Below are 1,131,268 nucleotides of genomic sequence, written 5' to 3'. Positions count from 1 at the left end.
AAGAATTTTAATAGGTCTATGTAAGGGTAATCAGTGTATATGTTACTGTAATAGTAAGATGATTGGTAAATCCTAGAATTATATAGTGAAACCTAAGACTTACCACCACTGTGTGGTAAAACTCCGATATTTCTTATTATTTGCATGAATTTCGAACTTTTACCAAGAGACGTTGTTAAATCTTATGATGTACCCATACCAGATGGTAAAACCGTATTCATTAAAAAAACAGCATAGCAATTTATTGAAATAGTTTGTATTTATCGTAAATTCATGTATTTTAAACATTCTTGCATTCCACTGTGACTATAATGAGCAATATTCCATATTACTGAAAAATGTTGTAAAAGTATTTTACCTTGAGAACGTTAATTTTTGTTTCAACAAGGCTGACTATTGTGGCATTTCGAATTCATAATATGGAAGACGATTTACACAGGTTTTTTGTAGCTGAACACTTTTTTAAGCAATTGCGCTTTCTGAACTCTTGTCTTCCAACAAACAATTGTTTGGTAACCACTTACCATAAACTAATTTCTCCTCTTGCTACTTCTTTAATGTTGCTAAAAATTTCTTCCACAATATAAGTTGATTCCTAATGTACAATGACTCCAGTTTGCCAGCTTTAGTACCAGGTTGATAAAATTCGTCATCCTGAATATTTATCACTATTGATATTTTTGCCCTGTCTGCATCTGGTACTTTAATTCTCACATTCTGTCCAACTGAAGATTTTTGAATTTTGTTACATGAGGCTGCTTTCATTTTGTTTGCCTGCAATTGAAGACCTTCTTTGTCAACTTCTCAGATCCGTTTCACTTTATTAAGACTGTTGGAAGTTGCAGCGTCTCGTCACAACTATCAGGTGATGGCAGAGTCGTTGTTAACTGTCATCAAATCCTGTGTCTCTGGTGCTTCCTTACCTTCTGCAGCTGCGCTTTCTACCTCCATTCCTTCTGTTCCAGTACTTGATTCACTCGCATCAATTTCTTGGCCGTCACAGGTAAGGCGAACTCTAGATTGCGGTTTATTGGTAGAATCCTGAAGCGATGCAGTCCTTCAACAAAGGAAATAGCTTACAATACGTTAGTTCGTCCAGTCTTGGAGTATTGTTCGTCTGTATGGGGCCCTTACCAGTTGGGTCTGATTCAAGAGATTGAGAAGGTCCAAAGAAGAGCGGCAAGATTCGTGACTGGTTCATTTAGCCATCGCGAGAGCGTTACATATCTCATAGAAAGTTTGAAGTGGGACACACTTGCAGATAGACGACGCGCTAAACAGAAGGGGTTGCTCACTAAATTCCAAAATCCAATCTTCACTGAGGATGTAGAGCATATATTATTACCACCAACTTTGAAATCGCTTAATGATCACCATTCAAAGATAAGGGAAATAAGAGCTCATACTGAAGCGTTCAGACAGTCGTTTTTCCCTCACGCGATCCGCGAGTGGAACAGAGGGAGTGAAATATGACTTTGGCGCGAATTGTGCCCTCCGCCACACACCGCTTGGTGGCTAGTGGAGTATATACGTAGACGTAGATTTTCAGTTTCCTGTAAGTCAGTGGAAGTGGTGTATAATATTGTTTCCAAGTCTTCTTCAGCGTTTATATTTTTTAGCAAACCACGTGAATCAACTGAAGTCGCAATGCCCAATTTCATTGGAACCTCAAACATGGCTTCACATGGTGAACATCTGATCCCTTCATAATAAGCCCTATTTTTTACTGCTTGCACAAATCTTAGCCCTTCAAACCATTTTGAAGTTTCATTTGTTTCCATCCAAGTTGATAATATATTTTCGATATTTTGATGTGGTCTTTCGACTGATCCTGGGACTGACTGTGCCTCAGCTCCCCGTGGACTATCTTTATACCACTCTACTACCCACATAAACTTTGAATGACTTGGTTACAAAACTCTCTACCATTATCAGAATGAAGGATACTGGGGCACCAAAGGTGGTGAAAATGTCCAAAAGATGATAATCTACTTCAGCAGCCCTGCTTGAAGTTAGTGCACAGAACATAACAAATTTTGTCAAATGTTCTTGGTATACAAGTAATAACTTCGACTTATTGTCTGGGTTTGCCTGCATGTCGATTAAATCAATTTGGCATCGTGAATTCATTTTACTGTGTTTGATAGATTTCACTACAACACCCGTTTTCAATGTGTTTTGGTTCTTCTGGCATGGTTCACATAATCTCAAATAAGTAACGATTGATTCAACAGTCGCATTCTTGTTCTTACGGTTCAGTTCCACAATCATCTGTGTTCAGCCGCCATGACCTATAGCAGTGTGGGTCTCATTTAGTATGTTAAACAGTTCATCAAAACGAACTTAATAACATGTTTCTTCTTTTACAGCAGACACTGGTGCTATTAGTTTCTCTTCACCTCTGATATTGAGAACAGCATATAGCTTCAAACGTCTGTAGTGAACAGATTTATTATTGGAAACGATTTTTGCATGTTTCACTTCACTTAACAGGATATTATATTGCTCAGCAGTTACATAAAAATTGTTGTCCTTCCTATTATTCACTGATTCACTTAAAGGTTCGTAAAATCTGTGACACATAACATCACTGATTCTGATGCAAAGCTGCAGAAGAAACACCACTAAAACGAGTCGCAAAGATGACTGTACACACGATGCTCGACACTGACTGAAACTATGCAGTGGTGAGACGACGAGAATTATAATTGCCAACAAAGGAACTTACCTGAACACAAAATTGGCAACACTCAAACTTGTCTGAACCTGCACGACTGAGGCTGGAATCTTGGATCCAGGTTTTACCAGTTTGGATTGGTACATCCTAAGATTTAGCAATGTCTCTTGGTAAAAGTTCAAAATCTATGCATATAATGCGAAATTTCGGACTTTTACCACACCATGATAGTAAATCTTAGGTTTCACCAGTTAATTCTAGGACTTACCCATTATCTTACATTTATAGTAACATATACACCACTTTCTGATTATCAACAGAGGATTCTCTACGACACTGGTTACTTTATTACTTTGAAATATACACTGAAGCACCAGAGAAATTGTTGTAGGCATGCGTTTTCAAATACACAGATATGTAAACAGGCATAATGCAGCGATCCTGTCAGCAACGTCTATATAACACAACAAGTGTCTGGCACAGTTGTTAAATCGGTTCATTTGTGTGTGACGTTACTAGTTTTCCATTATTACTGATGCATGTGGGTGTCCTCTGGAACTTTGTTGGATACCTATGAAAACTCTATGCAGTGAAACTCGTGGGTGTTATCCTGTTAAAGAATCGTTTTACCCAGTAGGTTCACACATTTCAACGAAAAACACTACTTGCATTATTTCCTGCCAGTTTCCATTGACTAGTATCACTGTAAGTGGCAAAATAATGTTGAACCAGAAGTATGTGTTACTAACACATAATGAAAAGATTAAGGTAACTGAGGCAAGTGATACAGACTAACACAACAAGCAAATATATTATGCCAGTGCTAGTATAGTTTTGTGAAAAACGTACATTATTAAAAAATTAAGGTAAAACGAAGAAAATCTCGAAATTTTAAGCAAAAATCACGTTTTTGCCACAATAATAGCAAAAACAAATTTATGTAAACGAAAAATAGTCACCATTTTTCAAGCATTTCAACCATATTTCGAGTGTTTTCGAATGTTTTTGTCATTTTTCATTTCATTTAATTTTTTCTAATGTTAATATCTTTTGCCCAAACATTTTTCAAATATGTTGCAAATATTTCAAGAAAAATTGTGACCTTTCAAATATAAAATCTACATGTAAAAGTTTCAAATTATTGTCTCAAATTTAGTTTAAAAAATCTTTCCATGATATCTATTATAAACACTTTTTCTATTTCCTTTATATCTCAGTTTAATATTTCCACCATCAAAAAATTGAAAATCCCATCCACTTCTTAGGTACAGATATTTGTTTTGCAAAATAATTTTAAATTCATTATTTAGTTCCACAAAATTTTTTTCTCCGTGTGTGGTGTTCAAATAATCACAACCAGCAGTGTTCTTATACAGTTTATTACTGTTTACATTGCTAAGATTTTAAATGAGGCACCAATTATATAGCAGAAATATTTCATAAAAAATTTAAACTTACTTATGATATATATATATATATATATATATATATATATATATATATATATATATATATATATATATCAAAGAACTAAAAATATTTATTTCTAATTAAAATAGTTACTTCTTATAAGCAGACTCAACAAAGAACAGCGAAAATGTCAACCAATAATTTATACAAGTGAAAAGACAGTATGTACCATATGTAACAATTTAGATATTTTTCAGTTATTTCAAAATGAAGACAAAATTATAAAATTTCCAGTTTTTGCTGATTAAGTTGAAGAATGTGAAAGAAAATGATTAAAGAGAAGATGATAATATTCAAAACCTAAAAAAATAATAAAAAAATTAAAAATGCTCAGGTAATATTCTGTTGAATGTCATATGTTAGTGCATCAACTGATATATTAGAAATTAAAAATGGTATATAATTTCATTGTCATTTTTTTGTATTGCTGCGGTATCTTTTTCTGTGTGTTGTTTATGACACAACTAGGATAATTTATAATAGGAAAAAACAAATTTATATCAGTATCTCCTTGTAATTGCGTAATTATTTTAAAATCACAAAATGAACCTTAAACTTATCCTATATAAAATTATCTGCTGGCTCTAAATTCCACATTTATTGCAGAAATATTCCAATTTTTCAAATATAATGTACATAATTTAACATCATCATGCTATGATTTCTACGATTAGTTTGAAACACAACTAAAATAAAATAATATATGTCAATTTAAACTAAATTTAAATAATTTTGATAGCAATATCAAAATTTTTATTACCAGCTATTCCTGCTGTTTCTGTAGTCTCTAATTTGTAACAAGGAATTAATGTCTTAATATTCTTTAATATAATTTCTCGTTGTTCATTCTCATAATCTGGTTCATATTTAATAACTGCAACTCGAATTTCCATAATCTCAAATATAATTCTTCCTTCTTCCGAGAAAGTATCATTCATTTCAACTGTAGCATCTTTAAAAACGCCCATATGACAATATCATTCGAACCTGAGCTCCAAGTAACAATTACAATAAAACCTCCTTCCCACATTACTTCTTTACAATCTTAAAAAGCCACCACAAACCTCTAGTGGATGTATTTCACTTTTCTTCATTATTTTACCATTATTGAGTGTATATCTTTCCATGCATTTTTTTTCAGCAAGAGACGAAGTTAAAGGTAATAAAACTATTGATGAAATAAATGAATGTACCATTATAGATAAAATATCATTAAATTTCGTTCTGGTTACAAAATCAAATAGATTTGCTACATAGTTATCAGTTATATTCTTATTATATTTTCTGTCATATGTTGGATAATCTGTTCTATCGGGTGTAGCACTTTTACAATTTATGTACATCTTAGAATGATTTGGATGTAGTCAGCCACCACCAATATTTATGTTAATTTCTACATCTTTATTAGGAATATTTACATTGTTTCCCAATCTCATTCACTGAAAAAGAATAAAAGCTTTTTCATTTATACAGAATTAATTCATGCCTAAAATTATTGTTGTAGCATCACCATTAAGGTCAATGAAGTTATTGTTTTTGTTAGTTATATTTATTTATAAATCCTGAATTTGATCATGAATGGCAAGAAATAAATGATAATTGGTTTCATTAATTAAGCATGCACCAAATTCAATATTACGCTTAAACATAAGAATAATATTAGTTTCAAGATGAAAAGTAATGATTTTTAGAAACATTTCATCAGCTACATAAAAATTAACCGGTATTAATACAAATAGTATAATTTTTGGGATGTTATAAGCAATAATTTTTTCCCTATTTACGATTATTTAATTATTAAATCCTGGCACACTTCCAATATTACCTTTTGCATCCATATATAGTTAAACAACATCATCAATAACCAATTTATTTAAAATGTCAACATAGTTCATCATATTTTGATTTAACTTTTGGCTCAAATGGCTCAGAGCATTATGGGACTTAACTTCTGAGGTGATCAGTCCCCTAGAACTACTTAAACCTAAGTAATCTAAGGACATCACAAACATCCATACCCGAGGTAGGATGCGAACCTGCAACCATAGCGGTCGCGTAGTTCCAGACTATGGCGCCTAGAACTGCTCTGCCACCACGGCTGTCTTAACTTTTAGAGTTTAAAATGTTGTATAAAAACCAACTAGTGCAACTCTTAATGGTACAGTTAATATTTTTTGGCAACCGCTGAATTACCACTTAATTTAAGCAAGCACTTTATTTATAACTAACAAGTATTTGCAAAGTAAATGACCAAAACAGACATGGATACAAAAGTAAGAATTCAAGACAAAAAGTCAAAAACTAATATAAATTAATGATTTAAAATATTAAGGTAATTTTAATTTCAGGTTAAAGAAAATTTAGATTAAAAATTTTGTACTTATATTTTAATTAAGTTCAAGTTGGTTTTCCTATCACCTGATTGCTTTGTTATTTACAAAAGGAAAAATTTTGTTAGAAAAATAAAAAAATGAAATGAAATAATGTACTAACAGTCATTAAAAATATATGTAATTGAATTTAAGCTTATTTTTGTTTTAATATTACTTTTGATAAATTCTGGAAGATAGTTTTTAGATGTGGTTGAATATTAGTCTTCAGATGGCATATTTTAGTAAAAACAATCAAAATTAGAAATTTCTGGAGCGTTAGTAATTTTCTTCGTTTACTCTGATGAATTTGAACCTAATTCTGATAATTTTTTTTTGTGATATTCCCAGATACAGTTTTTACATTTAGTTGTATATTTGTCTTTAGATGGCAGTAAAAATTACTAAAATCTGTAATTGATTGACAGTTAATGTATTTTTTATCAAACGAATCTGTTCATGATTTTCCTTCGATAATAATATCTTAAGATATTCGTCATTGGAAATCTTTTTATAAATTTCATTTGTCATAACATTTAGAAATATGTTTTCCACTATTAATCACAATTCGTTTATTATTATGCAGTTTTTTATGATACTCGTTATAAAGTCCATATATATTCTGCCATAGTTATATTTTCTAAATTTGTGTACATTAAAATTTTCAGTTTCTTACATTTTACACTTTTAAATTTTGAATACGTTTGAAGACTGCTTCAGTAATCGTTTAAGTGCTTTAATTTAACAGAAAATAATTACAAGACAAAAATATATTATAACATTTTATCACCTCAATTTAGAAGTACTTAATGGAAATGAAAAACAAATAACAATTTTTGATTGAATGTGTTTCCCTTGTATTAATTTTGTCATTAAAATTATCAAAAAATAATATAAAACAAACACATTTATAGTACAACTTTTTTCTTCTGAAATTGAATAATGTGAGTTTAAAATAAATCTAATTGATCAGCAATATTAAATGTTTTAGATTTTATCTATCCGCACAACCATGAATTAAAGTTGAGAAAATGATTTGAAACTTAATGTAGTCCAGTATTCTAATAAAAAATGTGTTGAATACAGGTATTATTTTATCATTTGTAAATGATATTCATTGTGGTAAAAATATGTCACCTGAAATTATGCCGAAAATTAAGAAATTATCTTATCAATAACATAACTAAAACTTAAAAAACAATTTTTTTGTAAATAAGGTATTATAAAACAGTTGATAATTAAATAGAATTAATAACAACATTTTATACAAAAAATGCAAAGAAATAAGAAAATAGTACTTAACTATGGATAAATATTGGCAGATATCATAAAATATATTTCAGAATATAAATGTCAACAAAATGTCATAGAATTGGAGAAAAAATTAAAAATCATTGTCAAAGAGTTAGAAGAAGTAAAACAAAAAGTATAATGTTAAGTAAGATTAATAACAAAGTAACAAACTGATATAATATCTTATGTTAATTCATATTAATATTAAAATAAAATTTTTATTAAATATTAGGAACAATAAAAATAAACGTAGATAATCTATGAATAACACTGGTGAACTTCCTGATGATAAATTTGAATATAAGTACATGGGGAATAAAGTTCATTATCGTTTTATTGAAGAATTATTTAAATTGGTTGTTGAATCACAAAGGAGAGAAGAAGATTAACAGTTATGAAACCTGAATTATCTAAAAATATTACGCCTAAAGGTAACAAAATGATAATGGGTAAATTTGTATTAGATAATTTCAGTTAAGAATAAAGAAGAAAATGCAATAATAGAGTGTTACACAGTCATTCCTAACAAAGATAATGTAATCAGACAAAAGTGTGGTAACAAAATAATTTGGAAACTATATTTAATTTAAGTAAAGGTATATTTGGGGTAACAGCATAATGTACATATTAGTCTTTTTTTAAATAAACATAAACAATACATTTTTCATCACCATTTAGATGAAATAAATGGCAAACATAAACAGCAGTAGGTTGATTTATGAATTTAGATACGTTATCATCATGAGAATACTGTATTGATATAAAATGAAAGTTCAAAATTCTTCATTTACATAAAGAAGTTTTTTGTAAAACAATTTTATCTTTATTTACCCATCTACAGTGTGAGTTACCAAATGTTAACAATATAAGAATCATTTTATCATCTTTTTGTGTCAAAACTTCATCAGTTAGACATGTATCTCCAGAAATTTTATATTTTGTATTTATTGCTCATAAATGGTGCCTCTGATATCTTTTAATTTGTATGTATCTGGATCTGCAAATATAATGTCAGTAATTTCAAAAATTTCTTCTAAGCACTTTGCAATATAACATTTCCCAAAAATTCCTTTCAGTGCACTTATTCTTACTTTATTGCCTATTGTAAATTTGGATTTCTAATCATTAGATACAATTTTAGTCAAATTTAAATTAATCTGCAGCAATAGGTTTGTTTTATTGTTTAATGTTTTGTATTATTATATCCATCAACCGATTTTTTAACTAGAAGAGCCCAGTAATAGTTACCTAAAAAACTATAACTAAACTCCTCCCGAATGGGTCATGAAAGCGCAGTGGTGCTAACTGGCCGCCGTGTCATCATCAGCTCATAGGTGTCAATGGATGCAGATATAGAGTGGCATGTGGTCAGTACGCCGCTCTCCCAGCCATATGTCGGTTTCTGAGACCAGAGCCGCTATTTCTCAGTCAAGTAGCTCCTCAGTTTTCATCACAAGGGCTGCGTGCACCCCACTTGTCAACATAGCTCGGTAGACTGGATGGTCACCCATCCAAGTGCTAACCAAGCCCGACAGCGCTTAACACCGGTGATCTGATGGGAACTGGTGTTACCACTGCGGCCAGGCCGTTGGCCACCAAGAGGAGTAAATTTTTTCAACATTTTCATCAATGTTCTGTTAGGTCTTCAGCTGATGCTTTTAATTGTGAAAGAACTGAGTAATGGTTAATCGTGTATTTTTTCGTAATTTCTTGAAAATCTTTCTTGTACAATTTCTTAGCATTCTCTGTTTGAGATTTCTCAATGTTCTTATAACAATTTGTTTCAAAACTGTCTGAAACATTATCTGTTTTGTCTTTAAACAGAATAGGGCAAACAAATTTCGAAAAAAAAACAAGAATTAGAATTAAGAAATGCTCATATCCTTTACCTATTTTTAAAATAATTTTCAATAATTTAGAATTTATTTCTTCTAAACCTGTTGCCATACATCGCATAAATCAAGTGAAACATTTCATCGATTAAATTTTTTCTCACTTCTATATGTAAAACAACTTTTTTAACAAACTTGTTTTTTTTTTAATTTTATATTCTGAACACTCCTGTCTCATCCGTTTTTAGTTATTGTTCATTCAGGATTGAGTTTCGTTAATTTTTTTGCACTTAAGATACAAGATAAGATTATAATTGGCAATTTATAGGGATTACATTTTACCAAATCAAATTAGTTTTACATCACTGGTATAGTTTTAACTGTATCGTTTCATTTTACAGTTAGAAAATTTGAGTTACGCTGAGTTGTTGATTGATTATGATTATAGGTTGATATTGCAGATTTCACTACCATTTTTAAAATATTGATTTGTTATTACTATTTCTTTGATATAGATTATCATATACACTTATGTACTACGTAAATTATTAAATGTTAAATCTTTGATATTATTTTTGGCAATGACAATTCTTTTCAGTGAAAAATCATATTGAAAGTCATGCAGTTGTTACTCATTTCCTTTCAGAATTGAAAATTCATTTATTTGTTTGTCACATGCATTTTTTTCTAGTACATCAGTAAAATGTTTTGCAGAAGATTTTAATTCTTTGTTTATTTCTTCGTTTAGATTTGTTATAGGTACATAATCATGTTTATGAATATTGTTTAATTTGTTAATTTAAATGTGTATTACTGAAATAGTTTTTAAACTGCATTAAAGTACTTGTCGATCCAGCTTTTTTAACTGGATTGTTTAATTAATTTTCTATATACCTTCTGTTAATGACATCTTTTTTATCAGTTGAATCATCTACACCTACTATTACTCTGTCATTGAAATCAATGTAAGATTTAGTTATTTCTAAGGCATTAATCAGTTCACTATGAATTTTATTAATTAACTCTTTTAGATAATATCGTTCTTTTAATCACATTTTTGACTTTTCCAATTCTTCTGATTTTATTTTTCCAGTGATTTGCACATTTAGTTTATTTTTGACCTTCTCCATTTATTGGATCTAAATTACCACGAAATTTTTAATTATTTGACAATAGCCATAGCACAAATAAAACATAATAATCTCATATTCTCTCACTATGTAAAATTATTAACTTTCACCTAAATATTCAACTACTTGATTTGGTATATTTCTGCCAAATGAGTCAAAACAATTTTCTTTTATTTGTTTTATAATTACAAATCCAAAGTGCAAGAATATTATTTGAAGTATCTAACTTAACTAATAGAAATTTAAAAATTTTTTGTGGATTAGGTAGTTTTTCAATCACAAAAACATCACAAAAGTACTTAATTTTCATTTGTATTCAATTTTATCTGCATCACAATTAGTTAAAGCATTAGGATACATATTAGTAGTTTTCTCCAATATAATTTTGTATTCAGGCACTTTTTTCTAACACTTTATTATACCTGTTTTGTTCTGCTAATTCTTCATAATTTTTATTTTTATCATGAACTGATTTAACGATAGCTGCTGCTATGCCACCGAATGAACCAATAACTCCTGATGCTGATAATAAAATTGGTATCAACTTTTCTTAATCCTTCTCTATTGTATTCTTCCACTATATCATCAAAAGTTGAAATTTTGTGTTTTGAGATAACTGAAAACTATATAAATTATTATGTCATATTCACTATGCTTCCAATTGTATAAATTTTTTGTTTTTTCGTTTTTGTTATTTTTATTTTTCGAGGTCATTTAAAGAAATAAAATTGTTGTTAGAAATATTTTTATATCTGTTACATACAGAAATTTCTAGTGAAGTACCATGATAAATAAATTCAAATTTATCTTTTAAGTTTTTTTTAGATAAACATAATTTCTACTTGGAAAACTCATCAATGCAAACAATAAAATATTGTTAAAAAATTAATGAGCTAGTCATAGATATTTTAGGTAACATTAATGGATGTTATTATTGGAACATTTAGTATAGGGAACATTTGTATGGAGCTAAATATTGAACTTAATATTATTTGGCCAAACAGTTGTATCAAACTAATAAGGGAATGTAATTTTAACTGTTTTGAACATGGGGTTATTAAACTGAGATATAATGGTAGAATAAAAGCAGGAGATTAAAATGAGTATCATGAAATAGAATTTTAAAACTAAAAATGAGGTAATGATTTGTAACTTTTATGTCTAGATTTCATTCGTGAAATTTCATGATTTTTTGTAGTATTTGTTACATATCTGAAAATTCTTCAGTCAAATGATTCAAATGTTTGAATTTATTAATCATTATATTGGAATAATGACGAATATATTTGTAAAAAGCCAAAAACGGTTGAAATTTTTTATTACACCATGACTGATTTCAGTGTGCAGTCATTTGGCTTTTGTTATTAAAAATCTGATTTTTTTGGGAAAATAGTCTCTTTTGATTAAAATTATGCTATTTTTGTGGTTTTTGCCGATTTTTAAAAACTTACATTTTGTTCTAAAGTATGCTAGAAAGGGCATAATACATGTAATTATCACATTTCAGATATGGTAAAACAGTAATTTATGATACTTTAAGAAACAAGGATTAGATACAGAATCAATGGATAATAAGAAATGGACAAATGAAAAGAAAGATGAAGAAAACGAAAAATGAAGAAATTAAGAAAACAGTGTGGGAATGGTTCGTAAGTGTGCAGGTAATGAAACTTAACTCATTCTGTGCCCATGTTGCAGAATGAGGTTCTGAAAGTCTTTAAGCAACTTGAAAAGATGGAGTTTAAGACCTCGACAGGTGGCAGGACAGTTTCAAAGTTAGGTATAACATCATGTGGAATGAAAGCCAAGGACATGCGAGAAAGTGTAGCAAGAGAATGGAAGACAATACTGTACAACCTTATTGCGAATTATGACATGAAAGACGTGTTTGATGCCAATGAAGTTACTGCCTTCAAAATTTCTAGCAATTCAAGGTGAAAATAGGCACTAAACTGTTTTGTTACAAGAATATAGACATCAGTAAGATTCCAGTCACATGGTGAAGCAATATAATGGCGTGGGTGGTGAGTGGTTTTATGGAAAAATGGGTGGGCTTTTTCAGTGCCAAAATGAAAACTAAATTGTCAAGTTCTCCTTTTCTTACACACTGCAACCTTCCATCCAAATGTTAAGCAATCGAATGCTACATGATGGAAAAGCTGAAATACATGCCATATTTAGGATAAACCTTGAGAGTAATTGTTTTGTGACGATTATCAATCATCATTTATTAAACAAATATGATTCATATTACATCGCATGATTTAGCGGTCTGGGCCTAATCCATTTGTATAAACTCAATTTTCATGCTTTTTACTGTCTTCATTTAAAGTAATATCTATGTAAATTCGAAATAAATTCGCTGACTGCGAACAGCTACCTATCAGTGACATTCTAGAGCAGGACTCAAACCTGGATTTCCCAATTCTCACAAGCAGTCACCTTAACTACTTCAGTAAGTGGTACTTTCAGGTTGAAAACATGAATGAAAATTCCAGAACTGATACAAATATTGAAATTCCTGCTGATAGTACCACAACAGGTATTTCTGTTGGAAATAAATTTTTATTTATCAGCTCAAAGTCCAAGAAAGTAACAATTAATAAATAAAATAAAAATAGGAAAAAAATATTTACAAGACATAGTAGCAATGTTGTTGTCTCAATCTAAAAACTGGGGCAATAATGAATTTAACTAAAGATTTATGACAACTTGTTTCATTAGTGCTTTTTTTCGTAAAATTTTCATTTAGTCAGGTTACTTCCATTTCGTAAGAATGTCCATTCTGGACCATAGTACAAGCAGCTGTCGTTTTGCCTTTACTCAGGTTCAATATGTCACTGAGCACAGTGCTTGACATCATACAAATCAAAGGGACTGTTCTCTGCTATCCTTTCTGTATACTTTCTATTCTGGTCTCTGAGATTTCTTGGATCCCAGCTTATGATGTAACCCCAGTAAGTCCTAGTACTGCCTTCTGTGAGTTGTACTTTTCAAGACTTGTAAATGACAGCAATGTATTTCAGTTATTGTTGGATCTGTGTATGTGTTTGTACTCTGCTCAGACAAGAGGCTGCATGGGGTTTGCAACTGTGAGTGTATATATGAGCTTTTATCTGCAAGGTGACATTGTGGGTCAGGGAATGTTCTGTTTGCTTTGTGGTATGTGTAAGAGTAGTTGTAGGATTTGAAAGTCTGTGCCCAGACATCAATTTCCTAAAGGACTGTGACACAATTTTAAAAAAGAAAATCTCGAAAAGTTACCTCTAAAAATGAGATGATTTCCAAGCACTGTTCAGTGCAAAACGTTTTGCACATTACATGGATACCTTTAGCAGAATGTGTACTGTGAATGTCTGGTGATAGAAGGATCTCTGGTTTGAATCTCCTAAACTGCATTTTCTTTTACTTTAAGTTCTGTGTTTTTGTGGACATTGTAATAAACAAATATTGAATCATAATATTATAATGAAATCAACTTCATTTTACTTCTATTAAAAATGAAGAAATTCCTCCAGCTGTATTTAAGGTGTAGATTTTATTTTGGCAACTAGTTTCAACGTTGTAACAACGTCATTTTCAGGCCTATACCCTTGTTGACATCAACTGTGTGCAGCTGATACTAGAAGTCAGTTGTGAGATACAGACGTGCTCCGTGTTGTATCAGCCCCACGCAGTTGATGTCAACAAGTGTATGGGCCTGAAGATGACGTTGTTACAACGTTGAAACTAGTTGCCAAAATAAAATCGACACCTTAAATACAGCTGGAGGAATTTCTTCATTTTTAATATAAATTTATACCAGCTGATGCTCCACAGTCCTCCATTTCAGCTATCGATGTACGATCGTTTTATTTCAGTTATAGTTCACAGGAAACAAATTAAAATTTGGTACAGACATGTGAAATGACTCACACATGGTGTAACAGAACGCCATTTTAAAAATGTGACAGATTGTGGAGATGAAACAGGGGACATTTTGATATGTATAGCCAGAAAATTGCAAAAAATATTTCACACTACTATGCACTTTCTTTGCACTCAATAGGCTAAATAAAATGCCAGGATACCATAATCTGCAAAACGTTTAGGGACAAAACAGTAGAGAACCATCAGATGCCTTAAACTGAAGCAGTGGTTTCTCTACCATAGAGCAAATGTTCAGTTTGACTACAACCAATTTTGTTACATAATGTGCAACAGCGAAACATGTTTTGTCTGATTCTTTGTAAGATTCCACACTCACCTCTGATGATGTTAAATGCTGAATGATGCACTCAGTAAGCTCAGGCACTGTTCCTACTGGTGTTGAGAGAAGGGACTTTACAAAACCCCAGAGGAAACAGCAGAGATCAGTGAGGCCAGGGCAGAGTTCAGGTCAAGGGTCTGGGCATTTTATTACAATTACTCTCTGCCTGAAGCTGTCTGTGAGATATTCCCTGACCTGACGTTCATAATACGTGGGAGCACCATCATTCTGAAACCACAAACTAGTGCACAGTTGCAAGGAAACATCCTCCATTAGTTCAAGTAAATTGTTATCCAGAAAACCCAAGTACCATGCACCATTCAACGATCTAGTAAGATGTGTGGCCCAGTAGGGTGACCTTCAAGAATTCTATCCTAGATGTTTACTGAGAATCTCACCTGGTATCTTCTCCTATGGATAGAGTACGGCTTTTCAACGGCCCAGAGATGGCTGTGGAAACTTTATTTCATATATCTGGCTATTGGTTCCTTATATAAAAAAATGCAAAAATTCATCTTCTACAATCTTCTAACATTTTAAAAAGGCATTTTATCACATGATATAAACATTAGTAACACTTCAGAATGAATTTCCACTCTTCTTGCTGAGATTAATAATCGTCCCAGATTAATCACTAATAGCGGTGTATTTTGTACGCTCGTTTCTCCATGGAATGAAGGAAGAAGAAATTAGTGAACATTAGTAAGAAACAGAGGAGATGTAAAATACCCAGGAAAAATATACATTTGCAATTGACCAACAGATCTTTCTGCAGATACTGGCAAGTAGATATTAAAATCTATCAGATGACTACTGTGAGAGATGTGTGTCACAATACTTGTTTGCTTTTCCACTCTACTCACAGTGACTCTCAAAGTTTTTCTTGACTATATTAGTTCGTTCGTGTAAACATCATTCATTCCACCTATATTTCGGTGGACTACATTTCTTGAAAATTTCGTGCATAGGACTACCAGACTTTATGAAGGCTTTACTTCCCATTCCTTCCTGCGAATATAAAGTTTCAGTCTCAGTATTATCATGATCCTGAACATCAGGCTGTGTAACAGTTTCGTTATTACTACTGACTATTCGTGTGGATAAATTGTGAGCACATTTTTTTTTCAGGTATGTAGTTACACTCACACACACACACACACACACACACACACACACACACACACACACACACACACACTCGCACACACAAACACAGATTTATGCCGTAAATTAATATTCATTGTGCAGTTTTATCTCATCATTTTTACTTTGCGGTTAACTTCTGGCACATGACATGGAAAAAAATATTGAAACACTTAAATTTGCAAGCTACATTCTTGTTAGTTCAATGATTTGTCTCCTGAACAATCTTCAATGTGGAAATATGTAGTTGTATAAATATCTTCTACAATCGCTGTTTTAAATAGCACTATGGAGATACGTTATTGATCCATTAAGCATACAATATGTCAAAACACATTTACTAACATACATTCCACAATTTCGTCTTATGTTTTCGGCTCAGTGCCAGAGTTGAGCTTTACATGCTGCTACTGTCTTTTCATACATGTTTTCAAGGTTTGGCAGAAATATGCTCACAGTCTCTCTCTGTAAATAGGCTCCAGTGAGTTTAAATTTCATAGAGTGGATATGCATCCACCATGTTTCAAGCAAATTGAATTACCATTCCCCTATTCTTTTTGTAGTCAAAGGTATCATCTGCTTTGTCACATCCCCTTTAATTAACTTTGAATAGTTTATCCTAGCTTTATTTTTCTTAAAACAGTAAACGCCAATGACTTCTATGTACACTGTCAGCTAAAAAGTAAAGCTTTTACCCAAATATCGATAAACTCTTTTTCAGTGTAGATAAAACATAGGTATATCTACTCATGATAACTTGTTGTTGCTCATAAACTGAATTTAAATAAATGCAATTTCTGAAGGTAATACCTGAAAATTGTGTATTAGACTTCGATATGCGTTTTGATTTAGGTAATAGAAACGGTGACTGGGGCAGAAATTCTGTGTTTTTCATTGTATTTTAAGTATAACATCACAACCTCAAAATCAACTCCAGTATGGATGAGAATATTTAAAAAATATATATTTTGCAAGTAATTAACACAAGTAGTTGAATAATGATAATAATGATGATGATGATGACTTAAAAGAGAAAAAAATAATTTATTGCCACTGAATTTTTACGTTGTTGTATTGACATATCTTTTTAAAATATTTCGCATGGCAATTCATTTCCACAGTTTTTTCATTGATATTCTGCTTCTGCAATGTTTTCACTGACCTTTAAATAAAGTTAGCTTGGTATATAGTTGTCTTGCAGCTTCACCTATTTGTTTAAAAGATTTAGATGTAAGGAAACGATCTATTCTGCAGACAAAATAATGACTGAGTACAACTTTATATTTCACACACTGCATTTTTCCCAAAATACAGATGCTGTGGAAAGATGATTCTTTCTATATGTATAAGGAACTTCTCAGTATTGGAGTGAAGTGTTCTTGGTGAGATAATTTCACAAACTTTTGTAAGTGTGAGCCTTAGCGGAATAAAAATGTAGAGTCAGAGGCATTTTCCTTATTTGTTGAGAATACTGTGATACTTTACAACTAGTTTGAAGTGGCGAAAGATGCTTCAGAAGATTTACTGTATTTTCACTGTTTAAAAAATCAGAAACTGCATGACATACCCTTTCTTCGAAAACAGCAACTCAAGGGCGCTTTGCCTTTTGTGTCGCACATTATATTGTTATAGATACTTCTTCAGTAGCACATTCTCTAGTTGTACTTAGGCATATTGTGCTTTCAGTTTTTTTGGACTTGAAAACCATAACTGTGATCGTCAAAGCAGGTATACTAGGCACCAAAAGAATGGAATTCCACCATAAGATTACTTTAATAATTTTACTGCATAAAGAAACAGAAATTGTCAGGATCCAACGATGTCTCCATACTTAATCAAATCCGGGAATTCACAAGGCAGATTTTAACTCATTGAGCTCCCCTTCATGTTCTGACCACTGTGAAAATAGTAGCTGAGTTAAAAATGATTGCCACAAGGAGTGCTGTAAATTGTGTGTTAACCACTCTATGGAATTTTAGCTCATTGACAGGCTGTTGCAGAGTGTGACATCTACTGACAGCACTGGGTACATGGTGGTCTGATGTCAAGTGCTACAATCCCAGAAAACTGAGGGTTCAACATAGAGTACCTACTCAAGGAGGAGGGGTGGTAGTGAGAAAGAATTGCCTGGTCAGAGAATATACTGCGAATTTTTTGTTCATGTAAAATTCAGAACTTTCTCAGATAATATTCTTTTACTTCGAGAATCTTTTCCAGAGAATGTCCTCTTTTTTATCTGCATGATCAAGCCTCTGCAAAATATTCACAGTCACCCTTGTGATCATTTGCACCAGACTTGCGACGAAACCATCATCCTTTGTGAAACTGCAGTCTTGTCTTCCATATTATTCACAACTTCTTTTAACCTGTTCATTTGGTTTTATCACAGGTGTTTGAATCAGGCCATATTTTTTAGTTTAACATTTCACAGTATCGTCCATGATTTTCTGCTAAGGGAAGAATTTTTTGTTTCTTGGCTCCACTCATATTTCTAGATTTCTCATCTAAATTTATGCTGCCTTCACCAATCCAGTTTGGTTGGTTTTGTTATTTTTATTTTCTCAGATAGCTACCCATTATGAGTCGTAAATTTTCATTCCGATCTGTTTCGATGATTTATTTACACTTTTCGAGTGTTGTTTTATGTTTAAATTTCAACTATTGGAAGCATAAAATCAGGAATTTTTAGATAACTTTCAATGTGTATTGGCATCCCAAATTTCTTATGTGACACAAATGACGTTAGCTGTGTCTGCCAAAAAAATTACTGCAGGCTTTGACATGATAGGTCATACCATTTCATTGATATAATCTAGGATCGTTAAAGCAGTAAAGTACAAATCTTCTCATTATCACCTGTACTTGCAACTCACTCTGAGGAAGAAGAACCCAAAATTTACATTTCACCTATTATGGTGAAAAATGTTTTTCCACCACAACAAAGATATTTTTTCCATCAGTGGAAGGAATTTTACAGAACATTAATAGATATAATTATTATAGCTATATCACTAAATATTCCATTCCACCACAATGACAATATTCTTAATGCTTTCAGGGTTAAAGCTCTTTTTAAATATATTTCAACAATAAAAGTCAAAAACTGTCTTGCCGGAGGATCAGTGTGACACTTTCACTTATAAAAAGATTTTAAATTGGCTAATTCTGAAAATCAGTGGTGGGACACATGTGTATGACAATCTTGTCTATGTCCATGTTTTAATTTAAATATGATTTTCAGAGAGAATTTTTATTTGTAGAGAGACTTTACAGGAATGGCTAACATGGAAAAATATAACAAATCAGTACCAAAACACATTTATTGTCATGACAATGAAAAACTTCAAATATTGCATATAACTTTTCAAAATAAAATTTGTTGGTGGCTTTGATACATCTCACACCAACGTTCTTTACATTCTATGAAATTTACTGGGCATATTCGTCCCACTAATTAGAAATGGTGTACAAACAATCGAAATTAGTGAGGAGTGTAACAATGTTTCAAAGCAATGTATATACCATATAAGGAAACAAACTTACTCACTTCCAACATTCGTGGAATGGAGAGGTAGCTCATTTGATTTTCGTGAAACAGGTGCACTGTGTCAGCTAAAACCGCACTCTGCTTCATTTAACTGTTTAGTCTTCTAGTGTGTCACTAGATCGTAGTACTTGAAAGATACAGGATGTAGATATCTCAGTGCTCAGTACAGCTTATGTTAGTGGGATATAACATATATTTTATCAAAATTCATCCCCCCCACCAGACATTGATACCTTACAAAATAGTACTATTAAATAAATTCCTATTCGTGAGCTTCTGTGTGGTAATTATTATTCAAAGTATTAAATAATGTGATATCATTTTTTATTGAAAGAAACATAAATCTAGTTATTTTAACCATTAGTAAAAAAGTTAATTACGTAAAATGCAACGATTTTAGGTTAACTGTCTTCTGAAGTTTTAATTATCTATGTCAAAAAGGGAACAAATGTCGTTAGATTGCTTTTAATTAATCATTCTTCCCTTTCTGGACACTGAATACTGTAGATGTAAGTTTATGACACTGTACGATTTTTTATGCTTAATAACGTCACACTTAGTTGAAAACTGCATTTTTTCAGTGAACTAATTAACCTATCATTTCCTTTACATTAACTGAGTCATGGAAATAATTTATTTGTTATTGTAATGAAGTTGGAGGTGGCTTCTTCAGTGACACAATGACCTAGCACCATTAGTACTCTATTGCTAGGTACTTTATTGCCTCAAGTTGAGTCTGCAATTTTAATACAAAGTCAAATAATCTTTTTCCAACATATTTTTCTGTGTGTGAATGTTATTTGACTTTGGAAAGGTTCATAATTATGAAATGTTCAATTTTTACTACTTTGAATTTTAAAAATGTGCAGACTTTCCCCTTTCAATTGAATTATAATTTATTCAGTTCAGAGAATTTCAGCTATTTTTAAAATATTTTTGAAATACGTTCTGTATGGGCATGACCCACTGTGGCGCTGTCAAACTGTTGTCAAATGGTACACTCATGAATCTACATGCTCATCATGTACATTTGAGTTATATGAGGGAAAGTAAATGTTACAAAGTAAGTGTTGTGGCTAACCTGTGATAGTTCGATGTATATCACTTGCTCGATTGTTGAATGTTTCATGTTAATTTACTCTTTTGTAATCCTGAAAATATTAATAGTGGACTCTGTTCACTGAAATCTCTGTTTTATTGAAGGATATTTGAGGGTAAACATAAAGTTACTAGAAATCCTCTGAAGGCTTTTAAAAAAAGTAGAAATGTTGGAAAGCCAAATGTAGGCGTTGTTACTGTAAACGATAAAGACGATAACCAAGTCTGTCGACCCACCTTGCTAATACACAGGCTTATTGCAGTGAAAGTTATAAAGGCACATTTGCATGCCGTGCGTGAGTTTCCTCGGAAACGCGAAATCTTAATTAAACAATTAATCTCTGACAAATAAATAAAGCCTATGGCACAGAACTGCAGCGCTATGCCGCTGATAAAACAAAATACAATTATGACACTCTTATGTTTCATTAACAAGAAGTAGGTCGAGTAGAATAACTGGTGCGGGAAGCACGTATATTTTATTAACTGGTACACTGCCATATTTTATATAAGAACACTGCGAGTTGCAATCTTACTAGGCACTCGATTCTGTAAAGAATTTATATTTATGAAAGTAAGTAGAATTATTTAACTGTAGGATTATTCGCTGAATATATCTGATTTAACTAACTGTGTAAACTTTTTTATGTTTAGTAGACAGTCACCTCTGTACGACGTATTGACATGGCTGGCTAATAATTCTAATATTGAGATTTAGATTTTGAGTCCACACCTACCGCAGCAGTCTCTGGAAACATTTAAATACGAAGTCCGATTATTTGAGTCTTATTTCATGGTCAACTACAAATAACATTGCATTTACGAAAAAGCCATTGCCAAGCGTCAGATACCAAATAATTAAACGTCCACGTTCCAGATAAGCAAATATTAATTACAACCAATCATTATCATACATATACAATAATTAATATTTTATTTTATTTTATATTTATTTATTTATTTATTTTTAAAGTGAGAAAGCACTTCACAGATGAAGCTTGGTTCTGCTAGTGAAAAGTGTGAATATTTTATGGGTGAATCGAATGTGAATGAAATATTTGATATGTCTGTTCTCAACGGAATTTTTGCAAACTGTGTAAGATGCGTTCAGTGTAATGAAGTCGGTCTGGAACTCTCTATAAAAGATGACATAGAACTTGCCAGTGAAATGGAACTGAAGATTGGTAAGTGTTCATACATGACCACCTTTCGGAACAGTGCTGCAGTAACTCAAAATGAAGAAAATAGTAGCAAATTCTGTGCACACAAAATTAGATTTGTTTATGCTTGTGCACAATTGGTAAGTGTGCTACTGCAGGTGCACTGTTCTGTGGTATGATGAGTCTCCCAAGTCCCCCAATCAAGTTTATGAACTATAATAGATTTACAGGGAACATGTGACACGTCAGGCTCAGTTGCAAATAGAAACCAAACTTTACCCTGGTTTTAGCCAAAACAATTTGGCCTTCTTCAGAAGCGAGTGACACTAAACTACTGCATGCCAAACAGAAACCACAGGCCCCATTGTGCGGACGAGGTCGGTAGGCCACGAGAGCTGCACTGGAACCTAATACGTATATACTTGACATGGCCAAACTCTGGCATGCAGCAGTTTAGTGTCACTCGTTTCTGAAGAAGGCCAAATTATTTTTGCTGAAACCTGCGTAAAGTTTGGTTTCTATTTGCAAGTGAGGCTGACGTGTTACATGTTCAATTATCACAGTTGCTGACAGGCTGCACAATATTGAAAATTCTTAGATTTATAGGGTCTAAAGGGGTTGGGTTGGGTTGTTTTTGGGGAAGGAGACCAGACAGCAAGGTCATCAGTCTCATTGGATTAGGGAAGGATGGGGAAGGAAGTCGGCCATGCCCTTTCAAAGGAACCATCCCAGCATTTGCCTGGAGCGATTTAGGGAAATCACGGAAAACCTAAATCAGGATGGCCGGACGCGGGATTGAACCGTCGCCCTCCCAAATGCGAGTCCAGTGTCTAACCACTGCGCCACCTCACTCGGTATATAGGGTCTAAAGTAGATGATGTCTGTATAGAATCTATGAAGAAAGTTGTTGAAGAGGCAGTAATAGAAAACAGTGGTAACAGAGACTTGACTGCAGCTTTACCTTGGTGATGCTGATTCTAAAAGTTTCAAACATAGTCAAGAACTGGAGCCCTTTGGTGACGATGTTCTAGTGCAGAAATTTGAGTGTATTGGACATGTACATGAGATCAAGACTTCAGCGACTGAAACTTTGCAGAAAAAACGAAAACTCAGTGATAGTAAAGGGTTGAATGGGAAGGGAGATTAACTGACAGTGTAATTGACAAAATACAGAACTGTTGTGGAATGAGTATTAGGCAAAACACACACAGTCTTGATGAAATGAAGAGGACTGTTTGGGCTCCTTTTTCCACAGTTTTTCAACTGATGAAAATCCCCATCATTACTTGTGTCCCAAAGGAGAAAACATTTGGTATAAATACAAGGGATTGCCAACTGGTGAAGTTACCACAACGAGACAAGTAGTGCGGACGAGTCTCATGAATGAGGACAAATGTTCTCATAGAACCACAACCACTACGTCGTAGGTGCCGTCGCAGCCCACTAAATAGAGCTCAAGAACACGTTCTATCATGCTGCCAGTCTGTCTGTGTAGTTAGAACTGGAGAAAATGACAGTCTGTTGAGCTTCAGTTGAACCACAACATTCTAATCGATGATGGACAGCCTGTTACTTGCTTGCTGACTCCAACACTGGGAGGCAGCCAACCTGTTGCATACCACAGCTGCGGTCAGCCACTGCTGCCTACTGGGACATAACTGATGAGAAGACTGGTGAGCAGCTACACAGCTACACCTCCTCCACTACTGGGTCATCACAGACGATGTGCAAGCTGCCATCTACTCCAAGAGTAGACAAGGAGCGTCTACACTGCTCCTGGCCATCTTGTGAGCATCTGCTGCAGTCTTGTTTGATGACAGGAGCCTAGTCTTCACCACAACCTGTAACTCAGACCGCAGCTGGCAGTCTGCACATGAGCACATGACAGGCTGTTTCGCAGTAATTCTGGGTAGGCCACAACGTCCTCACTCACCTACAGTCAGGAGCACAACATGCAGCCATGGCACTGATAAGTGGTAGTGATGTCATGACTCGCTAATGAGGTATCAGCATCCCTTCACAGCATCTTCACTTGTGACTGGTCACTACCTGCAGCTCTGAAGATAGTTATATCTTTGTAAATTTTTCTCAAGCAATGAATGTTGTTACAGATAATGCTGAAACCTCTGGGTGTGCACTAGACTACTCAGCTCCACTACTTGCTTCACCTCTAGTCACAACGTGACCACATCCCTGGGTGGCTACACTGCATTCTAACTAAAAGAAATGAATGCGAATCTATCTTAAGTACATGGATAGGATATGGAGTAAAATATTCATAAAGAAATATTTGGGAACTGAAAGAAGATTCAAAAGGATATGCAGATTTGAAACAGTAACTAATATTTTACAGCAATAAATACAAGAGAGCTTGTTTTGTTTTCTCAATGACTATTTTGGACCTTACACCCTTCTTTACACAATACGACATTACCTTTCTAGGGACAGTAGGTATTTTTATGTCATATGTCTTTATGTTTCGATTACTCTGGATCTGCTTCAGTTTTAATACAAAATAAAATTAAATATGTACCATACAATATTTTACAGTAAGTGGAAAAGAATAAATGTAGAATTTATCCAAGTATCTGGTGGAGGTGACAGAGAGAGGAGGAGGAAAGAGGGATGAGAGGGACAGGGAAAATGCAGTAGGAATGATTGGGAGAGAGGAAAGGAAACAGGGAGGGAGGATTGGAAGTATGTCATTAGTTTAACAGGAGGGGTCTTGTTAAAACTATAAAAACTATTATTATGTACAAATTCTTGTTAAAATATTAATAATGTAGGACAATGGGTGCATAAACTGTAAAGGACTTGAACCAGTAACATTACAAAATGGAAGGCGGGGGACTAAGAGTGGAGAAGGAAGGTAGGGAGGGGGGTAATGGTAGGAATGTTATGAGTTTAACAACAAACGTTCTTGTACTAAAATAGCAAAAAATCAGGTACATAAAAATTTTTCTCTAAAATATTAAAAGCATATACGAATGGAAGTATAAAACTGTAAAAGGGATAAAATAGTAAATTATGAAAGGGGAATAAAGTATCAAAACTGAAGTAGTGTCTTAAAATGTTAAAAGTGTGACATATTAAAGGTAAAAAAGCAGAAGTTCTTGCTCTGAAAGGATAAAATATAAAACTGCGAAATAATTATCGCTAAAATATTAAAAGTGTAGAACAATGTATGTATAAATAATAAAAGACATAAAGATCACAAAATTGTTGATGTGTGATTATATAGAGTACCTAGAACTGAATTTAGTTAAATATTAAATATTTACCATATTGAAGGTATGAATCTATGAGAACCATAAACCAAAAAGAGGAAATATGTGCAGCAGCTAAAGTTACATGAACAACAGGATGCGACAGGTATAGTAAATTGTATTTACTTCTGCTTGGTGTCATTATATGGTGTACTGTTGTATGGTCTGTATGAGAGCCAGTCTACATGCTGATAAGCTTCTAGGATGGTGTGTGATCCAATAAGCTGCCAGTGTCTCTAGTCACTGACAGCAGCTGTTGCTTGAAAGGCACTGTATCGAGGTGGACTGTTGGAAGAGGCCTTCAAACTTTCTATGAACTGCTCAGTGTGCTGCCATTCTTGCAATAAGTGTGTAAAAATCTCTATTTCTTACAGTACTGTCAGGAGATGACCTGTAGGTTCATTGTGCAGCACTTTCAAATGTGTATCAGTGATTCCAACAGCTTGCTTCAGTGTTAGAAGATTATCACCAAACACTGTTTTATTGTTGTGAAATGGAGCATGATTTTTGAAACAGATTTCAAACGCCCTGCCTGTTTAATCTGCATAAACGTTTGGACAGTTAGACATTTTAGTTTATATAGATCTGCTGCCATGAATTTATAGGCTTTTTTTTATTCACATTGTTCCTCTGTCTGAAGCAAGTAATGTCATAAGTCTGAAAAACTATAAGTATATTGATATTGTAAATAGTCTAGTAATAACTTCTAAGCTATGTCCTTTATTATTCAGGGACATGTACACCACTTTCTTGTCTTCCTGTTCACCTGTTAGCATTCTGTCATTGATTTTAGATCGTTATTGTTTTTTAATTTCCTGTAGCAACTTACATACTATTGAGACTGCTTATTCACTGATTTTGTTTTTCTTTTGTAGTAGCAATTTCTTTGCTCCCCTCATACTTGTTTACTGGCAGGTTTAACAAGCTGTTATCACAGGTCGAAAAGATGTCATCTTGTTTCTTTTAGGGTGCCAATACTGAGAACCAATAATAATGCCACACAGGTCGATTTTCTGTACATGCTAAATTAGTGTTTTCCAGCCTTTCTTTTAGGTACAATGTCGAGGTAGTTGATGGATCCTTTATTTTCGTGCTCAACTCAAACCTAATTTTTGGGTTAATACCACTCATTCTCTCCGCTATGTCATTAACATCGCCTTAATCTCGTTTAACTAACAAAATGGGATCATCCACCTAGCAGTAATAGTAGAGAACTTTGCTGACTACTGCAAGGTTGGTACTGAAACATTGGTGTTCTAAATGTTTATGGAAAATTTGACCCATAATACCAGGTAGAGAATTTCCCTTGCCTTGCACTTTATATTGGTGAAATATCTTACCATTAAACGTGAATCAGTTACAGTATAATGTCAGTTCAAGAAGCACCATTTTTGTGTATTTTTAATGCTGTTCTTAATTATGTCTAATGTTTTGCAGAGAGGCACATTAGAGAATAAAATCATTACATCTATGGATGCACAGAGGGAATCAACTGGTACAACTGTATCCTAACATTGTCGCAAACTGGAATGTATTTTTTAGACTGCACTCCTTGTGAAATATCTTACCATTAAACGTGAATCAGTTACAGTATAATGTCAGTTCAAGAAGCACCATTTTTGTGTATTTTTGAATTTTGTCTTTCACTTGTGTACAAAACATTTTTAATGAATTTCTAGTCGCTTTGTCAATTCTGTTTTCAGAGAGAAATTTCTGTTTCGTTTACATAATCCTCATTGCTAATAATGACCACAGTACTGCCCTCCTCTACCTGGGTGATTAACACTTTATGCCTCGTTAACTTCTTATTTAAGTTATCTATAATTCTGCGTTCATTAAGTAACTTTTTGACTGCAACTGTGTTTTAATACATTGGTCACTCTGACTGCTAGGTGTGGGCCAGATTTTGCAGGAAAAATTAGGTAACAGGTACCAGGTCACAAACTTTTTCAAGCCAAGTGTCATAGCACGATCCATATAACAAACTTTTCTTGCTGATGTATGGAGCCAAAATTAATTATGCACAAGTTGTGATGAATATTGTTTCAGGTAACACACATCAGTGTTGTGTGTGGCTGATGTTCGGTGGTTTTAATTATCATTTTGGTGAAGATAATTGTTTCCATCATAATCAATAGTTGTATAGAATCTGTTGTATGAACTGCGATTTAGTGACACTTACACAACTTACAGACACCACTTGAGCACAACGTTAACTTGCAGTTCTTTAGCAACTTGACCAAATCTTTAGCAGGGAGAAAAAATCATTTAGTAATTAGTCACTGTAACGACATAAGATTGTCATTTTTATTTACAAATTAGTTAAATACCAAACCACTGAATAACACAGTGAACACCGCACTAGCACCCAATGTGGGGTCACCAATGCACATTTATTCATTTTAATAATTGAAATTGTGATCTATTACAGGTACACAGTACCAAAACAAACTATTAATCATTGTATATTTACTTGCTTCATGAGCATTGACATCTTCCTACCAAACTGCTGTACGAATCTGTATCTGCACTGGTGCGAGCGACAGGAGTAATTTCATATAAGCCGTGCTGTCCACCACTCACAATGAACAAAGGTAGTAACAGATATTCAAGTTCTGCAATTACACAGCAGCACATGATCAACAACTGTTGCATGTGACATTTAAATTTGAAATCAGTACCTGCAGCCATAAGTAGTAATAATTGAATATTATGGCTGCGAGAATAATATTTTTAAGTGTTATTTGTGTATATGCGTTAGTTATAAGATTATTTTGTGTCTGTTGGTGCTTGTCAGTGATTTATATATTTGTTGTGTTATATTGGTGGTACAATGGTTAAGCAAAAGAAACAGATTTAACTGAATGAGCATACTGATGCAGAAATGACATCAGAGTCTCAGGCAGAACATTCTACCTATACTTCTGTCGAATTATTAGAAAATTTAATTATGAATGATAATTTAATAACTGATGTTCCGAGTGATAGATAAAACTGAGGAGTTACCAAAACAAACTGAAACTCCTGCATTCAACCAGTTAGGAATTAATGACAATATTTCTTCTGGGCAAGTGGCAGAAGTTAGCAACGCTCAAGCTATGCCGATACAGGATATGCTAACAGTGTTACTTGAAAAGTTTACTATTAAAGAGGAGGAGCATGAAAGACAACGTCAGCAGGAAAAGGAAAAACATATACAGGAAAAGCTTATAGAAAAACAGCAACAGGAGCTCAGGGACCAAGAAAAGGAAAAGAAATTTATGGAAAATATAAACAATATTTTTCTGGAAAGAGATAAAGAAACTGTCCGTAGGATAAATCAAGTGTTGGTCGATCATGATAATGCTATTACTACCGATTTTAAGCAGGAGATCGATGCAGTAAAAACCACTATTGAACCGTTAAAAACATTCCAGTTCAGGTCAATAGCCTTCAGACTGAAGTACATAGACTAGAGAACCAATTCAAAGCTTTGGCTACCGCTGTGGATACAATGTAGGAGGAGATTCCCTCGGAAATCCGAAAGCAAGTCTGAACAGAAGTAGCCAGGGTGCTGAACTCTGAAAATCAAAACTTTGAAAAACTGACAGTATGCAGTAATGACAACACTGGTATTGACAGGCAAAAGATCACAGATAATCTAACGGCGAATTTTGATGCACCATAAGGAAGACCAAATTTTGGTAATCAACCGATATTACCAGAGCAATATGTGACACCAAAGAACAATAATAGTGAAATAGAATGTACTTGTAATAAAGTAACTACACCACCTGTGAATGATAGCAATTCCATGCACTTAACTACTTTGATGCATGAAGAAAGCCTGATTAAGCATAGACAGTTTCAAATATTTAACGAAGAAAGCAAGAAAAACATACATCCAGTAGTTTTCATTCGAAATTTCAAAACTGTTCTTCCAAAATCATGGCAGGAAGAACAGAAAATACAGTTTGTGGTTTCACATACTTCTGGTGATACATTGCTCTGGGCATTAAATGCAGCAGAGACTTGCAAGACTTTCCACGACTATGAGAAGGTGTTCCTTGAAGAATTCTGGTCAGCGTTTACACAAGATCGACTCCATGAAGTTGTTTACAATGCAGCAATGTACAATCCGAAGTCAGCTTCCTTAAGGAAGTACTTTGAAAAATATGTTAACATGACGTGGTACTAGGATGAGTCAGTAACCACCAGAGACTTATTGCGAGTGTTAAAAGCTAGATTACCCATACATATTAGAGAAAAATTATTTAATGTTACAGACACCAATCTGAAAGAATTTCTGTATGTAATTGATTCTCGAGATCTGGTGCAAGAAGACGCCAGAAAAAATTCTGACGTGATCAGCAATACCAATAGCCCTAATAGAAAATATTCATGGAATGGAAATAATGGAAATAGGGGCGTAGGTAGTCCAAAGAAAAATAAAAGTAGAGCATATAGTAACGGAAAGTACAATAATAATAATAATAGTAAGAATCCATACAACCAAAATTTTGGTTATCCTAATAATAATAACAGTAATTATCAAAAGGCCGAAGAACACCAACAATCAAATGGTAATCGAAGGCAGTACCGCAATGGAAATCCGAACAATAACAATATCAACTGAAAGAGACGAAATGACAACAGGTCAGACAGTCCATATAAAAAGAAGCCTAAAAATATGCAGGGTGACGGTGAATATTGGTGACAGCCAGGGGCAAGTCATTGGCAGCCGCATCAAAATTCTATCAATTCAGGTCAGCCAATAAATTATGTACAGGCTATACCTATACCAAGCAATCAATATCCACTGTGGCGGGGTGCAAGCAGGCCACCTCCCATTGAAAACTTGTGACATTACAGCCTTTACCACTGCGATTTTTAACATGTAAAAGTTTTTTTTTCTGTATTCGCGTCAGTATGTGCGAACTTTTAACATATACCAATGAATGTTGTAACCAGATATCTTTGCTGCGCTCCTGAAAAGCGCAGAATATCACGATAGCTATAAACTGTTATACACTGCTATCGATCAGTAAAAAAAAACGATGCACCTATATTTCAAAATAACAATTGCCAATTTTTTACTTCTGCAGGGAGCCGCGCCGCTCTCTAGCTGTTCTGTGAATGTGTTGCGAGTCGGACGCAAAAGTATTGTGCTCCATACTGATATAATCATTTTATTGTAGCTTTAAGAGCTTAAGTGATTAAAAAATATATGTAGCCACAAACAAGCGAGAACGTATATCATGAAAATTCGCTCCACCACCACAATGGGTGGCCATGTTAATGTAAGTTTCTGTTTCATAATATAATACTTGAAGCCTTGAAGTTTATTTAATTTCAAAGAAAATCTTTCAACCTTATTTTCATTAATTATACTTGTGATAATCTTTCCTGTTTAAAAGATTTTTGCAACTTATGATCCAGCGTGTGTTCTGTCGGAACAGGAGGCTGTCGTGACGACATCGTTATAGTATTTATTCCAAGTTCTTTCAGTTCCGTTTATATGTTCGTACAAATCCAATTAGATGGTCCCTTAGGTTTCTTTCATGTAACTTCCGTCTGTTTTCTCCGCGCGATCTTCCTCCGAAAAAAACTTTCTGTTCATTTTTTTTAGTAATTTTCGATATCGCGAATGAGAAAAGACAGCCGCCTCCTGCTCCGAACGGAACACCACGACTTTTCTAACGTCGGAGAGTACCGCACGAATTTTCCGCTAAAAGGTAATAGAATTTCTTAAAGCTGGATCAATTACACATGTTGCTGCTGTTCTCCGACAAATCTGGTGTGATTAATAGTAATATATTCTGTCACGACAAAAAGAACCAATTTTATTTGTACCAAAGCAACAAAGCTTTCAATTAAATTACTAAAAAAAATCATACCAGATCTGGCGCCCGAACAGGGACTTGACTAAAATATTGAAAGTGTCACGGTACTAATATATGATTGTCTTATTTCATGTATCGCTCTTTGGAACCCAATGCTGCATAAAATTACGGATGAGCAATAAATATACGCAATATTGAAGGACGCGGTATTTACACAAATATCTTGGGATTTAATAAGATGCAGATTTGCAGTTTTGAAGACAACGCCGAGTGAGTACCAAATTTTCGTTTGCCATAGTTCTGTCTAAAGAGTAGCTCATTTGACCTTCAAATTCGACCTCACTCTATCCTTTCTGTAGCTTAACGTAAAAAAACCACTTTTTTTTTTCTACGTAAATATTTGAACATTTTCTGTAACCTTTTGCTTGACTATTTGTTTTATACTGTAGTTAGTATTCTCGTGTAAGTTCAAGATGGATGCCATTTCAGTCTTTTCTGTGTAACAGCGTTGGCAATCAATTGTTTCAACGGCGTTGACTCCATCTTGTCTTTTTGCTACAGACGTGTGTCAGTTATTACCCACGTAACATTAGACATTTGACGAACGCGCCGCGACTTTAACTTGCGCGGCAAGAATAATTGACAATCAGAATTTCAGTTGGCAGTACCCATTTTAAGTTGGCAATAGTTGAATTTCATTATGGCGGACGAACAATCGAGCGCGAACTCTGCAGACGAAAGCGACGGCACTGTTAACAAACATTACCGACTCCGCTCACGCGGAACGACGGCCAGGACAGACGACAGACAAGAGGTAGTTAACGTGGACGACACTCAGCAGGAAACACCCACCTCCCCGATAACGGTATCAATTGACATTGTCAAAATGTTACAGGAATTGATACTAGACAGACAGGAGAGGGAACAGCGCGAACGTGATCGCGAACAACATGAGAAAGACAGAGACAAGTTTTTATCAGAGTTGAAAACGGATATGACAACACAGATTGACTCAGTTAGGAATGACGTAAATACCACCATTGATGCGAAAGTAGGTACCCTCACTACGCAAGTAGGCTCTCTCACAGCACAGATAGATTCGGTTAAGGGTGACGTCACGGCGCAAGTAACCACTTTGACAACACAGATAAGCACTCTGAATAACAAAATTGATAACATTGGTCAGAATCTCACAACTCAAATCGAAGCGTGTCGCAAAGAAACCGATTCGGTAACACTTGCGTATAAAACAGTTGCACGACAGGTAGACGAGTTAGCGACAGCGGTAGCCACTGTAGAGTCAAAAGTAAGTGCAATGGCGAATGACATTTCGGACCGAACTATTGAGGAAAGACTTAACAGTAGTGTTGATTCGCACATTAAAGCACTTACCGAACATTACAAAGAATGGATTGATGTACAAGAGAAGCTTGTTGAGGAGACGGTTACACGTGACTTGAAAGATGTTGTTAAATCCACAACCTTAGACATATTATCTGCACCCGGCAGTTCAGGAGACACTGTTTGTACTGAACTAGGCCAAATTAGACGAGTGTTTACCCGGGATTTACCGGAATGGCGGAAGCAAGTAACAGATGAGATATCCGACCTGAAACAGCAAATTCAAACACTACAGTATAACCAGAGTGACGGGAAACACTCACTACCTTCTGAGTCAGATGAACATCAATACCAGACAAGACAACAACACAACACACCACAGTACATTCCGCGACCGAAAAATGAATTTAACGATTCACACAACAACAACACTGAACAATTGACACTCACAACCCTCATGAAAGAGGAGAGTGTATTGAAACACAGAGTTTTTCAACCATTCCAACCGGAAAAGCGAAATATTCATCCAGTCGATTTCCTAAAGAACTTTTCAGGAGTCTTTCCAGCTGCCTGGAATGACAAACAGAGAATACAATTCATTACCGGATACCTACAAGGAGAAAGTGCTATATGGGGAACCGAGATGGTTGATAAGTGCAAAACATTTAGCGAGTTTGAGAAGAACTTTTTAAGCAAATTTTGGAGCGCAGGTGTTCAGCAACGCCTACGCAAAGAGGTCTACAACGCCGAACCTTTCCATTCGAACAGTGGCGGACTTCGCCGGTACTTTGAAAAGTACTTGAGAAAGATACAATATTGGGACACTCCCATAACAACAGAAGATGGTATTATGATTCTTAAGTCAAAACTACCCATTTCCATACGCGAAAAACTAGTGAACGTGTCAGAGGAAGATCAGGACGCATTTTTATCCGTCCTTGATTCGCTCGATCTTATACACAAAAACGCGCGTGCGAATGCTAACCGTAAGAACAACAACGCAGGCACGTATTCGAATGGAAACGGTAGTAATGGAAATGGTTCACACGAAACACAATACGGAAACAAACAGTACAATAACCGCAATAGAGGCCGAAACAATGGTTACCGTAATGGTAAACACAAAAACAAGCATTACGGCAACCAACGGTACAATCCAATATACAACACGCAACAACAGTATTACGGGAATGCCCCATACCAATCAAACAATAACGGTAGTAACTTCTACCAGAATGGGAACAAATACAAGGGTAAACGTTGCAACGATCAAAATTGCGGAGGTCAGCTACCTCCACCACAACCCTATGGGCAGCCACAACACCAGCAACAACAGCAATACACGCCTCAGCAACAACCATTCATGCAACAACAACAGTACACGCCACCACAACAGGACTTTAGATACAATAACAATAAACCAAGAAAACAATACAATCCACCGGTATATTTTACGCAGGCAAGTAATGTACCGATTTTTCAGCCTGGTAACCAAGTGAAGTACCAACAAGGGTTTGATACAAATCAACACACACAATGGGTAAAAAACCAGCGAGAATGGTCAAGTGATGTGACAGAAGAATCAAATCAGTCGCATCACAAGAAAGCGGAAAACTAAAGGCAGCACCTTTTCGCCTCCTTGGGGATGCTGCGGGACATAATGGGGGCAAACTCGACCTTGAACGACTTAACGTAATACGTTATGATCGCGACACTGACTTGAGAGACGATTTGTTGCAGGAAAATATTGAGACAGACTTGAATGACTTATGGGAAGACGAAGTACAAGCAATGACTAAAATTTACATAGCCAATACACCAATAGATGCTATTATTGATACTGGTGCAAACGTAAATGTTTTATCACTATGTATGTTTAAGAAAGTTTCTGCAGGGATGAAAATTTTAACGTTACCAGTACAAGGTTGTTCAGTAACAGGAGCGGTAGGATCTTTATCACAGCGAGTCAATTTGCAAGCTCAGGTACCGATAAGGATTAATTCTACTTCTTTCATGTGTGTATTTCTAGTAGTTAAGAATTTGTCAGTGTCATGCTTATTAGGAATGGAGTTCCTGAGGAAGAATAAGGCAGTGATTGATATAGAAAAGGGTATCTGTACAATCCGAGTAGGTGAACAGGAGGTAACGCTGCAATTGTTGCGCGGCAAGGTCAAAAGAGTCAACACTGAGCACAAAGTTAAGGTACGCAGACTGGTACAGCGAATGTTTTTGAACCAAGCACACATGACAAGACAGGGTAATAGTTGGACGGATTTTCATACTGATGATGGACTTCCGACTAGAGAAGAGATTTTGAATAAAGTAAGCGAATCAAGTGAACTTGATTACATACAAAGGCAAGATTTACTGCACTTACTTATGAGGTATCTTCATGTCTTTTCTTCGAAACCTGGAGTAATACGTGACTACGAATATGACATGAAGGTCGCTCCCCATTCTACTTTTTGCAAGACAACGTACTCTGTCCCGTATGCAAGGTGCGAGGCTGTGAAAAATGAAATACGTGAAATGCTTAAGTGGGAGATCATTGAACCGTCAGACTCACCTTACAGTAGTCCGTTATTGCCAGTTTTGAAGCAGGATGGTAGTGTACGTATAGTTTTGGATGCAAGAAACATAAATAAAATAATTATTCAAGTAAGAACTCGACCTGAGGCTATGGATGAACAATTACAAAGGTTTCATGGAGTAAAATTCCTCACATCGGTAGACTTAAGATCGAGCTACTGGCAGGTCAAGATGACATCACAGCCTCGAAAATATACAGCGTTTATATTTGCAGGTAGATCATACCAATTCAAAGTAGTTCCATTTGGTTTGAATGTGAGTTCAGGCATATTCATAGCTGCACTTGATCATGTATTAGGACCTGAACTGTTGGATCGAGTAACAGTGTATGTTGATGACTTACTGATTGCTACGAAATCTTGGGAAGAACATTTAGACATAATAAGCAAAGTTTTCCAGAGGTTTGTTGACTATGGAGTCACAGCTAATCTACATAAGTCTAAATTTGGTAAAAGCGAGATTAAATTTTTAGGACATCTTGTATCATCACAGGGAATCACCCCAGATCCAGACAAACTAGCAGCTATTAAAAACTTTCCTGTGCCCTCTTCTAAACGCCAGTTGAAAGGCTTCCTCGGAATGACTTCCTTTTTCAGAAAGTTTATTTCGGACCAGTCGATGAACAGTCAAGCATTGCATGATCTTCTAAAGAAAAATACTCACTGGCATTGGACGCCAGAGTGTCAGGCAGATTTTGATCGCATTAAACAAGCACTTCTTAACAGCAATATTTTGTTCCATCCAGACATGGATAAAGAATTCTGTATTTCGTCAGATGCTTCATTTCAGGGGCTTGGTTCTTGTTTGTTTCAAATAGAAGTAATTGATGGAAAAGAAGAGATAAGAGTTATCAGCTTTGCAAGTAGGGTTCTCACAGAATGTGAGAGGTCATACTCGGTGACAGAGTTGGAGGCTCTGGCCATTGTATGGTCCTTTAAAAGGTTCAATTACTACATCCATGGTCGGAAAATTAAGGTCTTTTCTGATCACCAAGCTCTTAGTTTCTTGCTCTCGTGTAAACTTCTTCATCCTCGTCTTACACGATGGAGTCTCTTCTTGCAAGAGTATGATTTCGAAATAGTATACATCAAGGGTAAAAACAACATTATCGCGGATGCTTTGTCACGCATGCCGCAAGGACTTCCCGAGTCCAGTGAACTTATCGAGCAGATGTCTAACTACCGAATTCTTCTAATGAAAGACCCATTACATAGAAAGTATTTCCTTCAGCTCTGCAAGCAGATGCGTATACTCCAAGAAACAGATCCCAAATGGCGTAAGGTCAAACAACTTCTTCTAACAAAACCCGATCACCACTTGTCCAAATTTTATAAACTACACAACGATGTTTTATTCCATCGAACTTCTCTCCTCTCTGGTAGATGGTGTGTGTGTATACCACACGCATACGTTGAACACCTTATCTGGTACACACATCTTTCCTGGGGTCATTATGGACCTGAAAAATGCAAACGAAAGATTTCTGCGTATTGCTATGTACCAAACTTGCACCATCGAATCCACAAGTTGTTAAGTACATGTCTTATCTGCCAGAAGGCAAAACCCTTCAACCATTCGATCCTAATTCCTCTGAATCCAATTATTACTGAGAGACCAAATCAAATTCTGGCCCTTGATCTCGCCGGCCCCCTGCCGCAAGGGAGGGGAGGGGTGAAATACCTAGTCGCATTGATGGATCTTTTCACAAAACATGTGAGACTTTACGCAGTGAAATCATCCAGTGCACTTCCGATCATCCATCGAATCGAACAAGACTATTTTCCTCGATTTGGCAAACCGGAGGCCATTCTATCAGATAATGCATCGAATTTCACTGGCAGACAATGGCGCAATTTTCTTGCCAGACATGGCATCAAACAAATACTTATATCTCGTTTCAGACCGCAATCTAATCCCACAGAACGTATCTTCAAAGAGTTCAATAGATTCATTCGAACCTACATACCTAATCGACAAACCCGTTGGATTAACTTTGTATCTTCATTCGAGCAGATTGTCAACAATCTTCCACACTTCTCAACTGGATTTACACCTGCGGAATTAATGACGAGTCACCGGGAAAGAAATGAATGGTTCGATCCCATACCTAAAATCGTAGAACCAGAATTAGATTTAGATGCAAAACGTAGGTAAGCATTGGTATCCTTAGCTGTACAGGCGAATCTACGCAAGAAGTCTTATGACAAGAAAGTATCTAAGGCTCTTACATATGATATTAATGAAAAGGTGCTTTTACGGACACATTTTAAGCCATCGAAGTTGTTGAAAAGAAATCGGAAATGGAGGCTATTGTACGACGGACCATTTGAAGTAATTAGAAAACCACATACAGGATGTTATCTAATAGCGGATCCAGCATCTGGCAGAATTAAAGGATTGTATCACCACCAGGATCTCAAGAAGTATAACGAGGCAAAGTAACAAGCAAAGGAACATTAGCCTAAGGTTTAACCTGTGAAACACTTCGGTATTCAAACACACCAATACGAGTACTCACACTTTGGCGAAAAACTATGGAGGTAATTGAAGATTTGATTTATTATGGCGTACGCAAAAGAAAGCACATTCCATTTGAAAGGACAGATTCTCAGTTAGTTTTAAGTTAGTCATAGGTGTAAGCAGTCCAAGTTGGCTGTTGGCATTGAGAAATGCCATTATTGGTGAAAGGAGATACGGAAGGAAGTAGCAGATTGCCACCTTCCAACTCCAATGAATATATATGTATGTGAAATATTAGGTTAAGCAATTTCTTTTTCAGCCCTCAAGATGGAATGTTAGTCTTTAAGTGTACAGAGTACAGCCTATTGCGTGTAAACTGTGCGTTATTGTAACACCGCCATGAACTATACCTTTTGTTAGCGCGATCTTCAGAATTAAACAGATTTGTGTAGCCAAGTGTTTGAACTGTCAAAAGCAGTAAATAACAGAGAGAGAGAGAGAGAGAGAGTATCACGTAGTATTTGATAGTTTTCAGGAGATTCAATCTCAGATTCAAAGTATCATCTACGAACAGTAAGCCTCATAAAGATTTAATAGCTAAGCAACAAAGCATTTCCTTTATTCTGTTTTACAACAGCTGTTAGGTCATGTAGTCGAGAGTGCCACTACATGGAAACATACACGTCGTACTGACAAGTCTGAAGTATTCCTGATGGTAAACGTTTCTTCTTTAAACATGTAAGATGCACTAAAGTAATTAGCTATTTCACAGCCAAGCCCGACAATCGCCCAGAAGGAAGCGTGAGAAACTAGAAAGCTGTCACCAGCTATGACTCACATTATAATAATAAAACTAAGATCTGATATTAGATTAAAGAATAGCCACTTGAAGGCACACGTGACGCATGTCATGCATCTAAGGTCACAAAAATATCCTAGTGTAGTTGTGCTAGAATTTGTATATGTATATAGTGTATTTATGTTCATATTTGATCCTCTCCTCTTCCACTTCCCCATCCTATCCCATTAAAAAAAAGTGAGGATTAGAATTTGACAGGCTCATCTGAGTGCTCTTTAGACGGTTGAAGTGGAAACGAAATTTGTGGGAGAGATCCGTTAGCGAAAGTTTTGTTCTAATCGCGTATCGCGAGTAGCAATGTTGAGAGATTATAATACATTCCGCGAGTAGTACTTGCAGCCAGAAACTTTATGAAGCATGAATCTTCCGGAGAGAAATGCATGAGTATGCTCGACCAGTAGAGACAGAATTTGTTCAATCTGTGCTCTACATAAACAATGACACTAAATTTTGAAGAGAAACGAAATAACAAGCTGCTTAAAAGATTTGTTTTAAAAAAAAATTTACCTTTGTAAAAGGGAGACAGAATATCCGAAATAATCGTGCCTTGATGCACAAGTAGTGGTATTCAATACGCTAATCCGGCGTGGCGTGACTGAAAAGGTTAACAGAATTTTGTGACTGTAAGCAAACTTAAGAAATGTATGTATGTATGTAATTTATGGACGTTGTTTAATCTTGTAATGTATTTACCTGTGAGTAACTTGAACTGTGAAATCACAATGTGAGATGGGAGATGTGAATTTGCAGACACTCTAAGACGTTCTAAACAAAATGCGAGTGATAAAGTGTACAAAATACGTGTGCAGTGACTGACATGTGTACACGCAAGTGCAGGTAGTGACAGCGATCACAGCAAAGCATTTTGCAAACTATATGTAAAACGTTGGCTTCACTTACCTGTGTGTAAGCAGCATGGCAGGTCGCAGGGACTGTCGTGTGAAATCCTCGAAACAGACGGTGGTATTTTCTACCCAAGTTTTCGATACGCCGATCGACGATGGAGAAAGGACACTAGACGTGTGTTTTCCGCGTGTTCTCATTTTTAGCAGAGCGCGAGTGACACACGTTAAACTTCATACGAGCATACCCGAGCGCGTGTTGCACTGGACTAGTAACCGGCAACAGCGCGGAGCTGCTTGCAATTGGACTCAACAATTAACATTTGAAACACAACCGACGCGCGCGCTGTGGAGGCGTGTCATTGACCTTAGAATGTTTTCCGTCTCACAACTACACAAGAGACATTGCTAAAGCTATCACAGTGAAACTTAAATATGAACTTTATTTATTCTGTAAAAAGAGAAGTCTTAGCTTCAAATTAATTTCCATTTAATCAGTCACGTTGGATATTTTGCGATAGATAGTTAAATAAAGACAAGGCATTACTGAGCACTGAAACGTTAACTGGAATGGAAGGTTATCAATCCTGTCCAGAATCATATAAAACCTTTACTTGTAAGTCTACATTATAGCACGAACCTAACACAGGTTTCTTTCTGTTTATTTGCATGTAAACGACATGACGCTTGATGCGAGACACTAGAGAGGCAACACGAGCGAACACAAAAAAGACGCTACCCAGGGTCGTACCTCTCGGACGACGCCGCTCACCGAACGAGAATAGACGTTGCAGACTCCGGTTAAGTGAGCGCGTGACAAATAAAAGTGTACAGTGTAGTGTCAAGTGAAACGTCCTGATTAACAACGACATTCTAAAAGAATCTAATGAAACGGATAAAAAACATTACGAGACCAAACAGGTCACAGACAATTTTAGAGGACTGTTTAAGTAATTATTTCAATCTATCTGTGTATGTTTGTCTCCTGACATGTTTTGTTTTGTATATAGAGTATTATTCATTTATCTTTGTGTGTGTTAGACTTACGATTGTTTTTTGTCATATTTTGTTTCACAGTAACAGCAATTAAGATATCAGTGCAAGGACACCTTACAATGAACTGAGAGAAGTGCCAAAGTGCACAAAAGACGCTGAAAGACTATTTGTTTTCATAACTGTACTGGAAGCATAAAATAACTAGATGACAAACTCATTCCAATTTTATGTTAGAACGAAAGTAAACAGATGATAAAACACAGTAATGTCTTGAAACTACATGTGAGTCCTGATGATCCTTCCGGAATCATCATGCCTCACATGGGAGGCATTGTGACATTACAGCCTTTATCACTGCGATTTTTAACATGTAAAAGTTTTTTTTTCTGTATTCGCGTCAGTATGTGCGAACTTTTAACATATACCAATGAATGTTGTAACCAGATATCTTTGCCGCGCTTCTGAAAAGCGCAGAATATCACGATAGCTATAAACTGTTATACACTGCTATCGATCAGTAAAAAAAACGATGCACCTATATTTCAAAATAACAACTGCCAATTTTTTACTTCTGCAGGGAGCCGCGCCGCTCTCTAGCTGTTCTGTGAATGTGTTGCGAGTCGGACGCAAAAGTATTGTGCTCCATACTGATATAATCATTTTATTGTAACTTTAAGAGTTTAAGTGATTAAAAAATATATGTAGCCACAAACAAGCGAGAATGTATATCATGAAAATTCGCTCCACCGCCACAATGGGTGGCCATGTTAATGTAAGTTTCTGTTTCATAATATAATACTTGAAGCCTTTAATTATACTTGTGATAATCTTTCCTGTTTAAAAGATTTTTGCAGCTTATGATCCAGCGTGTGTTCTGTCGGAAAAGGAGGCTGTCGTGACGACATCGTTATAGTATTTATTCCAAGTTCTTTCAGTTCCGTTTATACACTCCTGGAAATTGAAATAAGAACACCGTGAATTCATTGTCCCAGGAAGGGGAAACTTTATTGACACATTCCTGGGGTCAGATACATCACATGATCACACTGACAGAACCACAGGCACATAGACACAGGCAACAGAGCATGCACAATGTCGGCACTAGTACAGTGTATATCCACCTTTCGCAGCAATGCAGGCTGCTATTCTCCCATGGAGACGATCGTAGAGATGCTGGATGTAGTCCTGTGGAACGGCTTGCCATGCCATTTCCACCTGGCGCCTCAGTTGGACCAGCTTTTGTGCTGAACGTGCAGACCGCGTGAGACGACGCTTCATCCAGTCCCAAACATGCTCCATGGGGGACAGATCCGGAGATCTTGTTGGCCAGGGTAGTTGACTTACACCTTCTAGAGCACGTTGGGTGGCACGGGATACATGCGGACGTGCATTGTCCTGTTGGAACAGCAAGTTCCCTTGCCGGTCTAGGAATGGTAGAACGATGGGTTCGATGACGGTTTGGATGTACCGTGCACTATTCAGTGTCCCCTCGACGATCACCAGTGGTGTACGGCCAGTGTAGGCGATCGCTCCCCACACCATGATGCCGGGTGTTGGCCCTGTGTGCCTCGGTCGTATGCAGTCCTGATTGTGGCGCTCACCCGCACGGCGCCAAACACGCATACGACCATCATTGGCACCAAGGCAGAAGCGACTCTCATCGCTGAAGACGACACGTCTCCATTCGTCACTCCATTCACGCCTGTCGCGACACCACTGGAGGCGGGCTGCACGATGTTGGGGCGTGAGCGGAAGACGGCCTAACGGTGTGTGGGACCGTAGCCCAGCTTCATGGAGACGGTTGCGAATGGTCCTCGCCGATACCCCAGGAGCAACAGTGTCCCTAATTTGCTGGGAAGTGGCGGTGCGGTCCCCTACGGCACTGCGTAAGATCCTACGGTCTTGGCGTGCATCCGTGCGTCGCTGCGGTCCGGTCCCAGGTCGACGGGCACGTGCACCTTCCGCCGACCACTGGCGACAACATCGATGTACTGTGGAGACCTCACGCCCCACGTGTTGAGCAATTCGGCGGTACGTCCACCCGGCTTCCCGCATGCCCACTATACGCCCTCACTCAAAGTCCGTCAACTGCACATACGGTTCACGTCCACGCTGTCGCGGCATGCTACCAGTGTTAAAGACTGCGATGGAGCTCCGTATGCCACGGCAAACTGGCTGACACTGACGGCGGCGGTGCACAAATGCTGCGCAGCTAGCGCCATTCGACGGCCAACACCGCGGTTCCTGGTGTGTCCGCTGTGCCGTGCGTGTGATCATTGCTTGTACAGCCCTCTCGCAGTGTCCGGAGCAAGTATGGTGGGTCTGACACACCGGTGTCAATGTGTTCTTTTTTCCATTTCCAGGAGTGTATGTTCGTACAAATCCAATTAGTTGGTCCCTTAGGTTTCTTTCATGTAACTTCCGTCTGTTTTCTCTGCGCGATCTTCCTCCGAAAAAAAATTTCTGTTCATTTTTTTAGTAATTTTCGATATCGCGAATGAGAAAAGATAGCCGCCTCCTGCTCCGAACGGAACACCACGACTTTTCTAACGTCGGAGAGTACCGCACGAATTTTCCGCTAAAAGGTAATAGAATTTCTTAAAGCTGGATCAATTACACTTGTCGCTGCTGTTCTCCGACAAATCTGGTGTGATTAATAGTAATATATTCTGTCACGACAAAAAGAACCAATTTTATTTTTACCAAAGCAACAAAGCTTTCAATTAAATTACTAAAAAAAAAATCATACCAGAAACTCTCAAAATAGTGGAGGTACCTTCAGAAGCAAAACAAAACACTCAGAAGCCAACAAACTAAATTCGGTCCCTGTAGACCTTCGCCAGGTGACCAAGGCCAACTACGAAGGCAATAGGTGGACAAAACAAAAAATAAACATGATACGGTATCAGGATGGCAACAGGATCGAAGATGAGCTATATCAGGAACCTGCTGTCTCTGATAAGCCACAAAGGGAAAATATCCAAGTAAGTGTCACTGGAGCGGTAAATGGTGTAACAACTACTATTTTGCTTGACACAGGTGCGAATGCATCAGTTATGAACACGCAGCTTTTCTAGAAGGTATCGGAGATAAGAAGATTGCCGATTTTGCCTGTTGCAAATTGTAAGGTTATAGGGGCATTGGGAAAAAAGGCACAGAGTATAAAATACCAGACACAGGTGGAAGTTTCCTTGGGAAATGATCGCTTATTATGCACGTTCCTACTAATGGATAACTGGTCAGTATCGGTGCTTCTGGGTCTTGAGTCCCTTTGGGAAAGGGAAGCTGTAATTGATCTCGCCCGTGGGACATGTGCACTTAAGTACCAACAGCGACCGATAACATTAATGCTCAATTGCGAGTTCGGTGCGAACCTTCCGCTGATGAGAAAAATGAATCTTTCTGACAGCAAATAGAAGTTGTTAGTGTTGGATCATAAGCACCCACAGATGTGTCACAAAAATCGAAATAACGATGCACCCAGCAACATGAGTGACATAGTCACAACAATAGAAGAGAAAGTACAGGCGGCAATTTGCATTACTCCTTCAGAGGCTAGACAAGTAACAGAATTATTATCCGGATACCCCGAAGTATTCATTGAACGCCCTGGAATCATAAAAGATTACCAGTATAATATGAAAGTATATCCGCACAAGACCTATTGCAGAGCATCTTATTCGGTCCCCTGGACTAAGAAAAACGAAGTGAATATACAAAGGACCAATAAGAATTGCAAGTGCACTATCCCATAACTGTAAATATAATGTTTATGGTAAAATAATTAGCAGTAATAATGTGATAATATTATGTATGTATTAGTTTATAAGCTTTTGTGTCAAGTATTACACTGTAATGTTCTTGAATTATTTGAACAAGGAGTAGAGAATCTCCACAATAAATGTATTTTTACTCTAAAAGGGATCAATAACTTGATAAACACTTGAGTGTTATTGCATTAAATGTGAGAAATGTTACCTTTCTATACGTATCATAGAAATGATTAAAATGCTTAAATAATATATTTGTTCGTGTGTAAGAATGGATATAACAAAAATATTTTCATAAGATTGAGTCATGTAGTCCCACACATGTAGCGAGTGTTGGTGGTGTGTGAGCTGTTGACTGTAAAAAGAACTGCTTTCAACATTGTTGTTGTTGTGGTCTTCAGTCCTGAGACTGGTTTGATGCAGCTCTGACTGCAGTTCTGACTGCAGTTCTGACATGTTCCACATCCTGGAGGACCTCCTCACTACGGATCAATTGGAATGAAAGTAAATCTAATCTAATCTAATCTCCATGCTACCCTATCCTGTGCAAGCTTCTTCATCTCCCAGTACTTACTGCAACCCACATTCTTCTGAATCTGCTTAGTGTATTCATCTCTTGGTCTCCCTCTACGACTTTTACCCTCCACGCTGCCCTCCAATGCTAAATTTGTGATCCCTTGATGCCTCAGAACATGTCCTACTAACCAGTCCCTTTTTTTGGCATGTTGTGCCACATACTCCTCTTCTCCCCAATTCTGTTCAATACCTCCTCATTAGTTATGTGATCTACCCATCTAATCTTCAGCATTCTTCTGTAGCACCACATTTCGAAAGCTTCTATTCTCTTCTTGTCCAAACTATTTATCGTCCATGTTTCACTTCCATACATGGCTACACTCCACACAAATACTTTCAGAAACGACTTCCTGACACTTAAATCTATACTCGATGTTAACAAATTTCTCTTCTTCAGAAACGCTTTCCTTGCTATTGCCAGTCTACATTTTATATCTTCTCTACTTCGACCATCATCAGTTATTTTGCTCCCCAAATAGCAAAACACCTATACTACTTTAAGTGTCTCATTTCCTAATCTAATTCCCCCAGCATCACCCGACTTAATTCGACCACATTCCATTATCCTCGTTTTGCTTTTGTTGATGTTCATCTTATATCCTCCTTTCAAGACACTGTCCATTCCGTTCAACTGCTCTTCCAAGTCCTTTGCTGCTTTTGATAGAATTACAATGTCATTGGCGAACTTCAAAGTTTATATTTCTTCTCCGTGGATTTTAATACCTACTCCGAATTTTTCTTTTGTTTCCTTTACTGCTTGCTCAATATACAGATCGAATAACATTGGGGAGAGGCTACAACCCTGTCTCACTCCCTTCCCAACCACTGCTTCCCTTTCGTGTCCCTCGACTCTTATAACTGCCATCTGTTTTCTGTACAAATTGTAAGTAGCCTTTTGCTCCCTGTACTTTACCCCTGCCACCTTCAGAATTTGAGAGAGAGTATTCCAGTCAACATTGTCAAAAGCTTTCTCTAAGTCTAAAAATGCTAGAAACGTAGGTTTGCCTTTCCTTAATCTTTCTTCTAAGATAAGTCGCAAGGTCAGTATTGCCTCACGTGTTCCAACATTTCTACGGAATCCAAACTGATCTTCCCCGAGGTCGGCTTCTACCAGTTTTTCCATTCGTCTGTAAAGAATTCGCGTTAGTATTTTGCAGCTGTGACTTATTAAACTGATAGTTCGGTGATTTTCACATCTGTCAACATCTGCTTACTTCAGGATTGGAATTATTATATTCTTCTTGAAGTCTGAGGGTATTTCCCCTGTCTCATACATCGCTTTCACTACTAGTGAAGCGAAATCTGAATGTGTACTGATTTACGTACAAGGTTTCATTACAAAGTCATATAAAATGCTCTTATGAGCAACACTCCAGTTAGATAAACCGAACATGGACATCTGTCCCAAAAACATGGTAAATAAGAATCCCAATAAAAAAATAGAAATATGTAAATATATGTATCTGTAACAAAAATGGAAGTGTACTGTTATCTGGTCAGTTCAGTAATGATCTCATGCTCAAGATAATGTAGCAGAATCTGAAAATGTTATATTGCCTCATGTTTATGTGACAGTGTAAAATTTTAAATTTTGCTATTCAGTCATGGTAATATGAACTTACGTGCAAGTGTACCAGATCTCATTACTTGATAAGTGTCATTTGCATATAGATTGTCTGTTAAGTACTGTGGAAAACTGCTGACAACAATCAGAACAGTGAAAGGTGTTTCGCAGGAACTAGTGGACGCATGAAGAACTGTGATTTATATTGTGAATAATAATGAACAGCGATAAAAACTGTGATCATGTAACCTTATGAACACTCTTGGAGTCTCAAAGTTAGCAGCAACGCTATGAACGTTAAGTACTGTTGACTGTATTAATAATTAACTTGAACTGATGACCTTTAGTAGTTTGATACAAAGCGTCTTCGCATGTCAAATTTAATGTGACAGACTGTACAGCCAGCTGCACAGCAAAACAATAATGCAACAATGGCTATGCATCGCATCGCTAAAATATTTACATTCCACTTAAGTAAACGAAGCACACTAGGGACACTTGTATGATTAACAGTGCAGTGGTCAAAATGTGCATATTGTGATAAACTTACACGTGAATCACTACATTGTGTTGAACAGTCTCAAAATACAGAACATACTCCAAAAACAGTCTAATTCGATCGGTGTGAATGTGAGTGAAATGGACACTAATAAACTTTTCCACAGGATGAGAATAGTAATTATCTTGTCACTGATGATTGTACTCTACACTTCATGTAGCCATCTTAATCTGTGGGACGTGGGAAAGGAGAAGCAAGAACTGCTACAGCGCCACTTCTAGTCAGCAGCAAATCCAAACCACGATGCAGCCGATCGCAGACGATGCCCCACCGACTCAGCCGGGGGTGGTCCAGCAGCAGCCACTACCTGTCTGCATTCCAACGGCTTGATGCGGAGGCGGTCTTACGACGTCAGTGACAAATTGTTATAAAATTAGATAAATGAGTGACTGTGGAAATTTTTATGATCTACCACCATGAAAAAAACATTCATTATCTCAGATGCTTACAACAGAGTCATAAATTTGCATTTTCCAGCATATTTTATTACATTCATGTGAAGTCTGACTGTTAAAAGCAAGTGGCTGTATTTTCTTGGAGCCCCTTGGACGGTTTTATTCCCAGTTTTCCGAGTCCAGTGAACCCAAATGGGGGGATAAGTTAATCCGGGAAGTATCCGCAGCAACTTCCGAGATAATACAGTCACTGAAGTCATTTAAAGTACTTGATTCAACTATAATTTTATCGTGTGTAAAACAACATTGAAACTGAACATTTGCATCTTGAGAGTAGCAAATCTACGTGGATTACGTGGACTGATAAAAAAATTTACAATAGATAAACTAATTTTTTTTTCTCAGCCCAAGGGGCAATGTAACATCCACGAAATTATGCCTCTAACATTTATAAACATTGTCTATCCGACATAGGAAAAAACAGTGAAATAAAATGATGATAAATGTTAATTATTTATATAATATTTTATGATGTAATTGGACATATCGGTATATATCATACAAAGACAATGATAATTGTAAATTCCTTTTATGATCTACCTTTGTATTGCTTTGTTTTTATCTTTTGTTGGTTGGCTTTTGTAGGTTGCAGATGCAAGACACATATCAAACTGAGGTCTGTTAAGAAATTGTAATTATTTGTTAATTATTACTTGAGAATAGGGATTATTATTAGAAATATGAGTGAATAGTTATTTGTAACTTTAATTCCTCTCTCAATAAGCATTATCTGTGAAATTATTTCTTTCCGCTGCAAGGAGCACAGCCATTGGTGATAGCGATTTGTATTGCGCTTTTATCTGTGTTTCTTATGAAAGTATCAAAGGTTTGCTTGATGAAAATTAGTCTAAATAGTGCACAATATGAAAGTAAATTTTAATAAGCATTTCAAATACTTATCCTGTTAAAAGGAAATTTGCTCTAACAATAGAAAGTCTCTATCAATTGTCTGCCGCCATGTTAACAAATCTCTGCGGCAAATTCAAATTAAGCAACTCTGCAGACATAAATGCCGAAGGTAATAAAAATGTGTAAAAATAAATGTGCACCAGTGGTCCCGAACTTATTTTAATGAAAATAATTCGAATCAAATTGGTTCTTTAAAAACAGTGCTCATAGTGCGATCCATATAACAAACTTTTCTTGCTGATGTATGGAGTCGAAATTAATTACACACGAGTTTCAAAGAATATTGTTTCAGATAACATACGTCAGTGTCGTGCGCAGCTGATATTCGGTGGTGAAGATAACTGTTTCCAACATAATCAATAGCTGTATAGAATCTTTTGTATGAACTGTGATTTAGTGACACTTACACAACTTACAGACACCACTTTAACACAACATTATCTTGGAGTTCTTTAGCAACTTGACCAAATCTTTAGCCAGGAGAAAGAATTATTTAGTAATTAGTCACTGTAATGACATAAGATTATCATTTTAATTTACAAATTAATTAAACACCAAACCACTGAATAATACAGAGAACGTCACTTTGTTTGAAAGAGAACATTCAATTTTTATTTCAGTAATCAGATTATACAAAACTTAAATTACAAAAAATTGGTAGCTGATATTTCCTGTGACATATCAAGATCAGTTGTACTAGAGAAATTAAAGTTTTATAATACTAATTTAAAGAAACTGATTTTCTTTAAAACGGATTTTCATACAATCTAACTAAAAAAACGAAGTGTTGTGTGACAAATGTAGGTCTGTATAAAACAAAACAGTATCTTGAGAAAGTGAAACTTTATCTTCAGGTGTAGTGCAGGGATATAGGGTCTTTTAATGTACATTTCACGTATAAATGACCTTCTATCATGCTGCAAGTATTTTAATCAAACTGTAACCTACTTGTTACCTGTACAAATTTGCCCTTAGTAGCTGTGCCTCTGTCGAAACTGGCTGAAATGTGGATGTTGAAAGCAGGCTACTTGTAATCAATATTAGATTTATAGCTCACACACTTCAATTGCACTCTGATACTGAATTAATTGCTATTTATGGCCAGTTCATGTCTCACCTACTTTAGCTATCAATAGCCAAATGGATATCCACATACTACATTTTGTTGATGTCCTATACTATAATTGTTTGAGTCTAGTAATTTAGCACTAATGTAATTAAGCACAATAATTAACATATGTCAAGTAAATCATTAATACAGTCACTGTATCCCCTACTTATTACACTGTCCTTCCCAGCATATAATAATATCAGGACGAACACAGCATACGTAGTAAGTAACACTGCTCATAGCCTGATACTCATGTCTCCATTAGCATTATTGAAGTCTGACACAGCCCTTCATACCATAATGACAATTACACATGCACTTTCGAGTTAACCATTTAAGCAGTCAATAAATCACTGAAAAGACTTTGGGATTCCAAATTTAGATTAAACTTGGTACAACACGTGCATTGTGCTAACTGATCTGCTGTACATTTGTCGATATTGGCAGTCATAGATCTTGCATAGTCATGGCTTAAAATGACTCCCAACATGCGTCTTTTATAAGTTCACAGTAATTGAAACTGAAGTTGTCTATTGTTGTTTGTAAGATTTTCACAACTTACAATTAAAAATTTACATTTATGAGTGACTGAATAGGGATGAAGTTTCATTTAATGAAGACTTCCAGGTATAGTAATTATTTATGATGAATTATGGTGGTTAGTTTGTCTAAATGCAGGAATCTATTTTTGTAACAATATTGTAACTAAGGATGTTAATTACCTGAGATTTAAATGAGTGCAAGTCATGACTGATTGTATGAGTGTTTTAGTTACTTGTATAGTGTTGTCATCTGCTTTGTCAGGAAGTTAGGAATTGATTGTATGTTTACATATGAACAATGAAAATGAAATATGGAAGTTACTGAAGTTTTGTAATTAATACAGTTTTTGGCAAACCAGCTGGCCCATTAACTTCTGATAATCAAATAAGTGTAATAAATTAATAAAATTAAGTTGGATAAGCTATGAGTCAATAAATGTGTTTATTAGGTACTATGCAGATGCCATATAAACGACTGATAACCATTGTAAAATTATTCACACTAATAAAGACTTGTATTTTATGATCTCAGACTTCATTTTTAGTGCAGCTGGTTCAGCCATTTGAGCCAGACACCTTCCTGTGGACCAGAAACAGTTTCCATAAAGATGTCTAAACTATCATTGACTATCAGTGGCGTCTGCATACTGTCATCTGTAACAACAGGAAATCCATTAGATCATGTCCATCAACAAAGCTGCTGCTGCTGTGCCAGAAGGAGAAGGCAAGATGCTCAACCAGTCAGGTAACTTCCCACTAGTATGAAACTTCCTGGCAGATTAAAACTGTGTGCCCGACCGAGACTCGAACTCGGGACCTTTGCCTTTCGCGGGCAAGTGCTCTACCATCTGAGCTACCGAAGCACGACTCACGCCCGGTACTCACAGCTTTACTTCTGCCAGTATCTCGTCTCCCACTAATATTTCAGCCAATGAGAAGAGGGGAGTGGAGGAAATGACACAACTGCCCAATAGGGTGAGAGCCTGTAAAAAATTACAGCGATGTCTTGCAAACAAAATGCACGTCCATGCAAAATGTTTTAGATGCATACTACAAATAAAATGTTTTAGATGCATAGCTGGAATGTAGTTGTCCAGACATGGATGCCAGATCCTTTCAAATGATCAGTTGAAGAACAATTCATAGCTTTGCTCACAACAATAAGTATAATGGAGAAGGGCACTACATTCATGTGTGTGGATAAGTTGAGAAGTTGGGTCTGACAGTGGACATGTTAGGGTAGTCTGTGCAGTTGCACTGACCATTGTGTCCAAATGCTTAGTGATCAGATCATCTGCCTAGTAAGTAGGAGACCCAGGTTCAAATCCAGGTCTGCACAAATTTTCATCTTTCCCCATTGATATCAATCAATGTCCACTTGCAGACACTGTCTGTTATTCTTTTGTGTCTTAATTCATAACAACTGGTGGATCAGTATGATATTTGTTCTTTCAGACATGTCCAAAAGAACAGACACCACACACACACACACACACACACACACACACACACACACACACACACACACACACACACACACATATATATATATATATATATATATATATATATATATATATATATATATACGTTTGTGTGATACAAAAGTGAAATCTCATGTAAATAAATTCATGTGAGTGTAACACATGGAATTCCAATTGTAATCATCATATTCTTTCGCCTGTATCAGCTATCACTAATAATTATACAGGACATCTGGGCTACAGATATACAAAAACATTTGTTTGTATTTCAGTATGTGTTAAGGTTTATAACTTTATTTGCCCAACATTGTATACCAGAGCTCAAACATTATTATGTATACTAGTACAGTTCAATATGAGTACCATTTGTAGCTCTACAGATATCGAAATTTTATCCTATTTATTGCCACACGTTCATAAGCATGGCAGGTGTTATGGCCTCTTCTGTGGCGTAGATCCGTTGTATGAAACTTACCAGATCTTGAACTCTTATTCTGTAAATAATGTCCTTGATAAACCCCATGCACTGAAATCGAGCGGAATCGGATTGGGAGACCAAGTGGGGAGTCAGGTGATGAGTCCCCATTTCAGGTAATGTCTCATGAAGAAATGTGGTAACATCCCCATAATAGTTGGGTGGGGCACCATCCTGCCAGAAAATAATGGGATACATCCTTGGAACTGCATAGTTCTCTAACATGACGAGAGAGATGTTCCATTTTACTGTAAACTCCATAAAATGGACCATTCACATCATGCTTATGTAATTCTAACCCCACATTATCTTTTGGTGTGTCGCTTTCGTACCCAATCACCTGGAGTCTCAATTCCACATGTCATTAACTTTGTCAGATATGTGGAAGGTAGATTCATCACAGAACAACACTGCAATAAGGTAGCCATTGTCTTCGTCTGTAAGTTGCAACGTTCCAGCTGCAAAATTACATCTTCTGCAGTGATCCTCAAGCCTAATGTGATGCAAAAGTTAGAGTTCATAAGCACACAACTGGAGATGTTTGTGCAGAATGTTGTACACCATTGAATGTAGGATGGCTTGTTCTCTACTAGTTCACCTAATGGTTTTACATGGGCTTCTAGCGAATGTTTAGCGCACACATTACATGGTCTCTTGATTCAGTGTGTTTTAGGAATGTTTTCCCGAATTTGAAAACAAACTTCCCATTTCTCAAAGAGTTCTGTCTGACTGATAAATGGATTTACGTGTAGCAGCATCCATGTTCCATTCTCTTGTTGCACGCTGCTCAACACGTGTTGGAAATTTTAACTCCGTTAACCATAGTTCACACTGCACCTTTCATTGTGGCGTCCACATGTTGACTGTCAGGAATACATCTGCCTGCTGCTCGTTAAGCATTTGTGGCCATCTGCGCGTCTATGCTATATGACACAATGTTGTTCTTTCGTTACAAGCATACCTCTAGCCCGGACACCCTGTATATGCACGACTTGTGTTGCTTGGGCCTTACACCACTGCTGCACTGCTACCTCGCACCTTCCTCGCTCTACCAATCGAACATACAATGCCTTCGTTGGAAAGCGTCTATGCCGTCCTGACAAACCGAAGCAACGTTCGCCCACCTCTCAATAACAGATTGTGGACTCTGTGAATACAACAGTACAGCATGGAGATTTTAGCAGTGGGTTGGAAGTTCAACGATTTTGACTTAATACAGGGTGAATCACCTAAGACTTGCACCACAAGTATTTCAGAAATTGAAGGTGCTATTGATGTGCAGTTTTCACAGAATGAATTGGTAGTCAGGTGTCCGTAGATAGTAATAATATTGGAAAGTATTTTCTGTGTAAACATACATTTTTTAAATGAATCAATGCTTATTGACATTAACAAAATAAAAGTAGGGTAAATTAGAAAGTCAGTGGCGCTTGTAGCGGGAATTTAGCGCGAGTCCTTTACGAGAGACCGCATTTTGAAGAGTTCCTACACTGACACCTGTACAATACCTGTGGCAGCACACAGTAAAGAACAATACAAGTGCATACTCTACTTCTGAGGATTCTGACCAGTAATGAGACACCTGACTATGAAAGGTTGCGTTTAGAATGACCGCTGGCAGCCGCAAAATGCGCTCCCAGTCTGGTATGGAATGACTGCTCCACATGTGCTAACATTTCAGCAGAGATGTCAGAGCAGGCTGCAATAATATGTCTTTGCATATCATCAGATGTATTTGGTATGTTCTTGTAGACACTGTCTTTCAACTTTCTCCACAGAAAAAAGTGTGCAGCCATCATATCTGGGGGAATGGGCCACGCAAGGTACAAGTCTTATGCATCCAACCCAAGGTATTGATAATAGTTTGTGAATACATACTGTAGTACTTCGTGGACTGTGGACTGGACAGCCATCACGCTGGTACCACAGGTTCCTTCTAGTGTGCAGAGGAACGTCTTCTAGCATCCATGGAAGATGGTCTGCTATGAGACCTATGAGCTGATGGTTCACTATCCCACACTCTGTGGATGCTGACACTTCACTGAGGAAGCCAATGGGGATTATCAACAGACCAATAGTGTTTCAGCGGTTTACGTTGCCATGACTGGTAAATGTGGCTTCATCACCAAACAAGATATATGATATATGAGCTATGCCGACTCGCATGACTTGCTGGCGCCACGGCCGGACCACAGCCCAGCGATATCCGGCCGCAATCGATCGTCGCGGCCCGCTGCGCCGAGTTTGACGCTAAGTTTCGCGCGCAGTTTGGTTTACAAAATGCCAGACGCGAAAGCTCGGTGGCCAGTTGGACTGTGGGCGACTGTGGGGCTGTTCCGGAGAGTGGAATTGCGCAACATGTACGAGCTACCAGCCAGAGGACGGAAATGGGCCGCCGATATGTCTTGCACGGGGCCAGAGGCTGATTGTGCATTACTACCTCTGGCGGACGGAATGGCTTCTGGAATTAAGCGCACTTGGGCTGGTCTAAACTGCTGAATGGTCAAAAAGGAAGCTGTGGGCAAATTCGTTTGGGGAGCAAAATGGAAAGTTTAACTCTTAGTATTGTGTACTACTCATCTGTTGTTCAATTAGTGTAAAGTGCCAGGTGACTTCTGTTTATCGAAGGTGAGTCTGGAAGTTAGTTCAATTTAACCCTTTTTTAACTTTTTAAACCGCCTCTTGTGGTGCTATTTTGAGAATGACCAATGTGTAAATAGTGATCCGTTTTGCGAGTTCTCCAACAGCTATGACCGTGGTTGCAAAAAATAAAAAAAAAAAGTGGTGACGAATGGCTTAGTTTAGACATTACCGTCCAGGTATCATGCACTTAAACGGCTGTTCTGTTCTGCCGGTACCTGGCACCCACTAAGAGATTAACTGAAATTACGAGCCTTCTGTACATTGCTACTATAGTCACGTTTATCATAAGAAACCTTAATTTGGCAGGCTGGGTTTATTGGTATTAATACCAGGGCGTTAGTGCACTTAGTTAAGCGATAATATTGTTAAAAACTTGTGCCTTATTCAGGGTACTGCAGTTCTTATGGGATGTTTGTTAAAGCATCCAGTTGAGTATGTGAAAGACTGTTATTTGAAGGGACCGCCATATTCAGGTTAAAATTTGGCCGACGTAAAAACTTCTCCTTTAAAATTGAATGGTAGATTCTCAAGTGATTTCGAGTTAAGATAGTATTTTATTTGTCATGGGCCATATGTTGGGGCTGTGAGACACAATATTATTCCAAGATGGGTTGGAAAGCGCTAAGTGAACTTGAAATTTGCTTTGGTTCGCTAGCATCTGTCTTCTAACGGTCGGTTGTTTAAACTCAGTCATTTCCTATAGGTGCTTATCCCTTGCATTTTCTAATTGTATAACCTACTCTTCAGGGTAGCGTTTGTCGCGTATTCTAATCGCGAACGTGCAATAGAATTTACCATTCTAACAAGGGAACCTCCCCATCGCACCCCCCTCAGATTTAGTTACGTATTAATTGACACAGTGGATAGGCCTTGAAAAACTGAACACATATCCATCAAGAAAACAGGAAGAAGTTGTGTGGAACTATGAAAAAATAAGCAAAATATGCAAACTGAGTAGTCCATGAGGAAGCTATGCAACATTATGGACAACGTGAGCTGAGGAGCGTCGGCGAGTCTTCCCTCGGGCGAAAATTTTAATTTCTTTATTTTCGCAAAGTTACGATCTGTCTGTTCATTCATTGACGTCTCTGTTCACTGTAATAAGTTTAGTGTCTGTGTTTTGCGACCGCACCGCAAAACCGTGTGATTAATAGACGAAAGGACGAGCCTCTCCAATAGGAACCGAAAACATTTGATCGCAAGGTCATAGGTCAACCGATTCCTACACAGGAAAACACGTCTGATATATTCTATACGACACTGGTGACGGCATGTGCGTCACATGACAGGAATATGTTGTCGACCCACCTAACTTGCACACTTGGCGAATGAGTAAAAAGATTCTTCTACCTTGCCCGATTGAGGTTTTCTTGTGGATGTGATAATCACTCCCAAAAAAGTGATGAAAACATAAGAGTTTGTGGCATAAACTGCAACAAATGAATACAACAGTTTCACAGTCGCACAGTTTTCCCTGTGCCTTGTCAAAACATATGTTTTTTACGTCTTTCAAATGTTTCCATGTGTAGACCGTCAAATCCTGCATATGTCCAAGCAAATCTGAACATGTCCTGGAATTTTTGATAGCGAAGTTGATTATGTGTGAGTACCTGAACTTTGATAATTGTCTGAAAATAAAAATTTAAGCTTTTCACTCGAGAGGACTTGAACCAAGGACCTCTCGTTCCGCAGCTGCTCACGCTAACCGCGGGACCACGGCGCTCGTAAGCTCACAGTTTCTTTGATGTTGCTTACCTTGCGCATGGACTACTCAGTTTGTATATTTTGCTTATTTTTTTCATAGTTCCACACTATTTCTTCCTTTTTTCTCGATGGATCTGTGTTCAGTTTTTCAAGGCCTTTCCCTGTGCCAACTTATAACTAAATCTGAGGGGGGAGCGATGGGGAGGTTCCCTTGTAAGCAATCCCTTTAAGAGGATTGGCCTCGAGTACGGGTTCCCACCTTTACCTGAAAGCTCACTCAAGCTGATGAAATCTTCTCAGGCTTCCGCCTGGGTAGCTGCGTCACTTCGCCAGAAGATGATAAGAATGACACTCATCGAAACGTCGCGGATTTTCAACGCTGCTACTCGGATGGAAGCCCGAGAAATTTCATCAGCAGTATACACCGGGAAAGCCTACATTCACATACTCACTTAACCTGTTGTGTATTTCTCACTCTTCGCCTTGCAATACTTTGTTATTTACAGAGTTGTAGTATTTCGATTGTAAAAAATGATTGTACTTTTCTGTGTCCTAGTGTTATGCCAATGCCAAATGGATTCTCATCCGATATCTTAGTTTGTACTAAATCAGACTTCCGGGTATTCTGTACATTTCGGTGGTCTGTGATTGGACTGATGCCTGTGGGGAGTCTGAGCACAAATAGAATAAGCTGTAACCCGAGAAATAATCAAATTGTTATATCTAATCCATTGAAACCACCGCCAGTGGTGCATATTTCTTCTGTAATGGATGTGTAGCCAAAACTTAATAAACCAGAATTGTGTAATAGATGTATCAACTAAATTTCTGAGGGGAGCTTTAATCAATAAGCTGATCTCTGTAGTCTCTCCTTTCATTTATCGCCACTGGGTTACATGATTAATCCGAGCTGTTGAGTTCAGCGGTTACTGGCAGTGTCTCCTCAACGACCATTCAGCGAACGTTGCTACGTATGGGCCTCTGCAGCAGGTACCTGAGTCACGCACTCATGCTAACTGCTGTTCTTCGACAACGGAGGCTGGAATTACAAACAAACACCGCGAGTGGACGTCCAATGAGTGGCGACAGGTGACTTTTTCAGATAAATTACTTTTTATGCTCCATCGGACGATGTGCGGAAATTTGCCACGCCGGACATTTGCCACGATTTTACCTGCTCCGAAGGGTTGGGTCCCTTGTCTCCCCCTCCTCCTCCTCCTCCTCATCGCTTACTGAGCCTTTCCGCTGGTTTACTTAACATAGGACTAGAATCTCTTTGAATTTTCCGCCACATTTCTAGAGAGAGTGTCATTGTGGAAACTATTAAATGCATCTCGCATTGAAATCGGCACCAAATTTCGAGCTTCCGTAAAACTTCGCCAATCTTGGAGATTTTGCGTTGGTCCAAATTACACGGGCCTTTTTCAGTGCTCCTGCAGTAGCTTTCTGTCGTGTTTTGTGTATCATGGGGTATCAGTTACGTCTCTTATTAATTTATTTGGTATGAATCTCTCGAGTGCTGTTGATACTATTTCTTTGAACTTAAGTCACATATAGTCTTCACTTCCATAGTTTGGAAGGATTGGAGACTGTTTCTTAGAAAGACATCAACCGAATTTTTAGCAGCTTTTATAAATAGATATATTTCGCGTTTACTTTTGGTGAATTTCTTTTTTACGGAATTGAGCCTCGCTACGGCTGTGTGTTCACTAATCCCGTATCCGTCGTGATGCTCGGGATTATTTATGGCTAAGAGGTCAAGTGTGTTTTCGTAATCATTTACAATTTGAACCGCCTCGTGAACTAATTGTTCTAAACAATTAAAAAAAAGCATTTAGAACAATTACGGAAATTGTTTTCTATCTACAATAGGGTCTGAAAATGTATTTTTGTTAACATACAGAAGGTAGATTGAAGTCACTGCCAACTATAATTGTATGAGTAGGGTACCTACACTCCTGGAAATGGAAAAAAGAACACATTGACACCGGTGTGTCAGATCCACCATACTTGCTCCGAACACTGCGAGAGGGCTGTACAAGCAATGATCACACGCACGGCACAGCGGACACACCAGGAACCGCGGTGTTGGCCGTCGAATGGCGCTAGCTGCGCAGCATTTGTGCACCGCCGCCGTCAGTGTCAGCCAGTTTGCCGTGGCATACGGAGCTCCATCGCAGTCTTTAACACTGGTAGCATGCCGCGACAGCGTGGACGTGAACCGTATGTGCAGTTGACGGACTTTGAGCGAGGGCGTATAGTGGGCATGCGGGAGGCCGGGTGGACGTACCGCCGAATTGCTCAACACGTGGGGCGTGAGGTCTCCACAGTACATCGATGTTGTCGCCAGTGGTCGGCGGAAGGTGCACGTGCCCGTCGACCTGGGACCGGACCGCAGCGACGCACGGATGCACGCCAAGACCGTAGGATCCTACGCAGTGCCGTAGGGGACCGCACCGCCACTTCCCAGCAAATTAGGGACACTGTTGCTCCTGGGGTATCGGCGAGGACCATTCGCAACCGTCTCCATGAAGCTGGGCTACGGTCCCACACACCGTTAGGCCGTCTTCCGCTCACGCCCCAACATCGTGCAGCCCGCCTTCAGTGGTGTCGCGACAGGCGTGAATGGAGGGACGAATGGAGACGTGTCGTCTTCAGCGACGAGAGTCGCTTCTGCCTTGGTGCCAATGATGGTCGTATGCGTGTTTGGCGCCGTGCGGGTGAGCGCCACAATCAGGACTGCATACGACCGAGGCACACAGGGCCAACACCCGGCATCGTGGTGTGGGGAGCGATCGCCTACACTGGCCGTACACCACTGGTGATCGTCGAGGGGACACTGAATAGTGCACGGTACATCCAAACCGTCATCGAACCCATCGTTCTACCATTCCTAGACCGGCAAGGGAACTTGCTGTTCCAACAGGACAATGCACGTCCGCATGTATCCCGTGGCACCCAACGTGCTCTAGAAGGTGTAAGTCAACTACCCTGGCCAGCAAGATCTCCGGATCTGTCCCCCATTGAGCATGTTTGGGACTGGATGAAGCGTCGTCTCACGCGGTCTGCACGTCCAGCACGAACGCTGGTCCAACTGAGGCGCCAGGTGGAAATGGCATGGCAAGCCGTTCCACAGGACTACATCCAGCATCTCTACGATCGTCTCCATGGGAGAATAGCAGCCTGCATTGCTGCGAAAGGTGGATATACACTGTACTAGTGCCGACATTGTGCATGCTCTGTTGCCTGTGTCTATGTGCCTGTGGTTCTGTCAGTGTGATCATGTGATGTATCTGACCCCAGGAATGTGTCAATAAAGTTTCCCCTTCCTGGGACAATGAATTCACGGTGTTCTTATTTCAATTTCCAGGAGTGTATTTGTAATGAGACTCAAATTTTCTTTGAACTGTTCAGCAACTGTTTCATCTGAGACCGGAGGTCGGTGAAAGGAGCCAGTTATTAATTTATTCCGGTTGTCGAATATAACCTCTGCCCACACTAAGTCACAGGAACTATCTGCTTCAATGTCGCTTGTGAGCTGGAACACACATTACATTATTTTTCTTTACGTTGTGCTTCTTGTTTCTGTTGTAGTTGCAGATCGCCACAATTACGGCTTTTCCCTCCAAAACCTAGGATGTTTTCTCTGTGACTCTGTTTACCAGAGCTAAACAATGTACAACAACAACGTACGTTACAAGCATAGCGTTCTGTATTACTTCATTTCCTTATTTCTAACGTTTTAAAAATGTACATCGACTTTAGATGCCATGTCAATCATAGATGTTTTTATCTCTATTCAGTGAGCGTATTTTCAGTAATGTTTTGAACATTGTCCCACTACACTTCATTAACTAATGTTTCGCCGCAAGGGATATTGAAATTTAGAGAGTAAATTAATATGGAGTATGTCGTTCTTCTTTTCAAACGTTCACACACCCATTTCTTCTTTCCTTATTGTCTTTTGGGCATGCAATTGTAGTAATTAAAGTAGGCACAAATGCAGTGACCAAAACGAAATGATTAGCGTACATTCGCATTCTCTTTACGTCGTTCCTTTCTTATTGTTCCCATGGCGATGGACTGTTTCTATCGCAATAAGTAAGCGTGAGGTCAGGGATTTTCTCTGCCTCGTGATGGCTGGGTGTTGTGTGATGTCCTTAGGTTAGTTAGGTTTAAGTAGTTCTAAGTTCTAGGGGACTGATGACCATAGATGTTAAGTCCCATAGTGCTCAGAGCCATTTTTGAAGTAAGCGTGAGAGGAAGCTACCGTACAGACAGAGGGATCTATATTTATACTTGGCAGAACTAATTACATACTGACATAATGGTCGGTATTGCTTTCGTTTCCCAAAAGTTATAAATAATTCGATTTCGGAGAAGAAGCTCTGTATTTCGCCAATATGTCGAAGAAGAAGGTCCCTTACATACTGGTTGTATCGAGTAAGATGTGAAGACGGCGGTTTGAAAGCGGACAGAAGAGCGTCCCTTACCTGAGGGATCGCTATTCTAGCTACCTGGCGAAGGGGCAAGCGTGGCAAATGTCCGGCGTGGCACATGTCTGACATTCCCATCGGACAGATGGCCGTTGGTGTACACGATGTAAAAGGTCTGAAAGCAAATACCCAGCAACACTCGTCAGAAGGGTCCAGGCTAGAGGGCATTCACTTGTGATTGTGGAAAGCACAATGATCACCACAAGTATGAATCTACCGTTAGAGACCATGCGCACCCCTACATGCAGTTCGTTTTTCTTCGTCATGATGGCATCTATGAGCGGGACAACACAACGTGTCACACAGATCCCAGTGTACGTGCGTGATTCGAAGAACACAAGATGAGTTTACCGTACTGCCCTGACCACCAAATTCCCGGGATTAAAACCCAATCGAAAATCTGTGGGACCACCTCGACCATGGTTGTGGTCTCAACCGAGAAATGTAGCGCAGCTGGCAATGGCGCTGAAGTCGGTGTGGCTCCACATCCCTTCCAGACTCTCTTCCTGCACATCTCACAGCGATCTGCGACTCAAATGGTGGTTATTCAGGCTTTTCACAGGTGGTCACATTAATGTGACTGGGCAGTGTAGATGATCCCTAGTGATGAGAATGTCACCTACTTCAGATGCTATCCGCGGTAACCCGACAAATGAAGTGGACCACTTCATATGCTGATAGGTATACATGTAACGTTGCTAAAATCGATTTCTGAGATGATTATACACACCATAAGCCCATTGGTCAGATTTTTCGTCACATCCGGGAGATATGACACTGATGCCATCTATACTGCCTCTAGCCTTGATATTGGCCTCATTTCAGCGAGGAGTCTACACGTTTCTTCAGATACCGGTATGCTATTTCCAGCTGAAGAAACTCATTGACAATTAGATCTCACATAGCTACCAAATTTCTGGGATGCTGACTGCTACGTTTGATCCGCTGTTCACTCTCAGACATTTTCTATTGGATTAAGATCGAGTGATTTGGTGGTAGAATGCCTGAGTGATCGTAAAAACAAAACTTTTTTGCTGCAGCCTTGTGAACAACACAGCTGTTGTTATCTAAGAAGTCGCAAGTGTCCACAGCACACGCATCATGAAGGTGAAGAAGAGAAGAAGAGAGGACAACATTTCGTTGCCGAGAGCCAAGTCATAGTTAAAAAACAAAAAGGGGAGAGAGAGAGAGAGAGAGAGAGAGAGAGAGACTCTCGCCCGAACTACGTAGTTGGTTCTCTCTCCACTTTGTAATAATTCAAAATGCCGCATTAAATTCCTCCAGTCAGCTACTGTCGACTCTGTGTGCAATTGAAAGTGCGGCATTACATGCCTCCAATCACCTACTACTCCCTTTTAGTGAGGCTTGGCCCACTGAAGACGTGAAGGTTTACGTTCCACTTTGAGAAATGGCCTTCTGCGTGTTACCCGACTCCAAACGTTCATTGCATGCAGTTCCCTTCGAAATTTTCGCTAGGAAACTGTGTGATATGGACCCGCAACCGCCGACAGGAGCAATTCCTGATGGGCTTGAAACAGTGTGTTATCGACAATGTGTGAAGTTTGTCTCTGTGCCTGTCGACTAGGATGTTTTTTTAAGACCACTGTAATTACGCCATGTTACGCGGCTGCGAATGATAGACCATTCCGTGCAGTCAAGTTGGACAGTCTGCAGGTCGGGAAGCTATCTTCAAGGTGTCGTCATGGCCATGTCTAATCTCGACAGCTACTTGCTGCTATTGTGTCACGCCCCGCCTTCGATTCCATATAACTGATCTCATTCCACACAACAGACAGGCACAGAGACACCACTTCAATGCCATGATTTACGCCAGTGGTGGAGAGTCCCGAGACTGCCTGGTATCAGTCCTACACTATGTAAAACTCTCTAAAGAGACCATTGTGCTCTTTTAGGGAGTGACTAATATTTTCTTCAGTGGGCCTACAAAATGTTGTCTCGGCACTGAAGATGACATGCCACAGGAAAGAAGGTACATTGAAGAAGTTATTCGTCAGGAAAATGAGATTGTCTTCTGTCGGTGAATTGATCGACGGCGAAAATATTCCTTGGGTCTAAGCACTATGGGACTTAACATCTGAGGTAATCAGTCCCCTAGACTTAGAACTACTTAAACCTAACTAACCTAAGGACATCACACACATACATGCCCGAGGCAGGATTCGAACATGCGACCGTAGCAGCCGCGTGGTTCCAGACCGAAGCGCCTAGAACCGCTCGGTCACAGCGGCCGGCCCTTGGCAACAGAGACATCTATCTGTGCCTTCGAGTAAGTCACGATATACCTACGAAAGAAGCGCAGCCATAATACTTCTCGTCATGTATATTTAAACAAAGGCACGTTCCATGCACAGTCAACACACCAAAGGTCTTGCGTTGGAGAAAGCTCGGGTTCCTGAAGACATTGCACGTCATCGAGATGACGCTTTCGGCTGGTGTATGAATTCTGTTAAAGTTGTCATTCTCACTGCCTATATGACTCCTCGGCGGCTGAGAAGCTGGTCCATTGTCTTTGCTGCTCTGTCCTCCACACTGCACCAGCGTCGTGGCCAACAACTGAACCTTCCACGCTTACTCATTGAAAATTCCCCAAAAGCTGAATAAGAAGAGAAGATCCTGTTCAGTGACCAGTTCGCCTTATCTCACCGCACTTGACTTCTTTGTAAAGGGGCTATGTGAAATATTTCTGTATGGGACATTCCTTGACAATGTAGAGGATCCTCTAACAAGAATTCTCTCTGTATGTCACATAACTGAAATTACTCCGGCTTTGCTCAAATGGTACGTCACAACTTCTGCGGCGATGTAATGTTTCTATAAATGTAGAACAATTGTTGTGAATGTAATGTCTTACGTAATTTGTTCAAACAAATATAATTGTTAAAAATGTCTGCTATAATTTTTATAATGCCAGCAGACCGACAGTCAATATGCAAAGTTTACCCTCTAACTTTCGACGTAATCGTTTATGGGCCTGGGATCTTGTTTCGCAGTGATGCATTTATCCTTCTCAACGATCCTCGGCAGTTTATAACGCCGTCTCAGAACAGCCTGTATATCCAACAATACCGCGACATGCAAAATACAAATAGTTATCCACCGACCGTAAATTTCTGACGTTCGTTATATCAGTTTGTTTGTATTCCTGGTAGTTCCATATTTTTCAGTCAGCCCTCGTAACGACCGAATGCTGTTAACACATTGTAGTGGGTGTTGTGTAATTTTCATTCTACAGCTACACTTGTACTCTACAAGCAGCCTTATGTATGGGCCGCACAGCATATCGTGAACCACCATCGTAGTAATCCCCCGGCCTCTGCAACCCTTGATTTTACAGTTATTGTCTTTGACGATATACTAGAACGTCCCTCTCCCCATTCCCCAAAGTTCTTTAAAGAATCGAAATCCCATGTATAAATCAAATTCAAACGCCTGATTACTTTACAAAGAGTTAATGTCCTCGTTATCAAACACTGAATGAATGTAGCCAGGGTAATCTGCTGTCCGTTACAAGAAAAATATTGTTTCTTGTGCATCTCATCTTGTGTTTATGTCGGCATATCTCTTGCACTATGCGACATATAAAGGTATAATTTTACAAGTGCATTCTGTGGTATATGTGGATTTCGTTGCAAAATATGCTAATACAGTTAGTTGTAAATAAGTAATAAATTAAAATGTCATGCCTTATTGCAAAGTTTTAGTGTATGAACAGCGAAAATATAGTAAGAGAGAAAATTTTTTCCTTCCACTACTTTATGGGTATGTCAGCGAGAACAAGTTTTTAAAAGATCCGAAATTATGTGTGAAGTGTATTATGTCGCTAAGTGCTCTCATTACAAAATACTAGATGAATATAGTCTGGATAATTTGCGTCCCGTGAGTTTCACTTCCTCTGAAGGTGGCAGGTGTAAAATACAGGGAGCGAAAGGCTAGTTACAATTTGTACAGAAAGTAGATGGCAGTTATAAGAGTCGAGGGGCATGAAAGGGAAGCAGTGGTTGGGAAGGGAGTGAGACAGGGTTGTAGCCTCTCCCCGATGTTATTCAATCTGTATATTGAGCAAGCAGTAAAGGAAACAAAAGAAAAATTCGGAGTAGGTATTAAAATCCATGGAGAAGAAATAAAAACTTTGAGGTTCGCCGATGACATTGTAATTCTGTCAGAGGCAGCAAAGGACTTGGAAGAGCAGTTGAACGGAATAGACAGTGTCTTGAAAGGAGGATATAAGACGAACATCAACAAAAGCAAAACGAGGACAATGGAATGTAGTCGAACTAAGTCGGGTGATGCTGAGGGAATTAGATTGGGAAATGAGACACTTAAAGTAGTAAAGGAGTTTTGCTATTTGGGGAGCAAAATAACTGATGATGGTCGAAGTAGAGAGGATATAAAATGTAGACTGGCAATGGCAAGGAAAGCGTTTCTGAAGAAGAGAAATTTGTTAACATCGAGTATAGATTTAAGTGTCAGGAAGTCGTTTCTGAAAGTATTTGTATGGAATGTAGCCATGTATGTAAGTGAAACATGGACGATAAATAGTTTGGACAAGAAGAGAATATCATCTTTCGAAATGTGGTGCTACAGAAGACTGCTGAAGATTAGATGGGTAGATCACATAAGTAATGAGGAGGTATTGAATAGAATTGGGGAGAAGAGGAGTTTGTGGCACAACTTGACCGGTTGGTAGGGCATGTTCTGAGGCATGAAGGGATCATAAATTTACCATTGGAGGGCAGCGTGGAGGGTAAAAATCGTAGAGGGAGACCAAGAGATCAATACACTAAGCAGATTCAGAAATATGTAGGCTGCAGTACGTACTGGGAGATGAAGAAGCTTGTACAGGATAGAGTAGCATGGAGAGATGCATCAAACCAATCTCAGGACTGAAGACCACAACAACAACAACAAGACATAAACACAGTTACTAACTGTAACACATATTTTGTTTAATCTATGACGTATGACGTAAGGCATCTCCTAATGAGTAGATTGTGATAATACTTTAAATTCCTAAATTCTATCAATAGTTACATGAAATACTGGAGATCAAATGTGTATTGTCCCTGGAAGCTGTTAGATAGTAACCGGCAACAATAACTGGGTGGCCAGGTGATCGATTTAGCCATCTGGCAGTATAAATGTATTGTTTGGCTACGATATCTTGAAGATTTAGCTAGTGCTGCCAGATGCGGAAAAAATCGGCCTATGTGACATTCATTTGTCTCTGGGTTCTGCCAAAGTCAAGCTGTCCCTAGATGCGAAGTATTAGAAAAGGCTTGCGTCCATTAGCAAATAACTTCTGTAACCACTTGTTACGTGTTTACATTAGAACAAATACGTACTCAAATTTAGTTGTTCAAATCACTGGGGTAAGTTTGTTTCAGGAACTCTCCGCAAGTACTTGTTACAGAAGTGAAATTATTCTTAAAAACTGAGCAGTTACCATTGTAGTTAGATTGTTATTAATGAATAAAAATCGTGACGAAACACAGAAATAAAAATAAAGAAACAGAAAATAATATTAGAGGAGTACATATTGATGTTACCAAAAAACACTGTTCAGTTAACTAAAATCAGAGGCCTCAACTTAGATTAAAAGCTTTGAGGATGTCGTATGCAAATTTCGAACATTTCTTTTCTATTGTATAACCAAGAATTCGATAACAGGAAAGAAAAATGCAGTGCTGTATTTCACGAAGAGACTGCTTTTTAATTGCTCTTCGATTTTTGCAAGCAGTACTTATAATGTTTATCACAAATGTAATTCATTTAAGTTTACGGTAACATTAAACAATCACCTAAAATTTAAAGGTGTCTGTACTGCCGTTCTAGTTTGCTTTCTTGTGAAAAAAATTAATTGGTAAACTCATTTCACAGTTCCTCGACTGATGGTGCCAATTATGTGTGTTTAGGGGTTTCAACAGTACATTTGTTTCGATCCGTCTGTCTCTGTGCCATTCTCCTTTTCGACAATAATACTTTCTTACAGGCATTGAACACACACAACTTCCGTAAGTTTGAGAAGAACTTCCATGAAAAGACAAATTCGGAAAGTACTTGCAGCAGGATGCAAGAAACTAGAACAAAATTTCATCCCACAGCGAAGTGTACGCTGCTTTCATACTTCCTTACAAATTAAAACTGTGTAACGAGCCGAGACTCGAACTTGGGGACCCGATCTGGCACACAGTTTTAATTTGATAGAAAGAAACTGTATCCACTAACTTGCGAAATTCTTGAATTTGACGAAACTAGCGGCGGGGTTGCAGATATCATCATTCATAATATTGCACCCATTTCTGTGACTATATGGATAATGCGTCATACCACAGCAGGAACTTCGACAGAATGCCTAATAATTGTGATTTCAGGATCACAATGTCAGTGTGGTTGCAAGATGGGCAAATAAACTACAACGACTCAATGAGGAAGGTTGAACTGTTATCTACAATAAAGGAAAACAACCAACCATGAAAGTGTACGTCGTGAATAAAATTACTGAGAGCAGGGGCCACAAAGTAATGCGTTTACCGCACTACAGCAGTGATCTAAATCAGATGGAATTGGCATAGGTCAAAATAAAACACAATTTCAGGGACAATAACGTCGCAGGTGACATGCGGAAGGAAAGATTGCAGAATCTCATTAAGGGGCGACGTAACGGAAAATGTAAAGATTTATTTAAAAAATCATTAGAGCCATGTTTATTAATGTACAAATCTAAAATTTTTCATGTGTGGAGGAAAGATATGTGTTTTAACGGAAAAAATATAATAATATATCTAAGATTAATATTTTGCAGGAAATTTGAATTTTTAATTTTTTTGCTTTTTTAGAAAAATTTATCCTAATATTGCAATTAATCTGAAAATGTTATTGTAGTGTCCTGGGAGGGTTATGAGACCCCATTGAACTACAGTTATTAATTTATGGTACATATTGTATCTATAACAGTTTTTAATTTTGCACTTCCAAAATTAACATTTTTTCTACGTACAATCATCTAAAAACTGGAATGTAATTGCAGGATCTCGTATTTTTTAGTTCCAGGGAGACAGAAACATGCTGCAAACAGTTCCTGAAAATTTCATAATATTAGCCCATATATTTTTTGAGAAAAGGTTTCTAGTAATGTAAAAAATATAAAACAGAGAAAATGAGGTTCAAAGATTTTATTCTCATACTTCTATATATAATAAGCTTACCTCAATTTTAAAATCATCTGTACTGATACTCCTCATCCTCCAGGTTTCTCTTCTCTCCTCTTAGAATCTGCCACGCCTGTATTTGCAGGTAAGACACTGATCTGTTAGCTTCCTTGACCCTGCTCTCGTCGATGGTGTAAAATGGTTAAGTTGTAAACACACCAGGATCTATACCATCTCTCTACAGCACTTCAATTCTGCCATTATTTCCGTTATTGTAACACTAACTGCATCATAGACACCATTTTTGAGTACTTAAAGTCCACAGAATGTTCTTTTTGACCATCTAATCCAAACTAAATTATTGAAGCTTTCATCTGCATTTTGTGTCTTTCCGTGAAGACACTTCCTCAATAAATCAGGGTTTGCAAGAAACCTGAATGTGGGCTTAATTCAAACAGGTTCTGGTAATGAGTGTTTATGTGAATACGTCTCATTTCTGTTGGTGCACTTACACCAATCGTCTATCGGACACAGACTGCGCATTGGTGTTTGGTCAGTGGATAGTTTGTGGAAGTAAACTTCCCACATAGCTCGCTTCATTGCCTCTAAGTTATGTGTGTTTTTCCTGATAGCTCTTCCATAAAATAACTGAAGATAATCAGTTTCTTTCACAATAAGCCTGCCTTTTCCTGCTAGTGGTTTTCCATCCTCAAGTACTTCACCTTTCACGAAGTCTACCACCAAGCTTTTTTGGCTGTGGCCAACACATTTCAACTTTTCTATTGTTGTATTGTACGGATTTTTATCTGATACAGCTTTGAAAGAAGAGGAGTCCCCATCACCAAGGTATTTAGTACACTCCTGGAAACTGAAATAAGAACACCGTGAATTCATTGTCCCAGGAAGGGGAAACTTTATTGACACATTCCTGGGGTCAGATACATCACATGATCACACTGACAGAACCACAGGCACATAGACACAGGCAACAGAGCATGCACAATGTCGGCACTAGTACAGTGTATATCCACCTTTCGCAGCAATGCAGGCTGCTATTCTCCCATGGAGACGATCGTAGAGATGCTGGATGTAGTCCTGTGGAACGGCTTGCCATGCCATTTCCACCTGGCGCCTCAGTTGGACCAGCGTTCGTGCTGGACGTGCAGACCGCGTGAGACGACGCTTCATCCAGTCCCAAACATGCTCAATGGGGGACAGATCCGGAGATCTTGCTGGCCAGGTTAGTTGACTTACACCTTCTAGAGCACGTTGGGTGCCACGGGATACATGCGGACGTGCATTGTCCTGTTGGAACAGCAAGTTCCCTTGCCGGTCTAGGAATGGTAGAATGATGGGTTCGATAACGGTTTGGATGTACCGTGCACTATTCAGTGTCCCCTCGACGATCACCAGTGGTCTACGGCCAGTGTAGGAGATCGCTCCCCACACCATGATGCCGGGTGTTGGCCCTGTGTGCCTCGGTCGTATGCAGTCCTGATTGTGGCGCTCACCTGCACGGCGCCAAACACGCATACGACCATCATTGGCACCAAGGCAGAAGCGACTCTCATCGCTGAAGACGACACGTCTCCATTCGTCCCTCCATTCACGCCTGTCGCGGCACCACTGGAGGCGGGCGGCACGATGTTGGGGCGTGAGCGGAAGACGGCCTAACGGTGTGCGGGACCGTAGCCCAGCTTCATGGAGACGGTTGCGAATGGTCCTCGCCGATACCCCAGGAGCAACAGTGTCCCTAATTTGCTGGGAAGTGGCGGTGCGGTCCCCTACGGCACTGCGTAGGATCCTACGGTCTTGGCGTGCATCCGTGCGTCGCTGCGGTCCGGTCCCAGGTCGACGGGCACGTGCACCTTCCGCCGACCACTGGCGACAACATCGATGTACTGTGGAGACCTCACGCCCCACGTGTTGAGCAATTCGGCGGTACGTCCACCCGGCCTCTCGCATGCCCACTATACGCCCTCGCTCAAAGTCCGTCAACTGCACATACGGTTCACGTCCACGCTGTCGCGGCATGCTACCAGTGTTAAAGACTGCGATGGAGCTCCGTATGCCACGGCAAACTGGCTGACACTGACAGCGGCGGTGCACAAATGCTGCGCAGCTAGCGCCATTCGACGGCCAACGCCGCGGTTCCTGGTGTGTCCGCTGTGCCGTGCGTGTGATCATTGCTTGTACAGCCCTCTCGCAGTGTCCGGAGCAAGTATGGTGGGTCTGACACACCGGTGTCAATGTGTTCTTTTTTCCATTTCCAGGAGTGTATATCTAACACCATACTGGTCCTCAGACCTCGAGAACATCCTCACAACTGCAACTGCAGCAGCCTCCATGCCCCCACTTGAGTCGCTATAATTTTTAGAGCATGCTACTGCATGCTTTCTTGCCACAGGTTCTCACTTTCTTCATTGTTGGAAATTTTCCTTGTTGCACACTGGTGGCTGCATTTAGACATAATTTCTAAATCTAAATGAATACGAATAATAGATGCAACTCCATACAGAGAGATGTGACCCCTTTTCATCCAGGCCCCATCTACAGACGCACATAGCTCAGTAACATTTGTAGGAGATTCACTGTCATGAATATCTACCCCAGGATCTATTTCTTTTTGGTTTATTTTCACCAATTCCTCCGCTGCTTTCTTCATAGAAACTTTGGCAGTATTGCATACAGCATCAGGCATTTATTTATTTATTTTTTTAAACCTTTCACAAGGTGGAGGCATGTCCTGAAAACCACACAATAAATTACCTCTTTTCCTGCCCTGTCCAAGGCATCTCGGAGCATATGCTAACCTAAAGTTGCTCTCAGAGCTGCATCAAACCAGTCTCTGGGCTGAAGACCACAACAAGAACAGGTACCAGTGTCTGCTTTTTTGGAGGATGTAGGGAAGCAGCCTACTCACGCTGTAGTAAATTCACATCAGTGTCCATTGTGTGCCAGCCAGTCTGCTGTAACTAGCTCTGACGTCATAAATGTTGCGCAATACCTTAAAAATCAAGCAAATGACCTAAAACTTTTCTATCATGTCAGAAGTAATATTAAATTAATATGTGTTGAATATCAGTTCGATAACTTAAGCCATTTCCGAAATTTGGACGTTTTTCTGTAAAAATCATTGGCGCAACAGAAAAGAGCTAGAGACTTCAAAATTTATATTTAGATTCATCTTTCATAATGATTTAATAAAAACAGTACTTTGGATTTCACAGATTAAGATTTTAGTGGAAATTCATGATTTTCTGGTTTTCGTCTCAAAACTGAAGGAAGCAAGATAGATTAAGTAGGCTAGTAAATAAGGTTAGGATGTTTAGATTTAAATAGGTTGGAGGTCCGCTATGACTATGAAGATTTGAAAAGTTTCTTTTGAATACCTATAAAATTATAGCGATAGCGGATCTCAAAAGGGACAGTTCAGAGCTCATCTGCTGCGTGCAGTGCAATTAAATTAATTCTCTCGCCCAAAATATTTAACTTAGCCACGTCAAAATTTTATTATCAATACTTACCTGCGTGCTGAATGCACAGTTAAATTCAGAGCTTAGTCGGCCATCAGCAAAAGAAGCTATAATTTATTATGTAACTTGAAGTGGTGCGTTACTAGCCCAGCGGCTAGTCGGGAGAGCCGATTTGATCAGGCGTTCCCTTAGCCGTCCGCACTGCGGCTTTATATATAAGAACGCTGCGCGAGGAAGCAAGGCCCCAGTTCTCTCCAGACGCTGAATCACTCGCCATCTGTGTCGGCAGTCGCGTCGCATCGGTATCACTGCGACAAACAGCCTCGGGTGCCGTATTAAGTTACTAGAGATACGCGGAACCATGAAATCATTTCAAGTGAAGTGTTAATTCTGGGATGATTTTCATTATCTAGCTTCAGTTTGCGTAGTGTCGTATTTTCACGTGCCGTCGCGGGACAGACATTCTACCAAATATTTAGCGTGGCGTTTGATGAAATATTTTCATCAAATTATGGCGAGCATTCTTTTTAACATTTAATTCGGACATTTATAGTTGCATCAGCGCATTAGACTCTGAACTGCTCTGTTAGTTAGGTTGTAGGGATACTTGTGTTTTTTATTTGTGTCTTTGAGAATATACTCAACTATTTTGGAAAATCGTTTTTGATTAGAAATCCCGGACAATCTCCTAATTCCTCAGAGCTATAAGCTGCAGCTATAATATTATTCTCAGATGAAGTGGGCACTAGGAACTCTAATTACAGGCTTCATGTTTTGTTAAATCGCTTTCTGGGGGCTAAAAAAGGAATTAGAGAGCCAGTGTTGAGAACGGCGAAAGACAGCATTAACAACATTCTAAAAGCCAGAAACTGATTCAACATGCAAACTTTTATACAGCAAACGATTATTTTTCAATTCCCCACATACGCCGCCCCACATATGGTGCATCGGCCGGGAAATCAACTAAGTGAAAGAGATTTTTAACTATTCGGATTCGCGAGTGGAATGCGACACGCAGCTGAGTAATAGAACAGTGAAAGTGTTACGTGTGCATGTGGACGATGCAATTGGATTAACAACGCATCTGGATTCACGGAGCTGGCATTGAGTCTAGTGGTGCTGCCGGCATCGCGAGTAGCCAGTTTCGCCGCACCGCAGTCATCAGCCGCAGCAGCCGGAGCCGCACCTGTGGTTACGGGCCACACAAACACACAACAGCCGTCGGAGTGCCGTCTCAGTTCAACGTGCCACGTCGCATCAGTAATCCTGGTACGCCGCGCCGACAACGTCGTGCAGAAGGAACTAAGTTAAGTGAAAAGCTGTTAAAAATTTTACTAACCTGCACTGTCGGCGATGGAACCGCCAAAAGAAACTGAGTTTAAACTTAAATTAGAACCTATGTCAGTTGAGGGAACTGTAAATTCAGACAATGTTTCAAGTATAAACATGCATGAAAGTAGTAATGTTAAAGTGAAATATGAAATATTGTCTCCTGACAGTAGTGTGCGAAGGGGCAATGATTCAATAATAGAGACCCCTGTAGTAAAGCAGAAAATAGAAATTGTAAATTTATTTGAGGATAGTTTCTCTGATGAATTAAAAATGAAACAGTCATCAGAGATAGTAGAATTTAAACAGGAGAAGTTCGATATGACTAATCAATCAGACGTTTCATTTAGTTTTGATGATTCTGGTGTTGGAGCTAGTTTTTCGTCACCTGAGTGTGATAAAAAGGCAGCTAGTGAGCAACCCAAAGATGCTGGGGCTGTTGATTTAAATGTTATATTACAAGCAATAGCTGCCAGTAATGCTGAATTAAAGTCTGAAATGGTGGCCTGTCAAACAAATTTTAATAAACGGTTTGAGGCAATTGACAATAAATTAGAATCCAATAATGCTGAATTAAAGTCTGATATAAGTGAACAGGTCAAAAGCAGTAATGCTGAATTAAAGTCTGAAATAAGTGAACAGGTCAAAAGCAGTAATGCTGAATTAAAATCTGATATAATTGAGGTAAATAACAGGATTGTGGCCAGCCAAACAAATTTTAATAAACGATTGGAGGTAATGGACGATACCTTCAAGGCTGGTTGCAATAAGTTGAAAGAGGATCTAGACAGTTTGAATTGTAAAATTGATTACAATCAAGAGGATATTAAGAAAAAGGTTGCTCAACAGTTTTCTGAAATGTATAAAACAGTTAAATCCGAAGTTGCTGAGGTTCGCAAAGACTTCCAAATGGAAGATGCGAAGCTGGAGCACAAGTTAACAGAAAAGATCGAGGCGGAATCTGAACTGTGCTCAGATAGGTTTAAAGATGTTAATATAAAAGTAAACATATGTCAAGCAGACGTAGATGCAATCAAAACTGATACTACTCATATTGTACAAAGAGTAGATAATGTTGAAATGAAAGTAGAAAATATAAGTACTAACATTGCTAACATTGAGAGTAAAGTAGCTTCAGTAACTTCTGGTAATGGTAGTATACAACAAGTTGTAGCTGCAAACGCCGCTTTTATCGGGTGTCGGTAGTTCTTGCGGTTCGATCCAGACAAAAATATCCATCCGCTAGATTTCTGGAACGATTTTGAAGATGTGATTCCACCAACTTGGTCTGAACGAGAGAAAATCTCATTTATTAGAAGCCATTTAGCAGGTGACGCCATGCGTTGGTCAGCTGATGTTATGTTGAAATGTAAAACATTAGCTGAATTTAAAACAGCTTTTATTAATGAGTATTGGTCTAGCAATAAGGAAAATGAAGTGTTGAGAGAATTTTGGAGTGGAAAACGCTTCAATGCAGGCAAAGAATCTATTAAAGAATTTGCTAGGTCATGGATTTCACGTTTGTCACATTTGGACGAAAAGCTAAAACCTGAAATGATTATACTAGGTCTTGCAGCCAAACTGCCATGGTATTGGCAAACTAGAATTATATCTGCCCCTAGAGACAATCTGGATCGTTTCATTGAGTATCTGGAACGTGTAGAACGTATTGCTGCCAATGAGGAGCAAGCACGTAATAACAGAAATGCTAATAACAATAGTAGTAATTTTAGGAACGAGCAAAATGGCAATGTAAACATCAGAACAGTAGGTGTTCGCCATCCTAAGAGAGGTAGGAATTGGGGAAATAGTTATCAGAACCAACAATGGCATCCAAATGACAGTAATGTTGTTCCAAACAGAAATATGCATGTAAACAACAGTACGGAAAGCAATGCTATGCCAGCTAACTATAATGAAACTAAAGGAAACAGCAGTAGGCCGAGGCAGGAAAACTAGTTCCCGTCTATGAGGACGCTGGCGCTCACCAGGCGGTTACTTTTCCTAAGCCAGTAGTTAAGGGAATTGGTAAGACAGATCAGAATACTCAAACTGACTATGTGGATGAAGAGTCGGTAGCACCTAAGGATACAACAGAAATATTAGATCACTCACAGTATTTGATAGATACCGTGTTAGAGACGCTTTCTAAGTGGGAAGAGAAAGAGAAGGCGCAGCTGTGTAACGATAGGGAAGAGCTACAAAATACTGAATTGTCAGGTGAAGAAGCAGAAGAAATTCATGCTTATATTTACGATGAGGATGATGTGCTCTTATCTAAAGTGCCTGTGCAGGATGTTGATAATGTACTAATAGATTTAGGACAGGAGATAAGTGAGGATGTAGAGGGTAGGCTGTTGAGGGTCGATGAACCCAGTAGCTGTGCCCAGTTGTCACTTGAGAAGGAAACCGACGATAATGGTGAAAGTGGTTTAGCTGTAACTAGTGTTATGCCCGGTCTGGAGGCGCAGAATCGCCCAGACTACAGTAATTTGGGTCATGTTCAGCAAACTAAATGTAATGAAGTCGTGCGGTGTTTCGATTTAAAATTATTAGACCGACTGGAAAAGGCAGCTGAAAATGTAATTCAGGAAACCCCTACACACTGTGACCTAAATGTAATGAAAACAGATGTCAATCACTTTAATTGGAGACAAATCCAAAAGGAGCTATTAGATGAATTTGAGGAACCACCTGTACAACCTAGAATAAGCCACCCTATAATAATAGTGAATATGTTGGGTATCAATGTACGTTGTCTCTTAGACAGTGGAAGTGAGGTGAGTGCAATATCTCAGTCCTTCTTTGATGCATTACCTGGTAAAGACAAGCTTACTGTAATGAGGGTATCAGGACTAAGAATAATTGGTGCTACTGGCAAGGTGTCAAAAACAGTGAAGCAAGAAGCTTTACTGCCCTTTAACATTAATGGTAATTTAATTGATCATCCATGTTTAATTGTAAACAATCTCAGTATTGAGGTTTTAATTGGCATAGATTTCTTGTCAAAATATCAGAGTGTTGTTGACTTTGAAAGAAGCCAGTTAAAAATGGTCTTGCCGATAACCGGAGTAATTACAGTCCCTTTTAGTGATAAACCTGTAGTAACTGATGATGTAACTTGGGAGCTGCCTATACGAGTTCTGAAAAATGGGAGATATTGGGACGAAGGTCTTAATGTTAGTAACAGTAAGCTAAACACAGAAGAAGAAGAAGCAATTATTTTAGACAAACTAGAAGCTAAATTGCAAGAAATTAATAAAATTTCCGCCAAGCGGAAGGAAGAACTGATACAGGTTCTAAAATGGTATCATAAAGTATTTTCAGATGGACGTGGCGTATTCATAGGCAGCCAATGAATGCTGTAGGGAGGAGGTTGTTCTGTAACCTCTACACAGTGTGGCAGCTGTGCAGTCCCAGCTGTGTGAGATCTTCTTTCCTTTTCAGGTCTCACTCACTCTTCATCTTTCCTGTCCCCAAAAATTTCGACGCTTTCTCTCCAATACGAAAAATTTTCCGGTATGGTTATCCAGCCAGCATTCAACTAATGAATGTTGTAGGGAGGAGGTTGTTCTGTAACCTCTACACAGTATGGCAGCTGTGCAGTCCCAGCTGTGTGAGATCTTCTTTCCCTTTCAGGTCTCACTCATTCTTCATCTTTCCTGTCCCCAAAAATTTCGACCTCTTCTTTCCAACACAAAATTTTCCGTTATGGCTATCAAGCCATGAGTTCTGTAACCATTCTATCCACCGATTAGTGAAGAAAAATACCTAATGTGACAAACCTAATAGTGACAAACAATAGAGAAGTATGACGTAATTAAGATAAAATGTATTTGAGTAACAAGTATGTATAGAACCCTGGTAATATAGTAAGTACAAAGTGTTGTTTTATTGGAAATGGTCCCACAACAGTAATTTAAAAAGATGTACAAATTCGTGTACAAGCAGGATCTGAAGTGGTACTGAAACATAGTGTATGCTGTAGAGCTAACTAATAAATAGTAAGAAAGAGATTGCTTAGTGTTATAAGAAAAATATGCAGACAAGTTGTAAGAATAAACTCACCTTGTGTAGCAAGGAATGCCAGTGTAATAGAATTGAGCAGTGTTTGTGGTTGAGACGTGAAGGACACGTCCCTGAAGTATTTATAAGGTTGGAGCTGGCCATTATTTTGGTGTAGTGTGTGACAGGATACACCTACACGTATTGAGGTTATGAGTTGGAGGCGTGAATGCGACCATAGGTACCCTTATGTTAGATGAGACAGAGCAGCTCATGGTGTCCTATAGGTTTAAGGAAATTAGCATTACGCTCGTCCATAATTACTTGATGCACTTTAGTGGTAGGTCTGAGAGAGACTACCTGTGGTTTCAGCGTCCGATCGAGTGGAAATGGATTGCCACGTAAGCAAACTGATCAGCTGCAATACACTAATGATATGAAATAAATGTGCTATCCTATGCTTTAAATATTAATAGAGTGAGTATTACTTAAGTTCATACACTAGCAAAGTAAATAAGTAACCTAATGGCAGAAGTGAGACATTAATTTTAGCTCAGCATAAATACACTTCGATGAAGTAAGTACCCAATTGCAGATGTGGAACTGACACAACAGCAGAGGACCAATAAGTGGATTTAGTAGTCAACTAAACGTATTGTGTTTTGAACACTCACAACTGTACTATTACCAAAAGTTACTCACATGTACAAAGAAGCTGAGAAAACAACTACTAATCAAATATACTCATACTATCTCTAAGAATAAGGTAATCGAAGATGAGTCAGCTAAGTGAATAAAAGACAAATGTATCAGAAATGTACCGAGCATTGGTTCAGTGTTCCGGCCCAGAAATAATAAATTCAGATTTAATATGGTTTATGATTGTATGCCTTAAGAGCATAAATTTTCTCTAGTAAGTGACTAACGGGGTTTTGAGCCAATTGTTGACCGATTTTATGACAGTTAAGTAACCATAAGAGTAAAAATTGAATAAGTTCTGTTAACTTGTTCCAGCAAAATATTGAAGGATAAAATGCATATATCCCCATTTCATTGTGACCCACCCATAGATATTAAGTGAACAGAGTCTGAGGCACTCTTTTTGTTTGTTCTACAGGACAAACCAGATAATGGCAGCCTGGTAGCTGCGTGAAAGTGTGGAGTGACTTGGACACAACTCACAGTGACCCCTCCCCTTTCCCCATGTAATTTAGAGTGATCGAGAAGGACGCACACCATAGCAACTTCCCCTCCTCTACCCTTGTGACTGGAAGTGTAGGACGCCAGCCAAAGCGGCTACAACCACGTGTGTAAAATTTAGTTGTGAAATTTTCTTTCAGGTTTAGAAAAGACTGCTAAGAGATAATCATCTGTTTATGTATCATGTTATTTTCTTTGAATTTGTGTATGTAAAAATGTATTTAATGTATTTAATGGATCTAAGATTTTCATAATTTTTCAATTTGTATGTGTTTGTTTGTCTAAGGCAATATGTATGCCAAAATATTTCGTTGACTTTGCTTAAAATTTTGAGTAATGACATTGTTTAAAAGGCAGTGAACATGTCCACAATTTAAATAATTAATGTAGGTAATCAGTTTTCTTTAATGTGTCTATATGTTTACATTTCAATTTCAATTTTTCATAGGAAGTTACGCTGTACTCTTGCTTCCCTTTTTGTAATTAAATTTTTTTTATTCATTAACATTGAAAAACAAAAAATTTAAGTAGAGGGTGATGTAGGGAAGCAGCCTACTCACGCTGTAGTAAATTCACATCAGTGTCCATTGTGTGCCAGCCAGTCTGCTGTAACTAGCTCTGACGTCATAAATGTTGCGCAATACCTTAAAAATCAAGCAAATGACCTAAAACTTTTCTATCATGTCAGAAGTAATATTAAATTAATATGTGTTGAATATCAGTTCGATAACTTAAGCCATTTCCGAAATTTGGACGTTTTTCTGTAAAAATCATTGGCGCAACAGAAAAGAGCTAGAGACTTCAAAATTTATATTTAGATTCATCTTTCATAATGATTTAATAAAAACAGTACTGGGACCAATGACCATAGCAGTCTGGTCCCTTTAATCCCACAAACCAACCAACCAAAAACAGTACTTTGGATTTCACAGATTAAGATTTTAGTGGAAATTCATGATTTTCTGGTTTTCGTCTCAAAACTGAAGGAAGCAAGATAGATTAAGTAGGCTAGTAAATAAGGTTAGGATGTTTAGATTTAAATAGGTTGGAGGTCCGCTATGACTATGAAGATGTGAAAAGTTTCTTTTGAATACCTATAAAATTATAGCGATAGCGGGTCTCAAAAGGGACAGTTCAGAGCTCATCTGCTGCGTGCAGTGCAATTAAATTAATTCTCTCGCCCAAAATATTTAACTTAGCCACGTCAAAATTTTATTATCAATACTTACCTGCGTGCTGAATGCACAGTTAAATTCAGAGCTTAGTCGGCCATCAGCAAAAGAAGCTATAATTTATTATGTAACTTGAAGTGGTGCGTTACTAGCCCAGCGGCTAGTCGGGAGAGCCGATTTGATCAGGCGTTCCCTTAGCCGTCCGCACTGCGGCTTTATATATAAGAACGCTGCGCGAGGAAGCAAGGCCCCAGTTCTCTCCAGACGCTGAATCACTCGCCATCTGTGTCGGCAGTCGCGTCGCGTCGGTATCACTGCGACAAACAGCCTCGGGTGCCGTATTAAGTTACTAGAGATACGCGGAACCATGAAATCATTTCAAGTGAAGTGTTAATTCTGGGATGATTTTCATTATCTAGCTTCAGTTTGCGTAGTGTCGTATTTTCACGTGCCGTCGCGGGACAGACATTCTACCAAATATTTAGCGTGGCGTTTGATGAAATATTTTCATCAAATTATGGCGAGCATTCTTTTTAACATTTAATTCGGACATTTATAGTTGCATCAGCGCATTAGACTCTGAACTGCTCTGTTAGTTAGGTTGTAGGGATACTTGTGTTTTTTATTTGTGTCTTTGAGAATATACTCAACTATTTTGGAAAATCGTTTTTGATTAGAAATCCCGGACAATCTCCTAATTCCTCAGAGCTATAAGCTGCAGCTATAATATTATTCTCAGATGAAGTGGGCACTATGAACTCTAATTACAGGCTTCACGTTTTGTTAAATCGCTTTCTGGAGGCTAAAAAAGGAATTAGAGAGCCAGTGTTGAGAACGGCGAAAGACAGCATTAACAACATTCTAAAAGCCAGAAACTGATTCAACATGCAAACTTTTATACAGCAAACGATTATTTTTCAATTCCCCACATACGCCGCCGCACAAGGAGGAAAATGAAAATTAATAGCCACGCGAATTACAAATTAATTTAAAATCACAAGCTATTCCCAGTCTTCTATCTTCAACAACAATCATGCATTCCGTATTTTTACAGCTAACACATGAACACGAAAACTTTATAGCCTGGTAGAGAAGCTCTAAATCAATAAGTCTGAATTCTCCTGTCCCAAGTTTCGATGCTGAAGCTTAGTGCTTACGTTCTTCATTTCAAGCTGCTTCCTATTTTTGCTGGTAAACCGATTTCCATGAAACCTCCGTTTTCTTAACACAGCTTTTCCACCACTCCTTATGGATAAATCTTGATTTCCACGCAAAAGTTTGCGAATTCAACCTTCCACTTACTAATATGTGATAGTATTGTCAAAACGTAAATAAACCACATGCAAGAAAGTTTTCAGGCAAAGATACCGATGTCAGCCAGAGATATAGATGTCAGCCAAAGATATGGAAAGAAAATAGCCTTCACACTGACAAAAATTCTGCTGAAGCAAGCAGTTTCCCAAATGTCGGAAAAGGTGAGAGTGGCCGCCACGCAGAGTTAATCAGTTTAACAATTTAAAGGCATTTCTAAAGCTAGTATCATGATAAAATTCGCACACAACATAGATTAAACTGTGTACGTCAGGAAAATAATATTTGAAAAATCGATTTTTTGGACCAAAATCCATTACATCCCGCCCCTTAATGCTGCTTTCCTTTCAGTAACCGCACAAGGTTTCTGCAGGAATGTGCAAGAGCTGGAGCAAGAGCACTGGACACGAGATGGGATAACGGAAATGTCCATCGAAGAAGTTATCATCAATACCACGCCCTCAAGCGATGATCATGATGATCTTGTAACAAACACAGATGGCGGTGATCTTTGTGAACATCATTTTGACTGTTCTTTCAGGCACAATTAATTACACGGTTAAACATTACTGCTGTCTTCGTTTAATAAATGCAATGTGCAAACATATTCCCAAAATCACTTTTTTTTTTTTACTTTCGATTCATACTGTCGTAAGTCGTACATTCATCTATATTCATTTTTAATTGTTTCCGATACACAAATAATACATAGGTAATAGGTAAAACTTTCGAGCATGAATATGTCAACAAATTAGATGATTGACGATCCGACGGAAGTGTCACTTAAGCGGGCAATAATTCCTCGAGCGCCGCCTGCGATTTCGTGTTAAGCGCAAAACACGGGTAGTCGTGCCAGCACTAAGCTGCTGACATTGCCTTCACCTCGTCGCTGCTCTACCCTCGGCAGCGAAACTTCGGGAGTACAGCAGTCCCCGGCGGCTACAGCGCCAAACGTCAACATATCGTGGACAAACAGTAGATGAGGGGAGTATTATGGTGCTCGGATCATACTGGAATGAGTCTTCTTGCAATTTCAACTTATAGGACTTATCTTTCAGTTAGCTCTCTAGACGCAGCGTCTGGGGGAAACTGTAACTCCACCTCAGACTTCTCGATAAGGACATCACTCTATGCAAATGACAGCAGGAACTATTTTCGATTTCAATTCTGCCAACCCTTAAAGCAGTTTATGAACATATCGGATGTCATTGTGCTGACGTAGCAGCATAATTTTTACACTGGTGTTCGTAACCTAGGACGATTTTCAAGCATTCCACCATCTCTGCGGGAGATATTGAATGTATACAAAGAAAGACAGCATGAATGATTACAGATTTGTTTGGCTCATGGTGTACTTTCATGGAGGTGCTGAGAAACCTGAAATGGAAGACGCTTGGAGACATCTACATCTACAAGAATACTCTGCAAATCACATTCAAGTGCTTGGCAGAGGGTTCATCGAACCACCTTCACAATTCTCTATTATTCCAATCTCGTATAGTGTGCGGAAAGAATGAACACTTATATCTATCCGTACGAGCTCTGATTTCCCTTATTTTATCGTGGTGATCGTTCCTCCCTATGCAGATCGGACAACTACCCCGTGAAAGACTACTTACACAATTTCAACAGCCTGTATTAAATGAGGAATCTAAGAATGTACTACAACCTCCTGCTTATCGCTTTTATAGGGATCGTGAAGACAGGGTTCGACTGATTACAACACGCTCAGAGACATTTAAGCAATCGTTCTTCCTGCACTTTGAACACGATTGAAAAGGGTAGATACTAATAATGTAGAACAATGGGAAATACCTTCTGCCATGCAATTCAAAGTGATTTGCAGAGTGTAAATGTAGATATAGATACAGAAGTGATGAAGCAGATACATTGATGGTGGAATGAGAGGTAAAGGGTCACTTACGCTCAGAGAAAGAAACAAATTAGCCTTACAATTATAGTGATCTCAGCTTGTACAATGTGAACTGTTTTCGGTTGCGTTCGTGTATCCCTCGATTTCTTCTGAAATATTACAGATATTTGTGAAGAAGAGCGAGAGAAGTTTGTTGAAAATGAGTTATAGATGAAGATGCTCAGTAACGAAGTAAAAATTTCCCGCTCAGGAACATGTTACGGTGGCAAAGACGTGCGATCGCGTACTTCGACAACCTGTGCTTTTTTTAATTTTTTGTTTTACAGTAACACAGAAGCCTTACTTGGTTGGAATAGGAAACAGTGTTATCCATTGCTTGTAACTACAGTACTACGCAGTACAGTTTGAAGGCATGTCTGCACTGGCAGGTAAGGATTCTTTGTGAAATGTATCGTAATTTTGGAAGGCAGATTTTGAGTCGCTGTGCCTTAAGAAACAATACAACAGTGGTAAAAGAAAAGAGCATATCGTTGCTTCGGTCTTTACAATGTTTAAGCTATGTGATCGACAGTAAATAGCAGTTTGTCCTACTGATAAACATTTTCTGGCAGTCATCAAACAAATGTTTATCATGTACCGGTACGCAGGCAACAGCATACGCTTCCTATATGTTCCAAAAAGTCGCGTTTAAGAACGGGATAATTTCGGGGCTCATATCTCGGGTTCTGTTGGTGATAGGAACGTGGGGTCAAATGTTTTGGATAGCCATTGGGCTAGGGATCATTTCTATACCCAACAGAAGGATCCCCTTACTATAGCTATCGTACAATGCAGGGCCAAAGTTTGAACGCCCTAAAAACATGGGTTTTGTGTACCAAAACCGAGCCGCGGATTCCAAGACGGCTATTCATAGAAAATGGCTGTAATTTTTTCGGTATGTTACTGCGATCCCAACCTCAAAAAGCCTTGAGAATTTTCTTGAATTCTTTATCCGTTTCCGGGATACTGAGGTTCAAAGTTATGACATTTGTACACCTAAAATTCGCATGTAATATCCTCTGTGAGGCGAGGACGTAGTTAATAAAGGCCATAGCACGGAGAAATATCCTGTAAAGTGTCTCCGTAATCATCGGTAGATTTATGGGAATCCCATGCAGCACTGAAGCACGTGAAAAGTTTTTGTGCACGTAAAACCTGATCTGAGGTATGAAACTAGTTTTGCGACATTTCAATTCGACATAAGTAATTTATCAAAATTTTACTGATCCATAATGTTCTCTTCACATAAGTGAATCGTACGGGGTAGCCATATGGTCTAAGGAGCCTTGCCACAGTTCGTGCGACTCCCTCCGTCGGAGGTTTGAGTCCTCCCTTGGGCATGTGTGTGTGTGTGTTGTCCTTAGCGTAAGTTAGTCTGAGTTAGATTAAGTAGTGTGTAAGTCTAGGGACCAATGACCTCAGCAGTTTGGTCCTATAGAACTTACCACAAATTTCCAAATATAAGTGACAAGCCCTGTTGTAGCAGAGAAGAGAGAAGGGAACCAGCTGGAAAGTTCTCTTGTCGGAGAAAAAAAAAAAAAAAAAAAAAAAAAAAAAAAAAAAAAAAAAAAAAAAAAAAACGTATACAAAAAATCAAAAAAAAACAAGGCAAATATGCTCCTACTTAAAAGACTCTGACTGAAAATTTTAGTAGCAGCTTCCTCATTGTACCTGCCTCTGCACCTTTAAAAATTTTTACAGAAATTTTTGCGTACAAACATATTCGAGCTTTTTATGCTGGGAGAGAAGGAGGAAAGCTATGGAAAAGTAGTAATCACTGGAAGATAGTAGACAGTGCTTGTGATATAGAACGAGTGAAGGAGACAATGGCAGAGTGAGAGAAGGAGAGGAACACAGTGGCAGTGGAAAATAGTTTACAGTGACAGAACACTGCTAGGAAAAGAGTGAAGGAGACATTGCGAGTGGGAGAGGAACAAAGAGAAGGAGAATGGGGAGTGAGTGAGAGCTAGTAAAAATGAGAGACAAAATCTATGACAGTGAAAATGAGGAAGAGAGGGATAGTGACAGTGAGAAGAGCCAGCAGCAGTGGGAAGGAATGAATGTGATAGTAGGCATAAGAAACAGCAAGTGAGAGATAGTGGCAGCGAAAGGAGGCTGTTAAATCCTGCCTAGTTGTAAAATATGGGGTGTCTAGGAAACGTGCTTTCTCGAATCGCTAGACAACAATTCAAGCAAATCGTATTTATTATTAGAAAATGAGCACTTACAATACTTAACTTTGTGTCACACACATGGCTCGACATGCGACATGCAAAATACGCAATGTTCTTCAGTATGAACAATCCTAATACAAGCGAAGTAATAGAGTTGACACTTCTATCAAAGTCACTAGCCTTGAAGCTTCTCTTCAACTGGGCCGCGACCTGTCGGGCGCGGCTCTTAAGTCCTCTTCACATAGAGGCCACTGTTGTGTTGTCGTCCTGGAGGGAGGTCCGGCCAGTGTATGATTGGCTGACTTCTTCTCACAGCCTTCTCTGCTCTGTGTTTCCTAACTGGCGTGCTGTCGCTTGGCTTTACGCCGTAAAAAAGACAGTCGTAGTAGGACAGATTGAAGGAGACTGTGCCTATGAGACAGGAGGGTGCTTTTCTTTCCATTGCCTGGCAGTAAGCTGCATGTAATCATGGGTATAACAACAGAGAAAACGGCTTTATAGCATTTAATCAACAAATAATCCTTTAGATAAGATATGGTCCACATTCAGTTAGCAACAGTGAAGTAAATATCTTGATACACGCATTTGTGTGAATTAAGTTAACACGTATGTGCAAAGTAACAAGATCAGCTCTTTTAAAGGCCACTTTTGTCTCAAAGGAGAGGCTTATCTTGAAGGATGGGCCTGTGTGCGATTAGAACTGGGAAGGAACTTTAATGCAATCAGCGACGTGAGATTATCTACGACAGCTATTAGCGATGATTAATCCTGAGTATTACGGAGATTACAGTCGCTCGATTAATAACCGTCGGCAGGGCTACTTTAGAGATTAGAAATACAAGTAGACCAGGAAGGAAGGAGTCACTTATGATTTATCGACACTGTATAACACCGCAGAGGTTTTTTTCTGTAGAAATTACCCAGCCTTCAGTGCCTATCGTCTGGTTCCGTAGAACAGTGATGTCAACAAATATAACTCGAGCGTTACAAAAAGATATTGCAGTCACTTTTGCAGCAGTGAAATCATCTTACCGTTTAGTTGTATTATTCGAGCCCCATCAGCAGATTATCAAATCCACAACTCCTGTGAAGATGTTATACCTCCCTTTTTTCACTCTGTCCAGGATTGCAGGTCCACGACTACAGTTGACATATGAGATGGAACTGAGGATTGTAACAAAAAAAAAAAAAAAAAAAAAAAAAAAAAAAAAAACTTTTGAAAATATACATAACTTTGCATGGTGTTTGTTTATTATAATTTAGCGCAAAATAAAACAAATTGCTATACTTCAACGTGGCCGCCATCAGTGGTAACCTTACTAGCTGTAAGAATCGAAGATGCATGTTCTCATATGAAGCGACCTCTTCCAACCGCCATAGCTCAGTGTAAAACTCTCACAGAACAGCCCCAACTCAACTGAGGCAGTTTTTTTAAAAAATTATGGTGAGTTATGACATCATTCCTATGGTGTTAACCAGGCTCAAAGTGAGAATTATGAATCAAATTATCATTTGTAAATTTCAAATGACACTGAGGGCCAATATTCAATATGATTCTGAGGATCAAAATAGAATTCGGGAAACTTCACAGACAGCCGGTTCCGTTTGCATGCAAATCATGTTCATAATTTATTGATCTCCACAACTACAACAGATACCACTACACAACCATTAGAGGACATAGCTGTGGATTCAGTGGTAGCATCTTAAAATTCTCCATTCTCCCACAAACACACACACACACACACACACACACACACTGAGAGAGAGAGAGAGAGAGAGAGAGAGAGAGAGCTTAGTGGAATCATAACGGACTGCTTCATCGTCAAACTGTGATCTCCACTGCTTCTGCTTTGGACTTCTCGTACACTAATGCTTTCTTCATGAATTTGCAATCGTTGTCTTTCACGAAACTTCACTAATTGTAATGCCACTTAATTCATTTCGTAATCTTGTTTCTTCATCGGTTTCTCTACGTCAGCTTACTGAGTGTCTTACTCGACCCTCTTCCGTAATTTCATCTCGTTGTTCATCTGTAAAGTTTTCTCTCAATCTGTTGATTCTCTTCCGTTGTGGAGCTAAACATGGTTCTCTCTCCTCATCTCTTTTATTTCTTCGCTGTTCTTCGTGTTTCCTTATTTTCAGTTCACCACTGACAAATCTCCTTCTCTTTTACCTTTCAGCGTCCTCTTAATATTAGTTAAAACACTAAAAATCCACTTAATACACTGTTCACTTCATTAAGAAATCACTTCCACCTGAATTTATTGTAGTTTCTATACTTTCACTTTTTCTTGGTCGTCTCTAATCGATTCCCAAAAATATAGAGACGTTTGCGTCACGCCATCGCCTATGTATATACCCTTCTGAGCTAGAACGCTTCCCCACCACAACAGGATAATGGAACGTTCTTGATCATCCTGGAACATTCCAGGACATTCGCAAGTATTCTGGAAGATTATAAAAAAGTCTGGAACAGTCTCGAAATTTCAGAACGATTCTATAACACTGTAGTTCATTCTTGATCTTCTTTAAGATTCTGTAAAATTTTGGAACATTCTCGAACATTATAGAAGGAGCATTCTGACCAGTCTTCGTCATTCGATTCCCAGCGTCTTCACTGGCTTCCCATAAGACGCTCATTGATTGGATGCCCTTTTTTGACACCCATATCGTCGAACCCAGCCTCTGCAGTTCCAAACTGAAACCTTTTCCGTGGATGGGAGATGGAGCGCTACCATAAAACACAGCCCCCATAGGGTTTCGAGGGAGCACTGGAAAGTTATAGCAGTCTGCATAGGCAAACCACACTTATATTTACTATGTATGTTGATTAGAGTACATGCTCTTCTAAAAATTTACTGCTGCAACAGTATCGTCAAGATTACCAACAATTCATACAGAGTGAGTAAGAAAATGCGCCACAGTGTATGTGGGACGGGATTTACGTGATGAGCTAGTTGCGCGCTTATGTTAATGGTCGAGAGATAACAATCTTCGCAAACGGCCGTCGTCTCAATGGCTTCAAGTTCCTCAAGGAAGAGAATTTATGCAGCGAAAAAAAGTTATGTGCATGTTTAACGGAATTAAGAACTCAGCTTCAGATGCGGATTTAAAGAAGAAGAAAACGCAGAATTTTGTCTTTTTTTCTGTCCTCCTTATCAGAGGACATTCGCTTTGCCGTTCTGTTACGGCAGTGCATGCGCATAAAAATTTTTATCCAATCAGAGCGTGGCCACGTAAGCTTTGATCTGCAGCTGTAGTTGAGATAATTATGGTAATGTAATGGATGTAGTCTGCGTGGTAAAAAGAGTCATATCTTATAGAATTCCATGCTCCAAATTGTCGTCCTACTTGTAGTAAACTATAGGAATTGACTGATTGTTGTAGAAGTACACGTAAAAAAAGCTTTTTACTCTGCTAAACAGTGTACGCAAGCGGAAGCCTGAAGAAAGGAAGAATTTACTCTCCTTCATTGTGTTCACGTACCACAGATAAGAACTACCTTTCCACTTGATGTAAGGAAATCTAACTCACTGAAACTAATATTCAATTAACTGTTCTTGGTAGAATATTTTATACATTATACATGAAAAATCATACAACGCTGGTCTAATATTTTACAATATTGTAGAGTCTTACATTAGTGTGTTTTTTCATTCCCTAACAGTTGTTATCATTCTGAGTTCAAGTGTGCGATTTTCTTGTCACTGGTGTCCAAGGCTGGAAAGACCGTGTATCACTGTTGGCAGAAAGACTCAGTAGCCGATTTCTCTTGATTAGCACTAAGGCTGACGCAATACACAATGTTCTCATCCGACAGAGGGGTCACTGTCAACATCAGTCGGGTCATAGGCCATCACCCAATGGGATACTGTTGGTAGGCTTGAGGTTTATTTTAGGAAACGGTGCACAAGGTGGTAATAAAGGGCTGTAGGCTGCTCCTCTCCCTTTCTGTTACCAGCCAAAGTTTCTTCCACCACTGGGATTTCAAGCTTCCAGCTTCAGGTGTAGCACAACCTCATCTGCGATTGTTATCGACTCTGCCCACAGAATTACTGGTTACAACTGTAACATTAAATAACAAGGCTCGTAAACTGTCCACAGATTCATGCGGTATATCAACAACTGTATTCCGCGAAGATGAACTTATATTTGACGAACACATGTGAATAGCTTGGTGTCCACTCTGTATTCTTGATAGAATGGTGGGCAAACATCCCTTACATATCTTGACAGCGAACGTTATTTTAAACTGATAATAACTAATCTATTTCCAGATCCAGCGTGAAGTGGACGCCAGAGGATTTTTTCAACGTATGACAGGCCTTCTTCCCGTTCCTCCCAACCAAGAAATCTTCAGTCCAGCCATATCAATTTAGTTTGATATCCCACACGATCGTTAATCCTTAAGTCGATAAATACTGAGCTAAATGTTTCTGATTCCTCTTTGAGATATGGCACTACTACTTGTATATCTTATTTACTGAACATGTACATTATTTACTTCTTTCAGTTGGCGACGGTACTTGATTTTGGCGAACGTACTTCATTCAGAGTCTTCCCAAAACGGCCTAGCATGTAGCTTCGGTTTATATCTCGGTGAACTTGAGTTTATCGTCTTCTGCAGTGAACTCATCATCTCCACTTCCCATTAACTACTACTAGAAACTTTTAAACATGTCATGAAAGGGGATCATTTGTTTGCATCTTACACCAATGCTTTGTGATCTCCAACAACTTTGATTATCTGGACTGGACGCTGCATCGCCTCATTCAGTAAACTCTCGTGTTTATGCCAGGCGCTGACACAGGTTTGGGTTCCAGGGCGAGGGGCTTACAGTTATTTACCTATCCCTGCTTCCCTCCCCCTCCCCTCTTTCAGCGACTGTTGTCCTGGATTTCAATAACAGTAACAAGATAATACAAAAATGTTTAACTACATTAATAATAATAACAATAACAACTGATTTTCAAGAATTTTCATTAATAGCAACAATAGAAACTTCAAAAGTAATCATGAAAATCAAAAGAATCTTTGAAAAATCTAGGCTTATAGAAATGCAAGATGATTCCACCAATTAGTATTAAAAACTTTTACCAAACTTTTAAACATGCGATGAAAGGGTATCAAGCACCAAGTACTTATTTCAAAGATGAAATCGGCAAAATATGACTAAATATCAAGGAAAATACTGAGATATTAGCAAAATGTTTGACAGCCACTTAAACTCTCCAGTTCTAGCAGTTAAATTAGAATTTTCAGCAATACAAGAAAATACTAATAATATATCAATAGAGCTAGAAACTCATGAAGTTATCACAAAACGTTAAAACAACAGATCAGGTAGTGAAGACCCAATTACGGCACAGTTACTTAAATGGTCAGAAGCGAAGATCATAAGAGATCTACCCTTGCGTTTTGAGAACATTTAGGAAACAGAAAAGATTCCAGAAGAGTGAAAAACTGAATTAATGCATCCAGTACATAAAAAAGGAGACAAATAAAAAAGCAGCAGTCAAAGCGAATGTCACTTCTACCAGAGGAATCCAAAATTTTATAAAAATTCTCCTAAACTGTATTGAGGATACTTTAGGCTTTTAGATATTAGACTTTTAACTTAAAAGAGCGGGAAGGGCACAGTAAGAATAGATGTGGTAGAGAAGGATCAATGGGTTCAGCACTACAAAGACCTATGGTGCCAGCAAAGAGAAAAAGAAGATAAGAAGAAGAAGATGGTAAAACTAAAGAAGTTGACCCTATTCTAATGGAAGAGCTTCAGAAATCCCTAAATGAAAAAAAACAACAGAAAAGCGACTGGAACGGATAAAATAAACGCAGAGATAACAAAATATGAGGCACGACGCATTATAGGAGGCTCTACACATATTCAAACAGCGCTGGCAGAAAAGTGAAATACCTTAGTCATAGAAAACAGCGGAAGTAATATCGACATTCAAGAAAGGTGACCGCAAATATTGTGAAAATTATAGAGGTGTTTAGACTATATGCAAGAATAATAAAGAGTTGGCTTAAAACCATTTCGAAAATTCTCATTAGTGAAGAACAGATTGGATTTAAAAGAAGATCAATTACAGACAATGTTTGTAGTCTGCAACAAGTAACAGAGGAAATACAATAACATAATCCACAAACACACCTATTAGTCAGAGGTTTGGTTAAAGCATTTGTCAATGTGAACAGAAACAGAATTTGAGCTATAGTGGAAAGCATTAGTACCTCTGAAAATTAGTGTAGGCTATAAGAAGTATATAGAAAGAAACAAAAAGATAGTAAATACAGGTAAAATAAGAACAGAAGAAATTTCAATACATAAAGGCACTACCCTATATCACCCGCTCTTTCTAATATTTATAATATCGACAGTAATCTAAATTGGAGGCAGCACACACACCAAGGCATTGAAATATCAAAAGAGGTCATCTTAAATTTTCACTTTATACAGATGATGTGTTGATACTGAAAGAAAATGACAGTTTAAACATGCACTGAACGACCTGAAATACTTTGTAACCAATAAGATGCTGAGATTTCTAAAACCAAGACGAAAGTGATGGTTTTCTGGGGTAAAGATCCAGTCTGATGCTAAGCCATTATGGATAACGTGATTTTGGAACAAGTCTCGTCCTCCTTTCATTTGGGATGTCAAATTGGCCTAGGTAATAACAAAGATCTAGATGTCAAATCGGCTAGATTTGGAAATATTGTGACATCATTCATAATGTACCTATAAGAAGAAAATTAGGTAAAATGCGAAGCGCAGAATTGAAATTTCTAAGGTGCACTTTTGACTTCGAACGCTCAGAACCGCACGAAACCATGCTTAGACTAACACGCGATCATAAACACGATTTCCACGCAAAACTCCGCACTTGTCTGCTAGCGCCATCAGGCGGTGGTACGTAGTAGCTGCACTAACAAGTGATGGAGCTGCGTGAATGGTATAGCTGCAGTACGAATGTGTCTCTTGGAGTGTTCGCATGTGTACAGTGACATCATGAAAAAAATTAATCTTGCAGATGCTGTAGAAATATTAGGAACAAAGTTGTGACGTACTGAATATGGAAATGAAATCTGGGTCGAGGATAGAGAGCTCGCCGGTATATTATACATAATAATAAGTCAGAAATGTAATGGGCGTGACTCAGAAATACATGACGTTACTCTGGATAGATATACTAATTTTGAAGGACAGGAAGAATCTCAAGGAGAAGGTAGCTCTTCACTCAGTACACGACGTTCATCTCTAGAGCAACAGGACAGTCAAAGTGAAAATGAACTATCTCCACCCAAACAGTCGAAACCCAGTGTATTAGAAGATATTGATGACAGGGTACTAGAGAATGAAGACTATTACAGTCTCGGCTTCAACGCCTATAGCAAACTTATGAGGTGCTATAAGTGCGCTAAAAGTAAATCAAATTGCAGATTAATTCTAAATTATGTGTCTACCGAAAGTCGGGCAGGAGCTCGTTTCAAAGGAAACAAACTGCCGCAATTACGAACTACAAAAGAGTATATAACATCGCACTTTAATAGAGCAAAGTCGTATGGATCTACAATTCACTATTGGTATCTGCAAATGCGGGCACTAGAAGCATCTAAAATGGTTGGTTTGGACAATTTCAAAGCTTCGATTTCTTTTATCGACAATCTTAAGGCTGAATATGGCATTTTACTACATTTGCCACATTTAAGGACATGGTTGACAATAACAGTATCAGTCAGAAGCCACAACAGTTTGTGGAGGAAGTGAACATGTTTATAAAAGAGCAGGGTAGTGGATTGCAGTCTTTACACAACTTTACCCACAGCTACACAACTGATGTGCCTTTATCAATGACAGGCATACTAGCAAACAAGTTGTACATCTCTTTTCAATAGGTACAAGCCATTTTCGGCCCAAATATTTCAAAGAAACTTGAAACAACCTGTTCATGAAACTTCCATGCGGAGGCACGCAAAAGTGGAAAAATAACTAAAGAACACATGAAATGTTTTCTGACTTCAGTCCTTGGCGAACATGCAACAAGTGGAAGCAGCCTACTGCTCTGTGACTCCTGACGATGTCATACAGATCGTGCCCTTCTAGATGCAAGTTTTCCAAACAAAGATGTTATGCTGAAGATACTGCCACCGAAAACAGCAAAAGACTGGCAGCCCCTTGATGTTTACTTCTCTCGGGAATACAAGCTCCGTATCAAACTGATTGTTGATTTTGAAAGACTAAAGTGTGCCAAACCACAAGTGAAGATACATGATAGTTATTGCATTATCAAACTTCACTCTGTGCTTCTCAATAAATTTTCTGCGCTAAAGCATGCTGCTAGAGTCTTGGTGGAAGGCAGGTTAGGTCATTAACACCCCATAAGATAATCTGAAAAAGTAATTAGTGTGGCTTTTGATGTTGGCCCGCTTGAATGTGAAAGTGATTTTGAAAGTCAAAACGTGGTTTCAGTGAAGTGTGTACATTGTTCTCTTCTTCTTTGTTTAAACCATTTCACCGAAATCCTGCATCGGCACTGTGAGGACTCTCAGGTACGTAGGATATGAGTGTTTTACTTTAAGCAGAAGATTTTTGGCACTGTTGATTGAAAATGTAGTGACACGCTGACGTCAGTGAATTACGTATAATTTCCCTCCTACGGTACAGAGATCTTCTTACTTTGTTTCTCCCTATCAAAATGTCACTTGTAGTAGAATGCAACATACTGCACGGAAATGACATAGACTACTGCTTTTTTATGATTGAGTATTATTGTAAGCATAGTTTCGCTTAGTTCCGAGCGTTCGAGGTCAAAGGTGTCCCTCGTAAGAAGAACAAGAGGCTAATCAAGAACAGACCACATAAAAAACTGTTTGACAAGAACTGAAAGTAGTGGCCATTGAAGGCAGAGTAACTAGAGACTGCAACACTGGTATGAACAAGTGCAAAGTATGGACAGTAAACTATTTCCCAGACCAGCCTTAGCCTACAAACTGCCAGTAAGGAGAGATGACAGGAAACCTATGGACAGACAGTTAGTGAAGATAGAACAGGCTCAGTGCCTAATCCATGAAGTGCAGAAGAAGAAGAAAATATATAATAGTATTATTTTCACAAAAAATGTGATTTTGCAGACAGAGAAACAATAAATAACATTATGAAAGATTTTGATGTTAAAGAAAAATTAGCAAATGTAGTTCACGAAACTTTAATAAAAATCTCACAAAATTGAACCAATAATTCTGGGAAGGATATCAAATACTTTCAGAAAATATGACAGAAGCAGTCATTCGAGGGAGTAACCAACAGAACTGCTCTCAGAATTTCAGCTGAAAAAACAGATTTTTATGAAAAATGTAAAACCTACTCCAAAATACACAGAAAAATCAAGTAACTAAAGTAGAACGACTGAATAAATTTTAATATCTTAAAGAAGAATACAGCACAGAATAATTTGCAGTTGATTTAAGAGTTAATAAAATGGAAAGAGCATACGCGTCAACTAAAAATATCTACAACAAAAAATGCTTGTCTACAATGCCTAAACTAAATCGCCGTACCACCGTGATAAGACTAGAATGCTTATATGCAAGTGAATGCTTAACGATGAACTCTAAGCTGGACTTGAAAGACGTGTTGTTAGGAACGAAATAGGGTAATAAAAATTATAAAAATATAAATCCTTAAAGTAAAACATATTTTTTGGTAGTGGGGAGCCGCGACCAGTTCTGGGGCCAGCGTTACAGATCGTCAGCTCGTAAGTATGGCTTCGGAGGCCAGATGATGCTCGTCGTTTGTTTCAACGTGCGCCACAGTCTGCAGCTGACTGTACCTTCTTCTACTGGAACAGCCTCTGTTCTACTGGAACAGCCTCTTTGACATCTTGAATAAGGCCTCCAGGCATACATACTGAGTGCAGAAGGTAATATTTCTCATCTCTTACTGCCATTTCGCTAAGTGGTACCATTATTTGCCGTAAGCTAGTTGATGACAGTTAACAGACTCATACCACTTTGTGCATGCAAACGAGACTCAGCAGCATTCGTAAAAGGATGAAGTAAGTCGCACTGGCTCATTTTCAGTTTGAGTGAGAGGCAGCACCTCAGATTTGTTGATTAGGGTGTAGTACCCTAAGCCTTTCCTGGTCCTCGCCTCCCTCTGCAGGGTCCCTAATCAACTACTGACAAACTTCTGAGAGTCATGTCGGGGGCTAGTGATAGGTCTCGTATTTCCCGGAGAGGAGGTAGAGTCCACGAGAGACGACAGTACCTGACACACCTGTGGTATCTCTAATATATGGCTCTCAGTAACTAATACAACACTATAATTTGCTATAACTTCTGTCTTTTGTTTGAAAGCAATCAGGGCGATTTGTTGATACGAACCATAGCTAACCCACCCCGTACCCGAGAACAGTACTCACGGTGGGGCTGAGTCGTGACTGGTGCAGCCTTTTTCTGAACAGAGAAAAAATAACCTGTATTTGACTATGGTGATTTTCCTTTAATTTCTGAATATGTTACAATACAAAGAGTGAAATATCCCCTTAGGAGTTGAAGCTGCAATGCCAAAGCTTTTTCTGTGGTAAGGAGAGAAAATCCATCCATAAAGTTAATTGAGTCCTTGAAGCTAACTTTGTGAGTCGTGCTTTCGTCGACGTTGTGTTCACTAAAACACTCGCCTGATAATGCCGAAAATGTAATTTACGAAAAACGTCCCGTTATACGCTGCTGTTGAAATGTGGTGTTTCAAGAAGCATGTCAGAAATTAAATACCAGATAAAGTGAGAAATGGATTGGTAGTAAATTAGAACACGTGAAGAAAGAAGCATATTGGAACTCCGAAACCAGCAGATATATTTAATAAGTCGTCCATGAATAGCTAACTGGGCAATGGGAAGAGTAGTAGATGCGAATAACTGTAGGTACAGCTGAAAATTAGTACATATAGATCGGATTAGTGAAGATTTTCTGTGTAGAAGCTACCTAGAAAAAATGGCTCTGAGCACTATGGGACTTAACATCTATGGTCATCAGTCCCCTAGAACTTAGAACTACTTAAACCTAACTAACCTAAGGACATCACACACATCCATGCCCGAGGCAGGATTCGAACCTGCGACCGTAGCAGTCGCGCGGCTCCGGACTGAACGCCTAGAACCGCTAGACCACCGCGGCCGGCAGAAGCTACCTAGAAGTGAAAAATTTAGCACAAGGTATTACGAGATGGAACGGCATCAAACCAGTCCACATAATGAGGACATAAGGAAGAGCAGTACTGGAATCATGAGGTTGGATTGATAATTGTGGTAAATCTCTATGAAATTCAGTAGGAAATTCTATTAAGGAGAGACGGAAGGCAATTTTTAACCCGATTTTGCCAATGCTTTTTTACCCTTTGTATAGGTACACTTTTCAAAAGAACCACAAGTGATAAAACAATGAAATTTTTACTGCATATATATAACATATATGCCTCAATTTACAAGTAAAATGAACATAATAACTCTTATAGTTTTAAAGAAATTTTTTTGTTCTTTCACTAGTAAAATTTAACTTTGTTTTGTACATTAATTATTATAAAACAGTTTCTGATTGTTTCGTGGTTCTCAATTTAATTGTAATAACTTATTATCATCTGCAGTACAAATTGACGAAATTTCATGTTTCTAACCCCATTAGTTTATCAAATAATGGTACCTGAAAGTAAAAAAATATAGTTTTGAGAAAAATCCGTTTAAAGGTTAATATTGCAATTCTAGTATAGTTATTGATGAGAATTACTTACCACTAATATTTTCCTGCACCATACTGAGCATCATCTGAATCATACTGATCTCCTTTCCTTCTCTTGGTCCCTCTTCTTTTCTGTCTGGCTTCTTTTGTGCGTTTCAAATTAGCAATATCTGCTTTGCAGATTCTCTGTTTATCTATTTTCACCAAGGATTTTGCAATATTTACACTAGATTTTATGCCCAATAATTCCAAAACAAACAGTTTTCTAATTACACCATCATTGAAGAATAAAACAGCATCATAAATACCAAATTTGAAGGTTGTAAGCTGAACAAATATAGTTTTCGGTAACCGGTTCCAAATGACAGAATTCACACATTCATTTAAATTTTGGGTTTTTCCATGAAGACAGTTCTTCAACAAGGTATCTTTACAAAGGTCTGGGTGTAATTTCATTCATTACTGATGAAGGTAAAGAATGTTTGTGGTCATATCTGGCACTTCTCCTTTACTTGCAGCAAGTGTCAGGATCATTCGGGCAAAGACCGTGCATAGGATTTTCATTTGTGGAAAGCTTATGGAAAAAGATACTCTATACATCTTTTTTCATGTTTTCTAAATTCCCTACATTTCTTCATATGGCCAAGCCATAATAATTCTGTAATCTATCTATTTCAACATTTGTCAGGTGACCTTTACCACCTATATTCTTACCATCTTCCAATACTATTTTTGACTTTTCTTTCAATTATCTTCTCAACCTGGACCCCATTCTCTTCTGGACATCCCCAACGCACTCTTATTTAGAAATTGTGACATTAGTACCATAGGGCTGTTTTGTACATACCCATTCATAAGCCTTGCTGTCACCTTCCCCAGATTGCACAGAGCGTCAGGAAAACCATCATATCTCACGAAAAAATTGTCATATTTATATAAAACAAAAACTGTTTCAACCAGGAAAGACCAAGCATTTCAAATATGGTAAAATCTAAAAATCGAATTTTTGAAGTCCATTTGCCTTCCATCTCCCCTTAAGCTACATGACTGGTAAACTTGATTATTCCAGTTGTTTTATTGAGATAGCAGTGAGAAAAGTTTATGGCCTGGGTTTCGAAATAGTTTCCAGTAAAACAATTTTTATGTGATGGAATAAAGAAAATAGAAACGCACTGGATCCAAAGATTGAGATCATTGGTGATCATACGCCGAAATCAATTTTTATTATTTAAAAAACTTTAATTTAGTCTGTTTTCTGTTGAACTTAAGAAGCTATCTCATGCCATAGAGGTCTAGTTACATTTTCACTCGGCACAGAACGTTAATAAAGCTTCGCCTTCGATTCCAAAGGGTCGGAATTTTGGATTTAAATTGCATCTATGACTTCGCCTCATGCTGCGATAGTTTTGAAACAGAGACTTTCTCGAAGACAAAGGTTCCAAGGTCAAAAATAAAAACACCTAATAGCCGCAACAAAATTACCAGCGGTGTACCCAAGATGACCGTAATGTGTGGCTCACTCCAGGGCTGCGTCGGCCCACCTGAGCAGAATTTCGCTGTTTGCATACTATGCCATACACATATGGTTCAAATGGCTCTGAGCACTATGCGACTTAACTTCTGAGGTCATCAGTCGCCTAGAACTTAGAACTAATTAAACCTAACTAACCTAAGGACATCACACATATCCATGCCCGAGGCAGGATTCGAACCTGAGACCGTAGTGGTCGCTCGGCTCCAGACTGTAGCGCCTAGAACCACACGGCCACTCCGGCCGGCTATCATACACATATCCACCGTAGATATGATAAACGGGATCCTAAAAACCTTATGTAGCAGAGACGAGTATGAAGCTGTGGGAACTGCAAACACATAAGAATTTGCGTTTAGTTGATGAATAGGGGTCTGAATGGTCTTTAAAGTCAGTTTTAAGTGAAGTGTCCTAAGTTCTGTGCAGTTACTCCGTGTTTTTTTTTTCTTTATTGTACTTTCCCTTTATACAAAGGTGGGCTGGCAGCAGCTTACAGATGCCACTGTTCGGCCAACAGAAAAACACATAGTGAACAAAGAGACACGTAAATAAAAATACATGATTGTTACAAACAGAAGACACACAAGAGTAGTAAGGAAGGCATTCGTCGGAATGCACTGGTTTCATAAACAAGTTCAACAGTGCACACAAACGAAGACAATCAGTTTGATACACGAATGGAGGAGCCCACCGAAGATAACACTGACGCACATAAACGAAGAAACCACTGTGGCACTAAACTGGTGGCGATCTTTGGCACGGAAAACACTGAACACACTTGATGAGGTGGGGGTGGAGGGGGGGCTGCCACTGAGGGGACAGGCAGGGGGGAAGGAGGAGGGGAAGAAGCCATTGGGAGGAAAGAAGGGAGACAGGAGGGGAGGGGATAGGGTTAGATGCGAAAACCTGTGGAGGGAGGGGAGGAAGTGGGAAAACAGGAGAATGGACGAGGGGGAAGAAAGGATGGTGAGAAAGGAGAGAGAGGGAGCCCTGGAGGAAAGGGAGAAGGGGGAGAGGAAGGGGAGGATTAGATATGGTTGGAGGGGTATATGGAAGGAATGAAGACATCATCGGGGGGGGGGGGGTGTTGGCGGAAGCCACCTTGGGCAAGGGTATGGAGAGTGTGAAGATGGAGAGCAGGTGGGATGCAATGGTACAGGTGCGACTGTAGGGTGGGAGAGGATGGGAGAGACAAGTGGGTAGGGAGGATCAACCTTGCAGGAGTTGTAAAGGATCTGTATTTATTTGAGGAAAAGGAGGAGGTGTGGGAATGGAATCAAGTCCTATAGGATCTGCGTGGAGGAAGGGAGACAGATGCGATAGGCGAGGCGGAGTGCATGGCGTTCCAGAATTTGGAGGGACTTGTAGTAGGTGGGAGGGGCGGAAATCCAGGCAGGGTGGGCACAGCAAAGGATGGGGCGGATGAGGCATTTTAGATGTGGAGGATGGTGGAGGGGTCCAGACGCCATGTACGGCCAGACAGGAGTTTTAAGGAGGCAGAGTCGGGTATGTGCTTTGGCGTGGAATGTCCGGAGATGGGGGTCCAGGAAAGGCGGCACTAAAGGATGACGCTGAAGTGCTTGAGAATGGGTTCGTTTAATGGAGCAGCCATAGACGGTAAGGTAAAAATCCAGTAGATGAAAGGAAGGGACGGTGTTGCCTACGATGACTGCCTGGGTTTTGGAAGGATTGACCTTAAACAGCGACTGGTTGGACCAAGCGGTGAACTGGTCAAGATGGAATTGGAGAAGGCATTGGGAGCAGTGAATGCTGGGGGCGAGGGCAAGGAAAGCGGTGTCATCGGCAAATTGGATGAGGTGAATGAGGGGGTTGGGGTGACGGCATGTCCGCCGTATAGAGGAGGTAGAGAAGAAATCACGCAGATGTGACATATGTAGTAGATTTTTACAAGGACTTCGCCACTACCAGCAGAGATTACAGCACGTATGATATTTCATTGCTGGAGCCATTGTAATATCTGGTGGCAGTGGGCACTACTATATCTGTCACTTCTGTGTGATTCCGTCACTTTGTCTAAAGTCAGTTTCTTTCATGACAAAGACGATGCTGGTTATTCAGACAACATACAGGAATCCAGACAGGTGACATCTTATGTAACTGCAGATGTTTCGACAAGTGTCAATTTCAAGATGTGCATTTGTGCCTTGAAAGTGACTGGGTGTGCACTTGTAGGATTATCGGCGCCTGTCGAAGATGTAACTGGGTTGCATTCCAATAAGTTGTTTGAAAATTTTATATGTCGAGAGCAATTAAGTTTCACATATCAGTATTCTCGAAATTCGTCTCGAAAGAGTTTGTGTTTTATTTTCTGGAAGGGAGTGGGGTTGGGGGTTCATTAGTCTTCTGACTGGTTTCTTGCAGTCCGCCACGAAATCAGCATCTGTGCCAACCTTTCATCTCGCAGTAGCACTTGCACCAAAAATCCTCAGTTATTTGTTGGGTATATTCCAATCTTGTCTTCTGCTATAGTTTTTACCTTCTTCAGCTCACTCAAGTACCATGGAAGTTATTCCCTGATTTTTTAACACAAGTCCTACCATCCTGTCCCTTCTTCTTGTAAAAGTTTTCTATATGTTCCTCTCCTCGCCTGTTCTGCAGAGATCCCTCATGCTTCATGTCGCTGCATTGCACATTCCTCACCTTTTATGGACCGTTTCCCAAAAATGGTTCAAATGACTCTGAGCACTATGGGACTCAACATCTGAGGTAATCAGTCACCTAGAACTTAGAACTACTTAAACCTAACTAACCTAAGGACATCACACACATCCATGCCCGAAGCAGGATTCGAACTTGCGACCGCAGCAGTCACGCGGTTCCGGACTGAAGTGCCTAGAACCGCACGAACACTGCGGCCTGCACCGTTTCCCATCCCAAAGCCAAGAATGTGTCCCGAACATCTCCACCCCCTTTGACGAGGCCATTGTCAGAAGAGAGGTGACTCGTTGTACCGTAAGTCTTCGGCCTCCATTGCTGACAATTTTTATGCAGTATCTGAGCAGTGGCTGTGATCGAACCTGTTCGTTGCTAAACAATGCAATTGTTATTCAGAAGTGATATTTATGTAAATACCACCATCTCTCCGTCCTCGTTTCAGATTTCACTTTTGATAAAACCACCTTCATTATGTCTCTAACCCAAAAAGTCAATTCGCTGGAGTACTTCTGTAACCCCTCTCCTAGGAGAACCAACGAGCCATATAGGCCGGCCAATGTGGCCGAGCGGTTCTAGGCGCTTTAGTCTGGAACCGCGAGACTGCTACGGTCGCAGGTTCGAATCCTGCCTCGGGCATGGATGTGTGTGATGTCCTTAGGTTAGTTAGGTTAAAGTAGTTCTAAGTGCTAGGGGACTGATGACCTCAGATGTTAAGTCCCATAGTGCTCAGAGTCATTTGAACAATTTTCTGAGCCATATAGATATGTTCGGAGTGAAGCAACAGGGCTGCATCTGTGATAATCTTCGGACGACAACCCCTGGCGCGACCGCCTCACTAGGGGGCTCCCCACTCTCACTTGTGTAAGATAGGGGAGGAAGGGGGAGGGGTGCGGCAAGCAGCTTGACCAGTTCCTTGCCGTGCGGCGTGCGGTGGTGGTAGCGATGTGCCACTTAGATGGCCGTGTTTATGGCGCGTGCTGGTAAATATAGAGGCGCTGGCGCCGTATAATGGCGCGACCCACATACCCGGCGGCCGCGGGCGCAGGTCTTCAGCCGCTGCGACCCGAATTGCCCGTGGCGGCGACCAAGGACGCGGGCTGCGAAGGCGCCGAAATATCGCAGATAAGCTAACGCCGGTCTTTTCCCAGACCGTCACCCCGAAACCAGAAATCTGGGTGACACTTGTCACCCTTTACGTAAAACAAAAATACGTCGCGGGTGACCTGCATTTTCGGCATGAGGGAGTGGTTGGCTTCCGGTAAGAGACTTTTATTTTCGTGTGTCATTAACGTGAACTGAAACCTTGGAAGTAATGTGTGACCATACACCTGGATGCTTGCAGGTAACTTCGATAATATTTATTTATTCAATTCCACCCGCATCGTAAAAAAAAGACGTAAATCACACTATACAGACGCTCCTAGATGGTTTTTTACATCTATATACGTAACCCGCGATATGGCGTGTGGCGGAGTGTAATTGTGAACGACTGTTATCTGTCCCCTTTCTTGTTACTACGGTAGAGGAGCGTACGGAGAACGTGTGTTAGAGAACTTTCGCATGTGTTGGATTCTCTCTGACTTTAACTCATGGTTTTTTCGTTGAATGTATATACGATGAAGCGTTATGGGGTGGAGAATTGCAGGATTCTCCTTGATAGGTCGGGGGAGCACTACACAGAGAGAGCAGCTACTCTGGTAACAGATCGTTTGTGTAGTGCAATGTTTTTTATTTTTTTCATTTTGGCTAGACGATAGGTAAAAATGGTAATGAGCGTTTGGCGTCATTGGGCGGGAGGCGTCTTACGGGACAGGTCCGGCCGCCTTGGTGCAGCTCTTATTACATTAGACGCACATTGGGCGACCTGCGAGCCAGATGGGGATGAAATGATGATGAAGACAACACAACACCCAGTCCCTGAGCGGAGAAAATCCCCGACCCAGCCGGAAATCAAACTCGGGCCCCTTAGGACGGCAGTCCGTCACGCTGAGCATTTTTTTTTTTTTTTAATCTCATTTTGTTCGCTTTCGTTCGTTGCATCTGCTCGGGTTTGGACGTCGTGAGACACCCGTTCTGAGGCGCATTAGTCTTATTACGCATTTATTTACTTGCTGTTAACGGAAGGTAATGAAGCTGTAAAGGTTTCATTATTTACACTGTGTTAGGAGTCATTTTTAACTTTGCGACAGAAGAATAGTATTATGACAAGACCGCTGGTTCATCAACAGAACGTAAGATTATTGTTAAATGAATTTCTTGCTGGTGCAGTAAACATCGTATTCACTTTATTGTAATCGAATATTAAATTAGTATTGTAAGTGTTGAAAATGTATTTTAGTGATAAGTAAGACACCCTCTACGTGAGCTTACTGCATTATAATATAATCGTTGGTCCGACAGATATGTGCTTAAGAATCTTTATAGTGAAGGTCAACAAACTTCTCACAGGTGCCTCATACGAACTGTATGATACAACTGGTAATTGTTATACATGGCCTGTTAATGTTATGAAGGAATATTGAAGACAATTAGGTGGAATTATATTGTAAACTTAACAATATTAACGATAATGAATAAAAAATAATGTTATAGAAATGAGCTGCCTTACTCGAGTGTAAGAATAACTTTGCATTTGGAGGTATTCTATAATTTTAAGAGTAAAACGAGTATTATTTATGAAATACGCGTGGAGCCAATGACATTAGAACCTGTAAACATGTGAAATGGAATTTTAGTTCTACTACCAACGTCCGAAATAAACTAAATAATAGGAAGACATAAAAAGTATTAAAGGTAAATAAGAAGCAATAGGTACTGAATTTATATATTTGGAACGGAATATATCCTGTGTAGAGAGTCGTATGGAGTGTTAACTAACTATAGAGTGGGCCACGAACCACAATTGTGCCAAAATGCAGGCCGTACGGGCATTTATGTTATTCGTGTATAGGTTACGAAGAGATCATAAAGTATTCAAAGATAAAATAAGTGATATTAGCATAAGTGTTGTTGTGTTGATTTTAATGTACTATTTAGATGAGATCCTAAGGTGAACGAGAAAGTTTAGCCTTCAGTTTACAGTTAGCTATGGTAAATGAATTTCTGTGAAAAGGATGGGTAATAAATGGATACATGAACATTCTTTTAAAATGTAGATTTAATGGTTGACACGTGAAGATTGGTTATCATGTGTGTTAATAGTTCTTAAGTGATAAAATAAATGTTTTGGTTTTATGGCAGAGTTGATTGTTAAGGGACTTAGGAGCGTGTCACATGAAAAGTCATGTGTTGTGTTTGGTACAAGAAAAAAGTGGATATGACTTTACAAATATTATAGTACTACGAATAAAAAACCAGTAAGGATGGCTTAGTGGAAAATCGAAAAAAGGTTAATGTTATTGACCCCGTGGTACGTGTCATAGTCTCAGCTGTAACCAAGCGTTAAGCTGACTCTAAGCAGCGAGGGATGAAGGGTCTGCCTATGCCAACATGTTATTATGTTTCACGTAACATTCTAGTGAACGGATTGGTTGAATGTGGTAAGTTGCATACTGGCAGCAGCAGAGTACACATGATCCAAGAGGGCGAATTTATTTATTTTACCGTTATAAGTGGTGGGATGCATGTGGGAAAAGCCAAAGCAAATATGGAGGTAAAAAAATAAGGGAGGTGGCACTACAGATTTACGCTGTACGTTGTTTTGAAGCAAGAGTGGGTGGGGTCTGCCACCATTTTAAGTAGCCCAAAGCATTAGTAGACTACTGTTTACGATTGCTGCTTGTTCATTACTTCTGTCGTGTGCGCGCAACAACTGTTTTAAAACTGAAAATTATAGAGATTACGTGAATAACGTAGTGTGAGGAAGGCAATTTCGGACGTTTTTCTGTTCTTGAATGCTATTTGATCTAATAACACGAGACATTTGGCCTCGTTAACGTAACTTGTGTTTTGCTGCTGTATTTCAAAAGACCAGAAACAGTAGGAAATGATGTATGCTTTCGTAATCCCTTTCATTCCACTTTTACTGCATTTGTATCCGGATCCCGCTCCTGCTACTGCCAGGTCTCGGTGCTGATGAGTCCTCTCCATTTGGCTCGGTCCTCCCACCACTTTTCTTCCTCCAGTTGCTGCCAGGTCACGCCTCTCCTTTTCACAGATATTCTCACTCCCGTTTTTCAACGTGTTCTTGGGCGCCCTCTAGGTCTTTTTCCATCCATCCCATAATTTTGGGGAGTCTTCGCCCACGCATCCTCTTAACATGCTCGTATCATCTTAATCTCTTTTTTTCGATTTCTTCTCTCATACTTTCTTGTTTAAGGGCCTCACTGCATTTGTATCGATATCAAATGAAACTGGAACTCCGCAACCAGTGCTTGTTTGCTTACTGGTACCGGTACTGCTTCTTGTACGTTACATTTTCAGATTTCAGCACGTATACAGAACATTTTTAGTCTTTGTGTTTGCTAACAAACTTACCTACATATTCTTTGATAGCCCATAAACGTGTGTAATGAGGAAAGAAGCCAGGCATTCTATAGTGTCTTGTGATTGTCAACAAAGTGAACGATTATTTGTTGTGCCCTGCCTGCTCATCGAATATGGGGTGCCTAGGAAACCTGCTTTCTCGGATTTCTAGAAAACAATTCAAGCAAATTGTATAAATGAATTTTATTTACAGAAAGATAAATGACAATACCTAACTTTGAGAATTTACAATGGGGCTTCGTAAGCATTGGGCTACAGACAAAATAAGAAATCTCATCAACATACAGGGCGGTCCATTGATAGTGACAGGGCCAAATATCTCACGAAATAAGCATCAAACGAAAAAAACTACAAAGAACGAAACTCGTCTAGCTTGAAGGGGGAAACCACATGGCCCGCTAGATGGCGCTGCCATAGGTCAAACGGATATCAACAGATTTTTTTAAAATGGGAACCACCATTTTTTATTACATATTCGTGTAGTACGTAAGGAAATATGAATATTTTAGTTGGACCACTTTTTTCGCTTTGTGATAGATGGCGCTTTAACAGTCACAAACGTATAAGTACGTGGTATCACGTAACATTCCGCCAGTGCGGATGGTATTTGCTTCGTGATACATTACTCGTGTTAAAATGGACCGTTTACCAATTACAGAAGAGGTCGATATCGTGTTGATGTATGGCTATTGCGATCAAAATGCCCAACGGGCGTGTGCTATGTATGCTGCTCGGTATCATGCAGTGTGCGATTTGCAGGGGGGAATGGGGGGGGGATTTCCCCCCCCCCCTCTACATCAGACCATCCCCTCCTCTGGTTTTAGTTTATGCATCCAAACCTGGGATGTTTATATCCCACGCAATGGAGTAAAACTTTACATATAATTTAAATTTGTGGAGCCGAACACTGAAAGTTTTTAGTAAGTCTTACTATTAATATGTTTCAGTTTTATAACATCAGAATAAGTACAGTTTTTCACAAATGTGCCTCTACTTTTTGAATTCCTCTCGTATACCTGTATGTAGATGATTTTGTAAATAAGCTTTACCTATAATGTACTTTTAAAGATATAACAAGGGATGGCTTTTCTGATAGTGCATACGCGTGAATAGTGAGTTTACGCATTAACATATATTTATAAATAGCTGCTTAACCATGCGTAACGCCACGGTCCAAGCTAGCAACGTATATAATTCTACTAACCCCGTAAGTCATCCCCCCCCCCCCCCACTGGTAAAAGAACAAATCGCACCCTGGTATCATGGACAACATCATCTAAGTGTTCGGACCGTTCGCCGGATAGTTACATTATTTAAGGAAACAGGAAGTGTTCAGCCACATGTGAAACGTCAACCACGACCTGAAACAAACGATGATTTCTTTCAGTGGGGAAAGTTGAAGGATATTTGCTATCATGATCCACCGACAACGCCTGACAACATGTGTCAGCGCATTGTCAATGCATGTGCGAACATTACGGAAGGCGAGCTACTCACTGTTGAGAGGTATGTCGTTACGCGTATTGCCAAATGCATTGAGGTTGATGGACATCATTTTGAGCATTTATTGCATTAATGTGGTATTTACAGGTAATCGCGCTATAACGGCATGCATTCTCAGAAATGATGAGTTCACAAAGGTACATGTATCACATTGGAACAACCGAAATAAAATGTTCAAACGTACTACGTTCTGTATTTCAATTTAAAAAACCTACCTGTTACCAAGTGTTGGTCTAAAATTGTGAGCCATATGTTTGTGACTATTACAGCGCCATCTATTACAAAGTGAAAGAAGTGGTCCAACTGAAACATTCATATTTCTTTACATACACGAATATATAATAAAAATGGGGGTTCCTATTTAAAAAAAACGCAGTTGATATCCGTTTGACGTATGGCAGCGCCATATAGCGGGCCAACCATAGCGCCATCTGGTTTCCCCCTTCAAGCTAGACAAGTTTCGTTCTTTGTAGTATTTTCGTTTGACGCTTATTTCATGAGATATTTGGCCCAGTCACTATCAATGGACCACCCTGTAGACAATGCCTAATACGAGTGAAATTAAACATTTGCTTAAGTCGCTGCTGTAGAGCTCGTAGAACGGCTAATCTTCAACTGGGCCGCTGCCAGGCGACGCGTCGCTAATGTCTTCCTCGTGGGTTGTCGTCCTAAAGAGGGGTCGGTAGGCATGCAATTGGCTGACGTCTTCTTCACAGCCTTCTCTTCTCTAATGTTCCTGACTGGCGTGCCGGCGTTTGACTATACACCCAAAACATTATTGAAATGTCAAAGAAACAGAGCTGTGTAGAAATACAACTCCATGCAGAATAGATTTCTTGTTTTATTATATTGTCAGTGCATTAGTCTCATTGTACTTTACACATTTTCTCAATTTGAAATTTTACCTGTGATGCATCATTCAATGTGTGGCAATAATAGCAACAAGGTAAAGAAAGATATAACTTTTTAAACATCTTCCAACATCATGGAGTGCTATAAATGTGATTAAGGAAACGATCTCAACGCTTAAGACCCCTTAAAATGGATATTTTGCTTTAACATTTATTTGAGTAACTTTGTAGTAATAATAGGGTAACCTGTGTGAGATGGAGACCTATCTTTCCAACAGTGGCCTGTATGCTTTTTTACCCGGAATATTCCTCGCCATTGACTCTGTCAGTTTTTCTGGAATAACAAAATATAGTACAATTGGAATGTAAGTCTACTTTGATCATCTTCTTGATTTTACTTTTGTATTTCATTTTGAAGTTCTCAAAGTATATAAACGTATACCATGCTTTGTGATATACCAACAGTTGGTTACTTACTCGTATGTTCCATGAACCATTTGCACAATAAATTGTAATGATATCGAACGAATCATTATATATTGACATCAGTTTTTTGTAAACACATATCCATGCTGATCATTTATTAGTTTTTTAGTTTTTACGTTTTTTAATTAAAGACAGGCAGATGTTAGTCACTAATTCCTATCGATCAGCATTACACATTACAGTAATAGATAATGTTCTGCAAAATAGGAGGAATTATCAAAGAGAAACGGTTTCAGTTTAGTTTCAAATTGTACTTTGCTGTGTGTCAGGCACTTTATATCAATCGGTAAGTGATAAAAACTTTTGGTTGCAGCAGTGTGAACCTCTTTTTATGCTACAGACAGCCTTAATGTGACATAATGAACGTAATTTTTTTTCTTCTGGTATTATAATTAAGCACATTATTGTTCCTGTTGAAGTGCAGTGGATTATTCACAACAAACTTCGGGAAGGAATAACTCTACTGTGAAAGGGATAGATTGCTACTCACACACCGAACACAAGGCAGGCACGACTAAAATAGTGTTCACATAAATTTTCAGCCAAAGCCTTCTTCATACATGCACCTTCATACAATCATACACACAAAACTCAGGCATTGCTGTCTTCGGCTGTTCTAGCTAGAATATTTTTTAAAGGAGGAGGAAATGGGAACAATGAAAAATAATAATAATCGGCGAGAGGAATGTAGGGCATCAGATGCTGCCGCAACAATCAGAGCAATTACGTAGCGTGTGTTGTACAGGGACGAGATCGTTGATACAGTGTGGTTCGGATGTCGGAGCGTTTGCGATTTGAAGGCAATGAAAAAACACAGGAATGAAGAGAAAGAACTGACAATAAGTAAAGTAATGCAAATCTAAAATCAAATGACAGAAATAAAACCACTATGACAAAAGTAAACAGCTCAACCATAACTCACGTATACGAAAGAAAATATTGCTTGAACGGCTCCACTTACGAATGAAATGTGATTCCTTTAGGCTTTAGATTACGATCAGATCGATTATTACACCCTTAAACAACGTAATCTGGCAATTTTGATGAAACAGCTACATCGCAACACAATAAAAGCACCCAACACTATCGAAACTGGGCACGGGCATGTCAGACTGATGTCACGGGAAAGTATCACCGTGGTAACCTAATGTTTTGGGTCAGTTAAAATGGCGGACGTCGGCTTCAAGTTTGTGACGTAATCACACCTCCGTTCTTTTGTTATCTCCACGATGGCAAAGCTGTCAGTCACTGACAGGGGATAGAGTACGTGGCCACTGGCGACGTATAATGGACGGCCTCTCGAGGATGCTAATGATTCCAAAAAGAAAGATTATCGACTGCCGGAGCTGAAAATGAAAAATAAAGATGGAATTCTGTTATGTCATGATTCCTATGCTGATCTAATAACTTCGAGTTTTCTTTGAGTAAAGCCTAGTTTACACGATGGCATTGGGTTGCGCCACTCGTTGCTTGGAATGAGTTGCACGCAAATGGTTTCATATTTGACTGTAGACATGGCGAAAACAGTATACACTTCAGTTTCGTCGTTTTGTGGGTTCCTGAGTCGTGCCTGAAATGAAAGTTTTGGCAGCTGCACGTCGCCCGGGTTGTGATGGAGTTAAAGCTTGTTGCCTTGAATCGCTGCATAAGAAAGAAAAAGAAACGTGTTTCGATCCGTGACTGGATAAAGAAAAGAAGTCAACTCCGTTGCTCGGCATCTTTGCTGAAATAATTTATAATGGGAGACCCAAGGTGTTCTTTTAATTATTTTAGAATATCCCCAGAATTGTTCACGTTTCCTCTAAATAGTCAATTATGCGATAAGGAATAAAGATACTGTAATGCATAAAGAACTGTCACCAGAACTGAAATTACATATCACGTTGCACGAATTACAATCGAGAACACTCGGCATGCTGTGAGATGCGGTTTTAGTTGATGATGACGCTTTTTTATTAACAACAATCATTATTAACATTAACAGTAACAATTATCAACATTTAACAGTAGTAATTATTCGAAGCAGGCCGCATTAAGAAGAAAATTGTTTCCAAACTACACTTTTACAGCTAGATCTGTACAGTGGCAACATTTCAAAATTCAAACATAAGCGAATGGGGAGCACCGATGCGACGTTGTAAATAGAAGAATATTGAATACAGAATGCAGCTTCTTGATTTGCGTCAACAATATTCCGTAAAAAAGAGAATCGGCCTAATCGAACGATGGGATTTTAGTCTTGTAGACGAGAGCATTTCCACAGCTAGAGTTACATTTGCTTGTATTTTTCTTAATTCATTTGTATATGTGCTCCTAATTCAATAAATTTTGCCTTGCAGCTCAGATATTGTCAAACTATCTATGTCCTTGTAGCACGTGAAGGTCTCAGGAGCAGCAATATGTTGCTTACTTTTGTAATCAGCATCACTGAAATCTCACAAACTTCTAAGCAAAGCATAGATATCCAAAAGGCGAACATTATTCTCCATTCCCCACTTCATATTTCAGTTTGTCTACACTCTACAAACACACATAACCTCAAAACTCATGCAACTAGTGTCGCCAAAGTTGGAACACGCCGTAAGTGTTCAGTACCACCGACGAGTTACGCAAACGCATGGCGCGCATGCGCAGTGGCCGGTGGCGCAGTTGCCTGCAACCTAGTGTCGTGTAAACTAGGCTTCAATTCTGATTGAGGTTAATGGTTTTCAAGGTAGTCAGGGATATGACAGTGTATTTGTATGGTTTATATGAAAATGCAAGTATATTATTACTTGTTATTAACTGCCTTTTAATATGGTTTGAGACTGATATGACTGGATGATCGGTGTGGTAGTGCAGTTCTAATGAGTTTACCCAGGATAACTGAAGTATTGATTAATTACCGCATCATAATGGGATTATTCTGTGAAGGTAAATTATTCTTTCACTTTTGTGATTTTTTTTCTCTCTCACGAATGGTTAAAATAGTAAGGTCTTAATGTCGACTTCTTCTGATCAGTCAGGGTTAGTCACGATTCACGATTAGCAAAAAATCGTTTATATGCAGAGGATTACATTTTTGTAGGTTAACGCTTGATTTACGTGGGTTCCCACTGAGGTGGTGATTGCAACTGGAGCCCACAGGTTTCAAGTAGGTCGGAGGGTGGACAGTACATCTACTCTCGAAGTTTATATGAGACCTACTGATATGGGGATCGCCACAGCCTTGTAGTTACATACAGGTCTGACCTTATCGACACTGTCAGTGTAGAGACTGGGATTAGTGATCATGATTTTACCACTATTATTATCTCGTGTCAGAAACATACATAAAACATAGTTTATACAATTACTGACAGACCAACACAGTTTATATAATCTTAGATCAAAATTTGGCCACTTACAGTGCATTTTCAACTACCTGGTGAATGTCATCTTCTGTGCAGGTTGCAGGTGGCTGGACACAGTCGACACTGAAGCACATGTTGAACTGTCTGTTCTTCCCCACAGTCACACTGGGTTTTGTTTTCTTTGATGTATCCCCATTTTGCCAGGTTAGCCGTGATCTGCCCATTCCTGACCTCAGCCTAATCAAGGACTTCCAGACTGGCCAATTCTCATCAAGACCAGGGGGTAAAAATTCTGAAAATCTTTTCCAACCAGGAGGGTGGTATGTTTCAGCCGTCCATAATTGCAGCCTGGTTTCGTCATCAGTGTCTGTTAGTGAAAGGTAGATACACAGGGTAAATTTTTGTAAGAAAGTTTTGTATTGAACCAGACATGGTCAAATGTAATATCGATTATGTAGAAGCGATCGCTGGTTCAAGGTGTTATGGGTCATGAGCTAGAGTAACTCAACGTAGAGAGATGTGTGGAGGACTCTCAAGTGTAAAGACGTGCTGTAACTGATGTCTGATGGATAGATACTTACTCGCTACGGTCAGTAATGACTTTTTATTTGCAAGATACAATATTGGAAATAATTAAGGTAAAGAAACGTGTTTTGTTACGAATGCAATGCGCGTATTCATAAGTTATGATTGAGCTAATGTATAGCACTCACATCGAATTATTTTGCAAAGCTAATTGTTAATGTATAACCAGTTTGTTGTGTGTTAATTGTGAGCATTATTAATTTTCAAACAGTCAAAATACGAGTTTTAATGTTAGTGCCATATTGTTAGTTACCACAAGTCAATACTATTTCCCAGATCCATGTCGTTTTTGATTACATATTTCGTTCAATAAGTTATTGCCCCACTCATATTCGATTTAATTAAAAAGTATGCTAAGCAACAGCCTTGCACAATAGCTGTATGTTAACTACACAATTTAAAGCACTAAAAGAGAACAATGCGGAGAGCGTTACCATTGCGCAGATAAAGGTAAGAAATTTTATTATTTCAGGGATAGCATTCATTAAGCACAGGGACCAATTATTTTCAAACTGATCAAGTTTTGTTTTATTACCAGTGCCAATTTCAAATCAATAGTGTCGCATCAAATTCAGTTTTTCTGTTATGTAAATTCATGCAGTTTTAGTTTGTTTTAAAGTCATTGACAGTTTACATTCTCGCAGTCAGAAAAGTTCAGTACAGGGCAAAGCGCGTAAGCCACGAGATAATTAACACGTTCGCATGCCATTTCCAATCTAACAGATGAGTTGCAGGCTACTGTCAGTTATGTTACTACAAACGCATGTGTTTCATTAGTTTCTCCCATTTTCTGAGGATATTTTTCCTTGACCTAAGTCGTTGTGGGTAGGGTTTTTGCCCATACATGGGACGCGTTTTCTCATTTGGTGCTATTTCCCTTCGAACAGGAGATGGTGTAATTCTTGCAAGGTGACAGAGCCATTCGACTGGAGTTGACTTCAAGCTGCATGTTTTAATTCTGCATGTATGGTTTAGGGCAATATACACATGTTTGGCGCCGGCCGAAGTGGCCGTGCGGTTAAAGGCGCTGCAGTCTGGAACCGCAAGACCGCTACGGTCGCAGGTTCGAATCCTGCCTCGGGCATGGATGTTTGTGATGTCTTTAGGTTAGTTAGGTTTAACTAGTTCTAAGTTCTAGGGGACTAATGACCTCAGCAGTTGAGTCCCATAGTGCTCAGAGCCATTTGAACCATTTTGAACACATATTTGGCATGTGTTGACTTATACCAAAGAGGACAGGCCTACTCTGCACCGGAGTAGCATAACGCTGTTACAAAGTTCGGGTGGTTTCAGCTTGGCTGCCCCATTGTGATCCGGCCAGTTTTCTCAGTAGGTTGTTCCTGGCGGAGTCTTTTGATTTGAAATTCATACAGTGTGTTTTGAACGTTAGAGATCTGTCAAGCGTTATTCCTAAGTATTTTGGAGTGCCACTGTGTTCCAATGTAACACCTGACCATTATATCCTTAACATGCGGTTGGTTTCCCTATTTCTTATAAGAAAAATACACGCTTACGTCTTTGATGGGTTTCGTTTAAGTTCTCATAACCTTCATGATGGATTTATCAACTATAATAACCATCGTCGTTATTGTAACATCAGAAATATGATGTTACTACAGCGACGATGGTTACTAAAGTTGATAAGTCCATCATGAAGGCTAGGAGAGTTTTTATTGTGGAAAGAGCAGATATACAGTTGTTAGCATTCTGCTTAGACACTGAATAGACATCATTTAGTTCCAACTTGATGCACGTAAAGGAATTATGGATGAAGTTTAAACTGACTGTAAATCCGCTCTGGTGAAGCATGTGCCAAGGAAGCGGATTAAGTACGGAAAAGACACATTGTGGTTTAATAACAAAATGCAGAGAAAACATAGGTTACACTCTCCGTTCTAGAAAGAATACAGAAACGTCGGCAGGCAAAAGTTAATAGAACTGCGTGTGCACAAAGTGCACAAAAACTTCCGCCGTAATACGTTAACCGAGAATCTGAGAATATTCTGTTATTAAGTAATATCGCTAAGCGGGTCGAAGGCTTCTGTTCGTACATTAATGTATCAGACTGCTGTTGCAATCGAAGACAGCAAAAGAAAACGTCAAATTTTAAATTCTACTTTTAAAAATCATTCGCGCAGGAGGATCGTACAAACGCACAGTCATTTGGCCGTCGCACAGATAGGTGTGTGGAGGTCATACTAGGAAGCATCCGTGGCGTTGAGAAGCAGCTGGAGTACATGAAAACAAATAAGTTATCAACTCTGGATGGAATTCCAATTCGGTTTTACAGAAAGTACTCTTCGACAGTGGTCTCGCACTTACCCTGCTTTTATCGCGTATCTCTCGCCCTACCCAAAGTCCCAAGCAACTAGAAAAAAGCGCAGGTGACCTCCAAAAGAAGAGTGAAATAACGGACCGCAGATTTACAGGCCAATATCCTTAACATCGATTTGCTTCAGAATGACTGAGGATGAAACTTCCTGGCAGATTAAACCTGTGTGCCTGACCGAGACTCGAACTTGGGACCTTTGCCTTTCGCGGGCAAGGGCTCTACCAACTGAGCTACCCAAACACGACTCCCGGCCCGCCCTCACAGCTTCAATTCTGCCAGTACCTCGTCTCCTACCTTCCAAACTTCACCGAAGCTCTTCTGCGAACCTTGCAGAACTAGCACCCCTGGAAGATAGGATATTGCGGAGACATGGCTTAGCCACAGCCTGGGGGATGTTTCCAGAATGAGATTTTCACTCTGCAGCGGAGTGTGCGCTGATATGAAACTTCCTGGCAGATTAAAACTGTGTGCCGGACCGAGACTCGAACTCGGGACCTTTCCCTTTCTCTGATTACTGAGAATGTTCTAAATTCGAATACAGTAAATTTCCTTGAAACAGGAAAGCTTCTGTCCATAAATCGACACGGATTTAGAACACATCTCTTGCGAAACTCAGCTTTCCCTTGTCTGGAATGCTGTATTGAGCAGTCTGAAGAAGTCAAAGTTTTGGGAGCTTCTGATCCAGTAGCGAACTGCCGATATCATCTGGTGTTTCCATTTATGCTGGTTTCTCTGGTCAGCTGAACCTACCGATACTGGATGTCGACTTTATCCCAAGATGTAACAGTGTTGTGGTGTATTAAGTCATACATGCGCAGAATGAAAGAGATCAGACAACAAAGATATTTTTTGAGCACGATTTTTTTAATGATATAAATTGTTGTTACAAACAGAATTGTAACGTAGCTCTAGGTAGAGGTTAGGTTCAAAGTTGTTGGGAGTTGGCGAAGCCAACTGATGTGAATACGAAATCTTAGTTGCAATAAACTACTATTCCCTAGTGTAAACAGTAGCCTAGATGACGTTGAAGGTTGCAGTTTAATTGTGAGTTGATGAAGTGGTTCAAAATCAAATGGTTCTGAGCACTATGTGACTTAACTTCTGAGGTCATCAGTCGCCTAGAACTTAGAACTAATTAAACCTAACTAACCTAAGGACATCACACACATCCATGCCCGAGGCAGGATTCGAACCTGCGACCGTAGGATGAAGTGGTATCGAAGACTTCAGTTATTCCGGTCACTCCTACACCTCGGGGCCAGCCCTTGCTATACGAGTGGTCAGCCAGCTGATGTTGCCATTGCGGACTGAATTTCTCCGTAGTGTGGATAAGTTGTCCGTTGCAATGATTAACTCTCGCTGGACGCATTCTGGTGGACATCATGTGAACTTCCGTCGTTTCGCGTAACACAAGAGTGAGATATTATGACAAGTTCTAAGAAAAAGAAAGGTAACCAGCGCCACGCTGGGACTTTGGTAAATCAGAAAGATCTGGAGAGAGAGTTGGGCAGGAGGGGGCGGGAGGGGGGGGGATGGAGGAAAAAGTGAGTCAACAATTGAGATGGCGTAAGGGGTCGTTGTAAGATATCACAATAACAGAAGATGGATGAAGTATGCTCTTGAACTATTGTTTTCTCTATGTATCTGGAAGTAAAAAGATTTTGTATTTTTTTCTTGAAATAATGCACCGATACATATATCTTCTGACTCACAGTCAAAGCATTTTCACTCCAGTTTAAGTGCTCGTTCAGTGTGACAGAAAAGTATCTGACTGAAGAAATGAAAGAGATTACTTACAATAGGGTGTGGAAGCAATCCGATCAGATCTGAACTGACGTGACTGTACTGTGATGACTGTTTGCAGTTCAATAGTGCTCAACTTGAGTCCCTATTCTGTTACTGCAGTGTTAAACGGCTTGGAGAGCCTCGTTACTGGAGTTGAGATTTCCTGATCTGGTATTCAGATATTATCAAGTAATGTCGATATACGGATCAGTTATGGTGTCAGAGTATGAAAGATACGTCAGTATGTAGAATAACAATGACCCCGACACTTAACCCTCGATGAACGTTTGATTTTAAATTTATCCATCGCGTCTTTTTTTTTGCAGCTTACATTCTCACTAGTATCACAGATACTTTGCCATTAACTTTTTTACAGCAGAAAACCGCAAAAGAAGATGCCTTCGTGGTCCTGTTGTTAGCGTTGACCATAAACGCCATCGTCATGGTTCAGATTCCCTGTGGTACCTCAGACCTCCATGTGGTGGAAGTTCTAAAATGGGTTCCACTCAGCATCAAGAGTTCATCTGAGAAGCTGCATGGTAAAATAAATAAGACAACTGACATGGAAGTTGCCTAAGTGACGCCGCACCGAAAGAGTTGCATCAGTCCTAGTGTCACACAGTAATATTTATTTATTGTAGTTGTTGTGGTTTTCAGACCGAGGATTCGTTTGATGCAGCTGAAGCGGGGCAATGGTGGGGCCTAACGTTATTGATCTCATTACAGGCCACGATGCTGATGCAGGCTGGAAGACAGAGCAGCAGGTACGATGAACCAGCTCCTCGTTCACCGAAGAATCATATAGGCATTGAAAATAACGCGTTTATTAACAGAATTCATATAGCTGTCGAAAGTACGAGTATCATATCGATGAGGTGCGATGTCTACAGACAGCCGAGCCCACAGCCCACGTCAGCACAACACCGGTGACGTGCTGGTTGTGCACAGACGCCAGCAGTCGGAGTCGCTTTCATCAGTTGCCTGATGGCTGAAGCATCGAACGCCAGCAGAGAGTGGCAGACGGTCAGGAAGGAGGCGCCTTCAGACATCGTCAGTGCATCAAGGACCCTTTAGTGGCGTCCTAAAGTTATCTAAAGTCGAACAGCAGTAGTCCCCCAGGTCGAAGACACTAGCAAATTTCCTAGGAGCATCAGGATTAGGCACGGCTCATAGACTCGAAGCTAACGGAGGCAACATCTAGTTTCCAGTTGAGGCTGGATTACCCTCATTAGGTCGACGACCGGCGTGTAGTATTTCTCAAGATAATCATGGCTGGAGCGCGCACATTTATGAGCACTTGATCTAGCCTTGTTGTGACATGACATCACGTTTGAGAAAACAAGTCTCAGAAGTGGCGTAGCACTGGGCCTAGGTATGGTGCGAACCAAGTCACCATTGTGGCGGTCTGGTCTTCATACCATCCTTTGTCGATAACTTTCTATCCCTAGTGGTGGGAGGACTGCAAGATTTGTGGTAATCAGCTCGTTTCAGTGACCGCACACAGACGTTTGTTCTGTCAGTCTTCTGGCTCGAGTAGCCACAAGTTACAGACGCCGGCTTGGAAAGGTAGTGGCGTAATAAAACTCTCCAAGCTAGTGTATCCTGCTCAAGATTCTTCATCTCTGCATAACTACTTCAGTTTACATCTAATTGGGGTGCACTCAGCCTCGTGATGCCAACTGAGGAGCTACTCGACTGAATAGTAGCGGCTACGGTCAAAGAAAACCACCATTAATATATCCGCCGTCCGCGGACAGGAAAATCTCAGAGTGTGAGTTATAGCGTTTTATTTAAACTAAAGTCTTTCTTCAAAAGTTACAAAACAATATTCGTGAGGTAGGAGTGCTCCTCCAAGCCTACCAATAACTAAATCAGAGATTCTTCCAAACATAAACTGTCTGTAGTAACCATACGACTTCACCAAACCAAGCCCTCGGCGTCTCGTGAAGAGCGGCGCGGAGTCCACGTTGCCGTCACCTGAGTCCGAGGACGAGTAGAGTCCCTGCGGGGATGGCTCCGGTACGCTGGCGGCGGTGGACGATGACGCGGCGGCTACGATGACACCAGTGGGCTCGCTCGGCGTGAACAGCCTCTCCAGGTTTTTTTTTCTTTCCTTTATTGTAATTTCAACACCTGTACAGCAGGTAGGCTGGCAGGAGCACCTTACGCTGCTCTTCAGCCTCAAACTTAACAATGAGAAAACATATAGAAGACACAAAAGAGATTAAACAATTTGGCGGGTAAAAAACAGTAGACACAGAACATAAAAAACATGAAGCCGTTCACACTCGACGGAAAACCACACTACAAACTGTCGACACGACGCACAAACACTGATGATGTCGATGGCACATGTCAACGTTGGAGCGTGACGGCGAACACTAAATACAAACACAATGACACACACACGAGAAACTGGTGGCGATGATCTCCGGCGCTCGAATGTCCGCGTAGCGTGTGCGAGTCCGGGGATCTGCCGAGAGGGGAAGAAGGGGGAGGGGGAGGGAGAGGGGTGAGCAAAGATGCCAATGGCAGAGGAGAAGGTTGGAGGAGTGGAGGAAGGGGGATGGGGAAGCCCAGGGGACGAGTGGGGAGAAAGGCAGCAGGGAGGGAAGGGAGAGAGAAGGGAGAGAGGGTGCCCATAGGAACAAACACGGGAAGAGGGAGGGAGGATCAAAGTTGGTAGGAGGGGTAGATGGAGGGGAGGAGGGCATCGTCAGGGAGGGGAAGTTGGGGGAAGCCACCTTGGGAGAGGGTATGGAGAGTGGAGAGATGGAGAGCAGGTGGGACGTGGAAGTACAGGCCTGGCAGCGGACGGGGGCGGGAGAGGATGGGAGAGACCAGCGGGTGAGGTGGACCGAGTTTACGGGAGGTGTAGAGGATCCGTATCCGTTTGAGGAAAAGGAGGAGGTGGGGGAAGGGAATAAGGTCGTACAGGATCTGCGTGGGGGAGGGGAGATGGATGCGATAGGCGAGGAGAAGAGCATGGCGTTCTATGATCTGAAGGGATTGTAAAAGGTAGGGGGAGCGGAGACCCAGGCAGGGTGGGCGTAGCAAAGGATAGGTATGGAGAGGGGTCCAGACCCGAAGTACGGCCAGAAAGGAGGAGACAGAGGTGGGAGTGTGCCTTGGCTTGGATCGTCCGGAGGTGGGGGGGGGGGTCCAGAAGAGGCGACGGTCGAGGGTGACACCAAGGTACTTAAGGGTGGGTGTGAGGGTGATAGGACGGCCATAGATGGTGATGTAGAAATCGAGGAGGCGGAAGGAAGGGGTGGTTTTGCCTACAATGATCGCCTGGGTTTTGGAAGGATTGACCTCAAGCGACCACTGGTTGCACCAAGTGGTGAACTGGTCAAGATGGGATTGGAGAAGGTGTTGGGATCGCTGCAGGGTGGGGTCAAGGGCAAGGAAGGCGGTGTCATCGGCGTACTGGAGAAGGTGGATGGGGGGTGAAGGCGGCGGCATGTCCGCCGTATACAAAAGGTACAGAAGGGGGGGAGAGGACGGAGCCTTGGGGCACACCAGCGCAGGGAAGAAAGGTGTAGGAATCCGTGTTATGGATGGTGACGTAGGAAGGACGGTGGGAGAAAAAGTAGTCGATCAGACGGACGTAGTTAATGGGAAGGGCGAAGGTTTGGAGCTTGAAGAGGAGATGGGAATGCCACACGCGGTCATAGGCTCGTTCAAGATCAAGGGAGAGGAAGATAGTGGAACGAAGGGAATTAAGCTGTTCGGAGAGGAAATGAGTGAGGTGAAGGAGAAGGTCATCGGAAGAGAAGGACGGCTGAAAGCCACGCTGGGTAACGGGAATGGGGCAGTGCTGGCGGAGATGCTGGTGGATACGTCGGGTGAGTATGGATTACAGGACCTTGCTGAAGACCGAGGTAAGGCTGATGGGACTGTAGGAGGAGACAGCTGATGGCAGTTTACCGGGATTAAGGAACATCAGGATATGGGAGGTTTTCCACAGGTCGGGGTAGTAGCCGATGGACAAGACTACATTGTAGAGCCTGGCCAGGGCGGAAAGGAAAGAGGCAGGAGCTTCCCAAAGATGGCGATAGGTGACACGATCGTGACCAGGAGCGGTGTTGCGTTTCGTGCGGAGTATAGCGATGAGATCCTGTGTAGTGATAGGGGCATTGAGTTCTGTGTGTGCAATGTTGTCCAAGTACTGGAAACCAGGTGCGAGGGGAGGGACAGAGGTGTCAGTTCGATCGCGGACATCTGGGAAGAGGGAGTAATCGAACTGGGGATCGTCAGGGATGGTAAAGACATCGGAGAGATAGGAGGCAAAGTGATTGGCCTTACTAGTGTTTTCAGAGAAGGGTTGGTTGTCATGAAGGAGAGGATAGTAGGGGGGGAGGTTTAGATCCGGAAAGGCGGCGTAAGGCTGACCAGTACTTGGACGAGTTGATAGGAAGGGTAGCGTTTAAACGGGTGCATGTCTTTCGCCAGTCCCGGCGTTTCTATGCCGCGAGCAAGTTACGGATGTATCTCTGGAGTTGCCGGTGGCGTCGTAGTGTGTCCGGGTCACGTGTGCGGAGGAATGCACGGTAGAGACGGCGGGATTCACGGAGGAGGACGGCCTGTGGGGGTAAGGTAGCACGGTGGGGGTGGATGGCGACAGAAGGGACGTGGGCCTCCATGGCCTCAGACAAGGTCTACTGGAGAAAGGAGGCGGCATGGGTAATGTCATCAGGGTGGCGGTAGGTGAAGGGGTGGCCATCGACATGGGTGGATAGGGTATCCCGGTAGGCATTCCAGTTGGCACGGGAATAATCATGGACATACTTCGGGGGAGGGTCATGACGGGGGTCGGGGCGAGGGCGACGACCGTCTGAAACGGTGAGGAGGACAGGGAGATGGTCACTACCAATGGGGTCCAGGACATCCACCGTTATGCGGCCAAGGAGGTTAGGGGAGGAGAGGACGACATCGGGAGTGGAGTTGGATTCAGGGCAGGTGTGCTGGGGAATGAGGACGAGGTCGCCTTGAAGGGAGGAGAGGAAACGATGCCACCACCGTAACTGGGTGGCGGAACGACTATGGATGTTGAGGTCGGCGGCGATCACGTAGGAGGAGAAGGTACGGTCAGTGTGGGAGAGGAAGTGAAAAGGAATACGGGCGTTAGGGCGGACATAGATGGTGGCGCAGGTGATGGTAAGGCCAGGGAGGAAGAGACTAAAGATTAGGTGTTCTGTGGGGTTGGGAAGGAGAGGTTGGAGCCGAACTGGGATCTGGCGGTGGTGACCAATGGCAACTCCGCTACGCGCTATCGGGAAGGGATTATCGGAGCGGTGAAGGAGGTAGGGCGAGGTGTGAATGGTGTGGTGGGGCTGAAGAAAGGTTTAATTGAGGAGGAACCTCTCCAGGCTCCTGCGCCAGCCTAAATACTGCTCGGCGCATGGCTATGGCTGGCTCTATTTGCAGTCACGTGTCGAGCGGAAGGAAAGAGGTCCGCGGCTGCAGCGACCTCTTGCGGCGCCGTGGACGCCTCCTGGTGGTCTCTGGGAAGCATCTGTGTTTTCGGGACGACCGGTCAGGCTGACCCCTACTCGCTCCGCGGCCCGCTGTACCGGTCTGCTTCGCGGGAAGCGACAGTTGCAGGCGCTTAGTCTGGACACAGTAATCATGACGACCGGGAGAGCGGTGTTCTGACCACACGCCCCTTCTATCCGCATCCTCAGCTGAGTACGATACGGCGGTCTGATGGTCCCGATGGGCCACTTGAGGCCTGAAGACGGAGTGCTTACATTGAATTGAACCTGTTCACTGTAATCGAGTCTTGATATCCTTCTACAATATTTACCACCACATGTCACACCTATTACCGAACTGACAATTCTTTGATGTCTCAAGATGTGTCTTATCAGCTGATTCCTTTTTCAGTGAGATTTTCTTCCAATTCGAAAAACATTAGGGATAGACCACAACTCTGTCTCACACCCTTGAAGGCCAGATGTCCTTTGACCCTAAAAGCTGCAGTCTGGTTTCCGTACAAGTTGTAGATATCCTATCGTTCTCTGTATTTTATCTCTACTACTTGCATAAGTTTATAAAGTGTATTTCAGTCAATATTGCCTAAAGATTTCTCCAAGCCAACAGATACTATATTCATTGAGTTGCCCTCCTGTAATCTTCTAAGACAAATGGTATTCATAAATTTCTCTTATCTGACACCAGCTAGTATCAGTATTTCCATTTCTCTGTGAATAATACGTGCCAATATTTTGCAACCGAGAATTATTTAACTGACAGATTGTTAACATTCACTCATAACAGCACCTGTATTCGTTGGGACTGGAATTATTACTTCCTTCTTGAAGTCTGAGGGTATTTCACCTATCTCATATTCTTGTATGCCAGGTGGGATAGTTTTGTGAAGGCATGTTCTCCCAAGGATCTCAGCAATTTTATGGGTATATCATTAACTCGAGGTACCTTGTTTCGAATTAGGTCTTGCAATGTTTGTCTATATAGTACTTGTATACAATCAGTCCACCTAACAGCCTTTTCTTCTTTGTGTAGTACTGACTTGCCGTTTGAGCTTTTAATATGCATATGCATAGCAAAGAAGGGAAGGCAGAAAGGTGGAAGGAGTATATAGAGGGTTTATACAAGGGCGATGTACTTGAGGACAATATTATGGAAATGGAAGAGGATGTAGATGAAGATGAAATGGGAGATAAGATACTGCGTGAAGAGTTTGACAGAGCACTGAAAGACCTGAGTCGAAACAAGGCCCCGGGAGTAGACAACATTCCATTAGAACTACTGATGGCCTTGGGAGAGCCAGTCATGACAAAACTCTACCATCTGGTGAGCAAGATGTATGAGACAGGCGAAATACCCACAGACTTCAAGAAGAACATAATAATTCCAATACCAAAGAAAGCAGGTGTTGACAGATGTGAAAATTACCGATCTATCAGTTTAATAAGTCACAGCTGCAAAATACTAACGCGAATTCTTTACAGACGAATGGAAAAACTGGTAGAAGCGGACCTCGGGGAAGATCAGTTTGGATTCCGTAGAAATGTTGGAACACGTGAGGCAATACTAACCTTACGACTTATCTTAGAAGAAAGATTAAGAAAAGGCAAACCTACGTTTCTAGCATTTGTAGACTTAGAGAAAGCTTTTGACAACGTTAACTGGAATACTCTCTTTCAAATTCTGAAGGTGGCAGGGGTAAAATACAGGGAGCGAAAGGCTATTTACAATTTGTACAGAAACCAGATGGCAGTTATAAGAGTCCAGGGGCATGAAAGGGAAGCAGTGGTTGGGAAAGGAGTGAGACAGGGTTGTAGCCTCTCCCCGATGTTATTCAATCTGTATATTGAGCAAGCAGTAAAGGAAACAAAAGAAAAATTCGGAGTAGGTATTAAAATTCATGGAGAAGAAGTAAAAACTTTGAGGTTCGCCGATGACATTGTAATTCTGTCAGAGGCAGCAAAGGACTTGGAAGAGCAGTTGAACGGAATGGACAGTGTCTTGAAAGGAGGATATAAGATGAACATCAACAAAAGCAAAACGAGGATAATGGAATGTAGTCAAATTAAATCGGGTGATGCTGAGGTGATTAGATTAGGAAATGAGACACTTAAAGTAGTAAAGGAGTTTTGCTATTTAGGGAGTAAAATAACTGATGATGGTCGAAGTAGAGAGGATATAAAATGCAGACTGGCAATGGCAAGGAAATCGTTTCTGAAGAAGAGAAATTTGTTAACATCGAGTATAGATTTAAGTGTCAGGAAGTCGTTTCTGAAAGTATTTGTATGGAGTGTAGCCATGTATGGAAGTGAAACATGGACGATAACCAGTTTGGACAAGAAGAGAATAGAAGCTTTCGAAATGTGGTGCTACAGAAGAATGCTGAAGATAAGGCGGGTAGATCACGTAATTAATGAGGAGGTATTGAATAGGATTGGGGAGAAGAGAAGTTTGTGGCACAACTTGACTAGAAGAAGGGATCGGTTGGTAGGACATGTTTTGAGGCATCAAGGGATCACAAATTTAGCATTGGAGGGCAGCGTGGAGGGTAAAAATCGTAGAGGGAGACCAAGAGATCAATACACTAAGCAGATTCAGAAGGATGTAGGTTGCAGTAGGTACTGGGAGATGAAGAAGCTTGCACAGGATAGAGTAGCATGGAGAGCTGCATCAAACCAGTCTCAGGACTGAAGACCACAACAACATGGGCGATTATCTTTTCGCCAAAGGTCTAATTCTCTTATAGGTGGCACCTATCTCCGATTGTCATGCTTGCTTCTGACCATATACACTGAGGTGACAAATTTCGTGAGATACATCCTAATATCGTTTCGGACCTCCTTTTACCCGTGCAATGCACCAACTCAACATAGCATGGACCCAACAAGTCGTTGGTGGTCCTCTGCAGAAATGCTGAACCATGCTATCTCTATGCCCGCCCGGCTAGCCGCGCGGTCTAACTCACTGCTTCCTGAGCGGGAAGGCGTGCCAGTCCCCGGCAGGAATCCGCCCGGCGGATTAGTGTCGAGGTCCGGTGTGCCGGACAGCCTGTGGATGGTTTTTAAGGCGGTTTTCCATCTACCACGGCGAATGCGGGCTGATTCCCCTTATTCTGCCTCAGTTACACTGTGTCGGCGATTGCTGCGCCAACACCGACTCCACGTACGCTTCCACCATCACTGGGGTTGGGTTGTTTGGGGAAGGAGACCAGACAGCGAGGTCATCGGTCTCATCGGATTAGGGAAGAATGGGGAAGGAAGTCGGCTGTGCCCTTTTCGAAGGAACCATCCCGGCATTTGCCTGGAGCGATTTAGGGAAATCACGGAAAACTGAAATCAGGATGGCCGGACGCGGGATTGAACCGTCGTCCTCCCGAATGCGAGTCCAGTGTCTAACCACTGCGCCACGCTAACGTTTGGGGTTACACTCGTCTGGTATGAGACGTTCCCGGTGGGGGGATCCACACCTGGGGGCCGAACCGCACAGTAGCCCTGGGTAAGATGTGGGGCAGTGGTGGGGTGGGTGGACTGCTGTAGCCTGTTGTGGGGTTGTGAACCACTTAGGGCTGCGGCGGTACGAAGCCTCTCCGTCGTTTCTAGGTCCCAGTTTAATACATACATACATACATGCATGCTACTTCTATAGCTGTCCATAACTGCTAAAGAGTTGCCGCTGCTGGATGTTGCGCACGAACTGACCATCACATTATGGCCCATAAATGTTCGATAGGGTTCATGTCGGCCGATCTAGGTGGAAAAATCATTCGCTCGAATTGTCCAGAATTTTCTTCAAACCAATCACGAACAATTGTGGCCTGGTGACATGACATCGCTGTTTGGAAACATGAAGGTCATGAATGGCTGAAAATGGTATCAAAGTAGCCGAACATAACCATTTCTAGTCAATTATCGTTTCAGTTGGACCAGATTACCCAGCCCATTCCATGTAAAGACAGCCTACATTCTTATAGACCCACCATCAACGTATACAGTCCCTTGTTGACATCTTGGGTCCAAGGCTTCGTGGGTTTTGCGCCACATTCGAGACCCACCACCAGTTCTTACCAGTTGAAATCGGTACTCGTCTGACCAGGCTGCGGTTTTTCCGCCTTTTATGGTCCAACCGATATGGGTCACGAGCCGTTCGTCTGCTGCCACAGCCCGTTGACGCCAAATTTTACCGTACTGTCCTAATGGATACGTTCGTCGTGCGTCTCACATTGATTTCTGTGGTTATTTAAGATACTTTTGCTTGTCTATTAGCACTGGTACCTCTATGCAAACGCTTCTGCTCTAGATCGTTAAGTGAATACCGTCGGCCACTGGGTTGTCCGTGGTAAGAGGTAATGCCTGAAATTTCGTATTTTCGGTAGACACTTGACGCTGTGGATCTCGGAATATTGAATTCCCTAGCGATTTCCGAAATGGAATGCCCCATGCGTCTGCTACCAACTACCGTTCCTCAGTCAAAGATTGTTAATTCCCGTCGTGATGCAACGATCACGTCGAAAACCTTTTACATGACTCACCTGAGTAGAGATGACAGCTCCGTCAATGCACTGCCCTTTTATACCTTGCGCAGGCGATACTACGCCATCTGTATGTGTGCATATCGCTATCCCATGGCTTTTGTCACCTCGGTGTAAGGGGATAATGATGTGTACCTGACCTGTGTATTGCAGCGGTGCTGACGGCAGGCGAGCGTGGTTTGTCGTCACCCTAATAATTCAACAAAGCCGATAACAGGTGTGAGGCAGGTTAGTTTGTTGAAACAGCGGCCTCAGCGGTAGTACACAGACTCGTGCAGCAAGGTCAAGGCAAATTTCCAAACTAGCGGTGACCATAGTGTTTTAGGATACGTGACTGGTAGTCGAGCATATGCACAACAAGTGCACCACTGCCGACTGTAAGAACTGGACACTTTGTAATGGAACTATTCTCAGCTGCAGCTCTGCCAAGACAAAGGGATATGCTGACCAAAGATACAAAAAAATTTGGAATGAAGTACTGCGTTTGAAAGATGCTCAGAGGGAATCCAGATTTGAGGAATTAGCGACTTTTGCGATTACTCTCCTAATACTGCCTCATCTCAATGCCGATGTTGAGAGTCTATTTAGCACTATGAATGTAATAAAACACAAGCAGAGGAATAGGATGAAGTTAAATCTCTTAACTGCTATATTAAGAATACACTGTTGTTTGAGGTTGGAATGAAAATGCTGCAACGAATATGAAATTCCAATAAACGTTGTAAAACAAATCAGTAGCAGGGAATCGTATCAATCTGATATCGACGATGATGATGACGATGATGCAGATAAAAATGATTCATCTGAAGAAGTCGAATTCATTTGAATAATTAACTGTTCACAGAACTTTTTGTATGTTCCTGACCTTCACTTGTTGATTTATTTATTGTATGTTTATTTTATGATTGTGAATGTTTTATTACTTCATAATGAGGGAAACTAATTACTAATATAAATATTGTTTTCTTTCATAATAATTTTAAAAAATTAATGGAAATTTTAGCGATTAGGAGAGTAGGGGCATTTTTGTTAGTGGTTTTCTGGCAATTTTTGCAATTGGAACTGGTGGGGAGCGCACTTTAACTGTTGGCAACCCTCAGCAAACCCATCAGACTTCCCCCCCCCCCCTCCCCCCTCCCTCTCCTTAGAGAATCGCGCCCGCTGGATCGGCAGCGCCACCAGGGTGAGAGACGCGTGCGTAAGTAACCGTGCAAGTTGTATCTCAGTCCGAGTCTTGATAGACATTTCCTGCAGAACATTCGTCGTGTCTCGAAGTCTTCTGTGCGTTGGATGAGCCAGAAACGGTGACCAATAGATAGACAGTGGTTAGTCTTCTTCAGAAACAGAAGAATGAGTAGAATTATCGTGTATGGATAGACGCCCCCTGCCAAGAGATTTAACTGAGTACTGCTAGTTTGGAACTGTTCTTCGTATAGTACATCAAGACAGAAGATTAGTTTTCTTCCGACTTTAGTTCAAAATGGTTCAAATGGCTCTGAGCACTATGGGACTTAACATCTGGGGTCATCAGTCCCCTAGAACTTAGAACTACTTAAACCTAACTATCCTAAGGACATTACACGCATCCATGCCCGAGGCAGGATTCGAACCTGCGACCGTAGCGGTCGCTCGGTTCCAGACTGTAGCGCCTACAACCGCACGGCCACTCCGGCCGGCTCCGACTTTAGTTCATAGAATATTATTTAGTTTGTGTTCTTGGAACTGTCGTCAATGCAGGGCAGATTGGCTAAACCTGCGTTCTACAACTGCTGTAACCAGCGTTACCGAAGTTGAGTAACATATTTTACTATTCACTGTTCTGTATTACTTAGACTATAGGTGTGCTGCCCTAAGACCTATTCATCCGTCCTACCAGTACACATTTACTAGTATCAAATTAGTGAAATAACAGTTTAGATCGCGATGGTACTTTATTAAAATGCCCGGTTTCCGCCTATACTTAGGCCACCTTCAGACAGCACCATCAGCTGAAGTTGACAGTTCGCATAGGCCGAGACCGATCATTTTAATAAAGTGCCATCGCGATCCAAACTGTTGTTTCACTGGTCTGATTTACAGGGTGGTCCATTGATGGTGACCGGGCCAAATATCTCACGAAATAAGCGTCATACGAAAAAACTACAAAGAACGAAATTCCACTAGCTTGAAGGGGGAAACCAGAGGGCGCTATGGTTGGCCCGCTAGATGGCGCTGCCATAGGTCAAACGGATATCAACTACGTTTTTTAAAATAGGAACCACCATTTTTTATTATATATTCGTGTAGTACGTAAAGAAATATGAATGTTTTAGTTGGACCACATTTTTCGCTTTGTGATAGATGGCGCTGTAACAGTTACAAACATATGGCTCACAATTTTAGACGAACAGTTGTTAACAGGTAAGTTTTTAAATTAAAATACAGAACGTAGGTACGTTTGAACATTTTATTTCGGTTGTTCCAATGTGATACATATACCTTTGTGAACTTATCATTTCTGAGAACGCATGCTGTTACAGCGTGATTACCTGTAAATACCACATTAATGCAATAAATGCTCAAAATGATGTCCGTCAACCTCAATGCATTTGGCAATACGTGTAACGACATTCCTCTCAACAGCGAGTAGTTCGCCTTCCGTAATGTTCGCACATGCATTGACAATGCGCTGACGTATTGTCAGGCGTTGTCGGTGGATCACGATAGAAAATATCCTTCAACTTTCTCCACAGAAAGGAATCCGGGCACGTCAGATCCGGTGAACGTGCGGGCCATGGTATGGTGCTTCGACGACCAATCCACCTGTCATGAAATGTGCTACGCAATACCACTTCAACCGCACGCGAGCTATTTGCCGGACATCCATCATATTGGAAGTACATCGCCATTCTGTCATGCAGTGAAAGATCTTGTAGTAACATAGGTAGAACATTACGTAGGAAATCAGCATACATTGCACCATTTAGATTGCCATCGATAAAATGCCGCACCATACATTAACCCGCCAAGGTCGCTGATGTTCTAGTTGTCACTGCCGTCGTGGATTTTCCGTTGCCCAATAGTGCATATTATGCCGGTTTACGTGACCGCTGTTGGTGAATGACACATCGTCGCTAAATAGAATGCGAGCAAAAAATCTGTCATCTTCCCGTAATTTCTCTTGTGCCCAGTGGCAGAACTGTACACGACGTTCAAAGTCGTCGCCACGCAATTCCTGGTGCATAGAAATATGGTACGGGTGCAATCGATGTTGATGTAACATTCTCAGCACTGACGTTTTTGAGATTCCCAATTCTCGCTCAATTTGTCTGCTACTGATGTGCGGATTAGCCGAGACAGCAGCTGAAACACCTACTTGGGCATCATCATTTGTTGCAGGTCGTGGTTGACGTTTCACATGTGGCTGAACACTTCCTGTTTCCTTAAATAACGTAACTATCCGGCGAACGGTCCGGACACTTGGATGATGTCGTCCAGGATACCGAGTAGCATACATAGCACACGCCTGTTGGTCATTTTGATCACAATAGCCATACATCAACACGAAATAGACCTTTTCCGCAATTGTTAAACGGTCCATTTTAACATGGATAATGTATCACGGAGCAAATACCGTGCGCACTGGCGGAATGTTACGTGATACCACGTACTTATACGTTTGTGACTATTACAGCGCTATCTATGACAAAGCGAAAACAGTGGTCCAACTAAAACATTCATATTTCTTTACGTACTACACGAGTATGTAATAGAAAATGGGGGTTTCTATTTTAAAAAATCGCAGTTGATATCCGTTTGACCTATGGCAGCGCCATTTAGCGGACCAACCATAGCGCCATCTGGTTTCCCCCTTCAAGCTAGAGGAGTTTCGTTCTGTGTAGGTTTTTCGTTTGACTCTTATTTCGTGAGATTTTTGGCCCGGTCGCTATCAATCGACCACCCTGTAGAATACCAGGTCGTTGCTTCCACAAAAAATTACCAAAAATCTTGAGACCTTTATAGTCTTTTTCAGAGGCAGCGAGATGTTCATCAAAGTGAACGCTCCTAGCCCACAACACTTTATTAGACGGGATAAATCTTAGGCAAAAGAGGAAGGAAGAAGAAATCTGTTATCACAGTCTTTATATTGACCCTTGCCTTTTTACCTTCTTGATCCTCTGATGCCATCACTACTTCAGTGCAAAGGAAGCTCTCCGGAGTGCCGCGTGCCGGCCCTCCACGACAAGAGGGCGCTGAGCAGCGGGCAGGCGGGCCCCGCCCTCTCCCACGGCCGGCGGCGGAAGAGGCTATTACTTTTATTGGCTACCGTACTCACGCTGAAAGCTGATTTGCGGTGATGGGCTAACGACCGGCCGGCACGCCACTACCGGAACCATCCCAGCCAGCCTAATTGCCAATATCTGGTCAGCCACCCTCACGTACGAAGACTCTACGTAATCACTTCGCACTGCTTGCACAATTGGATGTGCCCCTCTGTTCTCAGAAGACATTACTTTTTACTAAATACATGGTCTGTGAGTGTCCTGTCAGTTCAAGACTGAGCTCAAGAACTTGGAGATCGTCCTTACATTTACTCATATAACTTCTGATTATGTTTGTGACGAACAAGGAATGACTTTTCTTCTTTTGTGTTGCACATAATGGCACTAGCTACATTATCTGACAAGAAAGTTAAACACAGAAACAGGTACATGGGTGAATTTTCTGGTGGTTAGAAGATACAAGGTATTCGGTAATCTCGTTTAGAAACTTCTTGGAGCTTGTAAGTAGGCTGTTTAGGTTTTTATGCTGGTAACGCCACGTGGCGCTCTATATGAAAATCACTGGCTGTGCTGTGTGCAGTCTGTGGCTGGTTGGCATTGTTGGAACATTCGCTATTGTAGTGTTGGGCAGTTGGATGTGAACAGCGCGTAGCGTTGCACAGTTGGAGGTGAGCCGCCAGCAGTGGTGGATGTGGGGAGAGAGATGGCGGAGTCTTGAGAGCGGATGATCTGGACGTGTATCCATCAGTGACAGTAAATTTGTAAGACTGGATGTCATGAACTGATATATATATATTATGACTTTTGAACACTATTAAGGTAAATACATTGCTTGCTATCTATCAAAATCTTTCATTTGCTAAGTATGCGTATCAGTAGTTAGTGCCTTCAGTAGTTAGAGTCTTTTATTTAGCTGGCAGTATTGGCGCTCGTTGTATTGCAGTAGTTCGAGTAACGAAGATTTTTGTGAGGTAAGTGATTCATGAAAAGTATGGGTTATTGTTAGTCAGGGCGATTCTTTTGTAGGGATTATTAAAAGTCAGATTGCGTTGCGCTAAAAATATTGTGTGTCAGTTTAGTGTTGATCAGAATAACTAAAGAGAGAAATGTCTGAGCACGTTCAGTTTTGCTCAGCTGTTTGAAAATCAAATAATGTAAGAGGTTTATCAGCACAGTACTTCATAAATTTTTCTAAGGGGACGTTTCAAGCTGTATAGGGCATGAGTATACGATATTTGGAACAGGAACCCATGTCCGGAAACGTACCATTTGCATTCTACGAGGGTTCAGATGTTTAACTCATCCACATTTGCTTGAGTAACTGAATTAGGAGTTACGTAGTACAATTATTAGGCAACTTTTAGAAAGGAAACGTAAAGAAACTTCCATTTATCACTTACGCGCATTTTTTTGTATTAAACACTTAAAAATTACTTGTTTGCACTGTTCCAAAACAAAAAAGAACCCAGCGCACTGTATGTACACAACAGTACTGATGCATTGCAACAGAGGCTCGATGTGGCGACCACCAACGTTGTCACAGACATTGTATCTACGAAGCATGTCCTGGTAACTACTGTCCATCCCATCTGGTGTCCCTTCAGTTGCTAGTGCAGGGGCCAGAACTCATGCCAGCAGATCTTCCTCTGTCTCTAGAGCAGTCTCGCAGGAAGGCAGACGTCAAGTGACATCAAGCGACCGCCTGACTTAGTACACGTCATACTGTCTACAGTGTTGCTTACCACGATACAGAACTCTGAGACGTTTGTCTTTCCCTCAGCGGATGTGAACGCCTTACGCATCCTGAACTGAAAGTGTCGCAGAACGGAAACGGTGCGTTTACGGACATGGGTTCACATTCAGAATATTACGTACCCACTCCCCACTACCAGTTCTAGAAATTTGTAATGGGAATTTCCGAACACCCTGTATATTGTCAATTTCTTCTCCTAAAGTCCCCGTTGAAGACACTAAGTTAGCTTTACAGTTGCTCCAAAATTTCTTCCTTCATCTGTCCATGATTTTCTTTCCATCTTCTGCTGTTCACGTTTTTCTTTCCGTCTTCTGCTGTCAGTTTTGTGTCTTGTCTTTCTGTAATTGTTTTGTCTTGGATACATTCTCGCTTCGCAACCTTTTTCCAAATTTTGTTCTGTTTTCAATTTGCTGCTTAATTACGCCAGTTTCGTTCTGTGTCTTAATACATTTTTCCAAGATAGTTGAAGCTGCCTTTTAATTTTTCAAAATGTCTTATACTTTTTGTCAGTCTGCTAGGACTTACTCTTTGCTACCCATGTAGTCGACTGTGTGTAGGGTCTATGAAAGCTGTTTTTGAACTGGGTGACACTGCATCCAGTGAAGATGTAGGAAAGCTTGACTGAAGAGCTAAAGAAACTGGTACAGCTGCCTAATATCGTTTGGGGCCCCCGTGAGCACGCGAGATCTCTTCTGAACAGCACGTTGCAGGGCATCCCAGATATGCTCAATAATGTTCACGTCTGGGGATATTGGTGGCCAGCGGAAGTGTTTAAACACAGAAGAGTGTTCCTGGAGCCACTCTGTAGCAATTCTGGACGTGTGGGGTGTCGCATTGTATTGCTGCGAAAGCCCAAATCCGTCGGAATGCACAATGGACATGAATGGCTGCAGGCGACCAGACAGGATTCTTACGTAAGTGTCACCCGTCAGAGCCGTATCTAGACGTATCAGGGGTCCCATATCCCTCCTACTGCACATGCCCGACATCATGACAGAGCCTCCACCAGTTTGAACAGTCTGTCGCCGACATGCAGGGTCCATGGATTCTAGAGGTTGTCTCCATACCCGTACATGTCCATCTGCTCGATACAATTTGAAACGAGACTCGTCCGACAAGACAACATGTTCCAGGCATTAACAGTCCAATGACGGTGACGACGGGCCCAGGCGAGGCATAAAGCTTTGTGTCGTGCAGTCATCAAGGGTACACGAATGGGCCTTCGGCTCCGAAAGCTCATACCGATGATGTTTCATTGAATGGTTCGTACGCTGACACTTGTTTATGGACTAGTATTGAAATCTGCAGCAATTTTCGGAAGGGTCGCACTTCTGTCACGTTGAACGATTCTCTTCAGTCGTCATTGGTCCCGCTCTTGCAGGATCTTTTCCGGCCGCAGCGATGTCGGAGATTTGATGTCTTACCGGATTCCTTATATTCACGGTACGGTGAAATGGTCGTACGGGAAAATCCCCATTTCATCGCTATCTCGGAGATGCTGTCTCACATTGCTCGTGCCTCGACTACAACATTATGTTCAGATTCACTTAAATCTTGATAATCTGCCATTATCTCTCAGTATTAGTAAGTGTAACCTACTACGTATAACAAGGCGAAAATCCCCTTTAATGTACGAATACAAGATAAATGCCCAGTATTTGGAAGTGGTAACATCCGTCAAGTATCTGGGTGTGACTATTCGAAATGATCTCAAATGGAATGATCAGATTACACAAGTAACGGGAAAGGCGAACTCTAGATTACGGTTTATTGGTAGAATCCTGAAGCGATTCAGTCCTTCAACAAAGGAAATAGCTTACAGTTCGTCCAGTCTTAGAGTATTGTTCGTCTGTATGGGACCGTTACCAGTTGGATATGATTCAGGAGATTGAGAAGGTCCAAAGAAGAGCGGCAAGATTCGTGACTGGTACATTTAGCCATTGCGAGAGCGTTACAAATCTCATAGAAAGTTTGAAGTGGGACACACTTGCAGATAGACGGCGCGCTAAGCGGAAGGGGCTGCTCACTAAATTCCGAAATCAGATCTTCGCCGAGGATGTAGAGCGTTATTACTACCAACAACTTTCAAATCACTCAATGATCACCATTCAAAGATAAGGGAAATTAGAGCTTGTACTGAGGCGTTCAGACAGTCGTTTTTCCCTCGCGCGATCCCCGAGTAGAACAGGCGGGGGGAAATATGACTTTGGCGCGAGTTGTGCCCTCCGCCACACACCGCTAGGTGGCTAGTGGAGTATATATGCAGATGTAGATGTAGCAGCAGTAACCGATCTAACAACTGCGCCAGACACTTGTTGTCTTATATAGGCTTTGAAATGCCGTATTCTGTCTGTATTTTAATACGCATGCCTATGCCAATTCCTTTGCCGCTTCAGTATATACACCCACCCATTCCTAAGCAGTGTGTGTTGCCTATAATCCAGTAATCTGCTCAGCGTGAAATTCGGTTTACTGGGCAAAATTAAAGTTCTATTTCTCTTTTGAAATATCTGTCTTTGCTTAGGGACACCCATTCTTACTGTTTTCTTGTTGAAAATCATACTATCAATTTACCGGGGTTTATAATATTTTTACACCTGGTTAGTAGACCACGCTACTTCGGTGAAATCTCGTAGGCCTGGGGCTAGCTAATATTAAAGGACCCATAGCGTCACTGAGAAGCATCCGCGAACATTTTGTCTCTAATGGAAGTTGTTCTCCGTGGTCTGATTTATCGTTAGCTGTAAAGTTTGCCGCAATGATTTTGAAACACCGCTGGATTGGTCGTTATTTGTCTTGATTTCTGGGGTTATTAATAAGCAAACAGCAGCATAACATGAAGCTCCAAATTACTGTCTTCAGTTAGGTTTCCCTTGACTTTCATAAATAATCAGTAGTGAATGTGGTGCGTTCACTTCAACATGTTCACAGTAGTTCACCTCCAAGCTTGTCAAACTGAGCAGGTGCTTCCTTTCAAACTTGTTGTCGACATCACGTTAAAAAAAAATGACATACAATGTATTATATTGTTAACACAAAATAAATTTTTGTCTTGAGACAACAAAACATCTCTAAAACTACAAATCCGATTAAAAAACAGAGAAATATTTGTTCAGTGTTTTTAAAAGTGCTATCCGACAATAAAACCGTTGCCCCCCCCCCCCCCCCCCATGGGGCGGGCGGGTGCACTTTGAGATATTAAACAGGATCATACCATTTCTAGTGCAGAGTCGGATTCTATTAAAAAATACATAAATTTTATACTTAACGCCTTTGTCGTAGAGCGGTAGATAGCTCTGTAATAGACAAATAATACAACCGAATTACAAAATGATAATTTGTAACAACATATTAACATCTCACCTCAATTACACTTTCTGTCGACACGGTATTCAGACTTAGACAACAAAAGAAAAACATACACTGTATAACTTGTTGACATAAAACGTAGTAAATCTTAATACCATTTTGGAACTCAGTTGCGTTATTTGTCGATTACAGAGCAATCTACTGCTCTACGACAAAAGTGTTACGTATAACGTTTACGTATTTTTTTCCTTGGAATTCGATTCTACAATAAAAATGGTATATCCTATTTAATGTCTCAAAGTTGCCCCCGCCCGATCCTGGGGGTGGGGCAGCGGGGGAGGGAGAGGTCAACATTGTTACTGTCGGATAAAATTTTAAAAAATATTGAACACATATTTTTCCGTTTTTTAATCGGATTTGCTGTTTTTGAGATGTTTAGTTGTCTCAGGACAAAAACGTATTTTATGTTAACAACATAATACATGTATGTCATTATTTTATGAACTTATTGTCGACAGAAAATTTGAGAAGAAGCACATGCTCGGTTTGAAAAACCTGGAGGTGAACTATTGTGAGCATGTTCGAGTAAACAGCACATTCACTGCTGGTTATTTATGAAAATCAAGGAAAACCTAAGCGACGACAGTAATTCTTTGGGGTATCATATAGTGCTGCTATTTGCTTGTGGATGACATAGAAATCCAGACAAATAACGACCATTCCAGAGAGTGGCAGAAAAGATGGGAAGACGAGGTTTACTCGTGGATTGCACGGAGGCTCGCGATCTGCAACATTGTCCCTAGAACCTAGTACGGGCTCCTCGCTCTGAGTCGAATGGAAGTCTTAAACCAGATACTTTGACGCGTTCGGTGACAAGCTGCGCTGCAGCATCCTAGACTTGCGCCATAAAGAATTACAGGAATTCCGTAAATGGGATATACTACACATCAGAGAACCTGAGGATTTCCAGTCCAGATAATGATAGCTGTAGGAGAGCCCGAAGTATTAGAGTAAAAGAAATGCCATTCCCCCTCCCTGTCTCCCCCCCCCTCCCCCCTCACCCCTCTACGCCCGCAGACAAATCTATTAAAATCATACTGGTTAACTGCCGTAGCATATCTCAACGAGAAAATGAAACATACAACTCTGGACAGGAGCCTGTAGAAGAACTGTGACTGGCGTTTGAAGAAACCAAACAAACATTGATTACAAGTGTATAGTTAAATAGTTCGCATTGAGAGAATCTCTCCACGGTACAGTCCCCGTAAAAAAACTTCGGGAAAAAAATTAGCGGCTACTGCACAACAGGGATAAGACTAAGGTTACGGACAAATAACGCCAACGAAATGTGTATGGTTGTCAAAAATGCAACGCTTGATGCCTCCAAGGGCTACAGCAGCAGAATCTTCGAAAGACCTGTCAATGACATATAGATGTTCTGGCCATGTATAAAGACCGTCAGGGGTACCAAAGTTAGGATACAGACGCTTTTGGATGACAGAGGAACTGATATTGAGGGATACAAAGAAAAATCAAAAGTGCTGAACTCTCTTTTCAAACGTGCCTTTACAAATGAAAATTGTCCCAGCTTAATTCTTGCATCAATGCAAAGATGATTGATACAGATTTTAGTTGAGGATCAGCTAAAATCTCTAAAACAGAACAAAGCTCTAAGCCCGATTGAATCCCTAACAGATTCTATGCTGAATTTGTGACTGCGTTTGCACATCTTTTAACTGTAATATGCCATAGATCCCTAAACATAAACTGTGCGGATTAGGTGGAAGAAAGCACGGATCACACCCAATAAGGATAAGCAGACGTATGCACAAAACTGCCGACCAATATCTTTTGACATCCATCTGCTCTTTATGTTAGAAGATATTCTGAGCTCATACGTAATGAAATGTTTCCAATAGAATGGCGTTCTCCGTGGAAACCAGTATGAGGTCCGAAAATGTCGATCATCAGAACCAAAGCCATGCTTTTCATACATGACATCCTGAGAGCCACGAATGAGGAAGTCAGACAGATGCATAATTTGAAAACATCTAAGGACATTTTATTCAGTACCACAGCAAAACTTAATAGTGAAAGCACAGTTATGTGGGATACGGAATGAAATTTATGACTGGATTGAGGATCTTGGTAGGAAGAACGCAGCATGGTATACTGAATGGAGAGTTATCGACAAAGATACAACTAACTTCAGACGTGGCCCAGGTAAGTGAATTGAGAACCTTGCTGTTCGTGGTGCATGACGATAACATAACAGACAAATTAACAGTATTCTCAGACTTTTCTCAGATGTCGTAGTTATCTATAATGAAGTACTGCCTGAAAAAGTTGCACAAATATGTAGTCAGATCCTGATAAGAACTCAAAGTGCTGCAAAGACTGACTAATTGCCTTAAATGTTCAGAAATATGTAACTGCGCCGTTGACAAACGAAAATACGCAGTATCCTATGACTACATTATCTGTGAGTCACAATATGAATCAGTTGAGTAATACACTACTGGCCATTAAAATTGCTACACCAAGACAAAATGCAGATGATAAACAGGTATTCATTGGACAAATATATTATACTAGAACTGACATGTGATTACATTTTCACGCAATTTGGGTGCATAGATCCTGAGAAATCAGTACCCAGAACAACCACCTCTGGCCGTAATAACGGCCTAGATAAGCCTGGACATTGAGTCAAACAGAGCTTGGATGGCGTGTACAGGTACAGCTGCCCATGCAGCTTCAACACGATACCACAGTTCATCAAGAGTAGTGACTGGTGTATTGTGACGAGCCAGTTGCTCGGGCACCATTGACAAGACGTTTTCAATTGGTGAGAGATCTGGAGAATGTGCTGGCCAGGGCAGCAGTCGAACATTTTCTGTATCCAGAAAGGCCCGTACAGGACCTGCAACATGCGATCGTGCATTATCCTGCTGAAATATAGGGTTTTGCAGTGATCGAATGAAGGGTAAAGCCACGGGTCGTAACACATCTGAAATGTAACGTCCACTGTTCAAAGTGCCGTCAATGCGAACAAGAGGTGACCGAGACGTGTAACCAATGGCACCCCATACCATTACGCCGGGTGATAGGCCAGTATGGCGACGACAAATACACGCTTCCAATGTGCGTTCACCGCGATGTCGCCAAACACGGATTCGACCATCATGATGCTGTAAACAGAACCTGGATTCATTCGAAATAATGAGGTTTTGCCATTCGTGCACACAGGTTCGTCGTCGAGTACACCATCGCAGGCGCTCCTGTCTGTGATGCAGCGTCAAGGGTAACCGAAGCCAAGGTCTCCGAGCTGATAGTCCATGCTGCTGCAAACGTCGTCGAACTGTTCGTGCAGATGTTTGTTGTCTTGCAAACGTCCCCATCTGTTGACTCAGGGATCGAGACGTGGCTGCACGATCCATTACAGCCATATGGATAAGATGCCTGTCATCTCGACTGCTAGTGTTACGACGCCGTTGGGATCCAGCACGGCGTTCCGTAGTACCCTCCTGAACCCACCGATTCCATATTCTGCTAACAGTCATTGGATCTCGACCAACGCGAGCAGCAATGTCGCGATATGATAAACCGCATTCGCGATAGGCTACAATCCGACCTTTATCAAAGTCGGAAACGTGATGGTACGCATTTCTCCTCCTTACACAAGGCATTACAACAACGTTTCACCAAGCAACGCCGGTCAACTGCTGTTTGTGTATGAGAAATCGGTTGGAAACTTTCCTCATGTCAGCACATTGTAGGTGTCGCCACCGGCGCCAACCTTGTGTGAATACTCTGAAAAGCTAGTCATCTACATATCACAGCATCTTCTTCCTGTCGGTTAAATTTCGCGTCTGTAGCACGTCATCTTCATGGTGTAGCAATTTTAATGACTAGTAGTGTATAAGTACCTAGGCCAAGAACAGGCGACATGGTGATGGAAGTCAGAGAACGTGGAGGTCAGAAACTTGCCCACTTTGTAAAGCGCCACAGGCGTCTATCTGTGTCAGATCTTTCGACGGAGTAAGATGCTCGTACAGTCGCACACCGTTCAGTGCACATTGTTGAACATGGGGCTCCGCAGCAGACCATCCCTACATGTGCTCATGTTGGTCGAACGACATCTTTGATTACGGGATCGCCGAGATTTGACTGTGGCTCAGTGGAAACGTGTTGCTTGATCGAAATAATCACGGTCTTTATTACGCTAGATCGACGACCGTGTCCTGATATACCGTCATCCTGACGAACGGTGTCATAGACACTGTCAGTGGGGACAATATTATGCTTCGGGGGACATTAATCCGGATTTCCATGGGATCTGTGGTATTAATCGAAGACACCATGACAGTTGGGGGCAATGTGAACTGCGGACCACGTGCACCCCTTCACGCTTGGTGTCTCCCCAGACGGTGAAAGCTTCTTCCAGTAGGGCAACTGCACGTGTCACAAGGCCAAAAACATGCTACTGTGGCTTCAAGAGGATGTTAGTGAAATACATTGGTGTTTTGGCACTAAATCCGCCTGATTCCAAAACAATGGAACACAATTCGTGCTCTACCGAGTGTCAAATTCTCGCCCGCAAACCAGCTGCCCGTAATTTACTGGAGTCGCATGACCTGCGCGTAGACATCTGGTGCCACATTCCTCCAGAAATATATCAAGGACTCGTCGAATCCACACCACGCAGAGCCATTGCTGCTGCAGTGGCTAGCACACTGGACTCGTGTTCGGGAGGACGACTGTTCAATCCCACGTCCGGCCATCCTGATTTAGGTTTTCCGTGATTTCTTTAAACCGCTACAGGCGAATACTGGGATGGTTCCTTTGAAAGGACACGGCCGACTTCCTTCCGTAATCAGATGAGACCGATGACCTCGCTGTCTGTTCTCTTCCCCCCCCCCCCCCCCCAAACAACTCAACCTTTGCTGCACTGCGTTGTAAAGATCGACCAACACGCTATTAAGATGGTGCTTATTATGTTTTTGTCTCATCACTGTATGAGGCAGTCTGGTAGGTTGTGGCGGACCAGATACCTCATCGGTCTATGCTAAAAGCTGATTTGAGGGTCGTAAATGATTATTTTTTATCTTAACATTGTTCTTCTTTCATTACCTGCCGAACATGTGCCTTTGTTTTCCATTTAAGAAACGCAGTCCGTTCTATCGCGCTGGCATCACCTTCGATGTTGTCAGCTCGCTTCTAGGTCATTTCCCGCCAAGCTCTAGTTCACACGGTGCTTTAATGTGGTCGCCCATCCGTCTTCGCGATATCTCCACTCCTCTGCCTGCTACCTCACGTAATTAACTGCATGCCGTCCTTTTTTTTCTCCGCGTACATACTAAATTTACTGTATGCAAATGTAGCACGTGCAAGCTGTAGCTAACGATATGTGCTGTGACAAACGCAGATAAGCTTATAAATTTACGAGAGCCTGTTTTCATGGTTTCTTTCGAGTGAACCGTACCAAATTTTCATTTTTCTCAGTTTCTATCAGTTTTTAGAAGAAACCTGAAAGAAGAATGTAAAAAAGATTAGATAAAAGCTGTATAGTATAAATTCAGCCTAGTCTGCATATAGTAGAGATTACTGTATCTAAAAAATTCCAGCAGCGTGATGGCAGCAATTTATTCCGAGTAGGACTGTTTTCTCGTTTACATGCTATTGTGTACCTGTACAACTAACACTTACAAATTAATTTAGAGATTGTGCCACACAACAACAGTAACGTACACGTTTCAGACGTATTTAAATCGCCACTTAGGCGTGAGCGTTTATGATGTTATTAATGTGTCTACTACACGGTGGCGCCTATTGTGTCTATCAACTGTACGAGAGACGTTCAGTAAGCAGTGGTCGGTCCGCCCCAGGTAGATGAATGGTCAGCGTGACGGATTGTCAGTCCTCTGTGCCCGGTTTCGATTCCCGGCTGGGTATGGGAATTTTCTCCGCCCAGGGACTGGGTGTTGTGCTGTCCTCCTCATCATCCTATCATCTTCATCGACTGGAGGTCGCAGAAGTGGCGTCAAATTGAAAGACCGGCATCCGGCGAACGGCCTGCCCGACGGGGACCCTAGCCATACGATTAAATTAAAAGTAAGCAATGCAACACATTGTTTTTCTCGCTCCATTTCGATTGAAGAAATACGGAATTTGTTCTGGGACATCTTGGAATATTCCCGCTTCAGACCCTACAGTTTAATGAACTTCCGATAGGTGGCCGCGCTACACGTTGCCTTCAAAATGGCGTGTGTTACGAGTTACGTCCCAAGCAGAAATGGTTCAAATGGCTCTGAGCACTATGGGACTTAACTTCTGAGGTCATCAGTCCCCTAGAACATAGAACTACTTAAACCTAACTAACCTAAGGACATCACACACATCCATGCCCGATGGAGGATTCGAACCAGCGGTTGGCCGGAGTGGCCGAGCGGTTCTAGGCGCTACAGTCTGGAACCGCGCGACCGCTACTGTCGCAAGTTCGAATCCTGCCTCAGGCATGGATGTGTGTGATGTCCTTAGGTTAGTTAGGTTTTAGTAGTTCTAAGTTCTAGGGACTGATAACCTCAGAAGTTAAGTCCCATATTGCTCAGAGCCATTTGAACCATTTTTCGAACTTGTGACCGTAGCGGTCGCGCGGTTGCAGAATGTAGCGCCTAGAACCGCTTGGCCACACCGGCCGGCGTCCCAACCAGAGAGCTGTCATTGAGTTAATTTTTGCGTAAAACCAGCATCCCAAATATTCATAGGCGCAAGCAGAATGTCTATGGAGACCTGGCAATGAACAAAAGCACGGTGAATCGTTGCGTGGGGCGTCTGTCATCATCGCAACAAGGTCGCGCAGACCTACCTGGTTTCCCGCGTGCCGGTCAGCCGCACACAGCTGCGACTCCTGCAGTACTGGAACGTGCGGACACTCTCATTCCAGGTGATCGACGGATCACAATAAAACACCTCGCTCTTCAACTGTATGTACTTGTTGGTAGTGCTGACAAACTTGTCCACCAGTTGGGATACTCAAAGACGTGTGTCTGCTGGGTTCCTCATCGCCTAACAGAAGGCCATAAAGAGCAACGGAATTTCATGTCCGTTACGAGCCTGATCGTCACAATTTTTGTTGAACACCGTCACGGGCAGTGAAAAATGAATTCATCTCTTCGAACTGGAAGCAAAATACACTACTGGCCACTAAAATTGCTACACCACATAGATGACGTGCTACAGACGCGAAATTTAACCGACAGGAAGAAGATGCTGTGATTTGCAAATGATTAGCTTTTCAGGTGATTCACACAAGGTTGGCGCCGGTGGCGACACCTACAACGTGCTGACATGAGGAAAGTTTCCACCGATTTCTCATACACAAACAGCAGTTGACCAGCGTTGCCTGGTGAAACGTTGTTGTGATGCCTCGTGTAAGGAGGAGAAATGCGTACCATCACGTTTCCGACTTTGATAAAGGTCGGATTGTAGTCTATCGCGATTGCGGTTTATCGTATCACGACATTGCTGCTCGCGTTGGTCGAGATCCAATGACTGTTAGCAGAATATGGAATCGGTGGGTTCAGGAGGGTACTACGGAACGCCGTGCTAGATACCAACGGCCTCGTGTCACTAGCAGTCTAGATGACAGGCATCTTATCCGCATAGCTGTAACGGGTCGTGCTGCCACGTCTCGATCCCTGACTCAACAGATGGGGACGTTTGCAAGACAACAACCATCTGCACGAGCAGTTCGACGACGTTTGCAGCAGCTTGGACTATCAGCTCGGAGACCATAGCTGCGGTTGCCCTTGACGCTGCATCACAGACAGGATCGCCTCTGATGGTGTACTCAACGACGAACTTGGGTGCACGAATGGCAAAACGTCTGAAATGTAACGTCCACTGTTCAAAGTGCCGTCAATGCGAACAAGAGAGAAGTGTAACCAATGGCACCCCATACCATCACGCCGGGTGATACGCGGTAAATGAGAGTATCATCTGCAGATAAGCTAAGAGAGCTCCTGAGATTGTCTCCTAAATCGTTTATATGGACAGCAGAGGGTATATAACACTTGCTTGGGGAACGCCGGATATAATTTCCGTTCTATTCGAAGATTTTCTGTCGAGTACTATGTACTGCCGTCTTTCTGACAGAAAATCACGAATCCAGTCGCACATCTGAAGTGATGCTCAATAGGGACGCAGGTTTGATTAGAAGTCTCTTATGAGGAACGGCGTCAAAACGTTTCGGAAACCTAAGTATGTGGAATCAATTTGAAATCCCCTGTTGATACCACTCAGTACTTCGTGAGAATAGAGAGCTAGATGCGTTTGACAATAACGACATTTTCTGAATCCGTGCTCTGTGTCAATAGACCATTATCTTAGAGGCAATTCATAATGTTCTAACATAGTATATGTTCTGAAATCCTACCACAAAGTGTCATCAGTGATATGGATCTGTAATTGTACGAATCACTTCTATTTCCTTTCTTGACTATTGGTATGACCCTTGCAACTTTCCAGTCGTTTGGCATTGAACTTTCGCCAAGTGAGCGGTTGTGTATGATTGCTAAGTATGGGCTATTGTATCGGCGTCCTCTAAATGGAAACTAATTGGTATGCTATATGGACTGGAAGACTTGCTTTTTTTTTGAGTCATCAGGCTTCTGACTGGTTTGATGTGACCCGCCACGAATTCCTCTCCTGTGCCGACCTCTTCATCTCAGAGTAGCACATGCAACATACGTCCTCAGTTATTTACGGGATGTATTCCAATCTCTGTCTTCCTGTAAGGTTTTTACGCTCTACAGCTCCCTGTAGTACCATGAAAGTTATTTCCTGACGCTTTAACAGATGTCGTATCATCCCGTCCCTTCTTCATGTCGGTGTTTTCCATATATCGCTTTCCTCGCCGACTCTCCGGAGAACCTCCTCATTCCTTACCTTACCATTCCACCTAAATTTCAACCACATCTCAAACGGTAGCACCACATATCAAATGCTTCGATATTCTTCTGTACCAGTTTCCTACAGTCCATGTTTCACTGCCATACAATACTGTGCTCCAAACGAATATTCTCAGAAATATATTCCTCAAATTAAGGCCTGTGTTTGATAATATAAGACTTCTCGTGAACAGGAATGCCCTTTCTGCCAGTGATAGTCTGCTTTTTATGTCCTCCTTGCTTCGTCCATCATAGGTTATTTTGCAGAATTCCTTAACTTCATCTACTTAGTGATCGCCAGTCCGTATCACTTCTATAACTTCTACAACTAGGCATCAGCCACATTACGCAAACTTTGTAGCACACATGGCACAACAATGTGATGTTCACCCAGTTGCTTTTTAGTCAGCCCAGCAGTTTTCCACAAACGCCGTTGAAACGAATCACCCAATTTCCCCCCTCCCCCTCCCATCCATCTGCAACCGCGGTAAATGGGACTTATGCACAACGTTCCTCTCAGCCCAGTCCAGAAATCGACAACGAATCTGAGCGTTCGTCAGTTCTGAGCCTCTGAAAAACTTCTCACTTCGTTAGTACTACATACAATACTTCAGTCGTCGTACAAGTCGGAGAAACTTCCATAGCATCAGATTCTGTTATGTTATTGACATTTGTATCTATGACAAATAACTTTTTACGGTCATAATAAAATACGATGTACTCACTCCCCACTACAACTGCTAGAAGTCTGTAACGGGAATTTCCGACCACCCTGTATATGCTTCAATTTCGCTACAAGATACACTACTTCCAATAACAACAAACATGCCACCACTAACTGAATTTAGTCTATACTTTCTAAACAAAGTTAGGTCCTTTGTAAAAATCTGGCTGATCTTCTCTCCGCCTTTAGCCACGTTTCGGTAGCTGTAACGATTTCAGGTTAAGTGCTTTCTATTAGCGCCTGGAGCTCTGGTATTTCCCAACATAACTACGATAGTTTACAACGAAATACTGATTAGTGCTATGTCTACCCTCTCCCTGTGATTGTCCTGCACCCTTTGAGACTGCCGCCATTTCTATACTCTCCCAAGACCTTATAACCTAAGAAACAGCACAGTCCATTCCAAACAGACCCCACAACCATTATAGCCGTTTCCTGCGTGTAGTGGACAACAGGTCTACTAAGAGGAACCCGAAACCCCATCCCCCTATGGGGCTAATCGAGAAATCTGCAACCTACACTGTGGCACAACCGTATGAGGATCTGCTTCAGACATTCCATTCGGCTGTGTGCCAAGGGTCTGTAATCATTCTTGTCGACAATGCTGCAGATGGTGAGGTCTACTTTCTTCTCACAAGCAAAAATTACTGTTTTTATCACTTCAGTTATCAGCCCAGAACAAGAGAGAATCTCTTCTGATCCAAAGTGACACACATCGCGACAAGCCTTCCAGCTGAAATTGGCTGCACCCTGTTTTCCTCATGGCAGCCCGAAGCATTCGTTACACATCTGGAATGACTTCTCCCTGTATGCAGACAGAGTGTACATTGGGTATCTTCCCTTGCTTGGCAGCCATAGCCCGAAGGGGCGCCATTATGTGTCTGACTCTGTAGCTCCCAACTACCAGTAATCCCACCCTCTGTGAATGCCCAGATCTTGAATGCCGATAGGCTTTTTGTGGAACAGGGCGAGCGGCTGCATCTGGCTCACGAACTTTGTCAGACGCAGATAGCGCCTGAAACCCGTTGGTCAAAAGAACTGGGGATGCCCTTCGATCTGCGTCCCCAGAAAGTCTTTTACTGCCTGCCACATCTTGAAAGAACGTCCCACTCGAGCATGGATGAGGAGTCATTCACAGTGTGTGCAGTAACCGGTGCGATCACAATAGTGGACCGATCAGGTGACACAAGGGACGTGTTGGACGTACCCTGCATCTCAAGTCCAGCGCCCCACAGCGATGTCCATTGGCAACAGCCCCAAGCTGCATGACCGAAGCCGACACCGATTGGAGTTGTGAGCGAAAGGTCCCTTCACAGTAATCACAGTTCCTATCCGTACTAAATACAGCGGAACTAAAGACTAGATAATATTTAAAGTGCACGTCTCTGCGTACTAGACACATAAATACGCAAGAAAATTAAGATTTTAGACTAAAATGCACATAGTAAATAAACATATGAGTCGCTTCTACTTACTAGAAGTTCGTTACAAATCACAAACGATACGCTGGGCTCTGATGTGCTGCTGACGATACGGAAATTGCTGTCCAGCTACGTAGTTCTATGACTGAAACTGACTGTTCAACTCTTTTGCTATAGAAACAGCAGAAAAATACACTTTATAGTAATTATATCGCGTACTGTGGCTTATAGATACAAAAGAGTATGAATAAAAATGGACGAGGATCAGTTTGCTTTTAGGAAGGTAAGAGGTACCAGAGAAGTAATTCTAACATTTCTCTTGGAAAAGGAAAGCAGCTTGGAGAAAAATCACGATGCTTTCCATGTGTTTGTGAACCTAGAGGTAACGTTCGGTAGTGTGGAGTAACATGTTCACAATTCTTAGGAGACGGATAGTCTACGACATTTATAAAATGCGTACGGGGACAAAAAAAGTCGTTGATCAAGAAAGCAAGTTCGTGTTAAGAGCGATGTAAGGCAGAGTAAGGCTTACCACGAGTGATGAATAATTTTTGTGTCGAAGAAACAATGAAATGAAAGAAGTTTTCCCTTGATGAATAAAAATTCAAGGGGAACAGATGTAAATCCAAGGATTCGTCCGAAAGGGTGCTTCTTGGCTAACCTGAGGAAGTCTTCGTAGGCCTGTTAACCGGCATGGATAACGTTTTTAGCTCGGATTATGGCTGATGTACAAGCAGTGCAAAATCAGAGCTCCTGACAGTGTACTCCGAACCATGGGATTAGTATGGAAGTGAAAAGAGAACATCGAAAAACCAGAAAAGAAACAGAATGCATTTAAAATGCGGTCCTAAGACTGTAAAAAATGAAATGGACGGATAAAATACGAAATTAAGAAATATTAAAATGAATAAGTAAGGAAGGAAGTCAGCGGGAGACTGTTACTACTAGAAGAGTACAGGATAGTGGGACATACTATACTGCGTCCTGCAACCGTTAACCTAGGTTCAAATGGTTCAAATGGCTCTGAGCACTATGGGACTCAACTGCTGAGGTCATTAGTCCCCTAGAACTTAGAACTAGTTAAACCTAACTAACCTAAGGACATCACAAACATCCATGCCCGAGGCAGGATTCGAACCTGCGACCGTAGCGGTCTTGCGGTTCCAGACTGCAGCGCCTTTAACCGCACGGCCACTTCGGCCGGCCGTTAACCTAGGGCTGGATGGAGTACGAGAGGGGGAAAATGTAGAGACAAAGATTAGAATGTGCGAAAGAAGTTATAGAAGACTTAGGTACAATAGTTACGAAGAGGTGAAAAATTTGGTACAAGACAGGAACAGATGGAAGACAGTATCAAACCAGTCAAAAGACTCATGATATGAAAAATGGTAAGCACAATTCGTCTTCCCATACTTCTCTGTTTAATCTAATAGATCGAAATAATTAAAAACAGATTTGGGTTAACGTCCTGTCAACGTCGAAGTCATTAACGACGGAGCGCTAGTACGGATTAGACAAGGATAGACACTGTAAGTTTTTCTTCAGTTCGTTGGCGGTAAAATTTGAAGGTCTCAAATGGTATAAGTAATCTGAAAATGATCGATGTGGTGCGGGGTTAATGGACTGAACTCGAATTTCGGCGGGCAAGATTCAAATCACCCGTCCGGTCAGCCAGATTTAAGTTTCCTGTTGTTTCCTTGAAACGTTCAATGCAACTTTTGACGTGATTCCTTCGAAAATTTGCACGTCTACACTCTAGTCCGTGGTCGTGATCCGTCTCTAGACTTCATCGTTGACGGGACGTTTATCTTTCCACTTTCTCTTCTTCGGTAACAAAGATACCCCTAATATTTCGGTATGGTTTAAGGTGTAGATTGAGTGTGTTCGGCAAGAGTCAGTAATCCAACGAGTAAGTATTTTCTTGCGTGAGTAATTCCCGTAACTTCTGTACCGTATTTTACGGACTATAAGACGCTACGGACTGCAAGAGGCACCTTAATTTTCAAGCAGTTAAAAAAAATCTGTCATTTTTATTATTAGATTCCGAAACCAGACTAAAAAAATCTTAGTTTATAAAGCCGAACTGACCTTTAAAATCTCTGAAAATCGTCATTTGAACTTTCTCCTTCGTCTTCTTCTTCTTCTTCTTCTTCTGCTTCTTCTTCCTCATCGTCATGGTTGTCCTCTTAATAAATAAGATAGTCTTCGGTGCCATGGAAAGGGTTACTTATGCGGCACTTCTTGAGAGATTTATCAATAACGTCATCTCTGACTCTACACAAAGACTGTTTTATCCACTGACACACTTGTTTGAGTATAGGTCGTTTTGAAGCTCCCTTCGGCGTGAATTCATGTTGTGTTTCATCTGTCATCCATTTCTTCCATTCCTCTCTCATATACACGTTAAGTGGTTTCTCTGTCGAGACATGAAGAGGGTGCAATTGTGAAGCAAGTCCTCGCAGAATAACAGCAAGCTCTGTATTTCCCAGTCTCAGGTTTTCTTTCAAAGAATTTTACAAATGACTACGACACTGATCTAGCACAAGACGCCTCTTCTTCAATAAAGCACCTTTCCTTCTCTCTCGCAGTCTGTTAAGCCATAATTCTTCGAGAAAGCTGGGCACTTCTTCTCGAAGGAATTATAAGTGCGTCTCCCCAGTTAGATGTCCTGGGAAATTAATGGTCCAACGAAGTGCGTGTTTATACCACACCACACATTTATGCTAAATCTCTGCTGGAAATTGCGTTGTATGTGCTTCAGACCATACGTGCCCGTTATGTAAATTGTTGATATCATTTTGAGTAAACTGTGCCTCATCAGTAAGTAAACTGAATTTGTGTAATTGCCGATTAGTATTTAACCAGTTGCACAACTCCAAGCGATGGACAGGATCTCACGGATGCAAATGATGCACTTTTTGTTTATGGCAAGGGTACAGATTAGTGTACTTCAGTGTACGCCATACCTTACACTGTGAAATGCCTAATCGTTGAGAGATAAGTCGTGTACTGGTACCCGGGCTACGATGAACAGCATCCGTAATGTCCTCATCATCGTCAACCAATACTCCACTAATGGTTCGTGCATTTGTAATCCTCCTACTTGGATAACGTACGCGATATTCGTTAACTACAGTCGTAGCATTACCATCACATTTGCCATAAATAAACACCATATCGGCGTATTCCTCTGTTATAAACTTGAAAGGCATCCCTATTCCATAAGTAACTACAACAGTTACTACGTGGTTTCACTTAAATATACTGTTGATATTATGTTCTTTCACTGGTCAATAAAGAAAACTAAGTCGTTTCAAGGTTAGGGAACACATGAAACAACTCACTAACGGTTGCCAACAATGACATAAACGTACCTAGAGTCTTAATGGAAAGATTTACTTCTATAATAACCTTTGCTTCTCTGGATGTTGCGGAAAACTTTTGCAGATAGACGTCTGGGACATGTTTTATCAGATTCAGCCGACCAATAACAACAAAATATATGGAAATCAGGCTTTACTTTAACGTCGCTTCATATTAGCGAAGTTGCTAAAATTGAGGGAAAATCTTTTATTAGCCGTAACTCCGTAACTAAACATTTGTGAACCTATATTTATACGAACTTTTTTCTTTAGTTTTATTTTAGAATAACGTATTTAAATATTTGCATATCTTCGTGAATCACTCTGTGTATACCACTCTCTGGTATTTTCTCACCTCCTATAATATGAACAACTCAGATATAAATCTCGCCATTTGAGGGGGCTCTTATTTCCGCAGTTCTATCACAACTCCTCCCAATCTCCTTGCCATCTCTTGGTTTTTCTCAGCATCTCTTTTATTTCTTCCTGTAGTGTAGGTTCTGTATTACCTAAAGTAGTGCTTTCACTGTACGCTTTTATCGGCTTGTCTGTTCCTTTTTCTACTCGAAGGTTTTCAAAGTGCTTTTCTCACTGTCTGGTGAACATAGGTTGTCATGTGGGCGCGGGATTGCTAGCCATTTTCATCTCTAAGATTTTGAACATGGCTGCGCTCCAGCAGCTGCGCATGCAGGAGCTTCAATGAACTGGAAATAACAGCCAACCAGTTGCAAAATATACGTTTATTGAACCTTTTCCATGGCTTCTTGGGAAGGTATTGTACGTAGAATCACATTATCTATATCCAATGTGGGAGTCGTTGACTCTGTCCAGTACATGCGCGTGTCATACACTTAATCACCGTTTAAAATACATGACTTGCTGTGGAGCTTTGTCTTAAGACTTTTTAAAATATCACATGTAACATTGGATCTAATATCATGTAATGCGCTACTTGACAGATCTGCATATGTGTGACATTAAATATAAAATATGCTCTTGGATCCTACAGAGCCTAAGTATGTCTCGTACAGAACTAGTGACATGCACCGACTTTAATCTTCCTTATCATTGTGCATGCCTCCGCCGATCTCCTATATACAAGCGAATGCTCTAATCCCCATATACTCTTTCCCATGCCTCTTCCTTAGTCTTTCTTGTTAATTTCTTAGTCCTCTTTTTATAAACTTTGTAATATTCCAATCCCCACCACTCCCAGAGCTTACTCATATTCGATATAGTTTCTTCTTTTCCTCAGCCAGCTCCTATAGCTCCGTGGTCACCCATTCAGTTCTTACTCTTCTCTTCTCTCTCTTTCATTAAGCCTCTTCCACAGCTTCCTTAATCGTCTATGTCAGGAAACGGTGTAGTTCATTGGCACTATGGGCCTCTTCCACTGCCTCTAATATTGGATTTAATTTTTACTAATACAAATTTTTCACTCTTTCTTCTTGTAATAGAGGTTTGCTATATCTTGGTTCCTATATGGTTGTACTCCAACATCTCCCTACTTCTCTTTCTGTTTTGTCTTGGTCTTAATTGGAAAAGAGATTTCTGAAATAATTATTTAAGATCGGACACACTTTCTGTTTCTGTTTCTACCTTTACTCCTTGTACCTTAATAAGCCACAGTCTTTGCACTTTTACGTTGTCTGTTTTAGGTTCCTAACGGACTAGCCAAGGTGTATTCACGAATTTCTTTGTACTAGAATTGTTCATTCACAACAGTACGCTTCTGAAAAATACAGAAGTTAATCAACCTCATACCGTTATTATTCTCTACATCCTCACCCGTTGTTCTGGAACGTTTCATTTAAAGGTTTTTCCAATCTGTCCATTTAAATTCCCCCATTATTAACAATTCATCTCTCGAAATCCAAATCACTTCTTTCCAATTATCCACTGTCCAGTGTCGTCCCTCTTTACATCACATCAAGCGTCCCTCAGCACTGACTACAGATGTGGCTAATGAGGAGCTGCTCGGCCATTCCACTCCATTCTTTTTAACTCCCTACGCACAGTCATTCTGCCAGCTGGACTGCTGGTAGCACTTTGGAACTTACGCACGATTCCTTCCGTTGACTTCTTGTGATTTTTCATAACCAGTCTCTGCGATACTCGACGGTCGCTGCCCGTCAGTACATGTGCACTCGCTGGTTTTGGATTTGCTATGGCTTGTTAATTCGTGTTGCTACTTCCCAATCACGTGATAACAGTGGACTTGTACTGCTTTAGAAGATAACACTTTTCGTATGTAACGGTCTACGGCTGTTAAATATTTCGAAAAAAGAATATTTGTGCCATCGGCTGTACAGCTGTATATTTATTATCTACCGGTATCGACTGATGGAACAAATATGATCTTTCAAAGCTTTAGTTCTAATGTCTCTGACTTATTTGTTACTCAGGTGACAACCGATAACTAGTCCTCGATCGAAGCCACTGAGTTCTCCTGAGTGACCCATTCTGCTATTACAGATTCTCTATAAAGGAGCAGCACTATATAAACACTGATGACAAAAATTAAGCACGATTCATCTCAATATTTCTCTGTTGAATTGCTGTACGTTAATACATTTTCATTTACTGTGCTACCTTTTTTAATAGAGAGCGTTTCAAAAAAAGCTTGTAGTAGTTAATTTTTACAGTGGATCTTAATGTGATGGGCAAACCTGGTGACAGAGCCCGGGACAACTGCTATCATACAAAATCCCAAAAGGCGAGAGAACCGAACCTCGGTGCTCGCATTTAGAACATTCAAACGAATTGTATGAATACGTGGCGTCTGTTCTTCCGGACATGTCCGAAAGAACAGGCTCCAGGCATTCATATAACTAATTTGCCTAGATGGGCAGTGGATCCACCTTTTCATTACGGATACACAAGTACGTCTGACCTCCTGCACGAATTTCTGAGTAGGGAGCATGGAAGACATGGGGAGGGAATGTGGACAGGTGGCGCCCCGTGGGCGTGAGGGTCGGCAGGGAGGCGTGCCGAGATAGCCCTTGCAGTTGCTGCAAATATTGTGTCCTGGTGGCGCAGTGGTTAACGCAAGTGCCGGCACGGTAGCTCAGTGTGTTCGGTCAGAGAGCATGCTGCTCTCTGTAATAAAAAAAACTGAGTGAACGGACAAGCAACGAACTTCGACGGATATCATGTGGCATCCGCTACGACCAAATACAACGAACAAAAAAAGTACGCAGGACATCCCGGGTTCGAATCCAGGTCCAGCACGCAGTTTCGTTCGTCTCCGTTGATGCTGCACAGATTTCTGATGAATCTGATATCAATAATCCTTTCCATTTCAATTACTTTTCCCCCTCCTCCTTCAATTTAAATCATATACTTCTACGAATTGTAATTCTGTCAGAGACAGCAAAGGACTTAGAAGAGCAGTTGAACGGAATGGATAGTGTCTTGAAAGGAGGATATAAGATGAACATCAACAGAAGCAAAACAAGGATAATGGAATGTAGTCGAATTAAGTCGGGTGATGCTGAGGGAATTAGATTAGGAAATGAGACACTTAAAGTAGTAAAGGAGTTTTGCTATTTGGGGAGCAAAATAACTGATGATAGGAGTAGAGAGGATATAAAATGTAGACTGGCAATGGCAAGGAAAGCGTTTCTGAAGATGAGAAATTTGTTAACATCGAGTATAGATTTAAGTGTCAGGAAGTCGTTTCTGAAAGTATTTGTATGGAGTGTAGCCATGTATGGAAGTGAAACATGGACGATAACTAGTTTGGACAAGAAGAGAATAGAAGGTTTGGTGGTGCTACAGAAGAATGCTGAAGAGTAGATGGGTAGATCATATAACTAATGAGGAGGTATTGAATAGGATTGGGAAGAAGAGAAGTTTGTGGCACAACTTGACTAGAAGAAGGGATCGTTTGGTAGGACATGTTCTGAGGGATCAAGGGATCACCAATTTAGTATTGGAGGGCAGCGTGGAGGGTAAAAATCGTAGAGGGAGACCAAGAGATGAATACACTAAGGAGATTCAGAAGGATGTAGGTTGCAGTAGGTACTGGGAGATGAAGAAGCTTGCACAGGATAGAGTAGCATGGGGAGCTGCATCAAACCAGTCTCAGGACTGAAGACCACAACAACAACAACAACAACTTCTACGAATAGCGTCAATGCAATATTAATGAGAGCAGCATAACTGAACGCCTCCTTTTAAACTTCATCGATTTGTGCTGACAATACTTAACTGCAACGGAGTGTCCTGATTCGAAACATCCTGGTACATTAAAATTGTTTATCGGACAGGGACTCGAACGTCTGTGAATTTTGCCTTCTGCAGCCAAGTGTCCTGCCGTCAGAGCACTTTCCTACGAAATGCGAAGGACCCAGTTCGGGCCCCGGTCTTGCACACAATTTTACTCTGCCAGGAAGTTTAGAAACGTACATTGTTTCATTTTAAAAAAAGAAGAATGCGAAGAAAACTATAGTTGCTGTAGTACCTCGGTAGACATCGTATTTTACGGACTGTAAGAGGCACTTTTTTCTTCGAGGAATTGTCTCCAAAATTCATGTGCATCTTATACTCGAAATTAAAATAAAAAAAACCAGTTTTTTATTTCAAAATCCCGCCAGTCTTAAAATTTCCATATGTTCCATGCCGCGGGAACTGTGCGGTATCTGGCAACATTTGATTCAATTGGCATCAGTACGGGATTCAAAAGCTCGTTTTACTGTATCCCTCCAGCCCCGCTACCACAAACCCAAAACGCTGTCTAGCCTATGATGCATCACTGCGAGTCTACAGTGCAAGTGAACTTGAATTGAAAGTGATTTGTGTTATAGATAACAGTACAATATTTTTGTTAGTAGCGAGTTTCGTAACAGAAAAAAATAAAAGGTATTCAAATGATGCGGGCTGTAAATTGAAAGCAATACCATATGCAAAAGAGAGTGGAAACAGATTAACTGAGCTGCATTTCGGCCCTCCTCCAACAGAAAAACCTTTCGCGATTGGCGGGCTAGTGAAGAAGAACTGAAAAAAATGAGGAAGGGTGGAGCTGGTTTGTGCTATAGCGCTGTGGACTTAGCAGGAGAACGAAAACCAAAATATCTCAAAAAATACCACAAAAGTATGAAGAGAAAATATTGTTTTCCCATCGCTTTATTATTCAACATCGAGAGAAAACCAATGTTGAACTAAGCCAAATAGCGCATATGGACGAAACTCCTCTGACATTTGATGTGCCGAGTAACATGAAAGGTGCTAAAACTGTAACTATAAGGACAAGTGGATATGAAAAAAGCACTACTCTGTTGTCCTTTCATGTTGTGCTGACGTTACTAAACTTAATCCAATGATCATTTTAAAACAATACTAAAACCTTCTGAAATCCCACTAGGTGTTATTCTTCACATACATGACAAGGGTTGGACGGTCGAGGCTGGTACGAAATTGCTTGCTCGAAGATGTTCCATTTGTTACGCGAATGTATCTGAAACATGACGGCAATGCCGTTATTACACATTTAAATGAACATTTTCCCCAGAAATGGATTGGCCGTGGTGCTACACGTCTGTGGCCCGATTTAACATCAACCGATTTTTGTGTATGGGGATGGATGGAAGACATAGTTTATGAGGACAAAGTCAGTATACGTGAGGCATCACTTGCTTGCATTATGAGTGCAATAGACGAAATTAAGAACAACCCTGTGAAACTGAAACGAGCAACAAAATCTGTTCATACACGTGCAACTAAATGCATTGAACTCTGTGGAGACATTTTTGACATTTATTGTGAATGTATTGTGAAGTTGTATGTACCCTGATAACTTCTTTAACACTGAGCTTTGTTTTTTTCCGGTTTAAGATGAATTCACTTTTGCTATGGTGTTAATAAAAGCAGATTATCTGACACATTCATACAGTTTCAGTTAACGTTATTACCATCATTTTCCCAAAATTAAATTCTCTAAACTTCTTTTAAAATCTTTGTGCAGTTGTCTCGAATTTAAAAAAACAAATTGAGCCAAGTAGTTAATGAATTAAAAATTATACGAAATTACTTTCTTGCTCCTCTGGATGCTATGGAAAACTACTGCAGATACACGTTTGGGATTTGTTTTATTAGATTCACCAGATCAATAACAACAAAATAAATGGAAATCGTGCTTTACTTAAACCTCGTGCAGTTTTGCGATGGCTTCATATTAACGAAGTTGCTAAATTTCAGGCAAAATCTTTTATTAGCCGTAACTTAGTAATTAAGCGTTTGTGGACCTATGTTTGTATGATTTTTTTTCTTTAGTATTACTTGTAGAATAACATATAACAATATTTGCATATCTTCGTGAATCACCCTGTATATCTGTTATTTATAAAAAATAACGCAAGAAGCACCCTACCAATTCTAGGAAGATTGGTGTTATGGCATCTATCAGCAGATTGTTGAGCGCTATAATGAAAACTGGTTGGAGAATGAGATTGAGGAAAAGATGCGAGAGGACCAGGCAGGTGTTATGGTTGGACGATATTGTATGGATCATATTTTTAACCTTAGACAAATAAGTGGGAAGCCGTGTTCTAAGGCTCAGGAAGTATACCTAATGTTTGTGGATTTAGAAAAACCGTACCCATCAGCGCACTGAGGGAAGCGATGGATTACATAGATAAGAAACACAGTAAGTATCTCTAATTCGGAGAATATACTAGCAATCGTACGCAGCAGCGGTTGGAAGTTGAGTGAGGCAATCCAAACATCGAAAGGACTTAGACGGGGCTGAAGTACGTCACCGATACTTTTTTAAATACACAGTACACGCAGTATACACCACTGGCCAACAAAATTGCTAAACCACGACGATGACGTGCAACAGACGCGAAATTTAACCGACAGGAAGAAGATGCTGTGATATGCAAATGATTAGCTTTTCACAGCATTCACGCAAGGTTAGCACCGGTGGCGACACATACAACGTACTGACATGAGGAAAGTTTCCAACTGATTTCTCATACACAAACAGCAGTTGACCGGCGTTGCCTGGTGAAACGTTGTTGTGATGCCTCGTGTAATGAGAAGAAATGCGTACCATCACGTTTCCGACTTTGATAAAGGTAGAATTGTAGCCTATCGCGATTGCGGTTTATCGTATCGCGACATTGCTGCTCGCGTTGGTCGAAATCCAATGACTGTTAGCAGAATATGGAATCGGTGGGTTCAGGAGGGTAATAAGGAACGCCGTGCTGGATCCCAACGGCCTCGTATCACTAGCAGTCGAGATGACAGGCATCTTTTCCGCATGGCTGTAACGGATCGTGCAGCCACGTCTCGATCTCTGCGTCAACAGATGGGGACGTTTGCAAGACAACAACCATCTTCACGAACAGTTCGACGACGTTTGCAGCAGCATGGACTATCAGCGCGGAGACCATGGCAACGGTTACCCTTGACACTGCATCACAGACAGGAGCGCCTGCGATGGTGTACTCAATGACGAACCTGGGTGCAAGAATGGCAAAACGTCATTTTTTCGGATGACTCCAGGTTCTGTTTACAGCATCATGATGATCGCATCCATGTTTGGCGACGTCGCGGTGAACGCACATCGAAAGCGTGTATTTGTGATCGCCGTACTGGCGTATCATCCGGCGTGATGGTATGGGGTGCCATTGGTTACACGTTTCGGTCACCTCTTGTTCGCATTGACGGCACTTTGAACAGTGGACGTTACATTTCGGATGTGTTAGGACCCGTGGCTCTAACCTTCATTCGATCCCTGCGAAACCCTACATTTCAGCAGGATAATGCACGACCGCATGTTGGAGGTCCTGTACGGGCCTTTCTGGATACAGGAAATGTCCGACTGCTGCCCTGGCCAGCACATTCTCTAGATCTCTCACCAATTGAAAACGTCTGGTCAATGGTGACCGAGCAACTGGCTCATCACAATACGCCAGTCACTACTGTTGATGAACTGTGGTATCGTGTTGAAGCTGCATGGGCAGTTGTACCTGTACACGCCATACAAGCTGTGTTTGACTCAATGCCCAGGCGTATCAAGGCCGTTATTACGGCCAGAGGTGGTTGTTCTGGGTACTGATTTCTCAGGGTCTATGCACCCAAATTGCGTGAAAATGTAATCACATGTCAGTTCTAGTATAATATATTTGTCCAATGAATACCCGTTTATCATCTGCATTTTGTCTTGGTGTAGCAATTTTAATGGCCAGTATTGTATATTGGAACGATGGAATCAATCGTGCGGAGCTATAGGAATTCCTTCCCATCAGGGAACTCCTTTCTCATTATCATTTTCCGATGATCAAGTATTGATAGCACAAAGTAGGGAGGAAGTCAAGTTTATGATAAAGATGGTAATGGAAGCATTTGAACGAGGCGAGCTTAGAGTTAATATGAGAAAAACACAGTATCTGGTAGTGAGAGGAGACGGAGAGGATGTGGTACTGCCACGAGGAACTATTGAAGCAGTTTGAATAATTAGAATCGATTATTCATACCCCGGGAAGTTGTGTAGTAGACGCGGAAGTCAGGATCCAGCGGGCAAGAGGAGCAAGTAAGATGCTAAATGGAGTTCTGTGGAGCACGGAAATATCAAAAGAAGCAAAGAAGAGGATTCTGCAAAAAGTAGTTCAAAGTATACTAGCAAGTAGTGCAGAAGGGTGGATCCTGTGGGGAGAACGAGATAAGTAGGGTATAGGGAGTAGAGATGGGTGAAATAAGGTGGGTAGCCAGGAAATCCTTATAGAGAGAAGAAGGAATGAAGAAACTGGGGAGATAATGGAGAGGGGCAACAAGCCGTTCAAAGAAGTGAGAAAAGGGCTCTTCAATGGTACGCCGTGCGCGGCGAATGGAGTAAGGACTGTGGTCACCGCCCGAAAGAAGGAAGCGCGGACGACCGAGAATAAGATGGAAAATGGGAGTAATTGGAATGATGAAGAAGAGTGCAATGATCGTGAATGCTGGCGAATGGGTATACAGGGCAACTGCTGAAGAATGGAGAAACCACTAATAATAAAAGTAATTAAGCATCACTCTATACCCAGTAACAATTCGAAGGAAGGTTTTTGGGTTCAGTGAATGCCTGTTGAACGTTACCGGTCATAATTTGTAGTGCCACAGTTAATAACAGAGGAGGTGGTGTTACGGTGTGGCGGTTTCTTTGATGGTTTGGATGTGTTTCCCTTTCTTGGCTTAAGAAAACGGTATATGTGGAAGGATATTATCAAATATTGCAGTATTGTGTACTGCATACAGTAGAGGACAGCTCGACAACAGTTATTGTATCAGATTTACAATGCACTCTGTCGAAAAGCAGCATCGGTAAAGCAATGGCTTATGGACAATAACATGGATTGTCCTGTCCGGATTCCTGACTTGAACCTACTGGAACACCTTTGGAGAGAGTCAGAAGGTGGAGGTAGGCAACCGTAGTCTAGGAGTAGCGTCATTGGCTAGTAATCAAAACTACTTTGCTCCTGGTTTCGAACCCAAACATCGCTTAAATTTTGAATAAAAATCATCAGCGACGATGGCCTAAGACTGCTGGCGTTATTCTTGTCCTGCCAACTGCCGGATTCAAGAGGACAGAGGAACGAACAGAGTTTCAGGACATCTTGCCCTTGGAATGAGAAACTGTCCTTAAAAGACGGAAGAATCGGCAGTGCTTAACGGCATGAGGATGCAGTAGACAACGGAAACCACTGCATTAAATACACAAAATGCGTATCAAAAAAATGGTTAAAATGGCTCTGAGCACTATGGGACTTAACATCTATGGTCATCAGTCCCCTAGAACTTAGAACTACTTAAACCTAACTAACCTAAGGACAGCACACAACACCCAGCCATCACGAGGCAGAGAAAATCCCTGACCCCGCCGGGAATCGAACCCGGGAACCCGGGCGTGGGAAGCGAGAACGCTACCGCACGACCACGAGATGCGAGCAAATGTGTATCCACAAGACATGTGGCCTGTGCGCCAAAAGCTTCAGGATGGTCTCTCCGCTGGCAAAAGATTCCGGACTAATCCCCCATTCGGATCTCCGGGAGGGGCTGCCTAGGGAGAGATGATCATGAGAAAAAGATGGAAAGTGTAACATTCACAAAGCGCAGCCTAGACTGTAAGAAGCTTGAATGTGGTACGGAAACTAGAAAATCTGAAAAGGGATATACTGGGGGTCAATGAAGTGAAATAGAATCAACAGCAACAGAAAATGGTACAGCGGGAGTATGATTCGTTATGTATAGAAATGTATGGTACAAAGTGATTTACTATCAACAGTTCTGTGATATTGTTCTTCTCATCAGATTAGACAAGAGACCAACGCCGACAATAATAGCACAGGTACAACTGCCGGCTCGCAAGCAGAAGATAACGAAATAGAGAAAGTATATGAGGATATGAACGAGTAATTCAGTATATGAAGGGAGATGAAACTCTTATAACTGTGGGGATAATCATGGTGTATTGGAGGGCAATTGTAAGGGAAGGAATAGGAGAACGGATTACAGGAGAACGTGTGCCTGGTATAGTAATGAGAGAGGAAGAAAAAAATAACTACATCCTGCAAGAAATATCAGCTGGTAATAGCGAACACATTGTACAAGAATGGCAAGAGGAGGAGGTATACTTGGAAAAGGCTCAGAAGTACAGGTAGATTGCAGCTGGGTTACGTTATGGTCAGACAGAGGATCCGAAATGAGATACTGGAATGTAAAGCGCACCTAGGGTCAGAAACAATCTCATTTCACCATTTAATAATGATGAAGATAGACTGAATTTTAACGCAATTCTCCGAAAGAACCAGTGTGGAAGGAATTGGGATACTGAAGTACTGAAGAAAGCATTTGACACGGTGCACCATTGCAGGCTGTTAACGAAGGTACGAGTATGTAAAATAAGTTCAAGATATGTATGTGGCTCGAAGACTTCTTACGTAATAGAATCCAGTGTGTTTTCCTCGACGGTGAGTCTTCATCAGGGACGAGGGTACTGTCAGGAGTGCCCCAGGCAAGTGTGATAGGCCCCGCTGTTGTTCTCCATATACATAAATGATTTGGCAGACAGGGTGAGCAGTAATATACGGTTGTTTGCTGATGATACTGTGGTGTATGATAGGGTGTCGAAGTTGAGTGACTGTAGGAAAATAAAAGACGACGTAGACAAAATTTCCAGTTGGTGTGATGAATGGTAGCTAGCTCTAAATATGGAGAAATGTAAGTTAATGCAGATGAGTAGGAAGAACAAAACTGCAATGTTCGGGTACAGTATTCCTAGTGTCCAGCTTGACAGAGTCAAGTTGTTTGAATATCTGGTCGTAACGTTAAAAAACGATATGAAATAGAACGAGAATGTGAGAACTGTGCTAGGGAAGGTAAATGGTCGACTTAGAATTATTGGGAGAATTTTAGGAAAGTGTGATTCATCTTTAAAGGAGACTGAATATAGGGAGCTAGTGCGACCTTTTTTTGAGTACTGCTCGAGTGTTTGGGATCCGTACCAGGTCGGACTGAAGGAAGACATCAAAGCAATCCAGAGGCGGGCTGCTAGATTTGTTACCGGCAGGTTCGTACAACACGAAAGTATTACGGAATGCTTCGGAACTCAGATGGGAATCCCTGGAGGGAAGGTTATTTTCGAGAAACACTATTGATTAAATTTAGAGAACCGTCATTTGAAGCTGATGCCAATGATCCTATCCCCAGCAACATACGTACATTGCGCTGAGGACCATGAAGATAAGGTACGAGAACTCAGGGCTCATACGGAGGCATAGGGACAGTCGTTTTTCTCGCGCCCTGTTTACAAGTGGAAGAGGAAAGTAAATGACTAGAAGTGGTACAGCGTACCTTCTGGCGCGCACCGTACGGTGTCTTGCGCTGTATCTACGTAGATGTAGATGTAGATGTGATAAGCAGTACCACAGTAGGCAGTTCAGATGAAGACGAATGGACATATCTAAAAAGGGCAGTCACAAATTGTGGACAGACAAACATAAGTACAAGGAAGGTAACTACGAAAAAAACATGGGTGACAGAAGAAATGTTTCAGTTAATCGACTAAAATCAGGAAGCACAAAAATATTCAGGGGTGGAAAGGTCTACATAAATATAAATCACTTAAGATCGCATTAGATAGAAACTGTAGGGACGCGAAGGCGAAATGGCTGCAAGAAAAGTGAGAAGGAATAGAAAAAGAAATGGTCGTCGGAAGGACTGACTCAGCGTATAGAAATGTCAAAACAACTTTCGGTGAAATTAAAAATAAGGACGGCAACATTAAGAACGCAGTCGGAACTCCACTGTTAAATGCAGAGGAGAGAGCGGAAAGGTGGAAAGAGTACTTGAAAGCCACTATGAGAGGGAGATCTTATCTGATGACGTAATAGAAGAAGAAATTGAAAGCGATGTGAACGACACGGGGGATCCAGTATTAGAATCGGAGTTTAAAAGAACTTTGGAAGTCTTGAGATCAAATAACAGAGAAGGTATAGATAACATCCCTTCGGAATTTCTAAAATCGCTGTGTTAAGTGGCAACCAACTGACTATTCAAGCTGGTGTGTGGAATCTAGGAGACTGGCGACGTACCATGAGAATGTCGAAAAAAAAAGTCATCCATACAAATCCGAAGATAGAAAGAGCAGATAAGCGCAAAATCTATAATCTATGTTTCTATCTATATCTATGTTTCCAAGGTTTCTGGTAACAATTGAAGTAAATAACGTGTAATCGAATGCTGGAAGCCAGGTTACACTAATAAATTCTGCCTTAATCATTTGAGGGGACTGTATAACATATCTTTTGATAAAGACGCAAGGGTGAACTTTTCTGCCCGATTGAGTCATCCTTAAGGGACACGATAATAATAATGTCAAGTGATATTGCTGCTTGTGGCCCACCACATAACAATTACTAATATTCTTTCAATTAAAATGTTTGTGAGAAAATGCCAATTCCATTGAATGAACAGCAAAAAACTGTTTTTTTGTTGTACTTATGAAAAGAAAAACGCATTGATATTATGCCAATCTTCGTTCTCCAATAATTGTAATTGTTTTATCTATGAAAAACTACACGAGATTATCTTCTTGTTATGGCAGTGACACGATAAGGATATAAGGTGTATTAGCTATATCTTTTTGCCAATAACAATTGAAGTATTGCATTTAAAACATTTTTTTATATTGTAAAACCGCAACCCTCTCGGTTATCCTGTTTTAGTTGAGTAATTCAATTGTTTCCAGCCATTTAAATTGATTTAGAAGTGACTTGTTTGGTGATGCAGTGATCGAGTGTTGTAACCACACTATTGGTAGTTGTTTTATTATTATTATTAAAAATCGAGCCTGCATCTTAATTCGAAGTCTAATTAACTTTTTACGAAATAATTTCTTTTGCGTGAACATTCACTACATACACGGGCACACGCCAAAAATGGTTCAAATTGCTCTGAGCACTATGGGACTCAACTGCTGAGGTCATTAGTCCCCTAGAACTTAGAACTAGTTAAACCTAACTAACCTAAGGACATCACAAACATCCATGCCCGAGACAGGACTCGAACCTTCGACCGTAGCGGTCCTGCGGTTCCAGGCTGCAGCGCCTTTAACCGCACGGCCACTTCGGCCGGCGGCACACGCCACTAAGGGCGCAATTAACCATTTGTGACCTTTAGGCCCGAAGCTCATTTTTATTCTTTCTTTTAAAATCAACGATTATAACTTTATTTAAAGTAAAAATAATCAGCTTTTACAACACTTATAGTTACAAATGAGAACAACTGGACTTCCTCTTTTTTATTGCCATTGGAGTGGATCCTTTTGTTTCAGACTTTTTATACCTATAATCCGGAAAATTAATCGGTTTATACAAAAGGGACCAATCCCACAAGATGATAGGATGTTTGTTGAGTGCTGCTCTGAGAAGAGAAGGTAGGCATGGAAGAGGAATTCGTTGCAAGCCAGTCAGTCAGGCCACTCAGTCAGAAGACTGATGACAAAAACAAAAAGAGCATTGACTTCACCTCTGAGCCCAGCGGTCAACATCACTACATTCTCTAGTTTCAGCTGCCGAGGAAAAATGGAATGCTATTGCTCCAGAAACATTCATATACCGCATTGAAAGTGCCCCTAACAACGCTCAATATGTCAGAAGGGATGGAGACACTCATTTTAATGTCCACACTTGATGAGATAGTGTATGTCTCTGTTACTGAGATATTAGGTTTGTTAGATTGCTTCGGATAAATAAACAATTCATATGTTAGTGTGAAACCTCCCCTTAGAAAAATTTATGAATTACTGTGCTTGGATACCCCTTACGTTATTTGATTTTCAAACAGCTGAGCAGAACTGAACGTACTCAGACATTTCGCTCTTTACTTATCCTGATCAACACCAAACTGACACACAATATTTTTAGCGCAACGCAATCTGACTTTCAATAATCCCTACAAAAGAATGGCCCTGACTAACAATAACCTATACCTTTCATGAATCACTTACCTCACAAAAATCTCCGTTACTCGAACTACTGCAATATAGCGAGCGCCAATACTGCCAGCTAAATAAAAGATTCTAACTACTGAAGGTGCTAACTACTGATAGGCATAGTTAGCAAATGAAAGATTTTGATAGACAACAAACAATGTATTTACCCTAATAATGTTCAAAAGTTTTACGATCTGGACGTGTGTCCATCAGAAAGAGTAAATTTGTAGTACTGGATATCATGAACTGATCAGCAGTTGAGTCCCATAGTGCTCAGAGCCATATATATATATATCAGTTCATGATATCCAGTACTACAAATTTACTCTTTCTGATGGACACACGTCCAGATCGTCCGCTCTCAAAATTCTGCCATCTCTCTCCCCACATCCACCACTGCTGGCGGCTCACCTCCAACTGCGCAACGCTACACGCTGTTCACATCCAACTTCCCAACACTACAATAGCGAATATTGAAACAATGCCAACCAGCCACAGACTGCACATAGCACAGCCAGTGATTTTCATACAGGGCGCTACGTGGCGTTACCAACATAAAAACCTAAACACCCTACTTACAAGTGATTCGGGGATTGTTATTCTGGGGCAATGGATGTAGTTAATGACAAAAATGTGTCAGATTTCCTGAAGCTACTTGGGTTAAATGTACTTTTATTTTGTCTTCTTCACTACTGTGTGCAATATTTTAATCCAAGGAAGGGGCAGCCAGCATGGCACTTTATTGTCATTTAGAAAATTTCTTTTGGCTGTGGACTGCGTTGCAACTAAAATATGGCAAAGGGTGTGTTTCAAAATTAGTTTTGACAAACAAAAGAAGTTGCAGTGGGATGGGGTAGCCCCCTGTGATGTCGTGCCTAGTGTCTACTTCTTTGACATTACAGTTCTGGGTCTGCCAGTTCTCAGCAACAAGCTCAGCGAAAAAGAGCGTGATCGTTTCCGTGAAGTCTTTGTGCTGGCTTAACTCGGTCCTTAACGACCTCTGTGTGATTTGAAGTCAGGACACAGGCAAGAAAGGGAAATTGTTGTGTTTCCCAGGGTACGGCCTTGACTCAGAGAGTTTCGGCGTACCCTCTACGTAATACGCCGCAGATTGTTTCTTGGCGTGTGGTCGGAGCGATAGGGGTTGTTTTAAGGTCATGCGTGCACGCACGGGGTCGTACCACCACGGATGACATTTGCTGCTTTTTTGAGGCAGCTGACCTGACGCTGTTAGTCGACTTTAATATGCACCTCTTGTTTTTCCAAGGAACGAAGTCGTTAGCCAGTTCGAGTTAGGCCTTACGACTTATCTGCTACTGCTTCGCAGTTTATTTTTCTGAGGTAACTGCGGGCTACGTGCTAAAGCGATTCCTGGTACCTGTTAACACTGCTTTTGCACCTGTATTATTACCCTGCAATTGACTCCTAACTGCTTGGCAGAGAGCGCATCGTCGAACCACTTTGAGATTATTTCTCTACAGTTACACTCTCGACTAGCATGTGGAAGAAATATTTTTGCGATAGGAGGAAGAAAGTTGGTGACTGAAATTTTGTGAAAAATCTCACGGCAACGAAAAATGCCCTTGTTTTAATGACTCGCGTATCATATCCGTGACAGTCTCTCGCCTTTTTTGCTATAGTACACAACGAGCTGCCCTTCTTTGAACTTTTTCGATGCTCTCCATCAATCCTATCTTGTACGGATCCCACACCCCGCAGCGATAACCCAGAGACCGCGGAGAATTGTAGTGCAGACAATCTGTTCAGCAGATTTCCCTCTTTTACAAAAGGATGGTTGGTTGGTTGATTTGGGGAGGAGAGCAAGCAGCGAGGTCATCGGTCCCATCGTTTTAGGGAAGAATTGGGAAGGAAATCGGCTGTGCCCTTTCGAAGGAACCACTGCGGCATTTGCCTGAAGCGACTTAGGAAAATCATGGAAAACCTAAATCAGGATGGCCGGAAGCGGGTTTTGAACCATCGTCCTCCCGAATGCGAGTCCAGTGTGCTAACCACTGGGCTACCTCGCTCGGTATAAAAGGATGATGAACGAAAATACGAGTTTTTTGTAGATATCCACAATTTTTTCACTTTCTCTTGCCTAGTATGTTTGAAGGAGTAAGTAAATCATCTGTGAAGAATAAAATTTCTAAAATTTCCGGGCTATTTCGCCGTGATTTTCTGAGATCTGTTAGATTAACCAAAAGTTTCGCCCCATTATGCGGAAGACCTCTCCAAGGGATGGCGGGAGTTTCTGGTTTCGAAGCAAAGTTATCTAACAGATCCGAGTAGTCCACGGCATAATAAACTGGGCCATTGTGATAATTTTAACCTGTCCAGCCGTGGAAATTTGTACTTTTTTGCATTTTACATCCATGAAGACGTATTCTCGTATTTTTATACTGCTCCCATGCAATTTTTGTTTTTAAAAAAACCTCCTTGAAACCCGCAACTCGATTATAAGCCCTTTCAGTATTTTTAATCATTCTCGTTCGACAAGGATCTCAGACGGACTTGAAATTGAGAGATGTTATTCTTAAGAGTGTCTAGTGAGGTTAGTCTTCTTAGAGTTGGTGCACCGCTTAGTGGACCTCCATCTGGCAAGTGTATTCGTCACTCTGACAGGCTCGTGTAGATCCTTTATTGAAGTATTTCGTTACCTCACTTCCGAAAACAACAATCAGATGATTTGGTCTTTAACTGAACTGAAACAACCCTTGTGTTTATAATTCGTCGTTTACTTATCGGCGTGTACATCAATTAGGGAAATGAAGAAGAAGCACAGGATACCATAAAAAGAAATGAGAAAGTGTGGATTCGGTTCGGCGGATACACAAGCGAGAAACTCCTGTTTTTATACTTATGGATCTCTGACTGATGTACGTGCATTAGCGAGATAGCAGCAGTCTTCGGATACGCTACTTTTAGTTTCTTCCCGAAGCACTTTCTTATTACATCTAGAACAATATTACTCTTCTCCTTCAGTCCTAATTCAGAAATGGTCTTTATAAGCTGTGTTCCCTTCACCGGGTCTATTGATGTTACTCTGAGATGAAGAGATTGGTAAAGAAGAGAAATTTATGGTGGGCCGCATCAAACCAGTCAGAAAACTGATGACTCAAATATGCAATCAGAATACCGTTGAAATTAAGTAACGCATATCTGAGAGCCTTTCTTATTCCTAGAGCCTCGGTCGTAATGCTTTTCATATTAGGGAAAAGCTTGTACATAGTTCAGTTTCCAAAGTGGGAGAGAATTATGCAAATCCTGTTCATTCGATGGATTTGGATACTTCAGCGTATATCTGGATCGTTGTCGGGCGCTCCGTCATAATGCACTGGATGATATTTAGTGCCTGCTTGGTAAAAGAGGGAAAGGACCTTGTTTGATATATTAAATATGGTTTCTAGCAGTGGGTTTCATACACAAATCTGAACATTCTATATACTTATATGAATATGGTGTATGTTCTTTCGGATGTACACTCCTGGAAATTGAAATAAGAACACCGTGAATTCATTGTCCCAGGAAGGGGAAACTTTATTGACACATTCCTGGGGTCAGATACGTCACATGATCACACTGACATAACCGCAGGCACATAGACACAGGCAACAGAGCATGCACAATGTCGGCACTAGTACAGTGTATATCCACCTTTCGCAGCAATGCAGGCTGCTATTCTCCCATGGAGACGATCGTAGAGATGCTGGATGTAGTCCTGTGGAACGGCTTGCCATGCCATTTCCACCTGGCGCCTCAGTTGGACCAGCGTTCGTGCTGGACGTGCAGACCGCGTGAGACGACGCTTCATCCAGTCCCAAACATGCTCAATGGGGGACAGATCCGGAGATCTTGCTGGCCAGGGTAGTTGACGTACACCTTCTAGAGCACGTTGGGTGGCACGGGATACATGCGGACGTGCATTGTCCTGTTGGAACAGCAAGTTCCCTTGCCGGTCTAGGAATGGTAGAACGATGGGTTCGATGACGGTTTGGATGTACCGTGCACTATTCAGTGTCCCCTCGACGATCACCAGTGATGTACGGCCAGTGTAGGAGATCGCTCCCCACACCATGATGCCGGGTGTTGGCCCTGTGTGCCTCGGTCGTATGCAGTCCTGATTGTGGCGCTCACCTGCACGGCGCCAAACACGCATACGACCATCATTGGCACCAAGGCAGAAGCGACTCTCATCGCTGAAGACGACACGTCTCCATTCGTCCCTCCATTCACGCCTGTCGCGACACCACTGGGGGCGGGCTGCACGATGTTGGGGCGTGAGTGGAAGACGGCCTAACGGTGTGCGGGACCGTAGCCCAGCTTCATGGAGACGGTTGCGAATGGTCCTCGCCGATACCCCAGGAGCAACAGTGTCCCTAATTTGCTGGGAAGTGGCGGTGCGGTCCCCTACGGCACTGCGTAGGATCCTACGGTCTTGGCGTGCATCCGTGCGTCGCTGCGGTCCTGTCCCAGGTCGACGGGCACGTGCACCTTCCGCCGACCACTGGCGACAACATCGATGTACTGTGGAGACCTCACGCCCCACGTGTTGAGCAATTCGGCGGTACGTCCACCCGGCCTCCCGCATGCCCACTATACGCCCTCGCTCAAAGTCCGTCAACTGCACATACGGTTCACGTCCACGCTGTCGCGGCATGCTACCAGTGTTAAAGACTGCGATGGAGCTCCGTATGCCACGGCAAACTGGCTGACACTGACGGCGGCGGTGCACAAATGCTGCGCAGCTAGCGCCATTCGACGGCCAACACCGCGGTTCCTGGTGTGTCCGCTGTGCCGTGCGTGTGATCATTGCTTGTACAGCCCTCTCGCAGTGTCCGGAGCAAGTATGGTGGGTCTGACACACCGGTGTCAATGTGTTCTTTTTTCCATTTCCAGGAGTGTAATATTACTGGCCTCCCTGATCACCTTTAGTATCTTTTCAGTGAGGTAGTCAATAGCTGTATCTATGTCTTCTGTAGTTGCGATGCTAGTAGTTGGTCTGACGTCGTTGTTCTATATCTGCTGAATCTGTTCCAATCAGTATCATTCGTTATCCAACGTTGTGGGTGTTTTATAGCTCTTTGAATTTTTCCAATTACTGAGTGGTGATCGGAAGAAAGATCCACCAGTGTTGTCAACTCGGGATCACCGTCTATGCCCTTAAGTATCGTATGTGCAATAAATCAGTCGATGATTAGTTTGTATTAGACTATAGGTAGGCTTGAGTGGTCCTCATATGATGGCGTCGAGGCCTTCCCCCAAGGTCAACAGTTGTCCCCTTCGGATTGATTCTGCTGGGTGCCATGTCGGGTTCTTTGCGTTGGGGTCTCCACCGATAAATACTTTCTCGAAACTGTGAAGTATCATCCATAGGTCTTGAGATATTGGCTGGGTATTTGGTCTTAAATAAGCCGCTACCAATGTTACGTGCTCTCTTATCCAGATGGTTACTGCCGTTGTCTCAAGATGTTGTAATAGTCGCAGTCTTTCTTTCCGATGCGTGATGTTGTTGCGGAGGAAACCTGCCGACCTACCTCCTCTTCTATTTTGTCTGTCCGTTCCGTAACCTGTTATATCCCGCAGTTCGATAATTTTCGACGTGGTGATATGTGTTTCCGTTAGTAAAATTGCATCAGTGTTGTTAGTGGAGACAAAGTCCTGTAGTTCTGCTCCCTTGTTTGAACTTTATTCGCATTCCGGATACAGATTTCTAAACCCATCGTGTATCTTCTTTCCGTGGCGTGCGGTACTTTTAGTCAACGATTTTCTCCAGTTCTTTGACTAAGATAATTATCTTAGTAATGGTCTGAATGATGATGATGATGTTTGGTTTGTGAGACGCTCAACTGCGCGGTCATCAGTGTCCGTACGAAGTCCCAATTTTTACACAGTCCAATTTTTGTACACAGTCTAATATAGCCACTGTCACGAATGATGATGATGATGATGAAATGATGACGGCAACACAAACACCCAGTCCCCGGACAGAGAAAATCCGCAACCCGGCCGGGAATCGAACCCGACACCAGAATGAGAAAAGTCGCCTCCTGACTTTGAAAGTTCCTTTTGGACGCTATGTAATTTTGCAAAAAATTGTTAACATTTAGTGTAATGTGTAACATATTTTCGTTTGAATACCACGTTATTTCGTAAAACAAAATTGTTAGCGTTTTCTATTATGTAAATTTCATATTTCCTTACATTTAAAATCTTATCAATAAAATCACAGTGGTTGCGGCAGCACCATAGAAAACTAATAGGAAGCCACATGTGTATCATAGCAAGGTATATCTATAGGCATATGAGTACCTATGATATGGACGTACATACAGATTGTACACATTATTGTAAGACATTTACTTTGTAATTTTTAGGCTGTGGTTTGAAAACCGATAACCACCACAACTGAATTTTATATGAAGGCAACTGAGACAGACGAAATAAAAAAAATATCCAATTTCCTCAGTAATGAACAGTTGCAGACCTGTCATCCCGTGGCAGCATGGCTTGAATAAGCAAGAAAAGTACTGGTTCTTATATACTGGCGGAAGAGGCTGTTATCATAATCTTACTGGTTTTTGTGGCTCTTTGAAAATGAAAAATATGAAATGATCGTATGGCATTGTTGGCCGGGAGGTACCAGGCGGGTTCGGCAGCCAAGTGCAGGTCTTATTTCATTCGGCGCCAGATTGGGCGACTTCCTGCCGATGATGAGGACAACACAACACAACACCCAGTCTCCGAGCAGAGAAAAATATCCAATCCGGCCGGGAGTCGAACCCGCGTCCAGTGCATGGGAAAAAACCACGTTACCACCCAGCTAAGCAGTATAATTGGCGATTAGAAAGTTTTGGTTTGACAGCGTTGGTGCAGCGTATGTGCAACGTATCGCGACTCTGATGAGGGCATGCAAGCACCGACATGTAGACAATAGGACATCCTCCTCTTCCCGACGTGTGTGCGGTAAATGCGGAAGCGTGAACTATGTTGACGTTATTAAAAAAGTCGTCCAAACAGGGCCAAAGTGCTGCTGTTTTTTTCTTGGCTGTAGAAGGATAAACATCGGTAGACATCCTTCGGAGAATGAAGAATTTGTAATGGGCAACTGAGGTGAAAAGCCGGGGAAAATTGCAGCAAAGGTTTGATGCTGCTTCATGATAACACACTTCCCATATCCCAAATGTCATAATGCAGAAGTTACTCATGTAGAAGCCGGCCGGGGTGGCCGTGCGGTTCTAGGCGCTTCAGTCTGGAACCGCGTGGCCGCTACGGTCGCAGGTTCGAATCCTGCCTCGGGCATGGATGTGTGTGATGTCCTTAGGTTAGTTAGGTTTAAGTTGTTCTAAGTTCTAGGGGACTGATGACCACAGATGTTAAGTCCCATAGTGCTCAGAGCCATTTGAACCATTTTTTTACTCATGTAGGAGACACTCGAGCACCCGCCCTGTGGTCCTGATCCCTCCCCATGTGATCATCACGCCCTCGGTCCCTTAAAAAAGCCTTGAATGGTCGACGATTCCTGTTGGACGAGGATGTGCAGCAGGCAGTTACTGACTGCTTCACACAGTGTTAAACCAAAGGTGTATCTTCAGCCTGGTGCGTCAGTGGGATGATTGCCTCAACGCTCACAGCGATTGTGCTTGATTGGCATACAGATTCTGGACTGTATGGCTTTCGAAAGAAAAATTTTTGACCGCCTCATATACACGGTGGTCCATTGATAGTGATCGGGCCAAATATCTCACGAAATAAGCATCAAACGAAAAAACTACAAAGAACGCGAATCGTCTAGCTTGAAGGGGCAAACCAGATGGCGCTATGGTTGGCCCACTACATGGCACTGCCATAGCTCAAACGGGTATCAACTGCGATTTTTTAAAATAGAAACCCCCATTTTTATTACATATTTGTGCAGTACGTAAAGAATGTGAATGTTTTAGTTGGACCACTTTTTCGCTAAGTGATAGATGGCTCTCTAATAGTCACAAACGTATAAGTACGTGGTATCACGTAACATTCCGCCAGTGCGGATGGTATTTGCTTCGTGATACATTACTCGTGTTAAAATGGACCGTTTAACAATTGCGGAAGTGTCGATATCGTGTTGATGTGTGGCTATTGTGATCAAAATGCCCAACGGACGTGTGCTATGTATGCTGATCCGTATACTGGACGACATCATCCAAGTGTCCGGACCGTTCGCCGGATAGTTACGTTTTTTAAGGAATCAGGAAGTGTTCAGCCACATGTGAAACGTCAGCCACGACCTGCAACAAATGATGATGCCCAAGTAGGTGTCTCTCGCGGCTAATCCGCACATCAGTAGCAGACAAATTGCGCGATAATCGGGAATCTCAAAAACGTCGGTGTTGAGAATGCTACATCAACATCGATTGCACCCGTACCATAATTCTATGCACCAGGAATTGCATGGCGACGACTCTGAACGTCGTGTACAGTTCTGCCACTGGGCACAAGAGAAATTACGGAACGATGACAGATTCTTTGCACGCGTTCTATTTAGCCACGAAGCATCATTCACCAACGGCGGTAACGTAAACCGGCATAATATGCACTACTGGGCAACGGAAAATCCACGATGGCTGTGACAAGTGGAACATCAGCGACCTTGGCGGGTTAATGTATGGTGCGGCATTATGAGAGGAAGGATAATTGGCCCCTATTTTATCGATGGCATTCTAAATGGTGCAATGTATGCTGATTTCCAAAGTAATATTCTACCGATGTTACTACAAGATGTTTCACTGCATGACAGAATGGCGATGTACTTCCAACATGATGGATGTCCGGCATATAACTCGCGTGCGGTTGAAGCGGTATTGAGTAGCATATTTCATGACAGGTGGATTGGTCGTCGAAGCACCATGCCATGGCCCGTACGTTCACCGGATCTGACGTCCCAGGATTTCTTTCTGTGGGGACAGTTGAAGGATATTTGCTATCGTGATCCACCGACAACGCCTGACAACATGCATCAGCGCATTGTCAACGCATGTGCGAACATTACGGAAGGCGAACTACTCGCTGTTGAGAGGAATGTCGTTAAACGTATTGCCAAATGCATTGAGGTTGACGGACATAATTTTGAGCATTTATTGCACTAATGTGGTATTTACAGGTAATCACAGTGTAACAGCATCCGTTCTCAGAAATGATAAGTTCACAAAAGTACAAGTATCACATTGCAACAACCGAAATAAAATATTCAAACGCACCTACGTTCTGTATTTTAATTTAAAAAAAACCTACCTGTTACCAACTGTTCATCTAAAATTGTGAGCCATATGTTTGTGACTATTACAGCGCGATCTATCACAAAGCGAAAAAAGTGGTCCAACTAAAACATTCATATTTCTTTACGTACTACACGAATATGTAATAAAAATGGGGGTTCCTATTCAAAAAAACGCAGTAGATATCCGTTTGACCTATGGGTGCGCCATATAGCGGGCCAACCATAGCGCCATCTGGTTTCCCCCTTCAAGCTTGACAAGTTTCTGTCTTTGTAGTTTTTTCGTTTGACGCTTATTTCGTGAGATATTTGCCCCGGTCACGATCAATGGACCACCCTGTACAAAGACACTTATCTTTAAAGAGAAACTCCCCATAGCACCGCCTCAAATTTAGTGGTAAGACGGCCCATCGGACAGCCCGTCAAATACTGAACACAGCATGGACAAGCATGACAACAGGAAGAAGGTGTACTGAACTGCGAAAAAAAGCGAATTAGGAACAATGAACTGTTTAAAGAGAAAAAGTGCAGTATAGAGTAGTCACAAAGAGCAACGGCGTCGTGGATAAGTGGTCACGATGTTAGACTGCCGCCTGGGCGAGCCATCGTCAAACCTCTCTCGCGTTAATTTTTTTCCCGCTGTATTTGAAACAGCGAGGTGTGAGGTAGGGATCTATAACGACAGTTGATTCTGCTGAAACGAAGTGGCATTGGAATGGGAACTGTAAACGCTTGATGACAAGGCGACAAGTCAACCGAATCCTACACCGGAAAACGCCTCTAGTGTGCCATACACAACATTAGTGACAGTACATGTGTTCATGTGATAGGAATTTGTGCGCCTGGTAAATGAATGAGCTATGCCTCCTTGCCCGATGCATGTGTTTACATGATGTGAATGTGATTACTCCCAAGGAAATTATGAAAACATAACAGTTTATCACATAAGCTGCAACACATGAATGCAATGGTTTCACAATCACACAGTTTTTCTGTGCTCTGTCAAAACATATGTTTTTAACGGTTTTGAAGTTGCGTTCCGGTTTGGAAGTTTTGGCCCCTGAATTCATTTGTTGTAACGTAATTCACTCCCGTTTATTTGTTGTTTTCATTTCTATGAGACGTCTATGTGGTATCTCGCCTGCTCTCACTACTCATCACATTAATTTGTGACGGTAACGTATTCTTACCATGTGACTCATATTCTATAACCAGTGTATAGTATGACAACTGCAAAGGCTGCAGAAGGAGAACCAACATTTCAGTCACCGGACGGACATTTCATAATGTTGTGAAAAAAATAAACAAATAAAAATAGAATGACGAGGGAGTTTCGAACACAGCTCGTCCGATCTATATACAAACACCTCAATCACGTAACCACGACGCCTCAGCTGTTTAACGTCTCTCGATATTCATTTGTTAGTTTGGACCGTTCACTGTTTTTATTGTGCTTTTTTTCACATTTCAGTTTCAGGTTTGTCTCTTTCAGTTTTTGACGGGCTACCCACTGGGGCATCTTTCCACTAAATACGAGGGGGTGGGATAGGGAGTTTCCCCTGTTACCAGTAAAAGGTAACAACCTTTCGCTCCTTGTACTTTGTCCCTGATAACATCAGAATTGCAAAGGATGTTCCACATGTAAGGTAAATGAGTAGATATGGTAACTGTTCGATTAATCGTCGTGGCCATAGGAACATTAAACGAAATTTCACAGTGATAAAAGATAAAGACGGTGACTTACGAAATGCAGCCTGAGACCGTTCCTCATAGCGAGAAATCTAACGGATTCAGGTACGGAGAACGAGGATGTCATGCTACTGGATCTCCTCGACCAATTCATTACCCATGATACGCTGCGGTGAGGTGCTGTCTCACGATTCATAGAAAACCGGATGGTGTTGTGGCGGCGCGGTTCCTTCCGTCCCTTTACGACGAACCTTCACCTACCTGTGAACATTGTCTCAGCAGATCATCAGTAGGGAAGCCGAGCGAAACCTACTGTACTTCGACATGAACCAGGCTGCAATTAAAGTCACTAAATCTACGTTTCGGGAGAAAGTTTTCACACGAAATGAAAGGTTGGAAATTTTTTCCTTAATTATTATACTCTGAAACTTAGGTGAATAGGTATCACTGCCAAGCCCGTGCTAGTCTTAACGCAGTCACTCACTATCCCTTTCACTCACGTTAGCAAGTTTATGGTGTTGCATTTCCCGAAAACGTAACAGCTACAAAAATACGTATTGTTTTTGGTTGAGAATGTTCGCCAAATATTAAGTCTGTCGGTACCTAATGCAGTCACAGTTTTTAGCCACCGACCTGCTAAATACGCCAAGCGGAATTTATGTCTTTTCTCGTCACAAAATTCACTTAAAAATTCCGAAATTTCTACACCCCCGTCGGAATAATTATGCCGTCACTTTACAACACTTTTGATGTATGAAACACTGCTAGATCCGGCAACTTATCATTTCCATCGGAACTACTACTACACACGTCCGAACTGTTTTATGGCTGGGTTCCCACTCCTCTCTAGAATACTCTAAGTCTTCTCTACCAGCAGAGAAAGGCGCGCGAAGAATATTGCTTTACCATTGGTCGGTTTACTCAACACCCAATAGCAAAACAACGTTCTCCCGCGTCAGTCCGCGCTTTTCATCCATAACCAATCGCAAAATAGTAAACCTAACGACTGCACTTTTTACCGACGTAATTATCTAATATGCTGAAGTTTTGTTTATGCATAAAGTTATTTACTATTGTTATTTATACCTGAATTAACTTTCCCTTTACCATAAACTTACTTTACAAATCTATTCTACAAAAATCCCCTTTGTCCACATCCATACTTTTTCGAAATGTTCCCACACTAAATGCCACTACATAACTCGTTAAACAATTATCTTCATATTAACCTTAAACCACACTCACACATCATTCATACTGCTAAAACACATTTATAACATTTTACCTACACAAAAAGACATAATAACACTTTATGAAAATACTAGAACAGTTTATGAAAAACATTCTATTACTTTAGTGCACTCTAGTGGGCACAATCGAAAATAAATCAATCCCCTATCCAATGATACATAAACTACGTGGGCGTCCAGTCTCGCGTCACCATGTCTGACTATCCAACTCTGAGACACATCTCCCACTTAACCGCCTCCAGGGCAGGAACGGTATACGGCACTACGCCTCAGTGTCCCATCGTGTATAAACCACAGCCGTTGTCTTTCTACATGGATAACGATCTAGAAGATGCTGTGAACAAAGAGAGAGAAATTTCCAGAATAGAAAAAAAGTTGTGATATTGTAAGTATAAGTAAAATTTTCCTGGATACATAAAAAGTTAAAGGTAAGCGCATGTGGAAACAATAACATCAAAATCTATTCTACTGCCGATTAGTGACAATGAATCGCCGAGATGAATCTTGGTGACTAACGAAACAACTTGGAAACTTGCTAGAAAATTCGGGGTTTACCCCCAAGGCTCTTCTGCTCTCTCTGCTATTAGGATAATTCTCTTGCACATTTCTTACGGTTCTTCGTGTTAATCACCATGATCCTTGTATATTACATATTTTTTGACGATCACAAAATATAGGTGCTATTGAATTATGATACTGTTACATTAACGTTTTTCTGGAAACAGTCACGTAACATATATGAAGTCATAAAGGAAGACACATTTAATCAGAACATTTAATCAACAGCGAAAAAAGTGGTAAAGCACAATACTAGTGGTTGTCGGCAACTGAATACTGTAACCTAACTCCTCATTTACTCTTGATTCAGACATGCGTGCCTTATATAAATGAGAGGATGTTGAAAGTATTCTGAATGGTACAGAAGTACACAGGTTGCCAGGGGAGTAAATGTAGGCCATTTCTCTCCAAGCCATTTCGTGGAAGGGCACCCGAGAGAGGCGCACGTCAGTAGCCCATGTGCCACACAACTCTTTGCATTTACCACATCAAGGCGTCCAAGCACCGTGGACAAACATAGATAGAATCTCATGTAGCGCATGAAACCCTGCTGCAAAACATATTACAACCCCAGAGAGTGGGGGAGGAGAAACGTTTTGCAGAAGGCACTATTGTCCCGGGTAAAAATAGAAAGCTAAGTTTTTCTCCGTAAATTAGTGGACACCATAGATAAACATCTCAAAAATGGAATGGGGACCCACAGTTTTAGGGCTTCGAAAGTGTGAGACGCAATTGGATGTGTTGATTTAACAAAAAACTAAATGTTTAGTCAATACAAGGATCACAGGGATTGCCTCACTAAATAAACAAAAGGTTAGACAGAGAAGCTTGGCTGTGCTGATGAGGACAGCCTCAGTGGACAAAGAGAGACGGAGAGGGAGTGAGATCATATTTTTCGGTTAACTGAAGAAAGGATAGTGCAAGGGGAGTAGCATTTTCTAAGAAGCAGTTTGATTAGTCAGCACTCTGAAGATCCGAAGCCCAAGAGACGTAAGACGTGGCATTGCGAGAGTCTTCTCCAGTGACTGCGTCATCTGGCCTGTCTACCGTCCCCACAGTTGATATAGGGACGTAGAGAAAATTCGGGCTGGTTTGCATTTGCCGTTAGCGACGGTCATTAGTCCAACTGATTCTGCAGCCTCCATCTAGAAAACTATGGTGAGATCGAGCCACAACAGAGAGGCGATTTGCAGGGAAACTAAAGTCACTTTATAACATTTCTCCCGTTTCAAGCTTCGCATTGAAGACTTGCACTTTTAATTGTTCAATTCAGACCATCGGTACAACGCATTTCAATATGGTTCAAATGGCTCTAAGGACTATGGGACTTAACATCTGAGGCCATTAGTCCCCTAAACCTAACTAATCTAAGGACATCACACACATCCATGCCCGAGGCAGGATTCGCACCTGCGACCGTAGCAGCCGCGTGGTTCCGGACTGAAGCGCCTAGAACCGCTCGGCCACCGCGGCCGGCACAACACATTTCATTCTGTTGTAATATCTGTCTTTCAATTAACATCATGGCAATAACGGGGCACTTTGTGATTTCAATTAATTTAGTTATGTGATTATTAGAACCTCCACCCCCCCCCCCTCCTCCTGCAACCTCTTTTTCAGATACGTCAAAGTGTTTTACATTAGTGTTTTCATTGTTTGTCAATTGTTTATCTATGACGTTATAAGAATAAATCAAAGTAATTGCAATTATTTTCTCATTTAGTAGTTGTAGGACTCCAAGTTCATTATTTTGGAGGGTGATGAATTACTGTACGTCACAGATAGGGAACACTTTCATATTTTTATATAAATTTAACAACCACACCCGAGCGACCACTAGCAGTACCTCAGTTTTACTGCTTCACGAGAGAAGAAAGAGCAGGTCAAGTGTGGCTCAATTTTTCTTTCAACAGTTTTGGTAGACCCTTAGTGAATCCTCGAATATGTAGAATCATTCAGAAAACAGTTCATCTTTTCAGTGCATACATTTCGTGTCACGAAGACGTTGGTTTTACCTTCATTGTGAAATACCACGGTATGAGGAACGTCACATAGATTATGTAAGCGAGCTTTCTTAGTTGCAAATTCTTATCTACAGAAGGAACATTATCTGACAAGCTCTTCGTTTCGTTCCGAATACAATGTGCGTCGTCAAGCATCGTCTTCATTTATGCTCATGAGAGTTGATATTCATAAGCGTCTTCAAAGTAGGTGCAAATTCCAAGCCTTTCTCCAGAAGTGGTGTGTTCTATCTGTACTCATTAAATTTGTGACAGACTATCGAAAACTTTATTTTTTTTAACGAAACATACATTCCATCGAACTTAGAAACTTCTTTAATTATGAAATTTGGATGCATCCAGCCGCAATTGACCCACATTTACCTTTTTGGTAAATCCACCACTTTCTGAAGATATTAGAGGTGTGCCTGAGAACTCAGCGAAGATGTGCTGTTTCTAAGCAGTGTATCGATACTGGACATTCCACGAATAACTATAACATCCAAATCTTGGTATTTAGTTGTGGGAATAAGACTGATGGATGATATCTTTACTCCTGAGAGTGATTTGCTGGTCCAATAAAACCTTGTAGCCGATCTTCTGCTCATGTCCTTCGAACGAAGACATTATGTATTACTTTGTTAAATGGCTAAACTACTTCAAAGTAGCACGGTCTTTATAACTATATGTTTTCTAACCAGCATTATACTCACCCAGAAAACAAATGGAACTTTAGTTAATAGTCAACAAAATTCTTCGGGATATGTGGCCGCATAGTCAGTGAGTAAAACTCTGCGACGTTCCGGTCACTATTGCAAATGGCTTTCATCAGGAGGTTTTTTCTCACTGCTGAATGGAAAAAGATTGGTTCTTAGGTATGTACGGGCGGAAGATGCTGTTATCGTAATCTTATAGAGAATTTTGATTACCCAATGAAGTCAATTTGCTTGAAACCTTATTAGTGGTGCTTTAAGGAATGAAGAAAGACTATTAGCCTCATTTCTTGAAGTAATCAGATGCAATTAAGAAGTTAATTTGAATGATATCAACGCACTAATCTGTTGCGTGGTTAATTTTCTGCGTGTGGTGTTTGTGACAGGCCCTCTGTTTCTTTTTCTTTGTCCGTTTTCCAGCCTGTTTCCTCTCTCACACAGACGTATGTTGTTTGTGTGCGTGTGTCCACGCGCTTCGCGCAAAATATTCTTATGGTAATGCCGCGTGTAATGTATTCGCCGTGTAAGTCCGCCTCAATTTCGTCCCCAGCGCTGCCACCGGCGCGGCACCCGGGCCGCGGCGCTCTCTGCTTTTCATACATTACCATAGCCAATGAGTGGCCCGCAGAGAATGAAAGCCAGACACGGAGGAATGCAAAGCAGGCGCCGCCGCTGTTCCGCGTCGGCGCCGCCTCCCTGCGTCGCGAACCACACGTGCGGCGCCGGGGGCGGTAATTGGGTCGCTGACGTGTCGAGCGTTGGCCCCTGTTTCATAAATAATATCTCAGACGACATGTGGTCGCACAGTTTCTGTCTGAGAGCAACGCCTATAGTGAACAGCGGAATGCAGGGGAGACAGGGGCAGGTTGTGACATGGGTTGGTTGACAAAAGGCTAACTTCTCAATCGATATAGCCTCCTGGACGCCTAAACCAAAATAATAGTACGATTACAGAGTTCTCTATGGAGCGTATACAGTTTCCACTTCCTAGTGACAGAATACTAGATTCTGTCGTTTTTCAGCCATAAGCATTCATTTACTCATATACACTACTGGCCATTAAAATTGCTACACCACGAAGATGACGTGCTACAGACGCGAAATTTAACTGGCAGGAAGAAGATGCTGTGATATGCAAATGTTTAGCTTTTCAGAGCATTCACACAAGGTTGGCGCCGGTGGCGACACCTACAACGTGCTGACATGAGGAAAGTTTCCAACCGATTTCTCATACACAAACAGCAGTTGACCGGCGTTGCCTGGAGAAACATTGTTGTGATGCCTCGTGTAAGGAGGAGAAATGCGTACCATCACGTTTCCGACTTTGATAAAGGTCAAATTGTAGCCTAATGCGATTGCGGTTTATCGTATAGCGACGTTGCTGCTCGCGCTGGTTGATATCCAATGACTGTTAGCAGAATATGGAATCGGTGGGTTCAGGAGGATAATACGGAACGCCGTGCTGGATCCCAAAGGCCTCGTATCACTAGCAGTCGAGATGACAGGCCTCTTACCCGCATGGCAGCCCCGTCTCGGTCCCTGAGTCAACAGATGGGGACGTTTGCAAGACAACAACCATCTGCACGAACAGATCGACGACGTTTCAGGCAGCATGGACTATCAGCTCGGAGACCATGGCAGCGGTTACCCTTGATGCTGCATCACAGACAGGAGCGCCTGCAATGGTGTACTCATTGACGAACCTGGGTCCACGAATGGCAAAACGTCATTTTTTCGGATGAATGCAGGTTTTGTTTACAGCATTATGATGGTCGCATCCGTGTTTGGCGACATCGCGGTGAACGCACATTGGAAGCGTGTATTCGTCATCGCCATACTGGCGTATCACCCGGCGTGATGGTATGAGGTGTCATTGGTTACAGGCCTTGGCCACCTCTTGTTCGAATTGACGGCACTTTGAACAGTGGACGTTACATTTCAGATGTGTTACGACCCGTGGCTCTACCCTTCATTAGATCCCTGCGAAACCCTACATTTCAGCAGGATAATGCACGACCGCATGTTGCAGGTCTTGTACGGGCCTTTCTGGATACAGAAAATGTTCGACTGCTGCCCTGGCCAGCACATACTCCAGATCTCTTAGCAACTGAAAACGTCTGGTCAATGGTGGCCGAGCAACTGTCTCGTCACAATACGTCAGTCACTACTCTTGATGAAGTGTGGTATCGTGTTGAAGCTGCATGGGCAGCTGTACCTGAAGACGCCATCCAAGCCCAGGGAGAACGATGAAAACGTATGATACATGACTACTCATTTCTCGTGCGTATCCTCATGCAGTGACTCCGTTTAATATTTCTTCACGATTTTGATGCACGGGAGTACGGGTATATCCATTAAATTGCGACACATTCACAGACACGGTGTATTTAACAAGTTATATGGGTGACAGAGAGCAGCTTGCGAATGAGCTTTCAGAAAGCTTTGCAAAGTAGAACAGCCAAATAAACTGTTTTCAGAAATGTCTCTCACTGGACTCGCATTCGGGAGGACGACGGTTCAATCCCGCGTCCGGCCAACCTGATATAGGTTTTCCGTGATTTCCCTAAATCGCTCCAGACAAATGCTGGGATGGTTCCTTTGAAAGGGCACGGCCGACTTCCTTTCCCATCCTTCCCTAATCCGATGAGACCGATGACCTCGCTGTTTGGTCTCTTCCCCCCAAACAATCCAACCCACAGATGTCTGAAGAAAATTCGGACGAAACTTAACCCGAATTCAGAGATGCGCGCAGTTTATCTCTTGCAGTAACATCTTTACCAAAACCTGGTGATAGCAAAAATACAGACAAAAATAACTGCCGAAAAAGAAATACAGAAATTTTGACACTGCTCTGTACATTTTAACTCACCTGCTGCATTTATAACTTACGTCCTGCACCATGACTACGCAACAACTTGCTGAAAAACAGAGTTCTACTATCCTCCTCACAATACAAATTTAACAAGACCCGAGGGGACCTCCGCTGCCACCGACTCGTGCCTGCTGCTCCATGCACGGAAACATCTAGACCATGATACATGGGATGGACTACATTAACTGGTCGGCCTCCTCCCCACTGCTAATTAGTGCTGACTTTCTCCAGTCGACTCTGTTCAATTTGGAAAATGCCCATTTACTGAAATTTACATAGTAATTACTTTGAGATTACTCTAAAAGTACTTCAGTTTTTCTAAGGTGTTCATTTTTAGACTTTACAGTCGCCTCCACATCTGCTGGTTCTCTTCAATCACAAAAAAGGTAGTATATCAATGTACGACGGTAATCCCAAAAGTATGGTCTCCTATTTTTTTGTAAGTACATAGGCCTGTTTATTTCTACAATGGCTTACATCAGTTTACAGCTTGAACATTTAGATATTTTTCGACATAATCACCATTTCTGTCGATGCATTTTTGTAGACACTGTGGTAGTTTTTGTATGTCCATGTCATACTAACTTGCCGCCATGCTGTTCAGAAAGTTATGAACCTCTTCTTTCACCTCGTCGTCGAAGCTGAATCGCTTTCCTGCCAAATGTTCTTTTAACTTAGGGAACAGGTGATAGTCACTGGGCGCCAAGTCAGAACTATAGGGTGGGTGGGTGATTATGTTTGACTGAAACTGTTGCAGGAGAGCAACGGTTTGCCGAGTGATGTGTGGGCGAGCTTTGTGTACGCCCTTGCTCAACATCCTATTCTCCTGTTCTGAATTGCCCGTTTTAGTTTTTTTAGAGTCTCACAGTGCCTGTCGGCGTTAATTGTGGTCCCAGTGGGCGTAAAGTCGACCGACAATACCTCTTTCCGATTCCAAAAAACGGTTGTCATAACTTTACTGGCAGACTGTGTTTGTTTGAATTTCCGCAGCTTTGGCGAAGAAGCATGCCGCAACTGGCGTGATTATTGCTTGGTCTTAGGTGTAAAGTGGTATGCCCAGGTTTCGTCATCAGTGACAATTGAGTCCAGAAAGTTGTACTGTTCGGCTGCAAGGCGGCGAAGAAATGCGCAGGAAGCATCAACTCGTTGCCGCATGTGGTCCTCAGTCAGCATTCGTGGCACCCATCTTGCTCACACCTTCCGGTAGTTCAATGTTTCCGTTAAAATTCTGTGAGCGGTGCTTCGGGAAACCTGAGAAACCAACGAGCAGAGATCATCTAGGGTGATCTGTCGATCTTCACGCATACTTTGCTCAACCTTCAACACTGCCTCCTCAGAAATTGACGGTCTCCCTCTCCTTTGTTCGTCGTGAACTTCGGTCCGACCAGCTGCAAACTCACTAAACCACTTACGAACATTTTTGACATCCATGCACGACTCCCCATACACTTCCGTCAATTGGCGATGGATTTCAATCGGCGCAGTGCTCTTTGCGTTGAAAAACCGAATAACTGCGCGCATTTCGCACTTGGCGGTAGCATCAAACGGGAGCTCCATTCTCAACGGCTGCCAAGCCAAGACAGCGCCTCAGCTCGGCGTGCGCATGTTTACACACAGCGTGTGAAGTACTCTTCATAACAGTGTGACCAACTGCCACAGAAACAGAGTTCTGTCTTATAAAAAAATAGGAGACCTTCCTTTTGGGATTACCCTCGTATTTGAATTATGTAATTCAAAGAAAACATATATAAATATTATGCTACTGATTAATAACACATATAACTATGGAGCGACTTTTTATGTGCTTTTTGTGGTACTCTCAATCTTAACACATTTCACACCACATTTGAATTACAATTTTGTCAATTTCGTTTTCAAATAAATGGTTATTTTACCGAGGTATCAGACTTACGTACTGGTACTAGTAGTAGCTTTACTCACCGACAGTCATTTTTATAGGGACATTGTACACGTCTTGGTATTATAATTTAAGAACAACAATAAAGTAATTCACTTTCACAGATATTTACACACTTACTGGTCTAGCATCACAACGATAGGACAGCTAATCGACAGTAGCCTTATAGTAGGAACGATCTTTGCATTTGCCGGAAGTAACTTACGGAAACTACGGAAAACTTAAATCAGGATAACTCTACCGTCCCCAATACAAGACCATTCTGTTAAAAACAGTGCTGCCCCAATCCGTTTATCCCTAGTGTAGAATACTGTTTTAGAAATAAGTTATTTAATTATATAAAAGGCTAATGCCGCAGTGTTCATTCATTTGTCACTCCCACTCACTGAACAAACTACACACACTACAAGCACATTATTTCATGACGCTACACACGCTATCAGCTATCAGCGGACATTTTGTATCCTCACAAAGAGGATCAGGTGTCAGTGTTATACATTGCATAGTACGGGGTGTACCTTTTTCGAGAAAAGAAAAAGAAGGAAGAAATATAGTGCGAAAATGTTACATGAAATGACAGATGTTGCAATGATAGATGCTTTATTGTCGTTTCTGTTACTCATTTGTCTTACATTTTTTACTACCCCCTACTCAGTGTTGACTAACTAATCCTTCAAAGAATAGAATGTATTCTTAACAGGTACTTTTTAACTGCCCTTTAAAAAGTTTGTTTCAGCAATTTCTTTAATCTCCCTTGACAATTTATTGTACAGGTTCATGCCTTATAAGAGAATACTGTTTAGAGTTTTTTATGTTTATTCTTCCCCAGTAAGTGTAAGTTCAGTCTAGATCTTGTCCCATGGCCATGGGCACAGTTGTTTGTGCAGTAATTATCAATGTTACTTTAGATGTGCAAAACTGGTTGCTAAATACACCCACTCGGTGCAGCTGAAATTCCCAGTGTTTTGAAGAAATATTTACAATGATCTCAACTGCTTCTTTCAGCTGTTAGTCTTATGGCCATTTTCTGCTGTTTGAAAATTGTGTTCATATTTTGCGCATTTGTTCTCCCGAAAATTATGTCATAACTAAGAACTGAGTGTAAATGTGGATAGTATGTAACTAAAAGATGGTAGCTGTTACACACCGATGACAGTACTCTACCGGCATAACAAGTTGACGACATTCTGTTTGCAAATATCTTTGTGTGTTTGCGTCACTTCAACTGAGAATTAATATTAAATAAAATCAATTTTGCATTTGTTACGGAGTCTATAAAGGTGCCACCTACATTTAATTTGACAGTGTCATTTTCCGCTCTTCATACTAAAATTCATGGCATTAATTTTCTTTTCTCCAATGTACATGTATCACTTATTAACCAGTTGTAAATTTCTTTGAAGGTTTCATTTGATTTTTCTGCAAGGATTCCCTTGTTTTCCCAGTGACTATAATACTGTAGTCACCATCCACTGCATGAAAAACGTGAAGAAATCGAAAAAGAAATGATTTTCGGAAGGACTGACTCAGCATATGAGAAAATCAAAAGAACCTTCGGTGAAATTAAAAGCAAGGGTGGTAACATTAAGAGCGCAACGGGAATTCCACAGTTAAATGCAGAGGAGAGAGCGGATAGGTGAGAAGAGTACATTGAAGGCCTCTATGAGGGGGAAGATATGTCTGATGTGATATAAGAAGGAACAGGAGTTGATTTCGAGAAGATAGGAGATCCAGTATTAGAATCAGAATTTAAGAGAGCTTTGGAGGACTTAAGAACGAATAAGGCAGAAGGGATAGATAATATTTCATCAGTATTTTTAACATAATTGGGGGAAGTGGCAACAAAACGACTATTCACACTGGTGTGTAGATTGCTTGAGTCTGGTGACATACCATCTGACTTTCGGAAAAACATCAACCACACAAAGACTTCAAGAGCTGACAGGTGCGGGAATTATCGCACAAGCAGCATAACAGCTCATGCATCCAAGTTGCTGACAAGAATAATATACGGAAGAATGAAAAAGAAAATTTAGGGTCTGTTAGATGACTTGTAGTGGAATGTAAGAGAAGCATACCACTGAAGAATAACTTGGTCATCCCAGCCTCTATCGTCTCATTTAAGAACAAATCCTTCCAAGGCTCATGTGCGTAGCAAACGCTGAGCCGTTAATTGGAGAACAACTGAGCGTCATAGAAACCTCCCATGCCGTGCCTGTGGGCGAAATTAGCGCTACCACTACGAGACAATATCTTCTAGCTCGACTATCACCAGATCTCACTAAGGAACAACGGAAGAAGCTATTTGCGATCCTTCAAGAGTTCTCTTCAATCCACAAGGGAAGAGCAAATTAGTCAAATCAACTGTGAAGCACCGGATTAACACTGGAGACCATCAACCCATAAGCCAGACAGCATACCGTGTGTCAACGGAACGTCGAATATTTCGTGACGAGTTAGAGAAAGTGATGAAGAATGACATCATTCAACCTTCGCTAAGCCCATGGTCGTTACCAGTGGTTCTCTTCAGGAAGAAGGATGGCAGTTGGCGCTTTTGTGTTGATTACATGAAGCTTAATAACATAACTAAAAAGGACGATTACCCTCTTCTACGAATTGACGATACACTAGATTGTCTGAAGCGGGCTAAGTTTTTCTCAACCATGGGCATGTACTCGGGATACTGGTAAATCGAAGTAGATGAGGCTGATCGTGAGAAAACTGGATTCATAACCACTGAGGGCCTGAATGAGTTTAAGGTAATGCCGTTTGGTGTGTGTAATGCACTAGAAACTTTTGAATGGGTAATGGATAATCTTCTAAGTCACCTGAAGTTGACCCTGTGTCTTTGTTGTTTAGATGACATTATAGTGTTCTCAGAGACATTTGATGAACACATAAAAAGACTGAGGGCCTTTCTTAAGTGTCTCCAACAAGCCGGACTGAAACGTAATCCAAGAAAGCGTCTCTTTGGACCAAAAGAAATCAAAATACTTGGACACCTTGTATCAAACGAAGGTGTGCGGCCAGACCTAGAAAAGGTGAGAGCTATATCGGAATTTCCTATTCCTAAAAGTATTAAAGATTTGAGAAGCTTCCTCGGTTTATGTTCTTATTACCGTCGTTTTATCAAAACTTTTGTATCAAAGCTAGGCCACTCCAAGAGTTGTTAAAATGGTTCCAATGGCTCTGAGCACTATGGGACTTAATATCTATGGTCATCAGTCCCCTAGAACTTAGAACTACTTAAACCTAACTAACCTAAGGACATCACACAACACCCAGTCATCACGAGGCAGAGAAAATCCCTGACCCCGCCGGGAATCGAACCCGGGAACCCGGGCGTGGGAAGCGAGAACGCTACCGCACGACCACGAGCTGCGGATAGTTGTTAAAAGCTGATGCTAAATTTATCTGGGATCTCTCTTCTGGGCAGAAGAAGGACACCATGATATCTCAAATTATGTGTGCCTTAAATCGGTCAGAGGACGTGAAAGGACAACTTAAGGTAGTTAATAGATTACTTTGAAAGAAAAACTTTGATCTTTTTGTGAAGAGGTGGCTACCAGTGATTCCTAAACACATGTGCTTAGATGTTCTACTGAAATTCCATGACGCACCTGAGTCCGGACATTTAGACGGATTATTGTTTGCACTGATTACACTGTTCGACATGGGTTCTATTTCTGATATTAAAGTATGTGCTTCTAGACCATTTTACCTTGTGAAATTCAAATATGTAAACAAAATATCGTTGTCAGGGATACTTTTTATGTAATATGTATATATATTCACAATTAATGGCAAACACAGAGACGTTATAGAGAAATACGGGTATGTTGCCGCATCCAGTAGTGATAGAACGTGATAATTTCTTGTGCAACAGCAGGTGGGAAGAATCGGACATCATTAGGTTATCCCCCGCCACACCTATGTCATTAAGACCACCTGAAACATCTCATTAACTCGAACGGCGACAGCTGGCCGCTGCCTCGGTAGTAAAGCTTCACGCCTCCTAGGGGCAGGTGCAACGAGTTTACAACAGTGGTGTTAGCCGCAATTTGTAACAGTCAGGTGTTTTGGCTGACAATTAACTGTCTATTTCCGAGCACGGTTGAATTTTTTAGTTCCTGTGTGTAAACTGATGGAGCCTGGTGCTGAAGGTAAAACGACTGATTCTTTTTACACATCAGCGTTCCCCTAGTTTCCTACTATTAATTTAACACAGGTGTATTACCAAAGTGGCATTTTTAAATTTGCAGAAATGCCACGTCGTCGTGGATGTCCATATAAGCCGGACAACTTCTGCTACATCTGTGGGAAGTTCACTTTTGCCAGAAATAGGAAGAAAATTTCTTCAGTCATAAAGAAAGCATACAAACATTACTTTGGAGTAGAGATAGGAGACCAAGATAAAGAATGGGCACCACATTTCTGTTGTGCTACATGTTACTGCAAACTAATTCAGTGGTGGAAAGGTAAAGAGAATGTGGCGTTGTTTGCTGTTCCCATAGTGTGGAGGGAGCCTAAGGACCATGTTACTGTAACAATAATTCAGAGTTTTACAAACAAAAAGTCGGAGAGGCACATTGTTTACCGAGATCTGCCTTCAGCGAGTATGCCAATGCAGCATTCCGACAACGTTCCAGTACCTTCAAGAGCTCGAGCTCAAATTCCCAGTGACAGTGAAATAAGTAGTACTGAAGAAATCACAGATGATGATTATATCACTGCGCAAGTGAGTCATCGCCACATTTGTTAACACAGGCAGATTTAAATGATTTAGTACGTGATCTAGGACTAAGTAAACAAAAGGCGCAGCTGCTTGGTTCAAGACTACAAGAGTATAATCTACTGCACCAAAGTACTAAAATCAGTGTGTTCAGGCACAGAGAACATGCCTTTATTTCTTATTTTTCAACTGACGAAGCACTGACATTTTGCAATGACGTTACTGGCCTGACGAAAGTGCTGAACTTCACTTATATTTCACAGGAGTTGAGACTTTTCATAGATACATCGAAAACAAGTCTGAAGGGTGTTTTGCTCCATAACGGAAATAAAATCCCCTCTGTTCCAGTAGCTAACGCTAGTTTGACAAAAGAGAATTACGAATTCGTACAAAGGATGCTAAATTCATTAAAATACAATGAACACATATGGAAAATATGTGCAGTTTTCAAGCTAATTGCTATGGTACTGGGAATGCAACAAGACTACACAAAGTATGCCTGTTTTCTTGTGAGTGGCATAGTCGAGACCGAAATTCTCACTACGTGAAAAAGAAATGGCCTAGGTGAAGATGGAAAGTTGGCGAAAAGAATGTACAACGTGGAAGTCTGGTAGCTCCTGAATATACACTCCTGGAAATTGAAATAAGAACACCGTGAATTCATTGTCCCAGGAAGGGGAAACTTTATTGACACATTCCTGGGGTCAGATACATCACATGATCACACTGACAGAACCACAGGCACATAGACACAGGCAACAGAGCATGCACAATGTCGGCACTAGTACAGTGTATATCCACCTTTCGCAGCAATGCAGGCTGCTATTCTCCCATGGAGACGATCGTAGAGATGCTTGATGTAGTCCTGTGGAACGGCTTGCCATGCCATTTCCACCTGGCGCCTCAGTTGGACCAGCGTTCGTGCTGGACGTGCAGACCGCGTGAGACGACGCTTCATCCAGTCCCAAACATGCTCAATGGGGGACAGATCCGGAGATCTTGCTGGCCAGGGTAGTTGACTTACACCTTCTAGAGCACGTTGGGTGGCACGGGATACATGCGGACGTGCATTGTCCTGTTGGAACAGCAAGTTCCCTTGCCGGTCTAGGAATGGTAGAACGATGGGTTCGATGACGGTTTGGATGTACCGTGCACTATTCAGTGTCCCCTCGACGATCACCAGTGGTGTACGGCCAGTGTAGGAGATCGCTCCCCACACCATGATGCCGGGTGTTGGCCCTGTGTGCCTCGGTCGTATGCAGTCCTGATTGTGGCGCTCACCTGCACGGCGCCAAACACGCATACGACCATCATTGGCACCAAGGCAGAAGCGACTCTCATCGCTGAAGACGACACGTCTCCATTCGTCCCTCCATTCACGCCTGTCGCGACACCACTGGATGCGGGCTGCACGATGTTGGGGCGTGAGCGGAAGACGGCCTAACGGTGTGCGGGACCGTAGCCCAGCTTCATGGAGACGGTTGCGAATGGTCCTCGCCGATACCCCAGGAGCAACAGTGTCCCTAATTTGCTGGGGAGTGGCGGTGCGGTCCCCTACGGCACTGCGTAGGATCCTACGGTCTTGGCGTGCATCCGTGCGTCGTTGCGGTCCGGTCCCAGGTCGACGGGCACGTGCACCTTCCGCCGACCACTGGCGACAACATCGATGTACTGTGGAGACCTCACGCCCCACGTGTTGAGCAATTCGGCGGTACGTCCACCCGGCCTCCCGCATGCCCACTATACGCCCTCGCTCAAAGTCCGTCAACTGCACATACGGTTCACGTCCACGCTGTCGCGGCGTGCTACCAGTGTTAACGACTGCGATGGAGCTCCGTATGCCACGGCAAACTGGCTGACACTGACGGCGGCGGTGCACAAATGCTGCGCAGCTAGCGCCATTCGACGGCCAACACCGCGGTTCCTGGTGTGTCCGCTGTGCCGTGCGTGTGATCATTGCTTGTACAGCCCTCTCGCAGTGTCCGGAGCAAGTATGGTGGGTCTGACACACCGGTGTCAATGTGTTCTTTTTTCCATTTCCAGGAGTGTATACTACTTGCACCGCTTCACATCAAACTTGGCCTGATGAAACAATTCGTGAAGGCCATGGATCCAACAGGTTGTGGGTTTGCATATCTAGCTACCAAATTCCCCCGTCTTTCAGCTGCAAAAATAAAGGAAGATGTATTTGTGGGCCCACAAATCAGGGAGCTGCAGAAAGATGCAAACTGATAAAGAAAAAACCGCATCGGACTGTTTCAAGATGGTGTCGGAAAACTTCCTCGGAAGAAGAAGAGCTACTAACTACAAAGCAATGGCGAAGGATATGATCAAAGCATATCAGGATTTGGGGTGCAATATGTCTTTGAAGGTACATATGATGGACTCTGATCTGGACTACTTCACAGAGAGTTGTAGTGACGTATCGGATGAACATGGGGAAAGATTCCACAAAGACATTTATACCATAGAAAGGCGCTATGAAGGGAAGTGGGTACCTTCTATGTTAGCAGATTATTGCTGGAATATCATTCGAGAGAAGAAAGATTCACAATACAAGAGAAAAAAGTGATGTGCATTACAAGACAGTGGCTCATTGTTTGTCAATTTTCTGTAATTTCTCATGTCAAATAAATGCTTCAAAGTGTATACACAAAGGTTACTGTGTTATATGTTAGGTCCCACCCTCCATTAATGTGATGAACTTACAACATCATAAAGATGTGCATTTGTTTGTCGAATTTCACCTCACGTTTGCTGCACTGTATCAGAAACTGAAAAGAGAAATAAAATTGCGATTACTCATAAACTATCCCTGACAGAAAAAAAACCAAAAACGGATTTCAATTCAGTACTCAAAATACAAGTAGGATCACAATATTTTTTATCAGAAATAGAAAAAAAAGGTTATTTTTGTAGAACAGTGTTATCTGTCGCTATGCCATTACGAAAGCCGTGAAAACAGCGAAGCATCCGAGATAGCCAAATTCATCGTGGAAGACATTGTATTAAAACACGGTGCCCCAAGGTCGTTAAATGGAGCGAGGGAAAGTTTTTCAATCGAATCTTGTGACAGAGATAAACCGTCGGTGCAACATTACTCATCACATGACGACTGCCTACCATCCACAAACTAACGGGCTTACTGAACGCCTTAATTAGACCTTGGCCGGCATGCTATCAATGTTCGTCAGTGTTGAGCAGAGCAACTGGGATGAGGTACTACCTTTCGTGAAGTTTGCCTACAACACCGCCAAACAAGACACCACAGGATTTACGCAATTTTTACTGGTGAATGGGCGTGAGGTGACTACGACGATGGACACTGTGTTTCCGTTACATCCTGATGACGTGGACGACCACTACATCGGACAGGTGTTAACCAGAGCTGAGGAAGCTCGGCAGTTAGCTCGACTCCGCACGCTGCAGGCTCAGTAAAACGATCGCCGAAGGTACGACGCGAGCCACCGCCCTGGTGTCTACCAGCCTGGTGGCCTCGTCTGGATCTTCACTCCTGTTCGGAAGGTTGGTCTCTCTGAGAAGCTCCTCAGGCGCTACTTTGGATCTTAGAAGGTTGTAAGACAGTTGTCTGATGTTTCTTATGCAGTTGAAGATTTCGACCCCGACACAAGACGACGACAGATCAGAGATACGATCCACGTCCTTCGAATGAAGCCCTATAAGAATCTCGCAACCCAGGGTAAATTCGAAGCACCAGCGACAGGCCACAAGCGGAAAGGTCACGAAGAGCGCAGCGGCAAAAGAAGTCCTAATAAGATCACCGCTAGGGCGAGCATCAGTCATCGGGAGTCGGAATATGCAGGACCGATGAATCGTTCCCGGACTAGGGGGACGTAACACCGAGACACTGTTCTCTTAAGGAGGGATGAATGTCGCAGAAGAGGCTGTGTAGCGCAGTCGCCGTGGTGTGGTGGTTGTGGTGCTGTGATGCTGGGCTATTGCATGGACTGGACTGTAAAATTTTAATTTCTATATTCGGATCGAGTACTTTCTAGAAGTATCCACAAATGTCAAGAATCATTGTACTGGAATGTTCTGTAACCGTATATACTCTGTGTGTGTTATGTCCAGAGGTAGTTCGCTCCGCACTCTTGTATGTTCAAGTGCTGAATAAACCTTCATTAAGTGAAGTTAGTGTTCGTCATTCATCTAATTACATCTTCTTCTAAGTGACAATATTATTTTGGCTTTATCTCGCGCAGGTTGCCTGCATGAGATCTGTGTCGGTAATTACCAAAGGAAATTATTTTTGTTAACGACTCTGAATCGCCGTCCGGTGTGGCCAAGCGGTTCTAGGTGCTTCAGTCCGGAACCGCGCTGCGAACCGCACTGCTTCTACGGTCACAGGTTCGAATCCTGCCTTGGGCATGGATGTGTGTGATGTCCTTAGGTTAGTTTGGTTTAAGTAGTTCTAAGTCTAGGTGACTGATGACCTCAGATGTTAAATCCCATAGTGCTCAGAGTCATTTGAACCATTTGACTCTGCGTCGAAACTTCAACAAACATATCCGGATGTGTGTTTACCTGCTACAGCGTAGAAATATTATTAATTTGATCAGATGCATCTGCAGCCGTCATTAAATCATAAATTACTTTTATTCCTTCGATGTGCACAGTCATACAATAATAAATTCCCTGTCTTTTCTTGATTTCCGTCATCTTTTTCTGAGACTGTCTTGCTCCCATATATATGTATTCATGTTATTTCACGTGCAATATGTATCGTTAGCAGACAGAGACGATCTTCCTTTCTCAACGTATTGCGATTTTTGTGTTCTCACCCACAGAAATACGTATTATGTCTGAAATCTTGGAATCTCACTTTAGAGTTTAATGCAAAGGTGCGCACGACTTTGCAGAAGCACTCGTAGAAAAGCTGGAATTCTGTATTTTGTAACGTATCGCTTCTTAGATCGTAGCCGTCGTTCCTCACATGTCACTTTATTGCCTTATTGCTTCTGCCATTGTCATGCTCACGGCTTAAGCTGTTTTAATTTTTATATCCAGGATGGCGGCAGTTGTACAACATTGTGACGTCTTCATACTTCTAAAATAGATGCTTTGTGACACAGTTGCTCCAACACTATTAGTTGCAATTGTGTTGCAACGGACACAAATGAATGAGACACAAATCATTCATAAATTCTAGGCAATCGTTTACAAAAGCCTCTATTTAATCTTTTGCAAAGACACTTTGTCTTATTATGTGTCAAACAGAAGTGATGGCAAGAGGCTTTCATGTTTCTCTTGCTATATACAAGATGAATGCGGAAATTGCAAGTGCTTCGAAAAGAAAGGAAAGTATGTCGAGAAAACGAGAAATAAAACAACTACTAATAGCTGGTGAGTACAGAACCATAGAGCCTGATCCATATCTCAGAAGTTCAATTTGGTCAGTGTTTAAGCATGTAGCAGATGGTAATGGCAACGTGTTAATCATATTTGTTGCGAGAAGTGCAACGGACTTTACTTGGATGCTAGAGTGTCATCTGGCACCTCGCATATTTTATGCTATTCTTGTGTGTCTAACGAACAAGTGGCTTGTGTTGACCAATAACGCCTTCCCAAAATCAGCTCAGGGCAAGATTACTGGTAAATTCGTGGCTATGTGTGCACGAGATCTGAGATTTTGTGAAGCTATTGGAGGCAAAGAATTTTTGGATCTGGCTCAGAGATTAGTCGGAACTGCAACGACATATGTAAAAGTATTCGCAAAACCTAATACGGCACAACTGTCTCTCGGCATAATACAGAAAAAGTTATAAACCTTAGAAAGGAAATTATTCCTGAAGTAATTTATTACTTGAAAGGAGATGAATGTTCAGCGACACAGGTATGTGGGTATATAGCGCAAAGAGAATTCATTGCCTGACACGTACAGTTGCTTATTTTGTTAATTGAGACATCAGATCACGCTTCTTGTTTACGACTCGGTTTCCAGACGAGACTAAAACAGTTGAAAATGTTAGAAATGAATTTTTGAGACGATTTATCTCAAAGACGCGCCTTTTACGACTGACCAAGGTGCCAACACTATCGCTGCTCTTCGTGGATTTTCTAGACTGAACTCTTCCTGTAACATGCTGAACACAGTGCTAAGAAATGCGTTTAATGTGCGGTATATTTCATCCAGTTTCCCGCAGCTTAGTTTTGTTCCGATTGCAATGAAGGAACTTTTGACATTTGCAAAGTAAAGTGCCCTGTTCATAGCTTAGAGAGAACACTGGAGCAGTCGAACGATACTCGCTGGAACACACGATTGACCATGCTTTAATCGGTGAAACGGCAGTATTCGGTATTGTGTAAAAAGCTATCTGAGAAATGAGAAACAGAGAGAATAGGACGATTGACATCACGCTGATGGACGAATTTAAAAATGGTTCAAATGACCCTGAGCACTATGGGACTTAGCATCTGAGGTTGTCAGTCCCCTAGAACTTAGAACTACTTAAACGTAACTGACCTAAGGACATCACACACATCCATGGCCAAGGCAGGATTCGAACCTGCGGTCGTAGTAGTCGCGCGGTTCCGGACCGAAGCGCCTAGAACCGTTCGCCACAAAGGCCGGCGATGGACGAACTGATTTCTGTTCCAACGGTATGTATGCTGTTGTGTTTTTATATTAAACTGGTATTCACTAGCACGTAAATCATTCGAGGAATTGTAAAGCAGGGATTTTTCTTACATCCCTTCAAGGAGACCTCAAAGGAACTGGAATCGGGAAAGTCACCTACACTGCACCTCCTGTTGCCATGGAAGATGAAGCTCCTGAAAAACTTAAGTAAAGAATCTCAGAACGGTGAAGCCTCTGAAAAAAATATTGCGAATCCGTCTGAAAAATTATGTAGAGGAAAAAACACCTAGAGGTAGCTTCTTTCCTGTGGGCACAATTTCTCCATCTGAAAATTGAATCTCAGAGACATGAAGATACGGTAGAGGCAAAGCGTACAGTTCAGTCACTACTACATAAATAATTTCAAGTGAGCGTTCACAAAAGGACGCACCCTCGTGAAGCGTCGTCTACCAAATAAAACTAAATTCAGCCGCAGATAAGACAGTCATCTGAGGTACACTCCTGGAAATGGAAAAAAAGAACACATTGACACCGGTGTGTCAGACCCACCATAGTTGCTCCGGACACTGCGAGAGGGCTGTACAAGCAATGATCACACGCACGGCACAGCGGACACACCAGGAACCGCGGTGTTGGCCGTCGAATGGCGCTAGCTGCGCAGCATCTGTGCACCGCCGCCGTCAGTGTCAGCCAGTTTGCCGTGGCATACGGAGCTCCATCGCAGTCTTTAACACTGGTAGCATGCCGCGACAGCGTGGACGTGAACCGTATGTGCAGTTGACGGACTTTGAGCGAGGGCGTATAGTGGGCATGCGGGAGGCCGGGTGGACGTACCGCCGAATTGCTCAACACGTGGGGCGTGAGGTCTCCACAGTACATCGATGTTGTCGCCAGTGGTCGGCGGAAGGTGCACGTGCCCGTCGACCTAGGACCGGACCGCAGCGACGCACGGATGCACGCCAAGACCGTAGGATCCTACGCAGTGCCGTAGGGGACCGCACCGCCACTTCCCAGCAAATTAGGGACACTGTTCCTCCTGGGGTATCGGCGAGGACCATTCGCAACCGTCTCCATGAAGCTGGGCTACGGTCCCGCACACCGTTAGGCCGTCTTCCGCTCACGCCCCAACATCGTGCAGCCCGCCTCCAGTGGTGTCGCGACAGGCGTGAATGGAGGGACGAATGGAGAGGTGTCGTCTTCAGCGATGAGAGTCGCTTCTGCCTTGGTGCCAATGATGGTCGTATGCGTGTTTGGCGCCGTGCAGGTGAGCGCCACAATCTGGACTGCATACGACCGAGGCACACAGGGCCAACACCCGGCATCATGGTGTGGGGAGCGATCTCCTACACCGGCCGTACACCACTGGTGATCGTCGAGGGGACACTGAATAGTGCACGGTACATCCAAACCGTCATCGAACCCATCGTTCTACCATTCCTAGACCGGCAAGGGAACTTGCTGTTCCAACAGGACAATGCACGTCCGCATGTATCCCGTGCCACCCAACGTGCTCTAGAAGGTGTAAGTCATCTACCCTGGCCAGCAAGATCTCCGGATCTGTCCCCCATTGAGCATGTTTGGGACTGGATGAAGCGTCGTCTCACGCGGTCTGCACGTCCAGCACGAACGCTGGTCCAACTGAGGCGCCAGGTGGAAATGGCATGGCAAGCCGTTCCACAGGACTACATCCAGCATCTCTACGATCGTCTCCATGGGAGAATAGCAGCCTGCATTGCTGCGAAAGGTGGATATACACTGTACTAGTGCCGACATTGTGCATGCTCTGTTGCCTGTGTCTATGTGCCTGTGGTTCTGTCAGTGTGATCATGTGATGTATCTGACCCCAGGAATGTGTCAATAAAGTTTCCCCTTCCTGAGACAATGAATTCACGGTGTTCTTATTTCAATTTCCAGGAGTGTATATTCTCACCTAAATAATAGCCAAATGTAAATGAACGCTTTGTCAGACTGTCCAGATAGTATCTGAGAGCAACTCTGACGAAGTCCTCAAATGCTGGAAAATACTTCAAATATTTTTAAGAACGGAACTTTTTTTCCAGTAGTTATTTTACATTCCGATGATTTGCGAATGATATATTTAAAGTCTTTGTTTTACCACCATGAACGAAAGTACAAAAGTTTGTTTTATGGGCAAATATTTACGACAGTCCGTCTCCCGCAGATGAGTTAGATAGGTACTTAAACAAGCACTGTAAATTGGTCGAAAATGTAGCTTATGATTGGAATGGAAACGGACAAATATTTCTGACTCTCCAGAAGATATCTGGAAAAGTTTTGTGTGCAGTCATACAGCTTCTAACAGTAAGTGCACGACGGTAATTTCTGGACACGGACAATGGACTTTCGTCAAAGCGAATCCAATATCAGAGAAAATGAATGTTGTGAATTTTTTTCGCACCAAGTTTTGTTTTATCTTCTGTCTAACTCGATAGTCGAGGATTGTATGTGTTTGACTTGTAGCATTCATTTATGCAAACTGTTCTGAAGTTAATGCTGATTTATTACAGCGAAATAAACGAATCTCTTTCTTTGTGAATTATTGTTGCATTGTAGACATTATGCAGGCAGTTTTACCGCACCCCAAGTCGTCATATCTGGATGTTAGTGCAATGACAATCGTTTAACACGAAAACACTTAATTTAAATAATCCGTTGACATGAAATAGTACTGAGGACCCGCCGCAATGACATACTCAATATTTCTTTAGCACGAAACGAAATGGTTTGATACGACAGTAACACAGTACCCGTTGTCTCGGGGTAGCGTCTTTGATTCATAATCAAAACGTCTTCGGTCACGCGTTCGATCCCAGTCAATGCCTAAATTTTGATAAATAATCAGCATTGGCGGCCGAGGACTTCCGGCGTAAGAAGTCAGCTTCATTCTGCCAACGGCATTGTCAAAGAGGGCGGAGGAGGGGATAGAGGTTCAGGGCACTCTATTGTCCTAGGGGTGGGAAATTGCCCCAAAAGGCGGAAGAATCAGCAATGATCAACGACATGAGGATGCAGAAGGCAATGGAAACCACTGCATTAAAGACACGTAACGTGTATCCACAGGACATGTGGCCTGTAATGGAAGAAGTGTCATGATGTTCTCTCCATTGGCAAAAGATTCCGGAATAGTCCCCCATTCGGATCTCCGGGAGGGGACTGCCAAGGGGGAGGTTACCATGAGAAAAAGATTGAATAATCAATGAAAGGATAACGTTCTACGAGTCGGGGCGTGGAATGTCAGAAGCTTGAACGTGGTAGGGAAACTAGAAAATCTGGAAAGGGAAATGCAAAGGCTCAATCTAGATATAGTAGGGGTCAGTGAAGTGAAGTGGAAGGAAGACAAGGATTTCTGGTCAGATGAGTATCGGGTAATATCAACAGCAGCAGAAAATGGTATAACAGGTGTAGGATTCGTTATGAATAGGAAGGTAGGGCAGAGGGTGTGTTACTGTGAACAGTTCAGTGAACGGGTTGTTCTAATCAGAATCGACAGCAGACCAACACCGACAACGATAGTTCAGGTATACATGCCGACGTCGCAAGCTGAAGATGAACAGATAGAGAAAGTGTATGAGGATATTGAAAGGGTAATGCAGTATGTAAAGGGGGACGAAAATCTAATAGTCATGGGCGACTGGAATGCAGTTGTAGGGGAAGGAGTAGAAGAAAAGGTTACAGGAGAATATGGGCTTTGGACAAGGAATGAAAGAGGAGAAAGACTAATTGAGTTCTGTAACAAGTTTCAGCTAGTAATAGCGAATACCCTGTTCAAGAATCACAAGAGGAGGAGGTATACTTGGAAATTGCCGGGAGATACGGGAAGATTTCAATTAGATTACATCATGGTCAGACAGAGATTCCGAAATCAGATACTGGACTGTAAGGCGTACCCAGGAGCAGATATAGACTCAGATCACAATATAGTAGTGATGAAGAGTAGGCTGAAGTTCAAGACATTAGTCAGGAAGAATCAATACGCAAAGAAGTGGGATACGGAAGTACTAAGGAATGACGAGATACGTTTGAAGTTCTCTAACGCTATAGATACAGTAATAAGGAATAGCGCAGTAGGTAGTACAGTTGAAGAGGAATGGACATCTCTAAAAAGGCCCATCACAGAAGTTGGGAAGGAAAACATAGGTACAAAGAAGATAGCTGCGAAGAAACCATGGGTAACAGAAGAAATACTTCAGTTGATTGATGAAAGGAGGAAGTACAAACATGTTCCGGGAAAATCAGGAATACAGAAATACAAGTCGCTGAGGAATGAAATAAATAGGAAGTGCAGGGAAGCTAAGACTAAATGGCTGCAGGAAAAATGTGAAGACATCGAAAAAGATATGATTGTCGGAAGGACAGACTCAGCATACAGGAAAGTCAAAACAACCCTTGGTGACATTAAAAGCAAGGGTGGTAACATTAAGAGTGCAACGGGAATTCCACTGTTAAATGCAGAGGAGAGAGCAGATAGGTGGAAAGAATACATTGAAAGCCTCTATGAGGGTGAAGATTTGTCTGATGTGATAGAAGAAGAAACAGGAGTCGATTTAGAAGAGATAGGGGATCCAGTATTAGAATCGAAATTTAAAAGAGCTTTGGAGGACTTGCGGTCAAATAAGGCAGAAGGGATAGATAACATTCCATCAGAATTTCTAAAATCATTGGGGGAAGTGGCAACAAAACGACTATTCACGTTGGTGTGTAGAATATATGAGTCTGGCGACATACCATCTGACTTTCGGAAAAGCATCATCCACACAATTCCGAAGACGGCAAGAGCTGACAAGTGCGAGAATTAGCGCACAATCAGCTTAACAGCTCATGCATCGAAGCTGCTTACAAGAATAATATACAGAAGAATGGAAAAGAAAATTGAGAATGCGCTAGGTGACGATTAGTTTGGCTTCAGGAAAAGTAAAGGGACGAGAGAGGCAATTCTGACGTTACGGCTAATAATGGAAGCAAGGCTAAAGAAAAATCAAGACACTTTCATAGGATTTGTCGACCTGTAAAAAGCGTTCGACAATATAAAATGGTGCAAGCTGTTCGAGATTCTGAAAAATGTAGGGGTAAGCTAATGGGAGAGACGGGTCATATACAATATGTACAACAACCAAGAGGGAATACTAAGAGTGGACGATCAAGAACGAAGTGCTCGTATTAAGAAGGGTGTAAGACAAGGCTGTGACCTTTCGCCCTACTCTTCAATCTGTACATCGAGGAAGCAATGGTGGAAATAAAAGAAAGGTTCAGGAGTGGAATTAAAATACAAGGTGAAAGGATGTCAATGATACGATTCGCTGATGACATTGCTATCCTGAGTGAAAGTGAAGAAGAATTAAATGATCTGCTGAACGGAATGAACAGTCTAATGAGTACACAGTATGGTTTGAGAGTAAATCGGAGAAAGACGAAGGTAATGAGAAGTAGTAGAAATGAGAACAGCGAGAAACTTGACATCAGGATTGATGGCCACGAAGTCAATGAAGTTAAGGAATTCTGCTACCTAGGCAGTAAAATAACCAATGACGGACGGAGCAAGGAGGACATCAAAAGCAGACTCGCTATGGCAAAAAGGCATTTCTGGCCAAGAGTAGTCTACTAATATCAAATACCGACCTTAATTTGAGGAAGAAATTTCTGAGGATGTACGTTTGAAGTACAGCATTGTATGGTAGTGAAACATGGACTGTGGGAAAACCGGAACAGAAGAGAATCGAAGCATTTGAGATGTGATGCTATAGACGAATGTTGAAAATTAGGTGGACTGATAAGGTAAGGAATGAGGAGGTTCTATGCAGAATCGGAGCGGAAAGGAATATGTGGAAAACACTGAGTCCGCAGCTCGTGGTCGTGCGGTAGCGTTCTCGCTTCCCGCGCCGGGGTTCCCGCGTTCGATTCCCGGCGGGGTCAGGGATTTTCTCTGCCTCGTGATGACTGGGTGTTGTGTGCTGTCCTTAGGTTAGTTAGGTTTAAGTAGTTCTAAGTTCTAGGGGAGTTATGACCACAGCAGTTGAGTCCCATAGTGCTCAGAGCCATTTGAACCATTTGATTCATAGTGTCAGTTTCTTCCAGAACTACTTCAGACCTTAGTCGAGTCCAAGACACACCGTTTTGCGGCACTTTTGCGTGCTCGCGGAGGCCCTACTCGATTTTAGGCAGGTGTACCATTTTCTTTGAATCTTCATTGTACCGGGTGATCAAAAAGTCAGTATAAATTTGAAAACTGAATAAATCACGGAATAATGTAGGTAGAGAGGTAAAAATTGGCACACATGCTTGGAATGACATGAGTTTTATTAGAACCAAAAAAGTACAAAAGTCAAAAAATGTCCGACAGATGGCGCTTCATCTGATCAAAATAGCAAAAATTAGCATAACAAGGTAAGACAAGGCAAAGATGATGTTCTTTACAGTAAATGCTCAATATGACCACCATCATTCCTCAACAATAGCTGCAGTCGAGGAATAATGTTGTGAACAGCACTGTAAAGCATGTCCGCAGTTATGGTGAGGCATTGGCGTCGGATGTTGTCTTTCAGCATCCCTAGAGATGTCGGTCGATCACGATACACTTGCGACCTCAAAGCCAGTAATCGCACGGACTGAGGTCTGGGGACCTGGGAGGCCAAGCATGACGAACGTGGCGGCTGAGCACACGATCATCACCAAACGACGCGCGCAAGAGATCTTTCACGCATCTAGCAATATGGGGTGGAGCGCCATCCTGCATAAACATCGTACGTTCCAGCAGGTGTTTATCAGCCAGGCTGGGGATGATGCGATTCAGTAACATATCGGCGTACCTCTCACCCGTCACGGTAGCAGTTACAATACCAGAATCACGCATTTCCTCGAAGAAAAAAGCCCCGCTAACGGTAGATGTGGTAAATCCAACCCATACCGTGACTTTCTCGTCGTGTAATGGAGTTTCCACGACAGTTCTAGGATTTTCGGTAGTCCAAATTCTGCAGTTGTGGGTGTTGACAGACCCTCGGAGCGTGTAATGAGCTTCGTCGGTCCACAACACGTTACTCAACCAATCGTCATCTTCCGCTATATTTTGAAACGCCCACACCCAAATGCCCTCCGCTTCACTAAATCGCCAGGTAACAGTTCATGATGCGGATGGATTTTGTACGGATAGCATCGGAGGGTACGCCTCAGTGCCAACCAAACAGTAGTGTATGGAATGCCGGTGCGACGTGCGTCTGCACGAGCACTGACTTCCCCGTGCATAGACGAACCCGCTACAGTCTCCATTTCTTCCTGAACTGTCTCAGCAGCATTACGCCTTGTGCTCGGTTGGCCACTACGGAGTCTAACAACCCGTGGCTTCGAACTTCGAAATCATTCTCGCCACAGCTGCGTTTGTCAACGGACCTTTACCCGTTCGAATCCCCTTCCTATGGCGATAGGATCGTAACGCTTAACTAGCACATTCCCCATCCTGATAATACAGCTTCACTAAAAGCGCTTTTTCAGGTAACGTCAACATGCTGCGACTGCTGGCTCATCTGATTCTCTCTCTCATTACAGCTCCTCTTATAGAGGATTGTCGTGTGCAGTCACTAACGTTTTGCTGTCCAACGCGATCTGTCGGACATTTTGTGAACTTTGTGTTTTTGGTTCTAATAAAACCCCATGTCATTCGTAGCATGTGTCTCAATTCCTACCTCTGTATCTACATTATTCCGTGGTTTATTAAGTTTTCAAATTTATACTGACTTTTTGATCACCCGGTATAATGGCGAGCGTTTATTTCGCACGCATAGTGTAAAATGAATTTATTTTAAGAAAGAAAATATTTTGGCCCTATCAGTTTCGCGTTAAATGTTTTTCACGGCATATAGGGTAATCGCTTGCTGTGAAGTGGTAGCAGTACGCCTAACGTACTAGAGCTTGGTACGCAGTGCGGGATGTAGTGCGGTGGGCTGCGACGGGCCGAACAGCCGAGTGCTGCGGGCCGGCAATGCGGCCGCGTCTGCTGAGAAAATCAGCCGTCGGGCTGGCTCAGTCAAGCCCTTGGGCCGGCAGTGCTGTGCGGGGGGCCGCCGTGCAGGACTCTGTACGACATTCTCTGATCGCAAAAAATTGTTTATTCAGTTACCTGTCTTCGGGCAGTTAACAGAGTAAGCAAATAAAATATATGGCCATAAATTGAATCGCCACACAGAGTGAAATCATGATAAAATGGTAAACATTCATGACGCGCCATGTTGGGTCGTCACTGATGCACTGTCAACTAGTGTGTAAACAGCTAACGGCGCGTGGCAGTTAGCTGTTCAAAATGGTTCAAATGGCTCTGAGCACTATGGGACTTAACATCTGAGGTCATCAGTCCCCTAGAACTTAGAACTACTTAAACCTAACTAACCTAAGGACTTCAAATACATCCATGCAGTTGCGCGGTTCGAGATTGAAGCGCCTAGAACCGCTCGGCCACACCAGCCGGCGCAGTTAGATGTCCCTGGCTGAAGGCAGTTTGTAGCGGCGTCATACATACAATTATGATCTCACACATTCTGCATAAAGCTAAATCGGATACATTGAAATGCACTTGAAGAAAGAGCTAGAGTTTTAGTGTGGTTCTAGTTATAAAAGGTATGTGCAAGTAAGTGTCTGTGAAATACGTAGTCCTATAAAGTTAATTGACAGCAGCATGTCAAAGACACATCAAGAACTGATCTAGTAAACTAGGAGGTGGGGTGGCGCCAAGACGTAATGCAAATAGACAGAATCAGAAGTACAATTAATGAAAGCTCTAAACCTTAAACGAAGTTATCATACGGACATGCCATTTAAAATTATAAAAGCTAATTTCTGATGATTTTCTGAGGCATATAGAGTGCGCATTTAAGCGAACTGAAATCAGCATATTAGAACATGATAAATAGGCTGTGGCGAGCATGCTGTGCTCTTTGTGTTTCAGGTTAGAATATACTCGAAGATTCTACAGCAAATCGATGTCAAGGATATTGGACGATGGTTTTATGGCTCACTTCTATTACCCTTCTTGTAACAAGGTGTGACTGTTGATACGGCCTAGTGCTTTTTTCCAACTACTGAGCACAGCTTTTTATTCGAGGGATCTAAGCCAGATAATACTTAGAAGAGGAGCTAACTCAGCCTCGAATTCAGTATAGAATCAGATAGGGGATCCATCGGGTTCTGGAGATTTGTGCAATTTTAACGATTTCTGCTCTCACCACTGACACATTTTCGGTGGTAGGGAGATAAAATTGGGGCAGTTCTACTGGGTTTTCTTTTGTACTAAATAATCGTTTAGAAACGTTGTTAAGAATTTCAGCTTTTGATTTACTACCCTCGGTTTCATTTCCTGTCTTATTCGCGAGTGACTGGACACTAATTTTGGTGGCACTAACAGCCTTTACACACGACCAGAATTTCTTTGGGTTTTATGAAAGATCATTTGACAATATTCTGCTACGGCAGTCAACGAAGGCTTCACACATTGCTCTCTTGGCAGCCAAACGCGTTTCATTCAGCATTACATGTACTGTTCCAGTAATTGCCTTTGTTTCAAATTTGTTACAGGAAAATGTTAAACAATGCAAAAGGATAAACGTTAATAGTAGAAATTATAATGAAGAAATTTTCAGAAATGCAGTAGAAGCTGCCATATATGTTTCATCCGTAAACTGAGCCTTTTAAAATTTCGGCATACCAAGAAAGACCCCTGAATGGAAGATTAAAACTCCACAATAAGTTGAATGGGCCTGTAATGCATGATGATGGAAGCTAAAGGAAGAAAGCTATGTACTGTATGCATTAAAAAGGCTCAAAAATTCGGATTCCCTATGACCATGCCAGATGTTCGGTAGCTTGCCTATAATTTTGCTGAAAGCCTTCATGTCGATCACAGGGAAAGGAAACTGCTGATGCCAATGCTTAAGTCGTTTATAAGAAGAAAATCCTATCTGTCTATCTGGAAAGCTGAGGATGTATCTGTCAGACGAAGTCAGGGAAAGGATCTCCTAGATACAAGGAATTATTTTTAACTTTTACAAGCTACACAAGAATAAAAAGAAATGCATTTCAATTAAGATGAAATAGGACTGCAGTTCAACAATTGATCGGGCCATGTTGTAGCAGAAAAGTGAGTAAGTGAAGTCGTTTCAATGACTTACGAGCAGAAATGCTAAACCATCTTTTGCATCGCCTTTTGAAATGCTGAGGGCTATTTTTCTGTCTACAGTGTCTAAGTGGACTGATTAAATGCCATCAGGTTAAGATAGTTCTATCTCTAAGTAATCAGCTAACGTAATAGAAGAAATATTTTTATGGTGGTTTTCAAAACACTTTCTTCCACGCAAGGGTGAGGGAAAGTTTTAATTCTAGACGGACATGCATCTGCTAAGCTTATAGAAGTAGCCGACGCGAATACTGTTGCTGCTTCACGCCTGCCTCTGTATACTAAACACTATTTGCGGTCACTTGATAGAGCGTTTCTCAAGCCTTTGAAGTCGTATTACTTTCAAACTTGCAGAGAATGGATGAAAGGACATTAAGAATGAAGGGTAGATCGACTGTAGTTTGGCGAATTCTTAACACAAAGCTGGGGAAGATAAGCTGTCGTTGGAAATGCTGGTACGTATTCCCCTGGAATCCTGACATCATTTTATCATTCTCGATTGTGCTTGTACAGCGCCTGGTCAAATGTAAGCAGAAAAGCAAAGAATACCCCCTTCCCATTAAAAAAGAACGAATACTATCAGGTTCCCAACCGACATGCTTTGAAGCATGGTGCCGTTTAGGTCCACATCTGACTTCAGGACATTTGACTTCAGGAAAGGTTTTAGAATAAATCTGTTTCACATCCACCACTTCTGCAAGAAAACTGGTAAAATCCGTAGCTGCTGTGTTAACTTTTCCAGAGCACATTTCACTTAAAAATAATGCTGAAACGAAAAAAAAACAAAGAAAAAAGTTCTAGAAACAGGAATGTCCAAAAGTCCAGACGATCACATTCGTAAAACTGAGAAGCAGAGGAATAAGAATGTAAATAAGACTGAAAACAAAGAATGCACGAAAGAATATTTTAGGAAAACACAGACGATACCTACGCTACATTCAAATGAAGAGGATGAGGTTACAGTGATTTAATGTCGACAGAGAAGTGGTATACTTGAAAGTGACGCCAAATGCGTTGATTGTGGATAAAGTTATAACAGCACCTGAAAAGAAGAAGACTGGCTGGAGTCATCATGTGCAATAGGTGATATCAAATCATTGCAGGTACAAATGTTTTGAAACATTGGTGAGCTCACTCTACTCTTTTACATCAGTTTTTTTAAAAATTTTAGTGACTGGGGAGAAACCGCAAAGGGCGTCGCGCAGGGTTCAACTTTGGGTCCGCCCCAATTTCTTATAGATGTGAATGACATTCCCGCTAACATTCAGCAAACAGAATTGCTATTTTTTGCAGACGATACTAGAGTTATAACAAATCCCACAGGAGAGACGGCAGCAGAAGAGATTGTAAATGATATTTTCCAAAGAATTATAAAGTCGCTCCCAGAAAACGGATTCTCTCTTAATTTTGAAAAAAAAAAAGATAACATATTCAGTTTCACTGAGCTTCTCAAACAGGTAATTTCGCCTACTTTTGCTCTTAACACAATTGCTAATCTTGGAAACAAATAAATGAACCTCTTAACATATTTGGCATATTTCCACTCATTAATGTCCTATGGAGTAATTTTCTGGGCTGACTTATCACTTAGAGAGAAAGTATTGGTTGAGCAAAGGCGATCAGTAAGAACAATATACAGTTTTCACCCACGGTCGTCATTTAGGTACCTCCTCAAGGAGTTAAGCATTTTAACTGCGCCGTTAGCGTACACAAATTCGCTAAAGAAATTCGTCATAAATAATCCATTACAATTGCGAAGAACAGTGGTATCCATACCAACAACACATGAGGGAAAAATGAATAAAAATACTTGATGACTTGCCAAATACCATAAAAAGCCTGACAGGTAGCAAAGTAAGGTTTAAATCTAACTTCAAATCCTTTTTCCAAGACAACTCCTTCTTTATTCCATTGACGAATTTACGAATTTCTATTAAAAACCAGTAGACATTTTCATTCTAAGTGTAGAGTGGGACTAAAGAAGATAATATGTTCATTAATATTAACATTAATCACGTATATACGTTCTGTTAACTGACTTGTTCCACACCATTTCGGTAAAAGAATCAGTCAAATGATCTATGAAGCATGTAACTAACTAACTTACACTGTCTACATCTAGATTTGATGAATGTTCAGCTACTTTCATACAGGTGATTATAATGTAATACTAAAAAGCTAAATTACTTCATTCGTTGGCAAGAGTAAAAAGTGAACTATTCTCTATTCCTTAGCGTTTGCAAAAATTTCAACTAATAATGAGTAATCATTTATCCTTTACGAGCAAATATGTCCTAAAATAAAACAAGATAAAATTGATTTACGGTTTAACGTGTTTGTTAAAACAAAATAAAGACTACTGCGATTTCTTTTAGTTCAGCTGATATACAGCAAAAATAATAATAAAAAAATATTCCTTGTACATTCAGTGCAGAATGTAATGTGAACTTCTTTTACTTATAGACCTGAAGCTATCTATCGATAGCGAGAGCTGGCATCGCCTACATGGGAAACAACGGCATTAATAAAAGAAAGGTACATGCGATTGGTGATTGCTTTACAGTTTGCCGTGTATCTATATCAAGCACTACTGTAAACTCCCAGTGCTATCTCTGCTTCATTTGTTTTGCATTCGTCCAAAATATAAGCAAAGGAAACAGGTTTGTTTTTGTCATGGACGAGTTCTGAAATACGGAATTTGACGTTCCAAACATTTCTCTATTCGTTAACCTTTTCGAGATTACTGTGACCAGGTACAACAAGTAAATTTAGCAAGTAAAATGAAATTAGAATTTTCTGAGATAATCTCATAAATTGCATTCAGAACTCATAAGAAGTACTATGCACAGGAGTTCTCAGAGTTTTTCTTATTTGATTTCAGTTTAACCGAGACTTAACTTCGCATTATAATATATATCTTTCTTTCATCTCCGTACCTTTCTGTTGTTAGTATTAAATAAGGAGATCACAATTAATCAGCGTGACACGCATTATATACGAGTATTAGCCAATTGCAATTTTTATTCAAGTCAACTTTCATCTTCCTTTCCGTTCAAGCTGTTGACTGTTTGAATTCCGATTTTTCAGATGGTTAAATGTCAGTATTGTATCAGATTTGATGAAGAAAAAGACATTTTTCATTTTAAATATTTTTCAGTTTTAAAAAACACCCAGCACTCTGCCAGTGCCGTCATAATACTTCATCAGCTTTTGCCGCCTACAATAAATATCATAGACCATAACTATTAACCTAAAGTCGACGCTTGAAATGTTAAGATCAGTAAAATTGGTCCACTTTTTTTACGCGACCATTCTAAATTACACTGCGACTTGACTCGCACACTTATAAAGCTTCGTGTCTGTAAATTTAGCCCACTCTGCATATTTACTTACACCGAGAGAATTTTACATTATGAATCAGCATAGATCGTGTCAGATTTCGGTGCTTAACCGGCAGCAATAAATAAGCCTTTCCATTTGTGTCCAGCCGATATTTCCGATTTATGTTCGACTCTGAAACAAAAATTACGTTATTATTTCCATAACTTCAGCTAGTTTTCCGTGTCTAGCGACATATAGAGAAGGAAATATCGCTGACACCCTAGCGCGTGCGGCCTAGCTGCTATACACGACACATCGATAATTTTTCAACGTTACTCGACCTATGAGGAGAGATGGAGTCAGTTAGAGGGAAGTAAAATTCAAATGCCCTTTTAGAAATCATGAATTAGATATTCCATAACACGAAAGAGTGCTGAAAAGTAAATCCTCCGAATTTTTTTGCGTGAATAAGCCTTTAAAGCTTTCTAAAAAATAAGCGTTATTAACAGTCTATATCTCTAATTTTAATGTCTAAGTACTTATTTTTCAACATATTCGCCATGGCGACGAACAGATTTTTCCCAACGAGAGAGTGAAAGATCTGCCAGAGAATCCAAGAAAATTTTGGTCCTATGTAAAATCACTAAGCGGGTCTGAGGCTTCCGTTCGGTCTCTTGTTGACCTGTCTGGTATGGCAATTGAAGATAGCAAAACTGAGGCCGAATTTTTAAATTTCACGTTCAAAAAATTGTTCACCCAGGACCGTGACCATCGTACAGACTCCTGTATGGACGACACAGTAATAGGCACAGCTGACGTAGAGAAACAACTGAAGGAGCTGAAAACAAATAAGTCACCAGGTCCGGACGGAATCTGAATTCGGTTTTTTAAAGAGTATTCTACCACATTGGCCCCTTACCTAGCTTGCGTTTATCGTGAATCTCTAGTCCACTTCAAATTCACAAGCGACTGGGAGAAGGCACAGTTGATTCCTTTGTATAAGAAAGGTAAAAGAACTGACCCGAGAAATACAGACCAATATCCCTATCATCGGCCTGTTGCAGAATCCTTGAACTTATACAGAATATAATAAATTTTCTTGAGACCGAAAAGCTTATGTCCACGAATCAACATGGTTTTAGAAAGCATTGCTCATCCGAAACTCAGTTTGCGCTTTTCTCACATAATATACTGCGGGCTATGAATGAAGGGCAACAGGCAGATTCCATATTTCTAGATTTCTGGAAATCATTTGACACGAAGCTCCACTGCAGGCTGTTAACGAAGGTACGAGCATATGGAATAAGGTCACAGCTACGTGAATGGTTCGAAGACTTCTTACGTAATAGAACCAAGTATGTTGTCCTCGACAGCCAGTATTCATCAGAGACAAGAGTATCGTCAGGAGTGCCCCAGGGAAGTGTGATAGGACCGCTGTTATTCTAAATATACATAAATTATTTGGCGGACACTGTGGGCAGCAATCTACGGTTGTTCGCTGATGTTGCTGTGGTGTATGGTAAGGTGTCAAAGTTGAATGACTGTAGTAAGATACAAGAAAAATGGTTTAAATGGGTCTAAGCACTATGGGACTTAACATCTGAGGTCATCAGTCCCCTAGACTAAGAACTACTTAAACCTAACCAACCCAAGGATAGCACAGATATCCATGTCCGAGGCAGGATTCGAACCTGCGATCGTAGCAGCAGCGCAGTTCCGGACTGAAGAAGATACAAGACTATGTAGGCAAAATTTGTAGTTGGTGTAGTGAATGGCAGCTAGCTGTAAATGTGGAAAAATGTTAGTTAAAGCGGATGAGTAGGAAGAAAAAGCCTGTAATCTTAGGATACAGTATTAGTAGTGTCCTGCTTGACACAGTCAAGTCGTTCAAATATCTGGCCATACCTTTGAAAAGCGATATGAAATGGGACGAATATGCAACAACTGTGGTAGAGAAGGCGGACAGGCGACTTCGGTTTATTGTGGTTCACCTGTAAAGCAGATCATATATAGGACGCTGGTGCGACCAATTCTTGAGTACTGCTCGAGTGTTTGGGACCCACACCAGGTCGGATTAAAGAAAGACATCGAAACAATTCAGAGGCGGGCTGCTAGGTTTGCTATCTGTAGGTCCAAAGTCTAACAGTGATGCTTTGGGAACTCAAATGGGAATTAATTACTTTTGAATACATTATGGGAGTGGAAGTGATCAATGTCTTACAAATAATAACTATTAAAAACAGTCTTGATCACGATTTATTTATCAAGGTGACCGGTTTAGACCACTACTGTGCTCATCTTCAGACCTACAAGTTGTATACAAAACTTTAATTAAAGGGCTACATACATTAAAGTAAATACATAAAGTTATAAAGCTACAAAACGATGAATTACCATTGAGTAGGAACCTCTTTCTATTAGAGAATCACTACTGGAGAAACCAGTGCAAGTCTTACTATATATAATGGTGGCTCCGCCCAATTCTGACAGCATGATGTCATTGCTAACCAATGAGTTGTAAGTCGAATAACAATTTAAAATTTCTTAGTTAAAAGAACATTGTCAAGAATTAAAAATAAATACACACTAAACTTAGCTTATTAAACAGTTACTGTCAATTAAGAAGCGTTAAAAATATTTAAATATGTAGGATAAATGAGCTTCGGTTTGGCAGTACATGGGTTGCCCTCTCAAGTTCTGTTAGTGAACCATTTGGAACCACTGGTTGCCATGGTGAAGTTGGACGCCGTTCCAAAGATGAGGCAGCAGGCTTCTTTCCACTGAAGTTGTTGTAAAGTCGATAGGCGAACTAGTGGTTGCCATGGTGAGGACAAACGCCAGTGCAAAGATGTGGCAGCAGGCTTATTTCCAACGAAGTTGTTGCGAAAGTGGAATGGCGAAGACTGTCACGTCAGACGATGTATTATTGAGCAGCAACATCTCTTTATTGAAACGATTTTCAATGAGTAGGCTGCAATAATCTTTAGCTGACATGTATACTAAATGCTGCAAAAATACGATACGAAGTAGTTGTCCATATATATGAAATATTGTCTATGAAGTTCGTATGTAAATTACATGTGACAATTTTTAAAAGGTATCGCTATTCCTTAAGTTATATGCCAGTCTTATAAACAAATAAAAATAATGAAAACGGAAGGAATTTAAAATTATAATACTATGAGCGATAGTGTCAAAAATAAAAGGATGTGGATTAGCAATATGCAGTCTAAAATCATATAACCAAAAATTCTAAAACAAATAGTCAGTCATAAAATAATGTTTGGTGAAATAAAATTACAATGTGAAGATAAAATATTTCCTAAAAGTCTTAATAATTTTAAAAAACAAAGGACAGAAGAGTAAACATTCTAAAGCAGATCATCGAAAAGCTCAAAGAAATGTTTGTCTTTGAATTGAAGTTGTTCGTTTAAAACAGATAATGGGTTACTTTTGTGAAGTGAAAAGATTTCAATTTCTTCTAAAGTATTTAGCATTGGTCCTTTTGGCACAGTATGTGATATTTTTAAATTGTTAGAAATGCAACCCTCAGAATGTTTGTATCCATCAAGATGTTGACCAAATATTGATTTGGTACGTGCAGTACCAGTAGTATGTTCTTTAAAACGTGTCAGAAAGTCTTGGCCAGTTTGGCCAATATACTGTTTCTCACAGTCATTACGTATTATTTTGTAAACGCCTGACTTCTGGTATATATTTGAGTCCCCAGTTGTGTGTTTCAGTTTCACCTGTAGGGGGTTATTAGTTTTAAATGCATTCTTAAATAATTTATTTATTTTATCTGAAATAGGTCCCATGTATGTCCTTTTTGTAAATCTCTTCTTGGGATTTAGAACAGCATAATTTGTTTCTTGTAATTTTTGATATAACAGATCAACCTGATGGGAATTATAATTGTTAGCAACTGCTATCTCTTTTAATGTATCAATTTCCTTCTGGAGTACATCAGGTTGAAGAGGTAATTTCAGTATCCTATGTATCATAGTTTAAAAAAATGCCATTTTAAATCTTAATGGATGGCATGATGTAGCACTTATTATTACGTCGGTTGATGTGGGATTTCTATAAATAGAAATATTATGTTTTCCATTCTTGTTTGCAATTGTGAGGTCCAGGAAATTAATACTATTGTTACTTTCGTATTCTAATGTCAATACAAGTTTTGAATGTAAAATCTTTAAGTTGTTAGCGAAAGCATCAATTTCTTCTTTAGAACCGTTATATAACAGCAATGTGTCATCAACATATCTTTTGTAGTATATAATTTTATTTGTTATTTCCGGATTTTTTTGAAAAATTGAATTTCAACATAATTGACGAAGATATCTGCTATAGTGCTAGCCAGGGAATTCCCCATTGCAAGTCCAACTTCCTGTATGTATATTTTATTACTAAATGAAAAATAATTAAAATCTAGAGTAATTCTTAAAAGTTCAATGAATTCTACTATTTTTCTGGGCTCATGATTTTGTGATACGTTAAGTTATTATTAATAATAGAGATAGTCTCTTGAATAGGTATATTCGTGTAAAGATTTGTGATGTCCAACGTTGCGAACCTTGTGTTTTTTGGAATATCCACATCATAAATTGATTTAGTTAATTCAAAACTGTTTTTAATACTATAATTTTCTTTATAAATGTGAAAGGATTTCAAGATTTGATTAAGCTTTTTGTTCAGGTTATAAGAGGGACTGTTGGTATTATTAACAATTGGACGAATTGGTAAATTTGGTTTGTGTAATTTGATTTGTGATCTCAACTTAGGTAAAGTGGGGTTCATAACTTTAAGTGTTATTTTATCTTTAGGAGAAAGTAAAGAGTCACTATCATCAATCAGCTTTTTAATTTTTGTTTGAAATCTTGAAGTCGAGTCTTTATTAACATCAGTTATTCTATTAGCATTAAAAAATTGTAAAGTCTTAGAAACATAATCATCTTCACTAACAATGACAAGAGTATTCCCTTTATCTGCCTTGGTTGGTGGTGGTGGTGGTGGTGGTTGTTGGGGGGTTTAAGGGGGACTAAACAGCGAAGGTCATCAGTCTCTCTGCCTTGGTTGCAATAGCTTTATGAATTATGAACTTCTGCTTGATTTGTTTTACGAGTTTTAATTCATTGTTATGTTTATTTTCATCTTTTTCATTAGTAATGACATTTTTAGTTTTACGTGCAATGTCACATATTTCAGACCTAATAAATTGTGTATGTTTTGCAGCAATCTTTACATCAGCAATCACACGTTTAATATTTGTATTGCTCAATTTTGGAGCTAAATTATATTTTAGGCCTTTGATTAAAAGTGTTGTCTCAGCAGGAGTAAAAGTAATTTTGGTTACATTGATTACTCTTGGATAAAAGTTATGTACATTTGGTGAAACATCTTGTGAACACACATTTTGGTGACTAACAAAGTCCCTTAAGATTTCACACACATTTGAACATTTTTTTTCTCTTGAAGTTGTGTAAACATGAAACTCGGATGGGGTCAAATGGAGACTCTATGAAGGAGATCGATAATAGTGAACTCAAAGCATCCGATTCTTTTAGATGTCGTAAAGCTCATGTGTGATCTGACACACTAATGCTGAAGAAGGGGCGCTCGATGTATGGACGAACTCTTAGAATTCGAAGCTCGATTACAGCACGCTGATTCTCACGCACCGAGATGCACTACTGCCCATTAAAATTGCTACACCACGAAGATGTCGTGCTACAGACGCGAAATTTAACCGATAAGAAGAAGATGCTCTGATATGCAAATGATTAGCTCTTCAGAGCATTCACACAAGGTTGGCTCCGGTGGCAACACCTACAACGTGCTGACATGAGCAAAGTTTCCAACCGATTTCTCATACACAAACAGCAGTTGACCGGCGTTGCCTGGCGAAACGTTGCTGTGATGCCTCGTGTAAGGAGGAGAAATGCGTACCATCACGTTTCCGACTTAGATAAAGGTCTGATTGTAGCCTATCGCGATTGTACTTTATCGTATCGCGACATTGCTGCTGGCGTTGGTCGAGATCAAATGACTGTTAGCAGAATATGGAATCGGTGGGTTCAGGAGGGTAAGGCGGAACGCCGTGCTGGATCCCAACGGTCTCGTATCACTAGCAGTCGAGATGACAGGCATCTTATGCGCATGGCTGTAACGGATCGTGCAGCCACGTCTCCATCTGTGAGTCAATAGATGGGGACGTTTGCAAGACAACAACATCTGCACGAACAGTTCGACGACATTCGCAGGAGCATGGACTATCAGCTCGGAGATCACGGCTGCAGTTACCCTTGACGCTGCATCAGAGACAGGAGCGCCTGCGATGGTGTACTCAACGACGAACCTGAGTGCACGAATGGCAAAACGTCATTATTTCGGATGAATCCAGGTTCTGTTTACAGCATCATGATGGTAGCATCCGTGTTTGGCGACATCACGGTGAACGCACATTGGAAGCGTGTATTCGTCATCGCAGTACTGGCGTATCACCTGGCGTGATGGTATGGGGTGCTATTGGCTCCACGTCTCTTGTTCGCATTGACGGCACTTTGAACAGTGGACGTTACATTTCAGATGTGTTATGACCCGTGGCGTTACCCTTCATTCGTTCCCTGCTAAACCCTACATTTCAGCAGGATAGTGTACGACCGCATGTTGCAGGTCCCGTACGGGCCCTTCTAGATACAGAAAATATTCTATTGCTGCCCTGGCCAGCACATTCTCCAGATCTCTCACCAATTGTAATCGTCTGGTCAATAGTGGTCGAGCAACTGGCTCGTCACAATACGTCAGTCACTACTCTTGATGAACTGTGGTATCGTGTTGAAGCTGCATGGGCAGCTGTACCTGTACACGCCATCCAAGCTCTGTTTGAGTCAATGCCCAGGCGTATCCAGGCCGTTGTTCTGGGTACTGATTTCTCAGGATCTATGCACCCAAATTGAGTGAAAATGTAATCATATGTCAGTTCCAGTATAATATATTTGTCCAATGAATATCCGTTGATCATCTGCATTTCTTCTTGGTGTAGCAATTTTAATGGCCAGTGGTGTAGTTACGTTATACACCACCATGCTACACTCGTAAAATTCCCAGCCCTCTAGCAGCTGAGGGCTGCAAATATGTAGACATGAAGAATGAAGATACAGAATGTCAATAACGTTTGTTTTATTTAAAAACATTTAAAAGCTTCCACATAAAAAATTCGGAGGCATTACTTTTCAGCATGTTTTCGAATAAAAAGTATTCTCACTGAATAATGATGCTACAAGAAGCTCACGATGGGATACGAACGTTGTTATTCACCAATTTAGGAATTTTTCTGTCGTATCTGATCAAGATCGTCAGCCAGTGTTGATTTCAAACACCACTTTTCCTGTGTCTGACTCACTACACTGAACTTTGTCACTGCGCAACATTGAGAAACCACACTGATGGTAATTTTTGGGCTTGTGAACAGCATACAAAATTTACTAGGATATTAACAACATAATTTGAGGATAAAATCCCTAAAAAATGATTGTAGACTCGTTCTTCTATACAGGAGACGTAGCATATTTTGTGTAGTTAGTTCAAAATCTAGCCTTTGCAGGCTCTTGTTAAGACGATTCAGTAGACTCCGAATACGTCGACATATGCCAGAAAAGCATTTCTCTTATGATAAAGAAAAGCAAGTTGACAAAGACATCCAGAGGTAGCCTCAGAACTTCTGCATGAGTGGTGCTACTGTTTTCTTGAGGTGTCACACTTGGAATGAAACTGCTGCTCATAAAAGAAAGATAGATTAATTAAATAACTTGCTTTTGAACTTTTGTTTATTTTACAGATAAGACAGGTAGTGCAATAAAAAACTCCCTTATGAATTTTTTTGCCTAGATGCATACATTATAAAATTTTCTACCTGTCTAAGATAAAAAAAATCTGTTAAAAAATGGACTATAGAGGAATATGTTTTCGTTGTGGCTGCTGTAAGGAGAGAACGGGCTACGCACAGGACGAGTTGGCGGTCGGGGGTTTCCGCTTCTCCAGTTCTCCAGACAAGGTTGAGAAAACTGCTACAACTCGTGATGAAGACTTCGTATCTCTCTTGGCCACAAAAGTACTCACCGTCGCTGTGAGATTTTTTGAAAAACACTTTCAAAATGAGATGGTAGAACAAACAGTGGCAGTGTGGTATCTTCTGACTAACAAACTGGTACCTTAGGGATTATCTTGACCACACAAGCTGGAGGCAAAATATTGCGCGTCGTTCGGACCGTGATGGTAGCAGATTCGCCCAGTATTGTTAATTCGCGAAGAGATGACTATACACTGCATTGCAAAACACACTAACAGTTTTCGGGTCTAGTGAAGCAGGGGATACAACCCGTCGGATTTGACCAATGACGTCATACATTAGTCATAGATAGTAATGTCTTCACTTCGAGGCATAGATAATAAAACAGTTCTGTGTTCCCAATAAGCGCTATCATTATACATTAAAATTATTCGCAATGATATTGAGGTAACTTGGAGTATTAGTTTGTTATTGTAGAACAATTTTTAGTGTCTTATTTTCGTTTATAGGAATGGATTTTTCTGTTTGTGGGTATGTAATTTTCGTTACTGTCTATCTAGGCGATCTTCGGTTATTCCTCGATATTTCCGTGTGGTAAGTTCACTTTTCCATTTGCTTCTTTCACTGTATTTCACTAATTTGACATATTTCACTGTTTTACTCCACCAATATGTGTATTTTCGTGTTGTGAAGTACGTAATAGAAATTTCTCAGCTGTCGGTCTTCTTTCGTTTCCCAGCACTAATATCAGTATGACATTTTCGAATCTGTACTTGCTATATCACCGGCGAAACCCCTGACACAACTAAAATTTGTATCCCGTCCTTCACTTCGCCTTTACACTGACGACTCAACAAAAATTTGTATCCCGTCCTTCACTTCGCCTTTACGCTGACAATATATATGTCAATTGGCGAGCAAGATACAAATGTTGCGTATAGCTATATAGCTCAAATAACGAATGGGATACTATTAGCGTCCAAGGCAACAAGAAAGCCGGCCGGTGTGGCCGAGCGGTTCTAGGCGCTACAGTCTGGATCCGCGCGACTGCTACGGTCGCAGGTTCGAATCCTGCCTCGGGCATGGATGTGTGTGATGTCGTTAGGTTAGTTAGGTTTAAGTAGATCTAAGTTCTAGGGGGCTGATGACCTCAGAATTTGAGTCCCATAGTGCTCAGAGCCATTTGAACCATTTCAGCAACAAGAAAACTGTACCCCGGGATACAAATTCTACATGCGTCGTCGTCTTCTCTCCGTGTAGTTCAATTGAGGTAGAGGTTGCAAATGTAACTTAACGTCTATTTCCACCTTTTCGTTACCAGTGTACATATATAGAGGTCAACGGAAGTCTGGTATACATATAATACAATGCTAGTTGAAACTAAGAAATCGACGTACGCTGAATTTGTATCCCGTACTGCACTTAAGCAATACAGTTCGAAAGAATTTCGAGATACAGCTGACATACACGTAACGTGATGTATTCTTTCCTAGTAATATATTTCATTCATTTCTTTCCATTGTATTTTGCGGAGAAATACTAAGATACAAACACGCAATATCGTTAACGTGAAAATACTACTGGCCCTTATATATGTGAAGCACAGTTTTTCTCTCTTGCATTCCTTCGTTTCTGAACATTCTTGTCAGCTCTTCCATCTTTGTAATACATGCTCTCTGGCCAATTCTGACGTCATTGGTCAAAGCTGACGGGTTGTATCCCCTGCTAAACTAGACCCCAGTTTTCTTACGGTCTGGAGATCCATCATCGAATAAAAGTTCGTAAACGATATTTACCTTTTTCAGAAATTCAATTTTTATTCTTGATAATCGGGATTACATGGTGACGTCTGCACTTCACATTACTTCTATTTGCAAACTTATCTCCAACAAGAAAAACACAATGTCCAATCGGCATTACTTATTTCCAACAATTACAAGAAAACACAGATGCTCCACTGTTTTTTTCAGCAAAGAGCGTTGTCGTCAGAGTAAAGAGCGTTGTCGTATCAAATTCCGGTAGCGCATCATCGCTGGTACTCGCAGCCGGGATATTACAATCATATTACACTACGTAGGGACATTACATAGCTCTTCCGTTTCTTTTAAATAATTATGTGACCACAGTGAAATAATGTCATTGAGATGGAGGGTAGTTGCTGACTCTACCACCGGTAGGCACAAACAATCATACGAACTTCCGCGTAAATGGGTTTTACAATGAAATTGAGGCCCCTCCCATTCGGGAGCGGTTGGCGGGGAAAACCCGAGATCAAATCTCCCCAATGGGCCTCACCAGACCGGTTGTTATTATCACATTTAGCGAAACAGCGGAATTTTGAATAAAAGATGTTGGTTTTCAGCATGAATAAAAAAAGTCACATCGTTAGTAAGGAACCAAAAAGAAAAATACAGAAAATCGTTTAAGTGTGCACAGACCTGTTTAGAGTCTTTGAAAACGGAATTATTTATACGACTCAAAATTCATTTAATAGACAATCATGTTCTGGATATTATGTAGACGATGCGATGATAATGGTACGATGTCAACGGTACGATACCAGTGGTACAGCAGGATGGTGAGAAGCTGCAAGACATCGGGATGGAGTGGTGCTCGGTGGTGATGGCTGGTCAGGTGTTTAGATGCGAAACTGTTTATGAAGGACTGGAGGCTGTGATGGAACTGCTAAGGCCTCACAGCGCCAAGATACAAGTTCTCGCGACATGCAACAAGGAACAAAAGAATGAGCGTGGACACAAAGACGGACTACAGCGCCTATCTGAAATAAAACGGTTTAGCTTTCAACTCTACCCAACTGGCTCCTGTGTATAAACAATCCACTTCGGTTCGTGTTTGCACTTGCACTCCAGAGTGTCCAGAAAAAAAACAGTCACAGGACGGTGAAAACAATGTACACTGAGACATCTTCGCAACACCAGATACGTTGTCCAGAGCATCCACAGTTACATTCAAAAATGAGTGCAAACAGTCACATGTGTACTAGCGATTGAGCATAGTAACACTAGTCTGCCTAGCACCACAAAAACAACAACATCACTGTCAATCGACAACACTTCCTGTCACTTCAGACAGGACACAGGCCTAAAACAACTCACAGGAACAAAGTTCACTGTCTTTATATCGCTGAAGGCGATTTCATACACAGTAATCACGACAAAACACAACACACAATGTTACAGTACATTTTCAAGTTTTACCTTTGCAGTCAAACAGCTACAATGCTCCCGTCTGTGACATAATGTATACATGTACAGGGTGTCCCATTTATCTTGACCACCCTAAATAACTGTCTGCAAATTACCTTCGTTGTAGCTTTGTTTTTTACAAAGATATGAACAGCGGTATGACTTTTTTAAATGTGCACCCTGTATTTTTTATTCTATAATTCATTTCTTCTCCTAAAGAGCTTTTCAAAGATGTATCACGGTATACCATTCACTGAAGCACAACGTTACATAACACAACATTGACATTGACGCTCCCAGCGCTTAGTGCAGGCATTCGGGGTAATGGAACACATCCACGTGCTGACGTTGACATGGGACAAATGTAAACATAAGCAGAACGCTCACCCGTCATACCGTCAACCATCGTCAGTTGTAGAGTTGTGTGAGTAGAATGTACCACAACGAAGAGAAGGTAGAAATGCTTCTCATCTATGGGGAATGTAAGTTAGCAGAGCAGTAATTGCAATACTGTTTTCTTATGTACGGGTACATCTAGTACAGTAGTTTAGTCCTTTTAAGTGCAGTTGTGTAGAGTGGACATACAGTAAAGGCTATTCTTCCTACAAACTACATCGACATAACGTTTATTTTATTGTATTTGTTGAAGGTAGGCGCAATGCTACGCAAGCAGTGGAACTGTACAGAGAGAAATATCCTGACAAGAACCCACCTTCCCTACGGATGTTTTCCCGTCTTGTTGCGACGCTTCCGGAAACGGCAAGTTTCAACCCACGACAACGCAATCGTCGTAGCACTCGCACAGACTAAGCTGCCGAAGTTACTGTTGTCGCTTTCGTTGCTATGAATACACATGTGAGCACACGACGGCTTGAACACGAGATTGGCATTCCTAAAACCAGTGTACATCGTATTCTTGCACGTCACCGGTTCCATCCTTACCACGTACACCTACATCAAGAACTGCAGGGGAATGATTTCCAGAATCGTGTACAGTTATGTCAGTGGGCACAGCAGCAAATCCTCGCCAACCCGAACTTCTTCTCCAATGTTCTTTTTACCGATGAATGTTCCTTCTCAAACAAAGGAGAGGTAAATACAAGGAACAAGCATTATTGGTCCAGCGACAACCCACAATGGCTTAGACAGGTGGAACATCAGCGTCAATGGAGAGTTAACGTCTGGTATGGGATGCTTGGAACTACAATTATTGGCCCTTATTTCATCAATGGTAGTCTAAATGGCACAGCGTATGCCAACTTCCTCAGACGAATTCTTCCTCCTCTTCTGGATGAAGTGCCGCTCAGAACCAGAATGCTTATGTGGTATCAACATGATAGATGTCCAGCACATAATCCCTTGCGTGCACGTCGTGTTCTAAACCGACGGTATCCTGCCAGCTGGATTGGTCGAGGAGGAACAGTTACTTGGCCTGCTAGGTCTCCTAATTTAAATTGGCTTTTTCCTTTGGGGATGCATTAAAGACGTTGTCTATCGCGATATTACAACAACTCCAGAGGACATGCAGGAACGTAACGTACTTCTGGTACCGCGCGCCGCGGAATTTCAGTCCGCGCCAGAAGTCATGGACGTCGAAGACCCATAGAGGTCTCAGCACCATCGCGCCGTAAGCTGTGGCGGCGCGCGCCTTCTGGCCCGCTTTTAGTGTGAGGGCGCCACAGTGGAACACGTGGTCCCAGCGGCCAATAGCGGCGCCCCCGATAGCGTACTTAATCGCCGGCCACTCGCTCAGCCAGTGCCCCCCCCCCCCCTAATTCTATAAGTCCCTCCAGATCCTTCAGCGTCATGCACTCCGCCTCGCCTTCCGTATACGCCTCCCGCCCCCACGCGGATCCTCTATGACCTCATTCCTTTGCCCCATCTGCTCCTGTTCCTCCAACATATCCGCATACTCTACACCTCCCGCCGCCCCTACCCTCCATCTCTACACCATTCATCTCGTTTCCCAAGGTGGCTTCCATCAACTCCCCCTCCTGGATGATGCCCTCTCTCCCTCCATCTATCCCTCCTATCAACTCTGATCCCCCCTCCCTCCTTTCCTCCGCCGGCCGGGGTGGCCGAGCGGTTCTAGGCGCTACAGTCTGGAACCGCGCGACAGCTACGGTCGCAGGTTCCAATCCTGCCTCGGGCATGGATGTGTGTGCTGTCCGTAGGTTAGTTAGGTTTAAGTAGTTCTACGTTCTAGGGGACTGATGACCTCAGAAGTTAAGTCCTATAGTGCTCAGAGCCATTTGAACCTCCTTTCCTCCGTCCTTTCCCTGGGCTCCCTCTGCCCCTCTTCCATCCTGTTTTCACCCCACCAAACCTCTCCCTCCATCCCTTCTCCCCCCCCCCCCCAACAGAGTCCTTTTGTATTCCCCTCCTCTGCCTTCCCCACTCCCTGTCGCGTCTGCCCAGCAACCCCGCCCCTCTTATGGGTCCTCATCCTCCATCGGCTCCTTTCCCGCCTGCCCCCCTTCGCTTTTCCTCTCCTTCTCCCCTTTTTTATTTTCCCACCATCTGTCCAGTTTCCCCCCACCTGCTCTCGGCTGCGGTATGTCACATTTGCCAACTTTTTAGTGCAGTGTTCCAGTGACTGTTCAGTGTAGTTCGTCTTTCTCGTGTTGCGAACAGAAACCATGCTGTCGCTAGGCGTGAATTTTATGTCTTTTGCGAACAGAAACCAGACTGTTACCGTGTTTTTTAATTGTCTGTCTATTGTTTTACCTGTCTGCTTCGTATGTATTTTATTAGCATCAACATCCCTCTGTTCTATGTTTTAAGTTCCACGAGTTTTTTTTCACCATGTTACTCTTTAAGTCTCCGATTTTATCGCCTGTTTTTATTATTTATTCTCTTCATCTTTTTAACAAAGTCTGTAGGCTGAAGAGCGGCATACTAAGCTGCTGCCAGCCGCCCCCCCCCCCCCCCCCCTTCGGGGGAATCGAAATTCAATAAAGAAAAAAAAAAAGGGAAGCTCAGCCAGTCAATCTAATCTCGCTTACGTCTGTTTACACCTCGCTTTGCGCTAGACTGCTTACTTCCTGGTTCGTGTGGTTCGAGTTTGTTTCCTTGTGACTCGGTTGTTCGGTTTTGTTGTATTCGTTCCGTCCTACGTTGGTCGTGTCCGTCTTCTTCCGTTGTGTTGTTGTTCGCGGGCCTCTCCGCGGGTCCCGCCGCGCCTTCCGTCATTGCTAACCCGCGACCGTCCTGGTCGCAGTTACAACAGTGCTTGCTTGTGATTCTCTTCAGCAGGCAACACTAGAAGCAGTAAATAATTCTTTCATTCAACGCGTGCACCTTTGAATGTTCTACTTCTGGGTGATGGTACAGAAGAGTCAAAGTCCATTTTGTGTTATGTTTTTGCTTGGTTTTCATTTGTTTTCTGACAACTCCAGCTAGTGGACGAGTTTGTGATCCCAGGCTCTAAGTCAATGTTGTGTTATGTAATTAATAACGTTGTGTTTCAGTGAATGGTACACTGTGATACGTTTTTGAATAGGTCTTTAGGAGAGGAAATGAATTACTGAGTAAATAATACAGGGTGCCATTGAAAAAAGTCATATCGCTGTTCATATCTTTGTAAAAAACAAAGCTACAACGAAGGCAATCATGCTGATTGATGTCACCCTGGTGGCTAAAGAACATTTGCTAGAAACATTTTGTAATTTGAATATGGACAAACAGTTATTTAGGGTGGTCAAGATAAATGGGACACCCTGTATATATGCTCATACCTGAGCAGCACGGAAAAAAATTGTTTAATGATTTGAAGGTTCAAAAAACACTAGACTAATAAAGGACAAAAGAACAGGAAAAGGGGATAAGATATCCTAATCCGACGAAAGAGTGCACGAAACTCACTTAACACTAAGACACAAAATCAGAAACTTGCAGAAAATGGCATAACCTACAGAATTAAAAAAAAAAAAACAACATGAAGATTATGCTACAAGTACAAACAACCGACAAGAAAATCAAGTATGGTGAAAATAACCATAACTAAACCACGTAGTTATATCCCTACATCTGGATTGAAAGTTCACTCATTGGAAAACACCGGTTCATGGCACTCAATGATGGCATATTATCAACACATCTCATAGGAAACAAATTAGATAACTTAAATAACTACTGTTTACAGATCATAAAGTTACACAAATCATGACATACATATAAAAAATACACAATTATTTATAGTACATTTTAAAATACTTATTGGGGTACACACCCTTTATTTTCAGTGTCTTTGGATATGCCAACAGATATGCACTTGGATGTGGCAGCTTTATAATAACATATGGTCTATGGCATGTTGTTTGCTACTTCTTGGTCCTCTCCTCCAGAAGTTAAGATCTTGCATGAGATCTCAATAGAACCAAACCTCCAACATTATAATATTGTCTCCTCTTTAATCCCTCGTCGTGTCTCCTCTTTCTGATAAGGCCTTTCTATTTCATGTTGAGGAAAGCATCACGAATTTTTTCTTCCGATGCAATGCTTATACCCACTCATTATTTTCTTCGGTATTTAGAAGTAATTCTTCCGGAGTATAACCAGTAGTTGTATGTGGTAGGTTATTTACGATTGAAGTGAAGTTTTGCAACAGATCAATCCACTTGGTTTGCTTCGTTGGGCAGTAGGTTCTCATAAAACGATTTAACTCTCTAAATACACTTTTGATGGCGTCGCTCGGGGATTGTAACATGACGTTTTGACATGTGTAATATTTGCTTCCCGTAAAGCCTTCTTCTAACTACAACACGTGAAAATCGTTGCATTGTCTGTCAGAATCGTTCTTGGCTTCCCAACAGATGGAATAAAATCAGAAAACAATTTCTTGATTACGGATTTATTGGTGGCTGATCGAATTGATCGAATACCGAACTATGTATTTACTACCTCCTCTTGCTGTCGGAACTGGCTCACAGATGTCTACAAAGATCAAAGATCAAAGATCAAATCGCTCAAAAGAGGAAAGGCCGCTGGACCTGATGGGATATCAGTTCGATTTTACACAGAGTACGCGAAGGAACTTGCCCCTCTTCTTGCAGCGGTGTACCGTAGGTCTCTAGAAGAGCGTAGCGTTCCAAAGGATTGGAAAAGGGCACAGGTCATCCCCGTTTTCAAGAAGGGACGTCGAACAGATATGCAGAACTATAGACCTATATCTCTAACGTCGATCAGTTGTAGAATTTTGGAACACGTATTATGTTCGAGTATAATGACTTTTCTGGAGACTAGAAATCTACTCTGTAGGAATCAGCATGGGTTTCGAAAAAGACGGTCGTGTGAAACCAGGTAGATGCCGTGTTTCTTGACTTCCGCAAGGCGTTCGATACAGTTCCACACAGTCGTTTAATGAACAAAGTAAGAGCATATGAGCTATCAGACCAATTGTGTGATTGGATTGAAGAGTTCCTAGATAACAGATCGCAGCATGTCATTCTCAATGGAGAGAAGTCTTCCGAAGTAAGAGTGATTTCAGGTGTGCCTCAGGGGAGTGTCATAGGACCGTTGCTATTCACAATATACATAAATGACCTTGTGGATGACATTGGAAGTTCACTGAGGCTTTTTGCAGATGATGCTGTGGTGTACGAGAGGTTGTAACAATGGAAAATTGTACTGAAATGCAGGAGGATCTGCAGCGAATAGACGCATGGTGCAGGGAATGGCAATTGAATCTCAATGTAAACAAGTGTAATGTGCTGCGAATACATAGAAAGATAGTTCCCTTATCATTTAACTACAAAATAGCAGGTTAGCAACTGGAAGCAGTTAATTCCATAAATTATTTGGGAGTACGCATCAGGAGTGATTTAAAATGGAATGATCATATAAAGTTGATCGTCGGTAAAGCAGATGCCAGACTGAGATTCATTGGAAGAATCCTAAGGAAATGCAATCCGAAAACAAAGGAAGTAGGTTACGGTACGCTTGTTCGCCCACTGCTTGAATATTGCTCAACGGTGTGGGATCCGTACCAGATAGGATTGATAGAAGAGATAGAGAAGATCCAGAGGAGGGCGGCGCGCTTCGTTACGGGATCATTTGGTAATGATTGCGGAGATGATAGATAAACTCCAGTGGAGGACTCTGCAGGAGAGACGCTCAGTAGCTCGGTACGGGCTTTTGTTAAAGTTTCGAGAACATACCTTCACCGAAGAGTCAAGCAGTATATTGCTCCCTCCTACGTATATCTCGCGAAGAGACCATGAGGACAAAATCAGAGAGATTAGGGCCCACACAGAAGCATACCGACAATCCTTCTTTCCACGAACAATACGAGACTGGAATAGAAGGGAGAACCGATAGAGGTACTCAGGGTACCCTCCGCCACACACCGTCAGGTGGCTTGCGGAGTATGGATGTAGATGTAGAGTAGATGAAGGGCTTATGTGGAATGATTGAGAGCATCTCATCTTGTGTACCTTTGTTAAAACCTGCTGAACTCTTCTCCTGATATTCGGAAAGTAGCAGAAGCTACCTGTTTTGCTTGCACATTTAAGTACGCCAAAATGTCCCCAAACATTGTGAGTGTGCAGTATGAGCTTTTCCATGTAAACTTCTGGTATACATACACACCACTTATCTGAAGTATCAGACCTTCTGTAGAAAAAAATATCATCAACTACTTTAAAAAATCTTCAGAGCTGCCCTCGGTCTGGCTGACTCAGTTTATTCAAAATTATAGACCAACGACCATCTCATTACTGGAGGACAGATAGGTTATTACACATGTATAAATAATATCTCTTGGATTCAAAATCTTTCATCAGCAAGATCCTATGTTGCTTCTCCTCATCTTCCACAGTGCTAATGTTCTTCAAACCTTCAGGTAGTCTAGATAAAGCATCTGCGATCTGGTTATGTTGTCCCTTTACGTATACAACTCTGAAATTGTATTCTTGTAAAGCCAAGGTCCAGCGTGATAGACGAGCATGAAGTAGTTTGCTTTTTTGCAAGAGTGTGAGAGCTTGATGATCGGAGTACACGGTAGTGCGTGCACCAAACAGGTAATAGTGGAATTTTCGAAACGCCCACACAGCCGCCAAAGCTTCCAGTTCTGTGGTTGTGTAGGAGCGCTCGCAACATGATAACACGCGACTTGCGTAAGCTATGGGACAGAACGTTGACTGATTACTGATTTCCTTGATTTGAAACAAACAGCAACATAAACCAAAGCTCGGATAATCAGTCAGCAAACCAAACTCCAAAGTCATATCTGGGTGGTGTAACAATTTTGCATCCGCAAGAGTGTCTCTGATACGCTGAAGTGCAACTTCACAGTCATTTGTCCACCTCCACGGTACGTTTTTTGGTAGAAGCTGGTGTAAGGGTTCTGCATTCATTACCTGTTTGTTTAAAAATCACCTATAGGAGGTCGTCATTCCTATGAAAGATTTTGACTGTTTCTTGTTTGATGATATGGGAAAATTCTTGATGGCGCTCACCTTTGTTGAATCCGGCAATTTTCCCTTATTGTCTATTATATGCCAGAGGAAACGGATCTCTTCGAGTGAAAAATGAAATTTTTGTAGGTTAGCTGTCGCGCCTGGTTTACTAAATGCACTGATGACTCTGGCCAAGAGGGTAATGTATTCTTCCCAAGAAGATGTAGCATTGAGAATATCATCGACAAAAAGCATAAGTTGACTACGCAGTTCAGATCGTAAAACAGCATCCAGTACCTATATAAACACACCAGAGCTAACATTTAGGCCAAATGGAAGAACCTTAAAATGATTGCTTCTCCCTGCAGAAACAAATGCTGTGTACTTCCTCGATTCAGGACTTAGCATTATCTGTCGCTAAGAACTTCTGAGATCACAAGTTGAAAAGAATTTCTTGCCATGAAACTTCTGTATGAGCTCATCGATATTTTCTGGATGAGTGCGGATAGGAACTATAATCTTATTTATCTGTCTTGCGTCCAAAACTAGTCGAACTTTGCCCTCTGGTTTTGGGACAACGAATAAAGCACTACAGTATGGGCTAGTGGATGGTTCAATCAACATCAAATCCAGTATTCGTTGCAATTCTTCATCGACAGATCGTCGAAGTCGCCAAGGTACAGGATAAAATCTTTGGCAATATGTACTATGTGGGTTGTTGTTGTGGTTTTCAGTCCAGAGACTGGTTTGATGCAGCTCTCTGTGCTACACTATCCTGTGCAAGCTTCTTCATCTCCCAGTACCTACTGCAACCTACATCCTTCTGAATTTGTTTAGTGTATTCATAACTTGGTCTCCCTCTACAATTTTTACACTCCATGCTGCCCTCCAATACTAAACTGGTGATCCCTTGATGCCTCCGAATATGCCCTACCAACCGATCCCTTTTTCTAGTCAACTTGTGTCACAAATTTCTCTTCTCTCCAATTCTATTCAATACCTCCTCATTAGTTATGTGATCTATCCATCTAATCTTCAGCATTCTTCTGTAACACCACATTTCGAAAACTTCTATTCTCCTCTTGACTAAACTATTAATCGTCCACGTTTCACTTCCATACATGGCTACACTCCATACAAATACTTTCAGAAATGACTTCCTGACAAATCTATACTCGATGTTAACAAATTTCTCTTCTTCAGAAACGCTTTCCTTGCCATTCCAGTCTACATTTTATATCCTCCTTACTTCGACCATCATCAGTTATTTTGCTCCCCAAATAGCAAAACTCCTTTACTACATAAACGACTCATTTCCTAATCTAATTCCCTCAGCATCACCCGATTTAATTCGACTACATTCCAATATCCTCGTTTTGCTTTTGGTGATGTTCACCTTATAGCCTCCTTTCAAAACCCTGTCCATTCCGTTCAGCTGCTCTTCCAGGTCCTTTGCTGTCTCTGACAGAATTACAATGTCATCGGCGAACCTCAAGTTTTTATTTTTTCTCCGTGGATTTTAATTCCTACTCCAAATTTTTCTTTTGTTTCCTTTACTGCTTCCTCAATATACAGATTGAATAACATCGGTGGTAGGCTACAACCCTGTCTCACTCCCTTGCCAACCACTGCTTCCCTTTCATGTCCCTCGACTCTTACAACTGCCATCTGGTTTCTGTAAAAATTGCAAACAGCCTTTCGCTCCTGTATTTTACCTCTGCCACCATCAGAATTTGAAAGAGAGTATTCCAGTCAACATTGTCAAAAGCTTTCTCAAAGTCTACAAATGCTAGAAACGTAGGTTTGCCTTTCCTTAATCTAATTTCTAAGATAAGTAGTAGGGTCAGTATTGCCTCACGTGTTCCAACATTTCTACGGAATCCAAACTGATCTTCCCCGAGGTCGTCTTCTACCAGTTTTTCCATTCGTCAGTAAAGAATTCGTGTTAATATCTTGCAGCCGTGGCTTATTAAACAGATAGTTCGGTAATTTTCACAGCTGTCAACACGTGTTTTCTTTGAGATTGGAATTATTATATTCTTCTTGAAGTGTGAGGGTATTTCACCTGTCTTATACATCTTGGTCACTAGATGGTAGAGTTTTGTTAGGCTGGCTCTCCCGAGGCTGTCAGTAGTTCTAATGGAATGTCGCGGGGCCTTGTTTCAACTTAGGTCTTTCAGTGCTCTATCAAACTCTTCACGCAGAATCATACCTCCTGTTTCATCTTCATCTACATCTTCTTCCATTTCCTTAATATTTTCCTCAAGAACATCGCCCTTGTATAGACCCTCTATATACTCCTTCCACCTTTCTGCTTTCCCTTCTTTGCTTGAAACTGGGTTTCCATCTGAGCGCTTGATACTCATGCAAGTGGTTCTCTTTTCTCCAAAGGTCTCTTTAATTTTCCTGTAGGCAGTATCTATCTTACCCCTACTGATATGCGCCTCTACATCCTTTCATTTGTCCTCTAGCCATTCCTGCTAAGCCATTTTGCATTTCCTATCGATCTCATTTTTGAGACGTTTGTATTCGTTTGTGCCTCCTTCATTTACTGCATTTTTGTATTTTCTCCTTTCATCAATTAAATTCAATATTTCTTCTGTTACCCAAGGATTTCTACTAGCCCTCGACTTTTTACCTACTTGATCCTCTGCTACCTTCATTATTTCATCTCTTAAAGCTACCCATTCTTATTCTACTGTATTTCTTTCCCCCATTCTTGTCAATCGCTCCCTAATGCTCTCCCTGAAACTCTCTACAACCTCTGGTTCTTTCAGTTTATCCAGATCCCGTCTCCTCAAATTCCTGCATTTTTGCAGTTTCTTCAGTTTTAATCTACAGTTGATAACCAATAGATTGTGGTCAGAGTCGACATCTGCTCTTCGGAATGTCTTACAATTTAAAACCTGGATCCTAAATCTCTGTCTTACGATTATATAATCTATGTGAGACCTTCCAGTATCTCCAGACTTCTTTCATGTATACAACCTTCTTTCATTATTCTTGAACCAAGTGTTAGCTATGATTAAGTTATGCTCTGTGCAAAATTCTACCAGGCGGCTTCCTCTTTCATTTCTTACTTCTATTCCATATTCACCTACTACGTTTCCTTCTCTTCCTTTCCCTACTGTCGAGTTCCAGTCACCCATGACTATTAAATTTTCGTCTCTCTTCACTATCTGAAAAATGGTTCAAATGGCTCTGAGCACTATGGGACTTAACATCTGAGGTCATCAGTCCCCTAGAACTTAGAACTACTTAAACCTAACTAACCTAAGGACATCACACACTCCATGCCCGAGGCAGGATTTGAACCTGCGACCGTAGCGGTCACGCGGTTCCAAACTGAAGCGCCTAGAACCGCACGGCCACACAGGCCGGCTCACTACCTGAATAATTTATTTTATCTGATTATACATTTCATCAATCTCTTCGTCATCTGCGGAGCTAGTTGGCATATAAACTTGTACTACTGTGACAGGCGTGGGCTTCGTATTTATCTTGGCCGCAATAATGCGTTCACTATGCTGTTTGTAGTAGCTTACCCGTACTCCTATTTTTTATTCATTATTATACCTACTCTTGCATTACCCCTATTTGATTTTGTATTTAGAACCCTGTATTCACCTGACAAGAAGTCTTGTTCCTCCTGCCACCGAACTTCACTAATTCCCACTATATCTATCCTTTTCACGTTTTAAATTTTCTAACCTACCAGCCCGATTAAGGGATCTGACATTCCACGCTCCGATCCGTAGAACGCCAGTTTTCTGTCTCCTGATAACAACGTCCTCCTGAGTAGTCCCCGCCCGGAGATCGAAATCGGGGACTATTTTACCTCCGGAACGTTTTACTTAAAAGGACGCCATCATCATTTAACCATACAGTAAAGCTGCATGCCCTCGGGAAAAATTATGGCTGTAATTTCCCCTTGCTTTCAGCCGTTCGCAGTACCATCACAGCAAGGCCGTTTTGGTTAGCGTTACAAGACCAGATCAGTCAATCATCCAGACTGTTGCCCCTGCAACTATTGAAAAGGCTGATGCCCCTCTTGAGGAACCACACGTTTGTCTGGCCTCTCAACAGATACCCCTCCGTTGCGGTTGCACCTACGGTACGGCTATCTGTATCGCTGAGGGACGAAAGCTTTCCCACCAACGGCAAGGTCCATGGTTCATGGTCACTTCTAAATTACACACATAGCCTTTCAGTATACCCGGTTTTTCACTGAAGACGTAGATATTCTGCTGCAATAAGTCTGCCAATTGTTTTCTCTGCCAATCGTGCAAAGAGATTGAGACTTTGATATAACATGAGTTAATGTGCATACTTGATAAACCTCTTCTGCAATTGATCTCTGATTCTTCTTGAAACACCTTACAAGCTTAATTGTTGAACCCCGACAATATCTTACGTGGCTACAGTCTTCTCTGATCAGCTCCACACACACCCATTTTCATCATCAATTTTAAAAGAGGCACAGCCCGCAGAGAAGTCAAATTTTACGTCCTTCTCCCGAATACTCTCAGTACCCAAAATACAGTCCTCTATTAATTTATTTATCACTAGGAACGTGCATAAAGTCACTATATTTCCTACTCTTAATTCAATAAAAGTCTGTATCTTTACCTTCTGTGCCCTGGTACCGACTGCACCTATAACTTCACAATTACTCACAGGAGAGACTGGTAGTTTCCGATGTCGTGTCAATCTCTCGAACAGTGCTGCGGAGATTGCATTCATATTTGCACCTGTGTTAAGAATTAATTTAATGGTATGGCCACAGACTTCTGCATATAAGAACGGTTATACGCTTGGCTGTACAATGCTGGACGTCATGCGTAAGTTCATCTACTAGTCTCTGTCCGTCATTGTATTGGAACATAACAACTCTCTTGCCAGAGTCCCTTACATCACACACGACAGATTCTGTTGTATGAACATTCCGCACATTGTACTCAAGTGGAGAAGACTATGTAAAAACCGAGGGACGTGGCGCAGTGGCCTGCACACTGGACTCGCACTCTGGATTTGGTTGCTTGGTTGGTTGGCTGATGTGGGGGGAAGGGACCAAACAGCGAGCTCATCGGTCCCATCGGATTAGGAAAGGACGGGGAAGGAAGTCGGCCGTGCCCTTTCAAACAAACCATCCCCGCATTTGCGTGAAGATATTTAGGGAAATTGCGGAAAACCTAAATCAGGGTGGCCGGACGCGGGTTTGAAACTTTGTCCTCCCGAAAGCGAGCCCAGTGTGCTAACCACTGCACCACCTCACTCAGTCATCCTGATTTCGGTTTTCCGTGATTTCCCTAAGTCGCTTGAGGTAAATGCCGGGATGGTTCCTTTGAAAGGGCACGACCGACTTCCTTCCCCAACCTTGATGCAATCCGAGCTTGTGCTCCGTCTCTAATGACTTCGACGTCGACAGGACGTTAAACCCTAACCTTTCTTCCTTCTTGGACCATGTAACACACTTGAAAAGCATCAAATCCGCTATTTTAACCGTTATCTACAATTTATTAACGCAGTCTCAAAACGTTTTGGACTGATGGGGAACACAACCCCCAAAACGTGTTTCTCGCAGTAAGTAGATGCACTCCATCTATCTACAACTGCTGATAGTGGTGATTACATCTTAACCGAGAGTTTGTCTTCTCTGTTTTTCCTATGAGACTGCGGGTGCCAAATCCTGTGCTATAGCGAGAGAAACCGGTAACTAGCTGCTTGTTTTGGCAAAAACTGCCTGCATCGTATTTAAATTCTTGCAGGTGTAAGATGTCTTCATTCTTAAATGGGTGATGAAGAGACCATTTAATACTGGTGACTACATTACGACACGGCAAATAGACGGCTTCAGAAATACATACAAAACAATTTTTCTTCTTCAAAAGGTGGAGTGCAGGATATCCGTACTGCATTTTCGTAAATAGTGCAAATCCATAAATCATTCTCACTACCTTTTATGTACACAATTGCAACCTTATGGTCAATCACCCCGATCATTGTTACAGTTTCTGTGTAGGCTACTCCTGGTTGGTTGTAATGTATTACATAGTAATTATGTGTTAACCATACTGTAGTTTATAGCTTCTTGATACAGTTCTCCATAATTTGCGTATGCAATGAAAGCTATATTCTTAATCATAAATTGACTATATTCCTCACAGAATCCCTTACTATCGTAACAATCTTTGCACTTTGAGACGTCGTACTGAAATGCTTTTAATGCATTATTATATCGGCCCATTTATATAAGCCTTTGAAGTATTTGCTGTGAATGGTGATTAGTTCACTACGTGCTCATGTTGTATGAGCGGATATGCTGTTGTGCTTTGGGGAAAATTTTCTGAAACTTCGAAGTCTAGATGAACATCAGTAGGACCTGATTTTACAGATTCAGTCTTGAGCTGTCTACTTGGACAGTGGATGCTACAACCTTAAATTCTCATGGAGTGAGCAGGCAACCTAATTCTTCAGTGTCCTAGTAACCTTGCAAATGTTTATTTTAACTTCAGACAACTAAATATCTAGAAAACGACGCACTGTACGAAAAAATTTTTTAAGTGAAAAGTTAATATTAATAACGGGGACATCTCTCTGTGCTGCAAATGACTACATCCTAATCACCCCTTCTGTGTGGATGGCGTCAACTTTGTAGTTTCAAATGGAGTTCCCCCCATTTTTATTACGTATTTGGATTTTACCATAAAAAATACATGTGATTTACTAAGACCATTGTTTTTCATTCATGGCAGATGCCACTGAAATCGAAAAATACCAAGTGTGCCTGTTTTTGCAATTAAGATCTGACGCATTTGATATTACACTTCATTTAAGATGTAAATATAAACCTTTGTGATCTAACGGTTCATATTTGTGTTCGAAGTTTACTTCAGTGTTGTATATTTGACTGTACAATACAATGCTGTATGGTCAGCCTTTTCAGTGTCTGATTACAACTATATTTAGCGCGATTCAGGAACAACGACGTGAATGTAAAAGTTTTCTGTTCCCATCGGGATGCTTGTTTTCGGTGAGTCTATTTGCCTCTGAAAGTTGGAATGCTTGACTTTGGTGAGCATCCATGGCAGGTGCACCTGTCACTATCATTTCGTGGACATTTTACCTTATTACAGTGGATGTGGTTTGTATTCCAGCAGTAGATGAGTAGCTGCCAACTCAAAGATACGGCAGTTGGATGGAAACACACATCGAAATCAGGTACCCTGATGGCGGGACACTGAACTCAATCATTTCGATGGTTTGACTCAACACAATCAACCCTGTAATGAACAGAAAACTACGTGGCCGTACAAGTAGCTTATTTTACAGAAATGTCAATATCTTGCCGGGTTATTTGTGCTGTACAATCACATTTGCAACACTCATATAACGTTTTAACATCAGTATCAACGGTTAGAATATAAAGGTTTTTTGTTTTGTAAATGAAATATAGAATCAGATGCGTCGGTCCTTAATTGCAAAATCAGGCAAACTTGATATCTGTCGATTATAGCGACTCCTACCACGATTGGGAAACAACGGTTAGACCACACCATACATATTTTTTGTCACAGAATTCGAATATGCAATAAAAATTAGGTTTCCTATTTGAAAATACAAGTTCGATCCCGCCGACATAGGAGGGGTGTTGGGAGGTGGCTAGTTGTAGCACAGGCTGATGTCTCCTTTACTAATAATGACTTTTCACCTAGAACATATTTTTTATACGATGCACCATTTTCGAGATATTTAGTTGTCTCAGGTTAAATCAAACTTCCTATATGTCAAGCAATAAGCTGAATTAAGGTAAATGTTAGCGTTAGTTTTCTGTTGTTGTATTCGACCGACTAAATTGTCGGTTTTGTTTTCTGATTGGTTTGTAATGCAAGTTTGATAAAAGATGTTTCTAATTGAACTGATGTTTCAATGGGCCATATTTTTTGAGTGGCACTCGATAATAGATGATAATCAAACGTGTCCTATGAATCTAACTTAATGCCCATTGGACTCTTGCACCTCATAAATTAAAAGCTTTAAGTGTTCGTAAGCAGTTATTGAAATATGCGGAACGTGCTTATAAATTACAATCTTATTCTATCTAGACTCAGAATTCAGTGCTGCAATAGAGGGTTCCAGTCGATTGTGCTTAAGCCGGCCGGTGTGGCCGAACGGTTCTAGGCGCATCAGTCTGGAACAGCGCGACCGCTACTGTCGCAGGTTCGGATCCTGGCTCGGGCACGGATGTGTGTGATGTTCTTAGGTTAGTTTGGTTTAAGTAGTTCTAAGTTCTAGGATACTGATGACCTCAGATTTTCCATAGTGCTCAGAGCCATTTGAACCTTTTTTTCTATTGTGCTTAAAATCAGGATGAGTTCGATCCATACTGCATTTTCTAAACTGTTCAGATCTTATTTCGATGCAGAAACATATGTCTCCAGGGTTGATGTCATCCCCACATTTCTCATATACACAATTTGATCTCCATTCATTTCATGTCCTATTTTCCATGTCAGATGTTGCTGGGGTCAGTGATGCATGAATCCTTTAGATACGGGATGGCAAAGGATGGAGTGTGGTGGTAAGGACCTTTTGGGCACCTGGGTACGCTTAGGAGGCAGCATTAGCAGTTTACATACTTATTGTCTTTGATTTTACAACTGAATCGTCTTATCCATGCCAGAAGCGACGGCAGCAGAAACAGGTACGTAGGTCTGGGATGAAGGGATGTGCCTAGCAGTCTCGAAGGTATGTGGCATGGTAGGGTACGTGGCGTCGTCAGAGTTGCCAACACAAAAGCGTAGCTGACACAGAGGATGGTTGGCGTTGCCAGTTCGCCCGTGGTGCCCAACAGTGTGGCGACGTGGTTTACCAGGACGCACTCTTGTACACTGAAGACAATGCCCCAGTAATCTCTCAGCAGCTCTGCACAGGATGATGGCAGTGGTGTAATTTTGTCATGGCTTCTCCACCAAAGGCAGTCTATGGACGCTGGCGCCCTCTCATAGGTGCAAATCGGAGCAGCAGCAGCACTAGCGTGCCTCCCAGAACAATAGTAGCTCGATAGCATGCTAAACACCATCAGTTTGGCCCGCAGTGAGCAGTGCTTTTCATCGTACCATGGTGTCCCCACAACACCTTTAGTTTCAGGCTTTCAGCTTGTTACTTTCAGTGGCGTCAGTGTACTGAAAGTCGTTCTTGCATATGGTTTACGCATCATACGTCACTGTGCATGGTTCACAGAATGGCATTATGCTACCGTTCCAGTGATATCATACGACTAAATTGACGACTCAGACACCTAGCGCAAGTGATGTGTGTCAGTGGCCTCAGTTGTGTGCCATGCTGTTTGCAGTATCGTCTTTCCCAGCTGGTTGACATTCCGATGTAGAAGTTGCACTTGAGATATGGCTCGGCTCTGTCCAAGGAGAGACCTAAGAAATTTCACATTCACCCAGAGCATCCTTCTTTGGTGCAACAGTGTGTTGTTTTGTAGGTTTTTCATCAGTTTCCTTGCAGATATAGGAAACTGTTGCTTGTATTGCATAAAGCATCCTGACAATGTGTCAAAATTCTGATCTAGACATGTCATTAAGTGTTACCAAAACAAAAGGTTTGTGTGAGAAACGTTCATGCTGTATAACCCATTAAACATAATCCTCTGGCGCAGTTGTATCAAGTGATGCCACTGCATAGTTTCAGACCAATGGACTTCAGAAATTTTGTAGGTCCGTATTAGCACATTGTGTTTAAGCTGCGTAAATTGGTTTTAGAGTGTATTCTCAATCTCCTATCTCAAGCGGAAACGATTTCTTCCCCCTATAAGCCTATAAGATGTTTGTCTTAGTGTAAAATACTCAGCTGAAGACTGTCTAACACCTAAACAAAATTTGGAAGGTATTCACCTTTGGCTAGTGTCTCAACGATTCTACATCCTGGACCAATTTTAAGGAAAATCTGTAGGTTGTATGAATCAATTTACCATTGAGATATGAATTCATTGCAATGTGCAATTGCATTTAGTCGACAAAAGCTCTACATGCTGAGCTAACTCATAAAATTTATCAGGATGGAATTTCAGGGATAGGTCTTTTGGCGGACATAATAGGAATCATATAGAACCTCTTTGTCAAAATCTATCGACTCTTTTTGTTTTTAGTATTTCAGTTTGAAGCCTACATATATTTGCATTAATTCAATCCATTGCACAAATTCATTTAAATATTTGTATTATCAGTATCATACACACCATAGGAAACATGCACAACTTTGTCACTTACAGTTTGATGATGTGGTATGAGGAATAATGTTACATGTCACCACATCAATCAATGCAATAATCTAAGCTCCTTCGCGTAAATCAATAGGTGGAAAGCAATTTCCTTGAAGAACTGAAGATCGTTCTTTTAAAGTCAGAGTACATGATATCACAGCTAAATCCCAAATGATGAATGGGTGCGGGTTGGTTGTTTTTATACATACACTACTGGCCATTAAAATTGCTACACCAAGAAGAAATGCAGATGATAAACGGATATTCATTCGACAAACATATTACAGTAGAACTGATATGTGATTACATTTTCACCCAATTTGGGTGCATACATCCTCAGAAATCAGTACCCACAACAACCACCTCTGGCTGTAATAAAGGCCTTGTTACGCCTGGGCATTGAGTCAGACAGAGCTTGGATGGCGTGTACAGGTACAGCTGCCCATGCAGCTTCAACACGATACCACAGTTCATCAAGACTAGTGACTGACGTATTGTGACGAGCCAGTTGCTCGGCCACCATTCACCAGACGTTTTCAGTTGTTGAGAGATCTGGAGAATGTGCTGGCCAGGGCAGCAGTCGAACATTTTCTGTATCCAGAAAGGCCCGTACGGGACCTGCAACATGCGGTCGTGCATTAGCCTGCTGAAATGTAGGGTTTCCCAGGGATCGAATTAAGGGTAGAACCACGGGTCGTAACACACCTGAAATGTAACGTTCACTGTTCAAATTGCCGTGAATGCGAACAAGAGGTGACCGAGATGTGTAACCAATGGCACCCCATACTATCACGCCAGGTGATACGCCAGTTTGGCGATGCCGAATACACGCTTCCAATGTGCGTTCACCGCGATGTCGCCAACACGGATGCAACAATCATGATACTGTAAACAGAACCTGGATTCATCCGAAAATATGACGTTTTGCCATTCGTGCACCCAGGTTCGTCGTTGAGTACACCATCGCAGGCGCTCCTGTCTGTGATGCAGCGTCAAGGGTAACCGCAGCCATGTTCTCCGAGCTGATAGTCCCTGCTGCTGCAAACGTCGTCGAACTGTTCGTGTATATGGTTTTTGTCTTGCAAACGTCCTCATCTGTTTACTCAGGGGACGAGACGTTGCTGCACGATCCGTTACAGCCATGCGGATAAGATGCCTGTCATCTAGACTGCTAGTGATACGAGGCCGTTGGGATCCAGCACGGCGTTCCGCCTTACCCTCCTGAACCCACCGATTCCATATTCTGCTAACAGACATTGTATCTCGACCAACACGAGTAGCAATGTCGCGATACGATAAACCGCAATCGCGATAGGCTACAATCCGACCTTTATCAAAGTCGGAAACGTGATGGTACGCATTTCTCCTCCTTACACTAGGTATCACAACAACGTTCTAGCAGGCAACGCCGGTCAACTGCTGTTTGTGTATGAGAAATCGGTTGGAAACTTTGCTCATGTCAGTACGTTGTATGTGTCGCCACCGGTGCTAACCTTGTGTGAATGCTGTGAAAAGCTAAGCATTTGCATATCACAGCATCTTCTTCCTGTCAGTTAAATTTCGCGTCTGTAGCACGTCATCTTCGTGGTGTAGCAATTTTAATGGCCAATAGTGTATTATTCCTCTCTGCAGCTGTCAGTAGAAACATGAGGCACAAATGTTGACACTTCAATATATTAATGTCTTCATATTTTTGAAAATTGTAGAAAATGTTGTTGTTGGTAAAATTGTAACTTAATTCTTTGAATGAGTATAGATCTCAGAGTGAATCAGAATAGCACATACTAGTTCGGTTTCTCTTGCCTTGTGCCACCCAGTCAACTCCTTATCCTTCAAGAACATCAAAATTTACAGTTCCATGGACTATTGATTTTCACATAGTTTTATGTAGCATATTTCGCATAAAAACTACACAAAATCTTGGAATGCTAAAATTTTTGATGAATTTAGGCAAATATATATTTGTAAGTTGTCTGTTGGGCAGTATAGCTAGAAACTTTTTATGAACAGTCTCACTCCATGTGTGTATACTTTTAAATGTAATACTTTGCCGAAAGTCACTGATTCCAAATTTTTTTGTGTCCTTTCGCCTCATAAAGCTGTTCTTGAGCACTTTTTTGCAGTTTTCACTTTTCTGAATGTGGCCAACACTGCACAAGCTAAAGACCTGACATCTGAAAGTCCTTCGAGTACAGGAAATGTGAATGGGAGAATTCCTCCAGATGTTGTTCACTGAGGTATCATTAGACTCCTCAGTGTTTTAACCTGTCTTCTTTTTCTTTTCTGTTTCAGTGCACGTTTAGCTGCTGATGAAGATGACTGAACACATATTTATTTACCAGTATTCACAGCAATATTCATAACTTCACAAATATTTATCCCAGCACCCAGTTTAGGTTTGACATGCATTATTTTACTAAGAGGCAAATGCAGTGATGCACTGTCCTATGTCAAAGTCTCTTCTCGCATATATTTGTTTAGCTTTAGCTAAAATTAGATCTGCAGCATGATGGTCTATATCGGTGGCATACACAATACTGGATTCTAAGCAAGCTTTGCCCAACAAATTACTTTCTTGACACTGTGTGCTAAAATATTTTCCAGTTTGGTACCAGCCCACAATGCTTATACGAAGAAATGTGAAATTCTATTGGCAGCTTGTTGAGGGTATGCTTCCTACCATGCATGTTATGCTACTGTATGATCTGATAATATGTGAGCCTTGTTATACACCACATATTTGGCATCTACCGAACTACTGTATGATGAAAGAAAACCAAGTCACGAAACCTGCACTTTGTCCCCTCATCATCTGATGACATGCCCTATGGTAAACACTTCTGACTCAGTATTCCCCTGCAACTGTCCATTGAAAAATCTTCTGGTTTTCTTGCTACTATTAAGTCATTTAGAAAGCGTGGTCTCTGGTTCATCTATTGCACTCTGGATAAGGTGAAAATCTCTGTTGACGAATTTGGTAGATATTATTTTCCAAATGCGATCTTGCATTTCGGAATATCTACCAAATAACCAACATTAAATTTCTGTTTGCACTTATATACCATTTTAATATGACTGTATAGAGTATCCAGAAGCGATTATCATAAACTTCAGTTGGTTTCATGCTTATTGTTCGATTGGAATTCGACTATACTGTTCATTTAGTTGCAAAGAGCGTATGTATAAGCATTTTTATGATCCATGAAGGCTAAAACACATTCATATATGAGTTTTTATTGTTCTGTTTAAATGATTCACAATACAAGCTTTCATCTGGGTGAACGCTGAATAATGGTGTATTTCATATCGCTCCACTGTCTTAAAATATTTATTATAAAACTCACTTCCGTGCTCCATTTGTAGGTTTGCCATGCAGCGATAAGTTCCTGTCTGTCACAATTGATTGATCGCTCGTATAATAACATTTACTGTCTTTGATTTTAGAGGTAAGGCCCAAGCAAATTTAGAGCATGTACCAATGGCCAGTAAAACACATTAGAAAACTTTATTCTCCCATCACTGTTGCTTCGTATCTACAAGGTCAGCCTGCTGTAATTCATTGAAGTCTAATATTGTGACACCCATAAGCGGAAATATTTTGCATGCCTGTCTGTGTAGCGTACGAACTATAGTCTCCACAATTATTTGATAATACGTCTTTCTTCGTGTTCTGAAATGATTATATGATTTTATTTGTGTGAGCTGCACAGCCTATGCTGTTGATCCACCAACCAATCTTTATTGTTCCGCTACTTTTTAGGAATCATTACACTCTATATATTGTAAAAATGGATTCGTCACTTTTTAGTTGAATGTCTACAACAGCACTTCTATCAAATTCGTGATCTAATGCTGGTTTAATAATGTATCTGTATTTCCTACTGCTTTGACTTTTTATTAATCTATTTTATCCTGTATACATTGTCATGCATAATGGTTCTGCATACATGATTAATACTTGCTGTAAGTATTCATCATGGTTTGAAGTTTTTAAGAGTAATTGATTCAGTGAATCAAATGTTTTTTAAAATTTACTGTCGCCAATCCGTATTGCATGCTTGGGTAAACTTATAGGTTTTGAAACTGGCGAATTGGGTTCTTCCTTGGCGCCATTGTATACTTCATCTATCTTAGTTTTTTGCGATGTTTAATGAAACTGCTAATTGCATCCTTTACTTCTTCTTCATTTACATTACTAACCAATAGTGAGAACCATTCAAGAGTTTCAGCACCGGGAATTAACAATTCTCTGAGAGACTGGTCTCTACCCAACTGCTCTGCTCTCAGCAATAATAAATTCTGTCTTGCATGCTTCAAGAATTTTGCGTTTTATTGACTTGTTTTTATAAACTAAGCAGACATTGAGATATTTTATGACATGTATATCTTCTGCCTAGCTGCAAGTTTGTTTTTAAATTTATCTTTCTCAGTTTCATGTGAGGTGCTTCTTTTTCTAAACGTTTTAATGTAGTTTCAAAGTAACCTCCGTTAGTATCGTCGGAAGTAATAGGAGCAACAGGTCAGTCGCTACACTTACTCAGGCTGTAGATCGGTGTGCTTAAAGCATTGACAACAAGAAATTCACATTGATTCCCGTTCGCCTAAAGTAGCCGCCCGGAATGTACGCCAAATGTTAAGTTTATTGTGTAATATGTTTTTCTATGGTGAAATGCTCAAAGTTGTTGATATTCATTGCGAGATATATGTTGTATGTGGAGAGAATGGGATACCATTTATTTAAGAGTGGAGGAACTGACGTTCATGATGCTGACACGTCAAGTTCCGTAGGACAAAATTGAGGAGCAAAATGTTTATGAACCCGAAAAAAGTCAAGACATAAGTTTCAGTAAATGCAGTCAACAATATAACATAAGAATCAGCTTAATGTTTCAATGAACTCCACAAGAATAGAAGGAGTGACCCATGAGGAAAGCGCGTGGATTGCTGCGAAGATTTTTAAATTGTTGTGGTATCTTGTTAAAAATGGATGCAGCAATATACCGCACGCCTTTCTGCACAAGAGTTAAGGAAGTCAGATCCAAACGCAGCTTGGATTTTTGTGGAGTATTAACTGAGTGAAAGCTGCTTATTCTTACGAATAAGCTGATGTTGTTAACTAGAAACGGCAGTAAAGAATATATATATATATATATATATATATATATATATATATATATATATATATACTGAGAGACCCAGACTAGCAAACAGGGCTCGACGAGAGGTTCACAAACTTACACCACTTACTGCCCGAACCGCCTGTTTCTGAGCCAAAAATATCCTTTATAATGAGAGGAGTTAACCCAAAACATAATACCATACGACATAAGCGAATGAAAATAAGCAAAGTAGACTAATTTCTGCGTCGAAAGATCACTTTCTTCAGATCCCGTTCGAATAGTAAAAATGACACCCTTAAATCTTTGAACAAGATCCTGAACGTGGGCTTTCCACAACAGTTTTTTTGTCTATCTGAACACCTAGAAATTTGAACTGTTCATTTTCACTAATCAATGCCCATTCTGTGAAATTAAAACGTCGGGTTTCGTTGAATTATGCGTTAGAAACTGTAAAAACTGAGTCTTACTGTGATTTAGTGTTAGTCTATTTTCTACAAGCCATGTCATGAGCTGCACTGTTTGAAACTGAGCCAATGTTGCACACAGCATCCTTTACTACCAAGCTAGTGTCATCAGCAGAAAGAAACATTTTAGAGTTACCTGTAATACTAGTGGGAATATCATTTATATAAATAAGGAACAGGAGTGGCCCCAACATTGATCCCTGGGGCATCCACCATTTGACTGTACCAAACTCAGACTCCACATCACAGCCACTCTCAACAATGACCTTTTGCTGTCTGTTGTTAAAGTAAGAGGTGAACCAGTTGTGAGCTACTCCCCGTATTCCGCAAGTTAAGTCAAAAAATATGACTAGCGTTGGAAACCTTTTGTTTAACCCATCCAGTACCTCACAGAGAAAAGAGAACATAGCATTTTCAGTTGTTAAACGACTTCTAAAGCCGAACTGTACATTTGATAGCGAATCGTATGATATAAAATGATAAATTATCCTTACATACACAGCCTTTTAAATAACTTCAGCAACTTACAGGTCTAATATTGTTTACATTATCCATTTCTCCCTTTTTATAAAGCGGCTTTACTACTGAGTTCTTTAATCGTTCAGGAAAGTGACCATTCCTAAAGGAAAAATTACAAATATGGCTAAGTACGGGGCTAACATGTGCTGCACAGTACTTTAATAGTCTGCTAGGCACTCCACCATATCCATGAGAGTCCTTAGTTTTCAGTGAATTAATAATTGACTCAATCTCCCCATATAAGTATCACATAGGCGTATTTCAGACCTAAGTCTCGGAAAGGCATTTTCCAAGAGAGTTATATGATTCCCTGTAGAAGCTAAATTTTTATTTAATTCACCAGCAATGCTCAGAAAATGATTGTTAAATACTGTACATATATCTGATTTATCAGTAACTGAAATATTTTTACTATGAACAGACTTTATATCGTCAAACTTGTGCTGCTGACCAGACACTTCCTTCACAACTGACCATGTGGTTTTAATTTTATCCTGTGAATTGGCTATTCCATTTGCGGACCATATATTCTTTGCATTCCTAATAAAAATTTTAAGTATCTTACAATACTATTTGAATGGGCTACTGTAGTTTGATTGTGACTACATCTAACATTTTGATATAATTCCCACGTTGTTCTACATGATATCCTTATCCCACTAGTCAGCCACCCAGGCTGCCTTTTACTGCCAGTGCCCTGTTTAGAACATTGTAATGGAAAGTAACTCTCAAAGAGCGTGAGAAATGTGTTGAAGAAAGCATTATATTTGTCATCTATGTTATCGGCACTCTAAACATCCTGCCACTCTTGTTCCCTGACGAGTTTTAAAAAACTCTCTATTGCCACTGGATTAACTTCCCTACATATTTTGTAATTATATGTGACATTTGTTTGATTACAAAATCATTTTAGTGATAAAATTTGTGCATCATGGTCTGAAAGGCCATTCACCGTTTTACTAACAGAATGCTCATCTAGTAATGAAGAATGAATAAAAATATTGTCTATGGGTGTGCTACTGTTCCCCTGCACCCTAGTTGGAAGAAACACAGTCTGCATCAGACCATACGAATTTAGGGATCTACTAACATCCTTTTTCTTGCACCATCATATACAAAATTTATATTGATGCCACCGCATATAATTAATTTCTGGTACTTCCTGAAAAGTGAATCAAGAACCGTCTCTAGCTTGAGCAGAAATGCTCTCAAGTCAGAGTTAGGGGACCTATAAACAACAAAAATTAGTAGTTTAAATTCATTAAATTCAACTGCACCAGCACAACATTCAAATAACTGTTCAGTGCAGTGCCGTGATTCGTCTGTGTACTCAAATGCAATATTGTTTTTTACGTACATGGCCACTCCGCCACCCCGTCACTCCTTGAAAAACAGCCAACTAATCTGTATCCTGGTAAAGGAAGCCTCTGAATTGTCAAATTGTTTAACTTTTGCTTGGATATACCAACAATTTCAGAGTCAACATCTGCAAGTGGTTCACTAACTTTATCTCTAATACCTCTTATATTTTGATGATGAAATATGCTGATTCCTTCTCTACTTGGAAACATGACGTCCTCTGAAGGTTATTTCGTAGTTAGAGGGACTTCCTTTAAGGAGGTATACCTATCATCTGATGTGATGTATTATTCCTGTTCCGTGTCTTGTGTCAGTTCTTTTAGAGCCGTAAGGAGTGTGTTGCAAAGTGTTGTATTTCCATTTATTATGTTTTTCCCTCCCACTATAGCCTTTCGTGTGTAAGTATTTTTTTCTGTTGTTAGTGTTCTGTATAAACTGTTGCTGTGTTTAAGGATGTGTAGATCAGTTTCAATATTAGTGAGATAGTGATTTTTATTCATTCCGAGGGAGGAGCCACGCGGACTGTGAGAAGACGTCGTAGACCGCGCGGGGTAGCTGCAATACATTCTCACGACACACGCGAAAAGCAAGAAGGTGTAAAATTTTGAATTACGATCAAGATTCAAAAGTTGTGTTTCTATGTGTTTAAAAGGAACTACAAGCCGATCAACTAACATGAGTACATAATAGATTACGTAACAATCTAGTGCACACCAAAACTGTATACACCACCGCACCACCGCAGTTCCCAGTAGTATAAAGCTGACGTAAGTAAGTTGCCTCTCTCTTACTTATTAATAACGTGCAATCGCAGATATGATGCATGCCGGAAATAACGGCAAGAAACGTAGAAACCATGCTGTGCCTTAAACTAAATAAGATATTGTAAAACTATTTAGAGCCAAACAGTACCCATGTAATAATGTTTATAACTAAGCTAATTCTGCGAATTTTAGAATAAAGATGACATATTTGTCGCTGAAACTAGTTTGGGAAAGAAAATAAATAAAACAAAAGTGTTTTCATCGAGGTGGAGCACAATCCAATATTGTTATTTTCATGCAAACACGGACCAGTGGAAGAATTTCAAGATAAAATGATTGTGAACTTTTAGATTAAATCCCTATGTAATTGGGCTCAAATTTCACCAGTGTCTTACCTTAAGAAGGAATACAGTAGTACTTCAGAACGATTCATGTTGCAGTTTAGTGTACAATCATAGCTGGTAATGAGGTGTTCCACGTGTCGGCTTCGCATTCTAATGCAGTACTGTACTCCTCTGCAGAGAGTTATGAATTCTTTCAAACACCTCTGCATCAACCTGCAATTGTAGCAAAGTCTACACAATACGCCGGAAGAATTCTTCAACCGCGTCTAGGGGACTGCTGTACACTTCTCTTTTGAGATGGCCCCGTACACAAAAATCCATCGCATCCCATCGCACATTTACCACATTAGTCAACGATAGGCCAAACCAAAAAGCTTTCATGTCAATTATACAACTAAGTGCAACAATATTTTCTGTGAAGTCAGTGGCAGGTCACAACCACACAATCGCAGTTAGCTCGTTTGTGGATTCATGTATTCTGGAACATTTTTGCTTCTATCATTGTATACTTACAGCCATGCTACTTTTCACTGTTAATTATGATACATTCTGTATAATTAAATGGACTTAATTACGTCATTCTGAGATTCTTCATCAGCCGATTTACCGATAAATTATCTTGTGTCAATTAAAAAAAATACCTTGATGTAGATACTACACTCCACAGTTTTTTATTTATTTATTTATTTATTATTCCATTTATTTATTTATTATAATTTAGTTCCATTAAAATCTTGCGACAAATACGCAGACACTTGTCGACAATTGATGTCATGTGTTTAACCTCAGCAGTGCTGCCCGTGGTCCAGTTCTCGCATTTAACCTCCTTCCATTTTATGACGCCACTATACAACTTTACAGCCGAATGTTGAGCTCTGCACGAAGCCGACCCCTTTTGACCTGCTTCGTGAGTTTATCCATCCTTCGCACCGAATCCATCGCTGATACGTTTTATTGCCGGGCGCCCTACTGTCCAAGAAGAGGTGAGCGTCGATTTACACTTTCTTGTGAATCCGCGTGCTTCTGGGTATCAGCGAGCTATTGTCCACTGCACAGAAACATCGGCATCGACGCTATGACTACTCACTTTCTCATTCCAAAGAAAATACATTTATTCATTATATATTGTTCATCATCTTGATTACAAATGTCGAATGTTTGCTTTTACATAAGACGATTTTCGTGAACACCGTTTGTAATATGTGAGTACACAAAGAGATCGCCGGTGCTGAAATTTGTCCTGATTGCCATTTTATGCGGAAATGGAGTGAAGGGTTATATACGTTTTTGACATACAGTGTTGCCAAGACGTTTCCTTACACATACATCAAAACAGTGTATTGTATACTACAGCAACCATATGTAAAAGCTAAGTAGCCAACGTACCTTTCACAGAAATCTAACCCTATCCATGTCTTCCTTGAAATTTTGCGGAGAATCTCAGCAGTTACGCGTTGAGAGGCTTCCTCAATACTTTCGTGCAATTCTCCATTAGTCTCGTAAGGACGTTGAGCCACATGGGATATGATTATTCCCCAGAATGAGTTATCTGACGCTCGTGGTAGCTATATCAAAGAGGTTAGAGATGATAGTGAAACAGAAGCCACGTAATTGTTCTTTAAGGAATTCACATACCTGAATGGCAAAACGTGCTGAATCTCCGTTGAGATGTAACCATACGTGGTCCATCAGTTCTTCTCTTCGAGCTGGGATAATAAACACGTTTACAACATACTCAATGAAATATTTCAATTCCAATATCCTTCAAAGAAATATGGTTTGAATAGGTACTGTAATGACACACTGACCTATATCATAGGCTGAGGTGGGTTCCTTTAAACTATTGTATATTACTAGGATTTTATTGGAGCAAAAAACAACATTTATGCTTTGTCAACTGCGATGTATCACACTTTCGTAAGAAAATAATACCCATGAGCGAGGCACAGCAGTAGTAGAGCAACACGGAAGTCAGTGCAATTTTTGTTAGTGTGGTTGAATACATTCAGGGGCAAGTGTACATTCAGGAGTAAACCTATTGTCTCATTTGACTGACAGGTCCTTAACCTGTTGTTCTACTAAGAGGATTATGATCCCATAGGGTTAATCGATGCTTTTGGTTGACCGGTTCTTAACCTACTGTTCAGTTAAGTGGTATAACAGGTGCGGGATTCGTTATGAATAGCAAGGTAGGGCAGAAAGTATGTTACTGTGAACAGTTCATTGATAGGGTGGTTCTTATCAGAATCGACAGCAAACGAACACCAACAACGATAGTTCAGTTATATATGCCAATGTCGCAAGCTGAAGATGAAGTGATAAAGAAAATATCTGAGGATATTGAAAGGGTAATACACTACATAAAGGGAGATGAAAATCTAATAGTCATGGGGGACTCGAATGCAATTGTAGGGGAAAGAGTAGAAGAAAAGGTTACAGTAGAATATTGGCTTTGGACAAGGAATGAGAGAGGATAAAGACTAACTGAGTTCTGTAGCGAATACTCTGTTCAACAATTACAAGAGGAGGAGGTATACTTAGTAAGGGCCGGGTGATATGGGAAGACTTCAGTTAGATTACATCTTGGTCAGGCAGAGATTGTGGATTCAGACACTAGATTGTAAGGCATACCTAGGAGCAGGTATAGACTCAGATAGTAATGTAGTAGTGATGAAGAGTCAGCTGAAGTTTAAGAAATTAGTCAGAAAGGATCAATATGCGAAGAAGTGGGATACAGAAGTACTAAGGAATGACAAAATACGCTTGAAGTTCTCTAAGGCTATAAATACAGGTATAAGGAATAGCTCAGTAGGCAATACAGTTGAAGAGGAATGGAGATCTCTAGAAAGGCCCATCACAGAAGTTGGGAAGGAAAACATAGATACAAAGAAGGTAACTGCGAAGAAAGCATGCGTAATAGAAGATATACCTCAGTTGATCGACGAAAGAAGGAAGTACAAAAATGCTCACGGAAATTCAGAGTACAGAAATACAGTTCGATGAGGAATGAAATAAATAGGAAGTCCAGGAAAGCTAAGACGACACAGTTGCATGAAAAATGTGAAGAAATCGAAAAAATAATGATTGTCGGAAGGACTGGCTCAGCGTACAGGAATATCAAAATAACCTTCGGTGACTTAAAAAGCAATGGTGGTAAAATCAAGAGTGCAACGAGAATTCCACTGTTAAATGCAGAGGAGAGACCGGATAAGTGCAATGAGTACATTGAAGGCCTCTATAAGGGGGAAGATTTGTCTGATGTGATAAAAGAAGAAACGTGAGTCGATTTAGAAGAGGTAAGGGATCCAGTATTAGAATCAGAATTTAAGAGCTCTTTGGAGGAATTAAGATGAAATAAGGCAGAAGGGATCCATAACTTTCAACACAATTTCTAATATCATTGGGGGAAGTGGCAACAAAACGACTATTCACTTTGGTGTGTAGAATGTATGAGGCTGACGACATATCATCTGACTTTCCGAAGAATTTCATCCACACAATTCCGAAGACTGCAAGAGCTGACAAGTGCGAAAATTATCGCACAATCAGATTAACAGTTGCTGACAAGAATAATATACAAAAGAATGGAAAAGATAATTGAGGACGTGTTAGATGACGATCAGTTTGGCTTTAGGAAAGGTAAATGCACCAGAGAGGCAATTCCAACGTTGCGGTTGATAATGAAAGCAAGACTAAAGAAAAATCAAGACACGTTCATAGAATTTGTCGACCTAGAAAAAGCGTTCGACTCTGTAAAATGGTGCAAGATGTTCGAAATTTTGAGAAAAATCGGGGTAAGCTATAGGGAGAGACGGGTAATATACAAAATGTACAATAGCCAAGAGGGAATAATAAGAATGGACGGCCAAGAACGAAGTGCTCGGATTAAAAAGGGTGGTAGACAGCAATGTAGTCTTTCATCCATGGTGTTCAATCTGTACATCGAAGAAGCAATAATGGAAATAAAAGAAAGGATCAGGGGTGGAATTAAAATTCAAGGTGAAAGAATATCAATGATACGATTCGCTGATGACAGTGCCATCCTGAGTTAAAGCGGAGAAGAATTACATGGTCTGCTATATGGAATGAACAGTCTAATGAGTGCAGAATATGGGCTGAGAGTTAATAGAAGAAAGTAGTAAGAAGTAGCAGAAATGAGAACAGCGAGAAACCTGACATCAGGATTGATGGTCCCGAACTCTGATACTTAGGCAGCAAAATAACCAATGATGTACGGAGCAAGGTGGACATCAAAACAATGCTAGCACTGGTGAATCGGCGTTCCTGGCCAAGAGAAGTCTACTAGTATCAAACATAGACCTTCATCTGAGGAAGAAATTTCTGACAATGGCCGTTTGGAGCACAGCATTGTATGGCAGTGAAACGTGGACAGTGGGAAAAAAACCAGAACAGAAGAGAATCGATGCATTTAAGATATGGTGCTACAGACGGATGCTGAAAATTTGGTGGACTCATAAGGTAAGGAATGAGGAGGTTCTGAGCACAATCAGACAGGAAAGTAATAAGCGGAAAACACTGACAAAGAGAAGGCACAGGATGATAGGACATCTGTTGAGATATAAGGGAATAACTTCCATGGTTCTAGAGCGAGCTGTAGAGGTTAAAAACTGTAGAGGAAGACAGAGATTGGAATACATGCAGCAAATAATTAGGGACAAAGCTTGCACGTACTATTCTGAGATTAAGAGATTGGCACAGGAGAGGAATTCGTGGCGGGACGCATCAAATCAGTCAGAAGACTAATGACTCACAAAAAAATGGTTTTCCATGTCACTCCTATTCCTCCCCACTGTTTTAGAAACCCAGCACCAATTATGATATCAAATTAACTGACTAATTAATTATTAATTAAATTGATTGAATAAAATGGGCGGGAAACCACTTTCGGTATTCACGAGCTGCTTCAGGTGATTCGAATACCTCCCCTACCACTCTATCAAATTGAAGGACTAATTAATTAATCAATTAAATGGATATGCTTCAGTTTTCCTTGACACCCTCCCCCTTCTGGAAATATTGATTGATCGATCGCAGTGTACGGAATACTGTTTAACCAATTTAGACAATGCATGGAATATTGTTTATTTTAACAATTTACAAGATACAAGGTGGTGTATGAGTGTAGTTTATTTAAGAAATTTGTCAGGAATTCAATTGCAGTGTGTGGAATATTTAAACAACTGCGACGCTTTTTTTCATGCCTATCACTCAAGGAAACATGTAAATACACCGTCACAGATCGTTTAAACATATCTGAAAAACTTTCTCACGTCTCACCAGCCGCGCAGGCTGCCCAGGCCACGCGTACCACAGGGCCCGCGACTGCTGTCGTCTGCCTCATGTAACGTCTCCTAGCAAAACACGTATTATATGTGGTAAAAAAAGAGAAAAGAATGTTTGAACTGGATGATTGTAATTGCGTGGACAACGATTGCGTGAACTTTATGTAGTGAAGAGAAACCATTATGTGCCATGTTTTATACTTGTATAGAATTATGTACCGATTTTTTTAAAGATAATATCTGTGTCAGCGAGTACTGAAACCACCACAGACCATACTTATTAAATATCAAACAAAGATGAGAATATGTCACAACGAGTATAAATAGTAGTGACCGAGCATTAATTTCTCTGTCGTCTTCTTGGAGTTAACGTGAGTAGGAAGAGCCCGTGACACTACATTGTATGCTTGTGTAGCATTCTTTTGTCAAGATTGAGAGAAGGACGCCATTAGGTACTGATTTGTAAAGGTGTGTAATAATTTAATCTGTCTAAATGTTTTGAATAGAGTTACTTAGTGAAAACTTGCATTATGATTTGTAATAAGCTTGCCTGGTATTTTATCCCATCCTTTTAAGACATTTTCAGCTATTTAAATATTATTCGTGGTGCAGAGCTGTGCTACGAACGAACGAGCCGCTGCCGCGGCGCATTCAATCTGCATTAAATGAAACCAATCATACCGCAAAGAAGCGGACAGGTAATAGTCAACTAAAATTATTTCTTTCAGGTTCCGGAATTGCAGGGCAGCAGATTTTATGATGTGTTTTACAGGTGGACGCGGGCTGCGGATGATATATTATTAACAGTGCAAAAAGGTAATTTACCTTCGTAACATAAAAGAAATCTTGCTGTGCGTAGTTCTGGTCTGGCAAACATTATAGTAAAAACATCTTTTCCTCTGATAATAGTCTCATGTTCTCGTGTCAGTCGTGGCAGTTATTGGTGTTTTACTGTCAACAAAAATCCACTGCAAAATTTTGATGTTGAACAAACATTGCGTACTGTAACATCAGTATTGATAACGAAATAATTTTCAGTAACCTTCTCAATAACTGTAAAATCAGGAAGATATGTTGAACTTTATGGCGAGTTACAGTAACGAAAAAAATGTTCCTTTAATAGAAAGCCAGATCCAGGACAATAAGAACATAACCTATTTGGTTTTGTTGAAAATTAATGATCCAAAGAAAGTCACAGCACAGCATCCCTAAAAGTATTTCAGGGCTCTTTTCGTAGCAACATATTTTATCTCATATATTAGTTATTACGCGAGCAATAACAAAGCAGAGAGCCAGCGAAACTCACCATTCAGGCCCGTACAGCAACACGCTCTGGCTTATGCAATGGGGTCTCGCAACCACCGGAGTCCGCGCTGGCCGCCACAAGCAGAAGCGAGCTAGGCCTTCCACGAACAAACACACACTTCCTGTCAATGTCCACCGCCATCTCAATGGTCTGCATGTGTGAACCGACCGTACGGATACCGGCGCATGTGAGACGCCTTCATTTGACAGCAAATGTTTGACTGGGCTTCGATCCAGAAATACTAATGAAGTTAATAAATAATTAATTTCCGGCCACATGATAATGATGTAGGGGACATAAGGCGGACGCGGTAGCTATTTCACACACACAAAACTAATGCCAGGGTGACTCGAAATACACTGAAAAAACACATCGTTGCATAGAAAGAAAGAATGAGAGAGAGAGAGCTATAGTTTGCTTTGCTGATGACATAGGAACTAGCATGAAACGTTTCATTCCAACATGGACTTTAAACTGTCCCAGCCTTCCTGGCGCACTTTTCTTGCGGTACACTTCACTAACTGGTTCAGTAGTTATTAAATATGATGCAAAATGTCATATTTTGAAGGTGCCACAAATGTTGCTTCAGAAGATGTAGCACAGAAAATATAGGAGTCTAAGCAATTTGCTTCAAACACACACAGTTTAAAACTACTCGAAATAAAAACAGACTGACACTGCACAGTAGTTTGCATGCATAAACAATAGTGTTAAATTTTTTTACTAGAAATTCCATTATATAACCCAAATCTATTATTATTTGACGTCAAGATTGGAAGTGCTGGTTTATGAAATGATAGACGTGGGATACACGCTCAAGGATACTTTAACTCAATAAAGACAAGGCAATAACTACCAATCAGACACAAAGTCTGGCTTGTAATTCCCAACAGATTTTATTTTATAATTGCATGACAACAGCAAACTGCTGTTACCCGAGAATAATATATATTATTGCCCTAGAACCTGAAACCTTACTAAACAGGCAAAATGTATACGGGCGTCACAGCCCACATCAAACAATAAATAATTTTGAACCCTCTTTACATTCATCTTAAGAATCATACAAACAATAAAAGGTTTACTGAGAAAACTTCCACAGAAGCTGGATATCTTTTAAGATATATCAGCAGAAACAGCTCACAATTTCTGTTTATGAATAAGATATTAAAAACCCAGTACAATGTAAGGCATCTTTCAGGTATTATAATATTTCAGTCACAAGTAATGGCACATCAGTGGTGCGCAGAAACTACAACTCAAATCGAGCCGGAATGAATGCTGAAAGGAACGGTGAAGAAGGAAAGACGGAGGCCTCGGCGTCACCAGGAACAAATAAAACAATCAATTTAAGTTCGCGGAAGAACTGGAGTATACTGATTCTCGCGTCCGTCGGCCGTCGTAATTTAATATATTGTTATTGTTATTATTATTTTTTGATTGTTGCCGACTTACCTTATTAAAAATGATATTTCATTTTCTTTTCATTTTACGATTAAATGCTTTCCTGAAGTTCTCCTTTTTAACAATATTAATCTTAAATTATTTGTTATGTTAATGAATGTTAAGACTCGCTGAATCTTAAAACATGAGCATATAAGTTGTACAATGTAATAAACTTTTCATATTAATTTCCTCGGCTAGTCAGTTCACTTTAAAGCAAGAAATCTTTAGTTATTAATTAAAATTGCGGCCCACACACGCGCGAGAGTATTTTTCTTACCTCCGATAACCATTGTATTGTAGTCGGAGTCCTGGCCCTGGCTCTCGGCTATGGTACTGAAAATAAGAATCTTAAAGCTACGTATTTCTGCAACTTCGTGCGGCTGTGGAGAAAAATTAATATTATGTTAATAGCGGGCGAGTATTTCGCTTCCGCTAATTTTTCATAAGTTAATATCGCCACGTAATGGCGTCGTTGGCTGCATCAGCCGCTGCGATTGTTGAACTATAAATTACTTGAATGCAGGTTAATTCAAGGAAGGCGGACATGAAATCGGGATCACCTCTTACAAATTAAAAGTGCACAATAATATTAAATCAGTATATTATATGCTTAACTCATACAAATATGCTTACATTTGCCAGCACTCGAAAGATGTCCGTCTATACACACTCAAGACAAAAGAAGTGAAGTCGGCTAAAAAATTAACAAAAGAGCGTATCTTGTCGTCTCTTTAGATCATTTTGTCATAAATTATTTCTTTGCAATCGAATAGAGAAATTATTATTTTACGGCTACATGATAAAAATATATTATTCAATTTTTAAATGTCTCTTCTTTATAGATACTGTTTTTTAAGTCTTCGTAATATAGCACTGGGGACGCTATATTGCCCCCCGAAATGTTTATCTCATAAAAAATGTTCGTGTTTTTTGACATAAATATTTCCTCTTTCATGTCCACAGTGTCCACACGCAGATTTTTCTTTCACAGTTTACATGTGTCACATCGTATGTTGTAATTACTGAGGTGTGTTGCACACAAAGTGTAATACAGATGAAGTTAACTACATAACAATATAATATACAATTGGTTACGTATACAGTCGTGTACAAAAGGACATAGAATACAATTAATTTCATTTTGGCTGCTTCTTTTTAGGTTTGCAACTTTTGCAGTGTTCAAAGGTATACAAGCACGAGTTAGTCCGGAATATTTGAAGTCCCAGGGGTGTCAACTGTTTGCTCCCCATTTGGCGCGGCCGTAGGGAAACCCTGGGGAAAACCTCGGCGGAGCGACAGACTAACTGGTTTGGTCACTTTCACTTAATTGTTTCTGGGATGTCATTGGAGTACAGGATGTGCATACATTACAAATATTTTTTTGTTGCACTATGCAAAGAAATGAGGTCATTATAACAATTGATTGCGGTGTCGTTGATGATCTACGCAGCGACGTTTGGCTCGCGACGGCGTCGGTTGGTGTGTTCGGTGCTCGGCGTTCGCGGCGGCTGCGGAGAGGTCAACGCCCGCTCGACGCCAGCGTGTCTCTCGCCGTCGCGGAACGTCAGAATCAGCTGATCGGCTGCACGGTTGGCGATGCGCTTCTGTCTCGCCCAGGCGTGGCGGAGTGGGATGATATTCGCCCCCCGCGCTTGTTGGCAGGAGTCAGCTCTGCTACGCATCTCCGACGTAGTACATGAAACATACACACAACCAACGTAATATTTGTTTCCCGCTGCAGATGGTTACGCTAGTGGGAAAGAAGCATTTATTAGTGCGGCAGTTGTTAAGTTTTCGCCAGTTTCCGAGTGTCTAGCACTGTCTTGCAGAATACATGACATGGATCTTCTCCCGTGAATGAAGTTTTGATGCGCCACTGTTTCCATTATACGTCAGTTATTGTCTTGATAAAATTATTTATGTTTTCGCCGCACTCGCAGGTACTGGTGAGTGTCCCAGTACGAGTTTAGCACAAACATTCGCCGTTTCTGCGGTTGCTGTTTTGCAACAGTCCACGCATCGCATCCCAATCTCGCATTGTTGTACTCACTGAAATTACAGTCTGTCCCAAAAATATTGACTGTGGGTTCACTTCACGTTAACAGTTTAGATTTATAAGCAAATTCACAGTTTTCGTGCGTAATATTGGCGTTTGGCGTCCTTACCGCTGTTGAACGTTCAATACTAGCACTTCACTGTCCGTATCACAGTTTCACCTTCACAGTTTTTCACACTGCTTAAAGTAACTGTTTCGATTAGTTCACAAACACTAATGTATTTCATTCAGTCTGAACTGGATTTTGGCTCGTGCTGGATTTTACCAGTCTCTCGCACTAATTATCTCTTTTCATTTTCCACTTAGAGTCGTACTTGCCTTCAGATTTTTTGACTATACAATTGTATTTTCGTCTCATCTGAGGTAAGTCCCCATGTCATGTCTGCCCACTCATTGCGTACTTGCCCTCCAGAGCCAGGCTCGACTTTACAAAACTTTGCCTCTCGCGTTACTGTACACATTTTATAATCTAGGCCTAGCGTGCAAGTTCCTAGATTAGTGTTAGATTTGTGACTTTTGTTTACACTACAAATTCGTGCAAATCTCTGCCTTAGCAGATGGCAATATATTTTAACAGTGCTTAGCGGTAGTCGCGTTTACTGATTTGCTTTGTACCTTGTCCACAACACATGAGGTACCTTGGGTGATGTACACCCTGCACTCATGTTGTTAAGTAAATTATGATTGAGCATATTTCAAGATCGGTTTAGACATAAATACATGGAACAACATGTTGTTGTTGTGGTCTTCAGTCCTGAGACTGGTTTGATGCAGCTCTCCATGCTACTCTATCCTGTGCAAGCTTCTTCATCTCCCAGTACCTACTGCAACCTACATCCTTCTGAATCTGCTTAGTGTATTGATCTCTTGGTCTCCCTCTACGATTTTTACCCTCCACGCTGCCCTCCAATGCTACAGGGTGTTTCAAAAATGACCGGTATATTTGAAACGGCAATAAAAACTAAACGAGCAGCGATAGAAATACACCGTTTGTTGCAATATGCTTGGGACAACAGTACATTTTCAGGCAGACGAACTTTCGAAATTACAGTAGTTACAATTTTCAACAACAGATGGCGCTGCGGTCTGGGAAACTCTATAGTACGATATTTTCCACATATCCACCATGCGTAGCAATAATATGGCGTAGTCTCTGAATGAAATTACCCGAAACTTTTGACAACGTGTCTGGCGGAATGGCTTCACATGCAGATGAGATGTACTGCTTCAGCTGTTCAATTGTTTCTGGATTCTGGCGGTACACCTGGTCTTTCAAGTGTCCCCACAGAAAGAAGTCACAGGGGTTCATGTCTGGCGAATAGGGAGGCCAATCCACGCCGCTTCCTGTATGTTTCGGATAGCCCAAAGCAATCACACGATCATCGAAATATTCATTCAGGAAATTAAAGACGTCGGCCGTGCGATGTGGCCGGGCACCATCTTGCATAAACCACGAGGTGTTCGCAGTGTCGTCTAAGGCAGTTTGTACCGCCACAAATTCACGAAGAATGTCCAGATAGCGTGATGCAGTAATCGTTTCGGATCTGAAAAATGGGCCAATGATTCCTTTGGAAGAAATGGCGGCCCAGACCAGTACTTTTTGAGGATGCAGGGACGATGGGACTGCAACATGGGGCTTTTCGGTTCCCCATATGCGCCAGTTCTGTTTATTGACGAAGCCGTCCAGGTAAAAATAAGCTTCGTCAGTAAACCAAATGCTGCCCACATGCATATCGCCGTCATCAATCCTGTGTACTATATCGTTAGCGAATGTCTCTCGTGCAGCAATGGTAGCGGCGCTGAGGGGTTGTCGCGTTTGAATTTTGTATGGATAGAGGTGTAAACTCTGGCGCATGAGACGATACGTGGACGTTGGCGTCATTTGGACCGCAGCTGCAACACGGCGAACGGAAACCCGAGGCCGCTGTTGGATCACCTGCTGCACTAGCTGCGCGTTGCCCTCTGTGGTTGCCGTACGCGGTCGCACTACCTTTCCAGCACGTTCATCCGTCACGTTCCCAGTCCGTTGAAATTTTTCAAACAGATCCTTTATTGTGTCGCTTTTCGGTCCTTTGGTTACATTAAACCTCCGTTGAAACCTTCGTCTTGTTGCAACAACACTGTGTTCTTGGCAGTGGAATTCCAACACCAGAAAAATCCTCTGTTCTAAGGAATAAACCATGTTGTCTACAGCACACTTGCACGTTGTGAACAGCACACGCTTACAGCAGAAAGACGACGTACAGAATGGCGCACCCACAGACTGCGTTGTCTTCTATATCGTTCACATCACGTGCAGCGCCATCTGTTGTTGAAAATTGTAACTACTGTAATTTCGAAAGTTTGTCCGCCTGAAAATGTACTGTTGTCCCAAGCATATTGCAACAAACGGTGTATTTATATCGCTGCTCGTTTAGTTTTTATTGCCGTTTCAAATATACCGGTCATTTTTGAAACAACCTGTAAATTTGTGATCCATTGATGCCTCAAAACATGTCCTACCAACCGATCCCTTCTTCTAGTCAAGTTGTGCCACAAACTTCTCTTCTCCCCAATCCTATTCAATACCTCCTCATTAGTTACGTGATCTACCCACCTTATCTTCAGCATTCTTCTGTAGCACCACATTTCGAAAGCTTCTATTCTCTTCTTGTCCAAACTGGTTATCGTCCATGTTTCACTTCCATACATGGCTACACTCCATACAAATACTTTCAGAAACTACTTCCTGACACTTAAATCTATACTCGATGTTAACAAATTTCTCTTCTTCAGAAACGATTTCCTTGCCATTGCCAGTCTACATTTTATATCCTCTCTACTTCGACCATCATCAGTTATTTTACTCCCTAAATAGCAAAACTCCTTTACTACTTTAAGTGTCTCATTTCCTAATCTAATCCCCTCAGCATCACCCGATTTAATTTGACTACATTCCATTATCCTCGTTTTGCTTTTGTTGATGTTCATCTTATATCCTCCTTTCAAGACACTGTCCATTCCGTTCAACTGCTCTTCCAAGTCCTTTGCTGTCTCTGACAGAATTACAATGTCATCGGCGAACCTCAAAGTTTTTACTTCTTCTCCATGAATTTTAATACCTACTCCGAATTTTTCTTTTGTTTCCTTTACTGCTTGCTCAATATACAGATTGAATAACATCGGGGAGAGGCTACAACCCTGTCTCACTCCTTTCCCAACCACTGCTTCCCTTTCATGCCCCTCGACTCTTATACCTGCCATCTGGTTTCTGTACAAATTGTAAACAGCCCTTCGCTCCCTGTATTTTACCCCTGCCACCTTCAGAATTTGAAAGAGAGTATTCCAGTTAACGTTGTCAAAAGCTTTCTCTAAGTCTACAAATGCTAGAAACGTAGGTTTGCCTTTTCTTAATCTTTCTTCTAAGTTAAGTCGTAAGGTTAGTATTGCCTCACGTGTTCCAACATTTCTACGGAATCCAAACTGATCTTCCCCGAGGTCCGCTTTTACCAGTTTTTCCATTCGTCTGTAAAGAATTCGCGTTAGTATTTTGCAGCTGTGACTTATTAAACTGATAATTCGGTAATTTTCACATCTGTCAATACCTGCTTTCTTTGGTATTGGAATTATTATATTCTTCTTGAAGTCTGTGGGTATTTCGCCTGTCTCATACATCTTGCTCACCAGATGGTAGAGTTTTGTCATGACTGGCTCTCCCAAGGCCATCAATAGTTCTAATGGAATGTTGTCTACTCCCGGGGCCTTGTTTCGACTCAGGTCTTTCAGTGCTCTGTCAAACTCTTCACGCAGTATCTTATCTCCCATTTCATCTTCATCTACATCCTCTTCCATTTCCATAATATTGTCCTCAAGTACATCGCCCTTGTATAAACCCTCTATATACTCCTTCCACCTTTCTGCCTTCCCTTCTTTGCTTAGAACTGGGTTGCCATCTGAGATCTTGATATTGATACAAGTGGTTTTCTTCTCTCCAAAGGTCTCTTTAATTTTCCTGTAGGCAGTATCTATCTTACCCCTAGTGAGACAAGCCTCTACATCCTTACATTTGTCCTCTAGCCATCCCTGCTTAGCCATTTTGCACTTTCTGTCGATCTCATTTTTGAGACGTTTGTATTCCCTTTTGCCTGCTTCATTTACTGCATTTTTATATTTTCGCCTTTCATCAATTAAATTCAATATTTCTTCTGTTACCCAAGGATTTCTATTAGCCCTCGTCTTTTTACCTACTTGATCCTCTGCTGCCTTCACTACTTCATCCCTCAGAGCTACCCATTCTTCTTCTACTGTATTTCTTTCCCCCATTGCTGTCAATTGTTCCCTTATGCTCTCCCTGAAACTCTCTACAACCTCTGGTTCTTTCAGTTTATCCAGGTCCCATCTCCTTAAATTCCCACCTTTTTGCAGTTTCTTCAGTTTCAATCTGCAGTTCATAACCAATAGATTGTGGTCAGAATCCACATCTGCCCCTGGAAATGTCTTACAATTTAAAACCTGGTTCCTAAATCTCTGTCTTACCATTATATAATCTATCTGATACCTATTAGTATCTCCAGGATTCTTCCAGGTATACAACCTTCTTTTATGATTCTTGAACCAAGTGTTAGCTATGATTAAGTTATGCTCTGTGCAAAATTCTACAAGGCGGCTTCCCCTTTCATTTCTTCCCCCCAATCCATATTCACCTACTATGTTTCCTTCTCTCCCTTTTCCTTTTATGGAACAACATATACACTATAATATTGAATTTCATAAGTTGCCTTACTACTACAGTTCAAAAATATTCATGACACACTAATGAAAAATTCTTACATGCTGTTGAATTTTTTAAAAATATTTTTTAAAGCATTTTTAAACATGAAATTTGTAAAATATTCTTAAACCTACGTTCATTTTTTTCTTCAAAATGCAATTGCTTAAAAATACTATTAATCCTTAACATCTACAAAATTGAATCACACTAATCTTGTGTGCCTCATTGTCTTTAAATGTTCCACTAAAATCTGAACATTTACACACAGAAAGATAATACACTATAAACTTAACCTACTACTCATATATGTAAACGTTGCTCTACTGAGCAAACTTCTTTAAGTCTTTGTAAGTATTTTTCTTGTTTCCTTCGTAATTGCCTCCTCCTTTGACCACGGGATGGTGTAGTTTGCGCGAGAGAAAGTATCGTGAGGTACCACTTCGATGTTATAGGTGTAGCCCTCGATAACACCGGGTTTTTCCGAAAACACATTCTCATAATCTGTAAGTAGCTGAGTCAATTCGTTTTGTTGTGCTTCAGTCAAATGGTTTGACTCCCGGACTTTCATGGCTATCAGTGTCCTTTTTTCCTCTCTGTCTTCAGTAATAAACTCTTTATAACATGCTTGTCTTGTACTTAGATCAGAATATAAATTCATTACCTGTATTCCTTCGAATCTCGACTGAAAGCTCCGGCAATATTTACCGTGCACTTCCCGTGTCCTCAAAAATGGCAAAATTACCCGTTTATCCTCATTCATAAGGCTTACTTCCCCGCACAAGAGGTCGATTTTTGCGTCCCTCTGGCGTAAAAATTCCATCCCCAGGATGCAAGCAACACCTAATCCTTTAACTACTAGGAACGAGCTTTTCATTGTTTCATTTCCTACCGTAAACTCGACTTGCACCTGATGCTTTATGATATGAGATTGTGCACCTATTGCACCTGTTACACAACAATTCTTCACTGGAAATACGGGTATTCTATTATTTTGACTCAAGTACTTGTAAAAATTTGCACTCATGACATTGGTTGACGCACCGGTATCGACTATTATCTGTATTGGTGCTCTGTACATATCTGCTTGCAATATAGCCTGCACAACACTTTTGTCGGTTCGGTTACATTTCTGCGGTATGTCTACAAGTTCCTTTTCTATTTTTATTCCCTCATTGTATCTCAGCATACAAAGTTTATGGCTGTCATCCATGAATGTGCCCTCACTACACCATCCTGCAGCCAACAACGGAGAGCGTATTGTGGCTGTCTTTAGTTTAACGGATGAGCATTAGTGGGTTGACAGTTGTCTGTCACTTCCACTAACCTCACATTGTGGTTCTGGTTGTTGTTGTTGCTACTGTTGGGTTGGCCACCCTGCCTCCCCGATGGTGTAATTTGATATTGTGTATGGCTCTGGTTTTGCGGTGGTCGGTTGTAACTCCCTGACATGTTCTGTGACGGACCTGGGTTGGCGTTCCATTGTGGCGCTGTGTTTTGTTGCCACTGTGGTGTCGGTTCGTTACAACCACGCCACTGGTTTCGGTTGTTCCGCCATTGCGGATTGCCGTTACCATTATATCCATTACTCATGCGTCCATCATGATGTCTCTTTCGATTTTGACGATTATAACCGTTGCCGTTATAACCATTGCCATTGTTTGTGCCTCGATTCTGTTGCCGGTGCTCTTGCCTATTCCCGTTACCATTTGGTACTAAGTTACTACCGTTACTGTGGCTGCTATTGAAATCGGCTATTTGTTGATTACAGCCTGCATGGTTCCACTTGTTTTCGGTTTTCATATCTTCGATCAGTAAGTCAACAGAATCCACTATTTCCATGAATTGTTCTATATCGTATTCCGGCACATTGACGAAATATCTTTTAATTTCACTGGGTAACTTCATTTTTATTAATCTGATTATGTCACGATCGGACATTTGCTCGTCCCAGTACCTGGTTTTATTTATATACTTTTCGAAATATTTGCATAACGTTCCCATCTTAGGATTGTACATTTCAGGACTGTATAACTCCTTACGTAGTCTTTCTTGGACACTATCGGACCAGAATTTTTGAAAGAATGCACCTTCAAACTGTTGCATCGTTAGACATTTTTCGGACACGTCGGTGGCCCACAGTGCCGCGTCACCTTGAATAAAGGAGACCACGAACTGTATTCTTTGTCTTTCCGTCCATGCCCTGGGAAACACATACCTGAAGCTCTTAATAAATACAACAGGGTGGACATTTCGTTTTTCGCTATTGAAGGGTTGGAATGTCCTGTGTTTCATTACATTGTCCTCTTTTTTGCACATCTGATTGCTACATTCTGTGACCTTCATTACTTCGTGATGTGCGCTGCACGGTATCGCATGTTGTTCGTGCTCATAATTCGCATTAGGTTGCGGTTGCGCACTCGCACCCTGCATACAGTCTGCCTTATTATAGTAATCAGTACGCGGAGTCGGATTCATTATCTGTCCGCCACTGTTTACATTGCTTTCCAACGCAGACAGTCTCCGCGCGACCTCCTGTTGCCAATTTGGCAACTCCGCTGTCAGACGGGATTTGATCTGTGTTAATTCGGCACGTAATGCGGCAGCGCTAGCGTCAATATTTACACTCGCGGCCGCAGTCGCTTGTTCTACAGCTGTTTTTACGTCGCTTCCAATCTTTGCAGATATCTCGCGATCCTTTACTTCTAACCATTCATTTAATTCTTTTTCTACTTTTTGAGCTTGCACTTCCAAATATGCGTCAATACTTTTTTCCGTGCATCTATCTCCACATTATCCACGCGGTTGGTTAAAGTCTGGACATTATCTTCAAGCCTAGCCTGCGATATCTGTAATTTTTGCATCTCGCCGGCTAAGCTTTGCACAAGATCGGGGATCTCTTTGCAAGCGTCCCGCATCTCGGCAAGTTCGCTTTGGATACTATCTAGCTTCACTTCACTGCGCTGCTCTTGCTCACTGAGCTTTTGCGTAAATTCTTTCCCTTGGTCATGTAGCATTTGCGTTAATTTTTTCTCCTGCGCATGTAGCATCTGAGCCAGTTTTTCGTCTCTTTGTTTTCCCCTCTGTTCTAACATTCTTTCTTTTTCCCTTTCTTTCTGTTCTCTTTGTTGCTCTTGCTCATAGAGCATCTGAGCCAGTTTTTCGTCTCTTTGTTTTTCCCTCTGTTCTAACATTCTTTCTTTTTCCCTATCTCTTTCTTCTAACCTGCGCAGAAATTCTGCAAATGGGTCTGCAATCGGTGAGCATACTGGTGCCCCGCTTAATCTAGCACTCGATTGGCCCCCCTGCCCAGGCGGTGGAGTTGTTACTCTATTCCCGTTCTGCTGTGGAGCGTCATTTACCGTCCACAGATCCTCGCCCCCCGCTCCGGAAATTATGTTACCCGAGGCGGTGGCTTGGGATTCGTTTGCGTATTGCAAATGACCCTCACTTTCCATATTAACAAAATTTTGTTCGTCTGGTACGGATGCTTTAGCTTGTCCTATCTTACCCATAATAAATTAACTTTAAGCCACTGAGGAATCTTTAACACTGATACACACACGAATACTTATCCCCTCCAAAAATAAACATATAAATAAACAAAACGAATAATTATCCCCTCCAAAAATAAACACATAAATACACAAAACACCGAAGGTATCTCATGTGCACATGGGTTCGATATTCCGCACAGAGCTACACAGGATGCTTGCACAATAGGCCTTACCTTACTTATTTTTCTTTCTCGTAATCCCTTTTCTTTTCTACACTTTTTCTTCTCCAGCTCTCCTCAGGGTGCGGTTTTGTTGTTGTACATGTAAAAGAATTCATACAAGCATTAATATTTTACAACAATTAGACACATACATAATTACATTCATTACAACAGAATCATACTGATCGAGCCCCACGTTGGGCGCCAATCTCGCGTCCGTCGGCGATCGTAATTTAATATATTGTTATTATTATTTTTTGATTGTTGCCGACTTACGTGGTGGGCCTTAATAAAAATGATATTTCATTTTCTTTTGATTTTACGATTAAATGCTTTTCTGAAGTTCTCCTTTTTAACAATATTAATCTTAAATTATTTGTTACGTTAATGAATGTTAGACTCGCTGAATCTTAAAACATGAGCATATAAGTTGTACAATGTAATAAACTTATCATATTTATTTCCTCGGCTAGTCAGTTCACTTTAAAGCAAGAAATCTTTAGTTATTAATTAAAATTGCGGCCCACACACGCGCGAGAGTATTTTTCTTACCTCCGTTAACCATTGTATTGTAGTCGGAGTCCTGGCTCTGGCTCTCGGCTATGGTACTGAAAATAAGAATCTTAAAGCTACGTATTTCTGCAACTTCGTGCGGCTGTGGAGAAACATTAATATTATGTTAATAGCGGGCGAATATTTCGCTTCCGCTAATTTTTCATAAGCTAATATCGCCACGTAATGGCGTCGTTGGCTGCATCAGCCGCTGCGATTGTTGAACTGTAAATTACTTGAATGCAGGTTAATTCAAGGAAGGCGGACATGAAATCGGGATCACCTCTTACAAATTAAAAGTGCACAATAATATTAAATCAGTATATTATATGCTTAACTCATACAAATATGCTTACATTTGCCAGCACTCGAAAGATGTCTGTCTATACACACTCAAGACAAAGAAGTGAAGTCGACTAAAAAATTAACAAAAGAGCGTATCTTGTCGTCTCTTTAGATCATTTTGTCATAAATTATTTCTTTGCAATCGAATAGAGAAATTATTATTTTACGGCTACATGATAAAAATATATTATCAATTTTTAAATGTCTCTTCTTTATAAATACTGTTTTTTAAGTCTTTTCGTAATATAGCACTGGGGACGCTATATGATACACACAGCGACCGCTCTATCTGTTACAATTCAAAGTTGCCGCCGCCAGGGCGTCGCCCCACAGTTAAACGACCAGCTACAACGGGCGACGCGCACCCCTGATTATACCACTGAAACAACATAAAACCACACAGCAACTGGGCAGTATCAAGAGTAACACAATCCTTAAAACATTAGAAAAATTTCAAATCTGGAATATGGCCACAAGGGACTCACAAGCCATTCACATTCAGAATGTGATTAATTATGTTATACGTATTCCATAAAAACACACTCAATAATTACAATACGGCAAGAATCTAGCACACAATACGTTTTTCATCCTAAAGCTCCCCCTTGTTTACCTCTGAACACATTAACTAAATACCAGTATACTGCCAGAAAATCGAACCTGTGGTTATATAGGGGAGCACAGACACGCTCTTAGATATACACTCCTTGCCCATATCGAGTGCGTCCAAATCAGGCAAACTTCATTCACACAGGTAACCACTGTTCAGCAAATTGTGCACCAGTGTTCAATACGAAACAGATAACATAGGCGTACAGACACCAGAGGGCTGTTAACTGCAAACAGCACGAAATTCAGTGTACATATGTACAGCAGGACTTCAAGAACCTGAATAATTCCCACCGTTTGATTCTGTAGCGTATCCAGTTGCAGTCTGATGCATTCCAGAGCCACTTTCACATGGTCACATCATTTAGCAGCACAAACGAGACCATGGACTTCTCACTAGACGCACTGCACACTCGCCAACCTCATGCGCGTCCCCATCCGCAGCCCCACTGCCCACGTGACAGAAAGAGGCAGAGCATGCGCCAAGAGCGACCGCTGACAACACTGCACACTGGGGCGCCAGCCAACCGACCTAAAACGAGCTCTCTCCCTCCTTTTTTTCTTTATTGTAATTTCATTCCCCTGCCCCATATGGGCAGGGGAGGCCTGGCAGCGGCACAGTCCACTGCTCTTCAGCCAATTGGCTTTCCAAAAATACAGAAGTGTGATTACATAAAAAGGTAGGGTAAAAAGGGGGATATACAAACACTGTAAATGGAGATGATGGGAGTTAAAATATACACTAAGATGGGGACGTACACGGGGGGACAGTTAAAAAGACGACATAAAGTTAAAAGAACACACCTGCCAAATCAAAGTGCACTTAAAAAACACTAGAGGGAAACACAAGTTAAAAGCCGGCCACAGGATAAAAATCGCACAGACCACGCCACTTAAAAAACCACTGGAAACGATGGAGCACTCATGAAGAATAAAAATCCGCTGGTAGGAACCTGCCGAGGGACTGGAGGCTGGAGAGGAAGGAAAAGCCCTCTCCCCACAGCGTTGTGGGCTTAAATAGCCGAAAAGCGATCAAAGAGGAAAACCGCGGCCCCGCGATACAGAGTCGATCACAGAGATCGTAGCTGAATACAGAGAAGCGACTGGCGGCAACTGCGTCACGTATCAGGAATTTCAAATTTCGACGTCAGTTTATGCCATCACAGTTATGGAGTTCCCGACCACAACAGGTCTGCTAAGTGTATTTTATTTTTTAAAAGTACTGTAGAATTCCTAAGTTGATCGCGATGAAGGAGGGAAGAAAGGGTCTACCGCTTGGTAGGATAGTAACAACAACAAATACCACTGCGATTTATTGAGAAAGATGATCCATTCACGGCTAGCTGCCTGAGATCGCTAAAACACTCTACTTTCCGGACGTCCACACACACCGCACAGGTGCCGCAGAACAGCGCCAGTGATCAGAGACCAGGGAAAACTACCGCCGTAAACTCGGTGCACGGCCGCAGCTGCAGAAGCGCGTGTCGGCCAGAGAGCCCCGCCAGCAGTGGACAGTCCTCCCCAGGAGGACATGAGTGATAGGAATATGAATGCTATCAGTATCCCCAGCGCCAACGCTTGTCGTATTGAATCTTATCAAATATCCACGCAGTATATTTGCAACATACTAGGTCCCGAAGGAGGCTCAGTGCAAGCTGGGTGAAAGTTCACTATTCACCCGTCCAGGGGAGCTACGAGCCAAATTGTTTAACTGCGGCAGACTGGAGGCTTTCTCGGATTCCCCTAACTGGTGTACAAAGGATGGGCCAGTTGCAGCCCAGAACCAAGGCGTTTCTGTTTCGGGCCCCGACCTGCTTGCCTACTACTATCCTTTGTGTAGCTACCTGCAGACTCAAAAGAATATAGGGAACTAGGCACATATATTATTAATGCCATTACAGTTAAATATTACGATAGCTGCTGCAGTCTGACACCAAGTGATATGCAGGAAATGTCTTCCCTTGGCAGCTGTGGTTCTGGAACGAATCTCAATATCTGTAAAATCTGTCAAATCTCTCTGATACTCTTATAGCTACAGATGTGTTGAATCTATACCTACCTTACGACCGAACAAAGTCGTTTTCTTTGAATATGCTGGAACATAAGCCACAGTAACTTTACACTGCAACATGTACACATTTCATCCAAGCAGCACCCAAAAAAATTATAGTAAGTCCACACTCATACCAGCTAGGTATCTCGATTCTCCTCAGTTCTATTTGTTAAAGTTCCTTTGTTGCTTAAAGTTGGTGAAATGACATTTTTAATACTTTTTTTTGGTACTGAACCATTTAACCCTATTTTTTCTGTTACATTCAGAAACTGATTCTTAAAAGCACTTTCACCTTGTGAAATATCGGTCACAGCGTTGTCATTTAATTTGTTATGGTATCTTGTTCACTGGCTGGCTGTCCTGTCTCCCATTTGACAATATTCCATATAGTTTTAGTCTTACTACATGCATTATTAATTTCTGTCAGGATCTGCATACTTGCCGGCCGGTGTGGCCGAGCGGTTCTAGGCGCCTCAGTCTGGAACCGCGCGACCGCTACGGTCGCAGGTTCGAATCCTGCCTCGGGCATGGATGTGTGTGATGTCCTTAGGTTAGTTAGGTTTACGTAGTTCTAAGTTCTAGGCGACTGATGACCTCAGATTTAAGTCATATAGTGCTCAGAGCCATTGGTACCATTTTTTGTGCATACGTATGAGCAATTTAATCACCATCCTTAAAATATAACAGCATTTTTGTAGTATGCAAGTAATGTCGAATCTTTACTTGTTCGTTCTTTTGTATAAATTTATTTTGTCCTCTTACATGAAATTTTAATTCCCCTGGTTACCTGTGGCTTACCTTTTTTAATGGATTTTATGGATAACATTTTAGAAGAGCTATTTTAAGATATTGACGCAAATTCAATGTGGAATAAATTGAATCTGACATCAACACCTCTTTATTTATATATATTCTTCATCCTATACCACCTTTTTTTTAAACTTACTCTTGAAACAATGGATTTATTTCTCATAATTGGTATGAACCTGCTTCAGGCATGTAAGGTGTATTGTTTATTTCCATTACTTATGCATCATGATCAGATAGTCAATTAACTACTGGGTACTCGTCATTTGTTTCAACCTGAACACTGTTTATAAAAATGTTATCAATCAGAATCTTCCTAACTTGCTCCACACAAGTTGGAAATGATGATTCCATTTCATCTTTCCTGTTTGCATCTCTTAATAAATCTACATTGAAATCTCCATAGACGACCAAATTTTACTTCTTGTCTGACAGGTAGCTGAATAATGCATCTAGATGTCTCATTAAAAGGCGAAAGTTTGGCAGTAGACTGTTACAATTACAAGAGAATTATTCAGCAGTAACAACTCACAGGCGCATGTTTCTAGGGTCTGATCTAGACAAAAATTGTTTGTTTCAGTGTTTTTGATTTACAAGGGGAGGCTGCCAATTGTGAAATTCAGATTCGATTCATATTGCGCATAATAAAAGCTCATGGCCAGAGGTGTAATGTGGCAAAGCACCAAGATGCACTTCTCAGCCGTTAATCTCTACGATTAATAGTTTTCTACAGCATCGTGGCGCAGCGGTAAGCGCTCGGGTTCCTAATCCGAAGGTCGCCGGATTGAACCTCGCGCCATGCAATTTTTTTATTATTACTTTTTTGTAATTCAAATATATATATATATATATATATATATATATATATATATATATATACTATTAATGAATTGCTTATGCATGTTGGTGAAGGCGGATCGCTCTCCAATTGTACCGCCTCCATATTTCCGTTTTTTTAACAGGGTGTACCAAAGCTCTCCCGTCCGCACTGATTTTCGACGATGTTATAAGTTGCGCTAGGGACCGCATCTACCTTCTTTCGAAGTTAGCAGGCAACTACGCTGTTATGCGGCGGCTCGTTTCGGCCCAATCAACATCTGTCCTTCAAATGTAACGAGCGAGTAACGGAGTTTATATTTCATACCTGCCACAGCGAATTTGTGTTCGTGGGGTCTCTATTCTAATTCGAACGTTTGACTTACGCTATACATATTCGTTTCGGAATATCGTTTCTACGTCTTCCGTTAACTATACGTGGTTAACATTCTGAAGGCAATGAATAACATTTGTGAAATACAACTTTGTTTGCGGAAAACATAATGATGTTCGAAGTCGCCAATTTTTCCACGACAAACGACTTTCAACAACTTATTATATGCATAATTGTTGCAACTGATTGCCGGGAATTTTATATATATATATATATATATATATATATATATATATATATATATATATATATATATAAACAGAAACACAGCGAGCGAATGAGGGAAGTTTGGGCAGCAAAGAAGGCAGCAAAAGGAACTGGCCATGTAGTTTAGTCCAAATGCGCTCTTTAAGGGCAAAACACCAATATATATATATATATATATATATATATATATATATATATATATTAACTGTCGATTTTCTCGACAACGGCTGAGAAGTGCAACTTGGTGCTTTGCCACATTACACCTCTGACCATGAGCTTTTATTATGCGCAGTATGAATCTAATCTGAATTTCACAATTGGCGGCCTCCCCTTGTTAGTGGTATAACTTTTACATATGTCGCGCTCCTCCTTTTCCATGTTCAGAATATACGATGTTGATGCTAGTTTATAACCCCTTATATTTCAGTTTTCTGTCTCTGTGGTTATATGGTGTTCAGAGAGGCACAGAACAGCCATCACCTCAGATTTTATCATATCTTCTAGATGTACAAGAAGCTCATCTGTCTTGTTCTTCAGCCCCCTAACGTTCCAGAAGTTGTTACATATATTATGGTTCTGTTCTGTTGTAGCCGAGTTAGAGATCGTCTGTCTATAATGTGACTCTGATCCAAAAGTTGAACTCTCTGACTACACTACTCACAAGGGTTTTGCCTTGTGTTCTTGTGGCTCGCCTTCTGCAACATGCTCAGCTAATCATTCGTTCCCTCTTCTCTTCGGGTGCAACCCATGATTTGTGAATACCCATCTCATGTATGGAGCAACAGCTACAGCGCAGATGAGACACTTTGTTTCAGTCAAAAGCAATCCACACAGTTTCTTGTTTACACGGTTGCCTGCCGTGTTAACCCAGTGCTGGTCACGAGTGAGTGCTATTGCTGCACCTATTTCCTTCTCGTCACTTTAACACCATACACAAAGTTGCTAACCAAGCTATTTCCTGCTGTTCCCGCTATAAAGCCTTATGTTCTCTGTCACGTGGCTAAACTTGGTGTTAGGCTTCTAATCGGACACGTTGCGTTGGGGAGGCATGTCCACATGCACCAGCAATTGTCAGCCGCGCTGGTGGAGCGACGGAACGTACTACCACAAGAACTCCTTATCAACCTTACGGCCACAATGGGAGCACCTTGGAGAGCATGCATTGTCATCCGCGGTGATCACACTCCCTGTTAAAAACCATGTCTTGCATTTGCAGTGTCCATGGGACTATCATAAATCGGGGTGCTTTCAGTGCAAGTATTGCCTTTGAATGTTTCATTTCTACTCGTCTCGTTGCGTATTTCTTTAGTTACATTGTCTGTGATACTTAGGCAGTTATTTTTGAATAAGTCGTTGGAAGTCACCTGCATAGATTGAGCCGTGGTGCCTATATAGTCGTCCATAACAGCGAAAGTGTTGCTAGTACAGAACTGACCTCTCGATTATGTCCCATTATAGTTCAATGGGATTCATGTCGAGCCATCTGGGTGGCCAAATCATTCTTACGAATTGTTCAGAATGTTCTTCAAACCAATCACGAACAGTTATGGCGTGGTGACATGGCGCATTGTCATCCATAAATATTCAGTCGTTGTTTGGGAAGATGAAGTTCATGAATGGTTGAAAATGGTCTCCGAGTAGCCGAACATAACCATTTCCAGCCAATGATCCTTGTAGACACAGCCCACACCACTATGGAGCCATCACCAGCTTGCAGAGTGTATTTCTGACAACTTGGATCAATGGTTTCCTGGGATCTGCGCCACACGCGAGCACCAGCAGCTATTACCAAATGAAAACGAGAGTCATCTCGCTAGGTAACAGTTTTCCAGTCATCTAGAGTCGAACCGATATGGTCACGAGCTCACAAAGAGCGCTGCAGGCGATGTCCTTCTAATGGCAAAGAAACTCGTGTCAGTCCTCTGCTTCCATTGCCCATTAACGCCAAATTGCACCGTCTGTGCTAAAGGATACGTTCGTCGAACGTCCCACATTGATTTCTGCAATTATTTCACGCAGTGTTGCTTGTATATTAACCCCGACAACTCTATATAAACGCCGCTGGACTTGGTCGTTACGTGAAGGCCGTTGGCCACTGTGTTGTCCGTGGTCAGAGGTAATGCCCGAAATACGGCATTCTCGGCACCCTCTTGACACTGTGAATCACGGAATATTGAATTCACTAACTTTTTTCGAATGGAATGTCCGATGCGTGTAGCTCCCACTACCATCGACGTTCAATGTCTTTAATTTCCGTCTTGTGGCCAGAATCACGTCGGGTATCTTTTCACATGAATTACCTAAGTAGAAATAACAGCTCCGCCAATGCACTGTCCTTTTATACTTTCTGAACGCGATACTATCGACATCTGTACATGTGCTTCCCACTGTCCTGTATCACTTCAGCATATATGTGTCAGTGTCTCATACATTTTTTATCAGTCATCTAGTTAAAGAATCGGTAGTTCTAGCAGTATTCAGCATATTATCTGACCAAAATCGTTCACTTGGCCGAAATTTATTGTCTGTAAATAAATATAAATTACGGCAGCAGGTGGTTGCATGATGACAGTTGCCGTACCACAGACGATGTACTCACTAACGTGCTGTGCTGTGCTCTCTGGCCGGCCGGTGGGGCCGAGCGGTTCTAGGCGCTTCAGTCTTGAACCGCGCGACCGCTACGGTCGCAGGTTCGAATCCTGCCTCGGGCATGGATGTGTGTGATGTCTTTAGGTTAGGATTAAGTAGTTCTAAGGTATAGGGGACTGATGATCTCAGCTGTTAAGTCCCACAGTACTCAGAGCCATTTTTTTTTGTGCGCTCTGCTCACGGTACTCGCCGCTCCAGCTTGTTGCCTCCTCTGAAGCGCGCCTTACGAATGCTTGGGCCGTCTTTACGTTTCTGGTGAAAAAATGCGACTTAAATTGCGTAATGATTCGGACGGTGCGTTAGTCGATTCTTAAATTGAGATTTTCTGTGAGCCCATCCTACGAGAATTGAGCGCCTTTAATTCCATCAACATAAGCTTGATTTGTGCTATTCGGAAATTAAGCCGTACAGGGTGCTTCTAAAATTCTTACAAAGTTATTAATGCGACTTTCAGATGTATCCTTGGTGTAATTTTGTAGGAAAGCAGATTAAGTTCAAACTCACCGAGTACCAAATCACCCCACCGCAAACTCTGGCGTCACTTGTGCGAAGGTGGTTGACTTCACTTATCCCGAGCTTTCTCGCTGTGCGTTTTGGATTGAAGAATCAGAGTCTGCGGCAACCGTGCTTTACAATTTTTACACCGAGTACGGGGAAGATCCTGGAAGCAGGCCTACCATTTATGAGTAGTATAAGCGTTTTGTGGAAACTACGTGCTCTGTAAGCCATCAAATATGCTCAGATCGACCGCGTGTGACCGTCGACATCATAGAGCATGTTAACAGCCCGCAAAATGGGCCCGGTGTGCTTTTCGCGGATTGGACGTGTGTTAAGAAGACATTTGCATATCAAACTGGAAAAATTAACAATGGCACAAGAACTAAAACATTCTAATAGGATAATTCGTATTTTTCTTCGAGAACGTTACATGGGTAGGATAAAGACGAAGATTTCACTGGAAACTTTATATCTAGTGATTAGTCTACTTTTCATTTAAGTGGCATGTTAATAAACACATCTGTAAGATTTGGGACAGTGAAAACCAATGACAAACGTTGGAATATGATCGCGATACCGTAAAAGTTAACATCTTTTGTGCATTGGGCATTGATTAAGAGCAAAGTTTACAGCCTTTTGTTGTTCCAGGAGAAAACAGTCAACGGAATAGCGTACTTAGATATAGCGGTAAACTTCTTAATCCCATTGACTGACCGGGGACGCATTGTACACTTTATAGAAGATGTTGCACAGCCGCATTACCTCACCGACGTCCGGAATTTCCTCATTAACCACTTTCCAAGTAAGTAGATTAGTCGAGGTGCGCCGATTGCTTGACCCTAACGTTAACTGGTACTGAAACCTCTTGATTCTTCTGTTGTCGGTATTCATCAAGCATATCGCGTTTGTATCAGCCTTAAAAAAACTTTTCTAAAAAATAACACCAAAACCATGTCTGTAAGTCATATAAATAACACACTGTGTTATCATGTGAATCTATCCAGAATAAAGTTGTTCTGTAATCGCTGATCTACATTCCTCTAATCATAAAAATACATTGTGCAGAAAGGCGAATGCAATGCCCTACGAATGGGGCATAGCTGACGGAAGGGACTGATAAGCGTGTAACTGACGACTTAAAACTGGGCCAGTCACAAGGGATCAACCTTGACATAAAGCAGGCAGGTCTGGAGGCCGTCATCACGTGAAAATCACCAAAGAGCCGTCAAATAAAAATACGTGCACCAGGTGGCGGGACGTCACAGACGGGGTCTCCTGGTTAGTAATTTATGCATAGCAGAGGTGATAGAAGCTACGTTGGTCTTGGTAATCAGGAAAACTACAGTCATGGTCAACATGAACAAAAAATCTCCAAAAATACAGTGAAATTTCTTTACACCCCATACTGCTAATTCTGTTCAATATGTGTCGGTAAAGAAGTGTCATAGTGATGGGAGGTGGAAGTAACTACTAGAATTATGGAGGGATACGCTTACTGGACGCAACAGAAAAGGTTTACGCTAGGATCTCGAGCAGTAGATAAAGGCAATAGAGTGTTTGAAACTTCCTGGCAGATTAAAACTGTGTGCCCGACCGAGACTCGAACTCGGGACCTTTCCCTTTCGCGGGCAAGTGATCTACCATCTGAGCTACCGAAGCACGACTCACGCCCGGCACTCACAGCTTTACTTCTGCCAGTACCTCGTCTCCTACCTTCCAAACTTTACAGAAGCTCTCCCGCGAACCATGCAGAACTAGCACTCCTGAAAGAAAGGATATTGCGGAGACATGGCTTAGCCACAGCCTGAGGGATGTTTCCAGAATGAGATTTTCACTCTGCAGCGGAGTGTGCGCTGATATGAAACTTTCTGGCAGATTAAAACTGTGTGCCCGACCGAGACTCGAACTCGGGACCTTTGCCTTTCGCGGGCAAGTGCTCTACCAACTGAGCTACCGAAGCACGACTCACGCCCGGTACTCACAGCTTTACTTCTGCCAGTATCTCGTCTCCTACCTTCCACACTTTACAGAGCTCTCCCTCGAACCTTGCAGAACTAGCACTCCTGAAAGAAAGGATACTGCGGAGACGTGGCTTAGTCACAGCCTGGGGCATGTTTCCAGGATGAGATTTTCACTGTGCAGCGGAGTATGCGCTGATAAGAAACTTCCTGGCAGATTAAAACTGTGTGCTGGGCCGAGACTCGAACTCGGGACCTTTGCCGTTTGCGGGCAAGTGCTCTACCAACTGAGCTACCGAAGCACGACACGCCCGGTACTCACAGCTTTACTTCTGCCAGTATCTCGTCTCCTACCTTCCACACTTTACAGAGCTCTCCTGCAAACCTTGCAGAACTAGCACTCCTGAAAGAAAGGATACTGCGGAGACGTGGCTTAGTCACAGCCTGGGGCATGTTTCCAGAATGAGATTTTCACTGTGCAGCGGAGTATGCGCTGATAAGAAACTTCCTGGCAGATTAAAACTGTGTGCTGGGCCGAGATTCGAACTCGGGACGTTTGCCGTTTGCGGGCAAGTGCTCTACCAACTGAGCTACCCAAGAACGACTCACAGCTTTACTTCTGCCAGTACCTCGTCTCCTACCTTCCGAACTTTACAGAAGCTCTCCCGCCGGGCGTGAGTCGTGCTTCGGTAGCTCAGATGGTAGAGCACTTGCCCGCGAAAGGCAAAGGTCCCGAGTTCGAGTCTCGGTCGGGCACACAGTTTTAATCTGCCAGGAAGTTTCATATCAGCGCACATTCCGCTGCAGAGTGAAAATCTCATTCTGGAATAGAGTGTTTACTAAGTGAGGAACGAATGGCTTTCTGAAGAGAAAGATTGATATCAGATGCAGTATTTCTATTCAAACAGATCACTGAAAAACATGCATAATTTAATAGACGAATCCACTTAACATTTTTTGATCTGGAAAAAGCCTTTTATAAAGTTAATAGAGAAAAATACGGTGCCTCAGGAACAAAACAGGATAGCCAGTCCATTTAATAAACATATTAAGAAGCCTACACGAAAACACAACAACCACATTAGATATAAATGAAGAGATGGCAGCACCTTTCTTCAGCAACACTGGAATCAGGCAAGGGAGTAGCACGTCGCACATGATTTTCAATGAATGTATATTATATCTATTTAGTGTCACAGTTTTAAGAGAGAAAGAGAATGACCTGCGAAAAGGAACTTTCCATCTAAGCAAAAAGGTAGAAGACTGAAACACGACAATGTCCACAAATAAAACAAGAACAATGGCTTCTATAGAACGGGACCCCATCAGAAAAAAATAGTGGTGAGAAATACACAGGTAGTACAGATAAAGCATTTTAATTATCTGGGGTATGATATCACATACGATTATGACAAAGATATATAAAAGAAAGATGCAAAGTGGAACAATAAATAGGTACTTTAGAAACAAGACACAAAAATAGCACAAATTATGTTTTATAAAGTAATAGTCGTCACCACATTAATCTACGGAAGTGAGTCCTGAATCATTCATAAACGACAACAAAGTAAGATCCAGGTGCTGAAGTGAGGTTTCCTAGTGCTGTGACAGGATGTACCAAAGGAGACAGACTAAGAAACAGCGGCATTAGGGAGGAATGAAACACATTTAACACAAGAACAAAATTGAAGACTACAGAAGAAAATGCAGTGAATATTTTGACAGAACGAACAGTAGCAGACTTCCTCACACAATCAGAACTTGTAATCCAATAGGTCGAAGTCTGGAGAGGCCAAGGAGGGGACGGGCACTATAACAGCCAAATACGTAAAATGCTAGAAGAAGAATGGATCAGATTAGAGCTTAATGTCTTGTGGACAACTAGCCACTAGAAAATACCTGCATTGATTAATTGGCTGAAGCTAAAAAAAATGGATAAACCTCTCTAAGGTGGAGCATTCAAAGCCGAATACTCATTGAAATCCCCGTCTATCTGCCAGTGCTTTGTTAAACGAGGATAAGTACAGGACTGGCCTATATACAAGCGGGAAGGCCCCCAGACTAGCCCAGTGTGGGCTCAAACCAACACTGTGCATGGCTAAGTTTGGCGTGCTCTCCCTTCCCCCTTCTTCCATCCCTCCCCCGTGACCAAAGTTCGTCCTTCGACGACGCCATCTGTCTGAAGGCTCAACAGTGGACAGTTTACTTTCCAGACTGAGACGTTTGGCCCAAGAAGCATTTCAGCCCGGGAAACGCATTGTCTCAGCCACCGGCGTAACTGTGGCTTATCAACATCAGGGAACATTTTTGACAGCACTGCGATTGTCCTGTTTCTGGAAGTGACACAGACTATCCGGTGAAATTTACTTGATATTCTCCTGTCATGTCTATATCTACATCTACATTTATACTCCGCAAGCCACCCAACGGTGTGTGGCGGAGGGCACTTTACGTGCCACTATCATTACCTCCCTTTCCTGTTCGAGTCGCGTATGGTTCGCGGGAAGAACGACTGCCGGAAAGCCTCCGTGCGCGCTTGAATCTCTCTTATTTTACATTCGTGATCTCCTCGGGAGGTATAAGTAGGGGGAAGCAATATATCGATACCTCATCCAGAAACGCACCCTCTCTAAACCTGGACAGCAAGCTACACCGCAATGCAGAGTGCCTCTCTTGCAGAGTCTGCCACTTGAGTTTGCTTAACATCTCCGTAACGCTATCACGCTGGTAAATAACCCTGTGACGAAACGCGCCGCTCTTCTTTGTATCTTCTCTATCCCCTCTGTCAACCCGACTTGGTACGGATCCCACACTGATGAGTATAGGTCGAAATAGTGTTTCGTAAGCCACCTCCTTTGTTCATGGACTACATTTTCTAAGGACTCTCTCAATGAATTTCAACCTGGCACCCGCCTTACCAACAATTAATTTTATATAATAATTCCACTTCAAATCGTTCCGCATGCATACTCCCAGATATTTTACAGAAGTAACTGCTACCAGTATTTGTTCCGCTATCATACAATCATACAACAAAGGATCCTTCTTTCTATGTATTCGCAATACATTACATTTGTCTATGTTAAGGGTCAGTTGCCACTACCTGCACTAAGTGCCTATCCGCTGCAGATCTTCCTGCATTTGGCTGCAATTTTCTAATGCTGCAACTTCTCTGTATACTACAGCATCATCCGCGACAAGCCGCATGGAACTTCCGACACGGTCACTGTTCTGAACAGGTTTTACGAAAACATAGAAGTTTGTAGACTAAATTTTGAATGTTGCATGAAGATCGGCCTAACAGTAAGTTTCGACCACACTTACCGCCCATCTTCCACCTTTCACTTAAGATACAATTGTCGAAGTAAGGGGGGACGGCTGCGGGAACGTCTTTTTGTGTCTATGACACATGACTTTTCTCATGAGCTGGAGGCTGCTTTAGGTGTAATTTCGAAGTGAAAGTATGCAATGTTTTTGCAACCCACCATAACTCTTAACAGCTCATGTTAACTCATCGATGTGTACGTGTGAAATATGTCTTTGTTTCTGTCAAAATCGATCTCTGCAAAGCAGGGATGCATCTGGAGCCTTAATTTATATATGCGCTCGCTTTCGGCTCGCTATGTAACCCAGGAAAGCGACGTCAACTTGTCTCGACAGAAAATCAGGTAAACGCTTTTGTGTGAACTGCAATTTTGGAAATTTGGGAATTTGTGCTAAGGTCTTATGGGACCAACCTGCTGTGGTCATCGGTTCCTAAGCCTACACACTATTTAATCTAACTTGAACTAACTTACGTTATGGACAACACACACCCATGCCCGAGGGAGGACTCGAACCTCCGACGGGGGGGACCGCACGGACCGTGACAACGCGCCCTAGACCGCGCTGCTACCCCGTGTGAGTACTGCACTTTAGCTATTGCCGCCATGGGGAAGAACCTGTAAGCTAGCTAGGTGAGGGCGCGCCGTGCCTGCCGTGATGCAACCACTGGAGTTGGGAACGAAAACTTTCATTATCATTGTCTATACTGCGAAGGGACTTCGGCCTATCTCTCAGTTTAACAGTAGAAGGCAAATGTTTTTTCTTTCGATACGAACTTGCATCCGTTAAAGATTATTACCCATCAGAGTAACCCCTACCAACGCTACTCATCATCATATTATTACGCTGGTGTGCAAAACTTAGGGACGAAAGAAGCTTCCGAAAGATCTGTTACTGCCAAGGAAATTTGGACAACACATAGAAAGAACTGCAACAGTACAGCACAGTACTGTACAGAAGGTAACTGAAATAAATACGCAATGACACTAAGAGACATAACATTTTATTCAATGATAGTAAATACACTACTAGCCATTAAAATTTGCTACACCACGAAGATGACGTGCTACAGACGCGAAATTTAATCGACAGGAAGAAGATGCTGTGATATGCAAATGATTAGCTTTTCAGAGCATTCACACAAGGTTGGCGCCGTTGGCGACACCTACAACGTGCTGTCATGAGGAAAGTATCCAACCTATTTTTCATACACAAACAGCAGTTGACCGGCGTTGTCTGGTGAAACGTTGTTGTGATGCCTCGTGTAAGGAGGAGAAATGCGTACCATCACGTTTCCGACTTTGGCAAAGGTCGGATTGTAGCCTATCGCGATTGCGGTATATCGTATCGCGACATTACTGCTCGCGTTGGTCGAGGTCCAATGACTGTTAGCAGAATATGGAAACAGTGGCTTCAGGAGGGTAATACGGAACACCGTGCTGGATCCCAACGGCCTCGTATCGCTAGCAGTCGAGATGAGAGGCATCTTATCCGCACGGCTGTAAATGATTGTGCAGCCACGTCTCGATCTCTGAGTCAACAGATGGGGCCGTTAGCAAAACAACCATCTGCACGAAGACTTCGACGACGTTTGCAGCATCATGGACTATCAGCTCAGAGACCAAGTCTGCGGTTACCCTTGACGCTGCATCACAGACAGGAGCGCCTGCGATGGAGTACTCAACGACGAACCTGGCTGCACGAATGGCAAAACGCCATGTTTTCAGACGAATCCAGGTTCTATTTATAGCATCATGATGGTCGCATCCGTGTTTGGCAACATCGGGGTGAACGCACATTGGAAGCGTGTGTTCGTCATCGCCATACTGGCGTATCACCCAGCGTGATGGTATGGGGTGCCATTGGTAACACGTCTCGGTCACCTCTTGTTCGCATTGACGGCACTTTGAACAGTGGACGTTACATTTCAGATGTGTTACGACCCGTGGCTCTACCCTCCATTCGATCCCTGAGAAACCCTACATTTCAGCAGGATAATGCACGACGGCATGTTGCAGGTCCCGTACGGGCCTTTATGGATACAGAAAATGTTCAACTGCTGCCCTGGCCAGCACATTCTCCAGATCTCTGATCAGTTGGAAACGTCTGGTCAATGGTGGACGAGCAACTGGCTCGTCACAATACGCCGGTCACTCTTGATGAAGTGTGGTATCGTGTTGAAGCTGCATGGGCAGCTGTACCTGTACACGCCATCCAAGCTCCGTTTGACTCAATGCCCAGGCGTATCAAGGCCGTTATTACGTCCAGAGGTGGTTGTTCTGAGTACTGATTCCTCAGGATCTATGCACCGAAATAGCGTGAAAATGTAATCACATGTGAGTTCTAGTATAATATATTTGTCCAATGAATACCCGTTTATCATCTGCATTTCTTCTTGGTGTAGCAGTTTTAATGGTCAGTAGTGTACGTTAAAATCAGAGCGATTTATGACGGTCCCTAGACTTTACAAAAAGCGGGACGTAGCCCATAGTAGATTCGATCAGCAAAGACGGCAGTGCATGCTCTGTAACGGGCCCTCACACCGGCCACAAGTTTGGTAAGCAGTTCTTGTGGTAGGAAGTTCCATTCCTCCACTAGCGGATACAAACTTCTGGGTGGTCGTTGGTGCATGATGGCGTGCTGCAATATATCTCCCCAACGTGTTCCACACGTGCTCGACCACATGTGCTCGATCAGATTCAAGTTGGGGGAACGGGTTGGCCAGTCGATTCGCCGACTATCCTCTCGCTCCTATAGCTCCTACATCTGCGATGTTCGATGCGGTCCCGCATTGTTATTCATAAAAATCAAGTCAGGGAAGAATGAGCGCCTCAAAAGACGCCCGCGGGGAACGAACTACAGTGTCACAATAACGCCAACCGATGATTTTACCGTGTTCAAAGATTTCGAGGTCAGTACATCCGTGCAACATTATGCCTCCCTACACCGTAACACCTGGACCACAAAAACGATCATATTCGACAATGTTTCTGAGTGCATAACGTGTTACCACCTCTCACCCTATGGGGATATGCCCGGAATGCTATCTTCGGCGACAGTGAACAAAAGTTACCGTATCTAGCGAAGGAATGAATAATGCGTGTAGAATATGAATTGGAATTAAACTGAAGAAGTACAACCGTAATGAGCAGTAGCAGAAATGAGAATAGCGAGCCGGCCGGGGTGGCCGAGCGGTTCTAGGCGCTTCAGTCTGGAACCGCGCGACCGCTACGGTCGCAGGTCCGAATCCTGCCTCGGGCATGGATGTGTGTGATGTCCTTAGATTAGTTAGGTTTAAGTAGTTCTAAGTTCTAGGGGACTGATGATCTCAGCAGTTAAGTCCCATAGTGCTCAGAGCCATTTGAACCATTTTGAGAATAGGGAAATGCTTAACATCAAAATTGGTGATCACGAAATAGCCGAAGTTAAGGAATTCTTCTACTTGGAAAGTAAAATAACCCATGACGGACGAAGCAAGGGGGATATAAAAAGCAAACGAGCACAGGCAGATAAAGTCTACTGTAATAAAAAAAAATGGCTCAAATGGCTCTGAGCACTATGGGACTTAACATCTTAGGTCATCAGTCCCCTAGAACTTAGAACTACTTAAGCCTAACTAACGTAAGGACATCACACACATCCATGCCCGAGGCAGGATTCGAACCTGCGACCGTAGCAGTCCCGCGGTTCCGGACTGCAGCGCCTAGAACCGCACGGCCACCGCGGCCGGCTACTGTAATCAAAGATCAGCTTTAATTTCAGGAAATTTTTTTGAGATTGTACGTTGGAGCAAAGCATTGTATGGTAATGAAACACGTACTGTGGTAAAACCGGAAGAGAACTGGAGTATTTGAGATGTGGCAGTACTGAAGAATGTTGAAAATTATTTGGACTGACAGGGTAAGGAACGCGGAGATTCTCCTCAAAATCGGCGAAGAACAGAAAACAGAGACGAGGAGCGACAGGGTGATAGGGCACTTGCTAAGATGTCAGGGAATGAGTTCTATACCCCGCAGGTAATTGAGGTATTAATGCTCAAGTGCTACTCACGTGATGAGGTTTGTACAGAATTTCATGGTGGGCCTCATGAAACAGTCAGAAGGCTGATGAAAAAAAAAAAAAGTAGTTGAGCATAAAATATGTCCGTATTAAAATGTTATTTTTGATGCAGAAGACATGTTGCATTGTCGGTTATGAATATTAGTGCTGGTTAACGACACAGCTTTCATAGCAACAAAAGCAAAATCAGAAATGAATTATGCGGTGAATACCTTTCAGCAGAGAGGGAGTTACTGGCATTCTACATGATTTTCATAGTTCGTTAGTTAGAAAATTCCAAGAAATATCTCGCCACATGATTTGTTACACTTCTTTCGTAGTTCTTGAAAGTTACATTCACACTTAATTCGCTCTTACTACGTCAACGAAACGTTTTCCTAATGTCGTGTTCGTTCGAATAATTATCTGCAGATTATTGAAAATGTCTTTGCGTGAGTATTGCATCCACTCTACAGTTCTTCTTTATGTAACGACACTACATCATTGTTTCAAATCCCTGATTTGCGTAACGCATGTGGAAGTAGTAGCTACACTAACTCAAATAAATTCACTCCAGTTCCATGCAGAAGTAAATAATGAACTTGAGTACCATTTTTCTCTAATGTCTTGATCTAGTATCTTTCTTTTACATTTTCCTTACCTAAAAGTATTTTTTAAGTTGTGCCAGGGATTAATGTTGAAACATCTGAAGTAAGGAGAAGTGTGTTAACATCTGGCGCTAACAACTCTATCAAAAATTTATCTGCTCTAAAGTTTTAGATATCTAAGAGCGTCTATCAAAGGAGTAGTAATGATAACGCGGGCAGTACAGTGCACGGGACTTGTAAACTTTTCAGATTCTGGAAAGAGCATTTAGTGTACAGGGCAAAGTACCCTAAGGAATGGTAAAAGACTTTTAACAAAACAGTGAAGCATCCAGAAGACAAGAATGTCGATGTAATATCGTACAAGTACATGCTATTGGCGTGTGCGTAAATGATTGTAGCTGCAATTCTATGTGACAGGTATAACGGCCACCAAAGCCTAAGTGTTGTTCGTGTTTAGTGCTGTTGCCAGGCCTGGAGGTCATGTAGGGGTTGTGAACAGCGTCATATGTTGAGTGATCACTGTGAAAGACACAGAGGAGCTGCGTGTTAGTGTCAGACAACGTTATCAGCACTCTAAAAAAGTTTGAAATCGGCCTCGTTCTGGGTCTACATTTGTCCGGTTCGTCGAATCATACAATATCCAGATTTTTAGGACATTTGGATGTGTCAGTGGCACGATGTTGGACTGTGAGGGAACGTGAGAACAGCAATACTCGTCGTTAAGGTTCTAGTCGACCACATCTGACCACCGCAAGGGAGGATACTGTATTGTGCACCAAGCACATCGTAGCCCCTTAATACCTGAGAGTGCCATCCAAGAACAAGTAATGGACACCGAGCTGCATTCTGTGTGATCTCGCACCATTGGTGGGCGACAGGCAGCAGCTAGATTAGGGAATTACCGTACCATACGTGGGTTGCCTTTAAAAACATAACACAAACACTGCGTTTGGACTGGTACCGCGACCAGAAAGCATACACTAATGATGAATGGCATCACTTTGTCTTCAGCGATGAATTGGGTTTCTGCACGAGCTTGGATGACCATCGTCGGGGCCGGACGGAGCGGCCGAGAAGCTCTAGGCGCTACAGTCTGGAACCGCACGACCACTATGGTCGCAGGTTCGAATCCTGCCTCTGGCATGGATGTGTGTGATGTCCTTAGGTTAGTTAGGTTTAAGTAGTTCTAAGTTCTAGCGGACTGATGACCTCAGAAGTCCCATAGTGCTCAGAGCCATTTGAACCATTCAGCAACTGTATAAATAGTAATTTTAATTTTAATAATCAACAGCCTCAGTCGCACCGTTTACCTAGAGTTTACCTAGGTTTCAATCGGGATAACCCAAGTGGGGCCTAGGCAGTTTCAGATAAGTTTTTACAGTCTGACGATAATTTATGGATTTGTAGTTTTAGCTTGTCCACTATGGACAAATGGTAGCTACTGTTATTCTGAAGAAGGCTGGGTTATCCCTACTGAAACGTAGGTACATTCTAGGTAAACGGTGGAACTGAGGCTGTTGACTATTAAAATTAAAATTAAAATTGTGGGCCGGCTTGTCTCAGGAGAGAATACAACAGCTTTACGACACCGTTCCCAACCAAATCAGCACATGCTTCCGGGTCAGAGGGTGCAGCGTCGTGGGTTAGTACTACCAAGTTCTTCATGAATTCGTCTCGACTTTGTAAACACTGAAATAGTATCACATACACTCTCAACCAACGAAGTTTCAGTTCGTTTCCGTCTCCACCTCTGGGCGCTTAATTTTCTTTGCCAGGTAGTGAGTTAATGACGCAGACAACCTGAAATTGAATAGAATCTCTGCTACGTCATGAAAAGAAACTAAGATACACAACTATCGTACATATTGCTGAAGAAGAAAAATAAAAGGAAAAGAGTGACAGAAAATACTCTCAATGGAAAGTGAATACGACTGTTATAGACTACAGACCAGTTATTTTTGCATTAAACAATGGGAAATAATGTTGTAACAATTCCTGCGATAATTTTGTTACTCCTGAGGATATAGATAACTACTAGCAGCTATAATATTAGTTATTGACATCTTTTTCTGTAACAAATTTGACATCATGCCACACGCTCTTCACTACTCATAGTGACCGAGCGCAGTGGTAAAACACTGGACTCGCATTCAGGAGGATGGCGGTTCAAATCCATGTCCGACCATCCAGATTTACTGTTTTTTGTATTTTTCCCTAAATCGCCGAATGCAAATGCCGCGAGCAGTCCTAGAAAAGAGTATAGCCAATTTACTTTCGCATCCGCCCCCAATTCGAACTTGAATTCTGTCCCTAATGATATCGGCGACGAAGGCACATTAAACCCTGATCTACTTTTCTTTACCTGGCATAATCTGTTTCAATAAATGAACTTCTTAAAAGTTCGCTGACCATTTACATCTCATATTTGATTCATTTTTTCTCAATAGTATTTTTATGTGAGTTAGTTGTTTGAATACGTGCAACAATTCTAACGTCATATGAGTACTTGAAGAAGTTAAGCTGAAATTAAACTTGCAGTAAACGTTTCCTCTCTTCCTAAATGTTCAAACGTGTGTGAATTCCTAAGGGACCAAACTGCTGAGGTCATCGGTGCCTAGACTTACACACTACTTAAACTAACTTATACTAAGACTCTGATGATCGAGCAATCCGCGGCAACATGTCGACACTCTGTACAGCTCGTTTGGCTTCAGCAGCGGTGTGTGGGTTAGCGTTATCCAGTTGGAAAACACCCGCTGTAATGCCGTTCATGACTAGCAGCATAACAGGTCGAACCACCAGACTGACGTACAAATTTTCAGTTAAGCGTGCGTGGGATAACCACGAGAGTGCTCCTACTGAAGTACGAAATAGCACCCGAGACCATAACTCCAGGTGTAAGTTCGTTGTGTCTAGCTTGCCTGCTTCTAACCAACACACGGCCATCACTGACACCAAGGCAGAACCAGCTTCTATCAGGAAGCACAACAGACCTCCACCCTGCCCTTCAGTGAGCTCTTGCTTGACACCACAGCAGTCGCAAATGGCAGTGGTTTGAGGTCAGTGAAATGCTCGCTACAGGGCGTCTGGCTCCGAGGTGTCCTTGAAGTAGCCGATTTTTGTGTAACAGTTCGTTGTGTCACGGTGGTGCCAACCGCTGCAGATGCTGCACGATGAACCAGAACCATAAGCCGAACATGATGGACTTCCCTCTCGATAGTATCACATGACCGTCCGGAGCCGACTTTCTCGCGACCTTACATTCTTGTGACCACCGCTGCCAGAGGTCACATTCCAGCGCTACTAGCGCCATTGTGCGAATGCTGTGAAATGTGATCATCATCTTTCAGATGTAGAAATAAGCCTCGCAACTTTCTTTGAAGTCGCACAACTCCTTCTTGGTGTTGCAATTTTCACACTCGCCGTTCCCTTCATCCATAACAACACAAACGAAACAATGCACTGTGCAGGCACATAACACAGTCACGACACATATACCGACTTGAATTTCGTAACAGGTAGGAGCAAGGCAAGGACAAACCATCTCCAATAAGACCTTGCCCTGAGCGGCGATGTAGGATTCCCACATATATCCATCTGAGTTCATTTCCTAAGTGTAGGACTACTTTGATTTTTTGATATCTTCTACATGTTAGAGTTGGGGTTAACTTTAACTCGCCCATAGGACTACAAAGTTTTTATTTTTGAAATAAACACAAGATTTTACAAGGGAATGTATTTCACATGCATTCACATACCACCTTGAAGGATCAAATTGATTTGCTACAAATCTCTAGATGTATTTACATTAAGGTAGTTACAAGGAAGGGTAGAAAAATTATTTTGTCATTAGAAAATGTATGTGGGGAAGTGCGAGCACCATATTCGGAACTCAGCGGACTTCATTCGTCGTCTTAAGGAGCTGACCCTTCGGGAAACAGACATCATGGTCAGCTTTGATGTCAGGTCACTCTTCACACTGGTCCCGCCGGAAGATTCGATCCATCTTATCAGCGAGAAATTTGGTCCCGAGTTGAGCCAACTTTTCCGGCACGTACTTACATCCACCTACTTCGTCTGCAACGGCCAATACTACAAACAGACCGACGGTGTGGCTACGGGAAGCCCTCTCTCACCAGTGGTAGCCAACTTATTTATGGAGAGTTTCGAAGAGGAGGCACTACAGGCGGCCAAACGAAAACCTGTGTCTTTTTTCCGATACGTGGACGACACGTTTGTCATCTGGCCCCATGGACCTGATCAGCTGCAGAAATTTTTACATCTAAATTCCGTCCACGAGAACATACGGTTCACCATGGAAATCGAGAAAGAAGGGCAATTACCCTTTCTTGATGCACTTGTAGAGCGGAGATCTAATGGCACACTGGGTCATGAGACCTAATGGCACACTGGGTCATAGCGTGTACCGAAAGCATACACATACGGACTTCTATTTACATGACTCGGGCTGCCACCATCCTGCACAACTCAACGGGATGCTCAACACACTGGTTCACAGGGCATGCTCGATATCCGATGAACAAAATAAAAAAAATGGTTCAAATGGCTCTGAGCACTATGGGACTTAACTTCTGAGGTTATCAGTCCCCTAGAACATAGAACTACTTAAACCTAACTAACCTAAGGACATCACACACATCCATGCCCGAGGCAGGATTCTAACCTGCGACCGTAGCGATCGCGCGGTTCCAGACTGTAGCGCCTAGAACCGCTCGGCCACCCCGGCCGGCAACAAAATCTACACAAACAATTTAAACATCTAGAAAATGTGTTCCGCAAGAACGGGTACAGCAACCGACAGATCCAGACAGCCTTCGGACAACGTAAACGCAGCAGAAACCCAGATGAAGAACAGTCTAAAGATGATGAACCAGGCCTTGCCTGAAACTTCCTGGCAGATTAAAACTGTGTGCCCGACCGAGACTCGAACTCGGGACCTTTGCCTTTCGCGGGCAAGTGCTCTAGCATCTGAGCTACCACTCCTGAAAGAAAGGATAAGGCTTAGCCACAGCCTGGGGGATGTTTCCAGAATGAGACTTTCACTCTGCAGCGGAGTGTGCGCTGATATGAAACTTCCTGGCAGATTAAAACTGTGTGCCCGACCGAGACTCGAACTCGGGACCTTTGCCTTTCAGGAGTGCTAGTTCTGCAAGTTTCGCAGGAGAGCTTCTGTAAAGTTTGGAAGGTAGGAGGCGAGATACTGGCAGAAGTAAAGCTGTGAGTACCGGGCGTGAGTCGTGCTTCGGTAGCTCAGATGGTAGAGCACTTGCCCGCGAAAGGCAAAGGTCCCGAGTTCGAGTCTCGGTCGGGCACACAGTTTTAATCAGCACACACTCCGCTGCAGAGTGAAATTCTCATTCCAGGCCTTGCCTTTCTACCGTATGCAGGCAACGTGACGTCAAAAATTGGGAGACTGCTAAAACAACACAAAATTGACACAGTCTACCGACACCGTCAAAAATACGCGCCTTACTGGGGACGGTGAAAGACGGATTTGGCCTCAACAAAGCGGGCTATAAAATATTGCATGTGGTTGCGGCAAGTCCTCAAACGATCCGAACAGTCGAAGACTGCTGCAAAGAACACTAACGGCACAAACGCTTAGGATAGCCCAACAAATCGGCACTGGCAGAACACTGCTTGGAAACCGGACACAATGCGAAATACGAAGAGACCAAGATTCTGGCCCCTACCAGCTTCTACTGGGACGGCATCTTCAAGGAGGCCATTGAAATTCCCGTAACGGACAATCTCACAAACCGAGACACAGGTTTTCAACTGTGCAAGGCATGGAATCACCTACTTAGCTCCATCAAGGAGGCACGCTTCAAGCGAACACAAGATCCTTCCACGACGACTGCCGGGGACACTCCACGGGATTCTGCATCTTCAGCCACCCGGCGCGACGCCGGGGACGACGCGGACCTGTGTCGGCGTTCGCAAACGGATTGTCGGCGGCCGCAATCAAAGCGTCGGCACTGGGGATCGGAATGTCGGCGGCCGCAGTCGGACCGTTGGCACAGGGAATCGAAGCCCGACTGACGGACGTAAATAACACCGACAATGAGCAGACAGACCATTCACGACACTTGCGCTGTGGTTCCCGAAGTGTGCGGACGCTCTGTGCTGACGCTGCCGAGGCTAACCCTTTGCTCGTGATCTAGTAGCGACCGGTTGCGCGGGTTCACGCAGTTGGCTACTCGCCTTGCGTGTTCTCGCTCACCAGCGTTTCTTTCTTTCAGATTCGACATCAGCCTTTAAGGGCCTTTAGGGACTCGGGTGGCAAAATCCACGTGGCGTGACCCCCCTATCAAAGTAAGAGTTGATGTCGCTTTCTAAAGAAGTAAAGTTGTCGTGTTGGGGGCCACGACATGGAGGAGGAGCCGAAACGAGATGATGGCCCCGGCGAGATGCAGGGTGTGGCAGATGGCGGTCCAAGGGAGGTTTCCCGGACGACGGCAGCGTCTGACCCCCCACCACCGACGAAGATGGCGAGCGAGAATGGTGCTCGCGGCCGCCGGATGGACGTGGAAATTTCCGCGAACGTACGGCGCCGCGACCGCACTCTCTCAGGACGGAGACGACGCATCGAGCCGACGATCCCTCTGACGAAGGAGGAAACTGCCGCCGCCATCGCTAGGCAGACCCCCGTGGAGTGTCGTATCTACATGCAACGTTTGGCCATGGGCACCGAAGCGGATAGGGATGAGGTCTTTCGAGACTCCGGTCCTTGGGTGGGTTGCGACAGCCAAGCGCATGTCGCAGCCGCCACGACAGCTGCCGTGCCAGCTGTCGCACCAGCCACGCCGACTACAGAAGCCGCCACGCACTCGCCAACGTCCAGGCTGGCAATACCGGACAAGCCTGCAGAGGCCGAGCAAAACTCGCGGAAGCGCCCAGCCGCGGCCGTAGAGGACACTCCCTCCCCCCAGGCAAGTTCCGGTCGCGCCAGGCGGAAGAAGAGGAGGGTACGTCGCAAGACGACCGCATCGCCGAGGAAGCCCGATGAAGAAGGCTTCATCGCGCACTCCCGGCGCCAAACAGTGAGAGCCAGGTCGTTCGAACTGGTGACGCCGGAACAGATCCAGGCTGCAAACCGTCCAGGCTGCAAACCGTAATGCAGATCTGCCGGAAGTAGCCGAGACCGACGGAGACCACACCGACTATGGCGACGAAACCGCCTAGTCCTCCACCGCTGATTACCATCCAGTGGCGCGAGGGCTATAGTGAGCTGAGAGAGAAGCTCTACTCAGTCATAAAACCGCGAAAGATGATCGCGGGGTCCGACACGTACAACGTTAGAGCAGAATGCATAGAGGACCACGCAAAACTGATGCAGGTCTGCGAAACCGAGAAGTGGAACTGCTTTACGCAGAGCACGGAGCAGCCGAAGCAGCTGAAGGTCGTTTATCACCACCTGCCGCTGAAGATGGAACCGGCGTTCCTACAGCAGCAGCTGGAGGAAATAGGCGTCCAGCCCCACCACGTCGGCCTGATGAGGTCGCCCAGGACCCACAGGGACATGTCCTTGTTCCTAGTGGTATTGGTTGACAATGTTGACAACCGGAAAATTTTTCAGGTTGAAAACATTGCCGACGTAAAAGTCGAGCCACTCTGTGCAAAAGGCAGACGAGCCCAGTGCTTCAACTGCCAGCGCATTGACCACGTGGCAAAATATTGAAGGATGCCTGAGCGCTGCTGCAAGTGCGCTGAGGAGCACCAGTCGCGGGACTGCCCGAAGAAGAAGGAAGACATTCCGAAGTACTGCAACTGTAACGGGGACCACGTCGCCTGTTGTCGAGGATGCGCGGCATTCAAGCGCGGGAAGCGCACCAGCCGCGTAATCCCGAGCCGCTGCTGAGCGGACGCCGCTTAGTGGAAGCCGGCCGCCCCCTCCGAGAGGCCAGGGCCGCTCATAGAGGAGGCCGCACCGGCACCGCAGCCGTAGCAGCTGCCTTCGCCGGCGGCACCGCCTGCAGTCGGGCAGGCCGGCTTGCCGGCGCCCGCCACTGCAAGGAGGGTTGCCGCCTGCGCAGGGTGTTCCCAGCACGCAGCTCCGCTGCCGACTACGGGAAACGTCGCGATGGGGTCAAACCTTACCGAAACGGCGAAGGAAGATACCACCGAGTTGGCCACGCTTCTTCGGTCGCTCAACCAGCTGATGAGTCAGCTACCGGTGCTCGTGGGAGCAGTGACGGCGGCCCTCCAGGCCACCGCCGGGAGAAGCCAGCCTTAAAATGGATAACGACCATATTTATGCGTTAACCATTTGCAAATTCAACGCTAGGGGCCTCCACCCAAGCAGGGTGAATTTCACCAATTCCTACGGGACGTGGCGGTCGACATCTGCCTTGTGCAGGAGAGCTTCCACAAACCCGGGGTCGACGTGCGAGCAGCAAATTTTTGCTGCTACCGAGATGGCAGAGCCACCCGGGAGCGGCACTGCCATCTACGTGAAGAAGTCCCTGCTCGGCGCTCAATGCGCTGGAGCCTACAGGAGTGGCCGTCAACACCACCGCCGGAAAGATCATTTTCGTGTCGGTGTACCGGCAGCCTGGCAGGCCGCTAGACGAAGCCGACTTCAACGCCCTGCTGTCGCTGGAGGGGCGAGCTTTCATTGCTGGGGATTTCAATGCAAAACACACCTAATGGAGCTCGCGAACTGTCAGCCGCAGCGGGCGCCGCCTCTCCCGCGCTGCTCACACCAACGGCGCCATCACAGTGGGGCCGTTTGACCGGTGTACGGGGACAACCGGACGTGCTCGATATTGCTCTTCTTACGGGCATCGGGCAATTCACGACCACAGAGACGCGTAACGCCCTGCCCTCCGACCACATACCGGTCATTTTTGGCCTCGACGTGGTCGGAGCTTTTCATCCAGAGAGCCGTCCGAGCTATCGCAGGCTTGACACCGAGCGCTGTCAGACGAAAGCTCTCGATCTGCTCGAGGACTCGCCAAACCCCGCTGAGGTAGGGGCAGACGCCGCCATAACATTCTTCACCCGAAGAATACTCCGCGTAGCAGATGAAGGCACGCCGAGACATAGCCTAGGGCTACGAGACTTCTCGCGACAGCTACCGCGCCCTATCCTGGACGCGACCACCGAGAAGAACCGACTGTTTCGTGAATGGCAGCTCACTCGCCAACCAGACACGAGGCGCCGCTTCAACCGCATGAGACGGGAAATTAAGGCAGCAGTCGAGCAACACCGGAACCAGGAATGGGAAGACCTTCTTTCTACCCTCAATACTGAGGATGGCAGTGCATGGAGGCTGGTAAAATCCTTCCTACGCCGTCGACAGCGAATACCGCCTTTACAGGTCGGGAACGACTTCTCCAGCGATCCGGACGCGAAAGCCAGCGTTCTGGCTGACGTATTCGCAGCGAACTTCACACCGGTGGCCGACGTCATCGACGTCGATCACATACGGCGGGTCCACGAGCAACTACCAACCTTCCGCGCCGCAAGGGAGGAAGGCGACGTTATCGAACCGATAACGGAGGAGGAAGTTGCTGTGCAGCTTCACTCGCTGTACCCCAAAAGGCTGGAGGCAGCGATCGCGTCACAAACCTCCTGCTGAAGAACCTTCCGCCGTGATTACACCGGCAACTTACCGATGTTTTCAAGGAAATCCTCCTATCACGTGTCTACCTCTCTGCGTGGAAACACCAGGAGGTTGCGGCCAGTCTGAAATCCGGCAATGAGACACGCCAGGCATCCAGCTACCGACCCATCAGCCTGCTCCCGTCCCTCTCTAAGGTTTTCGAGAGGCTGTATGCGAGAAGACTGATGCGGCACGTCGCCCAGGAGGACATCATTCCGGACGAGCAGTTCGGGTTTCGAGAAGAACATGTCACTTCCCACCAGCTCCTGCGGTTGATAGAACCGGCGATTATAACACTGAAAACAAGGGAATGCCTTGGGGCAGTGTTCCTAGACGTCTCCCGAACGTTTGACTCGGTGTGGCACGACGGTCTCGAGTTCAAACTTTTTGAATCCATGATATCGACGTCCCACAAGACGCTACTGTGGTCGTACCTATCTGAACGAACCTTCCACGTGAGGGCCGACGATGGTACGTCCACAGACCGGCGGATACGTGCAGGAGTGCCGCAGGGGTCGGTACTCGGCCCCTCGCTGTACTCCCTGTACACTGCCGACGCCCCGAAAGTAGCGGGAGTTAAATTGGCGCTGTACGCGGATGATACGGCCCCGTTCACCCACAGCATGAACGACCAAGTGTTGAGAAGCCGCCTCCAACGCGGGTGCGACGCCTTGGGCTCATGGCCAACAAAATGGCGGCTGAAATTCAACGCCACGAAGAGCCAGGCAGTTGTCTTCGCCCGAATACTTCTGCCGCCAGGGCTTACGCCAGTCGAAATCCTGGGAGAACCTGTCCCATGGAGTGGGACGGTGAAATACCTAAGGGTCATCCTAGACCGCAGGCTCACCTGGGAGTATCAGATCCGTGATGTGAAAGGGAGAGCAATACGACGCCTTCTTGCCCTGTATCCGCTGCTAAACCCGCAGTCGTCATTGCCACCGCAACATGGCATCACGCTGTACCTAACATTGAGCCGCCCACTGTTAGAGTATGCGGCCGTGGTCTGGGCGAAAGTCGCAGATGCTTACATTGTGACTCTGCAGCGGATACAGAACCGCGCCCTGAAGACTGCTATGCATCTTCCGAGGAGCTTCTCGACGTGCCAACTCCACGAGGACACTGGGATCCTGCCTCTCCGAGACAGGTATCGCGCCATCGCCAAGTTCTACGAGAAAGCCGGACACTCCCGCCATCGGCTCATCCGTGGACTGGGTCAACAACCTCATCACAGGCCAACCACGCGTTGACCTCACCTGCTGAGGGATTAAGTTTTAGTAATCCCGCATCAGAGTGTGTCTTTCTCTTTTTCAGGCTCCACCAACAAGGACAAATCAACAAGAGTGGTAAGATATATTCTCTCCCCCACAGGAACCGCAGGAATGGCAAATTTTGTCCAAACTGCACCATCTAGAGCCAAGGATATGCTCGTCAGCGTCAGACAGACCATTCCACCTGATGATAGCGGAAAGGTTATTCGCCGAAATATCGTGGGTCTCCAACGATCGCATCCGGCTGGATACCCGAGAGCCCTGGAAAGCATTAACCGTCTCTGTAATGATCGAGCATGTGCAAGAGGCATGGAACTCCATCCCACAAACTGACATTCGGTACCTGTACAAGACATTGTTTGCACATTTGCATGCTTCCATTCAACATTGTGGAGGTTACAAGGGTTATTAATGTACCATCATTTCACATTTTCTAACGCTACGGCTTACATTAACCCGTGATCTTGGAAAGTTAATCAGTTTTATTGCTTTACTCTAAACTCATTATTTTTTAGTATTGCGATTTTTTCCGTCTGTGTAGCCACTGCTCTCGAATAGCACAAAGGGTGCCGGCGAGCTTAACGTCCCTATCCGACGGTCGCATCACGATTAGTACTATTACATGCTCTCACTTCACGATACGTCGCGTAGAGGATTGGAACTTAATCCAGAATATTGACGAAAACCATAAACTTGATGCTATCAACTCTCCTCCTATTGCCGACCAAATAGACGCAGTGAAAATTTTCCACCACCAGGTCTCGAACCAGCTTACCTCCGAGTCGAACGCCACTGCACCGGCGTGCGTTAGTGACCGCGCTACGGAGACCCGTGTAGACGATATGGTCTTGTGGAATCGAATGGATATCTTTAAACTGCCCTCTAATTTGTTGCTTTTAATACGGATATTTGTCTTGCTTTCGATGCATGTCCCGTTGAACATTTACGGAAAGTAAATGAAAACTTTGATCCCAAGAAACAATTGAAAAAAGTACTCCAAGTTTCTACGTGCACATACGTAAATGATCTGCCTTTATAGAAAGGGATGGTCGTTTTGAAAATAAAAAAAAAAAAAGATTTGTAGCCTAACGCGTAACTTAAATTTCACAAGTTTTGATCTTCATTAGCTTAAAAGATATAGACTTGTGGAACAGAATGTATATTTTTGAAACACCATGTCCTTTGTTACTTTATAACATGCACTCACAGTTCATTATTGCTTCAAACATTCTGAAATCGATATGACGTTGTTATTTAAAGCTCTCAAATGCCAACAACAAAGAAGTACTGCCATTACTCATTTCGCGTTTCTGAAAATTGGTATTTAAAATATTTGTCGCGAAATCGGCGGTGCTACGCATATTCGCGTGCTAAGTAGCAGTTTGTACACCGTCCACTAACTGATAAATTTAACCCAAATCGACAATCAGAGCAACTACAAAGATAAGAATGTGACCAGCCTGCTTCCAGCAGCCGCACGATACTGTTCTAAAACCGATAACAGCAGCTCGAAATGTCAATTGGCGATTGTTGACAGATAAGACGACCTTGTGTTTCCCAATTCAAACTGAAAGGTAATTCCTAACATAATTGCTTTCCTGACTTGGCCTATTTTTGGCCTATTTAATACAAAGAGGCAACTTAGCCTTTCTCCTTTACTGCTTTTTCATTTCTTATGGTCAACAGAGGTGGAGGCTGACATCGGACAATGCCCTAACTTCAGCTGAAAAACACAGTGGATACCGAAATTGTGCAATAGAACTAAAAATCGTGTAATGTGACAGCCATTCTTTTTTTAACGACAGGTATATTATTTTTCCGGAGTTTCAAGTTATCCATTCGGATCTCCGCGGGAAACCAGATTATGACAAGCCTCAAGAAAAGTACGATGGTGCAAGGAGCAGTACTGTTTAGAGACATGGACTGTAAGCTCCACGTGTCAAGGATAACTAGACGTAGTCGACAGAGCAATGGAGAGAATTGGAATCAACAACTGGAATCGAGTGAAATGAGGAATAATGGTATGGTAGAATTTGCTTCGGATGTCTATACGATATATTATTTCTAACAACAGAAGTAATGGAGTAGCCTTCATAATTAGTAAGAGAGTAAGTAAAACTGTAATGCCCTGCAACTACAAGCTGTTTTCGTAAGAGCGTGCACAAATGTAATGGGACATAGAGAATGCTCCACTCATAGAAGCCAGCTGATCATTACTGTTTTCCAGCTTATTTACAACTAACATGCTTAAAGTTTTACACGAACTGTCCTGTTTATTTACATGTACATTCTTTATTACCTGCAAGGAACAAAGGAGGACGAGGATAATTACTAGGAAGTCATGATGCAGGTTTTGTTTGCTTTACTTGTCCATAACGTGCCACTGTTGACTAGTATTTTCATTGTACCATGACACAACATACTATGAATCAACGACAGACCCATTCATTACTCAGTGCGATTCAGAGACCTACAGTACAGTACGCTGGAGCAGTACCGGTACAGTATTTCCTGATCACTGGATTGGTGGGGGAGGTCCTATTCCATGGCCTGCGATGTCACCTGACTTTAATTCCCTTGATTATTTTTTATGGGGATATTTAAAGTCACTAGCGTATGACACCCCAGTAGATATGAAGATGAAAAACCAGTCGTGCCCTGAGGAAGGCCGTTGCAATTCGGCCGAAACGTCGGTTTTAGTTTATTATTGTTGTTACTTTTTAGCAATGACGTGGCGTAATACCCAGAAGAATTTTAATCACTAGTAAATTAGTTGCCAGAATTGTAGCTGTCTGTGGTGTGATTCGAAACACGGCAGGAACATTTATCGGGATGCGTCAGAATTTTGTTCGCCGATATCTTGCTTGCAATGAGGTTGATGGCCGTCAGTTTCAGCAAAAAAAAAAAAAAAAAAAAAAAAAAAAAAAAAAAAAAAAAAAAATATGGTTCAAATGGCTCTGAGCACTATGGGACTTAATATCTGTGGTCATCAGTCCCCTAGAACTTAGAACTACTTAAACCTAACTAACCTACAGACATCACACACATCCATGCCCGAGGCAGGATTCGAACCTGCGACACTAGCAGTCGCGCGGTTATGGACTGAGGTTTCAGCACATTTTGTACGATACGGTACAAATGGTACGTTCATTGTGTCAATGATGGTATTTGCAGTTAACCGTAATTAATGTAACTAAACAAGTACACATTTCTGTGATTTTATTCCTATTATCTCCTTAAGCTGGCTTCTCCGACCCCAATTTAAGGCAGAACTGATCAGTGGAGCATCCTTTACGTTCTGTTAAAGTTTTGCACGGCCTTACGGAAACATCCTGTATAAAAATGATGGAATGGTTCCCATCAGATTCCAAGATCAACCTCTTAATATCACAGTCATTCAAGTAGACGCATTAATCACAGATTCCGAAAAGGACCTTACTGACCTGTTCTATGGAGATCTTCAAGAACTATTGCTGTTGACACCAAAAGAGCGTGTCGTATTTATAGATGGAGAATGGAATGCCCAAGTGGGAAATAAAATTTAGAAATTGTTGACAAAGTTTCGAGGACAATATCATCCAGAAGAGCTATCTTCACCGGTAAATGTCAAGATACACTTAACATTCCAAACGTCGGTAGTACATATTAGTGGATAAAGCCTTTTAAGTGTATCGTTGATGCGTTACTGCACGTACCTTCGCCTTTACCGCAGATAGAGAAGCTACCATGCGGGACGAAACAAACACATAACGAATAGAGAATCGGGTTACACGTGTTTAACTTTGTTTTATGTTACCTAGGATAATGCCATTTTGCTTAGTTTGCTATAGTATGGGTCATTTCCTTTTGAGATACGCCTTTGATCCTAAGGTGGGAGGGTATTCATGATTGTTCCTTTCTCCTAGGCGGTGTCAACGGTTGTGTTCAAACGTATTATTGTGAACATAGTGTTCTTACACGTATGTAAGGCACATGTGATTCAGAACCATTACTTGGAAACTGAAATCGTATTCTCACGGCAACCAGATGTTATTCTCACAAACAACACGTGGATCATTAGAGTTGACCTTTAGCATGTGAGAGGTAAGAAATGAATTACTGCGGTTGCAAGATGTGTTTATAAACGTGTCTGCTGAGGCAACCAGAAGAGAAATGCTAGAGGACGTACTGCGTACCAGGAATTGAAGTTTATTTACGAGGAACTAAGGGCTCAGTTACAGCAACTGACAGGAGTAATTTCGGAGTCACTAGTGGGAAAGAAGAGAGGTTGGTCAGACGTTGGTGGAAAGCTGTTGAAAGCAGCATTTAGAGTGGAAACACTGAGGACATAACGAATTTAAATAATATAGTGAAGATGCCGCAGAAAATAGTCATGAACACAGAAACAACTGTAAGTTGGCATAGGGCACAGATAGCGAACGAATGTGGAACAAGGAATACTGAACAGTACTAAAGCAATGCGTAAAATAACAACAGAATTATAGCAGTATACAAAAGAAACTACAGATGCACTAAACAAATATCTGAATACAAAATCACTTGACTACACTAGATGAGAGATTAGTAACAGCTAAATTGCTACAAGAACTAGCTAATAGTTTGGGAAATTCCAAAATAGAAACCGAAGGAATACAGGATGCAGTTTACGACGCCACCCACGGACTGCTATGTGCAACTCTGTTAACTCCTCAACAATTTCTATTAGGACTATAGCAAACGGAAAAAGAATCTCCAACAAGGTTGCGACATGTAGTACTCCAACAAAGAGTAATATAGCAGTTTCCTATAACATATCCGCTGTTAAGGTCTATACTGAGCAGGCTAGGATATACACTGATACACAATTTTCAATAGCAGGTTTAAACGATGGAAACCAGTGTTTTACGATCCATCCGTATTCAGTAAAATGGAAACTTATTAATACACTGAGATGATTAAGAGCCTTCAGGTACCACCTAATATCGTGTGGACCTCATTTTGTCCAGCGTAGTGCAGCAGTTCGACATGGCATGCACTCAAAATGTCGGAGGAAGTCTCCGGCAGATATAGTTAGCCATGCTGCCTCTAATTTTTTTTTATGAGTCATCAATCTCCTGATTCGTTTGACGCGGGCCGCCACTAATTCCTCTCCTGTGCCAGTCTCTTCATCCCAGAGTAACAATTGCAACGTACGTCCTCAATTATTTGCTGGATGCATTCCAATCTTTGTCTTCCTCTACCATTTTTGCTTTCTACAGCTAACTCTAGTACCATGGAAGTCATTCCCTGTTGTCTTAACAGATGTACTATCCTCCTGTCCCTTCTCCTTGTCAGTGTTTTCCACATATTCCTTTCCACTCCGATTTTTCGCAGAGCTTCCTCATTCTTCACCTTATCCGTCCACCTAATTTTCAGCATTAGTCTATAGCATCACATCGCAGATGCTTCTATTCTCTTCTGATCCGGTTTTCCCTTTCGCTACCATACAATACTACGCTTCAAACATACATTCTCAGAAATTTCTTCCTCAAATAAAAGCCTATTTTGGATACTAGTAGCCTTCTTTTGGCGAGGTATGCCCTTTCTCCCAGTGCTAGTCTGCTTTTGATGTCCTCCTTCCTCCATCCGTCACTGGTAATTTACTGCCTAGGAAGCAGAATTCCTTAACTTCATCTACTTCGTGACCATCAATCCTGATGTTAACTTTCTCTCTGTTCTCATTTCTGCTACTTCTCATTACTTTCGTCTTTCTTCGATTTACTCTCAATCCATATTCTGTGCTCATTAGACTGTTCATTCCATTAAGCAGGCCATGTAATACGTCTTCACTTTCACTCAGGATAGCAATCTCATCAGCGAATCGTATCATTGACATCCTTTCACCTTGAATTTTAATCCCACTCTTGAACCTCTCTTTTATTTCCATCATTGTCTCTTCGATGTACAGATTGAACAGCAGGGTCGTAAAACTACATCCCTGTCTTACACCTTTTTTAATCTGAGCACTTCGTTCTTGGTCGTCCATTCTTACTTTTCCCTCTTGGCTCTTGTACATATTGTATATTACGCGTCTCTCCCTATAGCTTACCCCTATTTTTCTTAGAATTTCGAACATCTTGCGGCATTTTACATTGTCGAACGCCTTTTCTAGGTCGACAAATTCTAATAACGTGTCTTGATTTATTTTAGTCTTGCTTCCATTATCAACCGCAAAGTCAGAAATGCCCTTCTGGTGCCTTTATCTTTCCTAAAGCCAAACTCATCGTCATCTAACACATCCTCAGTTTTCTGACTCATACATTCTATAAGCCAACGTGAATAGTCCTTTTATTGCCACTTCCGTCAATGACTTTAGAAATTCTGATGGAATATTATCTAACCTTTCTGGCTTATTTGATCTTAAGTCCCCCAAAGCTCTCTTAAATTCTGATTCTAATACTGGATCCCATATTCTTTTGTATCGATTCTTCTTCTATCACATCCGGCAAATCTTCCATCTCATAGAGGCATTCAATGTACTCTTTCCACCTATCCGCTCTCTTCTCTGCATTTAGTAGTGGAATTCCAGTAGCACTCTTAATGTTACCACCCTTGCTTTTAATTTCATCGAGGGTTGTTTTGACTTCCTCATATGCTGAGTCAGTTCTTCCAACAATCATTTCTTTTTCGATTTCTTCACTTTTTTCATGCAGCCATTTCGTCATAGCTTTCTTGCACATACTATTTACTGCATTCCTCAAGATCTTGTATTTATGTATCCCTGAATTTCCCTGAACCTTTTTGTACTTTCTTCTTTCATCAATCAGCTGAAGTATTTCTTCTGTTAGCCATTGTTTCTTCGCAGTGACCTTCTTTTTAGCTATGTTTTCCTTTCCAACTTCTTTTATTGGTCTTTCTAGTGATGTCCATTCCACTTAAACTGTACTACATACTGGGCTTTGAGATATTCAAGCGTATCTCGTCACTCGTTAGTACTTCCGTATCCCGCTTGTTTGCATATTCGTTCTTCCTGACTAATCTCTTAAATTTCAGCCTACTCTTCATCGCTACTAAATTATGATCTGAATCTAAAGCCGCTCGTGGGTAAGCTTTACATTCCAGTATCTGATTTTGGAATTTCTGACCACGATGTAATCTAACTGAAATCTTCCCGTATCACCCGGCCTTCTTGTTCCTTGTCCCAAGTCCATATTCTCCTGTAACCTTTAACCTCTTTTGCAGCTCCTTCCCCTACATAGGCATTCTAGTTCCCCATGGTTATTAGATTTTCATCTGACTTTACGTATTGTATTACCCTTTCAGTATCCTTATACACTTTCTCCATCTCTTCATCTTCATTTTGTGACGTCGGCATGCATACCTGAACTGACTTTGTTGGTGTTGGTTTGCTGTCGATTCTGGTAAGAACAACCCTATACTGAACTTTTCATAGGAGCACACTCTCTGCCCTGTCTTCCTATTCTTAACGATACCTATTCCCGTTATACCATTTTCTGCTGTTGATAGTACACTATACTCATCTGACGAGAAATCTTTGTCTCCTTTCCATTTCATTTCAATGACCCCTCCTATATCTAGCTTGAACCTTTGTGTTTCTTTTTCAGATGTACTAGCTTGCCTACCACGTTGAAACTTTTGACGTTCCAGCGCCGACTTGTAGAACGTTATCCTTTCGTTGGTTATTCACGCCTTTTCTCATTGTCACCTCCCTCTTGGGGTGCAGGATTTTGTGCACGAGCTGACCTTAAGATTATGTCCAATAACTTTTCGATGGGAGTCATGTCGAGCTATCTATGTGGCCAAATCATTCGCTCGAATTGGCCAGAATGTTCTTCACATCAGTCGCGAACATCTTTGGGCCGGTGATATGGCGCATTGCCATCCATAAACATTCCATCGTTGTTTTGGAACATGAAGTCCATGAATGACTCTAAATGGCCAATGATGGGTTCAGTTGGACCAGAGGATCCAGTCCATCCCATGTCAACACAGTCCACACTATTATGAAGCCACCACCAGCCTGCACAGTGCCTTGTTGTCAACTTGGATCCGTGGCTTCTTGGGGGTGTACTTCACTCTCGATCCCTACCATCAGATCTTACCAACTAATATCGGGACTCATCTTACTAGGCAACAGTTTTCCAGGTGTCAAGGACGCAATCGATGTGGTCAGCAGCCCAAAAAAGGCGCTGCAGGCGACGTCGTGCCGTTTGTGAAGGCACTCACGTCGGTCGTCTGCTACCGTAGCCCATTAATGCAAAACTTCACCACGCCGTCCTAACAGATACGTTAGTCGTACGTCCACATTGATTTCTGCGGCTGTTTCACACGGTGCTTCTTGTCTGTTAGCGCTGACAACTCTGCGCAAACGCCGCTGCTCTCGGTCGTTAAGTGAGAGGTAATATCTGAAATTTGATGTTGTCGGCACTCTTTTGGCACTGTGGATCTCAGAATATTGAATTCCCTAACGATTTTCGAAATGGAATTCCAATGTGTCTGTCTCCAACTACCATTTCGCGTTCGAAGTCTGTTGATTCTTGTCTTGCGGCCATAATCACGTCGGGCACTTTGTCATATGAATCACCTGAGTGCAAATAACAGCTCCGCCAATTCATTGCCCTTTTATACCTTGTGTACTTCATGTTACCGGCATCTGTATATGTACATATCCCTACCACATGACTTTTGCAACCTCAATGTAAATGGGTACAGATTCAAACTCACGACTACTGGTTTCGGAACAAAAGGGTACGCACATTATTATGTCAGTAGGAGATCTCAGCAAGTGTATCAAGAAATTAGTTGTCATCTGCCTAGCTCAAGTGGTGCGAACTGATAAGTGATGGTGTGAAATATAGCTATTTCTACTGGAAATGGAAGCACCAGAATGCAAGAGTGTAGTATCAATGCCACAGTCACACTTTCAGAGGGTTGCCAGTCACTTGATTTATTCCCTGTTCTAGACAGAAAATTTTTGTGGAAATTAGTGGCAACGTCTTATGTGAGCAAACTGCTGAGGCCACCGGTCCCTAAGCTTACGCACTACTTAATCTAACTTAAACTGACTTACGCTAAGAACAACACACACCCGTACGCGAGGGAGGACTCGAACCTCCGACTTGTGGAGCCGCGCGGACCGTGACAAGACGCCTGAGATCGCGCGGCTTCCCCGCGCGGCTTCCAGACAGAAACGGTAGTAGCTAATTAATATGATATAGAACATTTACAGGTATGACGAAATTACAATTACAGGAGAGTGGTTTACTGATTACTGGAGCAAAGTCTGACATAACTGGAAGACAATTTCACACTCCCGCTACGGTTAGTTACGGAAACCGCTATAATGACACGCACTCGATCAATATTGCATTGGGCGGAGAACCTCTAAGTTTAACATCCTGAATAGCCCCATGGAACCCACATTGCTACAAACAATAGATGAATTAATTATTTCGGAAAAGGGCAAATTTCGGTAGATCAAATGCTCAAGCATGTACGGAAATATCAAGAAAAACATAGAGTGATTATTATTACGATCATCGCATCAACTGTTAGTGTTATTTTGATACTAGCATTCATTTGTGGAATTTACTTTTGTGTAAAAAGGAAAATCATTCAGGCGGACAAAGCGACCGTTCATGAAGTCTTCAAGGAATGGATTCGCACAAGCTAGTAGAAATTCTATAGAAAATGTATAAGAAGCAGACTAGGAAACAATGTTAAACTAGGTTAAGCGTCTGATTGTTGATTTAAACACTTAGAAATTTAGAAAAATGTCCCCGCAGCCCGGCATTGCTTCAGCGTAGGGAAGTGTCAACACAAGGTAGCAGCAAGGCATAAGCATTTCGACGCGGTTAGTCGGTTACCAAGAGTGTGACGTCGACACTTCTATGTTCGAATGCGAACGAAATATTGTACGACAAACGCACACCGAACTGCCTTCGTTGCCCTCCTAAGGTGAGGATCCACTAAAGAGCACACAACAACGCCTATCAGGGACCTGACGCAGCAGTTTCAGTATCAAAAAAACCCGTTAAGCAAATGTAGAAGGTCTAGAGCAGCTGACCAATCGTAATAAACGAGAAAAATTGGATCATTCCGAAGGAAAGGAAGGAAGACTGGGCTTATTAGCGAGGTCATTAGAACGGTGCACAAGCTCGGATTGCGCCAAGGATGGGGAAGGAAATCTGCCGTGCCCTTTCAAAGAAACCATTCCGACATTTGCCTGGAGCGATTTAGGGAAATCACGGAAAACCTAAAACTGGATGTCCGGACGTGGTTTGAACCGACGTCCTCCCGAATTCGAGCCCAGTATGCTAACCACTGCTCCAACTCGCTCGGTGCGTCATTACGAATGATGTGTCATAGCAAAGCCTCTCCTCAGTACAATATTATACCCCGACCAGCTAGCTTGGAGGCAATCGATCAGTAGTGTCGAAAGCATCCATGTCTTTGGCACTCGATTCTCTGATTATTGTACTATAACATTTTGTGTATGATTGTTTCTGTATTGTTACACTGTAGCAATTATACTTTCGCTGCCTGGCATAATGACAGCAGTACCGTAACTACGGATAACCGACACCAGAGTCCAGGTCTGTAGTTGCCACTGATTGGTCGTCCATGGGTCCACCGAATACTGTTCCAGTTCAGGGTGCGATGCTCTGAAACTTCAGCTTCATACGGACCAGACGGCCTACATAGCCGACAGACCGCGATCAGAGTTCATCACGTCATCAGACTTCACAGCACCCGACACCGCGGTCCATCCGATGGGATAACGCGCGCTGTGAGCAGAGAGGGACCGAGAACTCTCAGGGCGGCTTGTCAATCGATTAGACACACACACACACACAGACAGACACACACACAGACGTGCATCACGGTGACGCCTTTATCGCAGCGATCTGGTACACGGAAAGCGCCTACCGATCGGCATCTGAGGAACACTTCAGACCACGAATCTTCGGCTGACACTGCAAACTTAGACAAAGTTGAGTTTGCTGCCGATGATAGCAGATTCTACTACAGCGTACGTAGCAACCGACCGTCTCTGGGAGCACAACTACGAAATGCATATTGAACAATAAACTGAGTAATAATTAATTTTGTTTTATCGGCGTCTAACGAAGCTCCACAGGTCCTCAGGCAACATATCCCGACAAAACGATAGGTGTTCCAGCCCGAGGGCGACCCCTACTTTTTGTATATGTACGTATATAGTAGGGGTATGCTGACAAGACCCTCTGTTTTGTCGGGATATGTGTATACTATTCTTCTAACACAACAGGTGATTTTAAAACATTACTGTTTGTGCTGACCCTAGCTTAGAGTGAAGGATGATGAGTGTAACAGGCAGTGTGTCAAATAGTGCAGTCCAAGACGTAATTTCATTGCATGTAGAAAATAAATAGGTGCTAAATCACAGAATCAGTTTCTTACGGTTTATAACAAGCAATTCCATTAAAACTGAGATTTTGATTACACGGAATGAGCAAACGATTAGTGAGTCTGAACACTAACTACAAATTCTTAGGTATTCAGATAGATGGTAAGCTGGCATGGAAAGCCCATGTTCAAGATCTTGTTCAAAATCTGAATGCTACTACATTTACCATTAGAATACTATCTGCAATAAGTGATTGTCTAACACAGAAATTAGTCTCCTGTGCTTATTTTCATTCCCTTATGACATGTGGCATTATATTCTGGGCTAACTCTTCTCGTTCACAAAGGGTATTTTGGCTAGGAAAAAAGCAGTTCGGGCAATGTATGGTGTAAGTTCGCGAACCTCTTTGTCGACCCTTATTCAGGAGTCTGGGAACCTGATATTGGCTTCTAAATATATATTTTATGAACGTTGTTTGAGGTTAACAATATGAGCTTATTCCCAAGACTTAGCAGCTTTCACTCAGCTAATGCTAGCCAAAAATACAATCTGCATATCGATCGGAGCTCCTTGACCCTTGTGCAGAAAGGCGTTCATTTTCTGTTGCATCCGTTTCCAATAAGCCGCCACAAGAATGAAGAAATCATAGCAATAATCCACACACTTTAAAGTCTAACCTGAAGAATTTCGCCATGTCTCACTCCTTCTATTCCGTTGGGGAGTTCCCTGGAAAAAGAAAACTGTCTCCTGTGTTACAACGTTGATTATGCTGGTATGTATTCAGCAGTTTGTCATCTGCATATGAATCGTATTTCATCTTTTATCAACTTTGTTGATGTTAATTTCAGGTACCGCTTGTTCCATGACCAAGGAGATTCGCTCCCCATTTTGGTCGTATGGAACTAGACGTGGAAAATAAAATAAAATAAACAATCTCTACTTCACGTTTTCATGGACATTATTAGGAGCACAGCTGTTAACAATAGACTCGCATTTTGGTGGACGACGATTCGAATCCCCGTAGACGCATATAAATTTCTATTTTCCATGTTTTCCGTAAATCGTTTCAGGGATGCACCAGGATGATACCTTTGAGAAGGACGCGGTCAAATTAGTATTCCATCCCTTCCCAATCGGAAATTCTACTTCGTCTCTAATGAGGCCGTCGTGGATGTGACGTTAAACTCTAAGATCCCTTTCTTCTTTACATTTTCATGGCTCAGAGCATTGAGATCAAGCTCCATTACCAAACAGGTTTCAACTCTGGAGCGCTTTTTACACGTGTTGTGTGAAGTGTCGGTTTTTTGGGATCGTAACATGATACTTGGACAAATGACGACGTAGCAGGGGGACATCCGTAAAGACCGAGTCATGTCGCCTCTCGGCTGCATCGTCTCTTAGTGACAACGGAAGTACTCTGCAGAATATGTGAAGGGTCTGACGATTTGTTCATAGAGGTACGTTTCTGTGTCCCTGAAATTTAGTTTTTTTGGTCTGCTAAGGCGACAATAGGTTCACCAGACAAGTCTACTTCCCTATCAGTGAACGTAAAAGCAAAGCAAAACACCGCTTTCTGGCCCTCATGGGCCAGTTGGTACCAACCAACTGCGGTGTCATCCTCTGCCAATGGGTGTGGTATGGAGGGGCGTGGCTTGAGTGCACCGCTTTCACGATTGTTGTCAGGTTGCTTGACGTTGGAACCGCTGCTTCTCAATCAAGTTACTCTTCAATCGACATCAAGAAGATGAGCACCCCATTACAGTCATCCCACTAAGGAAAAATCCCTGGCAGTACGGCTAATCGAACGTGGTCCAAATGGTTCAAATGGCTCTGAGCACTATGGGACTTAACATCTGAGGTCATCAGTCCCCTAGAACGTAGAACTACTTAAACCTAACTAACCTAAGGATATCACACACATCCATGCCCGAGGCAGGATTCGAACCTGAGACCGTAGCGGTCGCGCGGTTCCAGACTGAAGCGCCTAGAACCGCTCGGCCACTCCGGCCGGCGAACGTGGTCCTCTGCATGGCACTCAGACACGCAGACCACTGAGATTGCAGATGACAACACTGAACCTGGACGCATGTAATTTCTGTAAAGAATATCTGATGGTCTTCTCCATCTTACGGATCACTCCGTTCGAACTTACTCAGTGCTCTCAGCCATGATGTTAACGTATTGTGCCTATTCCTACATAATGTGCTTACCATAGCCGGAAGTCACTGAGTGCTTGTGTGGTACCATACAGAGATCGCGTTGCCACACAAGAGTTGTCAACGTGAATAAGTAAGGGCTCACTGTAACCCGTAACGACGCATGGGAGATGCTCCTGAAGGCCACACCTCCCCACGCAGCACTGCAGCGCCCTCACGCCGAGGCCAATGTAGTATCGAGCTGTCAAAAGCTCTGTCCCAGTTCGATACGTCAGTTCTAGCAGTCAAGATCGAGTAGGACAGTGTTCGTTAATTTTCAGACGGACATATATTTTTGTGAAGGTTGAATATTGTACCTCAAGAGAACAGTTGTTAATCTGAACACTGAGTGGTGATTTAATAATAGTTGTAAATTATCGTACTTCCGTGGCAAAGAACTGTGTCAAAGTCAAGTAAATCTTTTGTTCAGTTATGCAATAAAGTGAACTAATATTTCATGTTTTCTAGTATGATGAGCCTACTCCCAAAGCAATCAAAGAACGCACAGTTGTGGTCGTACGAAAGTAGTTTCACCTGGTCATAACAGCCTGTTCATTGGCGTGTCCTCACTAGTACATATGACAGCTCACCGATTATGTGAGCAACATAGCAACATAATACCCCCACTGAAAATTACGAGTATTACCACGTTTGCAGATATACCGAGAAACAACATTTTTACGATTATATGTCAACATCATGTGTACAGAACTTCCTTAAAGAGGTTTATTGTGTCATATCACTATCGGATTACGTGCCCACCTTCAGCGAAGCACTGTACATATCTAACGATTTTTCATTTGCAGGGGACCACAGGCATGTAGACATTTTTGAAAGAAATATCCGCCATTTGACTGTATAAATCAATCGTCCTTTTACAGGATATCAAAGAAAGATAAATTGGCTGACTGACAGCCAATGCATTAAGTCCATATATTGGCTCTCAAATAAGCTATACAGATTCTTAATGTGTATCCGCTGTGAACAATATCAGTCATATTAAGTACTGCCGACATGTATTCAAATTCTGTAATACGACGACTGGTTTGTATGAGCGAATATGTATTATTTCTTGGGTGATATGTCATTTGTGTGGCCGTGCGGTTCTGGCGCTGCAGTCTGGAACCGCGGGACTGCTACGGTCGCAGGTTCGAATTCTGCCTCGGGCATGGATGTGTGTGATGTCCTTAGGTTAGTTAGGTTTAAGTAGTTCTAAGTTCTAGGGGACTGATGACCTAAGATGTTAAGTCCCATAGCGCTCAGAGCCATTTGAACCATTTATGTCATTTGGGCAGGTCGGACATTTTGTGACATATCAACTTTCACTTGAAAGAGGTTATAAAGCCAAAATCATGATAGTGTGAAGTAAATGAATTGTAATTTATAGTCAAATAGTGGAAATTTCTTATAAAGAAACTGTACGTATCGTTATGATGATGTGAACAGGCACACATTACAACGAAGCGCCAGTGAATATGAGCGTATGAACCGATAGCGATATGGCACAATAAAATTCTAAAAATAAATTGTGCGCACTCGATATCAAAATTGAACTTTCTGTGTTTCGTGCGAACTGCAGAACACCGAGAGTGTAGAATATTTCTAGATATATTTGTTCATTCCTCTAGATATTGCTATAGAATCCACACTGCAGTATCGTAGCACCTTTCATGAAGAGGATTATTTGTTAGCTGTTATCATACCACAAATGTATTCCAGGCCGTTAATGTCTTTTTATAGTTATTAAGACAGAAGAAGCGTAACTAATAAGTCATGTTCGTATTTTCCCGTAAAGAAGAGATAAAGCTTTCTTGACGTATTTCTTCGGCCCTTCATTCGCTCTTGATATTTTCGTATTCATCCCATTACACTTGCATTTCTTTGTTATTAATCGACTACGACTTCAACATAACGATGAAGGAGATTAAGTCTTCCAGATTTCTCCATTCTTACTGTTATTAGCCGTACTTGTATGTAAATAAAGTGTAAAGCCATATTCATACAACGCAATCGTGAACTTATTTCACGCTCTACTTCTGTGGCGCAGACGAAGAAATTGTGTTCCCGCCCTATTTTCCAAAAGTAACGCAAGCGACTTAATCGCTGCGTAGCGTGATAAGATTAAAACTGTGGACTGCCTTAAAGAGAAAGCTGCGTGAATTTTCTGCCCCGTATCCTTTCCTCCGGTTTGGAAATAACTCGGCGGCAAGAAGGCCTAGCGGCATTTTTAATTCAGCACATTAACTCAAAGTAAATTAACAGCCTCTGTTGCGTGTGCACGTATGAATCCCCAAAAGTGGAATTATGACGACATATATGAGGAAAAAGACGTACACCAATTCTGTTTCCGTACAAATGAGTAGTTTACTGTCGTATTCCTCGAAACAGAAACGACCACACAAAACTGTTTATAGGAAAAACAGATTCTGGGCTGATACTCGCGAGAAGAAGATCAAGGAAATTTATCTCACCGATGTGGATTACAAAACACACGTTCACCCGATACTTGAGTAGTGCTCGTCAGTGTGAATTATTATGTAGGGTTAATGGTGTAGATAAAGAAGGTTCAACAAACGAACGGCGTGTTTCAACGCGCGTTAGTTTTAGTAGGCCCGAGAGTGTAACGGAGGAACTTATTAAACTGCAGTGATCAATGCTAAAAAAAAAAAAAAAAAAAAAAAAAAAAAAAAGCATTAAGCGTCACGCAGAAGCTTACATTAGAAATTCCGAGAACAGCCGGGAAACGTAATACCTTAACAAATATATCTCTTGAAATGACTCCAACGGGAAATCATAGCTCATAAGGAGCCTTACCGTCAGACGTTTTTCCCAGGAAATTTATCAGAAATTTCCTACACCACACATTTTAAGGTGGTTTTTTTCTTTCTTTTTTCTGAGCCATCGTTCTTTTGACTGGTCTGGTGCGGCCCGCCCCGAATACCTCTCCTCTGCAAACGTCTTCATCTCAGAGTAGCACTTGCAACCTACGTGCTCAATTATTTCCTGACTGTATTCCAATCTCTGTCTTCCTCTACAGTTTTTAACCTCTACAGCTCCCTCTTGTACCATAGACGTTATTTCCTGATGTCTTAAGAGGTGTCCTATCGTCCGCCCCTTCTTCTTGGCAGTGTTGTCCACATATTCCTTTCCTCACCGATTCTCCGGAGAACCTCCTCAATCTTTACCTTATCAGACCACCTAATTTTCAACATTCGCCTGTAGCACCATAGCTCAAATGCTTCTATTCTCTTCTATTCCGGTTTTTCCACCGTCCATGCTTCACTATTATACAATGCTGTGCTCCAAACGTACATTTTCCGAAAATTGTTCCTCAAATGAAGGCCTATGTTTGACACTAGTAGATTTCTCTTGGCTAGCAACGCCCTTTTCGCCAGAGCTAGTCTGCTTTTTATGTCCTCCTAGCTCCATTCATCACGGGTTATTTTGCTGCTTAGATAGCAGAATTCCTTAATTTCGTGATTACCAATCCTGATTTTAACTTTCTCACTGTTACCTTTTCAGCTACTTCTCATTACTTTCGTCTTTCTTCGATTTACTCTCAGTCCATTTTCTGTAATCATTACACTGTTCATTCCATTCAACAGATCATGTAATTATTTTTCAGTTTCACTGACGACGGCAATGTCAACAGCGAATCGTATCACTGAAATTCTTGCATCTCGAATTTTAATCTAACTCTTGAGCCTTTGTAGAACCTTTGTAGATGACTGATCTGAGAGTCAGGTAAATTAATCGTCGCGACGTAATTGTGTATTAGGGCTTATGAAATGTGGTTTTCTGCTTACTTAACCCCTTTCTAGCGCTAGACTTTGTCGTCAGAAGCTATGGTGACGCTGTCGACTGTAGTGTTGTTCCTTAGTAGTGAATATCTAACGAGCCTACCTGACGACAGGGAAATCAGTGGCTGTGTCCAACACAGAGGGATAGATTGTGGACTGTTTCACCCCAAATTATTGAAATATCTGTACCACTGAACTGAAAAAGCGTTCATACTTCATGGTGAACGATCCCTGTGGGAGGTTACCTATCTGAGGACTTCCAAGGGAAACAAAAACTAGAAAAAAAAATTGGTAATTTGTGGTAAGGACTTATGGGACCAAACTGCTGAGGTCATCGGTCCCTAAGCTTACACACTATTCAGTCTAACTTAAACTAACTAGGACGAGACACACACCCATGCCCGAAGGAGGACTCCAACCTCCGACGGGGGGAGCGGAGCGGACCGTGTCAAGGCGCCCTTGAGCACGCGGCTACTCAGCGCGGCTAAAAATTAGATTTTCAGTGTAATATTCAAGATAATTAATGATCGAATTTAAAAATTTTAAATGCTATCGTAATTTACTTATTAGGAGGCCTAAACTTACGTTAAAGGATTAGCACAGTAAGACAGGTATTACAGTTTCAAACTGTAGATGTATATCTTAAGGCAGCGTATCTGGCGGCGTACCAATTACCGACTATATTCATCGAGTGTTTGATAGTGAGAGCACTTAGCGACTTCCAAAAATCTTTAATTTCAAACCTTTTGTAAACTTTCTCACCCTTGCATGCTTAACGTCAAATATTAACACATTAACTCATTTGCAAAGTAATAAACGTTTGATATTTTAAGAATCCAAGGTTTTTCGGTTAAAAAAAAAACAATGCTTAGAAGGCAATCATTCAGGCATCTGATCACCACCGGGGAAGAATATTATTTGTCCTTAACTAGGTATTTACAATAAAAAATACGTATAATTGATAGTTATCATAAAATATTTCGTGCCTCATCACGAATGGGGAGATAAAAATTATACTCCTTCACGCACACAGTTTTTAAGGCTTCATTTCGAGAATACTACTATGCATACAACTCAGTATTGCTGACGAAATAGTCTGCTGAAGTATTAGGGGTAGTTTTCGGAGCTCTCTACAAATTCAGCCCCACCCTGCATCTTGCATACCTTGAGAATGTATCAGGTCTGCAGATTTTACTCCAGATTGACTGCAGATAAAATTGTGAAGCACAGCTTAATACATCTTGACAAATTTGAAACATTAAAACATCGGGGAAAATATACCTTTCATATTTTGCATTATTGAAACGTCTTGCTCCACACAGACGGCAATAAATTGTATTTTCTCTGGATGAATCATTTCCAGCAAAAGTACGCATCACATTTGTGAAAAAACTGAATACCTAATCTGTAATGAATTCAACAATATTACCGAGTGAGATGGCGCAGTGGTTAGCACACTGGACTCGCATTCGAGAGGACGACGGCTCAAACTCGCGTCCGGCCATCCAGATTTAGGTTTTCCGTAATTACCCTAAATCGTCCTAGGCAAACATTGGGATAGTCCCTTTGAAAGGGCACGGCCGATTTCCTTCCCTATCCTTGACTCCATCCGAGCTTGTGCTCCGTCTCTGACGGTCGCTGTGGCCGAGCGGTTCTAGGCGCTTCAATCTGGAACCGCACTGCTGCTACGGTCGCAGGTTCGAATCCTGTCTCGGGCATGGATGTGTGTGATGTCCTTAGGTTAGTTAGGTTTAAGTAGTTCTAAGGTCTAGGGAACTGATGACCGCAGATGTTAAGTCCCATAGTGCTCAGAGCCATTAGAACCATTGAGCTCCGTCTGTAATAACCTCGATGTTGACGGGACGTTAAACCCAGGCTTCATTCTTTCTTCCTTCCTTCAGTAATGTTGCTCGGTGATACCTGTCAGTTGGTGAGTTTTAAATTACTTCGCAAAGCATAATAATTACTGTAACTCAGATAGTCTAAACTTCCCTGGTGCATTCCAACGAGAACAGCTTTGGAGTCATCGGCAAAGATAATAAACAGATGGAAACACGCGAAAAAAATAGAGGTTGTAATCGTAAAAAAAAGTTGATTTTATTTTGGATGGATAACCTCCACACGCTTACCATCCGTTAAGCTTACATAATGCGCAAATGACGACAAGCATAAGTTTGTAGATATTCAGGAGTCTGAGAAAAGATCTATGCGCGAAGCATACAACTGTTACCACCATCATATCTTAATATCTGGCACATAACCCGAAAAAATTCTAGTCCTATGAAAAATAGCTTACTAGGGCTAAAGCTTCCATCCAGTCACTTATTAACTAGTCTGGTGAGGCAGTTGAAGACAACAAAACGAAAGCCGCAGTTTTAAATTTCGTGTTCAAGAAAGTGTTCACGTGGGATAATCGAACAAATATACCATCGTTTGACCATCGAACAGACTCCCGTATGGACCACATAGTAAAAAGGATCTCTGGCGTAGAGAAACAACTGAAGACGTTGAAAAACAAATAAGTCACTAAAGTGCGCGTCATTTATGACGGCGGCCGAGTTTAGGTTCGTTCTGCGCATCTGACGTCACAAAACACAGTCAGCCAATGAACAGAGAACGACGTTGCCAGAGTTCGACTGCAGTGCAGAGCACGGACGAGTGCTTTCAGTTTTAGAAACTTTCGGTCATAAATAAAGTGATTGAACAAAAGCAGTGTCTTGATAGCAGACTTTCTTTTATAGAACGTTTGGAAAAAGCATTCTTTATACCAATTGCTTCATATTCTATTAATTAATTAAACCAAACATGCAATAAGCCTCCTAATTCAGGCGATAGCAAGGAAAGGTGTTTGTACCATTCTCACTAACCGCTTTTTCGCAATAAAGAACAGCGGTAATTGTTGATCTCCTATTGTACTTCGACGAAACGTGAGTAATTCATAGTCATACCAACAGTGTTTGTCGGTTTTGCGTGACATTTTAAAGTCCTCTGGCAGGCAATTTGAATGGTGAGTTGCGTTAGCGTAATGGTTATAGTGTAGGGCTGCTAAGCGAAAGGTTCTGAGTTCAAGCCTTGTTCAGTATTTAATATTTTCTTTATTTAAAAACAATATCGAAGTGTCTTACTTCATGAATTTTATTCGTTTGAATGTAATTTTTTGAAATTTCTTGTGGCAACTAAAATCGACGATATGGAAAGTATACGCTACGGACTTTTACCTCTGCAAACTCTGCAATGATTTACTACATCTAATGCTGCACAATAACTGCGTTCAACTTTGAAACAAAATTAAGCCATTTATGGGGGGAAGGTGTCAATCAAGAAGATGTGTAAAAATAAAATTTTTCGGCCAAATAGTTTTTGTGAAATCGAATGATACGTGTGTCAAAGCAGTCGAAACACCATGTGTCTGTACAGGCTAACAGTGCAATGATGATAAAATCGCGCACACCGCGGAATGCGGGGAGCACGTCTCTGTAGCAGCGAAAGGGATAATGTGGCCTTGGTGGCTTTACTTCATCAACTACGCGCTCCCTCCTAAACGTAAGTTTGCGAACTATACTATACTATACTATGGCGCTGCTTCTCTTGCGGCGTACAACTGGCAATGCAGCAGTCTCCCGCGTCAGGGCGGGCATGCGCGAACCGCCAAGATAAAAGAATTGAACTATAGGTGCGGATGGAATCCCAGTTCCGTTTTTCAAAATGTACTCTACAGCATTTGTCCCTTACTTAGCTTGCAGTTATCGTCAGTCTCAACCCCATCGCAAAGTCACAAGCGACTGGAAAGAAGCACAGCTGACTCCTCTGTATAAGAAGGACAAAAGAACGGACCCGCGAAATTACAGACCTATATCCCTAACATCGGTTTGCTGCAGAATCCTTGAACATATTCTCAGCTCGAATACAATAAATTTTCTTGAGACCGAGAAGCTTACTTCCACGAATCAGCATGGTTTTAGAAGGCATCGCTCGTGCGAAACTCAGTTTGCCCTTTCGTCATAAATCAGGTCGGACATTTTGTGACATTTCAGCTTTCACTTGAGACAAATGTCCGACATGTTATACTGCGAACTATGGTTGAAGGGCAACAGGCAGATTCGGTACTTCTAGATTTCCGGAAAGCGTTTGACACGGTGCCCCATTGCAGGTTGTTAAAGAAGGTGCGAGCGTATGGAACAAGTTCACAGATACGTGAGTGACTAGAAGACTTCCTAAGTTGTAAGACACAGTATGTCGTCTTCTTCGGCGAGTATATCAGAGACAACGGTATCATCACTAGTGCCCAGGGAAGTGTGAGAGGACCTCTGTTGTTTTCAATCTACATAAATGATTTGGTGGAGAGGGCGGGCAACAATCTGCGGTTGTTTGCTGATGCTGCTGTGGTGTACGTAAGGTGTTTTTTTAAAGTTGAATAACTGTAGGAGGATACAAGATGACTTAGTAGACAAAATTTCCAATTCGTGTGACGAATAGCAGGTAGCTCTAAATGAAGAAAAATATAAGTTAATGCTGATGAGTAGGAAAAACAATCCCGTAATGTTTGGATATAGGATTAGTCGTGTCCTGATTGACACAGTCACATCTTTTAAATAACTGGGCGTAATGTTGCAGAGCGATATAGAATGGAAAGAGCACGCGAGGATTGTGATAGGAAAGGCGGATGGTCGACTTCGGTTTATTGGAAGAATTTCAGGAAAAAGTGGTTGGTCTACAAAGGAGACCACATGTAGGACGCTGTTGCGACCTATTCTTGAGTGCTGCTCGAGTGTTTGGGATCCGTACCAGGTCGTATTAAAGGAAGACATCGAAGCAATTCGGAGGCGGACTGCTAGATTTGTTAGCGGAAGGTTTGAACGACACGCAAGTGTTACGGAGGTGCTTCGGGAACTCAAATGGAAATCCGTGGAGGGAAGGTGACGTTCTTTACGAGGAACACTATTCAGAAAATTTAGAGAACCGGCATTTAAAGCTGACTGCCGAACGAGTGTACTGCCGCCAACATACACTGCGCGAAAGGACCGCGAAGATAAGATGACGAGTAGGCCCCGTCCTCTTGTCAGTGATATACTTGGATTCGAAAACAAGGATTTATTTTGGTTCGTATCATTCTCCGATCAAAGGGGTTGCAGATCAAGCGCATTACGCTCGCAGCAGAGGCTGCGAGCTTTTACAAGAAATTGAAATTAACGATATGTACACCAGCACAGATGCAGTGAATCTATAGCAACCTGTCGACACGCAAACCAATACGCTTTCACATTCACTAGGCCTTAAGTTTTTCGTCTAGAATATATTGTTCCAGAATTACATTAAAAACTGTTCGCTTACCCATTCTAACGAATGTTTTCTGGGACTTTTACAATGGTTCATTACTTCAACCGCGCACTCGATCTAGGGAAATGAAAAGAAATGCTGTTCGGATGCATACTATTAATATGAAACAAAACTGAATAGTATTCGGACTTATAATAAAAGTATTAACTCAACAACATTTCAGTTTACATAGCGCACAACTGCGTTAATATTTAATTAAAAATAAGTAAAGAGCATCGTTAAACCTTGCTGAACAATATTCAGTCAACTAACTAAAACATTTTTGACATCACTAACCACCATTATCGCCCTTGCTACTCCACCTACTTCATACAAAGATGAGCAAAAATATGACCAGCCGCCTAACAGCATGTTAGTGAACATACAGAATGCAGCACAACAGCGATTCTTTGTGACATGGATTTGACGGGTCCTTGGCATGTGTCGACGCTCAGGTCACGAAGTTTCCGTAAATTATAAGCCGGAGGTATGTGGGTACAGAGATGGCGCTCCATAACATCTCAAATGCATCCCAGCGGATTGTGAACAGGCGGATTTGGTGGCCAAGACAACTTGAGATCACAGTCATGCAAAATGGTTCAAATGGATCTAAGCACTATGGGACTTAACATCTGAGGTCATTAGTCCCCTAGACTTAGAACTACACTCATAAGTTATGGATAATGCTGATACATGGTGAAGCAACGCAGTCCACATACCCAGAGGTATGTTGGTGCATGTCAGAATACGATGCAGCGAGTAAGTGTGCAGACGTGTACAGACGTGCTAATGGTGACTGTGTGTTGAAAATGGCTCAAATAACACATATTGATGACGTTAGGAGGGGTACAATACTAGGGTGACTGGAGGCTGGTCAAACACAGCAGGTCGTAGCACCCCCCCTCCCCCCATGTGCCACAAAGTGTGAGCTCGAGATTATTAAGGCAACGAACCCGGCAGACAGGAAACGTGTCCAGGCGCTAAAGTATGGGACGTCCACAGTGTACAACACCACAAGAAGACCGATATCTCGCGATCAGGGCCCTCAGGCGGGGACGGAGTACTGCAGGTAGCCTTGCTCGGGACCTTACCGGAGCCACTGGAACAGTTGTCTGCAGACACACAGTCAACAGACGACTGAACAAACACGGTTTATTCGCCTGGAGACATGCAACGTGCATTCCACTGAACCCTGGTCACAGGAGAGCCCGTAAAGACTGGTGTCAAGAAGACAGTACATGATCATTGGAACAGTGGTCCCTGGTTCACGGAAGAGTCCAGGTACAGTCTGAACAGTGATTCTCGCCGGGTTTTCATCTGGCGTGAACCAGGAACCAGATACCAACCCCTTAATGTCCTTGAAAGGGACCTGTATGGAGGTCGTGGTTTGATGGTGTGGGGTGGGATTATGATTGGTGCACGTACACCCCTGCATGTCTTTGTCCGAAGAAGTGTAACAGGTCAGGTGTATCGGGACGTCATTTTGCACCAGTATGTCTACCTTTTCAGGGGTGTAGTGGGTCCCACCTTCCTCCTGGTGGATGATAACTCACGGCCCCACTGAGCTGCCATCGTGGAGGAGTACCTTGAAACAGGCGAATGGAGTGGCCTGCCTGTTCTCCAGACCTAAACCCCATCGAGCACGTCTGGGATGCTCTCGATCGACGTATCGTTGCACGTCTTCAAACCCCTACGACACTTCAGGAGCTCCGACAGGCACTGGTGCAAGAATGGGATTCTTTACCCCCAGCAGCTGCTCGACCACCTGATCCGGAGTATGCCAGACCCGTTGTGCGGCCTGTGTAGATGTGCATGGTGATCATATCCCATATTGATGTCGGGGTACATGCGCAGGAAACAGTGGCTTTTTGTGTTTCGGGACGGTTTTCTCAACTTATCACCAATACCGTGGACTTACAGACCTGCTTCGTGTGTGCTCCCTATTTGCCTATGCTATTAGCGCCAGTTTTGTGTAGTGCCACGTTGCATAGCACCACATTCTGCAATTATCCTTCATTTATGAGCATGAGTGTACTTAAACCTAACTAACCTAAGGACATCACCCACATCCATGCCCGAGGCAGGATTCGAACCTGTGACTGTAGCAGCAGCGCGGTTCCGGACTGAAGTCGCTAGAAGCGCTCGGCCACAACGGCCGGTTCACTGTCATGCTCGTCAAACCACAGCAGCATGAGATTGGCGGGTGAAACGGACAGTTATCCTTCTGGTAAATGCCTTTGCCTGCGGGGAAGATATCAAACATGAAAGGTTACATGTGGTCCGTCATAAAGTTCACATAGTCCACAGCTGTCATAGTGCCATCGATTACGACCAGTTGTGCTACGGAGGTCCACGTGAAAGTCTGCCATAGCATGATATTGCCCCCACGGCCAATGTCGTGCCGCGGTGTATGTTTCTAGCAGCCGTTCGCCTGGATGACGGCGGCTGGGGAGATGTCCATCAACCTGGTGTAACAAGGAACGTGATTCGTCCGACAAGGCTACACGTTTTCATTGATCCACGGTCCATTATCTACGATCCCGTGAGCACTGCAATTGCAGTTGACTATGTCGTCGGTGCCTGCACTAGAATTGTTCTCTGTCGTCAGATCCGCCATAGGTCGACGCCTATCCTGCTGATCTCCAAGTTCTGTGATGAGGAGTTGATGTCCAACACCTTGTCGTCTATTCGTGTTCTCACCGTCCTTCAACCACTTGCTGCATTTGCTTACGGCAGTCCCGTAGCACTCGAAAAGCTGATCACCTTCGCTGTTTCCGAGATGCTCTTTCTTTTCTGGCGCCGGGCCACAACAGTCTGTCCATTGTCAAAGTCTCACATGTATTTGCGTCTCGTATCATTGCTAGAATGGTTCCCCCATTTGTCTCTGACCTGCTTATATGCTTTCCTTATCCCACAATGCCACCGCGAGGCATTAAATCTCACGGTGTGCAGAGTCCATAAAGTTTTGGATCATCACTACATCCGTAAAACGCAATGGACATCTGTTGCTCTTAGAGACACACTCTGTAAAGAAATTCCTTCGTTACATTGTCTGTTTCGCTCTCCATGCTAATTAAAGATCCCGAGTAGGTCAGGTGGTGGCTTCTATGTATCAATGAGTGCAACATAAATATTCGCCGGGTCTCATCCGTTCCAGCAGTTCTTAGGGAAGGGGCAATGATGAAGAAGAAACATAAACCCGAACCCAATGCATAACTAGAAGGACTTAATATTTTTAGAAAATTTTGCTTGCAGTTCACCCTGATGTGATAAACCATCCTCCGATCGTACACAATGGTTTTCTTGCATTAATTGTGATAGCTGTAATTATCAGCCGACCGCTGTGGCCGAATGGTTCTAGGTGCTAGAGTCTGGAACTTCTACAGTCGCAGGTTCGAATCCTGCCTCGGGCAAGGGCGTAGGTTAGTTATGTTTAAGTAGTTCTAAGTTCTAGGGGACTGATGACCTCAGATGTTGTCCGCCCCGATAGCTGAGTGGATAGTCTGTCTGCCTTCGGCGGTGCTACGCCACGGACGTCTGTTTACGTCCCTGCCGGAGACGTTCGCGCTCGCGCAGTTGTTTACCTCTTCGGCGTACTCTAGCGCGTTTAGACGACTCGATATAGAATGGCACATGCATACCGAAATCGACTCTCAAGATTAGTTTTTCGAATGAATATACGAGGCCGAAAGCCTACGAAATCGAAAGGTTCCTACGAGACGAAGTTAAACTTGACTACAACGAACTTATCGGAATACACCTCTCCATAGTGAGCAGTGTCGTTTACGTCAAGCTGATTAACGATGCAGTATGTGACAGAATCATCCGAGATACTAAACATGGACTCAAATTTCGTCACTCTGATGGACATGTTGGAGAAGTAACTATTGATCACGCAGGACTGGGCTTACGAAACATACGTATTTTCGAACTTCCCTTCGAGGTTCCGTCTGACTTGGCCATTGACGCCTTACGCCCATATGGAAGAGTGCTTAGCCACGATGAGGGAGAATGGTCCAACTTCACGACTTACCCCGTTATCAACGGGGTGCGTCAAAGCAGAATAGAACTGACACAACATGTACCCTCGTACTTGTTCATCGGCGGATGTAGAGCTATAGTCATCTACGATGGACAACCCAAAACATGCTCAGGCTGCGGGAAAGAGGGCCACGTCCGTTCCGAATGTATGCAGCGGAGGATAGTGCAAGTTCCAACCGGCGAACCCGTGCCTCAGTCCAAGTTGACGCCGCTGACACTAACGTATGCGGACGCATTTCGAACAGATCCCATCCCAAAGAATGACCATGCTGACAGTTTACGGCAACCGACTGCAGCAGAGACCGCCTCCAGTGACGAAACGACACACACTTCTACCGCTCCGGAGACGACGACGCCCTTAACTGAACGGAAAGGATCGGTAGGAGGTATGGAAATTGATCCTGCGGTTGTGCCGACAGCTGCTTTCGTCCCTGAGCACCGGGAGTCACTTCCGCACTCGGATACGGAGGCGCACACGCGCAAACAACCATCGCCGAAGCGCCACAAGAAACGACGACTGGCGCCGTCGGATACCTGCTTACTGCAGTCCACGTCAGACGGACTTGGGTGTAACATCGATACAGTGCATCCGGATGCGCAACGAAAGGTTCTACCTCCCACACAGCAGTACGACGCGAATCATGCTAGACAGGGGTTGACTACAGACACACCGGACGGAAAGCCGACGGAAGGAGTCCCTCCACCCACCGGAGCAACGCCACCGCCTTCGGTCAGCCAGGCCGGAGAAACACGACGGGAGCTGGACCTCCAGCACAGGAACTGGGCCGACGAATCCGATACTGACCCACAGACCGACGACGCACCCGCAATGGCGAGTGCTGCGTCCACCGGATGTTAACCACGCAGAAGATGCAGACTGCCGCACAGACAGCATGTCGCCGAGCAGCGGCACACAAATTAACATAAGCGTTCATGTGCGCTTTACGCACTGAGGAACAGCGGCGGGCATATCGAACAGCCTCTATTAATATTAATACGATCAGAACGCCTGTCAAATTGCAATTATTACGAGAAATGTTGCATGCGTCGGACGTCGACATCGTTCTTCTGCAGGAAGTATGTGTTGAGAGCTTCCCCGACCTCTATGAGTACGATACATACATTACACCTACTACCGATCAACACCCACGTTACACTTCATGCCCGGAGCTGCGGCAACTCATACAGGACATGAATCTCATTGATACATGGGAGACGATACATGGCGACAGACGTGGATACACCTACGTCACGAGTCACTCTGCAAGTCGTCTCGATCGCATTTACGTAACACGTCGTCTCGAACCTGCGATCCTCGATGCGGAATTGTGGCCTGTCGCCTTTTCAGATCACATAGCATATATATGCACGGTCTCCCAGAGTCGTCAACAAGTGTGGAGGAGTCGCAGTGTTTGGAAACTGAATACAGCACACCTCAGGGAACCTGAGTGCAGACGCTTAATCGAAGACACATGGCACGTGTGTGAACGACGCCTCCCGGCATATCCGACGACGTTGCAGTGGTGGCTGGAATGCGTTAAGCCTGCATTGCGCCGAGCGTTAATTGCACACGGAAGAGAGCAGAAGATGTGGAGGCGACACACGACGGAATTTTATTTCACGTTGCTCCGCGAACTTTCTGTACAAGCACCATCACAGGAGCGTCGTGCCGGTATAAAACGAGCACAGGTCCAAATAATTTCCATAACGCGCCGCCGTCTGGAGGGTGTCGCAATCCGTGCAAGGGCCTTTGAACGAGTCCGTGGAGAATCATCGTCGATGTATCACATTCTCAGAGAAAAACAACGTAGCCGCAGAACCTTAATACAGACGGTCGTACTGCCAGATGGTCGCCGTATGACAACGCAAAAAGACATTGCCAACGCTTTTGTGGAACACTACGGTCATCTCTATGACGAAGCGGAACACGATCAGGCAGCCTTTCATGAGGTCCGACGAACGCTCTCCGCGTGTCTCGACGAGACGGCCAACCTGGAGTTAACAGGAGAAGTCACAGTTGACGACGTACTGGAAGCGATTGATAAGGGAGCGTCGCACAAATCGCCGGGGCCCGACGGGTTTCCGTTGGAGTTTTATCGTACATTTAAAAATCTCATGACTCCACGATGGACTGCCATGTACTGCGAATTGATGTCTCCCAACGTGCCTCTTCCACCCTCTTTCGTGGAAGGAATGATCAGCCCCATCCACAAACCATCCGGCGGCACAGGGATACAGGCCTACCGGCCATTGACCCTTCTTAATTGCGACTACAAGATCTACACCAGGATACTTGCAGCACGCTTTAAACGCGTAATACGCCAAGTGATATCACTCGACCAAACCCAGCTAGGAGGAGATAGGAATATACAAACGGCACTCAGCGACTACCGCGATGTTATCGCACTGGCATCAACATGTCGTCTCCGGGGTGTATTGGTATCGATAGACTTCGATCGCGCATTTGACAGGCTGAGCCATCCTTATCTCACGGACGTGATGACGCAAATGAAGTTTTCGGAAAGTTTTGTCACCGTCGCCATGAGACTACTCCACGGCGCCGCATCCAAAGTGCTCACCAATGGACGCTTGGTGGGTCCCGTCACCATCTCACGATCGGTCAGACAAGGGTGACCGCTGTCAACGATATTGTATGCCATCGCTGTCAAGCCGCTGCTCTGCGGGCTCCTGGATCGACTTCAAGGAATGACCATAAGGCACAACAAGTTTATATGCAGAACATACGCGGATGACCTAGTGTTTTTAGCGCGGTCAGGCGACGAGGCAAGTGTGGCCTTGCATTGGATTAATTTGTATTGTATGGCTACGGGAAGTCGCCTGAACATGGCAAAGCCGGGAGCGATGAACATCGGGAGAGGATTCCCGCCAGGAAGTGTAGCGCCATTACAGCCGATCAACAAGATGAAATGCCTAGGAATTATCTTCACTACAGACGTTCGACGCACGGCGGCACTGAGTTACAGACATCTTCTGCAAACAATTCGTGCGAGTGTCCGAAGTCACAGGTTAAGGGCACTGGATATGATACAACGGGTCACCTTTGCCAACACTTATCTAGCTTCTCGCATCCCCCACCTGACACAAGTTCTTCCTATGCCGGTGGTGTTGGCCCGCCGAATCCTGGCGGCACTAGGATATTTTGTGAGCACAGGTCTGCTTTTTAAGGTCGGATACGAAACCCTCACCCTTCCTCGTAGTCGTGGAGGTCTTGGACTAGTCCGCGTACGCGACCGAGCAGTGTCTATTTATGTAACCACAATGATAAAGATGTGGACACGACACCGGACAAGTCTGACGGGCAGCTTGATAGAAGAACTCGCTCCACCTTCACGTTCGGCTCCGGTACCGGTGTCTCACATCTCCCCATCGCTTGCCCATATGCGAACCTTTTTTGTGGAACACAGTTATGTACATATGGAACTACCGACAACCGGGCACGGCACGTCATATATATCACATCTTGACTCGACGACGGCCGAATAATGCCGTAGAGCGCTGCCAACCAACAGTTACGTGGTCAGTGGTATGGCGTACAGTGCACCACCCACACCTTGATACGGGAACGCGCGCACTGTGGTATTAATGGTAAATGGGAAATACGTGACTCGTTCCAGGTTGTATACAATTCATATGGCGGACGAGCCACTGTGTCCGCAGTGCAATGTTATAGACACAGAGGAGCATCGCCTGATATGCGGACCTTCGGCGGACGTATGGTGTTTGGTCAAAAAAATGATCGCCTTCCTCCTTCGGGTGGGGCCGCAAGCAATAAAACCACGGGTACTACTTCTCCCAGATAGGACATATTATCCCCGAACAAAGACAAACGCAGTAACGTGGATTCGAGGTTTGACTGTGCGTTATCTTTTCCGAGACGGCAGTAAGAATGTGCTCGACTTTTGGGCCTTACTACAAGATCATCACTCACAGCTTATGAGACATCCGAGATATCGAACATATTACGCAAATTTTTTAGGGAGTGCCTTGCTTGATCCCCCACCCAGTTGGAGTGTCCCGGGTAGGAGAATGTAATTATTGATTATAAGTATCAGAACAAGAAAGGACCAGGACAGTGGAGAGGATCCACAACCACACGTGAAGACGTACCCGACACCAACGCGAGGTATAACAGGATTAGCGAGGTACGCGCTCAAAAGAGGAATGTAGACCGTTATTGTTTTGTACTGACAGAAGCAGTTTTTTTACTATTATGTAAAAAAAGTCCACTTATTTACGTTTCCCAGAAATATTTTATTTTATAAAAGTCATCTTCTTATATATTTAAAAAAATGCTAGAAGCAGTTTATGTTTGTTATTGATACACCAGACTGAAAAAAAAAGAAAGTCCACTTATTTACGTTTCCCAGAAATATTTTAGTTTCTAAACGTCATCGTCTTATAAAAAAAATGCTAGCAGCAGTTTATGTTTGAAAAAAAAAAGTGGTCAGCGTGACGGATTGCTGTCCTACGGGCCCGGGTTCGATTCCCGGCTGGGTCGAGGATTTTCTCCGCTCAGGGACTGGGTGTTGTGTTGTCTTCATCATCATTTCATCCCCATCCGTCGCGCAGGTCGCCAAATGCGGCGTCGAATGTAATAAGACCTGCACCAAGGCGGCCTGACCTGCCCCCTAAGGGGCATTTCCATACCTCAAAGTCCCATAGTGCTCAGAGATAGAGAGTGCTCTTAAAAGACATAGCACGCTAAAAAAAATTGTCAATTTGATACTTGCTATTGACATGTAGTGTCGTGGTCACGCCTATATTGGCGCATGGACTAGTCATGTTCCTCATTACTAGTTGATTTCAACCTTTTTATGTTAACTGAAGCTGGAGGGCGGAAAGAAAGGAGAGGAAAGGAGCTAATGATAGCAGCTACATCGGGACTTTATGCTGAATCAGCAGCGACGAGTGAAAATCTGTGCTGGACCGGTTCTCGAACCTGGGGTCTCCTGCTTACTGGGCAGTTGCGTTAACCACTTCATTTTTCGGTATTGTTCGTTGTGTTTGTTGTGGGTGGACGTCACATGACATCCGTTCAAGTTGATCGTTGATTTCTTTGCTCAGTTTTTTTATTACAGAGGGCCATCGCCTCTCTGACGGAACACGCTGAGCTACCGTGCTAGCTACCACTGCGCCACCCGGACACAGCGTTTGTCGCCACTGCTCGGAATATTTCGGCACTCTTCCTCGGCCGGCTTACAGTCGCACCTAGCGCCACCACTTACCGGCAGTCCGCGTCCATGTCCTCCGTGCTCGCTAATATTTTATATTCCCACTGGAGGTCGAAAGTTGCAGAGATGAACAGATTTTCAGAGATGAACAGATTTGCACAAAGTGGACTAGCGTGGAGAGTTACATTAAAACAACAAAAATAGTGCGTTTTTAAAAAATAGTGCCCCATGTTCCTACAGAAGTTTGTGTTGGTCAAAACTAGAAGAAAATTTGTTATAATTAAATGTCTGGAAAACAATATCTGTTGAGACATGGGACAATCTGTCTCTCTTCTGGGGAATCTGTTAGGTAGTTGCATACGCTATAGGCAGTGCTGCATGTGTTACGATGCATCTTGACATATCCGTCAACCCTTCTTCGCAGTAAATCACGCACTCTTTCAAATACACCTGGCTTCATTCCGAATACATTGATCACACGCTCCTGTAACGTCTGGACAATGTTGATGAGTTTGGCATGCAAAAATGTCTTTAAGTGTGCCCGTGGGCAGAAATCCCGCTGTGGAGCTGATTCAGTTCCCACTAAAGGGCGATGCTCTGCTATCCAACGTCTTCGACTATTCCATCGCCCATGAATAGTTGCAGAGAGGCACAGTCGCATACTCCATAGAAAACGCGATGGTGCTTGGTCGTACATAAACCACAGTCGGTGTCCTTCTGCAAGGGTAACATTCGCCGCGCGTGATTAGCCGAGCGGTTTATAGTCGCTTCGGCGGTACATATACTAAAATTGGAACGATACATCTAAGGCGCTGCAGTCTTGGACTGTGCGGCTGGTCCTGGCGGAGGTTCGATTCCTCCCTCGGGCATGGGTGTGTGTGTTTGTCCTTAGGATAATTTAGTTTAAGTAATATGTGAGCTTAGGGAATGATGACCTTAGCATTTAAGTCCCATAAGATTTCACACACATTTGAACATTTTTGAAGAGTAACATTCTCCAATAGCGCTGGTAATTTATCGCACATGAATCAGTGATACACACCACCTATTAATTTATTTGGTACAGTGTATGGCTTTACAAGTCTGCCACCAACAATTCCTGACCATATATTGTTACTAAAGCGATCCTGCTACCTCACGTCCATGGCTTCTGCAGGATTTTCATCTGGCCACAGGTGCGTATTGAGGTAATTTACTGTGCCATCTCTTGTGACGGACTACACCCCCAAATACTATCCTTTACTCGGCACATGGAAAACGGCGTATATTTGAAGAGGTACTGGTTTCCGGATATACACTCTTGTTCAGAAAAAACAGAACACCTTTGACGACTAGAGATAGGACATTCATATTTACAGGACATGTACATTAGTATGCTCTGCAGAAATGATTAGAATTCGAAAGATGTCGGCCTGTGGGTTCGAGGCGCAACACTACCTACCGGTAAAATGTGCCTACGGTTCTTGTTGTCACTATAAACCGAAGGTAATGGATCAGTGTGACTTGAGCAGGCGTGCGGGATACCTCGCAGACGTATGCGCGAACCATACAGTCAAATCAGTGAGATTCAAAGAGGACACAATGAAGGTTGTAGATGCATTGCCCATCGAGGCGAATAAGTTATTTGAACGTGTGGTGTCTGTTCTTTTGGAGATGTTAGGAGGAACAGACGCCACCCAAAATCAGCACCTGTAATGCATATTATGGAAACTGAAGATGGAGATGGGAGAGAAGGGAAAGGTAAGGAATTAATCACATCATCTGGATCAAGACTTTATGCGGAATCAGCGGCGACGAGGGAAAATGTGTGACAGACCCGGACTCGAACGTATGACTGCTTGCTTACTAGGCATTTGCGTGAACAACTGCGCCTCTCAGACACATTGTTTATCGCAAATGCTTGGAGACTCACATTCCCTCCTATCTGCAGTTCCCGTCCACGCCCTCCTCGCTCGCTAGTTCTTTAGGTTTCCACTAGAGGTCGAAAGTAAATGTGGGTTTGAACTGAAGGTGAGGCGAATCCGTTATGTGAAGGCGTGGTGCCTGTTCTTTCGTATATGTCTGAAAGAACAGACTCCACGTATTCACATAAAACCTCTTTGTTGTATGTCGTAGATTTCTTTAAAGTCGGAATGTGAGCAACAGTTTTAGGTGAAAAACTGCAACCGGTCTTAGTTTTCAAAGATGTAAAGTTTAATGCTAATTTTAGTTCAGTTGTAGGTAAGCTATAGCCAAAGTAATAGTTCTTATTGTTGTAGACACTGATTTCAATTTGTTGCGTTGCCTGTTTTTTTACTTGGATTTGTAATATTTGTCAAAATATTATATCTAAAGTCTGTATCTGTGGGCTGGCTAGACTTAAGTTTCTTAAATTATTTCTTATTTTATCATCTTATTGTTGGGTAAGGTAGTTTTCAGCGTTTGGAGCTCTTCAGATTAATTGTCCTAAATGCCGCTGGAACAAACTGTCCATTCCAAATAGTAAACTTTTGGAGCGATAGAGACCAAATTGAGTATTCGTCACCATAAATTCCTGTGTGTCTTCGTCCAGACGGTTTTGCAAATATGCTTCCTTAAGATCCTGCCTGGTAAAGTACACACCTCCAGCTAATTTTCACGTCAGTTCTTCGGTTTCAGAATCATTTGACTGACATTTCCGCACATGCTAAGTGAGCTGTTCGGTTTCTGTACAACTCTATCGGCATTGCACATCGGCTACTGATTATGGTTTCGATTACCACATTTTTATTCAAGATGATCGCGTTCCTGCTTTACTATACCTTTTAACACAAAACGAGTGTTTTGTGCTTTGCAAAATTTCGGTACCGCTTCCAGCTTTAACGTGATGAGTACCTTGTTATCTTTGATACTGGTCGTTGCTTCGTAAAAATATCATAATATTTTTCCAACAGCTACATTTAACTTTTCATCTTGAAAGTCAGCTTGAATACGATTCGCTCTCTCGTGAATGTTGAAGTCCGAAACCTTGAAGAGATCCAGTCCTAGGAAAATCGTTGGTTTATTTGAATTTACAACTACAAATGCAAACTGTTTATACGTCATATCTGTTGAAAATTATCCTTTTACTAGACTCTCACGATTACAGTAACTGAACGGCGAATTTTGGAAGACTTAACTTTGGCATTTCTAACTTTCAGTACCCGTGTAAGTTAACTACTGAAACTGAAGACCCTGACTGAATTTTAAAATTATTAAGCACTTTGTTAACTCGAAGAGTTACAAATAACGACTTACCTCTTGGCAGAAAAACTGGTAGGGATGTGACGTTTTGTCCGTGATATTTTGTTGAATTTTCATATGTTCGTCCTCAACATTACATGACTTTTTACGATTAAGAATAGCCACTCGTTTGAGTGTTTGTTTTGTCGATTGTGCTTCGTATTGGACGTTTGAGGCCTTCATCTGATCTATTTGCAGGACTTGCAACGTGCGTTTCTATAGAAACAATTATCTTTTTTCTGGTTTACGGTTTACGCCATAGCGTGATAAATACTATAATTTAGAATTTCTAAACTTGTTTACTGACTGGTTCAGTCAAGTAGCATGTGGGCTCTTTTTTACCCAGCTCTGCCGTGCTGGTTACTTGGCCCTGCCTGCTGTTTACATCTAGTGAACACGCTGTAATGTTTCAGCAGGAATATGCGTTTTTTAGTATGCCCAAATGAATGGCAGATAGTCTTGTAAAGACGGGTTTGTCAGACTAAGCAAGTCCTTTCTTTAGTTTAATTCAAAGGAGTGCCTGATAAGCACGGTGCGAATTAATGAGTCTACATAATACCTCTTACATTTATCATTTTGACAATGAAATTACATTACTTGGCCAGGGCCTTTAATTGAGTAATCAACTCTTTGTAGCATCATTGATCTGACTTTTTGAAACATTGAAAAATTCTATTTCTGGCAGCAGCGACAAGCTCTTACGAGTCAAAATACTTTGCAAGCATTTCTTTAATGTCAGAATAAGAGAGAATCACAGGTTCACAGGTAAGTGATAATTTCTAAAGGAGATGAAATACAGCTGGATCTGCATGTAGTAATAAAAATGTTCCACATCACCTGATGTCTGCTCCACACGCTGAGTATAGCTGTTCCAGGACTCAACTTTCGGATCGAATGCCAGAAAGCGTGGCGGCGGGGTCTTGAAAAGCAATGGTTGTGTTTGGCCTTTGGTCTCGCTTTCTTCAAGTCGGGCCACCGTAAGCTCCCGGGCTGCTGTCAGTTGTTGGTATAAGTTTAGCATGGGCTGTAGGACGATTTGCGGTTGGAACATGTCTGCAAAATATGCTGAGAACAGTTTAGAAAATTTACAAAAATCTTCATGGAAAGAAAACGGATTAGCGATCCTAAAATCTATCAGTCACAAAACATTTTAAGCCGTGCAGTGTTGCCGCTTTGTCGAAGTAAAGAATCATGTATTCAAAATGATGTAAAAATAAAAACTTGTCCTGCTTAGTTTTTTTATATTTGTTTGTAGCCCCAGTTGATGAAAAAACTGTGGGTTTGCGCTACTTCCTTGCTAGTGCTGGGAACTGACGAAATTCGTTTTCAACAATTTCCAGTTTCTCTTCGTCATACAATGATGAGTACTGGCGAAATGTTAGAAATCTTGTATCTGAATGTAATTATTAACTCAGCCCATACATCTATGATAGCAGAAAAGTGTTTTACTGCTACTGTTCTTTAATGGTGGTAGACTGCACGGTTACTAATTGAACCCTTGCTTGACAGGGTGGCACTAGAACAAAATTGTGGCAACATAATAAGAAATAACCAATGAATTTATTAATAGCATGCTACTAAATGGCGCTTGGTACAGTTTGTTACGATGGCACTCTACGTCCTAAACCTAATACATTGATATCTAAAATAACTTTGCTGCCTCTTGGCAGTCTGTGATATTGTCACTACGACTGATAGTAATATTGCAGACACTTTTGATTGTGCTATTACTGCGTAGATAGCAACTGCTAAGTCGGAGTGTAGTCGTGAAGAGAACTGTGCTCGGCTGGCTGTAGGTGCTTAACTGTCTGACTGCTGGCTTGGTATTGTATGAGCGTCTGTGGCATGTATTTTGTGCACGTCGAAAGAAGAATTTCCCTGTCCTCCAGTACAAGGCGGAAGCAATGTAGTGCACAGCTGACAGTGATTTCTTAGGTGGCCTTCCACATTGTCGGTTGGCGAATGAGACATGCGGAAGGACGTGTCGTGGAAGAGGAAAGAGGTCCGGGTTGTGGGCGCCATGTGGAGATTGCTGCTCGGGATTGAGACTCTCGTGGTATCTGTGGGATGCGTCTTGCTTAGTACACAAGACTTAGGCTGCCCGGTTGTCCCATTTCACCTCCTCAAGGTGGATAAGTATATGTCTATGCTTCAGATTCGATAGCATGTGGTATAGTACATAGCAATACACGTTTTTCACTGTGTTTCTACATAGCTTTTTTATAATTATTTTGTAACTTGATTAATACATCGCTACAGCCATCCTATTTGGTTGTCGTGAGCTGCAAACTACAATTACCGTTCTTTTATTTATAATAAGTTACATTAAAATGTTAAACCAAAACTTCAGCACAAACATCTACTGAACATGCATTTAATAAGTATTAAAACACAACACAACAAAATATCAGTGGGATAGCTAGGTAGCTTGGTATTCGATGTGGCATTTTACTTGTCACTCTCCACCCCACAAACCCTACAAAAACATCAAATAGTGTTTTTTGGGGAAGACATTTTGTCATAAAAAGCGAAGTGAAATGTTAACTTTTATGTAAACAGTGTTTACCAAAGGGAACAAACAACTAAAAGACATTTTTATAAATAACATAGTTTGATTATAATGAGCTGCACAAATAATCAAATATCTTGGTGATAGGTGACTTTAACATGTAGTTTAGAGTCTTTCTTCTAACTTTTACTGAAACAAGTTTCGAAATTACGTCATCAAAGCCGAAAACCTTAGGTACATTATCGTTGATTGGCAAAATTGTCGCATTAGAAACGAGCTTGACTTATATTGGACCTAAGATAATTCGTAATTAGTTTGATTTTTGAAAAACTCCTCTCACATAACGCTACTGTAACATACAAAGATCTTGCCGGCCGCGGTGGTCTAGCGGTTCTGGCGCTGCAGTCCGGAACCGCGGGACTGCTACGGTCGCAGGTTCGAATCCTGCCTCGGGCATGGGTGTGTGTGATGTCCTTAGGTTAGTTAGGTTTAAGTAGTTCTAAGTTCTAGGGGACTTATGACCTAAGATGTTGAGTCCCATAGTGCTCAGAGCCATTTGAACCATACAAAGATCTTAACGATAAAATGAGGTTGGGAACAGATTGGGAAAACTCATATTCAACCACGAACTATAAGAATCTTTAAGCCGTGTAACCAGGAGACTCTCCTTTTGGCACCGAGCGAGGTGGCGCATTGGTTAAAACACTGGACTCGCATTCGGGAGGACGACGGTTCAATCCCGCGTCCGGCCATCCTGATTTATGTTTTCCGTGATTTCCCTAAATCGCTCCAGGCAAATGTCGGGATGGTTCCTCTGAAAGGGCACGGCCGACTTCCTTCCCCGTCCTTCCCTAATCCGATGAGACCGATGACCTCGATGTTTGGACTCTTCCTCCAAACAACCCAACCCAACCCTCTCCTTTTGGAACACTGAAAGCTCGCAGAAATCTTCATAAGCATGTAATTTCTGCAAGGATACCAAGCTTATATGCCCCATCATAAATGTCAACAAAACATTTTACATCTATAATTATGGTAATGCCGTTCTGCCTTGAACAAACACAAATACTTCTTGTTTAACACCCAGACATATTTTGATGATGTCACCATTATCAAAAGCTTCATCTATTTTCTGTCAAACAATGTGTAAAGAAATAATGCAAGACAATAAAAAAGTTTCGAGATTGTGTTATTTACATTTATAAAGTTATTACCAGAAAAAATACATATCTTTTTGTGGCTGACATTTGCAGTACAGATAATACTTTCCTCCAGTTTGTCACCGGCAATTAATTAGGATTTTTTAAATATTATGTTACTTATATTTACCAAAATATTAGGCCTAGAATGAAACTACTAATTTTTTCCGTTTTGCCAATGTAATAGTACAACTATCATTTTACGTTCTGCTGTCAGCGCTTTTTTGTTTATTCTTTAACTATCATTTGTTAGTTTAAAGTAATGGTATTCGAAAATGTTGTTGTGATATGTTGATTACGAATTAAAGTTTCAAACTGGTGTGCAGGAAGGGTTCTGAGAATTTAATTTGAGTACACTTACTTTTTCCGCTTTTGTATGCCTCACAGGGAATGCCAAAACTGTGCTTCCAAACACTCAATGTCGCTTTTTATCAGATAATCACTTGTTCCACCATCATTCACAATCAACATGTCACATCTAAACCTATTACTTTAACAAAACAAATGAACGTTAAGAGAGTAGAAAAAAGAAATGTTTCATTTTAGGACTAACTTTTTGATAAATATGCGAAACATAATATTGGAAAAATCCATATTAATTTGAGATGACATCTTGGAGCAAAATATCAGCTGCACTGAAACGTCAGCTATGTAAACATAGATTTTTTATGGTCATCAGTCCTCTGACTGGTTTGATGCGGCCCCCCATGAATTCCTCTCCTGTACCAAACTCTTCATCTCAGAGTAGGACTTGCAAGGTACGTCCTCAATTATTTGCTGGATGTATTCCAATCTCTGTCTTTCTCTACAGTTTTTGTCCTCTACAGCTCCCTCTAGTATCATGGAAGTCTTTCCATGATGTCTTAACAGATGTTCTATCATCCTGTCCCTTCTCCTTGTCAGTGTTTTCCACATATTCCTTTCCTCTTCGATTCTGAACAGAACCTCCTTATTCCTTACCTTATCAGTCCACCTAATTTTCAACATTTGTCTGTAGCACCACATTCTCTTCGATTCTCTTCAGTTCCAGTTTTCCCACAGTCCATGTTTCACTACCATACAATGCTGTGCTCCAGAAGTTCATTCTTCGTGACCATCAATCCTGATGTTAAATTTTTCGCTTTTCCCATTTCTGCTGCTTCTCATTACTTTCGTCTTTCTTCGATTTACTCTCAGTCCATATTCTGTATTCATTCCATTCAGCATATCATGTAATTCTTCTTCACTTTCACTCAGATAGTAATGTCATCAGCGATTCGTATCACTGGGATCCTTTCACCTTGAATTTTAGTTCCACTCCTGAAGCTTTGTTTTATTTCCATCATTGTTTCTTCGATGCACAGATTGAACGGTAGGAGGGAAAGACTACATCCCTGTCTTATGCCGTTTGTAATCCGAGTTCTTCGTTCTTGGTCGTTCATTCTTACTATTCCCTCTTGGCTCTGGTGCACATTGCATATTACCCGTCTCTCGTTACAGCTTACTCCTATTTTGCTTAGAATTTAAAACATCTTACACCATTTTACATTGTCGAACGCTTATTCCACATCGACAAATCCTACGAACGTGTCTCGACTTTTCTTTAGTCTCGCATCCATTATCAACGGCAAAGTCAAAATAGCCTCTCTGCTACCTTACCTTTTCTAAAGCCAAATTGATCGTCATCTAGCACATCCTCAATTTTCTTTTCCTTTCTTCTGTATATTATTCTTGTCGGCAACTTGGACGCATGAGCTGTTAAGTTAATTGTGCGATAATTCTCGCAGTAGTCAGCTTTTGCAATCTTCGGAATTGTGTGTATGATATTTTTCCGAAAGTAAGATGGTATGTTACCATACTCATAGATTCTACATACCACCGTAAATAGTCGTTTTGTTGACCAATGATTTTAGAAATTCTGATGGAATGTTATCCATCCCCTCTGCCTTATTTGATCTTAACTCCTCCAAAACTCTCTTAAATTCTGATTCTAATACTGGATCCCCTATCTCTTCTAAATCAATTTCTGCTTCTTCTATTATCACATCAAACAAATCTTCCCCCTCACAGAGGCCTTCAATCTAGCCTTTCCACCTATCTGCTCTCTCCTCTGCATTTAACAGTGGAATTCCCGTTGCACTCTTAATGTTACCACCCTTGCTTTTTTAGCCACCGAAGGTTATTTTGACTTTCCTGTATGCTGCGCCAGTCCTTCCGACAATCATTTATTTTTCGATTTCTTCACATGTTTCATGTTGCCATTTCGTCTTAGCTTCCCTGCACTTCCTACTTATGTCATTTTTCAGTGACTTGTTTTTCTGTATTCCTGAATTCCCTGAACATTTTTGTAATTCCTTCTTTCATCAATCAAATGAAGGATTTCTTCTGTTACGCATGATTTTTTCGCAGTTACCGTCTTTGTACCTATGTTTTTCTTTCCAACTTCTATGATTGCCCTTTTTAGAGATGTCCATTCCTTTTCAACTGTACTGCCTACTGAGATACTCCTTATTGCCGTTATCTGTAGCCTAAGAAAACTTCAAGAGTTTCCCCTCATCGCTTAGTACTTCTGTATCCCACTTCTTTCCGTTTTAATTCTTCCTGTCTAATCTCTTGAACTTCAGCCTACTCTTCATCACGGCTGCATTGTAATCTGAGGCTATATCTGCTCCCGTGTATGCCTTGCGATCCAGTATGTGATTTCGGAATCTCTGACCATGACGTAATCTAACTGAAACATCAATATGTGATACTAAAACATAAAATTTTGGTTAATTTTATAAGTTTGAATGCCATAATGTCAAAACTTATGTATTATCGTGCAAAATTTCTTTACATATTCATTGTCAGAAAATGAATGAACCTACTGACGATGGTGAAGCTTACCGAAAAATTTTTGGGCATTAAAAAACAAGAATTTGTATTTGCTCAAGGCAGAAACGGATTTCCATAATTACATATTAGGAAGCAAACCCGAATGAAAAACCGCTTCAGCCAAAAAATGAAAAGCTTTTTACAATGGTGAGAAGCTCTGTTACCAAAGTCAGATATCTGGGTTCTAAAACAGCAAAATGTTCCATGGTTTTGCAGCGTGTATCGATTTCTTGCCGAAACCTGTCTATGCACTCCATCATATTCGCATGCTACTTCGGAAATCCAAATGCTTCGTCGACAATGTAATTTCCCACGTCTTTCATTCAGAGATTCAGACTTCCCATCTGTAATGTAATACACATTCCGAAGAAGGCTCCAAGAATTTGTAAATACTTCTGCGCTTCGTTGACTTCTGCAAAGTCAGTGCTCCGCAACCACAAAAAAACAAAAAACGAGAAATCAACAGTGCAGACAATAGACTTTAACCAGATCCTCTGGTTTCTATAGTTCCCAAGGAATAAGGTATTTCCTCAGTGGAATCAATAATCTTTTTAAATCTTTGAAACACATGCTTAACATCGTAGTGAGCACTCCATCGTGTGTTTGAAAGTCTCTTAATTGTAGCTCGAACGTTTCAGAATGATGGTCCATTTGTGGCTGCAAGCTGAGTGAAACACGTACAAACTTTCTAAGTTCACAAAAAAGGCACACATAGCCTTTGCAATAGCATGTTATTCGCAAACCCTGAGAGAGTGGTATGATAGGGTACAAAGAACACCTTAGGATTAATTTCAGAAATTCTTGCTCGCTGATCTGAATGTACACCCGTCCACTCGTTACCAGTCTTGTGGTCAGCATGGAAGCACCTTGCAGAGGACGCATAGTCCTCCGCTGTGATCACACACTCAGTTGAGTACCATGTCTCGGGAACCATTATAAGTCGCGGTGACTTCAGTGTAATTATTGTCCTTGAGTAAAAGTGTCATTTCCGTACGTTTCATTTGGTATTTATCTCAGTTATGTTCTGTACTATACTAAAGCAGTTTTTTCTACGTGCGGTCTAAGTTTCATCGAGCTACATCACTTAGCAGTGACACATCATGCTAAAGTTACTTTCGTCCTGAAGTTTTGCACGGAGTGTATAATTGGTAATAGGGAAGTAATTATTTTCGGGATAAATTAGGTACATCTTGCTGCTTTCAGTAGGTGAATTCCAATTAATATTTAATCTGGGTAATGGAGTATTATGTTGGAGAAAAATAGTGATCATTGGTTGATTCCGACTTAAATTATGTCTTGAAAGGGTTTGCAGATATGTTTAAAGTAAAGTTGTGGGATCAGTAATTGTATTCGTAGGTAATCCATATGTATAATCTAGTGAGTACAGTGATTTTTTTCTCTGTTGGCATTGTGACTATATGCTACTCTGAGTGTTGAAGTAGACTCTGTGGTATTTGGATGGTGAAATGTGTGTTACTATAAATGATTTCTGGATGGTTCGATGTGTCGGAAGACGTACGTAATATGGACTTCCTCGTAGAAAACATTTGCTTATTGATACCCGATTTGTAAGAAGATATTTTCTAGCTATAGGAAGCAAGGAACAACATAATTTAATAATAATAGGCTGCTTCGAGTACTCATCATTTTTTTGTAACCAGATATTTTCGATATTTACGAGTAGCGGGAAGCAAGTACCTGAAGTGAATGAATTTTTTTGCTTCAGTGTTTAAGAAATAAGGTAAAAGTGGCGGTGGCAACTAGATTTTATTTTTATTTTTTATGAAAGACCAAGATTAGCTAAAGGTGGGGAATACCGCGCTGTTCGAAAACAGCCAGTGTATCCACTACAGAAAGAAAATTAAAAAGAATATTGCATTACAGAATAAAAAAACTATTTGCTATTTACCTCAAAAGTATTAGATTACCTTCATAAAATAACTGCAAGCAAGAACACAAGAAATTTTGATTCCTAATTTAAAGTACCCAAAGAAAGCATAGCATTTACTGAAAGGAGAATTATAAGAGTAATTTAATTCAGGTACTATGGAAAATTTAAGTACTCTATCACATGTACGAAGAATAATTTTTTTATAAGAAAAAGGAATTATCTATTTATTAATAAACAATATTATCAAACAAAATATAGAGTGATTTATATCTAAATGGAATAACATTGTTGATTTGGTCCTAAAGATTAACTTACCAATGAATGATGATAAGCAGGAAAAGTAAACTTACCGAAGAAAGAAAATTAAATTAATTCATTAATTTGAAATCTTAGCGACCATAAGACGTTTTAGATGCTGAATATTTGGTTGAGGAAGTTGAAAAATTCTCGTTTTTCATTGTTACCAGAATATACGCTCTAGATATTAGCACACCGATATCATACCTTCACATCGATAAAAACCATAGCATCTGAGCAGGACTTTACTCAGAGCCGGCCGGTGTGGCCGAGCGGTTCTAGGCGCTACAGTCTGGAACCGCTCGACCGGTACGGTCGCAGGTTCGAATCCTGCCTCGGGCATGGATGTGTGTGATGTCCTTAGGTTAGTTAGATTTAAGTAGTTCTAAGTTCTAGGGGACTGATAACCTCAGCAGTTAAGTCCCATAGTGCTCAGAGCCATTTGAACCATTTTTTAGTAGTCAGAGAGAAGTATTAATATTGTTTCTTTTGCTGGTTTAAGGACTCATAGCGGAATAACTTCAGTATATCCCGTGCTACATATGTATATTTCATCGATCTGAGGTTTTGATCTTCTTTTGGTTGTCCGTAAGAATCACAGGTTCTTTCGTGTATGAGTAGCAAAGCAGAGAGTAATAGTAACTACAAAATAATACATCATCTGCAGAATAGTTCGCTTATGGTATCAGTAAGTGTATGTTTTCGTTATAAGGACTGAGATCACATTAACGCCAGGCCACGCCCGTGAGGCATCGCTTATTGACGTTGACTTTTTACATGAAAGAAGGAAAAAAAAAACCTTGCACCAGCAAAACTTATCCTGGAAATCGTGGTGACGGTTCCCTTTGACATATTATGATGATTAAACCAGGTCTTGTAGTGGATATTTGTGGCTTCCCTGAACGAGTTTTAACGCGTTCCGGTGTCATTTCCAATCGATTGCAATTCTCGATGCCACACATACAATATCTAAAATTCTTTATAGGGAAGCATAATATCAAGACAAAATAGATTAGAAATTGTCTCTTTTTCCAGCCTTTTTATATCGAGTATACTGCTGTGTATTTTAACCCAGATTTTTTCTACTCTGGGACTCCGGTTTCTACATTCTATAAACTTCTTTTTATACGTAATAATACATTGTTCTTTGTCCTCGACAAGTTCCTGGTTGCCAGTACTTCCACTACAGACATCGAGACTGTTGATAGTAACCCTTCTGTTACTTAAAGTCTTCTTTAAAACTTCAGTGCCCTGAGACTCGTCCAATACGAATAATTACGTTTATTATCTCAATGATTTAGGCTCTTTATTTAGAAGGATCTAGAGGAATTATGTACAGTTTCCGTACTGAAATTAGTGGACACCAAACGGGACATCCTATATACCCTTTATCTTTCAGTTTCGATCCGTCTTTCTCACCTGGAAATTAGTATTGCCATTTAATTTGAAATTTTAAAAAATGGCAGAATGTAAAAGAAATATCCTGTAATCCCACCTTCTATTATATTAATCGAAGTTCGAAATTTTGTTAGAAAGTAATCAATTTCATACACTAGAGAAGAGCTCCATCGGGTAGTTCTTTGTAATAGGTAGTTCCACTGTCATATAATGCTGACAGCTTCTTGGTACTTATCCTTTCGTTTAGTACAAATGCAGACGAAAATGCCCGTTTTCTTAGGTAAGCTAGGTGTACAGTAATTGATTATCCGGAAAGGAAATATTTATCAGACAGATATTTTCTTACTCAGGCGTTCCGCTAGTGCTTCTATTAACAGCGCGTACATAACTATATTCTTCATTGCTCCGAGGCATGTTCTTTACACATATTTACTCGACTGCATCTAATTTTCCTCGACAGTTATCGTATGCAGTGAGATATAAAATCTAATCTATTGTAGATAGAATGAGAGTCCATAAGGTTCAAATGGTTCAAATGGCTCTGAGCACTATGGGACTCAACTGCTGAGGTCATAAATCCCCTAGAACTTAGAACTACTTAAACCTAAATAACCTAAGGACGACACACACATCCATGCCCGAGGCAGGATTCGAACCTGCGACCGTAGCGGTCACGCGGTTCCAGACTGTAGCGCCTAGAACCGCACGGCCACTCCGGCCGGCCAGAGTCCATAAATTTCCTTTTATCAATTCACACACAAACACACACACACACACACACACACACACACACACACACAACACGTTTTCTTTTCGAAGACAGTATTATCGTTTGTTTTTATACAAACAACATTCGTTACTTTAGAAGTATTAGTTTAAGAGTGACCGAATAACAGCTTTTCGTATTTTGTCGTTATTTTATGAGGTCAATATTCACAAAATATTATGTGAGTAAATCTTATCTGTGACAAGGTATAATACAAAAAAATTGGACAATGAAATAGGTTCCTATGTTTTGTAAATGAAACTGCCTTTTACTGCTGCTAGTTACTTTATTTATCCCATACGCGTTTCGCCTTTTCCTGTTCTAAGGAATCATCAGTGGGATCTATAACGATACAGTTTTGTTAGTTTTAGGTTATTAAACAGTTCACCTCGCGTTTTTTTTTTTTTTGTAGAAAAAGTAGTCACTTACGATTTGCTGATCTGCGTTTCCTCACATCTGGTCTGGAGGTCGCACTACCACTTTCATCACTGCCATATAAACAAATCTTTGTGTTCTCGCCTTCCACACACTGTTCACCATGTTTCTCATTCTTTTTTGTGGTGGACTATTTTTCTTTTGTCGCTCGATACAACTATTTCGTCGTACACTGTTTTTCACAACGTTAATATTGCGACTCCACTACGCGTTTCATCTTCTTTGGTATGTTTAGCTACTTGTTGCCAAGATATCAAAGAAGATGAAACACGTAATGGAGTCGCAATATTTACGTTGTGAAAAACGGTGTACGACGAAATGTATCGAGTGACAAAAGAACAATACACCACAAAAAAGAATGAGAAACATAGTGAACAGTGTGTGGAAGGCGAGAACACAAAGATCTGATTATATAGCAGTGATAAAAGTGGTAGTGCGACCTCCAGGCCAGATGTGAAGAAACGCAGATCAGCAAATCGTAAGTAATTACTTCTTTTACAAAAAAAATCGGGAAATGAACTGTTAAATAATCTAAAACTAACAAAACGGTATCGTTATAGATCTCACTGATGATGCCTTAGAACAAGAGAAGGCGAAATGCGTATGGGATAAATAAAGTAACTAGCACCAGGAAATGGCAGTTTTATTTACAGCCGGTCGGGGTGACCAGAGCGGTTCTAGGCGCTACAGTCTGTAACCACGCGACCGCTACGGTCGCAGGTTTGAATCCTGCCTCGGATGTGTGTGATGTCCTTAGGTTAGTTAGGTTTAAGTAGTTCTAAGTTCTAGGGGACTGATGACCTCAGCAGTTAGGTCCCACAGTGCTCAGAACCATTTGAACCATTTTATTTACAAAACAAGTATTTAAATGCTTGCTGCGGAGGATGGCCACACAAACAAACTTGTTAGGTTTTATTGTGATTACCATCTACCATGTTGGAATGATACGTATGGAAAATGGTCCAACTGTCGATTGTTAACCTGCATGAGGGTTTCGGAAGTGTTTCCTTCGGGTGAAGGCCAGCAGGGAGAAAGCGACTGTGCTTTCCTATCGCGTGTCTTCAATTAAGGCCGTCATTAACGAGGTCTGACAGTCGATCCTTCTCGAAAAAATAACGGAAGGGTGCAGGAAGAAAATTTGCAATTCGGAGACGCCGGCGGACGTCCGGGTACGGAGTACCCCTCTCGTGGAGCTGCCCCCACCACCGACCCGCAAGGCGGAGTCGGCGCTCGCGATTGGTCCCAGCTCGACGCCGGCGCCCAACGGGGACGCCGGGCACGCTTGCCATATCGCTGCCGCAGCGATCGATGCCGCAGGGGGCTGCGGGGGGCGGCCGAGCGCAACAAGTCCGTCTCGGCGAGGCCACGCGCCGGAGGGGTGGGCGCCACGCAGCTGGCAACGCCGCCAATCTCTGAACGCTGTTGTGGTCCGCCGCTTCCGCCTCCGCGTGCTCAGTATAAGGGGTTAGACTGAGCAGGAGGTGGGGGAGGGGTGGGGAGAGTGTTGTCCACGTGCGAAACACTGGGAGAGGGGGTGAAAGGGCAAAGGCGACAGCAGTCGGTCAGGTGACTGAAAAGTCACTAAGCTTTAGCCGGGGCTAAAGAGCAATAATCGAGGCGAGGGAGGCGGCTGGAAGGGAGGGCAAAGTAGGCGCTCCCAAACGGGCCGAAAACAGAGCGGAGAAAAAAAGAGGCCAGCGGGGCGCGGGGTCGAGGGGAAGGCCCCAGTGGGGTGGGACGGCGGCCGGAAGGCAGTATTATTCTGATTAGCAAAGCAAAGCGGGGCCCTGCGAGCATGATCGCGCCGCAGGTCGTGGTGCAGCCCTCTTCGTCGCGGTCTTCGTCGGCCGGCAGTCGGTCACCAGCTCCGCAGGGGGACGGCAGCGGCAGCGGAAGCGCGCAGGACCAACAACAGACACAGGAGACACAGCAGCCGCAGAATGGTGGCGGCGACATGCCGGTGAACGCCGGCGCCGAGGACGCGGCCGCGCCGCCCAGCGACCAACCGGCGAACCACCTGCAGCAGCAGGAGGAGCAGCCCCAGCAGAACGGAACCGGCGGCGGTGGCGGCGGCGGCCAGTCTGCTATCACCGTCGTGAACAGCCAGAGCACTGAGGACGACGACGAGGAGGAGGCGGACGACGACGACGAAGAGGGCCAGCACCGGGTGCAGCAGCAGCAGCAGCAGCGCAGACCGCGCGCGTCCCGCGGCGGACGCACGCGCGCCGGCGGCTACTGGGGCCAGCAGCAGAACGCCGGCGCCGGCCGCCACGACGCCTCCGACGACGCCGACCTGCTGGACATGGCCGACGGGCCGCCGCCGTCGCGGCCCAAGTCGCGCGCGCACGCCGTCGTCGACGCGGGCGCCAAGTACAACAACCTGTCCTACTGGCGCGCGCGCAAGGTCACCTTCTACCGCAACGGCGACCCCTTCTTCCCGGGAGTCGAGTTCCGCTTCAAGCCGGGCCGAGACATCGGCACCCTCGAGGCGCTGCTCGACAAGCTGTCTCTGCGGCTGGACCTGCCGCGCGGCGCGCGCTACATCTTCTCCATGGACGGCGAGCGGAAGCTGCACCTCGAGGAACTCGAGGACGGCGGCGCCTACGTCGTCTCGTCCTACAAGACGTTCAAGGTGAGTCCGCACTGTCAACTGCAGCCTCCGATACCACCCCTCACCTTTGACCGACGCCATCAAAATGGCGAACATAAGTGCCCTGTCGAAATCCAATACATTTGTAACATACTTACCGCAACAAGGATCACAGTTATTCTCGTGCCACCACGTTCACTGGCTTCCCCAACTCACTACCAGACTGTCACCTTTCAACGTAAGCTATACGCTGTTCAGTATTACTTTGGAATAGAAACTTCCGCAAGAGCACGTGGAGTGAAACAGAGACGCCACAACCCGCACGGGGCCTACGGCAATACCACATTTCATTCAGCTTCCTCAAACTCGCATACATTTCAGATGGAACTAGCATCAGTGTCTTCTGGAACAGATTCAAATATTTAAAATCCTATTTGCGAAAGTGACGTTTCCGAATTTTCGATACACGACGAAGTTTTTTGTTTTGTATTTGTGTGATTTTATTAAGAGAACAACCTCTTAAGAATAACTCATATTTTCATCTTCCCCAAAGCGGAACTCTGCATAATGATCCGGTCGCTCGTTGGACACTAAATACCAGTCCTTTGGTTTCATTAAGAGAAATAGATTGCTAGGTGTAGATTTAACCTCTCATCACGTTTTGTGATGAAACGCTCTAATTATTTCTAATATTACAACTATTACTGACATTACTCTTATCCCTATCACACACGCTCGAAGCGGCACAGTCATTGTCGTTATTTAACGACGTAATCATTTCCTCTGCTGAACTTTCTAAAATAGCTTCATTCTTCCACGTCTCTTTCCGTAATGCACTGCGTATGGCTTATGACTTTCCTCCAATTTTCAGAGGTGATTTGCCTAACAGTTTCGTTGTCGAATCCTTCACTACAGAGTAATTCTTTTTATTGCTGGTCACAACTTAACCTTTAGTTTGGGCCCTACCATTTCTATCGAGTTCAAATGACAACGATGAAGTCACAGCTTAATGCTGTAATGCCCGCATGTTTCCGCCAGCTCCTCCATTTAGCAACTGGCGACCAGTAATTTATGGAGATTTGTTGCTTAAGCACTACCGTTTTAAAATTACCACTTGCTTCGACCTTAAGATGCTGAAACCCGTTAAGCATCTCCTTTAGATTTTCCAAGGAAGACGTCTCGCAAAATAACCGCATGATTAGAAGAATTCCCAAAAACAAATATTGAGGGTGAATGCAGTTAAAGTTCAAAACAATTTTTCATTGTTCTCGACAGACCTCGCACGCCAATCCATTGGCCAAGAGAGTGTCGTCGAACTCTTACATCGAATGACATTTGACGAACTTGCTTCTGACATGTGTCCCACGACGAACGATAGTAATAACAGATAAAATATTTACCACATTAGAGTAAGACGCGGAAACAAACAAAATCTCAGCACACAACGAACGATCCCATAGTACAGAAAGCAGAGTTAACCTGAAGCGTGTTACAAACAGGAAGTGTTTTAGTGATGACGTGAGGGCTTGGCAACTGCTCCTTGATGCTAAGGCCGCAGATCTCGTGGGATTGTCTGATGCGTGTTATGCTTCTCTCTTGAGCCTCGCCTCACTATTTCCTTCGCAGCTGTCAATCCTAAAATAATTTTGAACGGAGTATAGACCTCCGTCTGTTCTATAGATAAGTTTAGCAACATAACTAAAATTTAGCATCCAGATTCACTGGCTTCGCCAACTCACGAACAAACTGTCACGTTGCAACCTAACCTAGACCTCGTGCTATGCTGCACATCGGTCAGTCACCAAAACCTACATTCCAAAAAATTAAGATAAACGCAAAATAAATGCTATCAATGTTTTTCGTTCTCTTTCTGGTAGCGCACGTTAGGCGTCACACGACAGGTAATTATGTGACGAGTTAAAGCTGACCTCCAGTATCGGTAGGTTCAATTGACGCAGGCCGCGTGTCGCTTTCGCATTGTTCCGCGCCCAGCAGCTGTAGCTCGGTGATATACGTTCCAATGTTTACACATCACAGTCGGCTACCACGTGACGCGCATGCGCTGTGGTAAGCAACACGACTGGGCTCACAGCCCCGTCCCGATACTGCAGTACCGTAGGTAACGGCTGGAAGGTCGCGCCCGCCGCATTGTCGTTTTTCATCTCTACCGCTCCTGCAGCATTTAAACTCGCGTGGAGGGCTATAAACGGACTGCCATTATTGCTGCTGTCAATCGTTCAACTTCCGTATTTCACAAGCTGGTATAAAGGGGGAAGGCAAATAGCGATATCTAAACAAGTACTGTCAAGAATTTCAGGGGTACAGTTATCTGTTAGGAATGCCAGCATCCCTAGACCCCGCATAGCGACACTGACTCATGAAGAGGAGCTCATTGGTTTTAGTCTCGCTACACGCTAAGGTGTCGATCATTAAAACGCTTTTATTGCGTATGCATTACCAGGTCTACTTTCCATCTGAACTTCAAGTGAGGCATACACGGTGAAACCGAGCTCCACCGATGAAATTTCGAAAGATGATCAGGAATAGTTTCGAAGTAGGCCTATTTTGGTAGGTATAAGAGACATATCGTCTCCGGTGACTCATTACAAAGTTATTACGACTTATTTCATCCATTATTCCAATACCTTTCTTCATGCGAAAATACTTTCACAATAGTGAAAGGCTGTAATATGGAAACCCCAAAAGTGCAACGAAAAATTAAGTCTAACTATCCTCAGATGCAAAGGGACGCGGATGTCGTCACTACAGAACCGAGCTGTACCGAATGCAAAATTGAAGACGTAGAATTGGGCATGAATGTTGTCGACAGCGAGTGACGTGAGTGAATGGCACAAATTTTTTCCAAGATTCACAGCATATACCGTGGCCATTTACACTGCCGTGCAATATTCTCAATGCAGTCCAGGCACAGAAAAAACTAGGGGCAAGAAAGCAAACGAAATGTTATTACTACGTAACGACATCTTCCCCCCTCTCCCCCTGACCAAGACGGCAGATCCCTTACACCACAACAGTCAAAAAATATTCCTGGACAACCTCCTCAGTTTTATCTGTGGAATCGGGGTATAATTACTGATCAAACTAAGGAGAACTAACAGCTAACTATACGAAAAGTAGTGGGACACATTTAATGTTAACATTAATGAATGAGGAACAATAGAAAGCATTTATTAATATGTGTACAACACATTTAACGGGTACCCGGTATTTCCTTATTGCTCAGAATAGACTCTTAGGATCTGAGCCTAATTTATCTCAACGACAATTAAATCCTTGCATCAGCATACACTATTGTAATGTCCATACACACGAGTCAGTAATACTGACAATAACGTGAGAGATATTTAACGTAGAGCGCTAGAAACACACACTGACGCGGAACCCGCAAGGCTTTTTCTATGTTTTATTAAGAGTAAACGCAACGCCAGTTTATAACCGTAGTATTTGATGCAGTACGTAGTACTCGAAACTGAACGGTAGCAGTAGCATACACTGTCTCATCTAAGTAAAATTCACTTTGATGTTGAGCGACGTAGAAGTAAACCATTTTTGATTAATTCATTTTGCGCTGCATTGTTTGTTATTGTGTGAAATTAGAATATTATTCCATCACGTGGCACAATGCATGGTACACGAGGTATTGTTCATCTATGAGGAAGGCAGTGGCGTGTTGTTGTTCTTGCTACTGGAACACGTTATTGATCGTGTGCAACCAGCTCTTATCTAGTTCTGAGATGGTACTCTAGAGGTTAAGCACCTCTAACGCCAATCTGTAACGCAATACATACTGCAAGAAGGAGGACTCTCTTGGCTTTTTGTCGTCCGCTGAGAATGCTGTTGCCTCTACAGCCGCAGAATTACTACGATGTCAGGCATATTATACTTACAGGGAAAATTTACTACAGAATGAAGAAAAATCGTCGCACGTTCCAAGAATTATCTGTGTGATAGCTACACATCTGATTTGCTGTCTTCCATCCCCTACCTTGACATAGTGTTATAAATGAGTTTTTGTTTTTAATTGCTGCTTCGAAATGCAATATAGCTTACAGAATCCTACCTCTGGTACGTCAAATGTAGAATTTCTTCAGCCGTTGTCCCAGCATTTGTGTATAGGACGAAAACCTAAGACGCAATGGCAGGTGTGGTTTTTTTCTACCAGGCATTCATCAGCTATGATTTTAACATTTTTCTCGTTTCACTGACATGTTTGCTTTGAAGTAAAGAATAAAATCTATACATCGCTTTCTTACAAAGTGATTAAGATGTTTACAGAAGCGGCTGTATCGACAATCACTTTTGATTAGTCTTCGAGTGATATGCAACTGCATTTATTTCTGGTATTACGTTGACAAAACGCTTAATTTTGAGACTGTTATTTACTTCCTGTTTTGGATGATTTACACATGATTACTCACATTACTTGCTCATACAAACCGACGAAAATGCTCCATATAATGCTACATTGTTTTACTGTTACAGTGTTGATTGCAGCCGAACACTCAAAGAAATACACCAGAGGACCCAATACTCTGAAGAAAACGATAACATTGTTTTCTTATTACTGTTGTTTAGCGAAACAGAAAGGTGTTGCACACCAGAGGAGCCAATACTCTGAAGAAAACGATAACATTGTTTTCTTATTACTGTTGTTTAGCGAAACAGAAAGGTGTTGCACTGATAGAATGTACAGTAAACATCAAGGAAAACGTCTCTCATAGTTGTTGCAACACACTGGTATGAAAGTGTTCTGAGATCGCTTGTTCCTTAAATTTTACCACAACAAGCATTCATGTAGTTGAGAAACAGACCATTCGGCTCAGAGTTGGTGGAAGGCAATGTACTTCAAATATATCTGCTGAAAAAACAAAATATCTCTTTTTTGTTTATCTATTTCCTAAAGCGCTTTCAAAGTACAACTGTTATCTTGTTGTATACTACTAAACAGTACTTTAGTATGAATCTACAAGTTTCCAAAATAAATTTTGAATAGAGATTCTGGAATCTGGAAGGCAAAACGTTGCAAATTATATTGTGTAATCCATGCAGGTCGTCTCCAAAACGTAGAGGCTTGACATATAGCCTGTTTCTTTTTCTTCGATTTAGGCGTACTGGGGTACAACACTCAGCTCTCGTCTACATTTGCGTTTATACATTTGTTAAACAGTACTGTTGTTAAACTGCATCCTTGTCCTATGCTCACATTCTTTTCTGTATGAGTGTTCCCTCATTTTGATTGCATGGCCATGATAAACGCTTTTAATTACTTCTATTAAATTTTGTTGCAAGCTTCTGTTTTCCAGTATGTTAAAAATTTTGCCTCTCTTTACTCAGTGTAATGTTTTTACGTGACCTAGAAATAAAACATATGTTTCTTTGTTGCACCTCTTTCGTTTCATGATTCTACGATGTTCTTTTCTTATGCCGGACTCAGCTATGTTACGATGTCACCTTATATCTTTGACTCTACTTCTTTAGCCAACATTTAATGGACTATTAACTCTACAGGTATAAAGTTATCATAAAGAGATCAGTTTGGATTGTTAAATAAAGAGTATACCATACTGTATTCCCATTCAGAGGGGATATATTTACTTCTCAAACACGCATTTATGTATTACCCGAATTTCACTTCTACAGTATGCTACATACATTTCAGTGGATCCCGAGTTATGTTATATAACTTCCCAAAGCTTAAAGTCGCTCATTATTTACAGATATTTTTTTTAAATTTACCCATTGCTGTTCCTTCTTTCCTGCATATCTTTATATTTTGAAATTGTTTCATAGAACTCCAGCCATAGGTCTCCATATACTATTTCTACATTCGCTTTGTCTTTAGTTCCGTTATTTAGATGTTGATTAAAGGAAAAGATAGGTTGATAGTACACATCCAGAGGCATCAAGAAACAGTTAGTATGGAAATGGAAGGAAGTGGGGCGGATGTGGGCAAATTCAGATGGATATAGGCTGAGGTAGTTATTCGGGGATGAACAGCTTGCACAGGATACACTAGCGTGGTGAGCAGGATCAAACGAGTATTCGGTCTGAAGATAACAACAACAATGAAATCTTTTAATAGTATTCAAGCCATTCTTTCTCACCCTTGAGCATCTGCTTCTATATTGAAGAAGTTCTTGATCGAATTGCTTCGCTTCTATTCGATTTTGATTGTTTCTGAGATATTTTACAATTGTTTGTATGTTTTATTATTTTCCTACTTATCATTTCGTTATACGTTTGTTACCTTTGTTTTGCTGAGCCATGTTTTTTTGCGATTCCAGATATTCACTTTCTTTTTCCTTTTTTCTTCTATTACTTCTGCTACTCTTTTTACAATAATAACTATTGAACTGCTTGAAAGTTTCTCGGGTGTTACATCGGATGGCATTGGCCAGCCTTCAAACACGTAAATATCTTCCCACTTGATCTCTGTTCCTTAAATGGATGGGATACTATTACGAGACATAGTGTCAATTATCTATAAATTTCTGTTCTTGTTTCTCCAGAAAATTTAATTTACTTTCTCATGTAATAGATATTGTTTGAGTGCTAGCATACTGGACTCGCATTCGGGGGGGGGGGGGGGGGGACGGTTCAATCCCGCGTCCGGCCATCCTGATTTAGGTTTTCCGTTCAAATGGTTTAAATGGCTCTGAGCACTATGGGACTTAACATCTGTGGTCATCAGTACCCTAGAACTTAGAACTGCTTAAACCTAACTAACCTAAGGACATCACACACACCCATGCCCGAGGCAGGATTCGAATCTGCGATCGTAGCAGTCGCGCGGTTCCGGACTGAGCGCCTAGACCCGGGAGAGACCACCGCGGCCGGCTAGGTTTTCCGTGATTTCCCTAAATCGCTCTAGGCAAATGTCGGGATGGTTCCTTTGAAAGTGCACGGCCGATTCCTTCTCCGTCCTTCCTGAACCCGATGAGACCGATGACCTCGCTGTCTGGTCTCCTCCCCCAGACAATCCAATGCAATCCTTGTTTAAGTGTTATACCACTGACAGCACAACTGCGCTTTTAATACAGGTAGACACTGCGTACGACATATGTCCTCACCTTTGTGTACCCGTGTTCCTGAATAGCTATTCCATTTTTCCAGTGATTAGGATATAGTCTATAATAAGCGACTGGCCTCTTGCTGCTTAGCCGGCCGGTGTGGCCGTGCGGTTCTAGGCGATTCAGTCTGGAACCGCGTGACCGCTACGGTCGCAGGTTCGAATCCTGCCTCGGGCATGGATGTGTGTGATGTCCTTAGGTTAGTTAGGTTTAAGTAGTTCTAAGTTCTAGGGTCCCAAAGGCGGCAGTTTGGGTCAGTGGAATGCATGCTACAGAACGTCTGGCTTTGAGCTGCCCCTGAAGTAACCGCTTTCTAAGAGTTCATTGTGTCACTGTGCTCAGATAGCAGCTGCAGATGCAGTACGATGCACCAGAGCCACACAACGAACACCATGCTCTTCCGTCTCGGTTGCGCCACGCGTCCGTCTGGAGCCCGGTCTTCTTGCGACTGCGCATTTCCGTGACCACCGCTGCCAGCAGTGATGCACACAAGATCACTGCCAAGTCTTTCTGCAGTATCACAGAAGTAACATCCAGCTTCTTGTACCCCTATTGCACGCACTGGTTCAAATTTAGTCAGGTACTGATAACGGCGTCTTTGTGTCACCATAACGGCATTCTTGACTAACATCAACACACTACGTCCAATCTCAAAGATAACTATCGCTCCCAACTATTACAGCGTGTATTTAAAGCAAACTTGATTTGCATCCTCATGCACTCCTATGCGACTGGCGCGAAATTGGAATAGACATCATCTTTCAGATGTAGAACACGTCTGCCAACATTCGTTTATGTCGCACAACTCCTTCTTGCTGTTGCGATTTTTCTTTACGTCAGTTTAATTTCTTAGGGCTGACTGCCTCTTTCGACATTGAAATCTGCTCTTGTCTTCGCTATGCTAATTTTGTAGCTGGTTATAGAGGGCCTATTTTCTTTTGTTACCTCCGCTTTGTCCACGCCCATATGGCAATGTAGCAGAGAAGTTCCTTTAGACAATTTTTTTGAACTTGCAGTGACCAGTGTCTGATATGCAGCCATAAGACATTATTTTATTCGTGCAGGTCTCATCTATCAGTGTTTCCTCCTTTGTGAGTGCCATTTTCAACTCCGCTATGTAAGCTCACCCGACAAAAGATTAGTCACCTCCTCCCTCTCTCTCGCCCTCTCTCTCTCTTTTTTTTTTTTTTTTTTTTTTTTTTTTTGAAGAAAGAAGAGCAGAGCCAGAGCACACTAGTCGCTTTCTAGAGCTGTTGATGATGTAAAAAGGGGGACCAGGCAGCCACGCGACCTCTACCACATGGCGGAGAAGCCGTGTGTATGTGCAAATCAGCTGTATGGAATCACTACGTGGTATACCGTCAGAACAGAGTTATCGTGTTAGGTCACGCCCAATATCAAACCAGTTAGTTAAATGATTTATTTGTTTGTGTATCAACGCGGACTGTCCCACCTGTCTACATGGAATGGTGTACTACTCGTAGGTATGTTACGTGCAAGAACGGTAGGATCTTAGCAACGCGGCCCGAGATGTGTACCACCACTTACCAGTGACAATCGGTTCCAAACCTGCCAGTAACTTTTGCTACCAGTGCAATTGCAGCGTGGTTCCATCTCAATCAATTTGCAGAGGAGACTATAGCGTCCGTAGTAGGATTTATAGGATTTGAGTAGGATAATACGCATATCGAGTCGATGTGTGCCGGGTGACGAATGGTGCTCACATTGGACACTTGAAAAAAAAAACTGTTTAAGTTGCTCTTTCGTTTGATGTATTATTTATAATCGTAGGTTGAATGTGGTAAGTGCTACAAAGCCTTAAAACCCCGATATTCATTTTGAAACATCCGGCACACTACTGCAACATTTAGAGATTCCATTACACCTTTCTTTAAAATAAAATGACGCTGTGCAGCGCTTTTATTTCACTGTAAATATTCTAGAAATGCATGCAATGGTCATTTTCATTCTGGTACCTCGCAATAGGTCATTTCTCACAGCAGCACCTAAAGCTGCACGTCTTCAGGGGTCCAAAAAACACATAAACTAGACAGTAACTGACCGGAAGCTTGTAGTTTGGCCCGACGAACCACGATTTTGCCTCTTTTAAAATCATACAAGGCGTCGAGTGCACCGACTGATCAATGAGGCGTTTCACCAGCGCGCAGCGTGTGGGCTGGATGGGTTTGGTGGTTCGGTGATACTTTGAGAGTGTCTTTCTTCTTATGACTTGGGCCTGCTCTTTGAGGTTAATGTGGACACGACTCAGAATCCCTGTCTCAAAGTGTTGCCCTATCTGCTATATCTTCATGATTAATATACTGTGGGTATTCTTGTATTCCAGTCGTAGTGGTGTCCATAGGGCTGCACGCATATGTTCCTGGTTGGACGCACACTCAAGCACTCTGCCGCCCCTAGCCTCGCCCGCTAAACCACTCGTTCTTAATCCACAGAAAATATCTTGGACTGTCTGGAACAGTGGGTGAATCATAGGAACCTATAATCCTACAATTGGATAGCTCTACTGGATCTGTACAGTAAAGTCACATTAATGTGGCAGCCTGTCAAAAGCCGGAATAACCACTTTTTGCAGCGCAGACGTCTGCATGTCGTGTGGGAAGGGAATCAATGACGTTCTGGAAGGTACGGAGAGAGATGTGGAGCCATGTCAACTGCAGTGCGCTGGCCAGCTGCGCTACGTTTCTCGTTTGAGAATCCATTGCGTGAACCGCACGATCGAAGTGGTCGCAGAGATTCTCGACTTGATTTACGAGGGTCACTCCAAAATAAATGCACACTATTTTTTTTTAAATCCATCTTTTATTCTACGTGTTTGAAAGTTTTACAATGTGTAGATACACCCTTTAGGAACAATATTGTCATTTCTCCACATAATTTCCATCCCTCTCAACTGTCTTACGCAATCTTGGAACCAGCGCCCGTATACCTGCACTGTAAAATTTTCTACCAACCTGTTGGAGCCACTGTTTGGCAGAGTGCGCAACGGAGTCATCGTCTTCAAACCTTGTTCCACGAAGAGAGTCTTTCAGTTCCCCAAAGAGATGATAGTCACATGGAGCCAGGTCAGGACTGTAAGGCGAGTGTTTCAGTATTGTCCATCCGAGTTTTGTGATCGCTTCCACGATTTTTTGACGGACATGTGGCCGCGCATTGTCGTGCAACAGCAAAACATCCTGCTCTTGCCGATGTGGTCGAACACGACTCAGTCGAGCTTGAAGTTTCTTCAGTGTCGTCACATATGCATCAGAATTTATGGTGGTTCCAATTGGCATGATGTCCACAAACAAGAGTCCTTCGGAATCGAGAAACGCTGTAGCCATAACGTTTCCAGCAGAAGGTGTGGTTTTGAATTATTTTTTCCTTTGGTGAATTTGCATGATGCCACTCTGTTGAGTGCCACTTCGTTTCTGGTGAAAAATGATGGAGCCATGTTTCATGGCGTGTCACAATTCTTCCAAGAAATTCATCTCCACAATTCTCGTACTGTTCCAAAAGTTCGCTGCATACCGTTTTTCTTGTTTCTTTGTGAGCCACTGTCAACGTCCTGGGAACCCACCTGGCACAAACCTTTTTTAACGCCAACACTTTCAGTATTCTGCAAACACTTTCTTCCCCTATCCCAACGTAGCGTGACAATTCGTTCACTGTGATGCGTCTGTCAGCAGTCACCAATTCGTTAGCTCTCTGCACATTGTCTGGAGTGTGTGCAGTACGAGGCCTGCCGCTAGGAGGATAATCCTCAATATTGCCGTACCCGCTTTCATCACGTAACCTGCTTTCCCACCGACTAACTGTACTGCTATCGACAGCAGCATCTCCATACACCTTTTTCAACCTCTTATGGATGTTTCCCACTGTCTCGTTTTCACAGAACAGGAATTCTATGACAGCACGTTGCTTCTGGCGAACGTCAAGTGTAGGAGCCATCTTGAAGACACGCTGTGACGGCGCCACTCACGGGAACAGGTTGTACTAAGTTTGAAAACAAGCGGGAAGGATGTATCTACACACTGCAAAACTTTCACACATGCGGAATGAAAACTGTATTTTTACAAAAACAGTGTGCGTTTCTTTTGGAGTGACCCTCGTAAATCCCGGGAATTTGGTGCTCAGGTGAGTACGGTAAACTTAACCTGGTGCTTTCAGAACCACGAACGTACACTGCAAGATGTCTGACGTGTTGCTCTGTCTTGTGTTTGGATGCTATTGTGCTGAGGAAACACAAACTGCATGTAGGCATGGACATGGCCCCCAAGGACAGATGCATACTTGTACTGATCCAGAATGGCTTCCAGAATGACGAGATCATCCAGGGAATGGCACGAAAACATTCCACAGACCACAGCGCTCCGTCCTTCGGCGTGGACCATTCCGATGATGATTGCACGGTGTTTGTTTTCAGACACTTCACATCCGTTTCTATCAGTCTGATGGAGCACAAATGGCGAAAAATCTGAAAAAAACTACTCAGTGGACATCCATTTGCGGTACTGGTGTGCAAAATCAACCCTTCGTCGCCGATGACCTGCAGTCATCGTGGTCCATGAACCAGGTACCTACTGGTATTCCCTTGGTTCATCCGAGAGGCCAGTTGCTCAACAGCTGCACGCCTATTCGCCCTCACACGTCTCCGCGGCCGTCGTTCATCCCTGTTAACCCCTGTTAACTGTGGACTGTGGTGTACCACAGCTGTCTTGGCGCCGGTTTTGTATAGTGCTTTTTTTCCATGTACGGTATACTTTAGCCATGGCTGCACACAGTCTGTTTACAAACTTATCTGTTTCGTAAATGCTTCCACCCTTGACCCCAAAGCCAATGATCATGCCCTTTTCGACGTCAGATAAATCGCTCCATTTCACACTGCGACAACGACTGCACTGTTTTCCGCGTTCGCCTGACACAATTTATATACTCTCCACTGCTAATGCTGCCACCTACGGTGAGTGGGTATTGCACGTTGATGTCGAACATAAATGTGACTATACTGCTTAAAAGTCAATAAATGGCTCTGAGCACTACGGGACTTAACATCTATTGTCATCAGTCGCCTAGAACTTAGAACTACTTAAACCTAACTAAGCTAAGGACATCACAAAACACCCAGTCATCACGAGGCAGAGAAAATCCCTGACCCCGCCGGGAATCGAACCCGGGAACCCGGGCGCGGGAAGCGAGAACGCTACCACACGACCGCGAGCTGCGGACAAAAATCAGTAACTGACTTCGGCAGGATATAGGTGACCTGAAGAAACTTGTGGATTCTCATCCTCTCCGAATAGACGTGTGCGGGAACTGGGTGTTTGTGTTATCCTCATCTTTTCATCATCATTATTCGTGACAGGGGCTAAATTGGATTGTGAAAAACTTGGAGTGCGTAAAAACTGGGACTTTTGTACGGGCGCTGATGACCGCGCAGTTGAGCGCTCCACAAATAGAACACCATCGTCATCTCCGAATAGAGGCCATATCAACGCTAGATCGAGTGTTTAACGTCGTTTGCGTAATGTCTCATAACGTGACTAATTCTTTTTTTTTTTTTGAAATCTTTGTTTCTTTGAGTACATTTTTAGTATTGATTGTCTACGCCTGTTCATTATTTAGTAGCTGCACGATGAATGGCACAATAAAAGGAAATTTTTTGTAAAAAAATATCGATAGTATAATGAATTTGCACTCTGCATCTAAGTGTGCGCTGACTTGAAACTTTCTGGAAGATTGAAGCTGTCTGTCGGACTGAGAGTTCTGTAGAGTTAGGAGACCAGGTACTGGTGGATGTAAGGCTCTGAGACCGGGTCGCGAGTCGTATAGCTCAGTCGGTATGGCACTCCCTCTCGAAAGGCATAGTTCCCATCTTCGAATCCCGATCCGGCACGTAGGTTTAATCTGCCATGATATTTCAAACTAGTGCATATTCCGCTGCACAGTGAAAATTCATTCTGGGAAAAATCCCTAAGTCTGTAGCTAAATCATGTCACCATAGTATCCTTTATAACATGGCTAGTTTTGCAAGTAATGCAGGAGAACTTCTGTGAAGTTTGGCAGGTAGGAGATGAGGTAGGAAATGAGGTACTGGCGGATGTAAAGCGGTGGGGGTTGGTCGTGAGTTGTACCTAGATTGCTGTCGGTAGAGCACTTGGTCACGAAAGACATAAGTCCTAGGTTCTAATCCTCTTCCGGCACACAGTTTTAATCTGCCAGGGAGTTTCAAATATCGACGCGAACTTTTGTGTCAAGGATGTACCGAAAGTACATCCATTTGGAGAAAATAGCTGCGGCCATACCTATCAGCCGAGGGTCACCATTGACTATCGAGGTTTATAGCTTCCGTCTGTCTGGTCACAGTCAGCAAATCACTCGACAGTCGAGTGCTGCACAACAACAATAACAACCACAAGCAGTGAGCAGCCACACCAGCCACAACCATCACTTGGCTACGGCGTCCCACAGATCCACACGCGTATCTCTGCTCACTGCACTCCACAGGGCACAAGTATTAACAAGGGGCTAATGGACGCTGTAATAGTGGATGAAGGTCAGCTGTGTACCCATGAGTCGCGATACGCCGTGTAATATGACGATGGAGTGGTGAGTACGTCGGAATCTACACGAGACTATATATCCGGCTTGCCAGCCGGCACTGATCAGGATGGTTGTGGACTGTTTTTCGTGCTGAAGATCTGCCATTGTCTCCCACTGATGAACGCTACGGAAAACTACTCTAATGATCTAAAATATTATGACTCATGTCCAACGCGAAGCTGGAAGCCTCATGGTGAAGTTTCAGGCACATGATACGGTACGATAAACTTATAAGCAGATCACAGACGAATAGGTATTATTATCTATCACTTGAGCCTTGTCCCGCAGTTACGCAGGGTCAGCCATCATTAAGCGGATTTGGCATGTTAATGTTTAAGGGGTGGCCGGATGTCCTTCCTGCCTCCACGCCGTACCCCCCGGGACGGAATTAGTGTACCCCAACTGTCTGCGTCGAGTGTAATCCATGGAATAGTGCGAAAGTGTACAGATGTCTGCGAGCCGTGTAACTGAGGCGGAACATGGGGACCAGCCCGGTATTCACCTAGCGGGATGTAGAAAACCGCCTAAAAACCACATCCAGGCCGGCCTGCACTTCGGCCCTCGTTGTTAATCCGCCGGGCGGATTAGATCCTGGGCCGGCGCGCCTACCCGAGCCGAGGAGGCAGTGCGTTAGCGCTCTCGGCTACCCTGGCGGGTAGAGACGAATAGGGAATTATTCTAGCGATTATACGGGTCTTTCGGAACACACCGTCAGCGCTCTTTGTTGAACATGGGGATCCACAGCTGACGAACCCTAAATATTCCCGTGTTGACCCAACGACATCGTCAGTTAAGACTGCAGTATAAACGAGATCAACGATACTGGACCTAAGATCAATTGTACCGCGTCGCCTCGTTGGATGAATCAACTTATGCCACGTCGATGGTCGTATCTGGATTAGCCATCATCCAGCGAACGGATGACTGGCGGGTGCACTGCATCCCGGCCTCAGGCCGGTTGAGGTAATCTTACTCGTATATTACGGGGGATATTCGCCTGGGATCCTGTGGGACCTGTGGTAGTAATCGAAGGCACCTTCACAACCTTAAAACCCCTCTAATCTCTTCCTACTTTGTTTTTCCTTCCGGTGATGGCATCTTCCAGCTTCGTGGATTAGGATGGCTCCTTAATATTTTTGACGTTTCGTATAGTTGATGAAGCGATGCTTAGCTGCTGCCTTCTGGGCCACTGGGTAGTTGTGTCTACTTTAATTGTTCGCGAGTGTGAGGGGTCAGGACGAGTCGTGTTCCAAGGTGCGGGCTCAGTACTCGATTTCTCTGTTACTTCATGTACTCCGGACGACTTCTTCCCCACACTGTTGTAACTATAGCGGATGAACAATTGTTTTATCGGCATGCATGCGACAGCATGCTTACCTAATATGTTCCAAAACGCAGGCATGAAAACGAGATTTTCCGGTGCTCTTACCTCGGGTTCCATTTGTAATACAACGTGGGGTCAAGTATATTGTCTTAGTGTCACCAACGTACAGTGCTGCGTCAAAATATGAATATTACACACTTCTCTTCCTTAGACAAATGCAGAAAATCGACAGTTCTTCTTGCATTTGATGTGGTCTACGGTGCACTTAATGGAACTTATAGTGGCACCATTAGTTCATGGGTGCTTCCTCCTAAAACCCCACAAAACTATTTTTACTATATTGTGCCGTCACCAGCGGACCAAAACACAGCCCAGGATTCGAAGACGACTATGCACGGTAAATGGCTGAAATTATTATGATATATTCCTAAGATCCTAATCTCGACAACCATGAAAATTTTCTTTATGTCTTTATCCGTGACACAGAGGCTCAAAGTAATCCTGCTTGTACACGTAAAGTACGTACGTAAAATGCAGTATGAGGGGAAAACGTAGTTTATAAAGTGACAGAGCACGGAGAAATATGTCGTAAATTGTCTCCGCTATCATCTGCGTATCCCATGTTCTAGTACTGAAGCACATGCAACATTTTTTTGCGCGTAAAATCCGTTCTGAGGTGTAAAATTAGTTTTGTGGTTTTTTTCAGTTTCACATAAGTAAACTGTTTACTATTTATTGACTAATACATTTCTTTTCATACGAGTTACGTGCCTTGCTACAGCATGGGAAAGAAGGAAAAATTTGTCTATTTTTCCGTTTATTTAAAAGACTCTGACTGAAAAGTGGAGTACCAGCTGCCTCGTTCTACCTTCCTCATCACAGTTAAAGATTTTCCCAAAAACTTGGGCATGCGAACATATTCGCGCTTTTTTGTGCTGAGAGAAAAGAAGACAGTGGCAATGACAAAGAGATGGAAACGTAATAAGTACTGGAAGCTGTCACACATTAAATGTGTTATAGAAAGAACGAAGGAGACAATGACATTGTGAAGGAAAGAGAGGGACATAGTGACAGTGGAACGTAGTTGATTGTGACAGAACAGTGCTAGAAAAAGAATGAAAGAGACAGTGCTGGGGGGGGGGGGGGGAATAAAGAGAAAGAGGAAGTGGAAGTGGGTGAGGACGAGGGACAAAGTATATGACTATGACAACGAGAGATAGTGAGAAAAGACAGAAGAAGTAGGAAGGAAGGAATGAATGAGATATTAGCAGTAAGAGAGAGCAAGAGGGAGACAATGACAGAGAGCAGAGTCTGTAGTAGTAGGGCAGAATGAAGGGGAATGTAGCAGTGACGCAGGAGACAATGACAAAGAGACACAAAGAGATAATGACAGTGAGTTGGGTTGAATAACTGAGTGAGAAAGGACAGCGAGGAGTGGATGGATATGAACGACTTACAGAAATGGAATAGTGGGTTGAGTGAGTTACAGTTAGGGGAACGTGTGGGAGTGTGGGGTGAGTTGCAGGTTAAAAATAAAGTGCAAATATGTTCGCAGACCAAAATTTTTGGAAACATTTTTAAAGGTTCTGAGGAAGACAGAATGAGGCAGCTGGCACCCTATTAATTACACAGGAAAATATTTACGTATTTTTGGTCTCTGATAGGAGAATTTTTCCGATGGTAGTGTTACTGATTGGGAAATACTATTACCATAGCTGCATGTTGGTTCTAGAGTGTTCCATCAGATTTTTAAATTTTTTTCTGGAGGAGAGAGTGCCAGATTTGCCTTTCGCTTCCCGTGCAAAGTTTTTACTTCTTTCTGGCTGTATATGACGATGATATAAGTCTAAAGGTGATTCCGATATTTTTTAGAAATATAAACACTTATATTATAAACAATAAACTATTGTTCAGCATGGCTTGATATCTAAACTACACACCTCAACAAAAGTCTGTAAAATCAGAGTGTTTCCGACAACGTCTGCTGATAGTACACCCATTGAGTTTTGTGCAATGCCTTATTAACAAAATGAACATACACTCCTGGAAATTGAAATAAGAACACCGTGAATTCATTGTCCCAGGAAGGGGAAACTTTATTGACACATTCCTGGGGTCAGATACATCACATGATCACACTGACAGAACCACAGGCACATAGACACAGGCAACAGAGCATGCACAATGTCGGCACTAGTACAGTGTATATCCACCTTTCGCAGCAATGCAGGCTGCTATTCTCCCATGGAGACGATCGTAGAGATGCTGGATGTAGTCTTGTGGAACGGCTTGCCATGCCATTTCCACCTGGCGCCTCAGTTGGACCAGCGTTCGTGCTGGACGTGCAGACCGCGTGAGACGACGCTTCATCCAGTCCCAAACATGCTCAATGGGGGACAGATCCGGAGATCTTGCTGGCCAGGGTAGCTGACTTACACCTTCTAGAGCACGTTGGGTGGCACGGGATACATGCGGACGTGCATTGTCCTGTTGGAACAGCAAGTTCCCTTGCCGGTCTAGGAATGGTAGAACGATGGGTTCGATGACGGTTTGGATGTACCGTGCACTATTCAGTGTCCCCTCGACGATCACCAGTGGTGTACGGCCAGTGTAGGAGATCGCTCCCCACACCATGATGCCGGGTGTTGGCCCTGTGTGCCTCGGTCGTATGCAGTCCTGATTGTGGCGCTCACCTGCACGGCGCCAAACACGCATACGACCATCATTGGCACCAAGGCAGAAGCGACTCTCATCGCTGAAGACGACACGTCTCCATTCGTCCCTCCATTAACGCCTGTCGCGACACCACTGGAGGCGGGCTGCACGATGTTGGGGCGTGAGCGGAAGACGGCCTAACGGTGTGCGGGGCCGTAGCCCAGGTTCATGGAGACGGTTGCGAATGGTCCTCGCAGATACCCCAGGAGCAACAGTGTCCCTAATTTGCTGGGAAGTGGCGGTGCGGTCCCCTACGGCACTGCGTAGGATCCTACGGTCTTGGCGTGCATCCGTGCGTCGCTGCGGTCCGGTCCCAGGTCGACGGGCACGTGCACCTTCCGCCGACCACTGGCGACAACATCGATGTACTGTGGAGACCTCACGCCCCACGTGTTGAGCAATTCGGCGGTACGTCCACCCGGCCTCCCGCATGCCCACTATACGCCCTCGCTCAAAGTCCGTCAAATGCACATACGGTTCACGTCCACGCTGTCGCGGCATGCTACCAGTGTTAAAGACTGCGATGGAGCTCCGTATGCCACGGCAAACTGGCTGACACTGACGGCGGCGGTGCACAAATGCTGCGCAGCTAGCGCCATTCGACGGCCAACACCGCGGTTCCTGGTGTGTCCGCTGTGCCGTGCGTGTGATCATTGCTTGTACAGCCCTCTCGCAGTGTCCGGAGCAAGTATGGTGGGTCTGACACACCGGTGTCAATGTGTTCTTTTTTCCATTTCCAGGAGTGTAATTCCTTATGAAAATAAGAACGATTTGATTAGTTACAAAAATCGTTACAAAATAAAGCAGCCTCTCTCCTAAGTGCACATATTGAAAACAGTAACAGTGAACATCTTTATCGCCTGATAATGATTGTCAATCTTTAGTAGTGAGTATGTTTTCCCCGCCCACGAATGAGTTCTTCCACTCTGCGAGGCATGCTTTGGATGAAACCATGAAATTTATCTTGGGGTATGAGGTCCCACTTCTCAACGGCCCCTTCAGTGAAGTCCTGAAGACTGTCAGGTGGATTCGAACGCTGTGCAATGGCCACATTCAAATGTTCCCACGCATGATCAGTTGCATTCATAGAAGTCACAGGTCGTAGTAATTGACGGAAGAAAACCGAGTAAAACAAAAGTGGTTTCTGGCGTTCTCCAAGGTAGTGTTATAGGCCTTCTGATATTTCTTGTCTATATAAACGATTTAAGAGACAATTTGAGTAGCCGTCTTAGGTTGTTTGCATATGATGCTGTCGTTTATCGTCTAGTTAAGTCATCAGCAGATCAAAAGAAATTGCAAAACGATTTAGAAAAGGTATCTGTATGATGTGAAAATTGACAAAAGGACCTAAATAATGAAAAGTGTGAGGTCATCCACATAAGTGCTAAAAGGAATCCGTTGAAATTCGGTTTCACGATAAATCAGTTAGATCTAAAGGCTGCAAAATCAACTAAATACCTAGGAGCTACAGTTACGAAAAGCTTAAATTGGAAAGAACAGAAAGAAAATGTGGGAAAGGCGAAGCAAAGGCTGCGATTTATTGGCAGAACACTTAGAAAATGCAACAGATCTACTAAAGAGACTCCCTACACTGCACTCGTCGGTCCTCTTTTGGAGTACTGCTGCGCTGTGTGGGAACTTTGCCAGGTAGTATGAACAGAGTACACCGAGAAAGTGCAAAGAAGAGCAGCACGTTTTGTACTATCGAGAAACAGGGGAGAGAGTGTCACTGACACGCTATAGGATTTGGGCTAGGCATTATCAAAACAAAGGTGGCATAATGGAGAGCTATTGTGAAGACGGTTCGATGAACCCTCTGCCAGGCACTTAAGTGTGATTTGCAGAGTATCCAATTATATGGAGATCTAGATTCATGTATGGGGACTGTGCTGGTCAATGTATTCGGTTGATGTTGCATCTTTGAAGATACCGAAACATTGCTAGAGTACAGAGCGGTCTTGCACTATCATCGCCTAGGATGAAGCTGTCACTGACTTCACGTATGTAGGATCTTACAATCGTTTGTAGACCTCTTGGAGGTATCGGGCATAAGTCAAATTGCCGTAGATGGGAAATATAGGGGTCCGCCCAGAACATTACACTTCTATCTGCAAACGGATGGACTTCCTGAACGTATCGGCGATCCTGGTGACGTTTTGCGTTTCTCCAAACCATAACATCTCTCTTATCCAGTCACATATCAATCGTGGTCTCGTCAACAAACATGACATAGCTCCATTACTCCATTCAGTCGTCCAATGCTGATGTGCAAGAGCCCAGGTAATTCGATTGCGTCGGTCCCTTTGGTTCAGAGCAGAACTTTTCAGTGGTCTTCTAGAATGAAGACCAGACTGATGCAACTTTCTACGCACTGTTTGGTCAAAGATACGAATCCCTGTTGCCTGGGAGAAGTTATTTCCAATAGTTCTGGCGTCTGATGTTGGGTGCCTGCGATCCGACTCTTGGAGGAAACTATCCTGCATTAATTTTTTCATACAAGGACGGCCACAGTGTGATCTATAGTTCACATTTCCCGACTCTCTGTATTTTCTCCACACTTCAGGCACACCGCTCTGAGTGACACGTAACCGATCGGTACCATATTGTTGTGTGTGACCTGCTAAAAGTAAAGCCACTACCCTGGATCTAGCAAAGTGCTGTATGCCTCTACATGGCACGTTACTGCAGTGCTGCAGATAAACTGAATGAAACTGTTGTTGATACTGGACTGCTCGCGGTGTGCCGCTGCGTCAGCGGTATATTTACATGATTGGGAAACGGCAACAAAGCATGCCAAGAGTAAACACCGTCTAATAAATGAGCTCTAACTGGATAATGCATGAGGTGCCTTGGTCGATGAGACCTCTAGTATCGTAGACTACATTTTACGATAGTATTCCAAACTTTTGTTGGACAGTGTAGAATGCAAATTGGAAATTCACATAATAAATAAAACACATATCTTAGTATTACTGTCAAGGCAGTTATTCTCATACTTTCAATGGCGAAAATATTACTAGGTCTTTTTTTTTTTTAAGAGGACGCACGAACTGACGTAGTACAAATCTGCATGTGTCAAATTGCTTGGTTGGTCATACTTATGAGAAATTCACAAAAATGTCGTGTTTATTTGGGAAATACATGTGTAAATATGTAATTGGGGTAACAGCTAAATCGTCTTCTCGTTAGAGCTTTCTATGAGCCCAGCGTTACAATTATAAGCACCTGAATACGCGGTGACTTGTCAGGACGTAGACTGCCGAAATCAGCTAGACCCGATACGTACGCCTTGCCGCTCTCGTTGCAGGCAACCCGCCGAACTTATTTCGTACCTGCGTGGCGTTTTACCGCTAAGGGGATAAAAGCGGCATACTGCGTTAGAGGCCGATAGTGCCTCTCTTAGACTATGACGACAGTTTATATACAAGGGAATAGGGACATGTGAAATGAAATATAGTACTTCCAAATGCGAAAAATTGCGATATCAGATCTACTGTAGCATTTTGACTGCACGCTTGAAAATATTGTTTGAATATACAACTCCGTCGCTAACAGCTCGACTTTGTGTTTTTTCTTTATCTTCCAAATTATTACAGCTTCTGACGTTATTGTTTGTAGTGACCCACAAAGTATCTGGTTACTACTTGCATCATCCCATGTAAGTGACTCAAGTTAATCGTTACATGTTTTAACAGCCACTTAATTCCGCTGTGACAGTTGCAGACTCATTCGAAGAAAGCCTGCGCTCAGTTGCGCGGAAGTTACTCGGACATGCAATACTAGGAGGCGATTTTAGCCTACCGAGTATAGACTGAAGTGTCTGTGGTTCGTTGCAGTGGTACGGAAATACAGTCTTGTGAAATAGTTCTGAAAACATTCTTCGAAAACTGCCTTGAGCTGTTACTTCAACAATTCACAAACAATGGAAGGTCATGCCTGTTTGTACCTGGAAGATTCGCAAAAAGGCCTGACCTTATCAACAGTGCTGGTATAGAGACAGGGACTGTTGACAATGATGTCATCATAGCGAAGATAGTTACTAAGGTTAATAAATCAATAGAGTAAGTTCGTAGAGTTTTTACGCTGGAAAGAGCAGATAAGCAGTTGTTATCATCCTCTCCAGACAATGAGTAGGCATCATTTAGTTGAATATGAGGGACCTAGAGGAAGTATGGACAAAGTTTAAACTGATTGCAAATCGCCCTCTGAAGAAATATGTGCCGAGTAAGTGAATTAAGGAAGAAAATGATCCACCGTGATTTAAAAACAACGTTCATAAAATGTCGAGGAAACATAGATAGTTACACTATTGGTTTAAAAAAGAGTGCAGAAATGTCGACAGGCAAAAGTTATTAGAAATTCGTGCTTCTGTAAAAATATGATGCATGAAGCATACAACAACTTCCAAACGTCATACGTTAGCGAAAGATCTTGCCGAGATCCCGAGAAAATTCTGGTTCTACGTAAAATCGCTAAGAGGCCAAAGACTTATATTGAATCATTCTTCTACAACTTAGTGTGTCAACAGAGAAATCTGTCAAAAGAAATCTGAAGTTATAAACTGCTCGTTTAAGTAGTCATTCATGCAGGAGAATCGTACAAGTATACCATCGTTTGACCGTGGCATAATCTTCTACATCTACACGTCTGTATCTACATGAATACTCTGCAAATCACATTTAAGTGCCTGGCAGTGGTGTTCATCGAACCACAGTCACAATCCTCTGTTATTCCAATCTCGTATACCGCGCGGAAAGAAACAAACATCTATATCTGTCCGTGCGAGCTCTCATTCCCCTTATTTTATTAGGGTGATCGTTTCTCCCCATGTAGGTAGCCGTCAACAAATTATTTTCGCATTCAGAGGAGAAAGTTGGTGATTGAAATTTTGTGAGAAGATTCAGTCGCAACGAAAAACGCCTTTGTTTTAATGATGTCCACCCCAAACCCTGTATCATTTCAGTGACACTGTCTCCCCTATTTCGCCATTATACAAAACGTGCTGCCCTTCTTCGAACTTTCCCGATGTACTCCGTCAGTCCATTCTGGTAATGATCCCACACCGCGCAGCAGTATTCTAAGACAGGACGGACACGCGTAGTGTAGGCAGTCTCTTTAGTAAATCTGTTACATTTTCTAAGTTCCCTGCAATCAAAACGCAGGCTTTGCCTAGCCTTCCCCACAACATTTTCTATGTGGTCCTTCCGATTTAGGTTGTTCGTAAATGTAATTGTTCAAATGTGTGTGAATTCCTAAGGGGCCAAACTGCATAGGCCATCGGTCCCCAGTACATGTAATTCCTAGGTATTTAGTTACTCTCTATGCAGGAGTAAATTGTGGGGACTTGGACAGCAAGAGTTCATCGTCGCATGGGTACCCCGGGGAAGCGTGATAGGACCGCTCTTGTTTTCTGTGTACATGAAATACATCACGGATAGAGTAATCTGTAATCTGTGACTGTTTGCTGATGACGCCGTAGTGTGCGAGAAAGAACCGTTGTTGAGTGTTTGTAGAAAGGTACAAGACGACTTAAACAGAATATCTATTTGATGTACTAAATGACAGCTTGCTCTAAATGTAGAAAAGCGTAATCTAATTCAGATACGTAGGAAAAATAATCCTGTAATGTTCGAGTACAATGGTGTGCTGCTTGACGCAGTTACGTCGATTAAGTATCTACATGTGACGTTGTAAAGCGATATGTTGTGGGATGATGCAAGCTTTCGGTTTTAGGGGAGGTGAATGGTTGACTTGGGTGTATTGGCTGAATTTTAGGAAAGTGTAGGTCACCTGTAAGGAATACCGAATGTAGAAGACTAGTGAGACCCGTTCTTGATTACCTCTGGAGTGTTTGGGATCCCCGTCTCCCGTAGGGACGGCGAAGACAAGGTAGGAGAAATTAGGACTCGTACGGAAGGACTTTACAGAGGCATATAGACAGTCGTTTAGGTATCGTTCTCCCCATTTGCGAGTGGAACTGGAAGGCGGTACAAGGTACCTTCTAACAAGTGCTTTGTGTGTGTGTGTGTGTGTGTGTGTGTATGTGTGTGTGTGTGGGGGGGGGGGATGATGTAGATGTAGAGGTAATCAACACGGCAAGTCATACACATTATTCTTCTATCTCAACGTGGAAAAGTGAATAATCTGAGACGAGGAAAATAAAGCTATGTTTAAGACATTCGATGGTAGACTGTATGAAACCTCTGTCATTCCTAGCCTCTTTCCAACTGAGAGCTCTGTCTCTGAAGGCATTGGTGGTAGCGGAAAGCTCACAATAATAAAAAGCACGAATTCACTAATTTCTTCATCTCCACGGTTAAGTGTTTCTCTTGAAACGCCCACACAGAGAAAACTAGAGGCTATGTTTCAAAGAAACAAAATGAATCACGACAGGGTTATAACGTCTCACAATAAGGGCTTTCAATTTTTTCTCAGAACGCTTTTATCATCACCTTGATCTATCGATTTTCCCTCCACCGCTCTCTCTCTCCCTCTCATGACTTCCGCAAGAGGTTGATTTACCCGCTGTGAAAACATATGGGCGTCACGCTACCACAAGGCCACGGATTTGCATGACGGCTCCTAGTAGTGCCCGAAAGGAATGGCTCCACTTTATATCCTACACCAATAAACACAATCTCAGCAGTGGCCTAAAACAAGGAAAGTAGTGCTGTTAATTGGCACAGTACCCGAGTATGAAAAGGGAAAACACATACTTAGCGATCTAATCGAGGCTTCTGACGTACGTGTGCTGAGTTTAATTGACTCAAAGCCATATTCAAAAGACACAAAGAAAAAGTAGCTTCTTGTTAAAAAGAAAGATGGATTTTGTATCGATAACAATTTATTTCGATCTCACGGCTACGACCATAAAAAATCCGTATTGTTATGTGTCATAGACCATGTGAAACAGTGATCCCATCGTGTTCGTCATACCTCTGATACGAACATTATAGTACCTCTGGGATCAAGGCTAAAAAAACAATTTTTGTTTTACGCTGCCTGAGATAACGTTGAGCACTCTTAAGGGGAGGAGGAAACGAAATGAAACACCACGGATATGTGGTGTTATTTCAGCGATTACAGAATCGAGAGAAATCTATAAACAACTTGATAGTATCACGTTGCACCCTCCTTGACTTGGATAAATATTCTGGCTCAGTTGAAGAGGATGCCACAAAACCGTTGTGTCCTCTCACGAGACAAGCTGCCCCACAACTTCTGTAACTGGTCCTTGATATTCCAAATACAGGCAATAAGTCATAGTGGGCGTCCGAACTGTACCCTCACAGGTTCTATCGGAGACATATCTTGAGATCATGCTAGCCATGGAAATACCTCAGAATCACGCGGACAGTTCACACAGACACGGGCCATAAGAAGACACAAGTCCTGAGCATCGACTTGACTAGTCGATTTAATGCCTGATCCCGTCTAGTCTTCTGGAAATCAAGGAACGTCCTATACATTCAGATACGCAATGTACTCAACAGATAACGCAGGAAGGGCCCTCGCAGATGAACCATTGACACTAGTCTTACAAAATTATTAATTGATAAAGAGCAGGAATTATCTAACTACTGAATCCAACAGTATTACGAGGGCTATTCGGAAAGTAAGGAATGATAGGTCGCGAAATGGAAACCACAGTGAAAATCGAAACTGTTTTATTTCCAACGGTTAGCTACAACTTCCAGCTACTTATCTCCATAGTCGCCGATCCGATTTAGACGTTTGTCTTAGCGTTGTACCAACTTTCCAATACCCTCGTTATAGAAAGCAGCCGCCAGTACTTTCCGCCTATTCTCTAAGTTGGCCTACAGCTCGTTGTCTGTGCCAAAATGTTGTCTTCATAGCCAGCGGTTCATGTGGGCAGAGATGAAACTCAGAGGGAGACAATTACGGGCTGTATTGTGGGTAGACAAACATTTCCAATTCAAATCAATGCAGGATCATCTTCATTGCCCCTGCAAAATGCGGCTGAGAATTGTCTTGAAGAAAGAAACGTATGACATTTATCTTATAAGGGCTGCATAGCTTCAGGCGAAATCTCTCACCAGGGCCTCGTACTTGGTGGGACACACTATTGTTACAGGTATCTTTATGCGCTCCCTGTGCGCTCAGAACTAAAAAGAACGACGTAACGCGATCGACGGGCATACTAGAGACACCGCCCAACACACCTGTGCAAAACTTCATCGGACTTTCACTGTGGTTTCCATTTCGCGACAGATCGTTCCTTACTTTCCGAATAGCCCTTGCATAAAAATGGATGAATGTATATATGTATGTATGTACGTATGTGTGTTCCACATCTCCCCCTAAACCACTGGACATATTTCAATCATACTTTGCACACACATCATTTCCTTTCTGAAAATCAGAACAACCTACCTGTCAAAGAGGTGGGGTAGGGGCGAAAAATTTCTGTAGGCTTCGAAGCGTTAATACACACTAATACGTGAAAAACTGCCACCATCATACCTGACGTTTTAACTTATTACTTCTTTACTACTGACTCTATTCGCAACACATTTCGCAGACATTATCCACATATGTCAATGAGTTCACCTACAAAAAATATACACTGCTGGCCACCGTAAATGCAACACCAAGAAAGACAAGAGGTAGCAGAACAAGATTTATTTTGTAGATAACATGTTGACCAAGTATCAAATGATTACGTTTACAGACGTCTGTGACATGTGGTTCCTGCCAGAATCAGTAGCCAGAGTAGCCGCCATTGTTGGAGATCACCGCTGCCACACGTCTCGGCATTGAGTCAAAGAGACGTTGGATGTGTTCCTGGGGTACAGCAGCCCAAGCAGCTTCCACACGTTGCCAAAGATCATCTGGTGTGGCAGCTGGGGATGTAATCTGGATCACTCGTTGAGCAACCATGGACCACATGTTTTCTATCGGCGAAAGATCCGGAGAGCGAGCCGGCCAGGGAAGCAATTCAATCTGGTTATTGACGAAGAACCTTTGGACAATGCGTGCCACGTGTGTTCGCGCATTATCCTGTTGAAATATGGCTGTGGCCGAGCCCTGAAGGTAAGGAAGGACAACTCGCTCCAGCACCTCGGATATGTAGCGCCGCCTATTTAAAGTACCGGCAATGCGTACTAGAGGCGTGCGAGAGTAATATCCAATACCGCCCCATACCATAATACCCGGTGCAAGACCAGTGTGGCGCTGAATAATGCAGCTGTCCAGCATCCTCTCTCCACGGTGTCTCCACACTCGAATCCGACCATCGTGGTGCTGCAGACAGAAGCGTGCCTCGTCAGTAAAGACAACGTCATTCCATTCTGCCGTCCACATCCGTCTGTCATGAGACCATTGGCGACGGAGACGTCTGTGGTTCTGCGTCAATGGTAGACGAAGCAATGGACGTCTTGCGGACAGACTACCCTGCTGTAAACGGCGTCGAATGGTACGCGCAGACACTGGATGATGCGTTACAGACGCAATGTGCTGTGCTATGGTTCGGGATGTCACTGAGCGATCCGTCGCTGCCATGCGCACAATTTGCCTATCATCACGTGCAGTGGTGCACCGAGGTGAATGCGATCGACCACGTCGGTCCGTCGTACCCTCCTGCATCCAACGGTCACATATCCGCATTACAGTTGTTTGGTTTCGTCCAATACGACTAGCGATTTCTCTGTATGATAATCCACAATCTCGGTAAGCCACTATCCTTCCTCTGTCGAACTCGGATACTTGATCAAAAGATGTTCGCTGTTGTCTACGAGGCATAACTGATCGTCTTGTGAAACAACCACAAGGTAAACACACGTGCCGAACGTACACTCGTCGAAATCGCCAAGCCTTAAATGGCGCTATGAGGTGGCGCCACAGGCGCGCGTGATGTGCGTCTGCGCTGAAATTCTAATCAGTTGCATATCTCATCGCTGCAAACCCATGGTGTAAATTTCACTTGATTCGGATGCTTCCTTCAGGGTGTTGCATTTACGGTGGCCAGCAGTGTATCATTGTACGATACATAGTTTTGTAGATAAAATGTGAAATATTGAGATGCGTGAAAAATTGCGGTATCATGTGTGACGTTTTAATTTATTGCTTTTACTGCTAACACTGTTCGCAGCAAATTTTGCAGACAGTATCCACACATACTGCTGGGTGTAGACGCAAAATTATGTTGTTGTACAGCACATAGTTCAGTAGACACGGCCTCACAAAAGTTGAGCTGCGTGAAAATAATACTGCAGGATGAAATTTGCTAGAGATACAGGTGAAATACGTGTACAAATACATGTGAAATATATTAGACACGTGCGAACGCTGGCAAAGCCAAGGGTAAAAAAATCTCATTCTAGATATTTGGAACGATTTCAGTCAAATTTGTCGCAGATATTAGTTACCATCTGGAAAGAAATGTTGTGGTGGTAAGAAACACGAGTCCCAAATTAGGGTGAGCTTGTTAACGTGGAGAGGGAAGGAGCAAGGAGGAGATGTACGTACAGCGGGGGGTAAAAGGAGATAGGCACAGCCAGGGCGGAGGAGGAAATGGACAGAGAGAGGGGAGAGGGGGAAATAGAATCACAGCAGAAGGAGGAGACTGATAGAGCGGGAAGGAGCAGATGGACATAGGATGAAGGCAGAACCAAATCTTCACCCTGCAGCAGAGTGTGCGCTGATTTGAAACTTCCTGGCAGATTAAAACTGTATACCGGACCAAGACTCGAACGCGGGACCTTTGCCTTCCGCGGGCAAGTGTTCTACCACCTGAGATACCCAACTACGGCTCACGAGACTTTCTCACGGCTTTACTTCTGCCAGTGCCTCGTCTCCTACCTTCAAAGCTTCACAGAAGCTCTCCCACGAACCTTGTAAAACTGACACTGCCGGAACAAATGAAGTTCGCAGGAGTGCTTCTGTGAAGTCTGGAAGGTAGAAGACGTGGTACTGGCAGAACTGAAGCCGTGAGGACGAGCCGTGAGTAGTGATTGGGTAGCTCAGCTGGTAAAGCACTTGTCCGCGAAAGGCAAAGGTCCAGATTTCGAGTCTCGGTTTGGCACACAGTTTTAATCTGCCAGGAACTTTCATAGGTGGACGAGCTGATTGACTAAGAAAGAGGGGTGGAGGGGAAGGACAGAGTGGGGAGGTGGTGGAGGTGGGCAGAGAGAGGGGGTGCAGGAGATGGACAGAGAAGGGCTGAAGGAGGATATAGACTCGGAGTGGGGGAAGGAGGAGATGGAGTAATAAAAGACTGGAATAAATACTTACCCTGGCAACGCCGGGTATCCAGCTAGTAGATTCTATAAAACCAGATTTTGCCCAGTTAAATACACACATCAAAAAAAGTTTTGCATCACCTCGGTTCCTGGAGTTCCGTAACCTGTACAGAGAATTGGAATACAGACCAACAAAAACATCTTTTCCGCACTTTTTATTGATCATGAAAACCGCACATTGCATTACATATTGTACCACCATACAGTGAGACCTTCAGAGGTGGTGGCCCAGATTGCAGTACACACCGGTACCTCTAATACCCAGTAGCACGTCCTGTTGCATTGATGAATGCCTTTATTCGTCGTGGCATGCTATCCACAAGTTCTTCAAGGCACTATTGGTCCAGATTGTCCCACTGTTCATCGGCGATTTGGCGTAGATCCCTCAGAGTGGTTGGTGGTCACGTCGTCTGTAAACAGCCCTTTCAACTCTATCCCAGGCATGTTCCATAGGGTTAATGTCTGAGAACATGCTGGCACATCTAATCGGGCGATGTCGTTATCCTGAAGGAAGTCATTCACAAGATGTAGACGATGGGGGCCCTAATTGTCGTCCACGAAGACGAATGCCTCGCCAATATACTGTCGATATGATTGCACTATCGGTGGGAGGATGGCATTCACGCATCGCACAGCCGTTACGGCGCCTTCCACGACCAGCAGTGGCGTACGTCGGCCCCACATAATGCCACCCCAAAACACCCCAAAACACCCCAAAACACCTCCAACTTGCAGTACTCGCTGCACAGTGTGTCTAAGGAGTTCAACCTGACCGTGTTACCTCCAAACACGTCTCTGGCGATTGTCTGGTTGAAAGCATATGCGACACTCATCGACGAAGAGAACATTATGCCAATCCTAAGAGGCCCATTCGGCATGTTGTTGGGCCCATCTGTATCGCACCGTACGGTGTCATGGTCGCAAAGACGGACCTCGCCATGGACGTCGGGAGCGAAGTTGCGCATCATGCAACCTACTGCGTGCGGTTTGAGTCGTAACACGACGTCCTGTGGCTGCACGAAGAGCATTATTCAACATGGTGGCGTTGCTGTCAGGGTTCCTCCGAGCCATAATACTTAGGTATTGGTCATCCACTGCAGTAGTAGCCTTGGGCCGCCTGAGCGAGACTATCATCGACAGTTCCCGTCTCTCTGTATCTCCTCCATGTCCGAACAATATCGCTGTGGTTCACTCCGCGACACCTGGACACTTCCCTTGTTGAGAGCCCTTCCTGGGACAAAGTACAATGCGCACGCGATCGAACTGCGGTATTGACCGTCTAGGCATGGTTGAACTACAGACAACACGAGCCGAGTACCTCCTTCCTGGTGGAATGACTGGAACTGATCGGCTGTCGGATCCCCCTCCGTCTAATAGGCGCTGCTCATGCATGGTTGTTTACATCTTTGTGCCGGTTTAATGACATCTCTGAACAGTCAAAGGGACTGTGTCTGTCATACAATATCCACAATCAACGTCTACCTTCAGGAGTTCTGGGAACCGGAGTGATGCAAAACTTTTGTTGTTGTGTGTATTTCTCATGATCATACAAATGAGATAAGAGATCTACAGAGCATTTATATATGAAAGAGGAAACAAAATCATTAACAAACATCCTTAAGGAATCATTTGGACTGTACATTGTGCACTAGTGCGTGGGCCGCCTGGAAATCTCGTGGGACAAAATGATAGACGTCAACCCCAATGAGTTCGGATAAACTTTATCTGGTCCGATTGTACACAAACAATTGCATGGATCATGTTATGCATAGGGGAGATTAATCAGACGTGCCAGACCACAACAACGCCTGATTGGTAATACATGAGCAATCTTTTGTAAACTTGTAGCGACATTTCACTAATCTGTCGTCCACTCATTAAGGGACTCCGGAAAGGCTCAAAATAATGAAAAGTTCAATTTTTACTTTTTTGCGTTTTCTGAATCTGCAGACTATTACCTTTTAATAGATATATAATTTATTCAATTCCGAAGACTACAACTATTTTTAATTTTTTTTAAAATGTGTTCTACATGGGCGTGACCCACTGTGGCGCTGTTAAACTGCTGTCAAATGGTGTTATTATTAACGTCCGTGTTCATCAGGTACATTTTAGTGATGTGAGATAAAGTATGTGTTGTGGCTAACCTGTGATGGTTCAATATATATCGCTGGTGTGATTGTCGATTGTTTCATGTTTATTTACTCTGTCGTTATCTCGAAAATATTCGTAATTAATTCTGTTTCTTGAGTCTCTGTTTTGTTGAAGTATAATAATGAGTAAAAGTAAAGTTATTAGAAATCCTCTGAAGGCTTTTAAGAAAAGGAGAAATGTTGGAAAGCCAAAGGTATGTGTTATTACTGTAAACAATAAAGACGATGAAAATCCCCAACATAGCTTGTGTCCCAAAGAAGAAGACAGTTGGTGTAAATATAACAAAGGATTGCTAACTGGTGAAGTGTACACTCATAAGCATAGTCTGCCTCATGCAATAATGGAGGTGATAAAACCTATTTTCAGAGACTTAGCAGCACCTGAACTGTTGAAAAATTGTATTCACGGAAAAACTCAAAACCCCAATGAAAGTGTAAATAGTGTTACATGGTCGAGAATCCCCAAGACTGTATTTGTTGGAATAGAAACACTTCTCTTTGGTGTGTATGATGCTGTTGCGACTTTCAATGATGGCAACATTGTAAGGTGCAAGGTATTTAGAAATATGGGAATGAAGATAGGTTCTAACATGGTACGAGCGATACTTGCTTTAGACAAGAAACGCCTTCGGGCTGCAGACAGGGCTGTAAAGAGTCTAGAAATACAAGCAAGAGTAAACAGGAGGAGGAACAAGAGGAAGCTGGAGGAGGAATTTGCAGAGGATGAAGATAATCCATCCTATGGACCTGGAATGCACTAAAAAGTTAATCCAATCTTTGTCGCTCGATTCCCAAAACTTTTATTTTCTCATACTAATTACATGTTTTCTAAGGATCTTCCAAACATATTTGTTTCAAACTTTCAGTAAATGTTACACAGTACCTTCTGCATAATTTAACACAGCCTTTTTCCAAAAAACTGTATATTTTTGAATATATAAATAAAAAATTGTAAAAAAATGTTGTGAATTTTCATTACAATTGAAAAAAAAATCGTCTTTAATAACTGAACTAAAATTTTGTAAAATCCCTGTGTTAAGTTGTAGCCCATATTCCAATAAATAATCTGTAAAAAGTTCAACTTCCTACCTCATATACTTTGTGAGGAAAGATGTAATTTATAAGCGTTATTTTAACATTGCAAGTATAGGGCGTTCTGGAGCCCCTTAATCAAAGAAAATAAACTCATTGCGTTATTGGTGTGGCGCTTAATAAAACACGTGTTTGTAAAGTTCCTTCATGATTGTCAACGCCTGTTCGGGCCTAATACGCGAAACAGTGCTTACCAAACGAAAATATTCTGTTGTAGATGCTTGGCAGCATCTGCGCCCATTGGAATTTTGAAGTCTGCGTCAGACGGAGTCTGAAGCCAGTGTCAAAGCTTCTGAATATCGGCCTGGTCTGCCGTGGAGTGTCATCTCCACCATTCGCCTCTGTACTCTCATCGTCCATCGTCTCCATAAATGAAACATACCTAATTTTCCGCGGCCAATCAAACTCGTGTAACTGTTGGTCTACCAGTCAGACAAAAAGGAATCCACTTCTCAAACACCCTCATAATGAAATTTTGAGAGTGGCAAATTTTAGGTTATCACATGTAGAGGGAATTTTTGTTTTTGATCGAAACGGTGTGGCGTAAGTTTATGCCAGAGTACTGGCATTTTGAAAATTTCGGAATTCTATCCCACAAATGCTTCACCAAACAATCGTTGTGTGGTTGGGCGTGGTCGCAGACGGTACGGCGCCAGAAAGTCACCTTAAGAAATGGCTTGGGAAGATTATCTCCGGCCAGAACAAAGGCTGCTTTCCTCAATCCACATTATTCAGAGCCCGACGGACCTATCTTAATTCGGCTTGCATCCTAAGCTTTCTCTCTCTCCGCAGTTCTGTAGTGAGTTCCGCTCAGCTCTTGAGCAAATTTGAAATTCTCATAGTTACTGGCCAGAGTCCGATTTTCTTCACGCCATCACCTACTGACTTCTTGATTCTTTCTGATTGTGAGCAGTGACCTTACTTCCTCAGTCTCGGCCACAGGTACTGGACACGTATCGTCAGAGCCCTCCCGTGCTTTTCTAAGTTCTTGTATCATCATTTCCCTATTACAAATGGTAAGCATCTCTACCCTTTTCATTAATCTGCCCTCAGTTTCTTCCCTCCCTTCATCAGCATCTTGGCTGACTTGTTCTTGGGTCACGGCTAATTTCCATTATAAGTAACTTATTTCTCTTCTGCTGTTTCTCGTCCTCAACTAGTCGTGTTTCTACAGCAATTATCTGCCCGCCCTCAGTTGGAAGGGTTCCTTTGCATTCTGTAGCCTACTTGTTTTTCTTTCCTGCCATCTCCCTAACCTTTTTGTCGAATTGCACCATCTAAGCTAAACCTTGTTTGACTTCTTACAGCTGCTAACTCGTTGTGTTCTCCGACTTCCATGCCATGCTGTGAACTCCATTTCATGTCAAAGTTATCCTTTTTGGCAGGATGATTCTGCCAACAAAGTATTGGTATTGTGACCAGAGTCGTAAATCTACCTATGACTTCCTCTGCATTTTCATAAATCATCAAGGAACAGGTTCGCTGAGACACCACAGCATCTGCAGCCCTATTTTCCCCAGTAACTAAAACTACATTTCCCTAACTGTTTTGTTCGTTCATCGTGCTCCCTCGATTTTCCTCTTCCCTACGTGCATATGACTGCATTGCCGGGAGCACCAGCTGCACCTAGTTTATCTGCACCTGTTTCACGTTGCTAACTACACTACTGGCCATTAAAATTGCTACACCACGAAGATGACATGCTACAGACGTGAAATTTAACCGACAGGAAGAAGATGCTGTGATATGCAAATGATTAGCTTTTCAGAGCATTCACACAAGGTTGGCGCCGGTGGCGACACTTACAACGTGCTGACATGAGGAAAGTTTCCAACCGATTTCTCATACACAAACAGCAGTTGACCGGCGTTGCCTGGTGAAATGTTGTTGTGATGCCTCGGGTAAGGCGGAGAAATGCGTACCATCACGTTTCCGACTTTGATAAAGGTCGGATTGTAGCCTGTCGCGATTGCGGTTTATCGTATCGCGACATTGCTGCTCGCCTTGGTCGAGATCCAATGACTGTTAGCAGAATATGGAATCGGTGGGTTCACGAGGGTAATACGGAACGCCGTGCTGGATCCCGACGGCCTCGTATCACTAGCAGTCGAGATGGGAGGCACCTTATCCGCATGGCTGTAACGGATCGTGCAGCCACGTCTCGATCCCTGAGTCAACAGATGGGGGTTTGCAAGACAACAACCATGTGCACGAACAGTTCGACGACGTTTGCAGCAGCATGGACTATCAGCTCGGAGACTATGGCTGCGGTTACCCTTGACACTGCATCACAGACAGGAGCGCCTGCGACGGTGTACTCAACGACGAACCTGGGTGCACGAATGGCAAAACGTCATTTTTTCGGATGAATCCAGGTTCTGTTTACAGCATCATGATGGTCGCAGCCGTGTTTGGCGACATCGCGGTGAACGCACATTGGAAGCGTGTATTCGTCATCGCAATACTGGCGTATCACCAGGCGTGATGGAATGAGGTGCCATTCGTTACACGTCTCGCTCACCTCTTGTTCGCATTGACGGCACTTTGAACGGTTGACGTTACATTTCAGATGTGTTACGACCCGTGGCTCTACCCTTCGTTCGATCCCTGCGCAACCCTACATTTCAGCTGGATAATGCACGACCGCATGTCGCAGGTCCTGTACGGGCCTTTCTGGATACAGAAAATGTTCGACTGCTGCCCTGGCCAGCAGATTCTCCAGATCTTTCACCAATGGAAAGCGTCTGGTCAATGGTGGCCGAGCAACTGGCTCGACACAATACGCCAGTCACTACTCTTGATGAACTGTGGTATGGTGTTGAAGCTGCATGGGCAGCTGTACCTGTACACGCCATCCAAGCTCTGTTTGACACAATGCCTAGGCGTATCAAGGGCGTTATTACGGCCAGAATTGGTTGTTCTGGGTACTGATTTCTCAGGATCTATGCACCCAAATTGCGTGAAAATGTAATCACATATCAGTTTTAGTATAATATGTTTGTCCAATGAATACCCGTTTATCATCTGCATTTCTTCTTGGTGTAGCAATTTTAATGACCAGTAGTGTACTTCCATGCTTACTGACCTCTGAGTAACCAATAAGTTTCTGTGGCCCTATGTCGGCTGTGTGCCTGCATCGGTTTCATCCCCTAATCAAAAGTATATCCTACTTCTGGTCTTCTAACGTACACATGAAACATAATTACGTGAAGACAAGCATATATGAAACCCTCCCAAAATTTACAACACCAGTCTGGCAACGCCATCAAAGAACAACAGGACAAGAAGAAAAAACCAAGACACATAAACGTAAGAGGACATGGAACACTCTGATAAAACCAGAAACAAAGCTATTTAAAAGTGCCATCAATCTGAACTAATATTTTGTAGTATCTTTTCCTTCTAAAACAAATTTGTTTGCAACTAGCTGCTTCATATTAACAGATACCACAGTAACAAAATCCTGGCAGGGTTGCCATGGAACGCAACGAGCCAGAGGTGAGCAATGACTTGGTATATCGATTTAATGCCAGATCGCGTCTGGACTCTCTGGGTTCCTTATAAATGAATCATGAGTACCAGTTTTGTAAAATTATTAAATGATAAGGGGCAGGCATTATCTAACTATGGAACAGGTACTATAAATGCAGATTTACCCAGTTTAATATTTCTCATGATCAAACAAACGAAGTAAGAAATTTATACAGTATTTATGTGTGAAAGGGGGCCCAATGACTTACAAACACCTTTAAGTAATCACTTAGAGTATACATTATGCACTTGTAGATGGACCGAAGGGAATGCTGGTATGACAAAATGAGAGCATTCACCCCTAATCACGTCGGTCAAAACTTACCTGGTTTGATGGTACAAAAATAATTCCATAGATCATGTTATGCAAAGGGGAGATTAGTTAGACATTCAAGAGGTCAACAGCACCCGCTTATACGAGTAATTGCACGAGCAATCTTTCGGAAATGAATGGCGACGATTCACTAATGGGTCTTTCAGTCGTGAATCAAACAAAATAAACTCCTGGGATAATGTGTTCAAATGGTTCAAATGGCTCTAAGCACTATGGGATTTAACATCTGAGGTCTTCAGTCCCCTAGACTTAGAACTATTTAAACCTAATTAACCTACGGACGTCACACACATCCACGCCCGAGGCAGGATTCGAACCTGCGACTGTAGAGCAGCGCGGTTCCGGACTGAAGGGCCTAGAGCCGCTCGACCAGAGCGGACGGCAAATAATTTGTGTGCAGCTGAATAAAAGACACGACTGCATAATGTTCCTTGAAGATTAGCAACACCTACTCCAATCTAACATCATTTCCTGTGAAAAAGCGCTAATCAAACAAAAAGTCGTCCTCGTAGTCGAAAGGCAGCGTCTGCACAAATCTGCATCCGACGGAGTCTGAGGACAATGTTGAAGCCTCTGTATTTCTCCCCGGTCAGACATAGTGTGGTCACTCCACCTCATCTCCGTTGCTTGTTTTTCTTCCTAATGGGTGTTTCGTGGTCGTGGAAAAAGGGACCGATGGCCTTGTAGTCTGGTCCCTTCAACCGCCACAAACCAACTTACCGTCACTCCACCACTCGCCCCTGTACTCTGTTTAGCCACTCCACAAACGAATCGTACCTAACTTGCCTGTAATTAATGAAGGATCTTGTAAATTTAGTAGCAGTTACGTTAGTCGGTCAGGAGGAACGATATCAGAACGTTGCATAGACTGCCGAAGCCACATTGGTCATCGCTGTTTCGACAAATCTGCTGTTGCCGAAGAGAGTTTTATGCACAACCGTAGATTGTGTTCGATAAAACGGTAATGTATCTGCCTACTGCGATGTATCATCAACGAAGCCGTTGAGATCAGAATATGTAACGAGCTTTAAGCAGGCTAGTGAAACAACTGTTGGTGCTGCATGTAAACGGACGCTTGATAGAAGGCAATAGAGAAATCAGCTGAGGCATCGACCATCTAACGAAATGAGCATCGCTAGGAATGTTCTTCAGATATAGACATCGGCTAACTTCTGGTAGCGTAAGCAAGTTCTGTCATTTCTTGGCGTCTCCGTGACATAGTAAATCGGCCAATTAAATAAAATACGTAACAGCCTACTAAAATCTCCTGATGATGACGATGGAAATCTTCGAAAGCTCGAATAATCTGACGCGACAAGAACTCCGTGAAGAATGTGACCGCGAAAAACTAAGTTGTCATGTCTTTCAACTTTAACCACAGTGCTTCTGTGTTTGCCATATCTTTAAGTAAGTTGATAGTGACTCATCAGTTCGAACAAATGGAAATTCCCTACCAGTTTTTTTTATGGCTGTTTTTCTTGACCATAGTTTCTGTAACAGCATCATGGTTGCTGAGCCCTCTCTAATGGCGTTCGCAGTCGCTGGGAGGTTATATTGCAATCTTCGTTTCTGCTTCAGACGGCAAAGCACTACTCTAGAATAGGCCGTACTAGTGTCTTGTATGCCGTTACCTCTACAGACATGTCGCAGTTTGCCATAATTCCCCGGCCGGGGCGGCCGAGCGGTTCTAGGCGCTACAGTCTGGAACCGCGCGACCGCTACGATCGCAGGTTCGAATCCTGCCTCCGGCATGGATGGGTGCGCCGTCCTTAGGTTAGTTAGGTTTAATTAGTTCTAAGTTCTAGGGGACTGATGACCTCAGCAGCTAAGTCTCATAGTGCTCAGCACTATTTGAGCCATTTTTGAGCCAGAATTCTCAGAGCAGATCTAGGTGTTCCGATCGATTTTCCTATTACTGATTTCACATGACCATCCCTTTTTGTAGTATTATCCCTAGACAATAGCGGCCCTAGACAATGTATGTGTTGTGTACATAGTTCCGCGTAGTCAGCGCGTACACAACTTTCCCACTAGAGCGCGCCCCGCTAAGCACAACAGCGCAGGCGCAGCGCTCGTCCGTCTCCGCACTACGAGACGGAGCTGTCTTAGACACGGACCAAATTCTGCTTCCGCCGATCCGCGTATTAATATGTAAAGCAGCCAATGAGATTTCTGCTAACGTAGAACCTTTTCTCCTCGCGGATCACACTCGCGCAGTGATCCCTGAACGCGCGAGGTATTATAACGAGTGTACAGATCTCCGATTAGTCAGTCTGCATTAGTCTATAGTCTATAGTCAAGTTTCAGTCTGCGCCTGATAAGATTATCATATTCCTGTACATAGCCATGAAGAGAAATGTATAGACACTTTGTCAAGTATCAGAGATATGTGAGAATAAGATTAACGTACCAAGACCAAAGGAACATCAGATTGTCAATTGTGAACAGCATCCAGAACCAAGTTAAGTTATTTTTATGCTTGTTATTATTTTAATAAATGTGTGTGAAAATTAATCAAGTTCTGTTTAAAGTTGGTCACCGTCAATCTGCTACTCTAAGCGTGCAAGTGGCATTTCTATCGTCTGATCTAACGGCAGAAGACAAACACGCCACGATAAGACCACGAGACATATTGCTGACACTCGCCTACTTCGTTAGAGCGACAAGTCAGATAATCTGATGGTGTGTGTACCGAAGGTCTTACAGTACCCACATCACAGTATGCGACAGTACACAGCTGCAAATGAGCTGACTGTCAATGGGACGTGAAATGATATCATAGCGTAAACCTTTAGCAAGAATAAAGTTGAGGAAGCAGATATTTTTCTTGTTTGCTATTGAGGGCGCAGATTTGATCAGGGGCCGCGCATTGCCAGATGGCCGATAAGCGGCCGACTTCCGTGAGCGCCGGCGATAAGGGCGGCGGCCGGAGTTTTGACCCGCGGCTCGCCACGCCAGGCCAGGCCAGGCCACGGCGCAGCGCCGCCGACCCACGTGTCCAGCGCAGCGTCCGGCAGCCATCGATCCAGTGACTCACCGCCCCCTGCCTCAGCCGGGGCTGCCTTGAGGCGCCGCCGGGATTTTCCGCGGGCTCATTCTTCAGGCCCGCCAAGGCCGCCGCTCCGATTGGAGTAGCCCAGCCCTCCCTGGCGCGAACGACCCGCCGCGGCTCTCGTGTTCGACCGCCGCCGCCGCCGCCAGCGAGAGAGTGTTTGCCGCGATGTCAGCGCACGCTGTACCGCAGCATCCTCTCTGGGCATCCTGGCCCCCAGTCAACTAATGTGATATTTTTTTTTTTGTCATAACTGTTTTTATGGGTTCGATGCGAGCCGCCACGAATTCCTCTCCTGTGCCAACCTCTTCATCCCAGAATCGCGCTTGCATCCTACGTCCTCAATTATATGCTGCATGTATTCGAATCTTTAATGTAGACTTTCACGGCCGGAAATGTCATGTTCATTATAACTATCCGGGCTGTTATGCCGTGGTCGGTTAATGAATTCTGTGTCAATTCCCAACGTTTCGTTCCCGTCTGCGGAGGAAATCTTCAAGGGGTCTGTAGTTCGATGGAAGGTCTAATACACCCACTGGCTCGTTACTGACTGCCGCTAAATTCCGTGTCCGCGCTCTCCCGCGCCGAGGCGTGAGGTCACGTGTTTTGAAAACGTCAGTGCAATTGGTCGCTGTCCGCTGCCGTCGAATGCCGTTGCCATCACCCTGTGGCGGACGGTTGGTACACATCTTCTTCAACAGCGGCATCCATATAATGTTTAATTTCACGCCCTCCTCCTTTCGATTGAAATTATTAGGGTGTTTGGCGATTTCGATTGCCTCCCTGTAGAGCCTTTCGTAACATCCGCTTGTGGCCGCTAGTACTTGCGTCTCCTCAAAACGAATATGGTGGTTACCTGGTTGGAAAGCATGCTCCGCAACAGCTGATCGTCCCGTTTCTCCTCTTCTACAGTTGCTCATGCAGCTGTGGAGATGTTTATGTGGGTACCACTAAAAGAACTGTTCCAATACGTTTGGAAGAGCACAAGGGCAAATGTAGCTCTACAGGGAGGCAATCGAAATCGCCAAACACCTTAATAATTTCAATCGAAAGGAGGAGGGCGTGAAATTAAACGGTATATGGATGCCGGTGTTGAAGAAGAGGTGCACCAACCGTCCACCACTGGGTGATGGCAACGGCAATCGACGGCAGCGGACAGCGGCCAATTGCACTGAAGTTTTCAAAACACGTGACGTCACGCCTCGACACGGGAGCGCGAGGACACGGAATTTAGCGGCAGTCAGTAGCGAGCCAGTGGGTGTGTTGGACCTTCCATCGAGCTACAGAACCCCTTGAAGATGTCCTCCGCAGACGGTGACGAAACGTTGGGAATTGACACAGAATTCGTCAACCGACCACGGCATAACAGCCCGGATAATTATAATGGACATTCCAATCTTTGTCTTCCTCTACAGTTTTTATTATCTACGGCTCCATCTAGTACCATGGAAGTCACTCCCTCATGTCTTCACAGATGTCCTGTCATCCTTTCCCTTCTCCTTGTCAGTGTTTTCCATATATTCCTTCCCTCGCCGATTATGCGCATAGCTTCCTCATTGCTTACCTCCTCAGTCCACCTTATTTACAACATTCTTCTGTAGCACCACATCTCAAACGCTTAGATAATATATATATATGTATAACGGTAGGGAAAATCAGCTGCGTCTGCAGCTCGTGGTCGTGCGGTAGCGTTCTCGCTTCCCACGCGCGGGTTCCCGGGTTCGATTCCCGGCGGGGTCAGGGATTTTCTCTGCCTCGTGATGACTGGGTGTTGTGTGCTGTCCTTAGGTTAGTTAGGTTTAAGTAGTTCTAAGTTCTAGGGGACTGATGACCATAGATGTTAAGTCCCATAGTGCTCAGAGCCATTTGAACCAAAATCAGCTGCTAAATAACCGTTGAAAATCGTGGTGAAAACCTTCAGCTGTCTTCTATTTTGCACAGTGCTACTAGTTTCGGTCATAGACCATTTTCAGGCTAAGCCTAAACGAGAAAATACATAAGGTTAGAGACTGTACAATTTGACAAGTAAATTGTACTACTTTTTGCATCTCCTCGTTTAGACTAAACCTGAAAATGGTCTATAACCGAAACTAGTAGTACTGTGCGAAATACAACACATCTGAATGTTTTCACCAAGAACTGCGACGTTTAGATTCTCCTCTGCTCCGGTTTTCCCAGCCTATGTTTCACTACCATACAGTGCTCTGCTTCAAACTTCAAATTTCTCCCTCAAATTAAAGCCTTGTGTTTGATACTAGTAGACTTTTCTCGGCCCGCAATGCTGTTTTTGCCTGTGCTAGTCTGATTTTTATATCCTCCTTGCCCCGCCTATCATGGATTATTTTGCTGCCTAATTATCAGAATTCCTTGACATTGTCTACGTTCTGACCCTCAGTTTTGATGTTAAGCTTCTCGCTATTCTCATTTCTGATACTTCTCATAGCTTTCATCTTTCTTCGATTAACTCTCAATCCATATTCTGCACTAATTAGACTGTTCATTTTAATCGCACTCTTGAACCTTTCTTTTATTTCCATTGTTGCTTCTTCGATGTACAGCTTCAATAGTATGGGTGAAAGCCTACATCCCTTTTCAATCCGAAGTCTTCGTGCTTGGTGTTCTAGTCTTATTGTTCCCTCTTGGTTCTTGTACGTATTGTACATTAACCGTTTTTCCCTATAGCTTTCGCCTATTCCTTTTCATAATTTCGAACATCTTGCACCATATTACATTCTCGAACGCTTTTTCCAGACCGAGAAACTCAGTGAACGGTTCTTGCTTCCATTATCAATCGCAATGTTAGAATTGCCTCACTGGTGTCTTTACCTTTCCTAGAGCCAAACTGATCGTTATCTAACGGATCCTCAATTTTCTTTCCCATTCTTCTGTATATTATTCTTGCCAGTAACTTTGATGCATGAGCTGTTAGGCTGACTGTACGATAAATCTCGCACTTACCGCCTCTGCTGAGTACTTGGATTAAACTCGCTGTTTATTACGCAAAAAACAGATTTTTATTTAATACAATGATGGAGATAATTTACTGAAAGTAATGGTCTTCGGCAGCTACAACCTCTTCCTACTTTTCAGGTAACAAATGAAATGGGAAAAACATCGTGCTGTTTTGAAGTGATCCACTCATTGAGCCAGTTTTCGAGATCGTTACAATATGTGAAGTGTTGTCCAGTAAGGCCATGCTACAAGGACCGAAATACGTGGTAAATGGAAGGAGGCGATGACTGGCGAACATGGCTGGTGGGGTAAGACACGCCATCGAAGTGTTTTTAAGGTTTCCTTCACTCGGTTTCCAACATGCGGTTTGGCATTGTCATCAAACAGAATGACTTTGTCATTCCCATAATCGTACTGAAGACGTTTGTTTGTAAGTGCGCGATTCAGATTGAGTAATGTGTTCAGCATTCAGAGTTTGACGCGGTCGTAGCAGCTCATGGTCACCACACTGAGCAGGACCCATTTTGTCACTCACCTCAAAATTGTTCTCTTTGAGTCGTCGAAACCAATCTTTGCACGTTGTTTCCTACAGAGCGCATTATCTACACACTTCCACTAGAAAACGATGACTTTTCACAGCATATTTTTTGAGACGGGAGCAGATGGATTACCACTACCTATAAACGCTTGATATGGGACGCGACATTTTCAAGACACTAAACCGGTATATTCTTCTCACCCCACTCGAAAGTCACACATAGATCTGAGAGCGAAACAGGTCTCATGTCACTGTTCGCTATGCTGTACTAGTACAACAATAGCGCTCTCTTCCTCGACAGCGAGAATTAATTCAAGGCCCAACAGAAGCTTCCGAACGAATTTGCGAACGAAGGCACGAAGATTAGGGTCTTTATAGACGGAACACAAACATTTACTGGAAAACCAATGGGCAAGGAAGAGGGACAGACGAACCTAGCTATTCTTGAATGCAAGTCCAGCGTCTCAACTGCCGCGTCAACTCGCTCGTTATTACTTGTTGGCAGCAACTAGAATTGGCTCTCGACAGTGTAAGTCGCAACACTTAGTCTCATTAACTAAGAAAATAAAATTTTGCAAGAACAAAGATGAAGTAAGCCGGCCGGGGTGGCCGAGCGGTTCTAGGCGCTACAGTCTGGAACCGCGCTACCGCTACGGTCGCAGGTTCGAATCCTGCCTCGGGCATGGATGTGTGTGATGCCCTTAAGTTAGTTAGGTTTAAGTAGTTCTAAGTTCTAGGGGACTGATGACCTCAGAAGTTAAGTCCCATAGTGCTCAGAGCCATTTGAACCATTTTTGAAAGACGAAGTAAGTATTTTCTTTTCTAATCCTCAAGTTTCCTCTGTTTTAGATCAAATGTTTGAGTGGAACGAGAAACGACATTTCCTATAAATTAATCGATGGTTTTTTGTCAGAACTTTCAGAACCAAACAAGAATTGACAAGGAACAAATGAAGTATCAAACTGATTCGTCGTGAAGTCAAGTTTTGCAAAAAGAATACTAACTACTTTAAAATAATCACGATAATTAAGAAAAAATTAATTAGTGACCAGAGGAAAATTTTAAATACTACACAAACAGCTTCTGCTAAATATGTAAATGAAATGTCAAAAAAATATTAAATGACTATATACTCGTAATAACAATAGAAATAGCGATCGATATTTAAATATAATACATCCCTCGCATCCTGAACGAAACGATCAAAAAAAAAAAAAAAATGGTCAACTGATTTGTTAAAAGTAAGAAATGAAATAGGTTACAGAGAAATTTGACACGTGTTTGAATGATGCTCGTACAGCAAATGAGCTGCCAATTGAGAATTTAAAGTTCAATATTTAAAGAAGAATTGTAAATAGCATCTCAGATGCTGTACGTGATTTCGAACATCATAAGAAGGCGTGTCAAACGTTTCTCTAGTCTATTTTATTTCTTATATTTGACCTCTATTTCAATTCAGAAACTTATCGCTTTCCTATGCAATTGGCACTGAAAGAAAATAAAAAAAAAACTTCACACCGCGTTAATACATTCTCGATACATAAAACGTAGACAAAGTTACTTTTTATAGTTATTATTTCAAATACGCTACGAGTAAATAACATGACATGCTTACAATATGGCAGAAGAACAGGAAGGAGAGAGAGGTATGTGACAAGAGCAGAATCGTACCTCAAATTTTTTAATCGAACATCGAAATTCATCAGAGATTTTAGATAATCAGTCTTAAATTGTACATTGTATTCTATAAATTTTAATTACAATAAATTACCGAACTATCAGTTTAATAAGCCACGGCTGCAAAATACTAACACGAATTCTTTACAGACGCATGGAAAAACTGGTAGAAGCCGACCTCGGGGAAGATCAGTTTGGATTCCGTAGAAATGTTGGAACACGTGAGGCAATATTGACCCTACGACTTATCTTAGCAAATAGATTAAGGAACGGAAAACCTATGTTTCTAGCATTTGTAGACTTAGAGAAAGCTTTTGACAATGTTGACTGGTATACTCTGTTTCAAATTCTGAAGGTGGCAGGGGTAAAATACAGGGAGCAAAAAGGCTATTTACAATTTGTACAGAAACCAGATGGCAGTTATAAGAGTCGAGGGGCATGAAAGGGAAGCAGTGGTTGGGAAGGGAGTGAGACAGGGTTGTAGCTTATCCCAGATGTTATCCAATCTGAATATTGAGCAAGCAGTAAAGGAAACAAAAGAAAAATTCGGAGTAGGAGTTAAAATCCATGGAGAAGAATTAAAAACTTTGAGATTTGAGGATGACATTGTAATTCTGTCAGAGACAGCAAAGGACTTGGAAGAGCAGTTGGACGGAATGGACAATGTCTTGAAAGGAGGGTATAAGATGAACATCAACAAAAGCAAAACGAGGATAATGGAATGTAATCGAATTAAATCGGGTGATACTGCGGGAATTAGATTAGGAAATGAGACGCTTAAAGTAGTAAATGAGTTCTGCTATTTGGGGAACAAAATAACTGATGATGGTCGAAGTAGAGAGGATATAAAATGTAGACTGGCAGTGGCAAGGAAAGTGTTCCTGAAGAAGAGAAATTTGTTAACATCGAGTATAGATTGAAGTGTCCGGAAGTCGTTTCTGAAACTATTTTATGGAGTGTAGTATTTTATGGAAGTGAAACGTGGACGATAAATAGTTTAGCCAAGAAGAGAATAGATGCTTTCGAAATGTGGTGCTACAGCAGAATGCTGAAAATTATACGGGTAGATCACATAACTAATGAGGAGGTATTGAATAGAATTGGAGAGAAATTTGTGGCACAACTTGTCTAGAAGAAGGGATCGGTTGGTAGGGCATATTCTGAGGCATCAATTTTATTGGAGGGCAGTGTGGAAGGTAAAAATCGTAGAGTGAGGCCAAGAGATGAATACACTAAGCAGATTCAGAAGGATGTAGGTTGCAGTAGGTATTGGAGATGTAGAAGCTTGCAGAGGATAGAGTAGCATGGAGAGCTGGATTGAAGACCACAACAACAACAACAATTACAATAAATTAATTTACTACAGACCAACGAACTGGTGTAACAAGAAATGTGATTCAGCGGTCGAGGCGACACATTTGCGTCGACCCGCGGTATAATATCTTTGATTCCGAGCCCACTGCAATCAACGCGGGAACTCTTATGGCTAGTCTGTTGCGGAGCCTCTAGTTCAACAATGCCCGCTGAATGGTGTATTGTTAAATATTTGTGCGTGCACCAGCATTATTCTCTGTCGTCAGGTCTGTCACAGATCAACGCCTATACTGCTTTGTAAGAGCGAAAAAGCCTCCACCCCCAAGTTCTGCTATGAGGCGTGGACGTCCAACACCGTGTCGCTTCTCTAGGTTCCACCGTCGTTAACCACTTGCCGTAGACCGTTGTGGCAGTAGCACGCGAAATGCCGATCAGCTTCGCCGTTTCTGAGATGCTCGGTCCCAGGCGCAGGGCCATAATTATCTGTACTTTGTCAGTCATTTACGTCATTGGGTTTTTCAAGTTTGTAGCCAGTATAGTCGCTATAGTGGCTCCACAGCAGCCTGTGCTCCGCTTACATACTTTCCTTACCGCCTGCAACGCTACCAGGTGGCAATCATTGTCGCGGTGGGCAGTGTTCATCACGTTTTGGCTCACCAGTGTAGTGTCTCCTACGTTAATGTTGAAATTAGACTGACTTAAATAGTTGCTTGAAACCTTCTCGGGTCATACGTCGAATGATGTAGCAACTGTCCAAAATTTCTGCGAGGTAGCCGCTCGTCTTCGTCAGGTGCAACTGTAGCTGGCTGTAACTACTGTACAATATGTTGTTGTCCACGGCGTTTCGGTCAGATACAAGCGTATCTTCAGGAGTACCCCAGGAAAAGTGATACGAATGCTATTGTTTTCTATATAAGTAAAAGATCTCGCGGAGAGGGGCGGCAATCTGCGGTTGTTTGCTGGTGTACGGGAAGGTGTCGAAGATGAATGACTCTTGGACACAAGGTGACTTAGACAAAAATTCTAGTTCGTGTGATGAATGGCAGCCTGCTCTAAACGTAGAAAAACGTAAGTCAGTTAGGATGAGTAGGAAAAGCAAACCCGTAATGTTCGGATACTGCATCAGAAGTGTTCTGTTTGACACGGTGTAAGTAGGCTGTTTACGTTTTCTTATTGGCAACGTTACGTAGCGCTCTGTATGAAAATCACTGGCTGTGCTGTGTGCAGTCTGTGGCTAGTTTGCATTGTGTCTAGCTTTTGAAGCTTTTGCTGTGTTTGTCTCTGATTTTGTTCCATTGTGTCCAACTTTTGAAGCTTTTGTCCCATTTGTTGCATTAATTATAATAACAATGCACCGGTGTCTGAAACATGTTCCTCAGTGCTTTTCGGCAGTGAGTTTGCACCGGCAACATTCACATTTTGACAAGCGGAAAATGTGTCTTGACTCATTTGAGAAAACGGTGAGAACCCAAAACCTGAGTCTACAGTATTTGCAATATTGTGTTCTGTCATTCCAGATTCCTGAGGCGAGCTGTTGCCGACCGATCGATCGATAATGCTTCCCTATTCACTACCTGTTTCACTGTCTACACCATTATTTGACGCCCGCTCCATTTCCCTATGCACAGTTACCAAATTACTACTTTGAATGTCTGTTAATTCATTACACAGCGGTGCTGGTAAGCTACGCTCGTCGTCACTATTATTTCTCTGTTTACTTTGGAGCCTAGTGTTACGTTTTCCACACGCCATTATTGTCACAATACAGGGTGATTCAAAAAGAATACCACAACTTTAAAAATGTGTATTTAATGAAAGAAACATAATATAACCTTCTGTTATACATCATTACAAAGAGTATTTAAAAAGGTTTTTTTTCACTCAAAAACAAGTTCAGAGATGTTCAATATGGCCCCCTCCAGACACTCGAGCAATATCAACCCGATACTCCAACTCGTTCCACACTCTCTGTAGCATATCAGGCGTAACAGTTTGGATAGCTGCTGTTATTTCTCGTTTCAAATCATCAATGGTGGCTGGGAGAGGTGGCCGAAACACCATATCCTTAACATACCCCCATAAGAAAAAATCGCAGGGGGTAAGATCAGGGCTTCTTGGAGGCCAGTGATGAAGTGCTCTGTCACGGGCTGCCTGGCGGCCGATCCATCGCCTCGGGTAGTTGACGTTCAGGTAGTTACGGACAGATAAGTGCCAATGTGGTGGCGTTCCATCCTGCTGAAATATGAATTGTTGTGCTTCTTGTTCGAGCTGAGGGAACAGCCAATTCTCTAACATCTCCAGATACTGTAAAATCACAGAAATCGATTATTTTAATCTTATCAGCTGCAGACAGTGCTTGAACCAATTTCAGACGATAAGGTTTCATAACTAACCTTTTTCGTAGGACTCTCCATACAGTTGATTGTGGAATTTGCAGCTCTCTGCTAGCTCTGCGAGTCGATTTTCCTGGGCTGCGAACAAATGCTTGCTGGATGCGTGCTACATTTTCATCACTCGTTCTCGGCCGTCCAGAACTTTTCCCTTTGCACAAACACCCATTCTCTGTAAACTGTTTATACCAACATTTAATACACCACCTATCAGGAGGTTTAACACCATACTTTGAAATGCACGCTGAACAACTGTCGTCGATTCACTTCTGCCGTACTCAATAACACAAAAAGCTTTCTGTTGAGCGGTCGCCATCTTAGCATCAACTGACGCTGACGCCTAGTCAACAGCGCCTCAAGCGAACAAATCTACAACTAAATGAAACTTTATAGCTCCCTTAATTCGCCGACAGATAGTGCTTAGCTCTGCCTTTTGTCGTTGCAGAGTTTTAAATTCCTAAAGTTGTGGTATTCTTTTTGAATCACCCTGTATTTCACACGATAACACTGAAAATAAGAGAACACATTAACATAGCGCTGAAAATAATATCTAGTTAATTGCAAGCTGCGAAATACTTGGTGCAAATTTACATGCGTGCCACACCTGTTTTACTGTACAACAATGAAAGACTGCAACTACAAAGGAGATTCTCTCTACAATTACGCGCTAGAAATAAACAAAATCTACACTAATTACACAAACTACAAGAAAAAATCAGAAGATTCCAGTGAGGTATCCTCGGCTAAGGGTCGACATATGAAACGTCCCCTTAGAAAAATTATACATGACTGTCCTTAAACTGACACACAATATTTTTTAGCGCAACGCAATCTGACTTTCAAAAATCCCTACAAAAGAATGGCCCTGACTAACATTAACCTATACGTTTCACAAATCACTTACCTCACCAAAAATCTTCGTTACTCGAACTACTGCAATACAGCAAGCGCCACTACTGCCAGCTAAATAAAAGATTCAAACTACGGAGGGCACTAACTACTGATAGGCATAGTTAGCAAATGAAAAATTTTAATAGAGAACAAACAATGTATTTACCTTAATAGTCATCAAAAGTCATAATATATATAGCAGTTCATGACATCCAGTCTTACAAATTTCAAAACTCCGCCATTTCTCTCCCCACATCCACCACTGCTGGCGGCTCACCTTCAACTGCGCAACGCTACGCGCTGTTAACATCCAGCTGCCGCTGCCCCACACTACAATGGCAGACAACAATGCAAACTAGCCACAGACTGCACACAGCACAGCCAGTGATTTTCATACAGAGCGCTACGTAACATTGCCAATAAGAAAACATAAACAGCCTACTTACAACGGTCACGTCGTTTAAATATCTGGGCGTAACGGTGCAAAGCCTTATGAAATGGACCGAGCATGTGAGAATTGTGGTAGTGAAGGCGAATGGTCGACGTCGGTATATTGGGTGAGTTTTTAGGAAAGTGTGGTTCGTATGTAAGAGAGACCGCATGTATCACGCTGGTGCGACCTATTCTTGACTACTGCTCGAATGTTTGGGATCCGCGCCAGGTCGGATTAAAGGAAGACTTCGAAGAAATTGAGAAACGGGCTGTTAGATTTGTTATCGATGAGTTCGAACAACACGCAATTACACTAACGTTCATAAAAAAGAAAGAACACCTTGAACATCTAGAGACAGGACGTTCATATTCACAGGACATGTACATTACTACGCTCTGCAGAAATGATTAGCATTTGAACCTTGTCGGCCCGCGAGTTCAAGGTCAACACCGATATCGCAATACAACACCACTTACCGATAAAATGGGGCTGCGGCTCTCGTTGTCGCTATAAACAGAAGGTAAAGGATCAGTGTGACTTGAGCAGACGTATGCGCGGACTGTAGTGTCAAATCAGTGAGTTTAAAAGAGGGCTCATTATTGGTATGAGAGTATGTGATACCTCTGTCCGGTATATCAACGGGCGTGTCCAGAATGGTTCACGGAAAGCCGTGGAACACGAGATGAGTCACGTCGCATCACCCAGACCACTCCATAAAAGATCGATACCACATCGGAATGACATTGCAGGATAGCTGTAGGTCCCCCTCGGCTCTGGAGAACAGGGTAACACATCGTACGGTGTCCGGGGTAACAGTCCGTCAGCATGGGTTATGTGCGCGTCGTCCGTTTCTGCGCATGCCTTGGACGAATGGGCAGAAACATGTCAACGGCAGTGGTGTATGCAACGACGTCACTGAAGACAGGGATGGCATGAGTGTTTCGCAGGTTCTTTTTCTTTGAAAATGGTAGCCGCATTTTGGTTCGCCGTAGACAATGGGAGAAGCATCACAGTGACTGCATTCGCACAAGACCTACAGCGCCAACTCAAGGCCTTATGGGGTGGGGTGCTATTGGATACAACTACAAATCGCAGTTGCTGCGTCTCTAGCGCACCGTGACCAGTTTGACCTACATGAAAGACATCTTGTGATCTGTAGCCATACCCTTTCTGCAGACAATGCAAGGGCACATGTTACTGTACGAACACGTGCCTTCTTCGTGTCACACTATGTCAGCCTTTTGCCCTGGTCCTCCAGATCACCGGACTTGTCGCAATCGAAAATGTGTGAGATGTGGTGAAATGACGGGTGCAGCGCTGTGAACCAATGCCAACAACCGATGAACTTTGGAACCAGGTGAATCAGGTGAATGCAGCATGGATGGCTATACCAGGACGCCGTTCACGACTTACACGCGCCGATGCCATCACTCGTTGAACAAGTTGTCAGGGCCCATGGTGGACCCTGTGTCTACAAGGCAACAGGACATGTGCTGAACCGAGGTGACTGAAATGCTAATCATTTCTGCAGAACATACAAATGTACATGTCCTGTTATCTCTACTCGTTAAAGGTGTTCTTTTTTTCTGAACATGAGTGTACTATGGGGATATTTCGGAATCTCAAGTGGGAATTTCTAGAGGGCAGGCGGCGTTCTTTCTGAGGAACGCTAATGAGAAAATTTAGACAACCAGCATTTGCAGCCGAGTGCAGAGCGATCCTACTACCACCAACATACATGTTGCGTAAGGACTACGAAGATAAGCTGCAGTCGTACCTGGCGATGACGAGCTACTGCCTCGTAGAAATATTGTGCAGTCCCCGTAACACCATTCGGCGCAACGGCCAAGAACATTCAAGCAGTTTTTAACTATGGAATGTCTTAAACAGCATATTAGTAAATATTTAGAGATTTATCTTCTCCTGCCTTGCTGTTGATATCATACACCGATCTCTGCAAATTTAGGAATAAACACGTCCTGCCGACTCCTTCAAATGATGATTTCGTGTTGATTCCCTAACCACGTGAAATTTATTCTGATATGACAAAGATTGTTCAAACGGCTCTAAGCACCATGGGACCTAACATCTGAGGTCATCAGTTCCCTAGACTTAGAACTACTCAAACCTAATTTAACCTAAGGACATCACAACATCCATGCCCGAGGCAGGATTCGAACCTGCTACCGTAGCAGCAGCGAGGTTCCATACTGAAGCGCCTAGAACCGCTCGGCCACAGCGGCCGGCGATATGACAAAAAAACTGTGATACTTAGGTGCGACTGATCATTATGCATTATATGGAACGAGTGAGCTTAAGAGCTATGTCATTCATGCTATTTATTCAGTTAGTGAGACTTTCACGATACCATGTGGACACACGTGGCATCCATGCTACGCCAGAGAGAACGTTGTAATGCTCCAAAAGAATGTATCAGTTTCTGGCTCCAGTTAGCACGACGTAGGCCGTGTAAGGCACATAGTAATCTCACCCCCCCTCCCCCCCCCCCAAAAAAAAATAGTCCCCCTAGAAGACATCACGCTAATACCACGATAAGGGCCTCGATTTGACGAGGAAAAGAGTGTACAAGTTTTTTCAGATATGGCATATGTAGCTGAAGCCATTCATTGATGATTATTTCCCGTAGAGCTACCAGATAGCGAGGATGTTGATTCCTTCGTTTCACCCACTCCCCTAAACAGTCGCAGACAACTTGTACGCCATGAAGATCCGCTTATTTAGCGGGCCAGAAGGTGTACGCCAGTGTTTGCCTAAGCAGAAACGTTTGTGCGCAGTAGTGTAAGCGAGGCAGTTGTTATCTTGGAAGATGGGGGTATCCACGGCATACACTTCGTGAAGGTGTATAAGGAAGGGCAACACGGTTACGCGAGACGACACACAACAGAACACCCTCTGGCTTGAGCTACACACGTCACACACTGGGTGTTATGTGCTTCATTCTGCTGTTGCTGCGTTGGCGCCTTGCATCATTTGAAAAGAGGCAATAACGTGACTCGTCTGACCACACTGCCCCCAGAGAGCTTCTGCTCAATTTCTGTTTGGTTCACTGATGACATGAAGCTTTATGTACCGCCTTGAGCAGTGCCCTGTTTTGCGAGGTATCCCCTCCAAATATGCACTGCATGCAACGCCCTTGGCAATGATCATCCGAAAACTGGTTGAGATGATCTACTTTCACTGACAACAGCATTTTCTGTCGGGGTTCTAAACCAGTGGTCGTCATACTTCTTTGCTCAAGAGCCAATAGTGACACTGTGGGGCGGCATCTCGGACCGCATATGTGCCATTCTTATTATTAATTGCTAACCTACATAAATTAGTATGTTATAAGGCCCCAATAGACTAGTTGTACTAAGTTGACCACCGGGTCCCGTTGAAAGTTGGCGCCATTCGGAACACTTCGGGTCGACTGTTGTCTGTTTCAGACTGCTGCCATCCACAGCGTTCCCGAAGTTATGGTACTTCAATTACCTGACGAAGTGTCGTTGTGTTATCTGTGTGAGTGCATGATTAATTGAATAATGACAGTAATTGTTCTTATATTTAAATTCATTATGCAATATGACACACGATCACAAATGATTTGAATGTCATTTTCATTCCTCTCATTACATAGTATTACGACAGCCTTAATTCAGTTTTATATACCGTGTACAAACATCTACCGCATTTGAAGAGCACCTTCTATGTAATACGGATTCACAGATCCATGTTACTTTCATGTCAAAATTTATACCATAGCAACAGATCTGTACAAGTCACTCATGCTCGTGTGTAATCAGTAATGAAGACAACAAAGCTCCCCTCCCCCCCCCCCCCCTCTCACATCCTTCAGACCTACAGTGGCCGTGCTACTTAGCCCTCTGCTCCTGAGGTAAGCTGCTGAATTCACCAACGTTAATTAGAATTGAACACATCTTGAAATGGTACTCTCTCTACAGGTATTTTTGTTTGTTATGGAGCAGGAGCACTACGCTCTTAAGAAGCTGCTAATGTTACTTGACGTTTTTGGATTCGGCTGTTAGTTCCTAAATGCATATTATCATAAAATACGGCTGAGGGTCGCGAGCCGCACGAATATTTGAATCAGGCCGCATCCGGTTCGCGGGCCGCAGTTTGACGATCATTGGTCTAATCGATTGTCATTGATAAGAATTGACACTCTCCTCCCGTCAGTGTCTGTTAGGATATATTTGCGACCAGTTTTCTTACGCTTTGCTACATCATTGCGTGTCGTATCCTGTACCTCGTAGACACGTTGGGTATTTCGCATTGATAGAACATCGAAATAGAGGCCGGGTTGTGGAGGAGGAAAGGCAGGGCGGAGTATTATGCTGTATGGTCATTCACCTGGGCTTCCACGGGACCTGTGGCAGTAATCGAAAGCTCCAAGACACATGGACAACGTGAACTTTACTGCAGACTTCCTGCATCCATTCATACCTGAAGTCTTCGCCGAAGGCAGTATCATCATACAGCGGGATAGCTGCCAGTGTCACAAGGCCAGAATATGCTACAGTGGTTTGCGGTACGTAGTACTGAACTCAAGTTGATGTCTTGGTCACATAATTTGTCTGATCCGGACCCGATGGAACACATCTGGAACATTATCGGACGCCAACTCCGCGATCACAAACCACCGATCCGTAATTTCGAAAATCACGTGTGCTGTGCTTAGACCTCTGGTACCCTGTACCTCCGCAAACCTAACTAGCACTTGTCGAATACATGTCACCTGCATCGCTGCTGTAATGCGTTTCAAAGGAGTATCATCACGTTATTAAGCATGAGGACATATGGTTCAAATGGCTCTGAGCACTATGCGACTTAACTTCTGAGGTCATCAGTCTCCTAGAACTTAGAACTAATTAAACCTAACTAACCTAAGGACATCACACACATCCATGCCCTAGGCAGAACCTGCGACCGTAGCGGTCGCTCGGTTCCAGACTGTAGCGCCTAGAACCGCACGGCCACTCCGGCCGGAGGACATATGTTCATAGCACATCAGGGTAAGTCATAAAATCGCGAAATCGTTTCCAATAGTTCATCACATGAGCTCAATTACTTGTCGTTGAATGATGCCCAAGAAACAGGCCCTACTTTGCTACCGGACGTTTTGCAATTTCGAAGATTCTGATGCAGATCCAGCCTTATTTCAGTTATTGAGGACCGAACTAATCATTTACGGACAGGAAGAGTACATTCATAGGCGACTACGTGTCAGATGATGACCAAATAGTAAACATTTACCACAAACTGTTTTAGGCAAGCAAGAATTCCCTTTTCCAAATAAGCAACTAATTCTAGGGTTCTGGAGAGAATGTGGCGGATACGTCTTACTGCTGAATTTCCAACGCTAATGTTGAGAGTGCATCAGGGGACGGAAAAGGATTCTGCCTTCAGTTACTGTTCCAAGACAACGGATGAACCCACTGACATGGTAACCCAAGGGAACGAAGGCCTACTGGTCTATTCAGCTCCTTATCATCCTGGAGCGGGCAGTGTCGGGGAACGATAAGAGTATAACTGATGGCGCAAGCTCTCTGACATCAAATGTCTGGTATTGTTCTGTATTCCTCACTCTTGCAGATATGAAGCGTTGTTTCTCGTGCTACGTAAAGTTCTTCTTCTGTACCGATCTTTTACATCTTATTCGTTCTTCGAATGAATCATCGGTTGCTGCCTGTCCAAGCTGCCATCGCCATTATTCATCAAAGAACTGCCTTCTGTAACAATGGTCCATATCCCAGGACATATCATGAATATTTTCCAGTTGTTCACGCGTTACTAATTTTCTCTTCGTGAACATTAAATAACAGCGAAAAAGGTGATGGAGTGGTTACGACAGTTATTCTTGCAGGAGTCCACAACTAGAGTAATCCTGAGGTAAGATTTTTAACCACTTCTGGCGAATGTCACAAGGATCATTTACCAATTACACTGTCGCTACGTCACAATAAAAAATGGTTCAAATGGCTCTAAGCACTATGGGACCTAACTTCTGAGGTCATCAGTCCCATAGAACTTAGAACTACTTGAATCTAACTAACCTAAGGACATCACACACATCCATGCCCGTGGCAGGATTCGAACCTGCGACCGTAGCGGTCGCGCGGTTCCAGACTGTAGCGCCTAGAACCGCTCGGCCACCTCGGCCGGCACGTCACAATAGATATATAATTTTGCCTTTGTGCTGATTCTAGTGATCAAGAAGTCTCCGGTTGCTACAAGTTTTAACTAATTTTCACAAATAGCTGTGTGTTACAAATATCCTGATTAACCACCTTGAGCATCAAAATACTTGAGTCCTGCAATAATATTTAAGTGAAAGAAATAGCACAGATGGTTTGAAAGATTTCTGCTGTAACCATCGCCACAGTGCAAGTTCAGAACAATAAGAAAGTAATAGAATATGGATTCTCTTGTTGTTACGTAATGCCTTACTTTTAATTTGAACGAATACTGCCAGCTGTAAAACAAAGATCGGCTGCTAACCGAACAGCAAACGCCATACTTACTTGACACTTAAAATTCATCAAGAAGAATTTACGTTTTCCTATGGAAAGAAAATTGAAGTATATCTGCTGTCGCTGTTTAGAGTCTTAGGACGAAGGAAAGGTGGTGGAGGGGGAGGGGGAAGGACTGGACATGTATTCACTGTTGTGTAGCATTGCGAGTCGATGCATCTGATTTTTACTTACATTTACTAATTAAATGATTTCATTGGAGGCGCACTGTCTCTGTTGCATTTTCAGTATATGTATTAAGTAATAAATCTAAATTCTGTGCCGATTCTTTTGTAAATCTTATAGAGACGAAAATCCAACTGAGACGTACAGTGAGAGTTGGAAAGGCTTCAGAAAAGAGGCCGCCCAACGGAATCCCGTCGAGGCCTTCTACTCAAGCGTTCAGGTTTCGTGTAATGCCAAATCGATGGTTTCGAAACCGTGAAAGTGTTTTCAGACTGGCTAGTAGCGGAGTGGTCATCCAAGCATTAGCATACAGCGGCCGAGATACGACGCCAGGAGCACGCGATGCCGGTAAGGAACTGTATTACCCAACTTGCAAACATTGTAATCAGGTCGAGTGCGTGCTGACCTCGATAGATAAGCAAAGAAACAACCACTGTAGTGTAAAGAACCTGTGACCTGAGATCTACATATTGCGGATAATCTCATGTCGGTTTGTATTTGATTTTTTAAAATTATTTTAGAGACCCATCGTTCGCTTTTACTTTCTGCTTGCAGAAGTGATGCTCCAGTGTTCTTAACAAATTCGTTTCAGTCTTAAGCTTTGCCAAGTCTTGCATCATAGACGAAACAGATCCGTGTAATTAGGATTATTATTTAATTATCCAATTCTTGGTGTACAGACTGAATACTCTACTGTGAAAATATTTGCAAAACTTAATGATCTCTGTAACAATTTATTCCAAGGCTGCTTATTACAACTTATGTATTTTATTGTAAATGTGACTGAAAGCTGTGAAATTATGTGGAACGCTGGATCACTACTCTTGCTTTATAACATACACTGCTTTGATTGTAGTCCAACGCTGTGTTGGCTATTTGAACTGAGAATCATCTCGAGAATGAGTGGATAAACAAATATGAGGAAAACTACAAACACGAATAAAAATCATCCCGAAGGTCGATTATATGTCTTACCACGCTGTGACTATCTAAATATTAGGAGGAAAAATTAGAGAATAGCATTCTGTCGAAGCTGATGTCATTATAAAATAAACAGCACAAGCTCGTGCCCTTTTGTATACCACTGCATGCTAATATTACTCCTTATTCCAAAGGACTATACTACTTACTTATGAGAAGGTGCAATTTCCACCTCCATATCGCATTGTCGGCTTCTCGCTAATCACTGTTCTAAATATGTATTCCCAAATATAGTATTTGGGAGTCACAAACAACCACAGCTATGAAACTTACTATCGTTACAGTCTAAGCTACTATTATTACCCCCCACCCACTCACCACGCCTCAAGTGCTTACACAAGGTACTTCCGCATTGCAAGCGTCGGCTGTAAAGTAAATGGCGGGATGACTTAGACAAATTACATTTTTTCCTAGTTTCAAACAAAAAGGGCTCCCCTCCTAAAATTACTGTATCTTTTCCCTCACTTCTCACTGAGCCCATATACACCCACTCTGTTGTCTCAGAAGTCCTGTACACGATTTAATTCCTTCTTTACCTTTTTTCCTGACCCCTTTCATCTGCATTGTAAAACGTAGGTTGTCTGGTGTAATTGAAGAGATGAACCGAAGACCTTAATTTGACCATAGCAAATAACGGTACAAATAATTACAATAAAAGGTATTTGACTCGATTTTGGGACTAATATGATTCAAACCTCCGTTCGAAATATCTGATTTACGTTTTCAGTGGCTTTCCTATATTAATTCACGCACCTGATGGGGTCCTGTACCCAAATTATTGTTCATGTGCACCCTCTGCCTTCCTCCTGTCGAGACGGTCTCCTTTCCCTAGCAACCTGTGTCCAATGTCCGGTCGTTATAATACCGAACAATCCTCCCTCAGTCTTTTCGATGGAACCACTGAAAAAAGAAAAAAAGCAGAGAAATACATATAAGATTATATGCAACTCACAGGAAACAAGGAAAGTAAAGCTTTCTTAAGGAAATACAATTTTTGTGAAGATTACAGCGTAACTTCCCTCTTGTTACGTAGTGGAGCGTTCCTCCTTTTTCTAAACACTGAGATATTTCAACAAAAAATTTTCTCACTAGGTAACGATATGAAAATATTATGAATACTAAGAAAATCTGCATAGATCGAATACCGCGGTGAGAAAGAGAGCGCTCCAATAGGTGAGTCAGCATTCATTTATGAAATAATTCATCATCAAAAGAAAATCATGCGACTTTATTTATCAGAACATTCAGGCGATCGACGAGGCCATTGTTTGGTGATAAATGATCGATCGGTTCAAAAAATTCTTACTTAAAAATTTAAGTGATAATGAGAAAACGATCGGTAAAGAAATCTCAGAATGGTTCGGCTTTGAAATGAGTAATAAATAACGAAAGAACACGCAAAGCGTCCGGTTGTTATAATACCGAACAATCCTCCCTCAGTCTTTTCGATGGGACCACTGAAAATAGAAAAAAAAACAACAAAGAAATACATATAAGATTATATTCATCTCACAGGAAACAAGGAAAGTAAAGCTTTCTTAAGGAAATACACTTTGTGTTAAGATTACAGCGTAATGTATTTCGGCCTAATAACAGGAAAGAACCACTTCCACGTTCACAGCCAGATATCGGAATAAGAAAAGGAGAACTTAAGCGGAAGCAAAAACTGAATGCAGCTATTTTCATATGTCAAAAAACTGATAGTCCTACTTCTGGATATTACTAATGCTGTGGCTAGTTAGCTGGCTCTGACAACTATATTGTACAGTTATTACTCTGACAATCTAGGTTTTACACAGCATATATAGAAGAAAAATACAATTCATCTAAAATAGATATACAGTCACACACATGTATATACGAGAGCTCGATAAGTATATTTCTCATACCAAAACATGTCAAGTTTTAGTAAGAACTTGAGAGAGTTAGTTACACATATCTGATACAGCAAATTTTTTAGCAATACCTTCCACCCTAGTATCTTTGGCCCAATATATCTGAATCCTAGGGAAGCACAAGTATGACATCATCACTGTTGGAGAGATGAACCTTTTCATTTCATCTAAAATACATTTCCGCTCTCTCCTAGTATTTTTAATATAGTTTCTTTTTTTATATTCGGTAAGGGTGCTAAAAATGTTATCTGGCAGATATTTACTCACATAGACATGAGGTGGTAAGTTCACACCGACTACCACTTGTTCGTCGTGTTCAGGTGCTGATGGTAAGGGAAAAAATCCAAAGTCTTCTTCCAAAATGTTCTGCCGGTGGTAGATTTACTAAAGCAGATTCTTTCAGATCTGCTATAATTGCTGTCTTCAGCTTCGTCTTCATCTACATTAGCTATATCTAAGTCCTGTTAATTAATAACATGGTAATCGGATATGTACAGATATCATAATCATCACCATCATCATCGTACCCATCATCAGAGAGCTCCAGTTCACTAACATCTCCATCAAATTATTCATTTACGAAATCTTCAAATGCCTTTGAATCTGAAAAATAATCGAAATTAGGCCTAAAAATTTTAAAACTGTTCGCCTGTAGATTACAATTTCCTGAAACATAATTAATATTAATCTAATATTCACCACGGCAACGGCCTTGCCGCAGTGGATACACCGGTTCCCGTGAGATCATCGAATTTAAGCGCTGTCGGGCGTGATCGGCACTTGGATGGGTGACCATCCAGGCCACCATGCGCTGTTGCCATTTTTCGGGGTGCATTCAGCCTCGTGATGCCAATTGAGGAGCTACTCGACCAAATATTAGCGGCTTCGGTCAAGAATACCATCAAAACGACTGCGAGAGCGGTGTGCTGACCCCACGCCCCTCCTATTCGCATCCTCCCCTGAGGATGACACGGCGGTCGGATGGTCCCGGTAGGCCACTCGTGGCCTGAAGACGGAGTGCTTTAATATTCACCACAGAATATAAAATGAACAATTAAAATATTATTTTTGTAAAAAAAAGATGAAATATACTTTGTTGACAAATCACACTATACATTACACTAATTCCTGATGTCTCCTACTGGATACACTAGAATTTCAATACATTTTTCAAAGACAACTGTAAAATTATTAAAATTATAATTTTAAATAATTACTCTCTGACTATATATTATCCCATATAAATTATATTGACTAAAATAGAATAAAGTAGTAATAAAATTCTTACAAAGAGCCTCTGCTCTGAAAACACGCTTTCTTCTGTCAGCCATTTTCTATTCTGCCTAACAACAATATGATTCAACACAACGATGATGAACTGCTATTGCATGAGGTGCTGCCATCTCTGAACTTCCTTCAAAAACACTTTTTAGTGTTGCCAACGTGATACGAGTTGAGAGAAAAATTTTCAAATAATGCTATGTGTTATGTCCCCCATAGGAGACAGCAGGACTGAGGAGGATATTCACCATGAAATTCTGGCGGTATATGGACGAAATGCAGTGTCGCGTCCATTTGTAGTAAAATGATGCCAATAATTAGACCAAGGCTGCACAGACGTGGGGGATGCTGATCTTCCATTCATTCTAGTTCTTGCACTCTATGATTTCCATTTTTTCAGTATGCTGAAAAAACGTATAGAGGGGACGTTCACACAGTAGTTCTCGAATGGTTCTGTGACCATGGAGAGGATTTCTGTTGTCAAGAAATTAAACGATTCGCAGAACGTTAGTAACTAAGTTGAAAGAAGTGTCAAGCATCTGTGATTCTTAGAAGTGTAGTATACCGTAAATAAAATTCGCTTGCCCTGCCATTATAATGTTATAAGGGCCCTTATAGCTTCTACATACCTTTTGTAACTCATGTCGTTTCGGCCAGCGGTACAAAAATGATTGTTCGTAATGAAAAGATTAGTCAGTCCTCACTCAGAGTGAACACGGCCAACGTAGCCAGGTTGCCTGCCTAAATACTGCCTGGGTGCCAGGATACTGCAGGTAATACTGTTGGACAGATGATCCGCAGAGGAGAAAAGTTCTGTGGGGCCAGTGACCGCTGGCGACGTTTGGGTTGCCAGCCGCTGGCCAGGTAGAGTGCGGTCATCCTTTCTCTGTGGTCTCTAAAGCTGTCCCCTGCGAGGTCCTTGACCGTATAACCAGATAACCAGTCTGTGTCGTTGGTTGCTGGCTGAGTAGGTGTAAGGCCTTACCACAACAGATGTTACTTTTAGGGATGATGGAGGAGTGTAAAGTATCGATTTGAGTAAGGGACCCTGGTCTGAAACGACCGAGTCGACAGTTTGAGAGAAAGTCGTTCTCATACCTCTGATAGTGGAATACATGCACTGGTACTGTTGTTGTTAAGATTGTGGGGTACGAAACTATCAGAGGTGATAGTACAGAACAAAATAATAAAAAAAAAACTGGTAAACATGGACTCTAAAATGCATACCTTAAGGTCTATGAGCATATTCTGCACTGTAAAAAGACATCTCTTCTACTGCAAGCTCTTTGGTTTACATATTTTTGGAGTAGGTAGTAAGGATGAAAACAAGCAGAAAACGTCCACTGAATATGAACTCCAAAATGCATACATTTAGAACTATCTGCACTAGTTCGGCAGAAGAGATGTGTTTCACAGTATTGAAAATGAACAAATACTATAGCCCTCAAGGTATGCATTTTGAGCCTGTGTTTACTAAGGTTTTTTTTCCTGTTTTGATTCATACGTACCTTACCCTACAATCTTAGCAGCAACAGGACCAGTACATGTGTTCCAGTGTCAGAGGTATCAGAATGATTTTTGATTATAACTTCCGACTTGGCTATTTCTGGACCAAGGTCCCTTACCTCAAACTGACACATTTGCCCTTCGCCATCATTCCTGAAAGTTTATATAGTCGTCATGGAATCACCCTGTATATGATCGTTACTTTTAACACTGCGTTACGTGAACACCACGTAACTAAAAATTTACAGACAGAAGTGATCTTAAATGGACGGCTGTAGACGAATACGAAACGTAATCGAATTCTTAGTGTTTTTTGCCTCCTACGAAATACCTCTTTAAACGCTTTGCACCTAAATAATAGCTTACAATAACAGCAAAGAATGAGCTAATAAAAAGTTAGAATAATTAACGATCTCACAACAGACACTACAGAAGAAAAAAGTATTAGTTGGAATGAGGTATATAAGGCACTAGCTGTAAATTATAAATTTAATGCACTTCCAAGAATCTTTCTGCCTGCCTTTAATACGATAAGGACAGATTTTCAACAGCTTTCATACCATGGACAGCACTGTTCTATATTGACCTATAAAAAGTAAAAAAAAAGTTGTATGTTGTCAGATATTAAATATTTTGAAAAATTAAATCAAAACAGTTGCAACCTCCCCGCTATACTTGTTTCTGTATGAAATTTAGATCAACTTTACCTCCCACTCTATAAAAGTCTACATATTACCAGTTATCCAACTTAGATTCGTATGCTAACCTTTGACTAAACAGAATATTAAATGCACGACTGAAGTAAAACAATTATCTGAGCCCAATCAAAATTTCCACTTACCGCGCGTCTTGACAAAATTGTTGCAGATTTCTCGAAAACACAATAGTAAAACAGCATGCAAGCAGGCAGCGGCTAAGCTTGATTTCTATTTCTAAATAAAATTTCCGAACTAAATTCAAATTGTGAGATGTGATAATGTGTGATGATAAACAGTGGGATGGGGAAGGTAACTATTCCTAAGAATTGATATTCCATGACAACGATTTTAGAATGAAATATGTATTCAAAAAGGCAGAGTAAAGCTTCTCGTGATCTTCACATGTAACACATGTCTGAACATACTATGCTTAACTAAGTGAACAATGATTTAAAGAGGGTACAAAGTTAACAGAGAATTTTTATAAATATCAAACAGCTTAATCAATTAATATGTTAATGCATGAATCAGGGAAGTTGGGGTGATCTTTCTCTCAGCTCTTAGCAAATGTCCAAAACTAACTAGCTAACAATAATCATTTTGAGAGATTAGCTGTGCAGTGCTGCAGTCTTACCTCAAGCTTCTTCTCTTCAAAAATTAATAACATTCTTCAAAATTTATATTCTCTTCGATTTCTAATACATACGTCTTATTCATCCTAGCTGTCCTTTACAATAAATCTTTCTTCATCTAACAGATACAATCACAGGTCAATATAGCACTACAGAATACAATCTTCACCTACCTTCCTTCAACTAAGAATGTATCAAAGGCAAAGACTGTGCCACGACAAGACCAAAGATTGTTTAATAGTGACGCAACTTGCTCTCTCTCTCTCACGTGCACATCGATAACATACAAAAACTAAAATGACATGACCACCTTACGCAGTGCAGGGGCGTAGTCAGAAGCGAAGGTTGGAGAACTACAAAGAAATAACATGCTCTAGGAATGAAAGATAATGACAAAATGATCCATGAAAACAAACATGTAACTAGACTCTTCACTCTCATGTAATATATACGTAATTAGACTTTATTTTCTAAAAATTACAGAGGAACTCTGTACAGTCAGGTCAAAAGAAAAATCTTTGTAGTGAGTGATAGAATGTCTACACAAAACATTCGAATAATTTGAAATAACTCAACTTCTTCCAGAAAAATGAGGAAGAACTTAAATATCTTAAAAGCAAAAAACAATTCATATGGTTGATATTACTTCAAAATTTTAAGAGCATATTCATCTGATATAACTACTTTACTTAGGCGTATAGTAATGCAGCACCTTCATGAGATATCTTTCCAGATACATTAAAGGCCATTAACTCCTTCTAAAAAGTTTCAAAAAACATAAAGTACTTACTAATTGTTGAGTATATCAGAATATTTGAAGTTCTAAATCACTGTTCCAGAAGGGCCTCTCCACTAGCAATTTCATTTCACCGATAGTATATTAAAATACATACATAACTTAATTTCACCTAACTGGGATCTTCTGTGGTTCGTGTAAGGCACTATGTAAATGAAATTTTCTTTTGGATAAACTTAATATTTATGACTTTCAATGTACAAGGAGTAAGTGGTTCACTTGGTGTTTAACTTACAAAATTCACCAGTTCATGTTCGACAGATCTCATACTTTTCATGACAGATCGTCTTGTTACAGCTGACATTCCACAGCCTACAATCTTATCGCTGCTTTAGTTTTCATGTATCTCACATGAGTGCAGTGTCTGTTGCTACAATTGAGAGATGGGTGTATACTAAACATGGCCTACATCTGAACAGGAGAGGGAAAGATAGGTTGGCTGAGATTTTTGCAGATAATATATGGGGTGGGGAAGGGAAAGGGTACTGTCAAACGAAGCAAGACACTGTAGCAGAAGAGCTTCTCATCTGTTTGGACAGTTTAGAGAGCTCTGAAAAGATAGACATTTTGTGCCTGTCTGGGTACCACATAACTACAGGGTTAGGTAAGTTACATATAAAACATTACATTCTAGCAGATTACTCATGCAGAAGTAATATGGGAGAAGTTGTTACATATATAAAGATAGGGCACAAGTTCGAAAACATGGAGACAAGTAGATTTTGTAGTGAACAGCACGTAGTAGTGTGTGCTTGAGACTTAATACTGGAAAATAGTTCACTTTTAATTGTAGACATATATCAATCCCCATTGGGAAATTTTGAACTGTTTATGATGAATCTGGATCCCTTACTGTGCTGTCTGTCAAACAGCAGCAACAATTAATAGTCTGTGTGACTTCAGTGTGAAATTCCTACAGAATTCTGGAAGGAAAAGTGATCTGGAAGCCTGTTTTGGATGCCACAATTTGATCTTATACCCATTTTTCCAACATAGGTGGATAAAGCCAGACAACCCCAACTGATAAAGTTTTCTTTGGTGAAGCTCAGAGCAAGGAAACAACTGTTTAGTCTACATGTACACCTACATATATACTCCGCTAGCCATCAAGCGGTGCGTGGTGGAGGGCACAATTCGCACCAAATGCTCTCTCTGATCAAGATGCACAGTTAGGAAAAATAACATAGTACCTTAAAGTGTGGACTCTCCTCGGTGGAAATCTGTTAAAATAATTAATTCCTTCGGGGTAAATGTTTTTAACAACAGTTTACAAGAGATGACCTGGGATGAAATTTATAATGAAGTAATTGCTAACTTAAAATTTAATCTATTCCATAACAAATTCATATCGTTATTTGAAAATAGGTTTATGCATAAGCTAATCAGAAAGGACATTAAATAGCCACGTAAAACCATGAATCACTACAGGAATTAAAGTATAATGTGAAAAGAAAAGGGATGTGTATTTTTTGGCAAGAACAAGTAGAGATCCTGCAGTGGTTGAACACTATGAAAACTACGCAAAATTACTAATAAAGGTTAATAGAAAATCAATGAACATGCACATAATGTCAGAAATCATAATTCTGACAACAGGCTTAAGTCTGTGTGGAATGAAACTTCCTGGCAGATTAAAACTGTGTGCCCGACCGAGACTCGAACTCGGGACCTTTGCCTTTCGCGGGCAAGTGCTCTACCAACTGAGCTACCGAAGCACGACTCACGCCCGGTACTCACAGCTTTACTTCTGCCAGTACCTCTTCTCCTACCTTCCAAACTTTACAGAAGCTCTCCTGCGAACCTTGCAGAACTAGCACTCCTGAAAGAAAGGATATTGCGGAGACATGGCTTAGCCACAGCCTGGGGGATGTTTCCAGAATGAGATCTGTGTGGAATGTTGTGAACCGAGAGGCAGGATAGCCGGCCACAGAACAAGATAACATCACTATCGAAATGAATGGAAGGGTTATAAAACATCACTCACAGGTTGCAAATGTATTTAATAATCATTTCTTAAATATAGTAGAAAGCATAAGGACAAACAGTTCAAGAGGAAAATGTAAGCTGGAAAAGTAACTCTCATAAAATTTAATCATTCGAACGTATCACCAACTTCTCCTCCCGAAATTAAGAAAACTGTACATTGTCTCAAAAATAAAAGCTCATCTGGGGTGATGATGTTTGTAGTAGAGTACTAAAAAGTTGTTCTCATATAATAAGGCCAGCCTTATCTGAAATATGTAATGCATCACTAACGCATGGGCTTTTTCCACGGAGATTGAAATATACCCTAGTTAAACCCCTCTTCAAGAAATACGTCAATAACTACCTACCTGTTTCACTGTTGACATCATTTTCCAAAATCTGTGAGAATGTGATGTATTCTGAAATAGTATCTCACCTTAGCAAATAATAATTAGCATTCCAAAGGAGTTGCTATACTGAGAATGCCAATTACATGTTCACTCACAAGTTTCTACATGCATTAAATAATGAAATAGTACCAGCTATTATGTTCTGTGACCTGTTTAAGGCATTTGACTGTGAGATTCACTGTATTCTCCTAGATACACTGATAATGTAGACAACTAATGGACAATGTGATATCGTACAAAAATCAAGCAGAAAGTTAAACTTACTGATTCAACCAATATATTCTGGGAAGATAATTCTGACTGCGGAGAAATCATATATTGGGTTCCTTAAGGCTCAATCTTACGCCCATTTTTTATCCTCATATATGTAACCAACCTTGCGTCTAATACACAACAAGGAGAATTAGTACTTTTTGCAGATGACACTTTTATTATAAGCAATCCAAGTATATGTGCAGAAACAGAAGAAATGGTAAACAATGTTCTTAAAAGTTATCATTGACTGTTTTTCTGCGAAAGGTCACACCCTCAATTTTAAAGAGATACGTCATAATCAGTTCTGCTCATCTAGAGGTACTACACCAATAATAAATGTAACGCAATAAGTTAACATATCCTGCATATTTTCATTCAGTAATGTCATGTGGAATAATGTTCTGGGGTATCTCATCTTTAGGAAAGGAGGTCTTCGATGCTCAAAAACGTGCTGTAAGAATATCTGGTGCTCACCCATGATCATCTCCTATACAACTGTTCAAGGAGTTGGGCATTCTGTCTACTGCTTCACAGTATATTTATTCATTCATGACGTTTGTTGCAAATAATCTACTACATTTCAAAAGGATCATTGTTATGGATAATTACGATACCAGAAGAAAAATTGATATTCGTTACTCCACATTAAAGTTGTCTTTAGCGCAAAAAGGAGTGCACAATGCGGCTGTAAAAATTTTTGATCACTTACCCATGATATAAAATATCTGACAGATAGCTAGCAAAATTTGAAAACAATCTGAGAAAGTTTCTACTTGAAAATTCCTTTCATTTTATAGGAGAATTTCTGTTATTGTAATGTGTAAAAGGTGGTGAGTAGGAATGACTAACACACATATCCATATCCACATATCCATATCTTTTCCATTTTCTTCAAAACAGAAAAAAAGAAAAGGAACAACTTAGAAGTGTTCAGTGTGTAACCATTTCTTCAAATAAATTTGTGACATGAATGTAAAATGACTCGAACCGCACCATTACGATTTATCGTGCAAAATAATCCATTGAATATGAAAGTAACTGACTATACAAATTACCTCCCATTTTACATCGATAAATCAGATATAGTATTCTTTGTTGACGAGGCAAGAATCACGGCAGGTCACACATACGTAAAAAACAGAAGGAAAAATAAATGAAATAATGAGAAACATTATTAAATAGTTGTCAGTAGATAGCCGAACACATAACACAGAAAAAAAAATCACAGTTCCTTGAACTCAGCACACTCAGAATATTTAACAATAAATAATAAAAGTACTATTTGTAATATTAGTTGTATCGTAGTGTCTGATGGCAAGGAAATACGTAAAACTGAAATCCTGGATATGTACACGGATCAGAACTTGAATTGAAAACAGCTTTTATAGGTTTCCTCAAAGGCTAGCGTTCAGTAACATTTGCTTTAGATAATATATGTATGTGTTTTCTTTGCATTAATTAAAAGTCATTGTAGATTAAAATTAAATTGGGAGTCCAGTTCATTAAAATGGCCAATATACTCTATGGTTTTCACAGAGAAAGTTTGTCTTCTTTATAAAGCTGGAGACACGTCTTGCCTCACGGTGGGTTATCGCAGTTGCGACTCACGGAGAATGCAAGCGACAACAGGTATTAAAATTTCGCAGTAGTTCACCACCCCTATAAGTTCAATTTGGCCATCGATTTTTGAGTAATTTATACCGGGATCGTTAGAGGCATATGATAGATCGTGTTTTAGTTATAGTTTTGTTGTAATACCACTACCGGTGTCTTAGAGTTATCGAAATTCGAAGTGAACGATAAGCCGAAAAAACGAAATCAGAGGTTTTTAGTGGTAAAGTGAATTTTTGGTGATTACGGATTATAGCTAAATTTGGTATTTTCTCCGTTTCCGCGTAAACATTTTGTAAATCTGGGGGTAGTAATTTAATAATACAGTATTGCTGGATTTCGACTTTTTTCTCTGGGCCGCGGTTTCCGCGTAACATGAAAATGACTCTTCATTTCCCACGTGATGTTATATCTAGTTGGTCCTCAGAACCTTTATACTGTTATCAAATCTTTTTTTCCTTCGTGAGTTAATTAGTAAGAAAAATCCCTACTTCATACCAGAAAACTATATCCACATCTTCAGCCATATTAATTGAACGTCTGTTGCTTTGGTTCACAGTGATCGACTACCAGTCACTGCTTACAGTCGCCTGACGTATTATGGACTTCCATCTCATGTACTTCATTCTGGACAGCGAAGGTGTAACGGAAATGAAAGTAGCGTGGGGTGAACCTCTAGGAGCGTAAGAAGACCACTAACGTTCTATGGTTTATCATTTGCGGTCATAAGAACTGCTAATGATGCTGTTGTCCGCAGAAAACTATCTTCGTTGGATTATCGTAAGGAAATGTATAAGCTGTGTTGAATGGTAGCTATCTTGAAACGTATAAATACAAGACAATGCCGGAAATCTAGAGAAAATATCCTAAAGTAACCAAAAAAACGAGATCCATCAACTTATAGAGCCTGACACACAGTTTTAATATCGAAGGGTAATATTAAAGCGATATGAAATGGAAATAACAAATGACGTCAGCCGGGACTAAAACACGTATAGGAGGCTAGTGCGACCTGTGCAGTTCTTCTCAGATAGTGCTGACAGCAGGCATAAAAGGAATAAGAGATGTGTTGCTACGACTGTAAAAGGTCGCTACATGAAGTTGTGGCCGTGATGTTCACAGAAATTAAATCAGAATTTTTCTGAATGAATTTGGAAAATCTGTATAAGAGGGAACTTTCCAACAATTCTGATGCATCGGTGCTGTGTCACGAGCGGGGATCATGAGAATGAGATCACAGAAATTAACGCGTTTGTAGAGGCAGACAATAATTTTTCGGTCGTTCCATACGAGGCTGGAACTCCAGATAGTGGTTAATGTCGACACAAAATACACTCCACCACACACTGTACAGACTCTTGCGTAATAAATATATAGATCAACAATGCAGTTAGCCCCGCAGGCGAAGGATTTAGTCTATTGGTGCTCCACGATTTTCTAAATTTCGACTGTGATAAACACAAGCTGCAGTGTTCATTTTTGGCATGCCCATGTAGAATCTGTCACACAATCAGCTAACTAAAAACTCCGTGCAATTTGCACGTTTATTTACGTATATAACTCTACTTACGAATTTTTCTTTGCGTGAGTCCGCCGGTGCCATCCATATAAGTTCGATTCAAAATCCTAGATTCTAACATTCCGTTGTTCATGTTGTTTTACTTTAAACTTTAACTTTATCGTCAATTGCAAGCTTGAACAGTGACTTTTAGAAACTTTCCAGAACAGTATCATCGTTCAGATCCAATAGTTCTGTAATTATACATTACATGAAACAAGATGCATTTTTGAGAAATTTTGGACGCTTTCAAACGTATATTAATTGTCGATAACGCTCATAAGTTGCGAGCATAATGTGTAAACTGTTTAGTAGTAAATTAGCGTTTGTGACTGTAAACGATTAACCTATCGTGTCACATCAATTTTCCCTTTCAACAGAAGTTTATATCGACTAAAATCATCGTAAATTATGGTAATTTCGAATTTGTTGCGACCGTAACCTCAATAACGTTTCAAAGAAATAGTAAATTTTGCACCAAGTTTTTCTGTTCCCGTAATAGCTACAGAGTTTTGGCTGTTTATCGCTTCAGTACCAAAAGGCTGCTGATAATATTTGTAGTGTACATGACCTGTGAATTAAAAGATAATCAACACGCTTAACAGTTATTTGTTTACTGTTCTGTGAAGTACTGCACCCGGCATAATGCAGTCACACTGTGTATGCTATTCAAATGCACGGAATGAGTTAGTGGCTGTTTGCAAGGAGCTGAAAATCCCCCTTGCTACTGTCAAACGATTGGAAGCTGCTGCGAATGGATGTGTTGGGATGGTTACCAAGAGTCACGATCCTTTTCCTATGTATAATGTCTCTTTTGTGGGAAACAGAGGATCTCTCCCTAGTCTTCCACCTTGACTGAGTCGCATGTCAGTGGCAGGCCTAGACATCCTGTAAAAGGGAGAGAGGGACCAGGGAAAATTGTGGGTGTTACGCCCATCCCCCTAACCAATAGTTTCGAGGTGCTATGTTACACTGAAGCCGAAACTGTGTCAGTGAGACTTAATTTACTTCTTTTAAAACGCGCCGAGAGGCAGACATAAAAGAGTAGGTACACGTTACTTGCCGGCAGTTCAGACGTACGGCTACTAATGATACTCCTTAGGCGAATGGCAGTAAGGGGTAAGAAAGAACACCATATGCACTCAGTACGCATGCCTGGGAGCCTCATTCATGTTGAAGACTCTATTCCGGTAGACACTGACGAATCAGCGTATAACCAATAGCAGGCACACATCGAAACAGGCGATGCCTGTTGTTTGGGCTCCGAGGTCACACTTGGATCATTCCATCGACTGGCAGAGATGGTTGAGAATACCAGCCTTGCTCACGGAGTTTCAACGCATCTCATAATTTACGGAATTTTCCCCAGAACAGATCGTGGTCCTCTGGCTCTGTGGAACGCTTGAACCAGAGACTGCGAAGTTTCTGTGACAAGGTATACTATAGCTTCCTGGGCTTGGGCCATAGAGTTCAGAACTGTAGGGTCTCCCTAAACGGGCCAAGTATGCACTACACATCACAAGCAGCTGCCATCGTATCTGCCTGTGTGTGAGGTACAAACAAAGATTTTTTAGATCAGGTGATTCTCCATCCAGTTCAGAAAATGATAGCTACAACAGACCTCGAAATATCAGTGTAAGATCGAAAGAGACGCCCCCGCCACAGGCGAGAATATTAAAATCCAAATGAAGGGAGACGAAAATTTAATAGTCATGGGTGGCTGGAATTCGAGAGTAGGAAAAGGGAGAGAAGGAAACATAGTAGGTGAATATGGATTGGGGGTAAGAAATGAAAGAGGAAGCCGCCTGGTAGAGTTTTGCACAGAGCATAACTTAATCATAGCTAACACTTGGTCCAAGAATCATGAAAGAAGGTTGTATACATGGAAGAAGCCTGGAGATTCTAGAAGGTATCAGATAGATTATATAATGGTAAGACAGAGATTTAGGAACCAGGTTTTAAATTGTAAGACATTTCCAGGTGCAGATGTAGACTCTGACCACAATCTATTGGTTATGAACTGTAGATTAAAACTGAAGAAAGTGCAAAAAGGTGGGAATTTAAGGAGATGGGACCTGGATAAACTGAAAGAACCAGAGGTTGTAGAGAGTTTCAGGGAGAGCATAAGGGAACAATTGACAGGAATGGGGGAAAGAAGTACAGTAGAAGAAGAATGGGTAGCTCTGAGGGATGAAATAGTGAAGGCAGCAGAGGATCAAGTAGGTAAAAAGACGAGGGCTAGTAGAACTCCTTGGGTAACAGAAGAAATATTGAACTTAATTGATGAAAGGAAAAAATATAAAAATGCAGTAAATGAAACAGGCAAAAAGGAATACAGACGTCTCAAAAATGAGATCGACAGGAAGTGCAAAATGGCTAAGCAGGGATGGCTAGAGGACAAATGTAAGGATGTAGAGGCTTATCTCACTAGGGGGTTAGGTAGATACTGCCTACAGGAAAATTAAAGAGACCTTCGGAGAAAAGAGAACCACTTGCATGAATATCAAGAGCTCAGATGGAAACCCAGTTCTAAGCAAAGAAGGGAAAGCAGAAAGGTGGAATGAGTATATAGAGGGTCTATACAAGGGCGATGTACTTGAGGACAATATTATGGAAAGGGAAGAGTATGTATATGAAGATGAAATGGGAGAGTCGGTCCTGACAAAACTCTACCATCTGGTGAGCAAGATGTATGAGACAGGCGAAATACCCTTAGACTTCAAGAAGAATATAATAATTCCAATCCCAAAGAAAGCAGGTGTTGACAGATGTGAAGATTACCGAACTGTCAGTCTAATAAGCCACAGCTGCAAAATACTAACTCGAATTCTTTACAGACGAATGGAAAAACTGGTAGCAGCCGACCTCTGGGAAGATCAGTTTGGATTCCGTAGAAATACTGGAACACGTGAGGCAGTACTGACTTACCACTTATCTTAGAAGAAAGATTAAGGAAAGGCAAACCTACGTTTCTAGCATTTGTAGACTTAGAGAAAGCTTTTGACAATGTTGATCGGAATACTCTCTTTCAAATTCTGAAGGTGGCGGGGGTAAAATACAGTTAGCGAAAGGCTATTTACAATTTGTACAGAAAGCAGATGGCAGTTATAAGAGTCGAGGGGTATCAAAGAGAAGCAGTGGTTGGGAAGGGAGTGAGACAGGATTGTAGCCTATCCCCGATGTTATTCAATCAGAATATTGAACAAGCAATTAAGGAAACAAAAGAAAAGTTTGGGGTAGGTATTAAAATCCATGGAGAAGAAATAAAAACTTTGAGGTTCGCCTATGACATTGTAATTCTGTCAGAGACAGCAAAGGACTTGGGAGAGCAGTTGAACGGAATGGACAGTGTCTCGAAAGGAGGGTATAAGATGAACATCAACAAAAGCGAAACGAAGATAATGGAATGTAGTAGAATTAAGTCGGGTGATGCTGAGGGAATTAGATTAGGAAATGAGACACTTAAAGTAGTAAATGAGTTTTGCTATTTGGGGAGCAAAATAACTGTTGATGGTCGAAGTTGAGAGGATGTAAAATGTAGACTGGCAATGGCAAGGAAAGCGTTTATGAAGAAAAGTTTGTTAACATCGAGCATAGATTTAAAGACGATAAATAGTTTAGGCAAGAAGAGAATAGAAGATTTCGAAATGTGGTGCTACAGAAGAATGCTGAAGAATAGATGGGTAGATCACATAACTAATGAGGAGGTACTGAATAGAATTGGGGAGAAGAGAAATTTGTGGCACAACTTGACTAGAAGAAGAGATCGGTTGGTAGGATATGTTCTGAGGCATCAAGGGATCACAAATTTAGTATTGGAGGGCAGCGTGGTGGGTAAAAATCGTAGAGGAAGACCAAGAGATGAATACACTAAGAAGATTCAGAAGGATGTAGGTTGCAGTAGTTACTGGGAGATGAAGAAGCTTGCACAGGATAGAATAGCATGGAGATTTGCATCAAACCAGTCTCTGGACTGAAGACCACAACAACAACAACAACAACAAATAAATACACTGAAACAGCGACATAGGCTGTCATCCAGTTACTGAAAGTTTTGTTAATCGATTAAGTATCTGTAATGAAGCACAGTCACTGTAAGTAGTAGTCTAATGTTCCTGAGCGGATAGGCTACTGCTGGACTGCTGTCCGCTGTTCACAATAATAAAGTTTATTAGTTGAATACCAAGTCTTCAGAGGTCATGGCCACGCCCGGGTTCCCGGGTTCGATTCCCGGCGGGGTCAGGGATTTTCTCTGCCTCGTGATGGCTGGGTGTTGTGAGATGTCCTTAGGTTAGTTAGGTTTAAGTAGTTCTAAGTTCTAGGGGACTGATGACCATAGATGTTAAGTCCCATAGTGCTCAGAGCCATTTTTAGAGGTCATGGTGGATGAGGCGAAGGCTCGTGGTAGACCGGCTGACTGCTCTGGAGGACAGTGCTGGCGAAGACGAAGAACAAGCCCGAGGCCAATGGTCGATGACACAAAGTCTCGTGGTAAACAGGTTAGTTGCTCTGGAGGACGGTGCAGGGTAAGTGTTCCTGGATTTGTGGCTGGACTACGAATTGGTTTGGCTGATGAGTCGGACAGGTCTGCTGGCTGGAACTGTTTGCCTGTGGCCATGCTTTGGCATAAATACTGTAGCAGAGGAGGAATTCGGCCCGGCCTACTTGCCTGCACCTTACCTCGTGTAAGCAAGTAATGCTATGATCGTCGCTTCCTCTATTGGCGATGTAAAGGCCGCCTGTTGATTATGCTGGCGCTGCTGGTCACAGTGGCGGATGCCATAGTTTCCTATGAAAACAATCCAGTTATGTTGTTGCTGTCCTCCTGGACTTGTGTTTAGTTCAAATGACGCGGCGCCAGGAGGTCCACGTCGTAGTTATTCTCATCTGGACTGTTGTGTTCCTTTTTAAATGACGTGGAACATACAGTTCTGTGATTCTGAATCGCAAATAACAGCCACGGCATGTAATCGGTATCTTAATAGAACAGCAAGTATTTTTGACAGAAGGTTTGGTCCAGTCTCTAACACGCTGTTGAGAGAGGGAGCGATGATGACATGAGAAGATGCATCGAAAATGATCTCCATAATATTTTCCCAAAAGTCTCCTCCTTTATTTTTATTTAATTTTTATTTACACGTCAAGTTCCAAAGGACCCAATTGAGGAGCAAATCTCCAAGGTCATGGAACGTATCAGCACATGAAATTACAACAGAAAAGTAATTACTGATAAAAATAAAATGTTTATGAACCCGAAAAAAATCAAGCCATAAGTTTAAGTAAACGCAATCAGCATTACAACAAGAATCAGCTTAATTTTTCAAGTAACTCCTCGACTGAATAGAAGGAGTGACCCATGAAGAAATTCTTCAGTTTCGATTTGAAAGCGCGAGGATTTTGGAATTCGAGTGGTAGCTTATGGAAAATGGATGCAGCAGTATACTACACACCTTTCTGCACAAGAGTTAAGAAAGTCCGGTCCAAATGCAGGTTTTATTTTTGCCGAGTATTAACTGAGTGAAAGCTCCTTATTCTTGGGAATAAGATAGTATTGTTAAAAATAAATGACAGTAAGAAATAGGTATATTGAGAGGCCAATGTAAGAATACCCAGCCTCGTGAACAGGGGTCGACAAGATGTTCTTTAACTCACACCACTTATTGCCCGAACCGGCCGTTTCTGAGCCAAAAATATCCTTTTAGAATGGGAAGAGTTACCCCAAAATATAATACCATACGACATAAGCGAATGAAAATAAGCAAAGTAGACTAATTTTCGTGTCGAACGATCACCTACTTCAGATACCGTTCTAATAGTAAAAATGGCAGCATTAACAATTTGAACAAGATCCTGAACGTGGGCTTTCCACGACACTTTACTATCTATCTGAACACCTAGAAATTTGAACTGTTCAGTTTAACTAATCATATGCCCGTTCTGTGAGATAAAAACGTCAGGTTTTGTTGAATTGTGTGTTAGAAACTGTAAAAACTGAGTCTTACTGTGATTATGGTTAGTTTATTTACTACAAGCCATGAATTTATGTCGTGAACTGCACTGTTTGAAACCGAGCCAGTGTTGTACACAACATCCTTTACTACCAAGTTAGTGTCATGAGCAAACAGAAATATTTTAGGGTTGCCTGTAATACTAAAGGGAATATCATTTATATAAATAAGGAACAGGAGTGGCCCCAACACTGATGCCTGGGACACCCCCCACTTGACTGTACCCCAATCAAACCCCACATGACAGCCATTCTCAACACTGTGAATACTGACCTTTGGCTGTATGTTGCTGAAGTAAGAGGTGAACCAATTGTGAGCTACTCCCCATATTCCGTAATGGTCCAACTTCTGGAGCAATATGTTGTGATCAACACAATCAAGCGTCTTAGTTAAATCAAAAAATATGCCTAGCGTTCGAAACCTTTTGTTTAACCCATACAGTACCTCACAGAGAAAAGAGAATATAGCATTTTCAGTTGTTAAAAGACTTCTAAAGCCGAACTGTACATTTGATAGCATATTGTGTGATATAAAATGATCAATTATCCTTACATACACAGCCATTTCAATAACTTTAGCAAATACTGATGGCATAGAAATAGGCTTAAAATTGTCTACATTATCCCTTTCTCCCTTTTTATAAAGCGGCTTTACTACTGAATACTTTAATCGTTCAGGAAGCTGACCACTCCTAAAGGAAAAATTACAAATATGGCTAAATACATGGCTAACATGTGCAGCACAATACTTTAATATCTGCTAGGCACTCCATTATATCCATGAGAATCCTTAGCCTTCAGTGATTTAATTACTGATTCAATCTCCCATGCTCATAAAATGTTTGTTAAATACTGTAAATTTATGTGATTTATCAATAACAGAAATATTTTTACTACGAACTAACTTTATATCGTCAACGTTGTGCTACTGACCAGACACTTAATTCACAACTGACTATATGGTTCTAATTTTATCCTGTAATTTAGCTATTCTATTTGAGTATCACATACTCTTTGCCTCCCTGATAACATTTTCACTAACTTTGTTTCTAATACTTCTTATATTTTGATGAAATATGCTAATTCCTTCTCTACTTGTTTACATAACATCCTCTGAATGTGAGCCCTTAATTAGACGGACTTCCTTTGAGCAGATATAGCCATCAGGTGACTTCAGTCTAAAAAAGGTGCACCTCTAACACCAACTACTACAGGAATTTTTCCATGAGTGATCCCCCCACCACCCACTACACTGTCACCTATAAGCTTTGCTAGCCTCCTCTTCCCATACCTACTGCGGTGCAAGCCATGCCTAGTGAAACCCGATCTACTGATAGATCCACCTGGCAGCACTGAAATGTGATCCGTGCCCTCTGCGAACAGCCCCTTGTTAACGCGCTCAACAACCGCCTGATGCGGAAGGTAAATAATGGTGTTACATGGGCCTTCAGGTGTAGCTATTGCTACATATTTTTTTGCAGTGTAGTCCAACATAAAACGGTGGTAAATGTCCTTTAAGGAGTCGTTGCTACGAGTTCTTTGATTATTATTTATCGTATCATCATTGATCATTTTCTTGCGCTTTTGTCCCGCATCAGCGCAGGATCGACATGGGTATTAATGAATGTGGAATGGTTAATTTAAGTGGGTGGCCGGACGCCGTTCCCGTCTCCAACCAGTTAACCCCCGACAAGAATGTGTGTACGCCAACTGTTTGCGTGTAGTGGTAGTCACGCGAAAGTGAGCGAAAGTTTTATACATGTTTGCGAACAGTGTAACTGAGGTGGGACTTGGGTACCAGCTCAGTACGTATCTAGAGGGATGTCGAAGTGGCCTCACAAGGGAACCTCCCCATCGCACCCCCCTCAGATTTAGTTATAAGTTGGCACAGTGGATAGGCCTTGAAAAACTGAACACAGATCAATTGAGAAAACAGAAAGAAGTTGTGTAGAACTGTGAAAAAATAAACAAAATATACAAACTGAGTAGTTGATGGGAAGATATGCAACATCAAGGACACTGGGAATGCAGGAGCGCCGTGGTCTCGTGGTAACGTGAGCAGCTGCGGAACAAAAGGTCCTAGGTTCAAATCTTCCATTGAGTGAAAAGTTTAATTTTTTATTTTCATTTTATGTGACAAACTCTTATGTTTTCATCACTTTTTTGGGAGTGATTATCACATCCACAAGTAAACCTAAATCGGGCAAGGTAGAAGAATCTTTTTACCCATTCGCCAAGTGTACAAGTTAGGTGGGTCGACAACATATTCCTGTCATGTGACGCACATGCCGTCACCAGTGTCGTATAGAATATATCAGACGTGTTTTCCTGTGTAGGAATCGGTTGACCTATGACCTTGCGATCAAATGTTTTCGGTTCCCATTGGAGAGGCACGTCCTTTCGTCTACTAATCGCACGGTTTTGCGATGCGGTCGCAAAACACAGACACTAAAGTTATTACAGTGAACAGAGACGTCAATGAACGAACGGACAGATAATAACTATGCAAAAATAAAGAAAGTAAAATTTTCACTCGAGGGAAGACTTGAGCCAAGGACCTCTCGTTCAACAGCTGCTCACGCTACCACGGGACCACGGCGCTCCGGAGCTCGCATTGTCCATGACGTTGCCTATGTGGCCCATGGACTACGCAGTTTGTATATTTTGCTTATTTTTTCACAGTTCCACACAACTTCTTCCTGTTTTCTCAATTGATCTGTGTTCGGTTTATCAAGGCCTATCCACTGTGCCAACTTATAACTAAATCTGAGGGGGGTGCGATGGGGAGGTTCCCTTGTCAGAATCATATCCAGGTAGGCCAACACTCAGTCCCCCTCGCAGTTAATTGGCCGGTCTGATTCGGTCCGGGCCCGGCGCACCTCTCCGTCCTCAGAAGCGGTGCTTTTAATACGCTCGTCAATCTGCGCGGCTGACTTATTTATGGTATGGCTTATACAAAGAGTTTTTGAATCCAAACAACTACGTGCAAACATTTCGATACAGATTTGCTAGGATAATGTAAAACAAATGATAACTTCAATAGGCGAATATGAAGAACCGTCTGGAAATCGCCGAAAGGGCCCTTGTAGACACTGCAGGCCATGCAAATACAATATAACAACTGCCTGTCGTTCCGCACCACAGTGACAAGATTGTGCTGAAGATTTGATCCACTTGTGGAGAGTGTCTGTACATCTTCCATGACCCGTTCGGGAGCAGCTCATGGTAGTCCAAATTTACCGGCATGAGTCAAATCCAGGATGGTTTTTCCTGGACGCAGGGCAGTTTTAGGCATTGTGGAGGACGCTTTTGTTGCGTACAGCATTCGCATTCAGTGATGGCAATGAATTAATTTTCGGTAAAAATCCTGCCAGAGATAAGACTGTGACGTCTTGATGTTAATCTTTTTCGCTGCACAGGGAATACGTCGTTCAGTATTGGAAGGTTGGGTTACTAACAGTTTTCTGGTTCTCACTTAGTAGCGTACTCTTTCGACTGATATCAGGATGTGGAAAGTGACCTAAGATAGGTAACCAGTATGTGGGAGTAAATAATACCGACCTATCAAAAGTACACATGGATTCGTTAAGTCGTATAGCTGTCTTTTTCACATGTGGATTATCAAGCCAGACAGATGCACAGCATTTTGCTGTTAAGTATACCAGTACGGAAGTCTTTGACATAAACAATGTGTAAACTACGAAATTCTTTCTACATCCTGTCGGTTGGTAGAAAATTGCATATATACAAACGGAAAAAAATCGCAACACCAAAAATTAGTTGTACGACATAAACGAAGGTTGGTAGACGTTTTTCTACATCTCAAAGATGAGGTCAGTTCAAAATCTGCGCCAGTCGCATAACATTGGCGCTGGAAACGCTATTATGAGGATTCAAATCAGGCTTGCTTTAAATACACGGTGTAGCCTTCGATCATGAGTGTTACTTATCTTCGAGTTTGGGCATGATGAGTTGATGTTAGTCAAGAATGCCTTTAAAGTGACAAAGTCACCACTATCAATACGTCACTGAGTTTGAACGAGGTCGTGTAATAGAGCTACCAAAAACTGGCAGTTGCTTCTGCAATACTGCAGAAAGAGTTAGTAGGAATGTAGCAAATGTACATGACTGGCTGGCAGCTGTGGTCGCGAGAATGTACGGTCGCAAGAAAACCGAGCTCTGGACGACCACGTGGCATTACCGAGAGGGACGAGTGTCGTGTTCGACGTATGCGTCCGACGCATTGTAACGTACAGGGTGTTTCAAAAATGACCGGTATATTTGAAACGGCAATAAAAACTAAACGAGCAGCGATAGAAATACACCGTTTGTTGCAATATGCTTGAGACAACAGTACATTTTCAGGCGGACAAACTTTCGAAATTACAGTAGTTACAATTTTCAACAACAGATGGCGCTGCAAGTGATGTGAAAGATATAGAAGACAACGCAGTCTGTGGGTGTGCCATTCTGTACGTCGTCTTTCTGCTGTAAGCGTGTGCTGTTCACAACGTGCAAGTGTGCTGTAGACAACATGGTTTGTTCCTTAGAACAGAGGATTTTTCTGGTGTTGGAATTCCACCGCCTAGAACACAGTGTTGTTGCAACAAGACGAAGTTTTCAACGGAGGTTTAATGTAACCAAAGGACCGAAAAGCGATACAATAAAGGATCTGTTTGAAAAATTTCAACGGACTGGGAACGTGACGGATGAACGTGCTGGAAAGGTAGGGCGACCGCGTACGGCAGCCACAGAGGGCAACGCGCAGCTAGTGCAGCAAGTGATCCAACAGCGGCCTCGGGTTTCCGTTCGCCGTGTTGCAGCTGCGGTCCAAATGACGCCAACGTCCACGTATCGTCTCATGCGCCAGAGTTTACACCTCTATCCATACAAAATTCAAAGGCGGCAACCCCTCAGCGCCGCTACCATTGCTGCACGAGAGACATTCGCTAACGGTATAGTGCACAGGATTGATGACGGCGATATGCATGTGGGCAGCATTTGGTTTACTGACGAAGCTTATTTTTACCTGGACGGCTTCGCCAATAAACAGAACTGGCGCATATGGGGAACCGAAAAGCCCCATGTTGCAGTCCCATCGTCCCTGCATCCTCAAAAAGTACTGGTCTGGGCCGCCATTTCTTCCAAAGGAATCATTGGCCCATTTTTCAGATCCGAAACGATTACTGCATCACGCTATCTGGACATTCTTCGTGAATTTGTGGCGGTACAAACTGCCTTAGACGACACTGCGAACACCTCGTGGTTTATGCAAGATGGTGCCCGGCCACATCGCACGGCCGACGTCTTTAATTTCCTGAATGAATATTTGGATGATCGTGTGATTGCTTTCGGCTATCCGAAACATACAGGAGGCGGCGTGGATTGGCCTCCCTATTCGCCAGACATGAACCCCTGTGACTTCTTTCTGTGGGGACACTTGAAAGACCAGGTGTACCGCCAGAATCCAGAAACAATTGAACAGCTGAAGCAGTACATCTCATCTGCATGTGAAGCCATTCCGCCAGACACGTTGTCAAAGGTTTCGGGTAATTTCATTCAGAGACTACGCCATATTATTGCTACGCATGGTGGATATGTGGAAAATATCGTACTATAGAGTTTCCCAGACCGCAGCGCCATCTGTTGTTGAAAATTTTAATTACTGTAATTTCGAAAGTTTGTCTGCCTGAAAATGTACTGTTGTCCCAAGCATATTGCAACAAACGGTGTATTTCTATCGCTGCTCGTTTAGTTTTTATTGCCGTTTCAAATATACTGGTCATTTTTGAAACACCCTGTATATGCAGCAGCAATCTGAACATCAGTTGGCACCACAGTAACACACAGTACTTGAAAGACAGCTCCTAACCAGACGGCCTATAGCATGCGTTCCACTTACCCCAAGCCGTCGCCATTTGCAACTTCAGTGATGTCAAGCGAGAGCTCATTGGAGCGCAAGGTGGAAGGCTTTGTGTTTTCTGATGAAAGCTGGTTCTGCCTCGGTGCCAGTGATGGCCGTATGTTGGTTATAAGGAGGTCAGTTGAACGCCTGCAACCAGTCTATCTGTTTACTAAACACATTGGACCCACACCTGGAGTTACGGTCCGGGTTGCGAATTCGTGTGATAGCACGCGTACTCCCGTGGTTAGCCCGCGCTCCCTGACTGCAGATCTGTGCGTCAGTCTGGAGAAGGAGATTAGTGTTTAACTTTCCACCGACAACGAGGTCATAAGAGATGGACCACAAGCTCGTATTAGGAAAGGACGGAAAAGGAAATCGGCCATGCCAATTTCAAAGGAACCGTCGCAGCATTTGCCTTAAAAGATTTAGGGAAATCACGGAAAACCCAAATCTGGATACCTGGGCGCGGATTTGAACCGTCGTCTTGCCAAATGTCAGTCCAGTGTGCTAAACAGTGCAGTCACTCTGATGATTCGAGCCGTTGTGCTGCCGTCCATGAATGGCATTCCATGGGGTGTTTTCCAACTCGCCCACATACAGTATAGTTATTCCCTTATGAAGTTTGTTGTAAATAATCTTCTGCATTTCAGAAGGAACAATGATGTACATAATTACAATACCAGAAGAAAAAAATTACTTTCATTACGCCACATTAAAGTTGTCTGTAGCATAACCAGGGGTTCACAACGCTGCAACCAGAAATTTTGATCACTTATCCATTGGTATAAAATGCCTGACATACAGTAAAGTAATATTTGAAACTAAACTGAAAACGTTTCTCTTTGAAAAGTCCTCCTATTCTATTACTGTAATGTGTAAATGGTGATATCTACTTAAAAAGTAATAAATGATCAGCATGGAGGCATATTTACAAACTGTAGTGGACTGACAAGGCAGCCAGTCCACAGTGACGGGTAGCCGAAAGGCACACGTACACACACGCCGACTGGCATGAAGTCTGAAACAGGATACGTGATGAAAGCTATAAAGAAAAGAACGGAGCTTCTCGTATACTTAACTTTAATTTCTTGTTGTACATTGCTCTTGATAATACAAATGAGACTGTCTCCAGATATGGTTAATGGCGCCTTGCTAGGTCGTAGCCATGGACTTAGCTGAAGGCTATTCTAACTGTTTCTCGGCAAATGAGAGAAAGGCTTCGTACGTGTAGTCGCTAGCAATGTCGTCCGTACAACTGGGGCGAGTGCTCGTTCGTCTCTCTAGACCTGCCGTGTGGTGGCGCTCGGTCTGCGATCACACAGTGGCGACACGCGGGTCCGACATGTACTAATGGACCGCGGCCGATTTAACGCTACCACCTAGCAAGTGTGGTGTCTAGCGGTGACACCACACAAACAAACAAAAATTGATATCAATATATAATGACTCGTTCCATATAATTACGATTTATAGTGTAAATGATACATAGAACATAAAGCTAACTAACTAAGTAACTAATTATTGGTATATCACGAAGCATTGTAAAGACTTCTATACCATGAAAACCTCAAAATTAAATTCAAAAACAAAATCAAGCAGATGATCAAAGTAGACGTACATTTCAGTGCTGCTATGCTTGGTTATCTCTCAAAAACTGACAGAGTTGCTGGCGAGAAATATTCCGGGTGGAGAAGTAAATAGGCCACTGCTGAAAAGGTAGGCCAACATGCTACACAGCTCAGGCTACCATTATTAAAAAGTGACTTACATACATGTTAAAGCGAAATATAAATTTTGCGGCGTTTGAGATCAATTACTTTTGTAGCGTTGCAGAATGCTGGAACATATTTAAAAAATTAAATCGTTTTCTGCCACACACTGAATGACGCCTCATAGAAAACACTTCACAGTGAGAAGATGTGTGAACTACAGTGAGACAAACGCTCAGGCATTTTAATAATACAAGAAATCTATTCGGCATGGAGGTATACCTGTATGCAGTTCTGTTCCTTTAACATTTCAAGTTACAGTAGCTTCCCTTGCTTCTTTCATCACTGCACACGTTTATAGGCTAATGAATCACACGTAGGTAAGTTTCTCGCAAACATGAACGTTAAAAATGTTGTGCATACGAGTTGAAAGCTGAAAATGTAACGATCAAGAACCAGTACCAGTAAGGAAACAAGCATTGGTTTCGTAGTACCAGCTTCACTTTGTATCGTCCTAAATACAGTAAAGTGAAATAAAATGGATTACGAAAGCATGTTTTTCACATCACTTCCTTCTCTTCTTGGTTATTCGAAATATATCTACAAAAAACAAGTTACATTAACGAGGCCAAATGTGTCGTATTGCTAGAAAAAAATACGCATTTAAGAACAAAAAAAAAAAAAAAGTTCGAAATTGTCTTCTTGACACTACATTATTCATGTAAGCACTGTAATTTTTAGTATTTAAAATAGACAGAAATAATTAGCAAGAAGTAATCGCAAACAGCAGTCTGCTAATGTTTTGGGTTACTTAAAGTAGCGACAAGCCCCGCCCATTCTGGCTTGAAAACAGCGTACAGCGTTAAATCTATAGTGCATCTCCCTTCTTTTTTTTTTTTTTTTTTGTTTTTACCTCCATGAATAGAAAGTAGAATATTGTGACTGTCGCAATATTTTGAAGTGTAGTGGTTATTATTCTACAACATATAAAAGAACCGTCACAGAGTTCAACTGCATACATTACTGATGAAATTCAAGTAACTGTCTTTGTCGATATCAATTCCCAGCAACGTCATTTCTTTTCTCCCGTTATCTTTTAACGAATACATGTCTCGCTATAATTAATCCTATTTATTAGAAGAGGAATAATAATGATGATAAGAATAATCATTGTGGTACGTTCAAAGTATCTCTACAATTAATCCTATTCCTTATAAGAAGAAGTCGTTTAAATGAATTGCAATAAAGAATCTTGATGAAATCAATGTCATATTTCCAACAACATTTTTTAAAAGCTCTATACGATACTGCAGTGCCTTTGTTATTCCGAGTTGTGATTCAAAGTTCCTACGCACATGCCTGCTTATTTGCATCGTAACTCGGAATAACACAGGCACTGCAATATCGTATTTATCCGCAGACACCGGGCAAGTGACTTTCAAGTAAAATGTCGGTGTGTGGGAATACACGTAATAGAGGTACGAGTGCAGATTGTAGACACATGGTTTACAACATATGGAAGTTTAGATCTGGCCGTGAGTCATACTCGGGTAGCCAAATGGCAGGGCGACCGCTCGTGATAAGCGGGAAATCTGGGTTCAGAGTCCCGCTCCAGCACAAATTTTCAATGCCGTCATTCCATCACACAGCTGAAGGTTGTTCATATTCGCAACTGCAATTACATTTCATGCATTGTCAAAATCTTTCTCTAAATCTACAAATACTGGGAGTGTAGGTTTGCCTTTCAACATGCGTTCTATGATAAGCTGTAGTGCCTGGCACTCGTTGCGTGTTCCTACATTTCTTCGGCAACCAAACTGATCTTTCCAGAGATCGGCTTCTACCAGCTTTTCCATTCCTCTGTAAATAACTCGTGTCAGTATTTTTTAGCTCTAACTTATTAATCTGTTGATCTGGTAATATTCACATCTTTCAGCACATGCAACAATTGGCATTGTTTCATTCTTTCCGAAGTCTGAGCGTATTTCGCCTGTTTCATATACAGGGTGTTACAAAAAGGTACATTCCTCACACACAAAGATAGAAAATATGTTATGTGGACATGTGTCCGGAAACGCTTACTTTCCATGTTAGAGCTCTTTTTATTACTTCTCTTCACATCACATTAATCATGGAATGGAAACACACAGCAACAGAATGTACCAGCGTGACTTCAAACACTTTGTTACAGGAAATGTTCAAAATTTCCTCCGTTAGCGAGGACACATGCATCCACCCTCCGTCGCATGGAATCCCTGATGCGCTGATGCAGCCCTGGAGAATGGCGTATTGTATCACAGCCGTCCACAATACGAGCACGAAGAGTCTCTACATTTGGTACCGGGGTTGCGTAAACAAGAGCTTTCAAATGCCCCCATAAATGAAAGTCAAGAGGGTTGAGGTCAGGAGAGCGTGGAGGCCATGGAATTGGTGCGCCTCTACCAATCCATCGGTCACCGAATCTGTTGTTAAGAAGCGTACGAACACTTCGACTGAAATGTACAGGAGCTCCATCGTTCATGAACCAAATTTTGTGTCGTACTTGTAAAGGCACATGTTCTAGCAGCACAGGTAGAGTATCCCGTATGAAATCATGATAACGTGCTCCATTGAGCGTAGGTGGAAGAACATGGGGCCCAATCAAGACATCACCAACAATGCCTGCCCAAACGTACTGATGTGCTTGATGCGAGTACTGTAGAGCAATGAGTCGCATGTCAACACAAGCACCGAAGTCAACATTACCTTCAGTTGGGCCAACTGACGGTGAATCGAGGAAGTACAGTACATACTGACGAAACTAAAATGAGCTCTAACATGGAAATTAAGCGTTTCCGGACACATGTCCACATAACATCTTTTCTTTATTTGTGTGTGAGGAATGTTTCCTAAAAGTTTGGCCGTACCTTTTTGTAACACCCCGTATCTTGCACACCAGGTGGAATAGGCGAAGGATCTCAGTAATTCTGATGGTGGTGGTGGTGGCGGTTAGTGTTTAACGTCCCGTCGACAACGAGGTCATTAGAGACGGAGCGCAAGCTCGGGTTAGGGAAGGATTGGGAAGGAAATCGGCCGTGCCCTTTCAAAGGAACCATCCTGGCATTTGCCTGAAACGATTTAGGGAAATCACGGAAAACCTAAATCAGGATGGCCGGAGACGGGATTGAACCGTCGTCCTCCCGAATGCGAGTCCAGTATGCTAACCACTGCGCCACCTCTCTCGGTAGTAATTCTGAGGGTATGTCGTCTACGTCAGGAGCCTTATTTTCACTTAGGTCTCCCAGTGCCCTGTCAACTTCTTCTCGTAGTATTACATCTCCAGGCCCAATTCAAGAACATTTTCCCATTCATCGTATGGCGCCTCACTCTTCCTTCCCCCCAATTCTCCCCTTTTCCCTCGTACACTGTCACCTGTGCCAGTTTCGTTACTAATGTGATATGCACTGTACACAAACCTCAGCTTTTCGATCCCAACAGCGCGTTGTGTCGCATTGACCTTCAACTGGCTGTACGCATCTGCCATCACATCGCTTCCTGTAATATTGCCCTCCAAATTCATTTCCCTTGAATAGCTGTTAGATAGGGTATTCTTTCCATCTTTCAACTTTCCCTTCTTTCTTTAGTATTAGCTTGTCGCCTGAGCTCTTGATATTCATGCAACTGCTTCTCCTTTCTCCAAAGGTTATTTATTTATTTATTTATTTTTTTGTAGACTGCATCTACTAGTATCTTTTCTCTAATCAAACGTGCTTTTACAGCCTTGCATTTTTCCACTAACTTTTCCTGCCTAGCCGTTTTGCATTTTCTGTCAGTCTTATACAGATATCAATATTCTGTTTGACTGCTTGATTTGCTGCATCTTTATATTCTCTCCTTTCATCAGTTACATTCAGTATCTCATACGATATCCAAGGATTTACAAACGGCCTTGACTTTTTACGTATTTGATACTCTATTGCCTTCAAAATTTCATCTCTCCAGGCTACTCATTCATCTTCTGTTGTGTTCCTTACTTTCGTTTCAGTCAAACGTTGCCTCCCCTCGCTTTGAAAATCTCAACGATCTTCATCCAGGCACCATCTCCCTAATTTTCTACTTTCCTGCAATTTCTCCGACTTTAATCTTCATGTGATACTATGGTCAGATTCTACATCTTCCCCTGGAAATGTGTTACAGTTTAAAATCTCTATCTTACCTGCTTGAAAGAACTAGTGTTTTCAGGTCATTTCCATGTATTTAACCTTCTTACATGATTCTTAAACTATTAACGATGGTTAAAAAATGCTCCGTGCAAGCTTCTAGCAAACGACTTCCTCTTTGATACTTTACCCGAGACCATGTTCTGCTTTTGTTTTCGTTATCTTCGTTCTCTTGTTATCGAAAGCCCGTTCCCACCACAATTAAATATTCGCCTACCTTAACTATCCGAATAAGTTCTTTTACCTCATCATAATTTTTTCAGTCTCTTCATCTTCTGCAGAGTTAGCTGGCGCACAACTTGTACTACTGTGGTGAGTGTTGGCATCATGTCTATCTTGGTTACAATAATACGTTCACTATGCTGTTCATAATAGCTTAACCGCATTCCTATGGTCTTAATCATCAATTGACCTTCTCCTGCAATACCGCTATTTAATTTAGTGTTTATAGCTCTGCACTCTCCTGACGAGAAGTCCTCTTCTTCCTGCCATCGTACGTCACTAATTTCCACCATTTATTCAACCTAGCCATTTACCTTGTTAAATTCTCTGACCTACCTACCAGATTAGGCGATCTAATGTTCAATGCCACGACCAACAGAATACCACTTTTGTTTTTCCTGATGATGACAACTTCCTGGATAGTTCCCGTCCGAAGCTCTGACTGGGGGACTATTTTACATCTGCATCTACATTTACATACTTAGCATTCCACCATGTGGTACACGGCGGAGGATACCTTGTACCACTACTAGTGATTCCTCTTCATATTCCTCTCACAAATGGAGCGAGAGAAAAAGAGCTGTTTATATGCCTCCATACGAGTCTTAATTTCTCTTATCTTCGTGGACCTTACGCGAAAAGCACTACCTACGAGGGTTGGAACTTTAATGTCGACAGCTATTTATTTACAGCTCGTACGAAATAGATATGTGTTTCAAATTTTTACTGGCCTTCAGAGTAGTCACCAGCATTGTGTATAACCCGTTGCCAGCGATGTGGAATTCGTAGGATACTCTTAGCAGTGCCAGTTGTGTTGACAGTTCGAGCGGCGCGGTCTATTGCCCGACGAATTTGTAGCAGTTCTGAAGCGAATGCCGTGAAGCGTTTCTTTCAGTTTAGAAATCGAGTTGAACTCACGAGGGCTTAAGTCAGGGGAGTGCAGTAGGTGGTATAGCACCTAACAGCCCCATCAGTCAAGCAAATCAGTAACAGCTTGCGCTATACGTGCTTGAGCATTGTCCTGCGAAATGATGGCCAGGTCCTGCAGAAAGTGTCATCCCTTCTGTCTCTATGTTGTTCATTTTTGGAACACAACCTACATTTAGGTGGCGGAAACGACCCCTCTGGCCTTTTCCGCCTCACCTGGCTGGTCCTCTGGCTGCTACCACTCGGGAGGCACTGTGCTACTGGCTGTTGGTGAGTTCGGTTCGTAGATCTTAACTGCGGTCTTCCTACTTGAAAGTCATTCTGAATGTGTAAATTCTCCAGACTACTTGAAACGAAATGTCTTCTTCCCAGGATGCGTCCCATTAAAAGCATATGGCTTCAGTAATTTTAGGGAACGTTAGCGGATTCGATTTATTCACTATTCTAGATTTGCTCTGTTCCTTCGGAATGGTGTGGAACGTTTCTCCACCTCGTAATGGTTAGGCCAAGTTAGAGCGGTCTTTACCTTGTGTGAGTGTGAGAATAAATGTGTCTTCCTTTGTTTCTTTCTGTTCCAATTTGTGGGTCTTTTCATGCCTCAGATTGATGTGTGCTTAGATTTACCGATTTCCACGTGTGTTTTTTATACCTATTTCCACGAGTTCCTCATTCAATAAGCCCTATTTCAACAAGTTATCCTAGTTAGATTGAATAATCAGCACCTAACGTTTTGTCTGAGTACTGTATTCTTTTAGTTTTGAGGGATTCTAATAACCTTTTGTTGGTGGGGATCACGTGGTGCATGAATCAGTGGGATCTTCAGTTTTCTTGGTTTCGTTGATCTTTTTGCGTTCTTCATGATTTAGTCTGACTTTGTAATCGTATATTCTTTTTTTTACTAATTTCGTGATTTTTATAAGTCTGACTAAGGTCTCGCCTGATGGGTGATCTATTTACCAAAGTCTTCTTTCCCCTTTGTCACACATATCGTGGGCACGAATTCCTGTATCTTATCCTTATATCAGTAAAATTGTTTCTGTCGGTATAAATCTCTTTGCCGTAATTGCATTCTTATGGTAATAGCTAATTTCTCTCGAAACTTCATCTTTGTGTGAATCCAGTCTGAGAGTATAAAGCTATACGTTACTTTTCCTCTTCTTTCACACCTCACACTATTAATTGATATGTACAAAGGTTTGTTATTTTGTTGTCACCGGTGAGATGTTTCATGCTCATCCACAAGACAGCTATTGAGTTAGGATGTTCCGCCCTATTTCTCATATGTTAATTTAAAAAGAAATTGGTTTCTTTGCAAACTAATGCCGTATGTCCCGTCCCATTCTTTCTGACTTACCACTCAGTCACCTTCATTGCAATATACACTGAGGTTATAACACTACAACAGCGTATTTAAGTAGCTTATTCAATCAAATACCAAGTTTGGCTTAGCACGTACGATGCCCCAACAGAACAAATCACTCCTGTCACGGAAAAGCCACGTATAACACTTCCGTCCGGTACTACTATACCATAACCTCGAAGCTGGAGGCAGTTTGCAAAACAGAATAATTTTGTTGGAGTAATTATGGTATAACGCATCAGAGCAGTGTTACCCTCTGAGAGGAATTTTATTATGTTGACCGTATTGTACCTAATGGCGGTGGCTTATCGGAAATGAAAGTCAGAATTACGTAAATGTTTGAACAGTAACAAACAAAATTTTGCCTATCTGCACTGTTTAATTGATAATGGAAAACGGTCGCCAGCCTAATTAGGCAAGAGAAAGATTAACGTTCTCGTTTAAGAAAGTAGGTATGCGTAACTTTAACGGACAAACACAACCTAGACTTGGCCACACGCGAGTGCAATGAACTCTCACACCTGCATATGTTAACGTTAAGGTTGGAACAAACAGCTAGAGCAGCACAAACTATTTGCAAAATTATAATAGATGAGGAAACACACTATTACTTTCAGGGCTAGTTCAAACTGCATGGTCCTTATAACATTACTATTAACATTCACTGCAGAATCATTAAGTGTATATAGGTTAAGTCTCTCTCAGTTAAATACCTTACCATTTAAAATGAAAGTTAATTGGAATCCACTGAAAGGCTCCTTCTCACTATCATTTGAATAAAGAAATTATGAATTTTATAATTAATGGTCCTTCCGCTACTTGTTACTCAGCACCAACACAATAGACAAACTGTGGATCCAGTCATACTACCAATATGCACTTCCAACACATGAGAGACAAACACCTAGCAAACATGAGCACACAACGCTTCACAACTGCAGCCTTCCATTCTTACTACTGTGAGACACAAAATTAACATATATGTAAGATACTGACTCACCTTCTGCAATTTACAACAGGCAGTAATGTGATCATTTACTAAGCAAAACTTTATAAGCCTCAGTCTTAAGAACTTTTAATTTGAAGTTGGCAACAACACATTAATAAGCAGTTTTACCAGGAAAATTATTTTCAGCAAGCATCATTAACGTTAACTCATTCTCTTGCCACATTAACTTTAACTTTCTCTTTACTATGTTCAAGAGGCATTAATTAAAAAACTGGGTTTTAATGTACTTTCAGTAAGGACACTCGGTAATCACTTTAGTTCAAACGGAGAGGAACCTGAGAGGTGTTATGATGAGGAGAAAAATCAAGGTAGGTACACAAATTCGGATATAAATTACCTTATATTTGAGCACATCCATTAAGCTGATCCTTCACTGTACATCATTATAGTATTACGTTACAGTGATTGTGCAACGTGGTGGCAACTGCATGTTGGTAGGTGGGTTCGCAGACAGAATTGCTGGACTCTGTCATTTCTTGGTGGCGACGACAGATACAAATTCCAGAATAGTTCCAGCTATTTATCCATTCATCCGAGGCATTGGAAAGCGGCAGGAAAAGCCTCTCTCGGAACCAGAACAATATGCATCTTTTACATGGCAGTGCACAGACTCGTAGCTCGTCCCCGACTGCTGGCTCGTCCCCGACTGACTATCAGTTCCACCTTTTCTACATAGGCCAACCACCATTTGCGCGCGCTACACAGTTCCGTTCCCGAGGGGAACCACACTACCTCTTATACACCAAATTACTAAGATTCCTAAGTGAGGATCAGCAATTTACATAACAGCAACCAATCATTTTGAACAAAACATTTGCACATATTAACATGTCTACAAAAAATTATTCACACAAAATTGCAATTATATACAGTAAATTTTGTTCCCTCCAAATGGTACAAAGAGTTTAAATGGAAGATATGCTACACAGCATAGAACCGAACCATGACATCAAAGTTTGTATAAAGAAAGGAGTATACCATTTTATGTTATAGATTCTAACAAACACATTTACAGAAGCACAGCAATGTAACATTAAATGAAACAAAAGCAAAATAAATCAGTAGAGCATTAGAGCCATGGTGTTACAAGGTGACAAAAAATCATGGGACACCTCCTAAAATCGTGTCGGACATCCTTTTGCTCGGTGTGGTGCAGCAACTCGAGGTGAAGTGTTGCCGGTGCAGGATTCTGTGGAAGAACTGACGTCTCGATTACGTCCCGCGTCGGTCGATCTGGGTGGCCAAATCATTTGCTCGAACTGTCCAGAATGTTCTTCAAACCAGTCGCTAACAATTGTGGCCCGGTGACATGGCGCGTTGTAATCCATAAACATTCCATCGTTATTTGGAAACATGAAGTCCGTGAACGGCCGCAAATGATCTCAGGTAGCCGAACATAACCATTTCCAGTCAATAATGGGTTCAGTTGGACCAGAGAACCCAATCCACATTATCATGGAGCCACCACCAGCTTGCACGGTGCCTTGCTGGGAAATTGGGTCCATAGATTCTTGGGGTCTGCACCACACTAGAACCCTATCCTCAGCTCTTACCAACGGAAATCGGGACTCACCTGACCAACCCACTGTTTTACAGTCGTCTAGGATCAAACCGATAATGTAACGCCCCCACGGGAGGCGTTGCAGGCGATGTCGTGCTATTCGCAAATGCAGTCGTGTCGGTCGTGTACTGCTATAGCCCTTTAACGTCAGATTTCGCCGCTCTGTCCTAACGGATACATTCGTCGTACATCTCATATTGATTTCTGCGGTTATTTCATGCAGTGTTGCTTGCCTGTTAGCACTGACAACTCTACGCAAACGCCGCTGGCCTTGGTCGTTAAGTGAAAGCGGTCAGCCACTTCCTCGTCCGCGGTGATGAAAATGCCTGAAATTTGGTGTTGTCGACACACTTTTAATACTGTGGATCAGATAATACTGCATTCCCTATTTCCGAAATGGAATGTCCCATGCGTCTAGCGCCAACTACCATTTCGTGTTCAAAGTCAGTTAGTTACCGTCGTCAAGCCAAAAAAATGCTGGAAACCTTTTCACATGAATTACCTGAGTACAAATGTACTGTCCTTTTACACCTTTTGTACGCGATACTACCGCCATGTGTACGTGTGCATATCACTATCCCATGACGTTTGTCACCTCAGTGCACGTACTGTGGGCCGAATGCTTAGGTCTTCTCAGAGAATTTCAGTGTTATTTTTATTAGCTGTACAAAGGCGGCAGTGACAATAATGAAACAAAACATATGGTGTATGTATGCAGACTGAAATGACGAATGAAAATTTGTACCAAGACGTGCATTCGAACCCAGGTCACTTGGCAAATGCGCGAACCGCTACGCCAACCAAGCACAATGACTTTGCACAACTGCAAGGACTACCCTAGTACGCCTCTCTCTCCTACAAGGGAACAAAAGGTCCCTGGAACTATGTAGTTCCATTTGATTAGAGCGTCTATCCCTGGGTTTCAGGCCGGATCCCCCGTTTCGGTCGATGCTGAGGTGCTATTCCAGTTCAGTTGCAGAGCCTCTGCAATACTGTTCGAGTTTATGGGGAACAGCAAGTATGCTGGAACGTGAATGGGAATTTGGATTAAGGATAGCCCGTGTCGTTGTGCAAAGCCAGTGTGCCGAGAGGGCGTAGTGGTTAGTGATGAAGATACTCGGCTTCGAATCCCAGTCTTGATACAAATTTTGATTCGTTACTTCAGTCTGTGCATATAAACTGACTCTTGAAAAGGTCTCTGAAACCGTATATTTTCATTCGATTAAAGCACCTACGCCTACATTTCAGACGGGATCCTCCAACTTCGATGCTGTGGTACAGGTACCGTCACTCGCAGCTCCATGAGATCTGCGAGCATTGCAGTCCACTGAGGTTATCGAAGATGCCTGCGATGTCTATCATTATGGATATTACAGATGTACGTGGGATGTTTATTACTATGTGGAGGGCTTGGTTAATGCGTCGTCAATTGATTTGTTTTCCCGAAGTCAGTATTTGTTCAGGTTCTGACTCATTAGCATTTGTGTGAATATACAGGGGTTGGACACAAATGTAGAAACGCCGAGAGATATGCATACTGGAACATACACTACTGGCCATTAAAATTGCTACACAAAGAAGAAATGCAGATGATAAACGGGTATTCATTGGACAAATATATTATACCAGAACTGACATGTGATCACATTTTCACGCAGTTTGGGTGCATAGATCCTTTTCTAGGAGCTCTTTGCGGTGTGGGGGAGTAGCCATGTATGTGATAAACGGTATCCCATTTGAGTCAATTGATGTTTCAAAGTACTGCACTGAAAAGGTGTTTGAATGTTGTGCAGGTGTGGTTAAATTTAGTGGAGCTAAACTTCTTACTGTTGTTATTTATAGATCCCCAGACTCCGATTTCACAAACATTTTTGCTAAAGCTAGAGGAGGTTCTTGGTTCACTTTATAGGAAATACAAAAAGTTAGTTATATGTGGTGACTTCAATATTAATTGTATAAGTGATTGTGCAAGGAAAAGGATGCTGGTAGACCTCCTTAATTCATATAATCTTATGCAAACCGTATTCTTTCCAACGAGAGTGCAAGGGAACAGTAGAACAACCATAGACAATATTTTTGTTCATTCGTCATTATTAGAAGGTCATTCTGTTAGCAAAAAGGTGAATGGCCTTTAAGATCATGATGCACAAATTTTAAGTCTAAAAGATTTTTGTGCTGCAACACATGTTAAATATAGTTACCAACTTTTTAGGAAAGTGATCCAGTTGCTGTACAGACTTTTGTAAACCTTATCAAGGAACAAGAGTGGCAAGATGTTTATAGTGCTGATACAGTAGACGATAAATATAATGCTTTCCTCAAGACTTTTCTCGTGCTCTTTGAAAGTTGCTTTCCGTTAGAACGTTCAAAACAGGGTACTAGCACAAACAGGCAGCCTGGGTGGCTGACTAATGGGATAAGAATATCTTGTAGAACAAAGTGGCAATTATATCAAAACGTTAGAAACGGTCAAAATCTAAATGCAGCAGCCCATTACAAACAGTATTGTAAGGTGCTTAAAAAAGTTATTAGGAAGGCAAAAAGTATGTGGTATGCAGATAGAATAGCTAAGTCTCAGGATAAAATTAAAACCATATGGTCAGTCGTAAAGGAAGTGGCTGGTCTGCAGAGACAGGTCGAGAATATAGAATCAGTGCGTAGTGGGGATGTCCGTGTTACTGATAAGTCGCATATATGTACAGTATTTAATAATCACTTTCTGAATATAGCAGGTGAACTAAATAGAAACCTAGTCCCAACAGGGAATCATATAGCGCTCTTAGAAAAAAGTGTTCCGAGACTGTTACCTGAAATGCTCCTCCATGATACTGACAAGAGGGAGATTGAGTTAATAATTAAATCACTAAAGACCAAGAACTCTCATGGATATGACGCGGTATCTAGCATAATACTGAAGTATTGTTCCACGTATGTTAGCTCAGTACTTAGCCATATCTGTAACTTTTCCTTTAGGAGTGGTCGGTTTCCTGACCGATTAAAGTACTCGGTAGTGAAGCCACTTTATAAAAAGGGAGACAGGGATAATGTTGACAATTATAGACCTATTTCTATGCCATCGGTGTTTGCTAAAGTTATCGAGAGGGTTGTATATACAAGGTTACTGCAGCATTTAAATTCACATAATTTACTGTCAGATGTACAGTTTGGTTTTAGAAATGGCTTAACAACTGAAAATGCTATAGTCTCTTTTCTCTGTGAGGTTTTGGACGGATTAAATAAAAGGTTGCGAACGTCAGGTGTTTTCTTTGATTTAACGAAGGCTTTTGACTGTGTTGACCACAAAATATTACTGCAGAAGTTGGAACATTATGGAGTAAGGGGAGTAGCTTACAATTGGTTCGCCTCCTACTTTAAGAACAGAAAGCAGAAGGTAATCCTCCGCAATATTGAGAGTGGTAATGATGTTCAGTCCCAATGGGGCACTGTTAAATGGGGCGTTCCCCAGGGGTCGGTGCTGGGGCCACTGCTGTTTCTTGTTTATATAAATGATATGCCTTCTAGTATTACAGGTGATTCAAAAATATTTCTGTTTGCTGATGACACCACCTTGGTAGTGAAGGATCTTGTGTGTAATATTGAAACATTATCAAATAATGTAGTTCATGATATAAGTTCGTGGCTTGTGGAAAATAATTTGATGCTAAATCACAGTAAGACTCAGTTTTTACAGTTTCTAACTCACAATTCAACAAGAACTGACATTTTAATCAGACAGAATGGGCATGTTATAAGCGAGACGGAACAGTTCAAGTTCCTAGGCGTACGGATAGATAGTAAGCTGTTGTGGAAAGCCCATGTTCAGGATCTTGTTCAGAAACTAAATGCCGCTTTATTTACCATTAGAACAGTATCTGAAATAAGTGACATTTCAACACTAAAAGTAGTATACTTCGCATATTTTCATACGCTTATGTCATATGGTATTATTTTTTGGGGTAATTCTTCTGATTCAAAAAGGGTATTTTTGGCTCAAAAACGGGCTGTTCGAGCTATGTATGGTGTAAGTTCCAAAACCTCTTGTCGACCCCTATTCAATAGTCTGGGAATTTTGACATTGCCCTCACAGTATGTATTTTCTTTAATGTCGTTTGTTGTTAGCAATATTAGCTTATTCCCAAGAGTTAGCAGCTTTCACTCAGTTAATACTAGGCAGAAATCAAATCTGCATGTGGAATGCACTTCCTTGACTCTTATGCAGAAAGGAGTGCAGTATTCTGCTGCATCCATTTTCAATAAGCTACCACAAGAACTCAAAAATCTTAGCAGTAGCCCAACCACTTTTAAGTCTAAACTGAAGAGTTTCCTCATGGCTCACTCCTTCTATTCTGTCGAAGAGCTCCTGGAAGAGCTAAAAAATTAAGCAAATTCCAGTGTTACATTCTTGATTTTCTTTATTTAAACTAACGACTTGTCGCCTGAATATGTTTCTTATATTTCATTTTATCTGTTTCTACAATCGTGTTATAATTTCATGTATTGACTCGTTCCATGACCATGGAGACTTCTCCTAAATATGGTCCCACGGAACAATAAATAAATAAATAAATAAAATAAAAGAAATCAGTACCCAGAACAACCAACTCTGGTCGTAATAACGGTCTTGATACGCCTAGGCATTGAGTCAAACAGAGCTTGGATGGCGTGTACAGGTACAGCTGCCCATGCAGCTTCAACACGGTACCACAGTTCATCAAGAGTAGTGACTGGCGTATTGTGACGAGCCAGTTGCTCGGCCACCATTGACCAGACGTGAGAGAATATGCAGGCCAGGGCAGCAGACGAATATTTTATGTATCCAGAATGGCCCGTACAGGACCTGCAACATGCGGTCGTGCATTATCCTGCTGAAATGTAGGTTTTCGCAGGGATCGAATGAAGGGTAAAGCCGTGGGTCGTAACACATCTGAAATGTAACGTCCACTGTTCAAAGTGCCGTCAATGCGAACAAGAGGTGACCGAGTCGTGTAACCAATGGCACCCCATACCATCACGCCGGGTGATACGCCAGTACGGCGATGACGAATACACGCTTCCAATGTGGGTTCACAGCGATGTCGCCAAACACGGATGCGACCATCATGATGCTGTAAACAGAACCTGGATTTATCCAAAAAATGACGTTTTGCCATTCGTGCACCCAGGTACGTCGTTGAGTACACCATCGCAGGCACTCCTGTCTGTGATGCAGCGTCAAGGGTAACCACAGCCATGGTCTTCGAGCTGATAGTCACTGCTGCTGCAAACGTCGTCGAACTGTTCGTGCAGATGGTTGTTGTCTTGCAAACGTCCCCATCTGTTGACTCAGGGATCGAGACGTGGCTGCACGATCCGTTACAGCCATGCGGATAAGATGCCTGTCATCTCGACTGCTAGTGATACGAGGGCGTTGGAATCCAGCACGGCGTTCCGTATTACCCTTCTGAACCCACCGATTCCATATTGTGCTAACGGTCATTGGATCTCGACCAATGCGAATAGCAATGTCGCGATACGATAAACCGCAGTCGCGATAGGCTACAATCCGACCTTTATCAAAGTCGGAAACGTGATGGTACGCATTTCTCCTCCTTACACGAGGCATCACAACAACGTTTCACCAGGCAACGCCGGTCAACTGCTGTTTGTGAATGAGAAATCGGTTGGAAACTTTCCTCCTGTCAGCACGTTGTAGGTGTCGCCACCGGCGCCAACCTTGCGTGAATGCTCTGAAAAGCTAATCATTTGCATATCACAGCATCTTCTTCCTGTCGGTTACATTTCGGGTTTGTAGCACGTCATCTTCGTGATGTAGCAATTTTATTGGCCAGTAGTGTAAATGCAGATGTTTGCGAAGCCTGCAGCTTGAGCTCTTGTACCTGCTCGCGAACTGCACCTGTGCAATGACCTCAACACGTTGCAAGTGGCACTCGCCGTCAAAACGGAAATCCATCTAGTCCTGAGAGCATTATGTCACAGCTCAGTTCATTCGAACGTGGACAAACTGTTGGTGCTCGTATGATGGGTGCGTTTGGTGTTTTAAAAGAAGCCGTATCGAAGATTTACTCAGCATACGGGAAAAGCGGATTAACATCATCCGCTAAGACACGACGCGGACGAAACTGAGTTGTGTTACCGTGAAGAACGATCATTGAAGAGGATTATGCTGAAAAACAGGAGCACGAAAGCTGCAACATTCACCGAAGAACGGAATGTCACAACCGTGAACTCTGGTAGCACCAAAACAACGCGCAGTCAGCTCCATAAGGAGGGAATCACAGGTCGAGGTGAAATCCCAAAATCTCTTATCAGAGATGTCGTTAGCACGAAAAGGTGATGCCGAACTCATAAAATCAAGAGTACGGAGCAATGGAAGAAAGTGATTTCGTCGGATGAGTCTTGTTCCACACTGTTTCCTACTTCTACCTGAGTTTACGTCGGAAGAGTTAAATACGACGGATAAACGGTCATGATTTGGGCAGCCATATCACGGTATTCCATGGGCCCCATGGTTACTCTGCAAGGTCGTATCACTCCCAAGGATAATGTGCAAAAAACTTTCTCTCCATATGAAACCGTTGTGCACAGTGACTGTGTATTATCATAAGGAAGGGCAGGAAAGCAGCAATCAATCGCAATTCCATTGGTTTTTATTATTCTTTTATATCCTGAATTCAGCTGTAAATAGCGATCTTCAGTGCTAAAATACGAAGAAATTACGGAATCAGAATTCATTTACATAAAACAATAAGTAAAATACCACGCAATCCAATAGACACGATCCATTTTAGTCAACATACAATTTTTGTGAGTTATAATCCAACAAACTCCCATTAGTATCTGTCACCACACGACTTTATTGCTGTACAGGCAGAAGGAAACTGCAGTTATTGTTTACAACAAGTACAGCAGCCTCAGTCTGCGGCCGGCCGCGGTGGTCTCGCGGTTCTAGGCGCGCAGTCCGGAACCGTGCGACTGCTACGGTCGCAGGTTCGAATCCTGCCTCGGGCATGGATGTTTGTGATGTCCTTAGGTTAGTTAGGTTTAAGTAGTTCTAAGTTCTAGGGGACTAATGACCACAGCAGTTGAGTCCCATAGTGCTCAGAGCCAATAAAACTCAGTCTGCGTCAGGCCCTCTATATTCCAAAAACTAGCTATTCCAAAAACTAGCTAACTCAGTTCCTTTCCAAAATAGTAGTTTAAAACCCATTTTTACTAAATAAAATCAGTAAGCATATTCGCATATCACCTTTAAGATAAATCAAGAGACGCCGATGTACAATATGTTTGTTCACATGTTAGTGGTGAAGAAATCCACCAAACCTGACACAAAAGATCATTAATTAGTTCATGTAACTGTCCCCTACAGAACTGTTACATCAGATGCAAAATAAAAATAAGAAATTTTTTTAAGATCGTCTTGATAAAAAAATAGTTACATACTAATTCCAATTCATAAAAAGCTAACATCTAGCGTAATCGCTAGTACCTTAGTTGTTTAAGTGATAGACTAAATAACTAATAAAAAGAAATATAAAAGATAATACAAATATTTATTTAATTTTTACTTTTATTTTTATTTTACTTTTTAAAGATCTGTTAACACTATATAAAATACTGAACATCAATATGAAAAGGCTATTTTAACTATGTACAGTTAATGAAAACATACTAACGCCCCCTATTGACGTAAGTTTCTTGCGTGAAGTCTAGTGTAGCTTCAGATGTGGCGCGCTACTTGCTAAGAACGATATAACACATTGCCTTACACTGAGCCCCTAAGACTAATGATGTTTTACTTGTTTGATGGCAAAACTGATATAGAATCTTATAGTGTCAACAAAATGTTAGACAAATCTATCTACGATAATAATAAGTTATGTTCTCACATACTAACATGCCTAGCGTTGTCATATTTGATGCAGACCAACATGTTAAGTTTAGTTCCTTCCTGGGTCCTGACGTTCCCTGTACTGAAGGAGGTGGCTACCCAAGAGATTCCGAAACCTGGTACTGGTTTTGGGAGCTCTTCGGTGGCGTTCTATTTCAGGGTAAAAGACGTCAGGACCCAGGAGGGAACTAAAATCGACATGTTAGTCTGCCTCAAATACGACAGCGCTAGGCATCGTAATAGGTGAGAACATAACTTGTTATTGATTGTGGATAGGTTTGTCTTCTATATTGTTGGTACTATATCTGTTTTACCTAGTGACGGGAAAGATATTTCGATGTACCACAATGTCGATACCTTCTCATGTTAACATCAATGTATAGCTCCGATACCTAAATCATTGATATCGATTATACGATGTTACAAGTATCGAAAGTCATATTTTTCATTGTCCTTCTTTTCTTTACTCATAGGCACTATAGATCTCATCGGTATATTTCTTGCCTATTCCAGCTACTACCAATCTTTGTAATCTTACAGTAAATGTCTTTTAAAGGGCTTAATTTAATTTCATATTCTGTACTACAAATGAGCATCAGATTTGAATATTAATGTACCTGTACTGCATATTCATGAAAGTTTCTTACTTCTTTCTACCACTGCAAATGATAGGTACGAAGTGCAAAACGAACACGTTTGGTGGCAGCACTGTACGAGAATGGTGGAAATTACCAGTCCCTACACCCAACTGTGCGCCCTTCTTACCCCCTGAGTAACGTCAGAATGTTGCACAACCCTGTAGAGGTCTCGAAGTTGATGGTTTAGGTAAAGGCCAACATTTCTTCTTCTTCTTCTTCTTCTTCAATGTTAACAGAATGTCGTTATCACCTATATGTGAGAATTTCGAAAAATGACAGCACAAAAAGTGTTTTTGTGGAGGGGGTGGGGTGAGGTCAGTCAACTCATGCCCATATACACTGCCTGACACAGAGACTGTTTGGAACGGTGTCATAAAGTCATGGTAATGTCTCCTGCGTCAAGCTAGCCCACAGCTGAATAACTAATTGCAGATAACGTCGAGATTAGCACTAGGACAAAGTTGACATCCCACATGGTCCCATGGCTTGTCTGAGGGTCATGCTGGCAACGAGAGTAAACGCATTTCGTAGAAACACGTCCCATGGATGGACGAGCATTGTTATGATGAAAAATGTCTATTGGAGGCAGAATTCTCCCAAATGGAGTTTAATGGATTTCAATATCGGATGGTCTGACTTATCTCATACGATTTGTATTCTCAATTCTAATACTGGTTACTGGATACAGTTTCTCCTGTGCACCTAGGCACAGATGAAAATTATAGCAGTGAGATTGGGATGCTTACAGAAACAATTCTTATGGCGTCGTAGTGCCACATATAGGAGTGTGTGCTGTAAAGTAATGCCTCCGAATATTTAAATAAAAAAGATTTAATCAATATTCTACATGTCTATTCTTCACATCTACATATTTACTCAACATATTCATCCTGGCGACGAACACATTTCTCCTAACGAGAAGCGAGTTTGTTGATACCGTCGCAGTAGAATGTTTGACATTGATTACGGAGCCTTGCACGCTTCATCACTATCAAAATCAAGTCCGCAAAGGTATTATTTAAGTTTTGGAAACAGATAAAAATCGGATGGGTCTGTATGGAGGATGATCGATGACGGTGAACCCAAAGCACCGGACTGTCGCAGACGTCACAACGTTCGTGTGTGGTAAGACATTGTCATACTGAAAGAGAGGGTGCTCCATGTGCGGACGAACTACTCGAATTCGTGCTTTCAGGTGAGTAAACTGTTTCTCGGGCATCGATATAGTGACGTTACACACCAGCATGTAACACGCTACAATTCGGAGTCCTCTAGTGGCAGAGAGTTGCAACTTGTGTCAACGAAGCGGTAAAGTCGACCGAATAATATGCATGACATGTAATACCTCAACGGATACTGATAATAGAATAAACATTCGGAATCATTACTTTTCAGCACGCCCTCGTGCATTCCATCTCCCTGTCACTCACACTAAGTGGGTTTCGAGGAACTCTGAATACATATATTCATCTGTAGTCTACCACTGCTTACATACAACTAACACTGCCGGAAAGAGAACGCTAGACGGATTGAACAGTACACAAATGAAGTTGGAGCATTCAGAGAAAAGCAGAAATTTAACTGGATTGTTAAAGCGAGAACTATAAGCCAATGAAAATGTGTTCCCTTCATACTGGTCACGCATTCCGTAGTAGGATACAAGTACTTTCAATAACGTTTGAGTATGTTCATTACGAAAGAGCCACAACAGTAATTTGAGTGACAAACAGAACAAATTACCCTGAACAAAGTCAAACATATAACTAACGCTGTTATTTTTTTATTTCTATTTTTTGTAATGTTTCCTTCTAATTCCCAAAACTCTAAGCCATTGATGCTGATATTGCCGTCAGAATGCCAGTTCCTTATTCTCAACATGCTCTGACATCCATTGCTGTCTCGCGGGGTACTCCAACCATTTTGTTCAACCATCGAGATTATAATACTAACACAATGGTATACATAAATGACCTCTTATGTAGGTTGTATCGTAGTTAATAGCGAAAACCGACAAGGGAGGTGTATACGACAATAGAAGCTGAAACGTCCCACATGGGTTTCCAAACGAACTGTTTTCGAAATAATTGGATGTGTACGGTTGCGAGCCTTCGATAACCTCAGTATGAAATATTGTACCAGTCGTTAGTGTTAACGCATTTGAATTGTAAACACGATTTTCATCTCAAATTACACAGATGGTCCATAGCTGGGTTCAAATTTCATCCATGCACCTTATGCAACATTGTGTAGAATGGTACAGTTTCGCCGCGCGGAATAAGCCGAGCGGTCGAGGCGCTGAGTCGTGTACTGCACTGATCCCGGCGGAGGTTCGTGTCCTCCCGCGGGCATGGGTGTCTGTGTTTATCCTTAGGATAATTTAGGTTAAGTCGTGTGTAAGCTTAGGGACTGATGACCTTAGCAGTTAAGTCCCATAAGATTTCACACACGTTTGAACATTTTTGGTACAGATTCCTGCTGACGTAACACTAACACGCCAATACGGTCCAGAACGCTCGAGCGGGACCTCTTCCTCGTTGTCCAAGATCATCTGACCTCAATCCTCTGGATTTTTCTACCAGAGATAATCTCGGTAGTAAAATGTACAGCATTCATGCTGATACAGGTGAAGAACTGGAGAAGAGAATTAGACAGTCTTCTTAATCTTTACGAGACGACCCATGGTGAATTCGTTACTCACTGCTGGGACGAAAAACATCATTCCGAATCAAAGCCCTCATCTTGTTGGTAGACACTTCAAACAAGTTCTCGCTAGTCCAATGGCAGAACAATGGACCGCTGAACGATCGGCGGCCAGTGGTTACAGAGAGTTGTAATCTCAGAGGCGGCTCCGGAAGTAGGACATACCGAATGACTCTCCTGTCGCCTCAGCTTGTCATGCCAAGTAGCCCACATAAATACCCGGCGGAAGAATGATATCGGGCAGCGCTCAGTTTTCCGCACGTGACGTGCGATACGAACCCGACAGGCCGCACCGGAAGTAGAGGCATAGCCGTACGTCACCGTGCCGCTTAACGCCTACTGTATATGCAACACAAATGACACTACTGTAACGCGTGGAGTAGCCTTACCTCTTGAGTTACAGCAACACACGAGTGAAATACGAGGGGCGTTCAGAAAGTAAGCTCCGATCGGTCGCGAAATGGAAACGACTATGAAAATCCGATAAAGCTTTGCACAAATGTGTTGGGTAGTGTCTCTAGTATAACCCCAGTTAGCATCACGTCGCTCTTCCCATTTCTGAGCTCGCAGTGAGTGCGTAAAGATGTCTAGAAAATAGTGTCTGCCGCCAAGTACGAGGGCCTGGTGAGAAATTTCGCCTGAAGCTATGCAGCTAACATTACATAACTGTCGAGCTGTTTCTTCTTCAAGACAATTCTCAGCCGCATTCTGCAGGGGCAATGAAGATGCTCCTGCATCGTTTTCAAATGGAAATGTGAGATTACCCACAATACAGTCCGCAATTGTCTCCCCCTGAGTTTCATCTCTGGTCACATGAACCGCTGTCTTTGAAGACAACATTTTGACACAGACAACAAAGTGTAGGCCAGCGTGGAGAATTGGCGGAAAGCACTGGCGGCTGCCTTCTATGATGAGGCTATTGAAAAGTTGGTACAACGCTATGACAAAAGTCTAAGTCAGAACGGCGACTACGTAGAGAAGTAGCTGAAAGGTGTAGCTAATTGTTACAAGTAAAACATTTCTGATGTTCACTGTGGTTTCAATTTGGCAATCAATCGGAGCTTACTTTCTGAACAGGCCTCGTATTACATCCAAATGCGAGGATAAAGTGCAGTTCATCTCCTTCAACAGCTAGTAGTATACAGTAAATTGTGTCATGAAACGAGCTTAAATCAAATTATATTTCTTTTGAATATAGGCCATGTCTGAAATTTGAGCCAAATGAAGTGGAGCGTTATCCAGATGTTTACATTTCAAGTACGTTTGCACTAGTTGGGATAATAAATCATACTGAAGTCAGTGGCGGCTCCTCACCCTAGATTCCTAATTGTCTCGCAAAATGCTTATTTGTAGATCCATGTTCACTGGGACAATTGCCTTCCGTTATTCAGGGTGAGACATGAAGGATGAACGGTTTTCAAATGAACAATACATCGTTAGCAGTGCTTCAAAAAAGCTTTTAATTACAGAATAAAATTCAAATAATTCTGCCATTTAACAAAATTAAAGCTTGAAAACAATATCTCCCAGATGATGGCTGGATTCAGCGATGCACTTCTCAAGGTGGTCTCGGAAGTTGGCTTCAACTATCTGCAACATGCCTCTGTGTATTTGGACGATTAACACGCGAACAGCTTCCTTCAATTCCTCAAGTGTACGTGGTCTATGCACGGGTAGGCCAGAGGAACGCGGCAGCCAATGAATGTCCCTGATCTGGGAAATAACTCTACCACGAAAAACAGTCTTGATTGCTTCCATAGTCAATCTTTCTGTGTGAGCTGTAGCTCCATCCTGCTGAAACCACACTCGCCGGATAGTAATGCGTTTTCTTCTTAATTCAGGTAGGACGAATTCAGTGATCAGCTCTCTATATCGTTCAGAGGTTACCGTTACGGTGTTCCAGTTCTCGTCTTGGAAAAAGTATGGTCCAATAACATCTATACCTGTCACTGCACACCAAAGTCACCTTGGGACTATGTAATGGTTTCTCATGCAGTAGTTTTGGGTTTTCACTCTCCCAATAACGAAAGTTCTGCTGATTTACCATTCCATTCAATTGGAAATGACCTTCACCACTCATAAGCAAAATAATGTTGTCATTTTGCTCAAATATGTCTTCCATTACTCAGTCAAAATTAAGCTGCTGTTCATAATCTCTTGGGTTTAATTTTTGCACAATGACCATTTTGTAGGGATGAAATTTTAGGTTAGTATGCAAAATACGCCTTACCGAGCGATTACTGAAGCACAGCTCAGCCGAGTGTCTCCCATGACTACAGAGCATGGCTTGCCAAACTCTTTCCACATTTTCTTGTGTCCGAAGTGAGCATGGAGCTCCTGGGAGTTTTTTGTTCATAACTGTTCCTCGTGTTCGAAATGATTGTACCCAACGTAAAATGGTTTACGAGTGGGAACACTATTATGCCTAGCGAGATTGAAATGGCGACGAAACTCACGCTGCACTGCAACAATAGACTCACTATTGCGCACAATACTGTCGTAGCTAAACACAAAATGTTGCACAGTCCACGGCTCCATGACCTTGACTAAAGAAAATGGCAGGAGTTACCGATCACGTTACCACTACAACCCCCCCCCCCCTCCGACCGCCTGAGCCAGAATACTAGTTGCTCTAAAAACGTCTGTGCCTCACCCTGTAATTTTACCTTTGTTAGCATACTGTATTCCTTGCAGCTGCATAGCAAGCTAAATCAGAAAAAGTGATAGTCATCATTATTGCCAGCACAATTTAGATATAAAATATGCGATCATCATTGTCCACTCGCCCATATATTAGGACAACAAAAGTAAATAGTAGAAAGTAATTTATTCTGGGAAACAACTCTAAATGAACTTTTGTAAACAGGAAAATAAAAGATATACCAAATGACTGTAGAGGATTATCAAACCATAAAAGGATTAATAGAATTAGACAATAAATTTGTGTCAAATTTAAGACTTATGTTTCAATATTCCATAGCTTCCAAGGAAAAAAAAGTACTTCTGTTTTGTCGTATGTTATCCATACCACACCAGACTGTACGTATCCCGAGGCTGGCGATAAACCATGTGACAGTCCCGCCAATTTGTGGCCAACATAAAGCCACACCTCCTGCTGTACAAGCGAGCAGCGCCATCAACGAAACGGCTTAAGGAAGACGCAGCACCTATCTCGCCCTGTTTGAAAGCTGAGTTTCCCCAGAGTATTAGTAGTCTTATATGTGGTTTCTCCGTACTCAGTTCTAGGGGTAGCGTCTTTGATTCATAATCAAAACGTCTTCGGTCCCGGGTTCGATCCCCGCCACTGCCTAAAAAATTCAAATGGTTCAAATGGCTCTGAGCACTATGGGACTTAACTACTGAGGTCATCAGTCCCCTAGAACTTAGAACTACTTAAACCTAACTAACCTAAGGACATCACACACATCCATGCCCGAGGCAGGATTCGAACCTGCGACCGTAGCGGTCACGCGGTTCCAAACTGACGCGCTTAGAACCGCACGGCCACACCGGCCGGAGCCACTGCCTAAATTTTGATAAATAATCAGCATTGGCGGCCGAAGACTTCCGGCATAAGAAGTCAGCCTCATTCTGCCAACGACCTTGTCAAAGTGGGCGGAGGAGCGGATAGAGGTTCAGGGCACTCTCTTGTCCTAGGGGTGGGAAATTGCCCCTAAAGACGGAAGAATCAGCAATGATCAACGACATGAGGATGCAGAAGGCAATGGAAACCACTGCATTAAAGACACGTAACGTGTATCCACAGGACATGTGGCCTGTAATTGAAGAAGTATCATGATGATCTCTCCATTGGCAAAAGATTCCGGAATAGTCCCCCATTCGGATCTCCGGGAGCTGACTGCCAAGGGGGAGGTTACCACGAGAAAAAGATTGAATAATCAACGAAAGGATAACGTTCTACGAGTCGGGGCGTGGAATTTCAGAAGCTTAAAAGTGGTAGGGAAACTAGAAAATCTGAAAAGGGAAATGCAAAGGCTCAATCTAGATATAGTAGGGGTCAGTGAAGTGAAGTGGAAGGAAGACAAGGATTTCTGGTCAGATGAGTATCGGGTAATATCAACAGCAGCAGAAAATGGTATAACAGGTGTAGGATTCGTTATGAATAGGAAGGCAGGGCAGAGGGTGTGTTACTGTGAACAGTTCAGTGATCGGGTTGTTCTAATCAGAATCGACAGCAGACCAACACCGACAACGATAGTTCAGGTATACATGCCGACGTCGCAAGCTGAAGATGAACAGATAGAGAAAGTGTATGAGGATATTGAAAGGGTAATGCAGTATGTAAAGGAGGACGAAAATCTAATAGTCATGGGCGACTGGAATGCAGTTGTAGGGGAAGGAGTAGAAGAAAAGGTTACAGGAGAATATGGGCTTGGGACAAGGAATGAAAGAGGAGAAAGACTAATTGAGTTCTGTAACAAGTTTCAGCTAGTAATATCGAATACCCTGTTCAAGAATCACAACAGGAAAAGGTCGGGAGATACGGGAAGATTTCAATTAGATTACATCATGGTCAGACAGAGATTCCGAAATCAGATACTGGATTGTAAGGCGTACCCAGGAGCATATATAGACTCAGATCACAATATAGTAGCGATGAAGAGTAGGCTGAAGTTCAAGACATTAGTCAGGAAGAACCAATACGCAAAGAAGTGGGATACGGAAGTACTAAGGAATGACGAGATACGTTTGAAGTTCTCTAACGCTATAGATACAGCAATAAGGAATAGCGCAGTAGGCAGTACAGTTGAAGAGGAATGGACATCTCTAAAAAGGGCCATCACAGAAGTTGGGAAGGAAAACAGGTACAAAGAAGGTAGCTGCGAAGAAACCATGGGTAACAGAAGAAATACTTCAGTTGATTGATGAAAGGAGGAAGTACAAACATGATCCGGGAAAATCAGGAATACAGAAATACAAGTCGCTGAGGAATGAAATAAATAGGAAGCTAAAACGAAATGGCTGCAGGAAAAATGTGAAGACATTGAAAAAGTTATGATTGTCGGTAGGACAGACTCAGCATACAGGAAAGTCAAAACAACCTTTGGTGACATTAACAGCAACGGTGGTAACATTAAGAGTGCAACGGGAATTCCACTGTTAAATGCAGAGGAGAGACCTGATAGGTGGAAAGAATACATTGAAAGCCTCTATGAGGGTGAAGATTTGTCTGATGTGATAGAAGAAGAAACAGGAGTCGATTTAGAAGAGATAGGGGATCCAGTATTAGAATCGGAATTTAAAAGAGCTTTGGAGGACTTACGGTCAAATAAGGCAGAATGGATAGATAACATTCCATCAGAATTTCTAAAATCATTGGGGGAAGTGGCAACAAAACGACTATTCACGTTGGTGTGTAGAATATATGAGTCTGGCGACATACCATCTGACTTTCGGAAAAGCATCATCCACACAATTCCGAAGACGGCAAGAGCTGACAAGTGCGAGAATTATCGCACAATCAGCTTAACAGCTCATGCATCGAAGCTGCTTACAAGAATAATATACAGAAGAATGGAAAAGAAAATTGAGAATGCGCTAGGTGACGATCAGTTTGGCTTTAGGAAAAGTAAAGGGACGAGAGAGGCAATTCTGACGTTACGGCTAATAATGGAAGCAAGGCTAAAGAAAAATCAAGACACTTTCATACGATTTGTCGACCTGGAAAAAGCGTTCGACAATATAAAATGGTGCAAGCTGTTCGAGATTCTGAAAAAAGTAGGGGTAAGCTAATGGTAGAGACGGGTCATATACAATATGTACAACAACCAAGAGGGAATAATAAGAGTGGACGATCAAGAACGAAGTGCTCGTATTAAGAAGGGTGTAAGAAAAGGCTGTAACCTTTCGCCCTACTCTTCAATCTGTACATCGAGGAAGCAATGATGGAAATAAAAGAAACGTTCAGGAGTGGAATTAAAATACAAGGTGAAAGGATAGCAATGATACGATTTGCTGATGACATTGCTATCCTGAGTGAAAGTCAAGAAGAATTAAATGATCTGCTGAACAGAATGAACAGTCTAATGAGTACACAGTATGGTTTGAGAGTAAATCGGAGAAAGACGAAGGTAATGAGAAGTAGTAAATATGAGAACAGCGAGAAACTTAACATCAGGATTGATGGTCACGAAGTCAATGAAGTTAAGGAATTCTGCTACCTAGGCAGTAAAATAACCAATGACGGACGGAGCAAGGAGGACATCAAAAGCAGACTCGCTATGGCAAAAAAGGCATTTCTGGCCAAGAGAAGTCTACTAATATCAAATACCGGCCTTAATTTGAGGATGAAATTTATGAGGATGTACGTCTGGAGTACAGCATTGTATGGTAGTGAAACATGGACTGTGGGAAAACCGGAACAGAAGAGAATCGAAGCATTTGAGATGTGGTGCTATAGACGAATGTTGAAAATTAGGTGGACTGATAAGGTAAGGAATGAGGAGGTTCTACGCAGAATCGGAGAGGAAAGGAATATGTGGAAAACACTGATAAGGAGAAGGGACAGGATGATAGTGTGGTGTCACCGCCAGACACCACACTTGCTAGGTGGTAGCTTAAATCGGCCGCGGTCCATTAGTACGTGCCGGACCCGCGTGTCGCCACTGTCAGTGATCAGACCGAGCGCCACCACACGGCAGGTCTAGAGAGACTGACTAGCACTCGCCCCAGTTGTACGACGACGTTGCTAGCGACTACACTGACGAAGCCTTTCTCTCATTTGCCGAGAGACAGTTAGAATAGCCTTCAGCTAAGTTAATGGCTACGACCTAGCAAGGCGCCATTTGTACCATTGCATGTATCTCAAGATAGTCTCACTTGTATCATCAAGAATGCTGTACACCAAAGGACGATATAAAAGTTAAGTGTTCTAATAGCTACGTTCTTTATTTATCACATTCATTACGAATCCTGTTCCAGACTTCGCGCCAGTCGGCGTGTGTGTACGTGTGCCCTCTCGGCTATCCGTCACTGTGGACTGGCTGCCTTGTCAGTCCACTACATTGGCGACGAGGATGGGATCCAATGTAGTGGACTGACAAGGCAGCCAGTCCACAGTGACGGGTAGCCGAGAGGGCACACGTACACACACGCCGACTGGCGCGAAGTCTGGAACAGGATTCGTAATGAATGTGATAAATAAAGAACGTAGCTACTAGAACACTTAACTTTTATATCGTCCTTTGGTTTGCAGCAGATAGCACATCTGCTAAGACATGAGGGAATGACTTCCATGGTACTAGAGGGAGCTGTAGAGGGCAAAAGCTGTAGAGGAAGACAGAGATTGGAATACGTCAAGCAAATAATTGAGGACGTAGGTTGCAAGTGCTACTCTGAGATGAAGAGGTTAACACAGGAAAGGAATTCGTGGCGGGCCGCATCAAACCAGTCAGTAGACTGATGACCAAAAAAAAAGTTAATTTCCTTTAGTTGCCTAGATATCATGGAACTGTACAAAAGATAGTAAACCTCTTTACAGTTGGAGGGACACTTCGTTATGCCCCATGAAACACACAATTTTCTAGTAAATTTGGCATCGTCATCATTCTGTGGATCATTATCATTTGCGATTTAATACTCAGTGATGGATAAATGGTTGTTTTTCTTGCATTATCAACTTTATCTACACTCTGTGATCAAAAGTCTCCGGACACCCCCAAAATCATACGTTTCTCATATCAGATGCATTGTGCTCCCACCCACTGCCAGGTACTCCATGTCAGGGACCTCAATAGTGATTACACATCCTGAGAGAGCAGAATGGAGCGCCCCGCGGAACTCAAGGGCATCGAACGTGGTTAGCTGATATGGGTGTCACTTGTGTGATACGTCTGTACGCTAGATTTCCACACTCCTAAACATCCCTAGGTCCACTGTTTCCGATAAGATAGTGAAGTGGAAACGTGAAGGGACATGTACAGCACAAAAGTGTACAGGTCGACCTCTTCTGTTGACTGACAGAGACCGCCGACGGTTGAATATGTAATATGTAATAGGCAGACATCTATCTAGACCATCACATACGAATTCCGAACTGCATCAGGATCCACTGCAAGTACTATGACAGCTAGGCGGGAGGTAAGAAAACTTAGATTTCATGGTTGAGCGCCTGCTCATAAGCCACACATCACGCCGGTAAACGCCAAACGATGCCTCCCTTGGTGTAAGGAGCCTAAACATTGGACGATTGAACAGTGGAAAAACGTTATATGGAGTGACGAATCACGGTACACAATGTGGCTATCCGATGGCAGGGTGTGGGTGTGGTAAACGCCCAGTGGGCGTCATCTGCCGGCGTGTGTAGTGCCAACACTAAAATTCTGAGGCAGTGGTGTTATGCTGTGGTCGTGTTTCTCATGGAGGGGGGCTTTCACCACTTGTTGTTTTGCGTGGCACTATCACAGCAAAGGGCCACGTTGATGTTTTAAGCACCTTTTTGCTTCGCACTGTTGAAGAGCAATTCGGTGATGGCGATTGCATCTTTCAAGACGGTCGAGCACCTGTTCATAATGCATGTCCTGTGCTGGAGTGATTACACGACAATAATATCTCTGTAACGGACTGACCTGAATTCTATAGAACACCTTGGGGATATTTTGGAACGCCGACTTCGTGTCAGGCCTCACCCACCGACATCGATATCTCTCCTCAGTGCAGCACTCCATGAATAATGGGCTGCCATTTCCGAAGAAACCTTCCAGCAACTGAGTGAACGTATGTTGCGCGAGTGGAAGCTATCATCAAGGCTAAGGGTGGGTCATCAGCATACTGAATTCCAGCATTACCGATGGAGGGCGCAACGAACTTGCAATACATTTTCAGGTACATGTCCGGATACTTTTGATTACATAGTGAATATGTATTTCTATTCTTACATTACCTACCCAGCTTCCAGAAGTTTATCATCTCAGTTGTTTCGCATCTCTAGAAATCGAGCGAAGGACGTTCTTGTTTCATCTCCTATTCAGTCGCCTGGATACATGTCCCTCTATAATCTATTTCGTTACAGACTTCATTCTGTTTTCCCATCTGTTTGTTTGTTTTCCTACATCTCCAAATACCTCCCAACTTGCGTCTCGCGAATGCTCATTGAGAGACCACCAACTTTAAAATGAACTTCGCATTCAAAAGCCATGTCCAAAAGCCATAACTAGAAACTAATAACACACACTGACTAAAAAATTTCCTATTTAGACAGATCGGATGCTTAATTTGGAGAAGCAAATTTACTACCTTACCAATAGCAATACAGATAATTGTGATTTGCTGCTCATACAGCAATTATCATCAACTGATGTAAACAGAAAAATTCCTCAAGTTGTTCTACAGCTTTTTTGTGAATTTGCACTATTATCTTTTCGATTCCCCGACGAACCATACATATTGCCATGATGTGATGGCTTGCATGCCTCGTCGATAGCCATAACGTTGCTACAACCACATCAGAGAGGTATCTGTGGAGAAGCGATACCAATGTGTGACTCCGAAAGAGTGGCAGCATTGTCAGCATTTTTAGGTGCATCTGGATGGCTGGCTTATCTGACCTTGTAAAACGAGTCATCATGGCCATGCTATGTGGTACAGCGGAAAGGTTGAAAGCAAGGGGAAACTACAGACGTTTACAGTATTTCCCGTGAACATTTAGATCTACTTCGTGGTTTAATGAGGATGACTTCCCGTATTCGGGTCTTCGTGCGGGAGTTACTCAGGATATTGTCATCACGAAAAATAAAAATCGAGATCGGTAGGTCGGATAAGTAATGGGAAGGTACTGAATCAAATTGGGAAGGAAATAATTTTGTAGTTCAACTTGACCAAAAGAAGGAATCAGTCGGTAGGATGCATCGCGAAATGTAGCACAATCGATGAACAATCACATAGTGGTGCCGATAATATTTAATAAATCGTTTATACAAACAAGAAAACAATGCCTCTCGAAGGAATTATCCGAATGGGACGAAAATCAGTAGATGTGATGTGCAGTACATGTACAGACAAACAAATTATTACAATTTCAAAAAAATTGGAACATTAATTCAAGAGAAAGAGATTCACAAATTGAACAAATCAATAACGCGTTGTTCCACCTTTGACCCTTATGTAAGCACTTAAACGACTTGGCATTGATTGACAGACTTGTTGGCTGTCCTGAGGTAGACCGTGCTTTAATCTTTCCATTTGACGCGTTAGGTTGTCAAAATTCCAAGCTGCTCGGAGGACCCTCCCCACAATGCTCCAAACGTTCTCAATTGAAAAGAGATCCATGGTGCTTTCTGGCCATGGTAGGGTCTGAAATCACGAAAGAAAGCATTAGAAACTCTCGCCGTCTGCAGGTATGTAATATCTTGCTGAAATGTAAGCCCAGCAAGGTCGCAAGATTGAGAACGTTTGGAGCATTATGGGCAGAGCCCTCCAACCTCCTCAGGAATTCGACTACCTCACTCACCAGTTGGACAGAATATGGCATGATATTGCTCAGCAGGACATGCAACACTTCTTTAAATCATTTGGAGTGCATTATAGTAAATTATGGTCCCTTGGTTGACCTTGGTTAAATCTTCTTGTTGCTAAATTTGTGTTTGCGTTTGGTAAGTCTTACGAAAAAATGTTTTATTTTATTTCGGTAATTATATTTTTTTAATACATAGTCCAGTTCATCCAGAAGTTTTATATGTTGCATTTAATGAATATAAGGGTTAAACTTTCAATCGACGACGGGATTATTAGAGATAGACCATAAACTCTGCCTGGGGATGTATGGGGAAGGAAATCGGCCGCACCTTTCCCGACATCTGTCTTAAACGACTTATAGAAATTATGGGTAATCTAACGTTGATAGTCGGATGGGGATTCGAATCGTCGTCTTTTCGAATGCCAGTTACTGTTTTACCCTTTATAAAGTAATCAATAAGAGAAATACCTTTTGCATCTCAAAAGCACTTAGCATCACTATTTGGGGAAATTAAAGAGATCACTTTTCTGAGGGGATCCACTGTTGTAACTGCTTTCTCGTTTCTAGTGTGAATTGATGGATTCGTGTCTTATACTCAGTAACAAATCTGTGCACAAAATCGGTCGGACTCTTTTTTTATCGACTGTAATCTTGCTGAAGTTTGTCCGTCGATGACAGCCGCAAAGCTACATAAATACCTCTAATAAGTAAGTTTCAACATTGCCTTCCGCTCATAGTGAGACAGTGCCAGCGAGCCTTGCCTCTTACACGCGTGCAGCAATCTTTCTGTATCGCGGTCAGGAGACCTACAGAGTGAAAAAATGGGGCTTCTAGTGATAGGAAATTCCAGTTATATCTGTGATGGGCCCTGTTAAGGAATTAGGGACACAAGAGGGAAACGAACTAAATGTGCCCTCGGTGTGTATCCAGGAAGGAACTATCCACCATGTGGAAGACGCTCTACCAGGAGCAGATGAGAGAACTGGCTGCAGCCAGATGCAGACCGACACTCGCGTGGCATCACCGACTTCCGTCGCTTTCGCTCTGAGGACATTCTCATTTCTTTTCCGAAGAGTGGTGGAATGATGAAGGCAACAAGCCTCAGTCCTGAGATCTTTGCGCACATATAAGTTGTATTCACAGTGAAGACCAAGAGATTACGTGTCTTGTATAATGCAGTTATCCCCAAACATCATACTAGGAACCAAGAGTTAGTTGAAGCCCGAAGCAGAAAAGAGAAATGTTCGACAACAGGTGTAACGTGTATCGGAAAGATACGTTAGACGCTCCAGGGGGATAGGGAGTGTTTACAGCGACAAGCAAAAGCTTTGCGTCTAGCGATGTCCGCCTAAGAACTAATACAGACAAGAGTAACCGGGGTCAGTGGACTTAAATTAATAGTCAAATGTGTCTACCGACCACCAGATACACACACACACACACTGGTCGTAGAGTCATTTGTAGATGGCCTGAACTCGGTAGCAGGAAATACCCCGACCACACGATACTAATAGGTAGTTATATTAACCAGCTCAGTATCTACCTAGAAAAATACGCATGTGTTATCGGCTGTAAGGACAAACACTCCTGCGAAATAATATTGGAAACTATGTCTGAAAAATGCCTCAAATAACTGGTGCGATAGCCCATAAGCGAAATAAATATTTCAGACTTTCAAGTTACATTATGCTCTTACAAGAACACAGGTCGCTTAAGGCGAAAGGTTCGTCAACAAAGCTAGGAGAGTATCTGTATTTGGTGGAACTGACAGAGTCAATATCATCTTATTCAAAGTACAAATTAAGAACAGTCAGATCTGGAAAATGCAGAAAAATACTGATTACGACTGAAAGACGCTGTAAACCGCAATCTGGATAGGAACGTTCCTACAAAAAGTAACAAAAGACGGAAAGGATCCACCTTAGTTAGTGATACCATCCGTAAAATAAGGCTATAGGTGAGATAACCACACTCTCGTTACAGAAGGCATTGTAGGGAAATTGATACAGAAAAGTTTGTTGGAACTCGTGCATCCTTAGTAAGCGCCATGCATGAAGACCATATGGTGGCGAAAGATAGCGCAGAATCGTACGCGAAGCCAATAAACTGGTCAAAATCTTCCATTAAGGATCTCATGGATGCGTTTGAAACTGAAGCTGAGGACAACAGACGGAACGCAGTAATTTCAAATTCCGCATTTAATAATGTATTCACTAATGAGGATACTACAGCACCAATGTTTGATCGCCGTAGAGACTCACAATAAGAGATACCGATTTAGCAGCTCTGGTATTAAAAATACTAACTGGGAACCTGGCACCACGACCTGACGCAGATCGACTTAGATTTTACACTAAACGCAGAGTGCAGTTCGCTCAGTTTCTAGTTCACATTTACCGAGAATCTCTTGCATGGGCAGTAGTTCCGTGTGACTTAAAAAGAACGCGGGTAAGTTCCGTTTACAACAACGGCAAAAGGTCGGCTGCTCTGCATTACAGATAAAAATAGCTGACGAAGGCCAATTATAGAATCCTGGAGCATATTCTAAGCTCAAACATTGTAACATTCTTGGAGGAAAACAAGTTTCTAAAATAATCAGCACGGGTTCGGGAAAAACCAGCCCTGTGAAATACAGCTTGCTTGACTGACATACTACATACTGCAAACAGTATACGCAGGAGAAATGAATATGTTATTGGCTCGAGGAATTTTTTACGAATACAACCCAGTACGTTATACTGGACGGTGAATGTTCCAGGGGAGCGAAAGTAGCATCGAGTGTGCCCAAGGACGTCTACTGCTCTCAATACATACTCTCTAAGACAAAAAAAATATACACCACGAAGGAACTATCCGAATGAGACGAAAATCGGTAGATATGATTTACATGTACAGGCAAACAAATTATTACAATTTCAGAAAAATTGGATAATTTATTCAAGAGAAAGAGCCTCACAGATTGAGCATACCAATAACGCATTGGTCCACCTCTGGCCCTTGTGTAAGTAGTTGTTTGATTTGAAAATGATTGACAACGTGTTGCAAGTCCTCCTGAGCAACATCGTGCCATATTCTGTCCAACTGGCGAGTTAGGTTGTCGAATTCCGAGGTGGTTGGAGGATCCTGCCCATAATTCTCCAAACGTTCTCAATTGGGGAGAGATCCTGCGACCTTGCTGGGCTTACATTTCAGCAAGATAATACACACCTGCACACGGCGAGAGTGTCTAGTGCTTGCTTTAGTGATTTCCAAACCCTACCTTGGCCAGAAAAGTCGCCGCATCTCTCTTAAATAGACAACGTTTGGAGCATTGTGGGCAGGGCGCTCCACGCAGTTTGGAATTTTGACGACTTAACTCACCAAATGGAAAGATTATGGCACGATATCCCTCAGGAGGACAGCCAATAAGTTTTTCAGTCAATGCCAAGTCGTTTAAGTGCCTGCATAAGGGCCACAGGTGGAACAACGCGTTATTGATTTGTTCAATTTGTGAATCTCTTTCTCTTCAATACAGCTTCCAATTTTTCTGAAATTGTAATCATTTGTTTGTCTGTCCTTAGGTTAGTTAGGTTTAAGTAGTTCTAAGTTCTAGGGGACTGATGATCTCCGATGTTAAGACCCATAGTGCTCAGAGCCATTTGAGCCATCTTTTTTTTTTTATAATGTCTGTATGAGCAGCATATGACAATGAGCTGAATTTCTATTGGTAAGATAGTAAATTTGCATCGCTGTTGGACATGGATTTTAAATGCGAAGTCCGTTCTAACGTTGATGGTCTCTCAGTGAGCATTCGCTAGACACAAGTTGTGAGGTATTAGGAGATATAGGAAAACAAATAAACGGATGGGAAAACAGACTGAAGTCTGAAACGAAATGGATTTTGGTGGGGCATGTAACCAGGCGACTGAATACGAGATGAAACAAGAAAGCTCTTCGCTAGGTTTCAAGAGATACGAAATAACTGAGATGAAAAAGTACTGGAAGCTGTGTAGGTAATGTAAGAAGACATACAGTTTGTTGTTGTTGTGGTCTTCAGTCCTGAGACTGGTTTGATGCAGCTCTCCATGCTACTCTACCCTGTGCAAGCTTCTTCATCTCCCAGTACGTACTGAAGCTTACATACTTCTGAATCTGGTTAGTGTGTTCATCTCTTGGTCTCCCTCTACGATTTTTACCCTCCACGCTGCCCTCCAATACTAAATTGGTGAAGCCCTTGATGCCTCAGAACATGTCCAACCAACCGATCCCTTCTTCTAGTCAAGTTGTGCCACAAATTTCTCTTCTCCCCAATCCTATTCAATACCTCCTCATTAGTTATGTGATCTACCCATCTAATCTTCAGCATTCTTCTGTAACACCACATTTCGAAAGCTTCTATTCTCTTCTTGTCCAAACTATTTATCGTCCATGTTTCACTTCCATACATGGCTACACTCCAGACAAATACTTTCAGAAACGGCTTTCTGACACTTAAATCTATACTCGATGTTAACAAATTTCTCTTCTTCAGAAACGCTTTCCTTGCCATTGCCAGTCTACATTTTATATCCTCTCTACTTCGACCATCATCAGTTACTCTGCTCCCCAAATAGCAAAACTCATTTACTACTTTGAGCGTCTCATTTCCTAATCTAATTCCCGCAGCATCAACAGAATTAATTCAACTACATTCCATTATCCTCGTTTTGCTTTTGTTGATCTTCATCTTATATCCTCCCTTCAAGACACTGTCCATTCCGTTCAACTGCTCTTCCAAGTCCTTTGCTGTCTCTGACAGAATTACAATGTCATCGGCGAACCTTAAAGTTTTTATTTCTTCTCCATGGATTTTAATACCTACTCCGAATTTTTCTTTTGTTTCTTTTACTGCTTGCTCAATATACAGATTGAATAACATCGGGGAGAGGATACAACCCTGTCTCACTCCCTTCCCAACCACTGCTTCCCTTTCATGTCCCTCGACTCCTATAACTGCCATCTGGTTTCTGTACAAATTGTAAATAGCCTTTCGTTCCCTGTATTTTACCCCTGCCACCTTCAGAATTTGAAAGAGAGTATTCCAGTCAACATTGTCAAAAGCTTTCTCCAAGTCTACAAATGCTAGAAACGTAGGTTTGCCTTTTCTTAACCTAGCTTCTAAGATAAGTCGTAAGGTCAGTATTGCCTCTCGTGTTCCCATATTTCTACGGAATCCAAACTGATTTTCCCCGAAGTCGGTTTCTACCAGTTATTCCATTCGTCTGTAAAGAATTCGCATTAATATTTTGCAGGCGTGACTTATTAAAATGGTTCAAATGGCTCTGAGCACTATGGGACTTAACATCTAGGGTCATCAGTCCCCTAGAACTTAGAACTACTTAAACCTAACTAATCTAAGGACATCACACACATCCATGCCCGAGGCAGGATTCGAACCTGGGACCGTAGCGGTCGCGCGGTTCCAGACTGAAGCGCCTAGAACCGATCGGCCAACAGGGGCCGGTTCCGTGACTCATTAAACTGATAGTTTAGTAATTTTCACATCTGTCAACGGCTGCTTTCTTTGGGATTGGAATTATTATATTCTTCTTGAAGTCTGAGGGTATTTCGCCTGTCTCATACATTTTACTCACCAGATGGTAGAGTTTTGTCAGGACTGCCTCCCCAAAGGCTGTCAGTAGTTCTAATGGAATGTTGTCTACTCTCGGGGCCTTGTTTCGACATAGGTCTTTCAGTGCTCTATCAAACTCTTCACGCAGTATCATATCTCCCATTTCATCTTCATCCCTTTCTATATCATTGCCCTCAAGTACATCGGCCTTGTCTAGTCCCTGTATGTACTCTTTCCACCATTCTGCGTTCCCTTCTTTGCTTAGAACTGGGTTTCCATCCGAGCTCTTGATATTCATACAAGTGGTTCTCTTTTCTCCAAAGGTCTCTTTAATTTTCCTGTAGGCAGTATCTATCTTACCCCTAGTGAGATAAGCCTCTACATCCTTACATTTGTCCTCTAGCCATGCCTGCTTAGCCATTTTGCACTTCCTGTCGATCTCATTTTTGAGATTTTTGTATTCCTTTTTGCCTGCTTCATTTACTGCATTTTTATATTTTCTCCTTTCATCAATTAAATTCAATATTTCTTCCGTTACGCAAGGATTTCTACTAGCCCTCGTCTTTTTACCTACTTGATCCTCTGCTGCCTTCACTACTTCATCCCTCAAAGCTACCCATTCTTCTTCTACTGTACTTCTTTCCCCCATTCCTGTCAATTGTTCCCTTATGCTCTCCCTGAAACTCTGTACAACCTCTGGTTCTTTCAGTTTATCCAGGTCCCATCTCCTTAAATTCCCACCTTTTTGCACTTTCTTCAGTTTTAATCTACAGTTCATAACCAATAGATTGTGGCCAGTGTCCACATCTGCCCCTGGAAATGTCTTACAATTTAGAAACTGGTTCATGAATCTCTGTCTTACCATTATATAATCTATCTGAAACCTGTCAGTATCTCCAGGCTTCTTCCATGTATACAACCTTCTTTTATGTTTCTTGAACCAAGTGTTAGCTATGATTAAGTTGTGCTCTGTGCAAAGTTCTACCAGGCGGCTTCCTCTTTCATTTCTTAGCCCCAATCCATATTCACCTACTACGTTTCCTTCTCTCCCTTTTCCTATTACCGAATTCCAGTCACCCATGACTATTAACTTTTCGTCTCCCTTCACTATCTGAATAATTTCTTTTATCTCATCATAGAGCTCTTCAATTTCTTCGTGATCTGCAGAGCTAGTTAGCATATAGACTTGTCCCACTGTCGTAGGTGTGGGCTTCGTGTCTATCTTGGCCACAATAATGGGTTCACTATGTTGTTTGTAGTAGCTTACTCGAACTCCTATTTTTTTTTATTCATTATTAAAGCTGCTCCTCCATTACCCCTATTTGATTTTGTATTTATAACCCTGTATTCACCTGACCAAAAGTCTTGTTGCTCCTGCCACCGAACTTCGCTAATTCCCACTATATCTAACTTTAACCTATCTATTTCCCTTTTTAAATTTTCTAACCTACCTGCCCGATTAAGGGATCTGACATTCCACGCTCCGATCCGTAGAACGCTAGTTTTCTTTCTGCTGATAACGACGTCCTCTTGAGTAGTCCCCACCCAGAGATCCGAATGGGGGACTATTTTACCTCCGGAATATTTTACCTAAGAGGACGCCATCATCATTTATCCATACAGTAAAGCTGCATGCCCTCGCGATAAATTACGGCCGTAGTTTACCCTTGCTTTCAGCCATTCGCAGTACCAGCACAGCAATGTCGTTTAGTGTTACAAGGCCAGATCAGTCAATCATCCAGACTGTTGCCCCTGCAACTACTGAAAAGGCTGCTGCCCCTCTTCAGGAACCATACGTTTGTCTGGCCTCTCAACAGATACCCCTCCGTTGTGGTTGCACCTACGGTACGGCTATCTGTATCGCTGAGGCATGCAGCCTCCCCACCATGGTCTATGGTTCTGGATGGGGGACAGGATGAATAGAAATACGTATACACTATGTGATCTAAAGTATGCAGACACCTGGCTGGAAATGACTTACAAGTTCGTGGCGCCCTCCATCGGTAATTCTGGAATTCAGTATGGTGATGACCCACCCTTAGCCTTGATGACAGCTTCAATTTCTTGGGAAATGGCAGCCCATTCCTCACGGAGTGCTGCACTGAGGAGAGATATCGATGTCGGTGGGTGAGGCCTGGCACAAACTTGGAGTCCCAAAATATCCCAAAGGTGTTCTATAGAATTAAGGTGAGCACTCTGTGCAGGCCAGTCCATTACCGGAATATTATTGTCGTGTGACCACTCCGGCACAGGCCGTGCATTATGAACAGGTGCTCGATCGTGTTGAAAGATGCAATAGCCATCACCGAATTGCTCTTCAACAGTGGGAAGCAAAAAGTTGCTTAAAACATCAACGTAGGCCTTTGCTGTGATAGTACCACCCAAAACAAAGAGGGGTGAAAGACACCTCCATGAGAAACACGACCACACCATAACACCACCGCCTCCGAATTTTACTGTTGGCACTACACACGCTGGCAGATGACGTCCACCGTGCATTTACCACACCCACGCCCTGCCATCGGATCGCCACATTGTGTACCGTGAATCGTCACTCCACATAACGTTTTTTCACTGTTCAGTCGTCCAATGTTTAGGCTCCTTACACCAAGCGAGGCATCGTTTGGCATTTACCGGCGTGATGTGTGGCTTATTAGCAGCCGCTCAACCATGAAATCCAAGTTTTATCACCTCCCACCTTACTGTCGTAGTACTTGTATTGGATCCTGATGCAGTTTGGAATTCGTGTGTGATGGTCTGGATAGATGTTTGCCTATTACACATTAAGACCCTCTTCAAATATCGGCGGTGTCTGTCAGTCAACAGAAGAGGTCGACCTGTACGCTTTTGTGCTGTACGTGTTCTCTCACGTTTCCACTTCACTATCACATACTCTGTAGTTCTGGTCGATCTGCTAGAAGACACTCGGCTCAGCTGCGCCTCAGTAATCGCTCGGAAAGGCATATTTTGCATACTAACCTAAAATTTCATCCCTACAAAATGGCCATTGTGCTAAATTTAACCCAAGAGATTATGAAGGGCCGGTAAATTTTGCCTGAGAAATGGAGGCCATATTTGATTAAAATGACAACATTATTTTGCTTATGAGTGGTGAAGGTCATTTCCAATTGAATGGAATGGTAAATCAGCAGAACTGTTGTTATTGGACCAGTGAAAACAAAAGCTACTACATCAGAAACCATTACATAGACTTTGGTGTGCAGTGACAGGTATAGATGTTATTGGACCATACTTTTTCCAAGACGAGAACTGGAACACCGTAACGGTAACCTCTGAACGATATAGAGAGCTGATCACTGAATTCGTCCTACCTGAATTAAGAAGAAAACGCATTACTATCCGGCGAGTGTGGTTTCAGCAGGATGGAGCTACAGCTCACACAGAAAGATTGACTATGGAAGCAATCAAGACCGTTTTTCGTGGTAGAATTATTTCCCAGATCAGGGACATTCATTGGCTGCCGCGTTCCTCTGGCCTATCCGTGCATAAACCACGTACACTTGAAGAATTGAAGGAAGCTGTTCGCGTGCTAATCGTCCAAATACACAGAGAGTTGAAGCCAACTTCCGAGACCGCCTTGAGAAGTGCATCGCTGAAAACGGCCGTCACCTGGGAGATGTTGTTTTCAAGCATTAATATTGTTAAATGGCAACATTATTTGACTGTTATTCTGTAATTAAAAACTTTTAAGCTCTCCTAGATATGTATTGTTCATTTGAAAACCGTTCATCCGTTAACCTCATCCTGTATAACGGAAGGCAATTGTCCCAGTAAACATGGATCTGCAAACAAGCACTTTACGAGACAATTACCAATCTATGGTGAGGAGCCGCCACAGACTTCAGTATGATACATTATCCCAATTAGTTCAAATGTATTTGAAATGTAAACATTTGGATAACGCTCCATTTCATTTGGCTAAAATTTCAGACACGGCCAGTATTTAAAAGAAATAGAATTTGATTTCAGCACGTTTCATGATACAATTTGCTGTATACTAGTAGCTGTTGAAGGAGATGAACTGCACTTTATCCTCGCATTGGATGTAATATTTCAATCGTCTGTTGTTGTAATTCAAGGGCTACAGCTACTCCACGCGTTACAGTAGTGTCATTTGTGTTGCATATACAGTAGGCGTTAAGCGGCAGGGGTGACATACGGCTATGCCTCTACTTCCGGTGCGGCCTGTCGAGTCGTATAGCCCGTCACGTGCGGAAAACTGAGCGCTGCCCGATATCATTCTTCCCTCCGGGTACTTACGTGGGCTACCTGGCATGACAAGCAGAGTGGACAGGAGAGTCATTCGGTATGTCCTACTTCCGGAGCCGCCGCTGAGATTATAACTCCCTGTAACCACTGGCCGCAGCTCGTTCAGCGATCCATTGTTCTGCCATAGGACTAGCGAGAATTTGTTTGAAGTGTCTACCAACAAGATGAGGGCTTTGATTCGGAGTGATATTTTTCGTCCCAGCAGTGAGTTACGAATTCACCATGGGTCGTCTCGTAAGGATTAAAAAGACTGTCTAATTCTCTACTCCAGTTCTTCACTTGTATCAGCATGAATGCTGTACACTTTACTTCCGAGATTACCTCCGATAGAAAAATCTAGAGGATTGAGGTCAGATGATCTTGGACACCGAGGCAGAGGCCCCTGATCCCGCGTCTTGGACCGTACTGGCGCATTAGGTGTTACATAAGCAGTAAAATGTACCATTTTACACAATGTTGCATAAGGGGCATGGATGAAATTCAAACCCAATTATGGACCATCTGTGTAATTTGAGATAAAAATCGTGTTTACATTTCAGATGTTTTTACACTAACGACTGGTACAATATTTCATACTGAGGTTATCGAAGGCTCGCAACCGTACACATCCAATTTTTCGAAAACAGTTCGTTTGGAAACCCATGTGGGACGTTTCAGCTTCTATTGTCGTATACATCTCCCTTGTCGGTTTTCGCTATTAACTACGATACAACCTACATAAGAGGTCATTTATGTATACCATTGTGTTAGTATTATAATCTCGATGGTTGAACAAAATGGTTGGAGTACCCTGCGAGACAGCAATGGATGTCAGAGCATGTTGAGAATAAGGAACTGGCACTCTGACGGCAATATCAGCATCAATGGCTGAGAGTTTTGGGAATTAGAAGGAAACATTACAAAAAATAGAAATAAAGAAATAACAGCGTTAGTTATATGTTTGACTTTGTTCAGGGTAATTTGTTCTATTTGTCACTCCAATTAATGTTGTGGCTCTTTCGTAATGAAAATACCCAAACGTTACTGAAAATACTTGTATCCTACAACGGAATGTGTAACCAGTATGAAGAGAACACGTTTGTATTGGCTTACAGTTCTCGCTTTAACAATCCAGTTAAATTTCTGCTTTTCTCTTCATGCTCCAACTTCATTTGTATACTGTTCAGTCCGTCTAGCGTTCTCTTTCGGGCAGTGTTAGTTGTATGTAAGCAGTGGTACAGTACAGATGAATATATGTATTCAGAGTTCCTCGAAACCCACTTAGTGTGAGTGATAGGGAGATGGAATGCAGGAGGGCGTGCTGAAAAGTAATGATTCCGAATGTTTATTCTATTATCAGTATCCGTTGAGGTCGACTTTACCGCTTCGTTGACACAAGTTGCAACTCTCTGCCACTAGAGGACTCCGAATTGTAGCGTGTTACATGCTGGTGTGTAACGTCACTATACCGATGCCCGAGAAACAGTTTACTCACCTGAAAGCACGAATTCGAGTAGTTCGTCCGCACATGGAGCACCCTCTCTTTCAGTATGACAATGTCTTACCACACACGAACGTTGTGACGTCTGCAACAGTCCGGTGCTTTGGGTTCACCGTCATCGATCATCCTCCATACAGACCCATCCGATTTTCATCTGTTTCCAAAACTTAAAGAATACCTTCGCGGACTTGATTTTGATAGTGATGAAGCGTGCAAGGCTCCGTAAAAAAAGTCAAACATCCTGCTGCGACGGTATCAATAAACTTGCCTCTCGATGGGAGAAATGTGTTCGTCGCCAAGGCGAATATGTTGAGGCGTAAATATGTAGAAATGAAGAATAGAGATGTAGAATATTGATTAAATTTGTTTTGTTTAAATAGGATCAAGAGTTGTCACATAAAATATTCGGAGGCATTACTTTTCAGCACTCCTATGTGTAGCACTAAGACGCCATAAGAATTGTTTCCGTAAACATTTCAATCTGACTGTTGTAATTTGCATCTGTGCCTAGGTGCCGAAGAAAAACTATATCCATTATTCAGTATTAGAACTGAGAATACAAATCGTATGAGCTAAGTCAGACCATCCGATATTGCAATCCATTAAACTCGATTTGTGAGAATTCTGCTTTCAATAGGCATTTTTCAACAGGACAATGCCCTTCAATCCATGGGATGTGTTTCTATGCACTGCGTGTACTCCCGTGGCCAGCATGATACTCAGACAAGTCCCTGATAGAACGCATGTGGGACCATGTCGGATGTCAACTTTGTCCTAGAGCTAATCTCCACCTTATCTGCGAGCAGTCACACAGCTGTGGGCTAGCTTGACACTCTTCCAAACAGTCTCTGTGTCAGGCAATGTAAATGGGCGTGAGATGACTGGCCTCACCCCACCCCCCTCCCCAAAAACACTTTTTGTGCTGTCATTTTTCCAAGTTCTCACATATGGGTGATACCGAAATTCTGCTAACATTGAAGAAGAGGAAGAAATGTTGACCTTTACCTAACCCATCAACTTCGAGACCTCTATAGGTTTGTGTAACTTTGTGACGTTACCTTGTGGTATTGTATATTGAAGGCTTTCATAACCTGTTGTCTTAGTTGCTGAGGAATCTTTCGGGTTATACGGTCATGGTCCTTGAAACTGTGATCCTGGTTCTGCTGAGCCTAGCGATCGACAGGCCGGATGTCGGAAATCGACATAAATACCGTGAAAAGGTGCGTAGTAGGTGTTAACTCTGATTGACAGAGATAACACTATAGTTCAATTCTTTTATCTTGGCGGTTCGCGCATGCCCGCCCAGACGCGGGAGATTGCTGCGTTCCCAGTTGTACGCGCCGAGAGAAGCAGCGCCATAGTATAGTTCGCAACCTTACCTTTAAGGGGGGAGCGCGCAGTTTATGAAGTAAAGACACCACGTCCGCATTAACCCTTTCGCTGCTACAGAGACGTGCTCCCCGCATTCCGCGATGTGCGCGATTTTGTCATCATTGCATTGCTCGCCTGTGCAGACACATGGTGTTTCGACTGCTTTGACACACTTTATCATTAGATTTCATAAAAACTATTTGGCCCAAAAATTTGATTTTTACACATCTTCTTGACTGATACCTTCCCCCCATAAATGACTCAATTTTGTTGCGATGTTCAACGCAGTTATTGTGCAACATTAGATGTAGTAAACCATTGGACGAAATTTTGAAGAGTTTGCAGAGGTAAAAGTCCTTAGCGTATACTTTCCATATGGTCGATTTTAGTTGCCACTAGAAATTTCAAAAAATTACATTCAAACGAATAAAATTCATGAAGTAAAGCACTTCGATATTGTTTTTTAATAAATACAATTAATCACCAAACAAGGTTTGAACTCAGAACCTTTCGCTTAGCAGCTATGCACTTTACCCATTATGCTAACGCAGCTCGTCATTCAATGCACCTTCCGGAGAACTTTGAAATATCACGCAAAATACCGACAAACACTTGTTATGACTATGAATTACTCACGTTTCGTCGAAGTACAATAGGAAATAACAATTACCGCTGTTCTTTATTGCGAAAAAGCGGTTAGTGAGAATGATACAAACACCTTTCCTTGCTATCGCCTGAATTAGGAGGCTTATTGCTTGTTTGGTTTAATTAATTAATAGAGTATGAAGCAATTGGTATAAAGAATGCTTTTTCCAAAGTTTCTATAAAAGAAAGTCTGCTATCAAGATATTGCTTTTGTTCAATTACTTTATTTATGACTGAACGTTTCTAAAACTGAAGACACTCGTCCATGCTCTGCACTGCAGTCGAGCTCTGGCAACGTCGTTCTCTGTGCATTGGCTGACTGTGTTTTGTGACGTCAGATGCGCAGAACGAACCTAAACTCGGCCGCCGTCATAAATGACACGCACTTTAGTCAAAGTTAAAATTTAACCAATGAATTGCCGTCTGTCAGAGATAAAACTTGTTTATCGACTCTGTAGAGTTACTGTCCACATAACACTAACTTTCATGGCTTCTTCTTTTCTGTTAAAGTTGTCCCTGTGTTTGTACATTTCGACAGTTTCTCTATCTATGGAGAGTCGTCATAGATAAAATTTTGGTTTCGGAAAACTTCAATTCACGGATTCCTCAGCGAAGACCATGCTCCGCAAATTTTCCTACTTTCCTTCGTCGGTAAATAAAAGGGTAAATACACCTCAGTAGGAATGGGGGGATCTTTGGAACACCATCTGCGACAGGCAACATCTTGTATTCCCATCGCTACAATATCGCAAGCAACGAAGTTCGTTCCCTAGCCATTGTCAAGCAGTTTACGTACAGTTTTAGCTATAGTAACTCTTTTGTATCAGACAAACTGATGTACACATGTTAATGTTTTTCGAATGAGAAACACTCATCACTGTCTCTCAGTTTATCATAGCAATGTTTTATAAACTTTGTTTCTACTGGTTGATAAGATGTTCACTTCTTGAGGTTCTTGGGCGTCAGGAAAAAAAGTGTTGAAGTCTATGCAAATTGTATGTAACTGTTTTCATACTGACTTGTATTTATTCACTGTGATTTGGTCCACGTTTATCCACTATAAATCACTATAATTTAGCGACGTTTTTACAAAACGTGTGAGAGGGAACGTGTTACACCTCCCGACAAGGAATAATAGCTCTGAGCAACCTTCCATTACGACGTGTGTCGTTCGCCGATGCAAGTACGTAATTACCTCATAAGGTACTTGCGAACTGCAAGTTGCGTGCTATCGTGCACTTTAACTGCGTTGTGCTCTTGAAGTGCATGTTCACGTAGAACAGATAATATTTTGCAGGACAAGTTGAGGTCAGTTTTCCGCACGTCGTACCTGCTACGTATCCCAGGACAGTTCATGAAATTTTCAAAGGCTAATACAAAATATAAAGTTGCCTAATTTACTACAGATTCCAACGTTCATCCCGAAACCTGACGGACTGGATTTATATCAGCAAATAAACTTGTCAGGTATTTAATTTAGGCAGTGATTCTGCTTTCGCTATGTGCTGTGAAATTGCCGTACTAGTGGCGTGATTCTTCCTGTCAGAGGTAGGAGCAGGCACTAAAAACTGTGGCTTTTCCAGGCAAGATGCACCAGCGTTGTGCCGATAGCAATTCATCCATTAGCGAAGTGGTGAACTTGGCTCTGGAGGTTTCAACTGTTCACATCGTATTCTTTTAGAACTTGCAGAAAATTGTTAAGCGGTCAAAGGTTTCCACATAGCGGACAATGCTTAGGACTGAGGCAGAATTCGATCAGTCTGCGATGACTAGCTCAAAGGCTGATACGTCAGTGTTCTGGAGTTACCTAGATGTCATGAAATTGTACAACAGATAGTAAATCTCCTAGCAGATTTGAGGGAGGCTTCTTGAGGGGCCACGAAACATAAAATTTACTAGTAAATTTGGCATCGACATCATCATCATCATCATCATCATCATCATCATCATTATCATCATCATCATCATCATCATTATCCATTTGTTTTTCACTGCTGGATAAATGCTTTCTTCTTGCATTATCAGCTTCAACTGTATGTATCTCTATTTATCCTGTATGTTTTCTTTCATTGCCCACTCATCTTCCAGTAGTTTATCATCTCAGTTGTTTCGCCTCTCTTGGAATCCAGCAAAAAATTTTCTTGTTCCACCTTCTATACAGTCGCCTGGCTACATGTCCGATCCGCCTGCATTTTATTACAGACTTGAATCTGTTTTCTCATCTGCTCGTTTGGTTTCCTGCATCTCCTAATAACTTCCATCTTGCATCTCCCGAATGCTCACAGAGAGACCACCGACGTTAGAATGGGCTTTGCATTTAAAATCCATATCCAACAGACATAATTAAAAACTGATAGCACACACTGATTGAAAAATTTCCTTTTTAGGCAGAGCGGAAGATTAACTTTGAGAGCCCAGTTTACTAGCTTACCAGTAGCAGTGACAAATCTAAAGTGTTCAGTGAGAAAAATTTGCGTGTGCAACAATAAGAATGCAGTGAGAACCTATCCACAATGAAAACAAACACTCCAAACCGACATTTCACGTAAGTCACATCCAACGAAAATTTGTAACGCAACCATCTGTGTGTGGCGTGCTTATAATTATCTATTATTTATATTTTAGGACAATTAATCTGCAAAAAAGGCACCACATGTTATAAGGAAAGCGTGTAAACCGTCTGAAGATGAATCATAACGATTAGATACCGATAACGGTACCCTTTGAATAAAGGAACTGAAAGTAAATTTGTGGCTGGTTGCTGCCCCAACACCAACATTTTTCTTCAAAAATGCGTTTAATTTCGTAATAATCCCCTTCTACACCGACCCACTTAGGGTGCGATATGAGGATCACTTGCGGCTTCGTAGGGTTCAGTTTTAGTTCTAGAATTTTCTTATGCTTCGATACTGAATAAAGGTCAACTTTCATACCTGCAATGGCAGAACCGATATCGTTAGGAACGGGAATTTTTCATTACAACGAAGCTCTCCACCTACAATCCAAAATGGACCATATCACTGAACTACCAGTATACTACTCTAATTCCAGGAATTGACAGAGTTAGTTAGGTACACATTACATTCAGCATCGTTGGATTTTTGTTGACATTAGCCACTTATTTTACCAGTTGGCTTCAACTGAGTTTTGTGTTCATACTTATCTAACTCAGTACCCTTAAACTAATTCTATAATTCATAAATACAGGTATATATCAAGAACATGTACATCTACATCTATACCCCACGAGCCACCTTAAGGCGTGTGACGGAGGATACTTCTGGTACAACTATCTTTTGCCCCCTTTCCTGTTCCATTAGCGAATGGCGAGTGGGAAAAACGATTGTCTGTAAGGCTCCATTTCGTTTGCTTGTGTGTGTGTGTGTGTGTGTGCCATCAGCCTTCTGACTGGTCTAATGCAGCCCGCCACGGTTTTCTCTCCTGCGCCAACCTCTTCATCTCAGAGTAGCACTAACAACCTACATCTTCAACTATTTTATTTAAGTATTCAAACCTCGTTTTTTCCTCTACAGTTTATACCCTTTACAGCTCCCTCCAGTGCCATGTAAGTTATTCAATGATGTCTTAACAGGTGTCCTACTATCCCGTTCCTCCTTCTTGTCAGTGTTTTTCACACATTATTTCCTCCCCGATTCTCTGGAGAACCTCCTCACTCCTTCCATTATCAGTCTACCTAATCTTCAACATTCTTCTGTAGCATCACATCTCACATGCTTCGATTCTCTTTGTTTGCAGTTTTCCCACAGTTCATGTTTCACTACCATATAATGCTCTGCTTCATTCTCAGAAATTTCTTCCTCAAAGTAAGGCCAATGCTCGATATTAGTAGACTTCTCTTGGCCAGAAATGCCATTTTTGCTATTGCTAGTCTGCTGGTTATGTCCCACTTTCTCCGACCGTCATGGGTTATTTTGCTGCCTGGGCAGCAGAATTCCTTAACTTCAAGTACTTCATGATCACTCCTTACGTTAAGTTTCTCGCTGTTCTTATTTATACTACTTCTCATTACCTTCGTCTTTCTTCGATTTACTTTTAATCCATATTCTGCACTGACTGTACTGTCCATTCCATTCATAGAACCTGTAACTCTTCTTAATTTTCACTCAGGATAGCAATGTCATACCCTTTCGCCTCGACTTTTAATTCCGCTCTTGAAACTTCCTTTTATTTCCGTCATTGTTTCATCGATGGATCGATGGATAGATTGAACAGTAAGGCAACAGACTACACACTTTTTAATACGAAATCATTGTTCTTGGTCTTCCACTCTTTCTGCTCTCTCTTGGTTTTGTACATAATGTGTATTACCAGTATTTCACTATAGTTGACCCCTATTTTTCTCAGAATTTCGAACATCTTGCATCATTTCACTTTGCCGAACGCTGTTCTCAGGTCGACAAATCCTATGAACGTGTTTTGATTTTTCTCCAGTCTCCCTTACAACGTCAGAGTTGCCTCTGTGCTGCCTTTGTCTTTCCTTAAATCAAACTGATCGTCATCCAACACATCCTCAATTTTCTTTCCCATTCTTCTGTATATTATTATCGTCGGCAACTTGGAAGCATGAGCTGTTAAGTACATTGTGCTGATTGTGCGATGGCTCTTGTAATCTCCGGAATTGTGTGGATGATGTTTTTCCGAAGGTCAGATGGTATATCGCCAGCGTCATATATTCTTACTCTAACGAGAATAGTCGTTTTGTCTTCACTTCCCCTAATCAGTTTAATAATTCTGATGAAATATCATGCATCCCGTTTGCCATGTTCGCTCTCAGGTCTTTCAAAGCTCTTTTAAATTGTCATTCTCATACTGGATCCCCTATCTCTTTCGTATTGACTTCTTTTGCTTCTTCTATCACGCCATCAGACAAGTCTTCCCCTCATAGAGGCCCTCAGTGTTCTCTTTCCACCTATTCGCTCTGCCCTCTGTATTTACCAGTGCAATTCCCATTGTATTCTTCATATTACCGCCCTTGCTTTTAATATGCTGTTTTGACTTTTCTATATGCTGAGTCAGTCCTTCCGACCATCATTTCTTTTTCGATTTCTTCACATTTCTCAAGCAGCCATGTCGCCTTAGCTTCCTTACACTTCCCATTTATTTCATTCCTAAGTGACTTATATTTCTGTATTCCTGAATTTCAGTGAATATTTTTGTACTGCTTTTTTTTTTTCATCGATCAAAAAAGTACTTCTTCTGTTACCCACGGTTTCTTCGAAGCTGCCTTCTTTGTACCTACGTTTATCTCCCCAACTTCTGTGATTGCTAATTTTAGATATATCCATTCCTCTTCAACTGTCCTGCCTACAAGGGCTATTCCTTATCGCAGTATCTATAGCCTCAGAGAACTTAAAGCGAGTCTCTTCATTCCTTAGTGTTACCGTATTCTACTTCTTTGCACGTTGATTCTTCTTGATTAGTCTCTTAAATTTCAGCCTACTCTTCATAACTACTAAATTGTAACCTGTGTCTATATCTGCCCCTGGGTACGCCTTACAATCCAATATCTGATTTAGTAATCTCTGCCTCACCATAATGTAATATAACTAAAATCTTCCCGTATCTCCCGGCCTTTTTCCAGGTATAGCTCCGTATGACAACTAATTTCTCTGGTTTTCCCGTCGTCATCATTTCGCGAGACATATTGTCAGAGGAGGTAATAATACGTTTCATGACTCGTCCTGGGACCTATGCTCTCGAAATTTCAACAGTAAACCTTTTAGATCTCTCTTATAGCGCTTGCCACATAAGTTTGCTGAGCACACCCGTAACATTTTCTTGTCAAGTAAACTATCCCGTTACGAAAAGCAGCGCTCTTCGTTGGAACTTCTCCCTCTCTTACGTTATTCCTGCTCAGTAAGGGTCGCAGACTGATAAATAATATTCACAAGCATTTGAAAAAGTGTTTGTTGGCTACTTCTTTCGTGGATGAACTGGATCTCCTCAAGATTATTCCTATGATCCTACTCTGGCCGCTGCTTCTCTTGCTATTTGTTTTGTGTGGTCATTCCAGGTAGATCTCACTGCACGGTTAGGCGTAGGTATTTTACGATTATTATTTTCGCTGATCTGTCAGCAATAGTGTAATCGAATAGAAATTGATTTTTTCGCTTATTTAAGGGGCTCCGGAACGCCCTATACTTGCAATGTTAAAATAACGCTTATAAATTACATCTTTCCTCACAAAGTATTTGAGGTAGGAAGTTGATCTTTTTACAGATTATTTATTGGAATATGGGCTACAACTTAACACAGGGATTTTACAAAATTTTAGTTCAGTTATTAAAGATGATTTTTTTTCAATTGTAATGAAAATTCACAACATTTTTTTGCAATTTTTTATTTATATATTCAACAATATACAGTTTTTTGGAAAAAGGCTGTGTTAAATTATGCAGAAGGTACTGTGTAACATTTACTGAAAGTTTGAAACAAATATGTTTGGAAGATCCTTAGAAAACATGTAATTAGTATGAGAAAATAAAAGTTTTGGGAATCGAGCGACAAAGATTGGATTAACTTTTTAGTGCATTCCAGGTCCATAGGATGGATTATCTTCATCCTCTGCAAACTCCTCCTCCAGCTTCCTCTTGTTCCTCCTCCTGTTTACTCTTGCTTGTATTTCTAGACTCTTTACAGCCCTGTCTGCAGCCCGAAGGCGTTCCTTGTCTAAAGCAAGCATCGCTCGTACCATGTTAGAACCTATCTTCATTCCCATATTTCTAAATACCTTGCACCTTACAATGTTGCCATCATTGAAAGTCGCAACAGCATCATACACACCAAAGTGAAGTGTTTCTATTCCAACAAATACAGTCTTGGGGATTCTCGACCATATAACACTATTTACACTCTCATTGGGGTTTTGAGTTTTTCTGTGAATACACTTTTTCAACAGTTCAGGTGCTGCTAAGTCTCTGAAAATAGGTTTTATCACCTCCATTATTGCATGAGGCAGACTATGCTTATGAGTGTACACTTCACCAGTTAGCAATCCTTTGTTATATTTACACCAACTGTCTTCTTCTTTGGGACACAAGCTATGTTGGGGATTTTCATCGTCTTTATTGTTTACAGTAATAACACATACCTTTGGCTTTCCAACATTTCTCCTTTTCTTAAAATCCTTCAGAGGATTTCTAATAACTTTACTTTTACTCATTATTATACTTCAACAAAACAGAGACTCCAGAAACAGAATTAATTACGAATATTTTCGAGATAACGACAGAGTAAATAAACATGAAACAATCGACAATCACACCAGCGATATATATTGAACCATCACAGGTTAGCCACAACACATACTTTATCTCACATCACTAAAATGTACCTGATGAACACGGACGTTAATAATAACACCATTTGACAGCAGTTTAACAGCGCCACAGTGGGTCACGCCCATGTAGAACACATTTCAAAAAAAATTTAAAAATAGTTGTAGTCTTCGGAATTTAATAAATTATATATCTATTAAAAGGTAATAGTCTGCAGATTCAGAAAACGCAAAAAAGTAAAAATTGAACTTTTCATGATTTTGAGCCTTTCCGGAGCCCCTTAAGCGCAGTACGTTGCATTCACTTACTTTGAGTGTTAACTCCCAGTCCCTCCACCAACCGACGATTCTCTACTGGTCTGCCTGCATTTCGCTACAGTCTTCTGGTGATGTAGCCTTCCTAGATGCAACGTAATCGTCCACAAATAACCTTACAGAGCCTCCTTTATGCATTAGATCATTAACACTAGATTACTAAACCGTCGTAAAATTTTCTATTGCTGTATAGTATAAAACAGGACTTTTTGTACTTAATTTGGTATGTAACACGCCATTGGAGATCTAATACTTGTGATTAACTAATGCATAACCTATAAATTACGACTTTCTTTGAATAAAATTTGCCATGGTTTAGTAGTGCTGTACCATTTCACCCCCCCCCCCCCCTCCCCCCTTTCCACCCGCCTTTAGTGTTCCAGGATTAATATACTTTGTAAGTAACAGCGGCCCAATAACACTCCATTGGGGTATTCCCAAAATTACCATTACATGTAGATTTTGTTCCGTTAAGAATGACATGTTGAGTTTTATCTGCAGAGATGTTCTGTATGGAGTCACAAATTGGGGCCGATGATTGGCACATTCGTATTTTGTTTATTAAACAGCAGAGCGAAACTGAATCGAATGCCTTTACGAAATCCAAGAAACACAGCATCAACCTGAGCGCCTCTACCTACGGTACTCTGGTTCTCGTCGAAGAGCATAGCGAGCTAACTTTCGCAAGATTACTGTTTGCGGAATCCATGATCGTTTTTATTTAGGATATGTTGGATCTACATAAACGTCATACTATATTGAAGCACCAAAGAAATTGGTATAGGCATTACGGTATATTAATAATTTTTACTTATGGACCGTCTGACAGCAACTGAATAAAACACCATTTTAGTGCCATACGCGTTTCGCCTTTATTTTCTGCAAGGCATCATCAGTGGCCTGGAATATGTACATATGTTAGCTATTTTATTTACATTTTTGTCATTGTGCCTATAGGTTATAAACAGTTCTGGTGGTTGGTATTTCCTATTAAGTAGTAATGTTTTGAACTGTACTTACAGGTTGCGTGGACAATTTCCTACATATTACGCTCCTGTTGCATTTTTGGTGTTGTTCTTCTTCTTATGAACGCCAATTTGCAGTTTTTTCACCATTCCACAACACTATGCACTGAACGCTTGTTTTAAAGCAATGTTTTGGTTTCTGTTACCGACTGTCAAATGTTTTTGCCAAAGATCGAATGTTATTGCCAAACTTATGAGTGTAACTATTGAAGTATATGTGGTCTGTTCGTGTATGCATTTGTGTGTGCTTTTGTGTATGTGTGTATGTGTGTGAGTGTGTGTATGTGTGTATGGTGTGATATATATATATATATATATATATATATATATATATATATATATATATATATATATATATTTTCTTTTTTTGCTGTGTGAGTGTGTGTGTGTCTCCAGATGATGTGGGGAAGAGTTTTCTTTTTTTCGTTTTATGTTATCGTTTCCTTTACTAAGTGTAGTAGGGAGCCTGTGCTGATGTGTGTTTGTTCATTTATCACATGTTTGTTTTCTGCTATGGCTTTCTGGATGTGGAAGTTTTCTTGCATTTGTATAAGATGTTTGTCATGGTTGCTTATTCTCATTATTTTCATTTCTTGTTCCATGTTTGTCGGATGATGGTTGTAGTGTTTTAAATGCTCTGCAAATGTGGAATGGTTTGTTTCATACTTCCAACATCTGATATGTTCTTTGTATCTTGTTTGAAAATTCCTGCATGTCATGCCTATGTATACTGCATCACAACTTTGACATTCAAGTTTATATATTCCTGATTGTTGGAATTTGTCTCTCTTGGTAGCTGGCTGGCTTAGGTGTGATTGAAGGGTTTGCCCAGGCTTATATGCTATTTTGAAGCCCTGTCTCTTTAGGATGTTTCCAACTCTGTGTGTTAGTTTATGTGTGTAGGTCATGGTGTACCATCTGGTTCTTTTCTGTGTGGTGTTGTCATTGTGTGTGTTTTTTGAGTGTGTTTGTAAGTTTTCAGCTTGTGAGTTCTTTTGTATTGTGGAACTGTTGTGTTTGTTTTTTATTTGTGTTTTTATTTTTTGATTGAGCTTGTGTACCACATGTGTGTCATACCCGTTGTTCCTAGCTATTTGTATGATTGTACTCATTTCTTGTTCATAGTTTCTCTTGCTGAGTGGGATTCTGTTTAATCTATGTAACATGTGTCTTAGTGCTGCAAGTTTCTGGCTGTGGGGGTGGTTGGATGTGGAATGTGGCTGTTGGTTTTCTAAAGATGTTAAATGTATGTTTACCATTTTCTTTTTTAATTGTAATGTCAAGAAAATTTATTTGATTTTCTTTTTCTTTTTCAAGTGTGAATTATATGTTCTGATGAGCTTTGTTTATTTCTGAATGGAGTTCGTCTATTTTTTCACTTGGCTCATCTACCAGACAATTAATGTCATCCACGTATCTGGACCAATATATGATTTTGAAACTTTCATTTGTGGTTATCTTATCAAATATCTGATTTCCCAGGTGACTGATGAAAATGTTTGCTAGTGTTCCTGATATTGGGGATCCCATGGGCAGTCCATCAGTTTGTAGATAATATTCTTTCTCAAACTGAAAGAAGTTTTGTTCAGTTGTCAGTCTGAGCATATCTGTTATTCCTTTTATTGCGTCTGTGGTGAGGTTGCTGTGGGATGTGAGATTTTGTTCTATGATTTCTATTGTTTCTGTGATAGGGATGGAGGTATACATATTTTCTATATCGAATGAAATCAGTGATGCTGTGTGTGGTACCTGTATGTTCTGTATGTTTTCTATTAGGCTTCCTGTGTTTATCACTGTTCTGTTGTTTTCTACTTTATAGTGTTTTGTAACTAACTTTTGGAGGTGTTTGGCTATGCGGTATGTTGGGGCTTTCTTGAAGTTGATAACAGCTCTCATTGGCATTCCGTCTTTATGTACTTTTGGTTGACTGCGGAGTGTTGGTGCTTGTGGGTTTTTCTGTGTACAATCATACAAATAGCTAGGAACAACGGGTATGACACACATGTGGTACACAAGCTCAATCAAAAAATAAAAACACAAATAAAAAACAAACACAACAGTTCCACAATACAAAAGAACTCACAAGCTGAAAACTTACAAACACACTCAAAAAACACACACAACGACAACACCACACAGAAAAGAAACAGATGGTACACCATGACCTACACACATAAACTAACACACAGAGTTGGAAACATCCTAAAGAGACAGGGCTTCAAAATAGCATATAAGCCTGGGCAAACCCTTCAATCACACCTAAGCCAGCCAGCTACCAAGAGAGACAAATTCCAACAATCAGGAATATATAAACTTGAATGTCAAAGTTGTGATGCAGTATACATAGGCATGACATGCAGGAATTTTCAAACAAGATACAAAGAACATATCAGATGTTGGAAGTATGAAACAAACCATTCCACATTTGCAGAGCATTTAAAACACTACAACCATCATCCTACAAACATGGAACAAGAAATGAAAATAATGAGAATAAGCAACCATGACAAACATCTTATACAAATGCAAGAAAACTTCCACATCCAGAAAGCCATAGCAGAAAACAAACATGTGATAACTGAACAAACACACATCAGCACAGGCCCCCTACTACACTTAGTAAAGGAAACGATAACATAAAACGAAAAAAAGAAAACTCTTCCCCACATCATCTGGAGACACACACACACTCACACAGCAAATATATATATATATATATATATATATATATATATATATATATATATATATATATCACACCATACACACACTCACACACATACACACATACACAAAAGCACACACAAATGCATACACGAACAGACCACAGATACTTCAATAATTACACTCATAAGTTTGGCAATAACATTCGATCTTTGGCAAAAACATTTGACAGTCAGTAACAGAAACCAAAACATTGCTTTAAAACAAGCGTTCAGTGCATAGTGTTGTGGAATGGGGAAAAAAACTGCAAATTGGCGTTCATAAGAAGAAGAACAACACCAAAAATGCAACAGGAGCGTAATATGTAGGAAATTGTCCACGCAACCTGTAAGTACAGTTCAAAACATTACTACTTAATAGGAAATACCCACCACCAGAACTGTTTATAACCCATAGGCACAATGACAAAAATGTAAATAAAATAGCTAACATATGTACATATTCCAGGCCACTGATGATGCCTTGCAGAAAATAAAGGCGAAACGCGTATGGCACTAAAATGGTGTTTTATTCAGTTGCTGTCAGACGGTCCATAGGTAAATATTATTAATATACCGTAATATTACACGCAACTGAGGAAGACATGACTATAAAAGTTGAAGATGGTATAGGCATGTGTATTCAAATACAGAGATATGTAAATAGTTAGAATACGGCACTGCGGTCGGTGCAGTTATTAGATCGGTTACTGCTGCTACAATGGCAGGTTATCAAGATTTAAGTGAGTTTGAACTTGGTGTTATAGTCGGCGAACCAGCGATGGGAAACGGCATCTTCAAAGTAACGATGAATTGGGGATCTTCCCATACGACTATTTCATGAGTGCACTGTGAATATCAGGAATCCGGTAAAATACCAAATCTCCGACACCGCTGCGGTCGGTAGGAGATCCAGCAAGGACGAGACCAACGACGACTGAATGTCAGAAGTGACAGAAGTGCAACCCTTCTACAAATTGCTGCAGATTTCAATGTTGGGCCATCGACAAGTATCAGCGTGCGAATCACTCAACGAAATATAATCGATATGAGCTTTCGGAGCCGAAGGCCAACTCGTATACCCTTGATGATCACACGACACAAAGCCTTGCGCCTCGCCTGGGCACGTCAACACCGAAATTGGACTGTTAATGACTGAAAACGTGTTGCCTGGTCGAACGAGTCACGTTTCAAATTATGTCTAACGATGGACGTGTACGGGTATGGAAACAACCTCTTGAATCCATGGACCCTGCATGTCAGCAGGGGACTGTGCCAGCTGGTGCAGGCTCTGTAATGGTGTGGGGCGTGCGCATTTGGAGTAACATGGGACCGCTGATACCTCTAGATACGACCCTGACAGGTGACACGTACGTAAGCATCCTGTCTGATCACCTGCATCCATTCATGTCTATTGTGCATTCCGACGAACTTGGGCAATTCCAATACGACAATGTGACACCCCAAATGTCCATAATTGTTACAGAGTGTCTCCAGGAACACTATTCTGTATTTAAACACTTCCTCTGGACACCAAACTCCCCAGAAATGAACATTATTGAGCATATGGGGGATACCCCTCGTACTCTTACGGACTTATGGACTGCCGTGCAGGATTCATAGTATCAGTTCCTTTCAGCACTACTTCAGACATTAGTCAAGTCCATGCCCCGTCGTGTTGCGGCACTTCTGCGTGCTCGCGGGGGCCCTAAACGATATTAGGCAGGTGTACCAGTTCCTTTGGCTCTTCAGTGTACATGAGCGTAAAACGTGCACCATATTTCTACAACGGACTGACGTCATGAATATAGGCTTATAATTATGCAGGTCTGTCCGACCGCCTTTCGTCAAAGGGGGAATAACCTCCGCCTTTTTTCAGTCGCGAGGTACCCTTTGTTGCCCCAGGAGCCTACGATAAAATACTGCTGGAAGGAGAGCAAGTTCTTTCGCATTATCTCTGTAGAACCTCACAGGAATCTCATCCGGTCCAGTTGCCTTTCCACTTTGGAGCAGTTTTAGATGATTTTCTATTTCGCGATCACTTATTTCAATATCTGCCATTTTGATAATCGTTAAATAACTCAAATGAGGCAACGTATGGTCTTCCTTGGTGAAACAATTACAAAAGAACAAATTCGTTGTTTTAGCCTTCTCTTTGTCATCTTTTGTTTCATTGCCAGTATTGTCACTGAGCGACAGAACGTATTTCGATCCCCTTACTGACTTTATATACGATCAAAAGTTCTTAGCATTTTTAGTCAGATCGGTTGCCAAATTTTTACTTTGAAATTCAGTGACTGCTTCTCGCACCGCTCTCCTCGTGCTCTTTTTGGCTTCATCCAGCTTTTCTTTACTAGCCGGCCGCGGTGGTCTAGCGGTTCTGGCGCTGCAGTCCGGAACCGCGGGACTGCTACGGTCGCAGGTTCGAATCCTGCCTCGGGCATGGGTGTGTGTGATGTCCTTAGGTTAGTTAGGTTTAAGTAGTTCCAAGTTATAGGGGACTTATGACCTAAGATGTTGAGTCCCATAGTGCTCAGAGCCATTTGAACCATTTTTTTTTTTCTTTACTAGGTTTTGACTTCGCTTAAATTGCACATGAAACTTTCTTTGCAACTTCTTAACACGGCTGTTGAACCATGGTAAGTATTTTCCATCCTCCACAATCTTGCTCAGCACATACATGTCTAAGGCATATTGTACAATGCTTTTGAATGTCATCTATTTGTGCCCTACTTCTGCGTCCTCAGAGCCGAATATTTGATGCCGACTTATTAGATACTCTCAATTTGTGTTCTGTTACTTTTGCTAGCTAAAACTATTTCCCCTTTCTAACATTCGTTGTAATAACTGTAGTCATTGACGCTATCACAGCCTTGTTACAACTGATTCCCTCCTTGATGCTAACTGATTCGAAAATTTCGGGCGTCTTAGTCACTAGGACGCCTAAACAACTGTTCAAACGCGTCGGCTCTGTAGCTATTCGCTGGAAATGATTTTCAGACAAGTCGTTCAGAACAACTGCACACGAATCTATTTCTCTGGCATTAATTTTAGTTGTATGACTCTGTCAATCTTCTTATTACAATAGCGTTGTCAGGAACATGTCATATTCTACGAGTTGTCTCTGAAGTAAGTGACAGCTACAATAATGTAACATAGATGAGCTGTCACAGGTATACAAGAAGAAAAAGAATGGGTTGAGAATTGGATCCTGAAGAACCTCTCCGAGTACATTTTTTCATGGCAGATTTTCCGTTTCACAAACAACTCAATGAAATCTGTTTATCTCGTAGGTGTCGAACCTTACCAGAAGTTGATTGTCTTACTGTTAAAAATAAGATATTAAAGTCGGTAGCACCAAAACTCTTACTTAAATTAAGCATATTTAAAATGGTCACTTAGCGTATGTCTATGGCTTTTCCGACACAGTTGATCAATTTTATCAAAGCCGTAGTTGCAAAGCACAGCGATATCATATTTCAGTTGTGCCTAGGAAAAGTCAGCGTGTTCACCTGTTAACATTTTGGCAGTTGCTGAAGATGTTAGCCGGCTGCATTCTCTTAAGTTCCTAGGACATTAGGCACAGAAGAAGCTCAAGTTTCAGAGCTGCAGTACTGGCTGGAGGGATTAGTAAAACTACATATACACTCCGTCTTTTAGTCCATTAAATTTCGGGCATGCAGCCGTGCAAATAAAATTTCCTCCTCTGATATTTCGGCTGCGTATCGTCCGGCCATCCACAGAGTGAGTCACACGACTGTCTTGTGACCCACTCTGAGGATGGCCGCACGATACGCGGCCGAAATATCAGTGGAGGAAATTTCATTTGCGCGGCTGCGTGCCCGAAATGTAATGGACTATTCACTACGCCGCGAGAAGTTGAAAGTGCACTCCGTCTTTTGTATTGGTTTGCTGCATTGTCACGTCTCGCTCCTGTCACCACTCAAAGAAATCGAGAAAAATCGGAAGCATTCGAACGAAGAGTGTATATGCTTCGGCATGTACACTCGAACTATCGAAAATCTAAAGAAATGTAGAGAAGTAGTAGCTGAACATGAACAAACTGTGTAGTTGGCAGTTGTATGAAACAAGTGTACTGTTCCCACATAAGGCATGTTAGTATAGATGCCTGTTCTGTACACAGACGAAATGACACTATGGGAATAAAATGCAACAGAGGTCTGCACTTACAGTTACGGGTATAGGCTAACGCTTTTTCTCATAGACAGAAGACAGGAACACGAGAGACAATTGAACTCGCATATCCCTTCCTGTTAATTCGTAAGCCATCTTTCTGTCTTGGATATTTTCCCGGTCACTTCTGCGCGCCCTCTTTGGCTACGCCCTTGGCAGGAGCCTATCTTGCCACGCCCTCTGTAGGGCCCTGAATGTGTGAGACTAAATTTCTGAACGCGCTGTGTGTTCAGAGCGTCACGTGCAGAGGTCGTTGGCGGCCAGTATTGTGGCAGCGAGCGGCCGCAGTTCTGGTAGCGCGCGCCATCTGTGCGCCGCAGCAGGAACTACTAGCAACTCTACAATCTCACGAATCTCAACACGACACCCCCGTAACGTTTGCGGTTCTTAACGCGGTCACGGAAACTCTCTGACTTGATTTAGCGGAGCTGATAAAAACAATGCAAGTACTTCTCGGGAAACAGGTTCTTCGATGTATCTCGACGCGTTGCGCAGTTTAAATCGACTGCACTTGCGATACTCTTTTGTTTCAGGCTCAGTAACATTCCACTTCAGTAAAAAGCTTCCATATGCCATCCACAGACAACGAAATATTTGGTAAATAACAAAGTTTCCGAAAACCTTGTGGTATTGTTTTTGTAAATAAATACTTTTGGAAGTAAATATTAGAGTATTACGACCACTACTTAATTTCTAAGTTGAACCAATTTTCGTAATGAGCACTGTCTGATTAAAACTATCCGAACACCTATCAGCCGACATAAATATGGGGCGTTCCACCCTTCGTCTTTGTGACGTTCTGAACCGTGCTGGATGTATTTTCAGTGATGTGTCTGAATATCTGTGGAAGAATGGCAACGTAGTCTTCCTCAAGAGACTAAACCAGAGAAAATAGTGGTATTAGATGCAGTGATCTAAAGCGAAGTCGACGTTCTAACTCATCCCAAAGGTGTTCCATTGGGTTAAATACTCTGGGCAGGCCAGTCCTTTTCGGGAATGCCACTGTCAACAAACCATTCCCTTACAGATGATGCTTTATGACAGGACGCACTGTTATGCTGATGCAGTCATGGTCTCTGAACTGCTTCTCTTCTGTACACAGTACATAATGCTGGAATATGTGTTCATACTCTTCCACATTCAACGTTCAGTAAAGGGACCACACCTAACCATGTAAAACTCCCCCACATCGTAACACCACTTCCTCAAAACTTCGCTGTTGATACTATGCATGATGATAGGTAACATTCTCCAGGTATTCACCAAACACAAGACTTTCCATCGGATTGTCACAGGGCATAACATGATTCATCACCCAAAATCATTCATTACCAGTCATTCACTGTCCAGTGTCGTAGCTCTTTACACCACCTCAATCTTCGCTTGCCACTGACAACAGAAATCAGCGGCTTATGAGGAGCTGCTCGACCATCGTACATCATTCCTTTTAACATCCTACATACAGTCATTATGCTGCCTGGACTGTTGGTAGCACTTTGGAACGCACGAGCGATTCCTCTCACTGATTTCGTGCGATTTTGTACAACAATGCTCCGCACTGCTCGACGGTCCTTCTCTCTCAGTACAAGAGGTCTTGCCCGGTCTTGGTTTAGCTGCATCGATGCATGTCTGTAATCGTCATGGCATACTATCCACAAGTTCATCAAGGCACATTTGGCCCAGATTGTCCCACTCCTCAGCGGCGATTCGGCGTAGATCCCTCAGCGTGGTTGGCGGATAACGTCGTCAATAAACAGCCCTTTACAATATATCACAGGCATGTTCAATAGGGTTCATGTCTGGCCACTCTAGCCGAGCAGTTTCGTTGTCCTGAAGGAAGTCATTCACAAGGTGTGCACAATGGGGGCGCGAATTGTCGTCCATGAAGACGAATGTCTCGTCATTATGCTGCCGGTATGGTTTCACTATCAGTCGGAGGATGGCATTCACGTATCGCACAGCTGTTACGGCGCCTTCCACGACCACCAATGGCGTATGTCGGCCCCACATAATACCACCCCAAAACAGCAGGGAATCTCCACCTTGCTGCACTAGCTGGCCAGTATGTCCGAGGCGTTCAACCTGACCGGGTTGCCTCCAAACACGTCTCCAATGATTGTCTGGTTGAAGGCATATGCGACACCCATCGGTGAACAGAACGTGATGCCAATCCTGAGCAGTCCATTCGGCATGTTGATGGGCCTATCTGTGCCGCGCTGCAGGACCCATCTGTGCCGCGCTGCAGGGTGTCGTGGTTGCAAAGATGGACCTCGCCACGGACGTCGGGAGTGAAATTGCACATCATGCAGCCCACTGATCACAGTTTGAGTCGTAACCCGCCGTCCTGTGGGTGCACGAAAAGCATTATTCAACATGGTGGCGTTGCAGTCAGGGTTCCTCCGAGCCATAATCCGTAGGTAGCGGTCATCCAAAGCACAGTAGCCCTTGGGCGGCCTGAGCGAGGCATGTCATCGACAATTACTGTCTCTCTGCATCTCCTCAATGTCCGAACAACATCGTTTTGGTTCACTCCGAGACGCCTGGACACTTCCCTTGTTGAGAGCCCTTCCTGGAACAAAGTAACAATGCGGACGCAATCGAACAGCAGTATTTACCGTCTAGGCATGGTTGAACTATAGTCAACATGAGCCGCGTACCTCCTTCCTGGTCGAATTACTGGAACTCACCGGATGTCGGACCCCGTCCGTCTAATAGGCGCTGCTCATGCATGATTGTTTACATATTTTGGGCGGGTTTAGTGACATCTCTGAACAAAGGGACTGAGCCTGTGATACAAAATCCACAGTCAACGTCTATCTTTAGGAGTTCTGGCAACCGGGTGATGCAAAACTTTTTTTGATGTATGTACTATCGGGTCCCCCTCTTGTGACATCCAGTGGCCAATTCCGCATTCCAAAGGAATGCCTGGATACTTCTGATCAGATAGTGTGTAACAGCAGCAGGATGTCGTAGAATGGATTATACAAGTGTTTGGAGCATGACCAAAAGTAACGAGTATCGAATCTGCATTCGTCAGTCACGAAATTACAAGTAGTGGCAGAGGTAATAGCGTTATTCATCTGTAGATCTCTTTTACAATGATATTTGAGATGGTAACGTGGATTTTGAGTATATATAAATATATTGATACACAATAAATGTTGCACTCCTGCCTTTAGTGAGCTACCGACTCCACTCCTTCTCTCCCTTTTGTGCTCCACCTCCTCTGTCAACCCCCATCTCTCTTTCCTCTCTCCCACCCCTCCGACCTCCCCTCCCTTGGCAGGTCCTTCACATTTTATTGCAGTTACTTTGTAGTGTTCTGCAGCTCGCCGTGTATGTAACACCAGTGCAGTGCGTGTTCAGTGTCTTCGTCCCATACTGTGAACGTCGTTTTTAACTGTGTTATTCGTGTCGCCAATGTTTACGTCCTGCGTCGTCATCGAGCGCCATTTTAACTGTATGTGGCCGGCCGGGGTGGCCAAGCGGTTCTAGGCGCTACAGTCTGGAACCGCGCGACCGCTACGGTCGCATGTTCGAATCCTGCCTCGGGCATGGATGTGTATGATGTCCTTGGGTTAGTTAGGTTTTAGTAGTTCTAAGTTCTGGGGGACTGATGACTTCAGAAGTTGAGTCCCATAGTGCTCAGAACCATTTGAACTGTATGTGGATTTTATGTAAACATGCCTCGTCCAACTACCCCTTTTTTGTATATCTTAACTCCAATTGCTTCCCCCCTTCTTATGTATACATTTCATCGTTTATGTAATGTTCCCCTGTGGTATTTTATGTAATCTCTTGGATGAAGAGCGGTGAATTGTGCCACTGCCAGCCCACCTCTGCACCCATGGGACAGCGGTATGACATGACAATAAAGGGGGGCAAAAAAGTAATTTGCAATCAAGATATCTACTGGATTATAATAAAATGATGGCCTTGTCCCACAGATATCTGACTTAATAAAAAAAATCTTGTGTGATACACATTAGCCGTCAAGAGATCCAAAAGGTTGGCAACTATATTAACGTGGACCAGCAAACCATGTTCCTTTCTATAAAACTTAATGGGCGAAAGTTCCGTGATTTCCCTAAATCACTCCAAGAAAATGCCGTGATGGTTCCTTTGGAAGGTCACGGCCGATTTCCTTCCACACTCTTCACACAATCCGAGCTTGTGCTCCGTCTTAATGACCTGGATGCTGACGGGACGTTAAACCCAATCTTCCTTCCTCTTCCTAATGTCTCCCATAGCCCACTGAAGCAAACGTCATCCACCCATCTTACCTTCGTATCAAGCAGGTGGTTTCTTGTACGGTACTGCATCCTGATAGTATGATCGACGTGTTACAACAGTGCAACGTACTGGGGGCGTAGCATGCACTAATAAATACCTGTCGTGCCTATCAAAGTGCAGCAAGACACAGGAACCAACGGCACTTTCCCATCGAATGGGAGAGTTAACAGGCTAATCATTAGCAAAAGGCTCGTCTACTGAAGTGTGCGGTTGTCCACCGTTGTTTGTATGTCCTTATCTGCACGTTTTAATTTTAAACAAGTGGCCAATGAAATTCAGTCAGTGAGTAAAAGGCACAAAATACTGTGACATATTAAAATAACTGCAGTCAGGGTGGTCTTGTCGAATGTGAACCACTCTTTTCAAACGCTCGATTCATTCATAATAGTTCATATTTCGAGCGGTGACTCAACAAAGGATTCATCAATACAAAATATAAAATGGAACATGATATCTTACGATGTCAAGCAGCAGGAATCTTTTCGATGTTATACGAAGAACAAATTAAATTGATCAAGTGTCTAGCAGTGCATGTAGACGAGTTTGCAGGCAAATTATATAGGCGAATCCAAAAGACGTTACATTTTGCACAAAATAAAAAATAAACTGCAATCAGTTTATTATTAACCTGCCTCGTACAAGTGTACAAGGGATGATCAAAAAGTTTCTATCCGAGGGCATTGCTGTAGCGTATAAGCAATGGAGCGCTACTCCGATGCGGTTATATAGGGTGAGTCAGTAACTATTGCCACCTCGAATAACTCCGAAAGTATGATAGTAGCTGAAAAGTTTGTGGGGCAAATGTTTCATGGGACAACGGGGGCCATAATATGACGTTGGATTTTTGTTGCTAGGTGGGGTCGCTTCAGAGATACGAAGGTCAGCTTTGTTTTTCTAAATGGGATGCTATAGTTTGGTTCTATAAATGTCGTGTGACTAGGGCCTCCCGTCGGGTAGACCGTTCGCCGGGTGCAAGTCTTTCGATTTGACGCCACTTCGGCGACTTGCAAGTCGATGAGGATGAAATGATGATAATTAGGACAACACAACACCCAGTCCCCGAGCGGAGAAATTCTCCGACCCACTCGGGAATCGAACCCGGACCCTTAGGATTGACATTCTGTCGCGCCGACCCCTCAGCTACCAGGGGCGGACAGTTTGGTACTTATTATCTGATAGCGGCTATCGAGACGAATCCAATGATTTGTAACAGTAAGGTCTTTGAAGGTCAAGGAAGGTCAAAAAGGTGGCATGAACGTCCGTTTACGGAAGGTGTTTGAAGTCGCCGGCCGTTTTGGCCGAGCGGTTCTAGGCGCTTCAATCTGGAACTACGCGACCGCTATGGTAGTAGGTTCGAATCCTGCCTCGAGCATGGATGTGTGTGATGTCCTTAGGTTAGTTAGGTTTAAGTAGTTCTAGGGAACTGATGACCTCAGATGTTAAGTCCCATCGTGCTCAGAGCCATTTGAACCATTTGTCTGAAGTGATGACCATCGGTATCAATGCAGTCCTGCAATCTTCTTATCATGGATTGAGTGGTATTCCATATCACTGCGCCCTTATCGAAGCAGATGCTCTGACACTCTATACTATGCCATAGAGAAAAATACGGTAAAAAAAAGAAGGGTGCTGAGAAGCATATATTGGAGCCCAACGCCACAGCAACGAATACTTTACCCTCCTGCTGGTCAGGGCAGCACACCACGATGCGCTCGGCGACTAGAGTCATGGACGGCAGAATCTGTTATTAATGGTTCACGCCCGAAAAATACAAGTACGCAGTGCCACATTCGGCTAATTCGGAATGCAGGTACTTCCCTATGAGCCTCTGAAAAGCCCAGTGGACTCAAGCATGCAGGTGGACCCATTACTGGTCTGCTAAACCAATTTGATCCATGCCACGACTATGCGTGAAGGAATGTGTCAAATGTTTAGACAGCCTACTCAGAACAGATAAGTACACCCTAGCAACGCTCATTGTGTGCATGATGGTAGAAGGAGTACCTCTGACAGTTCAAACGGTGACTGGCACAGGCTCTAAGTGGCACACTAGCAAAGGACACAAGTCTTACCATTTTGATAAAGACCTACAGTTTTTTACTACCGAAACGCCAGTGCAAGAGTGACATATTCTCTTTCTCTCAGCTTTCCTCGCCAGATAGGTAGCGTAGAACATTTACGTCTTAGACCACTCCCACTTTAGCCCAAGCCAATCATGAGCTGAAGCACGGCACTCGAAGCTGGGAGACCTCCCCTTGCTTTGCATACGCAGATTTGACCAATCAGCGACTTTAAAAATTAATTGGGAGAAAAGGAAAAAAATATTCAGCTTCGCGGCCTCTTTCCCTCACGTTTACGCTGTGTCTTTTGCTAAAAACGCGACTTGGATGGAACCACAGCCCTCCACATAAACGTCGTTATCGCCCGTGTTGCGTCCATTTAGAACTTTTCAAAGAACGGCCAGGGACTGGACAGTCTCCAAACGTTTTCAGCCAGCCCCCCCCCCCCCCCAAAAAAAAAAACACATTCCCCTCGGCCCTCAGCCGCTGTACGCTTTTACTGCAGTCGTTTAAATTGGCACCCTCTTCCTTTGAATGCAGGTAAAGCTTACCACTATTCCTTCACTAGAGCACACAAGCAAGAGCGTTAACTACTGCCAACAATTTCATCATATGAATAAAGACATATTGTATCCAGATATAGCAACCAAGTAATAAAGATCAATTTCCCTTAGAACATTACGCAGCATAACTCCATATCAGAAGTAAGAGTGCCCTGCAATCTCTCACAACCTCCCCATTCCTCTCAAATGTATTCTTGGGGAGTGTCACAGGGTAACATTAAGAATGCAATGGGAGTTTCATTGCTAATCACAGAGGAAAGAGCGGATGGATCGAAAGAGTAAATAGGCCTTTATGAGGGGGGAGAGGGGGGGCTATCTGATGATCTGATAAAACAAGAAACTTGAGTCGATAAGGAAGACACAGGTAATCCAGTATTAGAGTCAGAATTCAAAAGAGATCTGGATTACTTGAGATTAAATACAGCAGGAGGGATAGGTAACATTCCATGGAATTTCTAAAATCATTGGCGGGAAATGGCAACCAAAGGACTGTTCAGATTTATATGTAGAATATATGAGACTGGCGATATACCATCAGACTTTCGGAATAATGTCTTACACAGTTCTGAAGATAGTAAGGTCAGATAGGTGCGGAAACTACCAAACAACCAGCTTAATGTCTCAAATGTCCAAGTTGCTGACAAGAATAATAACCTAAAAAATTAAAGATCTGTTAGATAACTATCGGTTTGGTTTTAGAAAGTGTAAAGGCACCAGAGAGAAAGTTCTGACGTTGCAATTGACAATGGAAACAAGACTGAAGAAAAATCAAAACACGTCCATAGGATTTGTCAATCTCGGAAAAGCTTTCGAGAGTGTGAAGTGGTGCAAGATGTTCTAAACTCTGTTAAAAATAAATGTAAGCTAAAGGGATAGATGGGTGACATACAATAACTAAAAGGAAAAATAAGAGTGGAAGATCAAGAACGAAGTGCATGGATTAAAAAGGGTATAAGACAGGGATGCAGTCTTCCGCCCCTACTGTTGAATCTGTACACCGAAGAAGCAATGACCTAAATAAAAGAAAGGGTCAAGAGAGGCATTAAAATTTAGGGCAAAAGGATATCAGTGATAAGATTCACAGATGATTTTGCTATCCTAAGTAAAATGAAATAAGAATTACAGGATCTTTGAATGGATTGAACAATCTAATGTGTATGAGAGTAGGGATTGAAAATAAACCAGAAAATGACAAAAATAATAAGAATTAGTAGAACCAAGACTAGCGAGAAACTTAACATGAAAATTGATGGTGACGAAGCAGACACAGTTAAAGAATTCTGTTACCTTGGAAGCAAAGTAACACCTTACGGACGGAGTAAGAAGGATATAAAAAGGAGACTAGCACAAACAAAGAGGGAATTCCTACCCAAGAGAAGTTTGCTGCTGTCAAACATAGCGCTTAATTTGGGGAACAGTTTTGTGAGAATGTACATATAGAACACAGTAACGAAACGTAGTGAATTATGGGCAGTGGGAAAACTGGAACAGAAGAGAATAGAAGCATTTGAGATGTGGTGTTACAGAAGAATTTTGAAAATCATGTGAACTGATAGGGTAAGGAATGAGGAGGTTCTCCGCAGAATCGACGTAGGAAGGAACATATGGGAAACACTGACAAGCAGAAGGGATGGGGTAATAGGACATATGCTACGATATCAGAGAATAACTGCCATGGTACCAGAGAGAGCCAAAGAGGGTAAAAAAACTTTAGAAATATACAAAGGTAGGAATACATCGATGATTGAGGACTTAGATTGCAAGTGCTACTCCGAGATGAAGATTTTGGCACAGGAGAAGAACTCGTGGCGGACCGCATTAAACCAGTCATAGAACTTATGAATCAAAAGTAGAGAGAGAGAGAGAAAAAGAGAGAGAGAGAGAGAGTGAGAGAGGGAGGGAGAGAGATCCATAGTAGAGTTTGACAGACTTTACTTCGGAATTTCTAAAATCTTGGGAGGGAATATGATGTCAGCCAATCGACTGTTCTGGTTACTGATTTGAATGCATCACACTGTAGATACGCTATTGGGAAAATGTTATCTACACACTCTCGAACATACCAATGGCATGACATAACGAACTAGCGCACAACCAGCTTACTATCTCTTCTTTTAACGATGAATGTTTTATTTGTCTGTGCTAGTTTAATTCTTATATTTTCCTTTCTCCGTCCATGATGCGTTTTTTTTTTTTTTTGCTTCACTTTCTCTACTACGTGGTCCCCACTTTTGATGTTAAATTGGTCGCCAATCTAATTTATGCCGCTCCTCGGTTCTTACGTCGTTCTTTCGTTCTCTCTCAATCCATAATCTGTGATCACTAGAATGTTCCTTCTATTTAACAGGGTCTCTGATTTTTCCTCTCTTTCAAAGAGGATAGCAGTATCATAAGTGAATCTTACTAACGCTATCTTTCACCCTGATTTTTAATCTTACTTTTAAATCTTTCACATATTTTCTTCATTACTCCCCTCAATACAGACCTTGAATAGTGAAAGAGAAAGACTGCATCGTTGCCATACACCGCTTTTGATCCGAATATCCGAATACTTCTCTTTTCTTTTTTCCCGTTCGCATTTTTCTCTTTTGGTTCGTTGGAACTTACCACCGGATGTTGTTAACAAACGATTGAGCCGAAGTTTCCGACCAGCGTGCTCCTTCCGATTTTCACTAGTACTACCTTAAAAGACGAGGCCACGTTAGAGACCATACCGGAGACAATGGAAAATGCTGTCATTTGAAGGGCAGCTTGTCAGTGAGCACAGAATTACCAACTTTTGCGCTCCGAATGGGCATTTCATGAACATGAATAAACGGAGAGGGTACACACTTGAGAATAGATGTGAGTGGACATCACACTGCATGTCCGGAATACATAAATTTCTGATACATAATTCTCTACTGAACTGGAAATGATAAGAATTTATTAGTTATTTCGATTATAATGTTGGTAAAATTGGTACTCACAGCCATAGAAAAAAAGTAGTCATGCCGTTGTTCGTAATTTATTGGATTTACTGCCTATCATTCGAGTATTAGATCCGCCCCCATAACCGAGCTTACTAACACACACTGACGTGGTGGTGCTCGATTCGGAGGTATGCTGGTTCGAATCCTGATGGTGGATGGAACGTTCACTGTCAGTATTTGGCCGGCAACGAGATGACAGGTAGCGGCGTAAAGTTCCTGATACCAGCCTTTGTGCCAATGTCCTGGATTAAATTCCAAATTTCTCCGCAGTAGACCATGAAGTGAGGACATGCTGATGGTGCTCGGCCCATCGCACGGGGAAGATAAGCACAGCTGGTCCTTTGGTGCTGTTCGGGAGGAATAGGCAGTGCGGCGGTTGATTCTCCCATCATCAAGTACGTGGAGGGAGAACACCGTTTCCGAGAGGAAGCTGGATATCCTCACCAACAATGCCACAAGGCTTTTATATTTATATTGAAGTACTGATTTTTTGTTTTGAACGAAACTAACAATTATCTCGTTAAGTGCAGTCGCGATCAAATGGGTATTACACACCGATCCAACAACTTACAAATAATACACTGATGTGTTACAAAACACCAATCCGTTTTTATATGCAATCCACAGTTATGGATTTGGACATTCCATGTCAATGTTTTCAAATGACAGCAACAGATTTTAAATATTGCTCTTCTTTTTTGCATATCTAGTCCCTTCTAAGGTGGTGTGACACGAAACTTCCTGAACACTCTGGTATGTGAATGTATGAATAACGTCTGACGGAAGCAGAAAGCAATCATTTTGATCCACGTACTTGTGGTTTTCGCACCTCCTAAACAATCGGAGGAAGGTGGGGAGTGCGAAAGATTCGTGTTTTGAAAAATGGTAGCTTAATCAGCATTATTACCCGGCTTTTCATTTTGCATTTACTCATTTTTCTGAGATCTTCGAACATCTTTTAACACTTTACTTTGGAGAAAGATTTTCTTCGTGGACAGACCTATCAAATTGCTTGATGTTTCTTAAATTCTACTTGCATTGTCGAACAGTCTGCCTACTCTCTTTACTTTTCATGAATAGAAACTGAACGTCACCTAACAGAACACAATTTTATTCTGTATATTATTCAGACCAATAACTTGAATCCAAATGCTATCAAGATGATTGTGCGATAGTTTCCGCATTCGCCAACCCTCGATATCTTCGAGATTTTGTGGATGCTAATTTTACGGATGGCTTGTGTCATGTATTCACTCTCATGCATGCCACACAATTAGTGGAAGATCAATTTGGCTGCTGTTTTACCAGTAGATTTACTTTGCCTTCCAAATAGTGACGCCTTTGCTTTTAAATTGTCCAAAAGGTGTTTTAATTTTTCTGTATGCTGAGACTACCCACTTTTCTATTTCTTGAAATTTCTACTGTAGCTATTTTCTATTGATTTCATTCCTACGGGATACCTATGAGCCAAAATATTATGGCCATTTGCCTTAATAGCACGTTGGTCCACTTTGTAACTCAACACAATTCCAAGATGCTACTCCAGGCGGGTGTAAAATGAATCTGCGCAACGGAAAATAATAAACACTAAATGAAGATTTGGCTCTGTCTACCTACATCCTGAAGCGGATCTTAGGATTTCTTAATTCTATAAATTACAATCTAAACATAAATGAATAATGAAGGCAAATAATACTACTATTTGATAAACGGTGGTACTGCTTATGTATTTATTGTAGATTAAAAGAAAAACTTTAGATTACAAAGTTTACATTTCCTAAGTAAAATTACTAATCAATTGCCCAACTCTGCCCGTTATTATGACTGCGCGGTCTAATATCAATGACGCGAAGTGACTGACATCATCTACGTACCAAACACTTGAAGAGACTACTTTCAGAGATGATCTATGGTGGTGGGGAAGCTCAGTGGAAATAAACTAACATGATCACAGCTGTTTAGCTTTTATATCCCTAATAAGCCGAAGCAATTTGCGATATCACCGTATGTGCTGCGCCCGGTGCGTCTAAGTGATGGTTCTCGTACTCGTCCGCGACGATGGAAGAACTCCAGCCACAAATAAACTCTTCCAAACACTAGGATGGCAGAAGTCGGTCCTCTGACTAGTATAATCTAATACTGTCTTGTCCTCTCTGTGTTCTACAGACGAGAAACGCGAACTCCCAGCCACAAGGATGGAGTTTAGATAACGTCTCAATGTAAGTATGGGCAGAGGAGGTGCTCTCAATCACTGAACGATGCATACTTAACGACGACTTCCAACCCGCAGGTGAAATCCAGCATCGTATAAGTTCACAACAGTACAGTGCCTAACCGTTCTAACTATAAAATCTCGTGAGAGCAAAGACAGCAAGTCCGACTGTACCAACAAGAAGCTGATACTGAGCGACCGTCACACACGGGAGCTCAAAACGGAAGACCTCTTCCCTCCAGCGCTGGCTTCCCAGCAAGGCTCGGCTCACCACCATCGTAATTACGAAAACGAATCGCATTCCCGAAATCACGGAATATTCTCCCTCAGCCGGTCGGAGTGGCCGTGCGGTTCTAGGCGCTACAGTCTGGAGCCGAGCGACCGCTACGGTCGCAGGTTCGAATCCTGCCTCTGCATGGATGTGTGTGATGTCCTTAGGTTAGTTAGGTTTAATTAGTTCTAAGTTCTAGGCGACTGATGACCTCAGAAATTAAGTCGCATAGTGATCAGAGCCATTTGAACCATTATTCTCCCTCTCTACAGATTCTTCCGAACGCCGACCAACCATATTTTAGTCTTTTGTCGTCCAGCGCGGAAAGTCTGCGAGGAAAAACTTACACTCGTACAATGGTACGCTTGTGAGTAAAAATCCTTGGAAATATCCCAGCCTGTGTGGTTTCCTAGGTGCCGCTTTTTCGTTCCTCTCACTTGCGTCCTAGATTTTCAGCGTTCGGAAGTATTATCCGGTTATCCTTCCGGCCCCTGCTACAATAGCGGCCAGCCGTCACCCTATTGTGCACCAGAGCTCAGGTGCCACGACGTCCGTCTAGCTACTTCCTGTGTTTCAGCAAGACCAACGCCTGTGCGGGCCTTCCACCCAGAGCTTGAGTTCTGCTTGCCGTTTCATCTCCACTGGCGTTCCAACCTCTAGTAGTACAGGCAATCATTCATTACGCCGTTTTTATAATAAAGACACTCCGTCATCTTTCATGCAATAAGCGTTAACAATTATTTACAAGACGTGTGTGACAATGTCAGTTTTCTTTATATATTCATATATACGATGTATAACCTATCACATGATACCTAATTGTGTTTGTAGATCACGGCAAAGTACGTGGATGAGCTCTTGTTCGATGCGAAATTATAGCCACAACACAATAGCGATTCAAGTCTTATTGATTCCACAAGTCGGCAGTGAATTTCCGACCGTATGTGAGACCAGGTGTCTACGCACGGGTCAACTAATCCCGTGAATGACGGGCTGACGCTTTTTGGGTGCGAAACTGGCGACAGGTAGCGTCTCAGATGTTCTCCATTTCATGCAGATCAGACGAATTTAGCGGCCGAGATATCAAAGTGAGTGCATTATCATGTTCCTCAAACTACAGCAGAATGATTCTGGCACGGGCATCTTCCTGCTGGCAGAGGTTATCGCCGTCGGGGAAGACATCAAGCATGAAGGATCGCAGGTAGTCAACAACAATGCTGACTTAGCCCCAGTTTTCATTGTTACAAATATTGCTGCCACAGGTCCCAAGGACTAAATGAGTTCTGCAGTGAATTTCGGCCAGTAGTGGCGAATAATCTTAAAAAATGACAAGAGGAGCAGGTATAGGATGAGTGCGGAGAGGAGCCGCATGTAGTGCAGATTGCGCAGCCCTCGTAGTTTCGTCAAATACCAACACATTGCGCGCGTAACGGCACGGTAGCTGCTCAGTGGATGCCAGCCACAATAAAAGTTTACATTTCGACTGACGAAACTTTGCATAAGCTCTGGGGGGATAACGGAGGTAACTCAGTAAACATCCCTTCGAAACCTTTTACAACGTCACGATTAGTTCTTAGTGTCTGCCAAATATTCAAATACTTCCAAATGTTTAATCGTATTGACAGTAAGTTCTGTTGGAAGTGTTTTGATTTTAGTGCTGCAATCCTGTCTATCAATATCACGACTTTGTAAGGTGCGACGTCTTTCCTCGACAAATCGCAATACATGCCGCGCCGGCCGCGGTGGTCTCGCGGTTCTAGGAGCGCAGTCCGGAACCGTGCGACTGCTACGGTCGCAGGTTCGAATCCTGCCTCGGGCATGGATGTGTGTGATGTCCTTAGGTTAGTTAGGTTTAAGTGGTTCTAAGTTCTAGGGGACTGATGACCACAGCAGTTGAGTCCCATAGTGCTCAGAGCCATTTGAAGCCAATACATGCCGCAATAAAATCAGGTACATATGACGCACATTTTATCGTTAGTTATACTTGCTGCACAAATCAAACAATAGTTTTCAATAAGTGAAAATATTTATGTTTTGTTTGTATTTTCGTTCAAATGGTTTAGCACTCATTTTTAAGGTGCTCACACTGCCTCATGAAGAGCAATGCACAAAATTATTCAGTATTCTCGGATACGACATATAGGCCCTATTTTGGTCAATTACTTAAAATTTATTCGCCGGATACTGACAAAGTATGCATATCCAATTTCTAAATAAAATACTTAGATAAGAAAATATCAATAAAAAGCTATTGTCAACACTTCATCGTTTTTTCTTCATCCCATAACATATATTTATCCAAAATGTAATTATAAGTATATAGCTACACGTTTTGACTAAAAAACAGTAATTTTACGGTTATTTAGTATGCGCCAAATCACCCATAGCATAATCAATAGAGCCGCAATGCAAAGATGTTTTCATTATTAAATATTATCTTAAAATGTTAGACTTAAAAAAATTAAACGAAAATAAAAAAATAACGAACGCACTATAGTTACATCTTTAAAAGCAGTTTTCGAACAAATAGCTGTAGCTAGTGGAAAAACAGTAATAGTGCATCACAAAGATAAACGAGAAACATGGTGACCAGAGTGAAAGAAAAATTTCGGAATATAAAATTCTGCTTATGTTATGAAAACGAAGAGGTAGTGCGACATCGAGACAGGAGAAGAGGAAACGCAGATGCCAACAAACTGTAGGCAATTACAAATTTATACTACTAACTAACTCCGTGGTACAGGCCGCAAGCGACCCATCGGGACCATCCGACCGCCGTATCATCCTCGGGTGAGGATGCGGATAGGAGGGGCATGGGGTCAGCACACCGCTCTCCCGGTCGTTATGACGGTTTTCTTTGACCGGAGCCGCTACTAATCGGTCGAGTAGCTCCTCAATTGGCATCACGAGGCTGAGTGCACCCCGAAAAATGGCAACAGCACGTGGCGGCGGGATGGTGACCCATCCAAGCGCCGGCCACGCCCGACAGCGCTTAACTTCGGTGATCGCACGGGAACCGGTGTATCCACTGTGGCAAGGCCGTTGCCAAATTTATACTACTGGCCATTAAAATTGCTACACCACGAAGATGACGTGCTACAGACGCGAAATTTAACCGACAGGAAGAAGATGCTGTGATATGCAAATGATTAGCTTTTCAGAGCATTCAGACAAGGCTGGCGCCGGCGGCGACACGTACAACGTGCTGATATTATGAAAGTTTCCAACCGATTTCTCATACGCAAACAGCAGTTCACCAGCGTTGCCTGGTGAAACGTTGTTGTGATGCCTCGTGTAAGGAGGAGAAATGCGTACCATCACGTTTCCGACTTTGATAAATGTCGGATTGTAACCTACCACGATTGCGGTTTATCGTACCGTGACATTAGGCTGTTCGCGTTGGTCAAGATCCAATGACTATTAGCAGAATATGGAATCGGTATGTTCAGGAGGGTAATACGGAACGCCCTGCTGGATCCAAACGGCCTCGTATCACTAGCAGTCGAGATGACAGGCATCTTATCCGCATGGCTGTAACGGATCGTGCAGCCACGTCTCGATCCCTGAGTCAACAGATGGGGGTTTGCAAGACAACAACCATGTGCACGAACAGTTCGACGACGTTTGCAGCAGCATGGACTATCAGCTCGGAGACCATGGCTGCGGTTACCCTTGACGCTGCATCACAGACAGGAGCGCCTGCGATGGTGTACCAACGACGAACCTAGGTGCACGAATCGCAAAACGTCATTTTTACGGATGAATCCAGGTTCTGTTTACAGCATCATGATGGTCACATACGTGTTTGGCGTCATCGCGATGAACGCACATTGGAAGCGTGTATTCGTCATCGCCATACTGGCGTATCACCCAGCGTGATGGTATGGGGTGCCATTGGTTACACGTCTCGGTCACCTCTTGCTCGCATTGACGGCACTTTGAACAGTGGACGTTACATTTCAGATGTGTTACGATCCGTGGCTCTACCCTTCATTCGATCCCTGCGAAACCCTACATTTCAACAGGATAATACATGACCGCATGTTTGAGGTCCTGTACGGGTCTTTCTGGATACAGAAAATGTTCGACTGCTGCCCTGGCCAGCACATTCTCCAGATCTCTCACCAATTGAAAACGTCAGGTCAATGGTGGCCGAGCAACTGGCTCGTCACAATACGCCAATCACTACTCTTGATGAACTGTGGTATCGCGTTGAAGCAGCATGGGCAACTGTAGCTGTACACGACATCCAAGCTCTGTTTGACTCAATGCCCACGCGTATCAAGGCCATTATTATGGCCAGAGGTGGTTGTTCTGGGTACTGATGGCTCAGGATCTATGCACCCAAATTGCATGAAAATGTAATCACATGTCAGTTCTAGTATAATATATTTGTCCAATGAATACCCGTTTCTCATCTGCATTTCTTCTTGGCGTAGCAATTTTAATGCCCAGGAGTGTGTACATAAGAGAACGCGAGGGGAACTGTTTGATAATCTAAAAATAACAAAAGTGTATTGTTCAAGATAGCACTGAAGATGCCTTAGAGTAAGAAAAAGGCGAAACGCGTCTGGGAAAAATAAATTACAGTTGCAGCTATAAAAGGCGGCTTTATTTAGAAAACAAATATTTCTGTGCTGGCTGCGGAGATGGCCAAGCAAACAAACTTACTAAAAAACCTGTATTTCATATACAACAGGTGTGTTTAGTTGTGCAAACAAAAAGTTTTACTAAAAGTGCACCATGGGACATGCGATTATCAAAATTTGCGCCATCTCTCCTGGATTTATCCTGTCCCGAAAAGGCCAGAAGATATGGGAAGATTTCAGTTAGATTACATCATGGTCAGACAGAGATTCCGAAATCATATGAAGTGGAATCGGGAGCACTATTCAATGAAGAGATAAGTCTGAAGTTTTCTGAGGTTACAGGTGCTGAGATAGTTAACTGTATGTTAGGCAGTTCATTTCAAGACAAATGGACGTCTTTAAAAAGGGCAACCACAGAAGTGGGAAAGAAAGTCGTAGGCAGAAATATGGTAACTGCAAAGAAACCGAGGGAAACAAAATAAATACTTCAGCTGATCGATGAAAGAAGAAATTACAAAAATGTTCACGGAAATTCAGGAGTACAGAAATAAAAGTCACTAAGAAATGAAATAAATGGGATGTGCTGGGAAGCTAAGGCGAAATCGTGCCATGAAAAATGTGTAGAAATCGAAAAGGAAATGATTGCCGGAAGGACTGATTCAAGTTATACGAAAGTCAAAACAACCTTCGGTAAAATTAAAAGCAAGCATAGTAAAGTTAAGAGTGGGAATAGGTGTAAAGAAAACGCTAAAGGCCTCTATGAGGGGGAGGACTTACCTGAAGACGTGTTAGAAACAGGAGTCGATATAGAAGAGATAGGCGATCCAGTACTAGAATCAGAATTTCGGTGAAGAGCTTTGAAAGACATAAGATCAAAGAAGGCAGAAGGGATAGTTATCATTTCATAGGAATTTCTAAAATCGTTGAGGGAAGTGGCAACAAAACGACTATTCACGTTGGAGTCTAGAATGTATGAGACTGGCGATATACCAGCTGATTTTAAGAGAAACATCATCCACACAATTCCGAAGAAGAGCCAACAAGTGCGAGAATTATCGCACAATCAGCTTGACAGCACATGTATCGAAATTGCTGACAAGAATAATAACAAAAGAATGAAAAAGAAAATTGAGGGTCTGTTGCATGACGATCAGTTTGGCTTTAGAAAAGGTAAAGCCACCAGAGAGGCAATTCTGATGCTGCGGTTGACAATTGAAGCAAGACAAAAGGAAAATCAAGACACGTTCATAGGATTTGTCCACCAGGAGGAAGTGTTCTACAATGTCAAATGGTACGAGTTGTTCGAAGTTCTGAGAAAAATAGGGGTAAATTGTAGGCAAAGGCGAGTAACATATTATAATATTTACAAGAACCAAGAGGGAACAGAAAGAGTGGAAGACCAAGAACGATGTGTTCGGATTAAAAAGGATGTAGTCTTTTGCCCTACTGTTCAATCTATGCATCGATGAAACAGTAATGGAAATAAAAGGAAGTTTCAAGAGCGGAATTAAAAGTCGAGGCGAAAGGCTATGTATGTAATGATAAGATTCACTAATTCTATTTACTCTTAATCCATATTCTGTACTCACAGAACAGATATGGATTAAGAGTAAACTGAAGAAAGACGAAAGTAATGAGAAGTGGTACAAATAAGAACAGTGAGAAACTTAATGTAAGGATTGCACACGAAGTAACTGAAGTTAAGGAGTTCTGCTGCCTAGGCAGCAAAATAACCCACGACAGGTGGAGCAAGGAGGACATAGGAAGGAGGCTATCACTGGAAAAAAGGGCTTTCCTGGCCAAAAGAAATGTACTAGTATCAAAAATAGACCTCAATTTGAGGACGGAATTTCTGAGAATGTGCGTTTGGAGCACAGCGTTTTATGGTAGTGAAAACATGGACTATGGGAAAACCAGAATAGAAGAGAATTAAAGCACTTGGGATGTAATATTGCAGAAGAATATTAGGTGGATTGATAAGCTAACTAATGAGGAGGTTCTTCGCAGCATAGGCAAGGAAAGGAACATATGGAAAAAAATTGTGTACGGGGGAATAGACATGCAAATGTTGAGCAGCTGACCGCCCAGATGGACCTGAGGTTACCAACAGTAGTCCTCAACTGAAATGATAATTAAATCAAGACCCTAAGCTGTCGACAGGCGTTGATATACATCAACAGGTACAGTTGAAACTGTGTGCCCCGACCGCGACTCGAACCCGGGATCTCCTGCTTACATGGCAGACGCTCTATCCATCTGAGCCACCGATGGCACAGAGGATAGTGCGACTGCAGGGATTTATGCCTTGCACTCTCCCCGTGAGACCCACATTCTCAACTTAATGTCCACACACTACATTCGTAGTGCCCCTGCCCATTACACTCATTACTCGCGGCAGACAATCTTACCGAATCCCGCAAGAGTTCGGGCAATGCGTGTGCATCCAGCACAGAAGAAGAAGGTCAATGGCCGGTTGGCCTTAACTATATGAAGATGGAATCTGTTCTTTCGGACATGTCCGAAAGAACAGATACCATCTTCATATTCACGTAGTCATCAATGCCGTTCAGCGAACTTTGCTGCGCCTGGTTCATGCGCTCACGCTGACTGCTGTTAATTGGGTACGGAGGCTGGAATGTGCACACCAATACCGTAATTGGAGTTCCATTGATTGGGGACAGGTAGATTTTTCAGATGAATCACGTTTTATGCTCCATCGGACAGATGGCTGTTGGCGTGTACGGCCTGAAACGTGTGACCGCAAACACAGTGCAACAATAATTGGGTGGGTCCAGGCCGGAGGAGGGAGCGTTACGATATTAGTAATTTTTTCGTGGCATTCCCCAGGTGATCTCGTCATTGTGAAAGCCACAACGAATCAACACAATTACGTATCTACCATTGAGAACCATGTCCACCTTACATGCAGCTTATTTTCCCTTGGCACGATGGCTGCTACCAACAGGGAGCAACGTGTCATACAGCTCGCAGTGTACAAGTACGTGCGAAGTTCGAAGAGCACCTACTGTTCCCTCCTGTCCATCAGACTCCTTGGATTCAAACACAATCGAGAATCTATGTGACCGCCTCGCTCGGGCTGTTCGCGTCATGAATCCTCAACCGAGAAACCCAGCGCTGCTGGCCGCGGGACTGGAGTCAGCATGGCTCCACATCCCTGTCGCTACCTTCCAGAACCTCACTGCTCACTTTTCCTGCACGTCTAGCAGCGGTCCGCGCTGCAAAATGCGGCTATTCAAGCTTTCGAACAGGTGTTCACGAGAATATGACTGGACAGTGTGTATTCAGATGTGTGTGAAATCTTATGGGACTTAACTGCTAAGGTCATCAGTCCCTAAGCTTACACACTACTTAACCTAAAGTATCCTAAGGACAAACACACACACCCATGCCCGAGGAAGGACTCAAACCACCGTCGGGACCAGCCGCACTGTCCATGACTGCAGCGCCTCAGACCGCTCGGCTAATCCGGCGCGGCTGTGTATATTCCCTCTTTCTTTGAGCGCCTACCAGTTATGAACTTTCAGAATATTGTCCCTTTAATCTAGTAGCGATGAACAGGAGGCTGAAAGTAAGGAGAAGTCAGCGGCAACCGTAAAGAAAATCCAGGAAATTCTACGAGGGATATAGCAAAAGATGCAAGTGAAAGTTTTCAAAGTGTACGCGTAATTTATGGAAATTTGGACTCGTAAACAAGTCTGAAACACATCTACAGCATAACCTGTTTTTCCTTTTTTTTATTTTCGTATTGACCAGCTAGGATCAAGTAACGACTTTAGTTCCGTTTCTTTTCTTGTTGTTTTCTATTCCCCAGTACTCCTTCATCTTCTCCCCATGTTGTCTTTTTCTTCCTTCTATCCGTGTTGTTTCCGATTTCTTATTTCTTCTGCACTGAAAGCATCCTGAATTTAATATTTCATTCTTGATAATATTTCTATCTTGTATTTCAGTTTCTTTGATGTTGTTTCTTTCTAGATCTTTGCTTATCTCTGTAATCCGTGTCACTGTCGATTTCTTCTTCCAGAAATGCAGGAATATTTCTTTTGTGAGCTTATTTGAGGTAGAGGTGTCCAAAAAAATTAATCGTTTTTTAGGCGTTATATTTCTCTATGTTCTTGTAGATCTCCTCATTACTTCTCATTTTCCAGCCATCTGTAGTTTGTAATGCACCCATAATCGTTCTGTCTATCCATCTGTCACGTCGAGTCTATGGTTCACTGTTAGGCATTCACATGCATATAAGCATTCTAGTCGTACAACTGTGGTATAATGTTTTAATTAGTTTTTTCTAGATATGCATTTCTCGTTGTAAATATTCTTTGTCGAACCATATACTCTCTCCATTTTGTTAACTCTTAAATCTACTCCAAATTTTTCTAGTCCATTCTGTTATATTGTTCGTTCAAGATATTTGAATTTACTTACTTGCTCTATTTTACCTGTTTGTATTTCTAGGAATTTTGGTGTATTTTTGTGTTTGTCATGAAAATTGTTTTTTTTTTTTTTTTCTCAGGTGAAATTTTGAGACCAGTTCTATTTGCTACCCTTCCTAAAATTGTTGGTTCAAATTTTCTTATTCCTTAGCTCCAAATTCCAGATTCTTACATTTTTTCCTAGAACGCAGTTAAACAGTAAAGATGATAATCCACCTCCTTGTCTAATATCTGTTTTTATTTCAAATGGCTGAGATATCCCTCCCATAAATTTAGCTTTGGATATCGCCTTTGTTAGAGTTTCATGAATTATGTTTGCTAATTTTGCTCTAACACCAAATTCTGTAATGATTTCATCTATTGTCTCTCTGTCTACCGAATCAAATCCTTTTTTGAAATCAATAAACGATAGGATTGGTGATTAACGTTCTGTGGCGAATTCTTGATTTTAAGTTAGCAATCTGTTCTTTGCAGGACCTCCCCTTTTCGGAAACCTCACTGATATTCTCCCAACTGGTTGTCTTAAGTTTCTACCAGCCTGTCCAGGAGAATTGTCAATAATATCTAGTATGCCACTGGGAGAAGTAACACTCCTCTGTAGTTGTTGACATTCTGTTTGTCTCCCTCTTCGTTTAACGGGTGGATTGACGTTCTTTTACACTCCTCTGGAATTTTTTTAGTGTTCCAAAGGCTCTCAAAACACAGTTGTAGATCATTTATAATCTTTTCTTCTAAAGATTTCAACGATTCTGTTGTCATTGCGTCTTCAGCACTTACTTTTTTTGTTTTTGAGTGATCTGATGGCTTCACCAATATTTTGCATTGTTGGTGGGAAACCTTTCTCCAGATTTTGTGGTATTGCAGGAAATTCCAATTCAACTGTTGCAAATCGAAGGTTTAAGACCATGTCAAAAATTTTGGCTGGTATTTCGCAATTTTTCTTTGTTATTTAATCCTATTTTGCCATTTTCATCTTTGAAAGAAATATTTGCTGCTTGATACCTTTTAAGTAAATGTTTAGAAGTCGGTTACAAATTTTTAGGATTATTTTAGGTAAAATTTTGTTGTGTTCGCACACACAGAGTTTTTTCAAATGTTCTTTTGATTTTTCGATTATTTTTGATGTTTCTTCTTTGTTTTCTGAATTCTTCTACACGTTGTTCCTCTTTTTGTTTTAGCATCTCCAGTTTTGAGCTCTTGTTTTTAGTGCTTCTTCACACTCCCATTCCACTGCATCTTCTTTTTATTCTTGGCCAGTCTTAACGTTTTCTCTGCTGCTGTAGTAATTTGTACCTGGAGTTCATGCCATTCAGCTCGTTTTGTTATCCCAATTTCTTCTCTAAATTTTTCTTTGTTTTGTATCGTAATATTAGCTCTAGTGGCATTGCATCTGCTTACTTTCTTGGTTGTATTTTTTGTTTTGGATGGGAGAAATCGAATTTTAATCTCAGAGAGATAAAGATCTGAATCAAATTCCCCAGTTCTGATTACTTCATTTTTTTAATTTTTTTATTTTACTACTGTTTCAGTTCATCTCGACCGATCGGTCTGGCAGCGAATGAAACCGTTCCTTAGTTCAAGATTTCACACATTTAACAATAATTTCTATTATATGAAGCAGATGAAATAAATTTTGTATTAACGGAAGGATGAAGTGCGATGAGGGTGACTAGAGATGAAAATAAGGCTACAGCTCGGAAGCTGGCAAGTACACTGTCTGTTGAGAGTATCTGGACAACCCTATGTAAAAAGGAATTGAACGCTACCCGTCATGAGAGGCGGACTCGCCAGTACAAAGGGAGGCAGGGTGTACTGTGTTATCAGTGGAGAAGCAGCAACAGCAGAAGAGGTCAGTGACTTCGAAATGCACTAGTCACTAAACTTTACCTGAGTAACAAATCCATTACGGATATTTGTAAAGCTGCTCGTGCCGATTGTTGGTGATATGACTGAGAAGGAACAACCACAGCTAAACCTACCAGGCAGGTCTCATATATCGACGGACATAGAACGTCGACCATTGCGGAGGGTTTCCAGAATGAGATTTTCACTCTGCAGCGGAGTGTGCGCTGATATGAAACTTCCTGGCAGATTAAAACTGTGTGCCGTAACGAGACTCGAACTCGGGACCTTGCCTTTTGCGGGCAAGTGATCTACCAACTGAGCTACCCAAGCACGACTCTCGACCCGTCCTCATAGCTCCAATCCTGCCATTACCTCGTCTTCAACCTTCCAAACTTCACAGAAGCTCTTCTGAGAACCTTGCAGAAGTAGCACTCCCGGAAGAAAGGTCCCGAGTTCGAGCCTCGTCCCGGCACACGCTTTTAATCTGCCAGGAAGTTTCATTGAGGAGGGTAACTGTAAAAATCACATGAAATCAGCGGGAGAACTCAGTCATGAGTTATAAAAAAACTACTAGTAACCCAGCTAACACAATGACTGTGCGTCGGGAGTTAAAAAGAATGGTGTAAAATGGCCGAGCAGTCCCACCAAGCGAGGTGGTGCCGTCGTTAGCACAGTGAACATTCGGGAGGACGACGGTTGAAATGTGCGTCCGTTCGTACAGATTTAGATTGTCCTTGATTTCCCTAAATCGTTTCAGGCAAATTATGGCGTGGTTTTCTTGAAATGGCACGGCCGATTTCCTTCCTCTTCCTTGAAACATTCCGAGCTTATGCTCCATCGGTAATGATCTCTCGTTGTCGACGGAAAGTTAAACACTAATCTTCCTCCCTTTTTATCGAGCAGGTCCTCACAGGCCACGCATTTCTGTAGTCAGTGCAAAGCGACGTTTTGTGGCAGTATGAGGAGGGGCTTCACTGGACAGTGGATAACTGGAAACAAGTGATCTGGACCGATGAATGGCCTGAGAATGTTACCTACCATCATTTGTAGTGGCAACAGCGAAGAACGGAAGAGGAGGTGTTAAAGTATGGGCGTGGTTAGAATGTCATCCTCGTTTTCTACTTAAGAAATCACTAAATTCAGAGTGACACGTACACATTCACCAGCATTGTTTACTGTATACAGAAGAGGAACAGTCCGGAGACGATGATTGTATCAGCATTACAATGAAACCAGTCGTAAAGCAGCGTCTGTGAAGCAATGGGTTGTGGACAATATCGTTTCTGAAATGAACTGGCCTGTCCAGAACAATGGTTGTGATGAGTTAGAACGTCAACTTCGCTCTAGAGCGCAGTGTACAATATTAGTACCGTCTCCAGTTTCGGTCCTTGAGGAATAACGGGCCTGTGGTCGTAGGAGTCCTCTAGGTTTCCGGTACGAGGCTATGAAGGTCACTTGACACACTAAAGTGCTGACTGCGACGCCTGTTGCTTCTAGTTGCGTCAGCTCTGGTAGCTGGATTTGGTGGTGTCGCAGCGTTCTTCTTACGTAGACCGCAGTTACGCTGCATGCTGTTAGTCTATCGTCACGATAGTACCTATAGTTAGGTGCCCTCGCGCATACGCCGGGCTTTAGCCATGGCTCACACACGAGGCACAAATCCACGGCCTCGTCGCGTAGAAACTGCCTAAATTCGCCCGCCTGCTGCCTTAAGCTGTTTGCGTTCCATACGCAGACGGTGAGACCTATGATGTCATTAGGCATCATGGGTGTTGTTGGGTTCTCTTGTGGCGTTGTCTTGGTTGGCCGCAATCAGTGCAGACACGATCATCTACGGTAGTTGGAGTAGCTGCTGTTTGGACTCCCGCAGCATCTCTCGTAGTTCAGCGGCCTCGGTGGTTACAGTAGTCGGGGGTGGTGGGGCGGGAATAGGTGGCGGGAGTGGGGGGGGGGGGGGGGGACCGCGCTGTGGCGGCCTCCCTCCTCCGCGCCCAGGTATACGGCGTCTCGTGCTCCTCTCGTGGCGGTCGAGGAACGCCTTCCGCTGCGCGGGTAGGCCGCTCCGCGTGCCGCGGCTCCTTTTCGTGTTGCTGTGCCGGTCTTGCAGGCGTTTCCCATTCGCCACTGCCGCGGTCGTCGCTGATGCTGCAGTAGTGTAGTTTCTTCCCCGCTGAACCCTCCTTGCGGGTGCCTGCCACCCTTTTGCAGCTGCTTTTTTGAAGGCTTTGCAGCCGCGGAAGCTGGCGACGTGTCCTTCAATGCCGTTGCAGTACGTGGGTATCTCTTGAACTGGAACGGACGTTGCCGGCTCAGGTACTCCCCAGCACACTTTACGCAGCGTGGGGACATTTTGCAGTATTTTGCCAGGTGGTCAATTCCCTGGCAGTTGAAGCATTGAAGCGGGCCTCTCCGCCTCCTCAGTTTTTCAGCTGTGACCCCGCTGACACTTCACACTGTCATTTCTTGGAAGATCCTCCTATACTCCGGTGTGTCATCCAGTATGACCTGGAAGAGCGGTGTGGCTGCGTTGTCTTTCGGTGACTTCATCCGGGATACTGTCCTTATGGTGTACTCCTTGGCCTCAAGAGGCTTCTTGAGGTTCTGGGGGTGCATATTGAAGGGCAGGCGGCGAAAGACTACGTTCTCTTTTTCTTTTTCTTTTTTTAAATCTTTATTAACACAATACATCACAACTATATGAAAATACAAAAATAACCCACCACCTCAATAATTAGTGGGTCTATGTATTATACTACTAGAATACAGCAAGTTCTACATTTCATTATTGTAACTGGCTTACTTGTGGACAAGGTTAATCTGATTAGGCTATTCTACTTTTCTAGTGTATTCTGCAGCGATTACAGGTGTGCCAGTTGGTATTACAAACCTACTGTTTTAAGGCCTACTCACTGAGCTAAACCCATGCGAGCGTGCCCCTGGCACTGGGCTGGCCAAGTCTGTGATGTCGCCGCAGTCCCTACTTGTTAGTATTGTTAGTGTTCTAATCTACTACTACTACTGCTAATTTAATTAGTCCTATGTCTAAAGTAGAGTGCAGTTGTCGTAGCCTGGTAGGTGATGCACTCGCTGGACTGGTCCAGTAGTGCGCCGGATTCCAGTCAAGGGAGACTGGCCTTCTGCGCACCCGACGGTATGGCGAGTACATCTCAGTCTAATCCGGGTTCAATATCATCTATCTTGGGTCCTTAAAAAGTCTCGCAAGATCTTCTGTGATACCTCGTTTGCCAATGTGTTGAGAATACTGAAGGTATCGGCACGTCGTATTAGGGCGTAAGTGTCATGATCGGGTAATTGCGCTCGCAGGTCATGCGCCACATCATCATATAACGGGCAGTCATAGATGATGTGCTCAGGTGTTCCGTCTTGAGCGCCACAGTCGCACGCTGGTGTAGCTCTTTTCCCAAACCGACATAGATATGTCAGGTATGGTCCATGTCCCGTGAGAAAGTGCAATAGTCCCCTGCTTGGCTCTAAGTGGGTCATCCCAAGTCGCTCTTTGATATTTGGTAGCAGCTGAAAGACCCTTCTGCCAGTTTCTTCGTTCTCCCAAGATGTTTGCCATAACTCCTCCCCCCTTCTCTTTATGGCAGGTTTATCTCCTACCTGAACCCCCAAAATGTCCCTTGTCTGTTTTTCCCTTAGTGATCCAGTACCATGCGGCCTGTTCTCTTATCTTTATATCTAAAGGACATAATCCCATTAGCATCAATAGAGCCCCTCCCCTCCCCCCCAGGAGTCGTTCTATAGGCACCTACAGACCACATTATCATGTTTCTTTGCACCCTTCTCACGGCCGTGGCTGGCATCGTGAGCCTGTGAGCCCAGACCCCACACGCATAACCTACTACTGATGACAGGATGCTGTTGTGATATAATTTGATGAGAGCGGGTGGCAGGTGAAATCTTTTGTGAGCGATGTTGATGAGGTTGTTCAGGGTTTCTATGGCGCGTAGTGTAATGGTTTCGATATGAGATGTATAGCTCCATTTTTCATCAATGAATACTCCGAGATATCGCGCTTCGCGACGCCGAAGAACTGGTGTTCCATTAATTCTTACTGTGGGATTCCTGATCAGACTGCCTTTTAGAAGAAGGTATGTTGACCTATTTGATGCGATTTTCATTTTAGCTTGTTGACACCATTCAGCTAGTATGATTGTTCTTTCTACTTTTGGTTCAAGTTCTTTACGGCTACGGCCGCCGACCAACAGTAGGAGATCGTCAGCGTAGGCTATCACGTCTAGCACGTCCTCGCTGAGTTGTAGTTTTTCTACCAGTGGTTCTACGTTTACGTCCCAAAAGAGTGGCCCCAGTACGGAGCCCTGGGGACACCCCTTCGTAATGGTCTTGCTTATTTTGTCGCTAGGCGATGATAACCAAACCTCCCTGTCCATGCAATAGCTCCTGAGACAGCCATAGAGGGGCCCTGGGCACTCCTTCTCACGCAAGCGGGAGAAGAGCGAGGGCCACCACAGGTTGTCAAAGGCGCCACTGATGTCCACCATGATGCCGATCACATACGAGGGCTATTCCGAAAGTAAGGTCCGATCGGTCACGAAATGGAAACGACTATGAAAATCCGATAAAGCTTTGCACAGATGTGTTGGGTAGTGTCTCTAGTATAACCCCAGTTAGCATCACGTCGCTCTTCTCATTTCTGAGCTCGCAGTGAGTGCGTAAAGATGTCTAGAAAATAGTGTCTGCCGCCAAGTACGGGGGCCTGGTGAGAAATTTCCCCTGAAGCTATGCAGCTAACATTACATAACTGTCGTGCTGTTTCGTCCTCAAGACAATTCTCAGCCGCATTCTGCAGGGGCAATGAAGATGCTCCTGCATCGTTTTCAAATGGAAATGTGAGATTACCCACACTACAGCCCGTAATTGTCTCCCTCTGAGTTTCAGCTCAGGTCACATGAACCGCTGGTTATGAAGACAACATTTCGGCACAAGACAACGAGCCGTAGGCCAGCGTAGAGAATTGGCGGAGAGCACTGGCGGCTGCCTTCTATAGCGAGGGTATGGGAATGTTGGTACAACGCTACGATACACGTCTAAGTCGGGTCGGCGACTATGGAGATAAGTAGCTGCAAGGTGTATCTAACTGTTGCAAATAAAACATTTTTGATTTTTACCGTGGTTTCCATTTCGCGACCTATCGGACCTTACTTTCGGAATAGCCCTCGTATTTGTACGGGGTAGAGCCACAGACCTCGGCCGCCAGGGCGATTGCGTCAGACGCCGATCGCCCCGACCGGAAGCCGAACTGCCTGTCGCTCATCCCGCACAAAGTTCTGTGTGCGGTCAGTCTGTCAGCCAATAGCTTCTCTAACAGTTTCCCCATGATGTCTAGGAGACATATTGGTGTGTAGGACTTTGGCTCCATGGGATCTTTGTCCTTGCCCTTCTTAATGATGACCATATTTGCTCTTTTCCAAATCTTTGGGAATTTACCAGTCCTAAGACATTCGTTATATAAACCTGTGAGAGGTGCTATTAGCTGTGGGGCGAGGAACTGTACCACCTCCGCTACTATACCATCTGGCCCTGGTGCTTTCCCCTTTTTTAGAGACTTTATCTGTGCAGCAATTTCTTCTTCAGAAAAAGGGTACACCCTGGTGTTGTTGGTGTACTCCTGCTGATCTGCCCTGCGATTTTGCTGTTGGGTCTCTGTTTCTCCGTTTTCCTCATCATCTGGAAGTAGAGTCCGCAGGAGGACCTCGGCGGTCTCCCGCCAGGACTCTGTTGTTCTTCCAGCCTCTCTGAGAGTGGAGAGGACCGCTGGGGACCTTATCTTCTCCCTGACCAGCTTGTAGGGAACTCCCCACGGGTCAGTTTCAAGTTGTCTTAGTACGTAGTCCTCCCAGCTCTTCATCCTTACCTGTTTTAATTCTTTCTGGAATGCTTCCTTTGCTTCTCTATATTGCTGCAGCCAGTGTTGTTTTTCCGGCCAGACGGCACTTCGCTGGTAGTACTTCCTCGCCCGTCGTACAGACTGGCGCAGACGTTCGAGGTCGGCAGTCCATGGCGATGGGGAGGCCGCTACGGCCCTTCTCCTAGTCGGGACAGCGGCTTTTACCGCCCTAACTACTGATCCCACCAGTTCCTTGGCGTACCTATCCACGTCCAGGTCACCCTCGGGCAATGGAGGAATACTACACTCTCGGGCCAGGCGTTCCCAGTTATACTGTGTTTCCCACCCCAGGTCCCAGCGGCACTCTTCCTGACTGAGTTGAAAGACGATCAGATTGTGGTCGCTTGTGGTAACTTGATCTTTAACTACCCAAATTTGGATGTTACTACTGATGTTAGATGCGGCCAGGGTGACACCAATGTTGGTCCCTAATCCACCTCCACCTGTATAGGTGGGGGGATTTCCTGGTTTATTGGCCACAACAAGCTGTTGGGCCATGATCAACTCCTCAGCCTTTCCGCCATTTGCATCTCTGGTGCCGCTGTACCATAGGGGGGATTTCGCGTTCATATCTGCCGTGATGATAACCTTCTTGCCTTGTAACGCCGTGGTCGTCTCTGCAAGATGATCTAGGTGGTCCTCAAAGTTCCCTCCGTACTGGAAATATATGTTTACTATGAATACCAAGCCACGAGGCGTCTGTAATTCCACGACGTTACAGTGGCTGTTTGACAGCTGCGTTATTGTTGTTGCTCTCAGCCATTTATTCGTGATGATCACAACTGCTTGAGGTTCTTCCCCAGTGGAGATGACTTGCCAGGAGGCTGACATGAAGGGGATTTGCCCAGCCCGAGAATATGGCTCCTGCAGACAGATTACGTCCAGTCTCAGCTCCTCCACTATCCTTCGTAGCTCCTGCATGACAAGGCGGCTATTGTGGGTGTTAATTTGTCCAATTACGACTTTTGGTGACATTATGGGAAGTATGTGTGGAAGTTACATTCAGGCCAAGGTTTGTTCCAGTCTGACGCTATTCGCTCATTGGCCAGGACGGACTGTGCATATATTTCGTCCAATTCAAATCTTTCCCCTCACCTATCAAACACTTTTTTGAGCAAGTCACGCAGGGCTCCGAATTCTGTAGGGAGGTTCATTGACCTCAGCTGTATTCTGTCTACAGCCTCCATTGTGGAGAAGGTGTCCCTTCTTCCATATTTATGCCCTACACGTACGACGTGCCTTAGTGCTGTGGTGAGGATGGCCGGCTGCTCCAGGCGGGAGAGCTGCATTGCAAATTCTAGGTTTGGATAGATTCTCCTAGGGTCTACTCCCGTGGGTCTTGATGTTGCTGCGTCCAGTTGTGTTGTACTTGTGACAGAGCTATCTTGTAGGATTGCTTTGGGGGTGTCGTCTTGTGTAGGGATTGTGGTGTTTGTGTCTTGGGGTTCTAGGTCATTGGCTGGCGTGTGAGTGCTTAGTGTTGGGGTAGGTTGACTTGTTGTTGCCGATCGGCCGACAAAGTTTGCCGCTTCAGGGTTGAGTGTGGAGGTGACAACTGGAGAATCATAATTTATAGGTTCAGCCTGTATGGTTATATCTTTCATGGGAGTTGTTTGTTCGTCTGCTTCCTCTGCTCGTTCTGTTTGTATGATTACACTTCTCACGGTTATTTCTTGTTTCTTGATGTTTTGTACTTGATTTATTAATTCTTTGAATTTACGTGCTCTTTCAGCGTCTCTTCTTTGTTTACTGGGGGATTTCCTTTTCTTAGCTGTCCTGCTTTGATTTACAGCGTCAGCCATAATCAGTTCTGGCTATTAAGCGCTGTTCCAACATCTTATAAGTTGGGCAGTTTCTACCAGATGCCCCGCAGGACTTTTTACCTCTACGTGTACATGGCACACAAACGCTTGTTTTACTGCAGTTTTTTCTGAGGTGATCTTCAGAACCGCACCTGGAGCAAGCCGGCTTCCTAGTACAATATTTGTGTATATGATCGATATCTGCACAGTTGTGGCAACGAGGTACCACCAGGAAATCCTTGACATTTATGGCATGAAAGCCTATGTAAACCTTGCCCATTGTTGTTAATCTTTTCCAAAGAGCCCCTGAGACCTCCGCCACATGGTGGACTACATCTCGGTCCCTCGGTCCTGTTCTGAACCTTAACTTAAAATCTTTCATAAAAGTCTCAATGTCGATGTCGTCTAGATTCTGTTGGTACAGAGTGTCACAAAGGTCTTCATTGGTTAGTGGAACTGGAACATCATATAGGATGACCAGTGGGTTCCTCTTTCGTGGAGGCTCACACCGGACTGATTTACAGAGTTTCTGATTTGCCAGTATCTTGTCTTTATCCTCTTCTGTGGCAACGTCAACAATGACTACATTTTTGGTTGCCTTGACCCTGTTAATCTTAATCTTGTCTCTAGCTGGGTTTACTGAGGTTGCGAAGACCGCCTGAACTTTCTTAATGTCCTGTCCGGGGAGTGGTCGCAAAAAGACCGCTGTGTCAGGTCGTTTCGACACTTTCGCAGTCGTTTCCTTGGTGGATTGAGCCTTTGTTGCCGCTTGCGCAACAACACCGGCCCATGACTTTGTCGGTTGCTTCCTGAGCCTGTCATTTTCTTTCTCTAGTTCCTCTATCCTGCCCTCTAGCTTGGCGTTGGCAATTGACCATGCCGCCAACTCATTCTTGAGTGTTTGAACGGCTGCCTGACTGATTTTCCCATTCTTGACATTTTGGTCAATAAATTGGCTTAACCTCATAAAACGCTCTATGGTGCTTTCCTCCGTCGCTTGATTCAAGCCATCTTGTGGCGAGAGATCAGCTATCATAGAAGCCCTCGTGGGCGCACTCGATTCGCTTGTCTCATCTGTAGCCATCATTTCATATTTGACAAGCGATGGTGCGAGAACCAGTTTAGACCACTTCTGTCAATGATGGCAGTAACGCTTTTGTAGTCTTCCGCGGTTCGAGTCATGATGCTGTACATATCGTGACTTTTTGTCTTTGTAGTGAAATGTTCTTGACGACCGCGAGGATCGCCTACTCTACTTCTTTGATGGGTGGCGGCGGGAGCTCCTTGCTTCTCTGCTGCTAGTCTGCTGTCTCCTCCTCCTACCCTTCGAGCTCAGCAAACCGCTTTTTAACGACCACGCCTGCAGCAGTGGCCATCTGTACAGGTCTTCCAATCTTCTTGCGTTTCGGTATTTGCAACCTATCCGCGTCAGTGGTCGTCTCAGGGGCTTTGCTCCCTTTCGACGACGCCTTTCTTCGTGTTTGCAGCTTCGGTGCGGTGGTGGGAGCGGCGGTAGTCGCACTTTTCCGGTAGCTTACCGGACTCGTTTCCCCCGGGCGCTTCATAATTGCGACTTTCCTCCAACTCCACATCCTCCGCGTCTTCAACATCCTCTCCGTCATTTCCCAGCATGAACTGGGCCGATCGTTGAACGGTGTCCGCGAAGACGTCTTTTATCTGCTTTCGTGACCCGACTTCAGGCCAGGAGACTGGGTCTTCAGTGGGCGATGTTACCCTTTCAGGTGTCTTGATCTTGGCGGTGGCGTTCTTTGGTCCCCCCACGTCGAGTGCGCGGGTTACTGCGTAGTAGGGCATGACTCGTGCGATAGTAATGGTGCGCTTCTATTTCTTCTTGTTCCATTTCTGGGAACGGGTTGCTGTAGGCTGTGGACAGGGTGTGGCCGCCAGTAATGTGTTATCCCCCGGTCGGCGACTCCCCCCGCAGCTAGCTTCCTCGACCGAGGTAGAAGTCGCATAACAGCTACCCGATCCAACAGCGTTGTCTCGTGCTTTTGCGTTTTCATCATCCGTTGTCTTCCTGGAGCGAGACGTCGTAGGAAACGGACAGGCCGTATCCGCCGGCATAACCAGGTGGCGACTTTCCCCGCTACTTGCGGCCTTTACCGAGGCATTGGCTGCATAACGCATTGAGTCTAATTAAAAAGACGCTCAGCAAAGGAAACGAACGTGCGACTAGGGCGGACGAGGCAATTACACCGACGCCACCACAGGCGCCTCACCGACTGCTGACGCGCGGGCTCGGACCGCGGAGAGAACGCCTCGCGAACGGAGGGATTTAAGACGACCGCCCGCCCTCAGGAGCTCAATTCGTCAGCGCACCTGACGATGGCGACATGGCTGATCGCCGAAATATTGTGCCCGTTGGACACTATGGATCAGCAGTAGACCCGTGGACTGTTCGAGCAAAAAAAAAAAAAAAAAAAAAAAAAAAAAAAAAAAAAAAAAAAAAAAAAAAAAAGTTTCACGTTCTGCCACCAAGCGCAAATATGACGCTGTAAGCAGTCGGAATGTCAAATGTTTCCTGTTTTCGCGTCAGCATGCTGTTTGTCGCTTGGCGACGCGTTCTCGTTTCCTTTGTGAAGTAACGTGTTGTGTTAACGGTTAAGAAGGTTGAAGTTTTCTGTACGAAACACAATGGTTATTGAGAAGAATGACCCTGCACTGCTAGTAAAGTGGTTTTTAAAGTGGTTTTATCAGAACGGCAGCAATAACTGCGATGCTTTGCAAGACAGCTGCGAAGAGGCAAGATGTCAATAAAAGGGATACAGAATATGATCAAGAAATCTGAAGAAACAGGTGAATTAGGTGGCGCAGCAGGAAGAAGTAGGTGGCCAATTCCCGTGGCATTTGTTAACGAAGTTGCTTTAGCTACAGTCGCCTGTGCAGAACATGCCTCAAATACTGCAGCCAGTGCTCGAGCTTTGTGTCCCCCGTGGTCAACAATTCACAAGATTTTATGGCTCGTTTTACTATGGTATCCCTACAATGTTCAGAATGTGCGCCAAAGGAAGCTACAAGACAGTCTCCAACGCGTTGACTTTGCCCTTCGTTTTTATTATTTATTTTATTTTGCACGCATGAAAATGAGTATGTGGCCAGGGAATGTTCTTTGAACGGACGAGGCACATTTTACTCTTCACGGTGCCGTAAAAGCACAGAAGTATTGCATATGGTGTTCTACTCGATCACATGTTGTGCAGGAACATCCACTGCGCTGTGAATGTGTGATGTAGTTTAACAAGCGTCTACATTCTCGGTCTGTTTTTCGTCGAGGATGTGGCATCTCGCAGAGCTGTTAGGTGTACTGTGATATATGCATGTTATGAGGACCTCCTTGTGAACAAGTGAGTCCACAGTCGATAAAATTCTTCTGTGTGTGGGGCTGCATTGTCAACTATAAAATTCCGACGTTTCGGCGACTTTTGCAAGACGCCTTCCACAGGGTATATTGCTAACCCAGAAGAATTTTATCGACTGTGACAACGGCCGCGGAAGCCTATATTTACAAATGAGTCCACCTTTGCTAGAACGCAACTGTGTCCACCCCAATATTTTCATGCAAGGTGGGGCAACGCCACCATCGCTTGCCAAGTGAAAGATTTGTTTCAAGAAACATTCAGTAACGACCGCATCATCTCTAGGCAATATCAAAATATTTGGTCTTCCAGATCCCCCGACATAAATCCACGTGACTTCTATATATGGACTCTTCCTGATCTGCAGAATAACTTTTTTTTATGATGCGGCCCGCCACTAATTCCTCTCATGTGCCGACCTCTCCATCTTAGACCACAGCACTTGCAACCTAGCTACGGTCGCAGGTTCGAATCCTGCCTCGGGCATGGGTGTGTGTGGTGTCCTTAGGTTAGTTAGGTTTAAGTAGTTCTAAGTTCTAGGGGACTTATGAGTCCCATAGTGCTTAGAGCCATTTTTTTAACTTGCAACCTACATCCTCAATTAGTTGCTGGATGTATTCCAATCTCTGCCTTCCTCTACAGTTTTTACCCTCTACAGCTGCCTCTAGTACCATGGAAGTTATTCCCTGATGTCTTAACAGATATCCTGTTATCCGTCCCTTCTTCTTGTCAGAGTTCTCCACATATTCTTGTTCTCTCCGATTCTGCTCAGAACCACCTCATTCGTTACCTTATTTGTCCACCTAATTTTCAACATTCGTCTGTAACGCTACATCTCAAATGCTTCTATTCTCTTCTGTTCCTGTTTCTCCACACTCCATGTTTCACTACTATACTAAGCTGTGCTCCAGACGTACATTCTCAGATATTTCTTCCTCAAATTAAGGCCTATGTTTAATACTAATAGTGATCTCTTGGCCAGGAATCCACTTTTTGAAAGTGCTAGTCTGCTCTTATGTCCTCCTTGTTCCGTTTGTCATTTGTTATTTTCCTGCCTAGATAGCAGAATTTCTTCTCTTCATCTACTTCATAACCATCAGATCTGATGTTAGTTTCACGCTGTTCTCATTTCTGCTACTACTCATTAGTTTCGTCTTTCTTCGATTTATCCACATCCATATTTTGTACTCATTATACTGTCGATTCCATTCAGTAGATCACATAATTCTTCTTCGCTTCCACCCAGGATGCCAATGGCATAAGCGAATCGTACCACTGATATCCTTTCACGTTGAATTACAGTTTCACTCCTGAACATTTCTTATATTTCCATCATTGCTTCTTCGATGTATAGATTGAGCAGTATGGACGAAAGACTACATCCATGTTCTACACCCTCTTCAATCTGAGAACATCGTTCTTGGTCTTCTACTCTTATTATTCCCTCTTGGCTCTTGTGCTTGTTGTCTCCCTACAGCTTACCTCTATGTTCCTCGAACATCTTGCGCCATTTGACATTGTCCAAAGGTTTTGCACGTTGAAAAATTCTATATGTCTTCATTTTTCTTCATTTTTGCTTTCATTATCAACCACAACATCAGAATTGCCTCTCTGGTGCCTTTATCTTTCCTAAAGCCAAACTGATCGTCATCTAATACATCCTCAATTTTCTTTTCCATTCTTCTGTATATTATTCTTGTCAGCAACTACGATGTATGAACTGATAAGCTGATTGAGCGATAATTGCCGCACTTCTCAGCTCTTGCGGTCTACGGAATTGTGTGGGTGATATTTTTCTCAAAGTCAGATGGTATATCGCCAGACTCATACATTCTACAAAACAACGTAAATAGTATTTTTGTTGCCACTTCCCTCAATGATTTTAGAAATTCTGATGGAATCATATCCATCCCTTGTGCCTTATTTTATCTTAAGTTTTCCAAAGCTCTTCTTCCAAATTCTTATTCTAATATTGACACCTGTTTCTTCCTCTATAACGTTATCAGATAGGTTCCCCCCTCCTAGGAACCTTCAATGTTTTCTTAACACCTATCCACTCTCTCCTCTGCATTTAACAGTGAAATCCCCATTGTACTCTTAGGGCAGCATACGACTACGTTTTGCCCTGATTACACTGGATATGCTGCGAGCATCTGTCGATCTAGCGTGTTACGGATGCAGCAGGTCGTTAAGAAAGGAGATCATAGTGAATACATGTTGTTACTTGCAGCTATATCCTAATAAACGTGCGAGAACCACTGTTATAGTGTGTTTTATTGTTCCTCCCCTTTTTCTGCACCCATTCAATATTCTAACTGCTTACAGCGCCGTGAAGTCACCTGATGGTAGAACGAGGAACCATAATTTTTTCAGCGTAATCCATGAGTACACCGATTAATGAAAACACCTCATTGTTTGAGAGTACTTCGATGTATACACCTCGCACTGCAGCACTCGATACACTCTCAGCTTAATTATAACCACCCAGTATTACGCACCCATACAGAGTGAAATAAATAATACCATCCTGGATAATCAATATCGTACAAGCATTTGCCTGAAGTGCGACGATAGAAATACGAATGTGTGCACGAGGTACATGTACACTACTGGCCATTATAATAGTTACACCGAGAATAAGAGCAGATGATAAACGGGTATTCATTGGACAAATATATTATACCAGAACTGACGTGTGATTACATTTTCACGCAATTTGGGTGCATAGATCCTGAGCAATCAGTACCCAGAACAACCACCTATGGCCGTAATAACGGCCTTTATACGCCTGGGCATTGAGTCAAACAGAGCTTGGATGGCGTGTACAGGTACAGCTGCCCATGCAGCTTCAACACGATACTACAGTTCATCAAGAGTAGTGACTGGCGTATTGTGACGAGCCAGTTGCTCGGCCACCATTGACCAGACGTTTTCAATTGGTGAGAGATCTGGAGAATGTGCTGGCCAGGGCAGCAGTCGAACATTTTCTGTATCCAGAAAGGCCCGTACGGGACTTGCAACATGCGGTCGTGCATTATCCTGCTGAAATGTAGGGTTTCGCAGGGATCGAATAAAGGGTAGAGCCACAGGTCGTAACACATCTGAATTGTAACGTCCACTGTTCAAAGCGCCATTAATGCGAGCAAGAGGTGACCGAGACGTGTAACCAATGGCACCCCATACCATCACGCTGGGTGATACGCCAGTATGGCGATGACGAATACACGCTTCCAATGTGCGTTTACCGCGATGTCGCCAAACACGGATACGACCATCAAGATGCTGTAACCAGAACCTAGATTCATCCCAAAAAATTGCGTTTTGCCATTCGTGCACCGAGGTTCGTTGAGTACACCATCGCAGGCGGTCCTGTCTGTGATGCAGCGTCAAGGGTAACCGCAGCCATGGTCTCCGAGCTGATAGTCCATGCTGCTGCAAACGCCGTCGAACTGTTCGTGCAGATGGCTGTTGTCTTCGCAAACGTCCCAATCTGTTGACTCAGGGATCGAGACGTGGCTGTACGATCCGTTACAGCCATGCGGATAAGATGTCTGTCATCTCGACCGATAGTGATACGAGGCCGTTGGGATCCAGCACGGCGTTCCGTATTACTCTCCTGAACCCACCAATTCCATATTCTGCTAATAGTCATTGGATCTCGACCAACGAGAGCAGCAATGTCGCGATACGATAAACCGCAATAGCGATGGGCTAAAATCCGACCTTTATCAAAGTCGGAAACGCGATGGTACGCATTTCTCCTCCTTACACGAGGCATCAAAACAACGTTTCACCAGGCAACGCCGGTGAACTGCTGTTTGTGTATGAGAAATCGGTTGGAAACTTTCCTCATGTCAGCACGTTGTAGGCGTCGCCACCGGCGCCAACATTGTGTGAATGCTCTGAAAGGCTAATCATTTGCACATCACAGCATCTTCCTGTCGGTTAAATTTACCGTCTGTAGCACTTCATCTTCGTGGTGTAGCAATTTTAATGGCCAGTAGTGTAGTTTTATAGGCAGATTTCATTGATTATTAGTTTGGCTTATGTAACTGCTCATTTAACAAAAGAAGTAGTCGATTCGGATTATGTATCAAACGACTTCCTTACAAAATAAAGATTTAGTTACAGAGAATATTATTTTTTTAAAAGAAGAAAGCGAAAGAATTCTAGTAAAAGTTTGTCGGAAGAGGAAGAGTACATGTAGGTCAATAATAAATTGAACAGATCCCGTGACATGACGCTATTCACTATAAAATATTGTGGTATGATACTGCAGAAACTACTTGACGATAAATAACCTTATTCGATAATAGTGTAAGAAAAGATTCATAACTTTATCAGCAAGCGATCAGTATCGGCGATAATCAGAACTGATGCAGGATGTCTTCACATTATCGGCGCACAAACATCAGGAGACGGCCGGGAACAACAAGAAAACGATTTTACTGAAAATTGAAGATTGCATTAGATGCCAATAAGAATCAGTATTTACTAACAAGGGGAGATACAAACGACAGAATTCGAAAGGATCAGCTTCTAAATTTTTGTAGCTCTCATCTGAAAGGAATATAGAGGCTTAAGGGAGGAAAGAAATGTCGTACATCAAGCCATACACTTGGAGTACAAAGAGTGCCAAACCAACCATTGATTAATTTATAACCAACAAAGACTTCAAAAATTGTTTATCGATACAAGAACATACAGGGAATACAGGTGTAGTCTATAATGTTAAACTATAAGGGACAATCAAAAAGTTTCAGTTCGAAGGACATACAGTCCAGAGTAGCTATGCCTGTCGGGCAAAATCGCCGTGAGTATTGAGGTAATCATTCCACCGACGCACTAGGTTGATGATACCCGTTTGCTAACATGCTGTGTCCTGCTGCGTGAAGTAGTCCGTAACTACCCGCTGCACATCTTCAAGGCCTTTCTTATGGGACCCAAGATGTGATAATCGTATCGTAGAAATGAGGACTATAGGGCGGCTTCTCGAGTATCTACCATTTGAGTTGTAACTTCTTGCGTCACGACATTTGCGATATGGGGAGGTGCATTATCATGAAGCAACTGCACCCCTTGTCTCAGTTTTCCGGAACGTTTCGTCTTGCAGCTGGAAAAGGTCAAAAAGTCTTCTTCATTCTCCGATGGATGTCTACCAGTGTTTGCCCTTCGGCAGCCAAGAGAAGAATAATAGCACGTTGAACTTGTTTGGGCGCATTTGGCAATAACTTTGCCATAGATCACGTTTCCGGATTTACTGCATGCACATCAGAAAGACACGGATGTCACAGTGATACCTTTCCTATATGTCGATACTTATCTACCCACATCGGAGTCACGTCGCGTTGCAGATACTCTGCAGCAACGCCCTCAAATGGAATCTTTTTGATCGTCCCTTATCTACAAAAAATGACAAGCTAACTATGGAAAGTAATCTGTATACCAAAAATATAACAACCATTCTGAGAAATATTTTGCAACGTAAACTCAGAAGAACAGAGTTATTTAGGAATAAACAATTCTATTCGTAAAAGGTTTACCTTTAAGATAGTTGGTTGCAAGTAAAGCGCACATTCTGTTAATTATAGGAAACCTTTCTTACGTGATTCTCATGGGACAATAGGAAGCAAACTTTTCTTTACTTAATTTGAAAACTTTTTTCCTTCGTCCTTACATTAACACAAATACAAAATAATTGAACATGTTGATAATTAATGTAGTAGCTTATCATACATCATTTTATTTAAATTTCTTACGTAATCATGAGCGATCCTTTCTTGCGTTCGTTTAGTTCAACATTCAGCAGGAAAAGACAAATTACGTCTGTCTCTGTCTTTTCCTATTTATTTCGGAACAACTGAAAACGAGACAGCAGTAGGGATAAATTCACTCAAGTGGGCGCGTAATAGACAGTACAGGATTCGTAACGAGAAAAATAAAGACAGGAATGCTACATAAAACCACGAAACTAAATACAAAGTGTTATTCTGCGACCTTGTTGGTGTCATAGATTACATTTTCTCTCACGAGGCCAAAAGAAAAGTCTAGAAATAATGAAAGTATTTCCCATTTTAACACGTTTAAGATAATAATAGAAATAATTTCATTTCCAGCATCATGTACTGATACCAGGCTAGGAAGCAATTTTATGAGTACTTTACAAAACCCATTGAGACTGTAACAATACACAACATGTCTGTGATAAAACCGACACCAGTAGGATGGAAGCTTATCCACGGAAGAAATTCCACACAATAAGCTACTGATTTTAAGCTTTTGGATTGCTGTACATCATTACCCAGAAAGCGTATATTGATCATAATCTGTATTCCAACACTGGAACTGTTACAAATACAATGGAACAAAGGAAATAGAGGAGATTCAATAGAAATAATTTTTGTGTACTAATGATTGTAACGGGCTATCCACAATTCAGTGGAAAATGACTAACAAAAAATGTACAAATGCACAATCCAAGAACGCCGTATGTTACATTTCATTTTGCCAATTATAGATGCCACAAGAAAAGATGGGTATCGTGGAGACGCGGCAGTATCTGAACATTTGCAGCTTAAGAGGAAATATTATAACAGAAAGTAGCAAAGACACGTACAGAATACACCCAACGAAGTATTACTTAAAATAACACCACTTCACCATTTAGGAGGATGGAGACTTATTGGGAGACCGAATAGAAAACTAATTCTGGCTGGTGTGCTGTTTCATGAAACAGGATATCAATAGTTCATTACACGTAGCATCACCGGTTGTAGAAATCTTTCCCAAAAACTGTTCTCTATATTAGTGATAATACAGAATATCCACTCTGGCTTCCGAAATGCAGTCAGTTAAAGCTATTTTCTTTCGATTTCACATTTTGGTCACAGGAAACGCTTGGTTTATTTCTGCAAGAAGCGTTTTCGGCTGTTGCTCGTTATTTAAAACCTGTCACACTATAATTAATGTTTTATTTGTAAAGTGACACTCCAAGACAGTACAACTGATTGTACTTTGCGAGCAGATTTTTCGAAACAACTGCGTTCAGCAACTACAGTATAAATAGTAAGGATGTTTTCCACGTTTGTGTAAGATAATTTCCTGCAGATCACAAATTTCCTTGTCATTTAATAATGTAACACGAACTAGGACTCGTCACACGAGACCTGGTAGCGCTTAAGGATTTTCACCTGCATTAATCTGTAATGATTTTGGAAACAAATAAAAACCAAATCACGATGTCTGAGGGGCTGAATCCCCGGTTTTCCCACGTACCGTATACGAGTACAGTGGTCTCGACCACCGCACCACTTCGCTCCCTATCATAAATTATACGATTGTCCGTTGACACCGTAAAATATTAGACATTTATAAAATTTTTCGTTGTGGATCGGAGAGGGCGTTGATATCAATGGAATTTTGACTATTATACTCATATTTTTTCTGTGTTATACAAATTGATGCTTGTGAAGGTTTCTTAAATTAGTCGTACTGTGCTTGTTTTGTCCTGTTAGATAAACTAGAGTATTAGTTTCTTCGTTTTGAGCGGCAGCTCACTAACGTCAGTTCATCCAATAGTGGTGAACATCTATAAGGATACTGTTCTCTCTTTTTCCACTGCAAGGAAATTCAAATACAACCCTACTTCAAAGAATTTTACTTGAAGAGTTAATTTTGAGGTATCCATGTCCAAGATGAATATCGCATTTGTTTCATGTGGACCTAAGGCAAAACCTTTGTTGGTCATACATCTTCCAAAGAAGTAATGGCCAGAGTTTTCTGAAATGTAAGTGGAAGTCTTTCCTTGCAAAGTGTGAAACAAAAACGGATGAATACTCCGCAAGACGTTTGGTGTTAATTGACTTTTTTTTTAATTTGGAGGGTGGGAGGCGGGGAAGCGGGTGGAGGAAAGGGGACATGATGATGAAAGATCTTGATTGCAAAATAAATCGTATTTCTTCCCGCCAATCCTCTTGTGAAGAACAAAAAATGTGACAGGTGTAACGTTAAAGATTTTGACGTATGATTTGGCGGAATATTCGTCCTATTCGCCAGATGTGGCATTTTATGACTACCACCTATTTTCGCATTGAAAGGACGGGTGCCTGGAAAGCGTTTTGAAATAAATTAACACATTCTGTCAGTCGTAGATGGGTATGTCGTGAATGTTCCAGGCTCGTACTTCAGGGATAGAATCCTCTCACTGACGAAGTGAGAAATGGATATTTTTACTTAAAAAACAACCAGCAACAATCAGAAATTTCATCCATATACACATACCTCAGGAAAGTATTCTTAGCTGTCAACGGTAACAAATGACAGCGATCGAAAGTCCCACAGCAGACATCGAACCCGTTTCTCTTAGGATATGAAGAATGTACTATTTTCATCATTTTCTTTCGAATCAAAATTTAAAATCTATCGTTTAGCTCTAAATAATTCACCTACATACTTAATACAGGAAAGAGCCTCATCTAAAAAAAACTCTGGTACGTGTATTCCTTAGAAGACGTTGATGTGGTCTTCTGTCCGAAGACTAGTTTGATGCAGCTTCCCACGCTAGCCCACCTTGTGCAAGTCTTTAATCCCTGCAAAAGTTTTGAAACTTACATACATTTGTAATGCTTACTGTATTCAAACCCTTGTCTCCCTGTACAACTTAGCCCCCTCCCCCCACCCTCACTCCCAGCCCCTACAATTTCTTCCATTACCAAACTGACGATCCTTTGATGCCTCAGGAAAGGCTGGTTTAATGCGTAGGTGACCAACCCGCAGCTTTGGGCACCAAGCTGGGGGGGGGGGGGGGGGCCTCCAGAGGCGCCCCAACTGTAAGATTTCTATACAGGACTTACTGCAATTAGTAGTGGCCGCTTGCGGCGTCAAGCTGAATGAGCGCTAGGGGTTCCCAAGTGAAAATTTAGTATTAGAAATGAAAAAAGTGTTCATGGGAAAAAGGGGAGGGGGAGGCGCCAATCAATAAGTCGCTCATGTGGGGAAATGTTCACGGACCGCCCTGGTCTCAGGATGTTTCCTGTGAAACGATTCCTTCTTTCATTGAAGCTGTTCCGTTAATTTATTTCATCTCCATTTCGAATCAGTACCCCTTCATTAGTTATCCAACTTACCCGCATGATCTTCGGCTTTCTTCTGTAGCTCCACATTTCAAAAGCTTCTACTCTTTTCTTGTCTTTTTCTCTTCATCGTCCACGTTTCACTGCCGAAAAGCCCTACATTCTGGAAAAATATTTTAGGAAAGGCTTTCTAACACTTGGATTTATATTAGATGTTGTATATTTTTCTTTCTCGGAAAATCTTTTCTTGCTATGACAAATCCCCATTCTATATACTCTCTACTTCACCTATCGTCAATTATTTTGTTCCCTACACATCTAAACTCGTAAGTCTTAAGGGTCCTATCCATCCCACTCTTAGAAATCAGGCTTCAAAAAAGCACACATGTGAATTCATTAGGATACCAACGTAATGAAATGTTTCCCCGGCATCGACAGTAATTTCTGATGCATTTCTCCGAAGGAAGCTTAGCGCCCTGTACCCTGTTGTCATGTGTCTATAAATATGGAACAATGTAATGATATTATTAATAACGTTCATATATGAATTAAATATTTGACAATAGTTATTATGATATTTACATATTAATTATAGCAAAGACAGACATGCAGAACGTTTAGTGTGCACTATACGCTAATTGCGTAAAATTACAACTCCAAGGAGCACGTGAACAAATGAAATCAATTATGAAGACGTAGAATCATACAGATAGTTTTCTGGTGAAGTCCTGTAATTCCCACAGCACTTCATATTAGTGCTGCACTCGTTATTATGAATTTTTTCACGGCCTGATTAAACAATTCAAAGACCATAAGAAAGCAACATGGATGGATCTTAATAAGGATACTTACGCACTTAACTACCAGTTTTCTTGAAGCTGTTTATAAACATAGTCTGCACAAAGATATGTCACGTATTAGGAGCAGTTTTGACACATTTCACAGCTGCATAAAATGTTTTCTTACAACAATCTTTACAAAACTAATTTCTTTTAAAATTATCTTACTCTGATGCACTGAAAATATGAAACGACGTTTTATAAACGATGGACATTTTGTTCCCTAATATTTGAATAAAGCTTTTAACAGTGTTGCTCAGAAATCCTGCAGCACAAATTAGAACGCTCTGGAAAGGTTTCAATTGGATCCTTTATCACACAGGAAAAAATTACAGAATGTTTCGTTTCATCTGATATTTGTTTGAAAACTTAACAGTTGTAGATGTTTTGTTTTTATTGTTGTTAGTTTTTGTGTGGATGCAAACAGCCACCAGCTGGCCGTTTTGGCCGAGCGGTTCTAGGCGCTTCAGTCTGGAACCAAGATGCTGCTACGGTCGCAGGTTCGAATCCTGCCTCGGGCATGGCTGTGTGTGATGTCCTTAGGTTGGTTAGGTTTAAGTAGTTCTAAGTCTAGGGGACTGATAACCTCAGATGTTAAGTCCCATAGTGCTTAGAGTCATTTGAACCATAAACAGCCTTCCTATTCTTAACTTTCGTGTGTGTCTGCTTTGCGTTAACACTGCAAGTGGTGTGGTCATGTAAACGCTACCTAATAAAAAGAATCACCAAATGTATCTCAAATTGCGTAACTATATTGCAATTAACTTTCACCAGAAATAATTAGAAAATGAAAAACTATATCCTAAAGAAGATTTCCTGTGAAACTTTGTATTACGCAGTGCAGTGAATGGAGCTACAATGCGTAACGTCACAGTACGTGTCTTGCAATTCAAACACAGAAAAACTAAGAGAGTGTCAATTCCACATAAAACTGCAAACCGAATTTCGAAAGAATAACTGTCCAAAATGCTTCTGTAAGAATTTCCCGGAAAATTTACGCAAGAAAACTGACTAAATAAAATTCCGCACACAGGCGAAAATGTAACACTGCAATGTAAGAACAAGATTGTCTGGCAAAGAAATGAAATGTTGGAGATGGTGGAAGTAATTGAATTTATTGAATGATGTAGAAGAGACTAGCAATAAAAAACTATATTGTGAAACTCTGACTGCTCAACAGTTACAACAATCTTTACAAAATTAATTATTACAAAAATATCTTACTCTGCCAAACAATACGTTACTGAAATTGGAAAGGAGTCGAGAATTGGTAACTCTTGAGTTCAAGCTCTGTGAGCAGATAAGTTTTGTTAATCACGTCTCCACAGTCAAAGTAACTGGCCAGAACCAACGACAAAAATCATGCTAAAAAATTTGCCTTTCTCAAAATAAATTAAAGATGAGCAAGCAGTACAGCGAAAACATTACCTGAATGTGTTCATGCTTCTCAAATGAATCTTTATAAAACCATCTTTCCGAAAAATATCATCCTGTGCGTTTGCATCTCTTTGTTCTGCTAGCTATTTCTAGAGCGCTCAGCAGCATGACCAATACGACTCTCTCACTTACATCTCACTGAATGCTCCACTGCCAACTCAATGCTACTGACAACAAAACATCTCAATGCTTGTATTCAGACCCCATGTGGCGTAACATATCGACTACTGAAAATTTCTGTTTCAAATTATCTAGTATACAAATGTGAAGTATGACATACCGAATAAAAGAGACCTCACACCCCTTTCATCGAATACTAGAAGTAAGCTAGAAATCTTTCGTGGTAGTAAACCAAAGGAGTGCATAGAAATACTGCCTTCAATGACATAATTTTGTTTCGCAATAAATATCTCCGTGGGTTTCTTGCCGCATAAGATTGCAGTGTGATCGCGACGTTTAATAAAGGCTATTCTCTCTTCCATCTACTGGCGAAGTGACGGTGTTTCCTTATATAGGGGCATTTAAATCTCGCAACGGTCACTCCGACGACAGCTTAACCCTCTGAGTACCAACAAATATGAAATCATACAATGTAGGCTTTCACGGCCGATATTGTCTCCACTTAAAGCTTCCAGTCTGATAGGCCGTCGTCGATGTCTCCGACTGCGGGAGACTTCCTTCGAGGTAAAACGGCGAACTTTCGCAGTCGGAGACGAAACGTCAGGGGAGAGTTTCATACATCGACCACGGCCTATCAGCCTCGAAGCTTTATTAAGGGAAACATGACATCAGATATAATTTTAAATTTTTTCCAAAAATAACATTTATTATTATTGCAGTAAGCATCGAATACAAGAAGAAATTGGCAGAAAGTGAACAGACAATTGTTTTAACGAGTTGGTTTCACTGTGGAATACAATTTTAAAATTTTTCACGAAACTGACCCTTAGTATCGTGGTAATCAATGAATACAAGAAGAAACTGGCGAAAAGTTAAACAATCAATCACTTTAAGGAGGCGATTTCACTTTCGAACCACTGGGACATATAGGTTTCAAGAACCCATCATTTCATGTGACATATTTTAAAGCAATTTGGCATTTTTCCGAAAGATAATCTCATATCTCGAAACTTCAATGAACTCATAACGCCAAACACAAATTATAGTCCTAAATAAAAACCAAAATGGGCCTAAAATTTCATAATTTATTTCAAAAGTACATACTGCCCCAGTGGTTTCATTTCGAAACAACTCATGAAAACAGAAGAACAAACTCACATTTACGTTATAGCAACTTTAAATACACTTACTTTCACTGTCAGTGATCTCCTAACTCTGATCGCAAATGGTTCAAGTGGCTCTGAGCACTATGGGACTTAACTGCTGCGGTCATCAGTCCCCTAGATCTTAGAACTACTTATACCTAACGAACCTAAGGACATCACACACATCCATGCCCGAGGCAGGATTCGAACCTACGACCGTAGCGGTCGCGCGGTTCCAGACTGTAGCGCCTACTTTGATCGCAATAAAAGACTTTATGTCAAAATCTCCTATAATCACGCAGCATACTCTCCGCGCCGATGTTGTTTTGAACGCTGTAAGTAGCTGCTACAGCTCACTACGTTCGTCAAAAAATCTCAGTGTATTACTAGATATTTTTCCTTGCAATAGCATCGGTCGTTTCACGCGAAGGGCACTGGTACTCCAAAAAAAAAAAAAAAAAAAAAAAAAAAAATTAATACAATTGTGGTTTGAGGAAGAAACCACTGGTGCTCAAAGGGCTAACAGCGGTCCAGTCTACTGTTTGCGTAGCTAGCATCTCGTGTGCTCCGTCAACCGATGCCCTACGGATGCAGACTGCTGCCTCTCCCGTCAGTGTCCCAAAAGATGGTTGGCAAGCTGCGCTGAGGACGAAGCCCTTATCACGAGTAACAATATTCGTCGACACTCGTACCTCGATTGCCTGCTTAATAACGCTCTTCCAGAAACCAGTAGCTGAGTAGGCGACAGACATCTTTTCCATGTCCTTTTCCCTTAAGCTCGCCCATAGCGCATTTATTTTCCTGCCCGAGTCTTTCGTTGTGTATTACAGTCTTCGAGTATGACTGTGCATGGCACGCGTGCGAGATGAGTGTAAGCAAAAGAATCATACCGTTAATTCTAAGTAAGCTAAACAATAAACAATTATTAGGGCTGGGTTGCCATTCAGGGTCACAATTCCAGCAGTTCTGCACGAGCAATGATGATTGTAACTTCCAGTATTCAGTTCAGTTTCTTGCAACAATAAGATTTCTATTGTTGGTCAGCATGGATAAATTTGTGACAAGAAAGCGTGAGGGAGATCTCCCCCTCTCATTAAATAATTTCCCCGGTTCGTAAAAGAAGAACACCTTCCCTGCCAGGGTGAAATAGTTTTCTCATTTTGCTGTAAGTACTATTACTGCTCTTTGAAAATACAGAAAGAAACGAAATACTTTCGTTACAGACTGTACATGTTATGCGTACGAGATGAGTGTAAGCAAAAGTATCATACCGTTAATTCTAAGTAAGCTAAACAATAAACAACTATTAGGTTCATTAGCAGGGTTGGCATTCAGGGTCACAATTCCAGCTGTTATGCACCAGCAATGCTGATTATAACTACCAGTATTCAGTTCAGTTTATTGCAACAAACGAGCTTTCTATTGTTGGTCAGCATAGATAAACCTGTGACAAGAAAGCGTAAAGTTACAGAAGGTAATAACTTTGGTGTATTCCAGTTCGAATCTTAAGCTTTAAGTTAAAGTAACGTTAATATTACAGCTTCTCAGTTAAAACCCGTACCATTGGCAGAGACACACATTGATGAAAATAGTTAGAGTAAGAGCATCACGCTAATCGCGGGATGTATAAACAAAACCATGTTTTAAAAACTGGAAACAAATCACTCCTGTCTTTCATCAAACAGTTCTGGGAGAGTTACATTCCTGTACTGCTAAAAAATACAAAATCACGATGCTTTTAAATATAGAAATATGCACAATGGGCTAGCTTTTATTTAGGGGTGAATGCAAACATTAGCAAAAAGTTAAATCATAAAATTAGTGACCATGACAGGAGCAAATTTCACTTAAAGTGTGAATCCATTTTGAATCAAAAGAAAAAGGAAGCAATCGGAAAATCCCTCCCCGATAGTTTCAGAAAGTGTGAAAAAAGAACTTAGAGACATTACAAGTGACTGCACATGTTTCTTAGAGAAGCACATCTCATATATATAAACAAAACGAGCCGTTCTTACTTCTTAGAACTTTATGTGAGTTGCAAGCATTGAATGGGCTCGAAGATCACACGTGTGCAAGAAAATGTAGTTCATTAACGGGCACATTCCATCTCTCCTATCAAAACTGAGTCCCATTTCGTTTTCAGTATTTTAGTACACGAAATAACTAACCAAACAAATAAGCCATATTTAGTTATTTACGTCCTTTGCGCTAAGATATTTTCATCAATTGCAACAGAGACCCAAACAAACTTTGCCCTTCACTCATTCTTACAGGATCAGACGAATGCAAAGTGTGTTTGGCAAGGACCAAATTGAACTAAAAATAATAATGAGTATATTTTATAAAATAAAGAAACTGCATCGCACTTGGCGGTTCTAAACCACTTTAGAACTGCTGTTGGGAATAGACATGCAAGATGTAGCAAATAGGTACAAAGGTAGAAAGAAGCAGACTCATCGGGCTGGAGGTCAGAAATGTGGATAACAGGAATCAGTTTAATAGAACACATGTATTCCAAATTAAATTAAGTACCGAATTCAGCATCTCGCAAAACCATATAATGAAGAGAATTCATGACTTATAAGGAAACGATATTAGAAACTTCACGGAATAGGCTGAATTAAACAAAACCACTCCTGAGGATGTGAGACATGTGGAGGAAACAAAATAGAAAACTACGCTGGCTACAAAGCAGATTTTATCTGTTAGGGTGACACGTGGCACCGTAATAACAACCACGATGATATTGTCGATCCGTTCCAAAATTTCTTTAAATGTACTTATAGTTCAACAAATGAAAAGAAAACGCTATTACTAATTAAAAATCATAATATTCCAGAAGTAAAGCAAGAAGAACTGAATAAAGTCATGTGATGTATAAAGAAAGCAGGGACAGCTGGGGAGCATTGCTTTTCAGTATAGGTGGTAATGCTTAAAACCAGAGCGGAAGCTGTGTGTAAAGAAGTCGCAAAATTGTTCACAGAGTATCTACGGAGTAAGAGATTTAAAAAGAAAGGGAGACTGTTGCAATTGTACTGATTTACAGAAGATAAAAAGACATACAAAGCAGAGTATCCGATAGTTTCCTCTACGTAACCTACTTGATGCTCGTATTCTTAAATTATCAACAACTGTGCAGAAGGGCACTGGGTTAGAATCAGGCGAAGGAGGAAGCTACGTTTGGAGATGTAATATAACTCAGTGGACAACTAAGTTGCAAGTTTTGAGCGAAATTATAGACCGGGAGAACATAAGAATTACCTCCTGCTTGGGTTATATATAATTTTAGAGGTCTTTTCAACGAGCTCAATTTAAATTTTTACTATTTCCCTTGAAACACAAGTCACTGATGTTAGTAGGCTGAAAAATATATTCAACTAGCCTTAATGTTAGTAGGCTGAAAATATATTCAACTTGCCTTAGACATCATCAGGTTATTAGGAATTTCTGAATTGAAAGAAGAGCTTATTTATCACCAAAATTACGCTCAACAGTCCTACAGTAAGATGTCCCGTAAACCGGGAAAACGCAGGGTAAATGCTCGTTAATGGAGTGTATCTGAACCAACTTCCTTCTGTTGATGTCACTGCATTATTTGCTGCTAGTGCAGGTGAACTTCAGCGACTAACGGGACAACTTAATACAGCAAACTTGAAAACAGGATATCCAACCAGTCACAGTGAGATGAAAATGATGACTACGAAAATATCAAAAACAAACAGTACCAAGTACCGAACTCGGAAATGGGTAGGAATAACCGCTTTGGCTAAGATTTATAAATTCTGAGACCTTTTGATTCAAGATACCTACAGAGTCTAGCCATAGAACCTGACGATGAATGACCTGAAGCTGTTTTGGTGAACAGAGTGAGGTGCCCATAGCTAAGTTTCCGAAGGGCCGAAAAATTCGGGAAACGACTGAGCTCAGTCCAGTAGTACTGGTATTCGAAATATTTTCAATTCCCAGATACTGGGTGAGGTGAACTGTTATATTAATGATATATTGAATCATCAGAACAATGTTCACATTCTCTGTATTGTGCGAAATTATCCAATTGGTGTTTTGACGTTATGTTGAGTGCCTAAAATGTTATATTTAAAACAACATATACAATATTTCTGAGTGTTTCGAGAATATAAAATGAAACCCTTTTTCGATGTAAGAAACGTGTAACACGCTTATCATTTCCCTGCTAGGAATCGACGAAGGTTTTAATGTTCAGAAATGGTGTTCAAACTGCGGTGTGCTGCATACTGTTATAGAGATGTTGCTGAACATGTCGTCCACTTAAAGGTTGATGTTTTGTCTTTTGGAGAACTCTCTTCCTGTTCTTTTTATATTTGCCACAGTTGCGCAGTGTCGTGTAAAATCGTTTGTACTAGGCAGCTGATCTTAGAATATTTTAAACGGCGTACGCTACCAAAGAATATTAATCCACTACTGGCCATTCAAATTGCTACACCAAGAAGAAATGTAGATGACAAATGGGTATTCGTTGGACAAATATATTATACTAGAACTGACATGTGATTATATTTTCACGCAATTTGGGTGCATAGATCCTGAGAAATCAGTACCCAGAACACCCACCTCTGGCCGTAATAACGGCCTTTATACGCCTGGGCATTGAGTCAAACAGAGCTTGGATGGGGTGTACAGATACAGCTGCCCATGCAGCTTCAACACGATACCACAGTTCATGAAGAGTAGTGACAGGCGTATTGTGACGAGCCAGTTGTTCGGCCACCATTGACCAGACGTTTTCAGTTGGTGAGGGATCTGGAGAATGTGCTGGCCAGGGCAGCAGTCGATCATTTTCTGTATCCAGAGAGGTCCGTACAGGACCTGCAACATGCGGTCGTGCATTAGCCTGCTGAAATGTAGGGTTTCGCAGGGATCGAATCAAGGGTAGAACCACGGATCGTAACACATCTGAAATGTAACGTCCACTATTCAAAGTGCCGTCAGTGCGAACGAGAGGTGACCGAGACGTGTAACCAGTGGCACCCCATATCATCACGCCGGGTGATACGCCAGTATGGCGATGACGAATACACTTTTCCAATGTGCGTTCACCGCGATGTCGCCAAACACGGATGCGACCATCATGATTCTGTAAACAGAACCTGGATTCATCCGAAAAAATGACGTTTTACCATTCGTGCACCCAGGTTCGTCGTTGAGTACACCATCGCAGGCGCTCCTGTCTGTGATGCAGCGTCAAGGGTAACCGCAGTCATGGTCTCCGAGCTGATAGTCCATGCTGCTGCAAACGTCGTCGAACTGTTCGTGCACATGGTTGTTGTCTCGCAAACGTCTCCATCTGTTGACTCAGGGATCGAGACGTGACTGCACGATCCGTTACAGCCATGCGGATAAGATGCCTATCATCTCGACTGCTAGTGATACGAGGCCGTTGGGATCCAACACAGCGTTCCGTATTACCCTCCTGAACCCACCGATTCCATATTCTGCTAACAGTCATTGGATCTCGACCAACGCGAGCAGCAATGTCGCGATACGTTAAACCGCAATAGCGATAGGCTATAATCCGACCTTTATCAAAGTCGGAAACTTGATGGTACGCATTTCTCCTCCTTACACGAGGCATCACAACGTTTCACCAGGCAACGCCGATCAACTGCTGTTTGTGTATGAGAAATCGGTTGGAACCTTTCCTCATGTCAGCACGTTGTTGGTGTCGCAACCGGAGCCAACCTTGTGTGAATGCTCTGAAAAGCTGATCATTTGCATATCATAGCATCTTCTTCCTGTCGGTTAAATTTCGCTTCTGTAGCACGTCATTTTCGTGGTGTAGCAATTTTAATGGCCAGTAGTGTACACTTGGAGTTTGAGTTAAAGTAACTCAGTAAAAACGTACATCGGATTACGAACTAACTGAACTGATGCTATCCAAAATCAGCTTATACTGGGAGCGCTCATAAGAGCACATTGTACTCACCTCGTCGTCACAGCTTCTCTGTGTTCTTCCAACTTCTTAGAAAGCCACCTCTGTCACTGCTTCACCAGAGCGCCTTTACAGTGCGGGGGTGGGGGTCGTTGTTCACAAGAACGCCCTGGCGACGCCGGACCCTCACCCAATACTGTCGGCGCCAGGCAACCGCCAGAAACTTTGTGCCTTGTTCCCACCGTACAAAAGCCGAACTGAAAACTCAGTAGAACTTTCCACAGCTTCCCACATGTACTCTGTCTTGGCCAGTGACAGGTAGTACTTTTCACACCATACAGATATCTTATCTAAATCATTTTGCAATTCGTTTTGATCATCTGATGACTTTACAAGACGGTAAATGACAGCATCATCTGCAGTCAGTCTAACAGAGCTACTCAGATTGTCTCCTATGTCATTAATATAGATCAGGAACAATAGAGGGCCTACAACACTTCCTTGGGGAACGCCGGATATTACTTCTGTTTTACTCGATGACTTTCCGTCTATTACTACGAACTGTGACCTTTCTAACAGGTTGGTTAGAAGACGCTTGCATATGGAATGTCGCCTCAGTTGTGTGACTGGATTCGTGATTTCCTGTCAGAAAGGTCACAATTCGCAGTAAAACAGAAGTAATATCCGGGGTTCCCCAAGCAAGTGTTATAGGCCCTCTATTGTTCCTGAACTAAATTAACGATATAGGAGACAATCTGAGCAGCCCTCTTAAGTTGTTTACAGCTCATGTTGTCATTTACCGCCTTGTAAAGTCATCAGATGTCCAAAACGAAATGCAAAATTATTTTGATAAGATATGTCTATGGTGCGAAAAGTGGCAGTTGACCCTGCTTAAAGAAAAGTGTGAAGTTATTCACGTGAGTGCTAAAAGAATTCCGCTAAATTTCGATTACGCGATAAGTCACACAAATCTTAAGGCTGTAAATTCAACTAAATACTTAGGAATTTGAATTAAAAATAACCTAAATTGGAACGACCACATAGATAATGTTGTGGGTAGAGCAAACCAAAGACTGCGATTCATTGGCAGAACACTTAGAAGGTGCAGCAGGTCTACTAAAGAGGCTGCTTGCCCCACGTCTGTCCGTCATATTCTGGAGTATTGCTGTGCGGTGTGGGATCCGCATCAGGTGGGACTGACGGATGACATCGAAAAAGTTCAAAGAAGGGCAGCTCGTTTTGAATTATCTCGAAATAGGGGAGATTTTGCCACAGACATGATACGGGAATTGGAGTGGCAATCATTAAAACAAAGGCGTTCTCATGAAATTTCCATCACCATTTTTCTCCTCCGAGTGCGAAATGTTGGCAACTGCCTACATAGGGAGAAATGATCATTATGGTAAAATAAGAGAAATCAGTGCTCACACACAAAAATTTAAGTGCTCATTTTCCCCGCGCGCCGTTCGAGAGTGGAACGGTAGAGAGACAGCTTGAAGGTGGTTCATTGAACCCTCTGCCAGGCACTTTACTGTGAATAGCAGAGTATCACGCAGATGCAGATGCAGATGTAGATGTTAAGAAGAGCGGGATGCTCGTTGCCTACAGTCAGGTCAAGCTATAAACCAGTGCGAAAAATAAGATTCAACTGAAAATTACGAGACTTCACACAGAAGAAATAAGGCAAGCTGCTCTGTATTTCTAGTTAAAATAAACGTCCAATTACTCATTCATCCACGTATTACACTGCTTATTATTGAAGGGGAATATGGTGAAAGAATGGTACAAGATGCTGATGTTAAATGCGCAGGAAACAATGGTTCCCTTGGCAATCTTACTCCCAGGTCCAATTATATTTACACCGAACAGCATCAGATCAACCTGCTATATTAACTGAACGTAATTTAAATATTCATGAGAAAAATTACATGAAAGGGAGCTGATACAGGACCCCTTCTCTATTACCTTAGAACTGGAATCCGCGTGCTAAGATTGTCTAGCACGTTCAAAACAGTAATGTGTTTCACAAATAATGGCTGCAGCTGCATCCAAACGGGCAATCAACTCTTCTGGAGCATCTACTGATGTCTCGTAAACCAAACGCTTCATGACCTCCACAAAAAGAAATCCACAGGAGTGAGAACGGGAGACTGTGGTGGTCCAGGTACTGGCCCATCCGGGCGGAAAATACTGGTTAAACGATCCCTGATGTCAACTGTAAATTATGGTGAGTTCCCATCGTCCTGGAAGCATAATCGTTGCCTAACTGCTAGAGGTACATTGTCCAGTATTTCCGATCGTGCTTTACGGAGAAAGATACAGTAATTCCCTACGCCGAGTGTGTTACGCAAAAGATACGGACCAGTCGGATTTTCGTGAGCAGTACTAGCCCACACATTTATGATAACTCTGTGTTGACGGTGAAAAGCACGATCTTTGTCAAATGTCTTTTATAAAATCTTTGACGGTGTACTGGGGTACTTTTATCACATCCTTTATTAAAGTTAGAGCGTAGTTTTGGCTTTTACAAAAGATCTGTCAAAGAAATTTTGCAGTACAGGATGGGCATTAGGGAAGTCTAATGTTAAACCCTTCAAGGACCCATGGTGGAGGAACGGTGCCCATTACAAAAGTATTTCCTTGTGTACCTCCTCTACTAACTACAAATTTGTATACGTTACTTTTGTATACCACTTATATCCACACAGATGCTGTAACTGATCATCATCCTATCGCTGATAATGATTAGTAAAAATCCAAACTATCAGAAATAATAAGGGTTTCCATAAGAGCTGGCATTGGGCAACATGATATTCGACAAATATCTACAAGGTGTGGGACACTAACAACTGAAAATATTTCAAAATGGCAATAGCTTTCTTAGACGCCAGTCGTAACGCTGCCAACATTGAGAGTGAATAACACAGGAGCAGTCGGTATAATGCTTGAAAGAAAAATTGATGTGTAATCTTTTAAAATAGTTTTACGCCTATAACGAAAGTAGGATAAAAATACGATAACACTGCGATCTAAAGATATTGGAGGTAGCACATGTATGATATACATCCAAATTTCTTGCAGGAGACAAACGAATTCAATAATTTCCCGGGCAACTGAATACAAAGTAAGCATATGCGAATACATTTGAGTATGTATCTTTCAAGAGGAGTGTGATCGATAGAACAGCCACAAAATAACATTTTGAAACCTATGTGACGTCCAACTAGAAACTGTAACACAATACATGTTATATTACTTACGTAAACATATGAACAAATGAACTCTCAAACGTAAGTAAATTCAGTTTGACACTTCAGTGTCTTCTAATTGGTCAACAGTTGTCTCTCAAGTATTGTTTCAACAGCCATACAGACAGATGGATTTTAACAGAGCTAATAGCGATTTGAGATGAGTGATCAATCGCAGCAGAGTACACATGAGTCTAATAACATTTGCTCATTTGCTATACTTCAACAGCCTTCTGTTTTAATAGGCTCCTCGTCATTTCTTGGAAAAGTCTATGACGTCACAGAGTCAATTAAAAAAGACTGTTGTCTCAACTGAAACGTTCGGAAATCCGCTGTTCTTCTATAGGCCTAGCTAGGTACACGCTCTCCAGAGTGTTTGAATCTCGTAGCTTCCTTTGCAAACAAGAGATCACTTAAGAAATGGCCCCACCCTTGGGCTATATTATGGGCGTTTCCCCGAAGTGAAATGATTCTATATCGCAAACAGTCTCCTATAAGTGGTCTCAGCTGCCCGGCTGGGCGGTGTGCAGTGTACTTCACAAGACAAACATCAATTTAGTAATAGTAAACAGCCGAGCAACCACCACTGTTGGTTGCTTATACACCATGACATCACATTTTGCAGGGCACTGTAACGTTAGAGTAGCTGCATGAAGAGTACGCTAAAAGCCCAGAAGAACTCGATAAAAAAGCAAAATGTCTGAGAGATCAGAGATAAGTGCAGTTACAAGCTACTATCCAACTTTCTGTTCAAATTAACTAAGCAGTTGAATGCATTGCTTTTTTTCTGAAATTTCCTTTGTTAGCCATCACATACGAACCCAACAGCTGCTCCATGGCAAGTTAGTTCTCAAAACGTTCCACATATCGATAGACTTTAAACAGTATGTTTAATGAAGTTATAGCTTAAAACTATGCGCCCCACTACTTCTCAAGCATGGATCTTCATCGTACACGTATTCGGTACCAGTGACGTTCAATTTCATGTCGAATGATTGTAAGTCAGGTTTCGGCCGATTTCCGTAAATAACCTCACATTCGATTGTGCTTCATGAACATACAGTATATTTGATTACGTGATACTACTACAAGAAAAAAGAAGATAAAGAATGTGTAATTCTCTGCCTCAGCGAAGTGTACTGGCAAAAACTTTATTTAATTTGTACACAAAATCTCTGTAACATGACACGTTTCCTCTACGCAGCTGATCTTGCTGCTGCTGCACAGGGTAAAAATTAACTTCTTGAAGAACAACTAACAGGGGCCTTGTCTAAGCCGTCCACGTATTACAAACAAAATACGTTGCTACCAAATTCTTTAAAAACACAGGTAAGTGTATTTCACTTGAGATATAGACTGGCAAGAGAAAAACTCAAAATATATTGCGAGGGTTGGCACCTGGAACACGTAGATACTCCTCAGTATCTATGATTATTTTTGACAGGTATTTAACCTATAAAAATCACTGTGTTTATGCTGCTAAGAAAGTAACAACGAGGAACGTAATGTTGAAGAAACTTTCTTGTACTACGTGGGGAACAAATCCCAATGTCCACGAAACAACTGATAAAGGCCCTGCGCTTTTCCCCTAGACAGTACGCCTCCCCAACATTGACTAAATTTGCCCACATGAGAAAAGCGGATGTCATCCTAATGAAATATGCGATTTAACAACTAGCTATATGGAGGCTACGCCCCTGAATAAACTGTGTAGAGCAGCTAGTTTCTCTGGTCATGTATTCGATGATCAACAGTAGAATACTCGGAAAAGTTAAGACTTTCGATGAAAAATATGTAACACAGCTTCATGAACAGAGTGGACACAGAACCGATTCGTACCCACCACAAGAAACTGAGCCACCAAGTACTCAAGTGGACTTGTAAACTTGGGGAAACTTCAATAGACTACGAACAGATGTTGCACCAGTGAAGAAAAACCAATCAAGATGGGATGGTGAGGTCAGGATATAGGTCACACGTTAGATTGTCCTATTAGTCCTTGTAAGTGCACAATCGAAAAGCTGTGGCTAATGGAGCGCAAATTTTACAAGAAATGATAGGGATCAGACACCATAATTGAATAGTTTCCCAGACAGGAAAAGTGAAGTAAGTGTAACAATTTTCAGTAGCAAAGGGAAGTAGATGTTGCGCGCTAACTTCTTTAGCAGAAGACGTCCCTCGGCCAAAGACATCTACTGTATTTTTTCCACGCTAAACACTATTCGACATCATCGGAACAGAGGTCCCCCTTACAGCTTGTTCCGTGCTATTTTCTGGCGCCTGAATGCATGTGAGGTGAGTATTTTTTTTTCAACTGTTCTCGTAGCAGTCAACATGCTTTGATGTTGGTTCACGACGTTTACTTATTTTTAGTAGTGATTAGATTCCATATGAGTCTCGAAGAATTTTCTGGAGAATATAATACCGAAAATGTTCGAGGACAGCCTCCTTACAGCAGTGATGCGTGAGTTGTATCAACTTATTGCACTGATATCGCTCAACAATCATAGCATGCATAATGCAATTCTATATCCTCGAAGGTAATATGCATAATGCTGCCCGATAATAGTTTTGAACAAAATGCTGCACATGTCATGATCTACAGGTACTTCTTTTCATATTATATAATTTAAAGCACCACAAAAGTTAATTTAAAATCATTTTGGCTCGTAGTAGCACGAAAAAAGAATAAAGCGTCGGCAGCAGAGCAAATAACGTGTAAAATTGTCCTGAATGTAGGTCGTATATTATTAAGGCACCAGCCATCCTTGTAGAACTCACAGTCTAGGCAGTTGCTATTTTAAGCTACGTTCGTGTGCCCTGAACATAAAGCTTACTTGTGCTACCCTAATATCCGAATTGCGATCTCCTCCGTCAGTGTGCCTCGGCTCCACTCTTAACGTGCCTTGCTCTTCACTCTGAAATACGCGGTAACTTCTTAGTTCCAAATTTTGGTAAATATTTATGAGTTTCCCACTATTGAAATATCACGACAAGCAATTTTTCTATAACAATTTTCTTTGCGGCAAATCATACATGAACAACCAGCCAATACATTGACGAGAATTCCTTCTGCTATAAAGCTAAATCCATTGTATGTCACAATTCCCTCTTCGACCAAATATCTGAAATCTATTAGACCATAAACGAAAACTGTTATTGAAAGAATACACCAAAAATAGTCTGCCTCCTTATCAACTGTGCGTCATCATCCGTTTGTCGCCAAAGGAAATCGAGAAAAGTCTAGAGACAGACTTTTCAAAAAAAATTTATGATGCGAACGAACCACGAATTTCTAGTTACAAAGCTTCTCCATTTCGTTGCTGAGTAAAGGACTTCGATGGAGCACTATCAGTTTACTCTTTTTCTGATGCCACTCTCAAGGAAATTTTGGTTTAGAGACACAAAACATTCTTCAACTTTTCTTTACACTCAGACACTCTGAAACTAGGAAAGTTGTTGTTTCGCTGGTTAACACATGACCATTTGTTTAAAACCACAAAATTGTTGGATGCCAGGATATCACAATACTAAAACCAGTTCTACATTTCTCGTGGATTAGGTGAGTTGCAAGCTCTTCCAATTTAAACGTGGCTTACACCATACCATTGTTGCCCTTGGCCGGTACTATGGATACCATGGACAAGATTATTATTTCCACTGCCGTCGGACAAACACGTCACAGACAAGGATAGTAACTCGAATAAATCTGGCGTTAAGCAAAGAGATGCCGTAACGTAGTTGGGGCGCGTTTTTATGAGGTATTTGTGAGACTGTTAAACATTGTTTTTTGAATGGTTTGTAAACCTGTTGGGTAGCACGACTCACTGAATGTTCCGGTTGCCCCAACGTTAGCTATTCGCTATGCGAGATAGTTGTGTCGATAATTCGTGATTTCCTCGTTTTGAAACTAAATAGCTAGCTGGCATCTCACATGTCAATGGTGTCCCAAAGGAAATGAATAAGTGGTCCGTGAAAAACCTGCCAATAATATTTTGATAGAATAAAAATCTGCTCCAGTAGCCAGTAATTTATTATTTATTACACGAGAGCTATCGAAGCCTAAAGTTCCATCGACAGGTGCCATCAAATAATTAAAGACAGATAAATGCCTGGCAATCGAGCCAGTTATTCGCGAGGGATCACGCCCACGCCAAAGACACGGATGCTGAGAGTAATGATTTCAATCACTGAATAAAAAGTGCTTTCTCATTCCTTAAAATTTTATTAACCTTCAAAACAAACAAGGTATTCCATCAAAGTACCAGCATTTTCAACGCGTTCCGCCAGAGGAAAGGTTTGGGAACCTCTTTTGTAGGATCAAGAATTTACCTCTAACCAAGCACTAATATATCCTCACCTTTCCTCAACACAGTCGAACGTGACAACCCACAGATTGAGAGTGCTTGGGCAGGTACGTACAGGGACTTGGGATGATTCGGGATAAGGTATATTATCTGATTTCAATGCAGGAACTACGTTGTAGAAGGGACGACTGGTCATTTATGCAGAATGTTATGTTCCATTTAGAAGGATGTATGTGTAAAATCACTGTAAAGATCAAATATTTGAACGCTGCACAGAAAACATTTTATTATTGACCTCTAAAACTCCCCAAGTTCAGATAACAAGGTTTTCCTCTCCAGACCTGACGCTGTATTAGGCTCGGTTCTTAAAGACATGTGTTCACTTTTTGTGAGGATTCTAATATAAACACTCTGACTGATCCTCCAGAGGTAAGCATGTTAATGGATTTAGCTGAAACTTACATCCTGGTTCCGAATACCGTTCACAGCAACGCGATCATAGACATTATCTTCATAGATTATTCTCTAGCTGACGGGCACAGTGTGAGAAAAATTAGTAATGTCCTGTGAGCTCATGATGTACAGATAGTAATACTTAAAGGAATCAAGACAGAGTTACATCCCAATTAGTTAACAATAGATTTAGAGATATAAGTCAGCTTGCAATGCAGGCATTTAAAGCCAATCTCGAAGGACAAACTTGGCAAGAAGTCTACAGTACAGACAACTTAAACGACAAATATCATAAATCTCTCCAAACCTCTATCACTTCCTTTGCTATCTCTTTCCCACTAAAAAACTAAAGGCAGACATGCAGTATTAAGAAACAACCGTTTTGAAAAACTAATGATATTAGATAATCAAACAGGGAGAAACTGAAGCTGAATCTTAACATGAATAACAGTCAGAGACCAGTAACAGAATTTCACTGCAGACGATACTGCAGATTGCTGGGGAATGTTATCTGATAGGCTAAAACAACTTTGCATGAAGAGAACTGAAGTTCTCAGAACAAAATTAGAACTATACGCGCAGTCGTGAAACAGCTATTGGGGCATCATGTGGGTGCTCAAGCAGCAGGACTGAAAAAAAAAATTGATAAACCACATGCATTTAAATCCAAGTTAAAAGGTTTCCTTGTAGCACATCCCTTGTATTCTGCACAGGAGTTCCTCGCAGTAGTTTAGAATTCCTCTCTGTAATGTGTTATTTATTCACATACTGTTTCGCAGGTGTTTCTTGTTGTGTTAATTCTTTAATTCTTTTGTTAATAATTTTTCTAATCAGCGTTCTGAATACTGTGTACCCACTCACTCCACGGACAGATAGCTTTGTCTCGCATGGCCACACGGAACATGATAGATAAATAAATAAAACAAAACCGGAATAGATATCGACGTTGGGATCCTACGAGACGGAGTACTGGCACAGTTCGATAAGAATGGAGAAGGAAGTCGTAATGACGATGCCGAAGGAACCATTCAGCAGTACTACACTGGAAAAAATTGGTTTATAACCTAAGTGCGGATGAGGATGCGCCGACGGCGAACTGCAACACCTTCCACAGGATGCAAAACCAGGCAGTTATCCTTGTCTCACCAAGCTCTCTCAAGCCACGTGCAGTGTTCTCGATGACTGTCGAAAACTGTCTCTTCAGTACCGACAAGAAGACCTTTAAACGGAGAGATGTATACTTGGCCCTTGAACTAACCCAACCGGAAGAGATAAAATACTAAAGAATCCAACGAGGAGAAGGTGTCTGTAGCCAACGTGAGATTAATCCACCGGCCTGGCAGAGGTCGTCTAGGTACACTCTGACGTTATTATGGAATAAAGCATTATCCCATATAGTAGAAAAATTGAGTCTCTATCGCGAGTTGCAACACTATTGAGTACAATAGTAAGTTCTGAAACATTTGTCCTGTCATGGTTCTTTTGGCGAAGAAACGTGAGACAAACATAAGTCACTTTGAAAGGGAACGGATGTTAGATCTCGTTGTCAGTGAAAAGTTACTCAGATCTCCATTGTGGCTAGCGAAATATTCCTTCACCTAAGGGTTGGTCTGACAACCCTTATCCTGCTTGCGTCCACACGTCTCAAAATGCACGCCTTTTAATCCGCTTAAATATTCGGTCTTGTGATTTTTTGAGACAGCTAGCTAGTAACGTCTGTTGACGGCGACAACGATCCGTGATATAGGTTCCACGAGACACTGAAGCCATTCATGGCGATCCACCACCGTCTACAACTCATCGTGGTTGGTCAGATCTGGGTCTAAAGTCCCCGTGATTCGAAACTGCAACTTTTGCCTGGATGCCGCACTGAATTTTGTACGCGTTGCTATAAACTCACATAGACTTCGATTACTCTATCTTCATTGACTCAGTCTTCTGGATAGGAAATTCATTTCTAGTTACAACGGTTTCAGATTGAGAGCGCGTGATGACGACACGTCCTTACCGCCGCGTCAATTTGTGACAACAGCGGCACTTGTAAAATACCAGAACATAACCTACTTTCGCTCGTATGTGAATAGTTCTCTAATAACAATGAACGCACCGCTAGATGACGTACTGTACCTTCACTTAGTCACATGAATAGTATGACCCGTTAGTTGGGTCTTAGCCACCTTCACACGAAATTATTCTGATTTTCCTTAAAAGATGATTCTCGACTAGCAATGATCTTGAGAGAATAAAGATAAATTTTGATTCATCCGATGTCACTATAGCGGACGTTTATGGGCTACACAGGACAATGAGTGCTTAGACATAATGGGACACCGTCTTACTCCCTCGTGCGGTGCAATTAGGACAAGACTGAGCAGAAGAAAACATCTTTCAGAACTTCTAAATTATGGAGTGCAGCAATCAGTCATCCTTTTTTAGATTTTATTATGCAAATCCAGATTTCGGCTAGTGCCTAGCCATTCTCAAGGCACTATTTTCTATTCTCGATGGGTGTAAGTCCCTGTTGTTCGGGCGTCAGTCACATTGCTTTGAATACTGGTACAGTAGTATTCAAAGAAATGTGACTGACGCCCGAACAACAGGGACTTACATTAATCGGGAATAGAAAATAGAGCATTGAGAACGGCTAGCCACTAGCCGAAATATGGATTTGCGTAATAAAATCTAAAAACTGACGACTGACGCTCTATAATTTATAAGCCACATAACAGTCGCTTAGTGCACACACTTTCCGAATGGAAGGTAACCTGATTTTTCAGAACGTTAGTTATCACCTATGAATATGTCTAGTGACCCAATACTTGGAGATATATTGTAGGAAAAGAGCTAAGTAACATTGGTAGTCACGAACCCTAGTGTTATCAAATAATCGTACGACTGTGCTAACTCAATAGACTAATATACTTTGCTTATTAACAGCGCAACATGAAGTTGTGAACATTGTATTGGTATTCCAGTAGACTCCTTATTAATCTTGACTCCATAGCTATTGTTCCATAATAACATTAACGTTTTTGAAAACAAGTGTTATGAAGCTCGCGTTACTTAAAATGTTGTTGAGTTTCGTTGTTGGTAACGTAGGTTGAAACTGTAAGGATCCATGCAGTGATGCACACAAGTTGTAGTTTTTTCTTGTTTCCTTCATACTGGTTGGTAGCGGCCGGCCTCTGTTAAGAGAGAGCAAATTAATGCTCGAAAGTATACTTGCGCAAACAAAAACCCTTCACATAAAAGAAAAGTATTTTACTGTCCCAGGAAGCACCTCAGAACTTAGAAAATGTCTTCTAAAGGCATATTTATGAGGCATTGCTCTGTATGGCTTTGAGATGAACAGGAGACAAGGTTCATTCGAGAAGTGATATTACAGAGACATGACAAGATTAAATGATATGAAAGCAACAAATGAGGGCTGTTTTTGTGGTCATCACTCTTCACACCGGCTTGAGACCAACCAGGATATCCGTGAGTGTTAAAGCACCGTTTCTGGGATGGGAAGGTGAGCCGGATCCAGGATCCAGTCCTCTCGGCAGGTCAACGACGAGGGACAGTGTGCCGACCAGACTGAATGTCGTTTTTAGACGGTTTCAGTTACGTGATGCGCAAACATTTAGAAGCTTTTAGTTGACTTCCACATGAATAATGCTACAGACAACACAGACAACTGGGGTACATGCGTTCCGTCCTGGGGCGATTAGGGGGTGACGGCAGGAAGGGTATCCAGTCATTTCTTAAATTAACTACGCCAAATCCGTTAATAAAGGTGTCGATCATCCGTCGATGCGGGAGAAAGGTACAAGGAAAAGTAGGCTTCTGATTGGTCTGATGCGGTCCGTCACGACTTCATCTCCTGTTCCAGCCCTTTCATCCCAGAGTAAAACAACCTCAATTATGTATGTTACAACCTCCGTTTTCTTCTACAGTTTTTACCCACTACAACTTCCTCTAGTAGCAGGAAGTTATTTCCTGATGTCTTAAAACCTGATCTGTCTATTTTTGTATCAGTTTTCGATATATTCCTTCCTCAATTCTTATGAGTCCATGTAATTTTCAATATTCTTCTATAGCACCGCATCTCAAATGTTTCGATTCTCTTTTTTCCGGTTTCCCCGCTGCCCACGACTCAGTTCTACACAATACTACGCTCCAAACGTACATTCTCAGAAATTTATAGCGCAAATTAAGGTCGGTGTTTGATATTATGATTAGGGACCGATTTTCGTCAAGACACAAATTTTTTCTATTATTCCAGAATTACGCTATTTGGATAATTTGTTCGAATTAGTTCGTTTTTTACGTTTTAGGCATGGTTTTGTAGTGCATTTAAATGGATATTTTGTTCGTTTTGTGAACAAAAATAATATTTTCGATAATCTTTAATTATGCTGCATATTTTGCGTTTTTTTCAATTAAAAAACTTATTCTTTAAAAATATGGACATTTCAAATTGTGTGTTCACATGATCGGTTGTTGTGAAAGCTTATTGTTATGTATTTATTTGTGATTATCCTTTCTTCCCGATTCGCTGCTATGAGATACCATTCGCGCTTGCTCACATAGTTCGTGGCCTTGGTTGTGTGATTTCTCCGGTCAACACGAGTGTGAAGGGAGTAGTCGGCTGTGTTTGGAGCTATTTGCAAGGAACCATCAACAGCTTTAACATTATTATTTAATTTGTATACGACTTTTTAAACATTTAATTTCATAATATTCATAGCATTTAAATTAATACAGCACTAAAGTGGCGAATGACTCATTTTCCGAGCCTCCCTCACTTACCGATTTTCATTTGACTCCATGATCTACCTACAGAAAATCGGTTCATATTTCTAGTAAGCGGTGATTACTGGCTGGTGGCTTGGTGATGTGTTTTAAGTTCTTCACAATTAAGTGCGATGCCAAAAGTGAAAACAAGTCATCAGTCTAGATTGCAACAGTATCAGTGGAAGTTCGAAGGGGAGATGATAACGACAGATGTCAAAATACTTTAGTGCAGTGCGTATGGAAAAACCAGTTGATAGTGAAAATGGTTCCAAGTGTTCGGCATGAGGATACCAATAAACACAAAGAGAAAGTAAGATGAAAATCCACAAAAAGTGCTCCCTTCCAGCTGTTGTTAGGTGAATGTTGTACAGCACTGTTTCGCAGTTTTGATTTGTGCGAAGCATTCTTGTCGGCAGATATTCGGCTGTGGAAATTAACTAGTCCTGTTTTGAGAAATTTCACTGAGAAATATACAGAGTGTAAAGTGCCAAGCGAAGCCACTATACGTAAAAACTACCTACAGCACTGCTATGACCAAATCATTAAAAAATAAGATATCAGATTCAAAATAATTTTGTGTGGGTGACAATCGATCAAATACAAGAATGTGAGGGATGTTTTATTTCAAATATTACAATTGAATCTCTTAACAAAAATGTACGGTCTACGCCGTATCTAGTTGCAATAAAGCAGTTTCAAATGACAAATATCTCCAAAGTTTCCTCATTGTTTTTATCGATTCCATGAATTTACTATGACCAAATTCCATTCAACTGCTGTTTGTAACTGATCCAGCGAGTTACATGATCAAAACTAGTACTGCTCTCAAAGTTATATTTCCCAATATGAAACATTTCACTTATCTTGCTTACATCGTGTTGCTGAAACTACTCGTCCAAATTTCGTCCTGTTCACAAGTTGGTGTCTGCTGTGAAGAAGGTGTTTGTTACAGCACCTTAAAGGAAAGCAGCAGTTGATATTCCCCTGCCACCAGAGCCAATTATAACGCACTGGGGCATATGGTTGTCTGCTGTGATTTACATAACATAGAAACTGTTAAGAGCGTCACTTCTACATTTCATCCCAAAAGTGCAGCCTCATTTCAAATTGCCGAAGATGTTCAGAAACAGGAGCTAGCCTTGCGTATATATATATATATATATATATATATATATATATATATATATATATATATATGCTCATTTTCCTCATCTTCCAGTGGCAATTGTTTCTGCGGAGACAGGTAGTTCTGCTCTTTGTCATTTATTAAGTGTGCTCAGTACCACAGCCTCCCTCTAAACCTGATTCTGTCTCTTGAAGACTTGAAATAGTGAAGGAAAATGTCCAGAGCATACTTCAAAAAAAAAAAAATGTGTAATTGAAGAAATTAAAATCTATAAGCGCGCTAAACTTCCGAGCAACATGCCGCTATGTGGAGCAAGGAGCCCCTTTTGTACGCACCTGTGAGGTAGAGAGAAGAATCTCCTGTTACAAGCACGGAAGACGGCTTATTTTGAACACCTGAAACATATAGTGATTGCGAACGGTTAGTTGGTTGGTTGGTTTTGGGGAGGGGGACCAAACAGCGAGATCATCGGTCCCACCGGGTTAGGGAAGGATGGAGAAGGAAGTCGGCCGTGTCCTTTCAAAGGAACCATCCCGGCATTTGCCTGAAGTGATTTTGGGAAATCACGGAAAACCTATATCAGAATAGTCGGACGCAGGATTGAACCGTCGTCCTCCCGAATGCGAGTCCAGTATGCTAACCACTGCGCCACCTCGCTCGGTCTATTGCGAACTGTAACAGAAGGGAAGTGGAAAACTAATTGTTAGTACAATAGGTTTCCGTAAATTAATATAAATACCAGTTTTCTTGCCTGTATTGTTAACGCTTCTTTGTTAACCATTCGCAGGCATTTATGTTAGTCCTTTCTGTATTAAAACGATGCCAACTGAGTTTTTATATCATTTTATGCGAACAGCTTGCATTAATATTTTATGTGCTTATTGTAGATTTTTTGGTGCATGAATGCACACATATTTAAGGGATTATTACTGCATGAATATTTGATACTTAATTACGATACTAGCAGCATTTTCCTAATCAGGAATGCCTGCTCTGCCCATGCTATTCTGCTTTTTATGTCCTTGCTTCGTCCATCATGTATTATTTTGTTTCTAAGGTAGCAGAATTCCTTCACTATGTCTGCTTTGTTTTCGACATTAGATTTGTCGCTACTCTCTTGTTCGCTACTCCACATCATTTTCTTCTTTGTTTAAATGATACACCGTCATTACGAATTAGTGTTTGATTTACGTCTGGCAGTGTGGTGAAGTAGACAGATGCACAACGAAGTGTTGAGAAGTGCCAGCAGACCGCAACCTGCGATGTAGGCTACCAGCCGCACACACACGACTCGAACATCTGCTGCTTGCGCAGTTCTCTTATAAGGAGCTTTGGCTTTGGTGGCGTCTTCTTTGTTCAGTACTCTATTTAATTTGTTATCATACAGCGTTACGGGGTGCCCAGAATACATACTCGCAATAAACCTGAATTTCTCTTCGTGTTTTTACAATGATCAGAAGGCAGTTTTTCTCTAAATATGACAGATAATTTTCCGCTAAAATTTACGAGTTTGGGTCACAATCCGACAGTTATTTGGAGGATATAATATATGCCTCTCTGTGGTGGTTTTAGGAGCAGGTTTAGACACAAATCGTTCATACAATGCAAATGGTAAGCAGTAAGCTAGGGTTTGACTCTTCATCAACTGTTGCGTCATTATAAACAAGAAATGCTAAAGGTTAGCCCACGCATTATCGCCCTCGCTTGCATTGATTAGGAAGACCAAAAACAGGATGCTCGAACTGGATGCTCGAACTGAGATGTAAAAACCTTTGTTCCTGATTTGAACAGAATATCTCAAAATGTACGCCACTGCTTTCAGTATCGAGGAAAGAAAGATCCGATCGTGAAACATATCAGAGTTTTCCAATTAGAAAGGGACGTTGACGTTTTACGTTTGAAATTTCATCAAAGATGGACGGAAATTCGGATTGGAGATGAATGAGGCAGGAAGTAAGCTGCAATTTATTTGAAGGAACAATTCCTGCGTTCGCCTTCAAAATTATGGAGAGAAGCCATGGAAAGAATAAAACATTGTCCCCAACCGGAGATATGAATATCGTCCTTCCAAATACGTGTCTTAACCCCTGGGCTTCCTTCGATAAAATGGTTTCCAATCTCTATGTTGATCACATACATAACTTCGACAACCTAATTCGTTCTCATTTATTAATTTAATTAAATGAGAAAATCAACTGTTGGAATGGTCATTCATCAGATAAAACGGAAGCTATTGTTACACTTTCATACGACACTACCGCACAAACGATGGGTGCAATTTCAACGAAGATATGAAGCAATTGACATCCAAGATATCTTGGTCTGTTTCTAGCACTGATAAACTGCATCATGTTGCACAGTTTCTGTTTGATAATATATTAAAACACAACTCAAATACATTAATACAGCCAATAACAATCACTTGTAATGCTCAATTTCCCATACATGAGTTAATCTGTAGGCAAACTTCCAAGTATTAATCAATCTAAAGCAATTTTTCTGTATCCGAACTTGTACCTGTTTGTCTCATTGATATTGCTCTCCCCAAAGACAGAAACAATGAACTGGCCAAGGAACCAGGAACTTGGAGTGCAAACACAAGAATCTGCAGAATGAATATGTATGGCAGGTCATTAAGAGTGCTAAGAGAAAAGGCCTGGTTTTAATTCTGTACAGCTATCAAATTAATCCTACCACGAACTTTAGTAACAGCAAACGTGAAACGTGTAGCACGAATCTGAAATCCATTACTGAGCATAAGATTTGGTAGAAGCAACCCACCACCTTACCATTTCTTGCAGAGCTTATAGCTATGCAGCGCAATAGGTATGCCGAATATGTGTTTAGATATGGAGAATCAAGGCAGTTGAAACTGCGATTCGAGTAGTGAGATTCGCGTGGACGGCTTAAGGGGAGGGGGCAGTTTCCTGCTACAAATGCTTTTGAATGTACGGAAGATAAAACCATTTTTCATTTATACAACATTCTCGAAGAAAGATTATAGTGTAAAATCTGGTAGGTTTCTATATCATTACATACAGTATACTAGCTTCCCACTGGAATGAGTCTTTCTGTCTGCATTGTGGTGTGTCCTGTTTCGGAACTTCCGAGCAGATTAATACTGCATGTTGAATATGGACTAGGCGACAAGAGTAGTACTTAGTAGACTGACACTCTGGAATATCAATAAAAGTTCTGAAGGAGATTAACTGAACTACATTGTAAGATTTCTGTCCCTCCTCTACAGAGAAGTGTAAGTTATTTTGAAATTTCCTGACAGATTGAAGTTTCTAGTATGTCTGGGACGCTAATGTGTACCTTTCCTTAAAGGGTATTAACTGAGAATGATAGGCAAGGGAGACTCGGTGAAGCTTTCAGGGCAAGAGAGAGATACTGATCGGTGCCTGAGTAAGTCATTACCTGCGGAATGGAAAGGTCTTCATTCGATTCCCAGCTCCGTATTCAGTTCTGTCATGGCGTTTCAAAATTGTAAATGAACGAGGAAGAAATAGGAAAACGAAAAGACTAGCAAAGTCGGAAGTGATATGGGTGAACCATTGCCTCATATAATTCGCTGTAACAGACACTTTACCACTGGTTCCAAACATGGCACCCAATTCAAAGCTTTTTTACGTAGTTCGCTGTTCCATGAGGCTTATCACCAGAAAACCATAACAACAAAGGGGTGAGACAATAATTTATTACATTGCCTTCTTCCACCAACAGTGCTTTAAATTACTTGGTAAAGTTTTTCAGATCTTATCAGGCTCCTGAAAATGTTCAGCACTTTCAATTAATTATGAACTGAATAATCATTTATCAACCCGTGTGCGGCTTGATTTTCTGGGAACACACACTACAAATTCGGTAACGGACATCATCAATACATTTACTGTAATATTTACTTTTATCTGTTGAGCTACAAATTTCGAACTCTGGGTAGGAACATCGAGATTTTCATTTCTTAATATTCTTTTATTTACAGAAATACAATTAAAACGCTCTCTTAGAATAAACATATATTGTTTGATGAAGTTACGAGTTCTTGGGTTTTTGCACTACATCATTTTTCCTGTAATCTTGGGATCTGAGGTTTCGACCATTTTACTTAGGTATTCTTATCGTAGCTGGCTGCATACTACTCACAGAAAAAGGCCTTATCAAGAATGTCAAAACACTGGATCTGAAGATTCTGGAAAGAATGATGCCTCATCAAAACCTAAGAACCTTTAAGTTCAGACAATGGCGACGAAAACCTACGTTCTTATCTCTTGTTTGGTTCGACAGCGGCAAATGGCGATAAAAGTGATGCATCTATGCATTACAATGTATGTAATAGATGAATTAGTTAATGTATTTGTACGAATTTTTTTAATTTAAGAAATAAAGAATTCTACGCTCCTCAAAATCGAAATGATGAAATAAGTACACCTAATGAAAATATTTATATTGATTTAGTTGTAAGTTCCAACAGATAAAAATTCGTAAAGTAAATATGTGTAATGTCAAAGGATGTACAGCGTAGATGTTTCCGATACAGACTTGCGTTGTGATGTCTGCAAACCATTTCTCTTTTAATTTCGATTGTGTTATGTACCTAATCAACAGATACCTGGGCAGTGAACCTGAATTTTGGTTCACTCTTTCTCTTCTCAGTATGAATATGTTCACCATCTCATTGTGCACGCTCCTCTCCGACATTAAACACCTTTGTATATCCTACATCTCCTATGAGCTCATTCCAGCCATCGTATCGTTTGTGTCTGATTTGCAGACGTCCTCTGTGCAAAGTGGCACAGTAGTCGAAGTATTGTTTGCACATCCAGGCGTTGCTGGATTCAAATCTCTATTCCCATGGACCAGATTTAACATATGCCTAGTTTATCTACATACCTTGGAGTGAAATGTAGATTGATTACATTGGAAAGAACACAGGCAGTACCCTTCTACACCCTTGTTCATTCAGTGCTTATTTTCCGTGTCTGATATCCTCATTGTTGATAGGACGTTAAACCCTGATAGCTCTTCCTTTCCTAAACTCAGTACTATCCCACAGTCAGTATCAGCACATCTAAAAATTTACAACAATCCACTTTTCTAACCTCAGTACTATTCCACAATCTTTATTAGCACATCTCAAAATTTACAACAATCCGCTTTAAGTACCTCCTCCCATCTGACTTGGAATCTATGCTTAAAGGCATAACAGAATTCTCATTTTTCTCTCGATGCTACTGTTCATCCTCTGCTTTGCCACTCCTTTCCTTTCATCAGCTTGGTTCGTGATCCTCTAGCAAATCACCTCATCCATTTTCTCTTTCAAACGACCATCTCTCATGTGAACTCCTCACCACCAATTGAATGTATCATTTACAGTAGCCAAGCGTACTTATTATACTTCTCACTAAGAGTTAATTCCTATAACAGACGAATTTAAGTCTCTTAATAAGGATTCATGTGGGAAGAATAATAATTGCGCTCGCTTACAGTACATTGACTTTAACTGATATTTGTAACTTTCACAGTGAAGCTTAACTGTACACCAGGTGATCAAAAAGTCAGTATAAATTTGAGAACTTAATAAACCATGGAATAATGTAGATATAGAGGTAAAAATTGACAAACATGCTTGGAATGACAAGGTGTTTTATTAGAACCAAAAACAAAATATTGCTAGAGGCGTGAGAGATCTCTTGCGCGCGTCGTTTGGTGATGATCGTGTGTTCAGCCGCCACTTTCGTCATGCTTGGCCTCCCAGGTCCCCAGACCTCAGTCCGTGCGATTATTGGCTTTGGGGTTACCTGAAGTCGCAAGTGTGTCGTGATCGACCGACATCTCTAGGGATGCTGGAAGACAACATCCGACGCCAATGCCTCACCATAACTCTGGACATGCTTTACAGTGCTGTTCACAACATTATTCCTCGACTACAGCTATTGTTGAGGAATGATGGTGGACATATTGAGCATTTCCTGTAAAGAGCATTATCTTTCCTTTGTCTTACTTTGTTATGCTAATTATTGCCATTCTGATCAGATGAAGCGCCATCTGTCGGACATTTTCGAGCTTTTGTATTTTTTTGGTTCTAATAAAACCCCATGTCATTCCAAGCATGTGTGTCAATTTGTACCTCTCTATCTACATTATTCCGTGATTTTTTCAGTTTTCAAATTTATACTGACTTTTTGATCACCCAGTATGTTCACATTCAAAATCCACACCACCTTACATCATATTTATGGCGATTCCACACGTCATACTCAAAATCTAATTCATTTCATTATCTTTCTATCCATGTTTTCCAGTAATATGTTGCACTACCATTCCATGAAAATCGCTTACCATTAACATTTACTGAATCCTGAAATCATCATTAATCATATTCTTTTTAATAAAGCACCAACATGACTTCTCCATTCCTTTTTTAGACCAGAAAATTGGTATTTTTGTTTATTTTAACTGTTCATTTCCTTTGGTTGAAAAGCTGATGTAAATGATACTGTTGGCATCTCAACATCTGTTTTCAGAGAGAGGGATGACTCACCAATAAAAACGAAATAAAATAAGTTTAACCAAAAACCTAATCATCCGCAGTTTCTTGTCGCAATCGCTTCTGTAAGTCTTCCTTGCTTTGCGACTCTGTGAAAACCGAAGAGGGCCACGACCTTTCTCACTCTGGTGGAAAGCCCGCTCTTGCGTGTCATGAAGGACGAGTATATCTGCACATAGGTGAAATTCCTCGATTGCCACAGACACGGTTTGTTCCCTGAGCCACCCATTAAGAGAACGAGCAAAGTGGTACGGAGCGAAGGGCGAAGGAGAGAGCAGATTTAATTGCGGCGGGGTGAGGCGAGGTGAAGAGAAGCGACCGGACTGAAAATGGCGCCGTCGGTCAGGGAGGGGCTCGGGGGCGGACTGAACGTCTTCCGTGCCGGATTCTGATATCCATATGACCTTGGTCGGGGCAGAATTTTTTTGCTGAATTCGAAATGAAACGCCCAGAAAAAATCGACTCTTACATTAGCGCAACCTTGGCGGAGGGGGGAGGGGAGAGAGCGCATGCGCAGAAACCGCTTCGCGAGCGAGCCACGCCCGACGGTGTGCTGCTAGTCTCGGTGGGGTATCTTTCGCGCACAAGTCTTTGCCAGCTCGCCGCGGCGCCACGCTATGAATTACGATATCCGCGACTTCTACGATTACCCGATGTTCGGGTCGTTTCACGTCATAGGAATACCTGCTATATATCAACAAGTAAGTTTCCTTACGATCGACACTTGAATTCTTTATTTGCAAACTTTTGATGTCGATTCATATTTTATTTTCATTTTGAAATTAGTACTAATTGTAATATGCTTTCTTCTAATATTTGGCATGATTGTGTGCTTTGTGTCATCCGTATTTTTGAAAATAACATTTTATGTTCAGTGATATTACCAAATTCAGTATTTGTTGTAAATTTTTGTATCGTTTTTATTCGGGATTTTTAGTTGCCTTTGGCCAGTTAAAATACAATCAAACCGAACTACAACAATTTAATTTTATGAAAAGATTTTGCTAATGCCGTACAGTGGTGGCTCTCTTAAACCTTATTATATTTTTCTTTTTATTAAATGTTAAGAATATAGCTTCGAAAGCAATCCAACAATATAATTCGCAAAAAGATTTTTTTGCCGATTTATTACGTTTAGAGAACAAACGTGCCACATATTCATTACACACTTCGTGTTTTAATGTTTAGGCTTTTGAACAGCATGGCATTAGTGTTGATAGATCATGAACTCAGTTCAGATCTCGAAACACATTGGACAAGCAGTGTCATTTACGCGAAAATGACAAAGAAATCACTCCTGTAAGGTGTTATACTGACTCTGACAACTGAGGATATGATAAGTGGAACCCAGTGAATGACCCACATTAACTAAAAGTTATGTGCAAAACGAAGTATGCTCATGGGGTTCTTTAGACGCCTTCATAGGCTGAATTATCGCTTATTTCCATATTTAAATGACAGTACCAACAGAAATATATCTGACGTTATCACGTTGGAATAGTAATGAGAAACTTATTCTTTTAGCAAAATTATTTTAATTCATTCACCATTCCCACATTGGTACTGTTAAGTATACAGCTAAAATTATTTGTTTCTTACACATACACTTTATTCGAAATTTGCATTGGAATTCCACAATTTTTTCCTCTTTTCCTTGTTTTTATGGTATATTTAGTAATTATATTGCTTTTGGTGTTCTGTGTTCCAAGTAAGACACTGTTCTATACGTGAGCCCTGTACTGACGTCCTAATCCAATGCCTGATTTCATGATACTCACGAATCCACGAATCTCCCATTAGAAATATTCATTTTCTCTCGACTTAAGTTGTGGGGCTAAATTGAAGTCCGTTTGGACATTCTGAATCACAAACTTAAGTAAAACCTCATCTCTTCAGCTGTGATGCATTAACAATGCACCTACCAATTCACTTTTATCTGTCAATACGATTTTTGTGTCTTTTTGTTTTGTTAAACAGATATGGTTGAATTCAATCCATATTCTTTCTGTCTTTTCGTTACAATCGTTTATTAAAGTCGAAGCAAATTTCTTTTAATATATTGTTCTTCTTCATACCATATTCTTTTATGATTTCACTTCCTTCGTTTCTCTGTCTTCATATCACATCTTTCATGTTCTTTCTGCTTCTTCAGTGATGGGCATCCTAAACCATTTTTTTTTCTCGGATCCAGCAGGTTATTTGCTTTCCCCAGAGGTACGTTCAGATCTGTTTTGTTACCATATTGTCATTCATTACATATAAATGTTTAAAAATTATAAATTTGTCTCTTCATTATTATTGTTTCTGCATTTTTTATCATTTGGAATGTTTAATCATTCCTCAAACCTGTAAGTGTATTCGTATTATGTGTCTTAATTGTACTTTTCGTTATTTGTAATAACTTCCCTAATTTATAATTCAGTATTAAATATGTGTCTTTACAGAGGAATACTGAATTCACATATGTGAAAAATAATCTTAAAATAACTTATGTCCACTTTACATGCTTTCTCAAGGCAATTTTTTTTGTTATTATTAAAATTCAATATATTCTTCCTCCATATCAACGAAGATAAGACAAACGTTTTACTATAAAATTTAAGTTTGTGTTATTCTTTCCTTTTTGCTTGGACGACTAAGAAACATACACTACATTCCATTTGAAATTTGCTCCTCCTGTCAAGTATGTTGCAAGTGTTGATGTCAATATATATCCGACTCATTTTTCAAAAATGATGTAAAAATAAACGCATACAGAATAGTTTCATGTTTTATTCGTGTCTAGTCTACTTCGACTATATTATTCTTCTATCTCAGAGGAGGTTTTGATATCAGCTGCACTTATTTACATAGATCACATTACTCAGATCTTCAAGAGTTCTTTTCCCTCTTCGTAATCACCGTGGTCACAAACTGTGACTAGCTATCGATTAACCCCGATCGCTCCTGTTAGGTTTCAGTTTCTCATGTAACTAATACAAAGTAGCGTTGTTCTACGCATACTCAGAAGTTGGTTCTCTCACACGTCGTGCGAGGACTGAATGAAGACACTAGAATGTGAGAGTAGAATGTACGCTCCAAACAAACTGTCTAAAGCAGGCAGTCGTAAAACCAATAACGAAAGCGGGCTGACGCTAAGAGAGAGAGAGAGAGAGAGAGCCGTCACAGAACGTTCTAAAAGATCTGTCATGGGAGTGGCTTTTACACGGATCACCACTTCCAACGCGGAAAATACTCTAATAGACAAGGAAATTTGGAAATTTAGTTAATTCATAAAGAAATCAGTTATACCGATCTCAAATCTTCAGCTGTTTCGCTGGCTGTTTTACGTTAGCAAGAAATTCCATGCATTTCGAGAAGTCTTCACGTAGTTTCTTTTGCTTTCTCCTACATGTTAAGATTACCCGTAAAATGATTCCGTCAGTTAATTGTGTATCTCTTCATTACACATTGTCACATTTTTCTTCGGTAAGTTTGTTTGCATTTGTATTACTGATATTGAAATTTACCATAAAACTACTTTCTATTGTGTTCCAGATATTTATTCCGAAACATTACCCATTATTTATTCCCTAATGTCATGCCTTTATTTGATACTGATGCCGAAAATGAAGTAAAGGAAGTTAGAGCACGCCACCTGCTTGGTAACAGTTTTGATCGAAAAGTGCTCGTTTTACGATGTACACGGATGCTCGTGTCCTAAAAACAGTTTGGCTGCCTCAGGGTACTATATCCACGCTGAATGAAAAGTCTTCGCGCCAAAAGTCCAGAATGAGAGCATGCGCAAGGAGGAAGCAAATATGGCTGACTTAGAAACCATAAAATGTAATCCTTGCCGTGTCTTACTGGTTTTATGAGACTTTAATTTCATTATTACGTCTTTCGTAAAAAGATATAAGAGAACGGAAAAGTGTCGCTTATTTTAAACAACAGAGAATTCTTTTGTAAAAACCGCTCGAAATCTCACTTTCGCAGCTACAGTTACGTGTGTGTCACCATCGAGCCCGCGAGAAATAACACGAAAAGACACACATACTTTGGAAAAGCACTCATTACACATTAACGGCTAAGAAGAAAATCTGCATTCTAATAATTCGTTTATAGTAATCCTGTGCCACATGCATAATCTGAGTTCTACGAAAATATTTCGCCGCTCGCATTTTGTTTTGCATAGTGTAACAACAATTCTCATGAGCTTTTAGAAGACTCTGCTGTAATAAATAAAGAGAAATAGAAATAAGACCGTGCCATAATAGACCGTAAGATATTGAAGCGTTTTTGATTCTCTATCTGGTGAGGATTTCACACGTGACGTAGATTAGCACCTTTCCTCCGAACTGTATGTGTTTCTTGCGTGGACCGGCATGATAAGTGTGTGAACAGATTTGTGGTGTCGATGAGGGGTGAAACATGGTGCTGATACACAGCAACACATTCCAACTAAACGCCATCAAAGGGTCTTTAGTGCATAATGTACGGATTCGACAGAAGGCTCACCATCAATTATCAATCTGTGAGACACTGTGAAGACGTTTGGGATTTAATCATGAGCATAAACGATTTGTCGACTTTTTTTTCAATTTCTTGGATATATTCCAACCTCTGTCTTCCCCAACTGTTTTTGGTTCCCACTAGTAACATGGAAGCGACTCCCTGACATCTTAACCCATAACCTATCATCCATTTCTTCTTTTTCAGTTTCCATAATACTTATTTCCTCATTCTTATAAGTCCACTTAAGACCTCCTCATTCTTATCAGTCCACTTAATTGTCAGGATCCTTTTGTACCACGACATTTGAAACACTTCGATTCTCTTGTTATCTGGTTTCCCAGCTATACGTGATTCACTACTACACAATGATGTGCACCAGTACATTCTCCGAATACCTTCTTCAAATTAAGGCTGGTGTTTGATACAAGCAGATTTCTTTTGGCCAGGAATGCTCTCTTTACCGATACTATCGTGTTTTTTACGTCCATTTTGCTTTGCCCGTTATACGTTATTTTGCTTCGAAGGTAGCAGAATTCCTTCACTTGGTCTACTTCGTGGTCTCTAACTTTGATGTTAAATCTATCGCTAATCCAACTGCTGCTACTCCTCATTGTTTTCGTCTTTCTTTAGTTTACTCACAATCCATAGTCTGTGCTGCTGCTAATTCTGTTCATCAGGACCGGTAATTCTTCTTCGATTTTACTGAGGATTACAATGTAATTGGTATGCTTTCACCCTTAGTTTTTATCCCACTCCTGAACGTCCTGTTAATATCAGAAGCCAAATCGCACAATCGTCAGTGATCTGTAACACGGAGGCTGTGTACACCATAAGTCACAGACTCTTATTATGAAAGTAAAAGTTCTCAGACTTGAGTACAGGATAAAGGCCGTATAATTAAAACATGACGAAGTCTTCATTTCGTAGCCGGACTTCGTAGCAGAAGTGAATTGTACCTATGCGTGTTTCGATCTCCCATAGGAATTCATTGGCATGAAGAGAGCACACTGCTATAGTGACGACAAATATAATAATCTTGAACACATTGAGCCCACAGCATCTGTTCACAGAAACAGTCCCATTTGTTCCTGCAATTTGGAACTAAAAGTCTGTAACCTTCTCAAAGTTCTGCTCTGGAAACCACGCAATCACTCCATGTCATGGTCTTTCACACGGTGTAGGGCAGTAACCCTCACCTTATCCAAAGCATTTTCACAACCTAGACCTCACAGATATCTCCTGCGGAATTTATACCCTTGCTGATTTATAGTGTTCTGCCTGCTATGTTATACATTCACGCTGTCATGCATATATTCATGTGATGGCTACAGAAGCGCGCATTCATTCTTCCATGGAAACTGCTGTTCCAAGCCCTTCCTAAAGAAAGAAATACTCAACGCGTCATGTTCATTAAATTAAATCAAAAAGATTTCTATTCCAACTCTCTATTGCTTTTCTTAATAGGCCATTGCTTACTGAAACATATTCTGATATAATCTTTTTGAGCACGTATATTTTAACCACAAGTCCTTGATGTGAAATTCCCCTTTAAGTCGGAGAGTAAGTTATCCCATGTCTTTTTCAATAAATATTTACCAGCTCGATCTTCTAATCGAGTTTCAAAAGGAAGGAAGACAAAGAAGATTAGAGATTAGCGCCTCGTTAAGACCAGGAAAAGGAGAAGAATTTCCGATTATGGAAAGTAATCGGACATGTGCTTCTCGAGGAAACCATCCCAACATTTTCCTTAATTGATTTAGACTTTTGTTATTACGAAATCGATAAACTTCCAACCCCGATTCTGTAAAGAATCGAACTCTCTTGTATAAAACAACTTCAGGCCTCTTGTTACTTTACAAATGAGTTAATGTGTTAGATATTTGACGTTAAGCACGTAAGTGAGACAAAATTTTGCGAAGGTTAAAGTGCTCTCATTATGAATCACTGGATCAATATAGTGTGGGTAATTCGCAGTCCGTTTTAAGCAAAAGTTGTTTTTTCATGCAGCTCAACATTTATGACGTCATATGTCACACTGATATAATTTTGGAGGTGCGTTTCGTGGTATACTTGAATTCTGTCTGTAAAATGTGTTGCGAATAGCATTATTAATAAAGAAGTAATGAATTAAAATGCCATGACGGATGCTGAAGTTATGCTACATAAACAGCAAAAATTTAGTAAGCGATACACTTGTTTCGTTTCATTATTTTATCAGGGTGTCAGCAAGAAAAAGTTTCGAAAAGGTTTGAAATTATGTGGGAAGTTTGTTTCCATCGCTAAGTGCTCCCATTCTCAAGTACCGGATGAATATACTACAGGTAATTTCCACGCCGTGAATTACTGTACTTCAATTTACACTTGTGATCAAAAGTGTCCTGACACTTGGCTGAAAATGACTTACAAATTCGGGGAGCCCTCCATCGGCAATGGTGGAATTCAGTATGGTATTGGCCCACTCTAAGCCTTGATGACAACTTCCACGCTCGCACACATACGTTCAATCATGGACTGGAAGGTTTCTTGGGGAATGGCAGCCCATTCTTAAAGGGGTGCTGCACTGAGGAGAGGTATCGATGTCGGTCGCTGAGGCCTGGCACGAAGTCGGCGTTCCAAAACATCCCAGAGGTGTTCTATAGAATTCTGGTCAGGACTCTGTGCAGGCCAGTCCATTACAGGGATGTTATTGTCGTATAACCACTCCGCCACAGGCCGTGCATTATGAACAGGTGCTCGATCGTGTCGAAAGATCCAATCGCCATCCCAGAATTGCTCTTCAACAGTGGAAACCGAGGAGGTGCTTAAAACATCAATGTAGGCCTGTGCTGTGATAATGACTCGCAAAACAACAAGGGGTGCAAGCCCCTTCCATGAAAAACACGACCACACCCGCTTCAAGTGTCGGCGGTCTCTGCCAGTCAACAGACGAGGTCGGCCTGTACGCTTTTGTGCTGTACCTCTCCCTTCACGTTTCCACTTCACTGTCGCACTGGAAGCAGTGGACCTAGTCACGTTTAGGAGTGTGGAAATCTCGCGTACAGACTTATGACACAAGAGACACCCAATCACCCGTCCACGTTCGAAGTCTGGTCTCTCACGAAGTCTAATGACTACCGAGGTCGCTGATTTGGAGTACCTGGCAGTAGGTGTCAGCACAAAGCACCTAGAATGAGAAACGTATGTTTTTGGGGGTGTCCAGATACTTTTGGTCATAAAGTGTACATACACGGTTTCTAACTGAAATGCTTGTCTTAATGCGCTACATCTTTGTCGTGAGATACGATAAAAATGAATAAATTATGACAGCGTTTAAAATTTTTAAATCCGGTCAGTAATTATGTGAAATTCTGAAAACCATATTTCTGTTGCCCCCGCAAGCAACCTGCAACTGGAATTGTACACCAGGAAGTGCGTTAGCATGTTTACCATTCAGCTAGTTTCAGGCGCTAGCGCATTTTCAAGCTACATCATAACAAAACCTCGATACATGATATGACCCACACAGCAGAATGGGGAGAAGCAACATGTTATGGCGTGCCCTGTAAAGGTTTCCCACGACTGTAGTAGGCAGGGACACAACTGTCACAGATGTCAAACCCATATGAAAAATGAAAAATGTGTGGGTTTTCTGACCATACCAGCGTATATCTCAAATTAAAAACACGTTACTGTAACTAGACCAATGTCTCACTGCGCCACCTCACTCGGATGTTAGAGTTGATACTAATTGGAAAGCAAATTCACAACCAATGGTTCTACTCATGGACTCGAACATTTTTCGTGAAAATCTGATTAAAATGTTTTGTGCCTACCTATTTTTATTGAAATAAATTTGTCTATTACGCGACTATTGTACGAATATTTTCAGGACGCAGTGATTTACAGCTTCTACAAATTTTTCGAATCTCGTTGTTGCACAGAGCTGTATTGTCACCAATTTCAGTCAGAAACGGACCATCTTCATATATAACGTGACTTCGTAAATCAGGTGCTTGACGAATTATAACTGTTAACTGGTTTACGGGATGATGCTTATTAATAGTTACGATTTGCATGCATGTGACGTCATTAATCAGATGCGTACAGATCATAACTGTTAACTGGTTTTCGAGATGATACTTGTTAATAGATGCGATTTGCATGCATCTGATTGATGATGTCACATTATACCTGAGAATGGGCTCTTGCTAATCGAAACTGGTTGTTTACTAAAGCGACAATACATCTGAATGCAATCAATGATTTTCTAAGACCATAATTAATGTTGTTAATATCACAACTTTTTTGATAGCTTAAAACTGTACGCCAAACGTAGACTTGATCGCAAAATGGAGCCACCATCTTTGAGAAAGGATCCAGAATGTTAATCATGTACTACCGTTTTCTTCTCCACATGTTTTATATCTCATGGCTTTCGTTTAACAGAAGAACTGTTATTGTTTACATGAGTCGAAATTTACGTTTGTTGACCCAGGTGAACTGTATGCCACACATAATTATCATTATCATTAATATTACTATCATCATCATCATCATCACTACTTATGAATTTCTTTGTAAATAAGCGAAAGCGCGTGAAACGACCAAGAGAAGAAATCGCTTTTAATAATGTTTAAGTAAACTGTAACTGATTCTCGTGTATATCATTATAAATTTGGTATTTACAACAACTTGGCGGAGCCTTTCATTTCCGTGTAAGATAGCATAATGGTTAAACTACTGGACTCAAATTTAGGAGATATAGGATTCAGATTACTGAACGAAAACTCTGATTTAGGTTTCAAGTGCATTCCTTAAATGATTTCTGCGTAATTGTGTGCTTATCCATCTTTGCTAAAACCATACATCGACAAAACAACCTCTTTCATTCGTTCTTGCGAATCATTGGCTTACAGGGGAGATTCAGGTGAATTTTCCTTGAGATTCAGTCAGAACTGACCTTGATTATCTGCAAACTACGATGAAGGAGCTGTTCGAGTTGTCCGTAATTTTGTTCTGCTGGCTTGCTGAGTTTTATGCAGCCCGCAGAAATGAAATGCCGTACCAAGATTCCTTGTATAAATATGTTTTGAAAAACAATTCAGCCTTGAGCAAATACAGTTTTCTTGTTTTTCACTATATATCTGCTAAATTTCAGCATACTCAGTGGGTTACTTTTATTTTCTCTAGCATAACAAATAAAATTTTTATCGTAATACACGTAGTTTTCCGACTGTGATCATTATATTCATAATAGTTTAACAAAAAATATACCTTTATAACTCATGCTGTCTGTTGTCTGCAGTTCAGCTGATATTTCGGTTTAGACTGTCATCATTTCTGAAGCAAACGGAGACTCAAAAAGTGAGCTTTAATTTTAAGACAAATGACCTCTTACAGCCAGAAACTCGCATGACAGTTCTCGTGATGCGTGCTACACACTGAAAAAACTACGGATGTGTAGCCCAAATGGCAAAGGTTGATGGAGATGAGAGTTATATATCTCAGTGACATCGTGGTCATTACAGACAGAGCGCTACCACAGCTAGTTACGCAACGGAGAGTATATCTGCGGGAATTGTAGTAAATGAACCGATTCGGCGTTCCCCTTAAGCCATTGGAAATCTGACCCAAGCCGATCCTTGGTGCTCCCCCTACGACTCAATCAGTGCGCTAGTTTGCTTGAAACTGCACGATCAATGGCCAGAGTTCAGAATTTAGCTCATTGTCAGAACCAGTTATTTTTATTTATTTGTACAGCTATCACAGTCGAATCGGTTTGAGTTACACGTTAAACTTAGGTCTTCCCATAACTATGGATAATTTAGTTCTAAAAGTGGAGCAAAGAAAGGGTAAACAACAACTGGATTGATAAATAAATGGCTTCGACACATTCGCAAATTCGTGATATAAATATTTGACAGAAATATCTTCTCCGAGCGCTGATCTGGAAATGTAGCGACAACACTCGCTGCATTACTTAAATACCTGAATAGAGCTGATTTTGAAAACAAATGTTCCTATATTAACTATTTTGTTGTGTGCAACGATGGAAATGGTAATGAAGTGTAGAGTTATTAATAAGTTAGAGTGTTGTCAGAGTAAATCTGTCAGTCTGCAGTGGATAGTGGGTTGCGGAGTTTAGAAGGTGCGAGAGAGGTACGTTTACAGCAGTGTACCGCAAGTCTCTAGAGGAACGGAAGGTTCCAAATGATTGGAAAAGAGCACAGGTAGTCCCAGTCTTCAAGAATGGTCGTCGAGCAGATGTACAAAACTATAGACCTATATCTGTGACGTCGATCTGTTGTAGAATTTTAGAACATGTTTTTTGCTCGCGTATCATGTCGTTTCTGGAAACCCAGAATCTACTCTGTAGGAATCAACATGGATTCCGGAAACAGCGATCGTGTGAGACCCAACTCGCTTTATTTGTTCACGAGACCCAGAAAATATTAGATACAGGCTCCCAGGTAGATACTATTTTCCTTGACTTCCGGAAGGCGTTCGATACAGTTCCACACTGTCGCCTGATAAACAAAGTAAGAGCCTACGGAATATCAGATCAGCTGTGTGGCTGGATTGAAGAGTTTTAAGCAAACAGAACACAGCATGTTGTTCTCAATGGAGAGACGTCTACAGACGTTAAAGTAAACTCTGGCGTGCCACAGGGGAGTGTTATGGGACCATTGTTTTTCACAATATATATAAATGACCTAGTAGATAGTGTCGGAAGTTCCATGCGGCTTTTCGCGGATGATGCTGTAGTATACAGAAGTTGCAGCATTAGAAAATTGTAGCGAAATGCAGGAAGATCTGCAGCGGATAGGCACTTGGTGCAGGGAGTGGCAACTGACCCTTAACATAGACAAATGTAATGTATTGGGAATACATAGAAAGAAGGATCCTTTATTGCATGATTATATGATAGCGGAACAAACACTGGTAGCAGTTACTTCTGTAAAATATCTGGGAGTATGCGTGCGGAACGATTTGAAGTGGAATGATCATATAAAATTAATTGTTGGTAAGGCGGGTAACAGGTTGAGATTCATTTGGAGAGTCCTTAGAAAATGCAGTCCATCAACAAAGGAGGTGGCTTACAAAACACTCGTTCGACCTATACTTGAGTATTGCTCATCAGTGTGGGATCCGTACCAGATCGGGTTGACGGAGGAGATAGAGAAGATCCAAAGAAGAGCGGCGCGTTTCGTCACAGGGTTATTTGGTAACCGTGATAGCGTTACGGAGATGTTTAGCAAACTCAAGTGGCAGACTCTGCAAGAGAGGCGCTCTGCATCGCGGTGTAGCTTGCTCGCCAGGTTTCGAGAGGGTGCGTTTCTGGAGTGAATATATTGCTTCCCCCTACTTATACCTCCTCAGGAGATCACGAATGTAAAATTAGAGAGATTCGAGCGCGCACGGAGGCTATCCGGCAGTCGTTCTTCCCGCGAACCATACGCGACTGGAACAGAAAAGGGAGGTAATGACAGTGGCACGTAAAGTGCCCTCCGCCACACACAGTTGGGTGGCTTGCGGAGTATAAATGTAGATGTAGATGTAGACTGAAGTTTTGAGTATGGCTATCAGGTGAACCCGGATAGTTGAGTAGGTGAAGCAGTGTCCATGAAAGCAAAAGTCTCGATTACCATTCCGCAAGCAATGTTCATTTGTATATAAATTTGAGGCTTAAAGAGTCTTCAAATTGCACTAATAGATTGCAGGTTCAAAATTTGATATTGTGCCGTTACCATTGCAGCTCACCGCATTATTCTGAGTCAGAACTGCTGCTGTAAGGCTATATAGTCCTCTCCGTCTATTAAAATAAGGGGAGAAAGACATCTGACGTGTAGGAAGGTCCTCGAACGGCTAACTGATCTACCCTATATGTGCTAAGGTTGCCCGTATTGGCCCATTAGAATGGCTCCCTGGGCATTTCGAGTCGAATAATTAGGCAGTTAAAATGTATTATGGAAATTTCCAATGCCGCATTACACGAGTGGCCATGTGAACGAGGCCCGAGGTTAAAAATTAGCGGCTGAAGGGGATCAATGCCTGGCACGAGGAACTTGCATGGTCTGAGCGTTGTTATTAAGCATGCCGTGCCGGTAGCGAGGTCCAACCGTGACTAACGCGGCGGCCCTTGAGAAAATAGCGTGATCAATGGCACTGAGCGCGAGCACGCAGCAGCCAGAGATCTTGCTCGATTTAAAAATGCGTTCCCACTGTTCACCCCTGCCGCGACTCGCGACATTTCACCCGTGACATTTTCAACACCGCAAGAAACACGGACGAATTATCGTTTCCCTTACAATCGCGCTATCCACCTGCCTGTATTTACAAATTTTTCTCGCGTAGTAATATATCATTCGGTAGCACGTGCAGCAGACAATAGGGAATTTACGGAGTTTGCGGTGGCACTCTTCAAAGTGTAGCCGTGGAGAAGAATGTTTTTAGTTAAAATTTGCGGAACATTAATGAAGTACTTTCGAGTGGCAGAGAGCATAAAATGGAATAACAACTCGACTGAACACCTGAATGTTCTTACAACCCTACCACAACAAAGGTCAAAATTTAATAATGACTGTGGTGTTGCTCACGCTGCTAAATACTGCATTTTCGGGCAACAACAAAGTTGTTATGTGGCAGATGTCATTAGTGCACAGTTAATAAAGTCATTTCATATAATTATGAATAAACTAGGCACTCATCTTTTCGTGTTTCCCACGCTGGTCTCGTTGTAAAATCATGGTTCAATCGTCAAAAATCTAGGTGGTGATGATTCCAAGCTCGGATGCAAAGAGGCCTAGGTTTTATTCTGCTATCTTCACAAACCATTCTTGAAGATTAAACCTTTCAAAGTCAGCACAATGGTGATGTAAAAAAATAATCAGCACTCCGAATTTAAGTTACACTTCCTTTTTTATTACTTTTGCTGCAGTATCATGTAACACACAAAACACCACTTCACAATACAAAACATACTTGAAAACATCTTCCTCACTGTTAAAGTTCACATTTTATAAGCTGACTACAATATGCGTCTTTCCAACATGACGTCCAAGACTTGACTTTTTCAAGGTCCAACTCTCTAACAACTGCTTACGCGCCCAAAAATCAAGAGTTTCAAGTACGTCAAAGATCATAGTGACAAAAGAAAGAATACACATAAGAATAATATCATTGCAATATAAACATATCGATGTATCAAAGTGCCTCTACGTTAATGAAATCAAATCTGAAAGTTGTCTCAAAAATATGTCAACTACTTTACAGAAACACAGTAGTATTGCTGGTATCAAGAGGTTCAGGTGAGGTGCCGTAATGGTTACGTAATTCAAGTTCCATTACAATGTGCACAGGTAATCAATCAACCTGAGAGATGATATTGCGGAACATTAATCCGGATTGCTGGACCTTGCAAACAGCTCAAATCAAATTGTGTAGTACCTGGAAAACGGATTGGTGATGACAGAGTAGCATTCCACATTGCGTATGGTGTATTCTCCTCGTTGTCTCTGTTCAGAAGTATACAGGATGTCCCAATGGGGATGGACAATATTTAGCGATGTGAGAGGAACGATCACCCGAAGCAAAAAAATCTAGTAAACATGGGTTCTAAAATGCGTACATTAATAGCTGTGAACACTTCTTCGTCGATACTGTAAAATAAATCTCGTCCACTGCAACTTCGCCTTCCATATTTTAGGATGTAGAATAGGCCAAAAGAAGAAAAAATTGTGGAGTAAACATAGGTTCTAAAATGCATACCTAAAGGGCTATGAGCCCTCGTTCAGTAGAAGAGATGTGTTTCACAGTAGCGAGCATGAAGAAGTGCTCCTAGCTCTTAAGGTATGATTTTTAGAGCCAATGTTTACTATACATTTTTACTTCGAATGATCCATCCTATCACATGTAGAAATATCGACTGTTCCGCCTCGGACACCCTGTTTGACTAACGACACTAATATCTTTTGTTGCAGAAGCAACACAGGTCGTTCACCCTGCATTCTGCTATCTGCCACACGGTTTAAGATATCGAAACCTTCCAAGCAAGTCATAAGTTAAAAATAAGTGTTTTTTGCTACATGGATCACATTCGTAAAATTCTTGTGGAGGGTACAGACTTGTTGTAGCTCACTTTTTATTTTGATGTAAGGCGGAGAAATTCTCCTGACGACACTCGATGAATCTCTAAAAGTAGAGAGCAATGATATAATGTCTTACCATATTTGCAGAAGAATGTTTGTTAGACTCAGATGAAATTAGTAAGCTAAATTTACTGTAATTAGTCTAGTATACCAGGTGTGTCGGTTTGACATGTATTCTCACACCTGTGGACGAAAAAGCCTGATTGGTTCCCGCCTCTGCTTCAAAAACGCAACACACGAACTGTTACAATACTATAACAAACAAAATGAAGTCTACACGATAAGGTATTACAGCAAATCCTGGTACGTGATCAATCGTGATTAACCAGGTAAAGGTAGTGCCAACAATCGCCTCCTGGATTTAAGGTCCCTTCTATTCATAAATCACTACAAATAAATATGTAACCTATAAACTTCACGTCACTTAAAAACATGATATTTCACGTAATTTATACACTGAGGTGACAAAAGTCACGGAATACCTTCTAATATCGTGCCGGACCTCCTTTTGCCCACCGTAGTGCAGCAACACGACGTGGTATGGACTCAACAAGTCGTTGGAAGTCCCCTGCAGAAATATTTAGCCAAGCTGCCTTTATAGGCGCCCATAATTCCGGCAGTGTTGTCTGTGCAGGATTCTGTGTACGAAATGACCTCTCTATTATGTCCTATAAATGTTTGATGGATTCACGTTGGGCGGTCTAGGTGGCACAATCGTTCTCTCGAATTGTTCAGAGTGTTCTTCAAACCAATCGCGAAATTTTGTGGCCCAGTGACAGGGCGCATTGTCTTTAATAATTGTAGTCCATGAATCGCTGCATATGAAGTAACCGAACGCTTCCAGTCACTCTTCGGTTCAGTTGGACGAGAGGATCCAGTCTGTTCGCCGGCCGGTGGCCGAGTGGTTCTAGATGCTTCAGTCTGGAACCGCGCGACCGCTACGGTGGCAGGTTCGAATCCTGCCTCGGGCATGGATGTGTGTCATGTCCTTAGGTTAGTTAGGTTTAAGTAGTTCTAAGTTCTAGGGGACTGATGACCTCAGCCGCTAAGTCCCATAGTGCTCAGAGCCATTTGAGCCATTTTTTGATGCAGTCCGTTCGATGTAAACACAGCCCACACAATTTTGAAGCCACCAACAGCTTGCACGTTGCCTTGCTGACAACTTGAGTCTTCGTGGTGTCTGCGCCTCATTCGAATCCTATCACCAGCTCTTACGAACTGGTTCAAATGGCTCTGAGCACTATGCGACTTAACTTCTAAGGTCATCAGTCCCCTAGAACTTAGAACTACTTAAACCTAACTAACCTAAGGAAATCACACACACCCATGCCCGAGGCAGGATTCGAACCTGCGACCGTAGCGGTCGCGCGGTTCCAGACTGCAGCGCCTAGAACCGCTCGGCCACATCGGCCGGCTCTTACGAACTGAAATCAGGACCCATCTGACCAGGCCACGGTACTGCAATCGTCTAGGGTCCACTCGATATAATCATGAGCCGAGGAGAGGCGCTGCAGGCGATGTATTGTTAATAGAGACACTCGCATCGGTCGTCTGCTGCCACAGCCCATTAACGTCCAGTTTCGCCACACTGTCCTAACGGATACTTTCGTCGTACGTCCCACATTGATTTCTGCGGTTATTACAAGCAGTGTTGTTTGTCTTAGCTGTGTGAAAACGCCGCTACTGTCGGTCGTTAAGTCAAGGCCGTCGGATCTCGGGATATTAAATTCCCTAACGATTTACGAAACACAATGTACTATGCGTCTAGCTCCATCTAATATTTCCCATTCAGAGTCTGTTAATTCCTGTCGTGCGGGCATAATCACATCGGAGACCTTTCCGTATGAATCATCAGAGTACACATGACAGCTCTTGCCGATGACTGCTGTTTTATACCTTGCGTAAACGCTATTACCGCCATCTGTATTTGTGCATTTGGCTGTCCCGTGACTTTCATCTCGCCAGTGTATTTTCGGCTTGTTAACAGAAAATTTGTTCAGGTATTCAGGCGTATAGTTCAAAGAACAGCACCGCGGACCGTCAAATGCTGCTGTTAAAGTTCCGCGTTGTGGCCTTGGACGCGACAATCGGGCCCGACTGATCGCCGTCTCATCGTCTGCCAGTGGCGTCATCGGATGCGGTATGGAGGCGCGTGGGGTCAACCCTCCCGCTGTCGCACTTCTTGACCTTGAGATCGCTGATAATCGGTCGAGTAGCTGCTCAGTTGGCTTCACGAGGCTATGTGGATCCTTTCCAGTCCTCAAACTTTGGCAAAATCCCTGGCATTAGCTGGGATCTAACACGGGTCTCCTGCATGGCAGTCAGCTGTACTTACCGCTCAGCTGCGGAGCGAACCAAAAGCTACTCTAATATATACTTGTTCACAGACAACAAGTTTCGGTCAAGCAACCATCTTCAAGTCATAGATTTACTCTGTATCACATTAAAGGAAGGTTCCTTGGCGTCAAACATATGTTTCCAATTTCAGCAGTTGTCACATGTACATGCCTCCATTATCACACGTACATGAATGTACTATATGTGACAGATACTGCAACTCAAAACAATTGTTTATTTGACGATAAGACACCTCCTTTTAACTTGATGGGATATTACTCCGTGACCTGAAGACGCCCACTGGTCTATGAAAGAACACAGATTACAATAGCTTTTGGTGGGTTCACGATACCGTTCATTAAGGGGGGACGTTGATGAAAAACACAAACTATTTCAAAATGCAACAAATCCACAGTTTTGGAGGTATGGCAATGAAATTTTGTACCATGCTTTACATGAAAGTAACACATTTACATATAAAATCCTTTGATTATATTTATTTAACTTTTTTTGAATGAAATTTGAAATTTTATTTTCAAAAAATAATGTATGTTCCTTTTTCTCAAAAAGCATTCAAGAGATTTCTACAAAAATTTATTTGTTTTATCTCTTTATATGTTGTAAGCTTCTCTCATGAGGTTTTTGGAACAGGTCAAATAGGAGATTTTTCATCATTTTTAATCATAATTCCACAAGTACAATTTTAAATTCATGCAAAATTCCAAGCACTTTGCCCCATATCTCAGCTTGCAATCAGAATTTCAAAATTTTCTCTTGAGACAACGTCTATTAGATTTCAGAAATATGTGTACAAAATTTCATACTTCTAGCATTCATAGAATCTGAGGAAAAGGTACATAAACTTTAAAAAACGAACTTCTCAGGAAATGCAATTTAACGTTCATCCTAACATTTTTCCTTATGTGACTTCTTCAGAAGGCACCATATTTGTACTCTGGGTCCTCTTTCCCTTCAAGGCTTCTCTTCTGGTTTCTTCTTGTCTATCTTCTTTCCTTTACCAGGTCTTCAACTGACTTTCCGGCTGCAGAGACGCGTTGTAAATCTATTTTTCTCAGGATGTCTTGAGTAAAATTTCCTATCTTGAAGCCCATTCTTTCTAATACCTTCCCATCATTAAATATAACTGCATCATAAGTTGCAATTCTGACAACTGTAGCAGATGCAAGTGTGCTTTTAGGGCATCGTTTCCATATGAGTGAATTTAGAGACTCATTTGGATTTTGGATTTTCCCATGAACACACAATTTGAGTAGCGCAGGATCGGCCAGAAACCTGTAAGTGGGCTTGACAAGATCCAGGATACAATTGGGAAGCCTCTCCGTGTCAATGTAGGGGATGTTATCCCTCTGAGGTTGGCGTGGCAGGAGACCGCGTCACACTTTTAATTAATTTTCAGGCACTTCGGATGCTATTTCAAGATTAAAACTTTGGGAACTTATTGTCCATGAGTTGTACTAACAAATAAAAAATAAATCAAAAGTTGACCTTTTTGGTCAATTTCATCAACGTCCCCCCTTAAGGAACCTGAAGCTGAGCAACACTGTTCAAAGAAAATATTTCAAGCATACAGGTTGGGCATCGCTGAGAACCTGTCTTGTTAGGTCATCCTTTGTGCCACCATCGATAGCTAGAATACCTACACACTGCCTGATCAATAGTGCCCCAACACATATTAATGGACATTAGCACGTAGAGTGTTCACCGTTCCCTTTATGACGGCTAAAACTCTGCTGCGGTTCTTTCAATGAGTTGCCTGATTGTCTGCGGAGGAATGGCAGCTCATTGCACCTCAATAATTAAATTAGGTATCCGCTGGAGACTCGACCGCAGTCATGGTCTTACTCTTCCCGGTTGTGTTTCATTGGGTTCAGGTCGGAACTCTGGGCAGGCCAGTCCATTTCAGGAGTGTGAATGTCCGTAAACAGTTGACCCACAGTTGCTGCCTTATGACAGGGTGTACTGTCATGCTGATACAATCATCGTTTCCTAATTGTAGTACGCGTTATCCTTCCGCGTCTCGATTTTTCTTAAGTCAATAAGGGGACCAGATCATCATCACGAAAAACACCGCTCTATGATAACACCACCTGCTCCGTACTTCACTACTGATACTACACGTGAGGGCAGGTAATGATCTCCAACCATTAGCGAAAGCCAAACGCTTCCATCGGATTGCCGCAGAGTATAGCGTGATACATTACTCTAAATCACTCCAGTCATCCATTGTCCAGTGGAGTCCCTCTTTACACCACCTCGATCATCGCTTAGCATTGACTAAAGAAATAAGTAGCTTATGAAGAAGAACTGCTCGACCTTTGGCCTCATTACTTTTAACTCTCAATGCACACTCGCTGCGCTAATTGGACTGCTGGTTATGATCTCACGAGTGATTGCTTGCGCTGCTTTCGTGCGATTTTTCTGAGCATCCTACGCAATGGTTCAAAAATGGTTCAAATGGCTCTGAGCACTATGGGACTCAACACCTGAGGTCATCAGCCCCCTAGAATTTAGAACTACTTAAACCTAACTAACCTAAGGACATCACACACATACATGCCCGAGGCAGGATTCGAACCTGCGACCATAGCGGTCACGCGGTTCCAAACTGAAGCGCCTAGAACCGCACGGCCACACCGGCCGGCCTCCTACGCAATGCTCGACGGTCTCTGTCCGTCAGTATATGAGGTCTGTCTTGTTTCAGCTATCGCTGTTCCTTCCCGTTTTCGCTACACAATCACAGTCTACTTGAGCACGTTTGGAAGGGCTCAAATGTCCCTGATCGATCTGTTGCTCAGGTAACATCCAATGGCTGCGTGCGACGTCACTGAGCCCTGCTGATCGCTCATTTTGTTCTCACTTCTTCCCTGCTGACAACTCTAAGTTTTGCTATTTCGGCAGCAAGAGAACTGACGATCGTCGAAGGGGATATACGAGGTGTGATTGGAAAGTTTTAAGGATGGGCTTCTAATTGTACAATGGTGGTCCTTAAATGCTACTGTGATGCATCTCCTTCAAAATAGTCTCCTTCTGGCTGCACACACCGACTCCAACGGTGTTTCCACTTATGGAAACATCCCTGGAAATTGTTTTCCTGAAGTGTGTTGAGGACACTCTCCGTATTTGCCTGGATGTCTTCAATCGAGTCAAATCGCTTCCCTTTCAGTGAAAATTTCAGTTTACGGAACTGGTTGAAGTCTGCAGGGGCCAAGTCAGGGGAATATGGCGGGTGTGGAAGCACAGGAATTTTGAATTTGGTGAAAAATTCAATGATGGAGAAGGCGTGATGAGCCGGAGCATTGTCATGGTGTAGCATCCAACTCCTGTCATTCCACAATGCAGGCCTTTTCTTCCACACATTTTCGCGCAAACGCTCAAGGACTCATTTGTAGTAAAAAAATGGTTCAAATGGCTCTGAGCACTATGGGACTTAACATCTATGGTCATCAGTCCCCTAGAACTTAGAACTACTTAAACCTAACTAACCTAAGGACATCACACAACACCCAGCCATCACGAGGCAGAGAAAATCCCTGACCCCGCCGGGAATCGAACCCGGGAGCCCGGGCGTGGGAAGCGAGAACGCTACCGCACGACCACGAGATGCGGGCTCATTTGTAGTATTCCTGGTTAATTGTCTGTCCTCCAGGGGTAAATTCATGATGCACAATACCTGTAGAATCGAAAAAAATCACCAACATTGTCTTCACCTTCGACCGACTTTGACGTGCTTTCTTCGGTCGTGGTGAACCTGGAGTCTTCCACTGCGAAGACTGCAATATCCATATACCGACGATTCTTCACCTGTAGTTACCCTTTTTAACAAATATGAGTCATTTTTAGTCTGATTAATCAGTTCTTGGCACACTCCAAGTCAGTATTGTCTCTGGTCACTTGACAACGCTTTTGGAATGAATTTTGCGGACACTCGACGCATGTTCAGATCTTCAGTTAAAATTGACTGAACTGCTTTAATTAAGTACATCGGCTATCTCCCTAACTGCAAGTCTACTACCAGAGCACACTAAGTCGCGAACTTTCACAACAATTTCATTCTTTTTTTAGGTGGAAGGACGACTGGACCATGGTTCATGGTTCAAATGTCTCTGAGCACTATGGGACTTAACATCTGTGGTCATCAGTCCCCTAGAACTTAGAACTACTTGAACCCAACTAACCTAAGGACATCAGACACATCCATGCCCGAGGCAGGATTCGAACCTGCGACCGTAGTGGTCACGCGGTTCCAGACTGAAGCGCCTAGAACCGCACGGCCACATCGGCCGGCCGGACCATGGTTCATCTTCACATTATTCGAGGCTATTTTTAATTCTGTTGAACCAGACAGAAACATTTGACTGACTCATACAATTATCTACAAAAGCTGTTTTCCTGCTAGCTGCAGGTAATTAATAGCGTCATTCACAAAGCAGGCAGGGAGTTCTCCTCCTTGAGAAGCTTAGGCAGTTTCTTCCACAGTGCTTCATGTGTGCCTCGCAGGTGATAGACTTCTCAGCAACTCTCCCGCAGCCATCCACCAGCTCCGTCAGTGGCCAGACAATGACCCTTGAAATCTTTATGTAGACTAGGCATACTCTCTAATCGCTTTATCTTCTTTGGTTTTCCATTCCCGCAGGAAATGATCATTTCGCAAGGCCAGCCACCTGTGTTCAGCGGTTGGACCACAATCATGGATTCACACTCGCTTCCCAAAAGCAGACGGTGTTAACTCTTTCCTAGTGGAAGGAGCTTCTTCCGCCTCGATAGCTGCGCGGTTAGCACTGTGGATTGTTAACCGAAGGGGCCCAAGTTCGATTCCCGGCCATGTCGTAGATTTTCTCCGCTTTGGGACTGGGTGTTGCGCTGTCCTTACGTTCGTATCGCGAGAAATGACTTCCACTGTTGAGATGGCTGTATGGGCACGCTACGAAAGCCAATTAAAAAAAATATTCCAGAGAGCTTAAGCTTCCTAAATCCCTGCCCAGAGGTAGCTGCAACTTTTACAGTTGGTCCGCGTGGTCGGCACTCTCCACAGCTGAGAAAAATGCACGGGCAAGTATGCGGCGTGTGCATTGCGACGTGCTCTAGATAAAACGGGTATGTCCACTTATAAAAACTTTATGCTGAATGCTATTACGTCAGCACTGTAACTGTGACTCTCAAGAAGAGGTTCGAATGACGTAAATATACTAAATCACCTCACCTTTTCAGTACATTAATAATTCCAAAATAACTTCAGTAGGATTAATAGAAGAGATAGACATGATCCAGCGAAAAGCAGCGCGATTCGTCATGGGGACATTTAGTCAGCGCGAGAGCGTTACGGAGATGCTGAACAAGCTCCAGTGGCGGACACTTCAAGAAAGGCGTTACGCAATACGGAGAGGTTTATTATCGAAATTACGAGAGAGCACATTCCGGGAAGAGATGGGCAACATATTACTACCGCCCACATATATCTCGCGTAATGATCACAACGAAAAGATCCGAGAAATTAGAGCAAATACGGAGACTTACAAGCAGTCGTTCTTCCCACGCACAATTCGTGAATGGAACAGGGAAGGGGGGATCAGATAGTGGTACAATAAGTACCCTCCGCCACACACCGTAAGGTGGCTCGCGGAGTATAGATGTAGATGTAGATGTAGATGTAGATCCTCCATACTCCATGGGATCATTACCTACTGCACCAATAATTTATTAATGCTGATACTGTGTATGAAACTATAGAAATATATCGTCGCGATCCACATTTAGTTTTGTTGACCTAAACCATGGATAATAGTAGGATTTCTCATCTCATTCTTGTTTAGTACGTGGTCGTGGCCCCTACGAGAAAGTTTCGGTTTAAATTTCTTCCTCCTTACTGGAGCGGCGCTTGTAAAATAAAGTAAACTGATGTACCTTAAATTCAAAGCTGAGTACGAAGTCTGCAGGTACGCCAATATTATTCGGACGGCCCACAACCATGATTGACAACGGCGGGGCGGAAGGGAGCAAGGGGAAGAGCTTTTTCCAGCTCACCACCCCATCCTTCACAGGCATTCTTCCCAACTGCACACTGTACATGCTCTCATAACATGATGGTCGTGTTATGGCGATTCACAAAAATGTGGGTGAGTGACGTTTGTGCGTATAGGCAGGCCATGAATCAACTCACACCTACTGTACGTCAGAGGATCTCGCCACATGTGTAACGAATTACAAAGGGAGAAGAAAGTGTTAAACAGTAGAAACAAAGTTTACAACACAATGTAGTTTTGCCCATTTATGGTGCGATGGAGATGAAAGTGGGCTGTACCCCCGGCCTTGTTCATCACATTTAATGCCTGTTTTTGGAAAACTAGCTCTGCAAACATTCGCGGTATAGTAACAATTTGCTATTTTAAGGACGTTTTAAAATTCCCTCGAGAAGCTGAACATCCCGTTTGAAACTCTGTAGGTTTTTCAGCTAAACTACGCTTTTTTTCTTTAAAAAAGAGCGTTTATCAAAACAGCAAAGTGATTGCCATTTTATCTACTGTCTTGGTCCTAAAATCTTGTTCCGATGCACTGAACCATTTCCGAAATAATACATATGTTCATTTTATATGGAAGACACCGTATTTTGTCATTCACGTTATTCACGTTAACGATTTAACTCCAGGAAAACATCAATTAGTTGAAGTATTTTTACTTAGAGAGAATATTTCCTAATTTTTGTAAATGGTTTTATACTCACTTATTTCGCTAAAGCGGTGCAGTTTTATTCACAGGGCCACGATTGTTCATCCTTCTTTCAGCTAGAAACATAGGGGTTTCATTGCCTAAATTAAATACCCTTTCAGCTGGGACCGTCACGGCTCGCAAACGGAATGCTACATTGTAGGAAGAGAAGGCGGCACAAGCATTTGTCTAAATATCTGCAGCTATTCGCTGTTCGAGATTTTTCATCTCATTTTTTTCTTGCCTTGTATATATACCAGCAAAGGGAAAAGTCGTCCTGAAGAAAAGTATATAGTTACACACACCGAAAAGTAGCACAGAACTTGCGGCACTGACCTCGTCGTCAGGAGGAGACGAGTTGAGGCCCTAATAATGCGCCATCGAGAATCAGGTTTTCCATACCTTCCCTTCAAACGAATGCTGTGGCACCCCAACTACAACGTTGTAATATCTGATCTCCTTTCCAATATAAGACTCCAGGAATTACATTGTGTAACGCACGTAAAAAAAAAATAACGAGTCTGTAGTTTTGTGTTGATGGCAGATATAACAGTCGTATTTGTTAATAACTAAAAAACCAAAATTATGACGCTGGAGTCGTACTACGGAAGGGATGACTTTCAGTGTGACTCTTTCTCTAGAGAAAAAGCAATAGACCCAGCCCACTACGCACTGAAAGTTCGTAAGAACTGTGTACTAACTGTTAATTCTAAATAGACTCTCTGCGCGGTGGTTGACGAGTGTAAATGTTTCGATCCAAGTCGTATGGTCTCGGTCTGCACTCACAGCATTCCCTGTGCAGCCAACATAGTCATCCAAGACGCATATTCTTAAACGAAATTATCTTGTTAGATTTAAATACGGGAAAGTAGAGGTACTCTGTATATGATCACACTCACAGGGCGAATGTACCAGCGAAACGAATACAGCTATAACAATGTCAGAGTACTAGCACACAGTACTGAGACCTAAAGTTGGTAGCGATCGGAATCAACTAAATATCGGTCCAAGGTCACTCACTGTCGAAACAACTGCTCTTCTTAGACTCAAAATTTTATATGTCTTTATGTATCAATGCAAACAGATGTTTTACAGAAACATTTCTAGCTTTCATCTGGGTCGTAGGGCACAACTTATATTGCGAAATCAGGTGTCCTTCCTACTGACCTGCTCTGGTTATTTATCTTAGATTTTATCCGTAAATGTCGTGTCAAGTTTCCTTATGTTCTGTACTTCAGTGAAGTGAAGGTCGTCGATAACACGCTAGGTGCTAGATTAGAAAAGTCAGTGGTACGAAATCTGTATTTTCATTTAGCACAGCATATTTAGCATGTCTCGTCAGCCGACCCAGTCAAGTTTAGGTCTCTGTTAGACAGTGCATTACCTAGTTATTATTACACATAGCCCCCGGCGACAAAGCTGCACCATGAAGGACTTGCTCAGGAAAACACTAATCAATATGTATGCATTCCTCGCATTTCAGATAGCAGAAACTCCAGACAGAGGCCTGCCCCATGACGCCTGCTATTTGGCCGCCTTGACCCAACAAATTCTGTGCTATTTAGCCTAAATAATAGTCACTTTAATACACGTGGTTGCATGATTTCGTTCTTGGTGAGTGGAGTATATTATTGAACAAACTCTTTGTCTGGACTATTTCAGATACATGTTTTAGATGGTTTTGCGATAAGTGAGGTGTTCCAACACACGTTGCAGCACTACAGCGGACGAACTAATCCATGTGGCTAAAGGCGCTGACAATAATTCCACTGAAGGCTTCGGCGAGATCCAGGGCTATATCTCCATATTAGTTGCCAACTTAGTCACGATGCAGACCGACTCCGCATACCAAAGACAATACCGGACTACAAAGATCAGAAATGTACAAATCATCTTTCAGAGTGCACCACAATAGAAATTCTTACATGTTATGTGCCTTTGACAGCATCGTCTGTGATCACCTGTGAACTAATTTCATTTCTCTGCATACAATGTGTCTAACTTAACAGTCGGTACCAATAACTAACGACGTCGCATTTTATGAACCACACACTACAGGTCTGTACAGAAGCGATGTTGACAAATCTGCTGAATACAGACTTATAAACGAACATACGGTCATAATTCATGAATGGAAAATTTCATTCCATGCACCAACTTACTGCGATTCTGTCATCTAAGAAGTCTTTGACACCAGGATGACTTTAACTGATACAGCATCCTTGGCGAAGCATGGAAGCAGGCGCTCGATGCTGAATGGCTACAGAGAAATAAATCTCCTGCGTTAGCCACAACTTAGTGGAATCAGCGTCGTTACTAACTTTTCTCGATCACACACATTGTAAACACCTCTGACAGCATATGGAGTTTCCATGACTTCGTAACGCTTCCAGGACATATTTTGGGCAACTACATACGTATCTACCACTTGTCCTATTAGTATCACAGTTAATACTTGATGTTTACGATCACGTCGTTGGAATGTTGAGTTTACAAACAAATTTGACGGGGCAAGGAAATCAAGAAATACTTATTCAAGAATACTAACACAAATCAAAATGTACTGTTGAAGAAAAGACTTCCGCTCCATTTTTCATTTGCACTGAATGAACGGTCTGACACCTGAGAACGGGACATCATTGCGATGTTCTCATCGCTAGGCGCGCACTTCATCTCGACTTTATTACAGATGGAAAGTCATGATAATCCGAAAAATCAGAAAAATACATATTTAACCTTTGAGAAGCACCCTCATCACCACAACAACCAGAAATATTTTCTTCCTGGCTTTGCTTCTTTCGTGTCGTATTTATCCAAGTCACAACTGGCGCAAATTATCTGATAACATATACCGACCGAGGTGACGTAGCGGTTACGTAATGGAATTTGTATTTTGGAGGAGACTACGTCCAACCAGTACGTAATGACAGATTAGACGCCAATGGCGGGGGAGTGCTCATAGCAGTTGACAAAAATATTGTCTCTATTGCGGTTCAAATCGAATGTGACGTTGAATTTATCTGGTCGTGTATAATAAGAGTAGGTGAAACCAAGTTAATTGTCAGTAGCGCGTAAATACCCAGATCAAGCGACTGTAACCTACAGTATATAGACTAGGACGCTTCCGTGAGTAGCTAGTTCGCCAGATGTCTCGCAATGGAAATATCTTGTACCTTGTAGCTACAAATAGGCCGACCCTATCTACTGTGTCACTATAGAGGCGGGCATTAATGATCACGATGTCATCACAGCGACTATGGTTACAAAAGTTAATGAATGTGTCAAGAAGGCTAAGAGGGTGTTTCTGGTAGAAACAGAAGATAAGCAGTTGTTAGCTTCTCACTTACACAAGAACTGACATAATTTAGTTCCAGAATGATGGACGTAAAGGAATTATGAACAAAGTTTAAACAGATTTTAAATTGTGGTCTGGACAAGTATGTGCCTAGTGAGTCTGGGGTGACATCAGAAGATAGCAAAACGAAAGCCGAAGTTTTAAATTTCAGGTTTAAGAAATCTTTCATGCAGGAGAATCGTAGACACATATCGTCGTTTGACCATCGCACTGAGTCCCATACGGATGTCGTAGTAATAAGCATCCACGGCGAAGAGGAGCAACTGAAAGAGTTGAAAACAAATAACTCGCCAGATCCGGATGAAATCCCGAATCGATTTTACAAAGAGTACTCTACGGCGCTGGCCCCTTACTTAGCTTGCATTTAACGGAATAGGTTCCGAGATATGTGAGTGGCTCCAAGACTACTTACAGAACGCAGTACGTTGTCCTGGACAGCGAGTGTTCACCAGAGACAATGGAAATTTTTTTTTTTATATAATCCATTATGGAGTCGAGGTAGCAGTTGTCGTTATACTGATTATCACTGCTAGCATTCAACCGCGATTCTTATACATATTTTAACAACGCGTTTCAAGAGACAATGCTCTCATCATCAGGTTGTAAAATCTATGTCATGAATTAAACGGACTAAAAAGACCAAATATCATCACCAATAGTGGGGAAGTCCATAGAGTAAAACAGAATTAAAAGTATATTGGACTGTGAGTCCTCGTCTTACATTGAAGTTGTTGACACAAGTCAATGGCCGTCCCATAGCTACCGAATATGCTGTCGACTGCGCCGGCTCGGGAGCTGTTGTGGACTGACGTGCCTAGGTGTTGTGGCGTGGTTACAGCCGTATGCTTGACGGTAACGCTATGCTATTGGGCGCCTCATTTCCTTATTGCATTGGTCTGCCATCGTTAGCCTATCGCAACTCCGTCATTGACATGCTACAAGTTTAAAGTCGCATGCCTGCCCTAAAATAATTCTAAAAACCCGCTAAAAAATCCCATTTCTTTAAAGTTATCTTGTACATTTAGCATATTGCTTTGTTTCTTTTCATGGATAGCTATCTCGAATTCCTCTAGTAAATCAAGTTTCCTCCCTTTCTTTTCTATATGCAATATTTCTACGTTGTCTTCTATGCTATTAAGGGGATGGCCTGTTTCATATATATGGTTCGCAACAGCTGATTTGTCATAATTCCCTAACCTGAACGCATCTTTATGTTCTTTATACCGGATCGCGAATGATCTTCCTGTCTGCCCTATATATTTTGCATCACAAGTTCTGCACTGAATCTTATAAACTCCCGATCTTTCAAACTTATTTCTCTTCTCGCCAATATCGTGCTTAAGGCTATACCTCACTAGGTTATTAGCCTGAAAAGCTATTTTGACATCGTATGGCTTAAAAATATTTGCTATCTTTTGTGAGACTTTTCCGTAGTATGGCATCGTGATAATTTTCACTTTCTCTCCATCAGGTTTATTCTTTTTGCGCTTATTACTTTTCCGTAACAGTTTTTTAACCATATCTATTCTGTAACCGTTGTTCATCGCTATTCTCTTAACGGTATTAATTTCAGTCTCCCTATCTTTTTCACACATAGGTATATTGACTGCCCTATGCAAAGCAGGGCAAAAAAAAGCAGGGCAACAAACATGCGTTCTCCGTTTATAGAAAACAAACTACTACTGATGCTGTGATCCCGAATGATTCATGCCATCCGCAGGCTTATAAAGAAGCTGCTTTCCGTAGTCTCGTGCATAGGGCAGTCAATATACCTATGTGTGAAAAAGATAGGGAGACTGAAATTAATACCGTTAAGAGAATAGCGATGAACAACGGTTACAGAATAGATATGGTTAAAAAACTGTTACGGAAAAGTAATAAGCGCAAAAAGAATAAACCTGATGGAGAGAAAGTGAAAATTATCACGATGCCATACTACGGAAAAGTCTCACAAAAGATAGCAAATATTTTTAAGCCATACGATGTCAAAATAGCTTTTCAGGCTAATAACCTAGTGAGGTATAGCCTTAAGCACGATATTGGCGAGAAGAGAAATAAGTTTGAAAGATCGGGAGTTTTTAAGATTCAGTGCAGAACTTGTGATGCAAAATATATAGGGCAGACAGGAAGATCATTCGCGATCCGGTATAAAGAACATAAAGATGGGTTCAGGTTAGGGAATTATGACAAATCAGCTGTTGCGAACCATATATATGAAACAGGCCATCCCCTTAATAGCATAGAAGACAACGTAGAAATATTGCATGTAGAAAAGAAAGGGAGGAAACTTGATTTACTAGAGGAATTCGAGATAGCTATCCATGAAAAGAAACAAAGCAATATGCTAAATGTACAAGATAACTTTAAAGAAATGGGATTTTTTAGCGGGTTTTTAGAATTATTTTAGGGCAGGCATGCGACTTTAAACTTGTAGCATGTCAATGACGGAGTTGCGATAGGCTAACGATGGCAGACCAATGCAATAAGGAAATGAGGCGCCCAATAGCATAGCGTTACCGTCAAGCATACGGCTGTAACCACGCCACAACACCTAGGCACGTCAGTCCACAACAGCTCCCGAGCCGGCGCAGTCGACAGCATATTCGGTAGCTATGGGACGGCCATTGACTTGTGTCAACAACTTCAATGTAAGACGAGGACTCACAGTCCAATATACTTTTAATTCTGTTTTACTCTATGGACTTCCCCACTATTGGTGATGATATTTGGTCTTTTTAGTCCGTTTAATTCATGACATAGATTTTACAACCTGATGATGAGAGCATTGTCTCTTGAAACGCGTTGTTAAAATATGTATAAGAATCGCGGACAATGGAAATGTTACAGGATCGTTACTATTTTCTATATATATATATATATATATATATATATATATATATATATATATATATATAAATGGGTTGGTGGACAGGATGAGCAGCAATCTGTGGTTGTTGGCTGCTGATACTGTGGTGTACGGGAAGGTCTCGAAGTTGAGTGACTGCAGGAGGATACAATGCTCTAAACGTAGAAAAACGTAAATTAATGCAGAGGAATAGGAAAAATAAACGCGTGGTCTTCGCATTCAGTATTAGTAGTGCCCAGTTTGACACGGCCAAGACGTTCAAATATCTGGCCGTAACGTTGCGAAATGATCTGAAATGGAACGAGCTTGTGAGGATCGTGGGAGGAAAGGCGAATGGTCGACTTCGGTCTATGGGAAGAATTTTGGGAAAGAGCGGTTCATCTCCAATAGAGACCGCATATTTAACGCTAGTACGACCTAACCTTGAGTACTGCTCGAGTGTTTGGGTTCCGCACCAGGTCGGATTAAAGGAAGACGTCGCAGCAGTTCAGTGGCAGCCTGCTAGATTTGTTTCCGGTTGATCGACCAACACGCAGATATGTTTCGCAAACACAGCAGGGAAGAAACATTGTTGTGAAAATTTAGAGAACTGGAATTTGAAGCTGACTATAGAACTATAGACTACTACTGCCGGCAACACACATTTTGCGTACGGATAGATACGAGAAAATAGAGCTCATAGAGAGGTATCGAGACAGTCATTTTTCATTCGGTCTGTTTGCAAGTGGAACAGGAAAGGAAATTATTAGTAGTGGTACAGGGAACCCTCACCCTCGGACCATGCAGTGGCTTGAGGAGTATGTACGTGAATGTAATGCCACTGTCAGTCAAAGACCCGTATATTGCAAGGGAACTTAGTGTCTGAAGAAGTCGAACCAGCCAACACTGGGATTGGGAATGGGCATGGGTTGTCGATGTGGAGATCTTATATTTTTGGAATATCGTAGTTTCCCTTTCTTGTCAGTAGGGACAGGCAAATTTCGGGTAAACCACAGGCGAAAAAGAACGCGACATTTGTAGCTTTTAGAGAAATAAAGCGAAAACTGCAGTTTTCACGTAATGTTGCTAATTTGTTATTTTCCCATGCTCCCCTGACAATGTTGTATGTGTGAGGGCAACAGTCTATTAATATTGCTAATTGATAGTTATTGAACGTTGAAACTGGATTTGCCTCTTTTTTCTCAATACAGAGAATCTTTCACAGTTGATATTTCGCCCAAAGAACTATGGCTCTAGATGTGACGTCAAACGAACTACACTCCTGGAAATTGAAATAAGAACACCGTGAATTCATTGTCCCAGGAAGGGGAAACTTTATTGACACATTCCTGGGGTCAGATACATCACATGATCACACTGACAGAACCACAGGCACATAGACACAGGCAACACAGCATGCACAATGTCGGCACTAGTACAGTGTATATCCACCTTTCGCAGCAATGCAGGCTGCTATTCTCCCATGGAGACGATCGTAGAGATGCTGGATGTTGTCCTGTGGAACGGCTTGCCATGCCATTTCCACCTGGCGCCTCAGTTGGACCAGCGTTCGTGCTGGACGTGCAGACCGCGTGAGACGACGCTTCATCCAGTCCCAAACATGCTCAATGGGGGACAGATCCGGAGATCTTGCTGGCCACGGTAGTTGACTTACACCTTCTAGAGCACGTTGGGTGGCACGGGATACATGCGGACGTGCATTGTCCTGTTGGAACAGCAAGTTCCCTTGCCGGTCTAGGAATGGTAGAACGATGGGTTCGATGACGGTTTGGATGTACCGTGCACTATTCAGTGTCCCCTCGACGATCACCAGTGGTGTACGGCCAGTGTAGGAGATCGCTCCCCACACCATGATGCCGGGTGTTGGCCCTGTGTGCCTCGGTCGTATGCAGTCCTGATTGTGGCGCTCACCTGCACGGCGCCAAACACGCATACGACCATCATTGGCACCAAGGCAGAAGCGACTCTCATCGCTGAAGACGACACGTCTCCATTCGTCCCTCCATTCACGCCTGTCGCGACACGACTGGAGGCGGGCTGCACGATGTTGGGGCGTGAGCGGAAGACGGCCTAACGGTGTGCGGTACCGTAGCCCAGCTTCATGGAGACGGTTGCGAATGGTCCTCGCCGATACCCCAGGAGCAACAGTGTCCCTAATTTGCTGGGAAGTGGCGGTGCGGTCCCCTACGGCACTGCGTAGGATCCTACGGTCTTGGCGTGCATCCGTGCGTCGCTGCGGTCCGGTCCCAGGTCGACGGGCACGTGCACCTTCCGCCGACCACTGGCGACAACATCGATGTACTGTGGAGACCTCACGCCCCACGTGTTGAGCAATTCGGCGGTACGTCCACCCGGCCTCCCGCATGCCCACTATACGCCCTCGCTCAAAGTCCGTCAACTGCACATACGGTTCACGTCCACGCTGTCGCGGCATGCTACCAGTGTTAAAGACTGCGATGGAGCTCCGTATGCCACGGCAAACTGGCTGACACTGACGGCGGCGGTGCACAAATGCTGCGCAGCTAGCGCCATTCGACGGCCAACACCGCGGTTCCTGGTGTGTCCGCTGTGCCGTGCGTGTGATAATTGCTTGTACAGCCCTCTCGCAGTGTCCGGAGCAAGTATGGTGGGTCTGACACACCGGTGTCGATGTGTTCTTTTTTCCATTTCCAGGAGTGTATTTCCGTTCCAATAACGGTTGCAGCCGCCGACGTGACAGAAGGAACATTGAGTCTGATCATATTTCAACGTAGCCTAGGCTTCTGTCTAAGCAACAGACCTCGCCATATTTCACTAACAAAATGCCAAAAGTAATACTGACTTTACACGAAGAACCAAAGAAACTGGTACACCTGCCTAATATCGTGTAGGGCCCCCGCGAGCACGGAGAAGTGCCGCAACGCAACGAGGCATGAACTCAACTAATCTCTGAAGTAGTGCTTCAGGGAACTGATACCATGAATCCTGCAGGGCACTCCATAAATACGTAAGAGTACGAGGGAGTGGAGATCTCTTCTGAACAGCACGTTGCAAGGCATCCCAGATATGCTCAATAATGTTCATGTCTGGGGAATTTCTTGGCCAGCGGAAGTGTTTAAATTCAGAAGAGTGTTCTTGGAGCCACTCTGTAGCAAATTCTGGATGTATGGGGTGTCGCATTGTCCTGCTGGAATTGCGCGTCGGAATGCACAATGGACATGAATGGATTCAGGTGATCGGACGGGATGCTTACGTATGTGTCGCCTGTCAGAGTCGTATCCAGACGTATCATGGGTCCCATGCACTCCAACTGCACACGACCCACACCATTACAGAGCCTCCACCAGATTGAACAGTCCCCTGCTGACATGCGGGGTCCATGGATTCATGACGCTCTCTCCATATCCGTACACGTCCATTCGCTCGATACTATGTGAAAAGTGACTCGTTCGACCAGGCAACATGTTTACAGTTATCAACAGTCCAATGTCGGTATCGACGAGCTCAGGTGAGGCGTAAAGCTTTGTGTCGTGCAGTCATGAAGGGTACACGAGTGGGCCTTCGGCTCCGAAAGCCCATATCGATGATGTTTCGTTGAATGGTTCGCATGCTGACACTTGTTGATGGCCCAGCATTCAATCTGCAGCAATATGCGGAAAGGTTGCACTTCTGTCACGTTGAACGATTCTCTTCAGTCGTCGCTGGTCCTGTTCTACCAGGATCTTTTTCCGGCCGCAGCGATGCCGGAAATTTTATGTTTTACCGGATTCCTGATATTTACGATACGCTCGTGAAATGGTCGTTTGGGAAAATCCCCACCGACTACCTCGGAGATGCTGTGTCCTGTCGCTCGAGCGCCGACTATAACTCCACGTTCAAACTCACTTAAATCTTGATAACCTACTATTGTAGCAGCGGTAATCGATCTAACAACTGCGCCAGACACTTGTTGTCTTATATAAACGTTGCCGATCACCGCGCCATATTGTGTGTCTTTACGTACCTCCGTATTTGATTACGCATGCCTACACCAGTTTCTTTGGCGCTTCAGCGTATATTGAAAGAAAGATTCTCAAAGTCTGTGTTACTTTTCACCGCCATAGACAACTTGAATGGGATCAAGTACCCTGTGCTCTAATTGTTTGACGTAAGGAAACCGAGGGCCCACCATGCTGATTTACGTATTTGTGAAGCTACTGAAGTACCGTATTTCCTCATTTTCATATTTATACTTGCCTGCTATAAAAAATTTACTATTTAACTGAGGCAGTGCATCAAAGATTCCCCAAATCGCGTACGATTTGTTACGAAAAAATGCCAGGAAATATGATGTTGCCGGCTACAAGCATTGCCTGTATTCCAGACTAGTAAAGATATTGTGGAAAAATTAATTTTAGGTGACGAAAAGCTCAAGCTTTTGAGAAATCTGGAGGGACGAGTACTTGAGGCAAAGCTGAAAAAAAAACATTAAAAGCATTGGTATGTAAGCTCATATCAGGCTAAAAACTCGTATTGCCTCAGATTCATGTAATCTGCGTTCACAGCTCTACGTTCTTGTTTCAACCATGGGATGATAGTGAACTTTCTTAACGCTGCCATGGCGAAGAGTCACCATGTACCTAGTGAAATGGCGAGTGCTAGTCGCGTGAGATTTCCTGAAGAGTTGCAGTTACCTTTATAATCTAATGGGAAAGCAACTGTTCAAGCCAACAGGATGAATGATATACGAACATAGTTAAAAGTCTGATGTCATGAAGAACGCACTTTGTCTTCAGTATTCAGTTTTAGACTACAGGCAGCTTGTTTCACAGTAAAACGAAGTGTTGATGGAATGGCGGCACAATGTCTCAGTAGAGAACTTTGATTTTCGGACAGTGCTTCTTTGGGAAAACTCTTCTTTAATTTATTAGATATAATAAATATAAGTGATATATTGAATAATGTGGCGTCAATAAACATAATATAATTGATGGGATCAAATTTATTTTCAGAATCACTGAAGAACAATGAAATAAGACAAATGTACGGGACATGTGCTACATCAAAAATAAGAGATCGGAAAATAATACCAAATCTGACAAAAAAACGCAAATTTAGTAAAAGAAACACCACAACTGACAGAGAAAACATCGAAATTGGTTAAAAAATATCGAAATAGTCCGGAAAATAAAACATTTTTTCCGTGTCTCCTCTCATAAGTCGTAACAATTCTCTCTCATGCTGTCAGCACACGCGTAAATCTCCATTTACATTCCGCATGCCAGAAGGTACTTCTGGTACCGTAATCATTTTCTGTTACCAAGTTGTGACATAGTCACGAAACAAATAAAATAAAATAATCCGGAAACTGTAGAATTTGTTTCTTCCATTCCAGCCTATAAACACAACAACTGTCCACAGACTATCGATTTAGGTCAACGGTGACCGTCTTAAGACATGTTCAAAACATATTCTGATAGAATAAAACGAGAGTGGCATCGTCATGAGAGCTAATGTTGTTGATGTTGACATTTTCGCTTAATTATATCAGCACTGTGTTTTAAAGGGATCTAAAGTTGATCACCACTGTCCGAAATCGATAACCTGAGGACAGTTTTTGTGATCATAGAGTGGAATAAAAGAAACAAATGCTATTCTCCTTTCCGCTTTCTTCTAGTTTCGTTCGCGATTGGTAGGCAAGAAGAACGACTGTCGATGAGCCGTTTTATAGTCCTCACCATGGCGCACAAGGGCCTCTCCTGTAGCATCTGCTACCAGAAAAAGCAAGATTACGGTTAAGCTTTCCACCAACGAGAACGTCATTGGCAACGGCAACTACGATAGGCGAAGGCTGGGGAAGTAAATTGGTAGTTCCCTATCGATGGAACCAACCTGGCATATGCCTTAAGGGTTTAGTGAAACTTTGGGAATGCTGTCAGGGAGTGCTGAGAAGTACTGCCACCGAATTTATGTGAAAACTCTTCAAGCTCTTTAAATAAAACAAACATTATTATTCTACATCTTTATCCTTCATATCCACATACACTCCTGGAAATGGAAAAAAGAACACATTGACACCGGTGTGTCAGACCCACCATACTTGCTCCGGACACTGCGAGAGGGCTGTACAAGCAATGATCACACGCACGGCACAGCAGACACACCAGGAACCGCGGTGTTGGCCGTCGAATGGCGCTAGCTGCGCAGCATTTGTGCACCGCCGCCGTCAGTGTCAGCCAGTTTGCCGTGGCATACGGAGCTCCATCGCAGTCTTTAACACTGGTAGCATGCCGCGACAGCGTGGACGTGAACCGTATGTGCAGTTGACGGACTTTGAGCGAGGGCGTATAGTGGGCATGCGGGAGGCCGGGTGGACGTACCGCCGAATTGCTCAACACCTGGGGCGTGAGGTCTCCACAGTACATCGATGTTGTCGCCAGTGGTCGGCGGAAGGTGCACGTGCCCGTCGACCTGGGACCGGACCGCAGCGACGCACGGATGCACGCCAAGACCGTAGGATCCTACGCAGTGCCGTAGGGGACCGCACCGCCACTTCCCAGCAAATTAGGGACACTGTTGTTCCTGGGGTATCGGCGAGGACCATTCGCAACCGTCTCCATGAAGCTGGGCTACGGTCCCGCACACCGTTAGGCCGTCTTCCGCTCACGCCCCAGCATCGTGCAGCCCGCCTCCAGTGGTGTCGCGACAGGCGTGAATGGAGGGACGAATGGAGACGTGTCGTCTTCAGCGATGAGAGTCGCTTCTGCCTTGGTGCCAATGATGGTCGTATGCGTGTTTGGCGCCGTGCAGGTGAGCGCCACAATCAGGACTGCATACGACCGAGGAACACAGGGCCAACACCCGGCATCATGGTGTGGGGAGCGATCTCCTACACTGGCCGTACACCACTGGTGATCGTCGAGGGGACACTGAATAGTGCACGGTACATCCAAACCGTCATCGAACCCATCGTTCTACCATTCCTAGACCGGCAAGGGAACTTGCTGTTCCAACAGGACAATGCACGTCCGCATGTATCCCGTGCCACCCAACGTGCTCTAGAAGGTGTAAGTCAACTACCCTGGCCAGCAAGATCTCCGGATCTGCCCCCATTGAGCATGTTTGGGACTGGATGAAGCGTCGTCTCACGCGGTCTGCACGTCCAGCACGAACGCTGGTCCAACTCAGGCGCCAGGTGGAAATGGCATGGCAAGCCGTTCCACAGGACTACATCCAGCATCTCTACGATCGTCTCCATGGGAGAATGGCAGCCTGCATTGCTGCGAAAGGTGGATATACACTGTACTAGTGCCGACATTGTGCATGCTCTGTTGCCTGTGTCTATGTGCCTGTGGTTCTGTCAGTGTGATCATGTGATGTATCTGACCCCAGGAATGTGTCAATAAAGTTTCCCCTTCCTGGGACAATGAATTCACGGTGTTCTTATTTCAATTTCCAGGAGTGTATTTGTAGCCCTCTGCCGCCAGAGGGGCGCCGAAATGTGGCGTGTAACATGGCGATGTATAACGTAACTATGTCTGTGGGTGAGAAACAGTGTGCTGTGATCGAGTTTCGACTTCGAAGATTTCGTCCACATATGAAGCACCCTCTGCTTCAGCGTAACAATACCAGATCGCACATGAGCGCTGCGACATGTGCAACAATGCGACACCTTGAGTTCACTGTCATCGATTATCCTCCTTACAGTTTGACTTGTCACCATCCGATTCTGAAGTTGCGGGTCTGTCATTGAAGTCAAACATCGTACAGTGAAGGCATCAACAAACTGGTCTCTCGTTGGCAGAAATGTGTTCGTCGCCAGGGTAACTATGTTGAGAAATAAATATGGAGACATAAAAATAAAGATTCAATAACGTTTGTTTTGCTTAAAAATCTTTAAGAGTTTTCTCATAAAAAATTCGGAGGCGTTACTTCTCAGCATGCCCTCGTAAATCTGGATGGCCTAATTGATATTTCAACCGTTACCCTACCGAATACGAGTCCAGTGTTTTGCCACTGACATCACCTCGACTTTGATGAGCATCTACTCCACGTTTCCTAATTTACTAGACGAAACCGTGACAAAAAGCGTCGCTCTTCGTCCGATCTTCCGTAATAGTAACCCAACATCCGATTCTTTAAAAAATAGAACTCCTCTGTATAAAAGAGTTCTGAACGTCTGATTACTTTACAGAAGAATTAATGTGATGAATATTTGACGTTAAACATTAACTTTTATGGATGAAGACGCAAAATCATGATGGCTGACTTAATGTGCATCAACCAACTTAAAAGCACAAAAACTACGAGCATTGTGAATTCTGCGCTATATCAGTGCATCAGTGAAGCTAAAAGTGTGTGTGTGTGTGTGTATGTATGTGTGTGTGTGTGTGTGTTATTTATATCAATACGAAACAAGGAACTAAAAGTTACGGAATGACAGGCAGATTCAGTGTTCAAAATGAACTCGATAAAAAACATAGTATTGATGAAAATGTAAACGTATTACGCCAAATGTAGTTGGTTTAAAAATACGACACGAATCTTCGCATTAATAAAATTCTGTAAAAAGTGGATGGTTGTTGTACTTCAAGTAATTTAACAGACAGTCATCGAGCTCGGCTGTCGTTATCATAAATGAAGGATATTAGGAACTCTTACGAATGTAAAAACCAGTTTAATAACGAACTTTAAAGGCGTATGTACAGCGTCCTAAACTGTCAGCACCGGGATGTTTCGTCTCATGTACACAGAAAATAACAGAAGAATCAAAGCTGAACACGATGTAGTCTCAAACGAGCAGAAGAAAACAGAAAGTCCGCATGGTTTATCGGGATGCCATATTTCACGAAAAAATGTCAACTTCAAGAACACGCAGTGAACTGAAAACAAAGAATAAAGGACTTTACTATATGCCACACACTACGCTGACGCAGAACAACATTAAGCGAACTACTGGCGATCTTACATGTACTATTGTAGGAGGGAACTCATTACATTTCAACAAAACAACATTGTTGCTAAAATCAAGCTAAATAACAAATTACAATCGCCTCATAACAAAGACAATGAGATATAAATATTTCTTTTATCTATTTTTCCCCTACTAAGGCGTTCTAGTTCCCCAGGAGTTTTAGATTACGATGTTCATTTAGATACTGATCACTATCCCCGTATACTTGATCTCCTCATTTGCTCCCTGTGACGTCGGCATGTATACCTGAAATGCTGCTGTTGGCATTGGTTTGCTGTCGATTCTGCTCACAAGGGTAACTCCCCATCGCACCCCCGCCTCCCTCCCCTCTGCCGGCCGAAGTGGCCGTGCGGTTAAAGGCGCTGCAGTCTGGAACCGCAAGACCGCTACGGTCGCAGGTTCGAATCCTGCCTCGGGCATGGATGTTTGTGATGTCCTTAGGTTAGTTAGGTTTAACTAGTTCTAAGTTCTAGGGGACTCATGACCTCAGCAGTTGAGTCCCATAGTGCTCAGAGCCATTTGAACCATTTGAACCTCCCTCCCCTCAGATTTAGTGGTAAGGTAGCCCAATGGATAGCCCGTCAAAAACTGAACACAGATCAAGCATGAAAACAGGAACAACGTGTACTGAACTGTGAAAAAAGAAGATAAATCGAAACAGTGAGCACCCCAAGTGCAACAAGTGCAATAAAAAGCAGTCGTTTACAGCAACTGCGTTGTGGGTACGTGATCATGGTGTTAGAGACGCGTAGTGGGGTAGCCGTGTTCAAAACTCTCTTGTGCCATTTTTTTTTTCGACAACATTATGAACTGTCCATCCGGTCATTGAAACATTTGTTCTCTATCTGTAGTCTTGGTGGTTGTCATACTATAAATTGGTTATAGAATACGAGTCATGTGGTAAGAATACGTTACTGTCGCAAGTAAAGGAGATGAATTGTGAGAACAGGCGAGATACCCCATCGACGTCTCACAGAAATGAAAACAGCAAATAAGCGGGTGTTCAAAAAATGTTCAGATGTGTGTGAAATCTTATGGGACTTAACTGCTAAGGTCATCAGTCCCTAAGCTTACACACTACGTAACCTAAATTATCCTAAGGACAAACACACACACACCCATGCCCGAGGGAGGACTCGAACCTCCGCCGGGACAAGCCGCACAGTCCATGACTGCGGCGCCCAAGACCGCTCGGCTAATCTCGCGCGGCTAAGCGGGTGTGAAGTATCTTACAACAAAGGAATTCATCCGTTAAGGCTTCCAAAACGGAAGCAACTTCAAAAACGTAAAAAACATATATTTTGACAGGACGCAAAAGGTTCGAATGGCTCTGAGCACTGTGGGACTTAACTGCTGAGGTCATCAGTCCCCTAGAACTTAGAACTACTTAAACCTAACTAACCTAAAGACATCACACACATCCCTGCCCGAGGCAGGATTCGAACCTGCGATCATAGCGGTCGCGCGGTTCCAGACTGTAGCGCCTAGATCCGCTCGTCCACTCCGACCGGCGACAGGACGCAGAGGAACTGTGTGATTGTTACAGTGTTGCGTTCATTTGTTGCAGCTTATGTGACATAGTATTACGTTTTCATCATTTCCTTGGAAGTGATCACATTCACACGAATGTCTATATCGAGCAAGGATGCATACCTCACACAGTTATGAGTCGTACAAACTAAGTGCGTCGATAATAGATTCCTATCACATGGCACACGTACTGTCACTAATGCCCTGTATGACACACCAGAGACGTGTTTTCCGATGGACGATTCGGTTGACTTGCCGCCTTGTCATCAAACGTTTGCGGTTCCCATTCGAAAACCACTTCCTTTCGGCTACTAATAGAGTAGCTGTATAGAATTAATTGTTATTATAGGTCCCACCCTCACTTCATGCTGTTGCAAACGGACGTTACACCACGACACAGATACAAATATGAATAGAGAGAAAAGGGGGAAAAAGTTGGCACGAGCTAGGTTTGAACACGGATCGCCCGCTTTATATTCCAACACCATGATGGCTTACGGCGCCTTTGTTGATATAGGTAGATCTATATTGAACTTCTTGTTCCTGCACCGTTCACTGTTTCTATTTTGCTTCTTTTTTCGCAGTCCAGTACACCCTCTTCCTATTTTCGTGATTCATCTGTGATCAGTTTTTGACGTTTGACAGTAACACATTCTCTGTCTTACTTCCGTGTTCATAAATAATCCTACTCCTGTAACAGCATTTTCTGCTGCTGTTGATATTACCCAATAGTTGTCTGACCAGACATCCCTATCTCCTTTCCATTTTGCTGTTGGTCCAGATAGGCGTCGCAGTTGTGTTGGATCCGCCGGATTCGCAGTTAAGACAGTTTATGTGGGGCCTGGTGTTGCTGACGCGCCTCGTTTGTATCTTGTGTGCAGTCGGCGAGCTACGGCAAGAAGAGCGCGGCGTGGTACGCGGCGAGCAACGGCCCGGGCCCCGGGGGCGGCGGCGGCGGGGGCGGCTGGGCCAGCAAGCCGGCTCAGCCGCTCAGCCGCAAGGCCAGCCTCGCCGACGGAGACGTGCCCACCCCCGCCACCAACAGCAACGGCAAGCCCTCCTCCGGCCGCGTCATCCGCATCGTCAACAGCATGGACCACACCGTGCAGGTCAGTCTCTGTCGCATGCGAGCTGGAAGAAACTTGTAGCCAGTCGTCGATCTGACCAGTAAAGTCATGATGGAGATTGAACAGATTTATGGAACAACACTTTTTCGTTGGCCTTGTGCGTTTCCGACAAACACCTATGGCAGTTAGTGGTATTCATATCTCCCGCGTCTGCAGCCGCAATTTAATCAGCAGTTGGCATCACAATGACACAACGAACTGTTACAAATCGGCTACTTGAAGGACAGCTCCAAACCAGACGCCTTGTAGCGTGCATTCCTCTGATCTCAAACCACCGCCGCCATTTGCGAAATCAGTGGTCTGAGGCGAGAGCTGTTTGGAGGGTAGGATGAAGATCTGTTTCGTCCCCTGATGAAAGCTGGTTCTGCCTCAGTGTCAGTGATGGCAGAGTGTTGATTAGAGCGACACCAGTTGAGGGCCTGCAACCACCCTGTCTGCGTGCTAGACGCTCTGGAGTTATGATCTGGGGTGCAATTTAGTATGACAACAGGAGCACTATCGTGGTCATCCCATGCATCCTGACTGAAAATTTATACGTCAGTTTGGTCATTCCACCTCTTGTGCTGCCATTCAAGGATAGCATTCCAGGGGATGCTAACAAACAAGATATTACTTGCCCACATAGCGCTGTTGTAACCCAACATGCTCTGCAGAGTGTCGACGTGTTGTCATGGCCTGCATCGAGCATATACGATATGTCATCGGACGACAAATCCAGCATTATCCACAAACAGCATTAACCGTCCCTGTATCGACCGACCAAGTGCAACACGAATCCGGCAACAATACAAAAAAAATACACGAACATTTCCATGCTCACATTCAATATTCTGACGGTTATACCGGTTATTAATGTACCAGCATTTCACATGTCAGATTTGCGCGCTTACAGTAGCCTGTGACCTTGCAACGTTATTCACTTAAATATGCTAGCTAGACAGAAGTATTCCCGACATTTCATTACTCTAATTAATTATTTTTTGTTGTTGCGATTTTTTTCCGTCAGTGTAATTACGTGTTTTGATACATGTTGTATTCTAAATGTTTAAGTTTTAGCTCGTTATCTAACCCTTCTGACACCCTATTAAACAAAAGGTTCCCATTTTTGTCGCGCTTAACTTTGATACAGTACTGTGGTCTCCTTGAGATAACACACTCGATACAGCTCACATTTGAGCACTATCTTGTAAACTAAGAGACTCCTATGATCAGAGGATGAGAAATTGACACTAGAACTTTACCGCCAATCTAATGGCCCTCTAATGCAGTAACAATCGAGTCCCCTGAATACATCGTTGCGTGCCACTCTATACCTTCCTCTGTTTGCCTTCGCGTGGACAGGGAGGCATGAGAATAAGTCTGAATGCCTGTGAATAAAGTTAGGTCGTACTTTTATGTGAAACCCACACGTAAAGATAAAAAACAGGAAGTAAAGCCACTCAATGCTATCCTGTCTAAAACGGCTGGAACGACGTGGGGTTGTGGAGCGACCATACTGAAGGTCTCAGCACTAGGCCTCGTTTATAGCGAGGCTGAATATTGTTCACTAGTCAGACTTATAGCCTTGGGAGAGCCAGCCCTGAAAAAACTCCCTACCATCTGGTGATGGTTCAAATGGCTCTGAGCACTATGGGACTTAACATCAGAGGTCATCAGTCCCCTAGAACTTAGAACTACTTAAACCTAACTAACCTAAGGACATCACACACATCCATGCCGGAGGCAGGATTCGAACCTGCGACCGTATCGGACGCGCGGTTCCAGACTGAAGCGCCAAGAACCGCTCGGCCACACCGGCCAGCTACCATCTGGTGAGCAAGATGTATGAGACAGGCGAAATACCCTCAGACTTGTAGAAGAATATAATAATTTCAATTCCAAAGAGCACAGGTGCTGACAGATGTGAAAATTACGAAACATCAGTTTAATAAGTCACGGTTGCAAAATATTAACACGAATTCTTTACAGAAGAATGAAAAAACTGGTAGAAGTGGACCTCGGGGAAGATCAGTTTGGATTCTGGAGAATTGTAGGGACACGTGAGGCAATATTGACCCTACGACTTCTCATAGAAGATAGGTTACGTAAAGGCAAACATATGTTTATAGCATTTTAGACTTATAGAAAGCTTTTTAAAATGTTGACTGGAACACCCTCTTTAAAATTCTACAGGTGTCAGGGGTAAAATGCAGGGAGAAAAAGGCTATTTACAGTTTGTACAGAAACCAAATGGCAGTTATAAGAGTCTAGGGGCACGAAAGGGAAGCAGTGATCGAGAAGGGAGTGAGACAGGGTTGTAGCCCACCCCCGAAGTTATTCAATCTGTATATTGGGCTAACAGTAAAGGAAACAAAAGAAAAATTTGAATAGGAATTAAAATCCATGGAGAAGAAATAAAAACTTCGAGGTTTGCCAATGACACTGCAATTCTGTGAGAGACAGCAAAGGACCTGGAAGAGCAGTTGAACGGAATGGACAGTGTCTTGAAAGGAGGATACAAGATGAACATCGACAAAAGCAAAACGAGGATCATGGAAAGTAGTCGGATTAAATAAGGTGATGCTGAGGATATTACATTAGAAAATGAGACACTTAACGTAGTAAATGAGTTTTGCTATTTGGGTAGAAAAATAACTGATGGTGGTCGAATTAGAGAGGATATAAAATGTAGACTGGCAATGGCAAGGAAAACGTTTCTAAAGAAGAGAAATTTGCTAACATCGAGTATAGATTTAAGTTTCAGAAAGTCTTTTCTAAAAGCATTTGTATGGAGTGTAGCCATCTATGGATGTGAAACATGGGCGGTAAATAGTTTAGACAAGAAGAGAATAGAAGCTTTCGAAATGTGGTGCTACAGAAGAATGCTGAGGATTAGATGGGTAGATCGCGTAACTAATGAGGAGGTACTGAATAGAATTGGGGAGAAGAGAAATTTGTGACACAACTTGATCAAAAGAAGGGATCAGTTGGTAGAACATGTTATGAGGGATCAAGAAATTACCAATTTAGTACTGAAAATCAACGTGGAGGGTAAAAATCGTAGGGGGAGAGCAAGAGATGAATACACCAAGCAGATTCACAAGAATGTAGGCTGCAATAGTTACTTGGAGATGCAGAATCTTGGACAGGATAGAGTAGCATGAAGAGCTGCATCAAACTAGTCTCTGGACTGAAGACCACAACAACAACAGTCCGACTGAAGAATCACATGTAGCTAAAGTGGACGTCCAACTGAAGGACACAATGCTGATAAACATAAAGTATGGAGGAGGTGATGTAATGTCATGGAGATGTTTTTCCTGGTTAGACTGTGCTCCCTTATTACGCTTAAAAAACGCAGAATGCGAACGGCTATTCACACATTTCACAGCAATGTGTAGTGCAGAGGTGGTGATCGTTGGTATCAGCATGACAATGCACCCTCTCATAAAGCCGTATAAGTGAGGCTATTCTTCGTGAATTATTCATTTAATAGATGGTCTTTGCAGAGTTCTAACTTGAACTGAATGGAGCACCTGCGCGATGAGTTAGAAAGTCGATTTCGCTCCAGACCACACCATCAACCTTCCCTGCTTTTTCTGGTTTCAGCTCTTCAGCAAGAACTGGCTGTAATTCCTGCATAGACATTCAGGTACGTCATTGGAAGTATACCCAGCACAAGCACAGTTTAAGCCGTCATAAATGTGGTGGGTGGAAACACTCCTTGTTAATCTCCACTAATTAGTGCCCCTATTCTTTTCGTTAGATAGTGTAGTAAAGAATTATAAGAATATTTATAAAGAATATTGTAATTCAGTTCAGAACTAGAATAATATTGCCGTTAATCCACTGCTCTAAGCATTTAATGTGACTATTGTGTTTCTAAATGCCGAACGAGTCAATAAGTAAACAGTAGCAGACATTACGCAGTGGTTTGTAAGTCATACGAGTTTATAAGTAAAAAAAGCCACACAGATTTGAGAGTACAAGGCCAAACTACTCGAGAAATTCTGTACAGCTTACATCTACATTATTACCCACTGAAAAAATCACACGCAAAATACACTGAGTGCACAAAGGTCATGGGAAGATACTGGATGTGAAGTGAATAGTGAGTTTCTCCTAGTTGAGCCATTAAAACCAAAGCAACACTTCATGGATTCTACGAGGCGGATGGGGAGGAGATTACTGTTTAACGCCCCGTGAACAACAAGGTATTTAGAGACATTCAACTCCCTCTGTCTGTTAGATGGACTCTCGCTATGTTACGAGAGTAATTTCATCTCCTAGTATTTTCTTTATATTACTTGTAACGATCTTATACGGCTCTCGCCGAAAACATATTGCATTCTGTACCACATAATCTCACACCCTTTCCAGAGACACGAAGGTGACTGCTTTTACTTACTATCAACGATGATTAATTAGTTATTTACTTATAGTTTCCATAGAGATATGGAATAATTATTTAACAAGACTGAATTTTATGATACTCGCTGAGAGAGAAAACATTAAGGTCACCGCCCACCGCAAGATTTAATGCCTCCTGATGGCGTTGCAGGCACTTGGCGTGGTAAGGAAACTATATAAGCCAAGCAGAGACGAACGAGGAATCATTATAAAGACGATACGGGCTCCAAATGGAGAAATCCACTAACTGACGTATGAAGAGCAAATTGTTATGAGCCCTAGCGACTGGAATGAGGGTATCGGAAACGGTGATGCTGGCAGGGTGTTCGCGTGCTACTGTCAAGCGCATCCATGGTAACTGGTTGAAGGATGGCAACAAGATGTGGAACGTCCATGCCTCATAAGAGAGTGTGAGTGTCGAAGGCTTGCCTTCTCTGTAAATCAGTACAGGCTGCAGCCAGTGCAGATTTGGCAAGAGAGTACAAGTTTTTCACAGCACTCCATTCAGCTGCATATTGGGCTGCACAGCAGATGACTCCAGCGTGTTTCCGCATTGGACTGTAGATCAATGAAACCGTGTCACCGGGTCGGATGAATCACATTTCTTGTTACACCAGGTCAGGTAAGAATACGCCGTCATCCAAGTGAAAGGTCGCTCGAGCTATGCATCACGCCACGGTCGCAGGTCAGTGAGTTCAGCATCATGCCACTGGGGACCTTCACCTGTAGTAGAAATCGAAGAAGCTATGCCAGCTGTAGACTATGACAACATTATTGTGGAGAACCAGCGTCCCTTCAAGCTTGACAACTTCTCCAAAGGCGAAGGCGTTTTCCAGGAGAATAATCGTCCGTGTCAAATGCACAAAAGTGTCCTAAGGTAGTCTGACCAGAATGGCCACCAAACTGTCTGATCCAAACTCAATTAAACACACCTGGGACGATATTGGGTGTCAGTTCCGCGTCCTCACACCACGGGCGCGTAATTTATGAAAACTGCACGACCTCCGCTTAAAAATCTGGTGTCACACACCTCCAGCAATCTAGCAAGGACTTGGCGAATCTATACCATGCAGAATCGCTGCTGTACTGATTTCCAAAGGTGGACCACCATGCTATTAAGCAGGCGGTAATAATGTTTTGCCCTGCATACTGTTGTGCAAAATAATTTGACGAGAGCTGCTAGTGTGTTACCCGCTAGAGCTGCACAAGCGACAGAACTATAACTATAAACTTGTCTTTAGTGTGAAAGGAAATGTAGACTTGCTCGTTCTCACTCGCTGAAGCAGGCACTGATAAAAAAATCAGACCTCGCTGTCGTGCTCCACTATGGTAATGCTTCTCTGCAGGCGAGAAACGCGAACGATTATGGATGATTAATAGACGCTCGTAACTGAGACCTCAGACATTATACCAGGCCGTGGGCTCGTTGGAGGAGAAACGGCTTTCTGAGTGGGTCGTTACAGTGTTGCTTCTTTCTGTTGTAATGAACTGGTTAGATGCTTAACTTGTTGCTTACGTAGTGTGTGCTAAACGCGAGCACAGATCTTAGGTTGATGTGTAATACACAGAATGTTCAATTTATCCTGACCGTTTGAAGTAAATTGTCCAGAAACAAAATAAAAAGTTTACGAAGCAAATTCCTAGCTACCAGGGGAGCATTAACCAATTTAACTGACCTGATTCTACATTTGTTCGTTCTGAAGACACGAAGAGCAGTAAGTCTTTTTGAAAAAGTCCCTACATTTTTTACTTAGTTAAATCGTTAAATATTAACTTCTCATCGAAGTCATTAGAGGCAGAACATTAGCTCATTAGAAAAAGATTGTCGAAGGAAGGGACAAAATCTTGTCTTAGGAAATCATTACCTTTCGACCTAAATTTATTCAAAAAGAATTAACATAAACCCAGGTGGCCACCTACATACATCGCTTCTTCCACCGTTAAATGTAGATGAGGGAGCAGATAGGCGGAATGAGTTCATTGTCTCTATAAGGGGAGGACTTACCTGGTGACGTGACAGAAGAAGAAACAAGCGTCAATAGGTAAAAGGCAGGAGTTCAAGCACTACAATCAGAATTTAGAAGAGCTTTGAAAGACTTAAAATCAAATAAGGTAGAATGGATTCATAACATTCCGTCGGAATTTCTAAAACCATTGTTCGTGTGTGGAATGTATGAGACTGGCGATGTACCGTCAAACTTTCCGAAAAACGTCACCCACACAATTACCAAGTTTGCAGGAGCCGACAAGTGAGAGAATTATATCAAAATCAGCTTAACAGTTCATGCATCCAGGTTACGACAAGAATAATATACGGAAGAACGGAAAAGAAAATTGGGGATCTGTTAGGTGATGACCAGTTTGGCTTTAGTGAAGGTAAAGGAACCAGAGAGACAGTTCTGACGTCGCTGTTGATATGCAAGCAAGACTAAAGTAAAATCAACACACGTTCATAGGATTTATCAACCTGGGGAATACATTCGACAATGTACATTGGTCCAATATGTTCGAAATTCTAAAAACAGTAAGGTTAATCTACAGGGAACGACGGGTAATATACAATACAATATGTACAAGAACCAAGAGGGAACAATAAGACTGTAAGACCAAGAACGAAGTGTTCGGATTAAAAAGGGTGTTAGGCAGGGATGTAGTCGTTCACCCCTACTGTTCAATATATACATCGAAGTAGCGCTGTTTCGTTCTTTGTAGTTTTTTCGTTTGACGCTTATTTCGTGGGATATTTGGCCCGGTCACGATCAATGGACCACCCTGTATAAGGTAAACAAAGTAAAAGCAGTCCGACTCAATGGTGAAGGCTATGTTAACCACAGAGGCAACATTGTTGAGGCTAAAAAACCTTAATTTTCTTGGAGGTAAGCCACTTTGCTTCCATTATTTTGTACCTTTTTGTGTTAATGATTTAGCAACACAATATTTTTTCAAAGCTATACTTTATGTTTATAATTAAAACAATTAATAACACCAGTACTGATAGGTAACCAAAGTTGTTTTAAATGATAACCTCCATCTTCTTCAGAACGACCATGTACTAGTTGTGAGTACTCATTTGTTTCTTTTTTTTTTCTTTCTTCTGTTAGATGTACAAGAAAGTGTTTGGACAATCTGGGGGAAGACAAGTGTTTGGATGTGTTTTCAAAATTTTACAGTCTTGTCCCTTTAATCCCCCAAACCAACCAACCAAAATTTTACAATATTCTTAGTAAGAATGACCAGGATTTGTATTTACAAAGCTTGATTGATGTAGCTGAAGTTAAAGAGAGAAGCCCAGAGGGTAGAACTAATCCCAAGGTAGTGAAATGTGCTACTTTCTCTTACCACATCCTTTTAGGAAGTGATCGAAGGAAGATGTGCATGAAAGCTTTCTTTCAGTTTTTTTTTCTGTGCGTGGAAAGCGAGTCAGAAGAATCAGAGATTTAAAAATGGGTGGATGTGCTCCAGAAGATAAAAGAGGTAGAGGTATTACCAGATGTCTTGCACCTGAAATGCATGAGGCGATTCACGATCATATTAGATCTTTCCCATTGTATGAATCGTATTATTCTCAGGACAAAATATGCTACCTGAGCCCTCAGCTATCAATAAAAACAGTGCGGAAACTGTTCAGAACGAAATATCCTGAATTCAGAGCAGTCTCATACTACACATACTGAAATGATTTTAACAAGAGTTTTGGTTACAGATCTGGTAGGCCTCAAGTTGATGTATGTAGTACCTGTGAAGAACTTAACCAGAACATTAAAGCCCCTCATCTTGATGAGGTTGCTAAAAGGACAGCTACAGCCGAACTATTAATACATAAACGCAGGAGTAGGAAGTTTTATTCTACTCTAAAGCATGAATTATCTGTAGAGGGGCAAAAAGAAAGCCATGTTTTGTCCATCGCATTTGACTACATGCAGAATATAACCCTACCAAAGATTCCAGTTCAGGAGCTTTTCTATTTAAGACAGCTTACTGTTAGTATATTCTGCATTAGTAACACTAAAGAAAGGAAGAGTACATTGTACGTTTACCATGAAGGGAATGGCAGAAAATTCCCAGATTTTGTAAAAGAGGTGCCTCAAAATAAAACAGAGCTCCGTTTATTTTCAGATGACTGTGCAGGCCAAACGAAAAATCAGACACTTTCTCGATATCTTCTTTCACTCACAGAGGTCGATTTAAGAAAATACAATAATTTTTCCCTGTGATAGGTCACAGTTTTTTACCTTGTGACCGTGATTTTTGAATCTTCGCAAAACATCTACAAAAATTGATAGAATCTATTCAGTGTACGAGGTTGCCCGTCATATTATAGAGAGTTCTGTACCAGGTGAGTTTGTGGTGAAAGAAGTGGCAACCACAGAAATTCTGGATTTCAAAAACTGGTGGCCATTGCACTACAAAAAGTATGCTATCGCCGAAGAGACTAAAAGCAAACCTGGAAATGAAAGAATTAAGTTTTCAATTAGTACTCTTTATCACTTTGTCTATTCCTATTAAACAAAGGGTTACATTAAGGGGTATTCGACAATAAATGGTGTGGTCTGCCACACTTTCTTCATGGCTCTCAGTTTAATAACACCTGCTCCGCCATCGTCACCATCGTACTCTTCTGGGAAAGTTCCCATCAAAAGAGCAAAGGCTGAAGACCTGAAGAAAATCGAACCCCACATTCCTCAAGAGCACAAGTATTTCTACACAGAACTATTTTCTTGGCCAACTGAACCTGAAAATGCCACAGAATAAGAATGCATTTTATGTAATCTAGTTGATGACAGTACTGGTGTTACATTTTTTTAGTAATTATTGGGATTGTATCATAAACTGTTGCTCTTAATAGTATTTTGTATACCTTTGAAAAATAATGAAACGAAATTTAAGAAAACAAAGCAAAGTTTGCTCAATTCTGACATGAGTTTTTTAATTTAGAATGTATTTTTTTAAAGGACGTAAATCAATCTACATCTACATCCATACTCCGCAAGCCACCTGACGGTGTGTGGCGGAGGGTACCCTGAGTACCTCCATCGGTTCTCCCTTCTATTCCAGTCTCGTATTGTTCGTGGAAAGAAGGATTGTCGGTATGCTTCTGTGTGGGATCTAATCTCTCTGATTTTATCCTCATGGTCTCTTCGCGAGATATACGTAGGAGGGAGCAATATACTGCTTGACTCTTCGGTGAAGGTATGTTCTCGAAACTTTAACAAATGCCCGTACCGAGCTACTGAGCGTCTCTCCTGCAGAGTCTTCCACTGGACTTTATCATCTCCGTAACGCTTTCGCGATTACTATATGATCCTGTAACGAAGCGCGCTGCTCACCGTTGGATATTCTCTATCTCTTCTATGAACCCTATCTGGTACGGATCCCACACTGCTGAGCAGTATTCAAGCAGTGGGCGAACAAGCGTACTGTAACCTACTTCCTTTGTTTTCGGATTGCATTTCCTTAGGATTCTTCCAATGAATCTCAGTCTGGCATCTGCTTTACCGACGATCAACTTTATATGATCATTCCATTTTAAATCACTCCTAATGCGTACTCCCTGATAATTTATGGAATTAACTGCTTCCAGTTGCTGACCTGCTAATTTGTAGCTAAATGATAAGGGATCTATCTTTCTATGTATTCGCAGCACATTACACTTGTCTACATTGAGATTCAATTGCCATTCCCTGCACCATGCGTCAATTCGCTGCAGATCCTCCTGCATTTCAGTACAATTTTCCATTGTTACAACCTCTCGATACACCACAGCATCATCTGCAAAAAGCGTCAGTGAACTTCCGATGTCATCCACCAGGTCATTTATGTATATTGTGAATAGCAACGGTCCTATGACACTCCCCTGAGGCACACCTGAAATCACTCTTACTTCGGAAGACTTCTCTTCATTGAGAATGACATGCTGCGTTCTGTTATCTAGGAACTCCTCAATCCAATCACACAATTGGTCTGATAGTCCATATGCTCTTACTTTGTTCATTAAACGACTGTGGGGATCTGTATCGAACGCCTTGCGGAAGTCAAGAAACACGGCATCTACCTGTGAACCCTTGTCTATGGCTCTCTGAGTCTCGTGGACGAATAGCGCGAGCTGGGTTTCACATGACCGTCTTTTTCGAAACCCATGCTGATTCCTACAGAGTAGATTTCTAGTCTCCAGAAAAGTCATTATACTCGAACATAATACGTGTTCCAAAATTCCACAACTGATCGACGTTAGAGATATAGGTCTATAGTTCTGCACATCTGTTCGACGTCCCTTCTTGAAAACGGGGATGACCTGTGCCCTTTTCCAATCCTTTGGAACGCTACGCTCTTCTAGAGACCTACGGTACACCGCTGCAAGAAGGGGGGCAAGTTCCTTCGCGTACTCTGTGTAAAATCGAACTGGTATCCCATCAGGTCCAGCGGCCTTTCCTCTTTTGAGCGATTTTAATTGTTTCTCTATCCCTCTGCCGTCTATTTCGATATCTACCATTTTGTCATCTGTGCGACAATCTAGAGAAGGAACTACACTGCAGTCTTCCTCTGTGAAACAACTTTGGAAAAAGAAATTTAGTATTTCGGCCTTTAGTCTGTCATCCTCTGTTTCAGTACCATTTTGGTCACAGAATGTCTGGACATTTTGTTTTGATCCACCTACCGCTTTGACATAAGACCAAAATTTCTTAGGATTTTCTGCCAAGTCAGTACATAGAACTTTACTTTCGAATTCATTGAACGCCTCTCGCTTAGCCCTCCTCACACTATATTTCGCTTCGCGTAATTTTTGTTTGTCTGCAAGGCTTTGGCTACGTTTATGTTTGCTGTGAAGTTCCCTTTGCTTCCGCAGCAGTTTTCTAACTCGGTTGTTGTACCACGGTGGCTCTTTTCCATCTCTTACGATCTTGCTTGTCACATACTCATCTAACGCATATTGTACGATGGTTTTGAACTTTGTCCACTGATACTCAACACTATCTGTACTTGAGACAAAACTTTTGTGTTGAGCCGTCAGGTACTCTGAAATCTGCTTTTTGTCACTGTTGCTAAACAGAAAAATCTTCCTACCCTTTTTAATATTTCTATTTACGGCTGAAATCATCGATGCCGTAACCGCTTTATGATCGCTGATTCCCTGTTCTGCGTTAACTGTTTCAAATAGTTCGGGTCACTGGATTCTTTGTCCCTGCCACCCGTTATGAACGTTTGAGTCTCCCAGTCTATATCCGGCAAATTAAAATCTCCACCCAAAACTATAACATGGTGGGGAAATCTACTCGAAATATTTTCCAAATTATCCTTCAGGTGCTCAGCCACAACAGCTGCTGAGCCAGGGGGCCTATAAAGACATCCAATTACCATGTCTGAGCCTGCTTTAACCGTGACCTTCACCCAAATCATTTCACATGTCGGATCTCCGTCAATTTCCTTTGATACTATTGCACTTCTTATCGCTAGAAACACGCCTCCCCCTTCACGGTCCAGCCTGTCTCTGCGGTATACATTTCAATGTGAGTTTAGGATCTCATTACTATTTACATCTGGTTTCAGCCAACTTTCTGTCCCTAGTACTACATGGGCGTTGTGACCGTTTATTAATGAGAGCAGTTCTGGGACCTTTCTATAGACGCTCCTGCAGTTTACTATTGGCACATTAATATTGTTATTCTCTGTTCCATTTTGCCTACTCCTACCTTGCTGCGTCTCAGGAGGCGTCAATGAAGTTTATAGTTCAATTACACAAAGCATAATTACTTAAGGTGAAAATCCTTCTCACATAAACTCAGATATTACTGTACTAATCTCATAAAACCACCAAAAAGCATCTATGTTTCGTAGTGGAGTTGACACAGTTTTTTGTGTGTCATGAAAAATTTACTCAGCATGAGATACGCCCTTTTAAAAAAACTCGATTCGTTTTCAGGTCGCTGCTACCGACGTGTGCTTTGTATTTATAATGTCAGCCGTAACTGAAAATGCCGCCGCGTGTAAAATCAGATGTGTGACTCGTTTTCTAAATGCAAAGAAAGTTAAACCGAAGGAAATTCGTCGGCAAATCTGCGAGTTTTACGGACAAAATGCTACGAGTGATTCAATGGTTAGAAGATGGGTCAGACTGTTCAATGAAGGACGTGATCAAGTGCACGATGAAGAACGAAGTGGACGCCCGTCTGTGGTTACTGATGAACTGGTTGCGACAATTGAAGAGAAGATTAAGCACAACCGTAAGTTTACACTTAGTGCCCTTGCTATGGAAGTTCTGCAAATCTCACGATCGCTAATTCATGAAATTGTTACTGAAATGACGAGCTGAAGCATGTTACCACATGGTTGAATACACAGGCGGCAACCTTCTATGAAGAAGGAATACAAAAACTCGTGCCATGCTATGACAAGTGCCTACGAAATTTTGGAAGCTATGTACAAAAGTAATTTAACAGTTGCAGATTTTCGTACAATAAATATTTTTTCTGTATCTGTACACGTTTTTTTTTTTGTATAACCAAATGGAACTTACTTTGTGGACGACCCTCGTATTACAGAGATTTAGGGATCAGATTTTTAGACAGTAAGATGTTTTCAGGTGTTTCCTGGCCGAAATTTATTAGTTCTGAAGTAAAGAAATTGCAAAAAGAAAATGAGGCCTGGGTAAATTGAAAGAATCACAGGTTGCAGAATGTTTCAGAGGAAGCATTGGGGATGTTGGAATCAAATAGGGGAAGGGAATAGAACACAAGACGAGTGGGCGTCTTTGAGAGAAGGCAGTAGAGGACTATAAAAGCAAAAGGCAAAACCAAGTAAAAATACTTGGATAAGACAGGATTAATTTAATTTAACTGACTGAAAAAGTAAATATTAAAATATAGCACATGGAGCAGATGAAAGAGAATAGAAACGTTTTAAAAAGGCAGATTGATAGAGTATGCAAAATGGCTAAGCAGGAATGGCGAGAAGGCAAATGCAAGACAGTAGAAACAAGCGTGACTCTGGAAGAGATGGATACTGTAAATAGGAAAATTCAAGAGTCCTTTGAGGAAAGAGAAGCAACTGTAAGGATTTCAAGGTCACAGATGGTAGACCAGATCGAAGCAATCAGGGGCAACCGGATAGATGGAGGGAATAGAGGTTCTATGTGACAGAAATAATCTTGTTGAGAACAATGTAAAAGTAGAAAACGAGGTAGGTGAAGATAAGATGGAGGATACAATACTGCGAGAAGAATATGACAGAGCACTGTAGGAGCCAAGTCGAAACATTGTCCCTAGAGTAGACGACATACCGTCAGAACTACTGATAGCCTCGGAAGAGCCAAGTATTACAACACTTTAACACATGTTGGGCAAGACATATGAGACAGGGGAAATATCTTCACAGGAAGACTGCAATAATTCCAGTTCCGAAAAATATAGGGGCCGACAGTTGACAATACTCACGAACCATCAGTTTAACAAGTCTTAGTTGCAAAATATGGACACGAATTATTTGCAGAAAAATGGAAGTCGACCTTGGGGAAGTTCATTGTGGCTTCTGGAAAAATGTAGTAACACGCTAGTCAATGTAACCCTATGACTTATCTTGCAAGACAGGTTAAGGGAAGGCAAACCAAAGTTCACAACATTTGTAGAATTAGAGGAAGCTTTTGGCAATCTTGACTGGAAGTTTTAAGGGTAGAAGGGATAAAATACAGGGAACGAAAGGTTATTTACAACTTACACATAATGCAGACTGCAGTCATAATATTTAAAGGGCATGAAAGGGAAACAGTGGCTGAGAAAAGGAGGGACACGGGTTCGTAGCCTATCTCCGATGTTATTCAATCTGTGCTTTGAGCAAGAAGTAAAGGAACCAAAGAAAAAATTGGAGAAGGAATCAAAGTACAGAAGGAAGAAATAAAACCACCTTTGAGATTTGCCGATGACACTGCAATACTGTCAGAGGCGGAAAAAGACTTTGAAGAGCAGTTGAACTGAACGGATAGCGTCTTGAAACGATATAATAAAACGACCACCAACAAAATTAAAATAAGTGTAATGGAATATAGGCTGTCAGGAGATGCTGAGGAATTGGATTAGGAAAAGTAGTAGATGAGCTGGCCGAAGTAGAGAGGATATACACTTCGCAACACAACAAAAGCTTTCTTTACTGGAACCACGTAATTGTTTCCCATTGCGACGCAGAAGTGTGAAATTTGGCTCAAGGATGCCTACTTCCTTCCTGTATAAAGTTGCAAAGCATGGTGCCCTGCGACGTCACCCTCGGCTCGGCGAAATTTGAAATAGCAAAGCGCCGAAGCATGTGGAAGAAAGGTCATCACACCCACATTACCTGCATCTCACTCCTTCTCTCGAAGCCTCTGCGATGGAGGTCACAATAGCGACGCCTAGCGTTGAAATCGCAGTGTTTTCTTGTTGGTAGCTCAGGAAAAACATTTCAGAAACACCGCTGCTCAGAATCGAAACGAAAAGGCCTCACCATATGGCACGAAGGGCGTCAATGAAACCACCACTTCTCTTGGGCCATGGATTTTCATATATTCCGCAGTCGAAAACGACACTGTGGTGTGCAACAGAACGAAACTCTTGACAACCTTCGATACTGCTGACATCGAATATCCATTTAACCCTTCTATGAGGACATTATGGGGCTGCGACCACACTGAACGTGATCTGACCACTTTGGAATGTAACACGACTACAATTTTTGCTCTCGTACACATTCAAAACCACTCGACGAATTCCGAACGTGGTCAGAGTCCTCCTGCTTCGCATCCTCTTGTGGTATGATCGCCAAAGGGTACGACATTGACACACACGAGATTGAAACGGAAATGAGTCCCTCTAAGACCTCCAGTTTGGCAAAACCCTTGGTGTCATCCGCCTACCTTTGTTGGGCACTTAAAATGTCCCTGTACAGAGACAGCCAGTCACTGATTCCTTTGCGCCGGTGTGACAGGCAACCATTTCGACACCCCTGAACTGAATGGTGCTACGTCGCGTTGCCGAGCTAAAGCCTGCTAGCCGCGGATGCAATCTAAGGGGTATCGAAAGGGACGCCTGTCACGCCGGCTTCCACGAGCAATGACTGGCTGTCTGTGTAGGAATATTTTTAATGCACGAAGATGCACAGGTAGCACTGAGAGTGTTGCCAGACTAAGGTGGGGGAAGGGGGGGTGAAGGGGGAGGAGGGTCTTGAAGGTATACTCTTCGCTGTTTCATTCATGCCTTCGTCAATTTTATAGCTCTCCCTCCCACATGATCATCCCGCAGGAGGATGCGAAACAGGAGAGTTACAAATTCATAAACACTCTTTACTGATTCTAATGACGTTCAAATTTAGCTGTATCAGTCTGAACGGTTCCTAGAGTAAAAGGTGCAGTGGTACTACACATCAAAGCGCTCAGATCACATTCAGTGGTGGTGCAGCCTCTGGATGCCCTTAGAGAAGTGTTGAATCGCCCGGAGTGCTGGTGGCTGTAAGTGGCAAAATGTCGTTTTCGGACCGACGAAATGTGTGTAAATTCAGGTTCCAGGAGAAGCGGCTATTTTATTGACACCTACTAAGCATTCTCCTGAGCCCCTTTCTTGTCGATTCTGAGCGTCGGTGCCTCTTAAATGTTCTCTTCTCTCACACTAACAAAACTGCGTGTTTTCAATGCTGAGCGTCGCTATTCCGGCCTCCATCGCGGAGGCGTCAAGAGACGGTGTGACATGCGAGTAACAGAGGATGGGCGGGGGAGGGGGTGGGGTTGACGACCTTTCCTTGGTATGACACGTCCACAGTAGCATTGTGCAGAGTCATGATGAAATTTGGTGGCAATGTGACATCATTAAGCCTCCGTCTACCTCACACGAACATTTGAGCTCTTGCCTTCTTTTTTCGCAAGTAACGACGACTTGTTGTTTGATGCGTCGCCCACCCAGAGGTTGACGTCGCAGGGCGTCACACTTTTTCATCGTTGCAGGAGAAGGTTGTAGGCACCTTCGAGCGTCGCAGTGGGAGAAAGTTACACGGTTTCAACAAAACGAGCATTCGATAATGTTGTTCAGTGTAGTAATGTTCAGTTTCATAAATTCACTATTAGTTAAATTCAATGTACAATTATTTTCCCTTTATCTATTACTGTTGTAAGGCTGTTGCTAGCATGTATTTTCCATTGCCTAATGCCTTTCATTTCACACCTTTCTCTATATCACACTTTTCATCAAGACTGCAAAGAAACGCCTTAATGTGTAACGAGAAGGTAACGAGAAGGAGCAAAAGAATTTTGCGGAGGAAGTATTGGTTTGTTGCGTATATAAAAAGCTCCGATCAGTTTGGACAGATGTTAAGAATTTTCAAGTCTGCGCTTGGTCCTCTACCACAGCAGACACAGTAGGCTTCACTTCTTCCCCCTTCAGTTCTGATGTACCTACGTGATCCTTTTTTCGCCTTCAGCATCCGATCTGTTGCGAAATTAAAACCACAGTGAAAATCCGATGAAACATTGCACAGATGTATTCTGCAGTGGTTCTACTATGCCCGTCGATTGTTACGCGACGCACTTTGCAGTTCTGAACGCACAGTGAGCAATAAAGATGCCTAGAACATTGGGGTCCCTACCAAGTGTGAAGTGTGTGCTGTCATTCGCTGGGCTTTCCGCCTGATTTAGTGAGTCCGTAGAACGTAGATGGCATACGTGACAGCAAATTGCAGCAATGTTGCAAGAGCTCACTGCTCCAACAGCATTTTCGATGGGAAGTGTTTCATCGCCCACCATGGAACATGACTCCCTCAGAGTCCCATCTCTTTCCTCACATGTATAGCTGGCTATGAAGACAGCATTTATAGCACAGAGCCGCGAGGTCTCAGGCACCTTGCCACGGTTCGAGTGGTTCCCCCCCCCCCAACCCCAACACACTCCCCCCCCCCCCCCCGTCGGATGTTCGAGTCCTCCCTCCAGCATGGGTGTGTGTGTTGTCCTTAGTTTAAGTTAGATTAAGTAGTGTGTAAGCCTAGGGACTCATGAACTCAGCTGTTTGGTCCCATAGGAACTTACCACAAATTTACAAATTTTTGGCACAGAGAACGAGCTGCAGACCATTGTAGAGAACTAGCGGAGAAACCAGGCAGGAACATTCTATAATAAGGGTATTGGAAATTTGGTATGACGCTACGACAAATGTCTAAGTCGGAATGGCGACTGTGTAGAGAAGTAGCTGGAAGGTGTAAGCAAACGTTGCGAAAAAAAATCTTGCACAAAAAAAAAACGAAGTTTGAAAAAAATAGCCCATGTGTAATCACAGTACGACTCATAATCCGACGGAAGAGAAATGGCACAAACTTAGTTATACATGTAGTATCGTACGCAGCATCTCAAGGTTGGAAAGCTTAGCGCTCGAGTGCCGGCTACAAAACATACAAGATGGAACACCGCACGCAACATACTGTAGCTCGCGAGAGACCGTGATCTGCTTATCGCGTGCTGCAACGAATCAGGACAAGATCTGGGCACAAGGCCGCTCATTAACACACAAGGAAATCTAATCCAACCCTCGCGCAAGAAATTGCGTGCGTGGAAGCCGTGGCTGTGAGCGATTGTTGACAAAACTGCGTACAGCGAGGTTACATGTTCTCACGGAACGAATGCTTCTTTTGCCGAATGAAACCTTACCGATTTGCGCGGAAAAATTGGGCGAAAGTATTATTATGCAAAAATGATTAAACCAATATTGTTTCGCACGTGAAACCAGTTGTTTGACTGAAATATTGCACATACTTTGCGAACTTGCTGACTTTTAGTGCGACTGGTAGGTACTAAGGTTCCTCCTGAACCGATTCGCTGCTGAGTTGCAGTCAGCAGTGCGCCTGCCCCGTGCGTGACTCGCCTCACTTCGACCCCAGTTGCACTGCGCTGAACCGCCCCCACTTCTGACGCAGAGCGCGTTGACACTGCCGCGTCAAATTACCATCCCGCTGTGCCCGTTTATTTGTTTTCTGACAGTAAAAAACCTTACAATGAACGAAAAAGCTACATCCCATAGATTATCCCCTCGAGTATGGTATAGCTCAAAATGGTTCAAATGGCTCTGAGCAGTATGGGACTTAACTTTTGAAGTCATCAATCCCCTAGAACTTAGAACTGCTTAAACCTAACTAACGTAAGGACATCACACACATCCATGCCCGAGGCATGATTCGAACCTGCGACCGTAGCGGTCACGCGGTTCCAGACTGTAGCGCCTAGAACCGCTCGGCGACCCTGGCCGGATGCTATAGTTCGAAATGTGGAACAAAACGTATCCCCTCATCGGTTTGTTTACTTCAAATACCGCAATTTCTTACGTTTGTTTTTCTTTCTGTAAACGTTGCATCTTCTTATAAGGCGAAATTTCCTTTCGAAACAGTTCAGCTGTGTCTTAGAAGAGCCTTCGTAAGCGTCGCAAGGCATTTTGTTGTGCCGTCCGGCGACCTCTTGATTTTATTCTTTTTTTCGACATCCTTCTCTACAATGTCACGAATAACTGTCATATGTAAATCAAAAAAATGGTTCAAATGGCTCTGAGCACTATGGGACTTAACATCGATGGTCATCAGTCCCCTAGAACTTAGAACTACTTAAACCTAACTAACCTAAGGACAGCACACAACACCCAGTCATCACGAGGCAGAGAAAATCCCTGACCCCGCCGGGAATCGAACCCGCGAACCCGGGCGTGGGAAGCGAGAACGCTACCGCACGACCACGAGCTGCGGACATATAAGTAAATCAGGCAGTATAAGGTTTTCTCTGGAATTGACTTACTAAGCTACTTGATAATTTATGGAACATATGTCTATTGTGTGAAAAAAGAATTCTTTTTACCCTTTCATGATTTTCAAAACACACTAATTTGAAACTTCCTAGTAGATTCAAACTGTGTGCCGGACCGAGACTCGAACTCAGTACTTTCGCCTACCGCAGGCAAGTACTCTACTGACTTCTTTTTCTTTTTCTTGGTTGGGGGGAGGGGGGAAGATAGTAGAAACAGAAACCTTTACTATTCATAAAACCATAGTTTGTCCGTACAACATAATAACTGTCCTGGAAGGAACATCAAATGGTTCAAATGGCTCTGAGCACTATGGGACTTAAGTTCTAAGGTCATCAGTCCCTTAGAACTTGGAACTACTTAAACCTAACCAACCTAATGACATCACACACATCCATGCCCGAGGCAGGATTCGAACCTGCGACCGTAGCGGTCGCGCGGTTCCAGACTATAGCGCCTAGAACCGCTCGGCCACCCCGGCCGGCGAAGGAACCTCGCTGCCGTCCTATCATGCAGCAGGAAATAACAACAAAGTCAATGTGAGGCCACCTCCAACACCCTTAAAAAGTATTTATATTATTATAAAATATATGCTAAAACAAAATTAAAAGAAACATTCCACTTCTAGTTGTGCAACCTTCAGTTCCCCCTGGGGCGCATACTTGCGTAGTTTTCCTTAGCTGATCACTTTACTTGGTCGGTTCCACCACCGCCACTCATCTTTGCGCACCCGGCACACCCCATCTATCTGGCGGGTGCGCAAAAACAGTTCGTAGGAAATTTTGCAAACCAGTTGTTGTACTTTCGTAGGCGTAACAGTTTTGTGTGTCCGTCTTGCGAGTACTGCCAGTAATCAAGTACGTTCGTATGTGCATACGGACAGTTATACTTGTGATCCACACCACTGCGTTCGTCTTATGACGCGGAAAATACGTTTCCTCTGGAAAAGATACAATGTCGGAAGATGGTGCTGTATGTATAGCGCGCCACATGAGCGCTATTATCTTTCTTGATAGAGTCCAGACAGCCAGCGCCTCTCCACAGACCAGCCGGTGGTCTTGCGTATGCAGCAAGCCGCATTGCTCACACCTGGGTGAATCCGCCAAATGTATTGCGTACCTTTCGCCATTCGTTGGGTATTCCCGGTTCACTGCAAAGTACCACGTTGACCTGACTGTTGTAGGTAGGTGGGGATGGTGTACCGTGCGCCACACCACTTGCCAATTAACGGCAGGATGTTTCCGTTCTACCCTGGTCCGGGCGATATGCCGAAGAAACAGATGGTACACGTCCTTCGATGTCGGCTGTCGGGACGTCGGTGAATGCGCCCGAATGTAACTACGTTCAATGAAGAACGTGCGCCCATAAGTTAATGGAGCCGATATATGGCCGACACTGATCGGGGGAATATGCGATGTTGGTACTAGCACACATATGTCTACTGTGTGAAAAAAGAATTTTTATACTCTTTCGTGATTTTCAAACACATTAATTTGAAATTTCCTGCCAGATTAAAACTGTGAGCCGGATCGAGACTCGAACTCAGTACCTTCGCATTTCAATGGAAAGTGCTCAGCCAGCTTTTTTTTTCATTTTGTTCAGTATTGTCTGTTGTGTTTGGTCTGGGCGGACTTCACATGACATCCGTTCAAGTTGATCGTAAATTCATTTACTCAGTTTTTTTATTGCAGAGGCCAACCAGCCCTCTGACAGCACGCGCTCAGCTGCCGTGTCGGCCTCCGGTCCCGTCCTCCCAGCTGTACTTCAGCCAGTACCTCGTCGCGTACCTTCCAAACTTCACAGAAGCACTCCTGCGAAGAAAGGATATCGCCGCCACACGGCGTAGCCACAGCGTGGAGGGAGGGCGGGGGGGGGGGGGGGGCGATATTTCAGAATGAAATTTCATTCTGCACACTCATTTGCATTTAGTGCCATGTCGTGTACTTGTCTGCTGCTGCCGTGGACTGACTATAGTTCATCGCGCATACCGGTTTCAGTTTTTCGTGATTGCTTTGGCGGTATGTTCTCTGTAATGATGCTATTTCAGCTACTGGACGTGTGGACAACCCATGAGGGTCATTGCAAAAGTAAAAAATAATTGTTTTTCCAGATGTTTTTATTCAAGAGAATCAAAAAAACTTTTTCACACCATATTTTGATATTCTATCTATTTTTCCAATTATCCGATCTTCAAATTTAATTATTTTTCGTAGCCCTCGGCAAGATTTTTCTATGACTTCTGCATACTCAGTTTCCGCCAAGGTGTTGAAACAGTCACTAACGTCCTCTTACAGTTTGTTGTCATTTCCAAGGCGCTTTCCGGCCAGTCGACTTGATCATTCTTCATCACGAATATTCGTCGTCTGGCATTTAACATAATGCATCATTTTAGAAATGAAGCTTTATTCATCACATTTTCATAAACTTCGGTTAGAGCAGGGCGTGTTTTTCTCTTTCAGAAACCGTTTCAGACTATGATCCTCGCACTTGGTTGGACCGTTAATATTGTCACACAAGTTAAAATCGCACAAATAAACATTAAACGAACTCGTCAGAGCTAAATGTTCTTTAATTTCAGAATGACCCACATATATACGTCTCTTCTGTCTCGCCATTTTAATGCCATTGATGTGTGCGGCGAAGCTAATTTCCAGTTCTCCTCTCTGCAACCTGTGGTCGAGTTTTGGTATCTCATTTTTATTGACGCGAACTGTACCTACAGCATTAGTTCCTGTGTCACGTAAATACTGAAGATGAAGGTGCACTTGAGTACTAGTTGTCAACACGTTTGCGTCCTCGTCTCACGAACGCCTATTAGTGGCTGTCCCCTCCTTTCTGCTTTTGACGGTTGCTGTGGGCACACTCAGTGAGATTTCAGAGTGTCTGTGGAGAAGTGGCAGCTCTTTATTCCTCAAAAGCTGAAACTAGAGAAGTGTGTGTGTGTGTGTGTGTGTGTGTGTGTGTGTGTGTGTGTGTTTGTGTGTGTGCGTGTGTGTGTTTGAGGTCTAAGGATCCTCAATGGTGAGGTTATCAACGTACATACGAAAATTAGTTCAAATGAATGTGGTTAAAATTTAGAAAACATGATTAAAGAAGTAAGAAGCAATCTAAGATAAAATTGTTCTCTCTCTCTCTCTCTCTCTCTCTCTCTCTCTCTCTCATCCACGATCACTCGAAAAATTTCACTAGATCACATCCTATACGATAGTGTCAGAATGGTCAGGTGTTCTAAAACTGTCAGTCAAAACACAAGTAAGACGAGAGGAAAACTAAAATAGATTCGTAGGAATATGTGGCTGGCAGATCACTTATAAGAAACATGGATGAGCCAGCCGCTCTAATAACACGTTAAAATCATTGCCCCAGAATTTTGGGGAACAAACTGGACATTTCATAAAATCTTAAAATGCGTATCACATTCATGTTATTCTCACTTAAAATAGAGGGTATATCGGCTGGATAATGAGTTGCTGCTTGTCCGAATACAAAATACTGTCTATTAGAATACTCGTGTGGCGCACCATTGTCTGTATGCCACTAACACCGCACATTGGAGGTACTCACGCCGGAGCAAGAACAATGCGTCACAGGGCTGTGTTCTACGCGAAGAAGGAAACCGGCGAAAGGTAGTGGGGCTGGATGCGAAGTTACGTTCTAACTCATCTCAAAAGCGTTCCACTAGGTTCTAGTCGGGACTCAGGTCAGGCCAGTCCATTTCAGGAATTTTATTGCCCACAAACCATCGTCTCATAGATGATGCTTTATGACAGGGTGCACTGTCATGTTACTAACTATCACCGTCTCCGAACTGCACCTCTACTGTACGCAGTACACAATGCTGTGAAATGTGATCATACTCATCCGCATTTAACGTTTTTCTTAAGCGCAATAATGGGACCACACCCTAACCACGAAAAACACCACCGTACGGTACGCAGCCTAAATCAGACTTTAATGTTGGTGCCATACATTCTGACAGCTGACATTCTGCAGGCATTTACTACACCCAAACCCTTCCATCCGATTGTCACACTATACAGTGTGGTCCATTGATCGTGACCGGGCCAAATATCTCACGAAATAAGGGTCAAACGAAAAAACTACAAAGAACGAATCTTGCCTATCTTGAAGGGGGAAACCAGATGGCGCTATGGTTGGCCCGCTAGATGGCGCTGCCATAGGTGAAACGGATATCAACTGCGTTTTTTTAAATGGGAGCCCCCATTTTTTATGACATATTCGTGTAGTACGTAAAGAAATATGAATGTTTCAGTTAGACCACTTTTTTCGCTTTGTGATAGATGGCGCTGTAATAGTCACAAACATATGGCTCACAATTTTAGACGAACAGTTGGTAACAGGTAGGTTTTTTAAATTTAAATACAGAACGTAGATACGTTTGTACATTTTATTTCGGTTGTTACAATGTGATACAAGTAAAATGGGGACCAATTGTCCATCCTCCCATAATGCCGCACCATACATTAACCCGCCAAGGTCGCTGATGTTCCACTTGTCGCAGCCACCGTGGATTTTCCGTTACCCAATAGTGCATATTATGCCGATTTACCTTACCGCTGTTGGTGAATGACGCTTCGTCGCTAAATAGAACATGTGCAAAAAATCTGTCATCGTCCCATAATTTCTCTTGTGCCCAGTGGTAGAACTGCACACGTCGCCATGCAATTCCTGGTGCATAGAAATATGTTACGGGTGCAATAGATGTTCATGTAGCATTCTCAACACCGACGTTTTTGAGGTTCCCGATTCTCGCGCAGTTTGTCTGCTACTGATGTGCGGATTAGCCGAGACAGCAGCTAAAACACCTACTTGGGCATCATCATTTGTTGCAGGTCGTGGCTGACGTCTCACATGTGGCTGAACACTTTCTGTTTCCTTAAATAACGTAACTATTCGGCGAACGGTTCGGACACTTGGATGATGTCGTTCAGGATACCGAGCAGCATACGTAGCACACGCCTGTTGGGCATTTTGATCACAATAGCCATACATCAATACGATATCGACCTTTTCCGCAATTGGTAAACGGTGCATTTTAACATGGGTAATGTATCACGAAGCAAATACCGTCCCCACTGGCGGAATGTTACGTGATACCACGTACTTATACTTTTGTGACTATTACAGCGCCATCTATCACAAAGCGAAAAAAGTGGTCCAACTAAAACATTCATATTTCTTTACGCACTACACGATTATGTAATAAAAAATGGGTGTTCCTATTTAAAAAAAAACGCAGTTGATATCCGTTTGACCTATGGCAGCGCCATCTAGCGGGCAACCATAGCGCCATCTGGTTTCCCCCTTCAAGCTAGACGAGTTTCCGTCTTTGTAGTTTTTTCGTTTGATGCTTATTTCGTGAGATATTTGGCCCGGTCACTATCAATGTACCACCCTGTATTGCAAATCATTGTATTGTCCTGTATCCTCGAGTCCAACTACTGGGTCTAGCTGTTCATAAAAGGGTGAGGTGGAGACATAAATCACTGTCAGTAATTGTGGCAACTACAGTGCGTAAAGTTTGGAATTTATATTACCGACACACACATTTCGGGAACTTTTGGATACCACATCGTGTTTGCTCTTTACTGAAGTATGTCTAAAATGTTTTGCACCACTCAGCGAACTGGCGGCCAGCTGAGACGCTAGAGAGGCAGAGAGCGTGTAGGCGGTCGCCGGCGCGACAAGGCTGCCTGCGTGCGATAAGCGCGGTCGGTGGCGTGGGCAGGTCGCGTGTCCTCGTCGCCGGCCTCTGCCCAGCGTCCTTCACCCCTATCGCCGCCCCCCGCCTCCCCATGCCCCCCCCCCCCCCAACGTTTCCACCTTGCAGATCCGGCTCGCACCTTGCTTTCTTCTGTGCCATTTATCAACGAAACGTCCGGACCACCACAATGCATCCAGGCGGCTAGCGGGGCGTCATCATCCGGCGGCAGTCATAGCCGCTTCTTCAGCCATCAGCACATACCGCTGTTACCACGCCATCTCGCGTGGGCGGCCTTCTTCAAATATCCGTCCTCCTGTCGTTGAATTGTAGGCAGTTTTTTCTCTTCGTATGCTGGGATTCGACTTCTATTTGCATCCAGCCTCTGTAGTGTACACTGCCTGACAAAAATGTGAAGTACTGAGAAGACATGGTCGTATGTCAGTGTAATTTCATATACATATAAATATACTGAATAGTCAAACAGACTGGTACACCTGCCTAATATCGTGTAGGGCCCCCGCGAGCACGCCGAAGTGCCGCAACACGACGTGCCATGGACTCGAGTAACGTCTGAAATAGTGCTGGAGAGAAGTGACACCATGAATCCTGCAGGGTGGAGATCTCTTCTGAAAAGCACGTTGCAAGGCATCCCAGACATGCTCAGTAATATCGATGTCTGGGCAGTTTCCTGGCCAGCAGAAGCGTTTAAACTCAGATGAGGGTTCCTGAAGCCACCCTGTAACAATTCTGCGCGTATGGGGTGTCGCATTGTCCTGCTGAAATTGTGGAAGTCCGTCGGAATGCAAACTGGACATGAATGGATGCAGGTGATCAGACAGGATACTTACGTACGTGTCACCTGTCAGGGACGTATCTAGACGTATCAGGGCTCTCATATCATTCCAACTGCACGCGCCTCATACCATTACAGAGCCTCCACCAGCTTTAACCGTCCCTGACTGACATGAGGGTCCATGGATTCATGGGGTTATCTCCATATTCGCACGCGTCCATCCGCTCGATACAATTTGAAAAGAGACTCGTCCGACTAGGCAACATGTTTCCAGTCATAAACAGTGCAATATCTGGGCCAGGCGAGGCGAAAAAGCTTGGTGTCGTGCAATCATCAAGAGTACACGATTTAGCCTTCGGCTCCGAAAGCCCATATCGATGATGTTTCGTTGAATGGTTCGCACGCTGGCACTTGATGGCCCAGCATTGAAATCTGCAGAAATTTGGGAAAGGGTTGCACTTCCGTCACGTTGAACGATTCTCTTTAATCGCTGTTGATCCAGTTCTTGCAGGATATTTTTCCGGTCGCAACGATGTCGGAGATTTGATGCTTTACCGGATTCTTGATATTCAAGGTACACTCGTGAAATGGTCGTACGGGAAAATCCCCACTTCATCTCTACTGCGTAGATGCTGTGTCTCGTCGCTCGTGTGCCGACTATAACACCACATGCAAACTCGTTTAAATCTTGATAACTTGCCATTGTAGCAACAGTAACGAATCTAACAACTGCACCAGGCAATTGCTGTCTTATAAAGGCGTTGCCGACCGTATCTACATCTACATCCATACTCCGCAAGCCACCTGACTGTGTGTGGCGGAGGGTACCTTGAGTACCTCTATCGGTTCTCCCTTCTATTCCAGTCTCGTATTGTTCGTGGAAAGAAAGATTGTCGGTACGCCTCTGTGTGGGCTGTAATCTCTCTGATTTTATCCTCATGGTCTCTTCCCGAGATATACGTAGGAGGGAGCAATATACTGCTTGACTCCTCGCGCTTCAGTGTACATGATCGGCGTGTATGTAAATGATAAATTTGCAATGCTCTCTGGCAGGTAGAATGACCATCAGAGTACATCAGTGCTGTTTGTGTTTGGTGTTGTTAGCTCATCTGGTACGATATACACTGCCGCAAAAAAATTAGAGCATCTGGATAGACGACGTCGATTTTGATCCAATTACGGGATAAGCCACGTGGTGGATTGTTTCAACGCCGTTCGGCAACAGATAGCGTAGTGGCAAGTACCAGAGCGCCATCTGTGTCTACACTTTAATAGGGAACGCTCAAAGCGTGGTGTACACGTGCGAAACATGTAGGCAACCATGCCACAGAGATGCACTCGTGTTTCCTACCGCCAACAGAGCGAGTTTAAAAGGGATCACATTGCGGTCTTCCGAGTGGCGGGATGGTCCTTTCGGAGAATTGCCACATAAGTTGGACGTGCTGCGCCAGTTGTTCAACTATGCTAGTATCAGTGGTCACGTAAACATTCTCACACCCGTAGACGAGCTTCTGGACGTCCAAGCAGCACAGGCACACGCCAGGATCGTCGTACTGTAAGGGCAGCGGTGGCAGTTCGTACAGCTACCACAGTACAGCTAAGAGAGCTTGTGAACCCATACATGTCATGGTTGCGTATCGGTTATTATCAGTTGAACTACGGACAAGCACACCTCTAACGCGTCTTCCACTCTCGCCGCAGCACCGACGTCCACGATTCGACTGGTAGCGTGAGAGGATCACTTAGAAGATGGAATGGCGCGCCGTGGTCTTCAAAGATGCAAGCAGATTCTGCCTGCACGCAGGTGATGATCGTTTTCGAGTACGACGTAGACCTGGTGAGTGCTGTCTCGTAGTGTGCATTCCTCCAAATCACACTGGCCCACCCCAAACGTTATGGTCTGGATACCATAAGCTACAACTCTCGTTAAATTTTGGTGTTTCTGGAGGGGATGCTAACGAGCGCTCGGTACATGCAGAATGTTGTTACACCCGTCTGCCGTTGTTGCAACTGGAAGGTGATGTGTTTTTCCAACAGGATGATGCTTGCCCACACACAGCCCGTGAAGCTCAGCGTTCTCTGCAAGACGTGCAGTAACGTCCCTGGCCAGCATGATCTCCGGACTTGTCCCCGACCGAGAACGTGTGGGGTATGATGGGACGAGTAGTGACTCGTGCGACTCGTCAATCAACAACTTTTACAGAACTGCATGGACAAGTCGATCTGGCGTGTCATAACGTATCCGAGAACAGTATTCGCCATTTGTCCGATCGATGGGATGCCAGATTCTGCGCCTGCACTGCCGCCCATGGTGGCTACACCATTTACTAAGAACCGCTTGTGCTGTTAATCTCTAAATGATATTATTTCATGTACTGCATATGCACTGTTGCAACAGAAAATCTTGAGTGAACTGGAAACCTCTAAAAGGGTGTACTAATATTTTTTCCTGGCAGAGTATAAGGAACGTAAACGACGTCAGATGTTGAGTGATCACTGTGAAGTACACGGGAATGCAACGTTATCAGCAGCTGAAATAGTTTGAAATGGGCCCCATTGTGTTCTCCATTTGGCCACGGGTCGAATCGTGTAAATCCTAATTTGTGTGGAATGGCTCTGAGCACTATGGGACTTAACATCGATGGTCATCAGTCCCCTAGAACTTAGAACTACTTTAAACCTAACTAACCTAAGGACATCACACAACACCCAGTCATCACGAGGCAGAGGAAATCCCTGACCCCGTCGGGAATCGAACCCGGGAACCCGGGCGTGGGAAGCGAGAACGCTACCGCACGACCACGAGCTGCGGACTCCTAATTTGTGTGGCGTTTGAATGTGACTCCATGTTGGACTGCATGGGAACTCGTCGTCAATCCTTCATTCACCACAATGGAGGAAGGTCTTATTGTGTATCAAGCACAACGCGATCCTTCCATCTGCATTTGCCATCCGAGAAAAATTAATGGACGCCCTGCGACATCCTGTGCCGTCTCACATCACTGGTCGGAGACTAGCAGCCGCTGGACTAGGAATTACTTTCCCATGCGTAGGCTGTAGTTAAAGCATGGACTCATGATGAATGGCGTCACATTGTATTCAGCGATGGATCCTGCTGTGCGCTAGCCCATGTGACCGTCCTCGGCAAGATTGGCGACAACGTGGGACAGGTCTCATTCTTCCACCGTTTCGAAGAGGCACAACGGTGTTACTCCTAGCGTCTTGGTATGGTACGCCGTCGGGAATGCCTTGAGGTGACTGAGTGAACTATGTTGAGACAACGGTGTGTCACGGCCATCGGGGGTCCTCTTGTGTTCTCTCTCATGCGACAGTATCACGATGCTGTGATGCTATTTTTCCATAGGACAATGCACATTAACATATGGCTCATGCCTCTATGAACTGTCTGCGTGACGCTGAGGTGGCGAGGAAGATCCCCAGATCTGCCCCCAATAAAAAATATCTGGGACCAGCCCGGACGTCATCTCTGCCCAAGTGCCAGGATGAAGGATATCTAAGACGAGTTACTCCAGTTGTGGGCCAATTTGCCTCAGGAGAGGATACAAAGGGTTTATGAACCGAGTCAGTGCATGCTTCCAGGCAAGAGGCGGTGCAACATCATATTGATAAGTGGCCTCATACTACCAAATGCTTTTCAAATTTGACCCTATTTGGTAGTCCCTGAAAGAATACCCTTTCATCCCGTGAAGCTTAATTTTGTTTTTCTTCCTCCCCTTCTTTGAATGCCCGACTTTTTTTGTCTGACAATCTACACTGATTCGCTTTTAACGTTTGCAAGAACAAATCTCACTAAGAGACACCCCGAAGGATGATGATGAAATGATTAGGACAACACAAACACCCCAACCCCGGGTAGAGAAAAATCCCCAACCTGGCCGGGAATCGAACCCCGAACCGTGTAATCCAGAGGCGGCAACGCAAGCCACTAGAACACGAGCTGCGAACACCCAAGATCTGAGCAAGCTGTACCAACCTAATGAAGAGCCCAGGTTTTCAAAGATTCTCAGCCATATCCCATCAAGGCCGCTGTGATCATTAACACCATACGCCAGTTCGGCACCAGCACAATAGGGTGCTGAGTGAAAAGACTGTAACCCAGGGTGTGAAGAGAATTATCTCAAACTTCGTTCACAGTACTTTAGTATAACGCCAGTAAAGGACAAACAACGAGCGATTAAATGAGTCACTGCAGCCACTGAAGGGCATTCATTAACTTACATTAAGTCATTTTTTTCCCTTTTCCCTTCTTTTTTCGCGTTAATTTAAAAATACAAAGCAGCAATGAAAGCCAATCAGGAAAATCTTAAATGTAATCAGTTACTCAGATCAAGCACTATCAAGATAAAGGCAATTAAAGAAACATTTGTAATTAGTAAATCACATAGGCACACACATCTGATCTGATATCTGAGACAGAAGTAGGAGGTTTAATTTAACAAATTAAACCCATCAAGGGGGCCTTGTAGGTCCATATTAGCAATACAATATTTATTTAATAATAAAATCAATAAATTAGAAAACAAATGCAGGATAACAAGAACTTAGATGATCTTAACAGCTCGGATAAATCAGATAATCCAGTCATGATAAATGAAAAGAGAGACCACAGAGATAATTGTCCCTCAGACAATTAATTAATTGATTAAAGCTTCTCTCAAAAATTTAGTTAATACAACAAGTACTCAGTTCTGGCTTAATAAGATACGGACTACATATCGGTTACGGTAGAAATATGCACTTAGAATGACACCACAATTGGTAGTAGTTTCAATGGATTAGATATATCAATTTCAATATTCCTCGGGTTTTAGCTTATGCCACTCGACTCCTCACAGGCATATGTCCAACCACAGACCACCGGAACATACAGAATACGTCGAAGCTCATTCTAGAAAAAACTAAGATCTCGTATGAGAATCCGTTTGGCACTGGCATAGCACAAGGACATAGGGAAGCTCAATAAAATTGAACAATCAGAATACAATAATTATACGAGGACTATTCGGAAAGTGAGGAACGATTGGTCGCGAAATGGAAACCACTGTGAAAATACTACGAGGATTTTCGCAGATGTGTTGGGTAGTGTCTCTAGTACGCCCGTCGATGGCATCAAGACGCTCTTTTCCGTTGGGAGCGCACAGTGAGCGGGTAAAGGTATCTAGAACAACAATGTCTCCCGACAAGTAGGAGGGCCCCTGAGAGGCTTCGCCTGAATGGATACAGCCCACGTAACACAACTGCGCTCTGCAGGGACAACGGCTTGAGTGAGCTTTGAGATAAAGGTGGGAGTCCGTCTCGAGACCATGCTGCTTAGATCAGTACGTACGTGATTAGAATGCCCGCCAAATGCCACTCCAGACGGTCGGGTGATACAATTAGAAAGTACAAAGTAAGTACCTACAGGAAATGAACGAGCTCAAAAATTGGCCGTTAAAAGGCAGCTGCTAGCGAACCAAAACAAATTTCAAGTGCATTTGGTGCTGTCCAACCCGTTTTGGAATAGTATTGTATCCCACTCCACACAACGCCACCATACGGCTCGCATCAAATAAAATATTTCCTTTACTCAAAATCACTTGACAATTTACCACAGTATTTTAAGATAGCAGTATTTACGATCGTCAAATTTTAAACTGAATATGGATGTCCCTTTATATAACAAACAGCACTTCACTTACCTCAGTGACTACTTTAACAAATAGTCCAATACTTTTTGCAGTACCACCATGAATAAGACAAATTTTTAACAATTTTATCGCTTAATCAAGCTCGTTTACGCCCAGGTATTAATACCGGTTTCTTCAGCCTGAAAAATCCATAAACGCATCTTATGATTAACGTGAATACAGGAATCGCCTTCAGAATGCGTATAATTTCAATCAGTCTCTTTAACAGATGACAGGCACCAGCAGAGTCTATTGAACAGCCTTAAAGTGCACGCTGCCCAGGCGGTAAATGTTTAAACCAAGCCAGTCATCGCCAGATTTTTTTTTTTTTTTGCAACCACAACCACAACCACAGCTGTCACAGAGCTCGCAAAACAAATCACTGTTTATACATTCGCCGAAATAGAATCACAAGACCTGTTTAAGCAAGGCGGCAGTTTAAAAACAAGGGGTTAAATTCAACTGACGTCCAGTAAAGTAACGTCAGACTCACTTCTTACGCTGATCGAACAACAGGTCAGTAGCACACAGTACCAAAGTTACACTTCCAGTTTTGCACACCAAACGAACTTCCTCACAGCTTCCTATTTCACCACCCAACAATTTAGACCAGGCAAGGTGCACTTAATTCCCGAAGCCATTTCGTCCGTCAGCAGTAGTAATTGCACAATCAGCCTCCGGCCCCGTGCAACACATATCAATGGCTCATTTCCGTCCTCTAGCTGGTAGCTCGCACACGTCACCCAAATTCCACTCCCTGGAATCACTGCTCCAAAACTGACCCACTGTCCAACTGCCCATCGCACTTTCGCACCCGGTATTTCAAACCCAAAAAAGTGCGCCAAAACCATCGTCAAAGATCCTCGCGGTGCAGAATAGAGTGAGGCCTTGCGTTGTCATGGAGATTGAGAAGTTCGTTTGTGCTTTTGCGGCAGCGAACACGCGCTAAAGTCTTTTCGTCAGTTTCCTCAGGGTGTCACAGTACTCTCCAAAGTTGATCGTTGCACCGTGATGGAGAATAACCCCTACAGAATCTCAGGAGGCCGTCGCCATGCGTTTACCTGCTGAGGGTGCGCCTTTGAACTTTTTTTTCGGAGGAGAGGTGGTGTGGCGCCACCCGTGGACAGCCGTTTTGTTTGCGGCTCGACGTTATGAACCCACGTTTCCTTCAACAAAAAATTGTCACGATCGCCTTGTAAGCGAATGCAAATCCCACAGATTGTCCTCCGTTGGTCTTCTGTTAGGCAGCGAAGAACCCAAACAGGTGGACGAGTGTGTCAGCACTACCAGTTGAGCTGCCATGTGTGTGATTGTGTTCCGTTGATTACCTTGAACGAGTGGAACGAGTGTGTGCGCCCATTCCAACTTCGCAGGGGTCACAGATGTGCGCTTCCATCCGGCAAGCGGGAGTACGGACAGGTTTGCGCGACATTCTTGCGATGACGATAGATGCCTCGCCTAACGACTCACAGTGCTTTTGTTCGCTTCCAAGTCTCCGTAGACATTCTGCAAGCGCCTATGCAGTGCTCTGTTTTTCAACCAAAATAAACTAAACGACAGCTCCCTGCTTGGAGTGCACCGCTTCTACAGACGCCATTTGGAAGGCTACGTATAGTGCCCCTGCGTATCGGAACTTCATGAAACTGTAGTGGCTGATTCCACGACGTCCTACAATGAATTCTGTGTTTTTCTTCAACTGAAGGCAAATAAAAATGTTTTGCATTGCTTATGAACGCCCCTCATATGTTTATATTGATAAGAACCTGAAATGGAAATCAGAGTTTAAGATATTCAAAACTCCCACACCCTGCAAATCGTACATCAAGGATAATACTAGATTTTGGAAATAACAAATGTCAAACAGCTGTTTTACTTTCCCAGTTTTCATTCACTAATGTCTTACGGCATCATATTCTGAGTTTGCTGCCGGCCGGTGTGGCCGTGCGGTTCTAGGCGCTTCAGTCTGGAACCGCGTGGCCGCTACGGTTGCAGGTTCGAATCCTGCCTCGGGCATGGATGTGTGTGATGTCCTTAGGTTAGTTAGGTTTAAGTAGTTCTAAGTTCTAGGGGACTGATGACCACAGATGTTAAGTCCCATAGTGCTCAGAGCCATTTTGAACCACAGCTGGGCATACCGACAACAGCTTCACAGTAAATATTTTATTCCCTTGTGAAGTTTGTTGTCAACGATCAGTTATAGTCTGTAAACCTGTAACATTCGTAAATATAATAGCAGAAGGAGAAATGATTGTCACTCTCCATTAACCAGCCTTCGTGTAGAGCAGAAAGGAATGAGTTTTTCAGCCACAAAAATATTTCACTACCTAGTGTATGATTTAAAGATTTTAATGGATAATAAGATTAACTTCAAACACAATCTGAAATCATCTCTGCTTGTTAATTCCTTGTACTCCGTAAAATAATATCTGAACGTGTGGTAGTGTAGTGTGTGTACGTGTGTTTAAGACTCATCGGGCATATTTTCTTTGGTATTTCCGCAGATTTTGGCAATTTCGTTTTTGCAGTGTGTAGCTGGAGTCACCGTCGACGCAAGGCGTCAGTTTGTTTCCCCTTACAAACAAAATGTTGCTGAAAGTGCAGCTTTAAGTGCCCTTTGGATAGAACAGTCTCAAATTACTGTTGGGCGATATTCGTTTTATCGATGTGTATTAACAGGGACAGTAAGACACAGAGAATAACTATGAATCCCGCAGCGTTTCTTATGCCACCCTGGCTCGCGTTGGCTACTACGGCCGTGCAGGGGCGCTGCCTAGTCGCTCCTGCAGTACCGGTTATTCATCGAGTTTTATTGTCCTGCTAGTACGTGCCGACAGAGTATTGCACCAGCTAAACCGAAACCGCTCTATCGAATGAGTGCGTAAAATAGCATCTTAGAAATCATTTAGTTTGCAAGGGTAGATAAACCGACGGTTTCGGTCGACCCTGGGAGTCGCATCAAAGCCGTGATGAGCAGTATTTGCGTGGGATGACTGCAGTTACACATTGGAAAAACGAAATTTCAAATGTCTGTCGAAACACCAGACATAGCGCACCTGACAGTAATCATCATCATCATCTTGGACAGTTTCCAGCCACTGGCTGGGTCTGTCGGGAACACAAGCCTCTCCATCGTGTTCTGTCTTTCCACCATTCCCCCTCTTCCACCTTCGTCCAGTTCTCTCCTCTTCTCGTCACACATTCCTTCACTCCCTTCACCCATCTATCTCTTGGTCTTCCTCTGGGCCTCTTCCCCTCCAGTTGCAGATCAAACATCCTCTTAGGAATTCTTCCCTCATCCATTCTCTTCATGTGTCCATACCACTGCAGTCTTGATTTTTCTATCCTGTCCTGTACTGGTTCCTCCTTTAGTCTTTCCCTCACATACACATTTCGCAATGTCTCGTCTTGTTACACTCAACCTGCTCCTCTGGAACTTCATTTCACTAGCCTGTATTCTACTTTTGTCGCTTTTGTGCATTACCCATGTCTCACTTCCGTATGCCAATATGGGGACAAAGTAGGTTCGGTATATAATTCCCTTGGATTTCTGTGGCACCTACTTGCTCCAAATAAGCCCCCTAATGCATTTGTAGAACTGCCCTGCTTTTCTGCACCTTTCATTTATTTCCATTGCGTTTCCCCCCTTACTTTCAATCATGCTTCCCAGGTACTTGAAGTTCTCTACCACTTGTAGTTTTTCCCCTCCACAAGTTATATCCACATTTGGCCTATTCTTCTTCCTTGTTGTGACAATTATTTCACTTTTCTTTGCAGAGAAATGCAATCCATATTGTGCTGCCGTTGCCTCCCATGCATCTAACTGCTCTTGCACCTCCTTCTCGCAATTTCCCCATAATATCAGGTCATCGGCAAAAAGCACTGCTCTCATTTTATGATCTCCAATTGCATCTCATACTTGCTGTAGGATTTCATCCATAACAATAATAAACAATAAAGGCGAAAGTGCACTTCCCTGTCGCAGCCCATTTTCCAGCTTGAACCATACAGTACGTTCCCTCCCCACTTTCACACAACTCTCACTTCCCTCATACATTTTTCTGACTTTTCGTGTTATCTCTTCATCTATCCCTTTTGCGTTCAGCACATCCCAGAGCTTGTCCCTACAGATACTGTCATACGCCTTCTCAATATCTAAAAAGGCCATGATTAAGTCCTTCCCGTACTCATAGTGCCTTTCCTGCAGTTGCCTTACCGCAAATATGAGGTCCGTTGTTGATCTTCCCGGTCTGAAACCGTACTGCTCCTCTTGCAGTCTACTTTCAATACTGCTTCTTATTCTCTTCTCCAGGATCTTTTCATAGATTTTTCCACAGTGGCATAGCAGGGTGATTCCTCTGTAGTTCTCACATCTCCTTTTATCCCCTTTCTTGAATATCGGGACTATAATTCCTTTCTTCCAATCCTCAGGAATTCTGTTCTCCTTCCACACCACCCTCAGCACTCTGTATAGTCACTGGGTTCCTACTTCTCCTGCTGCTCGTATCATATCCACTGTTACTTCGTCCCAACCTGGTGCCTTGCCCCCTTTCATCCTCTTTATGGCTTCTTCCACTTCATTCCAAGTTAGATCATCAATTTCCCCACTATTATAATCGTCTGCTGCCTTAGGCTCTCTATCGCTGTTAGTTACCCGCTTGGCGGCATTCAACAGATCTTCAAAGTACTCCTTCCAAATCTTTTTGAGCTCATGCATTTCCTCCACAACTCTTCCATTATTATCCAAGATCCTCAGGCACTCGCTTCTGTCGTTCCTCTTATTTCTTACCATGGTGTAAAGTACTTTTTTGTTCCCTTCACTGTCCTCTTCTAACATTCTTGTCCATTTTTCCATCCACTTCTTCTTCTCCGCCCTTACTATGGTCTGTGCCGCTTTCTTGCTTTCCTTATATTTTACCCTAGCTTCCTCTGTTCGGGTCTGGAACCATTCTCTGAAGGCTTTGTTTTTTCGAAGTACTGCCTCTTTACATATGTTGTTCCACCATGGGGTTTCCTTACTTCTCCTCTTTGTGCTAGTTCTTCCGCACACAGTCTCAGCTGCCTCAACTAGAGCCCTCTTAAAATCTCCCCATTCTTCTTCCACTGTTCTCTGATCTTCCTTTGGCAGCTTCTTCCTGATCAGTGTCTGGTACTGGGTCCTCCGTTCATCCTCTTTCAGCATCCATGTCTTCAACCTTTTCTCCTGTATATCTGTTGCCCTCCTATCTTTTTTCTCTCTAAGGGTGGCTACCAACAGCCGATGGTCACTGTCTAAGGCCTCAGATGGAATGACCTTAACATCTGTGAGGCTGCTCATCATCTGTCTATCCACTAGTACATAGTCTACTACTGAAGTTTGGGACCAGTCTCCACTGTACCAAGTTATTTTGTGGCTACTCTTCTTGTACCAGGAATTTGCGATCGCCAGCCCATTCCTCTTGCAGAATTCCAGCAACAATTTTCCTTCTCTATTTCGGTTCCCCCAGCCCTCTGGTCCCATTATCTCCTCGAATCCTTTCCTGTCTGTGCCAACATGTGCATTGAGGTCCCCTATTATAATCTGATTACCTCAATTTATAATCTGATTACCTGACAGTAATGTGCAATCCAATTACTTTACATTGCAAATAAGAAATTTCAAATGTCTGTCGAAACACCAAACAAAGCGCACCTAACAGTAAAGCACAATCCAATTAATTTAGCATTGAGGTCCCCTATTATAATCTGATTACCTCAATTTATAATCTGATTACCTGACAGTAATGTGCAATCCAATTACTTTACATTGCAAATAAGAAATTTCAAATGTCTGTCGAAACACCAAACAAAGCGCACCTAACAGTAAAGCACAATCCAATTAATTTAGCGATTGATTCCTGCAGTGCTCAGAGCCATTTCAACAATTTGGACCTGTACTGAACTTTTCTGGCTGCGAGAATGTAGCTTAAAACAGAACCAAAACTGCTTGAATTTACGTGTCACAAAAACTGAATCTGATGCAACACTATCGATCTAAAATTGGCTCTGGTAATAAAACAAAACTTGATCAATTTGAAAATAACCATCCCTGTGCTTAGTGAATGCTATCCCTGAAATAATAAAATTTCTTACCCTTACCTGCGCGGCGGTAACGCTCCTCGCACCGCTCTCTGTTAGTACTTTAAATTATACAGTTAATACAGAACTATTGTACAAGGCTGTTGCTTAAAATGCATTTTAATTAAATCGAATATGTCTGAGACAATAACTTCTTGAACAAAATAGTTAATCAAACCGAGATGGATCCGAAAACTGGTACTGACTTGTGATAACTAATATGGCACTAACTTTAAAACTTGTATTTTGACTAAATTAATAATGCTCACAATTAACACGGATAAACTAATTATATATTAACAGTTACCTTTACAAAATCATTGGACGTGAGTGCTCTATATTGTGTCAATCATCACTTATGAATACGCGCATTGCATTGGCAACAAAACAACTTTCTTTACATAAATTATTTATACGTGACAGTCCTCCATACATCTCCCTATCGAAAGTTACTCTCTAAATCTGTCTGTCTAAAGGTACTCTAACGAACTACCCATAAAACCTTGAACCAGCGATCGCTGTTGAGCAGCGACGCTACTACACAGGCAATACTACATTTGACCATCTCTGGTTCTATATAAAATTTTACCCTGTGTATATATCTTTCAATATAATTCCAACGAGGGAAATATATATATATATATATATATATATATATATATATATATATATATATGTGTGTGTGTGTGTGTGTGTGTGTGTGTGTGTCGTTGGAATGAAACACTGATTCTGCATATCAGGGATCCGACAGTTTGTTTTTAGGTTTGTGGAAGCATGTGGCATTAGATGTGTACTCACAGGCCGCTTAATTCGCCTAAATAACGGGCCGCTGATTGCGTACGTGGTGATAGCGCCCGGTAGTGACCCAGATGGGTTCCATAGGATTTACATCAGGCCAATTTTGTCGTCGAGGCATCAACGCGAGTTCACTATAATGCTCATCAAACGTGTAACAAGGTGTTGTCTCCGAGAAACGGACAATTATACTGCTGACATCGCCGTCGTGGAAGATACCAAGCATGAAGGTGCAAATGGCTCTGAGCACTATGGGACTTAACTTCTAAGGTCATCAGTCCCCTAGAACTTAAACCTAACTAACCTAAGGACATCACACGCATCCATGTCCGAGGCAGGATTCGAACCTGCGACCGTAGCGGTCGCGCGTTTCCAGACTGCAGCGCCTGGAACCGCTCGGCCACCCCGGCCGGCCAAGCATGAAGGGAAGCAGTGGTTCGTAGCTGTCAGTACGTCTTCGATTATTACCACAGGACCCGTGCAAGTGTGAGAGAATGTCTCCCATGGTTTAATACTGCTCCCACCAACCTCCGTTCGTGGCGCTCTGCACGCTTCGAGCCGCCGTTCACCTCAGTAACTGGCGTTTGAGGAGAAGACCATCGACCTAGTGGAGTAAAACTGTGATTCACCCAAAGAGCCAACACGTTTCCATTGATCGGCGGTCCAATCTTGATGGTCCTGTGCCCATGTCAACATGTCAACATGTGAACACGTCGTGGTGGTCTGCTGCGGAGCTCCATGTTCAGTAATGTACTATGAACGGTGTGCTCCGAAATCCTTGTGCGTGCACCAGCATTGTGCTCTTTCGGCTGAAATGCCGCAGATCACCATTTATCCTACTTTACAGAGCACACAAGCCTCCGTTCTGTGAAGAGTCGTGGACGACCAACAATTTAGCTCCTGGTGGTAGTTTCACTGTCCTTCTACCTCTTTCCGTAGATGCTCATGACAGTAGCACGTGAACTTTCGACCAGCTCAAAAATGGTTCAAATGGCTCTGAGCACTATGGGACTCAACTGCTGTGGTCATCAGTCCCCTAGAACTTAGAACTACTTAAACCTAACTAACCTAAGGACATCACACACATCCATGCCCGAGGCAGGATTCGAACCTGCGACCGTAGCAGTCGCGCGGTTCCGGACTGCGCGCCTAGAACCGCTAGACCACCGCGGCCGGCCTTTCGACCAGCCTCCCCGTTTTCGAGATACTCGTTCACAAGCTCTGCGTAATAACGATCTGCCCTTTGTCAGAGTCGCTTATCTCGATGGATTTCCCCATTCGCACCTCTTATCTTCGCTAGGGTGATTCCCCGTCCGTGTAATGCTCCGCTAGTACACTTTTGTTACGGCACCATCAGTCCGCAACACCAGCAGGCGGCATCCAACATCGCGGCAGGTACTGGTCATAATGTTTTGTCTTATCAGTGTATATAACGAACAGTGACAGACCTATGACACCCCTTTGGCTACGCCCGTGGTCTTTCACCTGAAAATTTCTGACCTTTGAGTATGGCATACTTTTTAGAAATTGTATCAAACTCCTTCCGGAAGTCAAGGAACATATCTTCAACGTCGGATCTGCTATCTACTGTCCCATGCGCCTCATGGACACCAGTCTACGCACCCGGAAGGAGCTCACAAAGCTTCACTGGACCGTTATTCCTCGTCCATACTACAGCCCAGATCTCGCACATTCTGACTTCCGTCGGCAAGAAGTTTGCTCCTACGTCGACCGGTAGCGTTATACCTTGCGCGCATGCAGGGCCTCCCATAAGGTATCGTAAGGCTGTCGCATATCGGAGATTACGTTACAAAATAGGGTTTAGTAGCCGAATGAATGAGGAATAATATGGTGTATTGGAATCTTGAATAAAACCAACCTGCTTTCAGAGAAAAAGTGAGTTGCATTACTTATTGAACACCTCTCGTATAAAAATTTAGAGTATTTTATTTCATTTATTGGTTTGCCCTCATGCAGCATTTTAATGGTGTGGACAAGCGTTGTGCTGTACTTCCATGTATTGTGTTGAATCTAAATTCGCTGACAATTTGCAGAGAACTGTTTGTTGTTGTTGTGGTCTTCAGTCCAAAGACTGGTTTGATGCAGCTGGACATGCTACTCTATCCTGTGCAAGCCTCTTCATCTGCGAGTAACTACTGCATCCTACATGCCTATGAATCCGCTTACTGTGTTCATCTCTTGATCTCCCTCTACGAGTTTCAACCTCCCATGCTTCCCTCCAGTATTAAATTGGTGATCTCTTGATACCTCAGAATGTGTCCTAACAATCGATCCCTTCTTTTACACAGACTGTACCACAAATTTATCTTCTACCCAGTTCTGTTCAGCGCATCCTCTTTAGTTACGTGATCTATCCATCTAATCTTCAGCATTATTCTGTAACACCACATTTCAAAAACTTCTATCCTCTCCCTGTCTACACTTCCATACATAGCTACACTCCAGACAAATACTTACAGAAAGGACTTTTTGACACTTAAATCTGTATTCGATGTTAACAAATTTCTCTTTCGCAGAAACGCTTTTCTTGCCATTGATAATCTACTTTTTATATCGTCCCTATAACCACCATCATCAGTTTTTTGCACCCCAAAGAGCAAAACTTATTTACTACTTTAAGTGTCCCATTTTCTAATCTAATTCCTCAGCATCACCTGATTTAATTCGCCAACATTCCATTATCTCGTTTTGCATTTGTTGATGTTCACCTTATATCCTCCTTTCAGGATACTGTCCATTTCGTTCAAATCCTCTTCCAAGTCCTTTGTTCTCTCTGACAGAATTGCAATGTCATCGGCAACCATCATAGATTTTATTTCTTCTCCCCGGAATTTAATTCCTACTTCCTTTACTGACTGTTCAATATAAAGTTTGAATAACATCGGGGATAGGCTACAACCCTGTCTCACTCCCTTCTCAACCACTGCTTCCCGTTCGTGCCCGTCGACTCATAACTACCATCTAGTTTCTGTACAAATGGTAAATAGCCTTTCGTTCCCTGTATTTTACCCCTGCCAACTTTAGAATTTGAAAGAGAGTTTTCCAGTCATCATTGTGAGAAGCTTACTCTTAGTCTACAAATGCTATAAACATAGGTTTGCCTTCCCTCAACCTATCTTCTATGACAAGTCGTAGGGTCAGTATTGCCTTGCGTTAGCCTACATTTCTCCAGAATCCAAGCTGATATTACCCGTGGTCGGCTTCTACCAATTTTTGCATTCTTCTGTAAAGGATTTGTGTTAGTATTTTGCAGCTGTGGTTTATTAAACTGATAGTTCGGTAATTTTCACACCTCCCAGCACCTGCTTTCTTTGAAATATTCTTTTTGAAGTCTGAGGGTATTTCGCCTGTCGCATACATATTGCTCACTAGATGGAAGAGTTTTGTCGTGGATGGCTCTCCCAAGGCCATCAGCAGCTCTACCGGAATGTTGTCTACTTCCGGGGCGTTGTTTCGACTTAAGTCTTTCAATGCTTTGTCAAATTCTTCACGCAGTATGATATCTCCCTTCTCATTTTCCTCTACGTTCTCTTCCATTTCCATAACGTTGCCCTAAAGTACATATCCCTTGTACAGCCTACCAATATAATCCTTCCACCTTTCTGATTTCCATTCTTTGCTTAGGACTGGTTTCCATCTGGGCTCTTAATATTCATACAGGTGCTTCTCTTTTCTCCAAAGGTCTCTTTAATTTTCTTGTAGGCAGCATCTATCCTACCTCTAATGATATGTGCTTATACCTGCTTAAATTGTACTCTAGACATTCCTCCTTAGCCATTTTGGACTTCCTGTCGATCTCCTTTTTTAGACTTTATATTCCCTATTGCCTGCTTCATTTATAGCATTTTTATAGTTTCTCCTTTCATCGATTAAATTCAATATCTCTTGTGTTATCCAAGGATTTCTACTAACCCTCGTCTTTTTCCTTACTTGATCCTCTCTTCCCTTCACTATTTTATCTCTCAAAGCTACACATTCTTCTTCTAGTGTATTTCCTTCCCCTGTTCTTTTAGTCGTTTCCTAATGCTGCCTCTGAAACCTTTTAGAACCTCTGGTTCTTTCAGGTTATCCATGTCCTATCTTCTTAAACTCCAGCCTTTTTGCAGTTCCATAACCAATAAATTGTGGTCAGAGGCCACATCTGCTCCTGGAATTGTCTTACAATTTAAAATCTGGTTCCTAAATCTCTGTCTAACCATTATATAATCAATCTGAAACCTTCCCGTGTCTCCAGGTCTATTCCACGTATACAGACTTCTTTCATGTTTCTTAAACCAAGTGTTAGCTATGATTAAAGTATGCTCTGTGCAAAATTCTACCAGGCGACTCCCTCTTTCATTCCTTTCGCCATTCCGTATTCACCTACTACTTTTGCTTCTCTTTCTTTTCCAACTACCAAATTCCAGTCTACCATGACTATTAAAATTTCGGCTCCCATAACTATCTGAATAATTTCTTTTATCTCAAACATTTCCTCAATCTCCTCCTCATCTGCGGAGGTAGTTGGCATATAAACTTGTATTACTGTCGTGGGTGTGAGCCTCATGTCTATCCTGCTTACAGCAGTGCTGTTCATAGTAGCTTTTGCGTATTCGTATTTTTTTACTCATTATTAAACATAGTCCTGCATTACCCCTATTTGATTTTTTATTTGTAGCCCTGCATTACCCGGACCAGAAGTCCTGTTCCTCCTGCCACCTAAATTCACTAATTCCCGCTATCTCTAACTTTAATCTATCCATTTTCCTTTTTAAATTTTCTAGCCTGTCCGATTAAAGGATCTGACATTCCACGCTCCGATCCGTAGAACGCCAGTTTTATTTCTCCTGATAACAACATCCTCCTGAGTAGTCCCCGCCAAGAGATCCGAGTGTAGGACTATTTTACCTCCGGAATATTTTACCCTGGAGGATGTCATCATCATTTAATCATACAGTAAAGCTCCATGCCCTCGGTAAAAATTACGGTTGTCGTTTCCCCTTGCTTTGAGCCGTTCGCAGCACCACCACAGCAAGGCCGTTTTGGTTGATGTTACAAGGACTGATCAATCAATCATTCAGACTGTTTCTCCTGCAACTACTGAAAAGGCTGCTGCTCCTCTTGAGGAACCACACGTTTGCCTGGCCTCTCCAACAGATACTCCCTCCATTGTGGTAGCATTTGCGGTATGGCTCTCTGTATCGCTGAGGCACGCAGGCCTCCCCATAGTTCATGGAAACGGGGGGGTGAGAACTATTTATTAATTTTCAAAAAGATGAGAATCATTTATTAATTTTCAGTTAGATATTACTTACTTTCGAATTGTTGAAGTTGCTCCTTTAAGCTTGATAACAATATTTTCATTGTCAGCAAAGATAATTATTTTTTACTTCTTGAATATATGATGATTCATGATTTACGTATAAGACAAGAACAAGAGTGAATCCAGTATCAAACACAGAGCTACAACTTTTGTAGTTTCCCCGTGCTAAAGATATAGTTTCATTATGTACTCTGCCCGAGTTTCTTGATGGAATACTCTGGATCGTTTTTGATAGAAAGCATGAGAGTCAGCTACCAGCAAAGCCTCTGATACCATAATGTTTTAGATTCTCTAGGAGAAAACTATGAAGTGCATAATCAAATTCTTTCGTAAAGTTACAGAAAGTACTAACTGGAAATAGTTTGTCTTTCATATTTTTAATGTAATTCTTGAATTGATAAGAAGCCTGTTCCGCGGAGAAACCCTTTTGAAATCCAGATGAAGACTAAATATCTTGTTTTAAAAGAGGTGCGTTATGGTTCTTACACTTACTTACTTTCCGTGTCGGGAACTATACTTCAGACTTCCAAAAATCAGCAGCCAATATGGCCTTGTCATTTGCCTCTCATAAATCATTCATTGTGCAGGGCTGGCCTAAATATGGACAGATAAGCAGGTGTTGAGGATCCTGGACAGAACCACACAGACAGAGAGTGTACTCATTCTCTTTTAGGAAACCCCATTGCTGCAGGTTTGTCTTGCACTTTGGCACTTCTACCCTCATACGGTTTAGGGTTCTCCAGACTGTGTATGGTAGGTCTCTACGAGGCGCCAGTTCTTCTTTTACATCTTTATGGGGGTTTCTCAGGTCGATTTCCCACCTTTTCAAACGATTCTCTGCAGCCGACCCTTCCAGGGCTCGGGTACGTGACAGGAAACTCTTCCTCGAACAAAGCCGTCGGTCAGCAGGCTGGTGTCCATATAAAGGGTGACGCATGTCCGTCTCTTGCTTGTTTTTTTCGGCTTCGGCAGCAATGTCACGTCGTATGTTGGGCGGTGCGATCCCCATGATTAAGTACATCTTGTGCACTGGGGTTGGCCTCAAGCATCCAGTAACAATCCATGCCATTTCATTCACCGCGACATCAACTTTTTTCGCATGTGTTGATGCAGACCATACTGGAGCGGCGTATTCCGCGGCTGACACACTGAGCGCAAGGGCTGAATTTCTCAGGACTTTTGGGTTTGCACCCCAGGATGCGCTGGATGGTTTCCTGATGATGATGTTTCTAGTTGAGACTTTTTCCCTTGTGGCATTACAATTATGTTTATAGGTCAGTGTGCGATCCAACGTGACACCAAGATATTTGGGCGTTTTACAATGCTCGAGACGTTCACCTCTCCATATTATATTTAATTCACGATTTGCCTCCCTGTTCTTTAAATGGAATGCACAGACCTGCGTCTTGGAAGGGTTCGGCCTTAGGTGGTTTGCCTCATAATACTGGGAGAGAGCTTCCAAGGTACTGGTTAATTTCTCCTCTACATCCATATAATAGGTACCTTGGGCTGCAACTGCAGTTTCATCGGCATACATAAATTGGCGCGTGATGTTTGGCACTGGTTGGTCATTTGTATATATATTATACAGAGCTGGGGCGAGGACGCTTCCCTGAGGTAGGCCATTCCTCTGATTTCTCCACCTGCTCTTCTTGCCCTGGAGACAGACGAAAAATCTCCTATTACGCAGGAAAGTACCTATCAGTGATGTTAAGTGGTAATCTCTTGTCACATTATATACTTTCCTAAGGAGCCTCCGATGGTTTACCGTATCATATGCAGCTGAAAGGTCTATGAATGCCATTCCCGTGATCTCTTTCCTCTCAAACCCATCCTCGATATGTTGGGTTAGGTTCAGGACTTGCGCAGCACGATTTGCCTGGTCGGAAACCTGCCTGCTGTGGGATGATCTGTTGTTCCAAGACGCTTTCTATGCGACTTAGCGTCAGGCGTTCCAAGATCTTAAAACAGTGACGTACAAGAGACACAGGTCGGAAGTTTTTTGGATCATCAGAGTCCTTTCCTGGTTTCAGGAGTGCAACAACTTGGGCTTTCCTCCACATCTTTGGAATATGGAGCCTTTCATGGTTCTTACAAATATTATAAACATGATGGTTCTTACAAATATAATGTTTATGACTAGGGTCGTGAAGGAAGTAAGTAGTAAGACTGGACGTTTGTTATTAATATCTGTCTACTACTGTTGTTCTGAAGGGATTTGAAAACAGCGTGTTTCAGACTGTCTGTATATATCCCCTGTGATCGTGATGTGTTGCGTGTATGGCTAAATACATTGCATGCACCTGACGAACATGTGTATGTTTCAGAGTCTTTGTTTCAAACCCATGGGTGCTAGAGCATGTCATGGGAAACGACTTGTGTTAGAAGCAAAATGTTCGCTGGCGCTTCCGGCGACGCTAGGAGTCTTTTTATTGCTGCAAGTACAGGCAGTCTGTGGCGTGCATAGGCAATCTGTGGCGTGCATATGCGAAGCGTGTTGCATATAGTCCACTCAACTGATTCGCGTGAAAAGGTGTAGACCGAGAAAAAATTAAAGTTCCTGATTCGCTTCTAAAGTATCATTATCCTCTTACAGACACTCAGTTAACTGGTGTAGGTAGTATGCAGTAGTTCGGCAGAAATCTCTTTGTCCCAGCGCCGCCGAATTCATTGTGGACAACTCGCCTCTTCTTACGAGTTCTCCCTGCTGCGAGGGAAGTAAATTTTCCTACACTTTATTTCCTCTCAGTGAGGGCCACGGATTGACTTCAAAATGAGGCCGTGGCACATCCTATATTTTAATCACTGAAAGAAAATGCGACTTCACCACAACAATCCATTTCAAGTCTATCCATTAGGGGTGACTACCAGTTAGAAACATGGAAAAAATGCATCTTTAAAACACGCGACGCTCCAGGACAAAATAAACTCGCGACACACACACACACACACAGATATATATATATATATATATATATATATATATATATATATATATATATTCTGTCACAGGTAATGTATTCCTTGCTCGTTTTCAGCAGAATCTCGCAGCTCCGATGAATTGCCTGGCGGATTCTCTCGAAGATGCCCGGTGCGGTTTTAACGGCGTTGCAAGCTGCTTCTATTCCTTTTATGCGAATGTCGCGGTTTTCTACGGGCATGGCATACGCCTTACTTTTGATGCGAGCCCACTGTGAGAAATCAACTGGTGTGAGGTCGTGGTAGTCACAGAGCCGACTATACCAATCCAGTTCACAATATATGTGTCAGTGAGATGCTGAGTACACGGCGGTTACAATGTGATGGTGGTATCGTCAATTTGAAACCATATTTTCGCTCGTACGTCCATCGTCTTCTAATAGCTCGAGTAAGCCATTTGCCAGAAATTTGTGATGATTCTGGCTGTCTAGACGAGCTGGAACAATAACGTGGCCAATAACACGTTCGCCCATGATGCCAGCCCTCACTTTTACAGAAAACTATTGTTTCTGATGTTTGACCACGATTCCACGTGGTTTTTCTTCTGCCCATACGTGGTTGTTGTGGGAAACACTCTTCGTCTGTGAACATCACACAAGACGCAAACTCCGGCTTGTAATGTATTGCTGGTTAAACAACTTGTAAATCCACATAGGAGCTCCTAGGTCTTGTACCTCCTGCAACTGAAATGGACGCAACCGGCGCTGATGGAGAGTTCGAGTGATTGAGGATGAGTCCGCCTCAAATAGCGGCGTACAAACACCTCCTGTTTTGATGCCATCATTAAGTGAATGGAAGGTCCCATACTCGCGCATTCGCTAATGTATCCTCTTGGAGAGTGAGTGAAATGACAGTCGTTTGTTGATGAAGCGTTCATGATACTGACGTGCTACTAAGTGTCCACAGCCTCTAGCTTCACCCGTACAGAAAATGTTTCAGTTCTACCGACCAAAAAGCGTTTATGACTGGTCTGGCGCACGATGCGTTATGACCGTCAATATACAACTGTCCAGAATTACCAATCGACAATGACGCAGCTGTGTTGTAGGGTATGCAGTAGAGATCAGAAACGGAGGAGTACCATGACAAGGCGAGTACCAATGTAAGTTTTCGGGCTGCTTGCTTCATAAATCAAGGCGCCGCCGTTACGTACGTGCTACCGGGCTTCCTTCGTTCCCATTGTAGTTCCGCAGGTAGGCCTATAACGAGTCTGAGAAGTGTGGCACTGCGGTCGCTTCATACTCGTCGACTCGTTCTCTCGTGACTTATCGCTAGTACGGAAGATCAGTACATGATCTTGCTGCTGTAAAGTAACATTGACAAGACGAAATAACCGATTGTGGGAATCAAATGACCTATAAGGAAGCTGTGTTTTGTGAGGCGCTGGAGGGTGTAAGATGAAAATTAATTGCTGCAAAGTACACAATTTCAAATATGTTGCAGTATAGGAGCAGTGGCGCCTAGGATTCGTTTAAGATACAGTCCACGTTACAGACAAAAAATATACAAATTTTGTCCAATGCAAACAATGTTCCTTCCACCTCCACCATTAAAAAACGTACGTGATGCATCAAACGAAAACTGGACAAAAGGTAACTTCACTGTTACAACCTAGCGACAGAAAAGCGCGCTATACTCTTTTGATCATAGCACCTTGCGTTTGTGGGCTAACAGCGAGTTACGTAGCTTACAAATCATTTCGAAAATTGTTATAAATTTATTTTAATAATAACCACTATTTAAAGGCTGCACTTCAACCTCGTCATGTTTTCCAGTACTGTTGTTACAGACCCGGTAATGCCTCGAAAGTGCCTATATGTCAACGTAATTGTTGGAGGGCTAGCACACTCGTAGTCATGAATCCGGACGACCACGTCTGACCAACACAAGGGAGATTCTCCGTATTGCGCACCAAACACATGTCAATGGCTTCTCATCTCCAGCTGCCATCCGAGAACAAATAACGGACTGATTTTTTCACATGATATCTTGCGAACCATGGATGGAGGGTATCAGACGGATGCCATATTGCTTGACTTCCGGAAAGCGTTTGACTCGGTGCCCCACTGCAGACTCCTAACTAAGGTATGGGCATATGGGATTGGTTCCCAAATATGTGAGTGGCTCGGAGACTTCTTAAGTAATAGAACCCAGTACGTTGCCATCGATGCTGAGTGTTCATCGGAGGTGAGGGTATCATCTGGAGTGCCCCAGGGAAGTGTGGTAGGTCCGGTGTTGTTTCCTATCTACATAAACGATCTTTTGGATAGGGTGGATAGCAGTGTGCGGCTGTTTGCTGATGATGCTGTGGTGTACGGGAAGGTGTCGTCGTTGAGTGATTGTAGGAGGATACAAGATGACTTGGACAGGATTTGTGGATTTGTGATTGGTGTAAAGAATGGCAGCTAACTCTAAATATAGATAAATGTAAATTAATGCAGATGAATAGGAAAAAGAATCCCGTAATGTTTGAATACTTCATTAGTAGTGGAGCGCTTGACACAGTCACGTCGATTAAATATCTGGGCGTAACATTGCAGAGCGATATGAAGTGGGACAAGCATGTAATGGCAGTTGTGGGGAAGGCGGATAGTCGTCTTCGGTTCATTGGTAGAATTTTGGGAAGATGTGGTTCATCTGTAAAGGAGACCGCTTATAAAACACTAATACGACCTATTGTTGAGTACTGCTCGAGCGTTTGGGATCCCTATCAGGTCGGATTGAGCGAGGACATAGAAGCAATTCAGAGGCGGGCTGCTAGGTTTGTTACTAGTAGGTTTCATCATCACGCGAGTGTTACGGAAATGCTTCAGGAACTTGGGTGGGAGTCTCTAGAGGAAAGGAGGCGTTCTTTTCTTTAATCGCTACCGAGGAAATTTAGAGAACCAGCATTTGAGGCTGACTGCAGTACAATTTTACTGCCGCCAGCTTACATTTCGCGGAAAGACCCCAAAGATAAGATAAGAGAGATTAGGGCTCGTACAGAGGCATATAGGCAGTCATTTTTCCCTCGATCTGTTTGGGAGTGGAACAGGGAGAGAAGATGCTAGTTGTGGTACGAGGTACCCTCCGCCACGCACCATACGGTGGATTACGGAGTATGTATGTAGATGTAGATTTCAACATTCTGCGTCATCCCGCAGAGTTGCTCGTAGAATAGGAGCAGCGGGACCAGGGAATTACCATCCCACGCGTAGACTGCTGTTAACAACACAAACGGCAGCGTTTGGAATGCTGTGCCGACCGGGCAGTATGGACTGTTAATGAAAGGCGTCGCATTGTATTCAGCGATGAATGGCTGTTCGGCACTACCCTGGATGACCATTATCGGATAGGAAGGCGGCGAGCTGGAGAGATCATGTTCTTCTAGTGCTTTGGCGAGGCACAGTGGTGCTATTCCTGGGGTGATAGTGTGGGGAGTATCGAGCATGACTACACGCCACCATCCCCAGTCGATTCACTGCATGCATCCAGGCCAGACGGGGTGCAACGATAAGTGGGCTCATACTGCCAGGTTATTTGTAAATTTGACTCGATTTTCTAATCACTGTAATAACATCATACGTCGTCTCTACCCGTAAAGTTTCATTTCGTTTGCTCCTTCCCATCTGTTCGCATTTTTTTCAGGTGCTGTAGATTAAAGATCCTGCTCTTTAAACACTAGAAATAACGGTTACATAGGATAGCTGCTACCCTAAGTCCTCCTGTTAATAAGTGCCTTTAAATTAAAATGTCTTAATAGTAGTAAGGATGGAAACGTTTCGGGCTGTTCTCAAGAGTGTACATTTTAACAATCTGTGTCCCTGAAGCTATTAACTGTTATGCAGTGAATCCTACTGCGCCCGCTCGGTTACGTTGTTCCTTTACCTGCACCTACCTGTGAACTCGTTGCAGCAGATCGCCAGTAGGAAAGCCGAGCAGAAACCTACCGTACTGCAACTCGCACCAGGCTGCATGCAACGTAAGTATTCTGAGAATCGGGAGAACGTCTTAATTTTGAATGAAAGCTTGAAATACTGGCAAAACTTCGGTTTATTCTGAACTTTGTGATGCACACGTTCACTGCCAATTCCGTGCATGCACAAACCCTTTCATTCACGTTATCAAGTTTATGGTAACGTATTTCCCGAAATATGAACAGCTACTGAGCACGGATTGTTCTGAAAATGCTCGCCATACTATTAAGTTTATCGGTGTCTAATGCACTCAAGTTTTTAGTCACTGATTTGCTCAATATGCCACGCGGAATTACTGTCTTTTCTCATGCACAAGATTATTTTTAAAAATCCGTACTTCCTAAAAAACACACCGGAATAAACATGCCTTCGCTTTACAACACATTTGAAACATGTAGCACAACTAAAACCGGCAAATTATAACTTCCTCCGAGCTCATACTACACACGAATATACCATTGAAATGCTGGGCTCCGATTCCCAAGAGAAAAGACGCGCGAAGGAAACTTCGTTCTGATTGGTCAGTTTTCTTTAAGGCCAATAGAAAAAACTTTATTCTCCCGCGTTAGTCCGCGCTTTTGATGACCAACCAATCAACAAATAACACACTTTCGAACTGTACTATTTTCCGAAATAAATAGTTAGCATTCTGATATTAGAGTCCTAAAGTTAAATGAGCGCTGAAAACTCTGCAGTTGAAATACCAGAAATATTCAAGCATATGGCTTCTTGCTAGTGATGAACCTTTCTTTCTGTTTGTTTGGATCATTAATTTCAGAAGCATTATAGGCAGAAAAGTAGAGGTCATGGACTTGTACCACTGTTGAAATAAGTCTTTCATAACATACTTTACATTATTGACTATTTTCATTTGCACTCGAATTAGCTTTCCTTTTACAATAAACTTACTGAACATATTATGATACAAAATTCCCCATCGTCTGCATTCACACAGTCTCAAAAAACTTTCTCACACCGTACAGCGTTCATCAGTAGAACAGTGATCTACATATTTACCTTAGACCACATTCACGCATCATTCACACTACTAAAAGCATATAAAAAACCGTAAAAACATAAATAAACAAAAAACCTTCAAGAAATAAACAGAACAATTCACCAAAACATTCTCCTGACCTATTTCTTGAGTATCTCTGTGCACTACTGGACTCTGGTGGTCAAAATTCTTAACTACATTCTAATTCTTTCTGTTTAGTGCTGTCCTCTACTGCCCTCTAGCAGATGAAAATTAGAACTAACGTACTCGACTGAACCCGTTTCAGACCATCTGTCATTGTGCACGCCGGAGTCATTCTCCCGATACACAGGCTCTAGACAGGAGCGATATAAGGCACCATGCCTCAATACGTTAATCATGGACACAGAATGTTATAGTGTAAATTGCTGAGAACAGCTCGATATGTGATCTGACTGGCTTGATGCGGTCCGCCTCGAATTCCTCTCCTGTGCCAACATTTTCATCTCAGAGTAGCACTTGCAACCTATGTCCTCAATTACTTGCTGGATGTATTTCAATCCCTGTCTTCCTCTACAGTTTTTACCCACTACAGCTCTCTCTAGTACGATGGAGGCTATTCCCTGATGTCTTAACAAATTTCCTATCATCCTGACCTCTTCTCAGTGTTTTCGATATATTTCTTGCCTCACCGATTCTGCGGGGAACCTCCTCATTCCTTACGTTATCAGACAACCAAATTTTCAACATTCTTCTTTAGCACCGGCCAACGGCCTTGCCGCAGTGGATACACCGGTTCCCGTCAGATCACCGAAGTTAGGCGCTGTCGGGCGTGGCCAACATTTGGATGGGTGACCATCCGAGCCGCTATGCGCTGTTGCCATTTTTCGGGGTGCACTCAGCCTCGTGATGCCAACTGAGGAGCTACTCGACCGAATAGCAGCGGCTCCGGTCAAAGAAAACCATCTTAACGACCGGGAGAGCGGTGTGCTGGCCACACGCCCCTCCTATCCGATTCCTCAGCTGAGGATGATGCGGCGGTCGGATGGTCCCGATGGGCCACTCGTGGCCTGAAGGAGTGCTTTTCTAGCACCACATCTTAGGCGCTTCTGTTCTCTTCAGCTCCGGTTTTTCCACAGTCCATGTCCCACTGCCATAGGAAGTTGTGCTCCAGATGTACATTTTCAGAAATTCCTTTCTCAAATTAAGACCTATATTTGATACTAATAGACTTTTCTTAGCCAGCAATGCCTTTTTCACAGTGCTACTCTCCTTTTTATGTCCTCATGATTTCGTCCGTCTTGGGTTATATTGCTGCCTAGGTAGGATAATTATTTAACTTTATCTACTTTGTGATCACCAGTTATGACGTTAATTTTCCCGTATTTCCCATGTCTGCTTCATTTCATTACTTTCGTCTTTCTTCAGTTTACTCTCAATCCATACTACTGTCAATCCGTACTCTGTACCGATTAGACTGTTCATTTCATTCAACAGAGTCCTTAACTCTTCTCCCCTTTCACAGAGGATAGTAATGCCATTAATGGATCTTAACATTATGTCCTTTCGCCATGAATTTTAAAATTTTAATCAGCCTCTTGAACCTTTCGTTTATTTGCGTAATTGCTTCTTCGACATATGGATCGAACAGCAAGGGTGAAAGACTACATCCTTGCCTTACCTACGTCCTTGGTCTTCCATGCTTGTTGTTCCCTCTTAATTCTTGTTCTATAGTATACACCTACTTTTTCAGGGTTTCAAACACCTTGTACTATTTGATACTGTCGAACACTTTTTCCAGACTGACAAATCCTATGAACGTGTCTTGATTTTTCTTCAGTCTTGCTTCCTTTAGCAACCGCAACGTCAATACTGCCTCTCTGCTGCCTTTTTCTTTCGTAAAGCGAAACTGATCGTCATCTAAAATATCCTTTTGTGAGAAACTTGGATGCCTGAGCTGTTAAGCTGATTGTGCGAAAATTTTCGCATTTGTCGGCTCTTGCTACCTTCGGAATTGTGTGGATGACTGATCCAAAAGTCTGGTGGAATATCGCCCGTCTCATACGTTCTACGCACCAACATGAAGTCTTGTTGCCACTTCCCCCAGGATTTTAGAAATTATCTGTCCCTTCTGCCTTATTTGATCTTTCTTCCTACAAAACTCTCCTAAATTCTAACTCTAATACTGGATACCCTCTCTTGTTTCTTCTTGTGCCACGTCAACAGACAAGTCTTCCCCCTCAAAGAGACCTTCAATGTTCTCTTTCTACCCATCCGCTCTCTCCTCCGCAATAAACAGTGGAATTATCTATTAATGTTACCGCCCTTATTTTTAATTTCATCTAAGGTTGTTTTGACTTTTCTATATGCCGAGGCAGTTCTTCTACTATGAAATTAGAATTAGCGAATTGTTTAAAATGAACAGATATGTTGGAACCTAGTCACCAGTAGCTCATATTTGAACGTAACTAATTCATAAAACTGAAGAAATAGTAACATATCAGTATCGTTGCCAACCGTACAGTGTAAAGTTAGTTAACAGTGTGTTTTCGGATTCCTAGCTGAGTTCACAGTTACATTATTATGTGAAATATTTCGACAGTTAACCTCGACTTCTTGGTCAGGAGCCCTGAGCAGTGCCGTCCCTAACGACCGCGCTATCGAGCAGACGTTAAACTCCAACCTTCAGGCCTTACAATTAGTGTCTCTTACGTGTTCTGTGTCTGGACTACAACCGCCGATAGAGGTAGCATGCAGAACACGCTACTGGAGTAGGGTACCATACACCCATCACTCTATATAGGTTATGGCGAATGCCAGAATTGTTCCTTTAAAAGGAGACGGCCGAATTACTTTGTCCAACCCCAATATGTATCGAGTTCAAGTAATAACTGCGTGTGGCCCAGTGGTCGGGTAGAAGTCTCTCAATTGGACGCAGCTTCGACGACTTGCGTGTCCCTAAAATACCGCACTTAAACAACCGGCAAAAGGGACTTACACTATAACTTGGAATCCTGGCAACACCTCACATAGTTGACAGGAAGGCTAGATTCAAGACAGACTGAAAATTTTCGTGATCCGGCTGGGACCTGATCCTGCCACGTTTCGGCTTGCAGGCAAGCGCTTCACCAAGCCCGACTCGTCCTCGACGGGCGATGCGAAACTCTCATTTCCTTCCTCTAACTAAAAGCAAAGTCGATTGAATCTTGGCAGCGAGCTTACGTGAAACCACTACCCGCAAAACCTGAAGAAGACGAGATTATTCCAATCGTCTAACGCATCAACCTTTAACTCAATCGAAAACATGTCATTAATCACTCATGATAAGAAGTTCTCATGAAACACATTAAAACAGTTGTTTGCGGCCTTCTGGGAATAAAGTCGTGGTAGAGTCTTGCGACCTGGAGTAAAAGGGCATCTTCTCCAGGCCAAATGATAAGTGAGATATGAAAACTTGCCAATTTCTTAGTCAACGACTAGTAGTATACGACACCAGTGAGATCTCAAGCAAGCTGCCCGCTATGGAGATCGACGATGACTGTACAATAAGCATTACCGCAGAAGCGCCACTTGTATGTTGCTGGCTGTTCGGTATAACTCCCACAACACCACATCCACCAATTAACATTGCTTATAAGCAACGAATCGAGCCGCACTTAATTTCAGCAAATATTTCGGAAACCACAAGTGAATGGACGATACAGGTGACACTGAGGCTTACTCAGTAGCTCTGAGAGCTGGGTTCACAGCTCGATAATGCTTGGTAAGCAAATTCGTTAACATGCAGAGGGATATCTTGCTAATTTTGAAGTGCCTCCAGCACTTTGCAGAAAGGCAATGCTACTCGTGCAGACATCCACAGAGAGAGAGAGAAATAATTTCTGGTGTGCTGTAGGGATCTGTGATAGGACGTTATTAGATGCATTTTTGGTTGGTGGGCTGATTCTTGAGAAAAATATAATAAGTTTCCAATACGTAAAACAAACCACAATATACTCTACGAATGAATACTAGAATCTGTCATGTCGTACAAGTACCTGGCAGCGGCAATGTGAGGGAAAACCATTCATAGGTCTTGCGTTCATAAACTGAATGTCATACTCTGTTTCATCGTTGGAATACACAACACTGCATTTTGTCTTTGACAGAGACTGCTAACAGAACACTTATATAGGTTGTACTGGCATACTAATCAAGCGTGTGGGCTTCATGTCATGCAGACATCCGGTGGATACCAGCAGAAATGGCGAAACATCATTCCAGAAATCCGAAGGACGAATAGCTAAGATCTCACACGGAAATTTACGTAGGAAGTTCCGAGAACTAGTTGTAGCAAAATATGTACAAATCAACGTGTTAAATGAATTTAGATCCTTTCTCATTGAGCAATGGAGCAACAATCATCGTTGGTGGTGGCATGCGTTCTCTCTACTGTATCACACACGCTTCTGAAAACAAATCCGATGATTTCAGAATAAAATCGGCACATTTGCGAGTCGTAACAATTTTATACCACCATCGGTTTTTGATGGCCTTGTATCCGACAGATACGAGGAAAGTAGATTCACAGGCCGGAGACAGTGCCCAGATCATATGTAACTTGCGCTTACTCAAAATAATCGGAGGGACACTATAAAATGATCGGCAATTAATCTCAGGGACGAACTTTGCTTATAGCAGAACAAAAACAATGGCCGAAAGCGAATCGCTTCTCTTTGCTATGATCTGCTGAGCTGGCCCTCCCAGCTAACTTTTCTGAAACAAATATTACAGAATTAAAATTCATTTCATTACTTATAGTTATAAATGATTAAAAGAATCTAATATATTTTTAACATATTTAATTATAAATTAAGTGTGTAACCTACTACTGAGGCTCGCAAAATACGTCTGCTCATATCGATGCAGACAAGATGAAAAGGTCAAGTCTTTTGAGAGGACGCCGGCCGGTGTGGCCGTGCAGTTCTAAGCGCTTCAGTCTGGAACCGCGCGACCGCTACGGTCGCAGGTTCGAATCCTGCCTCGGGCATGGATGTGTGTGATGTCCTTAGGTTAGTTAGGTTTAAGTAGTTCTAGGTTCTAGGGGACTGATGACCTCAGAAGTTAAGTCCCATAGTGCTCAGAGCCATTTTTTTTTAGAGGAGCTTCGCTCGTCGCTTTTTCTAAAACATTTGAAATTACGAACTCAGCGGTTCGTTTCAGCCACAGTCTCGTTTCTCTGCTATCATTAATCTGAATATGCAGCTCATATAGTCTTTCCTGCACAGTATTTCGCTTCTATATGTTTCATTAACTTTTTACTAACAACGTAAAATATTTGTACTATTACGAGGCACACTTACGAGCAAGATAAAATACTTTCAAATAATTCACACAAAAATAGACATGACATTCCTTAAGCAATGCTTCAACTTCAGAGTAGTAGTTGCGCCCTACATCATTAATTATTTGTTGGAAGTATTCGAACCTCTGTCTAGCTCCACACTTTTTACCCTCTACGGCTCCCTCTAGTACCATGGAAATAATTCCCTGATGTCTTGCCACATGTCCCGTCATCTTGTCCCTTCTTGTTAGCCGGCCGGAGTGGCTGTGCGGTTCTAGGCGCTACAGTCTGGAGGCAAGCGACCGCTACGGTCGCAGGTTCGAATCCTGCCTCGGGCATGGATGTGTGTGATGTCCTTAGATTAGTTAGGTTTAATTAGTTCTAAGTTCTAGGCGACTGATGACCTCCGAAGTTAAGTCGCATAGTGCTCAGAGCCATTTGAACCATTTTTGAACCTTCTAGTTGTTTTCAGTGTTTTCAGTACGTTTCTTTCAACACTGATTCTGTGGAGAACCTCGCTGTTCCTTATATCAGTCCACCTAATTTTCTGTAGCTTCACATCTCAGGCGCTTTGATTCTCTTGTTTCGGCTTCCCTGAAGTCCATAATTCACCCCCATGCAACGCTGTTGTGCAAACGTACAATCTCAGAAATGTCTTCCTCAAATTAAGGTCTATGTTCGTTAATAGTAGACTTCTTTTGGCCAGGAATGCTCCCTTTGTTAACCTGCTTTTTATGTCGTCCTTGCTTCATCTGTCATGGGTTATTCGGCTCCAAAGGTAGCAGAATTCCTTAACTTCGACTACTTTGTGATCACTAATTCCGATGTTAATCTTCCCGCAGTTATCATTTGAGCTACTTATAATTATTTTCTTCTTATTCCGAGGCTACAGCCTGTTTCCTTCAGTACCCATCAGTTCACCCTAGACGGCCAGCTGGAGATTATCCTAGGAAGAAAGGATGAAGAACGTCATTACTTTCGTCTTTCTTCGGTTTACTATCAGTCCATACTCGGAACTCATTTGACTGTTCATTCCATACAACAAATCGTATAATTCCTCTTCATCTCCCCTGGGGATAACAATGTCCTTAGCAAGTCTTATCACTGATATCCTTTCACCCTGAATTTTAATCCCACTCTTAATTTTTTTTTTCGCCATTGCTTCTTCGATTAACAGATTGTACAGTAGATGTGGAAGACTGCATACCTGCCTTAACCATTTTCATTTAGAGAATTTCGTTCTTGATCTTCCAGTCTTACTGCTCCGTTTTGGTTCTTGTTCATGTTGTACATTATCTGTCTTTTCCTACAGCTTACTACTATTTTTTCTAGTTTTTTAAACAACTTGCAACATTTTACATTCTCGAACGCTTTTCCTAGTCAACAAATTCTAAGAATGTGTCTTGATTTTTCTTCAGCCTTGCATCCATTATCAATAGCAACATCTGAACTGTCTCTCTGGTGCCTTTACTTTTCATAAGATCAATATGATCGTCATCTAATGGATCCTCAACTTTCTTTTGCGTTGCGGTATGTTATTCGTGTCAGCTATTTGGATGCGTGAGCTCCTTAGCTGACTGTGCAATAGTAGTCGCATTTACCTGCTCTTGCTATCTTCGGAATTGAGTCGACGATGTTTTTTTGGCAGCCTGATGGTATGTCGCCAGTCTCATAGATTCTAAACATCCACACGAGTAGCCGTTTTGTTGTCCTGTGAGCCTTCCAAGTAATTTTTCCAAGGCTCTTTTAAATACTGGTCTCCTGTGTCTTCCATATCGACTTCACGTTCTTCTTCCATTACGTTGTCAGACAATTCCTCCCCCTCGCACAGACGTTCAGACTTCTCTTTCCACCTACCCCTCTCTCCTCTGAGTTCAACAGTGGAATTACTAGTGCACTCTTAATGTTGCCGTCCTTGTTTTTAATTTCACCTAAGGTTGTTTTCTAGATGCCGAGTCAGTCTTCCGAAGGTCATTTTCGATTTCTTCACATTTTTCAAGCAGCCATTTTTCCTTTGCCTCCCCGCACTTCCTATTTACGTAAATCCAAAGTGATTTATTAGTATATTATTTTATTCTTGTCTTTCCCTGAACATTTTTGCACTTCCTTGTGTCACCGATCAATTAGAAGTATTTCCTCTGTTACCCAAGGTTTCTTCACAATTTCGTTCCTTGTACCTAAGTTTGCTTGTCCAACATCTGTGATTACTATTTTCAGAGATTTCACTCCTCTTCAACTGCCTACAAACATCTTAGCAAACTTGAAATATGCTTCATCATGTCTCAGTACTTCACCATCCAACTTATTTTTACAATGACTCTTCCATGCGATTCTCTTAAACTTTAGCCTACTCTTCATCACTACTACATTATGACCGGAGTCCATATCTGCTCCTGGGTACGCCTTACAAACCAATATCTGATTTCGGAATCTCTGTCTTACCATGAAGTAATCCAGCTGGAATCTTCTCGTGTCTTCGCGTCTTTTCCAAGTATTTCTCCTGCTCATGTGATTATTTAAAGAGTATTCGCTATTATCACCCCAGATATATTGCAGAACTCGCATACCTTGGATATTAAAAACCGCTACAACTCAAGCGGTTTTTAATATTCAAGATGAATACTCTTAGCTGTGGTTGCCCCACCTACAAGGTGTCTGCAGAACTCAAATAGTCTTTCTTCTTTCTCATTCCTACTGTCAAACCATATTCTCCCACAACCCTTTCTTCTACTTCTTGCCCCGCAACCACATTCCAGTACCCCATGACTGTTAGAAGCCGGCCGGAGTGGCCGAGTGGTTCTAGGCGCTGAGGGTCTGGAACCGCGTGACCACTACGGTCGCAGGTTCGAATCCTGCCTCTGGCATGGATGGGTGTGATGTTCTTAGGTTAGTTAGGTTTCAGTAATTCTAAGTTCTAGGGGACTGATGACCTCAGAAGTTGAGTCCCATAGTGCACAGAGCCATTTGAACCATTTATTGACTGATAGATTTTCATTTCCCTTTACGTAGTCTACTGAATTACCCAATCAATATCCTCATATACTTTATCTCTTCATATTCTGCTTTGATGTCGGCATGTATACTAGCACTATCGTTGTCGGTGTTGGTTTGCTATCGATTCTGATGAGAACAACCCCTATCACTGAACTGTTCTCTGCATCTCACTCACCGCATTGCCTTCCTATTCACAACGAATTCTACTCCACTCATACAATTTTCTGCTGCTGTTGATATTATTCTAAACTTCTCTGACCAGAAACCCTTGTCTTCTTTCCATTTCACTTCACTGAACCCCCACCCCCCCACCTCCTATATTTAGATTGATCCTACGAATTTCCCTCTTCAGGTTTTTTGGCTTGCCTAACGTGTTCAAACTTCTGAGGTTCCACGCTCTGAAAGATGCTGTAAGTCTTCGGTCACCATTGCTGATGAATTTTATTCAAGATTTAACTAATGGCTAGGTTCTAATCCAAGACCCAGGATTTTTTGATTGCTTGTGAATGAAGCTACCCTGGACCATGGGGATTATGTAAGGATTGTAAAGATAAAATACACTGAAAAACCAAAGAAAATGACACACCTGCCTAATATCGTGTAAGACCCCCGAGAGCACGCAGAAGGGCCGCAACACGACGTGTCATGGACTCGACTAATGTCTGAAGTAGTGCTGGAAGGAGTTGACACTATGAATCCTGCATTACTGTCCATAAATCCGTAAGAGTACGAGGGTGGAGATATCTTTTGAACAGTACGTTGCAAGACATCCCATACATGCTCAGTGTATGTTTGGGGAGTTTGGTGGCCAGCGGAATTGTTTAAACTCAGAAGCCGGCCGGTGTGGCCGAGCGGTTCTAGGCGCTACAGTCTGGAAGCGCACGACCGCTACGGTCGCAGGTTCGAATCCTGCCTCGGGCATGGATGTGTGTGATGTTCTTAGGTTAGTTAGGTTTCAGTAGTTCAAAGTTCTAGGGGACTGATGACCTCAGAAGTTAAGTCCCATAGTGCTCAGTGCCATTTGAACCATTTGAAACTCAGAAGAGTGTTCCTGGAGCCACTCTGTAGCAATTATGGACGTGTGGAGTGTTGCGTTGTCCTGCTGGAATTGCCGAAGTCCGTCGGAATGCACAATGGACATAAATGGATGCAGGTGATCTGACAGGATGTTTACGTACGTGTCCCCTGTCAGAGTCGTATCTATACTATCAGGGGTCCCAAATCACTGCAACTGCACACACTCACATCATTACAGTGCCGCCAGCAGCCTGAACAGTTCCCTGCTAACATGTAGGGTCCATGGATTCATGAGGTTGTCTCCTTACCCGTACACGTCCATCCGCTCTACAGGGACCGATCACCTCAGCAGTTTGGTCCCTTAGGAATTCACACATACCCGCTCCATACAATTTGAAATGAGACTCGTCCGACCAGTCCAATGATGGTGTTGACGGGTCCAGGCGAGGTGTAAAGTATTGTGTCGTGCAGTCATCAAGGGTACACGACTGATCCTTAGCCTCTGCAAGCCCATATCGATGATGTTTCGTTGAATGGTTCGCACGCTGTCACTTGTTGATGGCCCAGAATTGAAATCTACAGCAATTAGCGGAAGGCTCGTATTTCTCTAACCTTGTAAGATTCTCTTCAGTCGTCGTTGGTCGCGTTCTTGCAGGACCTTTTTCCGGCCGCAGCGATGTCGGAGATTCCTGATATTCACGATACAATCATGAAATGATCGTACGGTAAAATCCCCACTTCATCGCTACTTCGGAGATGCTGTGTCCCATCGCTCTTGCGCCAACTATAATACCACGTTCAAACTCCCTTAAATCTTGATAGCTTACCATTGTAGCAGCAGTAACCGATCTAACAACTGGGTCATACACTTATTGTCTTATATAGGCGTTACCGACCGCAGCGCTTTATTCTGCCTGCTTACATATATCTGTATTTGAATACACATGCCTATAGCAGTTTCTAAGGTGCTACGGTCTATGATCAGCAGCGGCTTCATGCTGGTATGTATAAACAGGCAACCGTCAATTCGTGAAGTGAACTACAATAAAGGTTAGCCTAAACACATGATGCCATGTGTCAGTCTCTGAAGTTCTTTTCACCATCGAGAGCATGATTTTATGGCAAATTTTGTGGAGAAAGTAGGATGTGGACCAACATCACTAGAATACATTTTATGTATTGGCCTTTGGCCTATTTGAACTGTTCACCCATTTTCAGTTCGTTTGTTAGTTGCCCAATAACAAACTCTAATTACAAAAGATAAAACAGTCTCGTCACAGCTAGACTAGTAGTCAAAGCCCTACCTGAATGACCTGTGCATAAAAGGGGTTGGAGACTGAAAGTAAAAGATGCCACCTTTGTTGAACATGCTCTGAATGAATTTCGTTCATACGATATGAAGTATGATGTTCTCCATAGATGAACTAAAGGCAGAAAACTAACATGACTTAAAATTCTGGTCATTAATAAATAACAATTAAAAATCCTGATATGGCCCGTGACCGAGCAAAGTTTCATTACTCACCCTTACTAAAACAGCAGCCGTTAGATACTAGGCTTGTTGTAACCGTTCAACACCCACATACCACAGATTTCACTCTCCCCCCTCCCCCTTTTCTCGATCTGTTCAACACATTTACCAGTTTGTCTATATGACATAGTAGCTTGTGCCATTACTATCTTGTAGTACATATTTGGCTTACACATTCATATAGTTTTAATATTTGAATATACTGTAATATAAGATTTATTTGTCAGTGTCTCTTTGAGTATTACAAATGGTTGTGTTTTGTATCGATATAGTCATAAAAGTCACATATGTTTGTACAGCTATCAATTTTCGCTCAAGTTGTGTGGACTATCTGCTTAGTATTAAGTTATCTGACAATGGCTGAAGAAGCCGAAAGCCGATTCATATCGAACTATTAAATAAATATTAATAAATATTACTGTGGGCCATTAATACTACGTGTTCAAGTTTTTAATATGTTCGTGTTCCTCCAAGAACCGACGGAATTTTCCATAAAAATAATTAAATGTCTATAAATATCTTGACATTGAATATTAACGATTTTATTAAGTCCATATATTCTCCTTGGTTCTCACGTGCTTTCTGTGTTGGGTGAAGAAAGGGTCGACATCGCCGTTTGGTGAACAAAGGGTCGACATCGCCGTTTCGTCTACGCCACAGTCGCAACTATCAGTAACACATAAATTCAGGCGAGCGATGTGTTCTGGGAAACTGCAATGGTTGAATCTGTCTACTCTGTCGACGAGCTGCAAAGTTGTTTCAGCAGAGTCGTAGTGGAATGTCCGACTGGGCTGAAGTGTGATGTTGACTTTTCTATGTATCTGATGTGTCCCAATTTTTGTTCTACGCCTGTTCAGTATCGATCGGCGCACACTGTAAGTGACAGAGCTGTCTATCGGATGTAGTAGCCTGCCTTGCCATTTATTCCATTGCTGTTGATTTCTGCAAGTGCCTATATTCAGACGACATAAATGTGTTTATTTCTGCGAGGGAGCTCCATGTATTCAAACCATATTTCCATCACGCGTTTATTGATAGTTTTGATCTCTTTTCACTGTTCGGCAAATTGGAGTACGCTTCTAGTATATAATGGTATCTAGATTCTTTCGTTTGTATACTGAATTGTCTTGAGTAAGGCACATGATTTCGACATTTAATTAGCAATTACTTGACGCGGCTTAAACTTCTGCGACTACCCCGTTGTGGAACAGTGAAAAGATTAACATGATATGATAATTCATCTTTTACATTAGTTCGATTAAAAAGTCGGGTTTATTTAGTGCGGACGACCATAATAGCTTATACAGCCAGCTTTACTAGCCCCCGCCATGTTGATCACCAGTATTTGATCCACATGGGAAGGAGAGTTAATGCCGTAAAGTTCCTGGTCATGAGAAACTACACGAAGTTCTGAATTAAATTCTAAACCTTTCTCCAAGTCTTACGGAGTGGTGTCATGTGATACTGTTGATGGTGATACGTCGGTGGGACCTTCAGCCTCGGAGATCCACTTCCTGGTATCTGACAGGAGTAGGCTATGTACCGTAACCGAGATTTATTTTCTCGTTTCTTTCTCATCTTCATCAACAACTCCATCCAGACTCATCGCTATTACCCATAACAGACAAGACACTTATAACACTTAAGTTGTGAGAAGAAAATGTGCCATAGTGTGGAAAGTACGAAAATTTTTCCAGGTACTCTGCTGACTCCTAACAAATTAAACGAAACAGTGTGTCGAAGCCACCTATCACAAATGCATTTTTTCACATTTGCAAGAAAAATCACAAACGTTGACTTCTTTAAAAAACAGTTTGTACGTTTGCTGTGGACTAGTGATGATCACCCTGTAACTGCGTCATTGATACAAGAAAATTTTCTGCTACATATACTTCTGAGTAGACCCATTTACGCCTTTCAACATGCATAGGCTTTACGAACGAAAAGAAAACTTGAAAATCAACTTTTCGTACATCGCAGTAAAAACGCTCAGTGACCAAACTGTTCATATTCATGTTCCAGACCATAAACCAGTCAGGCACACCAGTAACAAGTTCGTTCCACAATTAAAACAAGAACGTTAAAAATTTTCAACGTAGGCGTAAAAGACTAGTATGTTCACAACTGCAAGTTGAAAAGTGTTTGCAGCACCAACAACAATCAAGTGAACAACTACTCTGTAACGTTCCGACAGAGACCACAGGACTCTTATATCAAAAACCTCAAAAAATGTCGCTGAACCGCCCCCGAATTTTTTCAGTGGAGGTAGGATTCACACTGTAGACAGAACACATTTTTCATTGTCACATCATTCCATCTTATTGATACAAGAACTTTTACTTGTTGCTGGTCGTTACCTCTCTTTCCTTGGCCGATGAAAGGCATCTCAGAAACAGATATTTCATTTTGCCTCTCTGCTATGAATTTACCGTGTAACAATAAGGGCCTCTAAACGTGTGACTGGACCTCATCTAATCTCCTCCTCCAGCTAATTTTCCCGTGACCTTGATTAGATGGTGAGCCCTCAAGAGCAGTTGGATTATAGACATCTGCAAAATAGCTTACGGCATTTACTTACGTCCTAGTGACTGTGGTGACACGTTTTGCCTTGGACTCCACGAGACGCTGAAAGCTTTGGTGAGCGATCGTGACTCATGGCCACTCAACCTTCTCCCACAAATCACCCCTGTGTCCTTAGTATCCTCCTGGTATTGAGTCTTCGAACATACTCTGATCTCAGCTTAATAAGGCTTATAAAACTGAACGACCGTCTCAATGCTAACCAGCATGAATCATAAAAAACATCAACCGTGCGAAAACCGACTTGCACGTTTCTCACGCTACGTCGTGAAAGTCGTTGATCAAGGGACTCAGGTAGGTGCAGTATTTCTTTACTTCAGAAAAATATTTGAATCGGTATCACACCTACGCTTATTATAGAAAGAACAATCGAATGGAGCATCATTAACAATTTGTGACTGAACGGAGACCTTCTGGTACGAAGAGTGGATCATGTTGTCTGGGGTGGAGAATTATCGATAGATGGAGAAGTGTGTCCTAGGAAAGGTAGTTGGATCCTTGCTGTTGATGTTATATTAATTACGTGACAGATAATATTAATAACAACCTCAGTCTTTTCCTAGGTGATGCGGTTATGCAGAACGAAACACTGTCTGAAAAAATTTGGGTAACATTCAGTGACACCTTGAAAAGATTTTATGTGCTGCAAAGATTAGCAACTCAAGTTGCTTTAAATATCTAGAAACGTAAAACCGTGCATTTCACAAAACGCAAACACGTTCTTTCCTATGACTAAAATGTCAATCGGCCACAACTGGAACTAGTATCTTTGTACAAATACTTAGGTGTAACAGTATATTGCCGAGATATTGAATGGAACTATTACATACGCTCAGCCGTATGTAAAACAGATGGTAGACTTGTGTTCATTGGTAGGATACGAGGAAATGCAATCTAACTACAAAGGAGATTGTTTACAAAACATTCCTGCGACCCATCCTAAAATGTGGCTCAAATGTATGGGATCTGTACCAAACAGGTACTGAATGCACACAAAGAAGGGCAGCCAGAATTGTCAAAGGTGTGCTTGACCATGTGAGAGCATCTCGGAAAAACTGAAAAAACCTGGCAGTCGCTTTACTATAGATGCAAACTATCCCGTGGAAGCCTACACATGAAGTTCCAAGAACCAGCTTTAAGTGAAATATCTAGAAGTAGGCATCTTACTTATCGCTCCCATAGAGATCACAAAGACAAGATTAATTACAGCGCGGCATGAGTCGTTCAATCATTCTCACCGCGCTGCACGCCTCATACGTGAATAGACTGGGAAGAAGCCCTAATAACTAGTATAGTGGGAGGCACCATTTGCCATGCACTTCACAATGGTTTTCAGAGTATATACACTATGTGATCAAAAGTATCCAGACACCGGACTGGAAATGACTTACAAGTTCGTGTCGCCCTCCATCGGTAATGCTGGAATTCAATATGGTGTTGGGCCACCTTTAGCCTTGATGACAACTTCCACGCTCGCACACATACGTTCAGTCATGTGCTGGAAGTTTCTGGCACGAAGTCGGCGTTCCAAAACATCCCAAAGGTGTTCTATAAGATTCAGGTCAGGTCTCTGTGAAGGCCAGTCCATTACAGAGATGTTATTGTCGTGTAACTACTCCGCCACAGGCCATGCATTATGAACAGGTGCTCGATTATGTTTAAAGATCCAGTCACCATCCCCGAATTGCTCTTCAACAGTGGGAAGCAAGAAGGTGCTTAAAACATCATTGTAGGCCTGTGCTGTGATAGTGCCACATAAAACAACAAGGTGTGCAAGCCTCCTCCATAAAAAACACGACCACACCATAACACCACCACCTCCGAATTTCACTGTTGGCACTACACATGCTGGCAGATGACGTTCACCGGGCATTCGCCATACCCACACCCCGCCATCGGATCGCCACATTGCGTACCGTGATTCGTCACTTCACACGACGTTTTTCCACTGTTCAATCGTCCAAAGTTTACGCTCTTTCCACCAAGCGTGGCATCGTTTGGCATTTACCGGCGTAATGTGTGGCTTATGTGGAGCCGCTCGACCATGAAATCCAGGTTTTCTCACCTCCCGCCTAGCTGTCGTCGTACTTGCAGTGGATCTTGATGCAGTTTGGAATTCCTGTGTGATGGTCTGGATGGATGTTTGCCTATGACACATTACGACCCTCTTCAGCTGTTCGGCGGTCTCTGTCAGTCAACAGACGAGGTCGGCCTGTACGCTTTTGTGCTGTACGTGTCCATTCACGTTTCCACTTCACTATCACATCGGAAACAATGTTTAAGAGTGTGGAAATCTCGCGTACACACGTATGACACAAGTGACTCCCAATCACCTGACCACGTTCGAAGTCCGTGAGTTCCGCGGAACGCCCCATTCTGCTCTCTCACGATGTCTAATGACTACTGAGGTCGCTGATATAAGAGTACCTGACAGTATGTGGCAGCACAATGCACCTAATATGAAAGACGTATGTTTTTTGGGGGTGTCCGGATACTTTTGATCACATAGTGTATGTAGATACAGATACGGTCGGTAGAACTGAGGTCTGGAAACGTGGGGGAGGGACAGGGGGCAAGGTTGTAGAGAACGATACTTACATCCGCGGGGTGTACTTCAAATCATTCTTGCACAGGCGAGAGGGATGAGGTGGTGCATTGTCTTGCTGAACTCGCAGATCGCCTGCAAGATTCCGTAAGTGAATAAAAAGACGCACAGCTAGGACAGCAATTTTCTGTATCGTTCTCTGGATTTAATCGTACTAAAATTGTGTCCTAAGATTACTTGTCATTGCATCGTTTTAACGAGATCCACGCTTGAGGGAGAACGCTTAGTGCACCCCGATCTGGAGGCTGTGCAGGTGATGCAAATAGAAAGAAAAGGATTTACTTAATTATAGAAATAGTGTAATATCAGGTTATCCAAAAATTTCATGCAGCACTTGGTGTACTTCCTGTCACAGACGTCGCGTGACATGTGTATCATGGTTTTCCGGTTAAATCTCAGTAGACTGTACGGCTGTATGTTAGCAAGGCGTGCAACCGTTCTCCCTATAGCAAACAGCATAGTGACCGAAGAAATCTCAGGTGATGGAATATTCAAAAGTTTTATTATAAACAACAGAATTATCGAACTACAACGTCACTCCACGTTCTACTGTTCACTCAGATAGACAGCTATTGCCATAACCAGTTTCCGTAATCCATATGGAATATCGGACTAGTTCTCGTTTTCTGATTTATGTGCCGCATGAACATTTATATTCTAGCGTTACGAACAGTGGCAGTGACGAGCTGAAAGTGACGATTTATGGTAATGTACGCGTAGCTAAAGTTTTAAATGCATCAAATTATGTGTTATCTCACAACGTCTCGAATATAATTACCAATATTTTTTGTATACTGGGAGGGGAGTACTAGCGACATTTTACATCTTCTCCTCCAACTAAAAATATAGACTTCTATTCGATGATGTGTGAAGTATTTAATTTCCTGTTAAAAAATATAGTATAGTTCTACATACTCAAGCAATATTGAATGCATTAGTGATAAAACTGGCGTAACTACAATAGAAATAATGAGAGTTGGTAAACACGCCTCTTACTTGTATAGAATACTGCACTTTTATTTATCCTCCGAAGGTGACCACTGAACCGTCAAAACAGATTACTTTGTGAAAATTGTCAGTGATCATGTCTATGACAAACATTTCAAATAACGATAATTTTGAATTCCCACAGCCTGCATGCCATTTACGATCGCTCTTGTCCATGGATAAGCCGAAAGCAGAGACTGTGTTTTCCTGTAACTGTGATGTTAATACTCACAGCACTCAAATACATCTAGAACAGAATGGTGTCATGAGCAGAAGACGTAAAACGCATTTCGTTGCCATGGAGCAGAAATTGAGTGATGACGGAGTTGGATAGAGTGGATAAATGTGGAAAAAGCCTGCCCGTTATGTAATGATGTGGCAGTATATCAACTGATGAATAAGACATCTCCCAAACGTTTGTAATAATGTTAGCTATTTTATTGCATAAAGTACGTAGAAACACTGAGGCCAGTATATGTAACGAAGTGACGTACGCCCGGTAAAACTGGGTGATGCAGTACGGTATTCGATAATATCTAGTCAGGTTATAACATATTCTGAATGTGAAATAATCTAGGCGTAGCTAAGCATCAAAGGTGGGTCAACATGGTAATCGGATAATTATATAGATCGCCTACCTCATGAGGTGCAGTGGCAGAGCGTTTCAGAGAGAACTTGGAGAATATTGGGAATATGTTTCCTGATCAGGCTATTATAATATGGGAGAGACTTCAGTTTGTCGGCAGTAGAATGGGAGAGTCGTGCGATCGAAACTGGTGATGAGACCGGGTCTTCGTATGACGTTGTTCTGAATATCATGTCTGAAAATTACTTGGAGCAGATAGAGGACGAATTCTAATGTAACATCTTAGACCTTCTACCAACAAACAGACATGAACGTAGAGGAAGGCATGGCGATAATAAGTATGTGACAAGAGCAACGAGTTTGGATGTCTATAAGAAACTTTAGGAAGGGTAGAAAAATATATTTGCTTCGCAAGAGTGACAGGCTACAAGTTGTATCTGACTAGCCAACATCAAATACACAGCTCTGAGGACGAAGACATGCAGCACAAATCGATAAAATTCAAAAGCATCGTTCAAACCGACTTGGATAAGTGTGTTCGAGCAACGTTTGACGGGAGTAATAGCCGTGTCAGAAAACTGCTCCGGAAACAGAACTTCATCACAGGTTTGAATGAAATCAAGACATACTGATAAACAAAAGCTGAACGAAGCTAAAATAAGCGTAAGGAGAGCAACGCGAGAAGCTCTTAATGAATTCGAAAGTAAAATTTTGCCTATCGATGTGGCTATAAACCTATGAAGTTACAGTGTTATATAAAATCAAAAAGAGGATCGAAATCATCTATCCAGCCACTCAGTGACCATACTGACACCGAAACGGAAGACAACAGACTGCTGAACTAATGAATTCAGTCTTCTGAAAATGTTTCCCCGAGTAATATCATAATATGGTCCCTCCTTTCGATTTGTGACTGGATTCGATATTCCTTTGCAAACAGCACTCAGCGTATCGCTCTTAATAGAACAAAATCGATAGAGGTAGAGAGAATTTCAGAAGTGTTCCAGGGAAGTGTGGTAGGACCGTTACCGTTTATATTGTATGATGGTAAGTTAATTATTACCCGCAAAGTAGTTATAAAATTTTATTGTAATCAAATAGGAAACTTACAAGAACATCACTTTTCGACATAGTCTCCTTGCGTTTTAACGCACTTGATCCATCGTTGTACAAGCTTCCTGAGGCCGTCATAAAAGAAGGTACTCTGTTTAGCTGCTAGCCAAGAATGGACGGGTTCTTTCACTGCTTCGTCCGAGATAACTCGACGGCCCCTTAATGCCTGTTTGAGTGGACCAAACAAGTGACAGTCAGAAGACCAGAACTATATGGAGGATGATCCAGTAGTTCAAATTTGAGTTTCTGGAGCGTTTCAGCAGTCTGGGCAGCAGTATGCAAACGGGCATTGTCGTGCGACCAGACAGCACCTTTTGACAGCTATCCCCGGCGTTTGCTTCGAATTGCAGACTTTAGCCTGGCAGTAAGCATCTCACTGTAACGTACACTGTTTATTGCTGCGCCCCTTTCCCCATAATGTTCCAGTACTGGACCTTGTGAGTCCCAAAAAACCGTAAGCATCAGTTTTTCTTCGGACGGTTAGGTCTTGAATTTTTTCTTGCATGGCGAATTTGGATGTTTCCATTACATACTCTGCCGTTTACTCTCCGGCTCGTAATGATGGATCCATGTTTCGTCACCAGTAATGATCCTGTCTAAGAAGTTGTCCCCTTCATTACCATAGCGATCCAAATGTTTTTTGTAGATGTCCAAGCGCGTTTCTTTATGCAACCGTGTGAGTTGTTTTGGGACCCATCTTGCACAAACTTTCTGAAACCCAGGTCTGTTGTGGATGATTTCATAGGCAGAACCGTGACTAATTTGCATACTATGAGCCACGTCGTCAATAGTTAATCGTCTGTCTAAGAGAATCATTTCACGTGAACACTCAATGGTTTCTTTATTCATGGCGGTAAACGGTCGTCCGGCTCCTTCATCATGCGTAACACTTGTGCGACCATTTCGCAATTTTTCAATCCATTCGCAGACACTCCGTTGGGGCACAACACTGTTCCCGTACTGAACCGAAAGTCTTCGATGAATTTGAGCCCCTGATGCGCCTTCCGACCACAAAAAACGGATCACTGAACGTTGCTCTTCTTTGGTGCAAATAAACAGCGGAATAGCTATGATTAACTGCAGGGCAGAGATAACGAAACTAACCTAGCACCTTCAAAACTGCAAAGATATAACAACAAATAAACAAAGCGTGCGTAATCAGCATAAAACGACAGTACTACCAAAATAAAGAAAAATATAACTAAACTGCGGATAATAATTGACTTACCCTCGTATATATACCATGTGATCAAAAATATCCGGACACCCCCAAAAAACATACGTTTTTCATATTAGGTGCATTCTCCTGGCACCTACTGCCAGGTACTCCATATCAGTGACCGCAGTAGTCAATAGACATCGTGAGAGAGCAGAATGGGGCGCTCCGCGAAACTCACGGACTTCGAACGTGGTCAGGTGATTGGGAGTCACTTGTGTCATACGTCTGCACGCGAGATTTCCACACTCTTAAACATTGTTTCCGATGTGAAAGTTAAGTGGAAACGTGAATGGACACGTACAGCACAAAAGCGTACAGGTCGACCTCGTCTGTTGACTGACAGAGACCGCCGACAGCTGGAGAGGGTCGTAATGTGTTATAGGTAGACATCCATCCAGACCATCACACAGGAATTCCAAACTGCATCAAGATCCACTGCAAGTACGACGACAGTTAGGCGGGAGGTGAGAAAACTTGTATTTCATAGTCGAGCAGCTGCTCATAAGCCACACATTACGCCGGTAAATGACAAACGATGCTTCGCTTGGTGGAAGGAGCGTAAACATTGGACAATTGAACAGTGGAAAAACGTTGTGTGAAGTGACGAATCACGGTACACAATGTGGCGATCCGATGGCGGGGTGTGGGTATAGCGAATGCCCGGTGAACGTCATCTGCCGGCGTGTGTAGTGCCAACAGTGGAAATTCGGAGGTGGTGATGTTATGGTGTGGTCGTGTTTTTTATGGAGGGGGCCTGCACCCCTTGTTGTTTTGCATGGCACTATCACAGCACAGGCCTACAATGATGTTTTAAGCACCTTCTTGCTTCCCACTGTTGAAGAGCAATTCGGGGACGGCGATTGCATCTTTCAGCACGATCAAGCGCCTGTTCATAATGCACGGCCTGTGGCGGAGTGGTTACACGACAATAACATCTCTGTAATGGACTGGCCTTCACAGAGACCTGACCTGTCCTTTAGAACACCTTTGGGATATTTTGGAACGACGACTTCCTGTTAGGCCTCAGCGACACCTACATCGATACCTGTCCTCAGTGCAGCACTCCGTGAAGAATGGGCTACCATTCCCCAGCAAACCTTCCAGCACATAATTGGAAGTTAAAGCTGTCATAAAGGCTAAGGGTGGGCCAACACCATACTGAATTCCAGCATTACCGATGGAGGGTGCCACGAACTTGTAAGTCATTTTGAGCCAGGTGTCCGGATACTTTTGATCACATAGTGTAAATGATCTGCATGATAACGCTGGAAGCTCCTTAACTCTTTCTCTGATGCCTCTTCATCTATTAGAAGTGTAGCAACCTCTGCTATTACAGCATACTCTTCTGTCAGCTTCTGTTTATAAATAAGATCCTCTTCTGCTGTAGGTAATACACCTTTTGTAATACGAAGGTACTCCATCAACAGTCTCTCAATTACTGGCTGTCTCACTGACTAGGATGAAACACTTAGTAACTCCTAAACACATTTCCACGGCACAAGGATAATCTGATTTATTCTAACAGCAAACACAGACTAATTTGATGTATTGTGAACAGAGCGCTGCTTGCAGAGCGATACGTAAACGGAGGGTTTCAGTAGAGAGGGAAAATATTACAGCCCCATCTATTCCTCCCTCTTCTGTCAATATCGTTAAGTCATAGCAACAACTAAAACTTCACAACAGGTTTCTCTTTCTAGTCAGTAAAAAAAAGAAAAGAAAAATAAAGGAACACGGTAATCAGTCACAACTTCATCAAATTAACGATAAGCTGATCTTCAGATCGTGGATGTATGCCACATGTTTGTCGACATATGTTTGTCGGGCAGGAAAAGCGAACTTTTGCATTTTTATATTTTTTTGGGAGCTCACTATTCATTGTAGATCAATAATGTACTTCACTCTGCGTTACGTAAAAAATAGCAGATTCCAGTTAAGAAAATCAATCCTCACAGTGGCATTTAACAGAGAAGAAGGTAAAAGGGAGGCTCCGCTGTTGCACTTGACGTTTCACGTTTCCTCGATGTTACGACACTGCAGATTAACGATGAGAGCATTTACTTACAGCGCTTTATTAATAAACTGGCCGAAGTGAAACAGTTCCACCTTGTGTAGGGCGGCGGGATAAAAGTTTTGCTAGTGCTTTATGAGATATTGTTTGTTTTGGTGCGTTTAGAATACATTTGTTCGATTTTAAATACCACTGCCATTTAGGAGAGTCTGGAAATTGTTTGCGCGGACAGCCAGAAACTAATAGAGAAGCCTGTTGCCCGTAATCTCCAGTCCACAGTCCACAATCCAGCTCGTCGAACTGGAATAAAATGTTCTAACTCACTATTTACAATCAAAATGAGTCCGGGACTACGAAGGTAAATGAAAGCTTACTGCTTTAACAGGTCAGTATATTCAAAAAAGCTCACAAATTAATATTATTGTAATTTATTAAAGTTTTTCTATCGTAATCGGCACTCGATAGGACCTCTGCTCGATGTTCCGTGTATTGCCAAATATCACTCCGTCTGTTAATTTAGGACAGTTAACTGCTGACCTTAAAAGTGGTGAATAGGCTATGCCATTTGCCATGCAGTTTTCTACAATACTGCGGGCGGCATGCAAAATAAAAACATTGAAATCAAAACACAGGTTTTCCTGTAAATCATCAATCTACGACTGTTCAGCTCTACATACAGTATTTGCACGAAACGCGCGATAACTAATTAGATCGATAGCCACTCAAGACAGTCATCTTCAGTGTCATCCGAGGCTTAGAGTACGCGGTTGCGGGTAGATATGCGTCACATCCTGACGCGTAGTAAGATTCATCAGGCCGACTGATGACTATCGAATGAATCCTTTATATCGCTTCGGTGATCCTTTTATACTGTCGCTACGGTTTCGCGCCGGGCGGCAAACAGAGCTCTAGTATTTCGAAAGCCTTAAGCTCCCACAGCAGTGCTCAAATGACGCCTTTCCTATCGTGTTAGCTGTACACTAACAACTTCCCCCTTTTTTCTATAGCCGGCCGGTGTGGCCGAGCGGTTCTAGGCGCATCAGTCTGGAACCGCGCGACCGCTACGGTCGCAGGTCCGTATCCTGCCTCGGGCATGGATGTGTGTAATGTCCTTAGGTTAGTTAGGTTTAAATAGTTCTAAGATATAGGGGACTGATGACCTCAGATGTTAAGTCCCATAGCGCTCAGAGACATCTGAACCAATTTTTTTTCTATAAGCAGTACTATACTCTATGTATGTTCCATTAAAAAAGCTGGTAAATCTTAAATTACGACTTCTAGAAGCTTTCCAACGGAACCGAGGGTAGACTCAGATCTCTTAACTGTCACTATTCAACCGTCTGTACCTCTGTAAAGTTACATAATTGTCTTGCAATTTGGTCCACCTCCATAATCTCTTCTAATGAACAAAGTGCTGTAATTTTATCATTGTTAACTTGTTTACAAATTTTAGTTCAAAAGTCAGTTTTTTTTCAATAACTTGAAAAGAGATATCTTCATATTTTTTGCATAAATCCTAATCCAAAATTAGAACTTTCTATCTTTAATATTTCTCGCTTTTGAAATTTCGTAAAAACAGGTGTATGTGCGAATTAATCATTATATTATGTTGAAACTCAAACTATGTTACGTTGGTATAGGTTTACATCATCTGGCAAAGTATTGTGACATTATTTAAATATTTAATTTCACTTTAGATTGTTTCACAATGCCTTGAAAGTTCGTGCACACGTTAAGTGCGTCTAGCTTGGTCTTGGTCGCGTGTCGGGGACGTACCGTTCTCATTCGCTCGCCACCGTTGCTATGTAGCCATAGCACTTGCTTCCCCAAACATGAAGCATCAGTCAAATACAAATCAAACTTTGTGAATATGTTCATAACATAACTGGTATTAAACGCTTAAATTTTCTTTCCATTCGAAACTGTCCACAACATGAGTACGAGCTGTAATCCCCATGGGCAAGAATACACTATTGTATTCGCTGTGCCATTTAAGCAAATAGCTTCAGAATATCATCTTGCTGTACTTAAAAGACACCCTTTCAGTTCACGAAGATTGCTGGCTGGAAGTTGGTATGAAAGAATACGTCTTCCCATCGCATCCCAGACACGCTCTGTGAATGACAATTCACTGAACTTGGCAGCTCACTCAAGGATCTATTCATTCCCCACGGCCTGTGTGATGTGAGCTGCAGCGTGGGATTCTGTATTATGCTGCTGTAATGTGCCATTTGATACCCTGCTCGTGAAAAGTATGACAAGAAATCCTGTAGTCACGTCTAGTAGCTCCCCTCTCCATAAACACGCGCGGTCTCCAGAATCGCTGCTTCCTGTGACATTTCACCAGGTCCTCCATGGGCACATTGGCGTAGATCTGAATGCCACTATAACTGAGATTCATCATTTATCACTAAAAAATGTCACTTAATGTCGCAGTTGACTCTGGATCAACAAGACGCAAGTTTTTGTTGTCTGTGGTACAGTGTAAGCGGTAAAGAGGGCATGGCAACTCGAGTTCTCAACAGAGCTTCTAGTAATCTGTTTCTGACGGTTCGTAGTGACGCTCTGCCAGCAACGTCAGGTTGAATTTCAGTAATTGTCATCCGTCTACTCTCGACAGCCAGTCCAACAATCCTACAAACTGTGCAGTCCTTCTGGAAAGAGTCGTGCCTGTTCTTGTTGCCTCACTGCCGTCCCGAGTCAATCTGGTTACCATTCGTTCTGCAGCTATTACACTACTGCCATCCGTCTGTGCCAGATGTTGGCATGTTGACGTGTCCCCCGTTCCAGTTATTCGACCTTCCTCAAAGGCCATAAGCTGCAAGTGCATGTCCGAACCAGCGTTACACTCTCCATCTGAAAAGTTCCAGTAATGTTAGACACACCACCATGTACCCACGCCATTTTTCATCTGTAGAAATTTTATTCTTCTGCCCTCAAAATGCTGTAATCATGTTTACATATTGGTTAAATTGTACAGCATGAGAATATTGGAATTTCAATGTGGCATCATTCCGTCAAGATGTTCATGGTCTTACACTCTCCACTTGCTTCTGCGTATATTCCATCATTTATAATCTTTATCTCTAATGAGTATTTTCAATTACATTTTAATGTGTGTGCGCAGTGTCGCGTGTTGCTGAACCTTCGCACGTCCCAACCGTTCGAAGAGGTGCTGGAGGACCTGGGACAGGTGCTAAAGATGATCGGCGCCAAGCGTATGTACACCGTCTCCGGGCAGGAGGTGAGTACTGTAATTATTAATCAAATTCCGTAGGTGTGGCGGGAGTGTTCTGCAATCATTATTGTAAACACAGATACTGACTATACTTTAGTCCACTCACGCAGAAAATGAAGACATGCCATAAGTTGAAACCGTCAATAACTGTCACCTTCACAACTCGGGGAGTGAAACTATGTTTTGTAATCGATAACCGAATTAGTCATTCTGCCAAAATGAATGACTTACAATGTTATAAATTTGCTAGTTAATATTTATAATGTTAGATACTAAAATCAAACAAAACTATAAGATTCGTACCTTTTTTCAGTTACATTACGTTGCGAAGTAGTATTCTCACGTGTTGTTTATTATCTCCAAATGTTGCTAATTTTTGTTATTTATATTACGTAGCTGTCATTTACTCCAATGCTGTAGCAATATACTAACGTCATAATCACAAATTCAATACCTTCACAGTATGAAATCTGAGAGGTGTTTATAGTAAAATGCCTACAACTCTGAGACTGATGAAAGAATGCTAAGTAATTACGTCACGATGAGTGTGAAGAAGTACATGCTTACATATATTGAGTCATATTGAGTTGTTACAAACTGATTTTATGACATTTGTTTAATGAATTTATAGCTTTTGTTAATGTTCTTGAAAGCTTAGTTCACTGCTCTTCTTTTTTCTTTTTTACGGACAAACACACACAAATAGCTTTTGTACGGGAAGACGCAGGTGACCCGACATTACATTCAGAGCTTATCAGAGCTTTGAAAGACTCGTCAGCAAAAAAGACAGGAGGCATAGGTAAAGTTCCTACAAAAATTCTTCAATCATTGGGGAGTATTGGTAACCGAGCCACTATTCAAGTTAGTGTTTAAAGTATACGAAACTGGAGACATACGATCAGAATTTCGGAAAAATATCATCCAGACAAACGTTCGAAAATGTAAAATGGTGCAAGATGTTCAATATTCCGAGACAAATTGGAGCAAGCTGCAGGGAGAGATGACTAGCCACTTTATTTCTGATGCTTAATCTTTTCGTAAAAATGTAAGGTAGTCTGCTTCTTTTTAAAAAAACTACATCGTTCACTTCACACACATGATCATTTATTTATTCTGGCACCTTTTAAAATCAAACATCATAGATAGAACAAGTTTTCTTAAAGTTTCCTCGCTAAGCTCGAATCACGTTTCTTTGCGTAAAAGGTGTGAACTTTTCACAAACTTGATATTTCGTTTTGATGTTTAGAATACCGAAAAATTGCTGTCTAATAACCTATTCATCCATATCTTTAACAAGATACTTATTATGAACATCTTGCATCTTATTTTATGGTGTTTATTGTTTACTCCAACAATCCCTCTCTGTTCGGCCGTAACTTGCACACCACCAACCTGCTTAACTTTGCTAGCACGTTCCGTCAGTATTGTCATCTCTTTCTCCTAGAGCATCGCTACATTTAATAGCGTCACGCCTGCCCACGAAAACATATTCCGCGATCACTTTGCACGTTTGCGCTGTAGTCACTACTTTTAACTGGAACGCGATTATTGCTGGATGTACGGTTTGCTTTGTCGAGTAAGAAATACCTAATCCCAAAAATTGAAAAACACTTACGCGAATTATTTGCAGAAGAAAGGAAAAACTGGTAGAAGCCGACCTTCGGGCCGATCGGTTTGTGTTCCGGAAAAATGTAGGAATACGCGTGGCAGTGCTGTACCTGCGACTTTGTCTTAGAAGAAAGGCTGAAGAAAGGTAAACCTACATATATAGCATTTGTAGATTTAGAGAAAACTTTTGACAATATTGACTGACATACAGTCTTCGCAATTCTGCAGGTGCGCGACTGCTACGGTCGCAGGTTCGAATCCTGCCTCGGGCATGGATGTGTGTGATGTCCTTAGGTTAGTTAGGTTTAAGTAGTTCTAAGTTCTAGGGGACTTATGACCACAGATGTTGAGTCCCATAGTGCTCAGAGCCATTTGAACCAAACCAATTCTGCAGGTAGAAGGGATACCAACATGGAGGGAAAGATTATCAACAACGTTTACAAAAACCAAACTGCAGTTAGAAAGAGTGGAAGGACATGGAAGGAAAGCACTAGTTGAAAAAGGAGTAAGATTAGTTTGTAGCCTATCCCGATGTTATTCAGTCTGTTTACTGAACAAACGGCAAAGGAAAAAAAGAGAAATTTGGAACCGGTATTAAAGTTCAGAGAGAAGAAATAAAAACTTCGAGATTTGCTTACGATATTGTAGTTCTTTCAGAGACTGTGAACTGTACAGGGCTGAAGAGCAATGTAATGGAATCTATAGCGACTTGAAGAGAGGTTATAAGATGAACACGAAGAAAAGAAAAATAAGGACAATGGAATGCAGTGTAATTAAATCAGTCAATGCTTACGAAATGATCAAATATAGAATATGAGTTTTGCTTTTTGGACAGCAAAATAACAGCCGACCGGTGTGGCCGAGCGGTTCTAGGCGCCATTCGACCGCTACGGTCCCAGGTTCGAATCCTGCCTCGGGCATGGATGTGTATGATGTCCTTAGGTTAGTTAGGTTTAAGTAGTTCACATCGAATTTACGCGTTAGAAAGTCTTTTCTCAAGATGCTTATCTGGAATTTAGTCAGTCCGTAGAAGAAGAGAATAGTTGCTTTTGAAATGTTGTACTATAGAAGAATTCTGGAGATTTGATGGGTAGATAGAGTAACTGGTAAAGAGGCACTGATTAGGAAAAAAGTATATTTATGGCACAACTTGACCTAAAGAAGAGATCGGGTTTTAGTATACATTCTGAGGCATCATCAGTATGGAGGGTAAAAACTAGAGAGTCAGACCAAGATTTGAGTACAGCAAGCGTGTTCAGATGGATGGAGGATGCATTAGTTCTGCAGATATGAAGAAACTCGCACAGGCCAGACTAACGTGGATAGCTGCACCGTATGCAAAACCTAGTCTACACAAGACAGGGGCTTCAACGTGACGACGTCGCGCAGCTGTCAAATTGACGGCCAGACTTAACGGACATCTCGTTGCACTTTAAAAAGCAAAGTTGTTTTACTCTCTAATACGTTCAGTTGTACGTTTACACATGCACACGAGAAGAAAACACTGATTTCTTACCGTTTTAGTAGCCACAAATTGAATTTTAATAAGTGTCAACAGTTACAGAACACGAAAAAGGGACATTATGCAGAAGTTAAGCTTATGGCACGACGTATCACATGCACACAGATAAGCGCAATGCTTGACACATATGCTGAACAATGAATCACTAATATTACTCCGATTTAACAGGCCAAGTATGGAACTTTAACTAATTACGGAAAATCTGATACGCGGAAATAAGACATTGCGCAGCTGTCAAGTACAGGATTGCGTGTATGGTATGCACGTACATATTACGTAAAAAAATTATTTTTGCAGGCTAACAAATATAAAAAGCGATGACAACTTAATATCAAGTACAATTGCTAAACGTAAAATACACTGCCGACAGAAAGGGCATCTGGCCACCCCTTAATCTAACAATGCCAAATGTGTTGATAACCATGCCGACCCTGCGCCAATGCGGGGCAAAGGAACAAGAAAAAGAAGATGATTAAACGTAAATTGCACAAAGTGGTTTGTAATGTTCTTATACAGTTGTCTGATTCAAATGAATTGCATTATTAGTTCCATCTTTGTAGACAGTTAGACATAGTGACGTATATGGTTTGGCATACAACGCACTATTTTGATACATTCATTTCTAGTATCTGTATATCCAGAAGAAATTACGAGAAGAGAAATGTCAAACATTAGCGAACGCAGGAAGAAACGCTCAATGCTTACACAAATTACTTTAACACAACTGTTTTAAAAAGTTTGTCTTAGCATAAAGTTTTACTTCGTGTTGTTTGAAATCACTATCTTCTTTACTTTGTGCTATTTTGTCACTACAGTTTCTTAAAAATGTAACAACGTAAAAAACTAGAACCAGATACACGAGAAAAAATATGAAATTACTTGGATACATCTTTATTTGACTAATTTTCAGATGAAATGTTAAGAAAGCAGTACGTTTACAATTATTTGTCTTTACACTAATTTGAATTTTTTGAATCGCTTCCATGGACACCTTTTAGAAACGCAATGAATCGTTTATCATAGTATGGTACCAATTGTCACTTTCACAATCCTACTTACATTTTCACACACGCCTATAAAGCTTTAATCCACATTTTCAGCAAGCCATTCTTCTTTTATCTTACGAAGATCTTCATCTAGCTTCAGTCTTGTGTCGCTTGGACCTTTACCAGACTCATATTTAGTTGTTCTTTTTTACTTAAGGAATGTGGCATATTGGGGAAAATTCGTGGAATGGCACCTCCATGTAATTTTTCTGGACCTTATGAATACCTCCCCACATTTCTTTGCAAATCTTTAAAAGTGTCTATTGTTATTATGTACTCTTCTCCAAAATGATTAACACGGACCAGGAATCTGTTGGATATTATCCCTCCTCTGCTCGGAATTATTCTATGTGTGTGTGTCTGTTGGGATTCGAAATACCTTGGCGTATATCTGAATTACCACTTAACTAACAACTGCTTGTACATCCTGGGACAGCATTTGTCTAGCATCTGAAAAATATTATTTAATTGATGATACGTAATACGCATAAACTATAAATAATACACCACGCTTTAATAAAATGTTATGCCTCTGAAGTTTGTTAAGTGGCTTCACACTCTTACTTTTACCATTAAATGTCGTTTCTGTAATATACAACCAGCTAGAAATGTTTTGGACATCTAGGGACGCAGTCTAAATGACACTGTACATCTCAGAACAACAGAAATAAAAACTTTCACAATTCATATTTCTCTAAATACAGTACTAGACTGTAACAATACTGCATTGGTAATAAGCCACTTCCGTATAGTTGCCACTTTTCATGATTCTGGTAAAGTTGTGTAAAGTCAGCTGTGATCATATCATTGTTGGAAGCGAGACCACCAGCGGCGGACAAATATAACATCTAATAACAGTAATAATAATATCGGGAACTAAATTAACGACATACAAAATATTCAAGCAGGGATGTTGATAAACATGTGTTTACAACAAGATATTTTTATTTCATTCTTTTTATTTCAAAGATACGTGGACATAGGTGACGGACTACAAGCAGTTTATTGTCAGCCCTTTTTAATTTCTTCTTCACTCGTCTACTCGTTCCATGATTCAATTCCTCTCCAACAGTCATACACTCAGTGTACACTGATCGGCTAAAACTTTATGAGCACTGCCCACAGCGGCCTTGGATACCGCCTGCTGGTGCTGTGGACCCGTGAGGCGGAACCAAAGTATGTAAGCGGAGCAGACACGGACGGCGAATCACCCTAGCTAAGATATGGGCCGCAAACGGGGAAATCCATTTCGATAAGCGACTCTGACAAAGGGCATATTATTATTGCGCAGAGCTTGTGAACGAGTAACTCGAAAACGGCGAAGCTGGTCGGATGTTCACATCCTACTACGGAAAGAGGTAGAAGGACAGTGTAACTAACACTAGGCGCTAAACGATTGCACTCTTCACAGAACGTGGGGTTCAGAGGCTTATCTGCTTTTTAATGCAGGATAAATGATGACCTGTGGCATCTCTGCAGAAAGAGCACAATAATGGTGCATGTACAAGTGTTTCAGAGCCCACCGTTCATCGTACATTGTTGAACACGGAGTTCCGCAGCAGACCACCCATACGTATTCACATGTTGACACAACGACATCGTCAATTACGATTCCAGTGGTCACGGGACCAATGGGATTCGACCATCGATCAATAGAATCGTCTCGGCTCTTCGGGTAAATCACATTTTTGCCACGCTAGGTGAATGGTCGCCTACACAAACGCCGTCATCGAGGTGAACGGCGGCTCTAAACTTGCGGCGCCCCACGGAGTAGTATTACTCTATGGGAGACATTCTCCTGCGCTTGCATGGGACCTGAGGCAGGAAACGAAGACAGGCCGACAGCGGCAAACCATCTTCATCCCTTCATGCTTGATGTCTTCCCCGACGGCGATGTCACCTTTCTGCAGTATAACTGTCCGCGTCTCGGAGCCAGAATCGTGCAACAGTGGTTTTAGGAGCATTATAGTGAACTTCCGTTGATGCCTCGGTGACCAAATTCGCCTGATGTAAATCCTATGGAACCCATCTGGGTCGCTACCGGGTGCCATCACCGCGTCCGCAAATCAGCGGCCCATTATTTACCCGAGTTACATGACCTGTGCGTAGACCTCTAATGCAACATAGTTCCAAAAACCTACCAAAAACTGTCAGAGCCCTGATACGCAGAATCAGTTATTCATATTTCGTTCCAAAGAAGCTGTTAAGTAGGTCATCTGATGTTTTGGCTCATTATTGTATGTCTCCATCTTAACGGAACAAAATTTGTACATCTTACTCCGGCATTTCTAGCAGTCGTTATGAAAAAGAAACGTACGCGACAGTGGGGTAGTACTAAAAATGGATGTCAGTGCGTCGCTGTTCGTCAGTTAAAAGGTTTTTACTATAGTCCATCAGTCTTACATTGTAGCCAACACTGCTTAATAAAACAAAAAATTAAATTGGTGGACTCCATGGAGTTTGATTCATTCATACTACATGAAAAAATGATATCTGTTGCATTTACAGCTTTTGAAAGTTTCTTTGCAGATAAGAGCGAGACGGTCCAATGATGTATTCATTGCAGATGCACTAACATGGTCGAATTCTTGTGGGAATCAGAGAACCGCTGCGAATAGTTAGGACATTGGGCAGGGGAACTACGTCAGTAAAGTGTGGATAAATTGGAAATTTGATGCAGAAGACTTTGTATTGAGGGCAGCCACAGCTTGGATATGGAATTTTGAAGAGAAACCGCTTCAGTGTTATGTACTTTATTTATAAGCACGAACTGTGTCGCTACATTTTAGCTGCATCATCAGGTGTAATTCATTTTCTGACCAGAAAAGCGAATGGGATGACAGCGAAAAATTACTCACAGCTGAAGAGTTTTATCTTCAAAATAGAAATTTGAGTCGGTCACAGACCGTGGCCGTATGGCCGAGGATGTCAGTCAGGCAGCAGTAGCCGGCTGAGACTCCAGCAGCAACAGGAAGTAACCGATAATGTGACCTTTACGAGTTCATAATCAGGAGCGAATTTCATATCGTCATCTGTGTGCTTTAACAGCTTAGTGTCTTGAGTTTCTGCGTTTTAATTTAATACCTAATAGCCACAGTTCTCGCATTTTTGTTTGCGTCGGAAAGTAAACCGACTTTGTGACATATTATAAGTTCCTAATCAGGGGCGAATTATTTAGTTTCACCTGAGTGCTTCGGTAGTTAGGTTTTTGTATCTCTGAGTATTAATCTAATTTATTACACACAGTTCCTGCGTTTTCATCAGGGTCTACAGTAGAGTTGCAAAGTACGTGCCGACAGTCCCTTTATCTGCGTATTTTAGTTTTCTGCTGTCTTTAATATGGACAGGGACTGCGACTGTTGTGTGCGGATGCGAGCCGAGTTGGTGACACTTCGCTCTCAGTTCAGACTGTGATGGCCTCGGTTACACAGCTTGAGGCTGCAGTGAATGGTCACCACTGTTGTGGGCCAGCCGTAGGGATTCAACGTACGTCCAGCACGTCCGAGTCTTCCGATTGGTCCTCACCGGTGGCCAACCCAGTTACTGCTCCACTGAGGCTGACCCCTCACCTGTGGTCGAGTGGGAGGTCGCCCCGCGGCATAGCAGGCGGCGAAAGACTTCCAGGCCGCCGCACGTAACGCCTCCCCAGTTTGTCTGACAAACAGGTTCCAGGTGCCGCCTGTGGCTGACGCTGTCGCTGTGCCGGATGCTGTCGCCTGTCCTGTTTCAGAGGAAACCACTCAGCCTGCAAGATTCGGGCAATCACAGAGGGTGCGATTGCTGATAGTTGGGAGCTCCAATGTTAGGCTCGTTATGGGGCCCCTTAGGGACATGGCTGCCAAGAAGGAAAAGAAAACCAATGTGCACTCCGCGTGCATACCGGGTGGAGTCATTCCAGACGTGGAACGGAGGGTGCAGCCAACTGCAGGTGATTGCTCACGTCGGTACCAATGATGCGTTGGATCCGAAAATATTATCTCTGGTTTCGAGCGGCTAACAGAAGTAGTAAATGCTGACAGTCTTGCTTACACTCGGAGGGTTCTGCGACCGAGTAGGCTGCAGATTCCTCGACTTGCGCCAAAGGGTGGTTGGGTTTCGGGTAGCAGGGGCTGTGTAGCGTGGACTGGGCGGCTTTTTAGGTTACAGGGTCTCGGGAAAACACAAGAAGGGCTTCAGCCACAAAGGGTGCAGGCCGAACACAGGAAGAACGTAAATACAGGAATCATCGGCATAACAGTTGTAAATTGTCGTAGCTGTGTTGGGAAAGTACCAGAGCTACAAGCTCTAACAGATAACACTGATGCTCAAATCGTTACAAGCACTGAAAGCTGGCTAAAGCCGGACATAAGCTCATCCGAAATTTTTCTGAAGAACCTAATGGTGTTCCGAAGGCATAGGGTAAACACGACTGGCGGTGGCGTGTTTGTTGCTGTTAGAAGTAGTTTATCTTGTCGCGAAATTGAAGTAGATTGTTCCTGTGAGTTAGTATGGCCAGAGGTCATTGTTGGCAACCAGAATAAAGTAATAACTGGATCCTTTTACCGACCTCCCAATTCAGATGATACAGTTTCTGAAAGATTCAAAGAAAACTTGAGTTTGATTTCAAACATGTGCCCGACTCATACGATTACAGTTGGTGGTGACTTTAATTTACCATCGATATGTTGGCTAAAATACATGTTCAATTCCAGAACATTATCCGAAATTGTACTAAACGCACTCTCTGAAAATTATTTCGAGCAGTTAGTTCATGGGCCCACGCGAATAGTAAACCGTTGTGAAAACACGCTTGACATCTTAGCAACAAATAATCCTGAGTTAATAACGAGTATCAAAAAGGATATAGGGATTAGTGAACAGAGATTTATCGTAGCGAGATTGAGTATTATAACCCCCCAATTACTCCAAAAATTAAGGAAAAATATACCTATTCAAAAAAGCAGATACAAATTCATTTAACGCCTTCTTGAGAGACAATCTTCACTCCTTCCAAATTAATAATATAACTGTAGACCAGATGTGGCTTGAATTCAGACAAATGGTATCAGCAGAAATTGAGAGTTTTATACCAAATAAATTAACAAACGACTGAGTTGATCCTCCTTGGTACACAAAACGGGTCAGAACACTATTGTAGAAACAACGAAACAAAATCCCAAGTTTAAACAGACGCAAAATCCCCAAGATTGGTGATCTTTTACAGAAACTCGAAATTTAGCGCCGACTTCAATGCGAGATGCTTATAACAGTTTCCACAACGAAAATTTGTCTCGAAACCTGGCAGAAACTCCAAAGAGATTCTGGTCGTATGTGAAGTATGTTAGCGGCAAGAAACAGTCAATGCCATCTCTGCGCCATAGCAATGGAGATACTAACGAAGACAGTGCTGCCAAAGAAGAGTTACTAAACACAGCTTTCCGAAATGTCTTCACAAAAGAAGACGAAGTAAATATTCCAGAATTCGAATCGAGAACAGCTGCCAACATGAGTAACGTTGAAGTAAATATCTTCAGAGTAGTGAAGCAACTTAATTCACTTAATAAAAGCAAGTTTTCTGGTCCAGACTGTATACCAGATAGGTTCCTTTCAGAGTATGCTGATACATTACCTCGAAGAAAACGGTCCATTAACACACAGTCGACATGCGTTTAGAAAAAATCGTTCCTGTGAAACACAACTAGCTCTTTATTCGCAGCCGGCCGCGGTGGTCTCGCGGTTCTAGGCGCACAGTCCGGAACCGTGCGACTGCTGCGGTCGCAGGTTCGAATCCTGCCTCGGGCATGGATGTGTGTGATGTCCTTAGGTTAGTTAGGTTTAAGTAGTTCTAAGTTCTAGGGGACTGATGACCACAGCAGTTGAGTCCCATAGTGCTCAGAGCCATTTTTTTTTTCTTTATTCGCATGAAGTGTTGGGTGCTATTGACAAGGGATTTCAGGTCGATTCCACAGTTCTGGTTTTCCGGAAGGCTTTTGACACTGTACCACACAAGGGGCTTGTAGTGAAATTGCGTGCTTATGGAATATCGTCTCAGTTATGTGACTGGATTTGTGATTTCCTATCACAGAGGTCACAATTCATAGTAATTGGCGGAAAGTCATCGAGTATAACAGAAGTAATTTCTGGTGTCCCCCAAGGTTTTGTTGTAGGCCCTTTGCTGTACCTTATGTATATAAACTATTTAGGAGACAATCTGAGCAACCGTCTCAGGTTGCCTGCAGATGACGCTGTCGTTTATCGACTTATAAGGTCATCAGAAGACAAAAAGAAATTGCAAAACGATTTAGAAAAGATACCTGAATGGTTCGAAAATTGGCAGTTGACCATAAATAAGGAAAAGTGTGAGATCATTCTCATGAGTGCTAAAAGGAATTCGTTAAACTTCGGTTACACGATAAATCAGTTAAATGTAAAGACCGTAAATTCAACTAAATACCTAGGTATTAGAATTACGAACAACTTAAATCGGATGTGTGACTGCTGTGTACGGACGCAGGAGGAGCTGGCCACTGTTCGCGAACAGCTGAACGTGTTGATGGCCGCGGTCAGCCGTCTTCAGGCTGCTGCCTCGGAGTGTAGCGGCAGTGGGGAGGCTGGTGCGTCGCAAGGTACACCCCAGGTGTTACATGCTTCACCCACTGTCCCTGCTGTCGAGACATCTTCGCGGGTACCGGGCGCGGTTGGGCCACCCTCTCCCCAAGTGGAGTGGCGGGTTCAGCGGCGTTCGCGGCGCACGAGGCGAATGGTAAATGTGGAGGCTGGCCGTGTGGCATCGCCCGCTCTGCCTGTGAGTGCTCATGTGACTGCTCCTTCAGCAAGGTCCGAGCAGGCACACGGGGGGAGAGGTTTATTAGTTATTGGGAGCTCCAACGTTAGGCGGGTGATGGAGCCCCTTAGGGAAATAGCGAAAAGGTCGGGGAAGAAGGCCAGTGTTCACTCTGTCTGCTTGCCGGGGGGTCTCATCCGAGATGTGGAGGAGGCCCTACCGGCGTCGATAGAGAGCACTGGGTGCACCCGACTGCAAATTGTTGCTCATGTCGGCACCAATGACTCCTGCCGTCTGGGTTCAGAGGTCATCCTCAGTTCGTACAGGCGGTTGGCGGAATTGGTGAAGGCGGAAAGCCTCGCTCGCGGGGTGGAAACAGAGCTAACTATTTGTAGTATCGTTCCCAGAACCGATCGCGGTCCTCTGGTTTGGAGCCGAGTGGAAGGCTTAAACCAGAGGCTCAGACGATTCTGCGGAGATCTGGGGTGCAAATTTCTCCACCTCCGCTATCGGGTGGAGAAATGTAGGGTCCCCCTGAATAGGTCAGGCGTGCACTACACGCCGGAAGCGGCTACAATGGTAGCGGAGTACGTGTGGAGTGCACATGGGGGTTTTTTAGGTTAGAGAATTCCCTCCCTAGGCCCGACAAGACGCCTCCTGAGACGCGGCAATGTAGGAGTAGGCAAAATGCAAGAGGGAATAACAATATTAATGTGCTAATAGTAAACTGCAGGAGCGTCTATAGAAAGGTCCCAGAACTGCTCTCATTAACAAAAACGGTCACAACGCCCATACAGTACTAGGGACAGAAAGTTGGCTGAAACCAGACGTAAACAGTAATGAAATCCTAAACTCAGATTGGCATGTATACCGCAGAGACAGGCTGGACAGTGAAGGGGGAGGCGTGTTTATAGCGATAAGAAGTGCAATAGTATGGAAGGAAATTGACGGAGATCCGAAATGTGAAATGATTTGGGTGAAGGTCACGGTTAAAGCAGGCTCAGACATGGTAATTGGATGTCTTTATAGGCCCCCTGCCTCAGCAGCTGTTGTGGCTGAGCACCTGAAGGATAATTTGGAAAATATTTCGAGTAGATTTCCCCACCATGTTATAGCTCTGGGTGGAGATTTTAATTTGCCGGATATAGACTGGGAGAGACAAACGTTCATAACGGGTGGCAGGAACAAAGAATCCAGTGAAATTTTTTTAAGTGCTTTATCTGAAAACTACCTTGAGCAGTTAAACAGAGAACCGACTCGTGTCGATAACATATTAGACCTTCTGGTGACAAACATACCCGAACTATTTGAAACAGTTAACGCAGAACAGGGAATCAGTGATCATAAAGCGGTTACGGCATCGATTATTTCAGCCGTAAATAGAAATATTAAAAAAGGTAGGAAGATTTTTCTGTTTAGCAAAAGTGACAAAAGGCAGATTACAGAGTACCTGACGGCTCAACACAAAAGGTTTGTCTCAAGTACAGATAGTGTTGAGGATCAGTGGACAAAGTTCAAAACCATCGTACAATGTGCGTTAGATGAGTATGTGACAAGCAAGATCGTAAGAGATGGAAAAGAGCCACCGTGGTACAACAACCGAGTTAGAAAACTGCTGCGGAAGCAAAGGGAACTTCACAGCAAACATAAACATAGCCAAAGCCTTGCAGACAAACAAAAATTACGCGAAGTGAAATGTAGTGTGAGGAGGGCTATGCGAGAGGCGTTCAGTGAATTCGAAAGTAAAGTTCTATGTACTGACTTGGCAGAAAATCCTAAGAAATTCTGGTCTTATGTCAAAGCGGTAGGTGGATCAAAACAAAATGTCCAGAAACTCTGTGATCAAAATGGTACTGAAACAGAGGATGACAGACTAAAGTCCGAAATACTAAATGTCTTTTTCCAAAGCTGTTTCACAGAGGAAGACTGCACTGTAGTTCCTTCTCTAGATTGTCGCACAGATGACAAAATGGTAGTTATAGAAATAGACGACAGAGGGATAGAGAAACAATTAAAATCGCTCAAAAGAGGAAAGGCCGCTGGACCTGATGGGATACCAGTTCAATTTTACACAGAGTACGCGAAGGAACTTGCCCCCCTTCTTGCAGCGGTGTACCGTAGGTCTCTAGAAGAGCGTAGCGTTCCAAAGGATTGGAAAAGGGCACAGGTCATCCCAGTTTTCAAGAAGGGACGTCGAACAGATGTGCAGAACTATAGACCTATATCTCTAACGTCGATCAGTTGTAGAATTTTGGAACACGTATTATGTTCGAGTATAATGACTTTACTAGAGACTAGAAATCTACTCTGTAGGAATCAGCATGGGTTTCGAAAAAGACGGTCGTATGAAACCCAGCCCGCGCTATTCGTTCACGAGACTCAGAGGGCCATAGACACGGGTTCACAGGTAGATGCCGTGTTTCTTGACTTCCGCAAGGCGTTCGATACAGTTCCCCACAGTCGTTTAATGAACAAAGTAAGAGCATATGGACTATCAGACCAATTGTGTGATTGGATTGAGGAGTTCCTAGATAACAGAACGCAGCATGTCATTCTCAATGGAGAGAAGTCTTCCGAAGTAAGAGTGATTTCAGGTGTGCCACAGAGGAGTGTCATGGGACCGTTGCTATTCACAATATACATAAATGACCTGGTGGATGACATCGGAAGTTCACTGAGGCTTTTTGCAGATGATGCTGTGGTGTATCGAGAGGTTGTAACAATGGAAAATTGTACTGAAATGCAGGAGGATCTGCAGCGAATTGACGCATGGTACAGGGAATGGCAATTAAATCTCAATGTAGACAAGTGTAATGTGCTGCAAATACATAGAAAGAAAGATCCCTTATCATTTAGCTACAATGTAGCAGGTCAGCAACTGGAAGCAGTTAATTCCATAAATTATCTGGCAGTACGCATTAGGAGTGATTTAAAATGGAATGATCATATAAAGTTGATCGTCGGTAAAGCAGATGCCAGACTGAGATTCATTGGAAGAATCCTAAGGAAATGCAATCCGAAAACAAAGGAAGTAGGTTACAGTACGCTTGTTCGCCCACTGCTTGAATACTGCTCAGCGGTGTGGGATCCGTACCAGATAGGGTTGATAGAAGAGATAGCTAAGATCCAACGGAGAGCATCGCGCTTCGTCACAGGATCATTTAGTAATCGCGAAAGCGTTACTGAGATGATAGATAAACTCCAGTGGAAGACTCTGCAGGAGAGACGCTCAGTAGCTCGGTACGGGCTTTTGTTAAAGTTTTGAGAACATACCTTCACCGACGAGTCCGGCAGTATATTGCTCCCTCCTACGTATATCTCGCGAAGAGACCATGGGGATAAAATCAGAGAGATTAGAGCCCACACAGAAGCATACCGACAATCCTTCTTTCCACGAACAATACGAGACTGGAATAGAAGGGAGAACCGATAGAGGTACCCTCCGCCACACACCGTCAGGTGGCTTGCGGAGTATGGATGTAGATGTAGATGTAGATGTAGATGGAACACACAGAAAATGTTGTGGGGAAGACAAACCAAAGACTGCGTTTTATTGGCAAGACACTTAGAAAATGTAACAGACCTACTAAGGAGACTGCCTACACTACGCTTGTCCGTCCTCTTTTAGAACACTGCTGTGCGGTGTGGGATCCTTACCAGATAGGACTGACGGAGTACGTCGAAAAAGTTCGAAGAATGGCAGCACGTTGTGTATTATCGCGAAATATGGGAGAGTGTGTCACTGAAATGATACAGGAATTGGGGTGGACATCATTAAAAGAAAGGCGTTTTTCGTTGGGACCGAATATTCTCACGAAATTCCAATCACCAACTTTTTCCTCCAAATGCGACAATACGAGGGTTGGAAATTAAATAGTGGCAACTATTTATTCACAACCGATACAAAAGAGTTACATGTTTGCACCTGTTACTGTCCTTCAAAGTAGTCACCAGCGTTGTATAGAACCCGTTACTAGCGATGTGGAAGGCGTAGTATACCGTTAGCAGAGCCTGTTCTGTTGATGGTGCGAATGGAGCAGTCTACTGCCTGCCAAATCTCTGGAACAGTTCTGAAGCCAATGCCACGAAGTGGTTCCTTCATCTTCGGAATCAAATCAAAGTCACAGGGACTTAAGTCCGCGGAGTATGGTGGATGGTGCAGTACTTCCCAGGCCCATCGACCGAACAGAGCAGCTACAGCTTGCGCTGTATGCGCCAGCGCATTGTCGTGCAAAATGATAGGTGGGTTGCGCAGGAAGTGTCGCCACTTCTTTCGCAAAGCTGGTCGCAGGTGATGCTCCAAAAACGAACAGTAATGCAATTTAAGTCCTTGTGGCTTTGATTTGATTCCGAAGATGAAGCATTGGCTTCAGAACTGTACCAGAGATTCGACTGGCATTAGACCGCTCCATTCGAACCATCAACCGAACTGGCTCTGCTAACGGTATACTACTCCTTCCACATCGCTGGCAACGGGTTCTACACAACGCTGGTGACTACTTTGAAGGACAGTAACAGGTGCAAACATGGAACTCTGTTGTATCGGTTGTGAATAAACAATAAATAATAATAATAATAATAATAATAATAATAATAATAAAATATTAAGTTCCAACCCTCGTATTTTGTTGACACCGACCTACATAGGGTGGAAAGATCACCACGATAAAAAAAAAGGGAAATCAGAGCTCGCACGCTCCGCACACTATACGAGATTGGAATAATAGAGAATTGTGAAGGCGGTTCGATGAACCCTCTGCGAGGCACTTAATGTGATTTGCAAAGTATTCAAGTAGATGTAGAAGGCGACCGTTCGCGACAAACGGAAAATTTCGGATTTCAGTCCCTGTCCAGTACAAATTTTCAATAATTAGAAGCCATACTGACTATTAATCGAAAGATTTAAAAATATGAGAAGGTTTAAAATATTTGTGACAGCTAAATTATTTATTTAACGACGTGTTTCTAGGTGATACCTCATCATCAGGCTATTCTGGCATTAGAAAAACATTTAACATATGTTTGTATAGATATTAAATCTTGGAAGCTTTAATATCTGTATAAATATGAATTTATTTATTTAGCGTATGGCGCTACACACATGGTTTACACTTATTACATTATGAAATTATATGATAAAATACACTATAAAATACGTACGTGAAGGATACATATTCAGATAAAATATAATACATAAACACATTAAAAAGTAACATCACAGCAGATAATTTGCGTTACACAAGTCTTCAAATTCTGACGTCCAAATTGGGGATCCATTCGAGGCAGGGCGGTGTGGCGTTGAAGAAGTCAGCCCGACTACCCTGGTAGGCTCTTAATTCACAGTCCTGGGCGATGTGCTGTATTGTTTGATCAGGTGCCCCACAGTCACAGCTAGGGCTGGGAAGCTTTCCCCAATTGTGTAGATTGTGTGCACATAGTCCATGTCCTGTTCGGATTCTGTTTAGGCTTTTCCATAGCTGTCGTGGAAGTTCAAAGCCCTTAGGTTTCGCTGATGGACAGATAAGAAAAATCTTCAAATGTGTGTGAAATCTTATGGGACTTAACTGCTAAGGTTATTAGTCCCTAAGCTTACACACTACTTAACCTAAAGTATCCTAAGGACAAACACACACACCCATGCCCGAGGGAGGACTCGAACCTCCGCCGGGATCAGCCACACAGTCCAGTACTGCAGCTCCTTAGACCGCGCGGGATTAGCCGGACAGATAAGTTCACGGTTGTCAGGGGAGGCACTACCACTCCAGCTCTCGTGACATTTAGTATCCATGCTGAAGTTGGCAGCTGACAGTTGTTGGGCCAGTCTTAAAGGGGATTTCTGGAGCGGAGTCATATTCTTTCCAAAGTTGGGACATCTTCGTGGATAGGAAGTAGGGGGTTTTTCATTAATTTTGTGTTTTCCTTCATCAGAGCTTCCTGTCTTCGCAGGGAGGGTGGAGCTATATGACTAAGTGTTGGAAGCCAATATAGTGGGGTAGTCTTTATGCATCCAGTTATGGTTCTCATAGCAGCGTCAAGCTGGGTGTCCACCTTGTTTACATGCTTGCCGGTTAACCACGCTGGTGCACAGCACTCGGCTGCAGAGTACACTAAGGCGACTGTAGAGGTTCGCAGTGTGTCTGTATTAAATGTTTTTGTAAAGCCAGTATAGCCTGATGATGAGGCATCACCTCGGAACATGTCGCTAGGTAAATAATTCAACTGTCAAGAATTTTTGTGACTGGTAGCGGTATTTGGAGAGCTTTTCGTACAAATTTTCGGCTTTCCCCACTATACTATTTCAATGCCCAGTAGCATCTAATGGCTTTATTTGCTTCGGATGACGAGTGAAACTAACACCCGGCAGGTGCGGAGCTTCTCGCAGCTGCGCAACGAGTTCGCGGATGTGGACACGTTCTACCTGGGCTGCGGCGGGCGCGAGGTGGGCGGCTCTCCGCGGCGGTCGCGGTCGCGCGCCAACACGCACGGCGGCGGCGGCGCCAACCAGCTGATGGTGCAGCAGGAGGCGGCGCGGCGCGCGCGCAGCAAGAGCCGGCAGGGCCGCGTGCCGCTGGCGCTGCCCGCCGTGGAGCGCGACGGTAAGGACCGGGAGCGAGACCGCTCCGCCCCCGGACACGCGCAGGGGCGCTGGGGCGCGCCGCCGCCCGCGCTGCTCGACCACGAGCCGCTGCTGCCGCCCCCGCAGCAGCCGCCGCCGCCCCCGCCACGCTGGCGCGCCAACGGCGCCCACGACGACGACAGGGACGCTCCCGTCCAAGGTACCCCAGCCTGAGGCCGCGACCCACGCCACTGCCCTGTAGTCGGCTGCGCTGGTGGACAACTACTGTACCCCTCGTTCATACACCGGGTGATCAAAAAGGCAGTATAAATTTGAAAACTGAGTAAATGACGGAATAATGTAGATAGTGAGGTACAAATTGACACACATGCTTGGAATGACATGCGGTTTTATTAGAACCAAAAAAATACAAAAGTTCAAAAAATGTCCGACAGATGGCGCTTCATCTGATCAGAATAGCAATAATTAGCATAACAAAGTAAGACAAAGCAAAGATGATGTTCTTTACAGGAAATGCTCAATATGTCCACCATCATTCTTCAACAATAGCTGTAGTCGAGGAATAATGTTGTGAACAGCACTGTAAAGCATGTCCGGAGTTATCGTGAGGCATTGGCGTCGGATGTTGTCTTTCAGCACCCCTAGAGATGTCGGTCGATCACGATACACTTGCGACTTCAGGTAACCCCAAAGCCAATAATCGCACGGACTGAGGTCTCGGGACCTGGGAGGCCAAGCGTGACGAAAGTGGCGGCTGAGCACACGATCATCACCAAATGGCGCGCGCAAAAGATCTTTCACGCGTCTAGCAATCTGATTTTTTTTTGTTCTAATAAAACACCATGTCATTCCAAGCATGTGTGTCACTTTTTACCTCTCTATCTACATTATTCCGTGGTTTATTAAGTTTTCAAATTTATACTGACTTTTTGATCACCCGGTATTTACACCTCTACATTACTACTCCTTTCCGAAAGCATGAGGCGAGAAGGATCGTCGGATCCTCTCTCCATAAGCTCGAATTTCTCTAACGCGAGGTATTTGTTTGAGGAAGTATCTTGTACTGGAGGTCAGCTCTCGAGATTTTGAGACTAAGCCTATTGCATTTCACATCTTTCTTACACTGAAGTAGCTGGGATAGCGACATGCACACAAACAGATGGCAGTAATAGCGCGTGCACAAGAGGGCAGTGCATTCGCGGAGCTGTCATTTGTACTCAGATGATTCATGTGAAATATTTCTCCGACGTGATTGCGGCCGCATGCCGGGAATTAACGGTCTTTGAAGGGGAAATAGAAGTTGGAGCTAGATTCATGGCACATTCCATTTCCTAAATCGTTACGGAATTCAATGTTCCGAGATCCACAATGTTCAAATGTGTGTGAAATGTTATGGGACTTAACTGCTAAGGTCATCAGTCCCTAAGCTTACACACTACTTGTTGTTGTTGTGGTCTTCACTCCTGAGACTGGTTTGATGCAGCTCTCCATGCTACTCGATCCTCCGCAAGCTTCTTCATCTCCCAGTACCAACTGCAACCTACATCCTTTTGAATGTGCTTAGTGTATTCATCTCTTGGTCTCCCTCTACGATTTTTACCCTCCACGGTGCCCTCCAATACTAAATTGGTGATCCCTTGATGCTTCAGAACACGTCCTACCAACCGATCCCTTCTTCTAGTCAAGTTGTGCCACAAACTCCTCTTTTCCCCAATTCTATTCAATATCTCCTCATTAGTTATGTGATCTACCCATCTAATCTTCAGTATTCTTCTGTAGCACCACATTTCGAAGGCTTCTAATCTCTTCTTGTCTAAACTATTTATCGTCCATGTTTCACTTCCATACATGGCTACACTCCATACAAATACTTTCAGAAACGACTTCCTGACACTTAAATCAATACTCGATATTAACAAATTTCTCTTCTTCAGAAACGCTTTCCTTGCCATTGCCAGTCTACATTTATATCCTCTCTACTTCGACCATCATCATTTATTTTGCTCCCCAAATAGCAAAACTCCTTTACTACTTTAAGTGTCTCATTTCCTAATCTAATTCCCTCAGCATCACACGACTTAATTCGACTACATTCCATTGTCCTCGTTTTGCATTTGTTGATGTTCATCTTATATCCTCCTTTCAAGGCACTATCCATTACGTTCAACTGCTCCTCCAAGTCCTTTGCTGTCTCTGACAGAATTACAATGTCATCGGCGGACCTCAAAGTTTTTATTACTTCTCTATGGATTTCAATACCTACTCCGAAATTTTCTTTTGTTTCCTTCACTGCTTGCTCAATATAAAGATTGAATTACATCGGGGAGAGGCTACAAACCTGTCTCACTCCTTTCCGAACCACTGCTTCCCTCTCATGCCCCTCGACTCTTATAACTGCCGTCTGGTTTCTGTACAAATTGTAAATAGCCTTTCGCTCCCTGTATTTTACCCCTGCCACCTTCAGAATATGAAAGAGAGTATTCGAGTCAACATTGTCAAACGCTTTCTTTAAGTCTACAAATGCTAGAAACGTAGGTTTGCCTTTCCTTAATCTAGCTTCTAAGATAAGTAGTAGGGTCAGTATTGCCTCACGTATTCCAATATTTCTACGGAATCCAAACTGATCTTCTCCGAGGTCGGCTTCTACTAGTTTTTCTATTCGTCTGTAAAGAATTCGCGTTAGTATTTTGCAGCTGTGGCTTATTAAACTGATAGTTCGGTAATTTTCACATCTGTCCGCATCTGCTTTCTTTGGGATTGAAATTATTACATTCTTCTTGAAGTCTGAGGGTATTTCGCTTGCCTCATACATCTTGCTCACCAGATGGTAGAGTTTTGTCAGGACTGGCTCTCCCAATCCTGTCAGTAGTTCTAATGGAATGTTGTCTACTCCCGGGGCCTTGTTTCGGCTCAGATCTTTCAGTGCTCTGTCAAACTCTTCACGCAGTATCATATCTCCCATTTCATCTTCACTACTTAACCTAAATTATCCTAAGGACATACACACACACCCATGCCCGGAGGAGGACTCGAACCTTCGCCGGGATCAGCCGCACAGTCCATGACTGCAGCGCCACAGACCGCTCGGCTAATCCCGCGCGGCGATCCATAATGTCAAGAGTGTGGCGAGAATACCAAATTTCATCCATTACCTCTCAGACAACGACCTAGATCCGAATTCAGTTTGCGAGAGCTGATGGTATGGTTCGAGTGTGACGCAGGCACCACGAAGCCATGGACCCAAGTTGTCAACATGGGCCGTGCGGGATTAGCCGAGCGGTCTTGAGCGCTGCAGTCATGGACAGTGCGGCTGGTCCCGGCGGAGGTTCGAGTCCTCCCTCGGGCATGGGTGTGTGTGTTTGTCCTTACGATAATTTAGGTTAAGTAATGTGTAAGCCTAGGGACTGATGACCTTAGCAGTTAAGTCCCATAAGATTTCACACACTTTTGAACATTTTTTTGTCAACAAGGCACTGTGCAAGCTGGTGGTAGCTCTATAATGGTGTTAGTTGCGATTGCATGGAACGTACTTGATCCTCTGGTACAACTGAACCGATCACTGCCTGGAAATGGTTATTTTCGGCTACCTGGAGACAATTTGCATGGATTTCACGTTCCGAAATCACGATCTCACGTCACTGGGTTACAGTTGTTCGCAATTTGTTCTCAGAACATTGGGGCCAATTCTAGGGAATGATTTAGCCATCAACATCGCCCTACATGAATCCTATCGGTTATTTGTCACTGGCAACACTTAGTAGACGGCTGTAGAATCAGCAAGGCTCATTATTTCTGCAGGAGACTTCCAACGACTTGTTGAGTCCACGCCATTTTGAGCTGCTGAATTATGTCGAGCAAAAGGGGTCCGACATGATATTACGAGGTATCCCACGACTTTCGTCACCTCAGCGTTTAGTGCCTCCACTACGTCATTAGCTTATTTGTGCGTATGTTTGGGACATATTTTCGACTAGCGACTTTTTTTCAGGACGTGCCAAGTATAAGCAACTGGTGCCGCGATTGTTTAAATCACTTCTGTGTCCGACGTACGGAACATGCGTCACTTTTAGCATTCCTGAATTCAGTATCCATTAATTACAACATCTTAATTGGTCTGCATTAGGTGCTGATTGTAACAGTAGGGTAGTTTATGTTCGAATGGAAGAAACAGACCTTATGGCATTCTCTGTTAATGTTGCTATCACTTAGCGTGCGGCGTCTGATTCACCGGACTTGTTACATTGAAGAGCTAAAAACACTGGTACACCTGTCTAATATCGTTTAGGGTCACCGCGAGCACCCTGAAGTGCCGCAACACACCGTGGCACGGACTCGGTTAATGTCTGATGTAGTGCTGGAGGGAACTGACACCATGAAACCTGCAGGGCTGTTCATAAATCCGTAAGAGTACAAGGGGGAGGACATCTCTTCTGAACAGCACGTTGCAAGGCATCCGTCATACGCTCAATAATGTTGATGTCTGCGGAGTCTGGTGGCTAGCGGAAGTGTTTAATCTCAGAAGAGTGTTCCTGGAGCCACTCTGTAGCAGTTATGGACCTGTGTGGTGTCACATTGTCCTACTGGAATTGTCAGAGTCTGTCGGAATGCTCATTGGACACGAATGAATGCAGGTGATCAGACAGGATGCTTACGTAGGTGTCACCTGTCAAAGTCGTATCTAGACGTATCAGGGGTTCCATATTACTTCAACTGCACACGCCCCACAACATTAAAGAGCCTCCACCAGCTTGAACAGTCCCCTGCTGACATGCAGGTTCCACGGATTCGTTAGGTTGTCTTCATACCAGTACACGTCCGTCCGCTCGATACAGTTTGAAACTAGACTTGTCCGACCAGGCAACATGTTTCCAGTCGGTATTAACGGGCCCAGGCGAGGCGTAAATCTTTGTGTCGTGCAGTCATCAAGAGTACACGAGTAGGCCTTCGGCTCCGAAAGCCCATATCGATGATGTTTCGTTGAGTGGTTCGCACGCTGACAGTTGCTGATGGCCCAGCAATTTGCGAAAGGATTGCACTCTGTCACATGGAACGATTCTCTTAAGTCATCATTGGTCCCGTTCTTCCAGGATCTTTTCCCTGCCGCAGCGATGTCTAAGATTTGATGTTTTACCGTATTCCTGAAATTCACAGTACACTCGTGAAATGGTCGTACGGGAAAACCAACACTTCATCGCTCTAATTCGTAAATTCTATGTCCTATCGCTCGTGCGCCGACTATAACACCACTTTCAAACTCACTTAAATCTTGATAACCTGCCATTGTAGCAGCAGTAACCGATCTAACAGCTACACCAGACACTTATTTTATATAGGCGTTGCCGACCGCAGCGCCGTATTCTGCCTGTTTACATACCACTGTATTTTAATACGCATGCCTATATCAGTTTCTCTGACGCTTCAGTGTATTTCCCGCATATAAAAAGAATGCTTGAATTCAGGTGATAGGCGGGTCCGCTACAATGCGAAATATACAACACGTTTTACAGAACTCTATTCTGCCTCTCATCGTTGCTAACGGCAGTACCGACGGAGAACTAAGCCATGACTCTATTGTTTTCACCTCAGAGGTGGGCCATTGCTTGACTAAGGGCAAGTTCAGTACCGTTACTGTTACTCTGAATTTAGGTCCGTTCAGCTTTGTGAACGTTCGTGGGTGTTCAGGTTACAATGCGCTCCACCTCCTGTTACTGAAATGCTCCCATTAATATTGGTTTTATATCGCTGGTGACAACTTTTATTAAAATTCTGCCTTTCCTTGAGTCAGTGGTGCTTATTTTTCTAAGAACTGTCTTCACCCTCTTTCGGCGGCTGCCGCAACTGAATCGTTATGTCCTGCGGAGATCGGCTCCACCCAACAACTTGTCTCAACTCGTCCATCTGTCGATACATTGTCATGCCTGCCTGATAATTCGGTTGCCATGAAAGAGGTTTAGCCCTTTGGAAAACTCTTAAATAAAGCAATCGGAGAAATGTGCGTGGGTTCTGATAGAAACTTCACAATGTCTCACTATGAAGTAGTTGAAAAATGTAAAGATTGCACTGAATTACTTCTGACTTCCAGAACAACGGATCTCGTACATATTTAAATTAAATCTTTTTGGGTGCTCAATATGACAGAAATAAAGGCATAGCACACGTTAGAATGACGTAAAACACCTCTTTTTGCTACTATCAACGTTTCTTAACAGAGCTGTTAAGGTAAATACGTGGGAGCTACAAATTATTTGGCAACCCCATCAGTACTGCCAATTTGTTATACCCCATCTCTATTGAGTGGTCAAGCCAGTTCTTGAAACACTCAAGTCATGAAAACAGATATCACACTATTGTCACCAGTACTCTGGCATCCTGTCATTGTAGATAGTGAGGAAAGTAAAGTATTTCATTCACACGATGCCTGGCAGATGCAATACCAGTACGAAAAACTGGCTTCATCCAACTTCCAGTTGTACTTCCAAAATCGAGTCGATATCCTAGAGCACCCGAAATATCTGTACGTTCTCATTAGTTCTCTTATTTTCAATTTATTTCTCTCCTCAAGTCGCATAATTATCAATGCTTGCTACAGATAAGACAAATAGTATGGAACCAAATCAGTGGTCAGCCACAAGAAAGTGTCACCTAATCAAAATAACTATTATACAGGGTGATTCAAAAAGAATACCACAACTTTAAAAATGTGTATTTAATGAAAGAAACATAATACTGTATAACCTTCTGTTATACATCATTACAAAGAGTATTTAAAAAGGTTTTTTTTTCACTCAAAAACAAGTTCAGAGATGTTCAATATGGCCCCCTCCAGACACTCGAGCAATATCAACCCGATACTCCAACTCGTTCCACACTCTCTGTAGCATATCAGGCGTAACAGTTTGGATAGCTGCTGTTATTTCTCGTTTCAAATCATCAATGGTGGCTGGGAGAGGTGGCCGAAACACCATATCCTTAACATACCCCCATAAGAAAAAATCGCAGGGGGTAAGATCAGGGCTTCTTGGAGGCCAGTGTTGAAGTGCTCTGTCACGGGCTGCCTGGCGGCCGATCCATCGCCTCGGGTAGTTGACGTTCAGGTAGTTACGGACAGATAAGTGCCAATGTGGTGGCGCTCCATCCTGCTGAAATATAAATTGTTGTGCTTCTTGTTCGAGCTGAGGGAACAGCCAATTCTCTAACATCTCCAGATACTGTAGTCCAGTTACAGTAGCACCTTCGAAGAAAAAGGGACCAAAAACTTTATTGGCTGAAATGGCACAGAAAACGTTCACCTTAGGCGAGCCACGTTCATACTGAGTTGTTTCCCGCGGATTCTCAGTGCCCCATATACAGACATTGTGACGGTTGACTTTCCCGTTAGTGTGGAAAGTTGCTTCATCACTAAACACAATCTTTGAAACGAAAGATTCATCTGTTTCCATTTGAGCAAGGATAAAATCACAGAAATCGATTCTTTTAATCTTATCAGCTGCAGACAGTGCTTGAACCAATTTCAGACGATAAGGTTTCATAACTAACCTTTTTCGTAGTACTCTCCATACAGTTGATTGTGGAGTTTGCAGCTCTCTGCTAGCTCTGCGAGTCGATTTTCCTGGGCTGCGAACAAATGCTTGCTGGATGCGTGCTACATTTTCATCACTTGTTCTCGGCCGTCCAGAACTTTTCCCTTTGCACAAACACCCATTCTCTGTAAACTGTTTATACCAACGTTTAATACACCACCTATCAGGAGGTTTAACACCATACTTCGTTCGAAATGCACGCTGAACAACTGTCGTCGATTCACTTCTGCCGTACTCAATAACATAAAAAGCTTTCTGATGAGCGGTCGCCATCTTAGCATCAACTGACGCTGACGCCTAGTCAACAGCGCCTCAAGCGAACAAATGTACAACTAAATGAAACTTTATAGCTCCCTTAATTCGCCGACAGATAGTGCTTAGCTCTGCCTTTTGTCGTTGCAGAGTTTTAAATTCCTAAAGTTGTGGTATTCTTTTTGAATCACCCTGTATTATCCCATCATATCTCGGCTAAATACCTGTGTGGTGTGGAGATTGGGAATTGTTGCTTAATGCAGAAAAAAGTAAAATTGTACACTTCATGATATTCAGAAATGTATTAGTCTTTGACTACATGATTAATAGGTAGCAACTGGAATCTACCATACCACATAAAAACCTGTAATAATACTAAGTGGGGACTGAATATGGGATAATCATGACCCGTCCATGAGGGCAGCAAACAGAAGTCTTTAATTGATTGGTGGGGTAGTGCAAACTTCACTTTTTGCAGGAGAAATCACTTACAAAATGCTTGCACAGCGTATGCTGGAATATTTCTGCAATGTGTGGAATGCATAAGAGATTGGTTCAACAATAAACCTAGAGCATACATACAAAAGAGCAACGTTAATCATTAGAGGCCCGTTTGACTAGCAAGGGAATGTAAGAGATATATAGAAATTCTAACTGACTCATACTCTAAGAAAGAAACTTAATATCTTCAGAAAATTTGCTTAGAAAACTGTGGAGCAACATGGTGCAGTGATATTGTGTGGCCTGCCACATACACCTCTCATGCTGATCGTAAAGATTAAATCAGCCTAACATCAGCTTGCACAGAAACTATAAGGAATCATTCTTCGCGCACTTTCTCCATAGTCGAAGCGAGAAGAAAACGTTAATTCGTAGAAAGATCGTATCTTTTACCTGGGGCATAATAGCAATTCGAAAACTACACATGTAAATGCGGAATCCGTCAAGTGTTGTCAGCTAGCGTGTTGGATTCATTAGGCTTCTATTAGAGTCAGTGCTAATAGTTCGGTTTTAGAACATACAAAAACCGCAAAATATCTTTGGGTTAAGTTTTAGGGAACAAGATACCACTGTTTGTGAGCAGAACGCATCCTGCTACTTTGAATATTGCTCATTAGTGGGATAATGATAGTGGGAATAATGGAAAAGGAATTGATTGTACGTCATGTGTGCACCGGACAAACAAACATCAGCTCCAGAAATTAGTGACACCGAGTAACCCGTTGTATTGAAGTAACAGTCTGTCAATATTTGTCGTGGCTGCAAATCTCGTGTTTTGTGTGTTATTTCAGCGAGCCATGAACTCTTTTTCTACTGTTCCCACATTAGGCGAGATAGGGCTCCGAGACCCCTTCTGCGTAATAATGTTCCCTGATTTGATCCACTACTCTCATCGTCTTCTCATTAACGTCTTCAGCAATTTGATGGATGAAGGCATATCGGTTGGCTGAATAACAGTAAGGAGAAAACTTTTAGCCTGTTGAAAAACGCAAACTAGTGGCGTTTTATGATTCCATGAATTTTTCGTTACATTTCTGATACAGTTCTCTCATGTGAACACGCTGTTTGCTGATGGATTTTGCACAAATTTTCATGATTTTTTTGCAAGGATGTACTACAAACTCCTCCCTTACAGAAAGGGTTTATCAATAGAACATGACATTGGAACATTAACAATGTAGTACGTGTCATCTGGTATGAAAGAGAGTAGATATCAATTACGTATTAAGTCGAAACTGGCAGTGATATCATTCGTGTGACCTGCGTCTCAAATATATAGACTTAATAAGAATTGTGTTTAACCTGTACCTTATTTGTCGTCGAGAGTGCTCTCTAAAGTTGAAGTTTTCGTTCTTGATCAGGATGACGAGAGTGAATTTAAGAAATAACCGTTGTTCTTCCCACCGACTATGGAAAAGTCAATGAAATTGGAACGCTTTTTCAACACCATTCCGATAAGCAGTTTTGCGGAATATCGCTTTTATCCTACCCTCTAATCCTAATTTTTCAAACAGGCCATTCCAATACCAACAGTTAGTTGTCCACCAGCGCAGCAGTACGCCATATGACAGCGAGTCGCTATCAAACCGCACCCCACATACGACATGTAGAGTTTCTTCCGGCAGTCTGGTACAACAGGTGCCGCATGGCAGCGTGCTACAGCTCGCCAGGGCATGACTAACTATTCGGAAAGACGTATTTCTCTGGAATTTACCGACCGAAGTTATATCATTCACACCAAAGGTGTCAGCACTCCTCGGGACCACCTTCCTGTAAAGCTACAAATAATACTACTGGAATTGAGACTTTCAGTGCGACTTGGTAAATATTGCCGATATGTATTCTAAAGTATGTATATGTTTAAGAAAATTATTTGCAAGACCAACGTTTGTATAGTATGAGACTTCACACTGCAATGATGCTCCCGAAACTCATAAAATTCATATATTACATTGTACTTTTGTGTCCTGTCCTCTTCCCCCCCCCCTCCCCCCTTCCTCCTCACCGGTCTGCTCCCTACCAAGTATCATGAAACACAGATCCATACCAAGTCTCATGAAACACAGATCCATACCAAGTCTCATGAAACACATACACGGATTTGATCTGCTTAAAATTCAGTTCATGTATATTTAATCATAGTAACGAACTAAGTTTACGAAAATAAATACGACTTGCTGTGATTTGAGAGATATTTTAATGAACTCAAAAATGTTTCGCAAGAGAAGCTGCAGTCCTGTAGATAAAACACTGCGTTATTATGCAAATCTAATACACTGAAACGAATCGATTAAATAACGAATTGATTAACAATTATTGTCATGAATGCGCCCCACAATAAATATCTGTGAGCTACTATGTTGGACAAAAACACTGATCCGAAACTATAACGTTACAGTTGTGCTAAATATGTGGCTTACCTGCACAAAAAAAATAAAAATAAAAAAATCTTAAACTGTTTTTTAAAGACCCAAAATCGTGGTACAGCATGTCGAACGCTAATAAATTTATAAAACATGTTACTCAAAGGAAACTGATTACTCCTCTCTTTCAGTCATTGAATAATTGACGCAAACTAAACTTAAGAGATATGATTAGCTCTGTGATTTTTTTTCCATAAAATGCTAACACTGTGGGAATCGAGTTTGCGAGTCGTGCTGACTACCTTTGATCTTCCTCTCCCAAATAAGAACAGTTTCAGTTTATGCACGCGTTTATTCATAGTGTTATGTTCTTCCATGACACCTTAGCCAAAGCCTAGCGTAGAACGATGAATGGTTAAAAATATGCTCAGTTCAGTTTCCAGGCATGTTTAGAGTGGCTACAGTGTAAATACGATATAGAAAACTTAGAGGAATTTTTGTCCGATTGAATTGAAAGAGCATGTAAAGTGCCTCAAATACGTTAGAAGATACATAGCCGAACTGTAGTTCCATTTAAGAATGGTAGATGCTTTAAATCGAACAAACTTTTCTTAGCTGCAGACTTCGCTTAGATGCGATGGTGCTGCACAGCCGAAGATCCAAGGGCCTTGGTAGAAGAAGTGCAGAACACACTTCAAGCATGGATTTACTTCTTCGCTTAACAGTAGACTGTAGATCGCGCAACGGTGACGCTGATCAGCCCTTAAGGTGGGGCACTTCACAAAATGGTGGCAGTGACAACTCGCCGTCCGTTATACTTCATGAGGCGCAGAGAAGACGGCGAGGGCGGCTGCGGCGGCTGTGGTGACGTCAGCAGGTAACCTGTCAGAGGCGCACATGCTGCCTGGCTGCGGAGCTGCAATTACTCCAGAGAGAAAGGAAACTCATCTCGAAGTAACCTTTGCACTATCTGTCTTTGGCCATCCAGTTTTGTGCGATGAAGAAAGTCTAGAGTTGCTTCCCCCCAATCCCATTTTCTCCTGCTTCCTTCCTTCTGTGCAAAGTGGACTGCAGTGGCCACTTTGCTCTCTAAAATTGTCTCCTCTCACGAAATTATGGTGAGTTGCCACCCTTTTATGGTGGCAGTGTATGAATGTCTTCCGGAATGGAAATAGCGTTTGTGCCTTATTTTTCTCCACTCCTTCTTATGTTCTAGAAATGTACTGTGGTTATACGTTTGACATTATTGGAGATTTGTATTCTACCACTGACTTCTCTCATGTACTCATTTAAATGTGCATGAATCTGCCTAATATCAGGTCATAGCCCACACTAATCAAAACTACAATATGTTTGAGACAGATTCATCCGATTTCACAAGACTATATCTTCCACATGTCTAATAATAATGATGATGATGGTGGTGGTGGTGAGGACGGTTTGGTGTGGGTGGACAACAGGAACCTCTTTAGCGCTCGAACTAAAGTATTATGAGACGAGTGCATAAAAAGAGTGCAAAATTGTGGAAAACCGGAAATACAAGGAAAAACTTAAATAATGCACTAAAAGCATGAGCGTCCACACACACAGACACACAGACACACACACACACACACACACACACACACACACACACACGCACACACACACACACACACACACACCGACGAATCTCGCGTACGTTGCCAGACTGAGAACTGGCAGGAAAAAGAAAAATTCAGGGTAGAGAATTGAAATAACACAGCGGGTAGCTATGGCCTGATGATCGCTGGAGTAAAACGGACGTGCCACCCACTCTGCAACACAATTGCATCTCCAGCATAAAAGCTTAGGCTCGAGTCCAGAGACACACAATTTTGAAATCTTCACCACATACGTCTCGTCGTCAGTGAAATTAAAGGGGAGATCCCCACCTAAATTCGCTCTGCCATCTCTTCACAATATACACGGTCCAGTCACATTAATGCAAACACCGCTTATGTTCGTGGTCAAAGTGCAATAACCACTCAAAGACGGTAGGTAGCAGCGCTAACAGTGGAGAGTATATTAAGTGTGTCTTAGGGACTCGAAAGACAGTGCAGTCGTTGTCATGCGGACACGGAGTGGCTTATTTGACGTCCAGAAAGGCTTGATCATTAGCGTTCGGGCCAAGGATGGAAGCATTTCCAAACATTTCTAAGCTGTTCGCGTGGCGCAGCAGTTAAAGTATACCGTGTATGACAAAACGGCGCTATCCAAATCAAGCGGTGAGGGAACTGTGATGCACCACATAGTTGAGAGGAGGTGTATACGGGCGCAGAGACGCAAAACTGTTGGGCAACCGAACGCCCATATGAACCAACGGGTTACCATCATTGTCTCCTCAACGACCGCTGAGCGAACGTTTCTACGTACGGGTCTCCGCAGCAGGCACCTGCTCCATGTGCCCATGTTGACTGCTGTTCATCAGCTACGAAGGCTGGAATTCGAAAGCCAGTACCACAACTGGAAGTGCACTCAGTGGTCACAGGTGGCTTTTTCAGATTAATCAGCGTTTAAGCGTTTGTACGGCGTGAAATGTCCGAGAACTATACCCTGCAACAATAGTCGGAAGAGTCCAATCCGGAGGAGGGACCATTCTAGTCTGAAGACTGTTTTCGTGGCATTCCCTGAGAGACCTTCTCATTCTGGAAATGCACAATGGATCAACACAAGCTTGTTTTTCCTCGATACGATGGCATGTACCAGCAGGACAATGCAACATATGGTTCAAATAGCTCTGAGCACTATGGGACTTAACTTCAGAGGTCATCAGTCCCCTAGAACTTAGAACTACTTAAACCTAACTAACCTAAGGACATCACACACATCCATGCCCGAGGCAGGATTCGAACCTGCGACCGTAGCGGTCGCGCGGTTCCAGACTGTAGCGCCTAGAACCGCTCGGCCACTCTGGCCGGCAATGCAACATATCACAGCGCGAAATTATACACTACTGGCCATTAAAATTGCTACACCAGTAAGATGACGTGCTACAGACGCGAAATTTAACCGACAGGAAGAAGATGCGGTGATATGCAAATGATTAGCTTTTAAGAGCATTCACAAGAGGTTGGCGACGGCAGCGACACTTACAACGTGCTGACATTAGGAAAGTTTCCAACCGATTTCTCATACACAAACAGCAGTTGACCGGCGTTGCCTGGCGAAATGTTGTTCTGATGCTTCGTGTAAGGAGGAGAAATGCGTACCATCACGTTTCCGACTTTGATACAGGTCGGATTGTAGCCTATCGCGATTGCGGTTTATCGTATCGCGACATTGCTGCTCGCGTTGGTCGAGATCCAATGACTGTTAGTTGAATATGGAATCGGTGGGTTCAGGAGGGTAATAGGGAACGCCTTGCTGGAACCCAACGGCCTCGTGTCACTAGCAGTCGAGATGACAGGCATTTTATCCGCATGGCTGTAACGGATCGTGCAGCCACGTATCGATCCCTTAGTCAACAGATGGGGACGTTTGCAAGACAACAACCATCTGCACGAACAGTTCGACGATGTTTGCAGCAGCATGGACAGTGGACGTGACATTTCAGATGTGTTACGACCCGTGGCTCTACCCTTGATTCGATCCCTGCGAAACCCTACATTTCAGCAGGATAATGCACGACCACGTGTTGCAGGTCCTGTACGGGCCTTTCTGGATACAGAAAATGTTCGACTGCTGCCCTGGCCAGCAAATTCTCCAGATCTCTCACCAATTGAAAACGTCTGGTCAATGGTGGCCGAGCAACTGGCTCGTCACAATACGCCAGTCACTAGTCTTGATGAACTGTGGTATCGTGTTGAAGTTTCATGGGCAGCTGTACCTGTACACGACATCCAAGCTCTGTTTGATTCAATGCCCAGGCGTATGAAGGCCGTTATTACGGCCAGAGGTGGTTGTTCTGGGTACTGATTTCTCAGGATCTATGCACCCAAACTGCGTGAAAATGTAATCACATGTCAGTTCTAGTACAATATATTTGTCCAATGAATACCCGTTTATCATCTGCATTTCTTCTTGGTGTAGCAATTTTAATGACAAGTAGTGTATATGTGCGTGGTTCGAATAGCACTGGGGTGAGTTTACCACACTACACTGCCATCAAACTCCCTGGGAGAAATGCAATCGAGAGTCTGTGGGACGTCGTTGATCGAGCTGTTCGTGCCATGGAGCCTGAGCCGAGAAACCTAGCGGAGCTGGCAACTGTACTGGAGTCGTCGTAACTCCAGACCCGTGGCGGTATCTTCCAGAACCTCACTGACTCTGTTCCTGCACGACTCGCACCGGTCTACGCTGTTTTTTACAGATGTCCACATTAATGTGACTGGACAGTGTAAAATGCAGTCGGTGATTTGCACGCCCAAGAATCCTGACGCCAGAGTGATCTGCATGAGGAATGATGAATAAAGATAGAAACGTAGGGGTAATTTTAACTTACGAATAGAAACCAATAGTTTACCTGGGTGCTGGTTGTGAGATGTCGGTTGATGTAGTCGTCGGTAGGTTTCCCCCGCATGCAATTAGCTAGTTCTTCCGCTCTCTCGTTCATTACCCGTTGTGCGTCGAGCCTAGACTGCGAGAACACAGGAATAAAAGGCGTTATCCGTTCTCCGTTTCAACAGGTGCAGTTCAGTTGCAACTGTGCGGCGTGATTTTCCTGTAGTGCACATCGCCGCACCTCCTACAATATAAAGGGCGTTCTGATCTTGCATTGCACCATTGGCTTCCAAGATCGCCCTATCTGCTCTTCCAACAACTTCTGGTGAACTATGACGCAGCACAGCAACAGCAGTGACTCTAGATGTGCTCTCAACACTATGGGGAGAGTTTTATTATTATGTTATGGAAGTTTGTCTTCCGTGCGGTGGATGGTACCTCGAATATTTGTAAAAGCTAAATGAAAAATTTTATACTTAACGTTATTCTGAAAATAATCCAAAATTCTGTGCGCCTGTATTAAAAGATATACCCTTGTAAAATTAAATTGTTGTCTTGAAAATGGGAGTTTTGTATTCCTTTGCGTAAGTTAAAATCAACACCATTTTTCTGCCTTAATTCATGTAAAAGACGTAGTCTTGTGAAACTGAATGACTTTGATAGGCCTTGTTCTTTGCAACGGGGAAAATGTGAGCAATGGAAGCGTTTCAGGACAAGCAGTGCATCTGCTCCCCCCCCCCCTCCCTCACCATAGGTACCCACAAATTACCCATATGGCAAAATCTAAAATTTCGAAAACTGTTATTTCTTCAGTTAAACAAAATAAAATCCACAAATTCCCATACGTCACTTTCGATGGAGTGTTTATATTTCAGTCTCACACCGCAATACGTTTTTATCTAGAGCTAATCAACTTTAATATAATCTGCAATCATTGTGCGTCAGTTGCTATTTCAATTTTGCTTGCCATGTTGTTGTTTTTGCTTTGTTGTTGTGGGCTTCAGTCCTACTACCGAACTGCTGCAGCTCTCCACGCGCGGCTGTCCACTGTCCTGTGTAAGCCTCTTCATCTCTCTATGATATCTGCAGCCTACACCTGCTTACAGTAGCCAAGTCTTGGTCTCCCTTTACAATATCCACCCCTCCCCCCCACCCCCCGTCCTCACTTTTCCACTGTCAACCTTAGTGCCTCAGGACATGTCCTATCAACCGATACCGTCGTTTCGTCAAGTTTTACCATAAATTCCTTGTCCCCTCAGTTAGATTTAGTACTTCATAATTAGTTTTTAGTTATATGGGCTACTCATCTAATCTTCAGCATTCTTCTTAGGCACCAAATTTCATAGACACAATTTTCTTCTTGTCTAAACTGATTATCGTCAACGTTTAACTTCAATACAAGCCTTTAATCTAGACAAATGCAATCTTAAAAGAATTATTAATATTTAAATTTATATTCCACGTTAAGAAATTCCAAATTTCCAGAAACGCTCTTCTTGCTATTGCCAGTGTACATTTTATAAACATCAACTAGTATAATGTCTGAATTTAGCTGCTTATGAGGTCGTTTTCAAAGCTGTCCACATTCTCGGAAAATAACTATTTTAACCTCTACAGCGGTTAAATCTACCGACCAAACGACCGATGTCTTCAGCACACTTTTTTCTTAGTTCCAGATTGACCCTACATTTTCTGTCCCAGTTTCATGTATTTTCAGAATCAAGAACCACCCTCCTTTAACTTAAGCCAGTACAAAATAACTAACCCAACGTAGATTAGGCCAGCCATGAATCTTCATACTTTCTCTTACCGTATTGTGAGTCTTGGGGCTCAAGACTGCTGATGGACCGACCTGCAGCGTACCACAGTTACCGCATAAAGCGGGAATCTGAAACCAGCTCTTGGATAAAGGCCACTTATAGACTTCTCCATGCTACACGGCATCCCTATGTAGGCACCCGTGTCGCTCCTGCAAATTTTCTAATATAATCTTTATCCCTATCATTAGGACAAGTCTTCCTATCTCTTGAAGCCTAGCAAAGTAGTTCGTTGGATTTTCGTCCAACCGTTCACTTTACAACATTCCCTACCCATAAAATCTACTTCGTTTTCATTACAGTGATAATTACGTCTAGACTATTTCCTAAACCATTTATTTAAAATGAAGCATTTCAGAATGTAACTCGTTGAACGCATTGAACTGCGATTCGTGGCCCTTGGCTAAGTGAATAACCACAGCGGAAGGAAGCTAACTATGTGTCAATCAGTTCATTGCTGTAATCGGCTGTCCTAGTGTGTTTGAAAACATCCACCCCAATCTCCTACGGACTCTTTTCATTTAGGCACCTAACAAAAACCTGATCCTTTCAAATAACAATACTTGTGTATAACATGTAGAATGTACTGGAAAACCCACGCCTTTGTCAACCTTTAGGCAGCAATGTTTGAAGGGAGTGGTGTATAGAAATGTCAACTCTCCGTCTCCAGGCAAGCATGTGCCCTTCTGAATTATTTTGGATAAGTAAGGCCTCGGTATAAAAGCTATGAAACAAGTCGACACAAAGGTAAGTAAAACTTTTTAAAAATTAGTTACTCTCTCCTGTTTCACCGCTATAAGCACACTAGACATTTAAACAACAACCAACATGTCTGTAGCCTATGACAATATTTTCAATTGCCATCTGGCATGGACTTCACTCGTTAGTTGCATTTTATCTTAATTTTTTCTTCGAGATTTATTTTTAATACTTTTCAAGAGTCACATTAGATTAATAACTGGACACGTGTAGATGCATTTAGAGTGATTTATATATATATATGCTGCATCACTGCTATCAGTAAACATGTGAATAATCTGGTATTTATCCCAGCGAAAGATGTTCCACAGATTGAAGATATAGGAAGTTATATTTCCTTCTTTTTCTCCAGAATTAATACGAGGCTCCGGAGCGGACTATTGTTGTATCGAAATTGTTGTATCGAAATTCGTTACTGGCAGAATGAACTTTATTCTTTGCTTGTTTGGAAGACCTTCAGTTGCAAAAGCAAACATCACGGTTCGAGTCCCAGTAGTGTTTTAATCTGTCAAAAAAAATCTTTAGATCTGTTTTTCAAAGATAAATGTTTCGGGAATTTAGACATTGTGGTTCCATTTCGTACTCTAGTATATTTTATAGCAGTTAACAAAAATTTCAAAGATTTCTTGTCATGCAATCGAGCACGTATCGTAAATTGTTAAGGGCCTTGCCTAATGTTATTATGACATTAAGGTAAATGACCTTCCAACAACTAGTATGTGTGAACCGTAAGATAGCAGTTGGACTGTAGAATTCAAAACTGACGTTTGTCCCCCGGTGCATTTTGAAGTTTGGGCTAAATTTCCACCCGACTAGAGCCTCAGTTTATTTCTATTATTTCTCATATACATTAGAGAATTTCGTGACACAACTTTTCAAGATTAATAAAGACGACGTAAATGCTGTATTCACTGTCCCTTCGCAGCAACAGGGGCGTATTAACTCAACATATTGTGACCGTTCCTCCATGAACTGCAAACACTTTATTGATTTTGAGTTATTGTAGTCCATTAGAATAATCTTATTTAATATTCTCTTCGGTAGTTCCATTTTGTATGCTATTGTCGCAGTTTCATCTAGCGTTTTACAGAACAAGCGAGAGTAGTCATATGGTTGTAATTATGACGTCGAAGAGGAAATCTATGTACCTCGTCCAGTTGCTCATGAGAGGCGTCAACAACCGTATAGACAAGATGCCGTGGCGCGTAGGAATTAAACCAATATTCTAGAGCGGCCGCAAGATACACAAGATCTATTGGGGCCCACAAAGGATTCCGTAGATGCTGTTCACACTGTAAGCACCTATGAACCTCGGCGTGAATTCAGTGAAGATTATTTGAAAGAAACGTGAGACCGATTCGCATGAACGCTACGTGCGTCTGGGGCAACACAACAAGTCACTGTATCTATACACCACCTGCGGTGCGATGCGTTCTACAGAAGCCCCTTTACTTTCTCGGACAGCCAGGTTTGCAGTAGCGTAAATTAGAGAAGCTACTGAAATGTTTAACACGCCAACAGCATGAACAGGGAGGATGACTACAACTTACCGAGGGCTGGCTGCCAGCAACCTCTCTTCTACGGGCAGCGTATTTTCATCATTCAGCAAGTCTACGTGACCAGCGTTCAACGTTCACAAGAGAAGAGTCGCATGGTATTGTTTTAATTGATATTTTATCACCTTCGCCCAATATGGGCGGGTGATGGCCTGTCAGTGATACAACATTCCGCTCTTCAGCCAAGAGCTTTTAAAAAGATAAAGGTCGTTGAGTAGGAACTGTGAAGATGAGGGCAGATGTTGGGGTAGGCAGTGGGAGGACAGGAGGTGGCTAAGAGTCTGGTATATGGTCAGGCCGTGAAATCGAGAGAAGAAAGGATAGGGTGTGATGGGGAGGAAATAGGAGAGGAGATAGAAGAGGTAGAACGGGTAAATACCTGCTCGGAATTCATTGTCTGGAAGGTGGAATCAGTTGAAGTCGCTCTAGTATAAGATACGGCGTGTGTGTAGGAGTTGGGACGGTGGAATGTGTAAAGATGTGGTAGCACACCACGGTTGGTGATCGGATGGGAAACAATTCGAATCTACGAGGGTCACTCCAAAAGAAATGCACACTATTTTTTTTAAAATCCATCTTTTATTCTACATGTTTGAAAGTTTTACAGTGTGTAGATACATCCTTTAGGAACAATATTTTCATTTCTCCACATAATTTCCATCACTCTCAAGTGCCTTACGCCATCTTGGAACCAGCGCCTGTATACCCGCATGGTAAAATTCTGGACCAACCAGTTGGAGCCACTGTTTGGCAGTGTGCACAAGGGAGTCATCATCTTCAAACCTTGTTCCACGAAGAGAGTCTTTCAGTTCCCCAAAGAGATGATAGTCACATGGAGCCAGGTCAGGACTGTAAGGCGGGTGTTTCAGTGTTGTTTTGTCAGTTTTGTGATCGCTTCCATGGTTTTTTCACTGACATGTGGCCGTGCATTGTCGTGCAACAGCAAAATATCCTGCTTTTGCCGATGTGGTCGAACACGACTCAGTTGAGCTTGAAGTTTCTTCAGTGTCGTCACATATGCATCAGAATTTATGATGGTTTCACTTGGCATTATGTCCACAAGCAAGAGTCCTTCGGAATCGAAAAACACCGTAGCCATAACTTTTCGAGCATATGGTGTGGTTTTGAATTTCTTGGGTGAATTTGCATGATGCCACTCCATTGATTGCCTCTTCGTCTCTGGTGAAAAATGATGGAGCCATGTTTCGTCACCTGACACAATTCTTCCAAAAAATTCATCCCCACCATTCTCTTACTGTTCCAAAAGTTCGCTGCATACCGTTTTTCTTGTTTCTTTGTGAGCCACTTTCAACATCCTGGGAACCCACCTGGCACAAACCTTTTTTAACGCCAACACTTTCAGTATTCTGCAAACACTTCCTTCCCTTTCCCAACGTAGCGTGACAATTCGTTCAATGTGATGCGTCTGTTAGCAGTCACCAATTCGTTAACTCTCTGCACATTGTCTGGAGTGTGTGCAGTACGAGGGCTGACGCTGCGAGGACAATGCTCAATATTGCCGTGCCCGCTTTCATCACGTAACCTACTTGCCCACCGACTAACTGTACTGCGATCGAAAGCAGCATCTCCATAACCCTTTTCCAACCTCGTGTGAATGTTTCCCACTGTGTCGTTTTCACAGCACAGGAATTCTATGACAGCACGTTGCTTCTGACGAACGTCAAGTGTAGCAGCCATCTTGAAGACATGCTGTGACGGCGCCACTCACGGGAACAGGTTGAAATAAGTTTGAAAACAAGTGGGAAGGATGTATCTACACACTGTAAAACTTTCACACATGCAAAATGAAAACTGTGTTTTTACAAAAATAGTGCGCATTTCTTTTGGAGTGACCTTCGTAGTTTGCGGAAAGTACAGATGTGGGTAAGGAGCGGTAGGACATTGTTCAGAAGATAGAGGCTCCATGTGAAGGAAAGTAAACGCATGCGGAAAGCGAGGCGCATTGCATGGCGTTCAAGGATTTTAACTGGCTTATAGAACATTGGTGGGGAAGATATCCATGGCACATTTGCATAGAAGAGAATGCGCCGGAGCAGGTAGTTTGGTATCGATGCCCCGCTGCAGGAAAACACTAGTCCAGGGTATAAGAGCCCTGCTTGCAGGGTAGAACAGGAAGAGCCCGACCAACAGCCACCGCTTTATAGGAATCTTCAGTTCGAAGTATCCAATGGGATCACAGAATGTGAGATTGGTAGTCATCTGGTAACCGAAATAGAACGGTACATAGGGCAGACAACCGCAGCAGTTAGTCGCCCTTAGAAGACTGCTCCAAAGACAGTCGAAACGTCTGTGGTACAGTGTACTGTTTTATAATGGCGCCGCCTACCACTAGAGAATGATCTGATTCTTAGAGGAACTATTGGTTGTAGATGTGAAATCGTCATTAGTGACTATTCAGTTGACACTGATTGCTCGGCATCCTATCGACACAATTTTCAGTTACACGTTACTCCCACTAATGTGAAGAAAGATAAAATGCTTTATTCTGCACCGTTAGTTTCAAACATGGTCCATTTTCAAGTACATCCAGACCAACAGATGTATACTAACTGGAAGACACCGAAATAATTAGAGGAAGGCAGTTTGTTTTGTATGCTGTCGAAACTGGAAGTGTGTGTCACGGACATGATACGCCAGTTGTCGTGGCAGTCATTAAAAAAAGTGTTTTTCATTGCTATAGACCTTTCCACGAAATTTCGATCATCGATTTTCTCCTCCGAATGTGAAAATAGTTTGTTGACGTCCACTTACTTAGGGAGAAATGATCATCGTAATAAAATAACAGAAATATGGATGTAGATATAGATACATCGTCCTTGTCAAAAAATCGCATGCTTTTCGCTTTTGTGCATAACAACGACATCCATATCTGTTGCTATGGATGCACATGAAAATGTACCGTGTAGGAAACCAGTAGTGTGGAATAAAGTATTTTAAAATACGGCCTGGTAGAATGACGCCTTTCCTCAAATATATCGAGGCTGTGACGACCACCGCGGGAAAAAAATATCTAATGTTCTTGTAATATCTACATGCTTATACAGTGTCGTCTATTGAACATGAGTGTGACACAATGGTTAGACGACTGCATTACTCACGTTAGCCACCGGAGGAGGTGGCGCAGTGGTGAGACAACGGATCCGTTATGGAGATGGTCTCTAATTCACACACGGACATAATTGCTCAAGTTTTCTGTGATTTCCCTAACTAAGGCGAATGCCATTATACGAGGACTGAATCTTAAATAGTGGCAACTATTTATTCACAACCGATACAAAAGAGTTACATGTTTGCACCTGTTACTGTCCTTCAAAGTAGTCACCAGCGTTGTGTAGAACCCGTTGCCAGTGAAGTGGAAGGCGTAGTATACCGTTAGCAGAGCCTGTTCTGTTGATGCTGCGAATGGAGTGGTCTAAAGTTATGGTGATTCTCGTGTACGACTGTGATGGTGCTATCCTAACGCATTACGATCCTCCACGGCAGACCGTCTAAGCACAGTATTACTGTTCGTTTTTGGATCATCACCCGCGACCAGCTTTCCGAAAGAAGCGGCGACACTTTCTGCGCAACCCACCCATCATTTTTCACGACAATGCGCGGGCGCATACAGCACAAGCTGTGGCTGCTCTGTTCTGTCGATGGGACTGAGAAGTACTGTACCTCCACCATACTCAGCGGACTTAAGTCCTTGTGACTTTGATTTGATTCCAAAGATGAAGGAACCACTTCATAGCATTCGCTTCAGAACTGTTCCAGAGATTCGACAGGCAGTGGACCGCTCAATTCGCACCATCAACAGAACAGGCTCTGCTGACGGTATACTACGCCTTCCACATCGCTGGCAACGGATTCTACACAACGTTGGTGACTACTTTGAAGGACAGTAACATGAGCAAACATGCAACTATTTTCTATCCGTTGTGAACAAATAGTTGCCACTATTTAAGTTCCAACTCTCGCAGTTAGCCCATTTCCTCGCTCATCCTTCCAGAATTCGAAGTTGTGCACCGTCTCTAACAACCAGGTCGTCGACAGAACATTAAACGCTACCCTTCCTTTTCACATATTAGCCATTAGGAAGCGAGAAAAAGAACCCTCGCGCTGCGGAGAGTGTGGACAGCAATTTTAGAGAAAATTTTCGAGGGCCACTTGACTTAATACCACGCAAAAATCAGCGATATACACTACTGGCTATTAAAATTGGTACACCACGAAGATGACGTGCTACAGACGCGAAATTTAACCGACAGGAAGAAGATGCTGTGATATGCAGATGATTAGCTTCTCAGAGCATTCACACAAGGTTGGCGCCGGTGGCGACACCTATAACGTCCTGACATGAGGAAATTTTCCAACCGATTTCTCATACACAGACAGCAGTTGACCGGCGTTGCCTGGTGACACGTTGTTGTGATGCCTCGTGTAAGGAGGAGAAATGCGTACCATCACGTTTCCGACTTTGATAAAGGTCGGATTGTAGCCTATCGCAATTGCGGTATATCGCATCGCTACATTGCTGCTCGTTGAGGTCGAGATCCAATGACTGTTAGCAGAATATGGAATCGGTGGATTCAGGAGGGTAATAAGGAACGCCGTGCTGGATCCCAACGGCCTCGTATCACTAGCAGTCGAAATGACAGGCATCTTATCCGCATGGCTGTAAGGGATCGTGCAGCCACGTCTCGATCCCTGAGTCAACAGATTGATACGTTTGCAAGACAACAACCATCTGCACGAAGAGTTCGACGACGTTTGCAGCAGCATGGACTATCACATCGGAGACCATGGCTGCGGTTACCCTTGACGCTGCATCACAGACAGGAGCGCTTGCGATGGTGTACTCAACGACGAACCTGGGTGCACGAATGGCAAAACGGCATTTTTACGGATGAATACAGGTTCTCTTTACAGCATCATGATGGTCGCATCCGTGTTTGGCGACATCGCGGTGAACGCACGTTGGAAGCGTGTATTCGTCATCGCCATAGTAGCGTATCACCCGGCGTGATGGTATGGGGTGCCATTGTTTACACGTTTCGGTCACCTCTTGTTCGCATTGACGGCACTTTGAACAGTGGACGTTACATTTCAGATGTGTTACGACCCCTGGCTCTACCCTTCATTCGATCCCTGCGAACCCCTACATTTCAGCAGGATAATGCACGACAGCGTGTTGCAGGTCGTGTACGGGCCTTTCTGGATACAGAAAATGTTCGACTGCTGCCCTGGCCAGCACATTCTCCAGATCTCTCACCAATTGAAAACGCCTGGTCAATGGTGGCCGAGCAACTGGCTCGTCACAATACGCCAGTCGGTACTCTTGATGAACTGTGGTATCGTGTTGAAGTTTCATGGGCAGCTGTACCTGTACACGCCATCCAAGCTCTTTTTGACTCAATTCCCCAGGCGTATCAAGCCCGTTATTACGTTCAGATGTGGTTGTTTTGGGTACTGATTTCTCAGGATCTATGCACCCAAATTGCGTGAAAATGTAATCACATGTCAGTTCTAGTGTAATATATTTGTCCAATGAATACCCGTGTATCATCTGCATTTCTTCTTAGTGTAGCAATTTTAATGGCCAGTAGCGTATTATAGAACAAGATGGTCACACTCTACACCTAAGTGAGTCAAACTGTGTACACAAAAGAACTTAAAAGTGTGACCATCGCATCGCTGTAGTACACGTCCTCCACGACCACTCTGCGCCTCGCAGGCTCAGCGTTCATGCGAGTCATGCAGTAGTTTCCATGATCCAATAGGGCACGTCTGGCAGAAGACGGTTCTCGCGTCGCCGCCACGCGCGGGGCTCGGTCTGCGCGGTGGCGTGACCGCCTGCCTCCGGAATAGCTGGCGGACATGATGCATACATTAGCGCCGCGATAGCGCCGAAATATATACGGCGCCCACCCGGAAGCACGCCGCTCAAAACCCACTACGTGACACCCGAAGGGGCCCGAGCTGTCGCAAATGCGCCGTATCCTGTTCCTGGCCCTGCGGCAAGAGTTCGCGCAAACCTCTCAGAGTGACTATAAACACGAAAATGTCTCTGTAACGCTTTAGTAAATATGCTGCTAAACGTGTGGCTATGGGGAGGAAAGAGGGAGGCTATATGTAGATCACCCGTACTCTTTAACAGGAGAACACTGACCTCTCGTTCCGAGTCATGAGTCATTTTGACACACATTAAGAAATCTTCATAGAAAGAGGCACTTTTCCCGTAATGTTTGTCTGTATTATCAAGCGCTGTAATAACTTGAGAAATAATGCTAGTACCGCAGACTTTCCTTAGAAAGAAAGAAAAGCACCCTCTCAATCCCGACTCTTATCAGACTCTAAATTTCTGCTTACCTATTCTTCAATACGTAATCCAACACCATTAATTGGAAAATACAGTGGATCATCTGAAAGGAAACATGTCTTCTTAAGAACATGATACACTGTTCGTTAAAGAAATCAATATCTATATTACAACACAGTTAGTCCTAATACATACACTACTGGCCATTAAAATTGCTACACCAAGAAGAAATGCAGATAATAAACGGGTATTCATTGGACAAATATATTATACTAGAACTGACATGTGATCACATTTTCACGCAATTTGGGTGCATAGATCCTGAGAAATCAGTACCCAGAACAACCACCTCTGGCCGTATTAACGGCCTTGATACGCCTGGACATTGAGTCAAACAGAACTTTAATGGCGCGTACAGGTACAGCTGCCCATGCAGCTTCAACACGATACCACAGTTCATCAAGTGTAGTTAAAAAAAAATGGTTCTGAGCACTATGGGACTTAACATCTGTGGTCATGAGTCCCCTAGAACGTAGAACTACTTAAACCTAACTAACCTAAGGACATCACACACATCCATGCCCGAAGCAGGATTTGAACCTGCGACCGTAGCAATCGCGCGGTTCCGGACTACGCGCCTAGAACCGCTAGACCACCGCGGCCGGCCATCAAGTGTAGTGACTGGCGTATTGTGACGAGCCAGTTGCTCGGCCACCATTGATCAGACGTTTTCAGTTGGTGAGAGATCTGGAGAATGTGCTGGCCAGGGCAGCAGTCGAACATTTTCTGTATCCAGAAAGGCCCGTACAGGAACTGCAACACGCGGTCGTGCATTATCCTGCTGAAATGTAGGGTTTCTCTGGGATCGAATGAAGGGTAGAGCCACGGGTCGTCACACGTCTGAAATGTAACATCCAGTGTTCCAAGTGCCGTAAATGCGAATAAGAGGTGACCGAGACGTGCAACCAATGGCACCACATACCATCACGCCGGGTGATACGCCAGTATGGCGATGACGAATACACGTTTCCAATGTGCGTTCACCGCGGTGTCGCCAAACACGGATGCGACCGTCATGATGCTGTAAACAGAACCTGGATTCATCCGAAAAAATGACGTTTTGCCATCCGTGCACCCAGGGTCTTCGTTGAGTACACCATCGCAGGCGCTCCTGTCTGTGATGCAGCGTCAAGGGTAACCGCAGCCATGGTCTCCGAGCTGATAGTCCATGCTGCTGCAAACGCGTCGTCGAACTCTTCGTGCAGATGGTTGTTGTCTTCCAAACGTCCCCATCTGTTGACTCAGGGATCGAGACATGGCTGCACGATCCCTTACAGCCATGCGGATAAGATGCCTGTCATCTCGACTGCTAGTGATACGAGGCCGTTGGGATCCAGCACGGCGTTCCGTATTACCCTCCTGAACCCACCGATTCCATATTCTGCTAACAGTCATTGGATCTCGACCAACGCGAGCAGCAATGTCGCGATACGATAAACCGTAATCGCGATAGGCTACAATCCGACCTTTATCAAAGTCGGAAACTTGATGGTACGCATTTCTCCTCCTTACACGAGGCATCACAACAACGTGTCACCAGGCAACGCCGGTCAACTGCTGTTTGTGTATGAGAAATCGGTTGGAAACTTTCCTCATGTCAGCACGTTGTAGGTGTCGCCAACGGCTCCAAACGTGTGTAAATGCTCTGAAAAGCTAATCATTTGCATATCACAGTATCTTCTTCCTGTCGGTGAAATTTCGCGTCTGTAACACGTCATCTTCGTGGTGTAGCAATTTTAATGGCCAGTAGTGTAGATATCTAAATAATACTGGAACATCACGGAAGGAAAATAGCAAGTACAATAATTACTGAAAGTAAATCTAATGTAGGTGATTTAAAGTCACTTTACTGTTTCCGACTCAAAGGATTCTTCTTTTAAAAAATACTGACTTAAAAATCTTCACTGCTAGGTGCTCCATGCTCCACAACTTTCAGGTATATATTAAAAGAAATGTTCTGTACACCAAGAGCTGCACTATAAAGGTTTTATTTGCAAAAACCAGTTCTTGGGTTCATAACCTATCATCAGTGGCATCTGATATAGAGGAACAAACAACGTCATGTGAATAGATTTCTTCAAAATGATGACTTTACATATACAACAGCAATATAAGTCTACTTATATTATGCACTTCATAGCAGTGACATGCTTGTCAGTTAAGACGAAAGGATCTGAAATAATTCCTACAACATAGTACGCAGTTCGTCATGTATGTTACTGCTGTCAAAATTTAGGTAGTGGAAGTCCTTGATGTTTGACATAACTAGTAGTGCATTTCTTCCTGTGTAGTGTAAGTTGCTGCGTACAGGAGGAATTTTCAAAAACGCGTTTTCCTTCTTATTTCTTCTGTAACACAAAAAAAACACGCTTCTTCAACACTACTCACAAAATTTGTTGAAAGTTGTCTTATTGGTGTTGTTGCAAAGTTCAGTCCTTCACCTAATACAAACAACATCGCGTTTAAACTGATGCAAATGGAAATGATCGTATGGCATCAGTGGCCAGGAGTTCCCAAGTGGGAAGTTCGGCCGCCAAGTGCCAGTCTTATTGAGTACGACGTCACATTGGGCGTCTTATGGGTCGACAATGGGGATGAAATGATGATGAGGACAGCACAACGACCAGGCCCTGAGAGGAGAAAATCTCCCACCCCCAGCCGGGAATCGAACCCGGGGCCCCATGCGTGGTGTTCCAACGCGCCAACCATTCAGCTATTGGGGCGGACATTTAAACTGATTTTACATGTGTAGAAGCGTAGAGAATTAATTATGGTCGAGAATAAATGTTTCCAGATCAATCTGTGGAGCAATTTGTCGCAACTCAGCACTGAGAGTTCGTTAATTCTTGTCGCGGCATCGAGTCGTACATCGTTTGAGCCTACGAAAGCTCCGAGGGCAGACGAGTAACGTTTCAGTACTACTCGATTTTTTCCAACCAGACTCCAACAAGGCTACTGCACTGTATTTCACATAGAAAAACACAGTATCTATTACAGTATCTGTCCACACACGCGAGTCAGCAGGCGCTCTCTGTGCAGTTTCCAGCGGCATTTTGGAGAGGTGCGACTGCAGTGAGATTACGTGCGTGTTGCAGTGTCCGACTACACGCTGCTGGAGGTGCTGAAGGAGGAGCCGATCCGCGTGACGATCCGCGGGATGCGGCGCACCTTCTACCCGCCGCTGCACCACCCGCCCAGCGACACCGCGCCGCCCGAGAAGCGCCTCCAGCTCGCCTGGGTGTATCCTTGCACGACCGCCTCACCAGCAGCAGGGCGCTGCGTCTGCCTGCTGGCTGCCTGCGACAGTTGTGGAAAAAAAAACCGCGTTTACTTATACAAAACACACCCTAAGAAAGAAAAATGACGACGCACCATGAAGGAATTATCCGAAAGGGACGGAAATCGTTAGATGTGATGTACTCGTACGTGTACAAACAAATAAATCATTAGAATTTCAGAAAACTTGGGTGATTTAGTCGAGAGAAATAGCATCACAAATTGAGCAAGTCAATAATGCGTTGAACATTTTAAAGAACATAATTCTTATACAGGGTGTTACAAAAAGGTACAGCCAAACTTTCAGGAAACATTCCTCACACACAAATAAAGAAAAGATGTTAAGTGGACATGTGTCCGGAAACGCTTAATTTCCATGTTAGATCTCATTTTAGTTTCGTCAGTATGTACTGTACTTCCTCGATTCACCGCCAGTTGGCCCAATTGAAGGAAGGTAATGTTGATTTCGGTGCTTGGGTTGACATGCGACTCATTGCTCTACAGTACTAGCATCAAGCACATCAGTACGTAGCATCAGCAGGTTAGTGTTCATCACGAACGTGGTTTTGCAGTCAGTGCAATGTTTACAAATGCGGAGTTGGCAGATGCCCATTTGATGTATGGATTAGCACGGGGCAATAGGCGTGGCGCGGTACGTTTGTATCGAGACAGATTTCCAGAACGAAGGTGTCCCGACAGGAAGACGTTCGAAGCAATTGATCGGCGTCTTAGGGAGCACGGAACAATCCAGCCTATGACTCGCGACTGGGGAAGACCTAGAACGACGAGGACACCTGCAATGGACGAGGCAATTCTTTGTGCAGTTGACGATAACCCTAATGTCAGCGTCAGAGAAGTTGCTGCTGTACAACGTAACGTTGACCACGTCACTGTATGGAGAGTGCTACGGGAGAACCAGTTGTTTCCGTACCATGTACAGCGTGTGCAGGCACTATCAGCAGCTGATTGGCCTCCACGGGTACACTTCTGCGAATGGTTCATCCAACAATGTGTCAATCCTCATTTCAGTGCAAATGTTCTCTTTACGATTGAGGCTTCATTCCAACGTGATCAAATTGTAAATTTTCACAATCAACATGTGTGGGCTGACGAGAATCCGCACGCAATTGTGCAATCACGTCATCAACACAGATTTTCTGTGAACGTTTGGGCACGCATTGTTGGTGATGCCTTGATTGGGCCCTGTGTTCTTCCACCTACGCTCAATGGAGCACGTTATCATGATTTCATACGGGATACTCTACCTGTGCTGCTAGAACATGTGCCTTTACAAGTACGACACAACATGTGGTTCATGCACGATGGAGCTCCTGCACATTTCAGTCGAAGTGTTCGTACGCTTCTCAACAACAGATTCGGTGACCGATGGATTGGTAGAGGCGGACCAAGTCCATGGCCTCCACGCTCTCCTGACCTCAACCCTCTTGACTTTCATTTATGGGGGCATTTGAAAGCTCTTGTCTACGCAACCCCGGTACCAAATGTAGAGACTCTTCGTGCTCGTATTGTGGACGTCTGTGATACAATACGCCATTCTCCAGGGCTGCATCAGCGCATCAGGGATTCCATGCGACGGAGGGTGGATGCATGTATCCTCGCTAACGGAGGACATTTTGAACCATTCCTGTAACAAAGTGTTTGAAGTCACGCTGGTACGTTCTGCTGCTGTGTGTTTCCATTCCATGATTAATGTGATTTGAAGAGAAGTAATAAAATGAGCTCTAACATGGAAAGTAAACGTTTCCGGACACATGTCCACATAGCATATTTTCTTTCTTTGTGTGTGAGGAATGTTTCCTGAAAGTTTGGCCGTACCTTTTCGTAACACCCTGTATAGGAAAACAGCGATCTGCAATTATTATACATAAACTGGAAACAGTCTTGATCGCTTAACTTTTTTAATGGTGACTGGTTTCGATCTTTTTATCAGATCATCTTCGGACCTACAATAAACAGGAATTGATATGAACATATAAAGGACGAAATCGTATATTCATCAATCAGTAAATAACGCTGATATACCATAAATGTCTTCCGGAGGCGGGGGCGCATGGCAATTCTCTTGTTTGTGGCTGGTGGTGTACTGCACGTGAAGAACACCAGCCTCTAATTAAATACATGAAGCCCCGCCCACGATTATTGGCACAATGTCATTAATTTTATGCTCATGATAGCCATCACGTTCCATCCCATGCAGCCCAACGACCGTAACGGTAATATAGCTCCTACTTTATAAAATTTCTGTAACATTCCACTACTGATATTGCATATCAGACGCAACAATTTAGAAGTTATTTTGACGAGATGTCTTTCAATTAAAATGTTAATGGTAACAGGAACTCATGTGCATATCACTTACTCATATCATGTACTGATCGACCTGGCAACCTTAGAGCGACCAGGACGCTTCTCAACAGGTAGCCTCTTTGGCTCTAGTAAGACGAGTAGGTAGCCATGGTTACTAGAGTGGCATCCCTTCTATAATCTTTGGCCCTAGTAAGACGAGTAGGTATCCATCGTTACTACAGTGGCGTCGTTGCCATCATCTTTGCGTTGGTCAATAACAGTACATGATAGAGGGCCACACAGTTTAGGTCGCAGCAATTACCTTTTTACACTATATTTTATAAGCTATAAGATTTTAACGTGTTTTATAAGTCCTATAGATGGTAATAATAAGTTAAAGTAACTACCACGTTACTTTCTTAAGCGGCAGAAATGCAACTTTCGTGATTGGCTGTCCATGACGTAATGACAAAGACGGTGGGCGGGGCTTCATGTGTTTAACTAGTGCTGGTGTTCTTCACGTGCAGTACACCACCAGCCACAGTAGTACAAGTACAAGAGAATTGCCATGCGCCACCGCCTCCGGCAGTGGTACAGCAACGTTATTTACTGCTTGATGAATATATGATTTCGTCCCTTATATGTTGATATCAATTCCTGTTTATTGTAGGTCCGAAGATGATCTGATGAAAAGATCGAAACCGATCACCATTAAAAACGTTAAGCGATCAAGACTGCTTCCAGTTTATTTATAATAATGCGTTGGTCCACCTCTGGCCTTTATAAAAGCATTTATTCGGCTTGGCATTGATTCACATATTTGTCCTCCCTTTGTCCTCCAGAAGGATATAGTGTCAAATTCTGTCCAATTGGCGCGTTAGGTCGTCAAAATGGCGACCTTGTTGGTGGATCCTGTCCATAGCGCTCCAAAGCTCTCAATTGGAGAGAGATCCGCCGACCTTATTGGCCAAGGTGAGGTTGGGCCAGAATGGAGACGTTGTTGTTGTTGTGGTCTTCAGTCCTGAGACTGGTTTGATGCAGCTCTCCATGCTACTCTATCCTGTGCAAGCTTCTTCATCTCCCAGTACCTACTGCAACCTACATCCTTCTGAATCTGTTAGGTGTATTCATCTCTTGGTCTCCCTCTTCGATTTTTGCCCTCCACGCTGCCCTCCAATACTAAATTGGTGATCCCTTGATGCCTCAGAACATGTCCTACCAATCGATGCCTTCTTCTAGTCAAGTTGTGCCACAAACTCCTCCTCTCCCCAATCCTATTCAATACCTCCTCATTAGTTATGTGATCTACCCATGTAATCTTCAGCATTCTTCTGTAGCACCACATTTCGAAAGCTTCTATTCTCTTCTTGTCCAAACTATTTATCGTCCACGTTTCACTTCAAAAATGGTTCAAATGGCTCTGAGCACTATGGGACTTAACATCTATGGTCATCAGTCCCCTAGAACTTAGAACTACTTAAACCTAACTACCCTAATGACGTCACACACATCCATGCCCGAGGCAGGATTCGAACCTGCGACCGTAGCGGCCACGCGGTTCCATACTGAAGCGCCTAGAACCGCACGGCCTCACCAGCCGGCCGTTTCACTTCCATTCATGACTACACTCCATACAAATACTTTCAGAAACGACTTCCTGACACTTAAATCTATATTCGATGTTAACAAATTCCTCTTCTTCAGAAACGCTTTCCTTGCCATTGCCAGTCTACATCTTGTATCCTCTCTACTTCGGCCATCATCAGTTATTTTGCTCCCCAAATAGCAAAAATCCTTTACTGCTTTAAGTGTCTCATTTCCGAATCTAGTTCCTTCAGCATCACCAGACTTAATTCGACTACATTCCATTATCCTCGTTTTGTTTTTGTTGATGTTCATCTTATATCCTCCTTTCAAGACACTGTCCTTTCCGCTCAACTGCTCTTCCAAGTCATTTGAGTCTCTGACAGAATTATGATGTCACAAGCTGTAGAAATTCTCCCCTTTGGCGGGAGGGCATTATCTTGTCGAAATGTAAGCCCAGGATGGCTTGCCATGAAGGTCAACAAAACAGGGCGTACAATTTCGTCGACGTACCACTGCGCTGCAAGGGTGCCGATGTTGTCAACCAAAAAGGGTTCGGCTATAAAATGAAATGACACCCTTGACCATCACTCCCGGTTGGCGGGCCGTACGCGGGAGACAGCCATGCAGGTATCTCGCCACTGCCCAGAGCGTCTCGAGACACGTCTTCGCAGGTCATGAGGACTTAGTTCGATGTGAGACTCATCACTAAAGACAGTTCTAAACCAGTCAATAAGATTACAGCCGAATGCGTGTCTGGAGACGCCCCGAACGGCGGTGGGATACCAACCTGACTGTCGCCAGCATACGACCCGATAGCCAGGAGTCATGGTCTGGGTCGCCATTTCATTTCACAGCAGGAGTCCTTTCGTTGTTATCCGCGGCATTCTTAAGGTACAGCGGTATGTCGACGACATTCTACGCCCCGTTTTCTCGCCCTTCATGGCGAGCCATCCTGGGCCCACATTTCAGCAAGACAACGTCCGCCTGCAGACGGCGAGAGTTTCTGCTGCACGTCTTCGGCTTGCCAAATCGTACCTTGGCCAGCGACGTCGTCGAACCTCTTCTCCATTGAGAACGTTTATAGCGTTACTGGCAGGGCCCTCAACCAGCTCGGGATTTTGATGATCTAAGGCGCCATTTCGACAGAAGTTGGCACGATATCCCTCAGGCGGACATGCAACGACTATATCAATCAGTACCAAGCCCAGGTACCTCTTGCATAAAGTCCAGAGGTGGAACAACGCATTATTCACTTGCTCAATTTGCGAAGCTCTTTCTCTTGAATATATAATCTAATTTTTCTGAAATTCTAGTAATTTGTTTGTCTGTACATGTGCATCACGTCTACCGATTTCAGTTTCATTCCGATAATTCTCTCGTGGTGCGTCATTTAGCGTGTATATTAGTACAGCGTAGCTGTTTCACGTGGGAGGGGGGAAGGGAGACAGAGACAGAGACAAAGAGAGAGAGAGAGAGAGAGAGAGAGAGAGAGAGAGATGGGAGCTATGGGAGCGATGACCTCACTGTTTGGTCCCATTCCCCAAATCAACCAACCAAACAGAGAAAGAGAGAAAGAGAGAGTAGTTCGACAAATCGAAAATGTGTGTCTGCTGGAAATGTAGCTGCACATTCTGGGACAACCTGAGATGTTGTACGCGTGTGAGCGCTTGTTTCTTATCTCATATTAGAGTGAACCTGAACTCCACCGACAAACATTTCGTAGACTGGTTGGATATATTTTTCTGGGTATTTTTGCTGTAGTGAAGGAAAGAGTGGAAGTAGAAGATGACTGGGGATTGTGCGGCTGTAAATACTTAAAAAGTCTGAAATAATTTATTTACCAGTTCCAACAACTCTGAGAAAATACACGAGACCACACAAGTATCGTATTCAGCGCTCAGTTTACGAAAATGCTAAACTTAGTATCCAACACAATGAAAGAAACGGTAAAATAATCTGCCCCTTTTAATGTCACCATCCTTACAACAAAGGGGGCAAGAAGTATTATATAAAAATAAATACAAAACTGTAAAAGGACAGAAAGAAAACACGCAATAATCTATCTTATAAGGGGACCGCGCCTACTCGTTATCACTGATTTCGTCCAAATTTAGTTATATGGAGGGCTTGGTCAGACATGAAATTGACAAAAGTGGGGGCTCCGAATGGCCAGGCGTTTAGAGAAAACATCCATTTCGCGCAGGTCGGCCGAAACACGAGGCATTTAGTCTAGCTTCCACGCAGTGGCTGGCGCAGCAGAAAGAGGGGAGAACGGTAATCCGACGGTCGTGGGTCGAGCCCATCAGAGGAAAATCATTTCAATTTAAAATTTTTACCTTTCTTAGACTGAAAAAAGGACAGATAGTGTTCAGTTATTGCAAGTACAATATATGAGTGACGCGCCCCGCTGTTACGGGGAAAGAAAGAACCAGCCAAAAATGCTCCTATTGGAGCACACAAAAGGAAAATGTACTCCAGTTTAAAAGGATCTAGCTGAAATATGCACTGCAGTCTAGCGGTAGCGTCTCTGATTGGTAACCAAAGCGTCCTCGGTCATTTGTTAGAACCCCGCCATACCAACAAGGAATCGTAGAGGTTCTGCTTATTATCGCCGAAACGTTCACTTCAAGTTTGTTGGGGTTAGCAAGAACAAAGGTTTCTTAAACTTAAATCTTCGTGTAAAATATACTGCAGTAGCTTTCGTTTTTCTTATACGCCTACAGCGTCAACTGTTTCATATATCCTATCTTCTCATCGCCAAAAACCATAGTGTGCACAAGCTCTACGTATAATTTCATCTGTGGCTGCAATTTTGGGACGCTCTTCGCATGGGTCACCTTTAAGAGAAGTATGGCCACACTGTATTCAGTCGCACAGAACTCAACAGTTGAAAACCTCCACCAGTTTTGGCTGAAAGCATGTTGGTGATAAACCGTCTAAAACAAAGAATTCAGTTTGTCCATTGGAATCAGCCTACACCATGCATTGTTGAATATAAGAAAAGGGGGAGAAGAGAGTGAGTCTACTGCCAACATTTTATCTGATCCTGACTTCAGCGGCAGATGGACTGCCACCTTTAATTTACAAACTAGCAATGTCGACTAATGGTTTCACACCGCTATAAAGATTGGAAGTTAGCCTATGCTCAGCGTGCTGATCAGGGACTAGTGTGGCTGTGGGGTCTTGCCCACTCGTCGCTAATAGGGTGCATACGGGATGCAGTGTTCTCGGAATGCTACACAACAATTTCAAATAAATAACATTAGTAGTTTTATTTCTGGAAAGCAATTGACACACTTATATATATATATATATATATATATATATATATATATATATATATATATATATTCCCTACACGCCCACATCAGCATGACGGCCATCTCAAAACGACTACTGCCATCTCTGAATAAGGGTTAGTTTTCACTAGAGTGAGGTGTTGCAGGATGTGGGTACTGCGATGTCTGCGTAGGTCTGGTTAAGGTTAAACATTAATACCCGCTCATCTAGAGATAGATTGGGTCGAAGTCGAACGAAGGGTAGCCGTCTGAAGGGCAGAGGAAAAAAGTGCCCAGGCAAGAGCCAAGGGAAAAAACCTGTGCGATAGTTAGGTCGGGTGGTAAGAGCAGTAGCGGATGTCTTGCTGACTGAGATAGGTCATGTAAGGGTAGGCTTTGTCAGTAGTGGGTATCATGTATGTCGATACCTTTGACGTTGTGCGGGGCTGTTACTCGGCGGCTGCCGCTGGGTGCATGAGTTAATCTCTCAGTCAGCGTCAGCAATCTGCAACAGTTAGGTTTATTATCGTTTTTTTGTCCGATAGGTCATATATCAGATGCACAGCGTGGGTGATGTTGGCAGTTTGTTTATGCGTCAGTGGGTCAGCTCGTCGGTTTCCCTGCTGTTGCCTGTTGGTCGGCTCTAATACCAGCTGGTAATTTCCAGTCAACGTTGCTGATATGCAAGGGCTTACCGACGTTTGTCGCTAGTTGGTGTATGTTAGCTTGCTATAGGTGGTTATGCCCTAGCTATTAATGTCTTTGGCCGCTTATGCTTCCACCTATAGTTGATAGTTGTGATAGCAGGCTAGCACCCACTGACGCTTTTATACACGTCTTGCTGGGGGAGCGCCTGGCACGGCGTGGTCCAATTCCGCGTACAATTGGCCGCCGTTTCCTCACCGCCTTCTCTGGTCTTGCGTTCCGCATCTTCGTTCCGGCGTTTGTGGTTTCGCCAGAACGGCAGCAGCCCTCTTCTTTGCATTACTGATCGAACATACTTGTTGAAGATTTGTACCACCATCAGGATACGAACCGTCTAGCTACAGCTGGAGCTGCACAACTTTTCATCCACGGCTGGCTGTTAATCCTTCCAGACCCGATTTTTTTCTGGACGAAGAAAATTTTTCTTCGTGCTGTAATGCTTTTAGACGAATTTTTAATGATTTTAAATGCAAGATTTATACAAAAATATGTACCTGTTCCTATTTTCAAAACATGCTTTTTACACTTGGCTTCTTTTTATGGGCTAAAATAACTAATTCTGCAATATTCATCGACGTAATAAATAAACTGGTCATTCTGTAAATACCATGCACTATAACAATAACAATTATATTCGTACACACAGTAGAATATAACTAACCAAACACTTCCGTGTATTCTGGCGGTCACAAGCTGCTGCGTACTGCTACAGTGTCTTTTTGATATTGTATGGTGAAGCCCAACAGTTGGCAGCACTTGTACACGATAAAAAAAATTGAACTTTAACAAATGTGTACATGAGATTTTCACTGGGAAAATATATTTCCGTTCCACGAAAGAGACAGTAAAATTTATGTACGTAATTGTGGCTAGTGGGTCTGAAAAGGTTAATACTAAAAGTACGCAAGCAGGGAAGTTGGTAGTGTTCATTACCTGTGGTGTGGTGTATAGAATGGCCTTGACAGTGACGTCAGATACGGGTACCGCGGCACGGACTCTCACCGGAACCTGTGGGTGCTGCCGACGGGGGAGATGCTGTACTACGTGGCCGCCGTCGCCGTGCTCTACGACCGGGACGAGGACTGCCAGCGGCACTACACGGGGCACACCGAGGACATCCTGTGGTGAGTACCCAACATCCTAACAGAGCACTCAACGGTGTTATGTAGATCATTTGCCTTTTGGGTCAATTCACTTTGTAGAACGGCAACTCAGTAAGAAGATTGTACCCTCCAAATACTTCTGGAAGGTCTGCCAAGTATACGTCTATGGCTGCTATAATATCTACAAATTTAAAACAACGTTTCCAAATCACAAATATCCTTAGATGGAAGAGCATAAGGCAGTGATGCAGTCTTTCTCCCCTACTGTTCAACCTATACTTCGAAAAGCAATCACAGAAATGAAAGAAGGATTCAGACGTGGGATTAAAATTTACGGTAACTTATGGCCAATGGTGTGCCGCAGTGGATACACCGCTTCCCGTCAGACCACCGATGTTAAGCGCTGTCAGCGTGGCCGGCACTTGGATGGGTGACTATCCGGGCCGCCATTCGCTGTTACCATTTTTCGTGGTGCACTCAGCCTCCTGATGCCAATTGAGGAGCTACTCGACCGAATAGTAGCGGCTCCGGTCAAAGAAAACCATCATAACGACCGGTAGAGCGATGTGCTGACCACACGCCCCTCCTATCTGCATCCTCAGCTGAGGATGACACAGCGGTCGGATGGTCTCGATGGGCCACTCGTGGCCTGAAGACGGAGTGCTGTTAACCAATGATAAGGTTGACTGATGGCATTACTATACTTAGCGAACGTTAGGAAGACTTACAGTAGCTGTTTGGATTGGTATAGTGAACATAGAATATGAACTAACGGTAAAGCAAAGAAAAAAGGAAAATTAAAGTAAAGAGAAGTAGCAAGGATGAGAGTAGCGATAAGCGGAACGCCAAAATTGTGGCGCATGTAGTGCACGATGTGAAGAAAAATAACACATGATGTACGAAGCAAGGTAGTCATACCAAACTTACTACACAGGCAAAGAGGGCATTCCTCACTAGAAGAATGCTGCTAGTATCAAATGCCTTTATTTGAGGAAAAAAAAATTACTGTGATTTTACGTCTGGTGTACATTGTTTTTAAGTGTATCATGGAATAGGGGAAAGAAGTAGAGATTGGCTAAGAAAAAGAGTACATGGAAAATACGGACTGGAGGAGGGGCAGTCTGATGTGTTAAGATAGCAGGGAATAACATCATTATTGTAGAAAGAGCCGTAGTGGAGAAAAGAGTGTAGGCCAAACCAGAGCCTGGAGAACAAACAACAAAGGATCAAGGACGTTAGTTACATGTGCTACTTCGAGATGAAGTTGACACGGGAGAGAAAGTTAAGACGAGCCATATTAGACAGTCGTAGGGCTTATCACGAAAGAATGTGTGCTATCCAGATTTAAATTTCAGGTAGTTTCACTAAAGCCCAGTACTGGATAGATCCTTCAAAAAGAACACGATCAACTCGTTCCCCACCCTTTTCCGGCCAGAGCTTGTATTTCGTCTAGAGGAAGTTATAGCCTAACCACCCCACCTAGCTACACAATATGTCGGTGTCCCACAGTTGTTCTCCCAACTATCCAGATACCTATTACTGGACTTTAATATAGTGTGAGTTCAGCCTTCACCTTTATGACGGCGTGGACCCTGGTGCACGATACTTCCAATAAGGTGTTTGAAGGTCTGTGGAGGATTGGCAGCACACTCTTCCTCAAGAGTCGAAACCAAAGGAGGCAGTGATGTTGGAAAATGAGTTCTGGAGTGAAGTCGGCGTTAAAACTCATTCCAAGGCCAATCCATTTCAGAAACGTTATTCTCCACTAACTGTTCCCTCAAAGATGCTGATTTAGTATAGGGTACATTGTCACCCTGATACTATCATTGTCATCGAACTGTTCCTGTACTGTACGCAGTACACAGTACTGTAAAACATTTTCATATTCTTCTGCATTTAGAGTTTTCTTAAGCGCAATAAGGCAACACCACCCCAACCACGGAAATACCCCCATACCGTAACACCACCTCCTCCGTACTTCACTGTTGGAGTTACATGGGATGGCCCTTTGCTGTTTCTTATCCATATAAACGATTTGGGAGACTATCTTAGCAGTCATCTTCGGTTGTTTGCAGATGACGCTGTCTTTTGTCGACTAATAAAGTCATCAGAAGATCAAAACAAACTGCGAAACGATTTAGAAGAAATATCGGAATGGTGCGAAAAGTGGCAGTTGACCCTAAATAACGAAAAGTGTGAGGTCATCCACATGAGTGCTAAAAGGACCTCGTTAAACTTCGGTTACATGATAAATCAGTCTAATCTAAAAGTCGTAAATTGAAGTAGATACCTAGGTATTACAATTACGAGCAACCTAAACTGGAAGGAACACACAGAAAATGTTGTGGGGATGGCTAACCAAAGACTGCGTTTTATTGGCAGGACACTTAGAAATGTAACAGACCTACTAAGGAGACTACCTACACTACGCTTCTCCGTCATCTTTTACAATACTGCTGCGCGGTGTGGGATCCTTACCAGATGGGATTGACGGAGTACATCGAAAAAGTTCAAAGAAAGGCAGCACGTTTTGAATTATCGCGAAATATGGGAGAGAGTGTCACAGAAATGATACAGGATTTCGGCTGGAAATCAATAAAAGAAAGGCGTTTTTCGTTGCGACGGAATCTTCTCACGAAATTCCAATCACCTACTTTGTCCTCCGAATGCGAAAATATTTTATTAACACCGGCCTACATAGGGAGGAACGATCACCACGATAAAATAAGGGAAATCAGAGCTCGTACGGAAAGATATAGGTGTTCATTCTTTCTGCGCGCTATACGAGATTGGAATAATAGAGAATTGTGAAGGCGGTTCGATGAACCATCTGCCAGGCACTGAGCACTATCTGACGTAAAATCTGAGGTCATCAGTCCCCTAGAAGTTAGACCTACTTAAACCTAACCGACCTAAGGACATCACACACATCCATGCCCGAGGCAGGATTCGAATCTGCGACCGTGGCGGTCGCGCGGTTCCAGGCTGAAGCGCCTAGAACCGCTAGGCCACACCGGCCGGCTATCTGTGTAGATGTAGATGTAAAGATGATGTTCTCCAGGCACTAGCCAAAACCAATCCCTCACATGGAATTGCCACAGGGTATGGCATGATTCATCACTTCACACCACTTGTTTCCAGTTATTCATTGTCCAGTAGCATCGTCCTTTACACTACCTTAAGTGCTGCATTGCACTGACTACACAATTTGTAGATTATGAGAAGCTACCCGACGGTTTTAGCGCATTCTACGCGATGTCATAGTGCTAACTGGACTGCAGATAACACTGTGAAACTCACGAGTGATTTCTTCCGCTGATTTCATGTGACTTTTCGTAACCCTCCTCCACAATGCTCGGCGGTCCCTGTCTTTCAGTTCATGGAGATCTTCCTGCTCTTAGTTTAGCTGCAGCTGTTCCTTCGTGTTTCTGCTTCACACTCACATCATCAGTAGTCGACTTGGACAGCTTTAGGAGTATTGAAATTCCCTGAATGGATTTGATGCTCTGGTGACATCCTATGACTAGTCCACGTTCGAAGTCACCGAGCTTCGTGACATCTAGTGGTCATCTCAGCATTATCTATGCGTGTCCAGATGCTTTTCATTAGGTAATGTATGCCTGCCGCTGTGGTCGAGCCGTTCTAGGCGTTTCAGTCTGGAACCACGCGGCTGCTACGGTCGTAGGTTCGAATCCTGCCTCGGGCATGGATGTGTGTGATGTCCTTAGGTTAGTTAGGTTTACATAGTTCTAAGTCTAGGGGACTGATGTTAAGTCCTATAGTGCTTAGAGCCATTTGATTTTAGGTAATGTATTACCCCACGTACCTAGCCTCCAGACCCAATTAACACCAGTTTGTGTTGACGATGGTGACGAGCAGTGATGAAAACATCTTAACATTTTGCACACATGACAGTGAATATTCGAGGATGCTCTCGTCTTATGAGCGAAACCAATCAAACAGTACCAGGCATGTGGCGGTTTGTCTCTACATCGACCACCTATAGCATTCTCCAATACCGTCTTATTGTCGTACGAGGGCTATTCCGAAAGTAAGGTCCGATCGGTCACGAAATGGAAACGACTATGAAAATCCGATAAAGCTTTGCACAGATGTGTTGGGTAGTGTCTCTAGTATAACCCCAGTTAGCATCACGTCGCTCTTCTCATTTCTGAGCTCGCAGTGAGTGCGTAAAGATGTCTAGAAAATAGTGTCTGCCGCCAAGTACGGGGGCCTGGTGAGAAATTTCCCCTGAAGCTATGCAGCTAACATTACATAACTGTCGTGCTGTTTCGTCTTCAAGACAATTCTCAGCCGCATTCTGCAGGGGCAATGAAGATGCTCCTGCATCGTTTTCAAATGGAAATGTGAGATTACCCACAATACAGCCCGTAATTGTCTCCCTCTGAGTTTCAGCTCAGGTCACATGAACCGCTGGTTATGAAGACAACATTTCGGCACAAGACAACGAGCCGTAGGCCAGCGTAGAGAATTGGCGGAGAGCACTGGCGGCTGCCTTCTATAGCGAGGGTATGGGAAAGTTGGTACAACGCTACGATACACGTCTAAGTCGGGTCGGCGACTATGGAGATAAGTAGCTGCAAGGTGTATCTAACTGTTGCAAATAAAACATTTTTGATTTTTACCGTGGTTTCCATTTCGCGACCTATCGGACCTTACTTTCGGAATAGCCCTCGTATATTGTCGTACAGGCAATTGTTAACAATGTCCACATTATGCTGCTCTCCTGATCATGTGGTAATTTTGGTCGGTACTGCCACAATAGCAACATATCCAGCTTTCATGTTACTTGCTTTATGCTTATCATCTCACTGCCGTTTTGGAGACTTCACTATGATACATTGGACGTAGTAAAACTTTTTATCCACGACGACCTAAATAAATGATGCGTTAACACCTCTTCTATAATAAAGGGAATTAGGCGAACGCAAGTTATGATTCGAAAATTATGTCATAATGTCATCAATAGCTTCTCCATACGAGTTGTTCCGTCGTTCGTCTGAAGTTATTTAGGGAAACCACGACGAATCTAAATCTGGATGGCTGGATGGTGACGATGGTAAGAAGTTCATTCCTTTCGGATGTGAGTCCAATGTCTTAACCACTGGTAACGACACCGAGAGAAGCACATAAACCTCCGTGAGAACACATCATGAAAGGTGTTGCATAACACGAGACGGGCTACTTTTAAAATTTCGTGAACTTAATAACACTGCTCCCAGCACGCAAATCTTGCAAACAGCACGATAACGTCGGAGCGGTGGGTGGGGGAGAGGGAAGGGGTTATTAGGGCACAACAGTAGCATAGCGGAAATCAGATTTTTCTGCTGTGAGTAGAGCTAGAACGATGAAACGAGGGGGAGGGAGGGAGGAGGAAGGGAGGCGGGGGGTTGCGAATCGAACGTGAAAGCAAAGTGAAATACTCAAATGTACTCCCCATAAGAAGGATTACGAAATGTAACTGCGGGTGTAGAATTAGACGGTACTTTACTGTACAACACAGTAATTACTAGTGTTATTTTTCACATTTAAAGTCTCTACTTTCTCGCTCGCGTACAAAAATATAGTTATCAGTTCTGATTTTTAAAATTTTGCTACTAGTGTTATCATCAGTTGCTTCGGGGCTTCAGATAATTCTTAGGTTCACAACCAGTCAGATTTTTCTGTTGTTACCAACCTTTATTGAACGTCACCGAAATAGAAATCAAATAGTTTCAACACAATGCAACATACAGAGTTACAATCTGTGCAGTCCAGCTAACGTGGCTCACAAGCAAGTTTCAAACTAGGAGACGAGGTCAATCTTGATTCAGTTCTACGTTGTTAAAAGTCAGATCTCTAGGCCAGTTTGAGATTGTTCTGAAAGGTTCCTTGCATTCATGTCGTCGGATGCCCGAGTTGGGTTACACTTTTTCCAAACAACCCAAGACAAAATGTTGCTTCCAGAACACATTTTGCAAATCTTTTGTGATAGCAATCAACATGATAAACTAGAGATCATGAAAATACTGTAATAATGCATAAACATGAGCAATGTGAAGTTTTGTAAGCAAAATTAGTGTAATAGATGGGATCGAAGTTGATTAAGCCTTTTTTACGTTTATTTTCTGTTTCTCCACTTAATCAGTAGCATTTTCTGTTGGTTACTTCCGATAATATCCAACAGAATTTCTGGAATACATGTGGTTCCGCATTTCAAATTTTTAATTTTCGGTAGAAACCTAACATTAGTAGTATGTGAGTAAGCACATATTTTCCATTTATTTTGTACCTTTATTTCATAGCTCGTTGGATACGCTGGATTCTGTCATTTGAGGATTTAATTTCTCATAATTAAATTAAAAAGGTGGCATCCATATTGAGGTTAATCATGTCGTAAGATGTACACATTCTAACGAAATATGCTTACCGTTTAAGAATCAAATTTTATCTTCAAAGTCTAATTGAGTGAAAAACTATTAAATGTTAGTTTTATGTGCTTCCGTCACGTTATGTTTTTAGCGGACGACAAGCAAAAAAATCCAGAATTAGTTGTTTATAAATGGCAATTTCAGTAATTTGTCCACTCCTGCAAAAGAGCTGTCGCTTTACACTGTATTGGACCAAAAGAAGCTGTTGGATTCTAAAATTTAGGGAGATGGATAGCGTGATAACTTATTGGACAGCCGCATCAAGTCGTGTTGCCGTTAGCTACTAACATTTAAAGTTTTCATTTTAAGATTGCTTATTTGGGAAAGTCATATCTCAGTTCTTCCATTCCATAGTGTACCTCTTTCCAGTTCTGGTTACGCAAAAAATCATCAACTTTTCTGCAGGTTCACATGCAGCGATTTTTTCTTTATTTTATTGCCTTCGTCACCCCTTGCTACAATGCACATACATTTAGCACTACATCAGTTCACTTCTGCAACACCCCAGTTAAAGTGTCTTCAATTTCTTATTTAAATGTCTCATCACTGTCGTCGTTATTTTCATATAAAACTGTGCACCAAACATATATTATTAGAACTCTCTCTCTCTCTCTTTTCTTTTTATCTTTTTTTTTAATCAGCAAACAACGCCTGAGAGCGAAATGGAAAATTCTGTTTAAGAAATTCAGAATCAGTTGAATTTTCTTTTTAAAAAGTAACCGTCACGACCGTTTATTGGACACAGCCTATAGATTTATTGCTTTTCAGGTTCTACGATATGAGAATGGATATGTTTAAAGTCACATATGGAATGCATTGGGTCTATTTTCTGATTTTTAATATTATTTTCGCGTGTTATGAATATATTTCTCATTTATTGAGGACGTTGTCACGTAGCTGACTACGTAACTTTCCTTAGAGCAACACTTGTACTTTCTCCATACTGTACTGTTACATCCTTGCCATTTAGGCAAACTGCAGTAGGTATGGATAACTTCACGCGTTTCTTTTCTAGGTCTTTTAGTATTACACTCCTGTAATTTGTGTAAGGTTGTACTCTTTTATTCTTGTTTCAAAGTTTTACATATGAAGATAATCTATGTACCATATTGAAATTGGTTACAAAATTAAAAATATGGTTAGCGGCAAAGGCGGTGTTTCTTCTGTACAAAACTGTGGTCAATATTCCGCTAAAAATCTATATCTTCAGTTGCGAAATAAAAGTCATGTTAGGCAAATACATGATTACCGGAAACCACATAATCGTGCCCGAAACTACACTACTGGCCAGTAAAATTGCTACACCAAGAAGAAATGCAGATGATAAACGGGTATTCATTGGACAAATATATTACACTAGAAATGACATGTGATTACATTTTCACGCAATTTTGGTGCATAGATCCTGAGAAATCAGTACCCAGAACAACCACCTCTGGCCGTAGTAACGACCTTAATACGCCTGGGCATTGAGTCAAACACAGCTTGGATGGCGTGTGCAGGTACAGTTGCCGATGCAGCTTCAACACGATACCACAGTTCATCAAGAGTAGTGACTGGCGTATTGTGACGAGCCAGTTGCTCGGCACCATTGACCAGAAGATTTCAATTGGTGAGAGATCTGGAGAATGTGCTGGCCAGTGCATCAGTCGAACATTTTCTGTATCCAGAAAGGCCCGTACAGGACCTGCAACATGCCGTCGTGCATTATTCTGCTGAAATGGTTTCGCAGGGATCAAATGAAGGGTAGAGCCACGGGTGGTAACACATCTGAAATGTAACGTCCACTGTTCAAAGTGCCGTCAATGCGAACAAGAGGTGACCGAGACGTGTAACCAATGGCACCCCATGCCATCACACCGGGTGATACACCAATATGGCGATGAAGAATACACGCTCCCAATGTGCGTTCACCGCGATGTCGCCAAACACGGATGCGACCATCATGATGCCGTAAACATAACCTGTATTCATCTGAAAAAATGACGTGTTGCCATTCGTGCACCCAGGTTCGTCGTTGAGTACACCATCGCAGGCGCTCCTGTCTGTGATGCAGCGTCAACGGTAACCGCAGCCATGGTCTCAGAACTGATAGTCCATGCTGCTGCAAACGTCGTCGAACTGTTCGTGCAGATGGATGTTGTCTTGCAAACGTCCCCATCTGTTGACTCCGGGATCGAGATGTGGCTGCACGATCCGTTACAGCCATGTGGATGAGGTGCCTGTTATCTCGACTGCTAGTGATACGAGGCCGTTGGGATCCAGCACAGCGTTCCGTATTACCCTCCTGAATCCACCGATTCCATATTCTGCTAACAGTCATTGGCTCTCGACCAGTGCGAGCAGCAATATCGCGATACGATAAACCGCAATCGCGATAGGCTGCAATCCGACCTTTATCAAAGTCGGAAACGTGATGGTACGCATTTCTCCTCCTTACACGAGGCATCACAACAACATTTCACCAGGCAACGCCGGTCAACTGCTGTTTTTGTATGAAGAATTGGTTGGAAACTTTCGTCATGTGAGCACGTTGTAGGAGTCGCCACCGGCGCGAACCTTGTGTGAATGCACTGGAAAGCTAATCATTTGCATATCACGGCATCTTCTTCCTGTTGGTTAAATTTCGCGCCTGTAGCATATCATCTTCGTGGTGTATCAATTTTAATGGCCAGAAGTGTATACATCATTGGCAACCATAACAGCAAGCAGAAATCTGCTCCGAAAAATTGTAAACTACAACTCTGTGTCATATAACACGGGAAAATCTGAAAATAGGCGGTGTTGGGGTGGGGTGGGGGGGGGGGGGGGGTTGCAGTGTTATATATGCAATACTATTGGCCAGACTTCGCTATTCTTGACCTTCTGTGATTGTAGGTATGTGTGTTGTAAAAAATCACGCATTCATCGGTACGTGTAGCAATCATAAACCTACCGTCTATGACGGCCCCGTAATTTCGTCTTTGGAGGCGGCGGGATGGAATAAAAGGCATCGCCGGCCGAAGTGGCCGTGCGGTTAAAGGCGCTGCAGTCTGGAACCGCGAGACCGCTACGGTCGCAGGTTCGAATCCTGCCTCGGGCATGGATGTTTGTGCTGTCCTTAGGTTAGTTAGGTTTAACTAGTTCTAAGTTCTAGGGGACTAATGACCTCAGCAGTTGAGTCCCATAGTGCTCAGAGCCATTTGAACCAATAAAAGGCATCTCACTTGAATCCTTGAACGTCAGCTAAACGTAGACTTCAAATCTCGATATCGAAAACGATGCGCAGATGTGAAGACACTCGCATTTGGATCAGGATTTTAACTCCAATCAGACCCGAATAAGGTTCTCTCTGGTTCCTCAAAATCATCCAGGCTAATACTTGAGTCACACTTTTATCAAAATCATAGCCTCCTCAGACCTCGTGCAACTGAGCTAGTCCTGTGGAGTTAGTAGCACCTATGTCTTCACCTCACAATTCTTTATTCTGGTGGAAGGAAATTGTGGCTACGTAAATCGTCAGGTTAAGGACAAAACTAAAGAGCGACTCTCACAAACTTTCTTTGTAGGTTCCTCAGGAGGGTTCGTAAGTAAACTACGGGAAAAGATGGACTCCGTTTGAAAACTCAACGCATCAACAATGATGAAACAACACAATTAAAAGAACGTACTAGATAAAGACAGGAATTCTAAGTCAACAAATCGTAGTAATGCTAATGCACAACTCTTCACGGACTAACGCAGAGCTTCGCATAGTCAGTATATCTCACATACTTTCATATGCTCCTCAGATACTATCTTGCGCAATTGACAGGACATTGACGTTAAGGTCTTAACAACGACCTGAAAATTGATTTCTGGAGGAAAATTCTACCCCTGCAGCGGAGTCTGAACAAAAAGGGTTTTTCCTTGTAGATTAGAGATGTATGCTATACTGTGTCGATGTGTTAGATCTGATTTCCTTTGCGCGGAGAGTTCCTCTGCACGTCTCTGGCAGAAGTCTTTGAAGATTGTTAGGAGAAAGATACTGACGGAAATACTTCGGAATAGATGAAAGAATTACATGACGAAAAATTGGGTCAAGTTACAGCAGCTTTTCCAGTCTTTATTTTTTCCTTGAAGCTTCTTCAGTAGAAAGATTGCGTCGTACCATATCGTGCTGTTATGGAAGTTCGTGCTCGTCGAAACCTTATAATCTTCTCGCTACCAGATGCTCACGCTGTGATATAGAAGATTACCTCGCAGAGATATTCCCTCCAGGAAATGGGATTACCTTCCGGCGAATTCTTCATGCTGCCTTCGGCGTTATTCGATGCTACGTTTACACAGCACGCTACTGAAACAGTAAGGTGACCGTTCTAAATGTTGATGTTTATTTTCTTTCGTTTGTATATTGGTTCTTCTATTAATGCTAAGAATTATTTCGTGCTGAGCGTATATGCGTACTCACTTTTCTGTACCCTATTTTCCACAAAATATTATTTCCTTACGATCTACTTCTCATGTTATTAGTCTATTTTCAACTCGAATTAAGTGGCAACCAAAAACGAAAATATGTCATTCTAATTGTGAAGATTCAGCAACTAAAGCAATCTAATGATTAAATTTTTATTTTTACCTTTTATACCGCATGTTGGTGTTGAAGAAGTGTAGTAAACTTTGACTTCGTTTACTTTATTACACCATTTGCTACTGCAGTTACAAATTTTAAAAGTTTACTTTGTCTTTATCACAACGCATTTTGACAATTAACTCTCGTTGTGAAATACTTTTCTTAAATTACCTTTGACGTGTTAAACGTAGTGCTTGCTGTAACTACTACTGCCATTGGTTCTGGTGGTATCGGCGATTATTAGTATGGAAATGTGTTGCACCTGGATACATTTCTCAGTCTTCAGCCACCTGTGTACACTGAGGCGACAAAATTCATGGAATACCTTCTAATATCATTTCGTACCTCCTTTTAGCCGGCACAGTACAGCAAGTGGCACGAAATCTAAGTGGAACGAACTCAACAGGTCGTTGGAAGTCCCCTGAAGAAATACTGAGCCATGCTGCCTCAACAGCTGTCCATAAAAGCGAATGCCGATGCAGGATTGTGCGTACGAAAAGACCTGTCGATTATGTCCCATAAATGTTCAATGAGATTCATGTCGGGCGATCTGGGGGACCACATCATTCACTCGAACAGTCCAGAATGTTCTTGAAACCAGTAGTGAAAAAATGTGGCCCAGTGACAAGCACCGAACATAAATATTTCCAGTCAGTGATCTGTTCAATTGGACCAGGACCCAGTCCATTCCATGTAAACACAGTCCACACCTTTGTGGAGCTACCACCTATTGCACGGTGTCTTGTTGACAACTTGAGTCCATGGATTCGCAGGATCTGCACCACACTCGAACCCTACCATCTGCTATTAACAACTGAAATCGAGGCTCGTCTGACCAGACCAGTCGTCTAGGGTCCAACCGATACGGTCACGAGCCCAGCAGAAGATCTGCAGGCGATGTCGTGCTGTTAACAATGGCACTCGCGTCGGTCGTCTGCTACCATAGCCCATTGACACCAAACTTCGGCCCACTGATAAGTTCGTCGTACGTCTCACATCGATCTCTGCGGTTATTTCACGCAGTGTTGCTTTCCTGTTATTACTGACAACTCTACGCAAGCGGCGCTGCTCTCAGCCGTTAAATGAGGTTTTGCCGCCAACCGGTTTCAACCTGGGATGGGGTTATCTTCAGGGCAATTTACACTGTAAAGTTATAATATTAGTAAGTAATCATGTACGTAATCTACAAGCAATTAGTCAAAGTTACGTAAATAAACAGATTTTTATACCCATTTGGTCGCTCGCTAGAGTCGTCACCCTGCCTGTGCACTGTTGGAAACTATGCATGGTTGGCTCTCTGCATGAGCTTAAATAACGGCCAGCAACACGTGATCAGACGGGTACGCCCTCCACGGTGACCAACAGTAGTTACATGCTTAAGCAAGAAATCGTAAATTTTAAAGTTTGTTCCAGTTGTAATACAAAACATAATAAATAATAATAATAAATATAACTAATTAAACCTTGAGAAATTTACAATTATTTAATATTCAGGTAACTGTTGTCCCATTCATTTTTCACATCATTTGTGGACAGAGCAGATCCCTCTATCTTTTGTGGTAGGGACGCCGTTGCCATGGGCGATAGTATATATCAAGCGCCCACTAGTCTGTGTGGTTGGGACGCTGTCGTCATAGTAGCCGCTTCGTATAAGTCGTCTGCTGTAATATCTTTGCGCGGCGTTCGTTGTTATGGTAACTGCGTACGATAACCATTCTTCCGCCATCTTGTTGTCAATCCATGTGGTCTTCTGCTGCGGCGTTATCTTTGCGCAGTATGTGTTGTCGTGGTGTGTTCTCGCTGCTATCCATAAAAGTTGTTCCTAGTAATTAGTAAAAAACTTCAAAATCAGTCTATAAATTAACATATTAGAAAAATTATAAAATTAACATATTAGAAAAAGAAGTATATCAAGTGCCCCTTAGCCTATTTGGGTAGGATCCCGTCGTCATAGTAGCCTCCTCGTACGTGTCGTCTGCTTTAGCACGGCATTCGATAGCGTAGCATCGGTGTACCACAATCCTCCCTTCATCATGCTGCCGTCGATCCATATAAGTCGTCATATATTAATTATATATAAATATTTTAGGACTTATATAAGGAAATCTTTAAACTCTGTAGGTCCTCATTATAAAATTAAAACACTATAATAAAAGTAGTATCAATATACATCGTCATACAATGTTAATATAGCTGATAAGGAGTAGCAGTGTCGTCATGAACTAATAATATTTGCGAAGATTTCAAAATAATTATTATCACAGTTTACTATTTGCTCATTAAGAATTACCGTTGAATCCTGTTTATTGTACAGGAAGATCTCTAAATTGTCCTTTCTGGGCCACATACAATACCCTTAGATTTTCTTCTGCATTAATTTCTGTGTGTTTCTCGGCATCTAGGTGTTGTCCAAATAGCGGTTAATTTCGTGCTATTCCCGTGGTATGTTCTTTGAACCTAGTTTTAAAATTTCTCCCTGTCTGTCCATCTGGAACAAACTTTAAAATTTACGATTTCTTGCTTAAGTATGTAACTACCGTTGGTCACTGTGGAGGGCGTTACCGTCTGCCCACGTTTTGGCCGTTATTTAAGCTCTTGCAGAGAGCCAACCATGCATAGTTACCAACCGTGCACAGGCTGGGTGACGACTCCAGCGAGCGACCAAATGGGTATAAAAATCTGTTAATTTATGTAACTTTGACTCATTGCTTGTAGATTACGTACATGATTGCTTACTAATATTATAACTTTACAGTGTAAATTGCCCTGAAGATGACCCCATCCCAGGTTGAAACCGGTTGGCGGCAAAATAAATAATGCGGTTGTGACTGTCATTTTGAATAATTGATTATAAGTAAATCAATCGCTGTTTATCTTCATACAACTATGTTGTCTAAAAAAAAATCGTTAAATGAGGGCCGCCGGCCACTGCGTTGTCCATTGTGAGCCGCCTGAAATCTGGTATTCTCGGCACACTCTTGGCACTGTGCATCTCGATACATTGAATTCCCTAACGATTTGCAAATCGAATGTCCCATGCGTGTAGCTCCAAATACCGTTCCGCGTTCAAAGTATGTTAATTCCAGCCTTGCGGCCATAATCACGTCGGAAAACTTTTCACCTGAACCACCTGAGAACAAATGACAGCTCAGTCAATGTACTGCCCTTTTATGCTTTGTGTACGCTATACTACCGCCGTCTGTACATGTGCATATCGCTGTCCCATGGCTTTTGTCACCTCATTGGTTCAAATGGCTCTGAGCACTATGGGACTCAACTGCTGAGGTCATTAGTCCCCTAGAACTTAGAACTAGTTAAACCTAACTAACCTAAGGACATCACAAACATCCATGCCCGAGGCAGGATTCGAACCTGCGACCGTAGCGGTCTTGCGGTTCAAGACTGCAGCGCCTTTAACCGCACGGCCACTTCGGCCGTCACCTCATTGTAATAGAAGTTTAATATTTTTCCTTTTTTCCAGTACTGAGTGATAGCGCTCACTTTTTATATGCTGAAAGTCTTTTTCTGACATTAACCAAATTATTAGTAAAATTAAAGTTTTTAAAAATGTAAAAACATGTTCCAAGGTCCAACATAGTCATGTACCTAGGAACAAATATTCTATTGAAATTTAAAACGTTGCAGTCAAGAGAATCTTGTCAGTACCTGTTACATTATTACTCTAATACACACCAATAAAAGTAAGCGAAATCAGATTAAGCAGAAAATTTATCAGAAACCAGTTGCAAGCTAAATACCTCTTGAAACAGAAGCTATTGGCAACTAGCACAAATTTCCATTTCCAACACGGTTTAAACCATTAGGACATTAACGAGACTCCGTTTAGTTGGAAAGCCGGCCGAAGTGGCCGTGCGGTTCTAGGCGCTGCAGTCTGGAACCGCGAGACCACTACGGTCGCAGGTTCGAATCCTGCCTCGGGCATGGATGTGTGTGATGTCCTTAGGTTAGTTAGGTTTAACTAGTTCTAAGTTCTAGGGGACTAATGACCTCAGAAGTTGAGTCCCATAGTGCTCAGAGCCATTTGAACCATTTGAACCGTTTAGTTGGAAAGATAGTCTTCTTTTTCAAGGCACAAGACGATGCACAACCTACGAGGTATGGCTTAACTGTTCACACGCCATACAAGTGGTTCTGAAAATGTAGCATTCCACTCACCATAAGATTCTATAACTGAATATTTAACAAATAGTAGATTTAATACACTGTACACTACTTATATGTGCAGAACGTGAAATATTTACAAATGCTGCACGAAACTGAACGTCGTGTCTGACAACAACAAAAACTATAAAAATGACGGAAGCTGTTTGCGGCCCATTAACACAGTGGAGGTGGGATACGCCATTTTGCTTTAGCGCCCTATAGCTGCACGTAACAATACTCTGGCGCGGAGACTCCAGTGTATTCCACGACTACAGGAGAGGTTCTACTAATTGAATACTTTATTCCGGTAAAACAATGTCGAATCCTATGAAAATTTTTTGAGTCAGTACACAAACACGTTGCTAGATTTTTTTAAATATTATGATTGTTCACGCTGATGCACCTGCCTAGGAAAGTCTATTGTTTCTGGGAAGAGTAAGGAATTTAAAGTAAGAGTTGGAACATCCGCGCTGATCATCATACAGTGAAGAGCCAAAGAAACTGGCATACCTGCGTAATATCGTTTAGGGCTCCCGCGAGCACGCAGAAGTGCCGCAACACGACGTGGGGTGAACTCAACTAATGTCTGAAGTAGTGCTGGAGGGAACTGATACCATGAATCCTGCAGGTCTGACCAAAAATTCGTAAGAATACGAGAGGGTGGAGATCTCTTCTGAATAGCACGTTGCATGGCATCCCAGATATGCTCAATATTGTTCATGTCTGGGGAATTTGGTGGCCAGCAGAAGTGCTTAAACTCAGAACAGTGTTCCTCCAGCCACTCCGCAGTAATTCTAGACGTGTTGGGTGTCGCATAGTCCTACTGGAATTGTCCAAGTCCGTCAGAGTGCACAATGGACATGAATGGATGCAGGTGATCAGACAGCATGCTTACGTAAGTGTGACGTCAGAGTCATATCTAGACGTATCAGGGGTCCCATATCACTCCAACTGCACGCACCCCACACTATTACAGATTCTCCACCAGCTTGAACGGTTCCCTGCTGACGTTTTGGGTACACGGATTCATGAGGATGTCTCCATACCCGTACATGTCCATCAGCTCGATGTAATTTTAAACGAGACTCGTCCGGCCAGGCAACATGCTTCCAGTCATCATCAGTCCAATGTCTCTGTTGACGGTCCCAGGCGAGGCGTAAAGATATGCGTCGAGCATTCATCAAGGGTAGCTTCGGCTTCGAAAGCCCATATCGATGATGTTTCGTTGAATGCTTCGCACGCTGACACTTGTTGATGGCCCAGCACTGAATTCTGCAGCAATTTGCGGAAGGGTTGCACTTCTGTCACGTTGAACGATTCTCTTCACTTGTCGTTGGTCCCGTTCTTGCAGTACCTTTTTCCAGCTGCAGCGGTGTCGGAGATTTGTTGTTTTACCGTATTTCAGAAATTTACGTTAAACGTTACACGTGAAATGGTCGTACGGGAAAATCGACACTTCATCACTACCCCGGGGATGCTGTGTCCCATTGCTCGTGCGCCGACTATGACACCACTTTCAGACTCACTTAAATCTTGATAACCTGCCAGTGAAGTAACAGTAGCAACCGCGCCAGACACTAGCCTTATATAGGCGTTTCCGACTGCAGCGCCGTATTCTGCCTGTTTACATACCTCTGTATTTGAATACGCATGCCTATATCAGTTTCTTTGGCACTTCAGTTGGCTTAGCGCCCTTTGACTGCTCTTTTTCCACACCTAAAAGGTATCTGGCTAAAGAGCATTTTAAGCGCAATGATAAGGTTATGGCTGGCAGCCTTAGATGGATATTTTGAATTAATTCCTTAGTAATTCTTTGGGGATGGATTCTGCTCACCGGAAAAATGGTGCTGATTGAGCATTGTCCTAAAATGGTATTTTTTTAATGAGTGTATTTTTAATCTAAAACAGATTTGTAACTGCTGCGCTAGCGGTTAAGTGTGAACCTGGGAAACGAACCCTCGGGGGATCACACCCCGGTCGGACCACGGAAATTTTTCAGTGTGCTTTTAGTCTAGACCACCTCTCAACGATGTGCACTCCACCACTGGGTAGCCAGGAAAGACAGGTGGTTCACACCCTCATTAAACCTCAGGTCCCCTCTCTCTGCTTGGACGAGGAGGTTAGGGACACAAAAGTCGCCGAAGTGGTATCTAATCGACAGACTTGTACTCGACCATTGAGCAACACGATACTATTATTATCTAAAAAAAACTACACATCATCCGTAAAAAGGCCAGGAAACTTTCACCTTGACCACATACTTACAATAAACGTTAAGTTGCTAGCCGTAGGATGCATCCGAGATATGACGCACGCCCTCCTTCCCGTCCTGCAGAAAATCGACATGAGTGATAAGATGGCGCAAAGATTAAGATACAGGGCTCGTATTCGAGAGGAGAAAACTTTAAATCATCTAACGACTTTTTTTTCTTTTTCTACGGTTTCACGAATCAGTTTGGCAAGTTTCACTAAAAACAATTACGGTAGTTTGTCATGCAATCCTTCAACAACTGAACTAAAGCGGAGATCTCAGTCGATCAGTAGTGTAAATAGGCAACTTCAGTGATTCTCAAAAGCAAGAAAACATGTTCAGTCCCTAAGGTTGAACATTAATACGAACATTCTGGACTGCATAATCAGTTCTCCAAGTGTTTGTACAGACGGCGGAGGCGCGTGGGTTTTAATAACGTCATTACAAATGAGTCACGTGGACAACGCACTTGTAGTCTCATTTCACAACTGCATACGAAATTATCACTGTATAAAAGTCTAAATGCTGCAAAGGCAATGAGAAGTAATTTACTCCACACAACAGCTTTTCATAGAGTATTTGGCTTGCGTCCTAGCGTTACGCCGCTTCACTCCTCCGGCAAAACTTCATGTGTTGCCTAGCGTTTCTTGTTGGGTTTTCAGATAAGTACCTCCGCGTTTGCGTGCTCAGGACTCGAGATAACGGCCTGTTTATCGGCGCCCTCGCTTTACGGAACTGTTCAAAGTCAAACGGTGGTCTCCAGCGCGAAAGAGAAGCCGTTTCGCGATCTGAGGAAAGCTATGAGTCCAATTTTGCGTGTACAGGTTCTGATAATTCACTGATGCAAACTTTGATATACTTTGGTACAGCGGACACCTAGGCGAGATATGGGAATTTTAGTAGATATGGCTTGCTGGCACGTTCTTTGCTGCGGAAATGAGATTTCGAAAGATCATGCAATATGAATCATGGTATTATTTGATGGCTGAGAGACAACATTAAACCAAGGTCTCGTTTCCTACAGCTGTAAAACTGGCCAAAAAACTGGAAATAAATACTAATAAAGACTAGTGAACTTGGTAAGAGGTCTCCACTTTTCTGTTCCGATTCATGTGTTTGAACTCAGATAGTATGATAACGCTCTCTGAAAGCAGCACGAAGCTGATACAACAGGTGGCCCTCTTCTATTCAGCGATCTGAATGACCGTCTAAATAGGCATTCCTCGAGCCACTGTCACGCGACTGGCGGATGGTGTTTTGTACATCTATTTGCGTCTTTTTCCTCTCCCGCTCCTGAATCAACTGCAGGAAAAATTACTATCTCTATGCAGCCAGATAGTATGGGAATAGAATAGTTTTCAGATTTGTCTTGAATAATGATTCTGTTAACTTACAGTGCACGGTTTTTCAGAGTTCCATGTACAAGATCCAGTCAAATGAAAACAAGACAAATGGAAAAAAGTAAGTAAACTGTTCAATATTTCAACTGTAATCGGCCGTAACCATTAACACATTTATCCCGCTTTGAGACAAGACGGTCAAAGCCTTAATGGAAAAATGCTTACGCTACGGTCGCAGGTTCGAATCCTGCCTTGGGCATGGATGTGTATGATGTCCTTAGGTTAGTTAGGTTTAAGTAGTTCTAAGTTCTAGGGGACTTATGACCACAGCAGTTGAGTCCCATAGTGCTCAGAGCCATTTGAAAAATGCTTACGGTTGCCAACCGAACCACAGTTCTACTCAGGTGTTCACCTCCTTCTCCGAAGCAAACTGACGCACGCGAATGTCTTTCTTAAAGGCTCCAAAAACATTAAAATCGCGTGGGGAGAGACAGCAAATGAATGGGGTATGTTTAAGGGCCTCCTAGCGAAACTTGCGCAATATAGTCCAAACAATAGGTACGCCAGCTCCGGAAAAGTCATGTGATCCTTTTCTTTGACTGCAAGGACCTGCTGCTCACTGACATTCCGAAACACGGTGCCATAATTAACTTACAGCGGTACGTGGACACTTTGCAAAAACTGAAGCGCGTCATCAAGTTTAACATCCAGGCATGCTGACGGACGACGCCACTCTGTAGCAGGATAATGCCCGCTCACATTTTGTTAAGATTGTTTCACCTACGGTTCAAAATTTTCGCTGAGAGGCCCTCATACATACTCCATACAGTCTCGATCTCTCCCCACGCAATTTCCGTATTTTTGGAGCCCTGCGGTTGTGGTCGCTTTTCTTGGGACTGAGGGGTGCACACGTGGGTACAGTAACGGTTCCGTAGGCAAACGAAAACATTTTTCCGTAAAGCCATTGACCATTTTGTCCTGTAGCTGATGTTGTTCAAAGTTGACGCTGAATAATATTTCTTGACGTGTCAGTACAGAATTCTCTAGCCAGTTGTCCACATACTAATTCAGGAGTTGTCGCGTTGAGATCTCCTGTGACAACCGTTCAGAGGCCTAATAAGATAATAGGGAGGTCTTTAGTCCAATGATCTTAGGCATTTGAGTGAGGCCTGTCGATGATGTAATGGACTGGAGTTTGGTACATACAGATAAAACATTAGTCAAGTGGAAATAATATCTGTTTATTCAGTTTATTCAGGAACAGTTACAGGAAGAAACAAGCTACAGGTTATTGTGCAGATTGATGTGAGCCACAGGAAGAGAAAATGCTATCAAGGACAGTGAGCCGTAGCACGAGACCTGGTTTGCAAGTCAATGTCCGCTACCACAGGTCCGCCTAGGATCGGCGCTGGTCGGGAGATTAGTTCAAAGTTGGCGCAACTACCCGGAGTGACTCCCGACAGCGAATGAGACCTCGAAGGCCGTGGACTATTTTCAGGCAAGTGACTTGCGGATGATGATGATAATGATGGTGTTTGGTTTGTGGGGCGCTCAACTGCGCGGTCATCAGCGCCTGTACAAAGTCCCAGTTTTCACACAGTCCAATTTGTACACAGTCCAATCTAGCCTTTGTCACGAATGACGACGATAATGATGATGATGAAATGAAAACACAAAAAACCAGTCTCCGGGCAGAGAAAATCCCCAACTCGGTCGGGAATCGAACCCGGGACCCGACGATCCAGTGACTTGCGGAGGGCAACCGTTCTCCTCTGTATGTGCCTCCTGTTGTCGGTAGAAATGCCACCTGTCAGCGAGAGTAGCGCCTACAGTGATGGCGTCCTGAGTTCTTACCGATAACAAACCATGTTGTTATTGTTGATGTGCTAGCTTGCTGTGACCCTCGGATGATGTTACTGCACTTGGCATGCCGTTGCTGGAAACACGTCAGGATGTTACAGTAAACAACTACAGTGATGACTAAGGAGAACGCACCGCACTGTCAACACTTTCAGATCAGTTGTGAATGTACTATCAGTTGGTTCTGCGTGTTCTTGTATAATATCACGATAACAACTCGCAATAAGCTGACCTAAGCGCCTCACTCCCAAGTGGTCTCCGCGTGTCCTTGTATAATATCACGATAACAACTCACAATAAGCCGACCGAAGCGCTCTCACTCCCAAGTGCAATAATATTGGGTCGACTAATACACAGAAACTGCTTTGACGTGGGAGTGCATGCATTTACTGTCCAGTCAGTGAATAGGCGCAGATGGAGCTGATCCACCGAATCTTTAGCAGCAAGGTAGCAAGCACGGGTTCGAATTCGGTTCATGCCTAGTGATGTTGATAGTGCATTAAAGATGAAGATTCGAGATGTTTGCCCTGATCGGTAGTTATGAGTAGGGGAACACTGAAGCGTGCAAGTCATTCACAAAAGAAGTTCGTCGCTACATTTGCTGCTAATGTATCTTTCTTTGGAGAGGCTGCTAGCCAACGACAGAAGACGTCAGTCGCTGTCAGGCAATATTGATATCGAGGGCAAAATCTCCTAGGTTCTTAGACACTATCATGTTTCTTCTACACGAACGACGTTTCGGCCATCTTCAGGGTGTTATGATGTCCATGGCTTACTGAATCGTGGACACCACAAAATCCTGAAGAAGAACCCAGCAGAGGGGTCGAAACATCGATCCTGTAGAAGAAATTTGACACTGCCTAACAACCTAGAAGATTTTACATTCAATGACAATGAACACGAAAGTATACAGACTTACACAGTACTGACATCCTTCTGACGATGATAAGGCCTAATAATGGATGAGCCCAAATCAGGGAAAACATTCCTAGACCATCACATCAACTCCATTTAATTTCACTGGCGCAACAGTACACACTGGCCAATACCAATACCGAAGCGATCGTCGTGTCCACATTAGGCTAAAATTGATCCATGTCATGTACCGTGGCTCATCACTCCGTAAAACCTTCCACTGCTCCACATCCCATTCACGGTGCTGTTTGTACACTGTAAACAACGTCGCGCATTCGTTCCTGTGATCAGTGGCTTCTAGACAGCAGTGCGACCATAAAAGTCCTCTCTCTGATGGGATGATCATTCTATTAAAAAAATTTTCAAATGTGTGTGAAATCCTATGGGACTTAACTACTAAGGTCATCAGTCCCTAAGCTTACACACTACTTAGCCTAAATTATCCTAAGGACAAACACACACACCCATGCCCGAAAGAGGACTCGAACCTCCGCCGGGACAAGGCGCACAGTCCAGATCATTCTATTCCTGATCTTTCTAGCTTACCTACAACGAAATTTCTTTGTAATAGTCTGTAACCACGCTTTGTACGAGTTACTCATTTCGATCCCCCGGGTGATTTCGACAGAAAACACGTCTTTCGGATAACACGTCTTGCCTGCAATCCGAAATTGTTGGGTGCTTTGCCTGACGACACTTATGGGTTCAACCTACCGATGCCGAACATACTGTTCAATCCTATAATGATCTTGTGTCGTGTGGAGTCTTGCTTGCGTAGACAGAGATAAAGGAGAACACTAACAGTATTTAGCTTCTACATTATTTCTTGGAATGTGGATTCTGGTGAAAGACTGATCTATAGCATTTTTCGAAATCTGTGTTCTACACCTACGTGATTACTCTGCAAAACACGTTTAAGTGTTCAGGAGAGGGTGCATAGAACCAGTTTCAGACTATTTCCCCATAACTGCACTCTCAAATAGTATCTATGAAAAACGTCTTCCTAAAACTTCCCGTTGGAGCTGATTTTTCTTATTCCACCACGATGGTCGTTCGGAGGAGAAATTTGATGATTGTAGTTTCATGAAGAGACCTCGCCGCGATGAAAAATCCTTTTTTAATAACTACGACTTCAACTGTCTTATCATATTCGTGACATTCTCTCGACGTTCTTCGTCAGTTCTATCCAGCAAGGATGCCATTCCAGCCAGCAATACTGTCAAAAAGAACAGGCAAACGTAATGTATCTAAGTCTGCAGGCTTTCGTGGCCTTTGTCACTGAAGTTAAAATCTTCTGGGTTACTAGGCCACGTCATGTTTCTTCTAAAATGATCAACGTTTCGACCCCTCTGCTGGGATCTTCCTCAGGATCTTCTGGTGTCCACTACTGCTTGAACACAGAATACTGTCAGAGACGAGTGTCGCGTCCTCTTATAAAGGGGGAGTTTTCATGCGTTCGTGCTGAAGAAGTGATAGTATTGGTTAAAATTCATATGGCTACCATTGGTGGGCCATAATCATGGGCTAATATTCCCCCTCTAACGCAGAAGAAGGGGCGTTGTTAGCTAATCTCCTGTGGATACCATTGGCGGCCCATCGTCATTGGATAGAAAGGCGCTATTCCACACTTACGCTGGAGAAGGGTTATTGGTTGAAATTCCTGCTACCGCTGTTGGTTGGTCGTCATCATTGGCTACATTCGAAAAGGGACAGAGCAAGAGAGGGGGAATGTTTACCCAAAATATTATTGTCCGCCGAGGTGACTTGCAAATGGTTCAAATGGCTCTGAGCACTATGGGACTCAACTGCTGCGGTCATAAGTCCCCTAGAACTTAGAACTACTTAAACCTAACTAACCTAAGGACAGCACACCACACCCAGCCATCACGAGGCAGAGAAAATCCCTGACCCCGCCGGGAATCGAACCCGGGAACCCGGGCGTGGGAAGCGAGAACGCTACCGCACGACCACGAGATGCGGGCAGGTGACTTGCACCTCGTTGTTTATGCCGCTCACATACCTCTGCCGCGTATTTACTTCCTTGATGGCGGGGAGCCACGATACCGAAAGCCTATACCCGTCCTCTCTATTGAAATTAGATCCATTCTTAGAAATTTCAACCACTTCTCGACTGTTTCTTCTATAAATGTTTGTTTCCTTAGCCAGTCCACGTACGTTATTAAAATCGATGTCAGAGCCACAGTTCTCATGATGTTCCGCTACTGCCGATTTTGCACTTGGTTTTAGCCGCTTGTGCCGTTCGTGTTCCTTAATGCGTCCTTTAACAGTTCTTCCTGTTTCGCCTATATCCACTTTGCCGCAGCCGCATGTCACTTGATAGACGCCTGCATAGTGGAGGCAATCAGGTGCATCCGTTTTCCGTCGGAAAAAAATCTTTTGTTTTGACTAAAGAAAGCTGTCTGGATACCATTTTTCTTTAAAATTCTGCTTATGCGGTCAGTGACCATAGTAACGAACGGTAACCTGACGGAGTGAAAAGCGGTTCCTCGTCATTCTTATTAGCGGTATAAATATTCCGTCTAAAAGCCCTGTCGATTGAATAATTATCATACCCATTTGCCTTCAATGTCCTCTTTAAAAAATTCAACTCCGATTCCAAGTTCTCGTCATCGCTGATACGGAAGGCACATGAAGACAGTGTTGAGTACTGCTTGCTTCTGGGCTGGGTGGTGGTGCGAAGTGGCACCTAAACACCTGTTTGTGTTAGTCGGCTTTCTGTACACTCTGTGACCTAGACTGTTATCAGATCTTCTGTATTCCAACACATCTAGGAACGGGAGACCGACCTCACTCTCAACCTCCAAGGTAAATTTGATTTTGGGGTGAATTCCATTTAAGAAATTGTGGAACGCATGAAGTTCTTCTTAGCCGTGTGGCCATATAACAAATGTATCGTCCACTTAGCGGAGCCAGCAAGAAGGCTTCAAAGGAGCACTACTTAACGCCTGTTGCTCTAAATGTTGCATAAAAACGTCAGCTGCAACTGGCGAAATGGGTGAGCCCATAGCAAGGCCGTCAGCCTGTTCATAGAATTCACCATTGTATTTAAAATAGCTTGAACGAAGACATAATTCAATTAAGTCACAAACATCTGGAGAAACATTCTCCCTTATGATCTCCATTTATCTGATAATGGAACGTTAGTAAATAACGATATCATATCGAAGCTAACAAGAATGTCACCTGCAGATATCTTCAGTGTGCATATAATTTCTAAAAAATGTTTCGAATCTTTTATAAAAGTATTTGTTTTACCAACTAGATGTCTCAGTTTGCCAGATAAATGACGAGCTAAAAAATAAGTCGGCGACTTAAGGGGATACGGAATCGGATTTTGGGTTAAAAAGTCGAATTTTTTTTTATTGGCGTATTATATTCTGCCATGTTTCCTCTTTAAAATGACGTATCATACATAGCTCTACTACAATTATAACTATTTTATTTTTATATATTTGTGAGATCGGGTATTGCGCTCTTCACAGTGGTATAATGTTCGCTATGTCAAATATCTGGGAGATGGTGACTCTAAAGCATTCAAAGAAGTTTTGGAAAGCAAACCATATGGGAACAGTGTAAATATAAGCAAACTTGAATGTATAGGACATGTGCAGAAGAGAATGGGTGCCAGGCTGAGAAGGTTAAAATCAGTTATGAAAGGGAAAAAACTAGATGATGGGAAAACCTTGGATGGCAGAGGAAGATTGACTGATTCCATAATAGACCACATTCAGAACTGCTATGGCCTTGCAATCAGGCAAAATACAGGCAATCTTGAAGAAATGAGGAGAGCTATATGGGCTTTATATTTCCACACCGCATCCACGGATGAGCATCCACAACATGGTTTGTGCCCCAAAGGTGAAAACAGCTGGTGTAAATACAATAGGGGACTAACAACAGGAGAGAAATACATTCACCACCACAGTCTACCATCAGCCATCATGGCAGAAATAAAGCCCATTTTCAGAGATCTGGCTGACAGAAGTCTTCTGATGAAATGTCTTCACAGAAAAACGCAGAACCCCAACGAGTGCTTGAATAGTGTGATATGGCATCGTCTCCCAAAAACAGTGTTTGTCGGAATTAATACACTACATTTTGGTGTGTATGATGCTGTGGCAACCTTCAATCTTGGAAATATAACTAAATGCCAGGTCCTTCAAAAGTTGGGTATGTGTGTTGGTTCCCGTACGGTACGTGCTATGTTCTTTTTAGATCAGCACAGACTAAGGCATGCTGATAATATAATCAAGACATTAGTGAAAAAAGCAAGACAGGTGCAGAGGGGTGCCAAAAGAAGACTTGAAGATGATTATGAAGACTGTGAAGGGGGTATTAGCTACGGATCAGGAATGTTTTAATCTTCTTTCTCCGTTTCCCGTAAGTTTACTTTTTACTTCATCTAGGAACATTATCTCAGGTACTGGTCAACCTAGAAGTCTGAAATTTTTATGACGTAGTGACATAGGTCCCTATTACATACTGAAACAACGATTTTTTAATTACTTGATTTACAAAAGACTTAGGGGTGATAGTCTAGTAAAAAGCGATGGAAAAAATTTACTTAAAAATAAATGTACAATATCTCTGTAAGAAAATACTTTGACAATAAACTGTTGTTTCAGTATTGTTGTAACATATGAATGCACATACAGTAAAATTTTTACCTCTCTGTCTCCAGTAGTTTGTGAGAAAATGTTCCCTATAGTAGGCATATATTAACATTGCGGGGATAGGTGATTCCGTATCCCCTTAATCCCACCGACTATAGGCCTCAAAGGAACCGATTCTTTATGTATTTTCGGTAGTCCATTTATTCTGGGTGAGACAAGTATTCGAATTGTTAGATTCTTTGTAATAGAGCTGTCCAGTCTGGAGTCTGATATCAGGTTTTTCACTTTCCGAACGATTCTGTTGGTCGGATCGCTTTTTACCTTGCAATACACAGGATCAGCTAGTAGTTGTTCCATCTTCCTGTGATAATCCACAGCGTCCAAAACAACAGTAGCATTCCCCTTATCCGATTTTGTTACAACGATGCTTTCGTTTCTCATGAGTTCAATAAGATTTCCTTTCCTGCGCCGATATGTTGCTTTTCGGATGTTTCGATTTCCGTAGGACTCTCGACGCATCTTGTATTACCTCTTCGGCCTAAACCTTCAGAAGACGAAACAAGGATGCTTCGACGGCAGAGGAGTCGAAACGTCGATCATTTTAGAAGAAACATGACGCGGCCTGATAATCCTGAAGATCTTAACTTCAGTAAACGTAATGTAGACAGTCAGTCTAGTAGATTTGTTGTGCCAAGTATCTTGCTAATAAAATACATTGTTTAGTTCGCATTCCCCACAACATTTTCAATGAGATGGTTCCAATTTACTTGTCAATTATTTTGTTCCCTAGGTATTTAATTCAGTCGACAACTTTTAACTTCCTTTGATTAACGTGTAACCGAAAAGTACCCATATGGAGGTACACATACTACATGTTATTCAAGGTCAGTCGCCACTTTTGACGCCAGACAGATATCTTGCCTAAATCCTTTTTAATTCCTTTTCATCTTCTGAATACATTACGAGACAGTAAAAGGCGTTATCATCTGCAAATGGTGTAAGAGTCCCTTGAACCGTTTATGTGCATTTAGAACAGGATAGGACCTATAACGCCTACATGGGAAATCTCAAATGTAACCCAAATCACTTAACCGTCAGTTACCAAACTGTGACATTTCTGACAGGAAATCACGAATCCAATCGCACTGCTGAAACGATATTCCATAAGCACCAATTTGATTAGAAGTTACTTGTGAGGAACGGTGCCAAAAGCTTCTGGAAATCTACAAATGTGGAATCAACTTGGCCGGCCGGGGTGGCCGAGCGGTTCTAGGCGCTACAGACTGGAACCGCGCGACCACTACGGTCCCAGGTTCGAATCCTACCTCGGGCATGGATGTGTGTGATGTCCTTAGGTTAGTTAGGTTTAATTAGATCTAAGTTATAGGGGACTGATGACCTTAGAAGTTAAGTCCCATAGTGCTCAGAGCCATTTGAACCATTTTTTTGAATCAACTTGCTCTACCTTCCGATACCACTCACCATTTCGTCCGAATAAAGAGGCTTTTGTGTTTTACATCACCGACATTTTCCGAAGAAATCCTGGTTATGTGTCACTGGATCGTTTTCTTCAATTTATTCCCTAATGGAACACAGTATACAGGGTGAGTCACCTAACATTACCGCTGGATATATTTCGTAAACCACATCAAATACTGACGAATCGATTCCACAGACCGAACGTGAGGAGAGGGGCTAGTGTAATTGGTTAATGCAAACCATAATAAAATGCACGGACGTATGTTTTTTAACACAAACCTACGTTTTTTTAAATGGAACCCCGATAGTTTTGTTAGCACATCTGAACATATAAACAAATACGTAATCAGGGCCGTTTGTTGCATTGTAAAATGTGAGTTACATCCGGAGATATTGTAACCTAAAGTTGACGCTTGAGTACCACTCCTCCGCTGTTCGATCGTGTGTATCGGAGAGCACCGAATTACGTAGGGATCCAAAGGGAACGGTGATGGACCTTAGGTACAGAAGAGACTGGAACAGCACATTACGTCCACATGCTAACACCTTTTTATTGGTCTTTTTCACTGACGCACATGTACATTACCATGAGGGGTGAGGTAGACGTACACACGTGGTTTCCGTTTTCAATTACGGAGTGGAATAGAGTGTGTCCCGACATGTCAGGCCAATAGATGTTCAATGTGGTGGCTATCATTTGCTGCACACAATTGCAGTCTCTGGCGTAATGAATGTCGTACACGCCGCAGTACGTCTGGTGTAATGTCGTCGCAGGCTGCCACAATACGTTGTTTCATATCCTCTGGGATTGTAGGCACATCACGGTACACATTCTCCTTTAACGTACCCCACAGAAAGAAGTCCAGAGGTGTAAGATCAGGAGAACGGGCTGGCGAATTTATGCGTCCTCCACGTCCTATGAAACGCCCGTCGAACATCCTGTCAAGGGTCAGCCTAGTGTTAATTGCGGAATGTGCAGGTGCACCATCATGCTGATACCACATACGTCGACGCGTTTCCAGTGGGACATTTTCGAACAACGTTGGCAGATCATTCTGTAGAAACGCGATGTATGTTGCAGCTGTTTGGGCCCCTGCAGTGAAGTGAGGACCAATGAGGTGGTCGCCAATGATTCCGCACCATACATTTACAGTCCACGGTCGCTGTAGCTCTACCTGTCTGAGCCAGCGAGGATTGTCCACGGACAAGTAATGAATGTTCCGCAGATTCACTGCCCCGTGGTTTGTGAAACCCGCTTCATCGGTAAACAGGTAGAACTGCAACGCATTCTCTGTTAACGCCCATTGACAGAATTGCACTCGATGATTAAAGTCCTCACCATGTATTTGCTGATGTAGCGACACATGAAACGGATGAAAGCGGTGACGATGCAGTATGCGCATGACACTACTTTGACTCAGTCCACCGGCTTTCGCAATGTCCCGTGTACTCATGTGTGGGTTCATGGCAACAGCAACTAACACACCAACTGCACCCGCTTCTCCTGTGACGGGCCTGTTACGGACCCGTTTGCGTGCTACGACAATACCTGTTGCATACAGTTGGCGGTAGATGTTTTGCAATGTGCGGCACGTTGGATGCTCTCTGTCCGGGTACCGTTCTGCATACACCCTGCAGGCTTCAGCTGCATTTCGTCGACACTCGCCATAGATGAGTATCATCTCCGCCTTTTCAGAGTTCGAATACACCATGGTCACAGTTCCTACAACACTACACTATCACAGACGTCTGGTAACAAGGTCTGCGTGCGGACACGAATGCAGAATAACAATAGCAACAAGCGCTACATGCGGACACTGCGACAGCTAGACCAAACCATAACAGTGCACTACAGCCACACTCGTAAACACGGTCGTCATCGTAAACATGTCCCTGCAGACGCTGCTCGCCGACCGTGGCCCGTGGCTCTGAGCACTATGGGACTCAACTGCTGTGGTCATAAGTCCCCTAGAACTTAGAACTACTTAAACCTAACTAACCTAAGGACATCACACACATCCATGCCCGAGGCAGGATTCGAACCTGCGACCGTAGCAGTCGCACGGTTCCGGACTGCGCGCCTAGAACCACGAGACCACCGCGGCCGGCACCGTGGCCCGTGTTTGTTACAACACGCAACTGAACGTCGGAGGTTTCAAGCGTCAACTTTAGGTTACAATATCTAAGGATGTAATTAACATTTTACAATGCAACAACCAGCACTGATTACGTATTTGTTTATATGTTCAGATGTGCTAACAAAACTAACGTGGTTCCATTTAAAAAAAACGTAGGTTTGTGTTAAAAAACATATTTCCGTGCATTTTTGTATGGTTTGTATTAAACAATTACACTAGCCCCTCTCCTCACGTTCGGTCTGTGGAATCGATTCGTCAGTATTTGATGTGGTTTACGAAATATATCCAGCGGTAACGTTAGGTGACTCACCCTGTATATTCCAAAATCCTACTAAGAAGCGATGTCAATTATATGGGTCTATAATTCAGGAAATTCTGTATACTTGCTTTCATATCTATTTGTGAGACCTGTGCAACTTTCTCTAGGCTTTAAGTACGGACCTTTCATAGAACGAGTGGTTGTACGTGATTGTCAGAAAATGAAGCTATTTCTTGAGGATAATCGGAAAGGAACATCTTGCACTGGAAGCTTTTCTTTATTGAGTGACTTAAGCTGCTTCGATAGACCAAGAGTATCTACTTCCAGATTACTTATGCTGACAGCTGTTCTGGAGTAGCATTTTGTTTAGGTTGTATAGTGACTGCTTGGTTGTGATCTGCCCAAGCCAAGACTTTTGAAGTCATGAGAATAATTACAACTGTTGTTCTGGCGCGTATTTTATACATACTGGATGTCAATGGATGTTATCTTTACGCAATTTTTATGAAGTCATGGATCAAAGTAGACGGATGCTACCGAGAACTTCAGTATTTGCTACGCCGAGGCAGCGCCGTCAGATAGAAATGTTTCCGTTCCCTCTTAGTATTACAAACAAAACTGTCATGTATTGATGTGTTCAACGACCCTTGATCACTTTATCCTTCTTTTGTGCCGTAAAGTGACTGAACTTGCAATGAATAATTTTGCAGGCGCATCTGGTTCAAAGCAAGATGTAAATTTCAGTAGTATAATGAAGCAATGCCATTCAGTGCTGGTAATGGTATGAATAAATGTTATTTAAAATACTCAAGTTACCCATTAATCATTTAATGTCAGTCATGTTATGTTATGACACAAAAATCTATTAAGCATCTTCTGTACATACAGGATGTCAGTATTCAAAGATATGACAGGAATGATTATTTGAAGCAAAAAACTTCATATGGACCTATACCCTGTTTCGAATCGTGTCCAACATAAGACTCATTTAATTCTATCGCTTGCGCCCTTGTCCCGCATTGTGCACGGGGTTGGCGTGGTTAAATCGGATTTGGCATGTTAATTCGAAGAGGTGGCCGGATGCCCTTCCTGCCGCAACCCCGTACCCCCCGGGATGGAATCAGAGTACCCCATCTGTCTGTGTCGAGTGTAAATCATGGAAAAGTGCGGATGTGTTCCAAATGTCTGTGAGTCGTGTAACTGAGGCTGGACGTGGTGACCATCCCGGTATTCACCTATAGGGATGAGGAAAACCGCCTAAAAACCACATCCAGGCTGGCCGGCACACCGGCCCTCGTCGTTAATCCGGCGGGCAGATTCGATCCGCGGCCAGCGCGCCTACCCGAGTCCAGGGAGCAGCGCATTAGCGCTCTCTGCTAACCTGGCTGGTCATAGGACTCATTTAATGTACATTGTTATTTATTTTCTGTATTATTTAACACATTATCAGATTTACACATGTACAGCAGTTGGTAAACACTACAGTAAGTGTCCTATCATCCTGCCCCTTCTTTGTCAGTGTTTACCATACATCATTCCTTTCCTCCCCGATTCTGTGGGAAACCTCCTCATTCCTTACCTTGTCAGTCCACCTAATTTTCAACATTTTTATGCAGCGCCACATCTCGGTTCTCTTCCGTTCTGGTTTTCCCATAGTCCATGTTTTGTTACCAAACAGTTTTGTGCTCCAAACGTATATTCTCAAAAATTTATTCCTCAGCTTGAGGCATATGTTTGACATTAGTAGACTTCTCTTAACCAGGAATTCCCTTTTGCCATTGCTAGTCTGCTTTTTGATGTCCTCCTTGCTTCGTCCGTCATGGGCTATTTTGCTACCTATGTAGCAGAATTCGTTAACTTCATTTACTTCGTGGTCACCAATTCTGATGTTAAATTTCTCGCTGTTCTCATTTATCCTGCTTCTCACTACTTTGTCTTCCATCCATTTATTCCGAATCCATATACTGTACTTTTTAGACTGTTCATTCCCTTCTAGAGATCCTGTAATTCTTCTTCAGACAATAAGAAATTCAGCCTTCACTTGCAAGGTAATTTTTTTTTTTTTTACTTTACCTAGGTTTAGATGCCAGTAATGGTATCTTCTTCAGAACAAAAATTAAATTATTTTGAGGTCCAAACGTTGGCCATGTCACAGATTAAAACTAATACAGAATAAAGTTTCCTTGTTGCTTACGTGTGACCCTTATTCCTGGCCCGGCGTAGCTCCGTCTACGATTTTCTTATTGTTTTTAGTATTGACAGACATAATCTTATGATTATACGTCTTTATTCTGTATTAGTTTTAATCTGTGACATGGCCAACGTTTGGCCCTCAAAATAATTTAATTTTTGTTCTGAAGAAGATACCATTATTGGCATCGAAACCTAGGTAAACTAAAAAAAAATTTACCTTGCAACTGAAGGTTGAATTTCTTATTTTCTGAACAATTCAAGGTTGCTGAAGTGCTGCATTATGTTAAAAATTTGTAAATTCTTCTTCACTTTCACCGAGGATGGCAATATCATAAGAGAATATTATCATTAATATCCTTTCAACTTGAATTTTAATCCCATTCTTGAAGCTTTCATTTTCGCCATGATTCTTCGATGCGTAGATTGAGCAATAGGGGCCAAAGACTACATCCCCATGTTATACCCTTTTTAATCTGAGCACTTCGTTCTTTCTCTTACACTTTCATTGTTCCCTCTCGGTTCTTAACATATTGTATAGTATCCGTCTTTCCCTGTAGCTTAGCCATATTTTTTCACAATTTCGAACATCTTGCACCATTTTACATAGTCGAGCGCTTTTTCCAGGTTGACAAAGCCTATGAAAGTGTCTTGATTTTTCTTAAGTCTTGTTATCATTATCAACCGCAAAGTCAGAACTATCTCTTTGGTGTCTTTACCTCTCCTAAAGCGAAACTGATTGTTATCTAACAGAGTCTCAGTTTTCTTTTCCATTCTTCTGTACATTATTGTCGTACATTACCAGCCGTTGTATCGTTCACAACAAATGTTCGAATATCCCATCGCCAACTTCAGTTGATTTATGCACTCTTGGAAGAACATATGTTTAACCAGTACGTGCCCAAACACATTAACCGATGCTTCCCTCTGATACACTCTCAATTCCTCACACTGCTTAAGAATAAACACACCATGGACAAGCGTGTATTCAACGGGCTGCTTTAATTGCAGGAAGGCATCCCGAGCAAAGAGGTTGAAACCAAGGAGATACATTGAGCAACAATAAAATGTCAAAGACGTTGGGTTGGTAAGACAAACGGACAGGTCACTAACCCAAAAACGAATGATGTTTTCTGCCTCAAATATCCTTCGGGATAGGGCATATACAGGGTGGTCCATTGATCGTGACCAGGCCAAATATCTCACGCAATAAGCGTCAAATGAAAAAACTGCAAAGAACGAAACTTGTCTAGCTTGATGGGGGAAATCAGATGGTGCTATGGTTGGCTAGATGGCGCTGCCATAGGTCAAACGGATATCAACTGCGTTTTTTTAAAATAGGAACACCCATTTTTTATTACATGTTCGTGTAGCACGTAAAGAAATATGAATGTTTTAGTTGGACCACTTTTTTCGCTTTGTGATAGATGGCGCTGTAATAGTCACAAACATATGGCTCACAATTTTAGACGAACAGTTGGTAACAGGTAGGTTTTTTAAATTAAAGTACAGAACGTAGGTACGTTTCAACATTTTATTTCGGTTGTTCCAAAGTGATACATGTACCTATGTGAATTTATCATTTCTGAGAACGCATACTGTTACAGCGTTATTACCTGTAAATACCACATTAATGCAATAAATGCTCAAAATGATGTCCTTCAGCCTCAATGCATTTGGCAATACGTGTAACTACATTCCTCTCAACAGCGAGTAGTTCGCCTTCCGTAATGTTCGCACATGCTTTGACAATGCGCTGACGCATGTTGTCAAGCGTTGTCGGTGGTTCACAACAGCAAATATCCCTCAACTTTCCCCACAGAAAGAAATCCGGGGACGTCAGATCCGGTGAACGTGCAGGCAATGATATGGTGCTTCGACGACCAATCCACCTGTCATGAAATATGCTATTCAATACCGCTTCAACCACACGCGAGCTATGTGCCGGACATCCATCATGTTGGAAGGACATCGCCATTCTGTCATGCAGTGAAACATCTTGTAGTAACATCGGTAGAACATTACGTAGGAAATCAGCATACATTGCACCATTTAGATTGTCATCGATAAAATGGGGGCAATTATCCTTCCTCCGATAATGCTTCACCACACATTAACCGGGCAAGGTCGCTGATGTTCCACTTGTCGCAGCCATCGTGGATTTTCCGTTGCCCAATAATGCATATTATGCCGGTTCACGTTACCGCTGTTGGTGAATGACGCTTCGTCGCTAAATAGTACGCGTGCAAAAAATCTGTTCTTCGTCCCCTAATTTCTCTTGTGCCCAGTGGCAGAACTGTACACGACGTTCGAAGTCGTCGCCATGCAATTCCTGGTGCACAGAAATATGGTACGGGTGCAAACGATGTTGATATAGCATTCTGAACACCGACGTTTTTGAGATTCCCGATTCTCGCGCAATTTGTCTGTTACTGATGTGTGTATTAGCCGCGACAGCAGCTAAAACACCTACTTGGGCATCATCATTTGTTGCAGGTCGTGGTTGACGTTTGACATGTGGCTGAACACTTTCTGTTTCCTTAAATAACGTAACTATCCGGCGAACGGTCCGGACACTTGGATGATGTCGTCCAGGATACCGAGCAGCATACATAGCACACGCCCGTTGGGCATTTTGATCACTATAGCCGCACATCAACACGATATCGACCTTTTCCGCAATTGGTAAACGGTCCATTTTAACACGGGTAATGTATCGCGTAGCAAATACCGTCCGCACTGGCGGAATGTTACGTGATACCACGTACTTATACGTTTGTGACTATTACAGCGCCATCTATCACAAAACGAAAAAAGTGGTCCAACTAAAACATTCATATTTCTTTACGTGCTACACGAATATGTAATAAAAATGGGGGTTCCTATTAAAAAAAAACGCAGTTGATATCCGTTTGACTTATGTCAGCGCCATCTAGCGGGCCAACCATAGCGCCATCTGGTTTCCCCCTTCAAACTAGACGAGTTTCGTTGTTTGTAGTTTTTTCGTTTGATGCTGATTTCTTGAGAGATTTGGCCCGGTCACTATCAATGGACCACACTGTATACATACAATGTTTCTTGTTTCAAATAATGTTGCCGTTATGTCAGCGAATACTGACCACTCGCCTGGGACACCCTATGTACTGCACGTCCGTTCTTTGTTTACTTGACCACCAGTCGTGTGCCTTACTCCCCGTGTGTTCAGCATGGACCTGCACCCGTCCCGCGAGATGGTGGCGTCCGGGCAGCGCGCGGGCCGCAGCCGCAAGACGCAAGCGCACATCCGCATCTGGAGCACCGAGACGCTGCTGACGCTCTACGTGTTCGGCATGGGCGAACTCGAGGTGGCCGCTTCCGCCGTCGCCTTCTCGCAGCTCGTGAGTATAGCTTAGAATAGCACAGTGTGAAACTTCCTGGCAGATTAAAACTGTGTGCCGGACCGAGACTCGGACTCGGCACACAGTTTTAATTTGCCAGGAAGTTTCCTATCAGCGCACACTCCGCTGCAGTGTGAAAATCTCATTATAGTACAGTGTGGTTCCACTGCGGCAGCAGCAGCAGCAATGCCCTTCCTACGCCACACGTCACCACCCTCCTTGGTTTCTATGCGTTGGAGGACAGGTGTGGCGGCGCGGAGGAGGGGCGGGGGGGGGGGGAGGGAGGGGGGATGGGGGGGCTGTATGTAAGGCCTTAAGCCTTAATGTGGGTTGTTAACGGCACGTTAATCGAACGACAGGTGTTCAAAACATCAGATTGTTGCTCAGTGAGAAGACATGTAAATGTAGACGGATCAATAAAATGCACTATTTCATCATTTCCCCACATATGAGGGGTAGTCATAAAGTTGTAACTATCACCTCGAAACAGAAGCCGCGAGCAAAAGTCCTGGTGATGGTCTTAATCCTTCCCGCACGTTCATCCTTCAAAGACACAATTTTTTCCCAGGGGTGGAAGACTTGATTGTGAATCAGATACTAGACGTCTTCATTTCGACTGCTCACGAAACGTTCCACCTCGAAAATCATGCCATCATTCTGCAGATGGCTGCCAGCATTGTCCAGCATTCTGTGAGGAACCATTCACCAAAATTATACATTATGAAACTTCCTGGCAGGTTAAAACTGTGTGCCAGACCGAGACTCGAACTCTGTATCTGTGCCTTTTCGCGGGATAGTGCTCTACTAACAGATATCTAAGTACGACTCAAGGCCCACCCTTAGAGCTCTGCTTCCACTAGTACCTCATCTCCTACTTTCCAAACTTCACAGAAATTCACTTGAGAACCTTCTACTCCTGAAGAAAGGATACTGTGGGGACGTGGCTTAGCCACAGCCTCGGAAAGGCGAGACATGACTAGTGCTTCGGTAGTTCAGTCGGTAGAATAGTTCCCCGCGAAAGGCAAAGATCCCGAGTTCGAGTCTAGGTGTAGGTCACAATTTTAAACTGCCAGGAATTTTACATCAGCGCACACTCTGCTGCAGAGTGAAAATTTCATTCTAGAAACGCCCCTGTAGGCTGGGCCTAACAAGGAAACCTCCCTATCGCACCCCCCTCAGATTTAGTTATAAGTTGGCACAGTGGATAGGCCTTGAAAAACTGAACACAGATCGATCGAGAAAACAGGAAGAAGTTGTGTGGAACTATGAAAGAAATAAGCGAAATATTCAAACTGAGTAGTCCATGCGCAAAATATGCAACAACAAGGAGAATGTAAGTTCAAGAACGCCGTGGTCCCGTGGGTGGCGCGAGCAGCTGCGGAACGAGAGGTCCTTGGTTCAAGTTAAAGTCTTCTCTCGAGTGAAAAGTTTAATTTCTTTATTTTCGCAAAGTTATGATCTGTCCGCTCGTTCATTGACGTCTCTGCTCACTGTAATAAGTTTAGTGTCTGTGTTTTGCGACCGCACCGCAAAACCGTGCGATTAGTAGACGAAAGGACGTGCCTCTCCAATGGGAACCGAAAACATTTGATCGCAAGGTCATAGGTCAACCGATTCCTCCACAGGAAAACACGTCTGATATATTCTATACGACACTGGTGACAGCATGTGCGTCACATGACAGGGATATGTTGTCGACCCACCTAACTTGCACACTTGGCGAATGGGTAAAAAGATTCTTCTACCTTGCCCGATTTAGGTTTTCTTGTGGATGTGATAATCACTCCCAAAAAAGTGATGAAAACATAAGAGCTTGTCACATAAACTTCAACAAATGAATGCAACAGTTTCACAGTCGCACGGTTTTCCCTGTGCTCTGTCGAAACACATGTTTTTAACGTTTTTAAATTTTTCCGTGAGTAGACCGTCAAATCCTGCATATGTCCAAGCGAATCTGAACATGTCCTGCAATTTTTGAGAGCGAAGTTGATTATGTGTGTGTGCCTGAACTTTGATAATTGTCTGAAATTAAAAAATTTTAACTCGAAGGAAAACTTGAACCAAGGACTTCTCGTTCCGCCGATGTTCACGCTAACCACGGGACCACGGCGCTCTCAAGTTCATAGTACCCTAGATGCTGCCTATCTTGCGCATGGACTACTCAGTTTGAATATTTTGCTTATTTTTTTCATAGTTCCACACAACTTCTTCCTGTTTTCTCGAGTGATCTGTGTTTAGTTTTTCAAGGCCTATCCACTGTGCCAACTTATAACTAAATCTGAGGGGGGTGCGATGGGGAGGTTCCCTTGTAAGTAATGTCTCCGTAAAATCCTTTCTTCCAGGTGAACTACTCTTGTAAGTTTCACAGGAGAACTTCTGTGAAGTCTGGAAGGTAGGAGTTGAGGTACTATCGGAAGTAAAGCTGTGAGGCCATGTACTGAGTCGTGTTTGGGTGGCTCAGTCGGTGGAGCACTTACCCGTGAAAGCCATGCGTCTGAGTTCGAGTCTCGGTCTGGCATACGGTATTAACCAGCCCGGAAGTTTCCTATCAGCGCACACTCTGATGCAAAGAGAAAATTTTGTTCTGAACATAGACTATGGCTGAGAAACTAACAAACGTTCGAATCTGAAAATTCGAAGCTACAACGACTTTCACTATAAAATAACGCCATTTTGATCCATCCACAATTTTTAGACTTCCCCTGTCGCCGGGTGTTCGAGTCCTCCCTCGGGGACGGATGTGTGATTTTCTTAGCATAGGTTAGTTTAAGTTAGTTTAAGTAGTGTGTAAGTCTAGGGACCGATGACCTAAGCAGTTTGGTCTCTTAGGAATTCACACACATTTGAACATTTGAACATTTTTGACTGTACTGTTTATAGTGGAAGTTGTTTTTACTATTGTGTTAGCTGTTTGCCGTTATATTATCATCTTTTTCGCGTGTTTCGTATGGTGTACAGAACAGTGGGTAGATTTACACCACTACATGTATCTGGTTCAAAAATTGTTCAAATGGCTCTGAGCACTATGGGACTTAAAATCTATGGTCATCAGTCCCCTCGAACTTAGAACTACTTAAACCTAACTAACCTAAGGACATCACACAACACCCAGTCATCACGCATGTATCTGGTTTTACACTGCTGGAAAATATGTTCCAGCACAAGTTTATGTTGAATAGATCCTAATATCCCACGAAGGAAGCTTCGAATTTTCAGTTTTAAATGTTTATTAATTTTTTAATCGTAATGAATTTTACCTGGTAATTGATTCCTTTCTGAATGCTTGACAATGACCATTTGTCGAAACTGCAATCGCAATAAATAATACTTTCACAGTCTAAAACGGAATTTCTTCATTCGAACATTTAAGCTGCTAGCTCGGATCGGGGGGGGGGGGGATCTTTTCGTCCTATATGGACAGTCAGCGACCTTCAAAATGTCGTAAAAGCTATGAACAGGCAACCTTTGTTGTGTTCAAAATGTCGTCCAAGATGCCGAAAAGTGATCCATGACTGATTTTAATCTTTTTCCTTGATTGTGATACGATGGTCATCGAACACCGTGTTCTTCACTTTCCTTACGATAGTTTCTGCTAATTAGTTCTTCGTCATTCAGACTCGTTGACCACACTGGAAGAGCCTACGCTAAATCGCCACTGTGTCATACAATGGTCCAGTGTTGCCGTGCGCTTCCACAAACCTTATAAATGAACTGTGCCATTTTTTCTGGGTTCTTCTAGTGGCACGTTGCGAGACAGTGGTTCCAGGGCTTCCAGTGTGTCTCGGAGCAGTAGAATTATGTATTATAATGTTTCTTCAGTATAAATAAAAAAGCGTGAAACATAAATTATGAACAACGTTTTACATGGTTTTGTATGTAAAAAGAAAAAAGTATTAGCTCTGGCCAGTTATATTAAAGAAAATATTTTACTGTCATTAAACCTGCTTGGAATGACTCTTATAGGCTTATTGGAGAAAATATTAGTCACCTCTTAAAAGACCACACTGGTCGCTCAGGAGCGTTGTACACGGTGTTAAAACTGGTTCCAGGCGGACGTCTGACATACAGCCACTGACGCAAATAAAATAAGTGAAGTAATGGGTGTGTGCTAGTCGGTTGTATGGATACATACAGTAACGTGTCGCTGTGAAGACGTGAACATAAGGCAGCTATCGCATTTGAGAGTTCCCATAATCATAGCGTGAATTAAGATTGCTAGATTTGATGGTGTGTCAACGTCGACTGTCCAGTACGTCAACAGGGAATGGTGCACCACTTACAGACAAGTAACACGGCGTAATACTACCCTACAAGGACTGGAGACGAGTGTGTTATCGTGTCATTGACAACCGGATTCATACCAAACAATAATTGGTAAAAAAAAAAGGAAATGTAGTGTGACTAGGGCCTCTCGTCGGGTAGACCGTTCGCCGAGTGCAAGTCTTTCGATTTGACGCCACTTCGGCGACTTGTGCGTCGATGGGGATGAAATGATGATGGTTAGGACAACACAACACCCAGGGCCTGGGCGGAGAAAATCTCCAACCCAGCCAGGAATCGAACCTGGGCCTTTGGTTGACATTCTGTCGCGATGACCACTTTTTTCTTTTAATCTCACATTGTTCGCTTTTGTTCGTTGCATCGGCTCGGGGTGGACGTAGTAAGACATCCGTTTAAGTTCGTTGTTGATCGATTAGCTCAGTTTTTTTATTACAGAGGGCTGCTAACCCTCTGACCGAACACGCTGAGCTACCGTGCCGTCTTTCTTTTTGTTCGTCTTCGTTCTTTGTATCTGCTCGGGGCGGACATCGTAAGACATCCGTTTAAGTTCGTTGTTGATCGATTAACTCAGTTTTTTTTATTACAGAGGGCAGCTAACCCTCCGACCGGACACGCTGAGCTACCGACCACTCAGCTACCGTGGGCGGACACAATAACTGGTAATGTCAGTTGATACACGTCCATCTCAGCTAGTATCCGAGTGAAAATTGAGAAGTAAATTACTTGTGATGCACGTTTCGAAGTGTGTAGCACGCAAAAGGCCAATGCTGACAGCGGCACATGAAACTGCAAGCCTTCTGTGGGCCAAATAACACAAACTGGACAAATAGCTGTCTGGGAGCATGTCGAATCGCTATTTGGCTTTTTTTCAAGTGATCCAAGGCGTCGAGTGCATTGACAGCCTAGCGAGACATGTAACCCGCAGTGTGAACGATGTAGTTCAACCGGAGGTAGCTTTCTAATACTATTTTGGAGATGTCTTTCGTACCATGACTTGGGTTTGCTCATCCTAGAAAAAAATGGTTCACATGGCTCTGAGCACCATGGGACTTAACATCTGTGGTCATCAGTGCCCTAGAACTTAGAACTACTTAAACCTAACTAACCTAAGGACATCACACACATCCATGGCCGAGGCAGGATTCGAACCTGCGACCGTAGCGGTCACGCGGTTCCAGACTGAAGCGCCTAGAACCGCACGACCACACCGGCGGGCCTCATCCTAGAAACCATGAACGTAAACCGGGATGTTTGTTTCAAGAGTGTTGGTGACCCAATGCTGCTCTTTCTTCTACACGTTCGTGTTGAGTATACCGTGGACACTCCCGCATTCTAAGGTGACTATGTTCACTGCATTGTACGCATACGTTTGTGGTTTGCCTAATATTCGGAAACAGTGTCGCATTAACCCACTAAACGACCCAGTCTTGATCTCATAGAAACATGCGGGACTATTTGGAACAACGAGTGAAAAGTAGCGATCAGCATTCCCGCAATTTGACAGCTCTGCTGAATCTAGTCACTACGCGTCAGGGCAGCTCATTGCCATTCGGAAGACCCGAGTCCGATTCCTGGTACTACTAACAAGGGAACCTCCCCATCATACCCCCCTCAGATTTAGTTATGATTTGGCACAGTGGATAGGCCTTGAAAAACTGAACACAGATCAATCGAGAAAACAGGAAGAAGTTGTGTAGAACTATGAAAAAAATAAGCAAAATATACAAACTGAGTAGTCCATGGGCAAGATAGGCAACATCAAGGATAGTCTGAACTCAGGAACGCCGTGGTCCCGTGATTAGCGTGAGCAGCTGCGGAACGAGAGGTCCTTGGTTCAAGTCTTCCCTCGTGTGAAAAGGTTTACTTTCTTTATTTTCGCAAAGTTATGATCTGTTCGTTCGTTCATTGACGTCTCTGTTCACTGTAATAAGTTTAGTGTCTGTGTTTTGCGACCGCACCGCAAAACCGTGCGATTAGTAGACGAAAGGACGTGCCTCTCCAATGGGAACCGAAAACATTTGATCGCAAGGTCATAGGTCAACCGATTCCTCCACAGGAAAACACGTCTGATATATTCTATACGACACTGGTGACAGCATGTGCGTCACATGACAGGGATATGTTGTCGACCCACCTAACTTGTACACTTGGTGAATGGGTAAAAAGATTCTTCTACCTTGCCTGATTTAGGTTTTCTTGTGGATGTGATAATCACTCCCAAAAAGTGATGAAAACATAAGAGTTTGTCACATAAACTTCAACAAATGAATGCAACAGTTTCACAGTCGCACAGTTTTCCCTGTGTTCTGTCAAAACATATGTTTTTAACGTTTTCAAATTTTTCCGTGAACAGAGACGTCAATGAACGAACGGACAGATCATAACTTTGCGAAAATGAAGAAAGTAAACTTTTCACTCGAGGGAAGAATTGAACCAAGGACGTCTCATTCCGCAGCTGCTCACACTAACCACGGGACCACGGCGCTCCTTAGTTCACGTTATCCTTGATGTTGCCTATCTTGCACATGGACTACTCAGTTTATTTATTTTGCTTATTTTTTTCATAGTTCCACACAACTTCTTCCTGTTTCCTCGATTGACCTGTGTTCAGTTTTTCAAGGCCTATCCATTGTGCCAACTTATAACTAAATCTGAGGGGGTTGCGATGGGGAGCTTCCCTTGTAAGTATTCTTTCCGTAGTGAAACGAATGGAATGGGATGCACTCAGCCTCCTGAAGCCAGTTAGGGAGTTACTTGGCCGAGTGGTAGCGGCTGCAGGTCACGAAAACTAACGACCGCGGGTGTAGTGGTGCGTCGGCCCTCCACACCGCATTCAGTGCCGATAGTGGAGGAGTATGACACGGCGGCATGTCGACACGGATGGGCCAACCAAGGCCTGTGGACGGAGTTTACGTTTACTTTACGTGTACTTGATCTGATAATCGATGCGAAACCTGAAGAAACTTGCCTTCCTCGCCAAATTGGGGCTGTTATTAAGAGTAGAGGCTGTGTTGCACGGTTTTGCCGTTTTGTCCATTGGAGGTGACTAACACTTTGTCCAGAGAGCTTAGCTATTATGTAGCGTTAGTGCTGAGAAGCAGACTGCTCCGTCTGCGACTGCGCCGCTAGTTCCCCGCTTGGCAGCCAGAGCGGGTAGTGGCGAGTGATGTGTGATCTCAGTCTTTCCCCCGGACGGCGAAGAACGGCGGCAGCTACGTCCTGGCGGTGGACGGCGGCCGCGAGCGCATCCTCTCCGTGTGGCAGTGGCAGTGGGGGCACCTGCTCGGCAAAGTCGCCGTAAGTACCGACGCGCGCTGCCCGCTTACTGCACCAAGTGTCTCGCGTTGCACGCTTTTGATGACATTCGCTACCGCGTTCCACATTGTGAGCTCCATTGACAGCAGCCACCACGATCACAGGTGTCAGATGCAGCACTGTAGTTCCCCTCCACTCTGAAAGTAGCTTAATTTGTGAATATCAATGTAAAATAACTGCAGAAGTTCTTTGGTATTTATTTATCGTGTTAACCGATTTTCACCTTCCAGAAGGAAATTTTCCCTCTGCAGCGGAGTGTGCGCTGATTTTGAAACTTCCTGGCAGATTAAAACTGTATGCCGGACCGAGACTCGAACTCCGGACCTTTGCTTTCGCGGGCAAGTGCTCTGCCAACTGAGCTACCCAAGCACGACTCACCACCCGTCCTCTCAGCTTCAATTCCGCGCACACGAAGCAGCAGAGTGAAAATTTCATTCTGGAAACATTCCCCAGGCTGTGGCGAAGCCATGTCTCCGCAATATCCTTTCTTCCAGTAGTGCTAGTCCTGTAAGTTTCGCAGAACTTCTCTGAAGTTTTGAAGGTAGGAGACGAGGTACTGGCGGAATTGAAACTGTGAGAGCGGGTCGTGAATCGTGCTTGGATAGCTCAGTTGGTAAAGCACTTGTTCGCTAAAGGCAAAGATCCCGAGTTCGAGTCTCGGTCCGGCACATAGTTTTAATCTGCCAGGAAGTTTCAAAAACAGCGCACACTCCGCTGCAGAGTGAAAATCTCATTTTGGAAACATCCTTCAGGCTGTGGATAAGCCATGTCTCCGCAATATCCTTTCTTCCAGTAGTGCTAGTCCTGCAAGTTTCTCAGGAGAACTTCTGTGAAGTTTGAAAGGTAGGAGACGAGGTATTGGCGGAATTGAAGCTGTGAGGACGGGTCGTGAGTCGTGCTTGGGTAGCTCAGTTAGTAGAGCACTTGCTCACCGGAGGCAAAGGTCTCGAGTTCGAGTCTCAGTACGGCAGAAAGTTTTAATCTGATAGGAAGTTTCGATTTTCACCTTGTTAGATCGTCGTAAGACAACATCTAACCATTTACCGTGGGGGAAAACAACTGACAAGAATGTCAGAGTGAGGTCGGAAATTTACCGTTGTGGAGCTACGGCGATTAAACGGCAGCCGTTCAGCGATAAGCATGCGGAAGTATACGCTTGGCCCTAGACATTCCTGTTATGCTTGAGAGCACAGTAACTGGCTGTGTTAACTGAACATAATATTTTCAGCTGAATTCTCAGAACTAGATTAAATTTTAATTCTTGTCCACTGTGACGCGTTAGATTTCAATTTTCTTTGATGTTTACTCGATAAAGCTTGACTAGTAAATCTGCTACGCTAAAATTGTAGTAATACCAATAATTTGGTTAAATAATAAGCTGCACTGTCAATCTGTACACCCAAACATGTCCGGTTACCAGACAAACTTCTGTGTGCTCTTCGCATATATTTCTGTAGTTTTATACTCGTTGTTCTACAATGGTGATTTTCCGATCTGTGTTTATTTGAAAATTTTTCTGGATTTGATGTCTCCTACACTGATCTGACCTAATTGTGAGATTGTATTTCTGCATCCTGTAATCGGCAATAACGATAGCATGCTTTGAACTTTCTTTAATTTTTTTTTCTTAATTTCTATTTTAAGTATCATTTGCACACTAGAAGCTACTTACTACGGACACACAACACCGTGTTTCCAATACAACATTAATTTTATTTCTCTTCAAGGAACGTACATCATGGAATATAAAACATTAATTCAACGATAATCAAAAGTTCCAGAGTGTCTATAATTACAAATATCAACCCGAAACACCCTTCCCACACTGGTCAACTTCTAGAGAAATGATGAGTTGAACGGGACGTGAGAATATGGATCCTTCTGAAGTTCGTAAGGTTACAGTTCGTATTTTCCCATCTCTTCCTTCATGAAGATCTTCTATCCGCGCCTTCCTCCACATGTGTCGTGGACGAACATCCTCTTGTAGAAGAACATCACCCAGCTGGAGTCTTCCTGAACCTGGCCTTGGTTGATGAGTTTCATGGAAGTTTTTGAGCAGGATCAGATATTCTTTCTTCCACCTGCTCCAGAAGTGTTCTACCATCTTCTGCAACCGTTTAAATTCCTTGGACAAGTCCTTTCTAACTGGTGATTCTGGACCAGTAGGTAGTGTTGTGAGTCGATCACCTACAAGGAAATGTGCTGGCGTCAGTGGCTCAGATTCCTCTCCCCCTTGCGTAATTGGTCTAGAGTTTAGTGCTGCTTCTGTGCTGACCAGGATTGTGTTGAGACCTTCTTCGTCCAACTGTGACTGTCCTAAAACTTTTCTCAGGCAGCGTTTGACAGATCCACCATCCGTTTCCAGAATCCTCCCCACCAAGGCGCGTGTGGGGCGATGAATTTCCAAGTGATGGCTTGCTGGGCGAGGTACTTGTGCGTCTTGCTTGCCCTTCGTAAATTTTTTCTCCAGTGAAGCAAATCTCTTCTCTGCTTGCTGAAGATTATTAGATAACATAACGTTGGGTTTTCTGGGGAAAGACACCACTCTTCTTTTGTCTTCGATGCAGTAGGATTTTGAGAAATCTTGCAATAACGCCAATTCCTTCTGATTCAGAGTTGTTGTTTCATCTTCTGTGATTCCCATTGTTTCTAAATCCCAGAAACGACGTAAAATATCGTCTGTTGTTGTCGCTGTCTCTAAACTGATGTAGTTTGCCGTCACAGGGTTAGCCGTGGTGCTTGATTTGCTTCCACTAAGAATCCAACCTAGAATGGAAGGTACCAGAACAACTGATGACGTTAGTCGAATCGGAGGGGAATCTTTAACGATTTTCCAATAGTAATCTGCTCCGATAAGAATCTCGATGGGAAGATCTTCTGTACCATCCCTTAGGTCTGCAAACTGAAGTCCCCGTGTGCGTAAAAGTTTTCTTAAATCGGAAGGCACAGTTGGGTGCGCGGAAAATGAGTATGTGCTTTCAAACGCAGTCATAGACGTCTTGGAATTAGTCCATGTACCCTGTAGTGTGAATTCTACGACTCTACGATGCGTTGAAGTTGCGGATGGCATTTCAAAGGCGTTGACAGATAGATCACGGTGTTCTGTAGTTCTTAAACCTAGCTCATCAATCAGGAACTTGGAAACGAAGCTTGACTGACTACCGCTATCCAGAACGCAGCGAGTAAGTTTCCTTAATCCCTGCGGGTCCACTGACCCAAACTCGAGCTGTCTGAAGATAAGTAAAACCTGCTGCACTTACGTCGATTCTCCCTACAGATGTAGAGCTAATTTTCTGAGAAGATGAAGAAGAGGCAGCAATGTCAGTACATTGTGATGACTTTTCTTGCACTTAGAACACGAGACCTTGCCCTTCTTACTGCAGTTTCTAGCATTATGACCTCGGTTTAGACATATAAAACGGCGATTATCTTGCTTTAGTTTATCGATATGTTGTTGGCTGTCAGTTACTATGTTACAGTCTTGGGCCCAATGAGAGCGAGCTTCGCAAAATACGCAATATGGTTGTACCGGTACTTCTCGTTTAGGCTTACGCGGATTTTTCGCTTGCTTTGAATTTACGTGAAGCGCTACTGCAGTGGGCGTGAAGCTAGGAGATGACTGATATTCTGTACGAATCTTTTGTGCAGTGAGAGCACCACGAACTTCTTCTTCCAAAACGTTAAGTAGTTTCAGTACATCTCCTTCCGCTACTTCGGTTCTTCTAGCATGAATGACCCATTTCTGGCACGTTTCAGCGGGAAATGCACGCAGAATTTTGGGAGTGAGAATTTTACCATATGCCACGACGTCTTCTCCTAAGGCACGCAGTGCTTGAATACGACGCTTACATTCCAGGAATGTACTGTTCAGCGTTTCAGGTGTCGCTGACTGTACAGGCTTTAGCGCATCCAAATAATCGAGGTGCGCCTGTATAATGCGATTGCTATCTCCGTATCTGTTCAATAAAATTTTCTTTGTTTCTTCATACGTGTAAGCCGTTATAGGTATTCTATCTACTAGCAACTTCGGTTCGCCTGACAGATACCCTCGTAGGAAAACATGTTTGTTTACTGTAGAAAGGGATGGGTCTTTATCAATGGTCGATTCAAATTGTTCCCAGAAGCGGGACCACATTTCGACATCTCCACAAAATGACTCAAGCTTAATTGCTGGTAGCTTGACAGAGTGTAATACAGTTGGTTGTGTGAGCACTGGTGGTGACGTGATATTCATCTGCGACGTTGTGGCTGAAAGCCTGTAATCAATTGCTTTTGTAGCCTTCTGTATGGCGCATTTGACTTATTCTATATATTCCTCACAGCTCAGAACGTCTGCATTGTATTCATCGTCAAAGAGAAACATATGAATAGTGTCATCTAATGAAACGAGCTTCTCTAGAGTTTCTTGAAGACGCTCCCTGTAATGTTCAAAATCATCAAACGGGCTTTCTATGGTAAGAGCATCAACAGCCGCACAAAACCGCGTAGCATTTGTCCTCTCCCTAGTTCGCTTTCTTTTGAAGTTTGCTAACTGTATCTCTGATTCGTCCTGCATTATGTCTTACTAAAGACGGCTGTTGTAAGATTGTTTACGAGTGCGCTTGTGAACAGCTTAAACGTTTAACAAGCAGCGTATGCCCAAACGTAAGTGAACGAAAACCTTTTAACAAAACTAGCTACTCTGAGTGCAAGTTTCAGGCTTGTAATACAAAACAGCAAAAATTGTTTTGAAGCATCCAGTTCATGCGATCATATTATATTGGAATGGACTTAGCTTGTGATGCGGTCCGACGTCGTCTCTTGTTTCCTACAGCGTGAAGTAAGCCGTTAATTGTTGAAATCACGCAGGAAATCGCAATTTCTTCCTGGGTTTCGGCACCAAAATATTACGGACACACAACACCGTGATTCCAATACAACATTAATTTTATTTCTCTCCAAGGAACGTACATCATGGAATATAAAACATTAATTCAAGGATAATCAATATTTCCAGAGTGTCTATAATTACAAATATCAACCCGCAACACTACTGTTGGCCATTTTCACAATTATTATTGTTATCATTATTATTATTATTAAGATCCACAATACATTCATAAATTTCTTTCCTTCTTTTATGACTCCACATGAAGGCGACTCATGTTCAAATTTCGTCGAATAATGAGAATGGTCCCTAGCAGTTGCACCCTTTATACCAAAGCAAAAAAATTACGGTGAGGTGAGATTGCGCTCAGTGAGGATGTAGCCCCTGGACGTCCTTACAGAAGGGTTGCATCACCCCGGGGGGGAGGGGGGGTTGTCATCGGTCTCAAGGATTGTCAAGAACGTCGTCCTGTTGCACATCACACTGCGAACTCTTAATTTGCGACCACGAAATGTGTGGAAATGAAGTTCCCAAAGGAAGCTGAGGTTTCATTCTCGCCCTTTGTAAAATCTCCTGAGGCTTTTTCGTATCGCTTCTGTTTTTTTTTTTACATGTCCAATTGAAGCGCCTCCGAGCCCGAGGTTTACATCGTAGGGCGACAAGATTTGCATCATTACACAGGAAGGTGGTAGACACGTTCGAGCCAAATTTCGAATTTCTTTCTCGCAATGGGAGAAAATTATTAGGTTTCGGAAAATTGGAACTTCAATTCTCTTACGTTGTGCAGTTTAATGTACAGCCACCCTACATCACATTATACTACGTAACTACTCCTAAGATTTAACTGAATATAAAGAGATTGAAGAAAAAAAGCAGAGGGAGAATAATACAATGTGAATGAGGGTGGGATGTGGGACAGAGGAAAATTAAAATACCTGATTCTCTTCTAAAATGTGTTTCTGTGCTTAGAGACATTCATCCTTGTGCTTTTCTTGTTCAAAATCGATCAATTTACCGGAATGTTTAGTAGGCAGCATGCCTGATTAGTAAGATCTGGTAGTTTGGTGAAGTCTTGTCGCGCCAGCATTAGTAAATACTAAAGGACACCTAGCGTCACCGGAAGTGTCAGTGAATATTTTGTCCCTAAGAAAAAAGTTGTACACAATGAAGTGATCTGCTACCCCTTGACGTTTGAGGCAAAGACTTTGAAACACCCTGTATATCCCGTCTAACGCTCCTTTCAGCACCAAGTTAAGTATTTCTGCATCCTGCAGCGTATATTCCACTCATCTGTACCTTCCCTATCTTAGACCCTATTTAATCCGAACACTTCGTTCTTGGTCTTCCACTCTTATTGTTTCCTCTTGGCTCCTGTACATAGTTCAAACGGCTCTGAGCACTATGCGACTTAACTTCTGAGGTCATGAGTCGCCTAGAACTTAGAACTACTTAAACCTAACTAACCTAAGGACATCACACACATCCATGCCCGAGGCAGGATTCGAACCTGCGACCGTAGCGGTCACGCGGTTCCAGACTGAAGCGCCTTTAACCGCACGGCCACACCGGCCGGCTGTACATAGTTCATATTACCCGTCTTTTCCTCTACATTATCCATATTTTTTCAGAATTTCGAACATCTTGCACCATAAGACATTATCGAACGCTTTTCCCAGATCGACAGATTCTATCAACGTGTCTTTTTTTTCTTCAGTCTTTCTTCATCATCAGTCGTAATATCAGAACTGCCTGTCTGGTGCCTTTACATTTCCTAAAGTCTATGTGATCGTCATCGAAGGAGATATGTCCACCTAAATTCTGAAAAATCTAGCTCGTGGGAAATTGAAACAGAGTATATGAGTCATATTAAATTGTGCCTCAGAACATTGTAGAAGCACAGTCTTCACTGCGCTGCATTTCTTCATCTTCAAGTATCTTCTTCGCGTTCCTTTCAGCACTTCTTGTTTCTATGATGACTTGAAGAGCGAATGTCATAGCTTCCAACAACCGTGGTCTGTTTCAGGCAAGCACCTGATCTTCCAAACTAGGGCCACAATTTAAGCCAATTTTGTCAATATTTCAAATGAAACTATGACTCCATCACTGAAACATGTATCACTGCACACAAAAGACATATCTACACCAACCAGAGCAAAACTAAACAAAAATGAAGATGATTATTTACAGATACTAGAAACCAGCTGTGATACCATTACACAATATATCCCAAACAGAACGACTTGAAACAAAACTTTTCCAGTTATTCATAGCGATCCCATGAGCACCAGTGACTTCACAGCTGGCAGCTAGAGTACAAATGGCGTATCAACAGCCCATCAGCAGTCATGCTACCTGTTGTTGCTGTGGTCTTCAGTCCTGAGACTGGTTTGATGCAGCTCTCCATGCTACTCTATCCTGTGCAAGCTTCTTCATCTCCCAGCACCTACTGCAACCTACATCCTTCTGAATCTGTTTAGTGTATTCATCTCTTGGTCTCCCTCTACGATTTTTACCCTCCACGCTGCCCTCCAATACTAAATTGGTGATCCCTTGATGCCTCAGAACATGTCCTACCAACCGATCCCTTCTTCTAGTCAAGTTGTGCCACAAACTTCTCTTCTCCCCAGTCCTATTCAATACCTCCTATTTAGTTATATGATCTATCCATCTAATCTTCAAAAAAAATGGTTCAAATGGCTCTGAGCACTATGGGACTCAACTGCTGTGGTCATAAGTCCCCTAGAACTTAGAACTACTTAAACCTAACTAACCTAAGGACAGCACACAACACCCAGCCATCACGAGGCAGAGAAAATCCCTGACCCCGCCGGGAATCGAACCCGGGAACCCGGGCGTGGGAAGCGAGAACGCTACCGCACGACCACGAGATGCGGGCATCTAATCTTCAGCGTCCTACTGTAGCACCACATTTTGAAAGCTTCTATTCGCTTCTTGTCCAAACTAGTTACCGTCCATGTTTCACTTCCATACATGGCTACGCTCCATACAAATACTTTCAGAAACGACTTCCTGACACTTAAATCTATACTCGATGTTAACAAATTTCTCTTTTCCAAAAACGCTTTCTTTGCCATTGCCAGCCTACATTTTATATCCTCCCTACTTCGACCATCATCTGTTATTTCAGTTATTTTGCTCCCCAAATAGCAAAACTCCTTTACTACTTTAAGTGCCTCATTTCCTAATCTAATTCCCTCAGCATCACCCGACTTAATTAGACTACATCCTCGTTTTGCTTTGGTTGATATTCATCTTATATTCTCCTTTCAAGACACTATCCATTCAGTTCAACTGCTCTTCCAAGTCCTTTGCTGTCTCTGACAGAATTACAATGTCATCGGCGAACCTCAAAGTTTTTATTTCTTCTCCATGGATTTTAATACCTACTCCGAATTTTTCTTTTGTTTCCTTTACTGCTCGCTCAATATACATATTGAATAACATCGGGGAGAGGCTACAACCCTGTCTCACTCCCTTCCCAACCACTGCTTCCCTTTGGTTCAAATGGCTCTGAGCACTATGGGACTTAACATCTGTGGTCATCAGTCCCATAGAACTTAGAACTACTTAAACCTAACTAACCTAAGGACATCACACACATCCATGTCCGAGGCAGGATTCGAACCTGCGACCGTAGCGGTCACGCGGTTCCAGACTGAAGCGCCTAGAACCGCACGGCCACAGCGGCCGGCACTGCTTCCCTTTCATGTCCCTCGATTGTTATAACAGCCATCTCGTTTCTGTACAAATTGTAAATAGCCTTTCGCTCCCTGTATTTTACCCCTGCCACCTTCAGAATTTGAAAGAGAGTATTCCAGTCAACATTGTCAAAAGCTTTCTCTAAGTCTACAAATGTTAGAAACGTAGGTTTGCCTTTCCTTAATCTAGCTTCTAAGATAAGTCGTAGGGTCAGTATTGCCTCACGTGTTTCAACATTTCTACGGAATCCAAACTGATCTTCCCCGAGCTCGGCTTCTACCAGTTTTTCCATTCGCCTGTAAAGAATTCGCGTTAGTATTTTGCATCCTTGACTTATTAAACTGATAGTTCGGTAATTTTCACATCTGTCAGCACCTGCTTTCTTTGGGATTGGAATTATTATATTCTTCTTGAAGTCTGAGCGTATTTCGCCTCTCTCATACATCTGTCTCACCAGATGGTAGAGTTTTGTCAGGACTGGCTCTCCCAAGGCCGTCAGTAGTTCTAATGGAATGTTGTCTACTCCCGAGGCCTTGTTTCGACTCAGGTCTTTCACTGCTCCGTCAAACTCTTCACGCAGTATCGTATCTCTCATTTCATCTTCATCTACATTCTCTTCCATTTCCACAATATTGTCCTGAAGTACATTGCCCTTGTATAGACGCTCTATATACTCCTTCCACCTTTCTGTTTTCCCTTCTTTGCTTAGAACTGGGTTTCCATCTGAGTTCTTGATATTCATAGAAGTGATTCTCTTTTCTCCAAAGGTCTCTTTAATTTTCCTGTAGGCAGTATCTATCTTACTCCTAGTGGGATAAGCCTCTACATCCTTACCTTTGTCCTCTAGCCATCCCTGCTTAGTCATTTTGCACTTCCTGTCGATCTCATTTTTGAGACGTTTGTATTCCTTTTTGCCTGCTTCATTCACTGCATTTTTATATTTTCTCCTTTCATCCATTAAATTCAATATTCCTGCTGTTACCCAAGGATTTCTACTAGCCCTCGTCTTTTTACCTACTTGATCCTCTGCTGTTTTCACTACTTCATCCCTCAGAGCTACCCATTCTTCTTATACTGTATTTCTTTCTCTCATTCCTATCAATTGTTCCCTTGTGCTCTCCCTGAAACTCTGTACAACCTCTGGTTTAGTCAGTTTATCCAGGTCCCATCCCCTTAAATTCCCACATTTCTGCAGTTTCTTCAGTTTCAATCTACAGTTCATAACCAATAGATCAGGGCCGGCCAGAAATTCTGCACGCGTGCGGTGCTCCTGCACGCGTGCAACTTCCGGGTCATAGTGTGCACGCCGCAGCCGTCAGCGTTCATGTGGTGCATGTTTCTACGCACAGATGTCGCTTTATCCACTTGCTGGGATACTCTGTACCGGCGCATTCTAGTGCTCTTTCCACAGCTTTCAAGCCAACCATGGGAAGGTATTTCGCGTATTAAAGATTTAAAATACTGTCACAGTCTACTCATTGAGACGTCTACTTTTATGGTAACAGTTTAACCCAGTAAGACAAGTAATACAGTTAACAACCGTGGGTTTTTATTAAGGCAGCTTGACTGACGGCACGTAAATACGCGTAATGTTTTTGATCTAGTACTTAAGAAAGAGAGCACTTAGCGACTTCCAACGAAACTTATTCGTGATTTCAAATAACATTAAACTAATGCAAGGTTTCCTATAACTAATTCTCGGTGCCCTGAGTTACACCCACATAATTTCTGTCTCACTGACCTCTGAACAGAATCATAACCGCAGACCTCTCGATGATCACCTGTTATTTCAATACCATTATTACTATATCTTTCATCAGTTACGTCTGAAATCTGCATAATAACCGACAATTAGATGAATGTTATGTTTTATCGACTTCAGCTGAGCGTAGCCCTTCACACATTAAAAAAAAAAACCTAAATGTAAGTATACATTGGAACAATCGGTTTAATGACCAACTTTCCTGATAATAATGTAACATGGAGAAGAATGAGGCACTAATGCACAGTTAGTAAACAATAATTTTTAATTATGAAAGGAATAAATCCAAACACGTCTATCACTGCTCATGAGAAATGATAATCGAGTTGATGTGTCTCATCCACTTTCTTAAGGACATTTAATTTTGCTTGCCGTTCTTCACTGTTGAGTACACTACACTCGTCTTTGTGATACGTATTGTAGTGTCTTTCAATTGAAAACTTACGCTGGCCGCCTATTATTCGGCGGCACAGCAAACACTGTGAGTTTTCACCAACGGCTACAAAAAAGAATTGCAGTTCCCAGTCATTCTTAAACGACTGAGAACATAATCTCCCGTCCTTTGCTTTTTCACAGTACCTGCCATTTCTCAGTACTTCTCTGTTAAGGTTACGGTTAGTCGGCCGCGGTGGCCGTGCGGTTCTGGCGCTGTAGTCCGGAACCGCGGGACTGCTACGGTCGCAGGTTCGATTCCTGCCTCGGGCATGGGTGTGTGTGATGTCCTTAGGTTAGTTAGGTTTAAGTAGTTCTAATTTCTAGGGGACTGATGACCTAAGATGTTGAGTCCCATAGTGCTCAGAGCCATTTTGAACCATTTTTGAAGGTTACGGTTACCAGGGGTAAACGAGATTGGATATGTTGCGCTCTTGCTTGTACCACATAAACAGGGAAGTGGAGCCGCCGCCGTTCATTTAGGACGCATGTCTAATAACAGATGTCGCTGTCGCTCGCTGTCGCACACGTGCGCACATGTGCAGCACTTCCGCACGTCTGCACACTGTGCAGCGTTTAGCCGGCCCTGCAATAGATTGTGATCAGAGTCCACTGCAAATGTCTTACACTTTAAAACCTGGTTCCTAAAGCTCTGTCTTACCATTACATAATCAATCTGTCACCTGTCAGTATCTCCAGGCTTCTTCCATATATACAACCTTCTTTTATGATTCTTGAACCAAGTGTTAGCTATGATTAAGCTGTGCTCTGTGCAAAATTCTATCAGGCGGCTTCCTCTTTCATTTCTTAGCCCCAATCCATATTCACCTACTACGTTTCCTTCTCTCCCTTTTCCCACTACCGAATTCCAATCACCCATGAATATTAAATTTTCGTCTCCCTTCACTACTTGAATAATTTCTTTTATCTCATCATACATTTCATCAATTTCTTCATCATCTGCAGAGCTAGTTGGCATATAAACTTGTACTACTGTGGTAGGCGTGGGCTTCGTGTCTATCTTGGCCACAATAATGCGTTCACTATGCTGTTTGTAGTAGCTTACCCGCACTCCTATTTTTTTATTCATTATTAAACCGACTCCGGCATTACCCCTATTAGATTTTGTATTTATAACCCTGTATTCGCCTGACCAAAAGTCTTGTTCCTCCTGCCAGCGAACTTCACTAATTCCTGCTATATCTAAATTTAACCTATCCATTTCCCTTTTTAAATTTTATAACCTACCTACTCGATTAAGGGATCTGACATTCCACGCTCCGATCCGTAGAACGCCAGTTTTCTTTCTTCTGATAACGACGTCCTCCTGAGTAGTCTCCGCCCGGAGATCCGAATGGGGGACTATTTTACCTCCGGAATGTTTTACCAAAGAGGACGCCATCATCAGTTAACCATACAGTAAAACTGCATGCCCTCGGGAAAAATTACGGCTGTAGTTTCCCCTTGCTTTCAGTCGTTCGCAGTACCAGCACAGCAAGGATGTTTTGATTAGTGTTACAAGGCCAGATCAGTCAATCATCCAGACTGTTGCCCCTGCAACTATTGAAAACGCTGCTGCCCCTCTTCAGGAACCACACGTTTGTCTGGCCTCTCAACAGGTTTACCTCCGTTGCGGTTGCACCTACGGTACAGCTATCTGTATCGCTGAGCCGCGCTAGCCTCCCCACCAACGGCAAGGTCCATGGTTCTTGGGGGGAAGTCATGCTACCTAACAGTAGCCAATGACGACAGCGACAGAAATTCGTAACGAGAGTGTGCAGAGAAGTGGAAAGACTATTATGAAAATTTCAATCAAACACAGTACTACATGTTAAAGGGCAGCGTGGGAATGTGTCCAGAACGAAAACGCCCATCTGTTGCTGTCGCAGCCATGTTGTGTGCACAGATAAACGTGAACCAACAACGTCGCCCTCTGCCAGTCAATCACTGCGTTATTTTGATTGAGGTGTAGTTCCCACACCTTGTACAGACTTCAGTAACTCTGACGGTATGTCAGCGACTACTGCAGATTAATTTGAGCTTAGATCATTTTGTATTCTGTCGAATTCTGATCCCATTACTGGATGACTTCCACATTATCTTCCTCCTTCACTTCTGTCACACAATGGGAGACTTACTCCCCCTTGTACTGTGTATGATGCATCAGGACAGAACTGAACAGAAATCTTCTGCGTTTTTTCTCCCTGTTACCTTTAGTTAAGTGGTGTAAACAAATATTTTGCACTAGCTAAAAACAACTCCGCTTCGCTTGGTCTTAGTTTTCAATTTGTTTTCTCAACTGGAAAAAATGTGAATTAATTATCTCATTTGTACAGCATCTAACTTAATCGCAATATGTTCTTATAAACTACATATACTTGGCGTATTCCTTTCGGTGCAATGATGAGTAAGATTTGTGGTTGTCCAACACGCGAACACACTGCATGTAGTTGTCTGTGCGAGAAACACAATTCTTTTAAATTCACTCCGAAACACTAGAATGCCTGCCCTTGCGCTTTATTGATCGTAATCTAATCGTACTGGAAACTACTTTCAAAGCCGAATGCTAGTCGACTGAAATGCGAGGAATTCGTAGTTTTCTTGTCCATTTAATACTACCGCTTCTGTGACGTGGCTGAGAAGCTTTTTTGCAAGGGGATATCGGAAATATGGAAGGAATTTAGAGATTCTGTTAGGAAGTTCACGCTTTCGTCCTGATTCAATTTTTTTTTTCTTCCCCTGGTATCATATTACGTATTCGCCTACTTCTTTGTTGAACTAAGTCATTTTTTGTTGCTAAAACTGTTCGGTCCACAACTGTTCTTTGTTTACACAATTTCTCTCTACAAACCGATACATTTTCGACGTTTTTCCTGTTTCTTTAGATTGCATAACTCATCGGTTAAGAAGATTTTGCTGGCGTGCAGATCACTGTGATATGTGACATTTCCAAGTTATATTCTTCAACCTTCGAGAACAGTCGAGAACAATCAGCAATACTTGTCAGCACTCGAGAATATTTGTGGAAGCTGGAGAGCATTATGGAACGTTTCCCCTTGAAAAATACATTTATTGAAAAAGACAGATGAAAGTCTACTGACTTCCCTTAATTGCTTGCATCGACCTTGGTCCAAACTAGCAAGACACTCTGAGTGGATATTATTTAGCTCCACGATCGTTGGTTTCATTTTTTACCTGGTTCCCTTTACGATCGAAAATTCCACAATAAGCTGAATTTAGAACAAGATACCGTGAACATTCATGACCAGGGAGAATCATATGTCGGAATGTAGGATAGCAAGCCAAAGCAAGGGTCCGATTTCGCGTTCCACTCCGTCTCGTAGACCTAGTCCAAAATGCTCGTATAACATAATAGTATGCTAAACAGTAGGAAAACATCATTTAAAATTAGTGCAAGTTGTCAAAAAAGAGAGCTAAAGGTTAACATTTTCATGAAGAACAATACGTCAAACAAGTTGTTGGAAAAAAAACTAAATTTGATAAAAATGACATGGCGTGTTATTGGTTTCAGAGGCTATTTCTGATACACATAAGTGAGGTTCGTGCTCTCCAGTTACTGTATAAATCTTAATTAACCAAATACACTAGGTATTTGGACCACCAACAAAGAAAACGGGATTACGTTTACGAATATAATCACTTAATAGACCCAAACTAAGTGATATTCACAACAGCCTAACTGTACTCCATACAGAAAACAATGGTGGGAAACTTGATCTATTAGAACTCAGAGTTTAAAAGCCACAGTTTTTGAGCCATTTTAAAAGTTTATTTTTCTCCAAACAAACGAATACTTAATACTACCATCGTTACATAACATCTGATATTTATAAAAATTATTGATTTACAAAATGCTTCTATGTTTGATAAATAATGTAACACCTTTGTGCCTTCCTTGAAGTACTAACACATGTGCATATGTAGAAAGGTTGCACCTTCACGTTTTCATATACTTTGACTTGTTTTGAACTATGTTTACAAATGTGCTGTAGGACGAAAAGTGTACAGATGTTCATAGATATGTCCACTCGCAGTATACTTCAAAACCACGTAACCGCTTTTGGAACAGTAAACAGTTTTTCTATGTTGTCTTAGTTTTTAAAACTTGTATCCGCAATGTGCCACTTTGTAATTATATAAGGGGCAGTAAAACTAAAACGAGAGTAAGTAAGGTGATTATTATTCCAAAAGTAATAGCCATAACTGTTAACACATTTAGTCTTCCATTAGCCAATACTGTCAATGAAATCATAGAAAAATGTTTGCGGTTGCCTACGGAACCATGATTGTAGCCAGGTACGCACCTATTCTTTCTTCAAAAATGTGGAAATCTCTTGGGAAGAGATTGGTGTGTAAAGGTTTGGCAGCGCAACTTCTACAGTGTACTCAAAACCACCTTGGTAACGTGTGGGCGGGCATTTTGTTGGCAGGTCGTTTAGACTACGCTGCAGCGGTTTCCCTGCGAAACACTTACACATCCTCCATACAGCCCCGATTTCTCCCCATGTGACTTCTGAAGTTTTGGAGACCTGAAGAAAGACGTTCATAGCCGTCTTTTTGCTTCGGACGAAGAGGTGCGCCCCTCTCTTCAGTCATGGTTTCGTAGGCAATGCCAAACATTTTTCCTTGAAGGCATTGATCGTCTTCTCTCACTGCGGGATAAATGTAATAACAGTTATGACAATTACTTTTGGAATAATAATCTGCTTGTTTACTTTTTTTTCAACAGTGTCGTTTTCATTTCACTACCCTTTATACCTGCGTAGTCTTAACAGGATCAGCATTAACTTAGATTTGAAAATTGGTGTAGACTGATCAAGCACTGCAAGATGAGCCCTCAGGGCTTGAAATACCTCGTGCACTCAAATAAAATCACAAGTTGTGACGGAAGGCATTGTTTTGTATACGAAAGTAATACAGTCACGGAGGCAACACTGGCAGTAATGGATAAAATTAAATAATTCCTTGTGTTTATAACACTGAAAGAACTTAATCGAGTAGTCTGTTTGCTTGCTGATATGTTACACAAGGCATGTTACTGTGTTTAGACGCTGCAAGACGACCTGACGGGAGCGGTGTTCCACCCGCTGGACGACAACCTGCTGATCACCCACGGCAAGGGGCACCTCACCTTCTGGACACGCCGCAAGGATGGTTTCTTCGAACGGACGGACATCATCAAACCGGTAACACAATTTATGTGCTCCTTATTGACATACGCTCATGACCAATTGAATTACAGACACGTAACTTGTAGCGAATAGCACCTCTTTCCCCGCTTCTATATCTACAATGTGCAAATCATTGTGAAGAACGTACCAGAGGATACTCACTACAATAGCACATATACGATTTTATCTCGTTCCAGTCGCGTAATCAGTGAACAAAAAATGACTGCTTATGTACTTGAGGACAATATTATGGAAATGGAAGAGAATGCAGATGAAGATGAAATGGGAGACATGATACAGCGTGAAGAGTTTGACAGGGCTCTGAAGGACCTGAGTCGAAACAAGGTCCTGGGAGTAGACAACATCCCATTAGAACTACTGATAGCTTTGGGAGAGCCAGCCCTGACAAAACTCGACCATCTCGTGAGCAAGATGTATGAGACAGGCGAAATACCCTCGGACTTCAAGAAGAATATAATAATTCCAATCTCAAAGAAGGCAGGTGTTGACAGATGTGAAAATTACCCAACTATCAGTTTAATAAGTCACGGCTGCAAAATACTAACCGACGAATAGAAAAACTGGTAGAAGCCGACCTCGGGGAAGATCAGTTTGGATTACGTAGAAATGCTGGAACACGCAGAGCAATACTGACCCTACGACTTATCTTAGAAAATAGATTAAGCAAAGGCAAACCTACGTTTCTAGCATTTGTAGACTTAAAGAAAGCTTTTGACAATGCTGACTGGAATACTCTCTTTCAAATTCTGAAGGTGGCAGGGGTAAAATACAGGGAGCGAAAGGCTATTTACAATTTGTACAGAATCCAGATGGCAGTTATAAGAGTCGAGGGGCATGAGAGGGAAGCAGTGGTTGGGAAGGGAGAGAGACAAGGTTGTAGCCTCTCCCCAACGTTATTCAATATGTATATTGAGCAAGCAGTAAAGGAAACAAAAGAAAAATTCGGAGTAGGTATTAAAATCCATGGAGAAGAAAAAAAAACTTTGAGGTTCGCCGATGACATTGTAATTCTGTCGTTGACAGCAAAGGACTTGGAAGAGCAGTTGAACAGAATGGACAGTGTCTTGAAAGAAGGATATAAGATGAACATCAACAAAAGCAAAACGAGGATAATGGAATGTAGTCGAATTAAGTCGGGTGATGCGGAGGGAATTAGATTAAGAAATGAGACACTTAATGTAGTAAAGGAGTTTCACTATTTGGGGAGAAAAAAACTGATGATGGTCGAAGTAGAGAAGATATAAAATGTAGACTGGCAATGGCAAGGAAAGCGTTACTAAAGAAGAGAAATTTATTAACATCTTGTATAGATTTAGGTGTCAGGAAGTCGTTTCTGAAAGTATTTGTATGGAGTGTAGCCACGTATGGAAGTGAAACACGGACGATAAATAGTTTGGACAAGAAGAATGTGATGCTACAGAAGAATGCCGAAAATTAGATGGGTAGATTACATAACTAACGAGGAGGTATTGAATAGAATTTGGGAGAAGAGAAGTTTGTGGCACAACTTGACTAGAAGAAGGGATCGGTTGGTAGGACATGTTCTGAGGCATCGAGGCATCATCAATTTAGTATTGGAGGGCAGCTTGGAGGGTAAAAATCGTAGAGGGAGACCAAGAGATGAATACACTAAGCAGATTCCGAAGGATGTAGGTTGCAGTAGGTACTGGTGTAGTGTAACGACGTAAGTTTTTTTATAAATGATTTTCTTTTGACATATGACCATGTGTAGACTTCGTCACCTACGTCAGTTACAACACATTTCAAAATTATTTATATTCTTTTTAAATTGTCTCAGAATGGTTCTTGAACGAAACTGTAAACCATCATTTGAGTCGTATGCGCAGAATTACGTCACTCACTCCAATTGGTTTGCGCAAACTTTTTTAATATAGATGTCGTTTGTTTCTCCTCAGATATTATATTAATGCACGTTATCTGATTTAATAAATATTAGAACCACATTGAATAAACTTTCGAGATTCAAACTCGCGATGAACGTTGTCAAAAATTAATAATCTTGTCAAATATATTGTTAATTCATTCACATAATTCTTCATAAATAAATTCTCGGAACACGTATTTAAACTTTTGTAGCATCCACTAGTTTATTATCTTCCTACATATAGACGTGAACCTGAGCCTTGACAAGACAGAACTGAACATTTACAACATGATTAAACTTTCTATGACGTCATTGTTGTACAAACATTACAAATTCTCAATTATTTAATTTCTAGAAGCACGACGCAACAACTCGGTTTCAGGATCTTTTGTTGCTCTTTAGCTGTCGACCCGCGACGTATAGTGGCCAGCAATTTTCTCTCTGGTCCCGGCAGCGAAGATGCTGTCACCGTTCGTTGCGCCGCCCTCTCCGTACATGAAACATAAAAAATAAATACAAAACTTTAGATAATTCACAGCTATTACAAATATTACAAAAATACATAAACAAAACAATAAATTAAACTTATATTCACCTGCAAACTGGGCTGACACTGGTGGATGGGGGACGCTCCAATTTCACGTCCCACTACACCGGGAGATGAAGAAGCTTGCAGAGGATAGAGTAGCATGGAAAGCTGCATCAAACCAGTCTCAGGACTGAAGACCACAACAACAACAACATATTTCTCTATGTGCAGTCCAGTTTGTGTAATCTTGTCTTCGCGATATCCGGGAGCGATACGTAGCTGGATGTAGTATATTTGCGGATTCCTCAATTCATACTAGTTCATGGAACTTTGTAAGTGGTTATCGCAAGATAGATGTCTAACTTCAAGCATTTGCCAGTTGAAGCTTCACATAATTTACGTGGCGTTCTGCTGTGAGTCAAGCAAACCTGCTGTCGTTCGTGCCACCCTTCTTTGTACACGTTCAGTACCCTGTGTAAGTCCTGTATGGAACGGATCCCTGGGTGGTTGGCATGGAGGAGATCATTCTGTTTGAGATACCTCGTCTTAATCTCGTAAACTGTCCTAAGATTCTACGATACGTAGATGTCAGTGATACTGGATGGTAGCTTTCTGTATCACTTCTGTTGGTCTTCTTCTAGACGGGTGTGACTTGTGCTTTCTTCCAACCGTAGGCCCGAAGGATCTACAGTATGGTTCAAATGGTTCAAATGGCTCTGAGCACTATGCGACTTAACTTCTGAGGTCATCAGTCGCCTAGAACTTAGAATTAATTAAACCTAACTAACCTAAGGACATCACACACATCCATGCCCGAGGCAGGATTCGAATCTGCGACCGTAGCGATCAAGCGGTTCCAGACTGAAGCGCCTAGAACCGCACGGCCACACCGGCCGGCTCTCTACAATATGAAAAGTGTTCCAATGCAAACATACACTTTTTTAAATGGAATAATGCCTAGTGACATTCACAAACTCAAACTACGGCAAATTAGACTGTCAAAAGTAAGTGGTGTTTTTTGCAAGATTCTAGTGCGAGTCGTTTATGTGATATCATATTTTGAAAAGTTTCCACGCCTACACTTGAAAAATACCTGTGGTATCACACACTAAAGAAGAAGACAAGTGGTTACATCAGCCACGTGGATTCTGACCAGTAACGAGACAACGGACCATCACAGGTTGTGTACAAAATGAGCCTAGATAGCGGCACTGTTTCATTTAAAAAAGTTTATCTTCGCACAAAAAATACACTTTTAGGTATTATTACAATCTGTTTATTGGTTAACGACACAAGCCCCTAACTACCAATATAAAATATTTGTAAATATATTTGGAGTACGGAAAAAGTTTGATTATGTAACCACACAAAAATTTTTGTAGAGACTCTCTTACATTAAATATATCTGAAGACATAGGTTCAGGTCGCCCATTATATAATCTTCTCTTAGAATAGCTTCACTTTTTCTACCAATGTTAAGGGAATGATGTTGACTACAACGACTCAACGATATCAAAATCAATGACAGAAATGAAATACGAACTTCAAAAAAAAGACTACAAATATCACCTGGTTTATTAATCATGTCCTCACAATACAATAATAATAAATCTAATGCTAGCATTTTGCCCACACAAATTTAAAACATGCCTCTTGCGTCCACATTCTGTTCATGAAAGGGAATCCTATTCGTCTCCTTGCTCTAGTCTTCATGTTCCGATGGCATCTGAATGCTACTCCGTCAGCTGAATTAATGTCTTCTGCAGGTTCTTTGACTCCGGAAAAAAGAATCGAGTGTTAACAAGCAGAATTACGAAGGTCTAAACTTCGGAATTAAACGGAAGAGAAGAACACGATATTACTAATTGCTCTTGAATGTGTATTGGTATTATTCTAACCACAAACTGCGAAGAAAATGATATTAGGAACGTTCTACATTATATAAAAGGCGATCATAATTTCTTGGTGCAATACGCTTTACAGAACTTCTTTCATTATACGTCATACAGTCGTCATAAGTGGTTTACTAGCGTCCAACACTGTCGATATTTGGGTGTACTGGTATAGAGAGTTTTATACAGTGGCCTTAATATCCAAAACCTATAACTGATGTCCCAGATGAAGATGTTACAGCATAAATGTTACATGCGTACGTGCTCTGTGCAACCACCTAGTGTAATGACAAAATGGACCATATACTCGAATTTCTTTAGTACTTCACACTCTATATGAGATAAACAAAGATTTTTGAGCAAGTCTTCTACCCAAATCGATCTGTATTTGTCTACATAGTTATTACTCGTCACTTTTTTATGTGTCGAAGTATTGAAGCTAGAATGGGTGCTTTTAAAAAGAGCTATGTATATTTTCGAAAGCTATAGTGAAAACGGCTACATGGATATGACGGCTGTTAATTTTTAGAGAAAACTGTCTAATTGATAATGCTTTCTTCATTTAACTGTTATTTCCATTTTACTTTGGACACTATTACAATTTCGGTTGTGTAACCACTTTCATTTGATTCATTGCTATCCTTTTGAAGTTAGTTATGTTGCGAGCCGAAGCACATGTGAAGAATATAATATTCGTCATCTGAACACTCAGGGATTCTCATATAATACCACACATATGGTGAAAACATTTTCATTAAAACAATTCTTCATCCTGTGGCTCCTGATATTAGGAAAATAATGTAGAGGAAACTTTTAACGAAAATAGTCATGTGAAGTAAACGCCACGACTGCATAGTAGTGTTGAAAGTTCATGGTCTAAAATTTAAGGACTTTATTGCATCATGGCAGCAAGCACCCAAAACACGCATTAGCAGGTGTTGTCGTGCCGAAAGCTAGAAAATAGCTCTCGGTGTAGAATACAAAAACCAGTTTTCCCAAAGATGTTGCTATCCATGCTGTGGCTTTTGTTTCTTTTCAGCCTTCAAGAACGAACATTACCAGCATTCAGTTCGAGCAAGATGGTGATGTCGTAACTGCAGATGGAGATGGATTCATCACCATCTACTCCGTGGACAGTGACGGCGCTTATTTCGTCAGGATGGAATTTGAGGTTTGCTTCTTACTGTTCAGAAATAACTTTTCTCCTGTAGATACTAATATACTGCTGTTGTCAGAGTTTTCTATCATGTACATTAAGCTGCATGTATTCACTATATAATGCAGCAAGTAGTAGCTTTCGTGGAGGGGGGTATTTGCCTTGAACTGATGCGGTTCCTTCGATAATTATGTCACGTGTCGCTAAGTATTATAGTTTTTCTTGGTATACTTTTATTCTGTTTTTTTTTTCTTTATGCGTTGAAACGATGCCAGTGCAATCGAAGATCAATTTTAGGCCTAAGCATCTGCGTATTGGATTCGTCTATTACGTGGTTTCATAAGGAACAGTGTCCATAAAATTTCCAGGCTTTATAACATGGGGTCGATTTAGTGTCGCTGTGGAGCGTTTTATCCAGTCCACCACGAGACATAGACCAACTTGTAAGTCCTACTCCTCCTGTGCGAGTTTGCCTCTGTTTTGTTTCTTTGTTTTTGTTTTTAATGAGTCCTCTTTCAGTTACTGACAAATTGTTATTTTCCTCTGTCTTCACCGTCAAAACGTCTTTTCAGTAGTGACCAATAACACTTTTAGCGTGCGCAACAACATACTCATGACAAACTGTCTTAAGTTAACTATGTCATCATTAGGAAGGCAAAATGTACACGGCACTCAAAAGAGGGGACATAGGATAACGATAAATTGATTTCAATTTTACATCCTACATTCACATCACTATGAAAATAGCCATGACGTTTTTTTTCTCTCACTGTCATCGGCAAAGATACTTCAGTTTTCTAGGAGAAGTTACTTCGCTGTCAAAATAATAATACAATAAAGCAAAATATGTATAGTTGTCCATCTAGAATTTATTTGCGGTTACAAATTAAGGTAATTGTTATACAATCTTAACAATTTTCAGGAAAAACAGAAATCGTTGTTTTGAATATATTTCATCACATTTTTTCCTCTCATCTGTCGTGAACTGAATAAGTTTTAGACCTTGTTTCTTTTCTCATAGTGGCGAGAGAATGAAGGCTACCGACAAATTTCCAGCAGTAAAAGGGTGCGTTGTGCTTAAAAAGAGAGCAATACCCCTTCGCGAAAGGAAAGACTCGTGGTTGCCTGCACTGCCATTAATTGCCAGATAAGCGAGTAGGGCTCTATGAGACCTGTAGATGTATCAACCACAGTAATTCTCAAGCATTCCCATCATCGCGAATAGTGTTTCGAAGTTTTTTTTCGGGAAATAAATTTAAATAATACGTCATTCATTAAAATCCCCATATTATCAAATAACCTTCAAACATAAGTACATCGATATGATAATTTTGCAACGCATTTACAAACATCACTGAGGTTCATTAAAATCGTAATGTTCGTTCGTATTTAATTATCACTTCTGTGTTTTCTTTGAGTTTCAAACAGTCTTAGGCACTTTTTCTGAGCTGTCATTCGCTAGGATCTAAAAATTGATATCCCTAAACATTTATGGGTGCTGATAGAATATTCCTTGTTGTCGTATAGAACAAAATAATGAAGATTCTTCGGCACTTGTTTATGGCAGTCTATTGACGAGTAATTTATAGAGGTTGTGAAACTCGTTCCTGCTAAATAATTTGCTCGTGGGAATACAATTATAGCGTATTTAATGCTCATTTTTAAGTTTAAAAGAGAAGAACCAAAATTATATTGCATTCCTCACTTTTGTCAAAATACGCCCTCCCCCCTCACTGTAAATCAAGCGGTAACAAACTGTTTTTCTCTTATCATAACTTCTCTATTTTCAGGCTCACACGAAAGGGATCAGTTCGCTGATTATGCTTTCTGAAGGCACTTTGCTGTCCGGAGGAGAGAAAGACCGCAAAATCATAGCATGGGACTCGCTGCAAAATTACAAGAAGATCACAGAAAGCAAGGTACGCTTACACTTCACCATTTGTGGTATGATGAAATGACTCTTGATTGATATTGAAATCTAGTCAACGAGGAAAATAGCAATTCTGTACATCACAAACATGAAAATCTTCTGTAACACAATCTTACGTAATGCTACAGTCACGATGAAAAATATTCTATACATGAAACACTGTCCAAAACCCTACAAGAAGTGGTAGCTTTTTACAAATATTTGTATGTTGTTAACGCTTCAGACTAACATTTCATTGCCTATATGTAACATAACTGCAGCCAGTAATGGTTGTTGTTGTTGGTGTTGTTGTTGTTGTCATCGTCTTCATTCTAAAGACTAGTTTGATGCAGCTCTCCATGCTAGTCTGATTTGTGCCACTCCCTCTAGCTCTGCTTAACTACTACAACCTGCATACATTTGAATCTGCTTGCCGCATTGAAGCCTTTACCTCCCTCTACAATTTTTACCCTACAAACTTTTCTCCATCACCAAACTGACAATTCCCTAATAACTCAGGATCCGTTCAATCAATCGATTTCTTTTTTTAATTTGGCCGTGCCATAAAATTCTATTTTCCGCAGTTAGATTCAGTACCTCCTCATCGCCAGCGTTCTTCTACAACACCACATTTCAAAAGATTATATTCTCTTCTTGTCTGAACTCCTTATCGTGCATATTTCACCTTTCGTACAAGATTACGCTCCAGACAAATGCCTTCAGTAAATATTTTGTAACGCTTAAATTTACGTTCGATTTTAAAATAATAATCCTATTTTTCTTTTCCTGTCATTGCCAGAGTGCATTTTGACGTCTCTCTGCTACAGCTATCGTCAACTATTTTGCTGCCCATAGCAAAACCCATCTATTACTTTTAGTATCCCATTTCCTAATCCAACTCCCTAAGCATCGCCTGATTTACTACGACTGCCCTGTTTTCAAGATGCCACCCATTTCGTTCAGCCTCACTTCCTGCCCTTGGTAGAACTATAGCGTCATCGACAAATTTTGAAACTCTTATTTCTTCTGCTTGAATTGTAATTCCCTTTCCAGGTTTCTCCTTGTTTTCTTTTATTACGTGTTAAGTGAACAGACTGAATGATACTGGGGATAGGCTACAATCCTCTCTCACTTCCTTAACCAGTGCTCCCCTTTCATGCCCTTCGGCTCTCATAACTGCATTCTGGTTTTTGTATAAGTTTTATTTCCCTGTACTTTATATCTACTACCTTCGGAATTTCAGAGTGTTCACTGTCAAAAGCTCGCTCTAAATACGCAAATGCTATAAATGTATGTTTGCCTGTCTTCAACCTTTCTTCTAAGATAAGTCGGAGCGTCGGAACAATCTCAAATGTTCCTACATTTCAGACGGTGACCTTAGACGAGATCGGCATCTACCAGTTTTTCCATTCTTCTGTAAATAATTCGTGCCAATATTTTGCAAACATTACATTTTTAAACTGATAATACGTAACATTCACACCTGTCAACATCTGCTTTCATTCGACATGAGATTATTATATTCCTCTTGAGGTCTGAGAGTATTTCACATGTCTCGTAAATTTTTCATACGAGTAAAATAGCATAATAGTTTCGTGGAGACTGATCCTTTCAAGCATATTATAAGGAGCGATCAAAAAGTTTCCGTCTGAAAGCGTTACTGCTGCGTATACGCAACGCAGCACAACAAGCGCCGACACATAGGCAAAGGATTAATGAGGAATTCGTGTGTCTCCGACATGAGTGCGGTAAATGCGGGAACTTGAACTATGGCTGTGTTACTACCAAAACCATCCAAACAATACCAACGGACTGTTATTATTTCTTGGCTGCCGGAGGACAAACATCAGTAGCCATCCATCGGAGAATGAAGAATGTATAAGGGGTAGCAATATCTGTGGGAAACCACCGTTGTAAAATGGTGCGCCAAGGGGTGCTACTGCCTCATGATAACGCACGTCTCCATACTGTAAATTTTGTATCGCAGAAGTTACACGAACTCAAGTGCAAGACACTCGACCACCCGTCCTAGAGCAGCACACGATGTTTTACCAAACAAGTATTTTCAACCTCTTGCGTCAGTGGGATGATTACCTCAATGCACACGGCGAGTTTGCCTCATTGGCATACAGATTCTGGATTGTGCGACCTTCGAGCAGAAACTGTTTGATCGCTCATATAATAAATCTGAGGACGATTTAGGACTTTTGAGTGCTCTGTGAAAGCCTTCTCAGAACATTGCATCCTACTTCTCGTCTTATTTTTAATTTATCACCACTGACTTCAATTGGATATTTACCAATATATTTAAAAGTTTCAACAGGAGTTAATCCAAAAACAGCATCTTCGATATGATTGATCAATCTTAGATTCTTGCACTTACATTTAAGTTTTTAACATCTTTGTCTTTTAATTTTTTCTTTCTTTCTGATAATTCTCTATGAAATTATTTCTTCCTTGTTCACTTAATATATAATCTCTTTTATCACTATGCTATTGTTTAGTTGTTGGAATGTCATTAAATTCTACTAAAGAATGTTAATTTTAAGGAACCATTTGTTTTTAAACTTTTCTGTTTTCCGCAATAGCTTTTAACATGTTATCACCTAATCCTTCAATTCCTTGTTTAATTTGTTCAATTGCATCGATAAATGGTTGATTTCTTTCTTAAATTTTTCATGTTCTGTTCTTGCTTGGTTTTTCTTTTTCAAAACACTTGTTTTAATTGTTCTTTTACTTTTCTATTTCGTTTCGCTTTTTTAACAATCTCTGGGCCATATTTTAAAAATATATATTAAGCATAAAAAAACAGAAATCATTTTCATTGTACATCCATCATTTATCTTCAACATTTCTGTTCGACATTTGTGTTCAACGTTTATGTTTAACATTTACATTTATTATTTTTAAAATTTATGTTAAATGTTTGAAAATTGTTAATCTTTTCTCTATATTTGCCATTATTAGTCATATCTATCGTAATAAAACCGAATTCATCTTTACCACAACATTTACTACATATTTCTTAAACATCATCAAATTTTAAATCAGCAACATCAGATCATCAATAAATATGATTCAACTTTGTATCATCCTGTCTGAAAATATTTTAAAAATTAAGATTATCTCTAACTAATTGTTTCGATATTTCCGAATATGTTTTAGTTCAGGGGGGTAGGATGTCAAATGAGCTGACTTGGAGTGTGGAGGCACCACAGGACATTTTAATTTCCACTGTCTATACTTTTACAACTAAATTCATAAAATTTTCTCAGTATGACCAGGAAGGATTCAGGAAACACTCTCATTGCAATCGAAGTTCAAAAACATAACAAAATAAGTTCTTTTTACATGTGAAATTTCATAATTTTTTCAATTACTATTGGCAGCATTTGTTGCTTTAGGTACACTTTTCTTCATAAGTAAGAGAAATTCTTCAATGAATTTTTCACAGCAGACAAACCATACTTACAGGTGTACAAAACTCTAGAATTTTCCAGATCTATTAAAAACTATTGTCAAAATTGAGATAATTAACTATACAATTCGAGTTTTTTCTAAACATGAAGTTTAAACTGTAACAGATCACTCATTTTTCATAAATTAAATAAATTCTAGAGTTTGTTTGTTTTGTTATCTTTTTGAACTTCGACTGCTATGAGTGTGAATCCTGAAACCTTCATTGTCATGTTGACCAAGTTTTATGAATTTATTGTTAAAAGTATAGACAGTGGTAATTAAAATGTCGTATGGTGCTGCTCCTGCTCCAAGTTGGCCTGTTTGACATCCTAAACCCTTTAAACAAAACGTATCTTTTCCTTTTATCTACGTTTAATAAAATAATCTCTAACTCTGTCCTGATTTTCAAGAACGAAATCATCAAATGCTACAAGTGAAATATTTTCACATTCATCTAATGGAGTAATTTCAGCATTATTTTCCATAAATGTGGTAATTGTTTCATTAATCTTCAATTTTTATATCTTTTTATAAATTCTTGATATTTTGGTTGATCTAAGTTTTTGGAATAAATGTACTAATGTTTAATTTCATTTCAGTTTAGCCCTCAATTGCTAGAATGTAATTGTCAATCATTAGTGTTGTTTTTCTACAACTGCTTGGCCCTATTATTGAACGTGGAATAGGATTTGGTAGAAGTGCGCCATGTTCATTTTTAATTTTTTTTATGGAATTATTATTTTTGGTTCCCAATGTGTCATTTATTCACATAAATTTTATTAATATAAATGAGTAGATTACTTAAATTGAGTGCTAAATCATCTGTTCTCAAAAAAAGATTAACTGAGTAGACAACAGAAACTTATAAAAACGTTTCACTAGTTGGATTTTATACAACCTCTTTAACTCCAAATATTACATCAAACATTAATAAATTATATTTTAACGAAGAAAAGATATAAATTCCCGTTGGGCAACATAGTTCAAAAAATTTTGAAAAATTTATTCACTCATTAAAGAAGATAAAATTTTAAATAGAGTTGTCATTGAAAGTGGTACTAAATTATTTATAGATAAAGAAGATTGTTATGGTCAAATTTTAGGATTTAATAATCAAAATATTGAAGCTAATAAAAAATTGCTAATAATGCTTATAAAGATATTCGATTTTACAAAATATATGTTAATTTTAATTTAGCTGATGGCATGTTTGTTAAACATAATGATCATTTTCATAACGAAATAAATATTATTTCTTTATTTAAACCAAATGCTGAATTTGGAAGACCAATAATTTATGAATCAAATTATCCTATAAATATTCCAATTTCTAATACTATTCAGAATTTAATAATTACTATAACTGGAGAAAATGATAATTTGATTGACTTCAATGGTGCTCGTGTAATATTCATTTTAAAAATGAATTAACAAATGTTTCCATTAATAAATCGTGAACAAAGTTAAGAGTTATACATTTTACTCATTTTCTGTGAATGAGAAAACAAAAAATAGTTTAAATAGTCCAAACAAGGAAACAGAAATTAATATTAATTCATACTTAATATTCACAACTTTATATGACATTTGCTGTTATTCACACAGATGGAATTAACTTCTCACTGTGTGATGGTAAATCAAATATTGAGCTAACTGATAATTATGTATTATTTTATGTTAGTACAATTAAAAAAGGAAACAATATTTTGTTTAGAATAGAACATGCATTTATTTCATCATCAAGTCTTATTCAACTAACTTCACCTCTGTAAAATGTATTAACTATGGAAAACATTTACTTGACAACAGCAAAATTAAAAACAAACAGAATGAAGTATTTTATCCATTAGAATTATTTGGTGGATTTTCAACGAATTTAAAGAAATAATTTGGGAAGGAGATTTAACGATCCTACCACTGGCCTAAGGCAACGCTACAGTGCTATTAAGCGCTGCCGAGTACCAGCAGAAAATGAACCTGCTGCTACAAGATAAGGCCTACAAGAGGCTGTAGAAGGATCCAACCCCAACGATGAGTAGAAAGACGATAGTTCTGCTGAAGAAATCTGACTTACCTGAGCCAATGAAGAAGCAGCTGCATCCCAGAGCGCCAGCGATATAACTCCTCTATGGACTCCCCAAGATCCATAATGAAGGGGTACCTATGAAACCGATTGTGGACTCCATCAACTCTCACAGTTACAGACCGGCTAAATACCTAGCGACACTGCTTAAAACGATTTTGGGACATTGCAGCTACCATGTGAGAAACTCAGCCAATTCGTAAAAACACTCAAGGATATGCAACTAGAAAGAGAGGACCTACTTGTGACCATCGACATGATGTCGCTTTTCACGAAAGTTCCCCTTCAAGACTCCTTTGCACTTAAGCTCATCACTTTGGACGACAAACAGTCAGCCTTTTCGAACACATACTAACAACCACCTACTTTCAGTGCAACAGGGAATTCTTCAAGCAGATCGATGGTATGGCCATGGGCTCCCCAATGGGTCCTGCGATTGCAAACCTCTATATGGAACATTTTGAGGAGATCGTCCTTCAAACTGCCAGACAGAAACCAAACCACTTCTTCCACTACGTTGACGACACTTTTGTCGTGTGGGGACATGCCAGACAGGCGCTAGATGAGTTTCTGGAGCACCTCAACAGCATCCACCCAAATATCAAATTTATGATGGAAATGGAGGAAAATGGATGCTTCCCCTTCCTTGACATACGAATTAAGAGAAAGGTAGATGGTTCACTAGGCCTTGCAGTACATACGAAGAAGACACACACAGACTATAACCTCATGTCACAAGCTGCCACCATGGAGCACAAAGACAAACAGTGCTGACCACCCTGGCACACGCCATCTGTGACAAAGACAGCCTACCATCTGAGCTGCAACACCTGAGGAAAATTTACCACCAAAATGACTACAGTGAATGCAGATCAAGAGCGTGCTTAAAGGGAAGAAGGAAGCAGCGACAACTCCAGAAGGAGAAGAAGAAAACAAATGACACATATTCTTTCCGTACATGGGTCTGCTCTTGGCCAAAGCTGCACGATGTCTGGGCAAATACAATATCAAAACCATTCTCTGCCCACCACCAAAGACGAGAGAGCTCCTAGGTTCTGCCAAAGACCCACTGATGCTTAACGCATACCTTGCGACTGTGGTAAACAATACATTGCGAAAACACAGCGCTGTATATCTAAACGCTGTGAAGAACATAACAGATGTGTCCGACTAGGTCACACAGAAAAAATCAGCCATAGCAGAACACAGCATAAATGAAGAACACACTTTCAACTTCGAAAACACGAAGGTGCTGTGCCAAGCATCTGGCTTATGGGAAAGTTTTATCAAAGAATCCCTAGAAATAAGGATTCATGACAAGCTGGTCAACAGGGACAAGGGATTCCAACTCAGCACAGCATGGAACCCTGCGATAGCAGCAATCCATCAGGAGCACGCCCGTCAACGTCCTCCGCTACAGATGCAGATAGAATGCTTACACCAAGTACCAAATGTGGTTGCCAGGGGCAACTGCTACTCTAACCACCACGACCACGCTGCCAGACCACCGCAGCCTCCTGAGGTCTAGTGGAAGGGGGGGGGGTGGTTACCGCGCTTATAAATACCTCGCTCTCCCCGAATCTCGACACTTCACGATATATCAATGGTACCACCCGGCTGGAGACCCGAGAAACCTTGATCTACAAACAATTATATTTTCTGGACTAAAAGGAAAAAGAAATTTTGAACTAGATTTTACGAATTATTATAACTCTTCTGATTTTCATTGTTTTCCAAACTAATCGAAAAAATAACCAGTTAAATGATTCTATGTAAAAAGGGGAAGAAATGAAATTTTTCCTCAAGAATTATGGAACCTTTATCCACCAAATAACCTTTTAAAAGCTTAAGCTTATGATTCATTTAGAGTTTTTATTAGAGTTTTTAAAGGAATAACACAACTAAACAACGATTTAAATGTGAGTCCATTCAGCTTTATTCAAAATTATCCTATCTTTCTAATAAATATGTCTTAAAGAATGAATGTTTTAAGTAAAAAAAACAAGAAATTATGGGCATTTTTAATGAAAATATACCAAATGATACCGTTACATATATAATTATGTATGGTAAAAAGAATGTAACTTACGATTAACAATGTAGAATACTTACTGAAAATTTTTGATTGCATAAATGAAAAAAAATTTGAAAAAAGTTATAGAAGCATTAACTTCAAAAATTTAGTGTTTTTCAAATTTTTAAAATTCTGAGTTTCAAAAATATGAAAATCTTAATTTTTCTCTATAAATTTTTTCTATATAACTAAAAGCAAAACATAATGAACATAAATAGTAGCATTGAAAATCTTCTAAGTGACCTTAACAGTTACAATAATAGTTGTGCAGAAGCGTTCACTAAATTAACAGGACCATACAAAATAAATCTTACAATATTTCAAAAGCTGAAATTTTAGTAACTAAATATGGTAAAAATGTTTCATTACTTTTAGGTAATATAAAAGTACTCTTCCAGATAATCGTACTAAAATCTTTTCAGAAAACGAAGATAAATTAGAGAAAATTAACGGATTGAATGTTATATATCGAGGTAAAAATCAAAATAAAGATAAATCAACTCATGTTATTGAAATTGAATAAATTTTTTGTACTTTTTTAATTTTTAACTCAATAAATTTAGTTTGTTGGTTATTGAATTTTAAATGGATAAATTTATTCCTTAATTGAATGAAAATTTCATTCGTGTGTATTGATAAATTTTTGAATAGGGTATATAGTAAAATTAAAATCTTGTTTTTAAATCTGTAAATTTTTAAAAATATATTCTCTCTGGTCCAGAAACTATATACATACACTACTAGCACCTGGACCAGAGAGCTCGAAGAAATAACTGGCTTGATAGCTGAGACCAAACTGCCTCCCTATGGTTGAGCGCCGGCCCAAATACACGCACACGGATACGGTGCGAGATTTTGGTGAGCACGTGAAATGTCGTAGGAAAATAGTGCCAGCGATCGCACGCCGTGGTCGTGGAACTACACTCCGTTGGCAATGCAAATGGCGCCTCTCGTGTCGGTCCCCAGCTGTTGGTGTTCGGAACATTTACCAAAATGCAGGACGAGCGCGGACTGTTGTTTGGCTTGCAGGCGCGTGTAGCTGTCGCGATAGATAATGCCTAAAACCCGACCGACCATCCGCTGGGTGTGTTGCACGGTTTCAGGTTTCTGTCTTGTAAGGGGTACACATCACTTACCGGTCACCGTTATTATGACACTGTTCTCCTTCCCCATGTGCGTCTTTTCAGGGATACATTCGGCTCTGACTTCATCTGCTATGGATGACAATGCACGACCGCGTCGAACAGCACAGATGCGTGTCTTCGAATAAAAGTGTCAGTCATTTTCGTCTCTTTGAATATACACTACTGACCATTAAAATTGCTACACCACGAAGATGACGTGCTACAGACGCGAAATTTAACCGACAGGAAAAAGATGCTGTCATAAGCAAACGATTAGCTTTTCAGAGCATTCACACAAGGTTGGCGTCGATGGCGACACCTACAACGTGCTGACATGAGGAAAGTTTCCAACCGATTTCTCATACACAAACAGCAGTTGACCGGCGTTGCCTGGTTAAACGTCGTTGTGAAGCCTCGTGTAAGGAGAAATGCGTACCATCATGTTTCCGACTTTGATAAAGATCGGATTGTAGCCTATCGCGATTGCTATTTATCGTATCGCGACATTGCTGCTCGCGTTGGTCGAGATCCAATGACTGTTAGCAGAATATGGAATTGGTGGATTCAGGAGGGTAATACGGAACACCGTGCTGGATCCCAACGGCCTCGTATCACCAGCAGTCGAGATGTCAGGCATCTTATCCGCATTGCTGTAACGGATCGTGCAGCCACGTCTCGATCCCTGAGTCAACAGATGGGGACGTTTGCAAGACAACAACCATCTGCACGAACAGTTCGACGACGTTTGGACGTTTGCAGCAGCATGGACTATCAGCTCGGAGACCATGATTGCGGTTACCCTTGACGTTGCATCACAGACAGGAGCCCCTGCAATGGTGTACTCAAAGACGAACCTGGGTGCACGAATGGCAAAACGTCATTTTTTCGGATGAATCCAGGTTCTGTTTACAGCATCATGATGGTCGCATCCGTGTTTGGCGGCATCTCGGTGAACGCACATCGGAAGCGTATATTCGTCATCGCCATACTGGCGTATCACCCAGCGTGACGGTATGGGTTGCCATTGGTTACACGTCTCGGTCACCTCTTGTTCGCATTGACGGCACTTTGAACAATGGACGTTACATTTCAGACGTGTTACGACCCGTAGCTGTACCCTTCATTCGATCCATGCGAAACCCTAGATTTCAGCAGGATAATGCACGACCACATATTGCAGGTCCTGTACGAGCCTTCCTGGATACAGAAAATGTTCGACAGCTGCCCTGGCCAGCACATTCTTTAGATCTCTCACCAACTGAAAACGTCTGGTCAGTGGTGGCCGACCAACTGGCTCGTCACAATACGCCAGTCACTACTCTTGATGAGCTGTGGTATCGTGTTGAAGCTGCATGGGCAGCTGTACCTGTACACGCCATCCTAGCTGTGTTTGACTCAATGCCCAGGCGTATCAAGGCCGTTATTACGGCCAGAGGTGGTTGTTCTGGGTACTGATTTCTCAGGATCTATGCACCCAAATTGCGTGAAAATGTAATCACATGTCAGTTCTAGTACAATATATTTGTCCAATGAATATCCGTTTATCATCTGAATTTCTTCTTGGTGTAGCAATTTTAACGGCCAGTAGTGTATCTTTGCGTATTTCTTCTGTACTATACACTAGACATTTTTTCTATGTGTGGCCCAAGTCTGATCTAGCTTTGGTCGTTCGTAGTGACACATCATGCGAAAGTTAGTTTCGTCTTTACGTTTTGCACACAAGGGCATCTGTCCTCATTGCAGTTTTGTAGTACTGGACATGACGTATTCTCGGCAAGAAGTCAGGTACTAATGGAAACCATTTGAAGAGAAATTTAGGCTACTAATATGGCAAGTAAAATATCAACGTCGACATTATCAAAGATTTTGCTAATATCTACAAACATTAGAAACGGTGTTTTGGGCTAATGGTTCTAGAATGACGAAACAGGACAGGTTGGGGTTTCGATGGATTGAGTTTAACCCTATATTTTGTACTTTATCATCTTGTCGGCAGCGGCGCATTAAACCTTATCCTTTCTTATGAGTCTTCAGTACACGATATGTCGAAAACCGCAATGGGTAAAATAAACCCTCCAGTCTAAAATGTCTACCAGACATTTTTGGCTTTCGCCCTGTACAGGAGCGTTTGCACTTGATCCATGTTACATTGGGAAACGACAAATATTTACTTCTTCTCGGTACCGTACCCAAGGAATTGAAATAACCCTTCGTGAGCATGCAGACAGTCTATCTGCAATCAGCTTAAGGCGTCAAATGATTATACGCTGGAAAATAAGAAGCATGTGACTTCTCAACAGCGATTATCCCACTGGACTCGCGTTCGGAAGAACGATGGTTCAAATCTCCGCCCGTCCATCACATTCAGATTTAAGTTTTCTGTGATTTCCCGAAATCTCGTATAGCAAATAAAGAATTAGTTCTTTTGAATAGGGCAAGACCGATTCCCTTCCCCATCCTTTCTTTATCTAACCTGTTTCGTCTCTAATTTGCTCATAGTCAAAGGAACTTTAACCTCTGATTCTCCTTTGACGGCGGGCGGACGGGGCTAGTGCCCGAGGCTGCAGCTAAGGATTCTAGTGTTACACTTATTTTTAGAAATCAAGTTTGCTTTCACAAATGCAGTTTGTTGTCAGGTACCGGGTTGTTATAATTAACCTGCAGCTACTCACAGAAGTACAATGTACGTCATAATTATAATATGGCAGCGAAGCTATGTATATATTCTAATACGTTAATGCGGAACCGATTTACGCTGAAAAAAAAAATTAGAATTGTGATCACCAGGTGCAAATCTGTAGCAACAAATTCAGGAAAGACGTATCGAAATGTTTCCATGTGTAGTGGATTAGAAATTTACAAATAAAGATTAGGAACGTTGGAACAAGCGAGTGTTGGGATGGTTGGGGGAAGAAACCAAACAGCGAGGTCATCGGTCTCATCGGATAATGGAAGGATGGGGACGGAAGTCGGCCGTGCCCTTTCAAAGGAACAATTCCGGCATTTGCCTGGATCGATTTAGGGAAATCACGGAAAACCTAAATCAGTATGGGCGGACTCGGGATTGGACCGTCGTCCTCCCGAATGCGAGTCCAGTGTGCTAACCTCTGCGCCACCTCGCTTGGTTGAACAAGCGAGAAAGGCATAATGTTGATTTCATTATCAACCACCGCTAACAGAGTTCATTCAATATGCGCACCGGAGACCTTGACGAGATGCTGCACCCGCAAAACGACGTGATCAACTGTTGTTCGCATCAGTTCCGGTGGAATCTGAACAACATTTTCCTTTGTACTAGCCTTCAGATCAGGGAGAGACCGAACATGTCCCTATTAACTCGTTCTTTCAAATACCCCCAGACCCAAAAGTCACAATTATTTAGATCAGGTGATCTTGCAGGTTATGCATCTGGAAAGCCTCTAGAGATAATACGATCGTAGAAGGTTGCCTTAAGCAAAACTTTCACTGGGCGAGCGACATGAGATGTTGGCCCATATTGCATGAAAACAGTGGTTTCCACACAGTTGCGCTCTTCCAAAGCAGGAATCACATGCCGTACGTGGAGGTCTCGGTAACATGTAGACGTCACAGTACACCTGACAGACCCTCCGGATGTATTCTCTTCAAAGAAAACCGGACCGAGAGTAAAGGTACTTGTGAATCCACACCACACAGTCACATGCGATGTGCGCAATGGACAACACGTGGTTTAGCAGTACCCCAAATTCGCCAGTCCTGTGCAGTCACTGCGCCCTATCTTAGGGTAAAAAGTGCCTCGTCACTCCACGGAATATTGCCCGGCTACATGTCATCAACTTTGATACCTGCCAGAAACTGAAGATGAAATTTAAAACGTTGTCGTGCATCAAGAGGTTTCAGCTGTTGCGTCTTCTGGATCGTGTCCGCTTACTAGCGTAAAATAGACCGCAAAACTTGCTATACTGTCGACCATGGGATGGACGATCCTCGTGACACTGCACTAGTACTGGCATTTGCCAGGCACGTGCTGCGTGGGCAGTTAAAGCAACAGCAACCCCGTCACTAGCTTCCACCGCTACAGGACGCCTTTCTCCTCCATATGCCACATCAAGTCCACCTGTGTTTTCGAGTTTCATTATCATCATCTTCAAACCATTTGTGTATTGGTGTGGGGTTGGTGGGTGGGTCTTATTCAGCGCATGTCCTTGATTCGGACTTAGAAATTTTCACCGTTCAGTATTATTACTTATCCTGTGTTGCTGGAAAACTTACTTCCGGCAATGTTATTCTTATGGAGATTTGACTGCTGATACGCAATAATTACAGAAAACTAAGCCGGCCGCGGTGGTCTCGCGGTTCTAGGCGCGCAGTCCGGAACCGTGCGACCGCTACGGTCGCAGGTTCGAATCCTGCCTCGGGCATGGATGTGTGTGATGTCCTTAGGTTAGTTAGGTTTAAGTAGTTCTAAGTTCTAGGGGTCTTATGACCACAGCAGTTGAGTCCCATAGTGCTCAGAGCCATTTGAACCATTTGAACAGAAAACTAACTTCCGGTTCTTAATGAGCGCTGATAAGGACTATCGCTTTCTGACTATGCCGAGCGGTTCTAAGCGCTTCAGTCTGGAACCGCGCGATCGCTACGGTCGCAGGTTCGAATCCTGCCTCGGGCATGGATGTGTGTGATGTCCTTAGGTTAGGTTAGGTTTAATTAGATCTAAGTTCTAGGCGACTGATGACCTCAGAAGTTAAGTCGCATAGTGCTCAGAGCCATTTGAACCATTTTTAATGACATCGAGCTTCTCCTCAGACTTTCCAGTCGGCGATGATGTCTCAGTGCAGCACTGCAATTGCTGTTGTTCACATAAAACACTTTTACTAGCATCGCACGATCTCCTTTCTTCAGTTCACTCACGTTATGTCTCGCCAAATGACAGCATGAATATCACACTGTCGTTCATACAATGTAAGGCATCATATTTGCACTTGGTTGCCAAACTTCCAGTGTAAATCGCATTAATTCATTGGCATACCTACCACGTTTTGCTGCCATACGATAAACACTGCCCACAGTGGACCACCGTAAGTAGATGCACTTTATTTATAACCACCCACTCCTGCTCGGGAAATTGCCGTTTCCTCTAATATCGTGCCAGTATAGACACTGGAGTTCAATCAAGCCAGATGCGAATATTTGCACAATACTGCAGAATTTCGCAGCACAGACCTTCAGTCGTGCGCGCAAACAACTGATTATTGAGTAATGATTCCCTGGTAGCATTTAAGAACACTTTTACTTATACAACACACAAAAGCCAAGTCAACATTATGCACTGTCAGAATAACACAAGTGAAAGATCCAATATTAGTAGGACACAACCAAAGTCTGTAATGAGTTTGGTCATAGTGGACACTTTGGTGTTAAGGCTTACGTGGCCACTTGTTGACAAACTGCCTATTAGCTTCTGTCTCGGGTTCTTCGGCCGACGTTCATTTAATGATTTTACTGACGTTTCGCCAGTACGAGTGGCTGGCATTGTCAAAGCTTCACCCTCTATTGCCGGTGGTGAACTGGAGCCGAGCTCGCGGCCGCAGATTATACACTCCTGGAAATTGAAATAAGAACACCGTGAATTCATTGTCCCAGGAAGGGGAAACTTTATTGACACATTCCTGGGGTCAGATACATCACATGATCACACTGACAGAACCACAGGCACATAGACACAGGCAACAGAGCATGCACAATGTCGGCACTAGGACAGTGTATATCCACCTTTCGCAGCAATGCAGGCTGCTATTCTCCCATGGAGACGATCGTAGAGATGCCGGATGTAGTCCTGTGGAACGGCTTGCCATGCCATTTCCACCTGGCGCCTCAGTTGGACCAGCGTTCGTGCTGGACGTGCAGACCGCGTGAGACGACGCTTCATCCAGTCCCAAACATGCTCAATGGGGGACAGATCCGGAGATCTTGCTGGCCAGGGTAGTTGACTTACACCTTCTAGAGCACGTTGGGTGGCACGGGATACATGCGGACGTGCATTGTCCTGTTGGAACAGCAAGTTCCCTTGCCGGTCTAGGAATGGTAGAACGATGGGTTCGATGACGGTTTGGATGTACCGTGCACTATTCAGTGTCCCCTCGACGATCACCAGTGGTGTACGGCCAGTGTAGGAGATCGCTCCCCACACCATGATGCCGGGTGTTGGCCCTGTGTGCCTCGGTCGTATGCAGTCCTGATTGTGGCGCTCACCTGCACGGCGCCAAACACGCATACGACCATCATTGGCACCAAGGCAGAAGCGACTCTCATCGCTGAAGACGACACGTCTCCATTCGTCCCTCCATTCACGCCTGTCGCGACACCACTGGAGGCGGGCTGCACGATGTTGGGGCGTGAGCGGAAGACGGCCTAACGGTGTGCGGGACCGTAGCCCAGCTTCATGGAGACTGTTGCGAATGGTCCTCGCCGATACCCCAGGAGCAACAGTGTCCCTAATTTGCTGGGAAGTGGCGGTGCGGTCCCCTACGGCACTGCGTAGGATCCTACGGTCTTGGCGTGCATCCGTGCGTCGCTGCGGTCCGGTCCCAGGTTGACGGGCACGTGCACCTTCCGCCGACCACTGGCGACAACATCGATGTACTGTGGAGACCTCACGCCCCACGTGTTGAGCAATTCGGCGGTACGTCCACCCGGCCCCCCGCATGCCCACTATACGCCTTCGCTCAAAGTCCGTCAACTGCACATACGGTTCACGTCCACGCTGTCGCGGCATGCTACCAGTGTTAAAGACTGCGATGGAGCTCCGTATGCCACGGCAAACTGGCTGACACTGACGGCGGCGGTGCACAAATGCTGCGCAGCTAGCGCCATTCGACGGCCAACACCGCGGTTCCTGGTGTGTCCGCTGTGCCGTGCGTGTGATCATTGCTTGTACAGCCCTCTCGCAGTGTCCGGAGCAAGTATGGTGGGTCTGACACACCGGTGTCAATGTGTTCTTTTTTCCATTTCCAGGAGTGTATGTACCTAGCGCGCCAACGTCCGAGGGCTTCTCCTCGGTCATTTCCGGTGCTGTTCTCCTCTTGCTACCTGCGACGGTCGTTCGCTGAAGTACGGGAAGCCAAGATCCGTTTACCTTAAGGCTTTCCTCTTTCTTCTTGAAACTGTTCGCGTGTTTATGTATTTATACAGCTTCTCTGAACAACGGCGTGTGATAGTGCTTCTCTACAGCCAGAACTTCCGTGTCGGCGAATTTTATTACGTGGTCGGTCTCACTCAGTGCGTGCTCTGCCACGGCCGATTTCTCCACCTGCTTCAACCTGCAATGTCTCTTATGTTCTTTGATCCTGGTGTTGATTGATCGTCCAGTGATTCCGACATAAACTTTTCCGCATGTGCATGGTACACGGTATATTCCCGACATTGCATGTGGGTCCCTTTTCTCCTTTGCCGATCTAAGGCACTCTTTGATCTTCCTTATCGGTTTGAAAATCGTCTTAACGCCGTGTGCGCGCAGGTGGAGAAATCAGCCGTGGCAGAGCACGCACTGAGTGAGACTGACCACGTAATAAAATTCGCCGATACGGTAGTTCTGGCTGTAGAGAAGCACTGTCACATTCGCTTGTCCAGAGAAGCTGTAGAAATACAAAAACATGCGAACAGTTTCAACAAGAAAGAGAAAGCCTTAAGGTAAACGGATCCTGGCTTCCTGTACTGCAGCGAACGACCGTCGCAGGTAGCAAGAGAAGAACCGCACCGGAAATGACCGAGGAGAAGCCCTCGGACGTTGGCACGCCAGGTACATATAGTCTGCGGCCGCGAGCACGGCTGCAGTTCACCACCGGCAATGGAGGGTGAAGCTTTGACAATGCCAGCAACTCGTGCTGGCGAAACGTCAGTAAAATCATTAGATGAACGTCGGCCCAAGAACTCGAGACAGAAGCCAATAGCAGTTTGTCATAGTGGACACTAGTAGACAAAAGTACACGGTCTAAGTTCCACTGAAGCGCTTTCAGAACAGTGGCACTAAGTCCCTGGAAGGCCAACATCAGAGGAGGCGAAGGCCCCGAGCAAGATGGCTGGCAGCTCGGTGTGGCTGCTGCGGAGCCTCATCCCTGGCGACGCTAGAGAGGCGTCGCGGTGAGTTGCAGTGTAGGTGTAGTCACCGGTGCTGGGCTCGGCTACGAGTCCAACTGACGGACCCAGAACGCGGTACGCGTGAAGCGACCGGCGTTTGCCCGAAGCGTGAGTGTGTTCTGCTCGCTAGCGTCTTAATTAGGCCGCTGGCGGAAGTACGTCGCACATCGCTCGGCGAACACGTGACGCAACGTAGTCCGTACTTGCGATGCTCGGCGCACAACTGTCTCCGGGTGGGTTGTGGTGTGTGTTGGAGAGGGGAAAGGGGGGGGGGGGCGCCTGTAACCGTGTGGCATGCTACCCGCCAGTCGCGAGTGTTGTGCTGGAAGCAGAAGTGGCTGGCGAGCGGCCAGTTGTAAGAACATCAGGAAAACACACTGAAGCGCCAAAGAAACTGGTATAGCCATGCGTATTCAAATACAGATATATGTAAACAGGCAGAATACGGCCTTGTGGTCGGCAACGCCTGTAAAAGACAACAAGTGTCTGATGCAGCTATTAGATCGTTTAACGCTGCTACAATGACAGGTTATCAAGATTTAAGTGAGTTTGAACGTCTGCGTATGAGCGGTGGGCTACAGCATTTCCGAGGTAGCGATGAAGTTGGGATTTTACCCTACGACCATTTCGCGAGTGCATCGTGAATATCAGGAATCCGGTACAATATCAAATCTCCGACATCACTGCATCCGGAAAAAGATCCTGCAAGAACGGGACCAACAGAACCTGAAGAGAATCGTTCAACGTGACAGAAGTGCCACCCTTCCGCAAAAATGCTGCATATTCCAGTGGTGAGACATCAACAAGTGTCAGCATGCAAATCATTCAACAAAAGATCAACAATATTGCCTTTCGGAGCGAAAGGAACACTAGTGTACCCTTAATGACTGCACGACACGAAGCTTGATGCCTCGGCTAGGCCCGTCAGCACCGACTTTTGACTGTTGATCACTGGAAACATGTTGCCTTGACGGACGAGTCTCGTTTCAAATTGTATCGAGCGGATAGAGGATAGACGTGTGCGGGTACCTCATGTATCCATGGAACCTGCATGTCAGCACGGGACTGTTCAAGTTGGTGGAGGCTCTATAATGGTTTGGGGCGTGTACAGTTGAAATGATATGGGACCCCTGATGCGTCTAGATACGACTCTGACAAGTGATACGTACGTAAGCATCCTATCTGAGCACCCGCATCCATTCGTGTCCATTGTCCATTCCGACGGACTTGGGCAATTCCAGCCGGACAATGCGACACCCCAAATGTCCGGAATTGCTACAGAGCTGCTCTTCAGAGTTTAAACCCTCTCCGCTCACCACCAAACTCCCCAGATATGAACATTATTGTGCAAATCTGGAATGCCTTGGAACGTACTGTTGAGAAGAGATCCCCCCCCCCCTCCACTCCCACCCCCCTCGTACTCGTACGGGTTTATGGACAGCCCTGCAGGGTGCATGGTGTCAGTTCCCCCCAGCACTACTTCAGACATTACTCGAGTCCATGCCGCGTCATGTTGCGGATCTTCTGTGTGCTCGCGGGGCTCCTACACGATATTGGGCAGGTGTACCAGTTTCTTTGGCTCTTCGGTGTATCAGCTCTTTCACAGCTGCCAAGATCAACTGTTGGTGATGTGACTGTCAAGTGGAAACACGAAAGAACAACCACCGTTAAACCAAGACCACACCTGCCTCGTGTACTAACGAACACGGACCATAGGGAAATATCACATGAGATCAGAGTAAGGAATCACTCGAGACTTTCGAAGTGTTACCAGCGGTCCAGCTAGCACAATAACGATGCGTATGGAGTTAAAAATAATGGAATAAAATGGTCGAGTAGGGCAACACATTTTTGTAGTCAAAGCTAAGCGCTGTTTGAGATGGGATAAAGAGCGACGCCACTGGACAGAGGATGACTAGAAACGAATCCTTTCTAACGATGAATCACGCTATAACTGGTGCCAATTCTGTGGAAGGGTTGGGGTTGGAAAATTCCTAAAGGACGTTTCTAGCATTCATGTATAGTGCCAGCAGTGCATTACGGAGGAGGTGGTATTATGGTGTGGGGGTGTTTTTCGTTGATAGGTCGTGGTCCCGTTATTACACTTAAATGCTAAATGCGGAAGGATATGAACACATGTTACAGCGTTTTCTACTGTGTAAAATAGACTAACAGTTCGGAGACGGTGATTCCTCGTATCAGCTTGACACTGCACCCTGCCACAAAACAGCATATGTGAGGCAATGGTTTGTGAAATGCACTGGTATGACCCTAGTCCCAACCTGAACTCAGTGGCCGGCCTTGATGGTGAGCGGTTCTAGACGCTTCAGTCCGGAACCGCGCGACTGCTACGGTCGCAAGTTCGAATCCTGCCTCGGGCATGGATGTGTGTGATGTCATTGGTTAGTTAGGTTTAAGTAGATCTAAGTTCTAGGGAACTGATGACCTCAGATGTTAAGTCCCATAGTGCTCAGAGCCATTTGAACCATTTTTGAACCCAGTGGAAGAAGACCTATGTGGTCAGTCATAAGGTCGGCTTCACTCCAGCCCCAGCGTCCAGTATCACTACATTCTCTGGTTTCGGCTCCTGAAGAAGATTGGGCTGTTATTCCTCCACAGACGTTCACACACCTCGTAGAATGTGTCTCCAGCAGAGTTCAAATGGTTCGAATGGGTCTTAGCACTATGGGACTTAACTTCTGAGGTCATCAGTCCCCTAGAACTTAGAACTACTTAAACCTAACTAACCTAAGGACATCACACACACCCATACCCGAGGCAGGATTCGAGTCTGCGACCATAGCGGTCGCGCGCTTCCAGACTGTAGCGCCTAGAACCGCTCGGCCACCTAGGCCGGCAGCAGAGTTCAAGCAGTCATAAATGCGAAGGGTTCACACAACCCATATTAATGTTCTCTAGCAGGTGTCCAGATACTTTTGAACATATAGTCAGTATACATCTACGGGCTCCATAAACAATAACACCATCTCTCTCACTCTCTAGTCGTTTAGCCGATTTCAACTCTTCGTGACGCCGTGAACTAAAACACGCCAATTTCATCTATCGTGCACTATCTCCAGAAAACGTCTCAGGTTGGAATCTATACAATATACACTGAATTCCTCAATTTTCTAATCATATATAGTACAGTCAGAAGTCAGACGGACATAATGCTCTGGAGAGTTTCTACTGGGTAAGGACAGCATCGCAAACTTCTTCTAAAAGTGTCACTAAGTAAAATATGAGTGCAATCTTGTGTTCCAGCTGTAGGTTACAATGTGCTGTTTTTGTTGACAGCTGCCGGAGTCCGCGGGTGGCGTGCGCAGCATCTACCCTCAACGACCAGGACGCAACGACGGCAACATCTACGTGGGCACCACACGCAACAACATCATGGAGGGATCGCTGCAGAGGCGGTTTAATCAGGTGAACCTCAGTGTAAGCGCTCCAGTACACCGCAGTGGCACGCATTTCCCTCAACGCGGGCAAGAGTTCACACTGAGGCCATCGTATTTGTTGTTGTTGTGGACTTCGGTCCGAAGACTCGTTTGATGCAACTCTCCAAACTGCTCTACCCTGTGATCGACTCTTCATCTCCGAATAACTACTGCAACCTACATCCTTTTGAATCTGTTTACTGTATTCATCTCATGATCTCCCTTTACTATTTTTACCCCCCCCCCCCCCCTGTCCTCCCTCACACTTTCCTACAGTACTAAACTGGTGATCGCTTGATGTCTCAGGATGTGTCCTATCAACCGTTCCTTTCCTTTAGTCAGGTTATGTCATAAATTTCTTTTTCCCCAGTTGTCTTCAGTACCTCCTCATTGGTTACATGATCTATCAATCTAATCTTCAGCATTCTTCTCTACCATCACATTTCAGAAGTTTCTATTCTCTTCTTACCTCAACTGTTTATCGCCAAAGTCTCACTTCCATACATCCATACAGGCCAACACTGCGGACAAATATCTTAAGGGGGGTAGAACGTGAAACGGGCCGACTTGGAGCAGGAGAGGCACCGCAGGAAATTTTAATTTACACTGTCTATACTTTTACAAATAAATTCATAAAACTTTGTTAGCATGACCAGGAATGATTCAGGATTCACACTCATAGCAGAGGAAGTTCAAAAACATAACAAAACATTTTATTTACATGTGAAATTTCATAATTTTTTCAATTGGTATTGGCTGCATTTGTTGCTGTAGGTTCAATTTTCTTCATAAGTAAGAGAGATTCTTCGATGAATTTTGCACAGCATACAAACCATACTTACAGGTGTATGAAACTCTAGAATTTCCCAAATCTGTTAAAAACTGTAGTAAAAATTGAGATAATTAACTATAAAATTCGAGTTTTCTCTAAACACGAAGTTTAAAACGTAACAGCCCATTCATTTTTCCATAGATTAAGTAAATTCTGGAGTTTCATACACCTGTAAGTATGGTTTGTAAGCTGTGCAAAATTCATCGAAGAATCTCTCTTACTTATGAAGAAAAGTGTACCTATAGCAACAAATGCAGCCAACAGTAAGTGAAAAAATCATGAAATTTCCCATTTAAAAATTATTATTTTTCGTGTTTTTGAACTTCCACTGCTATGAGGGTGAATCCTGAATCCTTCCTGGTCATGCTGACAAAGTTTTATGAATTTATTTGTAAAAGTATAGACAGTGCAAATTAAAATGTCCTGTGGTGCCTCTCCTTCTCGAAGTCGGCCCGTTTGACGTCCTAACCCCCTTAAGAAAAGACTTTCTAATACTTAAATCTAAATTCGATGTTAAAAAAATTTATTTTTTCTACAAACGCTTTTCTTCCCATTACCAGTCTACATTTTGCATCCTCTCTACTTCGGCCATCGTAAGTTATTTTGCTGCGCAAATATCAAAACTCATCTACTACTTTTAGTATCTCGTTTTCCTTATCTGACTTCCTCAACATCGCATCATTTAATTCGACTACATTCCATTACCCTTATTTTGCTTTTGTTGATGTTCATCCTACATCCACTTTTCAAGGCACTCCATTCAGTTCAACTGCTCTTCCAAGCCCTTTGCTGTCTCTGACAAATAACAATGTCATCTGCAAACCTCAAAGATTTTATTTCTTCTCCGTGAACTTTAATTCCTTCGCCAAATTTTTCTTTGATTTCATTTACTACTTGCTCTGTGTACAAATTGAGTAACACAGGAGTATACTACAATCTTGTCTCATTACCTTCTCAGCCACTGCTTTCCTTTTGTACCCCTCGGTTCTTATAATTGTCATCTGGTTTCTGTATAAGTTATATATAACCTTTCACTCCTTGTATTTTACCCCGCCTACATCCAGAATTCCTATGACTGTATTCCAGTCGACATATGCAAAAGCTTTCTCCATATCTTCAAAAGTTATAATCGTAGATTTGCTCTTACTTAACCAACCTTTTATCAGTATTGCTTCACATGTTCCTACATTGCTCCTGAATCCAAACTGATCTTCCTCGAGGTCGGCTTCTGCCAGTTTCCCCATTCTTCTGTAAACAGTTTGTGACAGTATTTTGCAACCACGACTTATTAACCGGGTAGTAACATTCACACCTGTTAGCACCTGCTTCTTTGGAACTGGAATTGTTACATTCTTCTTGAAGTCTGTAAGTATTTCGCCTGTATCACATCTCTTGCTTACCAGATGGTATAGTTTCGTCATGTCTGACTCTCTAAAGGATTTCAGCAGTTCTGACGGACTGTCGTCTACTCCAGGGGCCTTGTTTCGACGTAGGTCTTTCAGTGCTCTGTCAAAATCTCCTCGCAGTTTTATACCTCCTACCTCATCTTCATATACGTCCTCTTCTCTTGCTACAATATCGCATTTAGGTATATTTCCCTTGTACAGCCCTTCTATATGGCCCTTCCACTTTTCAACTTTCTCTTCTTTGCCTAGTAATTCAGCGGCAAATGACGGCCTGAAAGAAAGTAATTAGTTATTGCCAAGTGCGAACAGATTTCAGGACCTTATAAAAGGAAGCAGCTACCAAATCAACTGATCAATACTCAACGTTTGATTAGTAGGGACAGTCTCATAATAAAGTAATAACTGGAGCGAGATTTTTCAGCACATTACACAATATTTTTTGAAACTTTTAGATTGTATAGTAAGGTACAAATTTCATTTTATTTTCGTATTCACGATGTTTAAGAGTTAGCTATATTGGCCAAACTTGAATTCAATCGATTCGGTAGTTTTCTTGTAGTTAATTCAAAATAGCGACAAAAAGTATTCTCAGTATATTGAGGCCCTCTTCTTTTTTCACGATCTTATCCCGTATCTTGACGGGCTCGACCTGTTAATCTGTAATCGGCAACGTCATTGGTGCAGAGTAGCCTAATGCTCTTCCTGTCGCCGCTCTCAGGATATTGAGATAAAACGTTGCAAATGTGTTCAGTAATGTAATTCTGAACACTATAGAAGGGCCTAATATTAAAGCTACTTTTATACCCGAATATAAATTGATGAGCCAAAACATTACCGCGAGATTCACTGTTACCTGGTGTTGTTGCGAGCACGCTATGCGGTAAGGAAAGTGTATAAGCGGAATGGGGGAATCACTCTAGGGATGAGAAAGGCCGCAAATGAGGAAATCCACTGATGTAAGCTATTCTGACAAAAGGCACTTTGTTGTGGCGCGGCGTCTGGAAACGAGCATCTCGGAAACGGCGGAGCAAGTCGACAGTTCGTGTGCTGCTGTCGTGAGCAAGCGATCGAAGGACAGCGAAACCACGACTAGGTGACGAGGTGCTGGACGTCCATGCATCATCACAGAACGTTGAGGTCAAAGGCTTTCCCGATCTGTAATGTGGTGAACGTGGCGTTCGGACGACAAAGTACCATGCTGATACAGGCACTAGGACTATTGATATTTTTAAAAACATCAGTAATTCCGATATATCGATATTTTAAAAAATGTCGCTGCCAGCTCTCAAAATACTGAAGAAAGTATCGATATATCGACGAAAATATATCGACGGACATGCATACAAAAATACTGGCTGCACATTGTAAATATACGGCAGGTTTTAGAGCTGTATGTTTAAATACTGATTTGTTATTAGATATTCTGTACATGAACAAGCTAGCAGCCTACCTGTCCCCTTAGAGCGAGAATTGAAAAGAAAACGATGCACATTCACGCTTGGCGTTAACCACTTTGCTAAAAATGGTAACTGCATGTAAGTGTCACAATAAAAGATGTCCAATGGGTCCGTCGTTCAGTTTTTATCCGGAATACTTCATGTCGACTTCCCTGTTTTTTCATTTCTGTCGACACCAGCGACCTAGCAGCTGCAGTGTCAAAATTGCGTAGTGAACCTAAACGTTGCAGTTTCTGTTGGTAGCACCAAGTACCGATTGCGTCAGCATTTCCCCTCACACCTCTCCGCCCACATCAAAGGCCAATCTCGTCATTTAGATTTTTGTTCGCCGTTTTCAACAGCTGTTTTTGAAGACTGCCAGTGTGTAGAAACAGCAACTGATGTGTTATCTCTCCACATCGGAAATTACTATTCCATCCACACCGCCAATTCCCCCCCCCCCCTCCCCTCCCCCAGTGCAATCGGACTTCTTTTGTACCACCTATACTTGCTTCACACAGTCAAAGAGAAAGACTGGACGTGATGAAAGCTCAAAAAGCAGTAAGACTCCTTCACACAGTGAAAGTAAAATTACGATCTACTACAAATTCAAAAGAACAACTTCAGATATTTACCGAAAATTGTTAAAAGCAATACAATATAAGATAAAAATATCGGCACTTGATATTGATTTTTTCATATAGATATATTGATATGTCGGCCGTGAAAGGATCGCCGATATACATCGACATTTTTAGAAAAAAATATCAATATTTTATCAACAGCCTCTAACAATACCACCACTTGCAAAGTAGGTTAGAAATCATATTAATAATGTTGCACACGCAGCATATGTTCGCTTTATTGGGCAACAATAAAGTTATTGACTGTGGATGGTATCGTCAGAGTGGAAATAATGAAGTCACTGTAAAAAAGTCATTGATTTTGGCGCTTATCTTGAATGGATTCCCACGTAGATTTCGTCGAAGTTGTTATGGCTCATGTTGTTGATCCTAGGGTGATTCCACTTTGACTGCTAGAAGGTCCAGATCTGTATTTTAGCAATATTTTAAGACCTAACAAATGCGTTTTTCAGGAAATTCTTAATGATCAAACAATCCCATATCAGAAGAATGGTATGGTAGGAGTAATTTTTGACTTGGTGTTCACGATCCACATTTTTATTAAACTTCTTGTAAATTCAAATATACTTCTTCATAATTGCCACGTCATCAAGAAAACAGTTTTGTATCAATCTTCATATATTTAATTTCCACTTTAACCAAACACAAGACTTGACTGTTCTTTTACAAAGCGAAATAACAATTTAACTTCTGCACAAGTGAAACAAAGACTGCTTCGTGCGCATTCGCGCCAAAACGGTTACAAGTAAGTCAAAGATTATGACAGTCTCACATAAATGAATACACACAAGAACCATATCACTGTAATATATCGATGCATCGGAGTACCTACACATTAATAAAACCATATGTGAATATTGTCACAAAAATATGTCCGTTACTTCGCAGAAAAGTAGCACGATATTACTGGTATCGAGAACTGGGATTGGAGTGCTGTAATGGTCACGTAAATAAAGAACCATTGCAAGGTGTAGAAACACGCCTACCAACTTTTGTGTATGTCGCACAGCTTGTTGTACGTTTGGAGCACAGCATTATACAGAAATTAATCGTGGACTGTGGAAAAGCGAGAAAGGAAAGGGTCGAAGCGTTTGGGATGTGATGCTACAAAAGATTGTTGAAAATTAGTTGGACTTTTGACGTAAGGAATGAGGATGCTCTCCGCAGACTCGGCGAAGAAAGAAACATATGGAAAACTTTATCAAAAAGAAAGAAGATGATATGTGTTAACACATCAGGGAATAACCTCTGGTTCTAGAGGGGGCTGTAGACGGTTAAAACGGTAGGGGAAGGCAGAGGTTGGAATATATTCAACAGATAACTGAGGATGAAGGATGCAAGTGCTACTATGAAATGGAGAGGTTGGCACGGGAGAAGATTCCGTGGCGGGTCGCATCAAATCGATCAGAAGGCTGATGACACAAAAAATATTGCCGATATTGTGTTCAAAGTATGCTGCAGTCACTGGCATTGTCATAAATATCTTCAACGCAGTTTCCATGTTTGGATAAACATCCCAAACTTTGGGGAAAAAAAACCTTCAGTAGTAACCAAATGGGAAATCGTGTCAATGTTCGTCATCAGTTCTTTCATCTGAAACTTGAAAGCAACCACTTCTTTATCTAGCTCCGTTGTATGACTGTCTCTGCTCTATACGGCACTAAAGTCAGCTACATATTTTTCGAGATGTACAGAGCTTTCATTTTAAGGCGTTTCGTAGCAGGGAATTAAAGTCACATGAAATGCTGTGATATTTATGAGATTCGTTTTTCATTTCAGTTATTATTATATGAAATTATTCTAAGCACTCTAGTTCAAATCGGAAGCCTTTGATTAAATACCATATTTGCTTCATACCCGTTCAACAACATTTGGAAGATCCTACAATGGCTACTGAATGTGAGTAGGCGGCAACTGTGTGAATGAGCCGCACTGTTGCCTCATTAACCACATTAGCGACATGTGTTCGGTAGTTTTCGTTTTTTTTTTTTTTTTTTACGGTGCTACTTGGACGAAATGATGCTGTAGAAATAACACTGTGACAATACCGTGCGTTTATAATCGCAGACCAAGGGAAAGACTTCTTCTCGTAGACAGAAGATAAGAAAACGAGGGGTACGTGATCTCAAGTTCTTCTCCCTCTTTCTTGTTTTTTTTTTTTTTTTTTTTTTTCGGGCAGTTTTGGAGCCCATCTGTGTCTGTGGCTTTGGTGCGGGTCTATCGCCATCCCCTCAGTACAGCAGTGGTTACATGTGGAGCATGGGTACATCACCTCTTGTAGGGTGCATGCTTAGACCATATGTACATATAGACCACGCACTCACCTATCTCTGCTGTGTTTGAAACCAACATCCAAGCCACGCTACGAAGGGCGAAAACTGGGTCATTCCGCACTATGCAAAGTGGAGCCTATTCTTACAGTTTTTCTCAATTATAGCTGAAATCAATAATTGTTTTTGATAGTTGAATGACGTGTTGTAGTAGTATTATACCCAATTTCTCCGAAATTCCCAATAATAAAGCAGTGGTTACAGATTTTACATTTGCCAGGATGAAATGGTAACAAGCGGTTTGAAACATTCTATTTGATTTTTTTTTATTTACCAGTGACAGAAATACCGGGAGATTCAAAAAGAAAGAACAGATTTCGGTTGTTTATTACAAGCAAGCAATAAAAGATAGAAACATATTGCGCATGTCACTAGATAGAGGAAAGTGCAAAGTTCAGACATAGCTGTGCTCTTGTTTCTTGGTAGTAACATGATGAATACACCACAAGAGAAATCATTTGTGTGATGAAATATGCGCGAAGTCAATCCATTGTTCAAGTGCAACGTACATTCCGCCGCCGAGCCAGCAAGAAACCGCCTCTGCACAAGTACACTACAGGCCATTAAAATTGCTACACCAAGAAGAAATGCAGATCATAAACGAGTATTCATTTGACAAATATATTGTACTAGAACTGACTTGTGATTACATTTTCACGCAGTTTGGGTGCATAGATCCTGAGAAACCAGTAACCAGAACAACCGCCTCTGGCCGTAATAACGGCCTTGATACGCCTGGGCATTGAGTCAAACACAGCTAGGATGGCGTGTACAGGTACAGCTGCCAATGAGGCTTCAACACGATACCACAGTTCATCAAGAGTAGTGCCTGGCGTATTGTGACGTGCCAGTTGATCGGTCACCGTGGACCAGACGTTTTCATTTGGTGAGAGATATGGAGAATGTGCTGGCCAGGGCAGCAGTTGAACATTTTCTGTATCCAGAAAGGCTCGTACAGGACTTGCAACATGCCGTCGTGCATTATCCTGCTGAAATGTAGGGTTTATCAGGGATCGAATGAGGGGACAGCCACGGGTCGTAACACGTCTGAAATGTAACGTCCACTGTTCAAAGTGCCGTAAATGCGAACAAGAGGTGACCGAGACGTGTAACCAATGGCACCCCATACCATCACGCCGGGTGATACGCCAGTATGGCGATGACGAATACACGCTTCCAATGTGCGTTCACCGCGATGTCGCCAAACACGGATGCGACCATCATGATGTTGTAAACAGAACCTGGATTCATCCGAAAAAATGACGTTTTGTCATTCGTGCACCCAGGTTCGTCGTTGAGTACACCATCGCAGGCGCTCCTGTCTGTGATGCAGCGTCAAGGGTAACCGCAGCCATGGTCTCCGAGCTAATAGTCCATGCTGCTGTAAACGTCCAAACGTAGTCGAACTGTTCGTGCAGATGGTTGTTGTCTTGCAAACGTCCCCATCTGTTGACTCAGGGATCGAGACGTGGCTGCACGATCCGTTACAGCCATGCGGATAAGATGCCTGTCATCTGGACTGCTAGTGATACGAGGCCGTTGGGATCCAGCACGGTGTTCCGTATTACCCTCCTGAACCCACTGATTCCATATTCTGCTAACAGTCATTGGATCTCGACCAACGCGAGCAGCAATGCCGCGATACGATAAACCGCAATCGCGATAGGCTACAATCCGACCTTTATCAAAGTCGGAAACGTGATGGCTGGTTCAAATGGCTCTGAGCACTATGGGACTTAACATCTGTGGTCATCAGTCCCCTAGAACTTAGAACTACTTAAACCTAACTAACCTAGGGACATCACACACATCCATGCCCGAGGCAGGATTCGAACCTGCGACCGTAGCAGTCGCGCGGTTCCGGTCAGAGCGCCTAGAACCGCTAGACCACCGCGGCTGGCGGAAAACGTGATGGTACGCATTTCTCCTCCTTACACGAGGCATCACAACAACGTTTCACCAGGCAACGCCGGTCAACTGCTGTTTGTGTATGAGAAATCGGTTGGAAACTTTCCTCATGTCAGCACGTTGTAGGTGTCGCCATCGGCGCCAACCTTGTGTGAATGCTCTGAAAAGATAATCATTTGCATATCACAGCATCTTATTCCTGTCGGTTAAATTTTGCGTCTGTAGCACGTCACTCTCGTGGTGTAGCAATTTTAATGGCCAGCAGTGCAGATTTATGACTCGCATACAAAGTTAGTTGCTTATACTAAGGGAAGAGCACTGGCCGGCCATGCACGTCTGATAAAAACGTCGAGCGCATCGGAGATGCGTTCACACTGAGCCCTCGAAAGGCGGGCCAGGAGCTTGCAGTTCCTCAAACAACGCTGTGGTGTGTTCTGAAATGATACAGGTATATGAAGCCTTACAGGTTGCAGTTACTGCGGCAATAACTGCAACCCCAGCAACTATAACAGTAATAACGAATTATGCATTTGGGTTCTCCAGAATGTGGCTGAGGATACTTTTTCCGAACGACTCGCCTTTTTGGACGAATCAACATTTCATTTATCGCCTAAAATAAACCGCCATAATGGAAGAATTTGGGTGTCACAAAATCCCAGCGTCGTTGTCGAACGTGAAAGAGACTCAACGAAACTAAATTTGTTTTGTGACATTTGTGCTGACAAAGTTTATGGACCGTTCTTATCTACGAAGAAAACTCTGAGAGGAATGTCATACCTGGACATGTTGCAGAACTGTTTGTTTCCTAAACTTCGCGAAGATTCCAATTATTTCATTTTTGTGGAGGATCTCGCCCCGCCTTACTTTCACCTTGAGGGGCAGCGTTATCTTAACAACACCATCCCACAACAATTGATTGAGAGAAGTAGACGAGAAGATCTTGTTCATTGCTTTGGCCTCCCATGTCACCAGACCTCTCACCTTTCAAGTTTTTTGTGTGGGGGTACACGAAAGACAGAGTCTTTATCCTACATGTGTGGCACTTTTCAAAAGCTGAGAAATCGAACTGTTGCAGATGTTGAATAAATAAACAGGGACCAGTTGCTTCGTGTTTGGGATGAAATGGGCTACCGTTTCGATATTACCACGAGCAAAACATGCTGAATGTGTTGAGTATATGGTGCAGAGTCTGTGCGAATATAAAACTTGGCTCTGAGCACTATGGGACTTAACATCTGTGGTCATCAGTCCCCTAGAACTTAGAACTACTTAAACCTACCTAACCTAAGGACATCACACACATCCATGCCCGAGGCAGGATTCGAACCTGCGACCGTAGCAGTCGCGCGGTTCCGGACTGACCGCCTAGAACCGCTAGACCACCGCGGCCGGCTATAAAACTTGGAACCTTCCTCTATCCAGTGGCATGCGCAATGTGTTTCTACCTTTCATAATAATAAATTAATTAATTAACAAATGAAATCTGTTTTTCTTTTTGAATTACCCTACACAGTTCTTATGAATTATTGTACTTGTTTCAATGCAGATCGTTTAGTTCATTGCTCCCACAGGAGTAGAAGACAAAATATCATTTTGGCAGGGAGCGTATAGTTTTCTGACGATTTCTTAACAATACATGTTAAATGTTTTATTGCACTTTTATAACAAATGTAACCTGTTTCCGCCCATAACGTACGATTACTGCACTACTGGCAATTAAAATTGCTACACCAAGAAGAAATGCAGTTGATAAACGGGTATTCATTGGACAAATATATTATACTAGAAATGACTTGTGATTACACTTTCACACAGTTTGGGTGCATAGATCCTGAGAAACCAGTACCCAGAACAACCACCTCTGGCCGTAATAACGGCCTTGATACGCCTGGGCATTGAGTCAAACAGAGCTTGGATGGCGTGTACAGGTACAGCTGCCCATGCAGCTTCAACATGATACCACAATTCATCAAGAGTAGTGACTGGCGTATTGTGACGTACCAGTTGGCTCAGCCACAACTGCTCAGACGTTTTCAATTGGTGAGAGATATGGAGAATGTGCTGGCCAGGGCAGCAGTTGAACATTTTCTGTATCCAGATAGCCCCGCACAGGACCTGCAACATGCGGTCGTGCATTATCCTGCTGAAATGTAGGGTTTCGCAGGGATCGAATGAAGAGTACAGCCACGGGTCGTAACACGTCTGAAATGTAACGTCCACTGTTCAAAGTGCCGTCAATGCGAACAAGAGGTGACAGAGACGTGTAACCAATGGCACCCCATACCATCACGCCGGGTGATACGCCAGTATGGCGATGACGAATACACGATTCCAATGTGCGTTCACCGCGATGTCGCCAAACACGGATGCGACCATAATGATGCTATAAACAGAACTTGGATTCGTCCGAAAAAATGACGTTTTGCCATTCCTGCACCCAGGTTCGTCGTTGAGTACACCATCGCAGGCGCTCCTGTCTGTGATGCAGCGTCAAGTGTAACCGCAGCCATGGTCTCCGAGCTGATAGTCCATGCTACTGTAAACGTCCAAACGTCGTCGAACTGTTCGTGCAGGTGGTTGTTGTCTTGCAAACGTCCCCATCTGTTGACTCAAGGATCGAGACGTGGCTTCACGATCCGATACAGCCATGCGGATGAGATCCCTGTCGTCTCGACTGCTAGTGGTACGAGGCCGTTGGGATCCAGCACGGCGTTCCGTATTACCCTCCTGAACCCACCGATTCCATAGTCTGCTAACAGTCATTGGATCTCGACCAACGCGAGCAGCAATGTCGCGATACGATAAACCGCAATCGCGATAGGCTACAATCCGACCTTTATCAAAGTCGGAAACATGATGGTACGCATTTCTCCTCCTTACACGAGGCATCACAACAACGTTTCACCAGGCAGTGCCCGTCAACTGCTGTTTGTGTTGAGAAATCGGTTGGAAACTTTCCTCATGTCAGCACGTTGTAGGGGTCGCCACCGGCGCCAACATTGTGTGAATGCTCTGGAAAGCTAATCATTTCCATATCACAGCATCTTCTTCCTGTCGGTGAAATTTCGCATCTGTAGCACGTCATCTTCTTGGTGTAGCAATTTTAATGGCCAGTAGTGTACATAAAATAAGCTTTTACGTTTAATGACTTTTGCTTTATCCAGTGCACGTACCAAAACAATATGAAGATACGAAGCATAATACACTCCTGGAAATGGAAAAAAGAACACATTGACACCGGTGTGTCAGACCCACCATACTTGCTCCGGACACTGCGAGAGGGCTGTACATGCAATGATCACACGCACGGCACAGCGGACACACTAGGAACCGCGGTGTTGGCCGTCGAATGGCGCTAGCTGCGCAGCATTTGTGCACCGCCGCCGTCAGTGTCAGCCAGTTTGCCGTAGCATACGGAGCTCCATCGCAGTCTTTAACACTGGTAGCATGCCGCGACAGCGTGGACGTGAACCGTATGTGCAGTTGACGGACTTTGAGCGAGGGCGTATAGTGGGCATGCGGGAGGCCGGGTGGACGTACCGCCGAATTTCTCAACACGTGGGGCGTGAGGTCTCCACAGTACATCGATGTTGTCGCCAGTGGTCGGCGGAAGGTGCACGTGCCCGTCGACCTGGGACCGGACCGCAGCGACGCACGGATGCACGCCAAGACCGTAGGATCCTACGCAGTGCCGTAGGGGACCGCACCGCCACTTCCCAGAAAATTAGGGACACTGTTGCTCCTGGGGTATCGGCGAGGACCATTCGCAACCGTCTCCATGAAGCTGGGCTACGGTCCCGCACACCGTTAGGCCGTCTTCCGCTCACGCCCCAACATCGTGCAGCCCGCCTCCAGTGGTGTCGCAACAGGCGTGAATGGAGGGACGAATGGAGACGTGTCGTCTTCAGCGATGAGAGTCGCTTCTGCCTTGGTGCCAATGATGGTCGTATGCGTGTTTGGCGCCGTGCAGGTGAGCGCCACAATCAGGACTGCATACGACCGAGGCACACAGGGCCAACACCCGGCATCATGGTGTGGGGAGCGATCTCCTACACTGGCCGTACACCACTGGTGATCGTCGAGGGGACACTGAATAGTGCACGGTACATCCAAACCGTCATCGAACCCATCGTTCTACCATTCCTAGACCGGCAAGGGAACTTGCTGTTCCAACAGGACAATGCACGTCCGCATGTACCCCGTGCCACCCAACGTGCTCTAGAAGGTGTAAGTCAACTACCCTGGCCAGCAAGATCTCCGGATCTGTCCCCCATTGAGCATGTTTGGGACTGGATGAAGCGTCGTCTCACGCGGTCTGCACGTCCAGCACGAACGCTGGTCCAACTGAGGCGCCAGGTGGAAATGGCATGGCAAGCCGTTCCACAGGACTACATCCAGCATCTCTACGATCGTCTCCATGGGAGAATAGCAGCCTGCATTGCTGCGAAAGGTGGATATACACTGTACTAGTGCCGACATTGTGCATGCTCTGTTGCCTGTGTCTATGTGCCTGTGGTTCTGTCAGTGTGATCATGTGATGTATCTGACCCCAGGAATGTGTCAATAAAGTTTCCCCTTCCTGGGACAATGAATTCACGGTGTTCTTATTTCAATTTCCAGGAATGTATATTAGGAAACGCTGATTATGGAGAAGTCTCTTGTGGTGGGTTGGATATTAATATTGTTTTCATGGAATTTTACTTCAGAGGACCAACACATTTTTACGAGATAGATCACTCAGCTCGTAATATTTAGACTAGTGGTTCTCAAAATTTTCTTGTTCGCGGTACACTTTACAATCTAGCAAGTTCTGACGGCACGCTGGCATAAGAGTTGGCAACAATGAGAGGGAGATAACGTACGAGTCAGCAACAATACGAGAGCCTCTGACTATCGCACTCACAGCTTGTCTACACCATTCATTTTCTTGCAGACTAGCTGTCCATGTTGTGGCCTATTCGAGGTTGATTTTTAATTACACACGTGTATGCATTTTCCGGTTAATGTTTTAATTTTTCGATGTAAATAAGTTTTTGATTAGAGGGGAAAAAATTTGAAGATAACAGAGCGACAGAAACAGATAACAGTAACAAAAGTACGAGCGAAACGGATCCAAATGTAAGCCTCGTGAAAGTAGTACTGGAACATTCTGTAAGTACCAACAGAATTATTTAAACTTTGGATTTACGTTCAATGGACCTGAAAACTGTCCGTTACCAGAATGCAGAGAAAAACTAAGCAGTATATCCATGATTCCTAGTACACTGAAAAGAAATTTGAATAACAAAAATAGTCACTTATATTGGGGAAAAATAACTATTTTAGCCGATTGATTTCATCAGCAGCAAGGCAAGCCAGAGCTAAGGTACGGAGAGCAACAACTACTTCTGTAAAAGCGCAAGTGGTCAGTTATAAAAAAAAGCTCCCGGAACAGCAGCGAAAAAACGCAACCCCGTATTCTTGCTTTTCAGTGTAACCACGACTCATCCCGAGTATGCCATGAAACATATTTCTCTTCGTATCATGTATCGTAAAATTTGTCTGGTTACTCCAGTAAATTAGAAACGAATGTACAGTTACGTGGACTACTTTTCGGAAGGTCCGATCAGCCGCGAAATTAAATTAACAGTGAAAATGCTGCGAAACATTGCGCAGATGTGTTGCACAGTGTCTCTACTATGCCCACTGATCGTACCACGTCGCTTTTGTCATTTCTGAGCGCGCAATGAGCTCCTGAAAATGCCTAGAACAGTAGTGTCTACCGCCAAGTGTGAAATTTGTGCTGTCATTCGAAACTTCGAAACAGGACTTACAGTCAGACGTCCATTACGTTGACGGCCATGAAGGGAAGCGAGAGTCAAACGACGATCTTGTTCGGTGAGTGGATCAGGCGATTGAAGAAAATCGTCGGTTCACAATTTTTGTGTTGAGTTATACGTTTCCCGGAACTTCACGATTAGCCCTCTGCACCATTGTGAGAGAGAGACTTCAGGACTGAAAAGTCTGTCCGGGGCGGGTTTACAAGATGCTGTCCGACTATCGCAAAACATAGCGAATGGATACTGACTTAAAGTTTCTCCACGACGAAGGACAAGATTTTTTTCAACAAAACTGACACACGGAATGAGCCATGGGTCCATCTCGAAAACGAAGAAGTAGAAGAGCAATTCCTAACAGTGAATGCAGTCTCATTTCCCTAGTAAACCAAAGAAGTACAAACGAACGACGAACGCTCTCCATAAGAAAGTGTATGGCTACTGTGCTCTGGGACCGAAAAGGAGTTCTATTGGTGGAATTCATGGAGTGTGACACAACATTCACTGTAGCCTCATACAGAGTGACTCTTTCAAGATCTACGTGATGGTTGTAATTAAAGGGCAGCTACTCACAGAGGTCCAGTGTGGGCCGTAATTACCGTATAGAAGCTAAACTTGGCAAATACGCTAACGCATTAATGAGGAAGCGATTTACGCTGAAAAAAATATTAGTTCCAATTTTGGCCACCAGGTGAAAATTTGGCACTGCGAATGCAAGAAAGACGTATGGAAATGTTTCCATATGTAATAATTAGGAGTGGGAAATCGGAATGAAACCTGAAACAAGTGTCAAAGACATTATATCGGTTTTATTATTAACTGTCACTTAAGCAGGTTGCTCAGTATGAGCACCAGAGACGTCAACGCGATGCTATATCCGTAAAACGACGTGATAAACAGTTGCTCGCAGCAGAACATATCTCTGATAAACGTGTTCTTCTACATATCCCCAGAGCCAAACGTCACATGGATTCAGATCAGCTGAACTTGCAATCCATGCATGTGGATAACATCTGGAGATATCACGGTCATGGAAGGCTGCATTAAGCAGATCTTTTACTGGGCGAGCTACCTGAGATGTTGCCACATCTTGCATGAACACAATGGTTTCCACACAGATACACTCTTCGAAAGCAGGAATCACATACTGTACAAGGAGGTCTTGATAATGTACAGACGTCATGATACACCTGACAGGCCCTCTGGGCGTATTCTCTTCAAAAAAGAATGGAGCGAGATTAAAGGCGAATGCAGTGGCTCTTCATGCCCAACACAATGTTTAACAGAACCCCAAATTCGTCAGTTCTGCGTATTCACTGTACTCTGTAGTGTGAAACGCCCCTCACAACTCTATAGAATAACGTCCGACCACATGTTGTAAACTATGATCCGTGCCGGAAACTGAAGAGCAAACTCAGCATGTTGCTGCGGATTGTGAGCTTCCAGTTGCTGCACTGTCCGGATCTTGTATAGTTACCAGTGTAAAATATACAGAAAGACTTTACGTACTCTTGACCACAGGATGAACAATTCCCATGATACTGCACGAGCTCTAGCAACACCCAGGTCACTTTCTGCCTGATCAGTTACATCAACGGCAACCTCGTCAATAAATTCCATCGGAATAGTACGCTTTCCTCTTCTATGTGCCACATCAAACTCAGCTGTGTTTTCAAATTTCAGTATCATCTTCTTTAAATCATTTGATGACATCGGACATCTCAGATGTTTGAGTCGGCGATATTCTCTCAATGCAGCACTGTAATTGCTGCTGTTCACATAAAATAGTTTCGTTAACAGAGCAAGGTCTCTTTTTTGCAATATCCATAATGTTCACTCACATTATGGGTTGTCAGATGGCAGTGTAGATAACATTCCATCATACAAACACAACGCCAGATCTGCACCCAATGGCTACAATTGGAACTAAATTTTTTCTAGCGTAAATCGGTCCACATTAATGCATTAGCATGCCTGCCTCGCTGCCATACGGTAATTACAGCGCACACTGGACCTCCGTATCTGCCCTTTAATTATAACCACAGGGTAGAAAGGGCAATTTAGAACAAGCGAAGAGAAATGTGTCATCAGGCATTGACCTTCTTTATGACAATGCTCAGCCGCACTCTGCAGCTACAACAAAGATACTCCTGCAGCGTTTACAGTGGGAAGTGTTTAATCACCCGTTATACAGTCTGGGCTTGGCTCCATTACATTTTCACCTCTTTGCCCACAAGAGACGCTGGCCAGGGCGACAGCATTTTGGAACAGATAACGAACAGAGCAGAGAATTGGCTGAAAGCAGAGACAGCTGAACTACACGTAGAGTATTAAAAAGTTGGTACCATGTGAGGACAAATGTCTTAAGTCGGAGCATTAACGCATTAGAGACGTAACTGGAAGGTGTAGCTAAGTGTTGCAAACAAAACGTTTCTTATTTCCTCTCTACTTTCCACTTCCCCAGCGATCGAACCTTGAAAACACTGTTTCTCGTAGAATAGATTCTACCTCCGTAATCCCTCCAAAAACCGACGAAGGAAATCGGACCCACAGTGAGTTTTATAGATGTCTGTCGAGCGACCACTGGCGATCGTTGACAGTATCACTGAGACTGCAGCCTACAGTGCAAGCTCCCCCTATGTTTACATGGGGCTCCCGAAATCAGATTACGTAAACAGATTTCACAATACCGTTTCTAACTGTCCACATAAACACTTCGCAATCGATTCTGGAAATCCTATTCTTGCTGCTGGTCTTCCTCTTCGACAATCGGTTTTCGTTCCCATGAAACGTGGTTGGATTGTCAGGTTTTCAAAATATTCGACTTACATGGACGCGTGACTTATTGTGCGCTGAAGGAGAAGCAGAATGAGCATGAAACTGGGAATCTCTAAGCCTAGTTTACACGACGACATTAGGTTGCAGGCAACTGCGCTACCGGCCACTACGCATGCGCGCCACGCGTTTGCGCAACTAGTTGCTGAAACTAAAAGCTTTCGGCGTGTTCCAACTTGGGCGACACTGGTTGCACGAGTTTTGAGGTTATGTGTGTTTGTAGAGTGTAGACAAACTGAAACATGAAATGGGGAACGGAGAATACTGTTCGCTTTATGGATATACAGGGTGTTTCAAAAATGACCGGTATATTTGAAACGGCAATAAAAACTAAACGAGCAGCGATAGAAATACACCGTTTGTTGCAATATGCTTGGGACAACAGTACATTTTCAGGCAGACAAACTTTCGAAATTACTGTAGTTACAATTTTCAACAACAGATGGCGCTGCAAGTGATGTGAAAGATATAGAAGACAACGCAGTCTGTGGGTGTGCCATTCTGTACGTCGTCTTTCTGCTGTAAGCGTGTGCTGTTCACAACGTGCAAGTGTGCTGTAGACAACATGGTTTATTCCTTAGAACAGAGGATTTTTCTGGTGGTGGAATTCCACCGCCTAGAACACAGTGTTGTTGCAACAAGACGGAGTTTTCAACGGAGGTTTAATGTAACCAAAGGACCGAAAAGCGATACAATAAAGGATCTGTTTGAAAAATTTCAACGGACTGGGAACGTGACGGATGAACGTGCTGGAAAGGTAGGGCGACCGCGTACGGCAATCACAGAGGGCAACGCGCAGCTAGTGCAGCAGGTGGTCCAACAGCGGCCTCGGGTTTCCGTTCGCCGTGTTGCAGCTGCGGTCCAAATGACGCCAACGTCCACATATCGTCTCATGCGCCAGAGTTTACACCTCTATCCATACAAAATTCAAACGCGGCAACCCCTCAGCGCCGCTACCATTGCTGCACGAGAGACATTCGCTAACGATATAGTGCACAGGATTGATGACGGCGATATGCATGTGGGCAGCATTTGGTTTACTGACGAAGCTTATTTTTACCTGGACAGCTTCGTCAATAAACAGAACTGGCGCATATGGGGAACCGAAAAGCCCCATGTTGCAGTCCCATCGTCCCTGCATCCTCAAAAAGTACTGGTCTGGGCCGCCATTTCCTCCAAAGGAAACATTGGCCCATTTTTCAGATCCAAAACGATTACTGCATCACGCTATCTGGACATTCTTCGTGAATTTGTGGCGGTACAAACTGCCTTAGACGACACTGCGAACACCTCGTGGTTTATGCAAGATGGTGCCCGGCCACATCGCACGGCCGACGTCTTTAATTTCCTGAATGAATATTTCGATGATCGTGTGATTGCTTTGGGCTATCCGAAACATACAGGAGGCGGCGTGGATTGGCCTCCCTATTCGCCAGGCATGAACCCCTGCGACTTCTTTCTGTGGGGACACTTGAAAGACCAGGTGTACCGCCAGAATCCAGAAACAATTGAACAGCTGAAGCAGTACATCTCATCTGCATGTGAAGCCATTCCGCCAGACACGTTGTCAAAGGTTTCGGGTAATTTCATTCAGAGACTACGCCATATTATTGCTGCGCATGGTGGATATGTGGAAAATATCGTACTATAGAGTTTCCCAGACTGCAGCGCCATCTGTTGTTGAAAATTGTAACTACTGTAATTTCGAAAGTTTGTCTGCCTGAAAATGTACTGTTGTCCCAAGCGTATTGCAACAAACGGTGTATTTCTATCGCTGCTCGTTTAGTTTTTATTTCCGTTTCAAATATACTGGTCATTTTTGAAACACCCTGTATATGCTTTGCATAGGAGTTTGTGGGTTTTCATTGATGCTGATTACAAAAATAAGCAACATATTGCTGACGCTGAGACCGTCATGTGCGATCATAACATAGATGGTTTGACAATATCTGAGCTGCAGGGTAAAATTTATTGTGCTAGGAGCACATATACAACTGAATTAAGAAAAATACAAGCAAGTGTAATTCCAGCTGTGGCAATGCTCTCGTCTACGAGACTAAAATCCCATCGTACGAGTAGGCCAACTCTTTGTAAGGAATGTTGTTGACAGGAGGGAAGGCTACACAAATTCAAGAAGCTGCATTCTTTAATCAATATTCATCTATTTAAAACATCGCTGCAGTGCTCCCCATTCACATATATTAGAATTTTGAAATATTGCCACTGTACGGATCTATCTTCAAGAGAGTAGTTTGCAAACCATTCTCTTCTTAATGCGGCCTGCTTCGAATAATTATTGTTGCTAATGTTAATAATTAACCTGTTAATGTTAACAATTATTGGTGTTAATGAAATAGCGGCATCACCTTTTAAAACTGTATCTTATAGCATGCCGAGTGTTCTCGATTGTAATGCACGCAATATGATATGTAATTTCGGTTCTGGCGACAGCGCTTCATGCATTACAGTATCTTTATTCCTTATCACTCTATTTAGAAGAAACGTGAATAGTTCTGGCGACATTCTAAGATAATTAAAAGAACGTCTTGGATCTTCTGTTATAAATTATTTCAGCAAGGATGCTGAGCAACCGAGCTGACGTCTTTTCTTCATCCAGTCCGAATCGAAACACGTTTCTCATTTTTTTCTTATGCAGTGATTCCACGCAACAAGCTTTAACTCCACCACAACTCGTGCGATGTGCAGCTGCCAAAACTCTCATTTCAGACACAACTCAGGGACCCACAAAACGATGAAGCTGAAGTGTATACTGGTGTCGCCGTGTCTACAGGCATATCACAAATCACTTGCGTGCAATTCTTTCCACGCAACGAGTGGCGCAATGGCGCAACCCAATGTCGCCGTGTAAACTTGGCTTAATACAGAGGGGTCCAAATAAATGTATCCACTGTTTAAAAGTCCATAACTTGCAAATTAATTGACGGAGTTGTCTCATTTTTGGTGGAAGTGTAGCTTAAAGTCCAACTTAAAGATATCACTGTAGGTGTTCGAAATGGTCACCATTAACATCCACACACAAACGATGCCGCTGAACTGCAGCACGAACTACTGACTGCAACGTGTTCAGTTGGATATTTACACATGAATGTACAATGGATTCTCCAAGGTCATCGAATGTGCGTGGCTTTTGTCGATAAACGACGTCCTTTAGTGTTCCCCACAGGTAAAGGTCCAGAGGAGTTAGGTCTGGGGAATGTGGTGGATCCTCCACAGCACCTCTACGGCCTATCCATCTACCTGGTAGATTTTCGTCGAGATACGCCCTAACACGATTTTGGTAGTGGTCTGGGGCACCATCTTGTTGAAAGTAAACTCTTCCCTCTCCATACGAGTCTCAGATGACAGGTAAAATACCACTTCAAACTGACTCCCTTTCATCGAACGTAAACCTTGCACCAGCCATGTTTACTCGAGTAACTGGGTGCAACTAAGAAAAAAACACCATCTGGCGACTGTCATCTGACAAAACAAAACAACATAATACTATGCTTGTGTGGCGATTGCCGGAACTACAAACTATTACACCACCAAAGATGAGACAACTCTGTCAGTTAGTTTGCCAGATATGGACTTTTAAACAGTGGATACATTTTTTGGACCCCTCTGTATTTAAGTGAAGAGATTGTGCTGAGTAAATCAGAAATTGGAACAGCTGTTTTCCAAACGCCATATTTGACTGGGCCGGCAAATCCGCTTCAGAGCTTAATATGCAAACACAACAGCGAGAAACAGTCTCCTAAATTCCGTTTTCGTATTTCGGAAATATTATATATAGACTCTAATTAGTCGTCTGTGAGATTATAAAGTTGACCTTTTAATCAAATACACAATACATTATACTGCCACGAACACACATTTTTAGAGACTATGTATTCAGCGATGTTACATAACGAAGATCAAAGAGAAAACATTAACTACCATACATATAACACATCAAAGAGTAAAATATGATTGTTCCCAACACCCCCACAAGTTCTCGAGATGTCAGTTCGTGAACTCTGAAAGTCCCACAGCTTGACAGCACCACTGATGTTTACCTTTAGGCAGTGCCTTTGTCAAAAAATCAGCTTGCTGCTTATCGGTACTTACAGGTTTCACACTGAATTTTCCTGTTTTAATTAAATCACGAATATAGTGGTGCCTCACGTTAATGTGTTTTGTTCGAGCGTGATGCACACCATTGTGACTCAGTGCAATGGCACCTCTATTATCACAGCATACACTTACTGGTTTTTCACTATGCGTAACACACAATTCACGAAGCAATCCTTGAAGGTTACCGCTTCTTGCACTGCTTCTGATAGAGCCATATACTCAGCTTCCGTAGTTGATAGAGCGACGGTTTGTTGTCGTTTTGAAGTCCAGGAAACTGCTGTCCCAGCTAACTTGACGATATAGCCGGCCGTTGATAGCTGCTGATGGAGGTCTGATGCATAATCAGCGTCACAGAAACCTTCAATTTCAGTTGTTCCACTTTTTCGGTAAATTAGTCCTACATTGACTGTGCCTTTAATGTATCGCATAATTCGTTTGACCGCTTCCCAGTGGATTTTCCGATAATTAGAATTGAATTTGCTTAGAACCCCCACAGCATATGCAATGTCCGGTCTTGTACTTTGAGCTAAATACAATTGTGATCCTACGGCTTTCTGATAAGGAATGCGATGTAACACAAGGTTTTCGTCATCTGTCAATTTATTTTCACATTTCTGCAGCTTTGAACCAGGTTCAAATGGATATGCAACCGGATTACAATGTTCCATACCAAATTTCTTGAGTATGTTTGCTGCATATTTGCTTTGATAAATACTAATCGCCCCTTGTTTCCTGTTTCGGTTTTATTCTCATGCCAAGACACCAACTAAGTTCACCAAGATCTCTCATCTTAAACTGATTCATTAATCCTTTCTTCGATTCTTTCTTCTACTTATTATTTCTATTAGAGCAAATGATCAAGTCGTCTACATAAACAGCTATAATGAGTATATTCTGCTTCTCAATTCTGGAGTAAATGCAAGAATCATATTCTGACTTCTTTAGGTTCATTTTATGTAATGTCATATCTAATTTCATATTCCAAACGCGTGACGCCTGTTTTTGACCATAAATTGCCTTCTTCAGCTTGTAAACCTTTATCTCCTCCCCCTTCTTCACGTAGCCTTCAGGTTGACGAATGTAAACTTCTTCATCGAGATCACCATATAGGAACGCAATTTGAACATCCATATGTTCAATGTCAAGGTTAAATTCAGCTGATGAAGCTAACAGGATGCTAAGTGAAGAATGACGAACAACAGGCGAGAACGTTTCCTCATAGTCTATTCCTGGTATTTAGGAATAACCTTTCGCTACAAAACGAGCCTTATAATGTGCAATTTCACCATTTGACGTTTCTTTCACCTTGAACACCAATTTCGAACTAATTACCTTCCTGCCTGGTGGTAAATCAGTCAAAATTCACGTTTCATTTTCAAGTAAAGATTTATATTCATTATCTAAGGCTTCCTTCCATTTTTCACAGTCGTCACAATTCATTGCTTCTTCATACGAATTTGGTTCAGAAATACAAGCGCCCGGGGTACTCCAGTGCGAAGGGCAAAGCGATCGAGCTGTGACGCGAGGACTGAATGGGACCGCAGGTGGTGCTGGGACACTCACGGCAGCTGTGGGGCCTGGCTGTGCACCCGGACGACGAACTGTTCGCGACGGGCGGCCACGACAAGCTGGTGGCACTGTGGCGGCGCCACAAGCTGCTGTGGTCAGCGCAGGTGGCGTACGAGGTGGTGTCGCTGTGCTTCCACCCGTTCGGCGTGGCGCTAGCTGCGGGCAGCAGCGAGGGCTACCTCGTCGTGCTCAACGCCGACAACGGCGCGCCCGTCGCCAGCGTGCGAGTCTGCGGCAGCCCGCTCAACTGCGTCGGCTACAACCCAGGTGAGCGCCAGGGGCCTTCCGCGTTTCGTAGCTGCTGCTTGCGCGTGGACCAGGCGTGGCTCGTAGTTAGTGGCTCTGGAGATATAAAACACATTCTTTCATTACTGTGCTACATACGGTACAGTAATTTAAATTACGCAGGAAGAATTTCGAATATTTTCTACCCGGATTTAAAATACCGTAAAATGGGGTTACTTTGTGAGTTTTTTAGTTTTGCTCGCATGGGCCTGACAGTGTAAATTATGAAGTTTAATAAGTAATACCAAGAAATTGCTGAAACCTTCCACTATGTGGCGATATGTTATACAAATAAACATGTTCAACAGGAAACCATTATATAATTGTTATAAGTTGTCACAAAGTTACCCCACTGGGTGGGGCTACTATGTGACAAGCGTTGTTTTTGCTTCGAAATGCATGGAAAATAAACGTTGACACAAAGTTACGCCATCAGATGTTTATTTAAAGCAATATACAAAACATTGGTTTATTGTTTGACAACATAAAGAATTTACAAAGGTAGCTACTTAATCTAAAAATAAACCTTTAACATCAAAAAGACCTCGCTTTCCTACTGGTGTTGGAAGTGATACTCTATACAGAACTTCCTCCGTTGAATAATAAATGGAATCATCTCATTCTGACCACTTCCAGCATATTTTTTACCTTCCCATGTCGCTTACCATGTAGCCTCCTGGCTTGATATCAGTCACTCTTCCGGGGAACATTTCCCCTTCGAAGTTCACTACCACAACGTCATCAAGTTTGAATGTGCATTCAGGGGTCTTCTTAGTGGCCCTTTTCAAGTGGTGGACGTTTCTTGTGTCTCGATGTAACTTACCAGTAATCGAAGGTGCGTCTCTGATGGCTCATCTGAAGAACTTTCACAGAGAGCTTCCGAGTCACTCGGATCGTCATCGGTCCACTTGATGCTTTTGCTCTCATCTGAGGACTCGACCTTATCAGTGACTCTTCTTGAGACTTCAGAACACTTTTTCTTCGGCTGCTGAGTATTGCTGGTACCAAAACTCGAAGATTTCGCCTTCGTCTTACCAATGTTCGCTTCTACTACTGGTAGGCTATTTTATGGTTGTATAATTATACTGATTACATAAACATTACAATTAACGTCAAATCACACCATAATGTAGCCAACATATTAACAGTCAGGCGTATATACCTGTTTTCTGCAGTTCTTTCACATGAACGGCTCCAGCACACAAAGTTTACAACAATTCAAACAATGGTTCCAAGGCAGGTTTCAATACGAACGCACTGCCGACGAACAAAAGAATCGCGTCAGATTCAGCTGGCTGCCGCAAGATGGTCAGCACTACAGACAAGCCGCTGGAGCTAATCTTTGGTTTCTAGGCACCTTTCTGGACGCAGCGGGAGATTCGAAGTAAGCGAAAATTAACGCATGCCACAGAGTAGCTCCCACAGTCACAAAGTAACCCCATTTTACTGTAATGACATTTTTTAGAACTGTCGATATCGGGTGATATTTTTCGAACAGATAATAACCACCATAAGGTTACTCTCTTGAAATGCTGGTTCCTCGTTGTAGCGGAGTGAAATTTGATACTGTCATACAGGATCATGCGATCTATTTGGAAGACATTATTTTACTCACAGATGTTTGGACTGCATTTGGTGTATACACTGCAGTTAGTAATTATCCGAATTTGCAGAATTTCGTGAATAGCTTCCCTGATGACGTTGTTGTAATAGGGGAAGACTTCAATTTGTCTGTTATAGAATCAAAACTGGTGCCAGAGACAAGGACTGCTGTGATGTTATTCTGAATGTCTTGACCTCAAATTATGTCGAGCAGATGCTGAGAGAACCAAGTTGTGCAGGTAACGTCTCAGACCTTCTAGCAACAAACAGACCTGAACTTTTCGGGTCAGTTAACGTAGAAAAGGGCTTCAGTGACCACAGGATCGTGCTAGCATCAATCACTGCAGGTGTTACAAAAATTATGAAGAAAGGTAGGAAAATATTTTTGTTTAGAATGAGTGACAAGATACAAATCGCACAGTATCAGAGTAGCAAACATCAAATATTTAGTGCTTAGGACGTAAATGTGGAGCACTAATGGGTAAAATACTGGGTGATCAAAAAGTCAGTATAAATTTGAAACCTTAATAAACCACGGAATAATGACACACATGCTTGGAATGACATGGGGTTATATTAGAACAAAAAAAAAACAAAACAAAAAAAACACCCCTTATTGCTAGACGCGTGAAAGATCTCTTGCGCGCGTCGTTTGATGATGATCGTATGCTCAGCCGCCACTTTTGTCATGCTTGGCCTCCCAGGTCCCCAGACCGTGCGATTATTGGCTTTGGGGTTACCTGAAGTCGCAAGTGTATCGTGATCGACAGACATCTCTAGGGATGCTGAAAGACAATATCCGACACCAATGCCTCACCATAACTCCGGACTTGCTTTACAGTGCTGTTCATAACATTATTCCTCGACTATAGCTATTGTTGAGGAATGATGGTGGACATATTGAGCATTTCCTATAAAGAACATCATCTTTGCTTTGCCTTACTTTGTTATGCTAATTATTGCTATTCTGATCAGATGAAGCGCCATCTGTCGGACATTTTTTGAACGTTTGTATTTTTTTGGTTCTAATAAAACCCCATGTCATTCCAAGCATGTGTGTCAATTTGTACCTCTCTATCTACATTATTCCGTGATTTATTCAGTTTTCAAATTTATACTGACTTTTTGACCACCCGGTAGAAAAGCATCTTTCAACATGCCCCAGAAAAATGTTTTGAGCTTGGTCTTAAAGGATAGGAAGGATTCGGCATGATTTAATAGACTTGTTAGAAAGTTGCTTCATAAACAAAGAAAGGTTCATCTCAGATTTAAGAGCAGTCAAACCTAGCTGTCAAACAAGAGCCAGACGAAGTGAAAATGAGCGTAAGGAGAACAATGAGAGGAGCGTTCGGTGTCTGAAGGTAAAATTTTGCCTGTCAATCTGACCAGAAACCCTAAGAATTTCCAGTCTTACAAATCAGTAAGCAGACGGAAATCATTTATTCAGTCACTTAGTGACCATGCTGGCACTGAAATGGAGAATGACAGAGGAAGGTCGAAATACTGAATCTGGTCTTGCGAAAATATTTCAGTATGGATGATCATAATACAGTCCCCCCTTCCAATCATCATACGAGTGCTGAAATGGCAGATATTGAGGTAAGTGACTGCAAAATAGAAAAGCAAATACAGTCACTTAGTAGTGGAAAGGAATGTGGACAAGATGAGAGAGAGACTGTAATACTCTATGGAGATTATATGAAAGAACTTGTTCTTCTTCTAGGAGCAGTTTATCCTAGTCCACTGGAGGACTGAAGCATAGGGCCCACCTAGCGACGGCGAAAATGCACAGTTCATTCCCGTTTCCATAGAAGGCTGTAGAACAGAAGCACATAACTGTAGACATATCGCTGACATCGATTTGTTCTATAATTATGGAACATGTTTTACACTCACATATTATGACAATTTTGAAAAACAAAAATCTCGTCAATAAAAGTCAACACGGACTCCGCAAACAGAGATCTTGCAAAACTCAGCTCATTCTGTACCTCCATGAGATCCAGTGCGCTATAAATAATGGCACTCAGGTTAATGCCGTGGTCCTTGACTACACGGAGCCATCTGATACAGTTCCACACTGTCGTTTAATGTATCCAAGTGTCATGCTAGATTTGTGACTGGATTCAACACTCCCCTGCAGAGAGAGCTCAAAACGTCACTCTTAATGGAGCAAAACTGACAGATGTAAAGATAATTTCAGTAGTACCCAAAGGAAACGTGATACAGCCGTCACTGTTTACAATATATATAAACTAGCCACCTGCCCCAGCTTCACATGGGTAGCACGAAGTATCTATGGCTGGATGACTTGTCTGGCATAGTGATAATTTTGTTTACAGGCCACTGTATAGAGTTATGATTAAAATTCAAAGAACAATGTTAGGGGAACTGAATATCATCACTCACATTTAACTTAAATAAGTTGTGCGTGCCAAGAAAGTCTCTGGAGGCACAAATGTTAGCTGTTTCATATTTAACTGGCATTTGTGGTGACATCTTGTGGCAAATGCGTGTGCTGTGAGCCACCACACCAGCAGGCCCACTCAACTGCAGTACCAATATTGCGTGAGCTACATTTTGTCTGTGACCGTTCCTTGCATTTCCCTTCACTCTCCATAAACATTAACTCTGTATCAAAAAGTCTGTCCTTATCAGCTTAATATCTGATACCTCCCGCATCACAGGTTGTTTAGGAGTCAGTAGTGGCCTCCAAGTAGCAGTAGCTCACACTGAGCTGACCCTGCAGTTGGGTGCCCTTAAAACTATCTCCTGTGCCCAGAATCCTACCTTCTGATTCAGTTTGTCCATTAATGAATACCATATAAAAATCCCAACAGTAGTTCCTAAAATTAACCTTCTCATACAGACAGAAGAACATGGTAGGGGTCTTTAATTTATATTTTGTGAGGATGATTCCAATGAGTTCTGCTAGATGGCAGTGACGTCATTTTCACAGCCAGTTGCATGAAATATCTGTAGAGTATATATACACACCTTTCCTCAGGAATCAGTCTACCACACACCACCATTCACAAATGGAACAGGGAATGTGGTATCAGATAGTGGTAGCAGAAGTACTGTCTGCCACACACCATCAGGTAGCTAGCAGGGTACAGTTGTAGATGTAGATAAAAAAAAGTGCAAGCTTAAGAGAAAAATAGAAATAAACCCAACACTTTGTTACAAAATTAATAAGTCAAGTCAAGTGGTCATTGTGGTGATCTAAAATCAGCTGCTATGCCTGCTCATTTTGATGTCATTGATGAACAGCGTGAGTTGACAAAATATTTGATGAGGTGAACATCCACGACTGAGGATCTTGTTTATAGAAGAAAAAACCACTGAAGTGGATTTTTATTCTGTAAAAAGAGCAAGTTAAATTTTACAAGTTTGCTATTTGTGGAATCCATGTTATTTCTACAGAGAAGATTTTCAATCTCCAAAAAGATCATTATATGCTAACATAAAACATATTTATAATTCTAAAACAGACTGATGTGAGAAATATAGGCTTGTAACTGCACATATTTCTGCATTGATTCTTCCTGAAAGCTCAAATGATCCCTTCTCTGACCGTTTGTAATAATTTGTTGCTCCACTCACCTAAAGGAAAGTATGGCTGGAAGCCAAGCAAGTTCTTTTGAATTATTGGCGTACAATCATATTGGTATCCTACCCAAGATCCACTCTGCAGAGCGATTTTAACTGATTCTATAAATTACAGTCTTCCACAGTGAAACTACTTCAGGAGATGAGATTCACATTTTCAGCTTTTTTCACTTTCCATTTCAGTGCCATTATGATCACTAAGTGACTGTATAGGCCTATATGATTTTGACCATTTTAGTGACTCTGTCAGGCCAAACATTTTTATGTTTTTCACCAGATAAACAAGCAAAATTTTGCCTGTGAATTCTCTGACCTCTTCTTTTATTGCTGTCCTAAAATCCGTTTTGTCTTTGTTCAGATTCTGTTTGTCAACAAAGCTTTTATCTTCATTTAAATCTTTGACAAAGCTCCATCACTTTTTGTAACAACTTCCTAACATTGCTCTCAAATCATGGAGAGTCTTTTGCATGCCTCTGTGCGTTGCTCGGCACACATATTTCTCAAGTATACTATATAATATTCAAGAATTTTATCTATTGATGCTCCATATTGCATTCCTTGGAGATGAGTATTTGATGTTGACTGCTCACATAATTTGTAACATGTTTCCTATCACACTACTGAAGAAGAAATATCTTATTACCTTTCTTAACATCACTTCTTAAGCCACTGATACTGTCTCAACATCCCTTTAAGTCATTAATGCAATAACCACCTTATGGTCACTAAATAAATGTTATGTAAAACCCAGCCTGGTAAAAGTTTTTCAATTTGACACCACTTTGGTGACTTGCATGTCAGTTTCATGGTCTATTTCCTCAATAAACTACTCATTTAGCCTCACAAGGCTGACTGTATCCTGTTCCAGCTCTTTCCAGTACAGAAGATTCAGAGGTTGTCACAGGAAATCACATAGTAGTAGTCTGGAGCTGAAGTCTGCAGATGAAGCAATGTCCATAGCAACAACAGAGTGGAGGCAGGCACAATGTAGAAATGGTAATGCTGAATGAGGATATGAGCTAGGCACATTGGGCCAGCAGGAAGAGAAATCTGGACATCAGCACACATAAAGTAAAACTTCATGTTGACATTCACATGTGTTTTCTTTCTGAGTATAAAGGAGAATACTTTGAATTCTTCTATGTTTGACTCATGCCACCCCACAAACAATATAAAGTTTGCAATAATTTGGATCATAATAGGATAACCATCCCACACCATCCAAGAACATTATTAAGCTGGAAACATTATAGTTCTTGGAATGAGATTTTCACCCTGCAGCGGAGTATGCAATGATATGAAACTTCCTGGCAGATTAAAACTGTGTGCCGGACCGAGACTCGAACTCGGGACCTTTGCCTTTCGCAGGCAAGTGCTCTTGCCCGCAAAAGGCAAAGGTCCCGAGTTTGAGTCTCGGCCCGGCACACAGTTTTAATCTGCCAGGAAGTTTCATTATAGTTCTTGTTTGTCAGTTTCTAGTTCTGGACCCACTGGAAGTCAGGAAAGAGCTCCAAATTTGTATGTTTCACAGTTGCTCTGTAGTGTATTTTGATAATTATAAGAGCTAAGAAACAGTGTCCACTATTGTAATCTTTGTGTTACTTGCTGCGAAATACCACTATGTATGCCAAAAATTGTAACTGTCACTGTATGATTGGTAACAAGGTAACATTTTACACCATAGAGATATATTTGGAATGAGTTGGAATTTCTGTTCAGTATATCTGATAGTAATTTGCTTTTATTTTCAATTTTTGAATAGCTAATTTGAAATGAATTCAGTGTTTTAGACCCATATGCAGTTGAGTGTGTGGCAGAATTTTGCTTATCCTGTATGAGAATGCATCTGCTCCCAGGACCCATTGTTTCCCTGATATGTGTGTCACAGGACACAGTAACAGGCGCAACTGTGTTTTAAGAGTTTTAAATACTGTCAACCAATTTAAGAGCAAACTCGGTAAGGGAAGAGATGGCTCCACCCTCAAGTCATACTCCTGGAACAGTTGTAAAGTGTGGGGTTTCACCGTAGCCCAGATGCTTAGGTGGCAATCAGCAGTTCATGTCTCACCAGAGACAGATGCGTCCATGTCACTGGCATGGCACTGAACATCATAATATCACATAACTTCCCTGCTCTTCAATGGTGATGAGCTGGTTTGGCTCCTTCTCTGTTCTGATTTCACAGTAACAGCAATATTAGTGTCTCATTCCAAATAGTCTGAAATGGGGCACTGACGCAGTTGTCACAAACAGGCTTCAATAGCCCTTGCAGGCTGGCCCAGCATCAGCATTTGTGGCAGGTCATCATAGACATGGTTGCATAGCTGCTGACCAAGCAGTCCATTAGCCAGTGTCTGACTTGGTTATTACCTTATTCCATCCTGGTGCTGCCCTGCTGGATATAAGATGTGTTTATAACTTAACTCTTTACAATAGATACATGAAGCATTGTATGTTCTGATGGCTTAAATCTCTGCTTTATCTCACAGTTGAAAGATATGTTCTGTGGCTAGACTTCCAGTGGATCACCTTTACAATAGGCATTCCCTCCTTCCTCTTCACAAAATGTAGCCCCTCTGGTTGACGTCATGGTATTTTTCTGATTTGTCCAAATAGGCAGGTGTGGGCTGACACTGGCATGTATTATATGTGTGTGATTTGTCTACTGAAGGCACTGATAGATGACTCTGCTGTGAGTGTATCATGTTTCTACTCTGTGATAGGTATTCCAGCAGATAAACTAAACAAGCTCATTACATATTCAAGTAGTACTTCCATGGCAGTTTGGAAGCTGATGCTGTTGGTTGGTTGGTTGGTTTTTGGGGGGAGGAGACCAGACAGCGAGGTCATCGGTCTCATCGGATTAGGGGCGGATGGGGAAGGAAGTCGGCCGTGCCCTTTGAAAGGAACCATCACGGCATTTGCCTGGAGCGATTTAGGGAAATCACGGAAAACCTAAATCAGGATAGCCGGACGCGGGATTGAACCGTCGTCCTCCCGAATGCGAGTCCAGTGTGCTAACCACTGCGCCACCTCGCTCGGTGCTGATGCTGTCTTTTCTTCCTAAGTGACAAACCCCATTCTCACTACTTCCATGAGCTTTATGAAAAGTAACAAGTTCCCACTAGTAAATGCCAGTACAAGTATGTTTAGCTCGAAGTATATATTGGCTTGGTGGTGAGAGCACTTATATATGGGACTTATTGACTTTTTGACATTTCAACACTGAAGTCTCAAATCCCATCTAGGAGACAGGTAAGGCCCATCTCTGCACAGATATCTGCGTGTCACTCTTGACAGGTTAAACAAACTTGTCACCACCTACACTTGAGAAATATTCTAAGATAGAATGTACAAGTGTTTTGTAAACAGTCTCCTTTGGAAAAGTACTCTTTAATTGTCTTCCAATTTTTGAAAGTTGCATTGTCTGATCTCAAAGTTTCTGTCTCCATAGTAAACCTATGTTCTACATCTACGTCTATACTCTTCAAACCACAGTTATTTATTTATTATTTACTTCTTTATTTGAAATTCCATGAATCTATATAGTGATGAATCACAAGGATGTGGAATGAGTCAAGTTTACATCTTTGGAGATATACAATAAACATAAGTACAAAGACAATAATGTAGCAATCTGGTGATATAAGCTTCATAGGTGAACTACAGTTAAATAGATACAGTTCAAATAAAAAATGCGTAAACTACTGAAGATAACTTTTGCTAAAGAAAAAAGAAAATTTATACATTGATCATCTCAGGCAGTGAAGACAAATGACAGCTAACGTAATATCAACAGAGACTAGAATATAAATAGGAAATATAATAAAAAATTACAAAGACAGTCACTCTGCAGGTACTCACCCAGAGAGTAGAAGGCCTTATCTATAAAGTATTTTCATAATTTGATTTTAAATGTAGGTGGGGAATTAATGTGGTCTTTGATGTCAGATGGAAGATAATTGAAGAGTTTTGTGGCAGAATAATGAACACCTTTTTGTATGATACTTAGCTGTTTTAGATCTCTGTGTAAATCATTTTTAGACCTTGTATTGTGATCTTGGTATGCATTATTGGATGTAAAGAGAGAATGGTTATTCAAGACAAAAATAATCAAAGAAAATAACTACTGACATGTGGTGGTTAATATTTGGAGCTTACAGAACAGGTTTGTGCCAGAATATCTTGGATGAACATTGTGGACTGTGGATTGTGGTTTATTAGTCTCATAACATACATAATCATTTGATTCAGGTACAGGAGACACGTCAAACGTTTGGTGAAATTTAGTGTAAACATAGAAAGCTGATGTTTAAACACAGCATCATAATAATAATACAGTATTGTTTTATATACACAAAAGACAGAAATAATAATACAATAATAAAAACAGTATCTAAAAATTTAACAGTAAATTACCCTAGCTCAAGTTATCATGTCATCCTCTAAAAATTCTTCTATCGAATAGTAGCATTTCTCCTCCAGAATCTGATGTACCCTTATTTTAGGATCTCCGGCTTAACATTAAATATATTTTTGACCATTAATTTGTTACATGTTGTCATCCTCATATACTGTGGAGCCCGATCATATAATTTCAATTTGTGTGTGGGAAGCATAAATTATTTTTATTTCTTGTGTTGTATATGTGGGTAAAATGATTTTCCTCAAATAATTTTTGCCTGCTGTGTAGGGAGATAATAATTTCATAAATTTATATGGAGGATACAGTTAGGGTTTGCAGTTGTCAAAATAATGGGTGACAAGATTCTGTTTTCTGTGCAGGACACATTTATCTGATAATTTTTTTCTGAAGTTTCAGTATACAAGATACTCTACTTGAACTTCCCCAGAAAATTATACTGTACCAAATGACTGATTAAAAATAACTATGGTATGCTATTTTTCATGTACTCATTGTCAGTAGAATTTGCAAGTATGTGCGTTTCAAATGCAAAACTGCTTAGTTTATTTGATAAGGAGTCAATATGTGTGTTCCAGTTCAAGTTCTTGTCCACATTTAGTCCTAGGAATTTGACAGTGTCAGCTTCTTCCATAAGTTTATTATTGCATTGTTTTTTTTTTTTTTAAGCTCTGCACATTTTGAGTATTTGGTTTGTAAATGTACCATATGGGTTTTTGCAATGTTCTGTTTCAACCCATTTAACTGGAGCGAGTTTTCTAGGGTATCCAGTGTGCTCACAATGAAGCTTGGAATTTTTTTTTTTTTGCATCACCCTTTTCAATTAAAACAGAAGTATCGTCTGCAAACAGAACTGATAGGGAATTGATATTTGTGGATAAGTCATTTACATAGAGTAGGAACAAGATTGACCCCAAAATGGAGCCTTGAGGCATGCCTTGTGATACAGTACTCCACTTCAAAAAATAATTCACCACAATTGAAGTGACAGTTACCCTTTGTTTTCTGTTCTGCAGGTACGATGTAAGCCATTTGAGAGTATTACCCTTAATCCCATATTTATCTAATTTATAGATAAGCAAGGCATGGTTTACAGAGTTGAAGGCTTCAGTAAGATCACAGAAAATACCAGCAACTTTACTTCTCTGGTCCAGTGCTTTCATATCTTTTCAGTAAAGTTATTTACTGCATCCATGGTGTTTTTTCCTGGTTGGAATCCAAATTGATTATTTATAATAATATCATTTTTACAATAAAATTTTGTACCTTGTTTGCAGCTACATTCTCAAACACTTTAGATAAGATTGGAAGAATAGGAATAGGTTGATAGTTTCCCATTGCTTCCCTCAACCCTTTCTTGAACAGAGGTCTGACTTCAGCATACTTCAACACATCAGGAAAGCATCCCTGTTCAAAAGATTGATTAATTATTTTAGTTAGTGGAGGTACAATTATGTGGTACACCGCTTTAATCACTTTAGTCGGTATCCCATCCCACCCAGCTGAGTTTTTATTTTTTAAATATAATATAATATTTTCCACATGCTTCATTGAGACTTTTTTTTAAAATCTGTGAGATATTCGGCTCCTTGCTTGAGTCCATAGGGGTTTACTTATCTCTGACACTCAACTACATCAACATCTGACTTTGGCACATTTATGAAGAATTCATTTAAACACTCAGATATTTGAGCTGGCTATCACTTACTTATCATTTACAATAAGGCTATCGTTTACTTTATTCCTAGATATTTCATTTCTATTAATTCTAACACCTAACTCTGATTTGACAACAGACTGCTCTGCCTTTGTTTTACTTTTATGTTGTGAAATGAACTTATTGTTTGCCATTTGTTTGGCTGCTTTTACAACTTTTTTGAAGGAAGCTTTATAACATCTAACATATTCAGTACAATATTATATTTCAGTTCATTATGTAGTTACCTCTTCCTAGTACTAGAAATTTTTATACCCAGAGTTATTCATTTAATTTTACCTGTGATTTTTTACATGTGGTTCCAAGTGGAAAAGTTTCATCAAACACCCCAAGAAAACTGCTTAAAAATTTGTCAAAGTTACTACTGCTTGAAACACAGCTGTCATAAGGCCATTCAACCTCTCTTAACTTATTTCTAAATACAGTTCCTTTTCATAGAGCTTCTGTTACATGAATGAATAATGCAGAGTGGTCAGAGATTCCTAGATCTAAGCAAAATTTATGGACATCTTCAAATACATAGCTGGTTAGGATATTATCAATACAGGTGGCTGACTGTGCATTTACCCTAGTGGCTTGCTTAAAGTTTACTTTGAAGCAAAAACTTTTTACTATGTCAGTGAATTTAGACACATCATTGCTTTCACCTAGGATATTAATGTTGAAGTCAGCAGCTATTAAAGCCTTTTTTTTCTTTTTCTTTGTTTATATTTTAAAGGAGGCACTGAAATTTGGCCAGAAAAGCTTCAATCGCAGCTTTCTCTGGTACTCTGTAAATAGAAACTACTATGATATTTAGGTCCCTTAACTCGATACAGTAGCTCTCAAATATACTATCTTCATTCAAATGATTAAAATCATTTCTTATTACATATTTTGTATCAGAACGAGTAAGTATGCAAGAGCCTCCACATGATTTCTCATGTCTACAAAAGCTGTTTGCTGCTTCAAAATTTTCAATTTTGTTAAGAATTTTAATATTGTCACATGAAAGGCAATGTTCATTGAGGAAAATAACTTTGATCTTTTAACACTCTGAAAGAATAATTTGTAATTCGTCCATTTTACGACATTTGTTTTGAAAGTCAGCACTTAGACCATTTATATTCCAGTGCATTATGTAGAAACATTCTTTCTTATTTATGGTTTCAAGCAGCATATTCTTTCTTGGGTACCATTTTGGTCTTGCCATTTTAGTTGCCAAACACTGTTTCTCATCCCCATCATTCCTTATGTTTCTCCCATTATTCAGAATTTTACAAGTATCAGCGAACATTTTACTGAGAATTTTTGATCCCAATCTGGCCTTTTCCTAGATCTGTCTAAGGCATTTGATACAGTTGACCACCAGAAGTTGTTGCATAAATTAGAGGCACTAGGAGTAAGGGGAGTGGTTCTCAAATGGTTTTGTTCATATCTAGAAAACAGAGTACAGTCAGTAGAGATCACACATGTCTCCAGTGCATCAAAGTACATTAAGAAACATATATCTGATCCACAATATGTCAATATTGGGGTCCCTCAAGGAAGTGTACTAGGCCCTGTATTATTTCTGGTGTATATAAATGATTTCCCACAACATATCACCCATGGAGAGAAGATATTGTTTGCAGATGACAGCAACATAGAAATCACCAGTAAGGCAACAGCACAAATGTTGGAAAATTCTACTGAAGTGCTGAGGGATGTTCACAAATGGTCTCAGGAAAACAAAGTAACTCTCAATGCAAAGAAAACAAATACAGTATGCTTTAGAATGAACAGAAAACAGAGTCCCTTAAATTTGAAACTAGATAACATTCTTAGGGTTGCACATTGACAGCCAAATGAAGTGGAATGAACATGCTATGAAACTCTTGAAAAAGATATATACATCTACATACATACTCCGCAATCCACCATATGGTGCGTGGCAGAGGGTACCTCATACAACAACTAGCATCTTCTCTCCCAGTTCCACTCCCAAGCAGTACAAGGGAAAAATGACTGCCTATATTTCTCTGTACGAGCCCTAATCTCTCTTATCTTATCTTTGTAGTCTTTCTGCGAAATGTAAGTTGGTGGCAGTAAAATTGTACTGCAGTCAGCCTCAAATGCTGCTTCTCTAAATTTCCTCAGTAGTGATTCACAAAAAGAATGCCTCCTTTCATCCATAGACTCCCACCCGAGTTCCTGAAGCATTTCCATAACACTCGCATGATGATCAAACCTACCAGTAACATATCTAGTAGCCCACCTCTGAATTGCTTCTATATCCTCCCTCAATACGACCTAATAGGGATCCCAAACACTCGAGCAGTACTCAAGACTAGGTCATATTAGTGTTTTATAAGCGGTCTCCTTTACAGATGAACCACATCTTCCCAAAATTCTACCAATGAACCGAAGACGACTATCCGCCTTCCCCACAACTGCCATTACATGCTTGTCCCACTTCATATCGCTCTGCAATGTTACGCCCAAATATTTAATTGAGTTGACTGTGTCAAGCGCTACACTACTAATGGAGTATTCAGACATTACAGGATTGTTTTTCCTATTCATCTGCATTAATTTATATTTATCTATATTTAGAGTTAGCTGCCATTCTTTACACCAGTCACAAATCCTGTCCAAGTCATCTTGTATCCTCCTATAGTCACTCAATGACGACACCTTCCCGTACACCACAGCATCATCAGCAAACAGCCGCACATTGCTATCCACCCTATCCATAAAATCATTTATGTAGACAGAAAACAGCGGACCTACCACACTTCCCTGGGGCACTCCAGATGATACCCTCACCTCCGATGAACACTCACCATCGAGGACAATGTACTGGGTTCTATTACTTAAAAAGTCTTCGAGCCACTCACATACTTGGGAACCAATCCCATATGCTCGTACCTTAGTTAGGAGTCTACAGTGGGGCACCGAGTCAAATGCTTTCCAGAAGTCAAGGAATATGGCATCTGTCTGATAACCTTCATCCATGGTTCGCAAGATATCATGTTAAAAAAGGGCGTTTCGCAGGAGCGATGCTTTCTAAAGCCGTGCTGATGAATGGACAGCAACTTCTCTGTCTCAAGGAAATTCATTATATTCGAACTGAGAATATGTTCGAGATTCCTGCAACAAACCGATGTTAAGGATATTGGTCTGTAATTTTGAGGATCCGTCCCTCTGCCCTTCTTATATACAAGTGTCACCTGCGCTTTTTTCCAGTGGCTCGGGACTTTACGTTGGGCAAAAGATTTGTGATAAATGCAAACTAAGTAAGGAGCCAATGCAGTAGAGTACTCTCTGTAAAACCGAATTGGAATCCCATCAGGACCTGGTGATTTATTTATTTTCAACCCATTCAGCTGCTTCACAACCCCAGGGATGTCTATCACTATGTCCTCCATACGGGAATCTGTACAAGACTCAAATGGCGGTATGTTTGTACAATCCTCCTGCGTGAAAGATTTCTCAACTGCTAAATTTAAAATTTCAGCTTTTGTTTTACTGTCTTCCATTACCAGGCCAGACTGATCACTGAGTGACTGGATGGAAGACTTCGAGCCGTTTACCAATTTTACGTAAGACCAGAATTTCCTTGGGTTTTCAGCAAGATCTTTTGCTAAGGTATGATGGTGGTAGTGGTTGAATGCTTCGCCCATTGCTCTTTTTACAGCAGCACAAATCTCTACTAACTTTTGCCTGTCCTCATTCTCCCAATCTTTCTTGTACCGCAAGTGCAACTGCCTTTGCTTCCTAAGCATTCTCTGAATTGTGCTGTTAAACCACGGTGGGTCTTTTCCGTCCATAACCCACTTTTTTGGCACATACTTGTCCAATGTGTGATTTACAATATGTTTAAAATTTGCCCATAATTCTTCCACGTCCATCGTACCAGAAGTAAATGAAGTCAATTCATTTACTAAGTGGGATGCTAACAACTGCTTATCTGCTCTTTCTCGTAAGAATACTCTCCTACCCTTCTTGACCGACTTTCTAACTTTCATAACCATAGACGTAATGGCAACATTGTGTCTCAACACTGACACCGTCGATGAGGTCTGGTCTGTTCGTGGCTACCAGATCTAAAATATTTCCATTACAAGATGGCTGTCGATTTAGCTGCTCAAGACAGTTTTTGGATAATGTGTTCAAAAGTAATTCACACGACAGCTTGTCTGTACCACCTGTAATGAATCCATAGACATCCCTGTCTATACTAGGTAGGTTGAAGTCGCCTCCGACTTGTATAGCATGATCCGGGTACTTCTGCGATACAGAATGTAGACTCCCTTTGAATGATTCTAGAAATGTCATGGTGGAACCTGGTGGCCAGTAATAACACCCCACAATTAACTTTTTTCCCCTAGCCCTGTTAAACTTGTCCAGATAACTACACAATCACATTCTACTTTGACCTCAGTAGACACAATATTTTTGTCAGCTGCAACGAAGACACCACCTCCTACGGTGTCTAATCTGTCTTTCTGATACACGTTCCAACCCTCACTAAATATTTCAGAACTTCCTATCTTAGGATTCAGCCAGTTCTCAGTCCCGAGTATAATTTGCACGCCACACACTTCCTGGAGGGCAGTAAATTCTGGAACTTTATTCTGAGCACTCTGAAAATTTCCTGCTAATATCTTGATAGCTGAAGTGTCTTTATACTGAGTGTGTCCTGATTTCCCTGCCTGCACGTCGACTGGTGAGTGTTCATCAGGACACCTCACACTACTGCCTAGCCTAAAAACCCCAACATGTTATGCACTTAGAGTCCTTATATCCGCATGCAGTAGTGAATGTTTGAGAACTGTATACTTTAGTTATGTTCATTCAGTACTCAGTTATGGTATTATTTTCTGAGGAAACAGTACTCAGAATTTACAAACATTATTTAAAATGCAAAAAGAGAGCAGTAAGAATTATAACAAAAAGCAGTAAGCAGGCCCACTGCAGAGAAATTTTCAAAATGTTAGAAATTCTAACTGTTCCTTGTGAACTTATATTCCAAACCATAGTGTACATCAAGAAAAATATAGAAAATTATAGCACAAATAGCAGTTTTCATAACTATAGTACAAGAACAACTCACTGTCTTCACCTAGACAGGAAGAATAAACATAAGACTCAAAATAGCTTCTTGTATGAAGGTGTAAAACTGTATAATAAACTGCCACAGAAAATAAAAGAAGCAGATAGATGTACCGATTTAGGCAAAATCTTAAATTCTTTTTGCAGGAACACTGCTTTTACACTATATGTGAATTCCATAGTACAAAATGATTGTAAATAGCTTTTGTTTCACAATATTTTGATAAGGAGCAAAAATGATTGTAAATAACTTACATGTCACCATGTTTAACTACATGTAACAACAAACCGTATAAATATACGAATGTATGCAACTGACAACATCCATACATTTTAAAATGTCCACGGATGGCTAAATAAATAAATAAATAAATTTAAATGAAGACCATCTTTACCCAGGCTTTTATTGCTTAAGAACTTATTTGGATTCACTACACAGCTCCTGATTCTAATTGTTCTCTTTTGTGCAGTAAAGATCTTTTTGGCTAAAGGTTGATTACCCCAAAAAATTATACCATATGACATGATCGAGTGAAAATAGCCAAAGTAAGCTGCTTTGATGGCATTTATACCACCAACAGGGGTAATTACATGCAGGGCATAAATTGCTACACTTAGGCTTTTATAAAGATCTAGAATATGCGAGGACCAGTTTAACTTGTCACCAATATAATGCCCAGAAACTTTTGAGATGCCACACTATAATATAGTTTGACTGTCACTGTATAATTTGATTGCTTCATTTTCATGCAGTGATGCATGAAATTGAATGTGTTGTGATTTCTCAATATTTAGTGTTAATCCCTTAGACTTAAACCAGTGAAAAAAAATGTAAATTTGCTCTCAGTGTTTGTACAGAGCAGGAGATCATTGACAAAGATAAGAAACAGTAAAGGCCCCAGAATGGATCCTTGTGGCACTCCACACTTTAATGTGCTGCAGTCAGATGAGACAGGACATCCATCAAAACCATTTAGTATCAACTTCTGCTTCCTATTGTGTAGATATGATTCAATCCATCTACCAGTACTACCATTCAAAACATAAAAATTGGCCTTCCTTAAGAGCATGTTATGGTCAACACAGTCAAAGGCCTTTGACAAGTCACAGAAAATTCCATTGAAAGAAATTTCATTTGTTATAGAGAAAATAGCCTTCTCTGTTGATTTGTTTTTTGGAAGTGAAATTGATTTTTGTTGAGGATGTTGTGAATTGTGAGATGCTCTACAATTCTTTTTTTACATTACTTTCTCTAATATTTTTGAGAAGCAAGTTAACAGAGATATTGGATGATGGTTGGTTAAATTAGTTTTGTCACCCTTCTTAAAAAGTGGTTTCACAACAGCAATCTTCAATCTCTCTGAGACAATACCTCGCTGCAAAGATTCATTAGAAATGTGGCACATGAGTTGCTTTACGACTTTCAATAAAATGTTGTCAATGTCTGTAGAATTGTTATTTATGAAGGATTTTATCATCTACATCTACATCCATACTCTGCTAGCCAGCTGACGGTGTGTGGCGGAGGCTACTTTGAGTACCTCTATCAGTTCTCCCTTCTATTCCAGTCTTGTATTTTTCGTGGAAAGAAAGATTGTCAGTATGCCTCTGTGTGGGCTCTAATCTCTCTGATTTTATGCTCATGGTCTCTTTGCGAGATATACATAGGAGGGAGCAATATACTGCTTGACTCCTCGGTGAAGGTATGTTCTCGAACCTTCAACAAAAGCCTGTACTGAGCTACTGAGCATGTCTCCTGCAGAGTCTTCCACTGGAGTTTATCTATCATCTCCGTAATGCTTTCGTGATTACTAAATGATCCTGTAATGAAGAACACTGCTCCCCATTGGATCTTCTCTATCTCTTCTATCAACCCTATCTGGTACAGATTCCACATTGCTGAGCAGTATTCAAGTAGTGGACGAACAAGTGTAGTGTAACCTACTTCCTTTGTTTTCAGATTGCCTTTCCTTAGGATTCTTTCAATGAATCTGTCTGGTATCTGCTTTACCGACAATCAACTTTATATGATCATTCCATTTTAAATCGCTCCTAATGCCTACTCCCAGATAATTTATGCAATTAACTGCTTCCAGTTCCTGACCTGCTATATTGTAGCTAAATGATAAAGGATCTTTCTTTCTATGTATTTGCAGCACATTACTCTTGTCTACATTGAGATTCAATTGCCATTCCCTGCATCATGCATCAATTCATTGCAGATACTCCTGCATTTCAGTACAATTTTCCATTGTTACAACCTCTCAATATACTACAGCATCATCTGCAAAAAGCCTCAGTGATCTTCCGATGTTATCCACAAGGTCATATATGCATATTGTGAAGAGCAATGGTCCTACAACACTCCCCTGCGGCACACCTGAAATCACTCTTACTCCGGAAGACTTCTCTCCATTGAGAATGACATGCTGCATTCTGTTATCTAGGAACTGTTCAATCCAATCACACAATTGGTCTGATAGTCCATATGCTCTTACTTTGTTCGTTAAATGACTGTGGGGAACTGTATCAAATGCCTTGCGGAAGTCAAGAAACACAGCATCTACCTGGGAACCTGTGTCTATGGCCCTCTGAGTTTAGTGGATGAATAGCGCAAGCTGGGTTTCACATGATCATCTTTTTTGAAACCCATGCTGATTCCTGCTGAGTAGATTTCTAGCCTCCAGAAAAGTCATTATACTTTAACATAATACATGCTCCAAAATTCTACAACTGATCAACATTAGAGATATAGATCAATAGTTCTGCACATCTGTTCGATGTACATTCCGATGTCCATTCCGATGTCCATTCTTGAAAATAGGGATGATCTGTGCCCTTTTCCAATCCTTTGGAATGCTACGCTCTCCTAGAGACCTACAGTACATTGCTGCAAGAAGGGGGGCAAGTTCCTTCATGTACTCTGTCTAAAATCGAGCTGGTATCCCATCAGGTCCAGTGGCCTTTCTTCTTTTGAGTGATTTTAATTGTTTTTCTATCCCTCTGTCATCTGTTTCAATATCTACCATTTTGTCATCTGTGTGGCAATCTAGAGAAGGAACTACAGTGCAGCCTTCTTCTGTGAAACAGCTTTGGAAAAAGACATTTAGTATTTCGGCCTTTAGTCTGTCGTCCTCTGTTTCAGTACCATTTTGATCACAGAGTGTCTGGACATTTTGTTTTGATCCACCTACTGCTTTGACATTAAGACCAAAATTTCTTAGGATTTTCTGCCAAGTCAGTACATAGAATTTTACTTTCGAATTCGTTGAACGCCTCTCACATAGCCCTCCTCACACTACATTTCGCTTCGCATAATTTTTGTTTGTCTGAAAGGCTTTGGCTATGTTTATGTTTGCTGTGAAGTTCCCTTTGCTTCCACAGCAGTTTTCTAACTTGGTTGTTGTACCATGGTGGCTCTTTTCCATCTCTTATGATCTTGCTTGGCACATACTCATTTAACGCATACTGTACGATGGTTTTGAACTTTGTCCAGTGATCCTCAACACTATCTGTACTTGAGACAAAACTTTTGTGTTGAGCCATCAAGTACTCTGAAATCTGCCTTTTGTCACTTTTACTAAAAAGAAAAATCTTCCTACCTTTTTTAATATTTCTATTTATGGCTGAAAACATCAATGCAGTAACCGCTTTATGATCGCTGATTACCTGTTCTGTGTTAACTGTTTCAAATACTTCTGGTATGTTTGTCACCAGAAGGTCTAATGTTATTGCCATGAGTCAGTTCTCTGCTTAACTGCTCAAGGTAGTTTTCAGATAATGCACTAAAAAAAATTCACAGGATTCTTTGTCCCTGCTGACTGTAGTGACTGGAGCCATACAAATTGGGTCATATATGTTGTGGCCTGCCTTTTGTAACAAATTCATAGCGATATTTAATGAATCCTTACAACCAACATGATCTGCTGCTGTTAAGAAATGATTGCTAATTTTTTCCAGGCTCTCTCTTTATGACATTCTAAATATCTTTTAAGGGGATCATTTGACAATCTTAAAGAGGCATGTAATTCCCTCTTAGTCCTGCAAGAAATTTTAATTCCTTCTGTAATCCATGGTTTACTAGAAGAAATCTCAGTGTTCTTCCTGACAGTTCTTTTTGGAAAAGACATTTCAAACAGAGAGATAAATTCACTTACAAAAATGTTAACTTTATCGTTTACATCACTTATCCTATAAACTGGGTCCTAATCTATTTGTGGTAGATGGTAATTGAAGTCGGAAAGAGTTTCAGTGTTTATACATCTAGAGTGCTGGTAGGTGTGGAAGACTTTGCTGCACAAACTGATGGTATTAACCTCAAGTAGTTGGCCGTCATGATCAGAAAGGCTGTTTGACTTGGCTTATACTTGCATTGTTGATTCTGTTCTTGTCAATGACAATATTGTCTATCATACTTTTGCAGTTTTCTGTAACTTGAGTGGGGAAGTTAACCACAGCAGCCAAGTTGCAAGAATTCATTAAATGTACAGGTCAGCCATATTGCTACTGTCACTTACAAAGTTAACATTAAAGTTCCCAACAACTATTAAATTTTTGGATTTGGATAAAAGTTTACCCAAAACTGTTTCTAACTTATTCAGAAAAATACAAAATTTCCTTGCTTGAAACTCTGTAAACTGTAAGCACCATAACTGACAGGTTCTTTGCAGTTATTTCAATCCAACAGACTTCAAAATGTTGATCTGCAGAATATATGTTTAAATCTAAAGATTTATAGATAATTTTGTTGTCAATATAAATTATAGCATCACTGTTCTCTCTGCCTGTTCTACAATAATAAGTAGCTAAATTATACCCCTCAAGTTGCAGCCCTCCAATTCCATTTGTCATGTGATGCTCAGTAACACATAAACATGTGCATGATTAATAAAATCTATGTCACCTAGATTTACAGATAGAAAGTCTAGTTTATTTTTGAGACCTCTGATATTTCAATGAAAAATAATAAGACTGTTATAGCTACCTTCACTGTCCTATTGTATGTTCACAACATATCCCACTTTTTCATATAGAATTGAATTTTCTCTACTGTGACATGTCACAGCCAGCGGTTGTCCACTTGATGATGTCTCTGTGGTTCTGAGGGTTCCAGCCATAAAAAATCACTGCTTCCCTTTGGCACTCATCTTACTCTTGTTGAGGCTCGTGGTGCAGTTTTTTCACTTCCATATACAGCAGCAGAAACACTTCCAAGATCTTTAGGTTCTCCGGATCAAGCATCAAATGACATTGATGTTTCTGTGGATGAAGTATGTGATAAATTTAATAATAATAATTATTATTATTGTTATATTGTTGTTGTTGGCCCATGAAAAAGACTTTACCTTCTGTAGAGAAAGCAAGCTATTATCTCTAAATTTAGCAATGTTAGCTGAGATTCATATATTTGTGTATTGCTTGCATTCTTATTTTTTTCCTTGGTAGACTGGCATGGAGTACCTTCTGCAGCACAAGAGGTGACTTTTCTAACAGAGCAGATTTAAAGAGTTTTTAGTTCTTCAGTTCAGTTCCACAGTTTTCTTATTATTGATACAATGTTTTTGCATAGTTCGAACTTCCCAGTGCTGTTTAGGTGTAGCCCATGGTTAGTGTAATCACTTGTTTGCTAAAATGGATTGACATCAATTACCTTCACATTAGCAAACCTTGATGATGTATTCATTATATATCTGTTAAAATTATTCACTGTGTGGTTGATTTCTGGTATGTCATAACAGTAAGGAATGGTAGACACTAATAAGTTTGTGTGATCAAGCTATGAGATCACCTTTACTAAATCATGGAAAAAGTTGGTTTTATTACGACTGTGATTCACTCCTGCAAAAAAAAAAAAAAAAAAAAAAAAAAAGAACCTGCATTGTCATGTTTCAAGTCCCCAGTTAGTTCAAATGCTCCTTCCACTACATTCCCATTTGGTTTACACTCCTCTAAGGACAGGTTTATTAATTTCAGTACTTCCTGTCAAATGTACCAGTATTGAGGGTAGCATAAGATAACTTGAGAATTAACAAGTCTGGATAAGATGTGACACACTTTTCATAATTAAATTTACATTTATGGCTAAAGTTCAGTAAATCATGAGTGACATGATGACTTACATCACTTGTGAATTTGACAGAATTTTAGTTGAGGTGCATACATTTCCAAAACTAATAGCCTAATAGGTTATACATTTCCTCAAATGACAATTCTACTGGTTCTACTAAAGCAGTGAGTTTGCACAGATAAAAAATCTCAGGTTTACCACAGAAACAAGAGACTTTTGATGCTTTGAATATCATGCACAGAATGACTGGAAATGCTGATGAAGTTGCCTTGGCCTCATCATAAAGTGTAAAGAGCGGGAACTCAGACGCGGGTTGTAGGACCAGCACAGTCAGTATTATGGGATGCTATTGTAGCTGCAGATGCCAGTTGCGCAGGAGTTGCTAGTCTCCAAATTGATGTTAATCATTTTTGCTGGCTGTTCAATCAGCTGTTCCTGCTGCTTTTTCTGCAATACCAGTTCTTGCTGTACAAGCTCTAGTTATTGGTGATTTTCTTGCTTCTACTGTTGTAAAATTTTTACCTACAGTGGATCCATAATGATGCAAACATTAAGTTCAGATATCCTCATTGCCAATGTTCTATCCTTAATGTGGTTTATTCTCAATAACAATATACAGACCACAACACACAATACATAGATCAGCACTCCAGAATCAAGTAGCAAGCAAGTCTGTAGTCTAATCAATGACCATGGTGATCGCTGATAATATTTGTAATCAGTGGTATTCACAATCATGACACAGGGCAGAAGCAAAGTCTTCACAGAGATTCAATAACTCTCGGTATAATACAAAAAGGAGTTATCCAGTCCAGTAAAACAATTTACAAGAAGCTCCCACAAGGGGCATTGATAAACATCTTGTATTCAAGAAACCATAAACCATAATGTATATATTTTAAATGAATTTTTAGAGCTATAAGTTCTGTATGAGATTAGTTATATTATAAATGTTATAATTTGTATGCTATTGTATGTAATATTGTATATCTTATATGTATACTGTCTGCAGTACTGCATTTTTTCTTGAAACCTTGAATTAAAATTGTAGGTATACTTTGTATGTGTATGTTTGCAGTATTGTTTCTTTTTCTTCTCCTTTCGAACATATAATAATGTATTATTTGTCTCAGCCTACATTACAATACAACAATTGTACTGAATAGGACAAATAAGACAGTCAATAATAACGGCAGTTGAGCCAGCACAATGCTGAATGGTTAAAAGTGAATAAGATGTGAGGTCCGCATGTTAAACTTAAGATGTTCGATTACAAGAGTTGTTGTCCATGTCAAGCTTGGTCACCAATCTCACAGTTTGCATACCAGAACTACCAGTGCTTCTGCCGCTATTACTTCAGGACTGCTGAAGTTGCTATCTCTTGATATCAGCAAAAAAAATGCTAACTTCAGCTTCCTTTGAGCATTAAAGTTTTTCTCATTGTCTTGACCTGCTGATGGGACTGCTAGCATAATCTGCATACTTTCACTCAATACTGTCATGTGGCATAATCTGAAGCAATGCTGCTGAAATCCAAATAGTGTTTATTCCTTATCAGTAGTGCCTCATTCTTAAAAAGGATGTTTCAGTACTGTGACCTTCGAGGAGATGTTTTTGAAATTTAAACTTCTCAAAACGTTATTCTGATGCTTTTCTAAACATTTTAAAAATTTGAAAACAACATTTGTTTTACATAGCTTCAACCACAGTGAAAGTTCTATCATACCACATGTCAAAATCTGTGGTGCTGATTTTTCTCTTGTCAGAGGTACCAGTACAGTATACCAGTGCATATCATCACAAATCAAGCACTGCTTATATGTATGCAGTAAGAATATTATGCAAAGCTGTTAATCAAAGCTCTTAAGGAAGCCCCTTCAAGGACCCTGGATTCACTCAAATGCTGTTACATTACTCTTTCATTGTATGAGGGGTAATATTAACAGTGAATTCAGGATGAATTGTGAAACTGATGTCCATAATATTACAAGGAATAATAATGTCCAAATTGAATATGCATCCCTATCTAGGCTTCAGAGATTGTGGGATTTAAAGTGTATGATTCACAAAAAATGAAAATATAATAGTGCCTGGATGAACTTTTAGCTAAATCAGTGGATGGAAAGTATTTTTCTAAACTGAACCTCATGTATGCTCACTTACAACTCTCTGTAGATGAGCCATTACAGATAATTTCTTTTAGACTCTGTCAGTGTAACAGGCTCCCCTTTGTAATCTCAAGTACCTTCACAACATTCCAAATGTTTCTGGAACAAGTAACACAACATGCAGTTCAGCGTGCTAATTATCTTGATAATGTTATTATGACAGGAATGGACCAACAATATCATTTGAATGTTTTATTCTGGTGTAAAGTCTTTAACAGATTACTGTACTATCTGACATCAGGCAGAAAATTGTAAGTGTCACAAAATTCTAAACTAAAATAGAAGAGCATCTTATTGGCCAGTCCTAAATTAATCAGAACATTTTAACTTTCTGGAGTAAATTTCAGACTGAACTATTATTCGTATCAGATGTATTTAAGTAATTCCCATAACTATCAATGTGAGTAAATTAACAGACGTTATAATCTGTTCTTTGTATAATTTACTGAAGTAGCCTAAGCTAGTTGATTTGTCTTGACTTGTTCAGCATATTTGAGGGCTCTATTCCATGATGGGTTTTGGAACACAATGTATGAATAAATCAGTGAATGAATAAATTAATGAGTGAACTAATGCATATTTTATTAATATTTATTTAGCGGGAGATGTTATTGCTGTTGGCTCCCAGAATGGCAGCATCTACCTGTTCAGAGTGAGCCGAGATGGATTCTCCTACAAGAAGTCAAACAAGATCCGGGGAGCGCAGCCACTTATTCAGATGGACTGGAGCACAGATGGCAACTTCCTGCAGACTGTGACTGCTGATTATGACCTAACTTTCTGTAAGTCCTTGTTTTCAGAAAGTCAGCTACTTTTATGTGTGGCCCATTTCCAATTCCAGGAAAGAACTCTTCACCTTGAACCTCTTCTTCAGTTGTTATAAATAGCATTTTATGATCTTTCAGTTATTTGCTTCTGTTTTAATTTGGTGCAACATAGGGATACAGAAAAATGGAGCACAAAAGCTCCCTGATGGCAATGTGGATAGCATCAGTAATTTATTCTCCTGTGTTTGTAGTGCTAACAAGATCTGACAGTTGGTTTCATGGAGCTGAAACAGTGTCTTTGAAATTACTCACACATATCATAATCTCATGAGTTATTAGGATAGGTTCATATTGTTCTATCTGGTAATGACAATAGAAATGTCCTAGATGTAGTACTTTTTATTAAATGCTTCTACAGTTAACACATGTGCCATTGCACCCACTGAGTCAGTGGAACTCACTTCACCTGTTTTGGGAAAACTTGCTTTGTCACATGTCAAGAGGAGGCAAATGCAAAAGGGGAAGGGGTCTAATAATTGATGCCAGTTCAAATGCATGGCAAATAATGGTGCCCCTTAGGGAAATGGCAGCAAGTGACAGGAAGGAACATCAAGTTCACTCTGTGTCCACGCCTGGGGGCCTCATTCAGCCTGTTTATGAGGCTATTCCAGCAGCCATTGAGGGAACAGGTTAGCCAACTGCAGATTGTGACACACTCTGGAACAAATGATGCCTGTCATCTGGGCACCAAAGTCATACTTAGATTATTCCAGCAACTGGCAGAGAAAGTTGTGAAGACCAGCCTGGCATACAGAGTTTCCACAAAGCTTACAATTTGCAGATTTGTCCAAGGAACTGATTGTGGCCTTCGTCTCCTGGTTCCAACTGGAAGGACTGAACCAAAGACTGAAAGTTCTGTGAGAAACTTGTCTGTGACATGCTGCACTTGTGCCATAGTGTTGAAAACTGTAGGGTCAGATGTGCACTCATATCAGAAACCATTACCCAGGTAGCTTACTGTGTATGGGGTGCAATTGAAGGGGTTTTAGTTTATGTGACTCTCCATCGAGTCAGGTAATGCCAGCTGTAAGAGATCTAGAAGTGTAGGATCCAAAATAATGCTCCCCACAGGTGGTAGCGTTAAAATCATAGTAGTTAGCTGCTGAATCATTTGCAACAAAATGCCAGAGTTTCAAGTGCTACTGAAAATCAGTGAAGCTCATGTAATGCTGGGAACAGGAACCTGGTTGAAACCTGAAATTGATAGCTGTGAGATTTTTGGGGAAAATAAAAGTATATGTCAGAAGGATAGGCTAATGGGAAATGTCTGTAGAGTATTTGTCATAGTAGACAAGAAACTCAAACCCACCAAGATAGAAATTGAGGCTGTATGTGATTTTCTTTTGGCTAGACCCATCATCAGGGGTGGGCATAAAATGGTAACTGGATCCTTCTATCACCCACCAGATTAATCCCCTGATGTAACCTAAAACTTTAGAGAAAACATCAGTTCACCTGTACATAAGTTCCCCCATCATTCTGTAATCATCAATAGAGACTTTAATCATCTATTTGGAAGATTACAGTTTTATTAGTGGTGTGTATGACAAGATATCCTGTGAAACATAACTAAATGTTGCCTCTGAAAACTTACTAGAACAGATAGTTCATATGCTCATTCATGATATAAATATATTACATCTAATGGCAACAAATAGACCTGACCTCTTTGAAGATGATCACATCAAAACTGATATTAGTGACTTAACCATGCACTTGATAGATTAGATAGATAGGAATCCAGTAGAACAGACCATAATAGGAGAGACCCTCCATTATAGTCACTGTAAAGAAACTTTTAAAGAAGCAGAGACTACTGCATAACTGGTGTAAAACAAAGCATAGGCCTATAGATAGAGACGCTGAATGAAACATGTTTGTCTGTCAAAAGAGCAATGAGTGAAGCCTTTGATCTTTCTCAATACTTACAGAAATCCCGTTCATATGTAATAGCTGTTAGTGGCACCAAAGTTAATGCCCAGTCACTTAAGAGTGAGGCAGGAACTGAAACTGAGGGAAGCAAGGGTAAAGCTCAAATGCTTAACTCCTTTTTCGGATGTTCCTTTACAAATGAAAACCCATGAGAACTGCCCCAATTTAAGTCTTGTACCACTGAAAAGATTAATGATATAAGTGTTAATGTCAGTGGTTTTGAGAAACAGTGAAATTGTTAAAACTGAACAAAGCTCCAGTGTCCAATGGGATCCCTATCAGATTCTATAATGAATTTGTAGTTTAGTTAGCCCCCGGTTATAATAAAAATCTTTCATAGATCCCTCAACCAAAAAACTATGTCCAGTAGCTGGAATAATGCACAGGTCACAGTCATTTACAGGGGTAGTAGAAGTGATCCAGAAAACTACCATCCAATATCATTGACATGAATCTTAGAGCATATTCTATGCTCAAACATAATGAAGTGTCTCAAACAGAATGATTTCCACCATGCCAGTCAGCATGGATTCTGTAAACATCAATCATGTGAAACCCAACTTTTCTCACATGACACATTGAAAGCTTTGGATCAAGGGAGACAGGTAGACACAGTATTTCTTAATTTCTAAAAAGCATTCAACTCAGTACCACATCTACACTCGTCAAAAGTACAGTCATCTGGAGTATCAAGTGAAATTAGTAACTGGATTGGGGATTTTTGGGTAGGAAGGTCACAGCATGTTATCTTGGATAGAGTGTCATCATCAGATGTTGAAATAATGTTGGGTGTGCTGCAGGGAAGAGTGTTTGAACCCTTTCCTTTTCATGTTGGGGATTAATGACCTTGTGATAAATATAGAACCTCAGACTTCTTGCCCTCTGTCTAATCTGCAGCACTTCACTGTCCACACCCTCCACCCTTCCCCCTCCCCACCCCAGCCTCCTCCTTACCCCCACCCTGTTGCCACTCCCATCATGCACCAGTGCTGTTGCTTGCAGTGTAGTTTCAGTTGCCTGAGACTTCAGTCGTGCATGGGAGTTGCGTTTGCGTGACTCTGTGTGTGTGTGTGTGTGTGTGTGTGTGTGTGTGTGTGTGTGTGTGTGTGTGTGTGTGTCTATTGTCGATGAAGGCTTAACTGGCTGAAAGCCATAATTGTGAGAGTCTTTTTGTTGTGCCTATCTGTGGCTCAGTATCTCCGCTATTTGGCGAGTAGCAACTTCCCTTCTCATAATATTGTTATATTCCATCCTGGATTTTCCATTGTTTGAGGTTGCTATTAATACAGTCTTCCAGGTCATTAACATACAACATGAACAACAAATGTTCCAACAAATTTCCTTGCAGCATACCTGAAGTTACTTCTACTTCAGTCAATGACTTTCCATCCAAGGTAGCATGCTGCATCCTTCTTTCCAAGAATCCCTTGAATGGGCCACAAATTTTGATTAGTACCCCATATATTTGTACGTTTTTTAATGAGAATTGGTGTGATACTGGGTCAGAAGCTTTCTGTAAGTCAAGATATACTGCATCCACTTAACTGCATTGATTCACAGCTTTTAGGATGTCATATGAGGAAACCCTGAGTTACATTTTGTGTGGCCGCTGTTATTGGAATTCATGCTGGTTGGTATGGAGGAGGTTATTCTGTTATGGACACCTCTTTATGTTTGAGCTCAGAATACATTCTAAAATTTAAAAAGAGTCTTCCAGTCACTAGGCATGGATTTTTTATTCAAGGGATCCACAATATATTATGGTTAAAACTGGAGCTAACTTAACTGCAATTTTTGTGTAGAAACTGATAGATTCCCTCTGGCACTGGACCTGTGTTTAAATGTAGTGGTTTTAGATGTTTCTTAGTGCCACTGATGCTAATATCTGTATCACTCATCTCTGCAGTGATATGAGAATTAAACTGTGGCAGTAGCTTTGTAAAGGAACATTCAAAAATGGAATTCATCATTTCTGATTTTATGTTGCTACCCTCACTTTCAGTTTCTGTGCCATACATGAGTGTCTTAGGCATTAAGTTGGTACCACTAACAGCCTCTACAAACAATCAGAATTTCTTTGAGTTTTGTGAAAGATTTTTCAATAATATTCTGCTGCGGTAGTCTCTGAAGGCTTCATGTACTGTTCTTGTGACAGCCACACATGTTTCATTCAACATCTCTCTGCCTATAGTCCTCTGCTTTGTTTTTGGCCTACTGTGCAGTAGTCACCCTTTCTTTAGAAGTCTCTTCACAGTGGCTGAATATGATGGAGGATCCCAATTTATTGCAGTCAGCTTATCAGGTGTTGATCCATTTTTTTACTTATGGGACATTATTGGAACAAGTATGGGCAACACACACTATCACTCACTAAAGTTACTCTAGCGAGACACTGAAAGTGGATTATTTGTGCACAGAGTATAAATCACAGATTGGACATGTATCACAATATTGCCCAAAGCAGCTTAATAGAAAATATTACCACAACTCTGAAACAATAAGGAATCAAAGATGACAATATTTAGGGAAAAATAAGCATAATACTATAATTTCCTCATTCAGAAACATAGAAGTTGTGTATTTTTGTCATTCACAATCCATTGTAGTACCAACAAATTCTTGTGTTTGTGACTCTAAATGCTCAGAACATTCCAACACATTATTTTACAATGCTTCCTCAAACTAAAATAGTACTTAGTTACACAGATTTGTTTTTACATGCAATTAAATAACTGCATATACAGAGCATTTTCTAATGCATTAGCTACCAGCTAAAGCATAGTCTGCCGCCATCCTTAGCTATGAATGAACTTATGTGATCATTCTATTTTTTATTCATACAAAGTGTTACATATTGATATTTCTATGACTTGAATAATATTGTTATGAACTATAATACGTAGCTACACAGTAATGCAGAATATCAATATCATGTGATGGAGAAAAAGTACAAAACTCCACTACCAAAAGTTCTGGACTTGCCTTCCAGTATAGATATTCTCATTATTATAGGCTGAAGTGCCAAAGAAACTGGTATAGGCATCCTTATTCAGATACTAACAAAGAGATAGAGGGGCTGGCCAGTACTTAATTCAGCTCAGTACAGCCGATACACAAAAAACCGAAAATTTACGTTCCTAGCTTTCAGAACAAATGTTCCTTCATCAGGGAGGAGAGAGGGGAAAGAAAGGGAAGAAGGGAAAGTAGATTCAGTTACTCACAACCCAGGTTATGAAGCAACAGGGAAAGGAAAACAGGGAGGGTAGCAAGGATGGAGGCATGGTTGTCAGTGGGAAATCCATTAATCATTTACATCCTTATTCAAACAAAGAGATACACAAACAGGGAGAATATGATGCTGCAATTGGCAACATCCATAAAAGACAACAAATGTCTGGCACAGTTGTTAGATTGGTTACTGCTGCCACAATGGCATGTGGTGTTAGTCAGTGCACGAGCGATGGGACACAGCATCTCTGAGGTAGCGATGAAGTGGGGATTTTCCATGTGACCATTTCACGAGTGTACTATGAATATCAGGAACCCAGCAAAACATTAAATCTCTGACATCATTGCAGCTGGGAAAAGACCCTGCAAGACTGGGACCAATGACAATGGAAGAGGATTGTTCAACTTGACAGAAATGCAACACTTCTGCAAATTGCTGCAGATTTCAGTGCTGGGACATCAACAAGTGTCATTGTGCAAACCATTCAATGAAACATCATTGATATGGGCTTTCAGAGCCAAGGGCCCATTCTTGTACTCTTGATGACTGCACAACACAAAGCATCATGCCTTGCCTGGCCCCATCAACACTGACATTGGACTGTTGATGATTGGAAACATGTTGCCTGATCAGACGTGTCTCATTTAAAATTGCATCAAGCGGACCCACATGTGCAGGTAGGGAGACAACTTCATGAATCCATGGACCCTGCATGTCAGCAGAGGACTGTTCAAGCTGGTGGTGGCTCTGTAATCATGTGGAGTGTGTGCAGTTGGAGTGATATGGAATCCCTGATACATCTAGATATGAGACAGGCGACATGTACGTAAGCATCGTATTTCATCATCTGCATCAATTCATGTCCATTGTGCATTCCAATGGACTTGGGCAACTGCAACATCCCACATGTCCAGAACTGCTACAGAGTGGCTACAGCAACCCTCTTCTGAGTTTAAACACTTCCACTGGCCACCAAACTCCCCAGACATGAACATTATTGAGCATATCTGGGATGCCTTGCAACACGTTCTACAGAAGAGATCTCCAACCCCTTGTATGCTTACAGATTTATGGATAGCCATGCAGGATTCATGGTAACAGTTCCCTCTGCACTATTTCAGACGTTAGTCAAGTCCATGCCTCGTCATGTTGTGGCACACCTGCATGCTCAGGGGAGCCCTACATGATATTAGGCAGGTGTACCAGTTTCTTTGGCTCTTCAGTGTATATTATAGGTAATATGCTGGTATTATTCTCTTCTTGCCTGAATAACTGATCAAAGGTATTACAAGAACATTGCTGACTCAAACTATGAGGGGCCAGAGATCTTGGTGTCCAGAAGTTTTTATATCTTTCACTCCTTTTCTCTAAAACAAAGTTTTTCCATAGGAAACAACTTCACTTACTGAACTTTACAACCACATAGTGCTTTCAGGTTCCTTCTTTACAGACCTAACATGTTGTAGGTACATTAGCATAGCAGCAGATCTGTAAAATTCATATTCATTGATCATGTCTTACAGTTTTCACTGTTTCATTCCATATGAAACAAATCTGAAAGTTTTCTAGAGTAAAATGTCTTTTTCTCTAAGGGGATGTGAAAAGTTTGACACCAGAGAAGAGTGCTGTTGCCATGAAAGATGTGAAGTGGTACACTCATAATTCCACTGTTGGTTTCCTGGTTGCAGGTAAGCTCACTTCAAATGAGAACTCTTTTTCTTCCACTTTAGCTTTTTTAATATTTTAAAATATAAGTATTAACTGGAATTTTTCATCTTTTTTTGGGAAGTCTAAAACCTGTACCAATAATTGATGAACTATCATAGTTACATATTTACGTTAACAGACTAGCACTTACATGAAAGATGAAATCATTTGCGAAAAGATCTGTATTTAGAATAGTTGCTCCAAAACTGGGGGGATATGTGTGCTGAGATTTATAGCAGTTATGACTTTAAAAATAAAATGGACAAATGATCTGAAGGTTCCACACAAACTTAATTGTGTGTCCATAAAATAATTTGATAGGTAAAAGAATTTACTCACTAAGCAGTAGCAAGAGGAAATGCACATAAAATTTAAGGAAATGCACAAGCTTTCAGAGCCAGTGGCAGGAGGGCTGAAGGAGAAGGAAGGGGGATGAAAGAAAAGGAATGGTTTAGTTTAGGAAATGAGAGAGTTATGGAAAGTTTTTTCCAAGCTGTGGAGAGTTTTTCCATAACTCTTCCCTTTCCCTAAACCTCCAATCCTTTGCTTTCATTCCTCTTTCTGCTCCTTCAGCCATTTTGCCAGAAGGAGCAAATAGCTTCAAAAGTTTGCATATTTCCTTAACTTCATTGGGTGTTTTCTCCTGGCACTGCTTGATGAGTAGATCTTCTATCTATCTATATTATATTTTCAAAAATAGATTTGTTTCATTGATTTAGTTATGTATACATAGCACAACCAAAGGTTTTGATGAGTGAGTTTGTGAGTATGTGACATAAATGCCATAAGTTTTGACAATGTTAACTTAGAACCTTAAATATTTTTATGCTGCCAAGGGACCATAGACTTTAGTATTTAACATAAATTTCAATTTGATACATCTACTCATTTCTGAAAAAAGGGGTCACAACAGACTGACTGACAGATGGACAACAAAGTGTTCCTGTAAGGGTTCCATTTTTAAAAACTGAGGTACAGAACCTTAAAAGTGAACTTAAAAATGCTGACTGCAGTGGTGCATCCTTCAACTTGGTAGTTTATAATCACTTAGAGGTGTTTGCTTTATAGCGTAGGTTTATCACAAGTAAAACTGTATATCTGAATGTTTTAAGCCAACTTTAATGGTGTAGCAGATTTGTTAATGCAAGTGTATGTCTTGTTTCATGGCAAGTGCATTATCACTGAATTAACTGAGCACATGTTATTAATTTTTATAAAGTTCCAGTTCTCTATTATCACAGCAGACTCTTCCTTATATGTGTATCAAAAAGAAAATTTGCTTGTGAAAAATATAAATTATGAGACAGAATTGCTACCCACAACTTACCTTCAAAAGACAAAATTTTTAGTATTGCCAATAGACACATAAAAAAAGAAACATGAAACAATCCAAGTTTCTGAAATTATTTGTGCCTTCTGCAAGGAGGAAGCAGAGATAGGTAGCAGAAGGTTAAAAAGAAAATGGTAGGTAACTCAGATACCAAGGTGACAGGTTGTAAAACCAAGGGGGACAAAGATGAAGAGAGATGACGATGATGATGTTTGGTTTGTGGGGCATTCAACTGTGCAGTTATCAGCCCCCATACAAAGTCCCAACCTTTGCTCAGTTCAATCTTGCCTCTTTCATGAATGATAATGAAATGATAACACCCAGTCATCTCGAGGCAAGTGAAAATCCCTGACACTTCTGGGAATCAAACCTGGGACCCTATGCTCATGAAGTGAGAATGCGACTACGAGACCATGAGCTGCAGACATGAAGAGAGAGGCAACAGAGAGAGCAAGGAAATACATTAGTAAGCACTCTACCAGTTTCAGTTCTGAGATGAGGATGACACAGAGAGAAGCAAAAATATATTAAGTGGAACAGAAATCAAATAAACAATATAGTTCAGACCAAACAGGAAAAGGAGATAAGGGAAAACAGTGAAAGAGAGGGGATGGAGAGTGAAATGGAGAATCAAAAAGCAGTAAAGTAAACAATAAGACATGATAAAAAATGTAAATAACGAAGACATAAAAAATAATGAAAAAAGTGATAATAATTTAAAAAGAGAGGGTTGCAATAGTGTGTTAATGGAGGGTACGACCAGGAGGAAGATGTCAAGATATGCTATATGACCAGTTCCAATATCAGGAGTTGAGGGAACTTGTATTGATTGTACAGAGACAGATAACCCATGTGGTGCAGCAGAAACTCACTCTTTAGTCTTGCTGTAGAGTAAGTTCAGCAGCAGGGTACTAGGTGTTTCCAAGACAAACAGTTCATCCATGCCCATTCATGTACCAGTTAAGTAGTAATTCAAGATTAATCCACTGACTATGAATTCTTTGACATCAGCTGTATTAGGTATTGTTCTACTACCCAATACTGGCATGAAAATTTTCTGCCAGGCTGAGACTCAGACAGATACCCCACTTGTCACAAGCAGTCACCGTAAAAACTTCGGACCAACCCAAACATCCAAATATCATTAAATCATAGTTCATAGTTCAGTAGTGGTGTTTCCTGAACAAACACTGTGGAGAGTATACACGTTAGTTGGTAAATAACACATATGATTTCACACTGCCTTTTATATTGTAGGATTTACCAGTGTGTACACTCAGTCTGTACCTCTAAATCTACATCCACACACATACTCTGCAAGCCAGTGCATGGTGCATTGTGGAGGGTACCTTGTATCACTACTAGTCATTTCCTTTCCTGTCCCACTTGAAAATAAAGCAAGGGAAAAAACTATTGTCTATATTCCTCTGTACAAACCTTTGCTTCTCTTATCTTAGTGATCCTTGTGCAAAATGTACATTGGTGGCAGTAGAATCGATCTGCAGTCAGCTTCAAATTCTGCTTCTCTAAATTTTTTCAATAGTGTTCCATGAAAAGAACGTCATCTGCCCTCCAAAGATTCCCACTTGACTTCACGAAGCATCACTGTAATACTCACATATTAATAGAGCTTACTAGTTAACAAATCTAGCAGCCCACCTCTGAACTGCTTTAATTGTCTTGCTTTATTATGAGATGGTGAGGATCCCAAACACTCACACAGTCCTTAAGAATATGTCACACTAGTGCTGCAAATACTATTTCCCTCACAGATGAACCACACTCTCCCAGAATTATCCCAAAGAATTAAAGCCAGCCATTCACCTTCCCTACTACCAACCTTACATGCTTGTTCCTTTTCACATCATTTTACAGCATTATGCCTAGATATTTGATCATCATGACTGTGTCAAGCAGTACACTACTAATGCTGTATGTGAACATTATGGGATTGTTTCTTTCCTACTTACAATTTTCTACATTTAGAGCAAGCTGTCACTCATCATACCAACTATAAATTTGTCTGATGTGACTTACCGAACAAAAGTGCTGGCAGGTCGATAGACACACAAACAAACACAAACACACGTACGAAATTCAAGCTTTCACAACAAACTGTTGCCTCATCAGGAAAGAGGGAAGGAGAGGGAAAGACGAAAGGATGTGGGTTTTAAGGGAGAGGGTAAGGAGTCATTCCAATCCCGGGAGCGGAAAGACTTACCTTAGGGGGAAAAAAGGACAGATATACACTCGCACACACACACACATATCCATCTGCACATACACAGTCTGTCTGTGTATGTGCGGATGGATATGTGTGTGTGTGTGTGCGAGTGTATACCTGTCCTTTTTTCCCCCTAAGGTAAGTCTTTCCGCTCCCGGGATTGGAATGACTCCTTACCCTCTCCCTTAAAACCCACATCCTTTTGTCTTTCCCTCTCCTTCCCTCTTTCCTGATGAGGCAACAGTTTGTTGTGAATGCTTGAATTTCTTGTGTATGTTTGTGTTTGTTTGTGTGTCTATCGACCTGCCAGCACTTTCATTCAGTAAGTAACATCATCTGTGTTTTAGATATATTTATCCCACGTGGAATGTTTCCCTCTATTATATACAACTATAAATTTGTCTTTATAAGTCATCTTGTATTCTCCTACAGTCACTCAGCATCAACAGCTTCCTGTGCTCCACAGCACTGTCAGCAAGCAACTACAGATTGCTGCTCCTCCTGTCCATCATATCATTTATCATAGAGAACATCGCATTATTTATTTTAGAGAGTAAGAACAATCCTGTCACCTCCACCACAACTACCCCACAAATCTCATTCAAAAAAACTCCTTTTGCACAACATTATCTTTTTCACGCTCAATCTAAGATATCTCTCACTCATTGATACCAAGTACAACACCCTCAGTGGCATTGTAGCAAGAAGGAAGTACTTCTCTGGTCGGTATCACTAACATGGTGTCTTGCTGCTTCGTCGCACAGTAGTAGCGCTCTGTTGCCAGGTTCCATGTAGGTGGTAATCCTGCTGAAGTGGAGTGTTTAGGGATGCCAGTTGTTAATTTTCAACAACGTTTGTACTATACTTGTTTTAATACAGAAATTGCTTTGTCACACACATCACAGAATCAGCATTTGCAATATGGTGGCTCTGGACTGTGCTGTTATATTTGACACTTTACACACATTAACACCGTTTTCTGACTTGACATGATACACTGCCCCTGGCATGTGGCGTTCTTATAACTAATAATTTCACTTTATATCTTATTTAACATCTGAAATATGCACTCGTGACCACTCTTTTAGAGCCACCCCAGTTACTTGACCGTGTGTTTTGAGTGGCTCCTCGTGACTAACTCGTCCTGTCTTCCCAAAGGACAAGAGAGAGGCCCCCTTTCTCCCTCAACCAATAAGGACACTTCTCTCATTTTATCTTTCAGCCAATGGGCGTTCAGCTCACTGTTGCTAGGTGGGTCTGATGTCACGTTTGCAGACATTGTGACAGAAGTTTGTCTCAGATTGTAAGATCCTACTCCCGAATAGTCAGATATTGTCCCTACTAAGGTTGCACAACATTGCCTCCTATGATTTCATCACTAATGCTCCTTGCTGATGCTTAATTGTCGAATGTACATGTAGCCTAGCTGCTACTGAGCATTCCCGATTGCATAAATGTGCCTAATACTTTTCTTAAACACATGAAGAGAATGCACATATGCATTACACAAGAACTTGAATGTAACAGTAATTACTCAGCCAAGACTATTATCATGTTCTCAAGTCAACTTGAAATGAGATCCTCTCTCCGTGATATCCTCCCCTCACCACCTGCTGTCACCTTTTATCACCCAACTAGCCTCCATAATATCCTTGCCGAACCATATGACTTTACCAGACCGTTATCCTTAGCCCATAGTTCTTACTCCTGTAGTTGTCTCCCCCAGTGTAAAACCTGCCCCATGCGTTGACCCACTACCACCTACTCCAGCTCAACCACTGGTAAATCCTATAATATCAAAAGCAGAGTAAATTGCAAAACCATGGTTTATCAACTACTGTACCTCATGTCTTCTGCACAGTGTGTTGTATAGAAACAACCACTACTAAAATGACTGAGAGCATTAATGAGCTAGAAGAAGCCTTGGGCCACCCAGCACCCAGTTCCTGAGCATGCTCTACAGCATGACGCAAAGAACCTGAGTTCCTGCTACACCAACGGATGCCAGTTTTCCATAATTTCAGATATGGGAACTGGCTCTCAGACATATCTTCACATCCTGACACCCTCCTGGACTTACTCTCTGTTAACACAAAAATCTCTCCCACATGCCCACTTTACCTATTATTATTATTATTATTATCATCATCATCATCACATTTTTTCACTATTATTTTTTGGTATATGTTTTGTTTATTACACCTTGTTATTTTGTTTATTGCTTTTTACTTTTCTGACTTCATTCTCCATCCCCCCTTTCTCTTTCATTGTATTTTCACATGTAAATTTTTTTTCAGTTTTTTCTTCATGTTCCTTCATTTTTTCTTCAGCAACACTACTCATTTCATTTCTTTTTCCTTAATCCATCTCTATTTATCACTCTGTCATCATCTATTGATTGAATTGGTGCAGTGCTTATTAATATATTACCTGCAACCTATAGTCTTACCCTCCCACCCATCACTATTAAAATTCTCTGTCTAGAAAAGTTTCGAAACCTTCAAGAAGCGTAAGACAAACAAAAGAGAAACTTTTTACTTATATTCATTTTCTCTTCTTGTTTTTGTTGTTGGCTCTACTTACTGCATCTAGGGGTACATTCTTGCAGCTGAAATTTTGATTTATAATGTACTTGAGGACAATATTGTGGAAATGGAAGAGGATGTAGACGGAGATGAAATGGGAGATAAGACACTGCGTGAAGAGTTTGACAGAGCACTGAAAGACCTGAGTCGAAACAAGGCCCCGGGAGTAGACAACATTCCATTAGAACTACTGATGGCCTTGGGAGAGCCAGTCATGACAAAACTCTACCATCTGGTGAGCAAGATGTATGAGACAGGCGAAATACCCACAGACTTCAAGAAGAATATAATAATTCCAATCCCAAAGAAAGCAGGTGTTGACAGATGTGAAAATTACCGAACTATCAGTTTAATAAGTCACAGCTGCAAAATATTAACACAAATTCTTTACAGACGAATGGAAAAACTGGTAGAAGCGGACCTCGGGGAAGATCAGTTTGGATTCCGTAGAAATGTTGGAACACGTGAGGCAATACTAACCTTACGACTTATCTTAGAAGAAAGATTAAGAAAAGGCAAACCTACATTTCTAGCATTTGTAGACTTAGGGAAAGCTTTTGACAACGTTAACTGGAATACTCTCTTTCAAATTCTGAAGGTGGCAGGGGTAAAATACAGGGAGCGAAAGGCTATTTACAATTTGTACAGAAACCAGATGGAAGTTATAAGAGTCGAGGGGCATGAAAGGGAAGCAGCGGTTGGGAAGGGAGTGAGACAGGGTTGTAGCCTCTCCCTGATGTTATTCAATCTGTATATTGAGCAAGCAGTAAAGGAAACAAAAGAAAAATTCGGAGTAGGTATTAAAATTCATGGAGAAGAAGTAAAAACTTTGAGGTTCGCCGATGACATTGTAATTCTGTCAGAGACAGCAAAAGACTTGGAAGAGCAGTTGAATGGAATGGACAGTGTCTTGAAAGGAGGATATAAGATGAACATCAACAAAAGCAAAACGAGGATAAAGGAATGTAGTCAAATTAAATCGGGTGATTCTGAGGGGATTAGATTAGGAAGTGAGACACTTAAAGTAGTAAAGGAGTTTTGCTATTTAGGGAGAAAAATAACTGATGATGGTCGAAGTAGAGAGGATATAAAATGTAGACTGGCAATGGCAAGGAAATCGTTTCTGAAGAAGAGAAATTTGTTAACATCGAGTATAGATTTAAGTGTCAGGAAGTCGTTTCTGAAAGTATTTGTATGGAGTGTAGCCATGTATGGAAGTGAAACATGGACGATAAATAGTTTGGACAAGAAGAGAATGGAAGCTTTTGAAATGTGGTGCTACAGAAGAATGCTGAGGATAAGGTGGGTAGATCACGTAACTAATGAGGAGGTATTGAATTGGATTGGGGAGAAGAGGAGTTTGTGGCACAACTTGACTAGAAGAAGGGATCAGTTGGTAGGACATGTTTTGAGGCATCAAGGGATCACAAATTTAGCATTGGAGGGCAGCGTGGAGGGTAAAAATCGTAGATCCAGAAGGATGTAGGTTGCAGTAGGTACTGGGAGATGAAGAAGCTTGCACAGGATAGAGTAGCATGGAGAGCTGCATCAAACCAGTCTCAGGACTGAAGACCACAACAACAACAACAATGTTCTGAGTTCCTGAAGATGGAATAACTGATGAAGAATTATCTGTTGCTATGATTTTTTTTTTTTTTTTATTTTATCCCATTTCTAAATCACACTGACTGAAATTCAAATGGCTCTGAGCACTATGGGACTTAACATCTGAGGTCATCAGTCCCCTAGAACTTAGAACTACTTAAACCTAACTAACCTAAGGACATCACACACATCCATGCCCGAGGCAGGATTCGAACCTGCGACCGTAGCGGTCGCTCGGTTCCAGACTGAAGTGCTTAGAACCACTCAGCCACTTCGGTTTTCACTTTTGTACAATTTTCACTTCTATCACACCAGAAATTACAGTATTAGTGACACACTCAAAGACACATCTGATTCCATCAGAGGCATGGACCTTACATTCTGCGATGTTAATAATATTCTAAAGAGTTTACAAAGCAAAAGAGTTTACAAACTTTCTTAACAAAATAAGCACCTTTGCTAAAATATATCATCATTTTGTAAATTAATCCAGAAGTAAATTTAATAATTAGCATTAGATTGTGCAATTCATAATATGAATTTTTAAGTATACCAGAAATTTCGTAATTTCAAATATTTTTAAAAGAAGTGAAATTTTAACTGTTAGTACATATCAAATGTAACACATTAATTTCTTTTTACACATTTTAGCCGGAGATATAATACATCATATACAAAATCATATGAAGTTCATTCAGTTAAGCAGCTGATATAGTGTTCACCTATGCAAGAATTGACAGTATACATGGTATTGGTTATGTTTATAAAAAAAAGGTAATGTTAGGGGAGGGTGATTCATTATAATATCCTCCTCACAAAATTTGGAAACAGGGTGTTCACAATATTTTGCAACAGACTATAAGGTTTGCCAACGGTGCGCAATATGATGTCCAGGATAGTAGATAGATGTATAGAAGTATCTGATACATAACATATTACAGAAAATGTAAGAAAAATGTATACTATACAAATCATAATCTGTACATATATCAGGATATGGCATTCAGTTTCTCAGATCTGTGGAACATACTATCACTAGACAAATAATTCAAAGTCAAAATTACAACATTACACCACTAAACTACAGAAATAATTACAGAGACAATGCAAATTACTAGAATTTATAAATTTTAAGTTAAGATCTATACAATCAAACCCTCAAAATTTTCAAAAGAGAAGAGAAAAAAAATTTCAGAGCCTAATGTACAACTCGAAAAACTCACAACAATGGATACAGACCAGAAGAATATGTTCCATCATGAGCAAGAATCAATCAGCCACACAAACCAGAGTATTCAAGGATATATTGACTCATGAAGGAACATAACAATGGAAAAATATTAGGACCAGAGTTTACAGTGTGGGGACCAAGCCAAGAATCCAAACCATATCGGCTAAAAACCAGCAAAAAAAGTTTTGACACAATAAAATGAATAAAACTCATAATCATATCAATAAGTCCAATTATGCAAAGAGTATTTGTGAGAAGCATCTAACTTCAATGGCTGTATGCTCTCCTTAACACACACACACACACACTCTCTCTGTCGTGATGACCAACAGAGCTAAGCATGAGTTTTTCCACAATACAAGTTCCAATCAAATACTATTGCAATATTCAGGATAAATTCAGGTAAACATAATCATAAATTGCTTTGAATGATGACACAATTCAGTAGCTTGAGAACCAAAATCAGTGTATGAAAGCAGACATGTATACATCTTATTATATTGCCCATACCAGTAAATATCTTCCACGCTAACCTACATACATAGAGACCTAGAAGATTCACCTACAATTTAAAAAAAATACATACTGATTTAAATTGACATAGTTATTGGAAAGTCAGTCCCCCAATTAAAAAATAAATAAATAAAAATTAAAAAAGAACATGAATTTATGCTGAATGACATTGTCTTTAGCAGTCTTGGTTAACAATTCACAAATATCAGACACAACACAGTCAACAGACGCTAGAGTATGTTACCCAGCACCCACAATCTCTTGCAAGATGAAGCAGGGTACAACCATACAGCAGTGTGGGGAGTGGATCTGCCCACATCTTTCAACTTCCTCCATAGAGTTATCATCACATGCTCCAATGGATAGGTAACTTCCTGCCCAGCATTCACATCAAATCCTGAAACATTGTTTTGAGTACTAAATGTGTTGTTCAATACCCCCTTCGCATCAGTTATATGGGATTTATGTCAGGTGAAATTAAAGTGTTCACACAAGAGACATTAATGAATAAAGTTAATGCAATTAAAAGAATTGACTAATAAGTTAATACACACAGATATTCTCAGATACTATTCCTAATCTTTACAGTACAAATTATGAATATTGTCCCATTTCAAAACTGTAAAAAGATCTACTTATTTAATCTCATGAAATATATGTATTAAATTCTAAAGTACAAGTCTATTACAGAACACAACTATATAGTGTCTCATAGATTTTAACTCATTCCACAGATAAGACAAAACTTTAAAAATCACATCATCTCACATACTAAAACTAAATTCCAGACAAACAAAATTATGGAAAAAGAACAAACAAACAAAAATTAGATACTTATGGATCACGTCTATATGCTCTCAGTTCAGAGATATTGCATAATCCAAGCAACTTCTTAGATTTTGGACACACAAGTCTGTATCCATTAGGATGTGGATTTTCAAGAACTTCAAATGGTCCAATATAAATGTCAAAAAATTTCTTTATCTCGGATGTCAACACTTTAGATTTCTCTTTGGCTTTCACCAACATGAAATCTCCTACTTCAGACATAGAAAATCTACCTTTGCCATCATGTCTCTGCTTTCTTCTATCCCCCTGTTTTTTCATCATCTCCCTAACACATTCTTCCCTCTCTTGTGGAGACAGAATTTTACATGGTGGAAACTCAACATTTTTAGAAATGAAGTTAGCTTGTCTGTGATTAAACATGATTTCAAATGGTGAAAAACCTGTTGAAGAATGTTGTAAGCTGTTCATAATATCTTCAAAATCACTGACATAATCTATCCAGCTGCTATGATTCTTACTACAATATGTTCCAAACAGTCTTCCAATCTCTCTCATATATCTTCCTGCAGGGTTACTCGAATGATGGTACACCGAGGTTAGAATATGCCTTATTTTTACAAGATCAACAAAATCTTTCAAAGTTTGTGATGTAAACTGAAAACCATTATCAGATAAAATTGTTTTATGGATACCCATCTGATGAAAATATGTGTTTTCAAACTTAGAGATGATTTGCTTACTGGTAGCTTTCTTAAGTGGAAACAACTTTATGAACTTCAAAAATACATCAACCACCACAAAAACAAAACAAAATCCGTTATTAGACTCAGGTAAAGGTCCATAAACATCCACAGACATGAGATCTAGGTTACTTCTAGGTTACTATTAGGTAATATGTTTTGCATTTGGCCTCTACTTGTCTGTCATAGCTGGCAATATTCTTCTTGACTCTTCTTCCTATATTATAAAAACTGATATTTTTCTGAATCTTTTGTGAACATTTGGTTGATCCACAATGACCAAAACTCTATAGGTAATTAAAGTATCAATACACTGTTCCAGCCAACATAGTTTCCAATCCTCTGATTCAGTCTTATGTCTCCTGAATAAAATACCCTTATGTACCATATAATATCATTCCATCTTTTCTCCTCCTTTCTTACCCAACATGCTCTTAACCATTTCCAATTTTGATCATGATTTTGATACCTACAGATCTCTTTGCAAATTTTCAAGATCTCTTTCTCTTCCCTCACATCCCTCAAGCACATAATTTTAAACTCCTTCTCACCCTCTCCAAAGTTGTGAGATGCCTCACACCCTAAAGGTAGCCTAGACAAAGCATCAGCAACTACATTGTCTGTGCCCTTAATGTATCTGATTTCATAATTAAACTGCTGTAAAAACAAGGCTCAGTGAGTAATTCTGTTATGAAACAGTTTACACACCTGGAGATAACATAATGCTTTGTGATCAGTGTTCTTGATGATGACTTTGTGACCCAATAAATAATTTTTAAATTTGTTGAATGCCCAATGTACAGCCAAAAGTTCTTTCTCAGTTACAGTGTATGTCCTTTCATGTTTCTGCAATATTCTGCTAGCAAATTTGAGAGATCTGTGTTAAATAACACCACCAACGTCAACCTCCTAAAATAAATGAGTACCCAATCCAACATCACTACTGTCTGTCATAATACAAAAAGGAAGAGAGAAATCTGGTCTGAACAATATCTAACTTTCATACAACTGTCATTTGATCTCATCGAAAGCACCCTGACACTCCTGATTCCAATCCCAAATGGTATTTGCTCCACACAAGCAAGGAGCATTCAAATCTTGGCTGCTACAAAATTTTCTATAAAATCCAGTTAACCCAAAAAATGATTTAAGCTGTTTTTTGTTGTGAGGAGAGGAAAATTAGAAATAGCATTAAGTTTCTCTTTGTCAGGTGCAATTCCTTTTTCATATATAACATGTCCTAAAAATTTAATTTCTTCCACACCAAATTTATACTTACCTACTTTCAAAGTCATGCCTCCTGATTCTAATTTTGAAAACACATCTCTTAACAGACTCAAATGTTGTTCCAAAGTCCTTTCTGTGACATACACAATTAATTTTGAACTCACTTCACTTCCTAAGACAGAATCTAGAGCTCTCATGAATTCAGCTACAGATACATTTATCCCAAATGGCACCACACAATACTGAAAAGACTTACCTCCATACAAAAATGCTGTATACTTTCTAGAATTAGTTTCAAGTGGGATCTGGCAAAACCCAAAAATCAAGTCCAAACTACTCATGTATTTTACATAATCAGATTTGTGTAACAGCTCATCCAAGTTCTCAGGATGATCATTCTCTCTGATAAGAAATTTATTAAGATGTTTAGAGTCCAAAACAATTCTCACTCCACCATTTCTCTTACTTACCACAACCAAAGGATTATTGTAAGCACTCCTACTTCTCTCTATTACACCCTATGTTTCCATTTTCCGAATTTCCTTCTCTACATCTTTCCTTTCTGAAAATATTATATTATATGGCTTGAGAAAGAAAGGTTGATGATCTTAAAAGAAAAGTGTGCATTGATAGCCGTTTTACTTTTGCTGGTTTTTCACTAAACACATCCCTAAACTCCAATAACAAATTTCTAAGTTGTTCCTTTTGTATGTTATTAAGAGTTGTAGCTTTCCGAACTTTACAGTCTACTGCACTTTCAGAATCCTGATTCTCAACCTCATCAAGATCCATATCATCATCAAACACCTGGTACTCACCCTGGTTCACAGTGTTTTGCAAATAGTTACACTTTCCCCACAGTTAAAGATACAGAAATTATTACTTTTAGGTTCCAAAATAAACAATTCTCTAGCATTCGATCCAAAACAAGCCTCAATTTTCACTATCCAGTCCATACCAAGAATTACATTTTCTTCCAGACAAGGGATCACTAAGCATCCATGTTCAGAGGTTTTGCCTTCTATACTAAACATTAAAAGCACCTGATATTTTACCAATTTGCCTTGATTACCCATAGCTCCTCTTATCTCTACACAACAATAGGCATTTCTACAAAATTTGTACTATACTGGATTTTGTCTCTAAATTGTTCAGATATACCACAAATCAGGCTACCTGTATCAATCAAACAGCTCCCTTCCCACTGATCAATCTTAATCATAAAGTAAGGACATCCAGAATCTAAATTATCTCTGTTATTAGACACTTCATGTAAAAGATCACTTTCATTTTCATACAATGCTACATCTACACTGTTTTTGGAGGGTTTTATCAACTTTACTGGTAACATAGCATTACTTTGGTTACACATGTTGTTAAGTAAAGATTGAATACACTTAATGGGTTCCATAACACAACCAACATCACTTATTACAGAAGGAACAAAAAATATATTACTGTTGAAGTTACATTTCGTACTTAGATCTTCTTTCACTTCATTCCACCAATTTGGATACAGATTTTGACTAACCACAGCTAACTTACTCCAGAATGCAAATTTATCTATGTTATCATCAATATGATCCCAAACAAATTTCAAAAAACTTTCACCTTTATTCTCTAAGCTAACAGATAACCCACCTTTACTGTTTGGATAATCACTCTGCATGACATTAACAAAAAACGATTTGACTAGACTGGTTTTCTATGAATCTCACTCACATCATTACATATATCACTTACCTTACCTGCATTCACAAATAACTCTGACATTTCATTATTCTTAAACTCCACAAATACCTGATACTCATCATCATCATTATCATCATATTCTTCCAGAATTACTTCATCAATAACGTCACTAACAACACAAGTCTCATCTCCCTCATAGTCACACACCTTGCCTACATTCATTTGCAATAAGTCACCAATCTCAGACTTACCAACCCGTCACTTCACAGCTCTCACTCACATCTACATTAAAAACACCACCTAATTCAGATCCAATACAGCCACCACCTGTTTCACATGCATCAATAACAATGTTTTACAACCAACAGAAGAAATCACCAGTGCCCAGTGCTCACTATTCACACATTCTGGTTTGTAATTAGTATCTACATCATTGTAATTGTAATTAAACATAGTATTCCAAAAATTATGATCAAAATATAAATGAGAAATCTGATGTTCCTTCTGATCAACTTCAGATACCTGTGATACATTAGTAGTACTATTATTATTGTCTAAATGTACATGTAAATTGGGGGTACTGTACTTGTTGTGTTTCCGTGCCCAAAAACTGTGGACATTTATTGAGGTGGACTGCCGTTTCCCGAATAGTTGCCTCTATGATTGTTTCTCCTATTAAATTTCCCATAGTTATCCCCACTGTTCCTATTCTTCTGATGTTCAAAATTTTTGTCTCTATTACCATTTTGACTCTGATTGTAGTTACCACCATCTCTCTTTCTGTAGTTGTTACCATTGTGATCTCTATCTTTTGATTGTTATGGTACGTTTCTTTCTACTGCCCTATCCAGCCTGTCTACACATCATAAAAATTGTTTTAGACAATTGTCAGGTCCACGTACTAAATCCCACTGCAACCTTTCTGGTAATCTCCTTTTTAGGCATCATTTAATGTCATTTCATCAAATGGCCTGTCAGGTGTGCTAATTCCTTAAGTTGATTCTTACAAAATTATTTCAGTGTACCGTCCCTAGTCCTATAGCTTGGACCCTCCAGAAATTCACTTTTAATTCTCCCTTGTTCAGCTTCTGACCAAAATTTATTTATAAAACTTTTCTCAAAACTTTTATATATCTCCCACTGATTTAAATTTAGATTTACTCATGACAAAGTTTCGCCTTCAAGACATATTTTGACAAATTTAATCTTTTAGTTATCACTCATACCTGACAGAAAACTATCTCTACAGTGGTGTAGAAAACCCACTGATATAAAGTGACTGATGGAAAACTCTTGATTGGAATGTTGGACCATGCAATACCATTGTTTGAATAAAGATTTTTGTGAATACAATTTTCCTGAACTACTGAAATTTATTGATCTAAAACATTTACATTAGTTAGAATATTCATTTCAACATTTAAAATGTTTTGATCTGAACTACTAAAGTTCTGTTTGATTCTTTCTGCTATGGCTTTGTGTTCGACTCTGATGTCATCAACATTCTTCACTTGTTATGCCAATTGGGCCACAAACTCATTTTCCAAAACAATAAATTTATTTTCTAATACATCGACTTTTTCATTCACACTTTTTAATCCATCTGACAACTCATTTTTCAGTTTTTTTTTTTGGTCAATTCAGTATTGTGCCCTGTCCATTTTATCATTGTTTTCAGATCATATTTCCATTAATTTATCATTGACTGCACGAATTTTGCTGTTGTTGTCCGCTCTTATTTCTGTTATCTGATCATTAACCGCGCTAAATTTGCTATTGTTGTCTATCTTCATTTCCTCTAATTTTATTAAAATCAACTGCAGAATATCAGTTTTCATTGTTTCTTTGCTAATTACATGTTCACTTGGTTCAAACATGTCTAGGCTGGGTCCTACAGCTTTCATTTCATCACCACTACCCTAATCTCTATTCATTTTGCTAGCAATCACATGAGTCCAGCAAGTAAAATTAATTTAAAAAATGATTTGTACCTATCTTTTCTGATGTCCTTCATTGTAGTTGTCAAGTCCTCTTTCAATTCATCCAGTCCATCATTGTTGATATCATATGACATTCTCATCACTGTTGATATGGCTTTGTTGGGCAGTCCTCTCTCTCTCTCTCTCTCTCTCTCTCTCTCTCTCTAGAAATGACACACATCACTGTTCTTTCTTCTTCTGCAATAGACAAACTTTATCAGTCAACAGATCCCGGATGAGCCCCCACTTGTAATCTTACCCTCCCACACATCACTATTAAAATTCTCTGCTTTTGCACAGATTTTGAAAGTTTCAAGAAGTGTAAGATATGCAAAAGAGAAACTTTTCACTTATCTTCATTGTCTCATTGTTGTTGATACCTCAAAGTCTTGTCTAGGGGTACATTCTTGCAGCTGAAATTTCGATTTTGTAGGTTCTTGATGACTAAATAACTGATGAAGATTTGCCTATATTATTCTTGAATTTTATTCTTTGTCACATCTTTCTTCATCACATTGTTTTTATATTTTCCACATTCAAAAGAAAAAAATCAATAATTACATAGTAGGTGACAAACTTAGAAAATGTCTCCTTCTATCAGAGGCATGCCCACCACTACTCACATTCTGCCATACTCACAATTCCCAAAGAGTTTACAAAGCAAAAGAGTTTACAAACTTTCTTTACCAAAGAAGAATCTTGGGTAAAATATATCATTAGTTTATAAATCAATCTAGAAATAAATTTAATAATTAATGTTTGATTGTGCAATTAATAATATGAATTTTAAGTATACAAGAAAGTTTGTAATTTCAAATATTTTTAAAAGAAGAGTAATTTTAACTGTTAGTACATATCAGTTGTAGCACAGTAATTTCTTTTTTATACACTTTAACCTGAAATATAATACATCTTATACAAAATCATATGACTTTTTTTAATGAAACAACTTGGATAAATTTAACATGTGCAAGAGTCAATGGTATACATGGTATCGATTATCTCTATTAAAAAAATAAAAAAATAAAAAAAAAAAAGGTTATGTTAGAGGAGGATGATTCACTATAAGCTGCCCAAAGGGATATTTTTCTCCATGAGGATGTTCCAGCTCATTCTGCACTGGACACAGCCTTTCTTTGGGCTGTCAGATTTTATCTTATCCCCATAGTTTCATGCATGGGATCCAGTGACTTCTTTTCCTTTCCTTAAGTGAAAAAAACATTGTATGGCAGGCATCTTCAGAATGATGACAAAGTGATCTTTATTTCCTGAACATCCAAAATGCAGACTTCTATAACCAAGGTATCTACCTAGGCATCCATCGATGGGAGAAATGTGTCAGAGTGAAGGGTGAATATGTAGAGAATGTCATCACCAAGTTTTGAGGTCACAGTCACAATCATCCTCCCCCCCCAAAAGGGGGCTAACAGTTCTTTTGTGAGTTCATGCTTTCATGCTTGATTGCTTGATGCACACGAGGGCCCCAAGCTACTGCAGCCCATTCTTCCTTCCCTGGTTGCACTTCCTTCACCGTGCTCCTTCCTCTTCATCCTTGTTCCTTCTCTGCCTCTGCTGCCCCCTCATTCCCCTCTCCATGTTCTGATTTATGTTGACCTTGTTCCCTATTGTATTCCTTGCATTGTTGTTCCTCTTGCCTCTTTAATATTTTTCAGTGTTTTGGTCCCCACTTGGGTCTGACATCCACTTCCATGTCTACAGTGTGGATTCTTCTCCCCCCCTTTCTTCCTTCCCTCTGTCACCCCCCTCCACCCCAGTAGGTCACCAGCACATGTAGCCAGTCCATGTGGTAGGGTTGTTATGTAGCCATTTGGTTGAACCCCTGACAACACAGAGATCACACTACTGATAATTGTGCTGTTGCCTCCCCATGTATGCTGAGGAGTGGTTGCTTGTCATACTGGAGCATCGGAACTCACAGCAATAGACGCCATGCCAGGCAGCCCTTGCTGTGGCTGGGTGGCACATATGGGGAGAGCCCCTGACTGGAGTGAGTGGTATCAGGGCAGATGCTTGGCACATTCAGCATATCAAGCTGCAAGAACTTTGCTGTTTTCAAATGGCCATCTCTCGGAGTGGTAAATGTTAATTGAACACTGCTTTATATGACCCTCCAGCCTTCCCTTCCCTGGCTACACCCTGGAAGGAGGGCGAGGCTCACTGTCATGGGATGAAACTTTCCCTGCTAGTAGGTCTGTACTAGGAAGGATGGGAACACATTCATTGCCATAAACCCACTGTTTTTTTTTCCCTGGAATGTTGAGGGCAAAGTTTTGCAGGGTGGAGTCTCTCAGTACGATACAGTCAGGCTCCCTGTTGATCAAAGCTTCTTCTGCTGCCCAATCTGCAGCTCTTCATGCTTGTGATTGTCTTGGCAATGCCCCAGTGTCCATTACCCATCACCAATCACTGAATATGGTCCAGGGAGAGATTTTTCATCACGACTTCACCCTGCAAACAAATGAGGAACCCAAGGTTGATCTGGAGTGATGCAGCATTCCCTTTGTTCAATCCCTGCAGAAGGATCATAAAGACAACTGCAGCATAACCAGCACCTTCATTCTGGCTTTCGAGAGAGATACCCTCCCAGAGAAGGTAAAGGTCATGTGCGACTGACGTGATGGGAAGCTGTATGTCCTTTTCCATGTTTGCCAGATTACCCAACTTACAAGGGAGAAAAGGAGACCCAAGAGTACAAGTCCCTGGACTGCCTATCTTACACTGAGAGTTGCCAAAAATGTGACCGTCTCCATCCAGTGTCACTTTCTTCAACTTTTGCCTCTGTTACATCTTCCCTCCTCCTCCCTCTTCGTTACCCCAGCCCCATCCCCCCCCCTCCTACCTCCCTGTCCCACATCCAGTTCCCATGCCCTCCCCTCCATGTGCTACTCCCCTCCCCAGCCAAAAAAGTGCCCCCCCTTCTTCAGCATCCACCAATGATGGGGATCCCCCTTGGGTCCCCTCCTCCCAGTGTGTCCCAGGCCAGAAGCCTGCTACCACAGCTTGACCACGATACACATGTCTGTGCACGCCAAGGTCACTCACTCTTCTTTGGTCCTGGATCTTGCAGGAGCCTGCTCATCCTCTGTGCCCTGCTCTCCTCATCCAATGTAAGAGAAGAATAAGAAACACAAGCCCAGGAGAGGGCCTCCCTGGTGCCCCAAAAGCTGCCATCTACCCCCTCACCACCTGAGCCTGACCTCTTATTTATGGATGTCACACCATCCCCATCTGTGACGACCACTGACTTAGTGACACGACTTCCCCTTGGCTTCTTTATGTCTAACATGGACTCTCATCACATGCTAAGCCAGTGGAAATGCAACGGATATTATCATCACCTACCAGAAGTACAATACCTTGTTTCCTTGTATTCTGCATTCTGCCTTGCTTTTCGAGAAACACAATTCTGTGATGACCACTTTCCAACATTTTGTGTTGTCAGGCATTCTGTTGGAACCAAGCTGGCCCTAGTATAGCATCTGGAGGGGTCTGCACTTTGGTTTGAACCAATATCATTAGTGACTGGTTCCCCCTCCATACCAACCTGGCCTACATTAATACAGCACCTCCCACTCCCATATCTCCTCCTCGAGGACTTCAGTGCACACCATCCCCTGTGGGGGAGTGCAACTTCAATGGGTAGGGGTCTTCTAGTTTATCACTTATTACAGACTTTGATTTGTGTCTCCCCAACGACAAATCCTACCAACTTCAGTGCCACTCATGGCGCCTTTTCCGCTATCGATCTCATGGTCTCCTCCCCTGCTCTTATGGCTTCCCTACATTGATCACCCAATGTGAGCTCTGTGACAGTGACCACTTTATGGTGATTTTATCATTCCCCTGCTGCCAACTGGCAGAGCCCGTGTTGGGCATTCCACAGAGCCAGTTGACCTATATAAATGTCTGCTGTTCTCTTCAATACCTCGCTCTCAGACTGCATTGATACAGTTGTGCAAGACGGCTCTGACACTATCCTTCATGCCATTCGTACTGCTATCCCCCTATCCACAGGTCATCCTCATCATTGACCAAGGATGTCACAGTCACTATACAGGACCACATACAGATGCTGCACTGATTTAAATGATACCCTTCAAAGATTAACCTTGTTGCTTTTAAGCGTGTTTGTGCTAAGGCCCACAACTTTGTTAATCAGAGTAAAAAGGAATGCTGGGAGCCGTATGTTTCCTCCCTGGGGACGTATGGCTCTGCATTGCAGGTTTGTTCCAAGCTCTGTAGCTTTCTGGGCTGCCAGCAACAATCAACTGTCCAAAGTCTTATCCTATACTGTGCTCTGTGTACTGATGCATTGGTACTTGCAGAACAGCTTGCAACACACTTTGTGACAGCATCAGTATCTTCTTTATATCCTGCTATCTTCTTCTGACAGAAATGATGAGTTGAAGAAATCCCTCTCTGTTTCAACACCCACCAAGCTGAAGCCTATAATGAACCATTCACTGAATGGGAATTTGTGCTGACTCTTACCTCTTGACAGACACATCCCCAGGCCCAGATTCCATTCACAACCAGATAATCCAACAGTTGAACATTACCCAGAGGCAACATCTACTCAGGGTCTTCAACTGCATTTGAGTCACAGATGCCTTCCCCTTGCAATCGTGGGGCAGCACAGTTATCCCCATCTTTAAGCCTGGGAAGAACCCAACATCTCACAACAGTTACTGACCGATTAGCCTGACCAACATACTTTGTAAATTGCATGAGAGGATGGTTAGCTTCTGATTATGTTGGGGCCTTTTGTATCCATGTCAGTGTGGCTTCCAGGAAAGACAAACTACAACTGACCATTTACTCAGATTAGAAAAAGCAATCCAACAGGCTTTTACTAACTGGCCTGGCACCTTCACATTTTAGTTGCTCTCCATGACTGGGGCTTACACGGCCCCCTTCCAATTTTTATCCATGAGTTTTTACCTCATCAACTTTTTTGTGTTCGAGTTGGTACCTCATTCAGCACCCCTTGGATCCAGGGAAATGGTATTCCACAGGGTTCCATGTTAAGTGTAACACTCTTTCTCATCAATCAATGGGCCTGTACCTTCCATTGAATCTCTGGTTACCCCAGAATTGTAAGTTGACGATTTTTGCATCCTGGTGCAGCTCCCACTCAGTAGTGTCTGCTGAAAGCCAGCTCCAAGGCGCCATTTGATGGCCTCTGTGTGGCTGTTTCCTATGGTTTCCAGTTTTCTCCCTCCAAAACGTGGTTTATGCATTTTTGCTGTAGACCTACAGTACAGCCAGATCCAGAACTTTATTTAGGTGACCAGCACCTAGATGTTGTAGTGCAATTCTGTTTCTTGGACCTAATTTTTGATAAAAAGCTGACATGGCTGCCCCATATTCATCACCTTAGGACTACTTAATGCTGAAGCTTAATGCTCTCCATATTCATCACCTGAGGACTACTTAATGCTGAAGCTTAATGCGCTCCATCTCTTGGTGCCCACATCTTGGGGTGCAGATCATGCTACTCTTCTCCATCTTTACCATGCTCTGGTTTCATCCAGACTAGATTATGGTTGTCAGGTTTAGTATCACCTTGATGAGCTGTGTAGGAAAGACCCTGGAACAGATGGTTAACCGTCGTCTGGTCTGGCTTTTAGAGACCAGGCAACTGCTTACCCACTCTCAGTGTGGATTCTGAAAATTTCAGTCCACAATTGACAACCTGACCCTCTTCGAAGTGGCTGTTCAGCAGGATTTCCTCCATCAGCATCACTGTATCAGCATATTCTTTGATATCAGTAAGGCACATGATACTACTTGGAGACACTATATTCTCACACAACTGCATCAATGGGGCTTTCATGGCCACCTCCCCATTTTCATTCAGTCTTTCCTGTCTCAGCAGTTTTTTCATACCCAAGTTGATCACACACTGTCTGATCAATTTGAGTGGGAGAATGGTGTCCTCAGGGCAGTGTTTTAAGTGTTACCCTCTTTGCCATAGCCATTAACAGTATAACATCTATGGTAAGGAGTCCAGTATGGTGCGCCTTATTTGTGGATGACTTTGCTGTTTTCCGTTCCTCCTCCAGTGTTGCAATGGTGAGCCATCAGTTGCAACTTACAGTGTGGCGGTTAGAGGAGTGGGCTGCAAAGATGGGTTTTCAGTTTTCTGACAATAAGTGTGTGTGTGTGTGTGTGTGTGTGTGTGTGTGTGTGTGTGTGTGTGTGTGTGTGTGTGTGTGTTCATTTTAATCATTCTCGTTGTCCTTTTAATTTGCCTGCCTTGCATATGGGGGACACTATCCTACATTTTAGAGACCCAGTGTAGTTTCTGGGCCTCATTTTTTACTCTAGATTGTCATTTTTGCCACACCTGTGAGACTTGTAAGCCAGAACCTTGAAGGCACTGAATATCCTCTTCAGCTACACGTCTTGGGGAGTGGACAGGGTGTATCTCCTCCAGTTTTATCAGGCTTTTGTGCATTTGCGGCTGGACTATGGGCGCATGGTGTATAGGTCAGTGAGGCCCTCTTATTTGTGGATCCTTGACACTGTCCACCATGCGGGGATTCGACCGGTCATGGGTGCTTATCGGACCAGTCCCATGTCCAGCCTCTGTGCTGAGTTGGGGAACCACCACTTACCATCTGGTGGCAGCTCCTCCTGGTGCACCAGGTGTGTAAGTTTCTTGCAGCTCCAACCTCACAAGCTCACCATATTGTTGCTCATCTGCCTCTGGATTCTTTTTTCCCACCGTACCTGAGCCACGATGCCGTTTGGGATCCGTGTGCAACATGTGCTGGAGTCCCTTGGTGTGGAGCCCATATGGTCCAAATCCAGGGTTTTAACTGCCTGCCACCCTGGTTACTGCAAAGGCTTAGAGTGATTTTAGATTTGGTGTGGTACAAGAGAGATTGCACTCCTGCTTCCATTTTTAATGCAACATTTTCTGCCATTTTATCTGAGCTGTTTTTACGGATGGGTCAAAACAGGAGGATGCTGTTGGTTGCTCTGTTGTTTTTCCAGATTGTGTCCTCAAAGTCTGACTGTCTCAAGTGTTTACTGTCTTTGATGCAGAATTGTCTGCAATCTTGTGGCACTGGAGCAGATGAGACACTCTTCCCGTCCTAAATTTCTTGCCTGTTCCAATTTACTAAGTGCTCTTCACTCATTGCAACATTTGTATCCAGCAGATAAAATAGTCCAGACCATCTAGGATGCTCTCCTTCAACTACAACAACTGGGTGAGGAGGTGGCTATCTGCTGGGTTCCAGGGCACGTCGGCATTGCTGGGAATAAAAGGGCAGATCTCGTAGCCAAGGAGGCATGTCTCAATCTGCAAGAATTTCAGTGTGCCATCCCCCTGCACACACTCACCTCACTTTTGAGCTCATGAGTCACGTACTGGTGGGAGGATGAGTGGCTGTAAATGACTGACAATAAGCTCCATTTAGTCAAGCCCACAACGTGTGCGTGGTGTACTTCCTTCCAGCTACATAAATGAGATGAGGTTCTCCTCACTCAGCTTTGGATAGGCCACAGTCCTATGATGCATGGCTTCCTCCTCTGGTGAGAGGACCCTCCAATGTGGGGTATTTGTGGCGTCCAGGTCACTGTGCACCTCATTTTATTGGATTGCGTTTTGTTTTCTGAGCAGCGGTCCACGGCTGACTTGCTGGTGGATCTGCCATCTCTTTTAGGAAATACTCAAATGAATGTGGTTAAAGTTTTAAAGTTTTGTGACTTGTCCAATGTTTACACCAAAATTTTAAGGAGAAGGTCTTAATTTGTTCACAGGGTGACTGGCTCTCCCATATTTTATGTAAGTGTCCAGCCAGTGACAATTTCCTGTGGCATCCTTGACACTCCTTTCTCATTTTTCTTACATTTTATTTTCTTATACAGCACTTTTCACTTTTCACACTTTGTTTGCCTGTATGCTTAAATTTTACTAAAATTGTCCACATTCATTTCTTTTAATGTGTGTCAGGGCACTGATGACCTCGATGTTGAGTGTCCGTAAGCCCCAACACACACACGCACAGTACTCTGAAACTGCTTAACCCTGTTCATCATTATGGGGTGTGTCTGGCTATCAGTGCCTTTCCCACTAGTCCCATCAATAGCCTCCTCACAGAGGTGGGGATTCCCCTTCTGCAAATATGATGGAGCCAGCTCCTGGTTTCTTACACAATTGCCATTCAACAATTCCCTGACCATCCTGTGTACCCCATCCTGTATGCAAATGAGGGATGTTTCCCTCCTGCTGGTTGTAATGCATCTCACTTCTCCTGTTCCAAGATCCTAAGGTCTATGTCATCCTTATGATTTAGTGGTTTCTTTTACATTCCATCCTTCAGGAGTTCCAGGGTGCTACCATCTTCTACATTGATGGTTCTGAAACGATAGATAAGATAGGATATGCTTTTACATCTCCCACTGGCATGGAACACCATTCACTGCCAGGATCATGTAGTGTGTTCACAACAGAGCTGCTACCTATTAACAGGGTCCCCTATTTTGTTACACAGGCCTCCCTCCACAGTGTTTTAATATGTACCAACTCAATGAGAAGTGAGCAAGCTATAGACTGATGCTACTCTTGTCACCCATTGGTATCTGCTAACCATGACCTTCTTTCTGTCCTTGGTCATGCTGCCTGCTTAGTTGTTTTTGTCTGGGTACCAAGTCATGTGGGAATCCCAGGGAATGAACTGGCTGACCATTTAGCTAGAGAAGTAGATACTTTCTTCCCATTCCCTTTCATGATCCCAAATGCAGATATGTGGATTCATGTAAATTTCTTTTTGTCCATAAGTGAAATGACATCTAGTGCACTACTGCTGTCAGTAATAAACTCCATACAATCGAGGAGACTACTGCAGTTTGGCATTCTTCCTTCCCCTCCTCCCAGAAGGAATCCACTGTCTTATGTTATCTATGCATTGGTCACCTAGGCTCACTCTTTTTCTCTTGCATAGTGAGCCACCCCCATAATGTGGTTGTGGAGCCAGACTGACTGTATCCCATATATTGGTGGAATGTCCCCTCCTTTTGGCCCTTCACACATAATATGATCTTCCAAATTCCTTGATCTTAATGTCAGCGAATGATTCACAGATGGCAGTACTGGTCCTCAGTTTCCTTTGTGAAAGTGGTTTTTGTTTTCAGTTACAAGGTTTACCTTTCCTCTTGGAGCAGGGGCAGCGTGTTTGTAGTTGGGGCCTCCCCTCATGTTTTGTGGGTGTGGGACACATGACCACTCCCCCGTGCAAAGACCACTGTTTTATGCCTCTATTTTTCCAGTTTTTAGATTTGATCTATCCTTTTATGCCTTCTTCTGAGTCTGTTTTTAGCTTCCTCACTTTATAGTTTGACCCCTCTGACTTGATCTGTTCACTTTTCGCAGACATCTCTATTTTACACACAACTTTTGAATTGCAGGGCTGATGATCTCGCTGTTTAATCCCGTAACCCTCCCTCTCCCCCCCCCCCCCCCCCCCCCCAAAATACACACACACCAATCAATCAATAAATCACTCAAGGTCACAGCCTGATTTTTTATTTTTTATAATTAAAGCTTTATAACTGTCCATGGTACTTGACCTGTCAGCTGAGGAGCCTTACTTTAAGGATCTTGTGAATGAATAGAGCAAGCTGAGTTTTGACAGCTGATGCTTAAAATTCTATGTTGCCATACAAACAAGTTTTCCACCATTCAAAAGGATCAAATGAAACACAAAATATGTTCCATAATTCTCCAGCAAAATGTTAGTAAGTAACATATGTCTTATGAGCCTGCTTATTGACTCAAATGCTGTGTGTTCTACCATTAATGTGTGATCCTCCATATTTGCTGCAACATATTTATCTATTTATTTTTCATTCTTTGATCACTTTTTGTAGTGTATTGGGTATATCAAGCATTTGTTACAGAGTGTCTAGTATTCATGTAAAAAAACATAAATTGTATGCATTTTTTCACACATTGTGACAAAACTGTAAAGATTTAAGGTTTACACCACACAAAGTGGTGACTGCATTGTCCTACCACCCTTCCAATGAACTGAAGTCTGCCACCTACTTTACCTATGACTGAGCCTAGATAATCATTCCATTTTATAGCTGCACAAATTGAATCACTCAGGTATTTGTACAAATTGACTGATTCCAACTGTGACTCATTAATATTGTAAACATACCAGAATACCTCATTTTTATATTTTCTGTAGTGCACAATTTTATGTTTCTGAACATTTAATTTCCATAATTCTAAAAATGCTGCATTGTCCTAGTATCCTTGGTCCATAGTTTTCTAGGAATCATGTGAGAAAAGCATGTGTTGGGTTTCACATGAATGATGTGAATCCATGCTGGTTGGCATGGAGATGGTCACTCTTCTTGACAGAACTGAATGTTTGTGTTTAGCTGGTTTGGTAGTTTCCTATCATTTTTGTTAAGCAGAAGTATCTTCATATACTTCCTAACTTTCCTTCCTGACTGGTGATCCATTATTCTAAAACCACCTTGTGACCTCGATTTCCTCATTCATCATGTCAAAATGTTTGGGAATGTTTCTTGCTCGCAGATTCATGAACTGGATGTCTAAAAGATTGTTCAAGGTATTTTTTGGAAAACATGTTTAAGTAGTGTAAAAGTATGTCTGCCTGTTCCCATTGCAAATACAAGCCTTTAGCTGGTATTTTAGATCACTACCTGTCAGTGTTTTTGACCACTGGTGTAATGTTAATGGTTGCTGTGATGCCACTTTTGGGGGCATATATTCAGAGTTTTTTGTTAGTTGGTTAATATAATGAGTTTGAAAACACAAAACCTAGTTGGGGTTACAGACTGATCCATATCTTTGCTGAGGTCTACATTAGGTTGAAAGTTGACTGGTTGTGGGTTGGCAAAGCCAATGAATATGAAATTTAAAGAAAAGCCTTGTTGTGGTGACAGACTGATCTGTAGCTTAGATCATTTGAAAAAATTGCTATTGATATCAAGTTATATGTTGTTTACAGCATTTGTCAGATGTTTCCTGTGACTCATATTGAATATTTCTTTTTCTCAATAAGTTAATTTTGAACTCTTTGGGGGAATTCAGCTAGGTGTTACTGTTTAGATGGCATGATATTTTGGACAACTCATTTGTTACCGTCTGCAGATAGCCCTAATGACTGACTGTCTGCCACTGGGTGACAATATAAACTCTCCATCCTGTTGTCTGCTATGAGCTGCAGTCCTCAGTCACAATGCCACCACCACTGGGCTCAGGACACTGCTGATGCAGATGTGTGATCTATTCCTCACTCTTCAGTTGCTGTCACACTATCAGATTTTCCCACAAACTGTTGGTATGCTTTAAGCATGCTCTAGGCTGGGTCTCAAGCCTTACTTAGTTGGGAAACACTGTCTTTGCAGCAGGTTGTTACAAAAGGCCACCACATTCTGAGATTGCGCCTTAAGAGTCTGTAGACATCCAGCTACAAGGTGAACTTGTAATTGGAAACTATGCTTTCCAATTAAGTAAGACTTGAGACCCAGCTTGAGTGTGCTCTAAGTACAATGGCAGTCTGTGGGAAGATGCACTCACATCATTGCAACTGAAAAGCTAACACTACTCCATAACATCCCAAGCCAAGTGGTGACAACACAAACATTGAAGACCACTGCTCATGTACAGACCACACACTACCCCAACACATCATCAGTAGAGCTGTGTCCAGGTACTGCTGGCCCACTGCTGACAGCAGGAGAGAGGTAACATAAATACAGTGCCCAGTGAAAGACCGTAAGCCATCAGAACTGCCAAAATGTCACATGATGCCATCTGGCTGAATGCAACAGAATAATTCAAAAAAACTTATTTTACGTTGACTGGACTGGAGTGGAATGCAATTCATTTTGTCACTGAGACCCCATAATTATAATACAAATTAAGTATGGACAGCAGATTAATTTCAATACAATGCAAGTAGTCAATGTATTTAAGTTACTTATAAATAATGAAACTAAATCTAGAAAACTTTGTTTACCGCAATATCAAACTGATATATTATCACACAACAACTTGTTAAAGCAATTAATTTTGGCAAAAGTGCCATTTTGACCAGTAATTACCTAAATCATTTGCTTGTGATGTTGATTCTGAAGGCGTTTGATTTGAATCAGGGAGATCTGTTGAACAGATTTATTGAAAAACAGTTTCCTTCAAGACAGTATTACACTCCATAGCTACTTGTATCCTTGTGGACTGCTTTGTTGACTGTAACTACCCAAGCATTTCACTGTATTCTCATTTGAAACTTCATTGGGTTCATAGTGTTCTAGATTTCCTTGTGTGGTGAATATAATGTGTATTGCTTGTGAGAGCAAATGCTTGATGTGCAATCTTCTGTGAGGTATGATATGCCAACCACACAAAAAATTCTGTATACTATAAAAATTACCTTCTCCACAGGAATATGGAACAACAGGTATTATCCTATGACATCCATGATTATGACAGCAAACAGATCATCAGCACATGACCTTTTGGTGTGTGGTGACTCAGATGGTTACCTGCGGCTTTTCAGGTAAGTGATATTTCACTTGTATAGCAAAACACTAGTAAAAATAATCAGAAACTAAATGTGTTATAATGCAGACACATGGTACTTTATTCATCCCCTTTTTGTGTAGAAAAGCTTGTTTACGTGAATGCAACTGTACCCCATATGAAATTTTTATCATACCTAAACCAAATGCAAAAAAAGAAAAGAAAAGAAAAGAAAATGTAGAAGAGATTACAGAGAAGCTGAATCTGGTGCAGTTTTGTGTACCCTTTCACCAGTGACCAAATCATTTTCATCTTTGTAAACAAATACACTGCAAGTGACATTTTATTGTTAGTGACAATGCAATGTCTGGTTGCAGAGGTCACTACTACATTATATACATGTGTGATTGTTTGGCATGCAGTTGCTTTCATGACAAAAGCAATGGTAGACATTGTCAAAAGCTTGGATTTTCATAGATATTTAATGCAACAAATGCACCAAGAACATTTTGTACAACAAATCCATTGTGAAAGACTTTATGGCTATATTAGTTTCTTTTATGGTAAGGATAATGTACGGAAAGTTGGGTTGAGAAATACAAATTATTTAGGAATAAAGGAGCTGACTCACCGAAAGGCAGCAGTGCTGCATTGTCTATAGGTACACAAACAGAAGGTACAGAGCTTTGTTAGCTAGGGAGACAGTCATGTGCATGGGAGTGAGTGAGTGAGTGAGTGTGTGTGTGTGTGTGTGTGTGTGTGTGTGTGTGCATGTTGTGGTGTCACCGCCAGACACCACACTTCCTAGGTGGTAGCCTTTAAATCGGCCGCGGTCCATTAGTATACGTCGGACCCACGTGTCGCCACTGTCAGTGATCGCAGACCGAGCGCCACAACACAGCAGGTCTAGAGAGACTTACTAGCACTCGCCCCAGTTGTACAGCCGACTTTGCTAGCGAAGCTACACTGACCAATACGCTCTCATTTGCCGAGACGATAGTTAGCTTAGCCTTCAGCTACGTCATTTGCTACGACCTAGCAAGGCGCCATTACCAGTTTATATTCAGTGTAATAATGTCTAAACAAGAGCGATGTTCTCCAATTGTGGATTAAAGTTAAGTATTCCAAGAACTACGTTCTTTTCTTTATAGGATAATTACTTTACCTTGTCCCAGACCTCACGCCAATCTGCGTGAGCTTAACGTGTGCCTTTCGGCTACCTCCGAGTGGCTTGGCTGTCTTGCTACGCCACTACACATGTTTTTCCTACAAGCTTGAAAAAGGAAATTCATTCAGACAGCTAGCAAAGCTCTGTAGTTTTTGTTTGTGTATCTATCAATGACACAGCATTTTTGCCTTTTATGGTAAGGACATAGTGTCATGTTCACTAACTAGAGCAGTTCTGCATGAAATTCTAACTTCTATGTAATCTATCACTCCTGCAGCGCTCTTTTGATAAAGATGTTGTGCCCAAGTTCACAGTCATTAAACATCAAGTAAGATCTCCTGCAGTGGAAAAGATTATATGGAAGATAACCGTTGCAGTTATGAAGGACAGAATGTAACACACAAGATATGAACGAGACAGTAATGCCTGCACTTCACTTAACTTTCATCCTTTTCTGTTGACTGTTCTCTCACCAAGGAAAGCTGATGCTGGAAAGACAAGCCTGTACTTGGCTTGGGATGGTGCAGTTTGGACAAAATTTGTCATTTCTGTGGATCCTGTGGGGGAGAGAATATATCTTACCACTCTTGTTGATTTGTCCTTGCTGGTGGAGCCTGAAAAAGAGGAAGGCACACTCTGATGGGGGACTAGTGAAAATTAATCCCTCAGCAGGACAGGCCAACATGTGGTTGGCCTGTGATGAGGTTGTTGGCCCAGTCCACAGATGAGCTGGTTGCGGGAGTGTACCACTTTCTCGTAGAACTTCTTGGCAATGGTGCGAAACCTGTCTCGGAGAGGCACGATCTTGGTGTCCTTGTGAAGTTGGTGTATCGAGAAGCACCTCGGAAGATGCATAGCAGTCTTCAGGGTGCAGTTCTGTACCCGCTGCAGATTCACAATGTGAGCATCTGCAGCTTTCCCCCAGACCACGGCCACATACTCTAACAGTGGGCAGACCAATGTATAGCGTGTTGCCATGGCAATCTTGACTGTGGGTTTAGCAGCGGATACAGGGTGCGAAGATGTCCTATATCTCTCCCTTTCACATCATGGATGTGATGCTTCAGTTGAGTCTACGGTACGGGGTGACCCCTAGGTATTTCACTGTCTCCCAGGATTTCGACTGGCGTAAGCCCTGGCGCAGAAGTCTTCGGGGAAGACAACTGTCTGACTCTTCGTGGCATTGAATTTCAGCTGCCCATGAGCCAAAGGCATTGCACCCACGTTGGAGGCGATTTCTCAGCACTTGGGCGTTCATGCTGCGAGTTAACAGGGCCATATCATCTGCGTACAGCGGCAGTTCAACTCCTGCCACTTTTGGGATATCGGCTGTGTACAGGGAGTACAGCGAGGGGCCAAGGACCGGCTCCTGTGGCACTCCTGCACGTATCTGCCAGTCTGTGGACGTACCGTCATTGGCCCTCATGTGGAAGGTTCGTTCAGACAAGTATGACTGCAGTAGCATCATGTGGGACGTAGGTATCCCTTGTTCAAAAAGTTAGAACTCGAGACTGTTGTGCCACACCGAGTCAAAAGCTCAGGAGACGTTGAGGAACACTGCCCCAAGTTATTCCCTTGTTTCCAGTGCCCTTATTGCCGGTTCAACCACCCGCAGGAGCTGGTGGGAAATGGCATGTTCTTCTCGAAACCCGAACTGCTCATCCAGGATGATGCCATCCTGGGTGAAGTGTCGCATCAGTCTTCTCATGTACAGCCACTCAAAAAACTTTGAGAGGGACGGGAGAAGGCTGATGGGTCTGTAACTGGATGCCTGGTGTGGGTCCTTGCCAGATTTCAGAATGGCCACAACCTCTGTGTGTTTCCACAATGCCATTGCTGCCTCCAGCCTTCTTGGGGTTCAGCGAGTGAAGCTGCACAGCAACTTCTTCTTCCGTTATCGGCTCAATAACATCACCTTCCTCCCTTGCGGTGCAGAAGGTTGGTAGTTGCTCATGGACCCACCGTATGTGATTGACGTCGATGATGTCGGCCATCGGTGTGAAGTTCGCTGTGAATGCATCAGCCAGAACACTGGCTTTAGTGTCCGGATCGCTGGTGAAGTCATTCCCGACCTGTAAGGGCGGTATTTGCTGTCGCCGGTGTAGGAAGGATTTTACCACCCTCCATGCACTACCATCCTCAGGACTGAGGGTAGACACAAGGTCTGCCCATTCCCAATTCTGGTGTTGCTCGTAAGTTTGTTATCATTTTTAATTTAAGTTTTTTGTCTCAATTGTTCTTTTTTCTGTTTTTAAGAAAAGTTAATAGAAGAGTTAAACTTCTAGTTTTATGTTTTCAAAACATATGCTTTTCCTAGACTGCTGCCTTAATTTCGCATCTCATGTGGTTGAAGTAATGCCTTGTGTCTGGTTGGCGAGTGAGCTGCCATTCACGAAACAGTCGGTTCGTCTCAGTGATCATGTCCAGGATATGGCGCGGTAGCTGTCACGAGAACTGTAATGGCCCTTGGCGATGTCTTGGCGTGGCTTCATCTGTTGCTCGGTGTATTCTTTGGGTGAAGAATGCTAGGGTGGCATCTGCCCCTACCTCAGTGGGGTTTGGCACGTCCTCGAGCAGTTTGAGGACTTTCATCTGAAAGCACTCGGCGTCAAGCCTGCGTTAGCTTGGGTGGCTCTCTGGAAGAAAAGCTCCAACCACATCGAGGCCAAAAATGACTGGTTCTCACCAAGGGGCTGGGAGAAGAGTGATTTTAAATGATTCCATAAGCCTGCATCAGCATGTTGGCTTAAGCCAGAAAATGATTCAATCTTATTACTACCTCTACATCTACATCTACATTTATACTCCGCAAACCACCCAACGGTGTGTGGCGGAGGGCACTTTACGTGCCACTGCCATTACCATTACCATTACTAAAGAATAAGGAAATACTTTGGCCAATGAAGCATTATTTCCAACTTAATGGATAAGGAGCTTGATGAAGGTGCTATTTCCAATCTCAATAAATGATTAAATTTTGCTCCAACTGCAATCATTAGTATAATATTGTGTGAAACTAGCTCTGTGTCATCTTCTGAATATATGGCAGACAATATAAAATTGTACTGTCTGTGTTTTACCAATTGCCAAACTCCCTAAGATTAATATTAGCAGATTGAAAATATAATGACCCAGGCTTCTGAAGAATAACAGGAATTTAATTGTGTTGCTGTCCCATAAGGGAAATACAGTTGTTATTATTAATGCCATAGATTATCATGATAAAGTCTCTGTTTTGTCAGAGGATAATGCATACCAAATTTTAATGTGTCATCCAACATGAGCACTAAGTAAAATGACAGGAGAGCTACTTTTAAAAAATCAGGCCTTTCTGAAGATGGTAAGCGTTTGTGACCAATGGCTTTTGGGGCACTAAGATCACATGTCCCTAAAATACACAAAGAAGGCGTGCCACTAAGACCCTTCAACAGTGCAACTGGCTCTACAGCATAAAGATTAGTCAAATGTTTAACAGAATTCATGTCACCTATTATTGGGTGCTGTTTAGATCTGCAGAGTATAGGGTGTGATTAAGGCAAATAACCACTACCTTCACACACTGTGTAACAATGTTTATTACTGATAAGAGCATTCATACACAAATGTGTGAACACAGTCAAGTAACCAGACTGATTGCTGGTTAAAGAGTCCGTTGGCCCAGAGTCTAGTTGACCACCAGCAATGATGCTTCATGGATTAGTGTTCCCACAACCACATTAGGAGCTCCCAGATCTTTGTTGACATCATGAAACAAAGACGTCTCAATGCAGACACAATTATGATCAGTCTCTATGTAATGTCTCTGTTTATAAAGTTGTTGAAGCTACATAGAGTTTGCTTGTCAACCTGTTCTCTCCAGAAAACATTGGGTTATTCTGGCACTCATTGACCATCTCTTACATTCCATATAGTGATGAATATTATGAAGTGAGTGGCAGAATTTCCATGCATTCAGGCCTTGTCACCAGCTATGGCCAATTTTTGGAGAATTTTAAAGAACATACTTTAAACAATGCTCCTCTTTGCCTAACCTGTTTTCATTCTCAAGTTGATAACATTGATAATATTGCAGCAAATCATTGACGATGTGAACAGCACATATCCCAACATAAAATTTACTGTGGAACAGAAGGAAGGAAAGCTGGCCATTTTAGACAGTTCTATGAACAACTTGGTGTAACGTCAACTGACCCATACAGAACAATGTCTCAATGGGCACAGTTTCCACCATTCTGCCAAAAAGATAGCTTTGTTGAATAATCTGATACAGAGCTAAATGTGTACCAGATAAGAACTATGCCAGCACAAAATTAATTCATTATACCACTGCATTCAGGTAAGATAGCTATCAGGAACATGAAATCAAGGCAGCTGTGTCTAGAAAATGCATACAAAAATCCAGTCAGTTAACAGAACAAGATCAACATTTGACATTCCTTATGCCCGTGGAGCAACATCAAGTAAAATTGGAATGATTCTCAGACAGACGTGAGATTAAAATGTCTTTTGATCATGAGAGAAGCTGTGTAAATTAGAATGTGTGTTAACAACTTTAATAAAGATGTAGATTGTGTACTCAGCAGTGCATTGAATCAGGCATTTGTTAATAAGATACTGCATAGGAGTGTGTCCTGTGTGAAACATTGATGCTACAAGTGATATTTCATCATTGGTGCTAATGTAAACCTTGGTTGCAGTGGGCACTGTTACAGTATTTACTTCTGTGTGATTCAGTTACTTCTTTGACAGTAAGTTGCTTTCCCGATGAAAATAATGTGGATAGACCTACTGCTGAAAACTTTGATTTTCACAGAGCATTATCAGTCTTGTTTATGTGACTGTTGCTCATTCAGTGCCTGGCCTTATTCATATATATGCAGAGAGTGGTTGGCTTTATGCCTTATAATATTTATATTCCACCCAGTAGTTTCCAGTATTATATTAATACCATGAAAAAAAAAATATATTTTTAAATTTTCACTTTTAGGCTAACATTAACTGCTACTATTTTGTAAGTTTCTGTCATCTTTTTCCCAGTTTGGCTTGTTTATGTGATACCAAAAGAATAAGCTCAACATAGACTAAATATGTTATATTTTTGTGGTCCAAATGAACATCATGACAACCTACCTTCTAAATGTCTATTACAACTCCACCAAGCGCTACATAAAACAGAATTAATGATAGCTCAAGTCCCCATCTTAAGCCTGTCACAACTACTTGGCTTCAAATAATGTTACTAGTGCTTTTAATGTTCACCTGTCTATGTAACACATATTTTAGATTTATCCAGAAAGCAAGTTTTCTCATTAGTGTACACAGAAAGAAAACACAGTAACCTGAAAGCCTTTATTTGGACAGATACAGCAGTCATTGAGCTACTGCTCAACATATGCACAGTAGAATTGATACATTTTTCATATTGATACTACATGTTTAACTTCTGTGCTCTCATGTCATGAAGGTTGGTCTAGGATGGAAAAGATTGTGTACCAGTTTTCTAAACCTCTTTTCCATTGTCAAAATGTTTACCAAGATAGACATTTTTTAAGTGTAAGAAAAGATGGAAATTGATGGGAGCAAAATCAATAGGCCCAGCTGTAGAATGGATGATAGAAATTTTTTAAGTGTAACAAAATATGGAAATTGATGGGAGCAAAGTTAATAGGTCCAGCTGTATAATGGATGATCAAATATCTTCCAGCAGAACATTTACACAAAATCTGCTGTGTTCTAAGCGATTTGTGAGAAGAATATTATTTCTAGCCCAATGCATTGCAGCTTCTGTTCCAAGTTCCCTAGAAATCTTGCTGTTCAACTTGCTTTTGTTAACACTGAAAAGGGGTGTTCAGCCTCCACCATTACAGACTCGTGAAAACTGAGCAGTTCTTCAAAGTTAACAAGATCATCAAAATATTCAGTCCAGAAATAGCACTCTTATATTATCTTTTGCAAATGAAGTTAATGCCTTGGTCTCTTGGAACATCCTTTTGCTGATTTGTTTTGAGAGTATATCAATCTGTCTTTGATTAAAATACATATCAGTTCTGAATTTTCAGTTTATGTGTCATAGTACCTTAAACCAAATGGTAGTCACAATAGCCCTAACAGTGCTATGCACTTTTGTGGTATCCTGATCTACCACAATTTAATTTGGTGCCTATCTGTAGCTTCCCATCTACATTTGGTTTCCATTGCTCTCACACATTTATTCTGATTTCTATTTATTTACCTGATTTTTTACATTTTTATCTACTTTATGCTTAATGACTGAAGAAATAACATCAGTTTTATAAATAGTTCTTCCATCTAAAGATTCCAACATTCCTCTTGAAAACTGTGCTACCGATACTGTCCTTTAGATGAAAAACACCACTCTCATTGCTTTACTTTAACATCTTTTTTCTGATCATTTCCATAGAAATAGTTCTTTCCCTATATTTTACATTCACATATATAATTATTATTTTGTTAAGGCCAGGGAAGTAGCCAAATGCTGTTTCTAGGTCAGCATATGAAGAAAGGATTTGATGTTGCATCGACAACAAAGTTGTCAGATAATGGGCACTTGTTCAGACTGGGATATGAATTCAGTCATGTATTTTGCAACAGATCCCAATAATTGCCTTGAATGATTCAGAAAAACCACAGGAAACCTGAATACAGATGGTTGGCTGGAGATTTGATCCGCCATCCTCCCAAATACAAGTACAGTGTTGTAACCACTGCTGCATCTTGCTCAGTGTCATCTGATATTATTACTTTCATCAGTAAGAAAATTTCAGTATTTAGTATTACTACACAAAATTTTGTTTCAGCCATCTGGTGTGTTTGTATGTATGTTTTCCTTTTATACAGAAAAATAATGAAACATATTTTACTTTTGCAGGTATCCATGCCTTAGTCCCAAAGCTGAATATAATGAGGAAAAGGTATACAGCATGCAGATAGCAGTTGCAAGATTTCTCTTTAATGACAAAAATGTTGTTACTGTAGGAGGTACTGATGCTGCATTGATGTTATGGGATGTTGTGGATGATTAGCAGTACATTGTCTGGTAAACAAGATTTACCACGAAGAAGGGGCAAAAAATGCTTCTGCACACTGACCACTAAATTTGGATACATATATGTTATATAAAAAATTTTATACTTTGTATATCATGAATCATCAATTTACTGTTATGAATGTAAATAATTAGAAAAAAAATTGTATTTCAGGAGGTATATTATTGTATTAGATAGAACACTGAAAATGCAATTCAAAAGCAGCTGGCAATGAAAAGTTACAGTTAAATAACCTTATTTCTTATAAAAGTTTGTTAGATAGCTATCAATAAAACAGTTTACATTGATCTGCAGTTCTTTATTAATAGAAGTTTGTTTCCTTGTATGAATTATGTCAAACAGTTCCACAATTTGTACGCAAAACAAAAGTACACATTATTCTTTAAGTAACAACAAAATGACCAAAATATCTGAAATGAGACAAAACATACCAAAAAGATAAGGAACATAAACAAAACTCTAAACAAAGGAAGAAAGCTAATCAGGCAATAACGAGGTACTATTAGATGGATGTGAAATATGACAAATGGAAACAGCAAAGAGACAGATAATTAAAGTGTTTTACAGAAACAGAGGGAAGAAGGAAGACAAATGCAACAAGAGGTACCAACATGGCAAATAATATAGAAGATTACACCAGGGAACTAAGATGACAAGTAAGAGCTTTAGAGAAGAGGATGGAGAAGAAATCATACTAACAAGCTGAAAGACCAAAGAAGAAAATGAGACGAGCATGATTGCATAGGAGATGGTATGAGGAGTCAACAGAATGAGATTGCAAACTACAGAGCTGTAATGGGGTGGTAGTGACATGTCTTAAAGGGTCTGGAAAGTGATCCCAAAATTTCTTAGTAAGAAATTTAAAACCACTGTTTCCCATAATTCTTGTCTACAAAATAGCACAAACTGTTTGGAAATACAAAGAAAATGCAGTTTTGGTACCATACATGGATGTCCACAGAAGGGGAGAGGGGGGGGGGGGGGGGCAGGGAGGAAGCAGGAGAGAACACTGTTCCCTCCTGGAATCTGAATATAGGCTTTTTCTTCACTACGGAATTCTCGTATATTTCTAGCAATTATTATCAGCAGCTCTACTAGACTGCTGAGCCCAAAGCGAAATGCTGTGACTTTAGGGATCACTGAATATGTCTCATATTTCTTTTTTGTCATGTTATTCACAGGAAATTATGACAAATTATTGACATCCTCTCCAGGTAATTTGGACCCTTTTGAACTCTACAGAGTGCAACACTGTGCCAAATTCAGTTACACAGCTACGAAGTCTGCAGTTCAGTTGGCCTGAATGCACAATAGTGTGACAAATGTAGGGACAAGGACTTCCTCAGTTCGGTCCAAGGCTGTTAAAAAGTCTGTTCTACCAGGCCTTTCAGGTTAGTTTTGCATTTCCCACATTCATCCATTCATCCAAGCAGTGCAGTAAATCCATTAATGTGATCAGATATTGAATTTCTCAAGCAAACAAAATGTTGAACAACAATAATGGAATTTACTGAATGGAGCAACCTCCCTCCTCACGGCAGCAGCACTCCACATTCCTAAATTTTACCTATTTCACAAATTTAAACCTACAGGTCGTCTTATTGTGGCTGGTTACAGTGCTCCCACAGAACAGTCCCTCATTGAAAAACACCTCCAAACTATTGTCCATAATCTTCCATCTTACATTCAAGACACTGCTAGGCACAGAAAGCTGGTTAAGGCTTGAAATTGATATCAAATACATTTTTGGGGAAAATTTAAGTGTAGATAGGCAAACTGGAAATTGAGGCAGTGTATTTGTTGCAGTACACATAAAACAGAAATCCACCGAGATAGAAATTGAAGCTGCATGTAAGATTGTTTGGGCAAGAGTCAGTATCAGGGATGGGCATAAAATGATAATTGGATCCTTCTATTGTCCACCAGACTCATCTCTTGATGTAATAGAAAACTTTAGAGAAAACCTCAGTTCACTTGTACATAAGTTCCCCAATCATACTGTAATTATTAGTAGAGACTTTAATCATCCAACAATTGATTGGGAAAATTACAGTTTTGCTAGCGGTGGGCATGATAAGACATCATGTGAACCATTACTAAATTCCTTCTCTGAAATCCACCTATCTAACAGCAACAAACAGACCTCACTCTTTGAGGGCATCCACATTTAAACTAGTATCAGTGACAATGATGTAGTTGTCGCAACAACTATTATCAAAGTACAAAGGACAACTAAAACACGCAAAAAGAAATATATATTCAGTAATAAGTAGTGTCATATCTCAATGAGGAATTTGAAACTTTCAGCGCAGAGATGGAGCACGTAGAGGAGCTATGGCTCCAAGTTTAAAAATAATAGCTGACCATGCAGTGGATAGATATGTACCCAGTATAACAGTTCATAATGGGAAGGGAACTCCATGATACACAGTAGTAGTAAAGAAACTTTTAAAGAAGCAGAGGTACTGTGTAATAGGTGTAAAACAAAGTGTAGTACTATAGAGGGGGAGAATGCTGAACGAAATATGTTTGTCTGCCAATAGAGCAATGTATGAAGGCATCAATGACTGCCATAGCAGAATATCGTCAAATGATACTTCACAAAACACAAAGAAATTCTGGTCATACAAAAAAGACTATTAATGGCACCAAATTAGTGTCCAGTCCCTAGAAAATGAGACAGGAACTGAAACTGAGGGTAACAAATCAAAAGCTGAAATGCCTAACTCCATGTTTGAATGTTCCTTTACAAATGGATACCCAGAACTGCCCCAATTTAATCCTCATACCACTGAAAAGATGAGTGAAATCAGTATTATTGTCAGTGGTCTTGAGAAACAGCCAAAATCATTAAAACTGAACAAAGCTCCAGGGGCTGATGGAATCCCTGTCAGATTCTATACTGAATCTTTGGCTGAGTTAGCCCCTCTTCTAACTATAATTTATTGTACATCCCTCAAACAAAAAAACCATGCCCAGTTCTTGGACAAAATCACAGTTAAATAGAAGTGGTCCACAAAACTAATGTCCAACACCCTTGACATAGATGTGTTGTAGAATCTTAGAAAATAGTCTATGCTCAAACAAATAAGGTATCTCACATAGAATGTTCTTCTCAATGTCAACCAGCATGAATTCTGAAAACATTGATTACGTGAAACCCAACTTACCCTTTTCTCACAACATACTGAAAGCTTTGGATCAAGGCAGACAGGTAGATGCAGTATTTCTGGATTCCTAAAAATAATTTGACTCAGTGCCACACCTGTGTTTACTGTCAAAAGTACAATCGTATCTGGTATGAAGGGAAATTTGTGACTGATTGAGGACTTTTTGGTAGGGAGGACCAGCATGTTATCTTGGATTGAGAGTCATCGTCAGATTCAGGTGTGCCCCAGGGAATTGTGTTGGGACCCTTGCTGTTCATGTTGTATACTAATGACCTTGCAGACAGTATTAATAGTAACCTCAAACTTTTTGCAGATAATGCAGTCAGATCTTGATAAGATTTCAGAGTAGTGCAAAGACTGGCAACTTGCTTTAAACATTCAGAAGTGTAAAACTGCACTTCACAAAACAAAAAAATGTAGTATCCTATGACTATAATGTGTCAAAGTTGGAATCAGCTAACTCTACAAATACCTTGGTGTAACATTTTATAGAGATATGAAATGGAATAATCACATCGGCACAGTCATGGGTAGAGCAGATGGGTGATTTCATTTTACTGGTAAAATACTGGGGAAATGCAGTCAAGTCTACTAAGAAGATGGTTACAAATCACTCTTGTGACTGGTTCTAGAATATTGCTCAAGGGTGTGGGACCCATACCAAATAGGACTAACGGGGGATACTGAACGTATACAGAGAAGGGGAGCACGAATGACCACATTTGTTTGGTCTGTGGGAGAGAGTCACAGACATACTGAAGGAATTAAACTGGAAAACTGTTGAAGATAGACTTAAGCTATCCCAAGAAAGTCTATTAATGAAGTTCCAAGAACCAGCTTTAAATGATGACTCTATGAATATACAATCCCCTATGCATCACTCACATAGGGATCATGAAGATAAGGTTAGAGTAAATACATCATGCCCAGAGGCCAACCTTTGCTCAACAATTACTCTCAAATCTCCTACACCTGGTCATTCTCGGCTCATCGTGCTACCTTCCTAGATGTCAATCTCCACCTCTCAGATGGCTCCATAAATATGTCTGTCCATATTAAATGCACCAACACCACCTCCGTTTTGACAGCTGTCACCCATTCATTAAACTTCTGAATAAGTGTTGTTTGACGTTAGTTCCTTGTTTCTCCACATCATGCAACATTAATGTGGCACATTTTGTTGGTTCCTTTTGTTCATATCCAAGAGAATTTTCTCGTTCTGAATGTTTGTACCACAGAATTTATCATGGCAGTGTCACCCTAAAACCACTTAAATATAACGACTTTTAAAACATTTTCCACCCATATTTCATGGGTAATTAGTTAACTGAATGTAATATATGATATAATGTCAGATTGTTGAATATCAAAAAACACACACACACAATACGAATATAGTTTATGGACCAAAGCAACCTACTTAAAAGTACTGACTGGATAATTATCAGTCATTTCAGATAAGTTAGTTTTGTATACTTCCTCTCAAAATTAATGCTAGCGGCACAACACATTTTCAAACTCAACATCAGTTACATGAAAAATTGCAATTTTAAAATTTTTGCCCCCTCCTAAATACATTTTTGTGGAAGCCTGTGGTGGGATGTAAAGGTGGATGCAAAAACTTGGCACTTCTCACCGGAGCAACTGGGAATGGTGAAATTAGTAAATGTTCATTTAATTTAGGCTTAGGCAGGAAACAACAGAGCATTTTAAGAGCCATTGTGAATGTAGTATCCATTGTTGTGATCACTATCTGTTACGTTTAGAAATGGATTAAGAGGATAGGTACAGTTCATCACAGAGTTTGCTGCCGACTCCAACTGCTATTCCTAAAAGGGAGCCAATTATTCACAATAGTGTTCATTAAATGATGAACATTCTGGAGTGCTACAAAAAGGAGAAATAAGAATGGATTCATGATCCTATAGCAGAAAACATTTACTTTGAAGCAGATTTAAACTGCAATACAGCCTGGCATTTTTAGGAACATTTGTCTTCTATTTCACTAAGGTGAAGTGGTACGAACTAAGGTGTTGTAGTGGCCAAAAACAGATGATCTGAAGCACTACTGATGAATTCTGTGTACTGAAAATAATTGTGCCAAGTTAGTATAAGTACAAATCAGATGACTCATGTATGGATACAGCAACAGATGGCAAGAGTAGAGGTGATTCATAGCATTACATCAATATAATTTATTTTTACATTTTTTGATGAAAAATGATGAACTTAAGGAAATAAGATTTGTTTAAATTACACAAAGAATTTCAGTAAACACTGCTGCTTTGTCACACCTGCTTTCATAATAAAAAATAATAATTTATTATCATCATCATCATCATCACATCACATCATCAACAATCAGACCACAGAATATTTATCTAAGCCTTAACATAGCTTTCACCTATAAGTCATGTGATAATTCCCCAAGAACAACATGTGGTTTGGATTCCATTTTAAATTGTAGGTCCCCTTTCTGCAGTAGGATAACAGGTAGGTTAGGAATGCACGAGTGGAAAAAGTGGTGTGTAATTGAAGGAGGTGCAAGTCCTTAAATTGGAAGCCACTTCAACCACCTGCATCTCTCTAACCTGCTTTTTATTCTGCTAGGGAAAGGGGTCTTACAGTTTAAAATGAAATTTTCAAACCACTGACAGGTGAAAGCTAAATTAAAAGCAGAGTTAAATATTCCGTGGTCTAATCCCGAAATTCAGTCCTCCGAACTTTTGGTCTCCAGGCACAGGCCTGACTACTGGTGCTTTCCTAAAAGTTCAAAAGCCAGGTACATGTTTGTTTCTTTCAAGTACTGCCTGTCTAGTGAGGGGGCTGGGACTTTTTCCCTCCCCTCTGCCCCCCCCCCCCCATGTGCAAGGCAGGGATTACCTACTTCTGCTTGCAGCATGAAAGTAATCTCTCTATTGGTACTAAGGAAATCATCATCCACTAAAATTCTGTAGAGAAGTCATCTACAGGCACTTCTGACTATTTTAGTACTATTAACTCAACCACAGCAGTATATGTATACTGCTTCAAAGATGCTAATATTTTTAATTGGCAAAACCCAATATCGTACTTCTTCCCATACACAGGAGAGACACAAAAAAAAGTATGTTGTCTGTGTTATATACACATAATTTCGCTCTCTCTAGCGCGCCCCCCCCCCCCCCCCCCCCTCAGAAGAGAAAATTACCTAAGAACAAAACTTAGGTTAAACTTCTCTTCCGACTTGACTTTTTGTGGCATAGCACAATTATATAGAACCTATGTGGTAAACAAATTTTAAGACCCCTGCCACGGGTGATGAGTACGTATACGCGCGTGCAGGGGGCTCTGTATAATTCTGTGCAGGGCTACGCACATCGGATATAATGTCTGGGCTATTTGTACATTGGAAGTTGTTTTTTTCCAATTAAATATTTTTCTGTTGCTTTAGAACATATGAGTCACATGTTACAAGTTCTCAAGCCTTGCCCACACACTTACATATATCTCTTCTCACACCAGTAATTTTGTAACCTTTTCTTGCGAGCTTGTGTATGGAACCTTGCTTCAGGAGGTAACACACTCAGAAAAATTATCAATAAGTTTCTCCTGGGTTTATAAAGTTGAACGCAATTTTCGTGTTTCCTTGCTTTATGTACATTAAATGTCAATTAAAAATTGCTTCAGTCTTTGTTTTCTTCTTACATTCCTTTAATACAGTCCATATAATTATCCTCAATATTGTATAAAATTGGTCTGCAATTTTACACTGAAAAATCATCTGCAGCTGGAGGGTTAAGCACAACCTCATTTTCAAAAGGCTTGTCCTAACGTGTGAATGTTTATCACCAAACTAAATATCTTGCTTTAGAGAAGCCCATCCTGAAGCTTTCAGTGCACTGATGCTGAGAACAACTATCATTCAACCAATCTCAGCCTCAGTTCCCAAATGAACCAACACAAATTACTTTAAAAAAATTCTACCTGGAATTAAACTAAACGTTAATTTCTTGATATTTATGCACCATCAGACATACAATGTTGCAGTAGTCAAACTGTCCTTGAACCAGTAATGACACCACCAAGCATTAGTACAACAAAAAGTTACAATGTAAATAACATGCATGGTGTGCAGCTCGAAAGCATTTACAGTGCATACTGTAAATTTACTGATATAATAAACAATGGGTGCTTCTCCACTGGGTTAAGGTCTTGAGTACCTCACATTCTCTCGGTTCACACACAAGATCCATGTAGCCACGCCATGTACTATTACTTAAGAAAGTAAAAAATTAAGATGACTGACAATCAGGGATCTGAGCATTACCAAAACCCAGAAAAACTTGAAAATGTGTCCAGTATGAAATGGTAATTTGCTAACTAACTTATTAAGGTAATGGAGCAAAAGTATTAAAAATTTGTTGCAAGAAATATATTACATTGGACTTACTGAGAAAAAGAAGGTAATTAGACTTGGATCACAAGCTTAGAATTACTTAGGATTGGAACCAAAATTGGCTGTGCCCCTTTCAAAAGTGTCCTCCAAGGAATTCACCTTCATGAATTTAGGCAAACCATAAAATCTTTAGTCTTGATGGTCAGAAATGAATTTGAACCCCAGCCCTCCCTAATGCAAACTCAACCAATCACTGCATCACCTCACTCAGAACACTGTGTACGTAACAGTTATTCTGAGCAAAAGTAACAGCAAGAGATGAAGTTATGCACCACCAACATGAGAAAACAAGTGCTTACTGCACACATACTTCAAAGGTAAGTTGGAAAATACTGATTATGTAAGTTCATTGGCTGCCATGGCAAATATCAATTTCAGTGAAATCATTTTGGATATTAAGGGGCAAGTTATGAAACATTAAAACAAATAATACAATGTTTCAATTGACTGTGCAGCAGTCCTCTTCACGGAGACTAACTGCTGGATTTTGATGGAGGTCTTTGCCTACATCCTGTCTTATTTTGGTTGTCACATGGTTACCTACATCACACACTGGGACTGCACCGGACAGTTGCTATGGATGGGTGCTGCATCGGCTATTGCCAGCACTGTTCTGGCAGGCAATATTGAATCAGCATCTTGTAACCAGGGGCTGTGTTAGAATCCTGCAGTACACAGAGCCTCCAAAGCGGAATGTATTACTTGAAGACAGAGTTACCCTAAGTGAACTCTGGATGGATAATGAAGAACAAGGATATTGTCAGGAGTGCCACAGGGAAATGTGATAGGACCACTTTTATTCTCTACATACATAAATGATCTGACATGCTGGGCGAACAGCAGTCTGTGGTCATTCGTTGATGATGCTGTGCAGTACAGAAAGTGGGAGGATACGAAATGACTTACACGAAACTTCTAGTTGATGTGGTGAGTGGCAGTTTGCTCTACATCTAGGAAAAAAATTTAAGTTAACGTAGAAAAGTAGGAAAAACAATGCTATATGTTCAAATACAGCATTTGTAGCTTAATGCTCAACACACCCACGTTGATTAAATAACTAGGTCTAACATTGCACAGCAATATGAGATGCAATGAGCACGTAAGGATGGTAGCATGCAAGACCAGTGATTAACTTCGGTTTGTTGGGAGAAATTTAAGGAAGTGTGGTTCATCTGTACAGGAGGCAACATACAGAAGACTACTGTGAACCATTCTCGAGTACTACTCAAGTGTCAGGGAGCCCCACCAGGTCAGATTCAAAAAGACAACGAAAAAATTCAGAGGTGGGATGCTAGGTTTGGTACCGGCAGGTTCATTCAACATGCCAGTATTACTTACAAGGGAACCTCCCCATCGCACCCCCCTCAGATTTAGTTATAAGTTGGCACAGTGGATAGGCCTTGATAAACTGAACACAGATCAATTGAGAAAACAGGAAGAAGTTGCGTGGAACTGTGAAAAAATAAGCAAAATATACAAACTGAGTAGTCCATGGGCCACATAGGCAACATCATGGACAATGTAGCTCAGGAGCGCCGTGGTCTCGTGGTAGCGTGAGCAGCTGCAGAACGAAAGGTCCTTGGTTCAAGTCTTCCCTCCAGTGAGAATTTTACTTTCTTTATTTTTACATCGTTATTATCTGTCCGTTCGTTCATTGACGTCTCTGTTCACTGTATTAAGTTTAGTGTCTGTGTCTTGCGACCGCATCGCAAAACCGTGCGATTAGTAGACGAAAGGACGTGCCTCTCCAATGGGAACCGAAAACATTTGAGCGCAAGGTCATAGGCCAACCGATTCCTCCACAGGAAAACACATCTGATATATTCTATAAGACACTGGTAACGGCATGTGCGTCACATGACAGGAATATGTTGTCGACCCACCTAACTTGTACACTTGGCGAATGGGTAAAAAGATTCTTCTACCTTGCCTGATTTAGGTTTTCTTGTGATGAAAACACAATAGTTTGTCACATAAACTGAAAATAAAAAAATTAAACTTTTCACTCGATGGAGGATTTGAACCAAGGACCTCTCGTTCCGCAGCTGCTCACGTTACCACGAGACCACGGCGCTCCTGTGTTCTTAGAGTCCTTGATGTCGCCTATTTTCCCATGAACTACTCAGTTTGTATATTTTGCTAATTTTTCACAGTTCCACAGAACTTCTTCCTGTTTTCTCAATTGATCTGTGTTCAGTTTCTCAAGGCCTATCCACTGTGCCAACTTATAACTAAATTTGAGGGGGGTGCAATGGGGAGGTTCCCTTGTTAGCAAACCCAAGCGGTAGTCATCTGAGGGAAGACAACATTCTTTTTCACAGAATGCTACTGAGAAAATTTTAAGAATCAGCAATTTTTCTCCTCACTTAACTGCAAGTGGAATACGAAAGGGCATGGATAGCATCAGTATAAGGTAACCTTTGCCATGCACCATGCTGTGGCTTGTGTGTATGTATGCAGATGTAATTGATATTGTAATTTTACAGGCGGATAAAGGAAATGCAAAGAAATAATGGACACTACATAATATGAAGTCAAAACAAGCGAGTTGCTGACTGATCTCATACCCAGGGAACTGAAAAGTAAAACCACAGTGAAGATACTGGGACAGACATAAAGGTCTAATCAGGGGTTCTAGAATTGTTGTTGACACAACCCTGGTGCTCACATTGCTAGTACTACTGCCACAAAGATTATGTGGAGGTATCAAAGATGCCTTAGGAAGTCTGTCCTCCAAGACAACTGGGTAGTGGGAGCAACTCACGCACATATTATCTTGCAAAATGGCCCCTGAATTTTGCTGTCTGGCCGGTGTTTAAAGGATTCTCCATGGATTTCACCCAGCTCAAATGAGATCAGCAAATAATAGCTATGAATCTAATAGTCAGCTTTGACATAAAAATCTCTGTTTACCAATGTGCCCATGGATTAAACCATTAACCTCCTCCAGGAAGAAATCTCGCCAGATGCACGCAACTTGGTGCAATTATACTTGTCATCAACATATTTTAGTTGGCAGAACAAATTTTACGAGCAGACAGATGGAGTGGCAACGGGCTGCTCCTTTCACCTGTAGCAGCTGACATTCATGGAAGCATTCGAACAGTGTGTCAAGTTGTTGGCTGACATTTGTAGACGAGACATCCATCATATACCCGCACAGGGACGTGAAACTACACAGTTTTCATCACCATCTCAACAGCTAGCATAAAAACATTCAGTTCATGCTACAAACAGCAAACAACAGAGAGATGCCTTTTCTGGATGTACAACTTTACAGAATATCTAGCACCAAACCATGACACAGCACACATGAGACTGACCCACACCAACAGATATCTCCATGTCAAGTCTCACCATCATACAGCACAAAAAGCACTGTGCTATTTATGCTGACAATCTCCAGCATGAACTGAATGAGCTCTCGAGAACATTCCATGTTAATGGACATAGCAACAAGAACAGGACAGTGAAGGTAAAATAGGCAAAGGAACAGTAGAAACCTCTTCCTGTTGCTTGCTTACCTATTGTGAGGGGCATGAGCGATCAGGTACACGAAGTGCTGCTCCATGGAGAAATTAAACCAATATTCCAGAATGGTCACAAGATCCGAGATCTGTTGAGGTCCATGGAAAATTCTGTAGAGGTTCTTCACACTGCAGGCACCTATAAACTTCAAAGTTGATGCAGTGAAGTCTACAAAGGTGAAACCACGAAACCAATCAGCACTTGTGCATCAGAGCACGAAACCTATGTTTGACTGGGAAAACACAAAGAACCAGCTACAGCTGACCACTACCAGGATAGAGGCCAGTTTATTATTTTCCAAGAACATTGTGTGCTTGCCCAACAGTAGCGAAAAATAAGATAGGCTACTGAAATAAATAAATACCATTGCGGCATGAACAAGGAGGATAGCTGCAAGTTACTGATGGCATGGCTGCCAGCAGTCCCAGTCTATTGGGCCACGTTTGTTCACCAACCAGCAGCTCCACATGACCTGGGTTCAACAGTATAAACAAGGGGTTGCAACTGAACTGCTGTGTAACATTAATGTCTTGCTGCATGAAAACTCTGCTTCTGGTTACAAGTTGTTGATTCACTAATGCGAGAGTAGCTCACATGGTAACCTAGTGTACAGCCACGTCTTCAAAGTAACCTTCAAATTGTTCAACATAATCACAGAATGTGATGTCAGCAGCCACCTGACAACCAAAATAAGACAGTATGTAGGGAAATCCAGCAGTTAGATATCCTGAAGAGAACCACTGCAAAGTTTGTTAGAATGGTGGAATTTTAGTTTATTTACTGTTTCATAATGACATGATCAGTACACAAAATGATATCACTTAGTTATAATTATCATTATTTGGATTAAAGACACAGTTGATAAACATTTGTTGCTGTTCTTGAACACTGGTCATTCATTAAAATCAAATGTAAATCAAAGAATATATTCAAGTATCTCCAGTAAATGTTAAACATTTTCTTCCCGGAGGAAAAGGGACACTTGAGTCAAACATAAAACTGAACATAAAAGAATATCTGGTTGCAAATATATTTACTTAGTGGTGTTCTTGAGGACAGGACATGTTTGAATAATATATAAAAGAGTTCATCATTATTGTGGATTGATCAAAAATGAATATGCTTTGAACACAATACCATATATTTAGAAGGTAACAATCAAGACCACTCTCAAAGTATCTGGAACCATCAAATAAGTCTTTCTTGCACCAACTGAAAATTTGTGAGAAATTCACGAATTACTCACCTTTAAACTTCATGTGGGAAAAAAAAGCCAGAACAAATTTGGTGCAGAAATTTACAAAATGAACAATGTTCCTGGGGAGTCGTTTGGTAGTTAGTACAATGCTGTGCTGTGTTGAAAGATCTGCTTCTGTGGCACATAGACACTGTGCTGTGTTTATTTGCTTTAACTGTTCTACCGAAAATCCTTATCATCACTTTTGAAAATAAAATTGTTATTCTAATGGAAACTCCAGGTAGGAATATCAAGCCCCTCTTCATTTTTCCCCACCTCCCTCTCCCACAACCTCCTGGCACTGCATCTCTTGGCATTCTAGTCCCGCACACCCCACTAAGACAGTGCTTGTCTCCCCCCCCCCTCCCCCCGCTCCCACCTATACACTACAACCCCCTTCTCTTCCCCTTCCCTGCCCCTCCAGATTGCTGCTTGCATCCCCATGATGATGATGATGATGATTTAGTTGAGGGAGCACTCAACATCATGGTAATCAGCGCCCTGACGAAAAGTCAACATGAAATCTCATGGGTGGGTACAGACTTTGTTTATAACGTACTAAAGTCTGCCGCCCTTCCCTACCAGTTTAGGGATGAGGCCTGACAGTTCACAAAATTTCACCACTCTGTTAACACAGGTATCAGTATCGGCGAGGATGGTGGACATATCTCCAGCGAGACCAAGGGCTGCCCTAATATCAGTATACAGGACACACGTAGCCACAGTATGCTGAACTGAAAGAAGCACACCACAAACTTCACAGATTGGTGGATCCTCCCACCAGAGGAGGAAGTCATGTGTGAAAGGGCTATGCCCGATGTGCAGTCTGGTAAGCAAAACCTCCGTCCAGCGGCGAGGCTGACACGAAGTCCACCAAGCCTTTGTGGTAGATTTGAGCGACCGCAGTTTGTTGTCTGACACCTGCAACCATTCAGTCTCCCACTGATGCATGATGCATCTGTCAGAAAATGAGATAATGGCATGCAACGGGATGGGACATTGATGAACAGCACCGTCCCAACATGCTTGCTTGGCAGCTTTGTCAGCCATGTCGTTACCCTGAATCCCAATGTGGCCAGGTACCCAGCAAAAGAACACCTCCTTGCCATGGCGTTGGAACCACTGCAAGGAGTCATGGATGAGCTGAATCAGCAGGTCTACCGAATACATTTGATGAAGTGCTTGCACTACACTAAGAGAGTCGGAACAGACAAGAAAACTCATACAGTGATGTCTGTCAACCCTCTCCAGTGCCATCAGAATGCCATATAACTCTGCATCATAATTTGTAAATTGTTCTGGAAGATGCACTTTAAAATCCCTATTAGGGAAAGCCACAGAACAACCGAGAGCATTCTCCTGCTGGTACCCCATGTGCTAGCTGCATTCCGGTCCGAGATGCTGGAGTTGGCAGTTATGTGTGCATGAGATGTGCTTGCTTGTGTGTATGAATGGTGTGTGTGTGTGTGTGTCTCTTTTACCAATGAATATTGTGGCCAAAGCTGGAACTTAACATATCTTCTTTACAATAAGTAGCAATCTGTCTTTTCCTAATTGTTATTTCAAATACTTTTTGCTTTTGTTGATTATTCTGTTCCCATACATACCATAACTCACAAGAGATTAAGATCTTCAACAGCGTTCAAGTAGTGTGTGCTGACAAAGACAAGTGTATGTGGAGATTCTCGCTTCAGATTCTCCCAAAAAACATACACACATGTGAAACTGAGTAGTTAGTTGGTTGCTTGCTTGAGTAATACTTGGCATTATTACTTTCTTTGGCCAATAATGAATGGTGTTATAATAGTGCTATCACCATGAAAGCACCAACATAAAAATTAGGGCCAAACATTCAATGTGCAGTCTGAAAATTTGCAACTGACAGAGGCAAAATAATGTCCCTAAAATGTGTGACATGACGAGTACAATTTTGATTCTAAACATTTGGCTTAAGAAACAATGTAACATTGACACAATCACCACCACCTGACAAGCTATGGAAGTTACACAAGAAAACAATTGATACCATTCTCCCAAGTCAACACAGTAAGTAGTTTAAAATACTGTGCAAGTTGGGAGTCTAAAGATGGTTTTTACAGACTCAGTAAAAAACATAAAAACACATTAAAATATTTTAAATTTTAGCAACAATTATTTAGTGCATAAGTATACATCTATACAACAATGTGTTTAAACACTTATATACTCACAAACATACCACTGATTGCAGGAGGATATAATAGATTTAAACATTTGAAATAAAGAATTACATATAACATAATGGACTGGAACATTTCATGCAGCAGTCAAATAAGTGAGAAATACTACCTATTAATGTCCCCAAGAGGGGCATTTAAAAAATGACACATTATTGTACAGGAATACGTGACACGGAAAACAAAACAAGACAATGACAGGACAAAAGTCACCGGGACAGCATATACCAAATTAATTTTATATCTTGATAAAATTATAAGGTAGTTTCAACACTGTGCAATATATTACAAGAAATATGCAACAAAATCAGTTTTTGAAAAATAAATGTTTCATATAAGCACATATGTGTTAAATATATTTATATCTCACACTTTACAAAGAACAAACTTATTAAAGCTTACAGCAAGCAACTGTTAACAACAATACAATATTTTCTACAAACTGTTCTTGGTCTTTTTACAAATGTATTGTATAAAGCAGAAAATTATCTCTTGACACTTTTACTAAATGCCTCAGTCTTAACTGATGATAAAAGCATACACTCTTACTAATAATATGAGTTATTCAATAAAAGTGTGCCAGAATAACAAAACATAAAAACAATTTCAGTGCAATTTCAACATTTATTATCAATGCAGCTTCATCTATCTGGCCTTGCCCCTCTCTCGTTCTACATCCGAATTTGAGCAAGAAGGTGAAGAACCGGAACAAGAAGAAGTACTACTGCTAGTGCTTGTTGCAGTGGCATTACTACTGTTATCACTACTTCTCGTATGAACACTGTCTGCATTTTCACAAACAGAATCCTGATAAACAACAGTATTTTCTTTAGAAACTTCTGTTATCACCGACAGCTCCATCTGAGATGCAACACTGTCTACAACACCAGAATCATAATCAAATGACTCAGCTCCTAAAGTTACATCACTATGCTCACACACTTTGGCTGTATTGGGGCTGTCAACAGCCAAGTCATGGGAACTGGCAATGTCTGTACTTGGTTCACACTTCCCCACTTCCATTGATGTTTGTTGCTCTGTTTCTACAGTCTTCTCTTCTCCAGTCTCTTCGCTCAAAGTTGTAACACTGGCATAAACTGGTTTTCTGCTTCTGCTTGAAGCCATCTGATGCAATGGTGTTGTACCAGTGCTCACCACTGAATGACAGGGCGAGTGCTCAACCTTTGTAAAGAGCTGAATTGGTCTTTGAAAACCTTTAGAGCTATGTACGGGTGTATCAATAACTTCACACTTCGAAAAACCAACTTCCGAAGAAAGCAAATATTGTGTGAATTTATGAGGGAAAAACTCTATACTTTTGAAGTTTCTGAAAATAGTTTCCTGTGAAAAGAAGCACAGACAAAATATGTTAAAGTATTGGCATTATAGACTGTGTATCACAATAATTATTATTTTACTACACTATAAAATGTTTTATTTTATATGTAAAACATCAACTTTGAATGCTGATTGGAAGAACCTCATAGCCTCACAGTATTACTAGAATTAAAACTAGCTATGACATTAGTTTTATTTCAGAAATGCTACTTACCAATAAATGATGCTAAATCATAAAATAACATGAGACACTTAGTATGGCTCACAAAACTCTTCCATTATTTACAACCAACAGCTACATATCGTTCGGAAATAGCATTGTCCTTAGAAAATATAAGTTTTCACATTTTAGTACTATTCTTTCCCTCTTTTCATATTTTATGGGTGCAAATGAATGAAAACTAAGTACCATAGATATTGAAGATGTATTTCAGGCAGAAGTTTGGTTTTTCATATCTTTAAAATAGCACACTTGAGCTTCATCTGATCAAAAGCATGTTCAAATGATTTAGTCAATGAAGGTGGTGAATAGTGGACAAAGCAGTGTGTGTGAAATTGCGTGACTGATGATAACATGGAGCTCGTACTACCAGGGAAAAGAAAAATGAAGGGGGGTGGAGGAATTATTTCTGTCAGATATGAGGATTGTAATATACCCAATACATTCTTCTTTTCAGATGACTGTGCCACTGAATGCAGTTCTCAGATGAGGCTAGAAGCAATGGTAGCTGGCAATATGAACAGTTTGGGGCATTAGTTGCAGATGTTTGGAGTGTAACTGACACCAGTCAAAATGAAACCAAAAGAATTTTGCAGTCACTGGCTTCACAAGTCTGTGCTAATGTTTTTACAAGCAGAGGTAACTTCATAAGAGTGAAAGCTGAAACAAGTCTGTAATCACTAAAAGTAATTGCAGAAATGTAATTTCATTCATCACATTTCATTTTTCAGGAAAGCCTGCAACCAAATCATTCATGATTTAAATAATGAAAACTGCACCAGTTCTTGTAAGTAAGTTCATTATTTAAATCGTGAATTGCAGAAATAATAACAAAAATTGAAACTATTCAGTAGAATTCTTGGAAGTCAATAATATTAGCTGAAATCACTGGTTTTTGGATGTCATTTTTCACATGCTTTTTTCAAGAACACCAAGAAGAAAGTCACAGGCTTGCTGAAATTGGAAAACTGAACTGAAAGAGTTGACAAACTTCTTATACAGGTCACTGCTCTGCCATGCATTTTAATGTTCTGAAATGCCACAGACCACTGAGATAAGAATACCTAGGAAGAGGGACTCATCTATTCACAACTAGACTTCAGACCTGGAAAAATGAGTAATAGTACAATCCTAAATGTAGCATTTCACCAAATATTGCTTCAGGTGAAAGGGGATAACATAATTTACTTTTACCAACCTTAAATCAATGTACAACATACCAATCTCAGGATGATTTTCACTTAACATGGTGAGTTAACAAGAGAATACTGAATTACATCCTTGGTTGGCATTTTCCTATATAAACTGAGACTGTGTATCATTTCAAGGTGAAGAAAGTTTCCTGGTACTGGATAACACCTACATTATCAGCCGATGCAAAAACCAAGCTAGACACATTAGTTTTGGAACGACACGGTGGCTTTCGAATTCTATGAAGGCTAAAGAGAAACTGATGCAGATTACAGATTAACTCTGCCTTGGTTATGCAAGTTCCTGAAGTGAAGCATTAGTAAGACATAGGTCTGCACTTTTTCAACAGGGAAGCAGACATGCCCAATGGCAACATCACATTGCACAGATGACACTTCAACTACCACTCCAGCAACACCAAAGAAAATTTTGATCATGAAAAAGATGTGCAGGATATAAGAAACTCATCAGTGTGCAGTGAACATCAGTTAAGACAATGTGACACACAGCACATGGGCATTGCATTAAACAGGTCAGCACAGAGTATGATGTGATGATAATCAGTGTCCCATAACTTTGGCCACTCACTGGCACCCTCCTTACACATTATATGACATTGCACTGGATGTAAAGACAATGAAAGATCACTCCTGCCACCAAATGTAAAGATCGGAAAAAGCAAATTTCAGGACAGCAGAAAGACCCTTCAATGAAGATGCAGAAGGGAGAACACTAATCTAAAGACTGAACTACTGACTAGATGATGAAGAAAGTGGAAGGGTAACAAGCCTGAGGCAGAAAGAGTATATCAGTAACAGAAACACACACTTTCTGCCACTGCAAGACTGAATGCCACCTGGAGAAGATGTGGGCATGTGTAGCAGTAAGGAGAGTATATAAGTGGGACAAAGAGGTATTGGGAATCATTCTAGTGACAACTCAGGTTGCAGATGGGGAAATCCACCAACGTAAATGATTTGACAAAGGACAAATTGTTATGGCCAGGCACCTGGGAATGAGCACCTCAGAAAAGGCAGTGCTGGTCAGTTGTCTGCTTGCTACTGATGTGAGCATCTATGGTAAAAAGTTGAAGGATGGTGAAACCACGAGCAGCTGAAAAGGCTTTGGACATCTACACCTCACCACAGAGCCTGGATATCTGAGATTTGCCCACTCTTCAAAGCAGGGTGTGTGGCAATCAGTTGAAAATGTGATAACAGAGTACATTGTTGATGTCTGCATGTGTTTCAGGACACACTTTCAGTGCATATTGTTGAACAGAAGACCAACCTAATGTGCTCCCATGACAAGCTGACAGCATTGTCAGTAACAATTGCAGTGAGATGGGATCATTTAGACTGGTGTGTCAATCAGCGTAAGTATGTCACCTGATTGGATGACACATGTTTCTTGTTACACCAGGTCAATGGCTGGGTCCATGCATGCCATCATCCAGGCAAATAACTGTTTGAAACATGCACCATGATATGGACACAAGCTGGTGGGACCACTATTATGCCATGGAGGGGGAGGAGACACTCAACTGGGCTTTCATGTGACATGTGAAGGTATCACGACACATCTTCCAGATGACTACAGTGGTTTAAGGAGCATGACAGTGTACTCATGATGTTTTGACCTCACTGATTCTAGATATGATATCAATTTTTCTCTATCTGCTCAAGATTTTTACATCGGTGTTTTTTCTAACAATCAGTTCTATATAAAATGTGCAGTTCTAAGTCCATTTAGTGCAGCTCTGAATCATATATACAAGGATTGGTTCCTGCTTATTTGCCTTATTGTCAGTCTGCCGTCCAACTAGAGGAAAATTCAACAGGAGGAAGCATTTGGTAAGTTAGGTGACCTTCAATACATGAATTCTTGCCACACAAGGTAGAATCAGGCTGGCCTCTTGTAATATATGTATGTAGAAAAGAGTTGTGGCTACGAAGGCTTTCCTGGCGTAATAATTGATAATATTCTTCTCGGGTATGCAGCCGGATCATAACGTCTTCATGACCGATGTGTTGAGCATCAGCGGCACACACGGCTGCTTCAACCTGAGAAATCTGCAGTGGCGGAGCACTGTCTCACCGAGGGACACAGAATGCTCTATGACAAGACACAAATGGTTGCCCCTGCATCTCGCTATTGGGACTGTGTTTTAAAAGAATCCATAGAGATTCGTTTATCGGACAATCTTATTAATAGAGACAAGGGCTATCTTTTAAGTAAGACTTGGGACCCGGTGTTATCTGACATCAAAAAACAACAGTCTGTGTTTCGATCGCTGGAATAAAAAATTTTTTAATTTTTGACAGCGATATCTCGATTTCGCCTATTTCCACCACTGGCGGAGCGGTATGTTTACTGCGCTAGAGGGCAGTTACGGCACCTTCTCGCGCACACGTTGTGGGTCTTCTGCGGCCTATATAGGGGCCACAGCTTGCGCTAGGAAGTCAGTTCCGGCGAGTTCGTGCACCAGCACTCTCACCTGAAGATGGCGGCCAGATGGACCGCGGAAATATTGTGTCATGAAGACGTTATGATCCGGCTGCATACCCGAGAAGAATATTATCTAGAAAAGAGTTGTTACGAAGTTAACCTAAAATTGTACTGCAGTGCAGATTATTTTATTTGTGATGATGAATAGAAATAAAATGAGGCCAAGCAGAAGAAGTTATACAAATTATCCTGATGTGTTTTGCTACATATTTGAAGGACACATGTTGAAAGACAACAGGAAACTGTTAGTTACTTTGTAAAGAGAGATTATGTTGCTGTCAGGCTTGGTGATCAGGATAAAACTTGGCAATACATTAGTTCTACAAAACTCATACAAAACATTTGCAACAATGGAGTATCGGAAAAAGAAAACATCTGAGATCTGGTGCAGCGGTGGTCCAGAGAGGACCAAAACCGCTTTGATGAGTTATTTATGTCTAGTGAAATTTACCAGAATCAATTTAAACAACCATAGCAAGTGGACTTATCTTGATTTAGTGTCTGCGAGGTGCCCAATACTTCACTCAGAGGAAGTGACTGATCCCAATGTTTCACCAGCTACCACAGTTCTGTGAGAAGGAAGGAAGGAAGATTACAGTTTAACATACTGTTGACAGTGTGGTCATTAGACATGGCACACAAGCTCTGATTACAAGAGGAAGGGGAAGAAAATTGGCTATACCCTTTTTGAAGGAACCGTCCCTGCATTTACCTGGAATAATTTTGGGAATTTATGGAAAACTTAATCTGGATGGCAGGATGGGTCTCTGATGGCCAGTGTTGTGTCTCTGACACTAATGGAGGTGACTGATGAGGGAATGCCATCAATTCCTCAATGTTTCAACCAGAAAGAGATGAATGACCTCACCAGAGATCTCAACCTGTCAAAAGAAGCTTCTGAATTACTAGCTTCCAGGTTGAATGACAAAAATTTACTAGTACAACGAACCAAAATTATCTTTTACTATACAAGGAGAGAGTGACTGCAACCCTTCTCTCAAAGACAGTTCTGTATTTTGTCACAAAATTGGATAGCTCCTGGAAAAAATGGGTCTTCTGGATATTTTCAAGATGATTGGCACCTATTTATTGACAATTCAAAGCAAAATTTGGAATGTGCCATACACAACAGGAACTAATATGGCTAAACACCAATTGCTCGCTCAACAAAAATAAAAGAACATGACATTAGAGTTGTGGTCTTGGAGAAGATCATGTATCATAAACATCAATGAGTGGTTTGTATGAACTTAAAAATGGTAAAATTTCCCCTTGAACAGCAAAGGGACCACACCAGATATCCTATCCATGCTCCTTGTGTCTCTGGGATAGCAGAGACAAAAAACACCACTGGTTACTCAGTTTTCCTGAAAGTTTAGGTGACACAATTGTGGCAGGTGAGAGATTTGACCATGATATGAAAACTATGGAGGACTGCTACCAAGGAAAATGTGATGCAAACATGATGACAGATTACTACAAGAGTTTGAGACAGGATTGTTTCAAAATACATTCTAAGAATGACACTGAAAAGAAGCTTCCAAAGTGTTCAGTGACTAGTTGGTTTCATCAACAACTTATTCCTTTATTTGTGTGTATAGTAATATCTGCCTAATATGGTGAAATTATGTCTTTTTTTAATTTGGTCCATGGGTTTAACTTAAAAGTGCAATGTATTTAAATAAAATGTTATGGCTTAGAAACCTGAGCTCCTAGGCAAAAACTAATGCCATATTTGAATGCACGGCATCAAATTCATGCAAAATCAACTTCAAATGCCCTGGCATCACAACAACTGTTGGCCTTTGTTATACACACAAATCTTCCTCATGAATCAGTGTATCAGCTATTAGTGGAAACTGTATCAAAATCCCTACAACAGTTTTACATTAGCATTCACCTATAGACAGAAAAATGTTGCAGGAGATTTTCATTTGCAAAACACAGTGAAACACTAATTAAAAGTTGGCAATGAAAAAGGACTGGAATATTTAGAGATAGATGTTACAGCTACAAGAGACACACAGAACAGGAATAGTTTCCAGACAGAATATTCAACTGAAAACTAATCAAGTAAGCCCTAGATGGAGCTTCAGAAAATACCAACACATGATAAAACAGAAAAAACTTCTTTACCAAACAGAGTATACACAAATTACAGATAAAATACAGTTATATACAGAGAAAAAAATTCACAGATTTTTCATTTATCACATTTTTCGAAACGTATCTCCAACCTTCTTCCCTCATGAAACCTTCCAGAGAATAGTGTGTATGTTGCAGCGCTAAGAAATGAATGGTTTTTAATGAGACAAATTATTTCAGGACTCATCAGCAGTTAGTTTACTGAACGGCCAGTGCCAATGCACACAGGGGAAAGGAAATATGTAAAACCAAGTTTTTAAAATTCCTCAGTGTTCATTTTGACCAGAACTTTAAATGGAAATCATAATATTACATAGATTATCAAATGTTTTGACAGCATTTTCTGTATGTGTAATTACTGCTTTTCATGGGGAAAACACCAGAGAAATGTTTCATTTTGAACACCTCCATTCATTAATGTCAGATGGAAAAATTTTCTCAGATAATTCTACACAAAACACATTTAAAAAGCTAGGTACACTAATAGCAACCTAATGATATTTATTCTCTCATGAAGTTTGTTGTGATAAAACAGGCACAATTCAAGAACACAGTACCATTCATAAATTTAACACTAGCATCAAAATTGTCTCAACTATCCACAATTTACCATTAATATTCCACAGAAAAGAGCAAGGATGCAGCAACACACTTCACCACTTCCCTAGCAAAGTAAAGATGCAGCCAGACACTGAACAGTTTTTAAAACAAACAAACAATTTCTGTAACACCTACCCCACAGATGGGTATTTGGATACACAACACCAGTGTTTGATTGGGTATGTTTATTACAGTTTACTTGTAGATTAAGAAAAAAGTAAAAATTCAGTTACGTAAATGGCTAGTATGCAGCAATATTTTTGCCGAGACAATGTATACTACTTGTAAGCCTACTGGCATGTACTCACTGTCACTAATCTGAAATAATTTTATGAATTACTGAACATACCGTAAGTGCCTTCTTTTTCTTGTAAGAATCCCAGGACTGAGCCTCAAGTATCAAATGTCCACCAGGTCTTAACTGAGCAAACATGCGCCTGAATGCCTGGCGAAGTCCAGCATCTCCCCAATTAAGATGAATCCACTTTGTGACACTCAAACACAGAATGACATCAAATTGTGGCTGTTCTGTGCCTAACAATGCCTCTGATTCCAATACATAATTTCCCTGCAAATAAAGAGAAACAGCTACACAATCCAGAAAAAAAGTTATAAATGCATACTCTAAAGTTACAAGAAGACAAAATATTGGTCCTTACCACCAGCACATAAAATTCCATGTACTTCTGACAGAAACATTTAAAAATAGCAAAAAAGGAACAACGCCTAGCATTTGGAAATCTTTCCTCAGACAGAAAGATGAACAGGTTGACAGAGATAGAATAAACAGAGCATTTCGTCCAAACCTCAGACTTTGGAGGTTGGGTGGAGGGCAATCCACCCATAGTGCAACCCAACCAATGTGACAAGTGGAGACAAAGATGAAGCCAAGTACCAGCAAGTCCATTTATGTCTGTGAATTTAACAAACTTTTGCATATACACTTCATTTTTATTCGTATAATGTATATTAAAACGTGCAATAGCTTTCCCTGCACCAACTTCAAGACTCTAATTAAAGAGGTAGAGAAAGCAGCAGTTGCACCACCACTGGGCAGGAATGAACTCAACTAAGTGCTTGAAGTATAATAATCATTACAGTAAAGAAGTTTTAGAAAGTAGTTATTACCTGTACAAATGACACATTGTGAGGAAATTTCTTGCGCACCGATGGACTTTCTCCTTTTGTGAAGCCAGGTACATCCACTGGGCCATACAAAATAGGCATTGAAATGGGGAAAAACCTATTTGGTGGGCAATCGGACATCATTCTATCCCCTGGAGGAGATTCAGCACAATTCACATAATGACGCACATTTTTACGTGCGATTTCAACTAATTTCCTATCAATGTCAATGCCAACAACACTACGTGCACCAAGGTCACGTGCCACCATAAGTGTCACATGGCCTATGTTGCACCCAATATCCAAGACATCCTTATCTTGAAATAGCTCTGGCCTCTGCATGAAACATTTTAATCTCGAGTCCTCCTCATGCATTGGATTTCGATAGCCATAGTACCTGTAAATAACAAATGACAGTGTAATTTGCAAATTAACAGGTACTGTGCATAAATTAAGTCTGCTACAAATTTGATATTATGGAGCCATTCTACAGAAAGACATAAGTAAGTAAAGAACAAGTAAAGAGTTAACTAAGAACAGTTATCAATAAGCTCTCAAACAACAACATTTCAAAAGTGGCATATACACACACTAGTGTCATTACCAGCACTTAAATTTAGTACTGAACAGAACTGCATAAGTGTGTACTACATGCATTCCCAACATGACACACACTAACAGTAAAATCTGGAACTCCCTACTAATGTCACACTGCTTTATTGCTTTGTGACTGAGAAGTACACACAATACCAAAATGTGACATTAGCTCCCCCCTCTACAGGAAAAATTAAATCACTGAATACCAGTGATAACTAATCACTCAGATGTAAATATAACTGATATGAGAACCACACGTGTGTGTGCATGCATAAGTCTTTCTCCTACTCTGGATCTTCTACCTTGCTCCTGTCCCTTCTCACCATTTTGTGTGTATCTCAACATCCCATAACTTACCTCTGCCTCATTCAAACCCCCTTTATTTTCCTGGAAGACTCTGTGCAAAACATAAACATCATTCAGTCTTTTATATGTACCTCTGCAGTGATTATTGCCTCTTCTATTTAGTAAGTAGCAACCTACACATACAAATTATATTCTAAGCTGGATTTTATATTAATGACAACTACACAATAGCATCCCCACACAGCCATGTAACATATACGCTATGGACTGTTCAAAGCCTGGTCAAAAAAGGCATATAGCTCTTACCACTAATCATAAGCTGAAAGAGGCGGTGGGGTAGAGGGGGGAGGGACTCCATTAACCACTCTGTAAACAGACCGAAGAATGTATTCCTACTTACTTACTAACTGGGGGAGGAAATTCAACATTACACATGGAAAACACCAGTCACCTTATGAGCACAGAACATGCAGCAAGGCAAGTAGAGCTACTTATGTCCCTGAATAAAACATGTTTAGTTGAACAGGAGTATTCGTGAAACCTCACTGCCAACAGTATGTCCACACAAACTGTGATGAAAAGGTTCACCCATACATTTGTACATCGCAAAATATCTCATTTAAACCTATAATATTTTCTCTGCTGGTTAAACATCCTGAAAAGTCTGGATGACTTAAGGAAAAAACAGTCTTCTACAGCCATACATGGTTAGATTTCTAGAGTAGTTCTCTCTGACATCATCAAAATGTGAGTCACATTAACTAAGAGTTTTAGGTCTCATCAGATTATTATCACTTAGAAATCTCTCCCACTTGACCCAAAGTAAATATGACAAGATTGACTTTTTCATATCACTAAAGAATTCTAGTGTCATGACTATTTGAAATGGATTGGTTCAATTTACCAAGTTTGTATGACACAAAAAGAAAGAAATGAGATTAGGACTTAACATCCGATCAATGACAAGGCCATTAGAGATGAAACTCAGGCTTAGATTGGTTAAGTAAATGTGATGTGCTCTTCCAAAGGAACCAGCCTGGCTGCTGTCTTAACCAATTTAGTGAAATCACTGTATTCAGTGCAGCAGCAAATGATGTTTAATCTTTTTCCCTTTTTAGTCCAAAGCCCACTTGTCACACCCTTAGCACATCATCATCATCTATGTCACCATTCTTTGTCCTGTAAGCTACTTGTTTCCGTAAAGCAAACCAGTCATCAATTCGAAGACTGTTTTGAACACCACAGTGTTCTATTAGGCATGGTCCTTTTGGAGGTGGTACACTATTGCCTTCCTCCAACCTTTGAACTGATTACCCAGCCAAGCACTTACTCCCTCCATCCATCATTTTTTTTTTTTCCTATCTCATTTTATTCTCTTCACAAAAGATTAGTTTCCAAGTTTTTTGTAGCCTCTGCTCTAGTAACCTCATCATGTCACAAACCAACATAGAAGCTTTTCCCTACAGACTGAAACAGGAGGTTGCCCTTTTTTAATTTCAGTCTTCTATTAACATCTGTTGTTCTAATTTTAATCCATGAAGTCACTCCAGCAGCATCGTCTCTGAAAACCATTTTCTATGCTGCTTACTCTTGTTTTATTTTTCATTTTATTTATTTATTTATTTTTTTTAATTCAGACACCATTGTTATGATCCATACATGGTGTATTCCACAAATAACTTAAAAATGTGAATCTTGTCTTTATTCTGATGTTAGAAGTAGGTAAACTCCATATTATTATAATCCTTTTACAATTGGCAGATCCTTCTTCAGGGATAAAACAGGTCTAGGTTGCGGCAGGTCACTCAGACTCCAAGCTGAGAGAAATTCACCTACTGTGAGAATGTGAAGAGATGGTGATGAAGCTGGAGGTGTCAGAATGTGAGCGAGTCCCTCTCATCTTGGGGCTCTGTAATCTACACCCTCTTTCTTTCCTAAAGAAGGGACATTAGTTCTGAAAGCTAAACAAGAGTTTTTCCTGCTTTTAAATGTATATTTACAGTACGTTGAGTTTTTCCTTATACAGATAGGTATTGTCCAGCCATTCTGTCTCCTTGTAGTTTTACAGTTTTCTAAGCCATCTCTATCAAGGCAGATTTTGGCTTACTTGTCATGGTTTTTTTCTAGTCTAACTTCATGGAGAACACCTTTTTCATTCATATGCCTCTGCATTTAGAGTAACTCCCAGTATCTAAACTCCAAAACATTTATTTCACCTATATTCTTACCAGTCTTTTCCTATACGCCTAATTACAAAATATATTGTCCTTTTCCTCATGTTTATATCCTTGCATATTTTTCTATCAGTTTCCTTCATATACATTAACTATCTTCTCATTCTTCAGCTAGGATAATCAACTTGCCTATAAACATGAAATTATGAAGATTTCTTTCTCCAGGCTGTACAATTCTTTGACTAAACATTCTGAACCAATTTTCTATTTCCCACTGTAATGTGTTTTAGTAATATTTATAAAATAGAAACACCTGGTCAGAGGCCCTTATGTACTGGGAAGTGACATGAATCCCTCAGCATGTTTTAATTCTATTTGTACTGTATTTAATAAGATTTTCAAAGTTGTGTGTGTTTTCAATGTATACCTTTAACTCCATTGCTGCCAACACATTTACTTATTAGTACACTATTATATACTTTCTTGAAGCTGACAAATACCAAGTGGACCTCTTTTGCATACTTTTTTTTTTTTTTGCTTTCTGTTAGTTGTTTAATGATAAACAGATTAGCCACACAGGATCTTCAAGTTCTCTTGTTTGTACTTAAACTCCCCCCCCCCCCCCCCCCACAACATATGTTCCACACAATCTAGTTGACAAAGCACTTCCACTCATTCCAGCACAATTTATACATATTTTTTCTGCCTCCTCCTGTAGAGCTAAAACCAGCACATTTTCATTCTGACAAGGTTCCTCATTTCCACATTTGGTATACAATTTAACTAGAACCTCTAATGCTATGGGCACATATTTGTAAAGCTCTACAAGTATACCTCCTGGGCCTAGAAGTTTGTTATTCTTCACCCCCTTTTAATGCTCCTCCAATTTCTTTCACTCTAAACACTTGATGGTGCTCTTTAACGGCTTCCAATTTGTAACTGCAGTCTTTTTACTCTATCCTCCTTTCTGTCAACAGGTCTTCATAGTAATGTTTCCACTTATGGATGTCTTTTGAATAAATTGTCGTCTGTCTTGTTTGTTCTCAAATTCCTTAAGATTTTTGATGAAACAATTGATCACGATTCATCTAACACTGTATAAAGTTCATAAAAATTCTTATTCCACATGGCATTCTAGTTTCTTCACAGTTAACAGTACCTTCCACAAACCTGTCTGTGTTTCATGTCCACAGCTGCTAACCACCAGAAGTTCAAATCTTTCTTATCTTTAACTAATCTCCATGATTTATTATGTCAATTAGTGTTTCTTACCCATTAACTTCCTCTAGAGCTTTCTAAGAGCATTCTATTTGCTGTAGATACCATTTTAACATTCTACACAATTCACTTGTGAAGCTATCGAGCAGTCATGTGATTCTTTCTGCTAATCTCAATTGGTGGAGGAATTCAGCGGATTCATGCAAAGTTTTCGAAGTATTACTTATTTTATTTTCCTTGTCCTGAACATTTACTTGTGATATCCTTTGAGTCTTCTATTTAAGGGGTTACCAAGTCAGCAAACATCTTCATAATTTCATATTAACTCTTCTGCCTACAATGGTACGTCAGCCAAAGTACTGGAATCTTGTTCCCTCTTAGTAGCACCAGCCTTGGGTTACACTGAATGGCTCTTCAAAAGCTGCAATGTTTGCAGATGACACAGGTGTAGTAATAAAGCACCTTAACACATTCATACCAGATACAGCCAGGAGAATAATGGAATAGGTTTTTGTAACTATCAAAACTATGTAGAAGAGTTACTTAATACATGAAAACACAATGAACATATTGCCCCTGTATTGTTGCAAAATGACTTCAAAGTTAGGCAGAACTGGTAGTCACACATCACCATCAACATTAGTGCTTACTACAAGGTCAGATGAGAGAGGCTCAATTGCAACAGAATGTTGCAAAACACCATGTTGAACATACAGATCTAAGACTTTTTAAAAAAATTCTCACCACTCATAAAATTCTCAAATCACAGACTTTTTGCAACCCGAGATATTACACTGGCAGTACTAAAAAACCAGGACTGTCCAGGTTAATTCTGGACATATGGCGAGCCTATGTCTGACAATCTTCTGGTGCACTAAAATTAGGTTGAAAAGCATTTATACTATTGATGATCCCAGTAAGAATATTGCATAAAGCTCATGACAGTGTCTTGCAGAAGCCATTTCAGGGACCTACATGCCAATGTACTGCATGTGCTTCACAATTGTACTAGCGGTTAATAACAATAGTGAATTTAGGATGAATTCAAACATGAAAACTCCAGGTAGGAACAACAACAATGTAGAAAAAGAGATACAGCTACTTACCCTATAGATAACACTAAGTTGCAGACAGACTCACTTAAAAGATGCTTACACATAAGATTTCAGCCACTGCCTTTGTCGGAAAAAAGAGAAACACACACCATTCATTCACACCAGGAAGCACACCTCACACACATGCAAGGCAACTAACTCCAGCATCTTACGATGAATTTAGCAGTTCACAGCCGTAACACTAGATGTGAAAATGATTTCCACACATGTCACGCATCCTTCTCTAGATTAAGAATGAAATGGTGTGTGTCTCTCTTTTACTGATGAAGGCTGTGGCCGAAAGCTATTTGTAAGTGTCTTAATTGTGCCTGTCTGCAACCTGGTATGTCTTCTTTACAGTAAGTAGCAATCTGTCTTTTCCTACATTGTTAAGTTTAATGTTCAGATGTAAAAGTTTATAACAGTTGTCAGTGGGCATCAGGCAGGAAACTGAAAAGCCCCAGATTCAAAGTAACCCCAATATTTGTCTTAGACATGCCGTTACTGTGTCAGTAAATAGACAGTTGATGCGAATTCTTTACAGATGAATGGAAAAACTGAGAGAAGCCGACCTCGGGGAAGATCAGTTTGGGTTCCGTAGAAATGTTGGAACACGTGAGGCAATACTGACCCTACAACTTATCTTAGAAGAAAGATTAAGGAAAGGCAAATCTACGTTCTAGCATTTGTAGACTTAGAGAAAGCTTTTGACAATGTTGATTGGAATATTCTCTTTCAAAATCTGAAGGTGGCAGGGGTAAAGTACAGGGAGCGAAAGGCTATTTACAATTTGTACAGAAAGCAGATGGCAGTTATAAGAGTCGAGGGGCATGAAAGGGAAGCAGTGGTTGGGAAGGGAGCGAGACAGGGTTGTAGCCTCCCCCCAATGTTATTCAATCTGTATATTGAGCAAGCAGTAAAGGAAATAAAAGAAAAATTTGGAGTAGGTATTAAAATCCATGGAGAAAAAATAAAAACTTTGAGGTTCACCGATGACATTGTAATTCTGTCAGAGACAGCAAAGGACTTGGTAGAGCAGTTGAACGGAATGGACAGTGTCTTGAAAGGAGCATATAAGAAGAACATCAACAAAAGCAAAACGAGGATAATGGAATGTAGTCGAATTAAGTCTGGTGATGCTGAGGGAATTAGATTAAGAAATGAGACACTTAAAGTAGTAAAGGAGTTTTGCTATTTGGGGAGCAAAATAACTGATGATGGTCAAAGTAAAGAGGATATAAAATGTAGACTGGCAATGGCAAGGAAAGCATTTCTAAAGAAAAATTTGTTAACATCGAGTATAGATTTAAATGTCAGGAAGTAGTTTCTGAAAAATGTCAGGAAGTTGTTTCTGAAAGTATTTGTATGGAGTGTAGCCACGTATGGAAGTGAAACGTGGATGATAAACAGTTTAGACAAGAAGAGAATAGAAGCTTTCGAAATGTGGTGCTACAGAAGAATGCTGAAGATTAGATGGGCAGATCACATAACTAATGAGGAGGTATTGAATAGAATTGGGGAGAAGAGGAGCTTGTGGCACAACTTTACTAGAAGAAGGGATCGGTTGGTAGGACATGTTCTGAGACATCGAGGGATCACCAATTTAGTATTGGAGGGCACTGTGGAGGGTAAAAATCGTAGAGGGAGACCAAGAGATGAATACACTAAGCAAATTCAGAAGGATGTAGGTTGCAATAGGTACTAGGAGATGAAGAAGCTTGCAGAGGATAGAGTAGCTTGGAGCTGCATCAAACCAGTCTCAGGACTGAAGACCACAACAACAACAGTGATCTGTATGAAACACAAGATAAAAACAGCAGCAGTATTGTATAGGAAGAGCACCACAAAAAGATTGCTATAATTCTGACCACTTTCTCTGGCTAGTGTGTGTGTGTGTGTGTGTGTGTGTGTGTGTGTGTGTGTGTGTGTGTTGTCTACTCCAGAAGGTCTTTCAGAAGAAATTTAAATGTATATCAGTCTTTTCATTGCAATTATCTGGGTCAATATATGCTTTATATGGTGAGTAGCACTCTATCCTTTTCATAACGTTATTGTTATTCCATTTTTTTTCTTCTTTCCTAGGTCAATAACGATTATTTTCACACGATAAATGTGAAATGCATATGGGACAAAAAATTTATTTTGTTCAGTTTTAATTAGGCAGACCTGAAGTGAGTTATCAACATATTACCTGCAACTGAGGACAACACAACAACAGAAGTTAAATGTTATGACACAAATTGTGTTAATTCTACCGTAAAGAACAGAACAGAAGGTGTTCTTTCTGCAGGCAATTGCAATATGCAGTAGTTTGAGATAATCAATAAGAGTTTAGGAAAAAGGCAATGTATTATGACTGGTGGGCCATAAAGGTTTGTCTTAAATTGTCACTGTGAATACTTTGAATTTTTTAACAACTTTTTTGACTTTTAGGTTGTATTGACTGATTTGCAGTGATTTCCGAGGTTTACGTTAGATTTGAATATGACAGTTTGTGAATCACCAAACCCAACCAGTGTGATGTCATATGCAGCTGATCTACTGCTACTGAAAGTTGGTATAGTGATTCAGAACATAGTCTGCAATTGGCACATAAGTATGCCTCACTACCATGCACTGCAGCTTCAAGTGAGTATTATATGCCATGAAATTATTTTTACTGCTGTAGAGAATATCTTGTGAACCATTTGGATTACAACTGCTGTTTTACTGAATATATTACACATTCCACTATTACGTTCACGTCAGGATTTGGAACAACTGGTTTAAATCCACCCTGCAACATGTGTTGCTTGCCTGCAGTTCTCTTGCAATGTACCTATAACTAGCTGTTGTAATATCCCCTTGAGTTCTCGTCACGTCGCACAGCAAGTGCTGCTGACATGACTCCATAAAATTCTTAATGTCCTTTTTTTAGATCATCATCTTTATTTTGTAATAATATATTTTATTCCTTTATGGAGAACACGTAGGAAGCAACATTCCTTACACTTATTGGTAAACGTTATCGTAACTTTAATTTTACCTCCTCTATCATCCAAGAAGGATTAAGATTCAGAATTAAATTATTTCAGTGACATTCAACTATGACGTAGTTACATACTGCAGACTGTTTACTATCAGTCACAGGTGTCAGAGAAATCATAACTGTCATTTGGCCTGCAACGTGTTCAATACCATTTACTTCAAACTTATTTTTAATGTTGCTGGCAGAGCAAAAACTGTGAATGTACGTGGATTTTTAAGAAAAATACTGACAACTGAACACTACAAATATGGCTTCAGCAGTCTTTATAAGAGTGTTCTTACAAAGGCTAAACTTCCGTCATCATAATATTACAGTGTACTACATCAATCACAACTTTTAACATCAAAATACAATGTGAAACTGACTTTTGCTCAAGACATACCTTGTATAGTTTCCATACTGGAACCTTGCATCTTTTTCCCGAAAATTGGGACGTGCATCATTGCCAGCTTTTTTCTGCTGATTCCCACCTGGGCGATTCCTGCACACAGCTCCTGAAGGATTGGTAATGCGATGACCATAAGGAAGAGGCCGCTTCCATGCTCCTGGCTGGGGTATAACAGGGCTCACTATTTTGTCTTTTGTGTGCTCCATTTTGCGATTCCTCTTATCTTTTCCTGGCTCGTCTAAAGATTTCCGTATTTTCTTTTCTTTTGAAACTTCAGATGCGGCTGTTGGCTCTTTTGCATCATTATCCTCTACAGTTTGAACAATTTGTGTAGCTGATTCTATAACAACATCCTTCTCATTATCTTGGGTCTCTTCAACAGCTACAGCAGATTCAGCACCTCCAGAGACACCATTATCAACACTGTCATCTTTAGTTGAACCACCAGAAGATGAATTGCGTTTCTTTTTCCTGTTCCTAGACTTTCTGCCCTTCTTGGTTGGAGAAACAAGTTGCTGTTCGTATTCTGCATCATCTGCACCCGATATTAAATTTAGTGGATCCCTTAAATTTGGCGGAATAATAACTTCAATTTCACCTTTCCGGTGATGGGGCGTTGGAAGTGGTGAAGACTTTGGTGTAACAGCATTCATGGCCCTGAACAAACAAAATTAGTAAATGTTTGAATTTTTATTTTCACACACACACACACACACACACACACACACACACACACAAAACAACAACAACTTGTGTTTGGTTCACTTCATTCTGTAGTGGCTACAAGTTTGTATCAGCTACCACTATATGCCATTCATGGGCTTCTTTGACACTGAAAAAGGCTTACTGTTTTGCTTTGCAAATAAGACTAATATTGCTTAATAATTCAAATGTGTCTTATGACCATTAAACCATGGTCAATGGTACACTTACTTGTTTATTTCTTCATCTTGCAGGCTGTTCAAATTCAAAGGATCTCTGATATTACCGCCGAGAAGAAACTTTGTCGGTGGTATTATACTGTCTTTTTTCCTTCTTTTATACGGCGGAAAAAATTTGCCGTTGCCTGCAATGAAACTCTGAGAACGCTTTCTTCCGAATTTGAATCTGGCTTCATTTTCATGCTTGCCCTTCTTAGTCGATGCATTTAATGGAAATTTCTTATTGTTCATTTTTTCAGTTTCCTTTGCACAGCTTTTCGTCAAGGAAGTTTCTTTATCGTCAGTATTTTCCATTTTTACAGGTCTTTCAATCTGAGTATCTGACATTCCTGAAAAGTAATAGAAACAAATGGTAAACTATAATACTAGACATGTCGATATTATACAACGCTGAACTGTCAACTGTGAAGCAGCTCATTACTTGAGATAAAATGCAGGAATCATTAGTTTCTTTAAAGCTGCTAGCATTATCGTGTTTATAACAACACCATTCATGGCCACGATCAGATTTCTGCTAGGGACACCCCTTAGTGCACTTTATTAATCAAAATTTAAATCATTTCGTAACATAAACATGTGTAAAATTATAATTCTTCAGCGTTGACAACTGTTTAACTAACGGAAAAACGCACTCTTTGTGTGAATCATGTCAATATCTGCACAACTAATGACAAATACTATGTATGTGTTATTCCACGTGAGTTTGTGTACATCACAGCCTTCTGCAAGTCTGCGCATGCGCACACACATATTCCTGCAGCTTACCTAGACATCTCAGGCTAGAACACAAATTTCTCTTATTTTCTATTCTATACCCACCTCTGGGACGTGAAGTAATATCTTGAACGAAAATAGCTTCCACTATCTCGTAATAAATTACACAGTGGTACTTTCAAAACCCAAAACATCCACTACTTCTGCGAAAAACTTCTGTAGCCGCCCGCATCTACGACGCAACACCACCATCAACGATGGCGATAGCAATAAGCTCACCTCATCCCCTCCACCGTTTTCTCTCAACCTAACAAAACAACGAAATGACTTACGTCCCTCATTAAACCAGACTGAACTCTTCAATGTCATCGAATATATGTAAATAAAACTGTTTTTCATGACTTTAAGCACCGCTGGATCGATTACTTGAACACAACTGCCAAAATACGAAGATGATTGCAGCCTTTTTTTTTTAAGTATCAGCGTATTTAGGACTGCGGTCTCGTCTTTAAATTATCCTGAGTAGGCGGTGTAATTTATCGTGCAAAATTTTCTCAAACAAAGCTTTTCCAAGTAACTACAACAACCAGTACGGACTGGCTGTCAATTACGACCATCCCATTTTTGTATACATTCATTTTACTAAGATTATCGGTATATGCGAGCATTATACTAGTGTAATTAAATCCCTGCTATCCTGCTACGCGTATTTGGAAAATGAAGAGATGTACAGTGCACAGACATCATTCAATACAGCAGAATATACGCAAAGCGTCATTTCTGTGACAAAACACAAGAGCCTAAAGATCTACCGCCAGAGAGTATGGAATTTGATGGACTGTGGCTGAAGCATATGTCCAGACAAGGACAGGTTTCCACTCCGGGGTCAGCAGTTAAGCAGGTTGCTAATGTATATTCAATTATGCAAGCCAAATAGCTTAGTGGCAAAATAGTAAAAAAGCGAAGAAAGTTTTTTGATCAAATAAAGTAGAAAACGATACTGTAATAGGTACATTTATAAATGAATATTACACCAGAGTCTATAAAGATTCATATTGGTGATGCTATCCGGAAACAAGACTCAACTTATTTCTTTATCAATAACGCGCATTGAGGTTATATCAAGAGTAGGGTCAGATTATCCAATAATAAATCTGCGACGTTGGAAATTGGGCGGAGTACTTGAATCTATGAAGAGAAACCCAAAAATTCAGAATTAATCCATAATTTTCGAAATAACATACATTAAACTGCAAAACTAATGTGCAATAGAAAAATGATAGCCATCCTTCGTCAGAGAGGTCTACGTCCTACCCAGCATGGACGGCCTCAGCAAATGAACCATGAACATGTGGAACTAATATAGAAAAATATCTTATTGTAAATGCAGGAATTACAAAGTCTTGACGTGGAAGTAATTTTGTTTTAAATATGTAAGGGGGGACACTACATATACTTTTTAATTTCTGTGCGTAACTTATTTATTTTGCACATTAAACATGACTATCATCAAAAGCAATCATATTTTTTTAACGCTGTAATATGCAAACATGCGCATTTCCCATGTAGGTACACTGTCCTCGTTAGCTTTACATGAATTATAACTAGATTGATTGGTTTTTGTTTCCCTTCATAATGTATAGCTTTTTATGTTTTTGAATGCTACAGATAAAATTTATATAAAGACTTTCGGAGAGTTCCGCAGCATCCATGGGACTCATTCATTTTTCGTAACAATAGTGTTGATACAGTTCCAAAATTTTCGAACTGAGACACAAACCGACACTACACCATAGTCACGGCCGCCTGTATACAGGCACGGCCGCCTGTATTACAGGCGGCCGTGATACAGGCCGTGTCGTAGTCCGTAGTGATTCATCATCGTTGCTGTGAGTGTCTGAGACTCTGAGTGATGCTGCATGATGTCAGACGATCACAGACAAGTGCGCTAAATCACTGCATCCTCCATCTAATATAGGTGGTCGTGGCTAAGCAGTAACGGGATATTAGACAAAACATGGATGTTATTGATGTTTATGCGTTTGTAAAAGTGATCCGTTGCTTATTAGTGCTATGTGAATGTGGGTAGTTACTTAACGGAAGCTTAATACGATCTTTTCCTTTCTTTTCTTATAAAGTGTCTCATGTGCGGTTCCTGGTTTTGGCACCCGATAATTTTTTTGCATATGTATAAGTATTGTCATCGATATTCAAAGCTTATTAATGATATAACCAAAAATGTAATAAATTTGGTGTTACGAGGCTACATTGTTGTTTGATTTCGTTAATTAGAGTAAACCCAACCGCACCAAATATTAACATTGTAAAATGATGGAACCGATCAAAAATAAGTACAATATTGTGTTTGCAGTGGTAGGATAGTGAAATTCATTTAGCTGTTAGTGAAATGGGAAAAGATAGGGGCACAGTGTCTAGACAAAAATGCACGCATTCCTCGGTAGCAACTCTAGTGTAGCAACAGAGAAACATTAGTTGACACGTAAATCAACACCAAATTATAGCTTAGGCACACGAAAGTGAATTTCCAGCAAACCTGCGTCATAAACGAAGTCATAGGAAATGTTTGCTGCGGTATAATGATTTGGGACTTTACCATCACAATGGTTTTGTTGTTCACTACGCAGAACGAAAAACAACTAAGTAAAGAGTGTCAATACATTCCCGATGTTTTTGATGCACGCTAGTTATGTACAAATTATCACAATACAAACCAGACAGAAAATGAACTGTACAATTTTGATCGTATGATGATTTGGTCGATTTGACGTTAAAGCCAAATCTTCTGTCTTTCTTTATCTTATTTACGATTTCGAACTGTTATTAGTCTGTCTCACATGGGATGTAAATAACTGATTTTAATTTTTTTGCAGTCTTCACAACTGAACTAGGAACACTGTAGGCTATTTGTAGATAATATGGGCAACTCACAACAGAAGTCCCCATAGCAATTGAGGGATTGAACCTGCTTTTGAAATCTCATCAATTAGATTACACATAGTGATTCTTGAATAAATATTTCCAATTGGTCTAGTGGTATAACCTTACAGAAACAGCACCTTCAAATAAAAGATTTTTGTGTCAGTGTTGAAGGGCACTGGCTGGTAGTGATTGATTCATTGACTTTTATTTGGATCTGTTTGACTTCTTCATGAGCAGTCTGTGTGTACTTGTAATATAGGACAAGTCATCATAAAATCTCTTAATATTTAACCTAGGCTATGTATTACAGTTCAAAACAAATTAGGGAAATATGATAGTAATATTACACAGACATTAACCCCATATTTATATTTACTTCTCAAAGTTATATGAACACACACACACACACACACACACACACACACACACTACTGTCACTATCTCTGGTTGCTAAGGCATCACAGCTACTGACATGAGCAGCAATCTAGCTGAGGTGGGTAGTGGGGACGAGGAGAAGGCATAGGGGTTTAGATAATGGGGTAGGTGAAGGGGGAATATGCCTGTGAGAGCATGCAGGGATGTGGTGGGGACAGGATAAGGGTGTGAGATGCAGCATTGGGAAGCCGTGGTGAGGGTGGGAGAGAAGAGGGGAGGTGACAGCTGCAGAGAGAATCTCTGCCCTTGTGAACCAACACTTTCTTGAACCTGTAACCTACCCTCCTATATAAAAGAAACCTGTTTCATCCACCAACTCTCCACAGTTCCTGTTTCTTTACCACCCGTCATTCTGCCCATAGCTGTCTGTGCCGCCATCCTGTACATTAATATCCCATTGCTTTGTCACTATTAAACACTACCTTTCCCAGTGCACAACTGAGTCCAAACCTGCAACCTCCTTTCTGGTCACCATGACCAACTATGTCTTCACCCATTGTTATTTCTCCTGTGAAGGCATCACCTACAAACAAATCCTTGGAACAGCAATTGATAGCCACTAACCTATTCATGGTCCATCTAGAGAAATCCTCCCTAACCACCTAGAATCTCATATCCCTCACCTGCTTCAGATTCGTTGAAGAGATGTTCATGATCTGGAGCAAGTGTGTGGACACACTGTCCACATTCCTCCAGGACCTCAATACGATGTCCTCCATTTGCTTCACCTGGTCCTCAGTGCAACAAGCCACCTTCCTTGATATTGACCTCCCCCTCAGCAACATGAATGTGCCCTTCACTGCTTGAGGAGAAGTCATGTCCATCATAAATCTATAAAATAATAAAAAAAAAAAAATAAAAAAAAACTGGTGGTCATGAAAAAAAAAAAAAAATCAACAAAATTAAAGAGTGTGCTTCCGAGTTTAGAAACGTGTTAAGTTTGTGTAACCAGACGTTTATCAGCAGAACATTTCATGATCTGCTGAAATAGACTGAAGTTAAGCTTTGTTTGAGGAAGGAGATAAACAAATACTATCAAATGTCCATCCAATTTCAGTTTTGCTAGAATTCTCAAAAATTTGAGAAAAGGTAAATATAGTTGGCTTTTTAACCATATGACAACACATAATATATTATGAAAGTTACACTTTGGATTTCTCAAGATTTGTGATATTGAAAAGGCTATCTACATATACAGCGAGAATGTACTTAATTCATTAGACAATAAACTGTGAACCACTGGTATATTTTGTGATCTGTCAAAGGCAATGTCTTTTTAAGTAAATTGGAATGTTATGGTGTAACAGGAAATGCTGCAAAATGGTTCATATCCTATATATGTGACAGGAAACAAATGGTGGTCATTAGAAGAGAGGCATATATCAGGCATCATCCAACTGGGAACTAATTTCATGTGGTGTCCCATAAGTTTCCATTGTAGCTCACTATTTACTGTGTATATCAGTGCTTTCTCATCTGTAACATTACCAGGTGCTAAGTTTTGTTTGCAGCTGATGCAAACATTGCAGTAAATAGGAAATCAATCATACTTTTAGATAGATCAGTTAATTAAATTTTCAAGGTTGTTAATAAATGGTTCATAGCAAATGCTATGTCACTAAACTTTGAAAAAACACACTACATGCAGTTTAGAACTTGTAAGATGTTTCTTGCTAGTATAAGCCTCAAATATGATGACAAAGAGAAATAGTTGACAGTGTTGAATGGTTGGGATTACGGCTTGATAATAAATTCAGTTGGGAGGAGTATACCACAGAACTGATCAAGTGTCTAAACAAATCTCTTTGTTCTGTGAAGGAAAACCTCATCCACAGTAAGTTGTAATATTTATTATTATGTATATACTACAGTTTCCTATGGACCATATTTCCCCTTACGAAATTTTTAGAGGTTGTGGCCAAGCACAAAAACAAAATTGTATATCTTTATGTGCAATGTAAATGTTGTCAGACTTAGGTATATAAAAATAAAAATAAAAACTATGCTAGGCTATGCTTACTTTCATTCCATAGCATCATATTGGGTTATTTTTGGGGTAACTCATCTAGCCAAACTAAAGTTTTCTGGATCCAAAAATGTATAGGCATAATGTGAATTATTTGTTGTGCATACTTGAGAACAGCCTGCAGAAGCCTGTATAGGGAGCAGGAGATGTTAATTGCTGCTTCCTAAATATTTATACCCTTATGAAATTTGTCATTAAAATGCATGCCTTTTTCAAACAATGGTTCAGTGCATTTAATTAATACTGTAACTAAAAATAATCTTCACAAAGACTGAAAGTTATTTATTTTGGTCTAAAAATTGTCTTTTATTCAAGAAAACACATTTTCAATGACATGCCAGCAGCCATAACATATTTAACTTCTAATGAAGTTCAGTTTAAGAGCTGCCAACAGGATTTATTAATGGCCAACTTCTTCTACTCTATTGATGAATTTCATAGTAGAACCAACTGATATGTATTTGTTACTAGTAATATCAAATAATTCAAGTGTTAATATAGTCTGGCTCCTATCATTGTAAGTAAGTGTTGTAAAATGATTTTTCTGTTTGATGATGCATGGTTACAATAGCCTAAGATTTATCATATGCATCTCAGTGTACTGAACACTTACATGTTTTCTTGCAAGGTAGGCCTATTTATTACCATTTAACTCTAGCAATACCAAGGCATTTTCCATTACACACATTACAAAATGTGGGAGGTTCCTTTATGCCCACAAAAAAATCTAAAAAATAACAAAATTCATTAATTGTTGTTGAATTATCTTAACAATCTACTTTTTAAAGAGGTACTGATGTGTTCATGGAGTCCAGAACCTGAAAATACCTTTTAGCACATCTTACCAATATCAGTGCACTTCCAACAACATGTTCTACTGCCTTCATGACCACAAAAAAATTTGAAAATGCTGATCTTGTTACTGTTAACTTTTACTCTCAACATATTTTTTTTTTTTTAAAGAGATATGGACATGTAAGGCTCTGAACCTCAAAATCTGAACACAGCATTCTTCGGGGAAAGTGACATCAGCTTGCTTAAATTTTTGGGTTACATTTAGCTGAAAAATTTAAAACATGTATGGAATCTGGTAGAAGAATTCTTAAAACAGTAAATATTTTTCTTTCAAAATTTTAAAATAAAAAGTAACTTGACTACATTACAATATTTTCAGAAGATGAAAATAAAGTAACCTCACCCCCAGCACATGGTATTGCAAGGGTTAAGTGAAAATATGTTTCAGATTTTTTTGACGTATTCCACATTCATGAAGGTCTCATCACTTGGAGTCTGTGGGAGGTACATTATCACATTCCTTTGTAATTAGTGTGTTTTTCTGACGTGGTCTACATTCAGGAACACCACCTCACAATGGATGTATTGGAATGAAAAGTACTTCTAATGTAACCTACCACCTACAGTAGTCCTGTCAAGGTCCTGTCAAAGGTAGTACCACTCGAAAGCAGTCATGTGGTCTACAAACCTAGGTGCAGTCACTGAGCTACTTTTACATGGATATGACAACTAGCAAGCTGTCTGTCTACATGGATAGTCACTGCCAAACTTTTCATTCTGCCATTCCCAGCTTCTAGTGGACTTGTCCGACAGCACACTGATTCAACATGACACCAGATGCAAAGTTGCTGGCATCATTGGCCATCCTCTCCTGGAAACACAACACAACCTCACTACATCTTCTCCACTCGACATACAGCAGCATTCCTAAATGGATAACCATTATCATCATCTACTTAACTGAATCAGCTCACTCACGAAAACTCAACAAAATCAGTTTCTTTTCCTTGAGATCTGACTGGAGTCTCTGTGCTTCAAACAGGAGAATGAAACAATATTACTGGCAACCCAAAAACCGTCTGAGGAGCTCACCACAGCATGACATCCTTTAACAATGCTGGTGCAACACCCTTCTGATGTGTATACAGCAGCTTCTGAGAAACCACCAACACCTACACAGCATTCACATACCAGCAAGGTTAGTAACATACCACCTACTCAAATGTTTCCCCCCTCCCATCCTGCACCCCGTGTGTCAACCATCCTTGATTTCCCCTCGAATGATATTCACCCAGTGTGCCATCAGAAATGGAACAGTGCACCAGGTCTCAACCATGGAGCTATAAGGCATATGCACTGCCAAGAAAAACAGTCACCATGCCTCCCTCACTGAAGTTCTGTATGGCAAGTTATTCGCTCTTCCTGTCGACTTCATGCTACAAGTGCCTCTGACGGAAACCCCCGAACTTCCCGCCCTCATCATTAGGGTAAAAGAACACATTTCTTATGTTGAGATCCCACCTTCACAACCTCATAGCATCCCTGTAATTTTCCTCCATATGGCACTAGTAGTTTGCAAGCATGTCACACTTTATGACGATACAAGTTGGCCCAAATTACATCCTCCTCATACAGATCCACCCAATGTTCTTAACTATAGCACACATTTATTTGAATACTATTGACTGGAACACCTAGCACAGTATATATAAAGCCTCTCTAAGCTGTGCCAATGCTTCAGGATGACCTGTCTACCAACTACACCTTCCACCATCCAACATGGAAACTCAACCAGACACACTGTGGCCATCAGTGATTTTGTACTGCAACTCAACCCCAAAGACTTTCATTCCAATGATCTTTTTGTCAAATTACTCAATAAATTCCTGGTCATCAAAGATCAATGTCCCGAATGTGACGCTGGGAACGGTTTCATCAGCTGGTTTTCACATGTTCCTATAAACTGCCCAGTGATGTGGATGGGGCAGCCATCAAATCACAGCTGTCCCCCGACGGTTTTCTCACAACCACTGCCCCCAGAACATCACATCCCTCTGCCATCACAATCGAGAAACACAAAGAACATTCCTCGCAATCTGACCCCATCAGAATGCCCCCAAAAACTGACATTCCACAACAGTTTTGCCATGGCCAGATTGACGCACACCTGCAAGATTATCACCTTAATGCTGTGCAACAGTAGCCAGACCTCGGTAGCTCTGATGCATCTAGTGCAGATACTACTATGTTCGATGCCCACAAAACATCAGCCCCTACTATCCCACATATGCCATATTATTGCACCGTCATCAGACCGCAGCAATCACCTTCCCCCAGTACTCCACACAATGGGGGGAGAGGGGAGTGGAGAGTGGGCTCCATGGGGACACCATGTTGTATAACCCCACTGACAATTGATCTTGCTTCTCTAGGGATTATCTGTGGAGCTGCACTCTTTGGTTTTAGATCAAGCAGACATGCTTTCTTGCTGTGTACCATTTGAGCAGAATACAGCTTTTATTCTGTGCCATATCATGTTGTATGTATTTTGCACTGTACTCTACTGTACGGTTTTATAAATTAAATAATTTCTCATTGGTCATAGGCACAAATACCCTTTACACAGAAACATGCTGTAAGCAGAGGCGAACTTGACACGAATATAAAAAAATTCTCTTACACAATTCCCTGGTTATTTCCGTCTTCTGCCCAATTTGTTATGCTCATTCATCTCTGTTTCTTTTTACTGAATATGTCAATGATATTTTCATTGTCCATATCTCTTTCTTTATGGATATTTGCAAGAGCCAATCCATTTAGTCTCACCTGCCCCATTGTGTTACGCAAATAAGTCTTTATTCATCTCAAAGTAGAGGAGCTTTGTTCAGGAGTGCTTGCAATAACAGGAATAGTCCCAAATATTAAAAGTAAAGCATATACATTTGGGAAATCTGCTTGTCACAGTTCTTTAAATCTTCAGTTGCTGTTTCAGATCTTTTACTTTCATCAATCCACTTTTTCTTCTATATTTTCAGCTCTCCTTCTGAATCTGTTGAATTAATATATTCGCCGATTTCTGAAGTCATTTTATCCAGTGTAATATGGTACCCCACTGGGGGGGGGGGGGGGGCTGTAGCTTCCATAGCCCCCCCCCCCCTTGCCACCACCACCCTGGCTGTAAGCATAATACCTGGTGTTCATCCTCAACTTCTTGTACTTGTAGGCAACTGTTTGCAAAATTAGGCATAGTATAAACAACCTTACATTAATCTCTTACGAGATTTCTTAAATTGTGAAAAATCAGGCACAATTTGTAAATAGTGTTAGCATTCATAAATGTAACACTAGGAACACAAAAGGCCTCCACTATCCGTAACTTAATTTTACTTTTGTAAAGAAAGGAGAAAAGTTTGCAGCCATAAAAATATTTGACTGCCTTCCCTGTGAATTAAAGATGCTAGCATATAATGAATTTTTGAAAAACAAACTGAAATTATTTTTACTTGACAACTACCTCTAGTCCACAGCTGAATATCTGAGTATGTATGTGGTTGGCTTTCACTGATGAGACATTGTTATAGTTTGATACACTGATGGAAAAAACAACACCAAACAGTAATTAATGTAGAATAATGAAATTTTGGGTATACATTAGTCTAGGTAACATATTCAAGTGATTAACATTGCTAGATCACAGGTTGATGTAAGCACGAGGTAAGCCATTGCAAATGTAAAATGCTGGTACATTAATAACCAGTGTAACTGCAGGAATATTGAATACAAGCATGCAAATGTGCAGGCATTGTGTTGTACAGCTGCCAAATATAAGTTTGTGGGGTGGAGTTCCATGCCTGTTGCACTTTGTCAGTCAACACAGGGATGGTTAATACTGTTTCTGGATGATGCTGGAGTTGTCATCTGATGTTGACCCATATGTGCTCGACTAATGACACATATGGTGATCAAGCACATCAAGGCAACATGTAGACACTCTGCAGAGCACGTTGGGTTACAACAGCAATTTGTGGGGTGAGAATTATCCTGTTGGAAAACACCCCCTGGAATGCTGTTCCTGAATGGCAGCACAACAGGTTAAATCATGAGACTGATGTACAGTTTTGCAGTCAGGGTGCATGGGATAACCATGAGAGTGCTCCTGCTGTCTTACAAAATCGCACACCAGACCATAACTCCTGATGCAGATCCAGTATGTCTAGCATGCAGAGAGGTTTGTTGCAAGATCTCAACCGGACACCTTCTAACCATTAATTGCACTGAGGCAGAACCAACTTTTATCAGAAAAGACAGCAGACCTACACCCTGCCATCCAATGAGCTCTTGCTTGACGCCACTGAAGTCACAAGTGGTGGTGGCTTGGAGTCAGTGGGATGCATGCTACAGGGAGTCTGACTCAGAGCTGACCATGAAGTAACTGATTTTTACCAGTTCATTGTCTCACTGTAGTGCCAACTGTTGGTCAGATTGCTGCTGTAGATGCGGTACAATGCACCAGAACCAGACACCAAACATGATGGTCTTCCTTCTCAGTATTGCCACCTGGCCATCCAGAGCCTGGTCTTCCTGCGACCATACCTTCTTGTGACCAACACTGCCAGCAGGGATGCACAGTGGCTACATTCCTGTCACGTCTTTCTGAAATACTGCAGAAGGAACATCCAGCTTCTTGTAGCTGTATTATATGACCTAATTCAAACTAAGTGAGATGTTGATAATGGCTTTTTATGGCCTTTTTTAAGGGCATCCCTGACATCTTGACTAACATCAACTCACCACATCCAATCTCAAAGGTAGCTGCTACTCACTACTGTCACAGGCATGTATTTAAATCAGATCTGATAACATGCCTACCAACCTTTGTTTATGTTGCACAACTTCTTGGTGTTGCAGTTTTCTTCAGTCACTGTTTAAAAAAATAAAATAAAAAGAAGAAGAAGAAGAAGAAGAAGAAATCTAGTTCACATCTACATCCATATTCTGCAAACTCCTGTGCACTGAACAGCAGATGCTACTTCCCATCATACAAGTTTTAAGAGAGCTTCTTCCTATATTTGAAACCCTATGGTGCACTTTTACTAAAACTTTTTTTTTAACCGCTAAACACACCAGTTGTCTATCAATTTTTCTGAATTTTTTTCAGTGTAACGTTTAAACATAATATTCAACCATGAAAACATCTTTACATTGAGACTTCTATCCCTTGTGCTGTGGGTGATATGCTACATGCTAAAAACTGCAAACTTATCTTGGTTTTTAAGTCAAAACCTATATGCATGTACTTGTAAATACGTTTTTGGTTATAAATATGCTGTGGGGGCAAAGAAATAATGATGAAATGTTAACAATAATTTTTTTTAATAATATCTTATTCATATACCTAAGTAGCTCATTGTTTTTGATAACTAGTTTACTTATTGATAGTTGAGAACATTAAAACTAAGACATGTAATCCATTTATCTTAAGTTAACGCACTCAATAATTCCTAGTGAAATATTAAATCAAAAACAAATGTGAGACCTACAAACTTGGTTTATTTGGTTTTCTTTCTATTTTCTTGGCAACAATCAAGACAACACATATAAATCTGTGCAACCTTTGTATAATTAAAGCTTACGAGCTGCACAACATGAGCAGCTATCTCCCCCCCCCCCCCCCCTCACTCTCTCTCTCTCTCTCTCTCTCTCTCTCTCTCTCTCTCACTTTCCCCTTCCCCCTTTCTCTCTCTCTCTCTTTTCAGGTACAATTCTCTGCTGCATTCCTTATACATGTGTAGGGATACTTTTTTTGTTTCTTTTATGTCATCATCTGTGTCTGAAATGTTTAAAACCATTATCTAATTTGTCCAAGATGGCCACACTAAAATCAAAATATGCCCAATAGAACTTACTGTTAATACAACTACTCAAACATCTGGAAATACAAGGTCTGTTCAAAAAATTCTGGAACATTCATAATTTCATGTCATTTGTGTATTGGAGCAAACTGTGGCTTGCGTCCCTGCACTTGCATGTTTTTAATGTGCAACTGCCAGAAGTTTCATTGTTGTATGTCTGTTAGTTATTGTTCAGTGCTGTATTGAGTAGAACACTGTGTCACACAGTTTGCGAATTTTGAGATGGCAGTGTTACGGGAGTAACAAGTCTGCATTATATTTTGTGTGAAACTCAAGAAAACCTTTACAGAGACACACCAAATGATGCAGGAAGCCTTGTTACAAGTGGTTCTCATGGTTTAAAAATGGCCGGATGGAAGTTAAAGGTGACCCTCATTCAGGATGCCCTTCTACATCTACCGATGACACTCATGTCAAGAATGTCAATGAAATGGTGCATACCAATCAAAGATTGACTGTCCAAGAGATTGCAGAAGAATGCAACATTTCAGTTGGATCATGTGATGAAATCCTGACACAGCATTGTGGAATTCAACTTGTTGCTGCTAAGTTTGTCCCATGGCACGTGAGCCAAGTCCAGAAAGACCTTTGCCTTGCAATCCATGTAGAGCTTTAGGATCACGGAAATGAGAGTAAGATGTTCCTTAAGAGAATCATAACTAGTGATGAGATGTGGGTCTATGGTTGTAATGTTGAAACCAAGGTTCAATCTTCACAAAGGGTCAGAAAGGTTCTCCAAGATCAAAAAAAGCTTATCAGGTCACGAAAAATGTCAAAGCCATGCTGATAGTTTTCTTTGACTTTGAAGGATTAGTTCATCATGAATTCATTCATCAGAGACAAATGTTAATTAAGGTACTATCAGGACATGTCGCAATGCCTGAGAGAAAATATAAGAAGGAAACAGCCTGAAATATGGTGAGAAAATTCATTGCTCTTGAATCACAATAATGCACCCACACATTCATCCCTGTTTGCGCATGACTATTGCACAAAAAACGAAGTCACTGTGCTGCCTCATCCTACGAATTCTCCAGACTTGCCCCCTGTGGACTTTTTCTTATTCCCAGAGTTGGAAACCCCATTGGAAGCACAAAGATTTGCAACGGTAGATGAGATAAAAGAAAATCCACAGACGGCACCTCACGCGATCCAGCAAGAGGTGTACCAAGACTTCTTCTGGAAGTGGAAATGGCATTGGGAGTGGTGTATCAATTTTGAATGAGACTATTTCAAAGGGGGCCATGCACAGTAAGTAAAAGGTAAGCATAGAAAAATTTTGTGGACAAAGTTCCACAATTTTTTGAACAGACTTCATATCTGACTATTTAAAATACATTAAGGACTAATCATTATGCTTAAAAATGGTTGTGTATTAATGTTTATAGACATATCTCAGTTATTCCCCCAGAGCTTATGTAAAACTTCCCATCCACTGACCAAGTGCAGTGCCGATACACACATACTGTGTCAGTGTTTGCCGAAACTACGCAGAGCATGCTGTCTATACTGCATGTGGCACCTCTCCCATATTTACCCTATGGAGCATGGGAAAAAGACTGTTTAAATGACCCTATGTGTGCTGTAATTAATCTGATCTTGTGCTCATGACCTATGAAGGAGAGATATGAAGTATGTTGGAGTATATTCCTAGATTCATAATTTAAAGCTGGTTCTGTGTGTACTGTAATTAATCTGATCTTGGGCTCATGATCTATGCAGGAGAGATATGAAGTATGTTGTAGTATATTCCTAGATTCATAATTTGAAGCTGGTCCTCTAAACTTTGTAAGTAGACTTTCTAGTGATAGTTTGTGTCTATCACGATGCCTGCTAGTTCAGTTTCCTCAGTATCTGTGTGACATGCTCCCAAGGGTCAAGTAAACCTGTGACCACCCATGCTGACCTTATCTGCATAATTTCCCTGCTAGCTCTATTTAGTGTGACCATTCTCTCACTACAAAGTGTTATACCCAGGTATCTGTGCAAGTCATCTGATTCCAGCTCTGAGGCATTGATACTGTAGTCTTATGATACTATACTTTTTTGTTTTGTGAAGTACACAGTTTTATGTTTTTGAACATTCAAACCAAGTTGTTATGCAAATGGCTAGCTGGGTAGCTACGTTTTGACAGAGAAAGTGTATCTCCTTTGTAAACCTTCTGACATATTCCACATCATGATGAGATTTCATGAATCTGAGTTCTCACTGAACATGAATTGTCACTGAACACGAGAAAAGCTAAACTAAACTTCATTTAAGGAAAAAAATGGAGAAGGAAGTCATTTGTGTTAATTTCAAAGGAAATTTCCAGGAATTCGTCTTAAGCAGTTTAGAAAAACCATAAAAAACCTAAATGTGGCTGGCTGACTGGATAGAAATTTGGACTTTTGTCTGCCACAGTGCTAGTAGACTGGTACCACATTGCTCATTTTACACTCCTGGAAATTGAAATAAGAACACCGTGAATTCATTGTCCCAGGAAGGGGAAACTTTATTGACACATTCCTGGGGTCAGATACATCACATGATCACACTGACAGAACCACAGGCACATAGACACAGGCAACAGAGCATGCACAATGTCGGCACTAGTACAGTGTATATCCACCTTTCGCAGCAATGCAGGCTACTATTCTCCCATGGAGACGATCGTAGAGATGCTGGATGTAGTCCTGTGGAACGACTTGCCATGCCATTTCCACCTGGTGCCTCAGTTGGACCAGCGTTCGTGCTGGACGTGCAGACCGCGTGAGACGACGCTTCATCCAGTCCCAAACATGCTCAATGGGGGACAGATCCGGAGATCTTGCTGGCCAGGGTAGTTGACTTACACCTTCTAGAGCACGTTGGGTGGCACGGGATACATGCGGACGTGCATTGTCCTGTTGGAACAGCAAGTTCCCTTGCCGGTCTAGGAATGGTAGAACGATGGGTTCGATGACGGTTTGGATGTACCGTGCACTATTCAGTGTCCCCTCGACGATCACCAGTGGTGTACGGCCAGTGTAGGAGATCGCTCCCCACACCATGATGCCAGGTGTTGGCCCTGTGTGCCTCGGTCGTATGCAGTCCTGATTGTGGCGCTCACCTGCACGGCGCTAAACACGCATACGACCATCATTGGCACCAAGGCAGAAGCGACTCTCATCGCTGAAGATGACACGTCTCCATTCGTCCCTCCATTCACGCCTGTCGCGACACCACTGGAGGCGGGCTGCACGATGTTGGGGCGTGAGCGGAAGACGGCCTAACGGTGTGCGGGACCGTAGCCCAGCTTCATGGAGACGGTTGCGAATGGTCCTCGCCGATACCCCAGGAGCAACAGTGTCCCTAATTTGCTGGGAAGTGGCGGTGCGGTCCCCTACGGCACTGCGTAGGATCCTACGGTCTTGGCGTGCATCCGTGCGTCGCTGCGGTCCGGTCCCAGGTCGACGGGCACGTGCACCTTCCACCGACCACTGGCGACAACATGGATGTACTGTGGAGACCTCACGCCCCACGTGTTGAGCAATTCGGCGGTACGTCCACCCGGCCTCCCGCATGCCCACTATACGCCCTCGCTCAAAGTCCGTCAACTGCACATATGGTTCATGTCCACGCTGTCGCGGCATGCTACCAGTGTTAAAGACTGCGATGGAGCTCCGTATGCCACGGCAAACTGGCTGACACTGACGGCGGCGGTGCACAAATGCTGCGCAGCTAGCGCCATTCGACGGCCAACACCGCGGTTCCTGGTGTGTCCGCTGTGCCGTGCGTGTGATCATTGCTTGTACAGCCCTCTCGCAGTGTCCGGAGCAAGTATGGTGGGTCTGACACACCGGTGTCAATGTGTTCTTTTTTCCATTTCCAGGAGTGTATATTTAGAGATAATGTCTGTGGGTACAACAGATTCTTTTGTGCTCAAACTATGTTCTCTTCTGGTGTGTACTTTGTGTTCAAATAAATAAAAATATCTGTGGAAGTTATGATGAATTTTTACATTATATTTTTTTATAATCAAAACTATTTCCTACTTACCTCTTAGTGCTGATTTTTCATTATGATTGCATTAAATGAAATTAATGATTTCATTGCAGTTGTTGTGTTCTGACTAATCTTAAAATTTCAAAAACTAATTTTTAAATTTAATAATATTACAGATGTTTACATATTTTCAGTTAAAACTAAAAATATTCATTTGAAGAAAATGATGATATCAATTTGTGTTTTGGTTTCAAAATAATTTCAGAAGTAAAAAGAGACTAATATGTGTATGAATTGTAGTATGCCAACAAATTTGACAATGTTTTATGTTAAATGATAGGATAGCTTTAGTTGCTTGGAACCAGATGACCAGAGCTTATTCTTGTTTTTCTCAATTTATCGAATTTCAGTGTTTTAGGACCCAGAGCTGTCAGTTTAGAAGAAAATTCTGTGAATTGAAATGTGTAAATCCTCTACATTGTCATTTCCATCTCACCCCTCCCCTCCAAAGTCTCAGTCTGCCACCTACCCAGACTGCTTTGTGTCCACATTTGAACCTTTTTGCCTGTGGAACACTCAAATGCACTCTACTCACCACCTCTTATTCCAAACCCCTTGCAGAAGCTGGGCTACAAGTGGAGCCACATCAGATAACAACTTTCTGTTACCACTGTGCATCATTCTACATGGACAGAACCACAAAGAGACACCCCCAGGTGAATGACCATTGTCAGTGTCAAAGTACCCACTAGACAACCTGGTTGCCAAATATGCTGCTCAACAAAAGGTGGTGAACTATGTGGTGTTCATTTGGTTATTATAGATGTTTTCTTTCCTGAATATTTACTATTACTTTTTTATGAGAGGAGAGTATACAACATTTAGCTGTAACTTAATAAGTAATGATTAATAATTAGTTAAGTATTTTTATAACAGTTTTTCCAGCTTTCTGACCATACTTTCTAATTTTTGCGACATGTTACCTACAGTCTGTGACACACAGCTTTGCTCACCAGCATTTACGTCCACAAAACCTGTGAGTAATTCTAATTTGGAAACTATTGTTGCAATTTTAATAATAGGAGCCCATTTGATTGTATGTAGTTACTTTTTGTGTTCTACCTTGCAAGGCATCTTATCCTGCAAATATGACTGAATACTGGTAGTAATATTCCTGTTTGGATCCATTATTCAAGACTATGTAGTTAAATAGGAAATAATTTAAATTTTCCCCCATCAGTTTGTAAAAACTATATGTGTAACAAAAGTAAATCAGTTCTGAAATATTTTTTGCAGTGCAAGCAATGGATGCAGTCTAGTAGCACTTTTTTGGCAATCATACATGAATGTTCCACATTTTGCCATTACCGAAAAATGTTGTATAGCTTCCAATTATATAAGAAAAGTAATTTTGGAAAGATAAGATTCTACACACTTTGATTTTATAATTAACAAAAAAATATTGTAGGCCATAACTTAGTGCAGAATTTACAACTGAGAGAAAATTTTACAAATGGTACACTATCCAGTGATGGTTGTGGCTGATATTTTTCTTTATTGTTGTGACTTCAAGCATTTACTTTCACTGTCCTTTGCTGATTTATTTTCCTTACCTGCATTCTGTTTCTCTAATTGCACCCACTTGCTTTAACTGACCAGATGCATTTTTTTATTATTATTATTTAAATCATAAAACACACACACACACACACACACACACACACACACACACACACACACACACACACACGTACACATGGTCTCGCTCTCTCTCTCTCTCTCTCTCTCTCTCTCTCTCTCTCTCTCTCTCTCTCTGTCTCTCCCTCCCCCTCTTTCTGTAGGAGGAGAGTACAAAACATTTTAGCTGGAGATACGACCTGAAACTTAATAAATAATAATTAACAAGTATTTAAATGGTCTGTACTAGTCAGAATATTGAAATGGTTTATCTTCTTGTTTAGTGAACACCCTTTACTGGGACACAATATTTTGGTACAAGTGTATTGAATCCTCTCTCCAGAATTCAGCAACTGCTTCACAGCCTCTGGCATGTGGGTCGTTCTCACAAAACCAGGATTTGTAATGGCACTTATATGAGCAGTAAAAGAATTGCAAAGAACTGTTGTGTTGTAATAGCATCTTAAGTCAGACTGGTTCAGTAATGAATCATGGTTTCACACCACATAATAATGCCGATTCAACAGAGAGAGAAAACTGAGTTGAATTTCTGTCATAATAATAATAATAGTAATAATAATGTCATTATTAAATACTTCACCCTCTCAATTTCATTAAAGAATGGAACATGAAATGTTATCCTTAGGATTAATTGGCTTGGTTACAAGAATTCCATGATTTCAAAATTTAAAATAATACATGCATCAAATTCTGTTTGCACTTCTACATGGACTTCATTAAATAAAAATATGCAGGTTCTGTGTGACAAATACACTCCTGGAAATTGAAATAAGAACACCGTGAATTCATTGTCCCAGGATGGGGAAACTTTATTGACACATTCCTGGGGTCAGATACATCACATGATCACACTGACAGAACCACAGGCACATAGACACAGGCAACAGAGCATGCACAATGTCAGCACTAGTACAGTGTATATCCACCTTTCGCAGCAATGCAGGCTGCTATTCTCCCATTTCCACCTGGTGCCTCAGTTGGACCAGCGTTCGTGCTGGACGTGCAGACCGCGTGAGACGACGCTTCATCCAGTCCCAAACATGCTCAATGGGGGACAGATCCGGAGATCTTGCTGGCCAGGGTAGTTGACTTACACCTTCTAGAGCACGTTGGGTGGCACGGGATACATGCGGACGTGCATTGTCCTGTTGGAACAGCAAGTTCCCTTGCCGGTCTAGGAATGGTAGAACGATGGGTTCGATGACGGTTTGGATGTACCGTGCACTATTCAGTGTCCCCTCGACGATCACCAGTGGTGTACGGCCAGTGTAGGAGATCGCTCCCCACACCATGATGCCGGGTGTTGGCCCTGTGTGCCTCGGTCGTATGCAGTCCTGATTGTGGCGCTCACCTGCACGGCGCCAAACACGCATACGACCATCATTGGCACCAAGGCAGAAGCGACTCTCATCGCTGAAGACGACACGTCTCCATTCGTCCCTCCATTCACGCCTGTCGCGACACCACTGGAGGCGGGCTGCACGATGTTGGGGCGTGAGCGGAAGACGGCCTAACGGTGTGCGGGACCATAGCCCAGCTTCATGGAGACGGTTGCGAATGGTCCTCGCCGATACCCCAGGAGCAACAGTGTCCCTAATTTGCTGGGAAGTGGCGGTGCGGTCCCCTACGGCACTGCGTAGGATCCTACGGTCTTGGCGTGCATCCGTGTGTCGCTGCGGTCCGGTCCCAGGTCGATGGGCACGTGCACCTTCCACCGACCACTGGCGACAACATCGATGTACTGTGGAGACCTCACGCCCCACGTGTTGAGCAATTCGGCGGTACGTCCACCCGGCCTCCTGCATGCCCACTATACGTCCTCGCTCAAAGTCCGTCAACTGCACATATGGTTCATGTCCACGCTGTCGCGGCATGCTACCAGTGTTAAAGACTGCGATGGAGCTCCGTATGCCACGGCAAACTGGCTGACACTGACGGCGGCGGTGCACAAATGCTGCGCAGCTAGCGCCATTCGACGGCCAACACCGCGGTTCCTGGTGTGTCTGCTGTGCCGTGCGTGTGATCATTGCTTGTACAGCCCTCTCGCAGTGTCCGGAGCAAGTATGGTGGGTCTGACACACCGGTGTCAATGTGTTCTTTTTTCCATTTCCAGGAGTGTATAACTAAATGTCATCTCAGTGACATGACAGCAGTGGTGTTTGAACAGATTGCAACCAAGTGAGCTAAATCTGTTACAAAAACTCACCATTTCTTCTACCAGATGAGCTGTTAAAATGTAATATTGTGATTAAAATGAATAAAACCACACTGCAGTGGATTCCTTACATGGACCACATATGTCGATATTGTTCTTTCAAATTAAGATATTGCAGACTGTGAAAGAAAAGAAAAGTATCTTTGATTCCTTAGAGTTTTCTGAATTGTGCAGATGGGATTTTTTGTTGCAACATATTCTTCATTTTTGTATTGTAGAGTTTTCATGATTTTAAGATCTGAAATGGCTACAATAGTGCAGTACTGGTACCCACCACAGACACCACACTGTGGTATAGTATGTAAATGTCATTAATCAGTCAGCATGTTAGTAAACAGTAAATACTCAATCCAAGGATTAATATGTCCTAGTCTCATCACCCAAATCATAGCTGAATAGAGTACTTCATGTTAGAGATAGTTTTCAGACAAGCCTTACCAAGCAGAAAATGTACAGTGCCTACCATTACAAGAAGCAGGATCCCTATTGTTACTGGTGTCAGAGGGGTACCTTTTTTAGGTTACAGTCAGGAATCAGGCACCCTCTTGTGAAAGAAGTTAATACAACATAAGAGCCCCACAAAATTCTTAAGAATACACTGTACAGTAAGGTTATTTTATTTCATCACAGTATTAGAGAACAGGATATTAAAGTAGAAGAGCTTTTGGTCTGTTTCGAAATTAGAGAGCACTGAAAAGATAGACAACCTGTACCTATCTGAGCACCACATAACCACAGAGTTAGAGTAGTCAAACATAAAATATTACACTCCAGCATCTTGCTCATGTAGGAGTAATATTGGAAAAGGAGGAGTTATTTCATACATTAACAGAACACAAGTTCAGAAAGATTAAGACTAGTGGATTCTGTAGTGATTATAAGTGTGTGCTCATGAATTATCACTGAAAAATAGTTCACTTATAATTGTAACTAGATATAGATCCCGCTGGGAAATTTTTAACAGTTTATGATGAATTTGGATTCCTTACTACACTATCTGTCGGACAGTAGCAAGCAGTTCATAGCCTGTTGTGGCTTCATTGTAGATTTCCTAAAGGATTTTGTTGGGAAAAATGATTTGGGAGCCTTATTGGATACTAAAATTTGGTGGCACTAATTACCTTTCCAACACATTTCATAAAGAGAGTAAGATTCTAATTGGCAATGACATACAGATACCCAGTAACAAATGCTCTCCAATGCGCAACTTGTTAGGGTAAATAATACAGTGTCTTACAGTATAGATATTCCTCAGTGGAAATTGGAATAATTAATAACTTGATGACAAATATTTTTAAGAAAAGTGTACAAGAGATTACCAGGCACAAAATTTATAAGGAAGCAAATGCTGACATAAAAATTAATCTATTCCATGATAATTTCGTATCATTGAAAAATAGCTTTCCATGTAACCTAATCAGAAATAACATTAAACAGCCATGTAACAAAGCATGTATCACTAGAGGTTGGAAAGGAAAAAGTAAGTTTATCTGGTGGCACCAACAAGTGAAAATTCTGCATTAGTTGCAAATTAGAAAAACTACTCTCAGTTCCTAAGAAAAAATGTCAAAAAAAAAATAAATAAATCAAAGAACATGCACATTATTACAGAAATCAATAATTCTGACAACAGACTTATATCTACACTGAAGCACCAAAAAAACTGGTATAGGCATGCATATTCAAATGCAGATAAACGTAAGCAGGCAGAATACAGTAATGCAGTCAGTAGTGCCTATGTAAGACAACAAGTGTCTGGCGCAGTTGTTAGATTAGTTACAGCTGCTACAATGGCAGCTTATGAAGATTGCTGCAATGGCAGGTTATGAAGATTTAAGTGAATTTGAATGTAGTGTTACAGTTGGCACATGAACGTTGGAACACAGCATCTCCACGGTAGTGATGAACTGGGGATTTTCCCATAAGACCATTTGTACAAGTGTACCATGAATATCAGGAATCCAGTAAAACATCAAATGTCCGACATCGCTGCAGCCAGAAACAGATCCTCTGAAGAAATTTGTTCAACATGACAGAAGTGCAACCATTCTACAAATTGTTACAGATTTCAGTGCTGGACCATCAACAAGTGTCGGTGTGCAAACCATTCAACAAAATGTCATTGATATGGGCTTTTGGAGCCAGAGACCCACTCATGTACCCTTGATGATTGCACGACACAAAACATTACACCTCACCTGGGCCCGTCAGCACTGACATTGGACTGTTGATGACTAAAAATATGTTGTCTGGTTGGATGAGTCTAATTTCAAATTGTATTGCGTGGATGGACATGTATAGGTATGGAGAAAACCTCATGAATCCACGGACACTGCATGTCATCAGAGGACTGTTCAAGCTGGTGGTGGCTCTATAATGGTGTGGAGTGTGTACAGTTGGAGTCATAAAGGACCCCTGATACATCTAGATATGACTCTGACATGTAACACATGAGTAAGGATCCTGTCTGATCACCTGCATCCATTTACGTCCATTGTGCATTCCAGTGGGCTTGAGCAATTCCAGCAGGACAATGTGACACCTCACATGTTCAGAAGTACTTGATTTTAAACACTTCTGCTGGATGCCAAACTCCCCAGAAATGAACATTATTCAGCATATTTGGGATGTCTTGCAACTTGCTGTCCAGAAGATATCTCCACCCTGTTATTCTCTTATGGGTGTATGGACAGTCCTGCAGGATTCATTGTGTCAATTCCCTCCAGCACTACTTCAGACATTAGTTGAGTCCATGCCATGTCATGTGGTGACACTTCTGCATGCTCATGGGGACCCTACATGATATTAGGCAGGTGTACCAGCTACTTCGGCTCTTCAGTGTATTTGGACTCTAGTAAAAAGAAGACCACAGAACAGGATAATATCGCTATTGATTTCAATGTAAGGGTTATAAATAATACGAGGTGTGCTTTTTAAGTAAGTACTGTTTTGAAATTAAAAGAAGGCATGTTCAGATATCTCAATAATTTTACTCTTTATTGAATGGAATTCTCTGGGACAAACACATAACAACTGATAACAAAATAAGGATCTTTAAAACAATAGTTAGGAGCATTATTACATATGGTTCAGAAGTGTGGACAACAAAATGGCAACTGAAATCAAAATTATTAGCCACAGAAATGGATTTCTGGAGACGTTCAGCAAGAATATCAAGACGAGAAAGAATAAGAAATGAAGTAATCAGAGACAAGATGAAATGTAAAAATTCAATTATTGATTTCATCGAGCACAAACAACTTAAATGGTATGGACACATCAGACGAATGGAACAGGAAAGGCTACCAAAATGCATAATCGACTGGGTACCAATTGGAAGAAGAAAAAGGGGACGACCACCTGATACATGGATACAGGGAGTTCAGTCAGTAATGAGGAAGAACAACATTCCGGAAGATTTATGGACAAATAGAGAAGAGTGGAGAACAATAATTAGTGACTTACTGTAATCTAGAATAGGTGCTGGAAAAATGTACTCACATTGTAAATCCAGAATAATAATAATGAAAGCCTGTACCTTAATCTACATTTCTACATTATTTCTGTCAATATTGAGGCACTTGTCATAATGTTGTACCAGTTTTTGAATACCCTCCTCATAGAAGTCTGCCGCCTGACTTGTTAACCACTGCATCATGTGGACAGTTTTTTTTGGGACAGAAAAGGAGTATTGCTTGTAAAATTTCTGCCTCATAATGAGACAATCAATGCAGCAGCTTACTGTAAGATATTGCACAATCTGCACCATTCAATTCAGAACAAAAGACGTGGCAAGTTGAGCAAGGGCATTGTTTTGCTGCAAGACAATGCCTGTCCACATGTGGCGAATCAGACCGAAGATGTCACCACATCTTTTTGATGGGAAACTCTAGATCATCCTCCATACAGCCCCAATCTTGCGCCCAGTGACTACCATCTGTTCCTGCACTTGAAGAAACACCTGGGCAGTCAGCGTCTTCAAGACGGTGACGAAGTCAAAACAGTGGTGATGCAGTGGTTAACAAGTCAGGTGGCAGACTTCTATAAGGAGGGTACTCAAAAACTGGTACAACATTATGACAAGTGCCTCAATATTGACGGAAATTATGTAGAAAAGTAGATTAAAGTACAGCCTTTCATGTAAAAATAAAATTATTGAGATATCTTAGCAAGTTTTTTTTTTTTAATTTCAAAATGGTACTTACTTAAAAAACACTCCTCATACATCACAGGTAGCAGTTATGTTTAAAATGATTTCTTAAATATAGCAGAAAATATAAGGACAAAGTTTTCAAGAGAAAATTCAAATATGTTGAAAAAGCAACTCACATCAAATTCTGTCCTATAGGTGTCTCACCCGCTTCTCCTTCTGAAAGTAACAAGATTACATATTCTGTCAGAAATGAAAGGTAATCTGGATTTGATGGTGTTTCCAACAGAAAATTAAAGACTTGTTCCTGTATAATAAGTGCTGTCTTCTCTGAAATATGTAATTCATCATCACCTCAAGGCATTTTCCCAGAGAGATTGAAGTATGCCATTGTTAAACCCTTCTGTAAGAATGGTGATAGGGGAGATGTCAATAGCTATCAACTCATTTCATTACTAATACAGTTTTCCAAAATTTTGGAGGGGGTGATGTACTTTAGAATGGTATACGTCTTGTGCAACAATAAGACCCTCACTAAATCACAGTTCAGATTTCAGAAGAGATTCTCAACTGAGAAAGCAACTTACACATTCTCTCACCATATTTCACAAGCAGTAAATAACAAAGTAGCATGTGTCAGTATTTACTGTGACCTAGCTCAGGCATTTGACTGTGTGACTCACAATATTTTCCCAGATAAATTGGGTTATAGCCAACCAATGGATTTCAATATAACCAAATGAATGCAGAAAGTTGTACTTAATAATTTGAACAGTGTAAGAAGAAAGACCCTTCTGACTGGGGAGAAATCACTTACTGTATATTTTTCCATAAGGCTCAATCTTAGGTCCACTGTTGTTTCTCATCTATATGAACAACCTATTTAATATGCAGCAAGCCAATTAGCACTTTTTGTGGATGGCACTAGTATTATAATCAATCCATTTATACATGCAGCAGCAGAAGAAAAGTTAAGTTATGTTGTTAAAAGTATTGTTGAGTGTACTCTGTGAATGGTCTCAATTTCAGAAAGACAACATAATCAGTTCTGCACATGTAGAGGTACTACACCAATAATAAATGTAACGTATGGTGAGGAAATAATGACTAGGGTGGAAACTTCAAAGATTTTAGGTGTCCATCATGATGAGAATTAAAACTAGAAAAACCACATTTTGGAACTTGGAAAATCAGTTAGTTAAACCATATTTGCATGTCCAGTCATTGTAAGTTTTTGAGATGAACAAATCAGTAAATTGACATGTTTTGAATATTTTCATTCAGTAATGTCATCTTTTTATTTTTTTATTGTGTCAGTAATGTCATATGGAAAAACATTCTGGGAGTAATTTGCCTTTAAGAAAGAACATTTTTCTTGCTCAAAAAAGTAATGGAAGAACAATATGCTGTGCTCACCCACAATCATCTTATAGACATATATTTGAGGAATGGCAGTTTGACTACTGCCTCAAGTATATTTATTCCCTCATGAAATTTGTTGTGAATATTCCACAGCAGTTCAACAGGAACACTGATAAGTACCAGACCAGAAGAAAAAATGATGTTCATTACTCCACATTAAGGTTTTCTTTAGCACAAAATAGTTTCACAATGCTGCCATCAAATTTTTGATCACCTATCCTCTGATGTAGGAGGTCTGACAGACAGCAAAGTTAAATTTGAAAACAACCTGAAAAGTTTTTCCTTTTACAGAATAATTTCTATTTTTGTAATGAGTAACAGATTATGGGTAGGAAGTACTAACTCATATCTGTATTTGAAGAGACAATTAAACATCACTAGAACATCCTGTATCATGTCAACAAGCAGCAGACAAGACTCATAGATGATACAACATCTGCACTACACTGTTCTGTATCTTCTGCATGTTCTTTCAGGCCTTATTTTTATGTGAATCTCATAGGTGCATAGAATGACAGCAGTAAATCTCAGTATTCATATTAAAAGAGTGTGTGATTTACTGTTGTTGATCATAATATGGTTGATATGTTAATAACTGTCTGCTTTATCAGCAGTCATTTTTTTCTTATCTTGGACTAAATGAAAGCAGTAAGTGTTTAGCACATGTATGTGATAAGATACACACACTTACATACAAAGTCATTGTTTCAGCTTGTCATTTAGATTCTGAACTTCCTTGTGACACGTACCGTACCTCACAATAATGTGTGCTGCTCTTTGCAGTAATTCATGTGTGAACAAATTGTGCACACAGTATACTGGTGGTGGCAGATATGTTGTCAGAGCTGTGGTACTGTTTGTCTGCACAATGGTTGTCATCTTGCAGGTCTGTTTCCTGCACTTTTAGTATTGCTATTTTGTAGTAAAAAAAAGTTTAATGTAAATTTTACTAATTACTACATGTCTTAACAAGGATGATGAATAGATATTACATTGAAACTTTAGCACATACAGCTGTTAAAATGTTTAACAAGAAATCTGCAGTTGCTTTATAGGTTTATGCGGAACATTTATATATTGTCCCATCTACTCTCCATCATTGGATTTTATCATACACAACCTGGACTGCATTTGAATGCTTCTATTTGATCAGTAATTTCAAGAAGCATTCACTCTGATCAAAGCATTATCTGTCCATTTCCTGTGGTTAATGATGAGCTTACTAAAGTAGGTTGTTTTGAAATGACAAGCTGCAGAATAAACATGGTCCCAGTTGAAACAGGTACTAGCACAGAAAAATACTACAGCTTGGAGATGAACATGGAAACAAGAAATGGTTCACAGCCAGTAACTCACAACAATGGCTACCAAAGAAGATGGATTTTTTCCCAAAAGCATTTACATCTACATCTACATCTATTCTCCACAATCTGCTTTATGGTTTGTGACAGAGGTTTCTTATGCTACCACTATCATTTCACCCTTCTCTGTTCCTTAGATATTACAAAATAAATACTATCAATAAATAATTAAATATAGATGCATTAGACATTCTGTGACAGTCATAGTATTTACCACCAATAGTCCAGTTAATAATGTAGGAACACTGAAGAAAATATGGAAATAAGATTGTTCAAAATTCGTCATTCTTCCATTACTGACGGTATCACTGTAGATCATTAAAGTTTTATGCTAATTTGAAAGAAATCTCCCTCAAGCTACCAAGGCACATAAATAATTTAAGGAGATAAGGTAACAACTCGCTAAGTAGTTGAGGTGCTGAATCTTTGTTAGGCACATGTGTGTTTCATGATTGGGAACAAAAACTGTTAATGAGTAAATTTGCTAGGAAGTGAGGGTAAGAATCCCAAGATGCTTAAAAAGGGTTTTGCAAAAGATAAGTTATCTAGTTCACACAATATTCTTACTGCTGTAGAAGCAATTCCCCATAATAATAATAATAATAATAATAATAATCTTTATTTGCCCATAATAAATTTGCAGTTGTGGATATAATCATTTTTAAAATATTTACAATGATCCTATCTCATAAATGTAATCAATATATACAAGTTGCTCATTAGATAGTATTATATAAATATTTATCACTACTAATATGTTCTAAAGAACAAAAACAATACTATCAATAATGGAGTTTAGAAATCTTTTAATTGAAAACTACTTTAAATTGTCCTTAAAAACATTTCCTTAGAGTTGCTTGGTATTATTTGGCAGTTGTCTTCTACCAGCAAGTGGACTGTGATCTGTAGCTCTTTTATTATTCAGTATCCAGTGACAATCACACTGGTTCATGTTTTGTAATTATAAATTAATTCTTCATTCTCTTGTAGAAATATAATTGTCTGAAGGACATAAAAAAAGCAAACAACCACTAAGTTATACTTGATGAAGTACTACTACAGGACTGACATTTACTTATATTAGCAATCATTCAAACTGCTTTCTTCTGAAGCTTTAATATCCTATCTATCTAGACTGAAGGTGCACTGCTACAATACTCAATTGCTTATTGCACATACAAATGACTTACACCATAGCATATTTGTATAAGAAGAGGAGAAGTTATTATATTTGCAAGGTGTTTTAAAAAGTAAATGTTGCAGCTATTTTTTATGTATGTAGCTGTTATGCTGTTTCCACTTAAAATGTTCATCAATTACAATATCTAAAAATTTGTATGTATTGGATGTTTCAGCCATAGATAGTAACTCAGTTTTTATGTCCTCTTGAGATTGGTTATAATTTAAGAACAGCTTCACCATTACAGTCTTGTTCTTACTGAAAGTAAGTTTATTCATTGGTTAGATATTCTGTGATCATATCAAATTTCTATTTATTGTTTTGTGATACTGGCTGTTCAGTACAGCACCAGATAATAAAGATTATGGTCAGCCTACTTCTCTAGCTTATGAGTTATGTGACTGTGTTATGTCATAAAACTATAGGTATGAGAATCAAAAATGTTCCAATAATTGTTCCTTGTGGGACTCCATATTTGAGAACCTAAAATGTTGATTTTACTGTTAGGATCTTACCTTTCATTCTTATAACATAGTTCAGAGGATTGTCTTCTATTTCAGAGACAAGAACTCAAGAAATTTAGTGGCACTTCTCTTACAGTGTAAGTTTCCAAATTTGGTAGAAGTTCTGCATGATTCACAGTTTCAAAGGTCTTAACAAATCTAGAAAAGTCCCATTGGCTTTGTTTCCTTTATACAGTCTTTTTAGCATTTCACGCAAAATGTTACTGCTGTTATTGTGGATTGCCCTTTTTGGAACCCTTGCTCTGAGTTGTTTAGTTGATTGAATTTGTAGAAGGAAGATTAAATTTTCTCCAGAATTATTCTTAAAAGTAGACTGTCAAACACTAAAGTTGACAATACTGGCCTGTAATCATTTATGTCAATCGTTGTTGCTCCCTTTTTATACACTGCTTATATCTCAATGATTTTTAAAGGTCAAGAAATGTCCCCTGGCCAATTGAAATGTTTATTAAATTGTGTTAACTGGTTTTATTGATTCATTTCTGCATTCTTTAAGTTACATGGACAATATGTCATCCCAAACACAAGGTGTTTTTATTTTGAGTTTTGAGATTATTTTCACTACCCCGCATTCTATTACTCTCTGTAAGAAAAATTAGTTTATTTATACTGTTGATTAATCAATTTATTCTCTGCATTCATTACAAAAATGCTCTATGAAGGCCTCAAATACTGTTTGTGGCTCAATCTCCAACATTTGCATTTTCTCCCAAGATCAACACAATGAGAGATGCTTACAGGGACACAACATGCTGAACTAAGCTTTCTGATTAGTATATCTATGTGTTGACTCCACTTTAACTTGTTATCCAATTGGTCTTAAAGAAACTTTACAGAGTGTGTTTCATTTAGTCTATGATCATTGAGGTCTTCTTCCAGAGCTAGCAATTTTGCTGGTTTAAATTGCATAATATGAGTCATAGTGAGATTAAAACTTAAATAACTCATTGTGAATCACTTGTAGGCCTGTTCAGCCATGTTCTGACTTCCTGTTAGGGTTGAGTTTGGGTCTTTGATTGCTAATATCATCAGCAAACATTAAAATTTTTCAGTCACCTTTCAGAATCATTGGAAGATAATTTATGTTTACTGGAAACAACAATGGAACCAAGGCCTTTCCTTGTGACATTCAACATTTATTTTTCCATAACCTGAGGTTAGTCTCATGCCTGTTAATGAGCCCATCTGCTTTCTGTTAACAAGGGATGGTGTTAATGCCATAAGACTTTAGTTTGCAAAGCAGAATTTTGGGATCCACACAGTCAAAGATTTTAGCAAGGACACATAATATACCAACATTGTATTGAGTGGCTTAAGGGTTTCTTGGCAGGGATGACAGGGCTTATTATCTTGTATGGAGAGTCATCAGCAGATCTAAAAATAATTTCAAGTATGCCCCAAAGAAGTTGTAACCCTCGCTGTTCGTGTTGTGTATTAATGACCTGACACACATTATTAATAGCAATGTCAGGCTTCTCATAGAAGAAGCGGTGATCTACAATGAAATGCTGTCTGAAAGAAACTGCACAAATATTCAGTCAGGTGTTGATAAGATTTCAAATTGGTGCAAAGATTAGCAAATTTTTTTTAAATGTTGAGAAATATAAAAATGTACTTCCAGAATAAAAACACACAGTATCCTATGACTACAATGTTAATGACAAATTGGTCAGCTCATACAAATACATAAGTGTAACAATGTGAAGATACATGAACTGGAACAATTGCATAGACTCAGTTGTGGGTAAAACAGGTGGCAGATTCTGGTTTATAGATATAATTCTAGGGAAAAGCAATTAGTCTCGAAAGGAGATTGCTTACAAAACACTTGTGTGGCCCATGCTGAAATACTGGTCAAATGTGTGGGATCCGTACCAAATAGAACTAATGGGCAGCACAAATGGTTACAGGTTTATTCAGCCCACAAGGAAGTGTCATGGAGATGCTGAAGAAACTAAACTGGCAGAGACTTCAAGACAGATAAAAGCCACTTACAAAGTTTCAAGAACCAGCTTTAAATGCTGACTCTAAGAATATACTACAATTCTCTGCACATTGCTCCCATAGTGTTTGTGAGGACAAAATTATATTAATTTCAGGTTGCACAGAGGGTAATTTAAGCAATATTTCTTCCCATTCTCTGTATGTGAGTAGAGTGAGAAGAAGCCCTAAGAACTGGTACAATGCAATGTACCCTCTGCCATGCATCTACCAGAGGTTTGCAGATTATGGCTGTAGATATAGATATAGATGTAGAAAATAATTCTTGTTTGGCTCTGTTAGTGCTTCATTTCAGAAGTCTTACATTGCTTTCTCTGTGTAGACTCTTTGAGGAAAGTCAAACTGATAAGTAGTAACAAATTCTACTCAGTTAAATGGCTCAGTGTTATATCATAAGCCACTTCCCCACCACTTTTGAAAAATTGGTAGGAGTGATCTACATCTGTAATTACAGGTGATTTGCTTAGCTCCAATTCTGTAGCTGGGGGTTACTGCAGCACATTTAAGTCTGTCAGGAAATACGCCCTCAATGATTACAGATTTTTGCAGTCTTACAAAACTTTTAAGGAGCATTTCATAACTGTTACTAAAAAAGATCATGTTCAATATATGATGCCATGTTGCAAAATAGTGTGTTCACGTACGGCAGGTACATTGCAAGTGCTATGTCTGGCTTTGCACTGGAATCAACACAGTGGAGGCAGGCTCAAGTCCCTGCATACACTGGGGGCTGTGACAGACTCTGGCAAGTGACGTTTTGGTTCCAGCTGGACTAGAGTATGTCAGAGTGGCCTTGGAAGGAGGTTACACTATTTAACACATTGTACTGCTGTGCTAGTAGCATTTGCTCACAGAGCTGTGTACCAACACAAAGTGGAAATTTGCAAAGTTACAATAGTTCACCAACTGAGAGTTACAACTGTTCAAATTTGGTACCATCACCTGTCTATTGCAGTCTGTGGACGATTATGAGATTTATCCTGAAGTGCTCTTTTTTTGTCAAACTGGCAGAACAGTCAGTGTAGGAGTTCTAGAAATGCAAGAATGCCCACCAACAGCCCATCTATGGCAGTATTATGAGGATAGTTCTTACTATCAAAAACATTTCATAATAATGCCGTAGTGTGTGTCCTTTTGCATTGTCCTGAAGTATTCACAGCTCTGGTAACAGATTCTGCTGACACACCATTTTAGAGTGCTGATTGGCACAATGATTTTTTTTAACTTCCTTCCAAGGCTACTTCTAGCTTGTCTACATTGGCAATGTACTGCTTGCAAGAGTCCCAGGCACTGCCCACAGCATAGTGGCGATAGGAGACTGCCTCTTTGATAATGGTTGCTGCACAATACCAGTCAAAATGCATTGCATGTGATTCTAAATGATGAAAAGTGTGAAGTCATCCACATAAGTACTAAAAGGAATCCATTAAATTTTGCTTACACAATAAAGCACACAAATGTAGAGGCTGTAAATTGAACTAAATACTTAGGAATTACAATTACAAATAACTTAAACTCAAATGTTTTGAGGAAAGCAAACCAGAGACTGCAATTTACTGGCAGAACACTTAGAAAAAGATACAGGTCTACTAAAGAGATTGCTTACACTACCCCTTTCCATCCTCTTCTGGAGTACTGCTGCACAGTATGGGATCACATCACATTGTATTGATGGAGGAGATAAAAAAAGTACAAAGAAAGGCAACTCATTTTATATTATTGTGAAACAGGGGAGAGTGTCTCACAGTTATGATATGCAAATTGGGGTGGAAGTCATTAAAAAAAAATGCGTTTTTCATTTTGGCAAGATCTTTTCACCAACTTTCTCTCCAGAGTGACAAAATATTTTGGTGGCACCCACCTACACAGGGAGAAATGATCATCATAACACAACAAGAGAAATCAGAGCTCATACAGAAACATTTATGCGTTTGAGAGTAGAATGTTAGATAAATAGCTTGAAGCTGGTTCAATGAACCTCTGCCAGGCCCTTAATTGTGAATTGCAGAGTAATCATGTAAGCATTTAGAGGTTATGTAATGCCCATCATAAAATCTTTACAATCAAAAAATTGTTATGACTATGATAAAATAACAGAAAAGTTAATAAGCAAGTATTCTTCTGAATTCAGTAAGTTATTTGTGTAACCAGTCGATCATCACTGGAACATTTCCCAGTTGGCTGAAATATCATGAATTTAAGCAGCTCTATAAAAAAGGAAACAAAGAAGTATCCCCAGACTTCCATCCAATATCATTTTTGCAGCATTTTTTTTTAATTGGATAACTTTATATACAAGCATCTTCTTAATCACCTGACTATAAATAATATGTTGTCACAGTTACAGTGTAGATTTCCAAACAGTTTCACTGTTGAGGACACTGTTAATGAATACAGCAGGTATGTATTTAATTCATTAGATAACAAATTACATGATACTGGAATATTCTGTAGTCTGTCAACAGTATTTGTAAGAAAATAACACTATGATTTTAGACAAATTGATTATTACAGTATAACTGGAAATCATTAAAATCATATCTCTCTGGCAGGAAACAATGGTTTCAATAGAGAATGATACTGTATTTTGCTATTGGTCATTGTTCATTCAGGAAATAATTACATGTGGTGTTCATAATATTCCATCTTGGTGCCCTTATTTTTTCTTGTTTGTAGTAATGACCTTCCATCAGTAACATTATCACACGTCAAGTTTGTTTTGTTTGCTGATGATATAAACATCCAAATACACAGCGAATCAAGTATAGTTATAGAAAGATTGATCAATAAAATTTTCTTAGATCTTAATAAATGTTTGTAGCTGATTCTTTGTAATTATATTTTTAAAAGACACATTATATATTGTTCAGAACTTGTTATAGGTTTTACCAGAGTATATTTCTAAAATATAATAAGAAACTAATAGAAGAGATTGACAGATCACAACTTAGTAATCACTTAAATTGAGAGAAGAATAGCAAAGAACCACTGCAGCCAATAACCAAACTTTTATTTGCACTGTGGATGTTGTCAGACATAGATGATACAGACATAAAAAAGATAGCATACTCTACTTCATTGCGTTTCATAATGTGTCTGACCCAATCCCACCACACACCTTGTTTGTTACCAATTGATGACATCTTCTGCTATACCAGCATCTCCATGTACATGTTCTGTCTGCTGTTGGACATTTTGTCAGTCAATGCCCACTTGATTCCAAACCTACGACATCCTTCCTGCTCACTTTACTCAACTTTATACTTACCAACAACTACTTCACCTTTGAAGGGCAAACATACAAATAGATCAGGGATGCAGCCATGGGAACTAGGATGGCTCCTGTCACCCTTTTCATGGACCACTAGGAAGGGGCTTTCCTGGGACCCATAACACTTCAGCCTCTGGTTTGGTTTAGATACATTGATAATATCTTTGCCATATGAACTCATGGTGAGGCTGACATATTAAAATTCCTGGAATCTCTAAATACATTCTCCCAATTAAATTTCATGTGGTCCTATTCTGAATCCCATGCCACTTTCCTTGATGTTGATACCATCCTCACTGAAGAACAGCTAGGCTTCTGTCCAGATTAAACTTACTAACAAACAACAGTACTTACTTTTTTACTGTTGCCATCCTTTCCATGTGAAACGTTCCCTCCCATACAGCCTTGGCATTCAAGGCAAACATGTTTGTTCTGATGCACTCTTTACAGCAATAAACCATTATTCCAACCTCAGCCTTCACTGGATGTAATTACCCCACCAGCCAAGTTCAAAAGCAGATTTCCCAAGTCATCACATCCAATCCTAGAACTGCTGATCCTTTATAAAAACAGCTTTGAAGCACACCACTTGTCAATCAGTATTATCTTGGTCTGGAATGTATTAATCAGCTACTTTGACAAGGCGATAACTTCCTAAAATTGTGCCCTGAAATGAGATCCATTCTGTCTGAGATTTTGCCCACCACACCTAAAATAGCTTTTTGTCACCCTCCTAATCTCCTCAATATTCTTGTCAGACCCTATCCTCCTTCTGCACCCATCTCCCTGTCATATTAATTCTACTCCTCTGACCAAACCTGCTACAAAATTTGCCCTATGCACCCTATGCACAAACTATATCAGACCTGTAACTGGGAAAATGTATGCTATCAATGGGAGAGCCATCTGTGAAATGACACCCGTTACATACCAGGTGTTATGTAAACACTGTTTTGCCTTTTACATTGGCATGACTGCCACCAAGTTATTGGGTAGGATGAATGGACATATGCAGGGTGTGTATACTGGCAAGACACAATATCGTGTTTCAGAGCACAGTTGAGACCTTGGTGCTTTCACCACATGTGCCATCTGGATTCTTCCCCCAGACATCAATTTCTCAGAACTCTGCAGGTGGGAACTAGTGCTACAACATTTCCTTGGTTCTTGCCACCCACTGGGCCTTAATTTACTTTAATTTCTTCTGTCTCAGAATTTCTTCACATTAATTCCTCCATTCTTCATTCTATTTTAGTTTTCTACATCTTTCATTTTCTGACCTGTCTATTTTTTACCATCCTCCTCCCATCTCTGTTACATACAATGCACTTAGCTTTTCACTCTTATTAACTCATGCATGATGTTTTAGCGCCAATCTCTGTCTTGCATATTAGGTTCCACCTCTCAGCTTTCAAATCTTGTCATGTGCAGTCCCCAGCAATCAGCCTTTCATCATCATCCCGTCTGGTAAGTCTCCCGTTTCCCAGAGTTCTGGGTGACTCTTCCAAATTCTACCCTTTTTCCTAAATGTCTCCAGTTCCTTTCCCTTCACCCCTCTTCATTCCCCTTCAATCCTTCTGCCAGAAGGAGGAGGCACTGGCTACAAAAGCTTGCATAAGTAAAACCTTTTCTGTATGTGTGTTCTCCTGCCGCTGCTTGGTGAGTAGATTTTTTTTATCTATCCAATTAAATTATATTGTCAAAAATGATTATTTTTGTTGTTATACTGTTATATGGGATCATAGGGATGATTTAATTCATGAAGCTGTGCTAAAGCTCTCTAAGTTTAAAAGCATGTAGTACAAATTGTTCTTGGTGTGAACTCAAGATTGTCCTGTTGAGGACTATTCAAGGATCTGTCAGTACTAACTACTACTTCCCAGCTTATGTATTCCTTAATGAAATTTTTCATAAGTAATATACATTAGCTGACAAAAAAAGTTAAACACTCAGGAAGGGAGGAGGAAATCGAACAAAACTTCATGGGATGAGAGGCCATTGCAAGGTGTCTTTCCCTTACGGTGATTTTTATTTTTAGGTGTGAAGAGCAAGCAGTTGGCACACAGTTGCCGTGATCAGTCATCATACCAAATGCTATTGTTGTCAGAAGTTGAAGCAGGAACACTTACATAAATAGGCCCAAGTGTGTGTGTTTGTATTCTTTTGTGATAAAGAAGCTGTTTCAGTATAATGATAGTTCTTTGACATGACTATGGTGTGTGAGAAGTTATTTGTCTTTCCAAATGATCAACACATTGAGTGGCTAGTGCATTACTACTGGGTATTCACTACTCCCCCCCACCACCACCCCCACCCCACCCCACCCTCCACCCCTCCCCAATGCACCATACCCATTGCTGAGCAAAGAGGCACCATCGTGAACGATGCAGTTGGAATGAAGTGGAGTTTCACACAGTAACTGAACAAACGAAATGTATTCACAAAAGTGAAATGACAGAAGAAACTACAACAATGACAGGGAGCAGCCTTCAGCATCATAGTACACATCACATCACATAGCTGTAGCAGTGCTAGATCATGAAAAGTAAGTGTTGTATGAACCAACACAGTAGTTTGCCTAGCATTGCCACCAAAGCGCATTTGTGCAGAACTATCAAGTTTTTGTGTTCCTTGGGGTGTGGAACAACATGTGGCGATAGGGAATGAAGTGTATTACAACTATATTTTATATTTATATGCAAGCTAAGAAGGTGATTGTCCAGCAGTACCAGTGGTGGTTCGTGCAAAATTTGACAAATGTTCTACAATAAGATGGCATGTAGCTTTTTGACTTACAATGGTAGTAATCATAACTATGTTGAATATATTAATTTTAATTATATAAATAGAACTGTTTAAGTGTATTGAAATATTATAATCAATTTTTAACATTATGAGGAATAGGATAATAGGAAAAAATTATGGTAACAGCAGGAATCAAACATAAGCCACCAAATTGCTAGTTTGCAAGTCTGCACTCTTAAGCACTCACCTGCCATGCCTGTTGACATCTGTTGTATGAATTTTCCTCATACTATACACATAAATCTTTATAGATCATTTCACATTCCCTTGTGGCACTATCAGGCAAGATATTCTGGGAACTTGAAAGGAGCATTTACTTGCTTCTATTAACGTAGTTTGAGACAAATTAGTGAGCCTCATCCAGGTGCACATGGTGTTAGATTTACACTTGGAGAAGATCTACTTAACCCTTTAAATTTCACTTTCTCTTCCTAAGATCTGTTCAAAAAGGGACTTTTTAGCAGATCATATACAGTAAACACTTTCATTCTAAACTTTCCCACTTTTGATGTATTAATTTTATTTGTTCACAGCTATTTCAACCTTCTAGGCTATTCTCATGTGATTTTATGGTTATGCAAGAGAAAACTATGCCTTACATACTGAAATGTCAGGGTCTTTAAATTTGTTTTCTATTCATTCCCATTCACAACTGCTGTCTTGTGGTTTTGACAACTTGACATTTACAAATGTATTGAGCAGAATTTTTCATCTCTGGTTCTAATAAAAGATTGTCATAGGACATGCAAACCAAGCTAACTGGGCAGTCATGGAATCCATGGATGCAGCACAGAAGGTTTTATAATGGCAATTCAAGCAAGAAAAGCACTTCCAGTGGAACCTACAACAGATGAACAATAATTAATGTGGAAGTTGGTAGGAAGCAGAAATGAGTTATCAACAACAAGACTACGATTAGAGTGGTGATGGCATAAATGAGCATGGTCCACAAACTTGACAGGAACACAACTGCTACGAATGAGGAGGTGAGATGTGGTGTGGCACCATTAGGTGCAGCTGTTGACATGGAATGATTTATCAGTGGTATGAATAGGTGTAGCAGATGCAGGAAGAACAAAGGGAAGGAGGAGCCCTTGTTCAGGAACTGGAGAACTAAGCAAAGTTCTAGAAGAGACCTGATCTTTAACTGCAGGGTCAGCACAAATGCTAGTAATACATAGTGATAATCTAAAAGAAGACCAACAGAAATTCATGTCAGAGGACAAAGTATGGGAAAAAGAACAAAGGTCACCAATAATAAACATCAAAATCGAGAATCGGGGAATGAAAGCTCTTTTAGATAGTGATATTTATAGTATTTCAAAAAATCTCTATCAAATGCTGTTGAAAAATGGAGACAAGTTAGTAAGTTCCCCAAAATCATAGGCACAATAGGAGCTATGAGCAAACCTATAAAATGTCAAGTATTATTGGAATCTTGAAGTAGGGAGAAATGTATAAAATGGGTGTTTGGGACACAGTAGATTTATGTATGGGCCGTATATTGGAAATAAATTGTATGACTGAGCATCAAGTGGAGGTTAATTTCAGTGAAAATGCAGTGAAGATTCAAAAGAGTAAAAAGGAGCAAAAGGTTACATTAAAGAGGAGAAGAATGAATAGCGTATAGGACATGGAGGCATTTACAAGTATTTACTACTCTACAGTAAAAGTACTCTGGGAACTAGGAAGAAAAACATCATATGAAATACAACAGCATCTACAAAGTGAAGAATACACCATTAAAGAACAGGAAATTACCCAGAAGATCACAGAAATAGGAAATAATTGTTGTATAATAAAGAATAAATTAGCCGTCTTACTGAATGGGTATAAGATAGTATTTTTCAGGAAGTTGGGGATATTAAAACACCACCGTATAAGATAAAAATAAAGCCATGCGAACTGTGCTTTTCAAAGCCATACCTGATACCAGATGTCAAGACAACATCAATGGGGAAAGAAATACAGGGGTTGCTAAAACTGGGTATAATGGAAAGGTCTGCTAGCTAGTATAACAGTCTGTTGTTTTTAGTGGACAAACGGAATGGGGAGCCCACTATTTTGTTATTTATAAGGAAAGAAAATCAGATTTTTGAATGAGAACTGGATCATCCAGAAAATCTGGGAGAACTCTTACAAAAATGTAATAGGACTTCACTATTTAACAACATGCACCTCACACTGAGTTAACACTAAATCCAGTTGCATGAAGCATCTTGGCAGTATACTGTGTTCCTCTGTGCGGGTGGGTGTTAGCAGTACAGGATGCTACCATTCAGATCTAACCTGTCATTTGGCCACTTTCATCCAGTAACAGATAACTTTTTAGGAGCCTAGATGCTTAACAAAATCACTGTAAATGTTGATGACACAATTGTTTCAAAGATGTGGGATGAGCACCTGGAAGCAATTGCAGAAGTACTTGATCATTTCAAGAAAGCTGGAGTCATCACAAATTTACAGAAACCTGAATTCAGTGGAAGAAATGAAAAAGGTGTTGGTCACATTATAACTCTACATGTACATCCACACTCTTCAAACCACTGAAAAGTGCATAGCAGAGGGTATGTTCCATTGTACCTGTTATTAGGGTTTCCTCCCGTTCCATTTATGTATGGAGTATGGGAAGAATGATTGTTTGAATGCCTCTGTGCATCATGTATTTATTCTAATCCTGTCCTCATGATCCCCGTGTGAACAATAAGTAGGGGATTGTAGTATATGTCTAGTATCATAATTTAAAGCTGGTTCTTGAAACTTTGTTAGTAAATTTTCTCTGGATAGTTTATGTCTATCTTCAAGAGTGTGCCAGTTCAGTTTATTCAGCATCACTGTAACACTCTCACTTGGTCATACTAAGCTGTGATCATTCACGCTCCCATTCTCTGTATACATTTAATATTGCCTGTCAATCCTCTTTGGTACGGGTCCCACATACTTAAACAATATTTTTGAATGGATCACACAAGTGATTTGTAAGCACTCTCCTTTGTAGACTGATTGCATGTCCCCAGTATTCTACCAATAAACTGAAGTCTACCACCTGCTTTTTGTTTCATATCCCTACAAAGTATTACTCCCAGGTAGCTGTATGGGTTGGCCAATTCCAACTGTGACTCATTGATATTATAAGCTACTACCTTTTCTTTCTCATTTTGTGAAGTGCACAGTTTAACATTTGTGAAAATTTAAAGCAAGCTGACAATCTATGCACCACTTTGAAATCTTATCAAGATATGACTGAATACTTATGCACCTTCTTTCAGATGGTACTTCATTATAGGTAACTGCATTATCTGCAAAAAGTCTAACCTTACTATTAATATTGTCTACAAGGTCATTAATATACAATATGAACAACAGGGGTCCCATCACATTTCCCAGGGCACACCTGAAGTTACTTCAACATCTTGTGAAGATTCTCCATTGGAGATAACAAGCAGTTTCCTCCCTAACAAAAAGTCCTCAGTTCAGCCAGAAATTTTACTGGATGCCCAAAACTATTGTTTACATTACAACTTATGAGAGTATTGCACCATTTTCAGAGAAACAGAAGGCAATTTGCCATTTATCTACACCTAAAGGCAGGAAACTACTGCACTCTGTTTTTGGCCTGCAATATTTTTTGTAGATTTTCATTGGGAACTAAGTTTGCAAGGATCATTAAAGAAACAAATTTTTTGTCAGTGGACACAAGAATGCATGACAGATTTCAAGGAAATTAAAGAGAAACACAGCACGTATCTATCCTATCCCACCTGGACACACAAGAATTATAGTTAGATTGTGTACAATGCTTCATTTATTCCGAGAACAATCTTGAATACTTAACGTTTATAGTTGTTTCTCACTGAATTGGTGATGCAACTGTTCATTAAATAAATAATCCATGGTTTATTAAGCACAGTTGGTAATTCAGTCAGTCAGGGTTGACCTTAGGCATGTGCAAATGGTGCAACCATGCAGGGCCCCGAAATTCTAGGGGTCCCTCACTTCTAAGGGCCCTGCACAAAACATTAGAAGGTAATCTGAAAACTGTCACCTGTAAGTTTGTTATTATGGCTGAATTGAAAAAATAAAGTAAGGTGTTTCTGAAACTGCTTTTAATGTAATGTAATTCAATTATATACCCTGTGACACAGCTATGGCCACTGGAGTACATCTCAGAAAATTCTGTCTGCGTCAGAATTGGGGGAACCAGGAGCTACGATATTGATGTACTATAATAATATCTATTGTCAACACATAATTACTGTTCTTGCGTAAATTAAGAGGTAAGCTATTCATTGTTTCTGAACACCTCTCCGAGCCCAGTCTACTCATTGTTGTGGCTAATAATCAAGCATTACATTGTTTTGTCGGGAGATGTTTCCCACAGAATGATTTGTTCATTGTTGTCATTTTAAACATAAGGTACTTTTCCAGTTCACGGCGTTTCACATGTTGTGTGTGCACTCTGTGTGAAGACACAGTGTTTTTATCTGTTCTAGAGTTCAAAGTGCCAACTGGAAAATATCTCATGAGAGGGACAGATTTAGAAAATATGATTCAGGTGTTCCAAAAGATCAAGAAAAAGCTACAACATGAGCAGTTTTTGAACTCACAAAAAGGCACTTCAAAAAAATTTCTTTGACCAAGAACTTCAGACTGTGAGACTAAAACATGCTTAAAGGATGATGGCATTAACAGTAGCTTCTCATCATGTGATTTTTTAGATAGAAGTGAACATGAAGTATTGGAATGCGAACCTCCTGCTATCCCACATTCAGGTAGGCCTAGTAGAGCAGTTGTGAAGTAAAGGCAAATTTGGACTCAGGCACTTGGTGTAATATGTTAACATTCTCCATGGTACATGAAATTGGACAGAAAGGCTCTATTAAAATTGTAAATTTTGAGTATCCCTTAAATGAGAAGAGGAGACAATTTTCAACTCATTTTCATGTAAGAACTTTACCCAATGGAGAAAAAAGGGATCATACGTGGCTTGTGTATTTGAAATCTACAGATAATTTTTTTTATCACTGTCAAACATGCTGTCAAGTGATGGACTCCATGGTTGGGTTCATTCAGGAAATTGGCTTCGAGGGAATGAACGATCATGCAAAAAATGGATAAAATGTGAGATACATTTGAAACAAAAAATTGGTATTGCCCAAACTGACCATGAACTACTGGAAAAAGGGAAGGAACATGGGCATCAGGTTCTAAAAAGAATTATACTCACCATCAGGTACCTAGTTCAACATAATATGTCCCTAGGGGAATCAGTGACAAGCTGTATCAAGAAAATAATGGTAGTTTTCGTGGTTTGGTTGGAATGATAGCAGAATTTGACTCTGTTTTGCAGGATCATTTAATGCAAGTAAAAACTCAAGAAATGCATGACCATTACCTTGGGAAAAACATTCAAAATGAACTCATACGTTTGCTTGCCAACAAAGTAAAAAGTAGCATTGTTAATTTTGTAATAGAAAGTAAACATTTTCCAGTCATATTTGATTTTGCTCTTAATACAAGGCACAAAGGACAAATGACATTGATTTTTAGGTTTGTACATTTATCAGAAGATGCAGTGACTGTAGAAGAACACTTCTCAACTTTCTGAATACCACTTCAGCAACAGGAGAAAGTTTGACTGAAATCCTTTTGTCGAAACTAGATCAAATATGACACAAAATTCACGATTTCAGAGGCCAAAGCTATGATAATTGTGAAAATATGAAACACTAGTGAAGCGGTATTAAAGCCAGATACCTAAAGTGCAATCCAGTATTAATCTCGTGTTATCAGATGCAGCAACATATACAGCACATTTTTTGGTCTAATTACAAGACCATACATTGTATTCATTGTATACACTCAGAGAAGGGAAATATTATCAAGCAGGGTACCAGCTTTAACAGTCAAGAAGCTTTCAGCTACTCTTATGGACAGTAGGGTGGAAAGTGTCAAAACTATAAGATACAAGACAATAGAAGTCAGAGGTGCCCTTCATGAGGTGCTCAGTGGTACTGTTGAATCAACAAAGAGTGAAGCACACTTGTTTGCTGTGAATGAATTAGAGAGCATCAAGTTTATTGTAGGCATTATAATTTGGTAAGACACTTTAAGCAGAAAACATGGACATGGAAGTTGTAACTAAATCACTCAACAGTCTAGTAAAGTTTATTGAGAATTTCTGTGAAGAAGGTTTTGTTAATGCACCAATAACAACGAAAGTAATAGCTGGAAATTTACATATTGAACCAAAATTTTGAGGGAAGAGAATTGGCAAGAAGGTGAAGCAATTTGATTATGAAGATGATGACATGGTTCGCAGACCTCAGCCTTCAGAGGAGAAATACAAAATCAGTTTTTTATACCCTGTCATTGACACACTGGTAAAACGTTTGAAAGAAAGTTTTGGGCAGCTGGCAAAGTACTCCAAAATAGTTGGCTTCTTGTTTTCTCAAGAAGATTTAAAATAAATACCGGATGAAGAACTGAAAATGCTATGTAAAAATCTTGAAAAATAGCTAAGTGTAAACATAAATGGTGAATGTTTGAAAGATGTTGCACCAGACCTTTTGACAGAAATTGAACTGTTTAGAGAAATGGTGCCTGGGGATGTGAAAACTCTGATGTTAATATTGAAATACTTTAATGACATTGTAAAACCACTTACCAACACTTATTTTGCCTACAGAATTTTTCTAACTGTGCCATTGACTGTCGTCTCTGCTGAAAGGAGCTTTTCACATATAAAGCTTATCAAGAATTATTTCAGAAGCAGCATCTCACAAGAATGCCTGTCTTCTCCTGCCATGCTGTCAGTGGAACACAATGTGGTTTCAAAATTGAATTTTGAATATCTTATTCATGAATTTGCTCATCAAAAAGCAAGGAAAAGATGTTTTGTGCAAAGTGTGTAAAGCAAGGAACCTTTAGTTTTTATAACCTACAACTCATTTAATTTCTTGTAAATATAGAACACTGCCAAGTGATGAAAACATTTAAGTGTATATCTTGAAATGCTTGTGAACCTTATCAGATTTTAAATGTCATTAAATTGGAATGATTTGTTTATGATTAACATTTAAGTAATTCCCATACCTATTAAGATTCCTTCTCTGATTAATTATTTTCTTGAATGAGATTTTCACTCTGCAGCGGAGTGTACACTGATATGAAAGCCATGTCTCCACAATATCCTTTCTTTCTGGAGTGCTAGTTCTGCATGGTTCGCAGGAGAGCTTCTGTAAAGTTTGGAAGGTAGGAGACGAGATACTGGCAGAAGTAAAGCTGTGAGTACCGGGCGTGAGTCGTGCTTCGGTAGCTCAGATGGTATAGCACTTGCCCGAGAAAGGCAAAGGTCCCGAGTTCGAGTCTCGGTCGGGCACACAGTTTTAATCTACCAGGAAGTTTCAATTATTTTCTTATCACAACAATAGGTCTGCTGTAGTAACAGTCTTCTGATATATTGGTAGTATGTCAATGAAGAAACTTATAATACTTTTGAACGTGAAGAAGGTATATAACCTGTGTTGGAAGAGGGGCGGAGAGAGGGGCATGCGGGAGTGCACTGCGCAGAAGTTTTGCACTTAGCCCCGTGCCAGCTAAGGCCGGACCTGCAGTCAGCATGTCAAGACAGACAACACACTGGGATTACACTTTCACTAATTTATTTCTACAGAGCCATACACCAAAATCTCATCCAGACTAACAAAACTTGATACAATAATGGAGTTAATATCGACAAATACTGATGCTCTATGGCTACTCCCATTGGTGCTTTTACAACAACTAACAAGATCACATTACATATTGTTTAAACTAAACATTATTAAACTTCCAATTGAAATTTATATGCTTTCCTAAAACTGGTTAAAAATTGTGGCTTGGCAAATCATGACACCTCTGATATAACTGGAATGTTGAAAGATGTCTGTTTTCATGATGAAATTTCATGAGATATACATTGATAACAATACTTCACAATCACATCATAACTTTTGGATGTATCATGATTTCAGTGGCTTCACAATGAGTTTGTCATTATTACTATTACTCTTTTGTATATTATTTGTACAAAGGGTGATTTCAGTCTGTGTTTACATTTGATTTGAAATATATTTGGTTTCTAGTAAAATTTTTCTATAAACTGATCGTAATTAAATACTATTAGTTTAATTTCATCAAACATCAACTAGTTTTCATAGATATTGTAAGCTAACAATGTTTTAATTAAAACTTCTGCACACATATAACTTTGAGTAAAGATTGAATAATAGTATTGCTATCTCTGAAATGGAAGGAATCATACAGTGCATTTGATACTGTTTCATACTGCCACATTACATTGACTTACAGAGTACTGCACATAAGAATTGTGGAAGAGATGTTGTCATAATATGCATGCAACTGAATAGGAAGTTTGTTATACAAAGTGACAGTAGTGTCTGCATATGTTTGTGAAATAAAGGAATTATAAATTCTAATATAGTGTTTACATTACATACACTCCTGGAAATTGAAATAAGAACACCGTGAATTCATTGTCCCAGGAAGGGGAAACTTTATTGACACATTCCTGGGGTCAGATACATCACATGATCACACTGACAGAACCACAGGCACATAGACACAGGCAACAGAGCATGCACAATGTCGGCACTAGTACAGTGTATATCCAGCTTTCTCAGCAATGCAGGCTGCTATTCTCCCATGGAGACGATCGTAGAGATGCTGGATGTAGTCCTGTGGAACGGCTTGCCATGCCATTTCCACCTGGCGCCTCAGTTGGACCAGCGTTCGTGCCGGACGTGCAGACCGCGTGAGACGACGCTTCATCCAGTCCCAAACATGCTCAATGGGGGACAGATCCGGAGATCTTGCTGGCCAGGGTAGTTGACTTACACCTTCTAGAGCATGTTGGGTGGCACGGGATACATGCAGACGTGCATTGTCCTGTTGGAACAGCAAGTTCCCTTGCCGGTCTAGGAATGGTAGAACGATGGGTTCGATGACGGTTTGGATGTACTGTGCACTATTCAGTGTCCCCTCGACGATCACCACTGGTGTACGGCCAGTGTAGGAGATCGCTCCCCACACCATGATGCCGGGTGTTGGCCCTGTGTGCCTTGGTCGTATGCAGTCCTGATTGTGGCGCTCACCTGCACGGCGCCAAACACGCATACGACCATCATTGGCACCAAGGCAGAAGTGACTCTCATCGCTGAAGATGACACGTCTCCATTCGTCCCTCCATTCACGCCTGTCGCGACACCACTGGAGGCAGGCTGCACGATGTTGGGGCGTGAGCGGAAGACGGTCTAACGGTGTGCGGGACCGTAGCCCTGCTTCATGGAGACTGTTGCGAATGGTCCTCGCCGATACCCCAGGAGCAACAGTGTCCCTAATTTGCTGGGAAGTGGCGGTGCGGTCCCCTACGGCACTGCGTAGGATCCTACGGTCTTGGCGTGCATCCGTGCGTCGCTGCGGTCCGGTCGCAGGTCGACGGGCACGTGCACCTTCCGCCGACCACTGGCGACAACATCGATGTACTGTGGAGACCTCACGCCCCACGTGTTGAGCAATTCGGCGGTACGTCCACCCGGCCTCCCGCATGCCCACTATACGCCCTCGCTCAAAGTCCGTCAACTGCACATACGGTTCACGTCCACGCTGTCGCGGCATGCTACCAGTGTTAAAGACTGCGATGGAGCTCCGTATGCCATGCCAAACTGGCTGACACTGACGGCGGCGGTGCACAAATGCTGCGCAGCTAGCGCCATTCGACGGCCAACACCGCGGTTCCTGGTGTGTCCGCTGTGCCGTGCGTGTGATCATTGCTTGTACAGCCCTCTCGCAGTGTCCGGAGCAAGTATGGTGGGTCTGACACACTGGTGTCAATGTGTTCTTTTTTCCATTTCCAGGAGTGTAGATATTTCATACAAGGTACTGTTTTGACATATCATTACACAGATTATTAATGTACATTGTTCTTTTATAAATGCCTTGTGGATGTCCATCTTTCACTCTATAAACTTGTATCCGTAGCCAAAAGTGATGTTTGAAAGATCACTATTCTGTGTCATACTTCTTCTCAACTTCACTCTTAACATTTTTTTCTAAAATAATAGACAGTCTCCATTACCAACAGTTCAGAGTGCAACTACAGAAAAATATAAATCATTTTAAATGATCAAAATGCATGGTTAGGTTTTATAGTTCCTAATATTACACAATTAAAAGTTAAATGTCTCAAGTACTTGTGTTAGTATATGGTAGAAGCATAGTAGTAAATCGTTTACATTTCAGATAGTGCAGCATATTTCTATATATACATTCCTAGTAACTAGTACTTCTTGTTCCAGCATTGAGGATGCTTCTAGCATATGTGGAGCCAAATTTTACAAGATAATGTGCTAATCAAAAGTATTAGTAATTACAATGGATTTGATTGTTTTGTCAATTCAGCAAGTAGCATTTAAAAATATGAGAGCATAAGCATTAAATGGAATATTAATTGTTTTCTTATTCATCTTTGAACTTTGCTTTGGTTTTTCATTAGTACTAGCTACTAAACTGAAAGGTGTTAGTTACATTTATCTGTATCTCCACAATCTTATAGGTTCCTTTTTCTATGAAATTTTGTTTCTGCATTGATAAGTATTTTCTTATGTGAACATATTTCAGTGGTAAATCAGTTTCAGCCTCTTATGCCCCTTGCTAGTAAAGTCACCTCTTCATCTTCCATTTAGTATAGTGTACATACCTGTAAGTTTTTAAGTCTAATGGTTGTATAAGGAATGGCAATTTTCTTCATATCATGACAATATTTACATAACTGTGCATCTCAAATAATAATCACAAACAAATATTGTAAATAATATTCACCATATTATACTGTTTTGGCCCAACAAAGTGAATTCATACAAGCAATAATCATCTGAGCTTGTTTCTTCAAACATGTAACAAGTATTCTGGCCCAAGCAGCTGGAGTTGGCAGTCATATGTGTGTGAGGTGTGCTTGCTTGTGTGTATGAATGGTGTGCGTTTCTCTTTTACTGATGAAGGCTCTTGCCAAAAGCTTTATGTAAGTATCTTTTAATTGTGCCTGTCTGCAACTTAACATGCCCTTTTGTAAGATAAGTAGCAACCTATCTTTTGCAGCAATGTTAACTAGTATTTGTATATGAAATTATGCATACAAAACCGACATGGCAAGACTTTCCACACAGAAGCTATCTTTAAAAGGATCACATATCCTAAACAACAACAGTCATTTTGCCATATAAAAAAGATGTTGGATGTTGCTGCCCCTGCAAAAGGTTATACTGTTATGAAATACACTCCTGGAAATTGAAATAAGAACACCATGAATTCATTGTCCCAGGAAGGGGAAACTTTATTGACACATTCCTGGGGTCAGATACATCACATGATCACACTGACAGAACCACAGGCACATAGACACAGGCAACAGAGCATGCACAATGTCGGCACTAGTACAGTGTATATCCAGCTTTCTCAGCAATGCAGGCTGCTATTCTCCCATGGAGACGATCGTAGAGATGCTGGATGTAGTCCTGTGGAACGGCTTGCCATGCCATTTCCACCTGGCGCCTCAGTTGGACCAGCGTTCGTGCCGGACGTGCAGACCGCGTGAGACGACGCTTCATCCAGTCCCAAACATGCTCAATGGGGGACAGATCCGGAGATCTTGCTGGCCAGGGTAGTTGACTTACACCTTCTAGAGCACGTTGGGTGGCACGGGATACATGCGGACGTGCATTGTCCTGTTGGAACAGCAAGTTCCCTTGCCGGTCTAGGAATGGTAGAACGATGGGTTCGATGACGGTTTGGATGTACCGTGCACTATTCAGTGTCCCCTTGACGATCACCAGTGGTGTACGGCCAGTGTAGGAGATCGCTCCCCACAGCATGATGCCGGGTGTTGGCCCTGTGTGCCTTGGTCGTATGCAGTCCTGATTGTGGCGCTCACCTGCACGGCGCCAAACACGCATACGACCATCATTGGCACCAAGGCAGAAGCGACTCTCATCGCTGAAGACGACACGTCTCCATTCGTCCCTCCATTCACGCCTGTCGCGACACCACTGGAGGCGGGCTGCACGATGTTGGGGCGTGAGCGGAAGACGGCCTAACGGTGTGCGGGACCGTAGCCCAGCTTCATGGAGACGGTTGCGAATGGTCCTCGCCGATACCCCAGGAGCAACAGTGTCCCTAATTTGCTGGGAAGTGGCGGTGCGGTCCCCTACGGCACTGCGTAGGATCCTACGGTCTTGGCGTGCATCCGTGCGTCGCTGCGGTCCGGTCGCAGGTCGACGGGCACGTGCACCTTCCGCCGACCACTGGCGACAACATCGATGTACTGTGGAGACCTCACGCCCCACGTGTTGAGCAATTCGGCGGTACTTCCACCCGGCCTCCCGCATGCCCACTATACGCCCTCGCTCAAAGTCCGTCAACTGCACATACGGTTCATGTCCACGCTGTCGCGGCATGCTACCAGTGTTAAAGACTGCGATGGAGCTCCGTATGCCACGGCAAACTGGCTGACACTGACGGTGGCAGTGCACAAATACTGCGCAGCTAGCGCCAGTTGACGGCCAACACCGCGGTTCCTGGTGTGTCCGCTGTGCCGTGCGTGTGATCATTGCTTGTACAGCCCTCTCTCAGTGTCCGGAGCAAGTATGGTGGGTCTGACACACCGGTGTCAATGTGTTCTTTTTTCCATTTCCAGGAGTGTAATTTTGTAAAAGGTAATACATGTAATGGAACACCAGTGTGTATCCTCAATAAATACAAATTCTTTAGCTTGAACAACAACAGTAGTGTGGTATTTATTTCAGTTGATAACGTTATACTAGATTCAATATCCGTACCTAATACAGGTTTTAAACAGTTGAAAACAGTTTCCTCTCATCATTTCTCATGTAATTTAAGATTTATGATACAAACCATCTTATGTGTATTTTCAAGCCTGTGGACTTGCGAAGTTCATATTGTGGCAGAAGAAGCTGAGTAGCTCTGTGGTGTAGTGGTTGCATAGGGGGTAGTGAGTTCAAAACTCGCCTGGACTGTACAATTTTAATTTATATATTCAGTTCAAGTACATTCTAGAAGTATCCACAAATGTCAAGACTCATTGTACTGGAATGTTCTGTAGCTGTATATATACTGTATGTGTTCTGGCTGGAGGCAGTTCACTCTGTGCTCTTGTATGTGCAAGTGCTGAATAAACCTTCGTTAATTGAAGTTAGTGTTCATCATTCACCTTCTTCTATGTGACATTATTCTGGTGGAGGCGCTGGGTATTGGAACTTGTGATAGCACACATTACCGATGACACAGTGGCTCCCATCATGCCGTGACAGAGCCACCGTTTACCTGGCAAGAAACCCGAGTTCGATCCATATTCAACAGATCACAATCTATCGGAGACAGAAGAAGAAGAGGACATTACAATGACAGCAACTGTGTGCCACCACATGAGACATCGTTCTGGGTTCTCTGGTGATGATGGCCAAGATCTGAACAAGTGGCTGAAGGTATATGAGTGTATACCCAAATTTAACAAGTGAGATGACATCGTGTGTTTGGCTAACGTATTTTTCTACTTGGAGGGCACTGCCAAGCAAAGGTATGAGAACAATGAGGATAATTTCACAAACTGGTAAGTATTCCAAGTGGAACTGTGCAAGTATTTTGGTGGCACACAACGACAGAAGTACAAGGCTGAAGATAAATTAAAGTGCAGGGCACAGCATCCAGGAAAAACTACAACATCCTACATTCAAGATGTCTTGGAGCTGTGTAAAATAGTGGATCCTAGAATAAAGGAGGAAGATAAGGTTGCACATCTCATGAAGGGCGTTGCTGAGGACTTGTATCAAGCCCTACTCCTGAAGGAGGTTTCGACAGTAGACGACTTCATAAAATGGTGCCAGTATATAGAGACAATGCATCAAAAAAGAATTATATGCAAGAAGTTTGAACAGATTCCAAATGTCGCATTGATGTCCGTGATGGAGGAAGGAACTGATTTCAGAAGTGTTCTTCATCAGATAGTGAGAGAGGAAGTTCAGAAGGCACTTGGATTGCATGCCAAGCAAAAAACTGAGATGCTTCAAGAGGTCATAAGGGAGGAAGTGGACCCAACATTGAACCCAATCTCTCGTCCTTCATTTCCCTTTAAAATGGTGAAAAAGTCGAGACCCCGGTGGAGTTACGTTCCTGCAATGCCGCGTGAGGAACCTGTTTGGGCACCAAGGAAGACTGACATCTGTAGGACCCAGGATAACCAACCAGTATGTCTCCACTGTGGACGACTGGGACATGTGGTGCACTATTGTTGAGAAAGGCGGCGGATATTTGATGACGTGCATGCCAGAAGACGGCAGACTGATCTTAACCGACGCCAGCTCCGGGACGATGAAGGTGAACAAGGAGATGTGGCTGCAGGACGACGTAGGTCACCATTGCCACAAGCTAGCCACTGGAGAGGACACTCCCCGACACACCAATCAAGGTCTCCATCGCTGTTTAGAAGCTGCAGCCAGTCACCTAGCTGCCGCAACATGGACTAAAGTGTGTGACCTTCCTTGGAGGTGAGGGCCGACAAAGAGAAAAATCCTCTGCCATCAATCACTACAAAAATGATAGGAAACTACATCAATATCCTCATGGATGGCGAACCAGCCTAAGCTCTTGTGGACTCTGGAGCATCATATTCAGTCATTTTGGAGAAGTACCATTGCCGGTTGCAGAAAACCATATTCACCAACAACCATACACCTTTGCTGAAGGTGGCGAATGGGAAATATGTAAAACCTACACGAAGATGTACCATTCGTGTGGGTATAAGTGGCCATACACAGCCCTTAGAATTCATCATCTTACAAGAGTGTAGTCATGATGTCATTCTTGGATGGGACTATTTGAAAGCTTCTCAGGCAATTATAGATTGTGGTCGCTCGAAGATTATGCTAGATGAGATGAGATACTGTGGACAGGAAGATGTGCATCCAAGTGCGTGGAGACTATGTGTGCTGGATGAAGTGATCATTCTTGCAGTCATCGCTAGAAAGGTAACTGTCACGTCTCATGCGACGCATCAACCCATGGATCTCGCAGTGGAATGTAAGAGAAACATACCACTGAAGAACAACTTGATCATCCCAGCCTCTGTCGTTTCATTTAAGAATGGATTCAGTGAACTATGGATAGTTAACAGTTGCCAAGAACCACAGATACTTCCAAGATGCATGTGCAATGTGAGCATGGTAGAGCTGTTCCAGTGGCATGATTGGCCTCATCTTGGCAGGGCTGTAAGACATGTCAATGTAGAGTCGGAAATGATGCTGATGACTGTTGGCCAGTCACACATTGCATTGATGCTTGTGGGGCTGTAGAGAGATGGGGCTACACTAGGCAGGTCTGCACCTCAACGGGTTTGGGGAAGAGAGGTTGGTAAAGTTGATTAGTGAGAGTATAGTGGATGGGTGTGGGGCCATACATGATCAAATACCTGTTGCATGCATAGGAGACCTACGCCTTTGGTAGGTTAAGCTGTGGCAATGGGTTCCATTCTCTTAAAACTATCTCAACCAGCTTGGAGACTTCTGCACTGTGTATGTTGGAAATAGAATATACCACAATGGAGTGTGTAAGCACCATGGAAATTTGCTCATAATTATCTATTATTTATGAAAATGCACAGTTCATTGAAAATAAAGTACACCATCATGAAGCTGAATTAGTCTTTGGGCAGCATGGTAGTATGCATTACAGAGCACTGATTAAGAGAGGATGAATTGCAGCATACAGTGCTATCATCCCATCTAGGTGTAAGTTGCTACTGTAGGTCTATCTTAAAGGGTGGAGGGTCCTGTATCTATATAATGAGTGATACACATTTTAAAGCTACAGAAGATTTGACCACAATTAGTGAAGATAAATATTTCAAATTGACAGCCATTGAAGCAGCAAAACTAGATCCCTATAAGAAGCTAATCATTATGTTTGTCTACTGCTGACCTAGTGGTAATGTGGACACTTTCTTCAACAAATCAACAGAAGTCCTGGAAAGAATCTCAGCCCCCAAAACTAGCATAATAATGTGGAGAGACATGAATATTAATCTGGTGCTGAGGGCAAAGTTAGTAATAACTTTCTAAATATTTTGACCAATTTTGGCATAGCACAAATGGTAAACATTGCTACGAGGGTTTCAAAAAGTTAGGCTTCAATTTTAGACAATGTACTTATGGACACTGAAGGGGAAAATTGTGAAGTATTTATAAGAGATCTTTGCATTTCGGATCATTACCGTCAGATAATAAAGGTAAAGAAAGGTTTAGTGAAACCTGCAAAACTGCAAGCCTATAAAGGATTTTCTCAGACCATAAGATACATATTCTTTCTGAGGCATTGGCAAATCAAACCTTGGATGAAGTGTATGTAGAAGGCAATGTACATGCAAAGTTCTCTAAATTTTGCACTTTGTTTAGATAAATTTTTGTGGTGACAATTCCAAAAGTAGCCATTTCTACTGCAGCACTAAGGGAAATAGACTGATATGTATTAGAAAGTCCTGGCAGTGACTTAAATTTCTCAGTCCTTAGTAAAAATGTTGCACTAATCAACAGTTGTTTGAGTACTATTATAGGTACAGAGACGTGCACATAAAACCGGCCCCTGCACTGAAAGGAATATGAATGAAGAAAATCAAAATACATCATTGCTTTCTTACATTTTTATTGTACAGTTTCATTATAACTATGTAATTAACTGTTTAAGTGACAGACTTACTTTTATTAGTTTAATAAGCATATTTTAGAGAGGAATTTAAACTCTGTGTTCAAAGTGTTCTCCACCAACATCCAAGCAAAGTTGTGCACATCAAAGTATGGTAAGGAAAACACTTTTCAGTGCTCTTTGATGAATGTTCGAAATTTCTTCACATTTGTTGTTTTTTAGTGTGTCAAGTGTTCTGGGATTGTTGCAGTAGACTCTAGCCTTTAGAAAACCCCAGAGGTAAAAGTCACATGGTGACCTTTCGGGAGAGCGGGGTGGCCACAAGCTCTTACTAATGGTCCTCTCTTCTGTGAAATCAGTATGTATACAAACTAAGGACAACTCTGATGTATGAGAAGTTGCCCCATCTTGCTGGAAATATCCACAATATTTTTCATTTGGAGTTATCAGAGCCAAAAATTCATTGCAAGTAAACATGTGTGTTGACAGTTTCATTGAAGAACAATGGCCCGATAATTCTGTTACCAGATACAGCACACCATACAGCAATTTTTAAATCACATAACAGCTTTTGCAGTATGCCATGGGGATTCTCTGTACCCCGGTGTCTTGTGTTTTGTGAATTAATGTAACCTGACAGATGAAACCAAGCTTCATCCGTCACAAAAAAGGAGGAACGGATCAAGATGTCCCCCAATGACATTTTCCAGCAACCAATTACAGTAATGTGTAAGCTTACCCTTGTCTGCTTCTTTTATTTGCTGAACAACACTCACACAGTAAGGTTTCATTTTTAAGCCCTGAAGGATGCACTGACATGACCTGCAAGATATTCCACAGTGCTGTGATAATCGCCGTGTTGATTCGTAGGGAGTTCTTTCAATGTGTGCCGTCACGTTTGCCACAACTTCAGGTATACGTAAAGTCGGTGCCTTATTTCTCTTTGAATTAACAACACTGCCTGTCAAAAGCCACTTTCTCACTAGATACTGAACTTTTGATTTTGCAGGAATATTACTTTCAGGAAACTTTTCATGAAAGGTGTCATGAACAGCTTTAATGGCTTCAGACCGCACATATTCTTCAACAATGAATGCATGTTCTTCAGTGCAGTACAGCATGACAATGAAGTACACAGTTTACTTTCTGTGTGAACTAGTCACACGCTACTGCTGTTGGAAAGTGGCAAAGAAACTGACAAGCTAGTAATGCTACTCACATGCGTTCGCATTCCGGTTTGGGCCAGTTTTATGTGCGCCACTCTGTATAAAAGATATGCGGGAGAGTACTGCTTGAGGGAAAAAATTGTTCAGTGACAAATTAATATATAATGCAGGAAATAAAAGAAAGGTGGAGTGGGATGTTATGAAACAAGAAACTGGAAAAGGCAAACACAAGTATAATAACATACAAACCAAATATGGGGACAGAAATTTTCTAAATGATCATTTCTGTGGTATTGTGGAGAAACTGAAGCAAAATCTTCCTAAGACCACATATAGAAACCACAATGACTTACACAGCAGGCACAATGCTGTTGCTTCCACAACAGAGCTTGAAGTCAGGAAGGCAATTCAACAATTACAAAATGAGAACTCAGCAGGCATAGATGAGGTTCCTGTCTCTGGTATGAAGATGTGCATAGACACCACACAAGTCCCATTAACAAACATAACAAAATAAACCTTTAGTTCAGGTGTTTTCCCATAGTACCTAAAGCAAGGCTGAAACACAAGCAGCAGTGTGCATTACAGTTGCACAGTCAACATGAGTGTGGACAAGGTGTACAGGGGTTTACTCATAAATATGTACCAAAACAATGACAATGCTTTAGGTGCTAAAGAAAAGGTTATGTGGAAAACACTAAAAATCAGTTTCATTGCTGTTTTCATTCTTAAAATTAACTGAAGCAATCATGAGAGAGAGACTGATAAGTTGCATGAGTAAATACAACATCTTTAATTAAGCAAAATTTGGTTTCAGAAATGGAAGAACTAAAATGTCAGCCATTGCAGAGTTTAAAAAAGTGATACTTGAAACTCTTCGTAGGGATGGTTGTGTTACAGGCATTTTCTTAGACTTGTCCAAGGCTTTTGACATCATGTTGACTATAAAATACTACTGAGCAAGCTAGAAGCAAGTAATGTAAGATGAACAGCAAATGAATGATTTCATTCTCACTTGGAGAACAAGGTCCAAACAGAAGAGATTGTTCTGTGTCTGCTGATGATAACTGCTAGTAAAACAATTGTCATCCAAGATATATATACACATAGGTGTTTCTCAAGTTAGTGTACTGGGTCAAATTCTGTTCTTAATATATACTGATGACTTTTCAGTCAGTGTAAGACATGGAGAAAAAGTTCCGTTTGCTGATGACCGCAACATCGTAGTCACTGAGAACACATCAGAACTCATGTTACAAAAAGCTAATGAAACCCTATAGAATGGTGAAAACTGGACAGTGTGTAATAAATTAATGTTCAACAAAAAGAAAATGAACAGTATACAATTCAGCATAAAGGGAGGAAGCAACTCTGTCACTTTAAGCACAGATGATAAAACTATAGATTGTGTAGCAACCCCAAAATTTTCAGGGGAGAACATTGATTGTCGGCTAACATGGAGCGAACACACAAAGTTACTGGCAAAAAGAATTTAATCAGCTTTCTATTCTCTTAGGGTGTTAGCATCAGTTTGTAACAGCCAATGTTTTATGACAACATACTTTGCCTACATACATTCATTTCTTAGCAATGGGATCCTTTTTTTGTGGATCAAAGACAGAAAACATGGACACAGTTCTTAAACTGCAGAAAAAGTCTGTAAGAATAACAACTGTAAGTAGTCATTGGGCTCACTGTAAAGAGCTATTTAAAAAGTTGGGCATTCTTTTTGCACCAAGTGAGTACATATACCCGTCTGTGGTGCATATAAGAATATATTAGTAAATACTGTACTAATATGTCTTTCATAATCATGGAACAAGAGCCAGTTTGGAGTTCCATTCACACAGAAAAAAATAAATAAATAAAATAAAAAACTCAAAACAACATTTTATATCAGTGATAAAAATGTATAATAAATTGCCAAAGGAAATGAGAAAGTTTACTAAAACACATTTGTTTATATAGGCAACTGAAACATTCTTGACTAGTAATGGACTTTACATAATTAAAGATTACCTAGGGAACTCAGAGTAGTGGATAGTAATGAAAGGGCACAACTAAAGCAGATTTTAATTCATGATTATAGCTTCCTGCTTTCACAAGGCTCATGTGTCAAGATGTATAACGCATGATTAGTAATGTCCAGTTTTTCAAGTGGACAGTACCATATAGTTGAATGTGGAGTCCAGAATTGAGGCAAGGGGCACAGCAGCATCTTCTCAGTCTAGCAGTTATCAGTGGGTGTCTTAGTGGGTGTGGCAGTGAAGTGTGTAATTATGTTTTACATTGCAAGTGACCAGAAACAGTCCAGGAGTCATCACTGGGTGCCCTCGGTTTGTGGGAAGTGATAAAGGGAATTATGTCTGATACTGTAAGTTACTTCTCACAATTTGTGTTTCAATAAACAAAAATTATACAGTGGAGAATTAGCAAATGAGGCAGTGCAGCTGTCAGAAACTGATATTATATTCAGGGCATTGGAGCTGCTCTTTCTGGCCTTCCTGATTTGAGTTTTCTGTGGTTTTCCTAGATGACTAAGGCAAATTAAGGGACGGTTCCTTAATCAAGGCCGTGACTGTTCACCTTTCCTGTTCCCATAGGATACCTGTCCTATCCTCTTAAAGCCTGCTAAATGTGCTGTGAGTTATATTTTGGCCTATTTATTGGCATTGTATTACCAAAATCCTATATCATTATGAGATTACCCTTGGATGGATAAATATAAATGAAAAATAAATGAATAAAAATACAGGCATCATGCCCTGCTGTAACACTGGAAGGAAGGAACCAACTGAAAAATGCTCCAGTGGGAGCACAATAAAGGCAAATATGCTCCTCTTTAAAAGACTGACAAAAAAGTGTAGAACCAGGTGCCTTAGTTCTCATTCTGCCTTCCTCACCAAAAATTTTGGCATGCAAATGTATTTGCACTTTTTGTTCTGAAATAGAGTAGCAGAGACAGTAACACTGGAAGAGGGAGGAAGCAGTGCAAATGGGAGAGTAAGAGAGAGGAGACAGTGATGATGGAAAAGAGATAGTGGCACTGAAAGAGAAAGAAAGATGGATAGATAAAATATCAGTGGGAGACAAAGAGAGCTGGGACAGTAATAGTCAGTGAGAAACAGTGACAGTAAAGAGAAAGAGAGATGGATGGACATAGCTGCAGTTGGAGCAGAAGAGAGATGAGACAGTGGAAATGAGAGTTGTGACCAGGCTCGTGGGGGTGGGGGGTGGGGGGGAACTGGACTCCACAGACATTAACACAACAAATTTTCTCAATGTTAAAGTTCCCAGTCTAGGGGTCAAAACCCCAAGAAAGCCATCCCCAAGGACATTTGTGCAGAGGATACAACGGGAGTTGAAGAGAAAGCCAACAGACTGTAAGTGACAAAGAAAGAGACTGCGGCAATGGGAGGGAAAAAGAGTGGGATAAAGATAATGGTAGTGAAACACAGAGACAGTAAATGTGGCAAAGAAGGAGACAGTGGCAAAGAAGAGCAAGAGAAAGGGAGAAAGACAGTAACAGTGAGGGAGAGAGATAGGATACAGTGCCAGTGGGAGAAAAAGGAGACAGCCATAGAGAGACATATATAGACAGTGGAAGTGAGAGGGAGATGCTGATTATGAAGGCTTCACTACAAAGAGAGATGAGGAGAAAATGATTTAGGAAAATGGAACAAGGATTGAGGCAGCTGGTTCCTCAATTTTCTGCTGGTCTCTTTTAAAGAGGAGTGTATCTGTTATTTTTGTGTTCCCACAGGAGCATTTTCCAGCTGGTATACAGGGTGGTTATAATTAAACTTGTGCTACTTGAGTAAGTGTAGACAGAAAACTATTTACCGTATGGAAAGCCAACTAAATAGGAATTATGTTCAAACTGTTCACTGCAGGATTTGCATTGTTCTTAATGTTAGTGTCATGACTTGCTGTTAGGTACCGGTACTTGCCTGGGGACACAAGGCTGAAACACAAGCAGCAGTGTGCATTACAGTTGCAAACAGTCAACATGAATGTGGACAAGGCGAACAGGGGTTTACTCACAAATATGTACCAAAACAACAACAATAGGGCTGCTGCTCTTTGTGAGTACTGACACATTAAAGTAACACAGAGAGGTCCTATTTCCACAATGCAGCTGAAAAACATGATTCAGAAGTTCAAATTAACTGGCGATTTGGGAACTGCCCCTGGGAAAGGCCAATAGCCAATTGTGCCACAAATTGTTGAAGATGTTAGTGTATACCATGTGTAATCTTCAAGCAGTGTATGAGCTGTGTCATGACAGCTGAACATTCCACAATCCATGGTTCAAAAAGTGCTGTGCACAATCTCTAGTGCAGGTCCACACTGTTATGGATACAGATGGTTGTCACAATGAGCAACATTTGTAATCTGGAATATAAATATGACACTCAATCGACAACTGTCACCCTCTTGTGTAGAAATTGTTTGTTTATTTCAACAGTTTACTCACTATTTCTCTTCTGCATGTCCTTACAAATGCTTCCACAAAACATAAGTCTTATAAATATTTTTGTGAATCAGGTAGTTGCGAAATTCATGTGATTTGGTTCACACCAGCGAATGGTTCCTCAGTTATATTAATTCTTACCCTTTTCATGGTGTTGGGAAAACAAAGTAGATTCAACATGATTGGGTATGTTATTACTATATGAAGAAACTAAAAAGTGTGTCTTGTATATAAGAGAATGAAAGAACAAAGAATAATGAGGTACTGGAAATTGAAATTTTTGAAATATGAACCACATGGCTACAGTCTGAGAGTTCAACACACTCTTGATGCATAAGGATAATGCTTCTCCCTGAGAGTCTATTTTGATTCTACAACATTGCTTATATCCATTAACATTAGGTTACTACTCTTTTGTAATGACAGAACTCATTTACCAATTTTGGTTCCAACCTTGTATGGTTTTAATTGTATAATATTTCTTATCCAAATAATTTTGTTGCTTAGTGATAACAGAACACATCAAACAGGAAATAGAAACTAAATTAACTAACATTGCAAGTACTTTGATCCATTTGTGCCAGGAGTTGAAGGATGAGATCAATAATCAGTGCAATTTAGTTTGCAAGGAAGTAAAAGAGCAATTCAAAGAATTACATGGTAAAATTAACCATGTAAGTCAATTTGCCATTAGAGAGTTTTACCACATTAAAGAGCAAATCTCAGAGGCAAATGAACATGTAACCATTTTAGAACAATGCAAAGAATTTAGAGAAACAATTACATTAATTTGTAAATCCTACCATACAAGAGAAAGTAGAATCACTTAATACTAACACTCTTCTTAAGGAAGGTGCTGAAGAACACAAAAAAAGAACTATGAGGCTGTGGGAGGCTATTGAGAATACTAAGCAGGAAATCCATAAGAAGGCAGGTGTAAATAACAGTGGGTTACTGAGTACATTTACATCTACATCTATATCTATATAGTTACTCTGCAATTCACACTTAAGTGCTTGGCAGAGGGTTCATTGAACCATTTTCATACTACTTCTCTACCATTCCACTCTTGAATGTTGTGTGGGAAAAAGGAACACCTAAATATTTCTGTTGGAGCTCTGACTTCTCTTATTTTATTATGATGATCATTTCTCCCTACGGAGGTGGGTATCAACAAAATATTGTCACATTCGGAAGAGAAAGTTGGTGATTGAAATTTTGTAAATAGATCTCGCCACAAAGAAAACCGCCTTTGTTTCAGTGACTGCCACCCCAACTTGTGTATCATATCGGTGACACCCTCACCCCTATTGCATGATAACACAAAACGGGCTACCCTTCTTTGCACTTTTTTTATGTCCATCAGTCCTACCTGGTAAGTATCCCACACCGTGCAGCAATATTCCAGCAGAGGATGGACAAGTGTAATGTATTTATTTATTTATTTTGATCCAACATCAACTGATTACAAAAAAAGTTTTTTTTTTTTTTTTTTTTTTTTTTTTTTTTTTTTTTTTTTTTTTTTTTCCCCAGTCTTCTGGATAAGTCAGAGCCTTACTTACTAGAGTTACATATTATTGGCTGGCACTTTTATCTACACAACTTGTTCTAAATTTAGTTGAGAGAACAGAGTTACATATATGGACTATAAATAAACAAAATTGTTATTGCCATACTTAGATTAAGGAATCTACAGTTTGTAACACAGTATTCATATCTGACATTCAAATATTTACAGTTTGTGACACAGTCTAAGATCTGAGATTACATATATTTTTAGACAGATGGTCTTCCATCATACGAGTGTACTAAATCTAGAAACTCATCTATTGAATATACAGGATTGTTTAGGAGCCATAATTTTAATTTCATTTTTTGTTTTGTAATGGGCAATTTGGAGATATTAGGATGGAAGCTATTCAGTAGTTTTATGCCTGCATAGTGAGGGCTTTTCTCATAAAGTGTTGTTCTATGAGAGATGATATGGGGTCTCTCTCTGCCTCTAGTGTTGTGATCGTGTATTTCTTTATTAAGTGTTTTGTTACTATTTACTGCCATAATGATTATCTTCATCACATACAGGTTATGAACAGTTAGTATTTTAAATTCTTTAAACAAATTTCTGCAGGACTCCCTGGCACATTTCTTTCCCATAATTCTAAGTGCCTTCTTTTGTAAGGTAAGTACACTTTTCATATTACCTTTACTGCTGGATCCCCAAACCTCTATCCCATAACTTAGATGGGATTCAAATAGTGCAAAATATATTTGCTTCAGAGTGGTGATGTTACAAAAAGGTGTCAGTTTTCTTAGGACATATATGGTAGTACATAGCTCTTTGCAAATATCATTCACATGATCAGACCAGTTTAACTCTGCATCTAGTGTCAGGCCAAGAAATTTGGTCGAGTATTGTTTTTTAATGTATTCGTCACCCATTAAGATTTTGTTTTCATGAGTTTTTTGCCTCCCAAGATCAAATTCAATACAGACAGATTTATTTGTGTTTAATTTTAGTTTGTTTTCATTAAAATACTGCAGAATTAAGCCTGCTGCAGTATTGGATTCCACTTCGAGCTGTGAATAGCTTGGATTGCTGCATATTAACGTGGTATCATCTGCATATAAGATAGCTGTTGCATGGTTTGTTATGGACTGAATATCATTTACATAGATAATAAAAAGAAGTGGTCCTAATATTGACCCCTGTGGAATACCAAAATTTATGTCACTGGTGTTTGATTTGCATGCTCCCTCTGTAGTGCTAATAGACACAAACTGCTTCCTATTTGTCAAGTAGGATCTCATCAGATTATGGGCTGTGCCTCGAATGCCATAGTTCCACAGTTTGTCCAGCAATATGGTCATATCAACACAGTCAAATGCTTTTTGTAAGTCTAGAAAGATGCCACATACATGTTCTTTATTATCTATTGCTTGAAAGACACCTTCAACTAAGTTGGATGCTGCTGTAATGGTGGATAACCCCTTGACAAACCCATACTGCCCCTTAGAAATAACTTTTTTGCGTACCAGGAAGTTCCAGATTCTTATGTATATTACTTTCTCAAAGATTTTGGATATTATTGGAAGAACAGAAATGGGTCAAAAGTTTTCTACTAAATTCCTGTTTCCTTTTTTAAAAATAGGCACAACTCGGGCAATTTTCAACTCATCTGGAAATAGACCATCTTCCATATGAGAATTGATAACTGTTGATAAAGGTGATGCAATTTTATGTATACATTTCTTAAGAGTTTCCAGACTAAGACCATCATATCCTGCTGCATGGGAATTCTTTAAGCTACTCACTATTTTAATTATTTCTTCTTTACTTGTTGGCATCAAAAATATACTTCCTGACACTGGTGTTCTTCTGAATTTGTATTTATGATTTTTAAGCTGATTGTTTATGCTGGAGCCAACAGAAACAAAGTAATTGTTAAATAGATCTGCTTTCTTATTCTGATCAGTTTCTATTGTGCCGTTTATCATCAAGTGATTTTCAGTTGTATGTTTCCCAGATTTACCAATTTCTCTATTTACTAGTGACCATGATGTTTTGGAGATATTATTTGAGTTCTGAATGACACTTTCAAAATGTTTCTGTTTTTCTGAAATTAGGAGGTCTACATAGTATTTCTGATACTTTTTGAACTCTTCTTTTAATTGTTTATTGCTCAAGTCATTTAACATAGCATACTCATACCATCTTAGTTTTTCTCTAGTTTCAGTGACTGAACTTGATATCCAGTTTCGGGTTACAGCATGTGACTGAATTCTCTTTTTTATTAATGGACAGGCTTGATTAAGAATTTAGAATGGTTCACTTGAGAAATTGCCATAACTATGAAGTGTAGTTAGAACACTGTTCCAATCCACATTCCTTAGCATATTATTCAACTGAGTTATATTATGGTCTGTATTCATCCTAATATATCTATAGCAACTGTGTGTAGGAACCTTTTTTATGTGCACACTTAGTTCTACTGCATGGTGGTCTGACAAAGCACTTATAATAACAGAAGATGTAAGATTGTAAAGATGAACACCTGTGATTATGTTATCTATTGCAGACTGGCATGTTTCAGTCTCCCTGGTTGCAGTATTTATCAGGTATCTTAGATTATATTCAAGCAGAGTATTCTTGAATAGTCTAGTGTGTAACTTATCTGCTAATACATTTATGTTGAAATCTCCTATAATTACTAACTTGTTCAAGTGTGAGATGTAGGCTGTCTCTGTAGTGGGTTTGTTGCATCTTCTAAGTGTTCTGCCAGCAAAGCACCGTCTTTGTTTCACCTTCCCCTCAATATTATCTATGTGGTCTTTCCAATTTAAGTTGCTCGTAATTGTAATTCCTAGGTATTTAGTCAAATTGACAGCCCTTATATTTGTGTGATTTAATGCATACCCAAAATTTATCAGATTTTTTTTAGCACCCATGTGGATGACCTCACACTTTTCTTTGTTTAGTGCCATTTGCCACTTTTCACACCATAGAGAAATTCTCTCTAGATCATTTTGTAATTGGAACTGATCGTCTGATGATTTTGCTAGATGGTAAATTACAGCATCATCTGCAAACAATCTAAGGTGGCTGCTCAGATTATCACCTAGATCATTTATGTAAATCAGGAATGCCAGATATCACTTCTGTTCTACTCGATGATTTACCATCCATCACTACGAACTGTGACCTCTGTGAGAGGAAATCACAAATCCATTCACACAACTGAGACAATACTCCATATGCATGCAATATGATTAATAGTTGCTTGTGAGGAATGGTATCAAAAGCCTTCTGGAAATCTAGCAATATGGAATCAATCTAAGATCCCTAGTCAACAGCACTCATTACTTCATGGGAATAAAGAGCTAGCTGTGTTGCATAAGAATGATATTTTCTGAATCTAAGTTGGTTATGTATCAATAAGTCATTTTCTTCAAGGTGATTCATAATGTTCGACTACAGCATACGCTCCAAAATCCTACTGCAAATTGAGGTCAGTGATACGGGTCTGTAATTCAATGGGTTACTCCTATTTCCTTTCTTGAATATTGGTGTAACCTGTGCTACTTTCCAGTCTTTAGGAACAGACCTTTTTTCAATTGAGCAGTTGTATATAATTGCTAAGAAAGGTGCTATTGTGTCCGCATACTCTGAAAGGAACCTGATTGGTATATCATCTGGTATGGAAGACTTGCCTTTCTTAAGTGATTTGAGTTGTTTGGCAACACCTAAGATATCTACTTTTATTTCGCTCATGCTAACAGCTGTTCTGGTTTCGAATTCTGGAATATTTACTTCATCTTCTTTCGTGAAGGTATTACAGAAAACTGTATTTAGTAACTCTGCTTTAGTGGCACCATCATCGGTAATAATTCCATCGCTATCATGGAGTGACGGTATTTACTGTTTTTTGCCACTGGTGTACTTTACATACAATCAGGAGCTCTTTGAGTTTTCTACCATATTTTGTGACAATGTTTCATTGTGGAAACTATTTAAAGCATCTCGCATTGACGTCCACTCTAAATTTCGAGCTCCCGTGAAACTTAGCCAGGCTTGGGGATTTTGCGTTCCTCTGAATTTGGCATGCTTTTTTCGTTGCTTCTGCAACAGTGTTCTGACATGTTTTGTGTACCATGGTGGATCAGTCCTGTCTCTTAGTAACTTATGCAGTATGGATCTATCTATTGCTTTCAATACTGTATCTTTGAATTTGAGCCATATCTGGTCTGCACTTACATAATTAGCTTGTAAGGAATGGAGACTCTCTCTTAGGTAGGATTCAAGTGAATTTTTATCTGCTGTTTTAAATAGATATATTTTATGCTTATTTTTAGTGGTTTTGGTTGATATGCTTTTGAGCCTTGATACAATGACATTGTGTTCACTAATCCCTGTAACCATCATGACGCTCTCTATTAGATCAGGATTATTTGTGGCTAAGAGGTAAATTGTTTTTTCGCAACCATTTACAATTCGCGTTGGCTCATGAACTAATTGTTCAAAGTAATTCTCAGAGAAAGCATTTAGTGCAATTTTGGAAGATGTTTTCTGCCTACCACCAGCTTTGAACATGCATTTTTGCCAACAAATCGAGGGTAGATTGAAGTCTCCACCAATTATAGCTGTACGAGTTTATTAGAGGAGTTACAATCAGGAATTAAGAATTTATCAAAGCAATTTCCAAAATTCAAACCTGGTGGAGCAGTACATCCCTCCTGTTTTTGATAGTATTTTCTAGATTTGTAACAAGAACCTGGGAGGATAGCAAAAAATAAGATTTTGCATTGAGTTATTTGACAGGTGGTGCTACAGAATGGGGTACTGCTTATTCTGAGGATTTTTCATCTTAGGAGGATTTTAAGGAGAAATTTAGGAGAAAATATTGCTCTAAGAGCACACAAGAGAAATTGACATTACAGTTATTAGACCCAAAATACTATAATAACTCTTGGAGAAGTTTTAAGAAGTATATATAATGGCACCTGAATCATTCTAAATACTTAGATAAGCCAATAGATGAGTCCAATTTATTCAAAATATTGGCACAAAGGTTACCATGTTATGTACGAAAGGAAGTGTGGTATAAAGGCTGGAGGAAGGTTAATGATTAATTTACTTTTGTAGAGGAGTTAGATACACTGAAAAAAGAAAGAAATGAACATATGCCAGAGGATAACAGGGGAAGTAATAGCATGGATAATAAATGATTCCAAAATAAGTTCATTAAGAAACAAAATCCTAATCTTTGCCGAGTATGAAGAGAAAACAAAAACAGGAATACATTTACAAGTGGGCAAAACATTTCCTACCCCCAACACAATAAATAGTGTCAAAACAGCAATACACCTTCCAAAAAAAAAATATTCGTTGCCCAAAAGAGAGTTATTAGAATAATGAGCAGAGTCCAGCCTAGACATTTTTGTAGGAACCTTTTCAGAAAATTAGGGATACTGACAACTGCATGCCAATATATCTACTCTCTGTTATATTTCATTGGTAAAAATGGACAATCGTACAAAACCAATGATTCATACCATACCCACAATACCAGGAGGAAGATGGACCTCCATTATGAATCAAAAAACCTTACTATTGTACAAAAAGGAGTACATTGCATGAGCTGCAAGGTGTCCTCCCACAATCACTGAAATTACTTATCCACGAACTTCCCAAATTTAAACAACAGCTCAAACAGTATTTATTAGATAATTCCTGCTATTTGGTAGAATATTTCAGTAGAGTTAACTGTAATTGATTTTTTCATTTACTAATTTGATGTGCTATTGTGCATTACGATACTCACAATCACTGTTAACATTGCTTTGTCTTTCATTTAGCTGTTAAGATTTACCATATTTTTAATGTAATTTTTTCTATACCTATTAATGTGTATGTTGTCTTATACCAGATATCCTCTTGCAAGAGGTACTTTTATGTATTCCTTTTGTATTATTTGTAATAATTCTGACACGTCCTACATCCATGCGAATGCCTCGCAGTATTGGATTTATGGGATATAAATAAATAAATAAACAAATAATGAATTGAAGGATAGTAGGACATGAATAGTATATGTTGACATAGTATCTATTGAAAGTATAGAAGTTGATGAGTAGAGGAGGACTCTGGGGAGTAAATGATGTATTAATGAATAAATGTGAAGCTTCTGGCAATGGCAAGGAAAGCATTTCTGAAGAAGAGAAATTTGTTAACATCAAGTATAGATTTAAGTGTCAGGAAGACATTTCTAAAAGTATTTGTATGGAGTGTAGCCATGTATGGAAGTGAAACATGGACAATAAATAGTATGGACAAGAAGAGAATAGAAGCTTTCTAAATGTGGTGCTACAGAAGAATGCTGAAGATTAGATGGGTAGATCACATAACTAATGAGGAAGTATTGAATAGGATTGGGGAGGAGAGAAGTTTGTGGCACAACTTGACTAGAAGAAGGGATCGGTTGGTAGGACATGTTCTGAGACATCAAGGGATCACAAATTTAGTATTGGATGGCAGCATGGAGGGTAAAAATCGTAGAGGGAGACCAAGAGATGAATACACTAAACAGATTCAAAAGGATGTAAGTTGCAGTAGATACTGGGAGATGAAGAAGCTTGCGCAGGATAGAGTAGCATGGAGACTTGCATCAAACCAGTCTCAGGACTGAAGACCACAACAACAACAAGATAGATTTACATCTTTGCCAGAAAGTACTTAATTATGTTATACAGAGAAATGTATACTAGGGTAATGAACTGTGAGGCCTACTCAGAAAGAATAAGGGGGGCGTACCCAGCATTCACTAAGTATAAAGGGCAGGCGTACCTACATGGAGATAGGATGACCAGTGGCCTAAAAAATAGGGATGTTTTATAAGGGGTGTACCTACCAGAATGGAAAGAGAAAGTGCTCTCATAAGGTCAACACACAAGCAAGGAATAGGTGCTGATCCTAGGAGAAGGCTACAGTATCGTGATAAAAGTCACAAATTTTCTAGGAATTATTCTGGAAAGCATAAATTCTATGAATGACTAGCATTATTATGTTTCATGGAAGTAAATGAGTGTCAAAAGAACACTTTCATTTCGCCCAGAGTTGCTTAAGTACCTGATTTCATATTAAAAGCATATGCTCACCACATAACAAAACCATTGGCAAAAATTTTCGACCTCTCTCTAGAAACTGGTGTCTTTCCAGATACTCTCAAAATAGCAGAAGTTCAGCAACTACTAAAAGAAGGTTCTTCTGAAAAAATATCAAACTACTGACCTGTGTTACACTTAACTTCCTCCTCAAAAATTCTGGAAAAACTCTTTAATGATGTTGTTAAGTTTATAAATAAATATTGTCCTCTTACCGTGCAACAACATGGTTCTAAAAAGTCTAAATGCACACGGAGAGTAATTTTCAAATTCTTAGACTGTGCATTTAAAGCCCTTGATCAACATAAATTAGCTGCAGGTATTTTTATAGACCTGTCAAAAGCCTTCAACATCCTATACCATAGCATCTGCTCAAAAAATCAGAAACATGAGGAGTAAGAGGTGTACATAGAGCTGGTTGTGTTTGCACCTAAAAATCCAGAGGTGTCACTTCAGTAAGAATTCGATACTAAGAGTAAAACAAATAACAACTCCTTCCTTTCTAGCAAATTACCAATAATATACGGCATAATGCAGGGCTCAATCTTAGAGCCACTACTCTTCTTTACTTATGTGGATGACTTTGTTGAATAAATGAGTGCCCAAAAAACTACCCCCTCTGCCAATAGCACCAGCATATTGCTTACTGGATCCATCCCAGAAACCTTGCAGTCAACAGCAGAAAGTTCTATGAAAAGACTTTATAAAGTGGTTCACCAAAAACAAACTCACTGTAAATACTGAAAAACTGTGTTCGTCAACTTTCATTTATTTTTTTCTATCTAATGAAATGTCTATTCAAGCATCATTAAAAAATGATCCCATAGAAAATTTAGGTGTCACAAAATTTTTGGGTCTGTGGATTCAGTAAGCTTTAAAATGGGACACATATAAATAACTTGTCTTGGGAACTCTCACCCATGTGCTATGGTTTATGAATATTAAAGTCAACAACAAGCAAAACAACAGTATTGCAGTCATACTATGCTTTGATACGGGATCATTTTCTGAGAGCATTCAGCTCAGAGTGTAAAGGTTTTTAGAATGCAAAAAAGAGCTCTAAGAATAATTTGTGGCCTTAAAGAGATGGATTTCGGTAAATCTCATTTTACTGTGCTTGGTGTTCTGAATGTTCCAAGTTTATTCATTTATGAAACTATCTTGTTCACTAGAAACTATCTCTTGAAAACAGGCAGACTACTGTAGAACAAAAATGTACACAATTGTTGTACCAGAGGGAAATCAAATATATAAAAATATCATAAATAAAAGACTATCAGCAGTGCATAACTAACATTGGTGTAATACAACATAATAAGACACCAGAGGAAATAAAAACTGCTGCATATCCAATATTTAAAACTAAACTGAAGGCATTTCACATAAAGCACTGTTTCTATTGTGTAAAGGTATTTCTGAATATGTAACAAAAAAGTTATTCAAAAATTAGATTATAAGAATAGGTAATGAATTTTAATTTGCTTACTATTAGCTGATACCATCTACCACTGCAAATTTTCTTTGACCTGTCCAATATCAGGTGTAAAATTTGTGCTGTATGATAAAACTTGACCAGTAAAAAATCAACTAATCAATCAATTAGAGTCAATGATTATTATCTTTTTGCAGTGACAGCGACTGTAGCAGCTCCTAATAAACATCCAAATACAAATGTATTAAAAAAAATGTTGTCCATTTGTGAAAGACAGTGATAATCATTTGCAGACACTATTATTACAGTAAATTAATAGTGCAAACAATAGTAAATGTAACAATGAAAACAACCAATTATTGATAATATAATGTAAATGGACAGATAAAAAAAATCTATTTTCCAAGTGGTGGCAGGGGAACACACACACAAAACAATTTAACTTTCAGAAGCTTTTGGAGCCAGTGGCTTCTTCTTCCTTGTGGAAGAGTTGAAGCCGAAGGAAGAGTGGTGAAGGAAAATGACTGGAGAGGTTTAGGGAAAGGGTTACAGTTTAGAAGTCACCCCAAACCCCAGGTCAGGGGAGACTTACCAAATGGGATGAGCTTTACTTCTCATCCATTGACCAACATAATATAGCTGCAGGTATCTTCTTAGATCTCTCTAAAGCCTTTGACGTACTAGATCATAAAATACTGCTTGCTAAATTGGAAAGAAGAGGAATAAGAGGTGTGGCTCACAACTGGCTATGCTCTTACCTACAAAACCGTAGACAGAAGGTATCACTTCAATATGATATTAATGTACAGAATAAAATAAATAACAGTTTTCCTCTCGGAGGAAAGAACAATTAGATATGGTGTTCCCCAGGGTTCTGTTCTAGGGCCATTACTTTTCCTCATTTACATAGATGATCTTGTTGAACGTATGAGCCCACAAAAAACTATCCTGTTTGCTGATGATACAAGCATAGTGTTGACTGGATCTAGCCCTGAATCCCTTCAGACAATATCTGATAACTCTATGGAAAAACTTTCTGAGTGGTTTAACAAAAATGGCCTAATTGTTAATAGTGGGAAAACTGTATGTATCAACTTCCATCTAATTCCCGCATCCAGTCAAAAAACTATCCAAGTAAAGTTAAATAATGATAAAATTGAAAATGTAAATGCAACAAAATTTTTGGGTCTATGGGTCCAACAAAATTTAAAATGGGACACACATATAAACAACTTATCAAAGAAACTCTCATCATTGTGCTATGGACTAAGAATACTAAAATCTACTACAAGTAAATCCACACTAATGCAAGCATACCATGCGCAGTTCCACTCATTGCTCTGCTATGGAATCATCTTTTGGGGAAATTCAACTCACAACACAAATATATTTAAACTACAAAAAAGAGCACTGAGGATAATCTGTGGCCTCAAAAAGCTGGAATCCTGTAAATGTCAATTTATAAAACTTAATGTTCTAAGCATCCCATCCATATTCATTCAAGAAACAATCCTATTCACCAGGGAATACCTCTCAAGAACAGGCAAATTAATCCAAAACAATGATATACACGCTCATTATACCAGAGGGCAATCTAATATCCATCAAATTTTTTCAAGGACATCATCATACCAAAAATATACAACTCATCTGGGTGTCGTATTACACAATAAAATTCCAGAACAAATAAAAACTGCTCCAGATCCAATATTTAAAAATAAACTAAAGGCATTTCTGACAAAGCACTGTTTCTATTCAGTACAAGAATTCCTGGAAATGAAAAATTATAAAGTTCCTTTGTAAAATACTGTGATTAGAGTAAAACATTCTGTAGGCAAAATAATAACCTAATTTCTACTATACACAACTATGTTTCAGTTTCACTTCCCAAAATTTTTCAACTCGCTTTTGAATGTACAAGTACACATTCTATTAGTATTAAAACTTAATTGTCTGTGAAATCTCAATGTTAATTTCATGTTTAATGTAGTTTTTAAATGACATTGTTCTTCTGTTGTGTTTCCAGTTGACATTTTCACTATTCTGTAATCTCAGTGATTATTTGTGTAAATTTAAAGTAGCACTACATTGCCTACATGTTTCTTAGTTCCCCATGTGAATTGTTTGTATTCTCTGTATGTGAAGTTACTATATTCATCAATGAACAATTTTGTGTACATTTTTTAAATGGCAGTCCATTGCCTATTTTTTTTCTCCAAACTACATATTTGTTAAGAAAAATTACTTGTCCTATATCATGTGTACTTTGTACAGTATGTGATCCACAGGATAAATAAATAAATAAAAAATACAAATCCAGCATGTGTGTTTTTGTATTCCTTGCTACCTTGGCTAGACAGAACATAACAGCAACATACAGCTTGTATTTGGAGTCCTATCCATGTATGTGACAGCTTTTTCATGTTATATTGGAGTCATGCCAGCACTGATGTTCCAAAGTCTCCACATCCTTATAATCTATGAATCTTTTAACAGCAACTGGTCTCTTCATTGTCAGAATGATTTATGTTTTGTTTAATGACAAGATTTACCTTTTCTTAAAGTACATTCACAATGGTGGAGAGTCACCATAACATCTCACTCTGTTCTTGAACACTAGGCAACACTTGTGACAAATGGTCACATCAATAACATCTTTGACATATATTGTGACAAACCTACAGTTAATGCCACAAGGTGCAAAGTTTTGTGCCCTCAACAACTGAACTGCACCATTAGTTTACAGTTGATAACCTTTACATCAACATAAACAAATCATTTACAGAATTAGTTAGTAATGTATTCTTTAAAAATAAATTTAAATTGGCAGAGAGCCTCATTTTTTCTACTAGTAATCTAATAAAGATTTTAGTAATATTATATAAAACTCCATTCAAATTTCAGACAAAGATGCAAAGTGGATGAACATATTATACAGAAATGCCTTGCCTTGTTCCAAAAGAATAGAAATCAAGTTAATTTTCTTGTAATATTACTGACTGTGCCACATGTCCTAAGTGTAAGGCTTCAGAAACTGAGTTAACACAGCATAGTTTAGTTTTGTAATAATGTCACCAAGTTTCTTAGTCAGCCAGCATTATTTGAAAGTGGCGTCTTTCCCAAATTATGCCTGGCCTTTTCCATTCACAGAACACAAAGAGCTATATTTCTTAAAAAATTAATTTGTTTGTTTCTGAAAGCCACATCATTAAAAGCAATTTTCTTCCTTGCAGAAAATGAGATACATAAATCAACAAAACAAATTATAAGTCCCCCAATAGGCATGTGCAGTTATAGTACATGTCATCAAGTGAGAGAAATGTTGACAGTCTGTCCTGTACACCTTTATTAAAAATAATAATAATTTTTGAATAACAATATCAAGCCAAACAATCCTAATTCTTCACTGTGATTTTTTATACTTTCATTTAAGATTACAGGTTTGATACATCCATTTATAAAATAATTAAATATTTTTATTCACCAGACTTGTTTAACATTACGAAAAAAGTAACAATGTTCCACTGTAAGTGTTTAACATTATAATTGGTTTCTTGCAGCTTATGGAATGCTTTGGCAGACTGATTGAGCCTCCAGTTTCTACACATTCACGTATAACATTTAACAAGACCATGACTTACCCTGCTGTAACAATTTGCCGTGCTGAAGGTTACAAGGAAGATGTACTACTGGTAAGGAATCACTAATTACAATTTCAAATGTTGTCGCTATTGTTCTTGTTTCTTATTCTTTATTACTCATATTACTTATTATGCAATGTGTATTACCAGTAATTTTCTTCTTTTCTTTTCTTTTTTTTTTTTTTTTTTTTTTTTTTTGTCGCTTCTTTCACCATTGGCAATGATTTTTTAGGTGAAAAATTCCAAGATGCATTGTGGTTCAGTTTTCCATGTTAAATTGTACACTCACTCATAACTGACTGGGTACATCAATTCGAAGGTTGAAGGAAAGTACCAATAGAACAATGTCTAATAAAGCACTGTGGTATTCAAATCAACCTTGGGCTGAAGACAGCTTTATCTTTAGGATATAAAATAATTATTTCTGTAATTTACTTACATTATACATAGACCTGTCAAGCATAGAATTTTAGAAAATGTAAAATATGAAATGACACAGGCAGAGTCCATGTAAGGACATTATATAATTCTTTGAGCAGTATGATAAGCCCTGGATGAAGTGTTCTGTGGAGCATTTTAATGTATGGCTGGAGAATTGTATAGGAGAGAAAGGTATTCATAAACCTGCATCTACATACCTACTCCACAAGCCACCATGTGATTTATGGCAGAGGATATCTTGTGCCACTATTAGTCATTTCCTTTTCCACTCACAAACAGAGCAAGGTAAAAATGACTATGTATACTCCTCTGTATTAACCCGCATTTCTCTTATATTATCCTTAAGGTCCTTACTCAGAATGTATGTTGGTTGGAGTGGAACAATTTTGCAGTCAACTTCAAATGCTACTTCTCTAAATCTTCTCCACATTGTTTCATTGTTTCACAAGAAGTATGTCATCTTCCTTTCAGGGATTCTCATTGTTGTGGCTGTGTTCTCTTTTAATGTTTTTTGCTTCCTTGGATGAGGAGAGTGTGGTATGATAAGTAGGTGGCCAGTTTCCCACACTTTATTACAGGAACCAAATGAGTACTTAACTTCAGTTGTGTGCAGTCTGAAGTTCTGTGGTTAACAGCAATCAAATAACATCTACTAATTCTTGAATCTTGTCTGTGTTCATATCACAGCTATATACAATGAATAACATTCCCTCACAGCTAGCTAAGGTGCAAGGTGATGATTATCACTGTGAAAGACTAGAGCACAGTGTGACATATTGAGGTGCAATGTGAACTGAGCCCCAATGCAACATACTGAGGCACTGAGATTGAGAGAGCTCAGCCATCAGCAGCAACCTATTGTACACTGCTCAGGTGGCATTATCGGCATGTAGCCTGGGGTCATTTCTTGGTCTTCTCTTGTCATAGGCATGCTTAGTTCAGTGTGTATGTCAGGTGAAGGCATACACCAGTGAAGGCATACGCCAGTACATTCCTCTCCCTCTCCCCTCCCCCCCCCCCCCCTCCCAAAAAAAATGCTGCACTGATGCCATGTACTGATGTACTGGAGATGTGAATGACAATCGAAATGGGGATGGGGAGAGGGGGGAGGCAGGGAGCTGGATGTAGAGGTGAGCTGGGAGCTGTAGTTGTGGAGGACGGCATACTCATGGCCATACTCTGCCATGTGGCTTGGAAGAGCAGAGGATCGTCCTCTCAAAAAGAATGCCCAGGATATGTGTTCAATCCTGAGGGTGTCTCCTGGGGTAATGACAGTGGCAGTGATGGTGATAATGGGTCCAGGTCCATTGGGTCGGAGAGCACTGACGGCGGAGGCGAAGGCGTGACGTCCATTGGCTCGTCCTGGAGTGCAGTGGTGACACCAGCGAGTGGCTGCAAAGGCCACATGGTCACATGAGGCTGTGAATCTGAGGGAAGGAAAGCAGCAGAATCATGGGGCAAATGACAAATGCAAATTTGATTCTGATGACAGAGCTGCAAACCATCCGGACCTGCAATTAGATACATATATGTGCCTATACATTTCTGGATCTCACCTTGCTCCCAGTGCTGGTGTCACACCAAAACCCTGCAAAGAACAAGATCAAACAGTGCAAAGTGATACTTGCAGACCATTGGCAGTGCCAGATGATGCAGCAGGTGGAGCAAGTTAAACAGTGTCCGATGGCAGCAGCCATGTAGAATTTCCCCCTGTGATGGTCTGTCGCATGGGTGGGAGCAATAGGAGGCAAGAAAGAGTTGCAGTTCCCATTCCCATGTGTGGAAGGCATGAAGCTTGGACATCATTGTTTAAAAATGCATACAAAGCATCCTGCTTCTCAATGGGATTGGAGGTGAAACAGAGCACTTGTTAGGTGATGAACACCATTTTGTAACAAAACTGTTCAAAGTCATGTGGCGTGAACTAAGGTCCATTAACTGTAACAATGACTTCAGACAATTCTACAATGCAAAAAATTGAGGACAACACTTGAATTGTGCTACATGATGTGGTAGAGTTCATAGGAAATGCAAATGGGAACTTGCTAAAAGAGTCTACTACTACAAGCAAACGAGTGTTTCAGAATGGTCCTGCAACGTCTGTGTTTACTCATTGTGATGGGTATTGAGTCTTAGGCCAAGTTGAGAAGATCTGTGGTAGACTGGATCAGTTTTCCATGCATGTGCGATACTGTGATGTCATCTGTTCAGTGTGAGAGTCCATGCTGTGCCAAGTACAATGCCGGTGTGTTAACTGTTAAGTGTGAACAGTGTCCCAATGTCCTAGGTGTAGCAGCTGTAACACATTATTTTGCAACACTGTGGGAATGAGCATATGCAGTTGCTCACTGTCAGATTGTACTAAATCACACTTTGTTGTACCAAAAGGTTATGCTGATGAGCAAAATATCAACACACTACTGAGTTCTCAATACTGTTCAATCAGTGAGACTAACATGTGCAAATGTAATGCAACAAAATCTTCAGATCAAGGTCCGCTTGCATGGCCTGTGCAATTTCTCAGTAATTCAATGGAAAAGTTGCAGCTATTAAGAGACCTGCACATTGATCTGGCAACAAGATGCGTCAGAGAAACCAAAATCAGCATTGGGGCTGATCGGAAGGCAAGAAAGGGCATCAGCGTTACCATGCTGTGCTGTAGGTCTGTAGACAATTTCGTATTCATACTGGGATAGAAGCAAAGCCCAATGTTGCAATTTTTGAGCAGTACGTGTAGGAACTGGTTTTGACGGATGAAACAAGGACTGCAAAGGCTTCTGATCTGTCGCTAAATAGGATTTGCGACCAAACAGAAGTGATGGAATTTTGTCACACCATACACAATAGCGAGAGCTTCTTTTTCAATTTGTGAATAATTGCACTGAATTTGAGTTAACAACTTTGAGGCAAAAGCAATAGGTCTCTCTTGTGCACCAATTCTGTGCAAAAGCACAGTGCTGCTTCCGTAAAAGGAAGCATCTACTTGCAAAATCACTGTTTTGATAGGATCAAAATTACTAAACATCTATCACTGGGCAAGGCATTTTTCGGAAATGAGTTTCTGAAATGCATTGCACCACTCTTTGGTCTACATGAAAGGCACAATTTTCAGATGCAAGCGATGCAATGGATTCGCAATCTATGAAGCATTCTGAATGAAACAAATGTAGTATGTCAACATGCCAATCACTGACTGCAGTTCAGTAACATTGTGAGGAGCAGGCATATCATGAATTACAAGCAAATGAGATTTGAGGGGGTGCACCCTGACTATTTATCACAGGACCTACAAACTGTAGTTCTGTCTGAAAAAACCCTCACTTTTCAAGATCACACTTGAGTCCTGCATCTGACAACATCTGAAAAAGAGTATGCAAATTGGCAATGTGTTCCTCTGGTGCACAATATATTATTCATTGTACAACCTATTATTATAAACAAATATTTCAAATCTATGTAGAACGCTACACCCAAGTGATTTATTGCTAATGGGTCTACAGAACACAAATGAAATAAATAAATAAATAAAATAAATATCAACCTGAGATGACAATATCATCAAGGTAATTTGAACAGAATGGCACTTGAGCAGTCAGCTGTTCCAAGTAACATTGAAAAATGGTGGGTGCACAGGCACTGCCAAAGGGCATACACAAATACTTGAACAGGCCTAAATGTTTATTAACAACAAACACTGTCAGTGATTCTTCATCTAGTGGTATTTGCAAATAAGCATCATGCAAATCTATCTTAGAAAAGTAATGGCCAGCACCAAGCCTGTCCATAAGTTCCTCAGTGTAAGGCAATAGATAAGTGTCAATTATAGTCTGTGGATTGACTGTACTTTCGAAGACAACATGAATGTGAATTAGACCAGAAGGGACGAGCCTCAAAACCAATGGACTTGCCCACTGACCACTAACTAGCGTGTATTGGAGCATTCACACCATTGCCTTGCAATTCTTTTAATTCACTTTGTCTCGTAAAGCAATGGGAACAGGCTGATCTCGGAAAAACTTAGGCTGTGTATTGTCTTTCAAGGTAATGTGCACTATAAAATTATTAACTTTCCCAAGTCCACCAGAAAAGAGTTCAGGAAATTCCTTAAGCAAAGCTATGTAAATGACACATTCTACACCCAACTGATTTATTGATAATGGGTCTACAGAACACAAATGCAATAAATAAATAAATAAAATAAATAACAATCTGAGATGACAATATCATCAAGGTAGTTTTGGATTAAAAGCAGTCACTGAAAGTACATTGTCATGGATGCTAAAGCCAAACAAGTCAAACGAACTGAAGCCAAAAATATTTTCACTGTCTCTTGATTGCAACACAGTAAATTTCATTGTCATAGTGTGAGGTTTGCAAGTGGCAGGCAAACTGCACTGTCCAAGTACTGGGATTTCTTGTCCGTTGTATGCAGCGAGGAGCGTGCAAGATTCTGACAGGCGTGGTGAGCCTAACTGGTGAGCCTAACTGTTCATAGTGGCATGATTAAGCAAAGTTACAGAAGTACCTGTGTCCAATTGAAAGTCAGAAATTTGTAATGTTACAAATAGTTTGTTGGAATAGCGAACACTGCACTAGGTCAACATGAGGGCACAATCTTACTTGAATTACTGCTAGTACCCATAGTTGGTTTTGAAAACACTGCATTCACAGAATTTGCATGAGACCTATTGTTGTGAGAGTGGGCAGAATTGGCATTCATTTACCATTGCAAGCAAACTGCCTGGACAAGGCCTTTCTTTCCACATGAGTGACATGTCGCTTTGTGTGACAGGCAATCTTGCTGCTTATGCCAAGAAAAACAGCGAGGGCACGACTTCACTAGATTTACAGGCCTGGATACTTGTTTAATAGGCTGTGTGTGCATCTGTGTGCATGCCCATTGTGGCAGCTGAGTGGGGCAGTTGCTGGCAAGAGGCGACTCGACCCGACAAATCATGACCTGATCAAATTTATTGGTGGCTATGGCACCGGAATCAAATTGTTCTAATATTTGCAACACTATGTAGTGAAGGATCTGAGTACTTGAGAATCTGTTCTCTAATTCTGCTATCAGGGACATTGTATGTGATTGCGTGATGATGATGATGATGACGTTTGGTTTATGGGGGGTTCAACTGCATGGTCATCAGCACCTGTACAAAGTCCCAATTTTTTCACACTCCAATGCAGTCCAATCTAGCCACAATCATGAATGATGATGATGATGAAAGGAAGAGGACAACACAAATACCCAGTCCCTAGGCAGGGAAAATCTCCAACCTGGCCAGGAATTGAACATGGGACCCCGTGATCCAGAGGCAGCAATACTAGCCACTAGACCACAAGTTGCAGATGATCGCAACATGTCACTCTAAAAGTTGCCATAATTACACTTGAATTTACACTTCCTAGTGAGATCCCATAAGTGAGTATACCACTGATGGTACATCTGTGGAGCGAGGTGGCACAGTGGTTAGCACACTGAACTCGCATTCGGGAGAACGACGGTTCAATCCCGTCTCTGGCCATCCTGATTTAGGGTTTCCGTGATTTCCCTAAATCGCTTCAGGCAAATGCCGGGATGGTTCCTTTGAAAGGGCATGGGCGATTTCCTTCCCCATCCTTCCCTTACCCGAGCTTGCGCTCCGTCTCTAATGACCTCGTTGTCGACGGGACATTAAACACTAATCTCCTCCTCCTCCTCCTGCGTACATCTGTGCCGGCTTTTTCTTAAGGTGAAAGAACTGAAGTCTGGCTCATGTGACCTGAAACTGCTGTTCATAATACTGACTTAATGTACCTACTACTTCATAACAGGAGAGTGGATTGGAAGACAATGGAGGGAAGAGTTTTTGAAGTAAGTGAAACACAGGGGTTCCTGGGATGTACACCCAAGCCATTCCTCTTCTTTCTCATCGCAGTGCTGAAATGATGGAATGTTGTTTGGTGACACTTGTTGGATCAGGTGGTTGGTCGGTTGGGCAGCCAACGCAGTTTGTGCAGTAAGAAACTGCTGTACAGTAGACAGCAATGTGGTGAATTGCTGGTTCTGAAACTGAAAAAGCTGATTTAGTTCCAGAGCAGGAGCAGTCTGTAGCTTAGATGCAGTGGCAGGGGGTGGAAGGGGTAGGTAGCAGTTCTAATGTTAATAAATTACAGCAAAATTTGAAAAGACTGTTACGGTCGCAGGTTCGAATCCTGCCTCAGGCATGGATGTGTGTGATGTCCTTAGGTTAGTTTGGTTTAAGTAGTTCTAAGTTCTAAGGGACTGATGATCTCAGATGTTTAGTCCCATAGTGCTCAGAGCCATTTGAACCATTTGAAAAGACAAATAGAAAAGCACTGTGAAAAGAGAAATATATTAGTTCTGCAGTTCCCCTCCTGTAATACAAGCAACAACAAGAACAAATGAACAAATAGAAGCACTGTAATGACAGCTCCCTTGCAGCAACCTAGAAAAATGTGTTGATCAGACTTGTCACCACTTTTGTGGCTGTGCCCTCTTGCAATGTTTTGTGGTTCTTGGCTGGATGAGGAGAGGGCGGCATGATAGGTGGGCGGCCTGTTTCTTCTCACTACAACACAAAAGGCACACATGGTTAAAATACACTTTATTAGAGGAACCAAATGAGAACTTAACTTCAATGATGTCCAATCTAAACTTCTTGGTTAACAACAATCAAATAACATGTACTGATTCCTGAATCTATACAATGTTTTCTAGTGCCAACTGGTGTGCTGGCAAAGGCATACGCCAGCACATTCACTTCAGTTCAGGAAGCATCTCCAAAATACTTATGTGTTGATTGAATCTACCGGTAATGCATCTAGCAGCCTGACTCTGAATTGCTTCAATGTCTTCTTTCAATCTGGTCATGTAAGTATCCCAAACACTCAAGCAGCACTCATGAATGAGTCCCAGTAGTATTCTATACTTGGTCTCCTTTACAGGTGAACCATACTTTCATAAAATTCTCCCAATAAACCAAAGTTAACCACTCACATTCCCTTCTAATATTCTTACATTCGTGTCCCATTTCATATCACTTTGCAACATTATGCCAAGATATTTAATCAGTGTTACTGTCTCAAGCAGCACACTTCTAATGCTGCATTCGGACATTATGAGGCTGTATTTATAATTCATGTGAATTAAATTACATTTTTCTATATTTAGAGCAAACTGCCATTCATCACAACAACTAAAAATTTTTGCCTAAATCCTTCCATAGTCACTCAACAATGACATATTCCCAAATACTACAGCATCATCATCAAATAGCCGCAAATTGCTGCTCACCCTTCCATCACATCATTTGTGCATATAGAGAATAAGAGCATCCATATATACACTTAATCTGCCCTCTGAAAGTCATGATGAAGTACAAGGCAAAGGACTTCCCATTGAACCATATTATGTTTTCATTTGTGTATGAAGAACAGGAATAGTGACTGCTTAAATGCCTCTGTGCATACTACAATTTGTCTAAACTTGTCATCACAGACCATACATTAGCAGTACATAGTGGGCTGCAGTGCAGCCCAGATGTGTGTGACTGAATCATTACACTTCACTCGACTGCATGTACACAACAAAGTCTGCATCTAAATGTTTGTGGTAAGAGGCTTCTTACAGGTGTAATTACTAAAACCATCCAGTTTGACCAGAGCATTCAGTACCCCTCCTACACCAGTGAAATCTTATGTTTTTCCAAGGTTTTTTTATTTGAATTTTTAATGGTAAATTCTTCCAAAAGGCAAAGCTGCAAGATAATTGTAGATTCCGTCATAACAACTGTTAACAAAACAAAGCACTGCAGCTTGGACAAAGTGATGAATGTTAGCCAGGAGGAGCTGCTACTGTTATACACAAAAATGATAGGGTGGGTTGTCAGCAGATGTGCTGAGCTTAAAATAAAATCATCAGGTAAAGCACTTAAAACAAAAAATAAAAAAATGTAGATGGATATAAACTAATACATTACTACTATAGAATCAGTAGCTCAAAAGGTTAGTGCCTATATACATATATATATTAAAAAAACTGGCATTAACTCCCAAACCCTTCAGGTTAAGGGATATTGTGCTGAACAACACTTTGAATGCTGTGATCTCTCAGGCTTTCTTAGTGTGATTGATTAATGGTGTACTTCCGGGCATTAAACACCACTAACTTTGAATTATGTGACACACTAGTGATTAGTGAATTGGGAAATTACAGTCTAGTAAGATAATGTGGCATAAATGCACTTTTGGAACAAGTGCACAATTAGTTCATAGCTCCTCTGAAATGTTTCATACATGATCATATAGTGAATTATATGTGTTTTGTCCTGACTTAGAGTGCACTGGTGTCAGGCGTAGTATTTCCAGAAGCATTCCTACTCATGCATTCCATCACAGCAGGGCTGCTGAGTTCCAGCATGTCACTCTAACCTATCATATTCACAGGATTGTTTGCATTTTTTTCAGTTTTGAGAACATAAGGAAATAGCATTGATAGTGTAGTTTAGCAAATGCATTATCCTTTTAACAACTTTCTTTGTGTTTGAGACTTAGGCGTATGCGTGCGGAACGATTTGAAGTGGAATGATCATATAAAATTAATTGTTGGTAAGGCGGGTACCAGGTTGAGATTCATTGGGAGAGTGCTTAGAAAATGTAGTCCAGCAACAAAGGAGGTGGCTTACAAAACACTTGTTCAACCTATACTTGAGTATTGCTCATCAGTGTGGGATCCGTACCAGATCGGGTTGGCGGAGGAGATAGAGAAGATCCAAAGAAGAGCGGCGCGTTTCGTCACAGGGTTATTTGGTAACCGTGATAGCGTTACGGAGATGTTTAATAAACTCAAGTGGCAGACTCTGCAAGAGAGGCGCTCTGCATCGCGGTGTAGCTTGCTCGCCAGGTTTCGAAAGGGTGCGTTTCTGGATGAGGTATCGAGTATATTGCTTCCCCCTACTTATACCTCTCGAGGAGATCACGACTGTAAAATTAGAGAGATTAGAGCGCGCACGGAGGCTTTCAGACAGTCGTTCTTCCCGCGAACCATACACGACTGGAACAGGAAAGGGAGGTAATGACAGTGGCACGTAAAGTGCCCTCCGCCACACACCGTTGGGTGGCTTGCGGAGTATGAATGTAGATGTAGATGTAGAAGCTCTTCAGCAAACCATGCAGAATTAGTACTCCTGGAAAAAAGGATATTGCCGAATCATGGCTTAGCCACAGCCTGGGGGACGCTTTCAGAATGAGATTTTCACTCTAGAGTGGAGTGTGTGTACTGATATGAAATTTCCTGGCTCACTCCACTGCAGAGTGAAAATCTCATTCTAATGAGAAACTACTCAAGGCAATTGGAGAGAGGAAAGAAGTATACAGCAACAGCTCTGAAAACTGTTTTGGAGGAGGTGCAATCTGGCCAAATGAATATAAATCACATTTCTAAGACGTACAATGTACCATATTTTACAATAAGAGATCATGCCAAAGGCAGAAGAGAAGCCACATAATACTCTCACGGTCACTCAACAACATTTTCACTTGATGTCAAAAAGAGCATGGCGGCAGAATAACTGAGATAGAAAAACATGCTTTTAGGCTGCCTTTGTTAAAGAATTTAATAAACCATGTACCTGCGGCCTATGTAAGATCGGCCTACTTTGCTTTTTTTCAAAGTATTATATCTTATGGGCTTTTAATATGGGGCAATAGCTCACACCTTCAGGACATTCTGGTACTTCAGAAGAAAGTAATTCGAATTATCACAAACAGTGATAAACTGGCCCATTGCAAACCACTGTTTATCAACTTAAAAATATTAACTGTGATAAACATGTATATTTACACTGCCCTACTGCATATAAAGAGCAACTTATCAGAATACCAGCGTAGAAGAGATGTACACTTTCATGGAACCAGGAATAGTAGCAATCTTGACATACCTTACTACAGATTATCCAAGTCATTGAACAGCTACGAAGTGGTGGGTATGAAGATGTTTAATAATTTGCCACTAGAATGGGTAGAAGCTCCATTTGATGTATTTAAAGACAAATTGTTCAGTTGGTTAGCTGCAAACCCATACTACTCACTTCAGGAATTTTACGACTGTAAAATATCATAGTGGTACCGATTTGGAGAGTGTAGCATAATTTCTTTAACTGAATCAGTTATGATGCAATGTTTTCATATTATTTCATTTTAAATATTGTACTTTATGTAAAACTTATGTCACATATTGATCTTTAACCCATGTATATATGCTGTATAACTTGTATATGTGTAACTTGACTTTGTCAATTGCTGTAATAGCTAAACGACAATAAAATTTCATTCATTCATTCATTCATTCATTCATTCATTCATATTTCATCATTGGTGTGCAAGTCTGTTAAAAGTAATAAACTGAAAATGCCATTCACAAATGACAAAGTAAACTATGACTGGTCTTATGAATTCATAAAAGGCAATAACTTATCTATTAAAAAACTCCAAAACACTAAAATGTGCAAAAAAATTGTGTAGATTTATTCATTACTCATCCCATTACAACTTCATTGAAGTTGCTATAAAAGCTCATGGCCTTGAAAATATACCAAATATGTTTTTTTTTTTAATTTAGGTGAGAAAGGATTTGCTATGGATCCTTCAAATGCTAAAGTTGTGAGAGGCTGAGGATTACCTTTGTCAAGAACAACAAGTATTCCATGGTGGGATAATATTTCTGTCTTGTTTACTGTATCTTCAGTCGTGAACAAACGCCCTCCATTAGTAGTATTTACAGCAAAATTCATGTGGAGTGCATAGCAAGCTTCTGAAGCAGAAACTTTTCCTGAACTTATTTATGCAGCTGCTCACAGTGGCAGTATGGAAGTTGATGTCATTGAGAATGTTTTCGAGAAATCATTTTTACCATCACAAGGAGGAAGTAGGCCTGCTCTGATTAAATGTCATGGGTGTAAAGCACATGTATGTTTGAAGTTGATAGAGATTGGAAGGCATGAAAACATCACATTTTTAATTTTGGCCCCTCATTCATTCCAGCTTCTCCAGCCATTGGACTTCAGTGTGACAAAACCTTAAAAAACTACCTGGAACATAGAACTCACTGAGTGGCGAAAACATCACATTGGCCAGAAGCTACCCAAAAAAAGAATTTATTAAGATCTTAAGGTGTGTCTGGGTAAATTTAGATCCATCTGTTACCCAGGTGGGGTTTCGAAAAGAAGGAATTTACCCACTAAAAGGGACGTGATTTTGGAGTTCAGTTATTTGTTGCGGTGATCTGTTTTTACACTAAGAAAAATTGTTAGTGGCACTATAAAGAATCAGCACCCAAAATTACAGTTGTGAAATAAATTGTACTGTTGTGGCACTAAATAAACACTTCATTTTTATAAAAAGTAGTCATAGTTCTTACTTATTACAGTTCCTCTTAAAAACAATGACAGTCCATAGCTCATTTAAATCTGTCCATAATTCAGGTCACAGAGTCCAACAATAATTCACTCTTTTGATAATTATGTTTCACACTCTTGTTAATTATAATGCAGTTCATTGAAACTATTCACTGATTTAGGTTGCAGAATTCACTCAAAAGTTAATATTACCGAGTTATGGAATTACCAGATTATCTATTTTCAGGTACAGAACATTCATAATTGTGTTGAGAGCCAACGCCATGCCAACATAAGACTTAAATGTTACTTCCATACTTTCAAACCATGGACTGATTATTTCATAACCGAGATGGTCTCAATAAAGGCTGGCATAGGAAAAAACTGTTATTCTCAAGACTACATAATGCTTTAGAACTTGGCTAGATTAGAATTTACTGTTGTTGGCTAACTTCAAGAACAAACAAAAATTTGTATCACAGAAAATGTTCCTGGTTACAAATTTAGAAAAGGCATAGTTCATATTAATTCAGGCAGGCTAGGAAAGAATCTTACCTTCACAGTCACAGATGTTATTGAATTTAGCATTTGTTAAAATGAAGGACCAAGTGAGGAACATGCTTTTTTTTGTTTTCTTCAAAAAAATTTATGCTCCGAGATACAGCTCTCCAAACATGATACTGCGCATACCATTTTGAAGATGCAAATTTTGGAAAAAATTTCAAAATGCTATATCTCTGGAACAGATCTAGATATTTTGTTGGCATTGTTTTCATTTGAAAGATAATTGCTTTATGATTGCAAAGAAATCCTCCATTTGGACTTATCTGTCAAAGTTCTTTTGCTATAGTATTCTGAACTTTTTTATAATTTATGCGAAATTTTTTTTTTAAAAAAAAAATGTCAATCCATAATTTTTTTTATTTTTGTTGATTAGTACCATATAGTTCTACATTTCCTGAAAAGGAGAGCTTCCACATTTTAAGGTTGAACAGGATTTATAAACAATTGAAATTTTTACCATACATAAAACCTGTTTCATTACCACATTATCACATAACAAGCTCATAAAAATCAAAACCTAGTCATATTTAACATAATTATAGTTTTGAAAGATGAGTAAGAGACTCATTTTTTCAAGAATTTTAAGTGGTTCCAAAATGTATGTGAAAGGCCCAAAGACTTAAAGGTTTCAATTTATACAACTTCTGTGCACTCTGTTTTGTACTGAAATTAGCCAGTAAATGAACTAAAAATGTGTTCCACTGCTTCATATCTTCCTTTGATATAGAGTGATGCCATCATGTTGAACCAATAGGAACTGGAACACTTACAATCTTCAAAACATTGTGAACATGAAGTGAGCACTGATGGTAGTATTGCTGTCCTTCAGCTGGAAACATATATCCAGCAGCTGGTCCATGTGGTAGTGTAAAGTCCACTACTATTTCATTTAACTCATAACTGATGTCTATAAACCACCAGTCACAGTCATACACACATGCCACAAACATCCCCTTTCTCAGGTTTTGAATCTGAATATTATCCTGCTGTTTCTGAGGTGTTGGCCGAACAAACGAAATTTCTTCTTTCTTGCTCTTTAAAGTGTGTGCAGTATGAGTTCGGCCATCACTCTGAGTCCATAAATTTGTCTCCTGAATTCCTTTCACAGGAATAGTTTGTGTGAACCATTCTTCTTTTTTCTGCTCACGGAATTCTTCAATTTCCCCTTTGGATAAAAGAATGAGGGCTGCGGATGTGTAAAATTTCAGGATTTTCATAAAATCCTCAGCATTCTGAATTGCAGCTGTATTTGGTCTCGAAAGATGATGTTTTCTAGCATGTGCTCCAGCAGGCCTTCTACACCATCAAAAGGCCCCTTCCTGTGACCAGTGGCACTGTATTCCCAGTCAGTTGGCACAAGCGACTTACTCAATTCAAACAGCTGGTCGTGATTTTTAAAATGACTAGAAGCACCATCAGAAATGATGATGATCTTCTCTGCCCCTGTTTGCAGTTGAAGAATTTTGCACATTGCAAGCAAAGCATGTGCTGAGTCATCTCCTGCGTCATCGCTTACAACTGCAACACTTGTGGTCTTGTTTTGAAAATACGTCACTCCTGCACCATTCAATTCAGAACAAAAGACATGGCAAGTTGAGCATGGGCATCGTTTTGCTGCAAGACAATTCCCGTCTGCATGTGGCGAATCAGACTAAAGATCTCATCACATCTCTTCTATGAGAAACTCTAGATCATCCTCCATACAGCCCCGATCTTGCGCCCAGTGACTACCATCATTTTCTGCACTTGAAGAAACACTTGGGCGGTCAGTGACTTCAAGACGATGATGAAGTCAAAACAGTGGTTAACAAGTCAGGCGGCAACTTGTATGAGGAGGGTATTCAAAAACTGGTACAACGTTATGACAAGTGCCTTAATATTGATGGAAATTATGTAGAAAAGTAGATTAAGGTACAGGCTTTCGTGTAAAAATAAAATTATAGAGATATCTTAGCACATCTGTTTTTGATTTCAAAATGGTACTTACTTAAAAAACATGCCTCATAGATGGACACTATTTTTCTTCTGCAAGATGAATCACCTCATTTAAGTGCATAAGTACAATTTCAGAAATTACAGAAAATTCCATAACATTATTAACTAATGTGTTAATTAATCAACACTATGTCATACTGTACAGAAAAATTATGGTAAGAAAAGTGTGTAGTCAAAATTAGGATTCTCACAGTAGCTGTGATAGAATTTACAATGAAAATTGGCACTGAACACAAGTTCAACTAACACAAAAGATAATTAATTTCAGGAAAAATAAACCAGTTATTTAAACATTGGAATATTGTATTATGGACTAGCAAAATAGGTACATTGACTGATAAAAAAGCTGCAGAATTGTACTCTGTGAATATTCAAATGAAACTATATGGTTCCAAAGACCTTTTCAAGTCTCAGACATCTATGATGTATACATGGAGAATGAAGCAATGAATGAAAATTTGTACCCAGGCCAGCATTCGAACCCAGGTCTCCTGCTCACTAGGCAGATGCGCTAACTGCTGTGCCACAGTGGCTCAATGGTTAGCACATCTGCCTAGTCTGTGCAGTCTGCACAACTACATAGACTACCCTACTAATTTGGATTGAGAGGGAGGCATGTTAGGGTAGTCCATGCAGGTGTGCAAAGCCACTGTGCCAGGGTGGCGTGGTGGTTAGCACATCTGCCTGGTGAGGAGACTTGGGTTCAAATCCCACGCTTTGTGCAAATTTTATTTATTACGCTATTAGTTTTCTTTCTTCTCTGCCAGGAGGGAGCTTCTTGTAGACTGACAAACCACTCTGAATGCTATATAATGAGGCAAAATCTATAGGGAAATTCCTTTTTCCTATCTTTCACTGCAGTTGTAAACATCACAGTGAAACTGAAACTTATTTATATTACTAACAAAAAATGGCATTAAAGAGTAAATTTACTAGAAACTAGTTGTGACAGTTTCTCAATATTTGGAGACATCTCTGCAAGATGCATATTTACGTACTTTACAACTGAGTAAGGTGGTGCAGTGGTTAGCACACTGGGTTCACATTCAGGAGGATGATGGTTCAAATTCCTATCCAGCCATTCAGATTTAGGTTTTCTGTGATTTCCCTAAATCAATCCAGGCAGATGCCAGAATGGCTGCTTTGAAAAGGGCATGGCCAATTTCTTGCCCCATCCTTCCACCATCTGACATCCTGCTCCGTCTGTAATGATTTCACTGTCAAAGGGATGTTAAACTCTAATCTAATCATCTCATCCAGCATTACATAGTACTCTTTCTAATTACTTTTAGTGAGTGAATATTTACTCCAGCTGCACTGGTCCAAATGAAAGTTTCACGAGACAAGACATAATACAAGGATGCAAAATAACCCACTGCCCTTGCTTTCATGCCAACACAATGAAGAACACTTCTAAGTGCAAAATATGCCCTATTGAGCAACTTGAGTTGTTTATTCTTGTTTTGTTTCCATTTTAGGTTGTGATTTGACCATACATTATAAACAAAACTAACCTAAGACTGACTCTTGGGGACTCAGTGTTTTATGCTCCCTCATATACTCATCCTGTATCCTGCTAAGGAGGTGTTACAGAGAAACTGTACTACCAAGTCCTCCCAAAGCCTAAGTACCTGAGATTCATGAAAAAGAGTACTAATGAGCCAAAGTTCCTATATTCCTACCATGGGTACAAAAAGATTTATGGGAAAGTGCAGATTGCTCCACAGACAGTCATTTAATTACAAAATAATATGCAGTGCAGAGAACAAGTCCAAAGCAAAGTCATCAAAGAGGAAACAGAGAGACAAACAAAGGCATAACTGAAACTTCTTGGCAGATTAAAACTGTGTGCCCGACCGAGACTCGAACTCGGGACCTTTGACTTTCGCGGGCAAATGCTCTACCATCTGAGCTACTGAAGCACGACACATGGCCGGTCCTTACAGCTTTACTTCGGCCAGTATCTCGTCTCCTACCTTCCAAACTTTACAGAAGTTCTCCTGCGAACCTTGCAGAACTAGCACTCCTGAAAGAAAGGGTACTGCGGAGACATGGCTTAGCCACAGCCTGGGGGATGTTCCCAGAATGAGATTTTCACTCTGCAGTGGAGTATGCGCTGATCTGAAACTTCCTGGCAGATTAAAACTGTGTGCCCGACCGAGACTCGAACTCGGGACATTTGCCTTTCGCAGGCAAGTGCTCAACCATCTGAGGTACCGAAGCTCGACTCACCGCCGGTCCTCATAGCTTTACTTCTGCCAGTATCTCATCTCCTACCTTCCAAACTTTACAGAAGTTCTCCTGCGAACCTTGCAGAACTAGCACTCCTGAAAGAAAGGATACTGCGGAGACATGGCTTAGCACAGCCTGGAGGATGTTTCCAGAATGAGATTTTCACTCTGCAGTGGAGTGTGCGCTGATCTGAAACTTCCTGGCAGATTAAAACTGTGTGCCCGACCGAGACTCGAACTCGGGACATTTGCCTTTCGCGGGCAGGTGCTCAACCATCTGAGGTACCAAAGCTCGACTCACCGCCAGTCCTCACAGCTTTACTTCTGCCAGTATCTCGTCTCCCACCTTCCAAACTTTACAGAAGCTCTCCTGCGAACTTTGCAGAACTAGCACTCCTGAAAGAAAGGATACTACGGAGACATGGCTTAGCCACACCCCTGGCATTTGTTTCTACAATGAGATTTTCACTCTGCAGCAGAGTGTGCGCTGATCTGAAACTTCCTGGCAAATTAAAACTGTGTGCCCGACTGAGACTCGAACTCAGGACATTTGCCTTTCGCGGGCAAGTGTTCTACCATCTGAGCTACCGAAGCACGACTCATGGCCGGTCCTCACAGCTTTACTTCTGCCAGTATCTCGTCTCCCACCTTCCAAACTTTACAGAAGCTCTCCTGCGAACCTTGCAGAACTAGCGCTCCTGAAAGAAAAGATTCTGCGGAGACATGGCTTAGCCACAGCCTGGGGGATGTTTCCAGAATGAGATTTTCACTCTGCAGTGGAGTGTGCGCTGATCTGAATCTTCCTGGCAGATTAAAACTGTGTGCCCGACTGAGACTCGAACTCGGGACCTCTGCTTTTCGCGGGCAAGTGCTCTACCATCTGAGTTACCGAAGCACGACTCACGGCTGTGGCTAAGCCATGTCTCCGCAGTATTCTTTCTTTCAGGAGTGCTAGTTCTGTAAGGTTCGCAGGAGAACTTCTGTGAAGTTTGGAAGGTAGGAGACGAGATACTGGCAGAAGTAAAGCTGTGAGGACCGGCCATGAGTCGTGCTTCGGTAGCTCAGATGGAAGAGCACTTGCCCGTGAAAGGCAAAGGTGTCGAGTTCGAGTCTCGGTCGGGCACACAGTTTTAATCTGCCAGGAAGTTTCAGATCAGCGCACACTCCGCTGCAGAGTGAAAATCTCATTCTGGAAACATCCCCCAGGCTGTGGCTAAGCCATGTCTCTGCAGTATCCTTTCTTTCAGGAGTGCTAGTTCTGCAAGTTTCGCAGGAGAACTTCTGTAAAGTTTGGAAGGTAGGAGACTAGAAACTGGCAGAAGTAAAGCTGTGAGGACTGGCCGTGAGTCGTGCTTTGGTAGCTCAGATGGTAGAGCACTTGTCCGCGAAAGGCAAAGGTCCCGAGTTCGAGTCTCGGTCGGGCACACAGTTTTAATCTACCAGGAAGTTTCAGATCAGCGCACACTCCGCTGCAGAGTGAAAATCTCATTCTGGATAAATGCATAACTATGTGAATCAGCAAAAGCAAATATAATACCTGTTGATAACTAATCACTAAGTACATAAATGTTACTCCCAACCATGGAGTATAAAGTCAATAATAGCAAACAAGAGCCATCAAAATAAAAAAAAAGTTATAAAATAAAAAGTCAGCAGTTTTCTGTATGCGACCTGTCTGCTGAGACAGTGTATACCAACTCCTTGAACAAACATAATGAAATTTTCAAAATTTTTTAAAAGATGCAAGATTTGCGCTTCTGCAAAAGACAATGCAGAAGATGTAAAAATCTTAAGGCCCTATTCCCTGCTATCGGCATTCTTAAAAGTAATAAAATCAGCCATGAAAGATAGATTAATGAATAAATACAACTCCTAAGTGAATCCCAGTTTGGGTTCTGAAAGTGGTACTTGATGCTCATAAAAGGATGTGTGTGTCACAAGCATATACTTATATTTTTCTATGACTTTGCTGCTAGTCTCCAACCAGCAGTGTGGGATGACACAGAATGTTGCAGGGACTCCATTACTTATCCTGGGATGGGAGGCATAGATTTGAAATGGTTAGAATGTGCTTGGTGCACAACACTACAATCTTCCCTTATGGTGCTCAAAGGTGGTCAACCTAAGCCTTAACAATGAGCATACCTGCCATTGCCTGCCATCACATTCCCATGTAGTCAAATGTTGGGCCACTGTCACCTACAAATGCCCCTCAAATCTGCATAATCCATGATTCAACCACCTAATCCACAGGAGACCCACAATGAGGTTGCTTTCAAATTCTGACAGGCGCTGATAATGCTGTCTCACATGAGTGTGAGACATCTCCACATCTTCCATCACCCAACATCTGAACTTGTTCATGCCCTTTATGCACCCTACCAAGTCTGGTAACAACACTACACATGCACAAAATGAATGCACTCTGGTGGCCATTCTACCTGTTACAGAGAATTGCCCACTCTAATCATTCATATATCCACTATGGTGTGTGTGTGTGTGTGTGTGTGTGTGTGTGTGTGTGTGTGTGTGTGTGTGTGTGAAGTTAGATTGATATTTGTGACATTTGACTGTGCCTTCTGGATGCTTAACTTCTTCTGCCAGGCAGTGTACATCAATGACTAGTCACTGTGAAAATAAGAGAACTCATTGCAGGTAAAGCAAATAAAGCCATGAAAGAAGTTTACAGTAGATTGGTAGGCAATAATGTTACACTGAACATAAAGAAAACAAATACCATATGACGAATTTCAGTTTTAAGAGGAAAAATGACACTGGGAATTTAAATGTAAGTTTCACCTCTACAAATTGTGTATCAAACACAGAATTTCTAGGAATGAATGTTGACTCTCTGTTGAAATGGCATGAACACAGAAAACCATTTATAAACAGAATGTCATCAGAGTGTAACAGCCAGTGTCTTTTAGTTGCATACTATTCATATGTACACTTATTTCTTATGCATGGAATTCTTTTATGGCAATGAAGAGACCTGGATAGAACAACAACTATATGGAGCAGATAAATTGCTACTCACCACATAGAGAAGACACTGAGTCACATACAGACAGAATGAAAAAGACTAATAAAATATTAAACTTTTGGACAAAGACCTTCTTCCAAAATAGAGAACTCACACGCACATTCATACAAGAACAACTCACACACACTTGAGTTTCAGTTGGGCTCCAGTGACCAAGTACATGCAAGTTGTGTTTTTGTGAATATATGTGTGTTTTCTATTTCAGAAGAAGAACTGTTTCCAAAAGTTTAATAGTTTAGAAGTCGTCTTTATTGTGCCTCTTGTGGCTTAATGTCTCTTCTGTGTAGTGAATTCTTTTCAGCAGTACAAATGCACAAAATATGAACACAATTTTCAAACTACAGGAAAGAACCATAAGAATAGTAACTAAAAAAATAAAATTGCACAAGAAATTGTCCAAGGAGATTACTAAGATAACCTTATACAAATATGGAGATAAAAAGTATCTGTTCAGTGATATATTCTACACTATGAAGGATTCTACGCTATGATAGATTATTTAAATTGTCCATTAAATTTTTGGCATGCAGCCACGCAAATAAAATTTCTTCCACTGATAGTTTGTCCATTTACCATCTGGCCATCCTCACAGTGAGTTGCAAGACTGATTACAAGGTGTCAAGCGCGGTCTTATATGCTCCATGATGGTGGTACGCACCCGCGAGTCACAGATGCTGGTCAGCACCAAAGAGATACACTTATCAATGTATGTATGGTGGCGATGACACCATGATGACTTCTCTGCAGTTTAATTATACCATGAACTGGATTCCATGCTTTGTCCAAATTAGAACCATTATCTCTGTTTATTAAAATATTAGCTAATCTAATCTCAATAGTTTCCTTAAAGACAGAATTACAAAAGGAAGAGGTGGATGTTACAATCTTCACATCACTGTAGTTCGTGGAATGCCCTGTATCAATACAACGTTCAGCCACAGCTGACCTGTCTGGCTGTGATAGGCATGTGATCCTTCAGTGTTCCACACATGTCTCATGAACAGCACATGTTGTTTGACCTATGTATGACTTCTCACAATTTCTGCAAGGAATCTGATACACACCCACCTTACAAAGCAATAAATAATTCTTTACAGAGCCGAGTAAAGCTACAATCTTCATGGGAGGCCAGAAAATCACCTTAATACAGCATTTCTCGAGAAAATGGCCTATCTTCAAGGAAAGAGTACCCATATAGGGCAAAAACACACTTGATCTGAAGGAATTACTATCTTCTCCCCCATCACATACCTGCATTCTAGGTTTTACATTGAATGCTCTACAAATCTGTTATGGAGAAAATCCATTTGTTTTAAAAATGCTCTTGATGTATGTGAGCGCTTCTTGCAAATTACCTTTATCGGATATACAGTGCACCCCATGCACTAAGGTCTTAAGGACACCTATGGTCTGTGAAGGGTGACAGCAGCTACTGGCATGTAGATGTAGATTTGTATGTGTAGGTTTATGATATACGGCATGTCTGAATGTGCCATCAACTTTACGGGGAACAACAACATCCAAAAAGGAGAGGCAGCTGTCTTTTTCTATTTTCATAGTAAAATTGATGCTAGCATGGGTAGAATTCAAATGCTCAAGAAATCAACATAATTCATCCATTCCGTACAGCCATACTACAAATTTGCTGTGCACATACCTCCAGAAGACTGTTGGTTTAAAACTTGCTGAATCCAGTGTCTTGTCCTCAAAGTCTTCCTTGAATAAATTAGCTACCAGAGGGGAGAGGGGGCCTCCCATGCCAACTCCAGCAATCTGCTCATAAAATTCATTATTAAACTGAAAATAAGATGACAAAAGCACATGTTAAAATAAAGCCGTAATGTTGTTGTTGTTGTGGTCTTCAGTCCTGAGACTGGTTTGATGCAGCTCTCCATGCTACCCTATCCTGTGCAAGTTTCTTCATCTCCCAGTACCTATTCTTATCAAAATAATGGCTGATAAGAGATAAAGAATCCTTTAAAGGTACCTTGGTATATAATGATACCATATCAAAACTAACGAGGACATCTGTACTATTGAGCCTGATGTTGCTGAGTCTCTGAATAAAATCCATAGAATTCTGAATGTGCTGACTACATTTCCTACCAATGGTTTTAATAAGGAAGCTAAATATTTGTCAGAAGAATATGTTAGTGAACCCATAGTGCTCGTACAGGCCTCATAAACAGATCCTCTAAACACTCATCCTTACCCATCTTGTGAGCTTTAGGAAGCCCATAAAATCTCAGTGGTATTGCACCTCACATTTTTGAACTTCTCATGACTTCCTGCGGTAGTGATGAAGCGTTCAGCCAGGCAGCAGTCCTTACTGTCACATTGTTGGTAGGGTCTTTGTTGATCTTCTGGTATGCTTCAGAACTGAGTAAACCACATATCTTTTCCTGTCATTGCCACTGAACATAAGTTGATAAGTGAATTGCATGTCCGTACACCTTTGCCACAGGCAGCGCATGTATAACTGTATCTCTTTGTTGTCAATCAATGTCTGTCACTCACAGGCACGTACCACTGTGGTGGAGCATATAAGGCTGTGCTTGACACCTTTACATCAGTCTTGTGCCTCACTCAGAGGATGGCCAGACAATATGCAGCCAAAATATCAGTGGAAGAAATTTTATCTGCATGCTGCATGCTGGAAATTTAATGAACTATTCATTACACTGCAAAAAGTTGAAAATGCACAAGTACCTCTTCGGGGAGGAGATGGTTTCGTGGGTCCGTAGTTTGGACAAATTATGACACCAGAGACCAAGACTACTGAACTCCTTGAGTTTCTTACTGAAATGCCAGGACCACAGAGTTGTTCCAAAATTTTCAAGGTTGGTTCACTTTGACAATAATGCTGCGGTAAATAGAATTTTACATAGGACTAGTTCTGATATTGTCAGAGAAAGAATTTGTTTTACACATTGGAAGTTGGACATTGTTTCTGAACACCTGTATCATCTGCATTTGAAGATAGCAGCTGCTTTATCTCCTGACTCGTGGGACTCGATTGATGGCACAACATGGGCTAAGTCTGACTGGGTTTGTGAAGTGGATACAAAAAGACAGATTTCCAAGTATAGCCAATTAGACCAGCCTTCTTAGGTGGACTCTGTTATTTGACATCCTGTCATAAATTTGCCGGGTAAGGATCTGGATGAAGCTACATTATCTCTCTTATTAAAGGGCTAAATTTTGCGCCTCCTCCAAAGACTTTGCTGATATCATCTTTCATGAGTGCCATTGGAGAAGGTGTCTGACCTCTATCAGAGGATTCATCTGAAGTAATCGGACATGAAAGCTGCGAAACAATTATGAAACATCGTCCACAAAGAAGTAATGTTTCCAAGGATGAGATTTGCAATACAAAAGCTATGTGAGGATACTGCATGCTGATAAAGGTAATGCTAGTGTCCTTTTGCCTCAGGAAATCTACAAGGAAATTATATGTGGTTTACTTAGTTATAGTGCATACCAGAAGATCAACAAAGATCCTACTAACAAGGTAACGATAAGGACTGGTGCCTTGCTGAACACTTCATCACAGCCAAAGGAAGTCGTAAGAAGTTTAAAACTGCAAGGTGCAGTACCACTGAGATTTTATGGGCTTCCTAAAGTTCACAAGATGGGTAGGATGAGTGTTTAGAGGATCTGTCTATGAGGCCTATAATGAGCACTATTGGTTCATCAACATATTTTTCTGCCAAATATATAGTTTCCTTATTAAAACCATTGGTATGAAAATGTAGTCAGCACATTCAGAATTCTATGGATTTTATTCAGAGGCTCAGCAACATCAGGCTCAATAGTACAGATGTGCTCAATAGATTTGATGTGGTACTATTATATATCAAAGTATCTTTAAAGGACTCTTTATCTCTTATCAGCCAACATTTTGATAATAACATCATGGCCTTATTTAAAGAACATGAGCTTTTGCCATCTTATTTTCAGTTTAATGGTGAATTTTATGATCTGATGGATAGAGTTGGTATGGGAAGCCCCCTCTCCCCGCTGGTAGCTAATTTATTCATGGAAGACTTTGAGGACAATGCACTGGATTCAGCAAGGTTTAAACCAACAGTCTTCTGGAGGTATGTAGACAACAAATTTGTAGTATAGCTGCATGGGATAGATGAATTACATCGATTTCTTGAGCATTTGAGTTCTACCCATACTAGTATCAAATTTACTATGAATGTTGCCTGCCCTTTTCGGATGTTGTCGTTTGCCATAAAGTTGATGGCAGCCATACATCATATCTATATCTACATGCCGATAGCTGCCATCACACTTCACAGACCATAGGTGTCCTTAAGACCTTAGTGCGTAGGGCACACTGTATATTCAATAAAGATTATTTGCAAGAAGAGCTCACATACATCAAGAACACTTTTAAAGTGAATGGATTTTCTCTGCGACAAATTCGTAGAGCATTCAATGTAAACCTTAAAATGCAGGTATCTGATGGGGAAGAATATTAGTAATTCCTTCAGATCAAGTGGGTTTTTGCCCAATGTGAGTACTCTATCCTCCAAGATAGGCTGTATTCTTGAGAAACACTGTGTTAAGGTGATCTTCCGGCCTCCCATGAAGACTGTAGCTTTACTTGGCTCTGTAAAGAATTATTTCTTGCTTCATAAGGTGTGTGTGTTTCAGATTCCTTGCAGAAATTGTGAGAAGTCATACATAGGACAAACAACATGTACAATTCATGAGAGATGTGTGGAACATCGAAGATACACATGCGTATCACAGCCAGACAACTCAGCTGTGGCCCAACATTGTACTGATACAGAGCATTCCACAAACTACAGTGATGTGAAGATTCTAACATCCCCCTCTTCCTTTTGGGACTATGTCTTCATGGAAATAGAGAGTAAATTAGCTAATAATTTAATTAATAGAAATAATGGTTTTAATTTGGACAAAGCATGGAATCCGGCTCTTTGGAAAATTAAACTGCAGAGAAGTCATCATGGTGTCATCACCACCAAACAAACATCAATACAAACATCAATAAGTGACTCAAATGTCTGTACGCCTTCACCAGAGGCAGCGTGTGTGCAAGAAAACCTTTTTGCTGCTGACCAGTGTCTGTGACTTGCAAGTGTGTACTGCTGCAGTGGAGCCTAAGGCCGCATTTGGCACCTTGTCGTCAGTCTTGTGACTCACTCTGAGGGTGGCCAGATGATACATGGTTGAAATATCTGTGGAAGAAATTTTATTTGCATGGCTGCATGCCCATAATTTAATGGACTATTCATTACACTGTGAAAAGTTGAAACTGTACATCAAATACCTCTCTGGAGAGGAGATGATTTAAGACTAGGATGACTTGCCATGAATGGCAACAAACTGCATCAATGTACTGCTGTGCTTTAAGGGTACCATGGATGAACTTAAGGAGTCCTGTTATGAAAATGAATGGCACTCCAGAGCATTGTTGCTGGTTGTCAGGCCATATGGCAGGCGACCGTCAGGTTGGTATCCCATCACTGTCTAGTGCATCTCCAGACATGTTTTTGGCCTAGAATTTCACTCACTGGGGAAGAATTGTCTTCATTGATGAGTCTCACTTCAAACTGAGCCCTGACGACCAATGAAGCTGCGTCTGGAGACATCATGCACAGTGCTGGGATACTAACTTGTCTGTCATCCACCACATAGCCTGACAACAAGGAGTGCTGGTCTGAATGCCTTTTAATTTCATAGCAGGAACCCTTTGGTTGACATTGCAGCACCGTTACAACACAGCAGTACATTGACAATATTCTACACCCCATTTTCTTGTCCTTCATGGCAAGCCTTCCTGGGCTTACATTTCAGCAAGATAATGCCTACTAGCACATGGCAAGAGTTTCTACTCCTTATCTTTGTGCTTGCTAAACCCTACCTTGGCCAGCAAGATAGCTGGATCTCTCCCAAATCAAGAAAGTTTGGTGCATTATGGGTAGAGCCCTCCAACCAGCTTGGGATTTTATCAGTCTAACATGCCAACTGGACAGAATTTGGCACAAAATATCTCAGGAAGACATTCAACTAATGTATCAATTGATGCCAAATTGAATAACTGATTCTGTAAGGGCTATAGATGGACCAACACATTCTTGACTTACACAACTGGCAAAGCTCTTTCTTGAATAAATCATCCAATTTTTCTGAAATTGTAATCATTTGTTTGTTTGTTCATGTACATTACATCTACTGATTACCATCCCATTCAGGTAATTCTTTCACTGTGTGTATTTTTACTTATTTATTTATATTTATTTTATTTTGTTCTATTTATTTATTTTGTCTGAGATTGCATTTTACTTATTTATGACAGCTTTGAATATGTCATGCTAAAATTTTATTTTAATTATTTAAGAGTTTTTGTTACAACATGCAAAATAATAATCTATCTACATCTACAGCTTATTCTTCTCACTGTGCCATTTATTAGGGCTTCTTCCCATTCCATTCACTTGTAGAGCATGGGAAGAAATACTGTTTAACTTCCCCTGTGGGTGCTGTAATTTTATCCTTGTGATACCTGTGGGAGCAATACATTGGGAGTTACAGTATATTCCAAGATTCATAACTTAATGCTGGTTCTTGAAACTTTGTAAGTAGGCTTTCTCAGGATAGTTTGCATCTATCTTCAAGTGTTTGCCAGTTCAGTTTTTTCAGTACCTCTGTCACACAAAACTATGACCATTTGCTGACCTTCTGTATGTATTTCCAATATCCCTTGTTAGTTCTATTTGGTATGGGTCACACATACTTGAGCAATATTCTAGTGTATGTTGCACATATGATTTGTGAGCAATCTCTTTTTTTAGACTGACTGCATTTCACTAGTACTCTACCAGTAAACCAAAGTGTGCTACCTGCTTTATCTGCAGCTGAGCCAATGTAATCTTTCTATTTCATACTCCTGCTCAAATATTTGTATGAATTGACTAATTCCAACTGTGACTAATCAGTACTGTTGTCATTTTGTGAATAGCACAATTTTACATTTCTGAACATTTATAGGACGTTGCGAACCTTTGCATCACTTTTAAATCTTATTTAGCTCTGACTGAATAATTTTGCAGCTTTTTTCAGATGGTACCTCATTATAGATAATTGCATTATCTGCAAAAAGTCTTATTATTCCAAAAAACTACTATTCACATTTATGTCACTTTCAATCATTTGTCACATGTACTTGTACAATATTAAGTGAGTCATAATCACCAGATAAACAGAGTCTGTTGAATTTCGTGTGATTATTTCATAGACAATTTCTTGCTGAATTTATGATGCTAATATGGTATGTGGATCACAGATCATTAGTAGAAAATATTTTTGGTAAAAAAATGATAATCACTTACTACGTATGTGAGAAACTGAGTATAAATGGACACAGTATGTAAGCAATTAATCAACCATTCATCCTCAAAGCACACAATGCCACAGACACAATAAAACAATCTGGCAGCCAAGGACTTTTTTTACATACATGAACACCACGGGTGTCCAACTTGCAGGCCGCATGCAGACCAAAGTGAATATCCTTGCGAGGGGAAAAAAAGAGCTGTTTATGTAAAATGATAAACTGAAACATAATCCTAAAGATGGAATGATATATGCAGCCAAACTTTTCAATTTAATGGAATAACTTTAAAACTGATTTCAGGATTTCTGGAAAAAAAAATGTATTTATACAACACTTTTACAAACAATATAGAAACAGCATCGTAAGATTTTCAGATGGAATGCATAAAACTGCAGTCCCACATCCAATGAAAAGAAAAATTTGATTGTGTCTTTCATTGGACTTTTACAAATCATACCTGCCCAGTAACAAATCTCCCTTGCTGCACGGCCATGTATTATATATGTCATCTTTATTTGGACGCACGTACATTTGTGAACAGTTACTTTCAAGAGCAAAGCACACAAAGATTAAAAATAGAAACAAAATTTCAGACAAACACATTGAGGACACTCTAGAATTGCAGCCACTTTGATCAAACCTAATACTGGTATCAGTTTCCCAAATTCAAAGTCAAATGGCACATTTATAATGACCTACTTATAACATTATTAACGAAATATCATAGATAAAGCATCAAATTAATTCCATCTTGCTTTTTCAGAATAAAGGATCATAAATTAATGTATATGCTCAGTGGTTATAATTTGTGTTTGTATGTTGTGTGTGGCCCAAAAATACTTGTCCTCTTCCAATGTGAACCATGCAGGCTAAAAGGTTGGACAGCCCTGGTGTACACTTTTCAACACCTCCACTAAAAGCTGAATGATTTCTTTTTTCATATAATTGTCTGCATTTCATATTATATTAATATATTTTGTATGTTCTTTCTAGAAATATAAATTGGGCACTAAGATACAGTGGACTTCTGAATGGCGATATTTTCCATATGAAAATGCTTCTCTCCAGCAATTTTGGGATGAGGCAACATATACACAGGATGAAGTGCTGGTACTTTATGGCTTATACCATAAGGCAAAAAGTAATTATTTAAAGTTTTCCGTGTATTATTCTGTACATAAGCATCACCTAGTAGAAAAATTATGAATATCGTCAGTAATAAATACACACATCAAAAAAAGGTTTGCATCACCTCAGTTCCGAGAGTTCCGGAACCAGTACAGAAAATTGGAATAGAGATCAACATAGTATGAAGGCTTTCACGACCGGATGACATATCTTCTTGTAAACCTTCCGGGATGTAAGGTCGTGGTCCATGAAACACCCCTCTGAAGATGTCCAGCGCAGCTCTGGACGAAACGTTAGGAGTCGAAGAGTTTCATGGACCACGACCTTACATCCCGGAAGGTTTACCAGAAGAGATCAACATAAACATCATTTCCACCCTTTTTATTGCTCATGAAAACCACACACTGTATGTTGTACCACCATTACTGCGAGACCTTCAGAGGTGGTGGTCCAGATTGCTGTACACACTGGTACCTCTAATACCCAGTAGCACGTCATCTTGCATTGATGCATACCTATACTCATTGTGGCATACAATCCACAAGTTCATCAAGGCGCTGTTGGTCCAGATTGTCCTACACTTCAATGGCAATTCGGTGTAGATCCCTCAGAATGGTTGGTGGTCATGTTCTCCATAAACAGCCCTTTCCAGTCTATCCCAGGCACGTTCGATAGGGTTCATGTATTGGAGAACATGCTGGCCACTCTAGTTGAGCGAAGTCATTATCCTGGAGGAAGACATTCACAAGATGTGCACAGTGGGGCCGCAAATTGTTGTCCATGAAGACAAATGCCTCACCAATATGCTGCCGATATGGTTGCACTGTCAGTCAGAAGATGGCATTCACATATCACACAGCTGTTACGTCCCCTTCCACAACCACCAGTGGCATATGTCTGCCCCAAATAATGTCACCCCAAAACAGCAGAGAACCTTCACCTTGCTGCACTCACTGGACAGTGTGTCTAAGGTGTTCAGACTGGCCGGGTTGCCTCCAAACACGTCTCCGACGATTGTCTGGTTAAAGGCATATACGACACTTGTCGGTGAAGAGAATGTGATGCCAGTCCTGAGTGGTCCACTTGGCATTTTGTTGGGCCCATCTGTACTGTGCTGCATGGTGTCATGGTTGCAAAGATTGACCTCGCCAAGGACATCAGGAACAAAGTTGCACATCATGCAGCCTATTGTGCACAGTTTGAGTTGTAATACAACATCCTGTGACTGCATGAAAAGCATTATTCAACATGGTGGCCTTGCTGTCAGGGTTCCTCTGAGCCATAATCTGTAGGTAGCAAGCATCCACTGCAGTAGTAGCCCGTGGGTGGTCTAAGCGAGGCACGTCATTGACAGTTCCTGTGTCTCTGTATCTCCTCCATGTCCGAACAACATTGATTTGGTTCACTCCGAGACACCTGGACACTTCCCTTGTTGAGAGCCCTTCCTGGCACAAAGTAACAATGCGGACGTGATCAAACCATGGTATTGACCATCTAGGCGAGGTTGAACTACAGACAACATGAGCCGTGTACCTCCTTTCTGGTGGAATGACTGGAACTGATAGGCTGTCAGACCCCCTCCATCTAATAGGTGATGCCCAAGCATGATTGTTTACATCTTTGGGTGTGTTTAGTGACATCTCTGAATAATCAAAGGGACTGTGTCTATAATACAATATCCACAGTCAATGTCTATCTTCAGGAGTTCTGGGCACTGGGTGGATGCAAAACTTTCTTTGATATGTGTATAATGTTGTCTACATTGACAAACATATACATCCATACTGCTCCAACCATTCAGAGATTATTTCACATTTACAATGCGTCGGGGCTTGTTTCTCATCCATTGGCACCTTACGAACAAAAAAATTATCCAATTATGAAGCCACAAAAACTTACAGGAGACAACGTCTTAGCTTTACTGTGGTTCCTATTGGAGCAATATGTAGGAATGTGTGGGATATTCCTAAATTTCCATCTTCATGTTGGCTCTTGAAAATCTGTAATTAAGCTTTCATGGGATAGTGTCTACATTCAAGTGTTCTCCCATTCATGTTTTTAAGTATTTCAGTGATGCTCTCATTGGGTCAAACAAATCTGTGCTGCTCTTATTTGTATACATTCAATATCTGCTGTTAATCCTATTTTGTATGTATACCACACACTTGAGCAGTATTCTAGGATGTGTCACACAACTGTTTTGTAACCAGTATCCTTTGTAGACTAATTGGATTTTCCCAGTATCCTACCAGTCGAATAAAGACTTCCACATGAAGACTGTTTACCTTGTGACTGAGCCTATGAGATCATTTCAATTCATATCCCCATAAGTAGTTACACCCAGTTGACTGATTCCAGCTATGACTCATTGATGTTGCATCCGTAATGTATTATGTTTTTGGTTTTGTGAACTCCACAGTTTTACATTTTTGAAAATTTAAAACAATCTTTGCACCATTTTGAAATATTATCATGCTATGTCTGATTATTTGTGAAGCTTTCTTCAGTTAGTACTTTTTTTTGTAGATAACTACACATCTGCAAAAAAAGTCTGATGTTACTATTAACATTGTTTGGCAGGACTCTAATGTACAATACAAGGAGCAAGACTCCCAACAAACTTCCCTAGAACATGCCTGAAGTTACTTTTACATCTTTCAGTGATTTTATAGTATATGAGATGCTAGACTTCCCAGAAACTTCAAACTATTTTAGTCAAATGAAAGGGAATTTCCTTTATTATTGAAAAAATGCACAACAATATGAAAATTAGGCAGTCTAAACAATGTAAATCAGTTTTTCTGAGAAGGGTTGGGAGGAGAGAGACCCACATTGATGGTTCTTTAAATTCTACTCTCTAATGGCAACACATCAGAATGTTATCCTCCAGCAGCTGTATAGTACAGAGTGACACAGAGTAACGGGAATATTGGAAATGAGTAGTGTCACCCATGGGCAAGTGGCAGCACAGCAGGTTCACGACAGTTAGTGAGCAAACAGTCCGTCATTTCAGCAATCATGGATCAGTGGAATGGACAATGGCATGCATTAGCCATAAAAATGTTTTATAAGAACAATTGTATTTTGGTAGTGCTGCAGAGGGAGTTTCGACATTTTTATAATTTAGGACATCATGATGCCATTCTGTCAAAACATGTAATAAAATGTTGGATTAATAACTTTGAAGAGACTGGATCTGCCCTCAAGAAGAAACCAATAGGATGACCAAGAAGTGTGTGTTCTCCAGCAAACATTGATGTTATACACAAGTCTGTCTTACAGAGCTCATGGCGTTCATTTCGTAAGCAAGCAGGAGTGGTTGGAATGTTCCAGGAGAGTGTTCATAGAATTCTTCAGTTTGATTTAAAATTTCATCCATACAAACTACAGATGATGCAACAATTGTAGGACAATGATTACTGGTTATGATTCTGTCAACAAATGATAACGAAAATAAACAATGATGATAAATTTCTAAACAAGTTGTGAATGTCAGATGAGGCACATTTTCATCTCACAGATTATGTGAATATACAGAAGTGCCGTTACTGGGCAAACACAAATCCTAATGATGTCCATGAGCGACCTTTACTCGCTAGTAAAATGACAGTATGGTGGGGTGTTTCATCACATGGGATATCGGACCATATTTTTCCACAAATGAACAGGGAAATTCAATAACTGTCAATGCCAATCGTTACACGGAGATGTTATGAACTGTTATTGCACCTGCATTGAACAAGTTTCCAAACGTTCAAGAAGCCTGGTTTGAACAGGACGGAGTAACATCACACACTGCACAGCAATCACTGGCACATGTGCAAGAATTGTTTGGCAACTGTGTGATATCACAATTCAATAACATTCCCTGGCCCACTAGGTCGCCATATTTATCTGTTTGTGATTTTTTCTTGTGGGGCTACCTCCAGAGCAAAGTCTACACGACTCGACCAAGAACCCAGGATGAGTTAAAATAGAGAATTCAGGATGCCGTTGACGGTAGCCCAGCTGAGATGTTGCAGCAGTCAATGAGGAATCTCAATAGCAGATTTCATGAACGTATTTGTACAGGAGGATGCCATTTAAAGGATGTAATTTTTTTAAAATGATAAATGCCGTCAATGTTTTGTAAATGGCAAAGTTGTAAGGTTTCAATTACTATGAATGTAATTTCTTTACTTCATCACTTATAGTTTTATTGGATTGTGGAAAAATTCCCTTTTTTCTGTGTCACCCTGTACATACCATCCAATTTTCTTCAAGTTGTCTTAATTTTACCTATCACCCCTTTGATGTTTTTATGTTTACAGGTTTTCTCTGATTTCCATAAATCACTGCAGGGAAATACTGTTATAGTTCCTTTGAAAGGGCACCACAATTTCTTTCTCCATCCTTGAACCAATCCAATCCCTAATGACCTCACTGTTGATGAGACATTAAACCATAATCTTCCTTTCTTCCTTCAAGTTTATATCTTTTTCCTCTAGCCTACCTCATTATAATAATTTGCCACATTCTTTTTGTGTTGTATATATGTCTTGTTCATCTATAATTAAGTTCCATTTTGTTTAACTTTTATACCTGAGTCGCTTCCATATTAAGTCCTCTGAAATGTTTCCTTCTTACTGAATATCTGTCCACTCTAATGGAAGCAAATTTTCACTGTCAAAGTTTAACATTCATAGTTTTCTTGAATATAGCTACAAATGTTTTACTGCCTTTTATTTTAGTAAATAGACCTTTAACCAATCTGGATTGATATTCATTCCTACCACTTTTATTTAAAGATATATTTCTTCATATTTATTAATTTAGGAGATGCCTTACTGTCATTAAAAACTTACTTTTACTTTTGTATGTTTATCCTTTTCCTAATGTAATATGCTCCTTATTCTCTATTAGATGAAAACTCAACTACAAATATTTCTGTAAAAAGCACTCCTTTACCCTCAACTAACCACATTCCATGGCATTAAATATATGTCTCCGACTGAACTTATTTCTTCTTTTCCACTATTTACATTGAAACTCTTGGGGTGTCCTGGTCAAATGAAATCACAATGGAGTGTGGTAGGTATATCTTCTACTTTTAGAGCTTCCTGTATTTTTGAAAACGATTGTTAACTACTGCAAAGTGTCATATGATTTTTATTGTATTACAGCAAAATTTCATCAAGAATGTATTTCGTTTTACTATTCTTTCTTTGCTACTACAGATGCAGAGGTAACAAGCAAAACATTTTTCAACTCAGGACGATGCTACACACTGAAACCATTGACTCAAGTAGAAAAAGTTGGACGTGTAGTTGGATATTCTGTTACACTGAACTATGGAACATATTCATCTCGACAGAATACTGGTTGGAGCATATACATCCATGATCAAACGGAAACTTGGTCAGGTGAGAAAGACCACTACCAAAGATAAAGCACTACTTGACTCACAATATGAAACAGTATAAGAGGAATTATTGTTCACTCGTGTAGGTATCATTTTTCAATAACAAACTGAAAATAATTATTTGTATTATCTCAAAACTAAACCACCTTAATGAATACCGTATTTACTCGAATCTAAGCCGCACTTTTTTTCTGATTTTTGTACTCCAAAAAACCACCTGTGGCTTAGTATCGAGTGCAAAGTAAGCGAAAGTTCTGAAAAATGTTGGTAGGTGCCGCCACAACTACAACTAACTTCTGCCGTTGAATATATGTAGTGCTACACAGGCATGCTTTGCACTTGCAGGCACAAAGATAAATACTGGCGCCAATACGTCAACCTCAGTAAAAAAATTTAAAAAAAGGTGGAAGACGAGCTTTTTTCTCCGCCCCGCATTTTCATACATTATCCAACGAAGTAAATAAAAATTCCGTATTGTTCATCTTCGAATGTAGCTGCATTTCAATGTACTACGAAAATCCGACTTGCAAGACTGTTTGGGATGTTCGTCAATATGGCCAACTCTACGTTCTGAATTTTTTCCTACCTGTGAGAAGAGATGGTTGCTAATAGAAACTTTTCTGAATTGTGAATCACACGCAGTATTCTCTTCACCATAAGAATAATACGAATATAAACATTTTGCCATGTATTCTTTCGTGTTTGCTGCTATTTCATTTAAATCCTGTCTGCCTAATAAACTACGAAACTAGAGTGAGACAACAGCAAACACGGAAGAATATACATATCATATCATGTTTATATTCGTATTATTCTTATGCCTAATAGTGATTCAGTCAGAATTGAAGCACGGCAATTGACTAGATTTTAGATGACTAATTTCTGTGCAGAATATAATGCACTAAAGAGGCGTCTGCAAAGATTTTCAAACGGAGAAAATTTTTCGCTAAACTCTCGTTCAGAACACCTTCTATCATACGCAGCCTATTATATGTTGATCATTATCAAAGAAAGCAGCAATGTCAGTAACAACAAATATCAGTCTCTTGCCATTGTTTCGCTAATGAGACGATTCCTCTCTCTCTCTCTCTCTCTCTCTCTCTCTCTCTCTCTCTCTCTCTTCTTCTTCTTCTTCTTCTTCTTCTTCTTCTTCTTCTTCTTCTTCTTTTTTTTTTTTTTTTTTTTTTTTTTTTTTTTTTTTTTTTTTTTTTTTTTTTTTTTTTTTTGTAAGCGGCGGTAGCGCGCACAAAAGCAAGCCATGCCGCGAGCGGCGACAGGCCGTAAGCACTCATTATGAGAATGCTACAAACAATGCATGACACTGTACAGTAATGCATTTTCACCTTAGAGTGATGTAAACACCTATAACAAAGAGAACGGCACTTATCAGATCAAAGAAAAGTAAGCAATCAATTCAAACCAGACGAAGCACGTGAAAAAGGAAGGGTACCCGTATAAATACGGACGGAGTGCCTGACGCATAGCATTGGCTACCTGGTAAAGCTTATGACTTGAGCCAAACTACTGTAGCTGTATCGTCATTTATTCGACCTAAATTGTGTCTCATATTACAATGGACCAACTTTGTTTCAATTTGGAGGTGTGGCCTAAAACTTTTCCCTCCCCTTGAATTTCGAGTCTCAAATTTCAGGTGCGGCTTAGATTCCAGAAAATTTTTTTCCTTGATTTCTAGTCTCATTTTTCAGGTGCGGCTTAGATTCGAGTGCGGCTTAGATTTGTGTAAATACGGTAGTAATTATTCATTATGTATCACTTAGAAATTGCAAAATATGCAAGGATTAAAAAGTAGAGTAAACAACTGCTAAATATAGACAGTGTGGTGATACATCAACTGGAGCACAGAGAATTGCAGACCATGTATAACAGCAAGCAGTAGTATATCTCATGCTCATCTGTTTGCAAAGCATGGAGTTTTTCCCAAAATGCCACATGGCAGCAGGTATTCTTCTCGGTAACACTTCCTGCAGAGATGCATAGCACTATGCACAACATGATATGCTCTCCTAACTTCTGTTTGTAACTGAAAAATGTGATATCAGAAATTTACTGGCTTCTCATGTGATTAGTTTAAGTTCAAGCAAGAAGATGCCAAGTGGGTAAAATGGCTTGGTATTGCTTAGCAACATAGCAGTGCATGGCACATGCCTATGGAGAGCTGGTGGTATATGAGCAAGGGGCTCTAGATGATTTGTATGTGCAGAAAAATGCTTGCCAGAGACTAAGGATTACATGCATGGAGCATCTGATTATTGGACCCCACTGAATTGAACCAATGGTATAAATTGCATTCTAAACCTTGCATCAGTAGGCAAAGAGCAACACAGTAACATAGGTGTGAACCTGCTGTACTAAGCAGGCCCATCTGTGAATGCACTGGACAATGAAAATATTAGAAATTTGTGGATTATGTACACTACTGGCCATTAAAATTGCTACACCACAAAGATGACGTGCTACAGATGTGAAATTTAACAGACAGGAAGAAGATGCTGTGATATGATTTTCAGAGCATTCACACAAGGTTGGCACCAGTGGCGACACCTACAACATGCTGACATGAGGAATGTTTCCAACCAATTTCTCATACACAAACAGCAGTTGACCAGTGTTTCCTGGTGAAACATTGTTGTGATGCTTTGTGTAAGGAGGAGAAATACATTTCCGACTTTGATAAAGGTCGGATTGTAGACTATCGCGATTGCAGTTTACCATATCGGGACATTGCTGCTCACATTGGTCGAGATCCAATGACTGTTAGCAGAATATGGAATCGGTGGGTTCAGGAGGGTAATACAGAATGCCGTGCTGCATCCCAACGGCCTCGTATCACTAGCAGTCGAGATGGCAGGCATCTTATCTGCATGGCTGTAATGGATTGTGCAGCCACATCTCAATCCCTGGGACAACAGATGGGGATGTTTGCAAGACAACAATCATCTGCACGAACAGTTCCATGACATTTGCGTCATCATGGACTATCAGCTCGGAGACCATGGCTGTGGTTACCCTTGACACTGTATCACAGACAGGAGCGCCTGTGATGGTGTACTCAGCGACAAACCTGGGTGCACTAATGGCAAAATATCATTTTTTCAGATGAATCCAGGTTCTGTTTACAGCATCATGATGGTCGCATCTGTGTTTGGCGACATCGCAGTGAACACACATTGGAAGCATGTATTCGCCATCACCATACTGGCGTATCACCTGGCGTGATGGTAGGGGGTGCCATTGGTTACACGTCTCGGTTACCTCTTGTTCTCATTGACGACACTTTGAACAGTGGATGTTACATTTCAGATGTGTTACAACCCATGGCTCTACCCTTCACTCGATCCCTGCGAAACCCTACATTTCAGCTGGATAATGCACGACCGCATGTTGCAGGTCCTGTATGGGCCTTTCTGGATACAGACAATGTTCAACTGCTGCTCTGGCCAGCACATTCTCCAGATCTCTCACCAATTGAAAACGCCTGGTCAATGATGGTCGAGCAACTATCCACTGAATAATATTATTCTGTGAACTATTTTTAGTTAATGTCAACTAACTACATTGATTCTGAAAACAAAGTTGCATTACTGTAGACAATGCAAGAAACCACTGTCCGATACATGCTGCATGGAGCACTATTAATAGTTTCTGTTTTAGTGTGAGACTTAGCTGTTCCATGCCAGTGTTGATTCCAGAACTTATGGGATTTTCAAGTAACATATTGCCAAATATTTGCTTATTCAAAATTAGGCACAAATTACTACTGTCAGTGTCAACATGATCATTGTAATTTGTCAATGAGATTCTTTCTTTTAATTTTATTAATTCTTTTTTGTGATAAATAGTAAGTTGTTACAAGTGACATATGCCCTGGGCCATTCCATCACATCAATTCCTATGTAATGTTTATTTGGAGCGGATTAGATCATGGAACATACTACCGTTCCCACACTGGTGACCCCATCTGAGCTGCATAACAGATGCCTTAAGAACTTAGAATCATAGGTCAAACCGGAAAGCTGGCCAACACCCGCTTTTGAGCTTTGCTCTGGCCGGCAGCCCCCCCCCCCCCTTCCCAGGATCCAGGATGCACAGTTCACACAAAACACCACTGCCGGGCACATGCGCCACCTTCCCCCACCCAGCCAGCTCATGCTGTGGTTCACCTGCTGCCTTTTAATTCTTGGGACCCCCAGCTGTGTTTTGCCTCTGTGGAAGCAATTTTTGCAGCGTCTTCAGTGGCTCATGACACTAGATGTTTCACTCTGATGGTCACACAGCTGGAGCTTTCAATTGCTGCAGAAGCTTGCGACATCATCACTGCTCCATCTGAACCAGGCAAACTCCATGCACTTGAAAACTAACTGATTAGGCCAGTTGACCTTGTCAGAGGTGGAGCACACACATGTGTTATTTTCAAAAGAGGAATGCACTGATATGCAGCCCTCACAGCTCCTGAAACATCTGTGTGCTCTGGCCGAACCTGTGATAATACCGAGTAACCTACTGCTTACAAACTGACTAACATGCAACACATCTAAGGTGCTCGGCAGACACTGGCGTTTTTCTCCCTGAAGCTGTCTGAACCAAATCAGCAGTGGGCCACTTACTACCATGAACTTCTTGCTGTATATGAAGTGATAAAATATTTCAACCTCTCTGCTGAAGGGCACTCCTTTAAAGTGTTCACTGACCACCAGTCCCTCGCCACAGGTTCCTCACAAAAAGACAGCAGCCAAATTTTCCCTTGGCAGTTCCAACAACAAGAATATGTTGCAGAAATCACAACTGACATATGACATGTGGCAGGCATTGACAATATTATCACTGTCTTAGCTGCCTACAATTACAGCCTCCCTTGATTATGCTGCCTACCACAAATTACAAAGACTGTGCAGTGATCCCAGCACCAGACTCAACCTTTAACTGTATATGATCCCAGGTATGGGGGTCCACAGCTCGTGGTCGTGCGGTAGCATTCTCGCTTCCCACGCCCGGGTTCCCAGGTTCTATTCCCGGCAGGGTCAGGGATTTTCTCTGCCTCGTGATGACTGGGTGTTGTGTGATGTCCTTAGGTTAGTTAGGTTTAAGTAGTTCTAAGTTCTAGGGGACTGATGACCATAGATGTTAAGTCCCATAGTGCTCAGAGCCAGCCAGGTATGGGGTCATATATTTGGTGCAATTTATGTGTGAGTTCTGGCCGTCCAGATAGTCCTAATGAATGCATATGAGCCCACCTATCCTGCGACTTCTGTTAGCTGGGTTTTGATAACCTCCACAGTTTGTCTCACCGTGGTGTTCAGGCATCCATGATTATTGTGCAAGGATACTTCATATGGCCATGCAAACAATGGGATTGCACCATCGGGGCATGATTGTGCCTCCCATATCAGCATGCCAAAGGAGGCCACCATGTCCATGCTCCAGTTGCCTCTTTCCCTCTGGTTGACCATTATATCTTCCATATCAATATTGACATTGTTGGACCCCCCTCAGTGTCAAATGACCATAGGTATATATTTTCACTGTCATTGATAGGTTCAACCAGTGGCAAGAGGCCATACTGCTGCCCAACATCATGGGTGGATACAGTAGCTGCAGCTTTCATGGACACCTGGGTCTCACATTTTGGGTGCCCTGTCACATAACAGCAGACTGTGGATGACAGTTCACATCAGGCCTATTTAAAATGTTAGCTGTAACATGGGGCAGACTCGATCAGTTCACCACCAGTTGCCTCCCCCCCCCCCCCCCCCCCCCCCCCACCTCCACAAACAGCACAGTAGAGGGATTTCACAGAAAATTGAAAGCTTTCCTCACATGTTGAAATACAGTCTGGTCTACCATTACTGCTGATTCTCCTAGGTTTGCATGTGGCCCACAAAGCCAGCTTGGGTGCATCCACTGATGAAATAGTATACAGGCAACTACTCATCATCCCATGAGACTTCATTGAGCACCAGTCAATGCCGACCACTGGCCAAATTCCAGCCTTCATTCAACAGCTTCACAACTGCATGGTGCACCTTCGTCTGGTACACCTACATTGCCATGACAAGCACAAGTCCTTCATGCACGAAGACCGCCACATGTGCACACATGTTATGGTCCGAGTGGACACTGAACAGCCACCCCTACCCTCACAATAGTCTTGTCAGCACCTGGTGGTCAAGAGAGGAGAGAAGATTTTTTTCCATCCATCTCCATGGTAACCCCATCAAAATTTCTACTGACTGTCTAAAGCTGGCATACACACTGGACCTTCCCAGCCTGTGTGGAACATCCAGCATTGAGATTGAGTTTCCATTGGATACTGTAAGTGAAACGCCGGCTGCCACCACCAACCCAGCAGCTGACACTTGGGACTCCTGTCTGGGGGCTGTACTACCATACCCATCACCACCTACACTGCCAGAGCTGCCCATGATGCCTGCCACTGCTACACCCCAGACACTGGTCTCACATGTAGCTATTGTACCTGGGCCGTGGGATGAGTGATGGGTCACCAACCCCATGATGTCAGCCTGTGCCCACACAACAGCACATGACCCATGTTTCCATCAAGATTTTACGACGACACCCTGTGGCACCAGCAAACAGTGGTGTGCAGTACATGCTGCACATAGGATGCCTTGTACATCCTGCCTAGGTGCCAAGAAATACATAGCCCATCTGACCCCACCAGCTGGCTGCAACACTTCGACACCCCTTCCCTGACTGGTAGCTCAACATGTGACTGCCCTCCATGACCAGTGCCAGATCATCTACCAGAGGTTACTACATGCAATGCCACCCGCACCCACCATTGCCCGCCTCAGAGTGTTGACTGACACTGGCTGCAGTCACTGCATTCATCAGCTGACTGTCATCTCTCACAAGGGGGAAACTGTGTGGCTAGGTGCAAATCCATTTCCACAAGTGCTGCCACCCATTTGCCAATACACATGGGCTATCACCATGCAGATGACATGTCAAATGACATATAGAGAATCACAGACTGTGTATAACATCAAGCAATACTATATCTTGTGCTCACCTCTTTGTGAAGCACGTGGTTTTTCCCAAAAAGCCTTGTAGAAGCAGGTATTCTTCTTGGCAACACTTCCTGCGAAGATGCCTAGCAATATGCACGATGGGATACACTCACCTGATTTTATTAGTGACTGAAAAATAACTTTATTTGTATGATATCACACATTTAATGGCTTGCCATTTGATTAGTTTAGTTTCAAGCCAGAAGACAACAAGTGGGTAAGTCAGTTTGATAACGTGTAGCAGCATAGCGGTGCATATCATTTGGCTATGGAGAGCTGATGGTAGATAAACAAAGGGCTCTAGGTGATTTCATGAGTGCAGAAAAATGCTCACCAGGAACATGAAACATGTATGTATCTTCTCACTGAATAATTCTTGATTTATCAGTCCTGTAAATTACTGACCATAAAGTTCTAATAGGAAACTAAAATGTCATTTCTTTGTAGCAAAAAGTAGTTGTGTGGAATGCCATTAGCTCATCATGTGACACAGTTTTCAAATAATTTGATTTGATGTCTAAGATACATTTCAAGATCTACAGTAAGAAACATTATTAAGAAAAATAACAAAAGTTTACACTATTTTACACAAGTTTCTGAGAAGCTGCTGCACAAATATATATTATGGTTTCCAGCATACAAAAAAGTAAAATGTGTAGTTCCCTTGTTGAAAGAGTGAGACTGTCCTCAATGAATTCTTCAATAGAATAATAACACTTTTCCACAAGAATGGTAAAGATCAAACTTTTCAATGAAAAAAGCTCCATGTTAAATATATCACTGCCTTTTATTTTAGTGTACATTTTTAATCCCATATATTCTGGTGTTTGGGCATAAATTTTTAAACAGGGTGTTGGGAGTTTAAAATTCTTTCTGTGGTGAGTGCTGTAGTTGTGGTTGAAATAGAAAGTGTCAAGTGTATGATGATTTTTATATAAGGACTTATATATGTAAAGGGACAGAATAGAAAGTATTTTCAAATTTTTTAATAGTGGTAGACAGGCTATGCATTTTTCGGGAATGCACATGCTCCTAATTATTTTAGAAGCCTTGTGACATTTTCTGAATTTCCCCTGAGGGCACCACAGGAATAAAATTTAATTCAAAATTAATATAAAATATAGATTCCCATTGGGAACATGTCTGGATATGCTCCTGTTCTAAACCTATGTAAATGGCCATTTAGAGACTTTCAAGGACCATCCACAGACTGTCAGCTATATCAGACACTGCCCAGATCATAAATGAAAAGGCCTGAAACCAATTAACAGCACACAGTTGAAATCTTAATCTTAGAAATATCTATACTGTGCAATTCCAGGGAAACAGAAATGATCTGCAGATACTAGAAATAAATATTAATGGTCATATGCTTAATGAAACACGGTGTGTAAAATTTCTTGGGATCCAGCCGAATTAGCAAAATAGACTAAAAACTCATAAACCATATCAACATTTCAATAGAGTGGGGTTATCTCTTAGAAATATTTGCCATTGTATTTGCTTAAAAACTCTTGTGTTAGGTGATTTTGGGTAGGTCTACATGCGCCTCCATGCTGATTTACAGAATTATATTTTGGGAAACACAGTCAAAGTAAGGAACGTATTTACTTAGCAAAAGTGTGAAGCCAATGACAGCATATCTTGAAGAGGCCTCTGCAAAGGCCTTTGGAATAATTCTCTCATTTCTTGTTACTGTTGCATATTGGTGGGGTTTATTGCTAATAATGAAAATCTGTTTAAACTGAATTGTGCTGTCCACAACTACAATATGAAACAGAAAGGAAGAACGTTTCATGTAAAATTGCCTCCTAGTATAGAGTTTAGTGTTAAGTGCAAAACTCTTCACCAGGCTCAGATCTAACATAATATGAGTAGCAATGTCCATTGTAATCAGTACTCTTTACTTAGTACATACCAGCAACAGTGGTCTTATGATGACTGTAGTGTGTTTATGTAGACAGCAAATTAGAATTAATAGATAAACAGCAGCTTTTTAGTATAACTTAGGAAGCTGTAACTTTTCTTTAATCTAAAGTACCGATTATATGGTCAACTTTAGTGTGGTTAACTTAATTTAAGTAAATGCAAATAGTTTATAGCTGTTTAGCTATAGTTAGTTACTGATACAGTTTTTAACAGCTTGTAATGTTTTCACTCAATGTACAAGACTTAATTTGCTTATGAGTTATAATTACTGGATATTATTCAGCTCACCTTTTTATTTTTTCCTGAACATAAAGACTACAAAATTATGACTTCTCCAGGTTCTACAATAGTCAATGGAAGTGTAGAGTTTAGCATAATATGGAATTTTGTAAATAATTAAGGTGGCATGTCTTCTTACTCTCAAATACAATAACTCTTCATATTAACATTTCTTGCAAAGGGACATTACCATAATCGCTTTACTCACAGTCTCAATTGAAAATGTTAAATTGACAGCTTGATACACAACAGTTTTCAACAGATCTCTCTCAATGGCTTTTGTCCACAATGACACCATCAGCATTGTCATGGCACACCCTTTACTTGGCAGTGAAACCTGCTTCTCCAAGCAGGGTCATCACAGCATAGAACAAATGCCATGCCCAGTAGGTACTCCAACATGTGGTAAACCATAGTAGTGGTGTCCCATGCATCACATTGTTACACCACATATATCCCCCCTTAGACAAATGATGTTGCTACAACCATAGAACATATTACATAATAACTGTAAGTATGTTATCATTATAAAACTGGAATAAGAAACACTAGTTCCCTTTACTCACATAAATAATGTAATTCCACTTTAAATTTTTTAAGTATGACACATTCATAATTATCTGATTCATAAACTACTTGTATGTTTCTTCTGTTCATCTATACTTGTGAACTAACCACAAAGAGGGCTGTTAAACAATTTGCACCTCTATCTTAATCTCAAATATCTCAATTAAGTCATGGTAAGCAACCATTTTTATTCATTCCCAACAAAAATCAAGTAAGTGTCAGTTCATGCTGTGAATCTAAAATTATCTAACACATCCAGGATCTACTCGTGTATTGCTACATCTCGGGCACTCATGTGAAAACAGGTTAAAGTAAATGGGCAAGAAAAGGGTTTCCACAATGGAGAATAATGAATGCAGAAAGAGAAAGCATAAAATGGTACTCCTGGTGGAGAAGAAAGAAGGGAAAAGTAAGGTTAGGAATGTTGGAACTGAAGAATAAAGAAGATAGACCTCAAAGACAGACATATGTATGTGGGGAGTGGCATTTAATGCTTTGACTTCATGAAATGTGACATGACAATTCTATAACAGGAATAAAGAAGATAGACCTCAGAGACAGACATGTGTATGTAGGGAGTGATATTTAATGCTTTGACTTCATGAAATGTAACATGACAATTTTATAACAGGTTCCATAAAATTGGATGATGGCAGCATAAAGCTGTTGAAACCAGCCATCTTGGAACAATAAAAGTGTCTACACCATGATCATGATGTACAAACTGTGTTCGTTTTGAACCATAACAATAGCTCCGTAATGCAACATGTGTACCTGACATCATGCATCATAGTCTAAATTTAGTACTTCTGATCCTTTTCTTTCCCTCCTTGACGAGATGGGTGCTAATGTTCAATTCTCACAATGCTGGATATGTGTTAACAAAATTATAGAGGTAATGTACCTTTTCTCTACCTTCAGAGTACTACTGACCTCCTACTGATTTATCATACACTCATGTCATCCATTTAAAAACTGCTACTACACATGTGCCACAAAAATTGTACACTGTAAGTGTTCAAACTAAAATTAATTACAATAATAATAATGATAATTATGATAATAAGAACAATCTCTCTGCTCTAATATGCCCCTATAAATACCACCTGGGGGGAGAGGCACCACCTAAAACCTAGAGATTTCAATTGCTCAATTGCTCATTTAATCATGTAGGCCTTGCAGCAGTTGAAGATGTATTTTTCGGTACAGAAATGATAGTGAAATATACCTTAAAGTACAATTATATAATTGTACAGGATGGAGAGATTGTTATAAAGAAGCTGAGACAAGAAGTAATACAGTGAACAACTGGGGCATTGGAGGCATCACTGTATGAAGCTCATGCAGGTTGTGAACTCTCTGAGGTTGATGGCATGTAACTACAATCACTCTGTGCAAGTGGCATTGCAGTTCTGGATACTAGGGTGCTTTGATAAGTCTGGTGAATTTCCATGACAGAATGGAACATTTTTGTTGTGCCTTCATGGTTAGTAAGCTCATTTATCCAAAGGATAGTATAAAGAATTTCAACAATGCACACCTTACAGCCAGCTCAGCATGTAGGGGTACTTTGTAGCTTGGTTCACAGAGCCCACATCATTTCACACCCTGAGAGTTTGTCAGCTGAGTTAACCCATCTTGCAGTCACCTTTCATCAGACTGGATATAGTGAAGGACAGATCAGACATATGTTGCACTTTTGACTAACTGTACACCGTGTGTGTGATGATAATACCAAGTTGGCAACAATGTCTGTGGCCTTTCTGACTTAAACAGGGAGTATTTCAAACAAGATTGCTATTATTTTGCCAAACTATGATGTGAAATGTCTTTTCCAACCTCCACTTAAGGTTAGGATCTTTTAGATTCTGTCAAGGAGATAAAACATCTCTCTATTGTATTCCTCACAGTCGTGTCATGTCCTATATTGGTCAGACTATCAGGACCATGGAAGACCAGTGTACTGAGCATAAGTGTCACACACACTTTCAACAGCCACGCAAACTGGCTGTTCCAGAACATTGTCTTGCCACTGGTAATCCTAGGGGATGTAGCAATATGGAAATTCTGGCATGCACTTTCTGCTATGGGGGTAGTATTATTAAGGAAGCAGTTGAAATTAAATTAGCAGACATCCTTTTAAACAGAGATTGAGGTGTTTTCTTAAATTCTGTATGAAATCCTGCTTTCTCCCTTGTCAACAGAAGGGCAGAGTTAATGCTACCTCACCCATTGTTTAGTAATTTTCAGTACCTATAATGTCGGGTGCCAGTCATCTTTGGTTGTGTGGTAGTGCTAGTGTTAAAATGTGGGTGTGTGTTACCTTTCTGGAATTTCTCTGCTAACTGAGGTTTTAAATTTCCATGAACAGTGCTTACTTGCAGGAGTTTTGCCTTGAAATTGACAGGGCGGTCACCTGTCGCAATATCGGTGTTTGTCAATGATGTCACCTGGCTGCATTTCATAAGTTACCTTAACACTGAATTCACTGGCAGAAACTCCAACCTCACAAGTCAATGTGTTTGTTATGAAACCTTAATTCTTCTGCTTTGATTATACATGTCTGTAAAAATTCCAAAATCAGCATTTACATTAGGAGGTCTTGTGTGACTGTCTATAATTATGCAATGTGACTTTTTAATATCCTTACTATTACTCAATGTTTTCCATCACAAAAGTCATTACTGCATTCTTTCCAAGGTAAGTTGTCAAACAATTCATATAATGTGGCCCTCAGTTTTCAAACTGCAGTGTCTTTGTAACATATAGGGAGAGAATGTGGTGTTCCTTTTTCTGTTATGTAATTTAATGTCCCTCAGATACTTAGGTCATTATAGGTGTAGCACTAACTCAGTTATACAAGGGTGGAGTAGGAAATCATTTCTGATTTTGGTGAAGAGATCTAACTTAAGTAATATCAGGAGAACATGGGAAATGGAAATACGAATGTCTAGATATGGATTTAAACCTCATTCCAGCCCAAATACCAGACTGTAAATATTGCACTTATAACTAGCTTCTGAGTGAGGGCCCCCCGCCCCCCCCCCCCCCCCCCCACACACACACACAGAGAGAAGTACACATGTGTATTCGCCTGTGGCCAATGCAGACAATTTATAAACATTTACCCAGGTAGATGCTACATGGAGGGGGAAGGGGGAACAAGAAAGGATAGGCAAGTGCTGCCATGAGCAGTGTGCGACAGCAGCAATGGAAACATATGGATTATTTGTGGTGACAGTCACAAAAATGATGGGGCAGAGTATGTAAGAAAGAGAGACTTGGGAAGAGGGAGAAATTTGGAGGAGATGAGAGTACAATAATGGGACATGCAATACAACAAACAGAAGGCTCATGACTAAGTTGGGCTTGGCTTAGTTTGTATCAGAAGACACCATGTGGACGCCTGTGGCAATTGTCACTGAGATGGCGGCCACCGACATGTAGGCTTTCCGACCTGCAAATCGCATTCCTTAGTAGTCTTCTTTTTTTCAAAGTTCATTTGTTGATCTGAAGAATTTTGAATCCGATTTTTTAAAATGATTGTATACAACAACATGGGAACATATATTCACATTTATATATGTCTATTAACTGTATCGCTCACAATGATGGTCAGCTTTAGAACAGAGTGCATTTGTTTCATTTAACAGTTCAGCAAATTTACGTACAAGTTGCAATAATCAATAATTATATAGCGCTAGGTCATTTGAAAATATGCTGATTGACATAGAACTTTCCATACTGCATTCTAACCGTAGACTGGCTTTAAACACAGGATTATTTGCGATACTGCCTGACACAAACCTTCACCTGATGAATACTGGGCACCCATTAACTAAATTAACAAATTGACTAACAAATAACATAGTGATCATGTTCTTTGAGTGTTAGCTGCAATATCACTGTCATAGTAATGTCTGTTTTTTGAATCCATGTCACCAACTGCCTTTAAAACACACTGAGATGATAAAAGTCACGGGGTAGTGATATGCACATATACAGTTGATAGGATCACATAAAACAAGGTATAAAAGGGCAGTGCATTCAAAGAGCTGTTGTTTGTACTCAGGCGATTCATGTGAAAAGGTTTCCGATGTGATTATGGCCAGATGGTGGTAATTAATAGAATTTGAATGCAGAATGGTAGTTTGAGCTAGACGCAAGGGATATTCCGTTTCAGACATTATAACAGAATTCAATATTCCAAGACACTCAGTGTCAATAGTGTGCTCAGAATACCAGATTTCAGGTGTTACCTCTCACCACAGACAACCCAGTGGTCGACAGCCTTTACTTAATTACCAGGAGCAGCAGCATTTGCAGAGAGTTGTCAGTGCTAACAGACAAGCAACATTGTGGGAAATAACTGCAGAAATCAATGTGGGATGTATGATGAAGATATCAGTTAAAACAGTGTGGCAAAACTTGGAATTAATGGGCTATGGCAGCTGATGACCAATGCAAGTGCCTTTGTTAACAGCACGTCAACTGCAGTGCCTCTCCTGGGCTCGTGGCCATATCAGTTGAACCTTATGTGACTGGAAAACTGTGGCCTGGCCATAAGAGTCCTAATTTCAGTTGGTAAGAGCTGATAGTAAGGTTTCAGTGTGATGCAGGCTCCACAAAACCATGGACCCAAGTTGTCAGCAAGGCACTGTGCAAGCTGGTGGTGAATCAAGAATGGTGTGGGCTATGTTCACATGGAATGGACTGGGTCCTCTGGTCCAACTGAACTTATCATTGACTGGCAATGGTTGTGTTTGGCTACTTGGAGACCATTTTCAGCCATTCATGGCCTTCATGTTTCCAGAAAATGAGGAATTTTTATGGATAACAATGTGCCATGTCACCAGGCCACAATTGTTTGCGATTGGTTTGAAGAACGTTCTGGATAGTTCATGCAAATGATTTGGACCTGCTGATTGACTCACATGAATCCCATCAAACATTTATGGGACATAACTGAGAGATCATTTCATGCACAAAATTCTGCACTAGCAACCCTTTTGCAATTATGGATGGCTACAGAGGCAGTATGGCTCAGTATTTCTGCAGGGGACTTAAAACGATTTGTTGAGTCCATGCCCTATCAAGTTGCTGCAAGACGCTGATCAAAACAATGTTCAATAAAATATCTGAAGTTATCTCATGACTTTTGTCATCTCAGTGTATAATACTGATTGACACAGAACATTATATAGTGTTTGTACTTGTTCAGTGCCAGCTGCAGATTGACTACGGCTTTGTGCATGATGTGTATTTTAAGATGCAAGTTGGATAGATAACTCAAAATGTTAAAATACAAAATTATTATATTTTAGATAGTAATTCAAAAGACTGAAAATGTATATATTACAAATGCACTTTAGGTAAAGATATTACTTTGATCAACAGTTGGATGGGTGTCCACAAATTGGTACAAATTATGGTTCTACTTGATGGAGTGAAAATTTGGGTGCACCCTGGGATTTCCAAGAGTGACCAATATTTATTTGGAAACTAAGATTTTCTAACTGAAACATTCCACAAGCTGTCATTTTTTTCTCAGAAAATTATACATTTTTGGAAGCAGAAAAATTAGGGCTACAAGACAATAACATTAAATTTTCAGAAGCATTACATTTTGAGATTTGAACCACCTACAAACCAACAATTTTAAATAAAGATAAGTTTTGAATTATACAGTTTTCAAGGAAGATAATATGTCCTTTAGAAATATTAAAATGGGGGCTTCCATGTAAGAGTAAGTAAAATGGAGAATTATTAGTGGGGTCATGTTTTGGCAATAAATATGGTTTTCACAAATTGGAAAACTTCAAAATTTTCTAGGTACAAAGTTTCAACATGAACTGTCACTATTATTTTTATCAGCAAACTGTTAATTGTATACTGAATAATAAAATACTGAAAAATACAGCATTCAGAAAAAATTGGAGACTTGACTTATTCACAGTACATGTATTATGTACAGAGTAGAGACAGAGAGAGAGAGAGAGATTAGAGTAGTGGGATTACGGCAAGTGGAGCTATTCCACCTCACCGTGTTTCAATCCTATATCCAATTGTTGGAGCTGAACACTGGAAGTCACAGGTTGAGAAACGACCTCTGCTGATGGCTTATAGTTACCAGCCCTTTTATGACACAAGTATATATTCGTACCACAGCATCCAAACAGATTACAGGAAAGCACAATTCACCATTTGAAAGAGCACAATACATGAAAAATATGGTACTGCATTTGCTACTACACGAAATAAGTATAATTTAATAAAAAGTCTGTTTAATTAATGAAACAAGAGAGTTACACATAATAGCAATGCAGCACACGCTATAAAACCTATGTATACACCACACATTACTTTTCTAATTTGTTTCACATTATTTATTTTGTTATTTTCAGCTAATTAATATTTACATAATTAAAATTGCCCATAATTTGAATTCTATTAAAGTAATTAGAAAAACACCACACATTACTTTTCTAATTTGTTTCACATTATTTATTTTGTTATTTTCAGCTAATTAATATTTACATAATTAAAATTGCCCATAATTTGAATTCTATTAAAGTAATGAGAAAAGCGTCTTCAGAGTCTTTCATTGTGGCATGCCTCTGCATTAGGCATCCCTCACATGATGTAGTTGAGGATGTCAGGTTAACTGCTATCCATATCCTAGTGAAAACTAAGCCACCAAAATCTAGTATTAGCCAGGAGTAATGATGTGGCTTACATTTATTACATAGGAATAATGACTTGGTTATCTTGCTAGTCAATAAAGAAAATGTCACTGTATGAATAACAACTAAGGTAATAGAGAAATTGTCTCAGACTGCACGTAAATGCTCTTCATTTTATTATACTATGATGAGTTGTAATGCTTCTAATTCATCATAAGATGTATCAGATACACAGGGTGCTCCATTTATCTTGACCACCCTAAATAGCTGTCTGTACAGATGCAAATTACAAAATGTTTCAAGCAAATGTTCTTTAGCCATCAGGGGGACATCAATCAGCAAGATTGCCTTCAGTATAACTTTGTTTTTTACAAAGATATGAACAGCGGTATGACTTTCTTAAATGGCACCCTGTATTTTTTATTCATTAATTCATTTCCTCTCCTAAAGACCTATTCAGAAATGTATCACATTGTATCATTCACTGAAACACAACATTATTAATTACATAACACAACACTGACTTTGAGCCCGGGTTCGCAAACTCGTCCACTTGCTGGAGTTATCAGAAAAAAAATGAAAACCAAGTAAAAACACAACACAACATTGACTTTGACTCTCCTGTACCATTGCCTATGAGTAGAACATTCAAAGTTGCTCAAAGTGGTGACCCTGGACACCAATACATTGGGCCACTTGTTGAATGAAAATGTTATTTACTGCTTCCAGTGTTGCCTACTGAAGAGAATTACAAGCAAGCACGATACATTCCTGCATGTCTACTGGAGTTGTTGGAATATTGTGATAGACAACGTCTTTAATGCATCCCCAAAGAAAAAAAGCCCAGAGGATTTAAATCAGGAGACCTAGCAGGCCAAGTAACTATTCCTCCTCTACCAATCCATCTGGCAGGATATCTTTGGTTCAGAACACAATGTGCGTGCAAGGCATTATTGCTGGACATCCATAATGTTGATGCCACATAAGCATTCTGGATCTTAGCAGCACTTCATCCAGAAGAGGAGGAAGAATTTGCCTGAGGAAGCTGGCATACACTATGCCATTTATACTACTGTTGATGAAATGAGGGCCAATAATTATAGTACCAAACACCCCACACCAGACGTTAACTCTCCACTGACGCTGATATTCCACCTTTCTAAGCCATGAGGAGTTGTTGCTGGACCAATAATGCATGTTCCTTGTATTTACCTGTCCTTTGTTTGAGAAGGAGCATTCATCGGTAAATAGAACATTGGAGAAGAAGTTCAGGTTGGCAAAGATTTGCTGCTGTGAGCATTGACAGAACTGTACATGATTCTGGAAATCATTCCCACACAATTCTTGATGTAGGTGTACATGGTAAGGATGGCACTGGTGACATGTAAGAATGTGACGTACACTGGTTTTCGGAATGCCAATCTCATGTTCAAGATGTCGTGTGCTCACATGTGGATTCATACCAACAGAAGCGAGAACGGTAACTTCGGCAACTTCGTCTGTGTGAGTGCTACAATGATTGTGTTGTCATGGGTTAAAATTACCTATTTCCTGAAGTGTTCCAACAAGACAAGAAAACCTCCATTGGGAATGTGGGTTCTTGTCAGGATATTGCTCTCTGTACAGTTCCACTGCCTGCGTAGCATTTTGCCTACCTTCAACAATAACAACAGTAAAGGAAACATTATGTCGATGTTGTAGGAAGGACAGCCTTTACTGTATGCCTATTCTACACAAAAGTATTTAAAAGGACTAAACTACTGTACTAAATGTACCTGTACATAAGAAAACAGTATTGCAATTACTGTTCTGCTAACTTACATTCCCCATAGATGAGTAGCATTTCTACCTTCTCTTCATTGGTGTACATTCTACTCACACAACTCTTCAACTGATGATGGTTGACAGAATGATAGGTGTTCATTCTACTTATGTTTACATTTGTCCTCTGTCAACATCAGTAAGTGGATGTGTTCCATTACCACGAGTACCTGCACTAAGCGCTGAGAATGTCAACATCAATGTTGTGTTACATAATTAATAATGTTGCGTTTCAGTGAATGGTACACTGTGATACATTTTTGAATAGGTCTTTAGGAGAAGAAATGAATTACAAAATATAAAAAACAGGGTGCCATTCAAAAATGTCATACCACTGTTCATATCTTTGTAAAAAACAAAGCTACAACGAAGGCAGTCATGCTGATTGATGTCCCCCTGATGGCTAAAGAACATTTGATTGAAACATTTTGTAGTTTGCATCTGGACAAACAGTTATTTAGGGTGGTCAAGATAAATGGGACACCCTGTATATGCATCAAATCAGTGTGTAGTATCTTCATCACAGGACCATATCTAACTGACATCAATTGTCCTTAAATAACATGCACTATCAAGTTAAGGACTCACAACATCACCAGTGTTACCACAAGTATCCCAAGTGCAATTCCCTGATATTTCCATGATTTCCAAGCAAGTTTCAGAATTTACCCCTGACAAATTTTGAGACCGCTAGGGTAAGTAAAGATGTAACTTGACAATCTGTCTTTGCAGCTACAGTGCAAAAAACCATAGTGCCAAAGGAGGAAATACCTAAATAAAACTTGCAAGCAGATGGTGTTTCCTAACATGAGCAAAAATATGAAGTACTAACATCAACATATTTTTAATGAACAGTTGTTAAATGGAGAAAGCAAGCCAAATGATATATCCATTTCATTAAGACCACTGATGTTATTTTATTTCAATAAAATGAAGCACATATGGTGACAAAAATACATATTTCCTTGGAGTCACAAGACAGATTAAAAATAAGTTCACTGATTTCAGAAATAATTTCAGAAAAAAATACGCCTCTTGAAAGTAGCACGTAAGGGAGGGAAGAGTTGTGTAAACCAACACTACACACTATATGATCAAAAGTATCCAGACACCCCCAAAAACATATGCTTTTCATATTAGGTGTATTGTGCTGCCACCTACTGCCAGGTACTCCATATCAGCAACCTCAGCAGTCATTAGACATCATGAGAGAGTAGAATGGTTCACTCCGCGGAGCTCACAGACATCAAATGTGGGCAGGTGACTGGGTGTTACTTGTGTCATACATCTGTACATGAGATTTCCACACTCCTAAACATCCCTAGGTCCACTGTTTCTGATGTGATGGTGAAGTGGAAATGTGAAGGGACACACACAGCACAAAAGCATACAGACCAATCTCATCTGTTGACTGACAGAGACCACCGACAGTTGAACATAGTCATAATGTGTAATAGGCAGATATTTGTCCAAACCATCAAACAGAAATTCCAAACTGCATCAGGATCCACTCCAAGTAGAATGACAGTTAGGCGAGAGTTGAGAAAACTTGGATTTCATGGTCGAGCGGCTGCTCATAAGCCACACATCATGCTGGTAAATACCATACAATGCCTCACTTGGTGTAAGGAGCATAAACACTGGACAATTGAACACTGGAAAAATGTTGTGTGGAGTGACGAATCACCGTACACAATGTGACGATGCAATGGCAAGGTGTGGGTGTAGTGAATGCCTGGTGGATGCCATCTGCCAGCGCGTGTAGTGCCAACAGTAAAATTCAGAGGCAGTAGTGTTATGGTGTGGTCGTGTTTTTCATGGAGGGAGCTTGCATCCATTGTTGCTTTGTGTGGCACTATCACAAAACAGGCCTACGTTGATGTTTTAAGTACCTTCTTGCTTCCCACTGTTGAAGAACATTTCAGGGATGGTGATTGCATCTTTCAACATGATCGAGCACCTGTTTATAATGCACGGCCTGTGACAGGGTGGTTACATGACAATAACATCCCTATAATGGACTGGCCTGCACAGAGTCATGACCTGAATCCTACAGAACACCTTTGGGATGTTTTGGAACGCCAACTTCATGCCAGGCCTCACCAGCCGACACTGATTCGTCTCCTCAATTCAGCACTCTGTGAAGAATGGGCTGCCATCCCCAAGAAAGCTTCCAGCACACAATTGAACATATGCCTGTGAGAGTGGAAGCTGTCATGAAAGCTAAGGGTGGGCCAACACCATATTGTCAGCCAGGTGTCCAGATACTTTCGATCACATAGTGTAGGCGATCACCAATAAAATGTTGGTTCTGCTATGTTCATTATTGTCGGTTATTACACACTGTGTTACAACCATTAATTTCCAGACATTATGTGACTTTTTCTTGAGAAATATTTGATTAAGTAGCGTACAAACCACAAGTAACTGCCACAATTTTCTTCTCCTTATCATCCATATTTTCTAATACATAAACTGCTTTCAAAGTGCCAAAATGTACTACAATAAATAAATGTCTCTAAAACATCATATTTTGCAATTTTTGAAATCCATCACCCTTGGCCTCTGGCCTGCTGAGGAGCACTACAGTCCTGGGTTCATGGATAAACCACGAAAATCCTCTGCATTACGCCACACACTAACAGACCTGACCTGTGGGCAGGTCGGTCAGACTAGATCTGAGGGGCAGGACCTGAACATTATTGAAAAATGAAGGGCTTCAGATTGGCAAGCTCAATCCGTTAGAGATACCTGAAGAAATGGCCTGCAGTTTTGGCCTGTCCTGGAAATCCACTAGTGTGGCCAGCTTTTCTGGAGTCAGTCAGCATGTTCATGAATTGGGACCACTGTGATCAATCTGTGCAACAGATAACTTGTGCAAATACCCTGAGAATCAATAATAATGAGGATAGGTAGCAACTCAACGTAAACATGATCTCTGAGCCACAGGCAGGCATGTAGAAAAGATGATCACACTCTCAAAACTAAATTTTCGGCCATAGCCTTTGTCAGAAAATGAGAGCACACACTCATTGACACAATCACCCAGACAAGACTCATGCACACATAACTGCCATCTCTGGCTGCTGCGTCTTGAGTCTCTGAGAATCAGATGCAAACAAACTATTCCTTACGCCTTCCTGCCTCTCTTCTGCAGCTGCTAGGCTAGAGGTGAGAAGGGGTGGCAGCACTGACAGCGAGCTGAGGGCAGTGGTAGAAAGGGGAGATACAGTAGTAATGAGGGAGCAGGGAAACAGTGTACATGCTCAGTTGCACTCAACCAGTGATGATTCGTGATGTCTCAGTAAAAACACCATTTCATATACTGAGACAAAAAATGAGATTTTTCCAATGTTTTTTTCAAATTTCCCTGATATTTCCATGATTTCCCTGACCCGTTTGAAATTCCCTGATATTTCCTGACTTCCAGAACCTGTGGAAATCCTGATCACTCATGAAGTGACACCCCCCAGTGGCCTGCCCCATCAGTGATAGAAAGTTTAAATATGAATAATAATTGCTTTAGTAATTTTCTACTTTCTGTGCAGAAAACTCCCTTCAAGTATCAGGTCAGCAAGATTCATTTCTTCTGGATTTACAAGAGGAATTACATCTTAGAGTCGCTGCTCAGCAATATAAAGCTATCGGTCAAGTATCGGCCCCCTGTAATGCTTCATCATTGTACAGTTATTCAGAGGTAAGTGTGAAAGTTATTTTGTTTTGTATAGAGATACTGCAATATTTCACCTTTTGTTTCCTATTTCACACTTCTATGTTGGGCAAATAAAATCTGCTATGAAGTCTTGATTACATTTATCTAAATATGTTACTGGAAGGTCTTTGATGGTGTACGAATAATGGAAGATGTATGGGTATCAACTCACCATATATACACAGTTGAGCGGTTGACAAGCACATAAAAAAGATTGAAAATCTTACTAAGCTTACTGGTAATGTCCTTCTTCAGAGCTAACTAATACAAAACATAGACACTATATACATGGTATTCCACTATTCCAATTACAGGCTTCTAGGGGTTGTAGATGGGACTTAGCAGACAGTTTCAATATGGAAACCATATCCAGAAATATGCCTTCATAATATAAAATAAGTCTGAAGATCAAATCATGTTCACATCTGTCATTTTATGGTACCATTGTAATAGTACAGCTGAACACCATATGTATCAAGAATGTTTTGTGGATCACCTTGTTGCGTAAACTAGTTCTACCTCTTATGCAATAAGCTTTGGTCTCTGTGCTGCTTCACTAGATCACCACCTAAAAGTGCTGCAGTTGGAGTTATCCTTAACATAAATAGCCAGATGCCTTTTTAAGACCCCAAATTGAAGGTTCACGAGTTTAAAATCACTGGTGACCAGGTCTCTTACAGCCTCTAATGTTTACAAGACGTATGCAGAGCGCCGGCCGAAGTGGCCGCGCGGTTCTGGCGCTGCAGTCTGGAACCGCGAGACCGTTACGGTCGCAGGTTCGAATCCTGCCTCGGGCATGGATGTGTGTGCTGTCCTTAGGTTAGTTAGGTTTAACTAGTTCTAAGTTCTAGGGGACTAATGACCTCAGCAGTTGAGTCCCATAGTGCTCAGAGCCATTTGAACCATTTGAACGTATGCAGAGCATAATAATTCTTATTTCTTCAAGTGAAAATTTCATGCAGTACAGATGAAGTAAACACTGTTTGCTTCACATGCAGCTGTACAGAAAAAGTCGCAGGATAAATATCATAGTCACAACTATTATGCCAATGAACCAAAACACACATTTTGATTCTTTGTTAATCATCACTATAAAACGTTCTCTTAACCCGGATAACATAAAAGGAGATACAGCTCAAAAGGTTCCCAAAGTTGAGTTAGAGAACAGACAGATGCAAGATTAGCCCTGCATGTAGCTGGTTACAAGCCTGAACGAAAACTAAAGAAAGACTAGAGCAAGACTTAATATTAAAAGCAGACTGACTAGACTAGAGCAAGACTAAAGCAAGACTGACTGAAAATGGGGTGAGCTTTGGGCTTATAAAGGATATTAATGAACTTTGTTAATTTATAATAGTTTACAAATTCTGTAGGTCAGAAAGTTAATCTATTATTGGCTACTGATTTTGTCATCATGATTTGTTTGCATATATTTTATCATGAGCGGCATCTATTAAAGTTGCTGTTGTGGTCCTCAGTCCAGAGACTGGTTTGATGCAGCTCTCCATGCTACTCTATCCTGTGCAAGTCTCTTCATCTCCAAATAACTAGTGTTGCTGTTGTGGTCTTCAGTCCAGAGACTGGTTTGATGCAGCTCTCCATGCTACTCTATCCTGTGCAAGTCTCTTCATCTCCAAATAACTAGTGCAACCTACAGCTTTCTGAATCTGATTAGTGTATTCACATCTTGGTCTCCCTCTATGATTTTTACCCTCCAATAGTAAATTGGTGATCCCTTGATGCCTCAGAACGTATCCTACCAACCGACCCCTTCTTCTACTCAAGCTGTGCCACAGATTTCTCTTCTCCCCAATTCTATTCAGTACCTCTTGATTAGTTACATGATCTACCCATATAAACTTCAGCATTCTTCCATAGCACCACATTTCAAAAGCTTCTGTGTCTTCTTGTGTACACTGTTTATTGTTCATGTTTCACTTCCATACATGGCTACACTCCATACAAACACTTTCAGAAAAGACTTCCTGACACTTAAATATATACTCAATGTTAACAAACTTCTCTTCTTCAGAAACTCTTTCCTGGGCATAGCCAGACTACATTTTATATCCTCTCTACTTCGACCATCATCAGTTATTATGCTCCTCATATAGCAAAACTCATTTACTACTTTAAGTGTCTCCTAATCTAATTCCTACAGTATCACCTGATTTGACTACATTCATCCATTTTGCTTTTGTTGATGTTCATCTCATATCCTCATTTCAAGATTCTGTCCATTCCATTCAGCTGCTCTTCCAGGTCCTCTGATGTCTCTGACAGATGTGTAATTGGCAAACCTCAAAGTTTTTATTTCTTCTCCAATATACAGATTGAATAACATTGGGGATAGACTACAACCCTGTCTCACTTCCTTCTCAACCACTGCTTCCCTTCCATGCCCCTCAACTCATATCCTCATTTCAAGATTCTGTCCATTCCTGGTTTCTGTACAAATTCTAAATAGCGTTTCAAGCATTTCACTCCCTGTATTTTACACCTGCCACATTCAGAATTTGAAAGAGAGTATTCTAGTCAACATTGCCAAAAACTTTTTCTGAGTCTACAAATGCTAGAAATGTAGGTTTGCCTTTGCTTAACCCATCTTCTAAGATAAGTTGCAGGGTCAGTATTGCCTTCCATGTTCCAACATTTCTACAGAATTCAAATTTATCTTCCCTGAGGTTGACTTCTACCAGTTTTTCCATTCGTCTGTAAAGAATTCATGTCAGTATTTTGCAACGATGAATTATTAAAGTGATAGTTTCGAAATTTTCACACCTGTCAACACCTGCTTTCTTTGGGATTGGAATTATTATATTCTTCTTAAAGTCTGAAGGTATTTCGTCTGTCTCATACAGTTTGCTCACCAGATGGAAGAGTTTTGTCATGGATGGCTCTCCCAAGGCTATCAGTAATTATAATGGAATGTTGTCTACTCCCAGGGCCATATTTTGACTATTCTTCACTCAGTATAGAATCTCCCATTTCATCTTCATCTAAGTCCTCTTCCATATCCATAATATTGTCCTCAAGTACATTTCCCTTGAATAGACCCTCTATACAGTCCTTCCACCTTTCTGCTTTCCCTTCTTTGCTTAGAATTGATTTTCTATCTGAGCTCTGATATTCACACAAGTGGTTCTCTTTTCCCCAAAGGTCTCTTTAATTTTCCTGTAGGTGGTTTCTATCTTACCCCTAGTGATATATGCCTCTACATCCTTAAATTTGTCCTCTAGCCATCCCTGCTAAGCCATTTTGCTCTTCCTGTTGATCTCAAATTTTGAGACATCTTCTATTCCTTTTCACCTGCTTCATTTACTGCATTTTTATATTTTCTCCTTTCATCAATTAAATTTAATATCTCTTCTGTTACTCAAGGATTTCTACTAGCCCTCATCTTTATACCTGCTCAATCCTCTGCTGTCTTCACTATTTCATCTCTCAAAGCTACTCATTCTTCCTTCTACTGTATTTCTTTCCCCTGTTCTTGTCAACTGTCCCCTAATGCTATCTCTGAACCACTGTACAACCTCTGGTTCTCTCAGTTTCTCCAGGTCCCATCTCCAATTCCTACCTTTTTGCAGTTTCTTCAGTTTTGATGTACAGTTCATAACCAATGAGTCCACATCTGCCCCTGGAAATGTCTTATAATTTACAACTTTGTTCCAAAATCTCTGTCTTACCATTATGTAATCTATCTGAAACCTTCCAGTGTCTTCAGGCCTCTTCCATGTATACAATCTTCTTTCATGATTCTTAAACCAAGTGTTAACTGTGATTAAGTTGTGCTCTGTGCAAAATTCAACCAGGCAACTTCCTCCTTCATTCCTTACCCCCAGTCCATATTCACCTACTACTTTTCCTTCTCTTCCTTTTCCTACTAGCAACTTCCAGTACACCATGACTATTAAATTTTCATCTCCCTTAACTATCTGAATAATTTCTTTTAATGCATCATAAATTTCTCCAATCTCTTCATCATCTGTGGAACTGGTTGGCATATAAACTTGTACTACTGTGGTAGGCATGGGCTTTGTGTCTATCTTGGCTACAATAATATGTTCACTATGCTGTTCATAGTAGCTTATCCGTGTTCCTATTTTTTTATTCAATTAAACCTACTCCTGCATTACCATTATTTGATATTTTATTTATAGCCCTGTATTCACCTGACCAGAAGTCTTGTTCCTCCTGCCTCTGAACTTCACTAATTCCTACTATATCTGACTTTAACCTATCTACTTCTCTTTTTAAATTTTCTAACATACCTGCCCAATGAAGGGATCTGAATTTCCCTGCTCTGATCCATAGAATGCCAGTTTTGTTTCTCCTGATAACGATGTCCTCCTGAGTAGTCCCTGCCTGGAGATCCAAATGGGAGATTATTTTCCCTCCAGAATATTTTACCCAAGAGGATACCTTCATTATTTAACCATACAGTGCAGCTGTACACCCTCTAGAAAAATTATGGCTGTAGTTTCCCTTTGCTTTCAGCCATTCACAGTATCAGCACAGCAAGGCCGTTTTGATTGATGTTACAAGGCCAGATCAATAAATCATCTAGACTGTTGCTCCTGCAACTACTGAAAAGGCTGCTGCCCCTCTTCAGGAAGCACATGTTTGTTTGGCCTCTCAACAGATACCCCTCCATTACGGGTGCACCTACAGTGCAGCTATCTGTACTGCTGAGGCATGCTAGCCTCCCCACCAACAGCAAGGTCCATAGTTCATGTGGGGGAGGCTATTAAAGAATGAAGTACTAATTTATGGCTGTGCATTGGGAATCCCAGTTTTATGAGCATAGGATCCATCTTGTATGTTAAGATTTAGTTATTGAAAATTTTATTTGAGGACTCTTGCTCATTATTATGGGTGTCAATAGATATGGAAAAATCAAGCAATCTGAAGTATATCAATAGATCCTGAAAATTTGCAGTAGTTTAGCTATAATTGGCACTGAAAGTTTGGACCCAATGAAATCTGTAATTAATAACATCTTTCAAATTAATTATCTTTGGATTAATGTCAACATTTCACTGAAGAGAAGAAAAATAACTCTAATTTGGAAATGGTCTTTCCTTCTGAATTTAGCTATTAGTTCATGAGATTTTTCCTATGGATACATGTACTAAATTTTATAGTTGCAGTAACTTTTGATTGCCATCATTTCTGATTAAACTAATTGGCTCATTGCACCAGGACAACAAACTGAATGACCTGAATAATAAGGTTTGGGGGGGGGGGGGGGGTGGGGGGGGGGGGGGAGGAATTTGTTTAAGCCATTTTAATAACATGTGTAGTATTTACTTAAGTGAGAACTTTAATGTGGGAATTTTGAAAAGAAAGTTAGCGAAATTTTGTATAGACCTTTATACAAGAAATATGAGACACATGAAGTAGGATGGTGGAGGCAACCTGCTCTGTCCACAGTCTCAGTCCATTAAGTACCATTTTCACCTGCTTACAACAGCTGCAAGAAACTGATGTGTTTGCAACTAGGAGAGCTAACTGTGCTGTTGCATGTGGACCATGTGTATAAAAGCATGCATCACAGGTACACCTTCAGTAACCAACAGTAGAGTCAACACATACAGCAGCTACAGTATAGCAAATGGGTCACAGCTCACTGTCTCCATTGTGTGCATACAAGGAAGTGGAAGATTTGAAAGTGATCTGATCTGGAAACTTATTTTATATACAAATAGCAGATTTCCAAAGGTGGTTATTTATCTGACTTTATCCAGTAAGTCCCCTGTAGAAGCCTGTAATAGGCAAAACATGCTCTGTGTTTGTGTCACTCGTCCTGTCAGCTCCTCTCTTTTCACATACCCTCATCTGCTATACCGCACTACTCTCTCCCCTCACCCATACGCTGCTATGCCTCCCTCTTCCCTGCCCTACTACAGATTGCTATTCACATGGCATTCACATCCAGTTGGGGCTCCCAGTGGTAGCAGTCAAGTGTGCATGAGGTGTGCTTGTGTGTGTGAATGTCTGTGTGTGTTTTCTTAGCTGAAGAAGGCTTTGAGCAAAAGCTGTAACGTGTAATAGACTTTACATTGTGCCTTTCTGCTACTCAATGGTCATCATTATACTGAGCATCAATCTAATCTCTTCCTAATACTGTTGATATTCTACCTGGAGTTCCCATTGTTTGATTTTGCCTAACAGTTTGTCTTCCGTCCCAAAACTCTGTGCTATTTTCCTTTGTTACTATATCTAACACATTACTCTTCTCAGTGTCTGTTCTTTCTCTTCTTTCATGTCTGTTTCATCACCTTCCATAGCAGACAGCCTCTGACTTCTGAGTCCCAATGTATCAATGATCTCATCCACCCACAGCATACAGCTATGTGGCTGGATGGACTGTTGGTGCAGCATTAATGCCCCACGTTCTGCCCACCAGTTATTATAATTATTCCTTTTGATCATATTTCCTCCTTCACCCTTGCATATTTTTGCATTTTGTTTCCCATACCCACCTATGCCATATGAACTCCATTACCTCATCTGCCCTTTTGCCACATTTTTGTACATGTTTTTTTCTTTCTTTTTTTTTGTATTTGTTGATTTTTCTGCCTACTTTTATGTATTTGTTCATGTTTGTACCTATCTGTGCATTTTTTTGGTTGCCTGTACATATTGTACATGTCTTCTTCTGTTATCCATCTTCCCTCACAAACACTCAATGCCTTCATTTGGGCATTTCCTAAGTCATTTTCCGTTTCTCCAATGTCATCCCCACCACAATGGACCACTGCTCCATATTCCTGGACAAGTTCAGAATAGTATCCCTTTCCCTGGCTAAAATCCAGTCCCAGATCCTGTTCCTTAAATGTGCGTAAACCATGGAATCTACCCAAACAGCCTAACCAGAAAAATGTCTTTCTCTGATTCCTGCCCCTCCTTTCAAAATGACCTCCACCTTTTCAGATTCTGCCAGTCCCTGTCCCTCACAAACCTGCTACTCCAAAAACACATTTACATAGCACAGGTAGGCAACCCGAAACCACCTCTGCTCCGTCCACAGGATACTGCTACTGTGCAAACCCTACTACTCTATGTACATCTTGCAGGCAATAATGTTTGTGAAACACAATGCAGAATATAACATAACAAACAGTAATGTACATAGGTACAATACATGGGCAAGGGAAAGCTTTCACAGAATTGCAAGTAAAAAAAATGGTTGCAGACCATAGTCCACACACAATAATCTTTTATAACAAACTACAATCTGACCCCAAGAAAGCTAATTTAAACACTTTAAAGAATTAAATTAAGCATTTATTAATAGAGAAAAGCTGTTATTCAATAGAAGATTTCAAGTTGTAATATCACTTTCTAAATATATATAGCATAAGTTTGTTTTGGCAACAACAAAAAAATGATAATTTCTGATCACTATTTATATCAATGTGTGCACTTATGTATGTTGACTAAACCATTGTTTATATGAACTGAAATTGATGACAATGTCCAAAAACTGATTCTTATATGGACAGAAAATAAACAAACAAATAAATAAATAATAGTATTTAAGGAGGAAGGTGGTAGAGTTATGTAGTTGGGAAACAGAGGGGGTTTCTTGCTAATATGATGTACTTCAAAAGCTAATACAGTAATAGAGCTGGCTCCAGTGGCGGATACATATGGGGGGGGGTGTGCGCCCCCCCCCCCCCCCCCTCATGGGGCCGCCCACATTGTCACCTGCGCCACCCCTGCCAGTCAGCCCGCTTGCTATTCATTCGTTTCTCTCATCAGTTGACTCAACTGAATCAACTTATTGAGTACTTGTACTTTCCTATGCAGCATTATCATTAAAATTCAACATATGTTTGCCCTCACAACTACTGAAACATGACAGTAATGATCTGGCACATGAATTGAATCGGTGCTTAACTGAACTACCGTTCTTTGGAGAAGAATCACTCTTTGTGATTAAAAAGAGACTAATGGGAGAGATTCTTCAATACAAACAAATGAGAATAAATGCCCTGAATGATTGTGATTCTGTTATGCAAGCATTGTCTGTTTGTCCTAGATCTGACTATTCTATTTTGCACATACTGTACAAAATATTTGCTTGTCTACCTGCATCTATTGCTACAGTAGAAATAAGTTTTTCAACATTGCAGCTTACAAAGACGTGGCTGAGGCAGCCAATGAAGGAAGATTGACTTAATGGCTTAGTTCTGTTGAACACTCACCCTGACATTGATTGTCCTATGGATGAAGTAATTAACCAATTTGCCAGGAAGAATAGGTGCATAAATTCACAATTTAAGGAAGAGAACCAAAATTGTAACTTTTTTACATCATAAGATGGCATTGTCTTGTGTATGTGTATAATCAGTTTAAATAAAACTTTCTTAAACTTTTCATGTGACTCGATTATTTTTTATTATGGTAAAAGTAAAGGTAGCTCAAGACATCTTTAGCGCCCCCTCCTTGAGGCTTTTCTGTATCCTCCACTGGCTGGGGCCCATAGAGGATGTATTTTACAAAGTACACATACCCTAGGAGCTTGTTTATTTTTGTGAGGGCAATGCAGGGAAGAAGAGGGCAATCTCACAGTTGTGAACCATTTTATCCATTTTATAGAAGGGAGGAGTCGCATATAGTGGTACTTAATTGTCACCTTGTGGAATAATATTCAAGAACTACTGACATTCAATGGTCAGAAGGGCAAAGTACCCATTAGGAATAAATACAGTACTAGTTAAGTTCTTCATCGAATTTCAACAAAAGATAATTGTGATTACAAATGAATGAATACTATTAAAAGGAATACTGGAAAGTAACAATGAGTTTGCATTTCTCAGTAATTATTATTACAAACTGAAAAAATTATGGAATTATTAACCATATAAGCAACTGAACATGAAAACTAATTGACACACAATATTCAAAATAGAAGTTAGACAATAATAAGTTGATACAAAAATGAGTAATTTGACTAACTGAATGACTGAAAAGAAATTGTGTGAGACACATGATGGTAAGATTTATGTAATGAAGCTAAGGACAATTAAAGAAAAATGTAAATAACTGAAACTGTTATTGTTAAGAATTTTGAAACTATAAAATTTAGAGTGAGGATCAAAATTAGCTCCTTGTTCAACTTTATTGAGTGATAATGAATGTTGACTATTCCAGTTAAATGTTTTAAGGAAACAGTTTGACATTCACATATTGATCAGCTGATGATGGGGTGCCACAAGTGGTGCCACAAATTTATTTGTGACATTTGTTTCTCACCACCACCAAATCGCTGACCTAAATTACATTTGACACATTTTCTCAAGTTTTTATAATGTTTTGAATTATATTTATGTTATTGACTAAAGAAAATGTATTTTTCTTTTTTTGTGTAAAGGCTAACTATGGAGAGAGAGTGTGAAACCTTGAGAGATGAGAAATGATGTCAAATATCTGGTCATATGTCATAATGCACTATTGTCCCTCAGAGTAATGATCACATATTGCTCCATTTTTTTCAGTGAGACTCTTATGATAATTTTTGTAACTTCATGTTAATAGGATCAGAGTCAGTTACCAATGTCATGTTATTGAGAGTTTGTCAGCTTAACTTCAAAGAGAATAAAAGTTTAAGTTTAGTGAGAGTTGGTGATGATAATTCACGTTGAGTCATATTTTAACAGAAAGTCATGTATTAATTTATTGAGATTTGAAGATTATTTTTACCAAGTGATATACTTCTTGTTAAAATCTGCAAAGTCAGAAGAGGTTCTTACGGAACAGTTTCAAACAAATAATGATGGTTTTTGAGAAAGCTGGATTATGTTTTACATGAGAGTGTAATTTTATTAACTGTGATTTTTTTGAACAATTAGAATTTCCATTCCCTGCAGCAGCAATATTTAATGAATACTGTTGATGACAGACAAATTCAAAGTTTATCATAGTTGTTGCCCCTGCTCTATGTATCATTTTATATTTCCCTTCTCACAGAGTACAACCAACCTGCAAATGAATGGAAACTAATGTTATCAAATTTTGTGGGAAAAAACACATAACAAGTAAAAATTAAGACACAAATGACAGAAAGAAAGCAACACCACACTCTATAGTACATATTTGACCAATGTTGCTTTGCACCAACTGCTTGCAATGCCACAGTTGTGTAGTTTTGTCTCTTATTGCAATGGTCTCTTCAGTTAGTCTTCAGTTTCAATCATCACTACCAGTCCTTAGGACTTTCTTTTGCTTAACATAGTGATAGTCATTATCAATTTGACTAGTGTGTGGTATCTATAAATCATCTGATGCTAGCAATTTGAGATTATTATGTTTGTGGTGTCTGAGACACAATAAAGAGAAAGTTGATTGTTTAGCAACCATGATGAAAATATGACCATAATTACAGTGTTGATTGTGATTAGTTTGTGGGACATTTTCTAAATATCCAACTTCTAAATGTCAAGAAGGTATTTGCAAATTAAATTTTAGATTTGAAGAGACTAGTTCGGTAGCAGGCCTTCCTCGTTAAGATACACCAAAGTCTGTTACTACAGAAGAGAATTTTAATGTTGTCGCATAATGTCTTGTGAAGTCACCAACTGAATCTTCAAGAGAAGCGGCTAAGTAGTACAGAATAGCGAGAAGAAGTGTATTAAGGATTCAGAAAAAGCTGAAATTGAAACTGTATAAGCCTAATTTACTTTAAAGCCTGTATGAAGATGATCTGGACATGTATGTAGAGTTCTACAAGTTGTACACAATCTGATAGGAAACTGGTCCCATGTTTTACAAAAGCATTCTTTGGAGTGATTTTTAAACTGAATGGCAGAGTGAACAGATACAACTGTATACATCACGATTCTACAAATTCCCTTGTAGTGATGGAGACAGAGTTTAACTATCCTGTCATGAATTTATGGGCAGGGATTTTCAAAGGTAGAGTCTGCCTGCTTAGATGGGTGGTAATGTGCTCGACTCGCGTGCAAGCGGGCCCGGGTTCGATTCCTGGCCGGGTTCAGATGTTTTCCGCTTGGGGACTGGGTTTTGTGTTGTTCCCATCATCTGTCCTCATCATCATTTCATCCTCATCACTGGCATGCAAGCTGCCCAATGTAGCATCGAGTGAAATAAGACTTGCAGTTGGTGGCTGAACTTCCCTGAATAGGGGCCTCCCGGCCAACGATGCCATACGCTCATTTCATTTTTTAAAAGGTGGACTAATCAGGCCTTCTTTTTTTAACAGTACTGTCAATTTTGTAAATTATGCAAACATACTTCAAGAAGTGTTGTTAGAACAGGGAAATAGTCCACTTTTTGAACATCTGCAGTTGGGAAAGGAAAAGTTGGTATGGCAATAAGATGGAATATTCCCGCATTATACAAAGTTATTGTGAGAGACTTATAACTGAATACTTTAATGAGTGGATTAGCAGATGGGGCACTACTGAAATATCTCCATATCCCCCAGATATAGCACCCACAGATTTTTCAGTCTGGGATATACTAAAAAAGGTCATCTATTCCATCAAGTTCATGATATTTGAAGGAATGAATCTGATCAGAGTTGAAAATCTACAGTCCTGGAAGATTTGTGACAAAATTTGTAAATTTGGTGTTGAAAAGAGGCACTGTTTTCTTGGAACAGCATAGAAACCACTTTGAGCATTTTTTGTGGGTCCATTTATTTCTGTGTATATAACCATGTTGATAATAAATTTGTATTTTCATTTGCTTATTATTAATGCACCAAACCATTTTATGGCAACTGAATTATAGTACACCCTGTATAGTTCTGTACAGTGGAATTCAAATAAAGAATGTATTTGTTGGGTTCAGGTTCAAGAGAAATTTGCAACAGGCCTCAGGTGACTATCCTGGGTTGTAGTAATTCTGAAGCATCTGTGGCAAAAGCTATGTCACCTCTGGTGCCTCTAAATATTCTGATATCTCTGTATCCTCTGAGGGTCCTGACCTGTCCAGTTTGTTCCCATCTGAGGATGAGTGATGAGCTTTGATGGGTTGGCAGATCATTGGGAAAAATGTGACTATGTGTAATGGCTCCACAACTGTTCCCTTACATCTTAGTAATGGATATTAGGTGCTGTTCTTGGCTATGAGTGCTTGTCAGCCAGAATGTCTTACTATTGGACCTGTGACTAATGTTCTTGCAAAATCTGGACAAGCACAGAGAATGAGTGTACTGGTCTTTGGGAACTTCGTCATTAGACAGGTAAGCAGCTGGCAGCTTGGGAAGGAAGACCAGCATACACTTGGTATGTTTGCCCAGGGTCTCATTCAAGATGTGAAGGAAAACCTGCCAGCAGCTATTAAAATGCTGGGTGCAGCTGGCAACACATTGTACCACGTGTCATAATGGATGATATCTGCCACCTATGTTCAGAGACCATCAGATGGCAGGCTGAATCAGGTAAAACAATGAGCCTCACAAAAGGGGGAAAAGCAAAGTTCACAATTTGTAACATAACACCCAGAACTCATTGTGGTCCCTGGTTTAGAACTCAGTTGAGAGTTTCAACCAGAGCTCAGATCATTGTGTGGTAGAGCTCAGATCATTGTGTGATGATTGCTGATGTAGATTTCTTGAACTCTGCTATTTGGAGGAAAACTGTCATGTCCTCTTCAATAGGATAGGTGTACTTTACATACAGGAACCAGTTATTAGTGTATCAGAGTATGTGTGGCACACAACCTTAATTAATGTCATAAAAATTGGCTACATATACATGCATAGTAAGGCCGCACATGTAGTTTCACTTATTAATAAGAATGATGGCCACAAAGTACTAGAAACAAAAAAACTGGTTGAAACCAAAAGTGGACAACAGAAAATTCATGGATTTTGATTGGAATATAAATCACAAGACTTGGCTAGATTCCAATAGTGGCAGTGTCTTTATTGTAGTAAAGAATTAGTAGTATCTAGTGAACTTATTATAGATTTAGAGAGTAATATAATCTGCTGGGACTTAATCATCAAAGGTAGGTCAAACATGGTTAGTGAATGCATCACTATATAGACCAACAGCCTCAGGAGCTGTGGAGCGAGAGTCAGAGAAGACTCTGAGGGTATCACATTTAAATTTCCTGATCATGCTGTGATAATAGTGGAAGATTTCAACTTCAAGAAGTAGACAAGAAGACTCATATGGTTAAAAGAAGAACTACATATAGAGATTTGTGTGAGATTGTTCCATCTTCTCTGAAAACTACTTACAGCAGTTAGTTAAGGAATTCATGAGTGAAAACAACATCTTAGATCCCTTAGTAACCAATAGACCCAAGCTCTTTGATTCAGCTACCATAGAATAGAAAGCCAGTGAACAAATAAAGGCTATTGTGGCATCATTAACTTTGAGGCACTAAGGTAGAAAAATGTTTCTCCTTGGGAAGTGTGAGAAGAATCAGACTGCAGATTATCTGAGCAATTAACATCAACATTCATCTCTGGTGATGAAGATGTGAAGTACCAGTGGATAAAATTCAAGAATATTTTGCAATATGCTTTAAGCATGTATGCTCCAAAGAATATTCTGAGGAAAGAACTTCCTCAGCTCAATAGCCATGCACAAAATGTTACATTGCAAAGAGAGCTTCATCACAGATTGAAGCAGATCAAAGCCTTACCATAAAAAAAAGCTAAATGATGCCAAAATGAACACAGGGAGATCAATTGAAGAATTTTTCAATGAATTTTAAAGTAAAATTTTGTCTGTCGATCTGATGTAAACTTCTAAGAAGTTTTGGTCTTATGTAAAGAGATATATGTAAGCACCACTGACAAATGTGGCCTGTTTCAAATGACGGACTACTGTCTACAAGGCAGTATGAGGAATAATTTATGACCATGGGACATGTGATCAGCATGTCACTAGGCCCTCCAGTGGTTACTGCCAGTAGTTGAACCTATTAATGCCACTGCCAGTTCAGTAAACAGCTTTTCATTTGACCTCACAAGGGGTGAGTGGGTCCATTACCAGACCTCCCTACCTTAGAAAAAAATCTGAGGAAGTACTGGGAGTTAAGCCCAGCTCCTTCTGCACCAAAGGCAGAGATGCTAATCATTCAACTACAAAAGGTGGTCAATGTAAAGTCAGTAAATAGATTAAAATGATTTATAAGGTCAATCAGTGACTACACTGTCAGTGAAACAGAGATGGCTGAGAGAGAGGGATAAACTATTGGATTTCGTCTTTTGAAATTACTTCTGTCCAAAAGACTGTAATATAGTTCCTCCTTTCTATCATTACACAAGTGCCAAAATGACAGATATTGTGATAAGTGATCATTAAACAGAAAATCAAGCAAAACTATGGACAGATGAAAGGCAAGTGAATCCAATGTGAAACTTCTATAGACTTATACAGATTACGCAAAATAATTTTCTCCCCTTCTGGCAATAGTTAGTTGTAGGTCACTGGAGTAAATATGCATTTAAGGAGTAGAAAAAAGGTGTATTTCATGTCTATTTTTTAGAAGAGTTGTCGAATAGGTGAGCATAACTTGCTGCAGAATAATGGGACTAATGACTTAGTACAGTTTTTATACAGGCACATCTGGGCTGCTTCTACACTCCCACTGAGCAACAGTAAAACGGCTCCCTATCAAATTTACAGTAACAGTGACTTACAGCTACCATGTTGCAAGGAGTGCCTCTCCTCATCGGTCAATTTCTGACTTCACACTTCATCTTAAGTTCACTTGTTCCTTGTTAATTAATAAAAATACATATTTTACATATACATGCTTAGTACTTTAAACATTAATAATATTGACATCTGGAATAATCAGGTCTACTACTAGATGTTTGTGTCGCTCTGGCACAATATTTCGGCCACGTAACTTGTTGCCTTCTTCAGGTGAGCTGCATTATATCCAAATGACATATGTCTTTATTATTGGCCAAAATAAAGAAGTACTTATTTAGCTATGAAGTACATAACATCTTAAGCCTAAACAGCTGACATATTGGAAGACAGAAAGTGGGAGGCAGCACATAATGCTGCATTCATGCAGTGTGTAAATGCAGAAGATTTGAAGTCCTCACACATTTGCATAATAAGATCTAATTAAAGTCTGGTGTAACAACAAAAGTTTTTCTTGCCTTGAAAGAAGGTTGTCAGAGGTAATGCCTAACACACACATCCATTATCTGTCACCTCATTTGTGATTGTGAATATTTGTATCTACATGCAGTTTTTACGAGTGTTTTGTGTAATCATTAATTTATGTAAACTCTTATAGCTGCCTTACTTTTCATCATGCATTATATTAAGTGACAAGCAATTGCTCTCACTGACACAACCTTGCTTATATAATTGGCATTTTTGCAACTTTGTTGGAACACTGAGAATTAGATTTGCTTGCAGCTTGACACAAGGACTGTCACTGGGGCTCCTTGCATGCAACAAGAATGACATGGTTGGTGTTCTACATACAATAGCTAGGAAATTCCAGGCCTCATATGTCTATCCACAGTTCTCCTCATCAAGCTATCCAAGTCCTTGCCCACTATGTGCATGTCTGTGTACTATCAAACTCTCCCTTGGAATGCATCTGATATTGTTACCTAGCCAGCCCTACTCAGCCTTCATTGGGACACATCCTATGTTTGCAAATCTCAGCCAGCATCAGCCAAGAAATGAGCATTACCTTACTGTACTATTCACATTATGCAATACTATTAATAATAGAGTAAAGTTGACACCAACCCAATGATTTGCTTAAAGTCCATAGGGTTTTGTTATGTGTGGTACTTTTAGATGTAGTATAACCTTGTCTTCCTCTGAACTGACTTCCCCAATCAGTTATATGAAAATCTACAGTTCAACATCAATTACAAATCACAGTGAAGCTTCTTAACTTTCACATTTACAAATAATTGTTTTGGGTAAAAGATGTGATATGAGACAGACTAAAAATCCTAGATACAACTAAGATTGAACCCTAAATTTTCTATACACCAATTAAATTTGTAAAGAAATTCATCAAAGTAATGGGAGGAACTGACCTTCAATGAATCATTTAGGCTCACATTAAACTCCACTTTATTAACAAATAAACTTTTCACAGATGCCAACATGTTACTGAAAATGAGCATTCTTCAGTAATATAAATCTTTCTGGAACAAGGTCTTTATGTAAATTGTTCCTAACATTAACTGAATTTTCTGTAGTGCTTGGCAGTACATGGTAATAATATTAAAAAGGAAAACAAATTTAACATAATTAAATTGTTCTTATTCATAGTATTGATTCTGAAAATGGAGTGTTAGATTGCAAGACAGGTAATTTATTATTGCAAATTTCACTGACGAATAAATATGCTTCTGCAAAGAATTCTGGATTTTGCACCACTAATAATTCATCTGACACACTTGTGGTCTCAAAATATTTAAGTGTGGATGGATAAATTTCCCCAAATCACATTACTTTTGCAAAGGAAGACTATTCCCCAAAACTGGAACAATGCTTTGTGTTTTCAACTTTACCAGGAAGCAGACACATGATACATAAAAAGCTGTGGATGTATCACTTTCTTCTATGTACTGTACAAGGTATTTAATACTATTATCACCAACTATATAGAAAAAAGTACAAAGTACTGTACTCAGTGAAGTTTTAAGTTGGCTGTAAAAGTGGATGTAACAGTATGGGCCATTTGCAAGACAAATCCAAATTTATGGAATTTAGCAATGAGTATGAATGAAAATTTTATGTAGGATTAATTAATGTTGAGAAAGCTCACTTTCAACAAAAACTGTATTACAGATCCCATGAGAATCAAGGAATTGATTTGACCTGTATGGTATATACGTGTAGCTTAAATGCTACTGCTTCTATTTGGATGTATCTGCAAATGCTGCTGCTTCCATTAGAATATGTCAGGATAGTGAAGAATTCTTACCTGTAACAATAATGAGGCAAAGAGGTTCCATGTCACTAAAACTATTCTCAGTGGCACAGAGAATGTTTTCAGACCCCCAATTGGGGGGGAACATACAAAAAAATCTGGTAATGGAACCTACTGGAGCCATCTTCTTTTTACTGAAAACTTTATGTTGTTAGCCTTCAGTGCAGGTATATATCAACAACAAAGGTAAGACACCATGAAGTATAAGGAAGGAGAGGCACACAGCAATCAGGCACAATCCCATTAGTTTTTATTACTCTCACTTTTGGCTCTACATAGCCATCTTCAGTGCATTGGAGATACAATCCAACAAACTCCTTGCAGTTTATGTCATGAGACTCAAATGGACTGAAGCCAAAATCTAGATATGCAAGAGCAATAAAAACTAATGGGAATATGACTGATTCCTGCATGACTCTCCTTCCTAATAGTCTAAGGCCACTGTGCACAACAGTTCCTTATGAAAGGTGTCCCATGAAGCATCAAGTAAACCTAAATCCCATTAAAGTATTATTAGTTTTTATTTGCAGCAGTGGGAAATGGACAGGTAATGTGAAAACTATTAAAATGCTGAATATTTCTCAACAGGCAATGGAGACATACATATTTTAGAATTACCAGGTATGGCAAAGAACCAAATAAATGGATCAGAGAACAGATTAGGGTGTATAATATAATTATGGCTCCAATGAAAGTGAATTTGAAGTGTCCTATGCATGTAACCAGGTAAATATATAGAGGAGGGGCCAAGGAAATCATTTGCTTGATCCCATGATGTGAGAGACTGAGAACATGACCTAGTGGATACATAACATTAGAAAACATGCAGAAGCACCAAGTGAGATAGCACAGTGGTTAGCACACAGGATTTGCATTGGGAAGGATGATGGTTCAAACCAGGTTTATATTTTCTGTGATTTCTGTAAACCACTTCAGGCAAATGCTGGGATGATTCCTTTGAAAGGGCTTGGCTGACTTCCTTCCTCATCCTTCCCAAATCTGATGGGACCAACGACTTTATTGTTTGCTTCCCCCTCCCCCCCCCCTCCCACTCCCTCTTCTCCAAATCAACCAACCAACCATGCAGAAGCAGCATGGAGTATCACAGAAGACTTGCATGAAGAGATCTAGAACAGTTCTTTATCCAGCATATAAAACAGCTGATGATGATTATCCTGGGTCAATGCACACAAGTATATACAGGATATGAGTCGTCAATTCCAAGATTGCTTTCACCTACACAATATCTTACTAGTAATAAATTCAGAATAGGCAGTCATAACAGAGTTCACAGGACAATGTTTGCAGAGTGGGCCACCAGAGCCATATGTGCTATATGATAAGGAAAATGTCCTTCCAAAAATTCACAAATAAAATATATTCATCCATTCATTGATAATGAAATAGTAGTTCATTACAATAAATTATTATGCTTTATTACAGTGTGAAGAATTGTGTTGTCACAAGCAGCTTGCTGAAAATGTGGGTTGTTCTGCCCCATGGTTATCTGGAGTTGACATGCCACACTGTTCAAATTACACTTCAAATAAGAAATTGATGGAAGGTTACATGAAGTAAGTTCTTGAAATTTATGCACAAAAGTTTTTTGTCTTGTCTGTGAATTATTAGTCAGTGTGACAAGGAAGAATAACAAAAAATAAATTTCAGTTATTTACACATAATCGAAAACTGGAAAAACAATCAGATTATTAGCATTAGTTATACATGGAAAGTTACATCTTCATAATCTTGCAGCATGCACTTGGTCATGGAAAGCCTTGTTTAAATAACTTTGTGAATTTCATAGCAAACAAATTGAAACTATGTAAGCCTATATGACAATGAATGTATTTTTTTTTTTTTCAAGAAAATCTTTGTCAAATAATATTTCATCTTCTAAAACTACTTAGTGAAATTCCCTCAATTTAATTTGAGATACTATATAAACATGATTAACAACTGTCTAACATGTAACAAAGAACATAATAATAAAGGACCCACTGAAACACATGTGAAACAAGAAAATGGTCAAATGAATAACAAAAGATAAGAGTAGTTATCATCAGGAAAGCTCCAAAACACGATGTTTGTTGATGGGACAAGCACCTTAGACACGAAATCTTACAGGGGATCTGTGACAATGTTGGCACTAATGATTATACACTTGCCTTGATCACCATAATTTTTTTTCTGTATTTCTAATTTCTCTTGATGAGTTTTGGGTTGCCCCACCATCACAACTTTAACATCAACACACAATATGATGGGTGACAGCTCAAACTTACAAGGCACAGTCCATATGATAGCTGAACTGGTATGTATTTGGCTCACATTAAACGGTTTCAATAAAACAAAAATATTAGGAAAATGATAAGATTGCTACTTACCATAAAGATTACATTTTGAGTTGCAGACAAGCACAACAAAAAGACTGTTACACTTTTAGCTTTCGGCCTAAGCCATCTTCAGAAAAGAAAACATGTATACAGTCATATGAGCAAATACCCCTAACACACACATGACCACCATCTCCAGCAGCTTAGACCCAAATGCAGCTGTCACATAGGAAAGCAGCAATAAGGAGAGGACAGGGAAGGGAGAGGGATAGAAGGTTATGGTTGGGGGTTAGTGAAGGTTGCTGTCTGGCAGTGCCTGCAAAAACTAGAGGGATGCATGACAAGGCTGCTAGGTGTAGCATCGGGAGGCTATAAGGCAAGGAGGGTGAGGGACAGGGAGAGAGCAGAAAAGGAGAGGAGCAGGGAAGAGGAAAGATTGGCTGGTGCATTGGCAAGGGGTGGCACACAATGAGGGTGGGGGATGTGAATGTGGAGTGGGTGATAGGACAGAGGGGGTAGAAACTGTTGGATGGAGGGTGTGAGGACAATAGGTTACTGTAGGTTTTGGAAGGGGTAAGTATGGTTGTTGTAAGGATAACTCCCCTCTAATGGGGTAGGATAAGCCTGTGACAGGACTGGAATAGAAAGAGCGGTGTTGCTGGTTCGGACAGGTCTTGCACCTGGGTCTTCCACAGAGATATGATTCCTGTGGCAAGGATTGAGAGTGGCAGGGGGTTGGACTAGGATGTTGTAAAGGTTGAGTAGTGACAGAACACCAATTTAGGAGGGGCAGGAATGATCTTAGTTAAAATATCCCTCATTTCAGGGCATTGTGATAGGTAATCAAAGTCCTGACAAAGGATGTGGTTCAGTTGTTCCAGTCCAGGGTGGTACTGAGTGACAAAGAAGTTCCTCCTTGTAGCTCATTCTTGGTGGTGGTGGCGGTGGGAGGATTGGGGCTGTGTGGGGAAATGGCATGGGAGCTCTATTTACAGAGTAAGTCTGGGGTTAGTATCTGTCTGTAAAGGCCTTGGTGAGACCTTCGGTATACTGGGCAAGTGAGTTCTTGTCACTGCAAATTCATTTCCAAGAGTCCAGGCTGTATGGGAGGGATATTTTGGTGTGGAAGGGTTGTTGAAATGCAGGTACTGTTTTTGGTTGGTGGAATTAAAGAGGACAGAGGACAGAGGTGTTGGTGGAACTACCAGAGAAGAGCAAGTCAACAGCCAGGAAGGTGTCATGGTGGGTTGGGGAAGACCAGGTAAAGAGGGTGGGAGAGATATTGTGGTTGTGAAAGAAAGAGGATTGAGTGCCTTATCCCTGCATCCAGATCATGAAGGTATCATCAATGAACATGAACCAGATGAGGGGTATGGGATTTTGGGAGGCTAGGATGGTTTTCTCTAGGTGGCCCATTGGCCCATAAACATGTTGGCATAGGAGGGTGCAATGTGGGTGCTCATGGCTGTGCCACAGATTTGTCTGAATACCTTCCTTTCAAAGGAGCAATAGTAGTGTGTTAGGGTAAAGTCAGTAAGACTGAGATTCTACCAGTCCCCGGCCCTCACAAATCTGATGTTGCAAAAACACATGTCCATCACCCAGGCACCCAGAACCACCTCTGCTCCATCTGTAAGATAACACTACTGTGCAATCCCAGCTACATACATCACATCTCTGAAAATGACTCCTTTGCTCTCCAGCATAAGTTATCCAACCTACTGACATCCTATTGCTGCCTTGGGGCACCACTATCCAACTCCAGTCCTAACCACAGTGTACCTCCTTGTCAACCCCTCATAGCATCCAGACCCTGCCTAGTTGACCTTCTCAACTTGCCATAGCCCCCAAAACTCCCAAGCAACATTCTGCTAATTCCAGAGCTGCAACATTCCAGAACATTGCTGTTAACCTTTCCAGAAAATCCTCAGCCCCACAGGAGTTTCAGTCCTATTCAAAGACCTTGCCTTTAGCCCTACACCCAAATTTATCCATGTTTGACTTGTCAAAGACGTACTCTCCTTCCCTTGATCCCTGTAGTGGAAACATTTCTTTGCCATCAGTCCCTCCTACCAAAGCCAACCTAAGCCCAATATTGAACCCTATCTCTCTCAGTTCATACCACCATCCAACTACAGTCCTTTCCACCTTCCACCTAACCACCTCCTGATCACATTCCATGAATTCCTTACCTCCAACTTGACCCTACCATCTTTCCCCATGTCTCTTCCTAAGAACACCAACCTTTCAGCAGAAAAAAGGACAGTCATACACAACTGAAAAACAAATCCTGACTTAATAATCCCACCTGCAGACGAAAGCTCCACCACTATCATTGTGAATCACAGTGATTACCTGGTGGGGGACCTCTGTCGATTACCTGACACCTCCACCTACAAACTCTGATAGAGTGATCCCATCCCAGAAGTACAAGGTAACCTTCAAGCCTTTCTTAAAACCTTAGGCCATTCCCAAACCTCTCCCCTGAATCCATTTTTCTCCTCACCCCTTTGACACCCCACATATCCACCTTCCCAAAATTCGCACACCCAGAGGTCCGGACACCCCATTGAAGCTAATTATTGTGCCTGACTAAATAAATTTCGCCCTCATTGACCTATATCTGCACCCAATTGCCCAGAATCTAGTCCCCCACATCAAAGTTACCACTTCCTTCTTGACTCTCCAACATCCCCACCCCTTTACCTACAGGATCCCTTCTTATCACTGTTTACGTCATTTCCCTATACACCAACGTCCCTCATGCCCATGGTCTTGCCACTATTGAACACTACCTTTCCCAAAGTCCTCCAACCTTGAAGCATACCATGTTGCACCCTACCAACTTCATCCTAACACACAACTACTTCTCCTTTGATAGGAAGGTATACAAATAAATCTGGAGTACAGTCATGGAAACCCGAATGTCACCCTCCTTTACCAACCTGTTTATGGGCCCTCCAGAAAAAAACCTTCCTAGTCTCCCAAAACCCCATACCCCTGGTCTGGTTCAGATGCACTGATGTCATCTTCATGATCTGGTCTCAGGGCCAAGACACACTGTTCTCATTCCTTGACAACTTCAATACCTTTTCTCCATCCACTTCTCCTGGTCCTCCTCAGTCCAATGTGCCACCTTCCTAGACACTGACCTCCTTCTTTCTGATGACTCCATCCACACTTCTGGCAACATTAAACCCACCAACCACCAGCAACACCTGCATTTCATCAGTTTTTATCCCTTCCACACCACAAAATGCCTTTCATACAACCTGGACATCCAGAAATGGCATATCAGCAATAACAAGAACTCCTTTATCCAGTACACTGAAGGTCTCACCAAAGCCTCACAGACAGGCACTATGACCCAGACCTATTCCATAAACAGATTTCCCCTCCTGTTTCCCCACACATACTCCAATTCTCCCATCACCAAGAATCAGCTGCAAAGCAGTGATGCCTTCTTCATCCAATAAAACCCTGGACTGCAACAACTGAACCACATCCTTCTTCATAATGTCCTGAAATAAGGGGAATCCTACCCAAGATCCTTCCAGCCCCTCCTAAAATGGTGTTCCTCCACAATATTCTAGTCCTAACCCCTTGACACAGGGATCATATCCCTGTGGATGATCCAGGTCCAAGACCTGCCCAATTGACCCACGCAGCACTTCCTATTCCAGTCCTGCCATAGGCTTATCTTATGCCATCAGAGGTGAGCCACATGTGAAAGCAACCACATTATACACCAGCTCTGCTCCAACCATTGCACAGCATTTTGTATTGGTATGACGAGCAACTGGCTGTCCATCAGGTTGAAAGGCCATCACCAGCTTTATGGCCAAGAGCATGGTAGACCACCCTGTGGCACAAAGTGCAGCTGAACATAATATGCTTGTTTACAATGACTGCTTCATAGCCCAAGCCATCTGGATCCTCCCCTCCACCACCACTATTCTGAACTGTGTAGATGGGCCTTATCCCCACAACAAATTCTCCACTTCCAAAATAATCCCAGCCTCAACTTTCAAAAACCTACTGCCTGCACATCCTCCATCCAACAGTTTCTGTTCCCTCTGTCCAATCACCTCCTTCCTATTCATGTCCACCACCCTCATTGTGTGCCACCCTCTGCCAACACATCTACCCATCTTTTCCTTCCTTGCTCCCCTCCTTTTCCACTCTCCCACCTCCCCTCCTCACTCCTCCTGACACTGCACTTAGCAGCTTGTCATGCCTCCATCTTGTCCCTGCACATTCTGCCAGACAGCAGTCTTCTCTCCCCCAACCTGTACCCTGTTATCCCTGCCCCTTTCCTGCCCCACTCTAGATTATCACTTTTGTTCTACATGAGAGTTGCATTCTGGCCCAAGCTGCCAAAGATGATGGTCATTTGTGTGTGTGATTGCATCCTTGTATGAATGTGTGTGTGTGTGTGTGTGTGTGTGTGTGTGTGTGCGTGTGTGTGTGTGTGTGTGTTTTCTTTTCTGAATAAAGTTTAGGACAGTCGCTAAATGCACAACAGACTTTTTGTTGTGCCTGTCTGCACTCAATGTGTTATCCTTATGGTGAGCAGCACTCTATAATTTTCCTAATATGTTTGATATCCCAACTTGGAGTTTCCATTTTTTAGTTTTACTAAACTAAATTGTTCTGGCACTGTCACCTAACTGGTATGAAGGGTTATATGTGGTTGAGTGGATTATTTTGCAGATTTTCATTCCTTTTTGTCTTAAGGTTCTATCTTGTGTGTAAGTATTCATTCTGCAGAAACAAACAGTAAGAATATTATGTATTATAGAGAACCACAATCCTAAAGAGGTATCCTTAAAGATATAGATACTCTTGCACTACCAACCCATTTCTTTTACTCCTTAATTGTTTTTGCTGCTGACAGTAAAAAACTGCTCCATTTCAAATGTGATTTACATATTCTCACTAAGTTACACAAATATAATTTTGACATATATCTTGTCTCTTTGGGTAGTTTTCATGGAGGAGTTATACGTTTGACATAAAGATCTTTAACAAGTTCCCCATCTAACATAAAGAAAGAAACTGTTAATATCTGCCAGTTTGAATATCTGCCAATCCAAAAGGTAATTAGCCACTCCTAAAGATTATCTGTATATTTAGATGTGAGAATTCAGAATTCCTTTTAGTTTCATAGCAAGTAACAGTATACATTATAAAACTGTATGAGAAGTAATGGTACATGTAAAGAAGCCTCAGTGTAGGTAACTATTTTATTTGAAAAATACCAATGTATTCATGTAAATACTAAGCCACCAGAAGGAAACCAATAGCTGCTATTTGATGCAACTGAGGAAACAGTGGTTGTTTCCTTCAAAATAGTGTCTTTCCTGCTAGTTTTTTGGTTATATTTAGTGAGCATATACAAAAATAGCACTGAACAGTATAGTGATACTTTTTGGATAATACAGTGTGCAAATAAGTTACTTGTCTTTTGTTAATACATAACTTGACTTATTCCATATGACTGAAGATAGGATCTGTGGAACATCAATTCCACAGGGTATCTTTTCAGACTGATTGAAGTATGTAATTGTTAGACCACTCTTTAAAAAATAAATTAGAACAGATATTAATAATTACTCATTTCATTGTAAACTTTTTAAAAAAAATATTTTTAGAAGGGTAATGCACTTAAGAATAGTTGACTATGTCTGTAAATACGATACTGTATTCTGAGTCTGTCACAATTAGGATTCTAGAAGGGCCTCTCCACTGACCATGCTGTCTGCTATTTTGTTGACTGTGTAGGAATGTACCTGAAGGCAAAATTTTACTTTCCATGACTTTACTTGATCTGTTTAAGGCATTGGATTGTAAAAATCACAACAGTGATTTGCCAATACTGAAAGTGTATGGCTTTCAAGATACAATGAGTATGTGGGTTTCTTCTTATCTATCAGTAAGTGATTGGAAGCAAAGAGTCATCTTAGATAGTTCTTGCAGTTTTCACAATTGAAAGGTTGAGTTTCGCTTTTTAATTAACATACTTGTGCTAACAGCAAACATTACAGCTTTTGAACTCTCTCTTGAAAATTATTTATGTAGCATAAGAATAAGAGCAATCCTTATGCCCCTCCCTCTCCTCACCTCACGTCATATTCCTCCACTCTGAGTTTAGTTTTATTCCTGCCAGTCTGTCAATGTGACCCTTTGTCTCCTATTAAGAATGTGAAATGCCATTAACACAACAACATTTTAGTTGCTCAAGTATAATTTTGCGGGTCACACAATCAATGGCTTCGGCAAGTTTACAGAATATACAAACAGGAAAATTTTCCCTGTGTTGATTTATTTATTGTACAGTTTTTAAGCCCAATATTAAATATAATACAGACAATAACACATGTAATTTACTAACAGACATCCAAAATTTTGATATAATCAATTGTGTCATTCATTGCTATCAGGAAATCATCAGAAGTACCACAACAGGCCCTGTTGGAACATTTGGTAACTATATGATGGACAGTTTGACTGGCTGCTCAACAATTTAAATTTGGAGATGGAGCCTTATCGCCTCTGTGAAGAGTGCCCATGCTTTTGCCATGAATTCATGTTTGATATGAATGGTGTGTTTTATCCCATGTTGTAGGATGATATTGCTCTGCTAGTATTCCTATTGTGTGTTACTGTACAAATTTCTCTATGGACTACTCTATAAAAAAAGCCAAACTTAGAGGTGGTAGGGAAATTCTGCCTTAAACGTGAGTCAGTACTGAATACTATTGTAAATTACTTTCTCAAAAACTTTTGCAAACACTGACAGGAGAGAAATGTCTCTGCTGTAGTTAGAGGTGGTTAGCTCATCTCTTGTTTTATTGATGGTTTCACTAGGGCATATCTAATTTTATCATGAAATACACTCTGAGTCTGTGGCTTCAGCAGCCAGAGACTGTGGTCATGCTTGTGTGAGTTGCATTTGTGTGTGTGTGTTCTATCTCCAACTAAGGTCTTGTAGGCCAAAAGCTCTTTTTCTGACAGTCTTTTTGTTGTGCCTATCTGAAACTCTGCATCTCTGCTATTTGGTGCGTAGCATATATCCTTTTCATAATATTGTTATATTCCATCCTGGATTTTCCATTGTTGAACTCTGAGTCTTTGGTTATGAATATGGCTGAAGCGTAATTTTATCGAGTCAGCAGAAGATTTTAATCTTTCTCTAAAGACATCATCCCAACCATCATAATTGCCACATTTTAGTTACATAATACATTTTGTAAACTTCAAATGGGCTCCCCTTTTAAAAATTATTGCCTACTAGTGGTGTATGCAGTGTCTGCCAAAGTAATATAACTATTGTAAGCTACATCCACTTTAACACACTTTTTGTAGTCAGGGCTTGGTCTCCCTCTACAATGCTTTCAATATCCTATTTGAAAAGCTACCAGTCTCTCAAGAATTTTTGCTTTAGAAAGATGATTGTTTTCTTGGAAGACATCAGATTGACTGAATGCTTGTAGTACTAATTCTCAAATTTAGAACAGTGATTTTTCTTTTGAACTCACTGTACACAGTTTCTCTGACATGTTCAGGATGTGATTTTTAAAGAGGTTTGCTACAAGTTTGTTATTATCGATCATTTGCTCATCATATTTAATTACTATATTGTCTTGTTCCCTGTCAGCTCCTAGCTAACCATCCTACATACTATTTTGATTTCATTTCCAGAATTATTAATTTCTGACATACTGTGAAAGCTTTTTCATATTTTTATAACTCATCTCAAAAAGAGCAATATCTTCTATGTCATGAAAACAGTTACCCATCTATGTTCTTACTAGTCCTGTTGTATAGTTCTGTCTCCATCTTAATTATATAATAATGCCTTTTGTAATCTCAGATTATGATGGATGCTGGGATAATGTGCATAATAAAGATAGAAGGATAAATAGTAGAAGATAGGAACTGGTCAAGAGAAATGGATGGCAAGCTGCCTGGTAGAATTTTGCATCAAGATCAATTTAATCATTGCTAAAACTTGGTTTAAAAATCATGAAAGAAGATTGTTTACATGGAAGAGACCTAAAGACACTGGAAGGCTTCAAATAGATTATATAATGGTAAGACAAAGGTTTTCAAATCACATTTTGACTGCAAAATATTTCCAGGAGCAGATGTGAACTACTACAATAATTTGCTGGTTATGAACTGCAGAATAAAACTAAATAAACTGCAGAAAGGCAGAAAATTTGGATAATTTGAAAGAACCAGAGGTTGTTGGGAGTTTCAAAGGAAGCATCAGGCAAAAGTTCCTCCAGATGTAACCAGACACTTTTGAGAAAACCTAAGTTCACTAGTACGTAAGTTCCTCAACTGTACTCATCATTGGAGGAGACTTAAATCATCAAACAGTCAGTTTGAAAAATTACAGTTTCATATTCAGTAGGAATGACAAGATGATCTGTATAACATTACTAAATGTGTTTTCCGAAACCTACCTAACACAGGTCGTTCAGAACCGCACTCATGATGAATCTAATAGCTACAAATTGACCTGATTTATTTGAGGATGTTCACTTGGAAACTGATATCAGTGACCAAGAGGCAGTTGTAGCAAAAATAATTAACAAATCACAAATGGCAACTAAAGCAAGGAGAAGCATTTATTATATTTTCAGCAGACTATATATAAGGGCAGTAGTGTCATTTCTCACAATAAGAAAATTGAAACATTTAGCTCTGGATAGGAGCATGTAGAAGAATTGTGGCCCATATTTAGAACATTAATCAACCATGCACTTTATAGATATGTACCTAGGAGAACAGCTCATGGTGGGATGGACACTCCATGGTAAAGAACTTCTAAAGAAACTGGCTATACTATGTAACAGATCTAAAAGAAAGCATAGGACTATATAAAGACAGGGAAATGCTGAATAAACTACATTTGGCTGTCAAGAGAGTAAAGCCTTCAAAAAAATATTGTAGCAAAATACTATCAAAGGATCTCTCACAAATCCAAGAGAAATTCTGTTTGTATGTAAAGTATGTTAATGGTACGAAAGTTAATGTTCAGAAAATCATGGACTAACAGGGACTGAAATTGAGGGTAGCAAAATAAGAGCAAAAACACTGAAGTTGGTTTCAAAATGTTCCTTTACAAATGAAAATCCAGGAGTATTGCTCCAGTTTAATTCTTACACTACTGCAAAGATGAGTGAAATATATATTGGTGTCAGTGGTGTTGAGAAATAGCTGAAATCACTAAAATTAATCAAAGCAACAGGACCTGATGGAATCCCTATCAGATTCTCTACCATATTTGCAGCAGAGTTAGCTGATCTTTTAACTACAGTCTACCTTGTATTCTTTGAACAAAAAACACTGTCCAGTGGTTGGAAGAAAGGTTGGCCACACCCATCTACAAGAAGGGTAGTAGATATGATCCACCATCCAATATCCTTGATACCTATTTGTTGTAGACTATTATAACATACTCTGAGCTCAAAGATAATGAGGTACCTCGAACATAATGACCATCTCTGTGCCAACAATCATGAATTCTGAAAACATTAATCGTATGTAACCAAACTTGCACTTTCCAAAAATGGCATTTTGAAAATTACAGATCAAGGCAGTCAGATCGATGTTGTACTTCTCAGTTTCTGAAAAGCATAGGATGCAGCAGCATATCTACACATACCATCATAAGCATGATCATATGAGGTATCAAGAGAAATTTGTGACTGGGTTGAGGATTCTTTGGTAGTGAGAACGCAGCTTGTTACATTGGATAAAGAGTTATCCAAAGTTGCTGAAATGATTTCAGATGTGCCCAGGAAAGTGTGTAAGGACTTCTGTTTGTCATGTTGTATATTAATGACCTCACAGAGAATACAACCTAGTTCATCCACATCTGCAGATCTAGGGAGAAACAAATCAGGAAGTTGACATATTTTGCATATTTCATTCAATAATGTCATTTGGGATAATGTTCTGGGGTAACTCATGTTTAAAAAAGGAAGCCTCCATTGCTCAAAAATGTGCTTTAGGAATAATATATGGAGCACACCCAAGATCATCTTACAGAAATCTGTTTAAGGAGTTGGCATTCTGACTATATCTTCACAGTACATTTACTTCTTCTTGAAGTTTACTGTAAATAATCCACTGCAGTTCAAAAGGAACAATAATGTAAAAAATTATGATACCAAAAGAAAAAATAACATTCATTACTCCACATTAAGTTTTCTTTAGCAAAAAAAGGGATGCACAGTGCTGTAACCAAAATTTTTGATAACTTGACTGTGATATAAAATGTCTGCAAGACACAAAAATAAAACCTGAAACAAAATGAAAGGTTTCTCCTTGATAGCTCCTTCTATCCTGTAGAATAATTCCTGTTACTGTAGTGTGTAAACCACAATGGGTAGGCATTACTAAATCACATCTGCATATTTAATACAAGATTTTTAAAAAATTACAAATGTTCAGCATGTAGCCATATTTATAAATTAATTTGCAATGTGAATATAAATGACTCATTCCAGATCATTACAGTTTATCATGCAAATGTTCCATGGAACATGAAACTAATGAACTAACTTAATAGTAACCTCAGACTGTTTGCAATGTTGCAGTTATCAACATTATCTGGCATGAAATACTATCTGAAAAAAGCTGCACAAATATTCAGCCAGAACTCAAAAAGATTTCAAAATGATTTAAAGATTGTTAACTTGCTTTAAATTTTCAAAATTGTAAAGATGTGCACTTCACAAAATAAAAAAGATAGAAGTATCCTATGAGTACAGTATAATGAGTCACAGTTGTAATGGACAGCTCATACAAATACCTGGGTGTAACATTTCATAGGTATATGAAATTAAACAATTACATAGGCTCAGTCACAGGTAAAGCAAGTGACAGACTTTAGTTTATTGTCAGAATACTTGGGAAATGCAATCAGTCTAGAAAGGAGATTGCTTACAAATCACTCATATGATACATCCTAGAATACTGTTCAAGTGTGTTAGACCAGTACCAAATAGAGCTAACAGGTGATATTGAATGTTTTCATAAAAGGGCAGCACAAATAGACAAAGGTTCCCTTAACCCATGAGAGAGTGTCACGGAAATGCTGAAATCGAAATGAGGGTTTAGCATCATTGGCCGGGAGGCCCCTTATGAGGCAGGTCCAGCCGCCTTGGTGCTTGTCTTATTACATTCGACACCACATTGGGTGACCTGCATGCCAGATGGAGATGAAATGATGATGAAGGCAACACAACACCCAGTCCCTGAGAAAATCCTCAACCCAGCAGAGAATCGAACCTGGGCACCTTAGGATGGCAGTCCATCACACTGACCATTCAGCTATCAGGGCGGACATGGAAATGCTGAAGAAACTGAACTGCCAGACATTTGAAGATAGACACAAACTATCAACAGAAAACCTACTTATAAAGTTTCAAGAACCATATTCAAATGATGACTCTAGGAGTATGCTACAATCCACTATATATTGCTCCCTCAGGAATCATGAGGACAAGATTAGATTAAACACAGCACATGCAGAAGTGTTTAAAATCACTCTTTTCACACTCCATATGCCAATGGAATGGGGAGAACCCATAATAACTTGTACAGTGGGAAGTACCCTCTGCCATGTACTTCACAATAGGTTATGGATGTAGAGGTAGCTACTGAAAGAGGCATAAGGAACACAAATGTGAGATGAATGGGTAGCCTTGAGAGATGAAATAGTGAAGGCAGCAGAGGATCAAATAGACAACTGAGTAGGTCCAGTAAAAATTCTGGGATAACACACAAAATATTAAACCTAACTGATGAAAGGAGAAAGTATGAAAATTCAGTTAATGAAGCAGAGAAAATGGAACACAGACATCTAAAACTGAGATTGACGTGAAGTGCAAACTGGCAAATGACAAATGCAAAGTTGTAGATGCATCCTTGACTATGGGAAAGATTACATGTAGTTCATAGGAAATTACAGAGATCTTTGGAGAAAAGAGAAGCACATGTGTGAATATTAAGAGCCCTAATACTAAGAGTATACTATAATACTAAGAGTATACTATTCCTCCCCCTCCCTGCCCCAGCCTCCTCCTTAGCTCCACCCAGTCACCACTACCATCATGCACCGGTGCTGCTGCTCGAAGTGTAGTTTCAGCTCCCTGAGACTGCAGATGTGTGTGCAAGTTATGTTTGCGTCTGTGTGTGTGTGTGTGTGTGTGTGTGTGTGTGTGTGTGTGTGTGTGTGTGTCTACTGCTGACAAAGTCTTAATGGCCGAAAGCTATGAGTGTGTGAATCTTTTTATTGTGCCTATTGCGACTCAGAATCTCCACTATATGGTGAGTAGCAACTTTCCTTCTCTGGTATTGTTACAGTCCATCCCGTATTTTCCATTGTTTGACAATGGCCAATGTCATATATGAAATGCAGAGTGGCAATAGCAAGAAAGGTATTCGCAGAAAAAGGATTTTGTTAACATGGCGTGAAAATTTAAATGTGAAGAGTTCTTTTTTGAACCTGTTTGCCTGGAGTGTAGACTTGTTTTGAAGTAAAAACATAGATGATAAGCAGTTCAGATAAGGAGAAAGAAAAGCTTATGAAATGTGGCACTAAACAAGAATGTTGAACATTAGATGAGTGGATAGAATAAAGAATGAGGAAGTACTGAAACAAATTGGGGAAAATTTGTATTGCATGCTCTGTTAAGAGTCCTTTACAAATGTCACATAGAGTGGTAATTAACAAGTTCCACTCAGACAAATCAGTTAGTATTCTATTATAGGTTATTTCCTAAGACTTTCTGAAAAGAAAGGAAAGAGTGGGGTAGATCTGTAATTAGATGTACTTTACTTTTGTTCAGTTTCATAAATGGATATTACTGCAGCATATTTAAGTCTGTCTAGAAATATGTTCTGAGTCACTGATTGATTACAGATTACGTTACAGATAATCCTATCAAATCAGCATTGGATTTTAATATTTTGGTAGAAACACCACCAAAGCCAGCAGAATGTCTTCTTTTTAGTAATCTTAGAAGTTCATCCACCCTGGTAGCTGAGTGGTCAGTGAGACAGAACAGCATGCCAAGGAGCCTGGGTTCGATTCTCAGCTGGGCTGGAGATTTTCTTTGCTCAGGGAATGGGTGTTGTGCTGTCCTATTCATCATCATCTCATCCTCATTGACATGCAAGTCGCCGAATGGGGTCAACTCAAAAGACTTTCACCAGGCGAATGATCTACCCGATGGGCGGGCCTAGCCACATGACATTTCATCTTAGAAGTTGCATTTTGAAACTAATGTCTGTTGGTGGTGCATGCAGTGTCTGCAGAAGTAACTCTAATGCACCTTTATTTGCTTCCATATTAGTTGGCGCAATGTTTGCTGCCTCGCTGAGGAAGTATTCACTGGATGTAGTGGTTGATGTCTCCAAAAAAAGTCAATCTGTTGAAGAATTATGAAACATGTTTTATGCACACGTATTACAACTTCTTGGAGAATGAAAATCTGCTCTATACAAATCAACATATGGATTATACAAACAGAGACCTTGTGAAACTCAGCTCACTCTGTTCCTCCATGAGATCCACAGTGCTGTAGACACCAGCACTCATTGATGCCATGTTTCTAGACCTCAGCAAGGTATTTTATACTGTCTTGCACTGCCTTTTAGTGAAAAAAATATGAGCTCACCAAGTATCAGACTAGTAGAATGTGTTGGAAGCTATTTAAGGCTCTTTGAAAAGTATGCAGTTCTCTAAGAAGGTTACAATGCCAGAAGACAGTAAGGCTTTCCAGGAAGACCTACAGAGGATTGATAAATGCTGCAGGGGCTGGCAGTTGAACCTGAATCAAATAAATACAATATAGGAAAAGAAATTCACTGCTGTACAACTTACACTACTGATACTGAGTTACTGGAAACAGTATCTACCATAAAATATCTAGGAGTATCTATCCAGAGTGACCTTAAGTGGAATGACAACATAAAACAAATAACAGGAAAAGCAGATTACAGACTGAGCTACGCTGGAGGAATCTTTAGGAAATGTAATTCATTCACTAAATAAATGGCTTGCAAATTGCTCATTCAACCAATTCTTTTGTTCATCAACCAGGGACCCTTACAGGTAGGACTGATAGAAGATCCTAGGAAGAGTAGCACATTTTGTCACGGGATCGTTCAGTTGGCACAAGAGCATTACTGAGATGCTCAACAAACTCCCACTACAAGAGAGGTGTTAAGCATCATGGAAAGGTTGACAATTGAAATTTGAAGAGGATACTTTCCAGAAAAGAATGAACTGTGACAGAAGACCAAACAACAGGGGACTGATGTACTAGGACTTGCATTGATGCTATGGAATAGTGCATTGATAATGGCTAGGCACTAGCCAAGATCTAGACTTGCCTAACAAAACCTGAAAGAAAAGGAAGACTGATTGCTGTGCTCTGTCATTTGAAAATCATATCACAGTCACTGATTGCACCATTCCTAATGGAAGGTAACTTGACTTTCCTGGAAGAGTCGAGCAACATATTACTTCCCCACAAATACATCACATGGAATGACTACAATGAAAAATTTGAGAAGTTAGAGCTAATACAGAGGATTACCAACAATCATTCTTCTACACATCATTTGCAAATGGAACAGGGGAGAAGGGATAAACTAGTGGTACCATCTTCCACACACTATAAGGTGGCTTGCAGAGTATTTATGTAAATGTAGAAAGTGTCACCATTTCTGTCAGTCTCATTTTCTGGGGGTTTAATTTCACTAGGATCACTATATTTGTTTGTTTCTTGTTTAAGAGCATCTCTACCTAGCACAAGGTACTTTAATGCTTGTGTTAGCCTCCCCTTCTCCTTGTTTCCATTCAATTTTGCCATTATTTGTTTTAGAGGGAAACAACCTCAAAGTCCTGTCAGAAGATGTTTAAGTAAGAATTTGTATTGTCTGTTTTATACATTTCTTCCCAGCCTTCTTCTCATAATTCCTGTCCAATTGCTGGGACTGAGTCACTGTTTATGATTCTGTGATACAATACTTTGCCTCTTTGATATATACCTAACTGGTCAGTATACTTCTTTGTTAACATTCAAAAATCATGATTATATAAAGCACTGACTATTCATTTTCAGCTAAATCACTGCAGATTGTTTGGTATAAAAACCAATGGTTAATGGATATTGTAATGTGTCCTTCAGTTGTCATAGGGAATTTTAGTGTAGTCCTCTATGCACCCTCAATCAGTTTCAATAGACAGACTAAGAAAATTATGGGCAATGTAAATGGGTTACATAAAATGAAGAAGATTATGATGTGGTCAACACAGAAAGTGGACCTTTTTTATTATTTAATCCTTGCATAGCTCAATCAATCCAGCAGCCCTTCCAGAATCCAAATTGTGATTTACTAAGTGTGCTACTATACCAAGGTTGGACACTGTTCTAGACTACATACCTTTTTCCAAAAGTTTGGGTAAAAATGCTCTGATTTCGTGATGCATTAAATTACTTCATGGTTAACTTGTCAAGCTTAAGATATTTATGCAGGAAGAAGATAAATCTTCTGTTATCACTTCAAATACTAAATACATGCAAAACTGAATAGAAACTGTCACCATCATCAACAGTCCTTAGGAACTGCTGCAGTCCTAACTGCAACATAGAAGTGTTTGAACATTAGGTAATAAAATATTCTGGCATGGACATAAGAAATATGTAGAATAAAGGCTTTATACTACATTTCTAATACTGTAATATTATTTTGAATGTAAAAAAAGAGAGAGAAATTTAACTTTACATGATTTAATTGTTGTGGCTACTGTCTTTTATGATTCCAGTAATCACTGCAATTTCTCCATCTGTGGCTGTCCTCGTCGATGCGTCACCACAAACTACATGGCATCTGTGAGAAACAGGAGAACTTTTCATACTACTGTAGAAAACCACAACATGAGTCAATTATATGTATTTTTCACTTTAAAAACAGTAACTACAGTTCAGGAACATTTTGACTATGATTTCACGATGTTTTTAGCAGATGTTGGTGCCATTCTAGGCTTTCTCCTTGGACTGTCAGTTCTTGGTCTAATTGCAATTCTAGAGCATGTGTTAGGAGTGCTTATTCAGTGTGTAAGTGTGGGAGGTGATAAAGAAAGTAAGCAACAAACATCTGCTATGAATAGAATAAATAACAGAATAGTTTTAAGTAAAACTGTAAATGAGCATATAACATTAAGAAAAATGTAGTGAAAATAGTACAGAAATGTTTATGTTGCAGACCAGAATGATGTACCAGTCAAATGTTTTAATAACCTGACCATTAGGAACACTTGCGGTCATTTTCAGTAGACATTCATATTGCTTGTATCTTGTTTGTGTAAGCAAAAGAATAATAGAAAGGTCAAAATTTTTTCAAAATGGTCTTCTATTATCATTGAATAAATCAAGAAATTAAAGGTACTGTGAACCTAAAACTTGGCTCACAATATGTGTAAAAGATCGAGTCCCAAGAACATTAACTTCACTTATAATGAAGATCCACTAGCAGAAGAAAACATTTTTGAAAGAACTGGCAAAATATGGAGCAGTCAGATGTCATGACATGGCACAAGAATTTACACTTATTATAGGGATAAAAATGTCGATGGACACTTTTATATGGACTACATGAAAAAAACGTATAATTTTATCAGTTAAAAGAAGTTTAGTTATATAACAAACAAAAACTTCCCAAAAATCTAAAAAAAGTCAATTTGTGTAGAAGAAATCAAATAAATGTGATTAGAGACACCAATCTTTTTTTATAAGTTGCACCTGTCAATAAAATTTTGCATGCTTATTCTCATGTTCCATTTGACATAACGTCTACTTCCAATGCAATAGCTGCCCAAATAATTCTTAATATCCTTTTGATGCTTGTAATAATAATATCCCACCCAATATCAACAATTGAGAAAAATATCACTTGCTGACAACAGAACCAACTGACTGCAGTTAAAACACCAATACAGCTGACAAAAAAGCCAATGATGCTCTCAGAGATGTCCACAAATGGACACCAAACAACAGGATAGTAACACTAAATGTAAAGAAGACAATGTCTTTGTGGAATTACTTAATTGCATCATAAATCATAAGGAGTTCCCTATCAATTGTTGACCATTTGGATTGGGAAACTGTCAGTTTATGAGAGCAAATTGGAGCTTTACTGCATACCAACTATGGAGGCGTCACTTGCATCTATGGTAAGAGTCAACTGACCATCTGGGACTGGATGTGCGGTTGTAATTGCATCAGTGAGACATTCTTTTGCATGATCAAAAGTGTTTAATATGCCCTTGGACTATTCAACAAACCCTTTTCTGTTTTTGTTGAGACCTGATAATGTGTCCATCAGTGGTGCTTATAAGGTAGCTACTTGAGACAGGCAGCATCGGTATAAATTTAAAACTCCAAGAAAATGCCAGAATTTGTGGTAGTTGGAGCTGTCATATGACATCTGGCCTATCTGTTGTTTGTTTGATGCCTCTGGCACAGTATGTCGGCATGTGTAGAAACATTGTCATTGTCATGAGTGGGTGTGTGTTTGCAACACACGTAATGATTGGTGACAATTTGAAGTAGTTGTGCAAGCCAGCATGCACATAATGGAAAATCACATGTGTGTTTAGCATCACTGAATTGGTTGTGGTAGTAGCAGGCTAGTAACCTGGATGAGCCACCAAGACCATTGCCACGTTTTCTGGTATGGGCTTGGTGCCTTGTACAGTCTGCTGCTCCAAAGTGGCAGTAACATCACCAACAGTGGAATTTAGCTGCACTCAGTGCTGTCCAGTGCATGGGATAGGCTGCCGATTTGTAGAGTGCTGTGGTGGTGCTGTGGCTTCCTGGTTGATATGGTGCCTATCAGCAAGGGCAAAACATGTCTGCAGCACTTTTGTTGCTTGTGGAATCAGCATCAGTTGTCTGTTGCAGTAGTCTGACAATCCAGAGATTCCACAAAGCAGGGTCATTCATGAGATTCAGGCAACTGTAAACTGTTGATGGTGCCAAAGTTGTGGCTTTGTCTTGTCTCTGAGTTGGTCATCACACAGAGCATGTTGCATTGTTGACCCACGTTTTGCGAACTGCAGAAGCACTCAGCAGTGACAAACCTGGCTGTTCTGTTCTGAATGGTGGTTGTCTCAGTTCATAGTTTCTGTGAATTTGGAAGACCTTAGGGTTGTATGATCACAGTCAGCTAGTTCAGTGTTAAGAACATGGGAGGCTGTAGTGAGGTAATGGATGTGGTGCCCAGTACATCATCACACCCAACTGTTTGTGTCAGTACGCATGAGACAGGTTAGTGTTCAGATTCATCACACAGTGCAGGAGATGCCGATGATTCACGAAACATATCACACTTATAGCAAATTCCACTTGTTCATTCGGTACATACTGATGCAGTTGGTAACTGACTGTTCATGGGTGTGGATGCAGACTGTGCAAATGTTCAAGCAAAACACGTGAGGTGATTGGCATGAAATAGTTAGTTATTAGACATGATTGCCACATGCTGATTCACTGCACTGAGGTGTGAATTCACTGGGGAATCTTGTTCAGAGTCTAGCAATAGGATGTCTGTTGTATTGGCAATTGTCACGGTGTGGTGGCAGTCATTGTATCATTTAATATCATGATGCACTTGTGTTTTATCGTGGAATGGTTTTGAACACAGTAATAAGCAGTAGCCCGTTTGCAATGAAAATTTACATATTGCATGTCCCAGTTGTACCTGGTTTCAGTAGGAATGTACCAATAATGAGACAGAAATGATGGTACTGATACATGATTATTGAATGAGCACTGTACATGACATTTATTCATTGACAAGCACAGCTCAGAATGGACTACTGTCTTTGTCTGCTGCAAAGATCAGTCTTCGCTCACCCAGCAATGCTTGTAGGCATCGATATTGCCATAAACTGTACAACAGCTTGCACAAAGGATATTAAAAATGTAAAAGATTTCAGCACCTTTAGCCAAAGGCTTAAAACATTTATTAAATAACAGGTACTATAGTGTAAATTAATACAAAAAATAGTCCTTGATAGCCAAATAATATCCTTGAACATGTAATATTTAATTTAATATCTGTGAACATATAATATGTAACTTAATATCTGTGAACAACAAAATATAACAATACATGACAGCTAAAAATGCTGTAGGAGTAATTATACAAACTACACAGAATGTAAGACATTATGTATATTATTTAATAAGAATGAATACCAGAGAAGGAAAGTTGCTACTCACCATATAGTGGTGATGCTGAGTCGTGATATGCACAATAAAAAGATTCACACAATCATAGCTTTCGGCCATTAAGGCCTTTGTCTGCAGTAGACACACATACACACACGCACTTTTCCGCTGCTTCCCACCCCCACACTTTCTCTGTTCTATACCTCCTCAGATTGCATCTCTTTTTCCCCCTGTGCATCCATTTCACCCTTTTCATACTTTTTACACGTATTCGGGTGTATTTTTGCGTAATTTTTTGGACATAATTCTAATTTCTTACGTAATTTTTCGCATTTTTACACCACCATGAATCCTTGCTCCTTCCATCTGCATCAATACTGAAAAGTCTCCTTATCCCTAGCCAAATCCCAGTCCCACATACTGTTCCTGTGTTGTTGCTTGACTCATGAAATCCCCTCTAATGGCCTTACCATCAAATTACCCATCTCTAGTTGCCATCCCTCCTTCCACAATGACCTCCACCTGTTCAGATTCCGCCAATCCTTAGCCCTCGCCAACATAGTCCTGCAAAACCATATCAACCAAGCCCAATCCTCCTTGCAATACCTTCCCTTCATCCACAAAATTCTCCTGCTATGTAATCCCAAATTCCTGGAACCCATAACGCACATTTAGATTCTTGCCCTGCAGGAGCTTGAGCAACATGCACAACGCCACGTCAAAAATCTCTCGATCCTGCTCACTTCCTACTCCCACCTTAGAGTGCCACTGTCCACCGCTTCTAAACTTCTACAACAACGTCCAAACTTCCACCCCCCCCCCCCCCCCCATAGCTGACAAACCCTGTCTCGCAGACCTACTACACTTACCCCACAATCCGAAACTCCCTCCCACCACCCCACAGAGCCCAAAACCTAAACAGACCCACAACACAGTCATGAAACTTTCCTCCAGAAGCCTTAGTCCCACAGAAATTTCAGTCCTTTCCAAAGGCCTTACCTTTTGCCCCAGTCCGAAATTCAACCATGCAGGACCTTCTCTCCTCCTGGTCCCTACAGTGGAAACACTTTTACGCCACCAACCCAACCAATGAGACTCAACCAAAGACCAATACTGAACCTTGCCTAACTCAGTTCACTCCTCCATCCAACCATGATCCACCTCCACTGCCTCCAAACCAACCCCTGTTAACTTTCCAGAATTTCTTATCCTCAAACCTTGCCTCACCACCATTCCCCAAATCCCTCAACATGCATACTAACCTTACATCCACAGAAAGAACCACAGTCCACCAACTAAAACCTGATCCCAATCCTACCTGCAGACAAAGGCTCCACCATCATTGTTTTGAACCGCAAGGATTACGTGGCAGAAGGACTCCATCAGCTGTCAGATACTTCCACCTACAAACCATGCCACACTGATCCCATTCCAGCAATCCAGCAGGATTCCATTCCAGCAATCCAGCAGGATCTCCAGTCACTAATCAAATCCTTAGGCCCATCCCATAACCTCTCCCCAGAGTCCATCTCCCTACTTACCCCTACCACTCCCGACACTCCCACCTTCTACATGCTTCCTAAAGTCCATAAACCCAACCACCCAGGACACCCCATTGTGGCTGGTTACTGTGCCCCCACTGAGATGATCTCTGCTCTTGTAGTCCAACACCTTCAACCTATTACCCAGAACCTATCCTCCTATATAAAAGATACCAACCATTTCCTCGACCAACTCTCCACAGTTCCTTTCCCTTTACCACTTGGTGCACTGCTTGTCACTATTGATACCACCTCCCTGTACACTAACATTCCTAACGACCATGGCCTTACTGCTATCGAACACCACCTTTCCAGATGCCCTTTGGAATCCAAACCAATCACCTCCTTCCTAGTCTCCATAACCAACTATATCCTCACCCACAATTACTTCTTTGAAGGCATTACCTACAAGCAAATCCACAGTACGGCTGTGGGCACCCGCATGGCACCATTCTATGCTAACCTATTCATGGGCCATCTAGAGAAATCCTTCCTAAAAACCTAGAATCCTAAACCCCTCACCTGGTTCAAATTCATTGATAACATCTTTGCTATCTGGATTGAACCTCAACAACTTCTCCCCCATTTGCTTCACCTGGTCCTACTCAACCCAACAAGCCACCTTCCTAGATGTTGACCTCTACCTCAGAGATGACTACATCAGTACCTTCATCCATATCAAACCTAATAACCACCAGCAATACCTCCACTTCGACAGCTGCCACCCATTCCATACCAAGAAGTCCCATCCGTACAGCCTAGCCATCCGTGGTCATCGCATCTGCAGTGACAAGCAGTCCTTCTCTAAATAAACTGAGGGTCTCACTGAAGCCTTCGCTGACCATAGTTATCCCCCCATCCTTGTACAAAAACAAATCTCCCATGCCTTATCTTTCCAGTCTCCCATCACTTCCCAAAGTCCCACAGTCTGGCAACAGAGGAGCATTCCCCTCGTAACTCAGTACCATCTGCGACTGGAGCAACTGAATTACATTCTCCGCCAGGTTTCGATTACCTCTTGTCGTGTCCTGAAATGAGAAATGTCCTACCCACTATCCTTCCCACGCCCTCCTCCCGTGATATTCCACCGTCCACCAAACCTACACAATATACTCGTCCATCCTTACACAACCCTTGCTCCCAATCCCTTACCTCATGGCTCATACCCCTGTAATAGACCTAGATGCAAGACTTGTCCCATACATCCCCCTACCAGCACCTACTCCAGTCCAGTCACTAACATCACCTATCACATCAAAGGCAGGGATACCTGTGAAACCAGTCATGTGATTTACAAGCTAAGCTGCAACCACTGTGCTGCTTTCTATGTAGGCATGACAAACATGACAAACAACAAGCTGTCTGTCCACACAAATGGCTACCGACAAACTGTGGCCAAAAAACAAGTGGACCACCCTATTGCTGAACACGCTGCCAAACATGATACCCCTCATCTCAATGACTGCTTCACAGCCTGTGCCATATGGGTCCTTCCCACCAACACCAACTTTTCTGAATTGTGCAGTTGGGAACTTTCCCTGCAATACATCCTACATTCCCATAACCCTCCTGGCCTCATCCTTCATTAGTCACTGTATCCACCCATCCAGCCCCCTCCCTGTGACCATTCCAGCACTACACGGCCGTCATTTCACCGTCACACCCAGTCTTTTAATTTTTATCTCTCCTTTACGCTACGTACCCCCTCCCCCCTCCACACCTTCTCTCCTGCCCTCCGTCTAAGCTGCAACACTTCACTGTCCGCCACTCCCACCATACTATCCCTCCCCCTCCCCACCCCAGCCTCCTCACTACCCCCACCCAGTCGCCATTCCCATCATGCACTGGTGCTGCTGCTTGCAGTGTAGTTTCAGCTCTCTGAGACTACAGACGTGTGTTCAAGTTGCGTTTGTGTGTGTGTGTGTGTGTGTGTGTGTGTGTGTGTGTGTGTGTGTGTGTACTGCTGACAAAGGCCCTAATGGCCGAAAGCTATGATTGTGTGAATCTTTTTATTGTGCCTATCATGACTCAGAATCTCTGCTATATGGTGAGTAGCAACATTCCTTCTCTGGTATCGTTACATTCCATCCGGGATTTTCCATTGTTTGATTTAATAATAACCATTTTACCAAAAACTGATGACATCCATACAATGTGCATTGTACCATGGGTAAATAAACTTGTTTGGGATATAGTTATGAATCATATATTTTGCATGAGTATGTGTGTTCTGCAAAGTGCAGAGTGTAATAGGCCTTTTAACAGTGTTTTGTATACTCTGAAATGTGACCCATAGCATAGAAATACCTGTTGGTTTTATCTTGACAATGTGCTGTTATGCATTATTCTATATAATCATGAATATTAAAATACTGCTTGCCTTATTCTGCAATTTAGTGTTCAGAATTACTTATTTTGTTGCACTAGTTCTAACAGGTTATGGCCCAAACACCAGTGAGCGCATTTGAAATAAGTATTCTAACACATGGAAGGAAAAAAATCATCAGTATAATCCTGTATAAGAAAGTGTGTAATGGAAGCTAGTTGAATAGGAGTTTGTGTACCATTTACACAATTTACTACCAAAAAAATATAGCTGTGAAAAATGAGTGTGACACAGATCCACAACTTATGGGTCATGAGAACTGTGCTAAATAGAAATTTGCTGTAGAAGCATATTAACATCTGGACAAGCTACAGGATTTAGAGAATGGTACACTAAAGCCCACAAGCAAAATTTCCAAATAAGAACTGGAAGACAAGATCAATGTTGATATCATTGGTTGATGCAGATCACTAGATACACACAGAGAAATTTGTGACAGCAAAAAAACTTTAGGAAAAGTTACAGTGCACACCTGTACAAGGAGATCTTACAAGCAAAGTTGGATTACTCCATGAACTTTTACCCACTCGACATATGTAAGTGTATGAACATGGAGGAATATGTCAACAAGATAATATCTACATCAAATCCACTAAGGAACATTGGGTTCAAGATAATCAATGGGTAGGCACATTATTACTAGTAAGACTGCCCAAAAAATATGATTATGGGGTTAGAAATCTCAGACTTAGTGATTATGGGAGACAGAATAAAAGTGAAGTTACTGCGTGACGTGGAAAATACATCACACTGCAACACTTTGGAGAAGGAAACAGCGTCAGCACTTTATTCTAAGAAGAAAAAGAGGACACCAATCAAGTGCTGCAACTGACAGAGGATAGGTCATCGCATTCCATCAAACCATACTGTCTCTTCTGCAAAATGTTTCTTATGGCATAGAAGACTTGGGCACCTAATGAGAATAGGCTTGTCAATATTAAAATATATGGTAACAGGAATGGAAGACTGTGGTAAATGCAAGCAACTCTGTGAAATATGTACACAACAGGAACAGACTGGATAACCCTTTAAGCCTTGTAAATGCAGAACAAAGGAGATCTTGAAATTAAAACAAACTGATGTTTGTGGATCAATGAAGTATGAGTCTATAGGAGGAACCTACTATTTTCTTACCTTTATAGATGACTACTGAAGATATAACCATGTTTGTTTCCTATGTTCTAAAGATAAAGTCAGTGATATTTCTGAGTAGTTTCGCAATATGATAGAAAGAGCAATGGGAAAAAAGATCAAAATTGTCAGATCTGGTAATGAGACAGTGGATACCAATCACAAATTCAAGCAACAATTGAAGGAAGTAGGAATTAGACACCAAACCACTAACAGATACAGTTCATCCCAGAAAAGAGTTGCAGAGAGAGCAAGTAGGACTATTGCAGAAGTGTGTGTTAACAGACATTGGGTTATCTAAATGTTTTTGGATAGAGGCAGTGTTGGCAGCTGTGTATTTGATCAACTAATCACCTATCAAAATGCTATAAAATAGAAACCCCTATGAAGTGTAGACAGGGAAGAAGCTGAACTAAGCAACTCATGTTTTTGGATGCAAGGCTATGGTATAAATCCTGAAACAACTATGGGGAAAATGAGACAAAGTCTACGAAATACACTTTTTTAACTTACTATGAAGTCTCAAGTGATTACTAACTCATAAATCCTATGAATAAGAAGAAACTGACTAGTAAAAATATTATATTCCTTGAAAGTTATAAAAATGAATTAAAAGAGAGTCAGCAAAAGACTAAAACCACTTTATCAATGTTGCAAAGTCTACAAAATACTAATTCCAAAGAAATGGAAACTAAAGAAGAAGAAGAAGAAGGTGATAAGGAACAGAGATACTTTCTATGAAGATGAAGTCCTAGAAGACAAAGAAGAGAAAGAAAACATAAAACATTTTACATTTCTTTTCGTGTACCTGAACCTACAGAATACCCTGGTTATGAAATGTATAGCCCAATATTTTAATGATGAGCCTACAGTTGAAGAGGTTAAGAGTGGCCCAATTTCTTAAAATTGAGAGAAGCTATGGAAAGAGAATTGGTGTCATTTTATAAAAATGAAACTTCTGAATGGGTTTAAATATGAGAAGGGGGGGGGGAGTGGGTGAGGGAAATACTAAATTACAAAGGGTCTTCAACATAAATAATAATGTGGGTTTGGCACCCAAATACAAAGCATGACTTTTAGTGAACGGATGTTCACAAAAAGAAGGGCTAGACAACAAATAAACATTTTCTCCAATGGTAAAATATGAATCACTTAGACTAATTCACAAAATGGATGTGAAGACAACTTACTTATATGGGAAATTAGATGATGAAATATATGTGATCTTGCCAGAAGAACCTACAGTAACTTGTTGAGAGAAAGTGAAGATTTTGTGATTGAAGAAAAGTATTTATCAACTGAGTAAAGATGTTGCTGGAACAGATATCTGCACTAACCCTTGATAAAGATGGGTATGAAACAATCTAAGGCAGATCCCAGTATTTAGTATTGAAGAAGTAAAGATGATGTCATAATAATGACAATATGGTTGAATGATTTCTTCATTCTAACTAAAGATGAAGAACAAATGAACAATTTTAAGAAACAACTAAAAACCAAATTTAACATACGTGACTTGTGAGAGGTAAAGCAATACTTGGGTATGCAAACTGTTAAAAATATGGAGACAGGCAATTTATTTATAGATCAATTATCACACACAGAGAAAATTTTGGAAAAAATTGGTATGTGTGACTGTTAACCCATTTTTGCAACAGTGGAATGAGGAGCCAAGTGAATGCCCAATGCAGATAATGAAAATTTACTGCATTTGGAGGCCTTACGGACCCTTTCATTTACGTCACAAACTTCAGTGGCTGATATTGCTTTCACCACAAATGTTCTACACAGAGTCTGTAAAATCCCAAGAGAGAAACATTGGAAAGCCATTAAAAGAACATTTAGATGTCTAAAGGGAACCACAGACTGTAAATTAAGATATTCTAAGCAGGGAAATATAAAACTTGAGAGCTGTAGTGATACAGACTGCGAAAGTGTGTTACAGAGCAGACATTCCGTCACTTGATGTTGTTTTAGATTAATGAGAGGAGTTATATCCTGGTCCCGCAAAAAGACAGAAAATGCTTTATTTAGGAATAAAGGAGACGACTCACCGAAATACAGAAGTGCTGCATCTTCAATAGGAACACAAAAAAGAGGTGTAGAGCTCTGCTAGCTTTCAGAAAGAGCTTCCTTTTTCAAACTTGTAGAAAAAACATGTACACAAGCAGGCATGTGCATGTGAGTGTGTATGTGTGCCTGTTTCTCTTACCAGCTTGAAAAAGGAAGTTCATTCCAAAAGCTAGCAAAGCTCTGTACCTTTTGTTTGTGTACCTATCGACGACACAGAGCCTCTACCTTATGATGAGTTGTCTCCTTTATTTTTAAATAATGGGTAATTCTCAACCAGAACTTTCTGTACATTATTAAAAGACAGAAAACAGTAATCTTGAACACTGGACAGCATATAAACCAAGTACAAAGCTTTATTACATACAATTCAAGAACCATTGTAGATCAGGAGTGTAATAACTGAAGGAGAGCCTGGAGATTTTCTGTGGCAACAAGGAAACTATAAACTTTGCCAAAAATTATGTCACTAGTGCAGAACCAAACACACTGACATAAAGCACTATTTCATAAGGAATCACACACAGCAAGGGAGTATGAAGTAGACTGTTTCTACAGAAAAGAGACACTGGATAGTCTACTAACAAAACCCTTGAACAAAGACAAATTCTGGAAGATAGTGAAACAATGTGGTTTGACTTATGGAAGCAACATCCAAAATGTCTGTTCAAAGTGAGTTGTGGGGGATGTGTGTATGGAATATACTGTATGTGTATGTAAATGCAGTAAAGTGTACTGCACAGAGTACAGTGAGTTCAGTACCAAACAGTAAAGATTACTCAAAGGAAGCTTTACACAGAAAACCATAGAAAATCTGACAGTGTTTGGCAGGTACTTATATTGGTAAGGGGCATTCGAGATTGTTAGCACTTCTTGTGCTTGCAACTTTTGGGCAATTATTTCACTGAATTACGAACTAAACCTAGAAGACATCACACACTACAAGTAAACAGTAATTTTCTTTCTTCTGTTTAGTAGAATGATTTGTCAGCTTGCCTCAACCCGATGTGGTGGGTGTAGTTGCACCATGGTTTGGCTTCATGGAATAGTTTAATACTGGGATCACTGACAGAGTCTAATACACCTCTGTGACAGTGTTTTGTATACTCTGTGTTGGATACTGACTGTTAAGCACTATCCTACATAATCATGAATGTTAAAACATGGCTTGCCTTATTCCTGCAATTTAGTGTTCAGAATTACTTATTTCACTACTAGTTCTAACAACATCAAAAAATCAGATGTGGTTCACAGTGTTCCACTTTAATATTTGGCTACTGTTTCCATCTTCAAGAACAGGTATACAGGCTAAAATAGCCATGCTTTATCACTAGCTGACTGCTGTAGAACTCTGTTTCTCATCCACATTTATATTGAGATATTTTAATTCTTCTTTTATTAAATTTCAGTGTTTCTGCAGTAGCACCCAGAATCCGAAAGCTGTCACTTTCAGTTGTTACAACAGAAGCTGTAATATCTGTTAGGAAGTGTATTTTAGTAAAACTTTAATATCAAATGCACAACACATTATGTGTGTACTTTCTCTTTTAATTGTTAACACTATGCTGTCCAGCGACACTATAGTGGTGTCGTGCGCGGAATAGCGGTCAACAGCCGGCGACACCACAGTAGTGTCATCTGCATAGTATCGCTCAGAGGCTGGCGACACCACGTTAGTATCTTTTGCATTCTGTTGGTGTTTTGTTTAGGTAACAATAAGTTACACACGTCAACAAGTGTTTTGTTTTTATAAGTACTTCTGCCCTTTCATCATGGCGTACGAAAGAGGCATTAGGATTATTTACTGTGTATGCGTGGACGTCTTGTCTGACGTTCCGGACGACTTGGCCAATTGGGAAGAAGACAATGGATATCAAAAAAATGAAAGTGAAGCAGAATCGCAGGAAGATACTACGTCCAAGAAGAATTCGGCGAACGCTACGATTGCCAACTGTTTCGGCTGAATCAGACAGTGCACAGTGATCAGACTTTGATTTACCGAGGAATAATAATAAATTTGAAGATCCTCAGTTGCAAACATATTTCCCAAAGATACACATAGCGTCAAGGATATCGTACAATTATATATTGGGAACGACCTATTTGAATATATTAGCAACGAAACCAAAAAGTACTACAGTCAAAATTGCAATAGAAGGAAAATGGATTTAAAAAAATGGTTTGGGCTTGCTATCCTTGTTGGAATTGTAAGAAAAGCAAGGATCAATGATTATTGGTCAATGAATACGTTGATGGACACACCGATATTTCGCAAAACGATGTACTGCAACCGATTCAGACAATATTATCATTTTTACAGTTTTCCGACAGCAACAACAAATTGGATAGAGCTGACCGGCTTGTCAAAGTGCAATTCGTAATTGATTATTTTTCCAAACAGTTTAAAGAAATGTTTAATCTAAGTCAAAACATCACAATTGATTAAGAAATGATACCATGGCGTGGATGGTTAAATTTTAAAGTTTACAATCCGTCGAAAATTACGAAATACGGCATACTCATTCGGATGCTGTTTGATTCGAGTATGGGATAGGGGAAGGTGGGGGAATCACACGCATGTGGGTAATCCCACGCAGGCTGATTTATGCAGTTTTAATGGCGCAAGCTGTTCCCAGTTGGTGCTACACCCTGCTGGCAGGAGTAACAACTACTACGCAGCTTACACCAGCCATTTTCCAGTGGCATTGTTGGAGCAGTGAAGTATTGCTTATTTTCGGCGTGTCTCATGTAATTTTGGTCAGCTGTATTTTGCAAGGTAAGTGCAACTATAAGTTGCTTTAATGTAATTTTTGCATATCAACTACTAACCCTAGATGAAACCTTTAATTTAATTGTAGATTTGTCCCGCTATTTGAATTATGTGCCAAGCTATGATTAGGTTAGTCATCGAACTTACAGTGGGGTAATGCCACGCAGCTGTTGAAGTGCGTGGTATTCCCCCTTGCAGGTTATATTTTCAATACTAATGAGGGTTTTTTTTATTTCAGATGGGTAGATATTATAAAAGAAAAACCCAGAAAGCAAAATGGATGCAAGAGGAACTTTGTAAGGCTGTTGATGCCGTCAAATCTGGAAGAAAAATAAGAGAAGTATCAAGAGCTTTCGTGATTCCTGAAGCTACTCTGTGAACGAGAATGAAGGTTAAAAATACGGAGGGTCAAAACTTGGAAGAAACCCAACATTTTCGACAGAACAGGAAAATGAGATTAGGGATCATGTTATTACAATGGCCAAGCTGTTCTATGGCATTACATGCATCCAGCTGCGAAAGATTGCATTTGAGTATGCAGAGGCTAACAACATTGCAAACAATTTTGATAAGTCATCTAGGTTAGCTGGAAAGGATTGGCTAGCTCTATTTTTAAAAAGAAACCCAAGTATTAGCATGAGAAAACCTGAAGCAACTAGCATTAATGGAATACAGGCATTTAATGAAGAAGAGGTTAATGCATACTTTAAAAATTTAGAAAATGTCTTTGAAAAATATTAATTTTGAAGAGGGGAAAGTGTTCAATGTCGATGAGACGGGCATAAATACTGTACAAAAGCCCTAGAGAATTTTAGCTCCTAAAGGTGTTAAACAAATAGGTGGGGCCACATCTTGGGAAAGGGGGAAAAACGTGACTGTGATATGTTGTTTCAGTGCTGCTGGTTCCTACATCCCCCCTATGTTTATCTTCCCCAGGAAGAGGATGCCAAATCTCTTAGGTAAAGGTGGACCAGTTGGAGCAATGGCTGGTCCAATGAGTCATTATTCTTCGAATGGATCCAACATTTTCAGAACAATGTAAAATCAAATATTGATGACCCTGTGCTGCTGATTTTAGATAGTCATAGCAGCCACATTTCACTTGATATTTTTGAATTTTGTAAAAAACATTCTATTGTCATGGTAACCATACCTCCACACACTTCTCACGAGCTTCAACCACTAGATGTTACATTCTTTTCTTCTTTGAAATCAGCCTTCAACTGTGAATGTGACATGTATATGAAGTCACAGGTGTATCAAAAAATTACACCATATGAGTTAGCAGAACTTTTAAATAAGGCATATATTAAGGTCGCTACCATGGACAAAGGGCAGTCAGGGCTTAAGGCATGTGGGATTTGCCCTTTCAATCCAAACAAATTTCAGCATGACGACTTACAACAATGTGAGATCTTCAGAGATGTTGTCCTTGAAGATGAAGAGGTTCCGAATGCAACAAATGGAAATGAAGTGGTTGCACCTACAAACGAGCCACATGTCCCCCAAAGGAGTCAAGAACAGATTCCTGGATCTTCAGCACAAGATGTTCCACTTCTAGTAGGCCTAGAAGAGGTCACAACAACATCAACTAAAACTGCATATGTCAAGCACGTTAGTGTATTTGACATATTTCCTGTTCCAAAACAAATTCAAGTTCTTCCTAAGACGAAACAAGCCAAGGGAATGCCTAAGGGAAAGTCAGTGATCCTTACAGCAACTCCAGAGAAGAATAAACTGCTAACAGAGTTATCAATAAGAAAACAAAAAGAAGCCATGAAAAAGAAAGCTGAAGGAAGCAAGAAAAGAAATCTTAAGGATAAAGCAGATAAGTGCAGAAATCTGCAACTTAAAACAGTCTCGAAGAAGAAACAGACATTATATAAAAAGAAACACCACCAAGAAAATGAAAGTAGCAGCAAGGATGGCCTTAATCTGGACTTGCAGAAAATTTGTGATGACGATGAAATACGAGGTGCATTCAAGTTCTAAGGCCTCCGATTTTTTTTCTAATTAACTACTCACCCAAAATCGATGAAACTGGCGTTACTTCTCGACGTAATCGCCCTGCAGACGTACACATTTTTCACAATGCTGACGCCATGATTCCATGGCAGCGGCGAAGGCTTCTTTAGGAGTCTGTTTTGACCACTGGAAAATTGCTGAGGCAATAGCAGCAGGGCTGGTGAATATGGTTTGGAATTAGGTTTTAACGAGCCTCGCTCGTAACAAAACGTCAGTCTTTAAGGAACAAATCTTAAACTGTTTGCTAACGGAAACCAAGCTATGACGAATTTCTTAACACGTTTTGATATCGGATACTTGGACTTCCGAATTCTTGGGGTATATGTTTATGTGCCTCAGAAAATTTCGCTAGCTCAGTTGCTACATTCCTTTGAGCTTCGGTTAACTGGATATTTGCATTCAATGCGGTATGGAGCCTAGTAAATTGCGTTTAGTTTCTCTTGCACTCAAGACATTTCAGATAGTAACGCAGTTTGACTGTTTGCGTGATCCATTTTCGTGGCCATTTCATTCATCCACACAACTAGTCTTTAAAACTGCTACACCACGAAGATGACGTGCTACAGAGGCGAAATTTAACCGACAGGAAGAAGATGCTGTGATATGTAAATGATTAGCTTTTCAGAGCATTCACACAAGGTTGGCGCAGGTGGCGAGACCCACAACGTGCTGACATGAGGGAAGTTTCCAACCGATTTCTCATACACAAACAGCAGTTGACCGGCGTTGCCTGGTGAAACGTTGTTGTGATGCATCGTGTAAGGAAGAGAAATGCATACCATCACGTTTCCGACTTTGATAAAGGTCGGATTGTAGCCTATCGTGATTGCGGTTTATCGTATCGCGACATTGTTGCTCGCGTTAGTCGAGATCCAGTGACCGTTAGCAGAATTCTCTATTATTTAAAAAAAAAATGGTTCAAATGGCTCTGAGCACTATGGGACTTAACATCTGAGGTCATCAGTCGCCTAGAACTTAGAACTACTTAAACCTAACTAACCTAAGGACTTCACACACATCCATGCCCGAGGCAGGATTCGAACCTGCGACCGTAGCAGTCGCGCGGTTCCGGACTGAAGCGCCTAAAACCGCTTGGCCACAACGGCCGGCCACCTCTATTATTTCAATGTCGTATAGCTAGTGGAAAGACTGAACAACTATATCTTTCCGTACGAGCTATGATTTCCCTTATTTTATCGTGGTGGTCGTTCCGCCCTATGTAGGTCGGTGTCAACAAAATATTTTCGCATTCGGAGGAGAAAGTTGGTGATTGGAATTTTGTGAGAAGATTCCGTCGCAACGAAAAACGCCTTTCTTTTAATTATGTATAGCCCAAATCCTGTATCATTTCTGTGACACTCTTTCCCATATTTCGCGATAATACAAAACGTGCTGCCTTTCTTTGAACTTTTTCGATGTACTCACACCGCGCAGCAGTACTCTCAAAGAGGACGGACAAGCGTGGTGTAGGCAGTCTCCTTAGTAGATCTGTTACATTTCCTAAGTGTCCTGCCAATAAAACGTAGTCTTTGGTTAGCCTTCCCCACAACATTGTTTATTAATACTGTTAATAATAGTAGTTACTTCCCTTGTAGAGTAAGTTTGTGATTATTGTAGTCAGGTTTTTAACATCTTCTTATTGTAGCAGCGGAACTTAGAAAAAGTAAAATTTTACCATGAGTGAGAAGTGTGGGCTTTGCCGTAGGTTCGTGAGTAGTGGATTGCGGTGTGAGACTTGTTCGAAGTATTTTCACTGGGGGGAATTCAGTGGGGAAGTCAGTGGGCATTCTGGTGAGATCCTCTCCTGGAACTGCAGGTTATGTAGCAAGAGTAAGTTAATAGAGGAGCAGGAGCGTAAGATCTGTGCCCTTCAGGTGCAGTTGAAAAACGCACAGGAGGAGCTAGATAGGATGAGGAGGGAGAAGGGGGTTGGGGAATGGGAGCTGGCTGTTGGCAAGAGATCTGCTAGGAGAAGAAGATTTTCAGATAGTTTTACTATTGGTGTTTACAATAGATATGACCAACTGTCAGAGTCTAGTGGAGAGGAATCTCTAGTAGCTGTAGATGTAGGAAGTATGCAGCAGACCTCAGTAGTTACTGTGCCTAGAACAGTTGCAAAGTCGAAGAGGAAGAAGAAGGTTCTGCTGTTAGGTAGTTCTCATGGCAGAGGTGTAGGCCAGCAGTTGCAGGAAGTGCTGGGGAGTGAGTACCAGGTCACCAGCATTGTGAAGCCTAATGCAGGGTTGGCTCAGGTGACTGTTAACATAGGGGGGTTATGTAGGGATTTTACTAAAGAGGATCAGGTAGTGATTGTGGGTGGGGCTGGTAATAGTATTGGTAGGGATGGGGAGTATAACATACATGGTGACCTGGAAAAGATAGCCACTCAGACTGGCAACACGAATGTGCATTTCGTGGAACTGTTTCAGCGTCACGATCTGCCTCATCTTAATACAGCCGTCAGGCGTAATAACATGAGACTTGGGGGTGCGCTGATGACAGAAAGCATGGGTCACATTTCAGTGGTGTCGGTGGAGTCTATCAGCAGGACGGGTTTCACTGGATATCGCCTGCACCTCAACAGGTATGGGAAGGGGAGGTTGGCAAAGCTTATAGGTGACAGCATAGGTGGGGTTGGTGGGATCACTCATGGGAAAATTCCTGCAGTAGTGGGTGTTAGAGCTGCACCTTTTTTAGATTGAAGTCAGCTGATAGGTATTCCTGCTAAAGGGAAGTCTCTCTAACAAGGGAATCACTTTTGACAAAGCTTAGGTATCCGAGTAATGAGGGAATTAGTATATTTCATCAAAATATACAAGGTATTCGAGATAAAGTTAGTGAACTGCTTATAGATGTTGACTCTGAAATTATTGGTATATCTGAATACTTCTTAAATAAGGAGATAATTCAGAGGCTTCCTTTACCAGGATACAGGTTGGCTGACAGCTTTTCGAGGAGCTCTTTGCGGTGTGGGGGAGTAGCCATGTATGTGAAAAACGGCATCCCATTTGAGTCAATTGATGTTTCAAAGTACTGCACTGAAAAGGTGTTTGAATGTTGTGCAGGTGTGGTTAAATTTAACGGAGCTAAACTTCTAACTGTTGTTATTTATAGATCCCCAGACTCCGATTTCACAACATTTTTGTTAAAGCTAGAGGAGGTTCTTGGTTCACTTTATAGGAAATACAAAAAGTTAGTTATATGTGGTGACTTCAATATTAATTGTATAAGTGATTGTGCAAGAAAGAGGATGCTGGTAGACCTCTTTAATTCATATAATCTTATGCAAACCGTATTCTTTCCAACGAGAGTGCAAGGGAACAGTAGAACAACCATAGACAACATTTTTGTTCATTCCTCATTACTAGAAGGGCATTCTGTTAGCAAAAAGATGAATGGCCTTTCAGATCATGATGCACAAATTTTAACTTTAAAAGATTTTTGTGTGCAACACGTGTTAAATATAGTCATCAGCTGTTCAGAAAAGCTGATTCAGTTGCTGTAGAGACCTTTGTAAACCTTATAAAGGAACAAGAGTGGCAAGATGTTTATAGCGCTGATACAGTAGACGATAAATATAATGCTTTTCTCAAGACTTTTCTCATGTTCTTCGAAAGTTGCTTTCCGTTAGAACGTTTAAAACAGGGTACTAGCACAAACAGGCAGCCTGGGTGGCTGACTAGAGGGATAAGAATATCTTGTAGAACAAAGTGGCAATTATATCAAAACGTTAGAAACAGTCAAAATCTAAATGCAGCAGCCCATTACAAACAGTATTGTAAGGTGCTTAAAAATGTTATTAGGAAGGCAAAAAGTATGTGGTATGCAGATAGAATAGCTACGTCTCAGGATAAAATTAAAACCATATGGTCAGTGGTAAAGGAAGTTGCTGGTCTGCAGAGACAGGTCGAGGATATAGAATCAGTGCGTAGTGGGAATGTCCGTATTACTGATAAGTCGCATATATGTACAGTATTTAATAATAACTTTCTGAATATAGCAGGTGAACTAAATAGGAACCTAGTCCCAACAGGGAATCATATAGCGCTCTTAGAAAAAAGTGTTCCGAGACTGTTACCTGAAATGCTCCTCCATGTTACTGACAAGAGGGAGATTGAGTTAATAATTAAATCACTAAAGACCAAGAACTCTCATGGATATGACGGGGTATCTAGCAGAATACTGAAGTATTGTTCTATGTATGTTAGCCCAGTTCTCAGCCATATCTGTAACTTTTCCTTTAGGAGTGGTCGGTTTCCTGACCGATTAAAGTACTCGGTAGTGAAGCCACTTTATAAAAAGGGAGACATTGATAATGTTGACAATTTTAGACCTATTTCTATGCCATCGGTGTTTGCTAAAGTTATCGAGAAGGTTGTATATACAAGGTTACTGGAGCATTTAAATTCACATAATTTGCTGTCAAATGTTCAGTTTGGTTTTAGAAATGGTTTAACAACTGAAAATGCTATATTCTCTTTTCTCTGTGAGGTTTTGGACGGATTAAATAAAAGGTTGCGAACGCTAGGTGTTTTCTTTGATTTAACGAAGGCTTTTGACTGTTGACCACAAAATATTACTGCAGAAGTTGGACCATTATGGAGTAAGGGGAGTAGCTTACAATTGGTTCGCCTCTTACTTTAAGAACAGAAAGCAGAGGGTAATTCTCAGCAATATTGAGAGTGGTAGTGATGTTCAGTCCCAATGGGGCACTGTTAAGTGGGGCGTTCCCCAAGGGTCGGTGCTGGGGCCACTGCTGTTTCTTATTTATATAAATGATATGCCTTCTAGTATTACAGGTGATTCAAAAATATTTCTGTTTGCTGATGACACCAGCTTGATAGTGAAGGATCTTGTGTGTAATATTGAAACAGTAACAAATAATGTAGTTCATGAAATAAGTTCGTGGCTTGTGGAAAATAATTTGATGCTAAATCACAGTAAGACCCAGTTTTTACATTTTCTAACTCACAATTCAACAAGAACCGATATTTTGATCAGACAGAATAGGCATATTATAAGCGAGACGGAACAGTTCAACTTCCTAGGCGTTCGGATAGATAGCAAGCTGTTGTGGAAAGCCCATGTCCAGTATCTTGTTCAGAAGCTAAATGCTGCTTTATTTACCATTGGAACAGTTTCTGAAATAAGT

The 1,131,268-nt window shown here is 41.4% G+C and overlaps 3 protein-coding genes and 1 long non-coding RNA gene across 4 annotated transcripts; 2 read left to right on the top strand and 2 right to left on the bottom strand.

The window, feature by feature from the left end:
* Window positions 1–343,730: 343,730 nt before the first annotated feature.
* LOC126251551 (echinoderm microtubule-associated protein-like CG42247) lies at window positions 343,731–913,213 on the top strand. The gene is given in 17 exon segments (XM_049952063.1): window positions 343,731–343,827; window positions 601,541–601,768; window positions 678,379–678,495; window positions 695,793–696,011; window positions 724,750–724,916; window positions 733,804–733,953; window positions 769,390–769,561; window positions 777,044–777,139; window positions 793,008–793,145; window positions 798,497–798,628; window positions 800,404–800,532; window positions 820,675–820,803; window positions 843,682–843,973; window positions 869,256–869,438; window positions 876,237–876,332; window positions 904,727–904,841; window positions 912,862–913,213. Coding segments are annotated over 17 exon segments (2,598 nt in total). The 5' UTR covers window positions 343,731–343,746; the 3' UTR covers window positions 913,016–913,213.
* Window positions 843,446–890,338, bottom strand: LOC126251552 (uncharacterized). Its single transcript, XR_007545755.1, has 7 exons — window positions 890,237–890,338; window positions 886,125–886,236; window positions 876,051–876,132; window positions 865,767–865,907; window positions 865,406–865,680; window positions 854,895–855,035; window positions 843,446–844,048 (listed from the first exon to the last, which is right to left on the bottom strand). It is a non-coding gene; the product is annotated as an uncharacterized LOC126251552 (long non-coding RNA).
* Window positions 913,214–927,624: 14,411 nt separating the features above from the next.
* LOC126252777 (7SK snRNA methylphosphate capping enzyme-like) lies at window positions 927,625–947,916 on the bottom strand. Its single transcript, XM_049953706.1, has 6 exons — window positions 947,321–947,916; window positions 946,494–946,830; window positions 945,555–946,217; window positions 936,759–937,152; window positions 935,980–936,198; window positions 927,625–928,969 (listed from the first exon to the last, which is right to left on the bottom strand). The coding sequence occupies exons 2-6, from the start codon at window positions 946,826–946,828 to the stop codon at window positions 928,274–928,276; spliced, it is 2,307 nt and encodes a 768-aa protein (XP_049809663.1). The 5' UTR covers window positions 946,829–946,830; window positions 947,321–947,916; the 3' UTR covers window positions 927,625–928,273.
* Window positions 947,917–973,538: 25,622 nt separating this feature from the next.
* LOC126252328 (uncharacterized) lies at window positions 973,539–1,124,470 on the top strand. Its single transcript, XM_049953215.1, has 9 exons — window positions 973,539–973,661; window positions 1,019,975–1,020,106; window positions 1,048,097–1,048,244; window positions 1,053,448–1,053,633; window positions 1,075,509–1,075,657; window positions 1,094,033–1,094,163; window positions 1,110,785–1,111,101; window positions 1,112,085–1,112,191; window positions 1,124,330–1,124,470. The coding sequence occupies exons 1-9, from the start codon at window positions 973,539–973,541 to the stop codon at window positions 1,124,468–1,124,470; spliced, it is 1,434 nt and encodes a 477-aa protein (XP_049809172.1).
* The last annotated feature ends 6,798 nt before the right edge of the window (window positions 1,124,471–1,131,268 follow it).

Source organism: Schistocerca nitens, chromosome 4 (genome assembly GCF_023898315.1).
Source record: "Schistocerca nitens isolate TAMUIC-IGC-003100 chromosome 4, iqSchNite1.1, whole genome shotgun sequence".
In the NCBI taxonomy this organism is placed as follows: Eukaryota; Metazoa; Arthropoda; class Insecta; order Orthoptera; family Acrididae; genus Schistocerca; species Schistocerca nitens.
Note: the sequence above shows the minus strand (reverse complement) of the source record. Positions and strands in the feature narration are given on the sequence as shown.

Excerpts from the sequence above, each read along its gene's own strand:
- LOC126252777 (XM_049953706.1), bottom strand. The coding sequence starts at position 946,828 with ATGTCAGATACTCAGATTGAAAGACCTGTAAAAATGGAAAATACTGAC. Across the intron at positions 946,218-946,493 it reads CAAGATGAAGAAATAAACAA|GGCCATGAATGCTGTTACAC; the intron begins GTAAGTGTACCA and ends TTGTTTGTTCAG. Across the intron at positions 936,199-936,758 it reads ACAATGTGTCATTTGTACAG|GGAAATTATGTATTGGAATC; the intron begins GTAATAACTACT and ends CTTTATTTGCAG.
- LOC126252328 (XM_049953215.1), top strand. The coding sequence starts at position 973,539 with ATGTGTGCTGCTCTTTGCAGTAATTCATGTGTGAACAAATTGTGCACA. Across the intron at positions 1,053,634-1,075,508 it reads TCAAACGGAAACTTGGTCAG|AAAACTCCCTTCAAGTATCA; the intron begins GTGAGAAAGACC and ends CTTTCTGTGCAG. Across the intron at positions 1,112,192-1,124,329 it reads AGGCGTCACTTGCATCTATG|ATGGGTAGATATTATAAAAG; the intron begins GTAAGAGTCAAC and ends TTTTTATTTCAG.